The following is an 811,670-nucleotide window of genomic DNA, read 5'->3' as shown; positions in this document are numbered from 1 at the left end:
GTGACCCGCTGCCTTTGCTGCTGCTCCACAGGCAAAACCCATTGGGACTTGCTAAACAATTCCCTGGATGCTGCTGAACAAGTGATATAGGCTCCAGTCTGCTGTTGCATTGGCTTTGCGGACTAACTGAATAAAGAGCAGCGATAGGCTGTTTCTTTATCACTAGTAGCAGATCTGGGGAGTGAGAAAACGACATTTGATTTGTACACTGCCATATTCGAGGTACGGCCAGATTTACAAGCTGTAAGTCGTTTATCTGCTTGCGACCAAGCTGACGTCTGATTCTGCGGAAACAGAAGTAGCTAAGTCCCGCTGCAGACTCTGTGCGCTCTTTCTGCTGTCATCCCTCGCAGCCCACTCGGAGAGAGGAGCATTTGCTATCTCATGCTTTGGCTGACTGGTAAGACAGGCTGTTGTGCTTTGCTTCTCTGCTTGCACCTGAGGCATGTCAGCATAACCCCCAGTGATCAGTGAATTCAGTATTTCAGTGCAACCTGCCAGGAAAGACAACATGACAATATGTTAACCTTATGAATAATAAAAAAAGCAACAGGCTCCCTTTAGCATGACTTCGGTGAAGAAACAACCTATGGCTACACCCAGCTTGATGATCATATCAGCACAGCTTTCTATTCCTTGCCTGCAATTAAATGCAAGCCGTGACAACCAAACCCACCAACAGCCACCCTAGACCTGAGCAGCCCTTTAAAGAGCAGATGCTTACTTATGCAAAGGATGTTTTGTATGAAAAGGGAAGTGCAAGTGGAAAGGGGGAAGAGGAACTTCCTTTGTTTCAACAAAGGAAATGCCATTGTGCCCGTGAAGTATGTGGTTTAATCCTGAACTCTTACGCTGGATTCAGATTTGGGCCCAGAGCAACAGTCAGAGCTGCCAGATGTGACACCCCGTAAAGAAAGAGAGCGTTTCTTTTGAGTCTTGTTTATGCTTGGGTTTTAGCCACTGGCATTCAGCATGATTTACATGACTACAAATTTAGAGCTGCCTAATGAGCAGGATTTCCGGTTTGCAAGTCTTATTATTATTGTTATTATGATTACTGTTTAATTTGGTTTGGGGCCAATTCAGACCCAAACTAACATTGATCAAAATGCTCCTCACAAAAATGAAAAAATGGGGAGAAATTTTTGTTTTGCAATCCCAGGCACAGCACTTCCTAATGGAAATAGCTTCCTGGATGCTGCAGCAGCCCAGTTCAGAGCTGCCAAGACTCCCAGGATTAGTAGGATGGAGGCAACTTGGCCAAATGGCTCCAAAGTCCTGCCACTGCAGCCAGAAATCTGGACTCCCCGGGAATCCCTCCTGCAGTTGGTATCCTCAAGGCTTCCCGGCTCCTCGCCATAGAGCTGGGAGCCATATCGCCAGAACTGGGGCTTGCAGATCTTTCAGCACCCAGCTCCACAGCAGGAAGCCTGGGATCCCTAGCATGCCCTGTCGCCTTTCAGCTGCGAGGCCTCAAATTCTGCAGTCCCTGTTTTGGGGGCAGATGGATGGGCCTGTCCTGGAGACGGGCACTCAGGAAAGGGTCCTCAATCCTGGAGCATGCTGCCAGGAAACCTGCCTTGGATTTGGCATTGGCATTCTGGGTCGGCGAATGGATGTCGTGCAGTGAGGCAGTGTTTAGGTGGAAAATTTTCCAAGCACATCTAGGTAAAGTGTGCTTTGCCGGTGTAAGTGGCTCCTGGACCAAGACTAGAGCAGCTTCACAGATTCAGAGCATCTTTTACTGCCTTGCCTGTGCGATGGCTTTAGACTATTACCTAGTGGTTTTAGAGCACTCCCCTCAGTGTGTCATTAAGGCACAGCCCTGTAGTGGGCACTACAGAGTCTCCCAGTGACCACGTCCACTTCCAGGAGCTGCCCTGTTCTTCACTAACTTCACTGGTTTACTTGGGGAGAGACACCAGACCATCCTGCCTGCCAGCTCTGCACTTGCTTGCACGCTGAGTAGCTATTTTGTGCATAGTGGGGGTTGCATCACAGGAAGCCCACCAGTTTATAGGCTGATTACACCCAAATTACGGTGGAATAAGTGTATAGCAATAACTGAGACAGTATTAAAAGAAAAACACATTGGATATCAGCTACTAGGGTCCCCTGCCCAAGGCTTGTATTCATTACCCCTTAGGAGTGATTTATGGTTGCTAATGAGTTTTAGGAAGCCCTACAGTACAAAGTCGCTGAAGCTAAGATTTTGATTTAAAGCATCTTCTTTGCTTTAAAGTTGCTCGCTTACGTTTCTAATTATAACACGGGTTTCTTTTCATGGGCGGTTTTTTTCTGCTTTCAGGAACAAGGATGCATCTTGCAGAAGCAGTCTCTGACTGTCTGTGTGCATACGACCCACAAATCTCCTCATTCCAGCTTCTTGCAATCTAAACCGAGTTCCCCACCCACTGTGCCAAACAGCCACCACTTGGTGATCAGACGAAAGCAAAGGAGAGTTTAATTTGTCCGTCTATTTAAAGATATGTATTTTGTGGGAGACTGTTTTATCATTAGATGGATCTTCTTTCTCAATTGGTATAGCAGTGCTTTGGGCTGTAAAGGAAAGAGATTCTGGTTGTATATAAGGTGCACCAAGATATCTACAACTTAGCATTTAGCTAGGAGACCGCAGCATCTGTCTGCCATCTGCCTTAGCTGAGTATTTGTACAGAGCTCATCACCAGAGTGTCTAAGGATCTGACCCAAAGTGCAGCGACGGTTAAGTCAGTGGGAGTCTTTACTGATTGTAATGTCTTGGGCCAATGGCAGAGTATTTCTCTTCCTTTCCAGTACAGAGAATCCTATTATTAAATGCTGTTTTAAAAAAATGCTCAAACTGGGCCAGGAAGCAGCATTTGGGCCTGAATCCAACTGTGCATCCAAACTTTCCAGTCTGAGAGTGAGCAGGATCTGGGCGCTGGGTTTGGATCCGCGTCTAGTCCTAGAATCACGGGGTTTGGGGAACAAGCGTATCAGCCAAAACAACCCTTCATATCCCTTGGTTGAATTCAATATAGCCAGAATCGTTAATCCATTTAAATAAATACATATATAAAATAAATATAAATATTATAGATAGATAGCTGTATCTATATCTATCTATATATATATTTTTTTTTCCTAGTTCTTGGCAGCCATGAGTTTAGTTTCACAGGATATCCAAAATGAGACCAAACAGCTTCCTTCCCAAATGAGTCTGGAGTGGACAGGCTGGTTGGAAACAGTGCCTCACAATAATGCAATCATATCCAGGATGCCTCTGGAAAAGCTTAGATTATGGGTCTCCCTCCTGTCACTCCTTGGACCGAGCGCCAATCGCTAGAACTCCTGCAGAAATCAATGTTCTTCTTGGCCACACACCCTGAGCAACGTGTCTCTCGATATATTTGTACGTAAGGAGCCAGAGAAAGCCCCTTCCTTGCTAGACCGATAACCTTCTCATTTACTGCATGACCCATGACTTCATATTATTGTTTCAGCACTGCAGGCCTGCGTTTCTCAAGTAACTCTAGCTGCTGGAGGTTTCCTGTTTCCTTAACTCCAGTACATTTTCCTGCTATACCAGACAACATCCAAGCAAATACTTTTAATTGAGAACAGTTGCATTTCTCCCCGTTTGGAATGGCCAGTATGTTTTCTCTCTTTTACTAAGTACTCAGCCTCACATCCAGTTGACTCATTTGCTTTTAATTCCACATGCTAATGTGTAAAATACACACATAAATGACTGCTGGTATGAAAGCTATTCCCATCCAAGAATTCAGTGTGTATCGCATTCATTTGTCCCTAGTATAACCTCTCTTTTTCCCTTTCTGTTCTGTTGCACTCGGGTCCTTCTGTCCAATGCAGTGGTTTTCAACCTTTTTTCATTTGCAGACCCCTAAAACATTTCAAATGGAGTGCAGACCCCTTTTGAATGGTAAGTGTGGGTATTCACATACTTTGATTGATCATAGTCATCTTTTGCAGACTCCTTAGACATAGTCAGTGGACCCCCAGGAGTCCACGGACCACAGGTTGAAAACCACTCGTCTAGTGATATGTGATATAACTGAGCTCTCGTCCTTCTCTGCAACCATTCAGTACTCTACACCCATCCCCTCTGCCAGCCTCCAACTCAGCCTCCATGCACGTTCCACCCGTGGAAACAATTTTGCAATGCAGGTGTGAGAGGTAAATTATACAAGGAAACCTTGTCCCTACTTCTACGGTGTCAGCATTTTACTGTATCTCCTGCAATAGCTGAGCTGACATGAGCTAACCTGGCTCTGCAGAACTCAATGAAACCATTTCCATCAAGTTCTTATTTTTCTATTTTCCACGCACTCTCAATTTTTTTGTAGTTTTGGCTTGCATTCAAGAGCTGAACATAATTTTGCCTTTTCCTTTGGCTTCCTTGCATCATTGCCAATATGACTGCAAAATTAAGTTGCTCATTGTCTCTCTATAGTTGCTTGCTACTACCTGTTGGCGAGCTTGGCATTTGTTCAGCTTAAATACTATTGACTGACCAATGTATTCTACTAAATCAACCAATACACTAAGTTAGCAGAATACTTAGCAGCGCGTTGTCAATGCTAAGTCAAGATAAGAAAAACAAATTCCTTAGCAGTGCAAAGAATAGAAATAGAAGCATAAAATAAATTGCAATGTTACAAGACTTGGGTTCATTTTGGTGAATTTGGGGTTTGGCTATTGTTTTATATTGCTCAACTTTCCAGGGAATAGCTAAGAATAGTAGTACATTTGGGTAAGTTTGAATTCTTCCATTTTGATGTTTAGCATTTTTGTGATGTTCTCCTACAATGTGCTTTATCTTTCCTAATATTTTGGAATTGCATACCTAGGTTTGCTCCTCCCGTCCATCTGGTCTGGGTTTTTTAGATCATACAGTTAGGCCCTAACGTATCAGCCTTAACATTTCTGTTTTGAAAATCTTTTTTAAATTGCTCATCCTAAATTCATGCCAGTGCCAGTGATAGCTTGAGACTCTGCAGGGAGAAGAGTGAGATCAAACCATCTGTTTTTGGTATGTTCAAGACATACCAAAACATCACTGACTGATTTTCTATAAAAATAGCGTATGTACATGTGTACACGTCGCTGTCTATAGATCTTCCCCAGTTACAAAAGTCAAGTAGCCCAGCTCCTGCAGTTGACTCAGAGCTGCAAACGCTTTAAAAATATTTCACAAGCAACAGTTTTCCAAATAAGCTGTTTGCTCCTAGATGATCAAGCCCTGGTAGACAGTTGAATTTCAGCAGATTACATGTGTCCTCTCTGCATAAGCAACAACTCAGGAGGGAATTGTGCATGCCGGCAGGGAAACTTCCTAGACAGTAGAAACGCACTATGAGGAAACCAAGGCTTCACAGGTCCATAGCTACCAAATTGACTTTGTATATTCATCTTTTGTGTGGCATAATATCAGTTGCTTTTCTGAAATCCAGACCAGTTATGGTAACTGGTTTGACAGACAGACTGAGGTTTTAGACTTTTAAAACTCTTGTAAGTACAGTTTTGTGAACCAAAACCAAGCATAAAACCACAGGTGACTCAGATCAGAGTTCCTTTTTCTCCAGACCACTAAAGTTTGATGGGTTGGATAATAAGGAACTCATATTTGAATCAGCTATGGTTAGGGGAATTGTCAGATAAATGTCAGTCTTGTCCTGAAATATCAGTCAGGCTTGGGGGGGGGGGGTGTTTTTTGAAAAACCAGCATTCAAAGCAAGGATGACTTTCAAGCTTGAAGAAGTATTTCAACTAAATATTCTAGTTTTTCCTCGTCTCCACTCTTTAACCCCGTATCTACCATGTCAGCAATGTATTCAGATAGTTAAACCATCTTCTCAGGTGTGATCGTCTTCTCAGAAATCAGCTGTGCTGGCTCAATGGTTTTTACACTTCATTGCTCAAATGAGAGCGAAACATCTCTAGTTTCCTGGCCCCTCATTTCTTCTTTACTTAGAAAAAAGGAGGAACTACAGTGCATGTGCTCCTACTGTGATCTCTGGCATAAAAGCTTGCTTTGGTGAGCTATCAGACATCTCCACTGAAATCTTTCCTGATCTCAGTCCCGCTTTGTCAGAGTACTGAGTTGTTTTCATCAGTGCATTTTCAATGCTAAACATTTTAAATGCACTCAGATGCCCCTGCACAATTGTGAGCCTTTAAATCCCTTTCTTTTCCTCCAGGGAAATGTAGCCTTGTATTTGGGTTGTTGCTCACTGCTTCTTTTGTGAGCACTGCAGGGCAAGGCAGAAGGAAGCTCATGTAAAGCCTTCTACAACATCAGTCTTATCCAACACTAACTCATGCTTAAGTCTGTGTCTTCTCCTGTATAGCCAGCCTGCCCTATCTGAACAATATCTACCTTTTTATGTTAATCAGCATGACTCTTCTAGCTCATAATACTGTGCTGTCTCTGACAGTGGCTAACGCTGCCCTAATTAAGGGTCCGGCAGCGTACGTGCAGCAACGGTGGGTGGGCTTGTAACTGCGCAGTGCCACTGTCAGCCCCAACTGTATGCATCTAAAAATTAAAGTGAACTTACTTCAAGCTGTCCAGTCATTTGGGGAAGAAGGGTGATCTTGGCCATAAAGCACTGGAGCAGGAGTCAGGAAACCTGAGTTCTTCTCCATAGACTTTGTGACCCTAGGCAAGCCATCTTATCTCTCTGGACCTATGGGGAGACATCATCAGTGAGACTGTTTCCAGTGATAGTCCACAGACACTGATACTTGGCCTGGAGCTATTTCATCAGTGACCCAGAAATAAGTAGGATTTCTGGTTACTTGGGTCCATTCAAACGCAATGCATTTAAGAATGTAAATGCAAAAGTTGTACTTCTTGGAACAACAGCGACCCTATTAACAGGAAGCCTGTATCTTGGGGAGCATTTCCCTGTAGAGAATTCAGGGGCTGCAATAGAAAAGCCACTGACTATAAGCTCCCAATGTGATGCTATGGTAAAAAAAAAAAAATCACTTTTTTTGGTTGTATAAACAAGGGAGCAGGAGTGGCTTAACTTTGAAAGATGCTTTAAGCTTTTAATAAGTCTAGTTGCTATCGCCACCGTCCTGTCCAGAGGCTGGTCTCCAGGGTTTCAGGATCTGAGATGGAGAGATGAATCAACCAGTGATGAGGGGCCAGACTGGGATTTGTGAACAGAGACATTCATGCCCTGCAGTCTTCATCCAACCTTATTGCACAGTATCCTCAGTCCTGATACTGGTCCTGCCCCATGCCAGAAAGCAGCATGGAGGCAGGGGTGGACCGACCCTGCCACCAGTCAGGAAGGCAGGTAGTGTTTAAAAAGTGGGAGAGCTACCTGAGAGTGGCTTTGTATCAGAGGATGGCTGCAGGGACACTTATTATTAGGGGCTCTGAGGATCAGTCCCACACCTTCATTTTTACCAATAAGCACCACCTCATTTGGAAGAAGCTTGGTTCACTTTAGTTTTGTCCCCAAAACACCAGGGTGCTTGGTCTTCTGCAAACGTTACAGTCCTTGGAATTCACAATCTGAACAGGCAAGTAGAGGGAGTAAGGAAGTGCTGTTATCTCCCTCTGTAGATAGAGAACGGTAGACCAGAGAGATTAGATTGAGTTGCTCAAGGTCATGAGACAATCTGCATCAGAGTTCAGGAACTCCTCTTATCATTACGCCATTTTGTTCATTAAAGAAAAAACAACCCCTTGTGCTGTGTATTACAAAGCTTAGACACGAATAAGTTTTGCATAATTTTACAGCAATACAAATCCAATTTTTTAACATGCATAAATATAATGTAAAGGATTGATCTCAGTTTGACAATAATCAGAATGCCACACTTCCCCCCTTATCAAAGCGGGAATTATCATCTAAATCAACAAGACAGAAGAAAGGAAAAATTATAAGATATTTTGGATAAGGGCTCTTTTATGATAGGTTTTATGATAAGCACAGCAGGGCTTTTGATCACTGGGCATGTCTACACATGCATTAATGTGCTGTAATTATGGTGCATTAAGTTTAGTACCTGTAATGACTAACTTAATGCACTGCAATGGGCAGTACTGTGCATTAGTGCAGATAAATGCTTTTTAGTGACCTTGATGCACATTAGACTATATCTACTGTGCCTTAGCGCATTAGCATGGGTTTTGTATTAAGTGTCTCATGTGGATGCTCCCAGTGGGCACATCTACCCAAGAAGTTACGTCGCCGTAGGGATGAGCTACAGAGATGCAACTCATTGCTATGGTGACATAGCGTTGGCAGGCATGAACCATGATGCAGACACTACTGTGCAGTAGCGTTGGAAGCGGCCTATGTGGCGCCAGGACTGCAGTTACTGTGCAGTCACTTAATACTTGTTTAAGCAAGTCCTAAGTGACTGCACAGTAACAACTGTGCAGTCTGGTGCATATGTAGACGCATGCACTGTGTCCTTAATGGATGCTTGAAGAGTTGTACACACCCACTTCCCTGGAGGCAGTTGCATCCTGATGGGCAAGTGTTATATTAGCATTAGATTAAGGGCAGAAAGAAAAGAGGGTGGATGCTTAGGCTGGGAAAACATTTATAACAGCTTTGCTATCACATTTGGAAGTGCCGTTGCCTTTGCTGAGTACTAGGCCAGCACCGCTGTTTCTACAGCAGTAATGGTCACCGGTCAAAGTCAAAAGATTCTCCCAAGCCAAGCAGCCCATTGTCCCAGCCTGGCTGTGGAGCTGGCAGCCCACAAAGGATAACTTCACACCTGGCACCTCCGCCCTTTCATCCTGAACATCCAGGTACAGCTGGATCCAGCTTGTAGCACAAGCCCAGAGCGGGGCTCACACTCGCATCTCTGGAGATGTATCAAAACACCTGAACGGCTCTGTCCTACCTGCAGTAACAGTAGGCCTGCCCTCATTTAAATGGTGCACACCCTTGCTGTCACCTACTTATGTCAGGGCTCAGCTAGTCTCAAAAAGTAGCCATCTATCTGCTTTCCCACTAGTATTCAAGTCCCATTTTTAAGGGTATTTCCTAAAATTTAGACCCATTTGTAAACAGCTGGCGCTCTTGCCATTTTTTTTTTCTTTTTAAAGCCAGGGACCTTGAAGTTATGCTGTTGTATGAGATACTCAGCTTTCGTTTGACTAAAATGTACATTTCTAGCCCACTAAAGAAAACATGATCCTTAACGAGTTCAAACAGCAAGAGACCGCAGAGAAGAACTCAGCATTGATTATTATTTTACTTTTAATGATGGCAGTGTTTTTAGCTTGTGATTTTAGGGGCCTGACTCATCATTTGGGATCACTTGGGCTGGCTTCTCCACAAGCAGATGATCAGAATTGAAAGGAAAACCTTTACTTTCTGCCAAATCTATTTTCTAAACAGTTCCTCACTGCCCTGAGTTGAGGTCACTTCCAATTACAATTCCCACCACTCTCCACTTCTGTCACTCCCGCTACAGAAACCTATAGAGTCAATTGGACCTGTCTGTTCGGCTGACCTTAAAGTATCTTTTTACTACATCAGACCACAATGCCAGGCCTCCAGCTCATTTGGAAGAAATCTATGCAATCCCCAGTATTGTTTCCAGATGCTGTCTTGTGTTCTTTAAAAAAAAGAAAAAATGCAAAAAACCAAAAACATATAAAAGAGCCTTGAGGACTTTCAACCAGTCCTGCAAACATGCTTATTAAAACTCAATAGCCGCATTTTTTAACTATAAACCCCACCAAACCTCATTATTTTTAATCATTTGGCACTTGGCATGATCATATCGCAGCATATTCCACCTGCTTCCGAGCTGTACAGCTGTGCCATCCTGTACATAACTGTAATGATCACCCCGCCTACTTGCTTCTGTGCCTGATGACTTTCATCTGGCCATTAGGCTTTAAATCAGGAGACGTGATCTATTGGAAAGGAGGCTCCAGGTTAAAGGATACATGTTCTTCCACCTGAGGAGCCATCTGCATAACTTGAATGCAGACTTGAGTTTTCTGGGGAACACATGTAAATTAGTGCTTACCCCCTAAAAAGGCGGTAGCTCCTCCCTACACCAGTAAGCACCAAATATACACGATGTAGGCAGTACCTTCCATTTGACCTTGTTTAAATTCACAAAGGAATCGGAAACTAAGACAACAACAGTATTGAAAGTCTGGATCAACAGCTCTGCAATATAGCCCATCTAGTGCCATGGGGAATCCCTGGCAACACAGCAGGTACCTGACCTCTCCGCTGCCTCACTGGCCCTTTGACGATGCTCTTCCCCGGGTGGGTCGGATCACCTGGCAATAGTTCTCCTTTGCCAGGGGAAGCTAAAAATTTTCAGTGAAGTCCAAAGGAGTTATAGAACAAAACGCTAACAACTTAGCTTTTCATCCAGCCTTGTTACTGGCTGGCTGCTCCCTTCTGGGCCCGTCCACCTTGTCCTCTCCAGCTCCTGCTTTCTTTCCAAGTTCTTTTCCTTGCTTACTGCTGCTTTTCTCACCACCATTACTTGGCACCATAGAGAAGTCCAATCCTTCCCTCCACAACAGACTCCCAGCCTGAGGGTCTGTTCCTGGGGGGAATTATCCTGTTACAGGGGAGGCCTGCGCCGCCCACTCCTCCCAGCAGCCTTCCAGGTTCCTTGGTCGCCATTGCCTTCCTCCCCACTGCTCCCACCAACAAGTCCCTATGGTCCCCTTCTACATCCACCCCGGTTGCATCTTGTCTGGTTTTTGTAACTCTTTCCAGGCTTCTAGCCCCAGCCTCTTTCCAAAGACCAGTGATAGTGTGGGTTGTAAAATGGATTTTCTGTCCCATTTTGGGGGATTTTCTGTCCCAAGAAGACAATGCTGTGATTTTTTTTTTGACAAAATGAACAGCCGATGCAAAGCGTTTCATTCTGATACATTTGAATTAGTTCAGTGTGCCTTTGAACTTTGTGATTTTGTTGTATAAGATGCATGTCAAAAGAAGGGCATTTTGAAAGAAAAAAACCTGAAATGTTCAGTCTGAAAAGATGGAAATGGGACATTAAAAAAAAAATATTTTTTTTTTTCAACAGTGTCATCAAAATCAAGATGATTTCACACACACACACACACACACACACACACACACACGTTTAATGGAAATAACCTCTTTCTAACTGAAACCAGTTTCAGTTTACTCTAGTTTCATGACCAGCAGTTCTCTTCTGTCTTGCATGTGAACGTTGTCACCAGGCCAGGAGAGGGTCCTGTGGTTTCCTCAGTGCAGGGATAGGAAGCACCTGAAAGTCAGGTAGGCCCAGAGCGCAGCTGCACAAACTGCTGCGGAGCCTCGGCTCCAGAGAGCATGAATCCCAGACAGCAAACCGTCCAAAAGATGGGGCTAAGGATTAGACGGGGAAGCAGACAGCTACTGCTTGGCACTGGCGTACAAGCAGCATGAGGCCATAAACCTCTCAAAACAGGGTTAATCTTATACCCTGTCCTAGACCACGATTGCGCTGGGTTGGGAATTGTTGGCATACTTTTACATGGAACTTGGTGCTAGGAGCGCTTTTCACCTTGTCTTTTCTGACAGCCTTGATGTTACACCTCATCACATTCAAAATCTGAGACTATTTATGGGAAGTCACCCTGAGCTGCAAGGCTGAGAACCCGAGCTGTTGGAAGAACGGGTACCCATGCAGTTGTACCAAGGCCTCGGGCTGGTTCTCTGCTTTCCCTTTGCAGAACTTTCCCCAGAGCCATCGTCATCATAAAGCACGCCCAGATCCACTTCAAACCATCTCCTCACCCCTACGGGATCGCAGGAAGCTCTTTAATAGCCTGCCCTCTTCTCCCTGAAGACCTTGTTTCCACCCCGCGGTGACATTACTCTCTCGGGATTACAGTTGCGCAAAGGCCTTTCTTTAAAGCATTTTAGCTAGGGGCCAGGCTGTGCTAGACCAAGTTTGCTCTTAAGCTTTTACGTCCTACAATACAAACCAGGGAATTGAACCCTGGCTTAATTTAGTGTATACGCCATTCTGGTGCCTAGCCTTAATCCTGAGAAAGGCCTTGCACGTATCCAGAGCATCTCCTTACACTACCTTAAGGGAAGCAATGCTCATTAATACAGAGCGACTCCGCCAGCATTACTGCTATCATACTAGCAGCCACAAAACTGACTGGGTAGCGGCTATCTACCTCAAGGCCTCTACCAGCCCTTTTTATAGCTTTTCCTCTCTCACCGTTTCTGGCACCAACCAACAGATCTACATTACGAAGTGGAGAGTGGGACCAAACGGTGTTAGGTACTTACCCAGTTTCTGCACTGAAACAATATGCGACTAACGGCTTGTTGCAATGTAAGCTACAGGCAAAAAATCCCTCAAAACTATTGGAACTGTCTATTGCAGTTAAGCAAATTTTCTTTTATCTAACAGTTTAATAGGTGGAGTTACCAGGCTTGCACCCAGGATTTTGAACTCTCTCTCCTGTTACAAAGTTTAGTTCTTATTCATGTATTACTAGTTCCAAAGACTCTTCCCATTCAGGTCCCAGATGGTCCCATCACTGGATAACCACACATACTCCTTGTAACTTCTGTATATCTTTGCTGTCATACCGTCACACACCGCTGCTGCTGGACTCAGTTGTTGTTTTTTTTAAGTAGCAAGCCATAAAAGCTATCTGGCTAATTGTGCAATACTTGGTTCCCCTCACCCCCTTTGAAGCTAGCTTTGCCTCACAGGGTTTTGTTTTTGTCCAGACATGTCAGGCAGCTAATTTGCTTTATTTTCATGTGGGCAAATGGGTATGGGTTTGCTCTTGACAATTGCTTGAATAGCATAGCAAAGGTTTGCATTTTCATGTACTCTTTTTTTTTGGAGGATTTTGCCATATATGTATGATAGCTATGCTTTTTCAGTCCTGTTTGAAACCATCGTGTGATCATCTGTACTTATCCAATGCAGGCGATTCATATTAAATAAATGACTATCCTGTCCTTATTTCCATGTTAGACGTATTGTGAGGCTATCGGTTATCTTGTTGTGTGTGTGTGTGTGCGTGCGCTTCTATTGCATTCCTTATTCTTATTATAGTTTGGGAGGACCTGCTTCTTCTTTCAAGACTATTATTTTTTCCACATGTCCAATTTAAAATTCAGAATTAGACAGCTTTCTGGATGGCATCCTAATTGGCCAGCATTTCTACTATTTTTTTTAAGCTTCTTGAATTAATTTTCAGCAGTTTTGCATCCTTCTGTGTTTATAGTAATATTACAGTGGCTCTGCATGTGTTGCGAGCAAGCTCTTTGGTAGCCTGGGCTAGGGGATGGTAGCCTGGGCTAGGGAAGCCGTGATGCACGCTGTACTAACAGCGATCAAATTTTATTCGACAAGTTAGAAACCGCTGGGGTCAGGAAGGAACGTTTTACCCTCCTGTGCAGCACTGCGCAGTGAAGTCTGTATTTGTCTTAATTTCCAGCTGAATCCCTTTCATCGTGTCCCCTGGTTTCTTGGTAAAAGGATGTCAAAGCTCTCAGTAAGTTTCTGAATGGTTAAGTTCACCTCCGCGCAGGCAAGCAGAAAATACCCGCTTTATGTGTTTCATTCTTGAATAAAAGGAATGGTACTCCTGACATTCAACTTTGCATGAATTAGTCTTTTAAAAACCCCCAACAAACTGGCACTTTTTGGCAGAGGCTTCAAGGGAGATTTTTGGCTCAGTAGGAGACAGATGCTCATTGTTATTGTTATGTTATATTCCCTTTCAAGTCACCAGGATAAATGGAACATCTCAAAATAAATCTGGTGCAAAACTGTAGTAAATGCATCAACTTCAGCAATTTCATTCCAGATTTCCATGAGCATAAATTGGAGTGGAGTATTTCTGTATGTACAACTATACAGGGCTCTAATTATTCTCAATTTCTTTATTCACCTTTTTTTTTATCATTCACATGCAAAAGGACTTTAATCTTCAGAGCAGAGCCAACTGGCAGGCTCTAACCCCCCTGGGGAATTATGCAGTAGGGATAATGTTGCCGCACTAGGCTGGAGTGAGGTCCTGGGGAGTGCCAAGGGAAGGGAATCCCAACACATTTGGCTTTGCGGAAATGATCACCTATTCCCTACATACACTGACTTTCCTCTGAGGAGTTACTGGTAGCTGCCGCTCCCTTGATGTGACGTATGGGAGGCAGTGATATCAATTAAATGCTGCGGGTTTCAAACAGAGGCTAAGCCTCTGGTTTACTGCTGACATTGAAGTTTAATTACACTGTTTTTTTTCTGTATGAAAAACTATTTGGCTTATGCTTCCTGCCAGGTTCAGCTCATCAGGGGCATTCGAGCCTCTAGCTGTCTGTTTGCTGTCTTGTCTAGCTCACACAGGCTCCCCGGGTACCCGAATGCAGCAATAGGTCACTGCTCATTGCTACAGGGCATCCCGCTCTTCACTGCAGTCTCTCGTTCTGCAAGCTGGCTCTGACCTCCCATGTTGATTCAGTTGTCTGTAAGGGTCCATGCAAAAAATGCAACCTGTATCATGAAATCAGTGGGAAAAAAGCTCGCCTTTTGTGAACGGTGGTTTAAAATACACTGATGATACGCTGAGCTTGGGGTGAATCTGGCGTAACGATGGGTTGTTGAGAAAGGTGCGTCCGAGGAGAAGAGTTTTCTTTCCTGATTTGATCTGGCTTATTTGTCCTTCTGTTCTTCAGTGACTTGCATGATGGGCATGTAATGGGAAACCCTGGGATACCTCCAAGCTGCCCTGAAGAAGAAAAAAAGTTGTAGCTGCATGATGCAACCCTTCAAACCGAGGTGAGTCTACCCTATCCAGGTAGTTGCATCCTGGCTCCAATCCTGAAGGCCTTCTCAGGGCCAAGCCATGTCTCCTGGTGACAGCTGCTTATTTCTAGGTGGGTTGCTGAGGTCCAGGCTTTTGCCTTGAGGTTCTCTGTCTTGGAGCAACTTGTCCAGTAGCTCTCGCCTTAATGAGGCTTCAGTCCCTACAACTGAATTATTTGAGAAAACATGGTGCCCTCTACTGGCAGCCTCCATTATCACAAGAAAATAAATGACATTTATTGTCAAATACAATTTAAAATAAGAAAATATTGAAAGTAAATGACAATTCGACCGGTAAGTTGGCACTTAGTTAAGCCTGTTGGACACTCGGCTGCTTTAAGCACCTCCAGTCCCAGGGCACCACAGATCTGTGCTCTCAGAGCTCTGCATCTTGTTTCTAGAGTAGCAAGTCATGTTAGCAAATGCATGGTAAAGGCTACTAGACCCCCAAATTCAGCTGATCCCAAGCCTGCGTGCCATTCTGGTGAAGTGAAGTCGATGGATGGAGACTGCAATCCTTTGGCCAGAGTGCAAGCCCAGCACAGGCAGCCTGCTAACATGCCACCCTGCTAAGAACTGTCCCTCCATCCTGCTGTCCTTGTAACAGGAGCTCAGCAAAGACCCAGGATACAACAGGCACCAAGACTGAGATAACCAAGACGAAGGTCAAATGGATGTGGTCACAAGGACTGGAGTGAACTCAATGACTCACTCCACACCAGTCATCAAACGGTGATGACTTCTGGGAACCAGCTCCCTGCCAAATTTAGCTGGATTTAAACTTCTGACTTGGGACGGGGTGGAGGGGGCATAAAGCTCTGCATTATCCCATTAGCAGCGTCCTGAGCTAAGTTTCCATCCGATTGATATCGCACAGGAACAAGCTGCTACATCCTTTCCTTGCCTTGCATCTGCTTTATGCTCTATAATGTCCCCTACAAATCACTACCACTCTCGTAGGCTCTTCCTTCCCCTCAAGGTTAAGGGTTTTGTCTGAGTGTAAGATAAAAAAAGCATTAAGTTCCTATAATCAAGAAGTTTCTCTGGCTGCCTTGTGTGATGTTGCCACAATCACTCCAAATGCTCCCCTGTCAATCCCTGTGACCTCTTTTCTCCAAGACAGACAACTCCCGTGATCCCCTGGGCCTCTGTAGCGCTCCACTCCTTCCGAAGGCGAAGTCTTGTCTGCCAGCTCTAGCTCTGGATCCTTTCCAATACATGTTTGTTAACCCTCCGGGTACAAGGATGCTGAGAGTTACTCTTTCGTAATATGTGTTTAGCTGCCAAAAAGCAAAAATGATTAGCAGCTCAAAGGTCAAGGTTGCTGCATTTTGCAAGAATCTCCTTAGTCCTTCTCTGCCAATATTGTGCAGACTGCTGACTTTTCCAGCTTCCAGCAACAGCAGCTCGCTTTCTGTGGCTGTGTTATGTCAGCTGCTTCCCTGGCAGCGATTCAAAGTCCCACCTTTCTCTCCTGTCGGAGATTTTCAAAGCTGGCTAAGTGCCTGAGATACGTGGTTCCCACCCATTTGGAGGGAAATCAGGAACCCAGCACCCTCAGGCAGCTTTGCAAACTTTGGTCCATTTGTTCTGCCTCGTTCTTTCACACTTTATGCCTGGGCTAGTATATTATTATGTATCCAGAAACCAAGTATTGACAGTCAGATGCAATCCAATGATGTTATCGAAACACCATATCAACGTTAGTTACTTTAAAGCAGTTCAGGAGTCACGTGAGCAGTTGGTGTTAAGCAAAGACCCATAGCAACAGCTGCACCGGCAAGTGAATTTTGGGAAACCTGGAAGAAAAGCCTCCGGCATGTAGTTCCATGAACTGCATCCTTTATGCACAATGCTTACTGCACGCAGTAAAAGAAAAGATGTGATTTTCTGCAAAGAGGTGATATGCTGGAGAGCGGCGACGCTGCGGTCTGAATATCACTGCTTCGAAAATGAGGAAGAAGACAGGTCTTCTCACAGCCTACACATGAAGAGGGAGCCTGGGAAGGAATTCAAGGCCAGATTGTTGGGTTTTTTTCATTCTTATTTTCATTCCTGGTTTCTCATTTGTATTTTCTTCCCTACTTGCCATTTTGGGAGCTGTCAGAGCTGCTTAAGCAGAACCGACATCTGTGTGGGGCCTGTAGCAAACAGGAGCTTTAAATACTTTGGAAGCGCTGTAGCGGTCCTCCCTTTCTTCTGCAGAAGGCATCCATACGAACTGCAGAGGTCTCCAGCACTTAGCAGGGGCTCTCAGCCCATTCCTATGCATTACCAAGCTCCACTGAAGTCACATGCAGTCTGCAGAGGTGCAGGCATTGTTTTGGGGGGATCCAGTTGCAGCGTTTGAGCCTCCTGGGTTTCTAGCTGGGGCTCATTTACATTTTGACCGCTTAATCAGAGGCATCTCTTGAATCCAATTGCTACTCATGCCATTTAACTCATCTGAGTTTCCTAGTTGTGCAGGTTGTGTCTAGGCAGGGCTCTTCTCAAATGTCTTGACAGAGAGAAGATGGTTTCCTTGAAACTCTTGAAGTTCCTCCTTCAGTCCTGCTCGAGACTCTCCCCCGCTCTCTCCTAGAATAAGGTGCATGTTCTGAATTCACGGTGTATGAAAATAAGTCTGTTGTACCACAGACCCAGACCTTATCGGAAGAAAACCTGTTTATTAAGGCTACAAAGTTTCAGTCTGGACTAGAGTCTCTTCCACAGGTTGGGGCATTGGCACTACTGAAAAAGAAGACGGGGTCCAGCAATGCAGTACAGACCCAGATTTTGATTTCCCTAAACTTGAGAGGCTTGAAAGCCACAGCATTAGTTTGGGCTGATTTCTGGTTGCTAGGATTAAGTGATTGCTCAATATAGGTATTTTCTCCTAGCTCTTTTTCCTCAAGTAATCTATCGTGGCAAGCAGGGTTCCTATCGGTTCATCTTCTTGTCAAGCCACATCTCTCCAAAGTATAAACCAAATCACTTTACAGCTGCTGATAAGCCTCCGTGTTTTCACCTTGTCGCGGCGCTTGCTGAACCCAAATGAAAGTGTCAAGATTACCTCCCCGGAGATGGCCTGTGTCAGGTTAAAGGACACGCGTCCCAAGGTTGTTCACACAGACTCTCGCAATCTTTGCTCTTGATCAAGAGGCGGCTCGGCTACAAATCCGTGCCAAGGCTATGGAATTAATTTGCTATTTCTTTGGATTAAGGGTAGAGGAACAAATTATTATGGCTTTATAGCTTTATCAGAGTTCGGAGCATGTGAGGGGGGCGTTCATTGATACACAAGACACATATCCCACAATGGTGGGATACCAAACAACTCGCCAGACAAACCTCGACTATTCAAGATTTCTTGTCTCTGTCAGACTCATGTCACTGAACTCTACTCATTATTACTCGTTGAGATATTTAAGCTGCTGCCAACAGCCACTCCAAAGCATAGAGAGAAACTTTTCCCTTATTGCATTCTAGAAGCAGAAAAGGATTCATTTTTTTTAACCTACATTTGCTTATTTACTGCTTAACTTGAATATAGATGAATAGGCAGCTCTGCATTTAATGGATTTCTTCCGAGTGTGGGCTCAGCACTCACGAATGGCTGCACGTATGGCAACTCTTACATCTGGTGCAGTCAGGTCATTGCTTGGGTTTGTGGAAACAGTAGCAAGATTATCTAGAGCATGAGGCTGAGAGGTCCACATCCTTTTCATGGCTCTACCATTGATATTTTTATGTGAACTTGGCCATGCCCTGCCTCAGTTTACCATTTATAAAAAAGAGGATAGACATTTCCCTCACCTAGTGATGCACAGTTAGGTTTAATGATTCATGATTGCAAATAATTTGGGGATATTTTGGCTATGGGGACTATACCTGTTGTTATTATTTGTCCACACGTGAGTCCATAGTGCAGCAGATGCTTTTGAAAATTGGACTCTTTCTCTTATGCCCTGTATTTAGGGATTACATTTTCTGTGCTTCTTTTCAGAGGTATCTTCAAGCCATATATACGCTGTACTTTCAAAGCTTTTTCCCATCTCTTTTCTTATTGTTTTGCCTCGTTAGAGGCTAATTTACATGGAGCCTGTGCTGTGGTGGGGTTTCTCTTGAAAATGTGTCATAGCGGTAGCAGCAAACCCCTTCAAGGCCTCTGCAAGAGGATTGTCAATGCTCTCCTCCACCTCACTGCTGAGTTCTGCATTCCCAATGCCTTACAGCCAGATATAAGTCACAGGAAGGAGCCTTCCTGGGAGGGTGTTTAGCTTCACCTTGGATTGCTTTAGGAACAGAGCAAGGGATGCTTTACAAAGTACTCTTTGCATTTTGAGCATGCTCTTACCATGCACTCTGCCTGCAATCTGGCAATGCACTGGAGCATTTCATTTGCCCCGTTGAACTCCATGTCAATCCCATTGGATCACTTCGGCAAATCAGTCCACTGCTGATTAGGAACTTAACTTTAAGCGCTCGCACATGAAAATTTCAGCTAATAGTTATGCAAGACAGTCACTTAAACCCCAGCCTACAGTCCAGGCATGGTCAAATGTCCTAATCTAGCTACCCACAAACCAAAATCTGAACGTGGGTAAGAGCGGCAGAACACACCACTTTCCAGATGTACATGCTCTAGAGCCGATGAGCTGTGCTCCCTGCCCCTGCTTCATTAACGATAATTAGTGGTGAAATGACTTCGCATAAACGATAAGCACGTGCTGGAGTCAAAGATGGAAAACAAGAAATGAACAGAAAGAGAGAGAAAAGAAGAGTGGTTTTATTTAACTACTCTTTCTTCAGGAGGCACATTTAAACTACCCAGAATCCCCTTGTGGCTTGCAAGCCAGTTTGGCCGCCCCTCCTTTCCACAGTCAACAGGAAAGCTTGTCCTGTTCCTCCAGTGTAAGAGTTTGTGTGGTCTTTGCTTTTACTCATCCTGAGGATAATTCTGACAGCCTCCAAAGCCAACTACACGTGATTGGGCACGGATACAGAAGTGATTAGAGGTACTGTGATAATACAGAAATTGAATCGTTTTACAGTGTATCTGCCATAAGAATCTGGCAGATTTTTGAAAGTGGAATATTTTATCAATTTGTTTTCCTGCTTGGTCTACAACTATAAGGCTATGTTGCTATTCAGTGAAAATGCTGACAGCTTGTCTTCTGCTTCTATTGGCAACATGACTGTTTTATCATTTAAATGACAAATGTTTTTGCAAGATTTGCTAGCTTTTTGCTTTACACATTATACAGATTGTCCATATGTCTCTTCAGAGTATCCTTATTAAACCCCCTTTTGATTTCTTCCATGCAAGTCAGTTGGTGTGCTAATAATCCCAATGACTGAGATGATCAAATGACTTGTCCTGATTATTGGAAAGGACCTGAAGCTTTTTTGGTATCAAAGGCTTCAGGTCACCTCTTCGGGGAAGCAAGGCTAAGCACATTTCAACAGCAAGGAAAATAAATCAACACTGTGCTCATGTTTGCAAAAAAACACACATGATCTCTTACTTTCCTATTTGCTAGTCCTATTTTCTGTAACCTACAAAGTATTCAGAGATTATGTATTTTTAATAATAAATGTTAGTGCAGAAAAGAAATGATTATTTTGGCAATGCTACTTTCAACGTTAGACACTTCCACGAGCTTCTCTGGGGGTGCAGAGGGGAGAGGTAATTTTGTGTACTTTCCATTCATTTATCAAACAAATAGGCAACAGATATTTACAATTTTAACAACCATGTGCATTATTATTGTATCATGTTCAAGTGCACGCTGACCCACTTTAGCAGATAATTCTGCCAGACAACTAGGCTCAGGGTAAAAGGGCCGATGTTTCAAATGCATAGAAACAGTTTAGGACCTTAACTTGAATTTTCAGAAATGACTTCAGCATTTTGGAGCATCTCAGTCAGGCTTTGCTATAGTGAAGATGCATCTTAACTGACAGGTCGTTCTTTAACTAGTATAGCTTCTACTGGTTTCCTGAAGTAGAGAAACTCAGCAGGCAAGAGCACTTGTCGATAGTGTAACTGTGTCTATAATGCATTACAGAGATTGCTGCCATAGCAGTGTTGGTGAGGGGTGGGAACTTTTCACACTCCTGACCAGGGATCCAGATTCTCTGTTCGTCATGGAAAAAAAACACGGATTTTCCCTTTTACCCAAGAAAAACACAGATTTTTCATTTTAGCAGAGGAATGCAAGGATTTGCTCTTTTGCAAAGAGCTCTCTGCAGGCGGGCAGAGTTCCAGCCTGCAAGGGGCTGGGGGGAACAGGAGGAGGGTAGTCAGGCAGGGGCACACGCACAGCTCCTGCAGGTAAGCATCGGGGGGAATTGAGACCCTCATAGGGAGGAAGGAAGGGAGGGTGGGAGTTGGCCAGGGTGGAGCAAAGCAGGGCTGGGGCTGTTGCCCCAGAGTCATGCCAGGTCCGACCCGCTGGAGGCTCCGGGGGAGGGCAGCAGGCAGCCTGCACCCACCCCTGCCCCATGCACAGATCTGGGGGGCACATGCCCACCCTGTTTCCTTGGAAGTGTGTGCAAGGGGAGGGGGGAGCCACACCCTCTTACCCCAAGCAGGCAGCCTGCCCCCTTCCCACCAACCAGGCTCCTCTCTGGCTGTGCTGCCCACACGGGAGATGGAGCCGGGCTCCCTCCTCAGGCAGCAGCTGGGGCTCAGGCACTGCTGCAAGTGGAAGAGGGCTGCAGACCTGGGTGCCTAGCCCCATAGCCCTGGCAGCCGGAGGCCCCATCTGGCAGAGTGGGGGGAGACAGGGGGTGTGGGTAAGGGGCACCAGTAGGGCTGGAGGAGCTGTGGGGGGGAGTCAGGGGCACAAGCAGGGCCGAAGGGGCTGTGGGTGGAGAGTGGGGAGCACTGGTAAGTCCCAGGGGGCTGTGGGTGGAGAGTGAGGGGAACCAGCAGGGCTGGGGAGCTTTGGCTTGAGAGTGAGGGGCCTGGACCTGCGTCCTGATGAGCTAAGGGGCAGGGGGAGCTCTGATTTTCCATGACACGAAACCTAAAATCAAATACCAAAATGTATAGGTATTTAGAATTGATTTTACTCTAGTGCTTGAGGCACTGGTAGGCTTCCAAATTGCTTTAAACTTGTAAACGTATCAAAACATCATGTTCAGTTGACACCTATATATATATAGCAGTGTTTCACTTTAATTGTGGATTTGGGGGGTTTAACAGAGAATTTGCAATATTTTTTTTATCAGAGAATTTGTGATATTTTTTTCAGGGAAAACCAGGATCCCAGCTCCTGATAGCTATGCTGGCAAACCTTTTAGGCTAGGGACAGAGATTGCATATAAACAGGTTTAAGTGATCAGAAACTGGTTTAAACCTGTAACAGAACATAAGTTTAGTGCACATAAACCAGTTTCAAAATGGCTGAAACTGATTTAAGATAAACCTGGTTCATAGATTCATAGATGTTAGGGTCGGAAGGGACCTCAATAGATCATCGAGTCCGACCCCCTGCATAAGCAGGAAAGAGTGCTGGGTCTAGATGACCCCAGCTAGATACTCATCTAACCTCCTCTTGAAGACCCCCAGGGTAGGGGAGAGCACCACCTCCCTTGGGAGCCCGTTCCAGACCTTGGCCACTCGAACTGTGTGGTTGAATATAGTATCAGACTTAACTGATTTGGGTCAAACCAGTTTACGGACCTTCTGCCCCAGACCTCTTCCTGGTTAAAGTTATATCAGAGTCCCCCAGCATCCCAAAATGCTTTTCAGCTCTAGACTGGGCTGGGCTGTCTGCTCCAGGGAGCAGGGCTGGCCCTACCCCTCTCCTCCCTAGCCAGAGCTCCAGCTGGCTGAGAAGAAGGTGAGGGACTGTAGTGTCTGCCATGCTTCCCCCTGCCTCATTTCCCCCTCACTGCTTGCTGCTTAAGCAGGGTCCCCCCCGCTTCTCAGGACCCCAGCCAGCACCTGGCCATGCCCTCCCATACTAGCTAATGCTGAGAGGTGTCTGTGTGTGTGTGTGTCTCCAGTTTCACTGGAACAAAGGCAGACAGAACAGCATGGGCGACTGGTGCCAGCTTAGTCAGGGGGAGCATGTGCCCCCCCCAGCAACCAGTCAGCAACTGGGGGTGGGGGGCAGTCCCTCTGCAGCCAATCTCACCAAACAGGAAGTGGCCGTGGCGCTACCAGAAGTGCCTGTGGCGCTACATCTGGTGCTCCTGCTCTCCGGACAGCACTCACAGGAGGAGCACTGGCGCTTCTGCCTGCCCCACCCTGCCCATTGCCTAACCGGGGAGCATGGCCAGTCAGGGGGTGCACCAATGCTCTCAGGGGATGCATGTGCACCCCCATGTACCCCTACATGTTGCCACTGTAGAACAGTGCCTGCTTAGGGCTAGAAACTAGTGGCTTGCAAATGCAAATGCTCCCTGCAGATAAGAAGAGCTTGAAACTAATGAGAGAGATGCATTTGCTTTCTTTTGCAGGGCTTGAGGGGCTGATAAGCTTTGTGTTCTGATAAGCTCCCTGCTGGCTTGCTTCAAAGCCTGCAATCTGTTTGTGATCAACAGGGGACAGAGAGAGGTGTGAGAAATGACCAGGTTTGCAATGAATGCAGTGCCTGCCAATTTGCTGCAGACAGTATGAAGAAGCAGGGAGACTGTGATTGAAAAGCTCAGTATCATCAACAGATGCATGCACTCCACACAAGCAGTCCTTCCTCCCCCCTGCCTCAGAGTGCTGGCCAGGGGCCGGGGTCTGGTAATACTTCCCGCCCCTTGAGCGGTAAGTGGGGCAAAAGCCTGGCGAGGGCTGCTTTCCCCTCCCCCTCCAGGCACACCCCAGCTGGGGACTGTGCAGGCCAGGGTGGGGGCTTAAACCTCTCCCTAAACATAGCGTCCTGCTGGGGCCTGACCATGCCCCACCTCAGCTCAGCACCATGCAAGGGAAGGGAAGTCTTGCTCTAGCACCCCCCGGCTTCTAGCCTGAGCCACTGGAGGCATGTGCCTGCATTTCCTGATTCAAAAGTGAATGTCTTCCCACTTGCAAATCAGTTCAATCCCTGCAGGTCAGACTAACCTATAAAGATTGAGTCAATTCAGGCTCGGCCTTTTTGAAAGTCTGTCTCTAGCCTTAAAGACCAAGTCTAAGTACTGTTGATTTTCAAGGAGTCTTGGGCTCTTACTCACAAAAATCATTTTGGAAAATGGGACTTTTTACCCCAATTTTACTTGACAAAGTGTGTCAAGTCTTCAGGATAACTGACCTGCATACTTGGATGAAGATAGTACTGATAACGGTCATCAAAGAAAGTGTTGTTTATTGTCTTGGAATCCCAGGGTTTATTTTTGGCAGGAATTGGGTTCTGAAGCCATGCCATCAATATCAGCTATTTAAATCGTATTTGCCTGTGATTTTGCCGCAAGTAGTAGCATGCAGTCTTGAGATGATACTTCTATCAGAATGTCCTCATTCCTGTCTTGAATGTTTTGCAACCTGCCTGGGGTAGAGGGGAACTCCTGGGAGACCCGCACAGCAGTATAATGGCTTTGGCTATCTTATCCGCCTTGCAGCTTGGCAGCGTATTGCAAATACACATCCACTGATTTGAACAGACGCTTGGCATGGACTGGGTCTTCGGGTCAGACTGCACCGTGGTGAGACACATTCTGTACTACAATTAGTGCAATAGGTCAAAACTTTTTGTCTTACCTGTGTCTGTGATGCAGAATTGGCAATAGATCCATCCTGTTCTGACACTCAGCAGGCTGAAAGGCGTTCTGTGCTTTCTCCCCCTCTAATCTGAGGCTTCAGTTGCAAATGTGCCTGTCTGCCCATGAGCAGAGTCCATAACTCCACTGCACTAACAGCTGTATACTGCACCTGGAGTACTGGGATGTGATACCAAAGGCGGCAGGATGGGAAAGTTACTTCTAGGTTGAATGGAAACTGAGCAAATGGAACAGGCTGCAGAGAGACCTCCTATGTGACCGTTCCTAAATGGTGCTGTTTTTCAGAGGAAATACCTGGCCCCCAGCCTGCTGTAAAGTCAGAGCCTTTTCAGTAATCTAGTAACATGCAAATGCCACATCTGTTGGGCCAGCCAAAACCAGTTTTCCCCTTGTCATGTTATGCATGGTGGTCTCACATTTGCTGGCACATTTGACAGGGCTTGGGACTTGTTTTGTCCTGAAGAAGTCAGGCCCTTCCAGGTACTGCTGGGCTATGCCATAGGTCCAGAGAAGGCTACATACCTTTCATGAGGTGGTGTGACTAGAAAAGTATACCAAAGCATTTGGACTTGTAACCTCCAGCTTCAGCTATTAACTGCTCTGTAAGTTATCAGTTTGCTTGACTCATAGACCGTTCAAGAAGCAGCCTTTGATCTCCCATCATTTCCTTACTTCCAATAAAATTTCATTATCAGGTTATCAAGCCTTAAAGGTCCTTTCCTGTCTCCTACCTGGACTATGGCACTTGAATATGGGAGTAGACTCATCATGTACAAATTAGTTCAGCAAATGGGAAGTGAAAAGCCAGTCTACGAGAATGAGGGCTTTAGCCAGTGAGCACCCATTAGTTCCAGCTCCTCTTGGGACTGGGTCTAGTTACACTGTCTATTATGAGGCTATATCATATGGATACATGATCTAAAAAGCTAGTGATAAAAAAAAACAACTGTGTGCATTTCAACTGATGATGGAAAAGGGTACCTAACCAGGTACTGGGCATTATTCATGAGTTCATTATAAACTGAAGGGGAATTATGAAAAAGTGACAAATGTGCAGTAAAGTGCGGTGGACTCTTCTACAGCCTAGAGGAGTCTGAAAATGACTCTTCTAGGCTGTGGCTCTATGAAGCTTTTAAGCCTGTGCTCGCACTCCACTGAAGAAAACAGACCATAAATATGTTCTGCATTTTGCTGAGTAAAACCAAATAAAGAGAAACTCCTGCGAGCTGAACAGATTCATTTTGAAAAATCATAAGGTTTTGGCTTTTTTAAAAGGTATTAGTTATTTTTTCCAAGTCCTTATCTTGTTTATGAGGAAATGCATTGTGTTATTCAGTCCTGGAAGAACTGCCCTATTGCACAACAGCTCTGAGCTGAGACAAAATAAGTATAATTTTAGGCAGATGGAATAAGCAAATGGTTATTAGATGCTGTTTCTATTTCTCTTTTATATTATTTCCGTAAAATTTTTAAGGCCTGATCCAAAGCCCACTGAATATAATGGGAATCTTTTTTATTGGCTTCAAGAGGCTTTTGATCACACATACAGAGCGTGGATGGCATTAGCTAATTATACAGCCACTTTTAGAGAAGTGGATATTAATTATTTAAACTGGTCCATCAACTACCTCTCGGTACACTTCACTGAACCTGCTCAAATAACCTTAAGGACTGTCAGTGTTCACTGTGAACTGGCACTTCAGTCAAAATTAAACCATCTTCGGTCTGAATTTCCCGCACTAATAAAGTGGCCAGAAGGACTGAAGACATTCCTATTTCCAGCTCATTTGTATAAATAGCCTCTAGATCATACTTGATACTGGAACATGTTCCACACAATAGGGCAAATTATGTGAACTCATTTACTCTAAGTGCCATTTTTAAAAGAAGCACAACCCAAATCAGAATAATCTAGTGCTTACGGTTTCAGCACTCGCTGTCTGCAGAGTCCACCTCATTCTGAAGCCTGAACGCTGTGCTCTTTGCTGCTACTTCTCCTCTTCCACTTGAATTTCACGTCTCAATTCCTTTGTCAGCCAAAGTCTCTCTTTCCTTCAGCAAAGTACAAACAAGCATTTTGTTTTTCTGAAAGAAAGAAAAGCTAACCAATGTGCCGTATGCAATCCCTTAGGCCAGCTAAGGAAGGTCACCTAGAGGTGCTGGAACAATATTAAGGTGCTAGTTACTTTGGCACTGATCCAGCTCTCATTCAGGTCAACAGAAAGTTGTTTCTGACTTCAATGAGAACTCGATAAGAGTTGCCAGGCCATTCTACCCGGCCCCACGCGGCCCCTAAAAAATATAGAAAATTAATTTTTATCTGCTCCTGGCTGCCTGTCATGCGGCCTTTGATGGCTTGCCAAAACTCAGTAAGCGGCCCTCCACCCGAAATAATTGCCCACCCCTGCTTTAGATGCAAGCCATCCCTACACTGTGGATCAAGCTCATAGTCTCTGCCCCACTCAAGTCCCACTTCATGCTGACTTCCACCTCCAGACAATATTCATCGGGACCCTAAATTGCCACTTAAGGACATACTAGATTTCCATGTGCAATATCTTTCAGATACAAGCTGAAGTGAGTGATATCCTTCATGAGACCTATTCCCCTTTCCCACACTGAAAGCAGAGGGGTACAGCAGGTTCCAATTTATGTATATTTTGTAGCAGTACTTGATACACACTTCGAAAACTCAGACTAAAGCAGATTGTGACTCGTCATCTATAACTAAAATATATAGGTACAGAGATACACAGTGGGTTCTGAAAAATGACGGAAAAACTGTTCTTTTCATGTTTCCCCAATGTAAACGTGGATGTATTTGCTTGTTGAGTATCTACTGCTTCAAGAGACATATTGTGGCCAGGCAACTGAAATGGCTACCCATGTTTAATCATTGCAAATCAAAGAAGCAGACAGACCTGCATATGTTTTTAGAGTTTGCATGCTCAATACAGAACTAGTAGGTTTAAAAATCTCACTGAACAGTCTATGTGAATTAACCAGATTTTAGAGTAAGGTGAAAATGAAAATAATGAAAAGTACAGCTTTTCACTTCAACATGTGCAACTCTTCATGCAGGATTTTCTTTTAGTTTTCTTAAATTACACTTTGCATTAAAGAACATAGCCAGTGTAAACACAATCGGTAACACTTATAAAACAGTGCAAATTTTGTAAATTTCTGGGGTTCTTTTTAAATACAGGTATTCATAATGGAGGTAAAATCATCTGTTTCAATAGAAAAATATTCATATTAAACACCTACATATGTTGAACTTAACTTTACAAAAGAACAAGCTATAGTCCTGCATTGTGTAATAAATAAATATCACTTCTAGGTTCCCACATTTTGTGTTGGTGTCAAATGCACGTATGTCTAGAAAAGTAAGGGAAACTAATATTATTGGGAATGGAATGAAAATCTTACAGTTCATAACTGCTGTGAAAGGGAACAAAAGAAAGGTGGTAAATACCGTGAAAGAAGCAATGGGAAAATACCAGACATTTATGGATTATTGCACATTTGAGATCATCCTTATGACCTTTGGGCAAATCCTTACGTCTTTGCTTCTTAAGTTGGTCGCATCATCTTTACTCATGATTTAAGAACCATTTGCAAGGTCTAGCTCGGTGACTGACTGAACCATAGGCAGCTGTGTACAGAGTGCAGACTTTAACTCATGCAAACAAAAAAAGCAACAACACTAAAAAGAGAGTGAAATATGGGCAAGGTTGCCCTCCATAAAGAGGATTCGATCCTGCACATTTTATTGAGGCATAAGTCTCACGTTGGGTGTAATCTCACTAAAGCCAATGGTAGTTTTGCCTCACTAAAAAGAGCAGTTCTGTTGTTTAGAGCATTTTCCTTGAATGCAATGGTCTCCAAGGGCCTGATTTACAAGCCTTAGTCATGCATGGGAATAGTCCTTTTACAAGAAAGCTCCTTATACAATTAATACAAGACTGTAACCACTTGTATGATGCCTTTCAACCAGAGCTCCCCAAATGCCTACAGTACAGGATAAGGAGCATTACTCTCATTTTACAGAACTACTCACATGAGCGAAAGATTCAGGATCTGATTATAAGACCTGCTTAGGAATCCCAGTGTATAACCAGAAGCACAGAGAAAAGAAATACTTCTGCTTCTGCTTCATATTAATAAGGTATGTATGTTGATAGGTAGCTATAGAGACAGCATGTTCTCAGTTTCATAACTACATTTCAGGTGATTATCACTGCAATTGAAGTTCATATACTAGTAAACCTGAATAATTTAGCACTTTGCCTTTGAATATTGCTGTAGTAACTCTTTTCTATTGCTGACATTCTCAGTAAAAGTGTAAATTTTCAATTGTAACTCTGATTTTGGAAAAAAAAAACCCTATGTAAAATTACATTGCCATTAGTACAAATCTTACAAGTGGTCAAGAGGTCTTAAGAAATTTTAAATCATGATTTCATTAATAGACAATTAAGTTTGTACTGAAAATGTTTAAAAAATCTGTAAAACTGTAATCTAACAATCCACAGAAAAGTTGTTTAAAATCATTTTAAATGTCTGCCGGTATTCTACTAATTTGTTGAATAAAAACACATTGCTAACCATTGACTAGGAATCAGATATATTGCAATAACCAAAAAAATAATAGATGCTGACATGAGCGGGTGATTTACACTGCTGTTGTTTTCACTATCGTACTTTATTGGTCAAGCTAATAGCTCTTTATCCACATTGTTTCAACTGGTCATCTTCTAAAATGTATTGTGTGACAGGATTAGAGGAAGGGTTTTCTACCACTTTCTTTCGAGAGAGGTTCATTAAGTGTGCTCTGTGTGATTTGCTTTCACAGAATGCTAAGTTTAAAATTTGCAATCCATACTAAAGTTTATATTTTCTTAAAAAAAAAATCTGTAAATATTTGAAATGCTATTACATAAATATGGATGTAGGAGATCAGACACAGCATTGAACTTCCATCCATCCGAGATTGTAAAACTTACTTTAAAATTATGGTATATATTTTTCTCCCCTTCTCTTTTGAAGACTCAATAAAACTGTACATTAAAAGATATGAACTACAGATTGAACTACAAAAGAAGGTCCCCTTTGCCAGTAATTTGGAAATGTAAACAAAAAAGTTCAAGTAGAAAAGTGAATAAATGTGCCTTTGCTTCAAACACGGTTTGGCACCACATGGCATCAGTTTAAAGTTCTTTAAAAATGTGTCTTCATGGTGCTCAGAAAGCATCTTCCAAGAGTTCTGATCCTCACTACCAAATATCACTTGTGAAACTAAGCTCCCTTGATGATAACGGTAGCAACGGGTTGTTTCTATGAAACTCTTGGTTGTCCTTCATTGTATTATTAAGAGGTAGCTGTCCATTTAGAAGTGTCAAGGGTATGTTACAATAGGTGTGATGGTTACTTATGGAAGCTAGCGGCAAGGTTGCCGCTGACACGTCATACTCATATCCTCGGCAATAATGTCTCATTTGCATGGAGTCAGTTTGGTGGTAATCCGCTAAATCTGCTTGCGACTCTACCAACGTGGCAGAGGCACCCGTCACAGCAATGGAAGGGACGGTCTGAAGGTCTCCAAAAAGGCCTTGCTCTGCAGAGTCCAGGACTTGGCGCCGAGATACGACCTCTTTCTTCTTGGCTGGCATTTCAAAGACTAAATGCTTCCAAAACTTAGAGTTAAGTTTGCTGCTTTTTGGGCCCTTCCACTTGACCACTGACAGAAGCTTGATGGTGTGCTTTAAAGACTCCACTTCGTGGTAATTCACTTTCCCTTTCAATTCAGTACACTCAATCAAAATAACTTTGATTTCTCCACTGACTAGCATGTTATGGAGTCTGTTTTCCATCTCAAAAATACTCCATCCTCTCCTGAGAACATAGTCTGGAGTTAACACGATAATGAGTCTTCTGCTTTGCTCAACACATCTTGTGAGATCTTCAATGTATGCTACAAATTATAGAAAGAGAGAAAGAGTAAAATAAAGAAATTTATTGTGTTAAGACAACAGGCTTGCAAATAAGCATCTTGCAATTTACTACGGACCTGCTTACCGCTTAAGACAAAGTGAGTTTTGTGAAATTATCCAGGAAAAATAGAATTGGACATTAAAGGATAACACATCTCTATAGAATCGTTTAAAAAACATAAAAAAACCTATATCCTGATTGTTTTACCATATTCATTTTACAGAATAAGATTTATATCATTTCCTCAACGCTTCAATGCATTTCAAGAACTTACAAATGACTGATTTTCATTTATTGAGAATGTGCGTGTGTATAGATAAATATACACATATATATATAGAGAGAGAGAGAGAGCGAGACAATATGCAACTTCTGTGTAAAAGTGTAAAAACAACAACACTGGTTAAATCTACTACTAACATTTCTTGGAACGCAAAGTTAGGCAACCAGCTTTGAGGTGTAATGAATGTAAGGATGTAAGCATTCTCCATGGCATATGGACTATGGCTATCGGATGCTCAGGAAAAAATAATGCACTAAGCGCATAAATTTGTCATTAGGCAGGGTCCTTGTGGGTAGATTATGCTGCCTTCCGAATACACATAAACCAAAAGGCAGGATACCAGTCTTGCTGTTGCAATGGTCTCTTGCACAGTACTGAAAATCTGTGCCTCTGTAAGACAATTAGCAGAATCATATTTGATCAGAGGGGAAAACAGAACATTTCAGCACATGGAAATCACTTAGAGAGGTTCTTTTTGGAGATGCCACTGAGAAAGAAACTGTGGACGCTACACCATTAATGCATGCCGACTCTTTGCAAGTCCCTGGTAGGCATGCACCATCTTCTGATTCCCAATGTCAACTGATCACAGCAAGAAAATATTCCGGAAACTGGATCTTGGTCTCTGTGCTTGACAGGCCCACAAATAGGAGGGGAAACAGGTGCCAATTAAGCTAATTTGACAAAGATGTCTTTAGGTCAATTTACAGAGGTCCTGATGCAAAGACCCTTCAAAGCTAGAAAAAAAACCTGGTTGTGAATTTCAATGGGCTTTGACTTAGGCTAGAAAAAAAAGCTAAAAAGTCTTGAGAAGAAACGTGCATTGACTGCAAACTATTTTGGCAGCAAAAAAAGGCAGGAAGCACTTTACTTCACTACATGATCTGTCCTCACCAGGCTACTCAGACATGGGCCGTCTGAGAAAGGAGTAGAAGCAGGTGTTATAAATGAAGACTTGGACACAGGAGCTGCACAGAACAGGTCTTTACTCAGCACAGGGCAGGAGCTGTCTTACACAGACTGCCCTCTAACAGGAACAATGGTTACAATTCACAGAACCGATCGACATCTGTTACTGCAGAGACTTCTTTTTTATAGTCCTCAGCATCATACCATAGCATGCTTATTGACACCACTTCCAGTCAAAGAAAGGGCTACAAGATAGGCAAACAGAAACATTCTAAAATTACTTAAGTTCATGAGACCGCCTTGACCGGCAGCTTTATTTCACCACTTGGCAGCAAGAAGAGCTTGTTTCACAGATGAAAAAGGCAAATTTTATACACCCTACAGACAAACAAAAAATTTAAGACACGTACATACATTACAAATGTTTATGCAACAATCCCAATTTTTAGCTCATGTTTTATGACTAGCTATTCATGCAGCATTTACAGTTACTTGTATATTTGTTCTTAAGATAGTCTATGGAGAGGAAAAAAAAGAAACATTGGTCTGTCTAAAAGGTTGATTTATGGAGGTAAAAATTCAACAATTCAAGAGTTATGGGGAATTAGCCACAATGGGAAAGTTCTGTGCAGAACGGGTGAAACAAAACTTAAGGAAAGGTAGAAATGTTCAATACAATGGAAAGAGATTATCCCAATGTATCAACAGCTCAGACTCTTCATTTTCTTCCTTTCTTTCTGCTCCCAAAAAGAAAGAAGTTAGGTGGGAAGCTTCATCATTAGAAGTTGGATCTGCAAGATACAGTAAAACAACAAGCTATCATGCATCTCTCCTGATATATTTTTTATCCCTCTTTCAAGAAATTCAGAAGACCGGTGTAACAAAACCCTATTCTTGTTCTGCAGGACACAGTCTTGTTCAGTCACGCCCAGGACGCCCCACGTACCCCGTTTTGTACTATGCGGAGCTCAGCATGCACTCTACCCGTCTATAATGAAATCAAAACACTCAATCATCTTTTTAAAAAGCAACTGTGGTGATAACTTTAATGGCAGCCATCAATTTAATAACCCTTTATATTAACTCAATTGAAAACTCACCCGACTTAGCTTTTTTTATCCTCTATAGCTGAAGGGCTGCTGGGTGGGAGGAACACACCTTATTGCCTCATGCAGGCTCTTCTCCCTGTGCTTTTTTCTCCTGTGTTTAGTTGTGTTCAGTTTAATTGATGGACAACGTGACACTTAGTGCTCTGTCTACTAATTTAACCCTTATGAAGTTACCTTCAGCATCCTTTTTCAAACCCTCAGGCTTGCAGCTGGGTCAAAAATAGACACGATCAGTGATGCAGGGAAGGTGAGTTCAGAATAGCGCCTTTCACACAACTACAGGCACCCTTTTGTGTATCCCAAAGAAAAGGCAAACCGATTTGGAAACAGTCCATGGCACATAAGAATATTGTCCTTCCAGTGGCTGCAAAGCAATACTTTGGTTTCAGCCTGGGACTACCGTTACACCTAGTGGGAACTGAAAGGACAAAACTCTACACATCTCATTGAAAAAAATATCTTTCTTTTTTATGAGAGGAGGGGTTGGAAGGAAGAAAGTAGGTGGAGGTAGAGACGGCAACATGTGTGCAACGTGCAGGTCAACTAAAGGCAGAGTGGAATGGGTCCAGTATTTCTAGCGAAACATCTGCAAGGCAAGGCAAGCAGGGCCAAATCTTCATCCCAATCAAGTCAGCAGGAATTTTGTCCTTGTCTTCTATGGACCAGATTAGTGGCTTCATCTCCTGAACCGCTTACTGTCTCTTGCCCCCTGAGGCTACTCGCTACTTTGAACAATGGGCCCTCAGTGTTTACTGCAAAAGTCTTTGAGCCCGAAAGCTTGCAGAAAATAATAATTTTTTTGCAATGTTCTAGTTGGTCTAATAAAAGGTATCATTTCTGAACCAAGACTTCTGGATTTTTGCATTTCTAAGTAGTAAGTACGGTAGTTTAAAACATTGGCGATGCATAGGGGGTGCATGTGCACCCCCTGAGATTGGCTGTGCACCCCTGGAAGTGCCAGCCGCAAAGCCGGAAGTGCCGATGGAAATGCACTTCTGGTTTTGGCCCTCGCCCGGGTTGGTGATTGGCTGCTGGGGGACACCCTGGTTGGCGACTGGCTGCTGGGCCCCCACCATTGATGATCTGGTGCCGCCCTCAGAATCGGAAGGCATCAGTCGCCCATGGTTTAAAATCCATTTAACTTACAGTGGAAACTGGTAGTATGAGAACAAGGACATGTCCTTTCCTATCCTGTGACCTAACAATTGAGCCTTTTGTCAGGCAAAACTACACCTTGAGTAAGGATTAACTGGAAAACTGAGAAAGAGCTTCAGGACTCATTCATTTTATTACATTCCTAACTGCAGCCGGTCAAAAGATTTCCAGATAGAGCTGTTTCGTTTTGGTCCAGAAAATTCTCCCTCTCGAAAACTGGATCTCTCCACGGGAATATTTCAAAGAAATTTCATTTCAAAACCAAAATGGAAACTATTTCGATGAAGTCAGAACGGCACGTTCCAAATTTTTATGCCAAATGACATTTCTTTTCAGCACTGTAAATCTTGTATTAGCAAATCTAAACTAAAATGTCTGAATTGGAACATGACCTCTTGGTTTGTTTTTTTTTAAATTCAGAACAAAACCAAGATGCTGGAATTGCCCTTGAAGCAAATAGTGTGAGTTTTCAAAACTTAGATGAGCAATGTCAAATGTCTCATGCTATTACTAAGAAATTATAGGGAGCAGGAACTTTTAGATTCATATATAAACATGGGTATAAATTATGCCCTTTCAAAGCTTTCCTTCAGCAATAACACGAGATCAGCTGACAGCAAATAAACTGGTACTCGCCAGGCAGTATCAGCAAGTAATGAGGTTGCATCTGAAATGTAAAGACGACCAGAATAGTGTTGCACATATTACATATTCAAGAACCTAATCATGTAGAACTGCCTTTTAGAGATGTTAAATGAGCAACTGTAAGCAGATGCTGAAGGAAGAGACAGACAATTTCACAGGCAAGCAGACTGACAGTCAGGCAGTAAATGGCAATTTAAGCAGAGAAACTAGGCCAAGAAAGAAAATATTAGGAATCATGTTGAGCCTTAAGGAGATGCTTGTTTGGACAAAAGAATTCCCAAATCACCAGCATATTGCAAGAACCGAGAAGCCCAATCCTTTTTACATCTGCAGTCCCTGGCAGCCTGAAATAACCAGCCTTGTTGCCTGTAGCTACATAACAATCAACCGAGGAACAGCCAGTTAATGAAGATTAATTCAATCCCAGGTTTCCTCAATAGACGTTTCTGAAACCTAATTCTGGTTACTTTGTTACAACAGAGATGGCTGTGTGTATTATTTGTATTACCAAGGAGTTCCCCTGTTGAACCAGGACCCACTGTCCTATGCACCGTTATAAGCCCCGAACAAAAGTGTTCAAGCGAAACCATCAGGGATGGACACGAACAGGTGGAGAAGGACAAGCAAACAGTGGGACAATATTGGACAGCATCACAGGGAGGTCTCAACGCGCCGACTTGCTGGCAAGATACCTTGCTGGAGGCAAAGGAGGGGTTTAAGGCAAGTTTATGAGGGTGTTGTGGATCTCTAGTAAGCGTGCTGCGGTGTGCATTTGAAACTTTGACAGGGTTGTGAAGGGAGGGCATCACAGCTGGACTGCAGGCTGGGGTCTGCCTTTGCAGAGATTATAGGAACCGAGGGGACAGACTGTGAAGGCCCTTGAAAATAACCTTTGCTGCTGCTTCTAGGGATGAACACTGGACAGACAGCAAGACGCCAAGAGCTCCCCTGTTTGTGCAACTCCAGTGCTTGCACCCGTTACACGGACACTGACCTCCTTAACCTCGGGGTAATGAATGTAACTTAGTGTCACACCGCTGTCCCCTTGGGAAAGGGAAGGCATCCCTCCCGGGTAGCTGGAGCCTTCTGAGGAAGATGTACTTGTCCTGGTGGTGTTTGAAATTTATACCGTATTATTATGACATGCCATTCTTAAGTGAATGAGGTGTAATTTGAAGATGACTGAATAAATAGGGGTTTCATGTACTTTCTTAATGGCAGGTCAGTCTGGCTTGCATCTCAGTTCCTGAGTAATTTCCATAAGCCAGGTTCTTGGGCACTATGATAATGCAAATAATAAAATGATCAAGCTGCCATGAGTTAGCCAATTCTTCATTTCATTTGGTGTCTAGAGCTTCCCTTCCCCTGTCTTTATTTTTCTTGGGTTTGCAATCATAATTCCAAAATCCCTCCATGTTTCCATTATTTTACATCAGCTGATAGATCTAGTTTAAAATTGGGGATTAACTGTAGAGAGGCTGTGGTTTTGAAAGGAAAATATGATAATAAGTAGTCAATTTTGATTGAATTTCAATGGTAAATGTGTAACTTAACTCCCCAAGACTCATTTGGAAACACCGACCTCACTGTATTTTGGGGTTTTTATTTCTCTACAGCAGCGGTTCTCAGCCTTGTTAGACTCAAGGCATCCCTCGGAAAGTGTCAGCTCTTACTTTTCAGTTATTTTTGGCTACCAGAAAATAAGAGAGCAATTCTTCTGTTGCAAAGAACTCACAAAGCCCACAACAGGGCAGGGTGTTTTTAACACTTGGGATTCCTATTTGAAAGCCCAGGGATTGTCTTGTGAATCATGTTTGCACACCTCCCTATCAGGGCTAACTCTGTGTAGCATGCTTGAAAGGATTTCAAGGCACCTCAGGGTGTCGTGGCACCCCGGGTGAGAATCACTGCTCTGCAGGAACTGAGGAAGAACGAATTCAGCAAGAGAAAGCACACAGGGTCAGAAGTATAAGCTTGCTGGTTTTCTGGTCTAAGCAGAAGAAATTGTAGAATGGAAGAAATCAGATCTGCTAGAAATGCTTGATAGCCACATGCAACCAGATCTTAGTGATCACAATGGTGTACGGCTGTCACGTTCAGTGACTCTTTAGGTACCTGTGCACAATAGCATACAAACTCTCACCTTTGTCTTCCAAATCTGGGCATCGTTGCTGTTCTTTGTGGACACGGAGAACATCATTTTAGCTGAGATGCACAGATATTTATTTAAAAAGCTCTCCTATATTATGTCCTGTCCATGATATATTATATCCCTGCTCCTCGCTGCAGATCTCCTACCTGTTCCTCCTGCTCTCTAGGTAGAAAGGCACAGTGGTATGTATGTGTACTGGGCAAATGCCTCCCGTCCCCATACTAAGCAGGGCAGAGCAGCCATTTCCACCTCCCTAATTCTGAGGAATAGTTAGTGTCAAAGATATTGAAAACCAGTGCCAGGCAGCTCCAGTTTGGACTCCTTAATGGAGCGGACCCTAATCAGGTAGAGATGAGAACTGACATGCTTGAGCTCCTTCCAATTTCTCCCCACCGTGCTCCCAGATAAGGCACAGTTCACAGGTACACCCTGCAGTGGTATTATGGGGACATTCAAGCACTACACAGCACAGATATCAGAGCCTGGCAGTCTGCCCTTGTCCATTTTGCCCCTGCAGACCAGCATTTCACCAATACAGAAGATCCCTTTTGGTCTGAGCTGCCTCAACTACCATCTTTGTACAACAACACCCATTTCATGCTCTTCCCCTGTTACGACCAGAGGAGTGGGGGCGCAAATGCATGACCCAGATACAACACAGATGGCCCTGTAAGATGTTCCTGCTTCAACAGGAGAATTCGGTGCTGGGGACCTGGATGTCTGAGCCCGTGTTATGGCCCTGCCACAGCCCCATGCATAGTTAGCCCACTTCTCTATAGTTTATGCATAGAGAGGGACAGCTGTATTTTCTCACATACAATGCACCCTGGAATAAAATATGCATCTTCTTTTTGAAAGACAGAATGAAAAGAAAAAAAAGGATCGTTCCTTGTAGTAACTAAGCAGCAGCAGCAGCCAGCAAGTTGCACGCAGATTTTACTTTTGCTTTCACCCACTAACAAGCAGAAACTGCTCTTACTGTATTTCTTATATTTAATGCACCCTGCAATTTCCAGTAGCTATTTTTGGGGGAAAAAAACTGTGTGTGTGTGTACATGTACATGCATACAGTATTTTTTCCCTCCTCAGAAGCTAGTTAAGAATCAGCTGGATACAAACAGCATCAATCCTGTCCACTGATTTTACTGAAGCAAGTGCTACTTTGTACCAACAATCCTTTTGCACTTTTACACATCCAAATAGCCACTGTATGCATTGCCTCAAGCAGGCAAATCAGAACCATAATGGGCACCCTCCTGTGGCAGCACCTTAAAATTGCAGAGATTAGCTGAAACAAACAGCTTAAAAAAAAAAAAAGACATCATTTACCCTGCTACTGGGATCTTACACATCTAAGTACACAAAACAAAGATATAGGATGAAAGACATCAGACTGTACGTGGGAAAGTGCTACATTACACTAAATGCCATTAACACCATAAAATGACCAAATACAATGCATGAAAGAACAAGCATTTCCCCCCCAAAAAACTCCAAAAGAAACCCTGGAGAAGTATATACAAAAGAGCCTGATATTCTAACAAGTCTCCTGCATCTAAGAAACTCATTAAAAAATAAATTGCATACTAGCTTATAAAGCGTTCTTGTACAGTATTTATTCTGCAGTGCGTTGTCTGGTTTGTTCATAATGCACTATGGTCCCCAGCAATGCATGGTCAGATAGAAGTAGGTATGTTCCATATACCGTGGCAGATAGGTCTGTGTCTAACTGTTCTTGTTTTTTAATGAAAGTCCAGTATTTCCCCCCAAAATTCAACCCCTCCCCAGTTTCCCCTCTGCAAATCCAAAGTACGTAAATCATGCTCATTTCCAACACATTTTATTCTGCATTGTCATTAAGTTTGATTAAGCATTCTTGAGGCTCTGTATGACAGAATCAAGCCCTTTCATAATACTGAAGCACTGGGAAGGGAGAGGGGAAAAGCAATATTAAATCTATGAATGTTCATAAATGAGAATTGACATTTTCAGGTACCCTACATTTTCAGGAGAGGCTTAATGAATACCCAGAAAGGTGACAAGTATTTGCTGAGTGTCTGAATGATAAAAATAGACAAAAATAAAATATCACGTTGGTGACTACAGCAGTTGGGAGAAACAGAGTCCTTTCAGATACACCTCCACTTCCAATATGTTTATCATTAAAAGGCTGCGTTTAAATGCTTTTTAATTCACACGGTACAACTGCTACAGTAAAAACCCTGCTGTTCTGACTGGATATGAAAGAATATTGCTCACTATAATCTCTGTTAGTGCTTAGGTCCACTATGATTTTTAATACAAAAATTTTGTATTTCCCTGCAGGAATTCCTCACGTGTTCATTGAAACACTTTCAAGCCACAAAGGAGTATATTTGCTAGCTTGCACTCACGGTTGTCTCCGGCTGTGGCAGCACGGTCTGGCCTGGGGCAGCTCTAGGGGGCAGGGGGCAGCCCTAGGGGCGCCTCCTGCCTCCAGCCCCAGGCAGACTGCAGCTGGAGCGTGGTTGCCTGTCCCCCTCCCTCTCCTGGCAGCAGCTGTGAAGCAAACCATTGCAGCAGGTGGAGCTGAGGCATCTGTCACCCGCCGCCTGCCTGCGGAGGAATTGGATGCTCAGGGCAGGCTGCCGCGGGCCAGGGGTGTGGGCAGCAGCAGGGGAAGGCAATGCACAGCCGTACCTGGATCCAACCTGGCACCAAGGCCCCTGGGCATGGGCAGTGACTGGCCCACGGCAGCCCACCCTGAGCACCTGGCACAGCCACGAGCAGGCGGCAGGTGACAGATGCCCCTCACCTCCGCCTGCCGCGATGGTTCACTGTGCTGCTCCTGTCGCGGGGAGAGGGAGGAGGTAGGGAGCCATGCGACAACTGCAGTCCGCCTGCAAACTGCAGCCCCCGCATGGGGCTGGAGGTGGGACGTGGCGGGCATTGACCCCCGCCCCCTAGGGTTGCCCCATCCTGGGCCAGGCTGCCGCAGTGGGAGGCAGCAGCGAGTCGGGCTCTGTGATTAGCCCTGGCTCCCCCTCACCCCCCCTCCACACCTGCAGCAAGGTCACATCCCTCCTCGCCTGCCCCTTCCCTGCAGCTGGACCTGCATCTGCCTCGGGTGCTGCTCGCCGCTCTTCCGAGGGACTCGGCCGAGGTGCTGCAGTGCAGGCCCTGCCTGAAGGGATCTTCAGCATGGGTCGGGGCCACGAGTGGCCCTGGGTGCACAAGCTGAGCCTGGTGGTGCCCATGGTGCCCTCTCCTTGCAATGGGGGGATTCAACCCTCCCTTCCCCTTGGGCTACCGGGTTCTAGCCACACCACCGCTCCTGCCGCTGGAGCAGTGAATGGGGCTGGGGACCCCTGGCAAGGGCTGCTTCCCCCCACCCCCTCTAGACACATGCTGGCTGGGGTCCCTTCAGGCAAGGATGGGGTTTAAATCCCTCCCCAATCATAATCAGGCCTGCTGGGGCCCGGCTATGCCCCCCTGCCCCCCCAGCTCAGTTTCCTTCCAGCTGATGATTCGCTCTAGTGTCCCCCAACTCTACCTGAGCTACTGCATGTGCCTGCATTTCCCAAATCGAAAGGGAATATCTATTCACTTGCAAATCGGTTCAATCTACGCAGGTTAGACTAACCTGCAAAGACTGAATCAATTCAGACTTGGGCTTTTTTAATGTCTGTCCCTAGCCCCAGTGTCTGGCAGAGGGGGAGGACATAGTCATGGCCCTGCCTCTCACAGACCCAGATTTTTTACGAATGGCTGTGCTCAAATGTCTGGGATCTGCAGTGGAGGATGGTAGCGCTAGGGCAGTCAGACTGGATTCTGGCTGCCTCAGCATGGGACCTGGCGCCCGGTACATCCCCATAAAGGTATCCATAATATAGTTTTTGTGTTTACTTTTTACACTCACACACACAGACATGGACATCCCCTATTCTAACATGTCTAGTGGAAGCTAACAGTGTACACACATTGCAAATACACATTTTGCACATAGGCAGCTTCTCACACATTAGGCAAAAACACACGGCATAAATGCAAACGTTGTGTGCATGGAGAATCCACCCACATTCTGCACGTTATTTCATGTCTCTTTGACTTATCCTAAAACACATCAGGAAAAAGAGATGCTATAACCACAGCTATAAACGTGTCAGACAGATGTCAGTACACGCCTGCAGAATATTCAGACGTTGCAGTGAAACGGATTGGAAACGGACAGCCATGGTTCACTATCTAGGGCTGGAGAACAGAAGCAGGTAGCTGGCCTGCATGCAGCCCTTCGAAAAATTAGCAGCATGTATGCAGCGTAAACATCGTTATAAAGGAGCCACACAGACACAAATCTAATTTGTGAAATCACATATGCAATATTAACTTGGAAACTAGGGTAAGTATTTATACCTCAAGCTCACCATAGAAGCAAAAAAAGATAGAAGACTTCATGAAAAATCACCAGGAACTTTTTTGAATGATTATTGAGAAAAATCTCATTTCAGACGATTAAATAGATAACGAAATGTATAGATTACCCTTCCTTGGCTGCTTCTCTTTGAGTTACCTTCATTTGACTTTGAGCCTTTTTCCTACGGTCTACAGCTATGCCAAATTCCTCTTTGTAAGACCCAGTCCTACTCCCTTTGAAGTGAACAGCACTGACTTCTCTGGGACAGGGACCAGCTCTCAGGTGGAAGTCAGGCTGCTCTGTGGGCTCTGCAAACAGCCTTGTAAAGAGAAGGAACTGTACTTATCCACTTACGGGACTTAGTGCATAGCACTTGCCTCCATGACTGCATCAGAGAGAATTAAGCCCAAAGTTCAGAAGTACTTACTCCCGCTCGGGATCAGGTCCCTATCTGGAATGAAGAGTTTATATCCATAATGTTTTTCCAGAACATCTGGCAGTATTTCAAGTGCAAACTGCTCCTCTTCATTGTTTTCACAGTCTAGTGCATCTGGATCTACTTTGGTGTAGGAGAGATAGGCATCGTATTCCTTGTTGTCTGTAAGCAAACCAAAATGCATTCACAGTTAGTGTTTGAAGGAATCCTATTAAGATGTAAATTTGCATTGCGGCTGGACATGGTCAAGAGCCACATTTTTCAGCTGAGAAGTCTTGTGTTGGATAATGGCTCTGTGCTGAGAATACCTATACCACGTCCAACCGTAAAGGTTTCTCAGATCCAGGATAGACACAAAACAGGAGAGTTACACTCATGTACTCCAGATTAACCCACAGTCTGGGACATGGAAGTCAGTAGTCTGAATCAGGGAGAAAAAATATCTAACATGGATCTTCCCCATACCAAAGAAGTAGGCTTAGCAACAGGCCATCACCTACTCTTGGATATGCAAGGGGTTGACTCTCTCACTGTCTTTTCCAAAAAAACCCCTTTGAAATGTCTTTATTTCAGACCACTATGTATACGTCATACAGCCAACAGGGAGGTCAGTGGGAGTTTTGCATGGGGAAAGAATACAGATATGTATTTGCAGGTTATTCAGTACTAACGTTACAAACCACTGTATTAAACCAAATGCTTTTCAAGATGAAACAAGAGCGTGCCATATTACATGACACACATTCAGAAATAGTCTGGGAAGCCAGGTTTTTCAATTTCCCATGCTCATGTGGGAAAAATCAAGCTGTAATGGATCAGCCTGCAGTGAAGTTAACAAGCTGTCCTTACTTACAGAAAATGAAAAATCAAACAGTTAATGTAGTGAAGACAAAAGTATGTGAAAATGGGATTATTAACTCCAATTATCTATGAATAATAGCACGTAAAAAAGCTCATTAGGACAGAGTTAAAGCTCATCAATATTTTCTGTGAAAGGAAGATAAATAACCAACCACAAACTTATTTATTCACTGATGCTCTACAAACGATGGCTATTTGGTTGCCAGCCATGGCCACTTTCAGGGGATGAAGGCCAACTCCAAAAGTATAACTAAAACAGAAGGCCCCAAAGCCTATTTCTGAGTGACTGCAAACTGAGCCTTTGCAGATATTACAGCTGGCTTGTCAGCAAAATGAAGGAGACAATTAAAATGCCCAGCTAAGCCAGTACTGAGATCAAACCACATGGAGCAAAAGCCTGCTTGGGAATCTCATACAAGAAGGCCTTATGATAAACAGCACAAGCATAGCATATTATACTTTTAGCTTAAGAATATTAGTAGCAGTGACAACTCTAAGCAAATGTACCAGATGTGCTTGTGCAATAATCAGGGACCTACTCAAATTGAAATTTTGTAATTTTCGTGGAAACCATGAAAAACGGCAGTTTCTGCAATTTTCAACAGAATTGCTGGAAAAAAAACAACTTACTAAAAATAAAATGCTGGCTCCCCAGCGGGAGCCAGTGGCTGCTGCGGCCTGGTCTTGCAACCTGCTGGTGGGGGAGAAGCCACAGGACACAAAGTGGAGCAGCCAAGACAGCAGCGGCTCCCTCCATTGCTGATTGGGTGAAGGGGCTGCATTTCATGAAGCCCACCCCTCTCCATCAATAAGGGGCAAGGCCGTATGAAGGGCAGCCTTCTCGGCCAATCAGCGGTGAGGAGAGGAGCTGTACAAAAGGCAAGGGGCAGGACCACAGGGCCAATCAGCAGCGGGGGGCAGAGGAGGGGCGCCGCTGTATGCTCACGAAACTGCGGGCTGGCACTGTGATTGGTCTATGATATCACCTGTCTGCTGGCTTAATTTGGGTAGGTCCCTAGCAATAATAGGTACACTTCTGATATGCTTCTTAAATAAGCTGTTAAAACAGGTAAAGCAGCAAGATGACCATAAAAGAAGGCAAAAAAGAAAACGAGAGAGTGGTAAGTGACCTTCCAACATGGTGACGGAGTTGCACTAATATTCACAAGGACATAAGTCCTAGCTTGTTAACACCTCCCATGCCATGGAAGAAGGGTGTCTTTCTGGTTCTCAGGACATCAGCAAAACGAAGAAATGTAAATGAACCAATCAGTATTTGTTAGAGTGAGCCAGGTGGAGTATGGGCTGGAGGGAGAGAATCTGGTGGGTCCAAGGCAATCTACTGCCACTTAGCAGGCCATCCTCCTCACCCCTCCTAAGTGTCTCCGGATGGTATAGATGAAACTCTATACTATGCTAACATAAGTAGTTAGATGGAGATCACTTTGGAGGTATAAACAATAATAGATTGGGCTGTTGTACTCATCTCTTGCCTCTTTTTATCCGTAGCCAACCTACCAGTGCATCTGTAATCAAGGTAACAGTTTTCTTATCATTCATTAGGCAAATCTGATTCACTGTTGTTTATGAGCAAAACCAGACAAGATCTCTGGCTGTGATTTCACACTTAAAACACAGCTTTCCAGTAGAGGAGTCCTCATTCTAAGGGATGCCAGTAAGTTGCTATAAGGAACACAGAGGCACGATGGGAGGGTGGTAGGGGGTGGAGGAGCGGAGGATGGGTCTTGCTTCTTTCCTTCAAGGGTTCAGATAGCAGAAGAGGAATCTGCCGTAGGTGCCAACTTTTATTTTTGCTGGGGGGAAAGGGGGGAAGAAGGGTGGGGACAGCTAAGATGATGGACATGTGGAAGGTTTTTGCATTTCAGGTGACAGCCCTCTTCGGAGAGTGGGGGGAAAGGGGGAGGGATGGCTAAAATGGCAATGACTGATTGCAGGCAGCCTTGCAGAAGGGATAGCAGCAAAAAGGTTAAAGTCAATCATCTCCAAAAGCAAATCCAAAATCTGCCCCACACCAGTCAAGAATGCAGCCTGCCAAAAGATTTCAAGAGAAGCCAGCCAGCAAGGAATGAGGGAAGCAGATGTTACTGCCAACATTTCAGACCTCTGCAAAGGGAGGGAAGCAAGTCCCATGGATGGCTAGTGTGGTCGGCTATGCAGGGGTCATAGCTTGGCTTTACGGTTCAGGTTACCAAGTGTCCAATAGCTGTTTCTAAATCTAACATGATATTCAGAGAAAATCATGTATTTCATAATTGCAAACTTCAGAAGCTTGGAGGCCGTGTGTGCTCAGATGCCCCAGGCCTCCTGCGCATCCCAGCCGTGGTTGCACACCACGGATACTCTGGCCCAGAATAAAAGTAATTTGTAACTGCAATAACACTCTAGGAAATGTCAGTGTGTCCAGATGGAGTTGGATAGATCAGAATGGATGTAGCTAATTAGCAGACTCCCTCCTTCAATGGCCTGGGAAACTGGGTACAGCCCCACCCCTCTGAAGTCAGTAGGTGTCAATGGTGAGTGAGTGAGTGTGTGCGTGCGTGCGTGCGTGCACAGCTGTACTTATTTTCATTGCTATGGTTCAGGGGCCCATGAGCCACAGGCATCAGGTGCACTGTGTGTCTCTAGAGACCTCTTCCCCTTAACTTGCTGTTAGCTCTGTATCTTGGATGTAGTGCTGTTTGGTTTTAGTTTCTAGATGGCTTCCAGGGCTGGCTGCTTTCTCCTCTGAATGAAGCCTTTAATCCTTAGCATTGCCAAAATGTTTTCTTTCAAAATACAGCTACGTGCTGCGTGGGATGAGAAATTATCCAATAGGACTGACACGGGATGTTTTCAGTAGCCGAGTAAAACAAATCTCTCTAGCTCTAAATGCACTATTTTAAACAAATAAATAAGAAATCAAGATGGATCGAGAACGCTGTGCCGCAGCCGGATCTCTGCCTGAACACAGCTGTCAGAAGCTCCAACTTCAGTAATGCTCTGTCCCCATGGAGGGCTTTGCAGGTTCGTATAAGGCACTAAGAAGTAACAGCTCCAGACAGGCTGGGTGGAAGTATACTGGGAGGCTTCAAATGAACATTTGCACAACATCGCCCACATACCCCAAGGGAACTCTCCAAACTACCAGGAAATGGTGTTCATTTTGAAATGAGAAAATAATCAAACAAGAAAAATACATGAAAATGAGATATAACAACTTGAATTCTGGAGACCCAACTCAACAGGACCCATAGATGGGAGGCTGCCACCTGGGTCCACTCACCAAGCTGGTGTAAATTGGAAATAATTGCCCGTACACAATTGAAGTTGCTATCGTTGCACACATTTACAACAACAAGGAACCTGGTCCACTATTTATGCTGTTGGATATTCAGTTTCTGTGCTGAACACTAGGAAGAGGATTGTTTTGTGTCGTGATATTTAAATGTCAATTTGAATTCTCTTTCTAATGTGCAATTATTTCCCCTCTTGCTTCCTCTGTAGCGTCCCACACTTCAGAAGCCAAGAGGTGACCCTAGCGAACTCAATAAGCACACTACAGTGACTCCACTCAGGCTGGGGTTTCATTTAACAGCTCCATTAAGTGGTCTTCAACCTTTATTCAATAAACTTACTAGAGTGGTTTTCAACCTTTTTTCATTTGCTGATCCCTAAAAAAATTCGAATGGAGGTGCAGACCCCTGTGGAAATGTCAAGTAGAAGTGCAGACCCCTTTGTATTGTAAATGTGGGTCCTCACATACTTTCGACTGATGACACCCATCTTGCGTGGACCCCTTAGGCATAGTCTGCAGACCCCCAGGGGTCTGTGGACCCTTGGCTCACTAGAAAGGATTATTATTTTGATACTGGTGATACTTCATGAATAAGCACTAGGTCTGTGTGACTGGTTATTTTTGCACAACAAGAAAGAGAACTTTCTCCCTCCCCTTTCTCAAATATATTCTTTTTTAGGCATGGGACTTTTAAGACTGCTGACATGACAGAACAATATTCACTTTCAGTGGTACTTCTGCTTCTAAGTGACACAGGGACATTTGAATATGCCACTTCAAATCTTTAACAGATGCAGAATCGGCTAAACCAGTGTAAGATGCACAGGCCTGATTCACCCCTAGTTACCCCAGTTTTACAGTTGATTTCAAGACTAAGGATGCATCATTTTCTAGCAATTAAAGCTCTCATCAAGAAAACCTCAAATACATACTTAACTTTAGGCTTATGACTATGTTCCCCTAGTTCCACTACATCAAACCTCCAGCCCAGCCAGTGCTCTAACACCCACATATTAGCATTATTTTCACAGTCTGAACTAGTGTCTGGTGGAAAGAAATGGCGCTTGTCTATTAGTTACCAGAAATAATTACAGTATATTACGTTGGCCTTTTTTTTTAAAAATCTGCAAGCATAGTGGAAATCGTCTGGCAAGAAATATTTCAATTTTATAGCACAGCTCGGGCTGGACATGTTTTTACTGAATGTGCTGTCAGGAAATATTAATGGAATGGCGAAGTTTGGCAAAAAGAACTAATCTTAGCAGGTCTTCTGAGTAATCAATTCACAATTTGTAATCAATAATGCACATATAAGAGGCATCAGGATACCTTCCTAACTCGAAGACACAATGCAACGTCCAGTAAAGTGAACAGGCTTCCACTGATACCAAAAGACCTTCAAACAGAGCTGAAGGCCTTATATTGCAAGGTCATGAAATACTTCAGACATCAGTTGGTGGTAGGTATCTTATGGTTCCAGTTGCAAGCAAGGTCCCTCAGAATCAGGGAACCACAATATTGCTTTCTTCAATACGACTTTCCCGGGAAACGGCTTACCGTCTGCAGCTTCATCGCCTCCAAAGTTCTGCCTGTAGAACAGCATTAACTCGATGTTGTAGCACTTATAGATGGTCACGAGCAAAACAAACAGAAGCAGGATAGCTCCCAGTCCTCCAGCCAGCTCAATTTTGTAGATCAAGTCTAGAATAAGCAGCAAAAGACAGACAGGTTATGAGCCTTCCCGGCTTTAACTGCTCTAATTCACTGTGCTCTTGCACATACAAAGGTGCAACTACTCATTATGACTGTTATAAAAGTAAGGCTGCCTAATTTTTAGTTCATTTCCCATTATTTAACTTTACCCATTCACTTCTTCTACTGCCAGTTTAAAACTGCCATCCAGAATGCATTTGAGGCTATAATCATAATTCTTCTATGAGCGAATTATGCAGTGATTTTACACAGAGGACTAATCAATCTTTAATTAGCTTGCAGAATTTGACTCTATCTTCTGTCTTGGCACAGTATATCAAATACTGTATGTGGCATGTGAGAATAATTATATGAGATGTATTTCACCCTAATGTAGGAGACTTTCGTTCCCAAAACAATGCTAAACCATTTTATATTTACAAAGCCAACAGTTGACTTGAGTTGCTCTGAAAGCCAGGGCCTCAGCTGAGCTCATTTAAGTGCTGGCTTAACCTCTCAAGTGCCTAGACTTTAATGTTTAGGGGGCATATTCTTTAATGTCAAGTATTAACTTGCAGCAAGAAAGCAGGACTGTAGGTTATGCCGCTAAGTGCCGCTTTATTTTAGCTGAGCTGAATATTGAGATGCATTAGGTCAGGAGTTTTTCGGCTTTTCTTTAGCATGAACCATGGATGACATGTTAATGGGACCTAGACCAGGTTGCAAATTTTCCAGCGGAACCTTTTTTTCCTGTTAGAAAATGCTGATTTGACAAAATCAAACAGTTTTATGGGACTGTCTTGATCTTGCCAAATTTTTCAATGAAAAGTTCTTGAAGGTCCTTGTTTCAACATAACCATTTTGACATTAGCACTGCATATTTTAGTCTTGAGCATAATGCTGAAATTAGACGTTTTGACCACACTGAAAAGGAATTTGTTTTCAAAAAGTAGTTCAAATATTGCTGAAATGAAAACTTTGGGGAAATTTCAGCGTCTGTGGGGAGTTTCCGAGTTCTAATTGTTTGTTCCCGTGTGGGATGAAAAGAAATTTGAAACTCTTACATTTTCCCAAGGAATGACAGCTCGGTTGTAATGGGGACATTGTCTCCTAGAAACCATTTATAGTAATCAAAGGAACAATCTTCCCTGCTGCTGAAGCCACATGACATCCTTGTAACAACTGCTTGCATGGAAAAGTGGTATCAGAAAATTAATGGAGAATTTGAGATAAATATATTTTCCCTTTTGGAAAGGAAAATCAATCATTGTCTCTACTTTGTTCTTGACTTCACCTTCGTCTCCAATGAGTCTCGTGAAGGGTTTTAAGACTGTGCTCTTTACCTGACATAGCTGCAAGAATCATTGTGCTCTTTCAGGAATTTAGAGGTCTTTATTTGAAGGAAACCAAAACCAAACCCAAGCAACAATGAACGCTTGACTGGCTAAGCCACCGAGGCGCTTCCTCTCTCCCTGTGAATTACAGTCGCAATTTGAACTGAGAGAAGCAATGCTATTAACAGTTCCTAATGCACTGATCTGTGGCCATTGGCAGGATTTTCCTCTGTGGAGAGCTCCTGGCTGTTTAATCTTCCTCTTGGTCTGGTCCAAGACAGCCCAGATATGTGGATTTTCAAGGCCTGAGCATTTGCAGCCACTGAAGCAGAACATGCCTATCTATTTATCGATTATAGTGGGCATTGTGTCAGGAAAACTCAAATTTGACCGTAATCACGTCTAGTTTTTCACCTGCAGATCTCAAAGTGCTCTACAAAGAAAGTCAGTCGCATCATGCCCATTTCACAGATGGAGCATCCGAGGTGCAGAAATGTGGTGTCATCTGTTCAAAGTCACCCAGCAGACAGACCAGTGACAGCCAGGATCAACGTGGGGTGCCTGAGTCCCAGCCCTGTGTATTGTTTCAAATTGGCTCTCGTTAACAAATCCACCCATGATGATGTATCGATGCCCCTGGAGGTTCTGGCCATCGGGCCAAACTCTTCTCTCAGAAACAGCATAGAAAGTAGCACGCTTGGCATTGCTGTGCATTCCCATTGCATGCTATTCACAAGACAATCTGATGCCGTTAAGAACGGCAGCAACCCATATTAGTTACACAATCAGTGCAGGTATTTACTGCTGGGATCAATATTATCTGAAGAGCCATAAATCTTTATGTCATTCATGCCAATTTTGAATTAAAACAAAAGTAAATCTGTCATGCATTTTTAGGGTGAATTTTACCTTGCAATGCTTCCTGTGTCAATAAGAATCAGTCAGATGCCATCAACCTATTCCAAACATACAGCATCTCTGTTCTCCAGCAAGAAGTCATAGATGCCACAGAAATAATGGATGAGAAAGGTGTATTATACTAGCCAGTCATTATTCTTGAAAATGTAGGACTGTTTTTACACGGGATTTTGCAGTGCTACCTAACTTCCTACCTAACTTCAAAAGTCCAACCTAGGGAACTAGCTTGACCACAAAAAGTGGAGCTGTCTGGGAATTGTTTTCCAGAATAATATTTGAGAAAGATTTGGGGCAAAATTGAAGTTTTCTGCAAAAAACTACGTCAGCAGCCCCCACGCACCTTGTAGGCAGGAAGTGTAAGTGCCGAAGGCTTTTAGGAGGGCTGCCAAGACGGAGGGACACGTCCCCCTGCCTTTCCATTGTGCCGAGGCCCCAAACTGCGCATCGGTTGCAGGGCTGGACAGGCAGAGAACTAGGGCCATGGAGACAGATGGATAAAGACCTCCAGCTCCTTCTCTTCCCTCAGCTTCCAGTTGGAGAGGCGGGTGTCTGGCTCTTGGTCTCTCCGTCTCCCACATCTGAGCACATGTTAAGCATCTAGGCTTTGACCTCTGAATTGACAAGGACCTAACTCGTGGGTCATCTAAAATGTTCACACTAAATCCCTTTGCATGAAAAATGTCACCGGGTTAGGATTTTGTCGCAGTTCAGCACCAGATGACACTACGCGCATCCGTCATCTCTTTCATTCTTAGATTCATTTCAGTGCACCTATGTGCATTGCCACAGTCCTCATTAAATTATTCTCTTTTTGCAATTCACCCTCTTCAGACATAGGCCCTTCCAATACTGCTGCTTCGCCTTATGTGTTTAGCTCTTTTAATCTTTCCTCGTAAGTCAGCCCAACTCGCTCCCTGATCAGTTTGTTTTCCTCTCCTCTGAACTCTCTCCAGCTTGCAAGCATCTTTCTGCCGATCCAGCCTGGAGAATTAGGTAAGCGCTGGGCCAGAGTCTCACAACTGCCTCCATTGTTTGCTCTGGGCCCCGAACTCTCCACCTCTGCATACAGTGCATCTCAAAACCACATAGGAGGGTACAGCAATCCCTTTCTGTACTCTAAATTACTCACTTGGGCTGTTCCAGCCATGGCGGACCCGGCACCATGGGACCTATCTCCAAATCCAGTGCAGTTCAGGAGCTAATCTATAATCTATCAAAAACAAATCCACTCAGATAGGTTTTATTAGGACCAGACTCTGCCAGACCTACTCACGCTGAGTAGGGATTTTGTGCTTGCCTATTCATACCGAAGGGAACACCAGCAGCCAAAATGTCCGGCATTAGGAAGGATATCAGAATTCGGGCATTATGCTATTAGACCGAACACCCATAGTAAAGGGGAAAAGGCAGCAAGATTATGTCGTACTTAAGGAACTATTATTTGTAGCACTGACCTGGTTTAAACACAAAGGGGTCTATAAAAATCCAATCCACCTGCATTACAATCAATAGATTTCTTTGCAGGTAGGTACAACGTCAGACATAATATTTGTTCCCATTACGTGAAATCCACATTCTTGAAAGTGAGTGTTGAGCCAACATTGCTGCACTATTTCCTTTCATCTATAGACCTACCGTGTCTTTTCACTCAGGACGCTGATTGATTCGATTCAGCTTGTCAGGAGCTGTTATTTGTGTTCTAAGGTGTTCATTTTGTAGTGTACTTAGATACTTTTTGTCAGCCTATTTCAAATTCACCCAAAGGGGAATCTAAGTTATTTCTTTATTATTCACGGAGGAGGGAAGTTGTTGGCAGGTGGGTGAGGACTGAAAAAACACTCTGCCTCATACACTGCCAAAGAACAGGCAGCATGGAGGCAAACGCCGCATGGAAAATATTTTTTAAATGGTAACAAAGCAAGTCATAAAGAGTTTTCAAAGGATGTCAGAGAAGACAAATGTGGTTGTGAACAGACCAAGATCTTCCTGGGACACATCTGTGTCTGTGTGTGGTCGCATGTCCACATCTGAAGCAATCTCTGTACGTGTTTAATTTGTAAGCAAAGGTGCCGCGCTCTTTGCTGACAGTGTCCTAGATGGTCATCACTATGAAGCTTATTAAACTCTTCAGTGCCAAAATATTCTGGTTTTCCACATATGTAATATGGACATAATACCCATTTTCCGGATCTCCAAAAGTACCTACAGAAACTCAAGAATTAAGAGGGGTTGATCAATTAGGGGGGTTACAAAAAAAGAGGGTTGAAAGGGCTGGGTTTGAAAGCACTCAGGTGCGTGTCTCACCATCGGTACAGGCATGCCCTGAGACAGCACAGGGAATAAGAGCTGGACGACCATCATTAATACTGTCCATGCTCTGCCCATCCTGACAAGCAGATGGGATAAGACATAATTAGCTTAAGATGCAACAAGGACAATTCAGGTTAAATATTAGTTAGTACTTTGTAGATATGCAAACACTCAGACAATGGGACGGGCAGCAAGGGGTGCTGCAAGAATATCAGCAGTGCATGAGGCAAGGCCTGAAAATCAGCACCAGGATGTGAACTTCACCGAGGCGCAACTCCAACTTCTGTATTCAGCAGTGTTTCTTACATAATTTCACCGGCGTTCTGAAGCGTCGGCATTTTCTTGTTATAAATAAACTCGCTTTGTTATTCTAATATACCCAACACAGCAGAACATTTAACAATGTCAACAGAGATCTACTGATTATCCATCTCCTATTTATTGTGCTAAATAGACGGAAAAGGAGAATGTTTTTGCACTGTGGAGTTTAATCCTTTATAGTGATAACTACCGATTCTTTGAGCCAGGCTTGTGTTATGTCTTTATAATTGGTATTGGAAATATTCGTGAATGTACGTTTCTCATCACCAATGTGCGTCCCCTATTCGGAGAATGGTCTGTATCAATTTTTATAGTGTAAAGCACCATTTCTCAACCTGGGGGGGGGGGGGGAACATACCCCAAAAGTGGGTTGCAGGAATATATGAAAGGGTTGCAAACAAACTTTGAAAATGGATTCTCCTTTAGAGGAGAGAAACGTGGGAAGCCGTGGATTTTCCCGTGCAGGCTGGCAGTGTTCCAGCCTGCAAGGGGCTGCTCGTGGCCCCCCCTGCCCCACACGCTAGGGGGCTGGGGGCAACAGGTGGGGAGTGAGGGCACTGGGTCAGGACCGGCCATTGATGTTCGCAAATGGGTCCTGGTACAAACAAAGTTGAGAAAACCACTGGTGTAAAGTCTTTGCTTGCTGTCTGATTAATTTAGGTACTGATCGGGTAGACCACGGCACTTTTCCTACTCCATTCCTTAAATGGGAAATTACCTTTCTTCTCAGCCAGGTCTTAACTGACAATTTAACAGCTTTGGTTCCTGTTGAAATCCTGCATTTTAGATTTGCACAGATCCTAGCCATCACCCGACTTAAGAGAGGCTGCTGACACTAGCAGTATCAGAAGCAGTAGGATGTGTTACTGTTACATTTCTTGTGATGATAGCTTAGTCAAAATACAGGATATAATAAAAGACACGACTCATTTGGACAATTGAAAACCAGAACTCCTGACAACGGCATCTCTACTATTTCCAATCTTAAGTATAAGGAAACTCAGTGGGGCGGTAACTGTCCACATGCTACAGAAGCGTCTTTGCTCCTGTTCTGCTAAAAAGTTGTCATGTCTTTGATTAAAGTGTTCAGACTGAACGGTGAACATGCATAAAAGGAGAAATACATTACATTATAGGAAATGTACATTAATTATCCGATCATGTACCAACATGGAGTTTATGCCCCAAACTCTGTGGACGAGACTTGCTGCTGGTTTAAATGGTAAAGCCTTCATTCATTTTGGTGGAACTATTTACACTAGCCAAGAACCTCACCTCCAGAGCTGAACCATCTCAGCCTACTTCACTCAAGCTTTTAAAAAGCATTGCCTTTAATAGCAGATTTAAGCCATGATTTAAATTTACTTTGACTTCACTAAGTGCATACAGTAAAGGCCTGGCCCCAGTGGCACCAGTGCATGCTTTGTCACTGACTTCAAGGAAGCCTGACTTTCCCCTACACCACCCCATCGTGCATGGCGGTTACGGACAAATACCTTTTTTGCGCAGAAGAACGCTGGCGTGTTTATGCCCATTTCTGTTTTCTACGTGGCAGGTGTAATTAGCCAGATCCGCCTCCTCGACAGCATCAAAGATCAACATTAGTTGGACTTCTTTTTCTCCCAGATGTTCTTTGAGGAGTCTGAAAGGAAGAATAAAGTCCCCTCTTAGTTGTGCGACGGGGTCAGACTGTCCACGTGTGACACAATGCGATGGCCCTTCCACATGGACAGCATGGAGGAGACGTGGCAGAGCTGGCTACCTCTTGGGGGCAGAGGAATAGGCCTCTAGCCTATTTTTGAACTTTGGAAAAGTTTAACTTTTGGAAAATCAGCCTCAATTACTGTGCGTTTCTGCATTTCTTGGTTCTGACAGAAACTACTAAATGCTCCAAGAAAAGGCTGAACTTGCATCATTTCTGGACAAAAGAAAAATCTCCCAAGAAAACCTGTTCTGTGTGCAGACACCAACTTGTGCTTATGTTTCATCCATCTAAATCATCCTGTGTCTGGTGAATCAAGTCTAATTTCTCTATTAATATTCTATTGATATATTTTAAACTCAGGAATGTCTTCCTTCTCTGTTGGTAAACAATATGCTCAACAAATCTGGGTCTACAAATCACGCAGCAGGGAAAGGAATAAAGCAGCTAACAGAGAAGATATCGGGGGCATTAATCAGAAACACTTGGTGAGTTTGCAGGGTTTCCCAGGCTTAGATTTATTATAATCAGCAAATTTTCACACACTGTAAAAACAATCAAGACAGATCACAATTAGGATAAAACAAACCATTATTCTAAATGTATTTAAAACTGAAGCAAAACTACTCACTCCCTTATGTCTGGGAGATCAGCTAAAAAAGGGCTCTCTTAGGAAATGGAGATGCATTTGGCCTGAGCATTTTTGCTGCTAATTAAAATCTCAGCAAAATTAACTCTTTATAATGGGATCAGTCATGGAAACGATAACAGACATTATAGTGGAGCTGCACAAAGGCAGCAAATGCCAGGAAGCTCCTAATGGGGTTAGGCCTTTGCTTGCTTTTCATCAGCAGGACAGAGCTCATGACTAATTCCTTTAAACGCGTTATGGATTCAGGCAGAACATTAAAAGATGTGTACAGCTGCTAAGCTTTGGCATTTTGAACCAGACTTATGAATACATAGAGCCACACTTTCTGGGAAGAAAATAAGTGTAGTAATCTTAAGCTTTTAACCTAAAAAAAAGTCCAAACACGCAAAGACAGAATGGTACCTTGGCCCTTCTGCAGCCGGTGAGAACTCTGCATTGACTTCCCATGAATCATCTTGAGCAATGTGACTAAAACTGTACGAGCAAACTAAGCTAAAAAACAACAACAAAAAGCCCACCCCAACCCCCTAAAAACCCCTCTAAATAATTGTTTGGGCTTGATCCAAATGGATTTTTTTTAGTGAACTAAAAAACCCATAAAAAATAATTGGAAGTATTGTATTCAACCTGAATCATAGAATCATAGAAAATGAGGGTTGAAAAGAGACCTCAGGAGGTCATATCTAGTCCAACCCCTGATCAAGGGCAAGGCCATCCCCAACTATATCATCCCAGCCAGGGCTTTGTCTAGCTGGGCCTTAAAAACCTGCAAGGATGCAGATGCCCCCACCTCTCTAGGTAACCTGTTCCAGTGTTTCACCACCTTCCTAGTGAGAAAGTTTTTCCTAATATCTAACGTACGCTTCCCTTGCTGCAACTTGAGCCCATTGCTCCTTGTTCTGTCATCTGTCACCACTGAGACCAGTCCAGCTCCATCCTCTTTGTAACTCCCCTTCAGGGAGCTGAAGGCTGCTATTAAATCCCCCCTCAGTCTTCTCTTCTCCAGACTAAATAAGTCCAGTTCCCTCGGCCTCTCTTCAGAAGTCACGTCTCCCAGCCCCTGAACCATTTCCGTTGCCCTCCGCTGGACTCTCTCCAGTTTGTCCACATCCTTTCTGTAGCTGGGTGCCCAAAACTGAACACAGTACTACTCCACATGTGGCCTCCCCAGTGCTGAATAGAGGGGAATAATCTCTTCCCTCGATCTGCTGGCAATGTTCCTACTAGTGCAGCCCAGGATGCCATTAGGCTTCTTGGCAACAAGGGCACACTACTGGCTCATATTCCGCTTAGTGTCCACTGTAGCTCCCAGGTCTTTTTCTGCAGAGCTGCTGCCCAGCCAGTCAGACCCCAGCCTGTACCGGTGCATGGGATTGTACTATCCTAAGTGCAGGACTTTGCACTTGTCCTTGTTCAACTTCATGAGATTTCTTTTGGCCCAATGCTCCAATTTGTTGAGGTCTCTCTGAATCCTAGCTTTACCCTCCAGCACATCTACTACAAGCCCCAGCTTGGTGTCATCTGCCAACTTGCTGAGGGTGCACTCCATCCCATCTTCCAGATCATTAATGAAGATATTGAACAAAACTGGCCCCATGGCCGACCCCTGGGGCACTCCACTTGATACCAACTGCCAACTAGACGTCGAGCCATTGAGGCTGACAATCCAGCCAGCTTTGTATCCACCTTACAGTCCTTTCACCCAACCCATACTTCCTCAGCTTGCTTGCAAGAATGCTATGGGAAACCATATCAAAAGCCTTTCTAAAGTCAAGGTATACCAAGACCACTCTCCCTACAACCACAGAAGGCAATCAGGTTGGTCACACATGAAAATATTGTTCTGTGTTCTAGTTATTTAGCTCTTTTTTACCCCCATACACATATACACACATATATACACACACATACACATATACACACACATTTATTTATTTATTTATTTATTTAAAGAGCTCAATTTCAAAGCACAATATCTTCTATAATAAAAAGTCAAACTGTTTCATATGGAAATTTCCCAGCATTTTTTTTCAGTCTGACTTTGATTGGGTTTGTGAATAGTGCTGGTCCCCCACCTTGAATTTTTTGACAAATTTGCTATTCACTGGTGGTGGGTCTAAAAACGACAAGACAGTAGAGAAGTGAGTGTACACGCATGCAGGTCTCTGTGGAGAAGCCAGCTTTTAATTACTGCTTTTCCTTCAGAAGCGATCCTTGTTCATCCTGCTTTTTCTTGAGATTCCTGATCATGGGATATGTCCACAAATCTGTAGGCAGTATCTCAGCCTGTGTTGCACTGTGCACTCATCAGATGTAGCTAAGAATTTGGGCTGCTGTTTTTAAAAGTGCACATATCCTCTATTCCTTCCCTCAAAGAACTGTTAACAATACACCGCGAACAATGAAAGCGTACACACACACCTGCACATAAATACATCTCCAAATTGAAGCCACTGAACTAATAAGAGGTGTAGTGGGCTTCGTCGTTCAGTCCCTCTCATTCTTTATTCCACTGTGTTCCCCATTTTTTTTTTAACTTATAAATTGTCTGTTTAGATTTAAAGGTCCCGAGGAGAGGGCACAGTCTTCCTACTTGTCTTTAAAATACCTAGCGCATTATCTAAACAGCAGTAGCAATTTTGCTTTCTTACTTCGGTATCCTCCCTTGAATATAGGCTTCGCATCCTGGCTGAGCGTTTTGCACCCACTAATTGACTTGCGTGGGTGAAGAGACAGAGAGCTAGGTTAATCGGGAAGGGAAAATAAAGGTTCAATTGAAAATGTCTCCATTCAGACCTTCTCATGATTCTAGTAGGAGTTAAATTATTTCCATTTAAAAAAACTGAGAAGCTTCCCGTGAAGATGGGGGCGGGGGGCAGACACAAATATATATATTAAAGCAAGCACTAGAAAAGATTTGTAAACTGTTCCATGGCACTGTCTGAGGAAGGAAAAAAATAGCAACTGATAGGTGCTTTGAAAAGTAAGATTTATCACTGGAAATATTTCTCTGCTGTGGCAAAGGACTGGTATTGAAATTCACTGTGGACTCCTTTGATAATAAGATGCAATTCACAACTCGGCAGGCAGGCTAAAAGACTATTATTCCTCGTTTAATAGGACTGGTTCAATTTACATGACATTTTTATTACGGTTGTAGAAAACCCACCTGGTAAGCAGGACTCATCTCTTTTTTTCCCCTCTTTGCAGTCCTCTAACTTTTGGTGTGCTTCATTCAAGGGAGCACAGGTGTGGGTGATAGGAGAAGGCCCTTCTCACAGAGAAGGGATGTGATATCTTGATTTCCCTGCTGCAAAACAAACCAGTGGACCAAGCAAGTGGACCATTTCACAGCCCTCTAGATAAACCACCTCAGGACCTATTCTATAAATCTTACCCACACTGCACAGCAGTTGCTGATCCAACTACATCCATGGATTTGACTTTGGAAAACTCAGGGGCGCTCTCATGCTCTCAGAAAATAGCTCCAACTAATTCTCTTTCAATTAATAATAGTAATGGCAGGATTAGAGAGCTGAGATTTGTCCAGACGTTGCGTGCTTCTGTGTACAAAAATATCCCCTCAACAGCTACACTAAGTTCAATAAAAGACCCAAGGAGACTGAAAAAGCAAATTCAGATTATACTTGGAAAGCTCAGTAATATTCTTTTTGCCTTGTCGAAGCAAAGGGAAACAAAGTTGAAACTTTAGATAATTTGCAATGGAAAAAGACCTGGATATCCCTTTCATCTGATTATATCAGTGCCAAAACTGCTACAAGTTTCTCAGTATGAGCCGATACACATGCACGACACTGCACTAATGGTAAACATGGTAGAAAAAGCGTCAGACAGACAGGGTCTGCCATCGCTAATTAACTTCTAAAGATCAATAATCATCAGTTGGAAAAACATCAATAACTGACTGAGTGGAAGAGCTGGGCTGATCTCAGTGCTGCTGGAGTGCCGTACGGGGTAGTTTCAGATAAATGGAATCTGATCCATCTGATAGGGAGACCGCAGTTCTCACGATTAAGAAGTCAACATGTGCAAATAGCTCTTATGTGGCTGAAGTATTTATTTCCAAGTCTAAAAAAAAAAGGGGTGAGATGCAATACCCTAGAAAGCGGTGTTAAACCAGAGCAGAGTTCCTTTAATGTTGCAAATGGTGCATCAAAGAAGGACTATATGGCAAACCGTTAGATTCAGTGTTGAAAAGACTCATTTGAATTACTGTGGGTTCATAAATCCAGCTGTAAGAATTTTAGAGAAAAGTTAATTAAGGGCAAGAATGTGCAGTTGGAATAGAGACGACCAAATATGAACGCTACTTATTTCAACGTTGTTTCAAACTGAGGAGACGGCACATACGATCTGTGCTAAGGTCTCCGAAAAAGTTAAATGCCAGCCACCATGTCCCTTTTGTAGTTACAAAATGGGTAGCCGAGTTCTTAAATTGCAAATGCAGAGGAACAACGAATCCTCGAAGTTCAGTTGTGTTCAGTGCACTGTAAGTGGTTTTATGCTGCTTGGGCACGGCATTTAGTGAAGAGAAGCAGGGTGGAAATCTCTGGGAGGAAGCCATTTGTCTTTAGGATTAACATCGATAGTGAAAGTAATGTCCATGTCCCCAGAGCTGCCACGAGGTCCAGTTGTAGTGGACAGTATCATTACTGTTAGAAGCTAAAAACAACCCCCAGACTGTAGCAAAACCTCCAGGTTTTTTTTCCTTTAAAAAAAAACAAAAAACGTTCTGGCAACTTTCACTCCCTATACTTTAATTCTCTCTCTCACCTTAACCTTCCCCCAAGTATCCCAGGTACCCCAAGCACACACATACATACCATACCATCCAAGTTAGGAACTTACCTATGTGTAGGTGGGTTGTATGTGTGTGAACTGGTGAGTGTGTGTGTGTGTGTGTATATATATGTGTGTGTATATATATATATATATATATATATATATATATCATTGTGTTCATGAGATACAAATTAGTGATCTGTGTATGTGTACTGAGTGTGCAGGTCTTGACAATTGATTTTTGTCTAATTTTTAGTGTGTAGTGTGTATGAGCTTGAATTGGTGATAGGTATGCATGTGCCTAGGCTGGTCTGGATGTGTATGTGCCTGAGCTGGTAGTGTGTGTGTGTGTGTGTGTGTGTGTGTGTGTGTGTGTGTGTGTGTGTGTGTATGCACCTAATTGATTGGTGTGTTTGTATATGTGCAATTGTGTTACACCCTCTTGTCTAACAGCTCAATATTGAGATCCTGAGAGTTGGCCTGACCCCACAGGGCAACAAGACCATACAAAGGCATGTCTAGAGTAGCCTGGGGAATTTGGTGACATATCCTCAGGTACATGGAGACCCGCTGTGTCTTTAGCATTTATTCAGAAGTAAGTAGGTGGATGAGCTCATGTCGCGCTGGTTCCAAATCATCCATCACTTTTTAGACAAGGAAATCATTTTCAGTTCAAATTAAAACCCTGTTAACCATTCCCTTTTGGGACATGCCATTTTCTTAAGAGCAAAGGGAATTCCCCAAAGCGTACCTGGCTTCGCCTTCTCTAATGTGACCTTCGAGTTCTTCGATGAATTTTTCTCCTTTCATCCAGTAGATCACGGGGCGTGATTCTCCACTGAATCCAAAGAAAGCTTTGCAGGGAACGGTAAGTGGGTTACCTGAAGATAAGATACAGAAAGTTGGAAAGACCAATTAGTATGCTTGTTGATGAAAAAGAAACACTGTGAAAACTCCATTTTGTAAGATTCCCCGCCCCAAAAATAAGAGAAAATAGTTTTGAGATCTGGGAAGAAAGAAATGCATGGCTTACAATATAAAAATCCAATATATAATTCTTGAACTATTTATCATGTAAACCTTCCCAGGATATCATGTGAATAATGAGATGGCAACCAATGGAAATGATGGTAATGGGAAGCAATGTCAAACATTTTTCTAGGAGGCCGGTTCCCTGGGCTCCAACCCAAGGATCAGACCATACGGTGAGGCAGCAGGAACGTCACTAAGCCTTTGGACGTCTGTCCACCTACCTGTAAAATGGGCCCTTTGCCTCCCAAATCCTATGGGAGTTTAATTAATTTGTTAGGAACGGTCATGAAGTAGTTAAAGGTCCTTGAATAAAAAGTTATTTCAAAGTGCAATGAACAGTAGTAATGTTCATATTGTAGGACTGGAATACGATTGAAACTCAAATGACTGATCAACTAAGAGCAAATAATCTTCTTACTGTTTTCCAAACTACAGGAAAGAAACAGAGATAGTAACTAAGCTGACTTTTCCCTGCAAGAAATCAGCATGTAGATAAATTTTGTTTGGATAGGACTTTTGCTATGTTTGCTAGTCAAAGGGATTATTCAGGGCTTGATTTACCAGGCCAGATGGCTGTCTGCCTCTAGGAGAAAGGGAAAAAAAAGAACACCAAGCCGACAAATGTAGGAGATCCTTGCCCATTCCCTGACTATGTAAATATAGCTGCTGGAGCAATTTCTATTTGCATGTATCGCCCCAGCACAGCTGGCTCGTGTTGCTAAAAACTCTCTGGCAGTAACTATCTTTGCAAAGGAGGAAGATAGGCAACAGAAGCCTCATCTGATGGCAGCAGGATGACTCCCACTGATTTCAATAGGAGTTGGAGCAAGCTTGGAGAGTCCAGAAAATGGACTGCTGTATATTTAGATGAATTATATACCCAGGCCCTCTAGGATGAGGCAGTTCTTATGCTGAAATAGGATGGGCTTACATTTTCAGAAACACCTTGTTAGTGCCCAGCTGGAGATGCCTCAAAGGACCCTGATTTCAAGAACACAAACTGCTCCTTTGTGCTATTGAAGAACCAGGTTCTCTTAGATCATTTCAAAATCGCTAGTCAATCTGAAATGGTAGGATCTGGTGTGGAAAAGGAAGTTTTAAACCTTGAGCTTGAATAAAACAAGGGGCATCTCTAGACACCAGTGAGAGAAAAAAGGAAAAGGAAACCAATCTTTCATGAAAACTGTTGGTCTTCCCTCTGAACACTGCTATTATTGCGGTTATAAACGGCACATGCTGATCCCTTCCGATTATACAGGCAGATACATAGGCTGGATAGCTACATGCATGTGCATACCCCTACAATGCAAATTCATGCCATAACAAAGATCAATGCTGTATCGATAAATGAATAGTCAGACAATGTATATCCAAATATATCACTTGCTGAAACACAGTATCATGGGACATGGTTCCATCAGATTGACTGAACTATTCTCCGTGTTCACACAGGAACCAATTCTGTGTGGTCCTGAGTGGCTGCCATTGATGGGAGTGAGAATTTGGCCTATTTACATGTTGCATGTGCTCTGTGCGGTGACTGCCAGGTGTGAGCTCTTCTTGTGCTATTTACCTCCAAGCCAAGATGCATGTCTATTAAAATACCTGTTAGTGATTCCTAGCATGTGGTTGTTCTGTCCATGCTTGACTTTAATGGAAAAAGACAATTATAGCAATGCAAAACAGGAAAAGTATACATGTGGCCTATTGAAAATGGAAGTATATAGCCTTTATTTGGCACATCATGCTGGGCACTAAGTAGTACAGAAAAAAAAAAAACAGATTGCAGAATTTTCTTTTTTTGTTCAAACCAGCAGACTTCTGCCACAACAAAAGAAAAACAAAAAATCTTCTGAAATGATGTCTGCGGTTTCTGCAAATATCCTGAAGTGCTTCACTGGGTTGGAAGAAATAAAAAACATGTCTGTAAAAAAAAAAAAAAAAAAAAAAAAAAGGAAAACTGAAAAATAAAATAGCTGTGGGTACAGCAGCTTGTGCATGTTTAACATGCATAATATATGCATATGGAGTAGACATTCTTTACCTGGACAGATTATAGAGTCTGAATTTGCAAGGTACAGCTGAATTTCACAGCTTTGCTACATGACAAAACAAAGAAGGACAAACATTTCTCATGAATGGCAGAGTCTGGTTCAGAAAAGAAGCAGCACCTGTGAACTGCATTCAATTAACAGCATCCGGAGGGCCATACCAGATCAAACCAGCATGCCATCTAATCTAGCATCCTGTCTTTGATGCTGATAGCATCAGATGTTTCAGAAGAGGTACAAGTGAACTCACTCGATGGAACAACTTACCTTTCCCAGCATTAACAAATCTATATAAGAGGAGACAAATACACACAGACACACACACACATGTGTATGTGTGTGTATATATCTATCTATATAGATAGATATATCTATATATCGATATATGTCTCTATATATATTGATATATAGATATAGTGAGGAAATACATTCTGCAAGCTTGTATTCATTCAGTGGTTCTCCACACTTAGGCAAAAATCTATTTGGCAGGCCTGTGCAGTATTTCATACACCTTTGTGCCCACAGGGAGTAATTCTGCTTTTATTCTGCTGGGGGTCTCTAGGTGCTATCACTCTCAGGATTCTGCTCTGCTGTCCTAGCTAAACTCTTACAGCCCTCTATTAGAAAATAATGCAGTAAAAAGAAGTCTTTATAAGAAGAACAACATGGAAACCCTGGTTTCTGGCATGCTCTAAAGGGTTCTTGGTGTCTGGTTTTAAGCCTTGTTGCTATATGTCAGGGCCTGGAGTATATGAGTTTTAGGACTCTTTGGGCCAGTGGTTGCCTAAATGGTCTGAGACGGTTCTTATGTTCCCAAACCCTAGTGACAGAGTGAGGTTATTCACTGTTGATAGAAAGGTGACTGCAGATCTATTGGCCTTCTGGAAAATGTAACCAACTTCTTTCTAGAAGAAAGATATGTTTCATAGCAGTCCACATCATCTACCGTTGCTGGATCAGGAGATATCATGATCTACAAGTACCCCGCTACAGTGTTATGTACTGAGCTACAATTCTCAGACAGCCGGATAAAGTGAACACACATTTTACGACTCTTGCGATGCATGCAGGTCAGTGTCCAGTACTATTCACAAAGCAGTTCGTACTATGTTTTACACAAAAAGTTGAAGCTTTAAATACCGTGTTATTAAAACATCTCCTTAAGTAAAAACATCACAAAGTTCAAAAAAAAAAAAAAAAAAAGGTAGTATCCTGTAACTGTCTCAGCTGTAAATGATGTTCATGTTAATCAGATCAACTTTTCATTTTTGTTATATATTTTGTTTCAAACACAGGGAATAATTAGCTAATGAATCAACATTTAATGGAATATTTTAAGTAGCAACAAGGAAAGAGAGTAGGAAAAACAGTAGACATCATTAGTTCTGCTCTTTTGTTGGGGTCACCTTGCTACATTAAAGCCTCAGCTTCCAAACAGAAGTTTCTTCTTCAGCACCCCCTCGCCCCCCCACACGCACTGTCAATCAGACATGCTTGTTGAAAACTCCCAGCTGATAAGACACAACCGCTGGCAATAGGAAGGACCGTTGCAGATAAATCTTATTAGGAATTTTCCTACCACCATTTTCACAATGAATTTACACAAATTCTTTCATGCATTTTAACATTTCCTCTTGCACTTATTTGGTTTGAACCAGAAGATAATTGGAATGAAAAACAATTAGCCAAATCCCATGGATCTTTACCGAAGCAAAAATCTGAAGGATTTCAGGCGCTGTCTTGCCTATGGACTAGGAGTGATCTTCCAACAGAATTCAGCCCTGCAGGTTTTTGAACCTGCTTGTTCCCGGTTTGACATACTATGGACCCAAAGTCTATTGTGTGCTGCCTTAAGTGCGACCCCTGGCAAACATCAACCAGATGATGCTTAAAACAACCATAAGAGTTTGATCCTTTAAAATTGAGACGTTAGCAGGGCTAGATGAATGCCATGGAGATTAGTACGCATACAGATGATAGGTTCTGACCCATGCCCGTGTAATCTTTCAGATGGTCTATTAAGAAACCTTGATATCTCTACATTTTTCTTTATTACCACGTATTATTGTAGAGTCTTTTCCACCACTTTGCACTGGGTTGGCACTTGCACTCATAGACAACTCACACTCTTTCCTGGCTAACTTCTGTTCATGACCTTTTCCTGCAATGGACAGGACTGATCTCTCTTTCAAGGACTATGGGTTTGCTTGTTTTTTCCTGTCTTTCTCCTTTTTTGAGGATCACATGAGCATATACCAAGCTAACAAATTCTAGCTACTGCAAGGACAAGACATTGCCTCTCTTGACCTTTGCCTGTAGGCTTCAGGAGTTTGTTCCTAGAGTGCTTTTTAACTGTGTCTGTGGGAGGGGTCAGACAATCTTCTGGATCCTTTTGGACCAAAATTGTCTGCAGTGGGTTGGACCTGATGGAGGTCCTTCCTAGTCCTGTGTTTCTCTGCCTAAAATACCTCATCCAAAGGTGACTAACATCAGTGAGGCTCTTTCTTATTCTCATCTGGTTAAAAACTCAGAAGTTATAAACACTAGGTTTTCCAAATTCTGCAATATTCATTCTATTCCATGCATCAGATATGACACTGGACGTGACTGCTACTGCAGCTTCTCAGAAGTGGAGGCTGCCAACCAGTCCAAGCACAACCCTATTGTCATTGGCTCAATAAACTGACTGGTCAGAAGAATACGAGTATGTAACCATGCCACCACTGACTCCTTTCCAGTCTCTCTCATTTTCTGATTGACTGTTTGCAGCGGGAAGGGCTATCAAGGGTGCCTGGGTTCAAGTCTGGGGTCTGTGAAATGTGTAATGACAGCTCCTTTAAATCACAACTCCAGTCTGCTTTGCTTCTATTTACTGACCCCTAGCACAGAAATAATAACACTTGGTTCACATATGTTTCAAGAAGCTTAATCGAGTACTGTAATCAGTCCTTTGTGATGGCCGAATTAAATGTGTATGTATGGGCTGCTTCTTTAATATCTGCAGAAAAGGGTAGGGCTCTGCCTCCCCCTGCAAGCTAAGTAACCCTACTGCAATACCACACACAAGCAAAAAGATGAGAACCCTAGATATAGCAAAAGGAGATAGGCCATGCACAGGGCTAAGGATGCTGAAAAAGCAGTCTACATTTCTTTGGATGCCAGTGGGTGAGATGCTAGTTGTTCTCTAAGTCCTGGTACTTAGAGAGCTCTGTGATGACAGCTCAGTTGCCATTTGTATGGACTATTGCAAGCCAACAATCAATAAGCACCTGAGCCTTTCCCTGACAAGGCCTGTCATGTGTGCTGTCCCTGGAGAGGTGCTTTACAAGCAAATAAACTTGATTTAAAGATGGGTAGGGAGGGCAAGTTTCCTTCAGCAATCGTGCGACGTGGCTGTTTGCACAGTGCCTAATATCACAACAAACTGAGGCAGCTGAAATGACAAAATCGTGCTTTGGCCCCGAGTCAGCAGAAGAGCTGTGGAAGTTCACACACTGCTCTCTGCACCTGCACCTGTTTTGCAGGAAACTTGCTTTGGCTGGAAAACCGTGTTTTCCCCATGAAATCCACAGGTGCTTCCTTGGTAGACCATGTAGATGCATCATGAACCCCTACTCCTTAGGCATGAAAACCCCTGCAGAAACAAAGCAGAGCTTTTCAAAGAGGTTAGCTGGCCTGGGAAATAGCATCCCCGTCTACCCTGCTTGGAAATGCATATGCCACTCCAGGCATGTTCTTGGCCAAGAATCACGTACTGGTTGGCTGCACAGAACGGGTCTCTGGCATACCTGCGCTCAGGCTCATCTGCTTCCTTGGCATGTTTCCTTCTCACAAGGTGTTAGAGTAAAGGTGCCAAACGAGCTACCAGGGAGAAGGCGGAAGAGGACAGCCTGCAAAATGCAGAAAGGGGATACCTTGCCTTGTGACAGGCAGTGTCAAGTTAATTTGGTCTGCTTCACTACCTGGCTTTGCATCTGAAGACACAGGAGGCCATTCATATGATGGACTAACACCTTTACCTGGTATCTCTTCCCCTGCTGTCTGTCAGGAAAGGAAGCTGTGCACATGGAGGAGAGGCATGTGCCACTGCAGAATCACTGTCATTCCAGGTCTCTGTCACTGCTTAGGTCTTTAGCAAGCCACAATTTATAGTGATGCAAATGTGATAGTTGCCAATGAGCGTCTCCCTCAGCTGACGTGTGATATTCTGTTGCCTACTGTATGTCCATTGCTCGAACATGTAATTAAAGATGGAGGAGGTGAAAGTCGGGTTCTTGAGCGTGCATCCACAGCAATACTTTCGAGCTTGCCTCCAGGACTGCCTCTGCCTCTCCGAGTTGCGAGATCTGAGAGACAGGCCCAGCGTGCTACTGCCTTGTCCCCGACCACCTCTTTTATTTCTGCAACTTGTTTTAAAAATGCATGGCACCAGCCAAAAAGAGACTGATTGAAATTCCTCTGGCAAGGTGTGCCGAACTGTATGCAGCCCTGAAGTAAGCAACGTAGTTTCTTCAGAAGGACACGCTGGATAAGGAGAGACGTGAGACAGACCTCTCGCCTCCAATTTATCCACAGTGCCAATGCTGAGGGCAACAACAACCTTAATTCACAAAAAACCCATCTCTGCGTGGTGGGATATCTTGCATTTGCAAAGAATGCCTTACAAGGGCATTCTTTGACAATCAGCAAGGACAGACAGCATCCAGGGACATGCCGGCATGTAGTCGGGGTCCTCGAAACACTGGGATAATTCTGGTAGCGCTGGAAACATTGAGCCACAGGAGCTCAGGGAGCCCTGGCAACACGTGGAGATGCTGAATTGCTGCTGAACAGCAACCCCAACGATAGCAGAGGTTTTACGCTAGAGGTCAGTCTTGCAATCCAAGTCCAGCCCTCTGAGTTTGAGAGTCTGAAAATAAATAAATAAAGCCCAGGCATACTGTGCCAAATGTTTCGTTAAAGTAGGTTGTCTCTTTGCTCATTAAGTTTACAAGGTTGCATTTAAAAGGTATCAGTTAATCAAAGATTTAGGTAGGCTCCCTCTGCTGAGCTATGCATATTTATTAGGACTGAACAAACAGCATCATCCCGGTTAAAGAAAGGGCTTCGGTACTCTTGCTGCTCTTGCTCAGCACTCTCCTTCTCCCCGTGTCCCCGATGCATTTCACAGGCCAGATGCTAACTGGTGCTTAGCACTGATCCCAGTGGAACACGCATGCAAGTGGCCAGCAGTCAGCACGACAGAGGTGATATCTTTTATTAGACCAACTAGATAGCTGCAAAAAAAATCTTGAACTATCTAGTTGGTCTAATAAAAGATATCGCCTCGACCACATTGACTGCTTTTGCTTTTAGACCAACAGGGCTACAACCGTTACCTCTGCAAGTGGTGGTCAGTACCTTTTAGGACTGGTCTTGGGCGGTTAATCGTCATCAGTTTGATTTAAAAACTGACACTTCACCCCTGCTGCAGGACTAACGTGATGAATCCTGCATGCAAGCTGGGAGCTAGGGCAGAGGAAGCCAGGCATCCTGGAGAAGAGAATAACTGATCCCACAAGAGTGCCGGCACAGGGTACTCTGCTCCTGCCTTCAGACATTCAGCACAAGCCCGTTCAGCAGGCATCGGTGCCAGTGTGCACACCCTCACGTGGCATCCGGATGCACCGCCAAGGCATAAGACTCAGGTAATTAAAGCCTTGTTCAGGAAAATGAGCAATTAGAATAAAAATCGGTCCGTGTCAGGGTTGGGATGAAGGTGGGTGTTATTTTGCTGTATCAGATCCTTTTCCTTCCCCACGTCCATCCCTTTCCTTTTCCACCTGCCCACCCCCACCACCACACACACATGATTTTCTGCCTGCTTTCTTCACTCCCTGCTCCCACTGTCAGTTTTCACTTGCTTCCCATGCTGCTTGATACTCTCATCGATTCACTGACTGTCAGGGGCTGCAAGGGACCTTGTAGATCAGCGGGTCTAGCCCCCCTCGGCTTTCACCCCTTCTTTTCTCCTGCTTTCCTCATCCTCCCCGTCCAGTACCCCATCAGGTCTTCCCTGGTGCCCCCCAATATTTTCTTTCCCTTCCTTTTCTCCTTCTCTTCCCTGTCACAGCACCGTCTAGGATCAGTGGATGCTAGGACCAGGAAATCCATCTCGTCCAACCACGCCATAAGCCACATCTTCATCAGATCCACTTCACCCCACGCTGTATCCAGACTCCCCCCACTTCCCTTCCTGCCTTCTAGCTACTCTTTTTCTTTCTTCTGTTTCAAGCCCTTCCTCTCTTCACTTCTGCCTCCAGCAGACCGAAGATCGCATTGCCGGTGCCGGGATTGTCGGAAGGCAGCAGCTCCTCCTTTTCCATCTCCAATACAATACACTCCCTCCCTGGCACAGACCAAGAGATAGTGCCTGCAGCAGAACAGCACCTTAAGCACCCATCCCCACCGTGCAAATTGCTTCACAACACACATAGGCAAAAGCAGATTCAGAGGCAGTTGCAAAAAATACATCAACCCCTCCCTCTTTTCTTTCCTCAACCATTCCCCAGAGTAAACTGATCAAAGGGACTGGGGTTTGTTGGCTGTAGCAAGACTGACAATGTTTTAGTGCTAATTCCTGCAGGCGGGGACTCCCCATGCTTTTCTTTTTTTTGCTTAATTGATTATTTTGCAGAAGAAAATCCTAGCCGCGGGCTAAATCCTGCCCTCTCCCTGCCCCTCATTCAGGCAAAGATCTTCTGGAAGCAGAGGGCAGCTTGGCCTGAGTGAGCCTGGGCCTGAGCAAGACTCATTGCATGCTGGGAAGGTGAAACACAGCTGTGTTAAAAAAAAAAAAGAGAGAAGACCACCATATAAAAGCCTCTTGGTGCGATTTTCAAAAGGCCGACCTGCTGCCACACACAACTGCGGTGAGACTTCATTTCAACGGGAGTACAGCTGGATCAAGTGCTAATGAAAATCACACCCCTGTACGCTCAAAACTCTTAGCTCCGGCCGCCGGTAGATCTCTGCCCAGGAGATGATCCTAAAAAAGTTTCCCCCGGTATTTATATAACAAAAGGCTGTCTCGTTACTGAAAGCATTTTAACCAAATTGGTAAATGAAGAGATCCACTCTCCAGAGCATTACTGATTGCGCTCTCAAAACCGTTTTTGAGTGAAAGAAAATTAACTAGCGTCCAGCCATTTAAAGTCAGCCAAACTACACTTAAAAAAAAATAAAAATACATGCATAGATTATTCCACTGTGGGATTCTCACGTTTCCCAAATGTTACGAAGAAAGAATCTAAAGGCCACCAAAATTAGTCTGGGCTTTAAGAACAGCATGTCTTAGCTGCTACTAATGGTGTTTTGGCAGCTGTGCTGATGTGTGTGAAAAAGCTGCTGCAGTACATGACATGAGGTAACTTCACTTCCATGAGATTTCTTCCACTAAAGCAATTGCTTGGCAATATGAAAAGGCCCAAGGAAGGATTCAGAGAAGACAAAAGGAAAAAATCTTGTGCTTATCCTGCTCTGACCTCTGCCTACACCTTAGGACGCTGCTTCTGGTTTCTTCATTTGTTTTACACTTACTTCTTATGTCCTAAAACACCAGCACACATGTGGCTGCCAGATCTACACACGTGCAAGAGCCTCATCAACTGTAGGAAACAGGTGTCGGGTGCAGACAGAAGCCATCTTTGTCTCATGATCAGCCCCTTGAAAGTGCTCCACAGCTGCGCCCTGACAGAAGTGCATGGCTGTAGAGCGCTTTACAAGTGCCCACTTGTGGGACAAATTCATCCTTGTATAATGAGAGATCAGATGAAGGTGCTCTGAAGCGGAGTGCCTTCATTAACTTTGTCCCTGCCAGGGAGCAGAGCAGGGCTTCATCAGGCCAGCCCTGTCCCTGGTGCCATCTTCAGGATGGGAGAGGGGGAAGGGAAGGAAGGAAACTCCATCTGGGGTTTGCCCAGCCTGCGCTCCAATCAACCCACCCCATCCTCCAGCACAGGCTGGGCAAACCCCAGACGGAGCCTCCCCTCCCATCCTGAAGACAGCACTGGAGCTGGGGGGAAGGAAGTGGGGCTAGAGGAGAGCTAGGCAGATAGTCAGCCTCTCTCCACTGGATCAGCTCCAAAGTGGCAATTGCCCCGTGCCCCCGATCCAGCATAGAATATCTGTTGGGTTGGGGGGGAGGGTGGGTTGCTATAGCTTGTGGCACTTTCTGTGAAGTGCCATGAGTTACAGCAGGGAGCTGCACGTTTATCAGCGTCCAAAGAGTCTAGATGGGTTGGAGGTGAGATTACTGGACACTTAAAAATTTGCTGATACTCCGTATAGGCTTCACCCACTCAGTGTAAACGATGGTCGTAGCAAACAAGGGTCATCTTGCAGGGAATGCTGCTTGTCAGCCTGGTCACTGACAAGGGCTCTTCCAAGAAGACAAAAAAACACCCTAGAGGCCAACATGGTGCTGCAAAAAAGGGTCCAATCTTCTAACTTTCATTGGGAAAAGGATCAATCAAAACCGGAAGTGCACCGATACATTGGTCCCATATCAGATTGGCAGAGATATAAGGAAAATTGACTACATCAGCAATTGTCTTTTTTTGGGTGATGTGGCTGATAATGTCACCAATAAATGCCCCGTGCATACCCACAGTCTCAGCACAGCACACAGGCAGCCACGAGTGCAGCCCAGCAGCGTGGACAGCAGCTGGGTCTGGCTGGAAAGTCTCTTGTGAGGGAAGAGGCGAGGAGGCGCAGATTGAAGCCCCCCCTGGTGAGGGAGTGGGGCTGGGGTTGCACAGTTGGGGCAGAGCATGAGATGGAGCTGTGAACAGCTCATCTCAGGGGTGTGGGGAGGGCAGGGGGTGGCTCCCACTGCTGCACAGACCCTGGGAGGCATGGAGGGTGTATGTCCCCAGATCTGCATGCAGGGCGAGGGCAGGCTGCCACGGTGGGCTGAGGCCGGGGTGGCACTGGACTCTTCCCAGTGGGGATGGGCCATGCTGTGCTTGGGGCAGGCAATGGCAGCGCTGCTATGGGGGAGCTACAGTGAATTTTGGGGTGGCTGAAGCCCCCCCCCCCATTTTCCCCCCTCCCAGTGCTTCTGTGGCCCGCCCTGAACACAGCCTGGCCCAGCCCTGCTGAGGACAGCCCAGCACCGCCCTGGTCCCAGCCCACAGCAGCAGCCTGTCCTTGCCCCACGTGCAGATCTGGGGCCATACACCCCCCATGCCCTCCTGGGGTGTGTGTAGTAGCTGGAGCCAGCCCCACCCCCCCATATGCCACGGACAAGCCACTCGCAGCTCTGGCCTGTGCTCTGTCCAGGCTGTGCAGCCCCTGCCCCTGTCCCTGCCCCAGCCCCAGTCCCACCCCTCCTCACTGCGAGGGCCTCCTCCTGCCCCTTCTCCCACAACAAACTTATCAGCTGGACGCTGCTCTCCAAGCTGCCTGGCTGCTTAGTGGCAATCGGATCGGTATCAGCTGACATGGCTTTTTCAAAATCGGCCATTGGTAGCGGCCCAAAAAATCTCTATCGGTGCACCCCTAATTAGAACAAAATCTTCTAGAGTAAAATGTTCCCACATGCAACTGAATTATGTAGGATCCTAAATCATATTTCAAGAGAGACATTGGGGAAGATTTCTTAGAGGCCTTGAATCATTTAAGAGCCCAAGTATCATAGAAAATCGATAGGACTCAAACTCCTTCACTTCTTAGGATTTTAAAGTATTCTTTCAGCTAACGATGCAGGTAGGGGCTTAGGCCCCTGACTCCTGGTCTGGTCACATGACACATGACATTGTAATTTACATTGGTGTTGTTCATTGATAAAATTTATATCAGGCCCCACAGCAAACAGATGAGCTAGCGTCTGGGGTACGTGCAGTTGGCTTATTTACAGGAGTTTTCTCCAAAGGGGCAGAAGAGCAAGCAATAGACTGTCTCTAGTAAAGAGCAAATTCCTGGATGGACACACAGCATTTCCAGTGTAACATCTCACACCACTGCAGTTTTATATCTGATTTTCAGGTATGGCGAAAATGGTGCATTTTCACCACTTCCACCCACTGTTGGTGGGTCAGGACATATTTAAGCCCCGTGCTGCCCAGGACTTACTGATGCTGCAGCATGGACAAGTCCTTGATGTCTGTGTCCTTTGAAGATCGCTCAATCTGTTGTTAACAATAAGGCCAGTATCAACTTAAGAGGCATTTCACCAGGGCTGAGACGCAAGTTGTTATTTTTTATTCCATTTGTCTAAAGGAAACTGTTTCTGGCAACCGGCAAAGCAGAGGAGAAGCGCCTGGATTTCAAGCTGTAACTAGCTGTCACAAAGACGTTCAGAACAGGACTGCTTCTCACTTTCATCTTCATTTGAGCCTCCCATGATCAGATGCTTACATCAAAAGGTAACCCTGCACGTGGATGGACATGTTTGCTTCTGTGGGAGTGACATACCATGATGGGCCACAGATTTCTGATCTTCTTCTGTGCTATCAACATTTGACCCAAAGCTGGAATTTCTCTCATTAATCACCCACTGCCATGGGCAAGGCCTTCGATAATGACCAGATCAGTGGAAGAAACACAGACGTTTGCCTTGGCAATAATTTGCCAACTGCTTGCTGCCTTTTATTACAAGGACATTTTCTGCTCTTTGCCCCTCTCTGTGTTATACTCCAGTCCAGACCACTCCTTTGATCTGTCTACGGTTCAGAGCAGGAATTTCAGTCTTATAGAGACATCCCTATTCACCCTTCCAAGAGCAGGCAAAAAGGAGGAACTATATGCATTCTTGCGGCCCTCGGCAAAATGCTTTGTGAAAGAGCGCCAGTCAAAGAGCAGGTAAAACAGTGTATCCGAGGTCCCTTTGTGCACGCCTGTCACTTGCACAATTAAGCTGTCAGGACAGCAGCTTGCATCTCAGTGGGTACAGGAGGTCTGTGTCATGCTACACTTCGTGGCCAAATCAGCCCAAGGATCAGAACAAAAGGTTATGGGGCCGCAGCATGAACTGGGGTGAGCGAGCAGGGAACGAGATGAACTGTCTCGCTTTTCCAGCCGGGCATGGGTGAGGCCTGCATGCTGATCCAGCAGCAAAATCACAGAGCCCCTTTCCCCCATGCTTGGGGCTGGCACGTCTTTTTGCCATCTAAATAAGTGGCAGCATATAACTGTTTTGTGCCAGGAGCAGAGAGGAAGGCGATTGTGTGACTCAGTTTTTTGTTATTTTGCATTTCGGCGCAATGCAAACACATTTGCATAAATACATCAGGTAATGTATTTATGTAAATACATTTACATTTTCTTCTTTGAGAGGATGAAATAGAGATCTGTCGGCGCTTTTTTTTTTCACTAGTGTGCTCATGCTTTTTATGTAGGAAATTCAAGTTATGGGTATCTGTTTTTTCTGGGGAAGGGAGGGGTCTCAGAATGAGATCGTCTACCTGCATTCACGTGGATAAGACGACTGCTATTTGGCCTTCTGCATTCACAAGTTTCACTTTGCTATGCAGAGCGTATGTACAAGGTTGCTAAGGAAACCGGCTTCACGATAAAACAGACTCTTCAGAAATTATACTAACCTCTCTCAACTTTTGGTGCTTAATGATTTTTAAACAGGCAGCCGACCAAGCTACCAGCTCCAAATAAAGTCGGCTTATAAGGCACCCCTCTCTTATCTGGGACGGACAAAACAGGTTTCCGAGTGGATACAACCTGGCGTTCGTGTTGTGAATGTTATCTAGAGATAAAGAAGACAAGGCTACTGGAGAAGCGCAGGCTCAGGGTAACTTGGTGGCAGCCTGTAAGTATATAAGGGGTGTGCATCAGGATCTGGGGGAACACCTCTTCACCACAGCACCCCAAGGGAAGACAAGGTCCAGCGGTCACAAACTCCTGCAAGACCATTTTAGGCTAGACATAAGGAAAAACTTCTTTACTGTCCGAGCCCCCAAGGCCTGGAACAGACTCCCCACAGAGGTGGTGCAAGCATCTACTCTGGAGACTTTCAAGAAACATTTGAATGCTCACCTTGCTGGGATCCTATTACCCTAGCTGACTTCCTGCCCCTGGGGCAGGGGGCTGGACCTGATGATCTTACAAGGTCCCTTCCAGGCCGAATGTCTATGCAATCTATGAATTTAACATACATTAGGCTTGCAAGAGTCAGGCTAGTAGTTGTTTTGTACTGAAGGGTTAACAGTGAGCCTAGTATGTTGTGCTCCCTGAACAGGACGGAAGCGACTTCCATCCCACTGACTTCATTTGGAGTCTATAGTATCTCAAGACAGGAGCGAAGGACTGTAAAAATGCTACTTCATATAACCTGGTTCAAAAAACCACCGATCTTTCTGTGTTGTCAGCCAAATAGCTCCTCCTCACTCCTGCTAATTCAGTACCGAGTTGCAAAAGCTCCACATCCCCAGTGAGTCTGCTGGAAACAAGGTCTGTAGGTCACACCCCATCCACAGAAGCATCTGCAGTTTCTGCACTGCAGAAGGTATTTTGTCATTTTGCCAGCCTGTAAAACTAGACAACAGGGTCCTTCCAGCACTCCCAACACCAACAGTAGCTACTGACATGTGCTTATGTGCAAATGAGTTCAGTGCAATGTAACATTGTGCTTAAAATTCAGCACGTGCTTAAATGCTTTGCAGAATGTGGTCAGCTTTACTCACGTTTCATAGAAGTATGTATGTAAGTGCCATGGTGAGTCAAGGCCACGGGGATTATTCATTCCAGTTGGCATCCGTTTAAAAAACAAACAAACCCAACAACGATGACACAGATTGACCTTCTTGCCAAGCTTGCTCCAGTATATAATTTCCTCTAACATTTAACTTGAATTTACAGATAGAGTCCGAGAATAAAAATATAAAACTGAGTTCAATAAATGCAACCTGTGTTTTGCTCATCAAGCAGATCAATATTGTATTTCAGTCAGCAAGTAAACAATTTACAGGGAAATCTAATCTAATCTAATCTGTCCAAAGGAAAGGAAACAGTGTTTTATTTGTCCTTCTTATTGTAAACAAAACCAAGCCATGATCTAAAACCTGAATAGTATTAAGGTAGAAATATTGGGGGGAGGGAAGGTCAATCATATAAAAAATTCAGGGAAAAGGTGATGATTTCTCTTTAGCTTTTAATCTTGGAAAACAATACCAGTTACTCCTCTTACGTAGTCAAGAGGTGAGACCTACACACAGCAGGCATGCGAACACGTTCGGAGAAAATAAAGATGCACCAAGCAAAGAGCCGTGAGAAATTAGCAAAATGCAAACAACTTTCAAGGGTTTCAACTATTCCTTTCTCAAGAGATATTGTGACATCCCATTGCACTCAGTGACTGGAGCCATAATCTATCAGCTCAGGTAAGTGTCATGTTGAAAATGACCTTGGTTATTCTTTGACAGATGTGATTTACTGAAGTCAATAGTCTAATTGCCCTAAACCTATTAGTGGGAAGACTCCAGTTTACTCTAAGTCTCTTGCCTTGCGCTCAGTTGATAAAACTCACATTAGCCACACATTAAATGCAATTTCAGTCACATGGGGCTCTGATCGTCCAGAATTTTGCTTGGTGAGTGCCAAATCATGGAGGCTTTGTGATTCAGAATTACCTGAGCCCTGCACCATCACTTTTATTGGAACTGCTGGACGTAGCTAAGCCAGCCTTGAAATGCCGTGATAATTTACCTGCCCAAGCACAAAATCCATTCGCTCACCCTTGTCATCATCATGTTGTTGATCGATGATAATGAAAAAAAGACAAGCCCTTATGGATTGCCCAAGCAGCATTCTGCAAAGAGGACTCTGCCAACCCCCTCCAATTCCCAATGACTTGCAAAAAGATTCGAGATGCGCGTCCCACACCAGATGGCCATGGGGAGGAACAGCTATTCCTAATGACAGCAGGGAAATCTTCCCAGGATTGTGAGACCCCCTGACTGATAGACTGAGAAGATGGATGTTGCTGCAATGACTGACAATGGCCTTCCAATGATCACAGCAGAAAATCTTTGAAGAGGGATAAAGCTCGTCTCAGACACCTTTCCCTCAGCCATACTCACAAGGCTGAGGGCTGCAAGAAGATAGTGCAGAGCCTGTATGAGGGTCCCTCACCATAGAGGGACTTCTCCAGAGGCCAGATCAGCTGGCTTTCCGTTCTCTGTGGACCTATAAGGCAGAACAAATGAACCAAAACGTGGTATCAGGCTCATAGAATAAAGAGACAAAGGGGTGTGCGAAATGGGCCCTATTTGATTCAGATTCAGCCTGAATCAGGGCAATGATTTGGTTCCTTGATGTGGATCTCTGTCCCCGATTCAATTTGGGTGAATCTGAATCTGAAGATTCAATGCTGATTTGGAGAATCAGAGATTCGGACATAGACAAATGTTTTTTCTACATACCTCGAGGTACCAAGCATGGCCTGTGAATGCTGCAATGCTGGGGCAGATGGAGTGTCCCACAGGAGTGTGGGGGGACTCCCCCATGTGCTCAGTGGCAAAGCCAGAAGTGGACCGGAAGTACTTCTGGTCCACTTCTGGGTCCGCCGGGCAGCACGCTGGGCCCCCCCTGCCCCGCCTACCGTGTCCCCCTGGCTCAGCAATTGGCTGCAGGGGGACCCTGGGTGCCCACCTAGACCCAGGAGGCGCCAGTCACCACGCCAGGGGGAGTGTGGGGGGGCCCCCCAGCGCACTCTGTGGCGGACCCAGAAGTGGACTGGAAATGCTTCTGGTCCACTTCCAGGTCTGCTGCTGAGCATGCTGGGGACCCCCCCTGCACTGCTGTGGGACACTCCATGCACCCCAGCATCACAGCATTCATTAGCTGCCTGCTACCTAGAGGTATGTAGAAAAAAACATTTAAAGCTGTGTGTAACTGGGAACTCTAGCCCTGTTACTAAGAGACAGGGTGGTCCCTTTAAATCAAGCACCTTCCAGTCACAGCCGGGCAGTGAAGTAGGGGTTAAGGCTCAAGCCCTGCTAGCTGGTCAGGTGACAAGAAGAGGAAAGCCAGGATCCTACAAATGGCAAGTGGAGAAGGCCAGAGGGGCGGGGGGAGGATGAATCCCAATGGCCATGGTGCTGCAGCCACAGTCTCCGTTGGAAGACTACGCCATGCTGTGAGCCAGAAGCATGATCATCTAAAGTAGGTAGGCATGTTGCCTCTCTCAGTTCTGTATTATCATTTTTCCATTATATGGCCATAGAAGCCTATGTTTTGTGTTGCATGCTAAGACTGGTGGTTTGGATGAGGTTATTTGGGGAAGGAGGAGGCTTCATTGGGGGGCCCACTGCAGGGTGGGGATCCCAGCGCCAGAGAGGGCACAGTATTTGGGGGTGAACTGACCCCAGTGCTAGAGAGGGCGCAGGAGCCCAAGTGAGTTTTTTTGAGAGCTAGAGCCTTGAAGTCAAACCCTGATTAGTGGGGTTTTGACTGAGAGGCCTAGCTAGAGAGAGAAGGGGTAGGCCTACAGTGGCTGAGACCCCAACATAAAGAGGAATTTACAAATACCATCTGCAAGGCTTGGGCTGTGGTGTAGGGGAGGAACGGAGCTGCAGATAGTGCCCCCTGGCATCGGGGCATAAAATGGGCAGCCTCCCACTTAATTAACACCAATTACTTAACAACAAGGCGTGGCAGGAGAGGTGGGCGGTTTGCCCAGAACAGGTGGGTGGGGCCACCAGTAGATAGACCCTGAGCACGCCCCCTGTTATACTGTGTCTATGTCTGAATCGCTGAATCTCTCTGAATTGATTTGGAGGGTTCTGATTTGATTCGAAGAGATTAAAGGGTCTTCTGATTTGATTCGGATTTGGAGATTAAGTCACAGAATCGGGCTGAATCTCCGCCGAATCGAATCAGGGACTGAAGCTTTGAATAGCCTTAAAGAGTGGGTCTTTACTATTACTGAGGAACACAACAGTAGCCCCTAACACGAGCGTGAAAAAAATGATGAGCATGCAAACATGGGTGACTAATCAGGTAGACAATCTGTATAAGCGTTAGTTTAGCTTTGAGGTTTAATTCAGTTTGGATTATTCCACATCCTGCGACAAAAAAGTCTGCACCCCTCAAGAATCACACACTGAGTTAATTTGGCTGTGAAGAGACTTAAAAGAAAAGAGCTGTGAATTAAATATATAGAGGGAAGTAATATTCTTCTCTTGCGGAGAACTCAGAGTGAACTCTTGTTCTGTTTGGTGAATACAGGGCAGACTTCTGAGGATGTTGTCAGAACTCATAACTTGCCAAAATGATAATTAAATCTAGAGGGCAAGGGCATGGCAACATTTTCCTGAGAGATGGGGAGAACTTAAAAGCATGGATGGGGTAATCAGTAGTGTTAGGCAATGTCAGAGGTGGCATGAGGTGATCTGCCGACTGGTGCTTATATCAGTTTAAGTCAACCCTTTATTCTAGTGTGCTGGAATAAAAGGGCAGAAACTAAAGCATAGTACAAAAGTACTTTGCACATAAAGCTGGCTCCAAAGAGAGAATGACTTTGATGTTAGACTTTTCAGGGGCCTTAAAAGGCCCCAGGTAGCATTTTGCCCATGGTGTTATTTGGATATAAGATAGTTCCTGCTCAGGAGCCAAGAGAAGAATCTTACAGAACCCATCCTCGAAGAGAAAAGTCTTGCCCTCTTTTCTCTGCTTATCTCTTTTCCTGGTTGTAATAGTGTTGAGAAAGGAATTAAGTCGCTCTCTGCAAGGGCTAATATGAAACCACGGGCACTTCAGTATCAAGGTTGTTATTTGAGCAGTTTTTAGTACCAGACTCTGCAATGCAGCCTTTACTCCACTGTTATTCAAAAAGGGCTGCAGGAGTTATTCCTCAGTCCCTCGTGGCACTATCGACACCCTCAGCGGTTCAATGCAGACCCAGGTAATTGTGATAATGTGGAAGTGTGACAGGCTAATCGTACTAACAGTAAGTGGCAGGACTGCGGTGCCGGCCTGCGCAGAGGGATGCATGTCAGCTCTACAGATGTTAAGCAACTCCCTGGGGTAAGGACTGATCTATGGCGAGGCCAGCATCCCCAGCCACAAGCTGGCCTTTTTGCGCACATCTCTTTGAACGTATTTCAAGCTGACGTTGCCCATTTTCCCCAGGAGGCTTTAGGGAATAGACATGCAAAAAGATGCAGAATAGGGGAGGGTTTCAAGATTCAAAAACACCATACAACGAGCACTATTAAACTGTCAGCATGTACCCACCATGATGTCTAGTCACAAATAGTGTTTGTTCCCTCCTGAACTGAGAGGGAACGAGACGGCAGCTGCTCTGGTGCTAATTGAGGGGAGCTGTCAACTCACTCGCAGCACTTGGGGTCGGAGGGGAACCTCACCCTAGCTTATGGCTTCTCCTGCCTGGTACAATGCGAAGCTCAGGAGAGGTTAGGAAAACACCTTCTTCTTGGAAAGTCACTTTCCACGCTATCGCATTCAGGGTTCAGCTTATCCGAGCTGATTCCCTTCACGTCTGCTGAAAACATCGTCATTTCTCCTGCTGATTCCTTCTTCCCAGGACCAAGACTTGGAGAAAACCCCTAATTTTTGGCAACTGATCTGAGTGTGGCAGGAGTCACTTTGACTGAACTTGAATCTTGGATCTTTACTCAGGGATCGGCCTTTCTAAAGTCTGAATCTACAGGACCCGCCCCGACCTGAGCTATGGTAGATCACAAGCTTCTGTTTTGGGGTAAGGCTGACTAAGGGTGATCAATTCTTGGGATTTTACACAGAGTTGGAAAAATGTGGCTGTCTGTGTTGCCTCTGCCACTTTTCAGCTTAGTAATTCTCCACCTGGTGGTCGCCTATGCTGGAGGGAGCTGTGGCAGCACAAGATGCTTGAAAAATCTTTCCCACAGTGGAGAAGTCCAGCTGTGGGCAAGGCTGACCGGGAGGAGGTGTTTGGGCCAGCCAGACAGTGAGCAGATTCACTGATTCACCAGAATTACTGTGAGCCTCCTATCAAGAGTCAAGGAGCTGGTGCAAAGTTCATAGAAGTTGGTGTCCCTTAAAAAATGCCCTTGCTCCCTGCTCCAGACAGGGAAATAGTGGATCCCCTGCTCTAAATCACCTGCCCTTTGGCATCTCCCCTACCTGTTACAGTGTGTACAGAAGTGCCCCATTCATGTTTTACAATGCTGTAATTTAGAGCACTTTATAGCACTATAAATTACAGCACTCTTACACATGACAGAAGTGCAGTGTTTGGTTAGGGGAGCCCTCCACTGTCCAGGCTAGGAGGCAAGGCATGCTCAGCAGTCTCCTGGGGCTTTTCCATTGGTCAGAAATTTGACCAGTGTGCAGAGGTTATTTAAAGCATTGTAGGTTGCTAAAGTGCTGTAAAATACAGCACTTCAGATTTAATACCTCATTTAACAAGGGTTAATTTAAAGTGCTGTACCCATTTTTAAAGTGCTGTAAAGCCAAGCATTTCTGTTAAGTCATGGCAATAAAGCCCTTTAAATGGTTGAAAAAAACCCCAACGTCTGTACACACCCTTAGTGGTGAATAGCTGTAATGGCAGCCTACTGTCATAAGACAACAAGAACTGCCACTTAGTCAGACCATAGGTGCATCTTGCCTGGTAGCCTGTGTCACACAGGGGCAGAGAGTGGATACTGAAAGGGAGAGCGAACTGGGCATGATCAGGGTTTCCCCACACTGTTGCTCTCTCAGTTGCAGCCTCCAGGATTGTGGGTCTACGAAGTTCTGGTTCACAGGCTGTATCCCTAACTCCCAGGCTCAATATTTACTGATGCTCCTTTCCTCCAAGAATCTGTCTGGTCCCCTTTTGAATCTGGCTAAACCAGGGGCAGGCAATTATTTTTCATGGAGGGCCGCTTACTGAGTTTTGGCAAGCTATCGAGGGCCGCATGAAAGGCAACCAGGGGCAGATAAGTATTAATTTTCTAAATTTTTTAGGGGCCCTGTGGGCTGGATATAATGGCCTAGTGGGCTGCATCTCTCCCCTGGGCTACACTGTCAGCTTGCACAACATCTGGTGGCAATGAGGTCCACCTCTGACTACACACTGTGTGAAAAAGAGCTTCTTTTTATTGCTTTTAAACTTGCTGCCTACTAGTTTCATGCTGTGACCCGTAGTTCTTGTATTGCGAGAAGTAAGAAATAATAAATCCCTATTTACTTTCTCTTTGCCATTTAGTATTTTGTCAACTCTGATCATATTCCCCCTCAAGCTTCTCTTTGCTAAACTGAGTAGACCTAGCCTCTTTAGTCTTTCCTCATATAATAGCCCCTTCATACCACTCATCATCCTTATGGCCCTTCTCTACAACTTCTCTAGCTCTTCTGTATCCTTGTTGAGGTGTAGGGACCAGAACGGTCCCGCAGAAGATAAACAGCTTTTCCGTCTGCTCTGAATCCTGGTGAAACGTATATGAATGTTCAAAACCACTTCTGTAAATATCCAGGCCCTGTACCCTACTGAGCGGGGTTTAGATTGAGCAAATCAGATTGGTGGGAGCAGAAATAATTGGATTCTCATCTCATGGGGTGCAGTATCCTTTGCTGCTGCAGGAAGGTGTATTTTGCATTTCTCTGTCCCAACAGGAGTGACAGTAGTGAGCATCTGTTGCCCGAGGACAGAATAAATCACAGATCGTCCCTTCATGCATCAGAGTGTCCTGAATACTGAACAAGTTTGTAGGGGTTTTCAAATAAGCATCTACAGATAAAATGAGCCCTGATGCTATTCCCAAAACTCAGGCTAAATCAGCCAAGTGGGCACTTTCATGCTGCTTGCCTCTCCATTGTACAAATCTACTTTCAAAATTATTTCCATGCAGCAATGGAAGTTGCTATCGCCCGTCTGCTTTCTTCATTTCATTGCGGAGTTTCTCCCAACTTTATAACAAGCAGACAAGGAGGTACAACTGCTCTGCTTTGCTCACCCCTAGGCTATTAGCTCACAGCAGCATATACCGTTCTATGGGACTGGATGACCGATATGTTTATACCTGTGCCACTGACCTTTGCCCAAGTGAAACAAGGAGCAGAGAGTTAAGGTAGACCCCTATACTGGGGGAACTTTGTCCAGTACTCCCTAGAGCAGTGGTTTTCAACCTGTGGACCCCTGGGGGTCCACAGACCATGTCAAAGGGGTCCATGGAAGATGTCCATGATGAATCAGAAGGATGTGAATACCCACATGTACAATTCAAAGGGGTCCGCGCCTCCATTTGAAATTTCCAAAGGGGTCCACAAATGAAAAATGGTTAAACCACCTGCCTAGACTTATCTCTGAAGGAAGAATTGTAGTCAAATGTACACTGGTTTAAGTGACACGGGTGTAAGTGCCATGTGTCTGCAGTTTAACACAAGGCAGCCTTTGCTAAATGCAAAGGGACAATTCCCAGCAACTTCCACCGAGCGGTAAATGACTCTGATAGCAGCTTATGCTCTGCTACCTAGGATAAGCAGCTCTTCTGTTGGCTCCGATGCCCAGTGTTCACAACCAATGGAAATGACACCGCAGGAAACTTCCAGGTCCTGTGCCTACTAACGGGACTTACTTTGAGATGTACCAGAACGGTGGGAATAGACTTCAGTGGCAAATGTTAATTCTGCTTCCCTAAAGGGCGTTTTAGAAGGAGAGCTCAGAGTAGGTGAGGACTAGCATGCACTCGTGCCAGTTTAGAAATGTGACCTCAGTGCAATGCCAACACATAATGGGCATATATAGATGTGCTCTGGGAGGCGCTTTACTTAGTGCAACTCTGAAAGCCCTGCTTATTTAAACCACCCAGAGTGTCACATGTATCAGCATCCCCGCTCCGAAACATGGCAACGGGGCGCTTTGAACTAAAACTCATCAAACCAGATTTAAAGTGCCCTGCAACCATTTTCCAGTGTGGAGATGCTGGAGATACATGTGACACTGGAGAGCGATAATTACCATGCTCCAGCAGACTCGATTAATCGCTGTAATTACACTGCATCAGAGCAGCCTCCCTGCAAGGGTACAGGAGCCTGATGTGTCTAACAAACAGATCTGAATGGTATCTAGGCTAGGAGCCCACTGCAGGTGAACGCTTCTGATTAGGATGCAAATGACTGCCACTTAAATAAAGGTGTGTGCATGCTCACTATGCAGCCCCCAAGAACCACCTTCCTCGGTAAGGATCAAACTGTTAAATTTCTATTCACAAGGTGAGAAGGGCAATCTGTCTGGGATCTGTTTCTAGCTAACTACTGAAGTAGTCTCATCCTTCTTTCAATAGTGCAGGTGTTGGTTTTAATGGAGGCCAAAGTTCTTGGAACAAGCCAACAGGGGAGGGCTCTGTTCAGCTGCTGGAGAAAGGTTGTTGCAAAGTGTGCTTTCAAAGAGGAAAAATGAAGCATAGCCAGGGTGGCGTGCCAGTGAAAAATGCAGACATATGTCCATTAGCACACATTCCCTCTTGGCATTCTGGCTACAATGCAAAACCTCACACTGGACACCTGAACATCATTACCTACTATATTCTTTTTATATCGGGGTGACAACGATACATCCCACAGGCCAGATCCGGCCCATGGAGCCCTGCAAGCTGGCCTGTGGGTCTCAGACCAACCCCGCACAACACGTGTGGCTCATGCCGGCACCCGTGCTGCACACAGCACAGGGACCTACGATGCTGTGTGTTCCTGCTCACTCAGAAAAGTGAACTATAATAAAACCATATTACATGAGCTCGTTTGCAGAGGACTGCCCACGGGTTACTTGAGTGCTTAAGTTGAATTGAAACCATGCACAGGGGTGAATTCCACTCAAAGATTTTACTGAGAAGAAATACCTCCCCAGCAGAACTGGAATGTAACCTTAAAAGAAAGGGAAAGATTGTGCATGGCCTCCATGGTTTAAATCTCTCTCCCTTTTTCTAAACAGAGATCAGGACCAAGCCCTCTCACCTCAAATCACAGAGCCGTTGGTAGTCTGGAATAGAGGGCTCTGGCTCGCTGCTGAAACTGCTTCATGTGGCATACAGTATTAAAAAATTCATTGGGTCAGAGCGAGAGGGAGAACAACTTCACGGTCCGGAGGTGAGGCCATTCCCTGGAGAGCTGGGACACCATTTCTGCTTCAATTAATATTTAACTATTCTCTCGGCTTTCTATAAAATAAAGAACACCTTCCCCAGCATGTCCTACAGCTTATGGTGTTGGGCAGTCTCCTGGCACCCAAGAAATCTTGATTAAAAAATTCTTCTCTGGATCAAGCAGAGCAGGCATATGAACCTAGGTCTCCTACATCCCAAGAGAGATCCCATTCCCTAATCACTGGACTACAGGCTAGAGGGGGACTGGCACCTCCTCGTCACAGATTTTGTGAACGGCATCCAAGTTCCTTTGGCAATTGGATTTTCCTTTTTAAAGCACCTCAAAATGAAATGGTTCATTCTGAGTCAAGGAAAAAAGATTTGTTAGACCCCAAATTATGATTATTTTCTTTACAATTTGACATTCCCTATACATTCTGGTTCTGGGGTGAGTAGAAACAATTTTGTCCCCAGTTCAGTCACCAAACTGAGAAGTTCATTCCACGTAGCCCACCTTTCGTGGTAGGGAATGTATCTGACTTTGACCATTTCAGTATAGTTTGCACATCTTTAAGGAGCAAATTTTCCAAAGAACAGACTCACTTCCGCATACTGAGCACAAGAACAGATCTGAATAGTTGTGATTAGAAGCGACAGATGCAGAATTACATGGTTCGACACTGGCAGTTTGCTTTGCAGGTGCAGAAATGTGGAGGCAAATATTATCCCAACACTGGCCCCTCCCAGCTTCAGAAGCAGTCAGCAGTCTCCCAAGTGACTACCTGGAAAGAGGAAGAGGTCTTTCCTCCATCCCCTAAACACACTGATTTCACACTAGAAATGCATCCATTTCCTTTGCTTTACAGCACCAGCACTCCAGAGATGCTAACTTGGTCTTTTTTGTGGTGTCTAAAGATGATCCTGTCTACTACTCCTCCTTTCCCAGACTCCTGTCAAAACACACTAGATACAAATTTCCTTTCTCCACATCACAAATCACCAACATCACCTTGTCATTTCGATTTTTCACACATTTTCTTTTCTCCTGCCCTATATCTCAGTGAAGTCTCGTCTCTACAGCTCATTGCCATCGGCGACTAATGTTGAACAAAGCGCTCTCAATTTCAAATGTAATGAAAAAGGAAAATCAGTAACACAAAAGAGAAAATTAACTACGGAAACCACTTTCACAGGGCTGGTCAGGTTCTTTAGGTTCATCTAGTGAACCTGAATTAGAGGCGTGTTCTTGTTCCCCCTCCTTTGTTCTTCATTGTCACCGCAGTCTGCTCCAACAAAAGGAGGAAAGAAAGTTAGTTGGGTGGGGCGGAGGGGGTGCCAAGCTGAGAACGGCACTTCTACCTCTGAACGCACCAAGGACTCACTGTGTACATCTTAAAAAGGAAGGGTGTACTACAGGGTTTTGAATCTTAGTTCTGATGTGGGGGGACCAGATTGGGGTATTTTTCTTTTTCAAATGGGGTTGCAATTCCAAGTGTCATTTTGTGCCATCTTATTTCTTTAAGAGAAGTTAAAAATGGCTTATAAAAAGCAACCGCTTTCTCTTGTGGGACATACAGTCAACCCGTTGTTTTATGCAAACTTCTTGAGGTCCACACATCTGTCATGGGGGACCTTTGCTTTTCAAATTTCTGTTCAAATATTTGAAGAGTGTCTCAACAGACAGTCTGAGTTTTTGTGTGCAAGCAGTTCTGGAGGGTGGTTACTGGAGAAGACTTCAGGAAAGATTTGCCTATTTTGCAGAAGAGTGTGGAAAACAGATTTTGTGAGGCAAGGACTGGCATTTTCAGTCTTGAAGAGGATAGACTTCAGGCATATTGTAACACTGTCTAACTGCAGTTTGTAAAAGAAAGCATGGATCAAGTATTCTTGTTTAGCAGTGACTGAAAAATGAGAATAATTAATCGCTAAATAAGTAGGAAAGGAGCCAAGAGGTACCTGGAAACATTTAGGGCTAGTGGACAAGTTACTGTGAGATGAACAGTGGTTTTACCACCGATCAGCTACTCCATGGTAGATGCCTGTATAGGCACGCCTATTCCAGGGTAAATGAAAACTCACCCATGGTACTTTGCCCCGGGTAATTATTTCAAAGTAGCTGACCTGATGTAAGGCCCTGGCCTTGGTTATTGTGTGCTGACTTGTCACGTGAAGTTAACAAAAACTGCATCATTCTGAGAAAACTTAACGAAGGGAATGAGCTGCCCCCGGTGATTATGCACCCATCAGTACTGGAGAGATGTCTTGCCATAAAGGTGTGGGGAGGTGAGGTAGAGGAAATGTCTCTTCTAAACCAAAAGGGCACCTATACATGTGCTCTGGGGTGTGGAAGAGGGCATTTTAATTAAAGCGGCTCTTGGCAGCTGCTCTAATTAAAGTGCCTGCTGTGTCTCCCGTAGCCAGCATTCTGCATTTCAAAATGGTGGCACGGGCTCTTTAACTAAAGGTCGTTTGACAGGCTTTGGTTAAAATGGCCCTGCTGCCATTTTGAAACACGGGGATGCTGAATACCTGAGATGCTGCAGCACGCTGGAGCATCAAGATGAGAACGTTCCAGCAGACTCAATTAACCAATGAATCGAGTCTGCTCTGACGCCTTGTAATCAGAACGCATCGGAGCACGTGTAAATGTGCCCAAAGACCGTGACTTGTCTAACACAGACACACAGGAATATTAGGTCCTTCCTGCCACCTTTGCATGGTCAATCCATGTGGACGAGGTGCTCTTCCTACTCCCCCCTGCACGTTGGCACCCCCCCGCCCCTTTCAGGAGGTGGAACTTTTGTTGGCGTGGACTCCAGCGGCAATGAAGAACAAAGAAACAGGGGGAATGAGCTCTGGTTGAGCTCTTGTTCTACCCATGCAGTGAGCTACAGCAAAACAGCAGAAAGCGTAGCAATGTGCTACTGGGTGCAACTGGGAGCAATTTCCATCTCCTTTCGAGCTCTGTGAAAGCAAGGCACAACTTATGACCCCGTGAACCATGTTTCCTCCCATGGTCTGCCGCCGGACTGGCAAAATGATGTGCCACACCCTACCTCTATTCCTAGGCAACTATCAATCCTGCCCCAAAACATGACGTGATTAACATACCAGCATTTAGAGAATCCCTGCACCTTTCAATGATTTCTTTTAGGAACTGATCTTGGCAATCCTACCTATATTTTGACATTAGAAAGGGAAACTGTATAATAAAAATCTGATTCAGGATAGTACCCAAAGAGTCCATAACACATGTTTGAAGATTACTTACAGAGATCAGTAAAACTTTCAAGTCCATGTTAGTCTTAGGCAGTGGTTTGAACTAATATTTTGCATACAAGCCTTCTTAGCCCTATAGAGGCAGGAGTTTAGAGGTGCATGGTGGGTGTGTCAGCCTGTTGTCCACTTGTGGCCCAATCCAGTACTTCTTACACCCCGAAGAGCACTAGGAGGGAGGGTAGGGTGAAGGTGGTGGATTAGTAGAGGTCTACCTAACTCGAGGAGGCAGTCAGCCAATTTTGTGGGGAGATCACAGGACTGGCCACCATATTCATGGGCTGATTGCAGTGGGCTCCCCTCCATGCCTCTGACTGGCTAAGGCCCCCCGTGGCCCAGCCTCTTGCCATTGACCTGTCTGTCATATGGACCTGCTGCTCACTGCTGATTCATTGTGAGGGCGGTGAATCGTGATTTGGGTAGGGCTATATGACATGCAGCCCTCTCAGCCAATCAGTGGCAAGGGGTGGAGGGACGTGGCAGCCATCTTGTGCTTCCTTTCATATGGGCAGCTTTCCCTCTTCCCTTTGCCCCAGCATGCTGTGCAGTGTGGACTAATGGAGTCGGCTTTTTATTTTAAGTCAGTTTCCTTTCTTTTCTTTACGGTTTTTGTGGACGTTGTCCGCTTTTGCAGGCAATGCCGGATTTCCGCAAAATCTGTGAAGTCATGATTTCTGTAGGTCTCTCCTTATTGGACAGTCTTTTGAATAACTAGAATTGCAGGGCATGCAAATGGGTGTTAATGGACAATTCTGCACATCTGAAAACAGATAAATGTGACTGACATACTGAAGTGCTTTGTGAAGAAACCGTTTTACCAAGAGGGCAAGTGGCTGCCATTACCACGACAATATTTATCAAGAGCAGTCACGCTCTGCAGTCCTCAGCTCAGTCTGGCAAGTCCTTACACAGGTGCTCATGTCTGAACACTTGAGTAATCCCACTGATTTCAAGTTATGCACCTATGTAAGTGTGTGCCGTGCAGGGATCAGACACCACGGGCATCTTACATATGCAAGCGCTGAAGCACTAGGTGCTTTGAAAATAATCAAAAATGAATGCCCACTCAATTAATCGAGTTTGCTCCAAAGCGGTGGGTCTCTGGTGCATTGCAGGACAGAAAAGTATGTGTATAAATGCCCCGTGATTTCATGGGCAGTATCAAGTAACTGCCAGAGATTCAGTTACAGGTTTTGCCACTAAATACACAGTTTGAACTTTGTAGCTGTGACCAGTCAAACTACTGAAAGTAAAATATGATTTCACAAGTATTTATACTCGCAATGCTTGAGCACTCAAATGGGCTGGAAATAACGATCAGGCAGAAATTGGCTCTAGAGTGCTAATGAATATCCACTGGAATTTTCTTTTACTGGGCTCTAGAGATAACTGTTGTAAAGACCAACTAATCTAGCGACTGCCAGAGTGTGGCAGCTGGTAGTTATACACAATGACTTCACAAATATTGTCTTCTGGTTGTGCTCAGTAGAACTAATGTAATGTGATACTTGAGTAATCCCATAGCTTCAGACAGGAGAGTCGCTCACTCACAATGCCTAGGGGAAGGCGACTGCCTCCCTGTGGGTATGCTATGAGTAGTAACCAAAATGAGAAACAGTTGGCTTAGAAAAAGACAAATCAGTAAGTTATTATCTCTCTTAGTGTTTTTTAAAATAATAAACAGGGACCTATTTAATTCACGGATTTAACGGAAACCCAGAAATCTGGGATTGTCTGCAAAATCCTCAAAATCAATAACAAAAACTTAAGAAAAATAAAATGCTGGCTCCCTAGTGGGAGCCAGTGGTCCTCACTGCGGGAAGGGAAGGTGCCAGCTGGCAGGGTTGCACGAAGGGCAGCAGACAAGATGGTAACTGCTCCCTTGTCTCTCCTCCCCCCATGGGATCTTTGCACCAATCATTGCCAAGGGGCGGGGCAATATTAAGAGCAGCAAGCAATCAAGGGGGCAGCCACCCCCCCGTCTCTTCTCCCCCCAGGGGCCTCTCCACCAATCAGCCCCGAGGGGTGGGACCTCCAAGAAATGCCCACAAAGTAGACTCTATGTGCCGTGAGTAGACTGCCAGAAACACTATGTCTCACCCCAATTTAAGTAGGCCCCTAATAATAAAACAGGAGCTGAACTTTCCACTGGCTAAATGACCAATGATTAGTTGGGGTGCAAGCACATCTGATGTCCATGTCAGTTGACTTGATTATAGTAGGTTAACCTGATCTTGGCACGACTTCTCATTTCCTCTAAATAATACTCGGAAGCTTGGCTTTTGCTGAATACTTCCCAGTTCTGTATTTCAAAAGCTTGTTTGATTCACTGTGATAAGAACCAGACAGAAGTGCTGAGAGAGCTGTGCTAGAATTCGGAAATAGCACGAAGGATTTTCAGATACATCTGATTCTGTGGGACACTGGCTTGATCCTTTACCCGTTCTGGTGTAAATCAGGCATAATGGGAACAGAGGCAATGGAGTTATGCCGGGGCTATAACCTTGGCAGCAGTGAGAACAGAATCAGGCGTACTGTGATTAATTCTAGCACCAATTTCACTAAGAGGTCTTGGGAGTGTGCATACAGCACCCAGCTGCAAGAGGCTACACTATACTATGTGGCTTCCTATGAGTCAGGGCTGCTCAAGTTGAAAATTGTACCTTTTTTTTTTTTTTTACTGCCGTTTAATCTTTAATGCTTGAGTATCTGGAATTCACTAGCACATTTTAGTGATGTTTAACTGCTCTATTAACTGTCGAGTGATTTGCTGGTTTTACAGATTTCAGGCCATTGTGGCTACATCTGATCACCTACTTAACAGAGGCAATAACATTTTACCAAGTCATTCTTGCATCAAAGCCATTAACTCATGGTTAACTAGACGGTATCTTTTAGAGATCCTGCCTTGATTTGACAGGTTTAGCAAATGGAGAATCCAATCCTTTGGTAAGGTCTTTTACAAGTTAAGTACCCTTATTGCTACAGATTTCCCCTGTATTCCCAGCATCAATTTTTCTAGCTTAAATTCTACCCACTGATTCTCTTCATGTCTTGCCGGTTAGACTGAGGAGCCCTCCCGTATCACACAATGTTGCCCCATCAAATGGCTTACAGACTGTGATGAAATCTTTGATAGGTTAAATCGAGTGCTGGGGCCCTCCCACAATAAGTCACATTTTCCTCACCCTTCTGCCCCTTTTCTTGACCCTCCAACATCTTTTTTAATCAGTCCTAGCCAATGTCAATAAGTAGAAACCCAGTGTGATGAACTGGATAGCTCAGGGAACAGTTATTGGTCTGTAGAGCCTTTCATCTCCAAGTCACTGGTTCAAATACATCTCCAGATTGGCAGTGATCTAAGGGCAAAGGGTGGGAGGAAGCAGAGCATGCTCAAAAGTACTTACTATTTTTCTTGGTGAACTCGGTCCCTGCCAGCTACGTGGTGCCCTTATGAAATGGATGCGTGTCCCGCCACTGCAGGCAGGTATGTGGTGTAGCAGAATCCACCGCTCTTGTTGTCAACGTTGCAGATAAGGCGATTAGGTGTACAGAGAGTGAGATCTTTTATACCTTTAGCACTGGATTTAATTCAGTTTGGATTTGAAAAAAGGGGTTGGTATTTCTAAAGCAGTTTGCATGCAAAGCTTATGTACCTCCAGAACAGACTACAGTCTCCAGGGCTATCAAGTTTGGAAACTTCAATATGCACCTGCTCCCCTTAACTATGTTAAAACTAGGCAACAGTACCAGGCTATTACAGTAATCAAATACTAAGTTGCTGGATCACTTTATCATTTCATAGAGTAGCAGTTTCCATAATATATAAGCAGCATTTTGAAAGGTGTGACACTCGGCGGCGGCGTGGGAGTTTGACAGCAAATAGAGGTTAGAAGAGAGACGCAGCTACATGCTGTGATAACGTCCTGCACTTCGAAGAACCCATCCTGTCCAGTTCCCAGTGGATATTTCTAAATCGGACAAAACGCAGCCTGGCTGGCAGCCTCCATTCAAGAGGGAATGAAGCTAGTAGCAGGAGACTTCCTGTCGGGATTAATTTACATTGGTAGAACAGTGTCTGAGAAGCCTTGCAAGAAAAAAAACTCTCCCATGATGACTGGCTCTGGCCACTCTTGAAAGCTTCATGCAACAAACATTTCTTCCCATTTAAAAGATAACAGCGGAGGATTCCTGTCTCCCGCCAAGAAAACAAATGAAACCAGCCCCCTCCCCACCTTCCCCGACCAGCTTGAATAAGCCTTGGCATGGGGCCAGGTATCACTTCCAATACAAAAACAGATATTTCATGAAACTTAATACAAGTAATTCCCATATCCTTCACCCAGACATAAAACATGATAGATATGGATTGGCTGCTGTTTTTCATGAATCTGTTTAGTGCTCTAGTGGATATAAATTATGGTAAAGGGCAAGCTGCAAGTTCTACATGACTTGCCTCGTAGTAATGAGAAACCCATCCCGGACATGCGGTGTCACTGGATGACATACTATTTTCTGCACCTGTCATTAGTATCCATTCACTTCTTGTCTGGGGGATTTTCAACACATTTCGTTCTTCTGGTTTATTAGAGCTTTTTGGTAAAAAACCCCCCAAACCCCAGCCAAGTAGCCATGTTCAGTTTACATTAAAGGCCAGCGACCAATAATGATCCTCTCCCTTTCAACCAGCTGGATGAACTGGATAGCTCAGGGAACAGTTATTGGTCTATAGAGCCTTTCATCTCCAAGTCATCCCCTTTCTTTTTTTTTTTGGAGAAGCCTAATATGATTTTTAAGGTGACAGAAAAGGGAAGGACGAATTTCACATTTGGGCAGCATTCTTGATTCTTCAATATTTGTGGCATTTCCCAGGAGTAGCTCATTAAGCCCAAGTACATTTGCTTCCCATTCCCTGCTGTGTTTCCCTTCTGCTAGGGAGAGTGATAACGTTTCCATCCCAGGTTGTTCTGAATGGAAAACACCGAGAAGAAATGTTCTGGCTTTCTGTAGCTCGGGGCAGCAGCCTTGGTTGTGGGAGAACCATGGTCAGGATCCTGAAGTGATCGGGGATGGAAAACCACTCTGAGCTTGGCAGAACAAGGCTTTGGAAATGGGCGCCTTGCATCACAGACCCGTTTCCTAGTCACCAGGTGGCAGAGCATTTTTCTGCCTTCAGTAAAACTTTTCGACTTTGTTTGACAAACTGTTTCCAAGCGCAGCTCTGTATTTACCTCACCTGCTGGTTATTTCGCTAGTGTGCAAGCAGGAAGAACTGGCAACTTGTACATACAATCCTATCATGGTGGGGGTAGCTCCACCAGAGAGGGGTTTGCTCCTAGGACAACAGCAATCCGAGTAGCCTTCCACACTGAAACTAGGCAGAGGGGATGCTCAGATCCAGCATGGCTTCTCAAGGGGCCCCGATGAGTTGAGATCCGTCCAAGCTCAGATTCTCACAGCAGCCACGATGGATGCTACTTGGGGAAGAAGCTAAATTCAGTACATCTTGCAAGCTCCAATCCCCAGTCTCTTGCTCAATTTAGAAGTCTGGCCAGGTAGCACCGGACCCTCGTCAGAGAAGCCAATGTGGACAGCTTCTGCTCCAGGAAGGGTCAGTAAGGAAGCGGTCAATCAGGCTAAATACACCTTGTTGTGCATCTACAGATGCATCACAAACAGGTACAGAGAGGTGATCTTTCCCCTCTATGTGGTGCTGGGCAGGCTGCAGTTGGAGTACTGAGTCCAGTTCTGGGTGCCGCACTTCAAAAGGGATGTGGCTAGCATTGAGAGGGTCCAGAGGAGGGCCACTTGCATGGTCAAGGGGCAGCAGGCCAGGCCCTACAAAGATAGACTAAAGGGACTGAATCTATTTAGCCTCCACAAGAGAAGACTGAGAGGGGATCTGGTGGCTGTCTATAAACTCACCACGGGGGACCAGCAGAAAATAAGTGAGGCTCTGTTCCCCCAGCCACCACCTGGGATAACAAGGAATAATGGCCACAAATTGATTGAGAGTAGGTCCAGGCTTGATATCAGGAGGCATTACTTTATTTTACAGTTAGGGCTGCCAGGCTCTGCAATGGGCTCCCAAGGGAGGTGGTGCTCTTCCCTACCTTGGGGGTCTTCAAGAGAAGGCTGGATAGGCATCTGGCAGGGGTATTATGATCCCAGCACTCATTCCTGCCCAGGGAGGGGGTCAGACCTGATGATCTGTTCAGGTCCCTTCCAACCATAGAAACTATGAAGGCTTATTCCTGCAAATGTGATGTGGGCAGAGTTATTGCCACCGAGGATCCACAACCCAGAGGAGTGAGATGATAAGTTGAGACAAGTTTCTGCAACAAGCAATAGAGGGTGGGCTAGAGGGAAGGGAGGACAAGGACTACAACAACACGGTCATGCTAGAACTCAAGCCTGCAATATAGCCATGAGCTTGGAAGAGATCACAGGAGGAAGATGACAAAGAAAGATGAGATAGAGAAGAAAGTAGAAAAGGAAATGGATGGAGTGTAAGATCAGAAGGACAAACTGATGTGGTCCACTAAGGCAAGGCAGGCACCATTCAATCTTCTGGTTTAAGCACTGTTATTCAAATGATAGAGTAAACTAAATCAAGTTGCAGTGCAGCAAAGCCATCCATCAGTGGCAGTGAATCACAGAAGGCTGGTCAGGTCCCACTGTGAGACAGGGGAGCCGGAGGCTATGCAGCGCACAGCTGCCCATCACTACCCTGAGTGACCACAGTTGCAATCCAAGCTGGCATTTGATAGTTCCTGCAAAGAAGTGATGAGACAAGGGATCTTGGTGCAGGATGGATCAAAAGCAGCTGGACTAAAAGGTGAAGGGCCTGAACTTGTACCCTTGCATACCCTAAATTCCCCTCTGAGGCCAGCGAGACTTCAGTGTGTGCAAGGAGTAGTAGACCAAACGGTAGACTCTCGGCTATAATGACTTAAAACACACCCAGAATCACACTTTATTCACACTTCAAGATGATCCTTTTTCTTTTGGGACACGATGAAATGTGATCCTGGGCCTGTTCTTCCGAGCCGGTGAAAATCATGCATGCACAAGCGAGTGCTATGGAGACAAAAACGATGGTTTCTGGAATTAGGAAGGCAAGTCTCTGCCTTATGAAACAGGAACTGTTTTAGAAGTACTTATGCTAGTCAGAGTCATGTAGTTTTAATCATTAAGAGAGTTCTCAGATTTAAGGGACAAGATCCTTGAAAGCCAAGAAGGGATTGATCCTTCTCAAGAAGGTTTGAACGAGGAGGAAAATGACCTTGTGACTAAGGAACAGAATGGGGAAATCCAGTTTTTATTTCTTGAGTTTAGACAAGTCAGCTAAGGTTTTTTTGTGCTATTAAGATGGGCATCAGAAATCCCAGCCTAAAAACACACTTACCCTTTGGAGAGAGAGTGCCACTACAGGCACTTTGACTACAAATCACCCAAGCAGAAAAAAATGCTGCTGCCGGGCATGGGTAGGGAGGGAGGAAGGGAACGTGTGTACAATTACCTAACATATTGCCCTTCTGAAGTAGATCTCTTCTGTTTTGCCATCTGAACCATAGGGCTTTTTCTCAGAGGTGCCAATAAAGGGCTGTTTGGAGAAGACTAGTCCCAGGGCATTTTCAATGTTGTCAGTTCTGAACAAGATGAACCAAGGCCAAAGTTATTATATTTGGTACAGCTTACAAATGCCACAGGCATGGCTCAGGAAATTGCTCCTGACTTTATGTAATCTAACAATCAATACAGCCAAGCAAACAATTAGCCGGCTATTAATAATGGCACACTGACATGCCTATTGACAATCCCCTTGGAATGTGTGCATCCAGTGAGATGCATCTAAAGACAAGAAATGTAATTACAGACTCAACTTTGAGGTCCTGACACAAAGTTTAGTCAGACCTTTCTCATACAAATCAATGGACAGCTGCCTGAGGAACGAGCGAGTAAAGCTGTGTGCCATGAGTCAAATCTATACAAGCTTATAATGCTGCACCACTCTGTAGATAGGAGCCCCAGCTGAAAGCAGTGTAGTTCTACTTGCAAGGTGTGCAAATTAGCTAAATTATGTTTGCAACACAGTCTCCCACATTGTCTTATAGATGTGGTTTAACTCCTTCTGGCTCAGGAGCCCATGGGGCAGTATGCTGTGTGCTGGGCATGGCAAGTCTGTGATCTAGGCAGAGACCTATAGGACAACTATGGATCCTGGAGTTCTGCTACAGACTAGTTCTGTGAACTTAGGCATGTCACACAGTGCTTCATCATTACAGATGCTGACCAGGCACAACTGTCATTGAGGTGAATGGGAGATGAGGGTGCTCCGTCCTTCCAAAACCCAGATCAGTAGGGTGAATTTTTTAAACTCAGGCTGTGCCTGAGACTACAAAAAGGGGTAGGGGGGAAGGCGGCTTTTCAGAGTTGATGAGCACCTGCCATGCCAGATTGCTGAGTGGGAGTTTTAAATTAGACTATTCATTAAGATGCCACTTTAGAGATGAAGTCACCTGTCTTTGAAAACATAAGTGACTGCCCTGCTACCTTTTCAAGGGTGTGTTGCTAGACTGCATCTGATGCCTTTACACAGGTCTCTATTGCCAGGCTGGCTGAAAGTTTCAATGGAAATACAAAGTATTAGCAAGAAGCCAAAGCAACAGAAGGGCTGATTTCTTGTAGCACTCATGGTCTTTAGTGGCAGCTGCAGGAGCTCATCACTTGGGAGCATCTGGCCCATTGTTGTTGATATTATTGCACCACCATGGTGACTTTATTCTTGTTCTATTACCAGATTTACAGTCAAGCATCATCAAAACCTTGGCAGCTACTTGAGGCAGTCTTAATAGAACTAAAGACTTTAGGAAAGGGGACAGATCAATTTCTTTAGTAGTCAATCACTAGGAGAACAAAAAATCTGAGCTATTCAATTGTTTCCAAATAAATTCTACTAGTTTTCTATGCTATAAGACAAGTTGTTTCCAAATTATTACATGCCAGCAATAGATTTCTATCAGTTCTCTACCTTAATCTTTCTGTGACTTAAAAACTTGAATCTTGGGGTGCTTGTACACGTGACGGTTGTCACAATGTACACATGATGAAAATGTCGTGTGTGGCTTAATGGCGTCACACATTACATGTGCGCCAGTTTGGGGGGTTTTAGATGAGTTTGCATTGTTGCAAACTAAACTACATCTGGATGTAGTTTAGTTTTCAACAGTGCAAATTGCAATGATGCAGCTGTCAGCTCGTCCCCTGGCTGCAGGAGAAGCGGGCAGGATCCACAGAAAAAAAGGATCAGGCCCTTCACTGCTTCTGCTCTCAGCAGGCACCTGGTGCAGGCAGAAGTGGTGAGGGGCCTGATCCCTTTTTTTTTCTTATCAGAGCCTGCTCACCTCTCCCGCGGCCAGGGGGTAGCTGCATTTGGGCCAAGCAGCCCCTGAGCTGTGGGGGCTTCCAGTCCTTCCCTCCGTGGCAGCAGCACCCCTTGGGACCACCCAGACAGGCTGCTAGTGGGCCAGGTGCTTCCTCATCTCAGAGGCAGCACCCAGCCCAATCCAACTCTTCCCTGAGCCCACCTGCTGGAAGCCCGCTGGGTGCTGCTCCCTGGGAGGCTCAGGGAAGAGTTGGATCAGGCTGGGTGCTGCCTCTGAGCTGGGGCAGCACCTGGCCCACTAGCAGCCTGCCCCCGTGGGCACTGCTGCCATAGAGGGAAGACCAGACTCCCCATAGCTCCAGGGCTACTCAGCCTGCTGGCTGCTCAGCCCCCAGCCATGGGCAGGCTCTGGCTCCAACAAAAAGGATCAGGCCCCTCACCATACCAGGATGGAAAAATTGAAATGGTAGGTTTCAATTAAAAGCCCACCGTTTCAATTTAGAGGGCACAGAATAAAACCCTGAAGACTAAACTCCCACCATGTGTACAAGCGCCCTTGAACTGCAAATGATTGTTCAAAAGGCAACACAGATATATGCATCTGAATGTTGAAAGCTGACTTTGAAAATAAGAGAGGCACTATGTATAAACACTACCATCACCCCCTTGGTAGATGACTATCAAGGTACCCCACTTATACGTGTACATGTAAGGCTCCGTCTTTCACAGATCCTTGTACTGGCTAATGAAATGTGTGCACTGAGCTGCCATACATCACTTAGGAAATTTACTCTGTAGTTCCAGAGGAAGCGCAGGCATAGCACAGGACGAATACAAATGTGAGTGAATGCAGCCATTGTCTCGTGAGACTAACCTCCTTTCCTCTAAGCACCAACCAGTTGGACAGACCTGCTTTTTCTAATCTCTGAACAGCTGGTACTTTGAAAATTCTTTATTTAATCAGGGTTTCACTCCAAGAAGAGAATCCTCAGATGAATTCTAAGAATATGAAAATCCTAAGTTCGGGTTGGGTTTTTTTGCCCTCCAAACTGAACAGAATCCTTGGTAAGTTTAGTCACCGGTGTTTGGACAGCAAAAACTCTTTGCCTAGTTGCAGGTGAATGGGGATTTCAGATCTGAACACCCACTTAAGATCCTGTGCCTTCCACTCTGGTTTCAAAATAGCCATATATCACGTGAGAGAGCAATGAGAGGAAAGGCTTAAATCACACCTGCACTATATCAGGATTTCCTTATACCTTGCTCTTCAGCTTCCTCATGGTATTCCCTATCTCAGGCCTGACATTGTCTCATAAACCCTGGGAAATTCTACTTGACCATCCGGCCAGGCCTAAAAGATGAAAATGCTGTGAGTTTGTAGAGATGAGTCAGATGTTGAGGGGTTTTGAAACCCTGCTATAAGAGTGATCCTTTCCACATCCAGAATCAGGAGGAGGAAATTGCTCCAATGCTCTGGCCTCCTAGTAGCCTGTAAGGTTTTCCTGAGTGTTAGCCCAGGCCCCTTCTATGCATTACACATGAACCCAATTCAAGGTGCCATAAAATGGCAAATGAGCCACAAAACTGTTCTATTTATAATGGAATGGATACTGAAGGGTAGGGTATATAATGTGGAACATTTTAACTGCTGGTTTCTATGGTGCTTACATTTCAGGCATGACTGGAGCCAAAAATAAGCTGATTGTTGGCCCTGACCTAAGGCTGTGACTCCCCCTGAACTGGCAAGTAGCAATGGTGCAATTTGGATTTGACCCCAGTCCCAAAATTGCCTTTTCTGCCATGCTCATGTATTGGGTTTTTGGTTGTAGCTGTGTTGGTCTAAGGACATAGGCAGGCTAGGTTCTTTGGGTAGATGTGATGTCTTTTATTAGACCAGCTGAGTAGTTGGAAAAAAGTTATTTGCAAGCTTTCAGGTGCAATCACTCTTCCTTCAGGCATAAGATCTCCAGAGATCTCCAGAATAGCAGAAACTCTCAATGCCTGATGAAGGGTGACTGTGCCCAAAAGCTTGCAAAGAACTTTTTTTCCAACTACTCTCAGTTGATCTAATAAGGTATTACATCTACCCAAAGAACCTAGCCTGCCTATGCTCACATGCTGGCACTGGGGATCAAATCCCTCCATGCCATTAAACGAACATGGACCAAGGGGCCCAAGAGAATTGACATTAAAAAAGGTGATAAACTCCACTTAGCTCCAAATCAAAAGATGTTTATGACAAAGCTGCAGAAACACAGATGACAAATCAGGTGACTTAAAGAAAAAAAAATCACCCTATAACCCTCCAGGGAATCAGAGCAGGAGCTCTCCTACTTGCTCACTTGTCAGAAGAACAATAATGCTGATGTATGGAAAGGGACCATCTAAAGCACTCACCACCTAATTTTCTAAAATCACTTGTGCTGGCTGAAGGCTGGAAGGCCCTAGTTTTCCTCTTGGACAAGAATGGAGGTGTAGATTTTAAACTCAAGAGGGACTTCTACTTTCTCACTTTCAACTTCTTTTTTGGAGAGCTACAGCTGCTGATTCTGTTTCCTTGTCATCGACATTGCAACTGTCAAATGAATAAATAGCACTATTTCAAAGGAACATCACACGTTGGGAAGAGGGCATCAAGAAAATTAGAACGCTGAGCAGCAGCCCGACTGTCACAGAAGGCATGTCAAGAAATGACTTTGTAACTCTGCCTCCGAATGCAGCTGTGCGGTCAGTAAACACTGGCATCGCCTTTTTATTTTATTCCTGCAAGTACTGCTGCCAAAAGCTGAGCTGCTAATTTTACAGATTCCTGCCAAATACAGTAGTGAAAATGGCCCCATTTTGTGGCATGTGTAGCTTGCGTTAGATAGCGCCATGTTTCAAAGCCCCCAAAGATCTGTCTAATAATGGAGCCTCCACATTCAGATGTTGATATTGGCAAGTCCTTTGATTTAAGCGTACTCACTTCTCTGTCGAGCTACAGTAAACAAGCTGTGCCTTTGCATCTTTGATATGTGCGGTAAAGCAATGTGACACGACATCAAAGTGGCTCCCACCGGATAGACCACAATCCCTTTTGCAAAAGAAGCAGAAGGCACAATCAGCACCTGGGAATAAACAAGAAAGAATCCTGCTGATGTGATCCAGCCTGTGCCGAGAAAGTTAACTTTCCTAAAGATTAAGCACTCAATGATGTGACTCAGTGATTACATTTCAGCAAGTTGTGTGCAATTTCTTTATATGCCAAACGTGGACTGGCTGACTATGGCAGATTTAACTAAGCTGCTTGGCAGCATCCAGCATTGAAACAATGCCTCCCCTCCTTTCTTTTACCAAAATTTTGCTGTAGGCACACAGCAAAGGCATGATCCTATTTCTAATGAATTCAATGGTGCAGGAACAGGATCGAAGTGTCTGATAGGGATGCATTAAATGGGCTGTATTCGATTTGGATTCAGCCTGAATCGGGGGACAGTGATTCGATTAATTGATTTAGATCACTGTCCCGATTCGATTCGGCCAAATCCAAATCTGAAGATTCGATGCTGATTAGGAGAGTCAGCAATTCAGACATAGACACAGCTTTAAAAGTTTTTTGTACATACCTCGAGGTACCAGGTGCAGCTTGTGAATGCTGAGATGCTGGGGCGGATGGAGCATCCCACAGGAGCGCTGGGGGGGGGGCACATGTTCAGCGGTGGGCCTGGAAGTACTTCCAGTCCACTTCTGGGTCCACCACCAAGTGTGAGGGACCCCCCCCCCCCCCGTGCCTCTCTGGCTCAGTGATTGGCTGAAGGGGACCCTGGGTGCCCCCCAGCCCCAGGAGGCACCAGTCGCTGACCCAGTGGGCTGGGGGGGGGTTCCACGTGCTCTCCATAGCGGACCCGGAAGTGGACCAAAAGTACTTCTGGTCCACTTCTGGGTCTGCTGCTGAGCACGCTGGAGACCGCCCCCCACTGCTTCATCCGCCCCACCATCGCAGAGTTCACGAGCCTTCCCTGTTACCTTGAGGTATATAGGAAAAGCATTTAAAGCTGTGTCTGTGTCCAAATCACCGATTCGGTGGGTTCCAATTCAATTTGGAGAGATTAAAGGGTCTCCTGATTTGATTCGGATTTGGAGATTCGGCTGCCAATTTGGGCCGAATCTCTGCCGAATCGAATCAGTGACTGAAGCTTCGCACAGCCCTAGTGTCTGAATTATTAATCTTAATTCACCTAATTCATTCAACATTTGCCATATTTAGTCCATATTCTGCAGACCTTTCTATCAAATGAATAGTCATTACTACTCCTGTTGCCCCACTAATGTCAACAAGTTAAAAGTTGGAAGTTTCTGGTCTGACCAATACCTTTGAAAGGGGTGCAGAACAGACCTGACAGTGAGAGATTTTAATGAGTTCAACCTGCATACCTTACCAAAGAGAAGACTGAGAAGTGACCAAATGTCAGTGCATGTGTACTGAGAATACCTGGTACCAGAGGGATGATCCCAGAGAAGGGCATTACTGGCTGGAAGCTGAAGCCAAAAAACTGAAATGGAAAATAAGGCACAAATTTTAAGCAGGGGCTAAACTGGAACATTACCAACAGTAGTAGGAATCTCCATCTCATGATGAGATCAGGACTGGTGGTGTTTCTGGAAGATACGATTTAGCCAAGGACAAGTTACTGGGTTCAGTGCGTGGGCAACCATGTAAAACATAATGGACAGTGTTAAATGAAAGTTCAGTGAGATAGACCTAAACACTGTGAATCCACAGCTTAAGACGGACAAGACTACTTGTGTACAAGTCGTATCCACATGAGTAAGGGTTTGGATATTGAATCAATTGCTAATATGAATTATGTCCAAAGGACATTGTGCTAAACTAAACACCTTTTGACAGTGCAGTATAGCACGTGTCTTAAGAAAAAAAAGGAGAAACAGTAAAATCTGGGAGACCTTTCCAAGATTTTGTCATGGAGCAATATACAAGCTGGCTGTTCTTTGTTTGTGGGAAAGACAAGTTTTCCTAGAGAAGATTATGTCAAGCCTAGCTCTACAGAGCAAATTCCTTATTTTCACACACTTCGCGAAACACTTTTCTACAGGAATGCATTCATTCACTTGTCATAATTTACTGGCAACCACCTCCATTCGTATTTTATGGCTCGCTAATAGGATTTGGAAAAAGGTCACTTTTGCTTTTTATCTGGAAAAACAAAGCTTTTCAAAATACAAAAGAGGAAATCCCTTAAATTGGAATTAGGTTAAAAACAAGAACAAACAAATACAAAAATGGTCCCTAGGCTTGAATTAAAACATGCTTATCAATTTATCGTCCCTTCCTGATCCTTCTCTGGTCGGTTCTGGCCTGGAGGGATATCACAAATTATTTCTCTCTCCTAGAAGAGTGGTAAAATACAGCAGAGTGCAGGATCCTCATTGAATATAAAGGAGAATAGTACCAGGATTCACACTAGCTGAGGATCTGGGCCAAAATATATTAATTTTGACACGATATTGTAGTGGGTTGAGAAATCATTTAGTTCAATTCCAGTCCCTTACCGTCTTTAAATTCAGCACAGTCTTTTATTTCATGGACCCCTCTTACATATCAGTCCTCAAGAACCCAAACTTAACATTGTCTGTACAGTGCACTCATTGTCCTGAGTCTTCTCCAGCCCTGAGAAGGTGCTTCCAGTTCACTGCTCTCCCTCCACACTGCAATCCTCCTTCTCCATCTGGCATGGACTCTGGTCCTTTCGTGGTGCTGCTGCTTCTAGCCTTGCAACCCCTGGGTCTTCTCTCAGGCCTCATGAGAGGGCTCTCTGGTTCACTGCTGCTTCTAGCCTTGAAGCCTTCTCTCTCACCGTGTGGTCTTCTTCCAGAACCAGAGAGGGCTACCTCAGCTCTATGCTGCAATTTCTCACCTCAGAGTCTTCCCCCTCTCTTTCTGACTCTCTCTGTATCCCTCTAGCTGTCTTCCCCCTAGCTCCCGTCCCTGGGAGCCTTTTAACTTTCTGCACTCAGCCAGTTATCTATATCAACTGGCCCAATCCTCCAGGCAGGCCTGTAATTAAATTTCCATTACGTAGCTGCTGTAAGCCTGCAGACAGCTACAGCCTGATGTATTCATCCTGGTACAAGCCTCTACCAGCCAGCCTGCTATACATACATTTGAGAATAATTATTTATTTAAAAAAAAAATCTTGAATCATTATTAATCTTAGCATTTCCACCAGTGGCCAATTTCCAAATCATCTCTAAGCCCCTAGCTCATCCAAGTTAGATGGTGCCATTCTAAAAGTGTCCCCCCAGGTTATATTGACAATTATTCCAAACTAAGAGAATATCTTTATTGAGCCAGGAGTGTGGGGCTGACCCAGTTCCACCTATTAATGCCTTTTCAAAGCCTTTACCATCTTTCATTTCTAAGTCAAGTTCTTCACAGATGCACTTACTATTAGTAGACATCCTCTGGCAGGCTGATATCCTCTGGTGGTCTTTAAACTAGGCTTGTTGGGAAAAGGGGAGGATGAGGTTGGAGGGAGCCTTGGAACACCAAACCAAGTGTCACCCACAAGAACAGCCCAGCCAAGACTGATGATGAGCACAAGAAATACCCAGGTAAGAGACCTGGATATTCCTGGGATTAGTCGGGCATTGCATACACCTTCAGAAGGCCTTAAATGCCTATACACTAATGCTTGTAGTCTGGGGAACAAGCAGGAGGAATTTACCCTCCTGCTAGCTAACACAAACACAGACATAGTGGGGCTCACCGAAATGTGGTGGGATCCAACGCACGACTGGGTGGTGAACATTGAGGGCTATAGGCAGTATGGGTGAGATAGAACAGGGAGGAAAGGTGGGGGTCTGGTGCTCTATGTCAAAGAACAATTTACGTCCTCAACAAACAGCACTGGGTGTGAGGTAGGGCAGATTGAAGTGCTCTGGGTCAGATTACAAGGGGGTTGGGGGGAAAGGGACTTAACGGTGGGGGTCTACTACAGACCACCCAACCAGGGAGAAGAGCTAGACCGGGAATTCTCAGGTCAGCTCGCAGAGGCAGTTAAGTCAAAGGATGTGGTCATCATGGGTGACCTAAACTGTCTGGACATTTGCTAGGAAAAGCAGTCAGCCAGCTCTGACCACTCACGTAGGTTCCTAGCCATGTTACAGGACCTCCATCTAACCCAGGAGGTGCACAGTCCCACCAGGGGAAATGCCTTGTTGGACCTGGTCCTGGCCACAAGCGACGACCTGGTGAGGGGACTGCGGGTGCTTGATAATCGCCTGCTGGAATTCACCATCCAGTGCAGGGTGGCAAAGGCCTGCAGCAAGACAGCAGCCCCGGACTTCAGGAGGGCAGATTTCAATGCGATAAGGAGACTAGTCGGGGAGGCACTGAGGTCCCAGAGGGGTAGGGAGTTAGGAGTCCAAGAAGAGTGGTCGTTCCTGAAGGAGACGATCCTCCAAAGGGCGGCAATCCCAACATGGATCAAAGGAGGCAAGAGAGCTCAAAAGCCCCCATGGCTCACCAAAAGCACCCAGCAGCACACCTACAGGCTGGGGAACTCCCCTCCTGTCAGCACAGAGGCAGAAAAGGATCTTGGAGTCATTATAGACTCCAAGATGAACGTAGGCTGCCAATGTGGGGACGCAGTCAGGAAGGCTAACTGCACTTTGTCATGCATCCACAGATACATCATGAGCAGGGCCAAGGAGGTGATGCTCCCCCTCTACATGACACTGGTCAGGCCGCAGTTGGATTACTGCGTCCAGTTCTGGGCGCCGCAGTTCAGGAGGGATGTGGACAGCATCAAGAGGATCCAGAGGAGGGCCACTCGCATGGATCAGGGGGCAACAGGGCAGGCCCTGCAAGGAGAGGCTACGGGACCTGAACCTGTTCAGCCTCCACAAGGGAAGGCTGAGAGGGGACCTGGTGGCTGTTTATAAACTGGCCAAGGGAGACCAGCAGGCAATGGGAGAGTCCCTGCTCCCCCAAGCACTACCGGGAGTAACGAGGAATAATGGCCATAAGTTGATGGTGAGTAGATTCAGGCTAGATATCAGGAAGCACTACTTCACAGTCAGGGCAGCTAGGATCTAGAACCAACTTCTAAGGGAAGTGGTGCTCACTCTTACCCTCAAAAGGAGGCTAGACAATCACCTGGCTGGGGTCATTTGACCCCAGCATTCTTTCCTGCCCATGGCAGGGGGTCGGACTTGATGATCTGCCCAAGTCCCTTCTGACCCGACCAACTATGAAACTATGACATTACACCTCACCAACATGCACGACAACATTCAGGCCTCAGCTGGGCAAAATGTTACTCAAAATTTCAAGTCACAAATGCTTTACTAGTACGGTTGGAGCGACAGTGAGGTACTGGTATTACAAAGTTCCTACAGAAGTGGAGAAAGCTACAGCAGCATGGTGCTTCTCTGGTTGGATGGTTTGAGTGGGATATGTTACAACTTGCTGGAAACTCTCTGGCTCCAACTTTGCACCACTGCAACGTTTTCATTCTCACTGGAGCAATGAGAATCAGATGCTTATTTAACGCTTGGATGCTTATCTTGCTAAGGTGATCTGACCCCAGCTGCCTTCAGGGCTGGACCCAATGATCTCATGAGGTCCTTTCCAGCCCTAATGTCTATGAAATCTATGAGAAATCTTGGACTGACCCCACTAGCACAGAGGGTTCACCCTGACCAGGTGCTGGAGCAAATGGGTAGTGCTCAGTTGACTCGCTCAAGGGACTGTTCTACTGGGAAAAGTTGCAGCAAGCCTGTGACCACTCAGACTTACATGGGAAACTACTTTGCCTCTACCCCTAGAAGACTTAAGTATAAACGTGACTGAGGCCCACTCTTTCTTCCTCCTGCAGCAGCTGCGTTCTTGGCTATTAGGATATGGGTGAGAATATGCATTAGCAATGAGGGAACCAGAGGAGAAGTCACTGTTCCCTAACATTATATTTATTCAGGGGGTACATCTTCACAAAAGCAAAAGTGCTGCTTTGGTTAAGGTGTAAATTGTCTGTGACGTGTTACTTATAAATACAATAATGATCATTTACTAAGTAGCCTAGTGAAGTTGAAGGTGAAAAACATGCCAAAGCCATGGTGTGGCTGTCTCCTGGAGGTTTTATTGCTTGGATTTTGTAGGAGTTCCTATGCTGATATGGCCGGCGCTCCAGAATGGAGAAGTACTTTGTGCTAAGATTAATGGCATATTTACCCAAGAAGTGCACTTTGAGTTCTAGTGGCCATTCGCGGTGAATCTCACATTTATCATGCTGTCTTCCTGTAGTAAAGGGAAGTTCATTTATTCCACAATATATTCCGATAACCTAATAGTATTATGAAAATACACTGTACCTACTGGATATCATTAGTGAATTAGTTTGTTGCCTTTACCTCCATCAGTAACGAACTGCCACCACTCGTATTCAAGCTAATCTGTATATCATTTACAATATTCAGAACCTAAATGACTGAAGACAGACTGGTTCCAGCAGAGAAACACACTCCTGCTGTTACATCTCTAGTCTGACAGATGCTATGTGTTTAGTTGTGCATTCTCAACATAGGACTCACTGCTGAGCTAAAATGGTATCTATGGAGAACTCATGCAGTCCCAGGTGCACTTCCCTATTCTCCTCACTGAAATGCAGACAATTTATTACGTCTATCCTAAGACTGAAATTCTTATAATTTATTTGGCATCCCTAAAAGACTCCTTCCTAACATCTGATTACAAGAATGGCACCCAATTCATATATGATTACAGTATTTATTTGAAAAGCCTCAGAAACTCGAGAGCAGCAAAAACACAGCATTTTTTCATAGCTGTCACTGAACATATCTTTCAATGAACTTTACTTGGGATTTAATGCTACAGAAACATTTCAAATTGGTGCTGTGCGCCATAACAAGCTCCATTTCATCAAGTTGCTTAAGCACACGTATAACTTTAATTTTAACTTCAACGGGAAGGTTTGTATGCTTAAACATTTTCCTGCAGTCAGGCCTCTGGCTATGACTTCACTCAGAAAAGGAGCTTCGTTTTAGCTGGAGATTCTTGTCTGAAGTTATCTGTCTTGATTTAAAATCTACCGGAGATACAACACGATTGCTTTTATGCTGACATAGCTAGTGGAGTCAGACCCAGGCAACAGCCATGGAGTTCACCTCAGCTAGCTAATGTAAGGTAAAAACTACTAGTTGCTTGTCTCCAATGGGATTTTACATCAAGATAGATATAGTAGATAGTTTGATGGTATAGCTAGAAAGGTTCCTCAATACAGATTTCCCTTGCCAATCAAGGTTTTGAGTACCTACTCACGCTTATCCCATTTTGGCTACCATGGTATAGTTTTGAGTAACCATGGTTTTCCATGGCCGCTCATCAGCCTGCAACCTGCCATTTTTCCCATAAACCTTTTGTCTTGCCAACCATGGGAACTTTCAGGAACCCAACCCCAGCGGTTGGCGAGGGAAACCTGTATTCAAATGCACTGGGGTTTCTTTTAGTTTTGCACTGAGGATGTGGCATCATCACTGGGAGCAGATGGAGCATCCAAAACACCTCTCTCTGACTGAATAAGGGCTGGAACGGGGCAGAAGCCCCAAAGGAAATGAAAACAGTCCCGTTCCTCCTCAAGGAATCAAATGGGTTCCATCAATGTTCATACTTGTAGGTATCTATTATGTCCAGAGGCCCCTCCAGCTGGTTACGAATACAGACATTAGGCCTGTGCAAAGTGGCTAGTATTTGCTTCAGATTTGGATTCGACCGATTTGGGGGACAGCGATTCAATTCGGTGATTCGAAGCAGTGTCTCAAATTGATTCAGCCAAATCTGATTTGGAGATTTGGCTGCTGCCAAATCTCTGAATCTCACAGTCCCATCCCCCACCTGCTCTCCCAGCCCAGCAATGGCTGTCCCGCCATCCCCAGCTCCCGGCACTTTGGAAAGAAAATGCCCTGACTCAACGGGTGCTGCCGGGTGGGGGGCGATCCCCACTCCCCCCCCCACTGCCCCATGTTGCGTGGGGGGCTCTGCATGAGTCCCCCCGACCCCCCCCATCCCAGCCCCGCATGGCTTCCCTGCCCGTCCCAGCTCTCGCCCCTTTAAGAAAAGATAAAACAAAAAACCCTGGACTCACTGGCCCAGTGGGGGGTGATCCCTGCTGCCCCCCACTGCCCCGCACTGTGTGGGGGGCTCTGCACAAGCCCCCCAAAGCCCTGAGGTCCACTGCAGTAGCTGGTGAGTCCCGGGGGTTTTGGTGGGTTTTTTTTCTTTAAACGGCTGGAGCTGGGGTAGGCGAGGCAGCCATGGGGGAACTGGGTCAGCGGATGGGGGGCTCATGGCAGAGCCCCCCATATAGCATTGGGCAGTGGGGTGAAGCAGGCATTGCCCCCCTGCTCGGCAGCACCCAGTGAGTGGGAGCTTTTTCTTAAAGGGCTGGGAGCTGGGGCCAGGCAGGGCAGCCATGAGGGGGCTGGGGGAACAGGCAGGGGTTAGGGGGTGCTCAGGAGGGACTGGAGCCTGGCGGGGGTCCCCCCATGGTCTCCTTCCCCCTCCTCCAGCCCCCCCCCCACTGTCCCCTACTTACTAGCTCCAAGTCCAGCTCCAGCTCCCTGCTGCAGCCAGCGGGGACTGCCCAAATCTCCGAAGCTCTATGAATCATTTCTGAATCGATTTGGAGAGCTCTGAATCAATTTGGACCTTTTTACTGGTCCCGATTCGATTCAGATTTGGAGATTCAGCTGCCAAATCGGGTCGAATCTCCTCCAACTCAAATCAGCACCCAAAGCTTTGCACAGCCCCAACAGACATGAGGTCAACAATAGACTTCAGAGACAGAGAAAGAGGGTGGGAACTGCTCTCTTTCAGTACGGGTGCAAAACCTTAGTTTTATATTTAGATTGGAAGTGGAGTTGGGCTACTGCTTGGTTTCATGCTCTATTTACTGAGCAGCACTTGAACTTCATTCTGAAGGATTATTAATTTCGTCAGGGGTGTTTCCATGGAGCTCAACCTTGTGATATACGAGTGCTTCACAAATAGTACATTAACAAGTATTGTCTTCATGACACCCCTATAAATTGCGAGAGGCTGTTATGATCCCTATTTTACAGATGAAGAGCTAAGGCACTGTGGGAATAAGGTAAGTACGATGCAACAAATTTGGGCGCCCAATTTCAGGCACAGAAGACCAAATTCTTCAGAGTATTTCATTTTACATAGCAATGCAGGCATTCACGCACAGCTCCTGGTGGATTCACTTGCAGTCATGAGTGCACAGTGGGCCCCGGGGTCTCAAGTTGGGTACCCTGAAAATAAGGAATGCAGAAAGAGTGGCATATTTAGCCAAGAAAACCTCTATTTGGCAAGTTTCCCACCATCACAGGGGAATCCAGTGGCAGACAGGGAGAAAACCCAGCTCTCCAAGACAGCGTTCAACTGTTCTTACCATTCATATTAACATTTCACAGCCTGCATTAACATTTCGCCCTCCCTTCTCTACCTGCTGTTGCTTTTCTCACTTGCTTCACATTTCTTGACTTCTGCGACAAATGAGGCAGGGTCACATGGGAACAGTCTTCTCTGCTACATCACTCAGATTATCCCCAGAGAGGGTCTGTCTTGTGCACTGAATGAAGCAGAGTTCATAATGAAAAACAGTGTGCGACCATAATTAAAGACTATCATAATGGGCATGCAGTGAGGGGACAAATTAAGGGTGCACCAACAACCTTAAAGTCTGGCATTTCTAGAGTGCTAGACGTTGAAACCTTAATACTGGTCTCTTCTGACTGATTTCCTACATTTGTAGATGAGCAAACTGAAAAATAAATTCCATAATATAGAGCCACTGTGACACCCACACACTTGGAAAACGAATCACTGCACAGACCTCTACACAGATTAGAGATAAGGGAATAAATGGCAGCAGTTATGGCATGCCATCCTCTGTCCAGACCCACATTAGGAAGGGGGGAGAGGCAGAGCAGCCAATCTTCTTCAAATCCTTGCTGATGATAGGGGAAGGGTGAGCCCAGGCTATTTGAGGGGGTGTCTGAGGAGGCACAGAGCCTTCTGCCCAGGCTCAAGCTTTAAACATTTTGACTCCTTAAAACAGTCTCTGTCCCAATTCTACCCACTCCTGGCTCCTTGTTGTTGGGACTCAGAGGCTTCTGGGCCCCGCTCGATGATACTGGCCCTTGCAAGAGACCAACTCATGTATTTGCTACAGGCTTAGTCTTAGCTGCAACCCAGGAGAGATTTGACAGATGGATCACCCTGACTGTGACCCATCCTTGGCCAGGGGAAAGAAGAAGTTTGGAAATACCCTGGTTGGATGACCAAAATCAAAACAAGAATTGGACCAACCAAAATAAGGAATTTGGCTTGGGAGAAAAGAGAAAGGATCAATAGCAAAACTAATCCCTACCTAAGAATAAAAAGGTACCAGCTGCTGGAAAATTCCAGTTAAAGATAATCACATATGGCAAGCAGAAATAGGCTTATTAATATGCATTGTAGGGGAGAGCTTATGCCAGTGTATTAATGATAATGCAGTAACGATAAGGTGTATAAAGACAAGAATTAGAGCCCCTCCTGGGAACGCTCCTGAAGAAAGCCTGACGAGATCCTGTCACCGATCCAAGATCCTGTCCTGACACTAGATGTGGGAGCCAAGAACCGCAGACAAGACTTCACGGCCTGATCAACCACTGCACTTGCGTTTGCAACATGACGGGGTGGTGAGCATCTGCTTTGACTAGCTACAAACCTCAATTTTTTAACTGCTAATGCTGCTTCAATTCTAATTAGAGTTGTATCTGTTAGGGTTCAATAACCTTCCTTTAAATTTAGGACAACCGTGTCTTAGTCTCCTTGCCTGGTATAAGACCCATTATAGCGTCACAGGGAATCAACATTGTCCCGCTGCATCTCCATTCTTCAAGCATCTCATCTTGGTCTCCTTGCCCAGGCAGTCCTAGTTTGCTCTTCTGAACTCATGGCCCAGATCCCAGCTTCCCTTAATTTCCAGTCTATATTTCCTTCTCCACACCTTATCCCGCTCCTGAATTGTAGGTATAGAAAGCTATGCTTTTAGCTTGGGAGATGACCTGTCCGTCTTCCATCAGTCACTGTGCATATGAAAATGTCTGCTTATAATTCTTCTATGAATCATTTATGTGTTGCTCAAAGTTTATAATGTAAAATTCTGGATTTGGGGATATAATTAAGTTGAACTTTTCTCATGTAAATTGTGTAGACAAGAAATGGCAATGTGCGATACACCTGCAGAAGATCTATTTAGAATGGAAACTCCTGTAGGCAGTGGCTTTAACCTTGTTATTTATCTGTGAAGTGTTCTTTATGGCAATGGAGCTATATAAAGTATTACTAATATTACAAAATATCATAATTGCTCTGATTACTGTGCTATTAAGGTTGGTGTGATTATCACTTCAAAAAAAAAAAAAATAGGCTGCTGTGAATGAAAAATTCAAGTTACCATTAGTTATATGGGCACACAGTAGTTGGTGGAGATTAGCTAGATAAAAATGCATAGCTGAAAAGAATACAATAAGGCCTGTTTCAAAATTGGTTTCCATCAAAGGAAAGACACTAACTCACATAATTGAAATTGGATCAGGCCCTAATTGCTCAGCCACACTGTCATTGAAAACATGCTAGCAACAACCTTCAGAGGTGTCAGCATGGCCTCTGGTAGGATGGATATCAACCAGCATCTCTGAACAGTAAAAATTATTTTGCAAGTGATCTAAAATCCATGTTACAGATTCCCTGGGATTTATAAACATCATTTGGGCTAGCATGGTTTCAATCACCGTGTAAGGGTACTGCAAGGCAGGGTTTCTATGGAATATCCCTGATGCTGCCTGAATGTTAGAGACAAACTTAAAAGCCTGGTGATGATTTTATGATAGCCTCCTGACAAAAAATATTCTAAATGTGTGATGTGTTTATACACAGAGCCTGGGAGAACCGTTTTTTTTGAGTGTCAGAGAGGAAAAACCTTTGCAGTGGGTTTGAGATATTGGTCAAACCTTGTTAATTAGTCATGCTGACAGCCTGTCAGAAGAATTATATGGATTTGCAGGTAATAGCTCATTAACAAGAAATAGCTTTTGCTAATTATAACAAGGTCATGAAAGCAATATCATTCCAAATTTATGAAGGAATTAAAAATAATAAGGCAGGAAATCTTTTCATCATAGTACAGATTAAGAGAGTAAAGTATCTTTTCTTGGAGTACTGTACTAAGCAAAGATAGTGAAAGATTCAGCCTGATAGTTCACTATAAATGCAACTCACTGTTTACTATTACCCATTTAACATAATCATTTTATGCCAAGACCTTCTAAAAAACCATGTATACAAATCCAGTATTTGCTTTCCAGATCAACTGGCACATAGACTTAACTGCCACAAAATAGCATATTTATATTTCATCACTTTAATGCAAAGATTTGGTTTAGCCTAAGGTAATAACAAGGCACATTTCTTGGAATGAGCAGGCTGCAGTTTTCCTATAAGCAAATGTCCATAAATGCAACATTTCCTGGAAGTTTTCTGTATAATTGCAATACCAACGCAGGAAGCTCATTAAGGACAAAATATAAACATTGGGAGACTGCATTTGCAAGTAGAAACCAATGAAAAAGCCTGTTTGCTTGGTGCACACGGCACATTGTACGGAGGGGTTTTAGATCTACACTTCTGAGTGTTTGACTCACAACTATCTCATTCTCCAGGGTAAAATTATGGCTCCACTGAAGTCAACTGGAGTTTTCCCACTGACTTTTCCCATTGACTTGAGAGGGGCCAGAATTTATCTTTAATGTTTAAGGTTGTGACTAGGTGGATTCAGAGTGCCTTGTTCCAGCTGCGCAGCATAGATTCCTTTCTTATTCTCAAACATGAGTTTAAAGAGAGGTAAACATTATCTGAACCATGCTTGTGCTGGAAATCAAAAGGAACAATACATCAGAAAGACTGAACCATAACAGGGAACTCAGTGTTGTCGAGCTCTTGTGATTTTATTCCTAAATCTCAAGATAGTTGGTGTATTTCTTAAAGCCCCAGACACTGGATTATTTTGGATAGGTAAGAGTCTCAGCTTCATTAAAAAAATATATCTATCCCTAAAGTTTCTGAAAAGCAGCTTAAAAATGTGACCTAATGAGGAAGTAAATAAAGAAAACTCCAATGTTATTTTTAAAGGCTCTCTGGATGATATGTTTCATGAAGCATCATGGGTTTCCTTGAACCAGCTAGACTTAGGCAAAGTACAGCCCAAGGCTGAATCGGTCCAATCTCTGCTGGTTAGTCTAAGCTGCGTAGATTGAACCAATAAGCAAGTGAACAAACATTTACTTTTGATCCCAGAAATGCAGCCACATGCCTGCAAGGGCCCAGGCCAGAAGCTGGGGGGCGCTAGAGCATGCCTCCCTGCTCAGCTGGAGCAGACCGCTTGGACCAAGGCTACCCTATCAGGGTTGGTTTGTGGGGAGGTGCAAAGCCTCATGGGATGCTGGGGGATTGAGTTAACTTGAATCTGGAGGGGATCTAGAACAGAAGGTCAATAAACTGATTTAACCTAAATCGGTTAAGTTTGATAAGGTTGATTTTAAACTGGTTTCAGCCATTTTGCAAGCGGTTTATGCTCACCAAACTTCTGTTGTGTTATAGGTTTGAACCAGTTTCTGATCACTTATACCAGTTATATGTAATTTCTGTCCCTAGCCGTGGAGATTTGACCCAGATAACAGATGAAATTTAGTAGAAGAGGCAAGCACAAAATACCAGAAATACAGTTCCCAGAGAGTACCATGACTGTGCAACTAAATGGAAACTTTTCATTTGTATGGGCCTGTTTTTATAATAAAAAAAGCTGAAACTCCCTTCAAGAAGCAGGTGCTTTTTGTAAAAAAAACCCCAAACCGGCTAATTTAAAACCCAATGTTCTGTAAAAAAAAAACAAAAAACATTTCAACTAGCTTTTTTCCCACCTGTTCTAATCTCATGCATGTCTAATCCTCATTAGTGTCATGTATGTTGGAAACCTTTGTATGGTGAAATTAGAATTATTTCCAAATAAATGAGGTTTGCTATTCCAGATGAAGGCCTACCTAGCACGAAGTAGTTCTGCACCAAGTGCAACCTGGAAAGGGTGGCCAGGCAGGCACATGGTAGCAAGAGATTTCTGGAATCACTACTTTCCTAACTGTCCAAGTACTTTTTCACATTACACTGGGAACAGCTGCAGCAAAGCAAGGAGCCAGCAACAGCTTCATATTCTTCCTCATCCTCCCACCATGTAATAGAAAGTTGAGTCTGCTGTTGCTACTGTGAGCAGAGGAGAAGGGGGAGATGACACAAGTGTTTCTGAACGCAGTATGTAATGCCTCTCTGCTAGGGCATAAATGCGACGTTCCAAAAGAATCAGCACAGTGCAACGTAGGTGTTTTATGAATTTGTAATAACAAAGTTAACAAAATGGGATGAAGCAACTTGGAATTCTTCCCTTCATTTCAGGACAGAGGAACCTCACTGCAATTTCATCTCTTTAAAGTGCTTCCACAAAGCGACACCAAGGCCAAAGACAATAGACTGCCTCTGGTGAAACACAAGCACGATGAAGACAAAAATCCAGCCCACGGTTTCAATCCTATGGAGAGCAGTCCTACAAAATGTAGTAATTTTGTTAATGCTTTTGGATGACCCCACTGAATTAAAGAACCATTTCCTTGCTCTACAGTTCTACTAGGGAATGCCTTAATACAAATCCTGCAGAACAGGTTCTATTCTACCCAAAAGTTGATTATTTTTAGTATAATTTCTATGCAACTCTATTTGGATTTGTTTTCCATAAAGGAGTAACCTGCCTGTTTGGAGCCGAAAGGCACCTGTAAAGCATTTCTGTATAATGTCCGAGATAATCCTTCCTTTCTGTTGCTTATCTGAGATGCAGTCCCATTGATCAGATGGGTGGATTTAGACTTAAATGTTAACACAAACAATCCTAATGAGCTAAAGCAAACAGACAAATAGACTGAAGGGGACTTTAAAAACAATCTTATGTTTTAGAAAAAGCTCTGCAGTGCTCTGCCCAATGCCAGTTGCAATGAATTACAACTAAGCTAGGATTAGCTACGGAGAATGCCTTATTACTGCCTTTTATGTTTAGACGAGTCAGTTGTAGAGACAACTTGTCTTGGTACAATGCAGATAATGCAATAATAATAACAACAACAATAATAATAATCCCACGGGAGATGAAATTCAGTAATGGACACCATGGATGAATCTGGCACAGAACAGTACATTTCCAAGTTGCCTTTGCATGTCTAACACAATATTTCCCTCATTTATCCTACTGAATGTCATGCTCTGTGTACGAGAGCCTGGTTTTTGGGCGTTTTTAAGTCAGTTAAATTAACAATTAGTATTGAATCCTTCTGCCAAAGATGGTCTTCTCCAATATGCCTGAACTCACAAATTACTCTTGGCAAACTCTGGCTTCTCCTGAGTATTCAAATTGCTTCTTTAAAGCACTGAGTTTCTTTAAGTATTAGATTTGAGGAAATAGGTAATCTTTTCATTACAACTCCAGGAGAAATCATGTCAGCGGCAGCAATGCCAATAGCATGATAAAATATAAACCTCTCTCCTGCAGTTCAGAAATCTTACTGGGGCTCCTTTAACCTGGTATAAATGAGTGTAGGTCCGTGAAGCTACAGCAATTTAATCTGCTGAGGATCGGCCTCAGGCATGACCAACCAGCTCAGCCGTCAGTGCCAATGTTATCTAAAACTGTCCACTGATTTATTTTACCTCAAATCTGGTTGGTCCAGCCTTAGACACTGTGGTCCTAAGATTTTGGTGGTGCAGAACTAATGGGCACTTTTACATGTGCTCCAGGGATGGGGTGGTGGTCTAATTAAAGCACCGCCACGTCTCCTGTATCAGTGTCCCCACCCTTAAAAATGGTGGCGGGAATGCTTGAAATAAAACTCGTTCGACAAGCTTTAGTTCAAATGCCCCCGCTGCCATTTTTAAGCAGGGGGATGCAGACACGCAAGACAGGGATGCTGACACATTTGCTGCCACGCTTGATTAATTGAGTCTGCATCAGAGAAGCCTCAACACTTGTGAGAGGTGCCCAATTAGCCCAGGTGCTCTTGCACTAGCGCCATTAGACTGATTCCCCTTGCAGAGGTAGCACCTATAAATTGGATCGTAGTACAGGATCAATGGCTAGCTTTTTATTTAGGAACCTAGGATTGGAAGCAGTATCCCGTGCTATCAAGCCCAGTCTCCTGCACTCACAGACAATTGTCAACTGAAGAAATCCTCAAAATTGCTACTTCAGCCCTTTGGCCATCTCAAGGAACAAAACCAGAAATCCCCAGAACATCCTATAACAGTGGTGCTCAACCACTGGCCTGCAAGACCATGTCATCTGGCCTCTGGGTCTTCCCGCAGGTCTGAAAATTTGGAGTCGGGAGTGGGGGCAGAGTTAACTGCCACTCCCAGGCTGCCAAATTTCCAGACCTGTGGGAAGCCCCACAGGCCAGATGACAAGGTCCTAGAAGCTAGATCACACTGGTGTGTGTGATGGGATCCATGTGCAGAGTCAATCCATGGCCAGATCCAGCTGTGGGATCAGGCTGGCATGCAAAATCCAGTTAACCCATGGCCAGATCCAGCTGTGGGGTCAGGCTGTCGGCACCTGATTGCACTTAAGGACCGATCCTGATTTGGATCCAGCCCCTAAACTGACCTGCTGAACGTCCCAGTGATGTCAACAGTGGCAATTTTAGGTTTTTACCATAATGAGGATATTGTTTAAATATATGAAAGCTGGGGTTCAATTTTTCAACCAATGCATGTTCAGAAGCCTTGTGCCTGCAAACTACTCACAACTGTAGGTATAAGGAATGAGGGTGGGAGAGTAAATCAGGGGCTGAGGAAGACATTCATGAAAAAGTTAGTGAGCTCCTGGTTTGGTTCCCTCACCTCCACCCCATTTGCTCCAGAGCTTTTCATCTCAGCAGGATTATGGTTGCCCTAAGTTTTAACAAGCATTAACAAAGCACAATTCACGCCTCTGTTTCTTCTGCTCAGCTCTGCTTCACACGCTATTTGGCAATTTAAGCCCTCGCCTTGGCAAACATCTACCACGAGTTTCCCGCTCTGTGCTCTGCTCACCATCTGTCTGGGTGAAAGCCGGAAGGTCCCATTGTTCGGATTCGAGTGGCATGAATTATACATGCGGCTAACAGCTTCCTGCAATACTCGGGGATAAGAAAACCACAAGCCAATTCTGACCTGGAACTGGAAGCTGGCTGTTGGACCTCGTGTTCTCTTCAAGCAAGCAAGACAACCAAACTGATGGCAGAAAACTGAAATTTTTTGTTGCAGAAATATTAAATATGAAGGAAAAGGAGCGTCCGCTTACTCAAACTGATAAGTGGGAGTGATCCTTCGAATGGAGGTGGAATCAATAGTTCCAGCACTGGCTTGCAAATTTTAAGAAATGCCTAAAAGAAATATTTAATGCTACGTTTGTTAGGTCTGGAGAATGAAACTGTAAACCTGCTAAAAAGTCTCACGCTTCTCCTAGCTGTAAGTTGTGCTTTGCACAAATAGTGAGGTTTCACAGCGCTACTAGAGGCTTAATAAGGCAGGAGAGCTGGAGGGATCCGAGATTAGGAGAGCTACAAGCTACTGGGCAAAGGACCAGCAGAGAAATCACTGGACTTAAAATAAATGAAGGCAAAGAAGTTTTCTGGAATGGCCCTAGATGAGAAAATAAATAATGAATGTCACTGATATATAGTCATTCGCTGGAACCTTTAATTTGGGAATCACAAGGCACTGCAAGGTAGGAAATAGTTACTCCTTCCAATTTACAACGGAGATAACTGAAATACAGAACACTCATTTATCTTACGCCACAGTGGAGGTGGTATACTCAAGTGGGATTCAGGGAACCTCAGTTTTTACTCCTGGCCCTGAGACTAGCCAGGCACAATTCACATCACCTCCTTGTAACTTGGTTTTTAAAACTGAGAAAATGAACCAAACCCTTTGGTAAAATGTTTTGAGAACTGTGGATTTTTGATAACTCTGTGAGATCCGTGTATCATCTCTCACCCTACCTCTCCCTGTGCTCAACACCTTACAAATGCTGGCGGGGATGGGATATACAGTTTATAGTATTGCGTTACTAAAAGAAAAGGCAATTCCACTCATCTTATTCAGACAAGTTATCCTATAGAAATCAGTAACTCAACTAGGATTCAGCTCCTAGAGATTATTAACTGGTATTAAATTCAGAGACTGCAAAAACTCAATATACAGTGAACTCATGTACATCTGGACACTTTGTTTTATTGAGAGCTGTAGAAATGTAGAAGTCAAGCAGAGTATTTATTGTAATATATATAGGGATATAAGTTTTAACTAAGGGTTTGGCCCGTCACAGAAGTCTGACTTGGACAGTGCAAGATCGGGGCCTGAAATCTGATGGCTAAAGATAAACCATAGATGGCTGCTATACAGTATTTTAATCTCCCTCGTCCTTTCTCCCTCCCCATGTCCATAAAGTTTGCAACTTCCTGATCTAGAGATGCTCAGATCTTGTTCTGCTGCCACTCAGATTAACAACACTGAGCATCATTTCAAATAAAATATCTAGCATATTCATGTCAAATACAGGCAACCCCCACTTAGCGCTCTTAATTGCTTCCTGAAAAAACAAGCATTAAGGGAAACAAGTGTTAAGCAAACCTGAAAGTTTCTGACAACCCAAGATGGCAACTGCAAGTGTTTTTAATGACTCAGGATGGCAACCGCGAGCTTTATAATGAAACTCACTGAGCGCTAAGTGGAATCAGGTATCAGTTTAAAATGAGCATTATAGCGAAACAGTGCTAAGCGAAACACCATTAAGTGGGGGTTGCCTGTTTGTAATCCCATTCCACACTGGCATCAGGCTTATCCATTTGGGGGGAATTTGCACAGGCAGAAAGCACAAGCAGGTACCCAGCTCCCTCTAAAATAAAATGGGAATTTAGCACCCAAATCCCCTAGACACTGGTGAAAAGCATATTTTACATTATCTTTTTGAACAGTCCAATACGGTTTTCTCAGAAGAGGCTTTGTTTAGTTTAAAGCCCTGGAAAAGATTATTAAATAGCTCAATCAAGTCCTTTGACAAAACTCAACTTCCATTCCATGATGTTATCCAGGTGAAATGATACAGCTAACTGAGAAGTTTTGGAGGCTGTAATTATCTATCCCAGGGATGGGCAAAATGTGGCCCACAGACCAGATGCGGTTTGCAAGGCCATTCTATCCAGCCCGTGGGGCCCCTAAAAAATCTAGAAAATTAATATTCATCTGCCCCTGGCTGCCTGTCATGTGGCCCTCGATGGCTTGCCAAAACTCAGTAAGCGGCCCTCCACCTGAAATAACTGCCCGCCCCGATCTATCCTGTGTTTGAAAGTAATGGAGCTTGGCAAGTTGCAGGTCTGGGCAGTCCGACGGGTACCTGGACCCCTTGAAAAGACCAAATGAGAGAGGTCTTCTGCATCTTTGTGGGCAGCATAGCCTAAAAGTTGATGTCTGTGAAGGAGTGTCCATATGGTCCAGTGCCATGCTGTACAAAAAGACCCAAGCTAGCTTGGGTCCTGAAAACAGTGTAGCTGTGTTAATACAGATTTTACCCAGCCCAATTGGACCTGCAATTAACAGGGTATATTAGTTTCAGCAGAGCACTGTGCTACCATGGCAATGCTGCTTCTAGTACCCACATTAGTTTGTTCAGAGCTAGTTTGAGTCTCTCTATATGGCACAGCAATTCTACAACTCCCTTAGACTACTTAAATGAAAGTCCTATAATTTACAATGGGTTTTGCACAGGATTTGAAACAAGAAGCACTCAGCTCTTGCAGAAAAGAAACAGAACTGTTCCTGCATCATAAAACCTGATCTGATGTTCCAGCTCTGGTCTGGTCTCAAAGGCCTTGTTAACTGATTTTTCCGAAATGAGGTTCTTTTACGATAAGATTGTACCCAACTAGAATGAGAGATGAACTGTAAAACACCATGTGAATTACCCTGCCCCTTTTCACTTCTTTATTAAGTATGTAAAGCCTTAAATGTGGGTAGCTCTGAAACTGTTCAAACGTGCCTTAGACATTTCACCGTCTGCTGCACCTCTATTAGCTGTTAATAATTGGAGTCACTACATTGATGCTCGTCTCTACGTTTTCTCATCCCAATATTGCTGGGGGATGTGTCTATCCATAAATTCAAAAAGATTATCCACTACCAGAAGCTGTGTAGAGACTGTGCTAGATGGGTTGGGGACCCAAGCAAGAGCTTTGTGCACTAGGGCTGTGTGAAGCTTCGGTCCCTGATTCAATCTTGCAGCGATTCAGCCCAGTTTGGTGGCCGAATCTCCGAATCTGAATCGAATCAGACGACCCTTTAATCTCTCTGATTCGAATCGGAACCCTCTGAATTGATTTGGAGAGATTTGGAAAGATTTGGCAATTCGGACATAGACACAGTTTTAAACGTTTTTTCCTACATACCTCAAGGTACCAGGCGTGGCTCGTGTATGCTGCAATGCTGGGGTGGATGGAGCGTCCTACAGGAGCGTGGTGGGGTGCCCCGCGTGCTTGGTGGCAAACCTGGAAGTGAACTGGAGGTACTTTCAGTCCACTTCTGTATCCACTGGGGAGTGTGCTGGAGGCCCCTCCTCCCCACCTCCCTGGCTCAGTGACTGGTGCCTCCTGGGTTTGGGGGGGCACCCAGGGTTCCCCCATGGATGATCACTGAGCCCCAGCACGTTCCCCGGTGGACCTGGAAGTGGAACAGAAGTACTTCGCCGCCAAGCATGCAGGAGGTGCCCCCCCACACTCCTGTGGGACACTCCATCCACCCCAGCAATGCAGTGTTCACGAGCCGCGCCTGGTACATCGAGGTATGTAGAAAAAAACATTTAAAGCTGTGTCTATGTCCAAATTGCTGATTCTCTGAATCAGCATCGAATCTTTGGATTTGGATTCAACCGAATCAAATCAGGGACAGTGACCTGAATTAACGAATTGAATCACTGTCCCTGATTCAGACCAAATCCGAATCAAATAGGGCCTGTTTCGCACACCCCTATTGTGCACTGTGTTGCAGTTCCCAATGTAGGCCTTAAATAACTTTGTTCTGGTCCACTCTTTTCACCCTAAACATATGACAAAGAATGGCCCTAAGAGAACCACCACAGGAATCCCAAAGCAGACCTTTGCACACATAACATGACCTCACCACAGCACCTAATGCCTCATAAGCAGATCAAGCCACTGGACTTCAGGACCCTGAAGTAAAATTGGGAATTCATAGAATCATAGAAATGTAGGGTTGGAAGGGACCTCAGGTCACATCTAGTTCAACCCCCCTGCACAAAACAGGACTAGCCCCAACTAGATCATCCCAGCCAAGGCTTGGTCTAGCTGAGTTTTGAAAACCTCCAAGGATGGAGCTTCTACCACCTCTCTGGGTAACCTGTCCCAGTGTTTTACTACCCTCTTAGCGAGGAAATTCTTCCTAATATCTAACCTAAACTTTCCTTGCTGCAACTTGAGCCCATTGCTCCTTGTTCTGTCATCTGCCGCCACTGAGAACAGTCCAGCTCCATCCTCTTTCGAACCCCCTGCAGGTAACTGAAGACTGCTATTAAATCTTCTCTTCTCTAGACTAAATAAGCCCAGTTCTCCGCATCTTTCCTCAGAAGTCATGTCCCCCAGTCCCCTCACCATTTGTGTTGCCCTCCACTGGACTCTCTCCAACTTGTCCACATCCTTTCTGTAGTGGGGTGCCCAAAACTGGACACAGCACTCCAGATGTGGCCTCCCCAGTGCTGAACAGAGGGGAATAATCACGTCCCTTGCCCTGCTGGCAACGCTCCTACCAGTGCAGCCCAGTATGCCATTAGCCTTCTTGGTAACGAGGGCACAATTGTTCCACCCTGTCAGAATTGTGAGTGAAGCATCCAGTTAAAGCAACTAGGTCCCCACTTATACATGTATTACATAGCATGAAAAATTAACAGGACAGCTGAATCAGACACCTACCAGATTGATTTTCCTCACAGTCAAATTAACAATTCCCCTCTCTCACACACAACATAGAACTACTCTTAGCAAGAGCAGCTGGTAGGCCAAAGCAACGATTTGTAAAGGAGAGATGAAGACCCTTCTAATGAATATGCGATCTAGCATTTCAAACAGACGACGTTCTCTGCTGTAGGTCATTACAGGAAATTAGGGACAATGCTATTGGCAAGGAAATTCTTAGCACACGAGTACTTAGAACACAGGCTGGGGATATTCATCTTTATAAGAACAGATTTCTAATGGAAGAGCTTTTTAAATGAATTCATGGGTTTTAAGTGCAGACAACAGCACTATGATAACCAAAGGTGACCTCCCACATAACGCAGGGATAAAAAAAATGATGTAACCAACTAGACAGCAGAATAATTAGAGAAAAAGGGATGTTCTGCTTGGTTCCTGATCTTCAAATGGTGTAAAAGGACATAGTTTCTGTACTGCCAATGGAGGTAGGCTGATTTACACCAGCCAAAGACCTGGATGTGATTTTTGCATGCTCACTCCAATTGGGTGAGTTGATTGTAAGATAAAGGACGGCTGATTCGACGTAGCTGACACCAGGCTGTTCCAACCTGATGACTCCACAAGGCCAATCTCCCCCACCTCTCTGTGCCTAGATGATTATCAGATATCTCGGTTTCTGTGTGCAGTGCATGTCTCAGGTCCCACATGTAGGACCCGAGGACTACACTGCCGTGGAAAGATTCGATAGAAGAGATGGATCCCTTACAGGCGTCTCAGTCTCAGCTGCAGATAACAAAATCTCCTACCCCTCTCTCTTTGGCAAAACACTTAACTGCATGCATATCTTTAGGCAGGGGCTTAACTACTTCAGGGGGTTTTAAACATGAACTTAGGATGGACTTCAGCCCATGCGTAAAAGATTCGCTGAATTGGAACCTTATCTTTTACTGCCCTGTGAGTTTGCTGTTATAATGAAGAGCCCATGGGCTTTTTAATGCATTAAGCACATTAGTAAGAGCACACCTAATCCATCCCCTCACCTGGTCTGCTCTCCTGTACGGGCAAGCCTGCTACATGACTCTCAGGTGACTGGAAATTAGTAGCCACTGCCCTGCAGAAAAGGGGGAAAAATCCACCCAGCTGGAGCTGACCCAATAGTATTCAAAATTGCTTCTAACATGACAGAATGAGTGGGTTTTACTTTAAATACGTCACTGTCACTGCCCCGTATGGCTGTGACAGGGAAGACACATATCCCAGCAATGCTTCATGTAACTGGCATGACAAGAAACTCCTGTGCTATTTCAGACAGACCCTGGTATGACTTAATGCGACTGCCGTTCCAGACCAGTAAGGCAGAAACTAAATGGTTGAAATGGAGTCAGGCTGCTGCATGGGGTGCTTAGAAGAGGTGGGAATGGGCAGGAATATTAAACAGCTACAGCTAAACTGCCAGCTAGAACAGGACCTGCTCACCCCGTCATTCTCAAAGTCTCATCCCTTGATAGTAGCCCTTTGATGCTGCACATGATAGCCAGAATAAAATGAAAATAGGACGGCGTGGTTGCAACCACGGAGGGGTAGCTTCAGAAAAACCCTCCAGAAAATCTCTCCGAGTGAGTCGGGAGTGAGCCGCAGGCACAAGTAGGTATTTGCTGGAAGCTCTGTTCAACTGGGCATCTAGGAGATGGCACGATTTTCTGAGTTATGGAAGAATCAAGGAGAGAAAGGATCAATTAGGCAGAGTTTCTTTCTTGTTCATTTACTGCTGTCAGGGCAAAGTTTCTATCTGGAGGTCTTATCTCATTGCGCAAAAACTGGTGTTTAACATTTTGTATTATCATAAAAATAAGCTTCTTTTAAAAGTACTAGCCTGGTTTTTTAAAAAAAAAATCAAAACATTTAAATCCTTACTGGCCTAGTTCCTAAATGAACATGTCAGGTCACCAGAATGCCCCTTTCTGCCTCTAAAATAAGGGTTTTATTGTCTGTGGCATTTTGCAAACTGCTTTTCTTCCACAGCCCAGTCCATGTGCATTACCTTGTAGCATGCCAAACTGCTCAAATGGTTGCTTACAATGATGAGTTTAATTATTTGAGGACTTACCATCAGAGGACTGAAGCAACCTCGTGCACCTTTGAACTACCTCTGTCTGTATCCGGGACACGTACCTCCACCAAAGCACTGCCTTACTTTTCATGCAACAGAGCAGAAACAACACCTAAACCTTGTTTCCTGGCATTGAAATAATGTCATTTTCTTTTTCTGGGGGAAATCCATCCCTGTGCAGATTCCATATTAGGTCTAGGATTCATTCAAGCTCTTTTGAGAACTCACATGGGAATTATCTGATAAATAACCTTTGCATTGGTCCATTAGAAAGAGGTGCATTTCATCACTGCATGAGACATACTATCCCCATGTTCTCAAAAACTCCTTTAAGAACTCTCTCAGAATCCTCCTTAGGTAATTAAGTACCACTTGATGTATCAGCTTTTTAAATGATTTCACCCATCAAAAAAAATCACCAAAAAACCCAACCAAAGATCTGATCGATAATTATTTGCAATGTTGTTAAGTTCAAAATGAATTGTCTGCATAGGACTGGGGCTGCAGAGCAGATGACAAAGAAGGACATGCAAAGGCTGGATGTGCACTGGCAGCCTTCATTAAGGTAACTGGCCCGTGGGAAGAATAGTGGCATTTATGCGCACACCCAACGAATGTCTGCACTTCCCATTTGATATTCAGCTACAGGATTCTGCATTCCTATCTGGGGCTGCTCAAAACATACAAAGCTAGCTGATACCCAGCATGCTGATATCCATAATATTCATGATTTCATAATATTCAATAATATTCCACGATTCCAGCATGATATCATAATATGCATGCTGATATCCAGCATGAATATTATATCGGGGACCTTTCGACCTGCCTCTCTACTATATGCTGCTAGTGCTCAGCCACTTAGCACCACAACATGTATGTTGTGAACATACAGCCCTTAAACTTTCAGAGAAAAAACTGTGCCAACTCTGAACCGCCACCATATGTGGGTCTCTCTAACCCCCATAGGCTGCCCTCTGTGGCCTGATGTACTGCTCAAGGACCCATTGGTGGACTCATGCTGGCGAGATGAATGGTCCTAATCAGTGGTAACGAATTCCTCACCATTTATTCTACTGTTGTCTTCCAGTTGTTGACCTCCCGTGCTGCAGATAGGTCCTGGTGACTTGCTTCTAGACTGGCCATGGTCAGTGTATGGCTGAAAACCCAAATTGGCATTGTGGCCAAATACTGATCACAACTCACGCTCCTCCCGAATGCCCTCCATCCAGCCTTGATGACAGTCAGCAGACATCAAGTGTAGCAAAGGAAGAAGCTGTTGCCTGGATCAAGAAGATACACACTGGCCATCCATCCCAAACCTGTTTGCCAGAGAAGAGAATTATACAGGCTATTTGGCAAATGGTATTATGGCTCGCATGAGGTTTATTCTTCATATGTGGGTATTTCAGTGGTATATCTAGCCCTTGACTTCTTCTTTGGCAATCCCTCACAGTCGAGGATGACTGTCTTCCATGATTGTCTTATCAGACCTTTGGGTCCGAAGATGGCTGATGAGGCTGGCACTGGGATCTGGGACTGGCAGAGTCTGCTGCAACTCGGGCACATGTTTCTGTGCAGGATGGATGACTCTGGATTCTTGATTTGGTCCACAACACGCTGCGTCTGCCACTCCTGCTTTTCTGTCTCCTGTTTCATTGTAAGGTTTCAAAGTATTGAGGTCCTTACAGCAGACTCTTCCTCCCTGGGTGACTGGCTCCCAGGAGCTGATGTCGATGTTACATTTTTTCAAGTTGGCCTTGAGGACGCCCTTGAAGCTCTTTCTCTGCCCTCCCCTTGGAGCGAATGCCTTGACTGAGCTGGGAGGATAAAACTTGCTGCAGAAGTCTGGAGTTGGACACCCAGATGATGTGGCCGGTCCAACCAAGGTGATGTTGGATAACCCCCGACTATTATGAACTCTAACAGAAACTGCATGCATATTTTTTTATGCACTGAATGAAAACTGTGAGCTTCCTTGTATCATTTTGAATCAGTGAGGAAAAATCCAAAGGCAAGTTTAAGTTATATCTGGGAATGTAATCTATACACGCCTTGCCCCTAATCTTTCCTCCAATATATTTTTTTCTATACAGCACTACGTGTCACTTGGTCTTTTTAAGACCGCAAAGCTTCAGGTTCTGGGGTGTTGAAATAGGTTAGCTTGCCTTTTGTTGCCCAAAACTTCATCTCTTAAGATCAAGACTCTTCCTGCTTTGGAAGTATGTAACCAGGACCCATTTGTTCCTTTGATAATATCCTTCAAGCAGAGCTCAGAAAGGAATGGACCAAACCCCTGGTTCACAGAAAGACTTTTATAATCATTACACTTATTTTTTTCAGTTTCTGCCTGAAAGCTGTATAAAGCTGTCTCTTTACAAGGTTAAGAAATAGCGTGTGCATCTGTGCACTCTGACTGTGTGTTCACTTTCCACACATGAAGACTATATAAGCACACATATGGGATGGGATTCAGGGCAGCTCCAATGTTCATGCCTGTGTTCATTATATACCTGCCTGGGAAACACCTTAAAATTTGCCTCGAAACAGATGGTGCCTCGAAATTTTCGTTCATCACATGGTTTGAATGTGAATCTTTACATATTTCAGCCGGGCACAGTGTTGTCTCATTGTATCTGGGCATGGTCTCTGGCACTCAGAATAACTGCTAATGAACCCAGCTCGGTAGCTGCCCTAGGTACTGAGCAGTGGGCACTACTGTGGGGTGCAACACCTACCTGAGTAATGTTCTTGCATGCTATAAAAATACTCTCAAAATCATTATGTGATCTCTTGGCCAAATTCTTCCATGTAGCAGCCATTTCACTGTGCAATGGAGCTCAGTCTGGACAGTCCGCCATTCAATCCACCATATCGGCAGCTCTCTCAGACACTCCCCAAGTTGACAGGCACAAGAAATCTCTTCATCATCAAGTCTGCTTCTGGTGGCATGAACCTTCCCCACTCAGCCCCCAGAATCGTCTCTTGATGCAAGGGAAAGGCTGACCTTAGTTCACCACATCACCATAAGCAAGAATCCTGATATACAGGATATAAAGTCTCTCAATAGAAAACAGTCCAGTACAATGGAGCAAGAGATTTCAACTTTATCCAAATTCCTTTCCAGTAGGAAGAAAGCTGAAGATCAATTAATGCTAACTAAGACTGAGTGCTTCATTGCCCGAGGTGCTCCGCTACCTGGATCAATGCCCACCACTGTTTGCAAATGCTCCTGTTTCCCCATCAGTTGTCTGCCACATCCCAAACCACACATACCATCTCCTTTGACTTATATTTACGTGCATGTACCCTAGCATTTTCTGTATTTGTAGCTGTCCATCAGGCTCAGGAGTTAAGGAAGATGCCACCCATAATTCTCACATTTCATGGTTTTGTAGTGTATTTCTACTTTATAGATGTCTCTGGCTTTTATGCTTGGCTTCAAGCATTATTTCCTCTTTTGTCTTCAGGAAACTAAACATGACTCACTGCTGCTCTGCCCTGTTTCTATGGTTTGATCCTGCACTATTCAACCCAGTAGCGTCTTTATCATTGCCTTGAATGAAAGGAGCATCAAAGCCCCCAAAATCTTTGCCTGTAGATCACTACCACCTTTTCCTCATCCCAACAAAGAACAGAAGCTCAAAACCTTGAGACATGCAGCAGGATGCTAGATGAACTATTTCGAGAAAAGCTTTCAGCCCAAGCTATTCTTTCTTTCCTGCTCTTTAGCAAATTTTCAATCAAATGTGTGAAATTTTCATTTCTTCCTTGATCTTTGGACAAGGCTATAATCTGCAGCTCAGAGGAATGGCTTCTGCCAAATGGAGTACTGTACAGCTGCGCCCTATGCTTTGCTCTCTAAATACCAAGGCTCATTTAAAAACTATATAAGAAATAATTCACCCTTTTACCAGAGAGGAGTTCTGTCTCCCACTGTTTCATTTCACTATACAGTAAACTTGGCTTAATTTGCCTGTGGGATAATGCATCACTGCTCTGATTCCCCTCTAGGTGCTTCCTACCAGGGTACACAAGCTAAAAGGGAAGAAACCTTCTGCTGCTTTGCATGAGGGGTTCATTCAGGGAACAGAGTAAATCTCTCACTTCCACGAAAGCAGGACACATAGATTCATAGATGTTAGGGTCAGAAGGGACCTCAATAGATCATCGAGTCCGACCCCCTGCATAAAGCAGGAAAGAGTGCTGGGTCTAGATGACCCCAGCTAGATGCTTATCTAACCTCCTCTTGAAGACCCCCAGGGTAGGGGAGAGCACCACCTCCCTTGGGAGCCCGTTCCAGACCTTGGCCACTCGAACTGTGAAGAAGTTCTTCCTAATGTCCAGTCTAAATCTACTCTCTGCTAGCTTGTGGCCATTATTTCTTGTAACCCCCGGGGGCGCCTTAGTGAATAAATACTCACCAATTCCCTTCTGTGCCTCCGTGATGAACTTATAGGCAGCCACAAGGTCGCCTCTCAACCTTCTCTTGCGGAGGCTGAAAAGGTCCAGTTTCTCTAGTCTCTCCTTGTAGGGCTTGGTCTGCAGGCCCTTAAACATACGAGTGGCCCTTCTCTGGATCCTCTCCAGGTTATCCGCGTCCCTCTTGAACTGTGGCGCCCAGAATTGCACGCAGTACTCCAACTGCGGTCTGACCAGCGCCCGATAGAGGGAAAGTATCACCTCCTTGGACCTATTTGTCATGCATCTGCTGATGCACGATAAAGTGCCATTAGCTTTTCTGATGGCTTTGTCACACTGCCGACTCGTGTTCACTAGGACTCCAAGATCCCTTTCCACTTCCGTGCCACCCAGCAGGTCATTCCCTAGGCTGTAGGTGTGCTGGACATTTTTCCTCCCTAGGTGCAGCACTTTGTATTTCTCCTTGTTGAACTGCATCCTGTTGTTTTCTGCCCACTTGTCCAACCTGTCCAGATCTGCTTGCAGCTGTTCCCTGCCCTCCGGCGTGTCCACTTCTCCCCATAGCTTTGTGTCATCTGCAAACTTGGACAGAGTACATTTCACTCCCTCGTCCAAGTCACTGATGAAGACATTAAAGAGTATCGGTCCAAGGACCGAGCCCTGCGGGACCCCACTGCCCACACCCTTCCAGGTCGAGACCGACCCATCCACCACGACTCTTTGGGTGCGACCCTCTAGCCAATTCGCCACCCACCGGACTGTGCAGTCATCCACATCACAGCCTCTTAACTTGTTCACCAGTATGGGATGGGATACCGTATCAAAGGCCTTCCTGAAGTCTAAGTATACGACATCCACCCCTCCTCCTGTGTCCAGGCGTTTCGTAACCTGGTCATAAAAAGAGACTAGATTGGTCAGGCACGATCTGCCTGCCACGAACCCGTGCTGGTTTCCCCTCTGCATAATTTGTCCTGCCGGGCTCTCGCAAATGTGAGCCTTGATAATTTTTTCAAAGACTTTGCCAAGGATGGAGATGAGACTGACTGGCCTATAGTTGCCCGGGTCCTCCTTCCTCCCCTTCTTGTCTATCATGGCCATGTTCCCTCACAATGGCAGTGCTTTACATTCTTACGATTCAAAGCAGAGAAGGTGGGACCAGACTTATGATGGATGGGGTCCTGAGGTCCCATAGATCTGTGGGACAGAGGCAAGTAAGCTCCACGCTGCCTTGACCCCTGCTGAAGAGGAAGATCTCTTCTTGCCTGTTTCTTTAGAAAATATGTCCTCGGCTGGAGAAGGTGCCTGGGCTGCATCACTAGGCCTGACCAGTGCTTTACATTATGAGGGTCCCAGACTCGGGTTGTGGCTATGAGCAGTAGGGCTGTGCGAAACGGCACCGTTCCATTTCGCCCTGAGTTTCGAGGTTTCGATGGAACAGCGTTCCATTTCGAATTTCATTTCAACTCGAAACAGCTGTTCCGTTCTGTCGAAACTGAAAGGCTGTTTCAATGCTGGTTTCACGTTTTGCTGGGGGTAGGAAGTCAGCCTAGCTGGGTTGACTTCCATCCCTGGCACTAGATGGGGAGGGGGAGCGGAGAGTCAGCCCAGCTGGGCTCACTTCCCCCCACCGCACTGCGACTGGGTGCCAGTAGGGAGAGTCAGCCCAAGTGGGCTCACTCCCCCACCCTGTGCTGTGATCAGGGGGTAGAGAGTCAGCCCAACTGGGGGGAGCAGGGAGCGATCCCAGTTGGGCTTTCTCTCCATCCCGTGCCCGATCGCAGCACTGGGGAAGTGAGCCCAGCTGGGCTGACTCTCCACACCCCTCCCCCACCCCCCCCACCGGATTGCAGCGCTGGGGTGGGGAACTGAGCCCAGGCTCAGTTCCCTTCCCCTGCGCTTTTATCAGCTTCTGGCAGTGGGAGACAGGGAGAGCCAGGGCTACGCTCCCAGCTGGTGCTGGGAGCACAGCCCTGGTTCTCCCGTCTCTCGCTGCTGGCTTCAAAACTTGAAATGTTTCAAAACTTTCAAAACGGTTTGACTAGCCTTGTTTTGTTTTGAGGCTATTTTGAAGACCTTCATTTCGATTCGATCTTACTGTTTCGAGCTTGAAATTAGTTGAAACAGTGTTGAATCGAAACAACCGGAGAAATTTCACACAGCCCTAATGAGCAGCCCTTGGGGGCTCAACTGGGTGCATATAGCTGTGTCGGTTCCAAAGTGTAACTGGGATAGCTACACTTGCAAACCTTCCTTGTCCAGATCCAGACTGGTGAAAGAGATTTTTGCTGGTCTAGGGCAAAGTTGCTAAGCCAGCCAAAGCACTTTTACTCTGGTCTAACTATAGCGGGGGTTTTGCCATCATAAAAGCACCGCCAAAAACTCCCCGCAAGGGAACAGCCCATTCCCAACAGCCCCTCTATGCCAACAAGTCTCTAGTGCACATCTGACCTTAGTCAGGATACCAATTCATACAATTAGGCTTTGCAAAAAAAGAAATCTTGGCTTCAGTCTCTCTTCAGTTCATCACAGCGGTGGTGGGAGACCTGTCCACAGCCTCCCAGTTTCAGCAGTGTGCACTTCTTTCATCACACCAGACTACTGCCACCGTTAGAAAGGAAAGGCACAGGCAATATGACATTCATTCTTTCAAGCTGACAGCTGTAAAACAGGGTTCTCAGGCTTGAAAAAGAAAGACATCTTGGGGATAGGTACATTTTAGTAATCAAATGAGTTGCATGTTTTCTTTTAATACTGAGCAATCCTTCTGTTCTTGCCTTTCTTGCATCGCATCTGACAGCTGATTCAAAGAGATTAGGTGCCACTCAAAATTAAAGCTGTAGGACTTTGGAAAACTATAAAGATAATTTTTCTTTTGATGTCTATGTCTTCCTTCTCTGTCAGCAGGTAATCTCCAGTCCATTATTGAAGAAGCTTAATAGGTTACAAATATCTATGGGATGATGACAACTTACCAAAAGCTTCACATTTTTGGAATCTGTCACACGATGAAAGTCTGCAGGGGATGAGACTCAGATCTACATGTATTTTGTGCCTCACAAAATACACATTTAAGCCTATTGTGCAAATGCTTCCTGACTTTGCAGCCCACATCTTACGTGGGCTGAAGGTGTAATACACTCTATGTTCGTTCTGCCCTTTTCATGCCTTAGAAATGCATGCATAAGACAATGCACAGCGTGCCCACTCAGTGACTCGCTGAGGGCATGAGGCATAACAGAAAGGAAGTGAATGGTGGCATGAGCAGAAATTCAGGGACTAGGACTCCTGGCTTCTATCTTTGGCCTGCCAGGTAATTAACTGCATTGCTATGGGCAACACCAGTTCATCCACATATAATATGGACTGGGGTGACATTTTTACATGCAAAATCTTTTCTGATGCAAGATGCTGATTTGAGGGCACTGAAACCCTTTGCAAATATATGGCAATTTTGCTGATATCACTTCTTTTTTTAAAAGAAAACCCCCAAATTTTCAAAAAATACTGATTGGTTACAAACACTTTTGAAATAAGATTTCACTTTCCTATTTTGACATTTCCATTACTTAAAAAAAAATGAATTGATAATGTAACAACCAACACCACAACAGTTAGTAGTAGTAGTAGTAGTGGTGGTGGTGGTGATGCCATTCAACCCAAAATGGATTTTTAATTTGTAAACTTCTGAAAATGTTCACATTTGGCTCAACATGAAATGGTCTCTCATTAATTTTCTGAATTAAACTGATGGATTTTTTCAGTCTGTTAATTTCTCAGCTCTAATTACCAATCATCTCCCTGCCCGCTGCTCTCTCTACCTTTGAAGGCTAGATAGTTCACTACTGCCTTAAGACTGTAGTAATTCCTCTCCTCTAAGTGCTTGAAGTGAAGAACTGGAAAGCTGTCTTCTCATAATCAATGAGGCTTCTTTATAGTGAGGTGTGGAAAATCCCATTGCTTCTCTGTCTTGGTTTTGGCAGGCTCTTCACTGGATTCACTTCTTTTTACTTTGAAAACTTCTACTGAGAGACAAGGGGGGAATCCAAGACCTATTAGATGGATGGAGAAGGACAGATAAATCCTAATGTGCTAAGAAAAATACATGTTCTGAACAGCGTGTGAGTACAGGCTTGAAGTGCAGGGGAAGGGTTAGATGATCGGACCTGAGCAAATGATGGGAGAGGGTGACTATGAAGAGCACTATGGTGCCATGAAGGAGGGCTGCAACATAACCTCAGGAAGCTACTATGTCCATTTTTGGCCATTTGTAAAGACACTGCAGCTACAGGTCAGCAACACTTTCACATCATCTATGGAGACAGATGTAAGATAGAAACAAGCATTTCCTAATTATACAAAGAGGATTATCTCTTATGGGAAGCTATCCAGAATGCCAGCACACACCAAGTAGAGACAAAGACCTCTGCACTTAGAGATACAAAGGCATGAAAAAGGAAGCAAGACACAAAGCGGGAGACTATGGGTTGGATCCAGCTCATTGAAGCCAAGGGGAGCCTTTCCATTGCATCAGCAAATTGTTGGATCAGGTGCCAGAGGGCCAGACAAAAGAGATGCTGCTGGAAAATTGGCTGGATAAATCCTTATTTGTGATGTTTCAGCTACTTTTTATTAGTCACCGGTGTATGACATTGAATCATATTTAATTTTGTGAGTCCAACAGAGTGACCTTCTGAGGGAAAAAAGGGTTCTCAACAGTGAAGAAGTGCATAATTAATCAGATGGCCATGTGATTGGTTAAATCAATCATAGGCAAGGTTTTACAGCCAATTTTATAAACAGATTTAAAAGCTTTTGTCTCTGAGTTTGAAGCCTATGCAGTGGATGTATAGGAGTAAGTCACTCCAACATTTCTGCTGATCAGCAAAACCAGACTATTATGGTATACCAGGCTCTTATCTATGTGCTGGTTACATTTATAATTCAGAAGGATTCAGTTTTTTCCATGCTGCATGCCCTGTGAAACACTGGTGTCAAACACATAGGTGTCTTGCATAGCAGAAAACAAGTTTTTAAGCATAATTTCCTCCTCTAAAGTGGAGATAAGATTTTTCAGCCAAGATCAGGAAGGGTGGCTTTTTGGTTCAAATTCAATGGGACACAGGAGGTCTATATTTAGCTCCTAACTCTGCCTTTGTACCTAAATGATCAGTCAGATGCAGACGTCAAGTCTTTCTCCCACTGACTATTTAGATGATAAATTATCTGGGGCAAAGGCTGCTTCTTTAATAGACAGCCTCTAGTATAGTGTGCCTTCATTTTTTGATCAAGTCATCTGAGTGCTATCACTTGCAAAAATGGGTTTATGGTAGGACCTCAAAGTCAGGGCTCGTAGGGGTCCACTGAAACATTAAGGGTCATACCTTACTATTAGATATCTCTTTTTAAATACAAAAATGGCTCTCTCTATGCATAGTTTTCTCCCCCTCACTGCTTGGGGAAGGTGCAATCACAGTGCTAGGGAAGATTTTTATTTTGGGTGATTTGTGTAGAAAGCGGCTAGTAAACATTGGCCTCCAGATCCTAAAGGGAAAAGATGAAGGATCTAAGTAATTTGATAGAGATATATTTTATTATGAGTAAAATGCAAGTATTTACTGAGTCAATGGCCCCAGGTTAACCAAAGGAAATGTAAAGTATAATCCTGCTCTAGGTAAGGATTAATTCTGTCCGAAGAGATAGGGCAAAATTTACAAGCAGTGAGTGAAAGTAATGTAACAAAACTTGACGCATAGCAGATTTAATTAAAGCATGGATTTCCTAAATCCATGTTCCGTGATTATTATTTGTTATTCTTTGGAAGCTGATTAAGCAATAGCAGATGTCACTAATATACAAATCTTAACACACAGCCACAAATGACATAATTAGAATATTTGTCAGGTCCCTAAGCTTTTGTCAGCCAAAAGCGGCCTATTAAAAAGTGACATAGTTCACATACCAAGAGGCTTGCTTCAAATCTTCAGTAACATTTTAATCAACCCCTACCCAGAATTAAACTTCTTTAAATTGACACAGTAGCAAGATTAACTCTAACAAGGACTTTGCTTGGCCCTAATGCTGCAGTGACCTTTGCATATGTTGTGGTTATAGGGCTAGTAGCCGTGCCCCTCTTCTCTTTTGGATCTCCTTAGCTATGTCTACTTTGCATCTCAAGAAAGGAGCACTCTTGAGCCCACCCTACCCTCCTGGCTCCGACTAGCTGGATCCAAAAGTTTTGATGGGCTTTGGTTGAAGCCCCCTTATCCTCTAAGGATGTAGTTTTATTGTGTCTTGCTCGCTGTTTAACATCTGAACTTCGGGGCTCCTGCGGCAGAGATCATTCTGTAGAACGCATTTTTATTAGGTATTTTTATTGGCATTATCCCCAAATTTATTTGAAACGACTGGCATAATCCTCAATATATGAAAGGAAATTAGCGGAAAAGCCAGAATACCTCCCCTTGGTTTAATAAACATAAGTTCATTTAGCTCTTGCAAAATGTGGTTTCTGCTGTCTCTCTTAGAGGCTAATTAAGATGAAAGAATAATTTCAGAAGACCCTTCTTTTACATAATTCAATTGCAGCATACATCTGATGGCAGCAAACTGAATTCCAAAAGATGATGGAGTCCTCTTATTGAGGAAAGGATCCCACTGAAGTCTTAACAGGATAACACAGAAGACAATGGGATGCAGTCTGGAAGGAAAATGCTACTGTACTGTGTCTAACGTACAAGCTGTAAGGCCATTCTGAAAACACTGCCAAAGCTGTTTAGATGAGCCAGACCCACTGAACTTTAAACCACTTAGGCCCTTTTCAAACTGGTTTTGTGCACACCATTTTCCTCAAACCAGTATGTGCCCAATCTCACTAATAATTAAGTCAATGTAATACTCCCACTGACTTCCTTGGGAGTTGGCTTAGGTCTGGTGCATCTGTTTTCTTGTTTTATTCCAGTCCTCCTTTTGCTGAATTCCTCCCTACTGTATTCAAATCCCTGCATTTTACTGTTCAAACTGAACCCAGGTTTCTCTGCCTCCATCAGAGATCAGACTTCCGTGGAGATGTAAGAGCAAACAGTTTTCCCAAGACAAACTAGTGCCATCCAGATGAAAGCCACCCATTTTGGGAGTGCAGAAACGCAAGCTTTCCTTACATCCTGCCTTGCAAACAATAAAAAGGAGGGAGAGAAACAAAGGGCTCACATGGGACACAACTGATATTTAAAGGGAAAATGCAGGAAAGGTCGATGTCATTTAAAATTGCACTGATTTTAAATGAGGTCTTAGACATTTAAATTGCATAACTTACCAACACTCAGGAAACAGCCAGGATCAATAATATGATGTTGAAGGAGGCATTAGCCATGGAATTTGGAAGCGGAGAAAATCACAGTCTTTATATATTAACCACTGGGATTTTATTGTGCATGGGGCTGATTTAAGTAAAGATTAGTATTTAAAACAATGGAGCAACACATAATGGGGTGGCAAATGTCATCTTGAGGCACACTAGCACTCTGGCCATTGGGAACATTTCAGGAGGTGGGAGGTGATGGGCTACACTGTGCTATGTCAACAGAAAGCCATCCTATCTACTTCAGAAAGTATTTTAAAACTAGTTCAGTCAGGACCACTGTTAAACCTAAGATGGAAGGGAGCCAGATTCATCCAGCAATCTAAACTATGAGCTGCAGCCACAAAAGGAGTGTTTTTGAAAAGACAAGATAATCCAGCTCAGGATTAACTCCACTGTGTAGCTGTGGAATTTATTCAAATAAATACAAGGCTGCCTGCTCTCAATCCAGCTTTTACACTGCTTTTGGTTGATGGCCTATTTCCACTTTAAAGCTATTCTGAAGATGACTTTTCTATCCCTTAACTAAAGAGAACCCACTCCCACATCAAGAGGATTTTCTTTCGCATGCATAGTGGGACCCCTTGATACTTAACCATGGCCAGATGCCACGGAGACCCGATGGATTAGTTTAATAAGGGAAGGCAATGAGGGAAGACAGAGCGAACATTTCCCAAGGGGTAATTACATCTGGACTGGGATTGAGCATTTGTATGCTAAACAGTGACCTTAATAAATAAAACAATCAACCACAGGGAAACAAGACTGGAATCCTCTCCATTAAGTTCAAAAGGTCTTTGTTACTTCTTCTAAAGGACGCTTCCTACAGCTGGTACCGGGACTTGGTTCCTTATTCTCTTCGTTGAACATACTGTAGAGAGCACTGTCTGTCTGTCTTCTCTTATACACCAGAAAAAGAGAGCAAGAATACAAGAATATTCCATGCTGTCCTAACAGTCTGATCCATCAGTACCAAACTGAGAAAGATTTAGGAAACTTCTAAGGTTGATGTTACTTCAGTCCAGCTCCAGGTGAACTAAAGAGTAAAGGTCTGATGTATTAATGACTCTAAATGGTTAGATATATTTCTATCCTTTTACATATGGGGAGTGCCAAGTTCAAACATATTCACTTAGGGTACTAGATTTTATCATCCAGCATCTGCTCCAACAGCAGTCAAGATTTTCTTTGTTTCTGAGTATACAGCAGGTGTAATTATAATGTATCCTCATGTATTACACACATACACATACACCCTCTCTCTCATATATATAATATTACACACACACGTTAAAAACATTATTAAGTTACAAAGCCAAGCACTCCAAAGTTAGGAAATTGTAGAATTGAGGTTGTCAGTGCAATCTTAATCCATCCCTCTTATCCACAGCTTTAATAATGAGGTCCCGTACTATCTTTTCCATAGCATTCATGTCTCATGCAATCCTGAGGACAGACAATGCTTCCTTCAAGAGCAAATTTTTAATTTTAGTTTTCCCCTCATCATCCAACACATGGCCAGTGCCATATTTGTTGAAAAACGTACTCTGAAGAAAGAATTTTTAGTTTCTCCACAGGCTTTTCTAAGATACTAACAGAGCAACCAACAGCAGGAGGAGGTTGCCATCCTCTATGGGAACAAGCACTAGGAGAGGATGGGACACTTTGCCAGGAGCTTTATGGATGTTTGCCGACAGCCAGGGACAAGTGAAACTCAGGGGACGTGGCTTGTGTTCCTGACTAGAAAAAAGTGGCCTCTAGTGGGCAGACTCTTCCACCTGTTTCTCTGAAGCCTGAAACTTTTTGTCCCATCCCCTGAGATGTTTTACTTTCTACTCTCAGGCCCAGGCCTCTTGTTTAGCCATTCCTAATATCCCCTGGGGGCTCCTTGGCCCTACACCTTTGTCCAGCAAGTTGCAATTGCTGCATCCAAACTTTAGTCCCCCAACATTTTTCCAGTCAATTCTAGTCTCCCTGAAGGCTCTCAGACTCCTTGCCATTCTGCTCAGCCTCTCCCTTAACCCAACTCTACCCAAACATCTATGAATCTATGAATCAAACCAGCCTCCAGTTCCAGCTGCGCATCCTCTCCTGTCTCTACCCTACACTCCTAGATCCTGTCTGCTCTTCCCCCACTCCTAACCAGAGTCACAGAACCATAGAAAGTGAGGGTTGGCAGGACCTCAGGAGGTCACATCTAGCCCAACCCCCTGCTCAAAGCACGACCAGCCCGTCAGATCATGCCAGACGTAGCTTTGTTGAGCCGGGCCTTACAAACCTCCAAGGATGGAGTTTCCACCACCTCTCTAGGTAACCTGCTCTAGTGCCTCACTGCTTTCCTAGTGAGAAAGTTTTTCCTAATATCCAACCTAAGCCAATCAACCTATCTATGCAACCTAAAACAACTTGAGCTGCAGCTTGAGACCACTGCTCCGTGTTCTGTCATCTGTCACCACTGAGAGCAGTCCAGCTCCTCTTTCGAACTTCCTTCAGATAATTAAAGGTTGCTATCAAAATCCTCTCCCCCTCAGTTTTCTCTTCTGCAGGATATATAGAGCCAGTTTCCCTTAGCCTCTCCTCATATGTCTTGTTCCCCAACCCCTGAACCATTTTCATTGCCCTCTACTGGAATTTCTCCAATGTGTCCACATCCTTTCTATAGTGGGGCCACACCAGTGCTGAATAGAGCAGAATAATTACTTCCTTCTATCTGCTGGCAATGCTCCTGCTGATGCAGCCCAGTATGCTGTTAGTCTTCTTGGCAACAAGGGCACACTGCTGACTCCTATCTACCTTTTTGTCCACTATGAACCCCAGGTCCTTTTCTGCAGAGCTGCTGCCCAGGCAGGTAGCCCCCAGTCTGTACTGGTGCATGGGACTGTACTGTCCTAAGTGCAGGACTTTGCACTCGTCCTTATCAAGCCTCATGAGATTTCTTTTGGCCCAATCCTCCAATTTGTCGAGGTTACTGACTCCTAGCCCTACCCTCCAGTATATCTAATACACCTCCCAGCTTGGTGTCATCCACAAACTTGCTGAGGGTGCACTCCATCCCATCTTCCAGATCTTTAATGAACATATTGAAGAAAACTGGCCTCAGGACCAACCCCTGGGGCACTGCACTGTATACCAGCTGCCAACTAGACATTGAACCATTGAGTATTACCCACTGAACCTAACAATCCAGCCAGCTTTCTATCTATCTTACAGTCCATTATTCCAAACTATACTTCCTCATTTTGCCTGCAAGTGTACTGTTAGAGACTGAATCAAAAGTATTTTCTAAAATCAAGTTATATTATGTCCACTGCTTCCCCTGCACAGAGCCAGTTGTCTCATCACAGAATGCAATCAGGTGAGTCAGGCACGACCCACCCTTGGATCCATGCTGACTGTTCCTAACCACCTTCTCCAAGTGTTCAGAAATCGATTCCTTAAGGACCTGCTCCATGACTTTTCTGGGGACTGAGGTGAGGCTGACTGATCTGTAGTTTTCTGGATCCTCCTGCTTCCCTTTCTTAAAGATGGGCACTATGTTTGCCCTTTTCCAATTGTCCAGGACCTCCACCGATAGCCACAAGTTTAAAAAATAATGGCCAGTGGCTCTGCAATCACATCAGCCAACTGTGTCAGCACCCTTGGATGTACTGCATCCAGCCCCATAGACTTGTACATGTCCAGGTTTTCTAAATAGGCCCTAACCTGTTCCTCCCCACTGAGAGCTGCTCATCACCCCAAACTGTGTCGCCTGGTGCAGTAGTCTGGGAGCTGACCTTGCCTATGTAGACCAAGATAAAAAAGACATTGAGTACTTCAGCCTTTTCCTCGTCATCTGTCGCTAGGTTGCCTTCCCACTCAGTAAGGGACCCACACTTTCCCTGACCTTCCTTTTGTTGCTGACATACTTGTAGAAACCCTTTTTGTTGCCCTTAACTTCCCTTGCTAGCTGCAACTCCAATTGCACTTTGGCCTTTCTGACTTCATCCCTGCATGCCCGAGCAATACTCATACTCCTCCCAAGTTGTTTGTCCAGGCTTTCACTTCTTATAAGCTTCCTTTTTTGCATTTAAGTTCACCAAACAGGTCTCTGCTAACCCAAGCTGGCCGCTTGCCACATTTGCTATTCTTCCTGCATATCGGGATGATTTGTGCCCTCATAGATTCATAGATGCTAGGGTCGGAAGGGACCTCAATAGATCATCAAGTCCAACCCCCTGCATAGGCAGGAAAGAGCGCTGGGTTTAGATGACCCCAGCCAGATGCCTAACTAACCTCCTCTTGAAGACCCCCAGGGTAGGGGAGAGCACCACCTCCCTTGGGAGCCCAGTACCCTCGGTAAGGTCTCTTTAAAATACACCCGGTTCTCCTGGACTCTGACCCTCAGACTGGCCTCCCAGGGGATCCTGCCCACCAGTTCCCTAAGCAAGTAAAAGTTTGCTTTTCTGAAGCCCAGGGTCCTTACTCTGATCCTCTCCTTTCTTCCTTTTGTTAGAATCATCTCAATCACCCAATCATCTCATAGTCACTGCTGCCAAACTTGCCATCCTCTTCTACATCCCCACCAATTCTTCTCTGTTTCTGAGTAGTAGGTTAAGAAGAGCATGGCCCTGTGTTGGTCTCTCCAAAGCTTGCACCAGGAAGTTATTCAATGTTCTCCAAAAACTTCCTGGATTGCCTGTGCACTTCTGTATTGCCCTCCCAGCAGATGTCAGGTTGACTGAAGTCCCCCATAACAACCAGGGCCTGTGATTTAGAAACTTCTGCTAGTTGTCTGAAGAAAACCTCCTCCACCTCATCCTCCTGGTCTGGTGGTCTATAGCGGGCACCTACCATGACATCACCCTTGTTGCTCTCCCCTTTAATCTTCACCCAGAGACTTTCAATGGGCCTATCTCCAGTCTCATACTAGAGCTCTGAGCAGTTGTACAGCTCTTTTACGTATACTGCAACTCCTCCTCCTCTTCTCCCCTGCCCGTCCCTCCTGAACAGTTTGTACACATCCATGACAGTGCCCCAGTCATGCAAGCTACCCACCCAACTCTCTGTCACTCAGAAACTTCTAATCAGGCAGCTTCCCTGTCTGGACACAAGCTTGGATGTGGTTAAGCTTGAAGGACAGAGAGCTTCCATGACCACATTTCTGGTGCCCGGTCTTGGTACTCTTTGGAGCCCTGTGAGTTGGAGCATGCACAGTACACTCTTCATAGCTTTTAGACACAAGGCTCTACTTCAGCAAGGCTCTATTGAGCATGTGTGAGCTGCAATACTTCAAAGTTTTATAATTTGGCCGAATTTGGGAAGATTTTCTTGGGCAGGGCCAAGTCCCCATATCAAGTCACCATTCGACAGCATGGGGTCATTAGAGCTTCTCAAACAAAAGAATGTCAGCATTTTCTTTTTAAATATGGTCAAAATAGAGTATTTTCCATAGCCCTCTCCTTCGATCTAGCTAAATCATTTTGGATGAAGTAAATGTCACCCTGAGGTTGACACCTGCCAGAAAAAAGAAATCATCCCAAATAGTTAAAGACTGATTTAATTGGAAGCAACTGAAAATCAGGGTCTTATAATGGAAAGTATCAGGTAACCTCAATAATTGGCTGTGTTACCAACATAGCCTATGTTTAATTCATGCAAGCCTACGTGTCATTGCTTCCCACCAGTAATGCAATGGAAAGTCTAGACAGGGCAGACCAAGTATTTAAGAGTCAGAAAGAAAAGGTTATTAGACATGAACTAGTGAACCCATTACATACAAGGTTTTGTGTTCTCCTTTCACATTCTGGTAGACATGGAGGACTTGTTCTAACCTGGATAAGTTTTTGTAGTCATTATCCTGCCAGGGTTGATGATGCTTCAAATGAAGAATGATCTACTTTATTTCAGGGCAGAAATACCCTACTTTATTTCAGGGCAGAAATACCCTGAGTAAATGAACCATGCTCCATGAAAATGGCTGTATTGTTTTCATACAGAGTAAGTCAGGTTAACAAACTTCATGTAATGAATTAGTCCTGGTGCCCAGATGTAAAATGCCTGCTTTGCATTTGATATCCAGAAATGTATAAGTTCTTTCACTTTAAGTGTAAATGTATTGATAACAGCAATTTCATACCTACTTGTTTTAACATGGTTGTGGATACCATGACATGGAAAAGGAACTTGCCAATTTTGATTTTTAAATAAGTTTGAACCCAAACTTATAAAACTTATATAAAGCAGAGATCTATCAAGAGCAGTGATATAAAGATCAGGAAAGTGGAATTTTGGACGCTAGACTAGCTATCATTTATCTGCAATTATGAGCTACATATAGGGGGAAAGGAAGATAAAATGAGACAGGTAACACTGCATTCGTATGAATCTATTCCAAATGAAGGGCTCTAGACCAGTCTGTCTTCTAGTATTTCTGAACCCATGGCTTTGTTTCAACCTTTCAATATTAGAGGATATTATTTGTGAATAGCATTCTCTAAAATAATACAGTACGTGGCAACAAAATGCTTAGAAGTCTTTGTAGTCTGAAGGTATTTCAAAAGGGGAATTTCTTAGCTCTTGCTTTATTCAGGTCCAAAATCTTAAATGGCATAATGCCATTTTCTTTAGTACTTCCAAATATTTACTACAGAAGTATGGGATAAGAAATGCTCCTACCGACATACCAGGATTATAATGCTGACTTCAAAAGAGCCCATAGTAAAATCAATTTTTTGTGAAAATAGCACTCTGGTTTGGTTTAACTCTTCCTTTAACCACATCTTTCATTTCCATGGCCACTTTATTTCAAACGTTAACAATATTTTTTAAGCTAACCTCTCAACTAGTTAGATAATTATCGTCTCACCTACAAGCCATGATTACATTTCTACATCAAAAGCAGCAGCAACTATATCACCAGGGTAAATGCTTTGAAAAACAAGCAGACTATTAGTGCTGTAAACCACTTAGCTGTTTGGCACATCGTTAAAGCATTTAGCATAACTTTAATTCTTTGAAAGCAGTCATTCCTACATGAAGCAACCACTCTGCAGAATGTTAAAACCCTTCTGCTTTGCCTTGGGCTGTTAGCTAACAAAATGATCATTAATTCTTTGGAAATAATAAATACCTCCGAGATTACCACTTTAATGTTGTTGAAGAGAATCTATTTCAGTACAAGGGATACATGAATATATGATGCTACTTATCTGCAACGTATTAATATCGCTAATTATCTGAACATACTGTTGAGTGTGGCAGACTTGGATACATTTTTAAAAAATAAATACTGGTATCTATTTACTTATTTTTTTTGCATTAAGCTTGTTGAGGTAGCGAATCCACAGAAGCTAGATCCAAGTGTAGACTAAAAGCCATTTCTATGCCATCTTTATCACTCCAGCCCCCAATCTGCAAAATACTTGTGCTTAATTTTACATGCGTGAGTATTTCTATTGAGTTCCACAGGGCGACTTACACATATAAAGCTTGGACGGAGTATATAGGAGGTTGCAGATATGGTGTATTAGAAAATAGAGGATAAAGCTTTTTCTTTTCTAGGGCCATGTAACAGGTTGGAAATGCAGAGCTGTGATGTGCCTATTCAGGGCCACAAGCCATTAGATGAATTCCTTGATTCAGATGAGCGTGGAGGTTGTGGTGTCTATAATGTACTTTGTAGAGCAGGGGTGGGCAAAATGCGGCCCGCGGGCCAGTCTTCCAGCCTGCGGGGCCCCTAAAAAATTGAGAAAATTAATATGCATCTGCTCCTGGCTGCCTGTCATCCGGCCCTCGATGGCTTGCCAAAACTCAGTAAGCGGCCCTCTGCCCAAAATAATTGTCCGCCCCTGTTGTAGAGTCTTTGAAAAGAAGCATTTACTACTAACGGCACTATGTATTTATGGAGATTTCCCAATGGTCAGATCATGCCCCTTGGGACATAGGATACTGGCTATCCCCTTCTCATAAAGGCAACAGAGTAGCACCTTCAGGGCTGTGTATAAAGGAAGAAGCCGACTTTCCTCCAGTTCCTCCATGAAGCAAATGTAATCTGAATCCAGTTCCCAAACACCCCATTAGGTATTTAATCAAACAAAATGTGTAATTTTCTAAACTTATAATGCCATTGACTATTCCATTAATTCAAATTAAAATGCAAACTTAAAGATACAACAATGTGTCAATTGGCAAATATTTTGCACATTGGTAAAATGAGATCAAATCAAAGTGACATTTGTTGTTTGCCTCTGTCTTTTCCATTTTATGCAATAATTATTGGTCTGTGTCACATCGACTCCCCAGAACATCGATCCCTTTGGTAGTTAAGAGCTGATGTAGTTGATTCCTTGAAAGTCATTCAGTGTTCATCAGCCTTTTCAATTCTTTCTTGCTAATAAGCTACGGCAGCTGGGATAGAGGCCTAATCATCCAACAAGCAGGTTGTGGATTCTGCATTCACATAGTCCTTTTGTGTCTCTCTAGCACAAACTATGAGAGATGCTGTGCTGATTAAAGGATTATTTTAGAAAGATATGATGTCCTTCAGTAAACCAGTTCCCTTTTCAGTGAACAATGAAATCCAAGTGACTCACCTAGACCAGGATTTCTAGATTGTTTACCCAATAGAAAAGTATTTAGAAAAAAGGGCCAAATAATCCTGTCGCCTTGTTTTCTGTATTGAGGATCAGCTGTCATGGCAAGCACTTGATTTTTGTCTGTAAGATTCCTGCTGTGCTGTGCTCCAAGCCAATGCCCACTAAAGCACTCGGGGGTTGTAAAGAGCTGTACAAAGGAAGGCATCTGCAGTGCCCCACAGGATGACGATTCATTGGTCCTTTCCGCCACAGAAGTGAGGCTGCCTATTCTTTAGTGCCATCAGCTAGTCTCTTATCTATTAGTGAAATACCTACGTAGAACAGTCTTGTAAACACCACTCGGTGGAAAGACTCATTTATTGCAATGCCCCATATTCACGGATCCAGTAGGGATCAATGGTATGTCTCAACGAAAAAGCAACAGATGCTGGGAGTGGCTGCTCCCTATCCAACAATGCAACACAAACCACACAGAAATTTCCTCTAAAATCATAGATTCATAGATGCTAGGGTCGGAAGGGACCTCAACAGATCATCGAGTCCGACCCCCTGCATAGGCAGGAAAGAGTGCTGGGTCTAGATGACCCCAGCTAGATGCATATCAGAGTCAGATTAAGATTTTTTGCGGTGCTGGACAAGAAGAGGATTGTTCCCCCTGGCCCCCGGGGGATCTCTCCCCTGCAGGAGCTTGGCTCCAGTGCCTCCTAGTGCTGCTGCTATGGAGGTGTGACACCCTCACTCACTCATTCACTCACTCACTGGTGAACAATATGAAGTAAATAAGAAGAGGCCTTATTTGCATACTTATTTGCATATTTTGCAGTTTACCGTATGCAAATATATATGCAAACCAATCTTCTTTTTATTTGCTTTATGTTGTTCCCTGTAACTGGCCAGGGAGCGAATGAGAATTGGGTCAAAACTGAAGAATAATTATCATGTACCTGGCAACACTGAACCCAGGCATGAGAGAGGGGGGGACCTAGGCTTCTGGGAGCCCCTAATTGGCTGGAGGCCCTGGGCCTGAGACCCGCTGACCCGTGTGTTAATCCACCTATGACTAAAATGAGTGAAAGAGAGAGAAAAAGGGAGCAACATCCTGCTGGCTAACAGGCTAATTCCACAAAAAATCTGCAATCTTTTAACTCCCTGATCCTTCAATGGTATTTTTCTCCACTGAGGGCATCAAAGGTTAGGCTCGAGTCCCAAATGCAAGCTACAGCGTGTTCCCTTTTTATTCTAATTCTTTTCAATTGGTTATTTTCCCTAATCGGGTTTGCTCTTTCAATAGCTAACAGTGGAATGAGTTTCCTCCACGCTCTCTGGTTGGGTGGTAGGCATGTTACAGGGAGGCTGGGAACTGGAGAATAAAAGAAGAAGGAGGCAATTTTTTGTGAGAGCTTAATGTTGAACGGCTGCTGGATTGTTGAGTTTTGCGCTGACTTCGCTGGAGCCAGGAGTCCACCCAACATGGCCTCATCTCATTTGCTCTGACATCCAGATGCTGTACTGTGATCTTAAACGCATGTTAGATAGAAAAGAAAATAATCAGAGATGCAGGACGATCCATTTCCTCCCGCAAAAATGTCTCTGGATTCTGCAAAGGGCTATTAGAAATTCAACACTTGCACAAAATACACAGCAATTTTCTATGAAAGCATAACAACTATTTTTACCAGTGTCATAAACTATTCAAAACAATATGGATTACCACCAAACCTCTTTACAGTTCTGCTCTCTGAAGTGCCAAGTCTCCAAGGAGACACACACACCATATTATCTACCACTTTCATGCAAAACGCTGGAGAATAGATGCCATGCAAGAGAAGAGGAGCTATATAATTAACAGTCACTATGAAGTAAATGGAGAAGAAATTAAAATGTGGGCTTGGGGAGAGTTGTTCTTGGTGGTGGTGGGGTGGGGGGAGGTATATGAAGTTTCCACATTTTCTAAAATAAGGAAAATGAAAAAGCTTTGTATTGACAGGGTCAGATCCTGACTCCTGTTGAGGTGCCTCTCACACTGTGACTAATCTCACTGAGTTCAGTGGAACTACTCTGACTAAGGCCAGGGCTTACAAAACTATTTAACTGCTTAAAGATGTAGACAGTCACCTACAGGGATTCATACATCCTGTCTGAGTAGGCTGGAAACTTAGCTGTCATTGAAAAGTACTGGGAATTAGGTGCCTAACTCACTTAGGCATGAATGCAAATCTTGCTAGGGTGCCTATCAGCATCTTCAGGTGTTTGCATACCTTAGTACATCTAGCTATAAAGGGCTAACTGGAGTAAAGGTGGGGGAATATATCCACTACGTAGAAACAACAGGCGATGTCTTGGTAAAAATAGTTAATTATTCAAAGTGTGTTATGGCGGAATAACCAACAAAGTGTTAAAATTAGGTGAATAAATCTGTTTGACCAAAAACCAAAGCGGACTTCAGAAGCCCCCCACAAATCCAAATACTGGCACATAATCAGTCTCCAGTGTTATCCAGCTAAGTAACTCATGACATGAAACTTAAAAGAAATTTGCCCTGTATTTTGAGGACACTGGACATCTTTCGTGATCTGTCAGAGCATAACACCCACAACAAATGCTTTGTTTCCGTCTGTAAAAGGTTTAGGAGTTGGTGGCTAGGATTATACTGAATGCTCTTAAGTTCCCTCTTTATGTAGTGTAACAGGGTTAGGTGACACGGTGTCTTAGCCAATCAGAAATATGACAGCCATACAATGTATATGATGGCAGTAAATTGGAAGATTTTCAGACAGAAACAAACTGGGACAATTGAAACAAATGCCAAATCTGCAAACACCTGCAGAAAAGCTGCCTAGCACTTTTCCAAACTGTAATAAACAGATGTGATGAGATGTGATTTTTTTTTAAAGTGCTTGCAAGCAAGTCTTTTACTTCTAAACCAAACAATAAAAGTCTTTTCATGTGGGAGCCTATAATATTTTTTCTTAGGCATGGAGGAGAAAAATCTGTCGTAAATATTCACTATTCCAGAAGGAAAAGAGTATACATTTATTTTCCAAGTACTATCTGCAGTAAAGGTTTATCTAAAAGAGGGCACTGTCTTTTTTTTCCTCTAGTGCGGATTCACTATTAACTTCTGCTGTGTTGAATTACAGGAACGTGGTTCTTTTAAACAAACCGGTGTGCCGAAAGGCTGATAAATTGCTCAGGGCATACTATTAAAGCGCTAACATCCCATTCACATAAGGCAACGTTTCTCACATAAAAGTCATGACTCCCTTTCAGGAGAACAAAGCCAGTGAGGCTTCTTCTGCCCTGTCATATGGTGTTAAAGGTCTACTTTAAGTGAAAGGTCATGGTTTTGATCTTCATCTTTATACACAACATGAGCTGTGAAAGAGTTAATATTGGGGGTGTTCAAAGTATCACAATGAGGATCACCCAAATGAACTGGGCAGTCCACCCCTCTGAGCCATGTCTTCAGGCTCTGTGAAAATTCAACCAGGAGTTACTGGACTGATAACACGCCCTGCTAGGGATTAATTTAAAGGGTGAAAAAAGACATTTGAAAGCTGTGGCAAGCAAACGTGAGGCTTGCCCAATGCCCGTGTGCCACGCTAGTCCTTCGTGGCTGTGCTGGAGATTAATGGCTAGGAAATCCTGTTGTAAGCGATGGTGGAGCACTCAAAAGTAATGTTGCTACTGTTATGTTTGTTCAGTCTACATATTTTACAACTGCCTGGTCTCTCTGGGTAAAACATCAGAAACACCCTTCTCCCACCTTAAATCTGGGACAGTTTTTTCCTGTGTCGGTTCTGCTTAGGCAGAAAACCTGCTTGGCTGCAAATCGACATGCTATTAAGCAGCAGGCTCAGAGCACTCTGGGCTATGCACCCAGATGAGGGTAACAGTGTCCAGGGCCCATGTGAGGAGGAGAAGAGGAGGCCGGCTATGCGGGATGATCCCTTCGGAAATTTGAGTCTAATTGAATGTGCAAGGCGCCAGGTTTCTGAGAGCAAACTTTCCTCGGTTTCCTGAACCTATCCTGAATCAATGCGAACAAAAAGGAGAAAAACAAGGTGGTTGCACATCCCATTTTATTCTGTTTTGGTTCTTGCAACACACCCACCCCTATGGTGTCTCGGCCTCTAAAGAAAGCAATCAGCTGGCTCTTCTCTTCTATTACATTGCTCCTGCCATTCCCACCTCTCTGCTCCCCGCAGTCTCCTCCATCATCTAAAGAGCAGAGAAATTCTCTGCTGACCCTGGGGAAGTTGCTTTCCCCTCTGACTGCCTTCCTGTGTCCCTGGTGGCCTGCACCCACCTACCAGCTTGCTTTCTAGAGCCTGCTCACAGCAGCAACGACGGCTCCCAGAAGACTGAGTGCCACTCCTATTAGAAGTGACAGCAGCAAATCCTCCAGGGCTGCATCGATGCTGTTGGTGGTGGACGGGAAGCAGACCGAACAGGGATCGGTTCAGAGGCACGGTGGATAAACATGGGGTCGCCGTGCTCTGGCAGACACCCCGGCCGACATCTGAGATTCGGGAGTGCTTTGGAAGCGTGCTTGCAGCATATGCTTGAGACCCCTCAGGATGCCTTGGCTGGTCAAGAAGCAGGAGCTCTTGAATTTGAGCTCTCCGCAAGCCCCATGGGGAAGGTGCAATGAGGAGAAAGAAAGGAAGATTCTTCTCTTTGAGAGCCATACCCATAAAAAGCAGAGCAGAGCAAAGCAGAGCCTGTGCATGCTTGGGACCATACATATCTCTGCAGTGAGTGGGTAGAAAGCAGGCCAGGCACCTTCCCCTTTCCCCCGCCGCACTAATTCAGGGAACAAGTTTTTCACCTTGAGCACACATCCTGAGCATTGAGAAGCTCTTGGGAAGACTGTATTCCTAAATCAGTCTCTCCCTGACCCTTCCCTTGGGTGTTGCGCAGCTCAGCAGCCTCTGAAATGAAAGTGAACATTGCCTTAGGTATCAAATCCATATTTCTGGACAAGTATGACATTCAACCTAAGTCACTCTAGCAAATGATTTTCTCACACTGGCTAGGTTTGACTTGGAGATCCAAAATTTGAGAGGGGCAGGGGCTGTTCAGAAAATGTCCAAACCCAACTTTGTTTGTGATTATGGACCAGTTTTGATGCTATTTCTATTGGGAAAGTTTCCCTCCAGTCCTGGACGTTAATACAACACAGACGATCATCAGCCTGGTGGTTTGGACAATCACGTAGGATGCAGGAGCCCACATTCAAGTTCCTGGTCTGAGTCAGGCAGAGCAGAGTCTTGAGCCAGAGCTTCTCATCCAAGGTGACTGCCCTAGACACCAAGCGCTATAGACTACTGTTCATTTCTTCCCACCGCATTTTTCTGGTAGTTTGGTCCATCTACAGAAATCTTAAAACCACTTCCTGCCCATGCAGAGCAGGCAGTAGACGTTAGAGGGCTATAGATAGGAAGAGGGTACAAGTCTCCCATATACATTACTTCAGCGAACAGAACGACCCAGCGGTCTGGGGACTGCATTAGAGAAGTGCTAAGCGCTTTTCTGTCACTCGGTTTCTGTCCATGATGTGCTCTGCAATGTAGTTGAACACATCTGCGCTTTCTGCTTCTATACAGCTTGGAAGCTGGTGGTGGGAAGGAAGACGGGAGAGCCTTCTGATTACTTCTGAGTATGGATAATACAGAGGGGACAGTAAAGACTATCAGGAGCAATTGAAACAACCTGACGGGACAGCAAGATTTATTTCAGTTTGTCAGAGCACTCTTGTGAGATGGACAATAGAGAATACAGCTGTAGCGTTCAATCTCATCTCCCTCTTTTTCGTATGGAGTCAGGAGCTGATTAAAGAAATTTCCTTAGGCTTTTGGAAGTCAGAGTTTTTAAATAAGTGACACAGAAAAAGTGATTCTGGTGAATGAAAAACCACACGCTCACAAAGGTGACACAACACAGCTCAAGGGAGATAAGGGGAATTGCAAAGGCTTTGCCTATGAAGGTAGAAGACAAAGAGAGAAATGTGACGATTTTCATTAATTACCCATTCATTTTTCTTATTTACATGCTGTCTGTCCAGAAAAAATTACTCAGACAGGTTGTGGATCTCACCCCGACTAGCAATGAAACTCGCTGCTGTTGAATGATTGTGTGTGTGCATGTGTCTCTGCCTCCGGGTGAACGTGGGAGTGAGTGGGCCAAGACAGGATAACCAATTCCTTGAAGGCAGAATATCTTGCCCCCCCTTAAAACCAATGCTCTGCTCGCTTGGGGCGGCTGTAGGGCAGTACAAACTGTGCAATGACATGGGACCCCCACCTTGCCAGGCTCTACCTCCTTGGGACATTTGAATTACGTTATAATATGGTTGTCTAATAAAGACTTAGGGGCGCAAGACTTAACTTTAACTGAGGGCCCCAGAAAGTAAACCCTGATGGTGGAACGCACCCAGAGCTTGGTGGCTCAAGAAACGATGTGGACACGCTGTGCTAGACAGAGGCCCATGATGAAATCTTGGCCCTACTGATTTCAAAGGCAATTTTGCCCTCAGCTGTTTATGGGAACAAGAGTCCACCCTGATCTTTGCCTGCTCTCAACTCACTGAAGCATTAAGTGACGGAGAATTCCCAATATGGGACGTGCCAACGTGCTCCACAGTCCCAATTTATGGGAACGCTTTAAAAGAAATTTCTGAATCTGAATCTCAATGTGTTACATGTCTTCTGAAATGGCAAACAAAGTCCACGTGAGCGATAAACCTATCCTAGCTCCCTTAAATTCATAACAACTCCCTCCTTCCCTTCAGATTTATTGCTGATAATCGTAATTAAAGTTTCTTCCCAGAATTAAACAAATGGAGTGTGATTCATAGTTAAAACTCACATAATCTTAACTATATTTTTAAATCCTTACTTGCAAGCAAAACAACATATTTATGCAGAAATCTGTTTCAAAGCTTCTTCCAAGCTTCTGGATGAAGCAGAACCAGCAATAATTCATCTCTAAAAGACAGCTGAAATATGCACTGCTTTGAATTGTTTTAATATTGTGCACCAGGGACTGGAGAGGAGAATTAAGTGCCTTCTGCTGCCTGGTTCTAAGTATCAGATGGATAATAATAAAATAGAAAACATAAAATCATTTAGAACCCTTTTAGGACCATATGCTCAACTTCACAGGCAATAATCAACTATAATGCTGCATATTTCAAAGCACAGAACTGAAGACATTATCTGCACTCATTAGAAAGATAGGTCTATAATCACACCATATGAATGCCTTCTTGCCTGACTTGTGCAAATACAGATATATATGCACTTCTGCACTTTATGTGGCTCCAACACACATTAATTCAAGCAGTCCCACAAACTCACAGATGAGTAATAGGCAGTAGGGAGGCTTCTGGAAAGGCTCTGCTGTGAGTTTCTAAGTTCTGGGCCAGTAGTTAAATGCAACTGAGGGAAATTATTTAGACTTCAATAAAATATATTTATGTGAGTCAACTGATAGGAAAAATGAAATACCCCATCCACACCTTTGCTTTTTAGGGCCGCTCTCCCAGAGCCGGATCTTATCAGGAGACATATCCTTCTTTTTCTTCCTTCAGTTGGATATTTTTTCAACCTGTCCTGGGGCTCTGACACACACTCCTTGCTTCTGGATCATATTTAAGTCCTCTTCTCACTTATAAACCACTGTTTCACCTGTAGCGTATTTCTGTCGGTTGTTTCTTTCTGGTCTCTGCCTATCCTTTATGCATCTTCCACATTGCATCTCAGAGATGCTTAAAACCTTTTCAAGAATCTCAAAAAAAAAATAGGATACTTGTACAGGGCAGCCTCTTTGCATGATTTTATCAGGAATCTTTGAAAATATTTGGCGTCTTCATAAAGCCCGTCGCCTCACCCAAACATGCTAGTAGGTGAGAATTGTCTGCTTTCATTAAAAAAAGGAAGTTTCCAAACCTCGTGATGGAAGAAACCTTGACTACCTGACTCAAGGACTCTCAAGGTGAATCAAAAGCCAGAAAGCAAATATAAGGAATAAGATATATGAATTATTAAAATTAATGTATATATAAAGCTGTATAAACATTTATATATTAAAATAAAATAAATGTAAATTTTTAAAATAATATAATTTTATTTATATATAAAAGTATATATGTATTTATATATATACACATATATATGATTATATATATATATATTTATATATATATACACACACATACACACATGTATATATAGATATAGATATGATTTTCAAGCAGATCTCATGACTTTCTGAAGACCTATTAAAGGGATTTGAATGCTTGCGGTCAGCAGTACTGTGAGTGCATCAAAGTCTGCTGCTTCTCTGTTATATGAAGAAGGACTAATGGGATGATCAGCAATGAAACTCTGCTCCTGTGCGAGACCAGCTGCATTGTGCTTCTGAAGATCCTTGGTGGATAAAAGTACTAGCCTGACAACTGTTTTGATGCCTGGAGCTAGAAGCTGTATTTAATTTAAATCCCTTTTAATATTATTAAATGTTTGATCATTTATAATTGTTTAGAAGGCTTAAATTCCCCTTTGCTGTGGTCTTATTGAAAGGGGATTGTACACAAAGTCTTGGGATTCATGGCCAAGGGTTTAATGGATATGAAATGTTTTTGTTTGATTTTCTTCTCTTTCCACACCATTGCATCACTGCTTTTACTTACTGTGCTCATTAATGAGGACAATGCAGTTGTCAGGAATTATACAGATGGTTCAAGTGCCCAATGACTTCGTGTTGCACAGCCAGCGGGACATGTTGACTGAGAAAGGCAAAAGCTCTATTAATATTTGGGTTGCAAATGAATAAACTATTTTGTGAGCCAAAGTGCTGCTGCTTTCATTGAAGTCAATGAAAAAAAAAAGAAGACCATGTTTTTTAGCGACTTTTGGATGCAACTGAGAACCTCAACACGTGCCCTCTCCCACCAAAACCACCAAATCAGTGCCTTGAGGATTGTGACACTAATGTTTGAGCAATGCGAGTGGAGCCACCGTTCCAGACCTGTCTGGAGTGCAAAGTGCTGCCAACGGTACAAGCCACCTCTGTCTTTGCAACAGGTGGCAAAATAGTGCCAAAATATTTCCCAGGGTTATTAAACAAATTCTTTCTGACTGCACACGTGTTTACTTTGAAGAATGAGCAAATGCATTTGCTCATAGGACATTTTACTGAACCATTGGATTTTAAACACAATATTGTCCAGTATTTAGGGCCAGCAAATTACAAGTTGCCATCGCAGATGTTTGCCCTGCTAACCTGTTTCTAAGAGAGATGCTCATCCAGGCAGGGAACAGACCACGTCACCCATCAATTTACCATGTACAGCTCACTGACAAAGCCATCATATTTATTTTGAAATATTTGAGGTAACTTGTTCCGAAACACCTAAAACCGCTTTTTTCCCAGCTTTACTTGTAAGCAAGAACAAGCCAAGAAGTAGTGACAAAAGTTAATCAAAAATATTCTTGGAGTGACTTACATGCGTTCGAGGTTTCTTAACAACTCTAATGGTTAAACATTTGCTTTTTTTTAATAAAAGCCACAATTGCAGAGAACAATTGTGGCAGCCTCAGGTAAGAGCAGCTTCTCAGCTCAAGGTGACTTTGCCCAATATACATACCTATGGAGGTGCTGACTTAGCATCCTGTCACAACTGCCGGTGAGAACTGGGTTTTATCTACGCTATACCTGTTCAGGTTTGATTGCTGATTTTATATCTAGGCTAATGGATTTGGCAAGTTATACTGTTTCATTTTAGGGTTAGTAACATACTTGAACTTCCTAGGCAACCATTCATAAATTTTAGTCATTAACAGTATTTGTTACCCTTGAAGGGCCCATTTCTGTTTGGTCAGCCCCTCCTTATTACCTGTATATTTATTTTGTTTGACACAAAATATGGCGAACACACTTATGAAAACTTCAGCTGAATCCAAATATAAGGCTGCCATTGCTTCTGTTGAAAGAATTGCCCATGGCATTATTTATTTCTACACAGCACCAATGGTGCAGAATTTGTCTGCCTCCTAAAATTAATGATTAGACATTTTGCTACTAGGTGTCATCAGTGGTATCAAAGAGGTGCTTCCCTCAATCACTAACCTCCCTTGGTCTATAGGCTAGCACAATGGTTCTCAACCACAGGTCTAACATAATCACTATAATTTATGCGGAGAGGCTACCTTTAGCCATCTTGAAAATTTCCTCTCCAATATTTTAAGATGGGACCTGTTAGGACTCTCACTTCAGTCCCCTATTCTTGCCAAAATCCATGGCAGACCTGTCATGAAATGACCAAGCTTCACATTAGGACTAGTTAAGTGCCTTGCTTCAACTACTCCTACTTGAAGGTTATTCCAGAACCCCAGTACTCAACTGGTTAGAAATCTTCTTCCAGTTTCCAACCTCAACCTATTGTTGGGCTGTTTATGCTCAATTGTTATATTTTCATCATCTGGTTGCTTTGCTGTATATACAGCAAAATACCTCCATGTAAATAAAAATAATAATTCAAATCCAAACACCAATTCAGGTCAAATCTTATCTGCACGTGCTCCCCTCTTTTTCCTATCCCTCCAGCTCCTGATCAAGATATCCAAATTTGCTGCAGGATTCATCACCACTAGAAAAGCCCCCGTTCCTGTTACGGCTAGATCTGCATTTGTTTTTCACATAGTGCAGAGCAGGGTTGAGACTTACTACCCTGAATAAGATATTTCACACTCCTCCCAAACCATAGGATTTGGTAAAGGCCAGGATCAAAGACCACCTTGCCCCTCAAAAATTATTGAGTGTTTTTTTAAAACTGTTGCTTCAGTAAAATACAGAGCTTAAAAAAAAATACTATTTTTGCTTATTCTAAGCTGCAGACTTTCCAAGCCAGTATAGTCTTGTGCTAAGAGCACCCCAAACAGTACACAGTACTCAGAAATCAGAGTTAATGGGGGTTAATATAGCATTATTACCATTCTTATTGGAATCCCAGCCCTCTTTCACAGCTGCTTAGGCATACACAGCTGGGGTTTAGCCCTACACTTTTAACCAAAGAGGAAGAGATTCATGTGGAGATGCAGAATAGCCTGATATTTGTTCTGTGCAAACACAGGAAATGAGAGGTGCTCATTAAAATTATGTGGCACGTATGAAGGCACAGAAATACAGACAGATGCATGGTACATACCAGGAAGCAACATCAAGAACAAGGAAGTATTCTCCTGAAAGATACCATTATCTGAATATAAGCACATCCACATGAGGGATTGCTCTGGTATAAAATAAGAGCGAATAAAACAAACAGCAACAACAAAATCCCATTATTTGCACAAAAAGTCTTCTTCCAGATCCCATTCAATGCTTGCTTTTATCATACAAGGATAACACTACCGCGATGTATCACTCCTGTTTTGTCTTGGAGTAAGACAATAATTCCTCATGCTTTGGCATGTTTTTCTCCAGGTCACTCCTATCTCACCAGCTAGTAGAGATAGCACAGCTTTAGCTGGTGTGGGGCTGGTTCCTTTCTATACATCACATCTCCATGGGGCATTCCCTGGATATACTGGTAAACACAATGCATTTGTAAAAAATTATGATTATAGACCAAACTTGTCACACTGGATACAGGGCTTCAGTAGTGTCTGCACTGGTCCTAAATATCACCTGCTAGCTCATCTTTTCCTGTTTATACATCCAGGGATCATATCAGAACATTAAAACCCGCATGTAGGATTTGTCACTTTTGATTTGGGAAATGGTCATCTGCAATTTTCAGAAATTCAAGGATGATCCAAGTACTGGCAGATGGAGACCCCCAGCACAAACTATTCAGAGCGGTCTTCCATTAAAACACAACTTTAGTTTTTCCCTACGTACCATAGAGAAAACTATAAAAAAAAAACTGGTCATCCTGTTCTCTTTTGGGATTTGGTGGTCTACAGTATATACCAGCTAGTACCCCAGCTAGTGCTTTATTCATTAGAACATTAATTTGTAAGTATTTAAGATAATGTGTTTCTAATTTGCCAGCAACTAGAAGTGACATACCGCCACTTCTGACAGGAGGCTATTTCCCGCTCCCTTTTTGCCCTTTCAATTAATCCAAAACAGGTCATAAATGTGTCTTTTAACCTTCCGTCATATAAACCTTTCCAAAGATTTTAGTGATGCCAATTGGGTTGAATTTACACTCATAAATGGGCAATTCTGACTTCTCTTGTTTATTGCCCATGCTCCTTGTGTTGGTATAGAAGCAAGTACAGAATTTCTTTTCTTCACATCCCTGGATGCTGTGATTAATTTGCTTCTTGACATCTTGATTTTGTGCTAAATGAGTGCTCATCTGTTTCCCCTTTTCACCCTCCTCTTTTCTTTTTGCTTTTTTTTTTGTTGTTAATTTAATATTCTCTGAACTAGTTTAGCCATCCACACATCCATCCATTCAGGAATGGGATTTCAAGGGTTTCCTGGATGACAGAAGCCCATAGTCTCCATCACTTTTCGCTTTGGGACTGAGCTATGAAGTCTGTATATAGTAAGAAATGATCTGTAGAGTCAGTTTCTCCTATGAAAAACAATCAATTATACACTTGGACATAAGGGAACATGGAGAAACCCCCACTCCCAATGAAAACCTACCTTCGAGTCCAATGAGACAAAATTAAATGGACAGCAAATTAGAAAAAAATGTGCTATGGTGGGCATTACCTGAACATTGGACTAAGTACCCACACAGTATAAAACAAGTGGAAAAATCAGGATTCTTTTAGGGGAGGGAAGTTTACTAAAAATGGCTCAGGGCACAGAGAAAAGCTCCTTAATATCTACAGCGAGGAAGGAACCACATGACTCTTCCAGTGTTTTGATTCCCAAAATGATGCTTGCGAAACCCTAATTACATCCAGGAAGTTTCCCAAAATCAAGCAATAGCAGAAGAGAGAGGAATGGGAGCGGTATACTCAGTAACTGTGAGTAGATAGGAGCCATCTCAAGGAAGGACTGACAACGCTTAGCATTGGTTAAGTGGCTTGGTAGTGTATACATTTTCCTTTTTTTACATTGATTGACGATCAAGTGCATTAACGTTGGACCACCATCCAAAATACGACAATGGAAATACAACAAGCACTATGCTGTGTACAGATTGCTTCTTCCCTTGAAGTCAACTGGAAGGAGATTGGCTAACTATAGAATAAGACTGAACCCCCCCTGGATAGACCATAACAAGTCACTGAATTTCCAAGACTGAGATTATGATTTCTCTTTGTGCTCATCTGTGAGAGCTATTCATTCATATTCTGAATGTGAAAAGGCAACTGAAACAGGTGGTCTATTACTAGATCCATTAAACAAGAGATTTATGCATTACATATCCATCTTGAGGCAATTAGGCTGATCTTTTTTTTCCCCCTCTTTTATGGCTTCATTGAAAACTTCTGGCAATAAAGTGATTAAAAGTAACTATCCAAGCATTTATCTATGATATCAAAGACAACCAGGCTTTTCTTTATCAGAGGCAAGCTGCTTTACTTTTCCTTCTTGAACCTGACAAATTTAGAGACATATTCACCATGGAGACTGCGACAATGCTGCAGTCGTCCAAGGTCTGAATGGTGAATTATAGAGCGTGGACTTGTTAATCACTGTTTGGTTTCTTTCTTGGAAAATGATTTTTTTAAAGCTTGACTTTAATCTCTGGAGATAGGCAAACTGTGAAGAAGACCAATGGAGATGCACACAAAACTTAGTGTCCTATGACAACTGACTCGTGACATGTACACTGTATCTGTTGCTTTCAGCTAAAACTGGCATTGTCATTCGAATCTGGGAGATAATTTATTGCAAATACAGACAAGACCCCAAATTCTGGAGCTGGAGCTCTGGTCGTTCCCTCACAAAGTGACTTCAATGCCTGCAAGTTAGGTGCCATAATGTGAACTTTTGGTACCATGGCATGGAATCCAGAGCCTAAGCCTCCCAGTACAGGGCATCAAATGGGATACAAAACAGCCAATATACTGAGCAGGGGACACCTAGCCCAAGCCAGCAGGTAGTGCTGAATGCAGGGAGGTGCCTGAAACCCAAACTGACTTGCCTCTGGGGTTTCGGCCGCTTGACATTCCCAGCTCAGAACCATCTCCTGATTCATTCCCATTCCCAGCTCACTCTTCTTTTAAATGAGTAAGGAAAGGGGAAGAGTCAGATCTTCCCTCCTCATCAACAGTAGCTCTCCTCCCTGAATGGACAGGTCTACTCTACACCACATCTGGGCTGGGTGGTTCCCACTCGAGCCCCACCTATAAGCTCCTGCTCGCATGTTCCCAACCTGGAAAGAGGCTGGTGAAGATGCTCTGAGGTTTCCCTCTGCAGCCATGCTTGGTCTATGGCATGCTTAAACAGTCCAAGAGTGCCCTGGAGTACAATTCACCAGTCAGCAGGCACCTGATGTCTGATTCACACCAGTGTCATCTATATTATATCGCACAGTGTTTCCAAGCCTTTGGATACCTGGGCCACACTTTTTTCCTGGATTAAAACTGGTGGCATTTCACTCTTACACTCAAAAAGGGAAGCCAAGAAAGGTGGCGGAGGTGGTGTCAATGCAGTTTGCAAATGTCCATTCCCAGTGCAGCTCCCCAGTGACTAGATGCTGCATGCATGCCACAGCCAGGGACCAGGTGTATGGTCCCAGCGTCACTGCTACTTCCCCCCACTCCCCTCGCTGAAGCATGCGTGCAGCTTCCAGCTGCTAGACTGCTGTGCTGGGACTGGACATCTGCAGATGGCCACCGCCTCCCCCTGCCTGTCCCTTGGGGACACAACCATGCCACACTCTGCTGCGCCCCTATCTGTACACGTGCTGGTGTCCCCAACTTAAAATACACACACAAAAAAAGAAGAAAAGCACCATTTTGCATAGCCCTCTGCCACAGCTCGCAGCACACCCTTTGGAAACCCCTGCACCAGTAAAGCAAAAAGCAGTGGAACAACAACATCACTTCTGAGATGGAGTGCCCCTCCTCAACACGATAAGTTCACCCCCACAGAGCCAGGGCCACAACTTGACCAGTGCAACCTAGGTTGGTTTAGGTTTCTATGGGCTGTAACTCTCCTGGGATAGCCATTTGTGAGGGCAAACCACCTAGCATACAACTGGCATTTACACTAGCATACAAAACTGATGGAAGTGGGTTTTGTGTTCATCTCTATGCCCTCAGAGAATAAATGCAAGGAAAGAGATGTGGGAGAAGAACATTTCACAAATGTTGAAGTCATGCTCCCCAAATTGATACAAGACCTGCTGGAGATGTGATAGAAGAGGGAAGTCATGGGAGAGGAGGAAGGTTGGGAGTCTCCCGAGTTTCAGATCAGCACTGGAACAGCTCCGCTCTCGCCACTGGAAACAGCAAGGTTGCGTCCATCACTGTTTTAGATCATCCAGAACCGAGGCACACGCCGAGTCAGTGCCTTGCTGAGACTAACTGATATAAGTGACTACAATTATTAATACCTGCCATGCTTATAACGAGAATACACTTCAGTTACCACCTGAAGTGACTGCACTGTTGTCACGGGAGATAATGAGCATCTGCTCATTGTCCATGGCAATGATCATCCCCACGGTCAGAATATGCTCAACAGAAGAAAGGATTTTCTGCACAGCCTGACTGCAGACACTGGGCAATGGGCAGTGTAAAGGCAAACTGCAAGGCTGTATAATCTTTCCAAGCAATCGCTACCACTCGTGGTCCATTCAAATGGTACTTAAGATTAAAAGGAAGCTCATGTCTTACATTAACAGCTGCAAAGGCGAGAGCTGGGAGGGAGGAAAACCTTCCTTGCTGTTCCTTCACTGGCTCCTTCTTTACCCTCCCATGGGAAGATCCAGCTCTGGCAGCTTGGAAGGTGGTAAACCGTGGAGCTATGGTGTGGCTAAATTCAATGCCTGAGACGGTGAACTTCTGTTCACAGCTCTTTTATAAATCTGGTTGCTATATAATAATGAACAAATGAGAAGAAGGGGCAGGAAAGTCTGTGGGCATTGTGGAGCCTGTGAAAAGTGCTGTGCAGGATACCTTCTTGTTGAGAAGAAAAAGGCAGGGCCATCCTAGCTATCGTGGGCTGTGGCTATGTGGAGGACAGTTGCAGCGGCGTGCAAGTCGAATCAGCTATAGGCTCTAAACTGCCTCCGTGTCTCCTCCCTTCAGCTCCTGTGCCTCACCAGAGTCGACTCAGAGACCATGTATTTCAATTATTTGACCAGAAATATGTTTTGCCTCAGGAAGAAGCTTATCTTATCAGCTCTCTGCCTGCTTTGGAAAATGAAATGGAACCCCGTTTGGCTCTTTTGTGAGGAAAGAATTAAAATGTGAAGATTTCAGATGCTTTTTCTGTGCTGCTTTAATGCAAACCTTTCCACCGACAAGGGTTAATTTGACAAACGTACAGAAATACCCTTGAAACAAGGAAGGGAAAGACAACCATTTATCAGCCCGTAGGGCTACACTGGAGAACAACGCCAAGCGTTTGATTTCTGATTTGCAAGCAATGAGTCCCATCCTGCTCTCGCTGCCATGCAAAGGAGCAGAACTGAGCTCTAAAAGCAAACATGAAGAAATGCAGAGCCCTGAACGCACACTTCCGACAAGGGGGTTGGAAGCGTTCAGAGAAGGACCAAGCAGTTGCAAGGATGGAAAGGTAAATGGGACAATCAGTTCCAGTCATTTGGTTCCAGCAGTTAAAAGTGTCAAAATTTCAATAGCGTTACTCAGGCTCACACAACAATTATGAAAATATAATCGATGGGCTCAGTCATGCATAACGATGAGGTCTGTGGTCATGCAGAAATACATTTTCCTTTAGGAGACTGTCTCAACACAACAGTTTGCCTTTGTTCGCATCTGCTTTGTCTGAAGGAGTCCTGAGATTGCCATGTTCAAAACCGTATGTGTCAGGCTCTGAAAAAGTTTTTTTAGATCAATTCAAAACGAGAGTCAAGCCCTGCAATTACAGGCTATAATTTCATTCCCTGTAAACAGACCAATTCACAAGTGGAGAACAAAAGCAAAGAGACTAAATCACCCTATTTTAGCCTTTGAATCCTTGTCACAACAAGGACACGAGAAGAAATGAAGGCAGCCTCTGAATGGCTGGAGTGTGGGGTAGGTAAATGGGTACAGAAGCCACCAGCTCTAGTGATATTTAAAACTTGCAGTAATTGGTTTTTCCTAGCGTATGTCCATTTACATTTACTCGTCTTATTCCCATTTATAAGGACCTGATCCTTAGCCTAATGATGTCAATGGAAAGGATCTTAATGACCTCAGTGGAAGGTGGCTGGGTGAGATCTTTGGATGATGTCTCTTCTGGCCGCTCTCTCCCTTAGCAACAAATTTGAGAACAAATATAAAGGGACAAAAAAACAAGGAAAAGCCATTTATTAAAAACTCGTGAAAGAATCTCGATATAAATCAAAACCAACCAAAACAGCAGTGAGAGCAAGGAAACAGTCCACAGAACATATATCAAGCAGTTTTTGAAGGGAAAAGACTTCTCTGAGAAAGGGAGAAATCCCATCTTCTGAAGTTATGAAGGTTTACAAGAATTTTAACTCATTTTTAAGGTAGCTTTTAGTCTTTATGATTATTCAGGAAAGTTTAAAATGGGAGCTGAGGGAGACCCAAAGTTCAGAAAACAGAAAGCAAATCAGAAGAAGACCTACCGAATGTTTTAATACAAAATGTAATTTTTAAGGAAGGTTTTCTGGAGCTCAAACTCATGACTTTTGCTGGCCAATAATACCGTGTATACCATAAATCAGAGCAAAAAGCTGATGTAAGTAGGCTGCTAATGACGGCAACTACAAGCCAACTGCTATCATTCAGCTCAGAGACAGTGTGATAACAGGTTACATGGTGCAAACAGACTTCTTGGCCTTGCTCCATTCCATGGCGGGTGAGTTTAAGTGACTTTTGGAAGCACTGCAGCAAGTTGTGAATGATGGATGAAATGAAAAATGTCTGCTCAGTGCACAGGGAATAGAGGTGATGCTTGCCAAATCCCTTCTGCGCTGCGTTACTTGCTATCCAGCCATTCAATTTGTGACTTGGTAAAAGGCCTGTTCAGAGAAGCCCAGTGAGCCCAGATGTCTCAAAAATAAAAATGGAGCCTTGCAATGTTTTGCCAAGATTTCAGTATAATTTCTTCACTTGTAATGTTTTGTGGTTTTCTCTCTCTACCCGGTGACCTCCTTTGTCGCTGTGTGTTACGAGCTCAATATGAAAACATCCACTGCCTTTGGTCACTGAGTTGTAGACTAAGCTTAAGGGATGGTCACTCCTATCCCCTTTGGGCAATCATATCCCTGCCTCATGGCACCTCCATAAGAGAAGTAAAATTCTGTACACCGAATAATTCATCTCATCCCGAAATTAAAAGTGAACGTGAAAATGAGTTGTAATTAGGTCAGCCACATTCACTCACCTGTTACGGTCTTTGATGGACAGATTTTTATGAAACAAAGTCAAACCCAAAGGAACTTGGACTGGGTTCTGATAATTTATTTGATTATCAGGTGCAGCCTCGGGGATGTGGGGAAAGGAGGATGAAGATTTTGCTTGCACCCGTCCTTTAAGCTTTGCCTAACATAAAACAAGGCTTAAGCCCAGTTGAAACCACAGCACGGGAATATCAGTTACAGATGCAATATTTTGGCCGTCTGTTCTTCAGTCAGGAGGTAAATTGCAGTTACTATGTGGTGCAAGCATGGCCCAAATCCTGTTATTTCTGTCATCCTTACCTCTGCTTTCTTGCTTTTTCTTTTTAACAACATGTAACCCAATGGGCTCTAGAGTCAGTTCCTACATAGAAGTTAAATAATGATAACAAGATTGGTTCATACCTGAATTCCACCTAAGGCTAATGAAGAAGGATTATGGCAAAGGGGGAAAAAGTTTAGATCCATCCTCATTATTACTCTTATAGCAGATTCCTTGCAGCTAGCTAGGAGGCAAGAGATGATGCAGAATCTATATGATGTAATATGCATTAATGCTATGAGGCTTCAGTCCATTGATGCAAGGGTTTAAGAGAAGGCAGAATTTGGTGCTTGGTTTAGATTTCACTTATGCTTGAAATCTGCTCAGGAAGAGCATTTAGCAAAGTAAATTCTAGCTTGGGATATATAAGCACAGCTCCAAAGTCAATGTCATCACAGTTAGCAGCTATAGCTGCTTTCTAGAAACAGTGGGCACGTCTACATGTGCAATTAATGTGACTAAATAAACTCCAGTGCAATTTGTGCTGGAGTAAACTAATCCGGGCATCACCCTCTACACATGTATGTAAGTGCACTAATTTACTCCACCACAGGAAGGTGTGACAGCACTATTCTATGGCAGAGTAATTAATTTATTCTGGCCTAACAGCAGTGAACACGTCAAGGGTGGTGCTTTACTGTGGAGCAAATTAGTCTACTCAGCAGTAAAGCGCACGTGTAGAAGCACCCCGCGTGGTCAGTCATACTTGTGATATAAAATGCATAGCGGGCTCTACTCACTATTGAAGTCAGACATTTCAGTGATACTCAAACAATGAGTACCTTAGCCAGTTATTAAAATATCCAATCCTAAGGCTATTTTTAATTATTATCTTATTTGGGCCCAAAGCTCCTACTGCCCTATTGAATTAGGCGACAACAAATATTTGAATGAAATTAGATTTTCCATTTTTGACCATGGAAAACCCCCCACAACTTTCCTCAAGAGAGACACAAGATGATAGACAGTTTGAGCAGAATTTAGAACTAGTAATTCCTATCTCTAGATAGAAACTGGGTCAGAGCGCTTCTGTTAATTAAACAAGATACTATATTCAGGTAGAAAACTGGCCAGCCGTCCAAGCTATTCTTAGACATAACCCAGAGTTAGCAGATTGGGTGTTCATTAAAAACAGGTGTTTGTGGGGACTCATCATGTTCCTGACACCACAGATGTGGCATTTTGCTGAGTGCTCTAGTTGCAGAACATCAGTTTCCTTCCCAGTTACACTTGTGCTTCATCCGATTTGATGCAGGATCTAAATTAGATTCAACAGAGTCAGCATCGGCTTTCAAAACGGGCGATTTCAATCAGGGATGTAGCAAGGAAAAAAAAAGTTTCTATATGTGCCAGCTGTTCTGCTGCCCCCTATTTCATCTCATAATCATCCATTATTGTCTGCTAAAAAGTCAGATTCCTCTGGTTTCCATTTTTTTTGTTTAAAAACCCAAAAACCCATACTCCCAGAAGTCCAGAAAGCCTCAAATGAGCAAACACTTTTAATGTCGGCAGCTATGGGAATACAAAGCAAGCTAATTTTTACTTTGCTTTAGCCATCTTTCTTTCTGCAACAGGCCAGGTACAGCCAGGGTAGAAAAGGTGCGTGTACTTTTCCGGCAACAATCATAACGTACAGATACCATATGAAAAATTATTTCAGCCTCTCTATATATTTTAACTCTCAATTTCTCTCACAATAGAACTGGTCGTAATGCAAAACTTTTATTACAGAGGAAAAGGCAACATTTTGGAACAGAAGCTACTTGTTGTGCATCAGAAGGAAAAGAAATATTTTTTGAAATTCTGTGAGAAAAGGACATTCAAAATATATTCACATAAAACAAAATTTATTATGAAAATTATTTTTCATTGATATTGTACTGTTTGGACATTTGGTGGCCCATGTGCACTGGTACATATTATGACAGAACTTACTGTGACATAATATGTACTCTGGTAATGCTGATTTCTTAATGGAAGCCGTGCAGTCGCTATGATTTAGTCTCTCAAGTGGCTTAAGCAATAGATTGCTGCCAGAGATTATGGCTCTTTTTCTACAAATCTTCGTTTGCGTTTTTAATCAAATTAATTTAGGCTATTTTATTCTGCCCCTTTCATACACTCTTCCCTCAAAGGTAGTTTCTATCAGGAATGATGGCTAAAATAGAGAACTTTGCTCAATGCTCAATATGTTGCTCAATATTCGCTGAAAGTAGATTTCAAATACATCAGTGTGGGTTTAAAAAACCTGTTATAAAAAGAGTTAGCATTCGTGCAATTAGGGAACAAAAAAAACCAACCAGTTTCACTTGGTTGGCATTTCTAGTCAAAACAGCTCTAATTCCCAATGCTGTGTATTGCATATTTGTAACAAACTACTCACAAAAGAGCTACAAAATCCATTAATGTTTATAAAAATGATTTGAATGAGTTAACAGAATATCCTGGTTTGTGCGTGAGCATTGCTGAAGAGGCAGGCAACATTCACTGAATGCATTATTTGTTATTAATGAATTGTTCACCCAGCTCTCGTCATTGGCTATGGATCAGTGAACTATAATGTATAGCTTCTTCCTAAATGGCTGGATCTTGATAAGTAAAGTATGTAAATTCTGAACCCATAAACTATTCAGCTTGGGCAGTGAAGTGTGGAAAATGCTTTGACTTAATACAAAAATTGTACGAAACCTGACCAGCAAAGCATGCAACGCTATTTGCAAACCATTTAATTGAGTCTCTAGCAGTAACGCGCACAGTTCATTTAGGTCCTGGCTCCACTAAATTTAAATTGATATTTACTTAGGCAATTCAGTCCGTGCCACATGCAAGTCTATCAGCAAAGCCAGGTATTTGAACAACGAGGTGTAGGACTTCAAGGGTGTATCTACGCCATGGCAGTAGCGTGGTCAACCATCGTGAGTGAGCCCTGTCTACCTGCAACCAGCTCATGTGCTCCAAACCTGGAAATGCATGGGCAAGGTGACTCAGGGGCTGTCCCCAGCAGCTGCTCTCAAGTGTGCTAGTGACCAGAGATACGTGCCTAAACCAACAAACACGTATATGACACCTGAGCAAATACCATTGAGATCTCATGGATCAAATGGCCTGAATAAACTTGTTCATCGGCTCTTAGGATTAGTAAGCTGTTATACAGCATTGTGCAAAGTATATAACAGGTACCCGCTGCAAGAAAACAGCATTAATCTTTTCCTATCAAACTGGCCTTTTAAACGAAATACATATGCTAGAAAGTGTTGTGCTTGTACTGGTTTTCCATGGATTGCTACTGTATGTACTGCTGTCTTCCAGCAGATCGGGAGAGAGGGCTGAGCAAGCATGGACTGTATGCTTCCAGTAGATCAAAAAATATCAGTCTATTACAGGGAAATTTTAATTTCAACTTCTCTCCTTTCACCTTCATTAGAAGGGAACACCTAGTAGAAGAACAGTAAATCCACGTGGAAAGCTCAGATTTGTAATGCAAGCATTTAACTTCTGTTAAATAAAAATAGCAACTGCAGGAGCGTTTAGGCCAGGGTTAGGAGTGAAATTTAAGTATAGCTTAAATCAAAAAGAAAGTGGGGAGAGGGAGAGAGAAAGAGAAAGAGAAAGAGATCTGGTAGGTGGGTTTTATTGTCTTTTCCCGTAAGTCTTAAGCAATTTTATATAACTAGGGCAACCATAACTTTTATAGCATCAACATCAGAAGGTAACAATTTTATGTTTATATTAAACAGGAATTAGGGTATTGCTCCTTGTCTTCCACCCTGGTGCCTTTGGATTGTTTTCTGTAATCTCATTTTTCACTTGTCATACCGGGAAAAAGAAATCACAAGGATGTTAATCCAGATTTTAATCTTTGCTAGCCATTATGCATGGCCCTGACCTTTTCCAGTATTGCATATTTTGAATGGCTGCCCATTCTGCCTCTTCTCTATTTGTGGAGCTGTAAACAGGAGATGCGGAATGGCATATCCAGCAAATCACAGAATGCTGAAAAGGTCAAAACAGCACAGCCAAACATTACTACCCTATAATTTACAGAATATAGGAAGCATTCACAGTCTAATAACTCATTCACATGACGTTCTTTATATATACGAAGAATATAAAATGGCACCCCATGAATCCATCCCAGTGACAGTGTTTTTAACAAGGATGGGAAATGATGGGAGAAGTTTGTCCATTTTTATTACCGTCCTGTGGTCCTCTTCCCGGTACATAAATATAGACTGACTTTCAGCTACATAGTATCACACATATATCAAACAAAAAGTCAACTGTCTTTGTGTTTCAATTCAAGAAAACCTAACAAAAGGAAGGCTTTGACCAACACGTATTTTTTGCTGTCTCCTCCATCGACGGTCCCCGTCATTCTAGAGTCTGAGCACTTCATAAATTCATTGTATCCTCACAACCCTTGTGTGAAATAGGGATAGTGCTTTTCCACCTCACCCATGGAGAACGTAGGTGATGGGGGTATTGAGCACCTTACCCAAGGTCACACTGGAAATTTGTGGCAGATTTAGAAGACCAATTGTTTTCCAGGAGTGTTCATCATCCTACTCATTAGACCAGCCATTTGTCTTCTAGTCCTTTTTGGCTGGTCCTCACTTTTCTACTTCAGGATGATTCAAAGGCAGAACAATATTGCAAGCAACTGGAAAATCCTTTGTATTCAGTTTAGCCTCTCTTCAGCTGTGTGTGAAGCAATGTGTTTAATGCAGTTAAGGCCCATATTGTCAGAGTGTCCTCATGTAGGCACACCTTCTGGTCCATCCAGACACATATTGTCACTGGCTTCAAAAGGAATTTGTCAGTATGAGATGTGCAGGGTCAGTCCCACTTTGCAGGATTTATGAGAAGTCTGTCATTGTTTTTTTAATAAAAGCCACTATAGAAATGTTACCATTATATACTTAATTGATTCTACTTAATCCTTTATCCATTGTGGTAGCACACATAAGAAAAACAATACCAGAGATCTCACTAAAGAACTAAGATGCCTTCATTGTGAATTCATCCTTAAGACTATCTCTCTGATAGCAATTCATGTTGTTTCAGGAAGATAAACTACATGAACCATGGTGTCCACCAAATCTTGCATAGGAAGCATGACCAATGCCCACTGAAGTAAGAGAAATCAAATATGAAAAATGTTCAAAATGCTTCTAAGGAAACCTAAAAGTAAGGAAATTGCTACAGACCAGTTTCAGCTTTTTTGCAAGTCCCGTGAATATCTACAAGAAACAAATGTATGGGATGGTATGTAGACTTTAGCCTCATGCCCTCAACCCAATTAAAAAAAAACAAACCCTCTCACCAACAATAAATGGCAAACTGCACAATTTCTCCCTTGATGTTAATTTGGTTTAACTGTACTTTGAAAGGGTTCCTTTCGATGCATACGGGCCCATTGGCAAAATCTGGCATCATGTCACACAGCATTTTGCCATCAACCCTGAAAAAAGCTATTGACAACACACCAAATTAGCACCAAAGCATTAGCTGCAATATGCTTGGAGTATTTACGGAGTTGCTTCTACAGCTAAAAGTCAGACAATATATCTCTAAATTTCCCTATGGATCAAGACAAAAACTTTTGTACCTCTTTCCCTTGCACAGGCATGTATGGCTTGGAAAGCATGGGAGCTGAATTCTCTGAACAAGGAGGACTGCTGCCCAGTGGCTTTCTGCACAGGAACAAAGGACAGCGAGACACTGCCGCTGGTGCAGCAGCTGCCATACAGCTGTTGTCCTAGAGCTCTGGGTAGAGGGTAGATAATCACTATGGCAGGTAGTATAACGCTGGAGGCAGCAGATGTGGACGTGGCTGTTCTGTGTCTAGGCTATGATTTGTAGCAAAAGTCTATCATCCTCCATGCACTTAACCATATATTCAGACTGTGTGTGTGTGTGTGTGTGTATATATATATATATATATATATATATATATATATATATGTGTGTGTGTGTGTGTATGTGTATATATATATATATAAAGATGAGAAGCCTGTATAGAAGAATTTTAACCTGTCTTGTGGAATACATAATACGCTTGATTTGGCAATGATCTGATGGTGGGCAATATCATTTACTCTGCCACCTGACAGTATTATTGAGTATTATGAGGCAGAATTCATATTTACTGCTTAATCCAATGTGAAAGAGATTTTTTTAAGTCTGACCTGGGAAACCTTCCTTATTAACACTTGCTGTCTTGGCCATCATAAGATAATGCAACGCTTACACTTCAGGGGAGGCTGGAATCATTGCTGGTTGTTTTGATTACCCAAACGCTTCTCATTAGTCTAATTTGGCTGAATTTTAATTCTTTGGGCAGAAATTTTTCATGCTGGAAAATTCTGTCATTGCCTTCTTTGCGAGTCTTTGACGTTGCAACCCTATTAATATTCTTTTAATGTGTTTGTGGGCTACATACACTACAAACACACTTTCACAAATCCCTTTTGAAAACTCATTTCAAAGCATTTCTTTCCTGATTGGATTAAAGATTGCTATTTTCTTCCTGGTGCAGAATCACTATTACCGTGAGGACTCTTATCAAGAATCCACATCCTGAAAAATGGAGAGAACAAGGGCTTTCTCAGTCAACTAATAATAATGTAAGCATTAGGAAAAAAAATGAAAAGCTCATTGCTGATCATCTTTCATAGACAGGTTTTTCTGTGACACTAATCCCCCTGAAGGAGCTGACAGAGATTTAAAAGAAAAGTTAAGGTCTAAAACAAAAACTAGAATCCTGGGCAGTGAACTTATGTAATCTTTTACCTTGAAAATGCCAACAAGTGCACAAAATTTGCTTTCCCAGGGGACTCCTCCCAACCAGAACTTCAAATCAAAAGGAAGCTTTCATTATTATTTTACTCTCTCTCCTCAATTCCCACACCTGTCAGCAGTTACTGTAACTTTGCATACTCCCTTCCACTTAAAGTATCCTTGATTGATCTGCTTTATAATCAGTCCCAGGGTGTATCCTTGCTACATCTCATTGAGACAAAAATCTTTCTGAACAGCCTGGCTGAGAAAATTTCCCATAAAAGTGTAGGTTGCTTTCTTCTCAACTACAGGAAACAAACAGAAAACCTGGTGAGATAAACCCCTCCATGCACTGCTTAGAAAATTAATTACCTTTAAGAAATAAGCATTAACTTTTAAGCATCTTTTCTGAACACAGAGCAAAAATATAGATTTCAATCCAGATGACATGCAAGTGATGACTTCAGTTCATTTACCCATTGCCAGGCATTCATTCGAATCCTACCTTTCTCTAAGTATTCATAAAAGAAGAGACTTAGCCAAACATCCATTGCAATAAGGGCTAAGGAATTAATAATGTGAAGCAACTTTAGTTCACTTAGCACATGGCTCTTCTAGCTCTTTGGATCCTCTATGGGACGTGCCATTTCAAAATACCAGCCACAGCCCAGGAGCTACTCAAACATAAGCTAGCTAGACATAGCCCATAAGGCATCGTAATCCAAAGGAGTATTTAGGGCAGAGCTCTTCCCCGAGCATGCCCCCTGTTATGCCCTTACTATGACAATGTTATACCAACTAAGAGCTTCCTGCATGGGGGGGAGTTCTCAATGGGTTTAAATACAGCACAGCCTCATTATAACAACCTCCTGCTTTTAACCAGCCTGACAGCAGGAGCTGATATTTTCATTATGATGATGCAGCAAATGGACTAACCCTATTATCGTGAATACCCTTTTTTAATGAACTCTTCTCCCGATCCCAAGAGGGCTCTCTCTAATGAGGCTGCACCACACAGTCGGACCGTCACCGAGTACTGCAAAAGAGCCTGTTTGGGGAATAGCGCCTACATCCCAGTCAGCCTAGAACAGACGCAGAGAAGGATTTTTTTTTGCTTTGCCGTTATCAATATATTGCGCTAGAAACAAGTAACATAGGCAAAACCACATACCTACCCACTTTTTAATAAAGATCAGCAAAGCAATGAAGCAGCAACTAGTCAACAAAATGCTACACAAATGGTGATACCCGACATGGAATCAGACTTTTAAAATGTATTACATCAAGCTGAAGCCTTTGGGGGACGTGCCTGAATATCGTTTCGATAAACAGCGGGCAATCCATGCACACGGAGGCTACGTAAAGTCTAATAAAGAAGCTACCACATTTTGCCATATTAGAACATATCTGGTGCAGAAACTGCAAAAGTCCCTGTTAGTTCATGCCCATGACGTATTGCCATTCTTCACAGGTGGGGAAACTGAGGCTCACAGGAGACATGTCACTTGACCATTCAGTTACTGACAGATGGGGACCACCTAACTCTGTCTTCTGCTAAGGCCATGCCTTCTCCAAGAAATATAGGGCCATACAATGAGATTCAATAGACTCAAGAGCTAGTCCTCTGACTTAAAGCTGGATATAGATTTGCTTATTATATGTGTATTTTTTTACTAGTCTGCTACTTTTCCAACTCAGATTTAATCTATTGGAAAACCTTGCAGTATCCTCTTAGGGGGAACTAATGTTTGGAGAACTAAGTTTTTACAAATATAAATGTTAATGGTCAAGACAAATGTATAATAATGTAAGGTCTCTTGCATATTATGCAATCAGGTTGCGACGCACAATACTTATAAGCCTTAAAATACAAATGAAGACAAGGGAGCAGGCAAGCAATTACATAAATCAATAGCTCTTTTCTAGCTACGTCTGGAACTAAATGTGTCTGCGTCCCTCTAGTCCTTTATGATGCTCACTGGCCCTCTTGTCACCCTCCTGTCTCCTTCTCTATCTCAAGCACAAGCAAACAGAAGATAAGTGAGTAGTGATTTGTAGCTTCTGTTTCTGCCTAAACTTGACAGAGCTGTTGTGATCTTTGTCAAAGTCCAAAGGAATGCAAAGAGAAAATACATTCATACTTCTTCAGAAGAATGGGATGTGCTATGGGGCAGGGCTGAAGACTAAAGGAACTCATTTATCCGCTGTCAATAAGAATCAGGCATAGCTATTCCCATTTGAAGCTTATCTCATTGAAAGCTGAGTCTGCAATTAGGTCATGTAAGAAACTGTATGGTGACACCGTTAACTGCTATTACCAAATTCTAATGAAATGTTGCCTTGCATTGTGTTCATAATGAGAGACGGGGAATAAATATCTGCTCTTATCCTGGGCCTGCTATTGCCCCGAAGATTATTTTATCAATGGAAAGCTGAGTTGATCTCTCTAATAAAAGGAATAAGTTGGTGGACTGAATGTTGCTCCTATTGTATTGCCTGGCTCTTTCATATTTGTCCTGCTCCTTCAAATGAAACACACTTGTTGGGGGGACAAGTTAGAGTCCCACGGTTTTTGGCACTAATGTTTATTTTGATTTCTAATAAAATATATTAGAAAGGTGCCCACCTAAAATGGCTGGTAGGTGTTTAAAAACATTTTTAAAGAGAGGAATAATCTACATGATAACAAGGGCCACCCTCACTCACAACTCCCCATCTCCATCTAAAGCTCTCCCTCTGTCAGGGGCTCATCTCCCCCCAAAAGCCATGGTCATCAGAGGTTTGATGGGCAGTGGGCTCTGAAAAGTCAATGAACGTTTCCAATTTAAAACACAACAGGCTCCAAATGGAGGGCCCCTCCTTGAGTATTTTCTAACTCCAGCTGCCTGCCTTTTACAAGGGAGGTACCAGTTAGCTCCTCCATGAGTTACGGAAATATGTTGACGGGGCTGTTATTTCATAAACATTAATCTTTCAGTAAAATATGAATGTAGTGTAGTAGCAATAACCAAACTTAACACTGTATCAGCAAAAAGTACTGTATGTAAATGCCTAGATCCTGAGGGAGAACTAATGGATTACCTGTACAGGACACGAAGATGCACGATTTCATTTCCCTCTAGAGATATTCCAAAATCTTATTACTGCAGCATGTCTCCAAGGAACAGACATTTTCCCCTGTATCAACACTTTTTATCAGTAGGAAAGAAAATGGGAGAATGAAGGGGAAATCTCAACACAGAAAGACTGCGCAAAGCTAGATACCCAAGATGGGGTAGAGGAATGGGAGATGGGAGAGACAGCAGTATGAATGGAGGGGAGAAGGATGTGCATTTTTGTGTTAGCGTTTCCCAGATGCACCTGCAGATGGTTTTGCTAACCTTCAATACTCACTTAGAAGAAAAACCAGGCCTGAAAACATAACTAATGGCCAAATGCAACACACAGGCATGATACAATGCCTGTATCTTTGGAGGGTCTCTTGCCATAAACTCCAGTGAGATTTGGTTTATGCCCTTTAAACCTTTTTGTTTTTATCACTGAACTCCACCTTGAAATGAATGCAAACAAATCCTGTTGAGAATAGGAGTGGGGGTATTTACGTACGAGTATCTGGCAACGTATGCTTTAGGCAGAGTCTACTTTTGTCTTCTCTATGGAAAAAGGCAGGGTGGTTTGCAGCTGATACACTAAATCAGAGCTGCATAAGGTTTCATAAACAGCAGCTATAATAAGCCATTGAAAGAATTTAAGTACACTAAATGGAGCTAAATGTTAAGATGAATTGAAGTCACAAATGATTCACAATCTTATCCAGAGCTTAACAGACAATCTACTTCAAGGATTCAAGTGCCAGTCTTCAACATGCATCTAAAGTTTGTCTAACATCGCTCCCAACTCTGAAGTTGGTCTAATGGAGGATTCAACCTCCCTTCACAAATCCTGCTTCCTCCAAATTTCCTGGACCATCTTGGTAACACCACCACTGCAATGCATCTAAATTTAGGCATTAACTTCAATGCTTCCTGAACAGCCAGTGTTAAGCACATGCTTGAAGTTAAGGACGTGCCTATGTACATCACTGAACTGACACCTTTAGTAATAGGTTTACATACAGAGAATTACAATCCTATCACGCTGCTGTCAACTCAACACAGTTTTAATGTCTCAGCCCCCAGTCCTGCTTTCCTTTATAACCATGGAACATCACCAAATCCTGATTTATACCAGTTTTAAACTAGAATCACAGTAGAAAAAGGCTCCAGAAGAGGAAGGAACAGCACAGATTCAGCACAATAAATAGTAGTTTTTGTGACTACAAACATATGCTTCCTTTCTAACTTAAACCCAACCGTACTAAAGTTCTCAGCAGTGGTCACAGTTGCATTTGACATCAGGTTTATTTTTCCAGACTGAAAAAATATGTGCTTGAAACATCAAAATCCCATTATTAGCCATAGCAGCTATGTCCCATAGCTGATTCCTCTCAAAGAGGTTATTTTACAGAAGTCTCTTGAAGTGCCTCACTAGAAATGCATGCATCTTTTGCTGATTCAGATTCAGAGACATTCAGACAAGCAGGAGAAGATACAGGACTGAGAGAAAAGCATGCAAACAATTCAATGGACCTTTTCAGCAAGTGTGCAGAAACGTCAAAAAAATATGGTTTCCCATTACCTTTTAAAGAAATCAGCATTCTGCAGTTTATGAAAATATTTTCACCCTGTGTGCGGTGAACATTGACAAACAGCACCAGCGCACACATTTATTAATCTATCAATCAAACAGCAAAGCAAGCTGCAACACTGTATGTTTAATATCCAGTGTAACCAATTAGTATAGCCATTCCTCGATGCTACACCAACTCATTTCCTTAAACTGCTGTTGCAGTAAATTCTACCATTATAAATGAGAAGCAGCAAATTGATTTGCATGTAATAACAGTGGCAATAAACCTTTCTGGCTACGTTCAGTTTTCCCCATCTGTTAACAGAGTAGAAGTTTAGGATCTCTTATTCCCAGAAGGGGACTTACCCAGCTGGACATCTATAACAGTTGGCTGGTTCTCCATGGGGAACAAAGGCTTTGGAGGTTTGTCTGTGAGTAAAGCTAGAAAAGAAAACGAGAAAATATAATGGAAAAATTGAGACAAATGACCGGATAAGAAAAATGTTGTCACGTAAGCTACTGAATGCCGGTAGACCTAATGGCATGTAAACATTTATTACCCAACATTGCTGCTTTGGCTGCTCCCGGTTTAAAATGGGTCAGCTTCCTAACAGGTTTACCAGCTCATTGATTTAACAGAAACAGGCTGGTTCAACAGCTATGTTTGCAAACATGATACAGTGAAGGTGCTCCATTTCTGGTGTATATCATATTATATTGAGGCTGACCACAATGCATCAGGTCCTGGCCCTGCAAAGGCTCTAGTCTACATAGGGTCTAATAAGCTAAACAGGACTAAATTTCTGTATAACAAATGAGCCTCTGTTTTAGAACCAGATCTAAAAAGGACAAAAGCACAATTTAGGGTGACCAGAGTGACTGATTTATGTGCAAGCTCAATGGACGTATGCAAAGTTGGCATTCCTTCACCTAAGCCGACTAAGCACATGCTCAGAGCTCACTTATGGCCCCTTCACAGATGTTATTTCAATCACGCCATGGCTTTTTTTGCATGATGAAAACATCGCGCCATGTGCATGGCTTCACATGCAAAGGGCAGCCCGTCCAGAGGGGGAAATTGTGACATGCCAGCTTGTGCTATTGCATCACTTCTGACCAGCTGGTGGAGCACCCCCAACTTCTATCGACTTGCAGGCATTTGAGGGCATTCAACATTTCACGGTCTTTGCTCCAAGTTTAAACGCTGGCTGAAACATTCTGCTATATCTGTACACACCGGAACTACTTGTACAAGCATTGTTTTTAAACCAAATTTCTTACAATCTTGATTTGTATTAAAGAAAAGAAAGCGCTCCTTTGATTTCTGGATTACAGTCAACATTATTATGTTTGTAAATTCTGCAAGTCGTGTTTTTTGTCTGCGGGACAACCCATTTCCTGCCTTCCATTTGCAGTGAAAATGGGCTCATTCACCAACCCTACAGGTGGGCTTTTCTAATGATAAAATAGGTATTTCCGTACCAAGCAGTGAGCACCTGATGCTGCAAATTAAAAAACACGTGCATTTGGAAGAAAGGTTTCCTGTTCAGTTTACCCATGAGGACAATGAAAGGATCACCTAAGTGATTTACATGGCACCTTAATTAAAACTGTGAACCATGAGCAGAGCTTGAAATGAAAGATGAATGGGAAATGTTGTTTATAAGAGTGCAGCATCTCAAAAAGGTTCAACCAAAGCCAAACCACAGGACTGAGCTGGAGGCCACTTTCGGGCTACCTGTACAATTACTTTATTTGTGAATTAACCGATGAGGAAAACTTTTTGGCAGAAACAATCAATATCCGGTGCTAATATATCCAAGTCCTCTGACATCCTCTGAACACCAGTAGAGCAATGATTCTCAACCTGAGTGCCTTGGGATCCTCTCAAGGGTGTTGTAGGTTGCCACACAATGTTAACACTGTTAGGTTTACAAATGTGACTCACAAGAAAGACCCAGAGATTTCACATAGAAATCCATAGTTGTGGTCTTCTGGAGTATTTTTGCACAAGAAAACTGCTCTATTGTTTTTCTGTAGTTAAAAAAAGGGTGAAAAATAAGAGCTGGCATGTTCCAAGGGGTGCCCTGAGTCTATCCAGGGGTGCCTTGAGCCTAAAAAGGGTGCATGAGAGAAAAGGAAGGAAGAACTGTCAATACTACTCAAATACATAATAATATATTTGCTTTTCTATTTTTAGTTATAGATTCATAGATTCATAGATGTTAGGGTCGGAAGGGACCTCAATAGATCATCGAGTCCGACCCCCTGCATAGGCAGGAAAGAGTGCTGGGTCTAGATGACCCCAGCTAGATGCATATCCAACCTCCTCTTGAAGACCCCCAGGGTAGGGGAGAGCACCACCTCCCTTGGGAGCCCGTTCCAGACCTTGGCCACTCGAACTGTGAAGAAGTTCTTCCTAATGTCCAGTCTAAATCTGCTCTCTGCTAGCTTGTGGCCATTGTTTCTTGTAACACCCGGGGGAGCCTTGGTGAATAAATCCTCACCAATTCCCTTCTGTGCCCCCGTGATGAACTTACAGGCAGCCACAAGGTCGCCTCTCAACCTTCTCTTGCGGAGGCTGAAAAGGTCCAGTTTCTCTAGTCTCTCCTCATAGGGCTTGGTCTGCAGGCCCTCGACCATACAAGTGGCCCTTCTCTGGACCCTCTCCAGGTTATCCGCGTCCCTCTTGAATTGCGGCGCCCAGAATTGCACGCAGTACTCCAACTGCGGTCTGACCAGCGCCCGATAGAGGGGAAGTATCACCTCCTTGGACCTATTCGTCATGCATCTGCTGATGCACGATAAAGTGCCATTGGCTTTTTTGATGGCTTCGTCACACTGCCGGCTCATGTTCACCTTGGAGTCCACTAGGACTCCAAGATCCCTTTCCACCTCTGTGCCACCCAGCAGGTCATTCCCTAGGCTGTAGGTGTGCTGGACATTTTTCCTCCCTAGGTGCAGCACTTTGCATTTCTCCTTGTTGAACTGCATCCTGTTGTTTTCTGCCCACTTGTCCAACCTGTTAGGACTTCCAAGTTAGGAATTTTGATTCCAACTGAAACACAAAACTCCATAATAAAGGGAGTGTGACATCAAAGGGAATTTTTTTAACGCACCTAAGGGACTTAGGGAGCACAAATCCCATCGATTTTCAAAGCAACACATGCTCCTACATCCCTTAAAGACTTCCAAAAATCTACCTTTCCCCAGTGCCATTGACGTTGAACGGGAAATGGACAATTAATTCATAGGTTCCTTGAAATCCCAGCCCAATTAAGAAAGGTAGCTACTTTAATAGATATTATAGTTAATTAAATAGAGGACTACCGATAAGATAGATGCATTTGCTCAAGAACGGCCTCAGTACTAATAAGCTTATGACACCTAAGTAGAGAGAGGCTAAGGGAAAGGGAATAATCAGGGATGGCTGTGTCATCGAGAAGGCAGGGGATGATACTTTTCCAGCAGATACTCTCAATCTTTTTCACTGTTTGCTAGAATTCCTCCCTTCTTATCCTCTGCTTCTTCTCGTGAAAAATGGTCCCTAAATAATAAAAAAGTTAAGCACCACTGGAACAGAAAGCACACAAGATGAAATGAAATGTGCTTTCAGTCATAGGAAACAAACAAACAGAAATCTCGGCTGTTTTCTCTTAGCTCACTGAGAAGATTAGATGAGCTACCCTTGGTCCCTAGTACTTGCTTTGAGGATACCGCATCACTAAAGACATAAGCAGACAATATTGTTCTCTGCTATTATGATTTAGTTTCTTTATTCGTTCTTATGTTCTCTAGGCAGACTCAGGGGGAAAAAAAAGTCTACTAGTGGGAGGAAACGACTATTAAAGGAATCGCAGGAACAATATTTTTAAGTACCTACGGTCGGTTTGGCTGAGGTCAGTAGGCTCTTAAAAGAAGGATGAAGGAGCATCCTAGCAAATACTTTCTACCTGGGGGGGAACAGTCCCTCCCTCGCTCCCACAGCAACTTGCTGGCCAGTGTGTGAGGGCAGGCAGTGTCAGGGACGTTCAGTGTTTCGGTAATGGGAGTATTATTTGCAGAGTTCAAATGAAGCTTTTATGTTGCAGTCTTCATAGATGTGTGTTTCAAAAGCTACTCAAGTCAGCAGAAAGCTCCCGCTGGTATCAAGGGGCTTTGGCACTGGCCTTAAGATGCCAGGTACTTACTTACACCCCTGATCTTTATGCACAGAGCAGCCCCCTGGTCATGTAGTCAGGCGCTTCGTTGGGAGTACTTGCATGATTAAGCGTTTCATTGGATGACAGCGCAGTGCTTAGCATCTTGAAGAATCACACCCTAGGTACAGAGCAGTGCCTCATTTCTTGATCTATAGTTAATTCTGCTCCCTGGAAGAGGCAGATTAAATTGCCACTTCATGAGTATACTTTGATTGATTTATGCACAAAGACATGATTTATTTGACCTCAGAATTTGATTTATCAAGCCCACTTCATGCCTGGTTCAAGATCATTGAATCAATGGAATTGCAACATGGTTGAACTTGGCCAGTCACAATTTGGGATGGCATCATTGCGCTGTCTGTGTCAAGCTTTGCTGGTGTGCATTGCTAGCTGTAGGTTTCCCTTACACTATTACTTTTCATCCCTGGTATCCAATTCTGTCTTAACTTTGCATGCACTGTTGGGTTTTGAGTACACTCACTTTTTTAGCTGAACTCAGGCTCTTCCAGTATGCTCTGGCCTTTATTTTATGTTCATTCATCCTTCTCAGAACTCATTCATCCTCCCACTCAGAACTCCTCGGGTGGTTTGTTTTTTTTTTGGTTTGTATGTTAAAGTTGCAACTTCTCTGAATGCTATCTTAATATATTCCCCTGCATCAGAATTTTAAGTGCATTTCTTCAGACTGGTTTGGGAGGGTAATCATGAAAATGAACCCCAGGTCAGAGATCTTGTTTGCAGAAAAAGATATGCCTAAGGGCGATTCTCGGTCTCCAAGGTAGTGGAGTACTGGCTCTTAAGTCAGTACTGTACACAGAACTAAAGAACCAGTCTCACTTAAGAGTCTTTCCTCGGCTTACTTATTCAGCTGATGAAAGTTGCTTTTCCAGCCAATAAAGTGGTCCAAAATATCCCTGATGATCTCTGCTCCTGACATAAGTCCATAAAAAACACAGCCTCATTTCAGATGCATCTCACTCTAAGAGCAATTTCTTTAATTCCCTCAATGGCTTTACAAAGGAGAGTTGTTCTGATTTCTGTCATCTCTTAAGAGGAAAAAAAACCCCCAAATCCATGCATTTAATAAATCAATGAATTAAAATGAACCAAAAAGAGTATTTTATGCTTTCATCTAATCCCTACTTTACCTCCTCCAAATCCACTTTTTGTAAACCAACTAGATGCAAGACACGCATTATTCTGAAGCAATTCCTTCTCAACAAGCAGGAAGACGATTCATCGATTGACACTAGAGCTGTGAGCACAGCACTGTCCCTATGCTTCTGCCTCCCTGTCATTGTTACATGCCATTGGGTTGTCATGAGTATCACTATTTGGGTGATACCAATGAAACAAATATAGCATATTTCCCAAATCCAGAAATTCGCATAGCCATATGGTTCTATCTCGGTGAGATGCTAGGCCTGGTAAGCCAATGCACACATTAAGGAGCTCATTTTCCTTTCTTTAACTTTCTGAAATTTCACCCTGAGAATACAAAAGAAGGCTTGAATGGGATTTGATAGTATAGCAACACCTCTGACATTACTTGGGGCAGAGCATAGTCACTGGTGCCAGACATCAAGCTCTGGAAGATACTTCTTCACCTACAGGCACCTAGCAAAGTGTCGGCCTCCTGTAAGAGTTTGGTGGGCATGCCCAGAGGGTGTTTTGTAGAGCTGTTTCCTTCCTTATTTATTATCAGTCATGATGCATTCACTTTTAAATAAGAGAGTCATCTGTGATTTCAACCTCACTTAACAGAGTGATGTCCTCTGAAGATATGAATGCATTTCTCCGGCCTGAACCAAACAGCGGTCACAATCTTCTGCAAATCCTCAATCAAGTAGAACATACCGTGCATTTTCATACTTTCTCACTGCCCTTGGAGGAACAGTGTTGTGACTAAGGTACTGGACTTGGACTAGAATATGGAATTGGTTAGGAAATATTTCCCAACAACATGCTGGTGACTTCAAAAAGTTTCCTCGTCCACAGTAGAACAAACCTGAGACTTTGCAACATTTGCCATGGAAAATGGATATAGCCCCTAGAACAGCTTAGTGGCTAAAGCAAATAAAGAAATAACGTCAAGTTCAAGGCCATATTGCAGCTGAGTAAATTATTTAGCATGCTTAATGATGGATTTTGTGCTTCAAATATGGGAACTGGGGTTGTAGGGCCTTCTTTTACTCTCATTCTTGTCTTTTGATTTGTTTACACAGGGGCACTCAGACACAATAGTCCAAATTAATTTTAAAGTGGATTAGTCAAAATGTATTAAACTGTCAGGTGGACACACTTATTCAGAATTAGAGGGGCCTTAATTCTGTTTAGTTCCTATCATTTTATAAGGAAAGTCAACTAAATCAAATCAAGGCCCCTTTAATTCTGAATCGCTGATCCAGTTAATTCAGATTAACCATCCTGAGCGTTCCCATGTATACAATGCTTAATCCATTTTAATTTGGATTTGCTTTTCTGGCTACCTCCCCAAGGGGTCCATCAGTGCCTGTGACACCCCAGCACAGCAGGCCTGATGGAGCAATTCTTTTGCTCCCTGCAGTTGCTTCCAACTTCTTCACTGAGGGGTCATTGCTAGGGAGCTACCAAAATCACAACTCCGCCATTTTTGCGGAAACTGCGATTTTGGGCAGGCTCTGCACTTTTGCCGGGCTCCCTGGAAAAGAAAAAACTTACCAAAAATAAAATGCTGGCTTCCTCCGAGGAGCCGGCAGTCCTCACGGCTGCTACCACCTAGCCATGCAGCCCGCCAAGGGAGAGGGGGAGGTGGGCTGCCAACATGGCAGGATGGTTGCCACCCCACCCTCACCACTGTTTGGCTACAAGGGCTGTCCGTCATACAGCCCTGCCCCTCTTCACCAATCAATCAGTGGTGAGGGGTGAAGCCACATGACAGACAGCCCTTACAGCCAATCAGCAGGGAGGAACAGGGCCACCCGGACCTCTCGGCTAATCAGAGGCACGGGTGGGGATCCACTGTGCTCAGTCTGCCCCTCAGCTGGCCTCTGCCTCGAGTTCAAGAGACCCCCAACCATGGGTGTCAGGGTAGCAGAGTCCAAACCCCAACCCCAAAGTCCAGAGGACTGTCAGCCCAGCCCTCAGGCCTCTCCAGAATTTGGGACTCCCTACTTGTTAGCCTCTTTGCCTTCGGGGCCATGAATTCCTCTTCTGCAGGAGACGGGAGAAAGCCAGGTTCACCTTCGCCTCTGGCTTCCAGCCCAGGGCCCTTGCAGGAAGCACCAGATCACTCCTCGCTACTTCTTTGCACTATTTCCTACCTCTGCTGCCTGGAAATCTCTCTCTTCCAACTCCTCTTTGCACAGTTTCTTACAACCTGCGTCTCTAAAACCTCTCCAGGCAGCCCACAGCCTCCCCACCTGCTGTTCCCATTCCGCATGAGTTGCGGTGTTTCCTAGCAGCTGTTTTTAATTGGTTCTTGATCACAGCAGAGGGAGTTAATTAGGCACTTCATTAACCCTTTCCAGGCTACTGCCCAGTGAGGTACACTCCATCATATCACCATACACTACATTTATTTGGATGTCTATCTTGCTGGGACCCTATGACCCCTGCTGACTTCCTGCCCTTGGGGCGGGGGGCTGGACTCGAAGATCTTCCAAGGTCCCTTCCAGCCCTAATGTCTATGAAAAATCTATGAAATCTATACTGTCCTGGTGTAGACAAGCCCTCATTCACTTTAAAGTTGGATTAACATTCTTTTATAGCTACAAGAAAGAAATCAGAAATATCTCTGTTAGTCGGCGGAGTGATACAAGCCTGCGGTATGCAGGCAGTGAAACACTCATCCATGTTTCAATCTAAGTCGTGTAAGACTCTCAAGGCCCCTACCATAGAAGTGACTCAATATGGCTGGAACACACTAAGGGCATTTTTACACATGTGGTGGAGCGCTGCACCGGCTGCTTGAATTAATGAGCCATGCTAATTAAAAGCACCCATACATCACGTGTATTAGCGTTGCCGCACATCCCCATGCTAAAAAAAATGGTGGCAGGGCACTTGGAACTAAAGCTCATTGAATGTGTTTTATTTCAAAGTGCCCTGCCACCATTTTTTAGGCATGGAGACATGCGGTGACGCTAATTTGACCCCAGCACTCTTTCCTGCCCATGGCAGGGGGTCAGACTTGATGATCTGCTCAAGTCCCTTCTGACCCTGCCTGCTATGAACTATGAAACTATAATACACGTGACATGGAAGGCTGCTGGAGTCAATTTTTGTACTCTAGCCGACTCGATTAATCTGCCACTTCAGGCCTGATTAATTGAGACTGCTCCAACGCAGTGGATTTCCAGCGCATCTGAGCAGGCTCTGCGCATGTGTGTTTAGAAATGTTTGAAGGCAATCAAAGAAAGAGGCTAAAAATGTTATTTTTCTCAAGTGGGTGTGAACTGGTTAGAGGATGGTTTTTTCTGTCACCCTTGGCTGCTGACAATGACGTCTTACTGCAAAAATGTGATAAGCACAAGGGTGAGGTATAATTTTGCTATTGATGGTCCCACTGATCCTTTGTGAACAACATGCAAAATGAAGAAAGGGAGCATTATCCGGATATGTCACAGGAGGAGGGGGAAACGCTGGAGAAGATGCTCTATTTCTTCTCTGAGGCACTTAAATGCCAATTTGCTTCCTTGAATCAAAGGTCCTGGCACTTCCTTGCTGTTAATTAACATGAAGCACCCAGTACCGTTCAGTCAAGAATCTGGCGAACTTATTGACAGCAGAGCTGGTCTGTTTGAATAGTACCCTTGGGAGCAAATAACAGCATGCCAAACCCTTAATATGTAACTAACTCATACCCAAAGTCATTCTTTTGTTCCTTGTAGTTCAAATACACGCATTTCCAAGGCGTCGCTTCAGTCTATCCCAGCATCTAAAAATCTTGGCGGAGAGGCTATGACATTCATACCACAGATGGAAATGGAACTAACTATGTGCCCAATGCTAAATCAATATGCTAACTGGAGGGCACGTCAGCATTATACTGTTTGGAAAGTGTGCACCTAAAGCCCTTAGGCTTTTCTGAAAAGGCCAGCTTGTGCCAACAGATGTCTTGATGGTTGCCACAATAAAACACTGCACGCCTGATTCTCCACTGCTCTTGACTTCATGTTACATCTTACACCCAGTGCAAATATGAGCATACAATGGATATAACAGCCAACGTGTTAGACAGCACCTTGCCAGACACACGACAGAGCCAAATGCTTGTACTAAGAGCCAAGGTTGGGACTGTAATATCTCAGATCCTCTGTGGATTGGGCCTGTAACACATATTCACTGATGGCTTCTGGGATGGTAGCTTTCCACCTTCCTGCTCTTCAAGGACCTGTATGGAGTGCAACTCATTCATAAAAATGTTGTTCTGGGAAACGCCGTTTGCGTGGAGACACTGTTCTCTGATTAGCTGCAGTGAAGCCTGTTCTGTAAGTCAGTCAAAATGTAGTTAGTCAATAGTGGTGCATTTTGCTGCCATCCCTCTGTTATGGCAATATCAATCTGACAATATGATTATACCTGCATCAGTCATTTGCCAGAGCAGAAATAAAGTCATTGTAATGCAGTGTTGTCAGAGGATAAATGCCTCCAGCTTTGAAAATAAACATCTAGCACTTATTTTCAATAAATGTCTCAGCATTTGCCTGGAAGCCAGACATCATTATCCTGTGACAAAGTTCTGTTCTAGGGCCTATTTATTCAAGCTGGAAATGCGTCTTTGGGATAACCAATCTAGGCAACAACTCAATCCCTGCATATGCACGATCCCCCCCGTTCCCCCCTTGCCTTGCCACGTCCTACTAGCTTTAGTTACAATCAGGCTTTACTTCTGGGCACAGACAGGATCTAGACTTATGTCCCTGATGCATCTCTGAGAAAAGATTTCAGGACATGGATAGATGAACATATACTTCAGGGTAGTTCGCACAGGCTTTCTCCCTCACTGCAAATTATGCTAGGATCAGGATAGTGCAGTTGTCCTGGGTAGCACACACAATAGTTGAGTATTTATTGCACCTTCCTGTTAGGTGCTGGGGAGGGAGGTAATGGCCTGCTTGCCTTTGGCAAACAGCTATTCCAGGGTGATCTCAAACAGATGAACCTTAAACCACTGTAACTTACAGTGGGACAGTTTTATACTGGATTCTTGCAGGGGAAATGCTCTAGTGTATGGGAGAGTGAGCTTACCCCAGTTTAAGGGTTTGCATCATCTATCTGCTACTTCTTTATACCAGTACAGTGGTATAAACATTTTGCCGGTCTGTGACCTTAGATAACACATTACTGTGTGACAGGAATGAAATGTATCTTTTAGACAGGCTCACTAAAGAGAAAGGCATGGTTAGGATTTTGAGAAAACTGCCATGCATACACAAGTGTGTATCATCTGGCCTGCTATTGGTTCATTACTTTTAGTTTTGATACTGATATACCAAGCCCAGAGCTTGCTTGAGAGACCACACGGCTAGTACAGAAGAGAAGCAGCTGCGGAGTAGGGGCCTATCCAGATCTTACCCTGCACAATCCATCTGTTAGGTGTCTGAAGTGTCTTAGTGCAATCCTATTCTGTACTGTTCAATCAAGTTTTGTAATGCACTGGGAAAATAAATGGTGGGATTTCTGTGGAGTGTACACAATGGATTATAAACTTGGGAGAGCTCCGGGGAGACAAAATTAACACTTCAGAGGCTGTAAATGTTGTGGGTAAAGAATATCATTCATTCGTATCTATATATAGATCTAGATATAGATATGAATGAATGATATTCTTTACCCCCAACATTTATCTATATTCTATATATAGATGTGTATAGATATAGGTGTGTATAGATATATAGATATGAATATATATAGATATGAATGATATATATAGATGTATATAGATAGATCTATATATAGATATATATATGATACATATAGATATGATATATATAGATATGAATAATATGTATATATGTATGTCTGTGTATATAGATATAGATATTAATAAATGATATTCTTTACCCCCAACATTTATATATATTCTATATATAGATATATATATTCTTATATTCTATATATAGATGTGTGTGTGTGTGTGTGTGTGTGTGTGTATTCATACACACCCTGTGCCTAGACACAGTTGGCTTCTAGGTGCTATTGAAAGATATGCATGAATTGTTAATTAAAGTAGTACCTGAGAATCCAGATACCTCAATATGACTCATTAAATTATGTGGTTCCAAGAAGGAAGGGGCCCCTCAAAGATTAATAGGGGTGCTGTCATAATGTGCATTATGGGGTGATTATGGGAAGAACAGTTGTTCACTAATGGCAGTTTCTTATTATGCTAAAAGAATAATTAAGGATAATTATGTATCGCTTACCTTGTTGACACCTTTCCACTAAATTTTTGAGATTTACAGGTTGGATTGGATTAAGCATGCTCCCTTTTTTTGCCCTAAATTTGGATTGGGCATGTTTCTTTCATGAAACCAGCCTGAAATTCCCCGTGAGCTGGGGGAAAAGGTGCACTAAATGGTGATTGAAAATCTGTATTACATCTTTCACCTAACAGAATTAATTAAAATCTCAAATAAGAGTGCACTTGATTTAATGAACCAAATGTGCATTTAACACAGAGAACATACTATTTCATCTGCACTCAGAACGTTTCTCTTGGACCTTGAGTAGAGAGAAGATGCTTGAAGTTACCCTTCAATTCAAGGAGATTTGCAAAAAAACATTTTATGACATTTTATCTTTCAGCTTCCTTAATTTTTCCCCGCTTTTCATCTTATAAAAAAGTAAAGAAATAGTGACGGATGAAGCAGGGCCCTGTCATCCATCTTGAAGGGACAGCTGGAGCCTTTGCATGCAAATGAAAGCTATCATTCTTGTCAACCTAGAGCCAGAGCACCAAAGGCTGCTGTCCACAACCAATTAATATTCTGCGACCAATCTGACCACTCCTGCATGGTGCACTACTGTACCACAGTACAATCTGAGCAACCAGAGTTATTAGCTATCGAGTGGATTTTGTGTGTTATTTTAATAAAACTCAGTTCAATCCATTAATCATTTAAAACTAAAAATCTAACATGATACACACACACACACACACACACACACACACACACACACATACATACATACAGCACACTGTGACTTCATTGTGAATTGTTTTTGGACAATTAAAAGCACCTACACTATAAACATAAATGGTCATGTGGAGTCTCTCCCGGGATAGCCCAAATGTTTTAAAAGAGTGGAACATACCTTAATGGAAACATCTCCCTTGATTACCACACTCTGCTCATTTGCAAGCGTGAGACACCTTTTTGGTAATTACAGTAATTGTCTCTTGGAAAATGTTGGGTGGGAGATGTTTGTTAGCTCCCTTAACGATCCTCAGCAAAAGGATTTGATCCATTTATTTTGACAAATAGTATATTGCAAAAATGCTATTTTTTCTCTTCATTTCCCTTCCTCTTTCACACCTAGTCAGTTTTTCCCGGCTGGAGGAGACTCACCGCTACATGACCAGCAGAACGCTTGGGAATGGCTGATCCGTAGCCAACTAACAACGTGTGTAGATGAAACAAGAGACATGCGTGCATGACACTTTAAAGTGGGTTAAATGCTTCGGCACCACTTTAATGATGTTGGTGTTTGTACACGGCGGTGGCGTTAATTCCAGCCGCTGTAGCACATTTGGCAATGTAATGTGCCTTAAATGACTTTGGGGCGCCGCTAACTAAAACACCTCCAAGGAGTTTTAGTTTGCTGCCCTACAGCTGAGGAGCGAAGCACCAGGCAAGGAGGAGGATGTCCTGTAACTGTGTCGAGACAGTCTTTTCTTGCCACTGCATTAAAATGTAAATACGGAACAAAATTATGTGATCAATGGCTTTTCAGGTGCTGATCTGAGGTCAGGCCCTGCTCTAAAATGTTTATAATCCAACTAGATAGACAGGCAAAGCATGGAAGAAAAAAAGGATTATTAATCCTATTTTTCAAATGAGGAAGATAAGAGATCAAATGACTTGTCTAGGATGACAGTTGTGGATTCAGCTCACATCACCTAGCAGCACACAAAACCATCTTTTCTCTATACCAGGCTGAGAGTCATCCTCACTGTCTGCCTACCCAGGACTGAGGTCAGTGCGAGCTTCACCCATGAATCCAATGCAGGCCCCAACTGATTTCTCTTCAACAGGTTATTTTGACATATGGTAAGTAAGCCTCCATGATAGTTTCAACATCTAGAACTCCATGTGAAATCTTACTCCATGTGACTCCAATAAAATAAATAAATAAAATAAATAGATTAACACCTGGGAGATATTAATCTGTGCAACCACTGTGATTTCAGCCAAAAACCAGAAAATACTTAAAAGGCAAATCCCTCATAAATGTTAAAAGATGATAAAAAGTGAGGTGTGGAAGCACAATTTCTGTTTAAGTAATGAAAAACATAATGTGTATAAATTCCTTCCTTCTGTGCCTATGTCCTCTGGGATGATAGTCTGCCATGGATATCAGCCAGAGGACTTCGGCCTAAATGGTAGCAGTTCAGAAGCAATTAGTGATTTGTGATGACTCCGTGTTTGCGTTGCTACATGGAGCCACCTTGAATAGGTCTCATTCAGAGACCAAGTGCTCAACACTTTTATTAAAAGTAGGCCATTTTAAGGTATTTGTAAGTAGGATCTAGAAAGTATACAGTATTCACTGTTGAAAATATTGGCTTAAGTGTGTTAGCTCCAGAAGCAGAATTTATGCTCTTTGGCTTTATGTCCTCGATCCAGGCCTAATGACAATCCTAGTAACATGTAGAAAATATACATTGGTAGATTTATTTATAATACATTTGAAACAAGAATCACAGATTTCAGAATGTTTCCTCCCAATTGTGTTTTAAATTGTATTCAAACAGTGTACAATCATTCCCAAAGGAGTTGCTATAGTAAATTACATCTGCAGCTAAATATTGCTTATAATTGCCATATGCTGTCCTAATCGCTCATCTACCTTTTCTCTGTACATGGGGCTGCCTACACACGGCTTGAGCCATCATTCACTGAAGCAATGAAGACTTCATTGGAAGCTGGATCGGTCCCATGATAGGGATGAAAGATAGCAGGTTTTGCCTTCTCCCCACTAATGTTTCATAGTAGCTAGGGTCAGGAGGGACCTGAAAACATCATCTTGCCTGACTCCCTGCCACAGGCAGGAATGAATGCTGGGTTCACAAGACCCCAAACAGGTGATTGTCCAACCTCCTCTTGGATTTACCCAAGGTAGGGGCAAGGACCACTTCCCTGGGAAGTTGGTTCCAGATTTTGGCCACCCTAACTGTAAAATATTGCCTTCTGATCCCCAACCTAAACCTATTCTCCATCAGCTTATGACCATTGGTCCTCATCACCCCAGGTGGTGATGATTGATGACTGTATTGTACGATCTTGGGCAAGTCACTTTCCCATGCTGTTCCTCGCTTCCCTTGCCTGTGAAATGGGGACAATAGAATTCACCTGATTTCCAAACCTCTCTCTAAAGGACACATGTTCTGAGCAAGCTAATCCACTCCTCCTCAGCATTTCTTTATCTTACTATTAATACATAATCCTTTTCATTGCTTATTTCAAAGCATTGCTGGGAGAAAGTCCTGCAACAATATTGGCCGATAGCTTAATTACCATGCTGTCAAGTGCTTCTCTAAGCAGGGCTAGGGACCTTTGGGTTAGGGACAGAAACTACACAAACTGGTATAAGTGATCGGAAACTGGTTCAAATCAGTAACACGACAGCAGCTCAGTGCGCATAAATCATTTTCAAAATGGCTGACACCAGTTTAAGATAAACCTGGGTGGATGTCGTATCAGATTTAACTGATTTAGATTAAATTGGTTTATTGAACTTCTGTCCCAGCTCCCCTCCATATTCAAGTTAACTCAGAGTCCCTCCAGCATCCCAGGATGCTTTGCACCATCCCCACAGTCCCTCCAGCATCCCAGAATGCTTTGCACCTCCTGCACAAATACTCTCTCTCGGGGTGGGCAGATTAGTCTTGGCCCAAGCTGTCTGCTCCAGCCCAGCAGAGGCATTCTCTAGCATGCCCTGTCTTCTGGCCTGGGACACTGCACATGGCTGCTTTTCTGGAATTGAGAGTGAATGTCTGTTCACTTGCTTATCAGTTCAATCCACACAGTTTAGACTAGCCTGCAAGACTGAATCAATTCAGCCTGGGGCTTTTTGACTGTACCTAGTTCTAGTGATTAAATATCTTCTAACCTTCCCCCATTGCTACTACCCATGAGAACTACGCTGATAAAAGTAACAGTGGGCAATTTGAGGTGAGGATGGAAACCCAGTATTATCACTCCTACAACAGGACCTAGTGCATTTTTTTAGTATCATAGAGGTCACCTACCATTTTTCAAGAGTAGAATTTTAGAAATTAGAGATGGGTGCTTCTCATTAATTCATTTGTTTTTGTCTACAGCCAACGCAGGATCATTTCTTATGGCTTCCTCTCTACACGCAGAGCCTACTCTGCAGCAAGAACACTGTTTTGCAATTCCTGGTCATACCCTGTACACTTACGCAGAGCCTGATGCGATTCTAAATGACTGAAATCATACAGATTCCTCTGAGGACCTGTTCTGCAGCCCAGAAGACATCCCCATTCTGGAAGAGTTTCCAGGATGGAACATGTGAAAAATTGCTGTTTTTATGATTAATCTATTGTACTTAAGACACAATGTAAAGAGATAGGCCTTTTTATCCATTGATTTAAAAAAGATTAAGTTAGAGCTGCTAAAATCTTTGTTATAGATTAGGGATTTGTCTCTAGCTCCTCCAAGAAGGAAAGTGTAATAGAACTAGTGAGAATCTACATTAAAAAATTCATTTTACTATTAGTCTTTACTTGTACTTTGGATATAATTAGATGTTGCACAGTTCAACAGCAGAGCTTTCTTTGATGTTCAGTGAGAGCGCTAGAAATTCAAAGCTCACAAACCTCAAACAATTTTATGTGGAATTTCACTTGTAGGTTTTCTGTATTAACAACATTCACAAGAGAGAAATGCGGACATTTCTGTTATGATCATTTCTTGCCGATTGATTTCTCTCCATGGGGGTTTAATGAGTAGATATTTTTTCCAATACAGCCTATTAATTTTGATGTTTCCCCTGGATTAAGACCCTGCCTTCGATGGCTTACTGGAATGATGAAAAGTATTAGACTGTTTGACAAGGAAAACCTTTTTCATAAAATGTTCATGTAATATTTATGTAGGCTCGCTCTCACTCTCTTGTTTTCTCTGAAAAGCTACTAAATATACTCTAGTGTGTTTTCCTACTATTTTCTCTCTTCTCTCCTTCTGTTGCACAAGTGCTGGATTGTCTTATTCACCGCACACCTGTGGCACCGACAAGACAATAAGGGGGCAGAATCAATAATATCACGATTCTCTGGATTAAAGAGAAGACAAACAAGGTTTGGCGTGATCAAGGCATGTGAAGCAAGGAGTAATACAGCAAAGGTAAATCCTGCATCTGTATTTACCCTGTCTCGTAATATAAGAGCAAATGGGCACCCAATGAAATTAAAGACAAAACAGAAAAGGAGAGGAAATAACTTGTTTATTAAACGGAGCAGATCATTACCCTGTGGCATTCACAGTATATGCGAGACCCAGGATCCTAAACAGTATTATCCCATAGTTATCTCAAATGACAATATGTGTTTTCAAAAAATTGAGATGTAAATTGTTCACCGCTCATGACAACTTGTCACTGATGAGGAAAAAATAAATGTCTATTCTGGGGCCACTTAGGCCAGAATGATCTATTATGAAATATTTATTTTTGCTTTTATAAAACAAAACAGGTGTTAGCCTGTGCCAGGGGCAGGATAATAGGCGAGTCATTAGTCTGATCCAGTGTGGCAGTTTACGTTCATAATAAGAGCAAACCAAAGATGGAGAAAAGTATTTCTGTCAATTTAAAGTTTTGGTAAACATGAGTTCTGTATAAATTATTAAGATCCTAATTCATCTAGGAGGGAAAATCCCTGTTTTTTCTGGAGGTTTTGGACCAAAGTACTAAACTGAAAGCCTAGCCCACCTTACAGCTGCAAATGACTATCCACTAGCCTCTGAAGGAAGGTGTCAAAAATATGGCCTTTGGGCCAGATGCAGCCCACAGAGCCCTATGATTCAACCTGTGGATCTCAGACTGCCCCGCATGCTGCATGTGGCGTGCAGAGTTGGTCTGGAAACATAGGAATGGACCCAGTGCCACGGGCACAGATCCTGGCGCACTGCATTTGGTGCTTGTGTCAGGCCAGCCCTGTGTGCTGGCTCCAGGGCCAGTCTGGATCAAGCCCACAGACCAGCCCCATGCACCTGAGCCATCATCCAGTGTGAGCTCTGTGCTGGCTCCTGGGGCCAACACACTGCATGCAGCACACAAGGCTGGCCCAGGGTTTGCACTGCATGAGATGCCTGTGACAATGTCCAGCGGTCACAAACTCTTGCAAGATTGTTTTAGGCTGGACATAAAGAAAAACTTCTTTACGGTCCGAGCCTCCAAGGCCTGGAACAGACTCCCCCTAAGGTGCAAGCACCTACTCTGGACTCTTTTAAGAAACATTTGGATGCTCACTTTGCTGGGATCCTTTGACCCTAGCTGACTTCCTGCCCTCGGGGCAGGGGGCTGCACCCAATGATATTACCTTCTAGCCCTAATGTCTATGAAATCTATGACAGAAAGGTCCTATTCCCTGGTCCCACATGGGACCAGTCTCTGGGTTGGATCTGGCCTGCAGACTAGCCCTGTGCTCCACAGGGCCAGATAAATTTGACACCCCTGCTCTAAACGTATTGTGATTGAGTGCTGCACTTTGCTTCGCGTTTCAGATAACCGAGCGAAGGCATTTTTTCCAACGTACACTTGTGCATCTCTGCCCACCAGTGGGAACAGACACATTTATATCTGGGATGTTTTAACGGTAGAACAAATTGATTTTACAATCGTAAGAAACCAAGATTACAACTAAAAGCAGAGAAGCCGAGGGAGAGGGATGAGCAGAGAGAGTACCAGGAGCCAGGACTATTCTAGCTTTGAATCTCTGTGACCATCGCGGAACGTGCTGTCAACATACCGCAGGTACATATCACAGGAACAGAAAATAAGCTCGACAGCTGGGTGAGTGATGAATCATATCTGCTCCACACTGTGTTGGGCATGTGCTCTAATGTACGCAGCAGAAACTGTGGGAGGTCCAGCTTCAAAATCCCCCAGAAATGTAAGATTAAACACAACTACAGGCACTCCAAATGTCTGCCGATAAGGGCTTAATTCTTCACTGCGTTTCTTCCAGCCCTTCCGAGCCGACGAAGGTAATTTTTTTTTTTTATGTGAGCAAGGCAACAACAGCAAAACAACGCCGTCTGACCCAAACCAACAAATGGAAAATCTTGCCCCAGCTTTGGGATTACATCAGTGGAATAAAGCACATAATTAGGAAAAAACCCGCTACCTGCCTCTGTTAGCAAACTGGGTTCAGGTTTCCCTTCCTTCTAGGGCTACTGCACACCAACATGAGAGAACTTACTTCTCCCAGTCTCTGCAAGCAACCCAGTATCAACTCGCCATTAGAGACCATGCAGATAGACAGAATAGACAGATCCCGGGATGATGGCTGCTCTTACAAAAGCCTAAGTGGATACCTGTGCTGGTTGCTTCAGAGTGACTTTTGCTCTGCGACTCATCATAGGTACCGCTGCCAAGGACCGAGACGCACGATCACGTTCGAACGCTGGGGGTTTTTGCCCAGAGCTTTTTAAGCACAGCCCTGAACCATCCCTTTGGTGATTCCAGTCTTGCCTTTTTCCAAGTATAGGATTTACCTCTCTACTGCAGTTGCAGGATGATCCCGCGAAGTTTCCAACAGGATAATCTCCCTTGTGGGAGTTGCATAGTTCCCATCCCATACTGTTCTCAGCTAACCGGGGATCTTCCAAGGTCCCTTCCAGCCTTACAACCTATGAAACTATGACACCTGAGGAGCAGTCCCTGAAGTATGGAAGCCTTTAAGTATCAGAGCAATTGTCGGAGCCTCTCCAAGAATCATCTTTCTGAGATTTTCCTCCATCAGGTCAAACATCGACAGTCTGCTCAAACACCCTAGCTTCCAAATCTATCCTCTTTCCAATGATTCATCTTGTGCCCTCCTTTGCTTTTCACTTGATTGGATTTACAATGTAGAGATAGCCAGCAAATTTTGGTTGAAACAGTTTCCCATCAGAAAATGCAGTTCCCACCAAGCTGAACATTTTCACGAAAGCATATCATACCCTTGTCGTTCGACAGCCTGACAGTCTGTTTTCTTGTTGACAGCGTTCTCTGTTTGTGTTGCAATGAAGCTATTTGACAGATTGCCATAAAAAAAAAAGAAGTCTCAATATGCATTAACTAGGAGCTGTTCTTCAACCCCAAATTGTAAAGCTAAAATGTTCAAAGGTAAGACCCCCCCCCCCGTCGGCATTTTCAACAATAATGTGATGTCATAACAAACGTGATTACAATCTACGGCTACCAAACTACTCTGAAATAATGTACGCATAATAAAAATAGTCGATAAAGGGAAAATACAATTTACAAAGTGAAATTTCAAAAGCTGTCCCCTCCCTCTCCTAAAAAAAATGGATTTTGTGGATGTTTGAGAGACATTTCAAAATATTTGGTTTTGTTCCAATTCAGGATGAAAACAACTTAAGAAATATGGAAACTGCCCACAAGACAGAATTTCTGACTTTCCAGCACTTCTAGTATTTTCCTCCCTCTGCGTCTGTTGAAGAAGTTAAGGGTTGCCTCTAGGGTTACGCTGTGCTAAGTACTAAAGGATGCATTACTAGTAACATTTATCCACACTATGCAGCTCCTGGGGAAAGTTCAGCGTCTTAAATGCTATCCAAATAGCTATTTAATAAAATTGCTCCTGGGTTTGATGTTTTCTTTAAAACGTACTATACAACATGTGTACCTCTCCCTAATCTGCATGTAAATATACATCGAGCCATAGCTCATTCCTTAATGATATACAGTATTTATCAGTCATGTTTTATTTATTGCAGCAGGAAAGATTATGTCTTGTTCATCAAGACGGGCTTGTAGTTCAATTCTAAGCTCTCCTCTCTAGAATTACAAGGCACTACTGAAATTGCTAGGCTTTTGATGCATAGCTGAAAAGCATTAGAATGTCTCAGGAAGTGAACAGTATTTGGATTAATAATTACATATTGAAAGCATTTTAACAGGGTAATCTCGAGTTAATCTTTGTAAGTAGAGGATTACAGGTGGGAAAATATGCTTACCTCCTCTCCTGGAATTGAAATAACAGTTCAAGAAAATCCTTGTGTTTTTGATTCAGCCTATTCTTTTGGTTTTGTTTTTTTGCAGGAATGATAGGTTAAAGAGAGAAAGAGAGAGGCTATTTTAGTAATCCAAGCGCGATATCATGGCAGAAATGGCGAGTCCTGGTGCAGTAGTGATACATTAAGGTACAATAAATTGAAGAGAGAGTGTCCATCTTCAAATGGTATTATTCTGAGATCCTGCCTTAAAATTCTCGTTCATGCTTTGCCCTTGATTAGTATGATCTGTTTAATGCAACAGTCTTCATACCCGCACTACTGATGCTGAAGGCAACAGGACTACTTTTATTCACTTGCATGACTGCACTTAGCTAGGGAATCTTTTTCCTGGCATCTCCTAGTATGCTCCAGGGATAATCACTGGGTGTCTATACATGTGCTCCAGGGTAGGAAGACAGGGGAGCAGTCTAATTAAAACGCTGCTCTAATTAAAATGCCTGCAGCGTCTTGTGTATTCAGCTTCCTGTGCTTCAATATGGGGCGGGGGGAGGTGCTTTAACTAATGCTTGTTCAACGAGCTTTAGTTAAAGCACCCCCGTTGCCATTTTGAGATGTGGGGATGCTGAATACACATGACAGTGAGGCTACTCCAACATGCTCTAATTAGGAAACTTGGGAGCAGGCATCCTGCATGTGTAGGGCCACCCAAATGCCATACTGTAAATGGCCATCAGTGCTTTCTGCTGGACATAATATGATGCTGCACATTAACTGTTCCAGAGTTGGTGCTGAGGATACTCTGTGCTTCTAACAGAAATGGTCCCTGTTATAGGCAGTCTGAAATTATTTTAGCTGTTCTGTAGCTATCTTTGGCCTTACATATTCAAAACCAGTTTTGGCTGGAGCCCCACAAACCAGTTAAACCGTCATTAGCAGCAGCTACTGATTTGGCCAGGACTTGAAAACTCCAAAGCAATTTCATATCAAAGCAATGTAGCCTTAAGCTTTTGCATCTATGAGTGATGAGCAACATTACTTCAAATGACATCTTTTTGTCAGACTTGCTTGAGCTAAAGACAGAGTGAATCCATTTGTATAAATTGTGGCTTCACAACTGAAGGATTACAAAAATATACGGTGCTATACTTAAGTCTCAAGCCATTAATATAGTTAAAATATGCCATCTTTTCCCAGGAAGAACTAGCGAGTCCTTAAAACACTATCATCAATCAAAACTAATTCACTAAATATACAATTTAAACAGCAATAGAAAGAGAAAATACAGTACAGTATATCATCTGTCACTACATCAAACATCTCTATTTGTCAATGGGAGCTAGGAGTCAAGATTTCCAAGGTCTGTGGTATAGATGATTCATAAGTGCATTCCCCTTTCCACCAGGATTATCCTCCCAGTTGTTTTCAATTTGTCTGATAGCTTCCAAGCAATCTATTTTCTTTGGAAAAGCAAACCTCCATTAATTTCCCTGCAGGAGAAAAAAATACCAGTCGGGATCTTCCAGTTTAGTTGGTAAAGTCATTAAAAAATATTAGCCGTCGTACTATATGCTTTAAAAAGACGCTGAACTTTTCAACCCTGGAAATGAACAGATTTCTGTGATTTATTACAATCTTATATTTACTTGTATTACCATCATGCCTAGAAGCCTGGCCATTGACCGGCATCCTACTGTGCTAGCCACTATATAAATAAATACAGCGCATGAAGACCAAGCCCATCAAATATTGCTGGAAATAACACATTATATTAACCTGTCAGCTAACACATCCTTACTGTGTGGCCTTAGTGGCTGGGAGCACTCTTCATTTCACTATAGACTGCAGGTCGCAAGAGGACCATTGTGCTGATGCAGGGAACAGTGGATCATTACTCAAAATCTATTTAATTGCGCATTTTGTGCTTGACCTTGCTCTAATAGAAGTCAATGGCAGAATTTACGTCCCCTTCTCCGAGGGCAGGATCGAACCCTTCAAGAATACTGCATGCTTTATGAACACAGAAGTTAGCATATTTTACAGTGGACCGTGCTTATTACTTCTCAGCACCGCGACAGCATCTAGCAACACTCTTGATAGAGAGCGCCATGTTACAGTACCAAAGCACCTCTTAATACAGTACATTAATTTACTTAATGATACATTTTTCTGCTCAGTATATTAAATTCCACCTTTATTTCTTTATATTGATGTCTAACATAGCAAATTTTCAGTTTCCCTTCCCTGACTTTATTTTTCCACACAGGTCTTACAAAACCATTTTTTGCAAACCACCATCTCCTGCCTATTGCCAGAAGTTTGAAGTTTACTTTAATAATATTTGAACTACATCTCAGGCAATCACAGTTCTCCCTGGGATCCAGACCTGAACAGCACAATGCCAACAGCTCTGTGATAAATTACTTGGCAATGGGATTTTTGTTGACTTGAACTTGAAATGAAGGAGCAAACATTATTCTGCAACCACATTTTTTGACTAAAGAACCTCATTCAATTGAGTCTGACATGAGGTGTAAGGGGAGCAGAAGGCAAGGTGTTGGTGTTCCTCAGTAATGCATAATAAGTCGACCACTGGTTAATGAAGTCAGGCAGGCTCGCTCCAACACTGGCTAAATCTAACATTGCAGCAGAAGGTAAATTGGTTATAATGGATTTCGCCAACTGGACCTGGGAAACCTTCCCACGGGCCAACACTGGATTCTCAATTTTGAGGGTCAACAGCAGCCAAACAAAAAAAAATTACCGTAATTATTTGCATACAAATGTTCCAGATTAGTGTTTTGGCCTATGCACTGAATTTGATGCAAATATTTATCCAGTGCTCGTCTTCACAGTATTAAAGCACTGTAAAAATTTGGACCAGAGCAACATAACTCCTAAAGCAGAGACTGTTTTAATGATCTTATAGATTCATAGATTCAAAGATGCTAGGGTCGGAAGGGACCTCAATAGATCATCGAGTCCGACCCCCTGCATAGGCAGGAAAGAGTGCTGGGTCTAGATGACCCCAGCTAGATGCTCATCTAACCTCCTCTTGAAGACCCCCAGGGTAGGGGAGAGCACCACCTCCCTTGGGAGCCCGTTCCAGACCCTGGCCACTCTAACTGTGAAGAAGTTCCTCCTAATGTCCAATCTAAATCTGCTCTCTGCTAGCTTGTGGCCATTATTTCTTGTAACCCCCGGGGGCGCCTTGGTGAATAAATACTCACCAATTCCCTTCTGTGCCCCCGTGATGATCTGTACATCTCCTAAACCCTGGATGAACTAGTGAACAACAAAAATGAAGATGCTCTTAGATTCCAGAATTAGAGGAATGCAGTGCAGCTAGTCACATGGATATAACACTTAAAAATCACCCTTCAGGTCACCTAAATGCAGGACATTGGTGTCACTGTCTTGCCTTCTTATCCCCTTCCAGTGCTAATTCTAGACAAATATCCCAGGTCAGACTGTCTTCCTTGAGAGCCAGGGAGTGAAAGAAAAGCGAGCTCTTGAGAGACTAGATGTGAAAAAGTAGTAACCTAAACTGATTCAGGATCACACATGAAGCCTCTCCAGGATGAAGGGATTCGCTTTTGGGAGTCAAGCTGCACATGAACTTGCAATGTGGGTTATGGCACTGACAAGCAGTTTTCCTCCGTGCGCCAGCAAACCGCTCACTATCTAGAGCGAATCCCTAGAAAACTTCCTTTCTTGCACCGCTGATAAAGGCACAGGGGCCTGGGGGACAGGGAGAGTCCTGCTTAATACAGTTAGCATGGGGTTTTCTCAGTTATAAGAGGGGGGGGAAAAAAATCTCAGATCTGGAAGGCTTCCCAGATGGTACATCTGTCCCTCCGAGGAGGGAATCTATTCATTGCAAGTAGACTGCCACTTCAACGTCTGGTGATCCACCCAAGAGATCCAGCTGCAAACTCCCTAACTAGCAAACTCAGTACAAGCAAAAGCACCTATGTAACTGCTTTCTTCTCTCCTTTGCTTTAACTCCTCTCCCTATGTGTTTAGGTCTTTTTCCCCCCATATAACATGAACACTGATGGGACAATATTTGATGCAGCTTCGGGTATTGTTTTGGGGGGAAGCAGAGAATCTATACATATGGTGGCTGATATCCAACCCACATATTTTTGTATAACAGCTTGGAAACTTGGATACTTGTCTCCTGTGGGCATTTAATTTTTTGTCAGTATAGCATATATCCTGGCAAGGCTGTTGTTTCATTCACAATGTACTTCCATGAGGAATTTTGGCTCGCTGACCATCTCCCTCAGCTTTTTCCCTCCAAGGTTTGCATTTTTTATTTGTACTGCAGCCGGGCATATCCGTAGGTGGTGTTGCATTCATATTTTTCAAACGGAGCAAAGTCGTGAAACCCAATTGTATTTCCACTTGTTAGAATATCAGTGATGGCACACTTGGGAGAAAGGAGCCCGCCGACGGCAGGACCATTAAACCACATCACAGCTAGAACTAGGTGAAGTTTTTCTGACCAGTTGATTATTGGGCAAAAAAAAAAAATATATATATATATACACACACACACACACTTATTTTTGGTTGACTCTGAAATCTGGAGAATTTTGGCCAAAAAGAGGGGGGGAAAATGAAAAAGTCTAAACATTTCATCTTAATATGAAACACGTCAATTTGACATTTCCAAGCAACCTTTTATATCCAGAGCAGGATAAAAGACAGACCACAACTACCTGAAACATTTTGTTTCGTTCGGCCCCAAATACTTTTGTCATGCTTTCATTTTAGTGAGACAAGGGAACGTTGCCTTTGCAGGTCAACGCAACAATGAATTTTCCACCAGACTTTTTCAGCTTGCCTGAAAAATATCAATTATTTGCACAGCTCTAATGCTGCCCAGTCCTTTGGACACGTTGTCACGGGTAGTGACACAACTAACTGCAACGGCACCCCCATTGCCATCCGAATTAGAGTCCCTTGAAATAAGTGGGATACAGCTCTCGGTTCAGGCTCTCTGTTAATGCAGGCCGGCGCGTTGATTTACAAAGATTTTTTCTTAGCCCCCAAAACTTGGTACTTACTTTTTTTAATGAATGAAACTGAGCTTCTGAAGGAAAAGGGAGACAACTATTTAAATCTCCTCTGTTAACCTTTGCCTATGCCCCCAAAAAGGAGTATGCAACATTTTGTGAAAAACCTAATCATGGGAAAAGTTCCACATACTTCACTCACATGAGCAGTTTTTATTCGCTTGCATCTTCCCACGAAGCACTTGTGTGAAAAAAAATCTTTGTGGGTTTGGCGGGGTAAGAGGGAGAAAGAGCTCTTATATAGGTGAGAACAGGGCTGAAAAACCTATATTTAAATCTGGATGTTTTCTATAGGACAGATGAGTGCATCTGAGGTACTACCTGACTATAAAAGCAGCTGGAAAAATGCACGGAGAGGCTATGTATCAGAGAGCCTTATGCATTTTATCCAATGCACAATGTGTTTTATAGAGACAATTAAGGTAGATGGGTGAGCCTCTACTTCCCAGATGCCAAGTGTTCAAGTTGAGCTGTAGGGGAACCAAGCAGGTGCTTGGAAGTCTTTTGAGAATTGGATAGAAACAAAGGGAGATGCTTCCAACTGGCATTTCCCCCTTCCCCTGGAAAAGTGCTCAGCAGACAGTTTCTCATTCTCATTCCCTTGAACCAGAACCTGGCGGCTGTAAAGGGGATTCCTCCAGACTGACACTAGCATGCCTGCAACGCAGCAAATGGGAAATAAAGAACAGAAATCACTTGCTGCCTAATGTCAACAAAGAGCGCCTGTCACGCACCATTACACCGAACACCGTTTCTGCGAGCACAGAAATGTTGCTGCGTTTTGAAGGTCAAGACTCCAGCTTTGGCGGATGGGTCCCTGATGCAAGTTCCAAAGCAGAGGGGTCTTTCTTTGCAAGTCACCACTTCAGGAATGCACTTCAGCACATGCTTGACTTTAGCCGTGGGAATCATTTCATTCCTATTAAGCAAAGCACACATTGAGCATTCCTTGGAAGCCTGGATTCAGCATGGGCATAAGCGTTTTGCTGAATGAGGGCCTAAAATGCCATTTATAGCTTGCATCTTCCTTTTTTTTTTTTTTTTCCTTTTTTATTTCCTTGCATGCCTGGAATTTATACAACCTAATCACCTGTTTCCAAAACATTGCACAGAACAAAATCACGTCTCCCAGCTTCAGAGCACGCGTGCTAATGTCCAGATCAAGCAGTTGTAAATGCTAGTCATAATGAACCTGTACGGAAAAGGGGTTTGATTCTTGACACATTCTGCCCTAGCGTGGTGAGATAAGACAAAATAGCATCCTCATCTCCCTCTTCATTAGTTTTATTCCTCTCAAGAGACCTCCCAGTAGGTATATTGCCCATTCCTGCGAGGTACTAGAGGCCGTTACTTCCAATGAAAATTAGTTCCTATAATGCTATTCAACAATCCGTCATCAGATCTGGAGACAGGTAGAAAATTAGCCCATGTTGCCAATACTGTAAATCTGGGCAAAAATAAAAAGTGCAAGATGGAGTCAGCTGAAAATTGCCTGGCTGTCCCCCAACTGTTTCTTATTTACTGACTTTGTTATAGATGAAACAGAACAATCGGAAGCAAAACGGTATGGACATGTTTACGACAGACAGGGCAGCAAATGCTTAGGAGACCATTTGTGTTGCGTTTCTGTGGAACTGTCAAAATCCCAAAATAGCACAAACCATATTCATCTGCACGAGAAAAAACAAACAGAGAATTGTGCGTGTGTTTTGGCACCAAGTCTGCTTTTCTGCCAGACTCATCTGTCGGTCTAAGAAAAGGGGACAGCTGCCCCCCTTTGTCAGCTGGCTTCTTCGCTTGCTATACCCATGCCTAATGCCCCGTCTAACAATAAGGACTACAAGGACCTTTGCCACGTGGATCTAGCCCGAGGGATGTAATATTTTCTGTCTCATGAGCATCTTGTTGCAGTAGTCAATGTGTATGACACTCCAAGTGCTTTACAGGAGCTTTAAAATAGTTCAGAAGAACCAGTTTTGTCCCACCCAAATGTTTTGATATTTTTGTGGCCTATACCCAAGCAGTGCTTACATCAGGGGTGGGCAATTATTTTGGGTGGAGGGCCGCTTACTGAGTTTTGGCAAGCCATTGAGGGTCACATGACAGGCAGCCCAGGGCAGATTAATATTAATTTTCTAAATGTTTTAGGGGCTCCGTGGGCCAGATAGAATGGCTTGGCGGGCCTCATCTGGCCCACGGGCCACATCTTGCCCACCCCTGGCTTACATGCTATCAGTGGTTTACGATCCATTAACACTGTATATATCTTTTTTAAAAATCCATCAAGATGCTCAGAATATTGTGGAAATGCAGACAACACTAATAGCATCATGCACAAAGCAGATTAGGAAAAACTTCAACTGCAGTTCTGAGAACTTGATTTTTAGGGGCATGCCTACATGATGTTGGACTGTGCTAAGGAGAGGAGCCATGAAAGTCTGCCTTGTCTGCTCAGTAGAGACATTACATTTTTGGACATTTGGCACGCATGGAGCAGATGTGAGTGGGTGCAGTAAGTTTTCATGACAGCCTGGCAGTTTTCGTAACATTGTCTGATAGGGTGCAGACATGCCCTACAAGTTTTAATCCCTGAACAATATTACAACAAGGACTTTTTTTGGTGTTATGCACTGTAAACCCTTTAACGTTACCCTTGGAAATGAGAGATCTTACACAAACTGCTCTTGAGAATTCATGTAGCGCTTATCTTCTTCCCATACAACCATCTTTTGCTTTCCTTTGACAGGATGGAAAACCAGTTTGGAGCATCTGGAATATCTGTTCCAACCAAACTGTTTACCTGACCTAGCCACCCATTTATAGCCATTTTCTTCTTTTTAAGAAGAAGTCTTCTTAATGAAAAGGTAGGAAAAGTCTCATGAATAAGCATGTCAGATAACAAGAACCAGTAATTTTAATGCAAGGCAAGGCCAACCAGCCAAAAAGACAGTCACAATGAAGAAATGTGTAGCAAAAATGCAACTTCCCTCTCGCCCACTAGATTTCATTTGCTGATCCCATTTTTTGATGGGATGCTGCTCTTATGGATGCTAATTCTGTATGGTACTCTTTGTAGACCATGCTGCCAACAAAAGAGTGCATGTGATTTCTGGGATACGGGTTGTAGCCATGTTGGTCTACAGGCCAACTTTTATTTCGGGCCTAATTTGCATAAAATGAACTTTTCCACCCAGGGGAACTTATAACATCCTTCAATTCTCCTGTGCAATATGAAGCTTCATTTCTACCTGGGAGAAATTTTACAATCTTTGCATTCTCCTTCGCCTGAGGAAGGGCACCTGCACCTGAAAGCTTGCAAATAAAGAAAATATTTTTGAAAAGATTTAGTTGGTCTAATAAAAGATATTGCCTCTACCAAGCGTTTTGACTGTGATTTCTGGCAAATTTGTGCCATGGCAGTGAGCTGGCACTGCTCCTCTGAACTAACACTGAACCATTTTGGGGCAATATCAATGGAAGTTGCTGTCATTTGGCTTAGCTCTAATGGGTACATGCATATGAATATGCTTGCGCATCCCAGTAGTCATCCCCAAATACATCACTGTTCAATGGATACACAAGAAAAATACAGCTTTCCATTCATTGGCCTGCCAGAAAATATAAGAAAAAGCTCAAAAACTCATATTACCTTCACATAGGGCTATACGTGTATGCACTGGGAGGAGATGATACCATTTAGCATAAAGTTACAGCATGATCAGCAAGATTTCTCAATATCCTGCTCCGCCTCTTGTTTGAGTGATGGCCCTTTCAGAGGAATTGGCCTGCCAATTCTTGCTATTATTTCTCTCTTTTACACCTATATAAGTGCACATGAAGAATATACAGCTGCTCTTTTGTATAGGAAGATAGCATCCACAAAAAGTGATGCTTTGCCAGCAGTGCTGAAAGAGGCAAAAGCCGTCTTTATTCACCAGACAAATATTGCAAGGCTCCTAGCTTCTCCAACCCACTTCGCTGACATGTTTCAACCTCTAGTCTACAAAGCATGGACAAGTAGCGGTGCAGTTTCTCCAGGGCGCTTTGCTAACCCCCTCAGTCCAGTGACCAGCGATTGAGGCTCAGAAATCAATACAGACAATATGGCCCATTCAGCTCATTCATCTCTGCTGAAGGGAAGGTCAGATTAAAGTATGAGATTAGGCCATACCCTGCTATTGCTGTCAGCTACTCTCAGTGACCCAGGAGGTCCTATCCAGCTCTAGGTTTCTATGTCTCTTGATTTATATTGATCATGAGCAAAAGGTCTTACTCTGGTAAAACAGTGAACCTGGAAAGCACTTGCAAGAAAGTATCTTGCTTTGTGTCATACCTTTGAGACACTGACATTTGAATACAGATGGATCTTCCTGTGAAGAAAGGGGTAGAAATGATTTTCACATTATAATGCTAATCAGAAGGCTACCTTTAACTGAAAGCCCCTCTCAGAGAAGAAGCAAGAGTTTAGATGAGATTATCCTTATGAAAAACCAAGCTTAAGTTTCATGATATTTTCACTGAGAAACGAAACCTCCTTGTAGGAAATACAATATGAACTGATCTCAGGCAGCAGCTATATCATCTGCCTTGCACTGATATATTTGACCACAGCCATGGATTACTCAATACATTAGCTTATTTCATGTTTTTAAACAAGCATATATTGGTAAAAGCTAATATTTCTCAAATGCGCAGTCCAAGACAACGTTCCTTTGGATTCTGCATCGGTTTCCCAGGCTGGGAAAATGTTGATCAATCTTACAACCACTTGCTTAAACAGGACATTATTCCCCATGAACATAACCCTACACAATCCTTCCCTCTTTGGTAATTTTATGCCCTCTATCCTTCCAGCATCTGAACACCTCAAAGTGTGCATGGCATCTGTAATCACAATCCCCTTCCAAGGTCAGAAAGTGCAGAAGGCAACCATGACATAGTAGAGGCAGATTAAGGTGATGCCTACTTTGCACTCCTGGCTGCTCCCAGCAAGGACATCCCAAGTGGGAGACTGCCAGGTAGTCGTTGCCCAACCATTCCTGTTCACGCATGCTGGCCCAGGCATAGGATGGAGAAGCCGCTTCAAAAATCCTGCCCTTGACCACTCAGTCTAACATGCTTGAGGGAAGCTGCTGAGGGTAACTCCAAAGGCGGCTTTACTGTCACATTTCTAGGTTAAGCACAGGCCCCTGGGAGCAGATTGGAATAGATGCATCATAAGCAACTTGACCCAAGGTCACCCAGCAAGGCTGTGGTAAAGATGGGAACTGAACCTTGGTGTCCTAATTCCTACCAAGTTATCGTGGGATGCTCTGCAGGTTGCCTAGATCAGGAAGAAAAATGAAAGAATCACTTCCCCAGCAGTAAATCTGATGCCCCTTCATAGACGATGTCTATTCGACCAGTGCCACTCTGAAGCATAACAGAACGTCATACACAATATGGCACTTTCGATACTCAGAGAGGACGGGTCCTGATTTCAGACAAAACTGTGGAAAGATTTGAATTTGGCCATTTCCTCTGAGGAATATCCACGTTCCTGATTAGCTTGACGTTTACATTTGGTGTCAGATGTAGAGAGCAGGTACTGATGGAGACATGCCCACGTGTAATAGAGACTGGACATCACCTATTGCAATCGGACGTGCATTATTGTTGGTCTGATGCAGTGGTCCAGTAGCCTGTCTGAAGGAATTGATGCTGGGTCATGCTGGAAAGGCCTAATTACTTGAGGGCCGAACAGGATTTGAAAATGCAGCAGTTTATACATTTTTCCAGTGCTGAATCTTGGAAGAAATGGGCCAAATTCTGCAACAATCCACCCACGGGGGTGATCCAGGCAAATTAGTCTTGCATCTTTTATTTGAGAATTGGGGCTCTATGCTTTATGACTGAATATGCAACTGTGAGTTTACCAGCCTACTGGGAGCATAAGAGTGCGTGCAGATTTACAATGTGCAAAATTCAATTATGGAGACCCTTCCTTAACTAATGAGTTGCAGATTCAAAGTTGTGAGCTTTCTCCACAGCCAGCATAACCTGGATCATGCTTTTTCTGAAAACTTTTTGCATCCAGTACAATTGGCCCAAGTGGCGAACACCTAATTTACACAGAGCACACTGAAATGCATGTGGGCATCTGAAATCTTCCAAATTAAGGAAGGGATCCAGATCTTAACCTGGTATGGGGGCTGGGTGAGGAAGAAGAGGAAGGAAGTCATATGCAGCATACAAACTAAGCAATGTTTCCTCCAGCCAAATTGCTATTACCCATATTTTAATTTACAAATATAACACGACTATGGGTCAAGTAAGGTCAGCTTTTCATTTTCTGTTCACGTGCGAGCTGCACGGACATCATCTCTGCCTGCAGATTTGGGTTCTAAACAAAGCACAGCCAAAACCCCTGAGCATTGCTTGGTTTCCCAGAAAATTATAAATTACTCAAGGTCTGAAATGTGGCCTAATTTTCACTTCCAACTTGCCCTAGGGTCCTTTGGAGAACTTTTTTTGTTTTCTGGACTGTAACAAAACCAGGTGAGAAAAGGTTCATTATGAATACTTTGGACAGCTTTAGTCAACATATGCACCGGATCCTATGCCCTTTGAGGCAGAGAGATGTCTACGTTCATTGACATTAATTCTAGCCTGACAATTCTGCTCCTTTAACCCCATAAAGTATTATATCGTTTCTCAAGGCAGAAGAACACATGCATCCACCTGCACCAAAGCTGTGAGGAGCTGGGCAACAAAGCCGCTTTATTGCAAGGACCTGCCAGAAATGTGTGCGAGATAACCAATGACATGTTCAAATCTGAGCAGGAAAATAATTGAGTCCAATGCTGAGCAAATATTCGAGATGCCATGTGAAGTGTCCTTGTAAGAACGCAATTCATCTACTCGAGTTCAAAGCACTCCATACCGGGGAGGGGGAAAAAAAATCAGTACACTACAGATATGAAAGCAAAGGCTATGAAAGTAGAGAATGAAGGCTGAAAGTAAAACACCTCTCATTCCTTCAGCTGGTAGGAGCTTCCTTCATTTCTTTAAGCAATAGCTACATAAGGAGCTGCTCCTAAAATATGTTTCTTACAGATTCTCATTATTGCCCTGAGAGCCATAAGGTTGCACTTGTATTTACATCCTTTGCAAATACACGTGCTAAGCAGGGAGCACTATTTCAATCCATGTACTGTGGCAAGCAAAGTACAAGTGCAGATCAAGATCCTGTAGTTCATCTTTATGCAGACTATTAGCCATGTAGCAAATGGTTCACTTCCATAATCTAATTAAGCATGTCAAGCTCGTGCTTCTGATATTTGGACAAATACTTTCCGTGTCTTGCCATCGGGCAGTCAGAAGTTACCGAGGGTGTTTCGGCCTGCTTGACATGGGAGATCAAACCTAATAGCACCTTTTTGACTTGAAACAACAGAATACAGATTGCTCAAAACCAGAGAGGTTGGCATCCGCTCTCCTCATTTCAAAGCCACGTGAACAGGGCGGGTGGAAAGTTTTTAATTCTCATTCAAAGACAAGGTGGTTTCTATTCCTATGCTACGTAATGTCACGCTGTGAGAAAAAGCAGCAGAGAGGGGTCAGAGTAAGAAAACTAACCTCAAAATATAGAGCTTGAGCAGGCCCTTATCAGAGTAAAGTCAAGAAAGGGAAGACAGAGAGCAAGGAGCAGAATTTGAATAAAGATATAAATACAGCACCTGCAGAGCCGTGGGCCAACCACATGCATGGTTCACACTAGCTTCTGCCAGCACAAAAAAAAAAAAACTAGGGCAGGAAATGTGGAGAATCCAAAACTGGCCGGAAGCAGGAGAGATGAGCATGGAGAAAGGGGAGCACTGCTGTGCTGATCCAGCCCATCCTCTGTGCCCGGAGTTACAAGTCCCTTCTCCCCATAGTGAGGGAGGGCTGCAAATGAAACGGTAATCGCTGCTGCTTTTTCAGGGACACTGATAGACTTTGTACCCTACTTGCGTGATGCAGGATCCCTTTCAGATAAAGAGCGTTGCGGGCGTAGGTATTGCGCTCCCACACGTGCTTTGGTTTCTGGTTTAATCATTTGCCCCGTGTTAGAGGGAACGGTGTGTAGTTTGTACACTGCAGCTGCTCCCCTGCCCTTATGCACATTGTCGGCATGCTGCTTTCCTAAGCACAGCTCTGATTTAAACAGGAAAAAAAGACCATCTGATACTATCCACAAAGGCTCTAAACCCTTTAACCACTGAAAACCAGACAGAAGTTTCTTGTTCTGGACAGATTCCTGCAGCTGAGCCCTAGCGACACGGCCCCTGACAGATGTTAAAATAAAGGTGCAATGAGCTCTGATGCAAGATCCCTGCGGTCATACTTCCTGCCGTGCCGCACATGCATGGCAGGAGACATGACTGTGGGATCTCACATCAGATCCCGTTGTGCCATATTGCTAGGGCAGGGGAAGCCTGATCCCGGGCTCTCCCTACACTGACAAGTAGCAAGCTTGGCTCAGGGAAGCCCCCAAAGAGCTGAGGGGCGTTTGGGGGGGGTCGGCCCACCTCTTGAAAGACTCCCGTGTGCTCCGGAAGATGAGCACTGGCCCCCATTCAATTAAAGGCATGATTGGAGCCAGCCACAAGGTAATTACACATATAGTTCCTCATTTTATCGCACAAGGTGATTAACTGGTTAATGTCTTAGGAGTAACTTCTGTCAGGGGCCTCTGAGACCTCCTTTGCCGCAGCAATGTCTAACACTCCCCCAAGAGAAAAGACACTCTGGGACCAGTTCTGAGCCAGGTTGCAATCTCTCCAACCCTGCTGACCTGGTAGTTTGTTCTCCTGTACTAGTCATGCGGTTAAACTTCTGGTGTTTGAACGTGTAAGTAAAAGGCATGTACAGAAGCATACGACCGCACTTCAAACTGCCCCACGTCTAAAGAGATACACAGCCCGGAGCATTTCACAAGTGGTGATATTAATATAAGAGCCCACATACGGGCGCAGAGGCTCCGTGCTGTTTTATGAAGGTATCTTTCCAAGCTCCGCTAGAGCAGATGATAAGCCAGTAACAGCAAGAAGTTCCATCGACTGTGTCCTTCTGTTGCTTCCCAAAACTTCTCTCACCGAAGGGACCAAACTTATCAAGAGAAGAAGCTTAAAGAATCGCAGAAGTGCTTCCTGTAAGCTTTTCCAAGTGCAAAGAAAGAAAGAAATTCGCCCTTAACTATGTTTGCTTCTTAAGCTCTCAGAGACTATCCTAAGTATTAACATTAAACAATAACAGCAAAAAGATGATTAATGTGTTAGCCAGCTGAAGTGGGACACATAATCCCTTTGTTTCTGTTTTTAATCCTCATACAGATCCTGTCTATTCCCATAAACTTTCCTATAAATCAAGATTGTCTATGGGAGGACTGCAGCTGTAAAGCTTATAAAATAGTTTCAGAGTCTGAAATCAAGATGTTAATACAAGAGAAGATGTTTTTGATTTGATCTAATCGTTGGGGTGGGGTGTCTTTTCTACATTTTAAAATCTAATATTTCAAAATGTCATTTGCTTGCTCGAGAGCAGCGTGGAGAGTGGCATTGTTGGATCTCTTTAATAAACTGCATTTATGTATTATTCCTGTTAGTAAACTCCTTGCAATAAAAATGTTACATTAAGCTCCAACTGTTTCAAGTAATTCCCTACTGCAAACAAGTTACAAGATGTTTAAACTTGTAAGAACAAGGTATATTGAAACATGCTTTACAAATGTAGGCTCATAATCACACTCATTGCAAAATACCAGGGCTATTGCATAATGGTACAGAAACTATTATACCTAAAAATTAAACAAGTAATGCATAGCATTAAGTAACTTCTCTAGTAGATCACTGTCTATTTTTGTCAATGGTACTTCCCTCATATATGTGTAACACTCAGCTTTTTAGTGGAAATAATAAATAATGCAGAAAAGTAAGTTAGAATATTAACTTCTCGTTGCTTCATTACAAGCTCGCAAATGCCTCAAACTGTGAAGATGACGGTATTAATGCGGATGCAATGCATCTGTCAGCTTCAAAAGACTGAGGAAACCCACTCTTTATCCACCTTTACAGTTTAGAGAAGATGAGCACAAAATCATTGGGCTCCCAGACACATGTAGTGAGGCTGCTCCGATATGCTGTAAATCCAGCGTGTCGGAGCAGACTCGATTAATTGACTCTGCTGGAGCACAGAAATTATTGCTCTCCAGCAGCCTCCAGCGTCATGTGTATTAGTGTCCCCGCACTGAAAAATGGCAGCAAGGTGCCTTAAACTAAAGCTCGTTTGATGAATTTTAGTTCAAAGCACCCCACCACTATTTTTAGCATGGGGATGCCGATACATGTGATGCTCAGGCGCTTTTAAATAGTCCGGCTTGCTAATTAAAGCACCTCACCCAGCCTCCTGGAGCATGTCTATAAATACCCATTGTATGTAATCTGTTACCCTCTAAATGTGCTAACTGGACCCATAAGCTCAGAACTGGATACAAAACCCAAATCAAAACTGATCTTAGACTGGTGTCACTATCTGTCCTTCATCAGGAAGAAACTTGATTATTTAGTTTGTGTGTTTGTTTATTTATTTAAGCATAAAAATGCCAGTTACGTTGATGGGAATATAAAGATTCTGGGCAAATGTGGTGCTGATTTAATCAGGAAATTGTCTGTACTGACCATTTTTTTCTAGAGGGAAAAAAGGTTGAACAAGATAGGTAGGAAAATGTAGATTACTACAATACTTATTTGTATCAGAACCTCAGTTTTGCACCATGACCCCACGGTTGTAAGTACTCTACGCACAGAGAGCGTCTAAACATCGCCGTACAGTGCGCTACAGCGACATAGCAATCATGTGTGTCTACATGTGATTGCCAGCTATGCTGCCATAGCAGCACGCTGCCTGGGTATAGCACAAAGCTATGGCAACATAACGGTGAACTCTACCCATGCACCACGTGCACGGTGCAGTAACCACCTGCACTGTGCCACGCTTTAGTACTTCCAAGAGGAAGTACTAAAGAATGGTGATGTGTAGACATGCCCAGAGAAGACAAACTGATGGACCTGACCCAATGTAAGCATAATCTGAATCGCCCTTTTTAATTGAAGTTTTCTCAAAATGTTGCTATTACTGCTGGCCATTCCTTTGATCTGACTGAAGCCGACCCAAGACTTTTGCACCGACTTGGAGCGTCAGTCCTATACACGAAGGGTAAAAAATTTCAGAAGTGGGTACTAATTTTGGACCCTGAACTCAAAACACCAGAATCCCTTTTGTAAATACTATCCTGAATGGAGAAAGAGAGAACTTTAAAGGGGTCCACAAGACACAAGCTCAAATATCCTTTACATGGGATTTGTGCAGTTAAGAAAAAACTCAGCCCTGTATAACACACGGTTCAGAAATCTCACAGAGGTTCTCACATTATAGCTTTTGGAGGACGTAAACTGTGCTCAGGCATTGTGTTTACCCTTTGCAGAGGTGAATATGATATTCAGTGACCGCTCCAGGACTGTGCTAAGCACTTCCCTCCTTCCACTGATATCAAGAAGAGTTGAGAGTTTTTAACACCTTGTAGGTCAAGGCCACAATGCTCTTCAATGCCTACCATAGACCCCTTGTGAACCTAACTATAAGTTCTTGGGCAGAGAAAAATTCCTTGTTTGCAGCACGTCATTGAAGGCCAGTCTAGAATGGTCAGTTCCTATTGAAACATTTCACTGATCTTCATCGGAAAGGCTCATTTAAAAAAATTATAATTGTACCATTTCAACCACTTTGGCTCTGATAGGAAATATTTAAAGCTTTTCCAGCTACTGAACTTTTACGAAGTTATTAGGGAGACGCTCCATGTATAGTGATTAGATACAATACCTGGGTCAAATTACAATGGCAAAAGACAAAGCTGGCTCCAGGCTTTCAAACCTCTTTTCTATAGTGTTATGCCCAAGGCATATTTTGCAGTTCTTATTGAAAGGAATCCATTCAAGTATTTCTTAGAGACTTAACTTCTTATCTCATTCACGGCAGCCCAGATATTCTTTACTTTAGGATTCATCTCTTTTTTTTTTTAACCTTTGGTGCCAACATATTCTTTTATATTTATTCTTTTACAAGCTCTGACTTAATTCTTGGGTTTCACTGCAAAGGAGTTCTGAAACTTGCTAGAAGAAGGGATCATTAAGATTTGGAGATCTCCCTTGACAGGAACACCTTCTTTTCCCAGTTCCCCTTTCCTATTAACCCTGTGAAATATAAGGGTCATTTGCTGCACACAATACCATGCCTAGAGTCCTGGGTCACTTGAGGTATAGGCTCACACAAGACTAAGGTACCAAGCATCCATTCTGCTAGCCTGTCATGCTACCAGCCACTCAGTTTTGGGCTGAGGAGACACTTCACTCAGCACAGCAGGACATTTTCTCCCATCAACTGCAGCAAATTCCAATCATGCAGCAACTCCTGGTAAACACGTAGGCAAAAAACGAAGCCATCAAGCAATTGTTGTAAAAACTTGTCGGCCTGGTTCCAGGGCATTTCCTAAGTTTGGCCGAAACTATTGAATATCAAATATGTTTCAAATACAGCCTTGGAAACTGGGCACCGGGGCGTGCCTTGTAGAGAGCTTCAAGAGAAAAGACACCCCAGTGCCCAGTTTCCTAGGCTGTCCCTTCTGAGGCTGTTCCTGCAAGAGAAAATGCATAGGCTCTGCAAAAACAGCTCGTACATTCTCAAATCAGCCCCTTCTTCATTGCTCTATTACTCTTACAACTTTGTATTATGGGCAAAAGACTAATGGAGAACTACAAGAACAGGAAGTCTGCTTTAATTGACGTTGATGGGACTCAACAGAAGTAAGAGCAGCTTAGCCCTGTAACAAGCATGTCATTCCTTTCTCCAATTCTACCAGCAGAACGGGGAGGGGAGGGTGTCCACACCTTCTACGGTAGCAGAAATCTCACTTCTGCCACCCGAGTGAAGCAAGGTTTTAGCCACTGCTCAGTACCAAGTGCTATGAAGATGCTCTTGCACCTTCAGACAGCTGTCATGGCTCGCTCAGCAGCCAGCACCTTCCTAGAGGGCACTACTCTGAAGGCACATGTGGCCTCTGTGGTTAAGTGATGGAGGCTGTTGTCTGCCATGATGAGCTCTGGCAGCAGAGGCAGTTTTGTACAGACATAGTCTTAATTTGTACCAAAGCAACAAAGCCATGGGACAGGACTTTGCTTACCAACATAAGCTCCTTCCAGAGCAGCCTGATTAGGATTTCTCCCCGCAGGACTTCCTGCCCTGCCCTTTAGCTCTCTCCTCAACCTCTATAAGAAGCTGAAAAAAGGATTTACTTAGCTTAGCTACCAGGGTGACTCATCAGAAAAGCTCACAACCTCTAGTCACGGATCCTTTCAAAGGATGCTTTGTTGGTTTATAATGCAGCTCCCAATCAGTCATCATCAGTAAGACTGGTCACAGCTGAAACTTAAAACTAGCATATGTTCTCTGTGACAGAAGACCAATTAATCTACATTCTGTTAATTAAAATTTAGTCCTTCTATTATTTTGGTGCTGTGGTCATTACAGTTCACGGTGGCTGACAAGGCTTCTAGAAGTAGATTATACAGTTCTTGAAATAACCATTTCTTATTACAGTTGATATGACCAGTCCAGCCCCCTAAGTGGATATATTCAATACGAAGAAAATCTGTTTGGTTTAATCCAAGGCTTTAAAAAGTATGAATCACAGGGTGAAATACTCTGGCAATTATGTTTTCCTGGAAAAAAAATGAGCTGCCGTTCATTCTCCAAGTCTAGCAAAATGCCAATCAAAGTAGACCTGAAGATATGGTAGCTGTGCATTTGAGCGGTGCATATCATCCCTCTTTCAGATTGAGTGCCCTGCTGTATGCCAGAAGAAATTGTGCATTGGCAATTAGAAGAATTCCCTTCCCCAGTGTAAGTGCCCTTACAGGTTACATATAATTCATTTGTTCAATTAGGACTTTCCAAATTGTTCAAATGGAGGTGGGTTATTTCTGTAAAACTGTCAGCAAAGCAAGACTACCATCACAAAAATCAGAGTACCATGAGCTCTTGAATACGTATATCATCCGCTGGAGTCAAATTTCATAACTCCAAGGATTTCAACAGAGCGCTGCCAATCTAAACTAGTTGAGAATCTGGGCGCATATTTTTAAAGGCTGAACAATAACACCAATATTCTGCTCCAGAAAGCGAGAGTACACACGTACCTGCATATATGAATTTGAGAACAACATACCTTGCCACTCCTGATTTATGGTTTCTTTTCCACTAATGGGAATAAATGCATTATTCTGACTACTGAGAATAAAGCTCATAACTCACAAACATACAGTTTATGTCTTTAAAAATATTTCATTGTCAAAGTACCGTATGTGCTACTTAAATCTGCATTATGCTGCACACAGGGCCTCAAATGCAAAAAAATATTTCTGATATGTATTGTGATTCTTCAGTAATTCAAACACCAGAACTGTTTCAGGCTTCAGTACATATCCTTGAGCTATAACAAGGTATTATTTTTCAAATGAGTTCAAACTATAGCAGTAAAAGAGAATGCCCAAAGGTTAGCCTGTTCATACGCTTTTCATTTCTTAGGTTTTTTAAACCCAGTTGTTGTGAAATTATATTGCTAGAAAGAAATTGTAAAATTTACAAACTACAATACATGGCTCATTGACCAAACCACCATCCTTGCCAATTAGATATACAACATGTTGTGGAGATTAGAAACAGATAACGAGATAGATACATACACTGTAACACAGGCTATATATTGTGCCCAGTGCATTATTTGAGAACATAATCATTTCGGTGTGAATAAACCTAGGGTGGATGTTATATCATCAGAGCCAATGGATGGTTTCATAATAGGAGTGACAGCTTTCTTGAACAGCAGGTGCCAGTAAAAATTCAGCATTTTTCACTTGCATTTATTGTTATATCATAGCTATCTCCTCCCATGCTGCTGCTGCTTCATTTACCTGGGGAAGAGTGTGTTGATATTTGAATGGGGCATATTTTAATCCAGACATCTCATGCATCTGTTGGTTCAGACAGGGGAACAATCAGTGTTTGAACGACAGTAACAGCTTTATGAAGAGAACAAGGTCATCGGATACTACAAGAAGCCTCTACAGAGTGACGTATATGGGATTCCCATGGCTTCATTTTTCCTTTCCTTGTATTTTACTATATATCATACTGAGGGTAATGCTATAAAATATGGGAGAAAGAGCAAGGGGAAGAAATTTAAATACAGGCGCACCCTCTTTAAGGTAAAGTTCCAGAGGTCTAACCAGAATTTGGGGACCTTAAAGGGCCAGGAGGGGAGAGGGAAGAGGTGTTGAGTCCTTAACCTCCTTGCACATGGACCATTGCTTCTGCTGCAGTGGCATGAGCTCCCCAAGTATAACGACGGCAGCAGCAGGAGAGGGTTCCTAGGGGCTGCCATTATGGCACACCCTCAGCACCTGCGGCTCATGCTCCACTGACCCGTGTCTGGTTACATACTGTAAAATTCCCTGGGATTTTAAAGAACTGTCTGTAAAATTTTATAATCCAACTACAGATTTTCAGGCAGACTTAAACTGCTCCAGAAGCAGGGCCTGTGCAGATAATGATGCGTAGCTGGTGGTGCCACAGTGATGCCCAGGTCACCATTACACTTGGGTCAGGAGCAGGCTGAATTGAGGTCTACTCTGCACGTTACAGCACTGTCTGTTGTGGACTCTGACCGCCTAGTCCAGAATAGACGTTGCTTAAGGAAGCGGAGTCATGGTCAAAGAAAGAATACTGAACTAATTAGCCAATGCTCTCCCTTTTTTTTGCAAGTCTTGATGGACTTGACAAAAGTGCTTTGCACAGAACAAGGCTGCTGGGAAAGGAGCCTGAGTTTAGAAAAGTGGTGGCCAAAGGCACGTTGTTCTTGATAAAAGGCAAATGTTAGTGGGTGAAGTAGGAGGAAGATCTACTGGGTTGTCTGTTCTTCCCTCCATGCATGTTGGTGTCATCTCCATTCAATTCAGTAAAAAAATTGACCATCAGAGGACAGTGACCTGTAAGCTCCAAAGTAATAACCCAATAGAGGAATTGGGCTTAACACTATAAACCACTTTGACTGCAGGGTCTTTTCCCAGGAGAGATTACAGCCAAGCAAAGGTCAAGAGGTTTATTTACAGACCACCACTATTCCTTATGGGCTTTTGATAGTTGCACTCATACCAAATGGAAAATTTTGGTAGTTCACTCCCATTTGTGATAAAAGAGTAGCTGGGATGGGAGGCAGAAAGTGTAACCTCACTCAAGAGCACCTCCATAATATGAAAAGGGACATTTAAAGTAAATTCGATGCAGGAAACAATAATGGCAACATTATATCCATTGTTATTACTCTGGTGCTAACTCCATCTGAAGTCAGCATCCAGTATCACACGGAAGGGAGTCTCTTTGACATCAACTGGTTACCTTCCAAGTCCAAGATAACCCAAACTCCATTACCGAACTTCAATACGCTGATGATTATGTCATGTGTGGCCACTCAATTGAAGAGCTGCAGGTCACTCTTCATTCCTTCTGTCAAATGTATGAAATGTTTGGATTCACAGTCAACTTCATGAAAACCAAGATAGTTTATGAAAACCAACTCACCCCAAACCACTCAGCTGCTTCTCTACATGTCGAGGGCAACCCTTGAGTAATGTTGAGCATTTTCCCTACCTGCCAGCTTCCCCCAAAAAATAAATACAGACAATGATAGCCAACACCAGATAAAATTTGCCAGTACCACATTTAGATACCTCTGAAATTGTGTCTTCCATGTTCATGACATCAGGACCCAAACCAAACTTCTCATCTACCAGGCTATTGTCATCCCAGCCCTGCTGTATGGGTGTGAAATTTGGGTGACATGAGAAACACCTGAAAGATTGGGAATGTTACCATTAGCAAAGTCTTCAAAAAATCCTACATATCAGTTGGAAGGACAGAAGAAGGAGTTTCTGGCTTAAGCAAACACCACCAGCATTAAAGCTGGTGTTTATACAGCAGTAGCTCTATCAGACAGGACATGTCATAAGGTACCTGACAATTGGCTCCCAAACCAGGTTTTATACTCCCAACTCAGTGATGATCATCATTCTAGAGCTGGGCAAAAGACGCTTTGAAAGCCAATCTAAAGAAATGTCACATTAACACCGACACCTGGGAAACTAAAGCACTGAACCATCTTCAGTAATGCAGTGATGGACAAAAAGGCATTGATCATTTTAAGCAAACCTGCTTCACTATGGAGGCAGATAGATGAGAGAGACGATGAGAAAGAGCTAGGAGTCGGCATCACCAGGATCTATTCCTTCCTTCCAGAGTTATTTTGCTCCGTCTGCAATTGAATGTGTGGATCTCAGATTGACTCCTCAATCATCTACAGATTCACCAATGACTTTCCTATTTATGGGAAGACTGTTATCCTTTTATTAAGGGACTGCTGCCGCCGATGGTTATTACGGATGTAGAACACAAGGAAATGATAAGACTTTTACGAGATGTATTACATACTCATGAAGTCACATCATGACTGAGTAATAGTCACACCTTGCAGGAAAAAACCCCAATGCCATACTTGGATGTATGAAAAGGAGTATGATACATAATGCAGAGATAAGTCAAGTTGCCCAAGCAGCTGAGCAACTGGAAAATGTGTGTCCTGAGTCTCGGTTCTGCGATCTATCCATCACCAGAAGTCAGTTCACTGTAGCTTAGGTGACTCTTGCAAATTAGATGTCTGCTTGTCTCAGCCATCAGCTCGTATCTATGCTAAAGACTTTCAGCCGTCAGCATTGGGGCATGGCTTACCAGCCTAGGTGAAAACCAGGGCAATTTGATGTCAATGGCAAAACTCATTCTGCTTTCACCAGGGCTTGGATTTCATTCTCCATAATCCATTGCCACGTCTCCCCCAAAAAGCTTTGCTCTTAATGCTTTGCAAAAGCCACAGTATTCAGTAAAATATGTAATAAAGCCTTATACTGCCGCAGAATAAAAACAAGTGGGGAAAACCATAAAGATGTCCTGGTTTAGAGGAGACAATCTTCTGAACAAACAACCTCTCTAGCAACAAAGCAACAAAACGATGGAAAAATCAAAGATGGAAGAAATAGTTTAAAAGAGTAGGCTCCAGCTGAACCAGTAGCATGATGGTGGAACAAAAGAAAAATCCTGAGGACAGAAAGCAGAACAACCAAGGAAAAACACTGCAGTAAACACATGCAAAAAAAAAAAAAATCATAAAATATTAAAATATCGTAATTTAAACTGACATTATGCAATGCTCAAGATTCCTTGGCAGCCAATTATTTATAATCAGAAATACAAGCTCGTTTCTCGTGCTACAAATCTCAATTGACTCTAATAAGGAACTAATTAACAAAGATTAGCACCCTTTTTGTGTAACAAGCCACAAAGCAAATCAAGACAAGATGATAACAAGATGCAATCAAGGGGTATTAAAGACAACAAAATAGAGGGTAAGACTTGGGAAAGAGATACCATAGGAGCAAATGTCTAGCTAGGAGGAAAAAAAAAATCAGAGTTCTTCCTAATGAAGGGGTTGCTTCCAATTTTAAAATAGCCGCTGAACGTGTGAATGGAAAGAAAGAGCTATCAGGGTTTGTGCTAGTAACCAAGATGAGTATTAAATTATCCAGGTTTTTCAGATCCTGCTAAAACTGTCATTTTATTTTAATTTCTGTTAAAAGACTTGTAAAGTCTTGTCAGCGAGTGATAGATTATAGCTTTCCCCATGCTCACATGCAGGGAGCTAGGGTGCGATAAACAGCCTTCATTGTTTCTCTCTGCCATACTACAGTGCAAACCAACAAATAGCCGCTTTGGGACTGCTGTATCTGCTGTTGAACCTGGGAGTTTTAGTCTATTATTGCAGTCGCTGGTGGGCTCGGAGGAGTGCACTGTACCAAGTGTATGGCTGGAACATGGTAATTCCCTGTGGGCAACTGGGAACCGATGATGATACACTGCAGTGGCAAGGCATGAATGATTTTAATGAGGTATGACAGTGAAACAGTTAAATGAAATGAAGTTTATACCTTGATATGATTTGTGCTCGAGATTGAGCGACATTTCTATGGATCTGATCCCACCAACCTTTACTCTGAATAGTATTTGGGTTCTCAATGGTTCCACCAATTACAAAGAAAGCTAATTTATGGAGAAAAGTCTTGCACGCTGTGCACAAGAATCACAGTCAAGTGCCCTTACAGACCTTGGATAACGCTTGCAAATTATATGTTTGCTTGTCTGAGCCTCCAGCTCACATCAAAGCAGTCATCCTGTGCTAAAGACTCTCAGCCATCACCACTGGGCCATGGAAGAGAACCAATGGTCTACCGGTTAAAGGAGTTTTGCAAAACTGCAATGTGGAATTTGCCACCTGAGAGCAGACAGGTCCAAATTTTAACAACATACACTAATTTTTGCAATTTTTTTTTTAAACAATATTGATGAATTAGGGCTGGGGAAAGGCAACATTCTGTTACATGAATCATGTGAAGTGGATTGTGCATGGTGGGAAATCAGCTACCCCCTGCCCAAGTGAAATCAGTATGATCAAAACCTGATAATCAGTGAACCATTCAAAATATTTATGCTGCTTATGAAAGTACATGGCTCAGAAATGCCATCTCTACAGCTTGTCTGATAATTAGGGTAGGACACATCTAGGTCTCTTAAGCAGAAGAAAATGTTCTCCCTAGAGAACAACCAGTTAAGGAAGTGTATTAAGGGGATGTGTCATAATGAGAAAATTATACTTTGTAAGTACGTGATTACACATAAACTAAAGTGTGTAATGAGATATAATTTCACACACAATTATTTAACTAGATTGATACACAGTGGTCAATCCCTAACAATTAACATGTTTACTAGACAGAAATTTGTGCAAAAAAAATGGCATCAAGAGAATGCTATTTGTGACCTGGGAACAAAAGGGCAATGAGTTAAGCACGTTTCCAGTACAAGAAAAAAATAGGGTGTTACGTTAATTCTACACTACTAAATGTTTTGTGTTCAGCTTTCAAGGATTTCAACTTCCAAATACCTCTGCTCTTTAATTCAACAGACAGAGAATAGGAGTACTTGTGTGAATCAAGCTAAAGATTTGTCTGAAGGCGCAGATAAATGACATGATTGCTACAGAGTAAACGGAGTCTGTATTAAAAGTGGAGTACACAGATAATGCACAGCCTATTCAATGCACAGCCAAAGAATAAGATTTCTTTGGGGGGAGAAGGGGGGGTAAAGTTACACTGTAAAAAAACCTATAGTATCTTTACCCGAAGATAATTTACTATGGAATAAGCATCATGCATCAGCTCCTCCAGTCTATTCCATAATAGGTTAGTGGCTTGTTCAAAGCCCTGCCACCCACAGACAATGCCTAAGTATTGACCCTGGGGAGGGGCACAACTCCATGCCACCACCCAGTGCCCCCGCTGCTGCTGGGTGCTGGCTCCCGCCAGGCTGCAGCCCTGTGCCCCACCATTGGCACAGAGATCTGGGGGGGGGGGCATGTGCCTCCTATCCCCCTCCCCCCGCATACACACATCATCTATACCGCCACCCAACGGTGGCTCTCATGGGCTGTTAATCTGGAAGAACTGTTTGTGCGTGCCTGCTGCTTATCACAGAGCGCATCATGTCTTAGACAGTAAAATCCAAATGAATTACCTTGTGCCAATCGCATCATGTGTCCACAACCTGGAGCGTTTGTGGGCTTAAACCTGCAGAGGCAACTTGACTGTGTTCCCATTTCTGAGCATGCAGTTTCTGAACTGCACGTGAATACAAAGACTGTACACGTGGACAAGTTGGGCCCTCCAGAGTTATTGCCCCAGTTCTGTGATGGGGTTTTTGGCAGGTGGGAAAGCAAAAAAGAAATGTGGGTGCCTAAATTGTGCAAGACCGATTGTAAAGGTGGCTCATGTGGCCCACCGTGTCTCAGGCTGCAAAGCATGCGCCGTACCTGACTTCTCCGGGGTTTCCAGTCAGCAGCAGGTCTGCTGGCTCACAAGCCTCCTTCTCCATCTAAAGGCAGCACAGAATCCCTTAGCTCCCATCAGGTCCTGCTCCCCTTCCATCTTTCTCCAATACCGTGACAGCTTTAAGGGAATGCTGTAGCTTCCTCCAGAAAGAGATACATGGAAGAGCAGTCATTTGTTTTAGTGCCCTGGACCCCCTTCATTAGCTTTTGCACATGCTGGAGGTTCAACTCATTGTCCTCCTTTCAGTACCGGCCTGGCTGTAATCAGAATCCATTAAACTGGTACAGGTCCTCATCCATAGAAGCAAGGCACTACTATTGGGTTAGAGGTTAGGATTTAGCCCTGTGTACAGACATGATACCGTATGTTCCCAGCAGATAGACAGGAAAACATTATACCTCTTCACACAGACAGAAGAGAGACACGCCATATAATGCAGTTTACAGCACTGCAGACACTACCAATTTTCCATACATTATGGATGGTCTGTTAGGGCTGACATGGAGTCTCTGACTAAGTTACACCATGAAGAACAACAAAATCTTGGGATAATCACAAAAATGCTGACGAGGAGACTAAGAACCAGCAGGACGAGACCGATACCATTTTTCAGCGCTGGAGAGAGAGCAACAGAAAAAAGGATTTTCTTCGCTAAAGATTGAAAAATAGGTTAATATGAAACCTACAGGGCCAGAGGCAAATTTCATATTTCTTGCAGGTTGGGAAGGTAAGTACACTCTGGGAAGAGAACAGCAAATAACAGAAGGCAAATAGTAGATATTACTTGGCAGCTCTCACCAATGCACAAGCGCTTTCATCAAAGAGTAGAAGAAAAAAGTGCATCACTGGTTATCTTGCCTTCCAACAAGCAATAGCCTCTTAGCTGTGTTAAAGCACAGAAAAACCTGACATTTCTGAGCTTATTTTTATCAAAACTTTTTAAAACCCCTGTAAATAGAAAAAATGCACTTGTAACCCTAGGAAAAAAATATGCATATCCTTGGCACTTGGACAACACTTCCCTTTCAAATTATGCAACCAAGGTTAACACCAGGCATTCATAAATTCAAGCTAACAGAGCTTCCCACATCTCCGAGTCCTCTCCAACCAGTCCCTGGCAACCAGGTTCAGTCCATTATTTAGCATTTGCTCAATCAATTAATTGATTTTTTAAAAGTGCATTTCATTTATCAAACTCAAACACAAGGAATTAATATGGTTTTGATGCCATCGCTACCCAAATGTATGAAAACTTGTGATAATATGGGTATTTCGTACAGCAGAAGCCCTCCTTTGGTAACCATGTTCCCGGGATCCTTTTATCTCTATCTGCACTGTCGTCTGACATTAGCAAAAACTATCCAATGGGAAAGACATCCCAAAGAGACAAAAACATATCACTTCTTGCAAGGCATCTCCCTAGTCTGCTTGGATTCCTTTAATGTATACATGTAAAGAATGACAACACAGAGCTGAGTGACAAGACCTATATTAGCATAAGGTTAAGATATATAGGAACGCTGCATTAAGTAGTAACTTTACTCTGCATGGCAAACTAGTGAACCAACTGTAAAAGGAAAAAAAATATCTCTAAATATCTGCAGGATAATGGTTACACAAGCAATAAGCTACCTAGGTTCAGCGTGAATAAATCTTGCCAGACAAACTGATCGCACTTGGGTAGAATTACGTTAGTAGATGGAAGCAACAGAGGAGATATATATAGACATTAGGAACTTATTCCTTACAAATTAATTACAAAATGTGTTTAAACTGGCTTGGAAATGAACGTGAGCTGAAAGCCAGTGGCAAGCGTAGCTGATGTTAAAAGGTGAGAGAAATAAACCCTGCAGTTTTTCAAAAAGAAGGACACATATTCAGGTACAATTAAAGATGAAAAAAAATTTTACAAACTGATGCAATCTGAAGGGCAACATCAAAGGAAAAAGAGATATCTCCCCGAAGGGGGACACAGAATTGTAGAGCTTGGTACTAACGCAGTCATCACATCCACAAAACATTATTAGACAATGTTAAAAAAATGTGGTTATTTATATGGCTTTGCAGAGTTGAAAGAGAATACAGGAACCCGTGCATGGTGGCTACATGGGTACATGGGATATGTTAATGCAATCTAAAACATAGAGCTAGTTATGAAGCCTACATTAGTCCAGGGAAGAGGAGTGGAGACTCGCCAGTGCCATGTTGTGATAGAAAGAGAGGGTTAAGACCCCAAGGGTGGTAACCACATTACTACAGAAATGTAAGGTGGTAAGGCAGTCTCAGACTGTCTTTAGCATGCAGCGTACAATTGCTGGGCTAGGGAATATTCCACGACATTAACAGGCTTTGTAAGTCTATGGTGTGTTCAGTCCGTTCCCTCTCTCTCGTTGCTGTCAGGTAGTCTCAGTCGGGTGTCGTCATACTGGCAACAGCCCCTGATGTGCTCAATGTAGATGCCCCTCCACCATCATATGGTATCAAATACCATGAAGTTTTGCATAGAGGAGGGGCACTTTGCCAGCACACAGGATGCTCTTATTGCTTGGGTCCCAGGCTCCAAGTGGCCCAATGATCAACACTTGCATCGTCACGTTATGTCCCTTCTCCCTTAGCGTTTCAGCCAGTGGCCTGTATTTCAATAGTGTTCACTCCTGGGCTTCAGCAAAAGCCTGCCACCGTTTCTTGAAGGGGATGGTCATCACATGGATCATCAAGGGCATTTTTACATGTGCTTTGGGAGGTGTGGGGAGCATTTAATTAGCGAACACTTTTCATTAAAAGCGCCTGAGCATCATGTGTATCAGCATCCCCTGTGGTTGGGCACTTTGAACTATAGTTCATCAAATGTGCTTTAGGTCAAAGTGCCCCGCCACTCTTTTTCGGCATGGGGGTGCTAATACACATGATGCCAGAGTCTGCCGGAGTGCATTTATTTCTGTGCTCCAGCAGATTCGATTAATCCAGATCAATCTGATTTGACTCGATTAATCGAGTCTGCTCAGACACGCTGGAAATCCAGCCGGCTCCCTGCACATATATAGGAGCCCCAAGATCCTTTTGTTGTCCCCATCTGTTACACCAGTATCTGGGTGCAGCTGGCTGTCAGTCTGGGATGGCGGGGTTCATGGGGTTCACCAGCCAGTCCTTACAAGGCTGTGACACAGTAGCCATGCTCTCACATGGAGCTTCCAGCTGCACAGACCATGTGGTAGGGTCTCACTCAAAGCTGGTTCTCTGGCACCTCATGTTTTGATGGCCGTAGCAGATGGCACCACTGAGCAGGAAGCAGTTGAGATGGGCCTGGTGGATGAAGCACCAACCTGCCATGCACATGAAGTCCCCATAGAGGCGCAAAGCGGTTGTTAGCATCCCACTTGGAAGATTTTTGCCCCAAGTAACTGGGACAGGTCAGGAGGTGGAGTGGGTGATTACTGCAGAGGTCAACCATGCAAGAGATACTGGCACCCTCCTGCTGGTAGGGAATGTGCAGGTTCTTGTTGCTGGTCCATACAGACAGGTTCATTTGCTTCTTTAGGAGCCGCTTGATTTCACCATCTGCCCTCTTGGGAGGCGTCTTGGGGACTGCTGAGCCTCTCAGGACCAACAAGATGCAGGGAATGAGAGAGGTGTTTAGGGCATTGATCTTCTGCCAGGGACCAGCACAGAGGATTGAGTTTGTGGACATCCTGCAAGATCCCTTGGATGGTCTCTTCTGGCATCTGTCTCCCTCAGTGGCTACTGAGTGTGCTGAGGTGCGGGTAGCTTTCACTCTCCTTCGGGTGCCTCAAGGGCTCATCCTGGATCTTGATGGCAATGGTCAGACTAGCATTTCTTTTCCTGTAGTTAATATACAGCAAGGCACATTTGGAGGCATCGAAGAGGAGCCTCATCTTCCGAGATGCCTTGAAGCTGATGTGCAGCATCTTCTGGAGTTGGTTAAGCTTGCTAGGGAGGAGGAGTAAGTCATCTTCATAGGTCAAAGAGGTCCAGCCATGCCATTGTGCACGGATATCTCACTCTGGGCATCATCCAGGACCATCTTCAGCACAAAATTGTGTTCATGGCAACCCTTGTTGGACAGTAAGACTTTCTGGATCAGGCCGATGGCCCTCCCCTTCACTGCCCAGGCTGCAATGCAGCTAGCACAGATGTTGTGGATGGTGGAGCAAAGCGCCAGGGGCCTTCAATTGTTTGGACTGTCAAGCTCACTTTTCTTGCAAATGGCTAGTCATGGCTTTTTTTCAGGAATTATTTGTACTAGTTGAAGAGCAGTGACAGCATAAGAGGGCCTGGGTCCCACTACTTCAGCAGGTTGTACTTGATGTCGTCTTTACCTGGTGCAGTGTCCCTTGTCCCGTTCGGCCTGGCCTCCACCTCCTTTGGCATGAAGCCAGCTCCAAGACTCTCCACAGAGTTGATGGGTGACAAGGGTCCACATTAACTAACCCACCCCTGAGATAGGGTTGGTAGAGCGAGTACTGCTAAACAGTAAATTCAGGAGGGATTCTGATACTAGATCCAGCCCTTCTGCACCACTTGGGAAATACAAAGGTGCCAAGCACTGACCATTCAACTGAGAATGGGAGTGGTAGGCACTCTGACTGGCAAGTGCCAGGTGGCCCTATATCCTGTTTCCAACTAAGGTAGCTACGCTACTACCTACCAGAAGTGATTACTTCTATTTCCTGAGGTCAGGGACTGCTGTCTGTATTTCCATGAAAGTTGTTTGACCTCCACGAGTTCTCACCCTCCAGCTGGGGTAACAACTGACCTGGTTATACCATCAACAGGAACCAACTCAGTCCCGTGCATTAGGTCCTCAAAACCAAAATACATTCCCCATGCCCCTGTCCAGGAAGATTTCTGTCCTGGATTCAGGGAAGCATCCCCATGTCAAAAAGCACATAAGCTTCTGCTTACAATCCAAGCACATGCTTCCCTGTTCTGCTGAATCAGGGCCCATATAGGCAATGCCAAAGAACACAAAGTACAGCAATCTTCAAGGGAGAACGAGCATCATGCAGAAAGTCATTTCCAGCCCTGCTCTATTTAAAATGTTTCTTGCTCGGGACATCGTTATACATTAACCGGGTACAAATATGAGCACACAAGTCATCTGTGTTGGATTTCCAAACACTTACTAGGGAAGGTAAACTCAGAAAGCTTCTAAAAATGAAAAGTCTGAGCCATGCAAAAGACCTAAAAAAGCCATTTGTATTTCCTACAAATTAATATTTTAACTCAAGAACTGCTTATGCGCAACTTCTTATCTCCAGGCCCTTCAGCATGTCCAAGCAAACAAATCCCTTTTGTCAGCTGAGCTCCATTAGTTTACTCCAAATGTATGCCCCTAGGATGGATATATGCTATTTTTTTAAACAATGTATCTACGTCTGTTAATACAATGATGCCAGATGCTGTCTCCAAAGAGCTATAACTCCAGCACGACTTTCTGGCAAGTTTTTTATTACTGCTGTAGCGGATAACTTCCCTGTGGGTTATAATCAGCTAGTTGTCATCCAGCTCTTTCTACTCTCTGTGTTAGAGAAACAGATAATATTGAAATACCTGAATAGAGATCACCTAAAATTCTGCTTGCTAATAAAAGTGCTAATATCAAGGACAGCAGGAGGAGGAAAAGTCTGTGCAGCTTGTTTTATTGTACACAGAGCTGATATATGTCAAGACTAGCAGGGTACACAGTGTATATACTAGAAAATTGAACTGAACCGTTGAGCAAGAGGCCAGCACTGGCATATCTAATTTGGGCCCCTGCAAACTTCATGGCATTTGGTTTCATACACACTTTTTTGGAACCAAGACCATAATGGTAGGTTCAGATGAGACCCATGATAGCTGTGGCCTATTCTGGAGGTAGAATAAATCTCAGGATGACAGCTTGCAAAATTATAGAGCCACTGAGTCCAGGTTGGCTTCAACGCTTACCCCTTAGACGTAAGCATAAATTCAAGCCTGTTAAAAACTGTCCCTTGGCACATTGCCGATTAAATGAAAATTATTTGCCATTTTTCAGATGAAAACTCAAACATGTCAATTTTTTCAATTGCTGGTCAAATGTGCCAGCACTAGGACATATAGTGCCTGATAAATAATAACAGCCATTATTTTCTAACTCTACCCTTTCATCTCTAAAATGCCTTGCAAGCATTTATCATCTAGTCATCCCAGACATCCTGTTAAGTAGGTAAACCATCCTCTTCTTACAGACGGGGAAATGGAATCACTCAAAAGTTAAAACAACTGGCTTATGGTTGTGGGCAGATGCAAGAACAAAAAGACTAGACTCTCAGCAGAGTTTGAGCCAGGGACACTCACCACTAACCTAGGGATAGACATTCAAAAAGCCCGAGCCTGAATTGATTCAATCTTCGCAGGTTAGTCTAACCTGACTAGGCTGAACTGGTTTGAAACTGCACAGACATTCTCTCTGGACTGAGGAAGTTCAGGGACATGCCTGCAGTGGCTCAGGCTAGAAGCCAAGGGGTGCTAGAGCAGCCTTCTTTTCCCTTACACAACGCTGCGCTGAGGCATGGAGGGGGGGCATGGGAAAGCCCCGACTCTCTCTGCATGGTCCCAGGCTTTTCCCCGCTGGCTGCTCAAAGGGCAGGAGTGTTGTCAGCCCTGGGCTAGCACTGTGAGGCAAGGGGAGGTGTGCAGTGCATGCATTTGTTCATGATATGGAGCTTTTTAATCTCCCTCCCTGCTTTCCCATACTGTCTTCAGCAAACTGATAGGTGAGCAAGCCAGGCGGAGGGAGGGGGGTGGGGGCTGATAACAGTCTTTATCATCTGATTAGCAAAACAATATCCTCTCTCCACATTACTTCAAGCTTCTTAAACAGCTTACCGATGACCTGTTGATTAGCTCCAAAAGCCCTAAGTGGTCACTGTTCTGTCTGCCTATCCCAGTGAAATCGGAGAGAGCCGCACACCTCAAGGCATTAGCTAGCATACCACATGCTGGCTACGATCTGTGGTGTGGCAAAGAGGAAGGAGGTATCTCTGCTTAAGCAGTGAGTGGGGAGAGGCAGGGGGGAATGGGGCTGCTAAACAGTAAAAACCTGCTGTGCCTGCAAGCCTATGCCGAGCAACAGCCAGGAAGCAGAGGGGAGGTGCCAGGCCTGCTGTGGAGCAGAGAGCCCTACCCAGCCCATAGAGCATGCTGGGATGTTGGGGGAGTCTGATTTAACTTAAACCAGCAAGGGGTCTGGGACAGACATTGCATGAACTGGTTTGAGCCAAAATCAGTTAAGTGTGATACTATTTTCAACCAGGTTTATCTCAGACTGGTTTCAACCATTTTCAAACTGGTTTATGTAAACTGAACATCTGTTCTGTTACAGGTTTAAACCAGTTTCTGGTCACTTAAACTGGTTTATGTGTAATGTCTGTCCCTAGCCTAAGAGAACAAGAATCTACTATATAAACTAAAATAATACTTCAATTTCTGCTGGGTGAGGTATATTTTTATCCATTTATATGGATCACGCATTAGAGACAGAGAAAGACTAATTCTACCACCGTGGATCAAACTTGAACAGAATCTGATGGGAACAAGCATCTAACCCAAACTGATGGGGCCATGACTATCCAGGCTATATCTAGAAACCAATATATAAGTTAGATCCATAAGGGAATATCTACATTTAAAAAGTAATGGTTGTAGTGTTCTACAATTCACTGAAATACATGTTTGTGCACAGAATGCAGGTTTAGTCCAATATAATTTAAGTGCTTGCATAGCAGCACTTTATTTCTCCAGACACACAATCGCACAGATAAATCCACCACAACTTTTTTTTATGTTTTAGAACCTAGTTGCAACCCAGAATAAAAATGCTGCAACACATGGTTGCTTTCTTTCCTATGTACTAGAGCAAAGCTGTGTTAATTATACGCTGAAAAGCTAGAAGACTTTCTTCAGATCTGGAGAATCTTGCATAATTGTTTTGAACAGATGATTATGTGTCTGGTGTTAAAGGAACTCAGTAAATGACATTATTATTTAGCAGTCAGTGGAGTAATTACATATTCAGTGAAAATAGCAAGAGCTTCCAGAACTGAACCAACATGGCTTCAGAGTAGCAACACATGTACATTACTTTTCTTTTTTTGTATGTTCATTTTTGTACTACCCAATGGTATTCCCATTTTAGCCACTCGCTAAAAAGTTTCAAGCTCCCTTAAATGCTTTTGCATCTCATCAAAAATATTCCCCTTAATTTAAGCCACTGCTTTTCACGGGCAAAGTAATTAAACGCTGTCTTTGTTTTTTTAATTCAAGACATGGCTGTGCTAAGTAAACTATAAAGTTTCTTGTTTGAAAGCTGGACTACAATGGGAATAACTTGTAAAAGCTACACAATAGTACCTGCATTTTTACACAAACAAAAACTCAGTCCTTGAGTTCCTCTTCCTACATCTGCAAACAATGATTTTTCAGTGCTTTCTGAATTTGTCAAAGAGGGCTCTCTCAAGCGTCTCTATGTCCTGCCTGTTTCTTCAAAGTCTTTCAGTTCTTTCTTCTCAGAAGCTATTTTTTGCATGATGGCTGATGTCAAGATCTCTCCGATAATTGCATCTTTCTTCTCCTTCTGGTGCCTCAAAGAGCTTTCCTTTAAAGTAACATGCTTCCTGCCTTTTGTTACTTTGGTTGGTATTGGTATCACACAGTTCTCCCCACTCTTAGACTAGGATCAGGTCACTACCTATGTTAAGTCAAATGTGTAATGCTCTACAGAGACAAAACTGAATTGTGAGCACCTGCATTTTGCCTCTCCAGGACCTTGTGACCAGTAATACAGTGACCAACAGCCTGTTTTGTTCCAGAGCCCTGCTGTAAAGTCTTTCTTCTGCCTCCGCTTTGCTGTCCCTCAGGTGGACAACCAGGCCAGCCAAGAGACTGTCCTCTTGATGTTTGCTCTGAAATGTCCTCCTGCAAAGAGCAAAGTTATTTTGATCCAGAAACATACTTCAAGATTTCTCAATTTTGTTCTACTATCCATCACTGGTGTATCTATTATCACCTCAAATTAAATTGCAGTACTGATAGTCCTGCTGGACTTCAAGGCATCTGTTCCTTCTCCTTTCTTAGGAACCGACTCTGCTGGGTTGGGTTATGTCCAGTAGGTGGAATCCCTCTGTGCACACACATAATACCATAATGCACCTGATCCATAATACAATGCTAAAGAGCAAGGTGGGGCTGACACCTCTTCCTGACCCGTGCAGGTGAGCAGCATAGGCACTAGGCTGCTCTTTTCCGCTTACTTTGCATATCTGCAAATATGATTGATGCCTGGAAAGTTATTCCATCCTTTAACCTTGGTGTTACCTTTACCCAGAATCTTCCTTTCTTTATTCATATTCTCATAAATCTTCAAGATATCACTTTCTGCATGTATACCATATCTGCAAGGAAGGGTTTTCATTTTTGAAATGTGGTGAAAAAAACTGGACTTACCGCTTTTCGTGTCAGCAATGCCCTTCAAAACGCCACTATCCAACCACTTTGCCCAGTCCAACATTTTGCAGCATGCCTTTGTACCTGGCTTTTCGTGCACCTTCCTGCACACAACATACATTCTAGCTCTCCAGTTTCGTATGATCAGCTTAGTCACTTCTTCCTAATGCACAAGATGTCTCTTCTCAGTGTCTGCCTTCATATTTTCACAATTTTCTTTTCACCCTTCCAAATCCAGCCTGACTTCTCCATCCTACACCAATGGCTGGGGGGCAAGTGGGAAATAGCATCTGATCCAAAATCTACTGTAGACAATGGAAAGACGCCCCATGGGTGTCACTGGGTATTGAGGCAGGCCTCTAGTTCCCTTGCCTTGTGAGCTCCTTCCCTCTTAGGACCACCAGCTGTTTGGCTTTCCCACTGGTGATTGCTAATTTGGTCCCTTCATTATCACTTTGCTGCAGTGCCTCTCTCATTTTCTCCCCGGCTTTATATCAACTGATTTCTTTTGCAGGGCCATATTTGCACAGCCTGACTTGTGCGGCTGTGCAAGGCACTAATGGAAGCCAAGGCACCCTGTCTCCTTCTCCCATCCTTATAGTGCTCCATGTGGCTACTTGTAAAAGCAGAGGGAAGTGGGTAGGGAAGGATGATGTGTGACTCCAGCCACCCTGGTCAGCAAGGAATCATAGAAGGGAAGGAGTATGGAAATGTCAATAGAGTCTCACTTCTTACTTCTATGACTACTTTGCTGAGTGTTTCATCTCTTCCTTCTCCAGCCCATCACTTCTCCCAGTACGTACGTTAAAATATATGCACACTAGAAGTCAGACAAAAGATAACATTGGAATGATTCCAATACATTTTTTAACAAGCCTGTTTAAAGAAATGAACGCCTCTTGCTTCCTCAAGATGCCTAGAGAGCCATTCCCCTTTGCTAAGACATGTTAAAACCTTTGTTCTATCAAAATAAAAGCTTTAAAAAATCAGATGCGGCCAGGACGGTTTTCCACTTTCCCCTTTTTGATAAGTGTTATTTTCCCTCCTTGGTTATATTTGTTAGTGAGTACAAGTAATTTTTAATGGCGCAATTTATAAGCTATAATAATGCCTTTCCATTTACAAAAGGATGCTTCGGGTTTGAAAAGCCTGTCTGTTACAAATTACTTGCTGCTTCAAGAAGTATTGCTTTATTGACACGGCCATTCCATTTCCAGAACCAATTCAGCTTAACAAATAAAGTTTTGCTTTAAACAAAAAGCTGTTAAAAAGAAAGGAGAGTGAACCACTGCCATAAAAAATAAAGGGGAGAGGGCTACTGTGAAGACCACCCCATTTGTAATGAGGCAATCCTTTATTCACAACCACCCTGAAACCCCAAATCAATGTTATGGACAACACAGAGGCATCTCTGGTTTCAATGCCATGCTGCAGTGCAAAGATTTTTTTTAGGGAACTTTGTAACTTTTGTGCCAAGTCGCTCCAATTTTGCAATGCTATATTCTGGTGTCAGAATCATAAAAAATCCTGATGGAAAAGTTTATCCTTCTAATGAAAGATGTTAATCCTGGTCCAAGATAATGCCAAGGGAAAGGAACAAGGGAAGCATAACTGTCATAGCTCTAACTTGGCAATTTATGCTAGCGAAGAACCACAGCTAGGACAAGTTATATCAGGGGAAGATTCGGTTCGTGTAATACGTGTAGAAAACAACAGGGTTTGTGATGTTTTAATATGGACAACCCAAATAAAGTCCTCTCTCTTAGCTCTTATTTGAGATAAAGATCATGGGTCTGACAATGGAAATGAAATTTTTCTGATATCTTTAGATATGTCATGATCCATATAAGACAGCATTTTTGCCAGAAAGCAGAACTATGCAGTTGTACTATGTTCAGCAACCTTCAAATTTGATAGACAATTATGAGTTTTCTCTTTTCTTCCCCCTTTCTTTGCCCTTGCAGAATTCATTTCTGATCAACATCTGAATCAGCCTAGGTTATTAAGTGGCACATCCTGGCACTGCAGGGATTTATTTATCAGGCCTGTAAATTAGATACACCGAGTTAAAAGGCTGTGTGTATTATCTGCTTTTATTGCACGACTGTGTTGGTTTGCTCTTACTTTTCTCTCCCATCAGTGAAAAAGTTTCAAGATAAGCTTACTGCAGAAGTGATGGATGTTACCATTATTAATTATTCCACCCATTACAAGGAACAGAATAAATCACTTTTTGTCTGGAGACTGTCACACAAGATATAGTAGAGCACAACAGGCACTGCAGAACCTGTTTTATTATGAATTTGTTCTTCCTGTTATATGAGAGATGGGACTATGTTTACTTAATAAATGTATATTCTTTTAATGGGACAAAGATGGGTGCAATTGAAGTGATTGCACTTTCTGAGCTACCGTAATAATTTGTTACGTGTGGTCAATAAATGTCTTATTTCCGGCATCTTTAATAGAAGAGTATGTTGGCTTGCCATAGACACCTTTACTATTTAAAAGTAATAGTGTCAGTCAGGGATTAAATTGCATTTTACATCTTACAAGTGCCATGCTTGACTTCTGTTATCAACTGCATAAGTAGCAGTTTTGTTATTCATAAGATATTGATTCATCGTCACTTTTAGATATGCCTTAAAGGATTTGGGATTAAAGTGCTCTAGCTATGATAATAAAATGGGGGCTGCATCTATTATAATGACAATGCTACTGCTGTAATCCCCACGCTCACACAAGTAGGAAGAGGTATACCAGCACCATTGGCTGGCTTTGGGCAGGGAAACTGGAAAAGCTGAGCAGAACGGTACTGCCATTCATACTGCTGTGCAGAAAAGTAAGATCCTGCTTCCGGTGAGAAAATGTTTTCTAATTCAACCACGCACATTATTATGTCTCTATATTAAAAGAAACAGAAGGCATTGGATCATTCTTAATCGCACACAAATCATGAATAAAGTTAGGCAAACATATCCTTCTGCCAGTAATCCTATCCAAACACGTGAGCCTGCCATGGTTAGCCCAACTAAAATTGCCTTTGGAAGAATTCGCTTTATGATGCCCTCAGAGATTCAAAGCTTGGGGACCAACACACAGTTCAAAGTTTGGGGACCAACACGCAGTTACTTTTGCTGGAGCAAAACGAAACAAAACAAAGCATAGACCCATATAAAACAGGTCTCATGAAGGCGTGAGGGCAAAGGACTCAATGAAAGGGTAGGAAACTTTGGGATCAAGACATGAATGAGTCAGATAGGTATTCTCAGATTGCCCCTAGCAAAACGGCGCGTGAAGTGCTTAATGCACTTCTGCATCCCATTACTAAATACCGAGATGACATAAGGTCAATAGACACATGTTCACATGGATCTCAACTGAAACATCAGATTGTGGGCATGTGCAGTGGCTCAGGGTACTGATTCCAACCTGTGTTATAGTATTAACAAGTATAGGTTAACTTAGAAAAACCCAGGACTTCCCAAACACAAAAAAGTTTGGTGAGACCAGTACTATATTGACATCAATCGTAGACCCAGGAATGGGGTAAGAGAGATGTGGCTCCCACACTTCGGCTGTGCCACAAATGTGCAGTGAGCTGTGAATCATTGCCAGGCCAGAGCTGGAGAGTGAAGTCTCCTGCCAGGGCTCCGAGCTCACCAGCTAATTGGGGTGGTGTCTGGCGAGACCCCCAGCTTTCATGTGACTCATGAGCTCCGGGATAAGTGCCCCTGCTATTCACCCTGTCTGCCTCCTCAGTGAATTAAGCAGAAGGGGAAAGGATGGAGAAGAGCAGTGGTGGCAGGGCTCACCCTCTGGGCTGCAGAGCCATGTGAAAGCAGGGATTTTGGCCAGACCCCACACTAAGACCTTGCATACCGAATGCTACTGCACTCCCTCTGGATCCACCCTGTACACATTACATATAAAACATCCACCATCAAACCAGAAGGCTTAATTTTAAGCACATCCTTAAGGGCAATTCTCACTGACATTCAAGGAAACCAAGTGTGTACTTATACGCACTGCTGAGTCAGGGCCATGAGAAACATCGCCTCCTGTGCAGCCTCCTTTTGCACTCTTGGTCAGTCCAGGTCCACAAGTATCCCACTGAAATCTTACGAAGATGATGGTTAGGACTGTGGATCCAAGGTGCAGAGCTCAAGTGGTTCCCAGGACCTCTCTTCATACAAATTGAGAAGACAACGGGATACTAGAACTAGGGGGCATCCAGTGAAATTAGTAGCTGGGTTCAGGTTTAAAACCAACAAGAGACAGTACTTTTTAAGCAATTTAGAGTTAACTTGTGGAAGTCATTGTCACAGGAGGCATGTCACAGGAGGCAGATAGTACAGCCAGGTTCAAAAAGGGACTAGATAGATTAATGGATGATAGATCTATAGGTAGCTGTTAACAGAATGATTAGAGACGTTTCTTCTGGCATCTCTAAACCTATAACGTTGGATGCTGGGGAGGGTACAGAACAGAAGATAGATCTCTTGATATACGTCCAATTCAGTGCTCTCCCTCTATAGCATCCACTTGTGCCACTGGCGGAGACACAACAGAGGGCTAGATGGAGCACGGTTCTGGCCCAGCATGGCACTTCTTATGTTCGTAACACGGAATGAAGCTGAGAAACAATGGCCATGAATACCCTTATGCAGGTATTATCATTTCCCTATCAATTCTCAAAAAAACATTTGTACAGCATCCCAGTCCTAATGCATTAACTCCTAATCTCATTACAAGGCTCTCCGTTGTCATTTCACATAAGAGAGCACAAATTTCTTCCTTTTCTGCACTGATGACCAAAAGAATAAAGATTCTTGTTGAGTTTAAAGGGAAGAGAAAATAAAAACATTCAACCTCCACTTTCAAAAGCTGTGTAACTTTAAAAAAAACCATTTTCTACCTGCTAAAAATCTGAGCTCTTCAAAAACAACTTCAATTTTAAAACTTCAAACTTGGTTTGAACTTGATCCTGGCTGAGGGCCTTTGGTATGGCACATCTGGGGGGAAACTGTGATTGCAAATTGAAGCAATTGAGGTTAGTTGATTGCATGGTAATTTTCATAGCTCTGAATGAATATATTTCTTTTTACAGTGCAAGAGGAAAGAGTTTTGTGGGTGATCTCTCTCACTGGGCCAAATGAATGGTTGAGATAAAATTAGATGAGCTTTCGAATGCAAGGCCTTCTTTGTCAGGTCGCAACATATGATAAGTTTGTAGCTGGAGAGATCCCTCCATATTGTAAAGCAAATTTATGTGCCAGCCAAGGCTTGGCCACCTTTGCTAAGGCTGAACTCTCTTCTGAGAAACACCACTTTTTTCAAACATTAAACTTCTTAAATTTTCAACGGTCTACTTGTTCAGCAGAAGAATGTATGCAATGAGCCTAATTCCCAGTTTTATAATGGTGTCATTGCACTGGCTTCAGTAACATTTATTTTGATGTACACAGGGTTAAGTGGAAGAAAACGAGGGCCTATTAACTCATAACGGCTCAGTTCCCATGATGATCTAGATAAGTGCCTCCTGGAGTGCGGAGTGGGAGCCAGCGAGTAATTGAAGACCAGCGAATAGATGCTTAAAGGAGTGTCGTCCTGTCGCTTTAAATAATGTTGATGTTGATACTTTTGAAAGCTCAACAGTGCTTGGCCAGATCACCATGTGAACGGAAGGTCACCAAGCAAGGAAGAAACCTATTTCGCATACTTGCTTTTGCATCCCAGAACTTGTTCCTGGCATCAATTATGACTATAGCAGAATCACCTTCAGCTTGATAGGTCTGCAAATACCCTCACTTCAGTTTCTGGATATAACGGTTTCTTGCAAATCAAGATAATCATTTGATATTTACTCACTTGGTTACTTTTTTTTTTATCTTCTTCACTGTTCACATTAGGCGCTGTCATTTTTATTTATTCTGGGTACTTGTATATTAGTGGTTGTTATTCTAGTTACTTACAAAGACAAGAGGGCATTTTTCTTCCAAGTCAGTGATTTATAAAACATACCCTTTTGGACTCAGATTTCTTAGGCTTGAACACAGCCTAGAGTTCATTTTGTTGTTAGAAGAAAAATCTGTTCAAATATTTTTCAGCCAGACACTCAAAAACAAGGGCAAGATTAGACATAGCAGAGACTAAAATACTTGGGGCCTGATTCCGTTCTCAATGTAGGTTTTATGTTACATTTATTTCAGCAGTGTTATTTTTCATTTACAATGGTATAACTGGGATCAGAATCGTGTCCATTTGACCTGGTAAAGAAAGGCTCTGATCTTGTATGGGGCCTTTGAGCCTTTTGGTAATGCAAACAACACTTACTTACAGCTGGAGCTAGAAACCTGCGCTGTAAATACAAACCAATGCCAAATTTTTAACCTTATCAATTATGCAGATAAAGAATATGCTCAGAGACAAAGGCAGCAGAGCTATGCACTTCTACTACTTTATATTACGTTCACATTCTATCTACAAGACACCCCTTGGAGTGATGTACAACACGGACCACAACCACTTCAGGGTCCCGTATCACCGCAACAGTGCATCTATTATGTTGACAAATGAGCTTGGTATGAGAAATTGTAGCCAAATGTTTTCAAGTGATTCAATCTATTCCCTTTCCATGTTTCCTCAGCAAAGAAAAATAGTGTTTTCGATCTCAAACGTATTCTGCTATAAAAGGGTTTATGGCTATCTGACTTAAAATAATAATTAGCACGCGAGACTTTCAGAAGATGCATGAAAAATTATTCATATTGCTGTTACTGGTGCTCATATTGCTTTCTACAATGCAAAGTATACAGGAAACCAACTCTAAATGAATAGGGACAACCTTCTAAACCTGTTTTTACAGACAACACTTCAAAGAGAAAGAGAAGAGGTCAGATTCCCTTTATAGACTTCAATTCTTCTATGCAGCTGGCCCCATGTATCTGATTTTCACACTCTGGCAGGTATATTAGGCTGCCCACAATGTGCACCGGTGCTCAGTGTGGCACTGCATCTTACTAAAGCATCAAGGAGAAAGGGAAGAGAGTCAGAACAGCAAAGCCCAGCTCCAAACTTACCCCAAGCCCAGCTTTGCTTGGATTCGGCATTCTGGTACGAACACCCGTTACAAAGCTGCAGCTACATCCGCGTTCCTCCCAAGTGTCAGAGGTTTCTGACTTCAGATTCAGGTTTACAGTCATATATGCTATGTTGTCAATGTTACCAAAAACAATTGTGGGTGCTCTTGTATCTTAGATGCTCTTGTTTGAAAACTAGGCACTACATTTTTATTTCGTCTTCTTCCCTTTCACAACATGAATTTAGCCAGCAGTTGTTAGCAAACCATGTTATCGGGGAGAAAGTGAAGAAATATAAAATTGATTTGAACTGAAACAGAAGCAGAGTAATACGAGTATACAAAGGCAAGAATATTCTTACTTAAAAAAATGCGGTCAATCTCCCATAAGGCATCCAAAAAGTGAAATAGATAAAACCCTTGAAAGAAAGTACTTTTAACAAAATGAGCGCTAGCACCGTTTTCTCCAGAGCCCAGAGAATTCAAACACAGGAACAGGATATACTATTTCGATGAAAAGCAACACGTTACACCGTCATTTTTTAAACTTAGTCTTTATTATTGATTTTTAAGAATGTCCTGCTTTAGCAAGACCTTTCCACCTCACAACTCATTTCTTTCCATAGTTGGATACTTAGAGGGAAATCATAATAAAAAGTGCCATTAACATTGATATATATTTTAAGGGGTGTGTGCGTGTGAGTGAGTGTGTGAGTGAGTGAGTGAGATCCAGAATCCGTGGAAGAGGATACCACCAGAGATTCAGGGAGGTAAGGAATACCTCTAGGAAGAAATGCTGTTTTCAAAAGATATGAATTGGGACTGAGAACGAAACTCTGAACATCTTGATATGATCTCTGATGACCATGTGGAGGACGGTTCTGGAGGGCACTATGATGAAAACAGGCCATACCCACTCGCTCTGACCCTGCATCAAATGTAACATAGTGTTAAACCAGCACTGGGCACCACTAATCAACACACCTGGTATCTAAGAGTAGGCATGGCCTGGGCACATACAAAACCTTGACCACATTGCATATTTTCCACACATGCTGCATGTGCAAAATGAGCAAGCAGGGTAGGTGCTTCATAACATGGGAGACGGACTCGAAATGTCTACAATATATTTACAATAGGACGGAGCCCTTTCTGTTTCCAAAGTCTGTCTGCATCCTCCAGGACAGTCTGTAACTTCAGTAAGTTGCTATAAAAATTAAGACATTATATCTTCTCCTCTTGCAAGTGGGTCTGTGATGCTAGAAAGTGCACATGACAACAGCAGGCCACCACGTGGTCACATAGGCCCATGTCCAGATAAGCACAGATGTTTGGTTCCCCGTGCCACGTGCACTCTGGTGCATGGCAAGTTATCCCGGGGGTGGCAGGGGAGTCTGGGGCCAGTACTGTGCTGGCCCCAGCAGCCTTACTTGGGGTCCTGGGTGCCTCCTGAGGCTGCAGCCATGGTGATTGTAATAAAAGGCATGGTGATCATCATCACCTGGCATGGTGATCCTGCCAGGTATGGCCTGGCTGGCAGCCACAGCGCAGCTCTGGGTGGCCTGGCTCCACTTTGCAGAGGTGCACGCTCCATCAAAAAACCCATGGGGGAAAAAAAAACCCAGAGCAGCGCATGCACAGGCAGTGTGCCCTTGCAGCATGGAGACAAGTTTGCGGCGCCACATACTGCACAGCTGTGCTAGTCTAGATGCACCCATAGATAGCACTAGGTTAAGGCCACTGCTCCTGCTGGCTAGTCCATGTCCTGATGTGCTGGGACAACTGGCAGAGACCATCAGTGAGGGGTCCAACTTCGGAGGGAATCTCAGCCAGCAGGGTAAGTTGCATCCTGCATCTGAGCAGTGGTCCAGCTGCTCCAGCATCCTCCTCTCTCCAGCTGCAGCCAGATACTAAAATGCTTAGGAAGAAACTTCAGGAAACTCTGTATTGGACAAGTCTGGAAAAAGGCTCCCAAAAGAGAAGCGTCTTCCCAAACCTGTCACTTTGGCCACGTCCATATGGTGCAATACTAAGACATGCTCCACATGCACCGACTCCCAAACCAGTAGTAATCAAGCCACATCACTCTGCTGATATGTGTGAATAAGCTCTGCCTCTCAGAGGCAAACACTACCTTAGCACAGCTATACTACTTCCAAGTAGTGAATAGTGCCTGTTTCAGCATGACGCTGCCCACCAAAGCCTGAGGGTTTGCCCTGTGCTTTTTAAACCTGCCAGTGTAATCACAGATGGCCTCATGAACAATCCTACTGAATTCTTACTTAGTCCAAGTGATGCTTCACAGCAATAGGTTGCACAGGTTATTTGTGAGCTGCAGTAATCCCTACCCTCTACACAGCATGTTTCATCAATAGCACTTTACAAAGGAAGTCAGTACAATTAACGTGCTTTTAAAGATGGGGAAACCAAGGCACGAGCCAAGTATCCTGGCCAATGACTGAGCCAGGAGGAGACCCCAACCCTCTTGAAATCCAGGTTAACGCACTACCCTTTGATCCAATAGCTGATTCCCTCCAAAAAGAACGTCTTTGTTACCAGCTTTAAGTTTGTTGAGCTGTTTCTGTTGAACATCTCTAACCTCACTTGGCACTCATAATATAAGAATGCATAAATAGAAGCATCTGATTCATCTTCCCCATACCATTCATTATGCACTGAGCTACCTGGCAGGCTATACACTCTTTGGAGCAGGGATCAAATCTCCTTCTACATATTTAATGTCTGCGAGAAAATGGTGGGCACTTCATAAATAATAATCCATTGCACCTAAAAGAAAAACGTACATCCTGTTTATTCGTAAAATATACCAGGCAAAATTCTCCAAGGCAGTCACAGCTGACCCCCTGAAAATCTGCATCTCTGCCTGTTCAAGCTACAGAGTCTATATTTGCTTTTTGCTGGGTAATTGCACACAACCATCAATTTCTACATGCACAATTAACCCATTTGCCACACCAAAGACCCTGTTCATATGTGTACAAATACAGGATTACCTAGGCACAGCTGGCTCATATGCAAATTTGGCAGGTGCTACGTGGGTGCATGAATCTGCACATTTCTCCTGCGGGGTTAGTGGCTTTTCCAGGTTTGCCACAGGGATTGATGACATGGCACGCTTCATTTTGCCATTATCTATAGCCTGGTAAGAAGAAGCCATACCAGAGAGAGGAAATCTGAAGCTGTGCCCCTTCCTCTCAAAGGAGTGTGTTGGTTTGTGAAATCCCGACTCTTGCTAAAAGACAACTGCTCCAATTATATTCAGTTTGACTGACACATGCAAAAGAATAGGCTCAAGAGAAAAACATTACACTAAAGAAGTAAGTAACAACAAGCAAGACGGTACCAAGTTTAATTCCCCCTTCCCTACTATTTCACAATGTTGCAGAGTGTCTGCCCAGATCCCAGCCTTGCTTCCCACAGAAGTGAATGAGATTAAGATTTTTTTTTTTTTAGGGGGGGGGGGGGGAATACGAATCCTTGAAAGGAGGTGTCTGTATCCACCAAGCGTGATGCATGGCAGTTCGATAATAACAGAAGCCATAACTTATCTACTCGCATAGGCAAAATCCTAATTTGTAACGTCTGAAACTGTCGACGTTATTGCCTGAGAACAATTTGATATGTGAGGGCTTTTCACTCGCCCGTATTTATCATGTGGCATGACAATCTACTAGCTTTTGTCAATGACCTCATTATGGCGTCAGGCAGCGGTCTCGGCTGGAAAGGGTTCACCTCTCAATGACATCAGATGCAAACGGCGGGTGAATTATGGATCTTTGTCACCTTGAGTTGAAACCCGAATGTCAGCAGAGCCAGTAACGAACACCTCATCTTAATGAACAGAGCCGTTCTCTGCTACAGAAAAGCTGGTGCGGCAGTGCAATATTTAAACTCTACGAAGTCCTTATTAAATGTGACAGCAGCAGCTGTAGCAACTAGAGCACTGGCAGAGCAATGAAAGGAATTAAAGCTCTTTTGAGGGATGAAAAAACAGGTACAATTTTAAATATTCAAAAGGTGATCTGGGCCGATAGGCAACATGAAAACAATGGCAGCTAGCCAGAGGTCCCTAAGATGTTGAAAGCCGTAGCAATCCCCCTCTCTCAACGTCAGGAAAGGGAGCAGGTTTTCCAGCCTACCTCATCCACATGAAACTGGTACACATGATTCCTTCTCCTTGTCTTCAGAGTTCAATGGATCCTATTCCTTTATCTCCTCTATCACAAGATTCAGTTCAGCCGAAACAATCAATATTTGCTCATGAAATACATAATTGAACTATCTTAGCCATGAATCATTGTGCTCTTAGATTTCAGAGCATAATCTGAAAACCAAAAGGTATTTTTATCCCTATTTATACAATTTTACACAATGCATATCTCTGATGTACCCAGCTGGCTTTTATGGAACTAAAGTATTGATAATTTCCTTGAGAAAGCAACTTTGAAGTATGTCCATACTTTATTATATTGCCTCAGTCGGGCCGACATAATCTATAGATATGTGAATGGTCTTACATGGGACTTCAGGAAGAAACATTTTTTGCTAAGCTTGCTCAAACAGTCCTAAGTGCCTTAATAGTTTCATAGCAGTTAGGGGTCAGAAGGGACCTAAATAGATCATCTAGTCTGACCCCCTGCTACTGACCGGAGCACATGCTCGGATCACACAACCCCAGACAGGTGTTCATCTAACTTCTTTTTGAATTTAGCCAAGGTAGGAGCGAGGACCACTTCCCTAGGAAGTTGGTTCCAGATCCTAGCTACCCTGACAGTGAAATAGTGCCTCCTAATCTCTAACCTGAACCTATTCTCCAGCAGCTTCTGGCCATTGTTCCTCATCACCCCAGGTGCTGCTGGGGGGAATAGGACCCTTCCTATTTGCTGCTGATCTCCCCTAACGAGTTTGTAGGCAGCCACCAAATCCCCTCTCAGCCTCCGCTTGCTGAGGCTGAACAGGTTCAGGTCCCTCAGCCTCTCCTCATAGGGTCTGCCCTGTTGCCCTCCAATCAAGTGGGTGGCTCTCCTCTGGACCCTCTCAAGGCAGGCCACATCCTTCTTAAAGTGCGGTGCTCAGAACTGGACGCAGTACTCCAGTTGAGGCCAGACCAAAGTCGCGTAGAGGGGGAGTATCATCTCTCTGGACCGGCTTGAGATGCATCTTTGGATGCACGACAAGGTGCGGTTGGCTTTGCCGGCTGCAGTCTGGCATTGGCGGCTCATGTTCATCCTGGAGTCAATAATAACTCCAAGATCCCTTTCCACCTCTGTGCTCTCAAGGGGGGAGCTCCCCAGCCTGTATGTATGCTGTCGATTCCTTCTCCCCAGGTGCAGCACCCTGCACTTATCCACATCGAAGCCCATCCTATTACCATCTGCTCACTTCTGCAGTCTGTCTAAATTTAATTGCAGCCTCTTTCTTCCTTCGAGCGTGCCCACCTCTCCACACATCTTGGTGTCATCGGCAAACTTGGACAACGTGTTTTCCACCCCCTCGTCCAAGTCGCTGATGAAGACGTTGAACAGTGTAGGCCTGAGGACCGAGCCCAGGGGGACCCCACTATTCAGATCCCGCCTTACGTCAGTACATGGGTAAATTCTGAAACATTTCTCTAAATCGGCTAAATAAAAGCTGTTAAAGACATGGACTTAGTACACTGTGTCGTGGCTGGATGTTCTAGATCAGAGGTTCCCAAATCTTTTTCTTACTGCGTACCCCCTTCCTGATTTACCAGCTGCCTGCATACCCCTACCAGCATACACTTTATATTGTAACCTCTTAAATGCCCATTATTAGTATAATAAAATAAAACCACCATTACACAATTTCTCCTGCATACCCCACAGAGATGTCTTGCATGCCCCCAGGGGTACATGTAGCACAGTTGGGATCCCCTGTTCTAGACACCAACATCCACACCCTTGACCATATCACCTTTTCCCCACTGGTCGGCTGCGATCACAATACTGTCCTGTTGACTAATGAATTGTCCAAAGCTTCTCTGGAGATTTCTATGTCAATTGAGTGATACTGTTTTTCGAGTAGGAATACAGTTGCTTTCCTACCTCTGGAAAGCACAAAAGGAATGCTATGGTTTATACGGAGTAAAATTTGGCTAGTAAAAAGGAAAGTGGGAAAGGGGGTGGGAATGTAGACAGTTACCCCACCTTGATGAAATGCATGAATTCTTAGGAAAACCCGCAAAGATTCACTCTCATTGATGGGTAAGTATTGTTGTTTCACCATCTGATTCATATTGATAACTGCATCCTTAAAATCAGCCGGTTACCAAGCACTGCGCACCCCTGCCTTTCCTACTATGTTGGTCTACCCTCCTATCTTTACTTTACTCCATACCACATTGTAAACCTATTCGGTAAATACTTTTAATTCTTATTTTGTTGACAACCAACTTCTTTGACAGTCCATGAACCCACCGAAGCATGGGATGCAAACGACTGCTTTCTTGCCTTTCTTTCCTCCTGCTTTCTTGCAGAAGCGTTCCACACAGGTGGTCCTGGATAATATATACAGACCATAGCCTCAGCCCTCCCTTTAAAACAAGGACCAATACCCTAGGTTACAAAAGACACAGTGCATGCAAGTATAAAGAAACTCTCTGCTGCCAGATCACTAATAGAGGTAGCTTTGTCCTCCATCAGCTGTTTCTCTACTTTAATTTAGGAGGAACATGTTGAGGCACTCGAGAGCTGAGGTGTGGCATGGATGGGACATGGGATAGTACTGCTTGTCAATGCTCAGTCCTCCCCTGACATAAATTAGAGCCGCTCCTTTGTAGCTATAATTTGCATGAGCTATGAAATCTTTCACTTATAAAGCAGTCAGCCGTTTGAACCCAGCCTTAGATGAAATCAAATGCGTTTACCATCTCAAACCCATATACAATGCACTGGCAATGTTGGTCCCATTCATGGTGGACAGGTGACCATACCAGAAAAGCCACTGACATTTGGAAATGTTACAGATAGGCGGTACGGAGAAGACGGAGCTGCCCTTTTATCTCAACACATGGCTCGTTCAGTCCCGAGCTGGGACATGCTGGTCAGGTAATATGGAAAAGGTATGAGGTATAAAAAGCCACCTTGGAGATTTACATCCCTGTATTGCCTATTACCTTTATGGTCCGATATGGGTCTAAATAACCTAGTCTGGTTTGCAGATCTCTAAATTATTGCCTGCTTAAGGCCGAGCATTTTATCTGAAGAGCTGTCAAAACCAAGCACTCATCACAAGTAACGAGTTCAGAGGGGGGGTTTTTAATACATGTAAAAAGATAAAGAATTGAGTTACTTAGCATTCTCATCCCATGGTCTGCAACCCGGTTGTATGTCCTAAACTATTGTGACATGGTAAAAAAACATCTCATCCCAGGCTATAAACAAGTCGGTGCATGAAAGTAATGAAACCAGGGAGCTACATATTCTTAATTAAAGTTATATACGATTAAATGCATTTTAAGTTGACAGTGTTACTTTGCTTTTGCTTATACGAAATCAATCCATACAGTAAAAGGCAAAGAAGAAATTAAGTATTTAATCACATTGTTATATGGCCTTAAAGGAAAGAGGATTAAAACAACAACAACAACAACAACATGTTTTTCCCTATGTCCTTTCAAGTTTAAAATTGCAAGGGACAGAGCAAACATCTGTAAGTTATTAGCCTCAGACTTCTGGCGAATATTGTAAGAATAACATCCGAGCCTGCAGCAATACCACCCAGTGCTGTTATCCTGTCTGATCTCATAAGCTAAGCAGGGTCAGGCCAAGTAAGTACTTGAATAGGACACCTTTGAGGATCACCTACGCGCTGCAAGAAATCGTGTTTGCAAATCAGCAGGGGTTACTCTTCCTTCTACACAACAATTTTTCATGCCCACTGTCCAGCAGTAGTACGGTGTGGTATAAACCAGACAAAGGAGTCAACACAAGGATATGAAACCAAAACCCTGGCACTCAGCGCAGTACTAACCACTTTGATCATATTCCAACTATTCTGATTTCTCAAGCCATTTTAAATAGGAAAGAGCATGTTTTTTATACTTCTGAATCTCCTATTTTTCATAGCGATGCCAAGCAGTGTTAAACCAGTTGTGACACCAAAGCTGGCACCATTTCTATAGTAAGTCAAGTCCACAGACACCACAGAGGTGTGCGTCTGCTTTGTGGTTTGGAGCTCTTCAGCATAAGTTTACTCTGTGTGTGAGTGCACGAACGCATGAGCGAGAGAGAGTGTGTGAATTAGTGTATGAATACTAGGAGAATAAGTATCCAACCTAACTTTTCCCTTTTGTTAAGGAAGCCCTTTTGCATAAAAATTGAGAGCATCTGGGTTTATTGCAATGGCTGTACTTCACCTCGCTTCAGAGAGCAACAAAGCCTTCATACTATCAGTCATTTACTAAATCACCTGTGTTACAAAAAGCACAATATACTCGGCGAGTGTAGCTGCAGCTAAGCAGCTCGCAAAAAAAAAGGCAATTCTTAAGGAGGAGCTCATGCCTGACATTTACGGCACATAGGAAGTGATTGAGCAAGGTACAGTTGCTGTGCACAATGACGGATCATCGGATAAACGAGGCGCTGAAAACAAGTTTGGAAGGTTTGGCTGTCCACATCAATAAATTAGACAATAGCAAATAATCAATGTTACAAACTGCAAACTGCTGATTTAAGTCGGGAGGCAAAAATCTAGTTGAAGCTTCTGACGATGACAGAGAACTAGGGGCCAACACGGGTCAATAAAAAGTAAAGTTATTTGCCATTCTAATTACTTTGCATGTTCACAAGATAGGAAGGCAGTTAGTGAAGCTGTAAAGCAAAGTGCCAGGAGTACTGACACAATATATAATTCATAGACTGCAGCATATTGCTACATTTCTCATCGCCCTAAAGCGTGCATCTTACTGTACTTTTCCAGGAAATATGGGGTAATATTTAATGGTTGTCTTCCAAAATAATTTTTCACCAAACCATGTATAAACAGGTCACTCTGGTCAGCAGCAGAGTCATCAATTTGGATCATTTTTGGAGACAGAGAATTAAAGAGCTCTTGCCCTTACAGATTCATTTGGAGCATTTTCACTTGAACAGCTACACAGCAAGCCCTAATGGACTTGTGCAGCTGAAGATACAGGGCCACATCCTCCGCTGGAGTAAATTGGTGCAGCTGTACTGAAGGCAAAAGGGCTGTGCCAATTTAGGAGGGCCTGGCTGGGATTCATTTAAAGAGGAGATGCTAAAGATAGAAGATGTGACTGGCAGATGTTGCAGGTGAATTGCCATCTTTATTGTGTTTCTTCCTGGCTTGTGCATCTGTATCTGCCTTTTTCTGTTTTGCAGCTGACACACACTACTCTGCAGGTTCAGTTTGCTTCCTCGGATCCTGTGAAAAATGCACAATCTGAGAGAAGCTCTTCTAAATTGCTCCTTCCTCCAAACCGCCCAAATCCAAAATGGATTTGGTGGGAGCACATGCTGCATTTGAAAAGTAGCAAGAATTTCAATTTTCGGAGAGTGCTTTTGCAAGCGCTAGAGAGAGAGAAGCTATAAAACCCGTATTGATGCTGCTGACACAGAACTTAAAAGCAAGAATAGGGAGAGCTCCGCCAGTGTAGATATATCTCTACTTCCTGTCTACTCAATAAAAAGCTACAGTTACCCAAATTAGTATTTGCTCTTTGTAACTGGTAGATTATAATGTCTCAAAAATACTGTTGCAGCCAGAGGTGGAAAAAAAATGGATTGCCTCCTTTAACTAAATAATGCTTTCTTCACATTTACTGCTGAGTCAAAGTGACTTAGCACATTGTGAGAATTTCCAGTGAATTGATTTTCTCGGTTGTGACCCATGTTCTTCGAAATTCGTACTGTATAGAGGCTCAGTGTTAGCCGGAGATAGTTGGGAATTTATCAGTGGAACATTTTGCTGTCGGAAAATAACGTGCGTTTTACTGGAACTAAAGTCAAGACAGTTCTTCAGGGTCGCAATATAAGAGGGAGGCCCTCAAATGGAAGAAGATAAGACACTCGCTTAGGTTCAGATCTGAGTTTCTCCATGACTTGGGGAAACCTAGGTTTCCCACATCCTGGGAGAGTGCCCTGATCATCGCTTGTCTGGGGTCTCTCTCTTCCTCTTTCAAAAACTTCTAAAGGTCTTTGTATTACATCTTATTGCAGAAAGAAAGGCAGTGTCAAATGTACCAGTATTCTTGCCTTCGGTAGCTCAGTTTGGCCACAAAAAGACTCAAGAGCTATCAGATTGGGTTTCCTTCTTTGGAGTTGTGAGGGCTTGAAGAGACTATTTGGGGGGATCTTTGGGTAAACAGTGCACCCCCGCCTGCAAACACAGGGGACAGTGCTTGATGGCTCTTATGCTCCTATATTTCATTGTCCAAAAGAGATTAGCGTGACTTAAAAGCAAGAACACCCCTCTGAGAAGGCAGATTGACAAGAAACGTCTCTGGGGGAGAGAAATGTTACTTTGCTCTTTCTGGATTATACTGGACTAGACTGAGACAGTCTGTTGCGTGTCTAGAGACTCACCGTTCACCCATTCGGGTGGGTAGATAGAGATACTAAAGTAATTAGCAGCATCCCTGGCAGCATCGGTTGAACAAGGGAAATCCAACAGGCCTCTGAGAGAAGTGCAAGGAACGTGAATATTCTGTAAAGTTATTCACAAAAGAAAGCCCTTGACATGCATTAATTCAAGCAACACTTCTTTCTCCCCCCACAGGAAAGCTCTAATTTTTTGGCAATTCCTCTATGTTGCTTTAAATAGGCTGTCATTTCCATGATGGTTTGAGAACCCAGCTGTGGAATTCATTCCATGGTCCTGTAATGCTGGATGTGTCAGCACTTGACCTATTTCTGACTTGGTGCATTGTCATAAAAAGGAAGGCTTCCTTTAGAAAAATCAAAGTACTGTAAAATGTAATGCATCATTTACATGAAAATGTAGCGAAGGAAATGCTGAGAACCATCTCTGCGCTCAGTAACAGCTGCTGTTAGATGGGGCTCTCAGCAAATGCTGAGTGTAGGTAGGTTCATCCTAACTGAACGACTGACCCCCGACGGCATCAGAATATTATCCACGTGGAGAAGTAATTTACTCTTTCTAGGGAAGTCTACAGATCCAGTAGTCAGAGAGGATAACTCCCCAGACAAGATACATATTACAGATGTCTCATTAGCTGCATGTCAGTTCAGCCTCTTTTGGGGAGTTAACTGAAGAGTTTAGGGGCTCATTCTGTTTTGAGGTATAGTAAGTGGGAGGGTGCAAGTCGTAATTATGCTTGATGTTTTGATGATGAAAATGAATTGGGAAAGAAAAAATTCCCTTAAAATCATGGGAAATTTCACTGACATCCTGGCCTGTTTTGCCGAAGAATGCTGGATTTGGTCTAACGATAGCCCAAGCAAATGGGTAGTAAGTGTCTGACATACTTGATCAAACATTTTGTACTGTGGCTTGCCATCTATATAATTTATGAAGGGAGGGAATTATGGACTGGAGGGCAAAAATAGCTTGTTAGGGACAAAATTGGGCTGTAAAATAGAAAGTGCCAATCTGCTCTCCTTGAATTCCTATAGCTCCCAGTGACGCTGGTAAGATCAGAACTTAGGCCTCTGGTTGTAAACAGTAAATTTGCTGCTGAGACGGGGCTATAGCTGAAGCAGTCAGATGAGACCAGACGAGGACATGTATTCTGCACTGGGTGTTAAAAATGGAGAGGAGAATCAAACACCAAGTATGAAACGAGCATCTTCCAAGCCAAGGAAAAAGGCCTACGGTTGATAAGAGAGAACAAGAAAGGTCTCCTGGTGCGAAGGAGCAGGGATGGATTTTGGACAACACGTAAGATCCAATGTATTCTGGTGTATCCTCACAGGGGAAAATGTTCTTTCCAAAGGGACAAGGATAAACATTTCTCTCTGGAAGGAATAGTCTAGCAGCTGTTTCCAGGACTAGGGAAATGAGCTCCTTATGCAGACAATTCTTCCCAGCCCCCATCAGCACTAAGAGTGCAAATATGTAATGTAGAGCAAATCCTGAAGGACAGTGTAACCCTGCCTCACTCACTTCAGAGGCATTTTACCTTAAAGTGTTTTTCAAACTGCTTTATCGTGAAAATCTGCTAGCAGCTTTAGGGGCTCTTTCAAGTATTTTCTGCTTTATTGAGACAACAAACTGTCTGACTTATTTGGAAAAAAAAAATACAATTAAGGAGAGGCTAGAGACTCCCAACAGTTTTGCTGGCTAAAATCACAGTAGCAAAAAGGGCCCCAGGGCCATGGAGATTAGGTGAAACCAAGTGGGGTGGAAACTGGAATTTATATTTTGCAGGAAATTCTGGGAATGTTTTCAATTTGTCCCAAATTTAAATGAAAAGCTGAAAACAGATTCTATTTTTTTTAATGATTGGGCCCCATCAACACATTTCATTTGGATCATATGCCATAAGCATGGGTGGATCCAGAATTTTGGAAAGGGATGTGCACTGCCCCGTGTAAAACAACACTTTTTCCTCCTGTTAAAAATAAACTAGAAGCTCGACTAATACATTAGGGAACTAGGGCTATTTCATTCGGTTTAAGATTGAGGCAGAAATACATATAACTTCATTGGAATGAGTTAAAAACAATCCCCAGGGCTGTGAAATAGAAGCTTCGTTACCATTCATTGCGAACAGACAGCAGAATTGCAAAGCAAAGGATAGCTTGACTGGTGGAAGATCAAGACCATTAAAGAGAAGAGAGGGTTGTTAACACCTGTTGAATGAAGAGTTTAGAAGGAATCAGCTGAAGTCAGTTGAATCCCTTAGCACTGCCTGACTAGAAATGCTGCTGCCACAGCTAGGTAGGTGGTTTTACACTGTGGGCAGACCAGGTATCAAAGTGGGGTGCACTTGTACCAGCGTACCCCTCCTGGCTCCACCCGTGGCTGTAAGCATACGCCCCTTCTGTCCGTATCTTATTTTAGCCCTGCCATTAAGAAAATGCAAACCCCACAGAAGGGTTAGGAGATCAGTAAGAGCCGAGTGAATATTTTCCAGGTGCAACATTTTTCAGCCAAATAATTAAAATCTGGGGACACTGAAACATTTGGCATGCGTTGGGAGCACAAAACACAATTTTGGAAAAGCTAAAATGTCTTCAATGACACCTTTTCATATTATAATACTTAATTTTTAAATTCAAAACAAATCTCTGACATATTCTTCAGTCGTATAACAAAAAAGATGAAGATCTTTAAAATGGTAAAATACAAAACAAAATGTTTTCTTTGGCTTCTAATTATTATTTCCAATGTTTTAGAACTGCAAATGTACACACAAAAAAAATCAATTATTCATACAGGTCTCTTCATGAGCTTCTATTGCACACCTGCAAAATCCACTTAAAATCTGTGACAGCTGGAAGAGTACCCCTGTCTGGGCTGTTTTTAAAGGCCAAATTCACGTTCTGGCCTGGACAAATGTAGAAATGCTAATGAAAATTTCCCAGACACCAACAAAACCCAACCTCTCCAGCAGGTGGAATTGTAAGAACTAGGGAGTGCAATGAGATTTAAAAGACTGTAATTGCAAAATATGAGTGAGCAAGCAGTGAATTCAGGCAGAACCACTCCCTTCATCTACCCATGTGAAATGATTTGTCATTTGAAGATGCTCAAAGCAAATACTGTTGGCTAAATGCCTTTTTGAAACAACTCAGCATTTTAATGGGTTGTGAGAAGAGTGCGACAAAGACAGAGGCAGAGTCAAAATGAGCTCAGAGAGCAGGCTTGTCAGATGGGAGAACTCTTTTTCTGTCCAGTAATTTCTTATGTCATTATAATTCATTACTGGCACTTATAAAGGCAGTTATATGGTTACCTTCTGCTGTCAAAGGAGAAAATAATTCATCAGTTCAAGTTCACAAATCATTTCTTTGGCCAGAGACCATGTTATACAACCAGAGATGTCCCACTAGCCTAGTAGTCCATGAAAAAGCATGTTACGGAGATGTCACAGGCATCCCAGTGAAGAATCAGATGCCACCAAATCTTGCTGACCTGCTGGAAAAATGGTTATTCTTGCCCGATGCTGCTGTTTACAGCAGTAGCATGATAAATGCTATGTCCCTTGCTATGTTGTAATCTAATCTATATGATGTATTCATTTCCTAAGAAGTGCAGGGGAACAGCACCACAAATATTTAGCTAGTTTTTATGACCTGAGACTCAACATATAGGCTCTGGAATAACCTTCTTCACAGCAATCTGGCCCATGTCAAAGCAGGGCTTCCGCCGGTAAGCCTTTCTTAATTTCACCCCTCCAACCCTAAAACCATTGAAATAGCATTATAAAATGAAAAAGGCTGAACTAGTTCCAGAACAAGAATAAATCCATCTTTTTGCAGATGGAAGTTAAGGTCATTTGAATTTTAAGGTTGTTTTACTACTTGAGTAATTCTTTTTATACCTTAATAGTTTCACGTGTCTACTAGTGGTAATTGTCACAGGATTGGTTCTCTTATTTACCCCCATACATTTTTTTTTTTTTTTTTTTTAGCTATATGGGGATATTCTAATTTAAAACATAGTTAATTCTTGGAGGCCCCTGATAGAACTATTTGTTTGAGAGATCTTGGAGATCAGATTTTAAATATATTCCTTAAGATGTTGTGCTTATTAATTAAACCTGTTTATTCCCCACAGAGCTACTAACAAACAAAGTAAGAATATATATATATATATATATATTTGCCGAAGTATGTTCTGTGTGAACACTGTGGCAGGGCACTGTTGGTGCCTGCCACTTTAAGAGCAGAGCCAAGCAGCCAGAAGGTGCTTGATTGCGGCGGCCATTTTAGACCTCTGGCCGCCTATATAAAGAGAGCAGTTTGCTGCTGGCAGGCCAGGCAGTAACATTGTCTGGCTGCAAGGCTGCATGCAACATCCTGGAGGTAAAGGCAGGAGCTGTAGGGGATGGTTTGGAGGCTCCTGGTCCTGGGCATGACCTAAAACTGCACCCTGCCTGGAATGGGTGGCCTGGTGGGGCTCTCAGTGGCGCGGGAGCCCCCAGGAAATGCCAGGCCAGTTACCACCCTGGTGAAAGGTGAGTAGGAGTGCCTTGACACTAGCCCTCACCTTCGGGTGGGTCATATAACATCAGAGGTAGTTAGGGCCAGGCATGGCTGCAGCTGCCTGAGCCCTGTGGGGTGCAAGGCCCCAAGGAGTGAGAGTGGGGGCCAGGCATGGCTGTGGCCACCTGAGCCCACCAGGGAGGGAAGCCTTGTGGCCCCAGTGAGGGGAGGCCAAGGTATGTCTTCAGATGCCTGAGGCTGCAATTTGAGTCAGAGGCCTGAGAGAGAGGGGCAAGTCCTGACCCTGGTAAGTCCTCCACCACTGGGAGGCCGAGAGTGGGTCTAAGGTAGCAGCTATAGTAGAGCACAAGAACCTGCTGCTCCAGGGTGGGAGTGAGAGTCCCCGTGAGACCCTGGAGCACCAGTCGTGGTGTGGGGCCAGGCACAGCTGTGGCCACCTGAGCCCTGTGAGGTGCAAGACCCCAAGGAGAGGTAGTTGGGGCCTGGCATGGCTGTGACCACCTGAGCCCCACAGGGAAGGGAAGCCCCAGTGAGGGGACAGTGTGAGATGTGGAGCCCTAGTGAGGGGAAAACCAGAGGGCTGGAAGCCCAGTAGGTATGAGTGTATAGATTTGCCTCAGAAGGGAGCGGGGCAAGCTTAGACCCGGTTGGGTAAGGCTGGCCACTACCCCAGTAAGGGTGGTGGGAGAGGTCCAAAAGATGGTACGTCTGCCACCCAAGGTATGAGCCAGCTAAAGCCTATGGCCTAAGGGGCCTGCTCCAAGAGGCAGCAAGGCAGTACAAGTTGTCAATGCTTGACCTGTGAAAGGGGGTGGAGTGTGAGAAGCCCTAGTGAGAGGAGGGCGGTATGACTGTGTGTGTGTATCTGAGGCCTGACAACAAGGCCTAAGCTTGGTCCGGCTGTAGGCCAGGAGCACTATGTCATCTGGATGCCACCTGCAAGGCTTGGGCTGCAGTGTAGGGGAGGAAGAGAGCCGCAGATAGCACCCCCTGGCATTTAGACAAAAATGGGCAGCCTCCTGCCTTAATTAATATCCTAATTAATTAACAAGGCATGGCAGGAGAGACAGGTGGGTGGTATGCCTAAAGGCAAGTGGGGAAACTAGCACTGTGGCTGGCCAGGGCCCCCCACCTTGCCACAAACACACTATACATGATAAGGAAAAATGCTATGTAGTAAAGATTCTGGGCCACGTTGAATTCAGTGAGACTTCTTCCATAAATGTAGCTACTAAGATTTGGTCCATTTTCTTCTGAAGAATATAGTAAAACTACGAAGAACCAATTGTGGAAAAGAAAGAGTTCTTCTTTCAAATGTATTATTGTTAAATACACACTGAAGCATAAAGATTTATGCACCTCTAATTTGGAGTTACGTGCTTGCAATAAAGGAATGTAGCTCAGTATTTTTTCCTTCTAAGTACATCACGCCTGGATAGTTTTGGAATGCTTTCAAGGTTGCGGGGGGAGAGAGTTTCCTCCCCAGAATCCCCAAAAGACCTAGAAATGCTAACACCTTTTATCACCCTAATTGACCTCTCCTATATATTCACTAATTTGTCAATAGTCGGCCTGTAATACAACATCTATAATATCTATAAATCACATGCAGTACTCCAGATGCGGTCTCCCTACACATGCCATTATGACCTATTTTGATTTGTGCTCTGTCTTTCTACCATGTGCAGCCCACATAACATTTGCTTTCTTAACTGCAGCCAGACATTGCACGGATGTTTTTAAACTTCTGTTCACTATTATTCTTGATCTTTACTAACGTGCAGTAGCTGATTCAGACTAACTAATATATAAAACTTAGACTACACGTTTGCAAAGCAAAGTAAGGAGGAGTATCAACACCCCCCTTAATGAGTCTGTGCTGCCTGAGCTGAGGAGGGTGTAGGTGGTTGGGAGCTCCCTGGGCATTTCCTCTGCACACCTGTTGGGGATGCTGACAATCTGGTCCCTGGAATTTACTCAGGCACACTAAGAAAAGGCAAACAGTTCCATCAACCTGGATGACTTGAGTGAATGTTTGCCTGCATAATGACTGAAAGCAATTAAAAACATCACGCCTATCTCCTAACTGAAAGTGTCACATGCTTCACTCTATATAAATGCATAAACAACACTAATTAAATACAAATACATTGTCAATCTTTACTACATTTCCTTACTCAGTCTATACCTGCCCATAGCATCTTTCTCTCTTGCTCCCATTCATCATATTCCACAATTATCTATGCCTTGATCAACCCCAGGATGGATGACTGAGTATACCCTATTGGGAGCCATTCCTGGAAGTACTGTAGAAGCCAAAACAAATGTTGAATATGGCTACCTACTTACTGAGTTTGACAATATCAAAAATCTTGGTATTAGTTGTTCCCAGAAGATTACTAGACTGATTTTTAGAACAGAAAGGATTCAACAGTCTAAATGTTGAAGGAAACTATACTTAACCTGTGCATTGGAAGAACCACCCATTTTGTGCTCTCACTCTCAGTCAGTGGCTTTCGACTTTTTTCATTTGCGGACCCCCAAAAAATGTCAAATGGCGGTGGGGACGCTTTTGAACTGCAAGTGTGGGTATTCACATATTTTTGATCGATCCCAGTCATCTTTTGCAGACCCCTTTGACATAGTCTGCAGACCCACAGAGGTCCGTGGCCCACAGGTTGAAAACCACTCTTCTAGACAACCAGTGTAAGGGCATTACTGTGATCACTGGCTGGGATACCTCTGCCATCGTGCTGTCGCAGGTTGGTTTGCCGAGTGCAATTTACCACAAAGGCAGGGATACACCATTCATATTACCTGCCTGCCACTAAAATAGCCAAGCATACTGTTACCTGTCAGTTCTGTGTTCCTGAGGGAGCCCCAGCACCCAGCTTGCTGGACTTACAAAGGACTTTTTCTATTCCCACCCTCCCCACACACACCCCCTCATCTACCCAGAACTAAGCAGAAGCAAAGTTTAATAAGTATCTCAGGCCGTACATTCCCTGGTTCCAGTATGGGAGGCTTATTTAAGCTTGACTGACTAAAACTCGGTTGCCGGGTTAGGGAATGCTGAGGCAAAAGACTGAGTCGGAGTGGGTATGGGCAACATTTAAACAATGATTAAGGGTTCATCACAACATCCAGCCTGTTGGAGCCCTGACCACAAATGCTGTCATACTTTTCCCGGGATGGCTGGTGGAAGTCCTCTCCACACAGTTTATGAACACTCCAAGTAATCCCCTTAAGTCTGTTAAAAGACTACAGTAAGAGCTGAAAGTCATGCTAAGCTGAGGCTTATTCACACCAGGTAAAATACAAAACACTGATGCTGACTTCACAGTGCTAGCATAACTAGGCCATCTGAGAAGAAACAATGTGGTATCCCTTCCAGTATATCTTCTATATTCATGATAACTTAAAGCTGGCTCCTAGGTGTCTGGTTACTCCTTAAAACTTTAGGCTTTTCCTGGTTGTTAATCAGTTTCTTGAGATGTTTCAAACCAGATAACCCCTTAGCACTGAAAAAGGTAATTCATTTAAATTGAAACTGTTTATATCACAGGATTTTCCCTGTCCATTATGGCTTGGGACCCTCTTGATTTACACAATTAAAAGAACGCTTTGAAGAGGCTGGACTAAGGACATGAGAAAGCTGTAAAGCAGCAAACAGAGTGCTTCAAGAGGGAGAAATCTCTCTGACATCATCCGCTGTTGTTCTTGAGAAGCTGGGAGAAACAGATCGTCTCCCTTCAACGATTGTGCTGGGAACTTTGCTTGCCAACAAACCACCCAAGTGCCTTGGAATGGGGAGATCCCAGCTTTTGCTCTTGCTCTTGCCCTCTCTCTTTGTCTTTCTAGGCATAGCTTTCTGAACCTGAATTGTATTAGTTAAGCTTGAGCTAGGTTACCCCAAATACTCAACTGAAACAGGGTAATATTGTAATTGCTTTTGTTTGTTTTCCCTTGCATGCCTATTACTACTAGTGCCATCACAAATTTCATATCCTTAGCAATAAATAACTTTTATAGTCAAACTGGTGGTAACCAGGTGAATTTTTTCCTTCTCTGCTTCCCCTTCCTCACTTGCTCTATAGCAATGTTTCTTTTACCTAAGCCAAAGATCCCTGTGAGGCCCAGAAATACTGCGGGGTCTGCTCATCAAGAAGCTACCAGTACTAGGACAGTTAGGGCAAAAGATTGGGACACGCTGAGTTTGAGACACTTAAGGGGATCAGCTTGTATAGGCTGATTGACCCAGTTTGGCTCAGACGTGACCTAATGAACTGAATGCTGGCCCATGAGGGTGTCAGCTGGACACCCAGCCGGATTGAGAGGGATTCTGTTCACCTGTGTGCTTGTGTCTGACTGCATTTTATTGTTACCTTAATGAACTGATTCCTGGCATATGAGGGTGTCATCCTGTCCATGCTGATCAACCCGGCCAGGTCAGGCGTGTCATGTTAGTGTGTGTGTGTGTGCGCGCGCGCATGTGTATGTGCACGTGTGTGTGTATTTGACAGATTTGGTGGCTGGAGGAACCCAGCCCCATTGAAACGGACTCCTGCAAGATAGCTCCATTGGGGGTGAGGACTTGTAGAAGGAAGAGATGCAGCTCTGTAGAGAAACACAAGTAACACAAGAAGCACATTGGCAGAATTACAAAGACCCCAGAAACGTACCCCTAATAAATGAGTGCACCCCAAAGTGATGGGCAAATCTGGTAACAATACAGACAAGGAGGACAGACAGAAATTCACTATCTCTCTCTCAATTTTGGAATTTCAAGAGGTATTTACTTGAGTGAGCGAAAGGAGTCAGAGACACCAAGTTATGTCTCTTTTCTATGCATAGCATACAACAGTGCTGGCTTAAGAAAGACCAGGTGTTGCCAATTGCTTGTTAAGCTAACCTTTTATTCTGCTAAAGAATTCCCAGTCTGGCCACCAGTGTCTTGCTATTAGCAATCTATACTGTTAGAAAAGCTTGTGTACTGGAGAGTTCATAAATGCTAAAAGCAGCAGCAACAGCAGAAGCATTAGAAAGACTCTGGAAAGGCAAACGCATCTCAAACCAGTAGGTAGGATCCCTTTCCCCACACCTGCAGTGTCCACTAACAGTGCAAATTCTATTAAGGCTTTGCTTCTAACAGCTCTTGCTTTGCTGGAGAGCCTTTGGCTGTATTTACTAGCTGTGATTTATACACAGCAGCAGGTTTGACAGTTTGAGCTCAAGTCCTATAACCTAGCTTTCTTTGGCATGGTAAATCTGTTTTTGATGGGAATTCAACCAGTCCCTGAATTCACTTCCAGAAAATAGAATAATGTTGCCCAGTGCATCAACAGGGTCGATAGACTACTATTGCTCTTAGCAATCTGGCTTCTAAATGTCCGCCCCCATCCATTTGCATTTTCTCTGGAGAACTACATAGACCTGGCGTCCACAACAAGTGAAGTGTCAGGGCAGGCTACAGGTTGAGTATGACCGAGCCATGTGGTTTACATTCTTATGCCTACGTTGTACTGGAGGTTACTCTCACCTTGCCTGACTTTTTTGTTTGCTGAAAGACATTTTATATCTGCAGCCCAAAATTCACTGAACGACCTATAACATGGACTCCTAGTTCCTATGCTTATGGGCAAAGAGTGAGAAGAACTTGGTTTTGATGTCAGATTAGTAATGGTTCCCTCTGTGAAAGAGATGAGGTACTCCACAAGAAACAGCTGCTAGGCCTCTCCAGGAAGCTTAGACAAACAATTGGACAGGGATGGACTAGGTGTCTCAGAGCCTCCGAGCAGGGGGATGGATTAGATGACCTTTAGAGGTCCTTCTAAACCTAAGATTAGTGGGTGGGAAGCAGTCCAATTTTGGTGGCTCTAACAATTAAGCATTTACAAATGTAGCTGTTTAAATACTGCATTCCCACCAGTATATTTTGCATAGGAGACATAGTATAAATTCATGTCAAACTAAATTAGCCAGGGAGGAAACAGAACCTCAGAAAGTGTACTAGCGACTATACCCGTATGTGTCTTGTCCATTCATTTTCCTATGACAACACATCTTCCATCCTCCAACGTCCGCCAGCTACCAAGCGTACAGGATACCTACTTCTACCTCGAGCTAACCCTGCCTGAGGAATCTCGACTTTGCATTGTAGTCATGGCCCCAGACAAATAAGCCATCGCCATTTGTTCCAAACTCAGCACCGTCAAACTAATTATACATATAAAATAAAATTATATCAAATTTAAAAACGAGGGAGGGAAATGACTATCCGTACACCACCAAATCTCAGACGCTTCGTACAAATGGTTCCATGAATACTGATTTTAAACCATCACTATTATTCATTTTATAGGTTATCCTCTATACACATTTGGCAGTCTGTTCCAGGTACCATGTAGTATAGAGAAAAGGATCCAAGTCCCCACTAAAAAATCAAGTCCGAGTTTCAAACCTATCTTGACATTTCAACCAGCTTACCTAAAGTCTGCGTAAATAGAGAGCTGGTTTGTTATTATAGTTACAATACTGACTGCATGGAATATGAAGGAAGGATGAGTGGCTTCTTTGCAAATTGAGGAGAATATATAAATCGTACATCAAATTTAAAGGATAATAATTTCTTGGCTCTCAAGTATTTTATGAAGTGGAACAGTACGTGATCCCTCATTTACATTTCTAATACTTCAGGCCACAAACACTTTGAAGAAGTCAAATAACCTGAACATATCACAGAAGTTGAGGGCAAATAAATTAAAAACTGAAGTTCCAAAATATACTTTTGATGTACAAACACTAAAAGAATTTACAAAGTTCTTGAAAATTCAGGCAAATCTGGTAGCAAGCACATATCCATCGAGTGAAAAATTAAACAGATCTTGAATTCAGTTTGTCAAGGTTATTCCATGTTCAGGTTGAAGACTAGCGTGCTGCCTAATATAGCAACTATTCATAAGGTAGGTACTGTATCTTTATCTGACAGGTTTCGGATAAGGCTGGCTGAACTGATGCTACAGGTGTCTGTCCCTAGTCAAAAAGTAAATAAGCATATACTGTATAAGTCTGGTACCCAGTGAAAAGTTTTGCTTAAATCGAAGGAAAAGGCTGAGGAGTGGTAAATGGATTGGTATATGTTACAATTTCTTAGACAACTGTATATTGTATATTGAACAACTGTATTTTGAAAACAGCATGTGAGCTGAATTGACACCAGGGCAGATGGCTATAATTGCACGTGTCTTAAAACAGGGCTGAAATTTGCTCAATGCGCTTCAGACTGTAAGGCAAACATGCCAAGATTTGTTCACAAGGGGCCGTGTGAAAGAGAATGAACATTTTCAGATACTTGCTTATAAAGTATCATGACTATTAAGTGCTACATAATAATTTAAGGCTATTTCCTTACAAGAGAAAAGGAAAAGAACTAGGAAAGAATGGGTATACCTATTAATTCCTAATACCGGACAAGAAAAGTGGAACAGATAGGTAACCACAATTATTAGATGCTCACACATGCATAAACTGAATGAGAAATAGAATCTGTTTAGTGAAAGTTAAGTTCTGTATCAAAATATAGCTCTTTAATTATATTCTAGGGAGAGACAGCGGCTGACAAAGTCCTCCCTGAGGGCCAAACCTACAGCAGAAAAGTTGAATCGGAAGATAAGAGGTATGAAATAATTGGGTGCTTGGAATCATAAATAACTCATTCATACTGACTCTTTTGACTACATGATTTACTCTGGGACAACACATTAAAAACTACAAAATGCTGGATTTGAGTTTGAGTTTTCAGCCAGCATAGCTCCTATTCAGCATTAGAGCTGGGCCCAAGCTGCCAGAAATGGAGATAAGTGGCTTTATTACATCATGTGCCAAAACATTCAGATCTGGGCCTGAATTCCTATGAAGTCTTGGGCTGCTATAGATGAGATTTTGCATTAGCATGGTTCTACTGTTTTGTTTTATACACATCTGCATATTCTGTAAGAAGTAAAATGCACGAGACCCGTTTCAGGGGGCCTCATCTTAATTTCCTCCAAATCTGGGATGGCTTGGACACCGGGGACAGTTTGATTACAGTCCATGTCTGTCATATGTTTTAATTCCACTATTAAATGAGCTTTTCTTTATTCTGGACTTCAGGACTTCTTTAACTTTAGACAAGAAGCTCCTTACCTGTAACCTTTAATTGGGTTGTTCTTCGTATTAGCTTGCCTTCAAACTTCAGTTCACAGGTATAATTTCCTCCATCTTCTTCCTGGACTTCTTGTATTAGAAGAGTATTTCCTTTCTGAATTACTATGCTTCTCCACATTTTTGGTTTACATTCCTGCAATAAAACAATAAGTTGCTAAAATTAACTAGCTTCATGATCGTGTGTAGTCTTGTTGGACTTTCAGTATTATACACAAGTAAACATGGATTGCACAAAGATCTCATAGAATCATAGAAAATGAGGGTTGGAAGGAACCTCAGGAGGTCACATCTAGTCCAACCCCCTGCTCAAAGCAGGACCGGCCCCAACGATATCATTCCAGCCAAGGTTTTGTCCAGCCAGGTCTAGAAAACCTCCAAAGATAGAGAGTTCACAGCCTCTCTAGGTAACCTGTTCCAGTGCTTTTCTACCATCCTCATGAGAAAGTTCTTCCTAATATCCAACCTAAACTCCCCTTGCTGCAACTTGAGCCCATTGCTCCTTGTTTTGTCATCTTCCACCACTGAGAACAGTCCAGCTTCTGCTATTAAATCCCACCTCAGCTTTCTCTTATCCAGACTAAATAAGCCCAGTTCCCTCAGCCTCTCTTCAGAAGTCATGTGTCCTAGCCCCTGAACCATTTTCATTGCCCTTCGCTGGACTCTCTCCAACTTGTCCACATCCTCACATCCTTTCTGTAGCGGGGGCCCCAAAACTGGACACAATACTGCAGACATGGCCTCACCAGTGCTGAATAGAGGGGAATAAACACTTCCCTCGATCTGCTGGCAATGCTCCTACTAATGCAGCCAAGTGTGCTGTTAAACTTCTTTGCAACAAGGGCACACTGTTGGCTCGTATTCAGCTTACTGTCCACTGTAACCCCCAGGTCCTTTTCTGCAGAGCTGCTGCCCAGCCAGTCAGCCCCCAGCCTGTACCACTGCATGGTATTGTTGTGTCCCAAGTGCAGGACTTTGCACTTGTACTTGCTGAACTTCATGAGACTATTTGCTAGTCCACTCCAATTTGGTGAGGTCTCTCTGAATCCTAGTCCTACCCTCCAGTGTATCTACTACTACTCCCCCCAAGCTTACTGCCATCTGCCAACTTGCTGAGGGTGCACTCCATCCCATCTTCCAGGTCACTGGTAAAAATATTTAACAAAACCAGTCCCAGGACCAGTCCCTGGGGCACTCCACTTGATACCAGCTGCCAACTAGACATCAAGCCATTGACTACTACCCTATGAGCCCGATGATCCAGCTAGTTGTCTATCCACCTTACAGTCCATTTATCTAACCCATATTTCCTTAGCTTGCTTGTGAGAAAGTTGTAAAAGCCTGCTAAAGTCAAGATGTATCATGTCCACTGGTCTCCCTGCATCCACAGAGCCAGTCACTTCATCTAAGAAGGAAATCAGGTTGGTCAGACATGACTTGCCCTTGGTGAATACATGCTGTCTGCCCCCAGTCACCTTCTTCTCCTCCAAATGCTTAGAAACGGACTCCTTGAGGACCTACTCAATGACTTTTCCACGGACTGAGGGAAGGCTGACTGGTCTGTAGTTCCCTGGATCCTCCTTCTTCCTTTTCTTAAAGATGGGCACTATATTTGCCCTTTTCCACTCATCCAGGATCTCTCCTGAGAGTCATGAGTTTTCAAAGATGATGCCCAATGGCTCTGCAATCACATCGTCCAACTCCCTCAGCACTCTTAGATGCATCCTTTCTGGCCCCATGGACCTATACACATCCAGCTTTTCTAAAGAGTCCTTAACCTGTTCTTTTGCCACTGTTGACTGCTCACCTCCTCTTTAAACTGTGCTGCCAGGCGCATTAGTCTGGGAGTTGACCTTGGCTGTGAAGGCTGAGGTGAAAAAGGCACTGAGTATATTTCAGCCTTTTCCACATCATCTGTCACTAGGTTGCCTCCCCCACTCAGTAAGGGACCCACACTTTCCCTGACCTTCTTCTTGTTGTTGACATATTTGTAGAAACCCTCCTTGTTAGCCTTCACGTCCCTTGCCAGCTACAACTTCAGTTGTGCTTTGGCCTTCCTGCTTTCATCCCTACATGCCTGAGCAATACTATTAAACTCCTCCCTAGTTGTTTCTCCAAGTTTTCACTTCTTATAAGATTCCTTTTTGTGTTTTAGCTTACTGAAGAGTTCCCTGCTAAGCCGGGGAGTGGGAGTGCCGGATATAGCACCACGGCCGCTTCCTGGTCAGTGAGTATTTGCCACGGGGGGGCCCTGCCCCCAGTTGGTGAGATTGGCTGCAGGGGGACTCCTCCCAGTCACTGGCTGGTCGCTGGGGGGGCATGTGTCCCACCCTGACTAAGGTGGCACCAATCGCCCATGGCCCAAAGATTTGAATATTGACTATTTGGCAAACTGGAGCTTATTTGAAATGTCTTTCCTTGTTTCAAAATAAACAGAAGTTTAAATTACCAATACAGCAACTCCCTCTCTGTCATATGTGCACTGTTTTAAATATCAACTATGCAGAACCAGTGGAAGAAATTCCCCATGCCTATCATGAATAATCGCTAAAATCATTGTTCTAGTTAAGGATCCAATTGTTTTTCTCTAAACACAGACCCGCTTGCAGGGAGTAGCATACAACTCATATTAAGATTTAACCTAGAGATAATTTTTACATGCAGTCACTGCCTAGAACCACTTAAAAATAGAAGAAAATATAAAGAAGAAAAAGTCCATGTACAAAACCTCACACAGCTGTGTAAAACCTCATACAGCACTTTCTGACTACCTGGAAGGATAGTGTAGTGGGGTAATAGATTTGGAGGTGGAAAACCTGGGGTCAGTTCATCATTTCGCCATAGAATTAAGGAATGGAGAAATCACAATCTATCTTATCCAATTGTTTCCCATCTCCAAACTAGGGATAGTACTCCTGGCCTCACAGGGTTCTTGGGCGGATATAAGCCATAAATAACTACTAGGGTCTCCTATGCTACAGGAACAAGGACCATGTAATGATGTACAGGCAACCCCCGCTTAGTCCTCTTAATTAGTTCCTGAAAAAACGAGCATTAAGCGAAACGAGCATTAAGCAAAACCGAAAGTATTTGACAACCCAAGATGGTGACCGCAATTGTTTTTAATGACCCAAGATGGTGTTATAATGAAACTCGTTGAGCGCTAAGTGAAATCAGGTATCAATTTCAAATGAGCGTTAGAGCGAAATAGCACTAAGAATTTTCAAATGTTTTGGGTGATGTGTAGCAGGTTCATTAATTCCTTTTGGCAAAAATTGGGAAGGTTTCAATGAGGAGAAAAAATAAAAAACAGGCTTTAAATACAAATATGCTATGCCTGATGCACTAAATTATTTCCAGCAAAAATTAATAGCTTGAAACTGCCAGGTGCCAAGTTCCTTCTGTGAGATACTGATGACCTGCAGTCCTCATCTGCTTCCCCAGAAGCCCCTCACACCTGTCACTTAGCAGCATTGAGTCCCTGCGGTAGTTTCAATGAGGCCAGGACTGGCTCTGACATCTTCACTTCAGTGTGCTGTACTGAGCGTGAGTCAGCGAATCCTAGAGGCAACACAGTCCCGAGAGCATGACAGGGCTCTGCCTGGATGCAGTGTGTCAGTCCAGCCAGCTAAGTCACATAACCCTTAACGGTGTTGATGATTTAATATACCTTGGAATAATCCGTGCTGAAGTGTAGGCATAGTCTGATAAGTGCCTCTTGAAAATGGTGCCTTGGGGTTACAAGTTTATTATCTCTCACTAAACTTTAATATCATCTCTGCCCAGTCTGCAAATTAAATGATTGGCTAGGTCTTTTTTTTTTTCCTTCCCTCTCAAACTTCCAATGTTGCCAGCTCATCCTAAAGCCTCAGTTCAGTCCAGCGTTTTAACCACAGGACGCAACAAGCAACTTACTTTTGGTATGAAAAACTGACCTGTATTCCTGATTTTTAAGCCTGCTATGTGTTCAACCCAGCCTCTGCAGAAGTCAGAGCAGTCTGAGGGTTGCACTAATTTGTGTCGACTACTAATGGCCTTTGATTCCATTGGTCGCGAAGCCTTGTGAAAAGTTACAGGCCAGATCGGGATGTCCAGAAAAGTACAAAGGCCTTCAGCTTCTCCACAACAAGATGACTGTGAGCATTTATAACAGAGAACCCTTGCCCTGTTGCTGGGAAGTGGAACAGCCCCTTCAAAGGCAGGATTTTTGCAGCACAGACACAAGCAGCCAGCCCTGTGGTTAAGTCAGCTGACAGAGGAGCCAGTTGACCAAAATGGGGCATGGCTTCCAGCCATATAAATCCAATGCCTGAGCCAGAGCATTCAGTTTGGCTCTAGGAACTGTGGAGGGAAGCGCTCCAGGGCAGGAGGGCTGCAGAAGAGCTTCTGCCCAATGCTTGAATTGCCCTGGGAAGTAATGCAAGTAGGATGCTGCTGACTTGCAAGGGAACAGGACTCAGGGTAGGGGGAAACAGGGATACAGCCAAGGAGCTGGGGTTTAGACTGAGACCCAGTTGGGAGTTGTGTTATAGCCAGAGGGCTGATTTGGAGGTAGATTTCTAAACTGGTAGTTTGTGGAAGGAACTGAGGGGTGGCTTGGAGGTCTCAATTGTGCCCATGGGGCGTGTGATTGCCTTGAGCCCTGCCAGGGGTCAGACTCAAGACTGGAGCTAGAAGGTCCAGAGCCCAGAGAAGGGCAGAGTGGGGCAAAGCTTGGGGCCAGAGGGCCCAGAGCCCAAGCAGGGCAGAGATGAAGGAGGGCACCCAACCTCTTACTCCATTCTAAGTAGTGGATCAGAGACAGATCCATTTAAAATCCAAACTGGGGTCAAGAAAGGATTTGTCATCACCCCAGCTCTGGTCTCCTTTTTTTTTTAGTCAGCTTGGTTCTCATTAAGGAGAACCTTGTGGGTTTAACACTGAATACCAAATGGATGGAGGGGGCTTCAATCTGGGATGTTTCAGTCAAAGACTAAAGTACTCAAAACAACCATCCTTGACCTTCAATATGCCAATAACTGCACCACCCTTGCGCACACTGAAGAATACCTCCAAACCGCGCTGAATCTTTTCAGAGAAGCCTCCCAAACTTTGGGCCTCTCTCTCAACATCAAGAAGACTAAAGTGCTCTATTAGCCTGCCCCAAGGCATGGATAGGAACCCACTCTCCAAATTACCATCAAGGGAAAGACTCTGGAGTAAATCAGTACTTCCCTACCTGGGTAGCCACCTCTCTTAGAGAGTGAACATTGATACGGAGATCCAGCATAGGATCCGGTGCACAAGGGCGTCCTTTGGGAAACTGCTCTGATGTGTGTTTAGGCATTAAAATCTCTGGAAAAGAAGCTACAGGGCTACAATGCAGTCATCTTCCCCACTCTCCTCAGATCTGAAATGTGGGTGACCTACAATTGTCATCTCAAGAGCCTGGAGAGGTACCACTAATGATACCTCCATATCAAATAGGAAGATCACCACATAAATGCCAGCATCTTTGCTAAACTAATATTACCAGCATCAATTCGGTGATCCTCAAGCACCAACTTCACTGAACCGGACATAGCGTGTGGATGCTCGACTCATGACTCCCAAAACAAGTGCTCTACTTCCAGCTTGGTAACAGCCTGAGATCTTGTGGTGTCCAGAGGAAATCCTACAAGGAAACACTGAAGGCATACCTCAAGAAAACAGATGCTGACATCGAGAGCTGCGAGGAACTGGCTGCTGGCTGGGGCTGCAACATCAACCAAGTGGCAAGCTGTTTTGAGGTAAAGCATCTTGTTCTCAAAGCAGAGAAGAGAGATCAAAGGAAGGAAAAGGAGAGAAATCCTGGTCTACGATCTATTCTCCCCTGCGGAAAAGTCTGCAACTTCTGTGGATGGGTCTGTGGCTCAAGGATTGGACTCTTAAGTAACTTCAAGACCCATCAATAAGCTGTGGTAGAGATCATCCTTGAATCAAAGGCCTGCCAATGACTAATGGCCACAAAAGGCCAATATACCAGTTGAGTTTCCGACATAATCGGAAATAACAGAATACCATCAAGCGTAGAGCAGAACACAAGGAAAACTTTTTTAAAATGAGAAGCCCTGAAAGCTCCACACTTATTTTACCATTTTCTGAGCTAAATGTAAGCAAAATGATGGTTTATTTAACTTTCAGCCCTAAAAATTCAACCTGGATACTGAAAAATTAAGCAAGGCCTTCTCTTTTTCATGTATCATGATTAACAGTAAAGACAGTGAGGACCAGACTCTACCACTAACAAGCCAAATAGACTATGCAGTCTTATTGTGTTGAAATTTGGGTTACTGCTACACCTGCCTAACACCACTGCATTCATTCGGTAACACTATTGTTGCCAACGGACAGGTGTAAATGAAAGCAGAATTTGGTTGTGGACTTGGAATACAGTTAACAGTGGGTGATTTTACAAAAGGAAATGAATCCCGCTCTCTTTTTGCAGTACTAACTAGAGTATGATCATCTTTTTGTTACTAGATGAGACTGACATGCTTCCAGATACATGCAGAGAACAGAGTTGTTGAGCAAAAAAGTGCTATTATTACACAGTCTTTTTTCTCACTTCCTAGATATATTTAAAAGTGTAATGGCGTTGCATAAGCCCTCTGCCCTGAATAGGACTGAATATGAACGTGGACCACAGAATCTGATTCAGGTCTCTTCAGCTCTAATTAAAAGGACTAAAATTCCCAGAATGCAATAGCACCTATGTCAGTAGGATGCTGATCTGCACCCATCCTCTGTAGCACAGCAGGAAGAGACCTGTATCACCTCTAAATAAGCATGATAAGGTTTTTGGTTTTTATTTTGAAAACCAGGAAAGCAAACAGACAAATAAAATAAAATACTTTTCTGCTGCAGGATTTTGCTTTATGTAGTATATACTTGTAATAAAGAAGGTGACATCTTTACTACCACAGTGATTAATGATGTAGAGCAAACAATGCTTATATCTATCCTGGTTTTCCATTGAGAATTGGACCGAGTAGAGAGGTTTGAACCACTAACTTGTTAATTGTTCACTGCTGTTTCTCTTCTTGTCTACGTCAAACCATTTTCAATTTAAACATGATTTACAACTCCCCCAGGTTTTAGGTAATTCACATTATTTTTTCCCCGTTGACTATATGGCATTTCTAATTTGGACTGGAAAGTTCTAGTTTTTCATCTGCTCACAAGGACGGGGTCATTCCATGGAACGGGAAAGCAGGGAAGAGCAAAATATGCGTTCTTTAAGGGAAAAATAATTTTAACTCCCCCCCCCCCCGCTCCAAAAATAGTCTTCCTGTTTCAGAGGTAATTAAAGCAGATTTCCCTGTATCTTCGTTTCCTTTTATTAATCATCCCCTAAGTAATAAGTGAGATTATTGCTTATTTATCCAAATCATAGTCTTTTTTTTTTCCTATTTCCTACTAGCATTTGTTGCAATTGGATAGTTTTAATTTTTCCCTCAATTTGCTCGTGTTTCATCAGTCTTAGGTGCTCGTACGCTTTCAATAATTAGGTTGTTCATTATTTTGCTTTCCTTTTCTTCCTTGAAATTTAAGTGGCAGTAGCTCAACAACTCTATTTTTGCAGACTAATAACTACTGCCTGTCCTTCACCTGTCATTTTGATTGTTTTCACAGCCGTTCCTTCCACTAGGTAATAGCAAGGAGGCAGTGAGGGGAGATTAAGGTTCTTCTTTCTAGCTATAATATGCCTTTTTCTCTTCCAGTTTATTTTTTTTCTGAAACTGCTCTTATGCTAAGGCCTTGTTCATTCAATCAAGCCTTGACACATGCATTTATTTAAGAAGTCCTTATTCATGTTGTCAAAACAGTGCTTTAGGATTAATGGTACTGCGCGCACCGTAACAATGATGTTAATTGTGTAAATCTTTAAAACAGGCATTTATGGCAGAAATTAGTATAATTTCTGCCATAAATGAAATTTACACTACAGTTAAGAACAGGGTTGCTAATCAGTATTTTACCTAGATTGAGTGAGTGCAGAAATAGATCCACGATTAATTTCTCTTAAAGACATGCTCAAATTGAATTTGGCTCCATCTAAACTGATGCTATTGATTCTGTAATCTCTCCCCACACACAACTCTGGCATAAGTCAGTGAGTTCCGTGCCTGGCAGGTGAGCAGCATGGAGCCCACTGTCTCACAGCGAGTCTGGAGCCACGGGTTCAAATACAATTAATTTTAAGGGGCACCGGCCACGTCTACGCGAGACGCTGACTGTGCAGTAGCATCGCATGGCACAAAGCGTGACGTGACGCTACTGCACAGTAGTAATGAGCTCAAAGCCGTTCCATGACGTTACTTAGTCACTTAATACTAATTGACTAAGTAATTAGTACTAGTCATTAGTTATTCACAAGTACTAAATGACTGCACAGTAACCACTACGCAGCCAGCGTCTCATGTAGACACGGCCAAGGTGACTGATTTTCTGGAGGGAGCTGTTCCCCCCCCCAAAAAGGGACAAAAGATCTTGGAGTAATTCCCTTGGCTTCTTATGCCTATTGTCATATTTTTGGACCCTTTGCATTATCAAGGTGTTTAATGGGTTTGGACAAAGTAGTCCAATTAGTGGAAGATGTTGCTGAACATGTCCATGCCCTGGAGCGATTTAAACATGTAAAGAGGTGATTAATGGTGCCTTTATCGATGGGGTGAGCTCAGCCACTGAAGGCAGACGTAGGAAAACTGGAGGATTAAGCTTGCTAAATCAAAAAACACGCATGTTCAGAAACTCAAGGCCAGGCCTTCACCCACAGTGTAAGCCAGCACCCTCTATGAGCTTTCTAAGGCAGGGACTGTATTTTTATTAAGTGTTTGGACATTGTGTAGTCCTCCCCTATGACTGCAACTCCTCACTCCTACATCAGCATGTACAAGGCACAATCCTCTGAAAGGGCTTGCACTAGCTCACATCTGGTCCTGCGGTAAATCTGTCAGCATCAGAAAGGCAAATTTCCATTTCAGCTAGCACCACAACTCACTCTGGAGCATTTATCAAAACCCCGAATCACAAAGAGCTTGAGGCACAACCACATACGTCCTGGATAACATTAACACTGACATTCCAAACAACTGTAATCCTTCTCGCTCTTATTTATATCCTTATTTATATCTAAGACCCAAAGATCCTGCCATTGATAGTGCCTTACCATTAAAACCTAATAGGGAGGAATATGTAGAAGGTTATTCCATTAGGATCTTTTCTCTTCTCAAAGTAGACCAGGGGTCCGGTCCCTATTGATTGCTTAACTACTGCTCTGTTATAATCAAGCTGAACTGTCAGCTTGTTTCAAGTCAAAAGTTGTGACAACTTGTTAGTCAGCTGTCTTACATAAACTGATGTCTTACATAAGCCGTACGGCATGTGCAGGCCACAGATGACAGACATGCATATGAATGGAATACCTCTAGCCAGTACAAATGACCATTTGGTTTGCTTTTTTGCTTTTCACTTTTCTTTCATTCATTCTCATAGAGGGTTTGCCGACAGCTTCACGACTACTGAAGTTTATGTCTGTCAAATCATTTCTGCAATGTTGTGCTCACATTAGGATTGTGCATTCTTCACCAACCCGCTATTCAGTGGTATGTAAGTAGGACAAGATCCACTTTCTTTTCTGTAAAATTTCATACTTTACTGAATATGCATATTTCATGTGCGAGCAGCTCTGAACATCTCTAACTACAGGCGGAGGACAAGCAGCCTTAACGGCTGACAGAAAAGCCTTGTTTATACCAGCAGTGCATTACAGTCCAGGTTTTGTCACTGTAATGTGGAATAAGCAAGATCCCTGTAAAAAATAAAAATAGCCTGCAACTTCTTAAAACTGCTCTTTCTGATGCACCATGTCACCTGCGCACGTGGCAAGTAAAAAGTCAGCTCACTATATATCATGTATAACACACAAACACTGAATTAAAAGAACCTTGCTAGAGTTGCCAAGCCAGGCCGTCGCAAGGCAGAAAGACAGGATGCAACTTGCCTTTGCAAATTCGGCTGCCTTCTGCATATGCATGATACTTCCATGAGCTCAGTCTCACCTCGAATACTCCTGATCTTCCTCCCTCGTGAGCCTAGTTTCCCTCCTACCTAGCGGTAATCACACACAGCCTCCCTCTCCAATCCATTGTTTCAAGACTCCTTCCTTGCCCCACCAAATCAAAGTCCTTCTGCCTCTCTCTCCTCTCCCTACCCAGCCTACCAGTCCCTCCCATAGGCCACTGGAGGGTAGTGCTAGTACCATGTAGCTCTGTCACCTCCATTTGGTTGGAATACAATTATCTTAGATGGATGACTTCCCTCCAGTGCACAAATGGTGGAGAGGTGGGCTGGCGAGACAGCTCAGGAAGATCTCATGTGCTATTCCTGGTGCTATAGCAGGCTATCTACATTACTTCAGAGAAGTAGGGAACAGCCTTCTGGGATCTGGGATTATATTGGTCAGTGACCATGCTGGCTAGTTTTGCCTGTATTTTCATACTTTTTATCCATCACAACTGTTTGGCTTTGGTCGATCCTTCCAGGCAGTCACAGATTACTTGACGGTAAAAATGTCCATCACTAAATGGAATAATGAAAACAAAACACCCCCGTCCCCCACCCTGTATTACTTCTACAAAACACAAATCACAGCGCTGTATTTACCTTGTACCATACCACATCTGGCTCCTGATTGGATATTTTATAATCATCAATATCAGGGCAGGAGATTATCTTTCTTTTAGTGACTTCTGATTTTTCTAAATATCGGATCTGGCTGTTGTAGCAAAGCCCCGATTCATTATCAGCGACAGTCAAGGACATGGACACCTTCATGCAGTACGTAGAGTTTCTGCAAGGATAGGAAAGAGGCTTTTTTACATTTTAACTTATCTTGTGCCATCTCTCTTTCAAAAGCATAGGCTTCTCCATTAAGAACTCCCATACAGCATTTGAAAAAGTTGATGTAAAGTTTAGGCAGCTCAGTGGTTAAGAAAATGTTTTATAAAAGACCCATCGTTGTTAATGAAATAGAAGCACCACAAAGAACTTCCATTGACAAATCCAATTGATCCTTTATTACCCAAAGGGAGGCCCGTGTTTCATTTTCAGATGTGGTCTCACCATTCACAGCAGGATCTGGTTTGCTATCAGCTAGAGGAGAAGGAAGAAAGAAAATTGCATTTCTTTGCTCAGGCGAATGGAAGAAGTCTCTCCCAGGAGAACTCCTTGGACTGAAAGGAGCGTACCCATACACTTTTCAGACTGTATTAATGCCTCAGGCTTGGAGTGGACCTATTTATATTATCATCTGCAATCACCTCTCCACTGGGGGCCTGGGAGAAGCTCAAGTGTAGGGGAAAGTGGCTGTGGAGAAGGCATAACCAGGCAAATATGGGATGCATTGATGTAGCTTGCTCCCTAGATCCCATACACCATCTGTTCTCTTCTCCAACCCGAGGCACAGTGGCCAATGCTGAAGAAAAGGGGTGCAATATAAACTCCCCAAGCCTGTGGGGCAGGCACCATGCAGAGAAACAATCCCTCCCTCTGCAAAGAGTCACTAAGTTAAATTGTGTTGCTGTGTAATGGAAGAGGCCAGATGGCTTGTCGTAGAGACACCTGGCGTTAAAACTTTGCAACCCCTTGAGACATTTAAGACCACATTTTTTCAAATCATCAGCAAAGCCCTAGATGGGGTTAAATCTCAGGAGGTGCAACTGGCTTAAGTCCAAAGTTTCTTGCTTTTCTTGATGTCAGTCTGGAGTGAATGTTAATAATGCGGCGACATGGCTACTGATCGGGGAAATGGGGTTATGATGAAAACGCTTGCAGGCTCACAATTTTAACAGAGTTAGCAGACATCACAATAACAACTCGGGCTGATATTTATCATGGTGTTACTGTCAAGCATTTATAGTTTGTGCAGGATTGTTGCAGCCCAAACTGTCAGATTCTGGTTTTCATTAGGCGTGATGGGAAACACAGTCCTTTAAGAGCAGACTACCGAGTAAGACAGACATTCTAATGAGGGCTCTATTTCCCATCATGCCGCATTTTGTCACTTTAATTGAATTTGTTGGAGCCAAAGAGGTCAGGCGTTAAAATGACACAGGAGGCAATAAACTATCAAAGGGAGCCCTGGAAAGTTCCTGCATAAGATAATATGGTTTAGTTAGTGCCTCGCTCTGTAACGACTGTGTTTCGAGTTGGTCCGGCTGCTGTACAACAGAGAGCAGCACCGCAGACACGTTGTGTCCCGTGCATCAGTCAAGCAGTCGAAACTTTGCCGTGAACAGAGAGAGCGGATTTTTAAATCAGATTCGCAATGACTGTTTTAATTGAAAGGAAAAACACACAGACACACAAACAGGCGTTTGCCCCGTTGCAAATATTTGGTTAAGCATCTTCTCAGAAATGAAATAGCCGGTCATTAGAAATACACTTCAGAGCATGATGCTACCAGAGACGTTTCATCACGACTACAAGTTTCATGTTAAAAGGTTGCTGATAAAACAGCACAAAGAGATTCTGGCCACACAGAGCTATGTCTCGTGAGATGTCTGTAGAAGAAGGGATATGGCAAGAATAAGACCTTTCCTCATCCCCTGAACCTTACCCACAAAGCCCAACATGTTTCGCACCATATACGCCCTATAAGCAGATGACAGTTTTAAACCATTCATAGGATCACAGAAATTAAGGGCTGGAAGGGACCTCATCGAGTCCAAAATGTCTGTGCCCTTTTGTATTTCAATTCGGGGGCCATTGTTCTCCTACGCCGAAATGTGTGTTTGGCAGTATTTAATCAGAAACGTAACTGAATAAAAAAAATCCTCCCAAAACGATAAATAAATCATTCTGGGAGGATTTATAAAAGTGCCTATGGAACTAAGCATACGAGTCCATTTCTTCCTCCAGCATTTAGGCATTTTATCAAATCGCACAGGTTGCGCTTTTTGATATAAGAAAACAAACTTCCGTTTTGCAGAAGTTTTTAATGGTTTGGAACAGACCGCTGAAAACTCTCAAAATAATGATGCACCTGCTTTATGACACTGTAGATAAATCTACAGCATAATGCAATTGGTAATTATTAACTTACCTGGACGATTATGCACATTACTGATTACAAGACAGGTCACACACCCCAATATTAATGATCAAGGCTGGTAAGAATAATGACTTCAGGTTGTTTTTCATTATTAGGTGTAATTTAATAGTGCCATACTATCTGCTAACAATCTTGCATTATTTAGATCATATTTTGAACAGTGCCTGAGGCAAGTACTATTTAAAATGTTTGCTGGAACCAAGACCTAAAAATGAAATATTCTTTTCATTAGTTACAATTAGAGTTGAGTAGAGTTGAGAAAACTGACTGACTGGTGAGCAATGTCACTTTTTTTGTTGCACTTTGTTTTACATTTCACTGTGATGCTAGTAAGTCTATTCAGGCTCATGATCAATAAAGCTGCTGGTAAGCCAACAGCAGCAGGCTTGAGAGCTTGCTGGGTGGTGGTTCATCTGAGCTATACCTCTGGCTATTTGTGAAATGGATAACTTTTCCAATTGCATGACATTTAGTGAATGAAGCCGCAGCCCTGCATTTTGCTGAGTCAGTTCAAGGAAAAGGCATCCAGTTACCTTCCAATCTTGCAGAGAGCGAAGAGGTGAGTTAACAGCCATCGTTTTTTACCCTCACCTTTCTGGAGGCAGAAAATGGAGAGGATGAATTGATTGAAGACTCTGACCATTGCTTGTGTTGCAGTTATTATGTTTACTTTGGTTTCAAGCTGCCATGTCGGTGGGGCTTTCATCAACGCATTCTCAGAATCGGGCCTGGGGCCGTGGTTCGAACGCCACACTCAGTTTTTCCCTTGTGGGTTCCACTGGTCAAGTTTCTATACAATGTGGCGATATGACACTTGACTTCTTACACAGATGTAGTCTTGGGGTTTTACCCAGATAGCCAAGAAGACTTCCCTCTGGATTTGACATATGTCCAACCTTGTCTAACCTGGATGTTTCAGATACATCAGCTACCTGCTGGGGGGGAGGGAGGGTGTCTAACCACACATCCTATCAATTCCATCGTGTTATTTTACATGCTTATTTTGCTGGCTTCTTTTCTAGTTTTCTTGACACTGCTGCTGGGTGTCTCCTTCCACCTGGGTGGCTTTTAGGAGTCTGATAAAAGAGCCTTTGACACCTGGATTCTGTGTTATACACTGGTTATAGCTGGTGCTTACAAGCCTGTGTGGCTTAATGGTGTTTTTGGAATCAGGGATTAGAAAGGATCCATCCACAACCATGTTTTGTACTTAAAAGTTATGCAAGTGCCCAAAAGAGCTATGACCAAGGTCACTGATACCAAGAGGACCCCATCAGATGATGTTCTTGGGCAGCATGAGCTTCATTAAAAGGTCCTCATTTAGCTGCTGTGCCTGGATGGAGAGATACTGAGTATAAAATCCACCCCGTCCTTTTGGTAAGAAGGATCCTGGACTCTACATTGACTGTTCTCCATTGGCTGGTTTGAAATAAGGGTCTTCTCTTTTCCTATAAAGTACCTGCAAAGTGATCAGGATTGGTCCCATCTTTATTACCTTCCTTTTCCTTCTTTAAAAAAAAAGAAGTCTTTATTATTAGTTTGCACTATAATAAAGGAGCCATCCCTTTGTTTTCATTTATTTTTATACATACATAAAATATATATACAGTGCCCAATCACTGTGGAGTCAGGTATATATAAACAGAATTAGTAGGTACAATTGTATACAAAATGCAGAGAAAAGTGAAAAAAAGGACAGTTGTTTCATTGCTGTGATGGCAGGTGATTAGTTAAACTGACAAAAGAAAAACACTTTCACTGTGACGGGAAAGTTTTTGGATGGAGGTTTGTAGCGATGCCCTTAAAAATGACGAGAGATTACTTTAGAAGGGAGTTTTGCAGGTCAGCAGAGATACTGATTGGTGAAGTACAGCTCTGCTGAACTTACCTCTTAAAGGATTACTCAGCACTCAATAGGCAAATGAAGACTCAGCAGTGAGTTACCAGGTAGGACAGATCCAAGAGCTTGAAAGCAGATCTTCTACCCAAACGGTCATTCCTTAAAGGCGTCAAGTTGCTCATTCTCCCATTGTGCTGACCTCCAAAGGTTACGGTCTCTATAAGAGAGAGTGCTAGTAGCCAGGGAAGACAGGAGAAAAGGAAAAGCCTGAATCGTAGATGAAGATCTGAAACTCTCATTAACGCATTGGTTGAAGGAACAGCAATACCCAGTCTCACAGCTGGGATTCAGAACGTATCTGCTGTCTGGCCTGAAGGTGGGAAGAGCTCAATAAAGTTTTGCTTTGCAGAGTTCATGAAACTATTTTGATTGTCACATCATCTGTAATCCCTGACCCCTCCACATTTTGCTTTAAATCATCAGTCCAAATGCACTCAGAGTCAAAAAAATTAAACAGCACAGGCAAAAAACAAAACAACCCCCCCCAACAGGCAGAGTTTAACTGCTCTTGCTGTGAAGCCACCGTACAATTTTATGGATCTTGCTCAATTTCCAAAGCAAAACTTTGGAGGAGAGAAAAAAGGAAAAAAAGAAAGGAAGTTCTGAAGTGAAGTGACAGCCCTTAAGATAATTTTTCTCTTGCTTCGGATCCAACATAACTTATCAGCCATAAGGCTGAATAAAATGCGATGATGGATTCACTGCTTTGACACATTTTTTTTCTTGGCCTATTTGTTGTCCTATCAGAACCAGCAGCACTGGTTTCATGGGACATAGCAAGACGGGTGGATCTGGGGAGGGGTGGATGGGGGGTGAGGGGGGTGGGCAGTGATGAGGTTGCACCCCCTTTCCACAATGAAGGGCACATGCCAGTGGCTCCATTTCCCGGCAGCCCCGATGCCCGGGTCCCCTGCTGCTTGTGGTGTGGCAGGTGTTCCAGGCTGCGGTGGGATGCCTGGGAGCACCAAATGGGGAGCAGATAAAGCAATGAAAGGGGGGCCCGCCAGCTGCCACTGCTGTCCCCAGCTGACCCAGGGGTACAAGAAGCCCCAGGACTGCTCTTGCCCTGCTCCGGGGAGCTTCAGGGAGAGGCTGCACAGGATGGCAGGGCTCTGCTCCCCACTGCTCTCCCCCACACCACTGCACTTTTCCCTCTGGCCCAAGACTCCAGCTGTAGGGTGGAGCTGCGTAGAGGGACCGGCAGAGTTGGGGACGGTGATATTAGTGAGCGATGCCCCCATTCCAGTGTTTGCTCCTGGACTGGCATATGTGAAGCCAACGTCCTCTTGATGGACTGCAATGTGATCTCTGCTCATTTTAATTACTGGATCCTATAATTCATTGGCTAACTGCAATACCAAGTGCAGGAAAGTGTAACCCAAATCCTCCCTCCCTAAACCCCAACTTGAGATCTTAGCTGCTACCGATTTTAAAAAATATACATATACATATGTCAAACAACTGGGACCTATATAAAGACAAGCGCACTAGATCTGCTAGTAAGTCTTCTAATGGATTGTTTCCCTTGCCGGGTGCTGCCCAAGGCAGGGTCCTACTTGCCAGTGTCACTCCCTCGCCATCACTCTCCCACCAGCAGTGGTTCCAAATGCAACTCCATTATCACATGGCCACTTCGGGCTGTTCCAGCCAGCTCTATGTGGTAAGGATTCACTGATCTGTGTACAAAAAAATGGATCATTTCCTATCATGGCTTAACACAGTTACTGCACTTTTTATTTCTTTGAGACTATAAATGTGTTTAATGTCTGATAGCATTTACAGAATGGAAGTTTTTACCCAGTTGTTGCACTGTTCTTCCAAGAGCAAGACTGCTGCATGCTTTGCCTCATTTGCCTCATCTGGAAGAGGCCACACTCTCACTGCCAACAGTGACCATTGTGAGATGCTGCAAACCAGACACAAAAGCTATTTGTTCTCCCCAGGTGTGACTTCCTTTGACCAGTTTCCACATCTGCTGCATATTCTTCTGTTTCCTGATTTATCAACTTAATAGTCAATACCTGCAAGGAAAAAAAATTAGCAGGCATATGACTTAACCTTGGCTGTCTACTGAACCACCACCCACGGGTGTAGATTCCTTCAGGTCCTTGACGTAGGTTACCTTGGCTTGATGCAGCTCCAACCGTTTCTGCAGTATGTGTTTTTCCCTCCAATCCTAACTCCTCTAAAGGGCAAGAAAAAAGCTGGATGCTGTTTGGCTCATCATAATCATCCTCTACGGTCAGAGCAGGTGAGTCTCACTAATAAAAAGACGAAAAAATCCATTTAGAAATGTTATCATAGGAAATAAGAAGCAGTAGGTTATAACAGCTAATGCATAGTACCTTGTACATTTTCTGAGATTTTTCTGTGGTCCTCAAAGGGCAAGCTGTGGTCTCCAGATGAGCATGCCAGGTAAATCTCCCGTCCACCAGGCAGAAGCAGCATTTATGGTATGCTTATCCCAGCACTCTTTAGGTTCCTCTATTCCCCTATACGGTTCCTCATCAGCTTTCTCCATGATATAGTATGGAGCAGTAGATTCCTAGTCACCAGATTCAGAAGCTGAAATGTAGTTTTATCTTGAATAAAGCATAAAAGCTAGCATGGGAGCCCATGCCTGAACATAAGTATGTCAAGGGTGAACACCAAGATCTAGGGGAGCAATTCTTCAGAAAGGCATCCCCAGGGAGGACGAGGACCGATGCCACAAGCTAACTGAGGAAAGATTTAGGTTGGACATTAGGAAAAACTTCTTTTTCGTCGGGGTATCTAGAATCTGGAACACACTCCCATCAGAGGTGGTGCAGTCGCCATCCTTGGAGGTATTCAAGAGGAGGCTGGACAAGCACCTTGTTGAACTTGTTTGAGCCCAATAGCCCACCCTCCCACCACCAATGGCAAGAGACTGGACTTGATGATTTTACAGGTCCCTTCTGGTCCTTCAATTCTATTATCCGTAACTAAGAGATGTACTATTGGCTTATTAGCAGTCAGAAGAAAATGGTCACATCAGACTGACATAACAGATAGACTTGGATTACCATTGGCCCACCTAACCCAGAGAGAGCTCTACAGATCAACCGTAAGGCATATTGTTTCTCATTGGCAATATCCGAAAGAGCAATATGTTTCCCCTACTGTGCCTTAATTCGGAGTTTCTGAGTCTCCGAAAATACTGGGAAAGAGCAGGGAGGTGTGTGAGTCTACTATTTTGATTTGGGTCATCTCTTACAGATTATTTTAGTTCTTTCTTAAGTATCCGCATGCGTTAGTATCCAAGCTAGGTTTTAGCCGAATCTCCCTTAGGAATAAAATGGTGCATACTGGGAGATGCTGCACTTTTTCTTGGGTAGTCACTGACATGGACTTCCTCTAGATTGCCTGCAACAGCAAGGGAAGCAGCTTGCTGTTTGGTGACCCAAGGGGTCCTTTCTGGTTCTCTATGCCCAAGACCATAGTGACAGGCTTCCCCGAGTCTCTCGCAACAGCAGTTGACTGGCTATCCTCAAGTCATCCCACTGCAGGGAGTTGGAAGAGTTATTTTTCCCCTTTGCTGTCTTCAGAAAAACTGACTGGCTCTACTAATCTACGCAAGTCAACAGTAGACATCCACCTGGTAGAAAAGGTATTTTAAAAAAGATAAATCAAATCAGGACTTCCAAGGGCCAAACAGAAGGAAAAAACACATTGTACTTGATTTAAATAATGTAGGGCTGATGGCAACTTATGATTCTCTCTGAAAACAGTGAGTCTTTAATAACTTGAGGTTATTACAAACAATCTAATAAGAGGTAAGATGATAAAGAATTCAGCAAATAACAGAAAATAATAACAAAATCAAAACTGCCATATCAGATCATACCTAAGGTCCATTGAGGTTGATATTTGTTTTTGGAAAAAGAAGATGTCCTATAATTGACAACATGTGCTCTCGGGGAAAATTTCCTCCTTACTCCTAAGAGTTAGAAAGTAGCTTATGCCTCAGAGTTTGAGAGTTTATGTACCTTGCACAACAATTTCCATTTATTTTTTTTTTAATATTTACTATTAGAACCCTGGATATTCTTGTTAAATTATGTTCTGTACTTTAAATCCACATTTTATAAGTGGCATGAATCTAAGGCCCACAGGCAACTGCTCCCAGGAGAGCCTTAAGAAATCCCCTCCAAAAATGTTGTAAATGTAATGCATTCTCTGCCAGAAATCCCAGCTTTTTCTTCTTTTATCCCCTCCCCCCTCACCCCCGGGGTGAATTATTGTATCTTTTCCTCTCCATGTCTTAATTAGACATATAAGGAGGAAAAAGCAGGTCAGGACAGGATACCCAGAAGTTCTCTCCGGCACTGCTGAGTGACCGACTCTGCTATAGGGCTCCTCATGTATATCATTTACATTAGTGCTTGCAACGAGAGAAAGAAAAAGGCCCTCAATTTGTCCACAGACAATTGAATAAAATAAAAGAGCAGATCATTTATTATCTGATAAGGTTAAAAAAGAAAGTCCGCATGCAGAAATCGTGATGCGAATCTAATTATGTTAATTTGCAAAGAGGACAGAGCGAACAAAGTGGTGCAGATGTTTATGACTTTCGGAAAGTGTTTTTGCCTGTAAAGACGACACATCATTCTCAGAGTTCATTTCACAGGTAACAGATTATCTCCCTTCAGGCGCAGGAAACTATGTTTTTGGCCTTGCTGGTTCCCCTCGGGGAATGGTCATCAACTTTAGGTCTCTTTTTAATAGGGTTCTTTCCTTTTAATCAGTACAACACCAAGTACAACGTAATTTACTGTGATGCTTCTGCTTCCTTGGCTGGTTTCAACTTGTAGGTAAGGATGCTTCCCGCTTAGCCCCACAGCACAGGAGAAAGCATGGGAAAGGGAAGGCCCCTGACTTGTGGAAGTGCAGGGGGACGGAGAGAAGTAGCGGCTTTGCACACTCCTTGCACCTTCTCCCCAAGGAAGCCTCTAAGTTGGCAGTCAACAGCGAGGGCGTTGTATAGCAAAGAAGACTGAGCCAAGAAGTAACCACTTCACTCGGTATCTACTCCCTGCATCCAACCAAGTGTGAAAACCACTCTGGAAGGTACTTTGGGGGAAAAAAAGCAACAGTGAGCAGAAATGGTAATAATGATGCACTGCAGCATACCGAGCTATTGCGCAGCAGTCCTTTGGGAAGGGATGATAATGTCAGTCAATCAGCATTAAGGGTACCTAGAGCTGGGATTTTACTACTAGAAAAACAAAAGATGCACATCTGATGTCCTTCTCCTCTGAGCAGATCCATATCCTTATGCATGTGCCTGATATTGTGAAGTCTTTGGATGCTTTCCAGCTTCAGGGCAACACGTATCTCTTCCCCGCATGGAGCCCCAGCTGCTCCAAATGTTTCCAATGGTTGTTCCTTATCAAGAGGAAAAATTTAATTTCTGACAAATAAAGGGCGGGGGGAGGGGGGGGCAGACTCCCCCTCCAAGCCCAGAGGGAAGAAGGGTGGGTGAGCACAGGTCAGAGCCCCCTACATGCCACCAGGGAGCAAGAGTGACAACTTTTCTGGAAGGGCGGGCATCTCAGCACATGCTAATCCAGGGCTGTTTCAAAACCGGCAGGTACAAGAGACTGTCACAACACGAAGCTCTTACAACAGAAGCAAAATACATCTACTCTACGAGCAACTTGAGGAGTAAAGAGTCCCTGAAAGTGGGAGGGTTGGTTAAAACGGGGGTTTTCTTGACTAAACTGTCTTCTAAAACTGCTGAGATGAAGATTTTTTTTTTTTTTTTCCCGGAGAAGGATGTTTTCACAGGACTCCTGTATACTCCCATCCACACGGGCACAGCACGTTGCTCAACCTGGTTTGGACATGGCGCCTGGTCAGGTTGAGGGGGCAAACCCTATTGCAGATGAAACACCTGGCACACACTGACCAGATTTTCTCCTCATTTATCCATTTGTTTGGGGTTTTCAGCCTGAAAAGGGACTTCATTGGCTTTGTCCGATGGCAAAGCAGTGTGCAAGCTGACAACCAAACTTTTTACATACTTGTAACTTTAAAAATATCCCACTGATTTAGATCAGTTCTGGTTTCCCCGTTTTGTTTCAGCGTTGTAGGCCTGGGACTTTGCCTGGAAAGTTTTAATCCAGAGTGCTGATTTGTAAGTCCCTGAAAAATAAAGCTCTGTAATCGAAGTGTTGACAACCTTAACTAAAGAAGCAACAGCCGGCAGCAGAAGATTAATGGTACCTCTGGGCTCGGAAGGCATCTCCCAAATGTGGCATTTCCATATTACGCTACAGTGGCACGACAAGTGTCACAATATTGAGCTGGGTCTGTCATGATACGAGCATCGTGCTGTCCGTCACAGCGCCTTTCAGGCTGCATCATATCCTATTACTGTGGTGTACGCAGATCTGGCAAAATGATAATGCATGGGATGAACTGCATTACTTTAAGCAGCGTCACTGAAGTCAATCAGATGGCCTGCACATAAAGTCAAGCACAGGTGTGTTGGCAGGGTCAGGACCTTCCCATTCTCATGATTGCAGAAAAGTACTGCCTCTTCAGTTAGCAGTGCAGTGACAAGCTGCTGACTACATGTACTATGAGAAAAGGAAAATAAGCTCAACACAGCAATAAATTGTATGTCTTCCACTTAGGCGCATGCATATTTAAACATATTTATATATAGTACTGCCTAACTGGACAATGAAGAAGAATCAAAATATAGAAAGGGGATGCTGGATTTATTTAGCCTTTTAGTTTGAAAAGGCTGTTTTTAACAGTGGAAATCTTCATTTCAGTTCCCCATTTACTTTCAAATTATGGATCCATTTGCGTTATACTTTCTGAACATTAAAGTCCTGATCATGGCAATGTTTAGGTTGCTTGCTGGTATAACAACCAGAAAATCAGCTTATCCCACCACAGTCTTTAAGAGTCCTTTCTATTATGCCCCCAACTGATTAACATCCACCGGGCCCCAATTGTGCCGCAGACTCCCAAACACCGTAGTGGAACATGGAGCTCTCTATACAGAGTCTTGATTAGATCCGAAACGTGCAGTAGACTCCCAGACCCATTATAAAGCATGGAGCTCCGTGTATATAGGCCCTCAATTAGATCCCCGAACTATTCACTCAAGTGCTGAATAGTTTTGGCTGGAACTAATTTGGGGGAAGGGAGACATTAGCAAAAGTGCTACTGATGCTGCTGCCTCTTACCCAATGGCTAGCTGTAAGGACAAATCCAGGGAGTGAGAGACCTGTATTTAATTCCCATCTCCTGCCTCAATGGAGTCAAGCCTGCGTCTATACCTCCCAGGAGACTGCCCTAAGCCTCCACAGGCATGAGGTTGTTCTGTGAAAGGCTACGCTTAATCTTGCATGTTGACACTGTTCCACTTGTTATAACTAATTAAACAGCCACTGAAGCAAAGAGCACGACCCATGTCTACATTCACTCCTGGATATCAAGGAGATCTAAGAATCAAGCTGGAGAGTCGCTTGCTTTCTCTCCATCTCAACTACTATTCACATGGTCTATGAAACAGGGATTAGTTCCAACAGGAAGGGTTGAGAAAGAAGCCCTTAGTGTTGTGGCCACCAAGATGGTGCAGGGACATCTGAGTTCAAATCCCAACAGACATGAAGCACAGGGAGTCTTGGAGGACTGGGGCTTGATTACAACTGGGCAAGTCGAGGAGGGCCTTTCACTTGTATTTGCCATATCCCGTGTGACTGCTCTAGCTAGTAGGTGCCTATTAAGTAGTAGACCACTCCCCATCAGCCCCTCTTTTATCAGTCTACCCTACTTTGTTTTGGATTTAATAACATTTAGCTTTTATCACTGTTATGGGGTTAGAGGGGGAAGCCACAAACAAATTTAAACTTGGTTCACTTCAACCAAGGAAGTGATGACCTTTTAATTCAGGTGTTAAATTGAGAAATCACTTATTCACACACACAGGCCTAACCTTTATGTTATAAGATGCTGGGCATATTCAGCTCTATACATGCACCGTGTTGAGCCATCTTTCCTATCCTACATACAGTAAGCTTACAAAAGAAAATACTTGTAATTGAATTTATAAATGTTTTTATGAAATCATTTCTAGAATTACTGTAATCAGCCGTGACATTCCAACCCTTGCAATAATGCAGGTAATCCTGGTGAATGACTGTGAAATGCAAACATTTGCTTACAAAAAAAACCCTTTTTTAAAAGATTTTGGATTAACAGATCTGAAATAACACATTTATTTAATGGTGTGGATAGTCCACCACAAAAAGAGTGCTTATATTTCAGAACATTACATCTAACCGAATTTCACTGAAATGAAAAAAAATTACTATTACAATTTCCTCAGCTATTTTAAACCACCTATAATTTTATAAACAATAAAAGCAAGGATAAGTTACCAAATTTTTGGAGGAAATGATAAACTCATTCAAGCAAGAAATGTGGTCTTTTGTGTGTAATTACTATACATAACACCGTGAAACAACACTCCCACAGAAATCTGAAAATAGGGAAGAAAGATCTCTAATTATATAAAACAAAGTTTTAGCCTAAACAGCAAAATTGTAGAACTGACACAAGACATTATTGCTGTGTAATACTTTGCAAAAAGCTTGTCCTACAGCCTTTATCTGGAGAACATATTTATTATTTAAGATATTGCCCGTTTGTTACCAAAACTACTTTGTCATGTAAATGAGCAAACTGTTTTCAAACATCTGAAATCCAAGCATGTTTCAGAACTGGATCTGAAGATCATATCTTCATTGAGCCTAGATGTTTGTGAATATTTCTATACGTAAGTTGGCTTTGCTACCACAACAAAGCTTGAAAATGTATGCTTGGGTAAAAATATGTAATCCGTCTTTCCAAAACTTTTCACAAACAAAGCACATACTATCCAACTGACAAAAATGGCTGTTCTGGAATTTATGTTACATTAAGGACAGTCGTGACATTAACAATTCTGCATTTGCTAAGAAGTATCAGTGATACCATAGTTCACACTATCCCTCCAATAGTACATGACTTTATGGCTGTGTGTAGACGAAAGGAGGGCCCTGCATATGTGACATTTTAAAATGGGCTAAATGCTTTTGCATTGCTTTAATGTGTTGGTGTTTGCACACCTCGGTGGCACATTGTGTATTAATTCCAGACGCTGTAGGAAATTCAGTGGTGTAATGCGACTTAAATGACTTGGGGTGCAGCAAACTAAAACTCCTTCAAGGAGTTTTAGTTTGCTGCCCCTAGAGTCATGGAGCAAAGCACCGGGCTCCATGCAGCTCCGTGGCTCTGGAGGAAGCCCTGCAGGCAGCCTGGCAGCAGCCTGGGAAGGGGGAGGCTCTGCTCAAAAAAAGCATTGAGCCTGATTTTTTCCAACCCCCCGCCCTGAGCCTGCCTGAGCTGTGTGGGAGCCCGGTGCTTCCCACCGCAGCTGCTGTGCCCCCGGGACCACCGGAGCTGGGTGCCTGTGGGCAGGTGCCGCCTGGGGGGGGGGGGTGGCTGCTGCCACAGAGAGAAGCACCAGCCGCCCCCCAGGGACTGCTCTGCCCACCGACAGCTCGCCCTCCCCTCCCCATTGGAGAGGCAGGTAAGTCAGCAGGGTGTGTGCACAACACAGGGGTTTAATCAACCCTAAACTGAAGCAGTATTTTTTTAAAACCCACTGCTTCAATTTAGGGCCCCCGTTTCATCTACACAGCCCAGTTTGCAGCTGATCAGTTTGCACGTTTTAAATGGCAATTATATAGAATCGTTCCTGAAAAGTATTTATTGTAAAAGACTTAAAGGTGCTGCTACCTTGTAGAATCGAACTTACCTTTGTAAGTACAACACAGTTTTCTCTTCAGTGAATATACTTTAACCTTCTTTGTGTCCTTTAGAAGACAAGCCTTTCAGTGTATTCTCTTACCTATTGGCTCTGCTGAAGCAGGTGCAGGGGTGTCCTTGTAGGTACAAGGCTATGTTCCCTTGGCACTAACAACAACGGAGCCTCAGCCTCAGCAGACGTGTTTGGATGTCACTATGAAATCCACATTGATTACTGCTACTACCATAGAGTTGGGTGGTTCTGACTTGCAGGAGGGGTTCCAGTTTCTAGGCTCTGCCCATTGCTGTTATTCTGCCACAAGTGTAAGTACTCGAATATCGTGCAAGAGTATCCACAATGCTAATGCACTGCCAATAGAAAAAGAATTGCTCCTTGGTGATTTCACCCATGGACATTCAGCAAAATCCAACACTCGCATGCCTAAGCATCTCAGGTGGACTTACAACTGTACTCAAGTAGAGCACCTAATGTACCCACAAGAAATTCCTGTCTTCCGAAAGAAGTCCGACTTGGCTTTTTGGTGAACGATGGCATTTCATCCTTCTGTAATCAATAAGCTGAACCGAATAGGTGCTGAAGGAAGAGTAATATCACATATTGGAGGTGGGGATACGGCTCAAGGATTACCATTGCAGATATTTCAAAAGAGGACATAATGTTTCTAAATCATCTTTAATGCAAATGTGAATTGATAGACACTGGCTCCTCTTCACTGCAAATGCACTTTTGTTCTTAGCCAGAGTATGGTGTGATTCAGTTGATCTTGCTTCAACATTTAAATCTGAACCCCTTACAATGAGGATTATCCTTCTCCATAACTTTTCATTTTGCCCAGCATTTGGCTACCTCAAGAAAATTAAGCTCATTGGAATGATTACAAATTCTTCAGGAAAAGTCCATTGCCTGAGTTTTGGTTGTAGCTATTTTGAGTCTGGATCCAGCAAACTTTTACTCAATTGCAGAGATTCAGTGGGACTGTTCATGTGAGCAAGGGTTTTGTTGGATCTAGTTCACTGTTTGTGCCTTAGTGCTTTCTTTTTCTTGGGTAGGAAGAGGTTGGATATCTTGAAATTTAATATTATTATACTGCATACAGCTACTGTTTCACCATGCTATTAAACAGTTCCTGGCGTTTGCAATCAGATATGGAGGGTTGGGTTGCAGTTGCCCTCTTCCTTCTTTACGGTGCGGGATGAATCTCAAAATATTTTTTCCATTTAATGCAGAGTCACCTGCTCAGCCTTTAAGAAAGATGAGAAAAGTAGTCTAGGAATGATGTAGTTGTGCAGCTCTCCAAGTGAAGAACTCAATTTAACAGCTCAAGAAGTTACATACATCAGTCTCAGTGATGAACAACTCAAAGAATCCTGTGGGTTGGAAGGAACCTCTGGCATGCATCTTTCCTGTAAGCTTCATGGTAAGACTGATTTCATCCTCTCTGGTTTCAGTTATATTTTATATTAGTGAGATGCTGCGCGTCGCCTCACACTGAAGATTTTACATGTAAAGCAGCTTTGAAACCACACTGGTACCGATGAAGAGGCAGCAATTGCTTGCTGCGTAAAAGAAGCATTTTTTTGTTAGCTAAACAGTACATTAATTTATTAATTAAAATGTATTAAGAATAGGTCTTTTATATAGTGACCTGTATCAGACTGAATGTACTAGATTTGTAGGTTCAGAAATTAGAGCATTCTACTCATTATTTTTTCCTTAAGTTACTCAGATTTGTTCAATGTTATCTTCTTCCAAATATCAATTTTTTAATGAAATGTTAGCTGAGTTGTCCTTTGAGGGGGGAAGTTCAAAGAAAAATGAGATTTTTTTTCCTATGGAAAAATGGATAAATTCCATTTCTTTGAAATCTCCAATCCTTCATCAAGGGATGAGGGAGAATTTTCTTTTTTTATTACATTTGAACAAAAATAGATTCGTCTGTCTTGGAAATGATCTGTATATCATCAGAGATATAGAAACAGTGATACACGCAGAACAGACATGGATGCGTTACTGCCCTGATCACAGACAATTCCATTTGTTTGTGCCCCCTACCACCTGAATGTTAAACCATATCCATTTTTATAAGCAACATACTATTTCAAGCCTGAATTAATTAAAGGAGTATCTATCTATCTAGATAGATAGATATTCCATATGTGTGTGTGTGTTTTTCCAATCTATCTATCTATCTATCTGATAGATAGACTTTGACTTTTAAGAGGCGTTTATTCCAGGGAGGGTCACAAATCGGGGCCAGTAAAGAGTATGTACAGGTTGGCCCGAACACCTGGGCCTCACGGACGTGGTCCTGGGCTCACGGCCTGCAAGGCCTGCCCATACACTCTAGATTAGAAAACCATAGCGAGCCAAAGGACTATTCTTGATAGATAGATAGATAGATAGATAGATAGATAGATAGATAGATAGATAGATAGATAGATAGATAGATAGATAGATAGATAGATAGATAGATAGATAGATAGATAGATAGATAGATAGATAGATAGATAGATAGATAGATAGATAGATAGATAGATCTAGGCACTTAAACATGCAAGTCAACTGCAACTCTGAGTGTGCTTAAAGTTAAGCATGGGCTTAAAGTAATACTGTCTAGGAATGGATTGCTGTATTGAGGTCTTAATAGGCATAGTACCCTTGGACCTAAAAACACATACTTGATGGGCTGTGTAGGAGGGCTCCCACCCCTCAGTGTTAGTATCACTTAGACCAGGATTTGAGCTCTTAGACCATTACAAAAATTTAATTGATACGTGATCAAGCAAGGTCACAAAATCACTCCTTATAATTAATTCTTGTTGTCTGCTGGGATTTGGTCTTGATTTGCCAACGCTTTATTTGATCTGAACAATGATTTTGGTGTATGCCTTCAGAAACGAATAGATGTTAGAAATACATGTTACAAATCCTTGGAAAAAGGTCTTTAAAAGGAAAGAACGGAACATGTTCTGTTACAGCTAATGGAATGGTTAATAATCATTACTTGGAAAATTAAACTGCAAACAAAGCAGCAATCTGAAATGTGTTCAGGAAAAGAAAGATAATGAGTACATATTAACTGGCAAAACCATTTAATTAATATTTTGAGATAGCTTAATTTAAACATTTCCTTAAACAAGGCAAACTACAGAAATTCTTAGGTATATGTTAACGTGATACCCACCTTAAAACGCACGTGTAGAAACCACTGTCTTGCAACTCAACCGAATGAAACCATATTGAATCTTCATCTTTGCTCATCCTAACTTCAGAAAATATAATAGGTTCTTCTAAGTCTCCTTTGTTTTTGTACCACATAAGCCTAAGACCTGTGCTTTGGGCCATGCTATAATTAGTTCTGATATAGCTGTAGAAAAGGGCACATTTCACTCGGACTGGTTCACCTGCCAAAGCCATGTATGTCTTGAGATCCACTGACCAGTCAATGCAACCGTCAACTGAAAGCAAAACAATAATAAAAGAAATATTAGACAAAGATACTTTTCAACAGAGTGAGAGGCAGCCTGTGAAATGAAAATCAATCAGTCAGAAAGAAAAGAGCCTTTACTTTTTAAAACCAGCATGAAAAATGCATGGCAATTGACCATAATTAAAGGTTTTCATAGACGTGTTTTCATTTTGATGTACAAGCAACACATATAAGCTATTAGTCGAGGACATTTTCTCTCTATCATTTCACTGCTTTCTATTTCAACGATGCTAATTCTTTAATAAGTGATCCAAGAATTTTCACCTGAACTACTTGACCCAATAAACCCATTTCGAATTCTGCAATTCTCAACTTGAGGAAAATGTATGTTGGCATCTGATCCTAATTCACCACCTAAACTCCTCTGCTCACCTTTTCTAATCATCTGTTACACAAAAATAAGAATTAGATGTGGCATAATCCACTCCATATAGTTTTATTTTCAAAGCAGCGCTGCAAGGCTTTTTATTTGGCGCTAATTAGGTTGCATGGATACGTATTATACAATAGGAAACAGTTACAATATGTTATGAAGTGCAATCAAGTTTAATAAAAACATGAAGAAGAAGTGAGAGGAGGCCTGTTGATATCATACTGTTGTTGTTTGGTAAAAACTTAACTGGTTTTCTACTCCCTTTAGGTTCAATACTTTAGCTTCAAATCAAAACCAAACATGCATGCAATTTACTATTACATTGCACGACCACTTTCATTATAGTCTTCCTTATTACTGGCAAAAGAGTAAGGCCCCAACCCAGCAATTGGTTGCACATCAGTGGATTGCAATCAACACGAGTCTGCAAGGGCACAGTGAACCAATGCCTAAAATAAGTACATTGGATCAAATCCCTCCCCTATGTAATTCCACTGACTTCAGGATAATTACATAAGGGATGGATATTACCCATGGACCAGATTTCAGACGGTGCAAATCTGAGCAGGCCTATTCACTTTTCTGAAGTTGCACCGATTTACACCACCTGAAGATCTGACACACGTTTATGAAACGAAGGAGCTTTTTCTGCCTTTCTAGTACACATTTTAATACCAAAAATATTAACTTCCTTTATTTGCTCTCTGACACATTCATTTAGAAAGAAATGAACATACAAAGCCATTGCTGAAGTCATCCATTTGCTGAAAGATCAAATCCTAGTCTTTTTAATGGTGTTTATTACCACTTAATTATTTGTCATTTGTTTATTCAAGCCTCTCTCAAGTGCCTTCAAATCTAGGCTTGGTAAATAGAAGACTTTAATTTGCAAATTGTAGTACATCAGAATTAATTATATTGGGGTCACTTAAACTAAGCAAAAGAACAATATTTGAAGCTTGCTCACCAGGATCATTTTCACTGCCGTTTATAATACAAACTTGAAAAAAACACAGAATCAAGTAGTTGTAGACAGGAAAAGAAAGCGGATACTGCATTTTAATAACATAATTCCTCATGGCCATTAAAAAAACAAAAGAAGATCCCACAATATTCTCAGTATAGCTCAACTCCTCCTGAGTAACACAAATAAGCCTACCCTCCCACCTAAACACAAAGGAAAACGTAGCTATTGCCAGTGCCAGCTGACTGCGTGCTTCAAGAAAGCAAAGGAGAGACTTTCACTTGAAGGGACACCTGCATTTATTTCTATTGCTATTATTTTTTTATGTAAGAATACTCTGCTTAATGTTAAGTCTGTTACGGCTTGGTTTTAAACAGCAAAAATTGCTTCCTTACTTTGACAAACTAGCATCAATCATTTTCCTTATATATCTTTGTCCATCTGCCAGACCCTTCCTCCCTCTGTGCTGCTTTATATGGTTCAGTTATACAGCGTAGGTCAACGTATCACTAATCATTAGCTGTAAGTCATACTTCCAAAATAGTCAGTTGAGTGGCCCTCAGCTGCATCTCTAATCTCTACCATGCCCTTCATATTGTACCACAACCAAGGCAGGGGTCAGATCATCATACTGCAAAGACTATGCTGTCTCACGGGACCCTCATGCGACGAGATGCCACCGATTTGTATTTTGTCTTGTATATACCCACCGGCCACACGTCCACAATGCCATCCTTGTCATATGTGAAAGTGCAGGTTTGTGCTGCTGTGTGACTTTCTGATGGTGAGAGTCTGGAGTTAGCAGGCATCAATGATTTCCAGCTGGAGTCTTCCTCCGAGAAACAACTAAGCCAACGTCATCAAGCTTACGCATAGGGATATTTTAAAGCTGCCAGCCTTGCCAACTCAGCCTGGGATTTGAAAGGAAATGGTGATCTCACTGGTTTTCCCATCATTACTGGTAAAATAAACTCAGCCTGGGATTTGAAAGGAAATGGTGATCTCACTGGTTTTCCCATCATTACTGGTAAAATAGATTCCTTGGGACAAATGTTATCCCACTATTCTTATGTTAGAGACAGGGGATGTTTAGTGGAGTTGCACTTGAATAACTAGGGAAATAATTTGAAATGAATGGATTCATCCAGGAATTGCAATGCAGGGCTTGATGAGCTAAAGCTTAGTGAACCCACTAAAAGCCTTTCTATTGATTTCAGTGAGCTTTGGATCTGCCCCTTGAATTATCATTCAGCCCAACAGGCAGGATCCAGAAACAAATCCCAAGCTCCCACATGTGTTGGTTCGGAAAAGCTGACCCAAGCAGAAAGTAGTATTTATTACTCCAAACTTATATATGTCAACATATAAGTAACAAGGATCTTTTTTTTCCACAATCACTTTCCATGGTAGAGTTAAAATTCAAGTGGTACACAGAACGATTTTAAATTAAAAAAAACTGGTCCAACTTGAAAATTCAGCTTCTAAAGCTGAAAATGTTGCTGTTTCTGTTCAGATGTTTTCAGTTATTTTCAACATCACGAATCGATGTCTTCCAACTTCTCAAGAGATGATGCCAACAGTAACTAACCACCTTTACTACCGACCTCAGCACTCTTCACTTATTTATTTGCTCATTTGGAAACACCCTTCCCCCCTCCCTCTATTACACTAACTTGGAAAGTACATTGGAATAAAGGCTGTCTGCTTGAGAAACACCTTAAAATGTGATTGCCCAGGAATTCATAGCCAGGTTACATGGGGGAAGATTGGCTGAAATGCCTCTATCGCAGCTGCCCCTAAAATAATTTAAAGATATGATGTGAGCTAAATTATCACAGCTGCAGTGCATTTAATGGGATTAGGACAATTTTATACCAGCTCAGAATCTGTGGCTAGACACAGACAATCAGAAAGCCTGAAGCAGAATCCATCGAAGTTATGTGGTTCTCTCTAAGCCGTGTAGTTTAGGTCGGCAGCGAACAGACCACACGTTTGCCCCTTGATGCGGGGGGGTGCTAATCTTAGGCCAGGTTCTGCCATTTTAAACCAGTCTGTGCGTGCCGAACTTCTGTTCTGGTGTGGGTATAGACCAGTTTTGTGTGCCAAACTATTCTGTTACAGGTATACACTGTTTTCTGATCACTTATACGAGCCAAAGTGTAATGTCTGTACCTGGTCCTGTCTCCAAGGGAAAAGGAAAGAAAAGGACATTGTCTATGAAACTCATCTTTCCTCTAATTGTTTTCAAATACTACAAAGGTCGAAGTTTCAGTTGAGAGCAACCGCTGATGATAAGAACAGTCAAAGGCTCCTGATGCAGCCATGGAAAATGAGAAATGTGTGTATGTGACATACCAGGCCATTGTTTCTGGCCATGCGGGAGCTCTTTCATTCATGGCATGGCTAAATAGCCAAATCACTTAATGAGCAATCCACACGGTGATAATTATGGAGGGGAGAGAAGACTCAAGAACTGACTAGAAATGCGGTAGTGATTTGTAACAGGCTTGTAGCATTTGATGACAGTTAGGGGGAAAAAATATTGCAGTGAGCATGGACTAAATCTTAATTATCAAAGAATGACTAATCAAACAGATGATGGCTTCTGCCCACAACACTACTTGTTTCTCTCATTAAAAGCATAATCAAGAATGCTTCCTCTTCTGCAGTCGTAGAGGCTAAAATCTAGGTCAACCTGTCTAAGCATATGCGAAGCTGGAGTTTTTCTTCTTGCTGTGCTGTCAATCATGGGAATGCATGAATTGTTAAATTAATCTAGAGTATTCTCAAAGCTGTCATTAAAAATGACTGGAGCTGCTAAGGTGGAGCTTTGCACTCCATTATCCTGACCAGAATTTGGCATCGTTTGTACTGGGCTGGCTCTCCCTATGTGGTATTTTCATGGTGGTGAAAAGAAAAAAAGTTAATGATACTAAAGAAAAACAGAAAAGGTACTTAAATGTTTACGAAACACATTATGTACTACTCAATAATCAGCCCTTCCTTAACAACAGGCCAGTCTAGAGCCCACTCGAGTCAAAAGGAATCTTCCTATGAGAGTATATATTAGACATCGATAAAGCAAGATAGTTCTATAAAATCGCCTTTCAAAATTGGGGTATACTAAAAATACATCAAATGCAGTACTGTACCTTTCAAAAGAGGTTAGCCACATGCAGCCTAACCTCTTTTAGTGCTTTGTAGAATAACATCACCATTTTAGGGGTAATTAAAAAAAAAACTAGCCCTTTTTCTATCCTGGGAAACCAGCCGAAGAGCTGGAGCTGTGGTCTTTGTTCCACCACAGAGATGGCTGCATTTCTGGGGCACAAAATCGTTGTAACTGCATCTCCCTGTCAGAAGGGATGATGTTGGAGATGATCCTGAGCCAAAATGAAACTCTCCCCCCTCTTGATTCAGCTGAATGGCTTGTAAACGTTCAGATAGTGCCTCCTTCGTCAAGCTCATGTCAGGAATAGGGTCCTCATTAAGGTAGGGGCTGTACAAAGGAGTCAAATATGGAGATCCCATGCCCCAAAGGGCTCACTATGCAGGATAAGGACACAGGTAGAGAGACAGACAAATGGGAATGGTGTAGAGAAGAGGTCCAAAATGTAAAGATGAGAATACTGGCAAAAGCATGGCTCAAATTTTCAAGAGACCTAAGGAAGTTAGTCTCCCATCCCTTATTACCATTCTGTACTGAGAGTAAGCACCGACAGTCCTCAGAGCCTTTTAAAGAAAAATCCAACTCTGGTATCCCCCCCCCGATTCAACCATACACACACTTGTGTCTACTGAGCACAGCCTAGTGCTATCCCCATAGTTAGGAAACGTATAATTACATTCAATGATGAAGTGAAAAGGCAGGTGTGCAGCGAATTATAAATTAGCCTAGCTGTCCACAAAATTCCGGTATTTCTATGTTAGCAAGCACCCTACACTATGTATTGCATTCCTCCCCCCCTTCATTTTCCAGTAATTTGCCGCGATTCTTATTTTAAATAAATCTAGTGGTCGAGGGAATTTAGGTGCATTTTAACATGAACCATAATAATTTATGTGTAATTATAGAAGTGCGAGTAGTCTCTGAGTAATTTGTCTTTCTGCTTGCTGTCTCATAAATAATTTTTGTGTTGCGAATCTGCCTGTAATAATTTTTGCAAGGATCTGTCACCCAGAGCAATTTATACTTTGGAGTTGTTATACGTGGTTGTCTACTTTGTTACCTGAAAGCTAATTTTAAATTGAAATAAATTAAAAACTAAATAATTAAAACAAACAAACTAGGTAATTTACTAAATTTATTGCTGCCCGTGCTCGATAGGATTGCAGAAGCAAGCGCTACTGTTTGGTGGTAAATATTTGGTCAGAAAAGCGTTCTTCTGAAACCATAGTAGAGTCCACAACCCCCAATGAAGACTGGGGCCCACTGTCCCAGGGGCTGTGCAGACCCTCAGTAAAAATCTGTCCTCCAAAGAGTTTATAATCTAACAAACAAAAACATGGAAGAAGAAAAAGCAACTTGTCACAAGTCATAGGACAGATCAGTAGCAGAGTAGAGATATGGACTCGATCCTTCCATATCCACTGGATCAAGATGTGAAAAGATTATGTCTAGAAGAGGGGTTGGTAAAATAAGGTTTGTGGGCTAGATTCGACCCACCAAGGGATTTTATCTGACCCTCAGTGGATCCCTCGGCCCCACCCGGAGAAGGTGGGCAGCCCAAGCCATGGTGTGTTCAGTTGGTCCCACCATGCCTAGGTGTGCGGTGGGGCAGCATGGCAGCCAGACTTGGCTTCCCAGAAGCCCTGGTGGCAGGTCCTTCTGGCTGCTTCCACTCACATCTCCACCACTGCTAGACCTTATAAATTTTGACCATTTATGGAAAAGTACTCAGTAATGGTGATAAGAGCGAGAAACAGTGGAACTACAAGTAGGTGCTCCAGGGCTAAGAAGGAAAGTGGACTGAATAATAAAAAAAGGTGTTGTGGGTGGCACCTGGAGTACAACAGAACAGTGGTTTTCAACCTATGGTCCATGGGGGTCTACAGACTATATCTAAGATGACTATGATGAATCAAAAGTATTTGAATATCCACACTTACAATTTCAAGGGGGCTGCATCTCCATTCAAAATTTTTTAGGGGTCCCCAAATGAAAACAGGTTGAAAACCACTGTGATAGAATATTACTTGTGTCAGCAGGTGAGGCGCCATTCCAACCTGTCAAGCAGTGAAGAAAAGAAGAGGAACCAGTAGATCTTGGAGATAAAAATCAGCAACATTTTTTTTCTATGAGTTAAGTGTTCGACCTTCCTTTTATTTGAGTCAAAGAAATGCTGGTTTTAATTCTGACTATACTCATGTCTCCCACTGCATTCCAGCAGAAAGGGGCACAACCTCTTGGTTCCCTCATAAGTAGGCCAAAATAATTATCCATAAAAGATGAAGGAGCTTTTAAAGATATATCTTCCACAATCTCAAGACAAAGTACTTTTATTATGATAAACTTGGGGTGAATCCTGAGAGATATTTCTATTAGCAATTCAAATTAGTCGTCAACTGATTAGTAAAATAAAGAACTTGTACTGCTTCACCCTCTAGAGGCTGCAGCCATGAAGCAGGACCTCACAGTGTTGGGTTTTGTCCCTAAACTATGTACTGCATCCACACTCTCCCGCAATTTGCTCTACATCAATATTCAAGCAATCAGGTTTTCTTGACATACCTGGTATATCTGTGTGAGATACAGGTGGTTCCCTGGTGTAAATTTTGCAAACTTTCAAAATCAAATGTCCTAGATTTTAGAGAATGTGCATCTTAAATTAATACATGCAAGCATTCACCTTACATGAGCTCATGGGGTCACTCAAATGGGGAACAGAAATGGACAAAAATTGCAAATGCTCTGAAATCAAAGTTTGGACCCAAATTGCTCGTCAAAACTTCACATTTCTGTATAAAGGGCCAATTTTTTTTTTCATAAAAGATTTGGGGAAAGTTAGATCTTTCTGCCCAGGTCTTCCTAGAAACCACAACTTAATAAGAGATGCAGCTAGCTTTCAGATACACCAATTGAAAACCCATATTAGGTCCTGAGAAACTGAAAAGTGGGGAGGGGAAAAATGTGCCCTGGCAGCCATCTCTCAACCTCTCACCACTCCACTCCTCCTGGGCAGTGCCATGAAATGCAAAGCATTCTGGGAATCAGTTCTCTAGACTGACTGTGGAGTTTACTGTTTCAGGGAAAACTTTCATCCCATTTTTGCCACCGAAACATGTCCAGAGGACAAAAAAACTGCAGAATTTGACAGCAAAAAATGGTGGTCAGTTCTTCCCCCAGAAGCAGCAAATTCCACAGCTGCTTTAGAAAACTACAATTCCCAGAATGCCTTGTATTCTCTGACAAACATTGCCTGTGCTGGCCATGTGCATCACAGAGGAAGGTAAGGAGGTAGGCAGCTGGCAGAAAGCAGAGGCAGCGGCAAAAGATACCACTTCCCACCCCCCTACTAGGGTAAAGTATTGCCCTTCCCCTGTTGTTCTGGCACTCTTCCCCTTAGGCTGGGCCCTGGGCACATGCCCTGCTCTCCCACCCCATGTTATGCTACTGCTGAAAAGGGAAAAATAAGAATAAAAGGAAAAATAAGCTCTGTTTCCCTCTGTCCCCAGTTGTGTGCCCCTGCACAGAGCTAGAAGCAAGCCCATCCAATATGCAACAACTAAAGACAGCAAATATTCGGGACAGGGTGGAAGCTCATACTGCCCCATACAGCCCAGACTGGAACCTCATAATGTTCTCAGCATCTAGGAATTGTAGCATATGCCTAAGATGTTAATTTAAAAACTGTATTTGAAAAACATGCAATGAAAATGCAAAAAGTAGTGTCAGCAGACTTTACTGGGTGGTGACATTTTGTCTGGTAGCACTGGTTTCATCTGCTGGACAAGCCGATGGCTCCAATGCCAGATTTTCAGATGGTACCTTATCAGAGGGGGTTTCAAGACTTTTTGCTGATGGAAAGAACAGCAAAAAACAGCTGGCACCTAAGACTTGGCCTGGGACGAGAAATTCTGAAACATGTTGTATGGTGGAAAGGGAATCTCGGGCTGGTTTCATTACAGACTTTTTTTTATTTTCTGAATTGCATATTTCTGAAGACGACTGGACCTGAGCTGAACTCTCCCTCTGAGGCTGGGGTATTTGATTTGAGGTGTTTGCATGCTTGGCAATGAGAACTAGAGAACAAGAAAGAATGTACCAAAGCAGGCATTCAAAATGCAGCTTATTAACCCTAAAATGATAGATTGTTTCATTCCGATGTTGTAATCAACTAAAAAATCTGGAAAGACTTTCAGAATGCATGTTCAAATCAATGGCCCAGTGGTTGGAAATTTGTGTACTGTACAGTTGGTTGCTTTAAAATATTTAGTTTAATGGCTTTTCCTCTTTATGGCTGTCACTCTGCTAAAGGCACCTTGGGATCAACAAACTACACAAATAGGACAGAGTAATAAAGGACTCTGCTTCATTTCTTTGAATTTTATATTCTTTGTGTAGTCCCAATAGTGACTCTGGAACTAAGGTTCAAGGAACTGACACTTATCTAAGTCCAATGTTCATTTTCTAAAAGAATTAATTCCGCCTTCAATTCGCCTTTCTTCAGTGTCTGATTTTGGAAAGCAGAACTTCAATCAGCAGAGACGTAACAAAGCAATCGGGTGCCGGGGCCAAGGGATGCATGGGGGCAGTTGCAGCTTCTGACTGCACCATGCTGCTGGCGTATTTTTGTGGCTGCAATAAATAGCACCTGATATTTTTCCACCTCCACCAAGTTGGTGCTCAGGCTGGCTGCCCTGGTCACCCTGCCCTAGTTACGCTATGGCTAATCCTATAAGGTGGAGCCACGTGAATGAAAGTAATGTTAGAAAAAGTAACTGCAAAGTTCACCCCACCCATTCCTCGCTTCCACAAGAAAAGCAAAATGAATTACCAGCAGCGTATCATTTACAATCTTTTCCCATTCACATACATCTGCAAGTGCACCATCAGTTCTTCAAATGGAATCATTTCTTGGTTTTATTCAACTGGCATCTTTCCATCCTTTATCACTCTACAAGGTGGAGGACATTATTTGGAATTGGGTCTAAGGTGCTTAGATTTTATTGGACATGTATGTCACATGACATCACTTCTTTACTCAGGTTGCCCCAGCAACCAAAACTCCCATTGTGAATACTGAGATTTACTTTCCACAAACAAATTAACTTTCTCAAGCCGTCTTGGATAGAGCGCGTTATGGCAGCGTACACACCACCAAACAGACTGGAACAAGCACTCTGAATATTTGGTGGGGAAAGATTTTCATTATTCATCCAGCTCTAGCCTTTACTCAGAAATAACTTATTATTAACTTCAAACTGACCTTTTCGATTTCACCTTAACCTTCAATTGCTCATTTCTTTTAACTGACTTGCAGCACAGATTTGCTTTTCTTTATTATTTTAAAGGTTGACTGTCCAAACCTTGGAGGTATCTATGTCTCAGAACTTCCACGAGCTATCTGGCTAATGCTAGAGAGTCCTCCAATCCTAAATTAAGGTTGCATTTTGGGGGGAGGGGAAAAAAAATTTACTGATTTAATTCTAAAGATCACCTTAAATTGCTTGCTAGTGATGCAGTCCCACAAAAGCATCCGTGAAGGATTACATCTATGCCTAGTACAAAATTAATTCAAGCCAAGCCAGACCATGGCAGATTGATTTCACTAGAGGTTCCAAAATTTTTCTATACTTCGTGATTAATATTCTTCTAAACAAGTAACAGTCCTGGAGAATATCCTCACCTCTGAAGACATTGGGGAAATTGCATCACTGGCAATTTAGCTCAAAGATTTCTCATATCGTGCAACTGCAGAAAAGGACGTTTCTCCACTACTCTTCCCAATCGTCTCTTTGCTGCTTTTGGTAACATCGCTAGCAAAGGGAGAACAAGATGCTAATATTTCTTGTTATTTTCTTTTCAGGGGCAAAAGAAAAAGTCCGAACATAGCTGCTGTAAGTAACACACCAAACACAAAAAGTCCACAAAAGATACAGAAAAGGAGAGCAGCAGATTAAAATATATTCAAATGCACTTAGGAGTAGGAATTCGCTCACTGAAAAATTCCAGGCCAAGGCTCAACACCTGGGAAATGCACTCGATAACTGCAGGTGGACACACTTCTTCTTATAAGTTGTGCCAAATGCATGAAGCCTCTTTGTGCAGACTCTCTGAGATGCCTGTGATATTCTCCAGCTAGTTACACTAATCCGTCAAGATTTTCACTCCTTTCATGTTCAAGTTTTTAGCATCATACAAACTTTGGGAACAAAGAGGAATTCATTTCAATAATTGATGAGTCTCTTTCCATTAGAGTCCCTTTGAATAAAGTTACCGAAGGTAAAGCAAATGGAAACTTAGATCCCAGATCAGGCACTCGGAGTCTCAAGTAATCACACAATTAGGAAACACTATATATGCTGCCTGCTATTCCCAGCAGGGAATAACAGAGTCCAGGGGAACAGTGAATAATAAGAATTTAAAATGAAAGGAGAATGAAACTCTATTAACTTCCCTGTCCCTCTGGGGTTGTGGGGCTGGCATTTATGCAAAAGATCATTTTATTTTCCATTTGTCTTTGGAGCATGTGGGTAGTTGGTGGTGAATTATCTGTCAGTGCAGGACATGTTCCCCTCGAGCTGGGTTCAGGGTGGAAAGGCATGCTCCCTGTTTAGTATAATGGGCCAAATTCAGTTTTTGCTTTAACTCTATTACATGCATGAGGGAACCCTTTAGTGTCAGATCCACTAGAGTGGTTCTTATGCCACCTCATTTTTTGTAAAAGGAAGAGGAAGGGGTGGACGGGAGGGGAGGGATGTGTGGCTGGTGGAAGAGCCAGCATAATTGACCTCACCCCACTGCGGAGGGCCTGGAACCAGCTAGCACCTCTATTGGTGCATTTGGTTTGTGCATGTGGTAGGAAGTTGAGCCAGCTGCAGTGGAGGCCGTTGTTCATGAACATTTATTCCAGTGCCAAATTCCTGATCAGCCCAACCACACACATGCCCTTTACTAGCAAGTTTGCAGAAGCTTATGTATATAGATTGCTATTTGTAGGAATGTCTTGGGAATAGTTAATACTTTCCATATGCATAGCCGCATGCATGGAAATAACAGTACTCACAATGCATTGGGTCATATATGCTGCTCACTAATCCTTATTCTCCTGTTATTGGTTTCAGTAATCCAATCAGGAAGTGGAAACGATACCACCTGACATAGACAACTCAACGCATGGCATAAATACAATAGGTGGAACGAACACTTTGGGTCACTAATTCCCAGCCTCTACATTCACCAACTGTATGGGTGGTATTGTGCAGACTAACTTGTTCAGAGATTCATGCTCTTCAGTAAGCAACAGGCTACTTTGTCAAATGTTATGAATATAGGAATATGAACATCAGATCTGAGTATCGTAACACATGATGAAGTAGGCCTGTTGCCTACCAAAATGCATACATCTCTGAACAAGTTGGTCTACAAGGTGCCACCCTGTACTGCCTTCTGTCTGCCATCAGACTATTAAGGCTAACTACCTCTCTCTCTTTTGTGAATAGCTGAGCAGAAAAAAATGCGTGGGCTGAAATTAGATCCTGTTCATGAACAGAAAAAAAGCGAGTTTAAATTTATTTTCAACAAATAACTCAACCAGCTCCAGTCATTTGCTTTGTCACCCAGCATTTGTCTTTGAATATCTAATCACACAATTTAAAAATTGCTCAGGCTATATCTTCTGTTACCTGGCACTGATAATTTCCATGGCAGAGAGCCAATTAGCATTTCTACTTTCATGACAGGTAGACCTCTGCCTGAAAAGGTGGCGACCCATGTCCTAACCTAGGCTGTAATTTCTTCTCTCATTTCAATTCATTAGCTGCATATACGCAGTAGAATTTAAATATGAGGCTCCTTTTCACAGATACAGAACACGTGTCATTTCGTTTCGCTAAACTGAACACTTACAAATCAAAGCAATATTAGCCTTTCTTGGACAATGAACACTGGAATTGTTAGAGAGTTATTTGACCAAAAGTGTCAGTATTATGTTATAAAATAACACAGAAGCAGTTGCTATATTAACAATAGAAAATTGTTCTGTAGAGCTAGGTTCTATACAAATTACTCAAACATTAAATCCTCCAATTGTGGGCTATTATATTATTACAATGATTTTTAGGAAAAATATAGGAAAATTAACTATGGAGCCTCGTCTTGAATTAAACATTTCACATTACAGATCTCCCTCTGTACATACATGCATCAAGCCATATTGCAACCGTATATTGCATGTAATATGGTACAACATATGGCAAGTACATTTTCACATACACATACGATTTTTCTAAAAAGTGGAATATGAACTGTAATGCCATATTCCCCTAATGCAAGATAATATAGTGCTAGCTCTGGAACTTAAAATACCACGCTGATTGAAGTTGTATGTCTATAAAAACACCTTCATTCGTTGCGTACTGCACCTTTGATTTTTTCAAGACTTTCACCGGTGAGGTGAGATAGTAGCCATTTTCTTCTCAGAGCTGCTGCAGCTCGTTAAAAAGAGCACAAATGCACCCCCAATGCTTGCTCGCTCTCATGGAAATATCCCTTGCATTCTTGCTCTCTTTAAGCTACATTAAAAACCTTTGGGGTCAAAGCTTGGCATTATGTATTAGAATAAAATGTAATATTTTAAGCAAATACCACCGAATAATATTAACCACTTCAATGTTTTAATGAGAACCACCTTGTAACAGATAGGCATGCGCATTGTAAACTGTTTAATGTCTAGCCCAGTATGTTTCTATACTACACAGCCACGCAAGCGTTTTCCAACTTAGTGTGCTCTTTTCAGAAACACATGCACATAAAAAAAATGTGGTGCTCCTGTACCTTCTGCTGTCCTCCTTTGACGCTAGAAATGAGTTATTAAATCTGTACAGCATCCCTCACACTCTTGCGTAACTTGATCCAAATGACAAAAAACTGGCAGCTGGAAACGTTTAATTTATCAGTAAGCAAAAGTGACTAAACAGCAAATACTTTATTATTAATGCATAATTTGTTTCTAGCTCTGAACAACATAAAACAAACCACGCTGTATTTTATTTATAGACCTCCTGTCATGCTGAAGGATCCCAAAGCACTTCACAAAACATTACAGACTGCCCTGGAGTTAGGAAGGCAGCTGACCGTATAACAGGGAAACAGAAAGAGGAGGGACATTTTAAATGAAGACCCATGTCAAACCAGCATGTCAGAAATGCTGGGGGATCTTTCATGTCTATGCTCAGCCTTGATCTTGCTCAGAGGTCAGCAACCTTTTGCCAGTGAGGGCCACTTTTTACTACATGGCACTTGGGCCAGACTGCTAGCAGCTCTGGGGGTGGAGACTAGTGAGTCACAGCAGGGGTCACCTCTTGCAATGTGGCGCTTGCCAGAATCCACTAGACTAAGTACAGACAGTCAAAAAGCCCAAGGCCGAATCAATTTAGTCTTTGCAGGTTAGTCTAAACTGCAGAGATTAAACTGCGAAACAACTGGACACATATTTACTTTTGCTTCAGGAAATGCAGCCACATGGCTGCAGTGGCCCAGGCCAGAAGCTGGGGGGGGCTAGGGCACAGCTCTCTGGCACGTAGCCAGCATGGGCTGTGTGTTTGCTTCCTCTTCCAGCTGCCCCTGAGGTCTCCAGGATTTGCAGTCCAGACTCACAGCATCAGGACTCTACAGAGCTGCACATCACTTCCTCTTCCTAAGTGCCTCTGGGATTTGTAGTACACAGTCGGAGCCAGCACTAACTTTCAGTAAGTTTAGCAGGGCAGGGCAGCTTTGTACTCAGGGGAAGGGGGCTTAATTGGGGGAAGTGGGGTTAAAACCCCCTCCCTGGCCCCAGACACCAGCCAGGATCTGCCTGGGTGGGGTGGGGCGGTGGGGAGCAGTCCCTTCCTCCTCTCCACCCAACCCTTCTCTGCTGGAGCAGACAGCACAGCACAGCCCAGCCCAGGGCCAGAAAGCATGCTGGGATGCTGGGGAACTCTGATTTAACTTAAACCAGGAAGGGGTCTGGGACTGAAGTTTCATAAACTGGTTTGACCCAAATCAGTTACGTCTGATACTACATTCAGCCAGGTTTATCTTAAATCAGTTTCAGCCATTTTGAAAGTGGTTTATATGCACTGAACTTCTGTTCTGTTACAGGTTTAAACCAGTTTCTGATTACTTAAACTGGTTTATGTGCAACTTCTGTCCCTAGCCCTAGTGTCTACCCCCAGAGCTGCTAACTGCCTGCCCTTGCCCAGGTCACTGATCCCCTTCCCCGTTGCAGCAAGTGTGAGCACAGACCCGGCAGAGCAACTACAGTAGAGGGCAGCACTGCAAAGGGGATGGGCATCATGCTCCCCTGTACTAAATCAAACCTTCAACAGCTCAACTGGGCCAATGGGTCATAGGCTACTGACCTTTGGTCTTACTATACATTATACCCGATCGCCTAGCACCTCGTTCTGCACCAAACACCAGCCTTTGAGTCACTATTGACTGACTCTTCATTGATCAAATTAGCAGACCCCAAAATTGAAAGTTATTAAGACTCTTTACCTGATAAACCCAGAGAGCATTAAAATTGAAAGGATTCTTAAAATCTGATTTACTTCTCACCACTTCTTTGAACACTTAGCTTGCCAATGGAAGAAACGAGTCATTTTCTAACAAGTCTCATCACGTGATTCTTGACACAAACCAATCACATGCTGCTTTGTTCAGCTAGGGGTGGCTGAGTGGATGGACAGCTTATTTTGGGCAGCAGTGAGTGAATATATTCCATAAAGAGTAAATTGGCTTTTGTTCTGGGAGATAAATATTATTGGGAAATTTGCATCTAATTCAGTGAATAGCTTCAGGAGAAAAAAAATGCAGAAAAGAGAAATGCAAAGGTTCATTTCATGGCCAACCCAGAATCATTTTTGGTTTGGTTCAACCAAAATCCATTTCTTTCTCGGGGGGGCATTCTTGATTCAGGCAAGAAACTGGAAATTCATTTTTTTGCTTTGCTTTAACTTTGTGGAAACAGGCAGACAACTACTTGCATGAATAGGAAAGATAAAAGTGCATTAGGCATCTCAGCCTGAGGGGCATGTTGATTTGCAGAGATAGGGGAAAGGAACTGAGAGGTTTCAAACAGGTATACTGACAAATTGGAAAAACATATATATTTTCCATGCTACAAAAATCAGACATTGATTTTGCTCCTGCTACAGTTCCCAGGACTCCCACAGAGCTCAACAGCAGAATCATCCGTCCCCAAAACAGACCCAAGACAGCCCTATGAAGAGATGACTCCTACGACCCCACTGAAGTCAGGGAGAGCTATTAGCTCTTTGATTCCTGCAGGTGCTGGTGTTGGGAAAGCATATTTGTGCAATAACTTTGGACCTGATATAAAAGGGAAAGGAGATCTGTAACTAGGAGTATGAATCAGAAAATTACAAAATTGCAGATGTCAGCCAAACTCTTTTGAAGGAAAATTGCCAAGAAAGAGAAGAAGTTCTCCATAGCCAAAGATGATGCTTGTTTTTCTTTTTCTTTTTTATTAAACGTGTCGTGAAAGCAATCATTTTATGTTTTTTATTTTTCCAGCGTCACTTGTGAAAAGAAATGATATTTCAGTTTGGGCTTGACAGCATAAGAAATGCAATTATAATCATTTGCATATTAAAGACATTATTATTCCTTCATTGTAAATATTTCCAGCATGACGACTTTGAAAAGAGTTCCTTGCAAACAACATATGCACACTTATGCCAGCTTTCTCATAATCTGAAATCATGCTGTGTCAAGTTGTCAATGTTAAGAATTCTTCTAAGCCTCTGCAAATCTTATTTTAATCTCTCTTAAGACACATTTGATACCACGTAATTGAAAGTAACCAGCAGTTGTGATGTGTTAATTTTTATGCAAGGGATATAATAGAGTGCCAGAACTAGCCTTCCAGCCAACCACTGTTTTGAAAAGCTGTGCTAAATTTTTAGTCTCCGTGACAGCCTGCCTAAGGCTGCATGAACCTTTATAATACAAATTTTTGCCACAGTTTAAAACCCAATACTCAAAAATGTGTCATCAAAATGATGAGACCTGAAGTTTTCTTTTCTCTGGGATGGATCACTGCGCCGTAGGTAACGAATCTTGGAAAACAGAACCTCATTTGATTACAAGCTACAAGCTGAAGATAGCAAAAACCTTTGTTAAAAGAAAGGTTTCTATTAGAGGCGTGCTCCGTATCATTCATTAGAGGGGGAAAACCTACATGAAAGATGTAGAGATCTGCTCGAGTTTGCTTCTGCTGCTCAGGTGAGCATATTCCAGGTCCTGTAAAATGGGTAAGTCTCTTTGAGTTATGAAATGAGTACCTAAGGACTAGAGGGGCAAGACTTGGAAAAAGAGCCTGTAGGCATGATGAACCTACATCCAAGTGGATCTATCAGGCTTCTTTGCATACCTTCCTGCTCTTGAAGATAGGCAGGAAAGAACACCTTTAAAGCCAGCTCTACAACTTGAAGTGTTTAGGGAAAAAGGATTTCCCATAACCTCACAAATCCCTAACAGCACACAGTCTGGCTAGCTAGGCTCCTTGCTGGGGAAGGGATTTGGTTTTAAATTACAAATATTCAAAATATTCCATGTTTTAAGCTCTCTAAACTCCTGCTAGCCCTGCATTATTCCTGCCTACCTTGGGTTTTTAAATGGAATTACATGTAGCCTGTAGCTTCAAATCTAGATGAAAAATGTAACTCAAATTGAACCTTGGAAAAAAAAAAAAGTCAGAAGTTAATGGGATTTAAATTAGTAACAGCCAAAGCTTTCCCTTAAAGAAAACATTATCGATTTTAAAGAAGTACCTAATGAAAAAGAATGGCTTTCATTTACACTTTGCATGAGATGTATTAGGGTTTCATTTATAATAAATAAGGATATGCTTCACAGTCAGAAGAATCAGCAGAATTTATACACATATTTTTGATGATGTAACTACATATTCCTTAAGCGTTTTATCAGTTTGGGTTGTCGGTTTATTTATTTATTTATTAATTGGATGAATTTGGTGCATATGAAAAAGAAGAAATTGTAACTAGGGCTAGAACTAAACTTAAGTAATGTTGGAAAATCACCTGCAGACAAACAACTCTGTCCTTCAACAGTGTATCAAAGCTCATCAGCCTTGTCTCCCTTACCACCCAGCTTGAATTTTGCTCTGGTGAAAAGTCTAGGTTCAGGGAAAGGGAGGCACGGGGTGGAAATAAAAGAGGAGATTAAACTCTGTTTTCTCTACTCAGACCAGGCTTTACATCCAAGTTTTCAGGGTTTCATCTGGAAAAGTCAATAAATATTTTACTGAAAGCAATTACTTAGTAAACTCAATTGTTTACCAAACAGTAAGAAATAAGAAAAAGAAATTCAATCAGGGTGAACCAGAGGTTTTGGACTTGGTTTTAATGCAACCTTAACTTGCATTTCCAATGTCTCCATAATGTATCCTGACAGTTACCTCTGCCAATACTAGCCTGTGTAGTAGGAGGATGGATGGTCCAAGGGCCAAGCCAGTGGCATCAGACTTCAAAGGCTGTATTTAGTTCCCTGTTCTGCAACAGACTCTCTATGCAAGTTTTACCAAGTTATTAAAGCCCAGATCCCCAAAGTTACATAGGTGTCTAACTGCCACCGGAACAGGTAAGAATTATCTAAGGCTAGATACAGACATTACACATAGACCAGTATAAGTGTTTAGAAACTGGTCTACACCTGTAATCATACAGGAGTTCAGTGCACATAGACTGGTTTAAAAATGATGGATCCTGGTCTAGGATAGATGTATACAAGACTTAAGTGATTTAGGTTAGACTGGTCCATTGAACTTCTGTACCAGACCCCCTCCCAACTCAGGTTAAGTCACAGTCCACCAGCATCCCAGGCAGCTTTGCAGCCCCCTGCCCCTTCCTCCCTCACAGGGAGATGTGCTGCCCTCAGCTGCGCTTGGCTGCTCTGGCCCAGCACCTAGCCAGCCCTGCTCCTGGGCTGTCACAGAGCAGAGGCAGCAAAGCCTCTGTCCCCAACCCTTCCTCCTCTGCCTGTGCCTGTCACCTAGGCTGAGCAACTGGGGATGGAGGAGTAGAGGCCCCTGCCAAGCAGGACCCCACAGCCCATCTGGCCAGTGTGGCCCCCAGTCCCACCACCATGCCAGCAGCCAGCTGTCAGTGGTGGAGGGTAGAGCAGAGGCCCCTGCCTCACCCCTGGCACCCTCCAGACCTAAGCCAGCACAGCTGGGGTGGGGGGAGGAGGGGAAGAGCAATGCAACAGGAGCCTCTGCTGGGCTCGGCATGGTGGAAACATCAGCCTGCGTGGAGGCATGCAGGAGTGCCCCCAACCTGCAGTATAGGCAGCCTCCATGCCCAACTGAAGGGCGAACATCTGTTCTGTTCGCTCCCAACTTAACTGATGATGATTAGAATAAAGCACAAGACTTAGATTGGTTCTGCCTCAGGCTTATTGAATGTCTGTACCTAACCTAAAACACCTTTAAGGAGCTAGGACTTAGCCTGTTTCTAATCTCCCTGTTTGTAAAAAAGGAGATAATAGCAATTCCCACGCACATGGGTGTCATGGATAATTACATCCAAGACTATGCTTCCCCCATTGCTAAGCATCTCATAAATATTGTATATACAGGCAGTCCTCAGCTTACAACATTTCAAGTTACAATGTTTTGCACTTACAACATTTATAAATTGACACCGTTTCAACTTTATGACCTCAGTTTCAACTTTACAATGATTGATCCGATGCAACACCACGCTGGCGAACAAGTTCACTGCATCGCCCATCTCCCTGGAGAACATCTGTCCAAACTTCCTTGGATACTTTCTTTAAGAAAGCAGACGAGACTCCAGAAAAACCAACAGCCAAGACTCTTGAGAAGACTCCAGCCAAGAGCCCTTCAAAAAGTCCAGCAAAGCCACCTCAAAGACATCCTTCCAAATCAGTATGATTGCTATTTACAATACAAATGCATTAATGTAGCTATGTTAGTCATCTATAATTGATTAAGTAAAAAGTTCTGGGTTATTTTTAGTGAAAATAGGGTATCGAGCGTTGGTTCAGGAACCAATCCCCCATTTATAACATTGTTTCGTACGGGAAAATTTGTTCCGAGTTACAACGTTTCGACTTAAGACGCAGTTTTCAGGAACCAATTGTGTTGTAAGTCCGAGGACTGCCCGTATATATATATATATATATATATATATATAGGAATAGACATAGTGTGTGTGAGTCCAAGTAAAGAGAAAATAGTAAAATGTAAGACCACTCAAGGATTTTCTAAAAGTGTTCAAGAAAGAGAACGAAGAGGTAAATGAGCATGGAGCAGATCTCCAAACACCACTTTTAACTCTAAGAGCAGTGGTTTTCAACCTTTTTAGACTGAAGGCACCCCTGAATAGACTTGGGACACCCCTGGGAAAATACCAGCTCCTACTTTTCACTCTTTTTTCCTACAGAAAAATAATAGAGCAGGTTTTCTGTGGCAACTAACTCAAAAGACAACTATGGATTTCTATTTGAAATCTCTGGGTTTATCTTATGAATCCCATAACAGTGTTAACATTGTGTGGCACACTGTAACAGCTTTGAAATGATCTCAAGGCACCCCCAGTGTGTCCTGGTTGAGAATCACTGTGCTAGAGTAAAGGGTGTGCAAATTCAGAGTATGCAGATGAAGACTGATCCAAAAATAGTTATTAATAACATTGCTTTAATTAGTCTCTAAATGTTAGGCTGTTATAAACCGGCCTTCATCTTAGCTGAATTTGAATAACTATCTACTTAATATAATATAATATAATATACACTATGCTGTGTCTGGCTTCCTATGATCAGAGACCCAAGGAAGAATGTCTTGCATTTCAAAGTTTATCTAACTTCATGCCAGCTACACAGTGTATCCAATAAAAAACAACACCCTAAGAAATGGTTGCTTCTTGAATAAATATTTCAGTACTTCTACGTACATGGTGCCTGTAGAATATTTTATAGATTAGTTAATAAAACAAGTAATTCAATATCAAAGCATTGAGGAAACATTTTTAAAAATCTGCTTTCTATAAGTGATGGACATAGGAAGCTTGGAACATCCCCACTTTGCCAATAAATCTTTACTTGTCTCCTCTTGGCCCAATTGCCCGGAAATTGCCTCTGGAAAGCAGTTTCATAACTGCTTTTGTTCTGCTATTCTATATGGTTTATTTATTTTATGTGAAGTTAAAAAGAAAGAAGTGCGTAGCTATTGTTATGATTTTTGATTTTGTGCCAAGTATTCAATAGACATTATGAGTTTTAAGTGAGAATTGTGGCTGAAGCTACTGGAGACTGTAACCTCCAGCACTGTTTAGTTAAAAGATTAATAAGAAACAAAGGATCCTTTTTAAAGAGCAAAACGCCAGCCCCTTGTGAAGATATTCCTCTTGTGGGATCTTGCACAGAAGTGGTATATGGCACATGGTTTGTCAAGGCCACAGAAAGCTCAGACAAAAGCGTGCTTTCTTCCCTTCTCGCTTTGTACGAAATACTGAAGCTTATGCAAAGAACTCGAGAAATTCCTTTTTTATGAACACTGTGTGTAACCTGCATGGAAACATGAGTAATCGGGAATCATTTTGCAAAAAAAAAAAATCCAAAAAAAAAATCTCTCTTTAAATGTTTAGAAAAGGGAGAGGAGATACCTGAGATTTTTTTAGGACTGTTTTGCATTTACATGCAAGTCGATATAAATAACAAGATGTATTATGCATAAATATGAAACAGTAATTGCCATTATGGCTGGTTCTTAAAATAAAGCATTTCAGAACAGAATGCTTCTATCAATGGGAAATTCATTTTCTGGCAGTATTTAATTAACTCCCCTACCTATTTCAGAAAGCAAGTGTCGTGTCTGCAAGAATCATTACGAAGACTCAGTATTTACTCTGAGGGCTGTTTAAGCTAAAGACTGGCCAAGAATCAAGCCACTTTAAAGACTATTTTAAAACTAAATGACTTTTATATAAAAAAAAAGTAAACATGTTTGGACTCTAAAATAGCAGTTCAATGCCTGTTAAATTCCAATAGAAGTAGAAGAATCTCTCTGGGGAAAAAAAGAACGAATATAAGTTAAAATTCCCAGCCTTCATAAATGTTTTGAGAGTTCCTTCTGTAAGAACAAGAGAGTTACCACCCTGTTGCATATTCATGACCACACTGAATATTCATGAACCGAAGATATTATCAGAACTATGCATCTATGTGTTGCACCAACAAAAAGGTTGGCCACCGCTAATTTTTAACTCCAGGCAAGCCCATAGAGGGAACTACGAAAAAGGAAGAATATAAATCTCTCCGAAGGATGTAAACCACCCATGACCAGCTCTAAACCTCAATGGCTGTCGTGCTTCAATACACTAATACTGCTACGGTCTGTTCATCTCATCTTTTTCAAGCAAGCAAACAACTGGAAGATGAAGAAGCACAGAGAAGCCTTCCCATAGCATCCAGAAGCAGCCACTACGTTCGGCAAAGTCATCCTGAACAAGACGGCGTCAAGGGGAAGAGAAAGTTTGCCAAAGCCCAGCTGAGGAATTAGAATTAATTTTTTTTCTCACAATTATTTTAATGGGAAATTGAAATGCTGTCGCTACTTAAGGTCGTAACAGCTTCTCTGGTTAAACACCGAAAGAATTCAGCCCGTGAATTTCTGGGGAGAGTAATAACGGTTTTAGGTTGAAAGCAAGATTATTCGCAGTCATTCATTTGCCTGTCTCAAGACAGAGCGTTGAATAGCTTCATCTGACTGATTTAAATCTTCCTTTGTTGTTAAATGACTTAACTGCTTACATTTGCCATTTATAAGCTGTTGGCGTGCCCCTTGGAAACCCTCGAACATAGGGTTGTTTCCCTCAACTTATCTCCCTCTAACACAGTTGCTTTGCCCATCTGCAGACTGTGTTAGCTAACCGTGATGCTCTAAGGTAGGACTGCTGTTGAATTTGGAAGTAGTATCATTTTATCTTTATTTATTGAAACAAGAGTGACCCTAGAGAAGGGTCAGAAGGATCTCAGGTGGCCCCGCTCCGCAGACATATGAGCAAGGTTGGAGCTGAACTACTTTTCTTTGTTTGTTTGCATCTTGTTTTCTGTTTTCTCTCCTTCCCTCTCTTTAATAATAAAAGTTATACTTAATAGTTGTGATTACTGTGTTTGCATTTAATTGTGGCTTCCCTTCAGGCATGACAAAGAGCTCCATGGCCATATATATACAGGCTCCCTGCTGAGCCCAGGACCACTGCTGAGAAGCAAGCCCTGCCTACTCCCTCCCGTCCCATCTCTGCCGAAGCCCAGCGTATATTAGCTTAAAGTGTTGCTCATGTGCACCCCAGCTCTCCTGAGAGGCAGAGGCTGAGAGCAGAGCTGGGGCAGGTGCAAGTTGTATGCTCTGCCTAAGCACTGGGTTTGTTGCATTGTACATAGAGCAGAAGGGATTAGAGGGAGCATGAGTCTCAGCAGTGACTCAAGTGATGGAGATGATGGGAATCACATCCCTGTCCGGACATGGGTATTAAAAACTGTTCCACTGTTTCTTGTTTCTATAGACTATGCATTTTAGTAATTTTTGAAAGAACATAACTTGAGACTCAACAACTTAAACCTGCTTTTTCTATCCCACACAGGTGAAACAGGAATATAATCGGGGTCCGAATTACACAGACTCTTGGGTAGGGGGGTCTGCAAAAAAAAAATTAGCCCAGTTCATTGATTAACAAGTCCACCTAAGTGAAGGAGCAATCTGATCGGAGACCACCCCCCCAGGTTATGATTTTCAGATCTTATAGGAGGGCTCTCTTATGGAGGGGCTCAGCCTCCCCCCCCTCCCAATGCCCCCTTAATTCTCACCCTGAACATAAGTCACCACGATGACAAAATGTTCATTAAGAAGCTGCTAAGGTTAACAACATTTATGAGGGATGGACACTTTCACTTCTGTCACCAAGTCACATTTAGATCAATCACCGGCAACCTAATGCTACCATTTTATCAGATATCGAATGGATGGATGACAGTGTTATAAACTTACCAATCTTGTCATTAAATCTAGTGACTTTTGTGGCATTCCTGTTAACAAAATTCATGTATAAAGCGCTCTGCACCTTTTTATGGCATTTAATACTTTAAAAAATTGACCAGGAAGATTTTGAACAGCTTTAAAAGTTCTACCTAGCAATATTTAGTAACTTTCTGAGGTCTGTCAAGTGAATTTCTGCTTTCAGGAGTTGGCAGTGATAACTGATGGGGTTGATATAGTTTGATATACCACACAGTCCCCCACAGCAATTGCCTTAACAGAAAGAAGTCAGAGCTTACTAGAAGAAGAATGAAGTAGTACTTTTCATTGACATCCAGTGGGATTTAAAAATTCACCTGCCCCTGTTCAATGAAGCCAGGTTGAGTCAAAAGCTCCGTGAATCCCACATGGTTCAAGTACAGTTGGACACAGCGCTTGAGGGTCCCACGCAGCACTACACGTGTTCAGCTTCCTGCTGGAGTTTTAAAAGAAAAATCCTTCTCTGCTTCATCCCAAGAGCCTCTCTCTCTCAGCAATGCCATTTCCAGGCTTTTTTCAAATTTTACCCAAGTCCAAATAGTGAAGGCCGCCTTAATACAGCCCTCTGAAGGATACGGTGATACGTCTGCGATGCCGAGGTGGATTCACATGCTAATGAAATTCCACGGGCTTTAAGGACGCACTTTCAACTGTGATTTTCTTTTGTCAAAAAAGTGGCCTAGTGCAGACTTTGTCAACGGAGCTCTGCTAACACTGACGCTTGCAAAACATCTATGCTAATATGACATTTTTCCTCGCCCTGTTCTGTACTTTCATGCCACCTAACAATGAACCGTGACAATTCCCTCCCAACCCTTAATATTCAGCCATGTGACTCCCATGGAGGCTGCTTTTATGTTCCTGCCACTATCCTAATTCACTGTCATTTATAACAAAAGCAGAGTACACCTTCACTTTAAAATGAGTAAATATGTATCTGTCTAGATGTGTAGGTGATGCAATGTCTCTATTAAAAATAGCTGTAATGCTAGTTCAGTAGAAATCAAACCACTTTGGGTAGTTAAATATCCAAATACACCCCCCAAAATATCCCATCTTTCCCCATCTCTTTATATATAGTATAATGTAGTGTTTCTTTAACACAAAATAAAAAAAATAAAGAGTTAATTGTTTATCTTATTCCTAATTTCATTATCCCTGCTGGAGTCCTGTAAGAAGCCAATAGTAAACAGAGTAACGGCTGGGCAATTCAAGATCTTCTTAGAAACGGGATGATTACATTGACGTCTTCTTTAGGAAGAAGGCAGATTAACTGTCATTTTCCTAATCAGTATTTTCGAACTATACTTAAAAATATGAGTATCTTGTACCTTGAGAGAAAGAAAGGAAAGAAGGAAAGCGATTTCTCGTATCACCTACAGGTCAGACAGACTTTCGAACCTGCCTAATAGAAAGCAATAAGAATAATAATGATAAACTCGATTTCTATATGGCTCACAATACCCCACTGTACCAGGTGCCGCACGTACACAGATTGCATGGCATTCCTAGCCACATGAATTTAGATGCCAGCTGAAAACAGAGCCCACCCCTGCATGCCCACATTCAGATTCAAAGTCGTTTAGATGGCAGGTTCTTGTTTAGCCTCTCAGCGTTGAAGCAGACTCCGACTTTGAACGTATTCAAGAATTCACAGATGGTCTTTTATAATCACTAGTTTCAAGACAGGAGTCTCCTCACTGAAGGGTTATTATATAAAGTCATAATTAGCTACTGGATTTCTGGACCTAGCACTCCTTTCTATGCATGTGCAAGGCAACTTTTCCATACGGTACTTAAAGTAACATTGCCTTCCCTCTGAAAAGCCATAGTGCTGGCTTTTAACACAGCCTAGATTTCTTTGCAGTTAGGCCCTATTTTAGGAAACTACATGACCCAGAAAATTGTTCAGGAAACACTGAGCTTTATAACTTGACATCGGCGGTTGAAATACGGCTCATTTTGTTAGCGACCAAAAGCAACAGGGAAGAGCGGCTTAGCAAAGCTTTGAGAATGGAAGAGGGGGCTGGAATCCATTCCCTGGGGGACAGATCTCCGTATCACCACTATTGATACGAACATTATGTTGCACCTTGGCTTTCAGTTGCAAAAAAGAATAATTTAGGGAGATAAGTAAGTTTCCTTTCACCCAAGCACCATATAGCAAGGAATGTTTTATGCCACGTGACCCCACAGTTTTGCAGCTGATGCTCATTAGCAAGACAGTATGGCACATCCACAGCTACCTGCAGCTCCCTGAATAAACCAAGGACAAGCAATCATCATTATCTTCAGGATCCTCTACCGAGCATATTACAAAAACACCCACTTATTTGGTTGGTTGCACTGTTGACTTCCTCCACGTTTGAACACTGGGACTAAGAACGCAACGCCACTGAATTAAACGTCTAGGTTCAGCTGCATGAGGCTGAGACACTTCCTAAGTGGACAGACCAGTAGAAGGGGGAAAATCTTGTAAAGTCCACCATGCAGGCTATAGGGGTAGCGTGTTATGACACTTACTTTTTAACTCAAGCCATCACGTGGGTCTTTGCATGATCTGACCACAATTTAAAAGATACAGACATCATTAAAAGACCCTCTCCCCACTGAATGGCATGGTGTCCTGACCACTCCATCAGGCGAAAGCCTGAGAAAGGGAGATATGAAGTATTCTGAAGGTCAGACTCCAGCTTGCTTGAAAACGTAACTAAGGCACTGTGGCAAGCCATCTTCCCATTTCATGACGTGGAAACAATTTTATTTAATACTTCATTAAAATAACAGGCCATTGCCTAATACCCCTGACAATGGCCTTCAATGAAAAGGTATCACTTCCAGAGAGGCAGAGCTGTAGTACACAGCGATGAACGGACTTTGAATGAAGAGCTGTGCGGTCACTACAGAATCAGCTAAAACCGAGGGGCATTTTATCTCCGATATAAATGAATAAGCAAAGCAGGGGGACAGTGCAGGAAGGTCTGTGGGTATGTCCCATTGTGACCTGCCCTTGATCAGTCAAAAATCACAGCTTTCCACAGAAGGCAACTCCAAAGGTCATTTTAGTCATGCAGCTGTGCTTATTCCAATTTACAGCATTTCATGAGAAGTTAGTTATTGATGATGGTGATAATATAGCTTCCACTGTGAGGCTCAATATGGCTTTCCAAGCGCGGGGGTGGGAAATTGTGTTATGATAAAATATTATGCTAGATTCTATAAGAAACTGTGGCTCAGAGACTCCCAGAGTAATTACATCTGGTGGTAAACTATCTCTAGCCTCAAAACACACAATGAAAGGCATCATCAAATGTAGGCTATATTCTCTCTGTCGCTACAAGAATATGGAAGAACACTGGAAATATCTAAGCATATAATATGCAACTTTTATAGCTGGATAAACACGTATGTTCCTTCTTCTGCCATCCAGCACTGGGTGTCATCTTCATCGAGTCACCAGACAGCTTTCTGGCTCACCCCAGCAACCAGTATCCTCAGGAAGCAGCAAACACTTCCATAATACTGGACATGGCCTAGAATGCCTTATTGTTAAGGTGAAGATACACCTTACACTTAAATCATACTAAGGGCACTGAAAATGCAGATGTCTGCATGTTACAGCTCATTAACTCATGCCAAGTGCCCTCTGAGTGTCTCAAAGTTGTCAGGTAACGAAGGTTAACTCTGGGACATTTTATCTAGTTCATGTTAGGATAACTTCAATCCACTCCACAGAGATAAAATGAAGCATCTTCAGTCTTTCAGCATCCCAGGATGCATCACTCCTTACCCCCACCCTCCCTCCGCCCCACACCCAGAGCAGCAGCAGAGTCGGGGCACGCTGGCTCCTAGCCGCACTTTCGCTCACCAGTCTGTGTAACGTGTAACTTCACCTTATTACATAGCTTCTCCCAAGGGGCTCCGGGAATTCATGGCAAACATACACACATCATGCTCTAATCATGCAAGTAAGGATTAGAGTCAAGAAACATCATGTCTACTTTAGCTTGGCTCACCAATCGCCTACCTTCTACCTTGACATCTCTCTGATTTCTCAACCAAGGTTACTAGCACCCCTTTCTATAAAAGACTATGAGACCTGGAAATGAGAAGCACAATTCCTACCTACCACAGCAGGAACTGCAAAAATCTTGTGGACATTCAGGACCATAGACAATGTGTAGAAGGGGCATGAGGTTGGGGGGGCATATGCCCCACCTGAAATTGGCCCTTGCCACTGCGGAGTGTGGGGAGATGGCTGGTGCCCCCCATGAGATAGTGGGGGCACTGAGAGAAGCACCAGTGGCACTTCCAGGTTTGCTGCCAGCACTTCCAGTTTGGTGGCGGCACTACCATCATCTACGGCAATCAGCCGCTGGTGACCCCCCACCCCGGTCAGCGATCAGCCACTAGTCCCTCCCCAGGATCAGGAGACACCAATTGCCCATGTTCAGGACCTTATTGAAAGGCATGCTGGAGAAAGGAGGTAGAAAACTTCAGTGGACAACATGGGAAATTCTTTTTGTCTGAAAATTGTTGCATTTTAGTGAAAAACGTGGATGCTCAAGCACCAACATATTCTGTGAACTATTTTATTTTTCTAAACTGTTCATATATGGGGGGGAAAATTTCAAAAAAGTGTTCAACTATTTCATGACTCACATTTCATTTTGAAACTACATTTATTAAAACCAACTTGTTTTCTTTCAAATTTCATTGATGAAATGCAAATGATTTTTTGATTAGTTGAAAGCTTCAAAAGCAGTGCTTCCAGTTGACTCAAAACAGATATTTTGGAGGATTGCCAGGAAAATGAAAAATCAGCTCATTTAAGCTATATTTTGGAATACCCTTCAGATTTGAAGCAATAGAGAAGCTAGCCTCTGAGGGGTTTCTTTGAGGTAGAGACTGAAACGGTCTGGTCACCCTGAAAACGGGATTGGGAAGGAACACGCAGAAGCAAAACCAACTATATTCAGGTGACAGCAAAGCCTCTGGTCAAACGTCTCCAATTCCAGCATTCCCAAATGTAGAGAAAGCTCAGCTCCAGATGCCAACTTTGAAGCTGACCTGCACTCCACCTAAGCCACCTGAGCCCAGAAAAAGAGATGCTAGTTTAGGGCCAGAGGTCTTACACTTCATCTCTGATGCTCCTTTCTGGTTGAATGTCTCCAAAAATTCATAACGGAGATTCTGGGCTCTCTAACACAAATCTTTACTCCACCCTTTCCTACATGCATGATTTTAGCGTGGAAGCATATGAAGTTAAACAATATTTATCTGTATTGCTGTAGCCCTGGGGAGCCACAATCATGGACAAGGTGTACAGTGGTCCCACACTGAGTACTTCAGAAACCTTGCCTGAAAGTTTCAAAAGGGCCTGAGAAGACAAACTTCCCTTTGCTTCTTGGAAAATCCGTCCTTGCCCCTGCATTGCAACTATCTAGGCACCTTACATTCATGGAGCAGATTTAAAGTTCACTGAAGTATCACAAGGGCAAAGGCAGAATGAACACTGCCAGCTCTGCTGTGCTTGGCAGCGTGTTGGAAGTTAGCCCAATGCCAACCACTGAGAGAGCATGTTGATGTGCACCTCACAGCCTCAACCAGCTTGACTGTGAAGCGCGAGCCCTGGAAAACTACAGAAAATAGCTCCACTGAGCCAACTGAGCGTTACCTTTTGGCAAGTTTGGGAGCTGCTGAAAAGAACTGTAACATTTCCAAAGGCAATAACAGTGTCAGGCTTGCTCTTTGAACGTGACACTTTATCATATGCGAGGTGTTTCAGAGGACTGACTTGTTACAAACGCATCCGAGGGAAAGGAAGAAGACATGAAATCCAACAGTGGCCCTCAATTTTTTTTCATGCAACTTTAAGCCTGCATGGGTGAGAGATTCAGATTGCTGAATGACACAAAGACCTGAACCATCTTAGCAAGCAGGGTGGTCAACCCGAGGCACATGCGTCATGAGTGGCATGGGCAGCTTGCGTGTGGGGCCTGGGGCAGATCAGGGAAGGAAAAGGCCGCACAGTGGGAGACAGGGCAAGAAACAGAAAGCAGAGCAGCAGGTCTGGCAGGACGTACAGGGCAAGGAGCAGAAAGCAGAGCAGCAGAGCAGGCAGGATGCACAGGGCAAGAAGCAGAAAGCAGAGCAGCAAATGAGGCAGAGAAGCAGATCAGGCTGACACTCAGGCAAGGCATGGGGCTAATTTGTAGTACATCTGCCAAAAAAGCTGGTACTTCTACGTTTCTTTGTACTCTTCGTCAGTCTTGTCCAGACCGACTGTCTTCAGATCAGGGCAAGGACTGTCTTCTTGTGTGCGCATGTGTGCGTGTGCATGTGTGTGTATAGAGTATCTGTACACAGTGAGGGCCTGATCTCACCTGAGATCTCCAGGTATTACTGTACTACAAACCACCTACATGCCAGAGCCAAATGCTCCCCTTATTTATGTGGGCATAAACCTGGAATGACTCCACTGCCTTTAGTAGATTATGATAGGTTTAGACTGGTGCAATATCAGAAATCTGGCCCTGGGTCTTAATTTTTGATGATTTAAGTCACTGAGAGCTTGACGGTGAAATAAAGGATGTCTCCTCCTTCTGTTCCTGTGTGCCACTTGGCTCCAACATAGCTTGGCTCACTGGCTGCCTGTTCTCATGTTTGCTGCTGCCTCTCTTTCTGGCTCCAGATCAAAACAGGTCCCAAACTGACTTGACCTCTGAAAAGCTCCAACTTTGCCACCACTGGCAGTGCCTGCGCTCTTCTGTTTGTTTGATTTTCCAGTTTTAAGGGCTTTTATTTTCCATAGAACTGAGCTCGGGCTGTTTTCACAGAACACTACCGAGCTCCAAAGGGGGCTCCAATTTCTCACGCAACTAGCTCCAGGATCAACCTCAGGCGTATATTTGGGGGCGGGTTGGTATTAACATCCTTCATTAACCTCAACCTCAAACAACATGATCAAAGCAAGTTTGGCACTCAGCAATTTCTAAAATTAAGCAAAATTCAAGAAGGAGGTTTATCCAATGGATGGGCTTGGGACTTGTTCAGTTCCCCGCTGTGCCACTGGTAAGTCACTATATGCCTCCCATAAAATAAGAAAATTATTAATTGCCCCATTGGAAATATTTTTCTGATGACTGGCCCAGTGCATGGTGAGAAGTCCAGCAGTTTGATGGCATTTTCTGGTCACTTGAGCTTCAAACTCAGCAAAATGAAAACAAAAATCAGCACTGCTGTGGACACCACGCCTAAGCGAAAGGTCACTTTTGCACATATACAAATTCCTTATGTAAGCAGGGGCTGGATCTTTATGTTGAGAGCTTTGCTAAGCACACAGAATTCATTCCTTAGCTTCTTTTCTGGCTGCAAAAATAACCCAGTTTGTTTCAGCAGTAAATGTTGGTATGGATACAGGGAAAAGCAACAAAGGGGTTGATGGGTGAGGGCTTTAACTAAACTGTAGCTTGGTCTTTGAGCAAGTACCACGCAGGTTTGCCTTTCAGGCCGATCAGCTTGAGCAGGGAACGACACACAGCTATTACATTAAACGTGGGGTTTGCAAGAGCACTTTGGAGGGCTCTAATGCTGATCCCATTGTAATCATTAGCCCTCCCATTGGACTTCAATTGAAGCACAGTGGGCAAAGAGACCGGTCAACACTGACTGCTTCTGCAATTCCCACCCTAAGCAGCAAATTGGTTAAGCAGGCATAAGTGACAAATCAGCAAAAATGGCTGTGGGTCACAGTGGAGAGAGGTCACAAGTGTAATACCTTGGGTCAGTGCTGGGCATGTTGCTTTTCGATTTGTTTTTAAACAACCTAAAGCATAGCTGTGCTTGTGGAGCAATAAAACATGCTGATGCAAACAAAAGTGGATATGTCATTAGTACAAAGAAGGTTAATAGGATTCTAGGCTGCAACATAAGGTGTGTTATAAAAGCAAGACAAGGAAAATAATGCCACTGTGGTATTCATGGGGGGGACCCCTACCTGAATACCATATCCAGTGGCTGTCATTGAGACAAATTCTGAAGGAAATCCAGAAGAAAGCTGATGAACACTACAGATCAAGATTAACAGTATACAGAGTCTTTGCCACAGTAATTGGAAGAAAGCAAGCTGAAAGTTTGGAGAAGAGGAAGTTTCAGGGGATCTGGAAATCAGTTTATGCCACACGCTGGAGATACCAAAAGAGAAATGGTGTCGTATCAGGGGATGCCGAGGACACTGCATGAAACGCTGAAGATGCACAAACATCGTTAGTGATCCTGCTGCAGCAAAGTATTTCAGAAAGTGTTTGAAGTTGGGCACATCATTAACATTTTTGGTAAGTCAGGGGCAAAGTCATGACTGAGGTTTTTCTTTAGAGGGTAATCAGTATTTAGGAATTTCAGCTCACCAATCAAAATTCATGTATCAGTAGCTGCAGTACATGGTCAATTAAGTAATAGTTTCATAGTTGGTGGGGTCAGAAGGGACCTGAGCAGATCGTCAAGTCCAACCCCCTGCCACGGGCAGGAAAGGATGCTGGGGTCAAACGGCCCCAGCTAGGGGATTATCTAGCCTCCTTTTAAAGACCCCCCAGGGTAGGAGCAAGCACCGATACTTCAATCATATTGATACGGTCACTCTGCACACCAAATGGAATCAGTTGCCTGGAAACATTGACTAAGACCTCTTTTTTGTCTTCTTCCAGACCATCAGGGATCTTGCCCTGAAAATCAGTGTCTACAGGGAAGCAGCCAGTGTCCTACTTCTATTCCTATAGGAGAGGAAAAGCCTGAGATTTGCCATAGCCATTAAGTTCAGATCCAGATCCAGGCTCGCCCAGATTTGGAGGCTATTTGGACGCAACCCATTTAAAATAAAGTGGGCATGTGGCTTCACTGGAGCTACCTGGATTTATCCTGGCCAAAGATCCAGCAAAAAAATTAACAGCTGCAGAGGTTAAATGTAGATCTGAAGGCACTTGAAACTCGGGGATGCTTGCCTCTAACATCCAGGGTTGGTTTCTGGGCTCTGTGGCTTATTTTGTGGTTTGAGGCTCCAGATAGTTATCTTTCCTCTGGATCTAAAAGAGCAGATGCTCTATCTTTAAAAAAAGCTCCATACGAATCCCGACTACAACCAATCACCCATATTGGCAGACAGGTCCCATTATCCTTCTGCTTAAAAAGATAATGACCTTCCCAAAGATGGCACTGATTTCAAGTGTTAACATTTTTCACATTACCCAGTTGCAACAAAAAATATGCCAGTGCTGTGTGAATACAGACACCCTTGGGACTGAGCATTAAGCAGACTTTCACAAGGTAACATAGATGCAAACAGATGGACAAACCCCGGTTTTTCAGCTGTGACATTCCATGGGGTTTCCTTTAGCCAATTTGATCATCTCCAAGGAAAGTAAGCTTCACACCTGATGCATCTGTGCTCAAAGACCCCCTGCCTTTAAAACGACTTTTCTGAGTGTTATTGGAAACAACAACATTAAGATAATGGCAAGACTGACAGTGAGAAATGCACAGGGGAGGCAAAATAAATGAAATCAATTAGTATCATAAATACAGGCTGAGTTTCTCGTGGCTTACATGTCAATTATTTATACCGAACAGTTGAGGCTTTATTAGTAATCACACGTTTGTTTATGGCGAGATCTATCGCAAGCAAGAAAAACGGAGCAAACTGCTATTTTAAACTGTTGCCATTGTATTAGTCACTGGAAATAAAATGGAAGGGCATATTTTTATAAACCATCAAATCACCTGCTTCTCGGATATTGAGAAGCATTTCAGGAAACAAGGAGAGAGGTTTAAAAATACGTCTGGTTATTGGAAAACCCAACGGTCTGATTTACCCAATTTAATGGGAAAGGATTCGTATGCATTTCTGAAGGAAGGTGAAATATATCTAGGCATCAGCTTTCTTAGACTGCACATTAACAGAAAGTATCTTTTTTTGAGGTCAGCTGTCATCCTTTTTGAATTGGTCCCTGAACAGATCACAGAGCAGATGGAAAAGGCCATTCTGACATGACTCTTTGGCTTAATTATAGCATTACTAAGACAGCATATGGAGTTGGTATGTACTGTAGAATTTTATTCAGTAACTTCATTTCCACAGAAATTCAGCAAAGCCTCATTTGGTTGTACTTGATCTTCAGTATGTGCATCTCAGTAATTGACTGATTTTTACCTGTATGTGAATAGGTCGAGGTTTTGCACCAAATACAAACAACACACATTCACTTTAATGTTTAAAGAAGGGTGGAATTAAGATCTGATATGTTGTACAAGCTCTTTTTCCAAACACCAGTATGCGTCCAGTTTCACTGTTTGCAACAGTAATTGTGTCAGGTCCCTTGAGCTACTTTATGATTGCACAGAGATGAACAAAGTCATGCTGGTCTAGTGCACATAGGCTCTGTATTTTGCAGAATAAAACAAAAAAAAAAAAATCTCTCTTCAGGTGTGCTGCCACAGCACAATTCATTGCCATGCAGCAGTGTCCAAGTCAGTTTAGGTGCTATAACCATGTTAGAAGAACTCGCCACCTAAATTAATTATGCCTTCACTTTCATAGACATTAGGGCTGGAAGGGACCTCGGAAGATCATCGAGTCCAGCCCCCTTGAGGAGTCTCTATACAGTGCTATGTTGCATTGTGTAGACACATTCCCTTGGTTTGTAGGAGTTATATGGTTTCCCAAGTCTGAACAACCTGGAAAGGTCCTTTATCAATGGTGTGCCTTTGGCTCAACTTGGCGAGAAACCTTTTAGAAGCTTGGCTCAGAGGAAAACTCCTGGAGACGGCTGATCTAATTCATTCAAAACCTCAGGGGATGATATACCTTTACTAGAAATCTGCTCACCAACTGTATCATATGCATCACTGATGAACAATTTAAGACTTGGAGGCATAGAGCATGAGAGTGAAATTTAGGTAACAGAAATGATAAAAGAGTCTATGAAACACGGTCTTGGGGAAAAAAACTCACTTCAAAAGCATTGCTTAAATCCATTTAGGACTATCCACGTGCTTAAAGTGTATAAATATTTTGCTGTCTTAGGACAACAAAAATTATATCAATGGATAGCTGGTAAAAAATAATTTAACATGTTCTGGGGAAACTTCAAAAAAAGGATTCCCGGCCCATTCAACAGTCCTGAAGGGTGGGTGAAATGTCACTGCACGCTGTATCTTTGACACCCCCGCTTTAGTTGGCTTTAACATAGTCTTTGTCTTTAATAAAGGCAAATTCAATTTGAACAGAAGATCAAGAGTGGGAAAAGACACAACGAATGATGTCATCCCATGAAAAAAAGCTTTTAAAAACTTTTCACTCACCTGAAATTTAAATACCAAATGTAATAGGCTGTTTTAGCAAACTGCTACAATAACCTAAGATTTATTGGTCTTTAACTCAACTGCTTAAATTTGTAATCCTACTTAAAATAAATGAATGGCAGTGAATGGTTCATCAGCTGATTTCTATATCGGAAATGACCTTCATTAGGCAAATTGCCTAGGAGGTGCACTCCCCTCAGATGTCTTTGCAACCTGTCTACAGATAATTATATTTCATTTTAAGTATTTACAGATATGGTATGGAGCAAACTCCACAGATAAGAGCCCAGAATGTGTTGCCTTCAGCACCCATTATGGACCAAGACAGCATCCTGTAAGTAATATGATTTGAATCTAGAGCAAACACAGTTCTGCTACAGAGAGCAATCACAAGTAGGTAGAATTCATAACAGAGCAGTGAGCAAGGAAAGGAAATGAAGAGAGGGAGGAAAGGAAAACGCCAAAGGCTAGGTAAAGCATGAATTACCAGTGTTCATGTTCTGATGAGCAAACCAGTTCCTAACAAGGCTCTCCCCTCAGTCTCACTGGGATCTAGTTAAAAGCATGGCCTCATCACTTCCTTAGTGCATGTAAGCCAGGATTTTAATATTCTCTCCATCTCAGCTAGATCTGTACAAAACCTTCATATATTATTATGGAGAAGAAACTCAAAAGGGCTCACTCTTGATTCATCCTGACAAGACATAAATCAGTTTGGCTACTCCATTTGCAAGTCCATAATGGTATCTGTGAAATCTTTTTGAGGCTGGAGTTGCCTTTTGATGGGACAATATATTTAGGCCTTAAAGTTGATATGGCACCAACTAACTACAACTTGTACTCCCTCGAGATCATCAGAAATTCCCAACTCCATCCCATAAAGCTACATAATCTAAAAGCTAATTTTTCAAAATTTTGTAAGCAGGGATAGGATGTAACAATCCACACTTGAATTGAAATAAAGCACTGCTTTTGGACCCAAGGGTGAATCACTGCCAGCTCTGGGTTCAACAATACTTATAAAATTTGGTGGCCCAAAAAGAGCAACTTCTCAGGCCCAAATCTCCCAAGAATGGTAGATTTGCTGCAACTCTGGCCATGTCTGTACTAGTTTTGGAGCCTAATGTGACCCAATATATTTGAACGTCCTTGCACTCAAAGTTTTGGGCTTTGTTCTATGTCTAGGGTTTTTTAACTGAGAGTTTTGTCAGGACTGACTGACTTACTATTGCAGTTAATCATGTTGAGGGGCTTAAAGGGAAGAGTCTAGAAGGGTGGGCAAAACGGTGGATCCAGATAGTGGCCAGACTCCATTTCCCAACAGCCGCTGCCCGTGTCGCTGCACCCGGTTTCCATTGCAGTCGGGGCTGGGATCTTGCGGTGGTGACAACGTGGCCCAGAGCTGGGGCAGAGTTGCGATCTTGCTGTCTGCATGCCCCTGCCTGGGGTGGGCGGGCGGGCAGCGGGTTACAGCTCTGCCCCGGCTCCAAACCACACTGTCACTGCCGTAAGATCCCAGCCCCGGAGCAGCTCCCCACCCAGCTGTGCACCCTGCCAGCGCTGCTGGGGCCAGTCTCCATAGAAACCCTGGCCCTGCACTGTCATGGCCCCACAGCTGCTGGGGTCTCCATGGAAACCGGCAGCAGCAACGTGGGGAGGGGCTGCTGGGAAACGGAGTTTGCCGCAGGCCCGATCTGACACATGGGCTGGACTTTGTCTACCCCGGTCTAGAATGGTTATGGTTGGGATTTTCAAAGAGCTCAAGGGTTGAGTGGTTAAGTCCCATTGAAAATGCCCATCCTACAAAGCCCTTTACCATAAAAAATGTAATAACAAAACCAGATTGCTCTACTCAGTCACAAAATTATATTCATATTTCAAATTCTCTAGGATATGCTTATGCTAAGGCATACATATTTTATGGCTAATGTTCAGTATTTAATATTATCATAAAATCATTTTGTTCTACCACGCTAGTTGGCACACAAAAACACTACAAAAATAATAGGATTATCAAACTTTGATTTATAAAACCAAGGGAAAGTGATTTCTCATTTGCATTTGCCTTTAAAAAGACGTACCTATTTCCATCATACCATGGTTTTGCACAGCAATGCTTTAATATGAAAGATGTGCTATAGACATACATTAATGAAACATGACACCAGTAAGCCTTCATTGAGCTGCAAGTCCTAAAATGATTGCAAATACAGCTTCAAGAAGATACCACCACACGCAATTACTCTCTGGAGACAAATGTAATCTGGAAAGAGAACTCTTTCTTAAATTCTTCTGTAATTACTCCACAAAAGCAGTGAAAAAACAGTTTTCCTACAAGTGCGCTGTCAACAAGCCATGATTCTTATTGAAACTGGAAGCCAGATGATGAACTTTTTGATGGCCTAAATTAAAAAGTAGATGAAGAAAATATTTAGAAGTAGGCCCTTTATCCTGAATGGATTTGGAGCTGAACAGAATCATCACTGCAAGAATATTTAATAACCAAGTTACATTTCAACATAGCAATGGCCCTTTTAAAACATGCAATACATGAAACCAAATGCTTCTCTGTTTTAAATAACTGCATATGTTATTAAAGCTGACAATTTAAGACATTGGAATTATTTTCCAGTGCAGCAACCTTTGTGACAGAGAGGAAAGAGGTATGAAGGGCATGAAATATGAGGTTACTTGTGCTGCTAGAACAGAGAAGACTGAGGTCATATATGCTCTCCATAAGTCTTGGCCTGGGTTGTTCCTACCGTTGATATGAGTTGTGATAATAATTTAGCTTAAGTATTGAGTACCTCTGAAAAACAGACCACACCTCTTTATGTACCTGAATATGGATTTATATATTTAAAAATGTATATATTTAACTTTAGACTTTCAGGTTTAACAGTTCTGGCTCTGAAGCTTAGATATTGTCTGAGTGAAGGCCATGAACATTACATAAAAGACACAGAAGACAGTGGACTACATTACTATACTGTTGCATACAAGTGCAGGTGCAGATTTGAGATTCACTGCCAAACCCTTAAGTGCACTACTGCAGTCCTTAAAGCTACAACTGTCACATTCTCAATGTAGCTTTTTAAATATGCAATATATATCTATCTGCCCACTCGTATTTAGATATGCGGTTATATATACCAAGAGAGACAGACAACAGATTTTCTTCAGGTAACGGCTGCTCACAGAAATGTCTTCAATGCATCTAAAATGATCTTTAGAAAAATCTATACACAGTTCAATAAAACCTGAAGGTATGTTTCTGATAAGGAAAGAAATGTATAATCAATAGACAGCCTCATTTGAAACCGAACTTTTCCAGCTAGACTTGAAACGTGGGTCATCCCTGACATTTGTAATAGAGTCAGCTTAAGCAAAATTAATGATTTGCTTGCAGGCAGAGATTCCTGTAGTTAAATTGTCCACAGACTAATTTAACTTGTCTTAGGCTGCTGGAGTAATAGAGTTCTTGGAAAAAAATGTGGGAAGAATTCTACAACTTCAGCATTATCATGCATGCAGAAAAGTTCACGTCACAAATAACTATACTTCAGACAGCGCTTTTTTCCCCTAACTTATGGTGGCTCCTGGGTATTAGATCAGTGCAAAGCAAGCATCAAAAGCTGCAATGCTATCTGACACATCCCGAGGAATTTGGATAGATGGTATTCTACTTACATGCCATAATTTCTTCCTGTTCGTGTATAACCTGACACTTATAGGCTAACCATTAATTTATGTCATTCAAGAAAGCGGTCAGCAGAGTAGACTGAATTTATATGGCTACCCTCCTTGATTTTTCCATAAAAGAAAAAACATTGCTACATTAATTTGCATGGAATAACCTATATAATAAAACATGCATATAGTCACTGGAGGATGTAGTAGTATTAATAGTTTTAGAAATGTTTCCAAACAGACTAATTATCTAACAGCATTACACAATGATTAAATCCAGAGCCTACAGTGCATTTTTTCTCCCATGCACATCACATTGCACAACCTGTATTTAAGATTTGACGATGCAAAGACTTACACATGCACCTCACTTACACCTCTGAAATAAATGGAACTCCTCATGGTGCAACAAGTTAAACACATTCATAAGTCTTTGCAAGATCGGGGGTAGTGCAGTTCTTTTAAGCATATTCAATTAAATTTTTAAAACTAAAGTAAAAACCAAGATGGGAACAACAGAGGAAATATTTAAATTACATTAAAAAAAACATGGTTTCATCCTCCGAGGAGTAGAGTACATAAAGGGTGTGTAAAAGGAGGCCACTTTGATTGATTTTTTTCTTCCATAGACACAGAAGTTTTTTCTTAAATCAGTTTTCAATGCCCAAACAATGTACTCCCAATGCACAGCTTCAGACTACACAAGGAAATGACCCAATGTCTCTTATTAAAGTCACGCTTCTTTTGAAGAGTTGTTAGTATAAAAAAACAAACAAACTTATTTTTGATGTTTAGCGCAGTCTCCATTAGGAATAGTAAGAATCTAAGTGGCAGAATAGAAATATTGCTAACTGAAGGATTGTCTTTCTAAGCTTCAAATCTCAGCTCAAAACTCAGAGTGATTTGGCCTGATTAATACAATACACCCCTGCAGTTAGTTCACTTCATTTACTGCTCTTTGCGTAAACAGGCCTAGGTGGATGCAAAGATTAACCTGTCCTAACTAGACCCTTGTAGATGAAAATGATTTACAAGAACCTTGGCTAGGGACAGACATTCAAAAAGCCTGAGTCTGAATTGATTCAATCGTTGCAGGTTACTCTAACCTGTCTAGGTTGAATCAGTTTGTAACCGTACAGACATCCCCCCTGGACTGAAAAACTGCAGGTACATGTCTGCTGTGGCTCAAGCTAGAAGACAGTGGGTGCTAGAGCAGCCTTCCCTTCCCTTCTACAATGCTGAGCAGAGGCGGGGGTGTGGCAAGGCCCCAGAAGGATACTCTGATTAGGGAGGGGTCCCTCCCTCCCTGGTCAGCAAGAGACAGCTAGCAGGGATTTAGTTACACAGCGGGGAGCATTTATCACCCCATCATCAGAACAAAAGGATCTCTCATTAGTTCAGGCTCTTCTTAAACAACTTGTTCCAAAGAAGGAAGGGAGGGACATTACCAGCTACCTGCTGATTAGCTCCAAAGAGCCCTAAGCCACTGTCCTTTGTCCCATTTCCCACAGCACAGATGGGGTATGCTAACCAATTTTGAGAGGTATCTGTGTAAGGCAGAGGGGAGGGAGGAATCTTTGCTTGAGCAGAGAGGGGTGGGGGGCAGCAGGAGGAAGCCAAGCAGATGCCCTGTACCTGCAGTCTCTGCTGGAGCTGCAGCCAGGCAGCAAAGGGGCCAGCACTGATGGGCTGGAGCAAACAGAGCCCTGCCCAGAGTTGCAAAGCAATTGGGTTGCTGGAAGATTCCAATTTAACTTAAACTAGGAAGGAGTCTGGGACAGACACTGCATAAACCGGTTTGACCCGAATCAATTAAGTCTGATACTACATTCAGCCAGGTTTATCTCAAACTGGTTTCAACCATTTTCAAACCAGTTTATATGCACTGAACATCTGTTCTGTTACAGGTTTAAGCCAGTTTCTGATTACTTAAACAGGTTTATGTGTAATGCCTGTCCCTAGCCCTCAAGTCCTCTAAAGAAGCTGAATCTGAAATGTGTGTTGTCACCACACCTCTGACTTTATATTCTGTTCTTATTCACTCTCATTGAAGTAGCTAACAACAGATGCATCAAGATAGGGCCAAAAAAGCAGTAGAGATGTCCGAGAGATGTCTCTCTGATTGCACATACTAAATGGAACAAACAAATGTTCTCACTATTGGATCAATGCAAGTCTAAACCCTTGTCAGCCAGGAGTTCTTATAAACTAAACACAGCCCCAAATACTGGTAATAAAAAGAACATTTTCTTCACTTTTAATATTTTAAAGTCTAAGCTGTACTGATTATAAATCTTTATAAAGATTATAAAGGATTATAAAAGATAGGTAAGATAAAAATGATCTTTAGATGCTGGTTGTAAGTGAAGCTGAAATAGGCCAAGCTTGCAAGCTCCAAAAAAAAGAAACTTCCAAGGACACTTAGGCCACATCCAGACATGCATGGACGTTTGGTTCCCTGGGGACAAATAGCGGCGGTTAGTTCTCCCCAGGGAAAGATTGTGCCACGTGCACTCTGGCATGTGGCAAGTTACCCTGGATGGGGTAGGGAAGGCTGAGACCAGCACTGGGATGGCCCCAGCAGCCTTATAAGGGAGTCTGGGGGCCTCCTGGGGCTGCAGCAGCGGTGATCCTGCCACGCAGAAACTGGCCGGCAGCAGAGTGCAGCTCCAGCTGGCCAGGCTCCATCTTTGGGTGGCACATGCTGCCGCCACATGCACCATTAGGCTTTTTTTCCCACTAGTTTTTATGACCCCTGGATATCCAGAGGTCAAAAAACCACTCCGTGCTGCTCCCTTGCAGTGCGGAGAAAAACTGAACATGCAGTATACGGCGTTGCAGACGTGTCTGCAGCACCACATACCACACGGCTGCGCTCGTCTGGACCCAGCCTTAATGGATAATCCAGTCAATATCTGTACAGCTACTAATAAGCTTGCCCAGCAAAGACTTCAACAGAGAGCTTGAATCAAGGAATTTACACTCTTTGCCGACAAAACCTGCTGAGCTTGTAACTCACCATTCTTCTCAAATATAAAGCTCAATTATTTTTCTACGACCATTTTAGGCTTTGGGTTCTTCCTATCGTGAAATCTAGGACATGAAATACAATGCAATAGTACTAGTGCTGGACTGAGAAATCATACTCTTAAACATCAGCAGATTCCCCAAAAATGTACTGCCTGAATAAGGGCAATGCCACACTGCACAAATGCAGCATTTTTCTACTTACATTTTCATGGAGTTCAAACTTTAATGTATTATTGTTATTAATGTGCACCATAAGGCATACCCACTGCACAATGTAGTCAAGTGAACAGGCTTAATTTTTTTAACTGGAGATTCTTTGAATGGCTGGGATGCTAGCATTAATGTTGCGTTAACACTAATTGCCTGTATTACGATTGGAACAAAAGAATCACAAGAAAGATGATTACGAATAAGGAAACAAGAGTTCTAACAGCTAATGCTAACAATAAGAATAGTGGAAAGGAGAGAAAAACTTTGCGTTTCAGGGCTTAACACAATCTCTAACGATGGGGACTGGAACGAGAACATCACAGGAGGCATTTGCTTACTATGAGGTTTCTGGCCCCTTCCTGTGAAGCATCTGGTGTTGGCTACATTCAGAGGACTCTCAAGTACATGGGTCACTGATCTGACCCAGTTTAGCAATTTGTGTGTTGTTGTCCCTCAAATGCCGACCAACCCAGATGGAGAGAAAACTCTTCTAAAAATCGAGCATCAATAATTGTTTGCATGAAGTCAGATCAGTCAAGTGGGAGTACGCAGGTGGCTTAAAACACCCTATCACCAGTGTGTCCTGATGCTCACTTCTCCTCTCTCAAGGACCTACTTAATACTTCCAGATGTCCCACCACAAGGTCTGTGTAGGGTTAATATCAGCTCACCTGAGCACTAGATTCCCAACTGAACCGTGTCAATGACCCAAGTTAGGAAAAAATGAATCCAGTTCTGACACATTTCCTCTGGGAGTTTCTTTATGAAGCTACCCCTCTAATTCTGAGTCAAAGCCTATTTAAAACAAAATCAGTGGGATTTTTCAGTGATTTCCATAATTTGGGTCAAAACCCAAATACATTAAATTCAGATTACTCCAGATTCGTCCACAGAGATATTTGTGATGACACAGGTATAATGAATATTGAAGTTGTCATAAAACATGGGAAACTATCCAATATCCATTATTTTTAGGATTCTGTTGTGGACAGAATAGCAGCCACCTAGTTCATCCTAGAACTGATCAGAGTTTGAATATACTAGCTCATTTTCCAGACACTACTGAAGTGTGTGCAAAGTCATCCTGCTCAATTTCTACACTCCAGAGTTCAAATCCCTTTCTTAATGCAGTATTATTGACAAGCCGACTGCAAGATAATTAGTCTATCACTGCTTAGAACAGCTGTAGTGTTTACTACAGCCATTTCTAATGACTTTAACTGGTGTACTGTGGTACCATATTTCCTTGCATACAATAACCTTTCTCCCACAAATCACCGGCTGGGAATTGCAGTGCTCATTATACACAAGGACATATGGTAACTTGTGAGAAAATATGGTGTTTTATGCCACAAATTGCATTTCACAGTCTTTCCTGGGTCTTTCACCTTCTGGTTCTTCATTTGAAGAAAGTGAGCAATTCCTGGATCTACTATTTCTAAAATAAAGTTGTATTCATTTGAGCCCTAGTGCCTCCTAGTCAACCTCTGACAAATACAATTTACTTAAACAACTACTGAAGCTCCCTAATGGAGGTGGGATGAAAGAAGTCTGGCTTTGAAAGGTGTTTTATAAATAGTCATTGCATTTTTTGCTATATTCTACATATTCGAGGGCTTCTCAGAGAAACCAAGGAGCAACTACACTCTAACCTTAGCTTAGAAGCTGCAAGTAAATGCATTCATCCAAAATATTCTGCTAATTAAAACCTACTGCCAAATGATGTGTTATAAATAGAGCACCAATTTAGTTTGGTTTGAACAGGCAACATATGCTTGAAAAAGTATGTGCATCTTCAGGATTCAAATGTGGAACATGTAGATCAGAAAGGAGTACCAAAAATAAGAAGCCACTAGCTCCCTTTAATTTAACAACCAAACTTGAACTAAACCTGCACCAAAATTATAAAGTATTTTCATGTCTTTTTTCCCCTGAGTGTTTGTGCAATCAATTTAGAATCAATCTGGTGGATAATAAATACAGTTTTCCAAGAAGCAATCTATTAAACAAGATAGAATGCCTCAGAAAAGTTAGATTAGGCCCAGACTCATGGAAAACAATTTTTAAATTACTTTTCTATTGGTGACACCAAGCCCACCATTTAAAACAGATTTCGTAAAATGCTGACTATGATCAGGAGACTTGCAATTTCTTTATCAATTGATTTGTCTGTTCATAGCGGGAATTAGAGAGAAACAATAAAATCATCCTCTCTCCCTCACAGACACTTACCTTATCTTGTCAGAGCCAAAATGGTTCTGAGTCCATGGTGTCATCACCTAGTCTCTATATGGCCTCATACGCATGTTAGTCTTAAGTAGGTCAGACGGTAAATCTTCCCTGACCTCTAGACTAAGAGCATGTGCAGTCATATCTGGAAATCACTGAAAAATGGTACCCAGTGCAAACCTCAGGGCCGTGTGGACACCCTTATAAAGATTTTTGCTGATGGACGCATGTTGGTGAGTGAGTAGGTGAGTATGTGTGGGTGGTGAGTGTGGTAATGTGTGCGTGTGCAGTAGTGATGTGTTAGGAGCATGTAGGAGAGAGAGGAACAGTGGTTGCTTGAGGGTAGAAGAGAAGGAAAAGGTGTGGAGTGTGTGCATGGAGGTGGTGGAAGTGGTTCTGTGGATGACTGGTGCGGTGGTGCGCTTTGTGATCGCCTGGTGCTGTTGCTTGGCCTACATTGTGTTCTGCGGGACCTGACCAGCGCTAGAGAGCACCCCAGTGGAAGCTGTCGAACTGGACAATCTAGTGGAGGTCCACACCAGTATTTAACTCCAGTATAACTCCATCCTCACCTCTGGTGATCTGCAGCTGAGGGTTGTTTGAGTCAGCTCCCCGAACTTCTCTCCCTGGGTGTGCCTTGCACGGAAGTAGCACCTCACACCACTCCTGTGTAAGTATTACTCGTTTCCTTAGGACGTGAAGGGATAGGGAACCCGGTTCCTTTAGTGCCAGGTGAAATTCACCTAGGTCACTCCTTCCACGCATACATTCGTGTATTCACTAGGATTGTTAAGACTGTTATTAGGAATGTGTTGTTGTTAGGAAGCACATTAGGCTGTTAGGATTCAGTAGGTTAAGATCTGTTTGCTTGTGTTACCTTTCTTCTCCCCTGTCATTGCTGTTGAAACTCACCGGTGTTTTAATAAACCTTTTATTTGTTCCAGTTCATTTCCCCTTGTTTCTAAGTTTCATTAATAAGCCATAGCACAGGCCACGTCCCTGGGCTAGTAAGGCAGTGATAGATATATCTAGCTAGTTCACCAAATGTGGGAGGGGCCAAAAATCACCCCCATTGAACCGGGCTATTAGGTCAGCCGTTGATTGATCCATGTTAATCAGATACTAATCAAGTCGGGCTCCAACAACATCAAATATGCAAGTCCTATTCTTGAACATAATTTTTCAATGTGTGTATTCAGATATCATGATAAGATGCACAGCTACTGACCTAAATTAGGGAAATTAATGATATTATCAGCTTATTAGGAATAATTTACTTCAGAATGCTCCTGTTCTTACAAAAAAAAAAAAAAAAAAAAATACTACGAGCATCTCAAAATTCCTAGTACATTTTTTCTGCTCCAAACTGCAGTAACTATGACCTGTTTCTGGGAAGTGCTAAACCTCCTTAACATGTGTTGCAGGTATCCAGTATTTTGCAAAAGTACTTAGACTTTCAGTAAGGAAAAATAATTCAGGATCTAGAGTTGCCCTGGCAGTTCTACTGAAAAAAATCGGCCAGTAATGATATCAAAGTAAAATGCACTCTGCTTTTCCAAAGTTGAAAGCTAAAGGCATAAATAATTTTAAGCATCACCTGGAAAAAATAAATCACAGAATCATAGAAAATGAGGGTTGGCAGGGACCTCAGGAGGTCACATCTAGTCCAAACTCCTGCTCAAAGCAGGACCAGCCCCAACTAGATCATCCCAGCCAAGGCTTTGTTGAGTCAGGTCTTAAAAACCTCCAAGGATGGAGAGTACATAACCTCTCTGGGTAACCCATTCCAGGGCTTCACCACCCTCTTTGTGAGCAATTTTTTCCTAATATCCAACCTAAGTTTCCCTTAATGTAACTTGAGACCATTGCTCCTTGTTCTTGTATATAAACAGATAAATCTGTGAACTGTATGGGAGAGGAGCGAGGAAGGAAAAAAAAATCCTGCATTTCATGATTTTTTTTTTATTTTAATGAAAGTATCAGTGTTACCTAATTTTCTTTACTCAGCCTTAAAATTACTAAGCACTTGCATATGCTAGTCAAGGTCATCATAGGTTCTCTTGTTATCTCAACCCAGTACTCCTCATTAAATGCACATATTTGTGAGGTAGCCAATGCTTTTGTCTGATCTACCATCCCAAAGCCTGTTATTTGTTATCATTAGAGGACTGGTAGAGAGGTTTTGCAAAATTCATTTTGCTGATATAAGTCAATTTCTTGGGAGGAAACAGGGAATTGGTGCTCTGGCAGCTCCTTGGGTAAGTTAAGTAGACATTATCTCATTACCTGGCATACTCATAGAGAGAGATCATTAGTCTAGCCTGTGTAGTTAGTCTTCTGCATGACAAAGGAAGGGAGATAGGGATAGGAAGTTCTGCTAGAAGTTTGACAATATGCCCAGAGCTGCTTTGCGTTCAGAGGAAATCCAGATTTGGAGGAAGAGAGTGCTGGAAAGCTAGTGGTAGCTTCCCAATGGACAAAGTGAAGCATGGAACTGACTTCTGAAGAATATCTGTTATCTGAAGCTTATGCGAGGCAAGAAAAGCAGAGAGAAAGCACAGGACAAATTCTGTGGCTACTTTGAGATCACTGTGGCAAATATGACCATATTTACTCGAATCTAAGTTGACCCCCAAGAACTACGTTCTATATATGGAAAATTTATACATATGTCATAATTTTCCAAGTACAGAATCTAATAATTGTAGGGTTGTCTTAAATTTGTCCTTCTCCCTGCCTCCCCTTCCCCTCCCCCAATTTTACAGCAGGGAAAACGGTGGCGGGGGGGGGCAGGTGGCCCCCTGCCCTTACTGTCACATGATGCTCAGATTCTGCTCCCTTCTGGAGCACAGCACGTTGTAACGTAGCCCCTGCCAGCCACGCAGCATTATCCATACTGCTGACCTGCCCAGCATGGAACCGTTTCCATGTGCTCCATGCCCAGAAGGGACCCCAGCCTGAGCCGAGTAAAAGGGGAGGGGAAGGGGACAGGAAGGAGGCAGAAACTCAGGGCCAGTCTAAGCCGTAGCAGCTGTCTGCCACTACCTTCACTTAGTACATGAATGTAAGACTAGAGGCTTTTCCTCCCATCTTGATTGGAGAAAAATAACTCATCTTAGATTCAAATAACTCTGGTAATTTAAATATGTGGAAACTCCCTTTGACTTTGGTGGAGCTAGTGTCCATGCCACATTGCTGGTGGACAAGGGTACAGGCAGATAAACAGCCAAAACAGACATCATATTCCTATAATCAGTGCACTGAGACATGACGCTAAAGCCTAATCGAGGAAATGAAGGAAATCAAGCAAATTAAAATGTCCTCTGTATTTATTCTTCAGGGCCGGAAAGGAATGAATCTGCTCCTGGGCAGTGTACGACTATGACAGTCAAAGGTCCACGCAGCACTTTTGGAGGACTATTAAATTCATGCCCATTTATGCTAAGGGCTAGTGGCAAAGTCACAATTCATGGTGTACCACCAAACAGCCCAGGCACCGCACACTTAGGTTGGATCATTATCCTGTACAAATCTACCCTGCCTTCTGCCTGACTTCATCCCAACTATCTCCCCACTGTAAAAAGATGATCAGAGATAACCTTTCTTCAACATGTGCTGCCACAGCAATGGCTTTGTCACGACACAGAGCCTGGCACTGTCAACTTCCCATGATTGACAGGTTTGTACAACATGACTTTGTTTGCCAGTCTCTCATTCTGGTCACATCAAAAGAAAGAACAAACTATAAATTGAAAAACAGACAACTTCCCAAATCAAATGCGACTCTGACCCCAATCAGGAGGGGAAGAAACAGTAATTCATTCTGGCACCCTAATTAATTATCACACAGATTGCTTATTGATTTTCTTGTGTTCACTCTGATGCTTTATGAAGCACACTCATTTCATACAAAGTGCTGATAGAATTGGAAATGCTGGCAGATCAAAATGTACTTAAGTGATTGGAAGTGCAAGCCTTGTGCATGTAGCTGGGGGTGGGGACTGCCAGGTATCCAAGGATGGTGCTGACACCGGACTATGGGTTAAGAGGTGCTGCCCATGCAGAGGTGTTCAGAATGGGCTACAATTGGCCATTAGTAATTTCCAGAGACGACAACCATCTCGGAGAGATTTCCCTGCCCACACTGCCAAAAAGTGGCAGGTGCTCTAAGGTCACTTTTGAATGTGATATATAGAGATATTCCCTGTGCTGTTGCACCAGCTCCTGATGTTTGTTCATAGCTTGCTACAGACCACATTATTCTTACCTCTCCAAGAAACATCTAAGAGAATATTTTCCAATTATAATTAATGACTACTAGAGAATAAACAACAGGTGCCTGTCAGGGTGGCTGTAATGATTTGTACAATTAGCTATCTGTCATACTGAATAAAAAGATTTTCATCCACTTGTGGACTGGGAAATTCACAATCTCAGGATGTTAAGCAATCCTCATGTGAAATACACCACAGCGGAAAGTGCTGAAATCTTTACTGCTAAAGAAGCACAAGTACACAACAGACATGACGCTGGCTTTTCTTACACACTCAAGGGAAGATGGTGGGGTCCCAAACACTGAGAACTCTTAAATTGTTTTATCATGGCTTGAACTAGTAACTTAACTCTTTCTATCATGCCCATAAGCAAGCGTGCATTTCAACACATGCACAAAAGGCCATGTTGTAATGATCAGCAGAACGTTTTCTAAGAGCAAGTAGCCAACTCCAAAGTGCGCGGTCCAAGGAGAATTCTCCAGGTTGGCTCAATGGTGGCTTGAGTATACAGAATGATCCTTTTCATCTTTTATACAGCCAGTGTTTTCCTTGGGAGCACTGGCCCATACCGCTGTATGGAAGTCCTGCCAAAACGGAAGCTGCAACACCTCGAGCTGGGTGTAGCACGCAATAGTATTGCTAGCTGGCTGGGATCCAAATCTGCCGTCTAGGAATAGAGACACACGAGAAGATCGGACTCAAGTTCGGAACCGCACAAAGCTATGAGCTAACAAGGCTCTTGGAAAATGTGTGTACCTTTTGGCATATGCTCACACGTGTTTGCTAGATTAAGGTAAAAGTCAGTGAAAAAGGCAGGAATAAAATCATCTTGCCAAGGTGTCGCTGCCGAGCGGCCTTTGACTTTCTCATAATGTCACCCCATTGTACAGGAGAAAAATTCTTTGCAATCATGCACTCACTAGACCTATTTATAAAGCCCCCAGATAGAGAATTCACACACTAACCAATAGTCTTACTCACCGGACCAAGTTTCAAGCAGAGACACTTTTTAAAGGAAAAGATGTACAGGGAAACTATGCAATAAGATGACAAAATAATTGTGATGCAGAATTTGCTCTGTATATTTTCCACTGCTTTGCTTAATTACAGATAATGCCTCCTTTAGAACAGGACGGTTGGAAAGCATTTAAAATGTGAAATAAAAATGTCCAGAAAGATATATTTAGTGAAGGAAGTTTGGGTTATTTTTATACATGTACCTATAACTCTGAAACATTTCAGCAAGATTCCTTAGGAATAGCATAGTAAAGGTGTCACTTTTCCTAAACTGTGTCAGCAACATCTATTTCTCCATGCTTGAATTGAAGACAAGTATGCAGCAGATACATTTAAAAATAAATGGCTGGTCTTCATGTTGCATTTAAACCATCATTGCTAATCACACCCAAAACAAAGAACCCAGAAGGGACTATTTAAATGGTGGAGTATTGCATCATTTCTAAATCTTTATCCATAGCACTAGTTTTTGGAGTGAGCTGGGCTACACAGATCTATTTTTGACCATGCAGAGAAACTTAGGTGGACTAAAGAAAGCCTCAAGGGGCTGAGCTGTGAAAGTTACCTTTTCCAATTTGCAAAGGGCCAAGGAAATTTTTAAGCCAGACTGCTCGAGCATAGGGAAATATCTAAATATCAAAGGTCATGCTTCTGCAAAAATAAAAGAAAAAGGATGTTGGACAGATTGAGAGTGAAAGCTTGAAATAAAGCTCTCCAAAATACTATGTGCCATATAAGTAATATAGTACAGGAATCCAGCACAGTTGGAGACGGAGCGACTGGGTTTCTTGAAAGGTCATGGACAGTCTTCTCACAGATCTTCTCTGTCCCAAAGGTGGGGTTGAAGTCAGCTGCTTCTGTAACATCGCATCAATTTACACACCTTTGGGATCCAAGGCTACAGAAAGGCCAGGGGATCAGCTCAGGTAAAGCAGGACAAACAATACGACTTGGACAAACACGTGGTCTACTTCAGCCCCATAAAAAGTTCCAGGGGTATCTGAACACTTCCTTTCTCTCTGGAGAAAGCCCTAATTAAAGAAGAGCTCCGAAGAGAAGGAGCGGCAAAGGTAGCAGTAGACGTACGTATTCTCTCGGCCTTTACGACGTGGAAGCTGAACTTATGTAGAAGTTTTCAGAGAAGTAACCAACTAAAAAGCTGAACTGGAGGTGAGTGGGTGACATATAAGGACAGCAAACATTCAATCTAGGCAGAACAGACTTTCATTGTCAGGATACACAGGAACCATTAATTCCACGCTCTTCTTGTTTTTTCCCCCAAATATCCATGGCATTTGACATTTAGGGGTTTGCAGGTATGATGGTAACAGCTGAACAAATTTTACTGAGAGCCCTGGAAACTTCACAGTGAATCCCCTAGGCGGGAAGAAGAGCTAATTATAAAGCATCGAGCCAGCGATGAAACTTCAGTGGCCAGGCTAGCACAAGCTCCAGAGACATTCGAGTGCACCTGGCACCCCTGCCTCACAGGCTACCTGTCACACACCTAAATGAATACAGGAGACAGAGCCCAAATTGTGGCTGGCTCTCCCGGGGAGTGCTGCTGAGCACCTATAACTCCCACTGAATTCCCAACCTTGAAAGGACTCATGCAGATCTGAACATTGGTAGCTAAAGCAGTATAAAGTGAGAAATACCAGACAGTAAATTAAGATTTTGGTAGCCTATCCAGTCTTCCATCTCTACCCCCCTGACCCATTCCCCCTTGCCACCCCCCCTGCAGCTTCACTTATGATTTCCAAACATTAGACTGGCAATTCATTTGCTTTGCCCGTTGACACTGTACCCTACACTACCACGTATACGATTGTATTCATGGAGTTATAAAGAGTGTGTCTGTCTGCATGGCATCAAGCAGACCTTGCACAAAAAGTTATAGCCCTGATTTAAGTGTAGAGCTCACTCAATAAAACCCTGAATACACCATCCAAATATTTTGGTCTCCAAAAAGAAGCTGGTACAGATCAAGTTGAGTTTTGAATGAGTTATTACTTTCTACATATCGACCAGGAAGACCTGATCACAAAGACGCCCCATATTTTTGGTCATTTTTAGGATGTTTCCCCCAAATTTATCTTGACAACTTTACAGCTTTGAGACTTGCACAATTAACCTGCCACATTTAGAGTGCTTTGCCTCTAAATTATTCCATTAGATGAATCAATTTGTTGCTCCAGTGTTATTATGGAAGAGGTACAGCACAGTGTAGCAAGTAGGCAGTTACTTGCAGCATATATCTGGAAACGATGAACGATTGCTGGTTACAGCGGATGCAATTAAAAGCTAGAGTTTTTGGCCACAAATAAAATCAAATTGAAAGCCGCTCCCCCGATAATCATACAGGAGCTAAATCAAATTAAAGCAATCCTGAGTCTGGCTAGACTCGGACTTCGGCAGATACTCCAGGCAAGTAAATTCCCTCTGCAAGGGATTCATAAGAGAAAGCTCTCTCGTTTGTCATGGAATATTTAACCCCAAAAGCCGAAAGCAAGGGGTCTCTTAGCTGATTTTAACTTCAGACCATGTAAGCAGCAGCCCTTCAGATAGCATGGCCCCAAATTGGTCAGGGTTTGGAATAGTCACAAAAATACTGACCTGATCCTGAATGGTGCAAAGATGCAACAGAAGTACGGCACGCTCACAGTAGCCTGCGGCGCTACAGAGAGGATCTTAGAACAGTTAATAAGCAGTTAACAGTTGAGCCTTGCAACTGTGTGCTTCTATATGCCCATTTTACAGATGGGGACACTAATTAAGAGACTAAATGGTAGACAAGGTCCAGTAAAGCCATGGCAAAGATGAGATTGGAACCACCAAATCTAGACCCTAGCTTTAATTACTTCTGGCCACAGTGATCAATATGCAGATGCAACTCCCACTGAAGTGCATCTATAGGTAGAAATTTGTGTATTGTGCTAGTGATATATCAGTGACTCAAAATGGTAGCTGGAGCTCAGAAAGTGTTGGAGATCAGAGAAAGATTTTCTTGTTCAGGAGGAAAACAGAAGTAATCTACTTAACAAAAATCAATTTTAGATGTTCCTTTATTATACTCTGTGGTCTGCGAAGTTCCTTCCTTTTCATGGTATTAAATGAATACTATGCAATTCCTGCACCAGTGATAGATTTTTCTTTAGTAAAGTAGTGAAGGTCTTAACTTTTTAATACAAATTATTCCCTGGGAATCCTCAGCTGATATTCAAACTGTTTAATTCAAAAGAGCTGTATCTCCCATTCAGGAAACTTTACATGGCACTAATCAGACCCAGCTATTTTTATTATTAATGTACAACAATGCTAATCTGGTGTGACTAGACTCTTTAGCCAGAGTATTAAAGGCTTTTTTTCTCCCTAAAGTGGGATTTAGTCATAAAAATTAACATTTTTGCATAATCATCTTACATACATTGCATTTGCTGAAGATTAACTGCAGGTTTTTTCACTTCTTAATAGCCACTAACCATCCATTTTTCATGACTCTCTTCCGATCCTCAACACAGACATTTGCCACTCAAGTATGGAACATTGCATATGAATGTGAAGCTAACGAGTATACACACAGCGGCCACCTTATTTAAAACGACACATTATGCATGAAACTCCTGTCTGCAGCTGATATACTTCCTATTATAAGAGAGAAAAGGACACACGAGCTTCTCTACCCAGGACCTCTCGAGTGCATATTGACATGTTATAGAAACAGGACTGGCTCCTGTGGTTTCCCTGCTTTACCTGTGAAAGATTCTGGCATTAGGTCTATGTTATGTCAGGGTTGAGGGTCATCTCATGTCGAGTTCAGATTATGGTTGTATGGGACCTCAGGCAAGGGGTTGGACTAGAGCAGCGGTTCTCAACCTTTTGCACCTTAAGTCCCACCACCCACTTCGTCAAAAAACCCTGTTCCCACCATGACAAAAACAAAACCTCACTTTTCCCAAGAAGTGTATTTTTATGTTTATTGCTATAATTGTGCAAACAACTTTGATTTTTTTTCAGTTGGGCAATGAGTTGAAGTCCCACCTACACGACCTCCGAGTCCCACCAGTGGGTTGAGAAACACTGGACTAAATGACCTCTAGAGCAGTGGCTGTCAACCTTTTTTTGTACCAGGACCCATTTGTAAACATCAGTGGCCAGTCCCAACCCAGTGCCCCTCATTCCCAACCTGCTGCCCCAGCCCCAGGGGGTGGGGGTGAGGTAGGGGGGCCCCAAGCAGCCCCTTGTAGCCTGGAAGTCTGCCAGCCTGCAAGGGAAAAGCCGCGGTGTCCCACGTTTTTCTCCTCTAAAGGAGAATCCACTTTTAAATTTGTTCATGACCCTTTCATATATTCTCGCTTTTGGGATGCAACCTATGGGTTGAGAAACACCGCTCTAGAGGTCTCTTTCAGCCCTACTTCTTTATGCTTTTCTATGATTCTTACCACACACACACACACACACACGTGTCTGTGCACGACTTATCAGTTGCACTCTATTAAGTGCTGTGAGTTTTCACATCATGCTGCACTTCATCCTGAGCAATAATGCAGCACTTGGGACCCAGGCTTGGTTCAGATTTCCTCTCGCTAATGCTAGTTTGACATTGGCATGCTTCTGCCGAAACTGGATCTACCCCCCATTTATGCTTGTTTAAATCAGAAGAGAACTTAAACCTTTATGTAGATCCATGACCCTGTATGGAATGACTTTGGTTATAAGCCTATACACTGAATTACCGCACATATTTAAATGTTAATTGGTGGACCAATTATGATACAAGAAACAATCTTTATGGAGCAAGTACATCAAGAATTCAATACAAGCCTTAAATGCAAGCATCTTTTGGAGTCTGCAGATGCATAGACACAATAACTCTGAAATAGGTGGGAAATGCCCTTATTCATCTTAATTGTAGCACCCTCTGTAATCAGAAATAGCACAAGGAAATAGGATTTTCTTCATTGTCTGCATGAAGCCACCTGGTACCTTTAAATAGTCAACACAGCTGGTAGGAGATCATATGAAACATTCATTTGTATCCAAGTTGTCCTGCCCTAACACCACACAGTGAAGTACTTGGTTTTTCAGTTTTTCTTTTATTCTCCCTATGCCTCTAACTGCTGAATGGGGAATTTACTTACCCCAACTCCCATTAACATGTGAGAGACACAATTAATTCTCCATGTACTGCTTTAAAAAAAATGTGTAGGTGGAAACATTAAGGTCTTGTATTACATGGCAAGCCTCATGCTGAATGAACCAAAACACAGTTTATATTAAATGAGCTATTTATGCAGGGAGAGTCCCCTGTGGTTCAGTGGCAGAGTCCTTGTCTACCGCACAGGTTCAATTCCCAGACACTTTTACACCTACAGCCATGGAGGCACCAAACAAAGTCTGGTCTTTGGAGCCTCTCTCAGTGGGAGGATGGAAGGTCTGGGCAGCCGCCACTCTTCCAAAAACTCCTACCCAGGCATATGCATCAAAGGTCTGGGTGGCCCTCATGCATACACCATGATCCAGAAGCATCAACGGTTGCCACCATTTATGCAGGTTATGCAAAAAGTTGATCTTTTAAAGAGTAAGTACATTGCAATTCTTGATCAGATGCATGTAACCAACCTGCTTCTTCACTCCCTACACACTGGCTTTCTTTAAAATGGTGTAGTAGATGCCAGGGGACTAAATGATGGACATAATGCATGGAGTTGCTTGGGCATTTTCCATCAGAATAATTTTCCAGCTGAAAATATCCTTTCCGCAAAATCAAAAATTTGTACGAGTGTAAGAAAAACTGGCAAGAACCTTTCTCCAGGCAGGGAGCCAGGGCTGGGCTAGGAAGGGAGGAGACGGGGCCTAAGCACCCAGCTCTCCACTGCTTGAAAGCTAGACTATGGACAGAGATGGAGCGCCTGGCTCTTCAGCAGCCAGAACGAGAAAGAAGTGGACAGCATTGGCATTTAGCCTCCAGCATTCAGGTAATAAGAGTCTTCAGAAGGGTACTCAGCAGCTGGAAAACTCCATGTCGGTCCTCCTAGAAATTTGAGTTTAATTCTGGAAATCCTTTCCCATACTTCTTTTTTTTTTTTTTTTTTGCACTTTTCACTTTTTGAATTCACTTGAGAGGAGAAGAAGGCAAATGGCTGGCAATAAAAAGGGATAATTTCCAGATAATAAGAACTAAAAAACTGATACAGCTTTGCAGAGGTGACTACTGAAATAGCACTTGCCAGCCAAGGTTGAAATGGCAGTTATGCAAGGTATCGAAATCCTGCATAACACAAGAAAATGCAGTGTACACAAGATCATATACCACGTGGACAAATTAATTTAAATTTTATCTAGGAGGACAAGGATCTTCTGTCACTAACATGCATGAATAGAGATACCAGCCTACAAATGCAAACCCTACTAGCTCAGTGATCATTAGGAGCCATTGTTTATGCTGCAGTTTTATTTTTTAATGTAATTCATCTAAAATTCAATAGCTGACTTGGCAGTCCAATTCAGAAGACATGTATTGAAAGATGCTTTGCTTTCCACACTTTAAAGAGAGATCATGCTGATTATTTTTTAAATCTAGGAGGAAAAGCCAAAGATACGCTATGTAACAGCAAAGCAATTTCTCAGAAAGTGCTTTAGGTGTCTGTCTTCCATTCGTTTCAGACATAAGCACCTTAATTCCTTCATCCAGAATTTAAACCAAAATTTTCTAGTACTTCAGATTGTAAAGAGAAGTTTCTGAATCTACTACCTACCAGCCAAATTCAGAAGTACACACTGGTGAAGACAATGAGTGAAATGTCAGTCTCATTAAATTGATGAGTTTTGTCATTCACTTTGATGGGTTCAGGGGTTTCCCCAATCTCTGAAGCCAGAAGTACCTTGCTATGCTCCCTTGCTTGTAAAGCAAATGCTGGGGGCACTAGAGAACAATGAGATTGCTTAACCAAGTCGTCCATGTTGCTACTACAAATCTCAACATCATGTGCAAATGCTACACACAATTTCACGTATGTGTAACCATTGTTAAGGGAAATAAAAATCAGTTAGCTTTGGTAGGTGAGGCCTGCTTGTACTGATGAGATACAACATTTGACTCAGTGGTACTTTTTAAATCTAATTTTTAGTCTTAATTTTGGCTAATATAGTGTGACAACTTCTAATATGATCAATCTTTTATACCCTAGTGACGACAGCTAACACTAATTCAAGGTGATTCTAATACGCTGGGAGGAGATAAAGCATTGCTGATTTGAGACGAGATTCTGAGCATCTTTCAGTGTTCATCCCAAGGACCAGATGTAGAGAACAGTCCAGTGGAAGTAGTTTTTTACAAGCTATTTAGGTCTCTACCTTCCATGATTTCATATGCTCTTTATACTTTAAGACTCTGATTCAGGAAGACATTGGTGTCTATGGGGCTTGAAGTTTGACTTAAGTTCCTCCATAAAGGAGAGACCTCTATGCTGCCTAGTTATAAGTGATACTCCACAAATCCTTCCAGCAAGTATCTAGACTTGCTAAAATGAAGCTATTAAAGGAGACTTTTCTATTGATTTGCTGCAAGCAAAGTGCAAACATTATCTACACAATCCTCATAGCCGCTGAATGAGGTCAGTTACCTCACCCAGGGCTATATGGTAAATCAATGGGCAGAGCCAAACTGAGAAATCAAGATCCTGGATTCCACTTCTGTGAGCAGTTAACCAAAACTTACCATCTAGAATGTGCAAGTAGCTTCTTTTTTAATTGAAATAGATATGTTTTTCTCCTGCTTCATGCTCTAAGGCATGATTTAAAAAAAAAAAAAAGATAAGACCATTATTGGAACGTTATTTGAACACAAACTTCAGTAGAAGTTTGTAAAAGCAAGACTTGTGTATAATCAGGCCTAAAATCCTTGACCTGATTGCCTTTCAAGGTAAAAACCCTTTGGGTTTCTCTTCTAGAAGTCAGAAAGGACCATTATGATCCTCTACTCTTACTTGAGTGTGGCATGGCCATCTAATGTCATCCAGTAATTTCTGCATCACATCTGTAACTGCTGCTGAAGCAAAGTGTGTTTTTCTCATCCAGACAAGGTTCTTTGGGTAAATCTGATATCTTTTATTAGACCAACTCAAATAGTTGGAAAAATTCGACTTTGCAGGCTTTCGGGTACAAATACTCTTTGTTTTCGTACCTGAAAGTTTGCAAAGAAGAATTTTTCCAACTATTTGAGTTGGTCTAATAAAAGATATCGTATTTACCCAAATAACCTTGTCTGCCTGTGTCCTTAGACCAACACAGCTACAACCTATACCCCTTTTTCTTATCCAGCCATCTAGTCTGGATGTAAGGATTTCAAGCAAGCTCTTTAGTCAACAGTTCCAATGGTTAATTCCACTTGGTACTATAAATCTGCATTGTATTTTGTCTAGTCATTGGATCTCATTGTACATATGACTTCTAGATTAAAGAACTTCCTACTAATCAGAAATCTTCTCTCTCTATAGATATATATATAGTTTCATAGTTGGTCGGGTCGGAAGGGACCTGAGCAGATCATCAAGTCCGACCCCCTGCCATGGGCAGGAAGGAGTGCTGGGGTCAAATGACCCTGGCTAGGTGATTATCTAGCCTCCTTTTGAAGACCCCCAGGGTAGGAGCAAGCACCACTTCCCTTGGAAGTTGGTTCCAGATCCTAGCTGCCCTGACAGTGAAGTAGTGCTTCCTGATGTCCAGCCTGAACCTACTCTCAATCAACTTGTGCCCATTATTCCTAGTTACTTCAGGTAGTGCTCGAGGGAACAGGGCCTCTCCCATTCCCTGCTGGTCCCCCTTGGCAAATTTATAGATGGCCACCAGGTCCCCTCTCAGCCTTCTCTTGTGGAGGCTGAACAGGCTCAGGTCCCATAGCCTCTCCTCGTAGGGTCTGCCCTGCTGACCCCTGACCATGAGAGTGGCCCTCCTCTGGACCCTCTCAATGCTGTCCACATCCCTCCTGAAGTGCGGTGCCCAGGACTGGACGCAGTACTCCAACTGCAGCCTGACAGGTGCCGCATAGAGGGGAAAGATCACCTCCTTGGACCTGCTTACGATGCATCTGTAGATGCATGACAAGGTGCGGTTAGCCTTCCCAACCGGGTCCTCACACTGTCAGCCCATGTTCATCATGGAATCAATAATGACTCCAAGATCCTTCTCATCAGCACAGAGGCAGAAAAGGGAGTTCCCCAACCTGTAGGTGTGCTGCTGGTTCTTTCTCCCTAGGTGCAGTACCCTGCATTTGTCAGTATTGAATCCCATCCTATTCTCATCCGCCCACCCCTGTAACCTGTCCAGATCTAGTTGTAGCCTGTCCCTCCCTTCTAGCATGCCCACCTCTCCCCACATCTTAGTGCCTTCCATGAATTTGAACAAGGTACTTTTCATCCCCTCGTCCAAGTCGCTGATAAAGATGTTGGACAGTACGGGCACAAGGACCGAGCCCTGGGGGACCCCACTGCCCACATCCCTCCAGGTCGAAAATGACCCATCCACCACCACTCTCTGGGTGCAGCCCTCCAGCCAATTTGTGACCCATCTGACTGTGCAGGCATTAATGCCACAGTTGCCTAGTTTGTTAATGAGAATGGGGTGAGAGACAGTGTCAAATGCCTTCCTAAAGTCCAGAAAGACTACGTCCACCGCGACACCTGCGTCCAAGGATTTTGTGACCTGGTCATAAAAAGCAACCAGGTTGGTCTGACAGGACCTGCCTCTAATGAACCCATGTTGGTTGCCCCTGAGCATGATCTCCCCTTGCAGATGTGCTCCTGGATACATTTTCTCAAACAGCTTCCCCAGGACTGAGGTAAGACTAACAGGCCTTTAATTTCCTGGGTCCTCCCTCCTCCCTTTTTTGAAAATGGGGACCACGTTGATCTTTTTCCAGTCCTCTGGCACCTGGCCAGAGCACCATGAGCGCTCGTAAAGCCGTGCCAGGGGCCCTGCAATGACCCCTGCCAATTCCCTCAGCACCCTGGGGTGGAGATCACCTGGACCTGCTGATTTGAACATGTCCAGCCCCACCAGAAGTTCCCTAACTAGGTCCTCCCTGACCCTAGGCCTGGCAGCGCCTCCCCTGGCTCTGTCCAGAATTCTAGTAGGGGAATTCGATTATGGTTTAAAGCAAACCAGCCTAGTGCTTAATCCTCAACTTGTATTCAGTGCAAGTGTTCTCTTGGTTTGCAAAACTAGGTCCTTACCAGTGAATGTCAAATAGCAATCTGAGCAAAATTCATATTCAGAGATGCTTGTCTCCATTGCTAAGCATTACTGGATATTGGTTCCAGTTGACAAGAAGGTATGTGTACGTGGTTATTTTCTATTTCTTTTGATAATATCTGGAAAGGAGTGGATGAGACAAGAAATGGGGTATAGATGCAGTTTGCCATTTTTTTAATATCTTGTGTACACGAGATTTCCCTGCAAGTTAGTTATTATCGTTACATTAAATGCATGCAGGATTTGCCATACTTTGTGTCTGTATGTGGATAAAGCAACTGCATGGACCCAGTACCACAGCTGTCACAAAAACATCTTCTCCATTGATCATCCTCTGATAAGCCAGGCTGAAATAATCTGGCCTTGCTCCCATGTACTCACTGAAGCACCGTAAATTGAATCAAAAGTAATGTGGCCTTTCTGGCCAAGGTATGCAGCGTTTGAAGGATTCTCTGCCAGTGCTAATTTGCAAAGTTCACATATAAAGCCCTTTCAAACTTTTTAGTCTCATCTCTGAAAGTGCATATTCCATTGCAGGGACTGCAACATGTTTGAGAGATGAGATGTGTGCTAATATATATTTCCACCAATCACCTCTTAGCTTTCTCTCAGATAAACTAAAGAAACTGAGGGTCCTTATTGCACTTGGCAGACAGATTTTTGAGAGCTCAAACTTTTCTTGGAGTTCATTTTGAATCCTGGTTTATCAGAGGATGATCAATGGAGAAGATGTTTTTGTGACAGCTGTGGTACGGGATCCATGCAGTTGCTTTATCCATCCTGCATGCATTTAATGTAACGATAATAACTAACTTGCAGGGAAATCTCGTGTACACAAGATATTTTAAAAATGGCAAACTGCATCCATACCCCATTTCTTGTCCCATCCACTACTTTCCAGATATTATCAAAAGAAACAGAAAATAACCACGTACACACACCTTCTTGCCAGCTGGGACCAATATCCAGTAATGCTTAGCAATGGAGACAAGCATCTCTGAATATGAATTTTGCTCAGATTTCTACTTAACATTCACTGGTAAGGACCTAGTTTTGCAAACCAAGAGAACACTTGCACTGAATACAAGTTGAGGATTAAGCACTAGGCGGGCTTGCTTTAAACCATAATCGAATTTACAAAGACAAAAGGTTATTTTGTAGTGTTCATTGTCATAGAAACTCAGATAGAAAATCTTAAGCTTTATGTGCTATAGCTGATTTATGGCCATTTCCAGAACTAACTTCATATGTAGACCTAACAAAGTCAATGGCGCTACACAAATGAATAGGCCTACTTAAATGAGCAACTATTACCAAGATGAAGCTATACCAGGCACTTCTAGTCATGGTTTGAATGGGCTTCTTGACAATTTCTTGAAGATCAACTGGTTAGGTGCCTGTTATTAGGAGCCTGTGAATCACTACCATTTGCCTTCTCTCCAGGAAGCATAACCAGCTATACTTTGGAGGTAATTACAAATGCATGCAATAATCCAACAACAAAATCTTTCTTCCTGGTTGTCAGTACAGCCATGGCTGCCGCCTGCATTTTTTCACCCTGGAAGTAATTTGCTGTGAACAAAGACTAATAAACACCAGGCATTTAAGTGCTTGCCCTCCCTGCCGAAAACTGGCATGCAAGCCACCCTCGTGTACCACGGTGGTCTATTGTAACTTATGCAGCCTGTTTCCACTCTTTCTGTTCACCGCCATCTATCTCCCTTTAACTTCATGGAATCCTACATCGCACATTTTTCTCTTGGTGGACAGAGACTCCACATTTGGTCCTGTCAGGCTCCCTGGATCCTTAAAAAAAATTCTTACACCATTTAACTCTTTTTTACCAAGTCACGGTAGAGAAGACTTATGAGCATACATAAGCAGGGTCCAGGAGATGGTTGTAAAAGATGACAGCAAGGAATGAAGAACTATTTGTATTTTTGAACCACCTGAGGCCCCAACCCAGATCAGCGTCCCCTTGTGCCAGATACTGCATGGATGCAGATTAAGACGCAGGCCCCTTAAAGACTTTGCAATCTAAAATAGCCAGAACTGGGAGGTCATGGGTAGACCTGGGGTGGGAAACAGTGGTATATAAAGATGCAGCTTCCTTTGTGGTCTTACAAAGACTAGAGATGAGGAAGAACTTCTTCACAGTTCGAGTGGCCAGGGTCTGGAACGGGCTCCCAAGGGAGGTGGTGCTCTCCCCTACCCTGGGGGTCTTCAAGAGGAGGTTGGATATGCATCTGGCTGGGGTCATCTAGACCCAGCACTCTTTCCTGCTTATGCAGGGGGTCGGACTCGATGATCTATTGAGGTCCCTTCTGACCCTAACATCTATGAATCTATGAATAGGTGATCAGGTAACAGAACCCATGTTTTATTACCCTCCTGACCAGTAGACAAAAGTGTTTCTTCTTAGTGGTTGCTACTGCAGGAAACTTTATAGTGCATAAGTGATGGTCATACCTGCCTGAGGTTTTTCCATAGTCAACCATGAGAAAACAATCTGCATCCCTAAGTGGGAAGGAAGCCTTTCCATTTATTCATATAGGAATCAATCAGACCATGGCTCAGGTATGCCATTTATTCTCTTGCTATTGTAGCAGAACTGAGTAGGAATGAAGGGTAGAAGGATATCTGCCTGCTTTTCTGCATGACCAGATTTGGACAGGAGAAGGCGGCCTGAACAGCCAGAAATCCAAGGAGAACAAAATGGCTAAAAGCTGACTAAGAAAAAGCAGCAAGCTAATCTGAGCAAGTGGCGGGAGTTTAAGCTAGCAAAGAAAAACATCTTTAAAAACAGGCATGAGACATATGGGACTAGTTACAGAAAAAGCTAAGACTAGCTGGGAAAAATAACACTGCATGCGCTTTTCATAATAAATTAATGTTAAAGAAATATTTAATATGCTGAAGAGCAACAAGAAGTTTTCATTCTTAAGCTTACCAGTTGATTTAACTGAAGGTAACACTACATTACTCATTTTAGCTCCTGTTAAAAAATGCAAAGCAATCTACTGAATAACATAACAAAGCTCTTCTGGTACAATCAAAGTACCCGCTTTCAACTAGTAAAATCTAAAAAGGAACTATGGAAAAAATAGAAGCTCATTGTGTGCTTATATTATTTAATTTACTCTTTATTTAATTGATTCAATTTACATCAATTCAAAATACTGGAAATATTTGGACTGCCTTTCAGTATTTCAGTAATATCTGGTCACTCTTCCAAATGTTTACTGTATATCTAACCTCTATCTAAAACTTAACCATAAGTATTATGATGACAATAGCACAAGAAAATTAGTTTAGTTACTCTATCTGCTTTGCTTATTCATGTATTACTGTTGTCATTTACTTTTCTGAGAATATTTATTATCTCTCTCCCTCTTCCTATAGTGGAAAAATAGGTTTTACTGACTAAGGGATTACATCATAACAGCATTAGATCTACTAAGCACCACCTTTCTTCTGCTCCAATGCCAACCTCAAGTTTTATGCCAATAGCATAGGGTGCAACAAGAATTAGGACAAAGCATCGTTTATAAGGGGTGAACTGCGCACATTCAGTTTTACTCTGAAACTGAAAATGAGCCCAGCAGCTCAGTCCTGATCAAGAAATATTAAAAATATTACGAAGTCAGGGTAATCCCTACTTCAACAAAGAAATCCCAAGTAGGCAGTCATACAAATATGCAAAAGAATTGTTGATAAGGTTGTAACTAGGCCTGTTGCAGAGTGGAACAAGGAAGCTCTTGCTAAAAAGAGCAATTACCAGTGACGATGTGGCCTAGAAGCGTGGCTCTCACCCAGCATCTCAACAGTCTTAGGTCCAAACACTGGTGATTCCTCATAAAGAGTTTAAATGCTCTGTGTCCACAACTTCGATTCAAGTCCAGACTTCCCCTCCCACCGCCACAATGGCAAACAATACTGAACCACATATACACTAGTGAACCACAGGAGTGTTGGCACTACGTTGTCATGTTGGGAGACATCGCCCTAGGTCACACAACTTGAAATTGGCCAAAGCTGGGAACTGAAGGCACCTGAATATGAATATAGGCTTGTATCACCAGAAAGTCCAAGAGGATCCAAGATTCTCAGCTGGGCGGAGATTGACAGCTGGAAGAAGGCACAAAATAAAGCACTGGAGAGCCACGTGGACCCAGGACAATAAATAGGACACTGTGCAGTATCCAAGACAGCCAGGTGTTAGAACATAATGAGAGAGTGGCCATTAAAGTTTTCACCTTTGGTTTTGTCTGGATGGAGGATGACCACAGTCATTTTATTGAACAGCTTGTTTTAGCAGGTGGTTACATTCGTAAGCCTAATTCAAGGGTAATACGTGTGAAGTAAATTGAACTTCTTCCCCTAGACCTGCCACAGTGGAGAAAGGCCTGTGATGGCCAGCTTATTTTTTCTATCTAGAAACCAGCTTCAAGTGTAGTCTTCCATAATCCCACAAGGCTTTCAAAGGATTCAGCAGGATGCCTCCAAAATGCCCCAAAGAATAAGCAGCTTGAGATTCAGCCTGGTTCTGTAAAGTCTCAAACTTGCTTGACAAGAGCTTCTCCTTAATAACCATGGTTGAAACAAGTAGGGGAAGTTGTTGCAGCTATTAAACTCCTTGTGTGAATTACTGACAGTTTGGAAATCCATGCACAGAGTTCACCAGTTTATAATCTATAGGCTGTAAAAGTCATATTTTGCCTTAGGCATTTTTTCAAATGCTGATGGCTGCTGGCAGAATAGTTTTCTCCAGAGAGAGGTGATAGGGATTCAGGCACATTTAACTTGAAACTCCTCTGAAGCTACTTCTAGGTGAAAGAGCATGCTCCGATGACACAAGAAAAATCCAAGAAATGCTCTCTCTAGTAGACTATTTAGGGAAGTTTCATTAAATGGACACCCATGCATATAAGGTAGAAATAAATAAGCCTGTGAAATACCACCATGGGTGGAAACACTGGACTAGGAAACTCAGGAGCTGCTGTCATTCATACTCAGTGACTGGCATTCCAGTGACAATTTGCAGTGACAAAACCAGGGCTACCAGAAAGCCATACAATCCTTACTGAATCTCTGAAATAGTCTTGGCGATAACTGTCCTTGTATCTGATTGAGGAGATAGTGCAGAGCCCTCATGTTAGACATGCACTCATTTCTTCTCCCAGGAGCAGAACATGCTGAATTGTCCCTGGGAGCAGAAATGACTGCAACAGAGACCCGTGTATAACCTGAGCTCCATGTCCTATCCACTCATTCAGAGAAGAGGAAAGTTATTGCAAAGACTATTTCGAAGCAATATACCTTTTAAAGTTGTATGCCTTCCACCACCAGCTGTAGGACCTGTGCAGTTAGTCTCTTATATTGCTGCACGGCTGCACTGCATTAAGCATTTTCTCCTATAAATTCAAGAGAAACCACTCTCTACAACACCTATTAACAGTGCACTATTTGTGACAGATGGCATGCAGAGATGGGGTAACAGGCAGCTCATAGTGAAATACAACAGCATCCATATTACATTTGTTTTAACAAATATTTGTTTTACTGCCCTAAATAATAGTGCTTGAAATTATAAAGATCAAAACGATCATCTCAGCCTTTTAAAAGATCAATAAAATGTATATTTACTAACGTTAATAAAGCATTCATTGTATGAAGTGCCAGGAGTACTTAGTTTCCATGCATTCCACGTGAATATTGACTTTTGAACTATAGAGACATAACTTTATTTACTGTAGTAAAAGTGTATTAATACTGATTTATTTAAACACTTTACTGAAGTGGCAGTTCAGTTTAATCAAATACAAAACTAATTGGGTTATGTTTGATTTAAAAGTTTGAGATCCCAACTCCAAGATTTGTTAAAGGCTGAATTTAGCAAAGTTAAAATCATTAAAAATTTATATTATGTAGTGGGGCTATGCTGACTTTTCTGGCAAATTTCCAAGAAGCAGACCTTTTAAAAGACTAATTGTCTGTGACTATGTAATTCCCAAAGCTCTCTGCACTTTGTGCCATTGACTTGCAAATACCAAGTTAGAGCAATGCTGAAAGCATCTGCAGAAAAATATTCGTAAGCTGTTGAAGGGAGAAAAACATAGCGGGGGTTTGTTTTTTTTAGCACAAAACTGCCTATTCCACAATCAATATGCTGATGCCAACTGGCATTACACTACTCTTAGAAGCCCTAAACCTTCTTTTCAGTGCCCCCCAAAAACTTTCCCCACCAGAGACCAAGTCTGGGGGGAAGGGAGGGAAGGTGTAGGGGAGAAAGAGAAAATAATGACTATATTCTTGAAGGAAAGACCCCCAAAGACAACCGCCGTGGAAATCTATCCTTTAAAAAACAGAGTTGGGAGACATGGGGAGCAGCAAGAAGGCACCACGTGGCGTGGGGTAATGGGGGACAGTGGGGATTGCTCCCCGTGTGCAGGAGCGGCGAGTCCCCAGGGTTTCTCGGGGGGGGGGGTTCCTTAAAGGGCTGGAGCTGGCCCAGGTGGGGCACCTGTGGGGGGCCTGGGGGTACAGGGGGGGATTCGGGGGCTTGTGCAGAGTCAGGGATTGCCCCCCTGCCTGGCAGCACCCGGTGAGTACCAGGGCTTTTTTTTAAAGTACTGGGAGCTAGGGCAGGTGGGGGCAGCCATGGGGGTGATGGGGGAGCAGGGGGGGTTCCCCATGGTCCCCTCCCCCCTCCACCAGCCCCCCCCCTTCTAATACTTACCAGGTTTGAGTCGGCTGCAGCCACTAGGGACTACCCGAATCATGAAAGCTCTCTGAATCTTTTCTGAAGATTCGGAGAGCTTTGAATTGCTTTGGACCTTTAAATTGGTCCCGATTCGATTCAGATTCGGAGATTTGGCCACCGAATCGGGCTGAATCTCCTCCAAATCGAATCACCACCCGAAGTTTGGCATAGCCCTAGCAGCAAGTAGTGTAGCAGAATAGCCCTGCCTGTAGAGGGTGCTGACAACTAGATAAGGCAGAGAGAAACTTCGGACTGCCTCAGACATACCGAGTTGGTCTTCACTCACTACTCTAATTTTGCTGGCACAGCTATGTCAGCTAGAAGTGTGAAAAAAAGAATCACACTTCCTATCTGATGCCAGCAACATTAGCAGTGTGGATCCAGCTATGCCAATAAAGGAATGTTTTTGTCTTATGCCACTTGGGGAGGTGGCATAGCTCCAGGAGCGAAAAATGCCTGCTTGCTTTCTGCCAGCATATGCTGCATCTCTCCCGGGGGGGCACCACTGCAACGTTGGGTGAGGCTCTGTAAGGGTTTGCTGGACAATCGAAAACGCTGATGGGGTACCAAATTCCCACAGCTGAGAAAGCACGTGAACATAATAGTTCCTGAGCATTTAAGAGCACTTACCTTCCAACATATCACACTGCAGTGTTTATTGAGGCTTTGTGTCAATCCCTTTGTTTTGTTCTCTGACTTTGCTCTGTGCCATCCACATAGTTTCTTTCCTTTTGCCTTCCTTCTGCTGAATGCAACTGTGGAAAACTATAGCTCCACGTGAGAAGCATTATGAGACAGACTCTCTCTGCCGGAAGAAGGGTGTTTGCGCCCAAAAGCTTGCAAAGAACAATTTTCCCAACTATTTAGCTGGTCTAATAAAAGATACCAAATCTACCCAAATAACCTTGTCTGCATTATGAGACAGGGGACTTCAGGGGTAGGAGTTTACTTCAAAACATCTAAAAGACACATCCTCTACTGGTAAAAACCAGGTAGAACCAGCCTCTATTGGTAGAAACCAGTCCACTGACTACTACTAATGGCATCCAAACAGCAAACAACTGGTTTTGTTGAAGCTCTGCTGTTTTACACCAGTTCAGTACCTGACCTGGAGTAAATTGCTTGTGACTTAGATGGATCGTTAAGACTGGGCAGTTGCTTTGCACTGCCCAATACATTACAGTGAAGACACTCCTTGTGGTCCAAATCCAATTATCATCCCTTTCTCTCCGCCTCTCTCTCTCACACTCAGAGGTGTGAGGACAGAATAATAGTTGGATCTGTGACCTGCGAGGTCACTCTGTAGTCAGCGTTAGCAGTATGAACAGAGGAGCTGCCAAATTTAAATAAACAAAAGCTCTCGTTAGGGTAAGACGGGCAGATGCAGAAGCATTCGCACTTAATTACTTTTAAAATCTTCTTTCAGGAGCAGAAACAAGACAGCAGTGGAAGCGAAAGGAAAACTACCACATCTCAGTAAACAGTCAAAATCATCATCTAGAAGGAAATCTGTTCTGTTGACTTGAATTTTTCTCATGTTAAGGCAAAAGTGTGGACTCAAGTTGTGTTACACCCACAAATAGAAGACAGTTAAATACAAAACCTGGCTAATGCTTCTTGATTTTTCCTTGAAAATCATTTTATCTGCTTTTTTCTATTTGTAAAGGAAACCATATTCCTAAAAATGTCTGAATATTCTGAAATGCTCCCTGCATTTGGAGGTTGTCCCCAAATGGTGCAAAAATGCAAAACAGAGACATTTTACAGAAGTGAAGAGCTCTGAAAAATATCAATATGAAAAACTGATATGAACAAGGAAATGAAAAAGTTTGGCTTGTTTTTGCTGAAACTGAGCACTTAATATTCCCGATGCAAATTCAAAACTGAAATAATTAGCTCCGGATTATCAATTTAAAATGAAATGTTTCATTCCAAAGTTTTCAGGAAAAAGAAAATGGAACTTTGTCAAAAGTGAACATTCTCCAAAATACTTGCTATCAAATGAAATGCTGTTAAACATTATTAGATTTCTATTAATGCTGTCAGATTTTTTTTTTCCATTGAACACTTTTGATCCAGTCTACTAAGAGGAGAGTAATCACACTAAACCATTGTTCTACTCATGTGGATGTGTGTCTTTTCCAATTAAGCAAAGCACTTTTTTTTAGATTGGACAACAAACAAAAAAATAACAAAACCCTCCTGTTTGCACATAGCGATGCTCACGTTTATGATCACATATGTATTAATTAGAAGAAACATCCTCAAAACGCTTGGGTGAGCAAAAACCTGTAAATGTGAACACTGAATAATGAAATTCTGAAGTCATCTGGAAATTCAGAAATAGTACTTTTGCAGTACTTAATACACTCTGCTTTAGGGTCATAGACTGGAATCATAGGAAAGAAAGGCTGGAAGGGACTTCCAAAGGTTACTCTTGTCCAACCCGCTCCCAGAGGCAGGATCATCCCTTTCCAAACCGTCCTATACAAAACCCTGGTAACCTCACAGCAAAAGTATACAGTCATGCCGTCACAGAACCAGGACTCTGGGTTCATGAAAGTGTGTGCTCTCTCTATATATCTTCTTTTGTTAGTCTATAAAGATGCACCGCTACCCTGACTTCTGACTAACACAGCTAATTACCTCTCACAAGACATAACACCCTAACCAACCACCGGTAAAGCAGGAGGACAATAGCAGCTCATGCTCTGCTGCTGTGAGGGTTGGTAAAATATGCTCTAGAGACCCAAGGATCGCTGACCATATCTCCTGCTAAACCCTGCAACAGGAAGGGGCAAAACCCCCTACAGTCCGTATGAATCTGACCATGTAGTGAAATACCTTCCTGACCCCAGATGTGATGATTGGTTTGACTCTGAGCAGAGGGACAAGACCTTCTAGCCAGGAACCTCCAGGTTAAAGTCCCAGCAGGATCACTGGCACACCCCAGCCAAAATCCACTGCCTTGGCTGTAGCCAACACCAAATGCTTCTGTGGAAGGTGAACCCAACCCCCCCGCAAGAAACCCTGACATGTACAGCAACAGGAAGGGGACATAAAATTCCTTCCCAGCCCTGAGTAGCAACTAGTCAATCCCAGAAATGTGGCAAATACTTGTAGAGCATAGGCTTAGCTACTCCTAGATCATCCTTCACCAATGCTTGTCCAACCTCTTCTTGTAAGCCTCCAGCGATGGCGATCCCACAACCTGCTCAGCAGCCTATTCCACTGCCTCGCTAACAATGAAGAATGACTCACAGTCTAACAGTTTTTTTCTGATATCCAATCTAAACCTACTTTGCTGCAACTCCAAGTCACTGGTCCATTCTGATCTTTATGCCAGACCCTAGGCCCAGGATATTAGTTTAAAGGAAACAATATGTCAACTCTTTTATTCAAAGAATTACGTATATTCTTTTTATTCAAAATGTCCAAAATTAAATCTGTAAGTTAGTAAATTAGTCTATATACACATGGGCAGATCCAGGATTTCAAAAGGGAGAATGCAGAGGCAGCAAATAGTGCTTCAGGGGTGGCTTCAATCCCTTGGTCCCCTCCTCTCCAAGGCAGGCATACCACACTGTGGGAGCAGTAGCCCAGGACTTTTAAGTCCTTGAATCAGGGAACAAAATCCTCCCCCCACCACAGTCTCCTATTTTTGTCTGGTCTCTGCAGCATCTGTCTTCCCCACCTCACCCTCTCTACTTACTACTTTGGGTGCAGGAAAGAGCCAGGGAGACCTGCCTGCTGCTGCCATTGCTATCCCAGCCACACCTGCCCAACTCCAGTGGGGGCTGCAAGGGGCAGCTGCACAGGGAGCCAGGTTCGGTCTGAGACAGTGACTGCTCTCGAGCTGGTAGGGAACACCTTGAGCGGACTGGACAGAGAGGGGAAACCCTCCCACAGCTGCTGCTGCTGCTGCTGTCTTCAGCTGAGCCCAGCTCCTTGTGCAGCCCAGGTGGAGTGGCTCTGGAGCTCTCCCTGCCACTGGGTCAGCCAGGGACAGCAGCAGGGGTGGGGTGGGCAGGGAAGGGATACTGAGCACAGAGGCAAGGAAGGGGATGCCAATACTCGTGGTAGTGGGGGGTGGGGGGTAGTCCTTACTTGCTTTGGGGATTTAAAGTCCCCAGCTAGTGCTCCTGCAACATGATCTGAAGGGGGGGAAGGGGGGCATGCAACTGCTCTCCACTATGGATTTATCCCTAGATATATAGGATGGGCCTAAAATATTTCTTGGCAATAGAGTCCATTTTGCTATATCTAGATACGGTTCTAAAGAGTCCATAAACTCTGCTCAACTTAATACATTTCATAGACATTAGGGCTGGAAGGGACCTCGTAAGATCATCGGGTCCCTCCCCCTGCCCCTGGGGTAGGAAGTCAGATGACACCAGCAAGATAAACATCCAAACGTTTCTCAAAAGGTATCCGGAGTAGGTGCTTGCACCACTTCTGGGGGGAGTCTATTCCAGACCCTGGAGACTCGGACAGTAAAGAAGTTTTTCCTTCTGTCCAGCCTTAAACAGTCTTCAGGAGTTTGTGACCGTTGGACCTTGTCATCCCCTGGGGTGTTCTGGTGAACAGGTGTTCCCCCAGATCCTGATGCACACCCCTGATGTACTTGTTAGATTCAGATCCAGATATAAACTCCATGACTTGAGTCTAACTGTAAATTAAAACTCAAGTTGTGCTTCCCTGCTTGAGTATGGATTCTATACATAACAATTTAATGTCACTTCAAACCCATGCCAGCTGAGACACTTCAGTGTTTATGAATCATTGATGTCACAGAGTGGAATCTATCTAAAAATTAATTCACGGCCCATCATGTTGAGAAAATCATGCAAATGTGCACTTGAAGGATTTGCTAAAATGACTTTATCATACAGATCAAGCCAAAAGTATAAAGAGCTTTTAATCCAATATAGAGTTTTAATGAACTTTAATATTGTATACATTTTTCTTTAAACTTGAGTATTTTTCTAGTTTTCAGAGCCAAACACAGTACCTTTACAAGAAGGCAAGGAAAGCAGCAAGTGAAAATGAGCAGTCCCTACTCGCTGTTAGAAAAATAAAATTATTTGGAACATCATGGGCAAAATTCAACCTCTCGACCAATGCCTCAGTAAATAAATGTTCAGTGCAATTAACTTATAAACTGCAGCTTAGACTGATTTTCTATTTACCCTTCCAACAGACTACTGACTTCGGACTTAGCTGACCTCATTAGCCCACTTTCTGCTGGCCTGCTTGAAAACAGTATGGTAAGCCATCTCCATGATACCCCACTGTATCACAGTGCTGCTAACTACTCACCATTCAAAGTGCTGAGCTAACAGAGGTATAATTAACATGGAAGGTTTTGTGTGCTCCCTGTAAATAAAAGGTGAATTTTACCATAGATCATTTGGACAGTGAAAATTGAAGATGTACTCCTCAGTGGTGTTTCTGTTAGGAACTATGACCATTTATGTAAAATTGAAAAACAAAACATTTTTTAAAATGTTCCATTGTGTAAACATGAATAGGTTTTGGGTGCTTTAAAAGTGTGTATTAAAAAGAATCAGTTGTAACCACTCCAAATAAACTGTCATAATGAATTTTTTAGCAAAAATCCTTTAGAGAATTTTAAAATTCTCCTCCTGTTGAGTTGTTACAGTCCATCACATTAATGGTGATATAGGGAATTTCAGGATGCTAATTATAGAGAGTTATAACTTTTGTACGGTTGATGGAGTAAGTGCAACAAGGGCTTGGAAAAGTCCTAACACCGGGACTCCTTATGAAAGGTCTAAGCTCTTTGGGGCAGGCCCCACATTTTTGTTTATTCTTTGTATATTGATTTTCTTGACTAGGAATTAAGAAAAATATAGGAAGTACAATTTCCTGAGAAGCAGCATGGTCTGGCAGAGGGGGAAGCATACTGGGAGTGAAGAAACATGAGTTTTACTTCTACCTGACCTTGAGCAAATAACACCACCTCTGCTGCCTCAGTTTCCCAATGTCACCATTCCCTACAGTGCACTAAATACAGGCAGTCCTCGGACTTACGACACAATTGGTTCCTGAAAACCACGTCTTAAGTTGAAACGTTGTAACTCAGAACCAATTTTCTCATAAGAAACGATGTTATAAATGGAGGATTGGTTCCTGAACCAAGGCCTGATACCCTATTTTCACTAAAAATACCCCAGGATTTTGTACTCGATCAATTATAGATGAGTAACAGGAGCTACAGAGACCTGGTGGGATTCATCCCATGACTGGGCTGTACATATTGAGGGCTACAGATTGTATAGAAAGGACAGGTCAGGGAAGAAAGGAGGGGGGGGGTTGCACTTTATGTCACTTTATGTCAGTGAACAATATACATCAACCCTCATCGAGACAGAATCCGAGGCTGAGGAAGTAGAAGGATTGTGGGTTAGGCTACATGGGGGGCAAGGAGAAAGGGATTTGGTGGTAGGGGTCTGCTACAGAACCCCACACCAAGGGGAAGAAATAGATGCGGGGCTCCTGAGGCAACTCTCGGAGACCATAAAAGCTAAAGAGGCGGTAGTCATGGGGGACCTAAACTACCCGGACATCTGCTGGGAGACGCAGACAGCAAGGTCCCATCGCTCACGCAGGTTTCTAACCTGTATACAGGACCTCCATCTGACACAGGAGGTGCATGGTCCCACGAGGGGGAATGCCATACTGGATCTGGTATTGGCAACAGGAGATGACATGATAGGGGACCTCCAGATCGGTAGCCATTTGGGGGACAGTGATCACCTTATAATAGAATTCAACGTAAGACGGTGAGTGGGTAAGGTAACTAGTAGGGTGAAAGTGCTAGACTTTAGGAAAGCTGATCTCAATGCACTCAGGCGATTAGTCAAAGAAGCACTGCAGAGTAGGAGTTTTGAAGGGATGGGAGCCCAAGAAGGGTGGCTGTGCCTAAAGGAAACGATCCTTCAGGCACAAAGCAAGACGATCCCCGAGCGAGGCAAAAAAGGGAAAGGGGCCAGGAGGCTTCCATGGCTGACCAGAGAAATCCAGGGCAGCCTAAGAGCCAAAAGGGGACCACATAAAAAGTGGAAACAGGGTGAGATCACTAAAGATGAATATACCTCCTCTGCTCGTGCTTGTAGGGAGGCAGTTAGGCAGGCCAAAGCTACCATGGAGCTGAGGATGGCAACCCAAGTAAAAGACAACAAGAAATTGTTTTTTAGCTATATAGGGAGTAAAAGGAAGGCCCAGGGAGGAATAGGACCACTGCTAAATGGGCAGAAACAATTGGTGACAGATAGGGGGGACAAGGCTGAACTCCTCAACGAGTTCTTTGCCTCAGTATTCCTAAGTGAGGGGCACGACAAGTCTCTCACTGGGGTTGTAGAGAGGCAGCAGCAAGGCGCCAGACTTCCATACGTAGATCCTGAGATGGTGCAGAGTCATTTGGAAGAACTGGATGCCTTTAAGTCGGCAGGCCCGGATGAGCTTCATCCGAGGGTGCTGAAGGCACTGGCCGACATCATTGCAGAGCCACTGGCGGGAATATTCGAACGCTCGTGGCGCACGGGCCAAGTCCCGGAGGACTGGAAAAGGGCTAACGTGGTCCCCATTTTCAAAAAGGGGAGGAAGGAGGACCCGGGCAACTATAGGCCAGTCAGTCTCACCTCCATCCTTGGTAAAGTCTTTGAAAAAATTATCAAGGCTCACATTTGTGACAGCCCGGCAGGGCAGATTATGCTGAGGGGAAACCAGCACGGGTTTGTGGCGGGCAGATCGTGCCTGACCAACCTAGTCTCTTTCTATGACCAGGTTACAAAACGCCTGGACACAGGAGGAGGGGTGGATGTCGTATACTTAGACTTCAGGAAGGCCTTCGATATGGTATCCCACCCCATACTGGTGAACAAGCTAAGAGGCTGTGACGTGGATGACTGCACAGTCCGGTGGGTGGCGAATTGGCTAGAGGGTCGCACCCAAAGAGTCGTGGTGGATGGGTCGGTCTCGACCTGGAAGGGTGTGGGCAGTGGGGTCCCGCAGGGCTTGGTCCTTGGACCGATACTCTTTAATGTCTTCATCAGCGACTTGGACGAGGGAGTCAAATGTACTCTGTCCAAGTTTGCAGATGACACAAAGTTATGGGGAGAAGTGGACACGCCGGAGGGCAGGGAACAGCTGCAGGCAGACCTGGACAGGTTGGACAAGTGGGCAGAAAACAACAGGATGCAGTTCAACAAGGAGAAGTGCAAAGTGCTGCACCTAGGGAGGAAAAATGTCCAGCACACCTACAGCCTAGGGAATGACCTGCTGGGTGGCACAGAGGTGGAAAGGGATCTTGGAGTCCTAGTGGACTCCAAGGTGAACATGAGCCGGCGGTGTGATGAAGCCATCAGAAAAGCCAATGGCACTTTATCGTGCATCAGCAGATGCATGACGAATAGGTCCAGGGAGGTGATACTTGCCCTCTATCGGGCGCTGGTCAGACCGCAGTTGGAGTACTGTGTGCAATTCTGGGCGCCACACTTCAAAAAGGATGCGGATAACCTGGAGAGGGTCCAGAGAAGGGCCACTTGTATGGTCAAGGGCCTGCAGACCAAGCCTTACGAGGAGAGACTAGAGAAACTGGACCTCTTCAGCCTCCGCAAGAGAAGGTTGAGAGGCGACCTTGTGGCTGCCTATAAGTTCATCACGGGGGCACAGAAGGGAATTGGTGAGGATTTATTCACCAAGGCGCCCCCGGGGGTTACAAGAAACAATGGCCACAAGCTAGCAGAGAGCAGATTTAGATTGGACATTAGGAAGAACTTCTTCACAGTTCGAGTGGCCAAGGTCTGGAACGGGCTCCCAAGGGAGGTGGTGCTCTCCCCTACCCTGGGGGTCTTCAAGAGGAGGTTAGACGAGTATCTAGCTGGGGTCATCTAGACCCAGCACTCTTTCCTGCTTTATGCAGGGGGTCGGACTTGATGATCTATTGAGGTCCCTTCCGACCCTAACATCTATGAATCTATGAACAAAGCTACATTAATGTATTTATCTTATAAATAGCAATCACATCGATTTGGAAGGACTTCTTTGAGCTGGACTTTCTGAAGGGCTCTTGGCTGAAGTCTTCTCAAGAGTCTTGGCTGCTTTCTTAAAGAAAGTGTCCTGTCCAAGGAAGTTTGGACAGATGTTCTCCAGGGAGATGGGCGATGCAGTGAACTCGTTCGCTGGTGTGACGTTGCATTGGATCAAGTGTTGTAAAGTCAAAACTGACATCAGGAAGTTGAAACAGGATGTCAATTTATAAACATTGTAAGTGCGAAACGTTGTAAGTCGAAGACTGCCTGTACCAGCAAACATTGTGGAATAATTGTCTGACCTTTCAGTTTAACATACATATATACACACGTGAAAACCTGAAGTGGTACACCTTTAGGTGAAATATTTAAGCTGTTTGCTCCCTTGAACCTTTCAAGCATTTAACCACCCTTCAGCCCCCAAAATAATATGAATATAAATAGCCCCCAAAGTGATAATTAGCTTTTCTGCTAAGCTTCAGCATGGCATGCATTATTAAATGCCCTATAAACTCCATAAAAAGAAGGGACAGTTTTAGAAAGGCTGACAACATCTTAATTACCATGACAGGGATTGCTGCACTCTAATTGATAATTCATGACGGCTTTAGAAATATAAGGAATCCCTCGCTCCTCTTCATTTTTTGTACATTTCCTGCTTACACAGTCCACAGTCCCATGGCACATGCAAGTTAGTTTTTACTGACGCCAGAAAACAAATAAAGCTCCAGAGTGTAAGCAGATAATGGGATGTTATTAGTCCTACTAAAATGATGGGAGCATTTTTTACATTATCCCAACGGTTCCCAAACTCCAACGGATTGCACACCACCAATTTAAAATGATACAACCTTAAATACCACCAGCAAAATTTTAAGTTCAACACGGACCACTGGCAGGTCGTCTGTGTACCACTGGTGGTACGCGTAGCACAGATTGGGAACCGCTGCATTATTCCTTTAAAGGAAGCTCTGAGATGATCCAGTGACAGCCGCAACACAGGATAATAGTGATGAATTTTTCTTAGCAAGCTTTCGGGCACAAACACCTTTCGTCAGGTTGAGGAAACATCTGCAGATGCTTCCTCAGCCTGACAAAGGGTGTTTGTGCCCAAAAGCTTGCCAAGAAGGATTTTTCCAGCTATTTAGTTGGTCTAATAAAAGATACTAGATTTACCAAAGAGCCTCATCTGCCTATGTCCTTAGACCAACACAGCGACAACCTACACCCCTGGATAATAGTGGTGGCATTTACTTGTGCTCATAACAAGTAAAATGGTGAACTGGGGACAGAATTTTCAAAGTGCTCAATATTTTCCTGTCCCTGAAGGCAATTGCCATTTGATTGATTTCAATGGCAGGAAAATTATACCAATGGGGCATGATGGGGTGGGGGGTGGGAATCAAGTTTGGCAAGAATTTCTTTTGGTACCTGAGCCCCATTTCACTATTGATGCAAGCAGAAACTACCCAAAATACTGGGCTGTAAATAGAAGATCTTGCCTATAATTAAACTTCAAAGCTAATTACTTTATTTTAAATGCTTTACACTTCCATGCCTTCTACTTGGTAACCTCTAGTGGCTTTATAAACACTAATGAATTGCTATGTAAACTTCACTTTAGCCCTGTTTTGTTTTGTTTTTCTAAGGCATCTGCCACCCTGGTATCTAAGAACTCAACCACTAAAATTAGCATCTAGCATGTCAAAACAGCGTGATTGAAAATGGGAAAAACAGGGCAGAAAATGCCCTGACCTGTAATGCTGCATAGTGTTACACTATAAGATATGGCAGAGCTAGGAATGCAACCTGCCTGAATAGGTATTTTGGTAATGGCATGGAAATGAACAGGGCCAGGCCACAATTTTTTGGGGCACCCTGCAAGAAATAGTTTTGAGGCCCCCTGCCCCAAAGAAGCAGCTGGCGGCGGCAGTGGTGGTGGTGGTGGCCAAAGAAGCCGGTGGCAGCGGTGGGGGTGGCGGCGAGCAGCTCTGGAGGTGAATGCAGCAGTGGTGGCAGTGGCGGGGGGTGAGGGTGGCGAGCGGCTGGACGCATGGAGCCCCCTTAGCTGCAAGGGCCTCTGCAGCCACAGCTTTCACAGTACAGGACAGGTCGGCCTTGGAAATGAATATGAAAGTAGCTTGGGCAACAATATTAATACCTGTGTCGTGTCTCTGCCAGTGTTGGTATCAACTAGGTGAGCAATTTTTTTTCCAAGGAATGAGCCCCATTGACTTGAGACATCTGCAAAGTGCTTCTAAAAATCCCACCCTGAGCTGTAAGTCTGTGGATGGAGTAACAGGACTCGTAGCTCACAGGATCAGGGACTAAGGGGCATTTAGGGACCACTCTGCCTACGCTACTTGTCCCACGATGCACACGAGTCACAGAACTGCTTAGAATCTGTGCAGAAATAGATGCTGTATCTCCAGCCAATGTGCCATGCAGATATAACAGTTCCAGCCTGTGAGTCGTAGCTCTAATCTGCGTGTATCTACACTGGTATTTAGGTCAACAGCAGGGTCACCCTCACCCCACTTAAGACATAGCCTGCCCTTTTGCATCTGTATACCATGGTACCTTGTATTCTGAAGCAAAACTATCAAAACTGTGTATCTTTGCAAAGCTGGGTCCTTCTAGGAACTGGCCTGTAGACCCTACTTGTCTCTATTAACAGGCAGTAGAGAGAGGAAATGGATGTAGAAGAGCAGGATGGTCAGCGACAAGAACTCATGGGATTGCAGCTGGAGGAACTCCTACCCTTGAGGTCTGCATGCCTGGGCAAGTTCCAATGTACTACAGAAAGGGCCAAGCTAACAGGACAGGGTAAGCGGGTCAACCGCAGGCCTGAAGGTCTCATGCCTGGCACTGAGCAGAGTTTGTATAGTGAGGCTGAACTGCAACCAAGGGTGCTGCATACAGTGTAGACAGTCAGCAGGTATGGGCTTCAAAACTCGTCATAACTATTAGTCTAGACGAATGCTTCTCAACCAGGGTGCCACGGCACCTTGGGTGCCACAAGAGCCTTTGAAGGATGCCGCAAGGTATGAAAAGATAAGCAGTTAAGCGCAGCCTCAGGCTGATCCCCTCACCCCCACAGCCCAGCCCCTCTGTAGGTGCCACTCATTTCACAAAAGCTATGGAGGGGTGGAGTCCAATGAGGACTGCCTCAGGTCCCAAAAGGTTGAGAACCACCAGTCTGGTCACAGCTTTACAGACCCTTTATACCACTTCAGCTCCTTTTTTTTTCTGTCCAAGAGGGTCAAAGTAAGAGCTGAAGATCTAAGCTTAGACATTTTTCAAAGGCAGAAACACACATTAACTCATCTCAGAGCTCACAAACTGAACTTCTCTCATGTTGCCAAATCAACATTACAGATCCTACACATCCTTACTCCCCAGTGCCCAACGAGCAGGCTATTTTATCTACTGATAACAAGCTACTCAAGTTTTGGAAACAAACTACCCACAGAACATGCTCCCAGCTGCCCCACGGTGCAGAGTTGGACCATCCTGCCAACCACGCAATGCCAGCTCAGTGAGCGACAAAAGGCTTCTGCTCCTATAGAGAAGCCACCAGAAAGTGCTCACCAGACATGTCCATGCTTTCTGCTGGCAAGCAAAGCCACTTTAACAGCTGGTGCCTCCCAGAATAAACCACAGGCCCTGCTGGAACATCTCGCATTGTGAAGTTATGGGAACATGCTCAAACAGTTTTCCTGTGCCCGCTGTTTGGGGCTTGTCATGAGGACAGGTCCTCAAAAATGCTTGAAAATGTATCTTTCTGCATGCAGCTGGACTCACAAACTTGCTGGGAAGGCAAAAAGCCCCTCCACAAAATACTGAATATACCTATATAATAACCAGTCTGGTGGCACTATATTTTTCTGTTTGTCAACGACTCTGTGTTAACTCCATTCTAAGAGGAAGAGTTAAAAAATGGGGGGCGGGGGGAGGTCCTATCCCTCCATCCTGAAAACTAAACTTTAGCTCGTTTCCACTCATGCGTGATCACTGGCAGCAGAGATGCTGCAAGACCAGCTGTACAGTTATTTACAGCCACAAGCCTGAGACAGTTGATGGTACCTGGCTGTGTAACGAGCAGCAAAAATTGCCAACGTAACATGAACAGATCTGCTTATCGAAAAGAAGATCAAGAAGGTACTTGCACACAGCGATCAAGTCACCTCACAGACAGAAAAATATCAGGTAGTTTAAAGGCATCAAGAGGAAAGGCATAACAAGAACCAGTGGCTGGAACTTAAGCCATACGACCATATATTTAACAGCGTTGATGATAAACTACTGGAACATGTTACCCAAGGAAGCAATGGATTCCTCATCTCTTGATATCTCCATATCGAATCTGGAAGCCTTTATAGGAGATACACATACCTTGCATGGAAGTGAGTGGGCTCAGTACAGGAATCTATAGCCTACAGTACACTGGAGGTCAGAGTTTCTCAATATGCTGATTCCATCTAGCCTTAACATCTATTTAATGGCAAATCTAAATTGGAGAGAGAGAGACAGTGTTGAAAGGTGAGTGCAGGATACTATTATTAATGCTGCACAATAATGTTGCGTGTACAACAGAAGATGAAAGCAAACCAAGACAAGGCACTTCTTGTAAATGACTTACACTGTAGAGACCCAGTTCTGTAAGAGAGTGAGGTGCCAAGGGCCGTTAAATCTTACTGCATTTGACGGTAGTTAAGAGTTGTCAGCGCTTTCCACAGCAAGGCCCTAAAACTGGGAGAGACTTTAATTAAACCTTATCCAGCAGCACTGAACTAGGATTCAGGAAAGTGGAGTCTTATTTCTTACAGTGGCCTGATGGGTCACTTCATTTCTCTATGCCTCAGTTTTATCACCTGTGTAATAGGTGCATAACAGTCATCACCCCCCCCTTTGGGATTTATTGATGAAAAGTACTATAAAAAAAAAAAAACAACAACACCTAACACTTACAAAGAAAAGCCTTTGAATGAATTGCAATTAGGTTCACAGACATTATTATAACTCATGGTTCAGGTATTGTCCTTCATTGGCACATGCCTAAGTAAAAAATAATCAATTTTTAAAAAATTAATGATGGGGAAGTGCAATTAAAATCAACTAGAAAAACAATTATTAAGATGACTAATGAATGATTCATATGTATTACCATTATAATCATTTAGGTTTTGGTCAGCTTTGCAAATATGATCGATTTTAACACCGCTACCAAGAACTGTTAAAACTGTGTTTTGCTGAAATGTTTAGGATAAAAAGCCTAGACTGATATTGCTCATAAATTAAACATAGAGCCATCTAAATCCTAAAAAATGCATACAATTTGATATAATTGTGCTGAAAAGGCTTTTTTTTTTTTTTTTGCTGAAGTTGATACTTCTAAATCTAGGTGGGTATAAAACTTTCATTACCTAAATGATATGCTAATACTTTGTGAATTTCATAAATTATAAGTAGAGGTGCATCAATAGATTGGTCCATATTGGATTGGCGCCAATAAAGCGGAAATCGACATTATCGGTAATTGGCATTTTTCGGCCGGTATAGCTGATAACGTCACCGATAAATGCCGTGTGCATGCATGCAGCCACAGGTGGCTCATCTGTGGGTGCAGGGAGGGGCGGTTCCCCCACCACTGTGTGCCCCCCTGGAGGAGGCATGGGAGGCATGTCCTCCCTGGATTTGTGTGCAGGGTGAGGGAGGGCTGCCCACTATGGGCTCAAGGTCAGGGGGTGCGGCAGCCTCTTCCCAACAGGCGGGCTGGGCCAGGGCTGTGCCCGTGGTGGGAGGGGGCAGGGTGGGGCAGGTGGCAGCACTGGGAAGCGACACTATGGGGTGGGCTATTGCCACCCCAAAATTTGTCATAGCCATCCTGATGCCTCCTGTCCCAGCTCTGCCGCCGCACACCCCATGCACAGCCCCAGGCCAGCCTCCCCCCCACTCCACTGGGAAGGGGCCAATGCAGCCCCTGGCCCCAAGCCCACAGTGGGCAACCTGCCCGTGCCCAACGCACAAATCCAGGAGGCACATGCCCACCAAGGGGGCGCATGCAACAGTGGGGAGCCACCCCCTCCCCTCCCTGCCTCCCCCCACACCCCCAGATGAATTTCCCACAGCTCCATCCTGCACCCGATCTCGCCCTAGTGGTGCAACACCTGCCCCTGCCTCAGCTCCACTCCCTCCCTCACCACAGAGGCCTCGTTCTGCACCCCCCACACCCCTTCCCTCCCTTATGCCCCTTTCTCCCCCTGACAGACTGACCAGCCGGACGCTGCTCTCTAAGCTGCTGGGCTGCATATCAGCAATCGGATCAGTATTAGCTGATATGCCTGATTAATAATCGGCCAATGGTATCGGCCAAAAAAAACCTTTATCGGTGCACCCCTAATTATAAGGTAGTGCTAGTTTTTCTATTACACTATTCCTTACTTCTACAAGAAATCATCTTATCTAAAAATTAGCAGTTGGATCCCATTCATTTCTGGGAAATACCAGGTAGCTTTTAAAGTAAGATTAGCTTTAATTTAATGCATTAAAATAATCAATACCTAATTTTTGCCTATTATTTTGTAAATGATCTTCCTAGGGATTCCAACAGCATTTTCATTAGCCAACGAAGGATGTCTGCCGCTACAGAGTTATTTATTAGGTTTCTTTAAAGAAGTAAAGTGCCTTCTAATTCCTACTGATCTTGACAGTTATTCCTATCAGAACAGATGGTCTATTGTTCACGTCTAGATTCCCCTGACTTCCTAATTGCTAATGTACATGTTACTACTAATTACACAGAAGTAGTAGCCTCTGTACAGTAATAAGTGGGTCAGAGCCGCTTTAGAGATCTTGAGCATTTGGGTCTGATAGTTCTACCCTTATGAGTCATCAACCAGTCACAACATAGATCTACACTAGATTTCCGTTCTGAGTATTACATTGTATAAATCACATTCTTTTGATTAGCATATAAGGAAACAAGGCATTAGGCTTCAAAAGAAAGAAGGCTTAAAGGTTCAGGGCTCTGAACTGGGTCTATGTAGGATCCTTTTTCAGAAGATAGCAGTATGCTCATTCATCCACAATTCTAGGTTCCACTGGGAACTGCAGCATATTCCTTATCTATTTTTAAACAATGGCTTTTCAGTTTTTTATTGCATTCATACAACCTGAAAAAAAACATTGAATTGTACGCCTGATTTTGCTGTGCTCTTGGAAAGGGGAAACTGCCTTCGCACAATACCCCGATGCAAACGATGCAGCAGCTAGATGTTTCTTCACTAAAAGGAAGAGAGAAGAACAGGCAGCTTTGCACCCACTAAACCTTGGGTGGATCAAACTGTTGTGAAGGTAGGTTTGAAACCCATTCCCAATGCATTAATGGTGAACTGCTTCCACAGATCTAATTCAGTCCAAGTGGGATGGATCAACAAGAGAAGACAGTTATTAACTGGAGAAAACCAATGCTTTTTCAGTCACACTGGTTGTGCAAACATTTTCATTTTGGTCAACAAACTATCCCCAAACATGCATTGATAAAAGCATTTTATAGATTTCATAGACGTTAAGGCTGGAACGGACCTTGTGAAATTATCAGGTCCAGCCCCTTGCCCAAAAGGCAGGAAGTCAGCTGGGGTCAGATGACCGCAGCAAGGTAAGCATCCAGGCATTTCTTGAACATATCTAGAGTAGGTACTAGGCACCACTTCTGGGGGGAGTCTATTCCAGACTTTGGAGATTCAGATGGCAAAGAAGTTTTTCCTTATGTCCAGTCTAAAACAGTCTTCCAGTAGTTTGTGACTGTTAGACCTTGTCTTCCCTGGGAAGATAGATGTTCAACCAGTTCTACTGACACCAATGCTTAAAATGAACTGGTGGCAGTTCAGGATCCACAGCCCTTTTGCTATATTTGGTCTGATGGTGGCATTTGGGGATCAAGCCATTCCTACTTGGGGAATTCATCTTTGAAGTGCAACAGCAGCTTTGCCATGGAGCCCCACTGAAATCAACTGGGGTCTGAATGGAAATATTTGGGCCAGTTTGGGAATGGTTTATTCCCACTTTATCCCTTGTGCCTCAGGGCAGCATATCAAGAGAGCAGTTATAAATATTTCATGGAAGGCCGGTCACTATGGGAGCAGGAGGGGGAAGGGGAAGAGCGATAAAAGCAATAAGCCAGTTTAAAAAAAATAAACCCCTGAAAAATCCAACAACTGATAAGCTGGCACAGAAAAGCAAGTTACCAGATATGCCACCTAGGGCGAGTGTTAGTGCTACTGCCACGTTTGGTAATACAGCACAGCATCTAAAACAGTGCAAAGTGATTCACCAACACTGTGCTGATGCCAAACCCAATCATGGAAGAACTACTATTTACACTGTGTCAGATTGGCATTTCTAGGTTAAAGAAATGTACGGTAACTCCTGACAAGACTTAGAAATTTGCAATTCATTACTTTCTCTTGCAGGCCTGGCTGTTCTTAAAACAGGGTGCCAAAAAGAACACATGTAGGGGGAAAAAATCATTTGGCTATGTACCAAAGAGAAGCTAAATGTTTGTGGAAAGGATTTTCGAAAGCACCATGCAAAATACGTGGGGAAACGCTTAGAGGTCATAAGAATGATATTTTGAAAATTGAGCCCCACAGGAAAATGCAATTTAATGTTGCATTTGGGCAATTTGGTTGTGTGCAAAATATTTTTGCCTCCCAACCTGTGAATACTGCCAAGAACTTAATCTATTTATTTTTTCTTATGTTTGCTGCACAACACTTTGTGCTTCTGTGCTCTATATTTGTATTTACTTATTTCTCTGTTTAGGTATACTCATGCTTTCATGTTTACTACCATATACAAATGTTAACAACATGAAAACTTCTACATATACTTCACAGAACCTGAGCATGTATGCACCAACGGTAACCTCAGAAGGCATTTGGTTGTCAAAGGTATCAACCACAAAATGAGACCCTGCTTGATCTCTCAGGGCAAGTCTATATTGCATCAAATTGTGCTGTGGGAAACCCTATGAAAACACACCCCCATCTATCTGCTGTCACTCCTCATGCACTGAAAACTGCTCATGGCATACCCAAGCTGTGCTGGGCATGTCTGGGTAGCTATAAAAACTCTCTCAGCATTTGGCACGTGTTCATGGCTGTGGCCCCCAGCACAGTGTTACCCATACCCAAGACAAACAGCATTAGTTGGGAGTGCCTCATGGCAGCATTCCCAGGCATAACACAGGGGAGCTATGGACATACCCTTAGGATGTTTTAATGTGGGGCCCAGGATCATAAAGAAAAAAAATTCCATCATGGAAGAAAGTTGGAAGACAAGTAGCCTCCATGCAAGGTGAGTTGAACAGGGTGAGGGGAGCCTAATGATCCACAGACTCTGAGGGTAGGGACAGACATTCAAAAAGCCTGAGCCTGAATTGATTCAATCTTTGTAAGTTAGTCTAACCTAGCTTGGCTACTTTAGTCTTGTAACTGGACAGACAACCCAGAAATGCAGGAACATGTCCGCAGTGGCTCAGGCTAGAAGCCAGGGGGCACTAGAACAGCCCTCCCTTTCTTCCACAGCAGGGAGCTGAGGGGGTGGCAGACGCTCCGATTAACTCAGCAGGAAATTGATAACAGTGTTTATCCACCAATTAAGAAAACAACAGAGGGACATTACCAGGTACTTGTTGATTCTGCCTGTTGATTCAGCAGGGACCAGAATCAGCATGTGGTCTGCTAGCTAATACACAGACACCTCTCCTCAGCAAGGCAGAGGGGAGAGGGGAATTCCTGCTTAGCAGGGAGTGGTGAGAAGAGAGGGGAAGCAGCCCACAGTCTCTAGAGCTGCAGCCAGGGAGCAGAGGGGAGGGGCCAGACCTGCTGTGGAGCAGAACGTTCCACCCAGCCCAGAGAGCATGTCGGGATGCTGGGGGAGTCTGGTTTATCTTAAACCAGCAAGGGGTCTGAGACGGACATTGCATAAACCGTTTTGAGGCAAATCAGTTAAGTCTGATACTACATTCAACCAGGTTTATCTCAAACCAGTTTCAGCCAGCCATTCTCAATGTTTATGTGCACTGAACATCTGTTCTGTTACAGGTTTAAACCAGTTTCTGATCACTTAAACTGGTTTATGCGTCATGTCTGTCCCTAGCCTGAAGGATGAAACCACTGGAGTGTGTCCTGTCATACAGAGCTGCAGAGGACAGTTAGCCCACCTCCTTTGGCTGTGAAGGACCTTTCTTAACTTGGACAGAAGTGGGCTAACAGAGAGCAGCGACAGGTGAGGACAAAGCTGGTCAAAACCCAGTTTCCATTCCACAGGAAATTCCAACGTTATTTTAAAACAAACAAAGGTTCTTGTTCAGAATGGAAAATTTTGGAACTACCCCATGGAAATGAAATTCATTAAAAAAAATAAAAAGGGAAAGCTTCCCTTCAAAGCCAAGCAGATGACTGCTCTGACCCCAGGGGACTTTCATGCCTTGAGGCCAGCCAGCGTCACAGAGGGCTCCCTCATGTGGAGCAGGGAGCCTGGGAGTCCTCAGAGTCCTGACTTGATTTCAGGTCTGGAGGGAGTCTAGAAGTCCTCAGAGCTTTGGCTCAAGCCAGTGGTCCCAGGGCTGCCAAGAAGCCAGGGAAGAAGAAGCAGGTTTCAATGAAAATTTCCTTATTTTCAGGAAAGATTTCTGTGGGATGTTTTAGATGTCAATAAATTGACATTTTCTGACAGACACGTGTTCTGCTGGAAAAATTCCAAACAACCCTAGTTAAAAATGCCACATCAGGAACTGCACACAAGAAACCATTTGCTGTATACCACAGCCACAATAAATTATTACTACTCCTGAAAAACACTGGGGCAATGCTATATAGTCAGGTACCATCTATTAACACACTTGCGGTGTGCAAAGCGGGCCCTATTTGATTCAGATTTGGCCCGAATCAGGGACAGTGATTCGATTTGTTGATTCAGATCACTGTCCCCAATTCAATTTGGCCAAATCCGAATCTGAAGATTCGATGCCGATTCGGAGAATCAGTGGTTCGGACATAGACACAGCTTTAAATGTTTTTTCTACATACCTCAAGGTACCAGCACGATTTGTGATTGCTGCGATGCTGGGGGTAGATGGAGCATCCCAGAGGAGTGCAGAGGGGCCCTCCACATGTTCGGCAGTGAACCCACAAGTGGACCAGAAGTACTTCAGGTCCACTTCCAGGTCCGCTGGGGAGTGCGTGGGGGGGACTCCCCCATGCTGCCCCCAGCTCAGTGATCAGCCCGGGGGGAACCCAGGTGATCCCCCAGACCCAGGAGGCACTAGTCACTGAGCTGGTGGGGCACAGGGGGCCCCCTGTGCACTTCCCGGCAGACCCAGAAATGGACCGGAAGTGCTTCTGGTCCACTTCCAGGTCTGCTGCCAAGCGTGCTGGGGAGACCCCCACGCTTCTGTGGGACACTCCATGTGCCCCAGCATCAAAGCATTCACGAGCCCCTGCTACCTAGAGGTATGTAGAAAAAACATTTAAAGCTGTCTACATTCAAATCTCCAAATAATTCCAAATCGATTCGGAGAGTTCCGATTTGATTCAGAGAGATTAAAGAGTCCTCTGATTCAACCTGGATTCAGAAATTCGGCCACCGAATCAGGCCAAACCTCCGTCAAATCAAATCAGGCACCGAAGCTTCACACAGCTCTATAACACATTATTAAAATATGTACAGACATATTTCCTAATTGGCTATGCTCCTGAGGCTCCAGCAAGTGGCCAGTTTAGGAAATATGTATGAAATATACTTCCTAAATATATGTGGAATATATGTGGGTACAGCCATTGCTTTGTCCTCTGTCACCCCAACAAACTGGATCTGACTGAGTGTGGAGCAGGGCATATATTAAATCATCTGAAAGAGGTATAGATTCCTCCCACTCTGGGCAAGTGGGAATCCTAAGGCAGAACTGGCTTCTAGAAACCCTTTTGGGACCGAAGGTCTGTACCCAAGGCTGAACTTAAGAGCCTTAAGGAAGGAGGACAATTATTGAAACAGTATTCCTAAGAAAGAATTTTAGCCCATGGGTCTTACGTATGAAAGCAAAAAATATGCTCTGAAAAAATGGGGGCGGGAGGGAGGGAGGGGGGAAGTTTCCTGGCTTTGAGATGAAAGCAGCAAAAAATCCCATTATCTGAGACATTTAAAACTAGAGCGCAAGAGACACTTGAAGTGCAAGAGTGAAATAATCTTATATTGGCAAGGAGGTAGAATGGATCCACTGGGTTTACTCCATCATTAATATCTTCTGTGATTCACCCTAAGTTCAGTTTATCATAGGAAATGTACTTGAATGCAGACTCCTCATTTGCCACTACACTGTATTATACAGCCGTCCTTGTCAAAGTGCATAAAACACAAACACCACAAATATATAAAGACATGCCCCGAGGTGTAAAAGAAGAAAAAAAAGAAAAACCTCACAGCTTCTTAAAGCAAGTCAGACTAATCCCTGCTAATAATTACAATACTAAATGATAATACTTATGCCATCAAACAATCCCATTAAACTCACAAATAGTTGCTTTCAGATAGAGTTGGGGAGGAAGCATAAAACAAATTTCACATGAGGCAAGATAAAAATAGTTCGTATGACAAAGATTTTAGAACAAGGCCCTTCCAGAGCTAGGGCATAGTCTCTCTCCTTAAAGCAAGACAGTTGTGTGAAAGATATAGCCACTCTTCTTGGGAAGCCAGGAAGAAAAATATCAGTCTTTTTTAGCTACATGAGAAATGCAACATGCCACTCCATCGCCCAAGTCAAAGGACTGATAAAACTGACAACTACCTTATAGAAAAGTGGTCCAAATCTATCCCTGGTGCAACTCCTCTGAAAAGATGGTATTAGCATATATCCTCCTATTTCAAATACCTCAATCCACCATTCTAGATTTTTGGTAAATGCCAACGAAAAGTATCAAATGCATAGCGGTGAGGCCTACTTGACCACGATGAAAATACAAGATTCCTATATTTTTCAAAAGAAGTTTTCAATGTCATAAGCTTCTCCTTGCTAATCTCATCCATGCCTTCCAAAAGGGGAAAGCTAAACACAAACAGGCCAGTCCCCCCAAAAGTAACACAGTCTAACATGGAAGCAGCCTCATCTTCAAGTGAGCTTACTCCTTTTCAAACCTTAGCATGGAAGCCAGTGTTTTGACTGAAAAGTCTCTCCCACATCACAAAAGACATGGCCACATCTTCAAGTGGATGGGGCGAAGGGGGTGCACATGTATGCGCACACTCCCCCCAGTAGGTGGAATTACATGCAATAAAGATGGTTGCTCTGTTATTCTGTCCGGTCTCACTGGGACAAATAAACCCCTACAGCACAAAAAAAAAAGTGTGAATTGGCATTGTCTAACAAGGTTTGTGGAGCTCCGTCAATTCATCCCAGCCAAAGATCCAAGCCAGAATCTAAAGACGTTAAGGACAAAACAAAAGAAATCAAATTCACATGCCACCGGAAAAGGTCTCTGGTGACCCCATTAGAAAGGGAGTCTTCTGCTGAACTTCGCAAACATTTGATATTTTGTGAACAAGCTGGAATGCTAACGTTCTATAAAATGTGCTGCGCGCGCCAATTAAATATCAAGATTATTGTCACCTATTTAATGGTTCATTGATCTTAGAAGCCATACCAATTTTCTTTTCCTTTTCATTGAGGTAATTACAGTAATGACTAACCATAAAAATTAGATAACACCCGGAAATGTTATTTTAAAATGTCTGTGCATTCTCTCTCTCCGCTTTCAGGGAACAGCCAGGTTAGCATCCTTCACACACCAAAAATGTGGTATCGCCTCTGTCCTATTGAGCCTGAAAATCCCAACAAGCCATGGTGATGATCTATGAATTTCAAAAAAGATCATCCTAAACTTGGAGTCATCGTTCCAAAACGTCTTTCAATACACAAACGTTCCTTTGTCTTTAGTAAGCAATGCACCGCTCCAATTCTTCAATTTAAGTAGCTGATGGAGATGCATCCAAGCAAAACTCTGGTGTTCTTCGAAACTATTTCAGAGTTCTGCAGGCCCCAAGACATTGGTTTTTAGACACTGGGTCCTTTTCTCCATAGCTAGTCATCATTTTAATTCCCATTTTTTAGAAAAAGCTGTTACAACAAAACTTAACTTTTCTGAAAAATCATATCCATTTTCACAAACCTGTTGCTCAGAAAAGCTGGAAAAGAAACATTTTGAAAGCATCAAGGATCCTGTGTCAACGGTTCTGGAATGATGTTTCAATTTTTGTTTCAAATACGTACAATTTCTAAATGAAAAGTGGTGGAAAGCTACAGAAACATTTTGTATCTCTAAAACTGAAAGGAGTAATTTTTTTTTTAGGAATTTCACTGCAAATCATTATGTTAGTTTTTCAATTCAATTCAGGATTAAAAATTTGAAATCTCAAATAGGTTTTGCAGAATACAAATCTGTTTTCCAAATAGATCTATCTTTATTTCTTCAGTCCTGCTTGAAGTTTCCAACACTATCTTCCATGAAAATCTATTCTTGATCTCCAAGGATCCTTGATCACATGGCCGAACAATAAGAAAGTCTTCCTGCTATATGTTATACCTCCTGCTGCTACTGGTGTCCAGGTGCAGAATGTTTAATTCAGATTAAACTGTTGTAGCTCTTGCTTAAGGGAATCATCTAGCACGCAATGCACTGTCAGAGAAGCCCCATTGGGACGCCAGAAGACAGAAAAAAGAAATCGGGGAAGTTGATCTGAAGGGAGGATCAGATTTCAGGTGGATGAGGTAGAGGTCAAACTTAAAAGTGAAACATGAGCCAGTAGCTTTCTTGAACTCTAATTTATCAAGAAAACTGCACATCCTTTTGCTACTATACTTAATGTCTTTAAGCAGTCATTTTATTTGTCGGCACTTCCTTAAAGAATCCCAGGGCGCAGACAAAAGTGCAGCTCCCTGCTGTAACTAAGAACACGTTGCAGGAAGCGTCCTGAGTTAGAGCGATCCCCTGGACCAAACAGAAGTGCACTGCTGGTTCCAGGGGGAGGGGAATCTCTCCGCTGCAGCCTGCACCCAGTTTCCCCTAGCAATGGCCCCTCCTCTCTCCCAGCCTGTCCCTGCTTCAGAATGGGAGTGGAGAAAGGAAGCAGAGGCAGCTCATTCTAAGGGTTCCCCACCCAGCTCTGGAGGGTGGGGTGGGTGAATTCAAGCCCTCCCACCTCCTGGGGGCTCCAGCACACCCACCCCACCCTCCAGCAGGGGCTGAAAACCCCCGGGCCAAACTCCCTCCACTCTTTCCCCACTGCCATTCTGAAAACACATCGAGGCTGGCAGGCAGCTCAGACACAAGTAACAGAAGACACTCTATTTTGAAACGCCTTCATCTGATTTTCACCCGATCAGCCATTTTTGAAGCGGTCTGCAGCCATGCATTTGTGTTTGGTCACAGCTATAAACTGGTTTCTGTAGCCAGATCAGGCAAAAATTGTCACTTCTGTCTGTGACCCAAAATTCCACATTATTGGAGTAATGCAATGTTTCCAAGGCACCTGACAGCCCTGTATCATGGCTTCACCTGTGTGTATCAGGCAGATAAAAATCTGGAGTGGCTTAAAAAGCTAGAACTCCAAGCCCCTATTTTTTTTTTTTTTAAAGAGACCAGCCCCTGCTAATTATCTTCTAAAACAGCAACGCTATTCTTTAACATCCAACGAATCTTTATGCAGGCACTTGCAGAGAACAATATGGTCTTTCTTACCTACACCAATATTTTCTGTCCAGGAACTACCACCACCATCCTTTTAATCCCCAACTCACTGCTATTCCCATTGATGATAAATGAATTGTAACATCATGTGTCAGTTAAATTTAGTAATTAGCAATCCTTTATCAACAACCCATGAACCAAGTCTCCCCTTTTATACCAATATAACATCAAATGAGGTTTAAAAAAACCAAAATATTAGAAACATTTTGTCTTTCATGAAGATTATTACAATTAATGGACACTTAAGCCATGAGTGACTATCCAAAATCCTGTTGCAAGTCTAGTAGAAATTCACTCTCTTTTGAAATATGGCATAACTTTCAGTTGCTGATAGTGTAGAAAGGGTTGGACATAAACTCTCCTTGAGTTAGGTAAACTCCAAAATGGAAGTCTGATATCCCAAGTTACTAACACTAATGTTTTGTTCTCCACCTCTTTACATTGCTAATTCCATCCTGTAATAATCTGTCTTCTTTAAGACCTTAGTGAGTATTCTGCAAATATATTTCATTATGCTCTTGGATCCTTTTTGCATATCCTTGTTCAGGTACGCTGACCCTTTTTAACTTCCATTATTTTTATTGGTGGGTGACGTGCATAATACCTTCCCATTTCTTATCTTTGTCCTTTACTACTATTTCTCATTTGATTTCATGCAAGTATTTTCATTTGCAAAAGTCTATTTAAATCTCACTCTATTTTCTATCATTTTAAGTAATAACTACTATACATAAAGGATTATTGAAAAATATAAAAAGTAAGATCAAGGGTTTAAAGGAACGGGTATGGGGGGGTTTCTGTGTAATGCAAAACGTAATCATGGTTTTCTAGTACACTACCTCATTCCCACACCACCCTCCAGACACAGCAGGAAAGCAGTGAATAGGATCTGTCCCGAAGTAGAGGAGTTTTCCTTAGAACTGTTTTCCATTGTTTTACATTTGTCCACTGCAATGAATTAGTCACACTCACAGCTTAAATTTCTTTACCATCTTTTCAGATTGTCTCTTGTACAATCACGCAGTTTTCTGTCCAACCTCTTCCTCTTCCAGATCCTCCTGCATTTTTATGGTTACATTTTACTAGTCCTTGTGTGAATCTATACTGCATCTGCTTCTGAGGTTAGCTGGGCTTTGCCTCCAGATCACACCAGGAAGCAGTACTGATGTTCCCTTAGGCTAAGTACAGACAGACAAAAAGCCTGAGGCTTCATTCTTTGCAGATTACTCTAAACTGCATAGATTGAACCAAGAAGTAAGTACAGTAAAATGGCCAGGCCAGCTGGGGCCTGGCCATACCCGCTCTCTCCACTTGAGCAGGGGTGGGGGAAAAATCCTCAGAGCACTTCTCTCCCAGCTTCCCTCCCTTCACTTTGGCAGTAACCAGCAAGCTGGGAGGTGTGCTCTAGCTCCCCCCAGCTTCTGGCCTGAGCCACTGCAAGCATGTGCTTGTATTTCCAGAATCAAAAGTGAATGTCTGTACACTTACTTCTTGGTTCAATCTATGCAGTTTAGACTAACCTGCAAAGATTGAATCGATTCAGCCTTGGGCTTTTTGTCCGTCTGTATGTAGCCTAAGGGAACATACATACTGTCTCCAGATCACATCAGGAAGCAAAGCGCAGCTAACCTCGGAAACAGATGCAGTATAGACTCTTTATGTGGCTCTGTTTTCAATCTCTGGTGTACTTATTACTACATGCACAATATTGCTCTAATGAGGCTGCACTGCATGCATTTCTGGATTTAGCATGTGCCAGATAGGCATGATGTACTTCACTCTGACACTCTGTAGCTCAATCCAGGGACAACGCCCATATGACTTAACTACTTTTGCTATCAATACCTTGCACAGTAATGATTTACAGCCAGAATGCATTTTTATCAACTGCTGCTATATTTCCACTGCCTTTCCTCCACAGGATATTCACAACCTAGCCAAAACATTTGCCAGATCTTAAAGCATTCCAGGTTGGGGACAGGGAGGGGGTGTTAAATCTCCAAAGCATACAGCTACTGGAGCATAAATTTGGTCTTGAGCTTCAGATCAGTCAATCATCTAGCACGCTATCAAAACTTGCCAAGTGGGATGGAGTGAGAGAAAGAAGACTCCTGCCAAAAACCCATCCAAAAGCACTGAGAAGGGAGAGAACTGGAAATATTTCTGTACAGTAACCCTAAGCAGCCATGACCTCCTTGAAGTAAATCTCAAATAATTAAAAGGAAGGATTAATAAATAGATAAAATACCAATCTGAATCAAATCATCCGTCTTATACCCTTAATGCAGGACTTCAAGTGATTACTGATAAAGCAGCTTCCTAACAAAATCTTACCAGAGTTTTAAAAGAAGCACGAGCTGCTTGTATAAGAATTAGTGAAAAATAAAATAATGCAGAAAGCCAACCCCTTCACACCACTCAAACCAAGAGAAGCTGACATTTCTGTGTTAAAAATATTTTCTCAGTGGAACAGGGATTTTAATCTCTTTTCAATGATTGTTTCAGGTTTTACTCTGAAAGAATGAAACTAGCATTTGTTGCCCTACTGGACATAAACCTTCCTGTTTGTGGTTGACAAAAACTAAAAAAAAATTGCTTGGGTATTCCCCCTGCCCAGAAACTCTTTTAGCCAACAAAGTCCATCTGTTTCCATTTCAATCCATTTTAGTTTCTATATAAAATGACTTTTTTTCAAGGAATTCATAAGCCTCAGGTGGGCAGTATTGGGTTTTCTATCATCAACGCCAGTCATTGTTTTTCTGCAACATAAATATAACGTTGATTAATTATGATTTTAAGGATTCCATATGCCACCACAGGGAATACAAACAAGCAAATAATACTGAAGGGCCTTGTTTCCATACATATTATTTCTGTATATTCACAGCCACTGGCATAAGTGAACCAGTATGGAGGAGAATGGCAATCCTAATCTATAGGGAATGAAATCACTGGAAATGACTAGGATGTTAGACAGGCTGGTCCAGATTATACGGAGACAGTTCAATCACTGGTTGGCCTTTAAAAGTTATACTGGGCCAAATGCTGTGTTTACATATCACAGAAGAGTCAGTCAACCTGTTACACTGAGCATTGTTCTGCTGGGCTAGATGCAAAGGTTTAGGGAGGTTAGATCACGTGAAAAATAGCCAACTATTCTAACTTAGTTTGTCCAGGTGCAGAATTTATGCTTAGATTGACCTAATTAGGGATCTAATTGCAAACCATACAGAAGTTCAGGAAACTTAGATGGGTCTAAAAATGGCCAACCCGATCTAAGTTAACTACACCATTGGATCTGGCAAGACTGATCTAACTGAACTTGTGTACAGTTTTCAAGGCTGCGCAAGCCCAGCTGCTGACCCCATCCCTGGGCCTATGCTTTTCCTACCCACTCCCCTGGCACTAGGTTATTTTTAGCCCCTGCTCCCTCACCCATTCCCCAGACAGACAACCCCACTCCAAGCCCACCACCCCCCTCCCGCCCCCACAAGCTACTCCTGGTGCCAGGAGCTGATTGAAGTCGGGGTTCGATCAAGGGCTGGGCAGGATTGTGGGGAGGTACGTTCACTGGTGGGATTGTTCATCTGGGGGAGGAAGGGGGTTGAGGGGCTAAAAATTGCCCCCAGACCCCACCAACCCCCACACCCTCCATAGAGCCCAATCCCCACCGTATAACCCGCTTGCCTTCCCAAACCCTATCAAGGACCCTGCTTGCTTCCCTGATCCTACCACCCCATCCCCAGACCCTGCTTGCCCCCCTGATCTCCCTAAGCCCTCCTGCTAGCCCCCCATCCTGACTTACCTTAAAACAAAGCTGAACTGCAAAACATTGCTGAGAAGCCCGGCATTTCTATTACTGCAAGGAGAAAAGCTGAGCCTTTGTATTACCATTAATGCTTATGAATATATCTAGTTACCATCTAAATTAATTCCTGCATTTCTTTATTAGTGATATTCCTAAATTGTTTTTCCAGTTCGCTATAAGTATTGACGCAGTTGGTCATAACAGCTTAATTTATATGGTAATATTAAAAGTAGGGTCAATGTTTCACTACCATCAGTGTAACAAGTGATGTACTCTGCATTCAGGAAGATATATAAACTGAATAAATATTTTGTGACCTTATGAATATTAAAATATGTCGTTTCAATTCATTTTACCAGGCTCCTTGCTAGCTACCACTTCAGTTTTTTCAATGGCAAAAAAAGCATTCCAATCAGTAACAGAATTTGGGAGAGCTTACCTCCCCAAGGAAAAGCCTCTGCTTTGAACGTATCAGGTGGCTATGCCATCCTGCCCAACCATCTGACAAGAGAGAGAAGCAACTGCCTACCTGAATATTAGCATGAAAATAAACACCACTAACCAAACAGAACCAGAATTTGAAAATGGCGTCAAACACCAGATTTGGTTCCGCTTGTGTGAAATACGAGAGAGGAGTTTACTCTTAAATCAAGACAACTAAGATTTTTCTTTTTTTTTTTATGAAAAGAGGATGAATAATTACCCACATATTCTATTTCTAAACCAATTTTAAAAGTGTTCTCCAGAAAGCTCCAGAAATGTCATTGACAGATGATGGAATCTCATTAGCTCGTAACAAAAATGTAGAGCTTGGACAGTTTGTTCAAATACTTCTCAAAAATCAATCTAGCAGAAACACAAGAGGTTGAGAGACAGCCAATAAAAACATTAGAAGCATGAAGCAATGGTAGGATGGAGATCCTAAAAGATAGAAATGACTTTGTTTGGAGAGGAGAGGAATCAGAGATGACACAATAAAATAATGCCATAGTGAAGGAAAACCTCTGACACAAACACAACAGAAAGACATTCAATGCAACTGAAAGGCAAGTTTTCTAAGAGGGAAAAATGAATTGCTTTAGAAAAATGTGATTAGCCTATACAGCTTGCTGCCAATTTTGCCAAAGCAAAGAAGTTAACAGGATTCAAAATAGATTAGTTACTTGAGGTAAAAATTTTAAGTGACATAGGAGCTTATTTTCATGTTAAAAAATAGCTTAGGTCCTTAGAAACCTATGCCTTGGTAAAAAAAAAAACCAAAGGGATTTAGGCTCCCTAAAGTTAGTTTAGTAACTACCGCATTTACTTGATTCTAAGACAAAGGGGGGGGGGGGGTTGCCATTTAACATGAGGGAGAAAAATCTCCTTGTCTTAAAATCTCATGTGAAGGCAGGGGAGGGAGAGTGGAGAGGAGGCAGGTAGATGCTATGATCCAGGCTCCAGCTCCTAACTGGGGTCAGAGATGTAGCCACAACCGCTGTCTGATCTCCCCACCCTCCTACTACCTCCCCCCACACATCCTCCGCTTCCTTGCCTGCCCCTCTCCCTCACCCACTTTGCCCCTCCTCTGTGCTAGCAGGCTCAATGCATACTGCAGCCTGGGGTACTGAGCACACTCTCAGCCCAGCCCCATAGCAGCAGCAGGCAACTATTACGGGGCTGGGCTGGAGCCATGCTCCATACCCCAAACTAGCATGGGCACAGGGCCTGCTGGCATAGAGGCAGGGGACGTGGGTGGGGGAAGAAGAGGCTGGAGGGAAAGGGTGATGGGAGGAAGTAGAGGTTGGAGGGGAGGGAAAATTAGAGGCTAGGAGAAGAGGGGAGCAGAGACAGAGGGGAAAAGGGGAACCCAAGGCTGCAAAGAAGGCAGGAACAATCAGGGGCAAGCTGATTGACCAGATGGGGTTGAATTAAACAAAAGGAAAATTATAACAAATTTTTTAATTTTCCATGTATAGAATCTAATTGTGTGTGTGGGGGGGGTCATCTTAAATTCAGGGTCATCTTAGAATGGAGTACGTACAGTAAGTCACCCTGGAAAACAGTGTATAGACCCTTTTGAAAATGTTGCTCTTAGACCCCAATCCTGTGATCATTTTAACATGCAAATCCCTCTACTTGTGTGGATAGTCCTAGTTGAACTATGCACATAGGTAAAGTTGCAGGGAAGAATAAGTGTCTTTATAATTAGTTGCTGTGAAGAATAAGGATATTGGTTAACCATTTATAAGCAATGTGTGAGAAACTCTTAGTCTCTCATGTTGTGAAGGGGTCAATCCCTCCTCTGGGAAGGAAGAGGTGCTGGTGTTGTATAAGTGTCTGAAAGGAAAAGAATGCATTACCACGAACCACGAAGGGCTCTATCTTGTACCAAGTCACTTGGACAGGCCATGAATGCAGAAAACAAGAGGAGAGTTTTTCAGACTTTTCTCCAGGGAGTTGAATGCTGACAACTCCGAAAAGAGGAAAAGGGAGCTATGGTTTTGATGCAGGTATAAAGTCATGTCTCTGGTCTCAGAGACACAAAGGGACAGATGCACAAGATGGACTGCAGGAGAAAACGGTTTACTGGGCAGTTATTCCTGCTCTTCCTGAACTCTGCCTTAAGTCTGGCTTAGCTGTGGTGACACCTAAGGACTCTACAGGCAATGTGCCAGTTCCCTAATAAATGCTGGTCTACCTGAAAAAAGGTTGCCTGTATAGGTGCAAATACCACTGGTTGCCTTCCTTCCCCATAAGGGTCCCATGCAAACAAAACTCAAGGACCCAGGGAGCAATGGGACTCATCCTTATAAAACACCTACACTGAGGGTCACAGGCACTCACAGATCATGCAAGAGCCAGGTCTTGAGCAAAACCTTATTTCTCCATGACACAGGGCATATATTGATCATAAGAACATTTTGTTTCATCAAACTAATGTTTTATTTTGAATTACAAGGGATATAAACCTCACCACTTCACCGCCCCCCGAGGTTTCATCCGTCTTTCCCCCTGTGCTCGGTACTCTCCAGTGGTGGTCTTCAACCACATTGGAGTCCCTTCACACTTTCTAAAGAGAAGTGATGCAAATTGTAATTGGTGGACCAGAGAATTTGACCTTCAGAACATAAGCCAAATACTATCGATAGACGTTATGGAAGGTACTTTCCCTATGCAATTTTTTCCATCTGGGTCCACTATGAAATTTCCTTTAATTTCTCTTGAAGCCTGTGGACACTGTACTTGGCTGAGTCGGGAACTACAGGGGGGCTCAGACGTCCTAGACAGGGAAACACTTGCAATCGGAAGTAGAGCTCATCATTTACCAACAACATCTGTTCAGAGGAATCCAAAGTGTTTGCCAAGAGCCTCATGGGTAAGTTTGGTATTTTGACTGCCTCCTTCTCTACAAATTGTTCAACTCAATAATTCTCAAGTATGCAATTTCTATAAATACTGGACCCCAAATGCAACATCTCTCATGAAAGTATTAAGAAGAATTACTCTCAAGAGGAGATGCTAATTAACAAAAAGTTCAGCCTACTCATGGTAATTGTATCTCCCAACATTTTTCCTTAATCAAAGAAAAGGACAAAACTGATAGTTCTCCCTGTCTCCTCCTGTGCTAAAAAGTCTTGAGTGAAAACTTTCCTAGTTCATAATCAGAAGCAATCTGATTAATATGCCAAGCAGAAAGCCCTTTGTATTTTAAAATGCCATGAGTCTCTCAAACTTAACTAAGGAGTAAATCCTGGTTTCACTGAAGTTTAAGAGTTTCAGTGGAAGCAAGACCTCACCCTAAGGGAACAACATTATTCCACTTGAGCTACGTACAGCCTTACAGGCAGAAAATGTGGTGTTGCCCTTTAAATTCTGTGACATTACAGGGCAGTAAGGCCTCAGTTCTTCAGGGTGCTGAGGACTCTGACCCTATCCAGCAAAGCCCTTCAGCATATGTTGAACTTTAGGCACATGAGTAGGCACTGGAGTATGGGGCACGCTTGCAGACTTGGAGTTAGACGCATGGAAAAGGTCATTACTGGATCAGAGCCAGCGTTCAACCTTCAAGGGGTGGGTGGGGAAAATGAGGCACTTCAGCCCAAATAGGATGTAGTAACGCTGCCCTAATGGGAAGCTATAGGTAAACAGATTCGGAGATCAATATGGAGATGGAAGGAGGAGATAGCGTAACACAAAGCCTTAAGTCAGATGGATATAAGTGGCGAGTCAGGTTGGGTTTTAAAACAGAGGGAACAACAAGAACTCTGGGAGATGTCCAAGGAGAATTGGATACAGGTGAGGGATGTCATAAATGGATTTGAACAAGATGTTTGAGGCCTAAATTTTGTTATGAACTAATGAAAATCCAATGTCAGGCATTTCCCAGAGTCTAATATAAGTCCTGCCAAGAATGAGAGAGAGAGAGAGAGAGAAATTGCTCCAAGTTTTGAATTCAAGATAGTGGGGAGTGGGCTGTTGGCAGTCTCTTGAATAGCATACTACCATAGCAACTACTCTTGGTTTTTTCTTGTAATCACCTTAACAGGGTGACTACAGCAGAGTGGAAACCAGGGGCCAACAACCTATGCTCCATGCCACGATCTTTTAAGGCAGTGGTTCTCAATCCTTTTAGGCTCAAGGCACCCCTCAGAAAAATGCCAGCAGAAAAAATAATGATAAAGCAACTATTCTATTGCAAAGAAAACCCACAACAGAGTAGAATATTTTTAACACTCCTATTTGAAATTTCTGAGTTTATCTTGTGACACAATGCTTACACAGTTTCCAGTACTAACATTGTATGGCACCCCACTGCACCCTTAAGAAGATCTCAAGGCACCCCAGGGTGCCACATCACCCTGGTTGAAAATTGCTGCTTTAAAGGTTCTTGGATATGAGGTGCACACAGATCTTGGGAAAAGGGGAGGCAGCTTCTGCAGAGATAAGAGGTCACACTTGAGGGAAAGCTAGAAGAGTTTGGGGGGGGGGGGTTTAAGTGCCAGGATTAAGAGACACGTATGAAAGGGAAGGTAAGCGCTCTCCTCCCCATTCCCCCAGCCAACCAGGAAAACTGCTAGGAAAAGACAGCTGTAGATATTTGGCCTCTTCCCACAGCAGGGAAGAGCACTAATGCTTGTGCACTGCTCAGGACAGATGAACTGAGCTACCAAAGGGCCAACTGAAAGAAGCTGATTTAAGGCCATAAATAGCCTAAGGAGGAAGGCTACAGGATCCCTAGGCCAGGAGGGAAAGCCTACCTGAGCCAACATAGTCCCATAAGAGGTGTCTAGAACTAATGAGATGAAGGGTTAGGCCTCAAGGGCAGGAAGAGTCTGTAGCTGGAAAAGATTATAAGGACCCCTCTAGACGTTCAGGTAAAGGCGCAATAGGATCTGATGCATGATCCACATAACTGCGCCTCCTGCCATGCCACACATCGGCATCCCGGGCTCTCCCTGCACCAGCAAGTAAGAAGTTCCCATGGCTGTAAGTCCCATAGCTGAAAGGACCCAGAGCTGGGACAGTGCCCCACGGCTGCTGAAAGGGAGAGTCCCCGCAGCTGCAGGACTCCCAACCCCGGCTGTGTATGGTGCACCCCTGCTACACATGCAAACTAAAGCAGAATAGAAACCACAGCTATAAAGTGATTACAGATTTTCCAGCAATAACTTTATAGCTGGTCTACCTTTTTGAGGCGCTAGATTTAATTTGCACATGGAGCCAGTCTAAATTAATTGTGCAATGAACATAGTCCCAGCGTGATGCATGTAATGTGTAGAAGGGGCCAAAGAGAGGGGTTGAGGCCACCTCAGGTCACAAAGAGGTACCCCAAGGTGGCACCTGTCCGCAGACATGACAGGACCAGTTAAGCAATCAGATAACATTTTAAACTAGAAATGACACACAGTTCAGATGTTCAGCTGCTCCTTTTCCCTTTCGTGGATCGAATGCTCCTTCCTTTCAAAGTCCCTAAATCAGTCACCTGGGCAGAAAGACCTGGGCATTACTAACACGTGGGATTTCCTCCTCCCAGGATGGGTCACCTTCTTCTCTGCAGCCTGTCCTAACCTCTCTCTGTCGCGTTCTCTTTTTATTTCGCTTATATTTTCTAGCACGTGTCTGCCTTCTCTCTCTCTCTCTTCCTAGGGTACCAATGCATCTAGGTGCCAAATGCAGTAAACGACAAACAGATTGAAAGTCTTCAAACAGAAATGAGCTCTGCTTGTGGCTGGCTGCGGACCAGGCCCTGCGCTTTGGTTAGCATCTTCACATTTTTTGGTTTCCTTTTGCAGTTGGGTTGTGCTTTGTTTGCATAGCTTTTACGTGAGGAGGGATTATTTCTTGTTCTGCTCTATTATCCATAATTCAGAGCACCGTTAATTGTGCACGGCTTTGTACAGTAAGTCAAATTACCGCCTCTACTCCTCTCTCCTTCTCCTCCTCACTCTGCAGTCTGCACTGCTTCTCACTGCTCCTTCGCTTCCCAAATGCCATCACTCACTGCATGCCGCTTCCTCTTTCCCACACCCCGTAATCTTTCACTCATTAGCAATATGGAATAATTGCCTACGCTGTGTCAGGCTACAAACAAAGCGGTTCCTGAGTTATATAAAGAAACAAAAGGCTCAGTTCTCCTTCCTAGCAGCCTCCACTCCATGTAGACAGATGGGTGGAACAAATCTGGCATCAGTACAAAAACCAGCAGCCTAGGAGCTTCTCTAATTTACACCAGTCAGCAAGCACTGCACAGCTCTACTCCACCACCAGCCACCTCTTCACCCAATTGCTCGCCTATCAGTCTGTTGATGATAGGACCAGGTCCACTACCAGGATATTTTTGGACACCTGCAACCAGATTTCAGCTCCTGAATGGTACCAAGTAGCCACAATGGCACCAAAAATCCAGCCCGAAGGCTCTCATGGAGGTGAACTCCTCTGCTTTAACATCAGGATGCTGATATAGCTCAACCGCTTTTCGAAACCTGAATATATATATATATATGTTTGTGGAATGCCAAGTTTCAACCAAAGTGAATTGCTATAATCGACTTACGCTGTGAGGCTCTGAAAAATGGAGTTTATAATGGAAATGCTGACACTAGGGCAGCATGAACACAGCTGTTAGTATATAAATTTGTAAGAAATTGTGTATCTAACAATATAGGTCAAGTATTTAGGAGAAACAGCTTTGTTTCAGATGGCAAGTTACCTTATTTTAGGGTTCTGCGGTGGCTCCTTGAGACTTAATAACAGAATAGTTTTCATTTCTATGCTAAGTGCTTTTTTGAAATGTTCAGACTGGAGAGGGAGCGTGTTTAATCTAAATATGAGTAAGCATAAGCACTTTGAATCAGATATGCTGGTATAGAGGAGTCTTATAGTTTCTGGGGGTTTTTAAACCTCAGCTCCATCTAAACAAACATTAGTGAATCAACTGACTTTTGATCAGTGAAATCCAAGACAGTCTTAGATGCTCTGGACCTCTAGAACTGGAAGTAGATCATATAGTTTCTAGTTCTCATGAGTGCAGCCTCTTTTGTGGTGTTGGCCATGGGCTTATTAGCTCTGCTCAAAGACAAAGCTAATGAATCCAGATGCAGCACTGCATGAACACTGCTGCAATGCTTCCAGGTCAGGAGGCAGCCATGGGCCAGTTCCCAAACTGGAAGCAAATGGCTCCTGCAGCTCCGAACAGTGATGAACCCAAGACAACCCAATGTGCCCTTCAGCCAATGCAGTAGAACGCAACCTGGGGCTTCAAGGATGTCTGGGAAAGAGGGAGTGGCTAATTTCTGACCAATTTGAAACCAAAATCCTATTCTGGGGACACAGCCCCAAAATTCAGGTTGGGTTTTCACTGGGTGGTAACTTTAATCAGCAGTAAAGGTCAGTTCATGTAAACAAGTCCCTTAAAGTTATAAGCTGAAAAGATTTGGCTCATTTTCTTCTTAAGTCTACCATCTTCTTTCTTCACTCCTCCTTCCTAGTCAGTACATGCTATATGCTCCCTTCTGTGTCTGATGCACAAAGGGTGACAGTCACTTACATATCTCAGCTCCAAATCTGGCTGTTTAGCTCATGCTGTGAAGGGCCACATTAGTTCTGAAGGTCTCTGGATCAATCCCTGGACTCAGGCAAGATATCTATCCCATTAGTAAGGGCATGACTGAGATACAAAATACAATAAGTGTCCGACATACATAATAAGCTTCCTTTGACCTGAAGGAAGTCTCCATTTTACTGGTCATTTTACTGGTTCCCTCTCACTCAATTCACAGAGGATATGCTGCATCAGGTCCTATAATACTGCTAGGTTGCAGGCAGGCTTCTTCAGGAGTCTGTGCTGGGACAGGGGGAGCAGGGCTGGTGAGAGCAACATGTTACAGGGTACAGTCAGGGGCATCCAGGGTGTGCAGATGAGTAGAGGACCCATGGGTGGGGGCGGGGGGGGGGGGGAGCATAGAGTAAAATCACTGCTGAAGTCAAGCAGAATTGCCAGCCCAAGAAAAGTTATTTTACTGGAAAATATTTTTGCTGATAACCAAACTTTTATACTTTTTACTATGCTTGGTGTTGAAGTCCTAAATCTGAACCCAGCCCTTCTAACTAGGGCCTGACAGGGCCCAGTAGAAGGTCACTTTTACCTTATGTAAAACATGTCAGTAAAAAAGTTTGGTTGTCAGTAAAAAAAAGGGGGGGGTGTAATTTTACTGACAACCAAACATTTTTACTGACATACATACATATTTTTATATATAGATATATATAGGGTTGATACCACTACCTATATAAAAAACAAGATGGAAATCCTCACATTAACACAATATACACCTTTGTCTCTGCCATACCACTGTCCTCCAGCCTTTTTCCTGCAATTCTTAATGTAATTTTCTGACTCACTTGACTCTCCTCATAAAATCTCTGACCTTAAAAGGACCTCTCTGATCTTGAAAGATCTTCAACCTCTAGCAGTTCAGCTGCTTTGGTCAAGAACCCTCTCTCTCAGACTACGGTAATCTTTTCTATGCAAATCAAATCAGGAAAACACCAAAGCTGAATTTTAGCAATGAGCCCTAATGATTCAAGTTTCCTTAGAAAATGCCAGTTCACAGAGACTTTCATAACACTACATCATTTTCTGGGATTGCCCAGTCACTTATTTATGTCCTACCTGACCACTGGCTCCATAGTTCTGTAAACTGCATAGACCTCTCTCTCTCTCCCCTTTGTCACTTTGATAGCATTTTAAATATAAGTGGCAGTAGATGTGAACAGAATCATCATAAAACTTTGACTGATCAGACAAACACCCATGCTAAGAAGATATCCAATATCAAAAAGCATTCTGTCTAAGGCCAAGATCTTGCAGAGTGATACAGAGACTGAACTGGATGCATGCTGTATACTACTGAAATCAGTGACACTAGTCTGTAAAATTAAGCACAGAATCAAGCTGTGCAAGAAAATTTCATTTAGTCTAAATTCAGAGATTACCTAACCTGGCTGTATACAAAATGCCTGCTTATAGTTCATAAAGTTAGGAAAAAAAACTATATTCATTTTAAAAGGCCCAACAGAAACATTTTATCTGCCCCTAACTTTCTCATGCACAATGAACAAATAAAAAAGATTTAACCTTGGTCTGCTAGTGCATCTTCTAAATTGCTACCTAAGCATGTTTATGACAGCTGTCAATTCAGAAAGAGTTTATCAGAATGGAAAGATGACAGGAAAACGCTGAGTTGATATGACAGCGATGACAAAAATTCATTAAGGCATGCGTCCCTGTAGGAAATGTTTCTGCACTACAGCAGATGGCCAGTGGTCAGGGGAAACAGTCAAAGCCTGAGCTGAGGAAATTGGTTAATTCTTCACAGCAAAAAATGGAGGATAGGAATAAATAAATAAAGTTTTTCCAGTCTTCAAGGCAGAACCAGCTCTTTTAATGCAACGGTATATTCACCAGTGGCCCAGGAAACACACTGTATACTCTGCAGGACAGGCAATCTTATTATTAATAGGGAAATGTACCTTGCAGACATCAGTGAAACTGTCACAGACAGGAACTGTTTGTAAGTTCCTGAGCTGGGGACAACTTGCTCGTTTTACTTCTGTTTCCAGCTTGCAAATACCTTAAAGGCCAAGATCCCTCGTCATACACTGGAACATAGCAGCCTCCTGGGCCCTCCATCAAACCAACCCATCTTGGCAGGGAAAGCTGTCTAGAAGCCAGACCACAGGACAGGATGTCCCTGCCTACTCAACCGAAGGCCTGAAGTCCTCAGCCAAGCCATCTAGCCTGCATATGCCTCTAGCATAGGGTTAATTAATTCACCTTACTTCAATGGTGAATTAAGAAGTTTTAAAGAGATCAGCGATTAAAAAAGAGCTTGATGCACCTAGATGAGAAATGCTGGAGAAGCAAAGGAATGATTATCGCAAGAAAAGTCAATTGAGTAAAGAAGATGAACCCATGAGCATGGAACAGAAATACTGGCAGAGGCAAAGGTCCACATGAGCCTAACCACCCACTGAGGCCCGTGTGGTTCAAGCATGCCAGTTTCTGTAACCAAGGAGTGGTGAGGCTAGCATCACATCCACCTTTGACTCCCTAGCCCAAATGAACAGGTACCCATTCTACAGCTGGGTCAACTGAGGACAGCCCTTGGCAGGAGTCCAGAGCAGGGTTTCTGGAGCTGTAGTAAGATGCCTTGAACATTCTGCCGCTACACTCCACACAGAAATGCTATATCAAACCTAAAATAACACAACAGACATTTAATTATTTCTCCAATAAAGAAGTAGCCACTACAGACAGACTCTGCATCTCCAAATAGAGACACTGGATCAAATATTTACTCTATTAACCTGGTGTAAATCCAGAGTTACCGAGAGCACGCTCATGCATGCTGGAACCAAACCGAACCACACGCTGTGAGATGGTCCCAAGACCATCCTTCCCCCTGTCCCTTAAAGATGCGATCAATCCAGATCCAATTCTGGACCTAAACATAGCTGCTCAGCCCTTTCTTCTCCAGCACCAGACTGACATGATGAAGGGAAACATCCACCACAAGCTAAAACTAGTGGCTTCATGAGCTCTCAAATGAAGTTGGGCTGGACCATGTTACTAAACTATGGTTACAGAGGGAAAGCAGGCAACATTTGCCTAAGACTTCCCTTGAGAGTTGAGGCTTGCTTGAACTTGAAACCTGGGTCTCTGAGCCTCCTGCAGCCAAAAGAAACAAAACCAGAATGGTCCCAGATGCTGAAGGCCTGATTCACAAAAGAAACCCTGTGGGAAACCGCATTTCTACTTGCTTGAGTGAGAACCACTCAGCAGCTGTTAGACTCCCCAAATGGGCAAATTAAAACACTGCTCACTATCTTTGCAGCCCTAGAAAAATATATGAATTTTATGTGCATCTGCACGCTACCAATCTATCCACCTGAGAGTTTTCCTTGGCTATATCTTAGAGCTAATACCCCCAAAAAAGACAGGAGAAAAGTCAAGTAGTCCTGGCAACAATTGGCCAGGTCAGCAGCTGAAGTAAAGTGTATCATAGAAATATTGACTTACAAAGCCAAGAAGATGGCTCAGAGTCTCAATCAGGAGAGCCCTGAAAAGAAAGAGAAGGAAAAAACCTCTCTCTCTGGAATAAAATACTGGCTTGAAGAGTCAACCCCTTTAAAAAGAAAAACCAAAAAAGTGTATTTGTTTAGCGATAAATGCAAGTTTAAAATGCATCTGATTGCCAAAGTGAGGGAAAACAAAGCAATTAACTGAGCTGCGCAAAATTAAGGATTTCAGGAAGAACAAGCTAATTAATGATCCTGTTAAATCTGTATATTTCATGAGAGCTCTGTCATATGATTGGCAATAAATTTGTTGCCAGACAGCTGATTTGTCTTTAGCTAAAAATGAAAATAATTTTGATGTGCGTGCAAGACCAGCAGAAAAGGCAAGCATTTAACTCCCCGCTTCTTGGAGTGTTACACTTAAATAAAATATATAGTTTGGTAAGATCAATTATTTTGAAAAAGAAAAAATAATTCCTACATGCCACTTTTGAAAAAATAGTTATAGATCGTATTTTCCGTTTGAAACTCATAGCAATAAAGTAGGGGACAGGTCCTCCTCTCCCCATCCTAGGATACCCGTCATTCCCACTGCCTACATAGAGGTCTTGCAAGTTCATTTTTCATTCGAGGTTTGAAATGGCCCCAAAATCTGAACGCGAAACAGTCACTACCAAGTTTTGCTTCAAAGCTGTGTAAAACCAGCCACCTGCACAGGATCTGATGTTCAAACTTTTGTTAAAATCAGAACAGTAATCAAGATTCAAATTTTGCACTGAAATGTTCGCGGCGCTGTGCCCAGAAAAGGGAGAGGTCAATGTGCATTTGCTCATCCAATTCATCCAACTCAACTGGCAGGCATTCCTCTGTCAACTTGTAAAAATCAGTGGTCAGCGGTCTCCAAAACGAGCACCAGGCCTGAGAGTGGATTTATCTAGCATCCCCTGTGAGATTAATAGTGGTTAAAAACTAAAGATCAACCTAATTATATAATAGTTGCTTTTTATATTAAAAAAAAACAAAAAAAAATGGAATCATTTAAATGCTTAACTTTTATCATCTTGACTTTCTAAACTTAATTCCATAAATACACAAATGGGTAGGTACCTTTTGGACAGAGGCAGTAATTACAGCTGACAGCTGTGAGAGCATTTTACATGTTTCAGTAATAAACCTATCTATCCCTATTAAATATTAATACACCATCTCTCCCTATTACCTATTATGTCATCAGTCACATCAGTTTTAGCAGGAAGGTCAGCAACAACAAGATAACAAGATTCTTGACATTCTTTAATACAGACTGAACAGTTTATAGATGCTAATAAAACCACTGACAAGAGAAACACTATTTATTAGCAGGGCTGATATACTAGCTGAAAAACAAAATAAACAGGATGTTTTCCTGCCTTAAGTTTGTTTATCTGGTGTATAAATATTGCAGACATGGTATATATTTTATTCAGGAGAGGAAGGGCATGGGAAGGAAGGTGAAAAGCGAATGTACCGGCCTTTTTGCTCTTGGTCCTCCCATCAGGCCTCGAGTCATCAAGCCCAATGCAGCTCCCGGAGCACAGAAGACAAGATAACACGGCTCTCTGTACATCGCTCATTTGTGGCATGGAGCGGCACGACTGCGCACAAAAGTGCAAACCAGCGGTCCACCTAGGCAAGTACCTTTTCAGCAGATGGTTCAAGGGGTAAGCTGCAGAGACGCTATCAATGGAGAATTTTTCCCACAACACACAAGGCTCTTCCTTAATTGCCATCTGCTACTGACTTATTTTCACCGTATCGTTTTAAAACTGGGTTGGATACCTGTGGATGAGAGCCGTATACATTTCTGTAAAACTGCGGCTGTTACTAAATTCTCTCTCAAGAATATCTCGTGGCGTTGTTTCACGGGTGAATTAGCAGGCTAAACCATGTTACAACATGGTTATAATAAGACTTCCACAGGGCTCCCCAGAGTGCCACCAAGAAGCATAACCTCACCCAATCACCCCCAAACTGGGTGTGAGCCCTGCCTCCTCCTCACCCATCCCACCGACTACTATAGTGTCTAGCACACCAAACACCAAGACCTTACGAGTAGTGGCGGGAGGTTCCTAGGGCAACTATATACCCCGCACAAAGTATTGCTCATTAAAGGATGGCAGTCCCTCGTACATCAGGTAAAATAAGACTAGACAGCTGAAGGCCATCTTTTCTCAGTCAAAAGTGCATTTTGCACTTTAAGGACAGGTCAAGAAAAATCCGCCTAAATGATTAAACAGACCCTTGTCGTTGCATTTGAAAGTAACTGGGCGCGTGCCTCTGTAAGAGCAAAGCAGATTCTTGAGCTGTGTTTCAAATAAATACTTTTTTCCCCTGGTTAAATGGCTAGCTCACCTGCTTATATGTCTTTACTTTTCAATCTTTACCTATAAAAAACCCAGTGCCCCAAACAGCCCAAGCCACCTACCCCGGCCCAGTGGAAGTCACCAGCTGCGTTCTGCCGGACTTTGGGAAACACAATGCATTGGTTTTAGTTCACGCCACTGGGATGAGCTTCTCCCAGAGACCCAAGCACCTGGAGGAGGTTTTGCACACACAGGATCAGACCCACAGTTCCCTTGAGGGACATACAGGTCATTTAAAATCAATTTTGGGTCTGGTATTTTTTTTTTTTTTACTGGGGACAAGGGGGAGCAAGGATGTGGAGGCAGGGAGGGGTACTCAAAATATTGAATACATTCATGGAAAGCAAACATTTGGGGTTTTTTGCCCTCCTTACTCCCCGCTTTTTGGTCGACAAAACAGTTTTGACATTTAAAGAAATGAAAAGAAAACAGCGCTGATTATTGGGCTGCAGTTTACTCTTCCTTTTGTTGTATTCTCAAGACTGGAGAAAACCATCTGATTTCATGCTTCCTTATGAAAGATTCACACCGCTCTGCTCGTTAACGTTACTCGTCACCTTTCGTACACGAACGTGCTGCACGTTACGACAAGACTGAAATGATCAGTCAAGGCCACTGGCCCTCCCCATTATGGCAATGATATGGAGTGCTGCTTTGGTCAACGACAGAACAAAGTCCTAATCAGCATACAATACCCACCTTCATTTTATTTCACCATTTTCTAAATTGCAACAGGAAGCATCAAAAGGCTGAAAAATTCCCTAAAAGCAGAAGCCCTGAAGAGATTATTTAGAGAAAGTGCCTGCCCTTCTCCCCTGCTCTCAGATACTGTTGGGAGAAAAGATGAACGTGCAGACAGAGATGATAGCCTAGTCCCCAGTCAGTCAGAGATATCTGACAAATGGAGAGATAAGTGAAATTTAAACTTATTGGCTGAGGAGACATTGACATTTTCTATACTTCCTGCCCTTTTCCACTGCCGTGGCATTTAAGATAGTGAGCGGGAAGCAGACAAACTCTACTGGAAATGGAAGACAACCAGCACGCTTTGAACCAGCAGCTGTCAACGGAGAGTCATTTCACCAAATCCTTGAGTTTATCTGGAAGTGCTGTACTTATGCAAGCTATTTATGTTTCCCATTTACACCAACAGCAACTGGAAGTACACTACAGCCAGGTATCCCAGGTACCCATTTTCAAGTCACTATTTAATTAAGTCAGCCTAGGAGCTGGTTTCATTTACAAACAGCTGGGTAGACCTCCCTGGACCAATTGCCAAAAGAGAATTGCTGTTAGAGAAGCGATTTCCATTCTTTCCTTGTTCCATCACATAGGAGCATAGGTGGTTAGGGCTGGAAGGGACCTCAGGAGGTCATCTAGTCCAAACCCCTGCTCAAAGCAGGACCATTGCCAACTAGATCATCCCAGCCAAGGCTTTGTCTACCTGGGTCTTAAAAACCCCCGAGGATGGATACTCCATCTCCTCCCCTCCCTTAACATGTTTATATGGAACAGAGAGAAGCCTGGCAGAAGAGCAAGCTCTGACACTGCTGAGAGTTAAAAACCCTTTCTGTACACAGGCACTAACTGTCAAATTAAGAATCTGAACCCCACATTGAACAAGGGACCCTTTCTTTTAACAAACAGATCTAGTTTCTCTGGCAAGATTGACTGAGCGATTCATTGATTTATTATAAAGTCACTTTGCTTACTGTTCGCTGTTCCAGTTGTCTAGATTTTCTTAACTGTATTTGTTTCACTATTTTATCAGGAAAAATAAAGATACAAATATTGCTGAGGCTTCATTTCCATTTCTCCCAACACGGGCCCCATTTAGTGGTCCTCCAAGCTAAAAGCAAGCCTATTTCTAATTTATCATGGGAGGAAAAGACTTTCACCCCATTAGTGTCAAAAGGAAATGCACAGGTGTTGAAAGAGAAACCTGTATGGCTTCCTTCAGAACAAGAACAAATCCTAGATTCCCCCCCCGCCCTCCCCCTCCCCCCCCCCCCCCCGTGTATTCACTAACCAAGCAGCAGCAATGATAGGTTTTGGCTTTGAAGGAAATAAAAAATTGTGAAGTCTTCCTACAACAAAAAAACAAAAAGCCAAAAAAACTAACTAACTAACTAGCATTTATTTTAAAATCTTTTTTTAAAAATCTGCTTGTGGAAACAAAAGAAAAAAGAAATTAAAAAAAAGGGGGGGACACAAAACCAAGACCCAGTCAAAAGGCAAAAGCCTGAGAACACAAAACACATTCAGAGAGGTTTCATTTCACAGCAGTATTTTCTCCTAGCCTGAAGACCAGAAGTTTGTCTTAAGCAATCCTGAACTCCTACCTCTATTAATAGCTTAATGCATGATAAATAATATATTATTCAAGAATAGTTTGTGCTTTCACACTTGGTCCAATATTTGCTAGCTACTGGCACTGGATTACACTTGATTGCAAGTGGCATGCCAAAGTCTCTGCAAGTAAAAATAAATCTGTCCTGTTCAAAGCGGATGCAGTCTATGTCCAGCTGAATGCACAGCTCCCTTCTGGAGCCCAAGTAAGGAGGAACATTAAGTTCACAGTGTAGTTAAAGGGGAGGAGAGTACATACAAAGTAGTGCAATATCCTGTTCAATTTGGGTCACACTGTCTCCAAAAGGATATAGCAGAAATATAAAGGATTCAAAGATGGGCAATAAAAATGATTAGAGCCATGCAGAGACCTCCTTATCAAAAGGAATAGAAGATGTTGGAACAGGTTAGTTCAGAGAAGCAGCAGGAGCTATAGAGGTGACAAAACAGAAAAATAACAAAGTACGGTAAAGGTAAAGTGAATGCTCCCATCCACTCTCTGTTATTATAGAAGAACAAAGGTATGCTCAATGCAACTGAAAAGCAGAAAATTTGAAAGCAATGCAAGGCATAGTTCGTGCTTGGAACTCAGCAGTGAGGCCCAAAGCTTAAGAGGACTCCAAAATGATGAGTTATTTATATACAGGAGCTGGTAAAAAACAATTTCAACTACAGTAAGGTCCAGCAGAATATGCTCAGCTGATCAAATCACATTAGTTTCATCTACATTTTGTAAGAGAGATTATCAAAATGCTTTGTCTTGATAGGCTTAAAACACTAATTTATTCCTATGTTACCATTTGGAGTTTTATCACCGTATTATCACATGAAAGTTAAAATGTCTCAACTTTTGTATACAAGGTTCTTTGGGTGAATCTGATATCTTTGATTAGACCAACCCAAATAGTTGGAGAATAGTTATTAAGCAAGCTTTCGGGTTTGAAAACCCTTTGTCAGGCTGAGGAAGTCTCAGCAGTCGGTGTGTGCTCTTCCTGGATGGAATGAAAAGTAAAGAAGCCAGAGGCTGGGCTGGGGAGTCAGTTGTCGCTGTTGAGTTTGGCTTCTTTCTTTTTCACGTTGTACAGTTTCCATTTCAGACGGCTGAATTCGATATCAACTTTTGTATCACATTATAAATTGCAATATAACAAAAAATAAAATCAGACAGTAATATTCTGACCATATCACCTTATCCAAACACTTTGTTATATCTGTGATGTTTCCAAAACAGCTTGCTAAGAAATTATCGAGTTAAACATTTTAAAATGTTTAATTAAAATGAAAACAAATTCCTAAATGCCAGAATTTTTTAAAGAATGGAAGCTCTAAGTTTCAACAAGTTCTATTTACACCACACACACACACACACACACACTATATAGATCTAGATCTATATATCTAGATACACATACACATTATATATGTATTGCGCACACACACACACTTTATACATAGACATAGGATAGAGACCTAAAGATAAAATGGGAACACCACCAAGGGTGCGTCCACACGAGTGCACACAAGCCTCTTTCCCAGTCTCAAACCCCTCTGAGGTGGGGCAACAGGCACGTGCGGGAACAAAAATATGTTCCCCGCGCTGCAAGTTTGCAGCACGGGGTAAAAATTAGATTTTTTCTAATTTCTAATTAGAAAATTAGAAAAAAATTAAAGCTTAAAAAAAGCAGCGCAGGGCACAGTCCGGGACCATGCCCTGAGGCAACTGGAGGATGGGTCCTCCATGGAGACGCTCTGGTTGCCAGAACGCCTCTATGGTTGGCCCCTCGCCCTGGTGCCTAAACCTGCGGCAGGCAAGGCCACGTGTTTCAGCACCAGGGCTTCGGTGCTGTAAGTAAGGGGTGGGGGGGGATGGAGGAGGGGGGAGGGGACCATCCTCCCAACGGCTCTGCCCATTCCCTCAGCCCCCCGACCCCTGCCGCGACTGACCCTCCCCCTGCCAGCCCTCCCGAGGCCCCTGACACCTGCCCTGTCTGGCCCCATCCCCCCAAGCCTCCCCCATCCCTGCCCCCCCACCCCATACTTTAAAAAAAAAAACACCACACCACCCTCCCCCCCCCCCGGCACTTACCGGCAGTTGGAGGTACTGTGTGGCTGCCTGGGCCCCTGCCCACACAGTGCGGGGCAGGCTGACAGCCCCAGTAGCCCCAGCCCGGGCCCTCCTGCCCCCCCCGCTGTCCTGTGCTGCCCGGGGGGCTCTGCCAGGAGGCCCCAGAGCCCCCCCACCCCTGCTTCTCAGGTAAGCAGAGGCTTTTTTTTTTTTTCCCCCCCCTGTTCTGGGGTTTTTTTTAAAGTGACAGTGCCTGGGGTTGTGGGGGTAGCCTTGGGCTGCAAGTTGGGGGTGGGGCTGGGTAGGGCAGCCACTGGGGGGGCTGCAGCAGCAGGTGGGGGATGGGGCCAGGTGGGGCAGCAATTGGGGGGCTGGGGTGGGGCATGTGGGCCTTGCAAAGGGGGGTGGTAGCCCCTGTGGGAGCCATCTGGCCCCCATTGGGGGGGCCATATCCCTTGTGTGGGAGCTGAATCCCCTGTTGGGGGGGCTGAACCCCCTGTTGGGCAGCCATGGCCCTTGTGTGGGGGCCATGGCCCTGTGGGAGGGCAGTAAAATATGTATTCATGAAACCTGTATTTAGAGTTCACTTTATTATTCTGATAAGAGATTTGCTTTAACGCTGTAGATAAAACATTGTCCAACTGATCGCTGTCTCTGTCTCACTCTTTCTTTCTCTTTATAGTGGTCCTTTGTTTTACTTGCAGAGGAACATGGATTTGGGGGTATTTTAGAGAGTGACTTTGGGATTTTTTTTTTTTTTTATCAGGGATTTTTCAGTTTTCCAACAGGGAACACCAGAATTCCTGCTAGGGAGGCCAGTGGCAGGACCCTGCCTGCTCAGACCTTGGACCCATCTGGCTGTGGCTGACCTCATGGCCAAATGGGGCCAGGAGGACATGCTTTGACAGTTCAAAGCAGGCCACCACACCGGGAACATCTTCCGGGTGATGACTGCCCAGATGGCTGGACAGGGGGCACAAATGGCATTAGTGCTGCACAAAGGCCATCCCTGCAACCGCAGTCCACTGGCAGCTGGCCCAGTGGGGCAGATTCCTCTACTGGCTCTGCAGTCCCCATCCGAGTCTGGCAGGTGCACAGCAGGTCACGGCCAGGCAGCAGCCCCCCCTGCCAGACTACTGCAGTGGGGAGAGGGTGCAGGGAACTCTCAGGGCTGCTTCAGCAGTCCAGCTGGCACAAGGGGTAGTGTCCCCAGGTACCAATTGGCTGGGCCCCAGAAGCTCCTGAGAGCTTTTAGCCCTGACCTACTTGCCAGGGCAGCTTTTTATACTGCTGGGGCCAGGACAGGTGATGGCCCCGGGCTCTAGCTCCCCCTGGCTGAAGATCCGGGAGGAGACAGGCAGGGTTATTTTGCCCTAAGTGGCACAATTTGCTCCACAACAAAGTGCATGTCTGAGCACATGCGCTGAAGCAAAAAGTCCCAGCTCAAATTTGCACTGCTTCTATTTGAGCTGCTGCAAGTGCACGTTCTTGCATGCGTGGATGCACGCCCCAGTGGTTTTCTTTTACAAAGCTGGCAAGCCTCTCCATGAGATTCTAAACATATTTAAATATTGTAAGACTGTATATGTTCCATGGCCATGGCCAACTCCTACGTAACGGCCTTTAGGAAGGGAAGGTTCCATGACTGGATTATAGGCATGCTTGAACCTTATTCTGGAGTATCTGACTGGTCCTAGAGAGACAGTACTTGACTAGATGTAGTGTGCAGGGATTCTTATGTGATGAAGATGATGTCTAAAGGCAGCAACATGCATGAAAGAAGATCGTTAGCATCATCTACGTGAGTGTTATCTGGAGGGCAATGGCCAAAGCAGCACCCGTTCCTAGCTTGCACTCTAAATGGACTGGGTTCTGTTACCACCATATGTTTTTGCAAACAACACTTTTATCCAAAACACAGCTACTGGAAATTGGGGTATACATCAAGGAAATATTGTAACAGCAGTTTCTGCCCTACTGGAGAGGGGTGTGGGGCTGGATTTGAGCCCCACATCTCTGGCAGAACTCCAATCTACTCATCTCTGCCACCTCCAGAGGGGCTGAGAAAACCCCAGAACAGACCTCCCTCCCCTGTTTTCTCTCCTCTTCCATCCAGAGACAGCAGCAGAGCTGCAAAAGGTGGGGATGGAGCTAGAGAAGAAGCTGCACAGACACAGCCTCTCTCCCTGGATTGGCTCCAAATTGGAGCCAATCCTCCACCCTCCTGATCCAACAGCTAACATCTACTGGGTCAGGAGGAATGGTCTAACTCATGGCACTTTTTATGAATTGTCATAAGTTAGACCTGGGAGCTGCACTTCTGTCTGCACCCTTAAACTCCCTTCCAGGCAAGGGAGTCTGCACACATCCACAGAGACCAGACCAATCCCCAGCTGCTGCTACTCAATTACTACAAGGAAAGATCTTTTTTTCTTCATTCTGCCTTTCACAAAACAAGGTGTGTATCTTACTCTGTGGCATGTTGTATGCAAGAAAATACAGTATTACCACAACTTCAGTTTTGCAATGTCAACCTGCTTGCATACATCAATGTGCTAATGCTAGTAATTCAATGTCCCCTGAACTTGCTTAGAACCATAAACACTCAACTGTATGCAGATATTGCAATTGTATGCAAATATGCAAAATAAAGGATTCCACTGCTCTTGTTATAAAGCCACATTTTCATCCGCAGCTCCCCTTTTACTTTACATACCTAAACTTGCTGTCCAGTATCTCCAAAGAAAAAGGAGCTTTCCCTATCTGCAAAATACAAACTGCTCCATTCCAAATATCAACGTTGTCCCACCATGAAAACCTGACCAGTGTTGTATATACCCCCCCAGCAATCTTTTTTTTAGTAAACATTTGCTTCCACCATTCCTGAAATGCTAAAGCACATCTGTCATTTCTCTCCAGAATGGACACCATTTCCCATTCCCCCATCTCAGTTAGAAATTTGAAGCGCATTTTCAGTTCAGAGGAATAGATGTGGTTGGAGGAAATAAGAGCACTTTGCTAAGCCCATTCTTTGCTACTGCCTTAAGGGTCCAAACCATAAGGGAAGGAAAAATTCCACCGTTTTAAGTTTACTTTTAAGAGGGATCTCATAACCAAGGTCTGGAAGCATGCTTATCCTATGATTGAAAAAAGCCACACTGCTCCATCATTGGCATCTTCCTGATACTTTCACAGCCCTCTGTCATGTGGTTGCTACAGCTCCCAACCACAGCTATCTTCACAAGGCAATTACACAGCATTTTTGGACCTTCATGCCCCACTAATGCAGAACTCCGATGCTACAGAAAGGATGTCACAGGGCAGAGGATGAAGGCAGGTGAAAAGCCTTGTAACAGTTTTGACTGCTGCTTTATTCAAGATCATTCTCCATCACAACAGTGCTATGATTGTTATAAGTTTCCGTTCGCTTTCAGATGCATGAAAAATTTAGAGAAAAAAATTATACAGAGTAGCGAAGAGGAGGAGGAAATTCAGTGGATAGGATATAGTGGTTGTGAGGTCACCAATGAATCATTTCACATCTGTGTCATTATTTTGTTGTTGCTATAGGAAAGTAAAAAAAAATGGCTACTACAACTTTGTTAAAAAAGATCCATACAAATTGTAAGTGTGAACAATATCAGCTGTTTGCTTTCTTCCTTTCCAAATGGTGATAAATGGTTTCATTTGGGGGGCTGTGGGAGGCTTATAATAATATTCTCCGCTCTATTCACGTGTTAAAAATAGCCAACTTCTACCTGCTCTAGAGAACATCCAAGAAGAGCTAAAGCAATGGCAACACCTAGGGTTAAACAGATTTTTGTTTTCATATCACTAAAATTAACAGACTCGCTGGAATACTCAACCTAGTGCTGATGCTATCTTGCTTTTTATGATGAAGCCATCTACAATATTCATCCCATCATATTCGAGTGTCAAGAGCCAGAACTTCAAAAAGAAGAAACTACGTTTTGCAAACGTCAGGAACAGCCTCAACGCTTTTCACTGCAACGAGACACCTTGGTCCTTCTTTCTCTAACAGTAAGTTAGAAACACCACCAAGTTATTTAGAATCGGATCTACAGTAAAGGACAATGAGAGCCAGGGACTCCTTTTTTAGCGTTAAATGAAGTTGTGCCTGCTGCACAAGAGGAGAACAAAAGAAATACTGTACGATATGTCATATTTGTGTTACTCATGCCAACACTCATTTCAACCTTAAAAAAAATAATTGTTCTCCATATTTAATTAAGAAAGCAGAACAGCGGGACTTTAAGGTTTAGAATCCAGCTAGTTCTGTTAGAGTTTATGTTCAGTCTAAGAAGCAGCGTATTTCATTATAAGCCTCAGTATGTATTGCCTTCCACTGCTAATCACAGTGGCACAGGCAACCAGTGTCGTGAGTGATCTAATACTTTAAAAATTATAATTCCATTCAACCTAAAATAGAGTTTATAACATCAGAAACAGGCATGATGCAATGCCTACCACACCAAGGCACACGGGATTTTTTTTCTGTTGTGTTCTCTCTCATACATTCATAGCTACAGCATACACCAACTGCAGATGTTTCCTCAGCCTGTATTTATACCCGAAAACTTGCTGAGAAGAATTTTTCCAACTTTTGAGTTGGTCTAGTAAAAGGTATCAGATTTACCCAAAGAACCTTGTCTAGCTATATCCATTAATTAACACACACACACACACACACACACACACACACTCCTACCTACATTGTCTATATTATTTATGCCAAATTAGTGCTAGTTATCACAATGCCTAAAGGGAGGTTAGGGACACATGCCATACTTACATCTGCATAATCACTCAGCCTTCAGATCCATGTAAAAAAAGGAGTGAACACACAACCTACAGCCCTGTGCAGGTATGACTTACATGAACCTTATGCCAGGAAACAACAGGTGAAATCTATTCTGTATATGTTATGGATCTGCAACAGATCCCAGGGTACCAGTTCATACTAAACAAAAAGGCTACTACTTGAGTTGCCCTACCCACTTCATAGAAAAATGCTATAATAACTTCCTACGATGTGCAGGTCCTTCTCTGCCCAGCCCATTTCCCAACAGAATACACAATGGTATACAAAACTGATGCAAATGGTCCCAGTATATAACATGTCATTTAAGCATATCCTGATTGGCTGGGCTGATGTGATGACACTGAACACATGGCTAATGGTATGTGGTTCTGGATCTTTACAGCATGGCCCTTAGCCCAGAGTCTTGCAAATAATTTAATTTCCTAAGTGGTAGATCTAAAGCCTGATAAAATCAGTGTAAATTAAAACCCCATATTGATATCACTGAGCTTCAGATCAACCCGCCCCCAATTTTTCTCCAGTGCAAGCCATTGGACCAGTAAATCTTGAAGTGCCAAACATACGAGTTAACAAAGTAGCCTAGAGTTGAGGAAGTATCAGTTACATAATTATATATCATATTTAGGATCAGATAGCATTAATCTTTGACTGTAAATATTTTTTATAAATATAGACATTTTTGTATCTAGAATGCAATATATTTACCTTTTGCATTACACAAATGATACCAAAATGCAGGGTGTATGAAGGCCATATCTTTAGAGTTCTCTGCATGCAATTTCTGCACTTAGCTTTTGCATGGAATCATGGTAAATTGCACTTAAAGGGACTAGACAGATGCATTCACTGAGATTTACTGTGGACAAGTCACATTATTGGTCAGATACAACAATGAATGCTTTAAATCTACCATTCTGCATATAACAAATCCCACAGCCTTTTCCTGTGGTATCTTAAGGTTTCTGCTCTCATTTCTATCTAGCATCATGCAATCTAGATTTCTAGATACGTGGCATTTCATAGACATTTGGGCTGGAAGGGACCGTATGAGATCATCAGGTCCAGCTCCCTGCCCAAGGAGCAGGAAGTCAGCTGGGGTCAGATGACCCAAGCAAGATAGGCATCCAAGTGTTTCTTAAAGGTATCCAGGGTAGGTGTTTGCACCACTTCTGGGGGGAGTCTATTCCAGACTCCAGAGACTTGAACAGTAAAGAAGTTTTTCCTTATGTCCAGCTTAAAACGGTCTTCCAGCAGTTTGTGACCTTTAGACCTTGTCTTCCCTTGGGGTGCCCTGGTGAACAGACATTCTCCCAGTTCCTGAAGCAAACCCCTTATATACTTATAGGCTGCCACCAAGTCCCCCCCTGAGCCTTCACTTCTCCAGGATGAAAAGCCCCATGCCTCTCAGCCTCTCTCATAAGGTCTGTTCTTTTGACCTCTGATCATGTGTGTGGCTCTCCTCTGGACTCTCTCAAGCTTCACCACATCCTTTCTAAAGTGTGGAGCCCAGAACTGGATGCAGTACTCCAGCTGTGGCTTCACCAAGGCCGAGTTAAGTGGGAGAATGACTTCTTGGGTCTTGCTTGAGATGCATGAGTAGATGCAAGCCAGAGTTTTATTTGCTCTGCCGGCTGCGGCATCACGTTGGTGGTTCATGTTCATCTTGTGGTCAATCATGACCCCCAAGTTTCTTTCGGTCATGGTGCTAGTGAGTGTAGCACTGCCGAGCCTAGAAGTATGATGTGGGTTTTTTCTCCCAAGGTGGAGCACCTTGTATTTATCTGTGTTGAATGTCATCAGATTTTGATCTGCCCATGTTGTGAGCCTGTCCAGGTCAGCCTGACTTGCCAGCCTATCCTCTAATTGTCGGCCTATTGAAAAGGGGCTACCCGATCTTTTTTTTTTTTTTTTTAATTTCAATCAGGCAAAAAACAGATGTTACATTTTTTCCTCGGATAAGTTGTGCCTGCGTTTGCTCCAGAACAAAAACATCTCAGGATTGGCATGTATAAACATTGCTGTGACAGGGGGGACTCCTCAGGGCTGAACTCCATGGCCCGCCCCCTGTCTAGCGGGCAACCGCCCGCCTATCTCGCCCACCACGCCTTTGATGATAATTGATTCAATCTGATGTCAATTAAGCAGGAGGCTACCCATTGTAATGCCCCGATGCCAGGGGGCACTCTGCGGCTCCGACCTCCCCTAATACCACAGCCCAAGCCTCACAGATGGCATCTTGGTGTTCACACAATCACCGGCCCCACACTGGGCCCCAGAATCATCCACACAGGACCCCTCTATGATCCTCTCCTATCAGGTGGCCACTCCGCCGTCATCCGGGCTACCTAGCCCCCCCGAAGCTACTTTCCCCTCTCGGGTGTGGTCCCCCCGGGACCTTCGGCCACTTGTCCTGGCCCACTTCCAGGCCAGTCAGGACCCCAGGCCCCCGGCTCTTGGGTGTCCCTCGCGGTGGGCCCCTGGCCCTCTTGACTCCCATAGTCCTGGCCCCAGCTTGGGCCAGTCGAGGGTACTCTCCCCTTCGGGCTGGGTCTCTAGCCGCTCACTTGTATCCTCGGGTCTCACCATGCCACTGCTCCCTTTCTCCTAGGGGCAACCACAGCACCACGCCCTGTACTCAATCACACTCTCTGGGCCCCCCCACAACAAACACAAGGGTAACCCACCCGGTGGTGGTGGGGGCAAGGGGTTAAGGTGCCCCAACCCACCTTTCACCAGGGTGATAACTGGCCTGGCATTTCCTGGGGGCTCCCGCACCACTGAGAGCCCCACCAGGCCACCCACTCCTAGCAGGGTGCAGTTTCAGGTCATGCCCAGGACCAGGAGCCTCCATACCATCCCCTTGCAGCTCCTTCCTTATCTCTGGGTCATTCACAGCAGCCCTTCAGCCAGACAATGTTGCTGCCTGGCCACCAGCAGCCAAACTGCCTTGTTTATATAGGCAGTCTAGGCCTCAAAATGGCTGCCCTCATCAGGCACCTGGAGGCTGCCAGCTCCAGGCCCTTAAAGTGGCAGGCACACCCAGTGCACTGCCACAATTGCCCTTCTAATCAGGGTTCAGTGAGTGGCCGAACATAGTGCCCCTTTTCTGCCATTGGATTCAGTGATACAATCCTGGGATAACTATGCAGATGTACTTTGCAATACCCCAGGATCAACTGTTACTATTTTTTTACACAGAAGTTTAGGTTTTGTCCCAGGACAAGGACATCTGGACAACTGCACTTTGTCCTAGGATAAATGTGATATCCATTTGCAGCCAAATTAGCTGCTTTAGGTATTACAAAAAAGCTAGAGCCACTTTGTGTTCCACGTGCATGCAGAAATATGAGCACATATATATTTAGTACTTGCACTCCAGTCAACATCAAAATGAATCTACTATTACAGGAACACAGCTCCCACAGGCCCAGTACATTTTTAGCAGAGGTAGTTAGCCATGTTAGTCTGGAATCAGGAAGAAAGCAGGGTAGACTTGCACCTTTATAGACTAACTAAATCAAAGATGTATAGCATACGCTTTTGTACGCAGAAGGCTTACTTTATTAGATGCTGGGAAAGGACTGCAGGAAGCAGGGATGCTAAATACACATAGAGATCACCCCATCTGTCCAGCAGAGACAGCTGAGGGGCACTGTAAACAGGTAGTAACATATATGACGTTGGTAGAGGTGCAGGAAAATGAACCTTGGATGTTACAATACATGTTTTGGTCCAACAGCATTTAGTCTGTGTTAATGAGGAAGCACAGCTGACATCTGGGTTTAGAGCAATAGTGCAGCGGGTTTTGAACCCTGGAGTTCTGCGATGGGTTCTGCAAAGAGATTGGGGGCAATGGCAGGGCAAGCTGGGAGGCAGTGCTCCACTACCGACAGACCAGATTACCTGGCCCCACATCAGTTCACGATGCAGGTCCACATGGGGAAGGTGGATGACGCTGAAGTTCCATGAAGTTTGAAAGCCGCTGCTCTAGTGCCTTGGTGAAAATAGGAATAGTCATTTCCTATGTGTAAGAATGCAGGAACACCAATCTGACATTGACCCCAGAAAGACAGGCAATCCTGTGGCACAACACTTTAACCTCCAAGGATATTCCATCGCTGACCTCAGAGTGGCTGCCTCAGACAACAAAACTTGAACAAGAAATTGTGAAACAAGAAATCATCCAGAGACCAGTGATTCTCAACCAGGGTGCCATGCAATGTTAGCACTGGTGGGTGGGCAAACCTGAATCACAAGATAAACCCAGAGGGCGCCTCCAGATGAGCACCTACGCGTGCTCTGTGGCACCACAAAGGCTTTTTGAGGCACCGCAAATCACATACAGTGCACGTGAAAAGGTTCTCCACGCTGCATGTTTGCAATGCAGAGCCAAATTAGATACCGGGTAATCCTGATATCTAAATAAACTGTTTAAAATCAAAGTGGGGCGGTGCACGTGGCTGCAGTGTGCACTGCCTGACACTGGAGCCCAGCCAGCCACAGCCACACTGGCTGCCAGCCAGGCTCTGCGCACCTAGATCGCTCCCACTGCAGCCCCGGGAGGCCCCCAGGACCCCAGGCAAGGCTGCTGGGGCCAGCCCAGGTGCCGGCCCCAGTTTCCCCTGACCCACCTGGGGTAATTTGCCATGTGCCAGATCACACATGCAAGGGGAATAAGGAGCAGAAGCAAAACCATGTGCCACTGCTAACTTTCCCAAGGAAACACATGTGCATGCTCATCTGGACGCGCCCAGGGAGTTCAAACAGGAATGCATAGTGTTAAAATAATTCTGACCTGTTGTGATCTTACCAAGTTCTTTGCAATAGAAAATCTGCCATATCATTTTTTTAATGACAGAAAAATTAAGTGAAAACTGAGAGCTGACATTTTCTGAGGGGTGCCTTGAGACTAAGGAGGGGTGCCCTGAGGCTGACAAGAGGTGCTTTCAGCCTAAAAAGGTTGAGAAACACTGGTCTAAACCAAGACTATGAATTCTTATCCCAGTACCTGGATTAGTTTTTAAGCCCTATGCTTTGTTTTCCTCTCTCCTACCTTGCCTCTCTCAGCAGTGCCTCCTCCTTATTTCCTTTCCACTTCCCTACCCTTTGTATTATAATCATAGCAGCTCTGTTTCCTGCAGTCCCTTCACATCATCTGATGAAGTAAGTCCTCTGCTTACAAAAGTTTATACTATACATCTCTGGTCTAGTTAATCTATAAAAGTTGTAAATCTACCCTGCCTTCTTCAGTAAATTTTTTGCAGTTCCTGTTTGCAGGGTGCCTACTAGTAGTTAATGATTTTCTTGATTTTATACCTTACCTACTGCATTATTTTGCTAGATACATTTTGCCTCATAGACTGTTCACACCTAATTCATTAGTACTATTCAAAATTCAAGCTATTTTCGTGGGAGACTCAGGCCACATGCTCATATAATCAAAGAACATGACACACATACAAAATTAGCCAGTTTTCCAGCCTGAATACTTGCGATTATGGAAATCAAAATTCATTTATCAAAATCCTTTGCATTGTTTGCTGAGAACTCGCCATTTTTGCAAACTGTTCCTTCAGAACAACTTCTAAAAATGAAAATTTGGGGAAAGGGAAAGCTGACGGGACTCAACACATCCAAAGAGTACTGTCAGGAGATGCAAAGTGAATATAGGTGGGGGTACTTCTTCCAGTTCTGGACATCTACGGCCCACTGCAGTCAGTTGAAAGCTTCCCAATAATCTCAAGGATTATATCCCAACATCCCTACTAAAATTTTATGAAGCAGTGAATGCTACAATAGAGAAGATGATAAAAGAAGGTAATAAACATGTTAGAGGTGTAATGAAAAGAGTAGCTATTCTCTCAGGAAGTCAGAAAAATGACTCCTAAAGAGGCAACTGAAAAGAAAAAAAATGTTTAGTTCAACTCTTAAATCTAGGAAAGATCAATAAATGTTCTGTGTTGTGGGACAGAGGAGAGAAAACTGGGTAACCTGGTTTCAAATGTAGATTCATCTTGGTTTTCGAAGAAAGAGCAAGGAAGATTTTATGCAGCACCAAAATCCACAGCAGCTGTGGGAAGGGCTGATGAAAATTCACATGCTGCGACCACTTCAGAGCGTGTGAAATGTATAGTTATATAATTCATAAACAGAAAGCTACATTAAACAGCATTAAAGTCTTATTTATACAATTTCTACAAAAGCAACATGCAGCGAGTGCTAGAATTCACCGCTTACATCTTGAGTCTTGAGTAGCTTTGACTCTCAGGCCTACACACTGCACATCACAAGTACGATACAAGACCGCTTCAGCAATCCCAGAAGACGAGATGCTCTCTCAAAGCAGAAAGAACGAGGAGCCGTTGCAAGGACAGCATGTTATTAACAATTCTCCATTGTACAGGTCGCTACCAGAATTGCCCAACAGCATCTTTCAAATGTTCTGGACTTTCATTCGGATAGACAGAAATAGAAAGCCAGCTCTAAAGACCCGTAACAATACAACAGGTCACAAATCAGGACGGTACAACTCCGCTAGTAAGAGAGCTGGTATAGACCTCACTTCTATACTTTAAGAGTTTGGCATTTTATCCATCTCCTGATTATAATCATTGCCCAACACCAGCAGAATAAAGTAGGTATTTTCTCGGGATTCATATTGTTATAAAAAAGTGAATAAGCATAATTATCTGCTGGTGTACAATCCCTCAGCTTCAAGGAAATCAAGGAAACAGAAACAATTTACGTCCACAGAAAATCTAGCCCAGCTACTAGAGCAGAGTGAATATATCGTAATGAATCATTTATCTGATTAATCTCAACTTTGCCAGTTTGTGAACTTACCTGACAGGAAACCAGCATGGTTTTATTCACAATTATTCTGTGAATAATTCCCAGCCTTAATTTCATTCTCAACCAAGCTGTAAATATTCTGTATTTATGATATAGCTAGGTGGACTGGACATTAAGGGCACAAGGCACATTTCCATAATATAACAAGAATATATATGACCGCGAGATTTCAAAATTTGTTTTCGCCGAATATGATGAAGGATTCAGTGAAAATTCACCAATTCTGCAACAGATATCTGCCAGTAAACTGATGTGTTAGAAGATTCATGAAAGTGAACACAACGCAAATTCACTGAAATTTCTGATTATTTGTCAGTTCTAATATCCATAATAACCGGTGGGAACATTCCCCATTTGTTTTTCTCTTTGTTAAAATAAATGCAGCTTTTTTATGGAAATAAATAATTGAGTAGCCCGGTGAGTTGCAGGTATTATATATTTATGCATTCCCTCTCTGTTTTTTAATTAAAGACCCTACAGGGATGGCCTGCTCAGTAATTCTCTTACTTATGCCTGAGGCTCATATTTTTGCCCAGAGTACCTCATACAAAGACAGCAGTCATTTAAACATTTTTAAAGTGCCATTTCAGACCTTTGTTTCCCAAGCAGTCCCTACTAATATCACTCGGGCTTTCTCTTGACTGCCAGCACCTTCTACCTTATATCTTGCCTTATGGCGATGATATCAAACCTAAAAAGAGGAGGGTGGTGAAGCACTGGAACAGGTGACTCAGAAAGATGGTGGGATCTCCCATCCTTGGAGGTGTTTAAGGCCCAGCTCAACAAAGCCTTGGCTGGGATGATCTAGTTGGGGATGGTCCTGCTTTGAACCATAGAAAATTAGGGCTGGAAGGGACCTCAGGAGGTCATTCAGTCCAACCCCCTGCTCAAAGTTGGGGGTTGGACTAGATGACTTCTTGAGGTCCCTTCCAATCCTAATTTTCTATGATTCTACGATAAAAAGTCCTATGAAGCCTAGGCACTACATACCTATAGAAACACCTCCTCACTTAAGTTTCATCACAATCCCTTTGGTCAGCCAAGAACAACCTCCTGGAAATACCTGATCTCTGTGACTCCTACCAATCATATACTGGTCACAGTGCCGACTCACCAGCTAGGATGGACCTCAGTATGCTACGGACCATCCAAATACAAATAAAGTGTATATTTATTTCTTTATTTGCCCCTGTCCAATGAGCTCAACCAACTAAAAGATACAAAAAGTGGATGACACAATCAAGCAGCCTGGGAAAGAAGCTGGGGAAGACGGAACAAGAACAGGACACGGCAATTCTTAGTTAATCAGGAACAGCAATCACATCTCACCATTTACCTCTGACGTTACCTTTTTATGGCTGGGGCTGCTGAAGATGGTGAAAAGCTGCTGAATGGTTGCGTATCAGCAAGGACAGAGTAATTGTTCTCTCCATACACACAGCACAATCAGCTTGAGATGGTCTTATGATTCTGCTGGATGGAAGGAGCTATGGAAATGCAAGCTGTTATCATGAAGAGATGCTGAATCGAGGCCATCGGAAACCATCAAGTTGTCCTTGGGCTGCCAGCTTCCAATGAAAGAAATGCCAATCACCGTGCTAAGTACTTCTCAATACACTACTGACATTACCAGGAACAGCCTGGAGTTGGACACAAGTGTATATTAGCTACCAGCCATTCATGCTCGAGCAATCCAGATTTTTTATGATGTTTAATATGCCAAGGGTTTTATTTCCCCCTGCTATAAAATGCCCTTTCCTGCTAGGAAAATGGAATGTTTTCACAGTGGCTGAAAGGGCACAGGCTATACGATCCAACTGAACACTTCATTTGCTAACAAAAAGTAGCCTCCTTTCCGCTTTTCATTAGAACAACACTGAGCTGGCAGGAGTAAACAGAAGAATTAACAGCTCTCGTGCTTCCAATTAAATGCCTTGGCCTTCTTTACCTTGCCATTTCAATTAGTGACTTGGGAGCCATTCCTCTGAATCCTCTAGTGAATTTAATATTAGCCCTTAATGAAATAACTATTTAAAGCAAGGCATGAAAGGAAAGGAACAGTGGGTAAATCACTATATAAATATAATTTGCCTTGCAGGTTCTTCATGAGAATCTTGGCATAGTTAGTTGAGCCTTTTTTGGTTTTACTCACAGCGCATTAGCTCATTATTGTGTAATATGGACATGTTACAGCTCCCCCTGTCCCTAAGCCACAGAGGATAGTAATCTAAGATATCATGTCCAGGGTGGTTTAGGAATAGCACATCTGGCATTTGTGCATTTGTGCATGGGGTTGGACTGGTTAAGTCTTGAAGGCCTTTCCAGCAATATCATTTTGCTACAGCCCCAGTCAGGAAGCTTGGCTCTTTAGCTGAAGCTGTAACAGTTAAATGCTACAGAGGCCTCAGGTTCAGTGTCTGGTTTGTTGGTCGAGATGTCAGCCATCACAATGGCAGCATTTGAAGTCTTAAAGGTAGGAGGTGCCACCAGCTATGTTGAATACATTCAATGGCAAGAACACTACATGGTGAGGCATCAAAAATGCATCCTGATTGCTGCTGGGCTTTCTGGAGATTTGGAGTCTTTTCCTAAAATATACACAGATGTTTTACACAGTCTGGGGTACCAGTGGCCTCGTTGAGCAAAGCAGTTATTCCCAGAAGTCAAGGACTTATTCATATATATATAAAGTGCTTTACTGAATATGAATGGACTGCTGCATCAAGGGCAAGCACAGCTGTCCCCGTGGAGGCTTTGCCGAGAAATTAATAATAGGATGAGATATACAGAGTTGTGATGAAGGTGAATTTATTTTACTTTGCTATTACCATCTCATTTTCTTCAGGGGGACACAAATCCCAGCAATGCTACATTGGGTGTAGTTCCCAATGAGCTCTTAATTGGCATTAACAAATATTTCAGGATATAATATTTTACTAATTAAAAGAAAATCACACGCAACCTATTATATTCAGTTTACAGTAATAGCACCCTTCAGATTTTGGCAGTAATGATGATAAAGCAATAATGCATTCACAAACAATTGCTCCCCACAACTATGAACCACTCAGCTAGCTATTAGCCTAAAGCAAAATCAGACCTCATTAGTACTCTGAAAATATCTCTTAGCTGTTAGGAGGTTAAAAAACAAACACACACTCAAACTCACATTGCTTGTCCAAACTAGTGAAGCACCTGAATCCAATTCAAGTTGTCACTGGTTTAAACGGTTTAATTATTTTTCCCCAAGACTAGAGCCAGAGAGTTTTTACCTTCTATTTATTCTGAATTTAGAAAGCTGGCTCAGATACAGCAGACATGTTTTGGGAGCTACTGGTGACTGCGCCCAGGAATAAGAAAAGGTTTCTGAATACTGTCAGATTGCAAAGGGCCCTGGGAAGGGAACAGTCCTGACAGGTCCTCCTGCAAATCCTCCTTATCCCCCAACCTCTGCTCCTGGTGCATCTCATTTCTTCCTCATCCCTAGTATTCCTCACACACCCTTTCTGCCAGCGACCAGGTGGGGAAGAGGGTGAAGGCATGGAATACAAGGTGTCCCCATACAAGAAGATTTGACAGGCAGCAATGGGGAAGTGAAGAAGGAGCAACAGGATTGTAGGAAGGTAGGACATTCCCATCCGGGTTTTGAGTGGCACAAGAGAAAGGGAGCAGAAGAGGGAAGCTGCTGGTGCATAATGGAAGTGGGATACAAGGAGGGATAACACTCCCCTGCGCAAGAAGAGGAAGCAGAGACAGCAGTGATGCAAGTGGGACGCAGCATTCCCAGCACTACAGCTCAGAATGCCCTGTGCGCCCCAAGCAACAAATCATTAAACCTGATCATTAACCAGAGAGTTTGGGACTGAAAATTGCAGCATAAAGCCACTATTTTGAGGGCAAAACGGAAATGTAGTGAGATCCATCCAGGGTTCAGTTTCAAAGACGCGCTAACCAGCATCCCCCAGACTTCAGTACAGATGGTTCAGGAAAGTCCACAGAATCTACGAGATGAAACAAAGGGATTGGAGAAGGTGACTGGGAGCAATCAGCATGGTGTCACCAAGAGCAAGTCCTGCCTGTCCAACCGGACTGCCTGCTGCGATGAGATCACTATCTGTGTGGATGTGGGAAAAGCAGTGGATGTGATGTATCTTGACTTTAGCAAAGCTTTTGATAGTCTCCCACAACATTCTTGCAAGCAGCTGAGGAAATTTGAGTTGGACAAATGGGCTGTAATATGGATAGAAAACTGGCTGGAGCATCGGGCTCAGAGAGTAGTAATCAAAGGCTTGATGTCTAGTTGGCAGCCAGTATCAAGTGCAGTGCCCTGGGTATCAGTTCTGGAGATGGTTTTGTTCAGTATCTTTACTGCTGACCTGGAAGATGGGATGGAGTGCACCCTCAGCAAGTTCACAGATGACACCAAGCTGGGGGGAGTAGTAGATATGCTAGAGGGTAGGGCTAGGATTCAGGTAGGCCTCAACAAATTGGAGGACTGAACCAAAAGAAACCTCATAAAGTTCAATAAGGACAAGTGCAAAGTCCTGCACTTAGGACACAACAATCCCATGCACCAGTAGGGGCTGGGGGCTGATGGGATGAGCAGCAGCTCTGCAGAAAAGGACCTAGGGGTTACAGTGGAAAATAAGCTGAATATGAGCCAGCAAGTGTGCCCTTGTTGCCAAGAAGGCTAATGGTACGCTGTGCTGCACTGGTAGGAGTGTTGCAAGCAGATCGTGGGAGGTGATTATTCCCCTCTATTCTGCACTGGTGAGGTCACATCTGGAGTAGTGTGTCCAGTTTTGGGCCCTTCACTACAGAAAGGATGTGGACAAATTGGAGTCCAGTGGAAGACAACAAAAATGGTCAGGGCACAAGACTTATGAGGAGAGGCTGAGGGAACTGTGCTTATTTAGTATGGAGAAGAGAAGACTGAGAAGGGATTTAATAACAGCCTTCAAATAATTGAAGGGTCATTCTAAAGAGGATGGAGCTGGACTGTTCTCAGCGGTGGCAGATAACAGAGCAAGGAGCAATGGGCTCAAGTTGCAGCAAGGGAAGTTTAAATTAGAAATTAGGAAAAACTCTCTCACTAGGAGGGTAGTAAAACACCAGAACAGGTTACTCAGAGAGGTGGTGAAATCTCCATCCTTGGATGTTTTTAAGACATGGGTAGAGAAAGCCTTGGCTGGGTTGACTTAGTTGGGAATGGTCCTGCTTTGAGCAGGGGGTCGAACCAGATGTGACCTCCTGAGGTTGCTTCCAACCCTCATTTTCTATGATTTGTATAAACATCCATACAATATGTATAGGGATCCACTCCTTATCTCTGGATCAAGAATCCAGAGATTTGAAATCTACTCCTTATTATGTGACTATTGGCTGGCCACTTTATCTCCATGTGTTTGTCTCCCCTTGTCTATTTAAGTACCACAGAGAAGGTATTTTTTTTATACGTCAGCTTGTACAATAGGCCCTGATCTTGGTTGGGGTAATAAAAAAAATAACTGGAAAATGTACAGTAATCCCAAAATCGTAATACATTGCTCACCCGAGGAAAGAAAAGCAAACAACAAACCAAATAGTAAACTTTCTTTATGAGAAAGGTTATAGCTATATAACCTATTTCCGGTAGAAGGCATGAGTTATTCAGACAAGAGCAAAGACGTTTTATGCCCAAGGCTTACAGGGCCGAGGCAACTCCAGAACAAATACTGAGATTAAGATTCGGTAAATCCGGTCTTAGCAGAAATTGATGAAAACGTCAGATACAGATGTCAAAATGGATGAGGAATTGCTGCACAAAAAAAAAAAATCCAAGCCAGCTAATCTGCCAGAGCAAACAAAACTACCTGAAGTCAAGTCAGATAAAGATAAAGATGAAACAGAGTCAGCAATAAAAATAGCAATAGGAAATGTTTAGCCTGGAAACTAAAAAATAAGCTTGGATTCAAAGGCTGCTGGGACAGAGAAGGTGAACAGTAGAGAAGCAGTGATGCCGAGGACTGGACTGAATGGACAGCGGTACTCTAGGATCTACTCTTCCACCAGCAAGAGGGGTGCTGGCAAACAAAAAAATCGGACACACTGCAGCAGCTTTAGGGACCCCCTTTCCGCCATGATGGAGTCAGGTCATTGGTTGCTGCCACAAACAGATGGGAAGTTGCAGTCCCCTGTAATCATCTTCTACTAACAGAAAACTAAGCCAATAGCAGCAATCTCAGGATGACTGCTCTGCCAGCCTATGCACTGGGTCAACAGGAATAGCTATTTTTTCATTTCTATTCTATGAATCTGGGCCAAACTCTATTTTCACTTGTACCCAAATCACTCCATTAGTTCCTATCAGACAGAAGTAAATGATGATGTCAATGAGGGCAAAATCAGACTTAATCACACCCACAAAGATAAAGATAAACAAGGGTTGTGATAGCATTGCTCAACATTAGGAAATGGATAAGATGAATTTGTTGGTTAGGAGACAGCAATTTATTTGTCAGAGATGCTCTGAAAAGTAGAGTTAAATTTAATTTCTGGAAATAACTGCCGACTGGGCACATCTACGTGAGATGCCAACTGCACAGTAGCCTAATAACATTGCGCAGTAGCGTGCCAGGCAAAAACCATGCTACTACACTACTGTGCAGTAGCCTTAGGCTACTGCACAGTAAGCATCACTAAAAACCCATGTGCCAGTACTAATGCACAGTAGCGCAAGTTACTGCGCATTTAATACTTGGTTACCCAAGTACTAACCTTAATGCGCAGTAACTATGGCGCATTAATGAACATGTAGATGCTCCCCCGGTGCAGTAACCAGCTTTATGAACTACTTTTTTATCACTGTAAATTCCCATATTGCTGCATTTCTAGAAGCAAGAAACCTCAGAGATTTTTACTGAAGCAAAAAATAACTGCTGATATAAATACTTTCTACCAAGTTCAAAAGGCAAAATACTGGCCCTATGCAAGTCAATGGTAAAGTTCCCACTGAATTCATTGGAACTAACTTTTCACCTGATGTATTTTGCTTCTTCCTGCCAGAAACAACAAACTTAAGGTAGGTCCATATCAGGGAGGGCTTTGGCAAACACCTTCGAGGTATGGAGAGATCAAAAGTTTTCCTTGACCGTGTCACACTCAAACAGCCTTTTATGCCATAGTAAGGCTAACTTAGAAGAAAAAAGGTCATAGAGGCAAAACTAGCATATTTCCCTAAGGAGGAGTACAGAAGAGACTTTCTTGTACTCTCCTCCTGCTGAGAGCTAACCTTCAGGCTTACCCAGATTTTACTGAGTCTGCTGTATTCTCCCTTGCCAAAGGCGATATTACACACTTATCTTTGATTATCTCCTTTATACAATCCTTACGGGGGGAACCAAAGGGAGTCAATATATATATGTAGCTAAATCTGTTTAGACTTGGTACCCATGCTCACAATAAATCCAAAATGCTATCTACATCCTGACATCTTGTCTTTACCTGTGGCATTAGGGATTATTAGAATAGGATGAAGGAAAATTAAAGGCTGTTAACAAAGATGATCCCAAACCTTCTTCTTCCATGCAGGGCTATACAAGAAGCCTTGAGCTAAAGGAATCTTTATTCATGAGCAGTAATGCTAGAATTCAAGAGTTTTCTTATCAAGAGGTGACGGATCTCAACACAGCTGAGCCAATACATTACACTATATGTACTACAGATGCAGCAGTAATATTGCTGTAATAGCCAAATACTATTTCAGCTACTGCCTGTAAATGGAAAATATTCTGGTTATGCAGAAGGATTAGTCACCTTCACATTTCCTAAATTAAATCACTGTGAGCTAGACTGACCAGCGCAGAGCTGGTCAAAACTGATTCTTCTAGCCCTTCAAGAAAAAAACAAGGGGCAGAGGAGATTTTTTTCTTTTTTGTCATTAGATACTCTTCATTATCTTTTGAGGGGAAAATTTCTTCTCCAACATGTTAAAGACTCCAGGTTTTCCCCCAGAAAGAGGAAAGAGCTTTTCTTAAAAAGAGAGAGACAAAGTTGAGGAGAAAAAAATACTACATTTTTACTTTATATAAACTCCCCTCCCACTTTTTCTTTTCCTTTCCACTTCTTACCTCTCTCGTTTTCAACTAAAAAGCAGTTGAAATGAGGAGAGGTGGGTATCATTTCTATAATTTTTCTATAGGAAGAAATGTGAAAAATCCTTAGCAAGATTACATTTTAGACAAATGTTCACGACATTTTTTTGTGCAAAAAGTCAAAATATTTGAGTAAAAATTTGCCATATAAAATGTAATCCCATTTTTGACTACCATCACCCTCCACTGTTGAAAACATTTCACATAATAACCCTTCTGAGGAAGTGGTCATCTTGCTGAGGGGGCGCTGCACAACGCTGAGATCTGCATGAGCAGAGTCAGCAAGAACATTGTTCAACTAAGCTAGAAAGGACCTATCAGACTCATCTCTGGTAGTTTTCTGACATTATGAAAGATTTTATTTCCTAGAAACACTTCATTTCCCCCACCCTCCTCCAAAATGGTTTCTTTCTGCTGGGAAAATAGTCTCAAATTGCATACCATCAGAATTTCTATCAGGTCCAATAGTATTCGACTAATTGGAGTACTGAGAAATTTCTAGTACATTTGCCAAATTGTAGTTCACGGGTTTCTGAGTTTCCATTGAATCACAACAAGGAACCTTTGTTGAACGTGAAAATAGAAGTGACCTTGGGGCTGCTGAGTACTGACTTGGAACTATCAAATAAAATGTACGATTTTGCATTTCAGACTCCAGGATCAACATAAATTAGTGAATGCCAAAGACTTAATCATCCCTGTGCGGTATGGTATGAGGCCTACCACTCAAATGAATCATCACTTACAGCGAAAAAAAATCAACTTGCATTGGAAATAAAAACTGCATTATGAATACAACAGGTTTAAGAACAATTCTTCCATTCTTGATGAATCACTTTCTGACCTTCCACTCAGGTGAACGCTACCACAGATGAACCTGTACCATGGTGACTAAATACACTGCATTTGCAAGCTTGGCTTTATGAAAAAAGTCCATTCTTCTGGAAACGTAGTAAGAAGGAGAAATCGCCAAAAGCTTATGATCAGGAAACGAGTGGCCCTTGGATTTATTTTTCAAGGGTAAAAAAATTACCACTTCTTTATGCGTACTGCAGCAATACCTAGTTTTTCTCACGGGCCAGGCAGGACCCTGTGGCACTAAGTAGAACAAAAGCTCTCAGAAGCCCAAGCCCAAAGATCTTCCATCTAAATCAAGTGGTACCAGTGGATACAGGCAAGACATGTCCACACCACAAACTAACCAGGGCAGGTAGCAGACAAGGAAGTGGAAAGAAGCAATGAACCCAGCACTGAACAGAACCTTGCTTTCACCGCCCTGACGCGAGGCAAGTTACTGACTCTGCCTTTATTTGGCAACTGTAGGATAGAAAGAAATAGACTTCACTGCTTCCTTAGCTATAAAACAGGGCAGACTAATCATTCAAACAGAATCAATGTCACTGAAATCAATGTCATTTCTGTCATTGACTTACCTGGACCAAAGAGTCAGATCCTCTTCTCACACTATTTGTTCAAATTTTGCTTAGGACATTGGCGTGAATAAAAAATGAGGCCCTGGTCTCGCTCCTTTCCTGGATTTCAAAATTAATCAAATTTGGGCCCAAATTATACTGTTAAAAGCCTTAAATGATGGGTAGCAAAGATACAGGCCATGAGCTGGATCTGGCCCACGGTACCGTATCATTTGGGCCACAGTGCTGCCTGCTGCATGCAGTGTGCATCATGCACTGGCCCTGGCACCAGCCCCAGCCCTGCGCACTGCATGTGGTGTGCAGATCCCATCTGACATGGGCTGCACATAGCACAAGGCCAGTCTGCAGAGCATACTGCATGCAGAGTCCTATATGCTGCATCTGGGGCCGGTCCAGATTGGGCCCACAATTGGGCCAGATTGACACAGGTGCTACATGTCCCCTGGACCAGCCCCATGCTGAAGCCACAGCAGAAGGCTGCTCTGTGTTATGTTCTGCATGCAGCACCCATCCTGGGACAACACTGTGTGCTAGATGGGGACCAGTCTGAATCAGGCCTATAGACCAGCTCTACATGCCAGATCCAGCACATAGGGCCAATCTGGTGCGAGCACCACACACGGTATGCACCTCAGGCTAGCCCCACATCCTGAGTGTAGCGAGTGCCCTCGACTACTTCTCTGTGCTGCATACCATGTGCGGGCCCAGGGCCAGCGTGTACTCCCTACCACACATGAGGTTGGATCCAAGGTGCACACTATATGCAGCATCTGCACTAAACCAACCTGCAGGCTGGATCTAGCATGTGGGGCCAAGTGTACGGGCCTGCAGACTGGCCCTGCATTTATCTACCCCATGGGGCTAGATAAGTTTGATGCCACAAACTTAAATGAATAGAAACCTTTTCCTTTTCTTTTTAAAGCCTTCACATGAAAAAGTATATCTGGAATAAATATTTCCCAAAACATAAATGTTGCAACAGGCTGTACTACACATAGCCCCACAGTGAAACCGGCCAGAACCAACAATGAAACTCATCTCAGAGCCAGAGACAACGCAGAGCAAATGAGTCACCTGAACCAGTGGAAGAAACAAGATTTAAACCAAGATTTTAAAAGCTTTAAAAAAATACCCCTTCAAGCTTAGAATTCATTCATTTTTATCAAAGTAGCATGTTTTTATAATCAGTGAACGAATTTGATCTTATTTTTTTTTGCCCTGATATTATATCCTTAGGAAAGCTAATTCTATCAAATGCAGCTTATGGAATGATTAAAACTGTGTTCACGTCCCCAGGGGGTTGATCTGAGCTAGGAACTAACATAGGTGGCCTCCTTTACACTGTTATTAACTTCCCAAACAGCCAAGTCAAACTTTTACTCTAAGTGTTTTCTTCTCTGGAAAAAGTTTTGTGATCTGCCTTCTCAGAAAACTGTTATTTTCCCCTACCTAATCTCATTATACTTTGAAGCAGTAGCAGAACACTGCAAAAAAACGGTACAAGTGAAATATAGTCAGATTGTATTTTTTAATACCGAAAACCTTTTAAAAAGTTAAATTTGATATGTAATAACCTTAAAACCTAAAGATGATGTTATTTGAATTGCAATGGCAAGCTCCAGTAAGCTATTCCTTGGCAACTCAAATACAGTACAATGTTTGTACGCACAGTAAAAATGACTGGCTTGAAAAAATGCAAAGAAAAATTGATTTTTTTTAAAAGGGATAAAAGATTGTTTCACGGTACCTTCTGTTTCCTCATACAAACCTTCACCTTGCAAGGTGCCATATGACAATAAGGGGTGTGTGTAGATGAAACGAGAGCCCTAAATTGAAGCAGTGGGTTTTTAGAAACACCGCTTCAAATTAGGGCCAAGTAAACACCCATGTCGTGCACACACCCATGCACTTACCTGCCTCTCTGGTGGCAGGGAGGGGAGGGTGAGCTATCGGCAGGTGAAGCGGTCCCTGGGTTGTGGTAGGGGGGGGAGGTGCTTTCCTCCGTGGCAGCAGCGGTCCCCCCCAGGCAGCACCTGCCCACAGGCACCCGGCTCAGGGGCACCGCAGCCGTGGAGGGAAGCACTGGGCCCCCACGCAGCTCAGGCAGGTTTGGGGGGGTGGGAGTGGGAATTATATTATATATATATAAAAAGCAGCAAGCCTAATTTTTTCCTTGGGTGGAGCCTGCCTTCCCAGGCTGCTGTCAGGCTGCCTGCACGGGCTTCCTGCAGAGCCCCTGAGCTGTGCAGAGCCTGGTGCTGCACTCCACAGCTGTAGGACAGCAAACTAAAACTCCTCCTCCTCGAAGTTCTAGTTTGCTGCACCCCAAGTCATTTAAGGCGCACTACACCGCTCAATTTGCTACAGTGGCTGGAATTACTGCGCAATACACCGCCAACGCGTGAAAACACCAACACCATTAAAGTGGTGCAAAAGCATTGAACCCACTTTAAAGTGTCATGCACACATGCACAACGTTTCATCTACACATGGCCATAACAGCAAACTAGATTTGGGATGCTTATAACAAGGTACCCAACTCTCACGAATATCCTTAGACAGACACCGCACAAAAGACCACTTAACATCTGAATTTCCCAGTAAGGGGGAAGTTCTACCTGGAAAAAATAATTTAGTCTGCCTATAGACGTGCTCATTTGTGTTCTAATTCAAATGCTCCAGCACTGCCTCACTATCATGTGTATTAAGCCCTCCACATTTCAAAATGGCCATGGGGGTACTTTAACTAAACTTCATCGAATGAGCTTTAGTTACGAAGTGTCCCCACAGGCATTTTGAAACATGTGGGGCTTAATACACATGATGGTGAGCCATTTTAATTAGGGCAGCTGTCTGGAACCACTCTTTAATTAAAACACCACTTCCCTCCCCTTCCTCCCCCCACCTCCGAGCACGTTTATAGACACTCAAGGATAGATATGGCACCTGGGAAATCTAGAGCCCAGTTTCTTTTCCCAAAGTATGGCTTTACTCTGAAAATTGATGCAATATAGGCCAAAGCAAATGCAAACTAACTGGTACTTATTTCCTTGCTCTCAACACTGAACTGTCAATGAAGTCAAGCAGCAGTTCTGCACAGATATTAATTGGAAACCAAGCCAGTCCCCACATTACTGAACATTGATTTTCACAGAAAATGCTTTACTCTTGAACCAGGCTCTCCTTCCTCTTTTCCCCTCCTGTTTTCAAGGATTTAGATTCCACTACCGGAGAGTCAGCCTGAATCTTCATGAGCAATTAGAAGCCAATTTACTAGTGACTTGGATATTTACTTTGACACCTGCTGGCAACGCTAGCCAAGCTACTTTACTATCAATCCTTGACATTTATCAGTCCATCAATCCTTGGCATATAGCTTTCATGAAGGAAGTCTTTTGACAAAAAAAAATATTCACACCTGGACATTAAGGAAACTTTAAAAATATTAGTCTTGTGCATCTCCATCTTAGAGTTTATACTAGTCGTTCTCAACCAGGGTGCCACAGCACCCTGACATGCCTTGAGATCTTTTCAGGGTGTTGCAGGGTGCAACATGAGTTACAAGATAAATAGAAGGCAAGGTAGATTTTCACCTTATAGACTAAGGTATATAGTGCCCTATATATCTACTTTGGTTAGTCTACAAGGTACAAATCTACCCTTCCTTCTACTTGCCTTCAGATGAGCCGTGTCTCTGCTCACAAGATAAACCCGGAGATTTCAAATAGGAATCTTTAGTTTCAAAAAAATCCTGACCTGTTCTGGTCTCTCTGAGTTCTTTGCAATAGAAGAATTGCTCTTTTATTTTTCTGTAGTCAAAAAATGAGTGAAAACTGGGAGCTGGTATTTTCCAAGGGATGCCTTGAGTCTATCAAGGGGTGCTTTGAGTCTGAAATGGTTGAGAAGTGCTGATACAGACAATGGCAGTAGAAAGATCTGTCTCTCTACCCTCTGCCTGCAGGCAACTGCACTTTTTCTAGGGTTACATTTTTTTCCTTCTACTAAACATAAAATGTTAAAGGGGAGGGAAGGATTCAGTGAAAAGTGGGCAGCTGCTGAGGAAATGGGAGCAAAGCCATCATTGAGGCACAAAGAATCCTGATCCAGTGGTGGAAGAGAGAGATTTTCTAGAGACCCAGATAGATCTGGCTTAATTGGCTGCCTCTCACTACATGCTTCAGATCACGCAACAAGACAGTGTCAAATGCAATTCTGGGGTGTCTGATAGCTTCTGATTTCTCCAATATATTTTACAAATGGCAGAGCCAAACCTACCAACTATTCCACCCGTCATTTGACCAGGACCATTTGCATGAATTATGAATCCCTATCAATTGAAACATTCTCTTCTGAGCCTGCTTTTCCCAAGACAGGTCTCTCCCCGCCATCCCTCATTACGTTATAAACCATATTACACGCTGTGCAGAATAAATTCTCTTTTCCCCCTGAAAAAAGTGACTCTTGGTCCAGGCTGTGTTTGAGATTCTGATCTTTCCCTTAACAATACAGCCAGGCAGCAATGCAGTAAAGATCTTGTTCCAAACTCATGTCTTTCTATTTTCCCCGGACCCCTTATCCAGACTTCAGTGCTGCAGAACAATTGTTAATCCTCAGTGACCTTCTGCACCAACGGGCCCCGTTCCTGGGGATTAAAATTGATTTTTCTCCTTCTTAGCATATAAAAATCTGGTGCGTTGTCCTTGCTTCCCACTATTTGAGAGCATGCAGTGACACCCAGAGCAGAATATGTGAAATCAGCCATTTGTATTGCACTAAAAGCAGCATCAGCAGGGCTCAGCAGTCTGTTGTGAAGCAGCTTGAATTTAGCAGGCTGTGAAAAATGTCTCTCCCCATCCAAAATACATGGAGGAAGCCTGTTTTCAGAAGATAACGTGTAAGAGGTACAGTGTGTTTGAAGAGTTGTCCAGTTGCTATGTAAGGTAGAAAAGCAGAAGCTTGCATGAACCAGAATTAGTAATGTGAAGTTAGCTTTAATAATTAATCCTACAAGAAGGGGAGATTAAAGAATTAGTCAGAACAGAAGTGGCTTATTAAGAGCACATTTAAGGTACGCTCTTCGTGCTCAGATGCCTCAACCAGAAAGGAATAATATGGGTCTGTTTTTTTCTAAAATGGTGAAGAATTATCAAGAAGTCTCTTTTTCTTGACTGACGAGCTAAATCAATTTATCAAACTTTGAATACCCAGGACACACCTTTTTTCCCCCCAATTAAAACTTATTGGTCTGTGGGACCAACCCTGCAAGTGGTGTGAGCCCACCCGGGGCCTGATCCCACCACGCAGCCAGCTCAGCACATTTCCACTGTTCTTGCAGGACGCTAATGTGCTGCCGCACACCCTTTGAGAACGACCGAGCTAAATATTGTGCACCAAGATTGTTACAGGATGCAACGCACCATAGCATATTCACAAGTTAAGTCAATGCAAAGGATGTGGCATCGACACTGCTGTTTTCTCATACACATCAGAGCTGTAGCTAGTTATATTGGTGCTCGGCACAGGTCATGTGTAGAGCACCCCACCTACATGCTATCACATAACATTACTTCCACATGATTTGGTGCCTCTTCCCCCCGCCCTCCGCATGCGAGGGCACCTGCTGCCAATGCACTGCCGCACTACTAGCACTGCCCTTGCTATGGTACGGATGTGAATGAACGTGAAAGTAGCCGTAATAGGAAAAAGGCTAAAGAGAAATATAGGCCTGCCTCAGAGACCAGAGTATACGTGACAGGCTTCTTCAGCCAGGTCTCATAACTCAGTGTGGCTCAACTCACTAAAGACTGTCTACCCCATACAGGCCTACGTACCCTACAACGTTTTCCTAGAAGAATTCCCATTTTGCCAGAAAAAACAGCATGTAGATGTGACTCATGTCAAAGACATGCATTTAGCCGCTGGTGAAATGAGGAGGTGTACGTTATAAACGGAAGTTGCTTTCATCAACGTATAAAGGGGGGATCTGGGGACCCTGAACACTTTTGCATTGAGTGAGGGGCCACTTTTCATGCTAGTGCCACACCTCGCAAATGAATCTCAGTGGCACATGATGCTAGCGTTCGGTTGCTTGAGAACAATAAACCCACAAGACTCCCTATGTTACTAAAAACTGGACCCTGCGGTCTCTTTATTGCAACTAATGAGGTTGTTGGAAGTAATGCTGGTACAGGGCAGTGTCACCGGTGGTAACCTGATAGAGTGCTCATCATTGACCATCCCAGCCAAAAGCACCAGGCGTAACCAGTGCTACGCCGCACCAGGAGCCGCACCAGGAGTCCAGCATGTGGCACCTTCTGTCCGCTGCCACTACTTATGGCAGGGAAGTAGGCATAGACATGGTTCAACTCTTCCTTTCCATCCAGCCTTGTCTCTGACTCTTGCCCTAGCCCTTGACTTCCCTTGGTGACTCATTAACATCTGTCCACTGCCTGCATCTGTCCACTCCGCTGCTGTGTGAATTCACTTAGGGGGCGGCACTGTGCTGTGTCTGAGCAGGGGCAACACTCTAATGTCTTCCCACGCAACTTCAAGGTCAGGCCTTATCCCTTCATCACAGGATATTCTTTAAATGCTATAAGGCATCCATGACCAAAGCCACCTCCTCCAGGCAGCCATGGCAAAAGGAATAAAAGAAGCTGCTAAGTTTCCAAACTCTTGTGTTTGCTGGAACCAACGTTTCCACTTTGGAAACTGGGTATTAAGTAATTCTGGCTTCCCTTACACTGCTTAAAGTCCAAATCCTGGCTGGTCTTCTACAGGGATGGAAGACAAACTCAAAATCATTCTGCTTCAGAAACGGGCTTTAGGAATAATGGCACAGACACAAGGAGCCATTACAGACGAGTGTGGAGCCTGAGGAAAGAGAGCAGGACCACAGGGCTGATCAGATAAATGCCCAGCTTCTGGCTGATATCCAAAGCTACTGGCACTGCTTACTGACTTGCACGAGGCTGAGGGTGCCCGAGGTTACTTCCTCTCTGTTTCTATCCTGGAAAAACCGGATGAAGCCAGGATGCAAAATGGGCCAGGGGTCTTGTTTTTTTTATGAGAAGACACGGCTTGAAAAAAGAATGTGGCTGCAAACTGCAGACCCGGTATTCTGAATGATGGAGAAAAAGCTGTGAAAATCATATTGTACGTTTCAAATGTGCTAAGCCACATGACTAGAGGGCTTATTTCCTTATGTAATTTGACTCAAAGCAAAAATAAAACATGGTGGGAGGTGAGAAGTCGTCTCAGCTGTTAACAGCAAATAAAACAGCAAGCACATTAAAACCAAATGAGCTGCCATTCCTGCAGCCAGCAGGAGAGGATGGAGGGGGATTCCCCTGCACCCGCTCAGGCTGACATACACCCCAGCTTAGGAAACTTCAGTCCAGCCCGGTGCTTCCATTCTTGTGCGTGTAGTGCAATTCCCTCCGTTGGCTGGAAGGACCCCTTCTGATCATCCAGCATGCTCTCCTACAGAGCATGGACCACAGCCTTGCTTTGAGCCCACCAACTCATGCCCGAGCCAAAAAGCATCCAAACTCAAGGGAATGATTCTGATTATTGGAAGACCTACCACATCCCTCGATCAACTGTTCTGAAGGTGAATTATGCTCACAGAAAAACATTTTCACTCCCCACCCCCGTGTTTAAATCTTGAGCTTTACCTTCCAGCTACAGGGGTTTGTTATCCCATTGTCTACTGGGTTAAAAAGCTCTCTGGCATCAGGCAGCTCCTCCAACACACAAGTGGAAACAGCAAGAGAGGTGCCTCCCAACCTTCCCTTTGTTAAACTGAATCTACTCAGCCACTTAAATCTGAAATCAGGAGGACCCATTGTAAACATCTTCTTCGCAGACCTTGACCCAAACATGGAGCTCTTTTTGACCCTTCACCAAGCCGTAAAAAGGAACTGGGGGACTTTATCTTACACCGCTTAATATTTTTCCCATTACAACTCTGCCCTGAGTTACTCAGATGCAACAAACAACGCCATTCACATTGCCGAAGAATTTTTCCTGCAAATATATCAGCGTATTGTGTGTATTGGATGACATTGTATGTAGAGAGTGAAATGTCAAAGGTTCCCCCGCTCTCGTAACGGCAATGTCTACTGGCTTTCCCATGAATTTCTTACAAACTGAGAGAACCGCTACCAGCACGGTGTTCAAAATGCATCTGCAATTTTCTGAACCTACAAATCCCAGTCTCCTTCATTTTGGTAAAATTCCCACCAAAGCAGCAACACAATCTAAGCTGAATCAAAGGCAAACAAGTTCACTTTTCAATCTACTTGACTGTTCAACTGAGGAAAGTGGATAGCCCAAAGCAAATTCTGGGGGTTTGCTGAATACCAGGACTTGCAAAGGAAGGGTATTGAAGGTTCAAATGTCAAGTTCCCTTCATTTCTCCTGTTTTCCAAAATGAAACTGCCAAATCCTAACTGAGTCATGCCTTCTTCATTTGCATAAGCCTCTGATAGATCTTCTATGAATTACTGAATTCTTTTACTTACTGAATGAACATCCACGTCCAAGAGCTGGTTAAGGCCCTAGATAACGAGCAGACCTCTGCTCATTAGTTTTTGGTAACTAGAACGTAAATTATTTAAAATATATTCAATATATAGGTGAGGTATTTGCAAACCTAAAGAAATCTCAGTATTTTGCTATTAATTATTGACAAAGAGGAGGAGACAAGGGGAGAATTGTTCATGGTTGTGTCTAGTTTGTGCAGATGGGTAGGGTCCAACTTGTAATAATAAATACTTTTTTAAATTTTTTTTATTTTTTAGAAAACTTGCTCTTTCATGTGTTGTTTTAAACTCTATAGTTCTTGGGTAATTCTCCTTTACTAGCAAAACAAACTCTTCTCCCTTTACCTGAACAGCTAACTCAGTGGGGTCCATCTTCAAAGCGTTCGGCTTTAAAGTAACTTCCTCAAAGCAGTTACAAGGAACAATTCTAGGGGAAAATCGTGTATTTTATTTCTCATTGACCGAGTAAGGAAAATGTCTTGAAGCTCAGAAAAAGGAAGCTTTAAAGATCTATTACATTGCCTCATAAACACTGAGCTCAGATTCAAAGATCAGAGGATTATACTCAGTAAAAGTCGCACCAGTGTGATCTATGCTGGTTTGTCCATTATCCCGTTTCTTTTCTTCCTTCACCCATTCTCTGAAGGAGCATAGCACTCATTTTACCTTCAGGCAGGTCCATCACAGCTAAATGAATCAAAGTGAACCGAATGATATTTTGTTAGGCCTTTTCAACCTCTTCCAGAAATAAACGGAGATTGCTGATCTCTTCTAAGCTTAATGCTTTCAACCCTGCTGTATCTGACAATACAGGTGGCTCAACCCCTACAATTCAAGGTGGATTATAATTTCAAATACCTCAAATTTCAGGGTATGCAGGGCATTTGGTTCTCCCCTTAGTAAGATAAGAATCATGGGGAAAATTGGGATCTGGGTACTGAAGTCAAATTATTCCATAGACTCCATTCAGACTTGATTCAGGCTCATCTCTGCTTTCAAGCAGTTTATCTTTGAATAGACACCCTTTATTTTATTACGAGAGTCACGCGAGAGAAACAACATACGGAAACGTACCTAGGATAAATTTTAATTCTGCTTATTCTACCTGAACATTAAAGTAACTTTCTCCCCACAATGTGGATGTCAACAAGCAAAGGAAGCTTGCCCCTATTTTCAAGAAGTCACAAGCTCATAAATGATTTTCTTTAAAGGAAGATGGGTCATATGATAAAGATATCCCAAACTATTTTTTAAGCTTGCCAATGGACACATGAGCGCACGGCTGATGTTACTTGAGATTTCTTTGGAAAGAACTAGTTTCAAAAATTCAGAGGCCTTACTGCTCGTAAGAGAATCAGATGAAGCTCAGACCGTGTTCCCTAAGTAATACCTTCCCCGAAAGCAGCCTTGTGTCTTTCTTTTCAGTATTTCTTGAGATTTTGCAAATTGTGAGCCATGTGCTGCAAACAGAGAAAACTATCCTCATCTAAGCTGTTTTTTCGCCAGACAGTTATTATTTTAAATACTATCCCACTTCAATTGGATTGTACCCTACTGTTGAACTCCAAGTTATACTTTACACCTAATGGATTAAAAGCTTAAGATGGGATTCGACAACACACAACAGAGCAGAAACCTGGAAAATAAAAGGCAAGACCAAGGAGCCGTTGCTTTTTTTGGTCAACAAGTCAGTTGGCAAAGACCGATGGCCCCAATCCTGAGCCTGGTTAACCTAAGGCAGTGGTTCTCAACCTTTCGGCAGTCAAGGCAGCTCTTACTAGATTTGAGGCACCACTCCATAACTGTTGTGGATTTTAAAAACAATTTAAACTACAATTGATACATTAGACTACTCATCCCCTTCCAGACAGGCTGGCTGGTGGGGGGGGAGAATTGTCCAGGACTTGGAAAGACTGAGCCTGTGCTTATCTGCTTAATTTATCTGATCTCCTCATACCTCAATGCACCCTTCAAAGGACCTGGCAGCATCCCATGGTGCCCCGGAGGGCTAGCTGACAATCACTGACCTAAGGAGAGAAAGCCATCACCAAACTCGGTTTCGAATGAGCTCTCTCCATGCAGTGGAAGAAGCATTGCAGTAGCACAATCATGATCTTGTCTTGACCCCAGCGACAGCTCCTGTGGCAGGACAGGTCAAGACAGCAAATATCATAAAGATTTTCTGTCTCTAACCTGGGCCTTTGTTACATGCACTGGAAGACATCTCCATTGCTTTCAATACTTTAGGGAGTGAATGTGTGAATATATGCACGCAGGAGCATCAAGTGAAGCTCGGGAAGCTGTCAGAAAGAATATTCTGCATACAGATAAAGGCTTAAATAGCATTATCTCGTGAACGGCTGATCTGTATCTACTCCTCCCAAAAAGTTACGCTTGGATCTGTCACCTGAGATTCAAAATGTCAGCTGCAGACTAATGCACACGAGCTATGCAAAACTACTGCATTTCCATTTTTTATGGATGTTAAAAAGTTCTATGTTCTGACCCACTTTTGTGGAGAAAGGGAGGAAAGGACCAGGCTCCTCAACAGGAAAAAAAAAAATTCACAGAAGACATTCTGTAATTAGCCACAGGGCCATGACCTCAGATATTCAACTGCAATTTGGCTTCAGTATTAATGGTCGAATCACTTCCAAGCCGTAGATTCAATCGACTCTGGTTTCAAAACCACAGTAACCACTTTGGTCCAATATTTTTGGGATTCCTCAGTGGGCTGGGAACGTATATTGAGGTGATTCAAATTTCTATTGCTCTTAGTTTAAAACTGTAGCAGGGGTTTAGGTTTCGGGATATATTTCTTGATTTTAATTTTGCTTGTCTACAGCTTCAATAGAAATCAATACAGTGCTGCACCTTTGAATGTGAAACATAGAATTCAATGGAGAAGCCAAGCTTATCTTCCAGCCCATTAGGCTTCTCCTACATAAACCCCTTAATTTTCATAGCTGGCTAAATTAGGTTAAGCTAACTCAGGTTAAAATACCATTGAAGACAAAGTAAATTTAACATAGCAGTTCACGATAAAGTATGAGATCTCTAAAGGCTATTAACCTCATTTTAGTTAACTGGAGGTAGCAAACCTATGGTAAGAAACTCCTTTTTTTTTGAGCAATAGGCATATCCTCAATGCTAGTAAAACTACGCATTTATCAGTCCATAATCATTTAAGTGTGTGTCAGAACAGTAACTACAACCTGTAAAAGTGTTACTGTGGTCAACAGAGTCCAACCTGCATATGGTGACATTTCAGGAAAAAGAGAGAGACTAATTAGATATACAATATTCAACAATTAACAAGATTTAGTTTTAAATGAGCTTCATTTCAGAACCTTGTGAGTACTGGTAGAGCAGGGAAACTTCTTTCCATCAAAAACTTTTTCTTGTCACCCTTCACAGTTTAAAATATTGGCTCTGGGCTGTGTAATGGCTTGAAACTTCTCTTGAAGTATTTTTTTTTAGTTCAGTTTTCCTTTAGTAACTTTTGATAGATCCAAATATTTAATATGACTTACATAAAGCCCAAGAGTCCAGCCCAGTAGACTGAGATCGAATAAATACAGAACTAAGCCGTAGATGACGCTTGTAGAGTTTCACATAATCATTGACAGCATGTTCCACAATGCCAATGTATCACTGCGACACAAAAGATTTCCGATCACTCGAGATTTCAGATAGTGTTTATATCCCGGACACTTTTATTGAGCAATTCTGCATACAAGCAGCACAAAGATTACTGCAATTTCAGATGCTTACAGAGATGTATAATTCTTTGCTGTCAGATTTAGTCAAGTTAATCCATCCATTGCAAACCAGGACCAACATTTTCAAAAGCAACCCAACTTGAAACACATTGGGCCTGATTTTCCCAAGCATTGTATACACACATCTCTACACAGAGTCTAAGGAAACTCGGAAAATCTGACAGAAAGGTACCTGGGTACCCAAATTAGATAGCACATATGTAAACAGTAGCGAATAGGCAGGCTTGACAAAGCCCAAAAGGTCTATGACACCAGCCTCCTTATTGCTTTAACTCCACTAAAATCTCTAGATTGGTACACGGGACCTTATCTGATCCAATTCTGTCTGCAGTGCATCACCAGCACAGAGGTTGCTAAACAAAGGTGCAGATTTTAAACATGAGCTGCCAGGATCTCCAGGGAGGTTCTGCTTTTACAACTGTTGCATAAGAATAAACTTTTTCTATAAACTTTTCCCGAGTGAGACCTACACATCTCAGGAGATGAGCAAAGAGGATCTAACACATGAAGAACAGGAAAGAGAGACCATGAACCTCTATGAGCTTTTCTTACCCTTTCCTTGGTGCCTTTATCCATGCACTCAGTGATAGATCTTTTTCTTTTTGAGGTGCACAAAAGTCTTTGCAGAGATTCTTCAGTAAAGTGCTTTAGAATAAAGCCAACCGGGGCTTTTCTTATGCACTGGGTGTTTTTCTCTCTCTCAGTGATTTCCTCGATAAGGAGTCAAATTAAAGTTCATCCAAGCATAGATGGCACTGAGATGGCCGCTAGCCTGAGGCCAGTTTCCACTCTTGAGATTTACAAGGCAGCCACTTGGAGTTGATTACATACTTTCACAAAACATTTCTGACTTGACATTGGGTCGCAGAAGAGTTTTAAATTTGGCTTGGCTGTACTGCGAGTCATATTTGTTTTTTAAGGATCCCAGCACTTTTTTTTCATCCACCCCTATTTCACCCCATTTCAAAATGTTCCCATGCCTTTTGGGTGCTTCACTTTGGTTGGGATAACTACTCACGGTGCGATTAGTTATATCAATAGCCATTTGTGCAGTATACTATAATTAAGCTCTCCTGCCTCAAGGAAGAAAAAAGGGACCCTTAGAATAAACGTATAAATTCATACCATCACCTTATCTTTCCTCCCAGCAGACAGTACTATTTTTAAACTCCCAATAGTTCTGATAATAACTCAGCTAACAATAGGACATAAATATTACACACTCAGCATTTTCCTATGCTGAAGACTTAAGTGATCTCTTCTACAATGATGCAGCAGTCACCACTGCAGGTCCATCATCTGCCAAAAAATGCCAAACAGGCACCGAAGTATAAACAGCCTATTCTAAATGTCCACACCCTAGTCTCCTACTTTTCCTGGGGGGTTCAGGGAAAAGTTAACTAATATGCCACATGCCAACAGCTGTGGAATAGCTGTTGGCAAACTGTGGGGGTTTTTTAAGCTAAATCAAAGATCTGTCCCATAGCAAGCACCGGGAGCAAAATGAAGTCTATCTCTCTCCACCTCTTTATAAATCACACAGCAGGTCTCTAGCCAGGAGAGCTAGGAAACACAGCTTGAATGTGCATGTCATTCAGAAGACAGCAGCAGCAGCAGTAGCTCTTGATTCCAGGTTCTCACGGGGTCTGGCAATACACCAGCTCCATCCATCTCTTCCTGACTTCTAACTATCTTTGCTGCCATAATTTCGGCACCATCTCCGGTAAGAACGTCCCTCCAAACTTCATCTTCCAAGCTTTTCCATGGCCTTCCCCTTCACCTCAATATACATCACCAGCCCATGCAATATGAAGTCTCCAAGCATTTAATTCATGCATCCAAACCACATGAGCCTTCATTTTTCTACTTGGATCTTCCTTTGTTTATGCTTCCCATTCACTCATTCCTCACTGGATATTTTCCCCAAAAATGCTCCCTCTCCCCTTTTTTCAACAGATTGCAACTAGCTGAGATCCCTCTTTGTTAAAACCCAGGTTTGATCCATGCAATGAGATTGGGATGTAATGAGCCTGCAGAACACAACTTCCCATGGAAATGAGTGGAGGCTGCTCCTTCCTTTCCCAGAAGCAGATCTTTGTGTAGTAGAGCAAGAGCAAATCTGCTGGGAAAGCAGCAAGGGACGGATTCAGTGCGACCGAACTGGGCACAGAACTCAGATCCATGGATGCCCAACTCCTGTAGGTTCTCACTGACTTCACATCCAAGTTTCCCTTTGCAACCATACGACTAGGGACAGACAGGAGGGGGTTTATTCTGCCAGACACTGCCCCAAGTGCAGACTGAGCAGCGGCTGCAACCAGACCTGGATGCAGGGCCCCAGGGGCAGAGTGGGAAATAACCCCCCCACCCAGGGGCCCTGCCGCCAGCGTCTGGCCCTGCCCCTAGCATCTGGCCCTGCCCCTGCCTGGCTGCTGGAACGGCAAGGGGGCAAGCGACTGTGATGGGGGAAGCAGCCCCCACCCCATCATGGTTTCCCCAAGCATGAGCCTCTTCTCAGCAGGGAGCTGCTGCGCAGTGCAGCGGCGCTGCAGGGGTCTTGCAGAGCTCTGGCCTCCTCCAGGCCCCAGTGCTGCCTCATGCAGCTGCGGCAGCTCTGCCCACCCCACAGCATCGTGCCCCTGCCAGGAAGGGGCTCATGCACCATGACATTATGACAAGGGGCTGCTGTCAAGGGCCCTGCCACCTCCCACTACAATGGCATGGTGGGGGCATGGCTAGACGCGGGCCGGCAGGGCCCCTTGCTGGAGGCAGGGATGGGGGTTATTCCCCCTCCCTCCAGCACCCAACAGAGGGGACAGCAGGAGCTTATTCCACCACAGGAAGCAAGCGCAAAGGCTGAATCAATTCAGGTTCTGGCTTTTTGAATGTCTGTCCCTAGCCTAAGAGTCTAAAGCATTGCATTTTAGAAGGAAGCTTGAAAGCCTAGAGAAACTAACCAGTCAGCTCACGCACAAGCAAGAACTTCCTGCTCACCACGGGTTTTTTTAAGCCTGTATAAAGTCGATATACAAAGCCAATATCCTGCCTGAACCAATTCTTCAACCTTCCAAAACTTTCACAATCTAAGACAAACTTGGCTTCTATCTTCTTGAGACACAGCGTCTTGACAATAGTTTTCAAATATTAACTTTGTTCTTGCTGGTGCCTATGGAGAGTAGATATTACATTCTACCTGTAAGTAGAATATTTTAAGTGAAGCGTCACAAGGCATTTCGGTGGCACATGGTGGCAACTGGGACATGCTATGTACGGATGACCAGCAAACAAACAAAAAAAGAAATCTCAACGCAGCACAGAACTGATCTTAAGACATCCGCTCCACTGTTTGAAAGCCAAGGTAATGTACTGTGCTTTATTGTGGTTTATTAAACCCATTCAGCAGGAAGGTGAGTAGCAGATACACAGTACCAACTAAAGAGTGGCTAATATAGAGTCAGGCTTATCAAATATTCATCTGGTCTTAGAACACGAGCTGCAGGATCACACAGGAAAGTATAAAACAATATGCAAGCTCTTTTATTAGAAAGGAACGTGATTAATTGGCCAAATTTAGCCTTTGTATGAACAGGTAACAGCTTCAATGGACTCAATATAGAATGGCTTAAAACAGTATGAATTTGGCATAGTAAGTCTCATCTCAATAATTAGGCTTCTCTTTTCCTCTTTTTGCATTCATTTAATTATAAGGCGGCAGAGCATTTTTTTTCCAAGCAGGTGAACTTTTTCACTAGGCTTATCTTGTCATCTGAACAAATTGTAATATGTTACATCCCTAAAAAGTCAGTATAACTGGTTAGTCCTTTTTGCAAAGAAGCCAGTTTCCAGCTGAACTTGAGTTTCAGGGTTAAGCATGTCTGAGTTTAAAGCTCCTTATTTTTACTGAAGTTCAGCACAAAAATCTACATACAATGAAAGTCTTTGAGATGGTATTAAGTACCAATCTTCTGTAATTAAGAGATTTGTTACAACTGCAAGCCCATACACTTACTAGAATGTCAGCCACACTTCAGGCATGTTTAAGTATCAGGCTACTGCATATTCCAGCCCTGACATATATTTTGACACACGTTTAGGTCCTTTTACCTCATGCTTAAGTGCATTTCTAAATTGAGATCTCAGTGCCATACCCTAAAAATCAAGGTGAGCCTCTCCCATTGGCATGAGAAGGATTTGGATCCGTTTGTAATTAAATCTTGTAACAACTATCTTTTGCTAACCTATTGACTGCTTATCCCAGAGATATTAAAAATACAGAATTTACAATCCAGTTGGAGATAATGCTATATGCAATTTAAGTCATTTTAAATTTACTTAAGCTGCTTGACTGAATTTACTGCATTCTTTACTTAATTACAGAGCCAAGAGATTTGTCTAATCAGAAGCTATTACATTTTTTAACGTTACTTTTGGTCATGGTCATTAAATATAGTGGTATTTTAATTTTTAAAAATCTGGTGTAATGCAAACTGCAGGCCTGTTGTTTTTATGTTTAATTTTTAAACATTGCTTTAGCCCAGGGCTTTACTGCTCTATTTAACTTTCCTGTACTGTATTCAAAGGTGCCTACAACTTTAAACAGGTAAAATATGTCTCTACATCCTTACCAGATCAATGCAAACTGCTACCTTGCAACTGATGTTTAGAGAGCCACTTTGTGAACAGTTAGGCTAGGGACAGAAGTTACATATAAACTGGTTTAAGTGATCAGAAACTGGTTTAAGCCTGTAACAGAACAGAAGCTCAGTGCACATAAACCAGTTTCAAAATGGCTGAAACTGGTTTACAATAAACTTGGTTGAATGTAGTATCAGACTTAACTGATTTGGGTCAAACTGGTTTATGAAACTTCTATCCCAGACCCCTTCCTTGTTCAAGTTAAATCACAGTCCCCCAGCATGCCTTGCAGCCCTGGGCTGTGCTGTCTGCTCCAAAGAGCAGGGCTGGCCCAGCCCCTCTGCTCCCTAGCTGAAGCAGTGAGGGCTGGCTGACAGGGGGGCAAGCCCAGCTGGGGATGCAGCCCAGTCTGCAGGGGGTGGACTGCCCCCTCCAAGCAAACCTCAGTCTGGGTCTGGGGACAGGGAAGGGGGTTAAACACCCCTTCCCCTGCTCAAACTTACTGCTGGCTGCAACTGTGGACTATAAATCCCAGAGGCACCAGGAAGACAAAGTGATGAGCAACCCTGCAGTGTCCTACTGTTGTAATCCTGGACTGCAAATCCCAGAGACCTTGGGGGTTGCAGGGAGAGGAAGTGAGCACGCAGCCAGAGAAAGAGGAAGTGAGCACACAGCCAGAGAGCCATGCTCTGGTGCCCCCCAGCTTTTGGCCTGAGCCACTGCAGGCATGTGGCTACCTTTCCCAAATCAAAGGTAAATGGCTGTTCACTTCTGTTTCAATTTAATCTGTGCAGATTAGTCTATCTGCAAAGACTGAATCAATTAATGCCTCGGGCTTTTTGACTGTCTGTACCTAGCCTTAGTGCCACCTATGAGGCTTAATATGAGTAGGTGCCAGTTTGTTCTGCTGCTATCGAACACAGTAAGAAAATATGAAACCAGACAAAATAACGTATCTTTGGGGGCATTAGTGAACTTTTCCTGAAATCAGTTTCATTGTCAATAATCTGATTCGAAGTTGGCACACTGACCAAAAGCATAGGTATGGTATGGCTGCTATATAAGCAACAGTGTTAAAAGGCCTCTCTACTCTGCAAATTCACCTTGCCCCTAGACACACCACTGATCTGAATGGGCAGCCTCCAACCAAGAGCAGTATAATCACCTCAGTATGATGTTGTGAGCACTGCTAACTGCCTGTAGCTAAGAGTCAGTCTTCCAGCTAAACAGCCTCCTCCCCTACCAGCTCTGTAAAGATGCTGCTTCCAGTTCAAGAGGCAGAGAGGTAAGTCCTAGGGACAGCAAATCTGCAGTCCTGACATGGCCTTAGATACCTAATCTAATCACAGTCACTACTGCCAAAGCATACGGCACGAGATGGCCCAGAAGAAAGCAACACAGGAGACTGACGATAAATCTTCTCCTCTAGCTTCTGATCAAGCTTCTTCAAAGATGCCTTCCTAGGAGTCTCTTCCAACAGCAGGAGAAAGGCATGGCTACCTTTTTTACTTGAATCCCCAGCAAATGTAGGTCAAGGTTCGAAGACCAACACTGTCTTTTCTGATGGCATATGAAGTTTGACTCTCCATTCCAGTTGAATCTGGTAAGGCTGAAACATTCTTCACAAGCCATGTTGCTGGGTTTTTGGTTGTAGCCACGTTGGTCTAAGGACATCGGCAGGCAAGGTTCTTTGGGTAGATGCGTTCTCTTTCATTAGACCAACTGAGTAGTTAGAAAAATGTTCTTTGCAAGCTTTTGGGGCAGTCACCCTTCTTCAGGCATAGGGAGTCTCTGCTGGTCTCGAAACCTTGCCTGCTCTTCCCAAACCAAGAACTGGTTTTTATTTTGCAAAACAGAAACCCATGCCCCCAAGTACAGGGCTGACTAGAAAGACAAAGTTCAAATGCAGCTTGTTGCTGTAGGTTGCAGATTCTCCATTTGAATCTAACATACCCCTATGATGAGCAGAGCTCACTGTCAAAATGGAAAGAACTCAGTAAAAGAAAGGGCCTAAGGAAATGGGTTAATAGCTGAACAGCATGGATCACAGAGCAGGATTCTGCGCCATGCGTGTTCCCTGCTCCACTACACAGAAAATAGCACTATGACCTTTCTGAACTCCTACATACTGACACCCACACAACCTCTTTCCCACTAGCAAGGAAACAAATAATTTAGGAATCTATTTGTCACCAGGCTGCAAATCAAACATCACACAAATACCCAGGCTTTCATGATACTAAGCTCTCCTTAAAATTTCAGAACCAGCTGCTAGGAGCCAGCATGGACGCACTGATTGCACAGAATGACAACCACTGACGAGCTGGCCCTCAACACTTCCGGTCTTAGCAGTGCAAGTCCTGCAAGGCCAAAATCAGCAGGTGCATCACTTCTAATCGTTAGCTAGTTCGGCTGTGTTTCAATAGTGAAAGGCTGGCGCTGTAGTTTTGCAGCATAATATGTTATGCGACTAACCTCCACAACAAGGGTAGGCAAAATATGGACCGCAGGCTGCATCTGGCCCACAGTGGGTCTTTGTCCTGCCTACAGTGGGTCCCTCAATCCCCTGGCCCATGCACAGTCCAGCCATGACATATCCTGCTGCCTCCTGGGCACGCAGTGGCACTGGGGCAGCTCTGCAGCTGGACTGCCTTTCTAGGCAGCTCCTTCTGACTGTCACCACCACTGGCCCCAGCCCCATGGTACTGGCGGGCACCTGCACTGCACAGCCCTGACCCTGTGAGCCCCACTTCCACCAGTGGTGTCACAGTACAGAAGCTGTTACTCAGAGCGAGAGGAAAGCAGCCCCTCCCCTTCCCACTGCCAGCAGTTCCCTGCTGCAGCCACCTGCAGCCTGTGCAGGGCTGCCCCGAGTCTGCTCTGTGCTGCCACAGCTGCCCTGCGGGGCAGTCCAGAGGCAGCAGTAATAGCAGCAGAGATGCAGAGCAGCCCTGTGCAGGATCCGAGCAGCTGTAGCAGGGAACTGCCGGCAGCAAGAGGGGCCACTCTGCCCCCATATTGAGCAACAGCTTCTGTCCCATGCTGCTGCTGCTGAGCCCAGGCTAGTGAGCCCAGAGTAGGCTTGGGGTGTGCAGGATCGGGGCTGTGCAGCACGGGTCCCCCCCAAGTACTGTGGGACTAGGACCAGCGACGACAGCAACCGGAAGGAGACACCTGCTACCTGAGCTGCCTAGAAAGGTAGTCCAGCTGCAGAGCCAGCCCAGCCCCACTATGTGCTCGGGGGGTAGCAAGATGAGCCACAGCTGGGCAGCACGGGGTGGGCCGGGTCAGGGTGGCACGTGGGTTCCAGCTGATCTGCTGGGGCGAATCCAGAGCAGGCATGGGGCACACTGGGGCTGCACATTTCTGGTGGTGATGGTGGGGAGTTTCCTCAGGGTGTGTGGGCTTCTGAGCTGTTGCAGGGTGGGGGCAGGTGCTGAGTGGCTCAGGGGGGTGTGTGGGGGGGTCCCATGCACACCCCACCATAAACACAAACACTTCCCCGCAAACCCCGCAACCACACCCTCCCCCACACACAATCGCACACCCCACAAACACTGCACCCCCCACACCCTCCTCCACATGCAACTCCCCCTGACACACACACTTGCACACCCCTGGGGGGAGCCCTGCTCACTGCTACCCACACACACCCCACCACACACACATTCGCACACCCCCACTTACACCTCACACCGATCCTCCCTTTCCACATACCCCACAAACCCTATACCCACCCATACATCCCCACAAACAGCCCACCCACAAACCCCCATACCCACCCACCCACATCTACACACATCCTCCTCCACATGCCACATTCACACATATCTCCCCCACAAACCCCATACTCACCACTCTATAACCCCCACCCCTCCACACTCCCCTACAATTTACAAGAGGGAGACTTCATTTTGAGTTATTCTGCAATCACCTCTATATACACCACACACAAATCAGGACAAAAATATATTTTTTAATAAAATTAAAATATGTTATTGTCAATGTTGATTTTTAGTATATAATTTTTTTGGGGGGGTTCCCCAAAAGATGGCAAAGCCCCTTCCCAAAAGGAGTACTTTGGGGGGCAAGGGGAGGGACTTCTGGTGGCAAAGGTCAAGGGTTAGAGGGTGGGACTTCTGCTCCGAAGATGGCAACCAGGGGGTGGGGCACCTGTCAAGAGGTGGGGCTACCCGTGTGGCCCTCGACAGCTTGCCAGAACTTGTTAAGCAGCCATCCACCCAAAATAATTGCCTGCCCCTGCTCTAAAAAGCCAGTTCTCTGCCAAAATTTTGAAGCAGTGCTCAGTTGTGTCAGGCAGGTCAACCTATATGGTTTTCTACAATCCGGATTGCAGTTCTCCCAAGTGATAAAAACCTTTTCAATACAACTCTCCTCTCTGGCCCCCCATAAGGAGTGAGAACATAAGACCCCCTGTTCCATGGACAGGATCTACAGTATGTCACGCTGCTGACAACTGAAGCCTAGAACAGAGAACGAGCATCTTGTGTGCACATTCATAACGGGTGGGGTTGAACATTTCAATACCTTTATCTTGCCAACTAATGAATGAAATTTTCATAATTACTGGTTTTCAAAAATGTGTAATGTAAGTTTTGATTTGGGTGCTTGTACTTTGCCAGGGGGTTTTGAAGTCCAACTCTGTACTCCTACCTCAGACAGAACTCAATGGATGATCGTCTACTCCCATTGTATATTACTGGAGACACGTGTCAATTCTGCACCTGAGAAAAAAAATTGGCTGACTGGTCCAAATCTAATCCCCCTGTAAAGAAATACAACTCCAGTGAAATCAGTAGACTTTATTCCTTTGTACGAAGATATGAATTCAGTTTGATTCAGCCTTATTTCCTTCAGAATCTGAATCCTTTTCATGTCATTAAAATATAGCTTTTGGCAAAAACACTGCTCCACTGTTCCTATCTGTATATCCTGGACTGTTCTTTTCAGATCATTTAGGTCAGCGGCTCTCAGACTTTTTGATCTTGCTGTCCACTTTCACAAGTGCAAAGGATTCACTAGTATGGGATGTAATGTAGGCAAAACCAAAAGTGGCATGGTGTGTCCCCAGTGCCATGCAACAATGACTTAAGCTGGCTCTGTGCACTACCTCCTAAACTGGAAGCCAGATAGCCACATAGCATAGCACTGCTAACCTTAGCTTCACTGGGCTAAAAAGGATAACACACAATACATGGTAACAAGGTGGCATGAGACGCATCTTCGCTAACAATTTGTATTCCAAAACACACTGGTTGAAAGGCAGCCACTGATAAGTTTTCACAGGCAGGGTTCATAGAAATTCAGGAAGAACCTGACTTCCTTCCACTTCAAAAATTACTCTCCCAGCTTCACATACCTCCCAGGCATGAGGGACCTCTGGTCTGGGGAAAGGTCTCTGGGACTGTGCAGCAGACTGAAAAATCTGCAGGAGTCTCATTTAAATGAAGGGCAAGAGATTCTTGCTGAATCGGAGACACAGGAAGACAGTCAAAGTAGCTGAGATTTGTTTTGAAAACCATCTGTAAGGCAGAGTCAAGAGGGAAAGCATGCCAAGGGGTCATAAAATCCTGACAGCATCTCCAGCTTGTACAGCTGAAAGAGGCTTAGAGAGCCAAACTGGGGTTCTCTGGGAAGCAGGAGATCTCCTGCTGGACCCCCACCCCTACCCCCAAATCTCTACCATTGCTTAAGCAACTGCTGCTCGTCCTGTGTATCTTCATCGCCCGTGCACATCAGCGTGCTCTGGTTTCTTAGGACTTCTCTAGCGCGTGCTAAGCCAGGTTCCTGGCACCAGGAAAAGCAATCAACTGGTCCAGCTGCCCATTTGCAAGAACCATGAAGTAGAAGCCTGCTGGGAAAAGCAGCAGGTCTGCCAGTGTCCGTTGCCACTTCACCTCCACTGAACGAGTCCTGTGCTGCCCTCTCCTCCTCCACAGGAAGGAGCCGAGAGCAATCCTCTCCCTGCCTGCTAGCCATCAGTGAGCTTGCTCCCGCTGCCATCTCCGTCCTCTCAACACTGCCACAGTCCCAGCAAGTGAACTCCTGCCCTGCATTTCTCCCTTCTATGAATGCTTTGCCTGCCAAGATCTTATGCACTCCACTTTGAAGCACTGGAGTGTAATTTTGGTCACAAGTCAGCATCTTAAGTCATACGAGGAGAGATCTGTGAGTCCCAGCCAAGGGGTTAGTAGGTTTATCAAAGCAAAATGCCTTCGTGGGAAACGAGATTTTTAGACCAAGCCTTGGCTGGGACAATCTAGTTGGGGGTGGTACTCCTTTGAGCAGGGGGTTGGACTAGATGTGACCTCTGGAGGTCCTTTCCAACCCTAATGTCTTAATTTTCTATGATTCTAAGATGCTGAAATGGGAGAGAAAGCAAATAGTCTATGCCTACAGATGATGAAACCTCACACTTGAAGGAAGGGGGATCTGCAAATGTTGGAGATGGCATACCGGGCTAGGTGGACCTTTGGCCTGACCCAGCATAGCATTTCTTACGGTCTTATAACAAGATGCCAGCCCATGCCCCTTTAGCAAAATGTCTACAAATGAGGGGCTCTTAGCTTCCACCCAGTTCTCTTCCCGAAACACTCCGTTCCTGCAAGGTAAGAAATGGTGGTCATGGGTTACTGGTTTGAGGATGTGGTTTCCAAATTTCCCCAAAAGGACTGGTTTAAAAGACAGATGAAAGTTTGAACCAGTTCATATTTCAGGCCATGTGCCAACTGATTGAACATGGCATGTCAAGGGGACTCACTCAGGCAACAATGATTTACATTTTCTTCACTTAACTGCACCGAACCCTTCCCGCTATATCAGGTTCTTAGAGAGTGTTTCAGGATTGGCATAACAAGCAAGCAGCAACTGATGAGAACCTTATAAATAAAATTAAAAAAAATCGACCTTCTGAATATGCACTATTCAAAATGCATCCTTCAACAGAGAGACACATGAAAAATATTCAGTAGCAATAAACTTCATGTTAAATAAATACCAGCAAAGCTTATAACAAAATTACAGACAAGCAATTCAAGTTCTCTCAAGGGCCTGGCATACTTCAAGGAAAATATCTTCCAATTATCATAAAAAGCTATCTCCAATTTTCACAGTTCATCTATAATATGCTGATTGAGAATGTAAAATGTATGGCTCAGGTATTTTTGTATAATCAGCTGTAACCATATCCTCAAGTGTAATGACAAGCAATTGGAATAGCAAGACTAATACTTTAGCTATTTAAATTTAGATTGCCTGGTGTTTATAGTAGTATTCCCAACAGAGAAAAGAAACAAAATATTTGAAACAAACAAGTATCTTCTTCTTAATATTAATCTTCTCTCATAAAAGAGTCATAGTGGAAAAACAGATTAATCAACAACAGAAACAGACCCTGGCACAACAATGCCACTACAGCTCTTCCCACATTTTGTTTTCAAGAATAATCTGGCGGCCAGGGCGGTCAGGAAATGAATATTTCACCCTTGGTATGAAAAAAATAAAGCTTCCAACACTAAGGCTACAACAAACAAAAGGGCTGCTGCGTTTTTGGGCAAACAGGAGAGAAAGTCAGTTAGCAACCTTTAAAGAAGATATATTAGTTTAGACGAACAACATAGGCATGGGAAAATGTGACCGTACAAGGGCAATTTATGTTCGGACCCTGCTGTAATAATCAAAAGTCAAATGCGCCACTGATATAATGCTGCTTCATTTTCAAAGCCCGTGCAATAATGTTGGTTTATGCCAGCTAAGGACTTGGCCCTATGACTTTATACGGCAGGTATAAAGGCGGGAGGAACAGGACAGTCCATGTGACAGCCTTCAGATATCGCTATAGAGGTCGCCGGGTACACAAGGGATCAGTACAGGAGTACTGAGAACTACATGAGTTTCAAAAACCCAAGTGGCCACAAAGGCCCAAAGCCCATCTCTTAAATAAGCAGATACTACTCCCAACAACAGAGGATTTGTGGCTGCTTAATGCAGCGAAAAGTTTGGCACACTAGCTGGCCCCCTTAGGAAGAAACTTCCTCAATGCAGTCTGATACGAGAAAAGCATGAAATCAGTTCCCTGTTAGACCCATCACCCCCAACTGATGTTAAGGGGGTTGAATGAATGCAACCTTGATGATTCCTAAAGAAAAAAAGGCATTTGCAATGACAAATGCAAAAGTCCCATTGGCTGTTCAGTTCAATCCCATTCAGACCTCTTCATACAAACAGGGCTTTTGTCTCCCATTCAGGACTCTCAACGTTTTTAGTTGCTGGTCTCTGTGTGAGCGCGTATTCACATTCAGACAATGGGATCTATGGGAGAAGGGTATTTTTGTTCACTTGTCACCCGTAAATACTATACAACCAAAACACATGCTAGATTGCAAACAGGTATCGTGTAAAAGCAGAAATATGTCAATGTAAATTAAAAATTAATGCAAGGAGGCTTTACACTTCAGTAAATTCACAGATGTTACTGGGTGCGTGCAGCTGCCTTTAATATGTAAATAGTGTCAAAAAGCAAACGTATAAAGATGTTAAGAAGCCACATTCTTACCCGTGATGATTTTCCACAATAGCACGAACCTACAAGCAACAAGAAGCAACCTGCTAAAACACAAGTAAGGAAGGGAAAGCAGGACCGAGTAAGGGCTCGATGCCATGAGACACTAAGTCCCCTTTCACGGCCATCTGAACCATACTGACTGACACGAACCAAGGATCCGGTCGTAATCCCAACTTCTATTCAAGAGTTAGAGTCCAGGGAAAAGTAAAGTTGGTGCTGAAGAGAAAGGAAGTGTTCCTTTGCTAGTCATTTCATAGCTGAGATGCTTTCATTTGTCTATCAGAAAAGTAACTTTTCATGGTGGTGTTTTATTTGATTTTTCTGTTTCTGGAGGCTTGCATGCTAAGTAGCACTGTGACAGATTAGTAGCAAAAGAAGAGCAATTACTAAATGTACAGCATTACTCACAGACACAATCCTGCACCAAAATTTTGTCCAAAAAATTTTTTAAAAATTCACCGCTTTCCAACTCTTTGTTTGCCCACATATTTGTGAGGACTGGATCTCTCCCTGGAGGTGAGGATTTCAGCTCCTGTGGGAAGTATGTTATCAGAGGTTAGGCACAGAGACTAGCCGATCAGGGACGGGTTATTTAAAAGGGTCAATGGATGACTACATGGCTCTGTGCCACAGTTGGGGACACCATTAGCAGGCACGCCGTCCTCACTTGTTCCTCCTCCATGTCTACCAACTCCAGAAAATAAGGCCTCCCTGCAATGGCTCTGAGCGGTGCCCAGTGCTGTTCTCATGGTGTCAGGGGCATGCTCGCTGGTGCACGCTCCAGGCTGCTACACAGCCTGGCTTCCAGGATCTGGCATACATCGAGCTGGCATAACTCACGGCTGTGTCACCGGGCACAACACAGAGCCAGGGAGAAAATGCCCAAATTGAAAATCTTCTTGCTTCCTTCATGCCTTCTCAAGTGCTTCTCTCCCCCACATCCCATCCCCAGTGGGCACAGCACAGATATAGGGGCTTATCTCTGAGCGCAACAGTCAACTTACTAAAATCAGTGGAGGTACTCAGATGTTAAAGTTAAGCTTGTACCATCCAGAAACGCAGCCATTAGGGATCAGTAAGTGTTTCAACAAGATTTTAATTTTATTTAGATTAATATTGGTTTTAACATCTTCCTCATCTTGCTAAGTTTAATCTCTTTCCCTACAAGTTCTGTCTGGGGAAAAGGTAAATATTGGGGGAAAAAATCTGTCAACATTTTCAACTATTTAACACATTTTTTTGGCACATATGTGCATTTTTCTTTCAGATTCACACATCTCTCTATTGCAAGGGACACAGCCAGAAATTCACTCCATTTGTGCATATATAGTTCTTCAGCTAGAAACTAGGATGTCACAAAACAATGCTAGTAGCAAGCACTGCATAAATACAAACACACCTGTACAGCATTTAAGCCATCACAGTATATATTGCAGCTCCTCTGTATTTTAATAATTAGGCAATAGCATGTAATAAATTGTCAGCCTGATTTCTACATACATTTATATTAATGTACAGAGCACGGAAAACTATCCAAGACCACAGAAAGGCCAAGCAGGATCTATGGGAATTATTTCTCTTTGTCCCATACACGAGAGCATTAACTCGATAACTCTTTAAAAATGGAACATAGCTTGCATAATCGGATAAATTATTAGAAGGCATATAAATCATTACCACCTAATATGACTGCAACAAGATTCAATGCAATTTACAGATAAATATGAGAAATGACTACTGCTTTTTACTGAATTAAAACTGGCAAAAATTCTAAGAAGACAAATGACTTAAGACGACCTTATATTCATTTGCAAACTAAAAAGGGGAAGGAAAGGCAGCAGATGGAGATGAATCTTACCTTCCCCATCATTTTGCAGTTTGGCCTGAAAACAAATATTAATCATAACATGAAAATCCTCACTATTAATTAGGAACTGGGGAAACCTGAAATTCCTTAAGGGGCCTGGAAAAGTCAAATGCTTCTAGAAATCAAATATTCTGAAGTGAAAGGCGGGTGGTGGGGAGGGAAGGGGAAAACCCCATCTGTGTTTGCATTATGGCATGCTCTTTATGGAAATGAATACGTACTATTATCTTCAGAGGACCCTTAAGGGGTTCAGTGCGTAGGACAGACCCACTGTGGGGGTGCGTCTCTGCTGTGTAGTGAAGATGGAGGTGTGGAGGACGCATCTCCTGCAGAAATTGGAAGGTGGGTAATAATGAGACAAGACATGAGGAACAGAAAGAATGGTCTCCTGGTTGAGGTGGCTAAATGTTGCCCTGGAGAATTAGAGCCTGTGTGTCCTTGGACAGCTTTCCTACCTGATGTTGGGCAAGTCTCAGACTTTTTCAGGGGGTGGTCACTCATCACCTGCAAGCCCAGATGGCAGTATGAGAGCCCGATCTGAATGCCGAAGACACACAACTACAACGGAAGTCAAGGGGCACTCAAGGCTAAGGTCCTGGGTTTTCTCCATCCGGCGCTCAAAATTCAATGGCCACTTCCAGCCATACTCTGGATGTGCCTTAACGTCTGGTCTCAGAAGCAAAATAAAATGGGCTCCTCAGCTCACAAGGTGGGGAAATCTAATAAATAAATGTTTGTGAAGCAGAAGCACCGATCACATTTCTGTACAATGGGGAGAAAAATGAAACCTGGAATAGCCATTTCACCCTAGGGGGAAAAAAATAATAATAGCAAGCTACCATGTCATTCTGCACTGTATCAAAACCGGCACAAAGGGGATTGAATTAACAGCGCGTGTAGGAACCCCAGTCACGTGCCCAAACTCCGCGGCGCACAGCCTGCTGCAAACAGAACATAATGACGGTCCCCGGCTTGAGGAGTTTACAGCTCCATTTCCTGGTCCGTTGTACTGCTCTATCAGTTATGTTTTTATTTTTCCTTCCTCCATTACAAGCCGTGTATTGAACTGCTCCTGTTCTCTATGGGGTCAAAACGAACTCCCACGGACTGCTGGGAACAGAATCAGGTTTGTCTTCTCTTTCACTGTGCCGTGCCCTTTGACCCCTTCATTTTCCAGGCTGCCCTGAAAGGGAGCACCGTCCAGCTGCATCCATCCAATCCAGGGGAACGGTGTAACATGACGGCTGTAAAATCAATGCAATCGTGTCCCTAATCACGGAGTTTAGGTAATTCATTAGGTTATTTCACAATACAACCTGCTTCACTGACCACGTTTCTCTAGCTTGCACTTTCAGATAACAATATGGGCAGCAGATTAAATTAGATCAGGTCTATTTAACAATAGGCCACTTGGATCGGGACGCATGGGCGCTTCCAGATGTGGAAAAGGAACAAAAACAGTATTTAACTTTCAGCTCAGCCCCACACAAAGCACGGTGTGAGCCCAGAACAAGAATCACATCAGTTTGACCCGGCTCACCCACCATCTGTATAGCTCATCTGAATCAGCTATTAGATAAAAGCACCAGAAATCCCTGCTGAAGCACGTGAGCTATATAGAGACTGGGGAGCCAGGTTAAACTGACACGATTGCTCTTCTGGGAAAGTGCTGGGGGTGGTTTTCCCCACATCTGTCAGCACTCCGTGATATTAATTTTTGTAAAGAGGGATATTATAATAAAGAAAGCACAGTTTAATAGGACATGTTTAAAATACCTTGAGAGCACCCTGACTGTGTGGACAGCATTGGACTGGGATTCAAGAGAGGTGGGATCTACTCCTGGCGCTGCCACTGAACTCCCACGTAACCTTCGGGAAACTCATCTTGCTTCTCTTTGCCTTCACCGTTCTTGACTCTCAATCCCCGTCCTAAAGAGTTCAGGAGCGAATCTCGTACGAACTCTTCGTACAAGGCTTAGTACAGCAGGGGGCTGACCGAGGTTGGGGCCTCTAGGGGCTATGGCATTATGAAAAATCGATTAAAGAAAGACAAAGGATAATGCAAGGCCTTATTCAGTGAAAAGTTGGGATTCTAAGATCTGCTGCCCTAGGGCAAGCAGAAGGTGATAGGGAAAAAGTTTCCTGAAAAGGCAGAGTCCTTGAGCATTTGCTGCCTAGCCCTTAAGCTGCAGGGCAAAGAAAGACTTGGGCAGGGGCAGATGGGATGGACCACTGTCAGCATGCAAAGCATGCCCTTAGCCACATGTCATGTGTCTCCCCCACCCACCCCACAGGCGACTCTGGCTACTCAGTGCATTTTGATGGCACGCACCAACATCCCCAGCATACTCAGCACCATGTGCTTAAAGTGAAGCGCGCACTTAATCATCCTGATGCACTGGGACCGCATGCAGGATCCAATTCCCACGAACCCCTGCCGCTTCTGACTTCCAGCGGGATCTGAACCAGCTCAATGCAGATGCAGGAGACCTCTGCCCCGTGGCACAGTGGACCCCTGCGATGAGGGGAAAGCTCACCTGTGCGCTGGGTTGAGGCCGGGGCAGGAACTCCCCTAGGAACTTCAGGCTTCTGCAAACTTCACCCCTTTCCACGACCTTGGCTCTTCCAGCCAATGCAGAGCAGCGAGGATGCAACAACATGCAGAGATACAACAACAGACAAAAGCAGCACAGAAACCTACCCCAATAAACTCCACTACACACACCTCGCCCTCTGGGAAGCAGTTGAGAGAACAAACAGGTGACCTGTTAGACCCTTGCTTACCACACCACTAAAAGGTGCCGAGATAACATGGTGCTGAACACACTGTAAAAGCCTACATAACCAGGACAGCCATGGTCCATTGATTTTTATGATGCTGGGCTATGAACTGACATCTATCCTTTTTATGTGCAAGCACGCTAATAAAAAACAAATCAGGAAGGCCCTTAAGTAACAAAATGCATACTTTTTATCAAAGACAATATATGTAAGATTGTTCCTTAAAGAAAGAATGATCACGGCCTATATTTGCTAGAGGCTTAGGATTTCCCATCACCTTGCTCCACCCATCACCCTTTTGGGCCTGTTCGCAGCCCTGAAAAGTTTTGTCCGTTTGCATCGATGTGAAATGGTTTCATCGTTACTACCTCTATGAAAAGTATGACGATTGTCTTTGACTCAGATTTAAAGTTTTACAGGATGTTTTAGTTTTTCTTTAGGATGCAGCCGGCTGTGTCCAATTAGAATAGAGGTTGAAAAAAGACCAAAGACATGCATGTGATTCCAGACAAGGAGCTGGCAGGGGATAGGGGCCTGGAAGAGAATAATTGTCACGTTCCCTTTCTAAACTTGTCAGGCTCAAAGGAGGGATGAAATCTTTCAACTTACTGTGCTGCTACTCTGCCAACCTCTGCATGTGACAGGAGAAGTTACAGTATTTTAATGGAGCCTGGGCCCTACTTTGAAAAAGGCACTTGAGTTTCAATCTGGATTTCTGCAATTGGTGCGACTGTTGGGAGCATCTTTCGTTTCTAATAAAAGCTAAGAAAAAAAATGTTCCTTTCCTCCAGAGTAAAAAGGGCCCTTATTAATGTGGCAAAACTTTTAGGAAGTGACCATGAGCAGAGATCTCTAGCAAGGACATAACAGATTAAGCGGAAGGAGGGAGCCATATTGAAGGCTCTCAGGTTTCAGCTGCTTCTTAGATTATGACTGTGAAACTAACTTTGCCTTTAAAGAATTAAGTAACCGGCCCCAAAAAGCCTGCCACTAGAACTGCCTCGGTGAGCAAGGGTCCCCAACGGCGTGACTCCCTATTGCTCTGAAGCAGTGAAGCCCTGGTCGAAGCAGATTTCCAAGTTGGGTCAGTCCCTGCCATCTCACAAAAATGAAACCAGCAGGGATTGCAGAGCAGTGGTGTGGGAGGCCATCAGAGGAATAGCTAGAATGCAGCTGTAAGCATCTGGGGACAGGCTGTCACTTGGATGCCATCCCTTGATGAGGAGCAGCATGGAGCCACACACACTGGGGGAAGGCAAATTCAGTGACTGAAAGGAGCAGAACAAGCAGATGGTTATTTATGATTTTTTTCAGAGTGGACCTGAAAAAGATATTCATTTTAACGATGAATTGAGTCTTGGGACCAAAAAGTTCCTTCCTGATGCTCCCTAACGTACAGATGCAATACACACGCTTCACTCGCTCGGTGCAGCAATCCCCCTGCCCGCACACTGCTTAGCTCCAAGCACAGCTGGGGCTCCCTTCCCTCCTGCCTCTGTTAGTCTACAACGGACCCAGTGGACCCCAGCCCCAGGGACTATGATTATGTCTGTCCCTGAGCAAAGGGAGCAAAGACCTTTCCCTGTGCTCATCCCAATTCCCATCTTCTTTCCTGCAAGTATGTGGCTAGACCAACCCACAATAAACTTTTGCTCCAAACCCGAACCGAAGTTGTCACTCACTGACCAACTGCACAACAGTTAAGTATCTGAAGGGGCTACTGCCATGTGCATTTTAAATGGCATTTAAAAAAAACTAATATCCTTTTCAGGGTAAGTCTGAAAACAAAAATGCAAATAACTGCTCGTTTCAATCAGTGATTTCATCTTCTTTTCATAAACAGAGCTCAGAATTAATGTGGCTTTATTCCTGCCACCAATAATGGACACACTCAACTGCCTGTACTGCTGGCAATAAATACAGCAAAGAATTTCCCCACGATGCTAGCAGAGATGGCATTGCTTCATTACCATGGTCGGCACCGGTGGAAACATCAGCAGAGGAGATGGACTTGGCTAAAAGCCGGTTAACCGTGGAAACCTTCCAGCTAAATGCTTCAGCATGAAGCCATGAGTGCACTGGCTACAGTAAGCCAAAGACATCTCAGTGTGACACACATGTACCAGCGACAGTACCAGGGATGGTGACATACCTTTGGGAACAGCATTTGTTGTTATACAATGGCCACAGTATTGACTATATCAGTATAACCCAAGCCAACAGCAATTAATACACCTTCTTCATTTCTATGCAGCACATAGCTTTTTTAATACCGCTCAATCCTGAAGACCACGTTCAAGTAATTGGGCGCAGATTTTATTCCATGAAGCATCTAAGTGGACTGATGCAATTCTTCTGTGCAGCCCCTTACACTCTATCAATGCATCTACTTTTGTTATACACCACCACCGAACTCCTAGGATCCAAAAACGCAGCAAGGAGAAGGACCCATCCACCTTTTGTATTAACTGTTCTTTGGGGACGTGAGCACGGAGGAACACAACTGCGCTGCTACCAATGCCCATTTACACACCTAAAAGGTAGAGCAGAATCTGGCTGTTAGTTTCCAGCCTCCTCGTGACCATCACGCTCTTCCACACACGATGGAATCGATGGTAGGGTCGTAGCAAGACAACGGAGAGCTATCACCCTGACAGATCACAATGATCCGTCAAGATACTCAAAACAGTCCTATCCATTTAAATGCACCTTTTAGAAGTTTACTATGTTTTCATCGGGTGCAAAGAGGACACCTCAGACATGATTCAGTTGCTAACATTCCCAAGTACAACCATGTGTCTGCTTTCATGGCAGGGGAATGGGAATCCAGGCTAACACCTTAACAGATAATTCACAGAGAAAATGTTTATGAAACGTGGGTGATTTCTGAGTGTGTGAAATCTTCTGAGAACTTTGCAACATCCATATGTCAGCTTTTTATATATAGGACTTCCATACGGTACATGCATTGCATCACCCTTCACAGCTGCCCTTAATTGAGATAACACAGGGAAAAGGGAGAGTTGTTTGCTCAGAGCAGAGATAGTGGGCATGATTTTTCAAAAGCTCCTTAGCTGCCAAGTGATTTAGGCACTTCTGAGCCTAAGCCACATGGTGCATAAATAAGATTTGGAGTCACTTAAGGGTCTTTTGAAAATGTTATATGCTGTCCTCAGGACACCGCCCTTGACAAGGGGTAACAGTTTGTAGCGCCACAGCAGGAGCAATACAGGGAAGCCATGCTTAGGAAGCAACAATTCATCCAAGAGAGAAGTAATATATTCATTTGGAAGTGGACAGTTCAGCAGCTGAATCCTGCCACTGACCCCATGCAAGCACTGCCCTGCTGGCTCTCCTTTGACAATGAGGAGGGTGGGGGGTGAAAAGCCAAAGCTGCACCTGTTATTTGCCCCACCTTGTAAACCTGCTCCAGAAAGCAAGAATCCCTGGACACCGGGACGCAAAGACGTAGGGTGTCAGGAAAGAGCGGAGGTAAGCTGTCCTTATTGCCTGTTCCATGACACCTCTGGGGCTTAAAAGATTTTTATTTTCTTTTGGGAGAACAAAGAAAAAGGTGGGAAATCTAAACCCTGTCTTTTCTTTGTGCTTTCCCCCTGGCCCTCTCTTTGTCTGCATTTCTTCTCAGAGATCAGAGATCCAGCACCATGGTTGCTCATTTGTTTCCTCGCTGTTTGAAATTCAAAAATACTTTATCAACAGGAATTAAACAAGCCCGGGGTTTCAAAGCCCAGAGCTCATTTTATTTTTATTATACACAAAAAGCATGCGTTTCTTGTTTGCCGGGCAGGCTTCATATATGCAGGCTCTTAGCACTTGCTTACAGCTCCTTTTATTCTCAGACTTTCCCCCGGATGGCTGTAGGAGTACAGCCATATGGCCAGAGCTTTTCAGCCAAGCTGGAGGTGCAGAAGAAGAGGTACTTAATTTTGATACAGGTATACAGGCTGTCTCATCTTCTGCATGAGGGCTGCTATATGAGCCTGTGTAGCTCCCTTCTTTCTGTGCAGGGGTTGCCTAGTCAGAAGGAGGAACTGATATCAAAAGGCTGCATGAAACATTATTTACTTCCCTCCTCTAATTTAGCAAACTGGTAGTGGCTGTGTCCAGCTTTCCCCCTTCCCATGGGTCCTGTTTCTGCTCCTCCTTCTTCTGCGACCTTATGTTCATTTGACACATCCTGGCAGGGGCTCCTCTCAGATGCTTCAGCCAGGAGAAGCTGCGGAAAGCCCTGCCTGCCTGCATCTGCCACTGTAAATCTTTCACCCCCCAGCAGTTCTGGGTGCAGGAAGCTTTTCTGCAATTGTTAATACAATTTTACCAGAATAAAGATATCAAGGTTTGGCCCACTGTCAATAAGAAGCAGTTGGACAAAGAGCGATTTAGACAGTTTGTGTTGCTTTTTCTCTCGAGCCAAGATAACAGCTAGCTGCTTTTCAAAGCATTGCACAGGCCCAATGGCTTTTTAGTTCCAGTGAGCCAAATTCTGAGATTACTACTTAACATTTGCCAAGTCCTTACTGTGGCAAACCTCACACTTACATTGGTAGGAGTTGGCCTGAATGAGATCAGGGTCAACGCTAATTAAGAAGCTTCAATAACAAGCCCCCGCCCCACAATGCTTTTACTCGTGTCAATTCATAGCCAGAGGATTGTGAGTGGTCACAAATTGCACGGACTGGCCACTTTCTAACAAGTTTTACTGGGATTGTCCTACAAGCCACTGACAAATTGGCCTCCATTCTGTCCCAACGTATGATCTCTGAATGTGCTGGATCAACTCCTAGGTCACACATGGCCGAAGCAGGTTAGTGGAAGGCAAGAATGAAGGCACGGGAAACATTTCACAGGACCATTTATAACAAAAGTGGCACTGGCTATTCCCAAGCTGGAATTGCACCTGCAATGCCTAAAGTGATTTTTTGCTATGAACAGATACCTAGCGGTCCTCCCACCTGGAGATAACCAAAGCAGCTCTCACAGTAACTAGCCAGAGGGCAGAGATCCAAGCACGTCCTGCTCTGTGAACCCAAGAAGAAAGAAGACAAAAGAAAATGTAGCAGCTTCCCTGACTTCTAAGCAAAAGAGGTCTTCAAAACACTCCAGTCAGTGTTGGCTATATGCTGTGCACTTTGTACCAAGTGTAGACTCCTGATACACTAGGACTGGAACAAGATTCAAGCCTAACAATGAGAGCAAAATATTTAGTTGCTATTAGGGGGTGGAGGGGTTTTTTGGAAGTAGGCCTTCCCAAGGGCCCCTCTGGCCAGACTGGCACAGGGCTTAACAGAGCTCAGGTCTCCAGTACCATAATCTTGCCCCTTTGCTGCAGAACCACCAGGACTGCCCTCAAGCATCCAGGCACTTACCTAAGCACAGGAGAGTACATGCATTTCCGTATCTGCCAGAGCACATTTGACACTACTTCTCTACCTGCCAAATAATAGCCCTCTCCCTCACCTTGAAGAGATTACTGTACTGACTTGAATAGATTACCCTGATTACAAGATGACCCCCAATAACTAGATCAGGGACAGGCAATTATTTTGGCTGGAGGGCCACTGAACGAGTTTTGGCAAGTTGTCGAGGGCCACAAGGGTAGCCCCTGCCCCCTGGTCACCACCTTGGGACTGGAAGTCCTGCCCTCTAACCCCTGACTTTTGCCACAGGAAGTCCCTCCCCTCGCCCTGGAAATACTCCATTTGGGAAGGAGATTTGCCATCTTGGAACTGGAATAAAAACAAATTATATACTAAAAATCAAATATCCACATTAACATATTTTAATTTTATTTTTTACATATATTTTTGTCCTGATTTGTGTGTGCTTGCGTTGTGTATATAGAGGTGATTGCATAATAGCTCAAATTAAGTCTTACTCTTGTGCATTGCTGGGGGTGTGGAGGGGTATGGGTCTGAGGTTAGTGGGAGGCTGTGCGTGTGTGGATGCGGGTGTATGTGGGGGCTGGGGGAGGGTGTGGGTGTGCGTGTGGATGTGGGTGGGTGGCTGGGTATGGGGGGGATCTGTGGAGGGTGCTTGTGGGGATGCGTGGGTGTGTGTGTGTGGGTTGGTATGGGATTTATGGGGTGTGCGGAAGGGGAGGGTGGCTGGTGGTGTGTGAGAGGATAGGTGTGGGGTGTGCACGGAAGCTGTGGGGTGCACAGGGTGCCCGCGCATGTGTGGTGGGATGTGTGTGTGTAGCAGTGAGTGGGGTTCTTCCCAGAGGTACATGGGTGTGTGTGGGGAGTGTGGCGGGGGCAGTATTTGTGGGGTGTGTGATTGTGTGCAGGGGAGGATATGGTTCTGGGGTTTGTGGCTATGGTGGGGTGTGTGTGGGACCCCACCGCGTGCCCCCTGAGCTAATCAGCACCCACCCCGCAACAGCCTGAAGCCCACATGTCCTGCAGCGCATCCCCACCACCTCCAAAAACGCACAGCCCCAGCACATCCCATGCCCGCTTTGGACTGATTTTGGCAACTGGAACCTGTGTGCCACAGCCCTGACCCCAGCCCACCCTGTGCCTTCTCCTCACCACCTACTTGAAGTGCATTCTGCCGCCCCCTGGGCATGCAGCAGGGCTGGGCAGCTCCACAGCTGCACTGCCTTTCTGGGCAGACCAGGAGGCAGCAGCTTCTTCCATCTGCCACTACCGCTGGCTTCAGCCCCGTGGTACTGGTGGGGACCCATGCCACAGCTCTGACCCAGTGCGCCCCATGCCTGCTCCAGGCTTGCCTGCTCATGCTAAGGAGAGGCAGCAGCACTGCCAGCTGGGCAGAAACTGCTGTTCAGCATGGGGGAAAAGCAGCCCCTCCCCCTTGCCCCTGTCCAGTGCTTCCTGCTACAGCCACCCAAAGCCTGCACTGGGCTGTCCTGCAGCTCCTTTGCACTGCCAATACTGCTCTGGTGATGGCAGTGGAGCCATAGGGCTGCCCAGTGCAGCCTCTGGGCAGCTGTAGCAGGGAGCACTGGGCAGTGGCGACTACAGATGGAAGAAAATGCCACTGCTTAGTCCACCTAGAAAGGGAGTCAAGCTGCAGAGCCATCCAGCCCTGCTGAGTGCCCAGGGTGTGGCAGGATGCATCACAGCCGAAGAGTGCCTGGGCCAGGTGGGACCAAGGGACCCACCACGGGCCACACAAAGCCCTGTCGAGGGCCAGCTCTGGCCCATGGGCTGCATTTTGCCCACAACCTTATTAAGTTCTATATATGGAAAATTTATAAATTTGTTATAATTTTCCAGGTATGGAATCTATTTATTGGTGTTATGCCTTGAATCTGTCCCCTTCCCACTTCTACAGCAGGGAAAATAAATCTGGGTGGACAGGTAGCCCTTTGCTTTGTGCTTCCCCCCAACTTTTCCCCTGGCAGCCCCTTCCCCCTCTCTTTACTGTGACAGCCTGCTGTCCTTCAGTACATGAAAATGAGGAACAAATTTGTAAACAATAACCTTGAAATTAAACTTGGCTACAGCAATTTGCATATAGTACCCATGCACTTCATTTACCCAGAATTGATGCAAGTACCCTTTTTTGAAACTGCTCAAGTTTTAGCACAGATACCCCATAAACACACTTTTGAACAGCACTTGAGTACCTACTTATGTGTAACACAAACTATGCATGATATTACAAAGGCTTGTGATTTACCACATAGTTCATTGGGCTGGGCCCCACCAGAATCATCAGTATTTCAAGCTATAGTGACCCCAGAGCTCAGCATGTGTGTATATGTACCCCACATATCCCTGGCAAAGGATCCATGTCCTAATTAGTCTCCACTTGTGACTGGAACCAGGTGTTCTTTTCACAAGTCCTGTGATGCTCCAAAAAATTATATGAAGATGAGGTGCAAGGTAGCCTGGTCTGGAGGATGGAGCACACTAATCAGGTGTGTCAGGATGAGAGACGGGGTGACAGAGGGATTCTGGGTGAATAGTATTCAAGTCATGGTGAGCCACAACATTGAAGAGTCAGTGGTGAGGGGGACTGTACTTAATGGGCACTACCATATGTCCTATTCAGCTGGGTTACACTAACCCATTCTTGTGGCAGGATCCCACCAGCATGTTTGCCCTATGCGGGCCGTGTGTTTTATAGTTATGCTCAGTGTTGACTGCATTTAATCAACTTTATAGCTGGTTTCCATTGCTGAGCACATGCTGCATTTGGCAACAGCCTAATGACAGACAATGTATTTAGTGAGCTTTCCTTGTATGCAATAAGATGAGGGCCTTTTCTTCCCTGTGCCACCGGGGGAGGGGAGGGAGGAATCATCTTGTATTTGAGTAAATACAGTAAAAGCAAGTGCACAGTTATGCACTTAAGCATAAGAGGGCAGATGTAAGTATGTTTATACAGTGCTGAACTGTAGCAGCTTTCTAGTTCTTCCTCTCATTCAATTGCTACTTCCAGTTAACACCCTTGCTACCAGGTAGACATGGACATGACACAGAGAAAAAAGTCCCCTGAATTTCTGTATAGTAACCAAAGGCAAATTAAGGTGCAAAGAATACCATGGCAGGCCAACCTTACCATAGGAGAGATCTGAGTGCGAAAAAGGCTGCTGGGACAGAATAACTCATATCACCCCCATTCCAGAAATCTACGTCTTTCCTAACGGTGCGATTGATAGCTTGGCTGGGAGGTTTTGAGGCTCTGGAGATGGACAAGTTCAACCCCAAAGGCATAGATGGAAACGAGGCTCTGTCAACAGTGTCCCAAGGCAAAGAAGCACCACTCTAATTGTGCCATACATGCAAGTAGCAACCAGCTGTAGGTCAGTTTGTACAGACTGGCAGCAACTGTATTATTCAGTTAAAGAAGTAGGAAAGCTAATGGCAGGGAAGTACACCATGATATCCTAAGAAGTATTTTGGAAGAACTGTAGGGAAATGTCTATACCAGGTCACACAGCACAAGGCAGCGCCACCTTGCAAACATGCCTCTCTCCTTCTCTTAGCTGCACACCCAGCATCACTTAAGCACACCCAAGATGGGGAGCAGCACTGGAGCACACCAAAAAGATACTCTTTCATGATGCTCTTTTGAGCATGACATGCACAAAGCAGATGCGTGTCGGTGGGTGTGTTGTCATGGCATGGTCTGACATGGTGTACACATTCCCTATGATGGACACTATGTATTTTTCCATAATGCTAAGGGACCTTTACATTTTTTGGAAAACTGGATCTCCAAGAGCATAATCCTGACCCCTCCTCCACCACCCTGTGTCAAAGTGGGCAGCTTTTTCAATCATCAGTGCTACCTCCAACTGGTTGTGAAATATCCAAGGAAAAACTAACTATCAAACCCAGCTCCGCTTGGATAATAAGAGCTGACACAAAGACAGAAATACTATGGGGTGTTCCTCTGAGCCCAGCTCAGGTGACTTTAAAAAAGCCCATCAACTCTGACGTACAGATGCAACAGTAAGTTATCTTGCATCCTTTGCTTGCAAGAGAAGCTTTCAAATGACTATTTGAGAACCGTGCATTAAACCTCCATTTTAAGTTATTTTCAAGATGTACATTAAAAAGGAAAAGCCAACCTGACAGCACAGGCTCAGAGGAATGGCTGCAACTCTGCATATCATGGAACAACATCATTCTACTTGGGAATTGAAGTTCAAAATTCACTGAAAGAAATAAGTAAATTTAATGACCCTCTGAACTGACATACCCGCCTCCTTTTATACCATGATGGGTACAGTCTCTCATTGCCAGACATTTAGTGTACTCATTCATTTGCATTCATTACAGAATTACCCATTAAAGACTGCCTTTTCTTGTGGAGTTTCTGCCTCTGATAAATGGATAACTCCACTGGCTTTACTTACTGACAGTCCTTGGTCTTGACAGCTTGACTTAATTAATCTACTTAATTTATTGATCAAGTACCTAGTGAAAAAGCATTCCCCATTAAATGGGATTTTTATCATCTTGAGTTATATGACTAAATGCCTTTTTAAAATCTGAAATTTAGTTAGCAAATGACATGCTGCCCATCCAAGAATCTATCAGCAAAGGGGAAGAGTCAGAGATTAAAAATGAATTGTTGGCTTTAAATAATGACCAACAGGTCAGGCTATAAATTGGTCTATATTCCAGCTGTCTGTTTCACTAAAAAAATGCACAGCAAAGCAATAATCAATCCTAGAAGTCTTATTTTGAAGCATGATGCTACCACTGGATTACTCTGTATTATATCTGTGTTACTCGTGGCAAGCAGAGACTATCAAGCTGTGGCTGTACCTTTCTCAGCTTGCATGGGAACTCTTAGAGTGTTATACTATATATATTCTCTGGCTGGGGTCCTGTTATAGAAATAAAGCCACATGGTTAAAAAAATAGGCATATGCACAGACAGATGAGAAAAACAGGTAGGTAGTCAGTCTGGAAGAGGACCAATAGCGTGTTAAAATTCACATTAGGTAAGGTTGCACAACACGCTTACAAAACAGTATTTTCCTTTAATTTTAGAACCAAATAACTGGCAACAATTATCCCCTGGCAGGTTATCATTAACTCTTTCCATGTCTCAAGATACAATACTTCAACTCAGAAAAATGACATATGTTCTGCATCTTAGCTCCACTATCACAGATACTTGTGCCTCTCTACACACCTACCAGAGTTGAAGAGGAGGTGCAAAGCATGCAGCACTCTTACAGCGACCTCTCTATTGGAAGTCAACAACAAGAACGATTCTTCTTTTTTATTTCAATTGTGGGGTCTGCCTATATCTCTCAGGCAGCAGGGTTGACAGCAGGGATGACAGGGTATTATGCTAAATTCGTTCAGTTAGCAGAAACCAACTGGCAGTATTTAGCCTTGTGGTACACTGGCAGTATTTAGCCTCGTGGCCCTTCCTTAAGCAAGGAAAAGCCTTGAGTTTGCCAGCACTGCCTCCCCCCACACATAGGCCTCTAGGTAACTGCCCTGGCACTGAATCACCACACTGCATGGGTTTCCTTCCTCATTCAAAATGCTGTGGTCCCTGTGGCAAAGTGGGATCCCTGACTAGCCACAGGGCTAGTTTCTCCACCTGCCTCTGGGCACGCCACCCACCTGTCTTGCCTGCCACACCTTGATGGAATATAACTGAATGTTAATTAGGTGGGAGGCTGTCCATTATACACCCTGATATTGCGGGGGGCTATCCACGGCTCTGTTCCACCCCAACACTGCGGCCCAAGCCTCGCAGATGTCATCTCAGGCAGTCTACTCAACTGTCCCCTTCGCCCATTAGCCGTGGCCCCTTTCAAAGGGACCTTCGGCTTCCATATAAGCCCTGGCCCCATCCCAGGCCAGTCGGGACCCTGAGCTTATTTGCTCATTATGGGCATCCCTCACAGTGGGCCCCTGGCCCTTTTGACCCTTCCAGTCCTGGCCCCAGCATTGACCAGTTGAGTCCCTCGGTTGGGTTTACACCTCCTGCCTGCACTCACAGATCAGGGTCCCCATTCCCAGCTCAGGTGCTTCTTGAAGCATGCCTAGCCCTGCCTGGCCCATGCCTGGCCCTGCAGCAGGCTCAGGAACTCCCTGAAGCTTATCTAGCCTTCCCTGTTCTGATGGTACAGATAGCCCATCCGAAGGTGAGGGCTGGGGTTAAGGCACCCCTACTCGCCTTTCACTGGGGTGGTAACTGGCCTGGCATTTGCTGAGGGCTTCCGCACCACTGAGAGCCCCACCAGGCCTCCCACTCTGGGCAGGATGCAGTTTTAGGTCATGCCCAGGACAAGGAGCCTCCAAACCATCCCCTACAGCTGCTGCCCTTACCTCCAGGAAGTTGCATTCAGCCTAGCAGCCTAGCAATGTTACTGCCTGCCTGCCAGCAGCAAACTGCTCTATGTAGGCAGCCAGAGATCTAAAATGGCTGCTGCAATCAAGCACCTGCTGGCTGCTTAGCTCTGCCCTTAAAGTGGCAGGCACCAACAGTCCCCTGCCACAGTCCACAACTCAGTTACAGAAATACTGCTTGGTACAGCTTGTAGTTGAGTAACAGTCACACCATACACTATTCAGCAGCACAGGAAAAGGATGCACTTCTGTCTCACTCCATCTGCCGACTCCACCCTCGTCTTTCCTTGCTTATGTTTAGGAGCATGTGTTAAAAAGGTGCTTTTTTCAATAAGCACTGTCCAAAATGCCTCATCTTCACCCTCCAATCAAATCCATAATATTTTTATGGAGCATGAACTCCTGTAAACACACACACACACACACACCCCTCCTGTCAGTTTGCAATGAAATTCTAACAGAGGTTAGAGTCCATGTCTGATTGTTCACAGGGGTTTCCAACCTTTGGGATCAGCAGACTGTCAGAAAACAATGAGTATTTTGAAAGGTTGGCCCGACCCTAATGGAAAGCAGTTTCACTGTAGCAAAAATACCAATACATGCTGCCATTCCAAAACACAGCTGAATCTATTGGAAATAGATCCATCTTTCCCTACCAACATTTCCTTACTCAGATTATTGTTTTTTAAATGCTTGAGGGGCTCCTGAAGGACTTCTGAAAACATCTGGCTATTCTGTACTGTTTGTGCAACTGCCTGGGAATGGTGACCTGCTTATTTTAAAGATAATTGCACATAATGAAAAACATAGTATCGCCTGATCTGTGAGAAATGCACTTGTGAAAAACCACTTGGGTATGATTGTATCCAAATCAACAGAAGGCTGCTCTTCTGAAAAGAGAGAATTAATCTAAATTGTAGGCTCTTTCCTCCATGTTCCTACAATCACTGTTTCAGTGCTTCTGCACTGACATAAATGACACTTGAGTAAATGCATTCAAGTTAGTATATTGCTGACAATGGCCATTAACCTGACACAATGCACACATTTAGCACCACATTTTCGCAGAAGACAAGGAAACCATAGGTGTGCCCAAGGGCAGAATTTGGTCTACGTTGCAGTGGAGAACCTCCTTTGCACTGGTATTCACATTCTCTCAAGCTTTCTTTTCACATATTCCAAGATACTAGTGAAATCCTTGTGTCAGAGAGAGAATAGGCTCTTACACTACAGGATCCTTCCCTGACTCTAGAAGAAAGTTTGCTTTTCTGCTGCAATTTAAACAAAATGGAAAGCAGCAGCCCTGGGACCACCCAGCCAGGCTGCTAATGGGCCAGGTGCTGCTCCAACTCAGAGGCAGCACCCAGCCTGATCCAAGACTTCCCTGAGCCTGCTGGGACTTCCAATGCCCCATGACTGTCTCCACCACCTTCCCACCACCCGGGGCCACCTGGAAACAGGCTCACTTGCCCCTGGGTCAGTGTGGGGAGGCAGCAGGAGGGCAGCTGGGTATGCTGGTGGCCAGAGAAGATGGCAGGGATAGTGCATGGGGTGCTGGAAGCGCACCAAGCCCAAGCTTCCCATGGAGGCTCAGGGAAGAGTTGGATCTGGCTAGGTCCAGAGCTGGGACAGCACCTGGCCTGCTAGCAGCCCACCTGGGCAGCCCCAGGGTGCACCGCCACCGTGGAGGCAAGGACCAGGGTCCCCCACAACTCAGGGGTGCTTGGTCCACTGACAGCTTACCCCTCGGCCATGGGCAGGCTCTGCTGGAAAAATTAAAATGGATTGGTCTCCTCACCGTAACAGTGATGGAAGCCCCTAAATTGAAATGCTGGGTTTCAATTAAAAACCCACCATTTCAGCTTAGGGGACATATAATAAAACCCTGAGGACTAAACCCCCATCACATGTATAAGCGCCCTACAAGTTCAGGACACCTGAACTCTCAAGGAAAAGAAAAAACTCTCTGAGCTTTTGGTGTCACTGAACCCCAAACTTAGCTGCTAGTTGGGCTCGAATTTTGAGGTTAGCCTAGACCAAAGTCAGAAGCAAATGCCACTTCATTAACATCAGCAAATTAATGAAAATGTATAAAAGCCAAGTTGTGATCCAGACCCCATGTTACCTAGGGGTAAGGATCAGATACATGGCTCTGCTTTTTGCCCAGTTCTGTTTTAAATAGTACTATGAAGAACAAAAGGGTCTTGACAAAAGGTACTGGGTCTTAGCCTAATTCTGTTCAAGCTACCTTATTATTTATAGGCCACACTCTTGATTCAGGGTATTTGGCATAACTGATGCTAGATTTGGCCCATCTATAATTCTCATAATTCACTTTTCTACCTGTTAAGATAGTATGAGAAATAGGCTGCTATCATGAATGTATTTGCTATTAAATTCATCATTTGAGTCCCTAAATTTTTTTTTTTTTTAATTTAAGACCTTTATTTCATTTAAGTGCACCTGCTATCAGCTCAGATTGCTCTGCAGCTACCGGGATCATGCTCAATATATTTTAATTATTTAAGATACTTCTGCAAGTATATAAACCCATTCAAACCTTTTTGCTTCTGAATTCTCACTATATTATCCATACAATTATTAATTGAGATGATAAAATATACTACAGTAGGGTAACATTCCAGTTCCTCTAATTAAGTGATGCAGAATAAATGGCCTAAATGATTCTATGACAGAATCTGACAATGATTATGCCATTTAAAAATTACCAAGCTCAAAAACTAGGTTGAATTCTTTAAGAGATGCTTTAATAATTCAAGACCTTTCAAGGTCACACAGAAAATGGGTACTGATACAGTGTTTTCTCTTTTCTGATAAAATAGAAGCTTTATTCCATCCTCTCCTCTTCATGCATTTGTATTTTGTAGGCTCCATGGGATATGGGACAATGGTCAGGGTCACGAGGTTGTGGCGATGTATACAGCCTGCTACTCTGGAACAGTGCTTGGATTTCAAAGTATCACTTATGTTAATACCAAATACGGCATGCCCTGGTCCACAGACAGATGATTACTTTTTTTTTTCTTAAGAAACAGTTGCACATAAGCTTGGGCCTGAAAGAAAGATTAGGCCAGGGCTGGACAAAATGCAGACAGCGGGGCTGGATGTGGCCTGCCGGGCCATTCTATCTGACCAGTGGGGCCCCTAAAAAATTTAGAAAATTAATATTTATCTGCCCCGGCTGCTTGTCATGCAGCCCTCGATGGCTTGCCAAAACTCAGTAAGCGGCCCTCCACCCGAAATAATTGCCCGCCCCTTGCATTAGGCACTTACCCAGAGTATGCACTTATACAAATGCAAGGTAAATAATGCTCATACATTTTAGGAACACCCTGGGTTAAACTTTCTGGACTTCCTGAAGGTTTGTTATCTTGCTTCTGAGAGTGCCTCATGCCTCTAATAGCATCTTTGAAATCCAACAGTACCCACTCTGTTCATCCCTGCTCTAGAAAGCTCCAAGGTAGTTCCACCAGTTATGCACTTAAAAGTTCAGAGCAGTGCTGAAAAGTTCCTATCCACTTAAGCAGTTTATGCACTAACACAATATACAGATAACCAGTTTGCTCCAATGCAAGCAATATGGAAAAACATAGGACTGGCCTTATGTTTTTCAGGTAAGTGAATTGTACTTCTAGGCTTCCCCAATATTCACAGAATTGGAACACACTATTTCCCACACCCGATTCCAAGGTCATTTATTTGTTATGTAGTTGGCAACATGACTAATGCTTTCCATCTCACCGTCCCGCAGCTCTTCTCCTCTGACTATTCAGCACTTGCTTTCCTCTCCAGTATAAAAGTTACCCTTCACTTGTAAGCTGTTTAAGAAAGGGATAATCTTTCACCCCTTGACATCTAGGCAACACAGCTCTATCTTGAAACCTCTCTCATAGGTGACTTCTCAATCCATGAGCAACCAACCAGAGAGAAAAAGATTATTTGTTTTTTAAATAAGTAATTCAAAGAAATAAGAAAACTTCAGAAAATTGCTAAATGAATGACTGACCAAAGTGCAGCTGCAAGAGAAAGTTTATAGCCATTGGGAGAAAGATAGAACACAAGCATAATTCCTAGTTCTATTAAGGGAGTGTAAAATTTATAGGCTGGCTGCAACGTTTAAACTTAATTCCTCATCATTTTTCTACAACGTATGAGAAGAGGGTAAGTCCCAGCTTTCTGCGCATTACTCAATCACTTCAGCGTCTTTACATGACTATTTTGGCGAATTCTCTCTCCTTTCTGCAAGCAATGTCAATAAGCATTTGGCTAATTCCCCTCCCCTTTTTGAGCACCAGCATTCGGCTAATGTTTGCACAATTAAAACTTGGCTGTTCAAACACGCGTAGGGTGACTTTCATGGACTGTCATTTTCTAAAGATTTATCTGCTGAGTAACAAATAGTGGGTGCTTGAAAATAGTGCCATTCCTTTGCATGAAATGAGTAATGAATCATACTACAGGCCAACTGTAATGTTGTTACTTTATTTTCCCCTCTTCATATTTTTCCTCCTGAAATTGCATTGAGAAGGATGTTAGGTCAAAGGATTCAGAAGGAGAGAATTTTCATTTCTGAGCTTCAGCAGAAAGTCCTGTAACAAATAAAACTCATTTTCTCTTAATGGGTTACATGGTGTTTTGTCAGGAAATCAGATAAGATGTCAAAACAGTAGAAAACAAGCTATTAAAAAAAACAACAACAAGACATACTATTTTCTCTTGGATTGAACTTGCCCGGGTACTGAAAAGGCTAGGTATGTTTGCTGTGTTTTTCTTCAAGGGTAATACAAGTTTTCTAACTTAAAAAAAAAAGCACTACTTCAATAAAACAAACAAAAAAAAATCTTATGAAACCTATATTTCTGGGTTTTAGTGTTCTTTTTTATTATTATATATTTTGTTACATCCATTTTAAAAGGTGATCACTGCCTTGGGAACCCTTTCCAACATTTATGACACAAAGGGCACAAATTACTACCAAAAAAACCAACCACCACACCTTACAAAAAACAAAGTACTATCATGCAGACACAATTCATTGATGTATTTTTCTCTTATCCTCTTCCCAGAGGATACAACACATGATCGATGCTCAAAGCTCATCACATTATTTGAATGCTGGAATATATTCTGATGCCGTTGCGGTGAGGACAACATAGGGACATGGGCTAAGAAACAGAAGGGAAAGGTCTGACATTTTTCCTTTTTTTTTCCCCAACTCCAAAAAAATCAAACCAACAATTGTTTTTGCAACTCTTGTACATACCAGCTTCACCACAACAGACTTATATTAGAGGTGGGGGGGAGGAAGGCATTGGCTAGGATCCTTTCATAAAATCTGACCATAAATTATTTTCAGACAACCTTGGCACCAAAGTTTTGCTCTTCACTCTTTTTTCTGTAGATCAAAGCATGATACCTCTCATGTTTCATTCGGGAGATCAATCTTCATTGGAACAAAATTTCTAAATATTTAATTTTGGCGCTCTCACATCAGCCCCAGGTGATCCACAACTTTCTATTTTGTTCCATCTGTTCGAGGTACACAAAAGGCTGTTAGGAAAGTCTGCTAGAAAGCATGAATTATAATGGTCTCAGTAAAGCGATCCAAAACCCAGTGAAGTCAATAGGAGTCTCTCCATTTACTTCTGTGGGGTTTGGGTCAAGTCCAATGTTTCAATCTTTTCTGACCCTGCCAGTGCAAACAAATGCTCTGCCCGGTTCCTAACTGAGAATGGGCATCCTTATGGCTTCTGAGCTTTTTGCATAGCTAGCTATCTACAGCACAAGGGCACCAGTCCAGGAAAAAGCCCTTCATTAGAGCTACACTGACACTTTGGTGTCAAGTCCCAAGAATTGTCCTAAAGAAATACGCGTTAAGCACATGCTGAAATCAAAGCCTTATGACACAAACGTGACAGGTGCTTTAGACATAACAGACTAAATCGGGGGTGGGCAAAATACAGCTTGTGAGCCGAATCTGGCGCGCCAAGGGATTTTGTCTGGCCTGTGGCGAGTCCCTTGGTCCTGCCCAGCCCAGGCGCAGGGGGCAGCCCTGGCCATGGCACGTGTGGACAGTTCTGTGCCCCCGGGTGCCGCTGCCACTGGACCCAGCCCCGCTACCCGGGCACCCCAGCCTGTCTGTCCTGCACCCACCATTCAGGGTGGGCCCCACACGGGCAGGGTGCAAGGCCAGGCAGATGGGATGGGGCCGCAGGCAGGCAGGGAGCGGTGTTCAGGAATGGGACAGGTAGGCGAGGCCAGGATTGCAGGATGGTAACAGCACAGGGCCGGGACCAAGGCAGAGCTACAATCTACCACCCAAAAGCCCCTGAAACAGGCATGTGCTCTGTGGGCAGGGGCATGCAGGGAATGGATTGTGGCTCTACCCCAGACCACAGCCCCTTGCTGTCACCACCCCAAGACTTTGGACCTGGCCCTGGATGCAGCTCCCTGCTTGCCCGCTGCCCCGTCCCATCTGCCCAATCATGTGCCCTGCCCACACGGGTCCCGGGCAATCTCCAAGGAGACCCTGGGATCACTGGGCAGTGACAGCACAGGGGCAAAGCCGGGACAAAGCCACAATCCGCTCCCCACATGCCCCTGCCTGCAGAACCCGCACCTGTTGCAAGGGCACGTGGGCAGCACATCACGTCACCGCTCTGCAATTCCAGCCCCGGCACCACTCACCCATCTTGCTCCCCACCCGCCCGGCCAAGCGCAGAACAGAGATGCTTGGAGTTTGGGTGAGCTGTTGCACCCTGGGGGACAGTGGGGGTGCTGACCTGGCTCACAACAGCTCACCAAAACTCCCTACGTGGCCCTCGGGACCAAATAATTGCCCCCCCCCGTGGACTAGGTAGGCACATGTCCAACTAAGTGAGAATGTTTCTTTCATTATGCAATATGTGAGGCAGTTTCCTATTACTGTCTCTCCCAATGAAGGGGAACTTGACGGGTTTGTGCTAGTGCAGATCCTAGGCAAGGTAAAATCCACCTAGGTTGGTGTCTGGAGAAATTATGAACAGACACAAATGAGTAAATGTTAAACGACAGAGCTGGAATACTTCTCACTGAATTAGTAATTTTTCAGAACAAGGATGTATGAAATTCCTGTATGCAGAAACAAAACCTGCTAAGCTGTTGCTCTGACACATGAGTAGATTGGGTCCCAAACAGACAGCTCATACTTAGAAGTAGGTACTAGACCACAAGCTCCAGGGCAAAAGTGGCTGAGAGCATTTCAAAATAGCCATAATCTACTGGGACGCCGGTACCAGTCGTTTCAGTGCCTCAGCATGCAGATGACTAGTGAGATGGCACAGCACTGATTTCAGAAAAATCCAATGACCTCCAGAGGACACAACTGGGAAGATGCTGAAATAGCCAAAGAAAGGAGAGAGAATTATTTACCATGGGACTGTTCTGCATGATGAAGACCTCCGGCTAGACAAAACAGATTTAAGTGCCAGTTCATGTGGATGCTCTTGCTAAGAACAAACCGGTTCTTTGAGAGAGTAATCTGATAAGTGACTGGGTTTCATATAATGGGTAGGTTAGCTGTTTTGGAAGAGAGAGTGGGAGGTCTGGTAGTTTGCCAGTATCATGTGCATGCTTCAAGTCAAGTCTCAGGACCGGTCCCAAGTCAGTCTCGGGACCGCCGCAACTGTTGGGGCACCTTAGATGCTGCTGCATCATTGGTGATTCTTCCAGCAAAGTGACCTGGTGGCACCCATCTCCTCTCCAGGTGTGGATAGCTGTTGACTCACAGGGAGCTCATCTGAGCTTTGGCAGGTCTTGTTTTAGTCCTGCTGGGTGTGCACGCACCCTCCTCACCCAGGCTGGCTCAGGTGGGGGTGCTGGTTTAGTCCCCAACAACCTGACCATGGAACAGGCTGTACTGGTTTACGTGGTACCAGACAGCAGGCCAAGAGAGGTCTGGCCTAACACACACGCTGACATGTACACTAATGCGTGCCAACTCATTACATAATGACACATAAACAAAGTTTAGGCAGCGAGCACTATTTCTTTTAAATAGAAAGAAAACAAACTTTGGCAATGAAGAAACACAGCCTTGTATCACATAACTGTCACTTGGAAGCATGCTGGTAATTAATCAGATTTTGCCTAGCCCCAGATTTATGAATGCTGAAATAAAGAAGCTGTCGTTTCCTTTACCATTTACAAATTATGCCATGATTACAGCATTTGCTCTAGCATTATAGCCCTTTATATTGCCTGAGTTTTGCTTGAAGTTATTCAGCCTCCTGCTGCTAATGAAAGAATTTAATACATTAATTAAAGCTACCATATGAGAAACACAAGCCAAATACAGCTCCAAGATAGCTGCTGTGAAAATCAGTGGAGTTACATCAAGGATGAATGTGCATCATTGTTTTGTGATTAAGAAGGCATCTCACTACTGATAACGCTATAAATTGGCAGCATTATGCGCCCCCTTTTCTCAATGGACATCTGGGAATATGAACTCCAAGGTTTGAAACATTTAGTCTCCAAAGGTCTCACAGCATCTGAAAACAGCATGATGGCATAGAGTGGTCTTAGTGGCCTTCTGCCCTTCACAAAATACCAGAACAAAATGGACATCTGATAGAAGCAACCTGCAATAATACGGAAGTTATACAGAGGCTAGAATGAAAAAGTCAACAGTTGTAGGGCGCAATGGGATCCATGGCACAGCAGCTGCATCACCCTCTAACAAATGAAGTGACATGTTCTCTCATGTCCCTCTCTTTGTCAACAGGAATTAGGGATGTACCAATAAAGATTTTTTGGGCTGATGCAATGGCCGATTATTGACCAGCCATATTGGCTGATACCGATCCAATTGCCAATACGCAGCCCAGCAGGTTGGAGAGCAGCATCTGGCCGGTAAGTCTGTTGGGGGGAAAGGGGTTTTGGGGGCAGCAGATCAAGGCCCCCATAATGAGAGAGGGAGTGGGGCCGGCGCTGGGGCGGGCACTGCCCAGCTGGGGTGGGGTGGGGTGAGGTGCGGGAGGGAGCCCCAGCCCCAAGCCAACAGCAGCAGAAGCTCGACCTCACCCCACACACAGATCTGGGGAGCATGTGCCCCCCATGCCTCCCCTGGGGTGCGTGCAGTGGTGGGAGCCACCTCCTCTGCCCCCTGCCCAGATGAGCGGCCTGCCGCTCCATCCCGCACCCACCCCACCTGTGCAGCACCTGCTCCTGCCTCAGCACCAGCCCCACTCCCTCCCTCACCATGGGGGCCACAATCTACCCCCCTTGTGCCTCTTCCCTCCCTCATGCCTTTTCCTCCACACTGAATTACCAGATGGACACTGCTCTCCACACTGCCGGGCTGCACTCTAATGTCCCACTAATAATACAGCATCTGTAATACAGTTCTGGCGCCAAGTGGTAGCAGGTATGTGGAAGAACAGGGATTTCCTTGTCATCCCTCCAAAAGGAGCTTCCAACTGGGTACACTGCAAAACAGCAGGCATTACATAGGGGGGACCTGCTTCACCCAATGACTTGCAACAGATTCTGGGACAAATTTTCAAAAGTGTTCAGACTCCCAATAGAGGCCTGATTTTGAAAGCTCAGTATGCAGAAGCTCCTGCCAAGAACAATATAAATTCTCCCTTCAACTAACTCATGGACTGCAACAACTCACTGGCCCTGGCCATGGCCTTTGACCTCACAAAAGCCTTAGACTCTGTCAACTGAGAAGTGATGTGGAGGATGCTTCTAAGGTACGGATGCCCACCAAAATTCGTTACCATTCTTCGCCTGCTCCATGATGGAATTCGAGCGCTGGTTCTCGGTAGCGGATCTATCACAGATCTCTTTGCGGTTAAGGTTGGAATTAAGCATTGCTCCAACACTCTTCTTGATATTCCTTACCATGGCGCTACATGTGACCACCAATAAACTTTCAGTCAGAGTGGAGCTAAACTACCAAATGGATGGTAAGCTGTTTAATCTCAGCCAACTCTGAACCAAAACCAAGACTACCCTGACCTCAGTCGATGAGCTCCAGTATGCTGATAAGGCTGTAGTGTGTGCTCACCCAGAAGCAGATCTTCAGGCAATCGCTAACAGCAAATGAGACTGACACTTAATATTCAGAAGACTAAGGTCCTCCATCAATAAGCTCTTAATGAGCAGTCCCCAGCTCTGGCAATTCAGATTTACAGTGAGACTCTGGAGAACACTGAGGTTTCCCTTACCTCAGAAGCCATCTCTCGCAGAAAGCTGACATAGATGAAGAAATCCAATATCTCCTCAAATGTGCAAGTGCAGGCTTTGGACACCTGAGGAAACGGTGGTTCAAAGATCATGACATCAGATTCAAAACCAAGCTCATGGTTTATCAAGCAATTATGATCCCTGCCTTACTGTACAAAGCTGAGGCATGTACAATGTATGAGAGACACCTCAGATCACTGAAGAAATACCATCAACACCGCCTATGGAAGATCCCTTGAATCCAATGGGAAGACAGAAGCACCAACGTTAGTGTCCTCTTGCAAGCAAACGCCACAAGCATCAAGGCAATGATCATCTGACATAAACTTTGCTGGGCCAGCCATGTCATCCAGATGTCTGACTCCAGATCCCCAAAACCAGTTTTATTCTCCCAGCTCAGTCAAGGCATGTGCTCAAGAGGACGGCAGAGAAAGTGCTTCAAAGCTACCTTGGAAAACATGCAAAATCAACATCAGCTTGTGGGAGACTACTGTGCAGGACCACCCCAAGTGGAGGAAGAGTCTGCTGCAAGGATCTCAGTACTTTGAAACCTCACGACAACAATAGGAGATGGAAAAGTGGGAGCGGCAGAAACAGCATGTTGCAAACCGAACCAAGAAACCAGAGCAACCCACCCCACACGGAAATGTGTGTCCAAGTTGCAACAGAACCTGTCAATCCCAGATTGGCCTTGTCAGCCGTCTTTGGACCCACAGATAAGGCAATCATGGAAGACAATCGTTCTCGACTGCAAAGGATTGTTGATGATGACGATGATGGACTGGAACAATTTTTGCATCTGACCATGAAAGCCCTTCTAAGATTATCCCATCTTCCATGTGATCATATGAAGAACCAGGGCTGAAGTCACTGTCATCTACCATTTGCACTAAGATAGGAATACAGATGTAGATGGCACATGGGCCTGCATTCAAAACTTATCAGAATTTGGCTTACTGGGCTTGAGTCAAAGCCTATTATGGCCAATGGGTGTCCTTCTACTAGTACTGCTGGGCTTTGGATGAGGCAGCTCAGACATACAACTTTAAAAGGCAAACTAATTCAGAAGAGAGAACAAAAGTGGCTGAACTGAAAGCAATAAAACTGCTGAGCAAATTCAAGGGGGGGATCAAATTAGAGGATTTGGAAAAAAAATACACAGGTTATCTTTATCCCATTTATTTACTGCAAATGGAGAGGTCAAAAATGTTTTCCTTGCCATTTCGAATGGCATCAAGTTTGGTTGCACTTGAACTTCCGGATAACAACTGTAAAATCACTTAAGAAGGGATGATTTGGTTTGGGGGAAAATGAAGCTTATGCAACCCAGCAATAAATTACTTAGAATAGGTTCAAATTTTCCATGAGCTGCTTCGCACTTTTTAAATGAATATGTTATACATATACAGTGTGTATATTTGGCAGAAAAACTGAGTTCTCCCAAGATTCTTAACCTTTTGAAAATTAAAGTTTCTAAATGGAAATTGTTTTTACTAGTTACATAGACACCAAAAAGACAGATGATGAAAATGTCAACGGAGTCAAATTAACCTTTTTTGATTGATGACTAGTCTGCAGAAATAGGTGCATATTTGAAGTTGTGAAATCTATGATGCTACACAAGCCACCAAGGCTGAAATCAATAAAAGGTGAAAATGAAGTGTTTGTATATGCTGAAATTTGACAGCAAAGCCATGTATTATTCATACAGCTTTGTAAAAGAAATCTGTCTATAATGACTGCAAGGCAGATTAAAAACTCTACACATTTAGACCCAGCTGAAAACCTAAGACAAATCACATTATTAATATAGCATTTGATTTAGTTTTGTGGAATACAGAAATTCAGTTTCACTGTCTATAGAAGAATGTCTAATATACTCATTGCTATAATATCACGGCAGCTACACCAATAGTAAAAGGTTTCTTAAGAACAGTATAGCTTATGCTTCTAGCAAAAAGGGGAGTATTTACTGAAAAAGCAAGCCACAGAAAATTCAGAGGGTAAACATTTCAGATATGCATTTTGGGAAATGGACATTGTGTCTTCATAAATCATAGAAACACAGAATCATTGACAATTTGGGCTGGAAGGAGAGATGGTCATCAAGTCCAACCCCCTGCTTAATGCAGGACCATCCCCAACTAGATCATTCCAGCCAGGGCTGTGTTGAGCTGGGCCTTAAACACCTCCAGGGATGGAGATTACACCACTCCTCTGCGTTACCCATTCCAGTACTTCACCACCCTCCTAGTGAGGAAGTTTTTCCTAATATCCAACATAAAGGTCTAATGCTGCAACTTGAGCCCATTGCTCCTTGTTCTGTCATCTGCCACCACTGAAAACAGTCCAGCTCCATCCTCTTTGGACCCGACCTTCAGGGAGTTGAAGGCTGCTTTAAACCCTCCCTCAGTCTTGTCTTCTGCAAACTAAATAAAACCAGTTCCTTTAGCCTTTCCTCATAAGTCATGTGCCACAGCCCCCCAAGGATTTTCACTGCCCTCCCCAACTTGTTCACATCCTATCTATAGCGGGGGGCCCAAAACTGGACACAACACTCCAGATGTGGCCTCACCAGTGCTGAATAGAGGGGAATAATTCACTTTATCTGCTGGCAACGTTCCTACCAATGCAGCCCAGTATGTTGTTAGCGTTTTTGGCAACAGGGGCACACTTCTGACTCATAACCACCTCATTGTGCACTGTAAACCCCAGGTCCTTTTCTGCAGAGCTGCTGCCCAGCCACTCAGCTCCCAGCCTGTACCGGTGCATGGGATTGTTGTGTCCTAAGCGCAGGACTTTGCACTTGTCCTTGTTGAACCTCATGAGATTCCTTTTGGCCCCAATCCTCCAATTTTTTTAGGTCACTGAAGCCTAGCCCTACCCTCCAGCATATCTATTACTGCCCCCAGCTTGGTGTCATCTGCAAACTTGCTGAGGATGCACTCCATCCCATCTTCCAGATCGGTAATGAAGATATTGAACAAAACCAGACCCAAGACCAATCCCTGGGGCACTCCACTTAATACTGGCTGCCAACTAGACACTGAGCCATTGATTACTACCCATTGAGCCCAACAATCCAGCCAGCTTTCTATCTACCTTACAGTCCATTCATCCAGCCCATACTTTTTCAGCTTGCTTGCAAGAATGCTGTGGGAGATGGTATCAAAAGCCTTGCTGAAGTCAAGGTATATCAAATCCATTGCTTTCACCACATCCACAGAGCCAGTCACCATGTCATAGAAGGTAATCAGGTTGGTCAGACATGACATGCTCTTGGTGAATCCATGCTGACTGTTCCTAATCAGCTTCTTCTCCTTCTAGAAGTGGATACTTTGAGGACCTGCTCCACAATTTTTGAAGGGGACTGAGGTGAGGCTGACTGGTCTGTAGTTCCCTGGATCCTCCTTCTTCCTTTTAAGGAAGGGCACTATATTTTCCCTTTTCCAACCGTCCGGGACCTCCCCCAATCACCATGAGTTTTCAAAATAATGGCTACCAGCTCTGCAATCACATCAGTCAGCACCCTCAAATGCACTGCATCTAGCCCCATGGGGCTAGTACATCAAACTGTTTAAATAGTCCCTAACCTGTTCTTTCACCACTGTCGGCTGCTCATCTTCAGCCCAAACTGTGCTGCCTGTTGCAGTAGTCTAGGAGCTGACCTTGCCTGTGAAAACCAAGGTAAAAAAGGCATTGAGTACCTTCAGCCTTTGCTCATCAGCTGTCACTAGGTTGCCTCCCTCATTCAGCAAGGGACCCACACTTTCCCTGACCTTCCTCTTGTTGCTGACATACTTGTAGAAACCCTTCTTGTTACCCTTCATGTCCCTTGCTAGCTGCAACTCCAATTGTGCTTTGGCCTTCCTGACTTCATCCCTGCATGCCCGAGCAATGCTCTTATACTCCTCCCTACTCATCTGTCCAAGCTTCCACTTCTTGTAAGATTCCTTTTTGTGTTTAAGCTCACCAAAGAGGTCTCTGCTAACCCAAGCTGGTCACCCAACATATTTCCTATTCTTCCTGCACATCAGGATGGTTTGTTCCTGCACCTTCAGTAAGGTTTCTTTAAAATACACTCAGCTCTCCTGGACTCCTTTCCCCCTCAGACTGTCCTCCCAGGGAATCCTGCCCATCAGTTCCCTGAGGGAGTTGAAGTCAGCTTTTCTGAAGCCCAGGGTCAATACTCTTCTGCTCCCCTTCCTTCCTTCCCTCAGGATCCCAAACTCGATCATCTCATGGTCACTGCTGCCCAACTTGCCATCCACTTCTACATCCCCCATCAATTCTTCCCTGTTTCTGAGCACTAGGTCATGAAGAGCATGGTCCCGTGCTGGTCTCCAACCCTTGCACCAGGAAGTTCTCTCCAACGCTCTCCAAAAACTTCCTGGCTTGCCTGTGCACTTCTGTATTGCCCTCCCAAACAATGTCAGGATGATTGAAGTCCCCCATGAGAACCAGGGCCTGTGATCTAGAAACTTCTGCTAGTTGTCTGAAGAAAGCCACATCCACCTCATCCTCCTGGGCTGGTGGTCTATAGCAGACACCCATCACAACATCACCGTTATTGCTCTTCCCTCTTCCCTTAACCCAGCGACTTTCAATGGACCTATCTCCAGTTTCATACTGGAGTTCTAAGCAATCATACAGCTTTTTACACGCAGTGCAACTCCTCCTCCTCTTCTCCCCTGCCTGTCCTTCCTGAACAGTTTGTACCCATCCATGACAGTGCTCCAATCATGACAGCTATCCACCCAACTCTCTGTTATCCCAATCATATCATAGTTTCTTGACTGTGAGAGGACTTCCAGCTCTTCCTGCTTGCTTCCCAGGCTCCTTGCGTTTGTGTACAGACACCTGCCATGATTAGGTGATTACTCTACTTTCTCAGGAGGAATGAGATCTCCCCAGTTGCCCACTCCTGCTTCTCCTTCCTCCAAGTCCCCCACTTCCCCCCAGACTTTGTTCTCTTTTGCCTTGCAAACCTAATTTAAAGCTCTCCTCACTAGGTTAGCAAGCCTGTCTGCAAAGATGCTCATCCCACTCTTCATCAGGTGGATCCTATCTCTTCCTAGCAATCCTTGTTCTTAGAACAACAGTCCATGGTTGAAGAAGCCAAATCCCTGCTGGTGACACCACCTGCGCAACCATGCATCAATGATATAAACTATGCTTAAGTCGCTTCATAAGTGCAAAAATTCTCAGAATGTTGCAAGTGGTCAAATTTTTCCCTTTTTAGCAAAAGAATTTTATATACAGACATCTAGCCTGCAATTTTCAAAGGTGTTCAATGTGGATCTAATGAGGCTCACTTTAACTCAGTGGAAAAAGTGCCATTGACTTTAATGGGAGAGGTTAATTCAAAAGGACTTTGGAAAAGCGTAGTCTATCTTTGGAAGATACAGTCAGAGAGACAACGGTCATTTTATCAAATGTTGTGTTCCACAGATTTCAATGTACATCTCCAACAGCACTCCTTACACACTGATAACACGTGCATTACAGATATATATTATTATAGACTCATTATGGCAGCTTGGACCATGTTCTCCGCCAGCAGTCCAGCTGATTCAGTTCCAGAGGATAAATCCTTCTCTTCCTTTCACCGTGGCAAAATTTGAGCTGGCAAGTGTTCATGCTTTTCAGTTTTAGGACAGGACAAAAGCATTCAAAGAATAAAGCAAATAGCAAAAAAACCCATGCAAAATCATCTGATATTCCAAAATTTAAAAGTTTTAAAGGCACCAAAATTTGTACCTCTTATACCAGCAATGCCCTTCAATCCCAATTCAAGTCCCTCACAGACATGATGCAACTTCTCTCCTAAATCAGAACATAAATCAGATCTGGATTGAAAAACACCCTCCTATGCCCATATTCACCTACTGATGATGACAGCAGTCATTTCCAATAGTAATTACTTTGGTTTTAAAATGTATTCACCTTGAAACACATTAGAGGTTATAATAATAATTATTGTTTTAAGGGAAAGCTCAATACAATTGGTGAACAGAATTGATGAGCATATAAAAAAATAAAATAAATAAAGAGAGAATTAATTAGAGATCTAGGGACCTTATTAAAATCTATTCTTCCTAAAAGTTCCTTGACTTCTTATTGCCAAACTTCTCTCGATAAGCTAACAGTACTTTCTCACTTTCAGGGTAACAGTTGGTGGGAAAACTTAAGGGTGTTTAAAACTGTATCCAAATGCATTCAAGATTAAAAAAACTGGCAATTTTCCAAGGGAAAAAGATTAATAAGACTGAAAACATTTACATCCAAAGCTGAGACAGGATCTTGTTCTTCTATCCTCAGAAGCTGGCTTCTTGTCAAAGTTTCATCGCTTAAAAGAGACTCTCAGGGGGGAAAACAGTTCACATGGCTGAACTTCCTATACAAGTGCAAACCAGACCAGGATAACAAGAACACACAAACCAACAGGTAAATCTGCAGCACTTCCAAACCCTCCGTTCACACTGATGCTGGGGGGAAGAGCATCAAAACTTCACTGTGTTCAGTCACAGCTCACGGAAGCAGCCTGGTCAGCTAGTTTAAGAAATTCACTCTGCTTTCTCATTAATATTCTAGACCAGGCACCATCCAACTACAGCGACTAGCTCCTAGCTATTACCTTGCTACCACTAAAAGAAGTGGAGAAGGGTGAACATGAGACATAGACCCTGCCTCTTCCACACTGGCCAGTTGAGATGGGTCTGTGAAGGGAAACCGCAGGGGCAGGGAGGGCATGGCAGACACGGCATCCTTTCCAGTTGGGCGTAAGTGCTGCACTGAGCTATAGGGCTGTGCAAAATGGCACCGTTCCATTTCGCCTTGAGTTTTGACGGTTCGACAGAACAGTGTTTCATCTCAAATTTCATTTCAGGTCAAAAAAGCTGTTCCGTTCGTTCCGTTGAAACAGAAAGGCTGTTTCGCCACTGTTTTGAGTTGCGCTGGGGACGGGGAGTCAAACCAGCTAGGCTGACTTCCCATCCCCAGCACTAGATCCCCCAGCAGGGCTGCTTCCCCGACCCCCATTTGATTGCACTGGGGAAGCAGCCCCACTGGGTTGCATCCCGCCCCTGGCGCAATGAAGCGCAGAGGTTGGGGAAGCAGCCCCACTGGGCTGCCTCCTGCCCCCAGCGTGATCAAGCACGGGGGCTGGGGAAGCAGCCCCACTGGGCTGCCTCCTGCCCCCAGCGTGATCAAGCACGGGGGCTGGGGAAGCAGCCCCACTGGGCTGCCTCCTGCCCCCAGCGTGATCAAGCACGGGGGCTGGGGAAGCAGCCCCACTGGGTTGCCTCCCGCCCCTGGCGTGATGAAGCGCAGGGGTTGGGGAAGCAGCCCCACTGGGCTGCCTCCTGCCCCTGGTGCGATCTAGCATGGGGCACTGGGAAGCAGCCCCGCTGGGCTGACTCCTGCCCCCTGCCAGATCTTGCGCTGGGGATAGGAAGTCAGGCCAGCTGGACTGATTTCCAATCCCCAGCCTATGGTTGAAACGTTTTCACTTTCGAAACATTTTGATCAGCCTCATTTTGTTTTGAGGCTATTTCGACGGCCTTTGTTTTGTTCCGATTTTGTTGTTTCAACCTCGAAATTGGTCGAAACAGTGTTGGAATGAAACGGCTGGTGAAATTTCGCACAGCTCTACTGAGCTATGCTTCCAGATACATGGTACCCAATTCAGGCTGTTGCCATGGCTCCTTATAAAGCAGCTCACCATGATCCACAAACCGGGACAATCATGCAACAGTCATGGACTCCTTCAAGATCATTTCAGGCTGGATGTAAGGAAAAACTTGTTTACTGCCCAAGCCCCCAAGGACTGAATTAGGCTCCCACCAGAGGTGGTACAAGCTCCTACTCTGGACTCCTTTAAGAAGCGTTTGGATGCTTAACTTGCTGGGATCCTTTGACCCTAGCTGACTTCCTGCCCTTGGGGCAGGGGGCTGGACTCAATGATCTCCCAAGGCCCCTTCCAGCCCTAATGTCTATGAAATCCTAAGAACATTTAAAGATTTAAGGCCATATCATGCCAAGTATCACCTCTGTTATAATGACACAATGGATGGGAAGCCCACGTAAAACAGATCATTTACAACCATTTACCCAGGCTATAACTGAACTGCACCACTAACCAGGCCTCACCAACATATTGTCACTGATCAGCTTCGAGAGATATCCCTGATATCCAAAGGGTCCTTACCTCAATTTTCCAGCCCTGTATAAAACACTTAGCATCTCTGTAATTCCATGAGTTTACACAGTGTGGTAAGACAGTCTTTCAGACTACAGCTTGCTTCATCTCCCTCTTCCAGTCTGATCTGTGCCCAACCATCTATGCACAGAACTGACTATACCAACTTCATCTCCTCCTTTCATATGCTGTGAATATCTTAAGAATTATACCAACTATATCAACTAAAATAAGTGGAGGAAAATATTAAAACTTGAGGCTTGCTGTTTGGAGTGAAGAGTAGCCAATTCACAGATAGCTGACATTTTTTATTATTTTTTTGGCAACCCCTCCTTATGCAAGTCTTTCACTACTGCCTGAAGTACACATCTCTTCCCCAGCGCCGTTTCCCTGCAACATGCACAATCTTAGGAACCTCTAAGAATGACAGAAGCTTGGGATTTTGTCAGGGAACTGCAAGCAATTTGCCTGTCCCAGGCAGAAAGCCTTGTAGTTCAGATCTTATACCATCAGGCTCTTTTCTCCACCCAATGCATTTAGGACAAATTTAATATTAGCCTTCAAGTGTTCGGAAAGATACTGCCAGAGTGGATTTTAGCTGCCAAACTAATCTGTCTCAATTGAACATGTTTCAGAATCTCGTGTCTTGGGCAAATTTGGTTTTTTTTCTTTCCAGAGGGATAGCAAATGGCACTTCCTTGATGCTAGGGGTAACTCCTGACAACATGTTGAGACCTCGCTCCAAAGCATTAGGACTAAGATCATCAGCAAAATGGTTGTAAAGATCTCTCTTTTAGTATGGCCATCTCATTTAACTGCATCTTGGACCGCTAACTCATTTGAACTGAAATCTGCATCCCTCTCCAAGTCAGAGCAAACAGGAAATTTCAGGTGAAATGGTTTCAGTTTAGCAATGTTATTCGAAAGTGAAAAACAGAATGAAAATGTTGGGCAAGAGAAAATATTGGGCAAATTTTAGGCGGCACAGCTCAAGATACACACCCACAGGTATATCTGAATATAGCTCTTGTATTTTCTGCCTCCTGGGGCCTGTTTTTCATGTCCCTGGACTATCCAGCGAGGGTCACTCTTAAGCACACCCACCCTACTTGTGCACTCCAGGTCCAGGAATGCATTGAGGAAACCGTGTCGGGAGCATCCTATTCAGCTACTCAAGTGCACTGAAGACAGAAGTTTTGAGACTAACCAAAGGGAAAATACCTCTAGGCAGCCTCACTGATGCATTTCTGAGTTTGACAAATGCAAGTATGGGTGAGTGGAGGGGCCTGCATATAAGCCCCTCTCCCTGGCATACTATATCTCCATGCCAAGGATGTGGTATGGTCTTACCCATTGAGACTAAAATGAGACATGTCTTCAAATGCCTGGTCTTTCTTCTTGAGAAAAAGCCCGTTTTCCCATAGAGGGTACAGGGAAGGGCTTCCGGAGTCCCCTCGTGTTCCCTTGTCCTGCATTTGCACATTCTTGTAAGTTTTGAGTGAAGCTCAAAGCCAAGATACCTTAGCCATCAAGTCATCATGAAGGACACAACGAATAGCAAGGACCTCTCACCACGAACCGCTCATTTCAGAACTTGGGCGGGTACCACACACCTTCGCAGCTTCTCTTCCTTCGCAATTTAACAAATATTCATTGAATTGCCTTCCTTGTCAATTGTGGCCGACTCTCTCCCTCTGTCGTGACATCAGCTTTCCGTTCGTCTCTCCTCTCCTCTGTTCTTGACTTTACACAGAGATTAGAAGGCATCAGCTGCTGTCGTTTTTCTCAGAGTTTCTGATGTCTGCACTGCCAGGCATGCAGGATGTCTTAATTTTCACAAGTCCCTCTTCTGTTCTTGTCATTCAGTGGTAACAATTCTCTGGGCTTTTCAAAAAACTCATTTAAAATCTCAAACAATTCCCAACCGTTTGTCCTTTTTGCTTTTGATTTGTATTGTTCCCAGAACTCTGCCTTGTCTTGCCTTCATGTGTTATCTTCCCCACAACATCTTTGTCTTCTTTTAACCTCTTCTAGCATATTTAAGATTTCAGCTGTTGTCCACAGTCTTTCTACTAGGACAGGGAGCACTTGCCTTGCTACTGCAGAGATAACATCCTTTTGTAGATATCTCAGCAATCCATGCCTTTCCTATGACTAACATTAGAAAGGAAAGCAACAGAAATTGCTTGCTGCCTGTGCAAGCTGTTCAAATTGTTTCACCCATTAAACAACTGACAATGTTTTTACTTCTTCACCATATTCATAAAAAGAGGGAAGGGAGAGCAAAGCATTTGTGAAAGATCCGATTTCCTTCGTACTGTAGAAAAAAAGAATGGGGTCCACCAGCAAACCATTTCCACACGGGGCAAACGGCATAGATTGAAGTTGCTATACCTAGCACGCAGAAAAAATGCTGTTCAAAATTAAACTAAATATTTTTAAATCATTTTTGAAAAAATAAAATTGCATTTTTCCCCTCGTAAAGGCTGACATTTTTCAAACGTTTTAACCAGCTCTGTTGTTTGCATCCTGAGCTATTTTATATGGAGAGGCTTGTGTAAAAATCAAAGTGCATTTTTCACCGGAGTGGGAGCATGAACAGCCATTTTGTACAGCAATTTTCTTCTGGTTGTAAATAGTCATAGGAAGGGAACTGACTTTGGGCTGGCAATTAGATGTAGATCTCTCCATCTTTAGATCAACATTTCAAATCCGGAACAGCTGAAAGTCATTACCAAACAAAGGCTGCTTTGGTCTTCCATGTGAAGCGAATGGGTGACCTCAGCCTAACTCTGACTGGCACATTTAATAAACTTCTCCCCCGCTGTTGGCAAGACTTGGTCAAAAAAATTTCCATTGAAACTCCTTCCTCTTTGAAAGAGCGTCTAGCTTTTTGACCAAGCAAATTCTCTTGGCAAGAGCCATCTTTCCTTGAATATCCACCCCATCTCCTTCCCCTTGGAAAAACTTGGTTGGTTGCCTAAATTAAATGTATTTTTAGGGGAGGGAGGGGGAATGTTACCTGGGTGCCTAAATTTTCCACAAGGGAAAATCTTTTTTTTTTTTCTGTTATGAAGAGCAACAGCAGAAGACCCTGTTCATAGACCAAAAATAGGTCCCACTGGAGCTTTCATAGATGTGGGCATGGTGAAGTCCAGCCTTGTTGTCTTAGAGATGATTTTAGCTGATAACTGAAGAAGGGACAGCAAGTAATTTTAAAGCACTGTATCACTACCAAACAAATGGCCAAGGCAGACATGTAGATCCTGAGCCTTCACCAAGGTCCAACACAAAGGATTTCATCTTGGGGTGTGGCCATGCTCATCCTCAAGACTCATAAAAAAGCAGCAGCTATGTCCGAAAGACACCAAAAGCTCCATTTACTCCAGGGTTTCTGGTTCATCAGCCCACCTTTGGGAAGGCAGGCCTCAGACTGTACAAGCTCCAACAAAGGATAGAAAAATCCCACCCCTGGCATGGAAGCAGGCATAATATGGGTGTCCAGATAAGATACGTCCTCCCTCTGGCAGCAGCTCCTGGAACCACAGCAATAAACCTTCCTCACTGGGAGGACAGGTCACCAGTATGCAATGATACAGTTGAGAGAGGAAGGTGTGCACCTTGTACCACTTATGGTGATGAGTCCACACCACCGGTTGCCCACTGCAAGCAGTACCTCAGACCTCCAAACATCTATAAAGGTCTGAGAAATTCCCACAGCTGCGCCCCATGCCGCAGAACTTGCCAAGATTCAGCACAGCCCTTGCACGTTGGGAGATGATAGTTGTAAGTAAAATAAGAACAAACAAGGGTTCTTCTCAGCTTTCACTCCAGATCCTAGCTTTAACTTGAGAAAATTCAATTAGTCTCTACCCAGAAGCAGCTTAGCTGCCATTGTTGGCAATCAATGGTCCCTAAATGCTGAGAAACTGGCAAGTGTTCAATGTGCTGGCAGAGAGTCTTTCCTAATTAAAGATGTCACTTTTCCAGCTAATTTAAGTCTGCCATCTCTTTAAACTACCAATTGCCACAACAAAATATGAATACGAAATTGACTTTCCATGCATCTGTTTTAGCAAAATACTTCCTCTGAGTCATATGCTTCAGCTTAAATGGTTTAGGTCACTTGTTCGGAGGAGAGATCACAGCTTCGTCCTACCTTCTAAATAGGCTTTAAATAGAGACAAATAATGGAGAATACAAAAGGCGCAAGGTATGAAATAAGTGGCCTTATTCATCAGCAACCATTTGCTTCCTATGTTCACCGAATCACATAATGTACCAAGTCCTATATTGATTTAATAAAAACAGCGCTGTAAAGGACATGCTTCCAAGTTTGCCTATTTGTCTAAACAATGTATTTATCTGCATGTGGTAGAGAGGTACAATGGACCCCATTTCAGATGGAGAAATGAGTCATGAAGGCAACTAAGGGCATGTCTGCACCATGACAGCAACACATCCCAGACAGGATGTTCCCAAGCACCGTGTCTCCGGTGCGAACGTGCCAGACCCAGAACTAGGCAGTGGAGGACACTCTGGGGACATCCTTATGGCTGCTTTGAAATACACTGGAGACTGAGCTCTTGCAAGCAGCTACAGAGGGTCACCCCAGGGCATCTTCACCAGCATATTTCTGGGGTTGGCACATGCATGCTATAGCATGGCCTGGGCTTTGCTATGGTGTAGATATGCCTTAAATGACTTGTTCACGGGAAGAGAATAGGCTGTGCAAAACAGCACCGTTCCACTTCGACTTCTGGTTTGACGTTTTGACAGACCAGTGTTTCATTTTGAGTTTCGTTTCATTTTGAAAGCACTCATAGATTCATGGATTCATAGATGTTAGGGTCGGAAGGGACCTCAATAGATCATCAAGTCCGACCCCCTGCATAAGCAGGAAAGAGTGCTGGGTCTAAATGACCCCAGCTAGATACTCGTCTAACCTCCTGTCATCTGGCAGGCAGATTGGGGCAGATTGGGGGCCCACAACCCTGGGAGGAGTCCAGCACAGCCCCACAGCCCTCCTGGGGGTCCAGGCGGGTCCCCGATCTGCCTGGTGGATGACAGAAGGCTGCTGCTGCTGGCTGGGACTGGCACTGAAGCCAAGTAAACCTGGCTTCGAAACTTGAAAGGTTTCAAGATATTTAGAACGCCCTTGTTTCATTTTGAAACTATTTTGAAGGCTTTTGTTTCGTTTCAGTTTTGCCGTTTCGAAGTCGAAATGCATCGAAACAGCTTTGAAATGAAACACCAGGCAAAATTTTGCACAGCCCTAGGAACCAGGTCTCCTAAGTCTATGCTCATGGCATATTCACTGACGCTCTTCAACTCTAAACTGCCGGCATAAGAACTTTGAACCACACCTGAGCAGAAATCCCAGGGTCCCACAGTCATCACAGGCTATGCTGCATTTCTCAGAATAGCTAATATGATCTGACTACACTAACTCTACTCTTAACAACTGCTCCAATTGGCCTTATTCAGCAATATTTTAATACAGAGTAGCAGGAGGGGAGCACAAAGGGATTCCCCAGCAGAGAGCTGCTTTAATCAAACCAACTCTTACCTTTGCTCACTCCTCCCAGTCTCTTCCTATTTCATGGTCCATTTGTGAATCCATGTGGAGTGAGCCATGTTACACTGCTAATTAGGACAAAGTTACCAGTGCCGGCTGCACGTCTGAACTGATTTCCTTTTTCCAGAGCCAACAAGAGGGTTAGAAGTGAGAGCTGATCAAATTGGATGCACTGAACACAAAACACCCCATGAATTTTGCTCAGTTTCTTATCAGTCAGGAACATTTGGAGGAAAATCTATATGCTGTCGAGAAATATTCAGAGAATATCAATAAGCAAACAAGTGGCAGCATTTGGACGACTCACAAGGCATTCACAATGTTGGCATAATCAAAACTGATTGCCCAAGTACCGCAGAGGTAGACCATCTGTATTCACTTGTCAGCTCTTTGAGGCATGGACTGTCTGCGCGCATAATTCGGAGCCCTGATCCTTGACTTGGGGCCTCCAGGTGCTGCTCCAACACAATTATAACTAATCCAATGCAGAGAGGTGCGTTTGAAACAAGGCGCGTGTGTCTGGCGGCAAACATGTTTATTCAATGGACTCCCCCAGTCAGCATTTCAAAACTTTGCAAGCACCGTGGAGTTTGAATATGGCTAAACAGAACCCAACCCTTGATGGCTTTCCTGGATGCCATACCTTTGACTGAGAGGAGGGCAAGGTCAGTTGTTTCCACCTTGATATCCTCTACTCTCCCCTCCCTAAAGCCCTGGAAAGGTCTCTTGGCAAAGGCAGGACATGCACAAGAGCTGAAGTAAGGAAGGGACAGGCTCAGAGACCCTTTGTATTGGGGACCAATGTGGGAACAGGCTGAATACATATTATTCCTTACTTCTTGTTCCAGAGGTGCTTATTCCTGGAGGTGCCTTCTATTTCCATGCCCCTGTCTGCACAGTGAGGGATGTTCATTTAACATTTTCCAAGTCAGCTATGGCAAATTGCAGGATGCTTCCCAGACCAGGTGGAAGTTCTGGAGACCAAGAATTGCCAAGGGGCCAAAGCGTTCACTCACTTTGCTGGGAACCCAAATCCCCCCTTGCAAATCTCACAAACTCCCAACTGGCGATAGGCCAATTTCCCTGATGGACTGCAAACCCCTCTCAAACCTCAAGTCAAATTTTAACAGCAGACTGCACAGGCATGTTCACACAAGGTTTCTTCTGCTCGGTGAAAAGGGGCCATCTAGCCCAGCTCTGAGCAGCAACAGCTCCCCTGGGCGACAGCATAACCTGCTGTACCCCCCCAAGGAAGGTCAAGAAAATTGGTTTTAAAAACCAAAAACTACCTGGCACTGGAAATAACATCATGCAGAACTCGCTTGTGAATTCAGCCTCACGATCCTTCTGCCCGAGTGAAGGTATTTTTCACTTCTAGAGTGTCCTTCCTCCCTGCACGTGGATGTCAGAACTGAAGGAAATCACACGATGGCCTCTCACCCAGAAAGGACAGCTTCGGTTCCAGTAAAGGTCTCTCTGCAGGGTGGCACACAGCCCCGGCTTTCAACAACTCGCATATTAACAATTGAACAGGAGCAAATAAAGACAAGAGAGGAATGAATAATCTGCTCAGAGACCCTTGCTCCAGTACAAGTTTATGAACCTTTGCACTGCTGCAGCAGTGGTGGGGGCACAGGGCAGGGATAAAGTGGTGCCCAGACCCAGGACTTCCATAGCGCAGGGCTCAAAATTACCCCATGAGACAATTTTCATAACAGGGCACGCACACATATGCTCACATAGCTTTGCCGCACACTGAAAAACCATCAGATGACCTTTGAAACCATTATATTCTTTGCATTAACAAATTGTGGGTGTTCTTTTAATGTGCCTTCTGAATTTGTACTCTTCAGGGGAAAGGTGGTAAAACATTAATCATGTGAGCAAGAAGTGTACTCTTTTGAAACGAGATAGGAGAATTTAACCTCATTGCCCTATTCCAGGACCAGGAACATTAAAGGCGGGCAGGGGGAAGGGGAGGTGCACAAACATGCCAGATATCCCAAGATCTGCAATGAAAAAAAAAAGTTAGAGAATTAAGAATCGCTGTAGAAAGAAGATAACACACACAGAGCAGTCCAGGAAAAGAAGGATTCAATTTAGCCTTTGTTTAGTCCATCATTTAATTATGCAAATAAATGTTCAATGAAAATGTCGACCTCCAGGATACAGCTACTTTGCAAGTATTGCAACCACACTAGTATATATACACATCCCACATTTTAAGTCAAGACTAGTATCCACAGCAAATACTTATTTTGTAGCGTGAACTATGCATGTGCACAGTAGCATAAGGCAGGGTAGATTTGCATCTTATAGACCAGAGATGCATAAGCTTCCCTAAGCAGCTACTTACTTCATCGGATGCTATGAAGGAACTGCAGGCAGCAGAACTGCTAAACAGAAAGCACCGATTCGAATATAAAGGATATGGAAGTGGGAGGAAAAGGAGAGGGCACCTCTGAGAGAGGCTGTGAGTGGGTCCTATCCACCGTGCATCTCTTAGGTTTCTATTTAGAAGCTCTGCTTCTTGCGGTCCCTTCACAGCATCGAACGAAGTAAGCTGCTGTTCACAAAAATATAATGCATCTCTGATTTAGTCAGTCTATAAGGTGCAAACCTATCATGCCTGTCTTTAGACAAACATGGCCAACTCCCGCTCTCTGCACAACAACATGGCAAACCCTGACCAGGAAAACCTGCAGTGTCCACCTTTGCCCAATCTCCAGCATCCCCAATTAGAAAAATGATTTGACCAATGATATAAATTAAAGAGAAGACAAACATTTAGAGATTGAGCGCCACACGCATCTGCCTTTTTCGCAACATGTGGCAACTCCTTTAGAGTTAAATATTCATCTCTTTCCATAAAGTTTGTTTCTGCATAAGACTCCAATTCAGGCAGCGCTGTATTTAAATGCGTGTGTTATAATGCCAGGTGGGACTCAGGCTATCTCACATTTTACTGGCAAGGTGCTGCCTAGTCAAAAGTTAGGAGGCAAGGAAAATCCGGCGCTATGAAAAGAGATATTGGCTCTCTTCCCACCAAATCAGTACTGAAATGATGCTCTAGCATGGTAATTGGAGAAAATTGCTCCGATGGAAAAGTTCTCTTGCTTTGGCGTAAAGCCAGATCCCGAGGTAACTCTCTCCTATTCATTTAATTTTTCCCTGGGAAGGCGAGTTCTGAGAAATGTGATACATTTTCTCCCAGGTAAAAAAAAAAAAAAAAAGAGCTTCTTTATCCAAGCAGTATAACAGAGCAGGCTGGGTGAATGTCAAAACCTCTTTGATTGGGGGAGATAAAGAAAAAAACCCGCTTTGTATGCAATAGCTCTTTTAAGCAGCCACTGAACAGTGCAGGTGCTTCTAAAAAAAAAAGAGCAGCTGGAAAACACCCACCAACAGCAAGCCTTTTTCTCTTTCCTTAAGGTGCCCAGCCTGCTCATCATTCTCCCTCTAACTCCCCTTCGCTCCCAAGAACACGCTAGGCAAGCAAAGGGGCCAGGCTGCGGGGCAGCTGCAGCCGGAGTGAAGGTACTGAAGCAAAGTGCACTGGCTCCTCCCCAGGCTACGACTAATTTATTTCCTATTCATCATATAGAGCTGGAGGAGCCTTGTGACATGCTATCCATAACAGACACACACGCTAGAGGTATGGGAATAAGAAACACATCATGGGGCCCTTCGCATCGGCATCTTTTAATGTCTTCATTCAGCTCTGCCGGTTGCAGCGGTTCGCTCTGTCGTATTGAATGAGGAAGAAAAGGGAAAGGAGGGTGGAAAAAACTCAGCAACAAAAGAAAGCTTCTTTGTGGGCAAATCCACAGTTTGCCACCTCCAGCAGAATGGGGTTTGCTGCACTGCTGGCACCCTGCACGCCGAACAGCTATACATCCATGCAGATCCATGGAGTGAGTGGGATGGAGCAGCTCATCCCTGTTAACATCATCCTCATTTAAAGATGCGGTTTTTAAAAAAGACAGCCTGTCGTCGTCAGGGATGAAAGCTCAAAACTCCTAGCCTTTGTGGGTGGGCTCATCCTCCGACAGTTTGTGCTCTTGGCAGGGACGGCTTTGCTTGTACAGTTCTTCCCTTCCCTTCTGCTTTTAGAAACGTTACACAACGTGCGCAGCAAAAGCAGGTCGATACAGCCATCGCGTTCCCTCTGAATTGAGCATGGTGCACCCTCGGGAACCGCAAAGGGTGGGGACCCCTGGGACTTTCTGGGCTGGGATTCGGGAGAATCTCACTGGCCTGCTATGCAGCCTCGGACAAGTCGCCTTTCCCTTCTCCGCCCTGGGTCTCGCAGAGTAACGCTGTAAGATCTCAGGCAAGGACAGTCCTCACGCTACGTGTCTGCGTGGTGCCAAACACAGAGGGGCCCCAAGCTTAGCCGTGGTCTCTAGGCACTATTATAATCCAAGTCAATAAGAATTACTAATTGAAATTCATTAAGAACTTGATTAATTAGCTGTCATTGCAATTAATTAGTAAGTTTAAACAATAAGATTGCTCCTACTCCACTTCTCCAGTTCCAGTCCCTGCTGCAGTACATATTTGCAATGGCAAATGAGCCTGTGTATTAGCAAAAATCACTCCTATGGTTTTCTGTTATTACAGATGATTTTTCCTCCTTAGTTAGAACTAAGTCAAGGCTCAATCTGCATTTACATTTTCTGATGTCCCAGTGTGCTACAGTTTTCTAAAACACCAATTTAGGAGCCTAATTCCCATTTGAAAACACTTCGACTCCTAAATCCCCTCTGCAAAGTTTACAACCTAAATCCCCTTTGCCAAGTTTACCAGCTGCTAGTTCAGCTCATTCTGAAGAGAAAAAAAATGAGTCAGAAAAATGTGGTTCTGGACCCAAACTCTTAAAACGTGAGAAAATTCAGTTCAGTCTTTGTTCACGTTGACCTCTCACGAAAACACTGATAACTTCAAGAGGTCAGACACCCATTACCCATCATTGTACAGTAAGAGTCCCTTAACTGGAAGCATTATATACTGCTGCTTCTTGCATTTCAGCTTTTAACTCGTCTCTGATCTGCCATCTGGAATCCCCGATCTTGAAAAATACCGATCAATTACTGCAATCACAAATTCTCTTTATAAATAGCTAATTGGATAGCTGAAATGTCATTAGAATTACATTTCTTATACTGATCACATTGTAATACATTTCCTTTAAATTCTAAAAATGATGAGTGTGCTCTGAAGAAAGGAGCGTTCCTAATAGAGGGATTCCAGCAAGTCATAAAAATACAATTATGGACCAAAGGAGTTTAGAAATACTGCAGAACAATGGATATTTGCTGTAAATTATTTTTCAATATATTCACCGAATGGCATAATCAGCTATATTACCTTACTAGCAAGAAGCAAGCAGCAGCATTCATCTACAGAGCGTGACCACGAATGAGTACATAATGTAATATGAATGTATAACACAAACTAAAATAATCAGTTCCATGGTCATTCTTGTGGATGGAGGGAAAAATTGTATGGGGGGGGCCTGAAATAAATACATTTTAAAATATATTTGAAAATATATGCTTGCATCTCTTCTGCCTTTCCAAACAATTATTAACTACATTTACCATATGCCCGTAATCATCTCTTTAAAATATTCAAAACTAAACTCATTTTAAAGGACCTTAATAGTAAAACAACTTGCATTTATAAACCAGCAATGCTATCGAGGGACATCAGAATTATTGCTGAGTTCTGCTTAAACAGGTAACTGGGTACAAAGTTTAAACTTGATGAAGTCATTTCAGAGGCTATGACTCATTTTAAAGTTAGTTGGGCACCTAAGTTTCTTCTCTAAACGAGGCTCTCAACTTAAAAAAAAAAAAATCTATCCATGGTACATTGAAAAATAATGCAACCACCCAGGTGAATTTCTGCCATGATGTTTTTCATCGTTACAGTCCAACGCTCAAGGGTGGACAGGGGCCTTGGTTATTCTGACCAACATAAGAAAGACTCCAAGCATGCAGAAGAAGTCCAATCCTATGTCGTCACAAAGCTGGACTGCGGGCAAGCCATGAGCTGTCTAAGCTTCACTCCCAGAGGAACAAGTATTTTCAGGATCAAGTCCCATTCATCAGCATCAACCTCTCTTTTGTCAGTGCGTGTCAGAGCCTCGGTGTTATTTAAACACAGTTTCCCTATATTTATTGCTGAATTACAATCCAATAAGGAAGCCCACTGAATCATCAGGCATTCGCGGGATAAAAATTCTGCCGAGTAACAGCGTGCCCATCCCCAAGTGTCCTTCAGACAGCAGTGAAAAATGAACCAGTCTGCAGCCCACGTATCCCAGAGACATGAGTTACCTCGCTAAATCGTTCTCTGGGCAAAGAGGGACAACGATAAGAGTCTTACAGGAACAAGAGAGAGTTTTCAAGTCATAGGCAAGTTCACCGTATCGGCGTACTTAATTGCGCTAAAGGAATTACCCGAGCTTCCAAGTATAAATATCCTTAGCAATATAAAGCAATAACTTCAAGAGAAAGAAACCTGTGTGTGTCACAGCAGGAGGCATAGGAGAGGAAGAAGGGGGGAGTATATTTTTTATTATGTATTTTTTTTAAACGAGTAACCCCCCCCCCTTTTTTTTTAAGCGCTCTGCAGATTAATTTATGGTAAGAGAACATACAAAATGCTGGTTAGTGTAATTATGCTTCGTGAAATGAATATGCCAGTTGGCATTTGAAATAACAGGAGCATTATTTACCTCTCTCTATTGAAGGCTGAGCCAGATGCTTAGCAAATAGAATATAGTTTAATTAAGTGATTTTTATCTAAGGAACTCTGATTTGATAATAAGTAGTTTAAATATCAGCTAGTATTTTCTCATTTCAATCATTTTCTATTATTATCAACAATAGCCTGGGTGTTATTGCAATAGTAATTTCTCAAGTCAGTGGAAAGAACTTTTAATATGTACTCATAATAATACTGTTGTATGGATCAGATTTTAATCTTGAAAGCAGGCTGTGCATCCGAAATGAGGACTCGTGAAGTGGAACCTGGTTCTTACTATGGACGCTGTTGGCTGTTCCTGAGATGTTTTGCACAACTAATAAATATTAAATATACCGGCTGGGTCGGTAAACACTGGAGCCCTGATCTAGCGGATTGAACTTTAAGCAGCTAGAGTCATTCCATTAGATCAGATCCTGTATCCCTCGAGTTAGCAAGCACATCCTCCTGCGAACCGTTTTATAAACCAGTATCCTCAGACCGTACCAGAAGGGTGGCTTAGCCTGCAAGATCATGTCCTTAAAGGGATCAGACCGAGGGTTCAGTTGGGCACACAACCTCTACTAGTATTGACTATAGGAGTAGGTAGGCAGCAGGGCCCACAGGCTGACTACCCATTGGGTAAATTCCCTGGGGTAGAAGTATTAAACTAAAGATGGAGGAATAGAGAAACAGGGCCTATACTTCCCAACACTGCTGCTGGAAAAATTCAAGTGGCAGGAGCTTCAAAAAAAAAAACAGAGGGTGGCAAGTGAGTTGGAAGGAGACCGTTTCTATTTACAATTCCGTATTTGGAGACAATATATTTAGTTAACAACTAGCGACGAACCCAAATCAATCGTTCCCTTGGATTTTGAAACTGAGATCGAGAACAGGACTTCACACAACCAGCTCCTGTTTTGAAGCCCTAACGTGGCTAAAAAGGCAAAGACCCCTTCGAAAATTCTGTCCCTGGGCATTTGCAAATATATTGAATAGAGATGGTGCCAGTAGATGGTGCTCGAGAGCAGATAGCGTAGTTCCTGGGTTTTGTAGCACTGAAAACATTTCTTGTGCACTGCAAACAGCTCGCTCTGTGTGGCTCCTGACACCAGCTTTTAGGCACTTTCCTAAAAGGACAGGGTCCGATCCATCTCACTGAACAATTCAGCAAGATAAAAACCCCGAGTCGCTTCATGAACCAGTGAGCACGAGCAGATACTTCTTTGTGGAACTCTTTGCCAACCCGCTGGCTCAAACTTTAGAGCCAGATTCCCATCGGAGAACGGCACAGCAGATTGCTGTTGCAAAGGCTTCATCTTCCCATGCATATGGATCTCACAGATAATAGTGTCTGTCTAGAGAACCACCTTGGGGCTTTCAGCTGAGAATAGGGGCTTAGTCTCAAAAAGAAATCTATTTTGTCTGTCACATACATACATATGCATGCACGCATTTACATGTGTGCGCACGCACGCGCTCTCCATACATCCATTAAACAAATCAGCGACCACAATGCCTTGTTTAAACACCATAACGGGTTGTAAGGTTCAGAAAGACTCCAAACCACATAAAATGATGCTTAGTGGGATTACTTCCCAGCAACGTGTGGCTACAAATGTAAGCTGATTATACATTTTCATGACCTACATCTGCACATAAGAGAAGTGCCGATGCATTTTTCTCCGCCCTTCAACTAGAATAAAATCAATTTGTGTACTTCCCAGTGATGGACTCCAGGCTTATGCTTTTCTTTTCATTTTTTTAACGAGATAAGAGGGAAGAGTACAGCAGCTGAAACAAGGTGGAACTGCTGAGCTATAGGGATAGACACAGTGTAGAGTCAATGGCATTCAAAGCACTAACAGCAGGGATCAATTGAAAAAAAGGTAGCAAGAAGTGTGAATCTGAAGGGAGATGCAAGGTCAAAGCAGCTGGTGGGAAAAAGCTGAGTGATAGAGCAAAAAAACCATTCACATTCATAGCGCAGCATTCTTGCAGTAGTTGGTATGCTCCTACCTCCCTCCTGCTAACTTATTGCATGCTGCTTACAACCAAGAAAGCTTCATAACGAACAGCACTAATTATAACAAGGTGTCATCCATTACAACTGCAATAGCATTTCTATTCTTTACAGGCCAAGAGCAGGAATTGTTGTACTGTCCTGCACACTGGATGCTTTCCACTGAGGCTGTATAATGCAAGGATACTTCACTTCTTTCTTGGTTATGAAATCAGGAAAGCAAAACAAATGTCATCTCACACACAGAACAGTTGCATGTCTTCACACACATCACCCTAAATTACTAAAGAAACAGTAATGCCAAAAGTAAAGCTGCTACAAGGAAAAAAAAAGGTCTGAAAACAGCTTCTATGTTCAGACTTGAAACTTTTTTTTTTTTTAATGATGATTGTAACATTATTAGAACACAGCACAAAAGCAGCATAACATGACCCGGGTGCTAACTCAAAAGTTAAGTGTGCAAAGATCTGTAATTAATCCAATCACTATTTGTTACTCTGATTTGCACACTGCTGGGAGAGGGAAGAAGCCCAGCATTTACAGGGTTACTATTTCAAGTATTAAAATCTCACTGGATCTTGGAATATTTTTGATGTAATTGTCCAACCTTGCCAAAAAGGTTCTAGTACTAAAGGCAAGGGATAAAATGTGCTGGTTGTAGCATGTTTTCTTCAGAGCAGATTAAGAGCTGTTCAATAGAAGTATAATAGAATCTGTAAATCTACTATGACTTGAGAGCAGTGTATCTGACATTGAAGATACAGAGCTGTCAGACTGGAGATAACCTGTACATTGAACAGTAGGCATCTAGGTATAGATCGTATATCATCTGACACCGTTGAAGTAATAAAAACAAATTTAAACCAAAATAAAATAAAGCAGGCCATACCATAAAAGTGACCGAGCTGTGTATTAAAGAGGAATCCACATCCATTAGCTGCTCAGTTTCGAAAAGTAAATAATACAGCAATTTATTCTTTAAATTTGGTACCGTAGCGAAATACTGTAAGACTGCTCCCAATCCCACACCAATGAGCCGTGCCTATTCCTTGGGAGCAGGTGTCACAAGGGACTTACATGCTACAGATACATTGAATACTTGGCCTCAAGGAGTAGATACCAGCATCAGGCCAAGACCAGACCTTGTGTGAAAGTATTGCATAGAAGACAGGTTAGATATGCACCTTATAGACTAACTAAAATAGAGCACAAGTTTTCACGAACCTGAGTTCATTTCATCAGATGCTGTGAAAGGACAGCAAGGAGACCAAATTGTTCAAGGTCTCCCCCTCATGACAACAGGCTCTTTGCACAAGTGAAAGAAGTGAGATTTGGCCCGGGAGGATCCTCTGTGATAACTCCTATCCTTTACCCCTGATGACCTGAGCCATCAAAGCTCCATTCACAATACTCTCTCTAGCCAAAACACAGCTCGCTTCTATGCCAGACACCCATAGCAAGCATGAGCTAAGGGAAGTCCTTGGTGAGATGTTCCCACTTCCCCAAGTGACCACACTGCATCTGTTACCAAAGGATGCCTCTCCTGACATCTGAACCCCAAAAGGAGGCAAAGTCCCACCGTCTCAAAATATACTAGTTTTCTAGCACGCTGCTCATTTCCATGACTTCTGTGTACTTCCTTGCAATGCTTGATCCTATAGGTGACAGATATTGTTGGATGAGATCGTGCAAACCTTCCGCAGGTAAGATTTTCACAGGTGTTTATGACAGTTTGGGATGGTGGGGGAAAAAAAAAGAAAAAAAAAATCAAGCCGTGCATGGTCTTTAACTTCAGTGCTGCCATGTAACTACCTCCCCTACTTCACAGCAGGCAGACACTCTCTTACTTAAATTATTTTAAGATCCTGATGATTTCTGAGCACAATTGCAAATACAACAATGCAGCGAGTAGGCACATGAGAAACTTCGATACAAAGCACTATTATTTCCCCAGTGCCAGAACCCTGGTACCTTCTGGTTGTCAGCTAAATAAAAGTGGAGTTAATGCGTAGTAACTGGGAATATTAACAGAAGACAAGAGACTAATCAGATAATGGCAAGTGCCAATATTGCAGGAGACAGTGAGAGTAAGATGCTGCAGTTTCGGAGGGGGAGTAGTAAGGACCTGATAACCCTCCCACAGCGCTAGATTCCACAGGCAAGATTCATCACTAATATTAAATACGATTTGGCCGGGTGCAATTACTGTTTGAATTTTTTATAGCTCCTCTAGCAGCCTTGCACTCTTTAGCATTTGCTGAAGCTTCATTAAGGTGGAGGAACGTTATAGGACTATCTCCTGCAAGCTATAGCAGGAGGGAAATGTAGAGATTTGAGTCAATTAATACAACATTTCACTTAATACCTGGAGTGTAAAGAGGGATTCAAGGTCTGATCAGCTGAACTGACAACTTTGCTCTTGGATTAGCAAAGGAAGCGCGATGCTGAATAGAAACAGGTTTTAGTTAATTTCCTAATATTTGGAACTTTTCCTAAGACGTCAGCTGTTTTCACATGAATTCCAAACGAACTGCAAATCTTATTGCATCTGGCAAGATTCCCATTACGAGGTGTATAATTTTTTTTTTCAACAAAGAGGGCTCTGGTGAGTACACAGATCGGTATAAGTCAGCGAGGTATTGACCCGTTTGGATGTCAAGTCATTAGCACAAGCAGATGACTTCAGAAATATCAGAGAGATAAAAGTGACACCTCGCAAGCAATGCAAAAGAGATCAGTATCTAAAAGGGTCAAGGCCTTGTCAGAATATAAAATGGATGGTTGGTACATAGACTGTAGTACATTATTCAGATTAGACTAGGGAGCATGCATTAATTTTAACTCATTGCTAAGGACTGCAAATCTTAAGCAGAAATGGCTGGGGAAAAACAAGATCAAGTGTTAGGAGCAGAGTGTCATGTAAGAACCCCTGACCATCCTGACAAGATAAAGCAACCAATGAGGCAGCGATGGAATACGTCAGACTTAAAGGCATGCTTGTAATCTGGATAATATGATGGCAGAAATAGTAGTTCACTCATGTTCTCTAATGTTTGCAAATGGCTTGCCCAATTTCTGCCTGTAGGGCATTGTCTCTGCCATCCACAGATATGAGAATGACAAACTGCTGCAAGAGCTACAGAAATGATGGCTGTTGAGGCACCGGTAGCATCCCAGCACTGCCAACCGTGGTGTTGACTTGTCAGAATTAGTGGAGGTTGTAATTGGCAACTACCAGACCAGCCGGATGGCCAGAAAGAGCTCTTGCTGGGAGTGGAATACATACTTAGCTAATTTAAAAGACAAGCAGGTGTACTCTGACAAATACTCCCCCCGCCCCTTTCCCATCTCACAAGGCATGCATGCAAAATGCTGCTTTCCCTTGCATTTCTATTATTTTATCTTTTTTAAATTACTGCTTTACTTGGTTTATTGCCTGCCAGTTGGCCGCATTTCAGAGCTACTCCTGCCCACACATTTAGAGAAAAAAAAAAAAAACTTAGAAAAATCCAAACAACACATACAATCCCTGGTAGAAGCTAAATAACTCCAATCTTGGTCTATTAGAAGTGTTAGTATGCCGGTACAGCTATTCAAAGAACAACCAAATTTTACAGACAGGTTCTACAATGCCTCTGTCTACTGCTTGTCATTCAAGTGATTTCAAAGTCAGTTTTGTGTTCGTGAGAATAGCATCACTGGCAACTGCCATCATCTTTCTACAGAAGAAACACAGCACAAGGCAGGTTTCCCCATATCAACCTGTCTGATTCCTGTGCCGTAAACCCAACCCATTCTAAGCAGCGACTGGACTATGCTTCTCTTCTTACAAGTGGTTAGAAATGGTAAGCAGTGGTTAGAGGACAGTGCCAGCCCTTTGTAGGTAAAAACACCCGCTGAAAAAGCTTGAATATAGCCATTATGGCTAAGTACAGACAGTCAAAAAGCCTGACGCTGAATAAATTCAGTCTTTGCAGATTAGTCTAAAATGCAAAGATTAAACTGAGAAGCAAGTAAACAGACACACACTTTTGATTCAGGAAATGCAGCCACGTGCCTGCAGTGGCCCAGGCCAGAAGCCTGGGAGTCCCTCCCTGCTCGAGCGGAGGGCGCGTGGCCAGGCCCCAGCCCAGGGCTAGCACACCGAGGCCAGGAGAAGGGGTGCTTTAAACCTCCACCATGGCTCACATGAGACCCCAGACAGGCTCCTGAGAGTGGGGGGGGGGGGGTAGAAGCTTGGCAAGGGCTGCCCCTTGGACCCGGCAGACCTGGACTGGGGTCCCGTGTGGGCCACAGCATTAAACCCCCCCACTCCCAGCATGCAGGTCCCGGGCCAGGACATGGCCATGCTGCCCCACCAACGAGGAGCAGGGGGAGAGAGTAGCAAAACCCTCAAGCAGGGAGCAGGAGAAGAGTAGAAGCATGTCAGCCTCCCACCCTGTCCCACCCCCATGCAGACCCAAGCTGGGGTCCCATGGACCATGGAGGGGGTTTAAACCTCCCTACCCAACTCAGCCTGCCAGCCCCAGGACAGGGCATGGCCATGCCCCATCACCCCACTCTTGGCTAGAGGGAGAAACCCTGGCTGGGGCTGCCCTCTCCTGCTTTGAGTGGGACGAGGGGGGGGGGGATGAGACTGGCAGGGGCTTCCCCCTCCCCCCCAGACCCAGGCTGGGGTCCAGGGCCAGGAAAGGGGTTTAAACCCCCCTCCCCCACCTCAGCCTCCCAGCCTGGGGCCAGGGCATGGCCATGCTCCCCACTCCCTGCTCAAGCTGGGAGCAGGGCAGGGGGGCAAAAGCCTGGGAGGGACAGACCCCCCCCCTCCCACAGGCAAACCCCAGCTGGGGTCTACAGCCAGGGAAGAGGTTTAAACCCCACTCCCCTGCCCCAGCCGGCTAGACCCGGCCACGGTCTGTCCATGCCCCCTGCTCTTCACTTGAGCAGGAAGAGAGAGAAAAAACCTTGGTCGGGGCTGCCTCTCCCCCTGCTCAAGCAGGGGGAAGGGAAAAAGACCATGGCAGGTCCCCCCCTCCCACACAGACCCCAGCTGAGGTCCTGTGGGCCATGGAGGGGGTTTCAAACCCCCTCCCTCCCTCCCTCCCTTTTGCCTGAGCCTGCTGGCCCGGATCCAGCATCTGGCCATGCCCCCACCCCCTCTGCTCCAGCGGCGAGTGGGGAAAAGCCTGGCAGGTGCTGCCGAACCCCTGCCAAACAGGCCCCAGCTGGGGTCCTGTGCTGGTGGGAGAAGGGGTTTAGCCCCCCCTCCTTTACCTCTGTCTGAGCCTGCTGGCCCGCACCCCTGGCCCCTCTGCACCAGTGGAGAAAAGTCTGACAGGGGCTGCTATCTCCAACCAGGTTTGCCCCCAACCCCCTTGTCAGCCAGCCCTCACTGCTCCAACTAATTCTGCTCTGCTGAAGCAGCCAGCACAGCCCAGCCCAGAGCTGCAAACCAGGAAGGGGTCTGGGACAGAAATTCCATAAACCAGTTTGACCGAAATTAGTTGAGTCTGATAATACATTCAACCAAGTTTATCTTCAACCAGTCTGGGTATTTTGAAACTGGTTTATGCACACTGAACATCTGTTCTGTTACAGGTTTAAACCAGTTTATGTGTAACTTCTGTTATAAGTGAAGCAGTTGCAATCATGTCACTTGTGTCCACAAAACTCATTAGTCCCAAAGGACATTACACAGTGCACATGGTAACACTCATGTCCTAACTAGGGTTGGGTCATTTTTAAAGGCAGCTTCAAGGGGTAAAATAGGTTTTATTTAGCAGATGACAGTTGAGAACAAAGAGGGATGTGTGTGCACATATGCCACATGGCTCATGAACAAGAGCAGACTAGTTAGGAGCCTACCTGAATATATATTCATCCCAGGCCATCACCTCTGAGCATGCTCTCTCAGCAAATGTGCCAGTGAGTGCTGATGCAGACAGAGACTTTTCTCAATATGCATTTTTTTAAACCAGCTATTACCCTGAGTTCATTCACAAATGCTGCCAGGCAACTACATGCAGCAACAGCCTGAACCAGAGGAAGAGGTATGGTTTCAGGTAGGACACAGTGCTGGAGCAAGCTCTTTGCTGGCTGCTCAGGGTGATCTCAGTCGGAAGGAAACTATAAGGAAGGATGTCAGCACAGTTGTGCACAACATCCCCATACCCTGCCCCTGAACCTCTATTTTCCACCCTGGAACCTAGAATTCCTGCCATGGACCTTTTCCCTGAGATTTGTATGCTCTCTGGTGAGGTTAGAGCTGTGCCAACCCCATCTGTAGTGCACTCGGCAGTGAGTAAGTGCACACTGACACTACCAGTGCTTCAAGCGGCACAGGACATTTTGGCTCCAATGGTATTTTGGGAGAGGGTGGCAGTTAGGACAATTTTGGTGGATTTTGGTCTCCGGCAGCTGATATTGCTAATTGTGCTTGATGCAAATTATTTATGGCTTTTGGGCTGTACTGACCCACATTAACATTGGCTTAAAAGTAGGGGACATTTTTACATGAGCAAGCGCCGGGAACTTTCAGAAGTGCCCAGCGCTGTGACCAGCAGTTGTATAAGCGGCGAAATATGCCACAACACTGAGAAAATGGCAGCGGTGTGCTTTTGAACTAAAACACAAAGTAAGTGCTATAGTTCAAAAGCGCGCACGGCGCAGCACAGTTCACATCAGCTCACGTGTGGAGCAGACTTGATCAATCCATGGCAGATCTCCGGCATGTTGCGGGACAGAAAAGGATGCGTATAAATGCCCAGGATGACCATATGTCCTGGTTTAGCTGGGACAGTCCCGGATTTCAGAGGCTGGTCCCGTCTGGCTCCTGAGAATTATAACGGGCGTCCCAGAAAAGCAGGGGGACTGGTGTAGCCTGGCTGGGAGTTGGAGCGGCATGGACCATGTTGCAGGTGGGCAGGCAGTGGTGCCTGCCTGCCATGCAGGGGTGCCATGTGGGGGTAGGGACGTGCATGTAGGGGTAGGGATGCGTACTGGGCAGGTAGTGGTGCCTGCCTGCCCAGCACACGTCCCTACCGCCGCATGGCAGCATCCCGGATTTCCCAATGATGCCCTGGATGTCCACATGGTTGGCTTACTTAAAAGTCAAAGGTTCTCTCTTCTTGCCCGTCCTTTCATTCTTTCCGTAAAAGGTTTGATATTCTTAGCTTACAACTAAACAAGCTGCCTCTCTCCTTTCCACAGCTGGGACTGATGCACCCAAACCACTGAGACACTAATAGAAGGAAAGGGCTCAGCTTCCCTCCCTCCCCTTCGTCAGCAATTTCCAGCTCTCCTCCGTTTGACAGAGCAGGGTGGGCTGTATATTTGTGCAGCTTGGTGAAGGAAGAGCCCTGAGCTCTGCAGAGTGGTTTCATATCTGTTCCTCTCCACTGAACTTCTAAGCTGCATCAGAGGAGTTTGAGATTATGTTGTCATAACTACATCTTTGTGTCTGAAATGAAGTGTCGGCTCTTACTCGCTGCTCTTTTTATTAGATAAAAATCCTTTCAAAATTGGGAAATTAATGGTGATGTACCAGACTTACAGCTGCCTAGATAGACAGAGGAACCCTAGAGGTGTTTGTTCCAAATTTCCTTTGCTAGTAATAACCTTAACAAGAGCCAAGCGATCAAAAGGTGTCAAAATGTTTCATTCTGCGCGCAGGTTTTAGCATTATTATTTTCTATTATTATTATAGTTATTTGCTGATGAACATTATTTTTATGACAGTTATTTTCTTATGAAATACAATAACAAGGAATGCTTTTTTTAAAATGCTATGGGGGCATCAATCTCAAACTTGCTTTTCACGGATAGTTTTAGACCCCTTTTCAACAAACACCAGAACACGAACTCCTTTGCTTGCCAGTACACGTCAATATTTGACAGTTTCCATACAGTAGGATCTGAGATAACAGAGCTTCTGCCTGTAATTAGGAAGGAAAGGTTGTAAACCTGCAGTAGGTGTTGGAAAATGTTGCCTCTTTCAAGACAGGTTACCGTCACGGGTTTATTTTTGTTGGAGGGAAGGAGGGTGTTTGGGGTTTGTTTCTTTATAATTGAGCTGCTCAGGGAAGAGAGAAGGGGAAAAAACAGAATATTCTGTAAAATCCAGGCCCATTTTTATTAAAATTCTGAATTAAGAGATCTACTAGTCATAGCCATCCTCAAATTAATGTTTAATTTCATGTTTAAACCACATGGGGTGGATTTTGCAAATAAAAAAAAATAAATAAAAATAAATTAAAAAGACCATTTTATTTAATGATCTGGAACATTTCAAGATCTTTGGATGACAGCACCAGAGAGCCATAAACACCTGACTCTGGAATCGGGCTGGATCATATAGTAACTGTTTTACCTACAGCACAATTCAAGAATTGTGTGAAAAACTCCCTAGGATGTTTAGAAAGACTCAGGAGTCACCGCATCCCCACTTCATTTCACTTCTATCTTCACCTTTCCTATCAGTTATTCCAAGAGTGTGATACTCCAAATCAAGTCTGACCTGGAGCCAGGTGTCACAGATTCCCTACACACACCAAAAGTGTTTTGAATACCCTGTGTACATACACGTGCATGTTAAATGGCACACACATGCAATGCAGGAAACCCAGGTGCCAGTCCCATCAGCACCAGGTTATTGTCTGTCCTGAGGTTGCTCGGTCTCAGCCTCGCACACAAGAGGTCTTCACTTTCTAGCAGGGACTTGACCTTAGTTCCCCCCATCCTAAGGCAAATGATCTCGTCACGAGGCACTGGAATCGGTCTCTGTCCAGCCCAATCAATCAATATTTGATTGAGAGCCAGTGGAAACAGCACCAACAGGAAAAACCAATACACTGAGACAGACATAGCTTCCCTAGCCCAGGGGTTAAGGGAAGCCACCTGAATCTGGCTTGCACATCCCAAACAAATCCTTACTCTGTCTGATTTAGACCATAAACAGGTGTTCATATACACAGGTTACTGTAACCAGGGCTAGTTTACTTCAAGGTACATGAACTGCAACACAGCAGGTGATATTATATAGTAGGCATATAAATTATGCAATCAAAGTACATGATTTTGAGAGCTGTAAAACACCAAGTTTCACATTTGACTTCCAGGCCAAACTGCTTTGTCTCTCTGTCATCCCACTATCGTGCAAAACCCCCCCTGAGCTCTAGCTCTATTCCTATCTATCCTCAAACAAATGTACCACCACGCTAATAGGCACAAGCTACTTGTTCAGACTAGAAAGCTGTGCTCATGGTTTAGGTCCAAATCAACAAAAACCATATTATAAACGAGCACTTCTTAAAATACTCAAATGGAAAACACCTTGTGTGACCTTGCGCTTCTGGCACCAATATAAGAAACAAAGGTGGCGACGCTTTCAGGCTCACATGCACCAGTAGTCATTGTTGAGTCCCAATGAAGCTCTCTCACTTACAGGCTACCTCCGGCAACCAATTCATTCAAATGGGGCCTAGGACTCTGCAACCTCTGCTAAGATGTGCACCTAGGACAGCACACACAAGCAAGAGTACTTGTGTGATTACAGTTTACAGGTAGAGGCACAACGAGCAATTTGTGCACCCCATGTAGCAACACCAATGGCCGCGGCAGCTGCTATTCTTGTGCCCCCTCAAAAAATTGGTGCCTGGGCTAGTTCCCCACTCGCCCACCCCTAGTTACACTTCTGCTTCCAAGACATTCCTGCTGATCGCATGTCACGATATACAACCTGGCTGTGTGACACTACAAATGACAAGAAGCATTTAAAGCCACACTAGTATTAGGGCCAGCCCATCGGATGGACAAACTGGACAGCTGTTTGGGACAGCAGCGCTCTTACGACTGATCAGCCAGCAGCGACTCCGGACCTGCTCAGCTCCAGGACTGTGGGGAAGGAGGTGGCAAAGTGTATTTTGCTCAAGGCAATGAACTAGCTAGGTCAACCCCTGACTTATGCCGTTTCATTATTAATTTGTTGGTGTAGCCATCAAAGCACTTAAAGCCTGAAGGGAGTGGTGTTATTCCAGTGTCAGCGGCTGGGAAACTGAGGCACTGATTAAATGTTATGCTGAAAGCTACACAATGAGCAGTTAACTGAACTGAGATTGGACCTCACTTCCCTCTGCTCTCTCTTCAATCTAAAGTAAATTGGAAGGTAAAAACCTATGAAGTAAATCAGTGATCATTTTTTTTCATGCCTTAGTTCAGGAACAGCTTTTAGACAAGGGGTTTTTGAAAAGCGTTCTTCCTAAAAGATGGTGTATGAAATTGTTCAGCTGGACAGAACTGGTGGCAGCTTTCAAAACTCTCATTTCTATCCGCCCTTCCTCCACAGAAATCACTTTGCTTGGTAGGTATCAGATGGGGGTCTGTCAGCAGACAGCCAAGCCGCAGCGTAGGTTGGCTGTGTTTTTATTAGCAAGAGGCAAGTTGCTGGAAATAAGAAGCTGGTAGACTATAAAGAGCCATGTCAGGTGTTTTCAGTCCACGCCTAAATTTTAGCATAAGCATTACTATGTAAATATGCTCCTTCATCCACCCACAAATCTATCTAATCAGGAAGACACAAAGGAAGGACCCCGTTCTATGTCCTTGTGCAGTCCCCAGCCCCGCACTCCTAGAAGACTGCTTGAGCATCTTCAGTGGGATTTGGACTCCCACTTGGGAGAGCAGACTGAATCCCACCATCCCAGCAAAGCAACAGCTGGGACAAACAGCTTCTTCTGATGATGTGCATGTGCCTTGCATGGAAGAAGTGAGACTTTCACCAGGCCAAGGGGAAAATCATGCCAGCTAGGATACAGAATGAGCAGAGTTCAAATGACCGCCTTCCTACTATTGCCATAGAGCTGGTATGTGATCAATTAAAGAAATTGGATCATACAAGTCAGCACGACCAGATGAACTTCATCCGAAAGTGCTGAAGGAGCTGGCCGAAGTCAAAGAAACCCTGGTGAATCTCTTCCAAAACTCATGGCACTCCAGGGAGGTCCCTGAGGATTGGAAGAGGGCCAATGTTGTGCCCACTTTAAGAGGAGGAAAAGGGAGGACCAGGGTAACTATAGGCTAATTATCCTCATTTCTATCCCAGGGGAAATCCTGGAAAAATTCATGAAGGAGTCTATGTGCGATAGGCTTGCAGAAGGCAGGATTCTGAACAACAGCCAGCATGGCTTCGTCGTGGGCAGGTCTCGTCTTACCAACCTCATCTCTTTTATGATCAGATGACTCGCCACCTGGATAAGGGAGCGGAGGTTGACATTATATACCTCGACTTCCAAAAAGCTTTCCATCTGGTATCCCACGATGTTCTTGTGAGAAAATTGGAAGACTGTGGGCTTAACCGCTCAACAGCCAGATGGGTAGGAAACTCAGGACCCAGAGAGTCCTAATGAATGGATCTGTGTTGTCCTGGCGAGAAGTGCCCAGCAGTGTCCCTCAGGGGTCGGTGCTTGGTCCAGTGTTTTTCAACATCTTGATCAATGATTTGGATGTGGGGTGAGGAGCTCACTGGCCAAGTTCGTGGACGACACCAAGTTATGGGGAAGCGTGGTCACACCTGAAGATAGGTTGCAGATACAGGTGGACCACGACAGGCTGGCAAGTCGGGCAGATCAGAACCAGGTGACGTTCAACATTGAGAAATGTAAAGTGCTCCATCTGGGAAAGAGCAACCCCCTGCACACCTACAGGCTTGGCAACGCCAACCTGACCAGCACCACGAATGAAAGGGGGTAATAACTGACCACAGTATGAACATGAGCCAGCAGTGCAACGCCGTAGCCGGAAGGGCCAACAATACCCTGGCACGCATCAAACAGCTCATCTCCAGGAAAACCAAAGAAGTGATTCTCCCACTGTATTTGGCATCGGTGAGATCACAGCTGAAGCACTGCATCCAGTTCTGGGCACCGCACTTTAACAAGGATGTGGTAAAGCTTGAGAGAGTTCAGAGAAGAGCCACCTGTCTGATCAGAGACTTGTGTGGCAAGCCATGCGAGGAAAGGCTGAGGGGCCTGGGACTTTTCAGCCTGAAAAAGAGAAGGCTGAGAGGGGACTTGGTAGCAGCTTACCACTACATCGGGGGCATACATCACGGGCTTGGTGAACAACTGTTCACCAGGGCACCCGAGGGGAAAACCAGGAGTAATGGTCACAAACTCCTGGAAGACCATTTCAGGCTCAACATTAGGAAAAACTTCTTCACAGCTAGGGTGTCCAGACTGTGGAATAAGCTCCCTCCAGAGGTGGTGCAATCGCCTACCCTGGAAATCTTCAAGAGGAGACTGGACTGGCACCTTGCTGGGTCACTTGACCCCGTTGTCTTTCCTGCTTGGTGCAGGGAGCTAGACCCGATGATCTTCCAAAGTCGCTTCCAGCCTTACAATCTATCCATCTATGAATTTTAAAACCGAGCAAACAACCTTTTTTCAAGTTCCTAAAGGGAACTGTATTTTGGAGGCTTTGTAAAAGAAAATATGAGCACATGCTAATTGAATCTTCTATCCTCAAAGATGGAAAGGGAAACCAATTATCACATCCGCTCTCCAGGCTGCAACACCAGATACCCAGATGCAAAAGAGGGGTTTCTCCAGCAGCGCCTCAGCCAAATGTCTGTTGTTTTTGCACAGTCAGTGGTTGACGGAAGTTTGCTCAAAGAGATGGTGTGGGAGTTAAAACAGAATACAGCTGGCATTTTAAGCAGAGCTAGTTTGCAGGAAAGTTTCCAAGTGTCTCTGGGGACAGGAAGAAAGTGCTTTTGACAAAAGAAAACCCCTAAAAATACTAGAGAAAAGAAATCAGTTGCATCACCGGGAGTGAAATCCTCCCCTGCAGCAGAGAACTTAAACACGGGTGCAAATGTTTTGCCGAACTGTGGCTCACGTGCACATTTTTTCAGACTGAAAGTGCCAACGGGAACGGTATTAAAGAGAAGAAGAGACTGGCAATCAGCTTCTTCATAGGTCCTGGGAGTTGACAGCACATACACTTACCCTGGCTATCGACTCCTGTGCTAGCTCCACTTCAAGTAAAAAAAAAAAAGTGGGTACAGCTTATTTTTGAGCAATCTAATGGACTAAACGTAAAGAGCTCCTCTCCAACACCAACTTCAGCTGTGGCCCGGGTCACAGAAACTTTCTTCTTTGGTGTGTCTAACTCTTGAATGAGAGCACCTTTTACAGGAAAGTCATGGCACTTTAGGAACTGTTTGGAAGTAAAATTCACCCAGAACTATCAAGAAGCTAAGTACAGCAGCTCCTCATCTGCTTATTTGGACAAGTGTTTTTTGCACCCTTGTATTAACAGCTGCAATGCTAAAGAGACCCCAGCAAAACCAGCTGAACTGAGCTCCTTTCAAAGTAGAAAAAACAAAACCCAAAAGACACTCTAACACACCTTTTACAGCAACCAGGTTTAAGGCTATCCCAATGTATTATTGTCCTGCCCTCTTGAAAACCAAGGGTTAACACCATACATAGTGCTGAGAGCAGAATAGTCCAGTTAGCTCTCCTGTGGGTGGCAATTTCACAGGCCTGTGTTAAATTGCTAAGCCCAGCGCTGCACACAAATGGAACCACTTACACGTGTGGGTGTGCAAAACTAGACTTCCAGCTTGCTGATGGCCAAATAATGCACTTAGGGATAATAGACTAATGCACAGACTCCTAATTTATTCAAATGGATTTAAAATGCTCCACATAAATACTTTTCGTACAGGAAAAAAAAAATGAAATGCAAAATCCTGCCAGAGTGATGAATGCAATATAAAAACTAAGAGAAGGGGAAGGGCGAGATCAGGGAATATACAGAAATCATCCTATGAACAGCTATATGAGAAAAAACCCAAACAAACATAATTGTGAAATACAAAACACTGTTTCATCACTGAGATGGAAGAGGGGAACTTATCCCATCATGTCTATGGAAAAGAGCTGACTGGTTCTTCATGGGGCTGCAAAATGGGCGCAGAGGTTTACTGGTTTGTTAGGGCACTCAAACCATGAAAGGGGAGAAAAAACCAGTTTCATTCCCTACAAGGGCAAGGTGCGCTTTACAGCAGTGGTTCTCAACCTTTTTCGTTCTGGGATTCGTTTGCCAAGATTGGGTTGGGACAAGCCATCACTCCCCCCTGGCCCTGCCAGTGTCTGACCCACAGTCCACTGCCGGCGCCCCTCACCCCCAAGCCATAGCCCCCTGGCCTTGTTGATGCTCCTAACCCCTGAGCCACAGCCTCCTGGCCCTGGTGGCACCCCTCACCCTCAAGTCCTCTCACCCCCTGCGCCCCTGGGCCATGCTGGTGCCCCTCACTCCCGATCTGCAGTCCCCTGCCCGTCCCCAGCCCTTTGAACAGTCCCCTGGACTTCCATCCCCTGCACCCCATACACTTACCTGCGTCCAGCAGCTCGGGCTGCTCCCACGACCCGGCCTTGCTGCATGCTGGCCACGTGCGTCTGTGCACGCAGATGCGCATGCACCTGCTGCCTCCAACCATCCCAAGCAGCACCTGCAGGCTGGAACACTGCCAGCCTGCAAGGGGAAGCCCACACTTTCGCAGGTTTTTCTGGGACTTCCTTGTGACCCTTTCAAATAGTCTTGTGACCCACTTTTGGGTCGCGACCCACTGGTTGAGTAATGCTGTCTTAGAGACCAACTCATTCCAAAAAACCATAAGCTTTCATAGGCAACAGGCTACTTCATCAGATGGTCTAAGATGCCACCCTGACCTGCCTCCTGCCTGACTTCATGCTAATGCAGCAACCTAGACATCTCTCTTCCCTAGAAAAATGACTGAATACACATAGGCTAAGTACAGACAATCAAAAGGCCCACGGCTGAATCAATCTGATCTTTCCAGATTAGTCTGAACTGTGTAGATTGAACTGATAAGCAAGTGAGCAGACATTCACTTTTAATTCTGGAAATACAGCCACATGCCTATGGTGGCCCAGGCCAGAAGCTGTGGGGGAGGGAAGAGGGGGGAGGAAGGTGGGGACATGCTCAGCTGGAGCAAGCAGATTGGGCCAAGGCTAGCTCTCCCACCCAGTGAGGGGGGATTTGTCGGGAGGTGCAAAGCATCCTGGGATGCTGGGGGACTGTGAGTTAACTTAAATCTGGAGGAGATATGTGACAAAAGTTCAATAAACCAATTTAACCTAAATCAGTTAAGTCTAATATTGCATCCATTCAGTTTTATCTTAAACTGGTTTCAGCCCTGTTGAAAGCAGTTTATGTGCACTGAGCTTCCACTGTGTTACAGATTTGAACTGGTTTCTGATCGCTTATACCGGTTTATGTGTAATTTCTGTCCCTAGCCATATAGATTGCATGTCATATTGATCTTTTCTCATACACATCCCCACTTAACTCTATGAATTCAAGAGGAACATGCAGGTGTGAGATTAGCATTCCCGCCACTGACATGAGTTGAACATTTCTCTCAAACAAGTAGTGCCAGACAGAGAATTTGCTTCACTCTCTTCATGCCTTGCCTAACTGATGCGAGAGTCTAGTCGTTGTGTCTGCATAATACACTGTTTAAACAGTGACAGATTTCTGTGATATTCTCATTTATGGGATCCTCCTTATAAATAAGACATTTTTTCAAGCTTTGTTCATCGTGGAGGGTCACTTTCAAAGTAGATATAAGTAGAAAAAACAGCCCTGTCTGGTGCAATATTTCACTACCATAGCACTGATTTTGAAAGGTGCAATGAAATCCATAATTTAGGAATCAGATTAGGTTTAGTTCTTAGCTATTTAATCTATCTGCTCTTTTCAAAGGAGTTGCAATTTAGTGGCCTCAAACTGCTTCAATTAGTTATTTTGCTGTGTGGGTCAAACTGACGTCAAAGAATTTTGTAGAAGCAAATTGTAGAGCCAGGTAGGAGGCATTTTTTACTTCTGGCCTTGAATATTCTGAAGACAAAAATTGACAAAGGATATAAAGTGTTTAAATAACATGCTGCAGTATCACCTAACCCAAAACCTATTGGAAACAGTGGAAAGACTGAATTTTCTGTAAGCTTTAGATCAGATACACAGATACGCAGATACCCAATTCATATCTCTGAAGAATGCATGATATTCGGGTAGTGACACAGAATACTATGTACAGCTACTGTGTCTAGACCATGGTTATTCTACAGAAATCTTTCAGTATACTTAATCTTTCAGAATCGGTGTAGATAGACTGGCGCTACCAGTGAATTGAATTGCAGTGAAAGCAGGGTGATAGCATTTTACTGGAACCTGGGCCACAGAAGGATTATAAAAAGATCTAACGCAAGTGTCTAGAGTGGGGACTTATGCATAACCATAAATGCCAGAAGACAAACACATACCAACTCAGATGTACCCACAATATGAGTAGTTAAACGGTCTACGCCAGCTTCCTTTGCCCATGCAAACGGGGGGGGAGTCAAAGTTAACTGCCGACTTCAATAAGCTTTGAACGAGTCCAAAGTGTCTACTATTACAACTCGGGCGTATTTATTACCACAGGCATATTTATTTACTTCCTAATGCAGTAGTTTCACTGAAGTTTATAGGGCTTCTCATATTAAAAAAAAGTATCCATTATCATTGCAGACCCAGATTTAGACAAAACCAACCTTTTTTTGGATTTACACTTGGCTAATTGGAAGCTAGATGACCTTGTCTCATCTTGATGGCAATTCCTTTCAGATGTTTGCTCGTCTGTGACAACTTTTAGCATCCTTATGTGGACAACTCTGAACCCCCACCCCATGCCCCATGTTTTACACAACGTATTTTAACACAAGTAAAACTAATTGCGCGCACACACATTCAGATTACTGCATTTGCTTTACATTTGCAACACGCGATGTGCAGAAGCAGCAACACGGTTTGAATGCAGTAGCACTAAGCCAGAATCTTTTGAGTTATGGTCACAGAGCAGATGACAAGTCACCCCTGGCGGCAAACCCCAAGAAGCTGGCTTCCATGGCTGCGGGGAGAACTCAGCATCTGAAATGATCAGGCTCGCAGTTTCTGTAAAATGGGAATAATGCTTACATGGGGGCCTTTCAGGGACATCTCACCTTCAGAAGGTACACTCAGGGCTGTACCTGCAAAGCAGTATTTTCCATTTCTGAAGATTTCCAATGCACTTTTATGAAGATGAAAGATAGCATAAGGAACAGACAGTTGGCATTGTATAGCACTGGAAAATACTACTTAACAGAACATGGTATGTTCACACCACTGTAGTTAAGAAGGCTGTGACAGCATTTCAATGATAAACCCCACTTTTTGAGAGGGAGACAAAATTGCAGTTCTGAAGAGAGATTGAGAAAAAAAACCTGAAACAAAACAAAAGAAAGCCTAAAATACCCAGAGGCACTATTGATTTTGAAAAATACATAAAAGTATTGGAAAATAAAAGATTACTCATAATGTGTTGTGACACAAGTGTACTTTTTAGTTAACTAGTTTTGCATGCAAGTCTGTGCAATTTTCTGGGTTGAAAACACTGTAGTTGTTAAAGGAAAAAGGTCAATGCTTGACAGTCACTTAATATTTTACCTTGTGAGCGGTGTTCTAGCATCCAAAGTACTTTCTAGGTTTTCAGCAATACTTTATGGAAAAAATGCAAAGGATTGATCAAATTCCAGTGGTGTCACAGCAGCCGCGGCACTGGGTTGGCTCAAGCAGCTGTGGGGGGTTAATGCAGCTGTTGCCATCACCCTGCCACCACTGAAACAGGTCCCCAGAGGGGCTCTGTGTCCTGAAATTTGGTGGCAGGCTGCATGACAGCTCTGTGGGCTGGATCTGGCCCAGAGGCCATGTTTGACACCCCTGGTTAAGGGTAAGCAGTTACAGGACATTGCCTGTACCATATGCAAAGGGCCAGTTTCTGATGAAAGCAGGGAAAATGGAAAATTTGATTATCAGAAGTCACCACGCATGCATGCTGAACCCATTAGCCCTGTTTTATAACTGGACAACAGTCTGACCGGTCTCAGTCTGAACTATTCCTGCCAGAACAAGAACAGGAAAGTTGTGTGGACCAAAGAAGCCATTCTCTGATCTCAATGGTACATATGCATGCATACTTGAAGACCTCTTTGCCCTTGAAGTCCTCTTTGCCCATAGCCATTTTGTCCCTTGGAGGTGCCACCCTTGGTAGCTCTGCCAACCAGTCTTCTTGCAGTTTTTTTGTACAAGACAGATCTGGGCCCATTGTTTGGGCCATTCAACGCCCAGCTCAGATGCAGATTAAGATCTGAGACTGACACGGTGGTACAAAACAGCGACTCTCCCTCGTGGTAAACCAAGCCCATTCCTCCAATATAAGGAAGACTTAACTAATTTCCTATACCCCTGCCCAGCAAGCCAGGCCAGTTCAGCTGCACTGAATGGCTCACTGAGGGATAGCGCCAAGGTACACCACTTGCTTGTTCTATTCTCTCTATGGTCGTATACTGCTCCTATCACCGGCTAAACACCTTCCACCACTAGCTTAATTAGGACAGGGCACCTGGGGCAGCTGTCCCCATCCCCATTGCCAACTTGTGTGCATTGAGGTCAGGGGGGAGGGGGTAGCAATGGAAAAGTAATAAGCTGCCACTTCAAGCACACAATCATGCTGACAGCATGGTGGCAGCTGGAAACCACCACTGCCTCCATGTGCCCGGGGCACCCAGCCACTTAGTTATGCCTCTGCTTCCAGCAAATGCGGGAAGTCACACAACTAACCACGGTCTGGTTTTACCCGACAGTTTACTATTTATGCTTAAGCATTCTGATTACTTCTGCGGGCTCATCCTGATCTACGGGTACTGTGCAGCAGGAGGCTGAGGGGCATGAAGTAGCATGCATTTGAAAGAAAGGAAGGAAAAATCAGGCCAACTGCCCCTTTTCCTTCATCCATGCCTTGTGTCTAGTCTACAAGAGCTGGTTCCCAATGGCCTGCTCATGTCAGACAAAGGTAAAGGCCTTGGGACAATAGGCGGCACCACTACCTTGCAGGCAAAATTACATCTCCGACGGTTTGAATGTTCCTACTCCCACTCGAACAAAACTAACCACGAGATTTTAAGCATGCGAGAAAACCCAGTTCTAAACTATTCACCAGAAGGCAAAATAGCAAAGAGGCTTGTATTTCTCTCTGCTGAACACACACGTTTCAAGGTGAACGTGCACTGAGGAAGGTAAAAGACACTGAAGCCGTCATCCCCGACTGCTTTGATGAACTGCAGTTATTCTTGCCTTTCATTTCCCTCCAGAAATTAATGAGGATTGATAAAAAAAAAAAAAGTGGTAAGTAAAGAACAGCATCCCCTGAATAACAACAGTTTCCCTTCTAGTCCGAGGATAAAATAATTCGGCATCCAAAGTTTAGCAAGCAATGGACAAGCTGTTTACCAGGATGTTAACATGCCCTATTTCTCTTAAACACCCATGATTGGCACAACCTTTAAAATTTCCTTTCCAATCCGATGTAAGTTCTTCTGAGCATTTTTTCTCCTAAACTGGACATTTCATTGTGGGACAGGCAAGCCTTGGGCAATAGGGTTGTTCTAGATACAAAATAGAAACTCTACCTCTCCTCCTCACCACCCCCATCTATGATTACTGTATACTGTGAAGTGGACTTATAAATACAATCATTTCCTCCAGCAGAAAAATGGAAGGGGGTTGTTTGTTTAAGTGACTTTTGATATTTGAGATGCTTTTTTTAAATCCCTTTTTTAAAACCTTCCTTTTATAACCTGTTCAAATTTAGCAACATCAATTTTAAGGTACGCTTTATAGCACTTTCAGGATGATATTTAAGTCCTTATCAAGACTTGGAGAAAATCAACAAGGAACAAACCTCAAACGCTCAAGTTGCCCTAAATGTTCAGATGCTTATCCACACCTCCATTTTCAAAAGCCACGCTGGCTAAAATGAGACAGTGTAGAGCAGGGGTGGGCAAAACGCGGCCCATGGGCCACATGTGGCTCACCAGGCCATTCTATCTGGCCCGCAGGGCCCCTAAAAAATTTAGAAAATTAATATTTATATGCCCCTGGCTGCCTGTCATGCGGCCCTCAATGGCTTGCCAAAACTCAATAAGTGGCCCTCCACCTGAAATAATTGCCCGCCCCAGTGTAGAGGGCCTGATTTTCTGAAACTCTGAATTCCAGTCCTAAAGGGAACCTCTCACTAAGCACTCAAAGACTGAAGGCCCCAAAGTCAGCGGCCACTTTTCCAAGTTTCAGACTACAACCTTAACCAAAATTTCACCAGCCTACAAGCTGTGGCAGAAATCACACGAGCAACAGGCTTGCAAGATCTCTTAGAAGTCAAGAAACCCAGAAAATGAATTCTTCCTGCAACATGTAATGACTTCCATTTCCAGCTGCAAGTTGAAAATACAGAGGAACAGAAATTGGAAAAAAATTGAATTCATGTACAGTATATGTGGGCAGTGGGAAAAACCAATTACTGCTCGTTTAAGTTTGGAGTAGGTTCTAATTTTGGTGTGAAGTTGGAGCCAAATCTTTGAATGAAGCCATATAATGGCATCATGATATTTCCTGTATAATCATCTGTTTTCACACACACAAAGTGCTGCTCAGTGTTGGAAAGGATTTTAAACTGAATTATCCATGACTGCTCTTAAATATATTTCCTTGGATGATCCAAGGTCACAAACCACCAGGGTACAGCAATAGGTATTACAAGTTGAATTGCATGTCACTTGGTGCTGCAATGCTTTTCAATCCATCTGAATTTTTTCACAATAGTTCATGGTTTCTGAGGATTATTATGATGATTATTATTAGGACTGAACTAGTACTACACAACATACTTGATGAACATCACTTCCCCCCTTTTTACTAACTGCTGTGAACCGATCGTGAAATTCTCTGCGCATTCATTATTCAAAATTATTCAACTATTTTGTCAGCAAATAATTTGTGGTTTATAGGTCAGTTGACTAACAAATTATGACTACTACAACTATGTAATTTATTTAATTTAGGTAATGTATACAATCAATTTAATCAACGCACAGAATATTTCAATTTGTACATTTATTGTAATATTCTTAGTTGCATAAATCATATATTCAGGAGACTGCTAACAGCAGCATGTGATGCATGAAATTATCTGAAACAACAGGAAGTAGGGTCAAAGGGATATTTACAAGTAGTTTTTCTTTTAATTCTATCTTCTATGGTTTATATCTAAGAAAATTATGTCAGCAACAAGCTCTGGGAGGTCGCTTTTCGTTTCCTCCTCCATTCCGTCATTAAACGACACTTTGAGATAGCAGATGGAGAAAAGTTAATAGCAACCAATCTGACCACCATATGTAAGAGAACACCTTCCCAAAGCCATAATTTGGTAGGTAATTGCAATTAGTGGTTACCCGAATCGATCCAAAGTAGTATGGCAATCCTCTCTGGTTACCTAATGCTTTTGATTTTATTGTTGGGTCAGAGAGAAAATTGTAATGATGGCAGGCTCAGCTATAAAGAGGACATCCTCTGGGACTTAGCAGTCGAAGAAAGCAGACAGAAATTAAGGGTTTATCTAGCAGATTCTTGTTTGTTCATATTTAATGCATGTTGGGTTCCACTGTAATTGGGGATAGTCTCAGGATTATTCTTAAAATGATAATACAACATCCTTCTCCTTTGGTAGGAGTAGAAGGGGAAAAATAATCAAGCTGAGAGTTATTTTTTTTTATGCTAATGTGGCTTTTCCTAATGAAATACCTTAGCTAAAACTGGCGGTGGTTCAACCCGGCCCTAATTACACAGCATCAAGAATTCCTCTTCCGACTGAACATAATGCAAAGAAAACAAAGACAACTGTGCACACAAGTCATTCATCATAAATTTTGATCTCTTCACCTGTATCAATAAACCTTCCTGCTAGCAAGACTCGAATTTTTTGCACTGGTTTGCACCGGTGACAAGCAATGGCATTAACTCCTACGTCTGAAGCAGCAGCATTGGGCAGGACCCCCAACATGCGTTTCAATCCCTTCAGAGGTGGCTTAGTCATGAGGGGAGACCCAACCACCCAGAACATCTACAGTGAGATTTTAGTTCAAATTTCATCCCATTGCCTCAAATGTGGAGCCGTTTGAATGTGCAAGGTTTTGCTCCAGGCTGATCTCTCATTATTAAAGAGATGAATACTTTGCAGCTGTTGGATACATCCACCACCCTATACTATCTTTTAAAAATAGTAACCACCACAGAAGCGTGGCGTGGGTGTTTTCATCAATACGGTTTTAGTATGCATATCAGCTGGTACCAAGCTTTCTGAGCTAAAAAGTACAGGAGATTATCCCTAACTATCCAAGGAAGTTAATATTTTAGAGGCCATTATCCGGTGATGTCTCTATCTATTATCAGCACATGGACATAGCTAATATTTTGTACGGTGATGGTGGGTGAGAGCTCTGCACCAGCCAGAGACATCCATGGTCTCTCTAGAAACGAAGCAACAGAGGCAACCTTCACAGCATTAGGCTAGGAGAAAAAGATGGAGGCTATACCAAGGAAGCAAGACTCAGGGTGGGACTGCCCTGAGAAAGGATCTTGAGTCTCAGAAGGCGAGATTAAGGAGTGACCCAACTAGTTCTGGACTGAGGTACCCTAGAAGCAGCTAAGGACTGGACTGGATATCAGATCATCTTATTACTCACCGTGTTTGTCAGTAAGGACAAGCTACCAGAAGGGGAGCACGTTCGTTATCTACCCAAGGCTCATGGGATGTGTCTACAGGGCAAAGACCCCCATCTACATGGACTCCAGATTAGCGGGCAGACAACAGGCACACAGTCGTGCCCGTCACCACTCACTGGCGTTAAGTCAACTTCTGGATTTAAAGGCAAGCAAGTATTTGCCCCTTTCCCAGCAGAAGCAGCAACTTGTCCAAGGTCACCTGAGAGTTCAGCGATAGAGGAGCAGAACCCAGCTCCGGTGCCATGCCGGTGCCCCCTGAACTGGAGCGCATGCCTCTATCCAGAGGATCCCTCTTGGACAATGACAAAGAATACCTGGCATGTCTTGCAAAGACCGAAGTACTTTGCTACTCCATAACCTTTCCCCCCTCTCATCCTCTTCGGACACATTTTAGCAATACATATAAGGTAGCATGGATTATGGCAGGGAGCAATGAAAATCTCCTAAACCTCCCTTCCACCAGGTGGTAGGTTTCCAACACTGGACTCCCCCAAGTGGCCCCCAGTGTGACCCTGTGATTAACAAACACCCCGGCACGTTTTCATTTCAGACTGTTCTTTCCTTTTGCATTTGACTCTTCTCCCGTTCTGCATGAGAAAATCTGTAATTCTTACTAAATGCCACTATGCATTGGATTGTTATTAACGAGCTCATTATAGCTGTGAAACATGATTTCCATTACATAACTCTCTTTCTCAATAGTACAATAGAATACCATCCTGAGTACCTTATAATGCCCACTGACCTACCTATTCCCTTGTAACGGAAGCAATCATCTCTGATGTTGCCCTTTATGAATTTTCCAGCTGTCTTGAGTCATTAGCATACTGTTAAGTGTCCCCGCTCTAACAGCGAAAATGTCCTATTCTGCCACTTCATAAGTAGCCTCACTCTTCATTCAGCTCATCATTTAATCAATGCTAATTTTACAACACTGTGATCTGCTCGTGAAATGAGCACAAATGATAACAAGTTCTCTGATTGCCAATGTTTTCAGAAATTTTATTTCAGTGCCATATTTTTCATGTAACACCATAAGACAAGATCTGCATCGGAACTCGACGTGCCGTTTCAAAAACTGCTGTAATAGCTGTCTGTAGATCAGGAGTCTACTGTTTTTCATTTCATTCGATTCAATGAAATGGCGTACCTAAAAACAAAAAGCTAATGCCACTTTGGGACAGCATTCCAGGTAGCGGCAAGGTAGAAATCATTAGTGACCATTTGGGGTTTGCATATTTCCATATTGCCATTTTCTTTTATTACTTATTGCATGCATCATTTCTGCAACTGCAGAACTCAAGCACACAGGGGTTTAGTTGATTTTCATTAGCTCAGGGATATCTGAAAAACGACTAAGGTTTTTAAATGACTGTTGTTCAGTAATCACTCAGAGCCAAGGAGCTTCAAGGGTCCTTCCACCAGCATCCGAGGTCTAACTTGGAGAAGGCAGTGGATGGGAACTCCAGAGATCTGCATTCATTTTCCAGGTCAGCCTCAGGCTTCCTGTGTAATCAGCAGGGATCTGGGTTTTACATTTGCTACAGAAAAACACGGTAAAAACTGGATTTTCTCATTTTAAGGAGAAAAACCCAGATTTCTCCTTTAGAGGAAAAAACCACAGGAAATGGTGGGTTTCCCCATGCAGGCTGGCAGACTTCTAGCTTGCAAGGGGCTGGGGAACGTGAGACGAGCGATCAGCAGGGGATGCCCTGTGCTTGTGCGTGCTCACACATGCACGTGGCTGCCAGGCAGCCTGGAAAGTAGCTCCCACAGGTAAGTTCAGCAACAGGGGTGGTGTGCATTGAGGCCCCCATAGTGAGGGAAGGAAGGAGGGAGTTAGGGAGGGCTGGGACTGGAGCGGTGCATGGGGGCCAGAATGCATGGCCAGAGGGCCCAGGTGGGGAGCAGGAGGGAGCCACGGGTGGCTCGTCCAGAGGGGGAGCCCTGGCTCCCCATCACTAAGCACACTCCTGGGGTGGGGGCATAGAGGACACATGCTCCCCAAATTTGTGCAGGGGGGATGGGGGTTGGCTGCCTGCTGTGGGCTTGGGGCTCCTGCCCTGCTGCCCTCCCCCCCGGGACCAGCACAGCCAAGCAGGTGAGACCTGGGCAGGGAAGCTGGTTGCTGCCACTGAGAGCTGCATGCCACCATGGCGAGGCAGTCCCTGCCCAACCAGCAGGAGCATTGGTGGCAGCATGGGGTTGTGTCCCTCACTGGTGCCAGGCGGGCACTGGGAGCCTCACCATGGCGGTGCGGAGCTCCCAGTAGCGGCACCAAGCTTCCCTGCCTCACTCTGCCCTGCTGCACCAGGTCTCTCCCGCTGGGCTGGAGAGGTCCCGGGGGGAGGACAGAAGGACAGGGAGCCCTAAGCCCACAGCAGGCAGCGCACCTCCACCCGTCACCCCCATGGGCTCTGCTCTGGCCATGGCGCCTGTGGGGGAGGTGAAGTCAGACCCCCTGCTCCGCTCCACCGCAGCGGCCGCCACCTCCCATGGGTGGCAGCTGCAGTTCAGGCACTGCTGGGGGGTAGGGGGCTGCGGATCCAGGTGGGGGGGACTCTGGGTGGGGAGTGAGGGGCACCAGCAGGGCTGTGGGGCTGTGGATCAGGAGTGAGGGGCAAAGGCATGGGCAGGGCACTGGCATATCAGGGCTGCTCAGCACCACAAAGCAGCAGGGGGGACGGCTGCAGCTGGACCATTGTCCTAGTGAGCAAAAGGAGCAGGGGGAGCTTTGATTTTCCATGATAAAAGACCAAAAATGAAACACCAAAATGTAGATGCATTTAGAATTTATTTTATTACAGTGATTGAGGCACTGGTAGGCTTCCAAACTGCTTGAAAATTATAAGTATATCAATAAAACATGGTATTCAACTGATACCTATATACCTGCTAATCCTGGACAAGCTTCTGTGCTACACCCATGTCCCCTCATCCACTGTCTGTCTTCCCTTTTTAATACTGTCCACTCTATGGGGCAAGGAGTGTCTTCATACGTGTATATCTAGTAGTGTAAGAGTGATGTTGTAGCCATGGCTGCCCAGAAATTATGCAAGATTTCTTAGGGTTATATCTTTTATTGGGCCAGCTACATAGTTGGGACAAAAGTTAGATTTGTACTTCTAAGTCTACTAGGCCCCGATCATGGTTGGGTGCCTGGGTCCTACTGGAATACAAAAAAATAAATAAATAAATTGTATGAGGAGCCCTAAAGAAGGAATGAAATAAGGCTTCATGTCCAAGCCAAAAATCAAGGGAGAGTAATGAACCTCCTCTTTACAGGATTTTACAGCAAAGAAGGATAAGGTTAGATATTCAGTAAAGGCTTATTTGTTATGCAGTGAAAGAGTGAAACAGGCTAGCAAGCAAGGTTGTGATCATCAATGTTAAAAAGAGGTTAGACAACCATTTTTCAGGGGTGCCCTTGGTACATCTGACTATCTTGGTGCGGAGTTAGATGACCCTGAGGTCCTTCATGCTGTACATTTCCAAGACAGAAAACTCTGGATAAAAAGCACTAAGTAGAACCTATCATCATCATTTGTACTTCAAAATGAATATGAAACCAACACAAGTCATTTAAATATGAAACTCTAGTCATCTAAGCCTAGGTCCTAAATCAGATAATTTCCTGAACAAGGAAAATTGATTACCTAACCAAGAGGCCACTTGGCAGTTACTTTTAAACTACTTGACCAAATTACAACCCATATGGTCATTCTGAAAGCAAGAAGCTCCAGAAACGTTTAACGCTTTATTAGGCTGTGCAGTTACAGGGAGCCTCCAGCATGTTATGAACTTTGCACACACGCTCCAACCTGAAAGCGTATGCCCTCGAGTACACTGTTGTGACAGCGGGTCGCTGTTGAGAGTTTACACGTCAAAGGCTCAGGCCTGCCTTTTAGTTAACTAGTCTGGCAAAAGGTGCTTTTTGAAAAACAAGGCAAAGCAAACTTTACTGGAGGAAAGAGGTATTTAGATTGAGGTCGTTTGCTTTGCCAGAATGAGCCACAAGTAAATGTTCAAGCCATTAATCAGGAACTGCATCTCATTGCAGTTCTGTTGAGCTTATTCTCCGGCAGGTATAACTCCTCTGTCTCTCATTCAGTGCCCAGTAATGGGATCATTCTGCGGGAAACCATCTCCTTTTATTCCACCCGAACAGTTGGACATCTGGACACAGGAGTGAAGTTTAAGAACAGCTGAAATCATGCAGGCCAAGAATGGAACCACTATTTAATGTGAAAGTTGATACATTTATTAAATGGATTATGCCATTTAGTTTCCTTTGGTCAAAGAAGACTGGAGTCAGTGACCAGTAGGGCCTTTTCAATCCTGCATCTTTCTGCCACTATATATCTTTCCAATAAGCACAGAAGAGAGGGCCGAATTGGGGCTCCGGACACTTGGTCTGCCTGTACACGTGCTTGTTTGCATCCTAATCAAACACGTTAGAGCAGACGCAATGAATCAAGTCTGCTCCGTATCCATAAATGTAGGGTCGGAGGGGATCTGAGCAGAGCATCAAGTCCGACCCCCTGCCCTGGGCAGGAATGAATACTGGGCTCATATGACCCCCCCTAAGTTAAATTAGAGCGCCCCAGCGTTGCCTCGCTGTCATGTGTATTACGCCCCCATGCATTTTAAAATGGCCACTGGGGTGCTTTATACAAACCTAGTCAAATGAGCTTTAGAGAAGACATCCCACAGCCATTTAAAAATGCGCAATGGGGGGCAGGGCTTAATACATGTGACAGTGAGTTATTTTAATTAGAGCAGCTGTCCAGGAACTGATCTAATTAACCCCCCAACCGCCGAGCACATGTATAGGCAACCTTGAGGTCTGTTCTAGGCCACAGATGTGCTATGTGACCTCAGGCAACTTGGATCGCCTCTCGACCCCTCCCACCACCTTCTTCCACACACACTTGTACTTGTACAGAGCCTAAGGCAATTAGGCCCCATTCTCTACTCCTGATGCTAGCTGCTACTAGAACAAAAAAAAAGCAGCAGCAGCAATTACCACCTGCAGGTATGCATCACTCCAAAAGGAGCATGTACTGGGGAGCACGCGTTCTGCACAACACCACAATCAAATAATTCATGCACTTTCCCAAGGCAAGAGGGAGGTAAGGGGGGGGGGCAAAAAACAGGTTGCTTACTGAATCTAGCTTCAGCTAGCTCAGCCACCTGTGTTCATGCCCGTCCGCCCACATTTACCTATCATATGTTGTATCTGAAACATTAAATTTGCCTCAATTTCCCCCCCCCATCTGTCAACAATTTAATGAACGCCGATTATATGAAGTCTAGCCATTTTGCCAGCTGACTGTCAGCAAAAATGATGCTTGTATCAGTCCACTGGGCAACGAGGTAAAACCGCCGGTGATGACAAGCAATTGGTACAGTAAAATGTAAAAGCCCCTTAGAAAATACAATTCTAAGCACCAAAAATTTTCCGAATATAGCACACTGAAAGAAAAAGCAGTTTGTACATTTCTGCCAGTAATAAGGTGCTCTTTCAAAGCCTAATTAATGCAGCCTTAGCCCTTTATGCTCAGTGTTATGCCGGTCATAAACATGGTTCAATGTTCAGGAAACCAATACCTGATTCACCTCTGGTTAAAAGATATCACATAAAAAGTCTTAAATACACAGGTATCCTTTGCAGAACAGCTTTTCCCAATGGCCTTGGTACCTACATTTGTTTAACAGTGTCACAGAAGAATAAGTGTTCAATGGTTTTTAGCTTTCTAAATTGCCCATTTCAAGGCGGTAGCTGTGCTTTCCCATTTCTGGAACACTGCAGCACTGCAAATACATTAAAAAGCCTTTATATTAATAATCTGCTCTTACATTTCCAGGGTAATACGGTCCCCATAGAAACCATCTATCTACCCTCCCTGGAACGCCCTTGACCCTAACTGCATTGGTTATGTCTGCACCTGCAATCAATAAGCTAGCCCTGGTACTGGCAGTATGGACTAACTTTGACATAATATTTAGCACCGAAGAATTACCTCCATCAGGTCATTCAGTCTTGTAGGCAAAGGGTATTATTGACCATTCCCAGGTACCAGAGTACAACATTACCCATAATAAAAGCTACTGTATTTTATTGGCTCCCTTGCTTTTTTGCTTTCTGTTACCAGTAAATGCATGTTCAAAGGACTAGGTCTATACAAGGACCTATACTAAGAACCCATCAATGCTCCCACAACATCCATCCCATCCAAACCTGACATCCATAACTTGTGCATTCTAATTTATCAACTTTTGGTTCTCTGTTCAGCAATTATTATGGGCTCTTCAAGTGGTGACAGAACAGCATGTCCTGTCCTAGACCCACTATTCACCAGTGAGACCCCTCACTGCTGGTACTGTTGGATGAAACGTTCTCTTATCAACTCACCGCATCGATTAAACAGTTGGTAACCAAGGTTTATCAGGACATTGTTAAAGCCAATTCCCAACTATATCCTGATGCATGCTCTCTCTTTCAGTCTAGCATTTTCTTAAAGGAATCCCAGAGCATGCAAAAGTTTCTTCAGCTTCAAAATATCAGTAGAGCACCTAAACATACGTACTGTTAAATCAGGCTTCCTTCCCTTCGCTGAGTCTTCCACCCTTCTACTGACGCCACCCTTGATCTAGAAAACAATAATCTCTACTATCAAAAGACTGTATTTTGTTATTCTGTCTCTTATCTTGGGTACCATGCCAAGAAGGAGAGTGCCTACCACTCAGTGTACATATCAATAAGTATTTTTATGTGAGAAAGTATGAAAACTTTACTGCACATGCACATTCACTGGCTAAGCAGAGAACATACGCCTCTCTCTTCTAAGCAACATGAACTGTGACCATCAGATAGTTGCTTGTATGTGAACAACTAGTCAGTATACCCTGGTAGGTAATGTATATAGAATTGGGCTGAATGCACCTCATCAGCAGGGATCTGGGTTTTCTGTTTCCCACTGGAAATAGAAAAACCCGCGAGTTTTCTATTTTACCCAAGAAAGACGCAAATTTTTCATTTTAACAGAGAAACGTGGATTTTTCTCTTTTGCAAAGAGCTCTCTGCAGGCTGCAAGGGACTGGGGGGGAGCGGGAGGAGAACGGTCAGGCAGAGATGCCATGTGCATGGACATGCTCACGGCCACCGGGCAGCCTGGAGAGCTGCTCCCATGGGTAAGTCTGGCAGGGGGAGAAGGACTGAGGCCTGCATAGGGAGAGAGGGAGGGAGTTGAGCAGGGCTGGGCTGGAGCTCTGATTTTCTATGATAAAAAACCCAAAATCAAATACCAAAATTTATAGCTACTTAGAATTTATTTGACTGTAGTAATTAAAGCACTGGTAGGCTTCCAAATTGCTTTAAAATAGTAAATATATCAATAAAATATTGTGTTTAATTGATACCCATACATACATACATACATATACACACACACACATACATACATATGTACATACATACATACATATACACACACACACATATGTACATACATATACACACACATACATATGTACATACATATATATATACACACACACATACATACATATGTACATACATACACATATATATATATATACACACACATACATACATATGTACATATACACATACATACACACACACACATACATACATATGTACATTATATATATATATATATATATATATATATATATAGGTGCTTCACTTTAATTGCAGATTTTGGGGGTTTTATCAGAGAATTTGCCTTTTTTTTTTAATCAGGGAAAACCAGGATCCTTGTGTCATCAGGAGTTTGATCCTGATTGTCCCTTTACAGTCATTTTGGGGAAGTCTGAGTTAGCCCATCAAGAGAATGGGGCCAGAAAAAATCATCAGATCAAGAAGTAAATTTCTCAACATATGGAGAGGCGTGTGTCTGCCGTGTTGGCCATTCTTACTAGCAGACCAGAGCAGTTCTTCCTATAAAACGCTAGCATCTAATTCTTTTGGAAGAGATTTTTTGATTTTTTTTTTAATATATACATAGATATATTGATATAGATATTGATATATTTATAGAAAAGAGTGGTTTTGTATGTAAATTACCTCATTGGTAGCTTGCTCAATTATAATTATATAGATATAGATATCTATACCCAAGAAAGATATCTATATATATATATATATATATATATATAAAATTGTATTTGAGCAAGCTACCAATGAGGTAATTTACATACAAAACCACTCTTTTTTTTTTTTTTTTATTAACCAGACCTTAATAAAAACAGCAGTAAGGTCAGAGTCCAAGGTAACTGAATCTTAGCAACTCAGAAAAGGCTGACATTCTGCTCTTAATTCCTGCTGGGGGCCATTTCTTTTCATATCTGCTAATGTGAAGGACAGGGTGTCAACTTTAATTCCGAAATCCCTGGCTGTTGTCAGTTTGTGTCACAGTGTTAAGTGGTTTTGATTATTTCATGTCAACATGGTTTACTTAAAATGTTTCCAGTATTTGCATTTGCTTGCCATTAAAATTGATAGGCAATTGTTTTGGTAAATATATTCTTATTAGTAGGGGTTAGGAAGGCCACACTGCCATTTCCCAACCGCTGATGAGGTCAGCTGTGTTGGAGCATTTTAGCCCTGATCACAGCAAATGGATGCCATCATCACAAAATCTGTAAAAAATGTAATTCCAGTTGGTACTGTTAGTCGCTCTCGTGGGCAGTCTACAATAGAAGCCTCTCCCTGAAAGGGCAATTTCAACTAAACTGTTTCCAGAGAGGATTTCTCCAAGACAAGGTTGAGACATGCTGCCAGGTCAAAAATCAACAAGCTGGGAAGATGCACAAATAACTTCCTTTGCCAGTGCTGTCTAGCTGATGCCTTTCCCTAGCAACACAGTAAAAAAATGTGTACAAGTCTTCAAGCATTTACCATGTTTCAGCAAATCATCACCAGTGTTTGCCCAAAACACACGACTTTTACTTACATGACCCTTAAGTGATCTCGTTTGTTTTTTGAGAAAGTGTGACGGCAGGAGCCTACTGCCCTCATTCAGATACATGATACAATGCGAAGAAATAAGGGACAGTATTTGACTTATTTGCCTCTTTCTCTCATTAGTTGCTATTTCTATGAATGGGATTCAGAATCATCTCTGAACTACAGGACTTTAAACTACTTTGGCCTGCGGCCCAGTATGCCAGGTACATCTGGTAAAACGTCTGTCAAATGCCCACCTGGCTCAAGGCATGACAACCACTCAGTTGAAGCACAAGTTGCTGGGTTAGATGAATGAATCGCTGAGTGAAATCCATGGGGAAGTCAGACAATATGGCCTTTCTGCCTTTACTTTCCACCTCCATACCACAGGCATCAGGGTTGGTATTCTTGATTTAAACCAGGGACAAAAATCATTTATATCTTTTTCCAGAAATTTGGGGACATGAAAGCAATACCAAAAAAGCAGTATAGCGGTTGAGAAAGAAACTACAGAAAACAGGACTTGCTTTTTATTTTATTTTTTTAAAATGAACGCAAAGTTAATTAATGAATAACCATGTCTTTAATTGCTGAAAGATTTAATTTAGTCCATAAACACCTGAATCATAGTTAACACTGGAGGATCTTTGCACACTAATTCATATCCAACCTCAGAGAGCTGTGCAGTCTGTTAAGCCTATTCTTCCTGTTAATATTTGTACCTGATTAAACTTCAATACAGGTGCACATGGGTTAGTAATCACACTTTTATATTTTGCATGTAGATTAGTCCCATTTGAATCTGCATAAATTTGTTATGCATCACTGCAAAAGTGAACGCTCAAGCAACTTTTATTTTTATCTAATCAAATCACAGCTTAATGAAAAACGAGTGACTGAGCTCAAAAAGGTGCGTTACAATGGGCTTGAGGGATCACTGGTGCTGGGAGCATTGGCCGTTCACCAGGGCGGTGTGCCAGCCTCCCAATCCTTGTCATAAAAACACAGTTAACATCAGCCCAAGTCAGCAGATCAGTTGTTCCCTCTTCATTGGGATAGAATAGATATTATTTTACAGTCTCCTGCCACAGATGTACATGGGCAAAACAGGAAAAGCCTTCAGGAATGGGCCAGAAATCTGGACAATATTCTCAAACTTAAGAGGCTACATGAGAGTCCTTCCTCTTGCATGGAAATGGTGAGTCGCAGGCTCTTTGTGCCATAGCTGCTCCGCTGTTAAAATGAAGATCGTCTCTATTTCCCAGGGATGCTACAGAGTGGCTACGTTCAAGCCTCTCAGATGCGACGGTAAAGGGCGCCACTTCAGCACCTCACCTAGACGAGTAAGACGGACTTTTTGCCAAATTATAGTCTCATCAAGACGGAGCAGTTCATTTAATTAACTAAGATTGTAAGTCACAGCGCACCATGTTAACTTGCCTACCGCAGGAAGTAACAAGATGAGCCAACACCTTTTCTTTTACTGCTGAAAAACTGTTTTAAGTCATTTAATATGTAATGAAACGTAAAACCATTAAAGAAACCCCCGCGCTGCACTGGGCACGTCCCGGCAGAGCTGTCAGATTCAAGGAGAGATCTGGCGCCGGAGTGAGTTCTCCAAGGTGCTGAAGGCAGTTGCTTCTTTAAAAAGTCCTGAATCGCAGCTTTTTGCACAAGAGAGCATAAGCATGTCGTGCTTACGGCCTTAGGAGGGAACAAGACAGAGACCGGCAGCGACCTAGAGATAAGCGGTGGCAAAACTTAGTGATGTGATACGGGAACCCCAAAGGCGATCACAAAAAGGATATGCTGAGCTCTCCAGATTGTACTGACTATCTGGCAGAAGGCAACTGAACTTGTATCACGCTCTTTTGCAAACGTGTTCTCACCAAGGACAAATTTGTGCCAGGAAAGTATTCCACCCCTCCTATTTACACAACGCCATTTCTGCCGTGTCCGAGTGCCTTACAGTGTAGCATCTTCATTCACGCGACATCCCCATAAGATCCGGGGCTGCTCTTGACTGAGCTTTGTGGCGTAAGAGCATCCAAGATCTACCGACTGTCCTCCTGAAAGTCCAAACGGTCACGGCGTACAGGGACATTTAAAGTCCTACGTGAAATACGGATGTTACATATGCAAAGGAGATTTTTACATTTTAATTTTATAAAAGAACTGAACTAGTCATGCCATGATGCATCTGACCACCTTTCTAGGAACAAAACATGCAAAAAACAAAAAAAACAAAAAAAAAGCCGGGGGTTGGCACAAAGATATACTCCTGTTCTGGAATCAGAAAATGGACAAAACCTGTTATGTATTGAGACAGAGTGGCAAGTTAAATCTGCCTCACTCCACACAGCTATAATCACCACCAAGGAATAGATTCAAGGCACTGAAGTACAGCAAAGCTAACAAGCAGCTACAAGTTTTGTGCAGTTCCATAAGTGATAATTCTCCCTGATGAGAAAAAAAAAAGTCACTGCTGTTCCTGGCACAGTGTGATCTCCCAGCAATGGGACAATCGGTGTGTGCCCCGAGGGGACGGGCAGGGCACTAGAATGACTCATGGCTAGAAATATTTGCAGAGAATCGGAGCCCTGGGTTCTTCTGCGCTTGCTGAACGACGACCTCAAATATGCCCTGCTCGGAAAGAGTGCCCCCTGAAGCAATACCCTTCACTGCTGCTCGCCCTCCTTCCATATGGATTTCCTGAAGAGTTATTGAAAAAAGCATTGGCGAGAAATTAAATTAAGGAACACGAACGTGCTACAACTGGCAATAAACAAGTTCCCCCAAAAGTGAGAGAGGGTTTGTCATCCTCGTTCGCGCTGCATTTCAAGGTCAATTAAACTTGCTAACAAGCCACTTAGCTACTGCTAGGCTCCAAGCGTTGTACCGTTCTGAACAGAAACAGGAATGGCTCCGATCGACCCAGATGGCAGGCGGCATTTTAAAACGAGACGAACTCCATCCCAAGATGGACGGGTTGTACCTCTCTACAGAAACCAAAAATGCTACCAAGGACTTTACTGAGACAGAACAATCCATCTTGCGTCCACCAGCAAATCCTCTGCCCTTGTGTCTCAGCTGAACCAGGGAAGTAAATGCTCAATAAAAAAATAAGCCTACAGATACTTTTTTCTAGCCATATGCTTCTCTCCCCTCCACAGACAACCTCCTCGGGTTGTTCTGTCTGGATTGCCAAGCATCACGCAAACAGATGGTGGGCTGAGGAATAAACATGCATGTGATCAAAGCCAAGGGCAAAGTTGCTCTCGCTTGTGGGAAAGCCTATAAAAACTGCCTCTTGGGGAAAAGAGCCTTCTCCTCCCATGTAAACTCCGAGGAGTTCCTCCACGACTCCTCAGAGAAAGCCAAAATCAGTCTCCTTTAGGTAAAAAGAGCCCAGTGAGCACAAACAGCACACTTACCTGCACAAAGCCATACCAGAGCACTCAAAATACCAAACTCAACACGGACGCAACTTGCACCGCCTGACCATTCACTGAACTGGATCCTTGCATCACAAATGCAGAAAAACCAACCCTGCAAGCCAAATATCCCAGAAAAAGGCTTTGCTAGATGTAGGCAAACATGCAGTTATACAACTCTCTTAAAGGATGAAATACAACTTTTCAAAAGAAAAAAAAAATCTCAAAAGCATCAGTTTCCTTCCATATTTTTAAATGACACCCTCCCTCCCATTGAATTTCTCACTTCGCATTTAAAAAAGACACGTTACCTTCCGCCCCCACCTCACCTCTTCTCCTTCCATTATCCCACTGGAAAAACTGGAGGGTGGAAACACAGCGGAGAAAACAAACGTTTCATGTCAAACCAAATCCCAACTTGGACCGATTGAAAAGTTGTATAGACTTGAGTGCAAATAATGCAAAAAAGGAAAAAAAAATCAGTTAACATTGTTGAAAGGATGTTTCTTTCCATTGTTCAAATTCCTTGTGATGCTTTCAATTTTTTTGAATTAGGCCCAGGTTTTACACCCTCTTTAGGCTTGCCAACAGCCAGCCATTAGACAACACTATTATGACACATATTTGAAAGCTCCCTTGTGATTACGGCTGGTTATCATCTATTCCAGAAGCCATGTAACTCAATAGTTCTTTCAGTAACCTGAACAAACTATTTACATCCAAAATGGTCCATCTCACAAAGTATGTTTTCCAACATCAATCATTTTGGTGACCCTCATTTTGAAGTCTTTGAAATGTGAGAACTGCATCCCGCCTCTGTGCGCTAAAACACAGAGACATCTAACAATTAAAAAGTGTGCACCATAATCTGCTCCACCAACTTGCATCACACGAGCTCAATTTGTCTGTTCTTTTGACATTATTAGAAACACATGAATATTGTCAGAGATTCTATCATTTTACTTCTGTGAAGTCATAATAGGAAACAAAAAAAGTGATGTGACATTTAAACTGGCATCCTGAGTCATTTGCTGAGACAACCTATTTTAATAACAAAAATGGATGCTAGTGGCAGAATTCTACTTCCTTTTGAAAACGGTGTTTGTTGCTTAGTAAAAATGGACTAGAAACTAGACGAATCCGTTAAATCTATTTGCATTGTCCAGGTTGAATACCATGCTAAAATATGCCACCGTCACCGCCGCTTCCGAGCTGCCCAGTAGGGCAGTGGTGGCAGCGCAGAGCAGATGCAGGGCAGCCTGGCGTGGCACAGGCTCCGGGTAGCTGCAGTGGGCACCTCCCAGCAGTGGTGAGGAGGAGAAGCCGCTTTTCCCTTGCACCAAGCAACAGTTTCTGTCCCATGCTGCCGCTGCTGAGCACTGACGGACAAGTCCAGAGCAGGCGCAGAGCTGTACAGCGCGGATCCCCACTAGTACCATGGGCCGGGGCCAGCAGTGGCAGCAGCCAAATGGAGCCATCGCCACCTGAGCTGCCTAGAAAGGCAGTCCAGGTGCAGAGCCGCCCCAGCCCCACTACGTGCCTGCCACAGCTGGACTGTACCTAGCCTAGGTGGAACCAAGAGACCCCCTGCGGGCCGGACAGGGACCCGCCGTGGGCCATATTTTGCCTACCCCTGTCTTAAATTCAGAATCATCTTAGATGCAAGTAAATATGGTATATGCATTTTTTTTATGCATTTCAATTACTGCTGGCTGTTTACTTCAATAAAAGATATCATTTTGGAACCAAGAGTTCTAGTTTTTTGTACGTCTACTTTTAGCAAGGCAATCAACCTGGACAATGAAAATAGATTTGTTTTGTTTCTAGTTAGTTTTAACTAACTAGAAACTAACTAAACTAGACTAAACAGTAAACACCAAGGGACCTACCGCGGGCCGGAGAAAGACCCGCCACAAGCCAAATTTTGCCCACGCCTGCTATAGGCCCTGAGCAGGGTTGAAACCCTGCCCTCCCTGAAGTCAATGAAAGTTTTGCCACTGCCTCCTTCAAGGCCTGGATTTCAACCCCGATCTTTTCCAACTGGATCTTGCGGGATACTGTGATGAGCTACAAAATAATTGGTTCATTTTGAGCAGTGTAATCCTCTTTGTATAAAACACCCTTTCAAAAAATAAAAAAAGGATTAACGGGGGGGTATAACGATAGAGCATCCCTTGAATTAAAGGATTAGAGAGCAGCAATCTGAACTTGCAGCTAATTGGGAGGACTCTAAACCCAGGTCCAAACATTCGTTCTTTTGTGCTGCAGTACCAGGAGGAGTGAGCCTGTATGTGAGCGCGCATGCCTGCTCGCCATGTGTGCAACTTAATGGCTTTTGTTGTAGCTAAAGTGATCGCTTTATGCGGTGCTGATTTTTGGAGAGCCATGCACAAGGGCATTCAACTGGACATCGCTGCTTAATAACCCCAGAGTCGCAACTGCAGATGTCTACATTAACACAAGGTTTGAGAGGGTAGCAGATGGTTAGGAAGCTCTTACTGAGAAGGCTATAACGATTTCCAAAGGTAAAACAGCAAGTAGCTTTTATGTATAAATGATGTTCACCATATGGTAAGCGTGATTGAATATTTTAGACAAAAAAAAATCAAATTATTACAGTTAGATTGAATAGAACCAAAACCGATTAAAAGTATGGCTGAGTTTTATGATAAGTAATGGAATATGCTCATAGAAATAACGTTAATGATGTTTGAAAGGGGAAACAGGGACACGGGCCAAATGAATGAATGTTCTTTAGCACTAGATACAAATCCCATTACAATTCAACTTGCTTCTTTGAAGATGCACCTAGAGATGAAACTGACATTTCAAGGAATTAAATGCAAGAGAGAGGTGCATTCAGTACAAAAATCATGTTATACTGACACTAATTTATGGATAGCGATTACATGCTGTAATGTTTCGGGGGCCACAAATGGGTACATCGCTTTGTTTTAACTGCAAAAAGCTGTCTTTCTACACAAGTACACACGTGCTTATTTGATCATATCACATATATTATGCACACACATGTATATTACATACGTACATACCACGTGTATAATATATATGATATGGTGAGATCAGTCAGATAAGCATGCGAGTGTTTTTATAAGAATATGGAGTGTGCACACCTGCATGGGTGTGCATACAATGAACACATAAAAGTGGCAAATTAAAGAGGAGATGTTTCAAAAAAGTACAAACTGGTATTGCTGACTTCCAAAGCAAGAACACTTGCAAACATATAAGAATCACAGTTTCAGCAGATATCAATCACAAAAACCGCTATTACTCGAATACATCCTTACGCTCTGCACAGCACTGGGTGGAATATGCCTGGGCAGCCCATGCAAAAGGTATGGGCTAAGGAAGTCATTTCATGTTTTGAAGACACAGATGAGCACCACACCACGGTCACAGGCATTTGCAGAGGAGGCAGGAGTGGACACCAGAAGCAGAACTTTTACCATCTGCTTCTACCTAGGGAGCAGGGTTTAAATCAGCAAAGGTAGCTGATCCTGCCTATTCCTTGAAAATTTTCAGTTAAACTGATGACTAAGCATGGCATGAGTCGCGTTACATCGGATTAGGTCATGTTGAGAGATTAACATTCTCTGACGAGTGAAGTGACATGTACCACTGAGTATCACCTATGGTATTTAAAGAAACTCTGTTCTTTTAGTAACCAACACAGCACGTGTTGTATCGCAGGCCGCCAAATCAAGTGCCCACCTATGGATCAGAGTATCTGCTTCCTCCCAGTGTAACGGTTAGGGTATGTGGCATCTCTCAGATAACATAAGTAAGCTCACATACATAGGCTGTTTCTTAGAGGCCTTATCACCCTATTGTATTTTCCAAACACATAGGCTTGTGAAGAAAATGGGTGAAATACTGTTTCCAAAGTCACTACCAAAATACCTCTTCAGTTTTTTGTTGCATGAAATGGGCACAAGAAAACCCAAAAGCCACAGACAATTTGCCCTGCCCATTACAAGCATGAAAGTCAGCTGAGGTTGGTCAACAAACAGGCCAACCTACCGAGAAAAGCAGAGTGTGAACCTGGTCCGACTTGGGGGTGTGAAATGGAACAAACTTGTCTGGGATAAATTCTGCTTTGGTCTGTAGGATTCACTGAAAGCCAAGGTAAAACTCATGGCATACAAATCAAATGCAGAGAAAAATGCTGGCAAACTTACTTGGGAACCCACATCATAACGCAAAATGCAAGACAACATAATTTTTGCATTGCATCATCTCTTACAGCATGGCTTAACGTGCACTGGAGTGTGTGGAAAGTGCATCCTTTGTTAGACAGGAGGTCAGACTAGTGATATGCATACCTTTTGGCCATATAAATTAAAAATCCATGAACACCAGATTCTGTGGTGCTTCTGGGCAGTACGCCTATTAAGAATGGATAACAAGTATGTAATTTCTCTGAGTCTTTTTTTTTAAGGAAAAAAAGAAGAGTCAGTCAGACATGGTCAATCTAAAAGGTAGATGGGAAAGCAGAGTTTCTGCTGAGACAGGGGTGTTGTGAATTGTGTCTTTTTTACTGAAAGGGTGGTTATAAAATATCAAATTACTTTAAACAGGGCAGAAATGTGATACCATCTAGGCCAGCTGCAAAACGATTTACATTGTTCATGGTTCTTTCACATTTTTATTCTCCTCTCTCAACCGCCATCCACAAGCAATCAAGCATGTCATGAACTATGTTAAAATGTAATGGGGAAGCAGCTGTATTGAAAAACACAATAAGACAAATTGTCTCCAAATGAAGATTTAAAAGTTCAGTACAACACCTAACCCAAGTGTGCACAAAGAGATAGACGATGACCATGCGGCATCCTCAGCTGCTGTTTAACATACATTTCTAAGGTAAGCTTATTTTAGGATGATCTGGGCAACTTCATCTCTTGGGATGTGGGGACACTCAGCACCCAGACGAATCAAGCCTTGTTTCAACAGATGAGTGCAAGCAAATGCCCAAATGCCTACCCCACTGAGTTTATAAATCAATACAAACTGAATTGGGCCTTCAATGTTCATTGGAGTCTTGCCACTGAAGCCGGTGGGAATGGGATGAAATTGTTAGCTTCAAAATAAAAAATATGAATTGTGATAAATGGAGAGACAGATAGATAAGAATGATTGCTGCTTTCATGTTTCAGTTTTTTAATCCACTGATGAATTTCATGGACAGGGACCCTGAAATGCCAAAATTAATTTCTCCCCTATGGTTGGAGAAAGAGAAGGACAGGCAAGAGCTCATGAAACTAGTATTTAGAAATAAACTTCAAACAGGCCCAAGTATTCTCTTTTTGGATTTGTTTTTTTCAGTTTTTAAGCCAAATTCTATTTATCACACGCGATATTCCCAACAAATAAATACTTCTCAGGTATTTCCAACTGAAGCAGAACAGCAGGAGCATCCCATTAAAAAAGATGACAAGGAAGCAACAGTTGTAATACACAGCCAATCTAATGCTATGCATCCGTATTGTCGTACCAGTGCCGTATTAATTCAAACAACAGGTAGTGAGTCATTGCTATACTGAGTCATCCCTACCCCAGGGTCCCTTGTCAATAGTAACACTTGATACTAAATCACACACACAATCTCTTCTCTCGCTTTATTAAAGTAGAGTTTGACAATCATGTGTTCTTTCTTTTAAGCAGCCACTGCATCTGCAAATTTCTCTCTGGTTGCATTAGCGTAATGGTAGGCAGCAATCTGCTGTCGCCTTTATTTATGTGATAGTCATCCCAGTGACTTCTAAGCATCATTTGTAGAGTGGCAAACCTGGAATAAGACACCTCTGATTAGTGCATTCAAGAAGGCAGCCCCCAGCAGTGTCTCTTTCTAAACCATTCAATTCTGAAATGCTGCACAATGGTAAATAACTCACACCCCCAGAGCAGTGTTTTAACCAAAGCAAGATCATCTATGAGCCTCTCCCGGCTAATGGGCACACATTATGCAAGAGGTAACTGCAACTGCTGATTTTTTTCTGCCCAATCACGGACTAAAATGAACTAACCGTTCTTGGGCTACGGACCACAAGCCTGAGCTCTGCTGCTCTCAGATAAGTGGGCTACAGGAGCATGCCCCGTCCTTCTCAGTGAATCTTGAATTCATTCCTGCCCAGCACCACAGCTTCAACAGAAGGGGAGGAGAGCACCTGGACCCAAGAGCTTCAGGTGGTAGTTAAGGCAGTCTCCCATGAGACAGCTTGAATTCCCCTGGACAAAGAAATTAAATCAACACTTCTCCCACTCCCCTGGCCCTGAGAGATATTGCTTTCAGCTGGGTGGAAGAGGCAAGGAAAGTCCTACCAGTTTTCTATGCCTCAGCTAGATCCACCTGTAAAATGGGCACAGCGGCGTACAGTAAGATGGTGAAGTGTGAACACAGCGTGTTTAGGAAAGCTTATCATTGCTCATGTAAGGAAAGGGGGTGGAGTGGGTAAAGTAGCTGAACTTTATCCAGTTGCAGAGGAGCATGGTCATTATTTTTACAGATCTTCAGGTTTTCTACAGGCTGATTCAGGTTTGCTAGAAGCTGAAAGCATACCAGAGCCAGTCCAGCATACAGCAAGAAGATTAAATTAAAAGTTTTTCTGCACCTTCCTATTCTTCCATAAACAGGTACTAATTAATTAAACATTTTTATTTGCAGTGTAGCAGTACCCTGAGAGCCCACTAAGAAAGGAGGTTCATTGTACAGCAGGAGACAGAGGCTGTTTCGTATAAGCATGACAAAAGGGTGGGAAGGGAAACAGAGATGCTTGGACACCTCACCAGTCATTAAGGACCAAAGCAACTTAAAACCATTTTTATATTGGTTTTGAGTAAAACACTCACTCCCTACAACCCTTAAAACATCCTATTTAAAACAGTCATCTCCATCTTTTGGGAGTCACAGTGAATCGTGGTTCTAGAGGTAGTCTTGGAATATGTTAGCTTCTGGATATAGCTGAAGAGATTCAAGATAGAAGTTTTAAAGGAAAGCTCTTCCTTCTGAAACCCAATGAGAAAATTCAACCTATAGAGGAACATAACTTCAGGATGTCAAAGTTTTGCCTCACTGACACAGAGCAGAGGTGAATATTAAAGAACATACACTATCAAGCCCTTATACTTGTAATGACTTTATATCAACCTACATACATACATATATATATATATATATATATATACACACACACACACATTATACACACACATATATGTGTGTGTATATCTATCTAAACACACACACACATATATATTATATTATATATATATTTTATATATACATATATACACACATACACACACACGCACATACACACACACGCACATATATATTATATTATATATATATATTTTACATATACATATATATACACATACACATATATATATATACATATATACACACACCCGCACATATATATTATATTATATATATATTTTACATATACATATATATACACATACACATATATATATACACATATATACACATACACACACACACGCACATATATATTATATTATATATATATTTTATACATATATATACACACATATATATACACATATATACACATACACACACACATGCACATATATATTATATTATATATATATATTTTACATATATACACATACACATATATATATACACATACATACATACACACACGACCTGTCAGAACTAACTGCTTGTAAATGTAATTAGTGTGAAAAAACTAGCTTTGAAGCATGTACCAAAATGCAATTAGCCAGCAACTTGGGGTTGTTTGCATATTCTAGTGGGTACTTATATATATATATATATATATATATATATATATATATAGACTAGACTAGCATATATAATATATATAGAGTACCCACTAGAATATGCAAACAACCCCAAGTTGCTGGCTAATTGCATTTTGGTATGTTCTCCAAAGCTGGCTTTTGCACACTAATTACATTTACAAGCAGTTAGTTCTGACAGGTCTTACATATCTGCCAACGTCCCTTTATAATCAGTTAAATTATTAACGATCAGCTAACGTGTCACTCCCTGTGAAGGCACCATATTCTGACGGGAGCATTTCCCAAGGAGTAGCAGCAGATGGGCCACATCGCACCTTGGCAAAGTAGGAACAAGGGGGCTCTCTGCACAATGCTCTCTTGGTGTCCACTGGGGAGAAGGTGATGTCGAGGCAGGGAAGTCGGCCGCTACACCAGCACCACCTTCTCTCCCAAAAGGACTGAGGAGCCCTCTGTGGGCTTCAGGGCCAGCCACAGCCCCTTAGTAACAGGCAAAGTAGGGGCAATAGAGCAGGTATGCTGTGCATTTTTCCCCACAAATGACCAGCAGAGAATAGGCTGTATCTGTGCATTGGGAGCCTAGATGATTGTTGGTTGTAGTACATTTTCCGGGCTTCCCTGGCCTGTGGAAGAGCCTTCTTGATAGGCTGATGGGAAAACACCTAGCCAAAAGTCGCTATGCAACTATACCACTATAGGAACTAAAGTTGAGGCAGTTGCATAAAGAAGTTATCCTCACAACTACAGAGATGCGGCCACAAACAAGAAGTTGCATTACTCCTCCAAAGTCGGAGAGAGCGCTAGAATGAAGAAATACATTATTTAAGGAAGTGCCATTTGAGAAAAGGCTCTGGGAACTTCACCATGGAGCTAGTCACTCTGGTCTAGGCCCAGGGCAGCAAATAGGCTCATACAGATTACAATGAGTCTGTGCTGTCAGCGCTGCCCTGCAATCAATACCCAAGTTAGCTCAGCAAATCACTCCTTCGGTTGTCGTGTAGACACAGCTTTCATACAACAGGCTCACAGTGCCAAACCCTTCCTTGAAAATTTGCTTAGGCTGTTTTGCTCATGCTATTTTGACTGTCAAATGATTTCAGAATCCAATGATCCTTGGGGGGGAAAAAGCAGTTATTTTGACTAACTCCTCTTCAAATAGTTACCGTGTTACTGCCCTCCCACTCAAAACGCACAAGTTGATTAGAACATATGGATTGTCTCAACACTACCAAGAAACCCTTTTCAAAACTAAATGTTGAAGTTCTTCCTAGCGCATTCATCATTCACTTGGGACAAGTACTCCATGCTTTGCTCTCAGATTTAGTCACAGCAGCATCTAGTAGCACTCAAGCTAGGACCCAAGCACCTGAAAACCACTTCTTAAAGATTCCTGTGAAAGAAATTACTAGGTTCTTCCTAAACTTCAACTTACCAAAACTGTCCAGTTACGATTCCTATGGGGAAAAAAACACTTCACGTGTTACTTTCTTCTTCATTTTGACGGGGTGAAAGGGGGAGGCAAAACCTCACTTCAGAAAAATACTGACTGGAACATCAAACAATTGATTTTGAATGGTGTAGGCTTTGTTCATTTTCACATTTTTACATCATGTCAATCTGCCAACAGTAGTAACCCAATCGTATACTACTGCAAGACAAGCTGTGAAACCATTCAGAACAATATGAAAACAACCTATACGCTAAAAACAAAAATCAAAATAACTAAGTAGAAATGTTGAGGCAAGAAGCTATTCTAAAAAAAAGTCTTCTTTTTCTTTTTTGTTGCTTGTTTGGTGGAAATCATAGAGCCATAGAGAAGTAGGGCTGGAAGGGACCTCCAGAGGTCATCTACTCCAACCCCCTGCCTGAGACAGGACCATCCCTATCCAAACCATCCTATACAATTCATCATGTAAACTCTTTGCAAGACTGCACTTGGGCAGTAGTAACCAGCAACACACTTATAAGATGGGAAACTCCCTTCTTGAGAGCACGGAGGCAAAAAGGGATCTTGGAGTCATTACTGACTCCAAGATCAACATGGGCCGACAATGCAAGGTCACGGTCGGCAGGGCTAACCAGACCCTATCGTGCATCCACAGGTGCATCTCAAGTAGGTCCAAGGAGGTGATCCTCCCCCTCTACGCAACACTGGCCAGGCCACAGCTGGAGTACTGTGTCCAGTTCTGGGCACCCCGCTTCAAGAGGGATGTGGACAACATTGAGAGGGTACAGAGGAGGCCACCCGCATGATCCAGGGACAGCAGGGCAGACCCTACAATGAGAGGCTACGGGACCTGAACCTGTTCAGCCTTCACAAGAGAAGGCTGAGGGGGGACCTGGTGACCGTCTATACACTCACTAGGGGGGACCAGAAGGGTTTGGGGAAGACCTTGTTTCCCCTAGTGCCCCCCGGGATAACAAGGAATAACAGCCACAAGTTGTTGGAGAGTAGGTTTAGATTAGACATCCGAAAGCACTACTTCACAGTCAGGGCGGCTAGGATCTGGAACCGACTTCCAAGGCAAGTGGTGCTGGCTCCTACCCTGGGGGTCTTTAAGAAGCGGCTCGATGCCTACCTAGCTGGGGTCACTTGAGCCCAGTTTTCCTCCTGCCCAGGCAGGGGGTTGGACTTGAAGATCTACAAGGTCCCTCCCGACCCGACTTCTATGATTCTATGACTACTGTCAACCCTGACAACACAAGATATAACACCCTAACCTCCCACAGGTAAAGCAGGGGAACCACAGTAGCCAATCTTCTGCCTCTATCAAAAGAATATAATTATCAAGACATGCTCAAGAGATCCATGGGAGAGGAAGGAAAGCACCCCCCAGTCCATACCAATCTGACAATGGGGTAAAATTACTTCTTGACCCCAAATATGGCATCAATCTGACCCTGAGCGGAGGGGCAAGACCACCTCTGGCTCTGGTCCCAGCAGGAACATTGGCACACCCCAGTCAAAGTCCCTAGCAAACACCCAATGCCTATGCAGAAAGCTTAAAAACACCCTGGCGTGTAGAAGAAGGGCAGAAAGGGGCAACCAGCAGAGCCCAGAAGTATGGGAAATACACACAATAGAGCAGGAAATACCTACCCATAGCAGAGCAGGGAAATTAAGAAAATATCTGGTTTTGTTCTGAACTGGAATCAGAACTGAATTTTAACATGTTAGATTTACTCACAAAATGGAAATTCAAGTTTGGCAAGCTCCACTGGGGACCTATTACATGGGAGACCCAACTACATTCCCAGCAGCCTGTTCCTCTCCAACATGGGAATAAGCTGCTTGGTTAATCCAAAAAGAGATGCCTCCACAGAGCACGAAGAATTGGATATCTGAAGAGAGAAGAGGGATAGGAAGATAAGACGGACCAAATTTTGTCCAAAACAGAAATCTTTCACATATACATGTAATCCTTGCTGCACATTCACCGAATTTCTTTAGGTAAGTAAAGGCAGAGGATGTCTTAACTAGTCTCCTCTGACTCTCAAAAAATGCTTGTTCCAGGTTTGGGGTCAAAATTCAGTGTGAAAGAAGCAACAGGCAAGCCATATTTCAGGCAAGCCATGTTGTCATCTAAATCTTCCTCTCTGAGGGCACCTCAGATTAATCAAGTCTGCTGGAGTGTGCTAATTCGAGTGTCACATGTAATTAGAGTGTCACATGTACTCAGCATCCCCGTACTTCAAAATGGCAGCAGGGGCACTTTAACTAAAGTTCGTTCAATGAGCTTTAGTTAAAGCACCCTTGCCATCATTCGGAAGTGCAGGATGCTGAATACACAAGATACTGTGGGCGCTTTAATTAACGCGGCTCTTGGGGGCCACTCTAATTAAAGCACCTTGCCCCGGAGCATGTGTAAAGGCACCCTGACTGATCAGAGATGGGACATTAGGTGTTCTTGACATGGTAAGCTCTTCAGAGATGATGATTTGAGGCAGGGGAATAGAAGTTACCTAATTGTCAAAAGGTGCCAAAGCACCTGCAGAACCTAAAGACTTAAAATGGGAGCAGGAGCTGTTCATGAGAGCTGACTCAGAAGGGAAAATAGCCACAACTCGCAACCTGCCCGAGATTCCCCTGTCTGAACCCCTACTTTAGAATCGCAGAAACCGCATAGAAAGATCCCAGAGCAGCACCAAAAATAATCCTAAAAATAAAAGCAAGTCAGGAGGACAAACTCCCAAGCAGGAAAGCAGAACTACCATTAATCGCATGCCACAAACAACAACACCGACAACCATCATTAGGCAGCTCCCCACCAAAGGACCCAAAACCTCCTCGCAGCTGGCATTTCTGGTGCTCCAAGCTGCTATCTAGGAGGAAGCAGCATGTGAATAAAACATACAAAAAAACCCAACTTTTTTTGATTCTTATAGATATTGATGCCAGTCACCTGTTTCACTCAGTGAACCAAGAAAAGTAAAAACACTGAGATGTACTGAAAGGAACAAGCTTAAACAAGCTGAGGGCAAAAAACCCCCAAAAACAAAAAAAAGCTTTTTATATATTAATTACACTCTCTCTTTTTTGGCTCCTGCCTGTAGCAGTTGATATAACGAAGACAGCCACATGGAGCCCACAGGTCAGCAAGGCACTGAGATGCGTGAACAATCCCATCGACTTTCCATGGTCAAGACCAAAGCCTTCAAGACCGAGGAGAATCTCCCCAAGGTAGAAATGTCTGGGGTGATCCTGCGGGCTTTGTTCATACAACCCCTACACACTTCAGTAGCCACATTGACTTCAACAGCATAACTCATGTGAGAAAGGCTTCAAGAATTGTGCTGTTAATTGTTGCTCAAACCTCTCTTTCTTCAAGCCTTTAGAGGCCCACCTTAAACTTGGTGCAGTCATTCATGCTAAAAAAAAAAAGGGGGGGGGGGCATTTTGGTTTGACTCTACCCAGGTGTAAACGAGCCCTCGCTGTGCGAGACCCTAGAGACATATCTTGCCAAGTCCAGCTCCAGGCGCCCGTCCCAGCTTTCAGTGAAGTCAATGAGAACAGCAGTGGCAGAGCAAAAGTTATGACGGAGGATTGCTTTTAATATTGCAATCTGTTTCACAGAGATGGAAACAGCAATGCTAACAAGTCTCTTTTTGGGAGCTCTTCTCCTTAGGTACATGACAATATTTCCCCCGCTTTTTGCATTTTTAACCCTGCCTTACCCTAATTGCAACTGTCAACAGCCCTAGGCAGGACACTGAAATGTTTTATAAATGCACGTCGGGAGTGTGGAAAGCCAGGATTTTGTGGGGTGCTGTACTTTCCTTAAACTGGGGAAAACATTCACCTCTCCTCCTCCCCCAGCATACATGCTTGCAATAAAGTGTTCAGTCTGAGATTTCCACGTGAGCTCACCAAGCCTGAGTCCCAGCCTCAGCAGAATAAAAATAAAAAAGGGTCGAATGCAAGCTGTAAGCATGAAAGAAGCAAACGGCACAATGAAGACTTGCAGTTGTGAGCCCACACTCACTGGTCCTTGCCCTTTTCTTCTTACAAAAAATGCCTTTGCTCCATTGCTGGCCATTGTCTATCTTGACTTCCTTCTTCTAACATACTGGACACCACTTGCCCATTCATTCTGTTGGCCTGTTCCACTTTACAAGGGTCATGTACAATATCTTCAGACAAAAGTCTCCACGAGCCATCTTGCCTCCTGGTGGCTCTCACCACCAAAGCAAATGGAATCTGCGTTCCCCATCAGTGATCACGGGTTAGACACCCCCTCTTGTGCCCGGTCCAAGAAGCTTGGAGTCAGGAGCACAGGACTAGAAAGGACCTCCTGAGTCACCATGTCCAGGTCACGGGTAACTGTTTGTCTCTAAGAGTCCACAAGAGCGTCCATTCTGGTTCCACTCCCACAGTACTGTCACCCTGACCTGGGGACAGCCCCTTGGCAATAAGGAAGGCCTCCTTGGCACTCTCTCCAGCTGCAACAGCTCCTTTGGATCTGGATACCCCCGTTTCTGTTTCCAAAATGCTAGCCAAAAATATAGTCGTGTTATTTGCTTGAACTTGCAGGCTTGTCTAAACTTTGGAAGTGGTGAAAACAGCAAATGGGGAAGGCAGTAGGCTGCCTTCAAAGAAAACGATGAAATATCACATTCAAGGGGAGTAAGATCTGCTGTACAAGGATAACTGTGAGAGTAGCTTTCTGCCTCCATTTAATAAAATGCTCGTGTGTGTTTTCTTCCAATAGGCCCGGCTGCCTCCTCCTCCTGTCCTCACCGGGTTTCAAAGCAGGAAACAGCAAGGCAAAATGAACAACTCCCCCAGTGCACGAGCACCGTTCCAACCACCTATGAGGTCTGACAAAGGCAAGTTACTTCCACGCTGTGCTAACATCCACACACTAGCAAGCTTAGCGTTTCCTGAACATGTACTTTGACGTCAACTATTCCTGCATCAGAATTAAGTACGCTAAGCACACAGAGTAGCTGCTGAATCAGACCTTCAAGCTGACTACCAATTTAAGTGAAAGTACCTATGCATATGTGTTGAGAATATAGGAAATCCTGTTTGTCTGCTACCAGAAAGTTTACCATAAACTCAAAGGCAGGCTGTGAATGAGTCATAAAAGATATGAGAGGAGCGCAGTTCCAGCAAACCTGTTACGGTTACTCATTACGGTATCAGTCCTCCAATATATGCAGCATCTACCAATACCTAACACTGCGTGTGATTACTCGGTATTTCCATAATACCCCAGAGAAGACACTACCATCCCTCCTCCCACATATTTACACTTTAAAGCCCCAAACCAAGATGCACATGGGATTTCTTGAGTGCTTCGCACTGACTTTGTGGCTAGTTACTCATGTATACAATTCTTTGCAAGATTAGGACTTTAGAGTATATTCCATTTCAGGCAGATGCTATCTTTCTGTTTATTATGGGAACAGCATTGAGCAAGCTGTTGTCAACAGCAGTTTAATAAGCCATTACACATTATGCTGCATTTTTATTACTGGGGGGGGAAAAAATTGTAAATGCAGGTCAGTTATTCAAACAGGAATATCCTAGCAAAGATTTTGAACCAGGAGTTTGTACTTCTACGAACAGGTCTCTCGCCACCTGGACGTGGGAGAGACAGTCGACATTATATACCTAGACTTCCAAAAGGCTTTTGATCTAGTAACCCATGATATCCTTGTGGAAAAATTGGAAGATTGTGGGCTTAACTGCTCAACAGTTCAGTAGGTGGAAAACTGGCTGCATGGTAGGACCCAGACAGTTCTCATGAACGGATCTGTGTCGTCCTGGTGAGAAGTGGCCAGTGGTGTCCCTCAGGGGTCAGTGCTTGGACCGGTGCTTTTCAACATCATTAGCAATGATTTGGATGTGGGGATGAAAAGCTCACTGGCCAAGTTTGCGGACAACACCAACTTATGGGGGAGCGTGGTCATACCAGAAGACAAGTTGCAGATACAGGCAGACGTGGACAGGCTGGAGAGCTGGGCAGACTGGGACCAGATGAAGTTCAACACTCATGAGTATAAGGTGCTCCATCTGGGGGCAAACAATCCCCAACATACCTAAAGGCTCAGTGGCGACAATTTGACTTGCACCACGGCCAAAAGGGGCCTAGGGGTAGCGATCAACCATTGCATGAACGTGAGCCGGCAGTACGATGCTGGGGCCAGCAGGGCAAACAACATGCTGGCATGCATTAACCGTTGCATCTCATGCAAAACGAAGGAATCAATACTCCCACTGTACTCTGCACTGGTGAGACCGCAGCTAGAGTAGTACGTCCAGTTCTGGGCACCACACTTCAACAAAGACGTGGAAAAACTTGAGAGGGTCCAGAGAAGAGCCACCCGTATGATCAGGGACTTGCAAGACGAGCCATACGAGGAGAAGCTGATGGACTTGGGCCTCTTCAGCCTACAGAAGAGAAGGCTGAGTGGGGACTTGACAGTGGCTTGCTGCTACAGCAGGGAAGTACATCTAGGGCTTGGCAAACAGCTGTTCACCAGGGCACCCCTGGAGAAGACCAGGAGCAATGGATACAAACTCCGGGAAGGCCGCTTCAGGCTCAATTCCAGGAAAAACGCCTTCACAGTCAGGGTGTCCAGACTGGAATAAACTCCCTCCAGAGGTGGTGCAGTCACCTACCCTGGAAATCTTCAGAAGGAGACTGGACAGTCACCTCGCTGGGGTCACTTGACCCCAGTTGTGTTTTCCTGCCTAGTGCAGGGGGCTGGACCCGATGATCTACATGGTCCCTTTCAACCCCTGACAGTCTACGAATCTATGACTCCAAGCCAAAGTCAAGGCAAAACCCCATCTCCCAAGTTAATCTATTTGGCCAGAGGGACTATGTATTTTTTTCCCCAGGGAAACTACCATAATGACCACAAATCACAGCAGCCAGCTAACATATTGGTACTAACCAGCTTTTACTGCAGATATCCATAACCCGGTATCTAATATGTATTTTATACAAGCTATTCCATTATAAAGACAATGGGGAAAAGTTGTTCCCTGAAAGCATTGTTTATGAGCCCCAGTGACACTTACCCTGGCAGGGACGATCTAGCAATATGCAGACAAGGGGACTCTGCTGGAAGCAGGGACCCGACAGAATCTTTCCTTCATTTAAGTGTTGGATATTTTGCCAAGGCTCCCAAGACTCCCTAAGGCAGCAATTCATCATAGCAAAAACTATCAGACAGATTCACTGGCTTGGTTTCCAGTCATGCTTAGCTCCTGCAGTTCGCATCAGCTTTAGTAAAGGTGCAGGTACTTGGGCCCAGATTTTTAAAAGATACGGGGGCACCTAAAGCCCAAGGATTTTAAAGGTATGCAAGGGGACATAGTTAAGTTGTAGGTATAACCTTAATTAAACATGTCCTGCACTTATAACGTGCATAATAATGCAAGCGGGGATGAAAGAAACAGCAGAGTGTCATCACATAACCTGTGCAAAGTTAAGGCTGTTGCCAGTGGTGCCCATTTTTATTTTAAATAGTGATAGATTTTTACATCTATATTGTGACTAAAAGAGAACTTCTTAAAACAGTATTATGATATCACTGGTTTAGTTATAGGTATTAAGATCTTACAAATCCTTAAGGCAAGCTGAACCTGTAACACATTCTTCTTACACCAAGCTATAGCGTACCTGGGATTCCAGTGCTATGCAGATGGCTTTACTGAAATCCAAAACAGGGGTTTTGTAGTAAATGAACATAAGCAAAATTATGTGTTTTCAAGTTTGCCTTGCTGTGGTTAAAGCAAAAATAAAATAGCTTGACGTATCTTGACAAGCCCTTTAAGAAGAGTTCAGAAACTTTGAGTCTATTTGGAGAAACTAAGCAGGATATTAAAAGAGGCATCTTTAAAGAAACCTTTGAGCATTCGAGGCAGATCTCAGACATGAAGGAGCTATTGTGACTCTACTCTCAAAAAAGGAAAAGTGCCTTCTCTGTTTAAGTGACATCTTTATCTTGTTAAAGAATGGTAATTAATTGAGCTTGGTTTTCTAGACTGCCAAGTGTTCTTAACAGGGACACCTGGATGCAGTTTTATGTACTGGCACTAGGTCAAGATGACACTTGTGAAAGAATTGCAGGTCAGGCTGGGTCTCTCCAGGCTGAGAAATTACTTCCTAAGAATGATGCCTTCCAAAAGGGATAATTGCATTTAATTTTTTAACCTAAATTGGAAAGCAGAATGCGGAATGAATACCTTGCTTTCCCTCTCCAAAGGAGTTCACTTTGATTAAGAGAGGTCATTAGTCTCTGATCTAGCTGAAAAACAGCTTCGGGGGCAACAGTGCCTTGGGGGTTAGTAGAGACCAGTACTCTGCAAGAGTAAAGGGCAATGAAGCTTCATGGCAAAAAAAACAAAAGGACTGGGAAGCAATTTAAAAAGAAGGAAAGAAAGTTTTAAACAGGACTCCTAAGAAAGCAGTTTCCAACTGTAACCTGGGGGTAGGAAAAGCAAGGTACCAAAATGCTACAGACCTGCCAGAGGGTCAGAGCAACAGGCAGGTGACTACTTGAGAGTCAGATACAGATTTGCCTGTATCCCTTTTCCCAATAGATGCTGAAAAGGCAAGCAAGACTGCAGGTTTGATGCCATACTTCTTAGCATTTACCCCTTAGTACCCTAAAGGAACAATTATAGAGCAGCCTTGATTCCTATCCACCAATGGCTTCTCAAATTATAAAATAACCATTTGTGGTATTACACTCTTCTCACCTGGAGGTAACAAAGATTCCCCAGTGATTTTTTTTTTTAAGTTCAGATTATTAGTCAGGATTCATATTTTATTGCTACAGCCCCCAAAAATGCTTTAGCGAGCCTAAGACACTGCCTGTCCCCAAATATTACTAGTCATTTATACTGTAATAGCACTAGGACTCCCAGGCATAGACAAGAACCTATCATACTTGGCAGCTTATCAGCACAAAACAAGACGGCTTCAACCCCACCGGTGTTCAACAAGGTTCACGGGTCAAATGAAGATATCTAGAAACAGACCCTCAATTACTGGTTTAACTAGCCAACATCCCAACATTTTATTTAAGTTTTTTTTTGTTGCAAGTAAGTGTTATATATGGACAGTTCCAAATCAGAAGGCACCAAGGTATTCCTTCTTCGAACCGTATCTAATTGGGAGGTTTTCCAAGAATAATCATTGTTGGGTAACATATTGATTTGTTTCTCAGAAACGTAAAGATACGTAAAGAATTGGAATAGGGGCTTTCCCAATGGTTGGCCTTGGGAATAACAATGATGTATTACTTCGGTCTTGCAGGCGATAAAGTTCATTTAAAATTCAAATGATTCCTTTGGAAACAATAAACGATCAATACACAAGCACAATAAACAGTACAATAAATGAGCACCAGCATGTGTAACGAAATGGTCAAATGTGGGGTAAAGACATGGGCAGACAAGGTTCCCTGGGTGAATTTGATATCTTTTATTAGACCAACCCAAATGGTTGGAGAATAGTTACTAAGCAAGCTTTCGGGTTCAAAAACCCTTCATCAGGCTAAGGACACTGCAGCAGTCGGTGTGTGCTCTTCCTGGATGGGGTGAAAAGTAAAGAAGCCAGGGGCTGGGCTGGGCTGGGGACTCAGCTGCCAGGCAGATTGTAATGTATCAAAAAGCCAATGTCTATGTTCAGTCCCTGATCTCTAGTATCCAGGAGGTTGATGAAATGGAGCTCATAGGCTCGTCTCCGGGAAGTGTTGTGTAAGCTTCCCTTGAGGATCAGGACTGAGAGATTGGAGAGAGAGTGGCCCTCCTGTGAGAAATGTGCCCCCACCGGTAACTGGGTATTTCTGTCTTTGATGGATTCCCGGTGTGCGTTCATTCTGGTGCGCAGTTGTTGTCTGGTCTCTCCTACATATCTTCCATCAGGGCATTTGGTGCATTGGATGAGGTATACTACATTCCCGGAGGTGCAGCTATAAGATCCTGGGATGCTGATGGCTCTGTTGTGGGGTGTAGTAATAGTGGGAGTGGTGGAGATGTGTTGGCAGGTTTTGCATTTCTTGTCCTGGCACGGTCTGGATCCTTTTGGTGTGTTCTGGGGCTGAGGAAGTTTGCTTCTGGTGATGAGGTTGGCGAGGTTCGGTGCTTGTCTGAAGGCTAGAATGGGTGGCTCTGGGAAGATCTTTTTAAGAATAGGGTCTCTTTCTAATATGGGTTGCAATTTTTTGAGGATTTTCCGTACAGATTCAAGGGAGGGGTGATAGGTCATAACCAGCGGTGTGCAATTTGTGGGAGTTTTTCTTCTGTACTGCAGCAGTTCTTCACGTGGTATTCAGGTGGCTCTTTCAAACGTGTGATCTACCTCTCTGGAGGAGTGTCCTTGCTGGGTGAAAGCCTTTTTAAGATTGGTGAGGTGGCGATCTCGGGTGTTCTCTTCAGTACAGATGCGGTGGGATCTGAGGGCTTGGCTGTATATCACAGCTTTTTTGGTGTGTTTCGGGTGATTGCTGGTTCTGTGCAGATATGTATGTTGGTCTGTGGGTTTCTTGTATACTGTGGTCTGTATTTTACCCTTCTGGATACTGATCCTTGTATCTAAAAAGGAGATGCTGGTGCTGGAGTATTCTAAAGAAAGTCGGATGGAGGGATGGTGACTGTTGAATTTCTGGTGGAACTCAATCAGAGATTGCAGGTTCTCACTCCAAATGATGAAGATGTCATCAATGTATCTTAGGTATAGTAAGGGTTTGATGGTGCAGTTCTTGAAGAAGTCTTCTTCCAGGTGGCTCATAAAAAGGTTGGCATGCTGTGGGGCCATTTTAGTGCCCATAGCTGTTCCCATCATCTGGAGGAAGTCTTGATTATTAGAAGTGAAATTGTTGTGTGTGAGGATGAAGTGTATAAGCTCAGTAATATCTTTGGGTCTGTATTCTGGGTTGTAATCTTGTTCCTGTAGATATGTAAGGCAGGCTTGGGTAAAGACATGAGAAGATGAAGATTTGGAAACAATAACGTGGCATCCAAATATTACACTTAGAGGGCTTTCAAGTAGCTGCATCAAACACATTATGCTCCAATTCATCATGTGCTGACCTATTTGCTATTTAGCATACTGTGGGGACTGTGTACTTTTAGGGAAGTACCCACTACCAGATCTACAGGCTTGTGTTTCTCTCAATAAAGTAGATCCAGGTTCCTTAAAATTGCACACAGATGTCATTTTCCTCATAACAGAGAGAAGGGAGTAAATCTCCATCAGTTCATCACATCACCTTTATACCACCCTCTGGGAAGTCTTCAGTTCTCCATAAGATTTGGGACACACGCAAAAAAATGGTCTATAAGCACGTGCTTAACTAATAACTGACTTCCTCTCCTCTAGCCTGCATTCATGGTCTTACACATTAATTACCCTTGGCACCAAGAAATTGAAACAAGGATTTAATTTACAGAGTACAAATACCCATTAAGTATCCATTACTTAAATAGTGCTCGTTGTCCATTTACATTTCACGATAATCACCGAGTGGCAAGTAGCACGATTCCTCCCGGGGCTCCATTCTGAAGCCATTTCATGAGCCGACCTCCTGCTGAGGTCAGTGCCAAATGGACAAGGCAACAAGAATTGTGTTGTTATAGCCTAAATAGCTACGCTTTGCTACTGGATGTGGTAGGTAACCACCTAATTAACTTGGAGCTAATTTAAAGCAGTGGAAGTTTTACACAGTCAGGTGGAATAAGAGAAAGTATAGTATCCAGTAATATAAGGGAACATGAAATTACCAAGTGCGCACCCTGGGTCACATTAATCCCTACTGGAGTCAATAGATTTGGACTAGAGTTACACCAACCACATGGTTTTCTCCCAGTCAGCCCTATTGTGTTACCCTGCAATTAGCTTGTGGTTCGAGTTCATAAGTGTGCACTGCAACTTCAACCATTACTGACATTTCTTCTCTTTTTTAAGCTCAAACCCTTTCCTTTTAATTTGTACATATAGTACCAGTAAATTACAATCTTTGAACAGTGTGGCATCCATTTCCTGTAGCTTGTAAAGAATTTCCTCTCTTGTAATCCTGCCTAGTAAATCCCTAACTTTTTTACCTTCTCCTTCACGTCAAGCCTCACATGGCTCTTCTCTATTTTAGAGGTTCATTTTCCCCATGTTAAAGCAAAAGGCCATGCTGAAAGCTTAGCCCAGTTCTTTAGATGCCACCCCCGCACTCTTGGTTTAGCTAAGACCACTTTTGAGTTCATCCCCTCTCAATAACACCGGTGTCTATTTGTATCCCACCTGCAACTAGAATTTGCTATAACAGTTTTGTCAGCACTTTGAATCCCATCTTCGGAAGCTGAATGGGGAATATGGTATTTCTCTGTTCTGCCATAAGCTGCACCCTCAGACAGAGGTCTCAGAGCCAGCTCTAACAGCAGTAAAGACCACAGAAGGAATGCACCCACAATTGACAGACTTAAATGAGACTAAATATTACTCTAGAAATATGACTGCAGAGCAACATATGGACTCTTAGCTCTCCAGAATTCATACATGATGCAATCTTAGAGAGTTGTAAGGGTGTAGGTTGTAGCCGTGTTGGTCTAAGGACATAGGCAGACAAGGTTCCTTAGCCTGATGAAGGGTTTTTGAACCCAAAAACTTGCTTAATAACTATTCTCCAGCTATTTGGGTTGGTCTAATAAAAGATATCAGATTCACCCAAGGAACCTTGTCTGCCAGAGAGTAGTAAAGCACTAACATACCTGCTTCAGGAGCAGCATTTGTGCCAACTTAAAAAAAAAAAAAAAAAAGGGATGGGGGAGAAAGATTTGTCATAGTTCCTGTTGAGGGTAATCTACTTTAAATTAAATATTAAAATATTCCATACTCATGAGTGTTTATGAAGAATAAAGGACTTACCAGAATAGCCTGTGTATCCATAACATACCAACCTATGCAAAGGATTGCAATGAAAAGAAAGTCCTTTGTTGTTCACTAGAAACATAGATTCACATAACAGTAAACTTGCCTTTGATGGGAAGCCTAAACCCATTAAAATAAAAATAAAGTAAAATACATGGAGTGAAGCTAGACATTAAATTATATGTTTGGAAATGTACCCTACTAACCTGCCCGGGAGTGGGTACAATGAGAAAGTATACCACGAAGGACCATTCAGGACACATCCAGAACCAAAAGGAATATGTGAAGTGAATGCAATTGGACTTCATGATTCTCACACAAAATGAATTTAGTCTTCATATCAGAAAAACCCCAAACACTGAAAGGATGAAAGACAGCATGTTGCTCAGCTTGATAATCACTTCAGAGATACTAGTGATGATTGACAAACAAGGCTAAATTTCTTGAGGGACCCATGTTTTTAAGGTTAAAATTAACTCAAAGTAATTAGCCAGTTTACTTTTAAATTCTCAAGGGGAGGGAGGGGAGCATGCAGAATTTCATGTGCTCATTTACAGACACACACACCTCCAAGGACAAAAAAGTGCCCATTTAGGGCCTTGTCCAAAACACAATCAAGAGCAGACACTGGACACTACAGTTCATTTTACTGGGCATATTGTAAAGATGGATTGGAAACAGTATTCCCTTCCCAAGAAAAACTTGAGATTTTAGATTCTTCCCCATCCAAACAGAGATAAGAGAATTTAAATTTTTATTTTTTTATAACCCAATGATCATCAAAAAGAATTGAGTCCAAGTCAACTGAAAGTTAAATGACATGTTTTACTTCCCCCCCAGCACACACACACACACACACACGTACGTGCGCAGTCAAATTTAAATAAATGAATAATGATTTTTTTTTTCAATCCAGTGGCCAATTTGGATCAAAAGAACATTTTGACAAAAGACTGAAACACTTCCTGTTGGCCTAACCCAAAAGGATATATTTCTTGCTTTTGACTTGGAATTATTTAATGTTTTCCAAAACTCCCTGTCTTTCCTCCTCCCTTCCCCATCCCAAAAACACTACTCAAGTTTTTTTAAGTTAAAAACACCTTTTCACTTAAAAATGAAAAAAAATTAAATGCTGATTCATTTTATCACATTTTGCTTACTCCTAAGAGCCCAAGCACATACAAACTTCCCAAGTGGCTAGCTACTTGATCATAGAAATGTAGGAAATGAGGGTTGGGAGGGACCTCAGGAGGTCATATCTAGTCCAACCCCCTGCTCAGAGCAGGACCTCCCCAAACAGATCATCCCAGCCAAGGCTTGGTCTAGCTGGGTTTTAAAACCTTCAGGGATGGAGCTTCCACCACCTCTCTTTGTAGCCTATTCCAGTGCTTTACTACCCTCCTGGTGAGAAAATTCTTCCTAATATCTCATCTGAACTGCCCTTGCTGCAACTTGAGCCCGTTGCTCCTTTTTCCTTCATCTGCTACTACTGAGAACAGTCTAGCCCCATCCTCTTTTGACCTCCCCCCTTCAGGTTGCTGAAGGCTGCTATTAAATCTCCTCTCAGTCTTCTCTTCTCCAGACTATATAAGCCCAGTCCCATCAGCCTCTCTTCACAAGTCATGTCCCCCAGCCCCCTAACCATTTTTATTGACCTCTGCTGGACTCTGTCCAATTTATCCATATCGCTTCTGTAGTGGGGACCCCAAAACTGGACACAGGACTCCAGATGTGGCCTCACCACTGCTGAATAGATGGGAAGAATCATTTCCCTGGACCTACTGGCAACATACCTACCAATGTGCGGTACACACCATCTGACCATAGTTTGGATCTACCACACACATCATAGGCATGATCCCTAAAGACAATGCAATTTGACATGCAGGGAGCAGCTATTTTGCTGGCGTAGGGAACCACATTTAAAAAAAAAGGGTAGTCAAGATTGTTAACTCACAGTGTGCCTCAAGGAAGGGGAGACAGTATTACACCGGGCTCCCCCTCTCTCGCGCCAGGGGAGATAGGAGAGAAGACACTGTGCTAACGGTCATTGCCAGCGACAAATGACACCCTCTGTCATGCTGATCTGGCACATTAGGGACCGACCCAAAATTCCACTACCATGCAAAGGACATGGGAAACGGCTCTGGAGTGAAGTGGTTTTCCTCTTTTCCTCCCCAATACCACCTTTCCTCTCTTCTTCTCCACTACCATCACCTACCACCTCTTCCTCTCTTCCTGCCCACTACCACCTTTCCTCTCTTCCTCCCCACTACCGCCTTTCCTCTCTTCTTCTCCACTACCGCCTTTCCTCTCTTCTTCTCCACTACCATCACCTACCACCTCTTCCTGCCCACTACCACCTTTCCTCTCTTCCTCCCCACTACCGCCTTTCCTCTCTTCTTCTCCACTACCATCACCTACCACCTCTTCCTCTCTTCCTGCCCACTACCACCTTTCCTCTCTTCCTCCCCACTACCGCCTTTCCTCTCTTCTTCTCCACTACCGCCTTTCCTCTCTTCTTCTCCACTACCATCACCTACCACCTCTTCCTGCCCACTACCACCTTTCCTCTCTTCCTCCCCACTACCGCCTTTCCTCTCTTCTTCTCCACTACCATCACCTACCACCTCTTCCTCTCTTCCTGCCCACTACCACCTTTCCTCTCTTCCTCCCCACTACCGCCTTTCCTCTCTTCTTCTCCACTACCATCACCTACCACCTCTTCCTCTCTTCCTGCCCACTACCACCTTTCCTCTCTTCCTCCCCACTACCACCTTTCCTCTCTTCTTCTCCACTACCATCACCTACCACCTCTTCCTGCCCACTACCACCTTTTCCTCTCTTCCTCCCCATTACCACCTCCCCACTACCGCCTTTCCTCTCTACCTCCCTACTACAGCCTTTCCTCTCATCCTCCCCACTACCATCACCCACCGCCTGAGAGGACAGCACCAGGGAAGTCTCTCGTACTCCCTCATAGGCAAGCTTGATAGTACTTAAGATTTTTAGACATTTCAGCAGTGAGAGGCCCTGCTCTGAATAAAACATTAGCAAGTCCTGCCCATAAAAGCATCCAATGAGAAAGGCAAGAGACGTAAACAGGATACTCCAAACAAACATCATTATGTTTGGCTTTGAGTAACTCTCTCCCTCTAGACTGTTAAACGGGTGAACCGGCTAGCAAACAAATAAAAAGCTTAATGCAAGTTCATTCCTTCAGGAGAATTTTTCTGGGAGCCATAAATTATTTCAAGTAGTTATCATAATCTCTTACCCACAAAGAAAAGTGAAAATTGTAAATATCTTTACAGAAAAGGCATTTTCATAAATGTATTTATCAAATTACAGTACCAACAGCAGAGGGAACAGTGAACTCAGTCATGAAGAGTAAGAGCAGGTTTGCCTTATTAATATAGCTCTGTGCCCGTGTATTTTAAATACCTCGGAGCACAGAACCATCTGTGTGTATTCTACTAATGAGCTGCTGCTTCAACTGAAGAAGGCCAGTCATCTAACACTGATTAGTCAGATGGAGACTGCTTAATTTCTAAGCAATTAATAAGACTTTTCTCACACATTATGTTAAGACTCCTTCTCGTTAGGGTTAGTTACCTAGTAAGGTGCTGGCTTAATCTAATGAAAGTCTCTCAGAAAAAAAATATCAAAGCAAACACAAAAACATGGTATGATCCAGGTCAGTGCCCCAGGCAGGATCAGAACCAGAAAGTCGTAGTGGCACATCCAGGTCCCAGCAGCTTCTCATGAAGGGCAGCAGCCACAGCAGCACTTCTAACATAGCACGGTCTAATGCAAGAGGCTTCGAAAAGGCAGCAGAGGCAACATGATGGGGAGATTACTGGACGGCCAGATCCTTGCTCCAGCAGCACCCAATTCCTAGCATCTCTCCACATGCCATGGAGTACATGGCCTCCAGCATCCTCCTCAAAAGGTTGAGTGTCAGGAAATCCCAGCAATCTCTTTCCAATTTCCTCTAACAAATTTCTAAACACTTTGCTAGCTATACAAATGGGTTGTCAGATCTGCGCACACACTACAGAAACTGCTTGCACAGTGTTTTCCCACAGACACACATCTTGGTTGGAAACGTCTGCCCCTGAACCAGTGCTGCGAAGCTCCTCTGCTTGTGCCGTTCACCTTGAAACTCCATGTCCCCGAGAGCAACCTGATCGCCCATCATGGCAGCGGGCTGCTGCCATCTCCCTTAGCCCCACATCTGATGGACGCTGTTCACAGAGTAGAGCCTTAAGGATAGCGTGGCCATATTATTTTTAAGGAAATCCAGGATACTGCCCTTCCCACCAAGTCAGTGGCACCTAGGCAGGACAGTCCTAGGGAAGAGCCTGGAGCAGTCCCCCAAACATGGGTCCCCGCCAGCAGCCAGGTGGGCAGGAGAGGAGGGAGGGACCCCCCACTCCCCTCAGGGCAGGGGTCCAAGCCGCCAGGCCCCAACACCCCCACAGGATGCCCTGCCCTCACTTGGGCTCTGCATGGCATCAGCCGCTCCCTGGTCCCAACTCCACTGGGCTGTGAGCAGGTGAACTTGCATAGTAGAGATGGTCAAGGCCAGCCTTAGGGGTGGGCAACTGTCCAGGGCACCATGGTCGGGGGGCATCACACACACACACACACACACACACACACACACACACACACGTGTGAGCAGCCCATGCTCACAGCAGGACTCCCCCCATACCCTGCTCTGACCAATACAAAACATTTTTGCTCAGGAGGAGCTAGGCCAGGCATGGATGGACAGGGTGGCACCAATCCAGGACTTTTGCTTTTATTTTCACCAACTAGCTGGGATGCCAAGACAGCCTAAGAAATCCAGGTCTGTCCCAGCCAAACAGGGACATACAGTCTTCCCAGTTAAGGGGTTAGTCATTCATGCAAGAATAGAATTCCTTCCTCTTTTTCTAAATATATTTCTTAATAACCTAAACAAAATTTAAGGGGATCAAAATTCCCTTTTAAAGGTCCTTGTTGCAAAGTGTTGTAGTAAAGCACAGAACAAGTACTAAATTATCCCAGTAATTACATTGATAATGCACAACCTTCGCGTGCGCAGGAAAGCCAATAAAGGAGATATGACTTTTACAAGTCTATTACACATTGGCACACCAAAATGGCAGTCCTACCTAGAGAAAAAAAACCTGGTACTTGCCTTGCACAATGCTCAAGACCGAGCCAAGCAAGAAGAGCAATGAACCTACCATGAAGCAGAGCCCTTACCCAACACTGTCGGTAGGTAAAACAAGTGGACGGATGGTTTAGGGGGTGTTACTCAGCTCCTGCAACAGGACGAGAGACAGCTCTTTACTAGGATGGCATACTTTAGGGAAAGCCATGGACAGGAATTTGTGGCTGTCCCAGGTGTTTCTCTTATTGGCAGAAGACTGTTTTATTCTAATAGCAAATCCAGCCAAATTGGAGTCTGTAGTTGTGTTGCTGGATTCACTTACCCTCTAGAGGCTTTACTCCATCACAGTGCCTTCGGTTCATTTAGTAAAATGGAGGTAATATATTCCAAAGAGGACGCCTACCAATCCCAAGAAGTACTCACATGGCTCACTGCCCTAGGCATTTCACAGCAAACCACAAATCTAATAGACACCTTTTACAGCGGATTTGTGTAACTGCAGGCTGGAGATCCAGTTCCTGCCAAATCTCCACTTCCCCAAGCGGTAAGAGAGCCTCCAGCAATCCAACTTCTTGAGAGGACGATGGATGGAGCATCTTATTTATAGACATACTTCTGTGGGGAATTTGATAGAGATCCCTTCCCTGCTAGACAGAGTTTTACTCCTTCATTCCACATTTGTAAAGGACCAAGACACTTAAGAAACTAGGGGGCTGAATTCAGGTTTTTCCTCTAGCTCACTAAGTTGGAGATAGTTTTAGCAGTTGGCCCAAGGTATGTGCAGCAAACCCTGAGAAGGAAAGAACAGATTTAATCACCCAAGCCCAAATAATACAAGCAAAATACTGTAAGTAATAGGTTGCAAAGTCGTTGTGAATAAGAGTTGTGTTGACCTAAATCAGAAATGAGCCAAAAAGCTTCAGCTCTCCATCTGCTCCAATAAAGCTGAGAAGCCCCATTTCTCAGCCTGGTTTCCAATTTAGTTCTTTGATTTGCTGACAATTACAGATGTCATTTGGAATGGAGACATGGCATCCCAAATGTCATGTGCGATACTCATCCTGATTTCTAGCTATATTTTTGGTTGTTTCCCCAAAGCCTGTCCAAATAATTGGAACTTCCTTGACTCTGCAAAACTGGGCATATTGAGTGTGGCAAGGCCACACAGGGAGACAGCAGAAGAGACAAGTGAAAATTGGGATGCCCTGTTTGTAAGATTTTTTTTTCAATTTGGTTTCAGCCCAAGCCTGTTCTCATGGAAAAGAAATTTCAAAAGAAAAATTGTTGTGGAACTGCCAAAACCTCCAGGCTCCAAGCTCCAGCTCTGTAGCAAGGAGTCAGGAAACGGTGGGGGATCCATCAGCTTGGGCTCTCCAAGGTAGACTGAGGAGCCGAAGTCTCAGTTTGAGCCAAGGCTGCCAGGGTTTCAGAGCCCAAGCTCCCAAGCAGGGATCCTGAAAGCCCTGACAGTTATCAGTCCCAAAGGCACAGGTTCTGGAAGCAAGTAGGGGTCTTGGCCCTTGGGCAGCCCCAAATCCTGTTGCAATATTTCCCAGCTTCTAGTCCTCGTTCTACAGCAATGAACCTAGAAATCTGTGTGTGCCTGGCTTCCTTAGGGACACATGCCCTGGAATATGCTGCGCCTTCCATTCACAATATTTCCAGGAAAAAAAATATTTGTTTCTATGGGTTGGATTTTTCAACCAAGCTGTTGCACTAGAAAAACAGTGAGCCAGCTCCAGCCAGTACAACAAGACCCGATTTCTGGCACTTCATGCTAGAAGATGTCTCAGGATGCAACTTACAGTCCCATCCTGGTCCATATAAAACCTGGAAGCATCCAAAGGCCTAAATGTGGAAGGTGAATGTCTCACTTCCAAAAAGTTTAGACCAAGTTTATAGCTCGAGTTTCCTCCTTCTCACCTAGGACAGCAATTCCAACCACAAGGAAGGTTCTCCTTGTGTAACCCACCCAGCGTAAGGGTCTTTGCCTCAGAGACGAGACAAGCAGAAGTTGAGAGCGGACCATGGAAGTACGAAAAAGTGAAGAGAAGTGGCTTGTTCAAGGTCATGTAGCAGCTTTGTGACAGAGACGGGACCAAAATCCTTGACTCCTCAATCTCCCTTTATTCACTGGCAACATGTATGCTAGCATTCATATTATTCAACCCCCACTTAACAGTAGGATACTTCTCCTGCCATGAGTCAGTTGTGTTCTACTGAAACCATTCATTTTCAAGCCTAAGCCAGGCATGTTTTGTTCCTGCTACCTAGATTTCACTTGGCAAAGGTTAGAAAAATTAAGCAAACAGTTGTTGTATACTTTCTTCTATTATATCAGAAAAAAGCAAAGGGTGTTACGGGGCAGATAAGTAAAGAAATGTATTGGAAAAGAAAATAATTATTCAAAAGTACAAAAAGGTCATCTTCTGTTTCTAAGAGTAGCTACTGGTTCTGAGCATGTCCAGTTTGCACAAATCCAGAGCTATAACTGGAGCCGACTGGACATGGAGGCACCCAACATTTTTTTGAGAGGCAGGCCCAGCGTGTCTCAAGCGTGGGCACTCTTGAAAATTTTGTACCAAGCAACTTGCCAAAGGTCACTGGGGACGCCAGCAGAGAGCAAACAGCATTTCCTCCAAGAGTCTCCGTGGTTGGGAATTGTTCGCTACGTGCATAATCTAATGTTTGCCGTATTAAAATACTAGTCTTATGTACTTACTGTGTAAATTATATTTTTCAACACACTGGACAAATAATTCATTAACTGCTCAACTGAAAAAAGCCCCAATCCCCAATTCTCTACTTTCCAAGCAGATTTGATGCATTTGGAGTCTCAGTCCTGTATAATCCATGCCTTTCAAAACAAATACAAACACCTGAATACATAGAGCACTGAAGTGCCCTTGGATAGAGCCATTTTAAACTATTTGCATATTAATATTTGAGAGAGAGAAAAAAGGGTTTGGGTGGGGTGGGAGGGATGGAAATTCAGCCAAACCACCATGCTAGTGGCAAGCAGATGATATCGCAGCCGCTGGCTTGAGTGCCTGGCCACGTCGTTACATCTCTGGCTTCTGGAACAACTAAGCCAAGTAAGGCAAATGTTTTTTCTATCCTTCAAGAAAACTCTTTCCTTCTCTCTCTGCCCTAAAATGAATATTTCTGGTACCAGCACTAAGAAGTCAGCAAGAACGTGACCTTCTAAAGTGTGGAGACCTTTAAATGAGGGAGACTTGTCCAATGGCTAAAGCAGTACGTTAGGATTCTGGAAACAAATGGTTTAACCTCCAGGCAGTCACAGGATTGTTGGATAACTTGAAGCAAATGTTTTCACCTCCCTGCCTCAGTTTCTGCATCTGTGAAATGGGATTGTGATGCTTTTTATTCGGAGAGCTTAAAATTGGACATTAATTATCAAAGATGGCTGAAGCTTCCTAAAAGCCAAAGACTCCCACCAAGACATGAAAATACTACTTTTTGGCAACAACCTTCTTAGTACACCACAAAGTACAAAATATGTTTCCCTCTTGTGCTCATCAATAATAACGTCTTTAAAATTATGCAAGAGTTCATTTCATACAAGAACACTGATCTAACCCTAAACTCAGATGAGATCAAAGTGAAACGGTTATAAAGAAACGCTAGACAAGAATTGATGGTGTCACACAAGATTATACCAAGTGGCGAGTCTCCAAGGTCATTTTAAATCCACATTTTTCCCCAATATCAGTACTCAGGAAAGGAGAGGGTCAGTCATATTCAGAAAGTCTGCATGCTCTGCTCAAAGTGGCAACTGAATATGGATCACAGACACAAAACTTAGGCAAGTATCACTACTGAATTGTGTCCCATCAGACCCTTGCATTTTGGGTTTGTTGCCTCAGTCACATAGCTGCTTGGTAAAGCTTTGATTTCATTTCTCTTTCTATACCTGGGATACCTGATGCACACAGATTAAAGGCCAGCAATCCCACTAGCCACCCCCTGTGCCATGAGGAGAAGGAAACATCTTTAAAAAAATCTGGCTTCTAAGTGACTTGCCATATAACACAAAAGGAAACTTGTTGAAACTGCAGGGAGAAAGTTTAAAAATCAACTAATTTTAATGCATCCTCCAGCGGCATCACATCACAAGAGGGTAAATGAAAAGCCAAGGTGCAACAGGGCGCAAAGATTGTTTTTCAGAACAGGTCTAGGTGGCTCTGAAGCCTGGAGGATGAACTGAAACCTTCATCTGAGACCTATGAAAACTCTCCAGGGTTCGTGAAATGAAGACCTAAGGACACAGTGCTGGTCTCAAGCTTTCTGGTATTCATCAATAAGTGCCATGATTACAACCGCAGCCGAATGAACTCATGCTCTTGTTTCTTGTATTTGGGCATAACAGCAAATACATGCATGTCACTGTCCCCCACGACTCGCCGACAGACACCCCGACGGAAAAAGGAACTGCAAACAGCCCGTGCCTGAAAACACCACACAAATCTTTGCCCACAAGCGTCTCTCTGGCCTGTCTCCTGTGTACTATATGTCTTCCTGTCAGCCTATTACGAGTACTAATCATGCTTCTTATAGAGAAAGGATCGATTGGGTTTGAAAGGGTTAGAGATAATAAAATGATAAAATGTACACCCTTGAGGTGACACTGCATCTTGGATCAATTTAGCTTTCAGCTCATAGACAGGCAATCATTTCTACTTTAGTAAGTAATAGCAGGTACCATAATAACAGAATCTCATGCAGGACTAGATACCAGCAGTGGCAAAAAGTACTGAAAGAGTCCCGTCCCTCTGTCACAAGTCAGCAACTTGAAAAGATTTAACACAGCACTTCCTTGGGAGTTTCAGCGGGAGGCTCAAGTTGATTCTATTCTATTTAAAAAGTAAGTTATCTGAGCAAAACTGCTGGAAAAAAGTACATTATCATATTTCTTCATTTCCTCACCATTTCCTTTAACCATTTTACACCCTCCCCTCTCCTGTAATTTTACTGCTTATTGCTTTGAAAGCGCAGTCACAGAGCAGACTCCACATAAACCAAGACAGCATCTCATCCGATATATTCTGGGCATCCGTTGCTTAAAAACTGGAGGTGAAATGCACGGATCACAGCGAGTGCGACTGTCGCAGCAACCAGCAGAACCTCATTCTTTAGACTCCACGGACAGACCCACGCACGAGAATTAATCCTCACAGTGGCAGCCCCTAGATCTGTTTCAGCAGTTATCGGTTCTGCAGTCCCTGTGAATAATACATGGTGTAATATTGCAAGATCTGTCTTAATAATGCACTCAAGGCACCAAAGAGCAGGTTGATTTTAGAGTTTTAGGTGTTCTGACACCACAGTCCAGATTCTCAAAAGGTATTGAAGCACTTGCATCTCAGTATGAGTTTCAAGAAGTACTGAAGTGCCTGAGATGCATAGGCCTGGTTCTTCTAAATCTGGGCATACAGAACTAATGGGCATTTTTAAAAATGGAGTTTAAATGGCTTAGGTCGCACAAGAGACACAGCTGGCAACAGCTTTCTGTGACATTAAAGTAAATAGCTAACTATTAGGTGTTTGTGCAGCTCTGTAAGCCTTCCAAACCTGAAGTACATGGTTCCTGCCATGAAAAACATTAAAAAAGTAAAGAATCAAACTCTTAACTTCATGAACGGGCCTTCCTCACAGAATAAAACTGCAACTAATTACGAAAATTACTCATGTGAGTACGGCTGTGTGATCAAACCCTCCTTCTAGACAAATCATCATAAGCAACAGCCAAACATCCCTGGTTGAAATCCTGGCCCCCTGACACCACTGACTTCAGTGGGTGCAATGTGTGCGTATGTGTATGCTCGTGAAACGATACTTCCCAGGTAAGTGGATAAAGGCTGTGCTTCGGTAGGATTGTGACAGCTTAAGTACATGCCCCGATAGCATAACTTTTGTTTTCTAGTGACATGTTGGCTGTAGGCTAGAGTTGGTCTTAAACAAACAGGGCAAACCCTATTTGCTTAAATGGTCCCACTGAGCATGATCTGGTCCGGCAGCAATAGCCTGACCCACAGAGAAGTAGGCTAAGGTGATTCCAGAAGGAAACCCCATGCTGTTCAAGGAGTGCTTTGGCTGTCTTCAGCTAATTGTCTGTTCACTCGCATGCCAGATGCTACTGTGGGGCGTTCACTTAATTATTCAGCAGCTGCAAGTAAAATATTAAACAAACCCATTACTAATGGACAGCTCAGAAGGAAGTGGCAATTTGAACAGAAGTAACAGCTTTCATAATGCGAAGCAAACAAATGCCAGAGAAGGGTCAAGATTTCTGTTTTACTGTGGGAGCACCAATTAGAAAGGCCAGGAGAAGATCATCATTTTGAATTGGACTGTACACCCCAACAATCCTCTGCAAAGTAACTTTATGCTTGCAAGACATGCATAATATACCCCCTGCTAAGTGTAGCTAAGGCCCAGTCAGTGTTGTATTTGTAAGCATTTTCAAATGCCTACTTTCAAGGCACTTGAGCGTCTGCATCCGAGTCTCTTGCTGTAACTGCAGGCCCACTCGAACCTCTGGACATCTCCTACACATCTTCAGTCCTCTCGTGCCACTGCTTATGCCAGAACAGACTTCAAACTCCACCCCAATACTCCTCATATATTTGAATAACCAAATGCCAGGCAAAGATCCGAACTACAGTTTCACTTATGTCAAGCAAATGTCCTAACCACTAACTTCTTGGCAATTCTGGGGTGGGCCTCTCTCATCAGAAATTCTGTTCTGGACCCGAGAGATTAAAGTTTCACTGAAACTTTCCACCAAAAAAAGAAAGAAGCATCAGCTTTGTTTCTGACCAACAGATATTTTCCAATGAAAGTGTTTCATCACAAAATTTCCAACCAACTCTAAGACACAACCAGTGATTCACATAGCACCAGAAACCATCACCTTGTGGTTTTGCAGATCTTTTTCATACCCATCTTCAGCAATAGCTAAACATTAGAAGAGGAGTGATGGCTTTTAACTAAGGTTTTGATGCACATTTTTATTCCACATTTTTCTCAATTGGCTTTTCCCAGCCTTCAAAGCTCCTACCTTTGCATTTTACAGCACATTGGGAAGCTCTAATGGTGTTCATTTATCTTCATTCATAACCTCCTGTAGCTTTTCTTTAGGGAAAAATGCCTGGCTTTAATTTTTAAAGTCCAATTTTTAATTGTTTTAATTACACAGTTCATTTTAAGGAGCGCAAAAGAAAAAAAAAAGGAAAAAAAAAAAAAGAACTTGCTTAAACAAGCTCAGCATTTATCCATGTCAGGGGGAGGTCATGAAAAGCTTTGAATAAATTATTTGATTTTTTCCTCTTGCTGTTTCTACCTGAATCTCCCTTTCCCCTTCCAGACAGAGTGCTTAAATGTTGCCAGCTGTCACCAAGATAGCCCTGCCTAGCTGTAAGGATGCTTTGTATCTGGAGAAGGCAGAGGTGCAGATTCCCATAACGAGGTGCATGGTTTCGCAGGTGACTTTGCTGGTAACCCACAGAGAGTTATCAGATCATGTGAGCCTGGCTTCTCCTCCTCCTTTCCACGTGATAGCAGCTAAAGAGATGAGAGGTGGCAGTGGAAAAACAAAACAGACAGAATATAAAAAGAGAACACCACATTTATGTACCAGCCTAAATATTTTTCTTTTTTTTTTTTTATTGCCAGGGCTGTGAACACACACATCAGCATTAGGCAAGAAGTGAGAGGTTGAGGTTGGCATTGGCATTGGCAAAGGCTACATTGCCATGCTGTTCTCCACAAAAAGACGGTAGGTGTTACAGAAGGTAAAAGAAAGATAAGGGTCTCCTTTGTTCCCTGCTCCTCCAAGATCTGGAGGGGTCTGATCTTGCGTTTCTATAGGGTCCCAGAGGTTGTCCCGGACTATAAATGCACAGAACACTCTGAACTAAATTCTATAAAAGCGGAAGGAAAAAAAATTAATTGGTGATTCTCGAGGAGACTTGTGAAATTGGATTGTTCCCAAGAGGATAAGTACTTCTCTCTGGAAATCAGGCCCTGTTAAGATCTCCTATCTTAGGCACAACTAATCAATGTTGAAAATTTACGCCTTTGCTTTAATGTAACACAATGGTTGCGGCTGCCCAACAGACTGAACAGTATTCAAGAGGCTCAGGTACCCAACTCTCAGAGCCATTTCCAGACGTCACAGAATTGTGTGCATTTGATCGGTAAGGAAAGGGTCTGTAGTGTCCAAAGATGTGGTCTGTACCACATAGACTGGTTGCAGGTTTCTCCAAATGTGTAAAAATGTTTAATGTTTTGTATATATAAATTACTACTTTGAACCCAGTTTTGTAATAATCGGAAGCAAGATCACATTGCAACAGGAGTATGGAGGCATAAGACGTGCTGAAGTTGAAAGGTGTTAACATTTCATATTTTGGCTCAGTAAATACACACAAAATAATAAAAACATCAATTACTAGCTGTAATTCCAGTAGTGATTAAGTCTAACATGTTTAAACAGAATCTATAATCTGGAGCCATTTACTTAGAAATGCTATTATTTTTAATTAGTTTTACATTCCCTGCTATGACTGTTCAAAGCACTACATAAAGGACTAGGGGAAAATAACTCACTCTATCAGATTAGCAAACCCCCCTGTTGGCTGGCACTTAACAGCGCCCCTATCCTCCGTTTTATTTGGACAATTTTCACCTTGTAGCAGGTTGCAAGCCTGCCTGGGAGGAGGTGAGATAGGCGGCAAGCCTCAGAAACTGCTGCCCAGCTGCAGGCAAACAAGGCGACTACAAGCCTGCTTAGGAAGGCTGGCCAGCTGATAGGGATAATTGGCTGGCCACAGGAAGTAAAAGGCTCCCAGGAAGGGAGGCTGGGCACAGAGGAGGTGAGAAAGCTGAAAGACAAGAGCCTCTCCCAGGGTCCATAGAGAAAGGACCAGACATTTGGTCTGTGGGTTTAAAGACCCAGACAAAGACCCGGAGACTCTGTTTCCGGTTACAGGTTTCAGGCTTGCAGCCTTCCTCGCTGTCTGGCCCTTTAAAACTACAGGCCAAATGTCTGGTCCCTTCTCTACGGATCCTGGAAGAGGTGCTTGTCTGTCACCTTACAAGCCTCCCTTCCTGGGAGCCTTTTATTTCCTGTGGCCAGACAATTATCCGTACTGGCTGGCCAGTCTTCCTAAGCAGGCTTCCAATCACCTTGCTTAGCTTCTGAAGCTTGCTGCCTATCTCACCTCCTCCAGGACAGGTGTGCTTCCCACCACACACCTGTCAAACCTTTTTTTACTATTAGCACTCCAGTGAAATTACTCTCAGTATCTAACCATTTCTTCCTAGCCAAAGTTCAGCACTAATAACTACATCCTCATCTCCCTAGATTGTCTCAGCCTTTGACATGCTCTTCTGGAAATGTCATCCTCCCTAGGCTTCTGACTGTCCCCTCCTAAGTCTCCTACTGCTCTAATTAGTTTTAGATTGATCCCTCCGCATCCCCACACCCTGCCTGTCACTCAAGCCCATTCCCTGGGAGCCATCTTCAAAATGAATATCTCCCTCCTGGATCCTCATGGTCATGCTGTATATGCACATCTAAATCTTGCAGATTCTTTCTGCTCGGCATCTCAAAAAACTTGGTCTTTCCTATGGACCCATGCAGAAGTAGCTGTGCCCAGGCTCTCATCTTGCATCTCATCCTCCTGTTCAACTAATACAGTCTCGTACCATTTAAAACCATGCTGCTGAAGAAATCATTTTTCTAGCTTGTCACTTTGACTATATCAGACCATCACTTTGCAACCCTCTACCGGTTCGACCTTCTCAGTCACATTACACAAGCCACGTATCTTTTTTTTCCAGACAACCCCTACCCAACCCACCATCTCTCACTCATCAAGAGTGCCGCTCCCAGCTCTGAGCAACGCACAATGGCACCCTCCGGCACCCTCTTCTTACATTTTAAAATGGGAACCATTTTGCTTTGTCCTCTCCTGCCCCTCACCCTTAGAAGAAGCAGCTCTGCAGAAACATATAAAAAAACCAAAACGCTAAACCTTCCCTAGGATTATTCTTTGCCAGGAGGCCTACCAACAACTTGACAACAGTTAGTCTGCCAGTGTGCTATGGCTAGTGGGTATCAGACTGAATAACATTGTCTCAGTTTCCTTGAACACCCATCTGTCTGTATCCATCTGCTGCCTCCTATAACACAATCCAAGTATAAGACAGAATTAAGAAGAAGAGTGTGCTGGACACCTTTCCCTCAATATGCCGTATTCTGACAAATATACAACATTCACTGAAACCCCAAGTGTATATTCAAGGAACAATTCTTCACGTGTAAAAGGTCCTTTATTTTTTCTCCTGGAGAAAGTTATCAATTACAGTTCAAAATATTCAAATTCAACATAGAAAAGTGTGACTCACACACATCTCAAAAAGACAAATACAATTGATAATCTCTTCCACATAGCAACCTAAAATATCAGCTACCATAAGTTCATTTTTCTTCCTTCCATCTTATGCTCAGTGCACGCCAACCCAGGTAAATAAAAAATATAGTCTAGCATGTAACATTTAGCTCTAGATAGCCTAATATATTCAAGTTTTTTTTTACCCCCTACCAATATTCAACCTGAATTCAGATTGATAAAAATAAGTTATACCTTGAGGAATTGGCAAAAGTCAGTAAAGTGACCAAAAAAATCAATATACTAAAGCATAATTAATAATAAACCATCAGCTGGCAGATATAGTAACCAAAAGATTTGTGATAGATAGATAGATAGATAGATAGATAGATAGATAGATAGATAGATAGATAGATAGATAGATAAGACACTGACAATATCCTTCCCTATATTAGTCATCCAGGGTCAATTGCAAGGCATAATGCTGCCTAGTCATACAAATAAAATCCTTCACTTAAAAACATTGGCAAAATTTTCCATTTAAAAAGTATTTCCCCATATAATCACAGCACTAACTCTCTCATAGGCTTCAGACCAAGTCAATGAAGCCTGTTTTCAAACTTGAGCCACAAATCTATTATTATGGCCAAATCCCAATTACCTAACTTCAGCAAGACAGCACAGGACACGTAGGACTAGGCCCTTAAGGTGAAAGTTATATAGAGATTATATGATAGCTCAAAATTTACATTGAATAACATAACCATTTACACTTTCGAAACCATTAAAAGAAATCTGCCTAGCATTTGGCTGTTCCAAAAATAGATATTAGCCTTCTCCAGAAATCTGTACAACTCCATAATGAGAAATTAACTGCGTTTCTCCCTGAGAAAAGTGCATTAGCTAAACTTGAAATCAACAGACACCCGCCAAGTCATTTGTTTTTACACAAAATGCTATTGCTAAATCTCTTAGCTGAAAGATAGAGGACAGAAAGCTCATTAAGACGCTTATGTTCATATGCATAGCATGCAATTATTGCAAAAAAATGTAAGTAGTATATACATAGTCAGCCTATGAGTATACACTGCACATTCAACTGTCATTAAACAATGTACATACCAACTTACTACTTCTGCCTTAAGGCCTGTCTATATGTGGAAGGAACAAGCTGGGTTCCAGTTTAAGGCCCAGCCAGTATTCCACGTTAACTCCCCGTACAGACATTTCCACAATGACATCAGTGTCTCTGTGCTTGGAGTCGATGCAGGACAGCTGTAGTGCAATAACCATTTGGGGCTCTTCTAAAGGGTCCTTAGATCTTGAGGCCTAACCTTGCTATCTCCCGTCCTGTAGGAATCCCTTCATGCTCTGATTTTGATACAAAGGGAACATCGTATCTTGGCCAAAGGGTAAAACACTAGGAGTAACTTTTGCCTTGACTGACAGCTATTTGATTTCAGTGTTTTCACACAGACCTAAGCCAACTCTGCCCTACCATCTTGAAAAGGATACGATGAGTCTTGTTTGCATTTACAGCTTGGCCTCTTGACCAAACACCGGGAACGCCCAGATCTACATCTCACTTCCTAGTATGTGAGCATTATTCCCAATTAACTCCACACAACTGCTAAGGGCAAACAGAAAATGTCCACGAGGACAAGGGTACATGGGGAGTTACTATGGAGCTGGTGACTTGTTATCTGGGCAGTTACCACCGAGTCTCACCCACTTTCCCCTTGTATGCCCAGGCCGCTAAATGCAGACAGCCCTCTAGTATAACTGAGAATTTGACCAGAGAAGAAAAGTTATCAATGAACTCAGTAATGATTTTGCAGAGCAAATCATTTTTTAATCATTTCGGGCTTTACAAAATGATTACATTCCCACATAAAACAGGCCATACCTAAAGAAACCCCATGACGATAACAACATAAAGTTTAGCCTATTGCATAAGCTGGTGGGAAACAGATGCAAGAAAGGGCATAGTCGATGCAACAGGAATATCTAAAAGGGTCTGTGGCATGATCACAAAATCCAGACTTAGATAAAAAAGATATTCTTCTGTGACTTACCAGAATTTCTCTTTGACACCAGCTTCCAATTTGTGCTGACTACAGTACAGATCACAAGAACCAAGAGAATGGGAGGCTTCATCTTTCACTCTCTTTGACAGCTGAAATGCAAACATAGTACGAAGTCTGAATCACAGCTCTTTGCTACAACAAAGCAGCAGCTACAGCTGAACATTTCTCAAAGAACCATTACAGGGCAGGGGCTTACACTAGTGACTTCTGGGTTTATTTTTATGCAGAGGTAAGAAAACATAATTGTTCAAAGTAACGGTCTATGAATAATTGATCTCCAAATACCAGACAAAAGTTTTGAAATAACACTCAGAACATTTATCACTTTGCTGTAAAACTGAGTTAGACTGCGTGTGCACTGTTTCCAAAATATAGTTGTGATAGATTTTGTCTGTTCCAGCCAAGAGAATCTGATAGCCAAAGATGAATCGCCTCTCATACCGGGAGAGAGAGCCTTTTAAACTTTCTTGATTTTCCACATTATATGGCAAAAGATAAGGGCAATTATTCACATAATTCCTCTTAGAAATCTTATTTCCCCACTGGTTACATTGTGAGAGATATTGCAATGAATTAACGCTATTCCAACGATTTCACCTATAAAATGAAGTAGAGGCAAGTGAATGAAATGCAGAAGTCAATGAATGCGAGTCCCTGGGTTCTAATTTTAAAAAGATAAAAATTAGTCTCTCTGGTGACTTTTTACAGTCTTCTTTGTATTACTGACTCTAGAAAGGAAAAAGGAGGCTGGTCTGAAATTGCTGTTGGAATGCAGTGCAGTTATTGAATCAAATTCTGCTTTTATTTAAGAGTACAAAGTCACTCGAGAAAAATGTAACGGAGCAGAATTTACCTCTACTACGGTTATAAAAACAGGTCTATTAGATCCCAACCCAGCAAAAGCCCTTAAAAGTCTGCTTAACTATAAGCACCTGAGCAGTCTTGTGGGCACTCAAGGGGCCTAATGTGCATGGCTGAAGTCGCTTGTTTAAGTGCTTTGATGGAGCAAGACCCTAGGAACTCATAATTGTAGCAAAGCTTCCTGTTGGCTCCTGCAGGCCTTGAACCAGGGCCTTTATTCTCACATAATAGGGGTGGGGGTATTTTTGATCATCTAAATCAATAGGTAAGAATTAGGGATTAAAGGAACATTGAACATTTTACAGACTTATTAAAAAAAAAAAAGGAAAAGAAAAGGAAAAGGAAAAGGAAAATATGCAAAACTGCCTACACAAACAGTCAAGCTACAGGCAAAGGAAATAAATCTTTCCCTTAAGTTCACACACCGTAAGTACAATGTTTGTCTGGATAGTCCCCTATGGTTTGAACCACCCCCAGTAGGGGACCAGCAGAGTTACTGCATGAGGTTCAGCACATTCACTTGAAATGATAAAGTAGCAAAAGGGAGTACAAGGCCTGCGATTCCCTGGAAATCATACATTTTAATTTGAGTTTATTACATTATATCTTTTCCCCTTGTAATTTTACAACCAGCCTACTGTTGTGTGAAAAAAATGTAAGGGACCATGTATAATCACTTACATGATGGCAATTAAGCTGCTATTCAATTATTTCAAAATTACCACTTACACATTAAAATCCCTCCCTCCCTACTGTACCATAGCTATAAATATGCAGTGCTCCTTTCTCCCGAATTCTATATTCCCTTGAGCACTTTATGCCTATTGATTCCCCAGGGTTACAGTGTTAGAGAACCAAAAGGATACATGGAGAATTATAAGAAGTGAAGGCTGTCTGACAACGGGTAATGAAGGAATTAGTATTCATTTTTCCTTAACCTCTCCTTGGAGTACCAAATCCTGATACAAGTAGGGCCATCTTGACAAGAGAGTTTTTTTTTTAAGAAAAAGTAATTGAACTAAATCTTTTGACAGATAATTGTAATGATGATGTTATGCTAGAATGATTTTCGAGTGTAGCTTTGCAAATTACTTTCCCCACTTTACTTGCTCTCTCCAATTCTTTCCGTAGAGGTAGGTAACTCAGGTCCCTTTTTTGTGCTGATTTTTTTTTTTCCTTAAACTAACCACACTGCAGCAAATAGCCTATTAAAACCAACGCAAATTCCACTTAATGGCACATTATTCATGCTAGAGAAACTGGGCAAAACCCTGGCCTTAGTGAAGTCAGGAGAAGCTTTACCAGTTGCTTCAGCTGGAAAGGTTTTCAACTTTGATAGATGTTTGCTAATCAATCTTTCTACCCAAGAATAATGAAGGAAGATTTCTATAGGTCATTCCTGTGACCCCTTCATGAGCAAGTAGCACTTTTAAGAATGCCAATGCAAAATGCACACGACACTAGTGAATTTCCTGATGGTATCATCCCCAAAAATACTGATTTCAGTGGCAATGCACCAGAAGGTCAACATGGTTGAAAAGTAATGTGGGTGGACAAACTCCGTTCGTTTGCAGGGAGAATAAAAGGGAGAAGGGAGAGAGAAAGAGAACAAAATTGCATATGTCTGGATGATAACATTAAATTTTCCCTCCATTCCATACAGACTTACTACTATCTGATTTCTTAGGAATGAAAATGTACAACCAAAGTCTAAACACCCAACACTTAAGGCCAACTGTTTCCAAAAGAGTTCCCCATTTAAGCTTCTTGGATGTTCCTTTTTGTCTGCAAGTCAGCAGTTTTATGAAGAACCATATTGAAGGAGGAGTGCAAGATGCCTGGAAGGAAACCAAATCTTAGTGCGAAACTCAAAAACTAATACTTTAGATCGTGTCTTGCTCCAGCTATGACCCGTTTATATACAAAATGTTCTTTAAGCTGAGGCTCTCATGCTGACGGGAGAAGTTAAAGTGTGTTGGAAGGGGTAGCACTAAGATTTGAAGTTGGAAGCTTAAGTTTCACTTAAAGCAAGTGTTCAACCTCTTTGTGAGATACTATTATAATAATTGATAAGGCAATGCGTTACCTACAGTGCACTAATCTACATTGCAGTATAATTCAAAACCTTAATTGCAACCTTGGCAACATTAGCAAATATGTAGACCTGAGGTGTATAGAGATGCACTGAGATAATCTGAGCAGGCTATTTTTACCTGTCCTTTGGGGGCATAACTCAGTTCCTTGTAGTGATGGAGAGTTCGTTGCTGTCAGCGGAAACCTGTTGCTTCAGCATTAGCTGACAGCAGAGAAGTCCTGTAACTTGGTCTTTTACTCTTTTTCTTTTTAAACATATTTATGGGATAAAAATGCAAAAATCCACCATAAATATTAGATCCTGAGGCTGAATTCCCTCTCTTCTGTCCATGTAAATGTCAGCTATTTCATTGGGGAAATCCTGCCATCTCTGCTTTCCCCTTTTACAGTACGGATCAGTGGCTGACCTTCAATAAAAATAAGTTAACCCAGATCCAGTTGGAATCTCATGTCCCTTCTCTTCTCCCTAATCAGGGTTGACCTGGATAGAAGTAAATTTATCTTCTTATGGGGAAACTATATTGAACTTTAATTGCCTTGTCACAGCTAATATTTCCACAAATTAGCACAGTCCAGTTTAAGATGCGTGTTAACCACCCTCGCCTATCTTCATTTCAGCTTTTTTTTTTCCTACTGTGCTTAAGTCTTATGGCTAGAAGGCCCCAAGGGGAAGCCACCCACTATCCACTCCTCTCTTGGTAATCCCAGAGACCAGCAGCCCTTAGAGTTTCCCAGAAGGGGCATCATCCTGCTGTTGCAATGGCCATCAGCAGCCCTTGTCCCCCCGTGGCACGTTGCAGAGGATGTTTGCTTTGTTCTCAGGTGCTTTACAGCTGTGGTACATGGAGGCACTAGAGCAGATGTCATTGCAGCTTCTTCTGGGCAGATGTTTGCACATGCTTGTCTGCACTCACAGAGGACTGGGTTTGAGAACACAGGAGGTGCCCTCCAAGCTTACGTTGAGGTCTCTACCAGTGTCTGCTGGGGTGCAAGAGGAAACAACCAACTGGGCAAAGCTTTGTTGCTATTGCATAACAGCTCTGAACATTTTAACCGAGACACCACCAAGGTCCTATATAAATGGGGAGAGTTGGATTGGTATAAGAACAGCAGTCTAGCTCAAGGTTCCTGGCATGATTGCTGCCATTCCTAAAATGAATGCAAAGATTTGCTTTGGACCAGTACAGAAAAACCCATTCCCCTTCCACCCCAGCCAAAAGCAGCAAGAGTACAATTTGCCAAGTAGAAGCAGGTCTGCCACAGGGGCCAGGATTAACCCTGTTCACCACTGGCCCTGCCCTCATGGCTAGGGCAGACTAGGGCAACAGAAAATAATGTCATTATGGGCACAGCCTAAAGTTTTACACTGATAAAGCACTGGTATCCTGGGCAGACTGCAAAAGCACAAGCAAGCCTGCATAGATGTGATGGGGCACAGCTGAACAGCAGAGCCAAGCCAAGCAAAGCAAGGGCCAGCTGCTACATTTTGGTGAAAAGGTCTCATCTCAGCGTCCTGCCTGCCCCTAGCAGGTGTTTCACCTGATGCTGTTACAGAGGAGGGTTTCTGGGCAGGGACCCTCAAGGAGCAAAGGCAGCTATACTTACAACTCACGGGGCAGACCAAGCAATACTTCTCCAGGGCTGGGCATGGACTTGGCCTATCGCAAGACTCTGCCAAGCACAGACAACAGTGAAGGGGACACAGGGCAGGTGGAAAGCAGTTTTACAAGAACATGCGAGAAGATGACTATATCTATGACGACTGCCAGGCCACCCTCAGGGCTGGGAGCCCTTTCTCAGTAGCCGCATGCAAGCATCATTTGTATTTTCTGGCTTTTCTCAAGATTATGCCCCTTACCTCCCAAGGAACTGTTCTGCATTCATATAGAGCTTGCCTGGCAAGAAAGTACTGCCTACCGCCGGTGCCCAGAGGAGTACAAAAAAAGAGGAGAAAAAAAAATGTCAGGTTTCTAGTGAAGGCTTGCACTGATATTAATGGTTGAGTGTTCCAAAGGAACGCCTAGCTAATTGAACCAACTCTGTTGCTGCCAACAGTTACGTTTGTGTGAAGAAAGTAAAGGGGAAGCGGGAGGGGGGATTTCTGTAAAACAGAGGGGTTTTGTGGCTAGAGAAGATAATCACACCTGCCTCTCCCTGTTCTCGGTGATTAAGTCGGTATGAAATAACTGATACCCCTCCCTCTTCCCCCCTCCAACCCCTCCATCATACCATTTGCGACAGCAGACCCCAGATTTCAGGCAGCTGTCCAAATCAGAGTTGTAAGCAACCAGCAAGTGGAGAACTGAGCTGCAATGCAGTATAAATATACCTCATTTACCTAATAGACTCCTTCAGTCTGATATTCACCCCCCCGATCTATACTGAAACACTGAGTCCTATCTTCCGAGCCCTGTCCCACCACGCCCAGGCAGGCTTTGCAAAATAGTCTCTGGTTTTCATTCATTCTCCCCAGCTCCAATAACTTCCAAGATTCAAAAGGGTCCCGAGTGAAACGAGTGGGAGAAGTATATTCAATGCGAATAGACTATTAATATTCGGTGAGAAAGAAAACCAGTGCAGGCTATATCAGGCTCCAAATCCTGGTTTTTTTCATAAAATGAGGTTGTGTTCTAATCTTCAGAGTTATTAATCTCATTTTTAAAGGACTTGTATGGGTTTGGTTTTTTTTAAAGGGCTTTTGTACTTTGTTTTTCAAATGCAAAGCGCGAGTTGCTGATGCTCCATGAGGCTTTGTGGATACCGGTTTCTCCACAGTATTTGAGATGGGGAAGGTGCTCATTAAAAACGAGAACCCACCTCTTTGGCAGTTTCCAATTGTCAGGTTTTGTTGCTCAGAAATCTCAGGGAAATAAATTACTGTTTTCCCACACAAAGCATGAACTGGCAACACCAATTCTTTTGTCTTTGTGCTTGTACTCCAGATAGTGATTTATGCTCCATTCCTTTTGATGTTACTTTCCCAATTTCTAAGGCTTTTAATTTTAATGAGAATTTTTCTATCAACCTGCTCCTCTTTTTGTTACCCCTACCAAAAAACTTTGAGCTGCATAAAACTGAAATCTTTTTGATCCATCTCTCATTCCTGGTTTCCAAGGGTCTCACTGCCTTCCAATATACCATATAAAGGGCCCTCTTTATTAATGCCCAATTTTTACTAGGGGAAAACTGATATCAGAAAAGCCTGGAGTTTATATATGCCCACTAGAGCTGAAGATCTGAATCATGCAGCATCCTTCAGTCTGTTGCTCAATGAGCACTGAATAAGATTTCATTTTTGCCTAATTCGCTGTGCATCTCCAACATCTTAACCAGGCACTTAAGTCCTCTCAATATGCAGCGCACGTAAGTAATTCTGTGATAAAGTTTGGATTTAGCATTCATACCTCAGTACCTGAAACTCCACGACGCTACTGCTCCGCTGGGCTCAACCCCATGACTAGGTTAACATCTGGCAAGCTCAGATTCTCCTTTTTTCCTCCCCCACCCTGTCTATAAGCAATTATACAGTAAAATCAGTACTAGGCTATCTGGAGGTTCAAAAGGCAGGTGACTTGGAAACATCGAGTGGCAACAGAAATACAATTGTGCAGTGGAAAAAGCTATTACAAGCTGAAGGGTGTAGTTATGCCACCTGCAGTTTAGTAATATAAATGGACAAGGACATGTCATATTGGTGCTCTAGGTTTTGCTCTGGCTCCATTTAAGTGCTAATCTTTCAAAGCTACAAGGAAGAGCTGGAAGGGTGGAGAGCGTAAGCTTTACAGAACCTTAATTCTGTGACCCCTTCAAGGCCGAACGGCTCTTCAATGATATCGGTGGGGTGCCACCAATATCACAGTCAGTCTGGAAGAGGCTTCAAGAGAAGCGTATTGCATCGCTACTCGGATGTTCATAACGGCTGGTCCCAAACATAAAAATCACTCCCTTTTTTGGAGAGACTTCTTCAGTAACTGTCTACATTTCACTAGGATTAGTGAGTTCCTCCACCCCCACCACCATAGCCACTTCTTGGGCTTTACAGTTAGCTTTTCTGTCTATAGCTTTACTTTCAAGTCTCATTCTTCTCTCTCAAACCCACATCTCTATCAAAGCTGCAACAGAGCAGAATTGGGTAGCTAGCATTTCATCACCCAGACCATCACAATAAATGTGAAGAGTGTTCTTGCTACCAGGAGGCCTGAGCTCACTGGTTTCAGAAAGAGGAAACACAGCTAGGACTAGAAGACCACATTTCTAGATCTGGTAACATGGCATATCCCGTGGCACTGCTTATGTGGCTATTAGCACCAAGCCTTCTTCTTCACTGATTTCCACTTGGGGAGATGTTCACCCCAAGCCTCCAGCTTTCAAGAACACTGTCACCAAGCCTTCCTTTTAAACTTCTTCCTGGCCACTTGACTTAGCAACAGTTCTCTGAACTGAAGCTTCCTGGAATAGTCATCTTCTTAATAACTCATCCAGAACTCATATACTTGTTTCACCTGGTATTTCCCAAAATATCTTTAGGTTGTTCACCTTTTATTTTGTGGCTCTACATCATCACCACCTCCTCCCCCCTCCACCCTGCCCCGGCCCCTCTATCCTCCCACCCCCACCCCGCTCCATCCTCCCACCCCCCATATCTCCTTCCAAGTCTGCTTGTTCAGAGAATAAGCAATTTCTCTCCACCTATCAGGCTCAGAATAATTTAGGCAGCAAATAGGTTAATCAAAAATCCAACATTCGCTCAAAAAGACAGTAGATGAGAAGTGCTAAGGATGAAGCCCTCCAGTCTTTCAGTGCCAACTGCTATTAACTTCAGGAGCAGTTTCATTTCAGTTAGAAATGAGCATGGAATCCATTATGAGACCTTAGAGACAGTTTTTGGCATCCAGCTCACTTCTCCATCCCTTGCTCTCACTCCAGCTATCCCATCCCCACTTACCACTTGTCAACAGAGGTTGTGAGAGAGCAGTTCACCATCTCTAAGGCTAAGGACAAAAATTGCACATAAACTGGTACAAGTGATCAGAACCAGTTCAGATCTGTAACACAACAGAAGTTCAGTGCACATAAACTGCTTTCAAAGTGGCCAAAACTGGTTTAAGATAAACCTGGATAGATGCAGTATCAGACTTAAGTTAAATTGATTTATTCAGCTTCTGTCCCAGATCCCCTCCAGATTCAAGTGAATTCACAGTCCCCCCGCATCCCAGGATGTTTTGCACCTCCCCTGCAAACCCCCACCGTCTCAGGGTGGGCAGGTTAGGCTTGACCCAAGCTGTCTGCTCCAGCCAATCAGGAAGTTGTGCTCTAGCACACACCCCCAGCTTCCAGCCTAAGCCACTGCAGGCATCTGCCCGCATTTCCAGAATCCAAATGAATGTCTGTTCACTTGCTTATCAGCAGGGATCCGGGTCTTCCATTTCCCATGGGAAACAAAAAAAAAGTGGATTTCCCCTTTTAACCAAGAAAAACATAGATTTTTCATTTTAACAGAGAAGCACACGGATTTTCCATTTTTGCAAAGAGTTCTGTGCAGGCTTTCCAATTCCTCTGTAACACGGTGGTCTGGCCCTTTAAGAGGGAGCAAGAAGCCCTGTTAGAGAAGCCCCGCTGCGGGCATTTTGGGCACCTATACAATATTGGACATCAATTAATCGAGAGTGCTGGAGCGTGCTAATTAGCATGCTCCAGCAGCCTCCAGCATCCCCACACTTCAAACTGGCAGCGGGCGCACTTTAACTGAAGCTCATGCAACAAGCTTTAGTTAAAGCACCCCTGTCACTATTTTGAAGTGCAGGACACTGAATACACATGACACTATGGGCACTTTAATTAGAGAGCTCCGAGAGCCACTCTAATTAAAGCGCACCCTCCTCCACCCCAGAGCAAATGTAAAGATGCCCTTAGGTAATTAGGGAGTTCCCCACTAGTAGCCTAAAGCCCTAAAGGAGAGAGAGTAGAGGGAAGCAAAATGTGTAAATCAGCAGTTTTCAGGCAGGAGGTGAACTGGGACCCAAATACATTTGCTGCTAGGAAGGGGCCACACTCCTTTCCTGGGCCAGAGCCAAGGGGCTCCTTCCTACTGCCTAGAGAAGGGCCGAGGTTTTTGTCTGTTGGTTTATTTGCACATTTGGTGGAAGGACTGTGATTTTGTATTTGAACAACTGGCTGTGGCGCTCTGTAGGGAGCAAAACCAGCTTGCAAGCCAGCATGCTCACCAGCCCACTTACATCTCCGCAGCCCCGAGCATCCCCAAACTCAGTTCACGGAAACGTTGGGGTCCAATGTGCCTACCACCGCATGACAGCTACTCCCCATGCAGGTAGCACTGCCATATTCACCGGGCTTTTCAATCACTCTCTTGAGCAAGGCTTGCCCTTCCTAAATATTAAATATTCATCTTGCAATTAGTTCTGCTGCTGTTAAAAGGCTGCTGCAGCTCAGGGACCACAGCTACATTTTGTGACAGCCTGGAGGTTTGTTTTCTTTCTTAACCTTACTTACACTGTAGATGTCTTAAAAAAAAAAAAAAAAGAAATGGAAAACTAACATTTGGATTATGCAAAACCAAAGTAATCAAGACCATTTCCACAAAAGAACAAGTTCTGTTAGCATTTCTAATTTACCTTGGGCATCAAATTGAACAGCAAAGGTCAAATTTAAGCCTTTTTTCCCCCTCTGCAACACGAAAATTGCCATTCAAAGCTCTTTCAAATCATCCATCCCTTAACCTACCAGATGTGACAGGGCAAAGTGCAGCTGATACTGCTGCTTCTCAACCACATGCTTCTTCTGAAATATGGCCATTTGCTTGGAAGTGCCCTGTAAGAGCCACAAGTTTTCAGCTTGTACCTAAAAGCAGAGGTTCCCATCCTACCTCTCCTTAATAGGATTCGATTGCAGTGGGCATTTTGGGTGTGTAAGGACGGGAGTCTACTCTAAGACTCAGGAAGCCCTTCTGTATGGCCACACTAGAACAAAAGAATAGGCTGTGTCAGTCCCGTGGGGCTCAATCCTGCCAGGCACTGAGCACCTCCACACCACTCCAGTTAAGCCCAAACACAGAACTGCTCCCAGGCTTATGGACTCAGATAAGGGATTTGCTGCACTGGGCCAGTATCTTCCATCACCAAACCCTAAAGGAACCGAGTGCCAAGGGGAATGGCACGGGCAGCTTGTGTTCAGCTGCCTTATTAAGACAATCAACTTTACAGCCATTACAGCTAAGCCCTATCCCCATTCTATCTGGAAGAACACATGGCAGGAATAATTGCATTATAGCCTCATGCCTTTGCAGCCAGGACTGAAATACCTAACAGCTGGCAACACATTGAGGGGCTTCTTGTCCCTACAGCAGATTTTGAGGCCAATCGGGTGAGGAGGGTGTTAGTCACCTATATTGGATGGCTCAGGAATCAGTGATCTCATCAGGAAATCTGTAATCTCTAGGAGGCTAATGCAAATCCTTATGCATAGCAGGAGTAGATATTGCTGGGATATTATTTGTTGCTGCCAAAGGACTTCACTTCCCATCTTAATCAGTTAGCCCTTCTTCACAGGGAAGTCACAAGTAGAGAAAAGCTCTCCGTCTTAGGCTAAGGCTTAGGTCATAAATTTACAAAGCTCCAAAGAGAAACTAAATTGGATTTTAACTTGGTGGTGGAGGAGAGTAGTTGTCCCACATTTGACAGCACCGTCTCAAGTCCTCAGCATTTCAAGACCCCACAATACTAAATGGAAAAAATGCACCAAGTGTTGTAATAGCTCTCCTGAAGGTGTCATTGCTGAGGTAGCTCTCATTCTCTGTGTAATATTCCTTGTCCCAGTTGCTGGAGTTACTAATGTCAATGGAAACCTTTCCAGCAACAGAATGGCTTCAAGATCATGCACTCAATTTTGAGCAGAGCATGTAGAAACACCGACCAGGCACCAATGCTTTCTTCGTAGGACACCAGTCCACTGCCCAAAATAACATGCATAAGGATTGCATACGAGATAGGGATGAAAGAAGGCAGCAACAAAATAATGGTGTGGAAAGTAGACAGAAAAAGCCCTTTGCCCAAGCATTCAGTGAAAGGCAGCAGAGCACACCTGGCTTACGAAGGTTTGAAATTAGTGTCCAAATACCCTTTGCTTATGCAGGCCTACTCCTATGTAAAAGGCTTGCTCGATTGTAGCCCAATGATTTTAAAGATTCATTGTAAGAAATGCCTCCTGGCTGCAAGAAGTAGAAGTAGTTTTGGTCATATTAAAACATCAATAATAAAACTCAACATGACAAAAAAGCTGTTGAATTATACTCTACAGAAAAGGCCCTAGGGGAGTTCACATGAAACCTTCTGATCCAAAAGTTGCCTATTAGAGTCTTCATTTATAGCAATGACTGAAATGCATGAAACAGAAGGCTCAGATTTAATATCCCGGATACTTTTAAACACTCCCGTCTTTATAGCATCAGGATACTAATAAAGAAATGTGCACACTAGAAGATCTTGTCTGAACCTTTCCTAAAGCAAGAATCTGAGTAGCTCATCTGAGCCCGTCAGCAAACAAAAGAAACCAAAGCCATCTCACATTATCTTGTAGTAACTACACTGAGCCTCATGAGTTTGCAAACCAGCTTTGCTTCCCTGCACATTAAAAAAAAAAAAAAAAAGGGAAAAAAAATTATTAGATCAAAGGTAAAATTGTGGCACCTCTCTCCTAATTAACTTTCTACCTCCTCGAGTCCACTTTTCTCCACCTCAGTCATAGATACCTTTGGGTACTTCGGGAACCAAACGTTTGTCGCTTCCAACTGCACCCAAGATTGTACCTGATTAGACGCTACCGAGTTCATTGGAAAACTCCTGGCTTGTCATTCATTCATTTATTTTTCCAAAAACCTCTGGCTTTAACTTGATCTAGCTTTCACTAGCTATAACCCTTCTTCTCGTGCGTCACCTGTTATATAAATAAGCTTGTCTTGTGTCACAGCTTTTAAGTTTGAGCAACCTAATCATTTTACAGACTTTCAAAATGAAATACAGGTTGTGGGAGGAGTGCTACATTTGTACTTCAAGCAAGCGCCTCTGGTTTATGAGGTCAACATAATGGACCCATTAATTTACAGCCATTTTTTCCAGAGTGGGAGCTATTAATATTCTACATATATTTACTTCTGCAGAATGTGGCTTAATCAATACGATACCTCAGGCAATGTGAAATACTGTAGGGTACGTAAAAGAAAAGATTGTCAAACTCAAGAGTTTTTATGTCCACTGATTGGGTTTAACCATCTGGCAGGTCAGAGAGGTTCTTAGAAGATTACTGAAAGGATGGTAGGAGACAGAAAGCCTTCAGCTGTTCAACACTAGGGACCTCAAACTGATGTATGTCAGCTTTACAGATGCAGTTAAATTCTCCATCGTGGAGGCTGTTATGCCAGTACAGTTTAATTAACCAACAATTATCTCCGCACAAGGAGAGCTGTTGCTTTACCCTTGCATAGTACTAGGCAAATAGTTATAGGTTTAATCCCTTAGAGAACTGACTGTGGAAAGCAGGCTTTGAATCCAAATTGCAACCGAAACGCCATCCCCTACCATCCTTCTACAAACCATTCAGGAGCAAAGGAGTTTGGCTCAAGCAAAGGACAGTAAAATTGCCAAGAACATCAGGTACCGCGAGCAGAACTTTCAGATTAAAAAAAGGAAGAGATTCTGCTTTTATCAGCACCAGGGAGATTCATGCCCTCTGCCCTCACATCGATTATTAATCAGAAGGCTCTGAATGGCACAAACAAGAGCAGAATTCAGCCAGGAGAGAAGACACTTTTGCACCTTTTGTAGTTGTGCCAAACCCGGTCCCCAGAACAGCTGCTATAGGAAAGCAAGTCAAAAATGAAGAGACAGTTCAAACTAAGGAAGGTTGCCATCCTGTACGAGACTAAGCCCCTTCAGTCTCAGTCACTAATCCACTATTCTCAGTTCCCATTGCATGTAGTGGGAGCTCAGAACCGAGCCACTCAGCCCCCCTGCGGCAATCAAGCCTTCAGAATAAATGTCTGTCTGCACACTGGATTTTCCCCTAGTTTTATGCTGAACCTATCGCTAGACTCTTACCACAGTCTTTTCGAGGTCCACTTTTCACAAGGTCCCCGTAGCAGGTTGTTCAGAATGTCAGTACTGCTCATTTTATTGGAGTCATTCCCACTGCCTTCACACCTCTGATATTTACATAATAATGGTATTTACACAACTTGTGTTAAGTCGAGCCAGCATTTGTTCATACACATTAATGAAACAAGTGTCAAGAGATCATCATTCTGCTTACAGCATGCTTGGAATTTTCTGCCTTGATCTTCCGTATAGCCACATGGCTCTCTCCTGAACGTGCAAAACTCAAAAGTAGACAAGATTAGCAGAAATGCTGGCGTGCCAACTGTCGTTCTTCCTCTTGGAAACACACTTATCAGTTCAAAAGAAGAGAGTCGGGCCGTTTCACTTTGCCGTTAGCCAGAAGCAAGTCACTGTCATTAGGCACCACTACTCTGCAATACACAGCTTCGCAAAAGCTGGGGGCTCCAGTCTGATCCCAACCTGAGCAGCTGGAGAGCTCTCTGGCAAGAGCCTGCACTGACCAGGCAGTGAACTCACAGCTCCCGGCACAGGCGCAGCACAGCCAAAGGTGGGGGGGGGACCATACCCCCTCCGATCCCATTCCTGGATCCACTGCTGCACAATAGAGCAAACGTCTCTGTTGATTTTATTGGATCAGTTACCAAACACTTAGGAAAACACTGAAGGCAAAATCATGAAGTCAAGATTTCCATTCACTTTAATGGGACCGGGATGTCTCACTTAGTTTTTAACCCAAGATTTAAACACAGCCCCCTGAGAAAGAAGTGCGATGGTGAACCATTTCTTCACATTGAGGAACAATTTGAAAACTTAACTTTTCTGTACAGGATTAAAGGCTTTCTGTTAAACAGCTTCTTGCAGAAATCGCATTGTTTGAGGAGGGCTTAGGGATGATAATGAGCCTGGTTTCTCTTACAGCTCTTAAAGGCTGCTTAATAGTTGTTCATGCTTTTGCATCCCTTGATATTTTCCAGCTTCTGCTTCAGTTTGAAATGAGAGATTACTCAGAGCCCAAATGTATTCGAGAGCAGGAAAGCCCTATACATTATAAATGCTTTATTTGTACTAGTCAGAGTAGTACCCAGCTCAGAATGGGTTTGCATAGGTCTTCCCTGACTAAAACAGTGCTCGTGACCTGCCTTTCCCATATGTCTACCCGTGAAACCAGTGCTGCTTACGGGAGGGGGTCAATCGATTAAGTCTGTTGATCAGTTAAGTCCTGCCTACCAAATTCACCCCTGTGCCACACAACCTTTTAAGTGACAACTGAGACTGTTGAGAACACAAGTAGAAAAGGCCTTTGAGAGTATTAAAAAGATTTTAAATTTTTTTTAAAATCTAATGAAACAGGAACAAAGTAAAAGACTACAAAGAGAAAAGTTTAAGGTTCTTTTCAAACCAAATTTTTCTTCCTCTGCCTTTGCTTTGGGGTGACAGTGTACAGCAAGTGGCAATCCTGTATATTTTATAAGTCTCTTCCCATGCAAGTGGTTACAGGCTTGATTTCTGTATTCTGAGAGAGAAACATGGAGCATCTATGTTTTAGGGCCGCAGAAAACAAAACCAACCAGAACCATCCTTCATTGGTCCTTGGAAGTGCCAGCCGAAACAAGAATTAAAACTTTAGGGAAGACTTGGCTCCTAGACTTCTGCTCTCTGCACTCAAGTGGTAACTAGTCTCTTACTTCTTTCCGCTATTAATGCATTTACATGTTTTACAACCGACCAGTTCAAAAGCTCATTAGTCCTTTGGTCCTTTATGCTAGTCTCAGAGAATTCTGGGAAACCAGGTCTTAGTACAAGTATTACAGTTCAGCTGCTAAATTTGTCGTGCACTATCAATATATTTAACAAAGCTGTAGCCAACAGTCTATGTACAAGGTGTGCAAACAACTTGCATGTCAAAAGGCAGAAGACAGCAGTTCTAATGAACAGCAAAGGCTTTGGGGCAAAATGCACACAAGCTATTCTGGGACGGTTGCAGGAAGAAGCCTATACCCAGGACCTATTCTTGGGCTGATCCAGCTTTGAGAGATCATCACATTTTAGCCTGGGTTTTTTTTCCCACTGCCGCTGTCAGAAATGATGCAGAAATGCTTGGAAAGAAGAGGATTTGCCTTGGAATAAAATAGCTAAAGATCCAAATCCTGTGTTCAAGATACTGGCCACACACACGGGTCACAGGGGGCTTGGTTAGAATTTTCCCAGGAGAGCCAAAAATTTCCCTTTAAGCCCTGTATCAGATCACCTGAACAAGCATCACAGGTCTTCCCTTATCCACCATCTCCACATTCCTTCAGGGTGCCTGCAATCTCTGGTCAGATTATAGTTGCCCCCTGCCGCTCTCTCCTCCTCCCACCCCACGCAAGAGACAGGCTCCTTGCATTCCTGCCCCTTCATCCCAGGAGGAAGCTTTGAGATCTGCATTCACTGCTGGAACGGAGCCGCACAAGAGCTGAGCACACCCTGATCTGCTCCAAACGCAGAAATGCTGCTCCCAGCAGCTCAGACAGAGCTATATTTGGGTTACTTGAGATTTCTAGTGTGCACAGGCATGGGCCCTCTGGCTCCCAGGGGACAAAGCTTGATGGCCGTGTACTTGTTTTCAGCAGAGGAACAAATAGTTTCCCTGCTGACAGAACACTTAAAAATAAATGAGCACTTCCATCCGAGAGTCAGGCCTAGGAGCCAGATGATTTTGTCATGCCCTGTCCTGGCAGAACGTCCCCCTGGCAGCCAGCACCCCGTGCTGTGCTGTCTGGGGTTCACAGAGTGCTCTTAAGTTTCCTTCAATCTAATTAAAGCTGCCTCACTGGTATCCATACCATGGTGGCGGCACGCTCCACGGAGCACAAGACCGAGCGTGCCCTGCCCATCCACTCCGAGGCCACAAATCGGCCGAGGAGTCTGTGTCGGGCCCGCAGAGCCCGCACTCGGGCACAATGTAGACCGAGAGCCTAGGAGCAGGCACCGAGGGTCAAGCCTGGAGCACCTCATGGCTCTCAAATACATCAGTGGTCCAGGGTTGATGGGTACTCAGCCCCATGCTCCCCAGAACAAAACTGCTGCTCCGGTATAGACAATGCCCGCATCTCTCCCAAAGCCTCTCCAACACAATTCATAGCAGCTCCACCAGCTCTTCACAGAAGCCCCATCACCCAACAGGCTCACAAGTCGGTGCTGAGTCCTCTTCCCCACGCTCCTCGGTATCTTAAGCCCACCACGTCAGAGGGAACATCAGACAAAGTTTCTGCATCACGGCAGCAGAAAGTTCAGGTACGTCCATCCCCAAGGCAAAAAGCCCTTCCCATTTCCTCCCACTCACCAGAAAGGAGGCTGTCTTGGCACAAGCCCAGCCCCGAGCATGGTGCTGGGGACACCCCAAAGCATCCTCACACTGCCTTGTCTCTGGGATTAACACAGAGGGAACGGAAGCAGGTGGGTGAGGCTTCTTGCCCTCTGTCACAATGAAGCTCTCCATGCCAGGATGCAGACATCCCCGGAGACTCGGCAAACGTGTCTAAACAGAATCACTCCTTAGACAGCACAAGAGAGATGCAGCTGCTGGCAAAAACAACGGAAACCTTTATAAGTGTTTTCCTACCACAAGTTTCTTCACTCCTCTAAGGTGTTCTCTAAGCTTAGGCCAGGGCTCTCCAAGGGGCTCAGCATCCTTCTCCAGCAGATCCTGGCTTCTCCTCTAGACCATGAGACCTGTCCCCTCCAACGCAGGCCCAAGTGTCAGAAAAAGTCCCCTCTGCTACAAGAGCGATCACTCTCCGTCCCATCAAGATCCGTCCCCTGCCTTCAAGGGCTGCCTGAGCTCTCATATTTTGGGATTTTAAGATAGTTTTCAAATCTAATAGTTGCTCTCCTGTTTCACTCTGCAAACCCGAGTTGATTTCCTGAGGCTTCGGCCATTTCACTGTCCTCAAACGCTCGTCCCTGAGTGGAAGTCACCATGGATTAACCACCCCCAGTCTGCGAGACACAGCACACAGCACGTGGGAATTTCCACATACACCAAAACATTCAGGCTGCAGCCAGTTGGGCACATCCGCCAGAACAGATACACTGCACGTGGGCAGATAACCCAACTTGCAGGCTGTATACAGTATCCTCACATTTCACCGCTACTTGCCAACAACTTGCCAAATTTCAGGTGCCAAGATAACATGAAACTGGAACCATTTCACTAATATTCAGGTGGAAAGGTTACATGCATCTAGCACCCGCATGAAGCCGCCTGGTAGGAGTTTCTAGAGGTCAGCCACACTCATCTCCAAGCACAGATCCCTTCCACTGGAGTCATTCTCCTATCGGGCTGGAAAGGGAGCGGCCTGTAGTCCATCCCCATATTAGACAGAGGTTGTACACGAGCAAAGACTGCCACTAACAGAAAGCAGCCCAGCCCTAAGTGACGGCAGGAAGATGAGGCTCTGAGTGAGGCAAGATGCTCCGGGATAAATCCACAGCTTTTTACATTTATGGCACCCAAAGAGTTCTTGAGGAGTCACTTACTCTTGGGGAAGTCGCCCACTTTGCACCGCTGCCGACGACTGCACCGAGCACAAAGCAACAAAGAATCAGGTCTGCCGCAGCTACAGAATCAACTGCCTGGTGTCCGGACATCGAGATCACGTTGCCACCCAAGAACCGGCGTAGGTCTCGCTGCATTCACTGCTTCTTGGTCTACCAAGAAGCCCCAGAAGCTTTTGGTGTCTGTCACTTTCCTTTCTATAGCCGTACACAAAGCATTTGTTTAGCTGTCGACTCTGACCATAACTAATAGCCAGAAGGACCTTGCTACAAGCTTATGGATGTCTCCATTCGCTTATCTGTACACGAATGTCTCACTTTCTCCTGAGCCGACTCTAAGTTCAGGCTGCTGCCTGGCAACACAGAGGGACTCGGAGAAGCTGGGAAATCAGAGTAGTTGCTGGCACACTTCTCGCACATGGATTCCTGGGCACAGGAAAACAGTGCAGAAGGGGACAGGCTGAGATATTTAGTAATTACCTCAAGGCGCTGCTTCTGCCCTGGACTCCGCTCGTTTCCTACCCACTGGCACATAACGTAGCAAATCCTGAACATCAAGAGGGGGCGAGGGGGAAGTGAGAAGTATACATTTATAAATTTCCCGAAACGTTTGCTTCTTGCTGCTAGCGCTGAAATGTTTGAGACAGGTCCTGTCAGCCTATTCCACTTCTAGTCCATCATTGCTTGCACGTTAAAATCCCTCTTGAAATGCTTATGGCAAAAGCACTTTTTGTACCTGCCTCTCTCGGGAGAGCGCTCCTGTGAACGCACTCAGACACAAACTGGCACAAAGGTCATTTACTTAGCATTAGCGGGACCCTTTCCCTTGGGTTTACATGACGTTTGCTCGGGCTCTGTAATCTCCGGACATCCACCCCATGCCCCCAAGTCCGATTCTAGAAGAAATGCCCGAATGCACACAGCGATTTTCCAGCTCGTGACAGAATAATCACTTCCTACGACCGTTGTGTTTGGGTTTTTTGAAAGCGAAGCAGCAGGGAAACTCGATGCAGCGAAACAGCACTGGAAGAACGCAGCCTCCCTATCGCACACCAACATTTCCATATAGGTGGCAATAACAATCGCATTTGTTTCAGTCAACGGAGCACTTCTTAAATTAGCCCACCAAGCAGAGATTTACAGGGGAGCGTTTCCCCCTGGCCGCAGCACTGAAACCCACCGATTCCCAAGGCTTTCCAATGGCAGGGGTGAGTCTCTCCGAATCCTTCATCCCATCCCTAAACGGGGGCCTCTGCCAGAAGCAACAGGCCCCTCCATGGGGAGGGAGCACCTGGTGCAAAGTCGGCTGCTTTTTTCATGCTTCTTTCCCTTCTGTTTAATCAGTTATGAAAAGGACCCCGAAGAAGAAAAAGGTACAGAAACAGCGGAGGAACCGGCCAAGACTCTCAGAAACAGATTTCCCATTGGAAACCCCTTAAAAAACAAGTTACCGGTGCAAGGGGAAGCAGGGGGAGGAAATAATCCGCCTAAACCTAGACTCTCCGAGTGGGAATACAATACAGTCCAGCAATACAATCCCCTAAAAGACCCCAAAGCAACCAGTGCCCCCACCACCCCCCCCCAGCCCGGCTGTTAGACTTGCCTGTAAAGCACGGGGCGTCTTAACACGCATCTCTGGGGCAGCCTGTCGTTCTCCTCTTGCAGGCAGCTCCCAGCACGTCCAGCCCGCCCCGCCGCTCCCCTGCCTCTCGTCCAGCCCCGACCCCGGGCAGAAAGCGGAGCGCCCCTCCACCTCCACCTCCACCTCCACACTTCGCCCTCAACTTTGCAAGTCCCGGAGGGGCAGGGGAAGGGGAAGGGGAAGGGGAAGGGAAGGGGCCCGCCTCCCCTCCGCCGGGCAAAGTTGGAGGCTTACCGCTGCGGGCGGGCGCTCAGCATCCCGGGCGCGGGCAGCGCCGACTTAGCGCGCGGCCCGCGGCGTGTGTCCGTGCAGCGCCGCGCCCCGCGGCATCCTCCGAGCGCCGGCGGCGGAGTGGCGCCAGCCCGCAGCGCAGCGCAGCGCCCGGCCCCGCACCGCACCGCACCGCACCGCCGCCTGCCTCCGTGCCGCGCGGGGCCGGCAACCGCGACACTGCGGCGCCCTCCAGCGGCGGCTGCTCGCAGCGGAGCGGAGCCCGGGCAGAGCCGGGGTGCCTCTTGCCCCTCTCCCGCACCGTGCGCCTGGCATCCATCCCCCGCCCCGTGGCCCTTCCGTGCAAGGACACCCTGCAAGTCCTTCCCTTTGCGCTTTCCGCCTCCTCGTTCCATTCCTGGTCTCATCAAGAATAGGCAGAGAGGCTCTGATCCTCTCCCCCCCACACACACACATACAAGCAGCCCCAGGCTTCCTGCCCCCCACCTCCAGTACAGCTTGAAGGGCTTTGCTGGGAGCGGGGGTTGGCACACGTTGGGAGGTGGCGCGGTGCGGAGCCGCTTCTGCTGGGCACAGCTGGTGTGAAGCGGTCCTTTGCCCCAACTCTCAAACGATGGGGAAATCAAACCCAAGCCTCATCGGACCGGAGCGCACAGTGCTGGCGGGGAGGAAGGTGTTAAGGCCCTGGTTTAAAACTGGGCATTTCTGGGTTATAACCTCAGCTCCACCACATCATACAGCTCCCCTATTAATGACCTCAGGGATGTCGCCAGGGGAATGCTAGGAAGGTTTCCAGTCAGACGGTGCTGAATGCCTGCAAGAAACCAGTCCAGTTAGGTGACAGTCTGACAGAGAAACCAAGTGTTTTCCACTCTCTTGCATAGTTTGCAAGCACTTCTACTGTGCCCAGCTGGTGTAAAGCACTACCAGCTCCCCGGGAGTCGTGGTCCTTTACACCAGGTCTGAATTCGGACCCAGAGGTGTTTTGGCTCCGTTCACAGATAGGAAGACAGTAAAGCCAGCACAGCTGGTACATGACTGCAATCTGACAAGCGCTCGGACATACTCGCAAGCACTTGCATTTTAAACCCAAGAGGCAAGTACGAAAAGTGCACAGCCCAGCCCAGCTTTTGCCGGATGCTAGAAATAGGCATGACTGCCTGCCTTCCACACAGGATGGGCGCCAATGTTTGCTTATTTTCCCAGCTGCCAAGAAATATCCTCGTCAGAATGTGGGGCATCAGCAAACTTCTGCAGAGAGGTGAAGACCTGTGTAAATGATTTAGTTAAACAGTGTCTCACAACTTGATCTTTTTGGGTCAGACTGAAAAAAAAAAATTCCAGGCTGATAACAGAGCACACCCATAGTCTGTCCCCTATTCCTGAGCAAAGAGCACATAAAACAGGACACGTTTCTATACTTCTCAATTGCTCCCTGGCATTGGTTGCACGCAGAAGCTGTAGTGGTTTCATTTCAATGTAAACCAGTGCCGACCATTCTAGATCCTCATTTCAGATTGAGTGGCTTTCCTAAGGGATTGACTTAAGCTAAATAGATATGTCACTCTCAGACCAAAACAATAGCGTCTGCACCCAGTTTGAGACCAGTTTGAGTAAATCAGCCTGCGAGGCGTCTTGGGTTAAACCTAGACCAGGTCAAATTTCTTCCCCAGTGCCCTTGGTGGCCTTCTTTCTGTTAATGAAATGACACATCTACATTTTTACCACTTGGCAATGTTATTTTTAGGCTTCTGACGCTTTTCCATTCTGTTTGAAACCTCTTAGAATAGCTCCATTCAACGTTGCACTTCTGTGTCGCACCGAGGCTCAAATGATGTCAAACACTGTGCTCAGTAACCGCGGTTAGACAAGTCGTTGGGCTCCACTGCTCTGTGCAAAGGGAGGGCAAACCGCTGCCAGTTCTGACTGAGTAGCATTTTATGCCAGTTTCTTGCAGCCGATGTATTTGCATTAATGTTGTACTTGGAAGCCCCCCTCCCAAATAAGAATCCCACTGTGGTCAGGGCTATTTGTACACAGATTGCAAGACAGTCTCTGCTCCCAAAGAGCTTACAGTCGCCAATGAAAACCTCACTTCCACACTAAGCAGATCTTCCATTCATACATATCAAGAATCCTTTCTGTTTGCTACCAGGTAAGTGTTCCCTGCCTTTTACTCTTAACTATGGAGGAGAACGAGGCAGGTCCTGTTCTGGCTCCTACCTGCCCCCAGATCCATTACTGATGCTTCTGTTTCTGAACCTTTGCTGCTAGTCATGTAAAAAGTCAACCTGGCCTAGCTCAGCTTCCAGGTCCTCAGGCGAGCACGCAGGACCGACACTTAGAAAAACCATCTTGTTACCTATAAACGGAACGAGTCTGGTCCAGGCATCATTTTGAGATAATAAAAGGGAGTCCTCGAGTGTCGTTTTTACAGCCACTTTTCAGAGTATTTTAAAACCTCATTTGACTCCAAGGGTTGCACTGGTATAACAGAGGGCAGAACTTGTCTTTAGATATAAACGGCAGGCTGAAGACAGTAAAATAAGATCATCTTTAGCAAGCCCAGCAGGGCTGCATGCCCACAAACACAGAAAGCCATTTTATATACAGTAAATGAGCAAAATGATTGTGGTGCAGCAATGTGACAAAAATCAATAAAATAGCCAATTTTTAGTGCCTGAATAAATCTTTTACCTAATTAGAAAGAATCAATAGGCGGCCAGTAGCCCTTACTTCTCCATGTGACATAAACTTCTTACTGGGATGCTAATACCTTTACTGCAATTTATAACTTCTGACACTTCAGCCACTCTTTCATTTCCCCTGGCATGATGATAGTATAGGAGAGCTATTTTTTAAATTATTTATCAAGTCACTTATTAAAGTCACTTTTTAGCTGAATTAAGAAATTAGAAGTGTAGAAATAAAACATCTCAGACTTTGAAATGTTATGCAGTACAGTGAAATCATATCTAATACCTTTGATTTATACTTTAATTTTAAATGAACAAATAAAACAGGATCATTAGATGTCTCTTAACTTTTGACAATAAATCAAAAATACCCTAATTATTATGATACATTATACGATTGTATACATTATGCACATAAATGGGGGGAAAATCTACCACCCATTGAATTTTTTTAAGCGGCTTAATTTCCCACATTCCAGTCTCATCTTAGCCCATTGTAGAAAACTGTCCGTTTCCCAGCCCCTAGTAATATGGCACAGCTGTAGGTTTTCACACAGGCTTACTGGTGAATGAAAAGACACAATGTATTTTATTGAACTAAAATACAGAGCAGAAGAGAGCAGCTTCCCACAAAGACTGTAGAAAGTAACACTTCCTCTCCCATGTGTTGTGCCTGATGAAGTCTTACACATATTTAAGAGTAATGAGCTCTATTTTGGCATCAGTTTTAGAGCTTTGCAACTGGTGCCACCAAAAAGCCCCAAGTGAAACGGGAACCCCGTTGTCTTCTGCACTGTTCACACCTAGCGTGAGAGACAAACCCTGCCCCAAAATCTACATAGATGAAACAAGGAGAGAGAAAGTACTAACAGGTATCCTTCTCTTCTGGACTGGGTACTGCTGAAAAGGGGAGATTACGTGTCTTAGCCAATGTCAAAGAAATGTATGGCAGAGCCAAAAACCTAATTTAGATCGCCTGAGATGAAAATCTGCTGCCTAAACTGCAAAACCATCCTCTGAGCCTTAAGTTGCTAAATCCTCCCATGTTTTCCCTAATACAGGGGTGGGCAAAATGCAGCCCGTGGGCCAGATGCGGCCCACCAGGCCATTCTATCTGGCCCATGAAGCCCATAAAAATTTAGAAAATAAATATTAATCTGCCCCTGACTGCCTGTCAGGCAGCCCTCAATGGCTTGCCAAAACTCAGTAGGCAACCCTCCACCCAAAATAATTGCCTGCCCCTGCCCTAATGCATAATTCCCTATTGTGTGTAAAAGGTCCTGACTCAAAGCCCATCTAGTCAGGGAAAAAAATCCCACAGATTTCAACTGCCCCTAGATGCAACTTCTTAAACCCTTTCATTCTAATAATTGATCAATGCATACGCTCTTATCCAGAACCTCCCCATCTTCCTACAAATCCACGCTCCCAAGTCTGGTTGACTTCCTGACTGTTCTTTCCTGGCAGGTTTTGGCAAGTTGTGGCTGGAAAAGGTCCTAAAGATGCGCTTTATTTTTAATTATTGAATCAGTTAAGTATATGCTACCCTCCTAGAAAAATCTCAGGACAGTTTACAATAAATTAAAGCAAGATAAATTATAAAATCAGATAAAATGTAAATATGGGTAGAACAGCATGTAGTAAACAACACTCCTCAAACAGCAGTCCCAAACTTAACCCCTCCTGCTGAAAGCCTGCTTTAAAAAATGGTCTTTCAGCACTTCCTGAAGATGTCCGGGCTCAACTTTAATGGGTTGCAAGGGGGAGAGCTTTGGAAGGGAAATCACCAGGGAAAGAGGGAGCCTCTGCCCACCTTTATCTGTAGTAGCCACAAATCTGATCATCAGTTTTCAGGAGAAACACAGGGTGTGTCTACATGTGCATATTAATGCAATGCAATAAACTCAAGCTACCCATTTTGCAAGTGTGCCTGGGACCACAGCACATTGAGCCAGGTTGGAGCAGCCCTGGCTGGCAGAGGACACAAAGGGCCAGCTGGCCAGCCTGGGGCTGCTCCAACCTGCCTCAGCATGCTGCAGAGGGGCTGGCTGGGGCACAAGGGTGCTTTAGTGCAGGGCTAGACGGGAGGCAGCTCCACATTGAAGCACCCTTGTGCCCTAGCCAACCAGGGCAGCATCTACACATGCATTGCTGCAGAGTAAAAAACTCCACAGCAGGATAGTATTTGTATTTACAAGTACTATCCTGCTGCAGAGTAAATTCATTTACTACAGCCTAAAAGGGGTGCACGTGTAGATGCATGACATTTACTGTGAAGCTAATTAGTCTGCCATGCAGTAAACGTCTCGTGTAGATGTGCCCATAGAAATACATTCTGCTGTTCATGGAAGGTATGCATTTCTAGTGTAAAAGAGCAGTAAATGCCCAGGTGTGACTGTTTTAGACTTCAGAAATCACTTCTGCATTTGACTTTCTCCAGGGAGCTTTTTAAAGTAAAAAAAAAAGGTGTACTCGTCCAAGCAGTAATCTTATTGGTTACTAACAATACACAGAGGTAGCTAAGTTTGGACTAGGGTGCTTGAAAGCTAGAAATACAATAGTAAGCATTTTACACGGACAGAGTTTAGGTAGAATGACTTCTTTGCCTGAAAACATTTACACTAGAAGTTTGAAAGCCCTTCAGTACAGGATGACATGCCAGGCATACATCAGAAGCAATACCTTCACAAAATATGGGTGCTAAGTTTGTAGAACAGGTTTTTAAAAGGACAAATGGCTTTACTGCTCAGTAGCTATGATGGGCTTAATTATAAACTGACCCAATTTCTAACTTTTGCCCCAATCCTGCTAAAATGTATAGTAATAGTAGGGCTACCCCCATGTGTAACTTTACTCAGATGAGTACGTGTGGGATCATGTACAGAATATAAATCATATAAACTGTTAATACAAAGATAAAATATACATCCATGTCCTACTGAGGATTTCTCAGACAGGGTTCAGGCAAGTGTTATGCTGGGGGACTCATTAGAACCAGATCTATGAGCAGTTCAAAGGTTTAGTCATTTAGTGTAGGATTAGCAAGCCAGTCAATTGACTGGTCAAATATTGTGGACTGACTGGTCAATTGACTGCGTATTTTTTTGACCGGTCAAAGATTATACCAATTTTACAAAAAAACCTATACTTATTTGCAGTTTTCTTGATGTCAATATTTTTGACACATTTCTTAATGGAAAATTCATGTTTTTTCTGTGTATTATTTGGACCTATTGGCAATTTTTTTACAATTTTTGCCCAATATTTGACTGGTCAACTGGCTGAAATTTATTTGACCAGTCAAATACCCAACCCTAATTTAATGCCATTGGTGCTCACACTTGTATTGGATGTTTAGATTTTTTTCAGTGAAAAGCAAGGACAAAGTACTTTTTATATGCAAACCATTTTGGAATTTTAGTATAAAATAATGACAAAATCATTCTTTTGAGAGGGGAAGGAGACATAAGACTTCAAACTGGAGTTAAGACCACTGATTTTCCCAATGCTTAGCCATTTGGAGAACTCACCCACTTTGGGTATAGTACGGTAGCATTGCAGCTGATCATTTTTACTTGGCGTATCAATTGTAGTTGCAGAAATTCTGTTATGGAAAAAAGTTTTGCAATCTCATCTTGGACAATTCCTTTGGTATTAAAATCAGTGTATAAAAAGCCAAGGTGCGTTTCTAAGCACTAAAGAATTGTTGCAGATCTCAAGCACAATTCATTTTAATATAAGAGTCCCACAATTTCTGGGTAAACTATCCTAGGCAACATCCTAGGAGGTGGTAACTTTGTCCTGCTAGCTGTGACAATAGATTTTTTTGAATACCTTATGTTTTAAAAAATCTAGAAATTCAAATATGCTAATCTTGATAGTCACTCTATTCTTCTATATGGATTTTTCCCTCTCTTCCAGTGTTTCGAGCAAACCTCAAACTAACAAGTCTTTGTTTACTTATCGCATTGCTGCAAACACAGGAACATTGAGTCTGTTCTGGGAGATGCTGCAATTTTCCATTCCAGTTCTGCTCAAAACTTAATTGACAGCTACTACATTTTAGACCCCATGACAGATCAAATATTGTCTCTGAAGGATAGGGATGTAATAAAAGTATAGTATGACACACGGGATTGCAAGTAAGAAAATGAATTGTATTTCCTCACGTAAGCTTTCTGACACTGGTTAAGATTTGAAGTGGGAGACTAATGGATTACTTTTAGTTTATGGCAGAATTGAAAAAATATGGAGAAAAAAAATTAATTTGTGTCAAACGGAAATTGATGATTGAGAAAAAGAGATGGCAAAATGAGGAACTAATGCATTCATTTTGGGCTAACCTGAAACATTTTGTTTAACCTCAGCTGAAACAGTCATCTTATCTCCAGTTTATTCGACCCCCTTAAAAACTCATTTTTAAACTTAGGTCCATTTTGAAATGAAAAGTTCCAAGGTTCAGTATTTTCACTTTTTTTTCTGTGCTATTGTTTTTGAGCCTAAACAATTCACCAAATTCAGCCTGAAGTCACAGACAATTTTGGCGCGCAAAATGTATTTTTCAGCAGTTTTATTAATTGCTGGGGAAAAAAACAACCACCCATGGTTCAACTCTAGTTAATAAATACTTTTGATACATGACAAGGGTCCTGGTTCACCTGTGATATTGATTTTGTATGAATAATTGGGAAGCTAATGGACTGTGGAGTGGACGCCTACACGGTCAGGTGGATGGCCAACTGGCTTAGGGACCGCACCCAGAGAGTGGTGGTGGATGGTTCCTTCTCAGCCTGGAGAGAGGTGGGCAGTGGGGTCCTGCAGGGTTCGGTCCTCGGACCGATACTATTCAATATCTTCATCAGCAATTTGGATGAGGACGTGGAGAGCACCCTCTCCAAGTTCGCTGATGATACCAAGTTATGGGGCAAAGTTAGTACACCGGAGAGCAGGGAGCAGATTCAGGCCGACCTGGACAGGTTGGATCAATGGGCAGAGAAAAATAGGATGCAATTTAATAAAGATAAATGCAAGGTACTCCACCTGGGAAGGAGGAATCCCCCAGCACACCTATAGGTTGGGGAGTGTCCTTCTCAGCAGCTCGGAGGCAGAGAGGGATCTTGGAGTCATAATTGACTCCAAGATGAACATGAGCCGGCAGTGTAACGAGGCCATCCACAAGGCCAATCACACCCTGTCGTGCATTAGCAGGTGCATGACTAACAGATCAAAGGAGGTGATGCTCCCCCTCTATGCGACACTGGTCAGGCCGCAGTTGGAGTACTGTGTCCAGGTTTGGGCGCCACACTTCAAGAAGGACACGGGGAATCTGGAGAGGGTCCAGAGGAGGGCCACTCGCATGATTAGTGGCCTTCGTGATAGACCCTACGGGGGGAGGTTGAGAGACCTGAATCTCTTCAGCCTTCACAATAGAGGGTTGAGAGGAGATCTTGTGGCCGCCTATAAATTTATTAGGAGAGGTCAACGGGGAATAGACGACGCGCTGTTTACTAGGGCGCCCCAGGGAGTGACTAGGAATAATGGATGTAAACTAGTTGAGAGTGGATTTAGGTTAAATATTAGGAAGAAATTTTTCACAGTAAGGGTGGCCAGGATCTGGAATGGGCTTCCAAGAGAGGTGGTGCTGTCACCTAGCTTGGAGGTCTTCAAGAGAAGGCTAGATAGTCACCTGGCTGGGGTCATCTGACCTCGGTCCTCTTTCCTGCCAGGGGCAGGGGGTCGGACAAGAAGATCCATTGTGGTCCCTTCCGACTCTACAATCTATGAATAATGATGAAATAACAGAAGAAGGAACGTAATGTAGATAACTTTATATTGTGATGCACAATCTTAGTTTTAGTTTATCATGCAAATACATGGCATGCATATGTCACAGCAAGCTGTGCTGGCAAAAACTGCTCAAGGAAAGTAGCTTATTCCAGCTCTTAAGCTCACACCCTGCCTCCTACTATCAGTTTCCAAGTTGCACATCCTGAGCCATCCAACGTCCTCCTTCCTTTCCCTTCCTCTCACCCCAACTTCCTCTCTCATTATCATACACACATCTCTACTTCAGTCACAAGAGCCCAGATTCTGAAAGGTGTTTAAAAATCCAACTCTCACTTACTCTCATTGACTGATGGTTTGGTGCCAACACAACTCACATCAATACTGCATTATATGTAAGCAGTGAGATGACTCTCCAAGGACAGGCTGTTAGTTTAACTACCTCCTGCCGTTATCTGGAGGCAACATTTGCATGTTTAAAGTGGAGTTTAATATGCTTGTCTGTACGTGTGCCCGATTTTAAAATGGATATACTTGTATGCTATTGTAAGCAAGTGTGTGGGAGTCCCGCTTTCAAGCGAACCAATGCTCTTCACACAATTTAAAGTTCAGGGTTAAATGCTGTAGCCTGGAGTCTGACTCTTTCTAATGCTTTCCAAAAGATAATTGAACTTTGACCTGTGCTTCAGCCAAGAGCTGAACTGACACGCAGAGAAGGAGAGTTGGGTCCACATCCCGGTTATATTGTTATAGCAGCCCTGCCAGCTTCAGGATACGTCTAAATTGCAGTCACAAAAAATGACTGTCGTGCAACACAGAGATAGCATTTCACTAGCTCACTCAGGAACTGGTTAGTACCCAAGAAGCAGGGTAAATAAGTCCACCCTGAGCAACATGCTGTGGTAGTTAAACGGCTGCAAGTACCAAGCTGGTGCAGATGATTTCTAGGCTTCAGTACCATCACAGAAGTGAATGGGCAGTGTATACAGACCCTCAGACAATGACAAACCTACAGATGAGGTTGGCTGAGAAAACAGAGTTAGCCTTGGTTCCAGCACCACTGTATGGGAACTTGCAGCAGAGCCACACACAGGCGTGGGTGAACCAGGGGCCTGGACAGTAAGGGGGCCCAAAAATGGTAATTTTTATTATTATTATTATCATCATCATTATCTCTGGCAAACGGGGGCCCAATACTAAAAGTTCACCTGAGGCCACCAGGAGTCCAAGTACAGCGCTGACATGCAGTATAGGCATGTGGATGGAAAGCTGGATCCCACTTCCCTCCCCACCAAAACAGGTTTTTAAATGAGTTTTTTCCCATCCTTGCTAAGTCTGGGGTGGGAAGGAGGGATGCCAAACTCTCGAAGCATAAGACCAGTCCCTAAACTCTCTGCCCTGAACTCTTCCTGGTGGGACATCAAGTGACAAGCCACGTAACCACTGAAAAGTAAGCAAGTCACTCTTCAGTAGAACAGATTCATCTTTTCCAAGTGCCTGGTAATATTGTTAGCAGTTTTAGAAAGCTAATTCACTAAATTAACCCTTTCCAGGGCATTACACACACCAGCTGGGCAAAATCAACCTGCTCAATGATAGAGAATAAGAAATCTCAAATGGCAATGGAGCATTGGAAGCAACTTTGTGTGGTTACTTTTAAGTGGAAAGTACCTTTCAGAAAGAGGATTACCTACGGTCATGCATTCAAAGGGACTAGTCAAGGTAACTTCTGGGCACTAGAAGTTACTCAGAGTATCCGGGACAGAAAAGGCCCTTCTGTTTTTTTGGAGAGTTGTACTCATGTGGAGCCTCACGTGCACACCTAAGCTGATACAGATGAAACGCATTAACAGTTCTTAAATTTCAAAGAGCCGTCGTTCTAAGTAATTACGTTCTGACACAAAATTTTTGAATCACTTTAAGCAGAAATTGGTAACTCAACCATTGTACAGATGAATCAGGAGCTGCAGTCCATGTTAGCTTGACAAAAAATGCTGTCTAGCTTAAAAATCCATTTCTCGTTCCAAATGTAGCTGCTTTGATGCCCACAAAAAACCACCTTCCAGAAGTTAGTTTTCAAAGTGTTTTATTTAAAAACTTCCTCACATGCCATTGTGAAGCATGTATATCCTCTTACCTAGGACATCTGTAAATGAACAGGGTTTCATCTGTGATTCAAAGATTAAAGCAGAGAGGTTTTCTTTATTGACAACATTACATTGTTTGAATGTGCTTAAACCAGGTTTGTCATACAAGCTGTCCACGTGCTTTGGATCACAGATGCAATTAGTGTTACCAAAGAGAAAAAAATTAACCAACTCAGTGGAACAGGAGCTAATGACTTTAAAAAACAATTTGATTTCCAAAGCTTTTGGCTGATGGTAATATTTTAATAGATGAAAATTGCCTTCAATTTCTGTTCAATGTATTTCAAGTTTGAATGAATTAAAAATGCCAATACTTTGCAATATCAGACACAACAGAGCTATATTACTCTGAAACTGAAAATTTCCATTCAAGCTGTTTTCTTGCATTTGTGCAGTTAATGTACGTGCACGCGTGTGCACACACGTCCGTCCTCGCCAGAGCTGGGTGAAGTCTTCTCTTCTGGGTCCAAAATTCAGTGGTCACAATTCCAAAGTCAGCACGAGCCCTGCATTTTCTGAATGGATCACCATGAGCTAAATTCTGTTTTGCTTGAATTGACCCACTGTTTGGGGCAATGCACAGCACTTGAAATGTCAAAGAACTGAACTGCAAGAACTGAGCTGTCTTTACCTAGTGACTATCCATGTCTTTCCAGAAGCATTTCCATGTCCTCCAAAGAAGGAGACTTGCCTGCGACCTGAAGCCTTAGAGCTGCAACCCCACTTACAGGCCAATCATTTATGCAACCCGCATGGAAGGGTCAGTATTGCTGTTCCTATTATTCAAAGCGGGCAGGACTTAACTTTTTCTCAGCTGGTCCTCAGCAGCCATCCCTATGCCACTGCTACCCTATACACTAACCATCCCTATACACTGCTACTGTGAGAGCTAGCCTGGGGAACTGTACCCTTGAATCAAACAGGGCTATGCTGCTTCAGTTCAGCTTGCATTTGCCATGGGGTAATTGCAGACAGTTACTGTGGAGCAGCTGAGCTGTGGTATGTCCCAACCTCCTGTAAAATGAAGGCACACAAGAGAACTGTTTGCCTCACATCATGAACTTAAGACCATTACTAAGATACCTCAGAGGAAAGAAAACTTCAGAGACATACACAAGTATTGCTGAGTTAGTATTGATGACTTTCCATGTAATCCCATTTTGCCCTTAATAAAGGTCTCCTTGTTTTAACCTCGTCCCTCCCCTGACTGGGGACTTGCAAGTGGGGAAGTATCACCTCCCAAGGAAAGCCAGGGAAGGTCATTTTAGTTCTCCAGGTTACTGAGGGTGGGCTGAAGCCCGAGTTTAGTTTGCAGAAAGAACCTCCGAAGAACTGGATCCAGCCCTTCTCGCAGAAGAGTTACACCAGTCTTAGAAACAACGGTTTCCTATGATGAAATAGAAAGAAGCTTAAACAATCCTCAAGCATGTGTTTGGTTCTTTTAATATGCTGCTCACACAACCTGGGCTTTAATTTCATGTGCTGTAGTTGTCAGGGTGAATATGAATTTCAACTCAAACTGCAAAGTGATCCATTAATGATTGTGAGCACAATATCCCATGTTCCCAAAAGATCTTAGATCAAGGTTTGGAGGAAAATAAAAGACTTTAGAATAAGACACTGATGAAGCAATTTTCAAGGTATGCATTCAACTGTTTGAATTATGTTCCTGCCATTAAAATCTATGGTGGAGAATAGCTTTTAATGGCCCCTGTCAAGATAGCTAGGCATACCATACCTTGACATTAGGTCCAAAGTAAAGTGTCTGCCTTCAGGACTCTTCCTGTTTAAAGGGCTTTTATTTGCATTAAACAGCTCATTACAGATGCTCAAGAATATGAAAAGGGAAAAAAGCAAATGTGTGATTTACTAAGAGACTTTGAGCAAACAAAAGGCTATTCTATCAGTTCAGGCAAGCTACAAGCACGGGAAGAAAATTAGTCAAAGCTGCAGGGGGAGGGAAAAAGGGGCTATGCGACAGTCGTGGAATTGCTATGTGTTCATTAAGAGGAATACTTTCTAGGTTTGTCTGATAGGAGGCGATTCACCAAATGATTCAAAGAGGTTAACTCAGGCAAGGGTTGTCCGCATGTAGGCGGCAAAGTGGAAAGTACCTTCAGAAAAAAGACCCACTTGCCCGAAGGTGAAGGACAAGCTAGATGGTTTTGTCACGATTTCAGCTCTGACATCCTCATTTAACTCAAAGAGAGAATTGGTCAAAGTTGGGAGGGAAAATACAGACTGTGGACACAGGAATCAGAGATAAAAAGCTTCCATGGGGCACAGAACTTGTCTGGCAAGGTGGCCACATTTGATGGGCCTTATAGAGGCATTAATTTGTTCACTGTGATAAGCACATGCTTTAGGGCTTTGCTGGCTCCAGGCTCCCTGCAAGACTGAGCCCACTGTGTTTGCCCCTAGCACCACCATCTGCTTCCAGCACCTCCAACTTCACATGGTTTCCTTACTGGCTCTAGCTACCACAACCGAGCTATACAACTGCAGTTATATTAGTGCATAAAACAGCCCTGAGACCTAGACAAAGAAGCTCAATGCAATAGTGGTTGGTGATCATCTGTGCCATCCTACCCTAAAAGCCCCCTATTAGCAGGCTTGCCTGAATATCAGTTCAGACAGCTGAATCATTTCGGTTCTACCGCTGAATGATTTACATGCCAGTCCCTTCAGCCAGAGCACAGGCACAGACAGAAATGACAATTTTTGCCTAATCTGGCCCATGAAAGCGTTCTACAGCCATGACCAAACATAAGTGCATGACTTCAACATGCTTTAAAAGGGCCCAATCCCATGAAAATCATTAATGAGGGTTCAGACGAATGTGCTCCAAAGTGGAGTGCCCTCAGTAACTTATGTCTGCGCGTGCCAGGAGCAGGGCTGTCCTGCTGCTGGTGCTGTCTTCAGAATGGGAGCGGGGGAAGCGAGCTCATTCTGGGGGTTGCCCAGTTGGCGCTGGAAGGTGGGGTGGGTAGATTGGAGCCCTGAGGTGGGGGGGCTCCAATCCACACACCCCCACTCCAGTGTGAGTGGGGAACCCCCAGAAAGAGCTCCCTTCCCTGCCTTCTCCCTGCTCCCATCCAGACTCAGCACTGGAGCTATGAGAGAAGGGGTGGAGCTAGAGGAGAGACGCTGCAGAGATACAGCCTCTCTCCCTGGATCAGCCCCAAATTGTAGCTGATCCTCCACTCACACAACCCAACAGCTAATGTCTGTTGGCTCAGGAGGATCAGTCTAACTCATGGCACTTTCTACAAAGCACCATGCATTAGACCAGGGAGCTGCATTTCTGTCTGCACCTCATGTTAGGAGTAGGAAGGAGACTTTTCAAATTCAGAGTGGGCTAAATTCTCACCTCATCGATACTGCCACTGGTAAGAGCTATAAGGCCTAGGTCCTTAGTGCACTGACGTCTTCCCCATGTGTAAGTGGGCTGAGAAGGTGTTGTTGTGGATACCTCCTTCATCCCATCCCTGATGTTGTCTTCTCACCTGCCATCAGTTTGATGTTTCTTATCTGAGTTAGTTCTCCAGGGAAGAAATTACCTCGGACCACCAGGTGGGACTGCTTTATGGGGCTCCTCCTCCCCTGCACCCCAACCTCACCGCATTCCTATCTCTGACTCAAGAGTAAGTCCCTCAGTGCTATCTCTCCCTGGGCAGAGATATTTTTATCCCCTGTCCTCAAATTGAAATAAAAGAAGAAGAAAAAAAAAGAAAGAAAAAGGCTGAGTCTATAGCTCTCTACTTGCCCTGGGCTCTTCTGGGGTGAGCCAATAGGTCTGAAGTCCAACACAAGAAAATAGACTCAGCTGAGGCAAAAAAAACAGAAAAATCCCAAAAAACAGGCAGCAGCAAAAGAAAGAAAAACAAGGAAAAATAAAACTAGTCATTGTTCTGGAACAGTTCTGCCCTTAGGGGGGCTGTGTTTGCTGGATCTTTTCTCTCACTGCTTCCTGGCACGTACTTATTGGTGGCGTCTCCCGACCAGCCAACCTTCTTTAATCCAGGCTCTCACGTTGGGACTCCATTCAGTAGAGATCCTCCAACCTCCTTTGCCTTCTTCCCTGAACCTCTGCCCTGCTGAATCCTTTGCAGGCTGGCGTCAGGGAGAAAGCTTCCTGGTGTCTCCGGTCTGCCCTCGCTGCCCCTCTCTGGGGTCAGAAGTACCCGGTGCAGCTCCCCTTCCTAATCCAAAGTAAGCATTCACTCCAGAAGTGCAGCGTGTTGCCGCACGTGTCGGCAGCAATCCTCCATTCTCTGTGGTGAGTGCAGGAAAGTTACTCCTTTTTTTAGGGGTTCCTCTTGCCTTACAAGGCTTCCCCTGACAGACACCAACCTGAACCAGAGGTAACTGAACCCTGGAAAATCAGGGGCCCCAAAAGCTCACAAGTTACTTGAAAGCATCTTTTTTTTTTCTCCTTGTGCCATTTTTCCCACCACAGATTTCTGCATTTCTTACTGTTGTGCTACAAGTGTAGCTGAATCCTGACAAGACAGAAATTGGTGCGCACCCAGGTGGTCATTGTCAAGTATAATAATTGCCTGTAGTTCACAGTAGTTCATTAGTTAATTCCCGTAGGACCCCGCAATGCAAATGGTCCAGACCTGCTGATCTGTATATATTTAATTTTTCTTCCAAGTACTCCCTTGCCAGCCCTTCATCAACCCTTATACTGACATCATTTTCATTACCACCTACATCCCCACTTGCAGCCTCTTTATTTTTCTGGGTATAGAAGTGCAGTCCAATAGCACAGCTGTTGTAATAGCATTGTGGATCCTGCCTGCCTCCTTTTAAAACGGAACTGATTTTTTCTCATTTCCACCTCTCAGGCCTGCTATATTTGTAAAAGCCCTTGGGCACTTATCTGCTTAGCTTTATTTAACTGCTGCAATGCAATTAATTCCCTAAAAGCCGTACCGTCTCCCTTCTGGCTACAATACTTTTACTGAAGATCACATTGGCTGGGTTTGTACTGTCTCCCTGCTGAGCCCAGAGACACAATGTCTGAGAGCAGTGACAGAGCCTGAACTCAGGACCCTACTGGCTGTCTGCACTAACTAATGGCTGTTTCTGGACACACACAGAGTGGGAACAAATGGACAGGACTTATTCCTCAGAAATAGCCCTGAGTTTGGCAGGAGGGCCATATACACATGGTCATTGCATGTATATTATCTAGCATTCACCTCTTATCCTTTCTGTGCCTAGCATTTCCCCTGCTTGGCCTCTGTGTAGATATCTATATTTAAATTGAAAAGAATCCACTAATTACTTGCCATCCCTTTGTCCTGCGCACAGCTCTAAACAATTAACTTTTTCCACAATACAAAGGTCAAGCAAATACTCCTCCATTTCCTTCAGGGAAATGTTTCTAACTAAAAGGTCCTTCAATCCTTCTTACTCAAAAAAGGCTGAATCTCACAGTTGGAAATTTCAGGATTTCCTTGTCCTTTTGGTGTGGGTAGCAGCTGCAGGACAGGGCCTTTATTACATGAGACTGTCCTCTACTGACCTTGCAAGTCTTATGGACACTTAGGGTCCCTCTACATGTTCAGGTAAAGGTGTGATGGGATCTAGCGCATGATCCACACATGCATGACAGGAGGCATGATTGTGGGAGTCACATATTAGATCCCACCACGCTTTACTGCCGGGTCAGTTGATGGGGCTCCCAGCCACGGGGGCTCTGGCTACACAAAGTTATTATGTGTATTTTGTGAAATAACTCTTGTAGCTTAGTCCTCTTTTTATCACGCCACTAATTGACTGAATGTGTGGCTAGGTGACCACTTAAGTTGTGACTAACTGGTTAATCATGCCTTAAGTGTGACGTGTAGATGCAGCCTTAATAATGCCCAGGCGGCCCCAGCTCCCACGTTCCCTGCTGAAAGCAGTGGTTAGAGTCAGTGTAAAAATCAGCATGAGAATACAATCAAATCAAGAGCCTTTGTGGTAAACAAAGAAGAAAATCTGCCTACAGAAAGCACCTGGAAATGATCTGTAGGAAATGACTTCCCATCATTGTAGAGGTGGGTTGAGAAGACAAGATATCGAAGATCTGAACCTTTGGGCAGTGGTAAAATTACCACATTTACTCGAATAGACACTGAAGCCCCTCCTCCCCCATCAGCATGGGGAAAAAACTCTTCTCATCTTATATTCACATACCAGTAAATGCCCCCTGCCCCTTCATTAAACACACTGATTATCATTAAACTGCTGCTAGAAGCAGTATGTGCTTAGTCATGGAAACCAACTATGCAGACCATGCTGAGCATGCCCATAAAACACTTGGCCCACACTGGGCAAACACACTGATAGAAACCTTTTTTTTTTTTGGTATGGCCATCAAAAAGAAAAAAGAAAAAAAAAGCTCGCCCAGGTGAGAATGAGCACTGGCCCAGGTGGTACTGCAATACCAGGCCAGGATTCAGAGAAGCTGGAACAAACTCTGGCACCCTCCCCTGATACCAAAAATGCATGCCATCTGAATAAAATATAGAGCCCGTTGTTCTCAATCCCCTTCAATGGCAACTTTTCTAATGTCATGGTGAACCATTACATCCACTACATTTCAGCTTCTTCTTCACTCTCACACCTGAACACTGCCTTTCTTTCCCATTTCCAGTGATTCCTGTTTCTTCATGACCCTTAAATATCTGGCAAACATCACCAAACTTGTATGTAGCTGAGAGACTCTGCAACCCCTTCTCTCAGTCTGTCGCGTGTGAGTGCTGTGGCCGTGCCCTCCAGGCAGCCCTGCACCTCATCTGGAGGGTCCCAGGGCTTTTGTCAAGAACACCTGTGGGGGGGGGGCAATTAGCACATGGATCCCTTGTTGCAGGGGGAGATATCTGGAGTACACGCACATACTGAGCAGGGTTGTGGGGTCACCATGGCTTGAAATGCTGTTGACTCTGCTGGGGCCCAGCCCAACAAACTATATGATAAGTCATGAGATTTTGGGCTTTGGAGTGATATGATGCACAGTTTGTACCATGTGTAGGTAGGTACAACAAAAGGGATGCTCCAAAGTGTGCTTATGGAATACCTGTGCTACAACTTGTGGCAGTCTGCAGCAAGTTAAAATGCACCGATTCTGGACAAGCTAACTCTATAGGTTTCTATTAGGGCTGTCAAATGATGAAACAATTTGATCACGATTAGTTGTGCGATTACAAAAATTCGTCACAATGAATTGCGATTTTAATCACACAGCTAAAAACTCAAAATTATGTGCAGATAAATGCAAAATTTTGCAAAATTATGCAGGTACTTTGTATGGTTGGGGCTGTGGGTGTGGGCAGGGGGTGGACTTTGTAAAGGTGCGGCACCCACCCCCTGGTCGCACGTGTACCCAAACCCTAGACAGTCCCCAAGACGTGGCCCTCCAACCCCTGCCTCCCCCAATACATTTACCTGCATCCAGCTGCTAAGTCTGCTCCCAGCATCCTACCTGGTTACTTGCAGGCCGTGTGTGTGTGTGTGTGTGTGTGTGTGTGTGTGTGTGTGTGTTGACAGGCAGCAGTGAGGAGGGAGGGGCTGCTTTTACCCCAGCACACAGGCAGGCACACACCAGCAAGGGGAAAGGGCCACTTTTCCCCCCACACCAGCAGCGACTAATGTGCATGAAAGAAATCAACTCAAAAACAAATTAACATGTTAATCGCATGTGTTAACCGCAATTAATTGACAAACCTAGTTTATATATAGATGCCACATGTATAAGTTACTATGGGTATGCTAATTGCAAAGTCAGTGTGTTTTTTTTTGGTCCCTTACATTTCAAAATGTCAAGAAGGGGAGGAGGTTTGGCAACTGCTGCATTTCTGACTCTAGCCTTGAGTCTGGTTCAGGGTCAGAGTCAGACCCACAACAGTCTCCTGCTCCCCTGCTTGTGCTCTCTAGCTTCTGCCCTCCCCTGTGTCCCTTCCCCACTTCCCTTACTATCATGTGTAGCATACTTACACATTGTGCCTGGGGAGGGAACAGACCCTGAGCAGGGTCTGGCAGTAAGAGGAGGGCAGGAAAGCTGTAGGGGGGAAAAGTATCAGGGGGCAGAGGGCAAGGGAGCTGCTGTAGTAGTGGGAGGGGATGAATTCAAGATCATCCTCTGATAATTAAATTCTACACCTGGCAAGTAACAAATTTATAACAAATTCATAAATTTTCCATGGGTAGAATCTAATTATTGGGGGGTCATCTTATATTCAGTGTTGTCTTATAGTTGAGCAAATATGGTATTGTACACCCAGATCTTCCACTGAGTTAAAAGCAAGGCAATGCAGTGTTCCTGATTCATAGCAGCTTAGGATCCTGTCCTTATCTTGCTGGGGATTCCCTGATGCCCTATGTATATGGGCTAACCTCTAGTAGTCACATCCCGTCTAATGAGTTGGACCGTAGCATGTGGTAAGCCCAGGGTCCTTACACACATAACACTTGTATGATCTTCATTACCGCAGAAGCTATAAAGGCAAAGAGCCTATAAGATCACCTAGTCCATTCTCCCTGCTAGTACAGGATGCTAATGCACTGTCCAAAACCAACAGGGCTCTACCACTTCTTTTAGGAGACACCATACAGACTAATACCATGCTTTACACCATTAGGATTTCTTTTCCGTTACTGGCTGTTTCCTCCCCAGGGAATGCCGGATTGGCCACTTAGCATGTCGTGTCATGCTTTCCAGCAGGAAATTTAAATTGCACATATCTAATTAGCAGAAACAGGGATAAACAAGCAGATTGTCTTCTACAATTATGTGCACGATGCCTTTGGGGTTACCATTTAAAACTGCAAAAAGACAATCAAAGTGGGGGGAAAAGCCACAAACATGGGTGTATAGCAGGTAGTTTACCTTGACAACCATTTTTTAAAAAGCTCTGCCAAGAGCAAAAGAGGTGATGTTATTTTTGGCACATTCATATACTTCAATATTTTTCAGCCATCTGTAAATAACATTTACCTGAAGCAGCTGTACATAATTAAATGACTTCCTATGTGTATTGCATATGCCCATCTGTGTGGAGAGAGAATAACTTTCTCAAAATTAAGATAGGGTCTGGAGACGAGGACATAGGGGCTGTATATATTTTTAAAGCTATCCCATAGGCAATTGCTGTAGAAATCCAGTTAAGTCAAGCATCCGCTTCTTCCGTATGGCTTGACTTACTGAAGGAAGCATTGTTTTACCTGGACAAACATTGTCACTTCTCGTAGCAGCTTAATAGGTTTGTGTAAATATTTGAGCTTCCATAAAGGGGCAAGAAAGTCATTCCATATCATATTTAAAAGGTAAATAATTGTCTTGTTTTTGGAACACTTCAAATATTTGTACTGCCTGATGGATTAGATAACTTCTCCTTCCGGAGGGTTATTTTTTAAAGGATATTACTAATTCCAAGTGAACAGTGAGATGTGGAAAAAAAACCCAGTATTTCCCATTTGTAAGTGTATTAGCATGAATTTTATCAACATTCATTATTCAACCACATTTGGAAAATAAAATGATAAACAGCACCAATACATCCTGGTCCCATGGCAGCTCTGTGTATAAACTGACTGATTATAAAACATGACCTGATGTCATGAATGATTTCTATTCAAAAGCTTCTCTAACTCTATCCCAGCCATGAGGCTGATCCAATAAAAAGGTATCATCCACAAAAATCCTTACCCCCCACTGAGTATAAAATACACACTTGATCTTGTTCTGCTCTCGGGGCATGTCCAAGCCCCATTTTACAAGGCAAAAACCTCTTCAGGAGAAGGACCTTGTCTAATTGTGTATACTGTGACCATTATGATGCTATAGAAGTAACGATTAGTGAAATGTAATTTTAAATGAAAACAGAGAGGATGTCCACATAGATCTCCAGTGCGCAATAAGTATCATCAGATTATTATCAGCATGTTCTATACCACGAACATGAGACATGACCTGAAGTCATATCATGCCAAAAACACTCCAAGGAAGAGTTCCCCTCAGATTTCAGTGGAGCTGACAGTCGCAATGTGAAGGCTGTCAGCATCTTTGACATCAATAGGCTTTCGATCACATTTTAAATCCAGATTGACTCGGTGCAATGCAGTTAGTCCAGATTGCAATTGATGGGGCTGATCACGGGGTTTCTAGGACTCAAAAGAAGATTGCAAAAAACCCAGTCCTTGGTGGTTACGTGGTACCTGTATGTTGTCACAGAATTTGGCAGTAGAGGGGCAGTAATATAGCCAAATTCCAGAGAGCTTGTTCAGAGAAGGGATGGAGGAGAAACTGTACAGGCTTGATCCTTCTCTGCACTGACTGACTCTGCTGCTGGAAGTTGCTGATGGACAGCAGCTGCCACCACCAAGCGGCTGGGCTGCGGTGACATCCAGACGCTCTGCTGGGTCCACTGCAGCCGTTATGCCAGCAGGGGCGCAAAATGGGTCTTGGAAGCACAGGAGGGCCTCCGTGGTCTTCTGCCAGGTGCTGGGTGGTGGTGGCAGAAGCCTTCCTGCGGCTGGAGAGGTGGTGTAGGTCTGGTGGCAGGGAGAAGGAGCTCTGCTCTTGCTGCAGGGGAAGTTGGAGCGGGACGTATTGTGTCACATTAACACTTCCACGGTCCAATTCCCCCAGACTTCCAGCTGTCAGGTACAACCCAATGCCATAAGACTAGTGACTGAATCATGCGTATGACTGAAATCCCTACAGATGGTGTCAAGCATGGAAAATGATATAATCATTGCAAGCAAGAGCAGTATGAAAAGACAAGGTTAAACCTGCAGTCATTTTTTCCAACTTCCAGTGATAGCTAAAGATAACTGAGAAATGTCATGCATTAGCTAGTCCCAAACTCTTCTTACATGTGCTTTAGGCATATCTAATACTATCATTTTCATTCTGGTGTCAAGGTTCTTCAGGCAAAAAGTGGGAAGCACAAGCGCCCAGTGGAAGGAAGGCGGATGCTGTTATAAAAGAAACTCTGATTTCGACATACTTTCGCCAAAATCTGCTTCCTCTGGTGACAGTTTCAAAGCCAGTGCGGGAGAGCCTAGCGGATTCTGTTCAGCTTTGTATCTCAACCGAACCCATCAGCTATGTCCTGATTACTGATAGTCCCTTCCAGCCCTGTGATTCTAAGAAATTTTTTCCATGCCTTCTTTTATATCCGTGTCCTTCTCTTGCTCCCTTTGGCTTTTACTGGGGCCTTTATTTGACATGAGATGATTTATACACTGATTTTTCCAGCCTCTGCAAAGCAGCAGGGTGAGGTACCAGCCCAGAAGCACAGCTAATAGGAAGGATCAGGTGTAATTACTATTTAGAGGGTGGTAGCCTCTAAAACAGGGGTGGGCAAAATGGCAGATCCCAGCAGCCCCTGCCTGTGTTGCTGTGGCTGGTTTCCATGGAGACCCCAGCAGCAGCAGGGCTATGACTGTGTGTGGCCAGGGTTCCCATGGAGACCAGCCCCAGCTGCGCTGGCAGGGCATGCAGCAGGGCAGGGAGCTGCTCTGGGCCCGGGGCTGGGCTCTTGCAGCGGTGACAGAGTGGTCTGGAGCTAGGGTGTATGGGCAGCAAATCGCAGCTCTGCCCTGGCTCCGGACCACGCTGTCACCACCACCAGATCCTGGCAGTTCCCATCCCCGCTGCATGCCCTGCCAGCACTGCTAGGGCCAGTCTGCATGCAAACTGGTCTCGTGCTGTCCCAGCCCCACTACTGGGGTCTCTGTGCAAACTGGCTGGAGCAACGCAGACAGGGACTGCTGGGAAATGGAGTCTGCCACGGGCCCAATCCAACCTGTGGGCCGGACTCTGCCCGCCCCTGATCTAAAGGCAACTACCAAGCCAGGCCCCCTTTATGCTTCAGCCATATAATACATGACAGTCCTATGTCCAAAAACCACTAAGTTAGATCCTGGAGGAGATTGCTCCTGTAGTAGTTAAGAGGAAAGAAAGCTTCTGACTTATGACATGGGCTTGATTTGCTGTGGAAGTCGCTCGAACTGGAGCTTGGTCTATCATTTCGTACTTCCTTTACAGCAATCCAGTGCCAGAAATCCCTCTGCCTAGACAGCCCGAAGAAGACACCACATATGAAACATCCTATCTCCAGAAAAGGTAGGCTTGCGGGCTTGTGCTGTCCGCAAATGGTAAACTTTTTTAAAGCATCTAAATGAATGAGGAGGCTCCGGTTCTGATGGAGCTCTTGAAGGAAACACCCCAAGTCCTACCTTCAATTTGCTGGGAACTTTGCTCTTTTTGCAGAACCTGGCCAAGCTCCTGAGATAAGAGGACACCGATAAAACATGATCGTGGGGACCTGACCTTCTTCTCAATGGGGCTTAAAAGAGAAATAAAAGAATATGACGAGTAAACCTGCAGCTGGACCCATAACTGGGTCAGTGAGAAGAAAGAGACCAGCCTGCGTTCAACCCAAAAATTATCCACAGCCCTGGGTTGTTCTTCTATTAAGGGAGTAATAGTAATTACTGGTAGCAGTTATGCAGGACTTTATTTTCACAAGTAGTCAGACTTGAACTGAACGTTACTGTTGACAGCACAGCCGAGCTAATGCAGAAATCTCACCCCTCTTTCTTCAGAGCACATTGACTAATCAGTCTGAGCAGAGAGGAGAACAGACAGGGATGGTCTCAATAATTATTAGTGGGAAATACCTGGAACATATGAGTTAATAATGGCTCAGGAAAGTCATTGTCATGCATGAATACACCATCTCACGGAGGCGGCTGTAGCTAATTCAGCCACAAATAAGTCAGCCAATTCTTTGTATGCCAACAAGAGGAAGAACCCATAAGTAGCACAGCAGCCCGTGAAGCAAAGTCACTCGCATCACAGTACTGTTTGTTGTTCAGGCTCTAGGCCTGATCTTTCATTATACCTGCAAGCACAGCTACACTTTCTCTCTGTCCCATTGATTCCAGAGGGACTAAGCATAGGAATGACTATATTTTCAGATTGAATTGTTAGAAGGATCAGGCCCTAGATCAGTGATTCTCAACCAGGGTATTGTGCTACCCTGGGGTGCCTTGAGATGCTTTCACGTGTGTCACGCAATGTTAGCACTGTTTGGTGTGCAACCATGATTCACAAGATAAACCCAGAGATTTCACATGGGAATCCATAGTTGTGGTTTTTCTGAATTCTTTGCAACAGAACAACCACTCTATTATTTTTCTGCCCTCAAAAAAGAGTGGCACTAAGAGCAGGCATTTTCCAAGGGGTGCCGCAAGCCTATGCAGGGGTGTATTGAATGTCAAACGGTTGAGAACCACTACCGTAGACTGTAATTGGTCTCCTAGCTCCGTAATGATGGATCAGTCTATGACAACAGTCATAATGATGATCCACTGCCTGTAGGACTCAGCAGTGTTGTAGCAAGGTAGGGGCCAGCGGGGCAACCGCCCCAGGTGCCAAAGCAAAGGGGCACCAACAGGCACTACCTGGGCAGGACAGAGCCACAAGCGGCCCATTTGGGGGGTGCGGAGATAGAGGAAGTGCGGCTCCTGATGCTGTATGCACTCCTGGGCAAGCATGGGGGAGCGAGTGTCCCCTGGATCTGTGTGTGGGGCGAGGGTAGGTTGCCACTGCAGGCTTTGCCCCAGACACCAAACTTAGTTGCTACAGCACTGGGACTCAGGAACCTTTGTTTTCTTCCATATTTTTATTCTGATATTGTGTGCTCTTTATCAATCTGTAGTATACTTCAGGGATATTAATAAATCAGAAATGATTGTGTGGGTTCCTAATAGGCAACCAGAAATTGAACCCAGAAGATTGTAGGCTACTGTCCATAATTTCTGCAATGTTTAAGGGTGAAACGATCTTAATAGGTTTTAAAACAATTACTCTGTTATAAAGTTGTCCAGTTCTTGGCTTTGCATATAAATTTCAGGTTGGCATATCCAAACCACTGGGACACATCATTAAAAAAGAGTAGTAAGGGCTGATTTACAAGACATTATGAAATGGTCCATAAACTTTAAAAATTGACTGTAGCTCTTGGAAATATCTTGCAAGATTGAAGACTGAGTTAGCTATTCAGGAAGAGACGGAGAATGGAGAATCAGTGGTTGGGGAGTGGAGGGGGGTCAGAGTCTGTGCCAGGAATAAGGGAAGGAAAAGCAGTTAATTCCATATTAGAGCAAATGCATAAAACATTTATCACACAAAATGTTAGTTTAAAACAGTAATTAAAATCAGTTTTCCCTCTATTCAATGGAGATTGGTTATTCATTTAGAGTTGATGAAGCTTCCCTAATTTCAACATCATTATTTCTATGTGCATATCACAGAAGCCATTATATTTTAGATTCATTAAGTAACGTTGCCTGATTTATTTCTGTTACTTTCAATCTCCTGTTTGCAAACCTTTGTTCTGAACATGACAATTTCATTTTAAAATGAATCTTTTAATGACTGTCTCCTGGAAATCTTACATTTGCAGTATTGGAAAAATCAGCCTCAAGAAATCCGTACAAATGAATTCTTTCTGAGTGGGATCATTATCACGCTTTTCTTTCTGTAGTGCTTTTACCTCTAGACTCAATTGAGCTATAGCGTGGCTGAGCTAGAACCTCTGCTATACTCTTCTCATCATCAGCTCTTTTAATTCTGCGTTTCCCTCGCTTCGAGCAGAGTTCATAAGAGCTACCACAAAACGACTGTACTACTTCCCTCTTGAGGACATTGTAGCTGAGGGCCAAGATAGCAGGCCTAACATGTATTTCCACTCTAGCAAGCAGCCTAAAGGCCATTCTGAGTTCCCCCTTGTAACAGAAAACTGCCTTGCTAGTTGAGGATCTATTGTGCTCCACCCTGAACTACAGCATGCCATGCCCATACCCTCTTTCCTGGAAAAGGCAGCTGGCAGAGAGACAGCAAAGTTGGCTTTCCACACATGAAGAGTCCCATGTCACAGGCAATCCTCAGCTGCTACTATAAAGGCAACTCTTTTTGCAGTCAGAGCCAGTGCCGAGAATTGAACACCAGGGATGTTAGCAGTGAAAGTCCCTGACAGTGGCTGAGATTTTTAAATGAAATGAGTCAGATGAACAGTTCCATACTCCTGTCTCTGCTGTCGCTGAACATTTCACTAACTCCCTGCTCAGTCCACTCCCCATGCCAGTCACAGGAGGAGTACAGGATTTGCATTTTAGTTAACAGATCGTAATAATGCTTGCTGAAAAGAGCAATCGAAACCTTTCACTTCTAAAATAAATTAATTTCCAGTAATTAACATGTGGCTCTAGAATGAGGAAGACTTAGAAAATTGCTGCCATCTATTGATGAAAAGCAAGAGGAGACTATTTAAAATCTCTTCCGAGAGCAGCTATGAAATTCAGTTTCCTTCGGTGTTTTCAAGTGCAAGTGCTTTTACAAACGGGCTGCAGCATTGTGGGCTGATCCCACAATTGAACCCGCCACATTGAACTCAATGCAGCTGTAGAAAGGGCCTTCCCAGCAGATCCACTATAGCTTGAGTAACCCAAAACATAATCCTCTTTTTACTGATTTTAATTCTGATTGCACTACAGAAACCGTGCGAGAGAGAGAGAGAGAGAGAGAGAGATCTGGATGCTGTTCTCTCTTGTGCACCATTCACACAGTTGTTTAAGTTCCAGCCAGTAACAGCTGTGAAAATTCATCAGCAGCAATGAAATTACTTAGATGGAACTAAGGGTTTCACTTTGCTATAGTGAGTTGACACACAGTAGGGGGAAGGTTAATTTGGCCTGAAGAAGTCTTATTACAGCTGATGGACTGACAGGGGTAACGAGAGCTGGTTTAAAAACAAAACAAAACAAAAAAAAAGGTGGGGTTAAAAAAAGTTATTTCTTAAAAAAAAAATTGTTTTTAATCATCAAATGGACTGTCAACATTTCATGACTTTATTTTCTCCATGAAAAAAAAAATCAACATGATGGCAAAATAGATCAAATATTAAAATTGCAATCACCTTCAACCAACTTTTTCATTAGAGGAAAAAACCATCTTCAGTCTCAGAGTGGAGCCAGGATTAGTTCCTGTCTGGTGTAAGACCTCAGTGCAATCGTGCTGATTTACTGACTCAGTCTTCAGGACAGGCAGTTAGAGAAAATGTCATTTTACTTGTAGGCAAATTGACTCCATTTTGTCTGGAAATCACACAGTCGAATATAGAGACTGCCATCCCTGTTTTTCAATCACTTCTCTGAACCTCACTTTAAATATCTCCCCAGACATACAGACTCCAGTCTCCGCACTGGTGGTACATCTCTGATCTTCAGTGAAATCCTTTTCTTCAGTCTCTATCAACACCTGATCCTGGTAGCTATCATAGCGTTATGTGGCTCTTACTCTGAAGGTTATTTGAAAACAGATTGTTTGGTTGGTTTTATTTTATTTTGTTTTTAACCAAATAGAGTTCAGTTTCTCTCATTTATAACAAGCCAAATGAATGGGAAGACCAGTTCATTGCTGGCCGTGGGGAGATACTGTAAGTGTTATTGTGACAGGAATTCATGGACTAGTATTGCAGCAGAAGAACGTGTCTGCCTGCACATATGCCTAAGAATGAGGGAAATATAGAGAGAGAAAAGTAGTAAACAAGGCCTATAAGGAGACATAAGAACTTGGCATCCTTTTTATCAGTTTATTCCTGCTAAGATAAAAGGAAAGTGTAGCTCTAGTAGTTTGAGCAGGGACCTGCAAATTGGGTTCTGTTCCCAGTTCCTCCACGTCCTTGTCCTTCATCTCACCTTGGGTCACTATAAAAGGATATAACAGCAGTGGCAATGCCTGCAGTGAAAAATGCTTTTCCTTCAAAGGAGTGATGTCAGCTGTATCTGCCTCTGTCCCTCTAGTAGCTGTCTAGCCTGTGGCCTTTTTTTCTCCTGAACACCTATAAAAAATTAACCACCCCTTCTTCCCCCCCAAGACACATTATTATTTAACCTCTAAATACCTCCTGTATTTTCAAATGAGTGCTGTCTTTGCAACCCATGCATGGCTATCTCATTCATTTTGCCTTCTCTTAGTCCTGGCTTTCCTCTTAGTCCAAATATCCTTTCCCTACCTAAGATCTGGTCTGCACTGTACATGTGAGCATCTACACTCCAAGTTCCCCTGCAGCAAGAGCAAAGCTCCTTCTCCCTGCCGGCAGACCTACACCACCTGTCCAATTAAAGGGAGGCTTCTGCCACCATGACCCAGCACCGGGCAGAAGATCCATGAAGGCATGCCTGTGCTTCCCATTTTGCACCCCTGCTGGCATAACGGCTGCAGTGGACCCGACAGAGCCACCAGAAGCATCTGGACTTCAGTGCAGCTCAGCCGCTTGGTGGTGGCAGCTGCTGTCCATCAGCAACTTCCAGCAGCAGAGTCAGTCAGTGCAGAGAAGGATCAAGCCTGTACAGTTTCTCCTCCATCCCTTCTCTGAACAAGCTCTCTGGAATCTGGCTACATTTACTGCCCATTTCTGCAGCTGGTCCCAGACAGTAAAGAGAGAGTTGTATGGGAGGTGTTGGCACTGGATTTACAATCCAGATGCCTTCTTCCAGGGGGACCCAAAACCCTCAGACCAACCACAACCTTTCCATTCAATAATAGGCAAATTTATTGATACATAGTGATAACAGGAAAAAATAATGCAAGCAATTCTATAGCTACCAATCCTAGGACTGTTATCAGAGTCAAGATACACCTGGCCAAGATGTGAGCTTCACTTTGAGGTTCTCTCTTGAATGTCAGATGTCAGCAGCATGGAGGTTGGAGGCTGAGGCCTGCCCCCCCACCATGGGGTGGATGAGATGCCCTCTGTCCATGGTGGTCTCGGGACCCTCTTGGGGACCCTCTCTCAGGGACCCCTCTGGGGGATGGGGACCCTTTGTTGCTCTAAAGTCTCTGCTTTTGTATTCTTTTTCCCTCCTGATGACTCTTCATCTGTGGCTATTGCTGACTGGTTTCTCTGTGGTCATCATACTTTCCACATTCTGTACTATCAGTATATTCCTTTGTTTCACAAGCCCATCACATGCACACATCTTAATTTAGTCTTTCTGGGCTTTTTCCTAATTTTTCCTAATTGGGTCTGTTCCCCCAAAACTGGAACTCTCAGGCCCCCCACTCCTGAGCCTTGTGAGCTGGTGCCACCTTATCTCATGATATGGAACAGTGTGGTATACGCCCACAATTGCCCAGCCTATGTGTCTAATCCATTGGACCAGCTGTGGAAAGGGGCAGTAAATGTAGCCAAATTCCAGAGAGCTTGTTCAGAGAAGTGAAATACCATTTTCTAGCCATCAGGAAGTGTGGAGGTGGCATTTAAATAAGTTACATTACTATATCTGCTCAATGGATCTACTCCCTTAACAAACAACTGTTCTGTCAAGGGCTTTGCATTTAGGTGGATTTACTGCTAAAATAGTACCTTGTGAGGAGAGCAATTTATTAAGTCTTGCCTTCAGCAGTTTCCACTTCACTTCAAGCCTGCAAGGATATGAGACATGCTTCAACATCTAAAATGCAAGAGCTTCTCTTTTACAGCAGTTGTTATGTCCTTTGGGCAAGACTCTGGTGTGCACAGGAGAGGAATGAACAAAGAGCAGTCCAGGAGGAGAACCTAGCAATTTCCTGTACAGTCTTCCCCCAAGGAGAAAGGGATTTGGTTTCTGTAAATTCTAGGAGGTGTCTGCCTTCAGAGGCTGAGGCCATGTAGCACTGCCCCAATATGCTACTCTGGGTTTTCCCTTGGAACCATCCTCTCTCAGACCCATTCTGTATAGTTAAGCTCCCTGGCAGCTGCACGCCACTGGAAATGGAGACAGCCACGGTGGCTTCTCCCTAGAGTTGCAGCAGGTCAAGAGGGCCTGGTGCCCTTGGAAGTGGCCTGGTCCATTTTCTAGGACTGTAGATAAAATGACACTTACCAAGATGGTGCTGCAGAAATATCTCACCTTTAGAGACCCAGTGAACTCCACCTCCTGAGCATGTTTGGGTCCTTGGAGATGAACAGAGAAGCGGACTGCTTTCAGTGTTGTCTCCCGAACCTCCAGGAGATGCGATAAAATGCACCTCCATCCCAAGTGTGTCCACTTTGACATCCCCATGCTACACAACTTCCTGCAGAAGAAACTAGCAGCAAAAGGAGGTTAGTAAGAAGAGAACAGCATGTGAAGTCTCCTATTGCAAGCTAAATGAGGCAGGGACACTAGTTTCAGACTCCTTTTAGAGAGCCATGCAAAATTGGATCCTGAACCTGATTAGGAGTCTGGTGTGCTACTACAATTAAATTAATATTGAAGTAATCTGCATCTGCAACACAGGTCTGGGAGCCAGAAACCTGAGAAACCTAGTCCTTGTTCTGCCACTAAAATATTCTGTGACCTCAGGCAAGTCCTTATTTTCAGCTTTCCCCTCTGAGAAGCAACATTACCTATCTCACAGAAATGCTGTGAATGTCCAATGTTTATGGCTTACACGTGCTGAAGATAAATGTTTCTTATTAAGTTAGTGTCACTACCCCAGTGTCTCAGATAGTTACTTGGACTGTGTAAGCTAACTGATCATTATGGTCATTCCAAAGTTATGAAGTTAATTTCAAACCTCCTCTAATGCCTTGATAAAAATCACATTATCAAGCATGTTCAAATCTCTAAACCAGTGGGAGCCCTTGGATAGCGATCTTACACTGAGACAAATGCTTGATTCTGCTGCAATAATTTGGAATATTATCAATGCTTTATTCCCAAATTTTAGGCTGTACCGGCCACCATACAGAGCCAGTAATAGGATTACCACACTGTATTGCTGAGCCTAGCAGTGGATAACTTCCTACATCTCTATGGGACAGGACTAGCTTTGTCAGGAGGGACACTGCATCCGGCAGCAGAGAATTCATCCCTACAGATAAGGCCAACATAAAACTTGTTCAGGACAGGTAGGACTGGGAGTGCCCACAATGCTCACTGCTGCTGTTTGGGTTGGTGGTTTTAACACCAACTTAACTACAATTAAAGCAACTATGAGCAACCCGACTGTTGGCTGATCTGCAGAACACAGCAGGCATCAGCTCCTTCCTGGCAGGGAGGTTAGGAAGAGTCTAAAATACAGTCATTTTTCTCCTTCCTCTTCATCTGGAGAGCGGTTTCTCTGTCTTGCACGCCAGTCCTGCCATGTGGTATGAGGCAAATCTTAGTGGAGTGGCAATTAGAAGGCGTGGCAAAAGGAAAGGGATCATTTTCTCAAGAGCCCTCCTGTTTCTGATATACATGCTCACATGCTGCACTGGCAGCATAATCATTCCAGGCAGCAATTCAGGTCCACCTCTTCTCAAATGCTTTAATTATGGTGCTAACAAGTGATTGGTGATGGAGCAGAGACATCAATTTCTGCCAGCCCTGAATCCAGGGATCTTAAGATGTCAGATCAATATAAAATACCCCCATGGCCATTAAATAATGGAGGTTACAATCTGGGAGGGGAGTGGGGGCGGTGAATGGATATTGAGCAAGCATCTGCTGGCTTGAGGACCGGGTTTGAGAGCGGACGCAGTCGTAGCACTGCCAATGGGCACACCACGTTGGGATAGCTCTCTTTGCTTGGCAGCTGCACCTACCGCTCCTGTGAGCACATGCAAGCACATTAGACTAAGCAAAGTAATTGGGCACCTGTTAATGTTTATAGAGGAAGACAGGTAATAGCTCCCTGTCTAAAATATTTTATTTATGTAGGAACGTCGCATATAAACAAACAGACAAATCTATTCCACCGCTTGCTGTTCTCTTCAAAACACTGTTTCAAACCAAAGGGAAAGTTGTACAACAATCCAGGTGACTCTCAAAAGATGCAAGGCAGGGAACGTATGATCTTCTCAAGGGCCAGCTCTTGGCCCTACCTGAGCCGGAGAACTAGAAAAGACCCTTACTTGGTCAGATCGCTGTTCGGTTTCTATGGACAAGGTGGTGCAACGCGGGATTAGTTTTTCCATGAACAAACCAGTGCTTGTGTCAGATAACAAGTGGTCTAGGTAGCAATTTAGCCCCTATCCTTCCAATCCTGCTACGAATCAAGACCTCTAACACAGTCCTAGGTACTGAACAGATCGGGCTCAGCAGCCCATTTCCACATCCAGTTAAACAGGCTTAAGTCCTCTGCTGAACTGGGGCTGTAATACATTAAAAAAAACTGTAGCATTTTCATTTGTTTTATCCTGACACAACCAGGCACCTGATGAATGTTTCCCCAATAGAAATAAAAGCCTTCTACATTTCCCTCCGAGGAACATATTCACAGTCTTTTATGGACATAGAAATCAGCCTAACGGAAGCATTTATGTCAGGTTATCCTACAAGGAGCATTTCAGCTGTATTATCCAGAGAAGAACATCTGTATAATATTTGCCTGGCAGGGAGAAAAAAAGAAACCCCTCTATTACATTTTCCCAAAAGGAAAATTTCTATAACCTTTCTCTGACAGGAAAGTAATAATTATCCACACAGGAAAATCTCAGTTGCATTCCCCTGACAAGAAAAAAAACTTTCTTTTGTCCTGGAAGCAAAACCCAGTAAATGAAACGCTGGCAGATTTCCTTTGGTAACAGAGCTGAAGAGGAAGGAAAATGTTATAGTCCAAATAGAGCACGTAGAGTGCAAATATCACAGCAAAGCAAACTGCAAATAACTTGCCAGACCCACACCAGAATTAAAGTAACTATAAAAACCTCACAGATGACTAGGTACCTTGAGCTATCCAAGGCTCCAAAACCTGTGATTTTCCTAATAAGTGCATTAACATAACTAGCTGCTGTTTACTAACGATAAGTCTTCTTAGCAAGTCAGTGTCATTTGTTGAGAAAGAAGGAAAATTTGGTGGGAACAAAATAAATATCAAAGAGGAACTAAAAATTAGTCTGTATACCTATGACTGCTCCTAATTGGTCCCCCTTTCAAAGCATCCCGCTTATGTAGCTGGCAGGAGGAGAGAGCGCGCGGTGACAGAAATGGTATAAGAAGCTTTATAATATTAAATCACTCTAGAACAGGAATTCATGTATGGCGAGCTGTGGCAGAGTTAACAGTATGATAAGATGCGGGCAAACGCTGTTTTCTTTCCTCTCTCGTTATTGCTATCCAAGTCTTCCTAATGAAATCAAGAGTGCCAATCCAAGCTGAGAGGTTACAGGTAGCCACCACGCATGAGATTGATGCTGGAGGGAGCATGCCCTGAACACAACCTGCTCATTCACCGGGCTCCGCAGGGTTGCTGATTCATTCCCTGGTGTTCATCAGCACTGTCAGGTGTGACTTTTGGTTTCAAAAAGGAAAATGGGAGGCTCTGTGCAGAAGGTAGGATCAAGTGCTGGCTCTGTGCTCTAGTGAGCTCGTTTAAATAATTTTCCCATTCTTTAAATGGTGTGCCTAAATCAGCTGTTTATGAACCTCATGGCCAGAGGGGCAGGTATAGAAGCCATCTCCTTGCTCTGGAGCACAGTAGCATGGGCAGGTGTTTTCACACAAGCTATTTTGCTCTGCTGTTCCTGAGGGATACCTCCCTCTCTCTCAATTTTTGCTGCACTTGTATAGCTTCTCAACGCCAACCAAGTGCTCTTCTTAGAAATCATAGAGGAGCAGGGCTGGAAGAGGCCTCTATAGGTCATCTAAATCCAAACCCCTGCCTGAGAAGATCATCCCTATCCAAACCATCCTATACAAATCCATAATCTAACCTCTTAGTAAAACTACCATCAACCCTGACACAACATAAGACAGAACACCCTAACCTGCTACAGAAAAGCAAAGGGACCAACACGCTGCTTCTGTAAAAGCTTGTTAATATACGCTCAAGAGATCCCAGGGAGAAGGCCATGCCCCCCGCTATAAAGGAAAGCAAAAACAGTCCACACCAATCTGACCATAAGATAGCATTCCTTCTGGACCCCAAATACAGGTTTCCCTCGCTTTATGCATGTTCTGTATGTGCAAATTTGCTCTTATGCGATGACCCTTTTTATACCAAAAATGTGTTATACACAAGGTAAATTCACTCTTATGCGATCGGTGTGGTGGAAGCCCGCAGTCAGCTGCTTTGTGCAGTGCACGTGCACCAAAATACAGTCTCCTGTGTAGATCTGTGCTCCTCGCTTGATGTCCGCGACACGTGTTTCTGTAGCTGTCATCCCCGTTATGATAGTGCCCTGTGCTTGTGTGCACTGTCTGCTGTTGGTGAGTACCAAAATTGTCTTGTAAAAGTGCCAGAAATGGGTCTGGGGATCAGTAGAGTCATGGTCTTGGAACGCATTTCTATTGGTTTCATTGTAAAGTGGGTTCTCTTTATGCGAATTCGAGTAGGGCACCGTTTGCCAGGAATGTGTACACTGCATAAAGCGAGGGAAACCTGTATGGCAACTGGCCTGACCCTGAGCTGAGGAACAAGACCCTCTAGCCCAGCGGTTCCCAACCTCGGGTCATGACCCAAATGAGGGTCACGGGGGCAATGCCGGCAGCACCACACACAAAGGATGAGCCATGCAACATGCTCCCGCCCCTGAGCTGCCACCGCCACTGCACTGTGCTCCCAGCAGTGGGTTGCAGCAAAAAAAGATTGGGAACCACTGCTCTAGCCAGAAACCTCTCACTTTAAGTCCCAGAAGGGCCACCCCAGACAAAATTCCCAGCCTTGGTTATAGCCAACACCTAAGCTAGGGACAGACATTACACATAAACTGGTTTAAGTGATCAGAAACTGGTTTAAACCTGTAACAGAAGAGATGTTCAGTGCACATAAACCAGTTTGAAAATGGCTGAAACTGATTTGAGATAAACCTGGCTGAATGTAGTATCAGACTTAACGGATTGGGGTCAAACCAGTTTATGCAATGTCTGTTCCAGACCCCTTGCTGGTTTCAGATAAACCAGACACCACCATTATCCCATCATGCTCTCTGAGCTGGGTGGGGCTCTCTGATCCACAGCAGGACTACCCCCTACCCTCTGCTCCCTGGCTGCAGCTCTGGCAGAGACTTGCAGGCACAGAGTGTCTGCCTAGCTTCTCCCTGCTAAACACGAATTATTCCCACTGCTCCCTGCCTTATGCAGACACCTCAGCATTAGCTAGCAGACCACATGTCTGCCCTGCTGAAGTCTGGCCACGCCCCCCTCAGCTAGTCCTGTACAAGGGAAGGGAGGGCTGCTCTAGGCCCCCCCACCCCCGGTTTCTAGCCTGAGCCTCTGCAGGCATGTGCCTGCATTTCTGGAATGAAAAGGGAATATCTATCCACCTCCAAATCGGTTCAAGTTTTGCAGATTAAACTATCCTGCAAAGATTGAATCAATTCAGGCTCAGGTTTTGTGAATGTCTGTCCCTACCCCTAATGCCTCTAAGGAAGGCTTAAAAAATTGTTGCATGTTTCAAGCTCACTTCCATCCAGTGGCTGGCAGGGTCCCAGGGAGTGTGAAGTAACACTGTAGACAGCTCATTCTGGGGACTAAAGCCCCATCTATGCAGTTGGTTGCACATGAGTGCATAGTTGTGACTGCATGCAGCTCCATTAACAGAAGCCCTTATGCAGGACCTCCACATACAAAAGATCATAGCATCAGGGCCTAAAATACTACCTATTCAATTGCCCCATTGTATTAGGGGGCCTATATCTGCTCAGTTTTGCAACCTGTGCAACCTAATTGCCTATTTCTAAGCACTGGGAGGTCACATTTAAGAACCCCTGACACTATAGGTGTATAAAAGAGCAGTTCAGGATAAATAGAGACCATATGGGGCCTTACAGCTGTCTTAGCATTTAGACCCTGGAATGTGTTTTGCTGCATCTGCTTAAAGGCTTGTTTTGATGAGTGCATCAATGCAGGATACAGACTTAGCAACAAGGATGCCTACAGCTGTCTGTGGCTTTTAAATTTTGTGATAAACACACCACTCTGACCCACATCAAGTTCAAAGAAACCATCACAACCAGATACTGACTCCACTGATCCCTTTGAGGCAGCAAGAAAGTATCCCTCCCCCATCCTCCAAAAGCAAAAAAAATAAAGGAAAAAAAGGAGCAAGCCAGTATTTTCTGATCAAACTGTAAACCAGGCAACCAGGCAACTCAATTAACCAACAAATCAAAACCCCAGTATCACCAGGAAATGACTAAAAACTCTCAAAAGAACCAGTTCTGTGGAAATTCCTTAATTACTTATTTAACCAGAAACAATTAGACAACCAGCTAATAATAGGACTTCTAATGGCAAGACCTACATCACTCTCAAATTCAACTGTAAATGATTCTCAGCTCAATTCATTCCTTTATGAGTAGTTGGAGGGTAATTACTCCTAAACTAGCTTTCTATAAACACCTTTTACAGCACTTTAATTTTAACTGTCTTTCCAGCTCCAAGTAGGCAGGGTTTGCGGCAGGCAAGATATTACTCAATTTTTATCTGCCTATGCTAAAAAGTTGCCTCACACTTGAGCAGTTTATGTGGGTATTTTAGTGCCATAAGTGCTGGTGACTTATCTGGGCACCTTTACACCATGCTGGACTGTGCTAGGGAGCACTGTTGTGAACATATGACCTGTCCACTCGCTTCTGTTGAACACATACTGAAAAGTGACGTGTGGGCACTTTTTGGAACACACCCAGTGCCATGCTTAGCTAACATGGTAGAGTGGAGCAAGTAAGCAGAGCTCTCTCACACAGTCCGTAATGGTGGAAACATATTCTCCCTGTTGGCCCTGACACCCAAACCACTGCAACAACTGAAAAAAAATGATGTCTGGTACTTATACAAAGTTATGCCCTTACTTTACCTTTGTTTGTATGCACTCATCTCAAAGGAACCCAAGGTTGTTGAAAAACATCACTAGAGAGGACTGGTATACCATGGTTTTGACAGTGTTTGGAGCACAGAGAGGAGGGGGTGTCCTGCCCCAGGACCCCTGCCTAGGAGTTGTGGAAGGAGAGGAATCAGGAATTCATTTCCTATTTTATATGCCCAGATTTTCAAAGGTATTTGGGTACAGAAAAGAGTGGTGCCTCACAGAACTCGCTTGTCCACTGCCCACTTGACTTCTACCCAATGGCTACTGAAGTCTCTACTGGTGTGTAAAGAAAATTTGTGTGGGGTGTGGCAGGTGGAGCTATGCACTAGAGCCAGAGTCCCCGGGGTCACAACCCCAGGACCCTGTCAGGATAGGCTGGGAGCCTTAGGATACTTACTGGAGCAAGAGCAGCATAAGCCAACACTTACAGGGCAGGAGCAGCATAAGCCAATGCTGCGTTGGCTTTTAAAATACCTGTCAATCAAGTTTGGTGGTGCCAGGCTGATGATGTCAGCCCCTGGCACCACCATGGGAAGTTTAAAGGGCCCGGCTAAGGCTGGGCAAAGGGGGTTATGGCCACCGGGTGGGAGCACTTCAGGAGCTGAGTAGCCCAGGATGCTACAACTCTGGGGGTGACTATGGGTGAGCCAAGCCCCATGGGAGCTGGAGTGAGGCAGTGCTTAGGAGTTGGGAACACCCCAACAGCAAGGCTGCTCTGGACAGGCTACCTTTCTTTTTCGTACTTTCATTTTTTTGTTTGCAGTTTGAGGACCCACTGTACTCAAAGATGAGACAAAGAGGCCAAAGACGGCTGGCAGGAGAAGTTGGCCAGACCCAAACCCCAAAGCTCAACCAGGTGGATTGGAGCAGGCCAGGACCGAGTCTGAAAGGCTTGCTTTATTGTTTTGATCATTAATGTTTTGCTGTCAGAGCTGATGCAAGGAATGGTGAAACACTCTTCATTGTAGCCTGGGCACTTTGACAGTGAACCAGGCACTGGGATAAGCCTGAGAAAAATACAACGTAGGGCCAAGCCTCAACAAGCTGGGCCAGAGGCCTGACAAGCCAGTAGCGAACAGCACAAACACTACACGCACAGCTGGCGAGTGGAAGGGGTGTATGGGAGGTGAAGCCCAAGGTCAGCCGCACTGGACACGTGAGTACTACCAGTACCTGGCAGGAGGGTACACCATTGAACTCCTCCTTAAAGTAAGTTTCCAGCAAGACGTGGCAGACGAGCAAGGGAGCCCTGCATGGGATCAGGGAAGCTCACGAGACCAGAGTGTACAGCGCAGAGACTTGACAGTCAGACTCTGAGGGCATTTTTTAAAGTAGCATTCTTGTATTAATGAAAGGAGTTGGTAAAGACAAGCATTTATACATGTGCTCGGGCAGGGGAGGCAGGGCACATCAGTGTCCCCATGCTTAAAAATGGTGGCAGAGGCACTTTATCTAAAGCTTGTCATCTGTGAGACACTGGAGGCTGCTGGAGCATAGTAATTACCACACTCCAGCAGACTCGATTAAACGAGTCGGCTCCAATGTGCTGGAATGACAGCATGTTGGAGCAGCTTCAGTGCTCGTATATAGGCACCCGATGACTCCTGAGGACCCTTCCAACCCTACGATTCTGTGCCTCAAATGAAGTGCTTGAGCACAGAGCCCTGATATTTGGTTTCATGGTGAGCCTATCTGACATGGCTTTTTTATGCCGTAAAGCCCCAATACAGTAGCCTTTACTCTGTCAAGTGCCCCATTCAAGCAAAAGAATCCAAACAGAAGTCTATGCAATAAGGGCCCATATTTCCATAAGGTCATGATCATAACATCTGGCAAAATAATGGCTCACCACTCCACCAGGTTATTTATTCCTTTGATTTCTGCTAACGTTCCTGTCGAATGCGTATAGATTTATTATTTTAATTATCTCAAGCTTGTAGAGATTTAAACATCTGTTATAGGTGTTCAATAAGTATTAGAACAGCAATCAATTTCTCCTTAAGCAGAGGAGTGATTTATGGTTTACTGTGTGCAGCTAACCTCAATGTAGTCAATACCAGAAAGATATTTCGAAAGGAAACAGGAGGCTCTTTAAATTAGCTCCTAATTAATTCTATTTAGGCTGTCTAGATGGAACATAACATTACAAAACCCTAAAAGTCTTTTAATTACCAAATTGGTGCATTTTCATCAGGTCTTTGATTGCCAAAGAAACAACATTCTGTCTTCCTAACATCAAGACGGCAATTTATGGATTATCTGTACAGCTCACATTAAACATTTTCTGTCCCACAAGGACTTCATGTTTGTGTAATAGATCTATTAGCTAGTGATGATGATGAACCATAAAAAAAGGTTTGGCCCAGGGCCTTGCCCAGCATTCAGGATTTAAATCATATTGGAAATTTCAAGGGGAAAGCTTTTTTGTAAGGTTGGGCCTGGGAAGAAGGGAGTTCCATTAACAATCCAGCTTGTGGAAAGTATAGAAGAGTGATCTTGGCATTACAGCCTTGCATGCTTAGCTTCCTTCCTGACTTAAATCTGTGAATAATAGGGCTGTGCAAAATTTCACCGGTTGTTTCGATTCAGCACTGTTTCAACTAATTTTGAGCTCGAAACAGTAAGATTGAATTGAAATGAAGGGCTTCAAAACAGCCTTGAAACAAAACTAGGCTAGTAGAAATGTTTTGAAAGTTTCGAAATGTTTCGCATTTCAAAGCCAGCAGCAAGAGACAGGGGAGAACCAGGGCTGCGCTGCCAGCACCAGCCAGGAGCTCAGCCCTGGCTCTCCCCGCATCCCGCTGCCGGAAGCCGATAACAGCGCAGGGAAAGGGAACTGGGCTCAGTTCCCCACCCCAGCGTTGCGATCCAGCGGGGGGCGCTGCGATCCAGCGGGGGGCGCTGCGATCCTAGCTAGGCTGACTCCCCACCCCCAGCGAAACGTCAAAACAGCATCAAAACAGCCTTTCAGTTTCGATGGAACGGAACAGAACAGCTGTTTTGAATCAAAATGAAATTCGAAATGAAACGCTGTTCCTTCGAACTGTCGAAACTGAAGGTGAAACAGAACGGTGCTGTTTCGCACAGCCCTAGTGAATAAGTATTAAGCTGTAGTGCAATAGATGAATAGGCCTGCTTTAGTGGAGGCTGAGTTTTCTCTCAGTAACACTAGTGTATGTCAGAAGTGACTAGTGAAATCGGTCAATCAAGTGATACCTCTAAAAACACTACAAGAAGGAAATCCGGACCAAAATGTAAAATAACCTTTGGATCTACTTACCCATTAATCTCTGTGCTGTTGGTCTTGAACAACCAGCCCACAAAGATTGCCTAGCTAATGTACTCAGACCTAGATATCCTAATACAAGAACGGGGTAGGGGGGCGCTAGTTTGAACAACGACTAAGTGATTAGGGAAGCTGCTCTCCTTGCAGCTAATCCAACACATGTGGCCTTTAATCAGGAGGAATAACAGTTTGTTAGCAATTGAGGCAAACAGCATGAAGTTGAAAGCAAGGGACTCCTGTGGCCTAATGTCCCTTCTTCCTCTGTCCTTAAAGTTCTGGTGAAACAGCATTTCCACTGGACTGGGACTTTACTCAGCCGGGGAAACCCGTTCAGGATCTATCCCAAGAGAGTTATCCAGAGAATGAATCAAACTGAGGGTGAAGACACTCAGACTCTTGAAGCACAGAGGCGGAGGATGTCTATGATCTGTTATTGTCACCTTAGCAGCAGGGATTCATACAGAGGCAGTATGAGACTGGGTGAGGGTGAGAACTGACATTGTGTCCTGAATACATTAGGCAAGAAATCCCTAAGAGGAATCACATTGTAATGCACGCTAACCAGACATGGCTAACCAGAAACTTCTGCAATACCATTTTGAGCCACTGCCCTGGAAAGGAAAAAGAAGATTTTTTTTTAAAGTAGCTTCATTGTATGCAAAACAATAAAGCACCACAACAATAATAGATGCTCACCCATTCTCAACAAGTTTGTCCTTGACGAATTTTAAAAGATTAAAGAGGCAGAAGTTAAACCAGCCGAGAAAGTGCAGAATGCATTAAAGGAGGCACAGACTGTACTGTTCTCTTTTATGAATTTTGGAGGGGAGGGTGGAAGAGAAGAAACAAGCTCAAGATGAAATTGAAAAAAACAACAATTAACATCTTTTGCGAGTTGAGAAATGAAACCTTGCCAGTGTGGAATTGACTGATTATTTTTAGTACCTGGTAAAATTAAGACTTAGTTTTGGAAATAGAAATTTTCCCTACCAGCCCTTCAGAGTGAAGAAATGCAAGAGCTCAGATACCTAAGGGGCAAAAGAAACCAAACCAGTTCTTGTACAGCAAGGTATTTGACCAGCTCTGTCATGAACCAAGATTTGATGAGCACACAACTGCATTTCTGGTCTAGAACAGTGGCCAGCAACCCCTCCAAGCCATAGGCCTTTTCAACCCAGCTGGGGTCCCATGCAGGCTGGAGGCTTTGGCAGCATTCTGGCACTGGGGCAAAACATGGGGGAAACTGGCACCAGTATAGCCACTGCTCCCAGCTTCCCAGCCTCAGTGCAGCTCCTCACTGCCCAGACCTAGTGCAGGCACAAGCAAAGCCCCGTGATGCCGAAGACCCCCCTGCTCCCCCCCAGCTGATGCAAACTTGCTGATGAAACCCCCTGGCTCCACGGGCCAGATCCAGTGGTCCTGCAGGCCCAGTTGCCACCCCCTGGTCTCAAATCAGATCTGAAAGAAGGCCAAAGCACTTAAGTCCACAGAAAGCTTGACCAACAGAGGAGCTAAGACAAAGATTAGTATTACCTTACTGACTCACCAGGTCCCCTGGGAAATGGGGGGTTTAAAGGAAGGAGCAGTGACTTTGTAGATCAGAGCCAGGTAGGTATTCCTTGAACAGGAGGCAAAATGGAAATGAAATACAGAGATGCCTTTAAGGCAAACAGATCTAAGAGAAAGCCAGGCAGACACAAAGGGTTAATCCATAACGTTTGAAAAATCAGCGACTAAAAACCAAATACTAGCACACTAGGGAATTCCATGCTATTGATTTGCACATCAGAAATCAGACACCTGGTAGCTTGACCTGTCCCCTGTAGTTGTAGGAATACTGTTTTCTCTCCCACATACCAGACTTCACTAATTTCTGCATCTAGATGTCAAATCACAAATCACAGAGACTCAAAAGCAAAGAGCAACCCCCTGGCTTAATAAAGCCACCAGCAGTTCCAAAAAGCCTTTTGCTTCCAGCACATTTAAGCGAATGTGAAGGAATAAGCTGAATGCCTTGGTTGGAAGAAAGTTAGAGCTGGGATGTAGAAACAAAGTCTAGTTATTTGCACAGGTTTTAAGATACCATAGGAAGCACACATAGAGTCAATGGAAAAAAACTCACATGGACTTCAACAGGCTGCAATAGAATCACTTCCAAAGTGCTGTGGCACTCTACAAAATGAGCATGAAAAACTTGAACTGCTTTCATCTAACAAATTTACTCAGGGAGAGGGGGGTATAAAAACCCAGTATTCCTACAAGGCCAAATCTTGATGATCTTCTCCAGTGCTCAGGGGGACTACAGTTTGGCTCAGGTACAGAAAATGCACTTCTGCTATTTCTGTGTAAGTTGGAGCAGAAATTGCGAGGGATGCTGGGAGAAGAATGGGGAGAAGGTCCTGGGACCTGGCAGGATGAGCAGTGAGAAGAAGAGCACCACAATACTGGGAAAGTGAGCCAGGGCAGCCCATGAGTCATGGAGAAGATAAACCTGGAACACCCTGATTTCATTTGTATAGCCCCCTGCTTCAAGCAAAGTGGATTTTTCTCTGGTGTGACTTTTGCAACTGCATTTTTGTAACAAGCCTGGTGTCTCCCTGTCAGTGGGGAAGAAAGAATGTGAAATTAGTAAAGGTGTGAAACAGAGACTTTACACTTAGCTTTAATGATATACATCAATTTGCATACAGATTATGGTATTCACGCCATCTAACGCTTTGTCTAGTAGAAATTTGCTGCCTCATTTCAGTACCGAGCTAGAAACACATACTTAATAGCTCATAAGAAACAAATAGGTTCTGTGAGCTTTAAGTGGATGCTGTTGCTATATGCAGATGTCAAATCTAAAATTACACTGCAGAGAAAGCATGCTTTATCTTTTATGAGCAATATATGCTAATTGGAGGGCAAGAAATAAAAAGATATGATCTTTTTTTTACTTGGAGATAAGGAACTAGGTCGCAAAGCAGGTATGACCCTCTTTGCACATGAAAAAGGATGCAGAACAAGCAGGATACGTATGGTTTAGGATCCCACGCTTCAAATCATTTGCACTGGCATTTGGGGCTGAATCTTGAGTCAGACTATGCATAGGGGCATGAGGCATTCCCTTCTGCCCCAATGTCATGCACATCACAACCCTAAAACAGCAGTCACCTTGCTGCTATTCCCCTGCTGATGCAGCTGGTAGGCAAATCAGGAAATTATAGCTAAGTCTCTGAACCCTATTTTCAATCCCTGCTCTGCTCCCAGAGCCAGGAAACTATAGAGTACCCTGCGCTCAGAGTAGACTGTAAAGTGCCAGCTTAACTACTTCCCTCAGCCTTCACAGGTGCTTGGGAAGAGCTGTACAGGAGGTCCCATTTCTACAGCTTTACTCTGGAAAGCTCTAGGTAAAGCCCACCCACGAGAGGTACAACTGTGAGACAGCAACTTAGCACTGCTGCCCCTCAGCCTTGGTACTCCCAAAGAGCATCCCCTCCGAAGTTCAGCCCCTCGCTGGACAGCACAACACTTCCAACTGATGTGTCACATTTACCATAGAGACCAAGAAACACAGGGGCAACATTGGAGACTGTGTAAAAATCTTTTTGCACCTATGAAGCAGAGGTCTTCATCATACCAAAACACTATAGAGCACAGCAAAACAAAGCAGCATGGGAGGCAATTAATGCCCCCCCCCAGCAAAGAAAATCCTGCCATAAAGCCCACAAATGCAAACTCAGTGCCACAGTATACCAGTCCATGGACCCAGGCAAAACCATACTGGTATCTACCCTGTAAAGATGGGAAGGGGGGGCATCTTTATTAGGGAAACAGGCCAGCCCTCCAGTCTCCACTGTTGCTCCAAGAAGAAGTGCTATGGTGATTAGGAAACCTCTTCCCCTCCTTCCTCCGCTCTGAAGCAAGAACGACAATACTACGCAAACAAGCCTCCAGTCAGAGCCTTGGTTTTATCTTTTTGTACATTAGGTCATAGCAGGCTATTCGCTACAGACCATTACAAGCACCGACCACCCAGGTCGCAAGAGATGGGTCTCCACTATATAAGCCCTCCTGTTCTAGCAGAGCGGTTGAGTCGGGCCTCTGCCCTCTGCTGCCTCTAAAGGCCAAAATCAAAGCCCATTGAAACCAAGGTAAGAGACCTCTATGGATGCGGGACAGACCCCTGCAGACCCTAGGAGCTGCACCACGGACTTCTCCAAACACAGAAGAGTCACTTCCACAGCAAGCACCGAAGCCCAGCCTTGTATTCTGCCTGGGAATAGGCAGCAGAGAGATCTTTTGGAAAAACATAATAGGCCAAATGCATGTCTGGCATAACCCCCCAGAGACCATGACTCACTGGAGACTCTGTCATTGATTTCAGGGATCTCAGGACCAGGATTTTACTTCACCCACTGGTTGAACACGAGGATTGCTTTCAAGCCATTCTGCACTGAACTTTCCCAACCACGAGCATTTCAAGAACAGACAGCTCTGAGAGGAACCACCCTGCCTTGGCTGTGCTCTCTAATCAGCTGCCGTTGCTTTTGGTGAGCCAGTCTAACTACCCATAAAGTAAATTAGTGTCTAATTGACTCGGATAATAGCTGAGGGCACTCAGCACCTCATAAGATCCTCACAGCCAGGTGCGAAACAGGGCTTTTTTCCCCGTTCTGGCTAAGGAAAGGGATGTAATGACAGAATCTAGTGGGTTGTCAGCTCCACTCCTCAGACTTTAATGTAGCTCAAATAAATTATATTGAATAACAACTTAATTAGTACTGAATTAGATCATTAACTTTCACTTTCTAACTGTGTTGTGATCGCTAGCTGTTGTGGAACAGCTCCCTGATTTGCAAGCGTACTGCTTAAATACCCTGTTCATAGATTCATCTGTGCTTTTGCTGGTTCTGGGAAAGAAAACTGTGAATCAAGTCTAAATGATTTAGCTGGCTGAAGAGATACATCTCATTGGAGAGCGCAAAGAGTTAAAATCACTCCTGGTGACACAGTGCGCAATCAGACATTTTATTTCTGTAGTGAAACACACTTTGATATATGACATTCATAAATATGCAGCGTTTTGATATCTGAAGTTATTAGCAGAGAAGGCGAGCTGGGGCTTGATCCTGTGCCTATTTGGCTTGCTCCCACATCTCCCTTTGAGGTCAGCAGAACTTCTGGCTGTACGTGGACCACAAGATCAGAGCATGGGCCTTTTACTATCGGGCATCTGAAGACATAGCAAAACAGAGTCTGGTACTGACCATTAGCTCATCCCTTTGCTGCATGGCAAGTACCACATGCCCCTGGAAAGCAAGATGTAAAACTATACGTGCCGATCATTTCTTTTTCCTTCTCCTCCGTTCTCTTCCCTTCTCCCTCTGCTGCTCAGTTTGTGCCTTTGAAAAACAAAGGGAGACTAGGGAGGACAAATGATGATTGTGAGCTTACTTTGTGAGCTTTGTGAGCTTTCCCAGTGGTTGGGCTTCAGGCATCCACAGGAGTGACACTGGTGTGCAGAATGAGATGACAGACAGATGAAGTCAGAGAAGAAAGACACCTTTCAAAAGGTCCCACGAGAAGCAAAAGCGACAACCCCAAACGAGAAGAGCCAACAGGACAGTGGCTTAGGACACTGACCTAAGATGTGGGAGACCCAGGATCAAGGCCTCACTTTGAATCAGGTGAAGCAGAGACTTGAACTAGAAGTCTCCATATTCCCAGCTGAGTTCCCAAACCACATGCTTACTGACTCCACTGAAATGGAGCTTTCTATCTCACCCCCCCTTCCCCTCCTGCCCCAAAGAATAATCTTCCCATTAAGTTTAATGAAAACCTCTAGGTTCACACTGTGTTAACTGATCAGACTAGACTAAAAAAAGGGGGGGTGATCAGATAATTCCTGACTGGCTCTGGACACAATGGGTGATATACCACCTGAAATCCTTGGCATGCTTCAATCCCTCCACTTGCACAATACAGGCCACCAGATCCAAACTGCAGGGTGCTGTACGTGGTTTACTGGCAAATTGTGCACCTCAGCATTAAGGGTTGAGGTTTTTATTATCTTAAAAAGTTAGTCCACTGGTTCCCACTGGCTTCTAGTAGAGCCTCTGGGTCCTTTAGAAATCCTCATTCATAAAATGCACCTCTTTGCTGCTTCCTTCTTTTAATCTTATTACTAGGCGCTCTCCCTTTTACAACTCTACCAGCCAAGGCTGTTCTTCGTTTCCCACTTCACCATTTGGTACCCACTGTTCCCATCCGCCATCTTCCTGGATCCCTCCCTAAAACGAGTCAGCTTGCCCACCACACCACACAAATACAGCCATGGTGCTTTTGGTTCAGGATGTGGCATATGCAGAGCAGCCTGGGACAGGAAGTTTACAGTACTGAAGCCTTTATTTTAGCTACTGGAGTAAATGTCCTTCTACCATTAAAGCATGCTGCCTCACTCCCTTTCTGGCATCTTCTATCTACAACACCTCCCCACAATGCTGACTTAGCTTTTCTACTGCTTACGACCAAAGTTGTTGGTAAATTCTTTGCTCTTTCACAGTGCTATGGCTCCTACTTTCTGAAGTACTGCTGTTTAAAGTGTTTAGCACTGTTCAATGTGTTTAGTAACAATTTGGACACTGGCACTGAAAGCTGCTCAAGCAAGTTTGCAGACAACACAAAATCGGGAAGGACTGTGAACACATTGGAGGATGCGAGTACAATTCAGAAGGATCTTGTTGGTTTGGAAAGCTGGGCTGGAGCTAACAGGATGAAGGTCAATGTGGACAAATGTAAGGTGCTGAACCTCGGGAGGAATGATCAAAAATGCAAATATGAAGTAGGTGACACCTGGCTGGATGGTAGCACTATGGAAAAGGGCTTGGGAGTCTATGTAAACCTCAGACTCAATATAAGTCTACAGTGTGGTGCAGCTGCACAAAAGGTGAATGTGGTTTTTGGATGCATCACTAGAAGCATTGGGTGTAAGGCACAGGAGGTGATAATGCCTCTACTTGGCACCAGCTAGGCCTCATTTGGAGTACTGTGTGCAGTTCTGGGTTCCACATTTTAACAAGGAGGTGGAGAAGTGAGAAAGGGTCCAGAGGTGGGCAACAAAGATGATCAAGGGCTTGGAAGGCAATTCATAGGAGGAGAGGCTGAAGGAGCTAGGCATGTTCATCTTGTGGGAAAAGCACTTAGGGAACATGATAGCAGGCTTCAAATACTTGAAGGGCTGCCATAAAGAAGAGAGAAAGCACCTTTTCTCTCTTGCTGCAAAGAGAAGGATGTGGACCAATGGCCTGAAGGTGCAGCAAAGTAAATTTAGATTGGATATTCGGAAAAACTTCTTCGTCGTTATAATAGTGAGGCAGTGGAATAGACTGTCGAGGGAAGTTGTGGACTTGCCATCACTGCAGGTGTTCAAGAAGAGGTTGGTCAAGCACTAGTCAGGAATGCCCTAGGCATGGGTGATCTACCATAGGTATTTTCCATGCTTTGGGGCTTTGTTGATTATTCCTACCCGCACCCTCACCCTTCTGCTACATGTGTCAGGGTGTTTTTAAGCCTTCCTTTTAAGCCTTGGGCATTGGCTACAGCCAAGACTGGAAACTTTGACTGGACTATGCCAATGCTCCTGCTGGAATCAAAGCTGGAGGTTCCTGGCTAGGGGGTCTTGCCCCTCCATTCAGGGTCAGACTAATCACCATATTTGGGATCAGGAAGGCATTTTACCCCATGGTCAGATTCATATGGACTCAGGGGTGGGGTTTGCCTTCCTCGGTAGAAGGGGGAAGGCCCTTTACCCAAGATCTCTTGAGTGTTTCATAGAAGAAGTAGGACATTGGCTGCCATGGCTCCCCTGCTCTACCTGTGGCAGATTAGGGTGTTAGGTCTGTGTTAGGTCACCTTATGCAGAGTTTACATTATGGTTTATGATAGGGATGATGATTTAGATAGGGATGGTCCTGCCTCAGGCAGGGGGTTGGACTAGATGACCTCTGGAGGTCACTTCCAGGCCTACTTCTCTATGATGCTATGAAATGCTGCATTGTGCTGCACTTTTGATGTTACTATCTGGCTTAATTGAGCTAACACAAGCCCTGAGAGATGTTACCCTCTTCACTCAACATGCAGTACAAATAATTGAAGCATCGTCTTTTATCCATGCCAGGTCACCTCAATAACTATCACATTAGTTATAGTTGGCGTTCTGCCCCAACGAGAACTATGTTTAGCTGTCATTAACTTTCCCCATGCCACTGTTGAACCTTCTCAGGGGAAACGATAAATATGACAATTGTTTTCTATGTAATACGTTGCTGAAGCAGAGGGAATCTGGGGCCCCAGTAAAAGCTGAGATGCATACAGCATACGAGCCATAGAAAATTGTTTGATATTTGTAACACGTTCACCAAAAGGGACATGAACTTGTCATTCAACTTGCTGGTAGCCTGGTTTAAGAAGAAAATCCAAAAGACTGAGATTTCATATTTCCCTACAAAGATCCCCATGGAGCCACTCCCTACACATAGTTTTTTAAAATAACTTGAGAGGGAAGTTGGGTTTATCCAGCCACTTGTGGTATGCCAGCATATGTTCCAACCATTCAACACTGATCCAAGCAGAGATGGGATTGAACACCCTGCTTGTTGGAATATATTGTCTATACATCCAGAATGAGCAGGTGAAACCCAGCAACTAGGACAAATTATTACAATATTTGTATTTCCCTTCCATAGTAACATTTCAAAGTTACAGGCCCCAGGGTGGCAGGCACCATACAAATGTGTGAGAGTGTCTTTGCACAGAAGGCTTTATTCTCTAAGAATAACATAGGAATAACATATTCTCTAAAGATAACACATAACATAGGAATAACATAGTCTCTAAAGATAACATAGGAAATGGTAAAAAGAGGAAATAGGGGCACTTTAGCTTCCCCAACTAAAGATCACACAGCTGATGACAGCCATAGGAGCCACATCTCCTGATTCCCAGTCCGAAGGTGCAGGCTTTACACCATCCTGCTTCATGTGGTGCTAGACTTTTCAGTGCATCCATTTCCTAACCAAGAACCGCTTCATAAAACAACACAAAATAAAGGTGTCAGGGCAACTTCTTCAACCACTTGGCTTAACAACCGCTTATGGGAGCTCATGGGGGTTTTTTATCCTCACCATCATAGATTTAATAAGGGTATACTGTCTAATTATTAGACAGTAAAGTGGATATTCAATCCGTTCCTCTCCTGAGCTGCTGCGGATAAGCAAACTTTATAGCATAAGCAATCCTAGCACCGTAACCGTGCAAGTAAAGCAAGCCTCATCTCAGAGGGCCTGAAACCTCCGAGTTTGCTCTCAGCATCAGGCAACCAAACAAGGAGCACGCTGCACTGCTTCTGTGTCCCACAGTTCAGTCGAGCTCAAGCACCCTTAAAGCAGAAGTATTTGGAAATGGAAAACCCCACACAGTTGTCAGAAACCTTACAGTAAGCAAATGTCTACATCCAGCTGGCCCTAGTGTCTCTCCTGACACTGAAACACAGCTGCAGATTAAGGCAGACTCCTGTTGTCAAGCACAGGTGCCCAAAGGAGTGAGAGCAGCCATCGCAGCAGAAGAAAAGAACCTGTGTAGTTGGCAGAGCTGCAGCTTCTGCATCTTGCCTCTGTTACGCCCATCCCTCCCCGTCCCCTCCCCCTGCCCAGCTGTGCCCCGACCTCCTAATGACTGAACCAACAGGTGCTATGTCTTGCTCTGCGTGACTCTGCACTACTCAAAGCAGAGGAAGTGTCAGAGTCAAATTACAGCATTGCAGTCAAATTAAAATCTGACTTGAACCCAAGAAAGTGAGAGTTGAGGTTGATACCGTAACCAGCCCAGGTGCCATGCCTGGGCTTTATCCCTCTGGAAATCAACAGGGAAGCATTGCCTAACTCTCAAAAGCTCCTTTAACAGTACTCTGTGTTAGGCAGGAGGTCAGACTAGATGATAGCTGTCCCATTTGGACTTCAAACCCATTAATCCCAGCCAATAGTAGCTAGGACTGAATCTTGTGAGGGTCTGAGTGGTCCCAGCATCACTTGCCTGAGCTGACAGCTGAAGATATTAGAAGCTTGCGAGATGCTCCGAATCTTGAATAATCAGACCCAGATGGTTTTATGACTACAAAGAGCCTTCACAGGGCCACACTTCTGAGTCCCATTGACTTCTTCTGGCTGTGTTTAAACATTAATGAATCAGTGTGCAGTAGGGCTGTGCGAAGCTAAGGGTGGTGATTTGATTTGGAGGAGATTCGGCCCGATTCGGTGGTCGAACCTCTGAATCCGAATTGAATCAGGGGACCAATTTAAAGGTCTGAATTGATTCAAAGCTCTCCGAATCTTCAGAAAAGATTCGGAGAGCTTTGATGATTCGGGCAGTCCCCAGCACCAGCCAAATCTCTGAATCAGATTTGGCTGAATCAAATTGGGACAGTGATTCAAATCACTGAATTGAATCATTGTCCCCCGAATTGGCCAAATCCAAAGCGAATACTAGCCATTTCTCACAGGCCTAGTGTGCAGGGCTTTTACTAGGAAGGCAGTGGGTGTCTTATGACCAGATGTATTGCTGACCAAAAGCAAAGCCTGGGCTATAATCTGACTAGGGGAGTCCCTTGCAGCAGGCTATTCCTGTTATGTTATTTTTTAAATCATTTATGTCTGAATCTTCCAGTCCATCCCTACCCTCCCTACCCTCAGCTGTACAATACAGTGTGGGAAAAATTAAATGTAATTAACTTTTCCCTTTCTTAATTTTTTTTTAATTTTAATTAAACATTTCTCATTTGGAAAGCGGATGTCAGGCTGACAAAGAGTAACAATGAAGGAAACATGCTTGGGAGATTGAGATAGGAGGATTCTGATAACTTTAACCACTCCATTAAAGGGGGCAAGGGAAGGGGGAGAGCTATTTTTGCACCGGCTAAACTTCTGCTATTCCAAATCACATTTTCTACTATCATGGCAAGAAGGGGAACATTATGTATGGTCTCACAGATCAGATGCTAAACATAGGCTGGCATTGTTAAAAGAGCCCACAGGAGTTATGCAGCTAACTCCCTATACAAATAAGACCTGGGCACCGTTATATCTTTAAAAGCAACATCCAAAGAGCTTTAAGGCTGCTTTAATTTACAGCCCAGGCCAGTGGTTCCCAAGAAGCTATTCACTATTTGAGAAGTGGCATAGCCAATAATCACTGTTTTATGTACTTTTCCATGTTAGGAAACCAATTTATGGGGAGCCTATAATATTCTATAAGCAAGATGCATTCATTTATAAATGACCACAAAGCATTAATGAATCATTTTGGTAAAGGAGAAAATGCGTACTAAGAAAATGTTAATGTAGTATGTTCATCTCTTGCTGTTCACAGGGCTGTAGAATATACTTTCCAGTTTGGTGACATATCTTGTACTTGAGCAGTGGGGGCATCATGCTCTAGTAATATAACCATTGCAAACAGAAACCTCAAGATCCAAATGCTGAAAAGAAAAAACTAAATATAGTCAAGGTCTTGCATATGCAGGGATAGTTCTCCAAGAAAAAATCCCTCTGTTTTTACATTTCACCATACTTTATAACAAAGTTGCATGCAGTTCTTATGCCCTAGATTATAAGCAAAATGTCCAAAATACCCTTAAAAATGAATGTAGTTTGCAACCTTCATTGCTGAAATGTACAATCACACATTGCTTAATATCCCAAAGATTTGTAATGGAGTGTTGTATATAAAAGAATGGGCTAGATCAGTGTATGTATACCTACCTAGGCATTATCCTATAAAAAATAATCTCTCAAAATAACTGAGCTTCTGGTGCTGGTGCAAGATACAATTCACATGATTTTCTGTTTTGATATTCTAACAAATGTTCTTCCCCTAAAGCACAGGAAAGATGCATGGTGAACAACTTATATAGGGCATATGGTACTGAAATAGCAAGCTGATAAGTCTTTAACAGCTTTTGACAGTGGTAAAAGATCAATTATTGCACCATAAATATTAAAAAATTCCTCCAGTCTTTTGTTGGAATGAGCATATATGTAAACGTAAGTGTTCCCCTCCTAATAGCAGCCCAACTTCCCTCTGAAAGCCATGTGTGACATTAAATTAAATGCGCTATTACTATGCGTTTACATCTCCAGCTGTTAAAGATGAGGGGTGGCATAATTTCTGAACCCAATAGAACTGCACAGTCTGACCTACAGGGAAAGCGTAAAAGGTGAAATAATTTTGTTGCTCTCACAGTAGCATAAGGATTCACTGTGAATGGTGAAACCAGAACATGGCATTATGACAACCACAATATTGAGGACCTGTTCCACCAAAAGTCTGATCTCTCCATATCTCTGGCCTCCTCACGGACTGGTTATGGTGTCATCCCAGTTGGAATTTCTAAACTGGTCATTTTTATCAACACAGCACCCCAAAAAGTGCGATTCAAGCCTTAGATTTCAAAGCACACGCACACACTGACTTGGATTGATAATCGAGGAGCAAGTCAGCATCCCCACTCCAATCACTGTCGGTAGACAATGGTGACATATTGTTACTAATGAAATTCATACTGCACATTGCCCTTTTACGGTGCCTTCATGATTGAAATGACTGCTAGCGGTCCTGAGACGGAGCTCAGATAAGCATCTGAAATGGGAAACTGGCAAAGATCTGCATGTCTGGATGTTGGATCCATTGCTGAATTACCCATAGGTTGCTTTCATTTAGGCCACTCATCATTAATTAACAGGTACACATTGGTGGATCACCCAAACGCACCTCACTGGGCTGCCAGTTGCACTAGGTCTTGTTCTGGGAAACTTACTGTCCAAGGCACTGAGCACGGTGAACACTTCCACTGACTTCAGTGAGACAGACATTAGCACTTTAGTGGAGATTAGGTCTCAACTGTGCCAAGTGCTACACACACACACGCACACACTGGAAGTGCAGGGCTTGTTGCCACTTGCAATTTAAATGGACCAGAAAAACAAAGGCAAGAGGGAACGGAGCGCTTGGAGCGGGTGAAAAGCAAAAGCATCCATAGAAACCACAGTCTTCTGTGCGGTGGTCTAGTGCAGCACCCTTTAGACTGAGCTGGCTCTCTGCTGCTCAAATGATGCTTAATGCCTTCCTGAGCTGAGCCTACAGGCCTGTCACTACCACCCAAAGTTATGCGTCACACCCAGGAGTGAGGTTGTGGAGCACCTCTGGTCCGACACACTCAACCCTAGAAATGGGGCAATGCAATCACCTTGATGCAGCCCTGGGTGGGCAGGTACTAAGACAGAGCCCCTCCAAGCAGACCTGGAGCACATGCTGGGGGCTGCTCTAAAGCAGGACATTGCCTTACGTCAAGTAGGGCGGGGTGGGGGGCAGTAGACAGGATGTGCTCCATAGAAGCAGCATAGACGTGTCCTAAATGACATGTAGCCGCCAGTCTGCACTTACACCTAGGGCTGGTTGCACAGGCAGTATGACCTTCTCCAGGTCCCTCTGCTGAAGATATTCTCAGTGAGCCATTTCTGCCCCTTTCCTCTGCCAGCAAGACACAAATGGGCCTTGATCTCTCTCAGAAATTGTCCCACTTGATCAAATTAAAAATAAGGCACTTAAAGAACAATGAAGAGGCTGGATTAAACCTAAAGCAATGTTGTACAGGATACATTTTTGCCTCCAAATACATGTACCTTAGGGTTGCATACAATAACATACCTGCCTTCCAATGGGATTCGTTTCTTCTCTCATTATGCCAGGAAGACATCCACAGCCTTGCTTTTCAGGTCCTGCGTCTTCCCTGTTAGGCTTTGAATTATCTTCATTTATCATCTCACCAGATACTCCTTCCAAAATGGGGTGGTCAGGTGCTGCTCATGACATGGCATTTGTCAGCAGGCGAGGACTGTGTTTCCTGGCTTGGTTGGGCAGCTTCAGTTCCTCCTTGGTCCTGATCCAGGTTTCTGACATCGCTTGGAAGCAGACACATCCACAATCGCTGCTTCTCTACTTTTCTTTGGTCCTTATCACCCCAAATAAGCATAGTGCTCCCCACTGTTTCCAAGGGCTCCTTGCTGGTTGTGCTTGCCTTGAGACCATCGCTGTCCTGGTTAGAAACATCAACCTGAAGATAAATCCATCTGCTCCTAAGAATTACAAGCCCAACCTCCTTATGTCCTTATCCTCTGTGTCAAATCGGAGCCAAGGTTCAGATTTTGCAGAGGGTTCCAGATGGCAGGGGCGGAAAGACTAAAATCTATGTTAGAGCAGGGGGGCAGAGCCCAAAAGCAATTCCACAGCAGCCAGCAGCAGCAGGGGGAAAACTGAATCAAGAACAAGCTGACACAGCAGAGCTCAGGAAAAATGTGTTGCCCTTGAAAAGTGTGTGAAATGGAGAAATGGCCAGTATCTACCTGCTAATGACAGGGGTTTGGCAGTCCTCTCTCAAAGACCAAGTTCATTGCCAAAGGGAAAAAAAAGCCAGTCTTTTATTGCATGGAAAACAGTGAGCAGGTTGAAGATGGGTGAGCTGAATACTCAAAAAGGGACGGCAGAACAAGAAGGGCTTTGGGACAGCTCTCCTGCAGTTCCCACCTGATTCCATTTTGCCATTCCCACCTCCATAGAGGGGCCACCCCCCGCCCCAGTCAAGATCCAGCAAAGCAACAATTTAGGAAGGTGGAGACAGCCCCTTAATACCTGTTTACTAAATGCATGCGAGTTGATGCCCAGCCTGAGAACCTCTTCTATGCCCAGGCTAGTGAGCTGGGGGTTTGGGGGCTGTCTGAACTCCCAACAGAGCCTATGGACAGGTGGGCATGAATGAAAGAGGGGGGGCGGGGGCAAATGCACCCACCCTAACTCCAGAGGCTATGGCTGCTTGGAAGTGAGAGCCTTACCCAGGATCAATTGTGGGAGGATGTCTGTAGCATGTCTAGGTGCATGATGGAAAGCAATCATGGAAAACCACCACCTGAAGGACACCTCCCAGGTGCCACGAGCAGCAAAGAGCAGTGGAGGGAGCCCCAAACCAGCAAGAGCACAGACTGAAACTGGGCTGGAGATGGAGCCCCAACACAGCCCTTGTCAGCTTTCTTTTTAAGTTGTCTGGGAGGCGAAGGAGACTGAGGGGCCATGCCCGGCTGAGTTTCAATCTGTCATCGGTGGCTCTTAGGACTAGTTCCTGTTTCTTCAGAAACAAGCAGGGTTTTTTCTTCCTTATCAGACTTGTGTCATTTGTTAGAACGTTTCTGCCTGTCTAACTCCGAGTCATTCATTTCCCTGGCTTGCCTGTGTCGGATTTTTTTTCCCCATTTTGTTTTTTTAAGAAGATTTAGTGCTCGTGTAGGTCCCAGATTGACAACCTTGGGAAAAAAGTCCTCCATTTGACCAGCCCAGCCCTGGCACGGCAAGCTTCTCTACACAGCCTCTCCTCCACTTGGCAGGTGTACTATTTTGGGGCCACACAAGAGGTCAATCTACACTGCCACCCTATCACTCAACTCCATTTCCTCCGAGACTGACAACGCATGTGCTAGATGGTGGGATCTGGTTTTCCACAAGGAACTGGACTGAGATCACCAGCTCGTGATGTGTTGGCCACCAACCATCCAACACTTAAATCGGGAACAGCAACCCCAAAATCCCAAAGAAGGGAAACATCCTGCAAGGAAATGAAGCCATGGCTGAGTCAGCACAATATGAGCCATGTGTTATGCTTCCACTTTTTGCATGGATGTGGTTCTGGCAATGCCCAGTGAGTGATGGGACATGGCATGCTTCTGCCTACCTTGCAAGGGGCTTAGGAACTGAAAAGTGAACCTAAGTTGAATCCAGGAATTAAGGAGGATTTATACTACAGCTCTTACAATGCCAGGGTCCTCCTCTTCCCTCTGAAATGCTTCTTGTTTCTATGGGCCTCTCTAGACATTCAGGTAAAGGCGTGATAGGATCTGAAGTGTGACCCACACAGTCATGTGCATGGCAGGAGGCTGATTGTGGGATCCAGCATTAGCTCCCATCACACCTTATTGGCAGTACAGGGGGAGCCTGGGATCACCACCCTGGGCTCGCCCTGCACTGGCAAGTAAAAAGCTCCTACAGCTGCGAGTCCCATAGCCGATGAGACTCGCAGCTGTGGCAGCACCCCCTGGCCACAGCCCCAAGGCACCGCCACATGAGGTCATTGCCAGGACTGAGAGTCCACACCTGCAGGACTCTCAGTCCTGGCAGCCATGGGGTGCCACCAGGAGGGACAATCCCCTCGGCTGCAAGACTTCCAGCCCCAACTGCACATGGTACACCCCTGTGGCTTCAAGCTTAGTCAATTGAAAGGGCTCTTAGCCGCAGGGGCAGACCCAGCCCCTGCAAAGTAAAGCTGGATACCAACCAGTTATAACGTTAGTACACATTTTCAAGGTCTAACTTTAGAGCTGGCTGGAACTTTTAATGGTGTAAGAGGTACTTAGCACATAGAGCTGCTGACAGTTAATTACACAATTAACCAGTTAATTGCACAATACCTGTAACATGTAGAGGGGGGCCTCAAGGCCTACAAGGAAATTCCTGCCTCTCACTGGGCACATCTACATGAGATGTTTAATCAATGTTCAAATTACACTTTGACTCTTGGAGGGGTCTGCAAAAAAAATTGGGCTGCCCATCACGATGCCTTAATAAAATCGGAGAACCCCTCCCAGGTTAAGCTTTTCAAATCTTACAGTGGAGGCTCTCATTTCTTATGGGGGGAGTCATCCCCCCCCACCCCCCAAGATTGTCTGTAATTTGAACCCTGCGCTTAAATCCCCATTGGACTAATTCTATTGAGCATTAGCGCAGCTGGCAAAAACTGTGCTAATGCGTAGTAGAGTAGTCCAATGGCCATTAAGCATCGCACAAAAAGCGTTCATCTGCACTAACGTGCAGTAGCTTTCATCCAATGGGCATATACAAATCCCACAAAAAATATTTATTACTGTGCATTGTTAGTACCTGTTATTACAGCACATTCATGAATGCGTAGTTGTGCCCACTCACTCACTCAAAACCCTTAGCACAGACATGGGATTAGCAACATTCCCTAAGGTTAGAGCTATTTTCTATCAAACTTGGAAGAATGGGAGGCCCAGTGCGAACGCCCTTCAATTAGGCATCTGTCTTTTACATTACGGGGCCCTCAGTCTGTGTTTTTGATGGCTGTAGGGGTGATAATAAGGCACAGAGAGAGAGGAGATTTCTAAAATCAGCAGGGCCCAGACTAGGCCTCGGTTAAAGTCAATTCCTTGTATTCCAACTGAGGAGTGCCAGGGGACCAGCACAGATCATGGCGATCTAGTGATGTGGGAATCCAGTGAGGTATGCAACTTATTAAACCAACTGAAATACTGAGCGCCTGCCCCCAAAGTGCTTTTTGTCTAATAAGATCTTGAAGGTTGTGTAGGGGGAAGAGAGAGGGAAGGGGGTGTAATATTCTTGATTACAGTGAACTTTTCCACTTTGAAAAGAGTTGAAATGAAGCAGCTGTCATTTTGAAAAAAATCTCAAAATCTTATTTTGAATTTTATTTTAATATTTTTTATTATTTTTACATCCTTGCATGTCATCAGCTAAACAACTACAACTGGCATGTCATGATATGACATGATTTCACAGTTGAAATATGTTATTGGTATTATAAAGAATGAAGGCTCAAAAATCTGCTCTTTTTTCCAAGATGAGGGTGTCTCTAGTGACCGCAGTTAAGAAAAAATGTGACGCTTCAGAAGTGCCTGCTTTATGTCATGCCACAACACAAAAATAATACAAAGATAAAAATGAGAACAATACAATGAAATTCAATGCAACATTATGAAATGTTTCCATCTAAAAATGCACAGAATTCCTGTATCAGCACCTTCAGCCTCCATGCAAGTCAATGGGAGCTGTGAATGTTGAAAACCTTGTAGGTGTGGGGCCTGGGATCCAAGCTGGTAATGGCATTTTTCAACAACTTATGAAAATTTAAGTCAACCTGCTATTATCCCTCAGAACAGCTTCCCTGGGTTGTGTCCTTGGCAACAATGTATCCCATTAAAAATGCAGGATCATAATTTTTAGACACCAAACCACTCAACCAACAAAATTAATTTTGCATGAGCAAAAAGTGATCAAACAGGACTTTTTGCTGTTTCAGGACATTGTGTTGGTTTTGTTTTTTGCTTTTCTTTTTCTTTTTTTAATAAAAACGTGTGTGAGTACTACATACAAAAAAACTAGAACTCTTGGTTCCAAACCTTTTATTAGACCAACTGGAAAATCACAAGAAAATTGTTCTTTTCTGCAAGCTTTCGGGATCAAAGTCCCTTCATCAGGCTCTGGGAAAAGTATAGATGGTACGAGATGGTAAAAAGTCCCCAGAGGTAGGAAATAAACTTCATTTTTGCACAGAGGGAGCTGGAGATGGAAGGCTGTCCCTATGGGTCCATGAGAGTGTCTTGGTGAGCTCTGATGTGTTGATCAGGTAGAATTCCTTCCCTGGAGGTGTCAGATGGCAGGCAGGGAGGTAAAAAAACTTCCTTGCTGTTCCGCAATGAAGTTTAAAAGCCAAAATCTGCTAAAATTCAGCATCTTCCAGGTTTCAGGAGTGTACTTGGTAGTCGTGTTTGTCTGAGACATATGAGAGTACTGAATGTTGGTCTGGTCTGAGAGTACCGTGTTGGTCTGGTCTGCGGGGGTACCGAATGTTCACAGCAGTGAGGAATGAATACGCCCGCCATGACCCAGTCAGGTGTTTCCACCTATCTTTGGAGATGTCCTAAACACTTGATGCCAAACTCATGCTCACCTGTAAACTGGGAATCAGGATCTCTTCTCAGGGGTCCAGAGGTTGGGTAGTGAATCACTGTGCCACCTAAATGCAAGAAGAGCACAACTGAGGCCAGCACTCCACTCCCCCCCTAACATTAAGTAGAGCAAAACACAGGGAGCAAGCTGCCAGCAGAGGCATTTGAGCAAACAGCATAACTCACAGAAGGAAAAGCTGAAAGTGTTCGGTGCCACGACAAGAAAGGACTGTAGGAACATATGCCACCAAGAAAAGCAGTTTTAAAGTCCCCCCGAAAAAAATCACGGTGGGCTGCTAGTAGAACCAAGCCTCCCAGGATTTCCAGGCTCCTAGTGACAGAGCGAGGCCTCACAGGCTCCAGGGATCTGTGGATCACTGCTCCCAGCCGAGATATCGGGTTCCAGAATCCCAGGAAAGCAGCAGGGCAGCTAAGTGCCCTGGGAGTCTGGGACCCCCGAGGTCCCTGTCTGAGGAAAGCCAGCATACCCAGGAGTCCCAGATCCCCTGAGCTCCAGCCAGGGGACAGCGAAACTGACATTCTTGTCAGTTTCAACACCAAGAAACTTACCCAGGAGCCCCGAGATCGTATTATGTTTCAGAAATGCTGCATTAGAGAAACGAATGTTTTTTTCATTGCGATCTGATTCAGACCAATACCAACATTTTTAATAATAATGAACATTTTTTGTCACCTAAAAATCCTGCACTGGTCAGCTCTCGTCGATAACCATGTGTCAGCTCAAAAGAAATAGGCTTATGCTGTTTGTTCTATTCCCCTTTATTGAATCATGTTTACATACTTGTGAGGCCAATAGGGTGGTTGCCCTATTATATTTAATCTGGCCAAAGCAAGTCCATGTATCAATTTTAATCAACAGAATTAGCAATTGATTGGTAAAGTTCTTTCTTATCAACCTAGCAGGAAATGCAAAAGCCATTTATTTATTTTACAGTTTTACAGCAGTCAGGCTACCTTTATAGATTTATGCCTCACTTCCATGCTTTATAACAGTCTCAGAAACATTAGTAATATCATCTAGGCAGCAGCAATAAAATGCCAGGACCCTTTACCATCTGCAGCTCTGTCTGACACCAAATCAAATAACTGAAGTGAAATGTAGATTCAAGGAAATAATGGTGTGAGGTGTATGAATCAAAGTCCTCTGTAATATCTACGCTACTGATGCCAATATATTACATCCCTATTGAGCCAGACCAAGTGTTTTTTTTCCTGCAAGATGTAATAGTAGAAATGTAGCTTTGGATATGAAATGAGATTGATACAGCCCCCTGCGTTGATCTGTAATGTTATATTGCTTTGTGTTGTTGGAGTCCGAATCGGTGTTTCTTTGCAAATTTGGGAGAATATTTATCTGTCTTGATGCAATACATTCTAAGGTCATTCAAAGACACATTAAATAAACCTCCAAGATATATACATGGACAGGGACAAAGGGACCAATCTCACTCCTGTGAGAAGCAGCCCTAGATAGCCTCATAGTCTCTTTCAGTCTCTGCTGGAGGTTGGCAGTAGAGTAGCGATGGGTGCAGAAGTCTCTGTTCAGGTTCCACTCCAGATCTGCTGAAGTCTGCCCGGAGTCAACCCAGGGAGACGCTGCCCTCCTGGATTGTATAGATTCCTGTTAGACTGAACAATGGATTGTGGTTCCACTTGGCCAATGCAGTCATAAAATATCACCGTCTACTCTGCTCTCCCATAGATCTTGGTTAGTCCGATGCAATGGAGTGAAACTAAAAAGGCTGTCAAATGCAAGCTAGTATCTGCATGACATGGACACATGCATTAGTCAAAAAGCATTGTATTAATTAGCAAGTGCTGCTTCCTGCCAAGTACCCCATCCAGAAACTTGTTCCAGCGATATCCCTGTCGCATTCAGCAGGTAAATCAGCCTCTACCTGACACTTAGAACTTTTGCTATTAGCAAGCTCCTAATGTGACAGCACACAATACATTTGCTGCCTTGAGCAGCTTATTGGTGCAGCAAAGAGCCCTACATGCATGGTCCTCGGAGAATGGTTAGAGTCTCACCTTTCAAAAGTAACATTAATGTATGCCTGCTGCTACTGTCCTCACACTCTTACAATTACCGGTATTCAGCTACTGAAATGACAAGTGTGTAAACCAGACTCAGATCTGAACAACCACAACACACTTTAGTCAGCTAAGGATCCAAGACTTGCTGTAGGTTCAACTTGACCACGTGCATAGAGTGTCACATTTATATGAGACTCCCATCCCTTTCAAGTAAAGCAGTCCTAAAAACATTTGCAGAGGTATAAAAAATAAAATAAGAACCTGAGGCCCCCGTCCTTACAGGCATGCTTACCTTTACTCATCAAAGTATTTCAATGAAGAACAACAGTTCACTCCCATGTGCAAAGTTAATTGCAGCCTTTGGATCTGATTCAAAATCCATTTAAGACAATAGGGATCTTTTTATTGACATTAACAGGCTGTGGACCAGACTCCTTATGCCTTCTTTTAACCAAGTCCCTTGCTCACACTGATGAGCACTTTGGAGTAAAGTTCACACAAATGTTAAGTGTTTGCCAGTGTGAGCAAGAGCTGTACAATCTGCCCCCGCAAACTTCAGCTGTCTCGCACAAATAGTTCTAAACTCTCCAGGTAACATTTTCCCTTCCTCTTTCTAAAGGCTGAAAGATGACAGTGAAATTACAGGCAAAACTCATTGTTTTATAGAGCCCATCCGTGACAATGATTTATAACTTAATAGTGGATTCCCCATGAGTACTTAATAATATAGATTAAACCCTAATAAATGTGTTTCCTGCAGGTTTAAGTGACTAACTCTATGATCTATTAGGCTTGTCTCATAATACATGCAATTTTTCCTAGTAACTGTGGAAATTTCTAAAGAATTGGCAGAGTCTGCCTCCAAAGTATTACAGAAATCCTTTTACTGAAGGAATTTCTTACAAATTAATTCCAGCCTTGGATATAAAATTGCTTAATTCCATATCCTCAACTAATATCTCATAGAGATGTTAACTGCATGTTTTTTTTTAATTACAGGGTTTTTCTATGGAATAATTTGATTATCCTTCAAACACTCTGAACTGTTAGAAAATTAAACTCTTAAATACTCTTCAAACATTATACCTAATAATGTCAGGCTCCAATTTTATATTTTATTTTCTAGTTATTTTATCTATTTCAATTATACATTCGTGGCACATAACTCAATGTATTCTGTGTTATTCCTCCAGGCTCCAACCAGTATTTTGTGTTGATCAGTAAAGGAAAATCTTAACATACAGCTGCTTTTACTTAACATCTGTCAAAAATCCAAAAGATTAATGAATCGAGTGCTGAATAGCATGTCCAAACATCACAAGGCTCTGCTAATGTTTTGATCAGTCTGGAGCAAAAGGGTATTTAAGAGTCTCTCCAACAGCTAGAGGGTGGGAAATAATCACATTGAATAAGAAGCCCAAATTCACTTGACGGGTAATGAAATTGTGCTGAATATTGATTCAGGGCTCTAATAAGCTCAGAAGTTCAAAGCAAACACTGGAAGGCAAACATTTCCCCCTCTTCCTTCAGACAAAACTGTAGTACTACCCCAAGGTAGGATTTATTTTTGTCCTAAATACATAAGATTATACAGGAGTTTCTGAAGCGGTGCTATTCCATGGTCACTTTAAGACGACAAATTTAACATTTAGCTAGAACTTCAGCCAGCCGAAGAGCTACAGAGAGCAACTTACACCCAAATAAACAGACTCTCTTTCTCTCCCGTGGGTTTTCAGAAATGATGGCAATTTTCATTCTTCTTTTTTCAAGTCTGCAATTAAAGGCAGCTATGGTTTGTCCTTCATTCCACCCAGCCAAGCCGCGGACTCCAAGGACACTGCTCCAGCGCCTGTTTTGTGGGGGATTTTCATGACACGCTGACATTTGAGAGAGTTACCCTTTGTGTTTATAGAAGTCACTTGAACTGATGTGATCATCCTTCCCCAGGAGCTACTGAGACAGGCTACCTTTAGGCAGAAAACAAGGGAAGTCTTCTCGGCATCGGTGGAAGTTTTGCCTGATTAGGGCATTTAATCTATGATGGACTGACGAGGGAGCCCTTTCTAATGCTTTGCAACTGATAGGTAATGAGAAGGTGAGCTGCCTCTATTGTATCGGTGGGGATATATTACACAGCAGCATCAGTAATAAGGCTAATGTAGAGCAACCAGACAGGCACTTAGTTACTGAAAATCATGCATGAGTGGATGCCAGGCTTGTAGAAGTGAACTTTGGAGGCTGGGGTTCTCTTCCCAACTCTACCCACGGCCAGCTGGGTGACAGCAGCTAATAATTTATACCTCAGCCACTTCATTTCTAGTAGGAGGACAATGATTTTTAACTTATTTTGAAAAGTGCTTCAAAATCAACCAATAAAGAAATGCTCCATAAAAGGTAGGTCTTGTTACAGAGATGCTGCTGTTGCCTCTAGCATTTAGGCCATACACGTTGCAGACCAGCTTTTAATGCCTTCTCCATGCTCCTCCCTCCTGCAAACTCCGCTCCCCGCTCTGAGATCCACGGTTCAGCTTTGCTTCGAACAGTTTTCATGGCAAGCATTGTGCAAGCATTTGCTAACATGTGCAAGCATTTGCTAACACGCCAAGGCCAAAGATGCCAGAAGGGATCTGGCCTTTGCCATCGGACCACTGTGTGCTGCTAGGATTTGCAGTTCTTGAAGGGTGATGTTCAATTCTTTGTTTTAATGTTGTCACTTTGCAAGCCTCTTCAGGAAACGTTTGCTTTCTGTCTGAGTCCTTGCTCAGACAGTCAAGATATCAGCCATGGTAAGTCTGGAGCTAGTCTGTATAACCAAAGTGTATGAGTCTTCAAACCAATATCCGACTTGTTTTTTTCTGGTGGGAGACTCGTTTCTACCCTGTTCCTGCTTCCTCTCTGTTGGGTGGCATCCTGTCCATGCTCTGTATCACTACCTTTCCTACCTTAGGCTAGATGATGGCTGAGGCTTGTTCCAAGTCCTCCTGGTCCTGACTTTGGGCCCCATCTGTCTGTAAGCGTTGGCTGCCTGCCACTGCTGCACAGTCAACTTTGCTTTTTCCTCTGCTGCTGTCCTGAACCTGCAGCTGCCTCATATGACCTGCATCCCATTGCAGCTTGGACTTTTGCCTTCTGCAGTTGCTTTGTGTGGCTACTTGGTGATTGGGCTGTTCGCTTGCGTGTGGCAGCTTCAGGGCCTTGGCTCCTTTGCTGTAACGGGCTGTTGGTTTTGCTTGGCATTCCCTTATATTGCTCATGTCCTATCTGTTATCATTTCACCAGGCTGCAGCAGACTATCCTTCACGTCAAGCTGAGCCCTGGCTCTCCAGCCTCTCAGCCCCTGTGCTAGGGTTACTACGCTGTCCTTGGGTGAACATCTTAGGATCCCTATCTGGCATTGCTAGACCATCATATCAGTCTCTTAGCTATATTTAATGCCAACTCAGCTTTCCCATTGATTTGTGAGCACCCCAAGGAAGACGTCTTCTGCTCAACTTCCTGTCTTGCACTGAATTGTTTGAATCCAGCTGCAGAAGCACCAGGGCTCTCTGATGGAGCAAAGCCCACCCGCTGTGCCATACTTAAACAGCACCTTCAGCATCAGGATCACAGGTCTTTCCTGGAGCGCTCTCTTGAGAGTCCATCACCCAGAAATCAGAATAAACATCTATGGTGATAGTGCAGGTCCTGTCACTAAAGGGGACCAGGTCAGTCAGCATTTACCTTCTACCAGGCTCTGGATGGGATTTTGTGCCATTACAGAGTCTGCTTCTGTTGGGGTCTACTCAACCCTTGGCACACCTTCTGTATATGTGCTGCTGGGCTTTCATGCCTGGCCAACAAACAATCCCCAGGCTAATCTCAGGTATACTCTCATTCCAAAACGCAAAGCACCCATCTGTCTCAGTGTGTCAGCTGGGATTACCATAGCTGCTGGAATTACAATCCAGTTCCTTTCAACAAAATCTTGCAGATGTGCTCATCCCTCACTTGATAGATGAGGAAGCCTTCCTGTGACACTTCATAGATTTCATAGATTTCATAGACATTAGGGCTGGAAGGGACCTCGGAAGATCATCGAGTCCAGCCCCCCGCCCAAAGGGCAGGACGTCAGCTGGGGTCATAGGATCCCAGCAAGATAAGCATCCAGTTTCATCTTGAAGGTGTTCAATGAAGGCGCTTGAACAACCTCCGGCGGCAGGCTGTTCCAGACCTTGGGGGCTCGGACAGTAAAGAAATTCTTCCTTATGTCCAGCCTGAAACGATCTTGTAGTAGTTTGTGACCATTCATCCTCGTCATCCCTTGGGGCGCTCTGGTGAACAAACGTTCCCCCAGATACTGGTGATCACCCCTGATAAACTTGTAGGTGGCCATCAGATCACCCCTGAGCCTGCGCTTTTCCAGGCTAAAGAGCCCCAGGACTCTCAGCCTGTCATCGTAGGGTCTGCTTCCCTGACCTCTGATCATGCGCGTGGCTCTTCTCTGGACTCTCTCAAGCTTCTCCACATCCTTTTTGAATTGTGGAGCCCAAAACTGGACGCAGTACTCCAGCTGCGGCCTCACTAAGGCCGAGTACAGGGGGAGAATGACGTCCCGGGATTTGCTTGAGAAGCATCTATGGATGCAAGCCAGCGTTTTGGTCGCTTTACTAGCCGCAGCATCGCATTGCAGGCTCATGTTCATCTTGTGGTCAATGATGACCCCCAAGTCTCTTTCTTCCATAGTGCTAACCAACATAGCACTGCCGAGCCTATAAGGATGCTGCGGGTTTTTCTTCCCAAGGTGGAGAACCTTGCATTTATCGGCATTGAACACCATCAGATTTTCATCTGCCCACTTGCTGAGCCTGTCCAGGTCAGCCTGGATCACCCGCCTGTCTTCTGGCGTGGATGCTTTGCCCCAAAGTTTGGTGTCATCGGCGAACTTGGCCAGTCCGCTTCTGACTCCAGTGTCCACATCGTTAATGAAGATGTTGAACAGTATGGGTCCAAGGACAGAGTCCTGGGGGACCCCACTGGTCACAGGACACCACGATGAGTGACTTCCATCAATTACTACCCTCTGGGTCCGACCCCGGAGCCAATTTTCCAGCCAGTGGATCGTGGGGGACCCAAGGCGACAATTGGCCAGTTTCTCCAAGAGACGATCATGGGACACCAGATCGAAGGCTTTTTTGAAGTCAAGATATATGACATCAATCTCATCTCCCTTGTCCAGGTGATAGGTCACCTGGTCGTAGAAGGAAATGAGATTGGTCAAGCAAGACCTACCCGCAACAAACCCGTGCTGGCTATCCCTTAAGATGTTGGCGTCGGCCAGTCCATTAAGGATGGCCTCCTTAATAAACTTTTCTAAGATCTTCCCCGGGATAGAAGTCAGGCTGATGGGCCTATAGTTAGCCGGATCCACTTTCCCCCCTTTCTTGAAGATAGGCACCACGTTGGCCTTCTTCCAGTCTTCGGGCACTACACCAGAGCGCCAAGAGTTTTCAAAGATCCATGCTAGAGGCTGGGCTATGATGCTCGCCAGCTCCTTGAGTACCCTGGGGTGAAGATTGTCAGGGCCGGTTGACTTGAAGGTATCCAGCTTCTCAAGATGTTCCTTCACAAAGTCAGCATTAATGGAGGGCAGGGAATCACCCTCACCCGGACTTCCCGGCCCTGTAGCAGGCACAGGTGTCCCATGGGGCTGATGAAAGACCGACGCAAAGTACCTATTTAATAGGTTGGCTTTTTCCTGGGCGTCAGTTGTCAGTTGCCCCATCTGGTTCAGCAGGGGTCCAACGTTGCCCCTGCTTTTCCTCCGGCTCCCCACATATCTGAAAAAGGACTTTTTATTGTCCTTGATGCTCAAAGCTAGCTGGAGTTCAGTTGCAGCCTTGGCTTTCCTGGTCTGTTCCCTACAGGACCGGACCAGTGCAGAATAATCCTCCTTGGAGGTGACTCCCATCCTCCATCCTTTGTAGGCCTTTCTTTTTAGCCTCAGGAGGTCTGCTAGGTCCCTGGAGAGCCAGGGGGGCTGCTGTGCCCTCTTGCTGCCTTTCCTCCGAGATGGAATAGACTTAGTTTGTGCATTGAGGATTGCTCCCTTGAGGAGCAACTACTCTTCTTGAACTCCCCTCTCCCTGCGGTCACAGTCCCTTAGGGCCTCACTGACAAGCCTCCTGAGCTTGTCAAAGTCGGCTTTCCTGAAGTCAAGGACTTGCATGTTGCTGACTGACTTGCCAGCTTTTCGGCGGATGGTGAAGGTGATCAGCTCGTGGTTGCTGTCACCCAGCTTCCCATCGATCACTAGGTCGCCGACTAGGTCCTCCCCAGTAGCCAGCACCAGGTCGAGCAGCGCTGTGCCTCTCGTTGGCCCATAGACTTCTTGAGCCAAGTAGAGGTCATCCACGCACGAGAGGAAGCTCTGCAACCGCTCAGATTTTGCTGAGCGATCCTCCCACGAGATGTCTGGGTAATTGAAGTCACCCATGACAACCATGGTCCTGGAGCAAGCTGCCTCAGCCAGTTCCTGGGCAAACTCCTGGTCTAGCTCAGGACTTTGGGTGGGAGGTCTGTAATAGACTCCCACCATTGTGTCCCCTGTGCCGTGTTCCCCACGGATTTTAACCCAGAGGGTCTCCAGCCGTCCACCCTGGTCGCCAATATCGGCTTGCAGGGACGCGTAGCTTTCCTTAACATAGAGAGCTACACCCCTGCCCCTTTTCTCTACACGATCCCTCCTGTACAGGGTATAGCCATCTATCCCCGTGGTCCAGTCATGAGTGGAGTCCCACCAGGTCTCCGTGATCCCTATGACATCGTAATTGTTTGCAGTGAGCAGGAGGATGAGCTCCTCCTGCTTATTCCCCAAGCTCCTGGCATTTGTGTACAGGCAGGCAAATGCCCCCTGGGGGGCTCCTTCCTTGCCCACAGATTTTACCAGGGCTGGGGCTGGGGCGGGCTCCCTTGAGTGCCATGATCCGCTGGCTTTGCAAGATTTGCTCAGCGGGCCAGCAGTGGCGGTCGTGCCCCCGTCCCCCAGCGGGCTTAGTTTAAAGCCCGGTGGAGCAGGTCAGCCAGTCTGGCTGAGAAGAGCCTCCTCCCTAGGGGAGAGAGGTGGAGACCATCTCTTCCCAGCAGCTCGCTGCCTCTCTCGCCAAAGAGCGGGCTGTGGTCATGAAAGCCAAAGCCTTCCTGATGACACCAGCGCCGCAGTCTTTGGTTGACCACTTGTTTCTGGTGATCTTGCTAACCTGCAAGTAGGAATACGTTACTGGAACATTTTGCTGGATTTCTTAGAATCCCCCACTAGAGATGTCAAGATACTCTAGCGTGTTGGAACAGACCCAACTGGGCAGGCCATGGAAAGTATATCTGCCACCAGCAGCGACTTACCTGGGCAGTAATGGATGGATCCTCACTTCATAGCACTGCCATCTCATAACCTGCCTTGTAGTCACTTAAGTGCGCCCTGCAGTAGTGTCTTCATAACGCTTCCTAATGGCTTGTGATCAGATTGGACGTCCATCACGTGCCTAGAGGTAAGCAGATGGGATTGTTCCATTTTGAAGAGCCCAACCAGTAGTTCTTCTTCTATCCAACCATCTTGTCCTCCTTGTGTCTGTCAGGAAACTATCAGCAAATGCCATAGTCTGCTGGCTTTGCATCTACGCTGCTCCCAGATCTCCTTCTACAGCACCATGCTTTTAGCTCGTGCTGCTTCTCAGGGCTGTAGTAAGTACTTTCCAGCTGGTCTGTCCAGGCCTCTCCCTGGTTCTTAGAGCATTCCCTTTACATCCTTTGGCTTGGGGGTTTCCTTAGTGGCTCTCAGTTCTTCAGAGTCTCTCAAAAGGGTCTCTTCTCTAACTTAGAAGACCTCAGTTCTTATCAGTATCAGCTTGTTTGCCTTTAGTCTATTATTCTGCCTCTCATACTTGTTCAGGAGCTGCCATTGGCTTGGTATCATGGCCCCTGATTGCCTCACATCATCTGCTTTATTCTATATTACTATTCCTTGCCATCTACTCTATTTTTCTGATTACCTACCTTTACTTCCTCGACAAGGAACAATAAAAATCACAGTCTCCTTATATACAGGGTCAACTTATAAATCAATTCCCTGACAATTGAGCTCTCGTACCAATTTTTGATTGACCCTTGTGGAAACAACTAATAAACAAGGGAAAAGCAACTTTCCCCTAAAACTGAAGCTGAAATCACATGGTTGGCGCACTGCCTTCACCTGCTCCTGCCACTAGCAGCTCATGTGTGGGAAGGGAGTAGCAGTGGTGGCCGGGCCATGGCAGTGGCGTAGAGCCTCAGCTCAATGCGCAAGAGCTGGCAGCAGGAGGAGGTGAGGGCAGCACAGCCCCCCACTTCCATTAATCTTTGTGTTGCTGGTGGCATGGTGTTACTCCATGGTGGCACAGCTGGCATGGGGGTCCCAGCGGTGGTGTTAGTGCTTGCGGCAGCAGCAGCAGCAACAAGTCTTGCTGCCCTGCTCTGCCCTCCTATGCTGGGTCCTATCCGCTGGGCTGCAGAGGCGGCCTGGTGCCAGTCCAGCCAGGCTGCAGCCCTATGCCCCACTGTTGGTGCACAAATCTATGGGGACACATGTCAACCCCGTGCTCCCCAACACATCACCGATGGTCAGGAACCCCTCCTGCTCCACACACACAGTCCCCTTGCCCCACACACACACCCTGTTCTCCATACCCTGGGGGGGGGGCACTAAGGGCTGGGGCAGCGGGCAGCAGGTCAGAAATGAGGGACACCAGCAGGACTGGTGGGGGAAGTGGGGAGCTGTGGCTTGGAAGTGAGGGGCAATGGCATGGGCAGGGGCAGGGCACTGGCATATCAGGGCTGCTCAGCACCACAAGGCAGCAGGGGGCACAGCCACAGCTGGATCTGTGTCCTGGTGAGCAAAGGGGGCAGGGGGAGCTCTGATTTTCCATGATAAAAAAATCAAAATCAAATGCCAAAATATACAGGTATTTAGAATTTATTTTATTATAGTGATTGAGGCATGGTAGGCTTCCACATTGCTTTAAAATTGCAAATATATCAATAAAACATTGTGTTCACCTGACATCTATATCTATCTATCTATAAAAAATGAAACAGCGCTATATCTATCTATAGATAGATAGATAGATAGATAGATAGATAGATAGATAGATATAGCGCTGTTTCATTTTAATCATGGAAAAATGTGGATCTGGAGTTTTTAAATCAGAGAATCTGTGATTTTTTTTTTTAAATCAGAGACTGGGATTTTTAAACAGAGAAAACCAGGATCCCTGGCCCTAAGTCACTAGTAAAAGCTTCTTTTCAGTGCTCTTTTCAGAAGTCTGTGCATCGCCTAGCACAACGAAGGGACCCAGAGTGATGGGAGGAACCCTGGGCGCTACTACAGTTAAGTAAGAAAAATAATGTATAGCTGAAGTATCCCCAAATGCCCCCAACTTCTTCTTCCTCGCACGCACCGTGAGAGCAGTACACACAATTCATCTGATCAGCAAGATACATCACCGCAAGGAACATCGGTTGATTTGAAGTGCATAGTAAGACATCCGAGAATCGCACTGAATACCTCTCGATGAATTAGGTCCTAAATTAAGTTGCTACTCAGAATATATATCAGGTAACTGACAGGTGCTTCAAAACTTTTTCCTCCGTCCTCCTTAAATATAATAGATACATGCGTTAACAATTGCCTCATTATTTTTCCCCCCTCGTAAAAAGTATCTAAAGATTTCAGAAGGGAAAATGAGTCCTCTTATTATAGCCCTGCACAGTCCAGTCAGGTGTGACAAGGCCAGTATTTCAACAGATCATTTCAGCAGAGCAGAAATGTTGACTGTTGTTAGGATGCTTCTTTTCTTTCTTTTTTTTTCCTTTTTGCCTCCTCCTCTCCTGCAGCAGGAAGCCTGATTGCCTTTCCAATTGGCGGTATATTAAAACCTGCATCTAGATCTCAGTGTGAGACTCATTACAGCTGTCATTAGACGAGCTTTGATCTTCGGGAAAAAAGAAAAGAGAACTGAAAATATTTGAACGTGTAAAGCTTGTCATTAGAACATCATTGTCGAACGGCTCCAGAAATGAGGTCAGACGGACTCTGCTTTTCCTTCAGCTCAAATCCAAAAGGAGGGAAAAGAGGTAATGGAACAAAAAGTGCTCAGGAATGACCAAAATCCTGGTGCTAATTGATTCCTCACGATATGCTCGTCCCACATGTCAAAGTGATACCCCGACAGCTGTTCGCTTCCCGCTTCCCTCTACCTGAACATCGTATTGATCATTTGGTTATGAATGCATCCCCAGCTATACACACATGCACGAAGAGAGAGAGGGAGAAAGAAACAGCCAGAATACATGATGGGACAGGGCAAAATTTTTATCAGTGTGAGTTCTGGATGGCCACATTACTCACAAGCAGCAACGCTGAGCCGAGCCGATTCCCAGGAAGCCTTTATAGCACACATCACCATCACTCATTCTGCGGATGCGCTCGCCTTATAAAAGAGCTGCTTGAGAGCTGCTTCATAGCATTTTTTAAAAGTGTCTAGAGAAAGGAATTTTTCCTATGCCTCTGCTTATATAAATGCATCTGGCCTGATTTAAAATGCAGAAGGAGGGAACGGATAGCTAATACAATTGTGAAACTTTAATGAATGGGGGGCCAGTTTTGCTATTCCGAATAATTCTGTTTCAAACGCTGAACCTTGGGCCCAGTTGCTGCTTGAGGCAACGAATTTGGTCTTTCCCATCACGTGGAGCTCCCATTTCAAAACTCAAAGCATCAGATATCAGACCTTAAGCCTGTCGCTAGCTTGGGACAGACCGGGGTTCACCCTGAGCCTCAGACAGGTGTAATTTGGAGTCAAAGGAAAGTGGGAAATCACCTGGAAAGAGGAGGAAGCCTTCGGAGACTTCATTCAGAATATAAATTAGCACCGAGCTGCATGTAGGAGTACAAGATGGTTAAAGTGTATTTGAACTTATGTCACATAAACAAACACAGACTCTTGCTTTTCCCTCATTTTTATTTTAAAATTGAGCTGATTCTAATAGCATCCAGAAATACAAACAACTAGAACACTAACTGAGCTTTCTGGAGGGAAGTTCCTTCATTCACAGCCTTGGGAAATGCTGGCAGTGCTGTGCCACAGAGATGATTTGCAAAGTCATTGCTTAAAGTATGCCTGGCTATAGCTGGGGCTATTACAGCTCACGATTGCTAAACTCATTCCTGGGTGCCTGAGTGAGGACCCCAGGTGCAGAATTGCTTGTTCTACATACAAAAATCATCTCCATTTTATCTCTTACTAGCTAGAGGCCTTAATTAGAAAGGGGTCACAGTTGCAGAATTCAGACATGGATTCAGAAATGACCCCAAAGAAAGCAAGGATTGGGATCTGCAGCTGGGGTTTGCCCATTCCTGAAAGAGGTGGCAGCAGCAACATTTGGAGACAGCTCCAGGTTCAGGGTCAAAGTGGACAAAGGGGGACACCTTCAGCTGTGTGACAGCCTTGCTCTTCTTGCAGTTCCTGCTTCTGCAATCCACACATGCTCAGCACGGCATCTGCAGATTCACAGACGTTTGGGGCTGGAAGGGACCTCGTGATCCTCTTCTAATGGTAGCTGGGACACCACTCCATCATGGTGATGGGACAGAGCCTTGACTAACAGTCCTAGAGTTTTTTATGTCAGTTAGGAGCCACTAGAGGTGTTGCTAGAGTCAGCAATCCCACTTGCCCATGACTATGCACAGCATGGCATGAACATTTCTTAGGACTAAAAACCTCACTGAGCTCCCACTAAAGTAGTGCACCTCCAAGTGACTCCACCAACTTATCGCTACATACCACAAATCTTTGTGCCTTTTGGATAAGGGATGATTTTTTAGTTAGTTCTTTTGATCATTCACTGAAGCAACAAGGGCTCCTTCACTGAGAAAGACACAGACAGTTACGTAAGTTGAGAGAAACTCCTCAGATGCCTTGACCAACATGAACACCCATTACATAGCGTCACTACTTAAGCCAATGGACTTTTACAGATGTGCACAGCAAGTCCTACCGTGTGGGGTCACCTATACAGACTCACTGTCCTGCAGATATAGCATTACATGCTCAGCCAAAAAAAAAAGGCCACCAAATAATAAAGTAATGGTGTAAACATCTCAGAAGGAAACAAGAGCACAGCGCTGTCAAACAGAGACAACCAAGCCAACAAGCCCAATTCTAAAGTGCATCAGTGGAAAAAACTAACAAACAATCTCACCATATGAGTTATTTTGATCAAAATCCTCTCTATTAATCTTGTGGTCAAACCTAAGAACATGGAAGAAGACCAGGGTCTTTTTGTGCTAGATGCTCATGCAAACAGACCCAAGGGCTTCAGGATGCCTATCCAAATACTTCAGGAAAGTTGTACTTCCTGGTTCGCATTTTCCAACCCAAACACTCAGTTATTAAACAGAACTTAGAGTAGAGATGCAGAGCTGGGGGCAAGCAGCTCCTAGGCCCAGTGCTGAGCCACGTCTCGGCTTCATTTAGAGTCTCTCCTCTGCTGAAGTGATGAAAAAAGGAATTTACATGGAAAGGACCACGCACCACAGACAGCAAAAGCCAGAATCTAGCATTTAAATAACTGAGCTACCCAGTTGCTACAGCTATCTATCATGTATGAAGCACTGACTGCCAGGGCAGTATCTGGAACAGAGAAACAAGGTCCAGACAGGTAGAGGGCCACAGCTGGAAACATCCCCTAGAAAGATGCTTGGGCTTGCGACAGCTTTTACTTTAACTTCCTGAACAGCTGATTTTTTTGCAATGGCAACTCCAGGCCAACACCACTTCTTCCCTTCATTTGTCCATCTGCAACGCTGCAGAGAATGAGTAATCTGCAGCTTTTATTCCAGCAGCCACTTTGCATGAAACTCGCTTTTTTGCAATCTCCTAGCAGAACCCAGGTCCCTGGCTGCCGGGAGATAAAATGTGCCACTACTCCATCTGCTCCTCATTTGCTGAATAGTCTGCACAGCAACATGCTGCTGAGCAGAATATTCCAAAAAGAAAGACACCACTCAGCCCAACAGATATGGCTTTTGACAGAGCTGGAGCCTCTGCTCATTAATCATCCTGGTTTGCTGCTTACAGTACCTGGTGGAACCGTTAGGACTGCATCCCCACTTCAATATTTTATGGTGCGATCATACAGTAAGACAAACTCCACGTTTGGTGCAGGGATAGGGAAATGGAAGCAGCAGCAACAAGCTCCCGATGCTAAATGATTCCATATTACAAGACTGTTCCATAATTCATATGCAATGGCCCTTGGTTACTGGGGCGAGGGGAGATGTCTATCCAACTGCAGACTGTACCCAGCAGCTGCGATCCTCTGTATTGTCTTAAAGGGGCATCAGAAGGCATTGAAACTATACTAAGCCATAGAGGGAGGCACAGCAAACAGCTTGGTCTGATTGAAAAAGCCACCCCAAATGGGGTCCCTCTCGGTGCCTGCTTACCACAGGGAAAATCCAGCCCCGTCCTCCGAGGGCACAGAATGCCAGCTGGCTTCCGCAACAGCATGGTCCTGCTCCACCGAGGAAAGGCTTGGGGAGGGAGCTCTGTGATAGGGGTGCACTCTTTGTGCAGCTCCGCAGAGGCTCCCCGCCCTACATGGAGACCCTGGAGGTAGGACTGGCCCAGGCACTGCTGCAGTGTAAATGAGAAGACCTTAGTGAAGTCACCCAGTGTAGCGAGGACAAGCCCGCAGAGTGCAGAGCAGCCGTGAAGTCACACTACAGCCACTGCTGCCTTCCTCTCAGCATCCATCTGAAAGCCTGAGCTTAGACAGTGGCTCAGCCTCCAGGTCCCAGCCCTGCAAATACCTCCAGTCCCCACCAATCGTATCAGGAAGGTACTGACACCCTAGCAGATCAGGGCAAAACAGAGCACAGAAATTTTTAACCAGGCCAATTCTGAGTGGACAAAACCATCCGAGCTTTCACAGACAGGCAGATCCTGGGCAGCTTCCCTTCTGACATCTTCCCGGCCCATGTACTCTCATCGTGTGATGTCCTTACATTGCAGCACTCTCCGGTCCAGCTGGTACACACAGCCATCCCCAAGGAGATGCCTCTACAGCATAACACAGTGCCTTACAGAGGTATCCTAGCTAGCTGGGAATGAGCTAGGGCTTATTGCTGTCACTGTACCCAAGGCAGTACTTTGCAGAGAGAACCAAGCTAGCACTGTAGAGCATCAGTCCTGTGCTCAATCTGGACTAATTAGCCCTTATGTATATTGAAGTAGGACCATCCAGCTGCTAAGTGACCAAACATCCCATGAGCTGCAGCAGTGGAAGCCACATGCCCGTGGGCCACACTAGGGCAAGTTATGGGCCCTGTAGATCCCAAGTGTGCAGATGCCCCCTTCCCTCCCCAGTGCACCATGCACCTATTCCTTCTCCCTTCCCCACACCTGCCAGTGCAGCCCCAGGGCCACCCTCAGCTCCGCTGTGCAGGGCCGGGCAGTGACAGCTGGAGGAGGGAAGGAGAGTCGAGAGACTCTGGCTGCTGCTGCCGCTGGAGCAAGGGGAGGCCAGGCAAGGAACCTGGGGGCCACCACTTAACCCCTCACAGACCACATGTGGCCTGCAGGTCACCAGCTGGACAGCCTGATATTAAAAGTCCAGCTGGTTGGGAAATCAAGCTACCATGTATCTGGAACAGCTATTATTACGCGGTTCCCGGAAATCTCTGCTTTTCAAACCAGCAAACGGGCCAACCCCAAACCACGTTATTTAGGAATGTTTTTGAAAGAACTGACATGCCCGGCAGTGGCAAAAATACAGTTTGAACATGTATTAACTCCATTAGGAAGCTCCATCCCACTGCAACTCTACCTGCTATGTGCTCGAGCAGCTCCTGCGACAATAACCAACCCTCGTGTGTTTGAAGAGTATCAGACGGGCATGTCAGGGTCTGTCCGCACATCAGGTCCTATTGTCTGTTTGATTTATATCTCCCGCCTGCTGGAAGATTTTTTTCCTTCCCTGGAAAAAAAACCAAACCCCAACACCAAAAACCTCCAGCCGGAATCAGAAAGCCAGGTGCCGTGTCTTTTGTTCTTTACACAACGAAATATGAAGGAGCCAAACAAAGCACATTTGGATTCCAAATAACCGTGTTTGCTAATTAGACACCACATGCCAGCCCTGAACATTGCTGCTCTGGCTGGCTGGTTTCTGAGACACCGAACACAATGAGCAGCAGAAAATAACTCGCTAATTATTTAAAAGGATATTACCCAATTTCTGTAAACTACTGAACCAAGCATCTTCCTTTTCGGCAATGATGGAAGAAGGTAAAGAAGCCCTTCCAGCTAGCTCACACATGAAGGAGAAGTGAAAATATGAGGGGTGGAAGGTATTAATCTGGACTGTGACTACACCCAAGATGCAGGCAACAATGATACAAGCCAGGGATAGACCAGTGATATACTGCTCATCTTCACTCGTGAAGCTCTATAGAGAAGCAGAGGGGAGGACAAATGAACCTCTTCTGTTAATTCCTCACCTGAAATGTGGCTCTGTGCTAACTAATATCACGTGCTCAAGCACCCAATGTGGATAATATGCACAAGTTAATATACACAGGTTACAGGGCAGATTTTCAGCTGGTACACGCTTTCAGAGTGCCGCTGAAGCCAGCAACTTCACAATTTCCCCTGGCTAAGATGCACCCATTGAGTCCCTGCTAACCCAACAAAAGTATATACTAAGTTTCACCCTGAGACTCGTTTACATCAATCAAATTCCATTGACTTACAGCTTTATTGACGGCAATCTTTTTTTTTAAAGGATCACTTACTTTTAAATACAAATTATGATGCTATATATTAAATTGCCATGAGGAGACTCTTTGTGCCAAAGGGGCAGCCCGTATTGCTTCTGGGGAGCACAGGGAGCCTAAGCAGTGTGTTGGGCCAGTCATTCGGTTCACTGGCCACCACTGGGATGACCGGCAGTGGTGCGAAGGCGTCACCCACAGCATCCATGGTGGGAAGGGCCTGGTGAGCCTGGAGGTAGCCTTCTAGGGCGGTTGCTGCTTCCATCGGGAGGGCGGCCCTAACAGCCCGCAGAAGCCGGCCCGCAGTGCGGACAGAGCGCAGTGCCAGCCGGGCAGCCAGGGTTTCGGCTGACAACCAGCCCGACTGAGCAGGGTCCAGGAGGTGCCCCAGGCAGGTGGTGTGCGCCTCGATGAGAGCGGCCACGAGGCTGAAGAAGTGAAGAATCTGAAAACAAAGTGATAAGACTTCCTAAGAAAAAAACCCACATTTCCCCACTTACCCTTGCCTAAGGTTAGCACCAATCCAGGAACAAAGACATGCAAATCCTTGTGTTTGATGAAGAGGTTACTAGAGAAGAAGAAAAAGGAAAAGTTCTTCCATTTCACCCAAATCTTTCGGCCCAAAACAGGGCCGAAAACAGGCCCAAACGGAAGCAAGAAGCTGCCTTAAGATATTTCCTCAAATCCAAACCTTTATTGAACAACTTTGTGATAAACTTATGCCCCAGGTCGAGGTTGGTGACATAAGGACCTTTAGAGATGACAAATACGGTTTTTGTGACATCAATTGAAATTTCCTAAAGGGAAATTGACACTGAGAAAATATTGCAGCATATTACAACTCTATTAGGATCCCGACAAACTCACAAAGGCCAAAAATAAATAAATCCCCAGCCAATCTGGCTCGGCTGATTAACCAATTTCTCAGAACGGGAGCTGAATTGAAAAATAAATGTTTCAGGTCAACCTGAAACTGAAATTGTCTGGAATATCCAGCAAATTGAAACAATTAATTTGGGGTTCAACAAGAGGTTGCATTTGACCCCAAAATAAATTGTTTTTGTTTTGTTTTGGGGCGTTGTGTAATAAAAACCAAGGGTTAGCATCGTCAAAGGATGTATGTGCCGTTCACAAAATGGGACGGGATAAAGCAGTATCCCTCTTCTGTTGAATAGCTCAGGCATTGGGGAATCTACTTGGGCAGATAGTCAGGGTTCAAATCCCATCTCTGCCTTATTCACAGCACTGGTTAGACTCAGGTTTGCCCACTGTTAGGCATTCCCTAATCACTGGACTGTAGGGAATTGCTGAATGTGGTCCATTTTATTAACCCAGAGAGACCAAGTCTGTCTTCATGGCCCAGCAATGAGGGTGTTCACCTGGAAGATGGGACTTCTGGTTGTGGTACAGGCTCCAAACACACCTTCAGTCATTGGCAGCAAATGGAACACCTGCAATGGGACAGAATGAAGAAGACCTACCCCAAAATACCCTCTAATCTGGTGTCTAAGATATTCACCATCCTGCTGCAGGTAAAAACCACGCAAACTTGATATGCTATCATCCCTGAGCCTTTCCTGGAGCAACAAACTAACTCAGGATCCAACAGAAACGCCAACTAAAGCCCCCTTCCTAGGTTTGCTACCTTAAAGTCTACTTGTCTGTTCCAGATCTCAAGGCCTTCTCGCAAACAGCTACTCCCAGCTCTCCAGTAGCAATGATGGAGTTCAACAAGCCACTCCTGCTGGCGTGAGACACCAGAAATTCACCACTGGCTCTTTGTGAGCTTCCCTAAACTGTTAACAGGACCAGACTGCAAAACAGACCCTATCATATCCTTCAAACTAGTGCATCTGAGAAACAAACCTACCGACTCTTAGGTACGAGTGCTCCTGAAGATATATGCACAGCCAAGCCTGGTGTGACAGAACAAGCCTAGCTGGTTTTCAGCACCAAGCTGCGCAAGAATTCCTTGGAGCGCTCACACTGGCATTGAAGAACGGTCAGCAATTATCCCAACAACCTCACCCTCCCACAGGAACCTCCCGGCCCCACGCAGCAGGCACTCACAGGCATTTTGTTCATTTAGCTGACTTTTTAGGAAATGCAGACTAAGTTACTTCTTAATGGAGACGTGCAATGCTCTGAAAGGGAGTCTTTAGAGTGGGGAGTAACAAGGGCTATTTATAAAACCAGCCAGAGTCCTTCCCCACGGAGGTCTCAGTGTGACACTCCCTACAGCCTTAAGCTTCAGCTCCGGAAACACAGCACCCAGTGAAGCATCACGGAGAGGCTTCTTTACAATTAATGGGCAATATTGTCCCTGGCTACTTCAGTGGAGTAACAGCAAGGATTCACTTAGCTCTGTCCCTCACACATAAAAACTGGGGGATCTTGCAAAGCAAGCACTCAAAAGATAGCTGGCGGCAGAATTAAGATGGCCTGCGTATGCTATTGTCAGACCCCTGCTTCGTTCAGTGCACAAGATAGACTTGTTCTGGAGAGGATTAGGACTGAATTTTCCAAATAGCAATACATCAGCTGAGAACAAAGAACTGGTCTGGAAACAATCAGCCTGAAAAGTGACAGTTTGGTAGTTATAAACAACTGAAAACAGTGTCTTATAATGGGAAGTATCAGGTGACCATAATAATATTATAGCTCTTTTCTCCGTAGATCTCCAGGCACTTTGCAAAGGAGGTCCGTATCACTGTCCTCCATTGTCAGACGGCCGTTTACCAACCCTGCTGGCAATACCGTATCCCAGAATTGGATGAAATTGCATACTGCTTTGTCAGCCCTTGCCTGTAAGCTGGGGACGGCGATTCCTTCCCTTGGCATGTGTCAGCAGGCAGTGCATCTGCTTCCCTCAGAAGAAGGATTGGATCATTCCTCAACTCATGCCCACTGCAGGAAGTAAGGACCTTTTCTTCCCTCTCCTAAAACCGGGACAGCCAAACCACGGCATGCATGGGCAGCCTCGGTGTGTGGCACGCGGCGTGTAGATCAGGGAGGGAGCAAGGAGAACGGCAGCAGATAGCGCAGGGAACAGAAGGCAATGCAGCAGCTCAGGCAAGGGAAGGGGATGAGAGTGGCACTCGGGGAGGATGCAGGGCTAATTAATGCAACATGCCAAAAAGGTTGGCCGCCACTGTCCTAGAACATCATTTCTATCCCGACTCTGCCTTTTCCCTTTTCAGACAATAAGGGACTGGATATATCCAGACAGACAGAAATGGCCAGCTGGAAACAAATGCACATGAATGCAGTGAGCCGGCTGGCTTAGCTCTGCCCCACCTCCATGCTTGTGTTCAGGCTGTTTCATCTATTTGACATTATCCATACAGCTCATAGACCCTTCCACCACCTGTTATCTCTGGAGGCAGCTTTACAGTTTGGCTGTATCTTATTCAGCCTCTGCTCTCTGTAATACTTCTGGGACACAGGCAGCACAGCCCCGTGGCTGGGACCACGGGCAAAGTGGGTCTCACCTGATGGATTCAGAAGCAAGGTCAAGTACAAGGAAGCACAACAGCAACTACACTCAGGAACGTGCGAGTTGAGTAGTCTGTGCTCAGATGCCACGGGTGGGCTTAAATAGAGGACCTGTTGCTCTTCCCAGCCAGTCAGGCCGTGAGTAGGTAAGTATAATCATCCTGACAGATCCCCAAGCTGCCAATCTGATCCAGTGGGGCTTATTGATACGGTTCCTAATAGAGCCTCCAAACCTGGTACCAGCTGTACATTTGATTATAGTTGTACTAACCCCAAGAAAACAACCAGCAAAGGAAATGATGAAGCAGGAGAGCAGGATGCAGAGTTGTCGTGTTTTAGTCGAGTCGATTAAAACGAAAACCTGTGCACACTTTAAAAACAGTCCTGGCCTAAGCTCCAGGCAAGCTCTAGGGGCAATCAGCAGTCTGCAGAGAATAGCCACAAGTGGTCTATAAGCAGTACTCTGCACTGTTTGTCACTGTGCCAGCCATGTAATTCTGCAGACTTGTCTTAGGACATTTCAGCACAGATTACTCTTCACTCTGGAAGAGTTTTTGCAGTCATGCTATTCATCCATGACCTCCCCTACCAGGTGCTGGAAGAACAACAAATATATCTTCCCTTCCTGGGAGGAGAAAAAAAAAAGGAAAGATTTAAGATAGTCAGCTGTTCCAGCCTTCTGAATGACAACAGCTGCTTCTGCTTCTAGGACTATGATGGAAATGCAGGGCAAGTTTGTCCACAGTGAAAACGGTCGCTGCCTGAGGTTCATGGATCCACACAAATAAACTGGAAGATTTCCAGCAAGTTTTCAATGCAAAGACTTGTCCATTAGGAAAGCCACCTCCACAGTCAGCACCATTGTTAGCACTCAGGGAATGACTGGCCACGTTAGGGGTAGCTGTAGGAGGCATGCGCTGCTGTTGCAGATAAGTGAGACTTCTGTTTCTAACCTGGCAAATCTATTATCTTTCATGAGTACAAAACAGAAAGAAAAAAATCAGTAAAGTATTTCTGAAAGTCATAATCCCCATGTAAGCAACTGATCAGAGCTTTACAAGCTTTATAAGTGCAACAGCTTTCATCCCAGGCACATTTGGCTTTCCACACTCACAAGCCCATTGTCAGGGCTATTCATCCCCTAATCCTCACTAGGTGGCCTGTTCAGATCCACTAATCTTTGGAGCTTTGAGCATCCGCAGCAATGGTATTTCTCTTTCACTCACCCGATCACGCTCCTTCCATAACCCACAATTTTAATTGGCTTAAGGCGTCCTGCTCACTTTGTCCTCCAGAGCCTGAGGCATCTTGGAGGACCTTATTAACTTAATGGTCAAACAGGGGGATGTGGATGAGTTTCAGGCAAGGGGTTTTTTACTAGAGGAAGTCCTTGTAATTCCTCCAATGACACACTGCAGGCTCAGTCCTGAAGAACATTCTCGCATGAAAAGTGCAAATCATTTCACTGGGTTTAATTAATCAAGGAGGACACTTGCAATTCTAATTAGCAGCAAGCTTCTTACTGGAAAAAAATAACACCGTTTGGGGTATTGCACTCACTGCCATTTCAGTAAAACAATAATAATCAATGAGATATTTCCATTGTACCATTCTCCCTCACCCCTACCCTCACCCCACCACCTCCACTGGCCCTTCTAGCATGTGTAAAGAAGAAGGATATCAAACATTTTTTTGCTCAGGAGGAAGACCTTGACAAATGCTCCTTCTTAGTCATCCTCAAATCTGCCAGCATCTCAAATTACCTGCCACACACCGTAACGTGTTCCATGATTTGAATCAAAATGGACAAGAACTTAAAAAAAAAACCCTTTTTTTGCAAAAGCTCCCTCTATCTTTTGACCAGTCACAGTCAGCCCTTCTTCTCCACTAAAGAGTCAGGGGCTAAACAAAGTTGGGAGACTTCTGCTCTACCGTACAGAAGAAAGTGTCAATTCAAAGTATAGGCAAAGCTGCTTTCTCAGCAACCCTTGAGGGTTAACCCCAGCAGATGCTAATATTTAATGGTGACTTTCAGAAACCATAAAGTGTGATCCTGCCCTTCTCGCCCAAGCAGCACTCCCATTGGCTTCAGTAAAAGATTTGCCTGAATGAATTTAATGTCATGTGAATGAGATCATTAATACCTGGAACTGATACCGAAAAGAACGGTAATCACCCATTGGACTTCTAATTTAAAAGGAAAAGAAAACACAGATATGCTTTTGAAAACATTATAAAAAAATATTTATGTTGTGGACTTCCTGTTAGAATATTTCTGTGCTTTGCATCCATTTGGACGCAGGAATAAATCAATTTATTTTTGGAACCTGAGTTCATGTTTGCTATTTTGGACCATGCACTGCAGGAAACTGCATGGATTAAATGCAATACTGATACCTTTTTTCCGCCCCCAAGGCACGCTTATTTCTGTACATCTTGTTCTGAACCTTTGAGACCTGCCACTGCCCAAGTTTGATCTAATGATATTAAGCTATTTATTCTAGTGGGACAGCCCAACTATACCTATACTATGCTATACCTAAAGCTGCCTTGATATTTCCATTATAAGTCATTAGTTTGGAACTTAAATTTGCAAACTGGTAGATGTTTTGGCCTTTGTCCAGCTAAATAGTTAAGAGAAAGTTCAATATGTTTAAATTGGACATATTCTTAAGTTTAGGGTGGAGTCAAGGTCCAAACACTTTGCTAGATTTGGGCTCTATTGTCCAGGATTCAAACCCTATCACAGTACATGATGGTCTCAAGATGCATGCTATGCTATATGCAAAAAATGAGTATTTCTAAAGGCCTGAGCCAACAGGTTCAAATCAGGACCCAAAATTGAGACTTATATCTTGGCTTTGGGCTCAACTCAATCTAGTAACAGAAACTGGTTATGAAATTTGAATCTTCATCCAAACCTCATTCTAGTCTATGTTGGCTTTGAATCAATCACAACAGAAAGGACTTTCACTCCCCCTCACCCTCTCCAGCTTTGCATGATGGGGAGGTAGCAAGTGAAATGGCCAGCCTGGTCACCAAGAGCCCCACCAGTCTAGCAAGATGGTGTTGGTAACAAAACTGGTATTCAGAGCTGGAATATCATATTCCTGATGTAAATCCCTAGGATTCATGCAACACACATTAGTCCACTTCCAAAGACCTCACTTGCCAGCAGTCACTCTGAAAAACAGTCACTATTCCAAGAGTTCAAAGAAAACAGTTATTTTGCAACTAGGCACTGTCCCGAGGTCCTCAAAGGCAGCATAAGTGCAGCCCCACCTGCTCCAAGGAATATGAGGGTGTTTAAATTATTGACACTTAGAGCCGTGTGAGTTAATAAAAAAGGTTTCAGATAAAGAACAAATCAGCTAAAACTCCTCCCTTGTAAACTTGGATACATCTTTGTAGCACACAGACTAGCTGGAACTATCTTCCTCTGACAACAGGATGAATAGTTCTGGTCCAATGCAGAGCACTACCCCATGTCATTCAGGTAGTGCTCTGCAGTTTCATGGGATTAGGTCTTCATGAATCAGTAAAGGAAGGACATTGTGCCCATGAGTTATTTTGATCGGATACTTGCACAAAGCGATCATAATCAATCTGCCTTTAGTGAGCAGCAATTCCCTCAATAAGGGGCATGTCTACATGTGAAATTAATGAGAAGCAATTAACTCTAGCGCATATTGTGCTGGAATTTATTGCTCCCAGGCGCTGTGTTTACACGTGTACTCAGGACCACAGTACGTTGAGCTGGGATGGAGTAGCCCTGGCTGGCAAGGGACCCGGAGGATCAGCCTGCCAGCCCAGGGCTGCTCTGACCTGGCTCAACATGCAGTGGCGGGGCTGGCTGGGGCATGAGGGTGCTGTAGTGGGGGTTAGGTGGCTGGCATCCCCCACAGTGAAGCAACCTCGTGCCCCAGCCAGCCCCATCAGCATCTACACATGTGTTGCTGCACGCTAAAGAGCTCCACTGTTGGTTAGGACTTGTATTTACACGACCTAACCTATGGTGGAGTTAATTAGTTTCCTGTGGCCTAATAGGGCTGTATATGTAGGGTGTTTATCAAGGTGCTGTGGGAGGTGGGGGGTGCTTTAATTAGAGCAGGTCCAAGAGCCACTCTAATGAAAGCACCCAAAGCATCACTTGTATCAGTAGCCTCACACTGAAAAATGGCGGCAGGGGCGCTTTAACTAAAGCTTGTTTAACAAGTTTTAGTTAAAGCACCCCCGCCACCATTTTTCAGCACGAGAACACTGATCCAAGTGATGCTGGAGTCTGCTGGAGCGTGGTAATTACCACACTCCAGCACACTTGACTAATCACAGTATTACAGCACGTTGGAGCAGCCTCTATGCACGTGTATAGGCACCCGTAGACTCTGAGACTTTACTGTGGAGCTAATTAAGCAGATCCAAAGTAAATGTCTTTTGTAGATGCACCCAACAAGGAGCTAAAATTATGAATGAGAAGAGACCTAAGCCCAAAGAAGACTCTAGAAATGACCCCAGCAAAAACTGGTCTCTTTAGAAGCTGGCCCAGATCAGTAGCTTCCATGAAAAAAACTGCGAGTGAGGAAACGTTAAATGCTATGAAGTAAAATAGGCAAGATCTAGGGTTGCAAGATTGACCCATGCTCATAAAGAAAGTCTAATCAAAGCTGGGGCTCGACCCCAGGTGTCCTGTGTCCCAACTCAATGTCCTATCCATGAGGTCACCTTCACCGGGCACCTGCAAACTATCAGCTGGGACCTTAACACCCTGATAAACCTAAGATAATTGCCTCCATTTCAGAAGTTAGAAACACACCAGGCATTCCTACTGTGCCAGAGAGTGCTTGCTTAGTGTGGGTATCACTCCCCCACCACTAGCTATTAGGGCCCCAATCTATTTTTTATTGATATTCTTGACTGGCTTCTTAAGTGTTTCTAAATTCTGTTTTTGTGGGAAAACGTCTGTACAAACTTCCAGAGGACTCTCGTTGAATTGTTCACAGATTTGAATATGCCATCAGACATCACCTCCCGTGCTTCAAGACACCAATATGCAGTTGTATTAAGTAGTCTCTCTAAAGCAGTAAGAGGCAGGTTCTTTTATTAGCTCAGTAATGTGGTATTCATCACTGAGCATATTCCTCCTCTTTGGGTTTTAAAACCAACCACGGAAAAGCCAGGATTAAGGAGTGCTGGGGTAGTGACTGAGAACGACCAAGGGAACGGTCGTGGTTGTCCTGCAAGCTCCCTTGGCACCTGATCCAAGGACCACTGACATCAATTCAAGCCTAATCGTTGATGCCTAGAGACTGTGAATCAGGCCTTCATTGTGGAATGGGGATGATTACCCTTCAGTTCTTCTCAGCCAAAACCACCCTGCCAGTGCCGATCTAGGGGGTACAGCGGGGTTGTCGCACTTTCTTCTGCCACCACCGCCACTGTCCCCAGCTGACCTGGACACAGGAAGAGCCGCAGAGCCCACTCCAGCCATGGGCTGCTCCCAGCCCTCTGGGATGTCAGGGAGAGTGGGCAGAAAGCAGGCACTGGAAGGAGGAACCTGTGCACTACCACTGCTGTTGTCGCCAGTGGATCCTGGCACCCCTCGCTGCGACTCCCCACAGTCCCCAGCTGGAGCTGAGCAGGGGTGCCCCCCAACTCTGGGGCTCCTTCCAGGTCCCCCCCTGCCTGTGCTCCTGGTCCCTACCCAGCTCCCCAATGTCCTTTGCCAGCCTGGGGGGCTCCCCACTCCTATACCCCTCTCCATGGTCTCAGGGGCACCACACCTCCCTCTAGGAAATCCTGAATCTGTCCATGCACCCTGTTATCCATACCTATTCCTACCACACCTTTTAGTCAAGAACCCAGCGATCTTCGCCATTTTCCAAGGCAGCATCTATGTCATGGCTGGAAATCAGCCATCCAAGGTTGGGTTATATCTCCCTCATGTTTTCTGCAGTCTGGGAATCGTCCTTTCTGCTTTATTTTTGTTTCGTTGTACTGCAGTGGTGCAGAGGGCCCTACCTAAGTGAAGAGCCCACTGTGCTAGGCCTGATGCAAACGCAGGACAGGAGACAATCCCTACCAGGGTCATATTAGCAGGGTCTAATTCTGCAGCTCCAGACTTCCAAACTGCTTTGTGCATGCTATGCTGAACATGAGATAACTTCTTTTCCCTTCCCAGAGCATCTTGAATGTTTGATTAACAGGTACAGCAGCTAACTTTTCAACCCAACACATTTTCCTCCAAAAAAGTATTCTTCCCCTCTTCATGAGCTATATAAACTCAGTTTATTCGTAATGCTTTTATGCAAAGCAGCATCGGATTAATGACTGGTGCACTGCATAATGCTTAATTGTATCATACCTCTACATATTCTGGCGCTCTTTTTTCCATCCCTGATATTTACCCTAAAAATCTTCTCTCCAGTTGAATAACTTGGGCTTGTAACATAGGCTTGTAACATAGGCAGGGAAAGGGAAACTGAGGTGCACAGGAGTGAAATGACTTGGCCAAGGTCAAGGAATAGATCAGGGGCAGAATCAAGACCACTGCCCACTTTTTCTTCACCCCCAGTTCACTGCCAGACCTACTCAGTCATGATTTGAAAGGAGGGAGAAAAGCCATAAAAAGAGCAGACACTTCAATCATGTCTTGGAACCAAAAATAATCTCTCAGGTGGTCCCAGCCCGAAGTGCCACAGCTACAAGAATGAGGCTCCTATTTCATGCAGCAGAAAGAGACTCCTTGAGAAGGTCCTCCCTTGGGAAGAACCAGGAGGCAGTGCATAAAAGTGACCTTGCACAGAAGAGTGCTGAACGTTAGCCCATATTGCTAAAGGACATGGGAACACTGGAAGTAACATGAAAACTTCATTACTGCTGCCTTGTTAGACTTGTCTGAAAAAAAAATGATAAACAAAGAGAAGGAGAGAAAACTCCATGGAGGGACAAAGAAGAGAAATGGAGGGAGGCATCATGAATCAACATTATGATGCAGAAACCATTGCCTTATAATTATTACAAGAAATACTTGGGGGAAAAAAAAACACTTTAAGTTAATGTAAAGATTTTCTTAGCTGGAAAGGAAACAGCATGGCGTTAACACCTGGGTCTCATTAATATGCATGTCAACCTGTTTCCAAGATAAATAACAGCATTCATGTAAACCATTTAATATAAATACTGTCAGAGAGAGATGTACGCTATCCAATTCATGCTGAGGTTTTAATTTAAGTTTGGACCATAATTTGGCCTGTTTAAATTGAGCATCCAAAAAAAAATGCAAGTTTGCTTTAGAGTTACCTTAATCCTACGTAGCTGTAACCAGTGCCAGGTGGCCATGAAGTTTAGACCCAGACCCCAGACGTACCCAAAGTTCAGAGGTGTTGTATATTGTGGGTGATGGAGGAACTTCAGAGTTTGGGTTTGGTGGTTGAATTTGGCTCAACTCTTCTTGGCCTCTTGAAGGGTCAGATCAAGTGTAGCTCTTCTGAAGCTTCCCCAGGACCGCTTCTCTGGACATCTAAGCAGAATGATGGGGCTGAACTGCAAACCTTCCTCTGGACTTAGGGAAAAGTATAACGCCAGTTCTAAGGTTTATCACCTAGATTTCACTTAGGTGGAATAGTGGCCCCAGTTTATCAAACTAACTCACCTGATGTGCACAGCAAACTGCCTCAGCTGATGTGCTTCCCTGGGGAAACTCAAACCAAGAGCAATAACCTCAATCCCCCCCTCCAGCCATCTGTCTCACGGGGAGGATTACTAATCAAAGAGGGAGACAGAATACTTTGTGTGCTTCAAGATGCTTCAGTAAGGTGTCATTGCCTTCAAACAGCACCACCCCTGCTCCCATCCCTTGTCACATCCATCCCACTTCATGCCTGGGCTCCCCCCACGATGACAGCCTCACAAGTGCCCTTCCTCTCCCTTCCCCAACATCCATCTCTAGTTCTTCCTCCACTGCAGACCCTTCTCCTTAAATCACATCCCTGTCTCAGTGCTCCAAGCATTTTCTCACCATAAACCTAGTCCTTCCACTTCCACTGCAAGGTCTATATATCCCAGCCCAGCTCAGTATTACCCCATCTCTATTCCAGCAGACAACTTTGCATCCACCTGCCTTTCCCAAAGGGTTTGTCATTCACACTGCAGGGCCCTCAGCATAGAGGCTGATATCCAGTAGGCCTGTGCAAAGTGGCTAGTATTCGCTTCGGATTCGGATTCGGCTGATTCGGGGGACAGTGATTCAATTTGGTGATTCGAATCACTGTCTCGAATCGATTTGGCTGAATCAGACAGGCCCATCCCTCGCCTACTCTCCCAGCCCCTCCCCCATGGCTGCCCCACCTTCCCCAGCTCCCGGCACTTGTTAAAAAAAAGCCCTGACTCAGGGGGTGCTGCCAGGTGGGGGGTGATCCCTGCTGCCCCCCACTGCTCCACACTGCATGGGGGGCTCTGCACAAGCCCCCTGACCCCGCCGGCTCTCCCAGTCCCCCCATGGCTGTCCCGCCCGCCGCAGTTCCGGCCCTTTAAAAAAATAAAACAAAACAAGAAAAACCCCGAACTCACTGCTCCTGCCAGCGGGGTGCCCTGCAACATGTGGGGAGCTCTGCACAAGCCCCCCAAAGCCCCAAGGCTGCTGCAGGAGCAGTGAGTCCCAGGGCTTTTCTAGGGTTTTTTTCTTAAAGGGCCAGAGCCACATTGGACAGTGCCGCCATGGTGGGGTGGGGGTGGGGGGCTCATGCAGAGCCCCCCATGCAGTGTGGGGCAGTGGGGGACAGCAGGGATTGCCCCCTGCCTAACAGCACCTGGTGAGCACTGGGGCTTTTCTTTAAAGGGCCGGGACCTGGGGCAGGTGGAGGTCAGGGGGGCTGGGGGAGCAGGCAGGGGATGGGGGCTGGCAGGGGTCCCCCCATGTTCTGCTCCCTGCCCCCTACTTACCACATCTGAGGCCAGTTGCAGCTCCCTGCTGCAGCCCCCAGGGACTGCCCGAATCATCAAAGCTCTCCAAATCTTTTCTGAAGGTTCAGGGAGCTTTGAATAAATTCGGACCTTTTAACTGGTCCCCTGACTCAATTTGGATTCAGAGATTTGTCCACCGAATCGGGCCGAATCTCCTCTGAATCGAATCACCATCCGAAGCTGGTGCAGGGCACAGCCCTAATATCCAGCACAGTGCAGGGCACTGAACAACCAATAAACACAGCCAAAGGGGTGTTTCCTTCTTTGTCCAGCGGCTGCTTAGGTTTCACAGATCAGATTAATCCCTTGCTCAGAAGCCTACTCTGTTCATATTAGCGGGGTCTCCTTCTGCAACTCCAGACTTCCAAACTGCTTTGTGCACGCTACGCTGAACACGAGATAACTTCTTTTCCCTTCCCAGAGCAACTTGAATGTTTGATTAACAGATGCAGCATCTAACTTTTCAACCCAGCATATTTTTCTCCAAAAAAGTATTCTTCCCTTGTTCATGAGCTGTATAAATTCAGTTTATTCATAATGCTTTTATGCAAAGCAGCATCAGATTAATGACTTGTGCACTGCATAATGCTTAATTGTATCATACCTCTACACATTCTGGCGCTCTTTTTTCCATCCCTGATATTTACCCTAAAATTCTTCTCTCCACTTGAATAACTCAACAAATTGCAGTGTTGTACATAATACAGGTAATAAAGCACTGGCAAACTTCACAGTCACATTAAGGTAGCCAGCTACCTCATAAACATTTGTTTAGCAATGATTGATAGACCATTATTAGCAGGCAAAGTGAAATGCTATAGTGAGTTATTTGGACCAAATCCACTAAGTGCTTACATTTATTGAGGGGGGTGGAAAGAGCCTTGGAGCACAGTCTGTCCACAAATAAACCTACTTAAGTGAGACAAGAAAGCTCTCATTAATGCAAAAGAGACTATGTATTTCCAGAATAAGCCATCAGCAGAGAAACTTTTGTGTTCCCAGCCTCTCGATAAAGAGCTGGCATCTGTAGTGAAACTCAGTTTTGAAACATTAACTTTCTCAAACAAGGAATAACAGTTCACCACTTCCCTGGAACATCTTTTAGAAACTGTCCAGTTTAGGGAAGCATTTGCAACAATGCAAGCTCTGAAAGTCTGAAAAACCTGCCACTTCAATGCAAGGCTGAACCTGTTCAGCAAGTCTGGCTATCTAGGGACAGAACCGGGACATAAAGCAGTTTAAACCTATAACAGAACAGAAGTGATCAGAAACCAGTTTAAACCTGTAACAGAACAGAAGTTCAGTGCACATAAACCACTTTCCAAATGGCTGAAACTGGTTTAAGATAAACCTGGATGGATATAGTATCAGACGTAACTAACTAACCAGTTGATGGAACTTCTGTCCCAGATCCCCTTCCGATTCAAGTTAACTCACAGTCCTCCAGCATCCCAGGATGCTTTGCACCCCTGGGCTGTGCTGTCTGCTCTAGCAAGCAGGGCTGGCTCTGCCCTGCCCCCCTGTTTTCACAGTAAAGCCTATGCTGTCTAGCCTCTGCCTGTCAGCCCAGCGTGGCACTAAGCCCTGCAGGACCATATTGAGGGGTGGGAAGCGGGGATTCCCTCTCTGCACCAGGGACATGGCTCAGGGGACCCTGCCAGGGGCGGGGACCCCCCTCTGAGGCAGGGGGATCCAGCAAGCCCTGGGCTGGAGGGACTGTTCCCCACTGGGAGGGGACAGTAAGGGGGTGTGGGACACGTGCTGGGCAGCCAATCAAGGAGGAGCGCTGCTCGGCTGCGTTAGTGGTGGCCGGCAGGCTGGGAGGTGTGCTTTAGTGCCTCCCAGCTACTGGTACAGGCCACTACAGTGATCTGGCTGCCTTTCCAGTTTCAAAAGGATACATCAATTCGCTTTATTATCGGTTCAATCTATGTATTTTACAGAAACCTGCAAAGATTGAATCGATTTAGCCTGGGTGGGGCTTTTTGATTGTCTGCACCTAGCCTAAAAGACAGTTGCTTTATAAGCTATTCATCACCTGCCCCAGATGGGGCACATGGATACTCAACCTGCCCCAAGTTTTGTCCCAGTTATGTCTGAGAGCTGGAAGGGACCTTAAAAGGTCATCTAGCCTGAACCGCTGCTCAAGGAAGGGGCATTCCTGTGTAAACCCTGCCAGCCAATTCACTGCTAACTCTGGTTTACCAGAAGACAAGACCATACACAGCCAGTCTCTCCTCGCTCCTAATCCTCCCTTCCTAGGTGCATCCCCTTCCTGCTATGCACTCACGGCTGCTTAATACAGATGGTCTTCATTGTGGGGTTCCTGTGGGCTTCCCTCCACTTTGACCAATCTAACACATCTCAGCAGGTTTTTTATTCCTTTCATCCTATGTGCAATTAAACTCCAAGGGGATCATAGACAGCCTTGGAGTGTGACCATCGTATTTATGTAACCGTTACAGCATTACCTTGTTCCCCTGCGATGCTATAACAGCTGAGTGTGATCTATTTGCTCTGCCTCAGGCCCTTAACTTCAGGAAACAGTCAGCCTCATTTGATGTACTAGCTAAACATTGTATTTGTGAAGTCTACATTAAAAAAATTTATGGAAATCCCATTACGGTGGGTAGCTCAGAGCACTGTGATGCATTCAGTGCCAAGTACTTATACACTGAAGAACAAGCAGATTTCAGACTAATTCTTGGCACATTGAACATTCAGATACTTGCCGACATGCTGACAACTTAGGTTTTTTAAGGCAGCAGCTGTAACCAGGTGGGAAAAGTTTAGGTATGTGCCTATGATTTGGAGATTTCTGGGTAGTGAGAATCAGAGTGAGGGACAATATTTCACTTCCTAGCTCTCTGCATTCCCATATCAACATTAGAGCCCCTGTTTGCTCACCTTTCTACCTAGAAATGCTGCAGGCAGGAAACTCAAAGGCAGAATTTCTCACACTGGACCCTTTGGCCTACCCGACTCAGGCAGATTCATAGAAGCTGTGCTGGTAGGAGACTCCTATAAAGGGTTTCCTCCTTTCACAATAACCACACCATGCCTCACTCATGGATTCCCCTGGACTGCCCAGAATAAATTATATCTCAAGGGTCTAAATGCTCTTCTTCAAAACTACAGATTTCAACTGAGGGGTAGAGGGAAATAGAGGGAAACTTCCATTGAATTTTGTTCCCATTTTTCAACCCATTCTACTTTCCCACCACTGACAAAAGCATTGGAGCAATGCTGCCTTTCTCCTCTCCCAGGTACAAGCAGGGGCTCTGTCACTGGGTACAGCTTTTACTGTTCACTATATAAGGACAACCAAACCTGCCAGATGCTGTTTGGACCATCTGTAGATGAAATGAGGGGCATGTGTGCACAACACTTTAAAGCAGGCTAAATACTTTTGCCCCGCTTTAATGGTGTCGGTGTTTGCACAACTCGGAGCCGTATTGCGCATTAATTCCAGCCTCTGTAGGAAATTTGGTGGTGTAATGTGCCTTAAGTGACTTGGGGCGCAGCAAACTAAAACTCCTTCGAGGAGTTTTAGTTTGCTGCCCTACAGCCATGGAGCGAAGCCCCAGGCTCTGTGCAGCTCGGCGGCTCTGCAAGAAGCCCTGCAGGCAGCCTGGCAGCAGCCCAGGAAGGCAGGCTCCACCCAAGAAAAAAGGCAAGCCTGATCTTTTTTTTTTCCTCCCTGGATACTGCCTGCCTGCCTGAGCTGCCAGTGCTTCCCCCCACAGCTGCAGTGCCCCCCAGGACCGCCCAAGCTGGGTGCCACCTGGGTGAGGTGGGGGGCTGCCACTGCCACAGAAGGAAGCACCAGCCTCACCCCACACACACAGCCCAGGGACCACTGAACCCATCGGGGGCTCGCTGTCCCCTCTCCGCCAGACAGGCAGGTAAGTCAGCAGGGTGTGTGCACAACATGGGGGTTTAATCAGCCCTAAATTGAAGCGGTGTTTTTTAAAACCCACCGCTTCAATTTAGGGTCCCCATTTCCTCTACACATGCCCAGAAGACCAGCTCTGCTTTGTGATGGATGGGTGTATTGCTGCTGCCTGCCAGATCTGCCTGGGGAACAAGGGCTAAGGGACTGGAACAGAACAGCAGGGCAGTGCGAAGCTTTGGGTGGTGATTCGATTCGGAGGAGATTCGGCCCGATTCAGTGGCCAAATCTCCGAATCCAAATAGAACCAGGGGACCAATTTAAAGGTCCAAATCAATTCAAAGCTCTCTGAATCTTTGCTGAAGCTTCGGAGAGTTTTAATGATTCGGGCAGTCCCCGGTGGCTGCAGCAGGGAGCCGCAGCCACTCCAAGCTGGTAAGTACTAGGGGCTGGGGGACAGGAGGAGGGGGAAGGGAACCATGGGGGGACCCCTGCCAGCCCCCTGACCCCTGCCCAGTCCCTCAGCCCCCCCATTGCTGCCCCTACCCCAGCTCCCAGTACTTTAAAGAAAAACCCGGAGTCAGAGGAACTTGCCAACTCACAAGTCATCTCTTCAGTCTGTAATAGGTTAATCTTCTGCATGAGATTCACAGCTGGTATCAAGGTGTGGTAGCTTCACTGCCCTCATGCTTGTGGACAAACTGAGCACCTGGCCCTCAACATCTCAAAAACCAGTGACCTCAGCAGGAAGGCTGAACGGGCATGAGGGGAGGGAGGCATTCCCTGAACCCCACGACAAGCACCCTTCTTCAGGCAAAGGGAGAGTCTGTTGGTGGTCTGTGTGCTTTCCTGGGTGGAAGGGGAGCCAATACGCAATAGAAGCCACTGGAATGCAAAAAGGACCTGCAAAATGAACAAGGAAGTTATCAAATACAACTGGGAAGAGATTATTCTAGCTAACTCCTAAGGAGCTAATATGCAATTAGCTCAGATATATGCAGATGGCATCCATTCCATCCAGGAGAGCACATAAAACACCAGCAGACTCCCCTAGGCCTAAAGAAGGGTGTTTGTGCCTGAAAGCTTGCAAAGGACAATTTTTCCAACTATTTAGTTGGTGTAATAGAAGAGATCACATCTACCCAAAGAACCTTGTCTGCCTGTGGCCTGCTAGGGACACAAACACTAGCCCCACCGTCCAATTTAAATAGCTTGAGCATCTCTTCCTGCACTCAGAGAGCAAGGATGGATCATCCCTGGCCCTCCCTTCTTCACCGCATGCTGCTGGGAGGACCAGTCAGAACCTGACCTTACACGTGGGACCGTCTCACACAAGCAAACTCCTGATCTGTGCATTACTGTTGATTCTCTACAGTCACTATGGATGGGTTTGTTTAAGCCAGTCAGAGGAAAAGCTTTTAAAACAGAAATTCTCCATCAGCACAACGTGTCGTCACTGGAAGATGATAACATCACTTGTACCTGAGAGACAGGCCTCCATAGTTCAATCACTCTTGTGATGCTCAGGAGTGCCCGCTCTGGGGATAACTCACTTTCACATCCTTCTAGCCGGCTCTCTCAGCACTGTCAGCTCCTGCCTAAACTGAAACTTCCTCTTATTGAATGACTCCTGCAAGGTAGCAAGTTCTCTCCATGATCTGCGGCCTGTATCGACTGATGCTTTCTGTAACTCGGATCCCAACTTTGTTTTCTCAACCTACAATAGCGGAGGATCAATCCTTCTTGGTGGCAGGAAGATGCTTAAATAAGAACTAATTTTTCCACCCACCGCTCCCTGCACGCACACACCTGGCCTCCATCTCAGCTGAAATCCTTACTCATGCCTTGAGCTCTTGAGAAGATGCAGATGCGCTTTGCAATGTCACAAACCATTTGGGAACTAGTTCCGCTGCGTCCTCTCTACCGCCTCCCCAGCCTGCTCATTCCAGTCTTGCTCTCCTCTTTGTCTCCTCTCTCTCACCTTCCCCAGGTCAAGGCTGCCTTTCTACTTGCATTGCTTCTAAGCCACTGGCCACAGCTGTGCGAGTGGTTAAAACAGAAAGTTTGTAGGAAGTTGCCTTTCTTTCTGAGCAATGTCCTGACTCGGAGACTTCATGCTATGCCAGAAGCCGCTGTGGTGACTAGGGCTATTCTAACAGTCCACAGTCTGAGACTATCCCATGATACATAAACCCATCACATTTTTCAAGGGAAAACATTAAGGAGTCCAAGCAATTAAGAACCAACCAAACCAAAGGAAATGAGGAATTGTGCAGGCTACCCTGGGCAGGGCTGGATGCATCATGTGGTTTTTGTCATGTATGCAAGTAGTGGAGTCGGACTGAGGCAATCTAACTCGATTTAACTGGGTTCGAGGATAAGTGACTCTGTGGAACAACTGTGCAGGTTCCCACTTTGCATCAGGGAAAGCCAGCATAGATGGATAAGGTGTGAAGAGCACTCAACAGGAGGCATAGGGTCACTAAGCATCAGTTACTGGGAAGACTGGCAAGGCTGAAGTTAGCAATAGCAAACAACCAGGGAAGAAAACAGAGGGGTAAAATGAATAAAAGATAATGCAAGATGTTCAGACAAATAATAATAAAAAATTCAGGTCCAGAAGACACTTGAGTACTATGAGTGAAGTCATCGGCCTGGCTCCGAGAGAAACAGCAACCAAGCTAATTTATCGACAGAGCAAAATGACATTTCCTAAAACAAGCGAAGTGAATTCTTTGCCTCTCTGCTCCCAGAGAAGAAAGGGAAGCCGACAGAAAATGATGCATCATATGTTTCCCAGTGTGACAACAAGAGGTGCCAATGAAGAGGCTGGCTATGGGCTCTTTAAACCCTGGCAGTGCTACACAATGGCCAGAGGCAACCTGTTGCCATCAGAGGAATGCCAAAAACAGACTGCAGAGGCAGAGCCCCCTTTGACAGCTCACTTGGAGCTCGAGATGCAATCCAGGCTTTACCGTGCATCCACTGCCCTACGTCTTAGCATCATCCTGCACACCTGTGCAATCTGCATCTAAACCTCTCCCAAGTGATTCAGGACCCTTGGTGACAGCTAAACCCTGCCTGGACACAGGTGCAAGCATCTAGACAAGCAAGCTGCACAGGGGATCAGGAGCTACTCTTTCCCATCTCTGATCCCAGACAAAAGCACTCAGGCCATGCTTTCAAAATCAATGTGAAATTCCCCCTGAATTGTTACAGCTGGGATACCGATGAGGAGGTGAAGATTCACTGACTTCTTCCTGCTGCACAGCCTTCCTGCAGCACTCGGAGACTATTTTTTTGCTGACACCTGCCAAGAGCTGAAGAGACTCACTCCTCCCCTCTTCACCCACCTCGCAGACCACGAAGAGGGTCATCCTGTTGTGCAAGCCAGTACCAGTTTCCAGTTTTCAAGAAATAACAGGGCACAAATCTGTGATGTCTGCCAACTTCAATTAACTTGCATATTCTTTTTGTAACATTTCCCCTACAAAACAGCAGCTCTAATGCCTATCGATTATCCGTTAAGTGTCGCTAGCATGTGCGGCCCTGACAACACATTATTATTACTCATTTGTCATGCCCAGAGACTCAGTGCCTTCCTTCAGGGACTTCATCCCTCCATTCATCCCCTTTCAATGCGAAGATTCACATCAAGTTCAGCAGGAGCTGGGCTAGGCTCTCTCCCAAGCAGGCTGACAACATAAATCAGACACAGGACGCACTGGGGGACCCAAAGGATTGTTCAGTCTTAGAGCATCTTTTTTCCCCTTTTTTAATGCATAATGGGTCCATGGCAGTAGCATTAAATAATTTGTACAGAGTTATCAATATTTATTTGCTGACAAATTACCCCAAGTGAAGAACTTGTGTGCAAGGGAGGGAGAGAAAAGAAAGTGTGGCAGATCTGGCAGGGCCTGTGAACCAGCTGAGGTTCTACTTTTAATCTATAGCTCTCTGCAGCCAGAGATACGGCAGTGCCAGAGACTCCTTGTTACGTGAATAAAAAGGCCTTCTGGTGCTAGCAAAGTGCATTAGGGAAGATATGTCAGCCCTGCATAATGCTGGTTGTTGGCTGCTTCCAAGACATGTCATAACAAGTAATCAAGTAATTAGAACAGCCATTGTTATTTGCAGTACAGTAGCACCCAGAGGTCCAGACAAGTCAGATGCCATTGTGCTAGGCACTGTAATGCACATAGCAAAGGGACGGCAGACTGCAAACACAACAGACCAGACATGGGAGGGAGGGTGTATTGCTGTGACCAGCTTGAAAATAGGGAGCAGACACAGAGATTTGCCTTTAATTTTACCAGAAGTCTGCGACAGAGCCAGGAATCAAACTTACATGTCCCAAGTTACAGTCCAAGGTCTTAATGGTAATTCCTACAGTTTCCCCAAAGAGCCCCGAGATCATGGCCCTCATTGCAGTCGGTCAAAATCCTTGGTGCACTTAGTGGCAAATGCAGGTGTGAACACGTATCCTTGGTTCTCAATTCCACCACAATCCTAGGGCCAAGCAGGATTGTTCCACATTTTGAAGGAAATGGTGATTGTGTGGACACAGTATTCCTTAGGTGTCCTCAGAGCATGCAAGTTAGAATAGTTTCTCATAACTGTAAGGGGCAAACATCTATCCCTCCCAGGCATGACAGCAAAGGAAGGGCACGCAAGGCGTTTTGACATGTTCCATCACTTCTGAGCCCCATTGATCAGTAAAGCAATCGAACGGACAAGATGGAACAAAGCAGAGAAGCATAATAAAAAAGATCTCATCCCTTTTGCTCTCCTTTGCTTCAGTTCCCAAGGGATTGGAAAAGCTTGTGGATATGGTAGTACACAGAAACCAGCAGCTCCATGTGACATAACACCATTTGGAGCCACCAAAAGGCACAACTACAACCAGCCTTCCAGATCCATTTAACTGAATGGGTAAAGCAGCAAGATCTTGGAGACATGCTAATTCCTACTTGTGATGCAGTGTTTGAGAGTTATAATATGACACAAGTCAAGGCTGTTTCCTCTCGCCAGGCTGACTGAACCCCTTGGAAAGAAAACAGCTTCTGCCTATCCATTCTACACATGCAAGTAAATACATGGCACAGTATCAGGATGTTACCCAACCTTGCAAAAGGTGATTTAGCCTGTAAGACCTTGAGTGGGTAAAAAAATGAATGTGTGAATGCAGTGTAGGATGCACAGAAATTGGGTGCTTTCTGTTCAGCAAGTAACTTGGAAGGAGAGAATGGCATTAAGTCTTGATAGAAACTTTGGAGGCAATGGTCAGTACAAAAAAAAAAAGAGAGGAAGATGCAGTTCAGTTTAATACAAATAAGGTTGGAGTATTAACTATATCCCTAAACAGAAAGACTGGACCCTTACCCTTCAGTTCTGCACCATGCCTTTAAAACAGCACATGTGCAAGTCACTGTTGTGTTGAGGGTTTGCAATGGTGAACTTGCAAAGCTCTGCTAAAAAGTGGAGGAGAGCCCAGAACCATTTGACAAATGCCCTTGGTCACCTGGCACAGGGACATGCAACACAGAAATATATTTTGACTCAAATTTGTACTTAGTCTTGTTTAAGTCTGTATAAATTAAGCTGTGTTTATGGGCATATTACTTACCTTGTATGTTCTGTGCTTCCCCAGAATACAGGACTTTAAGGTAGTCTCAGTACCAGAAAACTCATCTGAGCATTGACTCTTCTGAATCAGTGGACTCCTCAAATGATGTATTTTGGAGTGTTTCTTGCCAACCTGAAAGAGAAATTGGCATTGCTATGTTCCAAATGACTGGGAGCCTCATATATCGAAGCACTGAGATTTGATACGTACATAACTATGGACTTGATTGAACTTGTCTGCCCTTTTGACTTAATCCAAATACATTGTCTTCAGTGGAAAAACTCCCATTGACTTGAATGGCCTTTGAATCAGCCTTTAACAAGTATCCACGCAACTTCCCAAATCCTGTGCCAGTGTGTCAAACCTAAGGTGCATTTCTCAGGTCACAGTTAATCCATGTAGTAAGGTGAAGCTCTGAACAAAAATGTAGAGGGGCTATAATTCTAAAGAAAATCAAAGCGATTGCTCTGGGGATATGAAAGATAAAGGAAACAGAATATACCTTCACTAGCCACACATTCCAATCACCTAGACAGAAATACAAAGAAAAATAAGTATTCAGCTGTGTGCTTAATGCCACTGGAATGCAAAAAGGAACTGCAAAATTAATAAGGAAGTTATCAAATGTAACTAGGAAGAGATTATTCTAGTTCACTCTTAAGGAGCTAATGAGGCCATTTTTAGAGCACAGTACACAAGGCAAATCACTCGGATACAAAAGGATAGTACAGAGATGGGGAAAGTACAGCAAAGGGCAGGCAGCAAAACACAGGCACTCAGGAAGTTTAGTTATTCTCAAAGGTTGTAAAACCTGGGTCTAAACTTTTTTAGAAAATAGGAAACTCTGGACCTTGTCCTGAGCGGTGCTGAGCCTTCTCAACCCCCAGCATCCTCAGGTACCTTCCCATACTGGCCCCTAGAAGCATACACCACGCTGCAGGGAAGACGCTGCAGAACAGTGCTACGTAGGATATGTGAGCAAACAAGGAGGCATTTTTTTTTCCAAGCCAACCAGTGTAAAGAAAGGCAGGGGCTGTAAGTCTGCGCAGGGAGAATATTAAATTTGATTCCAAGCTGCTCAATAATTTCAAGCAGGCAACATGCAAGGACACACCAAACTGATGGCAAGGCAAATGGATCAATGCTTTATTATGCCCTAACACCTGATAGCTGAAGTGCAGAACGACGCTCTTCAGCAGCGCACGGTTTTGCCACCGCAAACTTCTTCTTTCCAAAATAGCACAAACCTTTTCCTCACAAAACCCTCGAGCCCTCGTAACCATTGTCCCTGCACTATGCTATCACCCTTTCAGCAGCAGTAACAGTTAAGATGGGGATGCATTAGAAGATCCAGATCAATTCTAACTGAAATAGTCCCTAGCAAAGGAAAGCGCTTTCACAACCCCAGAGTACCTTCCCGGCATCCTGAAGTATCTCTGCCATTGGGACCCATGCCCTCAGACAGATGGACCTGGGCATCAGGAACAGACGAGCTCTGAGGCCCCCACACCAGACCTACAGGGCCTCTCCAAGCAACGGGTGAATTGTAACTTGGGTTCCCTCGGAGCCAGGGTAGCCCCCTCCCTGGAACATCTCCCTGAGAGTATTTGGGGGGTGGGAATCCGTAGGAAAGCCCAGGCAAAGATAAAGGTCCTGGGATAGTTATGTGGATGAACATGGCTTTCCATGGATGGCCCTTGCTTCCCAGGGCTTTCTACAGATGTCTTGGTATGCAAAGATTCGGAGGACTGAGCCCCATGTTTCATCCCACCAAGGATGATGAGATAATTCAGTGGAAACCCACCTGTTTCCTGGTCCTCTGTCTGGAATTTTCCAAGATGAGAACAACTCCAAGGCTACATTTTTTTCCTGTTCCTTTTTGATTAAATGTCTGGCTCTGATGTGGAAAGCAGCCCCACTGGGAAAGTACTGCGGGGCTCTGTCTTTACTGCATCCTGGCTCAAGCCTTCCCAGCTTACAAATAAAAATGACGTTTTCTTTCCAAATATCCCTCTCAAATGTGACACAGTCACGACAGGTTGTCGCTGGCATGTTTATCATCGTGGCTAATGCATAACAAAGATATTAGAACAACGATAATGAACAGCGTGTAGGCGATGCACAGAGCGGAGTAGGACCTAGCTGTCTCTTCCATCGCTGGTAACTCTACAGTGTAGGCAGACTGTAGTAAGTAAAGGTTGAGGTCTGAATAATCATGGGGAGTTGTTGCAAATTCTGCTGGGGGGAAGGCAGCCACCTTCCCCGCACATCAGGCTCATGGGCAAAAACTCCATTCCCCGCCAGGTCCCTGTCCTACAGAGTGACTTTTCTAACTATCGCTGCACTTAGTGGAAATTACCTCTTTCCACGGAGATGCTGTCATTGATGGGCATCTTTGTAGCAAACTCTCCTCATTCATCTCAATATTCAGCATTACATTTTGACTAAGCAATTTACTTCCTCCTGTCTCCTTAGCCCTCTCTGGTCCTCAGTGCTGTTAAAGGTTAATTCCTATTAGTGCATGAATGTCATCACCTAACCGAACCGCCTGTGTTTTGATTGCCTTGTCAGTGGCCAGGATGAGAAGAGATTTAACGGTTATTTTTGGCACCATCACATCTCAGGCTGACTGTCAACTCCACAAATATTCCAATCTACTGCACTGTTGTTCTTATTAGCCCGTTAACTATCCCAAATGAAAAGGGGCCTGGTTGAAATGGCACTTTCTAGCCAAGTCCGTGGGACAGCAAAATGATGGATGACTGGCCCGAGGAGCCGACGTTCCTGAAACAGCAGCAGGCGTGCAGATCCCCCGTGAGATCACTGCGAGATTAAGGAGGGACAGAGGATTCAGAGCGGAAACCTCCATGAAGAGTGATGTTATTTCCCCATTCTTACTGCTCAAAATAGCTTCTCTTGCAGTGGGAGGTCAGTGTTACCAGAAGTGACACATTGTCACTGAAACATGGGTGGACTGGCAGCCTGCTTTCAGGTTTTCTTCCCTGTCGTATCCACTTCACCCTCTGGTCTCTGGAGCCATATGAAGACAGTGACTCTGAGCAAGCCCCGCGCCAACCAGCTGGTGAGCCCAGAGCTCACTGCTTATGTGGAGCTCTGTCAGGAGCCCATGCTGATCAACATGGGGATCCTTGCCCATGCATGGCACTGCCAAAGAGAAAGGTGACTGCACCCCACTTGCCCCGCTCCTGGATTCACTTCTGCCAAAGGCCCTTCTGCATGCTCAATAACCCACATTTCTGATGGGAGAAGGAAAACAGCTCGGCAAACTGAGATGGAGCATGACTAACCCGAGGCAGGGTGATGCCAGTCCTCATGGCCCGGGAAGCTTGAAGAAGAGCAAGCAGTTCACTAATTCACATGAATTTAGCACTGTCCAGTGGGAAGTGCTGTTAGTGCTGCCTTGTTCTCACATCATACCAGTGCAGGCACAGCAGCTGGCTAGGAGACAAATGCAGCCTCTGCTACTGGGTTATACAGTTCTAGTCTACCCTGGTCCTTATACCACACTCCTGTCCCTCGTACCCATGCTTTTCTCATAGGGCATTAGTAAAATGACAACCGAGTAAAACAGATGGTCATTCTTCTCACCACTGCCCGATTACCAAACACCCAGCGATGCAAGTTTATCATCATCATTGAGCGCATCTACACGAGACACTTTACTGCACAGTAGACTCATCTACTGCACAATAAAGTGTCACCATCTGCACATGCAGGGCATTTACTGCACAGCAAATTAGGCTACTATGTGGTTAGCTAGTACCTGTAAATACAGATACTAGGTTAAGTATGTTCAATTCCAAGGCTTTTGATTCCTTAAATTGTGAAGGTGTGGACCATCCTCCAACACCTTGGATGCCCGCTGAAGTTTGTCACCATGCTGAGGCTCCTGCATGATGATATGACCATCACTGTCCTGAATGGAAGATCAGAAACCAACCCCTTCCGCATCTGGATCAGGGTCAAACAAGGTTGCATGATCACCCCCACCCTGTTCACCATCTGCCTGACCATCATCATCCACTACATCCAAGATGATCTACCACCCGACATCAGTATCCAGTATCAACTGGACAGGAAGCTTTTCAATCTTGGGTGCTTCCAGGCAAAAACCTAACTCACAACCAAGGACATCCACGACCTTCGGTTTGCAGACGATTGCTGCGTGATGGCTCACTCTGCACAGGATGTGCAAGCGACCCTATATCTCTTCAATGCTTGGTATAAGAGACTTGGCCTGACCTTGAATGTCGTCAAGATGAAGTTTCTCCACCAACCCTCCCCAGGCCAGCTGGACATCCCTCACACCATCTACATAGACAGGGAGGCTCTGGAGTACGGGGAGCACTTTCTGTATCTTGGCAGCCACCTCTCTCAATGGGCTACCATCGATGAAGAAGTCCAGCACTGGGTCAACTGTGCCAGTCCCGCCTTCTTCAAGCTGTGACAAAGTGTCTTTGAAAATAGAGACCTCCGGAAGATGATGAAGGTCCTGGTTTACAAGGCTGTCATACTGACCACCCTCCTCTACTGCAGTGAAACCTGAACCATCTACTGACACCGTATTAAAACCCTTGAGAGCTTTTACCAGCGGCGCTTGCATCGAATCCTGGGGATCAAATGGGAGGACTGCCAGACCAGTGCGAGCGTCCTCCATGAAGGTGCATCCACCAGCATCAAAGCCTTGTTCTTGAGAAATCAACTCCAATGGACGGGCCACTGTGTCTAGATGTCTCAGAACCACCTCCTTCGCCAGATTCTCTTTTCCCAGCTCTCCGTTGGCCAACACTCAAAGGGCGGCCAAAGGAAATGGTACAAAGACACACTCAAGGTCACCCTCAAGCACGGAGGCATCGACACCAATGGCTGGGAGCCATTTGCTGAGGAGCAAGTTGCTGACCATTCAGTGTGGTGTCACCTGGTCCACCAAGGTGCACACCACTTCGAGGCCCGACAACTTGATAATGAGGTGGAATGGCAGCAGTAGAGGAAGAAGGAAACTAACCCAGGGCTGCGAATCCCACTCCCCCGCACAACAACATGCCCCCATTGCTGAAGAATGTGTGTATCCAGAATCGGGGTCCTCAACCACCTGAGAGCCCACCAAGCCTGATGGACGCCATCCTCAACTCCAAGGGACTGCCGACAACAACTGCGCAGTAAATTATGCTACTGCGCAGTTAGCTAGTACCTGTAAATACAGATACTAGATTAACTGCACAGTAGTTACTGCAAAGTAACACTTGTTACTCATTACAAATTTGCTCCTGGTCAACCTAGCCAGCAGGGGACCAGAGGGGAGAGGGGGCTCTCTGTCCCCTGCCCTGGTGCTCCTCAGCTCCCAGCTCCCCCTGGGAGCCGATCAGCATGGGGACCTGAGAGGTCTCTGCCCCCTGTCCCAGCGCTCAGCGTGGAGCTGGCAGCTGTGGAGGGCAAGCGGAGGTTGGAAACCCAGCCCCTATCTGTCCCTTGAAGCAGCTACTGCACAACAAGGAGTTGGCTGCTTGAGGGTTTGGGCACAGGATGGGAACTCAGCGCCTGCCAGCTCCACGGAGCAGCCAGCTCTGCACCAAGCAGGATAATTGCCAGCAAGCCCTGCTTCCCCTGCCTGGCATGGGGCTCACTGGCAGCTGCTCCACACCCAGGACAGTTCCTTGGAAGCCCTGCCTGGCAGGATCCTCGCTGGCAGCTGTGTTTTCCACAGGGCATGGGACCAGGAGAGCTCTGCCCACTACAAGGGCATTTACCTCCCAGCCTGGTGCACATCAGATCCTCTCCCAATGTGCAAAGGTCTGGGAGACAACAGCCACTGCAGCCAACAGAGCTCTCCTGGCCCTGTGCCCATTGGGACCTGTCCTGTGTCCCTTGCTAACCCCCAGGCTAGCACCCAGGGTACCCTGGCTGCTGCAGCAGGGACAGAGCAGGGCAGGAGCATCCTTGTACTGGCATGCCTACTGCAAATTAATAGCATGGTTAGACACACACATTAAGTATTTTCATGCCACCCTGAAGCACGCTAGGTACTAACAGAAAGACACGAGGGTGGAATATCCAAAGAACACCGGAGTTCCAGTTTCCAAAGTGACTCAGGAGCCTAAACACCATTGGCTGCGGAGCTGAAAAGACCTCCATCACTTTGGAAAGTAGGACTGAGGTGCTTTGGAAAGTTTTGCCTGTGGCACCCCCACACAGGACTCACAGCACAGTGCTGCCAGGAGTAGAGTGCCCCCACTTGCCCTTGGGCTGAAATAATCTTAATTAAGTGATTTTCTGAGCAGGCTGTTAAAGCTGTGGCTAAGAGGGGTTTTGGAGAAGACAGAGGTTCCAACAGCAACGAAAGCTAGAAAGGATTTTTAGTAGGTGTCTGCTTGGCTGAGTTCCTAAAGAAATTATTACTTTAATTATCTTGGGACTGTATTTTAAGTGATAGGCGAAGGCACCTAGAACCTTGGAATGGGTGTCTTCATATTGTTTGTAAAGTAAACGCAGAGACTAGCTGCAATGGGGCTCCACACAGGGCTGAGGGGTCACTCTAAGAGGAAACCTAAGTGAGGACACTCATGGAAGCAAGCAAGGATGATGTATCATCATATTTGCTTTGTTCACATGTGTGCTTAATACCCTGGATTATTCACAACAATATATGATAATGTAGCTTGTCAATATAATGAAATATCAGTGACAAGAGACCTGGCTACCCCTGCCTTTCCTGAGCGCAGAGGAGACTGTGCACCAATTTTGGTGACGCTCAAAAAGGCGGGTGTGATGGAAACCCAATCAACCGGGTTAAATGGCATCTCACAGACACATAGGCCTGGAAGGGACCTCGTGGGTCACTGAGTCTAAGATCAAGTTCTTGTCACAAATGTGTGGTACATGCTCAAACATCCCCGTTGCACAGGACTGGAGCTCTGAGCATTTTGTACCACATCACATTTCAGAGCTTCTCCCCTTTGCTGCAAGCCCCAGCTGAAAATACAATGCAACATGAGAGGGAGAAGCCATGAAAACCTGGAGCAGAAAGCAGAGCAGCGGGTCCATTACCCGACATGCTCTGCGGTTTCCCATGGGAAACCATAATCTACCAAAACGTCCTCATGGAAACGACTACTGACATCCCATGCTTGCACCAGTCTTGGGCCTTGTGACTGCCCGCTAGCCACAGGCAGCAGGTGCCAGGTGAAGTACCGTCCCGCTGGAGATGTGCATTCAAACTTGCAGGTGGGGGTGACATGTGCGGACAGCTGGTGACATCTTGTGGCCAACCTTAATATCACAGAGGAGAGTCCCCTTTTATGGACCTCGTTTACTGAGACGATGCTGGTGGGACGACTGCATCTATCCCACCGCGTACGGGCACCTTGTTGCATGTTTCTTGCAACGCATGTGCACTCCTCCTCCCCAGCCCCAGGTGTGCTCTGAGCAGTTTGGAGAGGCAGCATCAGCTTCCCTGAAATCAGAGTTCACCCTTTGAGTCTCAGCTTCCATCTTCCACCAAACTGGGCAGCTTCACGGGTAGCGACTGCTTTCTGCCTCAGCAAAATTAGTGGGTATGTGCGTCTGCATGTGCACATGTGCCCACTCTCTCTGCCCTTTCCCCATCAAATAGTCAGAGCTGCTCAGATGCATGTCATAGACCCTACTTCTTTGAGCCAACAAGGCCTCTCGCTCCGTTCCAGTGCTAATGGCCTGTACTCACAGAGTACGAGGTCCTGAGTTGTACCCTTGTTGTCCCCATAAGGGTCAGAGTGGTCCTGGTTTACTATGAAATCCTTGGTGGTCCCCCAGATCTTCAGGCAGCTGTGGTTCCCCTCCAGTCCCATGGGGCTCTAAGTGGGTGACCCAGTAAAGAATCACCCTTAGATATAAAAGATGTCACATGGTTTCTACCAGCATCGCTGCCCCAGGCACCAGCCCACTTCCTGTCTTCTTAGCCCAGAGCCCCCTTCTCTACCCTTTGCCCACTATCTGGGATTCCTTAGAGCTCTGCTTCAGGCCATAGGAAGAAAAATCTCCCAGGACAAGGCCTGATATGAAAATTAAACAATTAAGATCTCAAATTGCAGAGCATAGTTAAAAAAAAAAAAATCCCTTTGATTTATTGTGCCTGATTTTCTGCCAGCCCTGGAAATGACCCTATTCATCAAGCTCATGCTTATTCACTCTGACAAGGTTCTTCCAGCAGGATTTTTTTTTAACGTACATAGGCTTTGCCACTCAGGAGGGGGCTGGCTGTATTTTATGGCGGTGCGTAAGCCTTGTAGCCGCACACAGGTGAGCAATGCCTGTTACCTTAAGGAGAGGTTAAGGTTTTAAAGCCTGACACTTGGCTAGAAACAGCTTGAGGTCACTCAAGAGGAGATTGGATATGCATCTAGCTGGGGTCATCTAGACCCAGTACTCTTTCCTGCTTATGCAGGGGGTCGGACTCGATGATCTATTGAGGTCCCTTCCGACCCTAACCTCTATGAATCTATGAATCTATGCATTCTGCATCGGGTTCATTACACCAACACCCTTTAGTCTAAAGCCAGAAGCCCAGCTTTCTAGGAAGTTACCCTCCCTTTCTTACTGAATGCAAATGATCCCTGGATTATACATATGTCCATATTTAATGAAGTACTGCAAACAAATCCAGCCTGTCTCCCTGGCTCATCATGGCTAGGGGTTGCCTACATGATGCTGAGCACACCAGAAGCAAAACAGCAGGGCAGATACTGTCATAGCCTATGGGTAAGATGCCACATTAGTGAAGCCTTGAGTTGGAGGCTGCGGTGCTTGTTTAGCCCACAAGTAAGATGACAATGATGATGATGATGATGACAACCCTATGCTGGGGCCAGGCTGGACCCTGGCTGAAGTAAGTGTTGCACTAGCCTAGAGACAAACATGAGCAAGACCCACATTTAAGAAAAAAAGAGGAATGATTGAAAACACATCATCTCAAAATGCATCACCATGTCATTCCAAAGCTCCGCTTGTCCTTGCCAAGACATCGTGGCAAATCAAGAGACTAAATGTAACGGGTGGACTGTGAAACAGAGGGATCTGAATCTCATTTGAAGGGGAAAAAAATCAAAGCAACCTGAACGGCAGCCTCATTCCTGCCACCCCCACGATGCGAGCAGTGCTTCCACTCCGCTCAGAGTGATGGATAACATTGGTTTCTAATGGATCGTTGTCTAGAGATCAACCACCTCAAGTCCTTGGACCCGCAGTAAATTAAATGTTTAATGCTGCTTTTGAACTCTAGCCTGAAGCCATTTGGGCAGTAAATCTGAGAGAAAGAGAGAGTTTAAACCTGCTTCTGTTTTTATCATGCAGAAGCTCAGCCAAATTTCCTCCCAGAAGCTTCAGTCAGGATTTCCATCATCCTGTCAGGAGCTCCCTCTAAGTGTCACAGCGGCCGGTTCCTCGTGAGCTGAGGATTGTGGTTGTGCGCTTCACCCTGCGGCAAGCTCCTGGGCTCACCCAGCGATATGCCGGGATGTGGGCATTGGCGTTTCTGACTTTGCTTCATGTCCTTTCGTGGAGTTTTAAAGGCAACCGAGGGCAAAGAGAAGCCCTCGGTGGGTAAGACTCCACTCAGTTTTCAAAGAGTTTCTCCTTCTTCCTTAAGGAAAGATTTGTGGCAGGGCCTGTGTGGTCAGCCGCATCCCTAAGGCTGGACATGGACCTTTCAAGGTTGCTAAAGCATGGCAAGAGCCACAAGATGTATATTTTTTGTTCACATTTGCACTCAAGGTGGAGATATTCAGGAGAGACCCAGCTCACTAGGGAGCTCATGGTTTTAGACTGGTGTTTTACTCATAGTCATAAGTTGTCAAGAGTCTCAGGGCTTATCTACACTAGAAAGCGATAGCTTAACTCTACAGGTACCAGAATGCAGTCCATCAGCATAACGGTACTTTTTAACAGCACGGCTATTCTTGAGTGGACAAGGAGCAATTGTACCAATGTACATCACCTTTATACCAGTATAACTGTGCCCTTCCCAGGGTACTTACTGACAAATTTACATAGGTGAAAAATCCCACGCTTCAAGTAGCAGCAAAAATACACGTAGACCGGAGCTAATGGAGTTAGGTGTCCACTGAAGTTCATGGGGATCGAGTGCCTAACACCATCAGGCCCCTGCAAAAATCCCAGCCCAGATGCATACTGGGCTGAACTCCTTTTCCTTGGGGTTGCATTAACACAAGAGCAGCTCTCCCTTTACCAGTTCACATACTCAGTTGTAGCATAGCCTATTCATCTGGCATATTTCCCACTTGCTCGGGATGGATCCTTTGGTCTGATATAGGAAAAAGCAGGCTCCAAGACCAAGGTGGGCTCTTACTGAGGATCATGTAGGGTTGTAACTATGCGTTCTGGGAGAGGACTGTGCCTAGGTGGCACTGGGAGGGAATCTGGGCCACTCGGTAATGTTATCTCCCTCCCTAAAATTCAAGCAGAGCTGCCCACAGATGTTTGTTCCCTCCATACAATCTATGCAGGCTTGTCTGCGGCTCCTGTCACCTTATTCCAGCACCACCATGGTGGTTAATTATGCATATCTTGCTCCATGCCCTCTACCACAACCACAGTCCTTTGTGGCACCAGAAGGCAACACCTCTGACCACAGGGATGGGGGGTGCCCAGCTGACTACTTCCCATTCTCCTTATTATCCCCTGGTTACTTGTGTCATAGAAATCACCTGTGTCACTCAGATTATATTCTCCATGCTGTTATTTGCACCCTGAGTCTGTGTCTCTCCTCATGTCATTCCAACTTGAGGATTTGAGTCCAACTTAGACAGAAAGCAGGTTGGAGGTTTCCCCGGAAAATGATGTTCATCTCTTGAATTCCTCCCTGCTTGTTAATCCTGCCTTTCTCCAGGACCAGAAAATAGCTTCCTCAATTTTTGTGCCAATCTTGTAAGCTTTAATCATTGGAGACCCAAATAGCTTTTCAAGATCCTTCGTCATTTTGTCTATTCCCCCTGAACATCTTAAAGTAACTCAAATGACACTGCAGCCTGATGGACCGGGGGCCTCAGGCTGGCGAGGTTATGGATTTATGGTTCCTAAAAGCAGTTAAATGTCATCCAACTGAGAGTTCAGGGCAGCTACATCTTCTAGGGTATAAAAAGAAGCCTTATCACATTTATAAATTGCTGTAGCGACTGCTTGATGTTACAGACAGCCAATTTCCAAAGGAGAAAGTCAGCATGAAGAGCACATCAGAGAGTCAGCAGGTACCACAACAGCCAAGTTTGCTTAAGGATATGATCCAAAGCCCACTGAAGTCTTGTAGAAAGACCCCAATTGACTTCACTGGGCTTGGGATCAGGACTTAATTTAGAAAATGGAAACCTTATTTTTTTTTAAAAACCCAACCAACACTGTTGACATCACTGCTCATGTGCATAGAGTTGAGTGGGCAAGTGTGCATGTACTGGATCAAGGTTGCCACGAATATCTTACCTTTAAGATGTGCATGGAGATGCTCAGGATATTTTTCTTGGTGACTGTCTATGTGCACCCCTTGAAGCTGAACGCCAATTCTGCATTCGTCGGCAAGCCCAGCTAGGAACGCCTGGAGCACAGTTTCACCAAGTGCTTATCTGCACAACTGCAAAACCAGTACCATCAGTTAGGGAAAAACAATTTCCCCCGGCAACTAGAGACAGCCTAATTGCCTAATCTGACAGGTTATTAATGGCTCGAGTCAACAAAAAGTATAATGAATGTTGATAACCACAGGTAGTGTGGACGCTTGGTACAGTCACTATCACTAGAAATCACTCTCACGAAGAGCTGCCACTGACTACAAGACTAAATTGTCTAATCTCTGTGGGTTTCATTTAACAGGTTTATCAATGTGATAAACAGACAAACCAGCATGTTAGTCCATTAAATGGAGCAGTGGAAGAGGCTAACAAGATGGAAGATATTTACTGTATTTATGTTCCAGGTCAACATAAGCTCAATCTGCTTCCCCCCATTGTCTTGAACATCCGTTTCCAGTACTCTCCCTCAAAATACAGCTGTTCTGGGGAAAGCTAGCACTCGCACCAGCTGTGAGGACAAGGGTAAAAAGGACTCTGCAACAAAACTAGCAAGGAGAATCAGGGAGCACAGTGTCATCAACGATTTCAGGATTTCATGGCAACTGCTGCCAGGCCTGGGGTTTTTTTTCCTCTAAGCCCTGCTTCCCAGCGTTGCACTATTACATGGGAATGCTAGATTTCATCTTAATGAAAAAAGGACATTTCTAGCCCTCATGGCGGCAGAAAAATCGTAAAAATACAAACGCTAAAATCCTCAAAACCAGATTGCAAATAAAAAGAACCCGCGTGTTTTATCTGTAAAGCTTCATGATGTTTAAGTTATCTTGTGATCGACTGGTGCCCAGCCCGCAGTGACTGACTAGCTAGAGGCAGCAATCCATGGATCAGTTGAGAATGAGGATAATGCACTGAAATCTTCCTCACGGTACTGGATGCCCTGAAAATGCAGTTATTTCGCATTCAGGAGGTCTGACGTTCGTTCATCCCTGTACCTGAGGCCAGGGCCAGGTTTGGTGGCTTCATACCATCCTCACCTAATGGAAAGTTTGTCACTGAACAGTTGCCTATTTGCCACAAAAAGAATGGATTTTGTATGCATTTTTACCTAATATCTCATTTTTGAAAAACATATGTTAAAATTTTTTTTTTTTTTAATCGACATCGAATAACTAAATTTAAGTTGCAATTTTTAGCGGGGTCCTCTTTTCTTCACTTGCTGCATCTTCTCGGGGAGGGAAATGAAGGGAGAGGAGTCAGAGATGAAAGGCTGAAACCCTGAGCTAAAAATAACCAAAGTTTTTTTCTAAAAAGGGAACATTTAGTTTCAATTCCCTTTGAAATTCTTCATAGAAACACTTACCATTTCTTACCACCCCAGACATCTTCTTTATGCCAACCGTATGCTGTGGTTTCACAAGGTCACATCCAAATTGGAGCAGCTCCAGACCAACGGTGGACTTCTCCAGTACCGTGCTGCATAGGAAACTTTGATCCCTCAGTCCCCTGCCATCCCACAGAGAGCAGAAATACTGTACCACCCTGGCCTCCACAGGGCTCCTGGAGCCTATTTCCTCACCCTGGGTGCATCTACATGAGACGCTTTACTGCCTGCCGCCGGGGTGGGCTCTGCCACCAGAGCCCAGGCAGGGACTACGTCCTCTTGCTCCCGCAGCAGGGAGCTTCAAGCTCCCCCACTTTGAGAGTGCAATCAGGGCACAGGGGCCTGGGAAATCCTTCTCTCCCAGCACAGGCCCCGCTCTCATGGTGCTGGCACTGGAAGATCCTCATCTCTCGGTCGTGGAGCTGATGCTGGGAACTCCCTGCTGGCGGGGGCTGGGGAACCTGTTCCCTGCCCGGCTCTGTGATCATGGAGCTGTGTGGGGAACAGGCAGGGGGGCAATCCCTGCCCTTCCAGGGGCTCGCTGCTAGCTGCCCCACTGGCAGCTTGGGACAGGAGGCTGGGACCTGCCCCACCTCTGTAGCTCTTTCCAAGTCCCCTGCTCCGATCAGGGAGCTGGGGCCGAGAGCTCCCTGCTGCCAGAGCAGGGGGACATTGTCCCTGCCCCAGCAGCAGGCAGCCCTCCAGGGGCAGGGAGCAATGTCCCAGCCCTGGCCAGGAGACAGCTGTGCTCTCTGCCAGCCCCTGAGCTAGCATCCAGGGCCCATTGCAAGGCCCCAGGAAGCAAGCCATTAGCAGCAAATCTGCTCCTGCTTCCCAACACATACGAACACCTTCCTGGGAGCATTTACTAGCAAGTGTAAACTGCTCCCAGATCTAATGCACGTGTAGACACACCCCCTGAGTCCTGGATTTAATTCTACCTGTTCATGATATGTTCCTTTCCAGTGTCTCGTGGCAGATAGCATACCCCCACACTTGTAGCTAAAACAGGATGCTTCAAAAAGCGGTACTCTGGTAGAGTTAATATACTGAGCTTCGACACATGGCCTATCAATAATCAAATCTTTGAGTTGCTGAAATACTCAATTAAATGCATCTTGAGGCTATCGACTACATGAAAGCACCTCCCCACAAAGGTACAGTGTGTGGTTTCTATTGAGCTGGATGCATTTTGGCTAACATATTTGACTGACGTCTCCTATGAAGAACCTCAGCAGGAGAATCCTCCATTGTAATAAGAACTTAAGCTTCCTGAAATGGCAAGCAACAGTAGCCCCTGGTAATGATTTTGCCTGTGCTAATACAATGCTCCCTCACGTCGCATAAGGCCCTTGTGTCACAGCCCTCCTCCTTGCAGTTGTGCACAAAGCTCCCATTTGGGTTCTTGCTCACATCAGGAGTACAGGGGATCAGAAAACAAAATGTCAGCCGCTCGGAAAAGTTTGACATTTCAAAATAAGTTTCTGTCCCAAACTGGGATGAAAAGTCAGACTCTCAAAGTAACACACAGGAAGAAATTGTTCCACAGCATTTAGACTGGGAAACAGCTACATGACTCCATCAGAACAAAGCACTTCAATAATGTTGAGATATTTCATTTGGATAATACTCAAATATTATATTCATTAAGCTAGACTGTGATGTGCTACGCTTTGTCCTATGTCTCAAACCAAAGCAAGACAACAGAAGCAAAATGCTTCTGTTCAAAGTAAAGCTGCACTGAAATCAGCATGTTCCTGCAAAACACCTCAAAGCGTAGGTAGAAAGCAGAATACATTTCCAACTCTAAGCAGGCATTCTCAAAAAACCATGAACATGCCCAGTACAACAATACAACGACTAAAAGCATGTCTCCTAAAGTGCAGGATTAAAGATTTGTAAATCTGATGCAAAAAACAGGCAGGGATGTTATCATCACTCAATGCTGAGACTGCAAGTGTGCCCAGAGATCACCCAAGCCACTCACTCCACGGTGCCAGGTGCTTTACAAACACAGCCTCCATCCCTAAGAGCTAGGGCTGGGTTTTGTGTTAGTTTAACTGGTTATATCTAAATAAGAAACTCACTGAAGAGCCCAAAAAGAGCTGATCGCAATCAAAATAGCCTCACATTGGGATAACTTGTCCTAGTCAGAAAATCTGTTCTTGTTGGTGTATCCCAGAATCTCAAAATGATTTATAAACAGCAGTTTAACCTCTTGAGATGCCTCTGCGGCAGGTATTTTGTCATTCTGCAGATGGATACAATGAGGCACAGAAAAGTTACACAAACGTTGCCCCAAATCACATAACGAAGCAGCATTCAAGGCAGGAAGAGAACTCAGACTCTTCCCTCCCAATCCCCTCTTCTAACAGCTGGACTAGAAGAAAAGGAAAAAACAAGTAAGACTATATGGGTGAGGAAGAAAGAAGCTAGTACGTGTCACAGCTGAGGCTGATGGAGAGATACATGCACAGACCTTTACTCTGAGATCACAATAACCTAGTAGGGTGCAGACACTCAAATATAAGGAAAGTTTGTTTAACCAAATAATTTACTCCATAGAGGTGCGATCCTGCAAGCATGAGTGACACCGGCTGCAACACAATGAAAGGAGGTGCTCATGCTCTGGTGTTTGTAGGCTTAATCACTATATTGGTCTGTTATTGTATACAGGTCCAGACTGCAGACTGTACTCATCTCTGAACTCCTTCTCCACACTTCATACATGACATTGCTGTCCCCTCAAGGGAGGGATCACAGATGGACGCAAAAGACCCAGAACCACAGCAGAATCCCCAAATCCACTGAAAACAAACTGCCAGAGGTTCGATAAAACATTTGAGGGTGAATAGCACTCAGCGGTATTGGCTAAGCAGGTGCTAGACCATTCCTTTTCCTTGAAATATAAGCCATAGTAAGGGAACCGTACGCTTGTGTTTGCTCAGAAGTCCACGGCAGGTGCAGTCGGCGCTCAGCCTGCTGCCCAAAGGCTTGTCTTCTGATCTCACGATGGATTTTTTGACCTTCTTACCAATTAAGTCAAAGAAGGGCAAAACTATTCACTGACAATAGGATGAAAATGCAAGCATCAACACGCAACTTCCACTAATGCTAGTGGCAGGCTAGATTAACCCTTCTGGGCTTTCTTTACCTTTCATTCATGCTTTCCAGCATTTTCCACAAGAGGGAGCACAACAATCGCCTTCCTTATACTTTCCATCTCTCACAGCTAGCTGTTTTTAAGATGCTCTGTTTCTTCATTATTGTCCACACCGGGCACATCTACACAAGACATGGATTGCATAGTTGACTAATTAGCTGCACATTAAACATCTCAGCATCTACACACGCACCCCTAATACGCTGGAGTAAATTAATTTACTCCTCAGCAGGATCGTACTTTTAAATACGAGTATTATCCTGCTGCAGAATAAAAACCGCAGCAGTGCACTTGTAGACACTGGAGGGGCATGAGGGTGCTTCAGTGCAGGGGCTGCCTGCTAGCCCTGCACTTACGTTCTCTTGTGCCCCTGCCAGTCCCTCTGCCGCACACTGAGTCAGGGGGCATGAACGGCGCATACCCATGTTGGCTGGGGTCACAGCTGTGCTGGCGGTGGCAGGAGCCCAGTGGCAGTGAGTGGGGAGCTCCCACAGACACCACCAGCACTGTCAGCAGCAGGGGGTGGCAGCGAGCTCCAACCGAGGGTCGGCAACCACCCACAGGTGCCGCCAGCAGTGTTGGCAGCAGACAGCAGGGATTGCTGACCACCCACAGATGCCACCAGTGGTACTGGCTGTGGGGTGGCAAGTGGCGACTGCCCATAAGGGATGCACCACCACACTCAGGGGGTGCACATGCACCCGTGTGCACCCCCCTATGCGTCATCCCTATCAGGGGGACTCTTGGGGTGGTAGTCTGACCTTTGGGGGCCCCTACCAGCTGGGGTTGCTCCTCCCCAGCTCCACATGCTGTGCATGAATAAACTGTGGAGCTTATTGCTCCGGAGTTAATTGCCCCCAGGTACACATTCAAATGGCACACCCAGAAGAAATAAACTCCAGAGCAATAAGCTCTACAGTTTATTCATGCCGTGTGCCAAAATAGCACATGTCAATGCACCCAGTGAAAGCCAGAATAATCTGATTTATACAGCACCCTGCTGAGTGGGCTGCTCTACTGGCATCCAAGATGACGAAGTCTCTTCCTCTAGCAACTTAATATCTAATGACCCTCCAAACCACCCCTATGCAAAACTCCTGGTGCCATCAACAGGTAGCAGCATTCAGGATGGTTAATCCTGCCCTAAAACCCATCTACCTGAATGTTAAGGCATTTCTGTTTTCATCACAATAGTAAGACATGAGGTGCACCCTAGAAAGAGATAACTATAAGTGCAGGGTTTGTGTGTTAGGGGCAAGAGGAAGATGACTAGATTTCTCTAACCACCCAAAACATACCTTGACCCCCCCTAGCAATGCACATCCCTAGAAATAACCCATAAAACAACATTCCCATGGTTGTCCCGTGCTAGGAGCAAGCCTTTTGTGTGTCAGAGAGTTTTATTACAACTCAGTTGTCTTTCTACAACACCTTTTTAAACTTCTAAGATTTCCTTTTAATGCTGCCAATCTGAAAATAAAACAGTAAAAAAAAAAAAAAAAAAAAGAGGATAAAACTCAGATCCAAGTTTTTCCTAATGCTCTTGACTTCACTTTGCTGGAATTGCTATGCAATCATAGAAAAGTAGGGCTAGAAGAGCTCTCAGGAGCTCTAGTCCAGCCCCCCGCTCAAGTCACGTTTGTCTCCAGCTAATTCATCCCAAGCAGAATCACAGAAAGGTAAAGTGAGGACTGAGTCCCAATTCAACAAAGCACTCAAGGAACTGCTAAAGTCCCAATGACTTCAGTGGGAATAGATTTTATTCTATGCTTGTACCATGATCATCACCATAATACCACATGCTTAAAGTTAAGCTTTTGGTTAAAATCCCTGATGGCTTGAAGCCTTAACAATATACAGTGCTTGTTTCCCTTGATAATAAAATGTTGTCGTGTACCTGGCAAGTTGATTGATTTAAGTTAGCCCTAACTGGTACACACAAAAATTAAACTAAAAAAGACAAAATTAAACTATAAAAGCCTGTTCTTTTTTTTTTAAATCTGTGAATTCAAACAATATACTCTAAATGCTCACTCCTTTTTCCTAGTGAAGTTTGAGAGGGAAGCATGAGCTAGACCACATTTTGTTATACACGTAAGATGTTACAAGCAGCTCTCAGATACTACAAGTAACGTAGGAATGTGCTTGACTGGGGTGGTGTTTTGTCCCCCTTTGGGCTGACATGGCTTTAAATTAAATCAAGCATTAAATAGGTCCAATACTCCTTTCTGTGCTACTGGGGTGAATCAGAAGTGGGCCTGCTGACATCAGTTATACATGTGTAAAAGGGATGGGAATCCGACGCAAGTCCTGGACTAGCCCAGCAGAGGGAGCTTACAAAGCTAACGTGGAATTACTGTGTGCTTTCACAAAAGGTGGCACCTGACTAACTTGTTCTGTTACTCTTTAAGGGGCTACCCTTGTCCTACCTGCTGCCTAATTTCAGACTAATATGGCCAACCGCTTCTCTTTTAAGATTATAAAGAGGCATTAGTTACTCCAAAATGCAATGCGTCTCATAACACAGGCCTCTGACTAATGCTATCGTGCATCCTCATTTCCATGAACTTCCCCAACAATGAACAGCGTTGCATGGTTCATGGTAATGCATGAATGGACTGATTATGAAGGGAACACAGTTAAAGGCATTCAGCTGCTTGATACACAGTTTTGCATTTAACTTTATCGGGTAAATGCAGGACAATAGTTTTCCCGGACAACGAGTGTTATAACAGTACTATCAAGGTTTGGTGGCAATTACCAGTGAGTACTTACTAAGCTGGAACCTGGGACATGCTGTTAAATCCCCTGGTGTGCCACAGACCTCTCATGTAGCTTGGAGCAAGTCCTTTTCTCCTTCCTTGGATGAGTAATAAAAGCACAGGTTATGAAATTATGATGCAATTGATGCCACAGTAACAAGAGAAGAACAGTCAAGAGTTACCCAAGCACTACCATTTACATCAGTAGGGGCCAACTTTTTTGGCAGATGTGCCACAAATTAGCCCTGCACCCTCCTTGAGTGCCACTCTGATCCCTTTCCCCTGCCTGAGCTGCCGCTCTACTGCCTACCCCTTCCCTGATCTGTCATGGGCCACACACCTGTTGCAGACTGGCCACCCCTGATTTCTCTCTCCAAACACCAACATCAGTGGAACCGTTCCTGATAAGAAAATTAAGGACATGCATAAGTGTACTCAGGTTTTACATAGTATTTCAAAGGGCATAGTTATACCCTGTTCTATACCTAGGGAACACTGGAGAACCTAAATTGCCACTGTGGTATAACACCTGGGAAGTGATTTTTTTTTTTCCTATTAACCATTACAACTAGCTAACTCGTACACGGAGAAAATGACTAACCATCAAAACAGGAACAGATTTTCAGCACTTATTGTGAAGAAAAAACAGGGTTATTTTTAGGACTATATATATATATATATATATATATATATATATATATATATATATATATATATATAAATATATATATTATTTATGCTTCCAAAATAAACATTTCATACATATATATATATATATATATATATATATATATATACACACACACACACACACACACACACACACCATATATATATATATGTATATATGTTCATACACACACATATATATATGAAGTGTTTATTTTGGAAGCATAAGTAATTTTGCAAATCATTAATGTGTCAGCATCAGAGGTGTGGGTGCTTTTCTGTGGGACTTTTCAGCAGTAGGTCTCAAGACACTTTACAAAGGAGGCATCTCCATTTTACCCAAGGGGAAACCAAGACACACAGCGGCAAAGCGACTTGCCCAAAAAGGCCAGTAACAGAGCTGGGAATAGATCCCACTTTCTAAGTTCCTGTGTTCTCAGCACAAACACAGCCGTGATAATAATGATCTTATAACAATTTGGTGATGGTACCATTGCTTCATGTTTCTGTCTTTGCCAGTGTGTTGCCATCTCAGAAGAGAAGCATCTCTACTTTAGCCAGGTTTGCTTAACTGAAGAGATCATTCTGCCTCTCCGTATCATAGCCATATATACATAACACAATATAGACCATTGGTATCATCTTGGTGGCAGGAAAGTATTGCCCAGAATTAGAGTTCCTAATTTGCACTACTGTAAATGACCATCTTAGCTCATGTCTACATCATCCATTTTATGACTGCCCTACCTCCAAGGGAATCATTGCAACAGAGTAGATACTAGGAAGCCTACCTACAGCTCTGCAGGGCTAACCAGCTTCACAAGCAAAAAGAAATGGAGTCGTTTCATTCTTCCTTGCACGCATCCCCCATTTGTCATCCTGGAGTTAATCATCTCTGTTCAGTACCAGGACAACTGGCATGTGGAAAGTCAGGCTAGCACAGTACATGGGCAATGACTGGAAATGCATTTCAGGCCAGGATGAAGACACGTTGGCAGAACTGTAGAAAATACTTGTTCAGATGTCCCCCTACACTCTACCTGCTTCTAACTGGTGTCATTAATCCCTCTCCTTTTATGAGACTGCTTCTGTTTTATTTAAAAACACACAGATGAATGTACAGTAGAGACCTCACCGGAAGCAAACCACAACAAAAAGGCAGCGAGAACTCACGAGTTGTACCTCACCTCAGCAGGTTTCATTTTCCACATCGAAAACGCTCTTGCCATGGGCTCATTCCCATACCAATCCTCAGAGAAAAGAGACTGGCTCTGCCGAGCCAGCACAACCTGCCTAAGGAAAGCAGGTTGCACTAGAGATCCTCCCATGTAGACATTACCATTGGTCATCCTAAAAGCCAATTCTAATGGCAAAAGGACTTAAGCCATTAACAGATCACAAACCAGCAACTATAACTCTCTCATCGTTACTACCATGGGAAAGACCATCTTTTCTTACATATGAACCTTGTCTTTTCACCAAAAGCAGCTGGTGAAAACTGGGGCACATTACATGCAGGAAAACCAGATCCCCACACATCCAGACATGTGGCAGCAGTGAAATGATGGAAGCATTATTTGCCATGGCTCTGTGAGGTACAGCAATGAATGCTGCCACCACTGCCCTCCTGCTACATTTCCAGACCCACGGGGAGTCCCTCATCTGGATGACATGGCCCCATGCACCAGACTGAGCCATCACGCAGGATCAGCCCATGGCCAGGATTGTGTGCACCAGGTCAGACCCGGCACATGGCCCCAGACCCAGGGCACAGGGTTGGGCGCACTGCACCAGGTCTGACCCAACACACCGGGTTGGACTGAGAGTCCCATCCAGCCCGTGGAGCCAGCAGCAGGCTTTCTAGCTCCTGCTACTCAGTTTCTACAAAGAAAATTCCTTTTCTTAATCCTCTCTCTCAAACAAGGTGTGTATTATATAGAGGCGGCATGCTGTACACTAGAAAATATGGTAATTCTCCCACAAAATCCAGCATAGCCCAGAGCATTGCAAAAGAGCAGCAAATGCAAAAATAAATCATTGGTAATCATACAGAGATGTCCTTAACTAGCTCCTCTGGCTCCCTGTCTTCAAACAGAAGGCAGCAGCCTGAGCCACTTGCCACACAAAATTGGGCCAAAGGATCGATCTAATTCAAACCATTTTTCTAGAGTCTGCATTCATGAGAAGGCTTCTGGATTGACTATGGTTAGCAGAGGAGCAAATCTGCCTTTCCCAGCCAAAGAAGCAAGCGGCTGCCAGCTTGAAGGCAGCAGAAACAGCTCCAACAGTAACAATACATCTAAAATACAAACAAGAACGTGTACATTATAGTTTCATAGGTGTTGGGGGCGGGAAGGGACCTTACAGATCATCCTGTCCAGCCCCCCTGTTATAATTAAAATAGGTTTCAAAAACAAGCAAAAGTGGTCACATGAGCGATGCCATTGTGGTCTGGGGAAAGCTCTCTACACTCTTGTATATGTATAATCTTAGCCTTTCCGTACCGTCTTTGTAAATCTCTTGAGAAAACTCAAATCCAAAAAGAAATGGAGAGAAAAATATGCTAAAACATGCTGCTTCTGAAGATCCAAAAAAGATGAGTTTGAAATCTGAAATGTTTCTTTCATGGATACTAGTTAAAGTTGTTTTCTTCCTTCTTCCTCCTATGAATACTCGAACTGAAAAGAGTAACTTGTAGCTGAGTATACAAATAACGATGCTCTGGTACAAGAAGCAATTAAAGAAAGCTAAGAGCCTTGTCTCTGTTTAGCTTCAAAGAGTAGCTATGTTAGCAGGCAGCAGAAGTAAGCTATTATCCGCAAGGTAGGCTCTGGCCTGAGAAGTATGTGGGACACCTGTCCCATGGGGCTCTGTCTTGCAGGTCTTGTGTGCTCAGAGCTCCCACGGAGGCTCACAGACATCTTAGGCATCCACAGCCCCCAGAAGTGGATCAATAATAGAAAAGAGAGGGTTTGTCTACCTAATGGCATGCCCCTACCTAGTGACCCACCACGCAGCTGGAAATCCACCAGTGACTCTGCTCTAGGCTGCCCTCGCAGACCAATGAGGTGAGACTGCTAAATAATCACGTGACTCCAGGAGCAAGGACTCGAAGACAAAAGTACTGAGGTGAGCAATAAAATGACAAGGGCTGGCAATGCTGCAAACAGCTCCTCGCAGATTATAAAAGCCCAGTCAGCAGTAAAAGACCCGTACGATTAGGTTCTTCTAGACCACTGCTTCAGACAGATCTTGTCATTCATACAGCTGTCTTTGATGACCAAACTCCTTCGAGAACCTAATGCAAAAAAACTAGCAGGGTTTCTGTAGGCTCCGCTTTGTGAGAGTGTGTCAAGTGCCTTGGCAACAGGACTGCAAAGGTGGTAGAAGAGTCCTGAAACACAGAGTGCAACCAGGACTGCACACAGATACCCAGAAAAATACTCTGCTACAGTCCTTTTTGTCCCCACAAGTCATAAATCAATTATACTGTAAATCGCTTCATCTTATGATGGTCCAGAATTAGCCAGCAGCATGCCAATCTTTGCCTCATTTGTATTGTAATGGATCGTATATTGCACTCTTTAATATGCAACATATGCAGCACAAGATGGAAGAGGATGTTTGTCATGCATAGTATAGCTTCTTTTCCCAGAAGGCAGATGTTTTGATCACTTTACAGTATCTGGAGGTGTTCACCTAACCAAGAAGACAAGCCACATATTCTGGTTTTATTACAGAAGTCTTACGGCATTGCAGCCTTCGTTGATGTAAATCCACCCATCAATATTGACTTCAAGGGAACCACATCCATTTATAGAGCTGTCCCATAGTGCTCCATCCTGCAGTTCTTGCACACGCCGAACTCTAAGTAAGGCTCACACCCCTCACCTTGGGGGTACACGGTCAGCAGAGCTGAGCCAGCAAAATGAAGGCCCAGCAAAATCTAGGCCCAGATTCTCTAAGATATTTAAAGGACTGATTCCTAGTCAGGCCCCACTGGGGAATAGGAATGTAAGTCTCTTTGAGGAGTTAAGGTAATGGAGATCATAGGACTCCAAGCAAAGTTGCTTTCAGTACTGTTAATAAAAGTATAAGTTGGGATCCCAGTCCTGAAAGGTGAACAGGAAGTACAAGTGATCAGCACCTCAAAATTCAGGGCCCAGGAGAGGTTGGCCAATGTAGGTTCAGAGTACATCAAGTTTGGCAATAGGATTTTTGCTACGCAATTATCCCCTTCCAATCATAATGACCTTTTATTTTAATTAAAGTTCATTTCTATTTCATAGACACACAACCTCCTTAGGCTTGCTTCATATTTAATTTATTACATATGCCTTACATGTGATGTCGTACATTGTGTCTCCTGATTTGCTGGGAACTTCTCCAGCCACTCGGTTAGAGATGATCTTTCCTTTGGAAGCCACAGTCACTCTTATCAAAATGCTGCTTTTCTTTTTACATGTATAAAACTGGTAAAAAAGACAGATACACATGCTCTATGTGCCCTCAATATACCCTAAAATGTGTTGTAAAGGCTGTGATTTCAGATGAACCGGGCAATTTCAAGTTCTGCCCCTACTACCACACATATGTTTCTCTAATGCCTGAGAGAAGGCGAGCCTTGCATTACATCTGTCTTATTTTATCTCTTTTGGGGGAGGTGGTGGGGGGTGGGGGTGCAGAAAGGAGAAGCAGGCAATCAAGTAATAAGGATAGTAATCAAGAAAGGTACAACTACAGTGGTAAATTCTTGGGGACAGGGATCATCTTTACACTGCTTTCCACAATGGTCCATGACTGGTAATAGCAGGTTCTACTGCTATTCAAATAATAATTTTAAAAAATGTTAAGTTAAACATCATGGTCCATCCAACAACATAAGGGTTACTCTTTGAAAACTGCCATTCATATTGGGTTTCAAATCCCAATAGAGATGAAAAGTAAACGGTATTTTTATCTCAATATATTTTACTAAGAGAGCTTATCCAGCTGGGCAATAATTTATACAATTACATTTCTCTATAATGAACATATCGTTTGTTTAGTGACAAAATGAAAGGGGGGGGGAGCGTGTGGAGTCTCCCAGCCGGTGGAATGGAGCAGCAAGTTGTGATCAACCAAAACTCGAAATAGGATTGACCTTTTCATCAAGACATTTGTTATTAACATCTATTTTTATCCCCAAGAGAAAACACCGATGCAACAGCAGAGCACACCTTCAGGAAGGAAAACAGCTTCCTGGTAAACAACTTGGGACTGTCAGCCTGCTGAGAGGTAGCGCAGGAAAACATGATTAGCAAAGTGCGTGCCAGGCACTGGATGACGGCTGACTTACAGGAGGGTGAGGATCCTTCTGTAGTTCAGGGTTGGGTTTGTTGCCAGTTAGTTCTTAGGGAAGAATATTACTTGGCCACTGACTAACACATGACGTATGTCCAATTTGGGCATCCACGGTGAGATTCAGGAGTTTCCCGGTGGGCAGGATGGACGTGTATGCTGCTCACCGCTTGGAAGCACGATGCATCAAATGGGTTCAAAGAATAGCAAGTTCCCCAGCAAGAGCTCTGGGAGGGAAGGGACAGGCTGTTCCCAGCACCCTACCCAGAAGCACACACAATGATGAAAAACTGGACCTCTGACCCAAATCCCACCAGACTTTGTGGCCAATAGAAGCTTGAGAGATCCAGCTTGGTCCAGCAGGTGCCTGGGTTGCAGAACCAAGTCAATTGATACCATTCTGGAAACAGCTATGATAGACAGTAACAGACTGTACAATAGCCAGTGCATCCCAATTATGGCCCCAAACCAGATCCCCATATGTTTGGGGCCATAACTGGGCCCAACCTATATAGAGAGGAACTCTATATAGGTCGATTAAAAAGCATCTACCCCGCCCCACCTTTATTAGGGAACCAGCGCTCAAGACAAAAGTCAACTCAGAAAAACTGGAGTTTAGTCACATTGTACTTATTTGAGTGTGTACAAAAAATGATATTCCAGGTTCTAACATGACAGTCTACACGAACCTCTGAAATCCACACCAAGCCTCCCTGGTGCATAGATCCATGAGGAGACACGTCTCTATGAAACAACTTGGTACACCCTGGCTGCAAGTAGGATGGAACGGTAGAGGCGATAGAGCCATCTTCCCCCTTGAAACACATACCTACCCATTAGGGCTGTGTGAGGCTTCGGACCGTGCATCAGATCTGGAGAAGCTTTGGATGCTTCGGCGTCTGAAGCAGCATGTCTGGATCGAAACACTGGCTTCGTTAGGCTTTCCAAAGTGGTTCAGAAAAGCTTCGGAGCCGCTTCAGAGACCCGGCCATAGGGTATAATGGGGAATCAATTAAATATCTATAACTGAGTTGGTTTTTTTGTCTGATTTCGATGCAACTTGGAGGAGTGGTAGGCCCTGGTGAGGCCATGAAGCTTGCCAAGTTTCAAGAAGATAGATGCAGGGGTTTGGGGGGAACTGCACCTCAAGCTGCTGACAGGCAAAACTCATGACATAGATGCCCCTGTGTGTATTAAGGCACAGCGGGCTGAAAACCTCAGGGGTGGTGGCCCCTGCTCAAGCCACAAAGCTGCAGGGATGGGGCCACCATCCCTGCAGCTTTCACCCTGCTGCGCCTTAACACACACAGTGTCACCCATGTCACGAGTTTTGCCAGTCAGCAGCCAGAGGTGCAGGGCCCCAGAAGCCAGATTCCCCCGATACCTATCTCCTTGACAGCTGGCAGGCTTTGTGATCTCAGCAGGGGCCACCACCCCTGCAGTTTTCATCCCACCGCACCTTAACACACACAAGGTCATCTATGTCACGAGTTTTGCCTGTCATAGATTCATAGATGTAGGGTCAGAAGGGACCTTGCAGCTCTTCTAGTCCAACCCCCTGCCCTGGGCAGGAGAGAAAACCAGGCTCCAATGAGCCCAGCTAGGTAATCATCAAGCCTCCTCTTAAACTCCCAAGATAGGAGCCAGCACTACTTCCCTTGGAAGTTGTTTCCAGATCCTAGCCACCCGGACTGTGAAGCCTTCTAATGTCTAGTCTAAACCTACTCTCTAACAACTTATGGGTGTTATTCCTTGTTACTCTGGGAGGTGCTCGGGGGAACAAGGTCTCTCCCAATCCCCGCTGGTCCCTCCTAGTAACTTTATAGACAGCTACCAGGTCCCCCCCTCAGCCTTCTCTTGTGGAGGCTGAATAGGTTCAGGTCCCATAGCCCCTCCTTGCAGGGCCTGCCCTGCTGCCCCCTGATCATGCGAGTGGCCCTCCTCTGGACCCTCTCAGTGCTGTCCACATCCCTCCTGAAGTGCGGCACCCAGAACTGGATGCAGTACTCCAACTGCGGCCTGACCAGTGTCACATAGAGGGGGAGGATCACCTTGGCCCTGCTTATGATGCATCTGTGGATGCACGACAAGGTGCGGTTAGACTTACTGACCGTGTCCTCGCATTGGCGGCCCATGTTCATCTTGGAGTCGATAATGACTCCAAGATCTCTTTCTGACACCGTGCTTTCAAGAAGGGAGTTCCCCAGCCTATAAGTATGCTGCTGGTTCCTACTGCCTAAGTGCAGCACCCTGCGCTTGTCAGTGTTGAATCCCATCCTATTCTCATTTGCCCACTCCTGTAACCTTTCCAGGTCCAGCTGTATCCTGTCCCTCCCTTCTAGTGTGCCCACCTCGCCCCAAATCTTGGTGTCGTCTGTGAATTTAACCAGGCTGCTCTTCACCCCTTCGTCCAAGTCGCTAATAAAGAAATTGAACAGCGCTGGCCCGAGCCCTGGGGGGACTCCACTGCTCACATCCCTCTAGGTCAAATATGACCCGTCCACCACCAAGTTGAGGTTCAGTTCCCCCACAAACTCCTGCGACTATCACCTTGAAACTTGGCAGGCTTTGTGGCCTCACCAGGGGCCACCACTCCTGCGGTCTTGACCCCACTGTGGTGTAACGCATAGACGTGACGTGAGTTTTGCTTTCAAGAATTTGGGGTGCAGTTCCCCCTGAACTCTGCACCGATCTTCTTGAAACTTGGCAGGCTTCATGCTCTTAGCAGAGGCTACCACTCCTGCAAGTTTCATCCAAATCAGACAAAAAAATAACAAAGTTATAGCTATTTCATTGATTCCCCATTATACCCTATGGCTGGATCTCCAAGGCGGCTCCGAAGCCTCAGAGCTGCTTCGGCCAAATCGAAGAGAAAACCTGGTCCCGAGATCCAGGTCGGATCCCTGGCATCTGAAGCGGCTGGATCTGAAGCCAGATTGAATAGCTGCCTATTCACACAGACCTACTACCCATGCCCTGTCCTTCAGTAAGGCTGTGGCTCAAACAGGGGATTTCTGGCACGCACATAAACAGAAAGGACTTCTAAATCCAGATTTCTTTGACATCTCGGTCCCAGGTGACGGACCACCATCAGTCATTGGTACTAGAAGTTTAGTTATGCGGCTACGGGCACTCATTAGGTCCTACTGGAATTGCATTTGCTGCTAACAGTCACGCATTTCCCAGCACAGGGGATTGCTGCAGTTCTAATCAAGCTGTAACGTTACAAGATGAAAGACTCCATTAAAAACCATCACCCATACCAAACCTTGTCACTCCAAGGGAGCTGACAGCCAGAGCTCCCTCTGTTGTGACACAACGGCCTGTGCTTGACATGTTCTATACCGTGGTCGTTCTGACAATGTAATACATGTTGAACTTACAGGATCCAAAAGAAGGGAAGAGGTCCTGGGAGCAACAGCCTGGGGGTATGGGTGAGAAGATCCAAACTGTACTGCCAGCTCTGTCAAAGCCTTTGACATCAACCCCCTCCATCTCGGCATGCCTCCTTTCCCATAAAATGGTGATGACCCCATCCACCGCTCTGACAAGGAACAGGATAAGCTTGAATTGAGGTCATCCAACCTCGGATGGAAAGGGCTACAGAAAGGGGTCTGTGAAAAAACTGCTTCTGCGATCAAAGAAATGAATTCCAGGGCTGGCCCGACAGGCTAACCGGGGGGCAGTAAGTTGCTTCTGGCCAGAGACTGGAGGTAGTGGAGTGGTTGTGGTCAGAAAGAAGGTGGGAGGAGAGGAAAACTAAAGAACATGTGATTTATTCATGAGTTTTAAGGCAAGAAATGATGCATTTAGCCTGACCTCCCACACAAGATGCTGAACCCGTGAGCCCAGGAGTGTATCTTCCAGAAGAGGACAAGAGATGGGGGATTCATCCCTCCCCTCACTAGTTGCCTCCAATTACACCAATCACACAGTTAATCTCAGTTCAAAACATGTGCCTCCTTCCAAGCTGTTCACCTGGCTGCAAGCAGGATGGAGCTGTCCATCCCAGTACAGCCTGTGCATCCCAGTTATGACCCCAAACCAGGGGTCATAACCAGGGGTGTACCAAGTTACCTGCCTTGCAGGGGCACCATGCTGCGAGCTGCCTTTCTCTGCTAAATCAGTCTTTTTGTACTTGGTTTTCATCCCTAGAGAGGCACTTGCACGTGTGGCTCAAGGCTGTAGCAGAGCGGACTAGAAACACAAAGCTGCAGCGAGTCTGCATCTGGCAGTCATGGCTGAAACCATCAGGAGGAATAGGAACGACAGCAGGACTGGGCTGCTAACGGCCTGCTTTTTCTTGGGGAGGGGGCCCAGGTGCCTGCAGCCACATAGCCAAACTTTATGGACGACAGCAAGGACCAAAATGCCGACAAAACCAGGGCTTTTAAGTCCTACACATTTAAGATTTACACGCATCCCTATTTGAGCTACGGCCTTACAGAGAGAGAGGGCATGGGTGGATGCAGAGGCAAGTGCAGGGTTTGGCAAAGCGCTGCACCCTGCTCCCAGCCAGGGGTGAGAAGACCTCAATGGGTACTTTTCTAACGCAGGTAAGTATCCCCCATGCCAGGGAAGCTTCCGACCATGCCCATGCCCATGCCCGCCGGGCGACTACGAGGGGAGGCGGGACAGGCGGCGCGGCAGCGGAGGAGCGGGCAGGGGTGCAACCCCCTTGCCCACCCCTGGCTGGAGGCAGCAGGCCAGGAAGCGGAGCAGAGCGGGGCAGTGTGACCCCACCGCAGAGGCGGGCGCGGCTCGGGGTCTTCCCCTGGCCGCTGCCGCCGGCCGCGCGTGCTGGGCGGCGCCGTCGGGGCAGGGCCAGCTCCGCCCCGGCAGGAGGAGAAGAAGGAGAAGGAGAAGGAGGCGGCGGCGCTGCTGCCCGCCCCGACGGCTCCACCCCGGCCCGGCCCGGCGCTGCAGGCGCCCATAAAGGCGTCGGGGGGGCGGCGGTGCGGAGCGCGGTGCCCGCTCGCTGCCGCCTCCTGCACGGCAGCCGGGGCCGCGGGCAGCGCAGCGCAGCGCGGCGCGCTGGGGGGGGCGGGCGCCCCGGCACAGCCGCCCCGGCCCGGCCCCGAGGGGGCAGCGGGGGGCCGGGGGGCCGCGGGCTCGGCGGCAGCCGTCCAGCCGGGGCCGGGGCCGGCCAAGAGGAAGCAGCGGCGCTACCGCACCACGTTCAGCAGCCGGCAGCTGGAGGAGCTGGAGCGCGCCTTCCGCGCCTCGCACTACCCCGACGTCTTCGCCAGGTACCGCCGCCGCCGCCGCCGCCGCCGCGCAGGGGCTGGGCCCAGCCCGCGGCACCCGCGCTGCGCTGCGCTGCGGCACGGCCCCCGCGGGACGCCCGGCTCAAGGGGACCTGGTCCCGGTTGCTCTGGGCTGGGGCACGCACCCCGGGGGCAGCCCAGCTCCCAGGGACTGGAGCCCAGCTGGGGGGCGCCTGGTTTTGCCCCCGTCCTGGCCAGGCGCCATCCCAGGGCCAAACCTGCCTGGCTTCCCCTCGCCTGCGTCTGAGCCCACGACAAGGGCAAGGCGGCCGAGGCATTTCCAGCGCATCCAGCACTGAGGTTTGGAAAGCAGAGGCTTGAAAGACCTCAGCAGCTTCGGACAGAGCCAGAGCGCGAGCCTGGGGGTCGGCGCGTCCCCAAGCGAGCGGCAGGGATCGGAGGCTGGCTCTTTACGGGCAGGCAGGGTGACTTTGCGCCAAATAGGCTAACTCGGGGGGGTCCCAAAATAGTATGCATAGTCCTGGGGTGGGGGGCACAAGACATCTCTGGGAGGTATGTGGGAGAAGTTGTATAATGACGGATGTAATTTTCATTATTATAATTGTAATTCATAATAATAATGAAGGGGTTAAAATACCTAGGGGCACGCAGGCAGGTGGTGAGTCTGGAAGGCGGCACATGATTCGGAAAAGTTTGGAAGCTCTGGACAAACTAAGCCAGCGGCGCAGGGCAGAAGGCTTCATAAGCAGCAGGCTTATTTCATCAGGCGCTGTCTGTTTACTAACACTTACATGTGGGGACAGGGAGGTTGCCGAGGTGCCAGGAGAAATCCAGGCACTAAATCACCTCTGGCTCTTCCTTCTGCAGAGAGGAGCTTGCCATGCGTCTGGATTTAACAGAAGCAAGAGTTCAGGTGAGTAACGGATCCCGAGGACTCCCAGGCAGCTCTGATTGTGCACGGTGTATTTTGAAACAAATATTCTGAGCTTTGTCTTACCTGGGTTTTTTAATTACTTTTCATAGTCCTGCTGGCTTTATTTTGTTTTCCAGTTCACATTGATGGAGGTCTTTTGTTGGTATGCTCCCTCCCTTTCCAAAAGCAGAGCTTTCAAAATGAAATGTCGTAATAGATGGTCATATTTGTACATCTCGGCAAACATTTAAAAATACGCTGTTCTTTGCCAGGATGATTTTAAAATCCATATGCCTGTAGCTTTCCAAACATAGAAGAGGATTGAAAGAGTTGAACATATTTTGTTTAAACCATTCCATGTTTAAGTCAACGTACTGAAAACAAACCAACAAAAAGTCTGTAGATTCAAAGTAAAGATTTGATACGTTGTCCCTATAACTTCTTCCACTGCTTAATTTTTTTTAGAAACAGAAATGAGGGTAGTATCCTATGAAAGAATTAAGTTCAGTTGGAAATTTTCTGGCTGTTGTCAACATCTGTTGCAACTTCAATCCTGTAAAATCTACCTTTTCAATATTTGGTGTAAAGAAAAGAGACCTATCCTCAAGGTAACCATTATTAAAGTTAAGGTAACCATTATTAAAGTTAAGACAGGAAAGCTAAGCGTAATGCTTTACAGTCAGGTATTTATCACTGGTCTGTAAAGGTCCATCAGCAAATTCATAGCATCACTTCTCCTCAGTCTGTCTTGAGGACTACAGATTCTCAGTGCAGTTTTTTTTTTAAGCTCCAGAATCTAATGCACTAGGTGTTTAACACAAAAGTCACAGTGTGAACTAATGATTCATCGCTGTTCTTATCTAAATATTTAGCTATGTAGTTCATAAAAGCATTTACATAGTTTTACCTTCCCCCAGTTTAACCTAGGAACAGCAACAATATCTTTTCTTAAAGATAGATTAAGTAAAATAGCGTGGTCATTTTCAATATATATGTTATATATTCTGAGGCTGAGATGAAAATACCTCCCTGATGGAAACTTTTGGCTTGGGTAGTCAGGGGTTTACTGATGGCATTTTTTTTTCCGGATCTTCCACTACAAGCAAAAAGACTCGGGAACAAATCTTGTATGCTGCAGTCCTCCTCAGAACAGAGACTGCAATTTTAACATAATGAAGAATCACTTGAATAGCCTTTCCTAAGTCTAAATGCTCCTATTTAACACAGTATCTTTTAAGAAGGTATTGAAACTGCACTTCTTGCTTGCTTGCCCAAGATATGTACCTTGAGTACATAGCAAGCATTAGCTCTTGATCTTTTTGAAACTAGATTTAAAAAAAAGAAAAACCATGAAGAATCCAAATTAACACACAATCAAGCTGTAATAAATACAGCCCGTACTGTATATTGGATATCAACTGCTTTGCTTTGCTTGTCAATCTGGCTATGAACTACCGGTCTGATCTGGCTCCCACCATCTATTCTTGTTCATCTGTATGCACACAGTTTGTCCCCTTACTCGCAGGGTTGTTTGATTCTCCTACTACTGACTGTATCTTGGGCCAGCCTTTCAGCTTATGCGATTCAGTGCATCACTGAGTGTTTATCCCACCTGGCAATCTGGCCCCATTAATTTCTTTACCTGTCTGTAATGCTGGGTTTGGGACAGAGAACTTCCCACCTTCAGGAAAAGTTCTCCGAAAACATGCACGTCCCTTACAATACTCAGTCATTGAATTTGTGTGAATAATATTTGTCACGCTTGAAATCAGCTCCTCAGTTAAGGTCCTTGATGGACTTGAAGGAAAGCAAGTACTCTGCTGGACCCACCATGCGCATTATATCAAAGGTTACTAATAACTAAAATAGCTCAGTATGCCATGGCTATACCTTGCTCCCTCACATGGAGGCAAAACTATTAATCCATCCGTTCCCACCATCCAGTGCTCGAGGGCACCTGTAGGATGCATCCATCTTCCTGGTGGCACCAGGAGAAAATGGGAGTATGGACATATGGCAGGTCATGGCACTCCAGTTCTCGTGATTCTTTCACAACATATTGGTTGTACTCAGTGGTACAGCCACGTAGGAATCCTAGCCATGTCCATGGACAGGGAGGATGCTCCAGTAGTTTGAGCGCGAACCTGAGTCCCAGGTTCAGCCCTTGTCTAAACTTCTCTTGTGACCTTGGGCAAGTTAGTCTCTCTTGCTTACCTCATTTTCCCCAAGTTCAACAGAGAAATAATTGCACTTTTCTACTTTATACAGGTGTTGTGAGGCTAGATGCAGCACAGGTAGTGAGTCACTCAGCTATTAGGGTTGCTAGCTGGACTGTCATAAAAATGAACATCAATGGTATCCTCTTGACCTGCCCCAAAGTCACTCTACAAAGCTAACTTAATGCAAAATTATCCCTTGTGTAGCTCACTAATGCAAGACACCTGTCCATTTAGCACCAGAGATTTGCTTCTCTGGAAAGCACCCCCCAGCCCATAAATCTTCCAGAAGTACCTGCAAGCACACACAAAATGGGTCTTGGACGCTAGGATTTGTTTGTTCCACTTGATTTTGTTGTTGAGCCTTACGTGAACTAACCCAGCAACAAAGGAAAAAGGAAAAACTAATACTAACTACTCACCATATAGATTCATAGGAAGATGCATCCTGGAGTCTTGTCTTGAAAGCATATGCAGTGGACTCTGTGTTGTTTCATGCCTTGACAATTTGGAAATCTTAGTATTTGTGGGCTTTCGGTCTGAGTCAGTACTCTGTTGACAGGTTTGTGCTTCTTTTAATGGAGATCACTGGTCTGGGGAGAAAGATAGAAGCAGTCATTAAAACCATTTATCTTAACATGGGAAAAGTTAGGAACATTACCTGGCCCCTTCAGCACCCTGAATCTTATAAAGCATTACTTTATAAAGTTTATAACTTCCCCAGCTATAGCAGAGAAAGAAAAATACTCATTTCTAATGTAATAAGCATTACAGTGAATTGGCCTAAGCATCCTTGTAATATTGTTTGCTAATGATGCTGAAATCCATGAAAGATGATGCATTATGGCTAGTCATATATACAGCTTTTCTACTTGCCAGTTTCCCATTTTCAGTGGATAACTTTAAAAAAAAGTCTCAGTTCTGATCTTTGTTTCATTTCGGTCTGAAAGTATTCTTGTTTACATGGGTTTTTTTAAGGCATTTAAGTCTTCTGAGGTCTGATGCCAGGGTTCCCCTCTTAAAATTATATAAATGTAAGTTTTGAGTCGATATTAAATGCCCAACACATTTCCATTTGGGTTATGAAGAATAACCAAATTTTCAAGTGAAATGTCCAGTACAGGAATACTGTTTATAGGATAAGATCTGAGTCTACAACTCGTCCTCTTTCCTTACTGTCAGATGTATCTAATGTGCAATTTAGGAGGCATATAGCCAATGAGAAGGACATGCTTAGCTAAATGACAGCATGAGTTTGTGCTGGTGTGCATAGGTAACTTCAAAGACGTGTCTTATTCTTAAAATTTGAATCTAAACTTTTATTTAAAGGCAGTTTACAGTCAGGAGAAAATGGAATAATTTATTGTGATGCTTTGGTTGAATATAGTCTGAATGATATTTAAATTAATATACAGACTAAAGCATGGAGAGCCATCAATGTGTACAGTATCAGTTAAAAGTAAGATGTGTTTCATGTCATTGAGGGTCTTGCCCAGATCAAGTGTTCAAAGTTGAGCTCTTGAACCTAAATAAGCTCTTCTGTGCTGAGAATCTAAATCCAGCTTGTTAAATACAGTATAAGACTAAGAATCAATTGAAATCACTTGGACCAGTCAGAAATGCAGTGATATTACAGTCCCAATACATATCACCGCAAGAAATTATATGGCTTAATGGAATTATTTTGGCATTAAGGTTAAAAAAAAAAAAAACAAACCTTTTTACTCCATATTATGTTTATGTGGGAATGAAAGAAAATTGCTTAGATTAACAATAGCCTATTAATATAGTCTATATATACATTATATATTATGCAAGTGTGTGTGTGCACTCATAGCGCTAGGAAAGGGGTACAATTGATGGATAGGGTAAAAGCAATAACAGAGTGAAATGTTCTTCCGCTGATGGCTCAGGTCTCATCACAGTTTTCTTTTCTTTGCCTTTGTAGTCCTTTGAGCTGCAATAAGATACTCATTTGGGCTGCCATTTACCATGCTTGTTGGCACAGGATTGATAATCTTTACTAACCAATAATCCTTGTAAACTAGCCATTTATCTGCAGGTTAGCAGGTGACTGAAGATGAATTAAGACTAAAATGTGCCTGTTTTTCCTGTTCCCCTCTTTTATCTGTGTTAAGACTTCTTCAGCATTTCCCTAGTTGAGATTTTCCCCCACGAGAAGTTTGACCTTTAGCAGTCTCTGGTATTTGGCTTTGTGTTACCAAGATTATTTGCTCGGTACTATTGTGCCAGGTTCTGTCATTGTCTCCTCCTTCATTCCAGATGCCAGACTCATTACAGACTGACCTGAACGGTAACCTAAACACAGTCCACAGTAACAACCCAGGCTAGTTGTTACAGTTACAACCGAATCACTTTGTGTCTTCACTAGTCTTCCACAAAATATTCCTAACTAGACTTACAATGCGCTCAAGTCACTAATTGCTATTTTAGGTCTCCAAGGACAAGCATTTGGAACCTGTATTGTGCAGGACCCTGTTTTATGCTTATATAAAAAGTTACAGGTTGTCGTTCGATTAAACTTAACCCAGGTCTGTTCCCACTGAGCTCTGAGAGTTGCTACCGACAGCGGTGGTAACAGGATCAGGTCCATACAAGTAGGGCTGCTATATCGTTTGCCACTGAAATCGGTGTGAGCTTCTGAAGAAAAAAGTCCTGTACAAATGAGAAGTTCTCTGCACTTTTTTTTTTTAATATTTAATTAGGCATCAAAATACTTTTACAAAGTCAAGATTACTATAGCTGAGATCACAGTGAGCCAGCGGCAGAGGGAGGAATCTAGTAGTCCTGACTCCCAGTCAGCTCTTCTCCAATTGCAAGAGTATAATTGCTTTAATGCTAGCAGACTAATACAAATAATGATGAGCGTCTTGTAATAGGACTCACGTATTTTTAAAAACCAATTACTCTCTACGCACAGGAATGTTTTGATTCACTTACTTGCAGTAGTTTCATGTTGCCGTAGGTGGAAGGAGTAACTATTAAACAGAGCAGGCTGAAAAAATTAGCAGAACAATTTTCTGTTGAAAAAACATGTTTCTGCCAAATCAAAAGTTTGTAGGAATGTAGGTTTATTTTTACTGAAACTCAACACATTTCAAAAGGATTCAAATTAAAACGGGGCATTTCATTTGGATTCGTCTTTCAACGTGTCTTTCATTCTGCATGTTTTGATTTTGACTAACTCGAAACTTGTGTGTGTTTTTCAATTTTATATGTAATTTTAATGTTGAAACAAAAGTTTTCAGCAATCTCTATAAGGTTATTTTGATATTAAATACTTCAGAATTGACCATCCCACAATAAGCTTCCAGATGGTTGCTTTGGGTTTTGGGGTTTTGTTTTGTTTTTTAATATCCTCATTAGGATAAAAAGGGAATTTCAGACTCTCATAATTTTGCATGGGACAAATTCAATTTTCAAAGAGTTGAAATCCTTCTCTATATAGATAGTCAAACATTCTCAGCATCGACTCCCAATTAGGATATTCACACTATACTCATGAGTCATTCGCAGAAATGACCACTTTGAATCTCAGTAGCAGCTAAATTAAAGACCTAAGGAATGAGATGATGGACCTGAATGAAAACCCTTCATCTAAATGCAAGTCTAGTTTGAGTTTGAACATCTCTGCCCAAAGGCCTGAGCAACAACACTTAAACATTTGAGTCAAGTCGGATTATCAGTTTAAGGTTGAAAGCCTTCATATGTGACGTTTGGGCTTAAAAACCTACTTTACAATGCATATGCAGGGAATTCTGTTGTGTACTTCCTTCCTGGGACCCAGGAAAGAGTACTTCAAAAACTGCCAGAATTACAACAAAATGAAGTGTGGCATCAGTCTACAGCATAGGTTGACTTACCCGGTGCTTAATTTTACTAAGAATGTTAAAATATACTTGGCGGGTTAAAATAGTGGATAACACAGGATCATGACAAATAGTAAACTATTTTTTATATCAGCAAAAGTATGACACAGTATTAACTACACAGTCCCATGTGCCAGGACAGGCTGGGGACTGACTGGCTAAGCAGGAGCTTTGCAGAAAAGGACCTGGGGTTCGCAGCGGACAATCGGTGGAATGAGCTAACAGCGTGCCCTTGTGAAGAAGGCTAACAGCACACGGGGAGAAGTGATTTCTTCGCCTCTATTTGGCACTGGTGAGGCCATATCTGGAGTACTGTGTCCAGGTTTGGACCCCCCACTGCAGAAAGGATGTGGACAAACTGGAGAAAGTCTAGCAGAGGGCAGCAAAAATAGTGAGAGGCCTGGGGGACATGACTTCTGAAGAGAGGCTGAGGGAACTGGGCTTATTTAGTCTGCAGAAGAGAAGACTATGGGGGATTTAATAGCAGCCTTCAACAACCTGCGGGGGCGTTCAAAAGAGGACGGAGCTGGACTGTTCTCAGTGGCGGCAGATGACAGAACAAGGAGCAATGGGCTCAAGTTGCAGCAAGGGAAGTTTAGGTTGGATAGTAGGAAAAACTCTCTCACTAGGAGAGTAGTAAAGCACGGGAACAGGTTACCTAGACAGGTTGTGGAATCTCCATCCTTTGAAGGTTTTTAAGACTGGGATAGACAAAGCCTTGGCTGGGATGATCTACTTGGGGATGGGTCCTGCTTCGAGCAGGGGGTTGGACTAGATGTGACCTCCTGAGGTCCCCTGCCAACATTCATTTTCTATGATTTCCTACCCAAAGTCCCTTTCTGAGAACTGCATGTCTCCATGTTCTGTTCATTCTTGGTTATTGAAGGTTCAAACAATCTGAATTTCTCTGGCACGACAGGTAAATTCATCAATTTTACATGATTATATATGACAGATAAGCAAGGCAAAAAAATTCTCAAAACTTTTCTTTTAAAATCCTTCTCTATATAGATAGTCAAACTTTCTAAACCTTTAAACCATACTCCGTCTGTGCTAACCCATTGTCACATTCATGATTACGTTACTTCTTAAAATTCACGGAGTGAGGCAGCCACTATTGAATTTTTTGTTGCATTTTGCTTCTTCAGTTTTGGTAAAGAGTTGCATGAAGTAGCAATTCAGTTAGTAGCTGTTAGACTCTAAAAATTCAAACTGGTCAACGGGTTGCTTGTTAGGACTTCTTGACACCACTCTTTGTTCCAGTCTAACATGCTTGTATGCATTACTCCTATGTAAACTGAATGTTTGATATGAAGTAACTGCCCTTAAACAATAACTCCTTTTCTGTGTGCACGTTGCCTACTCTGATTGACAGAAGCTACACCAACAACAACGTAGCTAATCCTGTAATCTGTCTCTCCAAGGTCTGGTTTCAGAACAGAAGGGCAAAATGGAGGAAACATGAAAAAACAGAAATTTTAGGGAATGTTCCCAGTGTCTCCTTGGCACATCCCTTGGGTCTCTTCTTGGATGTTCCTTTAAGCCAGTCTCCTCTTCTGGACCACACATGGAGATCACTCCCGCTGTCCACTCTAGCTGTACCCTCTGTATCACCAGCTTTCAGCCCGGCATCCTTAGGGCCTTTTGGACTCAGCAGTCTCACCTGGACCTCTCTCTTCAGGAATCCGATTTTAAATCCACATTTTGGAAGGTATGGAGTCTCTCAATTGCCCCTTAATAACATTTATTTCTTTTAAATAGAAAACTGGTTGAAAAAGTCATCTTTTTATAGGAGGAAATAGTTGATCTGTGCCGTGATGAAGTGAGTTTCGGTACTGAAATTAACAGAAGGAACTTGCTATAGGGACAAGACAAGCTGTATTTGGTCCTACGTTAACCAGTACCCCAAACTGAAGTCTGCTTACGGCACAATGGGGTGAAATCCGGGGCCTGTTGATTCTGGGATCACGGTCTTCATGACTGACTTCTAATGTGGAATAGGCACAGATTTCCTTCTGATCTTATATTCACTGGTGCATACTTGCACATCTTAATATCTTCGAGAGCAGACACAGATATTAGCTCACAGTAGCTCTACCAAATAGAGCAGGGGTGGGGAAAAATGCGGCTGGCGGGTCAGATGCAGCCCGCCAGGCCATTCTATCCGGCCTGCGGGGCCCCTAAAAAATTGAGAAAATTAATATTTATCTGCCCCTGGCTGCCTGTCATGCAGCCCTCAATGGCTTGTCAAAACTCAACAAGCGGCCATCCTCCCAAAATAATTGCCCACCCCTGAAATAGAGGAAGATGCTAGACATTCCCACCCAGTAGATGAGAACATGGGAGCAAAGGAAGAGGTTGCTTCATTTTAAATGTCAGGGCCACAGTCATACAATTAAGGTTACTGTTATTGCAGACCATACACCAGCCCTGCCCCACTGCAGTGGGCATGATGCCATAGGCCACAGTAAGCCCAAGGTTAAGGTTGGCTGTTTTCCCCACCTTGAAGACTTGGGGGGAGATATTCATCTGAGTGCATGTTGCACTCCGACACGTTACACCAGCTGAGGATTTGCTCCTAGCTTTTGCCTGCCCCCAGGCCTGAAATGTATCCACCAAGACCTGCCGGTATGCTGGCTCGACACACAGACAGCCGACCCTCTCTTCTAAAATTACAGCCTGTGCCACAGCCTCGGATTAACAAGCAGCACTTTCTGCCACGCTGATTTATGCTGCTTTTCGCATGAAATAACTTGTCACAACAAATCTGTTGCACAAAGGCCTGTAAACTGTTCCTTTATTGAGGTGTTTTATTGTTGTTTCCATAGAGCATGCTGGTCTACAGTGTTACGAGGCTTGTTTGAGAGGGATTTAGCATGCTACCATATTCTTACCATGTCTTACTCTTCTCACTAGCCCCATGCAATGCAGGGCTCTGAATATCAAGCTGCATCCAGGGTTTAGGAAGGAATGTCAAAGGCAAAGCAGAATTGAATCCCATACTAAGTAAAGTTTGCATTTGCCAGAAAAAGTAGGTTTGGGGAATAAATCAAAGTTGCCGTTAGAAAAAAGAAAAATGAACTCCTTCAGTACATTTTTGTTCTGAGGTTTAGCAATAAAGCTAAGGCTAATTCTGTAAGTAATTCTCAGCTTGTGTAATATTAGACTTTTTTTTCCCCCCCCCAAATACAGGTTCCTCAATGCTCTAAATCCTCTCATGACAACAGCGTCAGTAGTAATGAAAGCTCCCGGACCCCCATCAGACCCTGCTCTCACTGCCTTCACTGATCCGGCAGCAATTGAAAGGAAAACGTCCAGCATTGCAGCACTAAGACTCAAAGCGAAAGAACATTCAGCACAAATCCCTCAATTAAACCTTATATCCAGTCTTACAAACACTAACAAAGAACTTTGTTAGAAACTTTCCCCGCGGACTGCAGGCGCGCAGGAGAAAGCAAATGCCTTCTCCCATAAGTCCATGCAGCGGTATAGGAACACATTAAAAACCCCACTCATCCGTAGTTCCTCCGTCTTCAAAACGGACCCATGGAAATTAACCCTGCCAAAAGAAAACGGGCTCTGTTTTTATATGCTAAAGTCACACGATGTCATGGCAAACAGGCCACGGACATCGCGTCTATTCGGTGAATTTCTGATATGACAAAAAGGTATCAATCTGGAATCGACTCTTTTACATAAGCAAGTATAATATAAAGGAGTTTGCAGCGAAAGCTCATGGGACACCAGGCATAAGTAACAAAGGTTCAAACCGTTGTAGTAAGAACGTTAGTAGCTTTCAAAGCATTGTGAGCAATGATGTCTGGGGAGGAACTCGGCTGCAGAAACTTAGCCCTGAGATCAGTACATGGTATGTCCTTAACTTGAAGATCACGCTTCATGTTGAAGTACAAATGCCAGTGAAATTTCACAAAGCTGACAGACTAAGCAGGAATGAGGGATGGACTATTTTGAATATCGGTTTTTGATTCTGATCTAGGTTTGTACAAAATGTATCTCATTTCAAACTAAAATAAACGGATGTTTGCTCATGTTCAACGTGGCCATGTTTTAATAACAACACTTTAGCTTTTGACTGTGGATCGCTTTGTAAATCCAGCCATGTGTTCTGTAAATGGAAGTTCGTTATGTGCCGCATGTTGTCAGTAATTCGATAGAGAATGGCAAGTTGACATCAGTTTTAACTATGAAGTGGCTGAAGATTTTAGCACAGCTAATAGCAAATAAGCCCAGACCATTACGTTTGCTCTGACTAGTTGTACATTTCTCAAAGTTCATGTTATCCCTTAGTCTGTTCGGGTTATCAGTGGAATTATTAAAAAAAAAAAGTCATTTCAAAGTATTATTATTGGGGGGGAGGGGAGGCGGTAGAGATTGAGGACCTTGTGCATGAGTTCAGTTTATAGAAATACTGCGCTCCATCCTTGCTTTAGACAAGCCATTTAACCTGTGTGCTGCAACTGTCCCACCTGTCCTGTGAAAATGGAAACTTACTCTTGACCTTTCAGCCTTGCACGGCTTTCTAAATGAGGGTAAGTATTGTTTTCCCCATTTCACAGATGGCTTGCCTACCTCACAGGGCTGTTGTGGGGACCAATTAAATGTTCATAACACTTTGCAAACATTAAAGAGCCAGAAGTGCTAATTGTAAGTTGCTATTCACAGCAGAGAGTCAGAGGACTGAGGGGCCTTCAATCTCCTTCCCAGAGGCTCATTCACACAGGTTTTGAGGGTTGCACAGGGGTGAACAAGGTGCAGAATCTCTTACTGCTGCTGCCTGTGGCTCACCTGTTATTCTGAGACCATTTGGATGCACTACGTTCACTTACTGTCCAGAGAACGATTCAGTTCCCCTCGAATTTCCTGCTCTATCAATTGAGGCCAACAACTCCTAAATTACCTAACCTGTCCCCTGTAGCAGCCCCGATTGCATTGATTCTGAGCCAAGAGCACGGGCCATCTACCTTCTTCTATCTCCGCTTTCTGAGATGTCTCTAAACCGTAATTGTATCAAAATGCTATATGTTACACAGGCACTTGCACGATCATTCAGACTGGCCAGTTCATTTCCTCTTCTTCTGCCAAATCTGCTGCATCCTGGCTTACACACTTGACTGCAGGAGAGTTGTATATAACTCCATGTGGTGTACATGTATAAAGGAGAAAGCAGAAGAAATTTTTCAATAACTACTGCTGGGGAAGGTGACTCATTTCACTTCTACAAAAGCAAACTACTTGAGCCGAGACTGGCCTCACCCTGGGTCAGCCAGCAGGAGACTGTAGGAGTGATGCAATTTGTACCTTTTTCACAACCCCCTGAATGCGGTCCCTTCACAAGAGCTCCAGCCATCGCCTCTCACCCCTTTTGCTGCTAGCTGGCATCGCAGCACATAACCCACTCCAACTCCGGCCATTTGCTGAATTAGCCTTTGTAAAGTAGGTTAATAGTTTGAAAACTGTCAGTGCTCAATTTGCGTGCCTTTCCGTGCCGCCTGCTCTTCTCCAATTAATAGCAGTGTGGTGAAATGCTAGAAACTTCTGTTCAGATCCTGTTTGTTCAAAAGAAGATGGCAAGACATGCCGAAGAATGCTAGACATATTTGATATTACCTGTAGCGAACCTGTCTCTCATCCACTCAGAAGAGAAATCTGCAATTAAAAATAATCCAACTAGTCTTCTCAAAAATCATCATTAGCAGCATTTGCCCACAAAGTAATTAGCATATAAAAATAGCTTTTGGAAACGACAGTCCTGCATTTCAACATAATGGGTGAAATCCCAGCCCCATTGCAATCTGATCCTCAATGCAACAGGGCCAAAATGTAACCCCCTGGGTCAAATTCACCCACGTCATTCCATTCATCTCAGTGGTTACAAGGAGGAGTTTGACTTCTGAAGTACGATACACTTCCCCGGTGCATGCAGGATTCTGCATAAATGCTCATAACCATTAGGCCAGCGTGCCTTTCGCAAAAACAAGCACAGCCCAGTGCCAAGTTACTTTGCTCACGGGACTTGCAGTGAGTACTTAGGCATAAGTGTTTGAGAAATGTTCACAATAAAAAGAAATAAATAAGTGGTAAGGAAAACACCCTTGTAATGGGGTAATGGGAAGGTAAATGCTTCCCCATAGGAAGTAAAACAAAAGAGGAAGTTAACAGCATTTTTCTTTGAAGTTCAAGGCATCTTGCTGGTTCTGTAGCCTGGAGCATTATCCTCCTCTCTGGCTACTTGCATGCAATTACATTTGGCTGCTAGCTACAATGAGCTGCAAGGCTCTCCTCCATCTATCTGCAGTCAGAGTCAAGCCAGCCAAAGCCCGGAGAGACGGGTTTCCCTAGGGTGGGTCGGGATTCAATCACCCAGTGAACCCCAAATTATTTTATCTAGCTCCTGCCCTGAATTGCTTGTCCATTACTACCTCGCTCCTTTATTGTGCTATTAATCCACAGACTGTAAAGGTGAGTACCAATATGTCGCGATACATGCAAGGAAACAAAGCTCTTGGGAGGTGAAACCAGCAGTGCAGTTGGGTTTTTTTGTAGAGATGGGAAAAATCTTCACCTTTTTAGATCTTGCCGTTATGATTAAAACACTTTCATGCTGTTCCTGTATGCGGGAATAGCCCCAGACAAGCATCGACAAGGCCCCACTTTTGTCCTCAACGCCCTCCTACCACTCTTTTCTACCACAAGGCTTGCAAATAGCTCGGTTGCAAATAGGCAGCTGTTTGGCTCAAGTCACTACCTGTCCTCCTGGCCAGCATCACCCACAGGGCGTTCATGCTTCCTCCTCAGACCCACCTGTCAGTGATACCTTCCACTTGCACCGTGAGCTCCACATGGGTCAGATGTCTGCATAGCACCTCATGCAATTGGGATATGCCAACACAAAAAGTAATTGCAAAGACTAGGTGCTATCTTGGGGATTTCTGATAGCTGCCAATCCACATGGGTGAAAAATGGCCTATCACATCTCCATGGACAAATCGAGCCTAGTGAAAAGCGGGGTTCAGAGGTGTGGTGTACCATCACATAAAACACACACCTTTTTCTCCAGTTCAAGAGAAGCTAGAAACTTCACTAATATGTGAAGGGCCAAGCACTACATTATTCACTTTAAGATCAAAGCAAAAACAAATGTAACTTTATGGCAATGTGCACTAATTTGCTAGGTTATATATTAAGTTTAAACTAGGCAAAAAATAGACATTACCAGGAGCAGCTAACAGTCAGTAAAACTGCAGAAGAAAGGATAGTTTGAATAGTGGAACATCAAGATCATTACAAAGGAGAGAGAAGGGGCATTAACACCTGAGGAACGAAGAGAAATTAGCAGGGGTGGGTGGATGATAATAAGCCATGAAGTCAATTGACTCCCTCAGCACTGTCTGAATAGAAATGCTGCTGCCCGTCCAGGCAGTGGGTTTTGCAGTTTGGGTGGAGCAGCATGCAAAAAGGTGGTGCAGCTGCACCATGTTCACCCCCCAGGGATCGGCCCCTGCACGTCTCCCAAAAGGTACGGTTCCAGAACTTGCCTCACTACCATCTTGCCTAGGTTGGAAACCGGGGAAAGAACTGATTTAAAAGCTGATTTAATTTTCTCTGCTTTAATGAGCCTTGCAGAAAGTTTCCACTCCTCTGTGGGAAGCGAACAGCCAGCTGTGAGAGCTAATAATAATATGGAAGGCAAGCTGGAGGTACAGCACTTCAAACCAGTGTAGGAATCAACACACATCTGTAACCAAAACCACGCAGGGTTTGGGACTCTAGGGCCTACCTGTGACTATTTAACTCAATAAACCCCAGAGGGGGATGGCCTGCTTTAGCTTATTACCCTCTCCTCCACAGCATGGACAGTAGGGGATTAAGCACAAACAAGATGCATACGCTGCCACTGAAGTCTCATTTGAGAAATACTGGGGTGCCTCCTCTCAGTCACCGGGGTGGATATAAGGACCTGATCCAAAGTCCATTGAAATGACTGCATCAAGCCTCACCGGATGGTGAACAGAAAGCTGCAAACACACACCTCTGCTCTGTAAAGAGTGCCTGCTCTCCTCAACACTGCTGCTTTGATCGCACATTTAAGGCAGACTGCCAGCCCTGCGGTCTGGGTCTGGACGCAGAGCTGCACCCGCGTCCGCACTCTCCTTGGGAGCCATATTTTATTATTTACTTTTGTCCCTTTATTGCAATGCAGTGTGAAGAACAGCCTACCACATGCCAAATGGGTCAGTCGTCCTGGGGAAGGCTTGTTGCTCTGGACATATCAATTGTTCGCAAACCCTCTATTTGCCAAAGGGAACAAATCCTATAGTCCATACATCAGCAAAACTCTCCATGACCTAGGTCAGCAGTGCTGAAAGTTTTGGCCTCGATTCAGATGATTGGTGCAGGGCCGATCCACAGGCCAGATCGGGCCCCATACTGCCCTTGCCCACCAGCCCCGCGCAACAGGATTGGGCCCAGTGCCAGCCTGCATGCCCAGTCTAGCCCCCGGGGCCACCTGCGGGGAGCTGAGTGGGCCGGATGACAGTGCTAGGAGTGGCCTGTGGGCCGGGGCAAGCACCCCTGATCTCAATACATTTGCACATATCTGCTCTATGCCTCTTCTTTGCTCTAGTATTGAAGTCTCCTGTTGACAGCCTAATTCTGCTCGGGGTGACATCCCTGGGAAGGGTGCTCTGGACTTCCCCAAGGACTGGAACTGCCTTCTGGTTTTGCTTTGTTTCCTCTGGATGCCAAACAAAATGCTGTAGGAGAGACTCAAAGCAGTGTAGGGAACTTAGGCACATCATCCCTTTATCTAAAACCTCCCATGCCCACTTTGAAAAAGCTCAGCTTTGTTGCTCTGTCTTATTGCCCTCTGTCTTGCAATCGGTGTGCTCGGAGAGTTTCGTCTCCCAATCCTACAGCACACTGACAGCTCTCACATCATAGCTGGCAAGCGTTTCTATTGGATTTCTCTCATCTGGCTTTAAAAAAAATGTGTAATTGTCAATTTAGTTTAACTTGTTTTCGACCCAAAATCCAACTCTGATAATGCAAGAGTTGGGGTAAATTTCCGTATTTCCAGTGGCATGATATTATCAGAACCTTGTCTACAAAGAAAGAGCAATTTCATTGTAGGAAAGAAAAGGAGGGGAGAGAGAATAATAAGCCAGGTGTTTGAAGAAAAGACAAAGGAACAAGCACAGTGGGGTGTTCTGACTCACAAATCTGTATTGAGCAAGAAGTATTCATGAAGAAAATTAATTTAAAAAGTATGTAGTTCAGGTTCTGAGCCCATAAGTCCTTTCAAAAACAGATTAGTGATTAAAAACTTTTTTATTCTAGCAATCTCTTAAACAATTAGTGCAGTAATTGGAAAGGGACTACAAATTCAAATATAGAGGGACATAAAAGAGTTTCCCCATAGAGCTTTTCCTTGGTTTTGTAGGCTACTGCCATGCACCTGCCTTCACCATCCGTGGGGTTGAAACGCTGAAGAAGTACACTGAATAGGGACACAAATGCACCAAACAGCAATACCATACAAATTACTTAATTCATGTAAAGTCGCGGTAATTGTATTGATCGTGAATGGCGGGACAACTCTGTTGGTTCAAGCTATATTAAATGTAAACCTCCAGCTTGCCATGTGGTCCCCTCTGAAAATGTATAAACCACTGAGCATGATGTTATTTAATACTACATTAATTTCCCCTTTTCTTCCTCCCCCCTACTATCACAAGGAAGTTAACAGCCTGGAGGGATTTTCACAGAGTTTCTTCACTTCCAGACCTTGCGCTTGCATTTAGCAGTTTATACCTCTGCTCTCCTGTACGCACCTTTGAATCACGGGACTCAAGGAAAACGTGAAATAAACTGAAAGAGAGCAGGACATCCGTTGGCCTGGGGGAAGGAGTTTCCATTCCCAGCCCCTAAAAGTTTTGCTCGAGTATCTTTTTTAAGGCTCTGAATCGCCTTCACCTAGTGCTTTTCTTCCCCCCTCCTCTGCCAATATTTGGCCTGGATCAGCAGGTGTAGTAATGAAATGCTGCCAAGGCTGTTCTTGCCGTGCTTCTGGCTGGGATCTTAAAATAAAAATTTGCCCTTATGAAACTTCCTGCCAGGTCTGCAGCTGCCAAGATTTGGAAAAGTCTGAGGTTCTCCAATGGCTAGGTGAAAACCAAGCGTAAGCATGGAGTTAACAAACTTGTCTCGGCTCATCCCAAACAGCGGGTATTTGATGACCTATTCAAGACCAGTGACTAGCTACCATCACAACCTTTCCCTGCAGCATGAAGATGCAGAAGGTGTCCCCCACTCCTATAACGCAGATTTGGGGGATAAAACTGCAGTGAGGAGCCAGCCAGACTGCAGCCGGCAGCCAAAGCAAGCAGCTTGGGTCGTTCTGAGAACCTCCTACAATTTGTTTTCTGCCCTCCGTGGACTGGCTGTTGGCTTGGACCCACTTCTTCTCCTTCCCTCTCTTACCCCAGCTGCAATCCAGACCAGCTCACCTGCACTCCTCACTCCCTTCCCCTTTGCTTTTGTCTCCATTTAGCCGAGTCCTTCCTAGATAAACCCCCTATCCCATACTGCGACGCTAAGAGGGCTTTTGAGATAGTGGTCACCTACCGAGCTATACCTGCCTGCAAAGTGGCTTTCCCCACTAGGCAACAGCTTCTATCCTACTTCCTTTTGCACACTTTTGGTTTTATAGGCACCAAGACAAATTGCGCCAGCAACTCAGTCAGCTTTGCCTTATAAACCAGAGGGAAGTCAATGAGGGTGTGTGGATGCATCCAAAGACCCAGTTTGTTCCCACTTAAATCCCTAAAGGCTTTAGTATTGCCTTCAAAGCCCACTCACACTGGTATAGAAAGGCGCTGATTCGCAAAGGGCACAAATACACATTTTAAGTTTAGTGTGACGTTATGTAGCTAATAGAGTTGGGGCTAAATTGTCATTCATCTTCTGTATTCGACTCCTGGATTTGGTGGAATCAGTCTAGTCTTAACTCAGTATTTAGAGTATATCCTCTTCTGACTTCCTGTCCTCAAGGAGTTTACACACATTATTAGCCTTCAGCTCTCCAGGGAGTAATGCAATTTTGATCATTACCCTATTCCATGGGTAAGGAAACCAAGGCACAGAAGCGAAGGGATTACCAAATATCATATCATGGCCAGTGGAGGAGTCAGGATATGAGCCCAGGTGGTCTGTTTACCAGTCCTCTATTCTAACTACAAAGCCTGTTTCTGCCTCTGCCCCATAACTGTACTAGGAAATGCAAGGCAAACTTTCCAACACCCAAGCTGTACAGTCAATGACAAATCAAAGGATAACTAGGAAACAACCGGTTCCCAACTCCCAGAGGGAACATTACTTTCTGACTATAAGAGATGTATGATGATAAAACTGTTCCCTAGGGAAGCTCTTGAATCTTCTTTACTGGAGGTTTTCAAGAAGGGCCTCGCTGTGATGACTTAGGAGCCCTATATCTGTGCAGGGGGATGGGACTAGATGACCCTTGGCTCCCTTCCAGTCCTACAATTTGGAATTAGCCTTTTTTGTGGGCTGAAACAGCATTTTTATAAGCAAGAAAGTAATCAATACATGATGCTTGTGGCAGAATTTAGAGACAGATTTGAGCTTGCAAAGCTGTATTGCTAGAATAACATTTTACATTAAACACACGCACACACTTTATGGAAGCAAGAGAAAAAAACAAATTTAAAAAACTACCTTATCAAAAATGATCTGCAGAAAAACTGGGACAAAATACTTGATGCAGCTGTTACAGATAAAAACTTAACAGTCTTTGGTGTAGTGACATTATTGTGAACTAAAGCAGAAGCAGACCAGACAGCCTGAATTACAGTTTCATCTAGTTCAAAAGGGTTGCTAGTAAAATGTATTTAGGTGATCTGCTAAAGAAAAAGAATATATTGCATCTTGTAAGTACCCAGTCACAGCTAGAGATTTTGACAAAAGTTGACTTTCACACGCAATTAAACAACATAATTTCAGTTTTCTAGTTTCAGGGAAGCCGATCCACAGACTGCCCTATCTCCAGGGTTATTTTGTACTGATCAAAAATCATGGGATTAATGTTTGTGAAAGAAGACAAGAAAGGACGGCATTATTATAGCCTTATTATCTACATATCCCAAAGTGAATAGAAGGAAAAGAAAGTGAGCCAGACTGCAATGTGAATGTATGACAAAAGAGCCTCAAACCTGCTCAACACCAATCGTCAGAATCATCCAAGTCTTCTCAGAGGTCCCTCAAATTCGGCTAGCAGGGAAACTGCGAACTGCAGCAAGTACGAGTCCTTTCCTAATGTCTGAGCTGTGGTTCTGCAAGCTTTCTGCCTTTTTTGAAGAGAACAATTCAGGGCTCCGTTAACTAAAAACTGGGTGAGGTCAGGGAAGAACAGTCTAGTAGGTGGGACCCTGGGGTCAGACTGATACTCAAGTCGAATTGCCAGTCAGCTACAGAGCTTCTGCTGGGGAGTCTTGGCTATGCACTGCTCCAAGCTCCATTCTCCACCTGTGAAAGGGAAAGAAATGGTTGCTAACTCAACAAAGGAATCACAAGGATATCATTTAATCAGGTTGCAAGGGCCCAAGTACTCTCGGAAACTGAACAAAGGCTGGGAGGGGGGATGAGACTATGATTTGCTAATGAAGGAACCTGGAACTGGTCTGAAGAATTAAAACTGGGACTGGAACAAGTCAGGCAAGTGGAACTAGGGGAAGTCAGAGGTTGTGGGGAGAGAAGACTGGAGAAGGGATCAAAAGGGGAAGAGGGGGAGAAAGGGGCAGCAAACTCTATGCCCCTCTCTCTCACCATCCCTCTGATGCCAGTAAGGCCTTTACCAAAGCATCCCATCCACTCCTGCTGAGGATCCATACAGAAGATGACAAATGGTGCCATATGATGGCATGTTTTCCTTTAGTTTGCCTTGTTTATAGACTAGGAGACTGCACACAACAACCCATGCTAAAAGACCACTAAGGTTGCAAAGTTGGAAAATGCCAACTTTTTGCATGCATGGTAATATGATTTAAAATTACCTGGTCACACACTATCGTGTCCATAAAACTCCTGCATCGTTCAGTACGCAGAAGGGCTCAGTACTGATGCACCAACTAAACAGAAAGAGGCATTCGTGTATACCGAGAGAGTTTCTGCAGAGCTGGCATTGCTCTCAATCCACTGCAAACAAGGAGAACCTTCTCCAACTTGCATGAACTTTCCATGCAAGTATTAAATTATATTATCCATAGGTGTAGGTAGAGGGGAGCCCCTTTAAGTGATACACCTACCTACCCATCAACTTTCAGTTACCTGATGTTGATTCTGTAGCATGTTTAGACAGCGCTCACAGATGGAGTCTGTTGAGGGGGGGTTTCCCCCTATATTAATTGCCCTCTGGGGACAGAAGGCACGTTGGAATGATGAGATGAAATGTTTAAAGGCAGAACATATTTCCACACTGATGGAAAATGCCCCCAACTCCTACTAATGTCAACAGGGACCCATGTACTCCATCTAATTTTGGATGTGTGAAGACAAAATCATTTTGACGCTGACATATCAACGAAGAACATTCAACAGCCTCAGCTATATCAGGACATCGAGCCAGACTTGGGAGCTAGTAAAATAAAGTGGGGTAATAACCAACGTGCTTAATCCCACAAAGTTATGTATTGATGCTATTAGCTATAAAGGTATCGAGGATTTTTTCTGGACCACCAGGTCTACAAACAGTATCCAGGCAAAAGGGAAGCAATGGCAAACTGACAAATTCAAAAGAAACTCAGAAATCACTATTTCCATAGTTTTCTCTGCTCCCCTAGAACGGTCCTCTCATGTCGAGAGACTCTGCAAGAGAGAATGCCGACCTTCAGCTGGACTTTTGCAGAATAATTTCTTCTCTCTTTTTCACTTATTGACATAACTGTTGGACACCAGAATTAAAGGTCTACACTGCAAAATTTACTTAACAGACTCTCGTCAGAAACCCAGTCTTAATTAAGTCATAGCTGCAGAGCCATAGGAAAATGCATCTTTCACAACTTGCACCAATATTTATACTTTCCTGCATAGCTTGCCTGAAAAGAAAGGTTTTGGGATAGCAACATTTTATTGCTCTATGCCTTTAACCTTGAGGAGGTGTTACATACAGGTGTTGAAGCCTGATAGCTAGCCACCAAGAGGAGAAAACAAATATTCTGTCCTATGTTGCTATTTTAATATGGAAAGGTCTTACATACAATATGGTAGATTCACAGCAGGTTCCCAGAAAATATTGCATCTTCAGTGCATACTTTCAGTAAACAGGAGACTTGAAGAGGAGAAAAAAAATGGATGTGCCAAGCAATCCAAACAAATTTTAAAATAATTTCACGAATGGTTTCCCTTTCAGCAGGATAAAAAAACTCTGGTTACTCTCTAAAGCACTTTCAACTGATAGCTTACTTATTAGACAAAAATTAGTGTCTGATCAACCATGAAAAAGATGAGCCATTATCTCCTACAAGAGTGATCAAACTGACATCAGCTACTGTACATCTTGACACTTACTACATAATCAAAGTAAACTTTACTATATGGGGCAGATCTAATGTACCTGTCAGTTTATCACCTCCTCTGCTCAGATGCGTCTTGTGTCACCTATGAACACAGGACAAAACAAATAAATAAATTGCAATGTTATCTCTCCTAGCTGCTCACATGGTAAATGGGGATGGTGTTTAGTATTCAGTAATGGAGTTAGGAGTAATTTACTGAGAGATAATTTCTTTTGGACCTAAAATCTCCTGCCTCCTGTAGAGCAGACAAATAGAACTATCTAACAGGAAATGGGGCATGATAATACTGCTCTTTAAATAGAGCTAACAAAATGGAAATACAGTAGGCATGCATTACAAAATATACATCTAACAGTTATCAACCCCTTTGATGTTTATAGCTATTTGCTGCAAGAGATTGTATTAGCTGCACGGGTCTATTTTCATGCAAGGAAAGTTTAACATGTTTTTAAAAGCACTTTTAGAATTTAGGCAAGGGCAGGTCACTGCCATCAGGCGTAACAGGGCTGCAAGCAATGGACTGAGATGCTCCACATAACCCATCCTGACCTCGCCAACCTGATCTTAGAGTGGGCAACGGCTAAAGCTCTGGAGGCATGAATGCTCTTCCTAGCTCAACTACTGACAAACAGTGTAACCCTAGGAAAGGCACTTCCTTTCCTTCCCCACCCTTCACCTATCTAGTCTTTGCAGGTTAGAAACCCTTTGGCGCCCCAAGCGTGTATGGTCTGGGATGGTGCGTCTAGCCAGAACTGCGATATACCCGATGTCAGTACTTCCCGTGCAGAGGCCAGACTCCCCGTGTGCTCGGTTATCCTGCAGGGGATACCACATGTGCACCCTCAACTAATCCTTCCTATAGAGCTGGCCGGTGGGTTGTACCCCAGAACTCAAGGCAGAGAAGGTGTTATGTGGTTCGACTAATCAGCCGTGCCCCTGTATTGCAGATCCACTAGAGAATCCAGTATCAGGCATTAGCATCTTAGACATCCCTTCTGAGAACTGGTCTCCTCTATCCCTGACTCCATGTCTGAGGCTTTCGGTCCCGTTACATGCAGTTCTGCTGAAGCCTGGGGGCTATCCATTGACTTACGCGGCGTCCTACGTCATCATGGCCACACTTTTGTTGCAACAGGGACTAAAGTCTCGCCAACTTCTCTTCAGGCCGGTTTCCCTCCTTTGAAATCACCCACCAAGGACGTGAAGCCCAGCATTATGCTACAGCGGCCTCTACCCTTGGCATTTCCACCCACAGAGGTGTGAAGGTGCCCAGAAAAATCGAACCTAAAAGCAGCCCGTTGTCCATGAGTGCTGAGCTCAGTTTCTTTTCAGAGTGTCTCTTTTGTCCTCTGGTTTGGTGTCACTTCCCTCTCCACAAAGTTTTGTGTTGCAACAAAAGATTTACAGATGCCAAGTTCTCTATGAAGCAGGAGGGGAAGGGGGAATCTCTTCAATTGAAGATACTTTCAATATTTTGCTTCCCAAGTAGCTATAATTGCTGGGGGGGTGGTGCGGGGGAATACATAAATTAAACACAAGGAGCTACTGAACCAAGAGTGATTAGTATTAGCAGAAAGCTTTCAGGGCTTTTTCATCTTATTGATTCTAAACAGAATAAATCCGTAAATGATAATAGAGCTCAATTTAAATTACTTACAGCAAGTGCTGCTTTTCAGCCCTTGTCAGACAATCATGCTGTTCATTCAACTCCATTTTGTATATACAAAGCAAATTAATGTGTATAAAACAGTCGTAATTCAGGCCAGTCTTCAACAAATGTATCTTTTGTGACACACAACTGCCTCTTATTGACGCCGTTTTAATTAGACATATAATACCGCGTACATTTTCTTCCCTAATTCTAACCCCTAATACACCCACTTCCTGAAAAAATTGTGGGCCGGACACATACAAGTAACTTTTCCCCCGCTATGTAAAATTTCTAGAAACTATACCAGTCTAAAAAGCAAAGCCCTGATGCTGCTGGTTAGACACAGACTGGGATTGTCTATAAATATTAGAAGGAAAAAGAGTATACACTTCTCAAGGCACTTCAGGGAAATGGCAATATGTTGATGATGCGATTATCTTAGCACATTTAATGGGTGAGGCTTGGTCCTGATTTCTCTCTATCAGAGCGGGTAGATATCCCTCTCAAGATGAAGTCAGAGGGCACTGCAGCATTTTTGCATTAACATGAAGCCCTTCAGCCTATTTCATGAGCAATTTAGTTCGCTATCTTGGAAGAATTTGTAAATAAATGTTACTCTGTTGAATTGATCGGTCTCTAGTCAACCCACTGCTCCAGTGTGCTGAGCTCTCCAAGTCCCACGAAGCCAAGGCGCTGCCTCTTCAAAGGCACAAGCTTATTCCAGGGAAAGGAAAGCCCTGCCGACAAGGCACAAAGGGTTACAGCAGACGCTCACTCTCCTTGGGAATACCGCAGCCTAAAATAGCTCCCCGCACCGAGCACTGTAGCTTGCTCCTTGCGCGCAGGAGGGCCGCGGGGGAAACCTCCTGCCGCTGCGTGAAAAGAAACGTCTGGCGAGTCTGCTTTGTGGACAGACTCAATCTCAATCTCAGTCTCAACCCAGGGTCTCTCGGTCCCTACCTGAAAAAGCAACTTACCCCATGGACAAATTCAATAAAGCTGAAAATAGAAATGTTCTGCTGAAATTTTTTTTTTTTTTGTTCTCCTGTAAAACTCAATAAATTAACAAGTTATGACCCCCCAAAAATGGTTTGGGGCTCAATTTTCTGATGAAAATGAGTAAAAAAGGATATGTCCAAGGATGGTTTTCATTTGCTTGAAAAATCCCAACAATGTCAATTGAAAATTTATGAGCAGCTCTATTCATCTTTTCTACCTGGAAGTCAAGTTTAGGACTTACCACCAACCTCAAGTAGAGGAGGGCTGCCTGGGTTTGAAAGGTCCCAAAAGAGCTGTAATCAGAGGGCTACCATAAGGCCCTTCCTACCTATGTAGCCCTGCCAGCCACAGGCATTACATTCCCTGGGCACTATTCATACAACAGTCAGCAGCAAGTCATTCCCAGAAATGACCCACCAGCACAGGAGGAAAAAAAAAGCTCCAATTAAAATGTTAACAGTGATTCCAGGAAGCAGAAATTCAGGGAGGGACACAACAATATGGTTCAAAAATATGCTACAAGGTACCTGCATTTGGCATCTAATGCACCTCCACCAGAGTTTAGAAACTGCAATACAAATATACATATACTCTCCAAACCTTGAGAGCAGTAAAAGGAAAGAAACAAAGAATTTAGAGGGGAGAGGACCATATGGAAACCAAGTGTGGGGACGAGTGGGTGGGCAGGGTGGTGGAGGCACGTGCACAACCATTTCCAAAGCTGCATGAAACAAATCTCAGTCAAGTCTGAGCCCAAGAAAAACAGAAATGCAAAGAACAACGATCACTAGGTGTAAGGTCCTTTTATTTTGTTCTTCAAGAGCTCTGATCCAAATCTCACTGTTGTCAACAGGAATCGTATTAACTTCAACAGGCTTTGGATATGGGGCATTACAGATAAAGCCTAACCCCATCAAAAGGCAGTGGCAAGACTTCAGTTGATTTCAGCAGAATCAGGATTTCACCTAAGGATGCACTTTAACTATTGGTTGTCATTTTATTTTCTGGCTCACTTTTCTGCTCCCACCACCCTCTGATGTTCCTTCTCAGAGTGTATCTCAGCTCTCCCTGAGCCTCTCTTCGCTCTTCCCCAGGTACTCTGTGCTAAGAGTGGGGTTCCTTGGGGATAAGAAGTGCATGCTAGTAAGAAAGCACTGGGACACAGGTCTTTTAGCAAAATGGTTAGAGGGCAGAGGGAGCTGGGCTTATTTAGTCTGGAGAAGAGAAGATGGAGAGGGGATTTAATAACAGCCTTCAACTACCTGAAAGGTGGTTCCAAAGAGGATGGAGCTGGACTGGTCTCAGTGACGGAAGATGACAGAGCGAGGAGGAACGGGCTTCTAATATCTAACCTTTCTCAGTGGGAGAGTAGTAAAGCCCTGAAACAGGTTACTCAGAGAGGTGGTGCACTCTCCATCCTTGGAGGTTTTTAAGACCTGGCTAGACAAAACCCTGGCTGGGATGATGCAGCTGGGGATGGTCCTGCTCTGAGCAGGAGATTGAACTAGAGGACCTCCAGAAGTCCCCTCCAACTCTCATTTTCTATGGTTCTATGAAAAGGGCATCCTTGATGTCCGAGATGCATGTAAATAAAAGCAAAATCCTGACATTACTGAATCAGCTACACTTCTCACCGGTTCAATGCTCCCATTTGTTTTAGATGATCAGGTACGATATGTCAGGCAAATGTACCTGTTCACTGCAATGGTTCTGTATGGAAGTGACCTTCCTTTCCCTCTTTTAGCTTTCCAATTTTTTTTTTTAAAGACGGCTGCTAGGCTCAGCAATGCAAGTATATGATCACTTGTGGAAGTTAGAAGTAATGGATGTTTAATCTCTAGGGGAAAATATTTAGGATGAGCACTGGGACATATTTACTAAGGAGTTCACTAATTCAAATAAATCAAGTTAAAATTACAGACTAGACTGTCTTCTGTCACTTTTCTGAAAACCTTCCATTCAGAAAAAGCAAATAAAAATGGTGAGTTCATTTGTCCTTCGCCTTTTGCCTTGAAGTGGGGCTGACATTGATGTTGTAGTGAAAGACATTAGTATTTAACTACTTGAAGAAATTCTTATTACCACAGTGTCCCTCTAAATTGCTGTAATTATGTTCGCCACATAAGTTGCTATTAGCAACTGTAAAAAACTTGTATTACTGGCTTGAATTGAGCAGAGGGTTATTGTATCAAATTCTTTAGCACTTCAACCATTCAACAATGTTTGAAATAAAATTAAAATTTTGTCTCTGACAAAGAACTTTTCAGTTCCAAAGAATATATTGCTCATTGTAAAAAGACCCCAAAAGCCAATACAGCTGAAAAGCAATCACTGAGTTTTACTGTATGAGAATAAAACAAATCCTTCTTGGCATACTGAACTTGCCCTTAAAATGGCATTTTTCTAGCTTTCTAACAAAAGTAAGTGAGTATTGGTCTGATTTTCCTTACGCCTATAATAAGATCCTAAATCCATTGAAGTCTCTATGAAAGGCAAGGCAAATAAGAAGGCAATCTATGATCGGTGTACTTCATTTTTCCAAATCTGCAGCAACATGAAGATCTAGAGCAGCGAATTATTTTATCTTTTTATGTTAGAGATCATAAAGTTATTTAACAACGAAGCTTGCAGATCTGTTTCATCCTTCTAGGACATAACTGAAGTGCTTTTGTAAGTAATGCCAGTAAATATCAAAGCAATGCTTTTCTGGAGGAATGGGTGATCTTTCCCCTCAAGTTTGACATAGTAACACACTTTAAAATATAAAACCAAAAACTCTTGGATCACAACCGAAGCTAAAAATAACTGGGTTGAATTCATACATAGATAGATAGATGCTAGGGTTGGAAGGGTCCTCAACAGATCACCCTGCCTGGGCAGGAAAGAGCGCTGCAGTCAGATGACCCCAGCCAGGTGCCTGTCCAGCCTTCTCTTAAAGACCCCCAAGGTAGGGGAGAGCACCATCTCCCTTGGAAGCCCATTCCACATTTTATAACAAATAGATGGAAGTCCAATAAGGTGATAGATTAATGGGTGGAAATACTTGTTCCTTCAAAATATCCACAATGAGCATTACCAACATGTTCTAGATCTTGGCAGAGGAGTGAAGGGGTCACATGAAAGTTTTACTTTGTAGGCTAATAGACACACTTTGTGACACTGCTTTTCATATCAGCATGGTCAAATAAGCAGCTTGAGCGAAAACAGAGAAGTCCCATCAAGAACTGAATGGGGAGACTGCCAAGTCCTGTTCCCAGTCCTGCTCCATTTGCTATATGTACAGAGCAGCTATGGACCATTCCCTGCCTCTGTTCCTCCAACTGGGGCAGGACGTTACTAGTCGCCGACCTTGCATGGGTGGAGGGAGACTCCACTCTCACCTTGCAGATCCCCCGAGATGAAACTCCTGTACAAGAACAAACTATTACAAAACAACACACCGCTGCCTTAGTGACACAAGGAAACTCAAGCATCAGAAGACGAAACTCCCTCTCGCACTAAAACATATCTTTGCTGCCTGCTTGTTTTGTTATATAACATCTCTTTCTCCCTGTCTGCAAGTCAAATGAGTAGTCTTGAAGGGAGAGGAATACAAAGCTCATTGTCTGAGCACCACAACAGCTCAAGGAGCGGTAAAGGTTTTGATATCAAACTCCAATTTTAAAATTGTTGCATTGGGCAGGGGAACTTTATTCGGTACAGCGGCCTCAAGCTGGTCCCCCAAGCACCTATGGACATGAAGAGCTTTCAACACATGAAAAAATAGCATGTGCTTATGTGTTTGGAGGTCCTTATTTCTGCCCTCACCCTCCCCCTGACTTCTGAAATGCAAGGTCTCCAACTAATCCCATGTTTCTCCTGCTATTGGTTCCCTAGGGCAGTTCTGTATTTAGAAACTCATATGTAGATCTCTCTTCCTAGGTAACAGAGCATCACTCCTTTCCTTTTTCCTCATCTGTAATTTGGGAAACAATTTTCTTTGTGCTCAAGCCCCTGTTTATAAAGAAGCCATTTGTTTTTCTGGCCCTTCGGAGCTGGGCTCAGTTCAATTATTGTATTTTTTCCCTTACCACATCCCAGATCTCTGAATGTGGGTGGTTCAGAGCAGAGAGATAAATAGAGTTATTCCATCGAGCATTTTGTCACTTTGTGTTCTGAAACAAAATTAAACAGTTAATGATTTATGTATACAGACCAGGCCTTAATGTCTTGATGTCATCTTAGTCATGAGACGGCAAAAGGCCCCATTTTGTCAAACAAACATAGATTAGCTTCAATGACTCAGATTACTTTATCCAAACAGTTCGAGCATTTTCAGCATTTTCCTATTGATCATCACTAAGCTGCACATAGAGTGGTTAAGTCTTAATTGAAAAGCTGAAGAGTCATTTGATTCCCAACCTGCTTACTTGAAGAACAGCAATCAACAGAAAACGTAGCACCGGTGTTCAAAAGCATCCGCAACCAGCTCTGGGCTCTTTTGAAAATGGGGCCGTGGCAGACAATGCCCTTCTCTACATCCAGTGTCCAGGGTTGCCATTATTTTTACAGTATATGATGTTCTTATTAATGTTTGATAGGGTGGAGCCCTGAAATTGTGCGAGAATTGCTGCTCTCTTTTCTAGCCGTAGAGTGTATTGTGCCTGGTTTCCCAATGCTTGACTGTTCATCCCTAAATCACAATGAAGACGTGCTTATTCCACCAGCACACGGCTTGTTGAACTTTCTGCACACAATGCAACGGACCATTGTTACAGCAACAATAATCCTCCTCCCCTCTCCTCTCTATATGCTCTCTCGTGCTGTGGATCGCTTACACTATTATTTTTATGCCATTTATCAAGGGAAGAAGCTTGTCGACCAGCTGTACAAAATTTGATGGACAGCTCAAAAATGTATTTGCCTCCCCTTTTTACCAGGATGAAAGCCAGTGATATCTTATTCTGCCCTCAAAAAAAGAAAAAAAGTATTGACCCCAGATGAATAGAATTTGCAAAACTGTTTTAAACAGAGCCGTGCCGGCTTTTGAAGTGTTTCTATTCACGGCTTCAGTTGATGTGAAATGCAAGGGGTGCTGTGTAAGAGGTGCAATTATTATTTATTCTTTGCATTGAAGCAGTACCTCAAAGGCTTCTGTGAAGATCAGGGCCCTGTTATGCTAGCCAGTGTGCAAAACCCCCAAGAAAAAACAGGCTGCACCTTGGAGAGCCAAAAGAGAGAGAAAAAGGAACAGCAGTCAAGTGACTTGCCATCAACACACAAGTACGAATGCAGCCTGGCCCAGAACACCAGGCTCCTGGTTTGCAGGCCACCACTTGGTCTACCAGGCTGTGCAGCCTTGGGTAAGATGTGCTACAAAACTTCGTAGTATATTCCAAATGCTTTGGGTTTTTTGGCTGTAGCCCTTGCATTCCTTTGGCTCCCAACTCCTCGTTAGTGCACTAATCATTAGCGTCCAACAAGGTCCCCTCACAGGAGTTGACAGAATACCCTTCCATCAATTTAGCAAATCTCCCTTCTCACCAGTATATTTCTAGACATGCAAGAACATAACAGGATTGAAAGAAAGCACACAAGCGAGCATTAAAATCGAGATGCTGATGTAGCAAATCAACCCAGCCCGCTCAAGTTTAAGAGTTGACAGAACTCGTTATGTTACAGGTCTGAGCCTAAAATGAAAACTAAATTTAAATATTTAATGGCAGGTGGAATACAGGTTTCAGGAAAAATCCTTTCGACATTGCAGATGCGTGCTAAATATTGCCAACATTGTGACTAGATGAACTGGCATTATTAAATTTGAAGGAAGACGGTAGCCTGTTAAAATCAATTGGTTTTTTTGGCCCACCTCTGCTTTAGCAAAACCTCTGACATCACAAGTCTTTAACAACTGTGTTGTTCAGACATGTTCCCAGTTCCACATTGACAACAAGGCAATTCTCTGAACGCACAGAAGATAAATGGAGTTAATGCCACTAAGCAAACATGACATTTTTGTTGTACTGTAATCATGGATGAGTCACTAAGTAAAATGATTAATCACAAATCAATGTTACTAGGCTCATTTAGAGATGATTCTCCCTTTGCAAAGCAGGTAGAAGCTCTAAATTTATAGGCTAATGCGTTTATTCTAGCTGTAGCAGTCTCGTTATTGGTCTTAAGCATCAGAGGCTGCAGGAAATTTGTGTGCAATTAAGCTAAAGTGATGACCTCCTTATACACATTTTGGCACTTTTTTATCTGCTAGGGTATTGTGCAAATATATAAATGAATTGAAGCATTACATAGAAATTACGGTTAATGCAGTACTAAGAAAAATAGGCATATTCCAGAATTTTAATACATATGCCAATAAGGTATTTAGAACCATAAATTACACTCATTTTATCAGTCTGCAAATGGATTTGTACGAAGACTGGAGTCTTCGGTTGACTAACATTTGTATCTTCAACAAACAGCTTTATGAGATAAAACCTTTTGGGAGGAAGTGCATGGATTTGTGAAGAGTAAAGCACACCTACGCTTTAAGTAGCTTCTATTTGGTAAATAAATTAACTTTACTTGACATATTTATCCACAAATATGGGGACATCTTTCAGGAGACTTAAAAGACAGTCACTTTAGTGCCGCTATACATTTATTCTCGGGCTTAATTAAAATATTTATACACACACACACCCCTTTCATCTACTACCAAGCAAACCAATATAAAACTGTTTCTGGATATATTATTTCTGTTTCTGCAAAGGCAAGTATTTAGTTCAATGGGAGATTTTTCAGCCCCCAGGAATGCTGCATAGGGAATCAAGAACCTTTTCTGTTTTAAAGTTGTGTAATGAGTATTTTGAAACAAAAGGGAGCCAAACCACACACAAACTGTCAGCAATAACATTTTTTTTCAAATGCACAGCTCAATAATTGTTTGCATGATGCCACTGGCTCTAATCAGCAAGTTTGCTGCTAGAAGGAACCCCCATTTGTTGTTGATGACCCTCAGGAGGTTTGGGATTGTACGATAAAATGCAAGAAACAATTTAGGGCACTTTGAAGGCCCAGGCTGGCAGTGTCCAAGTCGTGCAAGGTGAAACTCGTGCTCGTGGAACACCCCAAGACGAGAAGCAGGAGTTATTTGGGAAGATCTTTCACTGGACCAATGATATAGCTGGCAGAGAGATTAGACAAGCTTCTGAGTACAAAATGCCCTTCCTTGGGTCTCAGGTTTGTGCGCCCAAAAGCACCAAACCTGCACTACACCTTTGCTAAAGAGGTGACATTTTCATTAGCTGGACTGAAAACCTGGACTCACTCATTGACTTCCACCTCCCGTTTAATTACCACCCTTCAATCAAAGTCTCTCTGAAACATCCCTACACTAACATCACCTTTCTAGACACCGTGATCTACATCTTTCTAGACACCCGTACAAACCGCTATATACAGAAAACCCATGGGCCGCCACACCTATACCTACAAAATGAACAATCATCCTAAATACACCTAAAAAGTGGTGATCTACAGTCAGGCCTGCAGATATGACCACATCTGCTCCAAGAAGAATATTTGTGACACCCATCTTGCCCAACTGAAACCTGCCTTTACCCAACAAGGACACTCCAGCAGAGAAATAATGCATATCTTTGAAAAAGCCACCTGAAGCCACCTACTGTGATACAAGGGAAAACCCCCATTGACCACTCACCTGTGGTTGTCACCTCCCACCCCACGTTTGAACTTATAAATAGGATCTTACAGCCTGTTCTGGAAGGAGACCAGACCATGAAAGAAAATATTCCCAGCCCCTTGCTGCTCACCTTCAAGCAGCTCCCTAACCTTGCTGTCCTCAGACACAAACTTTGTGCAGATCAGCAAGCACCTAATGGGACCCAGCCCTGCCTTACAATAAATGCAAGGCCTGTCACCACATCACAATCCAGGGATCAGACACGTCTATCCCAGAATGGGGTCTACATCTTTCAGAGTCCAGAGGACTCATGGCAACTACGTGGGTGAAACTATGCACCAGCATGAAAGATCACTGGAAAAAGACAAAGGAGAGAGACACTAGAGACATTTATAGACCTGCTTTGGGACATGGGCAGGATGCTTTAGTTAGCAGGCCACGCCAATTAAAAACGCCCAAGCATTATGTGCATTGGCATCCCTGCACTGAAAAAATGGCAGCGGGGCGCTTTGAAGATCGTTCGACAAGCTGTAATTCAAAGCACCCTATTGCCATTTTTCAGCACAGGGATGCTGATACAGGTGATGCTGGAGGCTGCTGGAGCGCAGTAATTTCCATGCTCCAGCAGACTCAATTAATTGAGTCTGCTCCGTCACGCTAGATTTACAGGGCGTCAGAGCATCCTCCCTTCATGTAAGTGGCCTAAGACCAATGTTTCCCAACCAATGTGCCACGGCACAAAAGTGTGCCATTAGAAACGTACAGGTGGGCCGCAGAACTTTGCCGTGGCAATGAGCTGCAGTAGGTATGAGGCTGAGGAATGTCTTAACAGGTGTGCCACAGAAAATTTTTATTAATGTAAGTGTGCCTTGAGCTGGAAAAGGCTGGGGAACACTGCCCTAGACAGAGGCAGGAAAACATTTTTCACAGAATAACGGCTCCCTGTCTGCTCTCACAATTTGTGCTCAACGGAAATCTAGCCAACACCTTTACAAGATGAGCACAGGGACCAAAATGTATTAGCCTGCTGGACACCAAGTACCAGAGACTTAACATAGACAATGACTTTGTGGCCCATTATAATCTACCCGATGTTAACCTCTGCACTTTTCAGCAGTAACAGCCCTCCTGAACAACCTTGTTCTTCCATTATCAGGTTTTACGGCATGTCTCCTGCCTACCTACTAATTTCTCTTATATCCATTTTTTATTTACACTTGGAGTTTTACATAAGCTTTTGTTCCATCTGCTATTGAGCTTTATTGTGTCTGCTCCTCTCCCAGAAGCCTTCAGAAGGATACTGTGGTACATGGCAGCTTGCCTGTGTTTATCCCCACCATGCAGTTAGTCCAATAAAAGAGATAACCCACAAGAATTCTTACTTCTGCAAATAAGCCCCATGTTCACGGATACAAACACATCTTGCAATTATTCTAGCTTATTCATTTTTTCTTCATCGTGATGTGTACTCTGTAAAAACCTGGCTTTAGCACTTGACTGACCTTCCTTAAAGCATGCACAATATTATATGAAGGGATTTAATATATAATCTCTCTCTGAAGATCAATAACTCCACCATGCAGTATCAGAGCATTTGGGGATCAGTTCTTAATAAAACATTCAAGGTCCTCCTGTACGGTCAGTCGAAAAGGGAAAACCACCACAAAGAGGAAAAAAGGCCCAATCCTAACAGGAGGCAACATATGAATTAAATGGTAAGATTCACATGCCCGCAGACTTCTGCAATGCACAGCACCTGCACTTTCTTCTGCCATGTGCTGTTCAGCAGTAGAACTTGGAATCGGTGTCTGGTAATGCAGAACTGTTTGGGTTGGGGGTTACATGGTTTACATTGCTACCCTAAAAAGTATTCAGGGCAGCAACAAAGCCCAGAGCCTCGCTGCCTCTGGGATGGCTGAAATGAGATGCCGACGGCACTGTGATATTCGGAACAAAGGGCGTGTCAAGCGCAGCATGTGTTTTCAGCAGGAAGTGCTAGCCAGCAGATGGTGAGCAATGCGGCCGGTGCAGCAGGCTGCCATAAGCGACTTGCAAACTCTGCCTTGCGTAAGAAGCATCCTTCGTGCGCAGAACACATCTGCCAGCAGCTGCTCGCACTCCGCTGTTACCCTAACTCCATCTGGGTCCGCAGTCAGCTGGTTCCCAAGGTGAGAAAGAGGGACCGTTCTTTGCACTTTCACACAGCTTGCATCAACAAGCTCAGAGGTTATGCACGCACAGGCTCTTTCAGGCATCTCCTTAAAAAAAACCTCCCCACCTGAATTTTCTTTAGTATCCCAGAAGAGCTATGTAACCACATTGGGAAGGGAGGAGAGTGACTGGTGCACCTACAAAGTCCCTCTAGAGTACACAGTCTTGCTAATAACCTGCAAGCAGCAGGGCCTTGACCTCCTAGCCTAGGCTCAACGCCATGAACATGAAACATGAACACAGTCTGCACTGTTCTTTGCATCACGGAGAGATTTTTCATACTACCTGAGGACACAAAGTAGAAAGGGGGGAGGCCTTGACTACTGAGCAAGCTCAGCAGATGTAAGCAAGCTGTTTCTCCACGTCACGCACCAGGAGTAGTCACAATGTGGTTCAGTCTCCTGGCCCAGCTGTATTGTCCTGGGTTTTGTATTGAAGGTACCTGTCCATTCAGAACTGGGGGGAAGAGTTCGTTGACATTGGCCACAGCAGTTCTGAAAGTAAAATTTTCATCAGTGTTGAGTGGTACTAAATGTGAACCAATGACAAATATGTAAAGCAGTTAATATATTGCACGTCTTCCCTCCTCAGCTTCAGCCATGAAATGTTTCGATTCATGATTACGACAGGCATCATGGAAAATATACCAGGAATAACATCCTTTATAAAACACCTATGAAAAAGAGACTGATGCAAGTCACTTGAAATGTGTCAGTTTACTTTTTAAAAGATAGAATGAAAAGACACCCTATTCTCTATAGCCGTCCTTCTCCTACTAAAACATTTTAGAGCATGAGTTGGCAGCCTAAAAAAGTTGTTGCTGTGGTTGTTTTTTTTTAACTGAGGAACAAAGATGAGGAATGGACTGAAGAATACAGGTTTAAGAACAAGTCTGTTGTATTTTTAGATAATATAAACACAGCACTCCCTCTAGTGGAAACCAAGGGAGGTTTAAACCAGGTAAAAATGTTCAAATAGTATCCCTGACATTTATTAGCAACACCTGCAGACTTACCTCTCAATTTACCAATTAAAACATAGCAATTGATCCCCCTTTCCTCCTAAACAGGTTTTGTAGTAGTAAATTATGGAGCTAAAAGTAAAGTACAGCGAGACAGTATTGAAAATAATCCCATGCCACGTCAAATCACCCATGCTGACAAGGTTAAGTTTCTTCACCTTGACCCAAATGAACAGGAGGGGGACAAAGTTTCATGCAAGTCATCTCCAGAGTAGGTCACCACAGCATGCACAAAGGAACCCAAACCTGATCTGCTGCACCAAACGTGTAGGAAATTACATCAGCGGTGTAGGAAGTTTTTGCCGTCAGAATGCAAAGAAATTGCTTCCAAGGGACCTGTGCTCTGGGACAGGTATTTTCTATTCCATCTAGTAGTTACCCTTAGAGATGGCCCCCGTCGACACCTACACAGTCAGATGGGTCACAAATTGGCTGGAGGACCACACCCAGAGCGGTGGTCATTTTCGACCTGGAGGGATGTGGGCAGTGGGGTCCCCCAGGGCTCGGTCCTCGGGCCTGCACTGCTCAATATCTTCATCGGCGATTTGGATGAGGGGGTGAAAAGTACCTTGTTCAAGTTCACAGATGACACTAAGATGTGGGGGGATGTGGGCACACTAGAAGAGAGGGACAGGCTACAACTTGATCTCAACAGCTTACAGAGGTGGGCAGATGAGAATAGGACGGGTTTCAACACTGACAAGTGCAGGGTACTGCACCTGGGGAGGAAGAACCAGCAGCATGCCTACAGGCTGGGGAACTCCCTTCTCGTCAGCACAGAGGCAGAAAAGGATCTTGGAGTCATTATGGATTCCACGATGAACATGGGCCGCCAGTGTGGGGACGCGGTCAGGAAGGCTAACCGCACCTTGTCCTGCATCCACAGATGCATCACGAGCAGGTCCAAGGAGGTGATCCTCCCCCTCTACATGGCACTGGTCAGGCCACAGTTTTGGAGTACTGCATCCAGTTTTGGGCGCCGCACTTCAAGAGGGATGTGGACAGCATTGAGAGGGTCCAGAGGAGGGCCACTCGCATGATCAGGGGTCAGCAGGGCAGACCCTATGAGGAGAGGCTACGGGACCTGAACCTGTTCAGCCTCCACAGAAGAAGGCTGAGAGGGGATCTCGCAGCCGCCTATAAACTTGCCAAGGGGAACCAGCAGGAAATGAGAGAGTCCCTGGTCCCCCCGAGCACTGCCGGGGGTAACAAGGAACAATGGCCGTAAGTTGACTGAGAGTAGGTTCAGGCTAGATATCAGGAGGCATTACTTCACAGTCAGGGTGGCTAGGAGCTGGAACCAACTTCCAAGGGAAGTGGTGCTCGCTCCTACCCCGGGGGTCTTCAAAAGGAGGCTAGACAGCCACCTAGCCGGGGTCATTTGACCCCAGCATCCTTTCCTGCCCATGACAGGGGTTCGGACTAGATGATCTGCTCAGGTCCCTTCCGACCCTACCAACTATGAACTATGAAACAATGCTTAGCCTAGAGTCCAACCTAAACTTCTCCCTAATTTGGGCAGGGTCAGGTTGAGTGCTCTGGTCCAGTCCCTTAGAGAGAGAAGCCCGGGTCAACAAATTCTTTACTGGAGCCATCTTTCCCCCAAAGTTCAGGAAGAAGTTTGCATCCAGCTCTTGCTAGAACTCACGTGAACGTGGCTCGCTGTGTTGAACCTGACACATTTCTCATTGGGAATGGAGGGAATACAAGAGATCATGTAAAATAAGCAGAAACCAGAGAAGGGAGTAAGTACTGCACACTTGATTCTGTTACAGCTGCACTGCTGATGAGCAAGGCTTTGTGATGCAGCTCTCACTAGTCATCCATTGGCAGCTGTCTCTACCTTAATGGGCTACCACAACTGTCTTTTAGGGTAACCTTTTGACATCCATTTGGCAGCTTCAAATTGTGCAGTGAGGTGGACTGGCCTCATTAGGAAACAGCTCATATAAACACTTTCCGCTTTGTGAACTTTACTAACTCTCCATCTACTTCCAGCTGTATTCAGTTGTATCAAATCAGTCCTATATGGAGGACTTCTTACTATACAGCCTAAGGGAGCCAAATTCCATGGCACGTTCCATGAAATACCCTTCCTTCCCACCTCCCTAGACCAGAGAAAGGTCACACATACTAATGTTTGTCAGACAATTATTCTCAGGGAAGAGTATTCTCCCCGCCAAGACTCAACTCCCTTTCGCAGACCTCAGCTCCCATAATGCTGTGCAGATGGTCCCACTCTGAACCTCATTCGCTTACATCAGGGGTGGGCAAAATGTGGCCCACGGGCTGGATGCGGCCCACCAGGCCATTCTATCCGGCCCAAGGGGCCCTAAAATATTTAGAAAATTAATACTTATCTGCCCCTGGCTGCCTGTCATGCCGTCCTTGATGACTTGCCAAACTCAGTAAAGTGGCCCTCCGCCCAAAATAATTACCCACCCCGACTTACATGCACATGGAAGCAGAGGAAGGCGAATTCAGATGCGGTGCTGTCCTCCAGTGAAGCATCCCATATTTCTAGATGTAAACTGGAGATGCGAGCTTCAGCTCCTCAACCTCCCAGGTGTGAGGCAAGGAAGTCTGATCCAACTCTGTCCACTTCATGGGGACGAGAGGCAGTTGGAAGCAGACAAGAGGCATATGGCCAACTCTCCCGTCAGAAGGATAAATGAGGCCTTCATGTTATTTTTTCCAGCTGCCTGTGCACAGGAAGGCACTGCTACATGAATTATCCTCCTGGCATTTTTCAGAGTTTGCTACCTGATCCCAGGGCTAGGAAAGGCACAAGCACACAAAGTTACTGAGAGGTAACCCAGCGTGGGGCTTTAACACAAGTCAGGTGCTGGGGCATAACTGCCTGCAAACATGCTTTTACCTGACAATGGTTGTATTCAGGCCAGGGCAAGTGAGCTTTCATTTACAGCAAGGTAAGCACTGAGCAGGCTGATGGCAGCTCCCTGGAGCTGCAGGTGCACCATGGAGTCCCACCCTTCTTCACCTCATGGAAACCTGCTTTCACGTTGGGTGTGAGGACATGAACATCTTCAGTTCAAGGGGTGAAGGCCAGAGCAAATTTGAGAGCATGCTGGAATACAACTCAGCTCTTCAGGGATGGCTTCAATGCAAAGGGCACTTGGGTGCTCATCACCGAATTAGCCTAACCAAAGCATGAGCAGCTGCACATGTTGCGGGACCTGCACTCATGCTGGTTTTGCTATGGCTTCAGAGAGATCGCCGTTTTTTTGCTGTACTTAGCTGAGCCATTCGGATTCTTTCCCAGTGAAAGATCTGTACTACCCAATTCCTCCCCTCAAGGCATAGGGAGAAGGTACCAAAGGACTCTCAGCACTCACATAGGTTGGGTTAGCAGGCACTCTCACTATACAACGAGTGGTTACCAGCCTGCACGACACCCTCATTTATACCTTAACCTTACACTCCATGACAGGCCAGTCAGCCTGAGCTGAAAGCACCAAACTCGGGTCAGAGGCCTGCGAACATAGATGAGAACCAACCTGGGGCGATACCCAAGGAAGACTCCAAGTCAACTCAGCAGTGAAGACACTGGTGGAGAGACTTCCTGCGTCTATGCACCACTAGAACAGTGGAGACGAAACGTTAACAGGCCTTTCACGTATTGTAAGTGCAGGGTCTTACGCCATGTAGCACATTCCCCTTGCTCCACCAGAACTCAAAGAGCACCGTGAGAGGTATAACCATTTTAATCAAGTAGGCATTTTAGCATTAAGGATTGCTGAGCGTCGTTTGTTCCAACTCCTGTGAAGGGCAGTTTGCGTGTGCTGCCTTTCTCATCTGCCTGAATACTTAGGCAATGAATGCAGAAACCCCACATCAAGCCACCTACGTTTAAAATAAGAGACCACATACTCGGTTTCACCAGTGTCTCTTTACTAGGTTGTCATTTTTAATTCCAACCTGTACCTCAATGCTCACAGGACTATTTTTAAATACAATGAAGAGCTCAAAATAAAGTGTCAGCCACCAGTGTTGCAGCTCTTGTTAAGTTCTTCACAATTTCAGAAGAAAAGTTCTATAAACATTGTGGAGAGTAGGTACAGAAGGTACAGAGTACCATTTTATGTACAAAAGTGCACTGCAGTCATACGTTAGCCAGAAACCTGACCTTGATTTAACAATTCCACACAAAGTATTTAAGACTACTTGAAGTAGATTCTTTAAATCTGCCTCCTTGCTTTGGTTATGAACTGTGTTCTCAAGGCTCCAATATCACTGACTTGGGGAGGGAGGAGGGCCCAAAGAAACAAAAACAGAATAATGAAAAACAGAGTTGAAATGTTGAACTGTGTTCTGAAATGGTTTAAAGCTACCTGCATCTATCTCCTATCGAGTTGTCATGTATTCAGATCCAACAGCCAAACAGTGTCATTATAATAATGCAGCTAATAAACGGAGCATCCATTCTCTCACACCTTATGCATACAAGCCCAGTTTAATAAACAGTCCTCGAAGGGCTTTCAAAACCACATCAGTTGGTCACTCACAACAGTGACAGTAAAGCCAATAAAGCAAGTGTTGGCCGTGGAAGAATCAGTTGAGGAAAAAAAGCATTGGTATTTAAAGGCCAAATATCAACTACTATTGAAACTTAAATATCCCTGTAGGGAAAGTAATGGCTTCAGGACACTTGAATTCAACTTAGATTAATAGTAGGTATTGTAGAACCTGCAATACCTTTAAGTGCTTCTCTACATCTAATATGTACATTTAAATATGTAACTCTGTATGCATAAAAATTTAAGCAATCTTTTTTTTTTCCCCCCCCCAGAGAATGATCTCCACAGGTTTTACTGAGCAGAATTTAAGAAAAAGTAAAGTTCACACTAAAGGAAAATACTGAAACCAACAAAAAAAAAAATGGAACCATATCTTTGCTTACCATGTGCAGTAAGCTTTCTGTACAGAACCCTGCTTTATCATCCTTCCATCCATTTAAATTTTCCCAGACAGTTACAGGAAAAACGCAGAAAATATTTCAAACAAAAACAGAAGATGAAATTAATTATACACACAAAAAGGAAAGGGATCTGTCAGGCAGCTTTCTTCCTCATTTTTGAGGGTACTAAAAGATTTTTTCCTATTCTTTACAGTTTTCTTGAAGTTAAATTTTCAGTGCTCCTTCTAAGCCTTTTTAGAGAAAAAAATTCCCAAGAAAGCAAACCGTTACTATTCTTGACATCGTTTTAATGGATTATGTTTATATACAGCTGATAAAAAGCTTGATAGTTTACAGTGCCAGTATACTGAAACCAAAATACTAGCAGAATTTCCTTCTGCACCTCTACATTGGCTCCAAAGTTTAAGTTTCCATCCAGAAATAAAAAAAAAAGGTCCAAAGCACTTAAAATTTTAACAGTTTGGCTTCGTTTTATCTCCAGGGTGTCAGTCCTACAAAGACTAGCTGCATATATTGGAGCAACCAATTTGTAGCTGTAGTGACTAGCATGTAAACAACAAAATGTTAGTATTTTTATCAATTAATTAAAAGTTTCATAAATTAGACTTTGACATCGGGGCAAGCATATGCCAAGAATGACAGCATACATACAGAGCGCGTGGTAAACGAAGACCCAATAAAACAAATTACAAGAAGTCTCAGTCCTGAAAATGCTGGTGTGACGACTTGCAAGAAACAAAAGCTATGAAGGGACAGATGTACGCAGCATTCTTGTTCGTCACATCCTTGGTGCTCGAAGCTCTTTTCCTTCATACACAATCCTAAAAGCATAAATTAGCATTTCAGAGAAATAAAATTACTCAGAGTCTGATCTTCTGGGGCACTGAGTACTCAGCTCCTATAGAGTGGTTTCCTAGGCAGAGTTAAGAAGCCAAAGCATTGTGATACACAAAATAGAGAACGTGGAATAACTAGTGTGATGGAAGGACCACGCTGTTAGAAACAACCAAGATGTAAACGGAGGCTAAAGAGCTATAAAAATGTTTAATGCAGCATTTTTGGCACCACCTTAAGCCACTTTCTTTCATCCTTTCTAACTACCAACATTGTATTATACAAGGAGGACCGTCTAGCAAAAATTGCCAGAGCCTATTCATCCAAGAAGAGAAGTCAAAAAGTTAAAACTATTTAACTATTCTGCTTAATTCAAACTGACACCAATGCATGCCAGGATGGAAATGCTATTTCTCCTCCTTTCATTTTGTACTGTACTGAAGCGGGTAATAAGCAAGTAAAAAGGAGATGCGCCTCATCGAAAGGAAGGTCCACTTCTTGCTACAAAAGCTGAGGATTTTACACTTTGAAAAGTAGACTTGCTGCGACAGAATAATGAAATGACACTTTCATGCCCCACTGCCCTGAGATATGGCACTCTTCTTACAATTCATTTCACAGACTTTCACTGCTCAGTGCTAGCCATTGCGCATTTGTTCTCCAGAAAAAGATTCACATTTCAAAGTGACTGAAGAAAATAAAGGCTGCCATGATCTGGGAGTGATGTGTACACAGACTACGTGCAAAGTTTGGTGATGAATGCGTCAACTTATGTCACCCTTTGACATTACAAAAGGTCAGTAATTGGGCCCTGAAATTAGCAGAATCAACAGCAATACAATTTTATCTCCATCTCAGAAACTCAAGGTTTTTGTTAGCATGGATTTACTCTGTTTGATTCGTACTTAGCATTATATGAGATTACTCCAATTGGGGGGGGGGGGGGGTAGTAACCAAAAAAGAGCCTCCCAACTGTCATAAGGGACCAGGGTACTTGAATGATGAGAGAGAAATAAACTAGCCAGTATATGAATGATAAATACAATTAAGGTTACACAAAGTTCTCATTGCCACTGGAAACAGTGAGTAATCACAATTGACTCCAATTTTTGAAGACTTAAAGGAACAGAAGATTTCATACCAAATAGTTTTGGCTGTGGGCCTCTTATTGAGGCCCTTTCCTATGACACTGCATAACACTTAAGGAATAAGCACACTTAGCAAACATTTCAGATCTCGGATGCATTTTGCAAGAACTTGCAGGTGCCCTCATGTTCCATGATTTGTAGTCAGAGCAGTAATATGCTTATGTCACTTAAATACTTCCACAGATGCTGTAGCAGGCAGCTCTCCGACAGGCATAACTTCTTACTTTTGGCTTCCACTGATGGGTGAGCTCAAGTGCAACATTATTGCTTATGTACTTCATTCCCAAATGACTTCTCCCAAACTTAGTTTTGCTAGTCCACTGAGCCTTATGGGAAAATTAAGTCAAACAATAGCGTCCCTACTGTCAGAACTAATTTAGGACCCTGTCCTCGATGCACTTTATGCCCGTGAATGGTCCCCCTGAATTTATGGGGCTACTCACATATATAACATTACTCGTGTGCATTCGTAACAGGGGGCACTGAGCCCTCTCCTTCAGTCTTGTTTTCTGGGTCCACATCAGAGGTAAAGAATTTGGTTGTCAAATCAAAGTGATAGGTTCTCTAAAGAAAATTCATGAAGCACCAACATATTCAGAGAAGTCACCTTTCCAAATTCAGAACCAGCAATTCTAGCCCCCTTTCACCTCTCGTAGCTGCATTCATATGAACTAGTAACAACTGAATACAAAACAAAAATACCAGTCCTACAACAAATATTCCCATAATGAAGTCAGAACTCATTTTATAGATTGTCAAAACAGTAAGACAGTAACATTGTTTTTACTTCTGCTCAAGCAAGTCTCCAAGAGAAATCAGCAATGGCATTAAGGATGTTCCATTACCTTAAAACTATCCTGCAAGACAGAAAAAATAAACTGTCAACATTTAGTTAAAATGCAAAACTGCATTAATTGGGTTCTTTTGCCAGCAGCCAAAGATATTCTAAGTCTAGTTCTGGCTGAAGAAAAAAGCAACAAGTTTACATATCACTTGTTCATAGTTCTGCTACAAGTAACATTTCTGAAGGTTATAAAAGATGCCCTACATAACTGAACGGAAAATATTAGTACACCTAATACATGAAGACATTTATTTTTTGGCTTTTTTTCCTTTTAAGAATAAGACTGGGATACACTGAGTAACCATTAGTAGCGCCATCAGACTACCAAAGGAATTAAAAAAAAAAAAACTAATAAAATGTTAAGCTGCAAGGTAACTGTTTATAGCGTAAGTTTGAATACTTGAAGAGCCACCACTTCTGAAACGGACTGCTTCTACGTTGATATTGGCAACATTTGCATGATAGGTCCTTGTTGGTTAGAAGCGTGTTCCTGCTTACTGTCCCCATGACGTCATCGTTTTTAAATCACAACCATCATTGCTAAAAATATATAAATGTACATTGCATACAGTATTCCAATTTTGTATGGAGCGAAGCCAAAGCAAAGTATTCTCAGAAAAAAAGATCCTCTTTCCACGCAAAATACCCTTCCTACTTGAAAAAGTAAGGGAAGACACAGAGTAAGATAAAACAGGAGATTGCCAGAACAAGAAGGTTTTGTCCACCTTGAAGTTTGCCTTTAGGTATCAGTGTCTTCAAATAAATGTGAACCCTATCAACAGAGGAACCTACTTGAGAGCAAAGTAATGTAAGAGTCTAATTCAGTGGCTGTTTTAAAAAAACAATATATTTTTAGCAGCTTGTTAAAGTCACTGAAACCTCAATTGCAAAGTTAGCCTGAAGAAGCCAAATCACTCAAAGTTTTAAGCGTTCAAATTATCAGAATTGCACCTGATAGGGCATTCTATGTATATTATTAACTCATCACTAATCAAAATTTTGGTCAGGAAATGGATGTAAACAATATTGATAATACACTTAAGGCTTAGAAAGAACACTGATAAATTCACCCCCGTCACATTAAAACATCCACATCTCCCTCATGGTCCTCCTCAGTCACTTTTAAAGAGAGCACTTCCTCATTGAGGAACAATCCACTCAGTCTTTCCTTACGAGCCTGTCTCTGCTCTTTCAGCTGTCTCTTGCGTAAAGCCTTTTGCTGTAGCTTTCGTTGTTTAGAACGTTTCTGTCAAAATAAAGACAAATGACAAAATGAGTTCTTGCGCAGCTACTGGAATTCATTAAAAGCACAGTTTTATGTAGCATCTCTTTTATATAGTATCACATGGGAAGAGCAAATAAAATAAGCAGGTTGGTCAAACCGAAAGACCACGTAGAAAAGTAGAGGTGAGTAGCCTGAATCAAAATCAACTCTCCCTTTAAACTGAATCTCCCTCCTCTGCCTTCACTTTGAGAGAGGGGGAACAATATCTTCCAGCTTCATTACAATGAAAAGTGAATATAGCCAGTTTGAGTCTGTGGCTTATTAAAAAAACAGTTTTAAAACAGCAAATGTGAGCAACTTTAGTATAGGATTCTAGTAAATGTACGTTACCTATAAATTAGATTCTACTTTGACAAGTGACTACAAAAATGACTCCCACACACTTCCATTCTGTACATGTATTCAAAACTTTACTTGCCAGCTTTAGTGACAACACTACCCTAAGTCTCCTGGTTTTGTAGCCATGCAGAGCCAATGCCATCAAAATGGAACAGAATTGTATCTAGTTCAGCACCATGCATTATCAGGACTACTTCCTAAGTATCGGTTAAATACATTCAGTCTTATAAAGCAAGCTTGCAAGTTGAAACAATCAGACTTGAAGACCTTTATTACAGGAAGGAAGTCATGAGAATGCAAAAATCCCAGTTTGATTCAAAGACCCAATTGGATTTGCTGAGCTGGAAAAATGAACCCTCCCCCCTGCCCACACACGCGCATAATTGCACTTATGAACCTATCACATCTGAAACTGAAACTAGAGAGAAAGCAGTGGTCTCAATACTGCTTTTACAGAATCATTTCTCAGCTTCTAACAACAGTGAGACTGCTTAGTAGGCAGCAATATCTCTACAGGAAATGTGTTGGAAAAACAATTTAAAAGAAAATGCAAAAAATTCAGATAGAAATTCTATTTGTCACAAAGATTGGGATATTCTTCGATATTCAAGGATCACACCCCGGAAGATGACTTTCCAAAAAGAAGCACGTTTTTACCCTTAAAAAATAAAGCCAATTTTAGTTATATATATATATATATATATATATATATATATATATATATATATATATATATATTATTGAACAAGCTAAATATATGTACACATATATAAAATGTGTATGTATTTGAAGATGGTAGAGATTTACAAAACCAGATACGTGTGTGTGTGCCCATACATGTACGCATATACACGCTCTTATGAATACTTACCTTATTCAAATAACCTTAAGCGGCTGAAGTAGATAAGACCTGCCACAGGCGCACATTAAAATACTCTCTTGTAGAATAGCTGACGATGAAACAAATAAGCACAACCTTTTGCTCTTTCTTGTCATGTCACGAGCACTGCCCATTTCAACTCAGCCAAGTATTTTCCACAGGTGCCACAATGCCTGACACCCTCTTTCCATACAAATACCACAATCACTTCACAGAAAAGACCAGAACACGTGTGCGCAAGATCTGAGACTTACTTTCGAATCCCGGATTCTTTCTGCCGCGCTCGTGGATAAGTTACTGTCACTATGGGCCCGACTCATGTTGGCGCTGGAGTTTGAAGCAGAGTTGCCGGCGCTAGAACTGCTGCTGCTTGCTGAGCTGACCATGCTGGCACTGCTGCTGCTGGCGCTTGCACCACTCACCCCACTGGTACTCGCAGAACTGTAGCTGCTTCTCTTCCAGCTTTCCCTTGCTGACCGCTGGCGAGGACCATGTTCCTTGATATAGTTTCTCACCTTCAAAAAAAGAAGCAGTCAAAGTAAGGAAGGCATGTTGGGACCGCGTTTCCTTGAGAAATCATACTCAAGGAAAAAAAATCGAGAAATCGAGAGGTAGGCAGGCGGTCATGTTAGTCCGAAGTCAGGGCAAAGTGGCACCATAGAGACTTAACTGATTCAGAGAGGCACAAGCTTTCGGGGGTAACAGCTTAATCAGATGCTATGAATAAATGCTGTACAATTCATTCAGAGCTAAGGATCGACCCAAGGCATAGCAAGCAAAACGGATTTCTGCAGAGCTGATTTCGCGGCCTTTTCGTGATTAGCCCACCCCTCACTGCTGATTGGCAGAGAGGGCTGTCTGGCATGCAGCCCCACCCCTTGCCACCAATTCGCTGAGAAGGCTGTTGTGCAACCTCACCCTCTCCACTGATTGGCAGAGAAGACTGTCATGGGGCCCCACCCCTTGCCAATGACTGACCAAGGGGCAGGGCTGCACAATGGACAGTCCTCTCAGCCAATCAGCGGTGCCCACCCCCACTGCAATAGCCGCTCCCTCCACAGGCTGCGAGACTGGGCTGTAGCTGCCACAAGCACCATTGGCGCCAACTGCAGAGCCAGCGGTTTATTTTTTAGTCCCCCCCCCACCCCCAGATTTCACAAGCAATGCCCAATTTCATGGTTTTTTCAAAATCCACAAAACCGAGAAGTAGGTACATATTCACAGCATCCGACAAAGTAAGCTTCTGCCTCTGAATTAGTCAGTCTATGAGGTGCCACTCTGCCCTGCCTTCTCAATGAATGATGTTATACATTTCATCTGCTATTAATTACTAAGATCCCAGAAGAAAAGCTAAACTAAGGATGGTTAAATGCACAACCGGTTCATACTGCTAACACTTAATTTTAGTTTTCTTAAGAAAAGCAATCCCCTCCCTAATTAAACGGAAAATTTTTATATGAACATTAACTAGAAAGGGGAAAGCATTTAAGTATGATGTAGTAGAAAGCTCTTAAAAATCAAAAAAAGTTAACACCAAAAAAGGAAGGGCTGCCAATAATACAAAGACTTCAACCCAACTGCTTTTTAACCAAAGTTAGAATTATTAATTAGAAAATTAATATTTATTTGCTTCTAGCTGCCTGTCAAAGATGACAGGAGCCAGGGGCAGTAGGACCCAGAGAAAGCTAGTGGCAGGATCCAGCAGCAAGGTCTGCCCAGCCCTGGCCCCCCAACCAGAAACCCCTGCCTAACAGAGGCTTCTGGCCTGGGACCATGGGGCTGTTCCTGCTTTTCTGCACCAGAAAGGGAACTGCAACCCTCAACAGTTTGCCAAAACTCGGTAAGCAGCCCTTCGCCCAAAGTAACTGTCCGCCTCGGCTCTAGTTTGACCAAACTAAAATAATCTGTCATATACTTTGAATGGTTACATGTTCAGTATTTCTTCTAAGCCTTGAAGCAGCCATTACTTCAGACTGAACACAGTTATACAGTCAGGAAGGCCAGCCGCCATGAGACGGCTGGCTTGTTTCCTCCTTGTTGCATCCTGAAAACCTTTGAGGCAATCTGAACGTCATGATTATTCTTGACTGCCTTAGCACCCCCTCCTCTAAGCAGCTGTAAAAGTTAATAAGGAAAGGGAAGAAATCCAAAGCATACTACCCTGTTGGCCTCTGCATTGCATCTTTCTATATGCCAGCAGTTCCCAAACTCTGACAGACTGCGCACCACCAATTTAAAATGATATAACCTTAAGTACCACCATCAAATTTTTCACTTCAACCTTATGTCCCACCAACAAATTTTTGTCATGTAAAGTAATTATAATAAATCTGTTAACGTGTACCACTGACAGGTTGTCTGCATCCCACTGGGGGTACCTGTACTACAGATTGGGAACCACTGCTATATGCAATCAAAGTAACACTTGGAATTTATATAGACAAAAAAAACAAAACAAAAAAAAAAAAATCAGGAAAAATGACCACTTATGTTATACACTCATTTCACAATTTATGGTTTGCTTCCCAATTTAATTGTAATAGTGCATCATTTTTCATTACACTATTGTATTTCCCCCTTCACATTACTGAATTCAAAAACTTCTAATAAAATCCCTGCAAAATTTTTCCCTAAAATAGGTTTAGTTAGAAATCCATCAGATTAGAGGAATTACATCACCTCTTACAAGAAATCTATTTGGATTTCATATGAACAAGTCCAAATAACAGATAAGTAAAAGGGTGAATTACTCTCTCCCATAATCAAATATTACTCAATATTTTCTTTGAGTTTTTTTAGTATAGCTTAATTTAGTTTTTGCATGTAAATTAAGGCTACACTATGAAGATACATGCAGATGATGAGTTTAATCACAGGAATAATTACAGTGCTTAGAATTACTCGTGCAAATGAAGTTATGCTCATGAGTAAGCATTTGCAGGAATAAGGCTGAAGCCTCGAAAATTACTCAGCGGATATTTTGTTTAAAAATGTTTAGTATTATATGCCAATACTATCATACCCCTGCTCTCTCATTCATGTGTTTTCAATGCCTTCCATATAAGCCTTAAGCATTAAACTTACAAAGAAAATAGCCAAAGCTGATAGGAAAATATTGGTCGCAACCCCATACATTGTTTTCCAAGATATGAAGCAACATGCCCCGCATACCACGAGGCAAGGGGTAACTCAGAATCAAGAAGAAAACAACGAAGAACAAAAAATAAAAATAAAAATGTTAACCTACCTGTTTCAGTTTTTCATCTGTAAGACAGTTAAGTTCAATAATAAACTCACTATCTGTTGGTGAAATCTGAGCAGTGGGATCAATGATTTTAATGATATCAAGTTGCTCTCGTAGACCCATTTCAGTACTGACTTTCCGACTCAGGTATTCAATATATTCAACCTAAAAAACAAACAAAAACAAAACCAGTATCTTCTGAGACCAAAGAAATACTCTCAAATGTTGCACACTTGGATTCTTTACTCAATGTAGCCAAATATAAATCACAGAAAAAAATTCAAAATGAAAATTAGCCTTCTCCAGATGTAATAAATGAGGCCTTCACCTCTCGGTAGTCACTACCCCACAGAATTTTAAATTAGCTGTAACACACAAAGCTTTTCTTAACTAGCAATTTTGTTAAGCCTCAAGTCTTCTGTATGGTCGCTGTGGGTCTCAGAAACACAGCAAAGTAAGTCTTACCTGTTCATCATTTGTCATTGCACTCCATGGGAGTTCATCAAGGTTCCTGTGCTTGTTTTTCTTTTTTGGAAGCAGACAGGGAGAGCTGGGAATACTAGGTATTACATCGGAAAGTACATCACTCCCACTTGTAATGTCGCTGCCAGGCAACTTGTAGGTATGCAAACAAAGAAAGAGAACAAAACTTCAAACAATGCTAGGTAGGAGTAGTAAAATCAGTGCAGAACATGATGTTGAATAGGCAGAGTTTAATCTCTCAATAGATGCAAACTAACTGCTTTATAATTATTTACAATCCCAAAGTACATAATTTCATCCCATGAACCATGTGCAGCACCCAAGTCCAGCAAACTCAACTTGTGTTGCTACCCTAATTGATGTTTTTTATTTTTTCATTTGCATTCAGGGAAATGGCAGAATTATACCACGTCACTACTTCCTACCCATTTACGCAGACCGACATGTTTTCTATTAGAGCCTCATCCAATAAGAACAGCCAGCGTTAGGAACCACAAAGTGAATATGCCTTACTTGTATTGGAAAACTTCTTCAAATGTGAGAGAACTGGCTATTTATATAGCTCAACAAAATGAGCTACAAGCTGGTTCAGCCAGCACTCTGGAGCAGTACCAGAACAGCTGGTTCCAAACACAAATTCCCATCCCTGATGGAAACCCATCCAATTTCACCCCGTGAGGTTTTACAGGGGGGGAACAGCCAACTGCAAAACGCTGGATTATTGTCACAAAGCTAATGAATTCTTATAGGCTCTAATAAGAGCTTTGGCCCTTTACTGATGAAGGCTATTATTAAAGCTCCTCTTCGCGAAGCCACAGTGCCAGCTGTACTCCAGCAGCATCTGATCAAGCCGCTGCCAATAATTACTGGCCAACCTCTGTGCCTCTGTTTTCACAGGGAAACCCTGCAGGACTCATCCTAATCCTAAGGATGCCCTCCACTAATGACAGCTTTCAGGTGGGCATGCCTCATCTCAAGCCTTTCAGGACACAACAGGATTTTCTTCATGGAGCTTATTTTTTTTGTAGAGATTCCTAATATAAATGGCCAGCCTTCCATTTTTTTCCCCCATTTATGGCTGCCCACCTCTTGCAACCCCCAGACTAGATCAGTGCACCATGCAATAATTGGGACTACCCTTGAAAAGCAACTAGGAGCAGGGGCAGGCAATTATTTTGGGTGGAAGGCCGCTCACCAAGTTTTGGCAAGTCATTGAGGGCCGCATGCCAGGCAGCCAGGAGCAGATAAATACTAATTTTCTAAATTTTTTAGGGGCCCCACAGGCCGGATAGAATGGCCTGCTGGGCTCCATCCAGCCCACGACCCGCATTTTGCCCACCCCTAAACTACAGCCATCGGTAAGCATAAGAAACAGCATGAATCATGGCCTCTGCTACTCGCTTCTAAATGCCATTCAGGGTAGCATTAATCACCCGAAACTTAACTGTTCTCTGCCATCATGTGATTTAATGCTCAATGCCAGCCAATTTAGCTCAACTTTCCATCATAGGGGAGTCCCAAAGCCTCTAAAACTTACTCCTTCCACAATTCCACTACAGTCAGAGTTTAAATATGCTACCAGGCAGTGCAATACTTAAACAAAATTAAAAAACAAAAACCACACACAATATTAAGAAGTAGGGGAAACAGTCCAGTCACTATTATAAGAAAACTACAACCCCACTGCTTCATAAAATAAGGTACTTGAATGCCTAAAGGGCAGCAATGCAAAACTCTAAAACTCTTGGTTCAGAGATGATACCTTTTATTAGACCAACTAAGGTAATTTTTTGCAAGTTCTTTCTTATATATTGTTTTTTGTGATTTCTTAGTCGGTCTAATAAAAGATATCATCTCTGAACCAAGAGTTTTAGAGTTTTGCATTTCTTTTTGTCTCAGACCAACCTGGCTACCACATACATCCCTAAAGGGAAGCAACACACACTTGTAAAATCATTTTAGAAACGTTTCTGCCATTGGTTGAAATTATTAATGAGTTTATGGATTAGATTTTGGCTTCACAGGTTCATGTGTTAACAACATGTCAGCATGTGAAGCATACAGATAATTACTTTCTGGTGAATATTTTCCACTACTAAATAAAATCTAAGTTTTCTCTTCTGAATGCAAGCATATTTTGAGAAAGTTCATTTCTAGATAGGTTTCTCATTTAATTGTACCCTACTCAGTAACTATACAAGACAACTGAATTACACTGCTATAATTTTTTTCCTGTGAGCAACAGCAGAATTTTAACTAGCTTCATTTATACAACCACTGACATGTAATTTCCAATTGCACCTCTACTTAAAATGTGATGGCTGAATTACTCACTCTCAGAATTTGCTGTATAAGGCTGTAACAATAATGAAAAAATCTTCTCCAAAGCTCTACAAGTCCAGTCAAGTATGTCTCTACTAACAAATGCTTATAAAATGTTTCTAGCCATTAATCAAAAGAAACCCTGTTAGCTAATCAAATGACTAGGAAACTGCTTCTTTCTAAAATTATAATCCCACTGTTTTCCATGCAATTAACATTTCACAACTCAGTGAAGAACTGAGTCATCAGAATAATTTGGGGTATTTCTATAAACTGCACTAGAAAACTTACTTTGTAGAGGGGTTGTAATCAGATATCTGAATTCTAAAGCAATGGGGAAAAAAGATGGAGCTAATTTTAGCCAATGCTACTGTAAATACATATGGTCGCCTGCAGTTTCAATGCAGCACAATATCTACCATATTCCTAATTTAGAGTGTTTACATTTTTATCACATTTGGAACAGACTGTATATTTTTATGGTACTGCAGAGTATGACACAACCACTCCTTGTGGCAGCTGAAGGAGGAATATAACGTTTTAAATTGATGAATACACCTACAGAAGAACAGTATGCTCTATAAATTTCAATTTTAAATAACTTTATAATGGAATGAATGTTAATACATATGTACCTAAGATGACACGCAACATGCAAAGCAAACCACACACTGTAAAGGTCCCATCAGATTGCATATAATAGACGGGGGGGATGGTATAAAAGTAGCACAAATCCTGCTTTCACATTCTTCCTAGTTTGGGATTATAGAAAACAGAGATGGTCTGAGTCCCAAGAACCTAAAACAACAGAAGGCAAATAGAAAACCCAGGGACATTCAACCAAATGCTAGCTCAATTCCAGTGGAAGAGCCAACATTCATCGCACTGATCCTGACAGGTCCAACATTTATCACCAGGTTCCATCAGTGCGTCAAATACAGCAACAGATATTCTACCTTCTGGACTGCAACACACCTAAAGATGGCTAAAACCAAATATCACTATAATATCTAACAGCTCTGTACAGAAAGCTGACTAGGCATTTTAGCCAAAGAGTCTAAGCAAGAACTCTGCAATCAAATAGTCCAACTGAAACATTTCTTTTACAATGAGATTCTCAAAAACGTGTCCTTGGCATTCATTATCTATCAAAGAACCTCAACAGTCACTTGAGTCAGAACTGTTTTGTCAGCCATAAAAGTAGCTTACCTGCCATTCAAATTCACTGTCTGACCAATCCCAGTATGTGCTAATAGAAGAGGAGACATCACTGCACACACTACCTTCTGGGAACAGATCAAAAGATGTGAACTCCTGATCATCCAGTAGAGAGTAGCAGTCATCCTGGTCACCAGCTGACACGGATGAAAAGAGCTCTTCGCTGCACTCAGAGCTGGCAACACTTGTTCCACAAGAAGTCAAGTTCCACCTGCAAAACATGCTAAACAAATCAATGGCAGCTCTCACACAGTTTTCCCCTAAAAAAAACACTTTGTCCTTCAAAAATACACATTAAATACCTATATCTGTAACCATTACACACCGGTTTTGCTAAAAGAAGTTAGTTCAAGCTGCATTCACAATCAAGGAAGAGTCAAGAATGAACACACAGCCAAAAAAGCCAGATGTAATTTGTACATGTCCTGAAGACTTGCGTCCTGATGTTTCAATCAGATTTCCAATCAAAATGTACTTTTAAAATTTTACCATTTATTGTTTGTATTTTTAAACATATATAAGGAGTTTGATGAGCAGAATTAAAGACAAGGACACTAAGATACTAGATGAGGTTTAGCTTGCAAGTCTCACGTTACATTTGCTTAATATAGTAGTTAAAAGCACGGCAACATGGGGCTGTGCAGGGCAGGCAGGAGACTCCAGCGCAGATCTCTGCTCCCTGCGTGGCAGGGATTCCCCAGCTCTCCAATCATTCCCCTAGCTCTTCCCGGGAGGCACAGGCCCCCGGATCTGTGTGCTGGGTTTCAGCAGGCTGCTGCTGCTGCATGCTGAGGCCAGCAGCGGCAACGCAGTCTTCCCGGTGCAGGTTGTGCCACGCAGCTGCTGCTGGCCCCAGCCTGCTGAAACCCTGCATGCAGATCAGGGGCCCACGCCCCCCGGGGAAGAGCTGGGGAAACGATCAGAGAGCTGGGGAATCGAACTGGGAGCTAGATGTCAATATCAGAGCAGTCCTTCCCCCCTCCTCCTTAGTTTTTGTTTCCCTGCAAGCCCAGCTCTAAAACTCCAAAATTCTCCGAAACATTCCCGAAACGTTTCAGAGCCTTCCGATTCACTTCGGATTCGGTGTTTTGGGCACCAAAACAGCCCAAAACACCTCCAAAACAAAACGGCTGCCGAAATTTCGCACAGCCCTATCAGCAAGTAATTCTCATGTTTGGAGGCCATGTAAAACCAAGACTTTCAATGGATAGGTGAGGAAGAAACATCTGAGAAACATTTATTTAATACTAGCAAATTGTCCATCAAGAATGACCGGGAGGGGGAGGGGAGGGGGGGGTCCCGCTCCACCCCTCTCCCGGCCGCAGCCACTCCACGCCCCCTCCCGGCCACTACTCCGGGTCCAGCCCCGCTCCATGCCCCCCTCCACACCACTACTCCGGGTCCAGCCCCGCTCCATGCCCCCTCCGCACCACTACTTCGGGTCCAGCCCCAAGTCTGTCTCGCATCGTTAGGTGTGGAAATCTTTCTTTCTTTCTTTCATATGGCTTTAGGAGAAAGAGCTGTTGTCACAGTTTTAACTCCAAATTCTCCAGCCAGACTAATGCCTTGCTGGAAAGCAAATGTGACTCATGGATGTCACCCTCACACTTGTATCTGGGGCAGGATGTTATGTGCGCCATGGTTTGGTCAGGGTTTCCACAGCCATAGCCAGGTGAGGTTTTTAAGTGCCACTTGCACATCAGGTAGCCACGCCAGCTATGTCCAGTGTGTATCCTATTAAGGGTTGTCCACATGCTCCGTGGAAGGCTGAAGCCCAGTGGTTGCATTGTTGGGTCAGAAATAAGGTGTTTATTTAGGAAAGTGTTTTCTGCCCAAGCTTTCCTTCAAGGTTCTTCAGTGTTGTGGAATAGGAGGTGCTTGGTTCATGTCCAAAAAGGTTTTCCTGAAATCATGTGACGAGTTGGGAGATCTGGAAGGTCTCTGTGGATGGGAAGGTCCAGATTACTATTGAAATGCATTATTTCTCTGTACTGTGTGTTGCTGCATCTGGTCAAAGCGAGGGATGAATAACGTTTGAAAGTACCAGTAGCCACTGCACTGGAGTTGATATCCAAGTTCCAGGGACAGTCCTCATTACTGAGTTAAGTTGTGTGGAAACAGGCTGCCTAAACAACGCTGAATGTGCCATTTCTTACAGGAAAGGGCTGCGTTGTGAAAGCACTGCTACTGTTTCCCATGTGCACACTCCATGTACCATATTTCACGGTGTACAAGTCAAAGTTCGATGCCAAAATATTTACCCTTAAATTTCCACCTCGACTTATACACCATCTCAACACAAATCTGGACCCTGCGCTGGTGCTGTGCTGCACCCAACCCACGGGGAGGCGGCATACTGGCATCTAGGGGCTTCCCTGGCACTGACTGAAGCCAAGCTGCTGCCTCCCCCTCCGCCCATGCCCAACACCCTGGAGCCAGTCTGGGCGCCCAATCCCTGTGCCTGTCAAGTCTAGCCTGGGGACACTTACTGATGGCCCAGTGGCTGCCCCACAAGTAGAACTTGGCCAGAGGAGTGGAGCCACTGCCTGACAGCGCAGGAGCCACCACACGGCCACCAGCTACCAGCAGTCCCAGGGTGCAGAGCAGCATGAGCAAGCAGCCCGCTGTCAGCAGCCCCAAAGGGCACAGAGCAGGACCAGCAAGTGGCAGCAGAGTGGTGGGGTCAACTTATACACCAGATTTACAAAAAAACTAACTTTTTAACAGGAAAATGGGGTCAACTTATATACAGCACAGACTTGCACACCATGAAATACAGTACTCAAAAAACTGGATGAAGACAAGAAAGGAATTCAGAAGGTGTTTGCTTGCCAAAGCAGAGCACCTGCAGCATAAAAAAAGGGTGTCACGTGATGATTACTTGAAATTTAGATACACGGCCCTAGAAGACAACAGGGATAATGAGCAGCACACCCAGGGAACAATGCTAAGCATAAAGTGGTTTCATTAAATCAAGACAAGCTACACACTAGTAGCCTGAAGATGTGACGCTCTAACTCAATAATGACTAATTAACTGGGTGAGGAAAGCTAAAAACACGCTGAGTTAAAAAAGCTCAGAAAGCGATAGGTACATCAGAAGGAGAGAGATCCATCAAGAGCTTAAAATAAGTTTTTGGTTTGTCCAAATTCATGCATGCATTGATCAGAAATACACAAAACTCCTGCTCGCATCACATTTCTTTTTATAGTAATAAAGAGCCCGGGAACAGCAAAGAAGTAAATGAATTCCCACCGAGCAACGCATCGCACTTGCAAATACTTATGTTGCTAGCGTGTCAGCTTTCCAGTATTAGCTACTAAGTTAACTTATTTTAATGTAATTCCAACCAAATGTTGCCTTAGCCTGAAGGCATTTACAAAGCGTTTGCCACTTTTACAGGAAAAACCCTTGTCAACACAGGGAATTAGATACTTTCTTGCACAGGTGGGGAGGGTGGGGGCGACACACACATGACGGGACAATGGACGGACGACGGGACGAGACAGGACACTCTTTTGCAGCTTTTAACGTTAGAACCATCACAGCTATTTTGGAGTCGCGCGTGGGGCCTGCGGGTGTCCTGACGGGAGGTGGCAGGCGGAGCGCCACGTCCATGCAGAAGTGCACAACGAGGCTCTCGGTACACGGGACTGGGGTTCCCCCACGCCCTGGTCCTGGACCACGCTGTCATGCCAGGACCTGGGTTCAGGAAGGCTTGTGCTCTACCTGTGCATGGTACTGAACAGGGCTGTAAGGGGGGATCCCCCGCCTCGCCCATCTCCTCCACCATGAGGCACTTGGCCTCCCCCCAGCTCAGTCTGCCCTCCAGAGTACGTCTCCCTGCCCCCGGGGCCGCATCAACACTAGTGCAAAGGGCTCCACCAGCGACACCCCCCCCAGTCAGTGCCCCCTTGAAGGCTCACACCTGTGCAAAGAGCAAGAGCAGCTCAAGCAACTGCCTCCCTACGCCCCTGCAGGGTGGCCTCCATTGCCCCTTCTTCACCCCCTACACTGCAATGGTCCAACCCGGCCCCCCGACACTGCAATGGTAAAACCCGGGCCCGGCCCCCCAGACACTGCCATGGTTCAATGCAGACGCGACCATGCACCAACCCCCCGGCGCTGCAATGGTTCAACCCGGCCATGCAGTGACCACCGTCGCCCCCCACATGCTGCAATGGTTCTGTCCAATCGAGTGCACCCCGCTCCTCCCCGCAGCGATGGTTCAGCCCGGCCGGGCCCATCCACGCGGGGCGGGCGGGCGGTACCTGCACGAGTGGAAGCGGCGCAGCGGGTCGGTGCGGTGGCAGGACGAGAGCTGGCAGCCGAAGTCGCTGCCGTCCAGGCAGCCCTCCTCGCTCAGGCTGAGACCGCCGCGCGGGCAGGGCTCGTCCGGCGCCAGGAACTTCTCGTACAGCTCCTCGGTCATGGCGGCGGCGCTATCCCGCCCGCCCGCGGGCCACGGCGGAGGCGGGGGCGAGGGTGCCGGTGCCAAGCTGCCTCCGCCGCTTCCGGCTCGGGGGGGAGGAGGGGCGCCCCCTGCCGCGGCGGCGGGGAACAGCGGCCGTTGCCGCGCGCATGCGCAGTGCCCGCCCCCGCGCGAGGGCTCATGGGACGTCCCCCCTCACCCCCCCCCAACATGGCGGCAGCGGGCAAGACGGCGCCGCTCCCTTCCCGCTACGGCGGCCTTGGCGGCGGCTTCCTGGGGGCGAGGCTGCCCGCCGCCGTGGGGGCCATGGCTCGCGGCCTCCGCCAGCTGGACCGGGACACCTTCCGCCGGCTGCTCGCAGGTACGGGCCCCCGCGCGGCAGCAGCGCAGGAGCAGCCACCGCTGTGCGAAGCGGTGTGTGTTTATTACGAATTAAACCGAACATAACACTCCCTGAGCATTTATTTTTAGAAATGTGCGCAGGCGCTTTGTATGGTTGGGGGTGGGGGGCACGGCTGGGGGTGCGTGGGGATGGCGTGTGGATCGGGAGCTGCGAGCCATCGGGCCGGGCGGTCTTGGCGTCCAGCCCGGCCCCAAGGCGCGCGGCTCTGGGTCCACGCGCTGTCAGACCGAGCCAGCCCGCTGCCAGGGGCCTCCAGCGGGGAGCTGGCGGGCTCGGGCCTCCGCACGTGGCTCCGTGCTGGAAACACCGAGCCGGACGGCCCGGCCCAATGGTGCACAGCCCACACCCACCCACAAACCCCCCCCCCCGCACTCGCCCACATACACACCCATGCCCGCCCGCAAACCCCACACCACCACATATCCCCCCCCGTGCCCACCCACAAACCCCTAGCCAGCCACACACACACCAATGCGCACCCACAAACCCCACACACCCACCTACACGTTCTTCCACACCCACCCACAAACCCCAGGCCCAGCAACACACACACACACACACACATACATGCCCACCCACAAACCCCATGCATCCCCCCATGCCCACCTACACATCCCCCCATGCCCACCCACAAACCCCATGCCCAACCACACACACACACCCATGCCCACCCACAAACCCCATGCATCCCCCCCATGCCCACCTACACATCCCCCCCATGCCCACCCACAAACCCCATGCCCAGCCACACACACACACACCCATGCCCACCCATTAACCCCATGCATCCCCCCCATACCCACCTACACATCCCGCCCATGCCCAACCACAAACCCCATGCCCAGCCACACACCCCACAGCCCTGCACATCCCCCCACACCCACCCACATATTCCCCCATGCCCACCTACAAACCCCACGCCCCCCTGCTGTCCTGCAGGCAGGAGCTCCCCTCCCTACTTTCCCAGCTGTCCAGTCACAGAGCTGTGTGCCTCCACGTCACGGAGGCAGAGGCACAGAGGCCACTGTGGTTAAATTATACAAAATTACGCAGTTATGCATAGTCATGCCTTTTATGCGCAAAATTGCATGGGCGCATCATAATTGCATCATTCCCCAGGGTGTAACTTAGGCTTTGCTTGTAGGGACCCTGTGTTAGCAGCTGTGAAACTGGCTTTTTGTCATAGCAGCACCCAGGCTAACAAGTAGGAGCTTGCACAAGGCAGCCGGGCAGTTTCAGGGCTGCCAGTCCCTCAGCGCCAAGTCCTGAAGCACGTTGGTATGCTCATACTCAGGGCAAGTATGTGACTTCTCAGCCTTGCAGCTATGCACTTTAACTGACTAAGCTGCCCTCCCTGAACTCCTGCTCTGGTTCAGCAGCAGTCTTCTTTCTCGTGTCTCCAACCCAACCTTTCTATAATGGTCTGTTCCCAATATTCTGCCCAGGCCACTGCTTCTGGTGTTGGTGTTGCGAAATTTTGGGAGGGGGGTGTGTTGTGGTGCTATAGAGAACACATTCGTTGGTTGTGTAGAGGCCCCGTGATTTCATGAGAAAGTTGCTCTCAAGTGTTTCAGGCTCTGCCTTGTGTGCAATTTGTAGTTGGAGCCGCATGCTAACTCCTCACGGGGAGGAATTCCTCGCCAACTCCATTCAACAGCTTCGTCCCCTTGTTTCTCCTGTTCTTTTTGCCAGAGTGTGGTTGTGGCTGGTTCTGGCGTGGTCAAAAAGAGGACAAAAAGCTATTTCTCAATGAGAGATGACAGCGCTGGTTGATGTCCATATAGCAGGTGGTGGTTGTCTAACTCTTGCACCTGCCAGTCAGTCACCTGCTACTTTCCTCCTGCGGTGAGGGGGCGCTGTGCCATATAGCACATAGGCAGGGAACAGGGGTGGGTTTTAAGCAGCCTGTTATAATTCTGCATGTATCATTTAGAGCAACGTCAATATGTTTACTGTGAACAGCAGTGGTAAAGCTTTAATGGTGCATCCAATCTGCAGTGAATCCTTTCTACTGCAGGGGGAGCAAGCAAACAATCTTTCAAAGAACCTTAAAATGAGATGGTGTAGACAGCCTCCCCAGGCTCCCTAGACTGCTGGTGTATCTCCACGTACAAGCAGTGAAAGCAAGCTGTTGGAAAACGAGCAGAGCAAGCATGAGTCTCCCCGAACCACCTCTGGCTTTGGCTGGCATATAAAAAGCTGCCACGTTCTGCAAGCCGCAGTTCTGTCAAAGGACTGGCAGCTCATAAAGGCACAGTAGGTTTTCGAATGTATTGTGCTGTGCTGAGTCTCATGGTTAACTTCCACATGACAAACCTGTAGACAACCCACACATCATACTTGGGGGTTATCCCCCAGTGGTATTACAAGGCACATTAAATAAGTAATTTCTCTGTGAGCACACAGGAAGGACATGTGACCCCTGACTCACTGGGTATGCATTCTTGACTGGTGCACTATATGTTATAAAAGAGAACATTTGAAGACAAAAGGTCACACCGTTCAGCACTGGGAAAAGCAGTTTTTCACTTGTTGGATAACTCGTTTGCATCTCATTATTTGTTAGATTAATTGCTGTCTGTTTGGCCTCAGAAACATTCCTAGACCATATCTAGAGGAGAAAAACAGGCTGTGTTGTTTTAAAATACTAGCTCTTGCTGTGACTGACAAAATTTTGGAACAAGGTGTTTCATTTCTAGATTGGACAAGTTGGGCTTTAAAAACATGCTTCCTTGATCACAGGCCGATAACACATTTTAAGACTCGTTTTATTTTCCTAATCTTGCATGTAGGTTCGGAGAGATGATATCAGAAGAGACACCTTTGCCATTAGTGTGAATAAGAAATCTTTCTAAGCTACTTAAGCAAAAGGGGCATCTTCCCCCTTCTCTCTTACAGGCAATCTTTAGGGCCAAGCTGTTTTCAGGCATTGTGGGAAACCTTTTAGAGGTGCTGGCAAATCTGTATCAGGTTTGTCCTGCAGATAAATGTGGAAAATGTCACTCTCCAGCTCTGACCTGGAAACTTTTGTTGCAATTAAAGTACGTTTAAAAGCATTAAAAAGGAAGTATATTTATCCAGGAATAGAAGCTGGTGGTGAGCAGAATCCATTTAATACCATGAGAGAGGGTGGCAGCTCAATTTAAACTTTTTTTTTTTTTTACCTTACCATGGTCCTAGTCTTAAGATTCAGTAATGTCTCCTCACCATTTTTACTCTTTCATGTTTTATTCAGAAGCCTATATCTGGAGCATTATAAGTCTCTAATTTAAGGCCCTAATCCTGCAACCAGATCCATGTGGGCAGACATTTATCTTTCCCAGTGGTGCATCATGTGGTTGCAAGAACCTGCCCACACAGTTCACATTGCAGCAAAGAGGCCTACAGGAGAGGCAGAAAAAATGTATACACGCCCATCTTCTTTTATAAGCCATTATGTGTATGGAAAATGTGGAAAAATAATTACATTCTGAAGGTTGAGGGGAGCCCAGAGCAGTCCAGCTACCAGTGTCTCTGATGCAACCTAGCAGTAGTACAGACTGCTCTGGAAATGTACTTGGTATTGACAGAGCTGAAGAGGCAAAAGTTTACCTTGTTCTTCCCCTATTCAGTCTTTAACCTCCATTGAGATTGCAACAAGGGTATCACTTGTGACCCAATCCTATCAGAATGCTGATGAAAAGCAAGTTAGTTCTCTCAGTCCCGCTCCCAAGGAAACATGAGCTGGGGATAAGCCAGAGGATATGAGTGACTTGGTAGTCACTACACGCTCAGTCAGGTCTAAGCTGGCCAGCTAGCAGTAAAATCTCTGCATCCCTTCTCCAGTTCCTTGAGTAACCATCCTTTCCCACTGCATATCTGACAACTCCTTTCTAAAATGCCCCTCCTACATGATCAGCCTGAGCTGCCCTTGCAAAGTTTTGAGGTCAGACTGACCCAGCAGACGATGACTTGTGCTTGCAAAGCCTAGGAGTAATAGCTTAATAGCAGAGGGGATAAAGGCTAGCCTTCTCATCCAAACCAAATTTCAGACAGTATTTGTGCTTATTCCCACTCCCAGAGTTTTCCCTTCTTTAAATGAGTTTCCTGTTCATTTCTTTGTTGCAGTAACTGTAAGTGCATTGGAAGGAAATGATTGCAAAGACTCTGTGCGGATGATTGCAGAAAATGCCGATTTGTCAGAAGAGCAGCTTGCTGTCCTCATCTCGGGCATGTACACGCTCCTCAGAGAAGCCTTGCGCCTTCCTCTACCAACTTTCAAACAAGAAGTAAGTACTAAGAGTACTTGGTAAGTATTTGGCAAGTTCAGGTTATGTCACTTGTGAATTACTGTATAAACTCCTAAACAGGGGGACTTAGCTTGCAAAGGTTGCTCCAGGTGAAAGTAGGTAGGAGGAACACTGCTAGGAATGCATTTACTGTTGCTGATCTTTATCTTGTCATTCTGGTTTTTTTTAAAAAGCCCTGAAAGTCTGGATTTACCAGCTGCTCTTGCAGCACAGCATTTAGGTTATGGGAAAGATTTATGCGTTTTGTTTTCTACTTTAATATCTTACATTATGGTGCTGTCATTGTGCTTATCTCTTTTGCTCTGTTGTATTGCAGCCTCTCACTTCCCTTTGGTTTTAATTTGTACTTTCTCCTGGCATCTGTTTTCTCGGCTTCGCAATAATCATTTATATCCACTAAATATATGCCAAACTGTGCTGCCAGTTTGCTTTTCCTTTCTTTGTAGGAAGGCTGGTCCACTGCAGCGAGAAGCATCACATACAGGCACTGTCTGTTGTCCCACTGTCAGTTTGAACAATTGTCCCTGCCTTGTTCCCACCATTATTCTTTATCACCTTGTTGATTTATTTCTATTTTCTTTTGTAGCTTTTAACTTAAATTTTGCCTTTTCTTACGTGTTGTTTTCTGATTTAATGTGCTGCCTATTAGGCCTGTGCGAGTTGGCAGCAGTCCCATCTGGCTTCAGATATGGCCGCTTCAGATGGCTGCGATCCAATCCAGAGCTCCGGACCGGGTTTCTGCCTTGATCCCGCCGAAGCAGCTCCAAAACTTCAGAGCCACCTCTGAGATCTGGCCGTAGGGTATAACAGGGAATCAATTAAATATCTATAACTTTGTTATTTTTGTCTGATTTAGATGAAATTTACAGGATTGGTAGTCTCTGCTGAGAGCATGAAACCTGCCAAGTTTCAAGAAGATAGGTGGAGGGGTTTGGGAGGAACTGTACCCTAAATTCTTGAAAGCCAAACTCCTGTCACAGCTGTGTGTTACACCACAGGGAGGTCAAAACTGCAGGGATGGTAGCTCTTACTGAGGCCACAAAGCCTGCCACGTTTCAAGGAGATCCATGGAGGGGCTTGGGGGGAACTGCATCTCAAGCTGTGGACAAGCAAAACTCATGCCATGGGTGACACTGTGTGTGTTAAGGCGCAGCGGAGTGACAGCTGCAGGGATGGTGGCCCCTGCTCTGACGCCTGCCAGCAGTCAAGGAGATCGGTGCAGGGGGGTCCTGGGGCCCTGGACCCCTAGCTGCTGACAGACACAACTTGTGCCAAGACTGTCTTGGGGCAGTTAATTGTCTGTATTGATTCTTTCCTCTCCTTAGCCTGGTTTTGTAGGTGTTAATTGATTCTTGTTAAGTCGTTATCTAGTAGCTAGGTCTTGTGTATTGAGCTGGTCCCGGAGTCCCTCAGCAAGTCTTGATTCATTGATTGGTAACTGGTAACACAGTAGCTTAGCAGCCAGGCCAGCAGCAGTCTCCCCCCTCCCCGCCCCAAGCCAGAGAGTCAGTCCCACAACCACCCATGGCACCACTTTTGCCTGTCCGCAGCTTGAGGAGGCAGTTCCCCCCCCAAACCGCTGCACTGATCTTCTTGAAACTTGGCAGGCTTTGTGGCCTCAGTAAGAGCTGCTACCCCTGCAGTTTTGACCCCCCTGTGTTGTAACACATAGACGTGACAGGAGTTTTGCTTTCAATAATGTGGGGTACAGTTGCCCCAAAACCCCTGCACCGATCTTCTTGAAACTTGGCAGGCTTTGTGGCCTCAATTAGAGCCACCACCCCTGCAGTTTTCACCCTGCTACATTGTAACGCCTAGATGTGACATGAATTTTGCTTTCAATAATTTTGGGTGCTTTTCCCCCCAAACCCCTGCACCTATCTTCCTGAAACTTGGCAGGCTTCATCCCCTCTGCAGAGTCTACCACCCCCAAAAATTTCATCCAAATCGGACAAAAAACAACAAAGTTATAGATATTTTATTGTTTCCCCAGTATACCCTATGGCCGGATCTCCGAGGCGGCTCCTAAGCTCTTTGGGAAGCCTAAGGAGGCCAGCGCTTCGACTTGGATGTGCTGCTTCTGACCCTGAAGTGTCTGAAGCTTCTCCGGATCTGAAGCTCTGTCCGAAGCCTCGCACAGCCTTACTGCCTATATTAGCTGTCTGGTACCCTGTTATCTGCATGTTCTCTTATCTGTGCACAACCAACACCAGAAAGTGACCCGTCATTGTGGTTGTAATGTGGTTATGTTTTCAGTATTCAGAGCTTATTTTTTGCTACCACTATTTTGGTCTCACTGTAAACACAGGCCACAAAAGTGTTTGTAAGAAAAGGAGCACATAATTACTCCAAAAGGAGTATTATTAGCTAGCTAATAGAGAAGGAAAGAGGCTGGCCTTAAAACTAAAAGGTGGAGTCTTCAAAAGTTTCCAAGTGGTCTAAGAACAGAAGTTCCACACATAGTTGATTTGTGCTGCTAACTCACTTAGGCATGTCCAAAAATCTTATCCAGCCAGCATCCTTTCCGCTGTTTCTGCCCTAATACAATTTTTGGGAGAGCTAGTAAGCAAGTAAACACTTTTGTTCTGGTAAAAATGTTAATAGTTGATCAGTTTTCAGTTCCACCTGGTATAACATGGCTCATTCTTCATCTTTACAGGTTTTCAAGGAAGATCTGAAGGATCTCAGGTTTGTCCATTTATTCACCTATTTTGTTTTCTGTAATTGTTCTTATACCTGCTTTCCTGAAGCGAAACACACTGCTGTCATCAACTTTGTCCATGTTTATATACACATTATATGTAATTTGCATATTATACTTTTCCCAGTGAGGTCATAAAAAGCCAAGAGAAATAATCAGATGTTGCACAAGCAAGCTGTGATCTGACACTGATCTCATGCAGTTAATTTCACGTGCTGGGCAGACAAAGTGATTTATTCTTCAGTATAGGTTATGCAATTGTGACCAACCCCAAAATGTCACCACCTCCCCACGTAGGTTTATTTTTTTGTTTTATGTTTGGTAAGACAATGACACTGATTCAGGAGCTGAGGAGCTGGCCTACTTTTTTTGTTTGTTTGTTTGAAAGGACAATGGTATAACACTCGTGAAATCCTGTGCATTATCTGCCTGCGATTGCTTGTGCTAATTAGCCAGCAAATCATAATGCTTGTCACAAAGACTTAACCAAAATCTGCATTGGCCTATTCAGAGTAGTATCTCTGTATAGGTCAAGCCCTAAAAGCTAGTTCTCACAGCACAGTAATGATCTCTCTGTTTAGTTGCTGAGTATGGCAATGTAGAGGAATAAGAGAAAATGCAAACTACGCTCTGTTTTTTATACATATATTTTGTGCTGCTATGTTGTGCCTGGGTCCTGGGTGCTTTACAGATGTTCACTCAGCACTTTGATCTCTGCCCTTTCTAGCCTCTAGTTGCCAGCAATCCCAGCTTGGTCACTGGAGTCCTGTCTACCTCGAAGATCTCATCTAGCCTCCAGTCTATCCCTCAATTGTATCTTTTCAGCTCCCAGACCTCTGCCATCTCCATGCCACTCTGTGTGCTTGGCACCTTTTCATCAAGGCCAACTTGTAGCCCTTGCCCCTTTGGACATTTCAATAGGTCCATTTTAAAAAAAAGAAAGAAAGAAAAATACAAAGCTCTGCACCCTGGTGATATTTGACTTTCCAGTCCTGGATTGCCTGCTGTGTCAGGCAGCACAGAATGAGCTTCTTCTTTATTTTATGCAGTGAGTGCATTCATTGTGTCAAAACAATAATAATGAAAGTGCCTTCTCCTCTATTGGAGGCCTCCCTCTGTGAAACCTTCCTGGGTTATCATAATTCAGTCTCAGAATCAGGAAGGATCAAGGGGTACTGACTTCCAGGCTTCTGCTCTCTCCATGCTGCTCCTGCCTCCTTGTGCTTTTCCTCCCACTAACAATTTAATCATGTTGTTAACAACAGGAAGGTCTTTGTGACTCAGCCCAAGCGTCTCTTGTTCCAGAAAAGCACAAGAATAGTGATACACGTATCTTGTTGCTGCTGTTAACCTGGTTGGCAGAGCCTTAGAAATACCCCTACCTGTTCCTTTATGCTGCCTTCAGGCCTTGAAATTGATGCTGCTCATCAGTCTCTGGCACCTTCCTGTAATTCTAATAAGCTTGGGCCAGCTCAGTCCTGGCACTTTCAGAATGATGAATGAATTTTTTTCTGAAAGCTGTTGCTGCTCACCATGAAGACAGTTTGTTTTCTTTTTTAAACTGAGCAAATAACTTTGTTCAGCTCACAAGCAAGTTTCAGGCATGCTAGCTCTTTGCACACCTCTGATTGATTGGCATGGGAATGACATTCCCTGTGTACCTTGCCAAGAGACAAATTGCCTATGTGCTTTCACGGGCTCCCACAGAAATTTCTCCATCTGCACTGGCTCTCTTGGGGCGCTGAGCCAAGATTTTCCAATAGCACCAGGATTATATACATGAGGAAGACCTGTATTTGACTGAGAAGTTTGTTTCCCTGCAGTGAGGCTGAAGAGTGTTTTGGCTGGAAACAGACAAGCAAAGGTCTTGAAACTGAGCAGGTTAGCAGCTGCCTTCATGCTCTTTAGGCCCTTACAGTTGGTCCTGGCCTCAGCACTTCTACTGGAGGAGACGGCAGGGTGAGCGAGCCAACGTACAGCTCATTATGTTGCTGCTGGTGGCTTCCCTGGTGGTCATCCAGTATTAGCACACCAAACATATACGGTCTTTGCAGCGGGGACAGTAGCCGTCTCAGTTTTTCTATCAGTTTTGCTTGGCAGGAACGGAGGCTGTTGCATCAGTGGGAGTGAGGCAGGGAAGGTTCTTGTGTGCAAGCTGGCAGGCAGTCTGGGAACATGGGATAAAGGCGTCCTCACAGTCTCCCGCCTGTCTGTCAGTTCCTCCTCCGTGCATTGTTTTTCATCAGATGGTTTGAAAAATGATCACTGTCTTCATCTCTGCCTATGTGCTGTTGGACCAAGCTATTCAGCCTGTGACTGGAGAAGCATGCAAGCTGCTTGATCCAGTGCTGGAGTTCATAGGCCAGTGGTTCTTATTAAAATAATGAGTTATATTGCAGAAAGAATGCAACTGCAAAGGTGGCATGGCTCTGACAGCGTGTTTGTGAGGACTACTCAGTGCTCTGAGAAATACTACTGGGGCCCCTTGCAGAGAAACAGCTGGAAGAAGGGGTTTGTAATAAGTGACTTTGTTTCTCATTGAGATGTAAAGCATGCAGTGCCTGCACAGATCAACAGGCAGCGTTTGCATTGTGGGGGTCATTGGCAAGAACAAAGTGCGTATCCAGCCAAACAAAAAAAAAACGTTTCTCATTCCACCCTCTTCCGTCTTGCCCCATTTGCCAACAATGGCCTGCCTGCTAGTATAAATCAGCCTTCTCCTGTGTCTCCTTTAAGAAGTGGTTTTAAACTCACCTTTTCCATTAAATTCCAAGCCAAGGGCCATCTTCCCACTCTGGGAAAGTTGCTTATAAACATTTGCCTTATCTTCATCTCTGCAGACACCAAATCTGAGAGTTGGAACGTTTCCTGTTTGCTTTGATCATCTGCCGTAGGTGGCCCTGTATCAAGCTGTTGTGTAAATGATTACTGCCTTGCTCTCCATGAATATGCATATTATTAAGTGCTGTGACCCAGTCTCAGAGATTCCATTTGGTTTCTTTAGGTGCCCTTCTTTGTAATTCTTCCTTTTTTTCATTCTAAGATGGAAGTGACATTGAAAAGTGGTGTTGGTTTGGATTTTTAAAGCACCTGGTTTTGGGCTAGTCCTGCTCCTGCTAAAGGCATTGCTCAAACTCTGTAGAAGAGTTAAGCAAGTGTTAAGCACCTTTGAAATTCCTATGTGCGGTATCTAGCCGTCCGCTGTATTGACTGAGGCTGTCCAAAGTAAAAGGGCAGGTTGGAACAGGTTTCTGAAGGTCCTGGAGAGGAAAGGTGGTGGAATTGTGGTGGAAGGGTTCCTTTCAGTGGGAGTAAACCAGACTATAAATGATTTACTTCAGAACTTTTGGCAATTCTAATCCAAAGAAAATATTAATTAAATGATTTTGAAGAGAGAGGAGAGTATATCTGTGGTTGCAGAACACTTTAAGTATTTATCTCATACTGTTGACCTTTTCTTTAAGGATACCAGATGATTTCATCGCAGACTTTGCCAGCGTAGTCTTTGGTAACAGGTTAGTATTTTTATAAATCCACTTGTAGCCTCTGATCAAAGACCTAAAGGTGTGTGACTAAAATTGTATCCCTGGTGAAGTCAATGGCAAAAGTTTTCAGTAGGGCCAGAGTTTTAACTCTGTAACTCAGACTCTGCTTAAAGTAACTGCTTATGTTTGTTAATGGCTCTGCAGAAAGCAGCTTTCCTTGTCATATTTTAATCCTTCTGCAGCAACGTTCAGTGATATCCCACAGATAGCAGCAGTCCAAATACAGAAATACCTATGCGTGTAGAATTTTTTTAGAACTCCTGACTCCAGTTTTTTCAGAACTCCTGAAACAGGAAAGGTTCAGTTTCCAGTCTCTGTAGTCTCTACCTCTTTTGTTCAATATGATTAGGTTTAGACAGTATCCTATCATTTACGTTATAAGTTCCATGGATTTCAGGGGTTGCCTTTACTTCTGTGGTTGGTTAGTGAGGAGCACACATCTGTAGCAAAATTAAAAATGATGATTGGGATTTTCAAAGCACTTCAGAAGATTCAGCCACAATCTGGCCCTCTGCTTTAATGGGAGAAGTGTAGTTAAATCTCCTTTGCTACCTTCAAAATACAGCTAGTATTATTCGTAACTGGGACCAGATGACAAATTTCCAAATTTTAGCTGTTGGGTAGAGTGGAGACCATTAGTTCTTTTGAAAAACCCACGATGATTTTAGTTTTGTACCTTTCTGCCAGTCGGATCTCCTCAGATTTCCTCTCACGTAACATCTCCCAGTATTTGTAAATGGCCTGAACTTGCATATGTGATCTTCTCTGTAAGAGCTGTGGACTGCTGCATTTCCAGAGCTGCTGGCATTTTTTGTTTTCTCCTAGAATATTTATTTTTTTCCTTTAGGCTCTGAGCTCAAAGTAAGGACTTCCTAGGAGCAGGAATAAACCTTAGTTGTCTCTTCCTGGCTTCAGATTGCTGCCTGAACAATGCTATGTTAGAGGTGAAATGTTGCAGGAGAGGAGGCATTGGACCATATGCCTAGCTACATGTTCTTTACCTTCTCCCATTGCTTTGGAGAGCCTAGTTTTTAACTACCTAGAACAGAGGAAGGGACTTCTCAGACCTTGTATGACACCTAGGCAAATCTACTGCTGAGTTCTATGTATTCTTACTGAATTGCAAATGCGTGCGAGACATTTCAATGGGAATGGCCTCAATAGGGAGAAAAGTATCAGCATTTTTGGTTGAGACTCGATCTGAACTGGATCCTTTAGAGGAATCTGTTTTGGTTGAATTGTCTCTCTTCCTGAGGCCTCTTGCCCTCCTCACACAATTTTTGCACATGCGGTGGCAGTTCCAAAACTTCTAAGAATTTAAAAAATTCTCTTTATGCACCTACAGCTTCAAGCTGTGTAGATGAAGCAGGGAAAAGAGCATATCACATTGGACTGATAAACTTCAAGAAAACTGCTTTTGAGAGGGCTTGGCATAGATTCTTCATCTTCTGATGTTTGTAGCAAACAGCACTGTTTCATTTTTATCCAGGCACTGAAGTGTGAGGTCATGGCTTAGGGTGCATCATGTAGTCTTGTATCTGAGCCAAGGGTGATTAGGTGCTCTCATACAAGAGCATAGTCCAAACCAGGCTTCATGTACACGGTATGCCTGAGTGCCCAAGTCCTGAATGAGCTGTCCAGAAGCTGCTGTTTATTAGTATTTACCTTGATGGGCTAGTCACTACATCTAACTTCTGAGACTCGTGTCAGACATTCCTCTGCTATACTTCTATGATGTGTCTGGAGTCAGGAGACCTATTCTGCTAACCTATCATGCTATTGCTCTGCCCATGTTGCCTCCTAAACTGACACCTGTGTAGCCACCCTAGCACTGTGCCATGAGCAGTTTGGGAGACAGCACTTACTAGCCCAAGCACTGCTCTGTATGAACGTGGCTGTGCTACTTGCAATTCAGGGGGTAGCACACGTGGCCTAGCATGGCACTATCTGGCATAGTAGACAGGCACTGATGACTCTCCTTTGTGTGCTTGTGCATGATGTCCCAAGTATGATATGGTGTGTTCCAGTTTGCACTGGGCTGCCTCACTAATATGCTCCCAGTAGTTTCTGTGGTCAGCATTGTGAGCTGAAAATGCTTGGGGTTGTTGATGCATAATTTCTGCCAAAATTATATCCATCTAACTCAGTTATAAAAACAGGAGCCCCACTAGGAGCCATGAAGCCTCTCTGAAGTTAAAGGTGTCTTGATTAGCAGTCTTTGCAAACTCTGATTTCCGTATCATTGCTGAAGCTCCATTCCTTTCCCTTTGGCTGCTGCATGTGTTCTGTCACCTTTTCTGTGGTGCTTAACACATCTGCTTTTCTATTCCAGCTGCAATTGTCATGGGAGGGAGGAGTTGAGGGCATCAGTAGAAACTGAGACAGAGTTGCAGGGTTAATTTATATTTAACAGGACCCATCCCAACTGCTGGCTGTAGGGTGACAAGTAAGGTTCTGGCAGTCCAGAACAAAGCTAAAGCTCTGAACTTGGGTTGAAATTTCCAAGACTTCTGGACTACTTTGGTTCGCATTATGCCTTTACCAGCACTCACTATTCCTTCTCTCTTCAAGCAGCTACTGCATGACTGATTGAGAGATCCTTGGTTGACTGAATTGTGTTCAAAAAGGAGAAAAGGATTAGCAGCATGACTATTGTAGAGGTATTCTTCCCAACTAGACAATTCCCTGCAGCAGTCACTGCTGAGAGAAAGCCCATTCCTTTTATTTAATCCTGCGATGACTATTTCTAGGCTCTGGCTCCTCTTGGTTGCACCCAGCTGTGTTGACCTACTTCCTTTTCACAAGCTGAACATGGGTAAGAGCCAGCTGAATTATTTTCTCTGCCTTGCTTTTGTCCAGGCATGAAGGGTGTGTCTCATTTTGGAGAAAGGGGAAAAAGTGGCAAATTCCTTCCTCTTTACAGTACTTGCTCTACAGACTTAGGCCTATCACTATTATCCACCTCTATTTGATGGCTAATTTCTTTGGACAAATTACAAGCAGACATCATTCAAACTGTACATGTGCATCCAAGGATAGACCATGCATCCAGAGCCTTGTTTGTGAAGAGAGGATTCCCTCCTGAAATGAAGTCTGTAATTAGATTGTCTAATGCCATGGATAAAAAATGTGCCAGTCTTTATCTACCCCCTCTGCTGCAGTAGCCTTGAAATGGCCTGTAAATAACTTCCATAGGCACAAGGAGATTGTGACGTTCCAGGGGGGAAGAGTAGGTAACAAGAAATCCACACTAGCTCTCCAGCAGTCCTGTGGAATGACCTCATTCTCAAGATGTTTCTCTGCATCTAAAAAAGGAGAGTCGTTTTGTCTTCATATCAGATTTGGCTTGTTTACTTACCCTGAGCTTAAGATGCTATTAAAATTTTAAAGGCTGTCATGCATCTGAAGTGTAATCACTGTCAACTGCATGTTCTTCCAGAAATAAACTCGGATGTAATGAGTTAGACTCCTGCTGCATAATGCCACGTGTGAGAAGCCAAAACCTTCACTTACTAGAATAGTCATAAGTCATAAAATCTGTTCTGTGCAAGTGTTGCACAAGGCATTTAAATCCCATCCACTTGACATGCTCAAGCAAGAGCCCATAGATGACATTCCGCTACATGCTTCAGACTCTGCCCAGATGTCAGGATTATCCCCTCCTTATGTAAACCTGATGTTAATTGACACTAGGCACCCTTTGCTACTAGAGCACAGTGTGTGGCTGCTGATGGGAAAGCACAAAGGGGGGCTGATTCATCTTAATTGTTATGCCTCGCTGCTTGAATACACTTTTTTTTTTCCCTTTCCTGTCTGCCAGCACTGACCTCACATGGAGATAAAGGTATATTTGCAAAAGCATCCCAGCTGGTTAGCAGTACCTTACCCCTTAAACATGTATTATTCCCACTGTGATTTCAACACTGGTCTTTCTGGTGGCCATATAACAGAATGTTACTGTGGCCTTGGGCTCCTGGCATTGCATACAGCAAGTCAAGAAATGCTTGGTTTTAAAAAAAGCTCGTGTCTAATCTGAGTGCCACAGGCAGTCCCTTTAAAGCCCATGAATTTGTTCAGACTGTTGTGAATGATGCTAGACCAGAGAGTGGAAACATTCAGTCTTCATCCTTGCTGAGGGATTTTATTTTCCCTTTACATTTCTGTCTTGGGCATTTGCATTTTAATTGTCCTTTTCTGTTTTATCTTTCAGGCGTCCTGTTCTTGAAGCCACAACCCTGAAACAAGCAAATAGTTTGCCAAGAGTCAAAGACTTCCAGTGGAGGGTGGATGTGGCTATATCTACAAGGTAAAGGAAAAAATCAATAAGTTGCATGACATCTGGAATGGTGTTCCAGATCGAAATGTAATTCTGGAGCATTTTATCAGGACTGAGCTATTATGAGTAAGTTGCATGGTTAGGTAACAAGCAAGTCAGATTTTGTATGTGGCTTCTGCTGCTTCTGTTTGCATCATTTGCTAATGTAGCCTTGCAATTTTATGTTTCATTCTAATTACTTTTGTTTCAAAAGTGTTCATACTTGTAGCACTCCTCTCAAGCTTTGGGGCCTCTTCCAGTATTTTTATAATGTATAGTCATTAAGAAATGTAATTAGTTTGCTTCCAGACCTCCATAATATTGCAATCCACTGCTGTCCTTCCAGGCTGCTAACTGTACCCTCTCTTCTCCCCAAATACCCATAAAGTAAAATGATCTTTGCAGCCTGTGCAAACGGTTAATGACTCTGGGTCCTCCTTGGCCAGCATGAAAATAAAATAATGTTTTTTCTTTTAGGTTAGGGGCATCCTAGACCTAGCACATCAGCTTGCTGCAGTTATGGTAATGTGTGGTGCAAGGCAATATAGGATGTCCTTCCAATAAGCTGAATTCATCAGTTTGAGGCCTCAAAGCTCAAGGCCAGTGCTTTGTCCTTTTATAAGGAAGACCACGGACAAGCCCTCAGCATGTCCTGTTAACAATCAGGCTGTTTGGCTGCATCCTCTGACTAGTGCCAGGGTGTTGCCCCAAGTGGACTGCATTACAGTCGTGTTAATCTCAGGATATCAAAGGTATGGATAGATGTAGTCATTCCTCTTTTGCTCCCTTTACCATGCACAAGTGGGAATGAGACTTTCCATACTAGCCTAAATTGCATGCTCATTTACACCGAGTGGCCCTAGCAGCCATTAGTGGAGTGGGTACAACTCTCTCTCTGATCATTTCCCTGAACCTCAGCCAGTCATTTGAGCTCCTGCCTCCTGTAGATGTAGGGTCGTCCATTCAGCTATTCCAGTGGGATACTTGGTATTATTTTCACAGTGCTGACACTGTAGCTCAGGTTCCCCTCCTTCAGGAAGCCTGCTTGGCTCACTGAATGAGAGCCATCCAAGCAGAACACTTGCACGACTAGATGCAAGCTTGCTCTTAGGTGGATAAACAATCAAATGTTCCCTAAGTCCTCCCCCGTATACAGGAGGAAAGCCATTTCGGAATAGTTACGTCTGTTCTTGCTAGGGACTCCAAGGCCTTGTGAACAGCACCTCATCGTTAGCCGCACTGAAGACAGCTGGCCGATCTTACTCAGCATGGACACGTTGTCTTTAGCTACAGCCAGGGAAGAGATAGCAGCTGCTTTTTCAACTTATATCTCACGTCCAAGTCTAGCCCAAGCCTGGTTGGGCTCAGGGAAATTGGCTGCTAGGCCATCACTTTCTCGATGATGATTTCCCAGAAGTGGGCAGTCCAGTCTCACTCTGCAGCTGAGTCAGTCAGCATGATTTGAGCTAGACACCTATAGGGCATCACCAAGAACCTAGCCGCCTACCCTTCATGAGGAGACGCTAGTGCCTACCACCAGCAGTAGACAGTACCGTCCCACCACTGTCCTCTATTCACCAAACCCACGTCTGGTCTCTCGTACTTGGGAGCAACCCAAAGTGAGCAATATTGGCAAAACTCAGCCAGAGAAGGGGCCTTGTCCAGGCAATCCCCTGCACCCATAGATGTAGCAGTTTTGAATCCAAGCAGCCTTACTTGCAAGCTGTACAGAAAACTCCTGAGAGGTGTTGGTCACAAACCACTGGCCAAACTGAATTCTAGCTAAGCTGATAAGGCATGAACAAGTAAGCAGTGTTCTCAGGTGCGTTCTGAAAAACCTCTGCTGTGGTATCAGCATACAGGAATTTTTTTCCGTAAGACAGCAAAACTTGCAGCCTTTGCCTCGGTGCCTTGAGGGCCACAGGTAACAGCCTGACGTTTCTCTTTCCAGATAAATCTGAGATAATGTATTTTCTGTTCTCTGTTTTCCTTTTTCATTTTCCTTTGCAATCAGCCTTCCTTTAGGAATCTTTTTATATCATCTGGCAGCAGCCTCTGCTGAGAGGTATTGCTTCGAGCTCCGGTGCTTGTCAGTACCTGACCTGGCTTTGGCAGCATCTGCTGACGGAACCAGCCCAGAGATGACTCATTCCCCCTCTTGCGGCCATCGATTATACTCTGGTGTAAAATAGCAAACCACAAATTTAGCATGGTCTCTGGGCAAACTTGGTGGCCCAGCTTACACTTTGATTGAGAGTCCAGGAGGTGTGGAAGCATTTCTTTATTGCAATAGTGCATGCTGGCTTAGTGCTACTTAGCAAAATGGGACCCAGGCTGTTTACCTGTATAGTTTATTCTAGTAGCTTTGGGCCACTCTCCCATAGTTGCAGGCCTGTTGAAATCAGCGGAATTACGTTTTGAGTTGACTTAGCCTTATAATCTGTAATGATTACAACAAATTTTCTTTTGCCTATAAAAGTGTTCCATTAGTCTACTACTCCAGCGTTTAAGTTAATTCAGTAGGACTCCGTGTTCCTCTGAATAATTTGGGGTAGTTCATATAAAATATGGTGCGCTACTGAACCTATTACCCAATAACATTCTATTTTGCGGCATTTTTGCTCTTCAGCATCTGTCCTACTCTGCAGTTATGTTCTGATTGAGATGAATTCTGAATGAGGTTATTGAGGTGCGGGGGAGGGATCCATTTCAAACAACTTTAATGGTTAACTTGTAGTCTTGAGCTCTTATTGCTGGAAATATGCACTATAGTAATGCTAATAACATACCTAATTTCAGCTCGCTGGCCCGTGCATTGCAGCCATCCATCTTAATGCTGCTGAAGCTTTCGGATGGGGAAGCTCATCGTTTTGAAGTAAGTGTCGTTAACCTAATGGATTAAAAAAAAACAACTTCTACTTTCTCTTTAGAAAACTGAATTGCTGTTAAAAATGTTAGTCTTCATAAACAAAGCACTGTCGTGGGTTTGTTTTCTTCAGGATATTCTGGGTTCACTGCACTACACACACAGCGTATAACAAACACAAGCCAAAATTATTTCATATCATGTTTTTTGGGCATGGCTTTTAAACTTAAATTGTTAAAAGAATATCAATCACTCCAGCGCACTATTGTATATCTGATGTGATTAAATCTTTATGGTTTTATTATCAACTTTAACCTTCAGACATGATGATTGTTTTTGAGAGCTGGAAAATTACTGAGGTAGTTTTATATAACACTTGATGCAGTACTGACCATGCTACCTGCTACCACGCCTGTTTCCCTTTTATGGCAAAAGTAGCCTAATTTTTTTTTGCTCTGTAGCACACATCCTGCTACTGGAAAGCCACAAGAAAACTGAAGCCTTTTTACTTCAGCTGATACAGTGGCAGTATCTGACCTTTGTATATAATGTCTTGCCTGAAAAATGCCATGAGTTTGTCCATATTTTTTCCCTTTGAAATAGAAAGCTACATGCTCTGTAAATAACACTGTGGCACACACAATAGTTCAGCATTTTCCAGGCAAAAATGCATTGTTAAATTTGAACTATTCAGAGCTTTTGGCATTAGTCCATACATTAGTAGTAAGTTGGAGGAAGAGGAAATGCTCCGGGTAGTGGATTAAATGTGTGGATTTTACTGCGTATAAAAGAAAAACTGTTTTGCAGAAAAGGCTGTAACATAAAACTGCTTGGAAAGGCAGAACTGTTGCTAAACTGGGAAGCATTGAGGATGTCTTTTCACAAAGGATGAAAGTTTACCCCCCATTCAGAAGGCCCAGAGAGAGAGCCCTGAACTCTCAGAAGAGAGTTTGCCTGGGACTTAAGTGGAGCATGGACTTTGAATGTCCCCCTACCAGAATAAATGAGCAGGCCTAAACCTTACTGGTTCTGTCTTTCTTCGGTTCCTGGGCTTGGACCTGCATCTGGAGCTGATATTAGACATCAAAAGGGGCTGTTGCGAATACAGCGCCTTGTGCTTCTTTAAGAATAGTGGCCTCCTGTAGAGGAAATTAGATCTGCTACCAGCTCTGCCCTGGGCGAGCAGATTGCTGGGCACGCTTACTCATTTTGAATCCTGTCCTACCTGCTGCCACCCATGGAACTGGCTGCATCTGGCATTTCTGTAACTGGCCGATGTTCTCCAGCACAGGGTACCATATCTGAGAGTCAGGTCGTGTCTTGGATCAAAGTACTGCCTTTCAAGCAGGCAAATAAACCTTCTTAGTCACCTTCCCAAGCAAACTGGCTATGACTGTCCTGCTTATGGAAGCTTATTTTTTTGGACTAGAGTATCAAGACAATTCATTTTAGGGATTTTTACACCCAGGAGTGGTGTCTTAAAATCTGCATGCCTCGTGTTGCATGCAAACAGAAGTCACGAGCCCTTTGGTCTATTGACCTGTCTATCAAGTCACATCTGTTGACACCAAGAGATTCAGTAAAGCTGCAGGGGCTGCAGAATTTTGCACTGTGATTGAAGTGGAAAGAATGTCATGCTTTTACAATCAGGCTGCATGAGAGTCATAAATTAGGTGTCAGGTTCCTCTAACTCCTTTGGTGTCCACGCCAAGCCTGGCAAAAGCATGACAGGAGACTCCATGCATAGGAGGAACTTGTGCTTGGGGCATGTCTCCTCTGCTGTCACAAAAGCAGGGTAAATCAGCCCATGCTGAGCTCCATGCTCCAGTAGCTAGACTGCCACCAATATACAGGGTAGCTTAGGTGCTGTGACTGCAGTATAGACATACCTCAGAAGGACTTAGACATATTTAATAAACGTCTCTTCCCCATTAGGCTGCTTAGACTTAGTGGTAAAGGAAGAGGTGCAAACAAGGCCCAAGGTGGGTAAGATCTGTGCCACCAGATACAGGCACGTCATTCAATCAGTCTTGGATTCAAGGTCCCTGTGTTTTGGATGTACCAAATGTACCTGTTTGGAAATCTGCATATTTCACCAGAAATTTGCCATCTGACTGTTTTGTGGAATGGTGTTTCTGTACTGTAGTCCTACAGTACTGTCCTGGGTGGTGTTTGGGAGTGCTTTGCCTTGCCAAGTGCTTAAACGAGATTTTGTCCTAGTACTGGGTAGCCGTGCCCACGTTTCACTGTACTGTACTTGTTAGCCCATGGGTTTCATTACATGTCGGTGCTGGATGACGTATGTGCTGACCATTCATGGCAGCCAGGCACCACTTCTGAATTTGGCTCTGAAGCTTCTCTCTTGGTTGAGATAACCTGGGCATATTAGTCTCCTCTCATGTTTGCCATGAGTCTGGCAGGAAGGAGAGTACAGTGATGGGTAGATCAGTCCTCTAGGCAGAGCTTGGTTATCGTGAAGAGACCTGTGCAGTGTTTCTTGTTGCTCTAATCCCAAAGGCTGGCCTCTTTCCAAGGTTTCCTCTTCTGTTGCACCTGCCGTAGCTAATCATAGCTGTCCTTAAGTTGCTCTGATTTTGCTGTGATGTTGCAACTGCCTCAATTTTCCCATGCTGTGCTCTAAAGAAATGCCCCATGCTTGCTTTCCAAGTATTCTGCCCCTGCACACCAAGGCAATAGTACTTGGCTTGTGGTTGGTCTTTTTTTCAGTTGTGGATGCGCTGGGGTAAAGATTGTTATCCGGTGAATAGATTAAATGAGATAGAGAGCTTTGGTTCATGCAACAAGTCACTGGCAAAGCTGGAACCAAAACTCAGGTCTCCCGAACTTGGAATTCTTAGACTTGTACAATTCTTGAAGCCCTGTAACTTATCAACAGGACCCACACCATCGTTTGAATAGGTCCTATGCTTGGCTGCTGATGAAGGCACAGACCAGGGTGGGAGCTACCTTTCTTTTTCTTTACCACTTAAAATTAGCAAAGTTCCAGCCTTAAGCCATTAAGAGCACCCAATGTTCTCTATGCAGAGAAGATGCATTGGGCAAAATGCCCTTCCAGACTTGCACGCTCTGGTAGTGGACTTGGCGGGAGATGGGCTTACCCTGCCTAGGTCATGGACAGGACACAACGGTCCTTTTACTTAGCAGCGAGAGCACAAACCCTTCTTTTCAGTTCAGAGATTAGAAAGCCAGAAGGGGCTTGTGGTCGTGCAGTCACACAAGTCATAAGCTGTTCCTAAGTTAATTCCCATTTGACCAGGAATGTATCATAGAAAAACATTCAGTCTTGACTTAAATATTTCCAGTGATGATGAATCCATCTCAACCATTAGTAAGTTGCAAAGATTAATCATAGGTGCTGTTAAAACTCTGCTTTATTTTTTATCTGAATTTGTCTAGCTTCAATTTCCTACCACGGTGTCTTGTCACACCTTTGTCTGCTCAGATTGAGCCCTCAGCTATTAATGGTTGCTATAATCCATGCCAATATGCACCTTCACTACTGGATCTTGTCCAGAAGGCCCCCTGGCTCCCACTTTGGTCCACCTCTAGCCAGGCACAAAACTTGTCTTGTCCTTCAGAGTCCAGAGCCTGCTACCACGCCACCTGTTTCACTTCCCCGCTCTTGTCCTTCCAGCCAGTTTTTTTCTTCCAGGCTTCTAGAGTGTTGAAGAGGCTTCTGCTCTCCCTGTCGCCTGGGATGCAGACACGCATCACCTGTGCACTAGGAGCAGCTGGGGAACTTTGGTCCCAGCATTTCAGGTCCTTTTAGATTATCCTCTGCAGAAAGCTGATGCTGCCCTTCAGATCTGCAGCCCCTGCCTTGTACATTGTGTTTAGGCAAACAGCCTCACTGTCATTTCACTTTTCCTTTAGTGTAGCTTGTTTTGGGAACTTTCTTTGCTATGAGTCATTGCTTGTGTGCATTTCTTGATGCTGTCTGGAGAAATTCTTCAGCTGTGCCAAAAAGAAAAGGGACCCCACTTGCTGCAGGATTTTCCACTTCCCGCAGCAAAATTCCCATGGTTGGCCTGACACTTAGTGTTTTTCACCAGCTGTTTTTCCTCTCTGCACTGTGCGCAATAGCAGTGTTGTTGTTGAGAGGGGAGAGCGTAAGAGCCACAGCTGCACCCTGACTCCCACCCTCTCCCCAAATCAGTCCTCAGACTCCTTTCTGTGCTATCACTCCCCTTGTCTTGGTCCTTTCCTTTATCCATTTTCTTTGCTTTCCAGCCATGTGTGGTCCCTTGGAAAAATAGGATGCTGTGATTTGTTATATCTTTGGGAATATATGAGCCTGATGGTGTTTTTCCCCTCTCCCCAGTTGCCACAGAGCATTTGGTAAATGCATATGTGAACATTCAGATGTTATGTAGAATTGTATTAGCCTCCGATCCTTTGCTTAAAACCTGCAGAACTGCAGTTTCAAAGTATATATTAGACTGATGTTCTAGAATATTTTTATATCCATATGCATGTCTTAACCAGATGAATTACAAATCTAATATAAATCTTCTATATTTCAGGTGCCGGTTGCAAAGTTTCAAGAATTACGGTATAACATTGCTCTAATACTGAAAGAAATGAATGATTTGGAGAAAAGAAGTGTTCTGAAAATCCAGGACTGAACCTTTCAGCTAGTGAATGAACAGAGCAAGTCTGAAACCCTTAAAGAGAATTGTGAATTGCAAAATGAAGAACCAGCACCATTTTGCATGTCTGTATTGTAACATTAACATTTCTAACGTTGCTGTAAATATTTTTCAATTAAAGTGTTAAAAGCCTCAGCTATTGTCTCAGGATTTATTCTTCTTCAGAAATAAATATACAAAGTAATAATCCCTGTTTGTGAGGACTTTTGCATGATTCATCAAAACATTTTTTAAGTAACTGTCTTAAGAGATGTAAGAACCGTTTCTTCATGATTATGATTCATTGCTCTAATTATTTTAGAAAGCTTGCTACCGGAAAGCTTCATCAATATGTATCATAAGAAAAGCTTTGCAACATCCCAAATTAAAAAATGAAGAAAAAAAAAAACCCTAGCTGAAAACTAGCATGACAAATATGCAATTGATGGTTCCATATTAGTCAGTTTGCTGTTTGTGTTCTCAAAATACATGCATGCTCCATAAATGACTGAGAGGCAAACCATCTTAAAGGGTAATTTAAAGACAACTGGGAATCTGTGGAGAAATAGAGAAGAAATCCTGGTGCATGGGAGTGCAGAAAGCCTGTGAGAGCTTTCAGGTGGTGGCTGGAGGTGACCAAAGGGGGTCGTAACTTGGTGGATTTCCAAGCGGGGATTTATGTTGCTTGTTTCACATTGTCCTACCCCTCTCAGGTAGCGCACAGCCCCGAGGATGAAAGTTGGCAGTACAGTAGTGCCTCAGATCCTGATTTAACACATAAGGACTTCGCAAAGCATGTGTGTAACTCCCCTTTGGACTCAGAAGAAGCATAAGCATGTATGTAAGGGTTTTTCTGAATGTATGTAACGGTTTTCCCAACTCTGTGGTTAAGTGAGCTATGGTACTGGAGAGGGTGTGGAGGCTGGGCAGCAGCATGAAGAGATCACCACCCGTAAGCTGTGGATGGGATTTATCAACCTGTCAAAGGCCTTTTGTACAGCATTTATCACAGTTTTTAGGCACTAGCTTGAGTTAGCTGCCTACTGATCTTGTCGCTCAGCAGTGCCATCCATTCTTCTCTGACCCTTTTGTATGATTGCAGGCGTCTCCCTTATCCCCCTCACTCCCTACAGAGATATGTAGAATGCAGCTGAAATTAAACTCATGGCACTTCAAGAAGGCCTTTTTCCCTCCCACAGGTGTTTTGTGTAGGAGGAGAATGATTTGGCTCTTGGTTTTTCAAGAATGACAATAGGCATAAAAAGACACTTAGTGTGGTGTTGGATTTGCTTCAGACTGCAGTATTATTTTAGACAGCGTGACTTTCTGCTGAAATGAATCAAAGCAGATGAAGATGTCAGGATAACATTTGGTTATCAAAAGCAGGACTCAGCGCAGTTTGTTTCTCTCACGAAAGGAAATGCATGCATTTCTCCCGTGCTGATAACTGCTAAAGGTCTGATTGCGGCATTTCGTGGGTGGATGGGTGGGAAGCTCATTGTGCTCTGAGGATGCCTATGTCTGAGCAGGATGTGTAGTTGTTTTCACAACCTATTTCTATGACAAATATAATTACCATGGTCAATTTACCATGCTGTTGTGAGCTCTTCTTCCAAAATGGCCAGCGTGTTTTTTTCCCCCCTGCCGGATGCCACAGGATTCTAAAAGCATAATTTTCTAGAAGCTGCTGTCTGTCTCTAATCCTCTCTCATATGAAAAATCCATTTGCTTCCCTGGGACATGACATTTTCTGGAGGATAAGGTGCTTCTTAAAGTCTTGTGCCTGTAACGTGCAAGAAATCTCAGAAAATTGATAGCAAGTCTTTCCTACCTTATGCTAGCTAGGAATTCAATTCAGGCTGTGAGCGTATAAACAGTAGTCACAGGCGGCAGGTTTGTTCCAGCTTTTCCATCGCAAATAATTTGTCAGTACTTACCCTTCACCTGATCATCTCAAACTGTTGCAAGTCAGCCACGTGCCGCAGGGTATTTGGCTTTAGGCTCATTTGTCAGACGAGTAGATTGTACAATAGAGGGACATTAACTGTGCAAAGGTATAAGCGTGTTGTGGGCAGGACTGAGACTACACCCAAGTCCTGAATCTTGATCCTACACATCAATATCAGATGCCAGTTCTTAAGTTTAGATCCTCCACTCTTTGTTTTCTTCCAGGCTAAGCCACAGGTAGCATCTCAATCAGCACCCAACTGTTTTCTTTCCAGCTGGCTGGTGGGACACCTTGTAATGACTCTGCCTGTCTCAGCTGGTGGTTGATGCTTTTGAAGAATGTCCGAGTGGAGAGAATGTACCTTTCAGGAAGAAATTTGTTTGAGGAGATGAATCCCAACGCTGTTAACCTTCTGAATCCCAACGTTGTTAGTAAGAGTCCAGAAAAAAATGTCCTGCAAATTCATGAAACCTAAACACTCAGTTGTGCTGTTATTTGCCAAGCAGATCAATCAGTCATGACTTCTTCATAAAGAAGGTGCATCTTCTACCTGTTATGTCTTGCCTTTATCCACTTAGGATCCAACTCTTCTGAATCTTGAACAGATACCATATCAGCTCCTCACCAGAACTATTATAGCCTTTGGATCAGGCCAAGACAGGTAAGACCAGATGCTGAAACATAGAGAGAGGCTGTGTCTGTGTGTGAGAAGCCTGACCCCCTAAGACTTGGAGTGGAGAAGAGGAGGTTGGGGGTGGTGGGGTATAGATTTGATGTCTCATAAATTTGATCTGTCCCTTGGCTCTGCAGTTTAAGATTGTTAGGGAAATGATTTTATTACATCTCAAACAAAAACAGGCTTCTACAATCCCTTCCCAATATTTTCCCTCTGGGTTTTAGATATAAATGCCTTCTAAACTGGAAACCTTTTTCAACCGAGCTCATTAGCAAAGTCCTTTTCAATACCCATGTCATGTTTTTACAAAACTATAGTACAAAATGTTATTCTACAACTGTTCAAGATATTTGCAAAGTGTTTTCCAGTGGCCAGAATCAGGATCCAAAGTATGTCAGTTCTTTCTCTACTAAATTCCTTTGTTAGCAGTGTTTCTGACAGCTGCAGCATACCATGCTTAGATCCAAAGATTAGTCCTAATTTGGGGTTGAGGCCTTGTCAAACTTAATTCTCTTGTAGCATATGACTCTCCTGGCCTTGATATGATCTTTGTCTCATCCACAGGTAATGGGCGATGCTCAGTGGAAAACTATAAACCTTAATCTGAATTCTGATTTTACTTGCATGTTCACAAGCCATTTTCTGCATGTTCACCCTGTCCAATGCCGTGAAATATACTGGAGTCCTCATTCAAGAATGAGGAGCAGTTGGCCAGGTCTGCCTACTCACATAGGTTCCTCACCTGCATACAGGACCTGCACCTAACACAGGAGGTATGCAGTCCTGCTAAGGGAAATGCCTTACTCGACTTGGTGCTGACCACAGGGGAGGACTTGGTGGAGGATCTGCAGGTACAAGGTAAAATATGAGACAGTGACCACCCATTGATAGGATTCACTATCCGGCAAAAGGCTGGGAAAGATAACTAGTAGGGCGGAAATGCTACACTTCCGGAAGGCCAACTTCAACAAGCTCAGGAGATTACTTAGAGTGGGACTGAGGGGTAATAGCATCAGTGAGTTGGGAGTCCACGAAGGGTGGGCGTTCCTAAAGGAACTGATCCTGCAGGCACAAAGGGGTACCATCCCAGTACACACAAAAGGAGGCAAAAGAGCCAAGAAACCCTCTTGGCTGAGCAGGGAAATCCAGGAGAGCATACAGGGGAAAAGAGAGGCTTACAGGCTGTGGAAGCAGGGGACAGCCACCAAGGAGGAGTATACCTGTTTGACTCATGCTTGCAAGGAAGTGGTGAGGAAGGTCAAAGCAGAAACAGAACTCAGGCTGGAAACAAAGATTAAGTGTAACAAAAAGTCCTCCTTTAAGTACATAGGGAGCAAGAAGAAGGCGCAGGGTAACATAGGACCACTACAGGATGGACTAGGGCAACTCATAACAGATAGGATGGACACACATAGGATGGACAAAGTTTCACTCTTAAAGGATTTCTTTGCATCTGTGTTCCTGGACACAGATACAAACACACCTCCCAATGAGACTTTAGTGTGGCTTGAGAGAGATGCCAATCCACGAGCAATTAGCACTGACTTGGTGAAGGTGCACTTGGAGGGGTTGGACGTATTTAAGTCAGCAGGCCCCGATGATCTTCACCCAAGGGTACTAAAGGAATTGGCCAGTGTCATAGTGAAACCACTGGTGCAACTGTTTGAGCACTCGTGGCACTCAGGACAGGTCCCAGAAGACTGGAAGAGGGCCAGTGTGGTCCCTTTTTTTCAAGAAGGGGAGGAAGGAGGACCTGTGTAATTATAGGCCGGTTAGCCTCACCTCTATACTTGGCAAGACCTTAGAAAAAATCATTACGGATCACATTTGTGGGGGGCCAGCAAGTAATACAATGTTAAGGGGCAACCAGCATGGGTTTATAGCAGGCAGATCCTGCCTGACTAACCTGGTCTCTTTTTATGACCAGGTCACAAAGTGCTTAGATGCAGGAGTAGAGGTAGATGTTATTTACTTGGATTTTAAAAAGGCTTTCGACACAGTGTCACACCCAATTCTTATGAATAAACTAAGTAGCTGTGACGTGGATTTTTTCACAGTCAGGTGGGTGGATAACTGGCTTATGAGGCATACCCAGAGAGAGGTGGTGAACGGGGTGGTTTCTACCTGGAGAGATGTGGGCAGTGGGGTCCCCCAAGGCTCTGTCCTTGGACCAGTGCTGTTCAATATCTTCATCAGTGATTTGGATGAGGGTGTTGAAAGCACTCCATCCAAATTCACAGACAAAACCAAACTATGGGATATGGTAAATACACTAGAGGGTAGGGAGTGAATTCAGGTGGATTTGAACAGATTTGGGGAAAGGGCGGATCAGAATAGGATGCAATTTAACAAAGATAAGTGCAAAGTGCTGCACCTGGGGAGAAAGAATCACCAATGCGCCTATAGACTGGGAAGTACTGTTCTAAGTAGCGCAGCGGCAAAAAGGGATCTCGGAGTCATAGCCGACGCAAAAATGAACATGAGTTACCAATGTGACGAGGTAATAAGCAAGGCTAACCGCACGCTCTTGCATTAGCAGGTGCATCGCGAGCAGGTCTAGGGAGGTGATACTTCCCCTCTGTGCAGCACTGGTGAGGCCACAGCTGGAGTACTGCGGCCAGTTTTGGGTGCTGCACTTCAAGAGGGATGTGGATAACCTGGAAAGGGTTCAGAGGAGGACTACTCGTATGGTTGAGGGCCTGCAGGTAAGATCCTATGAAGACAGACTGAGGGATCTGAATTTCTTCAGCCTCCGCAAGAGAAGGCTAAGAGGTGATCTCGTGGCTGTGTACAAAGCTCATCAGGGGGGTCAGCAGGGAATAGGGGATACTCTGTTTACCAGGGTGCCCCTTGGGGTTACTAGAAACAATGACCATAAACTGAAGGAGAGCACATTTAGATTGGACATCAGGAAGAAATTGTTTATGGTGAGGGCTGCCAAAATATGCAATGGGCTTCCAGGGGAGGTGGTGCTTTCCCCTACCTTGGAGGTGTTCAAAAGGAGATTAGACATGCACCTGGCTGGGGTCACTTGATCCCAGCGCTCTTTCCTGCCCAGAGCAAGGGGTCAGACTCGATGATCTAATAGGTCCCTTCCGACCCTAGAAATCTGTGAAATCTATGAAGAAGTTTGCTTGGCCACAGACAAATATAACGTTGAGCAGAGCTTTCTTTTAAGTGAATTGGAAAATTGTCATTCAGTTGACACTGAAGTGGTTCATGGAAACTTGCCAATGTGGTTAATTTTTTATGGAAGCCTAAATGATTGATTTCTATGAGCACTTTGATTATTTCAAGATGATCTAAAATTAAATATATGTATATAGATTAGATTGAATATTTTATTTGAAATTAAACATCTGAGAAAATTCTATTTGGAAATATCCAAAAGTTCCATTTCCCAAAAAGTGTTGGCCTTTCCTTTCCTATCTGGAACAAAATTTCAAGACAGTGAGATTCCCCAGGGAGCAGAAACTCCATTTCTCCATCTCTCTCAGTTTGACTGTATCAGAGGAGTTCACAGGGAAATCTGTCTTCATATCTCACCATTCAAAATGGAATTGAATGTGATGCTCATTTTGTTTGGTCTTGAGGTCTTGTCAAGCTGATCACTAGTCAGTCATCAATTAAGATAGGTGCTTTGCATGAAAAGGCCACTGCTGCTTTTTTCATTACATGCTGTTTATGGATCAGTAGGTAAGAAGGACCATCCACAGGTTTACTTGTTTTCCCAGTTGCCTTTAATGCTAAATCTTCTTCTTTGCTTCAACCAGTATCTAACAATTAAATGCGTTATATGTACATTGTCCCACTATTTTCTTTCCTCTCAATGAGTGGCATAATATATTTAAATATAGGAACTCAATTTGATCATTTTTTCACTGCAACTAATATTTTGCATAAATAACAGCACTGAAGATCTTACCTGAGAGTGTAGTTATGCAGCTCAAGAGGAGGAGGAAATCAGAGACATAGAGGATGGAAGGTCAACGGCAGATCAAGTAAAGAAACCAATGTCTGACTCCTCCTCCATGAGTCAGGCAGCTCTCCGTCAGGTGAGTTCTTTACTCTAGTCATTCAAATTCATTTCCCTGGAGGAAAAAAAACCAAACTGGTTGAACTCTAGGAGTCATCAGTAAAAACTATTTATGCCTACAAACTGCTACAAACTGGGCACACCAGTCATTTGCAAATACATCATTTGGTCACTCATGACATGACCGGCATTTTCATCGAACACCTCTGGACTACTTTGAAGTCATTGGGAGTTTTGCCATTGAGTTGGGAGGGTCAGCATTTCCCCCCGTGTCTTGAATGCAAGAGAAAAAACACAAGAAAGTTTATATTGGGTTCATGGTCTCAGTTATGGAAGAGATTGTAAAGTTCAAGAGTGGGAGTCAAGCTCTCAGTGTTTACTAGACTGGTTAATAACTACTTAAGGAAAATCTGTGGTTTTAAAAGCAGCAACTCTACCTTCCCTCTTAGAAAAAGCATATCAGGGAGAGAGGTTTTTCAGAGTGAGTCAGCTGCTGGCTTCATTTTTTTTTCTGTTTAAGTGCTGAATAAATCTGATCTGATCTGATGATCAATGCAAATTGGTAGGGACCCCTCTTGTTTCTGCTTCCTAAGCAGAAGATACACTTCATGACCAGCTGCTGCTCTGAATCTATGAATAATTATGAATGCTGGGCTCAAGCTGTACCTTCGGGACATCTTTATGCAGGAAACCTTGCACTCTTGCTCAGTGTCCTCTTGATTTGTTGAGCTGTGTGTGGTTTGCTAAGGTTTTTTCTCTGTAGGGCTGTGCAGAGGGTTAGGACTAAAAATCTTTGATTCGCTAACTTTGCAGTAAATCTGGAGTAACTGATTAGCTTTAAACACACCTGGAAGTTGGACACTGAGGTGGCCAACCTGCGGCTTGTGTGCCACAAGTGGCACAGGCAGCTTCGGTGTGTGGCACAGGGAAAAGGCAGCACAGCATCAGATAGGGCTGGAAGCAGAAAGCAGAGCAGCAGATCGGACAGAAAGCAAAACAGCTGACTGGGCTGGGGAAGGGCATTGGAGTTGTTCTCAGGGAGGGTACAGGGCTAATTTGTGACATGCCTGCCAAAAATGTTGCCCCCCCCCCCCACTAGACTAAGTAATCTCCAGCTCTTATTTCTTGTCGCACATCAGCGGTTACCGAACTAGCTAGCCGGACAAAGGGGCAGAGGCCAGCAGGGGGAGCACCACATGGGATTCAGGGGGTGGATTTATTTCCCTCCAAATCAAAAAACTGCAGCTCCCAGAACTGGCAAGAGCTGAGATCTGTGCTCAAAACTGCTCCGTCCCTGCACCTGTTGGTGCAGAAATGTCCCCCAATGTCCATGTTGTAATTGCTTGTTCACCCAGCGAAGTGTCCCAAGCGGCTGGAGACTTTCCCCTGTCCTAAACAGAGCTCCCAGATGCTATGTTCCCTGATGTTCAGCCTCAGTGTGTTTTTCTTCCCTAACTTCATCTCATGTGTCCTAGTTGTAGGCTTTCCTAGAGCTATTTGTATCTTCTTGGTGCTTATATAGAACATTATTTATACACTGTTGGGATGGGTTGTCCCTCCAAGCCACGATTACATCACTGCTGGTAATGAGTGGTTACATCACTTTCCCTCCTGAAGCCAGCTTTGACTTGGAGCAGTTTTCAGGACACTGGTTATAAAATCAGCGTTAGGAAAATTGCTGAGATGTTTCCTTGCTGTTGCGAAGCACTTTGTTTTCCTTAGGTTTTCTCCTTTGCTAATAATAACATTTGTGTGAATCTTACTGGCTAACAACCGCAAAAGCAAGCAGCAGATGCTCAGTTTTTAACCATCTTGTTTTTGTTTCTAAGTGTAAAACCTGTTGCATACGAGCTTGGGAACCACTGTTTGATTTAAACCACTAAGTGCTTTTGCCTCCACTGCTTTCTGGTAACTGTGCTGTACTCCAGCATGAGTAGCTAAATTTTTCTGGTGGTAACACAAACTTACTGAAATGTTTTTGGCTTCCCCCCCCCCCGCCCAGTTAACACTTTTTTTTAAAATAACTTCCTAAAATCTGAGCATGTTTTTAAAGGAGCTAGGAAGACCCCTGGCCTTGCATCAAAGACAGCTGATTGCAACTTCCAGCTCTGCTACAGATCATC

At 44.0% G+C, this 811,670-nt stretch overlaps 4 protein-coding genes across 4 annotated transcripts; 2 read left to right on the top strand and 2 right to left on the bottom strand.

The window, feature by feature from the left end:
• Positions 1–27,381: 27,381 nt before the first annotated feature.
• On the bottom strand, positions 27,382–594,526 carry IL1RAPL2 (interleukin 1 receptor accessory protein like 2). Its single transcript, XM_019487751.2, has 11 exons — positions 594,389–594,526; positions 574,880–574,980; positions 290,015–290,288; positions 272,629–272,815; positions 261,925–262,078; positions 175,589–175,663; positions 60,226–60,355; positions 53,814–53,959; positions 47,300–47,443; positions 41,578–41,748; positions 27,382–30,484 (listed from the first exon to the last, which is right to left on the bottom strand). The coding sequence occupies exons 2-11, from the start codon at positions 574,959–574,961 to the stop codon at positions 29,787–29,789; spliced, it is 2,061 nt and encodes a 686-aa protein (XP_019343296.1). The 5' UTR covers positions 574,962–574,980; positions 594,389–594,526; the 3' UTR covers positions 27,382–29,786.
• Positions 594,527–697,594: 103,068 nt separating this feature from the next.
• ESX1 (ESX homeobox 1) lies at positions 697,595–734,035 on the top strand. Its single transcript, XM_059733124.1, has 5 exons — positions 697,595–697,848; positions 722,481–722,981; positions 723,828–723,873; positions 731,404–731,690; positions 733,172–734,035. Exons 1-5 carry the CDS (start codon positions 697,595–697,597, stop codon positions 733,395–733,397), a joined length of 1,314 nt encoding a protein of 437 aa, XP_059589107.1. The 3' UTR covers positions 733,398–734,035.
• Positions 734,036–766,991: 32,956 nt separating this feature from the next.
• FAM199X (family with sequence similarity 199, X-linked) lies at positions 766,992–780,119 on the bottom strand. Its single transcript, XM_019487935.2, has 6 exons — positions 779,959–780,119; positions 775,679–775,898; positions 772,130–772,279; positions 771,668–771,829; positions 768,675–768,935; positions 766,992–767,162 (listed from the first exon to the last, which is right to left on the bottom strand). Exons 1-6 carry the CDS (start codon positions 780,117–780,119, stop codon positions 766,992–766,994), a joined length of 1,125 nt encoding a protein of 374 aa, XP_019343480.2.
• Positions 780,120–780,303: 184 nt separating this feature from the next.
• On the top strand, positions 780,304–803,043 carry COMMD5 (COMM domain containing 5). Its single transcript, XM_006277380.4, has 7 exons — positions 780,304–780,480; positions 784,630–784,790; positions 787,471–787,499; positions 790,977–791,027; positions 795,268–795,363; positions 798,172–798,247; positions 802,783–803,043. The coding sequence occupies exons 1-7, from the start codon at positions 780,330–780,332 to the stop codon at positions 802,882–802,884; spliced, it is 666 nt and encodes a 221-aa protein (XP_006277442.1). The 5' UTR covers positions 780,304–780,329; the 3' UTR covers positions 802,885–803,043.
• The last annotated feature ends 8,627 nt before the right edge of the window (positions 803,044–811,670 follow it).

Source organism: Alligator mississippiensis, chromosome 8 (genome assembly GCF_030867095.1).
Source record: "Alligator mississippiensis isolate rAllMis1 chromosome 8, rAllMis1, whole genome shotgun sequence".
Classification (NCBI taxonomy): domain Eukaryota; kingdom Metazoa; phylum Chordata; order Crocodylia; family Alligatoridae; genus Alligator; species Alligator mississippiensis.
This window is presented reverse-complemented; position numbering and strand designations above follow the sequence as displayed.

Bases quoted from the DNA above. Each gene is read 5' to 3' on its own strand.
- IL1RAPL2 (XM_019487751.2), bottom strand. From the start codon at position 574,961: ATGAAGCCTCCCATTCTCTTGGTTCTTGTGATCTGTACTGTAGTCAGC. The intron at 290,289-574,879 runs GTAAGTCACAGA...TTTTGCTTTCAG, and splicing joins GGTGTCAAAGAGAAATTCTG to TTGACGGTTGCATTGACTGG. The intron at 262,079-272,628 runs GTAAATACAGCG...GTTTTATTGCAG, and splicing joins CAGATGTGGTATGGTACAAG to GAATGTAAACCAAAAATGTG.
- COMMD5 (XM_006277380.4), top strand. From the start codon at position 780,330: ATGGCGGCAGCGGGCAAGACGGCGCCGCTCCCTTCCCGCTACGGCGGC. The intron at 791,028-795,267 runs GTTAGTATTTTT...TTTATCTTTCAG, and splicing joins AGCGTAGTCTTTGGTAACAG to GCGTCCTGTTCTTGAAGCCA. The intron at 795,364-798,171 runs GTAAAGGAAAAA...ACCTAATTTCAG, and splicing joins GATGTGGCTATATCTACAAG to CTCGCTGGCCCGTGCATTGC.
- ESX1 (XM_059733124.1), top strand. From the start codon at position 697,595: ATGTCTCAGAACCACCTCCTTCGCCAGATTCTCTTTTCCCAGCTCTCC. The intron at 722,982-723,827 runs GTACCGCCGCCG...TTCCTTCTGCAG, and splicing joins TACCCCGACGTCTTCGCCAG to AGAGGAGCTTGCCATGCGTC. The intron at 723,874-731,403 runs GTGAGTAACGGA...TGTCTCTCCAAG, and splicing joins TAACAGAAGCAAGAGTTCAG to GTCTGGTTTCAGAACAGAAG.
- FAM199X (XM_019487935.2), bottom strand. From the start codon at position 780,119: ATGACCGAGGAGCTGTACGAGAAGTTCCTGGCGCCGGACGAGCCCTGC. The intron at 775,899-779,958 runs GTACCGCCCGCC...CATGTTTTGCAG, and splicing joins CGCCGCTTCCACTCGTGCAG to GTGGAACTTGACTTCTTGTG. The intron at 768,936-771,667 runs GTAGGTTAACAT...CTTTTTTTGAAG, and splicing joins CAGATGAAAAACTGAAACAG to GTGAGAAACTATATCAAGGA.